This window comes from Crocodylus siamensis, chromosome 8, assembly GCF_052110815.1.
Source record: "Crocodylus siamensis isolate JL-2025a chromosome 8, ASM5211081v1, whole genome shotgun sequence".
NCBI classification, from domain to species: Eukaryota; Metazoa; Chordata; order Crocodylia; family Crocodylidae; genus Crocodylus; species Crocodylus siamensis.
In genome coordinates, this window is record NC_143402.1 from 48,446,159 (window position 1) to 49,599,591 (window position 1,153,433).

At 47.0% G+C, this 1,153,433-nt stretch overlaps 2 protein-coding genes and 1 pseudogene across 2 annotated transcripts; 1 reads left to right on the top strand and 2 right to left on the bottom strand.

Annotated features, from left to right (window-relative positions):
• Positions 1 to 100,632: 100,632 nt before the first annotated feature.
• Positions 100,633 to 581,431, bottom strand: DNAH9 (dynein axonemal heavy chain 9). Its single transcript, XM_090059292.1, has 69 exons — positions 581,039 to 581,431; positions 577,624 to 577,820; positions 576,308 to 576,466; positions 575,153 to 575,283; positions 567,682 to 567,893; positions 562,448 to 562,681; positions 556,532 to 556,699; positions 552,734 to 552,850; positions 543,963 to 544,113; positions 537,571 to 537,685; positions 532,565 to 532,633; positions 525,421 to 525,547; positions 515,304 to 515,559; positions 513,532 to 513,773; positions 510,513 to 510,648; positions 499,251 to 499,447; positions 498,729 to 499,153; positions 497,516 to 497,738; positions 495,012 to 495,178; positions 491,045 to 491,915; positions 488,523 to 488,653; positions 486,664 to 486,790; positions 460,927 to 461,079; positions 459,825 to 459,950; positions 457,379 to 457,618; positions 455,998 to 456,158; positions 454,877 to 455,033; positions 443,688 to 443,792; positions 433,189 to 433,346; positions 430,673 to 430,811; positions 429,551 to 429,838; positions 424,601 to 424,811; positions 421,295 to 421,422; positions 416,535 to 416,643; positions 414,897 to 415,044; positions 408,195 to 408,369; positions 397,228 to 397,401; positions 396,231 to 396,438; positions 369,109 to 369,274; positions 361,384 to 361,486; positions 359,878 to 360,117; positions 344,883 to 345,044; positions 343,722 to 343,918; positions 317,161 to 317,323; positions 312,876 to 312,999; positions 305,669 to 305,811; positions 300,779 to 300,940; positions 300,238 to 300,471; positions 286,432 to 286,692; positions 275,215 to 275,640; positions 271,875 to 271,994; positions 268,559 to 268,747; positions 258,681 to 258,916; positions 257,042 to 257,164; positions 251,874 to 252,078; positions 241,942 to 242,106; positions 238,897 to 239,037; positions 237,586 to 237,756; positions 235,348 to 235,470; positions 208,226 to 208,419; positions 192,409 to 192,557; positions 189,505 to 189,632; positions 178,432 to 178,659; positions 150,922 to 151,113; positions 150,160 to 150,351; positions 141,121 to 141,291; positions 131,832 to 132,014; positions 119,240 to 119,629; positions 100,633 to 103,136 (listed from the first exon to the last, which is right to left on the bottom strand). The coding sequence occupies exons 1-69, from the start codon at positions 581,423 to 581,425 to the stop codon at positions 102,909 to 102,911; spliced, it is 13,431 nt and encodes a 4,476-aa protein (XP_089915418.1). The 5' UTR covers positions 581,426 to 581,431; the 3' UTR covers positions 100,633 to 102,908.
• Positions 581,432 to 583,516: 2,085 nt separating this feature from the next.
• ELAC2 (elaC ribonuclease Z 2) lies at positions 583,517 to 622,519 on the bottom strand. Its single transcript, XM_090059437.1, has 24 exons — positions 622,213 to 622,519; positions 621,800 to 621,850; positions 621,420 to 621,490; positions 618,609 to 618,673; positions 617,201 to 617,258; positions 616,142 to 616,210; positions 611,841 to 611,990; positions 611,198 to 611,259; positions 610,433 to 610,491; positions 610,275 to 610,347; positions 609,048 to 609,160; positions 607,109 to 607,207; positions 606,719 to 606,857; positions 606,532 to 606,617; positions 601,678 to 601,796; positions 599,712 to 599,808; positions 598,855 to 598,993; positions 597,862 to 597,900; positions 597,610 to 597,719; positions 595,745 to 595,844; positions 595,543 to 595,663; positions 593,697 to 593,775; positions 593,178 to 593,322; positions 583,517 to 588,926 (listed from the first exon to the last, which is right to left on the bottom strand). The coding sequence occupies exons 1-24, from the start codon at positions 622,470 to 622,472 to the stop codon at positions 588,684 to 588,686; spliced, it is 2,547 nt and encodes an 848-aa protein (XP_089915563.1). The 5' UTR covers positions 622,473 to 622,519; the 3' UTR covers positions 583,517 to 588,683.
• A 101,464-nt stretch (positions 622,520 to 723,983) lies between these two features.
• LOC149858434 (uncharacterized) lies at positions 723,984 to 724,990 on the top strand (annotated as a pseudogene).
• Positions 724,991 to 1,153,433: the final 428,443 nt, after the last annotated feature.

Consider the following 1,153,433-nt stretch of genomic DNA (forward strand, 5'->3'; position numbering starts at 1 on the left):
TATACAACATTCCTGTTAATACATTCTACTATTAGGGTTTTTTGCAATCTTGGAATTCAGGTTTCTTAATTTTTGTTGAAAACAAAGATGTCCATGAAATCATAAAAGCATTTTCTATCAGGAAAAGTCTCACTGGAAAATTTTCAAGCCACACTGTTGAAAGCTGAAAAGAGACCAAGAAGCACCTGCTGGATTCTAGGAAACAGTGAGGAAAGCTTGCCTAAAGGTTTGCCTGTACTGCAGCCAGAGGCAGGGGTTTCAGGATAAGTACAGATACCAAAACTAGTTTTAATTTTGCTAGCCAGAGTAAGAATGCAGTGAAGCCATAGCAACATGGAAATCAGTGTGGGCCAGAAGCCCCAGTACATACCAAGAGGCCACTACGATGTTGTACAGCCTGTACCAAATTGTGGGCTGCCATTAGCTTTCAAGATGGTTGACAGAACTTGTCCCATCCAACTCATCAGGGGACAAAGTATTGCTGAGCCTTTGTGAGAAGCTGTTCTTGCCAGTGTATGTGACATCTTCACCTATCTCTTTCCCTTTGACCTCTTAATATTCCAAAGACATGAACTCAGGGCCTTGTTACACATTAATTTTAAGCAACTCCTGGAGCTCTTAGCCCCTGGATTATCCACAGAGTAACAACTGAAAATAAGTTTAAGCACACTTTAGATGGATTAAAGTTACACCTCTCTAGGGCAGGTTTATCTCTGATTCAGGTTATCCAGCTCATATTCCATTAATGTGTGGCCACTCCCACAGATGAACCACCCAGTGTGCAGTCCTCCAGCATTTCAGGAGTCAGTGAGCCCTCCCCCACCCTGCTGTGTGCACAAACTTTCCACTGTCTGAATTCTACTGCCCAGGGGGCAGTTCTGACACCAAGCCAAGTCCCCCTCCTGCCCCCCATGATGTGACCTTCCCACCCCCAGTGGTGCAAACAGACCGCAGAGCCATCCAGGTTGCAGGCCAGGGACAGGTGGAGCTCTGCCAGGTACTCTGGCTGGAGTCCAGGAGACCAGGAGTATGGTCTGGGTGGGTTAGGGGGGAACAAGGTAGAGGGCCAGACTAGGTCCCCATGAGCTGGGGCTTCCTTCCCAGGGCAGGGGCAGCAGCTCTCCCAAAAATTCCTTCCTTCACTGCTCCCACCTCCCAGACACTCTCAATCAGCCCCCCACCCCACACACACATACCCTAATCCAAATTCATTAAAACGTGAGGGCTTCTTCTTTATTTCTTTTATTAGTATTTGCTTTCTTTTGCTTTCTTTTTTAAAAATTACTTCTTTTTATTTTATCCTTCAGTGGCTGACTTTTCAAATTTCCCCACCCTTTCCCTACCCACATTTCCTTTCCAGTTCCCATTTCATTACCCACCCTATCCCATTAACTTTTTGCTTCCCAGCTTCATACCCCCCCCCATCTCTCATACACCCCAATCTAGAGAAGGTATAGAAGCCTTTCTTGGCTTAACAGCCTTGTAGTGGCAACTCACAGCTGTAGCTGCTAGTGATGCCCTGGCTCACCAGACTTCTAGTGGCAAGTCACAGCTGTGCAGGTGGGGGAAAGTCAGAGATGGTTTTTAGCCCTAAGGTGTGACTGCGTTGAACTGGAGCTAGAACTGTCAGTCATCAAAGTTTGAGCAGCTCAAAGTGCAACACGTAACAAGGCCCTCCACTAGATCTCAGATATATAAATGCTAAGAACTTTGGGATCATTAACTCTTCAAGCATTTCAGTTCTCACAAGGACAGTGGAAATTAGCAGTAAGACTAGCAAGTCTAGCAAGGCACAGTTTAGCAAGACAAAAGCTGCAGGTCATAATAGATGCATAATCCTGGCAGGTTCATTAAAATGCATTTTAAGACAGAGACTTTCATTTTTCACAGGCAGTTTTATTCATGATTACACAATACTTAATAGCACTAATATGTGAGCTGGGAACAATTAGGAATCAGATATTTTCTTCATATCACTTAAAAGGGCACAAAGCTATCATTAACTTCTGATGATGAGAATGTTGAGATTTTTTGAGCGGAGGGCCTAATAATGACTGAGGTAAAGTTGAGACTAATGCTTATCTCAAAATATAATAAATTGTGATAGTCACCAAAATATGAAGTCAATACCCACTGATTGTTGCAGGTATGGGTGGTAGAGGCTCTACTTCCTGCTAGACAAGGGTAATTCCAGAGCGTGTTCACTGACTTCAGTGAAGTTACTACAAATTTATGCTATCAGAAAATTAACATTTCACCCCAAGTGATGTAATCTGAAATTTTGCCATTTATCTCAGCAGTATGACAGCTCTCATTAGCTGGAGTTCAGTTCTGCCTGTTGGAGGAAGGCATTTCAAAGGAGAAGGTACGTGAATGAACAATTCCTGATCTCTGAGGAGTTCATAAGCTACAGAACAGAGATGTGAACGTGGAATTAATTGGCTTTTCTGGAATGAATTATCAATATTGTCTTGGCACTGGCAGCTTCAGCTAGTCAGGATCTAAACATTTACATGTATATTTTCCCAGGGAACATTACTGCCTACTGCACTCCTATGGCCTCTGTGGCTTTCTGACCTGTCTGCAGTCACATTCAGTTGGAATTTCCCTTTCAGGGGAACTGTAGGGAAAGAGCCAAATGGCTTTTTAGTTTGAGTGGCCTAAAGTGAGAAGTGCAGCAGCAGGTGGTCCACCAGCTCCTCTTGCACCCAGTGCCCTGGCCCCACTGCCAGGTGTGTGGCATGCCTGGGGCCTTAGTAGTGGAGAGCCCATCATTGTTGCTGCTGCTGCAGCTGGTGCTCCCAGGGCCAGGCATCCCCCACCTGCTGTACCTCCTCCACCCACCCCTCATTGAACATCTTCCCCTAGACCTCGCAGATGTCTGCAATGATGACCTGGGGGATATTCGCCTCCGGAACCTCAAGGCAGGTGGTGAGGGTGCACTGGTATCCCTTCAGGTGCCCAAAGGCACACTCCACCAGTGTGCTGGTCTTTGGACCAGGCACCTGTTGAAATGTGTCTGGCAGGGGTTCAGCTGGCCAGTGTAGAGACGGGAGAAACAGGTAGTTGGAGTCCCTGATAAGGAGGGGTGGAACCATCACCTTCCCAGCTGGAGGTCCAGCACCCCTGGTACATAGCTCCTGCTCCCCACCGGGGCTGGCAGGGTGGAATTGCAGAACATGCAGGCATCGTGGGTGCTTCCAGTTGCGCTGCTGCTCACATTGGTGAAGGTGCTACAATGGTTGATGATAGCCTGGAGCATGAGAGAGCCCCACCAGCTGTAGTAGGGGCAGTCACAACTGGGAGGACAGGTGACAGGGATGTGGGTCCTGCCACCATGGAGGGAAAGACTGGGGGCCCCCACAGCTCAGGGCCCACTCAGCCCACCGGAAGCTCACTCTCTGGCTGTGGTGGGGAGGCTCCTCAACAGCAAGGATCAGGCCTCTCATTACTTCTGCTTGAAAACAGAGTCCTGCAGCTGGCAGGATACCTGGGGCCACCCAGGAATAAGCTGGCTTGCCCCTGGGGCAGCACAGTGAGGTGGCAGGAGGGTGGCTGTGTTTGCTGGCAGCCAGAGAAGGTGACAGAAATCTTGCATGGGGTATTGGAAGCCAAGGTGGGCTGGGGAAGTGTTGACTCGGGTGCCTCTGAGCTGGGCAGCACCCAGCCAGCTAGTAGCCTGCCCGGGCTTCCAGTGCTCCTTGCACCATCCCCATTACCTTCTCTGACTACCAGAAAACACAGCCACCCTCCTGCTGCTTCTTGTGCTGCTCCAGGGGCAAGCCAGTCTGTTCCTGGGTGGCCCCAGGCATCCTGCTAGCTGCAGAAGCCTGCTGAAGGTAGAAGCAATGAGGGGCCCAATCCTTTTTTTCTGAGGAGCCTACCTACCCATGGCCATGGGACGAGCTGACAGAGCATCCTGATGTAGTTTAGTTTGCAATGATGCATAGTCATTTGAAACTCCCAGAAGTCTTGCACATGTAGGCTGTGATGCCATTAAGCCACAGAAAGTGGTTTTCATCATGTGTACATGTTCATGACATCACATGTACAAGCGTTTCTCTGTCCAGAAAGTACATTCACTGATCTTCTTATAACTACTACTGATGCTGTTGTTCCAGCCATCTAAACTGGGTTTCCAGGTCCATGTTTCTACTGGCTATGGTGCCTAGGGGATTTGGGGATGTAGAATTGGGATCTCCACAAATCCCCTGATGTCTGCCACCTTAACTAACCTCTCCAGCATTCTCCAGTATCTTCTTCCCTCTACTTCTCCCTATGAGGGGAGAGGGGAGTGGTGAGCACAGACACAGGCTCCTGCAACATCTTCTAATGCCCTCTGGTTGGTGCTAGACGAGGCTGCAGCATTTTGAAATGTTCCATTTGAAGAAACACCACATAGGCCATCTGAATGCTTACTGAAATACTTCCAAGTGTATTTAACTTAGAAACATTCCAGTTGTTATATGCTTCTGCACCATAAAGTTCAATGTTTTGGTATGACTGTAGATCAGGATCATCACCTCTTCACACCAACCTCCCTTTCCCTGCTAAGATATTTCCCAAAATAAATTGTATAAGAGCTGCCCTTTCTGGGGCTGCCTGAGTAGCATTGTGTGGTGAGTTGCCAAAATTTTCCAAAAGGCTTTTAGATTTTGTAATTAACCGGCATAATACAATATCATGAGTTTGTATTAGATCAAGGGTGGGCAAAATATGGTCCATGGGCTGGATCAGGCCTGCAAGGCCATTCTGTCTGGCCCATGGGGCCCTAAGAAATTTAGAAAATTAATATTTGTTGCCCAAAAGCTTGTAAACAACAAGTTTTCCAACTCTTCAGTTGGTGCAATAAAATACATATCACATATACCCAAAGAACCTTGTCTGCCATTGAGCCTTTTTGCACCTCCTGTTAAAAGCTCACACTAGCTATTTAACAGTGGACCAACAACTTGCTTGATTTTTCTTTTCTGGCCCACCCCAGTTGTACAATTTCTTCTTGTTGTTGCCCCCCCTCACCAGGTGCAGCTTACTTTTTATTGTTGCATCCATGATTTTTGCTATTTTCTGGCATTGTTCCTTCATTGTCTGCACATCCTTCTATTGCCTATATACTTTCCTTTTGCTTTTGAGGCATCCTAGAAGCTTCTTGTACAGCCACAATGTCTCTTGCCATTCTTCTCATGATTCCAGCATGTCATAAAAGCTTCTTGTTGGGCTTTAGAAGCTTCCAGCCCTCCTGGGTTCCTTTATCTTTCAATTTCTCCTTCCATGGGACCTTGCCTACTATCTCCTTGAGTTGGTTGGAGTCTGCCCTTTTGAAATCGAACCTCTTAGTTCTGCCTTAGCATCATGAACTCTATAATATTGTGATAACTTTCTCCAAAGGTATCCATAACCTTCACATTCAACCATACCATCAAACAGTTCTTCCCTATTGGTCAGAACAAGAGCCAAGATAAATGATCCATTTGTCACATCTTCAGTTTCACGGGGAAGGCACATGCAGAGTCTTGTCCCATGTAAGAGCTCTGAAGAGATGGAACATGGTAGATGATGATGGATCCCTCAGATATTTTATCTGTGGATCTAAGTCTGTCTTGACAATGTTCAAATAATGATTTTTCAAAGGCTTTATCCCATCCAAATTTGAATGCATTTTCACAGCAATAACAAAAAGAATATTTCTCTGCTATATTTCAAGTATTTTCTCCAAAGCCTCCAAGCTCTAAAGGATTGCAAACCACTTTTGCTGTGGGGAAAAAAAATCACGAGCCCCGATTAAAGTTCACTAAAGTATAAGCTTCTGGGAAGTGCCAGAGAAACTTAATTACAGAGATTCTAAAATATAATTACCCATCATAATAGCATCTACACACATTTATTTGGATAATGAACAGGTAGGACTGGTCCCCAAAAAATTGTATTCATTTAAAATTCATGGTTCTGGAATTTCTTTGATATAAATATATAATTTAATTAGGAATGAAAACAGACCATTACTTTCCAGAAAGCCCTCTTTCAATCACATCAGCAGTCTCTATGGACCAATTACTGTGCTGTCAATTATTATATCTCCTTAAAGAAACTTTCTTCTATATTTGCTTCCTTTGATATGTGACTGTTTTTCTCAGTCTGCTTTGAAGCCCTTTATACATATTCAGTTTAACCTAGAAAGTCTTTGGATCCCTTGTTGTAATTCTATAATATAGAAGCTCCCTAGCTGGCGTTAACCTGATGTGTTATTCTCAGGTCTGACTTGATACCAGTGTATAAAACAAATTCATTTGACTTACATAAATCCATATTTGGAGAACACCATGTCTATATGATTAAGCACTTCAAAATCATAAAATGCAGAAGTTGAACACACAGGGAAGAATTCTATCTCGCTTATATGGCTGGAAAACTCCCATTTAGGCACACAAAAGGTGTATCTACACATGCAGGCATGTGTGCTTGCAGCAGCTCAAATAGGAGTGGTAAAAATTTGAGCCAGGAATTTTTGCCTCAGAACATGTGCCCAGACATACACTTTGGTGTGGGGCAAGTTGTGCCACTTGGGGCAAAATAACTCTGGCCAGAACCAACCAGCTCTGCAGCCAGGAGGAGATAGAGCCTGGGTCCAGCACCTGTGCTGGCCCCAGCAGCCCTGGCAAGCATCTCAGGGTTACTTGCGCTCAGGAGCTTCTGGGACGTGTGACCTGCTGGCTGGTCCAGGAGGTGAAATCTGCCCTACCTCCCAACACCCTTGCCTTTGTTGATCAGGTCATGTGTGACAGTGGTGGTCCCCACTCCCCCGTGTCCTCCAGTCCATCACAATTTGTCATGGGGCTGGCACCTCACCCGGCTTCATGGTGCTCCCTGCTCCATCACCTGAACCAGCTGGAGGACACCAGATCAATCTGCTTTCTCAACGTCCATCACCGCCACCTCTACATGCTCATGCACCACACTGTTCATCATGCCACCCTCATGTCCTGCCCAAACACCAAGTGGTGGGACCTGCATGGCGAGGGCATGGTTGGGGCACCCCAATGGCAGAGTCTGTACTCCACCCTCATCCCACAAGCCACTGAGGACCTCAATTGGCAGCTCTTCCATGGAGCCATCACCTGGGTGTGTATCTGGTGAGCTTCATGGACAGAGGGAGAGGGAGACCCTGGTGCACATGACCCTTGAGTGCACCAGGCTGCAGCCCTCCACCTCCACCTCCAGAGCCTCCTCTTGAGGTTTTGGTTGAATTTCACACCCCCACCTTCTAATTTTTTGGTCACCCCCTCCAAGTCTCGGGACCTTCTGGTCAACCTCCTCCTGGCCCTGTCCCTGTCCCTATCCCTGGCCAAGTGGGCCCTTTATTTGACCAGGAAGGAGGCTCTGGCTGGGCAGGTGCCCAGAGACTGTGGGGCCACTTTCCTCTCACTTGTCCATGCAAGTCTCTGAGAGAAGCACCAGTGGGTCGCATCCACTGGCTCCTTGGGTGCCTTTGAGGACCGGTGGGTGTGGCCAGGGGCCTCTGCTCGGCGTCCCTCTCAGGCACGCTTATTTTCATGTTTTGACCCTTTGACCCACATGACACTCCTATCCTGGTTTTTTCATTAGTTGTCCCAAGTATCTTGTTGTGTCATCCATCCATTAGCCCCATACATTAGGAGCTATTAGCCATGTGGGCCTCAGAACCCACCATAATTGGGTGATACAAATAGTCAGGAGTTTTGGGGACTTGTGCCCTGCTGTCTGGTCCAGGAGGTGAAATCTGCCCTACCTCCTGATGCCCTTGCCCTTGTTAGCCAGGTCCTGCGTGGTGATGGTCCCCTCTCCACTGTGTCGTCCAGCCCTCCAGAGTTTGTTATGGGATCAGCACCCAACCTGGCCTCACAGTGCTCCCCATTCCACCAACTGAAGGACATCAGACCAGTCCGCTTTTCTACCATCCATCGCTGCCACCTCTACACACTCTCATGCCGCATAATCCATCATGCTGTCCTCTGTTCCACCCAGACACCAAATGGCAGGACCTGCTCAGCGAAGGTGCAGCTGGGGCACCCCAGTGGCTGAGTCTATACTCTACCCTCATCTCATGAGCCCCTGGGGACCTCAGCTGGTGGCTCCTCCATGGAGTCATCACCATGGGTGTGTATGTGGTGAGCTTCATGGGCACCCCGGTCACCTGCCCCTTCTGTGGGCAGAGGGAGACCCTAGCACATAGGACCTTCAAGTGTGCCAGGGCTCAACCCCTCTACCTCCACCTCCAGAACATCCTTCTGAGGTTTTGGTTGCATTTCTGGGGAGAAGATGGCCAGGCCCCTTCCTGCCTCTGGTTACTGCTGGCTACTGACTTGTTCTCAGAGCTTTTGGGGATAAGTTGGCCACACCCTTTCCTGCCTTGGGTTGCTGATGCTGCTGTTGCTGCCCCCCCATGGTAGGGGCCTCTGCTGCATGCTGTTGCCCCCCCTCAAGCAGGGGCCCACTGCACTGCACCACACCCCAGCACTGCACACCCACACTGCACCCCAGGTTCTGCACCCCTGTTCTGGTTTGCTGCCCAGCCCACCGCCAAACCATATGTGTGTGTGTGTGTGTGTGTGTGTGTGTGTGTGTCCCCAACTTCCCCAGGCATATCTCACCTGGTTTCCTGTGGAGCTGTAGCTCAGTGAGCTTCAGCCCCATTTCCCCTTCCCCCCACCTCCCCCACAGCCCCAGCCTGTCCCTATTAGAATCACTAGCCCTGCTCTATTTTTCTTTATTGGTTTAGCCTTGCTTTTTTCTTTATTGGTTTTTCTCTCCCTTATGCAGAGCAATGTCAGGGCAGGAGCCTTGGGGTGGGGGGTATCAGATGCCCTCACAGAACTTCCTGCTGCCCCCACTATAGGAGCAGATTCCAGCCAGGCTCCTGGGGGGCTGCATGTCCCTACAACCCCCACCCTGAAAGCAGAGTCCAACCAATCCCCATCAGAGGTAGACAAGGCTGCAACCCCCACTGTGGGGGCAAGTGGAACTCTAACAGGGATACAGAAGATCCAGGGGGTCTCCCCTAGCCAGGCACCTCTCAGAGGGGTTCCCAAGACCTCCTCCCTCATCATCAGGGACCCATGGCAGGGACAGTGAGAAGGGCTCCTCCTCAACTGGCAGTGGGAAGGGCAAGGGCCCTGCCCCCAAGAATAGACCACTGGTACTGGAGGGGACCAGGTGCACTACAGCAGTCATCACACCCACTCATCTTGTCCCTGGCCCTAGCCCCGGCCACACCAAGGCAGCCTCCCAACAGGGGAACCACAGCTATGCACAGGCAGCTGTGGGGAAACTTGCAGTTGCAGGGCCTGGACCCTCCACTGCTGGTCCTTCCAGCTTGCGCAGCAGAGCCCCCTTTCCAGCATTCACCTGTAAGCATGGAGTGAAGTGCCAACTGCCCAACTGGGAGAACCTGCATTTTGAGACCTGGGTGCAGGTGTTACACAAATTGCCAACTGCTCAAATCATGAGCGAGACTTTATAAAGGGGGATACGGCAAGGTGCCACGTTTATTGATCACATAAATTAGACACATAGGTTGTTACCTGTTAGCTCCATGTTCTTGGGGAACCCTGACACAGGACACAGACTGTCTGACTCAAAAGAATTCCACCCCCCCCACCTAAACAGAAACTGATTAAAATGCAGTGAGAGACACACCTAAAACCCTCCAGATAAGGGTGACAAAAGTGAAACAACTGCCCTAGGTCTCATTTGCATCTGAGATGGGACCAGATGACCACTCATTTACATGAGAGATGGAGAACAGAAAGCCTGACGCAGAGACTGCAGTGAATTCTGGGATCAGCAAAGCAGGGGAGCACTGCATGTTGGGGAATCTGTGCTCCAAATGCTAATCAACCCACACACCCAGCTCAGCATTTATCAGACCAGTTCTAATCTGGATTTACAAAGGACTTTTTCTCCCCACCCGCAACACACACACCTCTAAGCAGAAGTAAGTTTACTAGGCATCTCAGGCCATACATTCCCCTGTCCCACTATGGGAGGCCTATATAAACTTTGACTAAAACTCGGTTGCTGGGTTAGGGAATGCGGAGGCAATAGACCGAGTCAGAAGGGAGTATGGGCAACATTTGAACAATGGTACAGGGTTCATCACAGCATCCAGCCTATTGGAGCTCTGTCCACAAGTGTTGTCATACTTTTCCCAGGACGACTGGTGGAAGTCCTCTCCACAACAGGTTATAAACACTCCAATAATTGCCTTAAGTCTGTTAAAAGACTATAGTAAGATCTGGAAAAGTCATGCTAAGCTGAGGCTTGTTCACAGCAAGTAAAAATCCAAGACCCTGATGCTGTAAGGTATCTATTGTTTCTGAAGACACCAGGAAATATCCCATCAAGTATATCTGCTATCCATAGGAATGTCAAGATGGCTCCTAAGTATGTGTTTCCTGAGTATCAATCAGTTTCCTGAGACGTTCCAATCATATAACCCCTTGTCAATAGAAAAGACAATTTGATTTACACTACTGAGAATGCTTGAAAGAAGCTGAACTGAGGGTATAAAAATCTGTAAAAGAAGCAGCAGTGTGTGTGCTGACACCACCCGCTTTCTTCCCATTTTCTTCCCGAGAGGCAGAAGGAGGCAGATCATCTCCCTTCAAGGATCGTGCTGAGAACTTTGACCTGTCAGCTTTGCAACCTGAGTGCCTTGGACTGGTGAGATCCCAGCTCTCTCTCTCTTTTCTCTTCTCTCTCTCTAAGCACAGAGTTCTGAACTTGAACTGTATTAGTTACACTTGAGCTAAGTTTCCCCAAATACTTAGTGAAACCAGGGAATACTGTGACTGTTTGTGTTTGTTTTTCTTTTGCATGTCTATTACTGCTAGTGCCGTTGTATATTTCATATACTTAGCAATAAATAACTTATAGTCAAACTGGTGGTAACTGGGTATATTTTTCTTCTTTACTTCTCCTTTCCCACTTGCTCTGCAGCAACGCTTCTTTTACCTAAGCTAAAGATCGCTGTGTAGCCCAAAAATACTTTGGGGTCTGCTCACCAAGAGGCTAAAAGATTGGGATGTACTGAGTTTGAAACACATAAGGGGATCAGCTTGTACAGGCTGATTGACCCAGTTTGGCTCAGACGTGCCCTAATGAACTGAATGCTCACCCATGAGGGTGTCATCTGGACACCCAGCCAGATTCAGAGGTATTTTGTTTAACTGTGTGCTTGTGTCTGACTGCAGTTTATTGTTGCTCTGATGAACTGATTCTTGGCATATGAGGGTGTCAGCCTGTCCATGCTGATCAACCCAGCCAGGTCAGGCATGTCACGTTAATCTGCATGTGTTTATGTGTATGACTGATTTGGGGACTGGAGGAACCCAGCCCCACTGAACTGAGTCCTGCAAGATAGCTCCATTGGGGGTGAGGGCTTGCAAAGGGAGAGATACAGCTCCATATAGAAACACAAGTAACACAAGAAGCACATTAATAGAATTACCAAGACCCTAGCCCTAATAAATGAGCACACCCCAAAGTAGTGGGCAAATCTGGTAACAAGGTTTGGGTACACCATTCATACAAACACACGCAAATCATCATACACATCATTACACACAGGCGTACACATACACCAAACAACCATTTTATCCACACATACACCAGATATAGTTACCAGCAATAGTTGCTCAATATCATCCCAGGGTGGCCAACCCGGGCTTATTGAGTAGATGATGATGATTTGAAGATAGCAGATTTGAAAATAACAGCTGAAGCATGGTGAACAGATGCATCTGTGCTCCAATAAAACATCAGCAGAGAAAGAGACTTACCCAACTTGGCATTTTCAAAGTGTTCTTTTACAAGGATTGGCATCCTTTGTTTCAGTGCTTTGGGGTTTTACATATCCAGCTTTTGTTTTTGTGGTTGTTCTTCTTTTGTCTTCAACTTATCTTAGCCTTGGAGTGTTCTTGTTGCCCTTCTGGCAGAATTTCTTTATCTGTTACCTCCTTTGTGCCCTCAAGCTTCAAAGGGATTCTTCAGCTGTTTGTTAGTTAGTTACTGGCTGGTAACTTACATTTGGTACCTTGTTGCTTACATAAACAGTTAAATGTTCTTCTCCCATCTCTATGCCATTTTCTCACCATTCACCCTTTTACACACACTCATACATAAAGACTATGCAGAGTTCATTCACTTATGTCAAGCAGAAGGATACAAAATGGAGTTTTCAAGTTGCTTACAGGACAAGACTAATATGGTTATATTTTATTAGTATTACATTCTATGTTAACATTATCTACATTAGTGTCATGTCTGAGTTTTACCTGTCGGTTAGAGTGCCGATGCCAGCAAAGCAAAAGACCATAATAACTTAGTAAGGACACAGGCCATAAAGACCCCTCAGCACTAGTAGCCTTTATTTCTTTGCTAAAAGAAGCATTGCAGTTGGAGTTTGTTAAAAGTTTGTTCTCCACACTTAGAAGCTTGTTGTCTGCAATGATAAGTATTGCAGGTGCCAATCACAAGGTTGACCTTTTGAACCTGCTGAGGGCAGCCAGATGAATAATGTATCTAGGTCAAATGAATAGGTATCTAGGTCACATGAATATGTATCTAGGTCACTGTGTAAGAACGTAATTGGTGGTCAGTAAATATTCACAATTGGCATGAAGTGATTGGTCACTGCTGACTATAACTAAGAGCAGATTCCCGCCATTAAACGGAGAACTCTGAGCACACCAAGGAGACACAGTCAGCAGATTGGCCACCTGTAGACATCTCCCTGCCACCGACCTTCATTTTGGCGTATTCGTTTCTCACCGGTTCATTTGTCCTTCTCGACAAAGAGCTCTCGGAAGTTTACTGATCGAAAGTGCACTATAGTTTTTCCCTGTGCATGAGCTGTTGACCAGTTCTGGGACTATTGAGTCGGGCAGCCGCACCTAGCCTCCGGGTTAGAAAGCAAGGGCTCGGCTCAGAAACCCCGTGAACCAGCAGACCCCTTTAGACCGTTCTGTTTTATGCACCGTAACTGAACAAGTCAGCTATCCTGCCTATGCTGCGACCATCGGTAGCGTAAGTATAATAAACCTTTCATACAACCAATATGCTTCAAGCTGCCTGACTCCTACTCGCCGCTACTCCCCACCTGTCCGGTCATCTATCCCTTCTGCGCCAAGCCCATCGTGCCGACCCAGGCTCGCAGGTCAAGGGTACACCAGTTACGAGGTGCAACAATTAGTTAAGTTCATGCTACACAGGCCCTGGGTCAGGTAGTGGGGGCCCCCAAGATGGTGGCAGCCTCCTGCTTTCATAGCAATGGAGTTCTTCCTTCCCCAGAGGCTGCTGCACAAAAGGCTGTGGAGAGGGGGCTTGTGATGGAGGGCAGATATGTTCCCCTCAAGCCCCTAGAAGAGCTGGGCACCTGACCAGAAAAGATCAAACAGGCAATCCTGGTGGAGGAGGCTTTGGGACTGCTGTTCAGTCCTGAGCAGGAACCCATGGAAGAGAACCTCCACTCTGCTAGCAAGGGCTTTCCCCTTAAGACTGTGGATGCTGAGGGTGAGGCTGAGGCCAACCCAACAGTAGGTCTGGTAGTGAAGTCCTCCCCCTCTGACAATCTGGGGTAGACAGGGGCCCTGTGGCTCCCCCTGGTGAGTCCCAAAGGATGAGGTTCTCTCTTCCAGGACCCCAAGGCAGACACCAATGCCACTGCAGGACCTGGTGGGTCTCCTCCCCCTCCCTCCCAGGAAAGCCTTCCCAGCAGCCTGCCTTGTAGTCCCACCCCAGAGGGGGTCGCAGTGGGGTCCCTTGACTGACAGGCTGATCTGGTTGAGGACCCTGGGCAGAACCCCCCAGGCCCTGCCATCTTATGAGGAAGCAACACCCTCACCCTTACCCCCACCCCTGTCCTGAGGGCTGCAGAGCTCTCCCAAACTGAACCAGAGCCCAGGATCTTAGTGGACCAGGGACTTCAGGTGGTGCCTAAGGAGCCCACTGAGCCCCAGGGCCAGGAGGAGGATGTTTGAGAACTGGCAGGCTCTATCGAGTCTGTGGACCTCTCAGTCCTGGCAGTCCCCAGGGGTTAGCTACTCGCATTTCTTGACTGCAAATATACCCAGTGGTCTGCCATTAAAGTGAAGCTCACCTTGGACCATTGGGGAGATTTTGACAGCATCCTCACCACTGGGAGGGTGCTGGCAGGGGAAGGCAAAGGACCCAAGAGTTGCAATGCCCAGATTTATAGGTGTGCCCACAGTTTTGTAGATGCCCTCTATGTTTATGGGAGGGTGCTGCATGAGCTGGTAGGCCCCATACTGGGCACTGAGGCATGTGAGGCCCCTGCCATACCCTCTGCTTCACCACCCCAGCCATGAGGTCATTTAAGATCATGACCCTCAACATCCATGGCTGCAGAAAGGGTCTCTAGAGATGCTGGGTGCTCTCCTTCCTTCAGAAGGTGGGTTACCCCATGGTATTCTTTCAGGAGACCCTGATGACTCTGGCCAATGAGCCTAACTTGCAGCTGGAGTATGGAGGCAGGGTCCTTTGTATTCACTTTGTTCTCCTCAGGACTTCAGCCAGAGGTTTTCCAGGATGTTGAGGTGGTGTCAGGCCACCTGCTGAACCTCCAGGTCCAAGTGCAGAGGCTGGTCCTGAACCTTCTGAACATGTATGCCCCTGTGAAGGACCCAGAGTTGGTGGATTTCTTCCACCAGGCAGCCAGGGCCAGCCTGTCACAACCAGGGCACTTCTGCCACCGGCACCTCTAGCTGGGGGTTCCAGAGGAGAGGCTTGACAAGCAGGCCATAACCCTGGGTGAGTGTTGCAGGGAACCTATAGGTAAAGACCAGCCTCCAGGCTTGGAGGAAGTCCTGGTAGAACTCTGGCAGCCTTCACAGGTGCTGCAGTGAGAAGCTCTGCAGCCCAAGGAGCTGCCAGTTGTACCAGAGTCCCCAGAAGTGATGGAGGAAAGTGTGCCCCCTGGTGGCCCCATGCTGTGTGGCTACCAACACCATATAGCAGTCACTGCAGGGCCTGAATGCAGAATGTCAGGACCTAGCTGTGCAGGCAAACCAGGCCCTGGCTGCCTTCCTGCAACGGGACACTCAGAACCTCCGCAGTGACCCAAAGCCATCCTGAACAGGCTTGTTTTCCACTTACATCAGCACACTCAACCCTCATGAGTGCCTGGTTCTTTGTGGGGACTTTAACACCACCCCGGATGCATGGAAATTGGTCCTGGTGGAGTACTCCCTGGTGGACATCCGGCATGCCTGTCACCCTGACGTGCCCCCCCTGCCTTCACCTACATAAGGGTGGGGGAGGACCAGACATTCCACTCCCAGTTTGTCTGAATTTAAATCTCACTGCCACACTTTGCCCAGGCCCATTCCCCTAGCATCCAGCCGAACCCCTTCAGCGATCACCACCTTGTCTGGGCCCAGGCCATGCTGGGGCCTGGGTGGCTCGGGCTGGCCTACTGTCATTTTCATGCCAGTCTGCTGGAGGATGTGGTCTCCAGGAAGGCCTTCCAGGAGTTCTTGATGCCCTGGTGGGAGCAACAGGCAGCTTTCCCCTTGACTCAGAGATGGTGGGACAAGGGGAAGGTGCGCATGTAACTCTTTTGGTGCAGCTACACTCGGGGCACACCCAGCAGAGGGAGGCGGTCCAGGAGCAGCTCAAATGGAAAGTGCTGGATCTGGAGAGGTTCCTGGCCACTGACCCAACCAATCCATCTCTCTGTGGAGAGTTTCAGAAAAAGTGGGAAAAGTTTCATGCTCTGGACTACCACCACACCTGCAGAGCATTTGTCCACACACATGTTCAGTTCCTCCGGGAGATGGACCATGGCTCCCACTTCTTCTGCACCCTGGAGAGGAGGCAAGGGGCCAAGAAGTACAATAAATGCCTTCTGGTTGGTGACAGCACCCCCCTCATGGAACCTAGTGAGATGCGCGATGCATGCGTGGGTCTTCTACGAAGAGCTCTTCTCCCTGGATCCAACCAACACTGAAACCTGTCGGACTCTGTGGGAGGGACTCCCATAGGTCAGTGTGGGTGATAGAGACTAGTTGGGGGTTCCTCTCACCCCAGCTGAATTCTCAGCCACCCTCCACCTGTGCCTGGCAACAAAGCACTGGGCATTGACAGGATATCGCAGAGTTCTACCAGGCATTCTGGGACGTCCCTAGCTAGGACTTTGCTGCAACCTGGGCTGAATCTGAAGAAAGTGGGGAGCTCCCCTTGTCATGCCAGAGGGCTGTGTTGACCTTCTTGCCGAAGAAAGGGGACCCTGATGACCTGAGGAACTGGTGTCCAGTGTTCCTCCTCTGCATCGACTTCAAGGTGGCAGTGAGGCTGTCTTGCTGCACCTGTGGTCCGTGCTGATGGACATGATCCATTCTGAACAAACTTACACAGTACCCAGATGTTCCATCTTTGAGAACCTGTACCTGGTTTGGGACCTCCTGGAGCTGGTGCACCAGAAGGGCCTGTCTCTCCATGTGCTGTACACCTCAGCAGAGTGTTTGGTCAAGCTCAACTAGAACCTGATGGAGCCCCTCCCATTCAGGTGAGGGGTGTATCAAGGCTGCCTGATGTCAGGACAGCTGTACGCCTTGACCCTGGAGCCTTTCCTTATCCTCCTGTGAAGGCAGGTGGCAGGGTTGATGCTCCGGGAGCCAGTGGTGTGGCTGGTCCTATCACTCTATGCTGATGACATATTCCTCCCAGTCCAGGACGTGGGTGACTTGGAATGAGTGGAGGCCTCCCAGGCATTGTACTCAGCAGCCTTCTTGGGGCAAGTCAACTGGGTCAAGAGCTTTGGCTTGACATTAGGTGATGGGTGGCAGAAGGGCTCATTCCCCCCTATACTCTTTGGGATCCAGTGGAGCACAGGCTCACTGCTCTATCTGGCAGTCTACCTGTCCTCCACAGACTCCCTCCCCAGCAGAGAACTGGCACAAGATGAAGGTACGGGTGGTGGAGTGGCTCCGGGCATGGGTGGGACTGCTGTGGTGTCTCTTCCTGTGCAGAAGGGTGCTGATGTTGAACAGCTGATCCTGCCCATGCTCTGGCACTGCCTCCACACCTGCCAGAACCCCCTGAGGTCCTGGCTGGGCTCCAGAGATGGGCATTGGAGTCTTCCTGGCCAGGATGGCACTGGGTCACTGTGGAGGTCCTGAACATCCTCTTGTAGGAAGCCAGCCAGGGCCTGGTTTGCCTGCACAGCCACGTCCTGACATTCTGCTTTCATGCCCTGCAGTGACAGCTATACAGTGTTGGTAGCCATACAGCATGGGGCCACCTGGGACACACCTTCCTCCGCCAATTCTGGGGACTCCGGTACAACTGGCAGCTCCTTGGGCTGCAGGGCTTCTCACTCCAGGACCTGTGAAGGCTGCCAGAGTTCTACCAGGACTTCCTCCAAGCCTGGAGGCTGGTCTTTACCTATAGGTCCCTGACCTGCTCTCCTCTGGAACCCCCAGCTGGAGGTGCCGATGGCAGAAGTGCCCTGGTTGTGACAGGCTGGCCATGGGTGATGTTACCCATATCAGAGACCTCCTTGACTAGGGTAGGTGGCCTTGGGTGGACCCCACTGCACTGGCCCAGCACGTGGGTTTACTCATGACATGTGCAACCACCCACCTAGTCCAGGAGTGAAATTTGCCTTACTTTCTGATTCCTTTGCCTTTGTCAACCAGGTCCTGTGCAATGGTGGTTTCCCCCACTTCACTCCCTGTGTCCTCCAGCCCACCAGAATTTGTTGTGGGGCCAGTGCCAAGCCAGTCTGCTTCTCCATCATCCATCGCTGTCACCCCTACATGTTTGTGTATGACATAATCCACCATGCCACCCTTACATCCTGCCCAGACACCAAGTGGTGGGATCTGCTCAGCGAGGGCATAGCTGGGGCACCCCAGTGGCTAAGCCTGTACTCCACCATCATCCTACAAACCTCTGGGGACCTCATTTGGGTGCTTCCCCATGGAGTCATTGCCACAGCTGTGTATGTGGTGAATTTTACCGACACCCGAGTCTCCTGCCCCTTTTGTGGGCAGAGGGAGACCCTGTCACACATGGCACTTGAATGTGCCAGGCTGCAGCCCCTCCACCTTCACCTCCAGAACTTCCTCTTAGTTTCTGGATGAACTTTACCCCCCACCTTTTTATTTTAGAACACCCCATCTGTGGCCTCACTAACTCCAGGGACCTCCTGGTCGACCTCCTTCTGGCCCAGACCAAGTGGACCCTGTACAGACCAGGAAAGAGGCTCTGGCTGGGAAGGTGCCCGGGGACTGTAGGGCCACTTTTCTCTAACTGCTCTGCACATGCGTCCAAGCAGAGAACCACTGAGTAGCATTCACCAGCTCCTTGGGTGCCTTTGAGGACCGGTGGGTGCAGCCTGGTAGGCTCTGCTTGGTGCCCCCCTCAGGAGCACTCATTTTCATGTTTTGACCCCTTGGCCTACATGACACTCCCGTCTTGTTTTTTTTGCCTCTGTTGTCCCCAGCATTTTGTTGTTTCATTCACCATATAGCCCCCATACAGTAGGAACTAATAGTTACCCAGGTGGGCCTTAGGTCCCACAGTAATTGAGTGAAACAAATAGGAGCTTCTGAGGTCCAGCTACTTGGTATTTAAGGACACTATCCCTTGTGCTGAAGCAGCCCTAACCTGGAGTGGCTCCTTCACTCTATACCCACTGCAGCACTTGGGCAGTGGTGGGACTGCTGCTTGGCTGTGATCTGCTGCCTCTTGCAACAGCATCTGCCCCCTTGGACCTGTGGCCGCAAGGCTGCACCCCTGCCAGACTTGGATGGGGTGTCTTCACTCTGCCATATGGGCAGCTATCACCCAGAAGATGTGCTCCTTGCAGTGGCCCACTTTGAACTGTTAAAGCATGTCCTCTTGACCTCAAATGGCCAAGAGGTCAGCCACCTCATTTGTCCTCTAGTTGGGCCCCAGTGCTGGCCCTGGAGAGTCATCTCTGCACTGATCTTACCACTTGTCTCACCAGCAGAGATCCTGGTGTTCCCTGTTTTAGAACTGCATATACTCTGATAAGAAACCAAAATTCTCCATCATTAAAATTAAATGCCACTATATAAAGGGAGATCAGTCAGGCAAAGTTTTATTGATATATCTACAAATGTTTAGCAATTTGGAGGTGGGGAGGTTTGGGGGAGTTTGTGGGTGGATGTAGGGTTTGTGGGGGTGAGGTTTGGGTGGTATGGGGCTTGTCTGGGGGTCTGGGGTTTGTGGCTGGGTATGTGGATGAGAGGTTTGTGAGAGTGGCTTGAGGATCTGGGTGTTGTGGGTCGATTGTGGGGGGGGGTTGCTTGGGTCCCCTGCCCCCCCTTCACAGGGCCCATAGCTCCCCCCACAGGGCCTGTGGCAGGAAGACACCTTTGTTTCTCCCCAAAATCTCTGTGCTGTGACAATTTGATTTGGATGGGCCCAGCAGAGGAGACACACCCTTACCCTATCTCTTTAGGTAACATGAGCTGGCTACATTCCTGAGGGAGGGGGGAAACCTGCTCTCTCTGCCTGCGTGACTGGTATCAGCTACCTGGGTGAGGGGTTTCTACCTGGGGGGCTAGAGTCTGCCGGGCAACTAGTGATGTATTTCAAATTGGTTGGCTGACAGCCAACAAGTGTTGGCCTCCATTGGACCAGGTGAATGAGGTCACAGGGGCTATATAAGTTAAGACTGCCCAGGAGGAGGGGGCAGCAGCCATGCGGGGGACTCAGAGAGGCTCTCTCCCCCATAACTCATGAACTAGGAACGGCCCGCCTCCAGAGGGAATCTCCAGCAGCCAATGGATGATGCTTGTGAGTAAGCTACTCAAGATCTGATTAGATATCTAGCTGGCAGTAACTCAGATGCGTGATCAAAAGCCTACCTCAGCCAAACTGTTTTGCTCTATGGGATTTCTATGATATTGCTCAATCTTGTACCCTATTTTCACCCTACCCTTGTAATCAATAAAGTTCTCCTTTGTGATTGGTGTAGGAGACTTATTGAGGGGTGGGTCTAAATTATGCCTAAGAGGCCCCTTAGGTCTGCGGACTAAGGGAGACTTTCCTTTTTGACCCCTGACTTGGGGAAGTGCCCCAAGTGCCTGTACTGGTTTGAGTACCCATAGGACTATTGGCCTGTGTTTCCCTGAGGACACAAGGCCCAGAGAGTCCCTTCTCGCGGTGGTGGCAGCTTACATTACCCCCAGGCTAACGAGTGTGCTCCAGGAAGGGGGTCAGCCAGACGCAAGGCACCCCTAGGAAGGCTCTCGGAGCCTGGAAGGTGGTTGGGTGCAGGGAGATTGGCGGCTCAACAGGGCCAACCCCCACTACAGGGCCACAGCCCTTTCTACAAGGCCACAGCTTCTCCCCAAAGAGCAGATGCCCTCCTGCATGGCACACATGTTTCTGCACAGGCCCCACATGTGTTCCCCATATGGCCCACATACCCCCCCACAGGGCCCATGTGTCCCAATTCAGGGCCCACATGCTCTTCCCACACAACAGCCACAGCCATCAGGGTGCTTGGGGCCTTCTTGCCACAGCCCCCCTGTCATGGAGCAAAATGGCTTGGCCCCAGCTGCCTGACACCTGGCGCTGCCTGTACCAAATCGTGTGGGCCTGGCCCAGCTCAGCAAAGGCCATACACTTTTTGACAGCTCCTGATCACTCAGGCTGTCACCTTGGGCCCTGCACCACTCACAAGGACTGCCTGTCATGCTGGGCCGAATCCTGCCTCCATGGAACAGGCCCTGCTTGACAACACACAGGCCCCATGCATGCAGGACCCAACCTGGCATGTTAGGCAGTCCCCGCAAGTGGTGCAGGGCCCCAGGTGACAGCCTGAGTGGCCCAAAGTTTCCCGAAGGCACACAGCCCTATGTCGAGCCATGCTGGGCCCACATAATTTGGCACAGGCAGCTCCAGTTGCCAGGTGGATGAGGCTGAGCCATGCTGCCCCACATCATTGGGGGGCTGTGCCAAGAGGGCCCTGAGCACTCCGATAGCCGCTACTGCTGCAGGGAGGCTCTTGGCCATGCAGGAGGCAGATGAGGGACCCACCTCTCTTAAGAAGCTCACGCACACACACTGTCTCCCATTCCATACACACACAGTCCCCTGTACCCATGAAGCCCCTACTCCAGTCACCCCTATCTCCCTACTCACCTGGAACTGAAGATGTGGCATGTGAAACAGAGATAGTACCAGAAATGGCTAACAGACAATAAAATTTCAGAAGACAAGATAGTTTGAACAGTGGAACATAAAGATCATTAAAAAGGAGAAAGGGTCATTAATATCATTGGAAACAAGTGAAAGTAGCCAGAATCAGGTAGATTATAATGAACCATGAAGTCAATTGACTTCCTCAACCCTGACTGAATAGAAACTAAAGTGTCAATGGAGCAGGAAGCAAAACGGGGTGCAACTGCACCACTGCACCCCCTCCCCCACTGGATCTGCCTCTGGTTTAAGTCACTATAATCTCCATTATACTGGGCACATTCTACAGATGTTTACTGCAGAGCTGCCTAATTAGCTCCACAGTAAAATCTTAGCGGCTATACATGCGTCCTTATTAGGCTGCAGGAAATTAACTCTGCCATAAATTAGCATTTGTAAACATAGGACTTAAGTGTGGGGTATGCATGTCCTCCGCAGCATGTTGAGTTGGATCAGAACAGCCTGGGCCTGGCAGGCTGGCCCTCTGGGCCCCCTGCCAGCTAGGTCTTTTGAGACCTAGCTCAACATGCTGCAGCTCAGGGTGCACATGTAAACATAGTACCTAGAAGCAATAAACTCTGGCTGGCCATTTGCCTACGTTTATTGTGTAGCATTAATTCCAAGAAAAGGAGGGATAGTCAAAGACAAGAGACATGTGCAATGAACAACAATCTGTCTACCAAAATATTCTACTAATACTTCCAAAATGCAGTAAACTTTCTGAAGGTCTTAAGCCTGATAAAAATGACTTTCTCCATAGATGTCAGCTCTGACATCTCATTGTGCCAGATTTCAGCCTTTAGAGATGTTCTATTTTTCCAGTGCAGCTATATAATTCTATGTATTACTAATATGACCTGCTGCAAGACTGCAATTTGGGAAGGATTCAGTTTGAATTCCTTAGGAATATTCCCAAGAACACACATATTTACCAAAGGTATCAATACTGTGTTTAAAACCATGTTAACTGTAGCTATAATTTATTTCTAAAAAGAATGGATAACGGGACATTACCAAAACATGACCTACATGGGCCTACAAAGCATGACATCCCCAACCTTGTATCTACTTGTGATGCATGTAATTTTTTAAGTTTAAAGGAAGCCCAGTGCAGATGAAAAATGGTCTTTTGTTGTGTTAGACAAAATCTAAGATCAATTGCTGATGTTTCCATATTGTGAATTGTCAATTTCCACTGAGATTCTGTTAACTGGATACCTAGGTTTCCATTCCACCTCTCTCTTAGATAGTCTGTATCAGGTCTGTTATGTGACATTATATATTCATTAGGTGATGGCACAGAATAGGAAAGAGAAGCAGATTTCAAGGCAAAATGTCTGGAGTATTTGCTATATCTAAGGTCTGAAGTCCAAACTGATCTTTTTAAAAACTTGATGCAATTGCATATATTGCTGTTCTTGTTTTTGGAAGGTCATGACATAACTCAGGAAATGATTGAATATGATTCTGCATGCATATATCAATTTTTCTACATTAGTTCATGGGACCTATACCTCAAAAAAGGGATTGCCCCAGATAGAAGACTTCTGATGTAACAACAGATGGAACCTCAGTAAATTTGTCAAATTTTTTTAAGATTGCTGGACTGCAAAAATTTGTAGGGATTAGAGAGTTAGAAAGATTGTGATAAGTTGAGTTCATGATGGTTGGTAATGGAAGGGAAAGCATAAGTTCCTATTCAATAATCACACATACAGGGGAGTTATCAGTTATACTAGTCATCTAGTACATAGCCTGACTTACTAAGAAGGCATTGTGAGATTGTTGAAGGTTTGAAAAATGAAAGCCATCAATTTTAATTGGTAGTTGAATATTTGTTGATAAAAGTCAACCCCCTTTATCATCTCCCAACAGAAACCTGTCTAACATTTGCTTGATTTTAACAAAATAGGACTGGGGGGGTTACAATGGGTAACTTACAAAATAGGTAAATTAGGTGAGGTAAAACATTGATTTTAAAAATATTAACACCTTCCCCACTTCGTCTCCGCCCCTCCCCCACACACAGGGCATATCTACACATGTGATTTAATGTGCAGTAGGCTATTTTACTGTGCATTAAAGTAGCACCTAAAAACCTGTGCTATTATGCTAATAAGTAAAAAAATAGGCTACTGAGCACTAAACACCACCTGAAAACCATACACTTCCACTACTGCACATTAGGGCAGCCTAATGCACATTAATTTAGTATTTTACATTGGAGGTACTAAATTTAATGTGTATTAGGAAAAGCTCATTAATGCACACATAGACATGCCCACAAGGATGTTGCCAAATGGCTCCATTTGTTCACATCTTGTAATATAGCATCAAGAATCTTCTTACAGTTTTGGCAGACAATAATATTACTCTTCTTGGATATGTTAATACACCAATAAATCATCTGTTCTGATTGCCATTGAAACTGGTATTTGCTAAATATGTTCTTTGTGGTGTAATCATTTAGTTGATGTAACTCAGGTTTAGTCTACTTACTTGTATAACCAGAAAGATTGCTAAAGTTGTTGATTAATAATAAAATGGCTGGATCTGATCTCTCAAACTGTATCAGAAGTACTAGTGCCTCATCTGCATACAGTAGGGTCTTGTGTCCACTCTCTCCTACTTTAACATGGTTTATATCACCCTTATTCCTTAGAGCTGTAGCCAATGGTTCCAATGATAAATCAGATAGAAAGAAAGGGGGTGGGACCGGAGTGGTGGCAATGGACAACCTTTTTGAGTCTCCCTTTGCAAGGGAAATGGATTAGATAACAAATTATTTGTCACTACACTTGGAGTGGGATTTGTATATAACAATTGTATCCACCTTATGAATTCTTTACCAAATCTCATCTTTTGACATCTACAAAAAGGTATAAGAAAGACAGTCAAAGTTCTCTACATCTAATAGAACTATAGAGACTTTGGAATTTTGTCCTGCTGCTACTATTTAAATAATCTAACACATATTATCTGAACCCTGCCTTGTTTGATAAATCCTACTTGATAGTTGTGAATTAATTTAAGGAGGACCTGCTCCAATCTCTATGTTAAAAGTTTGGCATCTACAGTCATTAAATAAATTCATCTATATTTAGACCAATTATTCGCCTGATTTAGACTATAAATAAGAGCTTCAAGTGGTTGGTAGCATACCTTCATTTTTAGTATCATTATAAATATCCAATAATGGAGGTAATCATATATCTTTACTTTTTTTTTTATAAAACTCCACAGGAAATCTATCACTGCCCAGAGATTTATTATTGTTCTTGACCCTTCTGGCCAAAATTATTTAACCTAATGACATGGGGGCTTCTAAAATGTATTTCTCCATCTCTGAAATTTGTGGTACAGGCATAAAGTCCAGGAACCTATCTGTTTTTTCACAAGTAACATTCTGATTCTCAGTGTATAAATTAAAACAGAACTGATTGAACTGTTGGTTGACTGTTGGTCATATTCCCTAGTGAGTCTTTTTTAGCTCATATTTTATTATGGTTGGATTTATTCTTCATTTTATATGATAGTACCCTTCCTGCACATTCCCCAGGTTCTCAGTAAACTTGGTGTAATCTATATAAAGCATGCTCTGACTTCTGGGACAGTAATTTATTCAGGTCATACCTCATATTGGTAAGAATGTATAGTTTATCAGACAAAGGTTTTATGGCATAATCCTTATCTAAAGACTTATTTTTTCTTATTCAAGTATCCATGTCTAGATCTTTTTTTTCTTTTCTGCAGAAGCATACATCCTCATAAGACTGCTTTAGTAGTTTCCTATAATATCAAAGCATAGAAAGCAGTTGGTTGATTAAGCTTGTAACTTTTTTGAACTCCTCTAAAATGAATGCTTGAAAGTTATAGTAATTCAACAGGGAGGTGCTGAATTATGAGTCATTATATACATCTGGTCTGTGTGTGAGGAAAACGTGAAGACCCACCCCAGCATGGCTGGAAACAGCTATAGAACAAAGTGAGGAACTGACAACAGTGTCAATTGCATTTTGAGGTTGGAGAAAATAAGAAGTACTAAATTCCAAAATATACTGAATGAGGCATTGAAGAAAAACTATAATCTTTCATTGTTGGTTTCACTATTTATCAAATATCCACTAAACCCCAGTCTGTCATATGAGTTTAATAACTTCCCTTTGATCCTTTGTCAAAGATTTCCTTCTTTGGACAGAGTAACTACTTAAGTGAATGAAGGGAATGGTGAGGTCCTTCATGACCTTTTATTAACAAATTGGAGAAATGTGTTCTGGATACAACTACTATAAGGTGGATAGACAAATAGCTTGATAGCCACAAGCAAAGGGTAATTATAAATGGATCCATGCCAGCATGGCAGGAGATTTTGAGTGGAATCCCAGAAGAGTCTGTCCTTGGCCTAGTGCTGTTCAACATGTTTATTAATGATTTGGATGCTGTCATAGAAAGCTTCTTAAAGAAGTCTGTGGATAACATGCAACTGGGAAGCACTGTGAACACACTGAGGGATGGAAGCATAATTCAGAAGGATCTTGAGAGATTGGAAAGCTGGAAACAAACTAACAGAATGAAGTTCAGTGCTGATAAATGCAAGGAGCTACACCTCAGGAACAATAAATGTAAATGCAAATACAAAATAAATTACCCTTGGCTGAATGGCAGCACTGCAGAGAAGGATCTGGGAATCTGGGTATATCAGAAACTCAATATGAGTCTGGAGTGTGATGCAGCTGCACAAAATGCAAGTTCATTTTTTGAATACATCAATAAAAGCATGAGGTTCAAGACCTAGGATGCGGTATTGACCCTGTACTTGACACTCCTTAGGCCTCACATAAGAGGGAAACTTTGACCTGTTACTGGAAGTGATGTGGCCCCTTATAGAGCAGGGTTTTTGCAGCACAGGCATGGGCAACCAGGAGAGAAGGGGTTAAGGATCATCCCTGTGGTCTGTTACCTCTCATCTCTGTGTCCTTGGGGAACCCTGGCACAGTACTGCAGCCTGCCTGACTCACAAAGGATTCACCCCCTCCCCACCTCTGCCTGAACTAGAAATGATTAGAGGAAGGACTTACAAAAGACAATGAAGATGCAGTGGGAGATACATCTAAAGCCTTCCAGAAAAGGGTGATAAGAGTGGAGCAACTCCCCTGGTCTCATCTGCATCTGAGATGGAACCAGGTGACAACTCATTTACATGGGAGATGGGAGATGGGACAGGCATGCACCTTCATGAGCATTCAGGATGGAGAACAGAGATTCCAAGGCAGAGACCGCACTGAATTTTGGGACCAGAGAAGCAGGGAAGCACTGCATGATGGGGGATCCCTGCTCCATATGCTAATCAACCCATGTCTACAAACACCCAGCTCAGCATTTATCAAACCAATTCTAGTAATGACTCCTTTATTGATACCCTGAATCTGCCTGTCTGTATTGTGAGCTCCCTCAGAGTAATGCCACCCATAGCCAGAAGCGCTCAGTTCCTGTTTTCCAGCACATGAGCCCTTGTTTACCCCTAAACAAACCTAGTGTTCTCCCTTGAGCCATTGTTAGTTCTCTACAAAAACCCCTACCCAAGCTCAAGTTTCTGTCCTGGGGCTTGGATCCAAAAGGTGCACCCGTTCCACTCCTTTTCTGCCTGGAATTCCTTCACTGATCGTGCTGAGGGCTCTGCCTGTCTGCAACCTTCAGCAAACACCTGGGAACCTCGACTGGTTCAAGCCTTGTGGAGTGGCAAGATTCCAACTCTCTCTCTCTCTCGGACTCCAGGAACCTGACTTGTTGCTCTCTTGCTCCAGGCACTGCTTTGTAAACTGGACTTTTGCTAATCAAACTTGAGCTAGACTTCCCCAAATACCTAACTGAAACTATGTAATACTGTAGCTGTTTTATTTGTCTCTCTTGTATGGCAATTACTACTGGTATCATTGTAAGTTCATATATCTGGCAATAAATAAGTTTTATGGTCAAGCTGGTTGCTATACTCTTTCTCTGAACCTCACTTACTCTTCCTTCCCCTTTACCTCTTCATTTGATCTGCAGCAATGCTTCTTTTACCTAAGCCAAAGATCCCTGTAATGCCCAAAACTATGCTCATCAAGGGAATTAGTACTAGGACCATTGCAACAAGAGTTTGGGACGTGCTGAGTTTTTAGGCACAGGAACTGGCTACCCAGAGAGCAGGGCCAAGTTCTAAAGACAGCTGCCAAGTGCTGGCAGCTGGGGCTGGCTTCAAAATGTGGCTGCCAGGTGCTGGCAGCTGGGCCAGAGGCTGGAGCTCCCTCTGGTGGCCACAGGGGTACCTAGCAGGGCTGGAGGGACCTGGCAGGTTGCTGCATGTGTAGACACCTAGCTAAAATCACTTACTGCTCAGTAGCTTACTGCACAGTAAATTTAGTTGTGACTAAATTCACATGTAGCCTGCCCATATATCTACCAGGAAAGTTTAGACATTTGCAACCCAACCCTGTCTACCACTCTGTGACAATGAAGATAAACATTATAAAAAATATATGAATACCACATTTTCCATTTGTTTTATGGGTTGGGAGGGGAGGTTGAGGGGGGAGGAGGGGGGAATTGTACAATTCAAAATTTCCATAGATTTGCCCTCTCCTGATGGTATTGCTTCAATAAAGGTTTCTGCTTCCTTAGGTTCAGAGAAAGTAAGGGTTTTCCCTCGCTGAATCATATTCAGGATGGCAGAATACCTAATAAAATATCTCAGCTGCTTGCATCTGGACTATAATTTTGCTGGTTTAAACAGAGCCTGCTTTTCAGTGACTTAATGGGGAAGATCAGGAAACAGCATTATATAAATGCCAGGCTCACCTCCATGTCAACTTTCTGAGTTCTTTGGCAGCATTGAGCACTCTCTTTTTTCATGGGAAATGACAGGAACTTGGGTGTAAAGGCTCTAGGTTTTCCTCCCAGATCAGGCATCCTCCAGTAAGACTGGTGAGTCCTCTATCTCCAAGAAACGTCTGAGGGGAATTTTGAAATGCTGATAAGTATTTTTGTTACAAACACATTGGGATTACCTTTTTTAGACCCCTGAATCACACTAGTAATGTGAATTTTGTCTCTCCTAAATGCTTTAGGTCCAGCACTTTGTCTCAGGATGTTTGTACACATACATTTTCATTCTGTGACATGCCAGAGATCTGCCACTTGATACAAACTGCACTTCACCGTGTGCAGTTGTATAAATGGTGAAATGCGCATCAGTGTGCAGAAAATGGCAGCAGTGCATTTTTTAACTAAAGCACCTCTGATGTGTTTTAGTTCAAAAGCACGCCACCACCATTTTCTCAGTGCAGATTTCACTGCTTATACAACTGTATGTGCCACAGTGCTGGGCGCTTTAAAAAAAGTGCCTGCCACTGTGGCATGTGCATGTATACAAATTCCCTCAGGGTATGCAGCTCCCTACTGCAAAAGCCCATCTGCTCAGCCATTTTAACAGCCCAGTCCTCAAACAGGCAAAAAAACTGCCCTCCGCTCCCAAATCCACTTCATCAGGGCATCCAGCAAAACCTGGAGGTTCAGAACAAATTTCTGAGTCTTATTCAATGTAATTTTAATGCCCAATATCTCTGTAGCCATTCCATGCATCAGAGAAGCCAAGTATTTCCCTCAAATCTTACAAGCCAGGCTTCCATCTGTAAGCCAAGAGGCTCACTGATATTTGAGGATTTTTGATGGCTCCTCACAATGAAGGGTAGTGAGAGCTTTCCTATGTATAAAGAAGGAAATATAGTAGGCCCAAGTATAATTTTTGTAAGGGTCTGATGAATTTTAACAACTAAAATGTTTTAAAAAATCTCCCAAAATAGCAGAATCATGTTAGACTTAGATTTGCTTTAGTCCACAGTGCCCCCTGGCTCCCTGCTGACACAGAATTCATTAATTCATCCAATAAGTCCTATGTAATAGCAGGAAAGCATGTTGCTACTTATAAGAGGGAGATTGAGCAGCCTCCTGTGAGTAAACTAAAACTATTTACCAAATAATTCTTCTTGGCTCACTTTATGCAGAAGCAGATCTCTGACTGTGGGATTTGTAGAACTGCCTTTACAACAGTCTTTAATCACCATGGGCGTGTCCAGATGAGCACACATGTGCCTACTGTGGTGTCTCAAAGCAGTTTGAGATGCCACAAGAGGCATGCTGGGAACAGGAAAATGTTCCCTGCACTGCATATTTGCAGTGCAGGCTCTAAATTTGATACCTGGAAATCCAGGTATCGAAAAACCCCTGCAGAAACAAAGTGATGTAGGGCATGGTCTAGGAACATGCCCTGACGCAACTAGAGGCCGAGTCCTCCAGAGAGATGTTCTGACAACCAGCCAGAGTGCCTCTATGGTGCTCTTGTTGCCCCAGCATGCTGCGTTAGCATGCTGGGGCAAATAGGAATGGGGCAAGGCTGCAGTGATGGATTGGATCTGGGTGCTGTTCCTAGTAAGCAGGGACATGGGGGTGGGGGAGTTGTGGGTGTCGGGTATACGGGTGAGTGTGGGGGGATGTGAGAAGTGGCAGGGGTGTGGCAGGGATATAGGGGTGGTGTGGGGAGGGTTGTGGGGAGGCTTAAGGCAGGGCTGCCACATGCCTCCCCCTGCTCCACCCCCTGCGGTGCTGGCAGCAGCATCCAGCCAAGTCACTGGGGCCATGTCCAGCTGCAGGAACAACCCCACAGCAGTGCAGCACTGCCTCACCCAGAGGGTGTGTACATGCTGAATGGACCCAGCCGAGCCTGGCCTGCCCCACTAGCTTCTTGCTTTGGATAGGTGGTGGCAGGAGCCACCCCAGTCCTGTCCAAAGTCATGAGATAGTGGGCAGGACTGGGCCAGGCTGGGTTAGGTCCATTCAGCATGTACACACTATCCTGGTGAGGCACCACTCTGCCACCATGGGGCTGTGCCTGCAGTTGGGCAATTGTCCCAATGATCCCTCAGGCCTTCCCACAAGCCCCACATCCACAAACCCATCCACACAACCCACATCCCCCCCACACAACCACCCATACACCCCACATTGCCCCTTTACCCACACAACCACCCATGAACCCCCCACCCCCCCATGCACACACACAAGAACTGCACATCCACCCCCTCCCCACCCCTGTCCTGTAAACCTCACATTATTGGACCAACTGTATGGTTGAGAAAGATTTTAGTCACTGTTAAGCACAATGTATGCTTCTTCCAGTCTGCTCCAGAAGCTCTAGGCAAGTAATGAATAGGACAATAATCTATGAAAACTCCATATGTAAATAAAAATAGTTTTTTTGAAGGAATAGAGAAAGTCTCTAAAGAGAGAAAAGAGACATTAGCTGAAAGTCAGGAGAAATTTGGTAAGAAGAATAAACTGGTAAGACCATTCAGGATGGAAGAGGGTCATGGAATTCACATAGATTAGCAGGTAGACTACAAGGAGCCATGAATTATAACATGCTATATTACCATACAGTGTTCCAACCCTATTGTTGATCTAAAGTTTTATACTGAGTATGTTGATACTAATATTCAGACAGAAAATGGGATAGGATAGCACCTTAAAGACCAAGAACAGGTAAGGGAACAGGACTTACAGGCTCTAGGAATGAAGCTGAAATAACACAGGAGCTGAAACTACAAGTGGAGCTGGATCACACTGGGAACAGGTCAGGAGCTAGAGCTGAATTAGGGTTATGGCCCTACCTTAGCCTTTGCATGGCTGTCTCTGATGGCCTGGCCCAGCAAGGTAGAACATTCCTGTTATGGCCTAGATAAACACTTCCATAATGTCCAGGAGGGGACATCAGTAGATGACCCCGTCTGTGGATACTGGCAAAAATATGGCTTATCATCCAACATACCTTCACATTATCAGAGGGGTCGATCTGGAGACAAAAAGAAAATAAGTGGTCTCATTGCTTGTAAACCCCCAAAGTTTTCAGGTAATTATCAAAGCACTCAGGCTTTGGACTCGCAGGGAGCATGAATGGCTGCTGCTGCTGAGTTACTTTGGATAGCATCTTGGGCCTTCAGGACTTCTCTCTCCTGCTGAAGGGTCTTCAATTTTGTTTGAAACACACCTAGTTATGTCTGCAAAGCTCTGAGAACAGCCATCAAATCCTTTAGGGAAAATTCAGTTGGTAAGCGGCCAAGCATAGGGAGTAAAGATTGCTTTTCTGCAGAACACCAACATCTGCTGAAAAGCAATCTCTACTCCCCATGCTTGGCCTCTTACCAACTGGATTTGGTAAGGGGACAAGGAAGAGCCTAGAACAGGGGTTCCCAATGTTTTTATGCCATAGCCTGGCAAACCACAGCCCGGAAGTGGCTACGACCCAGTAGTCACAGCTGACCATGGCCAGAATTTCTGGCCAAAACACAGGTAAAGATACCCCCGTCCCCTGGGAGGGGGGCAGAGCCAAACCCTGCACTGCTGCAGGCCCTGCAGAAGGAGCTGCTGCCTCTCCATCCAACTCGGGGGGGGGCTGCGGTTTGCCAGTCCGTGGTCGCTTCCAGTCCAGCAACTGACTGTGTTGTGGATCAGTAGCTGACCCTGGCTTAGAACAACAAACCTGAGTTTCCCGAAGATCCAGTGTTTCCTCTAGATGTTAAATTAATCAGCAAAAGATAGACTATAGGTGAGATGGATGTGACTGTGGTCTTCAGTTCTAAAAATATGCCAGGAGGCAGCCTGTGCTTTTTCATGGGCATATAGAGCTTATGCAGAATCATGTTACTGTCTTTTATGGACCATTACTAGTAATATTACCATTTTTATCTAGTAATGGGCTCTAAATCATTGCTAAGATTTGCTTGATTTAGTTTAAATAAACTCTTTCTTATCAGCCCTGCCAGTTTTTCTTTCTGATGTTTTTACCTTCCCTTACATTTTTCCAAGTCATAACTTCCAATATATTCTGATGATTATTTATTCCACTTCTACATTTCTTATATATACATTTTTTTATTTTTAGCTTCTGTCTTTACTTGGCTATTGAGCAACAATGTGTATATTTCCAACATTGGGCACTTCCTTAAGAATCTGTGCATGAGATAAGGATTTTTGAAGGTGATAGCTTTTATTGAACCAACTGCATAGTTGGGAGGGACACACACACATTTTTGGGTACTGTTATACCTTCTCTCAGATCTCAATATCTATGACTTTTTGATTATCAAATAAAATATTTAGAAAAAACAGTTTTCATTCAATTTTTTTCACTCAGTTAATTTTGCTCATACTTTTCTTCAGCTTTGGGAAACTAGCCCTTTTGAAGGACCAAATACATATTACTGGTTACAAATTACCTTTGCACATACGGTCAGTCCTCGGACTTACAACACAATAGGTTCCTGAAATTTGCATTTTAAGTCAAAAAGTTATAACTTAGAACTGATTTTCCCATAGGAGTAATGTTATAAATGGGGGATTGGTTCCTGAACCAAGGCCCGATGCCCTATTTTCACTAAAAATAACCCAGAATTTTGTACTCAGGGAATTATAGATGAGTAATATAGCTATATTAATGTATTTATTGTAAATAGCAATCATGTTGATTTGGAATGACCTCTTTGAGGTGCCTTTGCTGGACTTTTTGAAGGGCTCTTGGCTGGAGTCTTCTCAGGAGTCTTGTCTGCAGGTTCTTCTGGAGTCTTGTCTGCTTTCTTAAAGAAAGTGTTTGAGGAAGTTTGGACAGATGTTCTCCAGGGAGATGGGCAACCTGTTCGCTGGTACGGTTTGGCATCAGATCAACCACTGTAAAGTTGAAACTGACATCAGAAGGTCAAAATAGGGTGCCAATTTATAAATATTGTAAGTGCCATTCATTGCAACTCAAAACGTCTGAAGTTGAGGACTGCCTGCACTGAACCTAGTCAGGTCACGATCAGTGGAATCTAGGCAACCTCCAATTTTTCATTCAGTGATTCTTTTTATCCATCATTATGATGTCCAAATTTGAGTTACCTAGTGTTGGTTAAGTACATTTTATATGATCTATTGTTTTTGGAAATGTTTTATTTTTATTTGCAGAGAACTCTAGCATATACCTCTGAAATCAAACCCCTAAAATGGCTGACTTTCTTTCCCTAAATGTTGTTGTGAGAAGGGAGGCAAAAGCCACCCCCAACATGTCCCAGGACCCCTACCGATGAGTCCCAATACTCACTGCAAGGACAAAGACAAGCAGCATCTGCAGGGAAATGCCGACGCAGTCTCTGCAGTTCCAGAGCTGCCTAAGCCTGTAAATCAGCAAGCCCTGGGGGCAGGACTTCAGAGAAGTATGGGGTGCTCAAAGAGCAGCTGGAGAAGCAGTTAGCTGGCCGGGGAGACAAGAGCAGCACGCTGGCTGGGAGACGCTGGAGCCAGGTGGCATTGGCCCCGAGCACGGGGAAGGGAACCCAAGTGTCTGCTGGGGAAGCCTGGCTGAAGGAACAAGGAGCCTAGGCTCTGGGAGATGAGTATTGCCAGGGAGCCCCAGCAACGAGAAGCCGTTCCCCAGCACAAGTCCAGGCGAAGCCACAACTGCATCAGAGAGCTCAGGTACCATGGCTGGGAGGGGCAACGGGGGATGGCTATACCCCTTGGGCAGCCCAGTGAAAAGGGAGGAGCAGGTGGTGGCTGCATCGAGCCCTACAGGGAAGCGGCATGTACCAGCAGGTGGTGGGACCAGGAGTAATTAACTCTGAGTCAGCTGGGTCCCAGGAAAAAACAAACTGGGAGGCGGCCTGCCCCCTGAGCCTGTTAGGAGGGGAGAGACGGATGGATTCCCTCCCCAGGGTGGTCCTGGGAGCCAGAATCCCAGGTACCCATCGGCAGATGCCAAACAGCTTTTCAGCTGAAATTATCGTAAGTTACAGTCACCCCTGGCTGGGTCAGGTTTAGTTGCCTAAAAGCCGATCCAAAGGCAAGGGATCGACTCGGGATAGATTGACGGCCGGAAAGACCCGACCCAGGTCGAGGCAGGTAACACGGATGAAAAGAGATCGTCCCAGGGAAGACTACAGGGAGCAGTGTCTTCCCAGGCCATGGATGTGGTAAGAGTGGGGTAAAGGGGAGGTTTGGAGCCCCACGAAGAAAAGACCAGAGTCAAGACCCTTTGGGCCCACCAACAGGGAACTGCCTCCCCATGAATTAACATCAAAGACATGGAAGGAGAGTAGGAGCAGCGCCCAAACCATCTAGGTGGCCCAAGAGTGCGATCTCACCCTGATGTCGCTAGGGAACAAGGTACTGACCAGAAAGGTGCTGAAGCCTTACAACACCTACCAGCAACAGTTATCTATATAGGAATGGGCTACAAGATTTAGATATGGCCTGGCTGACCTAGAAAGACAGTGTAGTTAAGAATGACATCCATGCTACAAGCCTGAGTGACAGGGAAGAGGGTAGTGCCCATCCATTTTCACAACCACTGAAATAAATCCACCAACAATGAAAAATGAAAACAGCTTTTATGATAAGAGCTGACAGATGTTTTGTTTCAAGCTGACCTGAGCTTCAATCAAATCCTTGACATATCAAAGCAGGTATGCTGTCCTCTTTCCAGAGCACCTGTAAAACCCTGAACTGCTATGAAAGTAGTATTTTCTGGGGAAGATGCATATGGAATACCTGCAACATCCTGCAGACATGCCATATCCCAGCAGGACACTGGGTATATTTGGGTTCCTATCTGCAGCCATCTGATCAACCCATGCAAACAGCTGGGTCAGTGTCTTCCTCAGAAACATACTTTTATTCACTTCTGGTCGCTACTTTAGAAAGCGCAGAAAGGAGGGACATTGTTTCATATCATATTTCCACAGTGACAGGAAATAGGAAAGGAAGAACCAGAGATACCATGACACATCTCTCAATTTGAGATTTCAAGTCTCATTTTAAGGACCTAGGAGGTCCAAATCATGGGGCTAAGCCTTTCAGAACCCTGAGGAATACCCATTACTTGCTGTCTCGTACATCTGTATCTTTCTCTTGAAGTATTTCCCTCACTTTAAAAAAAACCTGTGCTCTTTCTTGGCAGAGTGGAGATCTTAAGGTGTAGTTACGTTACCTTTCAAACATGTCAAATGCACTTAAGATGAGAGCATCCTCAAGTTATCACAGGAAAAGACAAGATAAGCACCCTATGAGCTCTCAGAGTTAATCCTCTTCAGATGAAGATTAACTCCAGGTGGTGTTAAGTAACTCGTTTTGCAGTAACTTCAGTCTGCTCTAGGAGGCTAATACCAGTGATCTGCAGTCCTCCAGTATCCCAGAGGGCACCACTCCCAAATGGACTAGCTATCTTCCTGGACTCTTATGCCCTGGACTGGTAGCTGGGACAGCCAAGCAGCAGCAGGCAAGTTGGGAGGGGAAAACCCAACAGAAGGGGGAGAAGCATAAGAGGAGAAGCTGGCAGATGGGCAGGGAACTGCCAGGCAAGGGCAGATTTGACAGTTACTAGCCACACCCCTGTTCACCAGCCCGCCAGCGAGAAGTGTGAGTAGTGCAAGTTGGAGAGTGCATTAAACCTTAATGTGCGACTGTTTAGACAACGATGTAACTTTTAATGCTGCCTAATTTTTGCATGTCCTAATTGTAATGTGGAACTATACCCTCAGGGAGCAGCAATCTGGGTTTAGTCCCAGGCCTGCCTCTAACCTGCCGTGTGTCCTTGGATAAGTCCCTTGCTTTCCCTTATTTAGATTGTCAGTGAGCGCTGGAACAGAATCACCGTGAACTATGTTTTGATTTTCCAACGGGACTGAAATATGCCAAATTTTGATTTTGCACCCCATAATCCTTTTCTTTAATATTAAAACAGTTTTGAGGCTAGCTAGTCTGGGGTACCAACTTTGGGATATACATTTATTCCACTTTCTGATTCAATGACCAGTAGCATTGCCAGCTTTTTCTATAAATCAGCTTGTGATGCCAAGGATTTCATACCGTATGAATGTTCCAAAGCCCATGCTGAGCAGATTTCAGGCAGTTTTCTTTTCAAGGTCTAGTTCAGGGTATGTCTGGATTGTACCCAACCTGGTCTCCAGGGTCTGAAACCTGAAGGATATCACATCCATTGTTTGTCTAGCTTTTGGTGAGATTCTCATTAAGTTGTGTTCAGTCTTTTTTGCTAACTCTCACTCTCTCTTTCAAGCCTGGGTGGTGGTTTTCACAACATAATAAAATACGGATCTGGTATTTTCTGTAGCGTTTATGCCTTGCTACCTGAAGAGGAAGAGAACAACTCTTTAACTTTCTATTTCTTCAGTTCAAACTGGCTGGACTTAGACTCAGGGAGAAGACACCTCATGCTGCGGCTGTGCTCAGCTTTGTAGAGAGCAAAGATTATCTCTATCCAGTTCCCTTTGATGATTTGCCTGCACATTTGCACTCTCCACAGTTCACCTTGTACCCTGGCTATTTCAGTGTGCATCATAAGCTTTCCTTCACTTCAAGAAGGCACCAATGGGCAGAAGGGAACTGCATCATATGACCCCCAGCTAAACTATAAACTAGGCCAGGCTTGTTTAATCTGGATTCCTCTCACCTTTGCTGTTCCCAAAGCTAATTTCCCAGCAGAGTGGAGGTAATAATGCTGTGCAAGCTCACTGCTGGCAGCAGAGAAGAGGGCCTGTCTCTGGGAGCTAAGCAGAAAATTAATCAGTGCCAGGTCAACTGGGTCTAATCATTAACTTAATACACAAATCTGCTCATGTTCCCCTCCCTCTGCACTGTTGACTTCAAAAGTGGAGAACAGCATCTCTAAAGCAAACTGCTTGCCAGGGCAGTCAGCAGCATCCAAGACAAAGGGGTGCTCAGCCGCAGACCAATTCTCTGGGGACTTGTAACAAGGACTGCAGCACTTGGTGCTGCCAAACTGGGTTATAACAGGGACAATAATCTAGGGATTGACAATTTCAAAGTGTTCTGTGCCTTGTTTTTGTCTCACATATCTTGCTTTCCCCTCTAGGGAAATCCAACCATATCTGAGTAAGAAATGTTGGGCAGGTCATGTTCTTGGCTTCTCTTGTATATATAGAGAGTGCACTTTTATCCCCATCGCTTGGGAGGGTTTAAGCCCCTCCCTTTCTCTGCATGGGTCCTATAGTCAAGCTAGACTTTTAGGACTGGCAATTTTAAAAGAGTAGCAAGTCCTTGGTGAAAGTACAATCACCCTGGAACCAGTGGGGGACCACAATTGAAGAAGTCCATGCAATCATTGTCATGGCTCTTTAATGCTAGTCTGTGAAGAGTATCTGCACAGCTGTAATTTGCCTCTTATCTATTTGCTCTGATTAAGTCACATGCATATAAATCACTCTGCACCAACTGCAGGGCAGAGACTGGAGCAAGCACGTGGCTCCCACTATGCTGGGCATATGTAGTTTTCACCTTCCTCTCCATGACAGAGTCAGGAAGACATAGTGTTTGCACCTTCCGGCTCAATGTAACACTGAATCCAGATGACTTGCAAGTCAATTGTTTGCACTCATCAGTGAGATGTAATTGGCTTCTCATGAACTTGCTTTATTTGTGTTTGAGGAAGCTGCTCTTTTTATTTATCGTTATAGAAATCTTTACCAACAATTCCTTTGGATCAACTTATATAAGCACAGTGTAACAGGGGCCTTCTCTGGGCCAACCTGTCTTCGGCCCGCCAACCTGTTTCTGGGCTAACTTCCTGCCACGCTTTGATATCTAATTAATAGTTAATTAAGTGGGAGGCTGCCCATTTACTGCCCCGATGCCAGGGGGCGCTGTCTGCAGCTCCATACCTCCCCTACACTGCAGTCCATGCCTTGCAGATGGCATCCACAGTTGTCAATATCATTGGCTCCACCCTGGGCCCCCGAATCCTCCTGTTTGAACCCCACCTGGATCCCTCCACTCAGGCAGCCTACTCCACCTTCATTCTAGGCTGCATAGCTCCCTGAGCTGCTTCCCCTTATGGGTGTGGTCCCCCTGGGACCTTTGGCTACACTGGCCCTGGCCTCACCTCTAGGCCAGTCAGAACCCCAGGCCCTCAGCTCTGGGCATCCCTCGTAGTGGGCCCCTAGCCCTTTGACCCTTCTGGTCCTGGCACCAGCATTGACCAGGTTGGGGATTTCAAGACAGGTTTCTGAGTCTATGACCCCAATCTCTTACTGGGATCCACCTTCCGGAACCTACAAGGGGGTAACCCACCCAGTTGTGGGAGCTGGGGTTAAGGCACCCTGATCTGCTTTTCACCAGGGTGGTAACTGGCCTGGCATTTCCTGGGGGCTCCCACACCACTGAGAGCCCCACCAGGCAACCCACTCCTGGCAGGTGCAGTTTTAGGTCATGCCCAGGACCAGGAGCCTCCAAACCATCCCCTATAGCTCCTCCCTTATCTCCAGGGTATTCCATGAAGCCTGGCAGCCAGGTGATGTTGCTGCCTCTCCAGCTAGCAGCCAAATGCCCTGTTTATATGGGCGGCCAGAGCATTACAATGGCTGCCACAATTAAGCACCTGCTGGCTGCTTGGCCCCAGGTCTTAAAGTGGCAGGCACAAACACACAGTCCTGCCACACTCAGCCATACATATTCTTTTGGATAAGAGAAATAGGAGAACGTGGTTTTCTCTCTGTAACATACAGGAATGGAATCAAAACTTTAGCAAAATAAACACACAGGCTGGCAATCTCTCACATAATCCACTCACATAGTATGCCTCCCAAGCCCACCAGTCTCAGGGGAAGTGTCTACACATGCAATTGCTCCTGGATGGGTTTACCTGGAGCAGGTAATTTACCTGGAACAGGTAATTTACTCTGGAGTAAACCCACCCTTGGCACACATCTACATATGTGTCCATTTGGGAACAGATTTGCTACTCATGGCATCAGTCTGCTTCTACCATCTCCAGCTCTGCACCAGCCCCCTCAGCAGCTGGAGGAACTGGAAACTCTGGCCGTACCTGCCTGCAGCTGGCAGCCATCTTTAAGAACCAGTCCCACTGCCTACTTCATGTCCACATGCCTTCCCAGCCCAGAGCAGCCCACAGAACACAGTGCCAGAACACTGGCTCTGTCACCACAGCCTCTGCCCACCGCACCATGGCTGCTCCACCGCCAGGTCCCAGAAGCAACATCCACTTCCCCAGGCTGCTGCTTGCCACCTTGATTGCCATGCTGCCCTACCATGGTGACTGACACCTGGCCCAAGTCAGTCTCAGCACTAGCGCCGCCCTCCTCCCTGCCATCCCCCCCATGGTGCAACTACCTGAACAGGCTCAGTGTTCTATCCCAGGCTCCCTGCCACCACAATGCTGCTGCACAGACCCTGTGTTACCTCCCAGACCCTGGCAGGGATGCCAATGATGCACACATGGATGCCACTACTAGTGCCATCCATGCCACACCACCTTGAACAATGAGCAGTGGCTGGAGACATTCCAGATGACCTAGGCCACATTCCAGGAGCTCCTTGACCAGTTCCACCCACACCTGAAGTGGCTAACCACTGCCATGTGGCGGCCCCTCCCTGCAGACACCTGGCTGGCCATGGACATGCTCAAACTGGCCACATCCACCAGCCTCCACTACATTGGCCACCTCTTCTGCATAGGCAAGGCAGCTGCCAGTGCACCCTTCAGGATGTGCTGGGGTACACTGTGTTACAGGTGCACCACCTCCTGGACAGTCAGGGGGGTCCCATGCCCTGTGCTTCCCCCAGTGCATCAGGGCCCTGGACAGGACCCGAATCCCTATCACATGCCTGCCCCTCAGTGACCACCCCTACTACAGACAGTGGGGCTTCCACTCCATCATGCTTCGAGCCGTCATCATCAACTACTGTGGAGCCTTCACCAATGTGAGCACTGGCTGGGCAGGAAGCACTCATAATGCGCACATATTACACAACTCCACCCTTCCAGTTCTTTGCACCAAGGGTACTGGATCTCCAGCTGGTTACAGGGGCAGTCCCACCCCTCTTCCTCGGGGAATCCCACCTATCCTCTTTCTCCCCTGGCTCATGCAGTCCTACACTGGCCAGTTGGACCCCCACCAGGAACACTTCAACCAGTGCCTCAGCCAGATCTGCATGCTAGGGGTGTGGTTCTTCAGGTGCCTGAAGGGAAGCTGGCATACTTTCACTGCCTGCTTTGAGGTCATGGAGGCCAACATCCTCTAGGTCTTCATTACAGCCTGTGTGCTGCATGACATCAGTGAGGCTTGGGGAGAGCTCTTCCATGAGGCCTGCAAGGAGGATGAAGGAGGTGTGGTAGGCAGAGGACCTCTGGCACTAGGAGCACCAGCTGCAGTGACAGCCACAGCAGAGGGCCCCACCTGCCAAGGCTCCAGGCAAGCCATTCACCTACAAGCAGAGACCACAACAACACATGCAAAAGGTGCTGGCCGACCACCTCTTCCTGCACTCCCCACTACAGGCCACCTGAACAACTGCCCACAGACCCCAGCCCCACCCTGAACCTCCAGCACCATGCTCACTGTGAGCAGTTCTCAGAAAAGCACTTTAATCCCCTCCACAAACACAGACCCTCCTGTCTCCTTTCTCCCCAGCAACAGAATCCTGCTCCCCTCACTCCCTCACATCAAAACTTGTCTGCCCTCCTTCCTGAACCGCAGAGCCCCTTCACTACCCAGCACTGATAAAGCACCCTTTTACCTGTGCAAAGTATGTCCAGTGGTGTTTGTGCCTTCCCAGGATGGGGAGAAGTGGGGTGGGGCACCTAGGGAGTGGTGCCCAGGGACAGGTGCCCAGCAGCCTGGCCTCTGGCTGCATCCTCATATGTGTGCATCTGGCAGTGAGGCTGACACGTGTGGGCCTCACTTGGCAAATGCTGCTCCCCATCATACAGCCATCAGGCCAGACCAGGAGGGCCCACTCATCGTCCTGGTCCTGCTGCAGGCAGGTCCTGCTCTAGGGCCACATGGAGCTGGGGTGAACAATGGGGCTGGGCCCAGGTGGGGGAGCTGGGTGACTGGGGCAGGGGCACCTGGCTGATGGAGGCACCCCTGCACTTCAGCCAAGACCCATGGGGAGCCTGCTTCTGGGCAGTGGGTGGCTACAAGGGGGCAGGTGGGGCTGTGGCTGGGGACAGGGTAGCGAGGGGCATGAAGGTGAGTACCAGAGCCAGGATGGTGTCAAGAACCTGGCAGTCCTTCTTCTTGACCTCCACTGCCCTGGCCGCTAGGGCAGCCTGCCTCTCCTGGGCATCCAGGTGCCTCACCTCCAGGGCCAGGAGCCTGCCCCTGAACTCCTGGTCCCTTGCCACCTTGCATGAATCCCTCTCCACATTACAAGCATCCCCCTCCCACTCACAGGCAAAGTCTCCCATGCATCAAGCCCATGACCCCACTACCTGCTCCTCAGCCACCATGAGCAGCTAGACAAACAACACCACCTCTGGAGAGAGTTTATTCCACAGTCTGGATACCTTGACTGTAAAGTAGTTTTTTCAGGTATTTAGCCTGAAGCGGCCTTCCAGGAGTTTGTATCCATTGGTCCTGGTGCCCTAGGGGTGCCCTAGTGAACAGTTGTTCACCGAGCTCCTGATGCACTCCTCTAATATAGTGGTAAACTGCTATCAAGTCCCCTCTCACTCTTCTCTTCTTTAGGATAAAGAGGCCCAGGTCCCTTGGCTTTTCTCATATGGCTTGCCTTGTAAGTCCCTGATCATATGGATGGCTCTTTTCTGGACCCCCTCAAATTTTTCCACATCCTTATTGAAGTGCAGCTTCCAGAACTAGACACAGCACTCCAACTGTGGTCTCACCAGTGCTAAGTACAGCAGGAGTATCACTTCCTTAGTTTTACACAAGATGATGCATGTCAGTGTGTTATTTGCCCTGCTGGCCACCACCTCACATTGACAGCTCATATTTATGCAATGGTCAATCATTATCCCTAGCTGCCTTTTGGCCACAGTGCAAATCAAGCTGTCACCACCAAGCCTGTATTTACATTGAGGGTTGTTTGCCCCCAGATGGAACTCCTTACACATGGAAGTGTTAAACCTCATCTGGTTTCAGTCTGCCCAACTCTCGAGCCCTACAGGGGAAGTGATGTTGAGGGATAACCAACATGGGTTCGTGCAAGGCCAATCCTGCCTGACTAACCTGGTCTCTTTCTATGACCAGGTAACAAAGAGCTTAGATGTGAAGGAGGAAGTCAATGTCATCTTCTTGGACTTCCAGAAGGCCTCTGACACAGTGTCCCACCCAATTCTGGAGGGCAAGCTGAGACACTGTGGCATTGACAAATGCACAGTCACATGGGTGGCAAACTGGCTCCAGGGGTGCACCCAGAGAGTGGTGATGGACGGGTCAATGTCGCCCTGGGTGGGTGTGGGCAGTGGAGTTCCCCAGGGCTCAGTCCTTGGGCTGGTGCTGTTCAATATCTTCATTTGTGACCTGGACGAGGGTGTGGAGAGCACCCTGTTCAAGTTCGCTGATGACACCAAGCTGTGGGGTAAAGTGAATACACTGGCAGGCAGGGACTGCATCCAGGCAGACCTGGATAGGTTGGAGAAGTGGGCTAATCTGAACAGGATGCGGTTCAACAAGGACAAGTGCAGGGTGCTGCACCTGGGGAGAGGGAACCAGCATTATGGTTATAGGTTAGGGGCTGACCCTCTCAGCAGCACAGAGACAGAGAGGGATCTTGGAGTCAGGATTGACTCTAGGATGAATGTGAGTCACCAATGCAATGAAGCAATAGGCAGAGCCAACCGCACCCTGTCATGCATCAACAGGGGCATCACTAACAGGTTCAGAGAGGTCTTGCTCCCCCTCTTTGCAGCGATGGTCAGGCCGCAGCTGGAGTCCTGCATCCAGTTCTGGGCGACAAACTTCAAGAAGGATGTGGAGAACCTGGAGAGGGTCCAGAGGAGGCCACTCATACGGTTGAGGGCCTCCATGGCCAACCCTATGAGGAAAGGCTGAGGGACCTGAATCTCTTCAGTCTCCGCAGGAGGAGACTGAGGGGGATCTTGTGGCTGCCTACAACCTTATCAGGGGCCACCAGCAGGGACTCAGGGAAAGTCTGTTCACTGGGGCCCCCCTGGGAGTCACCAGGAACAATGGCCACAAGCTGAGGGAGGATAGGTTTAGGTTAGATATTAGGAAGAAGTACCTCATTGTAAGGGTGGCCAGAGCCTGGAATAGGCTCCCCAGAGAGGCGGTGCTCTCACCTTCCCTAGAAATCTTCAAGAGGAGACTGGATAGGCACCTGGCTAGGGTCTTATGACCCCTGCCACCGCCAGTGCTCCTTCCTGCCCATGGCAGGGGGTTGGACTAGATGATCTGTCTCAGTCCCTCTGACTCATTGATTCTATGATTCTACGATCCTATGAACCTGTCCAGGTCTGCCTGTATCTGCAACCTATCTTCTGACTTGACCACACTGCCTCATAACTTAGTGTTTTCCATGAACTTGGCCAGTGAGCTTTTCACTCCCCCATCCAAATAATTGATAAAAATGTTGAAAAGCACCAGTCCAAGCACGTACCCCTGAGGAACACCACAGGCCACTTTGCACCAGGATGAGACAGATCTGTTCATAAGAACCCTGTAGCCAGTTTCCCACCCAACCACTGAACCGTTGAGCAGCTGAGCCTGCAATATTCCAGTTTTCCCACAAGGATATCATGGGAGACACTAAATGAAAAGCCTTTTGGAAGTCTAGGTATATAATGTCTACCTCATCTCCCATGTCCAGGTGATGAAAGACCTGGTCATAGAAGATGAGATTGGTAAGACAAGCCCTACCTGCAACAAAGCCATGTTGGCTGTCATTCAAAATCTTACCTTCCTCGAGTGTATCGCACATAGATTCTTTAATAAGCTTTTCCAGGATTTTCCCTGGGGTAGAGATTAGGCTGATTGGCCTATAGGTGCCTGGGTCCTCCCTCTTCCCCTTCTTGAAGATGGGCATAATGTTTGCCCTCTTCCAGTCCTCAGGGATTTCCCGTGTGCCACGAATTCTGAAAGAGCTTTGCCAGGGGTTCTGCGATGACCTCAGCCAGCTCCTTCAGCACTCTCAGATGAAGTCCATCCTGCTGACTTATAAATGTCTAGCTTTTCTAGTTCATATTGCATCCGCTCAGCATCCACAGTGGGGAGGCTGTCATTCCTGGCATGCCCCCTATGAGCCCTATGTTGTTTGTGAGAGTTTGCAACATTTCTGAGATAACACGTTCAATACCAGTGAGCTGTGCACTGCTTGCCCTCAGATTGGGGGGTCATGCATTCATGGGTGCCATAGGTGGAGGGAGAAAAAAAATTTTGGAGTAGGGGGGTTGAGCATGCATGTAAACATGCATCTCACCCCCCCCCCCCATGGCAAAGTCTGCAGGGGAAGGTGCGGGGAAGGGAAAGGGCCATGGGGGGGAGGAGTGGGGCTGGGAATGGGCAGGGATTGGAGCAGAGCCAGGACTGGGATAAGGGCCAGGGCCCACAGTACCCATGGGGCCATCCCTTCCCCTGTGCCCCTTCCCCTGTGCCTGGAGTCACTGCTCAGCACCAGCAGCCCCCAAGAATTAGCTACACTCTGCCCCGCAGCATCCGCAGCTGCTTCCCTGCACTGCCCAGGGTGGCCCAAAGCCAGGTGCTGCAACGGGGCCATCCTTGGCTGCACTGCTGGGCCAGAGGAGATGGACCCAGCAGAACTCCTGTGCCTGCCCCACATCATCCCTGGGGAAAAGCCTGACACAGCATGGCAGCTCCTCCTGAGGCACAGCACCAGGCAGCCAAGGGGGGGTGGGGCATGCGGCCCCCAGTCTTTGCACAGGGCAAGGGCAGGCTGCAGCTTTGGGCTTGGATCTGCTTGCTCCCTGCCTCACTGTCACCTTTGAAAGTGGTGCAGTACCATGTGCCTTGCTGCTCAGCCCACCCAGAGGTGGGACTCACATGGCGCTGCACTGTGCCACTTTCAAAGGCAGCAGTGAGGTAAGGAGCAGGCAGAACCCAGCGCACATCTGCAGCCCACCCTTGCTCCATGCACAGACCAGGAGTCCACATGCCCCACCCTTGGCTGCCTGGCACTGCACCTCTGGAGGAGCTGCCAGGCTCCACTTATGCCACAACTCAGCCTGGCTGGAGCCCTATTCTCTGTGAATGGGCCCCAGCTGGACCAGGCCAGGTTGTGGGGCAATCAGAGCCCAGTGGCTCATCCAGGGGCATGGCACAGGGGAGTGAAGGGGGAGGGGGAATGTGCCCCTGTCTCCCAACCTCCCCACAGTGTGTGCAGGGGTGGGAGCCACCTGCCCATGCCCATGAATGAGCTGCTGGGCTCTGGTTGCCCCATGACCCCTGGCCAGGCCCCGTGAATGGGACTTCAGCTGAGCCGGGTCATGGGGCAGTCCCCACAGTGCAGCAGGGAGTGGGGCAGCGATGAATGCTTTGCCACTGGCCCTACCAGAATGCCTTCTGCACTATGAGGGTCTCAATCTGCTCCCCCTTTTCTCCAAAGTCCAGGTAAATAAAACAGAAAAAAACTTACCTGCCTGCTGAGTTGGCTGTGACCCTGGATGTGCAGGGTATCTGAGTGTGCATGCCCCTCCCCCCCGCTGCAGCAGCATGAAGCCAGGATTCCCTTGGTCCTTACTTGCTGCCTGTGTCTGGGGCGGGGGGGTGAGCCCCATTTGCCACCCCTTCCACTGCCTATGATGGGTGCCCAGAGATAATGGTAAGTTGGCCAGCAGGCTCTGTCACAGGCAGCTGCCAGATGAGTCCCCTGTCCCTATTTGCCCCGGTGGGCCTCTGGGTGCTGGCTGCAGGCAGCCTGCCTACCCCACCCCCTTCCCAGGCTGGGAGAGGCCTGACTCCTGGAAGCACCTACTGCTATGGCTCCAGAGCCATCCCCCCTCCTCCTCCTCCTGCAGGCCAGCCTGTCTCCTGTGCTGCCTCCAGGCCAATGACACCCAGGGTTGGGGGTCAAGCGGCTCCCAGCCTACTGTGTTGCAGAGCTGGTGGCACCCTCTTCTTCCCCAAGGGGGCCTCTTCAGGGAGATGCCCTGGGCCAGGCTTCCCCTGTGCCAGCTCTGCATCATAAGCATGTCCCTGCTTAGAACGTCCCAGGTACACTGTGAGGAGCTATCTGCATGGACCAGGGGTGCCTGTCTCACTATGCCCTGCAGCTGCTGGTCACCATGGTACCCCAGGCATACCTGAGAATGAGGCACAGGACCCTGAGCTTCAATAGTGTGGAAGGCAAGCCTGCACTGCCCCACAATCTCCGCCACCACCTAGAGGACTACCTTTGCTCTTCTACACGTCCCTGCTCCCCACAGCATTGGAAGACATCACCTCAGGCATAGACACATTCCTCCATGTGTGAGAGGCCCATGCCTGCCTAGCTGTAGGGGCACAGCTGCTCAATATAGTTTTGCACTCCATCCCTCCTCCCTGTATGATACGGAGGTGCGGGGACCTGGGGCAAGGAAAATGTTGCTGGCCCAGGAAAGGGCAGGGGCAGTCATGGAGAGGTTTCTCCCCTCACAGTGCAGGCCTTACCATGTGGGCATGGCAGGCATGTCCAGCAGCCCAAATTGGTCCCTGCTGGCACTAAGGACGTGCAGTTCCTGGTGGTGTCCTGGGTTGCAGAGGCATGACATCCAGCTGCCCGGGCAGAGGTCCCCTCCAGGGAGGAGCTGGAGCTGCTGAGGGCTGGCTGTGCCATAGCCAGCCTGGCCTCTTGAGTGGGACTGAACACCCATAGTTGTCAAGGCGGGTACTGGCCTGGGCTCCCAGAGCTGCTGGACAAGGGGCAGAGAGCACAGTGGGATGGGCTCCTGGCAGCCCAAGGGGCCTTCCCCTGGTGATGCATCACTGTGGATGCCAGGGTGAAGTGGAGGCTTGGGCAGGCTACCCATGCTGGAGTAGATAGTAGGGCTGTGCAAAGCTTCAGATGCTCATTCTATTTGGAGGAGATTCGGCCCGATTGAGTGGCCAAATCTCTGAATCTGAATCGAATCAGGGGACCAATTAAAAGGTCCAAATCAATTCAAAGCTCTCCAAATTGATTTGGAAAAGATTAGGAGAGCTTTGATGATTCGGGCAGCCCCAACCTGCTACAGCAGGGAGCTGGACCCAGACTCCAAGCTGGTAAGTAGTGGGTGGGGGAGGGGAGGCTGGAGGAGCAGGAAGGGTACCATGGGGGGACCCCCACCAGGCCCCATCCCCTGCCTGCTACCCCAGCCCCCTGAGTGCCCCTGACCCCCGTCCGCTCTTGTAGCCCCCCCCCAAGGCTGCCCTGCCTGCCTCAGCTCCCAGCTCTTTTAAAAAAACAACCTAAAACCCCCAAACTTACTGGCTGCTGCAGTGGCATCAGGGATTCTGCAGCCTCATGTAGAGCCCCCCATGCAGCGCTGGGCAGTGGGGGGCAGTGGGGATTGCTCCCCCCCCCGGGAAGCAGCCGGTGAGTCAGGGCTTTTGGAGGGGGGGTTGTTTTAAAGGGCTGGGAGCTGGGGTGGGCGAGGCAGCCATGGAGAGTCTGGGAGAGTGAGCAGGGGTCAGGGGGCTCATGGCAGAACCCCTCCCATGTGCTGTGGGACAGTGGGGGCAGCAGGGATCACCCCCACCAGGCAGGAGCCTGTGAGTGGGGGCTTTTCTTTTTCAAAGAGCTGGGAGCTGGGGCTGGGTAGGGCAGTCATTGAGAATGGGTGGAGGGTGAAGTCTGCATGATTCAGAGATTCAGCTGATTCAGCAGCAGTGAAATCTCTGAATCAGATTCAGCTAAATCAATTCAGGACAGTGATTCGAATCACCAAATCAAATCAGTGTCCCCCAAATAGGCTGAATCCAAATCCAAAGCAAATACTAGCCAATTTGCACAGGCCTAGTCGACAGAACAGCTCCAGCCAAGGTCTCAGGGAATGAGAATGTCATCAAGCTGCCACATAAAGGGCATGGACTTGGAGCCAGCCCCCGACCAGTGGTTCTGGTCAGTGATGGTGACCCACAAGGCCTTGACCTTTATGCAGCACTGGCATGCTTGCCAGCCATTTCTGCGCTCCCACATATGGCCTGACAGGCCCTTGTAGATGTGCACATTGGAGCACCCGCTCCATACCAACTGGCTGAGGACCTCAGCCTCAGTCCACAGCATGATAAGGTACACAGTCTCCTCCTGGAACCAGTGGCAGCCCTGGGAGGTGTTGTGTGCCATCAGGGAAGATGCCAGTGTGGCTCCCTGAATGGCTTGCTGGGCCTCCATATGGAAGTCCTGGTGCTGGTGGGCCTGGTGAAATCCATGCAACGCCCAGCATGGGGTCATGCCATAGTACAGGCAAGCCTGTGGTGATATGGTGCCAGCCACCAGCAGTGGGATCCAGGCAGGTTGCTGCAGCTGGCTTAGGGCCTCTGCTGGGAGATGCAGTGGCCAGAGGCTGGCTGCAGGTGGCCCAGTACCCCAAAGTCCCAAGAGCTTTTAAGGGCAAGGACCTGGGACAGGCAAAGAGCCACCCCAGCCCTTGGGCTGGAGAAGCTTCCAGTCTCATGGCCCTGGGGTTAGTCTGAGGGCAGCCCCTGGTAGTGGGGCTGACCAGTAGCAAATTTGTGTTACTGATCAGTAACTACTCACAAATTAATTTGCTACTTGCATTTACAGGTAAAAAATTAACTCATGAGTAGAGCAAATTATCACACAGTGAGCATCTACATATGTGGTAAGCATCTGTGCAGTAACATGTTTCATGTAGATGGCCTAGGAAGTAGTATGGGCAGGAGTCAGAGCATTTCAGAACCATTTTGCACAGGGGTTGGCAGCCTATGGCCTGTGGGCTGGATCTGGGCTGAGAAGAGATTCGATCCGGCCCACAAACAGTCCATCCAGCCTGTGGCAGCATTTGGTAACAAGGAGAATCTGTTTTATGTGGTGGCAGGGGAATTTCTGGCAAGAAAAATAGCAACTGCAGCAGCTGTGTTACAAGCAGCAGCCCACCTCAGGGCTCAGCTACATTAATTCAGCTGGTTGTTTGTAAAAGGTTGCTACCCCCTGCAGCAGCTGGAGGAGCTGGAGACTCCGGCCATACCTGCCTGCAAGTAGCAGTCATCTTTGATTTAAACCAGGCACCTTTCATTTAAACCAGGCATTGAAGCCAGTCTTGCATTTAAACCTGGCACCTTTCTCCCAGTTTTAATTGAGAAATAAAATGATGCCAGGTCTTCTTGATCCATACCTACCTCCTTGCAGCATAGGCTTTACCACATGCTGAGCACTGGCATTACTGCTGTTGGCTATAAAGGACCAACTCACAGAATCATAGTAAATTATAATTTATTGTACGGGATGTGAAGTTACCAATAAAATCATAAATGCAAACTTTGAGTTATGAGGGAACTGGCCACCTTAACACACTGACACAACCATACACTCACACATGCAATTGCTGCAATGGTAGTGTAGGACTGATGTTGATTTATACCTATGCAGGGTGCTGGAGTCTGCTGTCAATGGTTAGCTTCCTCCAAAGCAATGTCTTCTCCAGAAGGGGGTTGCCTGCTTGTTCTTCTGCCTTCATAGGTGAGGTGCTGGGTGAAAGGGCGCCTCTGAGGGTCACACACCACTGCCTTTTACCCCTTTCTCCCAAATTTCTGTGATCCCCCAGCATCATCTTGGCTGCCCAATCTGAAGGTCGCTGTCCCACATGGGTCTTGTGTAGTGCATGGCAGCTGTCAGTCACAGTCACTGGGGGTTCCTCCCAGTGGTGCAGTTTTGGGAGTCCACCCTTGACTTGATTGACTCAATGGCTGTGTCCTTGCAGGCTCAAGGTGGCTTGATTAACTTAAAATGGCTTGTAGAGTAGGGTTTTGTAAGTTCCTCTGGCTAGGCTATTGTCAATTAAGAGCTAGGGCGCGTCCAGATGAGTGCTTACCTACTGGCTCATACATACTCACATGCACTCAGGGGACCAGTCCAATACAGCAATACAATTCCAATGCATTCTTATAATAATAATTTTAGTAATACAAGCTTTGACTTACTCTAAAGAATACATTCATTGAAAGTTAAAAGTTAAAGGTAAAAGTAAAGTAAAAACATAAAATACAGAATGCCAGGGCAAAGATGAGACAGATGAAATATAAAAATGCTCTGTGAGAAATATATAAAAATGCAATGTGAGGTAGTGAGGATCAAAGCCTATTGGGGACAGTAAGTGAGTTAGGTTAGATGCAGTCATGTAGACTGTTTTAGCATAAAACCTTAGACAGATATGGGAAGTTTGCTTTGGGAAATAGGTCTTAATTAAAGGGGGAATGTGTTCACCAGAATATATTTACAGTTATGTTTTCAATGCACCTTGGCTTTTCTTGTCTCTTAAAGGCTTTGCTTTGAAGTGGATATTTTAGTTCTTTTGTTTTCTTTAGCAGCACTTAGCTCAACTGAGCTGTAGATGTAGTTTGTAGGTTTCTCCTACAGAAAGCAACTTCAACTTTCTGGCTTGCTCCAAGCCTTGCCACACCCGTGCAATGAGTGTGCGAGGTCTCTGCCAATACTTAGAAGGAAAAAGAAATGCGTGAAAAGAGGGGAGTGCTGGCAAGAAGGAGCTTCTGTTATATCAATGCCCAGAAGGGGAGTGTACAAAGGGGGCTCCCTGTTACACTGCCTCTCATCTCTCCATCCAGACAAAGTGTGGTCAGGGCCCTGTCATTCATGATAGAACAACCTCATTAAAAAGTGGCTCAATTATTTTTTAAAAATTAGACAGTTCACTGTAAATATTCAGTAAGAAACCACAAATAGCATTTTATCTCATTATCTAATCATCTTCATCTAAATCTGCTCCTTATTCCCAATAATCTTTTTACTGTAATTTATGGCAGAGCTCATTAGGTCCACAGAGTATAGTAAAATAGCACACAATCTAGCAACATCCAAATTCTATCAAAACTACATAAATAATTAAGACAACTTCATAAAAAATGCAGATGGATAAAACTGGATCCATATTTCAGAAAATGAGTTTGTTCTGGTAAACCTATTCTGATCTCAAATATATATATGCTATAAAGAATAAAAAGGAACAAATCACCCAGGCTTCTAATTGAATTCAATAGCTAATTGAAGTTCACTTTTAACTGAAAAATATATCTCCTCCTATCATTTCACCAGTTGCCCAATCCTGCACATACCAAAATGTTTTTTGATATCTCTGGAACAACATTGTCCCAATATTAAAAATGACTGCTAATCCATCTCTGTTCAAGACAAAATCCAGAGTTCTCAAGTGTTCTCAAAGTTTGCAACCTCCCTTATGATAATAATGTCTTTATTCAGCATATGTTTGTCTGTGTACTTTGTGTTTCATTCAGTCGTTCCTTTACTCCTGGTATCACAATATCCTCAATAAACAATGAGTTATGCTATTATTGAGGCAGCACAGGAACTGTGCAGAACAGAAATGAATATGAATAGGTAGCTGGGTTTAAAACCTCAGGACATGTCCAGATGAGTGCTCACGTGTGGTATGCAGTGCCGCAGATCCATCTGTAGCACTGCACACCACACATGCAGGCACTCCCTGTGCTGCAAATTAGCAGTGAAGGGTTGACCCTGGGAGATCCTTGTGTAAAAAAACCCCACGCCTAAAAAAAGTGGGGCAGCATACATGGTAGCAGCATGCACTGCCTGAAACTGGATCCTGGCCAGCCAGAGCCACACTCCGGGTGCTGGCCAGGCTCCCTGCTGTCAGATAGCCTTGGCTGCAGCTCCCAGAGGCCCCCAGAACCTCAGATAAGTCTGCTGTGGCTAGTCCAGATGTTGGCCCAGCCTCCTGTACCCCACCTGGGGCAATGTGCCACTGCCTGAGCATGTGTTCCTCAGGGACAAGTAGCAGTGGCATATATTATGCTGCTGCTTTCTTCCCTAGGAAAACACATGTTCCTGCTCATGGGGACATGCCCTCAGAGATCAAGTTTCTGTTCTTTCCTCTGCCACTCTTCGTTTGTAACCTCTGATAAATTATGAAGGATAGCATTCTGTTCTTTCTTGGATGACTATGTGTTCAGATTTGGTCATCTAGAAGGCATTTTGGGGGATTTAAATTTTTCACTTTGTCCTGGTCATTGTAGCAGGTTCCATGTTTTAATGTGCATTCAACATCCCCAGCATTCAATCTGACCCTGCTCTTCACTTTGGTATCCCGGTTGCCTCCTTGGTCTTGCCTATTCAGTTGTCCTATGTTTGGGGGCAATGCTCCTGAGACTAAGAATATATCTTGTCCAAATTAAGAAGAAAAAAAAGCCCCCATAAGCAGCTCTAAATGAGCTACCATACTTTCTTACATGTAACCCCTACCTTTTTTCCAAAAACAAACCGCTAGAACTCGATGTGCACATTAAGTGCAAGACAATATGGCAATGCTGTTTAGCTGCCAGTCAAGGAAAGGAGTAGTGATCACGGCACTAGCCCTGGGTGTCCTCTGGGGAGTGCACACTGCAGGGCTGCTGGAGTCTATCCCAAACTGGAGCTGCAGATGGCTCACAGCAGCCCGGGTCAGAGAACAAGCAATATGTCCTGCAGGGCCCCTGAAGGATGACAAATAGACCTGTCCTGGCAGGGCTGCTGTTGGATGATAGCAGCGCAGATCAGAAAGCAGAGAGCCTTAGCTGAAGCAGGTGAGATTGTACCCAACATCCCCTCCAGTTGTCAGAAAATATTCTGTCATTCCTCCTCTTCTCTCCTGCTTTGTCCAGGGCACTAGGGGAGGTTGCTTCACCTCTGATTCTTCCCCAACTCTACACTCTTTCGCTTAAAGAGCTAATTCTTCTGTTGTCAGGCAGAGCCTGCTGCTGAGTCAGTAGCATCAGCTAGAAATTTAATGGAAGAGTGATAGGCTCCCCCCAATCCCCTTGCAGCTGCTGGTGTTTAAAGCTGGGCTACAGTAGGGGCACATGAGAAGGTAGGTGTGCTATTAAAAGTGCGAGTACATGCAAGCATAAGCAGGAAGAAAACTCACCCCAGCATTGCAATAAGGTACAGGAGAAGCCCATATTTTTGGGGGGTTGGTTTTTCTTTTTGGGGGGTGGGGAGGAGGGGTGTTGCATTTTATGAGTTCATCTTTGTAAGGTTTTTTTGCATTTTATAATTTATTATATTAAATTACTTGGATTTTGAAGGAAAAAATCTCTTTTTTTCTTCATTCTTCAAGTTTTTGCTTCTAGCTTGATGGCTAGCCCCAGCTTCAGCCTTTTTGGGCCTACTCACAATTCGTTATGTGTTGGCAATCCTTATCTGGGAGCTACTTTCTCCTCTGCTGCCTGGGCCAAATATATCATTTCCACTCCTACTACAGCTTATGTAGTCACTGGCTCTACCCTTGCCAACCCAAAAGTCATAGTCTTAAAGGTGACTTGCCTTTTTTCCTCTCACAAAGCTTCCACACAATAATGTGATAGATGTACACCATTGCAGTCATCCACAGGGCATAATTGACTCGTGCACACCCAGGGGAATTTTATTCCTTGATGTGTAGCCCTGCGTATACAAATGTCTATGTGCAACTATATAGTTGTGCAGAGTGAGCATATGCAATATTGCCTGGGGCCCACAGGCCCACCTCTTTTGAATGCATAGAAATGTTAAACTCCTGAAAAAAGAGGCAGTCAAAGCCCATGACTACCAGACCATGTACATAAGTCCCTCTTTTGCTCTCAAAGTTCAGTGATTAGGGCACTCTGGAAACTGGAGACCCTGGGTAATAGGCTCCCTTCACCCATAGAGAGTTTGAACCAGGGTGCCTTTTATTTCCCAGCCACCTAGTCACCACACCGCAAATCAGCATTCTCCAGTGCTCCCTTTAAGGCTGATTCAGGAACATACTGAACATGGATGGATGACAGGGGTAATATTTTGCCCCACTGGGTCAAGCACCAAGATTGGAACCTAAGGCTATTTGTAGCATGCTCACATTTTCTAAACCATGTTAACTACAGTTTGAATCAAATTTCAATTTTAGTTAAGTGTTAATAGATAATTAAGGGGGGTTGTCCCCTTTTTCACAGACCAGTAACCCTTGTGCTTGGGCAGGGCTGAGGGCTCAGTCAGGATACTGATACTTAGTCAGGGTGAGGTGTTGTTGACACATTTGACTTTGTAAAATGTTACTTTGTGCCTGACAGCTTCTGTTGTGTTGTAAAAAACCAACTGAGTTTCCCCTGCGGGGGATGATATTTGCAATGCTTATCTGCATTCATAGGGAATGCTTATCTGAGTTCCTAAGCACCATTATTCCTAAAATCAGCATTATATATACATGTTGCTAATTGGCAAAGATCTTGTGAGGAAACAGCTTGAGAGGCTGGACATCCATAAGTCAGCTGGCCCGGATGGAATGCACCCAAGAGTGCTAAAAGAGTTGGCTGACATCATATTACAACCAGTGGTGAGTTAAAATGAGAACTTGTGGTGCTCAGGAGAGGATCTGGAAGATTGGAAGAGGCCCAATTGGTGCCTATCTTTAAGAAAGGAAGGAAGGAAGATCCAGGGAACTACAGGACAATCAGTTTGACCTCAATCCTTGGAAAGATCTTGGAAAAACTCATCAAAGAAACCATCAACAACAGGCTAATGGAAGGCAACATTCTGAGAGGTAGCCAACATGGCTTTGCTGTGGGCAGGTCTTGCCTGACCAACCTCATTTCCTTCTATGAGCAGGTGACACACCACCTGGAAACAGTAGAAGAGGTTGATGTCATATATTTGGATTTCAAAAAAGCCTTTGACTTGCTCTCCCATGATGTCCTTGTGGTAAAATTGGGGAACTGTGGCCTTGGCAACCTTACAGTATAATGACTTGGGAACTGGCTACATGGTCAGGCCCAGAGAGTGATAGATGATAGAACTGAGTCAGCATGGTGCATGGTGACCAGTGGCATTCCTCAGGGTTCAGTACTCAGACTGGTACTCTTTAATATATTCATAAATTATCTGGATTCTGATGTCAAAAGCAGCCTGGCTAAGTTCATAGATGACACCAAATTATGGGGAAGTGTGGTTACACTAGAGGACAGGCTGGTGATTCAGGCTTGGCTGGACAGGTTCGCAAGGTGGGAAAATCAAAACCTGATGACATTCAACCCAGCTAAATGCAAGGTACTCCACCTGGAGAGAAAGAACCTATATCATACTTATAGACTCGACAGTGCTACACTCATTAGCACCAAGACCAAAAGAGACTTGGGGGTCATGATTGATCACAAAATGGACATGAGCCACCAGTGCAATGCTGCAGCTGGAAAAGCAAATCAAATTCTGGCTTGCATCTACTGATGCACCTCAAGAAAGACCCAAGAAGTCATCCTCCCACTTTACTCAGCCTTGGTGAGGCTGTAGCTGGAGTACTGCATCCAATTCTGGGCTCCACACTTTAGAAAGGATATGAAGAAGCTTAAGAGAGTCCAGAGGAGAGCCACATGCATGATTAAAGGTGAAGAGAGCAGGCCTTATGAGGAAAGGCTGAGAGGCATGGGACACTTCAGCCTGGAGAAGTGAAGGCTCAGGGGTGACTTGATAGCAGCCTATAAGTATATAAGGGAGGTGCATCAGGAACTGGGAGAACATCTGTTCACCAGGGCACCCCAAAGGATGACAAGATCTAATGGTCACAAGTTACTGGAAGAGCATTTTAGACTGGACATAAGGAAAAACTTCTTTACCGTCCATGTCTCCAAGGTCTGGAAAAGACTTCCTCCAGAAGTGGTGCAAACACCTATTCTGGATACGTTTAAGAAGCACCTAGGTGCTTGTCTTGCTGGGGTCATCTGACCCCAGCTGACTTCCTGCCCCTTAGGCAGGGGGCTGAAGCCAATGATCTCACAAGGTCCCTTCCATCCCTAATGTCTATGAAAACTATTACATCTGTGTTAATTCTTATTCAAATTGCCTAATTCAGAATGCCCTAGTCTGCATTAACTTTAATCCTCATTCAATGAGGATTAGTTCATTTGGACTGGAACCAGTTTTAATTCAGACTAGAAATGTCCATGTGTATATAGTGATGGCTGTAGTCCAGATTGAATTTAGAAAACTATAATGTCTATAAATTGCTTATGACTTGTTTCCTTTCAGGCCAGCAGGAGCTTCACTGAACCATGCACACTTTGGCTTACTTGCTTTCTCCTGGCTCCACACATCTCCCACAGATTTCCTTCTTGTAGCTGCCTGGGGGGCAGTTTCAAAAGGAAGACTGGAGAAAAGACTAGGAAGTGGTTGACCTGAGGTGTTATGGTTAGCATACCCTTATGGGAAGGCAGAGCAAGCCAGTTTCAAACCTGTATGAGGGTAAATGCCTAGAACTCTAGCCCAGACACTCAGTTATTTGCAGAAAAAAATAGGAGGGTGTGCTCTCTCATACACAAACACTTTGTTGCCAGTCTCTGCAACTAGATAATCAAATTCCCTGGACATATAAATACCCGTAGATGATTAAAAGTGTCCACTTGGATGATGAGAAAGGAATAAAATGGGACCCCAAACCTTTATATTTCTTAGCCCGTTTGGAAAACTGTGTTTTGTTCAATCCTTCTAGGACATGGGGAGTGATATTAGAAGATCCAGTTAAGAGCTGCTCAGAATTTGTCAACAAAAAATCATGAAAATTAATATTTCATCCCATAGAAGGGCATTAAATACTTTACAAAATAGTAAAAAAAAAAAAAAATAAATAAGATTCACTTTAAATGTTTTCATCTCAGTATCCTAGTAACTAAGGAACTTGACCAGGAAGTCAGAGACTTTAGTTATAGAATCCCTTCTGGGGAACAGAGAGTTGATCCCGCATTTCCTGCTTCCAATCAAAGTACCCTAACCAGCCTGGGGTAAGAAAGCTCTGTTGCTGAAGCCTGGCTCGTTGGGTAGTGAAAAAGGGAAAACAGTTAATACTAGAAAGAAAACAAGCTTCAGAGAACCTTGCTTAGTGATTAGCGCACACCTCTAAGATCTGTCCTCTGCTCCTAATATCCAATAATGGTTTAATGCAATATGCAGAAACCACTGTGTGCAGAAGCCTCTGATAAATGAAATGTATAAGAATGTATAGGATTTCTGTGAGCTAAAGCAGAAGTGTGATGCACAATACAAAATCCTGATCCTGCTTTCTGGGAGCTTTCCTGGGATCTGCAGAGAGGGCAGAAGAGGAGAAGCTCAGTAGGGGGGATTACTTAACCTAGAGGAATCATTGCTGGGCAGTTGTGATTGGAAGATCAGAAAATCTGGGTATATGATTTGTGGTGTCTGTATGTTTTACTAGTACTTATTTTAGAGTGACAGCTTGAAAGGGTTTGTGCTTGCAGCGCTTTGTGGCATGTTTTCCTGCAGGTGTGGGTGGTCTAGTTACTTGAGTAGCAGGGCTGGGCATGCCCAAGCCACGAACCTTATAAAATATGGCCCTTTGTGAACAGAGAAGTCAGCATAGGGAGTCTGCCTGAGGAGGAAGCCAGGAAGGAGTATCTCAGTCTCTCTTTCCCTCTCTCTATTTCATCTGACTGAAAGAGATAAAAGGCAAGGTGCCTTGGGGGGAGAAACTGAAGGATGAAGGTACCCAGGAAGGCTGGGAACTTCTAAAGGGCACAGTACTGGAAGCCCAACAAAAAACTCTTCTAACATGATGAAAGCAGAAGAAGAATGACAAGAGACCAATGTGGCCATACAAAGAGCTTCTAGGATGTTTCAAATGCAAAAGGAAACATGCAGACAATAGATAAATGGGCATGTCACTAAAGAAGTGTACCAGGAAATAGCAAGACCCTGCAGGAACAAAATCAGGAGGCAAAGAATGGTGATGGAGGTTAAAGACAACAGAAAGAGGTTCTATAAGTGTGCTGACCAGAGAAGAAAGACTAAGAAAGCTGTGGGTTCACTGTTAAATACCCAGGGAGAACTCTTAAAAGTAGATGCAAAGAAGGCAAAGCTACTTACTAGCTACTTTGCCTCAGTCTTCATAAAAAAAAAATAGACTGCAGTCAGACACCTAATAAGGATATCTGGCTAAGGGAGGGGACAAACTGAGGGAGGAGGTAACAGAAGCAATAGTCAGATAGCTTTTGTTGCATCTTAATGAATTCGGGTCACCAGGGCATGAGGAACTTCATTCCAGGGTACTGAAGGAACTAGCAGATGAGATCTTGGAGCCCTTGGCGATATTTTTCATAGAGCTGTGGGAGATGGTCCAGGTACCAAAAGGACTGGAAAAGGGTGGATATAGTGAGCCACTTTTTACAAAGACAACAAGCGGGACCCAGAAAACTACAGACTAGTTAACTTCACCTCTGTACCCAGGAAGTTATTGGAACATATCCTAAGGAAGGCCATTTTCAAGCATCTGGAGGAAGAAAGGCTGATCACAAACGCCTGCATGGATTCACTAAGAACAAATCATGTCAAACAGTCTTGACCACCTATTTTGACAAAATAACTACTTAGATGGATAAAAGAAATGCTGTGTGTGTAGCATATCTGGACTTAGGCAAAGCTTTTGACAAGGTCCCATATGACCTTCACATAAAGAAATAGGAGAAATGCAGGCTGAACAAAACTGCTGTAAGGTGGATAGACAACCAGCTCAATAGCCACAAGCAAAGGGTAATTATAAATGGATCCATGTCAGACTAGGAGGAAGTTTTGAGTGGAGCCCCACGGGGCCTTTTCTGGGCCCAGTGCTGTTCAACTTGTTTATTAATGATTTGGGTGTTGGAATTGAGAGCTTCTTGAACATCTTTGCAGACAATACAAAACTGGGAAGGATTGTGAACACATTGGAGGATGTGACTGCAATTCAGAAGGCTCTTGACAGATTGGAGAGCTGAGCTGAAGCTAAGAGGATGAAGTTTGATGCTGACAAATGCAAGGTGCTACAACTTGGGAAGAATAATCAAATAGACAAATACAAAATGGGTGACATCTAGCAGGATGGCAAGATGAAGAAAGATCCAGGAGTGTTGGTAGATCACAGACTTAATATGAGTCTGCACTGTAAATGCAGCTGTACAAAAGGCAAATGTAGTGTTAGGATACATCAATAGAAGCATTAGATGCCATTAGATGAAAGACATGGGAGGTGATAGTCTCATTACTTGGCACTGGTTAGGCCTCATCTAAAGTATTGCCTGCAGTTTTGGGCTCTACATTTTAAAAAGGACATGAAGAAGTTAGAGAAGTTCTAGAGGCAGGTAATAAAAATGATAAAGGGCTCATAAAACAAGCCATACAATGAGAGGATGAAAGAGCTCGATATGCTCTCTTTATGGAAAAGGTGCTTAACAGGGGGCATAGTAGCAGTCTTCAAATACGTGAAGGGCTTCCACAAAGCAGAGAGGAAATGCCTTTTGTCTCTTGCTGCAAAGAGGAGGACGCAGATCAATGTCTGGAAGTTGCAGCAAAGCATGTTCAGACTAGATATCTGGAAAAAAACTTCACATTTAGAATAGTGAGACAGTGGAGTAAACTGCCTAGGAAGCTGTCGACTCTCCTTCACTGAAGATGATCAAGAAGAGATTGGACAGCTACTGGTCGGGGATGATTTAGGCATAGCTTTGCCTATGTTCTACCATGGGTATTTCCCATGATTTGGGGTTTTGGCCTGTTTTGGGGGTGGGAGGGAATTCTTCCTTGCATCTCCACCCCGCCCCCCCCATCATTTTCTGCTACATGTATCAGCATTTGCCTGGTTAAAAAAAACACACCCCCCCAAAAAAACACCTCTCTCTCAGTTATTGGGTGTTGGCTCCAGCCAAGGCTGGGGATTTTGACTAGGGTGAGCCAGTGCTCCTGCTGGAACTTAAAGCTGGCGATTCCTAGTTATAGGGTCTTGCAACTCCACTCAGAGTCAGGCCGATTGACATATTTGGGGTCAGAAAGGAATTTTTCCCAAAGTCAGATTGTTATGCGGGGGGGAGGTGTTGGAGGGAGGGGGAGAGGTTGCCTTCCTCTATAGCGGGGAGTGTGGCCCTCTACCTGTGATGTCTTAAGCATATATTAACAACTTTTTACAGAAGTAGGACTTCTGCTGCCATGGTCCCTTTGCTTTACCTGTTAGTATTTTATGTATTGCGGTGTGTCAGGGTTGATGATGGTTTTACTAAGATAGTTTTACTTTCTAAGATAGCTTTACTTTACCAAGATACTTTTACTTTTTATGGATTTGTATAGGATGGTTTAGATAGGGATAATCCTGCCTCAGGCAGGGGGTTAAACTAGATGACTTTTGGAAGTCTCTTTCAGCCCTACTTCTCTATAATTTTATGATCTTAAATGTGTATTTAATGATGGATGGAAATCATGAACCCTCAGATTCTTAAGCTGAATCAGGTTCATCATTGATGGCAGAAGAATCAGGGTGTTGCTTCCTCATTTGTCTTCTGCCTTTTACCATAGATCCCAGAAATATCTTCATTTGGAGCCAGGAGTCCTGTTAGCAGCTGCTGTTTCTCTTTTCCTGCTACCCACCCACTGCATTGCAGAGAAGGAAAGACTAGCTTTATTCAGTAGCTAGGGTTGGGCAAGCAGGGCACGAGCTTTGGGGAGCAATTTAGAGATATCACCAACAGCATCCAGCAGCACTATGTACTCCTGGTGTCCATCATTCAGATCACACCAACCCCTCCCCAGTCACTCTAGAGCAGTCAACAACATCTATACCAAAAACACCAAAACTGCTAAATATTTAGCCTTTGGCTGCTCCACACTTGCTGTCCAGGACCCAGCAATCTAGGCAATCCCTGGTTCTCTGTCCTAGCCCACCCTGTGGGTTGCTCTAATTTGAGCTAGCGGGCAAATTTCCCTGAGACCACACAGCAGTGTGGGAATGCCCATAAAATTTTGTGCATCAAGCACATCTCAACCTAACACCTCTGTACTTGCAGATGAGCAGGGGGAGGTGCAGGAGACCTCCATGGTAGTTCTAAGGGATGTGGGAGTAAATACAATTTCATAAATAAAAATATGGCAGGAGAAGTTTTGCCTACTTTCCAACTGATGAGGCCACTGACAGCGAATGGATTAATTGGCAATAACCATTCATCATTTCCTTGCTCAGCCTGTTCCTGGGAGTTTAGTGCAGAACTGTTCTAACAATTCCTCCCCTCACTCTAATGAAAAACACAGTCACTTCTCCTTGTTTAACTAGCCTATCAAACTGTAGAGAAAAGATAACTACTTCATACCCATGATACATTTACAGTTAATTTCATGGTTGGATGGGACATATTTTTCTAAGCTCACCATTCCTTTGTAGAGCTTGGGAACTTCTTCTGTCACTTTTCTTTTTTAGGATCTTCTTCTATTTCCATTAGTGCATCCTCCTTCATCAAGGTCTGCCATCAGATCTCTGCCTTCTCCATTTCGCCCTTTCCATCACAGAGGGAATGGCAGACTTCCATGGGAGACTCGCAACTACTCATTTTCTTGCTTCCATCAGCCTCTAAACTGCCCCTTTTACCAAACTTTCTTATCTAAAACATTTACCACAAGTTGAACCACTTAAGTTGCAGAAGCAGCAGCAATTGCAATTCCTTCCTTCCTAGCTAAAGGGACATCCAGCACATTGTTGCCCATCCATGAAACAGGAAGCCAGCAGGAGCTTCCTTATCACATGTCCCCAATCTAGCAGGCGTTCTCAGAGTGTGGCTAACATTCATCCAACAGGGTGCATCACAAAATGCATCAAGAGCTACTTCCACAGCCAAGACAGTCCTGAATATCAGAGGCTGTCTCAGTGCCCTGGCCATTGGAGGAACTTGAAACAGAAGTCCCTGATTGCCATGAACCCGCCCACATGTGCCTAGCTGCTGACTCAGGAACTAGGCACATGTGGGTGGGTTCACACTGTAACCTGTGAGGACCCAGTATATGTTTCCCTCTCCAAATAGAAGGGATGGGTGGCTAGGCAGGAGTGATGTGAGAGGGATCTACAAATGCAAATCAGTTCTCTCTATTCCCTATAGAGTCAGGCCAGGACAAGGAATGCTTAACTATGTACAGATTTATTAATATATACAACATCTAAAGAAACTGATATTGAGGAACATAGATACACAAATATACAATTATCATATAGCATTATATCCCGCAAATGAAGGCTGGAAGATTACACCACCTCAAGAAGCATCAAACATTGCATGGCTAAGCAGTTGATTTGAAGCAGGTAAGCAACAGGTAAGTACAGGTAAGCATCTAGGAAGGAATCCCAGCAGAGCCCTGGCAAAGAGTCCTATATGCTATACTCTATTAAGCTACCAATATACAGCTATAAAAATACACAAAATATAAGATGCAGTGTTACAAAATATGAGGCACTCTTATCACAAAATATAAGGTGCATAAACATAAAAAATAAACTTGAATCTTCAAAAGTCCCCAAAGCCCAGGCTGTTCCTGAGGCCTTGGCTGTACTCCAGTGACTAGTGGGAGGGCAAAACCCTAAATCCCTTGGAACTTCCACAAACCTCAATGGAGCCTATGAACTTGGAGCGGCCTCACGCCCCGAGGGACCTCCCTCCCAGGAGCCCCTTACTAGCCAGGAGGAATTTCAAGGAATCTTTTTCCCCAACAACTCATGACTTGGGGGGTCCAGAGTAAGTGGTCCTTGGCCCTTCAGGCATGTTGCTCCTTGCTTCCAGGAGCCTCCTGGATCTATGACTCCTTCTGCGCTGCTTGGCCGCTTGGAGCCCTGAGCACTGTCACATGCTCCTAGGGGCTTTGCCTTCTGCTAAGGGTTGGAGGCCTGGGTCACCTCATGCAACACCGGGGCTCGGTCTGCTCCCAGATTGCTCTGTGCCACGCTGTTGGCACTGACTGCCTGGCCCTGAGCCAGGGGCTGCAGACCCAAACTGCCTTCGCTGGCTCCCACAATCCTGCTCCATGCACCAGCCTGTGCACTGTGTTCCGGGCCACATGCCAGGGAGTGCAAACCTGAGCAACCTCGAGCAGCTCCCAGGGTCTGGCTCCGTGCATTGATGTGTGCACTGTTCACCACGCTCTCTTCTGCGACAGGGCTGGGGATGTGGCCGTTCACTGTTTCCTTTCAGCAAGGGGGGATTCGGGGCTTTTCAGGGCAACAGCTCCACACTGCTGGCCAGCTCACACCAGCTTCTTCTTTGTCCATCCTCTTCTCTGTCCCCGATGCAGCTGCTGAGTGCTGGGCATGCTGCTCCTTTTATTGTCTCTGGAAGCTCTGCCCCTGGAGTACTGTCAGAGCTGCAAGGTGCAGGCTTCAATCAGGTCTGGGGCTCTTCACCCGCCTACCAAGGCAGGTGTGGGGCAGTCCTTCCGAACAATTACCTGATTGGCAGCCATGCTCCACCAATCACAATGGAGCTCCTCCAGGTCCGGGCATGCTGGTCTGTATTGGTACGTCTGCCACAACACCAGTCCAGGGCTTTTGCTTCAATTTTATCCAGGCAGCCCAGTCAATGGGCTTCTCCCTGGTTTGGACTCCACTGGGCTGTGACTAAAATCACATCCTCAGTAGAGTTGGGGTGGAGGCAGAGGGAGGAGAAGACATAGTGTCGTGTGTGTGTGTATTCGTGCATGGCTCCTGGAAGTCATAGAGTTATGTTGAGGGTGGAGGTATGTATATGTGTATGTGCTGGTGGGCTCTGATACTCCACTGCCCCATATTTCTCTTACATTATTAGAGTCACTCTACCTATTAGTTATAGCCCTTGTCCAGGAACTGGGAAGCTTGGTTTAAATTTCCTGCTCATCTTGAACAGATTTAAATCCACATCTCCCATATCCTTCAAAGGCATCCCAATCACTAGAAGCTATTCTGGGTAAAAATCAGGCATCCTGCATCCTTCTTATTAAAGCTGTGACACTGTGCAGAAAAGAAAAAAAGATGTATTAAGTGAAAGAGGTCAAACAAAGCAGAGCATAAATATAGCCTTGGGACAAAAAAGTCCTAGGTTCTGGTCCTTGCTTCCAGATCTGCTTCTTTATTTTATCCAATGACTATTTAATGTAATGTAAAAAAACAAAAATAACCTGGAAAAAGGGACTACTAGGATGCAATGGCATGTGCCTGCTTACACACACTCTCTCTCATTCTGGTTCCATATATCAAAATTACTCCTCTGCCCAGGGGCATAGCTTTAGCAGGAAACCCTTCCAACTTCCCTAGAGCAACCAATAACCTGGTGATCAGGGTGCTTTCCTGGGAAGCCAGAGTTGTAGGTTGGACTTCAGACACATTTTGGTGAGTTTAAAGTGGTTCTCTCCTCAGTGTGTTGACTTTTGTATATACCATTTTGAACTCCCTAATTCTCCTTATGTCAGGTATATGGAGCCTGGGCAGTAAACAGGGTTCCGACCTCCACTGTAGAGGCTAGGTGCCTAAAAGTGAAATGTTGCATTGTGTAAATCCTTTATTGGATCTAGCCCCAAAATCCCAGCGGAGGAAGGCTGTAGTAAAAGAAGAAATGGAAGATGCAATATGGAGGTGCCAGCCAAATATTGCAAAATAATGTCCAAGCTTTGTAAAGCAGTATCATTGCACCAGGCTCCACATGAGTGACTAGAGGAAGAGTATACAGACAGTGATGGTCAAAATAAATAGGAGCAGGGTTTGGTGGGTGAAATTAAGCAGGTACAAACTGAAAGAATAAAGCATAGCTCTCTTCTGTGGCAGCCTGTCTTCTGGTGGGAAGATAAGATAGAGGAACTAAAATCAGTGGAGAACAGTCTTGGATTTTGGAAGGTCAGAAGAAGGAACATAATATGTGATGGAAGGAAGGCTTGAGAAAGATGCTGAGAAGAAGGCCAAGATAATGGAGTAGGGTTTGTAGGAGAAGAGGTTCCTGCTCTTTTTCCTTCTCTCATAGAGTACTAAAGATATTTGACAGAACATGACCATGATCCAAAGGCAAAGAGATGAAAACAACTAGGAATCTCATTCCTCTGAAGCATTAATCTGCCTTTGCAGCCATTGAGATTCTAACATCTTCCAGACGCTCCACCACTGAGGGCTTGTAGACCCATGGCTATGGGATGGGCAGGTTTATTATAGTAGTGACCCATACTCACTATGTCATGGCACTGTGAAAGGATATATATGGCTTTTCAGGATGGAAAGTATTACCATCTGTTATCTTCACCACATCCTGGTGTTGCTTCCACTGCACAGGTGGTATTCTCTTCTGTCCTACCAGTGAGTGGACGTGGAAGAAGGCATGAGACGTGCATCACAGAGACCAACTGGCGACTTCAGGAATGGTGTCTTGAGGCGGGCTTTGGTTTCCTTGACAATGACCCACATATCACAAGGAGAGACATGCTCGGATGGGATGGGCTCCACCTTTCCCCTAAAGGTAAGAATGTGTTCTCTTCTAGGTTGGTGGATCTTCTCCAGCGGGCTTTAAACTAGGCTCATTGGGGGAAGGGGAAGATGAGGGCGGAGGAAGCTTTGGACCGCTAAACTAAGCAGCACCCATAAGTATAGCCCAGCCTAGACCAATGAGCGGAACATATACCCAGGTAAGCACCAGGGGCCATGGCAATGCTGAGATTAGGGGGCCAGTGCACACATCTTCAGGAAGCCTCAAATGCCTCTACACAAACACTCATAGCATGAGAAACAAGCAGGAGGAACTTACCCTCCTGCTAGCTGACACCAACCCAGACATAGTGGGGCTCACTGAAACATGGTGGGACCCAACACATGACTGGGCAGTGAATATCAAGGGCTATAGGCTGTACAGGAGGGACATGACAGGGAGGAAAGTTGGGGGTGTGGTACTCTACATTAAGGAGGAATACACATCCTCACCAGGTAGCACAGAGTCAGAGGAGAGGCACACGGAAGTGCTCTGGGTTAGAATACAAGACAGTCAAGGGGAAAGAGTCTTAATGGTGGGGATCTACTACCAACCACCCGACCAAGGGGAAAAGTTAAACCAGGAATTCTTAAGTCAGCTGACAGAGGTACTTAGGTCAAAGGACGTGGTCATCATGGGTGACCTGAACTTTCCAGACATCTGCTGGGAAGAGCAGTCAGCCAGGTCTGACAGCTCACATAGGTTCCTAGCCAGAATGCAGGACCTCCATCTAACCCAGGAGGTACACAGCTCCACCAGGGGAGACACCTTGTTGGACCTGGTGCTGGCCACGGGTGATGACCTGGTGAGGGGGCTGCAGGTGCTTGACCACCTGGGCAACAGCAATCATTGCCTGCTGGAATTCACCATCCAGTGCAAAGTGGCAAAGGCCTACAGCAAGGCAGCAGCCCTAGATTTCAGGAGGGTGGACTTCAATGAGATAAGGAGAATAGTCGGGGTAGCACTGAGGTCCCGGAGGGGAGGGGAGTCAGGTGTCCAAGAAGAGTGGTCGTTCCTGAAGGAGACGATCCCCCAAGCCCAAAGGGAGGTAATCCCAACATGGATCAAAGGGGGCAGGAGGGCACAAAAGCCCCCATGGCTCACCAAAAGCATCCAGGAATGCCTCCTAGCTAAAAGGGAGGTGCACACCCAATGGAAAGGAGGGGACATCACCAGGGAGGACTATAGTGCGGTTCCTCAGAGTTGCAGGGGGCAGTCAGGAAGGCCAAGGCAGAGATGGAACTGGGACTAGCTACCCAGATCAAGGACAATAAGAAGTCCTTTTTTAAACACATAGGGAGAAAAAAGAAGTGTCACGGATGGCCCCGCGAGCGGCCGTGAGCTCGCGAGCGCCCCCTTGCCGTGCCAATTAGGGTAGTCTGGCACCCTCTACTCGCCTGCCATGTCTTTGCTGTTGAGGTTCAAAATGGGAGGCTGCCTACTTATACCTAACGGCACCTTGATGGTATCACCTCCGCTCCAAAGTGGGGGTACTCTCGCCCCAGCCTTATGGGCAAATGCGTGCCTCCAAAACTTCCCCTTTAGCACGCCCCAAGCCTCGCAGCTGTCCCGGGGGACGTTGTCTGGTCCCCTGCCCCTCGGGTGCTCTCCCTCTGGCACCCTGGGCTCGTCACCCACCTGGCGCCCCTGGGCCGGGCTCTCACCCACCGGCCTATTTCTGACGCCCTTGGGTCTCCCTAGCTCCTCTCACCCCTCCCGGGGTCTCCGCCGCGCCCTCTGCGCTCGCGGCCCCACTCGGGGTCTCTGCCGCGTCCTCCGTACTTGCGGGTTTCCCGCGTTTGGGGCTCGGGTGGCCGTAGCCGTGCCTGGCCCCCTTGACCCTTTCCTGGGTCGTTTCTGCGCTGCGCCCTCTCCGGGCCTTGCCCTCTCTGGGCCTGTACCGCGCTCTCCGCGCTGCGCCCTCGCTTGGGGCCTCGCCCTATCCGGGGCCTGTACCGCGCTCTCCGCGCTGCGCCCTCTCTTGGGGCCTCGCCCTCTCTGGGGCCTGTACCGTGCTCTCGGCGCTGCGCGCCTCCCGCGCTGCGCCCTCTCCGGGCCTCGCCCTCTCTGGGGCCTGTACCGCGCTCTCCGCGCTTGGGGCTCAGGTGGCCGTAGCCGTGCCTGGCCCCCTTGACCCTTTCCTGGGTCGTTTCTGTTCTGCGCCCTCTCCGGGCCTTGCCCTCTCTGGGCCTGTATCGCGCTCTCGGCACAGCGCCCTCTCCAGGCCTCGCCCTCTCTGGGCCTGTACCGCGCTCTCCGCGCTGCGCCCTCTCCGGGCCTCGCCCTCTCTGGGCCTGTACCGCGCTCTCCGCGCTGCGCCCTCTCCGGGCCTCGCCCTCTCTGGGGCCTGTACCGCGCTCTCCGTGCTTGGGGCTCAGGTGGCCATAGCCGTGCCTGGCCCCCTTGACCCTATCCTGGGTCTTTTGCCCCACTGGGCAAAGTGCCGCCCTTCCAGGCCGGGGTCCAACCCCGTGTTCCGTGCCACTCCGGCACAAACCGTTGTGCCCCCCTGGCACTGTGCCCCTACTGGGCACCCGGAGCCCCCAAACTGCTGGGGAGCCCTGCTGAGGCCTCCTCGCTCCCCTACAGCCTCACCCGGTCCTCCGGTTAACTGTAACTCAAGCCAAGCCCGAACGGCTGTAACAAAACCAACAAAGAGCCTACCCGCTCGTAAAGCCAACTCTCAGCCCCTCTCGGGCTCCCAGCCCTACCTTTTATCAGGGTGCTCTCGTCCCTAGCATCATTGCAGCCGGTCAGTAAGGTAAGGCTGCAACCCCCGACTCTGGCCACTCAGCTCAGCCACAGAGCTCCTGCTCCTGTGGCATCCAGAAGGGTACTGCTAGCTAGGCTTTGGCCTAGCTGTTTATAAGGGCCTGGCCCTGCCCCCTCCTGGCCACATGACCTGCCTGGTTGCCCTAGCAACCCCCATCTGTGTTGCTCCAGGGTGCTTCAGCAGCCCTATTCCTCCTGCTAGTAGCAGACACCCTGGTGCCCTGTTACACCTCTCCTCTTCCTGGGGCATCTCCTCTAGGAGCGGGGCGCGGGAGTGCCCCGCGACACAACCCCCCCCCTTAAGTTCAACACTCACCGGGCCGGTCTTCCATTTTCCAGGCAGTGTTCTCCCTCTAAAGTTCTTTTCTGGGTCTTTCGGCAGGTATTCAGCAGCGTATCTTAGAGGCGGAGGTTTTGAGGCACCTCCTACCCGCCTTTTACCCAAAGGCGCATCATGTGGGACTTACTGGGGTTTACCCGCCACAGGTAGCCCCCCCACATTAGCTACCCTTGGTAGATCGCCTACCTTCCCAGCTGCTCTTCTGCCTGTTCCCTGCTGTCTCCACTCTCTTCTCACCCGCCTGGGAGCCTCACTCCTGAGGGTCTGTCGTGTTCTTGCTCTTTCGTGATCCGCCCGGATACCCTGGAGTCTTTCCCATATTTCCCATTGGAAGCTCCGTGCCTTTTGGGCGTCTTCTTTTCTCCAGAACTCTACCCGGCCTTGGCCCGTGTACTTTCCTCTGGGCCCTTTATAAATGCGCACAAAGGCCACCTTTCCAACTTTCTCCTCAATGCGCTTGCGGGTTTCCCGCGTTTGGGGCTCGGGTGGCCGTAGCCGTGCCTGGCCCCCTTGACCCTTTCCTGGGTCGTTTCTGCGCTGCGCCCTTTCCGGGCCTTGCCCTCTCTGGGCCTGTACCGCGCTCTCCGCGCTGCGCCCTCTCCGGGCCTCGCCCTCTCCAGGGCCTGTACCGCGCTCTCCGCGCTGCGCCCTCGCTTGGGGCCTCGCCCTCTCCGGGGCCTGTACCGCGCTCTCCGCGCTGCACCCTCTCTTGGGACCTCGCCCTCTCTGGGGCCTGTACCGCGCTCTCCGCGCTGCGCCCTCTCTTGGGGCCTCGCCCTCTCTGGGGCCTGTACCGCGCTCTCCGCGCTGCGCCCTCGCTTGGGGCCTCGCCCTCTCCGGGGCCTGTACCGCGCTCTCCGCGCTGCGCCCTCTCTTGGGACCTCGCCCTCTCTGGGGCCTGTACCGCGCTCTCTGCGCTGCGCCCTCTCTTGGGGCCTCGCCCTCTCTGGGGCCTGTACCGCGCTCTCCGCGCTGTGCCCTCTCCGGGCCTCGCCCTCTCTGGGGCCTGTACCGCGCTCTCCGCGCTTGGGGCTCAGGTGGCCGTAGCCGTGCCTGGCCCCCTTGACCCTTTCCTGGGTCGTTTCTGTTCTGCGCCCTCTCCGGGCCTCGCCCTCTCTGGGCCTGTACCGCGCTCTCCGCGCTGCGCCCTCTCCGGGCCTCGCCCTCTCTGGGCCTGTACCGCGCTCTCCGCGCTGCGCCCTCTCCGGGCCTCGCCCTCTCTGGGGCCTGTACCGCGCTCTCCGCGCTTGGGGCTCAGGTGGCCGTAGCCGTGCCTGGCCCCCTTGACCCTATCCTGGGTCTTTTGCCCCACTGGGCAAAGTGCCGCCCTTCCAGGCCGGGGTCCAACCCCGTGTTCCGTGCCACTCCGGCACAAACTGTTGTGCCCCCCTGGCACTGTGCCCCTACTGGGCACCCGGAGCCCCCAAACTGCTGGGGAGCCCTGCTGAGGCCTCCTCGCTCCCCTACAGCCTCACCCGGTCCTCCGGTTAACTGTAACTCAAGCCAAGCCCGAACGGCTGTAACAAAACCAACAAAGAGCCTACCCGCTCGTAAAGCCAACTCTCAGCCCCTCTCGGGCTCCCAGCCCTACCTCTTATCAGGGTGTTCTCGTCCCTAGCATCATTGCAGCCGGTCAGTAAGGTAAGGCTGCAACCCCCAACTCTGGCCACTCAGCTCAGCCACAGAGCTCCTGCTCCTGTGGCATCCAGAAGGGTACTGCTAGCTAGGCTTTGGCCTAGCTGTTTATAAGGGCCTGGCCCTGCCCCCTCCTGGCCACATGACCTGCCTGGTTGCCCTAGCAACCCCCATCTGTGTTGCTCCAGGGTGCTTCAGCAGCCCTATTCCTCCTGCTAGTAGCAGACACCCTGGTGCCCTGTTACACCTCTCCTCTTCCTGGGGCATCTCCTTAGGAGCGGGGCGCGGTAGTGCCCCGCGACAAGAAGGTACTGGGTAACGTGGGGCCCCTGCAGGACATGCTAGGTAATTTGATCCTTACACCAGACGACAAAGCTTACCTATTTAACAATTTCTTTGCCTCCGTTTTCCTGAGCAGGGACCAGAACAGCCACCCCCCACCGGGCCCCCCTTAGATCCAGGGGAGGTGCACCTAGGCAAAGGGTTAGTGAGGAACTAGTTAGGAAACTTCTGGAAGGACTGGATGTATTCAAGTCAGCTGGTCTGGACAATCTCCACCCCAGAGTGCTGAGGGAATTAGCTGAGGTCATTGTGGGACCCCTGGCATGGCTTTACGAGCACTCGTGGTGCTCTGGTGTGGTGCCAGAGGATTGGAAGAGGGCCAATGTGGTCCCCATCTTCAAAAAGGGGAGGAAGGAGGACCCGGGAAACTATAGGCCAGTCTCTTACCTCAATCCTGGGTAAGCTTTTTGAGAGAATTATTCTGGCTCATGTCCATGAGGGGCCAGCAGGGGAGATCATGCTTAGGGGCAACCAACACGGGTTCATTAGAGGCAGGTTCTGTCAGACCAACCTGGTGGCCTTCTACAACTAGATCACCAAATCCTCAGATGCAAGGGTAGCAGCGAACATAGTCTTTCTGGACTTTAGGAATGCCTTCGACACTGTCTCTCACCCCGTTCTCATTAAGAAACTGGGGGACTGTGGTGTCGACACCTACATAGTCAAATGGGTCGCCAAACGGCTGGAGGGCTGCACCCAGAGAGTGGTGGTGGATGGGTCATTTTCAGTTTGGAGGGATGTGGGCAGTGGCATTTCAAAGGGCTAAGTCCTCAGGCCCGCACTGTTCAACATCCTCATCAGTGACTCAGATGAGGGGGTAACAAGCACCCTGTTCAAATCTGCAGATGACACTAAGATGTGAAGGTATGTGGGCATGCTAGATGGGAGGAATAAGATACAATCAGACCTAGACAGGTTACAGGGGTGGGAGGATGAGAGTAGGATGGGATTCAACACTGACAAGTGCATGGTGATGCACCTGGGGAGGAAGAACCAGCAGCAAAGCTACAGGCTGGGGAACTCTCTTCTTGTCAGTGCAGAGGCAGAAAAGGATCTTGGAGTCATCTTTGATGCCAAGATGAACATAGGCCAGCAGTGTGGGGATGCAGTCAGGTAGGCCAAACACCTTTTCATGCATCCACAGATGCATCTCAAGCAGATCCAAAGAGGTGATCCTCCACCTCTATGCAGCACTGGTCAGGTCGAAGCTGGAGTACTACATTCAAGAGGGATGTGGACAACATGGAGAGGGTCCAGAGGAGGGCCACTCGCATGATCAGGGGACAGCAGGGCAGGCCCTATGAGGAGAGGCTATGGGACCTGAACCTGTTCAGCCTCCACAAGAGAAAGCTGAGGGGGATCTAGCGGCCTGTTACAAACTACTCAGGGGGGGTCAGCAGGCATTGGGGGAGTCACTGTTCCCCCGAGCACCACCAGGAGTGACCAGGAATAATGGTCACAAGCTGGCAGAGGGTGAATTCAGACTACATATCAGGAGGTGCTACTTCACTGTCAGGGTGGCTAGGAAATGGAAGCAACTTCCAAGAGAAGTGGTGCTGGCTTCTACCCTGGGGGTCTTTAAGACAAGGCTAGACAATCACCTTGCTGGGGTAGTACTCTTTCCTGCCATGGCAGGGGGTCGGACTTGATGATCTGCTCAGGTCCCTTTCAGTCCTACTAACTGTGAAACTATGAAGCTTGGTCTGCAACTACTTTTGAGTCTGTTATTCCTCCTTATTTCACAGGTAACTTTCCCTGAAGGCCATTTCACAATCTGCCACCGGTGGACACACTAGATAGCAGTACAGCTCAGCCCCACAGCTGATGTGCAGCAGCTTCTTTATGAAAAAAGAAGTCACACACAGCTGTCTTCCATAAAAACAACTTTTCCAGCACATTCCTCGAGTCCTTTTGTGACCAACTAATGGTGATTGGAGCAGGATTGTAAGGTCTGGAAGCCATAGTCATGCATGGGCATGAAGGCGGCAGTTACAAGAAGATCATCTAGCACTTGGACAAGACAGGAACATGATTTGGCAGCTTTGACTGAGTAACCCTCTTCAGGATCCATTCTGCTCACCCCACATGTGGAGGGGGCTAGAAAGGGTACCTGAATGGATAACTGTCCAGTGGGATCACCTTTACTGCTGCTGAAAATATAAGGTGGGATAAGATTATACCAATATTTTGTGGGGTCAAGGTGGACATAATATGTTTAGAGGCATTTGGAGTCCCATGAGAGAAGGATTACAAGGAATTTGTAAAACAATGAGAAGAGGGTACATCCTTGTGGGTGGGGCCAGATGTAAACAAAGTGGATGGAGTCATGATTTTGTTCAAGAGTGACAGTGTGACAAGTGCAAGTGATTGTGGAAGAGAGTGTAATGGATGGTGGTGGAGTTTGAAAAGAAAGTGGTAGAGATTTTTTTTATATATGCACCAGCTGAAAGAGAAGGAAAGATTTCTCTGTTTAAGAAATTAGAGGTGTATGTAGGTGGAGGTAAGCAACAAGGTCAGATGGGGGATTTGAATTGCATTATTGAGGAGGGGGATAGGAGCAGGGGTGGAGGGGAGGGAGATCTAGACAACTAATCAAAAGTATTGATTAATATAATAATAAAAGGAGACTCAAAAGTCGTATAGGTTGGTGAGAAAGTGATTATGAGAATGGAACCAAGTGGGAGATAGGGGTAAAGGGTTGATTCTGTATTAACATCAAATGGGATAGGAATTGGTAAGTAGATTGTAGATGTGGCCTTCAGTGATCACTAGATGTTGAGAATGGAAGTGAGTTTAGACAAAAGCAAAAGCAGGGGGAAATGGATGTGGAAGTTAAATGTTCAATTATTAGGTCAAGAATATGTGAAACTGCTTAAAGGATGGAGGATGCTAAAGGGTCTGAGAGTGGTGGACAATGATCAAGAAATGAACAAGAGAATTAACAAAAGTACTGGTTGAAGAGAATTGAAGAAGAGGATGGAAGAGCTAGAAGAACTGCAGGCAAGGAAATAGTAATTAAAGGAGGAAGTAAAAGGAGTACAAGGAAAATAAATGGAAGATGTGAAGTGATGGACTGAAGAATGGTTCTAAAGGAAAATGGATGAAAACATTTTTTTCTGAATAGAGCACCTTGGATGGAGAAGGGAGAAGGATGGTATAAGTATTTTAGAGTAAAATTGAGGAAAAGAAGGAAGGGACTGAAAGCAGTGAGAACTGAGGAGGATATCCAAGTAGAAGAGAGGGAGAAGGTGTTGGATTCAGCAGTGGAATTTTGTGATGAGCTGTACAAAAGAAGAGGAGTAGATGGAAGAAAACTAAGAGTGTTCCTTGAGTGGATAAAGAAAAGAACCAAGGATGAAAGAAATGAAAATTGTAGAAGTTAAGTATGAGAGAGGTGGAGGACTCTTTAAAAGCTTGCAAGACAGGGAAAACACTGGGAAGAGAAGCTTTTGCACTGCTGTATTTCCCTCCCATCAGGTTTTTTAATAATTAAAGTCCCCCATGAGAACCAGGTCTTGTCATTTGGAAGTTTCAATAAGTTGTGTAAAGGAGGCATTGCCCACTTCTTCCTCTTGGTTTGGTGACCTATAGCAGATGCCACCATGACATCCCCTTTGCTGCTCTTCTCCTTGAACTTAACACAGAGTCTTTTAATTGGCCTACCTCCTGTTTCATAATTCACCTGAAAGAAAGTGTAGAATCATAGAAAAGTAGGGTTTAGAAGGGACTTCAAGAGGTCATCTAATCCAACGCCCCACTCAAAGCAGGGCCATCCTCAACAACATCACTCCAGCCAGAGATTTGTCAAGCCAGGCCTTAAAAACCTCCAAACATGGATATTCCACCACCTCTCTAGGTAACCTGTTTCTCACCCCCCCTATCGAGAAACTTTTTTGTAATATCTAAACTAAACTGTAGTGTAGACCTGCAAAAGCCCGCTGCATCATTTCTGAGCCTCATGAGGGAGTGGGGAGGAGTGGCGTTCACCCACCTCCCACAGGGCTATCTCCATGCATGGTGATGCAGCTCTGTGTGACATCACATTGATACATGTGGAAGTAAGCCACTGCCTGTAGGAGCTCAGGTGTGTGATGCTTCTGGGGGTTGAGCCCTTTGAGGGTCTGGGTAGTGTCTGGCAGAAAGAGTGGGGAAGGAGAGATGACTGTAGTTGGAGCTTTGTGGCATGATGGGGAGACCCTGATTTCAGTTGGGAGAGGAGGCTGTATAGTGTCTACAGGGCCATGTAACATTCAGCATTATGTGGGTGCTGACCTAAGAGCTCAGGGAACAAGCTGGAGGTTTCTGCTTCTGAAAAGCTTGGCCAGATGGTACTCAGGTCTGTGCAACCTCCTCAGAAAAATCCAGGGTCTTCTCTGAAAGTTGCAGGGACCCTGGGCAGGTTACAAAATACCCACAGACTCTCTTGATCTGCTGTTTCCACCATCCCCTGGCCTTAAAGCTTGGGCCCCTGTGTCTCTGAGGGGGTAGATAAGCCCAGTAAGAGCATGGGTTAGACTGTATACCAAGGCCCCCTCAATTTGGAGTAGCTCACTTTTTTCATGACACACCCCTGCAGCCAGTTTTGGAAGACCCTTCTTGCTCTGCTGTGCCATCTGGTCCATGCAGAGCTGAATGCAGGGCTGAGGCCATCAGGAGAATTCCCTCTGGGAATGGCACTGTGCCATTGTGTGGGTGCATGGGAGGGTGACAGAGCAGATCCAGGTAAAGCAGGGGTGGAAAAAACAGTGCCATTTTTCAGCAGCCACTGCCCACATGGCTAAGGCCATTTTCCATGGATTTGCCAGCTTCCATTGCAACCCATATTTCCATGAACACAATATGCTGAAGCCTCATGCCCTGCACTGGAGTGAGGGGGAGGGAGGGTAGGTCAAGCTCAGAGCAAATGCCTTTGAACATGCCATGGGTCATTCTGAAATTCTGTCTGCATTGGTCATCATCCCAGGTCCCAAACACAAGCTGCTTCCCCCAGTACGAGCTCACAGGTAGAACCCAAAGCATCAGTGAGATCCAAAAGTGGACATGCAGAACTGCAGCTTCAAGGCAGTCATCCTGTGCCTCATGCAGCATGGCCATCAGGACACCCACGGCAGTGTCACTGGCCTCAGTTAGTTAGCCAGTAGGGCCAGCAGCAGACAATGCCTGTGCTTCTTCTGTTGGGACACTTTAAACAGTGCAATTATGGCTGTGACTCTGCCAGCCACCATCTCAAAGAGCCAAAGCTACCTGGAGCAGTCAGCTTGGTCAGGGAGATTATGATCAGACCAGACCTGTGCCTTGCCAGGAGGTTTGAATTTCCAGCCATTGACAGTTGATCAATCAGTGCATTTTGACTCTCCCCTCAAGTCCCTGCCCCCTAGCCAGCCCAGCCAAAAAGTAACCCACATGAAGATCCTGGTGTCTGTTTAATTCCTTAAGGAAGGGTTCAAACCTGGCTTCAAATCAGGCTTGAGAGGGAATACACAGAGCAGAAAAGCAAGGCTTTGAAGGCATCTCTTGACCTTTATCCCAGAGGACCCCATAACAGTCCTGTATATTAAACTCCATTAAAACCCATAACATCATTTTCTAACTGTGGTAATTTCCTTATAGTACATATAATACATTTACATTTCCACCCCCTGGCCCATCCCAGGAAGTCATGTTTGTGAGTGATAAAAGAACCATGGTTACAAGCAGTTAATTTAAACTTTCCCAGAGCTGCTGAGACAGCTGCTGGTCAGGTCTCAGGGCACCAAACAGCCAGGGAATGCTGGCTAAGCGGGTGGGGGCATCTGGGGGAATACTGCAGGAGGCAGGATCAGGCTTCCCCCTGCCCCACACCTTGCATTTCCTATACAGCTGCAGAGCCTCATCAGCTGGGCTCTACCCACTCCAACAATTTCTTGGCACCAGATAATGAAATCATTTACCCTTCAGGGGCGCTTGTACACATGACAGAGGTTTAGCCCTTCAGGGGTGCATTCCATGCCCCCTAAATTGAAATGGTGGGTTTAACTTTTGCATCACTCATAGGTTTTAAATCTCATGAAATGCTCAATGCGCTATTCACAGTACATTACTCCAGGGGACACAACACAAGAATCCACCCTGCTGATCTCTTCATACTAAATTACAGCAGGGGGAGCAGCACACTGCTAATCCCTGCTACAGACTAATAATGTATATAGCTCACAGGTTGGTGATATATGCAGATGACTGGGAGTGGTGCAATTTCATTAGTTGAAATAATTTAAGTATAATTAATATATTTAATTAATTTTTTTAACTTTAACACATTTTACCTCTATTTTTAAAAACTTTTTTGAATTTGTTTCCACCAATATTTTTTACATTTTGTATTCTTATTTTATTCTTATTCTTTTTCATTCCTATCTTTATTTTCCTTCCAGTCTTATCTTTTATTTTACTATTTCTATGTCATCAACTTTGTGTATAAATCTGCTTGGTTTTTTTATTTCACTCAAACAACCACCCCTACTAACAGGGCACTAACCTTCTCAAAGCACATCCCATGTCTATTGAAGTGTTGTGGTATACTAATTGGCACTCTGATGATGTGCTCCCTGCATTATCTCACAGGAGTCCCAATCCCAGAAGATGCCTGGTACCCCCTCTTCTGCACTCACATTCCTGCGTTCACATCCCTTGTTTCATTCAATGTTTCCCTTCCAACCCAACACCGCTTGCCATGTCTCAGTTCAGGCCTCTGTTCCCATCCACATCCCTCCACCCCCAGCTAACAGAATACCCTGACCTTCTGACTGGACATACTCCACCCCCAGAAGCAGAGCGCCACTTCATTATCAGCTCCCTCCACTCTAAACAGGGCACTGAAATTCTCTGAGCACTTATAATATACCCACAAATCAGCACTCCGTGAAATTCTCATTTCTTCATGTGCATATTGGGCATCGAGTTAAAGTGACCAGAAGTAGGTAATGCATTTTAATGCCCTTGCTGCATTTCCCCCCATACAGACAAAGCAAAGGAAAACCTGTAGATTTCAGCCCACTCCAGCTCCTCCCCTTGCCCACCATCACCACAGCCTGCTCTCCCCGCTAGGGAAAAGGTACTTATTAGACATACAGAAATGTTGCAATAAAAGCTTTTATTTTATTTATAGTTATATATATTATTCATAGAAGGAGATGAGATCAGTAAGATATGACCTGCCCGCGATGAAGCCATGCTAGCTGTCGTTCAGAATCCTACTTTCTGCAAGCACGTTGCACATAGACTCCTTGATGAATTTTTCCAGGATTTTCCCTGGGGTAGAAGTTAGGCTAATTGGCCTATAGTTGCCTAGGTCCTCTCTCCTCCCCTTCTTGAAGATCGGCAGAACATCAGTCCTCTTCCAGTTATCAGAGACCTCCCCCAGGCACCATGAGTTTTGGAAGAGTTTCACCAGAGGTCCTGCAATGACTTTGGCCAGCTCCTTCAGCAGTCTCAGATGAAATTTGTCCAGGCTCGCTGACCTAAAAATGTTGAAGTTTTTTAACTGATCTTGCACCAGCTCAGTCTCAACAGTAGGAAGGTGGTCATTCCCACCATGCCCATTCTGAACCTTACCTAGTATGATTTTTCCCTTAGTTCAGTGAAATACTGAAGTAAAGCAGTCATTCAGGAGTTCAGTTTTCTCCTGTGTGTTGGTAACCAGCTCTCCTGAGTTGTTAAGCAATGGCCCCACACTTCCATTTGTTTTCCTCCTGTTCCCTACACACTTAAAGAAGGACTTCTTAATGTTCTTGATTTCTGTTGCTAGTTTAAATTCAGTTGCCACCTTAGCCTTTCTAATCTGCTCCCTACAAGTGTGGACCATTTCTGTATAGTCCTCCTTGGGGACTGTCCTAAGCTTTCATTGTTTGTATGCCTCATATTTCTTCTTCAAGAGAACCATGATATCCCTATTAAGCCAAGAGGGCTTCCCAGCCCTTCTGTTACCTTTCCTCCACATGGGAATGGATTTCTTTTGTGTTTTGAGGATCATGTTCTAGAGGAATAACCCTTCTTCGTGCACTCCTTTCACCTTCAGTCCCTGGTCCCACAACGCTTCCCCTACTATTGCCCTGAGCCTGTTGAAATTCACTTTTCTGAAGTCCAGAACTTCAACCGTGTTAGCTAATTTTCCCACCTTGTGACAGATAGTGAACGTGATGGTTTCATGATCACTGTTGCCAAGGCTACCCTCTATATTCAAGTCACTCACCAAATTGTCTCCTTTGGCCAAGACCAAGTCTAGGAGAGTGTTACCTTTGGTTGGCCTGTGCATTTACTGAGTCAGACAGAGATCTTTGATACAGGTCAGGAAGCAACACGACTGATCCAACTTAGCCCAGCGTTCCTCCCAAGAGATGTCTGGGTAATTGAAGTCACCTGTGACAACCATGTCTTGTGCATGCGTGGCCTCTGCCAGTTTTCAAGAGAACTTCAGTTCAAGCTCCTCCCCCAGTTTGGTGGTCTGTAATATACACCTACAGTTAGGTCTCTCTCACAGCACCCTCCCTCCCTCCCTCCCCCCAACTCCATAGTTTGACCCAGAGAGTTTTGCGCTGCTCTTCTTTGGAGCTGATGTCAGTCTCCAAGGAGGTGTACTTCTCTCTCACATAGAGAGCTACATATCTACCTTTCTTCCCCAGTCTGTCCCCCCTGTGCACAGTGTAGCCCTCTATGCCTATGTTCCCATCATGTGAGGAGTCCCACCAGGTCTCCATAATCCCTACTAGATTGCAATGCCCACTGGAGAGTAGGAGGGCTAGCTCCTCCTGCTTGCTCCCCATGCTCCTGGCATTAGTGTACCTGAGTCCTCCTGTTGAGACCCTTGATTTGCTGTCACACTGAGGAAGAACCATTCCCTCAGCTCTTATTAAAGTGGCTCTCCTATTGTCCCTAACTTTGGAGCTTTCTTGTGTGCCAGTCCCTGGGAATGCTCTAGTCAGTGTTTCCCCATCCCCTGGCAATCTTAGTTTAAAGCCCTATCAAGAAGATCGGCCATTGTGGCTGAGAACAGGGACTTACCTCTTCACGAGGTGAATGCGGTTCCTTCCCAGGATTCCTCTCTCCCTGGAGTGTGTGCTGTGGTTGAAGAAGCCAAAGCCCTCTCGGTAGCACCACCAAGTCATCAGTTTACTTCTTCAGTGCATCCTTCCCTCCTAGGTCCATGTCCCACAATGGGGAGCACAGAGGAAAAGACTACTTGCACCCCCAGCCCACTGAGCCCAGTCCCCAGAGCCCTGTAGTCACTCATGACCCAGTCCAGATTACTCCTGGCTGTGTCATTCATTCCCATGTGGATGAGGAGCATGGGGTAGTGGTCAAAGGGCTGGACAAGATGAGGGATCCTCTCTGCAACATCCCAGATGCGGACCCCAGGGAGGCAGCAGACCTCATGGCTAGGGCATCTGGATGGCAGGTGGGTCCCTTGGTGCCCCATAGGAGGAAGTCCCCCCCCAACCCTGCTGCTCCTCTTGGGGGTGGAAGTTCACTGAGTACCCACCTCCTCCTCTGGTGTCTCCATCAGAGACTCTTTGTGCAGGGTGAGGGGAGCATACCTAGCCCTAGCCCTGCATGTCATGGAGCCTGAAATGACTGTCTTCCAGGTAGCTCTGGGTGGGTCTTTTCGGCCAGCCCTCTTGTTGGTAACTTTCTCCTCTATCTTCTTCTCTTCTTCTTCATTCTTCAGAAGAAGAGCCTGACTGTAGTAGTCATCAGTCTCCTGCTCATGGGCCCTGATGGCATGAAATCTGCCTACCTGGGCCTGGAGCTCAGTCCCTTGGACTCCAGGGACCTCACTAAGGATCATACACCACAGGTGAGGGCAACCTAGCTCCCATTCCAAGTGGCTGGCACGTCTGCCAAGCAGCCCACACACCCCAGTGTTGGAGGCTCCATCTGGGTGGAGGCTTCAATGGTGCAAGGAAAGGGAGCACCGGTTGGGGCCAAGGTGGGAAGCCATGGGTACAACATGTCCTCACCATTGTATGATAATAGGCTATGCTACTACCCATGAACTGGCCTAGAAATTGGCCTGAGAACTTCCTGCAAACTGCTTGCCCTGTTTGCAGTCCCTGCTCATTGGCTCCCTGGCCACTTGGGGAGTCTCCTTTTATACCTTCTGGGCCTGGGCTGACTCACTCCTTTGCTAGGGCTCCTGCCAGGCCCAGGCAGCATTTCCACAACAATCAGCAATAACTCAGTAGTCAACAATCACTCCCAGCTTCTCAGAGAACATGCCCCAAACACACACAGCCCACCAAACAAACACTCAGCAAAACCAAAGATATGGGGAGCTGGATCACTTACATTTCCTGGGTGGATCTTGTACCTGGCTTCTCTCCTCCTTCTCTCCTCTGGCCTCCAGGAACTGCCTGCAAACTGCCTTCCCTGTTTGCAGTCCCTGTTTGCTGGCTCCTTGGTCACAGGCCTCCACTGTGCTTTCAGATGGCCAAGGGTGCATTTAACAATCATCCAGCATTCGCTAAGGTAGTACTTGAATACCATCTTTTGCTGGTCAGTAACTTGTCCTCCATATGGCTTCATGAGCCAGGACAGGAGTGGGTAATTCACACCCTCTAAGATACACAGGTGCATGACAATACCCTGGATCACTGCATCGGGGACCCCAGGTGAATACTGTCCTTTTGCCATCATTCCACACAGTGGCAAGTTTCAAAAGACATGTGCATCATGATCTCTGCCTACCCAGCATGTATAAAGTTACTGACACATCTTCAGTGATCAGTCACAGCCTGGAGGATCACCAAGACAAATCCCTTCTTGTTGGTAAATGACCAGCTCCCCTGGGATTGGAGTAGGACTAGGATGTGTGTGCTGTCCATGGCCTTGAAGCCCTCAACCACTTCCCTGAGGTTATGGAGTCAGCAGAAGCTGTTTGCAGTGACATCCTGCAGCAGCTTGGATACCTTATGTATCGCCACCCCAGCCATGCAGGGAGCCATGCCAAACTGGTTCTTGATTAAGTGGAAGCCAGTGGGAGTGGCCAGTTTTATGATGGCTATGGCCACTCTCTTTTCTGGTGTGATGGGGTGATGCATAACAGCGTCATGGTGCTCAATGTGTAGCAACAGCAGCAAGACTATGTGCACAAATGTGTCCCTGCTCATGTGGAAGCTCTCAAGTCACTGTTAATTATCCCAAGTCAAGAGTACAATGCACTCCAACCAGTCAGAGCTGCTTGCATGGGCCCAGACCTCATGATCATAGCTCCATAGACCGATCTACAAAACCATATCAGCCTCAAGATCCAAGGCTTCCTCTCAGTTCTCTAACTCCAGCTCAAGGGCCATCAACTAGCAAGACCTAAGAAGCTGCTACCCTGTGTTGGCATCTTTGTAGTAAGTTTATCATAGCCTGAACTGCATTCAGTATCAGTATCTCTGCATTATTGAGTGCCTCCATTCTCCAGTTGGAAACCTCCAGGGTGTCCAACAGCATGTGGTTGTCCTTGGAGATTCCAGCAGGATTCATTGAAGCTATGTTGTTATGCAGGACATAACAGGTACTACCGTTTTGCTCAGAGTTCCTCCTGTTTGCACTAGGGCAGCGGTGGGCAAAATGGCTGATCTGGCTGGCAGCCAGACTCCATTTCCCAGCAGCCCCTGCCCACATAGTTGTGGCCAGTCTCCATGGAGACTTCAGCTGCACCTGCACTGTGAAAGTTCAAGGCTGGGGTTGCCATGGAGACCAGCCTCTACTACACTGGCAAGGTGCATAGCAGAGCAAAGCAAAGCAAAGCAGAGCAGAGGGCAGCTCCAAAGCTACTGGAATCTTGGATTGGGGGCATCTTGCTCCATAGCCAGGGCAGAGTTTCAATCTGTAGCCTGCATGCTCCAGGCAGGGGTGTGTAGTCAGGGATTACCTCTCTGCCCTAGCTCCAGAGCCCAGTGCCCCAGCTGGCCCAACCCAGGACCACTGGTGTCATAAGGTTACCTGGTGGCAGGAACCACAGATGAGGGCCTGGGAGATATTGGGTCTGGAGTAAGTGTAGATTTTCAGCAAAGCATACAGGTAACTTCGGTTCAAAGACTTCGTGAGCTCTTGGTGAGAATGGACGGGTCGACAAAATCGGATACAACACCTGAAAATTTTTCGCTGCAGGTGGGGAGGGGTCAGCGACTGGCCAGATCGCTGACTATGTCTCCTGGGTGTGCATGGAGGTCTCCACAGAAGGCGGAAATCTTTCCAAAATTAAAGGTTTTCAGGTAGCCAATCACAACACACCAGGCTTGAATAATTACAGGACTGCCAATTATGACTGTGAGCAGACTTTGCATGTTTCTTACTTCTGCTCAGGTTTCATGCAAGACTTAGATTTTAAGAAGGCCTTCAACATGATATTTCATTCTATTCTCATAAACAAACTGAGCAGCTGTGACATAGATGATTACATGGTCAGGTAGATGGCAAACTGGCTTAAGGGTCGCACCCACAGAGTGGTTGTGGATGGGCCAGTATCAACCTGGAAAGATGTGGGCAGTAGGGTCCCCCAAGGCTCACCCCCTGGACATGTGCTATTCAATGTTTTCATCAGCAACTTGGATAAGGGCATGGAGAGCCCTCTGTCCAAGTTCATGGATGACATGAAATTATGGGTTAAACACACTAGTAGGAAGGGATTGAATCTAGGCAGACCTGGATATGTTGGAAAAGTGGGCAGAAAAAAAAAGGATGCCGTTCAACAAACACAAGTGCAAAGTGCTGCATCTAGGGGGAAGGAATCCCCAATAGGCTATAGGATGATCTTCTTAGCAGCACAGTCCAGAAAGGGATCTCGGAGTCATAGTTGACTCCAGGATGAATATAACCCATCAATGTGATGAAGTAATCAATAAAGCTAACCGCACTCTATCATGCATTAGCAGGTGCATTACAAACAGGTCCAGGGAGGTGATACTTCCCCTCTGTGGCATTGGTCAGGCTGCAGTTGGAGTACTGCATCCAGTTCTGGATGCCACACTTCAAGAGGGATGTGGATAACCTTGAGAAGGTCCAGAGGAGGCCACTCGTATGGTTAGGGGCCTGCAGGTAAGGCCCTATGAGGACAGACTGAGGGACCTGGATCTCTTCAGCCTCCACAAGAGAAGGCTGACAGGTGATCTTGTGGCCATTGACAAATTCACCAGGGGCGGGGGGGGAGGCAGAGACAACAAGAAACAGGAGATGCTCTGTTTACCAGGACAGTCCTTGGAATAACCAGGAACAATAGCCACAAACTGACAGACAGCAGATTTAGGTTGGACATCAGGAATAACTTCTTAATGGTAAGGGTTGCCAGAATCTGGAATGGGCTTCCAAGGCAGGTGGTGCTCTCCCCTACCTTGGGGGCCTTTAAGAGGAGACTAGACAAGCACCTGGCTGGGGTCATATGACCCCAGCAGTCTTTCCTGACCAAGGTAAGGAGTTGGACACCATGATCTATTGAGGTCCCTTTCGACCTGAACAACTATGAAGCTAAGCCCAGGAAGAACTGGAAGACTATACTGATATTTGCGGGGAGCAAACATTTCTGAAGCAGCTGGAAAATCAATGAAGTAAGCCAGTTTCTGTGGCCATTGCCCAGGAAATGAAGGTGTGCGGCCACAACTGGGACTGGCCACAGTGCTGCAGCAAGATGAAAGTCCTGCAATATGCTTTCCATTAGGCCAAGGACCAGAATTCTCATTTGGGGGCAGGATGCACAATAGTCCCCTTCTATGAAAAGCTGCCATACACTCTCATGAAGAATGCAAGCAATGCTTGCCTCTGATCCTTCAGGATGACAGGGGTGCAGGAGCCTATAGCGTCACCTAACCCACAAGAATCCACAGACTGTCCTGCCACTGCAGCTTTCAGGCAGCCAGTCAGAGGTGGGGGATGAATGCTAACAGCAGCTGTAGGATGGTGACAGCTGAGATGAAGTTGTCTTGACTGTGACCCCACTCTCTCCGATTCCTTGCCTACATAACCCAGAGGAGGAGGATGTATCAGATTACAAAATAGTACTGTCTCCAGAATTGTGACATGCCAGAAATTCCAGAGGACTAAAGATTGGTGCTGGAGATGCCTGAGGATTCATACCTGGGGACTTGTAAGTTATGGGGAAAGAGCATTGAATTAGCTTGGGTGACTAGACCTTACACAGATCTAGCCCCGATTTTGCACCAAGGCCAAGTGCAGCAAGGCAGGAAGGAGGGTGTTTTGTAAGCTTGCAGTCACACAATGTTTTGCTTACATGGGGTGGACATGCTGTGTTCTCTCTTAAAGTTGCTTGTGGGGGACTATTAATACATTTAGTGGCAGGAATCTGTGCTGCTGAGAGATATACAATGAGCTCCTCAGTGGACTGGGGAGACATCTGGGTTCCTGCATAATCATCCTTTGTGGATGGCTGTATTAATTTGCCAAGTGGCAGGGATGCTGCTTGGCAATTGCCAATAGTCCATCCACTACAGGGAATGTGGATGAGATCTTTGACCATGAGCACCTCCCCACTGCCCTTCTCTCTCCATTCCTGTTACCACCTACTGCATGAACACCAGCACAGACTAGAGCTGAGGGAATGTGTGAACACCACCACAGAGAAAGTTTGATGGAGAATTTGGTGATGGCCTCATAATCATGAGTATGGTCCACAGATGAATGGTGAGATGAACTCTGGGAGTTGTATAGAAAGGTTGAAGAGTGAGAGGCAGCAGCTCACTGAAACATCATGGCCCGCACAAGGGAATTCCTTGACTTGGCCAGATAGTGCCATGGATATTGTGGAGACCCAGTGAATGGAGGGCATGTGATCCTTGATGCACAAGCTAACGCTATTCTGTCTCAGAGGAAAAGCAGCAAAAGGGCACAGCAGCTGCCTTGGCTCTCCAGGGAACTAGCGGACCTCCTACAGGTAAAAAGAAAGACCTACAAAGGATGAAGGATGGGATCCACCTCCAAGGAAGAATATTCCATAATGGTCCAGGACCTGCAGGGAGCAAATAAAGGAAATCAAGGCTGTGACTGAACTCCAACTAGCTACAAGTATCAAGGATAATAAAAAGTCCTTTTTAGATATGTGGGGAGCTGGAGGAAAAGCAAGGGCAACACTGGACCCCTGCTAAACCAGAAGATACAACTGACAACTGAAGTCCAGGAAAAATCCAACATACTAAATGGGTACTTTGCACTGGTCTTTCATCTATCCCATGGGATGCCCCTGCCCCTTACGGGATGGAAAGGCCTGGGTGAGGGAGATTCCTTGCCATCCATCAATGCTGACCTCGTGAAGGAACACCTTAAGAGGCTGGACACCTTCAAGTCAGCTGGCCCACACAGCTTATACCCCAGGGTACTCAAGGAGCTGGCGAGCATCATAGCGCAGCCCCTGGCATGGATCTTCGAGAACTCCTGGCGCTCTGGTGAAGTGCCCAAAGATTGGAAGAAGGCCAACGTGGTCCCTATCTTCAAGAAAGGAGAGGAAAGTGGATTTGGAAAACTACAGGTCCGTCAGACTGACCTCTATTCTGGGGAAGGTCTAGAAAAAATCATCAAAGATGCCATTCTCAATGGACTGGCCAATGGCAACATCTTGAGGGATAGCCAGCACAGGTTTGTTGCAGGTAGGTCTTGCTTCACCAATCTCATTTCCTTCTACGACCAGGTGACCTATCACCTGGACAAGGGAGAGGAGATTGTTGTTGTATATTTTGACTTCAAAAAAGCCTTTGATCTGGTATCTCATGATCACCTTTTGGCAAAACTAGCCAACTGCAGCCTCGGGTCCACCCTGATCCGCTGGCTGGGGAATTGGTTTCGTGGTCGGACCCAGAGGGTGGTGGTTGATGGAAGTCAATCATTATGGTGCCCTGTGACCAGTGGGGTCCCTCAAGGCTCTGTTCTTGGGCCTATATTGTTCAATATCTTCATTAATGATGTGGACACTGGAGTCAGAAGTGGACTGGCCAAGTTCGCCAATGACACCAAACTTTGGGGTAAAGCGTCTACACCTGAGGCCAGGAGGGTGATCCGGGCTGACCTTGACAGGCTCAGCAAATGGGCAGATGAGAACCTCATGGTGTTTAACACCAAAAAATGCAAGGTTCTCCACCTTGGGAGGAAAAACCTGCAGCATCCTTATAAGCTCAACAGTGCTATGCTGGTTAGCAGTAGGATGAAAGGGACTTGGGGGTCAGGATTGACCACAAGATGAAGATGAGCCTGCAATGTGTTGCTGCTGCTAGTAAAGCAAGCAAAATTCTGGCTTGCATCCATAGATGCTTCTCAAGCAAATCCCAGGATGTCATTCTCCTGCTGTACTCAGCCTTGTTGAGGCTACAGCTGGAGTACTGCATCCAGTTTTGGGCTCCACAATTCAAAAAGGATGTGGAGAAGCTTGAGAGAGTCCAGAGAAGAGCCATGCACATGATCAGAGGTCAGGAAAACAGATCTTATGATGACAGACTGAGAGCTATGGGACTCTTCAGCCTGGAAAAGCGCAGGCTCAAGGGCGATCTAATGGCCACCTATAAGTTTATCAGGGGTGTTCACTGGGATCTGGGGGAATGATTGTTCACCAGAGCCCCCCAAGGGATGACAAGGTTGAACTGTTACAAACTCCGGCAAGACCGTTTCAGGCTGGACATAAGGAAGAATTTCTTTACTGTCCAAGCCCCGAAGGTCTGGACTAGCCTGTCATCTGAGGTGTTTCAAGCACCTGCTCTGGATGCCTTCAAGAGAAAATTGGATGTTTATCTTGCTGGGATTCTGAGACCCCAGCTGACTTCCTACCACTGGGGCAGGGGGCTGGACTCGACGATCTTCTGAGGTCCCTTCCAGCCCTAATGTCTATGAAATCTATGACATCTATGTGCATTGGTTGAGGGCCCTGCTTTCTAGCTGGGCCTTAAAAACCTCCAAAGATGGAGATTCCACATTGTAACTCCCAGGTTAGCAATCAGTTCCATAATATATTTATGCTCAGCACATGGAGCCCAGACAGAGCAGTCCTGGCTGGTGAGGGGCTGTGGGGGTCAGCTTGCGGCTGCTCCTGTTGGGCTCAATGTGCTGCAGAGGGGATGATGGGGGCATGAGGGTGATTTAGTGCAAGGCTAGCTTGTATCCAGTCCACCTACTGAAGCACCCTTATGCCTCGGCCAGCCCTGCCAGCATCTACACATATGCTACTGCACATGAAAAAACTCTGCAGCAGGGTAGGACTTGTAAATACAATCATATGATCAGTTAACTCATGTAGATGCACCTGGTGAGGCCAAGTGAGTTAAAGGTTTTTGTATTATTAAAAAAAACAGCAACAAAATCACACCTATTCCCCTCCAAAGTATCTAAAAAACTACCCGTATCCTTTCTTAACCTTAAAACTAGTGGGAAGATAATCAAATAATAAGTACAATCAGTCAATACAATGAAGATACATTTAATAGCTGCATTCATCTTGATGTCCTTGTAATCATAACCATGCCTCAGTTTCCCCATCTGTGTATGTGCCCCATGTAAGAGCCTGCTTACATGGGGGCTTCCCAGAGGCCTCCTTCCTCAGCTACTAGGGTCCTGAGTGACCAATATCCCCATGTGTATTACATGCCCTGTGTAAAACATCCTCCCCCCTCCCCCCTAATCCCCCCACTCTGATCTCCTTACAAAAAGCTGTTAGAGAACAATTAGTAAGGGCAGAGCCATGGGGGGGGAGGGGAGAGGTTTAACCAGGACCACTGCCCCAGGCCCTGCACTTTGGGAGGCCCTGCAGAGCTGGGTGGAGAGGCCACGGCAACTCTGTGCTGCTTCCAGCTTCATCTCCAGCCATTCGGCACCCCCCTTCCTCCCCCACCACCAAATCCACAACTGGCTTCCTCATGTCCAGGGGCAGGGCCCCACACAGGGTGATTTGCCCCAGGCCCTGCACCCTGCTCAGGTCACGTCTGAGTAAGGGAAATTTTTTACTAATTTTTTTCAACTCTTTCTTTCATTTTTTATTTTATGCATTAAACAGTACAAGATCTTTGGAGTACAAACTGTATTTTCTATCTGTAAAATCATTAACTTTATCTCCCAGCACCAGCTCCATGGTCATGGGGCTGGCACTGGGAGATTCTTATCTCCCAGCACCAGCTATACAGTCACAGAGTTGGTGGCAGGAGATAACAGTTTCCCAGCACCAGCCCTGGTGGAGTGGGGGAGATAATGGTGGAGTAGGGGCTGAGAGATAAGGATCTCCCTGTCCTGGCTCCCAGATAGTAATCTGGTAGTGAGGGACTTGAAGCTCCCTGCTGCCACAGCCGGGGGACATAGTCCCTGCCCAGGCTCCAATGCCAGAGCCCTCCCTAGCAGCAGGCAGCTCCCAGGGGCAGGGAGCAATCTCTTGTCCCCTGGTAGACAGATGACTGGGAGCAGATTTGCTCCCAATCAGGTGTCTACACAAGTGCTACAGTGCCATTCCTAAGTGAAAGTAAATTTGCTAACTGCATTTACAGATAGCAAGTTTACTTGTGATTAGCAAGCTTTACTGCCTAGTAAACATGTGCACATGTAGACACACGTTTACTTTGCAGTAAACTATGCTACTGTGCAAGCAACACATGTAGACAATCATCTTATGCAGCTCTGACCTTTCATGATCTCCTGTGGGAAGATGCTTTGTCCTCATTCTGCAAGGCTTCCTTCTAGAGTCTTTAATCTGCACTGTCGCAGAGCCAGCTGAAAGAGATTCAAAATTCAAAATTTTGATCTTTGAATTTTGATTAAGACAATGGTCTTTATCCAGTGAATAAGGGAGTATAATCTTCTGCCACTTGGTTATTTTCACCTGCATAAGAACCCACATATTGGGAGGAAAGGTATGCAATGTATCTCTACACAGGCTGATGCCCTAAAGAACACATGATCAGAGAAGTCTAATCTTTGATTAATGCATTGTTTCTTATGAATAATTTGGACAGTTTTATTTAATTTTCTACTTGAAATAGATACAGTTTGGAAATCTTATACTTGTCAGACTTTTTTTCTTCCAAAGAAACAAATTATTCAATCTTGATTTTCTTGTAACATTTTCCATCCAAACCATACAGACGATGATTTTCAGAAGGATGAACAATGAGAAACCTGGTGACATTTATAGCATCTATAAATAACTCCAAACACTCTGCTAGCCCAATTGGTGAATTATGCAGGAAGGGCTTTATCCATAATAAAACACTTGGAGCCATTTTGGTGTCAGCATCCCATTCTTCTCCACATGGCAGGAGAGCAGACCAAGTTGTTACTATGGAAAGAGCAAGCAATGCTTGGGGTATTACTGAACTTTTCTTTTCCTGCAGTTAAGTAGGCATTTCAGAGGACAGCACTGAGCAGGAAAAAAATCTACTCTGTTGAAAAAAGAAGAAAGAGTTTTAAATATACAGCATTTATAATAAAGGCAGCCTTTGTGCTATATAAGAGAGCCATGAAAATTTAAAAAGAAATGTCAGGAAATGAGAAAGTTAAGGTTATAGCACCAGCATTAATTTGAGCATGATGAATTTATAGAAGTATTTTATTATTATTCTTACTTCCTTCATTATATTATAATTTAATACATTAGCAAGTGTACCACATTGTGAAATATACAGAATATTTAGTATGGCCAAGCTGACAACGCTGTGGGAACCTTACCTTTGACAGTTAATTGTTATCTATCTATCTTGTTTGTAGCAAGATTTACCGGATCAATTATACTGCTATTAGATATGTTAGAAAAGCTAGAACAGCTTTTGGGCACAAGATGCCCTTTTCTAGTTTTGAGATATAAGCAGCAATAGCCTAACCTAAATAACAGGCAGAACAACTACTTTTGTTTAATCCCATTCTATAAATGAAAGTGGTCTTTCCAAAAGAGAAGTAGGCAGTAAACCTGTGGAGCAAAAAGGAATTATCAGAAGTAGTTAGAGCCCCAGTAAAGAGAAAGTTGAAATAGGAAAACCTAATTATGTAAAAGATTAAACCCATTCAAAAGTTGAGAGGGTCGTTTTTACTTATGGAGTACAACAACAATTAACAGAAGGAGCAAGTAAGGGCCTGCTGGGACAATTAGAAGTGGCTGGAGGTGTTCTTTGTGACCCAGGCCACTTTTCCTGGACCAGCTCCACCTGCACATGGAGGGGAAGGAAACAATCATGTGGCAGCCCCTCTCCACAGACACCTGGCTGGCCAGCTCCCTGCTGAAGCTGGCCACATCTGCCAGCCATCACTATGTGGGCCACCTCTTTGGCCTGGGCAAGGCCACCCGCAGGGAGGCCATTCTGGATATGTGTGACACCCTTTCAGATGTGCTGGGACACACCATGCTTCATGTGCATGACCCCCTGGCAGTGGTGATGGGGTTCCATGACCTGGGATTCTCCCAGTGCATCAGAGCCCTGGACAGGACCCACATCCCCATCACATGCCCACTCCACAATATATCCCTATTACAGCCAGTGGTGCTTTCACTCCATTGTGCTCCAGGTCACCATTGACCACCGCAGTGCCTTCACCAACTTGAGTGCCAGCTGGGTGGACAGTGCCCACAATGCCTGCATTTTCCAGAACTCTGCCTTGCCAGCCCTGGTGGAGAGTGGGTGCTTTGCACCAGGGGTGACAGACCTCCAGCTGGTTCTATGGTGGTCCCATCCCTCCTTATCAGAGACCCCACCTACACACTCCTGGCCTGGCTCATGTGGCTCGTCACTGGCCAGCTGGACCTCCACCAGACCCATTTCATTTCAGGAGGACAGTCTGATCCTGGGTCCTCCTCCTGAAGAGATGGTGCATCCACAGGGTCCCAGTTGTGGGTGGTGGTGACCCTGAGGCCACATCCCAGCCAGCAGAAGTGGCGGTGGAGCCGTGTGCCACTTGGGACTGAAAGGTGCAGGCTCTTCCTGTCCCAAGTGCCACATGGTCCGCCGCTGCTTTTGCTGGCCAGTGCAGACCTGGCTGGGCTCCTCCTGTCCCCAGCAGCACATGAGAAGTGGCCCCCTCAGGGCCTCATGTGTGGGTGGCCAGGCCCAGAGAGCTGCAGCACCTGGGGGGAGATTGGCTGGGGGAGCAGGTGCCACCTTGCTGTGGGGCAGGGCAGGGCAGGGCAGAGGGGCTGGCTTGAAGCGGACGGGTGAGGAGGAAGGCGCAGGCCGGCAGTGCCAGTGACCACTGCTTGGCCTCCCGTGCAGGGCCACTCTGGCAGCACAGGACATGGGCACGGGCACGGGCTCATGTCGGGGTGGGGAGGCGGAGGCAGGAGCACGGGTGCTCCCAGATGCACATCCTCCCCGCCAGCGACCAGTGTGTCCTGGGCCCGTGAGTGGAGCCGCTCCTCCATCACCTGGTGGCAAAGTTCTCCCATGAAGGCTCCATCCTGCGCCTGCCCCAAGCCTGCGGCACTGGCTGCAACCACCCGGAAGGTCACTGGCTCCTTTGGGCGGGCGGGCAGGTGGGTAGGCGGGTGAGGCCTCTCAGCAGCCGCAGCCAGTGCTGCCCCCAGCTGGAGAGGGGTCTGGCCCCATGAGGGACCTGGCTGGGTCGCACCACGCTAATGCAGTGCATGTGGGAACCTTTTCCCTTCCCCAACCCTTCAGCAGCCATTAGGAAGCTGCTGAGGGGCTGGGGGAGGAACAAGGGGTGGGAATGAAAGGAAACCGTGTTTACTGTTGTTCCCCGTCGTAGCACCGCGGGCCACAGAAAATGCCTCGGCGGGCTGCATGGCGGCCTGTGGGCCATATGTTGGACAAGCCTGGTTTAGATTATAGTTGTATGGGTGGTTTGGATAGGGGTGATCCTGCCTCTGGCAGAGGTTTGGACTAGATGACCTTTGGAGGTCCCTTCCAGCCCTTCTTCTCTATGACTTCATGACTCTATAGTCACCATTTTTTTACTAATAATGAAGTTGAAATTGCTGTTGCAGAGCAATTTAACAAAACTTTAAAATAAGATGCAGAGACATTTTACAACCCACACTTTTCACTGATGTGTTACCAGAGTTTATAAAAAGAGCTATAATCATAGCTTTCACAGAACTAACATGCCAGGCCTGTTGATATGAACTCAAACTCTTCATAGGTATGGAAAACAATTTATGTAAACCATTTTAAAATAAAAGATACAGCACCCTGTTTTGGGAAAGCAGACCATGTGGGGGTATCTAGATACAAATGTTTACCAATGACATTTTCACAGTGGATGACGTTGTTAACAAAGTACAGCTCACCCTCCCTCCTCCCCCCATATAGATTTAAAGATTACAAAGATGAAAGTAGCACTGACTTTTTTTACCCTAAAGAATTAAAACAAGTTAACCCCAGACAAATTGGAGTTTACAGAACTGGAAAGACTGCAGCTACGAAAGGAAAGAGAAGGAAGAACAGTTACTAGTGAAAGGGTTGGGATGGCTGGCTAAATTCAACAGCAAGGTGGAAGCCTCTCAAATCTATAATGCTTAAATGTAAAAGCAAATCATTACCTCTGTTAGAAAAAAAATGAATGATGATGGTTTTTATATCACTCTCCTCTGTACCATGATTTTCCTGCAGAACACCAGCTTAAACCTCTGGAACTATTGGAGACTTGGGAGGTAGGGTTACCAGAAATAACATATCCCCACACCTTGAAAAGCATCAATGAGGACACCCCTTTTGAAATCACTTTTGGAGCTAAGAAATTGAGTTACTTCATGTATTGGGCATATACATCTGTATATAAATTGCTGGAGCATATGAATATTATTTCCCTGAGCTGCCAGAATGAGATATGGACCTTGATCATATGACTAAAAAAGTCAGACCTAAAGCCACCAATAACTCTTATGCTTTTATTACTGGTGGAGCACTATTCAATATTTTGGGGGTGCTCCTGGTGCCAATGTCAAAAAAATTCCCCTTTGCAGCACATATTACACGGGGATGGTACAACTCACTGCATCTATACACTGTCAATATAGAACATCAGATTGTGGGGGAATTTTCTGTACCTTTATTGCACTGAGTTCCCATCTGTGCAGGAAACAATGAGTGTTTTAATCATCATGAATATCCCCATGACTCAGCATCACATTGAACCAATCACCACTGAAATGAAGGCAGACCAAAATAGATAATTCTCATTTTGTTTTGGCCCAATTACACCTCATTGGCATCACTGGAAAGAATTAGGGTTTTAAAAATGCGCAAAAGCACAATGGTAACCATAAAAAAATATAGGAACCCTACTTTATATGGGAATTATTACAAAGTCCAGGTAGGATGATTTCCTTGAATGCCCATGATGTATGGGGCTGGCATAGGGGAAATACTCCATGGCCTGTTTAGAAAAGCTGCACCACTTCTGAAAAGAGGTCTGGAGATTATAAATCCCATTGTCGCAGTGCACTCAGGTGCCCTGCTCCTGAGAGTGGAGACTGCTCTGGGGAGACCCCTAGTGGCAGAAAGGGGGAGGCTCAGCTGCCAGTCACCAGGGCTGCACAGGTGCTGCCTGCTGGGGCAACTGGTAAAACCAGCTGACCAGGAAGGGGCAGGGCTTATCCCTTCTTAAGCCCAGGTAGGAGGCCAGGAGGGCAGTCCCTCTCCAGCAGCCGTGGGAGTAGGGACTCAGCTCAGACAGACAGAGGGGAGGACTCTGGTGTTGAGAGCATCCCCCTCCCCCTGGTCACTGCTGAGGTTGGGGAGCTCTCCTTCCCCCCCTCCACTCCCTCACTCTCTAGGAGGGAGTAGATTTTTGTTTGACCGGATGGTCTAGTTTTTTTATGTTGTAGCCCAGGGGCCTTATGTTTTACATTTACTGTTTGAACCAGAAGACCAGGCAAGGCTATTAGGGGTGGAGGAGGCCTTATAGGAGCTCCCCGGTAGCGTGGGGTCTCCTGGTGCTGGAGAGGGCGCAGCTTTGTTTGGGGGCGTATTGGCCCCAGCCCCGGAGCTAGGGGGCGGTGAGAAGCCCCGGAGCTAGGGGGCGGCGAGGAGCCCCAGAGAGAGAGAGAGGGGGGAAGTGAGGAGCCCCAGAGAGAGAGAGGGAGACGGCGAGGAGCCCCAGCGTGAGAGAGAGAAGGGGGCAGTGAGGAGCCCCAGAGCGAGTGAGAGAGGGGGCAGTGAGGAGCCCCGGGAGTAAAGAGGAGGGCCAGAACATAACAAGGCCCAGGTCAAACCACATCAACTCCATCTGTGAGGCTTGGGCTGCAGTGTAGGGGAGGCAAAGGAGCCACAGGTAGCGCCCCCTGTCACTGGAGCGCGGAAAAATGGGCAGCCTCCCGCTGATTACAATCATCTTCTAATCAAGTAAGATCAAGGCATGGCAGGCGAGTAAGCAGGTGGTTGGTCCATTACAGGAGGGCGGGGCCACTCCCAGAAAGGCTCTGATATTGATACTCCTGTCACACTCATGTAAAAGCCTCTGTTCATAGACAAAAAGAAAGCCAAGACTTGGCTTTATTTTTTGTCTATGAACAGAGGCTTTTACATGGGATTTATAATCTCGAGACCTCTTTTCAGAAATGGTGCAGCTGTTTTGGATAAGGTGGGTAACTGAAATGTACAGGAAGGATCCAACCTGCTTTCTATTTAAAGAAGGAGCCTTAAAAGAGAGAGACAGAAAGAAAAACCCCACAGTTTGGGTCTGGGAGCAGCGAGAGACACGGGGGAAATCTCGCTGTACCCCCACACTCCAAAGACCCTCATTGACCCCCCAGCAGCTGTGTTGGACCCCAACTGACCCCCCAGCAGAGCTGAATGTGAGTGGGACTTGTGGTGGGTGACTAGCCAGCTGCAGGGCGGCAGCTGAGAGGAGCCAAGGAGGGGCTTGCCCCATCCCAGCTCCTATTTGGCCCAGTTTCCCAGGGAGAAAGAGGAGAGGGAGAGGGTACTTACTGGTCTCTCTATGGTGGGGCAGGGTCTGCCTAGTCCTGGGTAAGGTCTGCCTAGCTCAGGAGCAGTGCAGTGCTGGTGGTAGGCCCAATGCGCATGCACACATTTTAAAAGGGTCTGCCAATAGAAAAAAACACAGTTTGGGTCTGGGAGCAGCAAGAGACACATGGGTGTAAACCTGTCACACCCCCGCACCCCAAAGACCCTGAACAACCCCCAGCAGCCACAGTGAGCCCCATCTGACCCCCCGCAGAGCCAGAGGTGAGCAGGAGGTGGTGGAAAGAAACTAGCCAGCTGTGGGGAGGCAGCTGACAGGAGCCAAGGATGGGCTCCCCGACCCTGGCTCCTACTTCACTCAGCCTACAAAAGTGGCTGAGCGAAGTGGGAGCCCAAGTTAGGTCTATGGGCTAACTAGGGGACAGGCATTGCTTGATCTGGTCCCGGCCAAAGGGGAGGACCTGGTGAGTGATTGATCTGCAGATTGAGGGGAAGCTTGGTGACAGTGACAATGAATTGGTCACCTTCTTAGTTCACCAAAGAGCAGGCAAACACCTTAGTAAAACAGAAATCCTTAACTTTGGGAAGGCTGTCTTTTGCAAACTGAGTGAATTGGTCAATTAGAGGCCATACCCCTCCCCCACCCCCAAAAAGCGAGTACACAAGGAATGGTCATGTCTCAGAAACATAATCCCTGAAGCACAGGGCAAAGCCATGCCATCTCACAAGAAATGCAGTCAATGGGCAAGGAAGCCCCTTGGCTGAACAAGGTACTGTTGGACCTCATTAAATTAAAAAGAGAAGCCTACAGCAGATGGAAAATGGGAAGCATCACCAAAGAGGACTACTCAGTATTCATCTGCACCTGTATGGAGCAGTCCAGAAAAGCCAAGGCACAAACTGAGCTCAGGGTAGCTATGGGGATCAAGGACAACAAAAAGTCTTTCTTTAGATCTGTGGGAAGTCAAAAAAAGAACAAAGATAGCATTGGGCCTCTACAAGATCAAATGGGGTAGCTGACATCTGCCACCCAAGAAAAGGCCAAATTCCTAAATGACTTTTTTGCATTGGTTTTTCACCCTCCCAAGGGGATCACGCTGTCAGAAAGGACATGAACCATCCTGGGAGTGGGTGGCAGGTCCAAAATTGGTGTGGATCAGGTGAGGGAACACCTTAAGAAACCGGACATTCACAAGCCTGAAGGCCCAGACAGAATGCACCCGAGAGTCTTGAAGGAGCTGGTAGACATGAAACATCATTGCACCCCCCCTAACTATGAAACACCGTTGCACACCCCCCTTGGCAAAGATATTTGAAAATTTGTGGTGCATGGGCAAGGTCCCAGAAGACTGGAAAAGAGTCAGCGTGGCTCCTATCTCCAAGAAAGGGAGGAGGGATGACCCAGGGAATTATAGACCAATCAGTCTGATGTCCATCCCTGGAAAAATCCCATCCCTGAGAAAATTTTCAAGGGATCCATCAATGCCAGACTAACGGAAGGCAAGCACCTGAATGCCAACCAATATGGCTTTGTGACAGGCAGGTCTTGCCTGATGAACCTCATCTTCTTTTATGACCAGGTTACACAAGCCCTGGACAAGGGAGATGATGTGGATATCATTTATCTGGATTTCATGAAAGCCTTTGACTTAGTTCCCCATGATGTCCTCATGGCTAAGCTGAGGAACTGTGGCCTTGATCATCTTATGGTTCGATGGCTAGGTAACTGGCTATGGAGTTGGACCCAAAGAATACTAGTTGACAGGAACAAATCAATGGAGTGCAGGGTGACCAGTGGAGTCCCTCAGGGCTCAGTACTTGAGCCAGTAATCTTTAACATCTTCATTAATGATCTGGGGTCAGGAGTCAGATGTGAACTGGCAAAGTTTGTGGATGACACCAAATTATGGGGGAGGGTGGTCACACTTGCAGGACAGGCTGGGGATACAGGCCAACTTGGACATACTTTCAAGGTGGGCTGACCAAACTGGATGGCCTTCAGTGTAGAGAAGTGTAAGGTGCTGCACCTCGGTAGGAAAAACCCTCAATATACTTACAAGCTCGGCAGTGCTATGCTCGCTACTACCATAACAGAAAAAGACTTAGGGGTCCTGGCTGACCACAAGATGAATATGAGTCACCAATGCAATGCTGTAGCTGGCAAAGCAAACCAATCTCTGGAGTGCATCTACCAATGCATCTCAAGCAAAACCAGGGATGTCATCATCCTGCTTTACTCGGCCTTGGTGAGGCCGCAGCTGGAGTACTGCATTCAGTTTTTACTGCATTCAGTGGGGCTCCCACTTCAAGAGGGATGTAGAAAAGCTTGAGAGAGTCCAGAGGAGAGTCACTCAGATGATTCAAGGCCTGGAGGGCAGGCTATATGAGTAGAGGCTGAGGGATCTGGGACTCTTCAGTCTGGAAAAGAGAAGGCTCAAGGGGTACTTGATAGCAGCCTACAATTACATAAGAGAGGTACACTGGGAGAATAGCTGCTCACCAGAGCTCCCCAAGGGATAACAAGGTCTAACAGCCATAAACTCCAGGAAGGCCAATTTAGACTAGACATAAGAAAGAAGTTCTTTATGGTGTGTGTGTCCAGGATCTGGAACAGCATCTGCAAGCACCTGCTCTGGACTCTTTCAAAAAACATCTGGATATTTTTCTTGCTGGGATCACGTGATCCCAGGTTATTTCCTGTCTGTGGTGGGGGGGCCGGACACAATCTTATGAGGTCCCTTCCAGCCCCTAATGTCTATGAAATCTATGAACTCTATATGTCCTACCCATGGTGTACAGGTCCATGCAAACATTTTAAAGAAAGGTGGCAAGACACCAAGTCAGCCATGCATGGAAGAGCAAAAAGAAATCTGGAAGAAAGATGAAACACTCTTCCGGAGAAAAAAAATAGACAGATAGATAGATAGATATTTTAAGTTCACTGAAGGTCTGAAGAATGCACCAGATCTAAATTAGATCTGTTTTAAATAACTCCCAGCACTGAGAAAATCTGTACAATGAGGGCCCTCCTTCTTGGCTATTAAAGAGGCCAACCCTAAACCTTGACATCATTACTGGAAATGGCAGAGATTATAGGATTTAAACAAAACATAGGGGTTTTGGGGTTGTTTTTTTTTTCTGCAGGACTATAAAATGAGGTAGAAACAACCTTGCTGTAGGGGCATCTCTGGGCCTGGTGAATTATTTGTTGGTTTCTAGTTTTATTCAGTTGAATGCCACTCATAGCATAGGTCAGGTGACTCTTGCCCTTACTGGGCCTTCATCAAAATTGGTGCTCAACTAGTGATTACACCCTTGCCACTCAGTTTTCCACTGGCCTGTATTACAAAGACACCCCTGGGGAACATGAAACTCTCCTGTTGGATGGTAGCAATCATGGCTACTTACATACCTAAAAAAATAATAACAGCACTTTAAACTTAGTGTGCCCTCAGGCTGAGCCCAGTGAATGTCAAAGAGGCATTGCATTGGTCAGATATCGCTCTCTTAACATCTGTATAGACTGGATGCTTCAGCAGGACTTTTCTGGAGCTTTTTTCTACTAGCTTTTATCTACTGCCATTCAATGATAGAGTCCTTGTCTGCCACACAGGAAACCTGGGTTCAGACATTTCTACAAATACAGCTATGGAGGCACCAAATGGGTTCAGTCTGGCTTTTTGATTCTGTCTCAGTGCCCTAAAGCAGGGGGATGAAAAGAATGGGCAGCCTCCACTCCTCCGAAACTCCTGCCTAGGCACATGCATTGAAAGTCTGGGTGCCCTCTCATGCATGCACCATGATCCAGAAGGATCAATGGTTGCCAAACAATCTAACAGATGATTGAATCAGCTTTAGATAAAAGCCCTGCTGAAGCACCCAATCTGTACAGATGCTACAGAGCCAGGTCAAACTAACATGCTGCCACTTCCCCTAAAGCTCATTTAATTTTTTTTCCCCACATCTGCCAGGAGCCCATGAGTTTAGAAGGGTTTTGGAGGATGGAAAACCTGATAGCCCAGAGCAGGGCCATTTCTACAGATAACTGTTTTTTCAAGGAAAACTTGTTGAATGCTTTGGATGTGAAAATTAAACTGACATGCAATAAAGAAATCTTCTATTTAATGGGCACCCCTCTACCTGGCCAATATTAACTAAAACTTACTGTATTTACTGAATCTAAGATGATTTTGAATTTAAGATGAATTTAAGATACCTTTTGGATCCATTCAAGGAGATCTGAATTAATTTTGGTAGATTTTCAGTTTGCCTGAAGTTTCCTATTTCCATCTTGTGTTTACACACGTTAATGGCTTTTCCCTTTTCAAGACACCGTGGGCATTTGTACACATGCATGCACTGCAGCACTAGGTGCTTTTAAAGGCACCTAGTGCTGCGGCACATGCATTTGTATAAACGGTGAAATGCAAGACAGCGCTGAAAAAAATGGTGGCGGCACACTTTTTAACTAAAACACATTAAAGCAAATTCAGGTAGGAAATTTAAGTGCAATTAGTTGCTGTGCAGTAACTCATGTGTAAACACAATCTGGCAGCAAATTTGCTGTTGGATCATGTTTAAATGCGTGTTACTGCACAGTAACTAACTGCGCTTAAATTTGTTACCTGCATTTGCAGGTAACAAATTTAATCATGAGTAACTATTTTTACTGTGCAGTAAGGGTGTGTACATGTAGATGCTTACCCATAGCGTGCAGTAAGTTAGGCAAACACATAGTAATACATCTCATGTAGAGTGCCCACTGTGAAATGGAATACAGTGGATATTTTATATCAGGGTACCCAAACTTTTGGGCCCATGGGATGGATAAGTATTGTCGGGCAGTCTTCAGAGCAAAGGCCACAGATTCAGTACGGCACCCCAACCCTGGGCCCAATCCCTAGCCCCATGTTTTCCATGCCCTAGGCCCCAGGACTGACCCTGAACACACTGGCCAGATCCTGCATGTGGGGCCACATTACTGGGTTCATGGAGCTTGGAAATTTGGCAGTGGGGGAGCAGTGAAACCATTATTTGCCACTGTTCTCCCAATGTACAGGCCCTTGGGGAGCACTGTGGGCCAGATCATGTGACTCCATAGCCCTTGGCTGGTGGTTGAGCACCTCTGTTTCACACAAAACCACAATCTGCTTCTGGATGCAAGTGCAAGAATTGAGATTTTTATTAGGAAAATTACACAAGTATGAAATGTTTTCCTTTACTGAAATAATTTCTGTACCATATATTTAATTTCAATTATATTAAAAACCTTGGGAATAACCACTTCTTTCAATATTTCTAAAGATTAATGGGATTTCAGTGAGAAATTTTACAGTACAGTAAAACAACTGATTTTCACAATAAGTGTCAGGTTTCTCAGCATTAGCACTTTTCTTCATATCTCACTGGAACATTTATTTGAAGAAAACAACAATGTGGAAAGAATCAAAAAAATTATTCCAATAGCTACAGACTTAATTCAAGGCTTGTAAAGGCCAATAGAGAGGTATCCGCTGACTTCAGTTGACTTAGGACATAAACAGAAAAATGTAGGTTTCATCAAAGGTAAACCTACTCAGAACATCAAGAGAAGTAAATCTGTTTAGGGCGATTGAAATACCATATTTACCTGAATACAAGATGGGTTTTTCCCCCCCTAATTAGCACAAGAAAAAAGCCTGTTGTATTACAATAATATACAAGAAAGTCACACTAAATACATTGGGGATTGTTAAACTACTGCCAAAAGCAGTATGTGCTCAGCAATGGAAAACAACTGTGATATTGACTAAATGCAACCAACACTAAGTGTGACTATGAAATACATAAGCTATAGTGGATAAGCAGGCTGATGGCAACCACGGGTATGTCCAGACATGAATGGACATTTGGTTCCCTGGGGACAAGTAGTGGCGGTACACCTTGCACCGCTGCTACTTGTCCCTGAGGAAAGCTCATGCCAAGTGTGCTTTGGCATGTGATAAGTTACCTGGCAGGGGGCGTGGGGCAGTAGGGGAGGCTGAAGCTAGCACTATGCTGGCCCCAGCAGCCTTACCTAGGGTCCTGTGGGCCTCACGGGGCTGCAGGTGCAGCAATGCTGCCAGGCAAAGCCTGGCCAGTAGCTGAAGCATGGCTCCGGGTGGCCTGGCTCCACTTTTCAGCAGTGTATGCTACCTGAGTATGTGTTCATGTACTACTCCATTTCCTCTCCCTTCCACCCCCCGCATTTTTTGATACCTGGATCCAGGGGTCAAGAAAACCATAGAAAACAAAACAGAGCAGCACCCACAAAAGGCTAAGCTAAACCTACCACAAGGATAGGTTAGGGCAGCCCACCTGAACAAGACATATACCCTTTAAACATAGTCCTCTGGCAAACATGATGAAACAGATCTCAAACAGTTCAGCCAGAATCCCTCTGTCACCCCTCTCTCAACCTGGAACATATGATTAGTGTGCCCCATTCTCCATGAGGTGGAGTCAGACCAGGCTGCCCTTTGCCTCATTTGCATATACAGTTTTGGAGGATCCCAAGACTTGTGACAAGGATACTCAGTTCTGTTCATGAGTGGGAGCTAATTAGCACATGAATCCTTTGTTGGGGGGTATCTGTAGTACACAAACATACTGAGCAGTGCTGAGCTGTGGGGTCACCGTGGCTTGTCATGCTGTTAACTCTGGAGGGGCCCAGCCCAATGAAATACATGATAAGTTATGAGTTTTTGGCTTTGGGCAGATATCATGCATAGTTTGCATACCATAGTAGTAAGTGCTAAAATGCTGTTCCAAAATGTGTTTATGAGATGCTTGTGTTAAAATTTACAGCAGTTTCAAAAAACAAAAAAGTAATATGCATTGATTCTGGATGAATTAAGTATATAGGCATTGTATGCAGCCATGTTTGCTTTCAAAGTTATTGTTTTCCAATTTGCTTTGTGCTTTTATATGTTCAGGGAGAGCAAAGTCTGACAGTAATAAGAAAAAGGAGGGGCTATCAGGGGAAAAGCTGGGGAGAAACAAAGAGCAAAGGGGCTGTCTGATCACTGAGATTTATTTTTCCTGCTGTAACAGTGGAAAGAGGACAAATTCAAGGCAAACCTCCAATAATAAGTTTATATATCTAGAAAATTATAACAAAATTATACATTTCCCATATACAGAAACTAATTATGGGGTAGGGGGTCATTTTATAATCAGAGTCATCTTCTATTCAAGTAAATATGGTAAAAAGCAATTCTCTAATTTACAGGAGTAGAGAATCCATCCTACATTATTTCTTCAGTATTTCTTGCTATACATGACATATTTTTAAGAATGAGTTTGAGAAATTACAGTACTTACTAGTCTAAACATAGTTATTTCATCTTTCATATATTCCTTTAAAAATTTAAATAAGAAATGGTTAAAAGTTTCTCATGAATGCATCCTGCCTTGATGCAACTAAACTTGCAGTAGCAATGCTACGCCAGCAAGGACCCACTTGGAAGGGTTTTCTTTAGTTTTAAGGTTAAAAGTCCACACGTAAGTTGGCCCCCTTTGACGGGTTTTGTACACAGGACATGGATACACATTGCGAGTGTCCTGTTTATCAGCAGGTATGGCTCTGATGAAAATAACAGGCGCAGCTGGGGTGAGTTCTTTCAGCCTGGCATCTGTGATTATCCCAGTCTGTAGAGAAAAGAACATTTTTTTTAGTTGCTACCAACCAAGCTCTTCAACACCAGCTGTCAACTGTGACCCTAATATGCATTATCATCAATAGCCTCCAGCAACTTCCACAACCTGTTTCCAGCCATGTGTTTCTTCTTGTCTCTGTTCTTTAACAACTGCCGCTGCTTGTGCCCCTGGCTGAATATAACCGTGTTATATAAAAGGAAAATATAACATTTTTCTTCCTGTGGATAACTGTAATCTCCCCTTCCCCCATTCCTACACAAGTCACTTTTCCCAGAATAAAATATAAAAAATTTGGCTTTGTTAGGTTAAGCAACAGAACACAAACAAACAATGCCTCCCTCCCCACAATTTGTCTAGGATCTAATAAATAAATGCCCTGTTTCTTTTGGACTCCTGTTTGGTTCTCAGTCTGGATCCATGTAACATACTGCAGTGAAGACACCATCTATTGCCCCCCCACTCCCCCAGAGAAAAGAAGAAAGTATCCCATTTTTCTTGCTGTAAACTGAGCATATCAAATTCCTGATATACTTTGACTACAAAATCTTCTAGTAATAATGTGAAAGGACAGTCCTACTGTTGGGCATGTACATTTCAGAGGAAAAAAAGTACGTATGCTTTTGGATAGGTGCAATTATCTTCCTTCACGTATTAAAATGCATGTGGTAGAGGTGAGTATTTTGAGATACGAGTAGTCAGTGTCAAATATATCAGAAGCTTTGCTGTTATGTAAATATTGAAGGAGAAAGAGTGCAGTTATATACTAACATTGTCTTTTATTTATGCCGCAGTCTTCAAACCTACTCTTGCCCAAGACTTCATAGGAAAATAACTGAGGATTAATGGCTAATCCTGAAATTCCCACTCAGTTTTTATACAATCTTTATACAAAAAGAACACCCCCTAATTGATGTCTGACAGAGAAAGAACTGAGTAGGGTTCAAGACTAGGATGTAGGTTGTAACCATGTGCTTTTATTATTTGTGTTGAAATGCACTAAAAATTAACCATGTCAACACTTCAACTACATCTTGGATAACCACTGTATCACTCTTGAAGGTTTGTGTCAATATGCTCTCCAGGCCTAGTAGGATGAGGAAATTAGGCGTAATGAAGCAGAGAGTCTGGGGGGATGCCAAAGCCTTTCCTTTTCCCCTGTATCAACAACTTCTGCTGCTAGTTCAATCAATAAGTGAACTCACATACAGCATTTATGCCCCAAACATGTGGCAGCATGCCATTACAACGTAAGCAACTGGGCATCTCAATCAGCAGCTGACCTCAAACTGACTAGGGCGGGCAAAATACGTCTCACGAGCCAATTCCAGCTCAACTAATTGGATCTGGCCTGAGGGTGACCACCCAGGCAGGGTGTGTAGGAGCACAGCCCGAGCTGCCCCGGGTAGGAGTGGGTGGGACACAGCTCCATGTGGAACATCGTGGGAGGAGCTATGGGCCGGGGTGGGGGGGGGAGGACTACACCTGCACTGCACTGCACTGCCCAGGCAAGCTCCTTGCTTCCCCTTCCTCCCTCCCTCCACCCCAAGCCAGCTCCAAGGACCTAATATGTGCAGGCAGCCCTCTCCACAAACATACCCTCCCCACCTCCCCCCTCCCCTCCCCCCCCACACAATATACAAGACTTTATCTGAGCTATTATGAAACCACCTCTATATAAACACTCCTTTAAAAAGCCCATAAATCAGGACAAAAATATTTTTTGAAATTAAAATACTATAGATTGTTACTATGGATGCTTGATTTTTAGTGCATATTTTTTAAATCTATCATTTATTAAAATTATACCTTTTGAAAGATTTTATGACACACCTCAAGACATAACACCCTAACCTGCCACAGGTATAGCAGGGGGACTATGGTGGCCAACATCCTGCTTCTGTAAAGGTTGTTTAATATAGGCTCAAGAGATCCCAGGAGGAAGGCCATGCCCTCTGCTCCAGAGGAAGGCAAAAATCCGCACAGCCCATAGCAATCTGACCATGGGGTAAACTTCCTTTCTTGTCCCAGATACGTTGATTGGTCTGACTCTGAGCGGAAGGGTAAGACCCTCTAGCTGGGAAACTCTGGGTTTAAGTCTCCATAGAAGCACTGGCACACCCCAGACAAAATCCCCACACTTTCATGCAACTAACACCTAATCACCCTGAGGAAGGATTTTAAAAGCCTTGATACATGTAGCAAACAGGGGCAGAGGGAGGAAGTTAGGGCTGTGTGAAACAGCACCGTTTCATTTCAACTTCTGTTTCCCTATTTTGAAGGGACAGTGTTTCATTACATTGTTTCATTTCATTTTGAAGCACAGTTCTGTTTCATTTAGTCGAAACTGTTTAGCTGTTTTGACATTTCACCCATAGGCTATAATGGGGAATCATGAAAATGCATATAACCATGCCATGTCTTGCCTGATTCAGATGAAAATTGCAGGGATGGTAGTCCCTTCTGAGGGCATAAGGTCTGCCAATTTTCAAGGAGATAGGTGCAGAGGGTTTTGTGAAACTGCACCTCAGACAGTTGAAAGCAAAACTCATTTGCCGGCGGCCTGCTGTCATCCTGTGTGCAGATCTGGGGGCCTGCACCCCTGGGAGGGTTGTGGGGCTGCTCCAGACTCCTCTTGGTGGTGCGGGCCCCCAGATCTGTATGCAAAATGACAGAAGGCTGCTGCTGCTACCTGGGAACAGCGCTGGGCACAGCATGCACCCAGCCCTGGGAAGACTGCTGCTGGCTCCAGGCAGCAGCGGCAACCTCTTGTCATCCAGCACACAGATTTGGGGCCTGAGCCCCCTCTAGGAGGCCCATGCTCAGTGGCAGTACTGGCAGGGCAGGTGGGGGGGACTACAGAGAATTTTGGGGTGGCAGCAGCCCCACTTCCATCACTGTGGCCCGCCCTGAGCACCGGGGAGAGTCCGGTGCTGCCCCTGCTGCAGCCCTGGGAGAGGTGGATGCCACCTGCCTGCAGCCGCTGGGCTGTGCCATGCCAAGGGGCTTGGGGCATGATGCAGCCTAGTGGCTGCAAACAAGAAGCTTCTGCCACTCCTGGGGATGCAGCAGGGGTGGTACCAGGCTCTTCCAGGCATTTGGTGCCAGTGCTGGGAGGGCAGGTTGAGCTCCATGAGGCTGGTGGAGCCACTCAGAGTACAGCTCTGGCTCTCCCCACCTCCCACTGTTGGGCTGAACTCCAAGGAACTCCACCAGTTGCATAGAGCTGAGCCCGGTGATGGGAGGCAGGGGAGAGCCACTGGCCAGGGCTGCACTTGGAGCCAGGGCTGCACTCTGAGCAGCTCCACCACTGGCTCTCCACTGCCTCCCACCACCAGGCTCAGCTCTGTTAGGCTGCGGAGCTTCCAGTCACTGGGCTGTGCTTGCCAGGGCTGCGCTTGGAGCTAGGGCTGCACTCCAAGTGGCCCCACCAGCCCCATGGAGTTCAGCCTGGTGATGGAAGATGGCAGAAGAGCCAGTGGTGGAGCTGCTCAGAGCACAGCCCTGGCAAGCACAGCCTGGAGGTGAGAGGCTCCACAGTGCTGGAGAGCTGAGCTTGGTGGTGGGAGGAGCTATGGGCCGGCGGGGGGGGGCGGCTGTGCTCAGAACCAGGGCTGTGCTTGGAGCGGCACTGCTACTGGCTCTCTGCTGCTGCCTGTCACCAGGCTCAGCTCTGTGGGGCTGTGGAGCCTCCTGCCTCTAGGCTGTGCTCACCAGGGCTGCACTTGGAGCCAGGGCTGCACTGGAAGTGGCTCCACCACTAGCTCTCCTGCCACCAGGCTGAGCTCTGTGGGCTGGCGGATTTCTTGCCTTGCAAGGCTTCTTTGTTAACCTGTCATATAAAGGGAAATAATCCTGCTGCACCCACTAGGGATATTCAGCATATGAAGTATTTATCCAGGACAGAACAAGAGTAACACCTGCTCACAGCATCCTTAGTATTGACAGTGTTCTTAGTGACCATTAAATAAACTCACAGTGCATATCTGCAGAACATAAGATCATAATTTAGGAAAAGCAGTAAGTCCAAGGATGATGATCTCATTTTGAATATCCCCTAATTACCCATTCTGTGATAATTTTTTTTAAGAGAAAAGGCTTATTATCTTAAAACCAATAAGAATAGAAGCAGGCAAAGAAGGAAGGGCTGCTCAACTTCTTAGTTGCCAGGGGCCACACAAGCCATGGGCTATACCAGCAGGGGCCACATGACATGAAGGCCACATCAACATGAATCATGGGCTCCCTGGGTGCTGTCCAGTTACACTGAGCACAAGGAGACTCCCCACCCCTGCAGCACCAGGCATGTGGCAAGTGGGTGTTTCCCTTACACTGCATTGGCCATGGGTGCACTCCCTAGTCCCCACTGCACTGTGCAGATACCTCTGCTCCACCTTCAGCTCCCTATTCTTGGGCTCCTCTCCTGCACTGCATTGTACTGCACTGTACTGCATGGCACGGCACCAGTGCCGAACAGCACGGGCTTCTCTGAAATTGTGGATGTGCTATGCTGCTCCATCCCATCTCCTGGGGCAGAGTGGAAAGCAGAAGCCAGAGGGAGCCTGAAGCCTCCGGCTGCTTCTGCTGCAGGCAAAGTGATGGGTGGTGGGGTGTGGGGGCTGAGTTGGAGCCCTGGGGCTGCAAACTAACCCACTGTGGATCACATGAAGCTTGTGGGCTGCTAGTTGGACAGCTTTGCTCTAGGAAGCAGGAAAAGAAAAACAAGAAAGAGGTAGCTGGAGAATCAATGAGATGACTGGAATACATCACCAGGGGAGAACCTGAGGAAATCAAGTGACTATATGAGCATGTACCTGAGGTTTGTGGCACCCCAAAACACATGGTACAAATATATGCTGCTGCTATTTGTCCCATGGGAAATGTGGACCCCTGCACATGCAAGCTCCTGAGGATGCACCCCATGGCTCTGAAAGCAGGAGTGAATGGGACAGGGGTCCAGCCAGCATTTTCTTCTACCCTTTCAATCAAGGGTAAAGGATCAGGAATGAGCAGGTGCATCCTGGAGTTCAACACTTGGCTACATAGATGGTGTTACTAGCAGGGCTATGACTTCGCTGAACATGGGGCGGTGTTCCAAGATGAAGAAGTAGTGGGAAGATAAGTGGTCCACCTGATGAAAAGAGTGAAGAATGTCTTCTTTTAACCTAGTGAGGAGGGCTTTAAGTCAGGTTCACCAGGAAATTAAGATAAGAGCCAAGAAGTAAGTAAAGAGCCTGGGGGACCTGAAGAAAAACCTAGTGTGAGGAAGCAATAGCTAAAGCCTTAACAGTGTTTTCAGAGAGAAATTAAGAGAGTCATTTAGTTACCTGAAATGTTTAAATATTAATGTAGGAAAAATGAGGAACAAGAAGGATGAATTGTAAATCTTACTGTGATCATGGAATTATGATGTAATTGAGATAATGGAGATGTGGTGGGATAGTTCCTATGACAAGCGTACTGTCACAGAAGGGTATAATGTGTTCAGGAAGGAGAGGCAGGGTAAAAAAGGAGGAGCTGTTGTCCTATATATAAGGAATGTGTACATATGGTCTGAGGTGTAGTATGAAGTAGAAGCCAGATCTGCTGGAGGGGAGAACAGTACGGGGGATGCCATAGCTGGCATCTGGTATTGGCCACCAAGCCAGGAGGAAGGGGTGTACAAGACTTTCTTTAAAAAACAAACCGGTGTTTCCAAATTGCAGGGACTGTTTTTCATGGGGGACATTTAATTACTGTGTCATCTGCTGGGAAGAAAACAAAGCAGTGCACAGGCAACCCAGCAAGCTCTTAGACTGGGTTACAAATACCTTTTGGTACAGGTGGTGGAAAGGCCAACCATGGGTAGAGAAAGCTCTTCTACACTTGTTACTCACAAACAAGGGTGGGGAATGATATATGAATGTGCAGGCAGAGGGTTACTTGGGTGACAGTGGGCACAACTACACATGCCTATTAACATGCATCTGCACGTGTGCCCTGACTGCACCACATTGAGCTGGGTCCCAGCAGCCCTGCATAGCAGGGAGTCTGGGGTGGGGGTTTAGTCCGCCAGCCCAGGGATGCTCTGATCAGGCTCAGTGTGCTGTGGACAGGGTGGCGGGGGCACAAGAATGCTTCAGTGTGGGGCTAGCTGGTAGGCAGCCCCTGCACTGAAGAACCCTCGAGCCCCAGCTAGCTGGGTTGCTGTCTACATGTGCACTGGTATGCATGAAAAATCTCTGGAGTAGGGTAATACTTATATTTACAAGTACTATCCTGCTGCAGAGTTTATTAGTTTTGTGTGCCCACGCATGTGTAGACACTGGGTGCATCACCATAGTGACCAGCTATGGCAATGTAGCATCAGCGGGCACAAAGCATGATGCCAACACTACTGCACAGTAGCAATGAGCTATGTTGCCATAGTTTGTCGCTATGGTGATGTAGTGTCTAAAAATAATCGTGTGCCGCCAGGACTGCACAATCATTTAGTATTTGCTAAAGCAACTACTAAATGACTGTGCAGTACCAAATGTACAATTGGGGCACATGTAGATGCACCCACTGTAAAATTTACTGCACAGTTAGTTAGGCAACGGCCAGTAAATGTCTCATGTAGACACACCCAGTGACCATGAAATGACTAAGTTCAAGATCCTAAGGGATGAAAGGAAAGAGAGCAGAAGAATAAAGACAATGTAGTTCAAAAGAGCATATTACAACAAACTCAGGGAGCAGGTGGGCAGGATCCCCCAGGAGGAAGGTCTAAGAGGAAAAGGAGTCCAACAATTCTCACTGTACTTTAAGGAGGCCTTGCTAAAGGCACAGAAGTAAGCTAACCCAGTGTGAAGAAAAAATGGGAAGTGCAGCAGGAGACCAGCCTGGCTATACAGCAGTCTCTTAAATAATCTGAAACTCAAGAGGGAATTGTACAAAAAGTGGAAGCTTGGTCATATTCTTACAGAAGAGTGTAACCTTCATACACCTAGGTAACCCACTCTAAAAAATAACACCATAGTTTCTAGGATCGGAAGGGATCTGAGCAGATCATCTAGTCTGACCCCCTGCCATGGCAGGAAAGAGTACTGGGGTCAAAAGACCCCAGCAAGGTGTTCATCTAACCTCTTCTTAAAGACCCCCAGGGTAGGAGCCTGCACCACTTCTCTTGGAAGTTGGTTCCAGATCCTAGCCGCCCTGACTGTGAAGTAGCGCCTCCTGATATCTAACCTAAACCCACCCTCTGCCAGCTTGTGACCATTATTCTTGGTCACTCCTGGTGGTGCTCGGGGGAACAGGGACTCCCCCAATGCCTGCTGATCCCCCCTGATTAGTTTATAACAGGCCACAAGATCCCCCCTCAGCCTTCTCTTTTGGAGGCTGAACAGGTTCAGGTCCCATAGCCTCTCCTCGTAAGGCCTGCCCTGTTGTCCTATTGCTTCCAGAACATCAGTAACTCACTAGCTGCATTACCCAAATTGCTTCCACAATTTCTACTAACCCCTTTTTGGCAGAATCTTAACAAAAAAACTCCATAACACCAGATAGCCTTATGCTTCCATAAACCTCCTGCCTCCATAATCCCAGCTCATCATTCCCCCATTACCTAGTTAACCTCACTTCTCTTTAATTCAGCTCACCCACTGCTATAATACCCCAGGTAATACTCTGCCTACATAATCACAGCTAACTTTTTTCTCCACATCTCCAGATCACTCCCACTGGACTCTGCCTTCCTGACCCCAGCTAACTCCCAACTGCAGAATCCCAGTTAACCTTTCCCTTCATAAATTCAGCTAGGCTCCTCCCCAAAAGCCTAACTAACCCCTTCAACTCCAAAATCCCAGGGAACCCCCTGCTTTGACAATCTCAACCCACTAGTTACCAACATGTGAGTTGATGCATCCCCACCATACTCCCAGTTAACCCTTCTACTTATGTGACTCAGATGACCACCTTTGTCTATAAACCCAGCTAAATCCACTTCTTGCATATACTCACTCAAACCATCAAATAGGAACAGTATGTGTGACAAACACAGGTGTGATCATATGTACTCCAGAAACAGCACATCTACAGCAGATGTCTACTGTGGAGCTGCTTAATTATTTCAGCAGGAAACATCTCATCATCTACATGGGCACCTCTATTAGGGCACACAAAACTAATAAACTCAGGAGCAAGCTAGTACTTGTATTTACAAGTACTGACCTGCTCCGGAGGTTCTTTGTGTGCAGCAGCACATATATAGATGCTGCCTGGTTGGCTGGGGCACAAGGGTACTTCAGTGCGGGGGCCCCCTGCCCCTGCCAGCTACCCCTGCACTGAAGCACCCTTGTTTTTTCATAGGGTTTTTTTCATAGACATTAAGGCTGGAAGGGACCTCAGAAGATCATCGAGTCCAGCCCCCCGCCCAAAGGGCAGGAAGTCAGTTGGGGTCATAGGATCCCAGCAAGATAAGCATCCAATTTGCTCTGGAAGGTGTTCAATGTAGGTGCTTGAACCACCTCTGATGGCAGGCTGTTCCAGACCCTGGGGGCTTGTGCCCCAGCCAGCCCCTCTGCAGCACATTGAGCTCAGTCAGAACAGCCCTGGTCTGCTGCTAGCCAAGGCTGCTTTGACCAGGTTCAATGTGCTGTGCATGAATAAACTCTGGAGAAATATACTCCAGAGTTTTTTTCTCCCGCATACACATTTAAACAGTGCACCCAGGTGTAACAGCTAAGGATTGTCTGTGTGATAAAGGTGCTTGCTGAACTTTCTGTGAGGATTAAACCAAGTGTTTTTTGTTGTTCATTTATGTATTAGAGGTGCATGTTGCCACTAAAAGTTTAATTAAAGTAAAAGATTAGTGAGGCCTTGTATGTAGTGAGGCCTTGTATGTAGTGAGGCCTAGTAAATTTAGCAAGGCCTTGTAGAGGTAGTAGTAGGCCTTGTGGCATAGTCAAAATTAACCTTATCAAAAGAATGCAAAGGCTTGTATTGCTATTGGTGAGTCCTAAGGAAAGTATGTAGTAGGAAAATCTAAATGGCTGTAAGTTATTAGCATAGCTCAGAAGTTATAAATTGGCTAGCACATCTGGAAATCATTAGAAGGGAGATGCAGCATTGTGAGAGAAGCTACTGATTTAAAATTAGCTGCTGACCTGGATTTGGTGGGCCAGTAGATCTTGAGAAGCCCGAGGACTGAATACCAGGGTCCTTCCCGGTACCCCTCAGACAGTGCTGATCAGGGATTCCTGACTCCATTGAGCTTTAAACAAGAGGAACTTGTCATACTTCAGTCATCAGAGGGGACTGCCAATAAGTTGCTGATGCAAATCGTTATTGTCTGTTATTGTTGTCTTGTCACTGTGCATAGTTGTATTTTTGTTAAGTCAATAAACCTTTCTTACCTTTTTACCCCCAACCACTCTATCAACCCCAAACCCTCTGCTAGCAGCTAAAACACCAGGAGCAAAAATCTCCAGAACAATAACCTTTAGAGTTTATTTGTGTGCATTAATTACACATGTAGACTCACCCACAATGCAAGACTACAGTGTCACTGTAGTCTCTGATGCCCACTGGAGACTAGCACAGGTTGGGTAGCTGCAGGACCAATTCCTTCTTGCTTCCCTCTCTCTACCTGGCCTCACAGAATTTTATGTAGATTTTAGTTTCTCAATGACACAATGGAAAATCAGAGACTCAACTAAGCACATTTAATCTTTCTTTTGCTAACACAACTTCCCTAGGTGGCTTGTTCCTTCTGTCCTTGCAGTTAGGAAGATTTTCCTGAGATAGAATTTAATTTTGCTTTGCAGCAGTTTAAACCTATTGCTTTATGTCCTGCATGGTCTGGCAAGGGAAAAAAGTTGTTTTCTCTCTTCTTTATGATAACTTGAAAAATATTTGACAACTCTTATCCTGTTCTCTTTTAATGAAATGGAAACTTGGTCATATTCCAAGGGAAGAGTAGAAGAGTATTACACAGGCATGGAGGGAGAAAATCAGGGAAGCCACGGCATGATTTGAGTTGCAACGGGCAAGTGACAAAAAAAAGCAATAAAAAGGGATTCTACAAGTTTGTCAAGAGTAAAAGGAGGATCAAAGAAACCGTAAGTCCCTTACAGAATGTAGAAAGTAATTTAGTCACAGCTGATGCAGACAAGGCTGCAGTATATAAATGCCTGTTTTCCTTTGGGCTTCACAAATAAAGTCAGCTACCAGACGATGGGTGTAATTGGCAGCTAAGATAGTGAAAGAGACAAACAGCCTACAGTCGTGGAAGTACAGGCTACGAATTACTTAGAGAAGCTAGATGCTTTCAAATCAGCAGGGCCAAATGGGATGCAAGCAAAGGTATTGAAGGAATTGGCTGAGGTAATTGAAGAACAACTGGCTATCCTCTCTGAGAACTCGAGGAGGTTGGGTGAGGTCTTAGATGACAGAAAAAGGGCAAGCATAATGCCCATGTTTAGGAAACAAAAGAAGGAGAATGCGTGGAATTAAAGACCAGTAAGTCTGACCTCAATACCTGGAAATAAACATAGAATCAGAAACTTAGGTTTGGAAGCGATCTCAGGAGGCCGCCTTGTCCAACTCCCTGCTCAAAGCAGGACCAATGCCCAACTAGATGGTTCCAGCTAGGGCTTTGTAAATCTGGGTCTTAATAACCTCCAAGAATGGAGATTTTCCCACCTCTCTAGGTAACCCATTCCAGTGCTTCACCACCCTCTTAGTGAGAAAGTTTTTCCTTATATCCAACTTAAACCTCTCTTGCTGCAACTTGAGACCACTGCTCCTTGTTCTGACATCTGCCACCACTGAGAGCAGTCTAGCTCCATTCTCTTTGGAACCACAGTTAAAAGCTGCTATGAAATCTCTCCTCAGTCTTCTCTTCTGCAAACTAAATGAGCTCAGTTACCTTACCTCTCCTCAGAAGCCATGTGTCTCAGCCTCCTAAACATTTTCACTGCCCTTGGTTGGACTCTCCCCAACCTGCGCACATCCTTTTCATAGTGGGTGGCCCAAAACTGGACACACTACTCCAGATGTGGCCTCACCAATGCAGAATAGAAGGGAAGAATTACTTCTCTTGATCTGCTGGCAAAGCTCCTAATAATGCAGCCCAGTATGCTGTTATCCACCTTATATTTGTATCCACCTTACACTACTTTGTTCTAGTCTGTACAACCTTATCCTATTTATGAGAATGTTTTGGGAGACAGGGTTCAAATCTTGGCTAAAATCAAGATATAGTCCATCCATTGTTTTCCCCCATCCACAGAGCCTATCACCTTATCAGAGAAGAAAATCAAGTTGGTCAGTCATGACATGCTCTTAGTGGGCGCATCCTCTTGAGTGGGAACATGCATTTCCCCATAGGCAAACAGCAGCAGCACAATATGTGCCCTCAGTTAGCTTGCGAGGCTCCATTCTGTCCCTGAACCTTAAAACTAGTTACCATCTGCTTAAGTAACCTCTCTTTTTCATGTTCTACCTAAATTTTCTCTGCTGCAGAAGCACATTATCTGCTGCTACTTGTCCCCAGGGAGCACCTGTGCACATGAGCTCTAGTGCATGGCATATTGCCCTGGGTGGGTAACGGAGACTGGGGCCAGCACTTGGATTGGCCCCAGCAGGCTTACTTGGGATCCTTGAGGCCTCTGGGAGCTGCAGCCACAGTGATCTGGTAGCAGGGAGCCTGGCTGGCAGCTAGAGGTGGCTCCGACCAGCCAGGCTCCCGTTTTGGGCAGCGCACACTGCTGCCATGTGCACCACTCTGCTTTTTTTACACATTTTTTTTTAGCATCAGGATCTCCTGGTGTAAACCCCCAACCCTGCGCTGAAAATTAGCAGCACAGGGCATGCCTGCATGTGTGGCTCATGTGGTGTGCTGTGCCACAGATGGGTCTGCGGCACCACATACTACTCATTCCTGCTCATCAGGATGTGCCCACTGAATCCATGCTGACTGTTCCTGATCACCTTGTTTTACAAACTAGATTACCTGGAGTCTGTTGGCACCTAAATTGTAAAGAAGTTTTTCCTTATGTCCAATTTGAAGCAATCTTCAATCAGTTTGTGCCCATTGTTTCTTGTCTTCCCCTGGGGTGCCTTGGTAAACAGATGCTCCCCGAGGCCCTGATGTATGCCCCTTATATACTTATAGGCTGCCACCAAGTCCCCTCTAAGTCTTTTTTTTTTTTCTCCAGGCTGAACAGTCCCATGTTTTTCAACCTCTCCTCATATGACCTACTCTCTAGACCGCTAATCATGTTCATGGCCTTCCTTTGGACTCTCTCAAGCTTCTCCACATCCTTCCTGAACTGCAGGGCCCAGAACTGGATGCAATACACCAGCAGTGATCTCACCAAGGCCAAGTAGAGTGCGAGGATGACATCCTTAGTCTTGCTTGAGATGCATCAGTAAATGCATGCCAGTGTTTGATTCATTCTGCCAGCTACGGCATTATATTGGTGGCTCATGTTCATTCTGTATTCTATCACGAGCCCCAGGTCTCTTTCAGTTGTGGTGGTGGCAAGCATAGCACTGCCAAGCCTGTAAGTGTGTCGCGGATTATTTCTCCCCAGATGGAGCACATTACATTTCTCCATGTTTAACATCATCAGGTTATGATTCGCCCACCTTGCAAGCCTGTCCAGGTCAGCCTGTATCACTAGCCTGTCCCTGAGCGTGACCATACTCCCACATAATTTGGTGTCATTCATGAACTTTGCCAGTATGCTTTTAATACCTGAATCCAAATCATAGATGAACATGTTGAAAGGTAGTGGTCTGAGTACTGACCCCTGAGGGACACTACTGGTCATCTCCCGCAATGTTGACTCAGTTATGTCTATTAATATTCCCTGGGTCCTACCTCAGAGCCAGTTACCTAGCCACCAGACCATAAAGTAGTCAAGGCTGTATTTTCCTAATTTTACTATGAGGACATTGTGGGAAACTAAATCAAAGGCCTTTTTGAAGTCCAAGTATATGACATGAACCTCATTTCCCTTATCCAGGTGGTGAGTTACCTGATCTTAGAAGGAAATGAAGTTGGTCAGGCATGACCTACCTGCAGTGAAGCCATGTTGGCTGTCCTTTAGAATACTGCCTTCTGTTAGCCTATCAATAATGAATTCTTTGATATTTTTTTCCATTATTTTACCAGGGATTGAGGTCATACTGATTGGCTTATAATTCCCTGGGTCCTCCTTTCTCCCTTTCTTGAAGATAGGCAACACATTGGCCCTCTTCCAGTCTTCTGGGACCTCTCCCAAGTGCCATGAGTCCTCAAATAGCTTTGCCATGGGTCATGTGATGATGTCGGTTGGTTCTTTTAGCACTCTTGGGTGTAGTTCATTTGGTCCTGCTGACTTGTAGATATTCAGCCTCTCTAGGTGTTCCTCCACAAGTTCTTGACTAACTATGGGAGGGTGATCACCCGCACCTTGATCATCTTGTATCCTGTCAAGCAGGCTAATACCTGGGGACTGGTGGAATACCAATGCAAAGTATTTGTTTAGGAGTTTGGTTTTCTCCTAAGTGTTGGTTATCAGCTGTCCCATTTTGTTCATCAGGGTCTCTATGTTTCTCTTATTTTTTCTGACTTCCTACATACCTAAAGAAGGACTTTTTGTTGTCCTTGATTCCAGTTGCCAATTTGAATTTGGTTTCTGCTTTTGCTTTTCTAATCCATTTCCTACAGGTATGGGCTATTGCTGTGTACTCCTCTTTGGTGGTAATTTCTGGTTTTCATGCCTTATAAGCTTCTCTTTTCAATATCAGGAGGTCCATGACTTCCCTGTTGAGCCAAGAGGTCTCCCAACCCTTTTGCTGCCTTTCTTATGAAAAGGAATGGACTTCTGTTGTGCTCCTAGGATTGCTTCCTTGAGGAACGACCACCCTTCTTGTGCTCTTCCCAAGTGGACCATGGTCCTGCAGAGCCTCACCAATCAATCTCCTAAGCCTGTGGAATTCATCTTTCCTAAAATCAAGGGTTTCTACCCTACTGACTAGTTTCCCTGTCTTATGGTGGATGGAGTAAATGATCATCTCATGGTCACTGTCGCCTAGTTTCCCTTCAGTCCTCAGGATGCTCGCTAGATCATCCCCTTTAGCCAGAACCAAGTCAAGGATTGCCTTACTCCTGGTCAGCCCTTAGACTTCTTGAGTCAGATAGAGCTCTTCAGTGCAAGTGTGGAAGCTCTTGCTCAGTGCTCATCTCATGGGTAGTTGAAGTCATCCATGGTGACCATGCTCCAAGAGCATGCAGTCTCTGCCAGTTCTCTAGAGAATTCCTGGTTGAGTTCTTCCTCTTGGTTTGGAAGTCTGTGGTAAACTCCTACAGTCAAATCCCCTTCTCCATGCTCTCCTCATATCTTGACCCAGAGAGTTTCAAGTTGCCCTTTATTGCCAATCTCTGCTTTTAGGTAGGTGTACTCTTCCTTCATGTAGAGAGCAACTTCCCCACCCTTCTTCCCAACATGATCTCTTCTATGCAAAGTGTAGCCCTCTATACCTGTGGTCCAATCATAGGTGGAGTCCCACCAGGTCTCTATAATCCCTATGAGATTGTATTGCTTGTTGGTTAGCAGGAGGGCCAGTTCCTCCTGCTTATTCCCCATGCTCTGGCATTTGTGTACAGGCAACTAAGCCTGCTATTAGAGGTCCTGGGCTTCCTGGTGTGCTGTAGAAAATCCTGTCCTTAGACTGGTGTCAGAATATGCTTCCTGTTGTTCCCTGGTTGTCATTTCTTGGGATTGTACTACTAGTTGTCTGCCTGTCTGCATGACCTGGCCCAGTTTAAAGTCCTATATAGGAGGTCTGTCATTCTAGCTGAGAAAAGCTCCTTCCCCTTCAGCGTGAGGTGGATACTGTTCCTTCCCAACAGGCTGTGGTCTCTGAAGTGTGTACTATGGTCGAAGAAGCTGAAGCCCTTGTGGTAACACCAGCACCAGAGTCTTCTGTTCACTTCTTCTATACATCTGCCCCTTCTGTACCATGACCCACAACCAAGACAAACTAGGAGAAAACTACCCGTGCCCCCAACCCCCTAAGCCTAGCCCACAGAGCCCATCCCCCACCAAGAGCTCACCAAAACTCTTTAAGGGGCCCTCTAGCCAATATTATTGTCCACCCCTGTGTCAGAGGCTTAAGTGGACTTAGACACTTAACTGTGACTTTGTTTCACCATGCTTAAGTCCCTGAAAATCCATTAATGCATCTGTTTTTATAACATATTGTTATTTGATCCTTAAGGCTAGGTGCATCTACATGTGCAATTAACCTGGGAGCAGTTTACTCTACAGTTAAGTACTCAAGAGTAAACTCTCCCAGGCATGTGTCTACGTGTGCAGGGACGTGGAAGCAGATCCTTATCTCCCATCCCCAGCTCTTCAGTCACAGGCCTGGGCTGGGAGATAAGGACCTCCCAGCCCTGGCCCTGCGATCGCTCCAGTGGCAGAGCCTGCCCCAGCAGCAGGCAGCTCCCAGGGTCAGGGAGCAATGTCCCGCCCCCTTGTGCCCAGCTTAACAGAAGTAAACGTGCTCCTGGTCAGGTGTCCACATGCTTACTTCTGTGCAGTAAGTAATTGAGAGTTAGTTTGCTACTTACATTTGCAGGTAGCAAATTTACTCCCACTTAGAGCCAATTACTGCGTACAAAACATTTGCATGTGTAGATGGTGATACTTACTGCGTAGTCATTAGCTCTAGCCTCGAGTAAAGCATCTCATGTAGATGCACCCAATGAGTCAAAAAATTGCAGAGACAACGAGAACTCACCTACCTTTTGAATTCAGTATTTTTTCATAGAGTTGAACAAGGCTAAAAAGAATCACTCTTAGGCATGTATGCATCTAATAGTTGGAATAAAATCTGGTCCCAAGCATATAGTGACATTATGTTCCTGCAGACTCTGTAATATCAATACATGCAAGGATATCATGATTTCAAGGAAACTTTATGGTATCTATCCATTCACTGATATCACAAGGCCTAGGGGAAATATTGACACCTGCTACCTGATAAAGAACGTTGGTCACCCTTGTGTCCATCTTTTCCCAAGCAAGCAGACAGTAAGCCTCAATGCCTTGTTTTTTTAAATAAGATACTAGTGGGTTTACCTGTATATCCCAGCGTGCACCCTCCATGAATAAGCCATGTATATAGGCCCCTTCACGAGGAGGGTTGCTGAAATCCTCCTTGTTCTTCTTTGTCATGTCACATTGCAGGGCCATTTTATCCAAAGGCCACTCATTCTTTCGGGCCATGGACTGCATGATGGCTGTCAAGAAAGACTGAGGGTTGAAGAATCCTGCTAGCCACACTACAGAGGGCAAGAAGAAGTCTCCTGTCCATGTCTCAAGCTCCTTGATGCGGTTGAGAAGGTCAGCAAACCAGCTAGCCAAGCCAGCCATAGAAGGATAAGCCCTCTTAGTCCAAGACTCAGGCACCGTGTCCAGGAAGATGGCATTCTGCAAGTTCTCCATATCACCAGTCATGGTCAGCTCCCCCTGGAGAAGTACCAGAAAGAAGATGGTAATAATAAACAAAGGCAGAGCAACAAAATGTTCTCATTTTTGTGGTGGAATATGGTAGCTGCTTAATACTGGGCAATGGCCACTTTGCACAACAAGTTAAATCAGAAACTGCAGAAGAATGTCCAAACTGCTCACCTTCTCTGCTCTTGAACCTGTCCCCAGACATCTAGAGGGGAAAATATGTAGAGCCAAGAGAAAGGGAGAAATGTGGCTCAGTGAGATGGACACTACCCTGGAAAAGTAATTGCCTTAGGTTCTGGCCCTGGTTTCTAGACCTATGGGGGTCAAAGTTATCCCACTATTATCAATTTTATCCAATGAATATTAAATGCAAAGTGCAGAAAAGCCATTTGGGTTATGTAAGTGAAACAGGATTCGGCCCCAAGATTCCAATTGTTCATTTTTAGTCACTCTATTCCTGTAACACCCTTTTCTGAATAATTAGAGGTGTTTTACAAAATTAAGGTAAGGGTGCCAGCATTGGCTCTAGTTAATTAGTATTTTCCATATAAGGAGATATTTTTAATTGTTTATCACTTTGTCAAACTTTAACTTACATTTTCTTTCTGCCTCAGGCTGAATTGTTTTGGAGAGTTTAATTGGGAACAGCTGACCAATTGATGAGAATGAGTTTTGGGGAAAATGTGTTATTCTATTAATGTTAAAAAAATTCCAACTGTTTCTTCAAAGGGCTTCAGTGCCTTCAGAAACAGCTTTGAAGTCAAAAAGGTTCTCTGTGTTTGCTCTATGTAAATCCATCCAAAATCTAGCCAACTTATACACTTAATAGAGTTGGTTAGAATTTTGACAGCTAAAATCTCAATTTCAGTTCAATTTCTTTATTAGCGACTTGGATGATGGGGTGAAGAGCAGCCTGTTTAAATTCACAGATGATACCAAGATTTGGGATGAGGTGGGCATGCTAGAAGGGAAGGCCAGATTACAGCAGGACCTGGACAGGTTACAGGGGTGGGCAAATGAAAATAGGATGGGAGTCAATACTGACAAGCGCAGGGTGCTGCACTTGGGCAGTAGGAACCAGCAGCATACCCATAGGTTGGGGAACTCCCTTCTTGAAAGCACGGTGGCAGAAAGAGATCTTGGAGTCATTATTGACTCCAAGATGAACACTGGCTGACAATGCGAGAACACGTTCAGTAGGGCTAACTGTACTTTGTTGTGCATCCACAGATGCATCACTAGCAGGGCCAAGGAGGTGATCCTTCTCCTCTGTGTGACACTGGTCAGGCCGCAGCTGAAATACTGTGTCCAGTTCTGGGCGCTGCACTTCAGGAAGGATGTGGACAGCATTGAGAGGGTCCAAAGGAGGGCCACTTTCATGATCCGCGGACAGCAGGGCAGACCCTATGAGGAGAGGCTACGGGACCTTAACCTGTTCACCCTTCACAAGAGAAGGCTGAGGGGGAACCTTGTGGCCATCTATAAACTTACTAGGGAGGACCAGAAGGGTTTGGGAGAGACCTTGTTCCCCTGAGCGCCTCCCAGAGTAACAAGGAATAACGGCCATAAGTTGCTAGAGAGTAGGTTTAGACTAGACATTAGAAGGCACTTCACAGCCAGGGCGGCTAGGATCTGGAACCAACTTCCAAGGGACGTGGTGATGGCTCCTACTCTGGGGGTCTGTAAGAGGAGGCTTGACATTTACCTGGTGGGGGTCATTTGAGCCCAGGTTTTTCTCCTGCCCAGGGCAGGGGTTCAGACTAGAAGATCTACAAGGTTCCTTCCGAGCCTACATCTGTAATTCTATGAAGATCCTATCTGTACTGAGCATACTCCATTCCCCTTGGAGCTCCTACAAGCAATTGTATTAATCATGTTCTCAGGCTCCACCAGTCTTCAATATGACCGGTAAAAAGCCAGAGCTCCACCGAGAACATAGATACAATATTTCCTGACACTCTGTGGTAACATTATATTTCAAAGGCTTTGAAAAGCCTTCAGCCAATTGAAAGAAGTTGTTTTTTCTGTCCAGAGTTTCTTCATTCCATGTCTAAGGTCTGTCTCCTCAGTATTGTGAGCTCCTGCACATTAAGATCACAAAAAAAGTGTCCATTGGGCTAATGCACAATAGCACCTATTACGGTGCATTTGGTACTTGTTATTATGGGTAGTAAACTTACTGTGCCATAAGGGCTGTGTGAAACGGCTGTGTTTCCATTTGGTTTTGGATTCAGCTATTTCAGAGGACAGTGATTCATTTTGGTGTTTTGGATCACTGTCCTGTTTCACTTCAGCAAAATCTGTTTTGGAGAAAGCCTCCTTCCTGGTCCTGTACAGGGCCCACTTGGCCAGGGCCAGGAGGAGATTGACCAAGAGGTCCTGGTACTTGGTAGGACTGTGGATGGGGTGCCCAAAAATAAAAAGGTGGGGGGGTAAGATCCATCCAGAACCTCAGAAGGAGGTTCCAGAGGTGGAGGGGCTGCAGCCTGGTGGACTCGAGCTTCATGTGTGCCCAAATTTCCCTCTGCCCGAAAAAGAGGCAGGAGACTGGGGTATTGGTAAAGCTTGCCACATACATGCCCATGGTGATGGCTCCATGGAGGAGCCACCAGCTGAGGTCCCCAGCAAGGTTCCCCCTGAGCTGCGCACATGTGTAGTGATGAACAAGGAATTTTTTTGCCACGCAGTAACTTTTTAATGCCACGCACCCACTCCAACCCAGCCAAAAGCTGCTGCAGGAGAGGGGAGGGGCAGGCACACTGAGATACCCACACACTCCCAGCTAGGATCCTAGCCGAAGGCAGGTAAGTTTCACTGGGTGGGGGGGCAGGGCGGGCAGATTGAGACCTCCCACAGAGAGAGTGTGGTAGGGGCAGGGCACTGCCCCACTCTCTCCTGCACTGTGGGGATTGTCCCACGACTTGGCCCAGCCGGGGGCTCATTCACTGTGAATGGGGCCCCAGCCAGGCTGGGGCAATTGGAGCCTGGCAGTTCATCCAGGGGTGTGGGTGGGCGGCTGTGGCTCCCACCACTGTGCGCACCGCAGGGGAGGGGAAGCGTATTCCCCTCCCCAGCTCTCCCTGCACCATGCCCCTGGATGAGCTACTGGGCTCTGATTGCCCCATGACCTGGCCCAGAGCCCAGCAGCTCCTCCAGATGCATGGCACAGGCAGCCAAATGAGGGCACGTGGCCCAGCCTGGACCCTGATCTTTGCATGGGACAAGGATAGGCAGGCGGGATCAAGGTGCAGTCAACCTGGTGCTGCTATCAGGCCCTTCTGCACAGACAGCCTGGTGCTGGCTGCCCCCCAGTAGCTCCCTTGTGTAACAACTCTGCAGGTTGGAACACCAGTTGCAGGGGTACTGCAATTGCAAAAGATACTACTTTATTTTTTCAATCTAGAATCAGGACCCAAAAGGAGGAATAACTAATTATGTGACAGCTAAAAGCATTGGCAATCGCATGTAATTTTGGAAACATAAAGATTCCCTTATTAGAGACATAATTATCTGTGGACCATCTGGGCCTAAAATGGGGGAGAGATTGCTGAGAGTATTATGAAAGTATCTCCATGCCCCTTTGTTAATCCACGGTGTGTCCACACATTAAGTACCATGCCCAATTCTGGTCCCCATGCCTCCAAAAGGATACAGAAGAGCTAGAGAAGGGCAGAGGTGTGGAGGGGCTTCCTGATGAAGAGATACTAACAAGGCCAGGTGTGTTCAGTTTAGAAAACAGATGCTTGAGAGGGGACATGAGAGGGATTTACAAAAAACAAAATGGTGAAGGTAAAGTCAATAGGGATTTATTATTGGCTAGCTTTCATCAGCGAAGAAGTGGAGGTCACAAAATGAAATTACCAGATAGTAAATTTTAAACGAGCATAAGACAGTTCTTTTTCACCCACTGTGTTATTAAAGTGGGGAATTCGTTGCCACCAGATACAGTGGAAACTAGAGTTCAGCCAGATTCATGAAGGGATTGAACACATTCTTGGAGGAAAGGGGCATCAGTAGCTATCAGTGTTCCCTCTAAGAGGCTCACGGACCGATGCAGCACACTCATGGACCACTACACCTTAGAGGGAACGCTGGTCTCCAGTGGCTCATGAGATGAGGGTGAAGTACAGGCTCAGCCACTGGGGCACTCCCCAATTATGCCCTCACTGAACAGGTTTCACAACTTAGTTTCTGGATGGGACACAAGGATGTGATGGTGGATCGTGCAGTGCATGAGAATATAGAGGTGGCAGTGATGGACGGTGGAGAAGCGGATTGTTTTGGTGTCCTTCAGCCAGTTCAGGTAGTGGACTGGGGAGTGCCACAAGGCTGGAGAAGGCACCAGCCCCACAACTAACTCTGATGGGCTGGAGGACATGGGGGGTGGGCACCATCAACAAAGGCAAGGCTGTTGGGAGGTAAGGCAGATTTTACCTCCTGGACTAGGTGACAGGTCACACGCATCATGGGTAAACCCATGCACTAGGCTAGTGCAAGCAGGGTCCACCCACCCCCATCTATTATAGTCTGGGAGGTCTCCAATATGGGTGACACCACCAGAACCAGGCTCTGACACACTTGGGGTGCTTCCACCATTGGTACCTCCAGCTGGGGGTTGCAGAGGAAGGGCTTGATGACCAGGTCAGCACCTTGGCTGAGTGTCGCAGGGGACCTGGAGGCAGAGACCAGCTTCCAAGCCCAGAGAAGGTCCTAGTAGATCTCTGGCAGCCCTTACAAGTCCTGCAGGGAGAAGCCCTGCAGGTTGAGGAGCTGCCAGTCATACCGGAGCCACCGGAAGTGGCGGAGGAAGGTGCCCCCCAGGTGGCTCCATGCCATGTGGCTACTGATACCATATAGCAGTTACTGCAGGGCCTGCAGGTGGAATGTCATGATCTGGCTGCACAGGCAAACCAGGTCCTGGCCACCCTCTCACAAGGGGAGGCTCAGGACCTGTGCAATGACCCAGTACAATCGCGGCCAGAAAAACTGCAACGCCCATCTCTGAAGCCTGGCCAGGACCTTGAGGGGGCTGACAGGCTGTGGAAGTGGTAACACAACATAAATCCTAAATATCTATACATACTGATGTTTGCATTTGGTTTCCTTATCACGTGGGGTTTGCAGCAGGTGGGTGGAAAGGGGGGTGGGGAGATGTACGTGGGTGTGGAGAGATGTGGGGGGAGGGTCAGTGTGTGGGTAGGTGTGGGGGGACTGTGGTGGGGCTGCATAGGAAGGGTGGGTCCTCTGCCCCCCCACAGAGTGAAGCCCCCCGCAACACATCACATGGACTTTCCTGCCTGCACGGTCCCAGGCCCCCCCTACAGTACCCCTCCCAGGGCCCAGGGCTCCTCTGCTGCCCCCCCAGCCTCCTGCTCGCTTCACCACTGGTCTCTATTTCCCTTCTTGTTCCCTGCTCATCTCCAGCCCCATGCTCATTCCCTTGCTCGTCTCCAGCCTCCTGCTCGTTCTTGGCAGGCTTCCCTAGGCCGAGTAGGGAAATGAGCAGTGGGATAGAGACAAGTGGGGCAGTGATCGGAAAGCTGGAGATGATTCAGGGATTCCCCTGCTTGGCTCCAGCCTCCTGATCACTCCTAAGCTCAGCTCCTGCCCCCCACCTCCCAATCGCTTCCCTGTCAGGCTAAAGCCTCCTGCACTGCCCTCAGCTTACCAAGAGCAGCAGCAGTGATTGGTGCACTCAGGGGCTTGTGGCACAGCCCACCCCCCCAACCCCTTTAGTGCAGTGCGGGGCAGCAGGGGGAAGAGGGGCTTGGCCATGGCTGCCTGGCACCTGCACTGCCACTGCTGCATTGCACAGGTGCAGCCTGGCTTGTCAGGATGCTGTGAGCTGTTGGGCATCTCAGCTGTGCTGTGGCTGTCACCCTAGGCTTGGTGCCACTCAGCCCAAGTGGCCCCAAGCTGCCAGACAGCATGTGGCTCTGTGCATGACCCTGCCAAGCTGGGCTGCAGCCACATGATGTGGCAGTGGCAGCAGGGGTGCCAGGTGGCCAGGGCCAAGCCCCGTTACCCCCTGCTGCACAGAAGGGCTGTGCCATGTGGCCCCAAGCAGCCCTGATAGCCGCTGCTGTGGCCAGTGAGTGCAGGTTGTGTGTGTGGGGGGGGCAGGGGAGTGGTTGGGGGGCCTGGAAGAGTGATTGGGGGGCTGGCATTAGAAGTGGGAGCTGGGGGAAGGAGAAGGGGTTGTGGGGATGAGCAGGGAGCTGGGAAAGTGACCAGGGAGTGAAAAGGGAGTTGGGAGAGCAAGAGGACACGGCTAGGGCCAGATGGGGCCCCCCCATGGTCTCCTTCCCCTTCCTCCAGCTTCCCCCACCCCCTACTCTCCTGGCATGGAGCCTGGATCCAGGTCCCTGTAGCCTACACCACTGCTTGCCCAACACGGCAGTGTGCTTCAGCACTGGGGCAAGGGTCAGCCATAGAGACACTCGGGGAGTTTCTGTGGAGGACCTGAGCTCCGGTTGATCCAGTTGCCTCACTTTTTTCCCCCAGGGTACTTTTTGATACCTGGATCTCCAGGTATCAAAGTTTGTGCCCACGCTGTGAACCTGCAGCACTGGGAACTTTTTTTTTCCCAGTGTGTGTCTTGCAGCGTCTCAAAGGAGTTTCAGATGCTGCAAGAAGCATGTTTACACTCTTCTGGACCCACCCACAGAGATCAAATTATGGAGCATGTCAAGGAATCTATTTAGAGAACAAGCTGATCAGAAACAACCAATACTGATTAATCAAGAACAAGTCATTCCTAATCATCTTGATGGGGGAGGGAGGGGGTAAGGGGAGGGGAAGGCATGAAGTTAGGATTTTGAAAAGGGGGGTACAGATGGTGTAGAGCGCCGTATAAGGCACAAGAATATTTATTAATATGCTAGGGGGTCCAATGCCGTATTATTCAATTTGTTTAGAACAGGACATTACAGAATAAGAAATCATAAACAGACTGGACTGTGTCAAATATGGTTTAAACAGGGATTACAGATTCTTATGTGATTACCTAGATTAGTTTTTGTGGCCCCTTTACTCCTATACATTTATTGCTTCCTTGTTTACCTATCCCAGCACTGACCCTGTCTCCACTTTTCTCTCACTTCTTTCCTTTCCCTCCTTTTGTATTCAAATCACTCACTTCATTCACTCACTTCATTTTATACACTGCTCTGTGCATTTTTCACATCTTCTGATGAAGTGACCTTGGGATCACATAAATGTATGCTATATATCTCTCTGATTTAGTTAGTCTATAAGGTAAAAATCTACCCTGCCTTCTGCCAAGTGGCATAAATTTAATTGACTTCCTCAGCACTGCCTGAATAGAAATGCCAGTGCCCCTCCCAGGCAGTTGGGTGTAAATTTTGGATGGAGCAAGAATCAAAGGAAGGTGCAACCACATCATTGCTTATGCCCTGCCTCCCCAGCCCCGAATCCACCCCTGGTGGGAAGAGCAGTGAATTTGATATATCTTGGATTTTCAATGCTTTTGATACTGTTTCCCAATATATTGTCATTAGTAAGCTAAGGAAATGGAGACTAGATGAGAATACTGCAAGACAGATATATTATGTGGGGGGATCATCATGCACAGTAAGAAGATATCAGCCACTGAATGCCTCTCTAGGAGGAGGTATCATATGGGATTCTCCACAGGGGTCTGTCCTAAATCTGGTGTTTCTTAATGTCTTAATTTGTGATTTCAAGGATAAGGATTGAGTGCACATTGGGATTTATAGATGACATCAAGCACGTACAGATGTTTTGAATACGAGGTTTAGGATCCAGATAAGCTACAGATATGTCCAGAATCAACTGAATGAAATTCAGCAAGACAAGTGTAATGTCCTGCACTTATGACAGAACAATTACATGCACAAATACAGGCTGGGGAATGACTGGCTAGGCTATATTACTGCAGAAAAGGACTTGGGGGTTACAGTGGACAATAAACTAAGTAACAATTGACAGTATGCCCTTGTTGGAAAAAAGATCAATAACATACTGGCCTGTATTAATACAAGCAATACTTGCAAAACAAAGGCATAATTCTCCCACTCTGTTCAACACTGGTGAGACCTCACCTAGAGGGTTAACTGGGCCTAATACTTCAAGAAAGATGTACACAAATTAGAAAGAGGCCAGCAGAGTGAAAAAGTTGTCAGAGGTCTGGGAAATGTAATTTATGGCACAAGAACTGGAATTATTTAGTCTAAAGAAGAGAAGAGTGATGGGGGATTCAATCACAGTCTTTAAATACATGGCTAGTTATAAAGAGGATAGGTGATAGATCAAGGGTTAGCAGTTTTAGAAAGTAGACCACATTATGGCAGATTAAGACATTTTCTCATGGCTGATTGAGATTCCTATTTGATTATTTTCCCATTCCAACAGCAAATTTGGACACTGTGGGCGCACCTACACATGATGCTACATTGCCTTAGCAACGTGCTATAGCAATATAGCATCTGTGGGCAAAAACAATGATGCCACCACTACATCACTGTAAGAACTCACTCCCTCAATATAGGTGCTATGACAATGTAGCGGCTAAAAATAACTGTGCATCGCCAGCATGGCACAGTACAAGCTGTTACTGCACTGTCATTTAGGAGGTCCAAAAAGAAGTATTAAATATTAGCACAGTAACAATGGTGCTGTAGGGTTATGGTGTAGACACGCCCAGTGGGCACATGTGCACGAGATGCTACCGCACAGTGGTTAGTATGCATTTATTTAGTACTTGTATAAGCAAGTACTAAATAAATGCACAGTAACTGGAGTTACTGTATAGTAGCTCCAGCAAATGCCTTTTCATAGATTTCATAGACATCAGGGCTGGAAGGGACCTCGGGAGATCATCGAGTCCAGCCCCCTGCCCAAAGGGCAGGAAGTCAGCTGGGGTCATAGGATTTTAAGTGATGCTACTGCACAGTAACCTAATACTACTGTGCAGTAGTGTCTTAGCATGATTTTTGCCATGTGATAGTACTGCACAGTAGTATCAGGCTACTGCACAGTCAGCATCTCATGTAGACACACCAAGTGAGATACAGTGCTCTGAAAGGCCTAGACCTAGTACCTTGGTTGCTGCTCACAGAAGCAGAAAAGTGAGAAGTCCAAGAACCTAGGTGACATCAGATAAAAATCTAATATTTTTTCTCTTGACTAAAAAAAAAATTATATGCCGTTAGTAGTTGCACAGAATACATAATCCATTTGAAAATGAGCTGATAATTAATTATCTTGCCAATTATTTTAAACAGCTCTGCTTTATTTACCGACATCTGGTAGTTGAATAGGAAATTATGTTTCTTGAGATAGGTCAACAGAAGTGATTTAATGTGTCAATCTCTGAGAACCAAGCATGATATTATTGTAGCTGGGTCAATATTCATCAATTAGATTTAATATTGAGAAATATATATAGTTGCTTACTAGTATACAGAAATTGTGACAAGGATGGTCCTGAACTAAACTACAAAGGCTTTGAGCAGAAATTAGGCAATAATAAAATGTGTATCTATCTATCTAGATATAGATATATTGGAAGATTTATATGTGAAGATATAGACGTATCGACAGATATATAGATATCTATATATATATCTATATCGATCTGTCTAGCGCTATAGATATAGATATATCTATCTATCTATCTGTCTAGATAGATAGATATAGATATATAGTTATATAGATATAAATATATATGTATCTATCAATATATCTATATATCTGTATCTTCCAATAAAAAGAAAGAAAAAAAAATCCTGACACAATCTATAAGAAGGAAATAATCAATCCATTGGGTAAGATATGGAGACAGATGTCTTAGGAAAGCCTCTGGCCAGTATCCTTGCAAGACTGTACATACTGCCTAAACCGCTGAGTGCAGTTTGGCCTAGCAGTCTTGACAGCATCCCTGTCTTGGCAGCGTCCCTGTCTGGAAGCTGAGTCATATTAGCCTGGCTCTGAGTAATGATCAGAGATACAAGTGAGTGTTTTAAATTAACAGACAATTAGAAAACAAAATCCTTTTATTCACTTAACTCACTTAATGAAGAATCAAAACTCCGGGTCCTCTTTTCTGCACATCAGAACATGTTTGCAGGTGTTTAAATACATCTGTGTGTGCCTATCATCAAATGCATTAATTTGGACATATTGATAAGTGTCCACCAAAAATTCAATCCTGTTGCCTCTTCCAGTTTCTGAGACTGGATTCAATAAAATACCTTGCCCTATGTGGTAAACTTACCATTCCTGGTAGTAGTACCATCAGACAAGCTATGCTGCTTCCTGTGGGCTGCCTCCTAAACTGGAAGCAGCATAATCGTGTTGGTAGGGCTTTTCTGATTAGTTAATTAGCACTGTTGAGTGACAGGGCCAGTGAGGACAGCCAGTGTCCTATGATTCTTTTTGAGAGCTTTTGGGTTTTGTAGTGGGATGGGGAGAGGCAGTGGCAGTGGCAGCACAGGCACAGCTTAAATCTGCTCATCACCAGCACAGTTGTTTGCTGCTTAGCCACAGTGCAGGTGCTGGCATGGGAAACTGGCAAAACCCTGTGGCTCCATGAGCCAGATCCAGAAGCAATCAGACTAAGGGTGCTTACATTTTTCATGTGATCAGCCCCCTGAAAGCACTTTACAACCATGACACAACACATGTACATGGCTGAAGAGCGCTTTTAAAATGGCTGATCATGCGAAAAATTAACCCTGGTCAAATGAGGTGTTAATGAAGGCACTTTAAAGCAGACCACCTTAGGGAACTTCTGTTCCCCCTAAGGTTAACTTTTCCTGCTTTGCAGAATTATGCTCATGCTTGCAGGGCTGTCAGTGGGGAGAAAGAGGGGGAGGGAGAAGGAGCAGGCAGCAGCTGGGTCGGAGGTGGCGGGGCTCTAACCCACGGCATTTTGTGTAAAGCACCATGAGTTAGAGTAGGGCCCCTAAACATCTGTAGGCACCCTAAGTAAGGAGTATCTAGTAGTCCCTCTGCGGGGCACAGACTCCTTGTTGTTGCACTTAAGTGTCTTGATAACCTTCTGTTCGATCAAAGAGCAGAACTGCTTTCCCGTGAGACTTGGGCCCCCCTACTCATCTGAAGTAGGGTTCTGTTTTTGACCTTGTTCTTTCTTGGAAAATTCTGTATCTGAACAGGAGTGGGAACTGACCAGGGCTTTTATGGACGGGGTAAGATCCATCAGTTCTTTCACTTGCTTGTTTCCCAGCACATGGTACTACTATACTAACTGCTCCGAATGTCTGTTGGGAGATGGGAACAGATATAAAATGGAAGAACATTAACTCAATAGCTTTGTGTATGACTTGATTACCTGTAGAAGGCCATGGCTGTTTCCATAAACTATGGAGTCCTTCCACCCTTCTGTCTGCTTAAAATGGAATTTACCTGCTATGGACCACATACAGAGTGCAGTACTTGCCAGTACGTGCAGTCCCAAAACACATTACTCTCATAAATGTTATTCAAAGAACAACTTGCATTCTAGCTGGTTTTGTTCTGTCATCTGTGCAGCTACCTCAAGGTTTTGCACAAACACCTGCCATAGCAGTAGCTCGCAGGAAAAAAGGCTTTGCTATGATGGTCAGACCAGTGCCTCACAAGAAGCTGTAAGAATATAATTTAACAAGATCATCATAGGACAAGTTCACTCCTAATCCCTACCTCCTAAAGATTTACTTTTACCCTCAAAAAGGAGGGGCTTATAACCTTTCCTTAACCCTTGTTTTTAAAATCTTTGTTATTATGCTGTGGATATTTTTTGTGGATTTTTTTTTAATAAATTATTAATATTTTCCCCGTTTGGTGAAAAAGTATTTTCTTTCATTGCTTTCAAATATACTATCTTTCAGTTTTCTGGCATATACCACTGCTGTATTATTAAAAGGTATTCACCACAAGTGCTTGATGTTTCTTCCCTATACTAGACATTATTATGTGCAACTTTAGCTCCACAAAGAGCTGATAGCAGAGGGTAGAAAGCCAGATGGAACTTGAAAAACATTAGTGAATATTTTTTTCATGGAATTATGATACTTTTGCAGTAGGAGATGCTATTTGTTGAGCAACGCTTCAAAATGTAACTGTTTAAGACACAATAAGGCAATTTTTAATTCCCTCATGTCTTCTTTTCAATCATTAGTGCACATGAGGGATTCACAATGCTGTAGTCTTTATCAGAAAAAGCTCCTACCTTCAGTCCCAGATCTAGTTCTTTAAGTGATCGCTTTATCTCGTTTGTGAGGCTGTTCATGAGTTCACATTCCTGGAAGGCAACCACAATATATGGTGTCCTCTCCTCAACCTTTGCCATCAGTTCTGGGATGTTAAATTCATCAGTCAGTTTTTCTAGAATCTCATCCAGAGCAGCTTTTACCTGTTTATCAAAGAGAAAAGAGAGAAGTCAGTGAGTGATTTTCACTGTTTCCTCTACCATAGTTACCTGATTGTTGGAAGAGAACTCTGGATACTTACTGCATTTGAAAGAAATCAGTGCCTTACTAGCTCATGTATGAAACTTCCCACAGTAGCTTAATCCATCCAACTAAAATTGAAATGTTTATAAACCTTAATGTCAAACAAGAACTTTTTAAAAAGATGATTTAGAAATATCCATGTAGCACGCCACATCATACACTCCTTCCATCCAAGTTGGCATTGATGGTTCTTCTAAGATCAGAGCAATGCGAGAAGATCAATGTAAGATGATAAAAGGTGCTATAAAGGTAAAATCAAATACCTGTGACCCAAGACTTCGGAGTTTGCAAGCAATTCTTTCATGTTTTAGTGATTAAAATAGGTGATTTTTTTCAAATGGAATTTCAGGCTGAATTTTGTATTCTATACAAGAAGAGAAGTGGGGGTGGGGAGAACATAATGAATCAAGATACTTCCCATACCTCTTCCACACAGTTTGATTCAGGAACAGGACACTAAATCTCTCACAATTAAGCAGAAAATATACCAGCAAAACTCCAAAGCAATAAGAGATTTCTGTGTTCTAAAAATCAAGAACTTTTGTGGGTCAGAATGAGATCGAGGATCTCACATGTATTGACTGAGATTTTTGGTCCTTTGTACATGCCACAGAATTGGCCTTTAAAGTGGATTAAATGCCCTTTTGCACCTCTTTAATGTCATTGCTGTTTGCATGCTTGGCGGTGTATTCTGCTTTAAATGACTTTGGTACGTAGCAAGATAAAACACCTCCAAGGTATTTTATTTTGCTACCTACCAAAGTGCAACAGTGCACAAGGCTTGGTGGGCTCCACGCAGCTCAGGAGCTGTGGGACCCAGTGACAGCCCATGCAGGTATGCTGCACTGAAGAAAGAAAATAGCACCAAGCTTGATTTTTTTTTCTTCCCAGAGCCTGCCTGCCTGCCTGAGCTGTGCAGGGCTCCGGTGCTTGCCTCTGCAGTTGCAGGGGGGCTGGTGCTTTCCTCCATGGCTGTGGCACCCCCTGGGACTGCCTGGGCTGGGTGCCAGCGGGTAGGTGCTGCCTGAGCGCCTCCCCATGCAGTTCAGGGACCATTCAGCCAGCCAGTGGCTTGGCCCCCTGCCCAACTGCTGCCGAAGAGGCAAATAAGGATTGGGCCCCTTATTAGTTTGGTTTAATTCTCCCTAAATTGAAGTGGTGTTTTTAAAAGCCTGCTGTTTAAATTTAGGGAGAACTAAACCAAATTAAACCCCTGTGGCATGTACAAGGAGCCTTTGTGTCATGGGGAAAGGGGGAACTGAGGACATTTTATGCACAGATCTATTTCACCAACTTCTTCCCTGCTCAACTTGCCTGTGTGTTGAAACACAAACCCAAATTCTATTTTTTGGGGATTTTAATAGGAAAGCATTACCTCAAATAGAACTTCAGAGCTGTGACATGATAAATATGGAATTTAAGCATTAATGACAACTGCTGGTCAGTCCCAGTACCATAAAAAGAATCAGCTAAAAAACATTTGCAAATGGTATTTGGAATACTCCTAAATAACTTTTTAAGCAAAATTATTATCAGTAAATCTACTGGAATTCCTTATTCAGATTTTCCCACTTGGTTATTATTACATACACTGCAGTGCATAGACTATCAGTTCTCAGCCTTTTTGGACTTGAGGCACCTCTCACTGGACTTGAGGCTGTCCTTTATAACTTTTGTGAATTGAGTGGCAGCAAATTTCAAAAACTAATTTATATATTACTATGCTTACCTCCTTGCAGAAAGGCTGGGAAGTGCGGATGGGGAATCATTCAGGCAGAGGCAAGCCTGAGCCTGTGCTTATCCACTTAATTTATATGTCCCAGCACGCTGCCTGAGAATCACTTCATACTCTCAGGGGATGGAAACACAGAAGTTTAAAGAGTAGCTTTGGCTTATGTGTAAATTAACTAGCTCATGTACAGATAAGAGAGTAACAAATGCATCATAGAGCTTCACACAGGCTTATTTCCCAAGTATTTACTTGCTTTCTCAGGAAGATTTTGCTGCTTGTATTGAGCTGTTTGCTGACTTGGCTACACCGCTAGCAATATCTGAGCTAACCAGTATAAATCTAACTTACATAAGTCCATCTGAATTGCAGTTATAATTCTGAATGTGACACAGAGGGCATATCTACACGTGCACTTACGCCGACTTAAATTTCCTGTGCAATAAGCAGGAATAGGCTGGTGTCTACATGTGCAGGTGTTAAAGCGCATTAATGGTGTGTTACTGCGCAGTAAGGCATCTACACGTGCGTTATTGCGCAGTAACTATGCAGACGTAAATTTCATATCTTCATGGTGCAGGTATCAAATTTACTCACAGATTGGCTTAAGTCACCATATTTACTGTGCAGTATGGGTATGCACGTGTAACCACACACCTATACTGTGCAGTAATTTTGGTTATTGCGCAGTAAATATGCAAGTGTCAACATGCCCAGACATTTCTAAAATGTGGTGCACCATTACACAGACACATTCTATTTTGATCTTCTCATAGCCATTGAGTTCTCAGTTACTATAGTATGGTATTGACATTTCTCTAGGTGCTACGTGGGCTTTCCAGAGCCTGTGGAAAGTGGCAGCCTCTCAATTTCCTCGGAGATCTCAAAACAACAGCAGTCTCCTTATGCCTGAAGAAGGATAGGGAGAAAGATTTTTGTGCCCAAGAGCTTACAAAGAACTTTGTTCCAACTACTCAGTTGGTCTAATGAAAGATGTCACATCTGCTTAAAAAACCTTGCCTGTCTATGTCCTTAGACCAATATGGCCAAAACCAAAAAGCCTCTCAATTTACTATTCAACATACTAAAAACTCAACAAAAAACAGTTCAAGTTTCCCCAAAAATAAATAATCCCCAAGCTAATTAACTCTTTCTGTGGCTCCCAGAAAGACAAGGAATCTTCAGCCTTAAAGTGTACAAAACTGTTCACAGCTTCCATGTTTATAGTCTCTCTCAATTGAGTTCTGATTAGCTATCAAGAGGATGAATGTATGGATACTGCATACTGCCCCTAATGTAAACAGAAACAGTCACTAGTTGTGTCTACACATTCATTAATGCCCCCTAGTTACTGTGCATTAGGTTTAGTGCTTGGTTAACCAAGTACTATTTCAATGTGCAGTAACTTGTGCTACTGCGCAGTAGCGCCTCAGCACATTTTGGGTTTTTTTTTTACCCTTACTTCGAAGTGGCCTAATAACACTGTATTAGTGTATTAGCATGGTTTTTAACAGCACGCTACTGTGCAATTGTGCAGTGTTATTAGGCTACTCTGCAGTAAGCATCTCATGTAGAAGCACCCACTGAGTATCATGTAAATACCCACTGAGTATTATGTAAATACTACACATTTCCCTTGTACCCTTCTAGCTAAATTGCTCTGTCCTGTTCTCTACATGTGTAAAAAAGGAGAGGTTTCAACTAAAACTCTCGTCTCCCATGAACTGCACCTTTCCCACTCTTTCGACCATGGGCAACTGGTGCCTCCTGATTCTGCGGGGGCATCAGCAGCCAATCGCTGACCAGGGGAGAGGGGGTCTCCCCCAGTGGCTGATTGCCAGCAGCGGCACTTCTCTTGCTGGTCCCACATTCTGGGGGGGGGCGGGGCACCGATTGTTACCCCCCACTCCCTGGCTGGTGAAGACTAATCTCAGGGTGGGGGGGACATGCCCCCTGGTACCCCTACTATGTGTCACCTGTGTTTTGGACATTACAGAAAAATCAAATGGAGCAGTTTATGCAGGGGATTACATAGGAATTGTATTCTTCTGTAATAGTAGTGTATAGATTTTAATTCTAGAAATGTTAAATGGCAACCTACAAATGAAAAGATACTCAAAGGAGCTAAAAGACTTATTTTGCTGTTAACTTGATATGCATGATGACTGGAAAAATCCAACCGTCTCCCCTTTGTGCACAGAAATGATAAACGAGCTCCATTACCATATTTTCTCACATACTACATTCCCTGAAATAAAATACACACCTTGCTTTTGAAAGGCAGAATGAATTCCAGACTTGGCTATTCTCAGAAAGGTTAAAAAGCCATATGATAGCAAAAAGGGATTAAAGAAAGAAATGAGTAGGTCAAAATGGGAAATACTTTAGAGGCATACATATAAATGCAAGTTATAAATAAGGAACAAGCAGGATTAGCTGGCAAAGATAGCCTATGATTTAACTGGTATTACAGAGACTTGTTGAAACAACTCATAACTGAAACATTAACATTAAGAGATATACTTCATTTTGGGCAGATAAGTTTGGGAACAAAGTATTACATTATATGTCAAAAATATATACACTTGTTCTCTGGCAGAGAATGAAGAACATAGCAGATTGGCATGTATTTGGGTGAAGGGAAAGGTGGAAAAGAATAGTTTTGATGTTATTTGAAATGTGTTATGGTATGCCTGGAAGTGGGTGTCAGGAGCACTGCCAGGCAGCCCAACAGGGCTAATGTGTTAGTTAGCCAAACCTGCCTAGGGCTCTGAACTAATGAACTAGATGGCCACTGTTAGGGCCTCCAGAGTGACTGATGGAGAGAACAGCCTCCCCATTTACCCTTTTGGCAGTAGATTGCAGACAAACCAACAGTTCTATGGAAGGTCTGCTGTGGAAATACTCCCTGAATTACTTCTTGCCTTTTGTCAGCTGAGATTGGGTGCACACCTGAACTTACAGATGCTGGGGAGGGTTCCCAATTGGCTGCAGCAAGGGGTGACAGAGGAGGAGACAGCAGGAACATCCTGATCATCTGGATCTGCATACACCTATGTGGTGCGAGCAGATCCAGTGGTTTTGTACACGATAATAGGTGTGAACTGGGCAATCGGAGGACAAGATATGGCAGCAAATGACCCTGGCCATAATAATGAATGGCAAATCAAGAATCAACATTGGAAGAAGGCTAGGTAGATGGAGGACAAAGAACAGTGGTGGACCAACAGACAATGGCAATCAGAGGATGGACCACTGCACCTGGTGAGCAACAGATGGCAAACAGAGGACGGAAAATGACTGGAACACAGTGATTTTTCAGCTTGCAGAGGACAGACCAAAGCAGTGAGGAGTCGGGGATGACAGGTTCTGGTACAAGCAATCTTGGGTGCAGCAGAAGCAACTGAGAGAGCACAGATGACCCTGTACGAGTTTTGCTATGACATTGTACTTGGGGTGCTGAAAGTACAGCCTGGTGCTTTGAATAGTTTGATAACACTTCAAAATAACAAGCTGTGGGAGTTGAACTTCAGCAATACCAGGGCATACGAACAATTTTGAGAAAGATACTGAGAGGAAAAAAACAGACTGGAATTAAAATGGATACACTTGCGGGTTCAGAGATGGTGAGAGAATGGGTGGTGACAATCAGAATGCTCTATGATCTTGTTCACCTGGAAGATGTGGAAACCTGGTTAAGCACATCTTGTGAGATGGTGGATTTTGTGGACAAACCACAGGATGTTTTTTGCATATGAAGAGGAGCATGGAGGGTGAATGTATTACTGAAAGCAGACCCCATGAACACAGGAGGAATCCAGAATTTCCCTCAGTGATCACATTAGGCATGCATCCTGGATATGTGATTTACTTTGTGCAACATATAGTGTTCAACAAGTGTGAGGAGACAAGCCACCTGGCACTCCACTGCCTTCAAACCATCTGTTTTAACCATGAGGAGAAGAGGCACATGACAGGGAAGTGCCAGGGAAAAGGAACTTGAATTTGTGTGGGAAGGAGGGGCATGTATTTTGGACATGGCCCAAGTCCTTTTCAAGTAAAAAAAAAGACTCCCAAAACCAGCACAAGAAGAGGAATTAAAGGAAAGAAAGAAAGAAGAGCCAGAAGAGGTGGAATGGACACCTGAGAGGGAGGAAGAGGGAGATGACGTTGAGATTAACATAGAAGAGGTGGCCCAAGGCAGAGAACAACTGGGGAAGGAGATGGACACAAGGTATAGGGGGAGTAGAAAAACAGAAGTGAAACCAGGAAGGAAGGTGAATAAGATCAGGAGGGGGAAGGAAAGGAAGTGGGAGAGTCAGAGGAGAAGGAAGAAGAAAGGGAAATTGGCAGGAAAGATTAATAAAAAGAGTGAAAAAGGGAAGAAGCATAAGAGAAGTTGAGATAGGGGAGCAGAAGGGGGATCTGGGGAGGATCCAGATTTCCCCCGCTATCAGATGGGTGATAAAGATATTGAAGAAAGAGATCAGTAAAGCAGTGGAGAAGTTTTTAGATAAACAAAGAATCAAACATTTTGAGGAGGCAATGGGAATCTGATTAAGGGAGGAGGAGGATGGCCCAAACATTACTGCATTTTTAGCAGTGGCACTGTTTAATGTGAGAAATGTTTTCACTTGGAAGTTGTGGGATTGGGTAGAGATCTTCCTGGACTATGTGAATGCGGATCTTTTTTGCTGGCAAGAGTGTGGGCTGCCAAGTAACCTGGATCACGGCACTTTTGAGAGTGATCACAGCACTTTTGAAGTGAAGGTGGAGGGCACCCGTGGGGGTCGGGTATGCATGGGAATAGGGTGGGAGATGAAAATTGTGAGAGTGGAGGGAGTGATTGGTAGCAAACTGTTGCACATGATGGAGGAGGATGGAGGAACAGAAATACAATTTTTTTTAATGTCTACACACCTCTGGAGAGACCCCAGGTGCCAGCTCTTTAGGAAAGTGGCAATTCGTGTGGTGAGTGGAAAGGCCTGGGTGGTGGCTAGGGACTTTAACTGTATAACCAGTTGAGTGATAGACAAAAAAGGAGGACAGGCTAGGGGTTTGGATAGCTTGGGAAGGGTGCTGTGTAACATTTTAAAAGAGGCAGTTTTAAAAGATGCTTGGGTGCAAGGGAAGAAAAATTGGTTACAAGAGTGGACTCCAGAGCATAGGTGCACTCTCACTGATTTTATTTGTATCTCAAAGGATTTTAAAGCAATCAAGAAGGCCACTTACATCCTGGTCGTTACAGCAGGTTGCTTAACCTGCTAAATTCTGTAAGTGGGTTCAGGCACTGAGGAGCTCCTCAGCCAGCATGCCCAAGCAAAGCACAATCTTTTAAATAAACCAACAAACAAACAAAGCCAAATCATTCTGCCGTGTCCCAGACACAAGGAGGGAAGCCTGTTTTGCTCCGGTCCAAGCCCCACAGCTTATCCTGTCCTTGCAGCACCCTGTTCTACTCACTTCTTGCTCCCTCCTCTCCCTTGCTTACTCTTTTGGAAACTTACAGCTTCCAGTGGGACAGTCCCTGCTTCTCCAAATGTCCCACTATTGGGCTCTCTCAACAAGGCTGGCTGTTCCTTCTAAAAGAGACTGTTACACCATCAGGAAGAAGATATGGATGAGGCACACTTCAAGGAGCTAAAAAAATTATGCAAACATTAGGTTCCATGAGAGGACAAAAGATAAAGGAGCCCAGGAGGGATCAGAGTTTCTAAAATACATGGTACTGGAAGCTCAAAAAGAAGCTACTCTGACACGATGGAAGCACAAGAACAGCAGGAGACCATTATGGCTGCAAAAGAAGCTTCTTGGATGCTTCAAAATCAAAATGGAAACATACAAACAATGGAAGGTCAGCAGGTCACTAAGGAAGCATACCAGCAAAGAGCAAAAACTGTCATGAACGCAAAGATAAAAATGAGTTATATCTGGCAATGGAAGTTAAGGACAGCAAGAAGTGGGGTCTATACATACATTGGTAGGAAAAGAAGAACTAAGAAACTTCTGAGTCAACTTAAATAGTCAGGGTGAGTTATTAACAAAACACGCAGAGGAGGAGTTGCTCAGTCTTCACAAAAAAAAAAAGCTGCAACCAGGCAGCTAATAAAAATTATATAGACAAGGAAGGGAAAAGGCTGAGGATCCTGATAATAAAAGAAAACATCAGAGAGCTTTTGAATTAATTCAAGTTAGCATGGCTTGAAGAAATTCATCCCAGAGTATTCTTTGCTGAATAGCAAATCCATCCGCATACCAGCCTACAGATTTCTTGCCAACAATTTCTGTCTGTCCACAACAACTGCCAACATGTCAATAAAACCCAGTGGATGTCTCCTTTTATTTCCAGTTTCTTTTGAAGTCTTTGGTGTGCTAATCCTGCAAAGGACAGAAGCTCATTGCAGGCACTTCAGAGAAAGAAATAAAGCCAAACCAAGTCATAGTACTGCTAAACAAAAAAAGATATTCTCCAGGAGGAAAAGGATGGCTGCTGGGGTAATAAAGTGCATTGTTCCTATTAAGGATGTGAAGTTATCAGTTACCAGTAGGGTGGCCATCATAGAGGACAGTCTGGTTGTCCTCTGTCCTCCATTGATATGAAAACATGCACCTTTATGTCCTCTATTTTTTTCATCAACAAGGTGCTGTGCAAAGTCTGGAACTTAATTTTACAAAATCAGAAGCCCAGTGAAAACTGCCTAGTTGTAAATCTCATGAATGTTTTCCCCAAAATCAGAAGAAATTTAAGTGTAAATTGTAGTTTGGGGAGGAATGGGGTCATCTTATCATTTAGCGACACTGACTGAGCATAACTGGAAGTAAGAAAGTGCTATGCCCTTAGGGAAGCTATTGAGAATGGTGGGGCCAGGCAGTGGTAGGAAGCTGTACTCTGGTGTGGGTGAATCCTGGTTACCAAAGATTTTGTCTGGCTTTTTATGTATGGTACATTCTGTGATCCTGAAAGTACAGAGAGATTGATGGCTGAGAGTCAGTAGTGGCCACAGTCAGGTGTATTTGCATCAACCTCATAAGATGATAATTAAGACATTGGACTGCAGAGACATGTTAAAAACACTGTCCGAAAATTCACAATAATCTGATTACAATGCATCATGCTGATTTTCTGAACCATGTAAATCCAAACATTTCAGTTCTGTGTATACACTAGAAAAAGGCTATGTCATCAGAGTGGTCATGAGAGAAAATAGAGTTAAACTAATATGCGGGCAAATGAGACAAAGTTACCAAAGAGACAATATTTCTTTCCATTATCTTACCTTCTCTTCCTTGGTAGCTCCTCCTCCTTCACCAACATTTGTGTCATGAGGTTGCATCTCTAACACAGTGCGGAAGAGTTTCTCCGAGGTTTGAGTTAAGAACCCAATTTCAGCATTTGGATGGAGACCATAAAGATATGGAGACTCAGCAGGTAGGGCATCATCTATATACTACACAGGAAGACCAGACCTCACATGAGTGATATACAATATATGGGTTTTGCCCTAGGGGCAGGATTCTATTTCCCTCTATGAACCTGAATGGCAGTTTTCTGGCCACATAAGTGACATTTTTTGGCACCAAAATACTGAACCTTTTCCTGGGAATTTATTTTCTAGTAATGGCAGGTCTTAACCAGTTTTATTATTAATAAAAACAACCTAATACACTTGTCCCTGATACTACCTTTACATATAAAGAACAGATGAAATCAGTAACTGTATCTTCAAGAATCCTACTTTCTCATCACAGCAGAACAAAAAAAAAAAAAGAAGCTGAAAGACCCATTTTAGCAAACAGCACGCAGATATAATTTTTCATGAGATCGTCTCAAGTCCCAGGAGCCAATAAAATTGTTTTATTACTGCAGGACTGTCCAGCTGGTGGTCTGTGGGCTGCATGCAGGCCTCCAAGTCTCCATGATCCTGGTCTGTGCACTGTTCCCCACAACGCTAGCTGTTGTTGCCTCTCTGTCTCGCTTTCCCCTCTCTCCTCCAGCTTCTGCATCCCATCCTTATTCCTGGTGGCAGGGTGGGGCTGAGGGAGCCCATGGCTGAATGCTTGAGGGAATCTGGGGACTTCATGAAGCACAGGATCACCAGCATGATATGGCTTGGGAGGCACACAGTGCTGTGTGTGGGGCATAAGGCATTGGCATGGTGTAGTGTGGGAGCCACATGGCATGATGCAACAGAAAACTAAGAAAAACTGACAGCCCTGTATTAACAGAATGTATGAACAGAATAAGCTCATGATGAAGTATCAAATTACCATTAAACTTAGATTCTAGACATGGAGAATTATAAATTTCCATTTCCAGCAGTGGAAGGGGAAAGTGGCTAGGTGGGGGCCAAGTAGTGGTGGTGAGGGGCAGCCTTCTTGGTCTCCTTACACTTCCCCCCCAGACTGTACACTGTGGGTCTCTCCTCTATGCCCTTCCCCCCTGCACAGAGCAGTCCCTCCCACACTTTTCTCACCACACACCCCGTCCTTCCTCCACAAACCATTGCATCCCAAGTCAGGCAGCAGATCAGCTCTGCCTTCAGCCCCAATCCGGAAGCTAAAGACAGAGCTGAGCTGTGACTGCCCCAGGCTGGTACTTGAATCTAAAATGAGACTTTTTTTCCCTCTCATGGTGATTATGGGAAAAAAAATCATCTTGGGGTGATATTATATGTTACGATTAGACCATGTTAAGAGCACTTAAAACTTGAATGATCTCACATTGAGGCTTGTTAACAAGTATTAAGTGCTCTCTAGGAATCTTAAAGTTATGCCACTTTGGGGAAGGACTATCTCTGAGCTGTGTTACACATTCTGAGTTAAGTTAGGATTTATTACACAGTAGTTTTTTGCAGCTCCTCAAGCTCTTAACACCTGGATTGTCCATGCATTAACACCTGAAATTAGTTTTAAATACTTGTTAGGCAGCTCAAAGTTATGTTACTCCAGGACAGGATTATCTCTGATTCCTGTTACCCAGCTCATGTTACACTAAGGTGTAACCACTCTACCTTAGTGTAAACACCCCTACACATCCCACCCCACCACTGCCCCACTGTTTCCTCCTGCCCTCCCCAGTACCCCAGATCCATGCTTATGGCTCCCCATTTACTTGTTTCTGTCTGTGCTGTCTGTCCCAATGGAGCAGGCAGGGCAGGGTAAACCTTCCTACTCAGCCACCACTCTGAGGGGCAGGGGAAGAGCCCCTGCAGGAGGGGAGAACTGGGGAAGCCCCAGGGGGGAGAGGGCAAGGGGGAAGCTCAGAATGGGAGTGGCAGGGATTCTTACCTTTCAGTCCTCCAGACCCCTGTGGGCCTGAATGTGTGACTGCTCCAAACTTGAGCTAGCGCTAACACTCACCAGTATTTGTGCAGCTCACAGTGTAGTGTGTAACAAGGCCCTTAATTTCTGGATGTTCACCGGAGATAAGACCACCAATCTACAGTCCTCCAGTATCCCAGGAGGCACTGTTCCCAAGTGGACTAGCTATCATCCAGGACTCTATGGGCACCTATACACTTGCTCCATGCATACTCCAATATATGCTATTTAGCAAACTCCAGCAGCCTCAGCATCACATGTATTCAGTGTCCTTGCACTTCAAAATGGAGGTGGGGGTGCTTTAACTAAAGGTTGTCCAATAAGCTTTAGTTAAATTGCCCTTGCTTCCATTTTGAAGCACAGGATGAGATGCAGCAGGTGCTTTAATTAAAGCAGGTCCAGAGAGCCACTGTAATTAAAGTGTCCCTTACGCCTACTCCAGAGCACATGTAAAGATGCCTTATGACCTGGGACTGATAGCTAGGGATAGCTGGGCAGTGGGTGAGTGGGGAGAAGATGAGTGGGGAGAGAGGAAAAAGGGGTAGAAGGTGTAATGATAGGGGTAGAAGGTGTGTCTTTAAGAGAGGCAGAGTCAGAGACAGAACTGGAGAAAGAGGGTCGGATGGTTATATGTGTCTGTGCTGTTAGCATGAATAAAGAAGCCTTTTAGTAAAAGGAGGTCCTGCCACTATAAACAGAACCTACAACACAGCATGGAGGAGTGATTGAAAACAGATGACTATTGCATGGAGTGAGCTTTAAGAGAAAAAAAAGAAAAAAATGGAAAAGCTATGGGCTTCAGCAGGGCTGAAATTCTCTAGGCATGTGGCAGAGAACTGGAAGAGGTTTGCATAACAATTCAATCTATATATGAGGGCACGTGGAGCCACTGAGAAGTTACCAAAAGGTAGATATTTTTCTGACTATAACAGGTGCTGAAGTGCTGGATGATTTTAACAGTCCAACAAAGCATACTGATTGTGACACAGTGTTCAAAAAGCTTAAGGAGTACTGCATGCCAAAGAAGAACAAGACTTTAGAAAGAGATCAGTTCCACATGAAGTTACAAAGAGGGAGAAACCTTTGAGGAATTTGAAAAGGATCTCAGAATGCTAAGTCAGTCTTGCAATTTTGGAAAAGTTACAGACTTAATGATTAAAAATAAGATAAAAATAGGGATCATAAACATGCAGCTCAGGAAAAGACTGCTGAAGGATCCTGATCGCCAGCTAGATGAAGCAATCAGCATGCACATAATAGCAGATATCACCTGGGCTAAAAGGAAATCTTTGAAAGGAAGGCCAGATGCTGAAATTGTTGATGGAATAATGAACTCTCCCAGAAAAGAACAGAGAGAAAACAGAAATTGTAAGGCAAGACCTGAAAAATGCTATCAGGTAAAACTGAAGAAAAGCAGTATAAAGAGCTATATAAGCTGTGGTAACAAACAGAGACCACAGCAATATCTTCCTTTTGGACAACGCTGCAACAAATCCATAAGACTGAACCATTTTGCTACAGTGTGCAAAAGAGAGGACTACAGGCACAGAAAGGAAAGCAAGTAAGCATTGTACGCAGAGATGATCCCAGCAGGGCCCAGGGCAAAGCAGCCTGCGTGGGGCTCCCCTCCCCGTCCCACAGCACACTTATGCTGAGGAGTAAAAGCCCTGGCACACCGAATGCGGCAGGACAGGTGGCGTCTGGAACTTCTGGCCACAATAAGCACAGAGCTGTCCAACCCATCAAGCAGGTGGGCTAAACTGTAGCCATGGTCTCTCCGCCTGGCTCTGCGGGGCCCCCCCAAAGTGTGGGACCCACAGCGGTTGCCCCGATTTGCCCCCCACCAAGGACGGCCCTGACTGTACAGCAAGATGAACTGCAATATTGCAATCAGCAATGACGAGGAGTTGTATGTAGGAATAATACAAGTTAGAACATCATCAGGAAACTGGAATATCATGCTGGAAACAACTGGAATTCCTGGGAATTTGAAACTTGACACTGCTGCACAAGCCAATGTTTTATTCGGACTTTATTGTAAAATCACCTCAGAGGTATTTTAGTTCAAAAGCGTACTACCACCATTTTCTGTGCATTGACCTGTGTTTCACGGCTTATACAACTACACGTGGCACAGCGCAGTTCGCCTCAGCTTGCATGCAGAACAGACTCGAATTAAGTCTGCTCCAAGCAGCAGATCTACAGTGGGTCACAGGAAATAAAGTATGTGTATAAATGCCCTTCAGCTCTAAGACAAAGCCAGAAAGCAAAACTATAGAAAACAGTTGCTCAGGATATTATTAAGAAAATAAAGGAACCTACAAGAGTGGTTTCATTTTTTAGTAATAGTGTAATAAAAAGATGAAACACTTTGTCTTTGTCTAGACCCAAAAGAACTACATAAAGATGTAAAAAAGGAACATTTTCTCATTCCCACTAGGGAAGAAATCTTTGGAGAGAGAGCACAAACAGCAAATAGATGCCTCAGTTGGGTATTGCCAGGTTCTATTAGAAAAAAATTGCAGACACTTATGCACGTTCAACACTCCATATGGAAGATTTTGCTTTCACCAATTGTCTTTTGGATTATGTTCAGAATCAGACAATTTTCATAAATCTTTGATAGCATAGAAGGTGCCAAAGTGTATGATATTTTAATATGGGGACACAGTCAGAGAGAGGCCTGAGAGAGCTCTGGAAAAGGCTCCGTCAGCAGAGTTAAAACTCAGTAGACATAAATGCAAATTGAGAGTCAGAGAAATAACATATTTGGAAAAAAAAAGAATGAATCAAGGCATACAGATAGCTCTCAGCAAGTTATGCAATCAATTACTAATATGTTACTCCCACAGATAAAGAAGCATAAAAGTTATGAGCATGGTAAATTTTGAGGTGGAGTGGGGAAAATGCAGCAATCTAAACTTTACTACACAATAATAAACAATCTATATGGGATCATGATGAGGGATCTAAAACAGTTATTACAGTACTTAGATTCAAGAACAGCAAACACCAGACATGCCTCTAGGGGCATGTCCAGATGAGCGCACACATGGCTCTTGCCCCATCTCAAACCCCTTTGAGACGGGGCAAGAGGCATGTGTGGGAATGAAAAAATGTTCCCTGCGCTGCAAACCCCATATCCAGGGGTCTAAAAAAAACTAAGTTGAAAAAGGCGGGGCAGGGGACTGTGCCCTGAGGCAACTGGAGGTTGGGTCCTCCACAGAGATGCTCTGGCTGCCAGAGTGTTTCTATGGTTGGCCGCTTGCCCTGGGGCTGAAGCAGCTGTTTCAGCACCAGGGCTCCAGTGCCATAAGTAAGAGGTTGAGGGGGCTGGAGGAGGGGAGAGGGGACTATGGGAGGGACCTCCACTGACCTCACCCGCTGCCCCAGCCCCGCCAGCCCTGCTCTGCCCGGCCCCTCCCCCCAGCCTCTGAGGCCCCCAGTCCCTGTGGTGCCTGGCTCCACCCCCCACCTGCCCCCAAGTCCCCCCGACCCCTGGTCTGGCGGGCTCCCTCCTCCCCATTCCCCCAAGGCCCCCACTCCCTGTCCCCCCAGCATGCTCAGATTAAAAAAAAAGACCCCCCCCAGCACTTACTGGTAGTTGGAGCTTCCATCAGGGTCACTGGGGCTCTGCCTGCACAGTGTGGGGCAGAGGGACAGCCCCAGAGGCTCCAGCCTGGGCCCTCCTTCCCCCCGCTGCCCTGTGCTTCCCGCGGAGGCTCTGCCAGAAGGCCTCAGAGTCTCCCCAGTCCCTGCTTCTAAGGTTAGTAAAGGCTGTTATTTCCAGGTTTTTTTTCTTTTTTTTAAGTGATGGTGCCTGGGGTTGGGGGGGCAGCCATTGGGGGGTCTGGGGGACTTGAGGGTTGGGGCTGGGTGGGACAGCCATCGGGGGGGGCTACAGCAGCTGGCAGGGGATGGGGCCAGGTGGGGCAGCAATTTGGTGCCTGGGGTGGGGCATGTGGGCCTTGCAGGGGGGGTGGTAGTTCCTGTGGGGGCCATTTGGCTCTTGTTGGGAGGCCATAACCCCTGTGTGGCCATAGCCTCCCAACAGCCAGTGCTTTAACACTGTAGATATATCAATAAAACATTGCCCAAGTGATTGCTGTCTCTCTGTCTCATTCTCTCTCTTTTTATAGTGGTCTTTTGTTTTAATTGTGGAGCTACCTGGATTTTAGGGTATTTTACAGAGTGATTTTGGGATTTTTTTTATCAGGGATTTTTCAGTTTTCCAGTAGGGAACACCAGAAATCCTGCTAGGGAGGAGGCCAGTGGCAGGACCCTGCCTGCTCAGAGCTGGCACTTTGGACCCAGCTGGCTGTGGCGGACCTCCTGGCCAAATGGGGCCAGGAGGACATGCTTTGACAGTTCAAAGCAGGCCACCACACCCAGAACATCTTCCGGGTGATAGCTGCCCAGGTGGCCAGGCAACGGGCACACATGGCAGTAGTGCTGCACAGGGGCCAACCCTGTACTCACAGCCCACTGGCAGCTGGCCCAGAGGGGCAGATGCCTCATCCTAGTCTGGCAGGTGCACAGCAGGTCACAGCCAGGCAGCAGCCCCCACTGCCAGACTGCTGCAGTGGGTAAAGGGTGCAGGGAACTCTCAGGGCTGTTTCAGCAATCTGGCTGTCACAAGGAGTAGTGTCCCCAGGTACCAACTGGCTGAGCCCTAGAAGCTCCTAAGACTGAACAGCCTTGAGCTACTTGCCAGGGCAGCTTTTTGTACTGCTGGGGCCAGGACAGGGTAGCTTTTTATACTGCTGGGGAGAGCACAGGTGTTAGCCCAGGCTCTAGCTCCCCCTGGCTGCAGATCTGGGAGGATCCAGGCACAGTTATTTTGCCCCAAGTGGCACAATTTGCTCCACAACAAAGTGCATGTCTAAGGATGTGCGCTGAGGCAAAAAGCCTTGGTTCAACTTTGCACCATTTCTATTTGAGCTGCTACAAGCACATGTGCTTGCATATGTGGACGCACCCTAAAGAGGGTCTTGAGGAAGCACTCATGCAGAATTCTGAGGAACACTGGAGACCCATAGCTTATGTTTCTAGGGCTTTAACTAAAACTGAATTATAGTATGCACAAATTGAAAAAGAAGCTTTAGCACTGGTGCATGGATGTAAAAAGTTCTGCATCTTCTTGTATTAGCTGAAATGGGTCAGAAGACAATGGTGACAATAGTAAAGAGGGGGCACTCTGATGCAACTCAGGGATTTCAGAGATTATTCTTTCAGTTGCAGTTATTGGATTTAAGATTAAAAGGGATAAACAAGAGCAAGAGTTAGTAGTAGTGGATACTCTGTCTGGAGCTTTTGATAGAAGACAAGTAAAACCAAATGAGAGTTAGACATTGTGCATGTCAATTTGTTAAAGAAAATGTGCCCAGTTTCTGATAAAATGTAGAGTGTACTCAGAGATGCCATGGCACAAGACGGGACTCCACAAATAGTAATACAAGCCATTAATGCAGGATGGCCTGCAGAATACATACTCAGTCCATATCACCAGTTTGAAACAGAGCTATCAGTAATTGATAGGCTCTTGTTTAGAAATGACAGACTTGCAGTTCATAAAGCATTTCATTAGGATATGTCATAGAGGATACATGATGGACACTTAGGTATAGAGTAATGGAAAAGAAGGGCTAAAAAAGCTCTGTGCTGGCCACAAATGAATATGGACGTACAAAAGTATATTAAAGCATGTTCAACCTGTCAAAAATACAGTCTGGTAAAACAGCTGATAACAGCAACTGAGACAGAATTGGCCCCATAGTCCAAACTAGCTATAGATCTATTCACCCATGCTGGAAAAAAATATGTATTGATTTTAGATCATTATTCTCACTATATGAAAACAGCAAAAGTTAGACAACACTACTGCAAAGCATGTACTAGCGCACACAAAATCTATCTTTGCCAAACCAGTCGTGCCAGGCTTTACAATATACCTATAATTTGATGGGTATGAGTTCAAGTGCTTTGCAAGAGAATATGGTTTTACACACATTACCTCTACCTCAGATATCTACAGTCTAATGGACTTGTAGAAAATGGTGTCAAAAAGGCTGAGGTATAGAACATCTCCTTTGAAACACGGCTTTCACCAGCTGACTTCTTATTTAACAGGAAATTTAGAACAAGACTACCTAATTTTAATCACTGATAATAAACAACAAAATTGATATGAATGCTTACAAGATCCATAATACATATAAACAAAAGCTGTTTTAGACAAGGGGTCACCAGAATTAGAACCTTTGGTACCCCAAAATAGGACATACATATGTGATGGTAAAACATGGCTGCAGGAGACAGTTGTCACTCATGGGCTTATGCAGTGGAGACAAGTTAAGGACATGTAAACAAATGGATAGGAAACACTCACAGAACACCATGGAAGGACAGGAGAAGGAACAGAGTCCATACCAGAGAAAGATACAGATTAGAGCACAGACTTGAGTGAGACAGCACAGAGACTAATGTGATACTTCACAGATCTGCAACACTGCGAAGAGCACTGCAAAGACGAAAAGTTGTTAGTTTATTAAAATTTAAATTACTGTGTGCATTTATATATATTGGTTAAAATAAAGCCGTGTTTTCTGTTAGAAAGGGGAGATGATTATAAAACTTTGAGAGAGGTAGAGTTAGAGATAGAGCTGGAGAGAGAGTCTGATGGCTACGTTTGTGTGTGCTGTTAGCATGAACAAAGAAACCTCTTTGTATAAGTAGCTCTTGCCTCAGTAAACTTAATCCACAGCACAACAGGTGGTAGGGAATCAGGGGAAGAGGAGCCTGGGAAGGGCGGGCAGGAATAAAGGGGGGAAGAGGAAGGGGTTGTGGGACAAAGGGAGCAGGTGGGTGGGTACCTTAGCAGTAGGGTTTTGCATAAAATGCAGTAACCCTATTCACTGTCTCATATAACAAAGTAGGGGGTTATCATGGAAGTTATTGATTTGTGTTATAAGTAACAACAGAAAACAAAAGTTTACCTGGTGATAACTGTTATAATCCATGTTCCCTGGGAGAGGAAACCCTGGAGCTAGAAGCAGTTCTCCCTCCAGCATCTCTGGCTTAATAAATTCTTCCAAGTAGGTTTTGCAAAGTCGTCTGTCCCAATCATCTGTAATGTGCCCGCCATACATAATCTCACCAAAAAGATAGCGCAAATCATCATAGGGAACCTAAACAGTGAACCAAGAAGGGCATGAAAGAACTTAAAAGATGCTGACCCATTAACAACATCATTGTGCTGCACACTATGAACCAAAAGCACCAGTCTTCAGAATGAATGTTTTCATTTCCCTTGTTCATTTTTCTAACTAACTGAACATTATCTAGCAGATAAATCACTACATGCAGGAAGGCAGCCAATCCAGAGAAAGCCAGAGCAGACTGGCTCAGAGCAGACTTTGTAGGGATTTACACTGCAGAGCAAATCTTACTGAAGTTCCCTACATTAAACATATCTGCCTAGGCAGTCAACCATCTCTGAGTATTTTCATTAAAATGGTAGCAAGGACACTCACATATATCAGAGATGATATTTTATATAAATGCAGTCTGCAAACTGCAGTAGATGCAAATGGAGCGGAGGTCTCTTTGTATTATTCCAATGATACACAAAGTTACAAAGTAAAAATATCTGAAAATGGCTAGGTATTATTATTTTAGGATAGAGATTTCAGAAGTTTCAGTACATGGGCACAGGGGCTAAACTCCCCATACTCAGGTGTTTTATTTGTTTCACGCACCTTTGAATTGGCCTCCAGGTAATTATAGAGGACATTGACTGAAATAATCAGATCTCCAGTGTTAAAGGGATAGGAGCGGTTCCAGCCTTGGGGTCCAAACTTGCGTCTTTCTGCTACAACAGCATGGAAATAACAGAGGGCAAATAGGATGCTTTTGAATTCATTCTCTCGGGCACACATCTCCAGGGTATCCTAAAAGGGAACCAAAACATCAATGTTGTGCATTTCTACAGTGTTCTTCACCCCATAGGTTCCCATGGCATTATTCTTTTAATTTTGCTTAAGTTTCTATCCCATCTAATGATGAATTATCTTCCTGTCATGGTAAATGGTGTGCTGGACTTTTTCAGTCTCTCCTGAGTTCATCCTGTAGATGACAGGTCTTTATGCTGGACAGAACCATGTGGGACTGGGTCTCGGAGTGTCAGCCTTCATTTTTCAAATGTGCTAATGCAACACACCCAAGTCAATTTGGCACTTGTAAGGTTTTTCATTCATGGACCTGTGATTAGCAAGGCAGCTGAAGTGACTCAAAGCAAAGCACTGTTTATTTATTTACCAAAGGTACAAAGCATGCAGGTCAAAGAATGGCAAATCTAAAAGGTATTTGTGAATATTTCTCTTTATCTAAATCTTAAATCTGTTTTTGTCAATTGGTCTGGCCAGCCGCTGGTTACTCACTCCACTGCACCCCTTCTTTTCTAAATCCAAAGTCCTTTAAAATTTAGTAAATTTCTTTTGATCTTGGCTGTCTTGCTTGAGCCAAGTAGAGACTGATTCTCCTATAAATAACTTCCCCATTTTTTAAATCATGGACTCTTATCAGTTTCATTATGTTTTTTCTTTCCTGCTTAGTTCTTTTAATAATCCAGTTTGATCTAAGTAACCCCACAGAAGTCTGTATCTTATTCATAAAAATAATGAAAATGTTTCTCATTTCATCATATCTTCCAACTGTACAACTAGTTCAGAGATATATGCTGAAATCTGCAGACCTGTGAAATGCTGTAGACATGCCCTTGGCTGTAGGGAAGACCATACCTTCCAGGGTGTAGGGGAGGTACACAAACTAGATGGCAGGGAACAAATCCAGGCTAATTTGGACAGGCTGGGGAAATGGGCCAAACAGAATAGGATGCAGTTTAACAAGGATAAGTGTCATGTGTTGCATCTGGGGATGAAGAATCATCAACACTCCTACAGTCTGGGAGGTACCACTCTAAGTAGCACAACTGCGGAAAGGGATTTCAGAGTCATAGTCAACTCCAAAATGAACAAGAGTCACTAGTATGATGAGGTAATATGTAAAGCTAAATGCACCCTTCCTTGCATAAGTGCATCACAAACAGGTCTAGGGAGGTGATACTTCCCTTCTATACGGTATTAGTTAGGCCACAGCTGGAGTACTGCATCAAGTTTTGGGCGCCGCACTTCGGGAGGGATGTGGATGGCCTGAAGGGTTCAGAGGAAGGCCACTCGTCTGGTTGAAGGCCTAGAGAAAAAAACCCTGTGTGGACCAATTGGGAGATCTGAACCTCTTCAGGAGGCTGAGAGGTGATCTTGTGGCCACCTGCAAACTCATGGGGTGGGGGGCGGGCAGCAAGAAATAGGGCATACAATGTTTACTGGGGTGCCTGTCGGGGTAACTAGAAATAATGGCCACAAATTAGAAGAGACCAAATTCAGAATGGACATCAGGAAAAAATTCTTTACAGTGAAGGTTGCCAAAATGTGGAATAAGCTTCCAAGTGAGGTGGTGCTGTCCCCTTCCTCGGAGGTGTTTAAAAGGAGACTGGACAGACTCTTGGCTGGGGTCACCTGACCCCAGCACTCATTCCTGCCCAGGAAAGGGGGTCAGACTCGATGATCTAATGCATTCCTTCCGACCGTAACATCTATGAAACTATACAGTATTGTTCCTATGCAAACACATGCTGCCCAGCTGTGAAGTTGGCTGGGATAATCTAGTTGCAGATGGTCCTGCTTTGAGCAGGGGATTGGATTAGATGACCTCCTGAGGTCCTTTCCAACCCTAATTTTCAGTGATTCTATGAAGTTATTCAAAGGCTGCCACTGTAGCCCAAGGGTGGGCAAATACAGCCCACAGGCTGAATCTAGCTCACCAACAGATTTGATCTAGCCCATGAGTAGACAGCAGCTAGTTAACTGGATCTGGTCCATTGGTGGCTGGTGACTCTGGCCACTGCATGGTGCAAGGTCAGCAGGCAGGTGGGTGGCACTGCTTCTGCCCAGCAGCACCAGGTATTAACCATGGGCCCATTAGGGACTTTCACTATAGCAGGTGGGCATCAGCATCATCTGTCGATATTGCAAGCAAAATTAGGATCCCAGATACAGATTACCCACTACCTTCTGGTGCGGAGGAAGTTCCTGTCCAGAGCCCTAACCCAGAACCTGCCAGTGGCATCAGCCATAGACCTCCAGGCAGGAGCTGCTGCCACACTGGGCAGGCGGCAGCAACTCTCTCTATATCTTCTCTTCTCTCTGTCTCTTCCCCTTCTTTCCCTCTCTCCCTCCAGAACCTGGTCATAGTTTTTGTCCACTAGGAAAACTGACACTCAGCTCCTGATCCAGACAGGAGCATCTACCATATCAGGCAGGCATCAGCTATGACACTGCCAGAAGGTTCTGCATTAGGCTTCAAAACCTGCTGGCTGCACTCAGAGCTGATGTCACTGCATGCCCTGCACCCTCAGCCTGTTGATATGATTAGAGTGGCACTGCCCTCCATGAAATGGAGCGAGACCAGGTTGCTCTGCACCTTATCTGTATATAAATTTTTGGAGGATTCCAAGACTCATGACAAGAACACCCACTTGACGTCATGAGTTGGGGCTATCTGGACTACACATACATACTAAGCAGTGCAGAACTGTGGGTCACAGAATCATAGAAAGTGAGGGTTGGAAGGGATCTCAGGAGGTCATCTAGTCCAATACTCTGCTCAAAGCGTGACCATCCCCAACTAGATCACTGCAGCCAAGGCTTGTCTAGCCAGGTCTTAAAAACCTCCAAGGATGGAGAGTCCACAACCCCTCTGGGTAACTTGTTCCAGTATTTTACTACCCTCCTAGTAAGAAAATTCTTCCTAATACCTAACCTAACTTCACTTGCTACAACTTGAGACTGTTGTTCTGGCATCTGTTACCACTGAGAACAGTCTAGCTCCATCCTCTTTTGAACCATCCTTCAGATACTTGAAGACTATTATTAAATTACCGCTCAGTCTTCGCTACTCAGCCTCTCCTCAGAAGTCATGTGCCCAAGACCTCAAACCATGTTTGTTGCCCTCAGCTAAATTCTCTCCAATTTGTCCAAATCCTTTCTGTAGTGGCAGGCCCAAAACTGGACACAGTACTCCAGATGTGGCCTCACCAGTGCTGAACAGAGGGGAATAATTACTTCCCCATACCTGCCAGCAACACTTCTATCAATACAGCCCAATATGTTGTTAGCCTTTTTGGCAACAAGGGCACACTGCTGGCTCATAACAGGTCACCATGGCTTGAAGTACTATTGACTCTGCTGGGGCCTGGCCCAATGAACTATATGGTAAATCATGAGAGAGAGAAGAGTGGCAGAAATATTCTGGGCAAATGGTTTGGCACCACATTTGGTGATGTCTGTTAGATATTTAAGGACGCTGAAGAAACAGAAATAATTGGAAATGGGAAAGAAAGGTGTAACTTAGCTCTGGGAGTGAAGGGGACGTTGAAGTGTATTCAATGTAGTGGCTCACTGTGACTTGAAAAGAAGTCATCACTAAGGGGGACTGCATGCAATGGGGGCTAGCAAATATTTTACTTAGATGGGCTGTACTAAACTATCTTTGTGGTAGATTCCTATGAGTGGCACAGCAACTCAGATGCTTCTTGGCTAAGACCAAGTGTAGTGGCCAAGTGGAGGCCCAGCTTACTGCCTTCATCAATGCCAGGAGCATCTGGGGAATAGGGATGCAGCGCCAGGAAGGAGGTGGAGGTGGAGTTTTCAGAAACCAGAAGAGCATCAGTTGCAGCTTTAGAGAGCAGAGTGGCAGTTAAGGAAAGGAAAGTGGATCAAGAGATGAGAAGCAAATTAGACAGTAGAAACGAACACTGAGAGTCAGATGGATAAAGGTGAGGAAGAGGAGAAAAAAGGTAGGAAAGAAAGGTGTGTTTGGATCAGTGGTTTTGGAGGAGGCTTTATGCAATGAGGAAAGAATCCAGTCAGCAGTAAGAACAGGGGAAGAGAAGACGAGGAGGACAGGAGAGAGAAATTAGGAAGGAAATGGTGATCGAAGGGAAGAAGACTCATGGGAAGAATAAATTAGACCTGAAAAGAGAAAGGAAATGGGAGAAAGTGAGAGATGGAGTAGCAGGTAATCTATGCCTGAGCAGAAGTGCAGTATTAACAGGGGGAGGAGAATGGAGCAGTCAGAAGATGAACAGATATGAATTTATAGATAAAACTAGTGAATTGCCTGTCAAGAATGACAGGGAGAAGCTTGCTAACCCTAACCCTACTCCCACAATGCTACTGTCACCTCCTGGGGGGTGGGGAAGGTGGCCCCGCCATCCCCTCCATCCCTCTCTGTCAGCACCCTGCACTGCCACCGCCTCCTGGGAGCAGGGCCTCTCTTCCCTCCATTCCACCATCCACACCACACTGTTGCTGCCTTCTGTCTGTAATGCTCTTGGAACACTGTGATTGGTTGTTTCAGTAACCAATCAGAGTGCTCCAAGAGTGTTACTGATGGATGAACAGACAGACGGGCTAAGCACTTTATTACATTAGAGTATTGTTTGAAGTTTTAGATGTTAAAGTGGAATATTTGAATAGCTTGGTCACCTTTCCTAACCAGAAGTCTTGGGAGATTTTGTATTGGAGCTGAGAAAGTTATGAGGATTCTTGGGGAATGTATGCAGCAGTAGGTGAAAGAGAAGAAGTTAAGGGGATAATATGTACTGCAAGAGAAAATATAAGAACCAAGGCAATACTTATTCAAATATACACAGATCTGCTTGAGATGGGGGAGATATAGAAATAGTTGGAGAATTATGTACAAAAAGTTATTTATGTTGAAAAGATGCACAATAAATATTACATATGGACAGGATTGGTGTAGGGTAGCATAGGTCCCCTACAAGACCAACTAGGGCAATAAGTGACAGATTAGGGGGATGGGAAATCTCCCAGCTGGATCACAGACAGGCATATAGGGGTAACCAGCCCACCAACTGCTAGCCCAGCAACTGCTAGCACAGACTTAGTGAAGAGACACTTGGAGGGGCTAAATGTCTTTAAGTCAGCAGGCCTGGATGATATTCAACCAAGGGTGCTGCAGGAATTGTCTAGCGTCATAGCAGAGCCACTGGCATGGCTGTTTGAGCACTCTTGGTGCTCAGGTCAGGTCCCAGAGGACTGGAAAAGGGCCAATGTGGTCCCTATTTTCAAGAAGGGGAGGAAGGAGGATCTGGGTTACTATAGACGAGTTAGTCTCACCTCTATCCTTGGAAAAACCTTGGAAAAAAATATTATGGATCACATTTGTGGGAGTTCAGCAGGGAAAACAATGCTAAAGGGCAATCAGCACAGATTCATAGCAGGTAGATCCTGCCTGACTAACCTTGTTTCATTTTATGACCAGGTCACAAAATGCTTAGAGGTAGGAATCAAGGTGGATGTCATCTACTTGGATTTAAAGAAGGCCTTCAATACAGTATCTCATTATATTCTCATAGATAAACTGAGCGACTGTGACATAGATGATTACATGGTAAGGTGGGTGGCAAATTGGCTTAGGGGTTGCACCCAGAGAGTGGTGGTGGATGCGTCAGTATTTACTTGGAAAAATGTGGGCAGTGGAGACGGGTTTATGAAAAATAAATCAATGATTATGTCATCTGTGACTAACACAGAGGGGAAAGGGGAGAGGGAGCAGAAAGATGGGGGTGAGGGAAAAGGGGAGCCTTTTTGAATACAAAAGCAATAAAAGAACTGGCAAAAATGACGGGGATGTAAAGAGGAGGAGGATTAGAGCTGACTGCATCAAGCAGCAGCATAGAACACTCATAAAAGTGGTCGAGATGTGGAATTTAAATGGACAGGCATGACTCTGTGTATTGCATCTATAAATGTCAGACGAGTATTATGGAGGAAGAGATGGAATAAGATTATGCCAATATTAATTGTGGTCAAAGTGGACATAATATGTTTACAGGAGTGTTGAATCCCACGGGAGAGGGTTTATAAGAGTTTTATAAAGAGATGGGGATAAGGTCTATTGTGGTGGGCAAAGTCGGATGTAAAAAAAGTAGCTGGAGTCATGATTTTTCTCAAGAGTGAGGAAGTGAAAGTGTGGCAAGTGCAAGTGATTGTGGAAGGGAGATTGCAACAAATGGTCATGGAGTTCGACAAGAAAGCATTAGAGATTTTTAATATATATGCACTGACTGAAAGAGAAGGAAAGATCACCCTATTTAAGAAGTTAAAGGTGTATGTAGGTGGAGGTAGAGAGCAAATTATGGTGGGGGATTTCAATTGCATTATTAAGGAGGGGGATAGGAGTGGGAATGGACTGGAGGGAGAGCTAGACAGCTCTTCAAAAGTACTGATTAATATAATAAAAATAGGAGTTTAAAATATTTATGGGGTAAGAACGTGATTACAGGGATGGAACCAAGTGTGACACAGGTGTTGAGGACTGATTTTGTATTAATGTGAAATTGGCTAGGGATTGGAAAGGAGATCATAGATCTGACCTTCAGCGATCACTGGTTGTTGAGAATGGAAGTGAGTTTAGATAAAAGCAAATACAGGGGAAAAGTTATGTGGAAGTTAAATGTTCACTTATTACAAAATGAGAAGACCTGTCAAGAATATGTGGAACTGTATAAAGGATGGAGGCTGTGATGAAAACAGTACCCTTGCTTATCACCCTTTACAGAGGAGTGGTGTATCTATCATCATGGCAGCAAATAAGAAGGGTAAAGAGGCAGAAATGCATTTCTTGTGGGGAGGTAAAAGATAAAGGGTAGCGAGAATGGAGCGGTTTAAAGCCAGGGAATTAGAAAACTGGAGAATGCCAGATTTAGAAAGGTTTTTGTAAACTTACTTTATAGTCTAATATTATAAAAGTCTAAATCTGTCTGTTTCTCTGTCCACCCATAATGCTTTATTCAGACTCTGACTGGCTGATGGAAACACCCAATCAGAGTGCTCCAAGTGTGGGGAAGTGCCACCATGATTGTGAAGCCATGCCAAGGACCAAATAGAGGGTGGGGAAGCTGAGGTCAGCAGCACTGGCCTTGGCTCCCCCACCCCGCTCCCTGCAAGAGGCAGAACACTGGCAGCATGGGGCATTAGGTGGTGGCACTCAATTAGCGCTCCCTCCCCTCCACTTCCCGTCATTCTTGACAGACAATTGGCTAGTGTTCTATAAGGAGGCAACTCAGGGGGTGGGGAAGAATGCATGCTTTTGCCATCACCCTGCAGGAAGAACATTAAGAAGATGGGGCAAGTGCAGGGGAGATTGGGAAAAACTGTGTGTATGGCAGGCACTGGCCCATTATGCAAAGATGGAGAGTTCCTTAAGGGTAAATAAACTAGAGGGAGAGTGCTTGAAAGATTGTAAGAAGGTGATTAATATGATATGAAAGATATAACAACTAGTGAATTGCCCATCAAGAATGATGGAGGGGGGCAAGGACAGAGCACCACCACCCACCACCCTGCATCACCGCTGTCTCCCAGAAGCAGGTGTAGGGGGGGGAAGCTTGCATGCTGCCACCACCACCTACCATCCCATGCTGTCGCTGCTCTATGCCAACCGTGAGCCACCCTCTCCCACTCTGCATCCAGCTGCGCGCCACGCCACTCGCCCTGCTCTGCATCCAGCCCCACACCCCCCTGCGCTCTGTGTCCAGCCCTGTGCCACCCCCCACCCTGTCCCCCACATCTGCCTGGCCCACTCCACCTGGCCTGCTCTTCTCAAGCCACACTACGCCCATCATTTCTGACGGATATTCTTGACGGAGCAGTGGCTGGAGCCATGCCCTGCTGGAAGCCATGCCCCCCCCAAGAGCATTATGGACAGACAGACAGACATACAGAGAGATGGAATAAGCCCTTTATATATAGATAGATAGTCAGGGATGTGACAGGACAGATGGCAAACATGTAGAAAGAAGTGACAGATAATAGAGAACATATGGATATCATGTGGATATGATACAGAATATTCTTCCTAGGAGGGGAATTAAGCATAAATGGGGTTTAGTAAGATCAACAGCATGCCTGAGAAAGGGATGTGGGGCTGAAAAATCTGTACTGCATGTATTTTTGTACTGCCCGTTTGTGCACCAGGTATGGGAAGAGGTACGCCAGTTTTTGAGGGTCGTCAATATGAAAAGTGACAATAAATGAAATGGTGTTGTATGGGTTAATGCCCAAAGGACTGGAGATACAGGATGTATCTACATGTGCAAATAATCTGGGAGCAAATTTACTCTCAAGTAAACTACTCAAGGGTAAATTCTCCTGGGCATTTGTCTACATGTGCAGGGATGCAGGAGCAGATTTGCTACTCCTAGAACCAGACTGATCCCATTCTCTGTGGCTCTGCAACTGGCCCTGGAAGCAGCCAGGAGAAGATTTAGGCTCCCCTGGGTACTAGCCCAGGAGACAGTTGTCTCCTAGTAGGGGCTGAAACATTGCTGCCTGCCCTTGGGAGTTGCCTGCTGCCCAAAGCCCAGCAGGGGGACAATGTCTCCTTGCCCCCACAGCAAGGAGCCCCCATATCCCTCTACACGATCATGGGAAGCCCTCTGGGAGATCGTTATTAGGGCTGTGTGAAATGGCACTCTTCCATTTCAACTTGTGTTTTGATGTTTTGATGGAACAGCATTTTGTTTCTAATTGTTTCAATTTGAAATTGCTGTTCTGTTTTGTTTCTTTGAAACAGTTTAGCTGTTTCGATGCTGTTTCAACGTTTCGCCCATAGGCTATAATGGGGAAGGTCAAAACAGACTATAACGTTGTCACTTCTAGCCCGATTTAGATAAAAGTTGAAGGAATAGTAGCCCCTTCTGAGGGCATGAAGCTTGCCAAGTTTCAAGGAGATAGGTGCAGGGGTTTCAGGGAAACTGCACCTCAAAGTCTTGAAAGCAAAACATTCATGTCACGTGTATGTGTTAAGCCACAGTGGGGTCAAAACTGCAGGCTTGCTAGCCCCTGCTGAGGCCATGAAGCCTGCCAAGTTTCAAGGAGATAGGTGCAGGGGTTTGGGGGACACTGCATCTCAAGCTGCTGACAAGTAAAACTCGTGACATGGGTACTTGTGGTACTGTGTCTGTCTTGGGACATGGGGGTGAAAACTGCAAGCCTGCTAGGCCCTGCTGCAGCCATGAAGCCTACCAGCTGTCAAGGAGATAGGTGCAGGGGGAGTCTGGGTTCTAGGGCCCCGTACCTCTAGCTGCTGACAGCAAAAACTCATGACATGGGTGGGTGACACTGTGTGTGTTAAGGTGTGCCCTCATTCAACTGACACCAAGGCAGAAAGCAGGGCAGTTCAAACAATGCTGCCTTTTATGCAGTTTTTCCATTCCTCCTCCAGATCACCGGGATTGGAAAAGACCTCAGGAAAGGATGACAGTCACTGGCCAGCTACATGGTCAATAATGAGAGCACTCCTTCCCCCCCTTCTCCCTCGCCCTCCTTACTTTAGTCTCTGTTTCCCTGCAGACAAGCCCAGCTTGAGCTTCAAAACTCGAAACCTTTTGAAAATTTCAAAACATTTCGACTTGCCTCGTTTTGTTCAAGGCTGTTTTGAAGCTCTGTTTCATTTTGATTTTGCTGTTTCAAGCTCGAAACAGTGTTGAAACAAAACTGCCGGCAAAATTTTGCACAGCCCTAGTTATCTCCCTGCACCAGCTCCACAGTTGCAGGGCTGGCATTGGGAGATCTTTATCTCCCGGTGCTGGTGGGGGATAAGAATATCCTAGCCTGGGCCACGTGACCATGGAGCTTGGGCTGGGAAACAAGAATCTCCCAGCCCCATGATAACAAACCAGAGGCTGGGAGTTCGCTGCTGCCAGAGCAGGGGGAGACTGTCTCTATCCAAGCTCCAGTGGCACAGACTACCCCAGCAAGAGGTAGCTCCCATAGGCAGGGAGCAGTCTCCCACCCCTTCCTGCCTTGCTGATCAGGAGTACATTTGCTCCTGGTTATGTGTCTACACATGCGCTCCTGTGTAGTAAGTAATCTTGAGTACATTTGCTACTTGCATTTGCAGGTAGCAAATTTAGTCAGGATTACAGCCAACTACTGTGCAGTAAGTATATGCACATGTAGATGCAGATGCTTACTGCACAGTAATTATCTCTACTGCACAGTAAAGTGTCTTGCGTAGACGCACCCACAGAGACTGAGAACCTTAATACTTTTGTGAGGCAATAGCAATATGGAAGGTGATAAACCTACTGTTGGTCAAGGGACTGGCTTTCACCAGAAGAGAGTGTTTGGAGTTGGCAATATATGACTTGAAATATTTGTGGTTCAAGGTGTGGCAGACATGGGGAAGAAGAAGGCAGAGAAGAGATGGAGGAATAAACAATATACTGAATGAGGATTCCTTGTATTTGACTGTAAGAAAAGGGGCTTTTTTTCCCCAAGTGGACTAGGGGGAAAAAACCACATCTTGTATTCGAGTAAATACAGTAAATATCGCCTTACCCCTAAAGCACATTGTGCTGCTATTTTTTATCCAGGAGACACTTCTAACCCTGACAGAATCACAGAATCATAGGGGTCTATGGGATTTCTGATGGTCATTTAGTCCCTGCTTAAGCAGGATCATTTCTGAACAAGCTATCCAAACCAGAATTTGAATGGCCCTGTGTGAACAAAATGAGGTCACGATGAAATATTAAAGTACCATTACATATTCCTAAAAGTACATAATCCATCCTGTCATACAATTGGAAAGCACATAAGCAAAAAACACAAATAACACCCTAACCTACCACAGGTAAAGCAGGGGAAGAAGAACTAATAGTGCCATTGCAAGTGGTGTTAACATGCACTGAAGAGATCTAAGAGGGACATGCCCCCTTCTACAGAGGAAGTAACCCCCCAAAAACAAACAAACAAACAAAAACCCTTACTCATGCCAATCTGACCATGGGGAAAAATTCTTCCTCATCCCAAATGTGGCAATCAGTCTAACCCTGAGTGGAGAACCAAGACCTTCCAACCAGGAACATCTAGATTTTATTTCCAGCAGGAGCATAAGCACACCACTATCAAAATTCCTAGGCTTAACAGCAGCCAACAACCATTGCTTCTGAGGAAGGTGGGGGAAAAAAATGAAAGGGAAAAGAGGGCTTCCTCTTCTTTATGGAAGAGCTTCAGATAGTAGAAGACTGCTATCACGTACCCTCTTAACCACCTTTTTTGCAAGCTGAACAGGCCTATTTCAATGGCTTGCCTTCCAAACTCTTTATCATTTTTGTCACCTGCCTCTACCCTCTCTAACTTCTCAACATCTTTTTAAAAATGTGGGATCCCAAACTGTAACCAATACTCTAGATCAAGCTTAAAAAGTAGCAAGTAAAGAGACACCATCACTGCTTGTGTCTTGCACTTAATTGTTCTTTTGAAGAAGCCTAAAACTTTGTTAGCCTTTTTTGCAGCTGAATCACAATGCACTCTTACTGAGTCTGGGAAACACCGAGATCCCAAGACCTTTTCCAAAGTGCTGCTATTCAGTCAGTTGCCATCCAATTTGTTTAGTGTTTTCAATTATTGTTCCCAAGGTATAGCACTTTGCATTTCTCATTATTGGACTTCATCCTGTTGGCTTCAGCCCTGCTATCCAACCTATCAAGTTCCTTCTGAATTGCATTCCTGGCCTCTATTATGTTCACAGTACTTCCCAATTTCAAGCCATCTGGACGAGATCTAGTCCAGGCCTCTGTTCGAGGCAGGATCATCCCTAACTAAACCATCCCACTCAAATATCTATCCAAGTTGCTCTTGAAAATTTCCAAGGATGGAAATTCCACAATTTCTCCAGGCAGCCTGTTCAATGCTTGACCACCTTCATAAACAGAAAGTTCCTTCTAATCGCCAACTTAAATTTCCCCTGCTGAAGCTTGAGGCTATTGCTCCTAGTCCTGTCCCCTACAGCCCCAGAGAAAAGTAGAAAAATCCATCTCCATTATTTCTGTAATCATCCTTCAGGAATTTGAGGACTATTATCAAATCCCACTTTATTCCTCGCTTCTCCTGAATAAGCAATCATAGCTCTTTCATAGATTTCAAAGACATTAGGGCTGGAAGGGACCTCTAAGATCATCAAGTCCAGCCCCCTGCCCCAGGGGCAGGAAGTCAGCTGGGGTCAAAGGATCCCAGCAAGATAAGCATCCAAACATTTCTTGAATGAGTCCAGAGTAGGTGCCTGCACTACTTCTAGAGGGAGTCTATTCCGGGTCTTGGGGGCTTGGACAGTAAATAAATTTCTCCTTATGTCCAGCCTAAAACAATCTTGGAGGAGTTTATGACCATTGGTCCTTGTTTTTCCTTGGGGCACTATGGTGAACAGATGTTCTCCCAGATACTGAGATAAAACCCTTATATACTTATAAGCAGTCACCAGGTCCCCCTTGAGCCTGCGCTTCTCCAGGCTGAAGAGCCCCCTAGTTTGCAGCCTCTCGTCATAAAGCCTGATCTCTTGCCCTCTGATCATGTGCATGGCTCTCCTCTGGACTCTTTCAAGCTTCCACCCATCATTTCTGAATTGTGGAGCCCAGAGTTGAATGCAGTACTCCAGCTGTGGCCTCACCAAGGCTGAGTACAGCAGGAAAATGACATCCTGGGTCTTGCTCGAGATGCATCAGTAAATGCAAGCCAGAGTTTTGTTTGCTTTGCCAGCTGCAACATCCCATTGGTGGCTTATGTTCATCTTGTGGTCAATCTTGACTACCAAGTCTCTTTCAGCCATGGTGCTAGCAAGCATAGCACTGCTGAGCCTATAAGCATGCTGCAGGTTCCCTCCCCCACCAGGTGGAGTACCTTACATTTATCAATACTGAACATTATCAGGTTTGTATCCACCCATTTACTAAGTTTATCCAAGTCAGCTGGGATCACTAGACTGTCCTCAGGTGTGGACGCTATGCCCCAAAGTTTAGTGTCATCAGTGAACTTAGCCAGTGTGCTTCTGACACCAAAGTCCACATCATTGATAAAGACATTAAAAAGAACCAGTCTAAGGACAGAGCCTTGGGGGACACCACTGGACACAGAGCACCATGATGATTCACTACCACTGAAAACTACTCACTGGGTCCGACCTCAGAGTCAATTACCCAGCCATCAGACTGTGGCGAAACCAAGGCCACAGTTGGCCAATTTTCCCATGAGGAGGTCATGGGACACCAGATAAGAAGCTTTTTTAAAGTCCAGGTATAGGATGTCAATCTCTTCTCCCTTGTCCAGATGATATGTCACCTGGTTATAGAAGATAACATTAGTCTGGCAAGACCTACCTGCAACAAACCCGTGCTGGCTACCCCTCAGGATGTTGCCCTCAGCCAGCTTATCCAGAAGGGTCTCCTTGATAATTTTCTTTAGAATCTTACTGGGGATTGAGATCAATTTGATTGGCCTGTAATTCCCGGGATCTACTTTCCGCCCTTTCTTGAAGATGGGTACCACATTGGCCTTCTTCCAGTCTTCAGGTACTTCACCTGAGCACCATGAGTTTTCAAATATTTTTGCCAATAGTTGGGCTATGACACCCGCCAGCTCCTTGAGTACTCTAGGATGTAATCTGTCAGCACCAGCTGACTTGAAGGTGTCCAGCCTCTCAAGGTGATCCTTTACTAGATCAACACTGATGCTGAGTATAAATATGCCCTCACCCTGGCCGTCCAGCATCTTGCTAGGTAGGGCAGTCCCACTGGACTGGTGAAAGTCCGAAGTGAAGTACCTATTAAGCAGATTGGCCTTTTCCTGGGTGTCGGTTATCAGCTGTCCCGTTTGGTTCAGCAGGGGTCCAATGTTATCCTTGCTTTTTTTCTGACTCCCTACATATCTGAAAAAGGACTTTTTGTTATCCTTGATATGTGAAACCAGATGGAGCTCAGATGCAGCCTTGGCTTTCCTGATCTGCTCCCTGAAGGTATGGACCAGTGCTGAGTACTACTCCTTGGTGGTACTTCCAGCCTTCCACCCTACATCTTTTGAGGTGTAGGAGGTCCTCAAGTTCCCTGCTGAGCCAAGGGGATTGCTGTGCCCTTTTGCAACCCCTCCTTCGAGATGGGATGGCCATCCCTTGTGCTGTCAGGATCGCTCCCTTGAGAAGCAGCCACTCCTCTTGGACTCCTCTTCCTGTTGAGTCGTGATTCCTTTGGGGCCTCAATCAGGAGTCTCCTGAGCTTGTCAAAGTCAGCTTTCCTGAAGTTGAGGACTTCAGTATTGCTGGCTGACTTGCCAGCTTTTGATGCATAGTAAAGGTGATCAGCTCGTGGTCACTATCACCCAGCTTTCCATTGATTCTTAGGTCACTGACTAGGTTATCCCCTTTGGCCAGTACCAGGTCTAGCAACATTTTACCTCTCATCATCCCACAGACTTCTTGGGTCAGGTAGAGCTTATCCACGCATGTGAGTAAGCTTTGTGAAAAATTGGATTTGGCCGAGTGCTCTTCCCATGAGATGTCTGGGTAGTTAAAGTCTCCCATGACAAACATGCACTGAGAGCATGCAGACTCAGCTAGTTCCCTAGAGAATTCCTGGTCCAACTGTTGTTTCTGGTTAGGAGGTATGTAGTAGATTCCTACCATGTTGTCCCCTGTGTTATGTTCCCCACATATTTTAACTCAGAGAGACTCCAGTCATCCTTCCTGGGTGCCAATGTCAATTTGCAGGGACGTGTAGCTGTCCTTGCCACAGAGATCTACACCCCCACCCCTTTTATCTGCACGATCACGCCTGTACAGGACATAGCCATCTATATCTGTGGCCCAGTCATAGGTGGAGTCCCACCAGGTCTCCATTATCCCTATGATGTTGTAGTCATTCTTGTTTATCAGGAGGACCAGTGTCTCCTGTTTATTCCCCAGGCTCCTGGCATTGGTATACAGGTAGGCAAGTATTCCATTAAGGGCCCTTGTCTTCCCCACAGATCGTTCCGGGGCTAGGGTAGGGGTGGGTTCCCTTGAGTGCCTTAGACCGCTGGATTTACAAAAGTTGACCAGTGGGCTTGCAGTGGCGGTAATCCCCCCATCCTCTATCAGGCTTAATTTAAAGCCCAGTCGAGCAGGTCAGCCAGTCTAGCTGAGAAGAGCCTCCTCCTCAGCGCAGTGAGGTGGAGGCTGTCCCTCCCCAGCAGACCACTGCCTCTGTCACCAAAGAGTGGACTGTGATTGTGGAAGCCAAAGCCTTCATGATTACACAAGCACCGCAGTCTTTGGTTGACTACCTCAACCCATTTCTCCCTCCTCAGCCTATGACCCACAACCAGAAGGAGCAAGGAAAAGACCACCTGTGCCCCCAACCCCCTAAGCCCTGCTCCCAGAGCCCTGCGGTCTCTCATGACCTGGCTGGAATTGCTACAAGCCATGTCATTTGTGCCCGCATGGATGAGAAGCATAGGGTAGCAGTCGGAGGGCTGGAGAATCCTTGGGATCATCTCAGCTACGTCCCAGATGCGGGCCCCCGGGAAGTAGCAGACCTCCCGGGCTAGGCGGTTGGGGCGACAGATTGCCCCCTCAGTCCCCCTCAGGAGGGAGTCTCCCATGATAAGCACTCTGCATTTCATCTTAGGAAGAGTGTGGGGGGGGTGATCCTCCCTTGCCTGTAGGAGACGGCATCTCTGCAGGTTCTACTAGGGATGCAAGAGGTTCATACCTGTTGCAAAGCCCCAGAGGGGAGTGGACCTTGGTGCGGCAGGCCTTTGGGCCCTTGACCACCTTGGTCCAACCCCCTGGCTGGACGGTACCTTGACCTGGAAGGTGACCTTGATCCACCCTCCACCTCCAGGGGGTGAAGGGCCTGGCAGTAGGAGTCAACCTCCTGCTTGCCATCCCTGATGGCACTTACTCTCTGGACTGCAGCCTGGAGCTCCTCAATCTAATTCTCCAGAGACTCCAAAGTGGAGCAAACCCCACAAGGGGAGGTGGCCATACTCCCGGTCCCATGAGCCTGGAAATGTGCCAGGCAGCCCCCACAGCTGAGAGCCAGGGGCTCCAACTGCATGGAGTCCAGAACCATGGGTTCTGTCTGGGTGGAGGCTTCTGTGGTGCCAGAGGAGGAGGCTGCAGACTTCCAGGGGACCCTCAGGGTGCAGTGTGTGTCCATTCGCATCAAGCTGCTGGGAGTCTTGCTACTGATGGGACAAGCCTCAGGCCCTCCAACTTCACCTGTGCATCTTGCGCTGCTCCCAGAGCCCAAGTGAGTATTTTTTTTCCTTTCAATCTTTCCTCATGTCATACTCCCCAGGCTTCTAATCATTTTTGTTGCTCTGCGCTGGATTCTTTCCAATCTGCCCAGTGGTAGTGGCAAACCCTCACAGTCAAGAATGATCACTCCAACAGGTCAAGTAAAGAGTTGTAAATAAGCCTGTTGATGGCTAAGAAGGCCATTCCTAGAGCTGCAGGCTCTCTGGCAAACACCAGAGATGGTGGTTAAAGGGAGAGTCGGATCATGGACTCCTCAGTCTTGTTTCATATCCTTCCATTTTTGTCATTTTATGCCTCTAGAGTGAAACCATTTTCTTCAAAGTAAGATGTACCTTCTATCAAAAAGCATCGTGTAGTCCTGTTCCAAGCTAGTTTTTCCATTTTGTGGTATCAGTGCCACTCTCTTTGATAGAACGAGGAACAATGGTCTCAAATTGAAGCAAGGAAAGTTTAGGTTGGATATTAGGAAAAACTTTGTCACTAGGTGGGTGGTGAAGTACTGGTGGGTGGTGGAGTACCTAGAGAGGTTGTAGAATCTCCATCCTTGTAGGTTTTTAAGGCCCAGCTCAACAAACTCTGGCTGGAATGATATAGTTGGGGATGGTCTTACTTTGAGGAGGGGGCGTGGACTAGATGACCTCCTGAAGTCCCTTCCAACCCTGATTTTCTATGATCTTTTAATTCTGTGCAAACCTCATGTATGGTATCCTTTAGAGCTTGCCAATCTTCCTCAACACAAGTGTTATTATTTTCAGTCTTAAGATTGGTGAGTTTCTTGTTGAGATATGTTTAGAGAGCTTCACAATGTCTAGGGGTCTGAAGGCATTTGATGTTGTACTGTCTTCAGGCCAATTTGGGTTGCTTTTGATGTTTCAGTACAACCCTAATGGACATGATGGATCTCAATAAGCAATGACTGGTCCAGCAGTCACTGGATTTTCTCACAATACGTGTGATATGAACGTCTTTTAGATTAGGTGCTCTTACAATGATGTGATCAAGGAAATGCCATTGTTTTGAGTGGGGGTTTTACCACGTTGTTTTGTACATGTTACATTGTCTGAAGATAGTGTCAGTAATGGCAAATTCATGCTCTGCACATTTACTGAATAAGAGGAAGCTGTTGGAATTGGCCTTCCTAATGGTTCCCCTCCACATGTTAAAGTCCCAGCCAATTATCTCATTGAAATTTCCAGAGGATGATCTTATTCTATCTTGGGATGATAGTCAGGATTTCAAAAAGGTGAGAATAAATCTGTTCTTTCTGTTCTTCCTCAGCATCATGTGCTGGAGCAGTAACAAATGAATTGCTGGTCAGTTGGAGTGGAGAGTCATGAGGCGCTCGTTAATGGCAACAGGGAATTTAGTCATTTGGCTGACAATCTGGTTTTTCATGGCAAACCCAATGCTGTGTTTTTGCCTGTCATTTTCAGGTTTCCCTTTCAAGAAGAATGTATAGCCACCCCCCTCCTTCCTCAGACGGTCTTCATATGCACATCTGGTCTTGCAGAGACCAGTGATATCAATGTTGTATCGTGAGAGGTCTCAGGTAACAACAGCTGTTCTACATTCAGATATGTCACTGATCAGGTTGTCTAGTAGGGTTTGTACATTTGAGGATGCAAAAGACATTTTTGTGCTTCAACCACAATTTGAGTGATCCTCCTGGAAGCAGCTATCCAGTCAGCTAAGATAAGGTGGGGAGTCTATGTTAGTGGTACCTTTTCTACCCCCTCCCCATGCAGGATGAGCAGAGGGGATCCTAAAAAGGGCTGTTCAGTTGCAATCACAGCTGCAAAATCATCCTCCTATCCCATTCCAAGGGTCAAGTGACTTCATCCACCTTCTTCATCTGCCTGCCCCACCATCGAAGTATTTATGTTATTTGGACTGCTCTTTGTCTCATACCTCACCTTTGACCTTTCTACCATGCGAGACCCTACCAGGAGTACAAGACTCCTAACAGTGTTGCTCTTAGGGCCATCGGTACATGCAAGCCTCTCTACCCTGTCAAGGTGGAAGTCCATGGAGAGGACGACCAATCTGTCCATATCCTTCCAGAAGTGTGAGGCCCAAAACTTGACATAGTACTACAGAGGCAGGCTCACCACTGCTGAATGTAGTGAATGAATCACTCCCTTGCAAGTGATGCTCCCATTAAAACAATTCAATAAGCTGTTGGCTTTCTTAGTAATAAGAGCGCATTGGCTCATATTCATCTTATGGTCCACTGTAACCCCCAGGTTCTTCTCGGCAGTACCACAGCCAATAACTTGTGCATACAGTTATTCTGTCTCAAGTACAGGACTGTGTATTTGTACTTACTGAATTTCATCTGGTTGATTACAGACCATTTATCCAGCCTATTCTGGTCATTCTGGATCCTAGCCCTACCCACCAAAGTACCTGCAACTCCATCCAACTTGGTGACGTCTGCAAATTTATTAAGTGTAAACTCAGTCCCAGTGTCCAAATTATTAATGGAAATATTAAACAATACTGAACACAGAACAGACCCCTGGAAAACCTCACTTGACACCTCCTCCCAATCAGGCATCGATGACTACTCATTGAGCCCAATGATCCAACCAATTATGTAACTGTCAAACAGTACTTTCATGTAGTCTGTATTGCCTTAGCTTGTTAATAAGAATGTCATGGGAGACAGTATCAAAACTCTTGCTAAAGTCAAAGTATATCACACCCACTGTTTTCCTCCACATCCAGAGCTGGTCACGTTAACAAACAAGAAAATCAGGTTGGTCAGGCATGACTTTCTCTTGGTGAATCCATGCCTGTTCATGATCAGCTTGCTTTCATTTAAATGATTTACAATAGATTCCTTGAGGACCTGTTCCATTATCTTTCCAAGTATCGAGGTCAGGTTGACTGGACTGTAATTCCCTGGATCCTTTTCCTTCCATTTCTTAAAAATGGACACTATGAGCATTGTTACACATGCAGGCACTGCAGCACCAGGTGCTTTGAAAAGTGCCCAGTGCTGCCTTGCTTGCAGTTGTGTAAGTGGTGAAATGCGCATTAGCATGCAGAAAATGGCAGTGGTCTGCTTTTGAACTAAAACACATAAAAGGCATTTTAGTTTAAAAGTGCATCACAACCATTTTCTCCGCGTTGATGTGCCTTGTGCTGCTTATGCAACTGCAAGCGATGCAGTGCCACGAGTGTCAGCTTACGTGTGGAGCAGACTCAATTAATCGAGTCTGCTCTGACGTGCAGGATTTCCAGCACTTCCGGGCACAAAAATGTATGTGTATAAATGCCCTATAGGTGTTTTAATATGTGCCCCATGTGGGGGTGGGAGGGCTTTTAATTAGAGCAGATCTGAGAGATGCTCTAATTAAAGCGCCCACAGCATCTTATGTATCAGCATCCCTGTGCTTCAAAATAGCACTGCTCTAATTAAATGGAGCCGCTTTAATTAAAATGCCCACAGCACTTTGTGTATCAGTGTCCCCATGCTTCAAAATGGCAGTAGAGGCACTTTAACTAGTGCTTGACAAACATGTCCCCACCACCATTTTGAACCACAGGGACACTGATACACGAAACACAGAGGCTGGAGCATGCTAATTATCACATTCCAGCAGATTCAATTAATTGAGTACAGGCACCCTATATTTGCCTTTTTCCAGTAATCCAGGACCTCACACAGCCCCCATGAGTTCTCAGAGGATAGCTAATACCTCTGAAATTACTTCAGCAAATTCCTTCATTACCCTAAGAAGGAATCCCATCTGACCCTGATGACCTGAAAGCATCTAGCTTCTCTAATTAATTCCTAACCTGTTCTGTCATTACTCTGAGGTATTAGACTCCTTCCCTATCTTTGCTGCCAACTGTGCCAGCTGTGTTCATCAGTTGGTAGTTGCTCCTAACTGTGAAGACCAAAGTAAAAAGGGCACTAATTATCTCACTCTTCCTGCATCATCCCTATGTCATTGCCTTCTACATTCTGTAAGGGACCTATGGTTTCTCTGGTCTTCCTCTTACTTTTGACATTCTTCTAGAATCCCTTTTTACTGCTTTTTAGATCTTTTGCCAGTTGCATCTAAAATTGTGCCTTGGCCTTCTACGTGTTTTTTCTGCACACCTGTGCAACAGTCTTATACTCGTCCCTAGTAAAATCAAGTTTCCACTTTTTTAAAGATTCCTTCTAAACTCATTGAACAGATTGCTGCCTACCCTGGCTAATCTCCTGTTGCACTTTCCATTCTACTTTCACAAGGAGATAGCTTGCTCCAGTGCTTTTAAAAGGGCCTCTTAAAAGTGCAGCCAGCTGTCCTCGTGTTAGGGGCCCTATCTAGGCCAGCCATCATAAAGGACATCCCAGTTTTCTGCTACTCTGTCCTCTGTCCTCTATTGACACAAAACCTGATGCCTTTATGTCCTCTGTTTTTCTCTTCAAGACATAAAGGTGTCTGGTTTTGTATCAATAGAGGACAGAGGACAACAAGATTGTCCTTTATGATCACCACCCTAGTCCTAACTGGTAGCCCAGCCTAGGTAAACTTCTCAGCTGGCCAAAACTTCCTGCACCTCTGAGTGGCAGCCTTACCTAAGCTAATGAACCAGCAGAGCACTGTTAGGGCCTCCTGATTGCAGCAGCCCCCACATTTAGTTACACCTGCTGTGTGGCGGGCCAGTAGGGGGCGCTCCTGCGTTGAGCCGCCCACCTTCTTGTGCCCGACCACCTTCCAGGCTCCGAATGCCTCCCTAGGGGCACCTTATGTCTGGCCAACCCCCTTCCCGGAGCACACTCGCTAGCCTGGGGGTAACGTAGCTGCCACCACCCCGAGAATAGACTCACTCTCGGCCCTGTGTCCTCGGGGAAACACAGGCCTAAAGTCCTACAGGTACTCGACCTAGTACAGGCACTTGGGGCACTTCCCCAGGTGCGGGGGCAAAAAGTAAAGTCTCCCTTAGTCCGCAGACCTAAGGGGGTCTCTTAGGCATAATTTAGACCCACCCCTCAATAAGTCTCCCACACCGGTTACAAAGGAGGACTTTACTGATTACAGGGGTAGGGTGAAAATAGGGTACAAGATTGAGCAATATCCTAGAAATCCTAAAGAGCAAACAGTCTGGCTGAGGTAGCCTTTTGATCACGCACCTGAGGTACTGCCAGCTAGATATCTAACCAGATCTCGAGTAGCTTACTCACAAGCATCTTCCAGAGGCTGGTGAAGTTTCCCCTCTGGGGGCAGGCGGTTTCCAGCTTGTGAGTTTTGGGATGAGAGCGAGCCAGTTTCAGATAGTAAGGCTTCTCTGTGTCCCCCACATGGCTGCTGTCCCCTCCTCCCGGGCAGTCCCAACTTATATAGCCCCTGTGACCTCATTCACCTGGTCCAGTGGAGGTCAGCTCTGGTTGGCTATCCGCCAACCAATTTGAAATACATCACCAGTTGCCAGGCAGATTCCAGCTCCCCAGGTAGATGCCCCTCACCCAGGTGGCTGATGCCAGTCAGGTAGGCAGAGGGAGCAGGTTTCCCCCCTCCCTCAGGAATGCAGCCAGCTCAAGTTACCTAAAGAGAGACTGAGGTGTGAATCCTCTGTGATGGGCCCATCCCAATCTCATTGTCACACGGCAGAGAATTTGGGGAGAAACCAAGGTGGCTTTCTCCCACATGCTGCAACAGGTTGCAGGCCAGCCAAGAGGTCTTCTGAATGTCTGTTGTACTAAATCTTTCTCTAGTTTTCTCCTTCTTGACCCTGCTCAGCTAAGTTTCTGGACTCTGGCTACTTAGAAAATACCCTTGGCTTTGGTAATTTGATCTTTAACTCCTGATCTTTGATTCAGCCTGTGATTTGAATACTACTTATGGATTAATATAGATACTCTGGAGAATAATGCTAGGATTCTGAGAAACCTCAACATATTAGAGGATTGGACCAAAAGAAATCTCATGAGGACAAAGTGTAAAGTCCTGCACTTAGGATACAACAATCTTATGCACCAGTACAGGCTACAGTACAGCTTGATTTCAGAGCAGTCACACATTCAGGTGAGCAGGGGATTGACTAGCTAAGCAGCAGCTCTACAGAAAAGGACCTGGGGATTACAGTGGACAATAAGCTGAATAGCAGCCAACGGTGTGCCCTTGTTGCAAATAAGACTAATGGCATACTGGACTACATTAGTAGGAGAGTTGCCAGCATATTGAGGGAACTGATTATTCCCCTCTATTTGGCACTGGTGAGGTCACATCTGAAGAACTGTGTTCAGTATTGGGCCCCTGCTACAGAAAGGATGTAGACAAATTGGAGAGCCTGGCAGAGAGTAATGAAAACGGTTATGGGGCTGGGGAACATGACTTCTGAGGAGAAACTGAGGGAACTGGGTTTATTTAGTCTGCAGAAGAGAAGACTGAGAGGGGATTTAATAGCAGCCTTCAACTACCTGAAGGGTGGTTCCAAAGAAGATGGAGCTAGGGTGTTCTCTGTGGTGGCAGATGACAGAACAAGGAGCAATGGTCTCAAGTTGCAGCAAGAGAAGTTTAGGTTAGATATTAGGAACAAATCTCCCATTAGGGGGATAGTAAATCACTGGAACAGTTTACTCAGAGATGTTGTGGAATCTCTATCCATACACAGTTTTAAGACCTGGCTAGACAAAGCCCTGGCTGGGATGATCTAGTTGGGGTGGTTGTGCTTTGAGTAGGGGGTTGGAACAGATGAAATCTTGAGGTAACTTCCAACCCTGATTTTCTATTATTCTAGAATTCCTTGATTGCACTTGGACCACAAATTCTTCCTGCTTATTCCCCATGTTTCTTACATTAGTATATAAATAAATTATGCATCTAAGGGTCTTGTTATACATTATAAATATGCTTGTCAAAGTGGTAATTAGTGTTAGTGTTAGCTTGATTTCAGAGCAGTCAAACATTCAGGTGAGCAGGGGCTTTGAGGTAAGAATCCTCTCCTACTCCCTTCCTCTCCCATTCCAGGCTCCCCTTCTTCTCATTGCCTCCCAGGGCTCCCCCTGCCCCCCTCCCCCCATCCCTCAGGTTCCCCCCCCCAGCTCACCCCAACCATGGGACTCCTTCTTGCACCCCTGGCCCTCATGGCTCAGCTGTGACCATCTCCCCCAACTTACTTGTGGCTGCTGGCACTATCCCAGAGGATCAGGGAGAGAAGGGGAACCCACCTGCCCAATCACTTCTGCTGCCACAGCTGTTCTCTGGACTGAACCAAGCCCAGAGAGTGGCAGTGGTGTTGGGTTTCCCTTCCCTAGCTGCTCCCTCAGGTCAACATTGACAGGCATGGGAGCGCAGGTGGGAGTGAGCGGGGATCTGGGGTGCTAGGTGTGTGGGGGACGATAGGCCCAATCTGAGGGATGGGTTGAGGGAAGTCGTTCTATTCAGGTTGATGGGGATTGTGGTGGGGACCAGCAGTCTTTATCCAAGCCAACTGGGGAGAGGTGATAGTGGGGGAAGGCTGCCCAACCTGGGGGAGGCAGGACATGGGCAGCAGGGCCGATCCAGACTGGTGCAGGAGGCAGGTGGGGTGTTACACTAACATGTAACCTAGACTGGCCACATACTAGTATAACACAAGCTGGATAACACAGATCACAGGTAAACCTAGACTGGAGTGCTGTAACTTTAAGATGCCTAAAGGGTGCTTAAAACCAGTTTAATGTGTTAATGTATGGACAGGCCTGGGGTTAAGAGGTTGTTGAGCTGCCTAAAATTTACGTGTAACGAAGCCCTAACTGATAGTCCTATCTTCCCCCTGAGAATATTGCTAAAACTTCCTCTATTGCTTCCCCTTAATAAGGCCCTCTGGTTATTTACTTAGAGATTTTCAGTTCTCTGGAATTAACTTCATCAGGTCACTCTGACTTGAATGCATTCAAGCTTATCCAAAGATCTCAGACAATTTCTTCTGTTATCTCTACCTTCAGCTTGTCCCCTTCCTTATCCAGACAATCCTTATTAGCTGTCTGGTTGCATTTTACTTTTGGTGAAGAGTCAAAACTCCTGTTGACCATTTTTGCATCTTCTGTTAAGAAATCACCCCAGTTATTTATCAGTGGACCCATAGGTTGCTTGATCTTTTTCTTTGGGCTAACATATTTAATAAACCATTTCTTGTCCTTGATTTCCTTCTCCACATGCAGCTTATTTTTACTTTTGCCTTCCTAATTTTGTTCTTATTTCCTAGTCTGCTTCCATGGTGTCCTTCCCATGTTTCCATTGCTTGTGTGATTTCTTTTTTGCCTTTGAGGCATGCTAGAAGCTCCTTGCACAGGCTTTTGCCGTTCTTCTTATGCTTTCACTATGTTGGAGTAGCTTCTTGTTGGGCTTCCAGTACTGTGACCTTTAGAAGTTGCTAGCCCGCTTGGGGGCTTTTAACCTTCAGTCTGTTCTCCCATGGCACCCTACCTATCTCCTTGGTTGATGGAAATCTGACCTTTTGAAATCTAGTGTCTTAGTTCTTCTTACCTCATGTTTTCCCTTCCTCAGAATCATGAGTTCTGTCTTACCATGGTTACTTCCTCCCAAGCCTCCCCTCACTTTAGGGTATTTCTCCCCTCAAGTTAGGAACTCGATAAACATTTTACTGTAATTTGTCGCATACCATGCTCCCTCCTCTCTCCCCTCCTCCTTATCCCACAACCCCAAATAAGACAAGCACCTTGTTTTTGGAAGGCAGAATAAAGAAATAAAACATTTTTTCCTTGAAAACAGAAAGTAATCTTTGCTTTGAACTGGTACTGTAATTAAGTTACATTAAGTAAGCTTCTCTGTCAATCCCCTAGCTAGAGGATGTACTACCTCCCTTCCCCCCGCCCCCCAAATTAAGAAGCAGGGCCAGCCAGTTCAGCTCCTGCAAGATTGATCCCTCAGCTGATGCCACCAGCTGAGTAAAACTGTCCCACCAAGAATGTGGATGAAATAGGCGTTAAGCTTATTCCTCCCTTTGATGTCATGAGGACTTTTAAACAATAAAAACTGAAAAAAAATGCAGATCATAGTCTCATTTAGCTTCTCTGTTTAATTTTATATTTTTCTTTAGCTACAGATTTAGAACCATATTCTTCAGATGCCAAAATAAGGTTCTTTTGTGACTTTCAGTCACAAGCTAAATTTAAATGTCCATTCCATACACTGAGCAAGAATCCAGTACAAAGGAAGTAAAATACAATGTAAAGGTGCTACTCCCCAAAACTGCAAAGATTCTATAATAAGAGATATTTTAGAATACTCTAGCAATTTATAAAATGTTAATTACTAGCTGATTGAAATGAGCAGAGCAGGATGGAATACATTACTTTAGGTGAAGGCTTTATGGCAGTTTTTGTTAAATTCAAGATGATGAATAACACTAGATAAAAATGGAATGATCTTCTGTGATTATTAGCATTAATCATTATCTGTTGCCTCACCACTGTGTCTGCTCAGAGATTTTGGTACTTACAATGGAGTTTCTTTTAAAAAAGAGCATCGATCAGGATGCAAATGCATTCGACCAGGAGGGAGGGACATCTTCCTCTTCCCTCCTGAAAAAGAATGGTTTCCATGGTACATAGGCTGTACTCCAGCTGGGCCTCACTGGCTGTATAAAGAGATATGTTGGAAGACAGAACCCATCATGCTATGCAGATGCTTTATTCTTGGTGAACAGAACCATATAGATAAAGGAGAACATTGACATCAAGCACATTGCAACTGGCACTCTGGCATGCACAGAAACAAGCAAATAAACCAATGTGGTTTCAGGAGTTTTTGTCACACCTACTTCGACCATCTGAACTCTAGCTATGAAAGCTCTGCATCTGTAAAGATAACTTCCTGCCAATTTCTGAGTTGGAATCAAGGCAGCCATTATGTACCAGCTACACTATCCAATTATAATTGAGAAAGATAATACGGATATTAGGGAAATGAAATGTAGCTAGCCAAACAGGAACCTTGCTAAGGTAGGATAAAGCTCCTTGTCCCTAGGACAGGTGCCATGGGATTTTTCATATACTTAAGCATCAAGACCTTGACTTAACCTCTCATCCAGAAGCTCTGGCAATTACACTGCTGTCCCTATTACTCTGAAATAGCTTAATTACAGTACCAGTTCAAAGCAAAGATTACTTTCTATAGAATCATTAACAACCAGCTAATGTAGCTCACAGAGTGGCATCTTCCCTAGCTCCCTCTGTGCACCTAAATGACAGTTTTCTAGCCACATTCCTGTGCCCTCACTACTGTATTGTAGATGTGTGTACATGCATGTAAAGATTTAGTATGTGCCACTGACACCCCCAATAGTAGGCTCCACCCTACGCTTGCCCCTCCCGTGAATTCCCAACTCCTTTAAGAACCCATAGGCCAAGTGACATAGCTGCATGGGCTGAATCCAGCCTGCAAGCCATATGTTTGATATACCTGAGTTGGAGTATGGCCCTTGACAGGGAACAATGGGCTTGGGCATCTTACTCCAGGTAATGGTAGGGGATAACGATGCAAATAATGCCTATTTTCCACATCTGGGGTTGGGTAGGCCAAGATGCTTCTAATCCTAAGGCAGAGTTGGTGCCTGAATCTGACTGTACAATGACACAAAAATGGATTTAGAACATTTTAAAAATGTTTCAATACTATCTGAACAAAAGTAAGATTCCTAAAAATTGTCACTTAAACCAAAAAGTCTGATGTAAAAAACCTACAAAAAGTATGGGTACAGAACAACGGTCATGGGATCCAGAAGTTTACTGTAGAAATAGAAGAACCAAAGCAGCTTTAGGTCACCTGACCTTTGATAGCTTCATTTGTGAATACCTGGTGCTATGAAATGGGTTTTGTGCAGTCTCAGTGGACACAGTTCTTGTACCGGATCCATAAAGCTTTGGCACTGAGAGGCTTGTATTCCACAAGTGGTGTTTTCTGTGGGTTCCTGATAATAGAATGTGCAACTATTCCATACACACATACAACTGCTTATACTGTAGTTCCTGATTTGGTAGCCTGTCTGGTTACTATAGCAGCCACATGAGGGTGGCTAGAACTTCATATGAGATGTTGACATACCTGGTTGAAGTTATCAAGGGCCTTGTGAAGGTTGGCATGCATCCCTGTCGGGGGTTCATTAGTGATTTTGATGGAATTCTCCAGGATTCCTTGGGGAATAATGTGGCTGTCAGCTGAAGGTGCAGGCTCGGCACTAATGAAAACACGAAATTCCTGGTGGCTGCCTTCACTGTGCTGCTCAAGTTTTTTCTCGAGAGAACTCAGCCACTTGGCCACCAGATGGATATTCTAGCAGGAAAAAAATGGACAACGCTTTTACATCATTTACATCCACAGTGAACAGCCATCAACTATATTGCACAGATGATTTAAAGCCCATGCTTCAGGATGTATAAGTTTATACCTTTTCTAATAGTTCTCAAGAGTGTAATTCACATGCACAGACATGTACTGCATATAAGGGATGAAGATCTAAAATTCAAGATAATCATGACCAATAACTAGCAATTAGGAAAACAGTTCTGAGTCTGTGTTTTCTTAGGGATAATAACTTGATGTTTCGTACAATGCTGTATGGCTGTTGGAGTAACAAGTTTCCTCAGTGATCTGAAATGAACATGCTTAATTGTTTTCAGTATCACCGTTAATATCAGTGGGCATGTCTACATGTGCACATAATGTGAAATAATAAACTCTGGAGTAGTTTGAGGCCAGAGTAAACTACTCCTGGGTACAGAATCTACATGGGTACCTGGGGCACAATTTGAGACAGTGCAGAGCAGGCCCAGGATGGCAGGGGACACAGAAGGCCAGGAGGAGAGTCCAGCCACTGTTTGCTGGTGCCACAGTTTAAAGAGATAGAAGTCATTGGCTTGTGGAACCTCATATACCATGTGAGGCAGAGAGAAAAATAAGACACGACAGGTTAGGTCATGAGTCTGTCTTTTCAAACTTAAAGCAAGGATCCTTTCACTTTCTCCAGCTAAGGGTGATGTTACACATTACACATATCTAAACTTATATACGGGTATGCTCTTGGTTATAGTGGTATAAATCTGGTGCACCTCTACCAGAAGCAGATCCAGGATTTTACAAAGGGGTGTGCAGAAGCACCAATGAGCACCACAGGGGTAGTGGCACCCCTACACTCCCAGCCTCCTCCCACACTTCCCCCAATCCAGGTGGACAGACCACATCATGGGAGCAGTCCAGGACTTAAGTCTCAAAGAAAATAAGAATGCCCCTCTCCTTCCCCCCTCCTGGGCAGGACACATCCCCTGCCCCTTCCATGCCTACTGCTGCTGCTATCCCAGGGGCATGGGAGCTCCTGTTCTTCTCCAACTGGGCTGTGTGGGGGCTGAGCTCAGTCCAAAACAACAGCTGCCACTGCCACTGCCACTGTCCCAGCCAGAGTCTAGACCCTGCACAGCCCAGCTGCAGTGGCATAGGAGCTCCCATTACCCCTAGGGACTGGGGGACAGCAGCAGTAACAGGTGAGGAAGGGGGAATTGGGAGTGGATGTTCTTCTGATCCCTGGGAAAGGGTGTTGGGAGGGGATTCTTACCTTCTTTTCAGAGGGCCAAGAGACACTCCAGCCCCACCATGGGCTGTGTAAAACTCCTACACTACAGCCTGTGTTACTAGATCATCTGCATTTAACACAGTAAGCAGGGCCAGCTCATCCTCAGCCCCTTCCTTTTGATTGGTTCTGGGGCTGCTTTTAAGGAACTCCTCCATCATCTGAGCTTTGCTGCACAACTTCCTGATCTCAGTCCTTGCAAAGCTCCTGTCCTAGTAACTCCTCTAGCTCTCTGACTCCCTGATACCTGGTTAAATCTCTGATTCAGTGTTTGGACTTCAGAGGACCTCAGCTTGCTTTCTGACCTCTGATCCTTAGTTAGTTCTCTGGTTTGGTTTCAGACTCTGAGCTCCAGCCCTCACTTCTTGTTTGGAACTTGGGCTGCCCTCAGTTGCTTCCAACCTGCAGTTCATCCCTGCAACCCTGGCAGTCCTCACTCCTGGATATACCCACTAGGCCTGATGCTCTTGGGAACCCTGATAGGTGGTAAGAAGCATCTCTGCTGAGTTCCACATTTGGCCAGGGACAACAGTGGCAGTGAGTAGGTTCCTCCTTACACGGCACATCTACACATGCATTTACTCCAGTCTAGATTTACTGTACAGTAAACTACTCCACAGTGGGTGCATCTACATGTGCCCCAAGGCACTGTTGTTACTGCACTGTCATTTAGTAATTCCTTCTGGAAGTACTAATTAATGGCACAGCCATAGCCTATACTACACTATGCTACATTGCCATAGCAACACACCATATCAAAGGAACACATTGTTACACCAATGTACCTGCAGCATCACGGTTTGTGCCTGCCGATGCTATGTCACCGTAGTGCATTGCTAAAGCAACGTAGCATCTTGTGTAGATGCTCCCAGCAAGGGTTTTTGGGTAGGTGTCTACACATGCAGGACTAGGAAGATTTACTACCAGGTCCCTGCAGCCCTGAAATGGGTCCCTACCACCACTGGGGGAGATCCAGGATCCCCCTGGGTGCTAGCTTGGGGGCTCACAGGGAGCACTGGCCCAGGATACAGCTGTCTCCTGGCCCCAGGGGGTTGTCTGCTGCTGGGGAAGGGGCAGTGTACCCCTGCCCTGGTAGTAGGGAGCTCCTGGCCCTGGCTCCCTGATCACAGACATCAAGCTTGGAAAGAGCTATAGGAAAGTGGCAGGTCCCAGACCCCTGCCCTGATCCATCAGTGGGGCAGCCAGGAGCTAGCTCGCTGCCAGCTGCCCCACCAGCAGATCGGGGCAGGGGACTGGGACCTACCCAACCCCTGCAGCTGTTTCCAAGCCCTGTGCCTTGATCACCCAAATGGGGCAAGGGACTGGCACTTGTCCCTGACTGGGACAGTTCCCGGCCAGCCCCTGGCTGCACAGGGAAGTCTTCACGTGCAGCCCAGAGCTGGATGGGAGCTATCTGAAACAGGACAGTCCCCAGCCACCTCCAGGCTTCACACGCTTCCCCATATAGCCTGGGGATGGGTGGAAACTGTCCTAGCCAGGGGCAGGTCCCAGCCAGCTCCAGGTTTGATGGGGAACTGTCCCCATGTAGGAGCTCCCAGCCTCTGCTCCGTGATCACAGATGCAATCATGGAGTCAGGGCTAGGGAGTTTGTTCCCAGCCCCTGTTCTGCAATGGCAGGGGGTCCCCACCTGGGCATGCAGGGTTGGGGCTGGGGAGCTTGTTCCTTGCTCAGCAACATGAGTGCAAAGCTGGGTGGGAGAAACAGGCTGGGGAGCTTATTCCCGTCCTCCCCCAGCTCCATGCTCCCAGAGCTGGGTGGGGAACAAGCTTCCCAGCTCTCACCAGCAAGGAGTTCTGAGCACTGGCTCCATGACCACAGGGATGCTGGCTCTGTGACCACAGGGATGCAACATTTTAACACAGTCTTTTTGTGTATCTTTTTGTACTGAGCCCACTTTACCAGTCTGTAGGAACAAAAGCTGCACTGAGAATGTACAGAATGTCAAAACTCAGTATACTTTGGAAACAGAACTGGAGTACAAAATACTTGCTGCCTTCCAAGTAAGAATTCAGTCTCAGTTCTAAAGCCATTCAACCCAAACCCCCAAGCAGCCTGGGTTTAAAAAGTTCAATGCCTTTGTCTGCAACACAATGGACTTTGTAGTGGCACTTTCCTGGCTAATATATGTATTTTGAAAGTTTATGCAGCAGCTGTTTTTCACTGAGTCAAGGTCCAAAATAACAAAGGATTTTCACTGAATTCAGGCTATCAACAGATTCTAATAATATTAGTCCAGTAATAACACAGGAATTAAGAAACCAATGCACAATCGTAAAGATCTAATATTTTATGGAAATGTTCCACTAGAAGAAGAAAAACAATATATTTTGCCTTAAATTTCAAAATAAAATGGTTTGAACCCTTATAAATGTAAGGGTTTTGATATATAAACCATGAAGTTTAAAATCATTAAAAAATAAAGTTGAACAATTTTTTTATTTAGTTTGTGTTAATGTCACTAATTAAAATCAATACTTCCTATCCTTTTCAGTATTGATATATGGAACTTTCTGATCTGATGGATAATTGAGTTTTAGTGTAGGGGAAAGAGACCCCAGAAATTCTATTGCTAATTTTTCTTTCTTGTTATAATTATTAAACATTACATTAAAGGAGGCAAACAAAGATTGCAAGCAGTAGAACATTTGTTAACATTAAGGAGTCATAGCCTTGGGCAGAAGAACACTCCCACAAAAGAAATAAGTAAATAAGTATTTTTCATAAAGTATGGCACCTATGGCACCTTTTCATAGAAAAAGAGGTTTGCAAAGGCGATTTATAACTCTCAAGGGAAATTTGGAAACTGTTCCAAAGCATGAGCCTTTCCCAGCAGCCAGGAGAAAACATATTCAGTTATACTTCTCATAGTGTATGTTGCACCAGTTTTCAATCTTTTTCACTTCTATAAGTCATAGAACCATCTGAGGGTATTTCGTAGCTTTACAATATGTATTTTTCTCCACCATATTTTGAACTCATGAAAGATTCTTTGAATAAGTCAGGACTGAGGTGGAAGTTTATTTCTCTATGCACATCTAAGTGACAGTTTTTAGCTGTGTAAATGCCAAATTCACATTTATACACAGGTAGCAACTCTGTTAGCCCTGCTGTATGTGCATATTGACAGAACAAGTACATTAGGATATGCACTGTTCAGGCATATATCCTGCTATGTATGTGCACCTTTTGTGGCGGTGTACTAACATCTAAAACAGGGGTGAGCAAAATATGGCCCCAAATCCCAATGCATGGGGATGAGCCCCACGTGCTCCTGCCCCCATCCTTGGCCAGCACACACAGCTTTCCAGTGGTGCTGCTTCCAGTGCAGCTGCAGCTGCCCAGGTACTGCTTGGCTCCTCATACCTCCAGCAGCTCCTCCCCCTCCTGCTACACTCCAGGTATAGTGGGGAAGTGGGGGGAGGAGGGGCAGAAACTGCAGCCAGGTGGCTCCTACCCCAGTGTGTGGGGCTCCAGCTCCAGCCACAAACTGCTTTCCACTCACTGTGCCCACCAGGCACAATAAGCAGTACCTGTGGACTGCCAGCCAAGTGGGTAGAAGGCAACCCCACCAGAAAGCGGAGTTAGGGCCAGGGCTGAGGCTGGGCCTGGCTAGTGCAGGTAGCCAGGTTATCCTGGGTGGAAGCAGGTGAGGCTCAGCCCCATGCAGAGTGCCACAGGGGTAGCCATGCGCCAGATTGTAGGGGGAACTGCACCAGCACCTGCAACTGCATCACCTGGTAGAGCTCTACTGCATGCACCCACTGGCTCTCCTACTCCCTCTCCCCCATCCCTGGTCAGCTTCCAGGACCTAGTCCATGCACACCACCCTGCATCCCCCATGCACCCAGCCCACACCCATCCCCTACACACACACCTACCCCCCACCAGGCCTCTCATATACAGCTCTCCCTATACTCACACACAACATACAAGACATTATTTTGAGATATTATGCAATCACCTCTTTATACGTTACTAAAAAACCCACATAAATCAGGACAAAAATATTTAGGAGATATCTCAAATATATTGAGATAAAATTAAATTATGTTATAGTCATGTTTGATTTTTAATATATGACTTGTTTTTTATCTTTAACTTGTTAAAATGATATCTTCTGAAAAATTTTATGGGTGCGGCCCTTAACAGCTCACCAAAACTCATTAAGTGGCCCTCCAGCTGAAATAATTGCCCATCTCTAATCTAAGGCCTGGAATGCCTGGACCTTTGCTCCCAATGAGACAAAAATGTCTGTACTGCATTGTTTTCCATCCATTTCATCCAATGAGTAGTTAATGTAAGAAACAGTTGCAAAAAGAGAACCAGAGAGGTGCCTGTCCTGTGATATAGTAGTTTGAGCACTATGCTAGGAAGTCAAGAGAAATGTAGCTTCAAGCTTCCTCAGGATAAAAAGGGTGGGGGGGAGGCAAAACAAAAAAAAAGGATTATTTGTGGCATTGCAGGCACTATGTTACAAAAAAGTCTGTTGTAAGAAGGAGACTTGTTCCTAGAAAAGACTATCCAGATTTCAAGGCAGCAGAAACCATTAAGGCACAGGCTGATCTGGGCAAATGTGTATCTAATTTGGCAGCAAATACAATGTCATTGAGGATACTCTGAGAATGAAAATAAATATTGCTGGAATGATGGACAGGAGGAATGATGGGCTGCCTTGAAACAAGAGTTGATGCAAGAGCCTATCTCAAATTTTGTACTCCTGGAAAACCTATAAAAATTTTAGTGTATGTCTCATAGTTGAGGGTTGGTATAGTGATTTTGCAAAAGTATGATCATGATTATTGGCAATCAGTGGCCTATGCATCCAGATGGATGACAGAGTCGGAAACCGGATAAGTACCGGTTGAGAAGGAGTTACTAGGATTATTGTTTGCCTGTGGGAGATTAACCAATATATCTATGGTCAGACTCTGTATGTGGAAACTGTTTAGCAAGCCATTAAATAATTGTACTTTGAGGATTCAAAGAATGATGCTCAAGCCGCGAATGTATGATTTAGCTATAAATTAGGTAAATTAAGCTTTAGTGTAAATGCACTCCCTAGAGCTATATATGCGCCTGTGGAACCAGTAAATACCTTTAAGACAGAGGTGCAAGTTTATGTAGATTTAATTATCAAGTCAAAGATAGGAAACTGCAGCAAATAAAACCAGAAAGAGTGAAAGATAATTCCTTGGGACTCCTGAAAGAAATGGTAGTTAGAGGGGCCAGAAGACAACAGTGACTGCAGTAGAGCTTTTAACAGTTTATTACTATAGGCATGAATTTTCAATAACAGAAGGGATAATTTTTAAAGGCTAGGGATAATTTTTAAGGGGTAATCGTTGGGATCAATGAGCACTCCCAGAGAGCTCTCAAGACCTAAAAGAAAAGGTAGACGTGGGCTATTCTCAACCAACTGTTTCTACATTAAATTGAAAAAAGAACCAGATCATCAGTAAGCGACCTCCTCAGTAGGCCTACGTGAAGCTTCAGTCCCTGATTCGATTTGGCAGCGATTCAGCCCAATTTGGTGGCCAAATCTCCGAATCTGAATCAAATCAGAGAACCCTTTAATCTCTCTGAACCGAATCAGAACCCTCCAAATCAATTCGGAGATATTCGGAGTGATTCAGAAAGATTCAGTGATTCGGACATAGAGACAGCTTTAAATGTTTTTTCTACATACCTCTAGGTAGCAGACGGCTCATGAATACTGCGGTGCTAGGGTGGATGGAGTGTCAGTTGATGCATGCCAGCGTGTTGTTTGCCCTGCTGACCGCTGCCTTGCACTGATGGCTCATATTCATATGATGGTTGATCATTATCCCTATGTCCCTTTCAGCCATGGTGCAAGTCAAGCTGTCACCACCAAGCCTATATGTATGTTGAGGATTGTTTGCCAAAGATGGAGCACCTTACACCTAGAAGTGTTAAACTTTGTCTGGTTCTGGTCTGCCCAACTCTTGTGTCTGTCCAGGTCTGACTGTATCTGCAACCTATCATCTGGCATGATCACACTGCCCCATAACTTGGTGTCATCCGCAAATCTACCCAGCGAGCTTTTCACTCACCCCTCCAATCATCGATAAATATGTTCAAAAGCACTGGTCCAAGCACAGACCCCTGAGGGACACCACTGGCCACTTTGCGCCAGGATGACACAGATCCGTTCATGAGAACTCTCTGGGTCCTACCATGTAGCCAGTTCAGAATGACATGCTAGTAACCTCTCCTCTGCAGATAGATGCTAATTGATTTTTTTGTAGTTATTGTTAAGTGGGAAGATATGTAGTGATCAAAGTTATAATTTAGGGATGCATCCTAATTTAGAAGACTTGGGAATTGGGACATGGTTCCTCAGGGAATTAAAGACAAATGGTTTGCAGAGGTTAGCCTACTGCTCTACAATTAACATTTGTAGTTTAGTTCTTCTCATTCATGTATGCCTGTGTTTATTGAACCCAATTATCACTACACTTATAGTCCTCGGTGGCCCTCTATACCTCAAGCTGAAGCCCGTGATTCTTCAGATTCACTGTGGATGGTACCAGAGCTAGCCAAATTAGAGTTAGCTCAAACATGTGTACATATGCTGTGATCTTACCTGCAACATAGACAGCCCATCCTTTTCTTAGCTAGTTTCTGACCCATAACAGTATTTTAACCCTTATTTCAAGAACTTTGAACTTTTTCTTAATAGCCCCTCCAAGTAGAATTCTTCAAAGGTGTATTTAAAGTCTAAATGAATTATGAAAACTATTTTCTCTTTTATCAACTATATCAACTAGTAGACTGATACGGTCAAAGGACTGAGAAAGCTGATTTAAGATATGGTAGTTCTGGGGGCATCTAACAAACTTCACCACCTACTAATACCTTTGCAAAGCCTGATTTCATATATACATGCTAGAAGGATTTCTATGGGAAGACAACTGGAGAGGATAATAAAGGATCCATTTTAAAGCCAGATGAGCTCCACAGGATCCACACCCAATCTACATAGCACAAGGCACTGCAATTCAGCTATCAATTCCTGCAACACAAGAAATGTTCAGACTTCATTTCCATAGATAATGTTATATCATCTATTCTTCTCCTTCTGATTCCTCCTCCTCTTCCTACTACTGCTACTAACAAGTGGGACTGAAGCCTTCCTGTGCTATGTCTTATAGATATATATGAGAGGTGGTTCTAACTCTGAAGACAGGACAGGCAAGACAAGTGGAAGAAACTGACAGAACACACATGCTCCCTGTTGGGAGCAAATCTGCTCTCAACAGGAGCAGCTGGGTACAGGGCTGCTCTTACCTTGCTATGACCCCCTGCAGCAGCCAGGGGGAGCACCAGTCTTTTCCAGGGTGCTAGCCCAGGGGCTGTCAGGGAGCACAGGGCCAGTCCTTATGTGTATGGGGCCAAGTGAGCTCTGCCAGCTGCAGCAGCAGTCTCCTTGCCCCATACACATTGGGAAGGTTCCTGATGTGCATGGGGCAGGGAGACAGCTGCCATTGCAGAACTCTCCCAGCCCTGGGCACATGGAGACAAGACCCTTGCCAGCAGGGCTTCCCCAAGCAGCTGGGGGCAGGATGGGAGCCGTTCCCCTTCTGACTGGTAACATATTTGCTCTCAATTGGCACCTATACATGCAAGTTTACTACCTGTATTTCCAGGTAATAGCTAACTGTGCAGTGGACTAATTTACTACACACTAAATGATGTGCATGTGTAGATTAGTCTGCTGTGCAGTAAAGCCTCTTGTGTAGAAACCCCCCACAATATCTTTCTTCTTAGGAAGTAAGCTTGGGGAAACCTGCCTTTCTGAACCGTATCAAATATTTAGTTGTGAGATACTCTAAAAATGTTTCTTTAATTTTGAGCTCATTTTTGTGAGAGCTTTATATAGCCTGCAGCATGCCTTCAAAAACTGCAAATTCTTCAACCTCTAAGAGAGAAATGAAAGAAAAATTGGTGTCTGACACAGAAACTTAATCAGAAGAGCAACAATACAGGTATCCACTTCAAGGTAATTGTAATTGTGTAATCTCACTCTTAGTGCACCTTTAGTGTCCATTTAGACACTTTGTGGATGGCTGTAACAGCCAAAGGAGATGCTGATGGAGGAATATCAATTCTTAAAACCCTTAGAAGGAGCTTGATACCTCTGATTCACTTGGTTTGGGGTAGAAGAGATGAATAATGGCATTGCTCATTAACCCTTTGCAGTTCCCAAAATTATTTTGGCAGACCTGGAAATGGACCGGAAGTACTTCCAGTCCGCTTCCATGTTCACTGCTGAGCACATGGAGGACCCCCACACTCCTGTGGGATGCTCCATGAGCCCCAGCATCGCAGGGATCACGAGCCATACCTGCTGTGTCAAGGTACATAGAAAAAAATTTAAAGCTGTGTCTGTGACCAAATTGCTGATTCGCCGAATCAGCATCAAATCTTCAGACTCAGATTTGACTGAATCAAATCAAGGACAGTGATCTGAATCAACAAACTGAATCACTGTCTTTGATCCAGGCTCTGATTCCAGAATCCAACAGTGGGGGCAGGAGCAGGCTCAGTGTGGTGGGGAAAGGAGCTATCTTCATTCGCCAACCCTGTACCTTGGAGCCGACAGTGCTGCAGGGTGGAGTGGGCCTGGACCCCAAGTGGCAGAGGGGGAGTGGCCGCAGCCCTGGCGTGGGTGGGTAGCAGGCCTGGGAAGGGTGGAGTGGGCCTGAACATGCTCTTGCCCTCCCACTTTTGCCATGGCAGGGAATGGGGGAGTGGTCCTTGATCCCAAGCAGAAGGTGGAGAGTGGGCCCGGGCCCAGCATTGGGGGGGCGGGGGAGGAGTGAGCCCACTGCTGTGGGGGGAGCGGGGGGAAGAAGGAGCCCGGGGCAATGCAGCAGCATAGGGGGGAGGGGAAGAGTGGGCCTCCTCCTCCCCTCAGGCCCAGGCCCACTCCTGCCCCATCCTCCTCCCTTGTGTTGGCCCTGAGCCCACTGCTCCTGTCTCCTGTCTGCCGCCGGGTTGGACTGGGCCCACTGCTCACCCCGCCACAGCAGTCTGACTTCTCCCTCCCCTTGGGGGCAGTGAGGGAAGTGGGCCTGGACCCCAGCAGCAAGAGGGAAGTGGGGAGCGAGACCAGAATAGTGGGGGGAGGCACGGGGCTCCATCCCTGCCTGCTCCGCTCAGTAAAGTGAACTGAGAGCTGGTGAAAGGCACTGAAATGACAGTTCTGAAGCACAAAGCCTTTCATTTATTCACAAAAGAAAGAGAGCCCAGACATGCTGTATAGGTTTCCCTCAAAGGGTCTCCATTAATGTGCCTGTGGTTTGAAGAAGCTACTGCAGAAGGATGTGCATCTCCATACTCATTTAACTGTTGCCACTGCATCTGGAACAGCCAATAGCAATGAAAGCTGCAGAGGTAGCTGATAGCCAAGCCAGAATTAGTAGAATCAGCTCAATATGCCCATGCCATATCTGCCCTTGGCATGATTTGGCCTACTTCTAAAAGTAAGAATTATTTTGAAGGTACATACCTGAAGAATAACCCAGTGACCCTCCTTTGCAGCTAGGTCTAGGGCTTGCTCTGCTACTACTTCTTGACCTTGTCCAAGGGAAACATTGTGGAAATTCCTGTTGTTAAACGTGTAACCCAGTTTTTTCCCTAAAAGAAAAATGCAAAAAATAAAGCATTTTTTTTCTTTTTCTTTTTATAACCAGAAAGGGGTGTATAGTCGATTTCTCACAGTAAGAACAAGGCACAGTTCATGCTTATCAAGACTTCTGAATAATTATCTTATTTCTAAAGCACTCTTTATCAAGCATGGAAAACAGCACTAGCTTCTTCTAAACTACCTTTAATTGAAGTATGACACTGGGCACATCTACATGTGCATTAATATGCCTTTCTAAAGCACATTAAATTTAGTACCTCCAATGTGAGGTACTAAATTAATGCATGTTAGGCTGCACTAATGTGCAGTGGCACCTTTGCACGCCTTTTAGTGATGTTTAATGCATAGTAGACTGTTTTACTGAGCATTCATTAGTGTAATGTCACTTTTTTATGTAATGCTTTAATGCACAGCAAAATCATCTACTGAGCGTCAAAACGCACATGTAAACGTGCCTACTAGCACAAAGGGTGATTATTGAAAAATAGCTTTATTTAAAAATATTACTCCCCTGTAACCTTGTATTAAAATGCATTTTAAATTATATTAAATTAAAGTAATTTCCTGCTGATTAAATAAGCTTTGAACCATACATTTAGTGGAGAAATTCAGTCTGCTAATCCACAATATAATTAGCAAAGTTTTTAGGTTACTTTCATTTCTTAAAGGTAGTTGGAATGAAGTCAGTGCTGGTGCCTTGTGCTGTACATCATATAGTATTTCTGTGCCCAATGTGGCAATAGCAGGTCTTCATAGGAAGGGCTGTTCTGGAGGAAGGACTGCACACTGGGAGTGTCTACATGAAATGTTACATCTCCGTAGTAATGAGCTACAGTGATATAGCTCATCACTATGGCTACAAAACATCAGTGGGTACAAACCATGACACCGAAGCTACTGTGCAGAAGCAACAAGCTACTGCCCAGTAGCTTGTTGCTACTATACAGTAGGGTTAGAAATGACCCATGCACTGCTGGAACTGCGCAGTAACAACTGCGCAGTTGAGTACCCATGTAGATGCACCCACTGGATATGTCTTTGTACTCAGTTCCTGTAACTCAGGAAGACAGATATATTCTCTCAGACAACACAAGCCAGTAAGCCCTCAGCCTTCAACACAAATGTGACCTCAGTTACACCAAAAAAATATCCATTGGCAATTTACAGAAAACAGTCACCATAGTGAACATCAGACATAAAGATGTGATGTTCATTTTAGTTACCACTGCTCTCACACCAGCGAATTACTGTGGTGTTTAGATCCCTTACCTGTTATAAAACCTCTTTGGCCTGCCTGTAGCCCAAAGCATATATCTTTTTCTATGCAGCTTGCCAGAACTGAATCTAAGAGGGAGTCTCCCTGACTCTGATCCTAAGGGATAGCGATTTACAACATACATTAGTATTTGAGTATAACATTCACTCTTTTTTTTCACTGGCCACATCTACATGGGATGCAGACTGTGCAGTAGTTCAAGAATACTGTGCAGTAGTGTTGCATGGCAGGAAGCATGATGCAATGCTACTACACAGTACTAACAAAGTACTACACAGTCAGTGTCATGAAAAAGCTATTCAGCAATGCTACTATGCAGTAACTCCAGTTCCTGAGCAGTCATTTAGCACTTATTTATACAAATACTAAATGACTGCACCGTAATGACTGTGCAGTCAGCATCTCATGTAGATGCGGCCACTCAGTATAGAAAATTATAATTTCCTCTTTCCTAGTGTCAAAGCACATAATAACATCAATTAGAAATGCATAATTCTCCAAGACTTTGAAGGGTTATAGCTATTTCAGGTAGGCCATTTATCTGTAGGCTTTAAAGCTACAGAGAAGGATGTGATAGATGCTAGCTTAGGACTTATGAGAACCAAGTTCCAAGCTCTACTCTGCCAATAACCACTTAGGCCTAAATGCTATTTTGTTTTATATACCTAAATGGCACATACACAGGAAGGTGGGTCCAAAAAAGAGAAAGGATCAAAGCTGATTAACATGATTGCAATCCAGAGCTGAGCTGGCACTATGTCTGGGGGTGGAGGGGGGTGTGTGCAGAGAATGCCTTTTCCTACCACAATCTAGAAGGAACTAACTTCAACGATTTGAGGACAGCTTTTATCACAGGCAGGGGTGTCAACAGAACCTGACTCATACTTTACGTTGCTACTGTGCCTTCAAGGATAAAAATACTTTAAGGGTTAAGACAGTTTCTGAATCCAACTGATCTAAGACAACAAAATGAGAATCCTTCATGGTCAGAAACTTTAGAGAACGTATACAGACTGTAGCAGTCCAGGATGTTACTGAAAGCAATGTTTTATCAAATGGAGCATCTTTATAGAAGCTCATTTTGTTCTGTAATGAGCAGATTGCACTAGCCTTCACTGCTTAAAGAGCAGAGATCAAATATTGGAAATTCTTTCTGGGAAAACGTTATAGGAAAAGTTACTATTTTTAGCTATTGGTGGTAATATTAAAACTCTATGTAAATTATAGGCTGTATGAGAAAAACTCAAGCCACAGCAGTGTGGACATTACTGATGTTCTAGATAATGTATGGAAGATACAAATTCAAACTAAATTTTAGGTGAACATTCACAAAATTATAAAACACATTCTCCCATCATTATCTGTTTTTAAGTTTTTCCATATGGAAACAAGAGCAAGGTAAGTAGTTTCATGCCAAGATAAAGACATAGAAGATGCATAATAAAAAATAAAATAATGCTGTTGTCCATTGGGAGGCATCATTTGTTTACCTTGTTTCTCCACATCCTTCAGGGGATCAACACCAGGGGACAGGATAAAGAACACTGGGGTTGCAGGTCCTGACTCCTCATAGGATATTGCAAAATCCAGATATCTTCCTATTGTATATTTACTCCCAAGCTTTTCTTCAACAAAATCCCTGCCAAAAACAACAACATACATACATACATATATATACATGCATGTTCTGGGTGGGAAGGTGCACAGCACTGTATAGTATGCTTGTACCTGGACAAGGGTAAGTACCCTAAACTGTTGCTGCACAAAACTCATAACAGAAGGTGTTAAATGCAGAGTGAAGAGAGCAGTCCTACAATGTTTTACACTAAGAGACAAAACATTTGGCTTAGGTACTATCCAGGAAGCAGCAATATAGGGATCCTTATGATTTGAACCTGGAACTCTGGTACCCATAGGTAGAAGTCCAGACCACAGGCCTACCAGATGGCTGGCCAGTTACCAACTCCAGCTCAGCATATACCCAATGGGAGCTGAAAGCACATGATTGGAAGGCTATAAAACTTTCCCAACTTCCTGCAGGGCCTTGCCCATCAGCAGCATTACTTGATTTAGCTACTTAGTACTCTTCCGCTCTGATTCCAGTTAAAACTTGTTACTGCCTTGGATTGACTGTTTGCTTTGACCACAACCCTGATGTTGTAGAACTTGAAGTGATACCCAGCTTTGACATTGGCTTTCACTTTGATAAGCACCTGTCTTAGCATGAATCACTAAGACTGACTACTTATACCTCAGTCAACCCTGCTATGCAGCCAAAGACTTTAGCTTTGCCTCCTGTACCCAGAGGCCATGTCTACATGAGACACTGGCTATGCAGTCATTACTGTGTAGTCATGTAGCACTTGTATAAACAAGTACTAAATGACTTCCCAGTAACTGGAGCTAGTGTGCAGCAGTGTTGCTAAATGGCTTTTTCATGATGTTGACTGCACAATAGCTCATGACTACTATACAGTCAGCAACTCATGTAGACCCAGCCAGAGATAGCTTGAACCTACAGCCCTGTAACTTCCAGCACAGGGCACTTATGTGAAAGACTGTCAGAATGTCCACTTTTGTAAAATGCCCTCATCTTAGTCTTTAAAACTAAGTCACAAAAAGAAGTAAAGAGAGGGACTCATGACCTTTTGTGTTAACTTTTTTTTCAGAGGTTAGAGCAAGACGGAATACAATTGCATTTAGGTGTTAAAGTCCACAGGCATCCCATAGGTAGAACAGTATCTGGCTATTTTTGCCATCTTGTCATTGGCTTCCAAAGGTCTCTAGTCCTTAGTTTATTTAGATGCTTTTGTTTTTTCCTTTTCACACACACACACATACATAATTTCCTCCCTCACCCCTTTTTCTCTCTTGATTTCTACCTCCTCTCCCATTTGATACTTTCCTGTCCCCCCACAAGTCTTTCTGATTGCCCCACATGACATCATTAGTTTGTGCACTTCATGTCTTTTCATTTTTATTTTACACCTTTTCCATCTGAAGTGAAGCCTCGTTTTCTTCCTGGTAAGGAATGCATACACATAGAGTGGAAACCATGAATATCATTGTTCAGAAATGAAAAGACAGTTAACTACATAGAAAGTAACTCAACTAAGCAACACAGAAGGGCTCTCTTTTGGTAAATGAAGGGTTAATTACATTCAGTAGGTAAATAGGTATTGTTTTCAGTGTCATAATGGATAAAATTGCCCATTTGTTCTGGAATACCTAAGGGTGGAATTCAAGTATCCTGTATGCACCTAAGTGGCATTTTTACAGCTTCATGGGTGTGTCTATACATGTAATTAATGTTATTTAGATTTACTGAGCAGTAATTTACTGCATGGTAAACCAGCCTTGGGAAGGTGTCTGCATATGTACCCTGTTGAGTGGATTTGCTCCTTACAGCTAGTGACAGACATTACACATAAACCAGTTTAAGTGATCAGAACCTGGTTTAAACCTGTAACAGAACAGATGTTCAGTGCACATAAACCAGTTTGAAAATGGCTAAAACTGGTTTGAGAAACCTGGCTGAACGTAGTATCAGACTTAACTGATTTGGCTCAAACTGGCTTATGCAATGTCTGCGCCAGACCCCTTGCTGGTTTAAGATAAATTGGACTCCCCCAGCACCCTGGCATGTCCTCTGGGCTGGGTGGGGCTCTCTGTTCCACAGCAGGGCTGGCCTCTGCTCCCTGGCTGCAGCTCCAGAGACTTGCAGGATGCTCCTCCCTTCCCCTCAATACTCCATGCTAAGCAGCAAACACTCCTCTCCCTCACCTCTGCCTTGTTGAGGAGCTGTCTATGTATTAGCCAGCAGACTACATACTGGCAGAATAATCAAAAGGTAGGCGGTAATGTGCCTCTGTTGTTTTCTTAATGGGGTGATAAATACTGAGTTAAGGGTCATAAACACTGTTATCAGTTCCCTGCTGGGCTAATCACAGGTCCTACCAGGGCCTGATCACCCCCTCTCCCCTCTCAGCTCAGTACTGTGGAAGAAAAGGAGAGCTGCTTTAACGCTTCCCCACCCCCCTCCACCCGGCTTCTAGCCTGAGCCACTGTAGGCATGTGCCTGCATTTCTGGGATGTCTGTGTGGTTACCAAACTGATTTAGCCTAGCCAGGTTAGAGTAACCTGATAAGATTGAATCAATTCAGGCTCAGGCTTTTTGAATGTCTGTCCCTAGCCTATAGGTTTAACCAGATCTATGCCTGCTCCTGCCCTGCTCTGAACTCCTGCAGCAGACAGGGGGAGCTGCCAGTTCTGGATGCTGCTCCCCAGGTGCCAGGGGGCAGGTTTAGTCTAGCAGTGGCAGACTCAGGCTGACAGGGACTCTGGGTGCCATTAGGTCTGGGCATGTACCCATAGCAAAGTGGGGTGCTGCCCAGGGGCCAGGCAGCTGCAGGCACAGGTCTTGAGTGTCAGGCCAGTGGTCTGCAGGGTTGCTGGAGCTGGCACATGCCCACAGCACAGGGACATGGTGCTCAGGGGCCAGGGAATAGCTAACACAAACCCTGGGGTTAGGCTGGGGTTCTGCAGTACTGCTGCAGCCAGCATGTGCCCACCACACCAGTACATAGTGGCCGGGGCAGGCATCAGCTGGCCCAGGCCCCAGGCCCCAGGGGTCAAGCCAGGGGTCTAAAGGCCAGCCAGGAACTGCTAAAGAGCCGTCTCTGCCCCATGGCTGGAGAGACTCCCAGCTCTGCCCCTTGCAGGAGGCTGGCCCCCTGGAGCAAATTTGCTCTCAGTCAGCATCTATGCAGGCACTACTGCACCTTAGACTATGCATAGTAAATCTACTACCTGTAAATACAGGTAGCAGATATACTGCACATTAGCCTATTTTACTGCTCAGTAGTTCAGCACACAGTTACCTTGTGATGCCTTACTGTGCAGATTAGTCCACTGTGCAGTAAAGCATCTCATATAGACACACCCTCAGAGTGACATTTCTGGCACTTATGCATAGTTTGTGACTATTTCTTATGCAGTGTGGATACATCAGCATGCACATGTGCTCGGTAGGCCCACAGGCAGGTTTCATAGATTTCATAGCTTTCATAGACATTAGAGATGGAAAGGACCTTGGAAGATCATCGAGTCCAGCCCCCCACCCAAAGGGCAGGAAGTCAGCTGGTATCATAGGATCCCAGCAAGATAAGCATCCAATTTGCTCTTGAAGGTGTTCAATGTAGGTGCTTGAATGGTCTTGCAGTAGTTTTATAACCATTCGACCTTGTCATCCCTTGGGGCGCTCTGATGAAAAAATGTTCCCCCCTGGGGATGGTCACCCCTGATAAACTTATAGGTGGCCATCAGATCACCCCTGAACCTGCGCTTTTCCACGCTAAAGAGCCTCATAGGTCTCAGCCTGTCATTGTTTTTCTGACCCCTGATTATGTGTGTGGCTCTTCTCTGGACTCTCTCAAGCTTCTCCACATCCTTTTTGAATTGTAGGGCCCAAAACTGGATGCAGTACTCCAGCTGCGGCCTCACCAAGGCCAAGTACAAGGGGAGAATGATGTTCTGGGATTTGCTTGAGAAGAATCTATGGATGCAAGCCAGCGTTTTGCTCGCTTTACTAGCCACAGTATCGCATTGCAGGCTCATGTTCATCTTGTGGTCAATGATGACCCCCAAGTCCCTTTCTTCCATAGTGCTAGCCAGCGTAGCACTGCTGAGCCTATAAGGATGCTTCAGGTTTTTCCTCCCAAGGTGGAGAACCTTGCATTTTTCGGTGTTAAACATCATCAGGTTCTCGTCCACCCATTTGCTGAGCTTGTCCAGGTCAGCCTGGATCACCCGCCTGTCTTCTGGTGTGGATGCTTTGCCCCAAAGTTTGGTGTCAACGGCGAACCTGGCCAGTCCACTTCTAACTCCAACGTCCACATCATTAATGAAGATGTTGAACAATATGGGTCCAAGGACAGAGTCTTGGGGGACCCCACAGGGCACCATGATGATTGACTTCCATCAGTTACCACTCTCTGTGTCCGACCACAGAGCCAATTTCCCAGCCAGCGGATCATGGTGGAGCCAAGGCCACAATTGGGCAGTTTTGCCAAAAGGTGATCATGGGATACCAGATCAAAGGCTTTTTTGAAGTCAAGATATAAGACATCAATCTCTTCTCCCTTGTCCAGGTGATAGGTCACCTGGTCATAGAAGGAAATGAGATTGGTCAAGCAAGACCTACCCGCAACAAACCCGTGCTGGCTGTCCCTCAGGATGTTGGCATCAGCCAGTCCATTAAGGATGGCCTCTTTAATAAACTTTTCTAAGATCTTCCCCAAGATAGAAGTCAGGCTGATGGGCCTATGGTTTGCTGGATCTACTTTCCTCCCTTTCTTGAAGATAGGCACCACATTGGCCTTCTTCCAGTCCTGGGCACTACACCAGAGTGCCAGGAGTTCTCAAAGATCTGTGTCAGGTGCTGGGCTATGATGCTTGCCAACTCCTTGAGTACCCTGGGGTGTAGATTGTCAGGACCAGCTGACTCGAAGGTATCCAGCCTCTCAAAGTGTTCCTTTATGAGGTCAGCATTGATGGAGGGCAGGGGATCTCCCTCACCCGGACCTCCCTGTCCTGTAGCGGGCATGGGCGTCCCATGGGACTGATGAAAGACTAATGCAAAGTACGCATTTAATAGGTTGGCTTTTTCCTGGGTGTCAGTTATCAGTTTTCCCATCTGGTTCAGCAGGGGTCCAATGTTGCCCTTGATTTTCCTCTTGCTCCCCATATACCTGAAAAATGACTTTTTATTGTCCTTGATATTTGAAGCTAGTTGGAGTTCAGTTGCAGCCTTGGCTTTCCTGGTTTGCTCCCTGCAGGACCGGACCAGTGCAGAATATTCCTCCTTGGAGGTGAATCCCATCCTCTATCCTTTGTAGGCCTTTCTTTTTAGCCTCAGGAGGTCTGCTAGATATCTGGAGAGCCAGTTGGGCTGCTGTGCCCTCTTGCTGCCTTTCCTCCAGTATGTGGATATGTATGCTCCCTTATTGGACATGCCTAAGTCACATAATTCTGCCTGGTAAAAATGCATGGTTAGTAAGTATTAGATAAAGGGGAAAAACCTCCCCACATTTCATACCCAGTGGCCAGTACACTACACTACACTACATGAGTGGCTGACTGTGCAGTCATTTAGTAATTGTTAAGCAAATAATAAACGACTGCGCAATAACTGGTGTTAATGTGCAGTCCCATTGCTGCATGGTTATTTTTAGCTATTATTGCACAGTAGAAATGAGCTATTAAGCAGTATCTCATTGCTACTGTGCAGCAGCGTCAGTGTCATGGTTCATGCCCAGCAACGCTATGTCGCCATACCAACAAGCTATGGCACAGTAGCTCATTGCTATGGTGATGTAGCATCTTGTGTATACACACCCAGTAGGACACAGCTTCTAGGTCCTCTTCTTCCATAGAGCTTTGAACCTGAATCTCTATGACTTCTCAGTATACCACTCTGCCATACCACAATGAGGTATTATCCAAGCTTTTCTATAGCATTCCCTTTAAAGCTGTCCTCCTGGTCAGCCAAGAGAGAGATATGTGTGTATGGATGGGAGGGAGAAGGCAGGAGGAAACAAAGCTGGAGGGAAACAATGGTTCAATGAGCTGGGTGAATCTACACAAGGCGTTTACTAAAGAACTGCCTAATTAGCTCTGCAGTAAATATCTCAGCATCCACATGTGAAACCCTATTACATTTCAGTAAACTAATTAACTCTGCCACAGGTTAGTAATTGTAAACACAAGTATGATCCTATGGCAGAGTTATTCAGCATGTTGCAACACATGTGTAGATCCTAACAGGGCTGGCTATGGTATGAAGGTTTCATAGTTGGTAAGGTCGGAAGGGACCTGAGCAGATCATCAAGTCCGACCCCCTGCCATCGCAGGAAAGAGTACTGGGGTCAAAAGACCCCAGCAAGGTGTTCGTCTACCCTCTTCTTACAGACCCCCAGGGTAGGAGCCAGCACCACTTCTCTTGGAAGTTGGTTCCAGATCCTAGCCGCCCTAACTGTGAAGTAGTGCCTCCTGATGTCTAGTCTGAATTTACCCTCTGCCAGCTTGTGACCATTATTTCTAGTCACTCCTGGTAGTGCTCGGGGGAACAGGGACTCCCCCAGTGCCTGCTGGTCCCCTCTGGTTAGTTTGTAACAGGCCACTAGATCCCCCCTCAGCGTTCTCTTGTGGAGGCTGAACAGGTTCAGGTCCCTTAGCCTCTCCTCGTAGGGCCTGCTCTGCTGCCCCTGATCAGGCGAGTGGCCCTCCTCTGGACCCTCTCAATGCTGGCCACATCCCTCCTGAAGTGTGGCACCCAGAACTGGATGCACTATGTAGCAGGGCACTAGGGTGCCTGCTACTGACGTTAGGAATAAGGGCTGCTGAAGCTCCCTAAAGCAGCACAGGTGTTGGTTGCCAGAGCAACCAGGCTGGTCACATGACCGGAAAGGGGCAGGGCTAGACCTTTATAAACAGCCCAGGCCAAAACCTAGCAGCAGTTCCATTCTGGTAGCTTGAGGTGCAGGAGCTCTGTAGAAGAGCCCAGCAGAGCGGAGACAAGTGGTGCCGCCTGAGCATCTAAGGGACCGCACCATGGTGAGGGTGAAGAGAACCCTGACTGAGATGCCTTTGCAAGAGGGCCAGTTTGGGCCTGGACCCTTATGTTATAGCCGGTAGGCTTATTCTGAGTTAGAGCCAGTAGGCTGGTAGCTTTGTTGTGCGGTAGGGCTGTTTGTGTGAATACTGGAGGACCGGGTGAGGCTGTAGGGGTGCGAGGAGGCCTCACAGGAGCTCCCCAATAATCTGGGGGTTCCTGGTGCCCGGAGGGCACAGCGATTAGTGCCGGAGTCGGCACTGTGAGTGAGCGCCAGAGAGGTGCGGTGTGGGGGGGTGTTGAGACCCCAGCCCGTGAGGGCGGTGTTTGCCCAGTAGGGCGTCCGACCCAGAAAAGGGTTAGGGGGCCAGGCACGGCCACGGGCCACCTGAGCCCTGAGCACGGGAGGTGCACGAGCTAGGCCCGAGAAGGCGGGTCTGGGGGCCAGGCAGGGCTAGGGCCGCCTGAGCCCAAACTTGGGAAGCCCCAGAGAGGGCAGGGAAGCGTGGCCCAGGCCCCAGAGAGGGCAGGGAAGCGCGCAGCCCAGGCCCCAGAGAGGGCAGATCAGGACAAGAGGCTCCAGAGTGAGCGATTGGTCTCCTACTGGCACAAAGTCCTGGAGAGAGGCAGGCGCGCGAGAGTAAGCCTGGAGAGGGGCAGATGTGCAGATAGGGACCCGATGGAGACGAACGTGCGACTAGGAGCCCGGATAGGGTTGAACGTGCGGTTAGAAGCCATACAGGGCTGAGCGTGCGGGCAGGAGCCCGGGCAGGGCTGTGTGTATGGTTGACTGGCCCAGAGAGGGGAGCATATATTGGAGAGGCCCTGGGAGACGGGTGCTTGTACTGGGAAAAACTCCGAGAGGGAGTTTATAGGAGAGAGGCCCAGGAAGAGCGAGAGGGGAACAGAAGCCCGGGTGGGGTGAGTACACGACACAAGAATGTCCGGTACAGCTGCGAGGCTTGGGGCATGCTAAAGGGGAGGTTGGAGGCACATGTGGCCCATAAGTCTGGGGCGCACCAGGGTGGTACACTCAGGACAGGGGACGGGAGACACTCGGGCACTGTGTCCAAGAGGACAATTAGGCAGCCTCCCATAGAGAACCATTTAAGATCAAAGACGTGGCGAGCGAGACAGAGGGTGCTGAGTTGCCCTACTTGGCCGCCCTTTCGCCCCGCCCCGTGACACAGTACTCCAGCTGTGGCCTGACCAGTGCCGCATAGAGGGGGAGGATCACCTCCTTGGACCTGCTTGAGATGCATGACAAGGTGTGCTTGGCCTTACTGACTGTGTTCTCACAGTCAGCCCATGTTCATCTTGGCATCAATAATGATTCCAAGAACATTTTCTGTCTCTGCACTGACGAGACGGAAATTCCCCAGCCTGTAGGTATGGTGCTGGTTCTTCCACCGCAGGTGCAGCACCTTGCACTTGTCAGTGTTGAAACCCATCCTGTTCTCATCTGTCCACCCCTGTAACCTGTCTAGGTCTGATTGTAGCCTGTTGCTTCCTTCTAGCGTGCCCACATCCCCCCACATCTTAGTATCATCAGCAAATCTGAACAGGGTGCTTTTTACCCCCTCGTCCAAGTCACTGATGAAGATGTTGAACAGTGTGGGTCCAAGGACTGAGCCTTGGGGGACCCCACTGCCCACATCCCTCCAGGTCGAAAATGACCCATCCACCACCACTCCCTGGTTGTGGCCCTCTAGCCAGTTAGTAACCCATTTGACTGTGTGGCTGTCGACGCCACAGTCCCCCAGTTTTTTAAAGAGAATGGGGTGAGAGACAGTGTCAAAGTCCTTCCTAAAGTGTCCAGAAAGACTATGTCCACTGCTACCCCTGCATCTAAGGATTTTGTGACCTGGTCATAGAAAGCCACCAGGTTGGTCTGACAGGACCTACCTCTAATGAACCCATGTTGGTTGCCCCTAAGCATAATTGCCCCTGCTGGCCCTTTGTGGACATGTGTCAGAATAATTCTCTCAAAAAGCTTACCCAGGATTGAGGTAAGACTAACTGGCTTATAGTTTCCTAGGTCCTTCTTCCTCCTTTTTTTGAAAATGGAAAACACATTGGCCTTCTTCCAGTCCTCTGGCACCACACCAGAGCACCATGAGTGCTCGTAAAGTCATGCCAGGGGTCCCACAATGACCTCTGCTAATGTCCTAAGTACTTTGGGGTGGAGATATTTAAATCAGCTGTTCCTGACTATGTCCAGTCCCTCCAGAAATTCCCTGACTAGATCCTCACTGACCCTAGGCCTGGGTGCACCTCTCCTGGGGCGTGAGAGGGTCCTGGTGGGGGGGGCTGATCCGGCCCCTGCTCAGGAAAATGAAGGCAAAGAAATTGTTAAATAGGTTAGCTTTGTCGTCTGGTGTGACAACCAGATTTCCTAGCGTGTCTTGCAAGGGCCCCACGTTACCCAGTGCCTTCTTTTTGCCCCCTATGTATTTGAAAAAGGACTTCTTGTTGTCCTTGATCTGGGTTTTTCAGTGTGGGGGGTGTCTGCCAGCTAGTCCCACATGGGAGCACCTTTGTGCCCCAGGCATCCTCTCTGCAGCACAGTGAGCTGGGTCAATAGCAGATCTGGGCTGGGAGGCTGACTCTCCAGGGCCATCTGCCAGCCAGGGCTACTCTGAGCTGGCTCAGCATGCTGTGGTTCTGGGTGCATGTGCAAACATCATGCCTAGGAGCAATAAACTCTGGCATGGTATGCACTGGAGTTTATTGCATCACATTAATTTCATGTGTAGACACACCCAGAGATACACCCTGGAGACCACAAAGGAGACAGGTGGACAGTCTGTGAGACTGCGTTGGATCAAGTTGGACACTCTGGTGTAGTCCCTGGGCTGGGGCCACCATCAGCTGATTAGCCCCGGGACCACCCCAGAGTTTTGATGCATGTGTGGGGAATCTTAAAAAGGGAATCCTGGCAGATGCTTCCAGGGCTCGATGGGCCTGATCCTGCATGCCCCAGAAATGGGAATTCCCAGAGCACTCAGAATTCCTGGGAATGACTGAATTCCTGGAACACTTAAGACCTGGGAGTGCCCGCATGGAGCTAGAGAGTGCAGATAGCTGTGGGCTGACTATGCTCTCCCACCATAAACTTATTTGTATATGTCCAATGCTGCAAAGAGCTCCAAGGCGAAGAAAAAATGAATTTGCACTAGCAGGCCACTTTTACATGTCTTGAACTCTACTATTATTTAGATGATTGCTTTAGACTTCATTTCTTTTCCCTTTTCTTGAAGAACAACCAGACAACATGGAACTTGAAGTTTTGAGTTATATGAATGCAAATATTTCTATTGCAATATATGGAGTAAATTATTTTATTGTAGTCATATAAATTTGGAAATAGCTAAGCTGATTTTATTCTATCTTTCCAAATGTATATACATCTTTTGGCCTGAGATAAATTTCAGGAAATCCATCCCAATATATGTTTGAGATGGTTACAAATTACTAGAAAAGAGGGAGCAGAGGAAATGGTTAGGATAGCAACAGTATCACCATGTGATAGTTCCCATGGGTGTAGTGTTGGGGGAGTTTTGGCTTCCATTGTTTCTCCTGTTTATTTTGTCTTTTAGGTATGTTGCTTGCATTATGGAGAATTCTACTCAGTATGTTATTTAGTGTATGGACTTGTCCAAGCACATACAATGGTGTCTTGACCAAGAGTCTTATAGAAATCTTGAACTTTTAACTTACATGACATCAACGACCTGATTACATATAATTATCATGTGCATTAAGGCCAAAGTTTAGGCAGGCAAAACTGTTGGAGCATGCCTGAAGTGACTGAAGATGTGACTGTTTAGCCTGTGAAAGGGTATGAGTTTGGATGAATGATGTATGACTGTCAAGCGAGTGAGTGATTTGATTGGTTTAGACGTATGGGGTGACCAAGTTGCCAGAGATCTGCACTCTTTGCCACTGGGAATTGCTGTGGAGTGTTGCAGGGAGCTGTGCTTGTCAGCTCTGAAGAGTCATTGTGATTGACTATAGACTGATAGACTACAGATGTACTGAAGTCTCCTCAGAGAATCTACCCTCAAGTGGAGGTTACATCTTACTGTGGGTAGCAACTTGAGTTGAGCATATGGCCAGAGAACCTGAGGGGTCAAAAGATTTATGGGGTTCTGCATACTTACCTGGATAGGTAAAGTATATCCTCTCTTTTATAAGGTATGAGAACCTAGTTTCTGTCCTGGCTGGAGAAACTGGGCTGAGAAAGGTCTCAAGAGTGTGTGTGGTAAGGATTGTGTGAGAACACATACTTACCAGAGTGCTCATCTCAGGAATTACTAGAAATAGGTAATATTCCTGTGTGGGGTTGGTAATTAGTGCTTTGAGATTCCCCTATGTATGTGTGTGTGTAATGATAGGTTTGGGAATTTGGGCACTAGTGATATTTGTGTTGGTATTTCTGTTCCTATTTAAATTGCTGTTTATGGTGGTGAAAAGGTTTCAAGAAAGCAAGTCCTCTGAGAGTGAGTTTGAGTGAGCTGAGTGCCATGCGAGAGTGAATACATCTAAGTGCTAGGGTTATTAGGCAATCGCTGCTAGTGCCCACTCCTACTGAAGAGGAGTCAGAAGGCTCAGCCTGCTCAAGAGTTCCTCTGCTGGGGTATTTCATATCAAATCTGTTTAGTAATTGTTAATATCTGTCAATAATTGTGCTCTTTTTATATAACTATTTTATTTAATTTCTTTATTTCTTCACCGCTAGCGAATTTTCTACAGAAGCCTGCTGCACACCCAGTCTTGGCTACTTGTTTCATTTTGTACCAAGCTTAGCTGGCCAAATTTCAAGCTTAAATGTGGATCACCTCCTAATAGCAGGACTGTCTTGGTTATATTGGCTTCATAAATTTACTGTTTATATATTTGAGTTCAGCTCTAACAGTTGCTATCCCTAATTAGCATAATTAATTTGTGTTTATTAACAGTTGGTTAACAGTTGGTCATCATTTGCATGAGGACCAATATTACATTGATCCTCAGTTTTGTGACTTGACCTCTATTGGAGTCAACATTGGAAGCCCCCTTCAGTGTGCTGGCTTCCTTGTTCTAGGCTATATATCAATACAATAGTAACTCCTAAATAGATTGTTTTAGTGTTGTTGTAGCCATGGTGGTTTTGGCAAGCTGGGAGATCAAGGCCTCTCAAAAGAGAAGAGTGGAATTATCAGATTTTCATGAAACAATTCATGAATTAGGTAGCTTATCATATGCTATAAAACCAGTACAGGTGACCCCCGCCATATGTGGTGAATACACTCTTGTATCCCTTGCAAATGATGAAATCTGCAAGTAAGGCACTGCATTCATGAACACAATCTTTGTTCACGAACGCAGTGCCCCCAGCGGCTGGGGGAGGGCACGACTTCAGCAGCAACAGCGGGAGTGTGGCAGTGGTGGGAGCCTGGCAGCAGCAAACAGGAACTCCTTGGGAGCTTGTGCAAGTGTATAAAGTGTATTTAAAATGTGGATTCGGCAGTCGCAAATATTTGAAACCATGAATGCCGAACCCACGAATAGCAAGGGTTTTCTGTATCAGTGTTTTTTAGTGTCCGGATAGTTTATGAATTTTTGTTCCCACGTTCATGTAAAGTATGTAGATTCCCTTTGAGCATGAGGATAGTGAAGTCAAATGGGGAGTGATTCTTCTGTGAGAAATGTGCTTCAAATGGTGTATATGGGTCTTTGTCCTTTATATTTTTTCTGTGAGAATTCATTCTGGTGTGTAGTTGCTATTTAGTTTCACTCATGTTGTTACCAAGAGCATATTTGGTACATTGAATCAGAGATATCACATTTTGAGAGGCATGTGAAAGAACCATGGATTCTGATGTTGGTTTTTATACCAGAGTGTTGATTGTAGTAGCAGTGGAGATATGTTGACAGATTAAGCATTTATTGCTGAGGCAAGGTGGTGTCTCACTTGATGTCTTGCTGGGCACTGAAGAGCTTGATTTGGATGATGAATTGAGCAAGGCTGTTTGAAAGCTGGGAGTGGGGGGGCTGGTAATATTTCTCTTAGGGTCTGATCTTTTTGGAGTATAGGCTGTGGTTGATTCTTCTGATCGGTTCCAGTGTAGGGTGGGTGTGTGGTCACAAGGGGGTTCTTGTATTGTAGCAGGTTACTGAGGGGTCTTTGGATAGCTGTTTCAAATGTATAGTCTGTTTCTCTGCTGGAGTGTCTCTGTTGTATAAAGAAACATTTGAGGCTAGCCAGGTGGGAATCATGACTGTTCTCCTCATAGTAGATAAGGTGGGAGCAATAGATTATGGCTTTTTTGTGGTGTGCTTCGGATGTTTTCTGTGGACATAAATACAGTAATCTTCATTTTTTTGTTTGTTTGGGGTTTTTTTGTTTTTTGTTTTTGTATATGGTGATTTGTGCAGTGCTATCCCAGATGTGGACTGTGGTATTAGAAAGTTGATCTTACTGTAGGAGTATTCTAGGGAAAGTTGATTTTGTGGTGATTAGTTGTTAAAACTGTGGTGGAAGTCAATAAATGAGTCCAAGTGTTCAGTCCAGACAATAAAAATATCACCTACATAATACAGGTATGATGCAGTTTTCATGGTGCAGCTTTCTACCAATTTTTCCTCCAGCTGAGTCGTGAGGTTGTTAGCATAATGAAGGGCTATCTTTGTGTCCACAGGTGTGCCCATGATTTGGAAAAAGTGACAACTGTTGAAAGTTAAGTTTTGGATGAAGATAAGGTGGATGATTTGTGCAATATGTTTTCTGCAAACTTGGGTGTATTCTACATTCTTCTAGATATTTCAGGCAGGCAGCTTTGCCTTCATGGTGTGGGACGTTAGTGTACAGGTTAATGACCCTCCTTCTTATTGACAGATTATGATCTTCAAATAATCATCTTCTTTTCTTCTGCTAAGTGTTTTTTCTCCTAACACAAATGCCAAAAAACTCTCTCCCTCCTTTGCCTTAGGAAGAGTGCTTGTGCCCGACAGCTGCCACAAAAACAATTTTTCCAACAATTTAGTTGGTCTAATAAAAGAGATCGCATTTACCCAAAGAACCTTGTCTGCCTATCTCCTACCCTTGGGAATTTCTCTCCCTCCTCTTTCAACTGTTTTTTACTATGCTGTGCTAGCTTTTAACTCCTCAGAGCTGAAGAAGGACATCTTGAATTCAAAATCTTGTCAAACTATCTCTTGGCAATGCAATTGGTCCAATAAAAGATATAACCCTAAGAAATCCTTGCCTCTCACATAATTCCTAAATTGAGCAATATATAATTTGCTATTTTTACTTTATATGGGATTGGTTACTTGTAGACAGCTAGTTGAGAGTCTTTTGGGTGAGAGACATTTTAAAATATCAGATCTTGGAAGACAACAACACATAAAGTACAAGTCCTCAGAGTGAAAGAATGTCTGTTTTCCCAGAACTTATATACATCTGGATTGCTTTCTCAAGCCTACATTCATTTTAGATTTGCCTAATTATTTTCACTATATAATTGAACTACAACTGTCAGAAGCAGCATCACATAAATGTTATATTTTCCAACAAGAATCAATACTACAAGGCATCTGTAACTCCAGGATCTAATGGAAGAGTGGACATAAACCATTTTAATATGCAATAGAAATTAAAATGAATTATGCAGTTTGTTACTGCCAGACCTACTTATTCTTAAATTTTTGAGACACATGTGGATATGAAATACCTGTATGATGTTACCTAATTTTTGACCACACATGCTTAAATCTATTGAAGCTAAAATTATTGCCATTAAGTGTCATTAGGGTTGAATTGGTTGCTTGACAGTTATCTTAATGACATAGGTTTCCTGAGAAGAAGTTTTTGACTAAACAGAATGTGTGCCCTCCACTGGACAGTTAAAGATTATTTATTTAGGTTGTTACCAAAATTTTTTCAGAAGGTAGGTTAGAGGTGCACCTCACAGACTAACTGAATCAGAGATGTATAAGTTTTCATGAATAATAGCTCACTTCATTAGATGCTGTGAGATGCTAAATAATCTTTTAGAACAAGACATTTTGTGGAATTCTTAGTATAAATAAATGTAGACACATTTTGTGAGTCACCCCCAGTAATACCAACTCTCATGGAAAAAAATCACAAGACTCCTAATTTTCAAGTCAAATTAACTCTGACTCATGATCTCCTGATAGAGATCAATTCTCAGGATTCTTTCTTCTGGAGCATGTAGAGCGTGCCAAGCTGATAAGTCTATGGAGGAGAAGGGGCAGGGGGAGAAGGAAGGGGTGGGGGAGCAGATCAAGGACCTGCCGGTAAGGGAGGGAGTGGGACAGGGGCTGGAGTGAATGGGGCCCTGGAGCCGGGGTGAGTCATGCAACAGATGTAGGTGTGTGTGTGTGACCCTCACTCCCAAGCCACAGCACCCCAGCCCCGCTGCTGCTCCTCACTCCTGACCCACAGCACCCCGCATCCTGCAAGGGTGTATGGTGATCACCCCTACACACACCTTCACAACTAACACCCCTCTGCACATAAACACACATACTTCAAAAATAGCATCTCATAATTGACATTTCAAATCTCTTGATTTTTAAGAATTTGTCTTATGATTTTTGACACAGTAGGGTTGGCAATACTGTGATTTCCCTCATTTCCTGATTACACTGTCAGATTTTAGTCTTCTAGATTATAAATCTCTCACCGGACAGCGTATGTCATGCGGTCAGGCCGAATGGCTCTCATTATGCACAGTCGCTGCAGAGCTGACTTGTTCTTCCACTCCTGAGGGAACTTCTCCTTTTCAGGACATTCAGATTCTACAAATTTTTTCCAGCGTTTGGCAGACCCTTCAATATCCCGATCTAAATTCCGGAACTCCTCCATGGATGCCAGAGCCTGGAAAAGTTTAGTAAACTACTTAACTGAGATTCTGAAACATTTATTACAGCTACCAGCTATTAAAGTTTTGCCATTTTGCAATGGTTAAAGCAGTGATTCTCAAACTTTTTAGATTCAAGGTACCATTCGTCAGACTTAAGGCACCCCTTGGACAATGTCAATTCTTAATTTTCAAGAATTTTTTTAATTATGGAAAAATAATATAGCAATTCTGCTGCTGCAACGAATTCAGAAAGACCATAATAGATCAAAATATTTTTGACAGTATGGTTTCCTATTTGATATCTTTGAGTTTATCTTGTGAATCATGTAGATATTTGCACACCTAACAGTGCTAATATTTTGTTGCACCCCATAGTGCCCTAAAAAGGCTTTCACTTGAACCACAAGATGCCACAATGCCCTGACTGAGAATTACTCAAAGAGGTTGGATGAACGCCTGTCTGGGGTTATGTGATCCCAGCGTGTGCTCTGGCCAGTGGCGGGGGGTTAGACTAGATCTATTCAGGTCCCTTCTGATCCGTAACTACTATGAAACACCCAGGCACGTAAGTGCAAATTTTGGTATTTGTAAGTGTTCACACAGTTCCTGAGGATGTGGTTCTCCTCCCCTGAAAACTTGAACTTCTCTGACTTCCATGCAGTGTTCTCATCATTTGGCCACAGGTTAGGCATTACCTATATTGTTCTCCTGAAGCTGAGTCATTGCACCCTTACATTTAAGATTAATTGGATGAAACTGATGACAGGAAAGGGGAGTTTCTGCTTTGCTAGGAGCAGTCATAAGACAAAGCATCATAGGATCAAACAACTGGATGGGAACTCATAAGGTCATCTGGCTGAGCCCCTGCTCAAGGCAGGATTATCCCTGAGCAAGCCATCTCAGTCCGTATCTGTCTAGCCTGCTCTTGAAAATGTCCAGGGATGGAGATTCCAAAACTTTTCTACGTAGTCAGTTCCAATGCTTGACCACCTTCACAGTAAGAAAGATTTTTTCTAATCTCCAACTTAAATCTCCTCTGCTGCAATTTGAGGCCATTGATCTTATACCTGCCCCCTACAGCAGCAGAAGATAGTCTCAATCTTTTTAATAACCATCCTTTAGGTATTTGAACACTGTGATCAAATCCCTCTCAGGCTTCTCTTCTCCAGACTAAATAATCTTAGTTTTTTCAGCCTTTCCTAATAAATCACACTTACCAGGGCTCTAATAATTTTTGTCACTCTACACTGGACTCTGTCCACAATCTGGCCACATCTTTCTTGAAGTATGGGACCCCTTTCTTGAAGTATGGGACCCAAAACTAGACACAGCACATGAGGTGAGACCTCACCAATGCCAAATAGAGCAGAATTAATCTTTTCTTTGATTTGCAAGGGATTCTTCTGTTAATACAAGACAGTACGCTGGTATTTTTTTTATAGCAAGAGCACATTGTTGCCTCATGTTCAGCTAATGGTTCAATGTAACCCCCAGGTCCTTTTCTGAAATACTTGGCTTAGCCAATCATTCCCCAGTCCATATTTGTACATGCATTTATTTTATGCAACGTGCAGAACGTTGCACATGTTCTTGCTGAATTACATCTGATTGATTACAGACCATTTGTTCTAATCTATCTAGGTCATTCTGGGTCCTAGCCCTACCTTCCAGAGTGTCTGCAACTTCACCCAAATTGGTACCATCCATAAATTGGCTAAGCATGCACTCAATACCAGCATCCAAATTATTAATGAACATGCTAATTGATTCCAAACTCCTGAAGAAATCTCCCAGTTAGACACTGAGACATTGTTAACTATTTGTTGAGCACAATTATCCAGCTTGTATTCACTTGGAAGCATATTTCTCTAGTCTGAATTCCCTTAGCTTATTAATGAGAGTGTTTTTGGAGACAATGTTCAAAGTTTTGCTAAAAATCAAGGTATATCACATACTCTTCTCTCTCCTCCATCCACCAAACCTAATGCCATATCACAGAAATCAAGTTGATCAGGCATGGCTTGTTCTTGATGAATGCATGTTGGCTGTTCCTGATCACCTTGTTCAGCACTTAGGTGCCTTGAAATAGATTCTTTGATGACCTGATCTGTAAATCTTTCCAGGTATCGAGGTCAGATTGACTGGTCTGTAACTCCCCTGGATCCTCCTCCTTCCCTTTTTAAAAGATGGGCATTTGTCCTACATCTTCTGATCTGAGTCTCAAAAAAAAAAAAAAAAAAGGCCTCAAACATGATAGCCAGTGGTTCTGAAATTTCCTTAGCCAACTCCATTATTTTAAAATATATTCCATCCAGCCTTGCTGACCTGAAAGCATCTGGCTCCTCCAAGTAATCCCTAACCTGTTCTTCCACTATTCTTAAAGTTGCTTGCCTCCTTCCTTAACTTTCCAGCCAGCTACACTTATCTGACAGCTATCTTTATTTGTGAAGGCTGAAACAAAAAAGGCACTAAATAGATTCAGAATCCTCTGCATCATTGGTAACTAAACTGCCTCCTGCTTTCTGCAAGGAACCTTCTTTGATCTACCTCTTACTATTGAATACTTGTATAATCCCACTTTATTGCCTTTTATGTTCCTTGCTATTTGCATCTCTAAGTGTCTTGGCTTTACTGATTTTCTTCCCGCATGCCCTTGCATGGATGAGCAGCATGGGGCAGTAGTCAGAGAAGTAGATGAGTCTCGGCAACTTTACTGTCACATCTTGGGTGTAGGCTCCTGGTGTGAGGCAGTCTTCCCAAGGCAACAGGTCAGGCTGGCAGATGGATGCCTCCACTCCCCACAGAATGGAGCTACCAACCACTATCACCCAACATGACATACTGCTTTCTGTAGCTGCATTTTCAATGGGCACTTAGAAAATTTGATTTTTTTCACATGATCAGCCTCTGAAAGTGCTCTACAGCCACAAGGTAGCACATATACAAGGCTACAGAATGCTTTTAAAATAGCTGATTGTATGAGAAATTGACCCTCATCAAATCAGGTATTAGATGAAGGTATTCCAAAGCAGAGTGCCTTGGGGAACTTGCATTCCATCAAGGGTTTTTTTTTGTGCTTTATGGGGATGTCAGAGGGTGAGGGAGAAAAGGAGGGGGAGTGAAGGTGAGGGGAGAGGGAGCAGCAGGTAGCTGCCAGCTCAGCTTTGCCTGGTCAGAGCTGGAGGGGGGGAGGGGATTGGAAAAGAACCCCCTCACCTTGCACCCCTCAAAACCACCCTGGCTGCAGTACTGGGGGGAGCTGGGCTGGGCCCACAACGTGAGGGTGCTCTGTTCCATCCAGCCTTCCCCAGCTAGCTCTGGCCAGGCAAAGCCGAGACGGCAGCAGCTGCTGCCGCCGCTGGTAACACTGCCAAGAGGCCGAAGTGCGGGCGGGAGGGGATGGGGAAGGGAGCCCTCCTTGCTTCATGGGCCTTTCCCAGCTACTCCAGGATATTGAGGGGAGCTGAGCTGGACCCATGAGGTGGGGGGGGGGGGCGATTCCCTTCCCCCACCTTTCACCTGGGCCTCTTGACAGTGGTGGCAAAAGCTACACGCTCTGCTTTACCTGGCCAGAGCTGGGGAGGGCAGGGTGGAATGGAGCCACTTTGCCTCACAGATCCAGTCTGGCTCCCCACAATACCTCATCCAGTGTAGCTGGGGGGGTTTCCTGCAAGGCAGGAGGGTTTAGCATGAACTGAACTAATGTAGCTGATGTTAATGTAAAATGTGATAGTAGTAACATGTAACCATGTTAGTCTTGTCCTGTAAGCAACTTGAAAACTCCATTTTGTATCCTTCTGCTTGACATAAGTAAATGAACTTTGCATAGCCTTTGTGTATGAGTGTGTGTATAAGGATGAATGGTAAAAAAAATGACATAGACATGGGAGAAATTTTTTTTTATTGTTTATGTAAGCAACAAGGCGCCACATGCAAGTTACCAGTCAGTAAACTAATTAATAAATGGCTGCTGAATCCCTTTTAGACCTAGGGCAGAAAGAAAATAATGAGGAAAAGGAAATGCACCCATCCTGCCAGATGGGCAGCAAGAACACTCCTAGGCTGAGATAAGCTGAAGACAAAAAAAAAAAAACCCAACAACTCCAAAAACAGAAGCTGGGTATGAAAAACCCCTAAAGCACCCCAAAGGATCCTAATCACTATAAAAAACACTTTAAAAATGCCAAGTTGGGTGAGTCTCTTTCTCTACTGCTGTTTCAATGGAGCACAAATCCATCTGTTCACCCCACTCCAGCTGTTATCTTCAAATCTGCCATCTTCAAATCATCATCATCTACTCAATAAGCCTAGGTTTGCCACCCTGGGCTGATATTGAACAACTATTGCTATTAACTATATCTTGTGTATGTGTAAATAAAAGTTGTTTTGTGTATGTGTATGCTTGTGTGTAATAATGTGTATAACAACTTATGTGTGTTTGTATAAATGGTGTGTCCAAACCTCTATGTCTAACTCATGTAATCAATAAACATAGCACCTTGCCTTATCTCCCTTTATAAAGTCTCGCTCATAATTTAAGCAATTGGCCATTTGTGTAACAAGGGCTCCATTCCACCCTGCTCCACACCTCAAGCTCCAGGCAGAGAAAGCCCAGTTGGCTGTGTGTGGAGCATTCGGTTATTTATACTCACCCAGGGCAGGCACAGCCTGGTATGCATGCTCAGCAGCAGGATGGTTATGAATTCACACTTTAGGTAGAACAGGATTCTAAATTGTGCATATGTGCCAAAAATAACATTTATGCAGTTGAATAAAGTGAAAGGATTCTGCCCCAAGTATTCTGGATTTGAAAGCAACCTGCTGCTCCCTTCTCCTCCCTCCCCTTCTGACAGCCCCAGAGCTGGAGGAGTGGGGGGGGGAGGGGCTGGGGAGAGAGGTGGTTTGGCAGCCTCCTTAGAGGTTGCTGGTATTCCCCTGCCTGCTGGTTAGGGCTGGTGCAGGCAGGCTCGAGCCCACCCCCGACCCAATAAGAGAACATTTGTTGTGTCAGATGCTCTAACTTACGGTGCTTTGTGTAAAATGACATGAGTTAGAGTGAGGCTCCAAAACATTTGTAGGCACTCTTAGTCGCAGATAGCAGTGGATATACTCTTAGTGGCAGAGAACAGATGCTAAATGGAAAGAATATTTATTTAGGGCACATCCAGACTAATCTCTTCCCTGTCACTCTTCCTCTACAGTTTCCAGCATTTAGTGGCATAGAAGTCTTAATTTGGAGGTTGCCACCGTACTATCATATTTAATTCTCACTGATGGGTTTATCTTGAATCAATTTGTTTAATCTTCTTTTGGACCAGGTTAAATCTTTGACCTGTACATTATTTTGTGTCAATGAGTTAAAACAGTTAATTACACATTATGTAATTAAAATCCAAGCCTTCACCCTACCAAAGCAGCATCCAATTCACTGAGCTACACACGTTCTGGCTTGCTTGCATCCTCCTGGGCCCATATATTTCCTTCTCTTGGTTTCCCTGGGGCCAGCTTCAAAAGGTGGGGTTGAAAGGACAAATTCATAGTATCTAACCCATGGCTTGATAGCTAGCATACAGTTCTAAGGGACTGGGGGATTCAAACCCTCTCTGGTTAGGTAGGGCTTAGACCCTGCATCTCTTATGTTCTGGATGAGTGCCTTATCCATTCAGCTACCAAGCTAAACCTTTAAAGGACCTTCTGTCCATCTCAATTGGCATCACTAACACCATTTAGAAAGCAAGGTAGATTTGCACTTTATAGGCTAACCAAAGTATATTTGTCACAAGCTTTCATGGACTAAAGTTAATTTCATCAAATGCTGTTAGTCTTAGTGTGAAGTCACCAGCTAGCCTTGAGTCTTTTTTTCCAAGTACAATTCGGTTATTTATACTCACCCAGGGCAGGCACAGCCTGGTATGCATGCTCAGCAGCAGGATGGTTATGAATTCACACTTTAGGTAGAACAGGATTCTAAATTGTGCATATGTGCCAAAAATAACATTTATGCAGTTGTATAAAGTGAAAGGATTCTGCCCCAAGTATTCTGGATTTGAAAAACTCTCAAAAACTCCTGAGTGAGAAGTACAGATTTCAGAACTACAACCTTTAGCATTATCATTTTCTTCTGGACACTTCCAATGGCTTAGAAAGGTCAGCAATCACAACCATCCTTGAAATAGTGTCATCTGATTTGGGACCACAATTATATCTTCATCACAGTCATATAGTTACTGAATGGTGTTACACATGGGAAAAATTAAGGTGGTTTGGGTGCCTGACCTGTACACTGCAATTCCACATGGTGTCTGGATTTCTTTGAAATTTATCTTTATCTCCATGACAAGATTAAGGTGTAAGCACTACAGGCCTATGGCGAAAGTACTAGAGGTCCATGGAGTCATGTGATTATATTAGAATCTAAGCTTCTATACTTGCTTTCTCAAAAAAGTGAATCTATAGCTCTTACAAATGCACAGAAAAATTTGGAAGTATGACATGAGTGTAACCACTTCAAAGAGCTCTGAGTCAGAAGGGAGATGCCACAAAAGATCCAATCATCTAGGAGGTCCTGCAGACATATCCCCAACTAAAGCTTCTACATGGGGCAGAAGAAAGCAGCAGCTTCTCCCCATGCATTATCCCAAGCAGGTATATTCCACCTGCTGAAGTACCATATTTACTTAATTATAAAATGAGATATTTTTGCCCATTTAACATGGGGGGAAATGTTCTTCAACACAGAATCAAGTATGAGGGTGGTTGGGGGTGGAGATGGAAGCTGCTGTAACTTGGGCTCCAGCCCCTACCTGGGGTAGGAGTCATTGCTGCAGCTGCTGCCTCCCATCTTGTCAGCCACCCCTGCACCCTGCTATCTCCCCTGCTGCTTCTTCCCTCCCACACAGACACTGCACTCCCACCTGACCTTCTTCCTTCCCATGTACCTTTACTCTGTGTTAGCAGGCTCCCTCACACTAGAGCCTGGGGCCCTGAGCAAAGCCCCAGACCATCCCATAAGAGCAGATGCAGTGGGAAGAGGGGAAAGGGAGAAGCAGAGGCTGGGAGGAGGGGGATAAAAGAGGCTGGGGCAACACAGAGGAAAAGGTGGGTCTGAGGCTACAGGGGCACCAGATCCTCTTCTTCACTAGAGGAGAGGAAGGAACAGTGTTTCCTAGTACCATATTTACTTAACTATAAGATGACCCTGACTTTAAGACAACCCCCAAATAATTAGATTTTATACATGGGAAATTTATAATTTCTTATAATTTTCTATGGATAGAATCTAATTATTGGGGAGGGTCATCTTTAATTCATCCCCCACTGTTACAGGAGGACAGGTAGTGAGGGGACAGGTGGTGTGGGAATTTAGATAGAGGGAATTTTTGTAATGTGCTTTTTTACAGTTTTGTCCTTTTGGATACATTTTTGCTTCCCTCTGGTTGTGTCTAACCCCCACCCCCCCACCTCTGTCCCCTGCCTGCCCTCCTGCTTTTATGAGAGGGAACAAGTAGATCAAGTGCTGTCTTCTTTATACACAACAAAACTGAATTCTGGTTTCAAGTGCAAAACTCTATTCAGTTTTAACACCATGAAGCTCCAACCAGTGTTTCCATACCATACCATACCATACCATACCATACCATACCATACCATACCATACCACCCTGTTTTCAAGCATTACCAAAAGTATGTGACAGGATCTGCCTCTTGAGGATGGCCATGACATCCTTTAATGGCTACTGCAATCCTGTCCTACCCCTCTGATCTCTCAGATCACTGTTCTATGCTTTCCTGTCGTGCCTTGATGTCTAAATAAAATATACGTGAGGTTGCCCTCAGAGACCAGAGTAATCCTGGGGTGTTTATTCTGCCTTGCTTATCCCTGGGCAGCCATATTCTGGCCCCAGTCCCTGCCTGCACAAAGTGTTACACTTCCATCCTTTCTCTCTCCTCCCGGTCTTACCTTTCTTTCCTTCTTGATTCTGGGTCTGCCAGTCCTGTCTCAGTGTTGCAGGTCCCAAACCCTCTAGCTAATTCCTCATACCTAGTGGGCATCACTTGTGCTCTGCTAGCACCAAATGTGGCACTCCTGGTGTTATTTTTGCACCACAGGTTCTAGTTGCCTTAGGAGTGGTAATTGTGGCCTCCACATACCCCTCCCCCTCAAAGACACACCCATACTTTGTGGATCTTCCTCAACAAACTTCCCCAGGGCTCCCAGCCTCATCTAAGTGCCAGTTTGCTGGGCACCCATTTGCCCTCTCAGCTTTAGCCTACTTCACGCACCAGGCCCCTGGTCCTGGCAGGTCTCTCCCTACTCACTAGGTTCCTGGTCCTGTCTCAGTATCAACCCACTGCGTTTCCAACCCCTGCAAGGCTCTTTCTGGGCTCCAACCCTTTGTGCTCATTCACTGTGCCCCTGGCCCTGTCTCGGCTTCTGCCCACACAGTCCACCAGATCCCAAACCCTTTCTCTTTTGGCTTCAGCCCCTAAACCATTTGGCTTTAGCCCACTAGGGTGGAAGACCTCCCAGGCACCCTGTCTGTGGCTTCCCAACCACTTGAAACCTCATCAGAATATGAACAACTCGAACCCCCAAACACTTCTCTCTCAGAGGTATTCAGCAGCTCCTTCCTACTTCAGGGTCAGGGCCAGTCTGAGCCTTGGCTAGGCTTACATACCCTTATTTCTCCCTCTTCAGGTCAACTAGCCTCCTGCTAGAGTGGAGTCTACAGTATAGCGTTAGGTTAGAAATTCCCCTCAGTAAGAAGTCTTCCTACTTGTCTGGAAATCTATCAAAGGGCACAGGTTTCAGGATCCATAACAGATGCATTGAAGTATGCAAAAAAATTGCAGTCTCACAGTGCTAGCAGGCCAAGTAGATTTCTGATCTTCCCAGCAGTTAACAATGAGAATAATTTATTTTAAAGTTGGACCACTGTCATCCCAGGCTGCCAATAAAGGCAGTTCCATTAGATACCCTCCCCCCCAAATCCTTCATTTAGGAAGGTATGTCACAGAGCATTTAGGTGCCCTGCTCCTATAAAGAGTGGAAACTGCTAAGAAATGAACCCTAGCAGTGGGTGAGGAGCCCCCAGCTGCTGGTTACCAGGGCAACCAAAATGAGCTAGTGGTCCACATCTGCCAGTGGTCAGCTGACCGGAAGGGGCAGGGCCTGGTTCACATATAAACCCCAGGGCTGAGGCTAGGGTGGTAGTTCCCTGCCAGCTGCTAAGGGGGAAGGAGCTCTTCCAAAGCAAGCAAGAGGCCTGACTGCAGAAGCAGCTTCTGACACTGTTGAGGGACAGAGTACTCCCTGGTATGGTTTGAATGATGTTATAGCCGGGCGGCTTAAATTTATGTTATAGCCCAGGGGCTTGTGTTTTGTTTGCTGTTCATGACCGATGGTTTGGGTGAGGCTATTAGGGGATGGAGGAAGCCTCATAGGGGACCCATGGCGGTGTAGGGACCCTGGCACCAGAGAGGGTGCAGTATTGGGGCTGCGAAGAGCCCGAGCACCAGCGAAGGTGCAGAGCGAGGCAGGGCTGCGAAGAGCCCGAGCGCCAGCGAAGGTGCAGAGCGAGGCAGGGCTGCGAAGAGCCCGAGCGCCAGCGAAGGCGCAGAGCGAGGCAGGGCTGCGAAGAGCCCGAGGAGGTCCAGGGAACCAAATTGTAACAAGGTCCAGAGGGAACAACGTCAGTTCCATCTGCGAGGCTTGGGGCATGGTAAAGGGGTGGTTGGAGCCACGCATAGCCCATAAGGCTAGGGTGCCCTGAAACATACATTGCAGAACAGAACCCACCAGGGGTCTGGGAGTCCATGAGGGGTCAGAGTGTACAGCAACCTGTGTCCAAGAGGGTGTAAAGGCAGCCTCCCATATGTATATTTTCCATGAAAGATGTGGCAGGCGAGAATCAAGGGTGCCCTTTGGGCCAACTTGGCGTGGTAAGGGGGCTTTGGGGAGATTATAGCCCTCCTGAGGACCCCATCCCATGACAAGGTAAAATGCCTATCTAAATGTTTTTATGTATATCAGATCCTAGACCATTTCTCTGAGCCTATAATCCCAGTGAGAACAGTTAAAAGTCCTTCATTAAATTCCTGATGAACAAAGATCAATGCATGTGAGTCATAGTCAACTCTATCAAAGATGCTTTAAAAATTCTTCTGCATCTAAAGAAGTGGGTGAATCAATGGAATTTAATTAAGAATGTGATAGTCTGTCATATTAATATTTTGAATATACAAGGAAGCCTGTGAACTGGGAGTTTTTCATATCTATCCAGCCTGATCAAAAGAATTTCCTGATGTACAAAGAACACAATGTGAATTTTACATAGGCAGAAGATTGTATCACAATGAATCTTTGACAAGAATAGAACATTTAAGAAACTAAAGAAGTACATATAATAAAATAAAGAGGTTGCTTTCTGTTCCTTTGTCAAGAAAATAACTTTTTTCTAAATATAAAATATGATTCAGTATTTTATCTCATAAATCACATATAGTATTTTATAATCTGTATTTTACAAAATTATAAATACAGAGTTAATATACTATGTTTGTCTACTACTGTTCTCCTCAAAAGCTGAATTTAGTGTTCAGAACTCATTATTCAACAGTACATTCAAGAAGGGAGACTGAGGTGTCTTTAACCAATGTCCTCTCAGTTGCTTTTTCATAGCTGCATAATAAAAATCCTTCCTCTTCCAAAAGGGATTTCATAGACATTTGGGCTGGAAGGGACCTCGGAGGATCATCAAGTACAGCCCCCTGCCCCAGGGGCAGGAAGTCAGCAGGGATCATAGGATCCCAGCAAGATAAGCATCCAAATGTGTCTTGAAGGCATTCAAAATGGGTGCTTGAACCGCCTCTGGTGGCAGTCTATTCGAAAACTTGGGGGCTTGGACATTGAAGAAGTTCTTTCTTATGTCCAGCCTGAATTGGTCGCGGTGGAGTTTGTGACCATTCAAACTTGTCATCCCTTGGGGTGCTCTGGTGAACAGATGTTCCCCCAGATCCTGATGAGCACCCCTGATAAACTTATAGGTGGCCACCAGATCACCCCTGAGCCAGCACTTTTCCAGGCTGAAGAGCCACATGGCTCTCAGCCTCTCATCATAAGGTCTGTTTTCTTGAGCTCTGATCATGCGCATGGCTCTCCTCTGATGATGGAAGTGATTGGGATAAAGGGGTAATCCAAGTTAGTCAGATGTATTCTTGACTTATGCAACCAAGGTGAATGTGAGCAGCAGTGGAAACAGGACAAAAAGAATTTTTCTACCTTGGCTACAGTAAGATCTATTTGTACAACCCTGTACCAGAGTGGTTGTGACCAGAGATCTATAACAACCTGGTTTGGATCCAGTAAGACATAACAGTAGGACAAATTATTCAAATTTCCTTTAATCACAAGATAGGCACTTGAAAGTGTAGTAGGCCACATTAACAGTGAATCATGGATTTCCTATGGTTTGACTACTGTGGAAAAAAACTAATTCTTCTATTATTCAGTCTAAAGTTAACCTCCTTATAAGCCTGATTTTACCTCATGCCCCTTTAGTGCCTCACAACAAATTGATTCACTAAAATTTCTCATGAATGTTTAGTATTTGTTTTGTGCATGACATACTGAGCAGAATTCTGTTTCATTCCTAAGACAGGCACTTATGCATGTTTTAGGCTCGAAGTCACACATTGGCAGCCTTGGAAACAATTAGCTCCTGAACCAGAAGTACCGAGGACCATATATGCTATATTGACATTCAACTCCTTCAGAGACAAACAGAAATACAGCAACTCCCGCCCCCAACATTGTAATCTATCAAAAATCGGAGCTAGGAACTATATGATTTTGGTGGGTATATCCAATAGGGCTGTGCAAAGCTTCAGGTACTGATTCAATTTGGAGGAGATTTGGCCCAATTCAGTGGCTGAATCTCCGAATCCGAATTGAATCAGGCAATGGATTAAAAGGTTCAGAAAAGATTTGGAGAGCTTTGGCAATTTTGGCAGTCCCCACTTGCTACAACAGGGAGCTGGACCTGGGCTCTGTACTGGTAAGTAGGGGGTGGGGCAGGCTGAAGGAGGGGGAAGAGGACAGAGCTCCCCATGCAGAGTGGGGCTGTGGAGATCATCTCTTTCCCCCCCCACCACCCCTTCAGGAGCTAGTAAGGGTTTTTGGGTTTTTTTGGTTGTTTATTTAAAAGGCTGGGAGAGTGGGCGAGGGGCAGGGGGCTCCTGACCGAGCCCCCCCTGCACCGTGGAACAATGTGGAGCAGTGGGGATCACCCCCCCACACCTGGCAGCAGTCAGTGAGTGCAAGTATTTTTTTTTTTCAGATCCAGGAGCTGGGGCTGGGCAATGGGGCCTGTGCAATTTCAGAGATTCAGTTGATTTGGCAGAAGCCGAATCACCAAATCAATTTGGGACTGTAATTCAAATCTCACAATCGAATAACTGTCCCCTGAATTGGCCGAATCCAAATCTGAAGTGAATACAAGCCACTACACACAGGCCTAATGTCCAGCTCATCTTTTGCCCAGCAGCCATGTGATCAGACCACTTACAAGCACAGAGGAGACCACAGTCTTAGGCTCACCTTTCCCTAAAAATATCCAAATCAAAGGGCAGGAACCTAATCACCAGGCAACATACCAGGCAGAACTGAAGGAACCTTTCTATGAAGACTAGGTCACTGGGCAGCCATGAGTGAACATGTTGTGAGAACAGAAAAAAAACAACGTAAAGCAACCCTGACTATGTAGCTCAAGGTGTGCGTGGTCCAGGATGAAGTAAGCTCTTGGTTGTGCATCTGCAACAACAGATTCCATCTGCTTGAAACTTCTGCACTATTTGGAAGTCTTGTCATAACAGTACTCATTACATGCAGAAAAGGCAATTCAAAGACATAACCCAGAATCCCAAGCAGAAAAGAGTATATGTGCCTATGCCTACAGAGAGGAAAAGAAAGCCTGTTGGATTTACAGTAAACTTTAAGGGCTCTGACCTAGTTAAGGAGGGAAAAAAATCTTTTTCTTTTATATACAGTGCATCCACCTGGTCTCATATAGGCGCTCTCCAGCAGCCTTTGATTGCACACCCGGCTCCAGCCGAGGGGTATGTCCCCAGAACCTGAGTGTTGGGTTGCGTTCCACCCCAAAAGAGACCCCAACACTCGCCTGCCATGATTTGGTGGTCTTTTCTTCAGTGGTGGGGCTCTTCCTCGCAGATTCTTGTGGACTGGGTGCTGCTCTCTGTGGGTGTTCTTGGGGCTCCACCTCCCCTACATACCAACCATGCACCAGCCTTCAGGACTGCCAGATGATGGGTCGCTGGCCTGTCTCCTTTTGGTGTCCTTTTTTGTCCCCTTCTCACCTTGCCTGTCCCTGGATGATTTGTCCACCCTGGATGACCATGAGGTGTGGGAACATCCTTGTCCCTGTGTCCGTGCTCCCTCTGAGGCTCCTGCAATGCCACCTCAGACTCCCTTCTTGACCCAGGGTCCCTTGGAGGGTCCTTCTCTGGGTCGGACTCTGTGTGCCCTCCAAAAATAAAGTAAAACAAAAAAAAGAAAAAGGATAATCAGGGTATGGGTCTCTGCCCACCCCACTCACAGGTCTGGCATCTATGGTCCTCAACATCCCCTGATGCTGTCCTTCCTTGGCCTGGCTGCCTTGCTGAGCCAGGTGTGGGAACTTCTTAATGTGGTCAGGACCCCTCTGGCAGGTCTCTGTCCGGCCCCCTCCAGAGCTGCTGGCCTTGCTGAGTTGCAGCCCGGGGAGTAGCTTCACCTTCTGGCTTCATTGCTGTTCTCCCTGTCATTTCTCTGCCGCCAGCTTTTAAATCACTGGGTGGCGGTTTTTTCTGATGTCATCTGCTGGTTCACGCAGGAGGGTGAGCGGGAGGGCTCAAGGCCCTGCCTGCGCACCTCCTTGGGTAGGCATTCCCATCTGTAGCCAGCCCACAAGTGCCATGATACAGATGGGCATGCACTGCACCCAAGGGTCCCCAAGGAGACTGTGCCCCCCCCGGCACCTCAGAGACCTCCACCCAGACAGAACCCCTCAGTACATGAAGACACAGCCCCTGGCTCTCGGCTGTGGGAGCTGCCTGTCACTTTTTCAGGCTCTGGGGCCTGGGACCAGGGCCACCTCCCCTTGCGAGGTCTGCTGTCTTTTGGGGTCTCTGGTGCACCAGCTGGAGGATCTCCAGGTTGCAGTCCAGAGACTGCATGCCATCAGGGACTGTGAGCAGGAGATCGACTCGTACTGCCAGGCCCTTCTCCCCCGAGAGGCAGAGGACAAACCACAGTCTCTCTCCAGAACAAGGGAGGACTTGGGGACCTCCCATTCTGTCCAGCCAAAGGGCTGGACCAAGGTGGTCAAGGGCCCCCAAGGCCCACCGCACCAAGGCCCCTGCCCCACTGGAGCTATGCAACAGGTATGAATCTCTTGCAGCCCCAGCAGAGCCTGCTAAGTTGCCAGCTCCCACAGGCAACACAGGCTCAACTGTAGCTACCGCCCCCACTCTCCCCAAGACAAAATGCAAAGTGTTTGTTGTGGGAGACTCCATCCTGAGGGAGACGGAGGGGGCAATCTGCTGCTGCTTCCTGGGAGCCCAAATCCAAGACACTGCAGAGAAGATTCCCTAAGCTCCTCCAGCCCACTGACCACTACGCTATGTTTCTTATCCATGTGGGCACCAATGACATGGCTCAGAACCCTCCCAGCTGGGTCATGAAGCGCTACAGGGATTTGGGAGTGGGGCTTAAGGGGTTGGGGGCACAGGTGGTGTTTTCCTCGATCCTTCCAGTTTTGAGCTACAGGCTGAGGAGGGAGAGGAGGATCTAGGTAGTGAACCAAAGACTGCGGTGCTGGTGTCATCGGGAAGGCTTTGGCTTCCATAAACACAGTCCGCTCTTTGGTGAGAGAGGCAGTGAGCTGATGGGAAGGGATGGCCTCCACCTCTCTCCGCTGGGGAAGAGGCTCTTCTCAGCCAAACTAGCTGACTTGCTCCACTGGGCTTTAAACTAAGCCCACCAGTGGGCTGCGGGAGACTATCACGACTGCTGGCCCACTGAGCAATCCTGGTAAATCCAGCAGGTGAAGGCAGTTGATGGAAGTCAATCGTTATGGTGCCCTGTGACCAGTGGGGTCCCTTAAGGCTTTGTCCTTGGGCCTATATTGTTCAACATCTTCATTAATGATGTGGACATTGGAGTCAGAAGCGGACTGGCCAAGTTCGCCAATGATACCAAACTTTGGGGTAAAGCGTCCACACCTGAGGACAGGAGGGCAATCCAGGCTCACCGTGACAGGCTCAGGAAATGGCCAGATGAGAACCTGATGATGCTTAACACTGAAAAATGCAAGGTTCTCCACCTTGGGAGGAAAAACCTGCAGCATTCTTATAAACTTGGCAGTGCTACGCTGGTTAGCACTATGGATGAAAGGGACTTGGGGGTCAGGATTGACCAGATGAACATAAGCCTTCAATGTGATGCTGCAGCTAGTAAAGTGAGCAAAAAGCTGGCTTGCATCCATAGATGCTTCTCAAGCAAATCCCAGGATGTCATTTTCTTGTACTTGGCCTTGGTGAGGCCACAGCTGGAGTACTGCATCCAGTTTTGGACTCCACAATTCAAAAAGGATGTGGAGAAGCTTGAGAAAGTCCAGAGAAGAGCCATGCGCATGATCAGAGTTCAGGAAAACAGACCTTATGACGAGAGGCTGAGAGCTACAGGACTCTTCAGCCTAGAAAATCGCAGTCTCGGGGGATCGGATGGCCACCTATAAGTTTATCGGGGTGCTCATCAGTATCTGGGGGAATGTCTGTTCACCAGAGCACCCCAGGGGATGATGAGGTCAAATGGTTACAAACTCCTGCAAGACTGTTTCAGGCTGGACATAAGGAAGAACTTCTTTACTGTCCAAGCCATCAAGGTCTGTAGTGGCATGCCACCGGAGGTGGTACAAGCACCTACTTTGAAGGCCTTCAAAAGAAACCTGGATTTCTTTCTTGCTGGGATCCTATGACCCCAGATGACTTCCTGCCCCTGGGGCAGGGGGCTGGACTCAAATCTTCTGAGTTCCCTTCCATCCCTAATGTCTATGAAATCTATTCCTGACTCCTGGCCTTTGACAAACGGGATGATAGGTTTGGAAGGAAATCTCATTGAAACTTCCTCCATTGAAATACACCCTGGGCAATATGGGTATGAAGTGGCTTCCTGAAGAGGCTGAAAAAACATTGGGAGAGGATCCTGTAAAGAATCCTCCAAACAAGGTAGGTATGAATATATTAAATATACTTTTTCAATGAGAAATTTAAGTATTCCATTACTTAAGGCTATGGCCCCCTCCTTCCATAAATGTTGCCTTTTCATGGTCTTCAACACAAGTGGACAAATGAAGTGGTTTGTTCCATGGTTTAAGTAGGTGACTGAAGCTGCATCTACACAAGACAGTTAACTGCACAGTACCTTGGCACAAAGTGTGATATAATGATGTAATAAGCTACTGTGCAGTCAGTATCACCAAAAAGCTGTTTGGGGATGCTACTGTGCAATAACTGTACAGCCAGTGTCCTATGTAGACACAACCTGAGTGTTCCAAGTGAAGCAGGTGACCCAGTTCTGCTCATAGGTCACAGTCCTTGGTTGAATTTATAAGAAACTGTGAAGATATGGAATGTTTGTAAAATGCTTCAAGATTGTTGAATGAAAAGTGCTATGGAACTGCAAGGCATTATCAGAATGTATAAATTATTATTAGGGTAACAATAATAAATAGTTGATTCTAATAGGGCTGTTTGTATGCCCAGAGTCTCCAGCATTTAATGACATTTTCTTTGAAGTTAATATGCCTCAAATGGGAAGAATACCATAGCCTGAAATATTAATGCTGAATTTCTTTGGCACAGCTATGCTATCTTGAAATGTCTGGAAGGTGCAGTACTTTGCACAGCAACATTTTCAATATCCCCATGAAAAATAAACAGAATATTAAATTCTATTTAGAAGCTGAAATATATATCTGAAATATACTTTACTCAAGATTTGTTGAAAAAACTATTTATTACAGCATTGAATCATCCTGATGAAAGGAAAAAAAAAGAGTTTAGCCTGTTTATAAACCATATAGAAGCCATGACTACTTAACCTAATTATAGAAAGTCTGTACTTTCTATATTTATTCCTTCCACCCACCAGTGAACACTATTACATAGTCAAGATAAGGTGCTGCATACTCCCAGCGCAGCTGCAGTATCTTGTGGATTAGGTGCTAAAATGTGGCAGGGGCACCATGGAAGCCAAAAGGGAGGACTCAAAGTGCTGTGAATGCTTTTAATTCTCAGGACTTCAGAACACAAGGAATCTGCCAGTCAAATCCCATAATTATATATATTTGGCTTTCTCCAGCTGCTGTAATAACTCATCGACCAGGGGCAGCAGGTAGGCAGCAAACTGACATTAAGTTCAGCTGAAAGAATTCAATATAAAAATTGATCCTCTTTTTTGGTTTGGGGACCAACACAATGGGGCTACACCATTCATTTAATGACTGCTAAATCAGTTCCATATCTAGCATGTTCTGCACTTCCTCCTTTAATGTTTCCCATAGTTGCTCAAGTCTTTGGAAGAATCCCTTTTGGATAGGACATCCTGGTTCTGGATGATCTTATGCTTAAATCAGGGTGGTCCTTCATTGTCAGGTTGTGAACACATCTGGAAATTCCTTCAACATGGCCTTTACCTCCTATAGAGCTGTGGCCAAGTTTTCCCCCAGAGCACCCTCACTGGTTGGGAGTTGAATTATTTTTTCTACATTTCTGGTATTTGCTGAAAAAAGAGTTGAAATGTTCAGTGTTCCTTTGACTTGCCAGAGTATCAGAAGATTCGTGATAAATTTAGGACCCATACCATCTCTCCCCATGGCCCCCTCCCCCTTGCCCAAGATACATATCCTCCACTTGCCTTATGATCATATTGCGACCCTGCCATTTAGAGAGGAATTTACTCGCTGATGAAGGGATCAACAACAGGATCCAAATCCCAGACTGACAGCCCCAGAGTCATGAGTTCTTATTATAGTATTATTCTGGCGCCGTTCTCTCAGGTGAAGACCCCCACTAGGTCCAGCCATTTTCATAGTCTGAGAACTGACTGGATGACATTTTGAGACTTCATGTCCTGTGTCTACCAGGTCTCTGAAAGAGGTTCAATATATGTTGGGGTTGCCTTCTATATGAAAATTCAGAAGGAGAGAGCTGCATGGAGGACTGAGGAACCTCCTGGATAGCAAACACTAAGTACAGCAGGCAAACACCCTATTTTCAGCATTTTCTGATCACAAATTTCCAGACTGTTTCCTCTTAAAGGAACAGAATGCCCTGATACAAAGCCCAACTCAGAAAGATCACAACAGGTCAGAAGGTGGTAGGCATTGTGGATTGTTATTTGAAATCTCTGGATTTATTTTGTAAGCCATGTCTACACACCTAACAGTGCTAACAGTATGTGGGCCACAGCACTCTGGTTAAGAATCACTGCCTTAAATTCCTAAACCATAGCAATGGTCAGAGGAGAGCCATCGCCAGCAATAAATTTAAAGCTCTAAATTCTGCAAATTCCTTTGCACTGGGGATGAATAAGCATGCATGCATAGATAAGCACAATTAGTATGCCATGCGCTTGCTGTATATGTGTATCTGAGTATAAATCCAGGAAAAGCAAGGTGGTTTAACTCCAAAAGCTGAATGGTTAGGGCTCTTTTAGGACCTGGGGCTAGCTCCCTCCCATAGCTGCAGTTATCTCATAAGCTATACACCATCTGGCTTACTCTCTTAAATTGCAAATGGTTCTCTCATTTATGCCAGGATAAACCATTTTATCCTGAAACAAAGCAAAACTATACAGATGTCCATATCCACTGTCCTAGGATAAATCTTAAAGAAGTTTCCTAGATAAGAGGTGGTAATGGCTTATCCCAGGATATTGTAAAGTACATCTCTACAGTAATCCTATCTGCCATTGAAACAATGGCAACAAAGTGGCACTGCATTCAGCTGCTTACTAAACCCTGATTACACACACCAAACCCATGATATTTGTATGCTGGGATAAACACAGGCACAATTTATCCAGGACCAAATTTAACATCTATTCTTAGCCTTATTCCTGGCCCCACATAGCACCTGCTCATGGCTTCCCAAATGGGCCAGCTTCAAAAGGAGGGCTGAAGAGGGAGCGTAGAAAATGCCTTTGATGTGGTGCTTAGCCTGCTGTTTTAAGACGTCAGAAAGATACAGGTTCAAATTTCCTGAAGGCAAAGCAGGTTTCTAGAAACTGGACCCCATGTATCTGTTTCTCTGTGTCTATTACTGCAGGTATAATAGAACTGTTACCTGAGTTAAGTACCAAAAATGCCACTTACGGCCAGATCCAGATGTGCAGGTACATGCGGTTTGTGGCACCACAAACCTCTTTGTGGCACCTCAACCTGCACATGTTGCATGTTAAACTGTGCCTGGCGCAGGTAATTAGTAGCACTGGGCAATTTTTTCTACTGGGATTTTCTGGTAGCAAAAAAGACCCTGGAAAAAGGTGTGGCACAAAGCATGTTAAAGTGCTATGTGCTGGGACAAATGTGGACATGGGGAATCAAGCAGCTCAGGGCTGCACGTTCCCCCATCTCTGCATTCTGCAGAGCCACCATGCTCTGCAGAGCCTCACGCTGAGGCACCTTGCACCCCAGCCAGCCACTCCCCAGTTAGCTGGGCCACAGTGTGCCTCAAGATGTGGGAGCAGGCAGCCCTGGGCTGGCTGCTTCCTTGTCTTCACGTGCCTCAGTGCAAGGCCTCCACTGTGGAGACCCTGGGCTGAGGCACACCAAGCTGCCATCTCAAGGCCCACTATGCCCCAGCCAGCTACAGTGTGGCTGTGAGATGAGGGAACAGCCAGCACCCTGGGCAGCCTGGTCCCCCATCTCCATGTGCTGCTCCATGTATTGGCTAGCACCACACCGAGGCACCCTGTACCCCAGCCAGCCACCGATGCAGCATATGAAGCAGCAGGACAATGTATCCAACTGTAAACCACACAAGTAGAGGAACTACTATTTGTGCTGCTGCAAACGCACACCACAGCTCCTGTGGATGCAGCTTATGTGATTTAAAAGCTAACATTTGGACACACACAGCAAACCAGAATTCTCCCCAAAGGGTGTGTCTACACATGCCATTAGGGGGCAGCAATAAATGGTGGAGCCTTTGGTTAGAAGGTTCCAAGTTGCCACTAGACATATTTATTGCACCACTGTTTATTGTGCCCAGGAAGTTCCCAAGTGCATGTCTGCACATGTGCCTGGACTGCTGCAGCCCTGGCTGGCATGGGAAGGTCAGCCTGGCAGTCTGGAGCTGCTCTGACTGGACTCAGTGTGCTGCAAAGGGGCTGGCTGGGGCATGAGGTTGCTTTGGTACAGGGCAGCCGGCAGGCAGTCCTGGCACTGAAGCATCTTTGTGCCCCAGCCAGCCAGCCAGTGTCTACATCTGCACTGCTGTACCTGAAAAAGCTCTGCAGCAGGGTAGTACTTATATTTACATGTACTACTCTGCTGCACAGTTTATTAGTTTACTGAGCCCTAATAGGGGCACACATGTAGATGCTGAGACATTTACTGTGCAGTTAGTTAATCGCCTGAACAATAAACGTTTTGTGTAGAGGCACTCAAAGTGTGTAAATTTAAGCTTATGAGCCATTCACTTCTGTGGATTAGTCGCAAGATTTTGATACTATGAATGTTTCGATGACCTTTAGTTAAAGTGCCGCTGCCACCATTTTAAAGACGAGACACTGCAGCACACTGGAGCATCCTAATTAGAATGTTCCAGGAGACTTGAGTAATCAACTCTCTAATCAGAACATGTTGGAGCATGTGTAGGCACCCTACATGTGTGGCAGAAAGCCACCTTGGTTTCTCCCCAAAATCTCTGTGCTGTGACCATTTGATTAGGATGGGCCCAGCAGAGGAGGCACACTCTTACCCTATCTCTTTAGGTAACATGAACTGGCTACATTCCTGAGGGAGGGGGGAAACCTGCTCCCTCTGCCTACATGACTGGTATCGGCTACCTGGGTAAGGGGCATCTACCTGGTGGGCTGGAGTGTGCCCGGCAACTAGTGATGTATTTCAAATTGGTTGGCGGACAGCCAACCGAAGCTGGCCTCCACTGGACCAGCGGAATGAGGTCACAGGGGCTGTATAAGTTAAGACTGCGCAGGAGGAGGGGACTCAGAGGAGCTTTACCATCTGAAACTGGCTCTCTCCCCCAAAACTCATGAACTAGGAATGGCCTGCCTCCAAAGGGAAACTTCACCTGCCTTTGGAAGATGCTTGTGAGTAAGCTACTCAAGATCTGATTAGATATCTAGTTTGCAGTAACTCAGATGCGTGATCAAAAGGCTACCTCAGCCAGACTTTGCTCTTTAGGATTTCTATGATATTGTGCAATCTTGTACCCTACTTTCACCTTACCTCTGTAATCAATAAAGTTCTCCTTTGTTACCAGTGTGGGAGACTTATTGAGGGGTGGGTCTAAATTATGCCTAAGAGACCCCTTAGGTCTGCAGACTAAGGAAGACTTTACTTTTTGCCCCCTGTCACGGAGTCACAGAGGTGCCCTGTGAGTGTGAGGGGATTGGCAGTGCTGTCAATCACCCAGGCAGCTCAGGTGCCTGGTTGCCAGGGCAACCAGGTGGTCACATGGCCGGAAGAGGGCAGGGCCAGGCCTTTATAACCAGCTTAGGCTGGAGCTGGAAACACAGTTCCCCTCTGGCTGCCGCAGGAGCAGGAGCAGGAGCAGGAGCTCTGCGGCTCGAGCTGAGTGGCCTGGGTTAGTGGTTGCTACCTTACCACGCTAACCGGCTGCAATGATGCAGGGAACAAGATCGCCCTGATGGAAGGTAGGATTGAGAGCCCTGGCGGGGCTTGGAGTTATTGTTAGGCGTGTGGAGCCTCTGTTTATGTTGTAGCCAGAGGGCTGGAGTTTAAGTTACAGTTTACACCGGAGGACCGGGTGAGGCTGTAGGGGAGCGAGGAGGCCTCAAGGGGAGCTCCCCAACAGCTTGGGGGTTCCCAGTGCCCAGTTGGGGCACAGTGCCGGGGCACTATTGTCGGTGCTGCAGGGCACCATATTGCGCCAGGGAGGTGCGGTGTGCGGGGTTACAGACCCCGGCCCATAAGGGCGGTGTTTAGCCCCGGAGCGGGGCCGAGACAGGGCGCGAAGCGCACGGGGTCAGCCCTAGAGAGGGCAAGGCCCAAGGCGGGGCCGAGACAGGGCGCGAGGCGCGGGGTCAGCCCTAGAGAGGGCAAGGCCCAGGGCAGGGCAGAGACAGTGCGCGAGGCGCGTGGCGACAACCCAGAGTGGGCAACGCCCCAGAGGGGGCAAGGCCCAGAGGGGCGAAGTAGCCTGGGATAGTGAGCCACCCAAGGGCGCCGAGGCTAGGGCGGCGAGAGAGTGCCGGCCCAAGGGCGCTGAGACTAGGGCGGCGGGAGCGTGCCGGCCCTAGGGCGCTGAGACTAGGGTGGCGAAAGCGCTCCGGACCCAAGGCGGAGCCGGCGATTAGCCAGGCGCCGGCTAGAACCCGGCCCAGGGGCGCCGGTATCAAGCGGCGCTAGCGAGTCGGACCCAGGAGGCGCCAGCGAGTAGCTGGGCGCCAGCGTGACAGGCCCAGGGCGCGGGGAACGGGCTAGAGATTGGGGCCCGACCCAAGGAGGCGCCAGGTGGGCGAGGAGCCCCGGGGCCCGAGAGAGAGAACAAGGGCACCCGAGGGGCGAGGGACCGTCTAAACGTCCCCAGAACAGCTGCGAGGCTTGGGGCGTGCTGAAGGGGAGGTTTGGAGGCACGCATAGCCCTTAAGGCAGGACACACATAGGTACCCCCGTCTGGTACGAATATCTACACGAATGCTCGAAGTATGGGGAAGAAGCAGGAGGAACTCGCCCTCCTCCTAGCTGTCACCAGCCCTGACATAGTAGGGATCACAGAAACGTGGTGGGACTCATCGCATGACTGGGCGGTGAGTGTCAAGGGCTATAGGCTATACAGGAGGGACAGGATAGGAAGGAAAGGTGGAGGAGTAGCACTCTACATCAAGGAGGAATATACTTCCTCGTTAATTAGCATGGGGGTAGAAGGGGGGCACTCTGAGGTGCTCTGGGTTAGAGTAAAAGGCAGTCCAGGGGAGAGAGACTTAACGGTGGGAGTCTACTACAGACCTCCCAACCAGGGAGAAGAGCTCGACCTGGAATTCTTAGGTCAGCTTACAGAGGCAGTGAGGGCTAAGGATGTGGTCATCATGGGGGACCTAAACTTCCCAGACATCTGCTGGGAGGAGCAGTCAGCCAAGTCTGATCGCTCACGTCGGTTCTTAGCCAGACTGCAGGACCTCCATCTAACCCAGGAGGTGCACAGTCCCACCAGGGGAGACGCCTTGTTGGACCTAGTGCTGGCCACGGGTGAGGACCTGGTGAGGGGGCTGCGGGTGATGGGCCACCTGGGAGACAGTGATCATCGCTTGCTGGAATTCACCATCCAGCGTAAGGTGGCAAAGGGCTGCAGCAAGGCAACAGCCCTAGACTTTAGGAGGGCTGACTTCAACAAGCTAAGGAGGATAGTTGGGGAAGCGCTGAGGACCCAGAGGGGAAGGGAATCAGATGTCGAAGGTGAGTGGTTGCTCCTTAAGGAGACGATCCTCCATGCCCAAAGGGAGGTAATCCCAACAAGGGTCAAAGGGAGCAGGAGGGCACATAAACCCCCATGGCTCACTAAGAGCATCCGGGAATGTCTCCTTGCTAAAAGGGAGGCATATACCCAATGGAGAGATGGGGTCATCGCCAAGAAGGACTATGTTATAGTCGCCCGAGGATGTAGGGGGGCAGTCAGGAGGGCCAAGGCAGAGTTGGAGATAGGACTAGCTTCCCGGATTAAGGACAATAAGAAGTCCTTCTTCAAATACATAGGGGGTAAAAAGAGGGTCCCGGGTAATGTGGGGCCCCTGCAGGACACGATGGGCAACTTAGTCATCACGCCAGATGACAAAGCTAACATATTTAACGATTTCTTTGCCTCTGTCTTCCTAAGTAGGGACCAGTTCAGCCACCTCCCTGCTGGGCCCCCCTCGGGCCCCGAGAGAGACACGCCTGGGCCAAGGGTTAGCGAGGAGTTAGTTAGGGTACTTCTGGAGAAGCTGGACGTGTTCAAGTCCGCTGGTCCGGACGATCTTCACCCTAGGGTTCTACAGGAACTGGCTGAGGTCATTGCGGGACCCCTGGCACGGCTCTATGAGCACTCGTGGTGCTCTGGCGAGGTGCCGGAGGACTGGAAGAGGGCCAATGTGGTCCCTATCTTCAAAAAGGGAAAAAAAGAGGACCCGGGAAATTACAGGCCAGTTAGTCTGACCTCAATCCCGGGGAAGCTCTTTGAAAAAATTATCCTGGCACACGTCCAGGAGGGCCTTGCGGGGGAATGCATGCTCAGGGGCAACCAACATGGGTTTATCAGTGGCAGGTCTTGTCAGACCAACCTGGTGGCCTTTTACGATCAGGTCACCAAATCATTAGACGCAGGGGTTGCTGTGGATGTAGTCTTTTTGGACTTCCGGAAGGCTTTCGACACTGTCTCTCACCCTGTCCTCATCAAAAAGCTGAGAGACTGTGGTGTCGATGCCCACACGGTCAAATGGGTCGCCAGCTGGTTGGAGGGCCGCACCCAGAGGGTGGTAGTGGATGGGTTCTTCTCGACCTGGAAGGATGTGGGCAGTGGGGTTCCGCAGGGCTCGGTCCTCGGGCCTGCACTGTTCAACATCTTCATCAGTGACTTGGATGAGGGGGTAGAAAGCACCCTGTTCAAGTTTGCTGATGACACTAAGATGTGGGGGGATGTGGGTGCACTAGAAGGGTGCAATAGGCTACAAGCTGACCTTGACAGGTTGCAACGGTGGGCGGATGAGAATAGGATGGGGTTTAACACTGACAAGTGCAAGGTGTTGCACATGGGGAGGAAGAACCGGCACCACACTTACAGGTTGGGGAACTCTCCTCTTGCCAGCACGGAGACGGAAAAGGATCTTGGAGTCGTCATTGACTCCACGATGAACATGGGCCGGCAGTGTGGGGAGGCAGTCAAGAAGGCCAATCGTACCCTATCATGCATCCACAGATGCATCTCGAGCAGGTCCAGGGAGGTGATCCTCCCCCTCTATGCGGCACTGGTCAGGCCGCAGCTGGAGTACTGTGTCCAGTTCTGGGCGCCACACTTCAAGAGGGACGTGGACAATATGGAAAGAGTTCAGAGGAGGGCCACTCGTATGATCAGGGGTCAGCAGGGCAGGCCTTATGAGGATAGGCTACGGGACCTGAACCTGTTTAGCCTCCACAAGAGAAGGTTAAGGGGGGACCTTGTGGCCTGCTACAAACTGGTCAGGGGGGATCAGCAGGTATTGGGGGAGTCCCTGTTCCCCCGTGCGCTGCCAGGAGTGACCAGGAATAACGGTCACAAACTGGCGGAGGGTAAGTTTAGATTAGATATTAGGAGGCGCTACTTCACAGTCAGGGTGGCTAGGGCCTGGAACCAGCTTCCAGGGGAAGTGGTGCAGGCTCCTAGCCTGGGGATTTTTAAAAGGAAGTTAGATGAGCACCTTGCCGGGGTCATCTGACCCCGGTGCTCTTTCCTGCTAAGGCAGGGGGTCGGACTAGATGATCTACCTAGGTCCCTTCCGACTCTAGCTACTATGAAACTATGAAACTATGGAATAGGGACAGGAACACCATACCGTCCACTAGGGAAACTGGCAGCCTCCATAATATATATATGTCATCAAAGTCGTGGCGGGCGAGGTTCTGAGGGTGCTACGTCACCCTAACGTGACGGTAGGGTGCGCTAGGGAGCTCACGGCCGTCCCTAGCCGCCGTGCCCTCACACCCCCCCAACTTGGGGATGTGCCCCAAGTGCCTGTACTGGGTCGAGTACCCATAGGACTATTAGGTCTGTGTTTCCCCGAGGACACTGGGCCAAGACAGTCCCTTCTCGGGGTGGTGGCAGCTATGTTACCCCCAGGCTAGCAAGTGTGCTCCAGGAAGGGGGTCAGCTGGACTGAGGCACCCCTAGGGAGGCACTCGGAGCCTGGAAGGTGGTTAGGCACAGGAAAGTGGGTGGCTCAACGCAGGAGCGCCCCCTACTGGCCCACCACAACATGTTCTATATCACGGGTCTAAGTGGTTCTCCAGGCATCCTACAGAACAGCACTCCTAGTCCTCCCCATGGTTTCAAGTGGCCATTAGACATGTAAGCAGCAGCTCAGAAAACCTCTCTGTTTATTTTGTTGATCCTTTCTTCATCTATCACTTCCTTAGGTGCAACAGATTGGACTTACTATGTCACTGAACCCAGTCACTACTGAGGGCAGGTCATTTAGTACCATTAAGGTAGCAGACCCCCACAAGGAACTGTTCCATTTTCCACAAGTTTCTGCCTCTCACACTTAGACGTTCATCTCAACTCTGAATTTTCCTACTTGTTCTTAAGTATCCTGTGAGGATCCCAAAGTCTTTTACAAATATTACTCAATTATTCCTCACAACACCCTGATAAAGGTGTGGGGACATAACTCACCTAGACAGTCCATTATACAGCCAAAAATAGATTACACAAATCTTGATTCCCAACCCACAGTCTTACCATTTAAAGTTATTCCATTCTTTAGGAATGGAACACTTTGTGTCATCTCTGAACTGTGGGCAGCCTCCAATTTATCAGATCCTATAGGGACTGATTTAAGGCCTATGATATTGAATAGAAGATTCCCATTTACTTCACCAATTTTGGATGAAGCCCTAGTGAATATAAGAGATATCAAGTACATTTACTTAAAGTTAAATAGTTACCTTGATGCCACCCCATGAATGATTAGATAGGAACTCTACCGGACTCGTGACTCCTAGCTGTAAGGGATAGCGAAGCAGGAAATCCAGTTCCACAATGTTAATTTCTTTATTCATCAGAAGTATCTGGAATGTCAAAAAACAGTGTACTTTAGAAAGGCTGGAATACAGCAGACTAGTTTAAGACATTACATGTCAGAATCTGTGGCTAAACTGTATGAAGCCCCACCAGCGAAATGGGATTGGTAAAATACATTCTAGATACTGTAAGAAACCATGGGAGCTGGAACAGAGCATCCAGTCCAGTACTTCAGTGGTACTGGTTATTAAAAAGGACTTGGATAATGACAAAGCCTGAAGATGTCACTGGCAGCAAATGGGAATGCCTGCTGTCAGAGAAGGCATGGATATTTCAGGGATTTTCTATTTCTTGCAGTATACAAAGTCAGGACTGGATGTCTTTCTAAAACAGCAGCTTCAATTTAAACAGAAGATATGGGCTTGATTTAGAAATCAGTGGGCGAGGATATCGGTCCTTGTGTGTGTAAGGTCAGAGTACGTAGTCACAAGGGTCCTTTCTGACTTTAAAAATCTATAGAATGACTGGTTGCTGTATAACCAACTAACTACTGGCTTTTGGGGGGCAGTACATTATTAATGAAAATATGTTTTTGGTTCACTGAAATATCAAAAACATTTAAAACTGGTAAGAGGAATTATTTCACAATCATGAGAAAGGAAACAATTAAAAAACCTGTATGCACTTTTGAATAGAATATACCAGGTAATACATCAGGTTTACTGGGCTCTGGTAGTTTATCTAGTCTAATATTCTTTGGCACTCTTTGTGAAACAATATTCAGAAGACACGGAAAACCAGTGGTACACATGGGAAGAAGAAGAGCAAGTTATTTATATCTCCTGAAATTTGGCATTTGAACAGCTGTGAGCTAAAGATGGTCTTGGACATTCATCTGATGAAAACTCTTGTTATGCATCTTTGATTTAGTTAGTCCATAATGTCCAAATGTACCTGCCTGCTGATTAACTTCAGACTAACATGAATAACTACCTCTCTCTGGGATATTCAGCCATCATTTATTTTTCAGGTTGTCAGGGAATGACTGCTGACTTTTACAATTGCCAAATATGAGATATAGAAAGGAGTATCTCAATATTAGCTCAAAGTCATTGTTTTGTTGTAAAAAAATCCTGGTTAACATAAGAACTTTTATGGATTCTGTTTTGTTATTTAGTTCAAATGGGAATTATGTTTTCATATGGATAAAAATAATCTCAACACCAAATTTACTTCACTTATTGTTAAGTGCAGAAACGTAATGTTCTTGAAAACTCAGAATAAATTCATTAAAAGTTTAGCATGGATTACCAATTTATGTGCTACCAAAAACTTTTCCTAGAAAAAGACATGTACACATTGGTGATGGGCATGTTGAAAATGTATACATATTTTGTGGGCAGAATTAAGGAAGTCTGTAAAAAGTATAAAGTTATTTTTTACATGTCAATTATTTAATGTACCAATAGTAACTATAAAGGGATATTTTTTATAAATTCCCTTTCCTGGTAACCTCTACACTTTGTAGCAATTAAGAATTTTGAAGTGTTATGTTTTTGTTATACAGTTTTTAATAAGGATTATATTAAAAATTAGAGGAAACTTAATTATACGTTAATATATATTTTGCAAAGGAATAAATGAAACTCATGCAAGATCTCTCCAAAGCCATGGCATTTTATGCATTAACTCTCAGACTGCTACTCATCATGCATAATTCATAGTAACTTTAACACATAACAACAGTCACTGTATAAGCATTTATATTAATTCAACCTCTAGATATAATATAGAAATTGAAATACATAATATGCATATAAAAAGGACTTCTACCTAGGACTCAAAAGGACTCAATCTAAGACAAAACAGTGGCAGCTAGCCATCTTTCTCTGGCCAAAAAACTTATCCATGAGGGCCAACCTTCAATCAACCAATACTGGTTGTCAACTTAATAGAAATCAAACACGCCACCTGTGATTACTAGCAGGGATAAGGGCAGAAAGAAGAAAAAGACAACATATTCCCAAACCAACTTCATTAGCTATTCTGAAGCTGAAGGCTGTGCAATTTCGCATTCTGTCCTGGAAGATAATGTACAATGTCAATAACTTGATTTTTAAAATAAGTGATTGAATGTATATGAAGCTGATCTTGCCTTTTACCTGGAAGGTAACTTGGGTGGTGTAGGTGAGTTTGTCACATTCAAAAAGCCCCCTTGTAGTATATTGGAACACAGAGAAGGTAATGCTATCAATGAGGTTTATTACACGCTCTTTGAGGTTCTCTTCTGGAAGGGACCTTTCAATGGCCTTCTGGAAAACAACACTGAAAGCCTGGGTTGTGAGACATAAGAAAGACTGTTTTATAATTCCTCTTTTAATGCACCTGGATGTTGTGTAACATTTCAACAGAGTAAATTAATTCAAGTGGGTTTTTAATTTCTAGTCTCAGAAATCATAAATAAAGTAAACCACCCAGTCAAGTGGTATCAGATGCCAGCTCTAGATAAAAGGGTAATGCGTCGGAAGCTAGGCCTTGCATTAGCTTGTTGGTGTGTTTAGTTGTTTTCTCTTTTTACAGGATAAGCTCTATCTTACAACTATTTGATGGGTATACAGTCATAAAACAATGACCTTGTATACATTCATTTGGGAGTGCGTAGACAAGCAAACTGAATTATTTACAGGAGATATTTCATGGACAAGGCATAGTCTCTCATAGGGATTATACAGCTCTATCTTTTCTGCACAAATTGAGCTGAAGGACAATGGAGTATTTAGAGGAAAAATACACCTAGTTGCAGTTGTACAAATTCTCTAAAAACATTTTTACTATTTTTACTGCCTGAATTCAGCAGAAGAGACAAAACAACAAAGGTACATAGTATCTAATGACCTGTGGGGGGGAGATTACCGGATAAGGCTCCCTCAAGGCATCTCCTGATGAGGAGGTAATATGACACATGAAGGTTTTAAAGAAACACCAACACTTCTGAGCTAAATGAGAAAAGACCCAATAGCCTTCAGAGCATACTGAACAGAACACATTACCAAGTTATCCAGCACAACTGAAAACATGACCATAACTTGATTAAAAATGAGAAGACTCCAACAGTTGGATCCTAGCTAATCTAAAATAACTGGCCACAAGTTAATGCCACTGAATAAATTAGATATAGTCACACTGATAGGACTATTTTTAGAATTTTACAAGCTACAGCAAAGAGAAAATGATGCCGCTGTAAATGGCACTCTAATTAAAGCACCTGCAGTGTCACATGCATTCAGCATCCTGTGCTTCAAAATGGCAGTGGGGGTGCTTTAACTAAAGCTCATTCTCACTGTAAATGGCATATTTCCCTCAATCTGGCCCAAGAAAACAAAATATTCTTTTCCAACATAGCTAGTAAATGAAACAATTAAATTATTCAGAAGAACATTTGGGAGATTTCTTTGGGCTTAAAGGGGTTATACCTTCAAAGAGAACTGGTACATTGGGTGGATGGTGTTGAGATCATTCATTATGAAGTAGAGCAGAGAAGCCCGGGCTGAAGCAGGCCGATAGTGTTCCCTTGCCTCATTTATCTTTGTTTCTGTCACTTTGGATTCCTGGACCTGTGAGAAAAGAAAAGACCAAAACAATTGTGAAACCAGAAAAATATCTATTTTAAGGTTGAATCCTTCTAATTTAAAAAAGTAGGAGGATGGAGAGACTGATGTTTCTCTACAGTCCCTGGTAAGGTTAGTACATAACAGGAAAATGGAGGACTAAAGAGCAAGTGAAATCCCCCTATGATCAGCATAAAATAATTCTTTGTACTATGGAGCAAAGAGATTTAGCCACTATGGATGGCTTTATACGTCATAAAGTGAGAACTTGCTCTATTAAACAACTAAGACATCCTTCCTTCCTTTTCATGCAGGTTTGTTTTCAGTCTAGTGATAGCTGGACAGACCAGAATATTGTTTATCCTAAGGATATCCTTATCCTTCCCTCTTTAGTCTTAGCTAGTTGCTTTGGGTTCTGTTTGGTGTGACAGTGTCAGAGGGTGTTCTGTCCCCTTAAGAGGGAACAGCCAGCCCTGTTGAGTTGGCTACTGATAAAGGAGTGTCTCATTGGGAACTTAAAAACCCCAGGAAGAAAAGCAGCAAGGCAGTGAACTGTGAGGGAACAGCTGTGAGCCAAGGACAGGCAGTGGGCTGAACTGCTTGCTGCATGGAGAAGCCAGACTACTCTGTAGGGCCAGAGCCACAGGGGTCCACTCCTAGTGTCCACAGGGGTCCTCTCCCAGTGTCCAGGACAGGACAACAGGATTTTTACTTGTGTGGACTGGCTGAGGAACTCCTCAGGGAGTAACCTGGAGAAGCCTGCAAGAGAAGCAACCCACCTACAGGTTTTATTACATGCTTATTAGGATTGTTCCCTGGCTTCCCTGTTTCTGGAATTAGAAAGTGTTTCACAAAGCATTTGACAATCTTAAAAATTTCCAAATGTAGTTTAGCACTCTCTGAGACCAAATATCATTGTTCCCCAGTTGTTTACTTTTAATAGGTCCCTGGAGGTTGCCAATAATAATCCCTACTCTTGGTTAACCAAAATTATTATTTTTTGTCACCAATTACTTTTTCCTTATGAATCACTTTTCCTCCTCCATTTATATGGTTAATAAATATAGGACACAGAATACATCTAGGCCTAGCACTGATCCTTAGCTGCCTTCACTATTAACCCTCTCCTGGTTGAGAATTGATCATTTACTACTCCTACTTCTGATTTCTTTCTTAAATAGAGAACAATCCAAAACAGATGCATACTGCCTGCACCTGTCAATAACAAGGATCCTGTTGTGAGTTTATCCCATTCTCTCCTCTGACCTAGTTTGTTTTAATTATTTTTTTACTACATTCTGCCATGTTAAAGAGGTATAATTTATCATTACAAAACTTACATTAAGCTATGTCTCCCCCACAGTCAACAGGGCTGCTCTCGTTCTGGGCAGTCATATCTGAGATAGCTATAACCTAGCTAAATCTGGTACCACTGAGGTGAAGATGTGGCTGCATGGGCTGTAAAAGCTGACACTGAGTTTGGCAGACTGCACCTGGTCAGTCCAGGCACAGGGGGACATACTACTGCCTGGCTAAGCCCTGAGCTCCAGGGAGTGGGTTGCGGAGGCTGCCTCTGGCTCCAGGGGCAGCTCCCAGCCACATGAACTCAGGGTTGGCTGTGGCTGGCACTCTCAGAAGGAGCACATGTGGGTCCAAGCCACTGGCTGGGGAGGCAGGAGCACACAGCCCAAGGCAGAGAGCAAGGAGCAGGCAGGTGTGGGGATGCAGGGACTGAGCACACCGGCACTTTCCTGTCCTTTGCTGAGAGCTCTGCAGGTGCACTGAGCACATCCCTGCACCACTGTAGTAACTGCACAGGGAGCAGCAGGCCAGGAGGCATGCCAGCGTGGACCCCTGCTCCACAGAAGCCCCAGAGCCAGGCATGGCTGGTGTCAAGCTGGGCCAGGCTTTGCCATTATACCAGGTACTGAAGGGGAACAGGGGCCCAGACAGCCCAATGTGGGATGGGATTGGCCGCTCAGTGGTGTGAAGGCAGTTCCCAGCCTTGGAGCTGCTGGCCAGTTCCTGCTGCCCTACACCCCAGCACCTTCACCTCAGCTGCAGGACATTCACTGTGGGGAAGCTGCAGGCCCCACTGCCGTTGTGATTACAGCTCCTGAGGTAAGGAAGAATAAGTATGGTATGACCACCAAGGGCCCCACCTCCCCAGCTGGTGGCTCGGATCCACACACGCTCCTCTCGGGAACATCAGCTACAGCCGACCCCAAGTTCCACGCAGCTGGGAGCTGCCTGCAGAGCCAGGGACAGCTCTCCCATGTCTTCCAGAGCTCACACCTAACCCTGTACCTTCTGCCAGCCTGCAGCTGGCACCCAGGGAAGTGTGGCGCTCCCCCTGGCTGCTGCAGGGAAGGCAGAGCAGGACAGGAGCAGCCCTGGACTAAGCTGCTCCTGTAGGGCTCAAATTGCTCTGTACCCGGACGAACATGTAGACATGTACCAGGAAGCAGTTTAATGAGCCTTTATTCACTGTGCAGTAAATTCAGGCATGTGTACATGCACCCACCAACAACATGGACTGGTTTAGAAAGCAAATGTATAAAGCAGGGACCTGCATGGTACTAAGCACCTGAGTTCCATGAGGATTACCGTATATCACTAACTAATGGATTCCAACCTGCCATCTGGCCTAAAATTCTGGGTTTAACTGAGGAACTGTAAAGTATTCAGAATTAACTGTAGTAAAAAACAAAATCAAATATTAATCTGGAACAATCTGAACTATCTAGATATAGTGTTTAAGTTTTATTGTCTTTATATCAGGCACTGTTAATTTCATTTGGTCTTAAAAAGGCCATTTAGCATACATAAGCTTTGAAAAATTAAACAGCTTGAAGCTAGCCAAAATAGGGACTGAAATGATTTACATTGGCTCTGACTTTGCCTTTTTACCTTTTCTTCAATTTCTGCAGCTGTCTGTTTGGTGATTTCCAAATTTTCCACCAAGGCTGTGTCTCCCAAGAAGTTCCCAGATGCTGATGAGAGCCGGGACAGCAAATTGTCCTCCAAGGTTTTTAAGGTGATTTTGAATCCATTCTGTTGCTTTGTGAGGTCTGACTATAATCAAAAGTGGAAATTTCAGCCATAGATACATATTAAGGGCAAGGATTATCCATTACCATGTTCGAAAGACACTTCCATTAAGCACTTTCACAGGCTAATATTTATAATAGCCTGTTTATTCTCAGTCTTTAAGTCTTCTGCCTGCAAGCAGGGCTCTGGAAATTACTTCCAATCCTAGGATACAGTTTTCTTTGAGAATCGAAGGACATGGGAATGAGATGTGACAGAAGAAGTAATCCCCTTAACAAGGATTGTATTAAAATTAGGGAAGGCAAACTAGCTGGGGAAAAAAGGCCAGGCACAGATCACAGTCACACATGCATGAGCATACACCAGAATTTCAAATGAGCACTTTACCCCACTAACAAACCTAACTAACTCAGTTTAGAGAAGTGTTTCTCTCAGTGTAGTACCAAGCTACTAACATGCTACTATTCCCCCCCCATCTGGGATTCCCCAGGAACCCCCAGTATCTGTGCAATCAACAGAAATCTAAGCAGTGTTGTAAAACTGGTTGAAGGTTAATAACTAAAAGTAAAGATGGCCAAACAACAGAAAACATACTTGTCTTCAAGGAGATGAGTTCAGAACATTCTTTAAACCATTTCATTCTTACAAGCAAAGTCTCTCACAATCAAAGTCACAATAACAAACTTGTTTAATTTCTACTATTATTTGTATTCAAGTAATGCTCCACTGTGCTAGAAGCCGCACATACAGAAAAGAGAAGACAGTTCCTCTGCTAAACAGACTGATATTAGAAAGACAAGACAGTCAATCAGAAATAAGTAAACAACTAAGTAGCTTGCCAAGATCCAGACCTTGTCAATAATTGTGAAATTTCTTTTGAGTATTCTTTCACAAAACAACTCCTCCCTTCAACAGCCTACCCTGTTTTTAGATACCGCTTACTATTAACCAGTAAAAACACAGGAAAACTAATAAATACTAGATGGCATTCATGATGAAACAAAGGGCATCTTTCCTTTCTCCTCTATTGCTGTTTCTTTCTCTGAATCAAGGTAGAAACAGATGTCACTTTTATGCCATGACTAACATTTTTATGGCAGAACAAAGGCCAAGCAAATACATGTTTATACCTCTCGTCACACCACAAATGCCCAAAATTTGTGGCCACAACACATGTGGTAACAATTTCTGCTACTTTGTTGTAGGAGACGTCTATTAGCTTTATGGTGTAAGACCATGGGCAGCCCAGAACTGCCTGCGGTCTCCAGCTAACTAAGACAGGCATTTCTGGGGCTTCAATCCTGGGAATACTCGCACAGGATCAAGCCTATCAGACTCTGGACTTCTTAACCAGCTTTCCCCTTACAGACACAGCCTGGCCAATCCCTGTGGTGCATCTCTGTATGTGGGGACCCCCAGCCTTTTCCTCTTGCAGAGATGGGCCCCGGGAAATCTTACAGATGTGTTGCTGTAATCAGGCAACACACTTCCCGCTATCCTGCAGGATCAGGCAGGACCCTGCTTAATGTAGGATAATGGGTCACGTGTTCCCCCAATGAAATGGATCAGCTGTAGTGGCACTGTAACAGGACCAGACCCCCAGGGGCAGCTGTGACACCCCCAGTGGCCATATGGCTCCTACCTGGCTCAATCTCTAAGACACCTTCCCTTGATTCCTCACCTGTCAATGCCGCCTTCTTATTAAAAGATTAAAAAAGGAAGGCTGCCCACGGGTCTCAGAATGAGCCCAAGTCAATTCCCACCAGCAGATCCCCCTCTCTCTCTGACGCCACTGATCACACCACTCTCTCCCATTAAGTGGGCCCTCCTGCGTGAGGGACTGGTGCCTCCTGAATCTGGGGGAGCACCCACAGAAGCCGCCGCCGGCTGCGGCCCTGTCAGGGGGGCACCAGCCCTACCGACAGCATCGGTGTCTGCCGTCAGGGGTGGCACATGCACCCCCTAACAGTTGCCTATGCTCTCCTGGCCCATATATGCCCCTCAAGGCAGCCATTACGTTATGGGTTAATCAAAGTCTCTGTACCTTCTCTACAGCTGTGCCCATGCCTCACAGATATCACTGTTCCAGCATTCCCTTGTTGTGACCTCAGCCGTCCCAGCCTCTGCCCCTTTTCTCTAGTTAAGCCTTCTAACCTGGGCCTAACCTGGCTTCTAGGCACCAGCTTTTACCTTGATTACCTTGGTTTTGGCCCTGTCCTCACCCTGCTCTGGGCACTGAGATTGCTTCGACTCTATCTGAGACCTCTAGTCCTACCTCAGACCTGCTCTGGCTCCATGCTCTGCCCCTCCCTGGGCTCTGGGGCCTCTGGCCCCAGTCTGCACCTTGAGTCTGCCCCTGGCAGGGCTCAAGGTGGTCACACGCCCCTTGGATGCTAATGAGACCTCCAAACTACCTCTTAGTCCCTCCACAAACCAGCAGTTAAAAACTCAGGAAGATGCCCTCTGCCTATAACACCATTTTTCAATTAGGTCTGAGGCCCAGCCCTAGCTCCTTGGCTGCATCACTCAGCTTCCTGAGCCCTATTTCTCTACAAGACATCCCCGTTCTACTTGCAGTAATCCCAGGGTAGTCCAGGCATCAGCCAGGAGCTTCTCTGTAGCTCTCTTGCCCTGTAGCTCTTCCCTCAGCAGCTCCCAGAGCCAGATTGAATGTTCTGGCTCAGACCCTGGGTTTATATGGCTGGCAGCCATGTTAAAGTTTAGTCCAACATTTTTGTCAGGCATGTCCAATTAGCCATACACTATCCTTGAATACCACTCCAATGCCCTTCCCTGTCTGATCCGCTGCACTGCTTTCTACTCCATGTCTTGTTCTCCTTGCTCAATTTACTGCTCCACCTTATGCTTCCTGCCCTGTTTTTTTTGTCCAGTCCGTTGCTGTGATTTCTGCTCCCTGTCCTATTCACTACTGTGCTATCTGTCCCCTCCTTGATCTGCTGCATGCCATAAGTGGTATGTGTGCCACAGTTTGGCCACCTCTGTACTAATATAATTAATGATAGGGTTACAAGATATTAGCCCTGGATGCTTGTGATAAGACACAGGCACAACTTCTATATATAACATCCCCAGGGCCTAGTGCAACATTCCTAAAGCTTCCAGTCTTTCTTATATAAAGATCAGAACAATTCAATTCCTATGTACCTAGAAAACATCAACATCTATACCAAATTACCTTAATTCTTGGTACTCCTATCATGATTATGTACGTTCTGGATTCTCTGGCACCATCCTTAACAATCCGGTGTAAGAACCAACTTTATCTGCTACCTCTGTCAAGGGCCCTTAAAGCATAACCTGCCCAGCCCCATCCAGTCTAAGAACTTCATGGGCGCATCTAGATGAATGTCCACATGTGTTTTGCAGACAAATAGCAGCATTACATAGTTGTGCTACAAACAGATGCCTACAGCTGTTTTGGCTGGATGTAGACTTCCTATTCCAGGTGCTAAAAGATGTTGCCCAGCTTGTCTAGGAGTTGTGGAAGACACCGTTCATTATGTTTTAGAATGTTCTTTATATAATGATGTAAGGAGAAAGTACTTATCACTGTTTTTGCAGAAACTGATATATTTTTCAAACAGAGAGAAATTAATTTGGCTCTTTCAGCAAACAGATGCATATTTAGTTAACTGTCTTGCAATTTTTGCTTATAAGGCTGAAGTGATCAGACTTAAAATCCTTTATTGTTGATCTGACTGATAAATGTTATCACTATATTTGATTTTACTGTGTCAACTGTGGACCTATGTACAATATTTTTATAGATTCATGATATGATTTATCACTATATTTATACTTTAACCATTAATATTATATTTACACTTAAGTTTGTTCATTCTAGGAGTAGGACTAATGTTTATATAATGGTTGGCTTTATTTTATTATTTTATTTGTATTTTTGTTATTTTTGTTTAAATTTATTTATATTATGGTTGTATGTTTGTCATGTTGATTTCAGGATCAAGGCTTTTAGCCAAAATCCTTAATAATAAATTGAAGCTCAAAATTTTATTTCAAAATTTCTTTCTTTCATAGTGCTGCTGCTACTTTTCTCTAGGGAATGTCCATGCAAGCATGCTCCGGTGTGTGGCAAGTTAACCCAGCTGGGGTAGAGAAGGCTGTGGCCAGCACCTGGGGTGGCTCCAGCAGCCTTCCTAGGTGTCCTGGGGTCCTCCCAGGGCTCCAGCAGTGATGATCCAGTTTCAGGTGGCACATGCTGCTGCCACAAGCACCACCCCACTTTTTTCTAGCTCGGGTTTTTTTGACACTGGAATCTCCCAGTGTCAAACCCCAGCACCACGCTGCAGATTAGCTGCACGAGGAATGCCTGCATGTGTGGCATGTGTGGTGTCCAGCACCACAGCAGATGGGTCTGTGGCACTGCCTATCACACATGTGCACTCATCTGGACATGCCCCCATGAGTTCAAGGTCAGTTTTCAGTCAGACCTGCTTTGGTCAATGCTATAACAAAGCCTTACAGGAGTTTTATATGCACTGATCAATGCTTGTAATAATCAATACTCCAGTAAGGCCTATACTCCCATTTGGCTTTATGAACCTCCCAAAAGCAGGTCTTTCCTGACAACAATTGCATGGATTATTCAGTCTATGCTGAGAGGCACAGTGTCTTTTCAAGAATGAAAGTATATTATGGATAGTTTTATTACAAATTCCTTTCTTAACACTATAAAATAAATCAAAGCTGTGCATCTGACATGCACTTCCGAGCATAATACAGCTTAGAATTTTTGCTACTCTGTATTTTAAGAGGAAAAAAAAATATTAGTGATCTTGGTATGTAGAACAACACTTTGAGAGAGAGAGACATTTGAATCTTCAGACAATGCTGAAGTCGTGCCACAGAGCACCTCAAAGAACTAGTAAAAGATATAGAGCTTTTCTACACTAGGGATCCAAACCAACTCCCAGTATGGAGAGAGAATTCATTGGAGCTGGATGCATCCTGAGTTCAGATCTGCTATCAGATACGAGTACACTGTCATGTATCTTAGTCCCACTTCTGGCATGCAGGTATTTAAACCATCTCCTGGTTATTACTTTGGTTCATAGTTTCTGTTGCAAGATAGGGACCAAATGGTACCTTGAAACAATACTGCACTTTCAGTTCAGGTAGGAAGACCTGTCCCAAGCATCCTGTCAGTTTGGTCAAATGAACACTTTTGTCCTGTTTTCAGCAAAGGTCCAGAACACATACTTAAAATGGGACTGTTACACACATGTGCACACACACGCACACACAAAGAAATATGGTCAGCCTAAGTTCAGGGCTACTCTACCCTGCTATCATGCTCCATTTGGTCTGTAAAGAAAGGATTTCAACCAGTTTGTTCATTAATAATAAATCTACCCTAAATCTCCTGAAATACTGGAGTAAAATATTACATATGCTATTTGCAAGTGTATCTTGTGTCGCCCCCACTGGCTGCACAATGTCAGCACTGCACACCCTTCACTCCAAGGTTTCAACATTCAAATGTATATACACATGGCTCTGAGTAAGTTTTTCTACCAGAACAAGCCTTCATATCATTAGGCCTTAATAACAGACAAAATAATTGTATTTCTTTATATGTACAACCATGGAGAGAAATTAGGTCTGCTTTACCTTCCTACCTCTGACCATGTCCAAATGTGCAGGGGTATTACACTTGCAGATGCACAAATTTGTGCCACAACACATGCCCTTGCACATGCACTTTGGTGAGCAACAAATTGTCACACTTGAAGCAAACTGCCCTTGCCCCATTCCTCCCAGTTCCCTGAGTGCTGAGGAGGCATGAATGAAATAGGAGATGCTCTGGCCAAGAGCCAGAGCATCTCTCTGGAGGACCAAGCCTTCATTTGTTCCCACGCACACTACTGTAGCATGCACTACAATAGTGAACACCGCAATGCTTTTTTTCTTAGGCTTTTTTTGTTTGTTTATTTTTGCTATTGGGAAATCCCGGTAGCAAATTTTGCCAATGTGCTTCAAATTTGCAGCATGAGGTACATGTTAATGTTCTGGGTGTGTAGTTTGTGATACCGCAAAGAGGCTTGCAGTACCACAAACTGCATGTGCCTGTATGTCTGGATGCAGCCTCTAAGGGCAAACAAGTTTTCAGCCTTTCCAAGACAGCATCCCTGTGCTCAACCCCATCCCACCCATTGTACCATTTGAGTGCAATTCTCCCCCTCCTGTTGCAATGTGTGCCTTTGTAGATATTCCCCTACCACTTTGGAATTTAGGAACTGTGAAGCAGTACTATCTTATTCTTTACTTATTATTGTTGGCACTGTATTTATGACCCAGATACCTTATTCTGGGTGGAACCAAACCCTTAGACCAACTATGACCTCTCCATTCAATAATAGGCAAATTCTGTTGATACACAGTGATAGCAGATAAGAATAATGCAGACAATTCCATATCTACCAGTCCTAGAGCTGACATCAGAGAGAAGGTACATCTGGCCAGTACACAAGCTTTACCCTGAGGTTCTCTCTTGGATGTCAGCAACCTGGAGGTCAGAGGACGAGGCCCACCCCCCTGCCAATGGGGTGGGTGAGATGGGCTGGTGGTGTGCCCTCTGTCAATGGTGGCCTCGGGTTCCCTTCTCAGGGACCCTTTGCTGTTCTGAAATCCCTTCTTTTGTATCTTTTTCGCTCTGTGATGACTCTTTATCCTTGGGCATCATTGATTGGTCTTCCTGTGGTTGTTATACTGCCCATGTTCTGTCCTATTAGCATATTCCTTTTTTCCACAAACTCATCACATTCACACACCCTAATTTGGGTTTTCTCCAGTTCTCCTCCTAATTTGCTCCATTTTCCATAACAGAAATCCCAAGGACTCTGCTCTTGGGAACTGTGACCTAGCGCCAATGCTGCAAAGTCCCTTATCTCATGTTATGGAACAGTGTGGTATATGTCTTCAATTTCCTACCCTGTGTGTCTGCTTGTTGCTTGCCTATGTCAGACACAGTGGGTCTTAATGCAACTGTCACAAACAGGCTTTTGGATGTAAGTTAACACTTGCTGTTGCCTTGGACTATTGTTCTAATGCAGGGGTTGGTAACCTTTGACACACGTGCTGAATGTGGCATGTGAGGCCATTTTGTTTGGCACACCACAGCCAGCCCCGGGTCTGGGTAGCTGCTGCCAGCGACAGAGCCCGGGGCTGCTCCCAGCAGGGCTTGCAGCATGGCAGCTGCCTGCTGGGATCAGCCTGAGATCCTGGCTGGCAGCAGCTCCCCAGAGCCGGGGCGGGCTGCAGCTGGGAGGCTCCAAACAGCTGTGCCAGGCTCTGGCATTAGCTCCACACTGGTGCATGCTGGCGCTCCTCAGAGCAGGCGGTGGAGGAGGGGCTTGAGGCAGCATAGCCCAGGTCTCTTCCTTGCTCCCAGCACGGAGGTGATGAGCCCAGAGCAGCTGTTTGTAGCCAGCCCAGGCTCTGGGCAGCTGCAGCAAGCAGCAGGCAGGCTGCAAACAGCTGTAAGCAGGCTGCCAACAGCTGCACCAGACTCCACAGCTCCAGCATCAGCTCTGTGCTGGTGGCAACTGTGTGTGCACCTTGGGGCGGACAGCGGGGCAGCACAGCCCACCCCAAGGTGCCCGTGCAGTCGCTGCCAGCACAGAGCTGATGCCAGAGCTGTGGAGCCCAGCGCAACTGTTTGCCTTCTTAAAGGGGCAGAATGTGGCCTCCATTGTTATTGCTATGTTATAGGCCAGGGTCTTGTGTTTCTGTTGTCATCTGTACGAGTGGACTGGGATGAGGCTACTAGGGGAGGAGGAGGCCTCACTGAGGCACAATATTTTGTACAGTCCCAGTGCCAGAGGGCGCAGTGACAGGGGCTGCAGAGCCCCAGTGCTGGAGGGTGCAGCAACAGAGGCCAACAGATCATCACAGGGACAATATTTATATACCACCTGCCAGGCATGGGGTGTGGTAAAGGGGAGGTTTTGGAGCCATGTCTCTAGCCATAAGGCTTAGGGTGTGCCATGAGGCACCAACCTGGAGTGGAATCCAAGAAGAGATCCAAGAATACACAGGTTCTAGTGGGGCTCAGCAGGACTGTGGCCACACAGAAACACGTGGGCAGCCTCCCTACTTGTTATCTTAACCAGCAAAACATGGCAGGAAGGATTAGAAGGCATCCGCAGGGCGAAGCTGGCATAGTCATGGAGCCCTAGAGGCATCATGGCCATCCCTGGGGACCCTGTGCCATGATAAACAACGTGACTATGCATCTGCACAGGTAATGGAGGAAGTCTCCCTAATTCTGGTTGTCTACTTCAGGATGTTGCTAGCAGCCACATATTAGATATCTAATTGGTGAAACAGGACTTAGATAATAAATTTATGCAAACTTATTTAACTGTTTGTTAGCATTACATTAATGTAGACGTTTTATCTTCTGAATTTCGTAACCCTGATTTTCCAAATGACTAACAATGTTGAATGGCTAAATGCAATTTAAAGCCCCTGATTTTTGGAAAGTCCAGATGAAAAAAATTAGATCTCTTCATGCTTCTCAGAAGGCCCCAAAATTGGGGCATCCAACAATGCTAGTCACTTTCAAATGCATTGGTCAAAATTAAACAAATTTAATATGTTTGCATTTGTTTTCCTCAAAGCAGAGACATACAGAGTCAAAATTCACAAGTGTGCTGCTGCTTTTGTTTTACTTGGAGCATTTAAAAAAATCTTTGGCTAGAAGCCAGCTTCCTATCTGAGCAACATGATGGATCTAGCTTGGCAATTTAAATAATGGGATTTTTAAATGAAAGGTTAATATTGTGAGATATTACAAAATGCAAAACAAAACAAAAAATACAGAGAACATTGTGTGTGGTAAACTCATGCACATGATTTCCTTCAATTGTTTTCCTGAAGGATGTGTTATAATAAACTGTCTCACAGCATCTTTACGCTATGACCTTAGAAGTAAGAGATGTACTACTAAAATCTCCAGTTCTCATAGGGAGAAATCAAAGTACAAAGAAGTAAAGAGACTCATTCAAGCATACCAGTAACAAATATGAGACTATAACCCAATAGTACTTCTGACTCCCAGCCCAGAGCACTCAAGCCATCAATCTCCCAGTAGCCCCTTCATGTACATTAGATAACCAGGACTTCCTGATGCCTGTCAGACAGAGTAGAAAATAATCAGAGAGCTGGGTTGAATTTTCAAAACAAAATAAAAGCAAACAAAAATAACACGAGCCAGAAAAAATATGGCAAACATGCCCCACAACATATTTTTTTCAGTGTTATGTAAATGAAAAACAACTGCATAGCTATTCGGCTAAGATTCACTAAAAGCTTACATCGAAAGTGAAGCCACACTTACAAAGCCTTATAACCCAAAAGAGAATATTTTGGCAAGTTATGAAAATTAAAATGGAAAATTTTTCACACTTTAACAGTATTAAAAGCTCTTGTGATTTTATTGCAAGTCAACTGATATTTCATGCTGCAATTTAAAGCTTGAGATCCTGCAGACATATGCTTTTTGATTAGAGTTTCAATAATTCAAAAAAGGAATTTTTTAGCCTTCATTGTTTTGGAGGAAATCTTGAAAAAATGACCCTATTGCTCTCTAAAAGGCTCAAATACAAATGACAAAGGAAATGAATCCTACATTTATTATTTTAACAAAACTTCATGATTGTAAGCTTATGTCAAAATTTTCAACTCTGAGTTATGATTCTTGAGCATTTGTCAATACTGCCTTATAGTTTGTGCAACCAGTAACTAACCTTTAGTTCTTCCAGGTCAGGCCTCTCCATGCTCACTACAGCTGCTAACAGCTGGTCTTCCAAACCATCTCGAGTTACAGTAAAATTGATGAGGGTACACTGTGCTTGCATCTCAGGTTGGTAATGGGGATTTGCTAGCTTTGTGTGGAGGATGAGACGGAAATTGGGGTTATACTCACATTCCTTATCTCCAATTTTAATATACCTGAAATAGAAACAACAGGAGTAACTGTTCATGTGATTTCCAAAAGTGGTTTAGCCCAATTACTAATGCCATTTCTAGTATTAGATTATATACGTTGAATACATGCCCTATTTGATTCTAAGATAAGGGCTTTTCCCCCCACATTTACCGCAGTGAAAAGAACCCTCATTTGGAATCTAGTATGAGGCCGGGGTGGGGGGGACGGGGGAAGCGGAGGAGGTGCTGACAGGTGCTGAAACTCCAATTCTGGCCCCAGCCCTGGGTCAGGGTTGGAGTCACAGCTGCTGTCTGCCACCTTGCTGCCTCTGTGTTGCCTACCTCTCCCCTGCAGCAGCCTCAGGGTCCCTTTGCCCCCCTGACCCCACACACCCCTTCCTGCCACCCTTTTCTTCCCCCAACTCACCCTTGCTCTGCCTGGAACACAGAGCATCACCCCAACCTGGCCCCATAGCAGCAGTACCAGCATCTGCCACCATGTTCTCAGGGGTTGTTTGCTACATTCCCTTCTACTAAATTCTAGATCTTCCCCTGTTTTCAGTTAATTGATCAGACTGCCCAGCAGAGGGGCAGGGGTTAGATGTCCAAAGTGTGATAGAAAAGTTACATATTTCATATCAATGCTATACATTGAATAACTACAAACACCAATTCAACTGCAGTCATTCCATTAAAAAAATCACTAGCCAGTTATCACACATATCCATGCTGGTGTACTCTATTTCACAACTTTGGTATGTATACAGGTTAGTGGTCTCCTCATTGTTAAACCTCCCTACAAATCTTCCTACAAGATGTATCATTTAACTTATCATTTACCAGGTATGATCTGTAAGGATTCTGAAACCTCCCTACTCATTTCTTTTTACAGCCCAAATTACCATCCTATAGATTAGGATCTATTACCATCCTACAGAACTTGTTAAACTAAGGAATAAGTACATTAAGGTGATAAACTAAGGAGAGACAAAAGGGGTAGGAGATGGGTTAGAAGCTGAACCCTTGTCAAGTCAAGGTTTATTAAAGTTTTAGCATAATAGTGTCAGAGGCATAGGGCCTCTAGTCTATCCAACAGGTCTTATCAGTACTGTGAAATGCATATTTCCCAATCTCTACTGAAAATAGCCTTCCTGATGCATTCCAGGATCACATTTGTCTAAAGACCACATCACATTTATAACTCATAGTCGTCTTGTGACTGACAAGTATACCCGGGTCCTTTTCATAGAATGCTGGGCTGTTTTAAAACAAAGAACTTTTATATGAGATTGTCTAAAATTCAGAACCTTCCCAAAAGCAGTTTTTTCCTAGAACATTGGGGTTTCTCAAATACCTAATTTTTTAAATTATTGTCTTTAAAACTAATTTGCCACATTTATCCAAATCCAAGACTACTTTGAATTTAAGATACCCCTCGCCCCCCCAAAATTACTTCTATACATGGAAAAATTATAAATGTATTATAATTTTCCATGTTTAAAATTTAATTAGTGGGGGGATCATCTTAAGTTTTTCCCCAACACTTCAGTAGGAAAAGCAATGGTAGCAGGACAAGTAGTGAGGGTGCAGGAAGTAGGGCAGGCAGTAAGCAGGCATGTAACTTGCTCGTTGCTTTATGGGGGAGCCTCAGAGGTGCTCCCCTCATCTCCTGGGACTTGATGGGCATAGGCATAGCTGCAGGGAGTGGTTGTACATGGTTCTGGCAATGACGAGCAAGTTCCTCCTTCTTTTGTGCACCTTCTCCCCACCTGACCTTTTCTCCTACCTATCCTTGTCCTGCCCTTCCCAGAAGTAGCCACTGGGAAGTTAAACCCCTCCCCCTCCTGCTGTTCCCAGCTGAACCAGGCATATTGGGCAGCTGCTTCCTGTAGTCCAGCTGGAGCAATGCAGGAGCAGCTCCGGGGCTTCTCTGGGCTTATTAGCTGGCAACAATGGCAGAGATATGGGAAAGGGGATGGTTTCCTCTTCCTGTACCTGCTCCCTGGGGATAGCAGCAGAGAGCAGACACAGGAAGGGGGGACATGCCTACTGCTTCCACTGTTCCCAGTTGAGACTGGCACCCTGAGCAGTCACAGTGCATGGCTCAAGCAGGGCAAGAGCAGCTTTGGAGCTCCCTCCCGGATGCCTGGGTCAGCCATGGACAGCAGTGGCAGTGGGTGCTCCTCCCTTCCTATTCCTGTTCCTTGCCCAGAGCTTCAGCTGCACAGAGAGGTACCATAGGGCATATCTGCATGAGAAGGAACATGCATTTCCCAGGGATAATTAGCAGCAGCATATATTTGAGTTCCTGCTAGTTGTCCCTGGGCAGTGCCCCTGCATACATGCTCTGGTGCATGGCAAGCTGCCTTGGGTGGGATAGAGGAGGCTGGGGCAGCAACTGGGTTGGCCCCGGCAGCTTTACCTGGGATCTTGGGTGCCTCCTGGGGCTCCAGCAGTGGCAATCCAGGTGCACAGAGCCTGGCTGGCAGCTGGAGTATGGCTCTGGCTGACCAGGCTGCTATTTTGGATGGTGCACTCTGTTGCCATGTGTACCACCCTGCTTTTTTCTAGCATGGATTTTTTTTTGACACTGGGATCTGCCAGGGTCAACCCCCCCCCACCATGTTGCAAATTATCAGCGTGGCATACACCTGCGTGAGTGGCATGTACATGCGCACTCATGTGGACGTGCTTATGGAGTGCTGAGCTCAGGCAGAAACAGTAACGGAAAAAGGGGGGTGCAACCACACAGCTACATTCTGTACCCTCACTGTTTTCCTCACTGAGAACAATTACAGGCCCTTTGTAATTGTTTCTTTAAACTGGGCACGTCTGTCTACACAATACGCCATAATTCACAGTAGCCTATTCTACTGCACAGTAATGCGTCAAGGCAAAACCCATGCTAATGCACTAATGTGCAGTAGAATTAGTCTACTGCACATTAATCATCACAAAGAACTGTTCACCTTTGCCATTAAGCATTAGCATGGGCTAATGTTCCTTTATGTAGTACCTCATATTAGAGGGTGCCTATACATGAACAGTGAGACTGCTCTAATGCACTGGAATTCCAGCGCATTGGAGCAGACTCAATTATTTGAATCTGCTGAAACGTGGCAATTAGGAGTCAATTAGGAATCAAGATTACTAGAAAGGGGTATAAACCAGAGTCAGAGAGAGCAAGCAGAGTCCAGAGATAAGCCAGATCAGGAAACCAAGAGGTCAGGAAGCAGGTCAAGTTACCAGAGGTGCAATTTAAAGTCGCAAAAGCCCTGCTACCCAGATGCTTCCTGTTCCTCTCCCTGGGCTTGTATAAGGGAAGTGTTGGATCAGATAACAAAAGTAAGCCATTCAGGTATCAGGGAATAGGTAGACACTTGGACACTAAGAAAGACTTTAGGCATACTTCATTTAGTCTTTGGGTGTGTACACAACTTCAGGCAGCTTATCAAGGAGGCGCTCTAATTCACAGCACTTTTAAAAAAGTGCCAGAAGTTAGAGCTTTATTGAACCCAACAGGTGATTGCCTCTTGGGCAGGGGATGCTTGGAGCCTGCCTGCACTGGCCCTCGCCAGTGGTGCACGTGCACCAGCAGCCTCCCAGGAGGCTGCTGGATTGTCCTTGTCTCCAGCTCCACCCTCTTGCCAGCTGGCAATTAGCAGCAGCTGGGGAAAGAGGGATGGAATCCCTGTACTGTGCATCCCCCCCCCAGTACTGCTGCTGGGGTCTTGGGGGGTACCAGGCCATACCTCCACAGTAAGAAAGGTTCCCCCACACTCAACCACTGCCCCAGTTCTAGACAGATGCCCCAGTTCTAGGCAAGATGCTTGCATGGGGAGGAGGAATAGAGCCCCCAACTTGTGGGCCAGGTCCAGCTGCCCCAAGACCACAGCAGGGGGTAGCTGGGCAGGGGGTGGGGTACATACCACAGAGGAAGCTCCCTTCTCTCACCTTGCCTCCCTTCTACGCTGCTCATGGAGGAGAGAGAAGTTTTCTGTCTTCTCTCAGTGACAGCTCTAGGGGTGGGGCTGAGCTGGGCTGGTGCTTACCTGGGTTGGTACTCACCAGTTCAGCCTGCAAAGCTGCACAGATGTGGGCAAAATTGCCCCAAATTAACCCTTGCAACAAGGTGCTCTGCCTTAGAACATCCCTGTCTGATACTTCACCAGATGAGGGTTACATTTTTGCATGCTTAACCATGTTAAAAGCAGCCATGAAAACTTTTTACATTACAGCTGTACAGAAATTCTGAAGCTCATCACACACAAAACATAACTTTTGCAAATGCTTGGGAAGAGCAGCAGGCTGGTGGATTGAGATCAATGGCTGTGTTGATGAGGCTAAACTCTGGGGTTCAAGGCTGTAAGACTGTCACAAAGCTGAAAAACAGTTTAAACTGAAGGACAATGTTGGCACAAGAAGACATAGAAATAAACTGGCCATAAATAAATTTGAACTACAAATTTCTGAAGTCAGAGACGCAAAGTTCTGGAGTAGCCTTCCAATACGAATGGTATTATGCGTGTGAGGCAAACCCAAACTACATAGGACTAGAAGCAAAACACAAGATCCAGTTTTGTTTTGTTTTTGGCTAGCTGTATTAACATTGTTTTATGGAAGGAAAATAAAGAACAATAGAACAAGATATTTTCACAGTCACACAAAAAGACCATGACAAAATCCAGAAATTTTGGGTCCCTATTCAGCACTTTGACCACATGATCAACATGCCTTTCACCTTCAAATCACCTTAGGTACATTAGGTTCAAGATTAGGATCAATCCACTGTGCTAGAGTAAGTTTATAAAAAAAGGTCCCTTTCTCCAAAAATCCAAGAACTACCCAAGAACCAAGTTCAGTCTAGACCAACAGAGATTTTTAGTAATTTATTTTCACTTTTTTGCCCAAGAAGCTTTAGGAAAACTAAGAGAAAGGCCACATATGGATATAGAAAGGCATCTCATTCAATGTTCTGGATTCTTACCTTCCTTTCTTGATTGTTTCTTGACCAAGCAAGGGGCCCAAAACTGGATCTACAGATTCCTCCAAATTTTCAATCAAAACAACTTCACCTGCAGCAAGCGCTCGTTCCATAATATCCAAATACCTAGTGGAGATAGCTTTGGTATAGTAATGGCATACAGCAGACAACGGCATCAAGAAACATGAGCCCACATGGAACACTAAGAAAAGGTAGAGCACATACTTCTTTCTATATATACTTTGCCCTTATTCTACATCTTGTCTGTAACACTGAATTTGCTTTCAAAACTTTATTAAATGACTGTGGGAAGGGGTAGGCACTTTTAATATCCTATTACATCTGGCTCTATTCTAAATCTCTGTTTAGGCTTTCAGCCTTTCTCTGAAGTAGAAATAGATTTGCCACATGACACTGGGCAACACTATATATTACCCGTTGTCCACAGCATCACCAGGTGGGACAATGGATAATGTGCTTTTCTAAGGCTTGCAGGGCCCAGTCTTGCACACGCTGGGACCACCTGCCTGGCTCTCTCCACTTACTGGGATTATGCCCTCAAGATTTCTGGGAGGTGCCTAGGTAAGTGGGAAAAGTTGGGGCAAGTCTCACAGATTAAAATAAACAGGTGATTGCCACTAAATAGTGGCACAAATTGATACCACAGTTGTCACCATCACTATTTGTGGAATGAGAAGGAGCCCATGTGTTTGTTTGCTTGGCCTCTGTGCCTCCATAACATGTGTTGTGAAGGCACAATGGCAATGAAAGGCAATGTTGTTTCCACTCTGACTTTATAGGCAAGTTCTGTTTTCTCTCCAGCGCACTATGGAACTGAACCATGTGGGGCATAAAGCCAAGCATATACTAGTACAACCTGAGCCTAAGGCATAACCCACGTACAGAAAATATGTATCCAGACAGCCAACATTTCTCTTTTACTCTCTTTGGAATTGTAACTAGGTAAATTCCCCAAAGCTAGCAAGTCTTAGACAGTTTTGGTTGTTTTACCCCAATAGCCTAGTGGTCAAAGCACTTGCCCACAAAGCAGGAGATTGAGGTTCTATCCTACCCTCCTCACTCCTATAGGGTCTGACCATGTAGTCCTCTGATTCCTTGAGCATAGGCCATAAATCAGGACTTAGTCAGCCTCCTCACCAGCTTTTTTTTTGAAGCTGCTCCCCTGCCCTACCAAGAAAGTGAGATGTGTGTGTCCAGGAGAGGAACACCCCCCCGATCTAAGCATATATGGTTTAGTGAGATATCTTCTGCCCTACAAGAGACTAGGCCCAAGGTTTACACCCAATCTTTTGCTCCCCAGGGGGCAGAAGCTTTTCTACTTCTCTGCATCAATTAATACTAAATCTAAGGTACAGTGGTTAAAACAGCCTCCTCCTACTGCTTGTTTCAGGACTTATACTTAAGTACTTACATACAGAGCAGTGCACCTTTCTGGTCAGGCTGCATACAGCTCAGGAATAGGATTGAACACTGGGTATAAGTGCCAAAAATAGCAGTTATATTAAGGGGTAACCAGTATATGGGCAGACAAAGTGAAGCAGGGTTCTGCCCATGCTGTTCATCATATTTGACAGGGAGCTAACAATGGTGTGTGTTATTTGGTATCATGGCTCATATTTACCCCTTCTGCCCAATTCTGATCACTCTTAGATCTTCACCATATTTTGTTTTAATCCATTTGATACCCTGGAGCTGGGGGTCAACCATGAGGGGCCATCGTTCACAGTTTGTAAGGATTGTGGCATTTTCTGTGGACATGCGATCAGCTGGCAGGCCCTCATTCTGCCAAGTTGCTATATCAGCATCATCTGTCAGCATTGTCAAAGGGTCTAATGATGGAGTAACAGGGATTGGGACCTGAAAGCAAAAAGAGAAAATGTTCCCATGAGTGTCATGCAAGGTTGCAAGCAGCAGTTGTCATATGTGCTAAGGATGAAACAGAAGAACTGATTCTAATAATGAAGCTTACTTAACAATGCAGTCTGTGAAGGGGAGGTCACTCGCCGCTTCTCCACAGAAGAAAAACAGAGAAAGGGAAAAAAAGGGCCTCTCAGGACACTCCACCCCCACCAGGGCCCTCCTTGGTTAGTGCTGGGAGGACTTCTGCTGGGTAGCCTGACTCCACTCCAACTGTCCCGCCGGCAACCTTGCTGCACATGGCTGCAATCAGGGATGACTTGGTGGCATTGGAGGCAGCAGTGGGTCCACCGACCCCTCACTCGCCTCCCAGCTCCTGGAGTCAGGTGGCAGTGAAGGTGATATTGAATACCTCCTTAGTGGGGGCCTGACCTAGGGGGTGGCAGAAGAGTCTACTGACCCCTCAGTCATGCCTCAGCCCACTGGACCAGATGGGGATGATGATGAGTTGGAGGTCCGACTTTCCAAGCATTATAAGCGACCTCAGGAGCAGGATGACATCTCTCCCCACAAGAAGGCTGGGATTGCTCTTCTAGAACCGGTCCTTGACCCGGATGATGAGAAGAGGATGCTGTGCCTGAACATTGAGGGCATGGATGCTGCACTCTCAAGCAAGCTCTCACCTGAGGTACAGCCCAGCCACTCTTTGTTGGGGATGTCCAGCCTATTCTGGCGGACCCCACCCTGGCTTGCCCCCAACTATGGAGGTCTCCTGGCCTTCCTGAAACAGACTAAAGGACAGAAGAATGTAGCGGGGCATATCACCCAGTGGTGCACAGACCCTAAGCTTTTTGTCCAAGCTGCCAGAGCTGCAATGAAACTCATGCAGAGAGACTCGGGCACCCAGAAGATGGCCTACTGCCTAGAGTAGCTGGCACAGTGGATGAGGGACATGTGGGGCTTGAGAGGGTCCCTGGAGTAGAGTAGGGCATGATAGGTCCCCCCCCCAACCTGCCTCTGCTGCCTTGATCCGTCCTTGGGTACTTGCTCTTCTTCTCACACCTTGCCTCGCTCTTCCTCTTCCATATCCACACTCATGACAGTTGTGACCATTGGCACCTTTCAGCACCAATGTGTACAGCTATCTGGTGAAGCAAATGGCTGTCCTGGAGCTCCTGCAGCAGAAGCTGACGGCCATCACTCTCCTCCAGATGCACTCCAGTGAGTTCAACCAGGTCTGTCAGATCATGGCCTGGTCTGCTGTGAACTGAGCCTGCCTGGCAAGACCCGCATGCAAGCGCCTTATTGGTGCTTCAGTGTCAGTCTGCTCCAAGACTCTTACTTCAGGGACTGCTTCACCAATTTCTGGTGGGGCTGGGAGGCTGCAAGAAATGTGTTACTCCTCCTGGAAACTATGGTGGGATGTGGGCAATGTACAGATCTGGGTCTTTTGCCAGCAGTACGCCCAGCTAACCATGAGTGAGCTGTGCCACCACATCCAAGAGATGGAGGAGGATGTGGCAGAGCTTGAGATTGCCCTGCTGGCCACTGGCAATGATGTGGCACTGCGCAAGAGCCTCTGGTTCTGCAGGAAATGCTCACAAGACATAGCGAAGAATGCAGCCCACTGGATGAGAATCCGTGGCTGCTTGCAGGAGCTAGCAGAAACTGATGCCCTGACGCACTTCTTCTTTGACCTGGAGTGGCAGCAGGCAAAGTCTTGGATCACTTCAAGACCCCTGAGGGTTGGGTGATCACAGACTCGGGTGCAGTACGTGAGCAGGCCATCATCTAGCACAACCTGTTTGAGCCAAGCTGCCCCAAGTCCATGTGGGAGCTCCACGAGGGTTTACTGTGCCTCTGTGCCCTACAGGCCAGTGAGCTCAACTGGGAGCTGTCTCTGGAAGAGCTAGTGGCCGCCATGGCTGGCCTCACCTCCAGCAAAGTCCCAGGCCTCAATGGGCTGTCTGCCAAATTCTACAAGGCCTTCTGGCCTCTCCTTGGCCCCTGCCTCCTACGTGTTTTCCAGACAACCTTGCCAACAAAGTCCTGCCAATCAGCTACCACTGAACAGCGCTCACACTGCTGCCCAAGAAGGGAGACCTTAGCTTCATTAAGAACAGGTGGCCAGTCTCCCTGCTGTGTGTAGACTACAAGATTCTGGCCAAAGCTTTGGTGACCTGCCTCCGCACCGTCATGGCCTCCATCACTGGGCCTGAGCAGGGCTACTGTGTGCTGGGCAGGACCATCCAAGACAACCTGTTCCTGCTGTGTGACCTACTCACAGCCAGCAAACTCTTCAACCTGGACATCAGCCTCATCTTGCTAGACCAGGAGAAGGCCTTCAATTGGTTGGGCCAGGCCTACCTCTTCTAGATCCTGGAGGCCTTTGGCTTTGGGCCTCTCTTCACTGGGGCCCTCTGGTTCTTGTACCAAGACACCTCTCACTTGCTCAAGGTGAAAGGCATGCTCTGCACCCCATTCCCTGCATGCAGGGGCATCCATCAGGACTGCCCCATGTCAGGCCCCATGTCAGGCATACTCTACGCTCTGGCCATTGAGCCACTGCTGCACACACTGTGGCACCACCTGAGCTGTGTGGCCCTGCCATTGGCCATGGGCCCATCCATTGGCCCTCCACTCCAGCTGTTGGCATTGCTCCAGCTCTAGCTGATGACGTGACCATCTTCCTCAACACCCAGGAAGATGTGTGGGCCCTGACTGACTGCCAGCAAATCTATGAGTGCATCTCCTCAGCCTGTGTCAACTGGGCCAAAAGTAACACCCTGCTGCTTGGTGCGTGAATCAGCATGACCCTCTCCTGGATTTGCCATGGGGCCTCACCTGGTGCCGTGAGGACCTCAGGGTCCTGGGCATGTTCCTGGGGCCACTGGCCTTCATGGCACAGAACTGGGACAGCCTTGAGGAAGGGGTGGAGGTCTGCCTGCAATGGTGGCACTGGCACCTGCTCTGCCTCTCTTACTGTGGATGTGTCCTCATCACTAACAACCCAGTGGCAGCAACCCTGTAGCACCAGTGCACCATACTTGACCAGCCACAGGACCTACTCAAGAGTATCCAGTGCCTCCTGTTAGAATTTTTCTGGGATAGATGCCATTGGCTCCCACAAGCCATCCTTTAGCTCCCTGTCACTGAGCGGGGGGCAAAAGCCAGGTCGACTTGGTGAGCAAGGTGGCCGCCTTCCACCTGCAAGTCCTTCAGTGACTCCTCTATGGCGAGGAGTGCCTACCCTGGCAACAACTGGCATGCTGGTTGCTGCAGAGGATGGGGGCCCTCGGCTTCAACTGGGAGCTCTTCCTTCTGGACCTTATGCTCTTGAACTGGGCGGTGCTTGTGGCCTTCTACTGCGGCATGGTATGAGCCTGGCAGGCCACCTTCTGCCTCCAGCCCCAGGCCTGGCACTTGCAGTTCCTGCAGCTGCTGAGGGAGCGCTTGGTGCACAACCCAGCCTTGCGGTACCCCGTGCTGAGCCTGGTCTCTGCCAGCCTCATGGCCACCTTCATCCAGGGGCATGTCCTCCACCTGAGCTATCTCCTTGACTCCACTCAGTCAGCCTGGCTCTCACGCAAGGCCCTAACCACTTGGCTAGGCATGCACTCTGTCTGCAGCATGAACCGTCTCCTGCATGACATCCAGGGTGCCCTCCCACCAGAGGCAGCAGCCACCCTAGATGACCATCTCCAGAGACACCAGGTCCCCCATGCTGTGGATGCCCCAAGAGATGCTTTTACTGCACTGCTTCCAGGCAGTGACATGGGTTGCCCCTTTGCTTTTCTGTTGTGCCTTTATGCCTGGGTGGTTGATGTCTGCCATGCCAAAGTGCTAGTGGGCTGTCCCAATACACAATGGTGGTGGTGCCTGGGGCTGCCAGATTCTCCACTGGCCCACCCAGCTTTTTGAATGTCTGTCACTAGCCTTACTGTCTTATCAGACTTAGTCTAAAAGTCTCTCACCAGTTTCACTGATGTTTGTAAAATTTACTTAGGTGCTGCTGCACAAGGGCTCAACCCTATAATGTGCTAATTGCTCTGATCCTGATCCAGAAAAGTATGTGAGCAACCCCATTGAAAGTACACATCTACCAGTTATGTAAGAGGTTCTTCTGCTTCATTCAGGTCATGGACAGAGTGACTTGAGAAAACTGGCCAGTTCAACAGAAGGATGAAGTGGAGGCAGAAATTCTAGCAGGCCATGGAGGTTCCAAATCCTGTCAAACTGAAGGATTCACCCAAATTTCCCATGAGATTCATATAGCAGAATGCAGTAAAATACTCATGAAATCAACTTCATAAAACAAGCAAGTTCACCTCTTCTCTCCCCAGGAACATGGAGCTCTCGATCCGTCATCATAGCATTATAATCTCTGTCTCTGGACTTGCCCCACTGCCAAAATATCTATCTACTGCCTACACCAGAGTTCATCTTCATCTTCAGGCAGGGCATCTATAAGTGCATTTGCTGTGAGGTGGGTAAATAACCCTAGAGTAAAACCACCCCAGCAGGCATCTACACGTGGAGGTGCGGATAAACACGTTTTCTGCTCATGACAGCATTCTACTCCCACCCTGGTCAGCCCTGCACCATCTCTCCTGTCACTGTCAGAGGGAGGGGGAGGCTCCAGCTGCAGCTCCTTTGGCTAGCTGCCATGTGTAAAAGGCACTCTTGCATGCTGCTTCCAGGCCACCTGATTTGCTGGCCTGGAGCAGTGTGCAGTGTGGTGGCAGCACACAGTGGCTCTTGCCGCAGCCTCTGCCTGCCACACCATGACTGCTCGTACCCTTGGCCTCAGGAGCAATGTCCAGCACCCCAAGCTCCTGGTTACCATGCTGCTTGCTCTGCTGGCCCACGGGGACTGCTGCTTGGCACAAGTCAGTCTCAGCGCCAGCAGCTCTGCTGCATGATGCAGCTGCCTGTCCTGGCACATCGTGCCATCCCAGGCCCCCTGCCGCTGTGCTGCTGCCACCCAGAGCCTGTGCTGCCACCTAGACTCCAGCAGGGATGCTGACAATGTACACCTGGATGCCACTACCAGGGCTGCCCAAGTGTTTCTTGGCCTTCAGCTCTACCACCTCTGGGCTTGCCCAACCAGCCAGGACTGGTGGCTACACATCATCCAGACCACCTGGGATGATGAACAGTGGCTCACGTCATTCCAAATGACTCAAGCCACCTTCCAGGACCTTGTCAAGCAGCTCCACCCATACCTGGAGCAGCAGGATACCACCATGTTGTGGCTTCTCCCCACAGATACCCAATTGGCCATTGCTTTGCTCAAGCTTGCCACACCCACCAGCCTCCACTAAGTCAGCTACCTCTTCAGCATGGGCAAAGCGACTGCAGGAAGCCTGCCATGGAGGTGTGCAGCTCACTCTAGGATGGACTTGTGTACAATCCCCTGGTGGTGGTGGGGAGGCTCTGCACCCTGGGTTTCGCCCAGTGCATTGAGGCCCTAGACAAGACCCATATCCCTGTCAACTGCTTGCCCTGCAGTGATCACCCCTACTACAGTCGGCAGGGCTTCCACTCCATCATCCTCCAAGCTGTTGTTGACCACCATGGTGCCTTCATGAACTTGAGCACTGACTGGGTGGGCAGTCCCCAGGATGCCCGCGTGTTCCACAACTCTGCCCTGCCAACTCTGGTGAAGAGCGGGTGCTTCACTCCAGAGTGCTGGACCTCCAGGTGGGTGCAGTGGTGGTCCTGCCCCTCTTCATAGGGGACCCCACCTATCTGCTTCTCCTCTAGCTCATGTGGTCCTACATTGGCCAGCTGGACCACCGCCAGGCACACTTCAACTGGTGGTTGGGATGGACCTATTCCTGGGTGGAGTATGATTTGGTCAGCTGAAGAGATGCTGGTGCACTCTCACCACCTGTCACCATGGCCAGCATCTCCCAGATCATCATCACAGCCTATGTGCTGCATAATGTCTCTGAGGTCTGGGGGGAACTCTTTCACAAAGCCTGGGTGGAGGAGGCACAGCAAGTGGAGGGCTTGGCACTAGGAGTGACAGCTGCTGTTGTTACTGGCAGCAGCAGGGGTGGGCCACCCTGCTGAGACCCTGGGCAAGCTGCTCTTCCACCAACAGGGGCCAGGGTTAGCATTGTGGTTAGGGCTGCCATGGCTCCAGAGCCATTTCTCCCCTTTTCCTCCTGCAGGCTAGCTTGTATCCTGTGTTGCCACCCAGCCCATGGCACCCACCCAGCCCATGGCACCCAGGCAGAGGGCTCAAGGGGCTCTCAGCCAACTGGGATGCAGAGCTGCTGGTGCCCCCACCCTCCCCCCATTGGGTGTCTCTGGGGAGGTGCCCTGGGGCCAACCCCGCCACATGCCGACTCTATGTCCCAAGCATGCCCCAGCTACAAGTGTGCCAGGCATGGTGTGAGGAGCTGTTTGCACAGGCTTAGGGGTGCCTGACCCACAACATGCCGCTGCTGCTGATTGCCATGGTGCCCCTGTAAACCTGGCATGGGACCCTGGGTTTTGATGATACAGACAGCAAGCCTGCCCTGCCCCACAACCTCCACTGCCACCTGGAGGGCTACCTGGGGCTGCACTACAAGTCCTTGCCCCCTGCAGCCAAGGAAAACATCATCGCCAGCATCAACGCATTCCTCGGCATGTAAGAAGCCCATGCCCACCGAGGTGTGGGGGCACAGGCTGCTCAATAAAGTTTTGCACCGTCTCCCACCTCCCTGCGTGCTATGAGGAGGGCTCCAGGAGCCAGGGGGAGTATGGGCAGGCTAGGTGGAGAGGGAGGGCAGGGCCAGGGGCAGGGAGGGCCCTCCCTTCAGTGCAGGGCTTACTAGGTGGGTGTGGCATGCATGCCTGGCAGCCTGAGGTGGTCCCTGCTCACAGCAAATACATGCCTCTTGGCAGTGTCCTAGGGTGAAGAGGTGCAGCATGCAGGTGCCTGGGCAGGAGCTCCCTCTAGGGAGAAGCTGGAGCTGCTGGTGGCCGGCAGTGCCATGGCCAACCTGGCCTGCTGGGTAGGGCTGAACACACTGAGCTGGTAGGGCAGGCACCGACCCAGGTTCCTAGAGCTGTTGGAGGAAGCCAAAGGCAGGAAGTGCACTGGAACAAGCTCCTGGAGGGCTGAGGGGCCCTTCGCTAGTGACACATCACCATGGGTCCCAGGCTTCAGAGAAGGCTCAGGCAGGCCACTTGTGTTCAAATAGATGGCACAATTCAGGCCAGGGTCCCAGGGCATAAGGATGTCATCCAACTGCTGCATAAACAGCATGGATTTGCAGGCAGTCTCTGACCAGTCGTTGTGGTCATTGATGGTGTCCCACAGTACCCGCAAGGCCTTGACTTTTATGCGGCATTGGTGTGCTGACTGGTCATGCCCACAGTCCCACATGTGGCTTGACAGGCTCTTGTACATGTGTATGTTGCAGTTATCACTCCATGTAAACTAGCTGAGGACCTCAGCCTTTTCCCCACAGTGCAAAGAGGTCTGAAGTCTCCTGGAACCAGATGGGGCTGTGGGAGGCAGCATGTGGCATTGGAAAGGATGCCAGTGTGGATCCCTCAACAGCTTGCTAGGCCTCTGCATGACAGTCCTGATTCTGGTGGGACTCAGCATGTTCCTGCACCACCCAGACCAGGGGCATGGTGTGGGACAGGCAGGTGCATGGCAAGGGTGTGCCAGGCACCAGTGGCAAGGTACAGGCACGCTGCTATGGGTAGCCCGGGGCCAGATGGATTGGAACCTGGTGGCCAGAGACTGGCTGCAGGTGTCCTAGGGTCCTGGCGTGCCTGGCAGGTGTCTGCAGCACCCAGTATGGGGGTATGGTATAGGGCTGGAAGCTGCATGGTAAGGCAGTGCCGGTAAGACTTGCCGTGGGGCTTCCACTATGTAACGCAGTGACCAGAAGCTGGCTGAAGGTGACCCAGAGCCCCAAAATCCGCACAGGCTTTTAAGTGCCAGGGGCTGGGGTAGGCAAAGAGCCATCTGCCCTGGGGTTCTGGGACTCGGCTGGTGGTGGGGCTGCTCCTTCCAGTCAGCATCTACAGGCGCACTTCTGCACAGTAACTAATTGCAAGTAAATTTGTTACTCTTATTTACAAGTAGCAAATTTACTCATGAGTAGAGCAATTTACTGTGTGTAAATTGCATCTATGGCAATGCTTACTGCACAGTAATTTTCACTAGTCTTGGGTAAAACGTCTCACATAGACATGTCCAGGGTCTCTTAGCCAAAATTCTACAGGACCAGGCCTAGTCATTAAGTCCAGAATAGTCCTAGTTGCTGGTAAAATTTAAGGGTGCCACAGAATCTCAGAATCTTAGCAAATCAGGTAACTTTTATAAATACGAGATTAGGCTAAAGAGGGAGAATCAGCCTCAGTGAGAAAGAGCATGGTTTATATTGCAGCAGAGCAATGTGGGAATGAAGGAAGGTTGCTTGGATGCTCCTGAGGCAGTACAACTATGTACTGCTTCCTCACTCCGGTTTCTGGCAAAAAACATAGTAGACTCCCACCAGATGCATTGACTGTCAGACGCAGATGATTACACGGTCAGGTGGGTGACAAATTGGCTAAGAGGTCATACCCAGAGAGTGGTGGTGGATGGGTCGGTATCGACCTGGAAAGATGTGGGCCATGAAGTCCCATAGGGATTGGTCCTTGGACCTGTGCTGTTCAATGTCTTCATCAGTAACTTGGAGGAGGGCATGGAAAGCACTCTGTCCGAATTTGCAGATGATACCAAATTATAGGGTAAAGTTAACACACCAGAGGGTAGGGAACAAATCCAGGCAGATCTGGACAGGTTGGAAAAATGGGCAGAACAGAATAGGATGCAGTTCAACAAGGATAAGTGCAAGGTGCTGCACCTAGGGAGAAGGAATTACCAGCATGTTTACAGGCTAGGGGAGGAGCTTCTCAGCAGCACATCACCAAAAAAGCATCTTGTAGTCAGTGCTGACACCAAGATGAACGTGAGTCGTCAATGTGATGAAGCAATCAGTAAAGCTAACCACACTTTATCATGTATTAGCGGGTGCGTCACAAACAGATCCAGGGAGGTGACACTTCCCCTCTATGTGGCATTGGTTAGGCTTCAGTTGAAGTACTGTGTCCAATTTTGGGCTCCACACTTCAAGAGGGATGTGGACAACCTTGAGAGGGTTCAGAGAAGGGCCACTCATATGGTTAGGGGCCTGCAGGTAAACCCCTACAAGGAGAGATTGAAGGCCCTGGATCTCTTTAGTCTCTGCAAGAGAAGTCTGAGAGGTGATCTTGTTGCCACAAGGAATATGAGATGCTCTGTTTACCAGGGCACCCCCTGGAGTAACTAGGAACAACGGCCACAAACTGACGGAGAACAGATTTAGGTTAGACATCTGGAAGAACTTCTTTACAGTAAGGTTTGCCAGAATCTTGAATGGGCTTCCAAGGGAGGTGGTGCTCTCCCCTACCTTGTGGGGCTTTAAGAGGAAGCTAGACATCCATTTGGCTGGGGTCATTTGACCCCAGCGCTCTTTCTGCCCAGGGCCGGGGGTCAGACTCAATGATCTGCTGAGGTCCCTTCTGACCCAAACATCTATGAAGCTAAGAATGTATGCTTAGTAACAACTAATGAATAGACACAACTAAGTAACAGACACTTACTTTTAGCTGGCGCAAATACGGTCTCCAGATTCTATCCATCAGTTCTTGTCTGTATTTCTTTGTAAAGTAGCCCAAGTAAGAGACAAATGCTGTGGTTAGCAAGATGTCTCCACACAGTGTACTGTGTTGCTGTTTGAAGTCTTTCACGGCTTCTGCCCATCTCACATTTTCAGAGGCAAGTCCTCCAACCTAGAATTTCAAATATAAAATTAAACAGGAAAATATATTTTAGATCATTTTGCCAGCTGTTTCTCCCATTTACTGAAAGACTGCCCTGACAATATGTTTTCCTGGACTTTATCTAATCTATCTTTATCCAACAAGAGGCCTTCACTCCCCTAGACGCGGGGGCGGGGACTGAGCCACAGACCCAGTCTGGCCTGTGGGGCCAGCCACACACCATTCTTCTGATCGAGCACCCTTATCTGGCCCACAAGGCCAGATGAGTTTTACACTCCTGGCTTAAAAGACAATCTTAATTTTTAAGTAGGCCTGTTGATTAATTGTGGTTAACACAGGCAATTAACATGTTAATTTTTTTCACTTTAGTTTTTTTTAGTGCGGCAGGGGCAGGGAGTGAATGGGACCCTGGGGCTGGGGCTGGGGCTGGGGCTGGTCATGGGATGGAACTGCGGCAACTCATCCAGGGAGGTTCTCATTACTGCACACTCCCTGAAGGAGGCATGGGGGAGTATGTGCCCCCCAGATTTGTGCTCAGGGCAGGGGCAGGCTGCTGCTGCTGAAGTCTGGGACTCTGTGCTCCACTGCCTTTGGCTCAGTAGCCGCATGCTGGCTACACTGTGTGCCCTGCCTGTCCACCAGCGGGAGGTGCAGTATGGTGTCATGCAACTCCCAGGGCAACAGCAGCAGGGCACAGAAACCGGCACACAGTGGCAGCTTGCCTCTGCCACGCACACAAATCCAGGGGGCATGTACCCCCCATGCCTCCTCCAGGGTGTGCACAGTGGTGGAAGCCTCTCCACACCCCTGGACAAACCACTTGCAGCTCCATCCTATGACTTGCCTCAGCCCCAGGGCCCCATTCAGCCAAGCCCCTGCACCTGCCTCTGCCCCAATCCCTCCCTCACAGGAGGGGACTCGATCTGCCCCCACCATCCCTTCCGTCGCCCGCCACAGACTTACCTGCTGGGTGGTGTCTGTGGGGGGGTGGTATGTGTGTGTCTGTCTGTCCCAGGCTCCTAAGCCACAGCCCCCCCCAGCCCTGCTGCTGCCCCTCACTCCTGACCCACAATACAAGTATCCTGCCAGGGTATCCCCCTCCCTCAGCTCCAAACCCTACACATACACACAGCCCCCACACCTTCACAAATACCTCCTTACACACACATACCCCACCCCCATCCCACAACCATACAAAGTACCTGCATAATTTTGCAGAATTGAGAGTTTTTCTATGCATAATTTTGAGTTTTTTGCAGTGTGATTAAAATTGTGATTAACTGCAACTAATTTTTTTAATTGCGCAACTAATCACGATCAAAATTTTAAATTGTTTGACAGTCCTATTTTTAAGACAATCTTAAGTTTTTTGCATGCTAGTGTATGGGGATGTTTGGTCTGTAGCCTACATTTATATTCACTTTTTCTATGATCCTGCTTTGAAAATATACATCTCATGCTGACTCCTAATACTGATTTCTTGCAAGCACTCTACTAAATAGAGTGTCTGTATTTGGCATGATTTTCTCCTACTTATACTTTTCATTTTTATAGACTGGATCCATTTCCTGTCCATTTTCCTAATTCTTTTAGGGCTCTTTATATGATTTTTCTCTGTTAAGTGGAGAATTCCTGAAAACACCATTAATACGTTGCTTTCCTTGTCTTCCAGATCATTAACATGAAATTAACTAAAACCAGACCCAATGTAGATCCCTCTGTACCCCTAGCACATATTTCCATAACTCAGAATGTGGTAGTTTATTTTTACCCTTCATTTTTGATTCTTCAGCCAATTTGAGATTCATGTAGCAGATACTTCTTATCCAAGGCAGTTTGATTAATTTTAGGCGACTTGTTACTAAAATGAAGACATGTTAAAATCTATTGCATTCTCTTCATCCCTTGTTTTGCATTTCAATCCAAAATGTCAATTAAAGTAGTTTAGTGGGATGTATTTTTATATGACCTCAAAGCTTTTGCTCACGGTCCTGTTCTCTATTCAGTTTCTGTTCCCAGTCACATGGGTGGAACTCCTTTGAAGTCAATATGAGTTGCATTTAAGTAACAAAGTAGGATTGAGATCTGGATGTTTATATTCCCAGAATATTGTGTCAGAATCAGAGACTGTATGGAAAGAGGCACCAATTATAGACCGAGAGGCTAAAAATGACAGTCCCTATATGTCCATCCTCTGGATGCAAAAAAAATCTCTTAGGAAGGCCTCCAACCAAAGCTACTCCTTCAGTTAATTAGATGCACTCAGATTGTCCTGACCTTCTAGGCAGGCTGCAAGGCCTCTTAGTCTATACTGTCTTTTCCAAAGGAGATGGGTAGAGTAGGAGGCACCCAGGAACAAGTGAGTTGTAGTTACTGATCTCATTTGTAATATTATATACATTTGGGAATTTTTGAAATATATTGTTAAAAATCTTTACTGTTCTGCACCAGAAATATTACAGATATTTAGGAACCTCAGTCCCCTTGGCAATTTATGGAAGGAGATGCCTAATTATATTTAAAAATCTGAATCTCTATCTATCTACCTGTAAAACAGGGATGACTGTATTTTTACATAGGGGACATGTAAAAATAAATCTCACAGATAATATTAATCGTGAAGGATTCATACTAGAATAATGGGTCCATCTAATACTCTCAGCACTTTAGTGATGTTCTTTATATATATATAAAATTATCTTTTAGTAATTTCAAATATTGAAAGAAGTGCAAAAATGCTTTAATACATTATTTATTATAACATGTAGCCACAAATCTATCCATTGTCTAATAATCTCTGGTGTTAGTAAGGTCTTGTCTTTAGGACATAGTTTTGACTGATCTCTGCTTGATCAGAAAAATAAATAATGAAAGGTATCAGAGTTGGGCATTTATAGTTGTGTATATAAAGTATATTATGTATGAATATACACAGAACATGACCAGGTGTACATGAAGGATTAAGGTAAGAGATGCAGCTTTCATATGGAAGTACTGTAAAATTGTTGCAATGCAGAAAATATAATGTAGTCTAAACATTTAGAAAATAAAATGCCCTATGTTCACATAGTTTGCATCCTCATGGTACCTGACAAATTTCATTTATATAATTAAAATTCTACCTGTTGATACTTACTAGTCGATTTGCAAGAGAGATGGTACATGCAGTAGCTTCAGCTTCTTCTTGGCATTTAAGTTTGTCTGATGTAGCCTTCTCAAATTTGGCTGTGAGTTTTGCCAGGTTTTCATTAAGATGCTGTTTATGAAAAATTGCAACAACAGTAAGCAAAACCTTTTTAAAATATAAGACTTAACAACACCTTTTTTTCTTTGCATGTCAAATCCTAATCTGGTTTACTGCTATTCTGATTGTCTTGTGGAATGGCAGGGAAGATCTTCAGCCCTGCAGAAAGACTACTTACATTAAGGTCTCAGCTTGCGAAATCTCAGCACCTTGCATGTCAATTAGGATGCAATCCAATGCTTGTTTAGATCACTGCCCTCTGACTGACTTGCATGGACACTGGATGATACCCTTGAAAAACTATCTGGTATAAAATGAGACAGAATGGAAGGGACAGCATGCTACGGACCACAGATGTGCATGGTATGCCATATAATTTGCAAGGGGCTGATGTCAGAATAGTGCAAAGACTATTTATCCCAGGCACTGCCGTGGCTTGATTTTGAACAGAAAAAAGGGGGTGACAGGTGGATTAACAATGATGGCTTAGGTCTTGGATTATGGTTGAGGATTAATTAACAAAAAATTTCCTAGTACTATTGCCATCCTAATGGACAAGTCCTCAAGGTATTTCTTATACATTTCTCCAGCTCATAGCCCCAAGAAATCATTCTGGCTGTAGGAGATGAGTTTGACATAAGGGAATACCAGGGTAAGTCCCAAGAAAAGGAAGAACAGGACCATCTCATGTTTTAGCCCTAGAAGCTAAATGGCTGAAACACTTCCTGTAGAAGCTAGGTACTAGAGTTCCAGTCCCCTCCTCACTTGAAGGGTGCTTGAACTTGCATCTCTCTGACTCCCCAGCAACAGGCTCTAACCATCATGGCACAGGTTAGGCATAATCCAGAACTTTGTCCATCCCTCCTTTAAAAGCTGGCCCCTTGGGCAGCCGAAAACAGGAGTTATTTCTGGCCAGGAGGAAAAGGCCAAAGCTGGAGAGTGACAGAGAGAGATGAGTGTGCCTTCTTGCTGCCAGTGGCCTGAAACTTCTGCACTGAACTACTGTCCATCCACTTTGTCCAACAACTGTTAAATGCAAAGTAAAGTGGAACAGCTTTGAAAGGAGTGTTGAATAAGGACTGGCTAAAACCTAACCTGTGGTCTGTTGATACAAGTGTTGTGCTAGATCATTAGAGGGGTGCAGATCAAATCTTCTCTAGGTGAGGGGGTGCCTGGAACCTAGGTGAGGGGGTTCCTGGGCAAATGCCCTAACCAAGCAGTTCTCTGGACTAAAACATGTAAGGAAGCAGCTTTGCTTTTCTGTGCTGTACACTCTAGTAATTACTAAAAGAGCTGCATACATGCCCAACCAGTGTGTGTGTGCCTACATACCAACTCAGTCCATGTGCATGCTTACACATCCACACTGCAGGGGGATAGAATTGCAATCTATATAAAAAGTAGCAAAAAATTCCCACCTATGTGGCTAGAAAACAGTCATTTAGGTGTACAATGACAAATAGGATGCTGCCCCTTGCATAAACATGTACATGTATCTGTGTAATTTCCAGAAATTCTTTACAGCCCAATTGGTCATTGAAGCAAATAGGATAAACAAGTATTTAGTATGTAGCATTGGGCACCTACAGTTAAAAATAATGGCTGCATATTACAATTTTAGGATCAGAGTCTCAGCAAGTATAAAGCAGTATAGTTCCACAGAAGTCAATAGAGTATACCAGCTTATGCTGGTTAAAAATCTGATGAAAAATATTAGTTAATGCAGACATACAATATTTGTACATGTATTAGTACAGTACAAATCGAATAGTATAGCATTATATGTACACAAATAATAATTTAAAAAAGTTATTGTTGAAATTGTGTTTCAGTGAAATACAGGCAATGTTTTGAAAGATTTCCACTATCTTAAAAGTATCTTACCTCTTTAAAAACTAATGCCAATATTAGAAGTTCTGGAAATAAGAATGCTTAAGAGATCGCAACATTTCTCCACTCTATATATTACTTTTAAGATAAGAGTATTGAAAGATAAATGCCTCTAAAGCAATCTCTATCACTATCCAGCCTTATGGGTGCTTCTATGAAAATAGAAATGGGTGACTGAATATATTTGTAGATTTTATACATTTGTAAATAAATGTGTATAGCAATTTTTTAAGATGCATGGTTATGTTAAGAGTATTATGTATTTTCCAACAGTGTAATGATTTGGTAGAATAAAGTATTTTTATTAATTCAGTGCAATAACTGCACTCCCCTGTCTGGTTTTATGAAGCATGTCCATTGTGGTAAAGCATGGCTTGATGCACCTTGAAAGTTTGCAGCCAGCACATGCACAATTTGTTTGGTTTTGTTTCCTTATTAATTGCAATATTAGAAAAGATTGGAGAAAGGTCCTTTGAGTAAGAATTGCATGTTATGATTGCCCAAGAATATTCTGATATTCATTTTGCCCTCTAAAATCTGCCAATATGTAGGTTTGCTGAGATTGAGCGAGATGAGAACAACTGAGATTATGTGGCAATAGGGAATTAGCTGGATGTAATTTAACTTCTCTGTTTAGTTCCAGACTTTTCAGTTAGTGGGATGTTAGGTATGGCCTTTTTAATGAAAATATATTTGGAAGTGGGTGGCTATTCTCCACTGAAACCTACTTTTAATCAAAACATTTTTCCCCTATTAATGTTCCTGTTCTTGCACAAATTTAAATAGGGAATGGTGTATCAGATATGTCAGTAGGGCCACCTGATTAGACAGATTGCTTGTGTCCAGTTAAAATGGAATTGGCTTTCTGTAAAATATCACAAGTACATGGGATGTGTGTTTGGTGAACAGGAAAAAAATCAATTCTAGTATGTTTTAAAACTTTCTAGAACCCGTTTTCTGTTGATTATACACATGTAGTATATGCAGAATATATTTTGGCTTGTGTTAAATTTTAACAGCGCATGGCTAATGTGGAAATCCCAAACTCATTCTAGAGAACAATTTTGATAGGGAATAATGAGAATCAGATCCTGAACCTTTGCATCAAAGAATAGCCAAGAATAGAACAAAAGAGATAGAATATTATAGAGTGCAGAAAAAAAATGAAAGTAGGAAAAAAGGCTTAAATCTGCCAAGTCCTTAAATGCACTCTTTCAAAAATATACAGAATTGTAAAGAAGTGCTGTTAAGTACTGAGCATTTCTTCCTTGGGAGGGAACTACATGACAGCTATAGCCGATGAATATGCATGTCACACTTTTAAAATATGTTTTAAACTTACAGCAATTTTGGCTTTGATGTTAGCCAGCTTCTCCTGTGCAGCAGCTAGTTCTGCATTGGCTTTGTTCAGAGCTTGTCGCTTCGGCTCCACATCGCAGTACACCTCATAGAACCTCACAATATTTATAACCCAAGAACAGAGACCAGCAGCAGCATAAGACTTGGTTGTCACAAGCTCAGGGTTAAATTCGGGATCCTGTAGGTATGGTTGAAGTGCTCTGAGACAGTTCTCATGTATATTCTCCTTATTAAAGTTGACTAAGGCATCCAAGAAACTATCTACTTTGGCCATGGTAATCTTAGCTGCTTTCCAGCTTCTGTCTTTGGGAACCCTTCCACCTGGGGCCATGAGCACCATTACAGCAGCAGTGACATTGCTGACAGCTGAAGGTGGTGACCCAAATGATTTCAGTTCTGTCAGATTGTTCTGAAAAGGAAAAACAAGACTGTTAGAGTAAAATGAACAGGTTTTCCTTAGCTACTAATGGAGTCAGGCTCCTGATTTATCAACTTAGAGAGCAGCTTTGAAGCAACACTGAATAGAGTGGGCACCACACCACCCTGCACACAAATCCAGAGCACCACTCCTCTCATCCAGTGTGCAGATCTGGGGGTCCACCCCCGCAGGAGGGCTGCAGGACTGTGCCAGACTCCTCTTGGGGGTGCGGGCCCTTGAATCTGCACGCCAGATGACAGCAGGCAGGCTGCCACTGCTGGCAAGTGTTACCAGTTTTGCTTTGAACAGTTTGAAGTGAAGTTTCCCGGAAACCTCTGCACCTAAGAAACATGGCAGGCTTCATTCCCTCGGAAGGAGCTACCATCCCTGCAATTTTCATCCAAATCAGGCAAGAAATGACAAATTATTAGGCATTTCCATGATTCCCCATTATAGCCTATATGCAAAACGTCGAAGCAGTTTCAATGAAACAAAACAGAATACTGCTTCAAAACTAAATGAAATGAAACACTGTCCCTTCGAAATGGTGAAACAGAAGTCGAAATGAGATGGTGCTGTTTCACATAGCCTTACTGTCCACTGTCAAACACTCACTAGCTGTGCTTTTTTTGCAACCAAAATTTCAGTACTTGTACAATATTACACACATACCTAGATGATTCTATTCTGCCCCAGAGTCTACTTGGCCTTGTGAACATACTCAGAAGGGAAGTACAAATCAAATGTAGCTGCACAAATGCAAAAAGAATCTAACCTCTGCACATGTACCATAAGTTACACTTACACAACTACATAAATGACACATTGTCATGTGAAAGTGGAAAAGGATTTCTACGTCTTCTGACTTCAAAGAACACTTGGAAATATGAAGCAGGTATGGCCTAAATTCTTTAAAATGACAAGACAAAGAAATGGTCCAACATTATTTTTGAAAAATCTTAAAATAGTAAGTCAATCATATGATTTTGGGAATATTGTTTTTGAATGTCTGTGGCTGATGCTAGTAAAATTGAATTTTTTTTAAAAGTTCATACAAATGCTTTCAAATTACAAAAAGGTGCTGGCTTAATATGAATATTGGAGAAAAGTGATGTGTTGATACTTGTAGCTGAACAAGTCTTAGCTATTCACATTATGGAGAGAAACAAATGCTGAGATTTCTAAAACTTTCTATTTCTACTGGAAAGTAGCTCCCCAAGACTCTGTAGCATCAAATGCTAGAGCATAGCATGGTCACCACACTGGGGACCCTTTTTCTTGTGTTACTAAGCCCCAATGGTTTATGCCCAACCAAATCAGCTACATAGTGGATAGAAAAACTTGTGTTTACTGCAGCATACAGTATCCAGTGCACATAACCATCAGAAAGGAAAATGCACAGTGGAGAGTGGAGTTACAATCTGTCATGTGTTTGGCAACCATTGATCCTTCCAGGTCATGGTACATGCTTAAGTGGTCACCCAGACCTTCAATGCATATGCCCAGGCAGGAGTTTTGGAGGAGCAGAGGCTGTCCAGATCTTCCATCCCCACTTTAGGACACTGAGACAGAATCCAAAGGCCAGACTGAGTTCAAATGTTTGGTGCCTCTATGGCTATGTTTGTACAAGTTTCCCTCACTTTGTGTGTGTTTTGTGTGTGAATTTGCTCTTTTGCAATGACCCTTTTTATACCAAAATTTCATTATATGTGAAGTAACTTCATAAGATTTCTTTTGTTCTAATCCTCCAATAGGCCTAGGTCTCTCCGAATCCTAGCTCTGCCCTCCAGCATATGTGCTACTCTGCCCAGATTGGCATCATCTGCAAACTTTCTGAGGGTGCACTCCACCCATCTTCCAGATGTTTAATAATGATAGTAAACAAAACCAGCCCCAGGACCAACCCCTGGGGAACTCCACTTGATACTGGCTGCCAACTAGACATCGGGTCATTGATTACCACCACCCTTTGAACCTGGTGATCCAGCCAATTTTCTATCCACCTTACAGACCATTCATCCAACACACACTTATTTAGCTTGCCTGCAAGAATGTTGGTCAGGCATGACTTGCCCTTGGTGAATACATGCTAACTGTTCCTAACCACCTTCTTCTCCCCCATGGGCTTAGAAATGGATTTCTTGAGGATCTGCAACATGTTTTTTCAACAGACGGCATGAGACTGACTGGTCCAGATCCTCCAACTTCCTTTTCTTATGCCCTTTTCCAATCATCCAGGGCTTCTTCCAATCACGGTGAGTTTTCAAAGATAATGGGCCACTGGCTCTGCAATCACACTGGCCAACTCCTTCAGCATCGTTGGGTACACTGCATCCAACCCCATGGGTTTGTATATGTCCAGCTTTTCTAAATAGTCCCTAACCTGTTCTTTTGCCACTGTTGGCTGCTCACGTTCTCCCCAAACTGTGCCGCCAGGTGGAGTAGTCTGGGAACTGACCTTGCTCGTGAAGACTGAAGTGAAAAAAGCATTAAGTACTTCAGCTTCTTCCACATCATCTGTCACTAGGTTGCCTCACCCATTTAGTAAGGGACCCACACTTTCACTGATCTTCCTCTTGCTACTGACATACTTGTAGAAACCTTTCATATTACAATTCATATCTCTCGCTAGCTGCAACTCAAATTGCACTTTGGCCTTCCTGATTTCATCCCAGTCTGCCTCTTACACTCCTCCCTTGCCTTTTGTCCAAGTTTTCACTTCTTGTAAACTTCCTTTTTGTGTTTTAGCTCACTGACCCTTGTAAGCCAAGCACATCTTCTGCCATACTTGCTAGTCTTCCCGAGCATCAGAATGATTCATTCCTGCACCCTCTGTAAGGCTTTTTTTTTTTTTTTAAAGTACAGCCAGGTCTCTGGGACTCCTTTCCCTCTCAGACTGACTTCCCAGAGGATCCTGCCCATCAGTTCCCAGAGTGAGACCAAGTCTGTTTTTCTGAAATCCAGGTTCATTATTTTGCTGCTGCCCAAGTTTCCATCCATTTCTACATTCCTTACCTATTTTTTTTCCCCGTTTGTGAGCAGCAGGTCAAGAAGAACATAGCTCCTAACTGGCCTGTCCAGCCCCTGCACCAGGAAGTTTTCTCCAACACTGTCCAAAAACTTATTGGATTACTTGTGAATTGCTCTATTGATCTCTCAGCAGATGTCAGGGTGATTGAAGTCCCACTGTAAACTAGGGCCTGTGTTCTGAAAACCTCCTCTAGCTATTTGAGGAAAGCCTCATCCACCTCATTCTCCTGGTCTGGTGGTCTGTGCAGACACCCTTGTTGCTCTCCCCTCTGACCTTAACCCAGAGATTTTTCAAAAGGCCTTTTTCCAGTTTCATATTGGAGCTCTGAGCAATCACACAGCTCTTTTATGTAAAGAGCAATTCCTTCTCCTCTCCTCCCCTGCCTACCCTTCCTAAACAGCTTATACCCAACCACGAGAGTACTCCAGTCATGTGAGCTATCCCACCAAGTTTCTATCATTCCAATCACACCATAGTTTCATGACTGTGTGAAGACTTCTAATTCTTCCTTGCTTCCCAGGCTCCATGCATGCTTGTACAGACATCTGAGGTAACTAGCCAATTGTTCTACTTTCTCAGGAAGAACAAGAGTACCTCCCCTGTTGTTCCTCTTGCTTGTGCTTCTTCCAGGTCACCCACTTCTCAGCGGGTGACCTGACAAAGCTCTGACAAAAGCTCAGGGCTTTTGTCTCCATCCCCTGGCAAACCTAGTTTAAAGCCTTCCTCACTAGGTTAGCAAACCTGTCTGCAAAGATACTCTTTCCTCTTTGTCAGATGGATCCCATAATCAGAGGGCCAGGTAAGTCTTGGTAATTCTTTCATGACATCTCAGATCTAGGTTCTGGGCAAGCTGTAGACACCAGGTCAGGCCTGCAGATGAATGCCTCCATTCCCTGCAGAAAGGAGTCACCAACCATCACCCTGCATCACTTCCTCCTAGTGGCAGTAGTTGCAGTCCTCCCAATCTTGGGGAGGCCTGGCCTGACCTCTTTCACTGATGGAATGTGCTCCTGTTTCCTTGTCACTAGGGTTCCATCTCTGCTCTCCAGGTGAACTACTGCAGGTGGGAATGAAGGCTTGTTTGCTGCCAGAGGTCACAAGCTTCCAGCTTCAACCTTCTTGACAGTGCATGCCTCTTCCTTCTCTAGCACCACCTCTGACTGCTTCCTCCACAGTCCTAGAGGTCTCCTCCAGCATTGAATCGATGAACTCATGGCTGAGGATGCTTCACAGCCTCACCATCCCCTCCTGTAATTATCTTGCCTGTTCCCTGAGGGATGCCACCAGAAGACACCACTCACATCACAGGCACTCCTCTACCTGGTTGTCACTAGAAGGAACCTGCAAGCCACCGTCCCCACAGCCCCAAACCAGGACCTGGATGGAAGCCTCAAAGGTGAGCAGTCCTGCCTGGACAAAAACCTCACCAGGTACAAGGGGAGGAAGCGTGGGGGTGGCAGTGGTTCTGGCATTGCAATATCCTCCAGCCCTCTCTCTTGGTCTTTTAAATCTGCTGCCTATCTCTTCCTGCCTGTCTCTCGAAACAGACCTTCCCTAGCAGACTCGCCTGTAAGCTAGCCTGTTCGCAGCTTCTTGGTCCAGAAAGGTTCCCTTTTCACTGCTTCTTCTCACCAAGCTTACAGTGAAAGAAGTTGAGAGAGAGAATTTCCAGGCAAATTCCCTGACGAACTCCCCATTCACTCTGGTCTCTAGTTAAACAAGAGACTTAAGTACTGATATAACTGCTGAGTTTTAGCTACTTATACTGAATGTCTAGGTTAGTTACACTTAATTCATTAAAGAAAAAACTAACTTTAAAGGCTCCCCTTCAAAGGGGGGGGGTGCAAATTAACCTGTAAACTGCCTGAAAACTCTCCTGTTTGCTGTCCCTGGTTGCTCATTCTTTGGCCACTCCTCCCGGGCCTGGATTGGCTCTGTCCCCTTGTTAGGGCTTTTGTCAGATACAGGCAGCAATAACTGTGCAATCGCTTGGCTAACAGCACTCCAAGATGCTCAGAAAATATACCCAAATATACAGCCAACCAAAAAAACTTTCATCAAGCCAAACACACAGACATCCCTGGCTCACTTACCTTCCAGAAGCTAGATTTGGTGCCTGGCTCCTCTTCCCCTTTCTCCTCTTGCTCTCAGTGAACTGCTTGCAGACTGTCCTATTTGCTGTCCCTGTCTGCTCACTCCATATTGTTTCCTGCCCAGCAAGTCATGTTCATCCATGTGCTGAACATTTTTTTATTATTATTTTTTTTTCTACCAGTTTTCTACCAAAACTGTGCTGGAGTTTATTCAATCACATTAACAGCATATGTAGATGTGCCCTATGCTGAATACATCACATTCACCAAGGGCTCTCAGAATTCCTCTCTCCCCATTCTGTCACCTTCCTACTCCTCTGGTTCAGGAAACTCTTTGCAAACTTTACTAATTTAGGTGTGTGGCTGAATGCTCCCAGTCCACTCCTGTTCTGTACCATTGCCCTCCCCCCTCACCCGCCCGCTATAATTGCCCTCCTATGGCAGGGACTCAGAGTAATTCCTATTTGTCCCTCTGTCAAATGCCTGGCCCCTGCCTGTACCTATGTCTTGAGCTCTATGTTAATCCCACTACCCCATCCTCATTACAGCTTACCCTTTCCAGGGTGAAATCAGAGAAGATGCACTCTCTGTGCCCTGGTTTCTCTTACTAGCTCCCTTCTCATCTCTCTGTGGGCCCCTGCTTCCTCCCTCCCCAACTGCCCCTCCACTCCTGCTTATTAGGGCCCTAATTTCTTCTTCCTGTTTCCCTTGCCCCCGCCAGAGACCCTGCTTCCAAGTCCCCGGTTCTTCCATTTTTATGTCCCTGCTTCCCCTATCACCACCAATCCCCAACAACCACTTCCGAGTCCCTGCTTTGACCCCCACATAAATGCTAAGTCCCTGATCTCCTGCCAAATCCCCTTTCCCCTCATACTCTCTGGCTCCTTTATTTTTCCCTATCTTCCAGTCAGTGTCCTCACTTCTCCAACCAGCACTGCTCCTTTCCTCTACTGTATGTAGCTCCCTCATAACTTTATTTTTGCTCCTTATTCCCCAGGTTCCCATTTTCATCCACACCCTATTCTCCACTCCCCCAGGCCCATACTTCCTCCTACAAACCCCACCTTAGTTCAGGTTGAAGACAATCTCCCAAGAATGGCAGTCATGCTACCATTTCTAATAAGTATGTGGGTGGGCAGAGAGATACCTTTGCTTTTATTAAAGGGGGTCCATATTTTCTAGTGGATGAGACTTTTCCGCAATATCCACTGTTTTACTCAGTGCTGCCATTGCATTATAAGAGGACAAAAGAAATGTCATCAAGTCAAGCATTAGACCTCATTTCACTCAGCCAATTATGGGGGGAAATCTAATTACCAAGAGCAGCTTTGGAAGAAGGTGAAGCAGCCCCATAGGTCTGGACAACATTAGGAATGGTGTGGGTGCTACAAGGATGTATTTTGCAAGTTTTGTTTCAATTATATATACTGCAATAAGCTAACTCAGTCTCTGCAGACACAGGTAGGATGAAGCAAGGACAGAATTAACAGCACAATGTGCTGGGCACTATTTGCATCCACAGTAGCAGACAGGGAATACCTGCCCTGAGAAGCTTGCATTCTAAGGGCTTCTGGCCAGTATAACACTACCTGAAGAACTACTTCAATATCCACTTAGTAGACACACATAAGAGTCTAAGAGTGGTTTTCCCCCTACAACTCAAATCAGTTCTCTAGTCACAATATGCTATACTGGAGAATGGCCTCTTTTGGTGATGTAAACACATCTAGACTAGGGTTTTGACCAGCCTAGCTAAGTCAGTTGCAAGGTGATTTATTCACATTCTTCAATGACACAGCTGTGTCAGCAAACTTTTCAGTGTACTACATACATTATGGACAAGGAAGTAACAGGGAAGGTTAAAAGATGTAATAAGAGTAAACAATGGGATGGTGACAAACATCAAACATATAGCCATTATTCCAGTACCTTTAACAATCAAAGTCATATGCCTAACATTGCAAGCTGAACTAGGACAGGAGAAGGCTGTGCATAGCTTTACTTACACAAACCTATCTGTGTGATGTTGGGCTGTACCTTATTATATAGGCATTGCAAATAGTTTGATGCAGAAAGCAGTGGGTGATAATATGCATGTTAACCATTTCAGCCATAGACCAGTTCATAGTTTTCATAGACATTAGGGCTGGAAGGGACCTTGAGAGATCATCGAGTCCAGCCCCCTGCCCAAAGGGCAGGAAGTCAGCTGGGGTCATAGGATCCCAGCAAGATAAGCATCCAATTTACTCTTGAAGGTGTTCAATGTAGGTGCTTGAAGCACCTCCGCTGGCAGACTGTTCCAGACCTTGGGGGCTCGGACAGTAAAGAAATTCTTCCTTATGTCCAGCCTGAAATGGTCTTGCAGGAGTTTGTGACCGTTCGACCTCATCATCCCTTGGGGCGCTCTGGTGAACAGACGTTCCCCCAGATCCTGGTGGTCACCCCTGATAAACTTATAGGTGGCCATCAGATCACCCCTGAGCCTGCGCTTTTCCAGGCTAAAGAGTCCCATGGCTCTCAGCCTGTCATCATAAGATCTGTTTTCCTGACCTCTGATCATGCGCGTGGCTCTCCTCTGGACTCTCTCAAGCTTCTCCACATCCTTTTTGAATTGTGGAGCCCAAAACTGGACGCAGTACTCCAGCTGCGGCCTCACCAAGGCCGAGTACAAGGGGAGAATGACGTCCCGGGATTTGCTCGAGAAGCATCTATGGATGCACGCCAGCATTTTGGTCGCTTTACTAGCCGCAGCATCGCATTGCAGGCTCATGTTCGTCTTGTGGTCAGTGATGACCCCCAAGTCTTTTTCTTCTGTATTGCTAACCAACGTAGCACTGCCGAGCCTATACGGGTGCTGCAGGTTTTTCCTCCCAAGGTGGAGAACCTTGCATTTTTCGGTGTTAAACACCATGAGGTTCTCGTCTGCCCATTTGCTGAGCTTGTCCAGTTATCTGGAAAGGTTCTTCACCATGCTGACTAGGAATGGCAGACCTCGACTGGATTCATGTATTAGCCCTTCCATCCCAGTTAATACACTATGTAGTCTATGAGCTAAAGCATGAGTTAATTCAGAAGCTCTAAACTCAATGTTAAATATCATACTTGTGTCATTCCTAAGAGCCATGTATTACTACATCTGCTAAGACTATTTTTGGAGATTAGTGTGAAATTTTCCTGTGATAAATATTTGAAACTCTGGCTATAATGTTGTGTTTTAAGTCAGAGGCATCAAACTCATTTGGCCCAATGGGATGGATGAGTGGCACGGAGCTGATACATGGGCCAGATTGGGCCTATGGACCCCTCTGGTCTCCATCCCCATCCCATGCCAGATCCGGTGCCTGCAGCACCTGCTCTGGAACACCTGCTCTTGCTGGTTGGGATCCATTCTACACAGTGCCCACCCCAGGCAGTCTAGGATCTCTGCTGTACATAGCACTCTCTCCCACCCCCATCAGTCTGGGATTTGCACTGCACATAGCACAGTCCTACACTGGGTGGAGCAGGGAGAACTACATGCTACAGTCCTAGACTAGCCAGGGAAGCCACCAAGTGTAGCACAGACCCAAGACCAGCCAGAGAGGGCACTGCCTGCAGTGCACATCCCAGGTGCTATGCCCAGGGCTGGTTCAGTAGCACGTGGGTTAAAACAGACACAGGGGCAGCACTGGATGCTGAATGAAGGTGCTCCATGAGCTAGATCATTGACAATCCTATTTTAAGTGAACTGAAGAAAACCTAAATTATAAATTGGATCAAACTGGCATTTTTGGTGTTTATACTCCTGCATAGAAATAATCTGGAAGCAAAATAGGAAGAGCTAATAATATCTTACAGTTACATGAAATGTCACAGGCATTACAACTAGTTCAGATCTGATCTTGTCAGCAGCTTGCCTCAAGATGCATAAAACACAAAAGAATAATAGAGAAAGACAACATAAAGAAAAGCAAAAATGATTATAAAAATAGCTTGCCTGGAGGGGGCAGGGGGAAGGAAGACTAGAATACTTTGGGATACTGTGCCCCAGTGACCCACTGGTAAGACTATATTACACTTTCTACTCAATATCCTGAGTTCAATTACTGATGTGATAGCTAAGCAGCTGTCACATCCACTTACCATTATGGCTATTGATTTGCATTATAACTCCTATAAAGAAGACCTACAGGCTCAATCCTACAAAGTTCCTAGGCAGTGCACTAATAACAAGTTGTACAGTGCTTAATGTTAGAGGTTTATTTCTGCTGTTATTGTATAGGCAAGTGCCATATGGTACTTCCAACAAAGATAGCAAGTATGTATTTTGCTCGAGGACACACTAAACTTCTGATAGGCAATGAATTTGGCAGCGATACCTGCACTCTGTTTTTACTCTGCTTTTGACAACCACACTTCTGCCCACTTCTCTGTGACTTCACTCCTGATAGATCTTGCAAGCTCTGAAGCAAGAAGACGAAGGCCATGGCCTGGCCTATCTCCTTCTTCTACAAATCCCCGTCCATTCAAATGTAGTCCTGACTCCCTCTACCAGATCTAAACTCACCACTCCATTTATGCAAAAACAAGGGCAGTTTTTTCTTATGCTGGCTCACATTGTACTGCTCCTCTGGCATAAATTGTTGTGGGGGAGAAATGGTGATCCCTGGACAATAAACTTCCCATGTAGAAAAGTCCTGGTGGAGTGTTTATATTGCAGTCAGCTCCCACTCCTCATGGCGGAGGGAGAAGCACAGTTGAGTAGGCCCATTGCAGAGAAAAGGTGCTAACAGAGAACATATGGCTCCAGCTAGTTTCTGCTTCCCACAGTCCATAAGCAGAACAGAATTTAGATAAGCTTTTGAGACTCCTCTAGGTCACACTAGGTGACAGAGGATGCAATCGGATGGTCAATAGTCACAGAACAGCGAGGAACGGATCTAGGGGTGTGCAGTGCCATCATCACACCCCTCTTTGTTTGTGTGCTGGAGGTGCAGTGAGCTCCCTGAGCTCACCAGCACATCAGTGCAGCTCCTTTTGGGAGCTCCATATGTGCCATGATCTTTGACCTCACAACTCTGTCAGCACAGGGTCTAGCTGGAGACCACACTTTCACAGGGCTCTGGAAGTCAGTGGATGAGTGCCGCTGCTAGTGTTTGCCCTTCCCTTTCTTCCTCTTGCTCCCCTGATGAATTCAGTGGCAGAGGAAAAGAGGGGAGGAGAAGATGTCAAGTGTCATCACTCACCCCCTTGGCTCCAGCCAGACCCTGCATTGATCAGCTTGTGATCACAGAGCACTGAGCTCACTGGCATCTTGGATCACAGCAAGAAGGTGCAGTCACCCCCCCTTTGGTGATCTGGTGCATATGCAGTGAGCTCTCAAACATGCAGGCACCCTGCAGTTGAAAAGAGTGTGGCTACACATCCCTTGCTGTGATCCTGGATTTACCCAGACAAGCAGCACGTAGTTCAGAAGAAGAGGGATGAGGTACTTGGGAACTTGGGTCCCAATGTGTTATCACCCCTCATGTGATTACCCCAGATGTCTCACTTGAGGTGACCTGTCATAGTCTACCAAAAGGAAGGACATTACATTACTACATCTTCTCTAATCTACACTGAACTGAGTGTGCCTGTGCAATGTAAGACACTGGAATTCCTCTGGAGTCTCTCCCATACCTTATTAAGGGTGTTGAGAGCTGCCTGGGCAGCAGCAAGGGCTGGTTCTGCCTTGGCCAGGTCTTCCTCGCAATCTTTTTGTTTCTGTTTGACCTCTTGGTTTATCAGTGCCACCTTCTGCTCCTCCTCATCAGCAATGGCTTTCTCCTTGCTCACTTTCTCTGTTTCCACTCCCACCACTTGTATCAATTTGTCAGCATCTTCATTCTTCTGTTTCAACTCCACTTCTTGGGCTGCAAGTTTCGCCTTCAGGTCATCTACCTAAAGTGAGAAAGAATATCAACTAAAACAGGAAAAGAGGTGGATGCAAGTGTAGTAAAATTACATATGCAAGAGTGTCCAATGCATTGGTAGTGGATGGTCCACCACAGGGGAAATGGAATTTAGCAAATAGGAACTGCCATATGGGATCAGACCTGGCATTCATCTAGCCCTGTATCCTGTCTCCAGTAATGTCCAATACCAGTTGCTTTAGAGGCAGGTACAAAAAGCCCTGTTGTTGTTTACAAGAATCCGATTTTAGTTAGAAAACAAGTGGTAACAGATCTTACTGAAGCTGAGAGTAGAAGGGTAGGGAAAACCTTAAACGTTGGTTTAGCATTGTAGGTATCAGATAGTTTGATGAAAATTACTTGACTCTTGCCTATAAAATCACCATTAACCCAAAACAGTCCTAAATACCTCTGCCTTTCAGGGCCCCTTTAGACATGCAGGTAAAGGCATGATGGGATCTGATGAAGCTCCCAGCAACACAAGTACATGGTTTGCCCATGGCTGGGAGACCCATCAGCTGGCAGGGCCCCCAAACACAGGGCTTACATGGCTACATGTTCAATTAATAGTGTGATAGGAGCCAGGCACAATGTTAGGGCCTTGTTACACATTGTGCTGATCAAATGTTGATCAGTGTTAGCGCTAGCTCCAGTTTGGAGCAGTTACACCTTAAAGCTGTGACTTGCCACTAGAGGGTTGGTGAGCGGGGGCCTGACTAGGAGCTACAGCTGTGTGTTGCCACTACAAGCCTCATAACCAAGGGCAAGCCTCTATACCTCTATACCTGCTCTGGGTGAGAGATGGGTTGCAGGGAAAAAACCCATGAAGCTGGAAGGCAGAATGTTAATGGGATGGGGGTGTGAAATGAAGCAAGTCAGCCACTGAAGGATAAAATAAAAAGTAAAAAAAAAAAAAAGAAAAGAAAAGACAACAAATTAAAAAAGAAATAAAGTAGTAGTAAATTAAGTAAGGTCTCAAATGTTAATAAAATGGGATTTGGGATTAGGATGTGGGGGGTGCTGGTCATGCTGCCTGCGGTGTTTGGGAGGTAGAAGTGGTGAGAAAAGGCATTTTTAGGGGAACTACCTCCCCTACCCCAAAAGGAAGCCCTGCTCATGGGGACCCAATCCAGCCTCCTACTTTGTTGCCCCCACCCCCACTAGACCTCACTCCCAGATCCAACCGTGCCCTGCAACCTGTGCTCTGAAGGCTGTTTGCGTGGGGTTGCAAGGTCATATCCCCAGGGGGCGGAAGGGGAAGTTGGCTTGGTGCCAAAACCACCCCCTGGACAGTAGAGTTCAGAGGGTGAAATGTTTTCCACACAGAACAAGAGAGGGGAGAGGACACAACATTTGGGAGGCTGGGTAGCTAATCTGTGGGGAGTGGCCACACCTTAACAGAATATAAAATGAGTAACACAGATCAGAGATAAACCTGTCCACCTAAAGTGTGCTTAAAACTAGTTTCAGTTGTTAATGCACAGACACTCCAGGTCTAGGGATAGACATTCAAAAAGCCTGAGCCTGAATTGATTCCATCTTTGCAGGTTAGTCTAACCTGGCTAAGCTGAATCAGTTTGCAACTGCACAGACATTCAGGCTGGAAGCTGGGGGGCACTAGAGTGCTGAGCTACCCTTGCACAGTGCTGAGCTAAGTGGTGGCCAAGCCCCAGCAGGACTTTGATTAGGGAGGTCTGCCTGCACCATCATAGGCCTTTCCCTGCTTGCAGCTCAAGGGGCAGGAGTGTTGCCAGACCCCAGACTCCTGCTAACACCCTGAGGTAAGGAGGGGTGTGCAGTGCATGCACCTGTTGATGATATGGAGCTTTTCAATCTCCCTCCCTGCTTCTTTATGCTGTTTGCAGCAAACTGACAGGGGAGCAAGACAACAGGGGGCTAATTATAGTATTTATCACCTCATCGGCAAAACAATGGTGTCTCTCCATTACTTCAAACTGTTCTTAAACAGTTTACCAGCAGACCTGTTGATTAGCTCCAAACAGCCCTAAGTGGTCACTGTTCTGTCTGCCGATTCCAGTGAAAATGGAGACACAGACATGCAGAGACACCTCTCAACATTAGATAACATAGCACATGCCTAGGATCTGTGAGGCATGGGTCCCTGCTGTGGGAGATGAGAGGGAGGGTGGGAGGGGGCATTCCTGCTTGAGCAGCAAACAATAAGGAGGATGGAGGTAGGGCAGAGGGAAGCCAGGCAGATCCTAATGTGCCTGCACATCTCTGCCGGAGCTCTGGCCACAGAGCAGAGGGAAGGGGCCAGCCCTTTTGTGAAACAGATAGCCCTGCCCAGCCCAGAGAGCATGGGGATTCTGGGGGTCTCTGGTTTATATTAAATCACCAAGAGGTCTGGGACAGACATTGCATAAACTGGTTTGGGCCAAATCAGTTAAGTCTGATACTACATTCAACCAGGTTCATCTCAAACTGGTTTCAGCCATTTTCAAACTAGTTTATGTGCACTAAACATCTATTCTGTTCCAGGTTTAAACTAGTGTCTGATCACTTAAATTATTTTGTGTGTAATATCTGTCCCTACCCCAGCAGTTAAGTGCTGCCTAAAATGAATAAGTAACAAGACCCTTATTACATATTTTTCATGGAATAACTTTGTGGCTTATTCCTCATCTTATCACACCATTAATTCTGGCTGGGCTACACCTGAAAATGGGGGACCCTCCCTTTACCCCACTGGCTCAGTGACTGGTGCCTCCTGGGTAGAGCGGCACTTGGGGTCCCCCTGCAGCCAATCGCCGAACTGGGGAGGCATTGGTGGGGGGGGGCAGCACGCTCCCTGGCAGAGCCAGAAGTGGACCGGAAGTACTTCTGGTCCACTTCCGGGTTCGTCGCTGAGCACATGGACGCCCCCCACACTCTTGTGGGATGCTCCATCCAGCCCAGCATCGCAGCAATCACCTAATACCTCAAGGTACGTAGAAAAAACTTTTAAAGCTGGTTTCATGTCCAAATTGCTGATTCTCCAAATGGGTATCAAATCTTCAGATTTGGATTTGGCTGAATCTAATCAGGGACAGTGATCCAAATCAACAAATCGAATCACTGTCCCTGATTCAGGCTGAATCTAAATCAAATAGGGCCCACTTTGTGCACCCCTACTATATAATACTATATAGTATATAACACTTTACTATAATAATTTCTTTTCTGCCCCCAAGGTGCACTTTGTTCCCATGGCCCTCTTTTAACATCTTCCTGAAGTTACTCTGACATAGTTGTGCTGGGCAGCCAGGCGCCTCTTCACTCAGCTCTCCCCAGTTTCTTCCCAGCCACACCTTGGTCTTCCCTGCTGCCATGATTCAGACAGAAGGGAGACTGATGGATGTGAAGAATAGCAGTAAGGGAATTAAAAAAAAAAAAAGAAAAACCAATGAAGCCCTAGCAACCCAATACAGAAGCAGACGGTAACAACTGTTCCCATTATCCTCCTTTACTCTCAGTTGCCTTGGTCAGGCTCAGGGACCCAATACATAGGGAATATACATGGAACAGATCTCACCATGCTCAGCTGCTGGCAAGGAAGCACTGGATAACTCAATATGGATAAAGCTTGTGTTCTCCTTATCCATGAGACAATTCTACCACCCTCAGGGTATATATTAGCAAACTAGAAAGTGAAATGATGCTCAGAACAGTCAGTCCAATACTTGCTCTGAGCAGTATTATCAGAAGATTTTATCTCATTTATTCATTATTACTATAGAGCCTAGAAGTCTAGTCCTGGATCAGGATATCACTGTTAGCCACTAAACAAACAGAGGATTGTAAGGTGGTCCCTGGCTCAAGTAGATAAGAGAAGACAGCTAGATACAGGGCATGTCTACACTAGATGCAAATGCATGTAGCAAATTAACTGCCGAGTAATTACTATGCAGTAAGGCATGTGTAGATGGCTGACCAGGAACAAATTTGCTCCTGGTCAGCAGGCAGCAGAGAGCAGGAGATTGCTCCCTGCCCTCAGGAGCTGCCTGCTGCTGGAGCAGGTCCTCCACCAGAGCCCACGTGGGGAGAATATCCTTCTGCCCTGGCAGCATGGAGCTCCCAGACCCTGCTCCATGATCATGATCATGGAACAGGGGCAAGAAGATTGCTCGCTGCCCCAGCCCTGCAACTGCAGAGTGGGAGTAGGAGAGTACTCCCAGCCCCAGCTCCATTATCATGGAACAGGGGAGGGAGCAATCTCCCTGCTCCCACTCTGCTCCCAGCCCCACCTCCATGAATGCAATCTCACAGCCCATGTTCCGTGATCATGGAGCTGGGGCTGGGAGCTCCCTGCATGGGGAGAGTTCCCCACCCAGCCAGGAGCTTGCTGGGACCTGCCCCTAACCAAGACAGTTCCTAGCCAGCTCCAGGCTGCTCAGGGAAGTCTGCACATGCAGCCTGGAGTGGTTGGGACGCTCCCATTTCAGGCAGTCTCCAGCCAGCTCAGGGCTTCATGTGCAGACTTCCCTGAGCAGCCTGGAACTGGCTGGGGACTGTCCTGGTCAGAGGCAGGTTCCAGCCCTGCAGCTAACAGCAAGCTCCCAGCTGGGCAGGGAATCCCTGCCCAACCAGGGTCTCACTGCTAGCTACCCCACCAGTGGATCAGGGCAGGGGGCTGGGACTTGCCCCTTCCCTACAGCTCTTTCCAAGTTCTCTGCCCCTGATCGGGGAGCTGGGACCAGGATCTCCCTGCTGCTGGGGCAGGGAGACATTGTCCCTATGCAGGCTCCACCACCAGAGTCTGCCCCAGCATCAGGTAGATCCTGGGGATAGGGAGAAATCTCTCAGCTCCCAAACAGGAGACAGCTCCCTGCCAGCCCCTAGGCTAGCACCAAGGGGAGAATAGAGCTCTCCCTGGCTGCTGCAGGATGCCAATGCAGGGCCAGAGGGTACAGAAGTAGATTGCTGCCAGGAGCAGCAAATCTGCTCCCAAACTGGTGCATGTGTAGACGCCTGCCTAGGGTGGGTTTACTCCAGAAAGAAAATAATGAAGTGACTTTACATAGATTTACAAGTGAACTCTTTTCATTACAGAGGGTCTGTCTACATGAAACACTATTGCAGTACTGTCAGAAAAAAAACCATGTGGTGCAAGGACTGTGCAGTAATGGTGGTTACTGCACAGTCACTTAGTACTTACTTAAGTAACAACCATGCAGTCTGGCACACATGTAGACACACCCAGAATGAACTATATATTCCTTTCAATGCGCTGATCTATTAGTGAGCAGCAGTTCTCAGCTTTCTTCTTCAGTTATTTACCCATCTGACAATGAGGCAAATATGGCATATATGTACAATGTATACAGTATTTCCTGACATAGACTATATGGACTCCAACACAGAACAGAGTACAATATACTTATCAATTTTATTGTATTTAACTAATGTTCATTTTCTTTTTGAACCCATCAGGCTCAGTGAATTGTCACAATCACTTAATGGATCTCAGTGACTATTTTATCTTCCACCGCCATGCAGTCTTTGTCATAAAAGATTGTTTTAAACTCCAGGGGTACATCTTAAGTAAAAGTACATAATACATACAATACAAATCAGATTGCTGCTTTGTTCATAAGTCTACTTTCACACCAGAAAAATGGCACCTGTTAAAGCAATATAATCATATAAACTAAAGCCACTGGCATTTTGTATCAGCTTCAAGTGGAGGAGACCTAGTCCCTACAACTCTCTTTGTTTTCCTATGCTGCACAGTTAATCTATTTTCATCTCCTGTTGTTTCACTGTAGAATGCTATTTCTACCAGGATAAAGATGCAATTGTAAAATAAAATTCCTGGGAACTCACAGGAGGTATATAATCACTTCAATTTGCAAACTCAACAGCAAGTTTTTGTTCATTTTTAATCTTGTAAGATTTTGGAAAATTGAAGTGGGAAGTTTTGCTGATTGCAGATATGGTTTATGACCTTCTCCTCAAGATAGGTCATAATGTCTTGGATGCACATATCAATAGAAGCTTTGAGGATTTTAAACAGCAATGACATGGCAAAAACTGATTAGCCTGACAGCTCCACACATTTCTTACAATAGATTTATAAAAGCAGCTTTATAAAAACCTCAGCCATACTGCACCTCTTTGTGAGACTAGAATTTCCATTAAAAAAACCAATCCTACTATCAGCTGGAGTTAAGGCTGAAAGCGCACACAAATAATTGAAAGGTAAAACTTTTTACGGAAGTTGTAATAATAACAGAAAGCAGCAGGAACTCAGGGCCATACAGAGTTAGGATGGCATTCAGAAATACAAAGCAAAACAAAAATATACGAAAAGGCCTAAAAAGTCATAACTATGTTGTATGAAAAGGTCTCTTCAAACTTATATTAGCTGAAATGTGTTAAATTCCCAATATAAATAGGGCAAGCTGGAGTGTAAAAATACTGTACATATTTGTGGTGAACCCTATGCTAACATTTACCTTCACTAGCTAATGTGTTAAAATTGTGCTTGTACTTGGATTTGAGCATGCATTAAAGACAAGGCAAAATGCCTAATATACAGGGAAACGCATAGCTTGTACAGTGAAAACATGAAGTCAGTGAAATGCATCAAAATAACTCTAGCTTTGTGGTGATACTGTCAGTCAAAAAGTAACTGCGGCAGACATATTTTCATGAAATACTAAAGTTCCAGTGCTGTTGTAGCTAGGATTGTCTGGGCATATATATGAAGCAGAATTTGTTAGGAAGTATCTTTATCGGGACAACAATATAGTTGGGAGAGAAAATTGACAAACTTTTGGGCATGAAATGCCCTTCCCCAGATCTGAGAAAGAAGCAGAAAGTTTAACTACGAGGTAGAAAATTTTTTTTTGTTTAACCCTATTACAAAGATGAAGAAAATGATCACTTAAAGAAGGGAGTCAATTTGTGGAGCAAGGCATAAACAACAAAAGTAATTACAGACTAAGTAAGGAGCAGCTGAAATACATAAGCCTCATTATGTGAAAGAGTGAGATCATTCAAAAGGTAAGAGGACCGTTACTGCTAGTGGAAATTAAAAAGAGGAGCCAGGAAAATTGTAATAAGCCATAAAACGAATGTTTGTGATCCCACAAGGTACCATTAATGTCAATTTGCGTCTGTAACAAGCTCCGCCTCCAGGAACAGCCACAGCACTCCTTAGGGGCTGCACTCTGTTCTTCTACTCAGCTTTCCTAATATGGCCTCACTCTCTTTCCTGCCAGATTTTAATGTCAAAGTTAATATATTTGGAGGGTGCCTTCAAAGAACCTGAGTTCAGCTTTCAGTGCCTTGCCTGGCATGCTCATCATTAGGCTGCCAATCAGCCCATCCTCACAGCGTAACTTGAGAAGGGCTCTTTCTTTCTCTCCTAGTTTGACTTTTGGGGCACCTACTCCTCGTTCTCACCTATCCCTGACAGAATGTGCTTTGGGGCATGTACCCCTTTAGGCTCTTCTCCAGGCACTAGTCTCAATGCTCTGTGGCACAACCCAGGCAACACATGCCAGGCTCTAAACCGACCACTCAAAATGCCAGCATATGTCACTTGCACTCTGTGTCGGCACTTTGTCTCTCTCTACATCCTCTATAACAACATCCTTGCTTGAGAAGCCCTTTGTGACCTCTTTCCGTTTAAGCCATGCCAGACTGCCTCTGTTATGAGGACTAGTCTGAGCCTTGGGCTCCAGGCTCAGGCCTTATATGGCCGTTTCTCTTCCCACTTCTAGTCACTTGACCTGGCTAACTGTTTCTAAAGCCCAGGCATTGCTAATTCCCTAATCAGCAGCCCAGTGTCCTACTGCCTGAAATCTGTAGGTTGTGTCCTGCAGCACACTGAGCTGCACTACTTGCATCTGCTGCCCTTCGCAGCTAGTCTCCTGGCAAACATCACTTTCTCTGCTAACATAAGAAAGGTTCTTTAGCCCTTTGCTGATAGTTTGTATATTGGGGCAATTGGCCTCCCTGCAGCATCTGAAACAACTTATATGCATCTTATTCTACTCTTCTGTTTTCTTCAACTGCTACTCTAACACGTTTAGTAAATTCTTGTGTAGGTTCTTCTTTGGTTACTCTGCACTTTACTTTCCACAATATTATCTGTTACTCTACAATCTTTTATTCCTCCACGACATTGAAGTGTTTGGGGTTCTACCTTTGTGTTCTCATCCTCAGACATTTTTAGCACCTGAGTTGTCTTGATTAAAAATCTGAATGTCCTTCATTTTCAAAACGATCTGAAATTTCTCCATTGGTGACTACTCTGAATCTGTGATTATTCCATCTTTTGCAAGCATTTCTTTTCTTTGCCTCAAGGACTTTTTCTTTTTAGTGAAATGATACTGCAATATGGTGTCAGAATGCTTTTTCCACTCCAATTCTTTTCCTGGCCTTTCTTCCATCTCTTTCCGATACCTCACTTTTCTGTTGGCCATAAGCCCTCTCTCTCAACACATGTAGGTTACTCTTGGCCTGTTCTGTATCTAGGTTCCTCTACTCAACTCAATCAGCCTGTTCCATACCTCCAGCCTTAGGGATCTTGTACTTTGACAGTGAAAAAAGTTTTGCTGTTGGACATTTCCTAGCCAATGTAACAATTTCTGCCGTGACCCTTGGATTCAGTCCTATCCCCTAGGGATCACCACCACTTGTCTGCCTCTGTCTGCTCAGATGCCTCGTGTCTTTCCTGCCATACCTTTGATGGATAACTGGTATAGGCCTTCAGTCCAGTCAGAAGGCATCTATTTTGCTTTCTTAATTCATAGGGCCCACTCTCCAAAAAGAATCTTTTCTCTGGACCAATCATTCCCAAACTTTTTTTGTAGTGGACTGGCATAAGAGTGGCAGAGCTGGCTGCCTCCCTCCTGGGGCTGCCCTGCCTCCCAGCTTTAGCCCCACATGTCACCACCAGAAGCAGAAGCCGCTCACCCAGGCAGACAGGGGGCCAAGCCATGGCCTGGCAACCAACCCTCTGTGGCCAAGTACCGGGCTGCAGCCCGGTGGTTGGGAACTTCTGCCCTGGACCACTGGTCAACTATAACAATAATGTGATCTCCAGGCACCCAGCCAGCAGCCTAACAGCTTGCTATCAGCTCAGCTGACCCTCCATTTCCCCCATATCAGTTCCTGAGCATGACCAGGAAGTAGCTGGGTAACAGGGCTTAACCTGATCCCAGACTGTTTTGCTACGCCCTCTGACTTGTGTTCCACCTCTGCACTCTGCTCAATGTCCTGGCTTTCTCTTTGACACCATTCTCTGCTAGATCTTCCAGCTTCTTAATCCATCTTGCTCTCAGACTCCACTCTGTAGCTGGTCTCCCAGCTTCCTGACTCAGTTTATTCCTAGACCCCACTCTTGGGCTAACTTCCTGGTTTTCTGACCTAGCTTGTCCCCGGATTCTGTTCACTCCTCCCAACCCTAGTTGGTACCTTGATTCCCGAGAGGCCCTAGACCCAGCATAACAACCCCAGCCTTCCCACCACATTGGATTCTTGAAATGGCTCCAGTGTGATGGTGTGTGTGTGTGTGAGTGTCTGTGTGTGAGAGTGTGTGCACTTGCACATGGGGTGGGGGCGGGGCTGGGACCGAGTCTTCAGAAGATTCAGTGTTTAGAATATGTTATACTTAGATTGTAGTAAGCATCTGTGCAACAGCTCAGAAAATGTTTTAATTCATACTCATTCCAAATCTAAATCTGATCGGTCACAAAGCTTCCTTACCTGCATTAATGAGCTCTATCTGACTCAAGAAGTCCATGGGCTGACAAGGGGTGAGGCGCTGCTAGATCTAGTCGTGGCCAAAGGGGATGATCTAGTGATCAACCTGAGGATTGAAGGGAAGCTTGGTGACGGTGATCGTGAGCTGATCACTTTCTCTATCCATTGCAAAGCTGGCAAATCAGTCAGCGATGCTGAAATCCTCGACTTTAGGAAAGCTGACTTTTACAAGTTCAGGAGGTTGATTGTTGAGGCACTGAGAGATCATGATCTGGCAAGGAAGGGAGGCCAAGAAGAGTGGTCACGCCTGAAAGATGCAATCCTAAAAGCACAAGGGAAGTCCATTCTAGCCCACAGGAAACATAGTAAAAGGGCTGGGAAATGCCCTTAGCTCAACAGGGAACTCATGGACCTCCTGAATCTTAAAAGAGAAGCCTATAAGGGCTGGAAGGTGCAAAATACCTCTAAGGAGGACTATGTATCACTGGCCCACACCTGTAGGGAGTGGACCAGAAAAGCCAAGGCTGAAACTGAGTTCAAACTGGCTATGGGAATCAAAGACAATAACAAGTCCTTCTTTAGATACATGTGAAGTAGAAAGAAGAATAAGGGCAACATTGGACTCCTGATGAACCAAATGGAGCAGCTGACATCTGACACCCAGGAAAAAGCTAATCTCCTTAATGATTACTTTGTGTCGGTTTTTCACCATCCCAAGGGAAACACCCTGCCTGACAAGACATGGGATTACAAGGGCATAGATGACCATAAACCTACATTTGGTGAAGACTTTGTGAGGGGACACCTTGAGAGGCTGAACATTTATAAGTCAGGGGTGCATTTTATCAGGGCCCTAAGAGTGCTAAAAGAGTAGACTGACATCATAGTGTGACCAATGGCGAGGATATTTGAGAACTTGTGGCACTTGGAAGACATTCCTGAAGACTGGAAGAGGGCCAATGTGGTGCCTATCTTCCAGGAAGGAAGGAAGGAAGGAAGATCCAAGGAATGACAGGCCAGTCAGTTTGACCTCAATCCCTGGAAAGATCATGGAAAGAAATATTAAAGAATCCATCAACCATAGGCTAACAGAAGGTGTCATCCTGAGAGATAGCCAACATGGCTTTGTTACGGGTAGGTCATGCTTGACCAACCTTATCTCCTCCTATGACCAGGTGATACATCACCTGGACAGGGGAGGAGAGACGGATGTCATTTACTTGGATTTCAAAAAAGCCTTTGATTTTGTCTCCTATGATCTCCTCATGACAAAATTGGGGAACTGCAGCCTTGATAACTTTCCAGTCTGATGGCTGGGGAACTGTCTCCGTGGTCAGACCCAGAGGGTGACAGTCGATGGATCCGAGTCAACACGGCACATGGTGACCAGTGGCATCCCTCAGCGTTTCAGTACTTGGACCATTACTCTTTAATATAACATATTCATAAACGACCTGGATTTGGGTGTCAAGAGTGGACTGGCTAAGTTTGCAGATGACACCAAATTATGAGGAAGCGCAGTCACACTAGAGGATAGGCTGAGGATTCAGGCCAATTTGGACTGGCTCGTAAAGTGAAAAGAACAAAACCTGATGACTTCCAACACAGAGACATGCAAGGTGCTCCACCTCAGAAGAAAGAACCCACATCATACCTATAGGCTCGACAGTGCTACACGAGGTGTGAAAGAGACCTGGGGGTCATGACTGACCACAAGATGAATATGAGTCACTCATGCAATGTCACAGCCAGTTAAGCAAATAAAACCCTGGCTTGCATCTACTGATGCATCTCAAGCAAGACCCAAAATGTCATCCTCCTGCTTTATTCAGCTTTGGTGAGGCCACAGCTGGAGTACTGCGTCCATTTCTGGGCTCCACACTTTAGGAAAGACATGGCGAAGCTTGAGAGAGTCAAGAGGAGAGCCACATGCATGATCAGAGGTCAAGAGAGCAGGCCTTATGAGGAGAGGCTGAAAGGCATAGGACTCTGGCTTGGAAAAGCATAGGCTCAGGGGGAACTTGGTGGCTGCCTATAAGTATATCAAGGGTGTGCATCAGGACTGGGAAGAATGTCTAATTCACCAAGGCACCCCAAGGGAAGACAAGGTCCAATGGTCACAAACTCCTGCATGACCATTTTAGACTGGACATAAGGAAACCCTTCTTTACTGTCCAAGTCTACAGAGCCTGGAACAGATTCCCCCCAGAAGTGGGGCAAGCTCCTACTCTGGACACACTCAAGAAGCGTTTGGATGATTATCTTGCTGGGGTCATCTGTCCCCAACTGACTTCCTGCCCTTGGGCAGGCAGCTGGACCCGATGATCTCACAAGGTCCCTTCCAGACCTAATGTCTATGAAATCTAAGCTTACTACGAGCTAAATAAAATAAATCCTAGGTATAGTGTACGACAAGGGCCTTAGTCACTGAATCTTGCATTGGAAAGTTATTAGATAAAATGGATACAGAGGGGTGGGGTAGTTTCTTCCATATTGGAAACAAGGGTCAGAAGTAAAACTCAAGGCTTCTTCCCTTCCAGATCAGAATTCATCTGAATCACATACCTTCCAACTTCATCTTTTTCTCCTAGTCAGACATAGCTCCTGCCCAGGGGCCAGCTTCAAAATGATGCTGGAGATGCTGCTGAATGATACCCAGCCTGTGCTCTAGTTATTAGAGCAGTGTGTTGGGGAGTGTTGGTTCAGAACCCTTCTGAGTGACAAGCCTGGGAGGGGGGAGCTGTGGGAAAAGCCCCCATGGCTGCCCAGCCTGGCCCCATCCCCAGCACTTAAAAAAAAGCCCTGCACTCATCAGCTGCAGGAGCAGGGATTGGGTCCTCTGGGTGCTCACGGCAGAGCCGGCCCATGCAGCGTGGGGCAGCGACGATTGTCCCCCCCCGCCCCCGCCTGGCACCTGCACAGCCCCATAGCACGAATGCAGCATGGCTCAGCAGGTCACCACATGCTGCCTAGGAGCTGGGGCTGCTGGGGGTGAGTGCTGCCAAGCTCCAGCTGACACATGGAGCCACCCCAGCTCACAGGTGAATCAAACCAGGAGCTGGGGAGTCAAACTAAGGAGCTGGGGAATTAAACCAGGGGCTCTGCCCTATTGCTGCTTGCCAAGCCAGCATGGGGGGAGGGAGGGCACAATGCAGGTGCGGCTCACTCTGGGCGGCAGCAGGGCATAGCCCCCACTCCCAGTGCTGCCGCACCTGCATCCTGCTCCCCCCAGGTAACACGCCCCCCCCAGTAACATATGACCCCCATTCCAGCTGGGGAGCTTGTCCCAGCCCCAGCTTCAATCCCTCCCCCATGCCTCTTCTCTCCCCCCACCCCAACAAACTTAGCAGCTGGAGGCAGCTGTGAGCTGCCTGTTTAGTCTATGGCTGAATCTCTGAATCGGCTAAAGCTTTTCTGAACTGATTCAGATGCTTCAAATCAATTCAGAGCTTTTACTTGGTCTCCCGATTTGATTCAGATTCAGAGATTCGGTCCCCGAATCAGGCTGAATCTCCTCTGAATTGAATCAGCTACTGAAGCTTTGCACAGCCCCAATGGCTCCTGTACCTGTTCAGAAGCCATGTGGACACTTGTGTAACAAATAATATACATGGAATAGGATCTTTAACTGTGCTTAAGTGCCAAAAATGAGTGTTGTGCATCTGGGTAAATGCCATTTAGGTGCACATAGTGAAATAAGATTCTGGATCTAGCATAAACATTCACTCCTAACATCTCAGATTCAACCTGTGATTCTTTTTACTAAACCAGAGCACAGAAAAATAACAATTCTTCCCAGTTTAAATTGATTTCTCACCTGTGCTGATGTGCTGTTGAGTTTCTGTAAGCCATTCTCCAATCGTTCCATTTTAGCAGTCAATTCCTTGCCTTTTTTACATAGCAAATTTTGATACAATTTGATTTGCTCAAGGAATGATTTGGGTGTGGTATAGTTATAGCGACGTTCATTGCTCAGATAAGATCTGGACATCTCATTCACACTTGTATGGACATACGCCATAAATTTGCTTATGGAATCTTTGACTGAAAGCTAAACACAAAAGAGATGGTATTTTAAATGGAGTATACACACACCACCCAGACTCAGTTTTACAGGATACATACTGATATCTATTTTCCATAAAGAGATTAAAAGAAAGCTGGGCTTGGAGCAATGACTTCATGTCTCATTTCTGCTTATGAAGCCAAGACTGAAGGAGGTCATATATGAATGATGAATAGATGAGATCAGGCTGAGTGCACAATTACACTAAGTTCCATCTCTCCCTCTTGCTGAAAGAAGGGTTGCTTGGTGAAAGACTGTAAGCTGAAAAGTTGGGCTATGTGAAAACCCTCACCTCAATATTCTGGGTTTCTTGCAGGAAGCGCATGCTGACAGATTCTAATGCCTCTTGAGGCCACTCATGGAACCAGTCTATTGCTGTGCAGTTCACAATGGCCGGGAACTTCCTGCTGCGAATTCTCAGCTTGTTACCAACAGGTGAGAAACAAAGTGCAACCTAAGGAACAAGAGGGACAACAGTGCTAAGAAAGAGAGGACAATAGGTATGAAGACTAAGGGCACAGTTGGAGATTTGAGGATTTCTTGCTGGAAGGATGATTTTCTAGGAGAATTTCAGAATAAAATCAGAAACTGAATCCATCATAATATCTGCAGCTTTGGGCCACTAATTCTGAGTCTGCACACACAAATCCCATATAAACAGATAAGCTAAAAATGAGTGGAGACAGAAATGACATTTGTTCCATAGTCGCTATGAATTGCCATGAGTCAGACCCAGGAGCTGCACTTCTGTCTGTGTTCAGTAAGCATTATTTTCCCTCTAAAATAAAAACATACAGCTTTGCCTTGGCCAAAAATTGGCCAGAAACAGAACCATAATGGAGAATACTGCATTATTATTGAATTTGCAGTGTTATTCTACAGGTGCATCTACACATACTTTAGGGCTGTGCGAAATTTCGCTGGGTGTTTCATTTCAATGCTGCTTCGACTCATTTCAAGCTCAAAACAGAAAAATCAAAATGAAACAAAAGGCTTTGAAACAGCCTTGAAATGAAACGAGGGCACTCAAAACATTTCAAAACGTTTTGAGTTTCGAAGCTGGCTTACTTTTAGGGAAACAGAAACTAAGGAGAGGGAGGGGGAAGAGGGGGGGAAGGACTGCTTTGATGTTGACATGCATAGCTGGTCAGTGACTGTGATCCTTCCCTGAGGTCCCTTCCAATCCCACTGCTCTGGGGGAGGGAAGGAAAAACAGCATAAAAAGCAGCTTTTAAACTGAGCTCTCTCTGCCTTGGGGTCAGTTACTGAGCTGTCTTCCAGCAGTTCAGCAGTGTCAGAGAAAACCTATCACTTCCTATTTGCTATCCTGTTACTAACAAGTGGGATCCAATAACTTTCGCTTTTGTAATACCCTTTTATTATTATATTAATTCCTTTCAATTTATTCCTCCCATAGAATCCTCTTTTTGTTTTTGTTAGTCTATTTTGATTCTTTTCTTCAAGAAAAGAAATCTGTACATTCTCACAGGGTGCATTCCATTCACTGTGCAGCAAAGCACAGCATATATTGTATGTTATAATATAGAATTTATTGAGGAACACAGAGATACATTTATATATTTTATTTATTACATAAATACATACATAAAATTATCTACATATATTACATAAATACAGATTACATTAGAGGAGAACATACATATTTTCTAGCACACCAAGGCAAACATACTATGAAGTATGCTGGAAAGGCAGCTGGCAAGCCTTCAGGGAGATGGGAAGAGCAGGTAGAGGGAGAGCTGTAAGTTCCCCCCCCTCCCCCCCAACTGAGACCGAGCCTCTTTTTTACAACTAGCGTGCATGAGGCTTCCAGTTCTACTAGGAGCAAGGGGAGGGGAGCAGTGTCACTGCATGGGTCTGCATCCCCTCTAAGAGCACCAGCCATAACCATCACCACCATGACAACAAGCAACACCAGCATGACAGTCTCCTCCATGCCCATTTCACTTCCAAGCCTGAGCCTTCTGGTGCCATAAGAGGAGCTGGAGCTGAGTGCCATAGCAAGGGAAATTCTGCATAGTTGTTGCTTGGCATCTCCTGCATATTTTCCATCAGGGCAATTGCTGCTCTGATGCAGATATGTATTGTATTGTGAAGATATATCCATACTGGCCAGATATCTCTCCACTTTTACCTGCTACATCTCTTCCCCCCCCCTCCCTCCACCCCCCCCCCCCCCGCCTGTCTCTCATCCCCTGACACCTACTTTTCCATTTTCACTGACTGGCTTTCTTGACTGCATTGCATGCCAGCCTCTCACTTCTTTACTATTCCTTCCATACAGTAAAAGCACACACACCAACTGCAGGTGCTTCCTCAGCCTAAAGAAGGTTTTTTAAACCTGAAAGCCTGCTAAGTTATATTTCTCCAACTATTCAGTTGGTCTACTAAAAGATATCAGATTAACCCAAAGAACCTTGTCTGCCAGTGGCATGTCCTTAGACCAACACCCCTAGCACCTGTCCCCAGTCAGCTGACTGGAAGGACGCAGGGCCCTGGGCACATCTAAGCCCCAGGGCTGGAGCCGGCAGGGAGAGTTCCCTGGCAGCTGTTGGAGAAGAAGCTCCTGCAAGAAAAGAAAGAAAGGCTCTGTGACAGTTTGGCTGCCTGAGATGCTAATGGTACTGTGCTGCTTACTTACCTGTTGCTATTTAAAATGGTGGACTGAGATGAGGTTGTAGGGGAGGAGGAGACTTCATTGGGGTACACTACTGTGTCATGTAAAGGCCCCAGTGCCAGTGAGTATGGGCCTTAAATGTGCACAAAGTCACCCATGTCATCAGTTTTGCTTGTCAGCAACCTGAGGTGCAGTTTCCCAGAAACCCCTGCATCTATCTCCTTGAAACTTGGCAGGCTTCATGGCCTCAGCAGTGGCTACCATGGCTGCTGTTTTCACCACCCTGCACCTTCACACTTACAAGTGACACAAGTTCTGCTTTGAATAGTTTGAAGTAAAGTTTCCCAGAAACCCCTAAACCTATTTTCTTGAAACTTGACTGGCTTTATGGCCTCAGCAGGGGCTACCCTCCCTGCTTTTTTCATTCAAATCAGACAAGAAATGACACAGTTGTAGGCATTTTCATGATTCCCCATTATAGCCTGTGGGTGAAACATCAAAACATGTTGAAACAGCGAGACAAAATTTGACTAAACAAAATGGAACAGTGCTTTGAAACGTAATGAAACAATGAAACAAAACACTGTCCCTTTGAAAAGGTGAAACAGAAGTGGAAACAGAACGGTGCTGTTTTGCACAGCCCTAATGTATTTACATGCACCTAAACTTAAAGCACCTTTGCTTAAGGCATATTAAGGTAATTTAGGCATGTGTGTATATGTGAACATGCTAATTTGCATTAAATGCAGTAAATTTAGGCACAAATAGCTAAGTCACTTTAGTGCATGTGCAGATACGCTAATGTGCACTAACATGGTGCCTATCCATTGATGCACACTCCTCAATGCTCATTAGTGTGTCTACTTGTGTGCTTTATGCAGGTATCAAATTTAGACTCACATAGCCTTAAATTGCCATTTTTAAGGTGTATTGAGAGCACACGTGTAGACACATGCTTTTAATGCACCTTAAAAATGGTGATTCTAGGATAAGCCTGCTTAAAAGAGGTATGTGTAGACATGCCACGTACATTTAGGACCTAACTATCACTTGCTTTAAGGTCCATTTTCATCATTCTGGCAAAATTAAAGGGCCTTGAAATTACTGTAAATAGATACAGATTTTCAAGAAGCGTAAAAGTGACAGTAGTAATGGTCAAATAAGCATGCAGCCACACATGTTTACCACACATGAAATAGCTGCTATGTGCATTCAGAGGAAGTCAGACAATTCAGTCTTTAATAAAATAATCAACTCCTTCTCAAATACTCATTTTATAAATTTACATTTAGGCATTATTCATACTGCAGTCCTTATGCCAGAGAAAGTTTGGGAATGCCATGTGCCTATTAAGGTTCTCACCCTTTGGTGCAAACAAACTATGTTCCAAACTGGAGCTGAGAAGATGGAGGTTGCATCACCTAGTCTGCTATTAAGCTGCTCATGCACTCCTACATTTCTATCCCCTAGAGCAGTGGTCTCCAAACTTTTTTGGTCGCGCACCCCTATCAGTAAAAATTTTTTGAGCATGTACCCCCATAATATGTATATTTATTTATTTATAAATATATACATGCACTACTCGCGTACCATATGTCACACGTGACTATCTGACATACGGACCCAGTGAGGGCACCAGTGTCAATCCATGTATTAAATATTAGTAAATCTTAATTTCTTTCTTATTTTTTTAGATAAAAAATAAATATAAATAGAAGTTCTAATATTTTCTTCCTGCACCCCAATGGATCATCTTGTGCACCCCGCTTTGGAGACCACTGCCCTAGAGATCAGACCTAATGCATTCTGTTGTAAGAGGAATATTTATTGGCTGCCTCTTACTTTATTGCATAGAGCACAGGTTTTATGCAGTTTAAGAATTTCTCAAATAGCATGCATTACTAGTCTGTAGAAAGAATAAAGTGCAATAAGAGTTAAGCTTCTGCAAGAAGTTTAGAGTATCACACATCCTACAGATTGCAGCTCCTGAATATATCTGCCTTACAATCCAAAGATTCAACTACAATTCTGTAGACATTTCCAAATAGTTGTGACCTTGCTAGCTCAGATAAGAGTCTTGATGCTGGAGCATGAGGGATGAAACCCCGCCCCACCTGAACAAGTGCTTGGATGACTAGTGCAAGTTTAGCTCCATAACACTGTGGGTATTAATATCCACACTAGACACTTTGAAGCAAGCTCCATAGCTGAATCCTAATGCCCCAATATAACAATGAGAATATCAGTGGTGTTTTAGCACAGGTTCATGGGGAAATAACCACTTTGGGAGGATCAGAAGTTGTTTTTAAATAAATGAGAAAGAGTAGAAAATAATCTTTACTGAAATGTTATTAAAATAAATTTTTGTCTATTTTCTAGTTCAAGAACTTAAGCACTGTTTGCTAAATAAGTGAAAATACACTGATTCATATATTTTGCAGTATGGCATTAGATAGTCAGACCTGTATAAAACAAGCCAAAGAATTTTACCCAGTTACTGTTGTAACAGCTCAGTGACAAGGATGTGAATGCTGAGTATCACATTACCTTTAGTTGTCGTCGAACCCGATTTATGAAGAATTTCCAACATGTTTCTTTGGTGTCCATTAGTCCCTGGTTCTTGACTTCATTTCTCACACTGCTGATGATGTTTTCAACTTCATCATCAGGGAAGAGATCAGGAATTTCACCTAGTAATAAGGGGAATGGATTGTTTTAGCAAACTTACAAGCATAATGAAATATTTTCTTCATTTATGTGTGTATGGAGCAGACCCTTTTTATAGAAAAAGTCTCTGGATTGCACTACACAGATGTGAGTGAATATGCTTGATCAGGTAGGTGAAGCTATTTCTGCAGCTCTCTAAAAATGGTATCTCCAGCTGTATTCAAATAAGTGGCAGATCACAATGTTTAAAAAGCTAACGGCACATGCAGTTAATGCCTAAAAGCATATCTATTCAAATAGAATTTTAGTGACCATTTACAGCTTCCTAATTTGCTTTGTTCTGACCTCTGCCTGAACTAAAATGAATGCTGAAATCTGATCTTTATTTGATATTAACAGTTTAGGAAAATAACAGTAGCTGATCAGAAACCAGCTTATTAAGAAGAAATTCAGAAAACAAGTAATTTTATTCCTATGCATTCAATACTGAAAATATATGGAAAAAAATGGAAAAAGAAAATATATATAAAACAAGCAGCAGGAGCCAGTACTTCTACTTATCTAATGAACCATCTCCTTGCAACATAGAGGAGAAAGTATGTAGAAAATCTGCCTCTGTGGTTAGACCACCTCCAGCCAGCTTGTCCCTACCTTCCACTTATCTATAGAAAAAAGTAAGAAAGTGCACATCTAACTAGCAGAGAGACTGACCAGGAAAGCCCTAGCCTTTCTTCCTCCTTTTATGGATGCTCCAAGTGCTAGCTGCAGTTTCCACCTCTTCCTTCATTGGCTCCCCAACATGAAGCAATAAAGGGTTGAAAGGGGAAATGGTAAAGGAAAAAAGAAGCCTCTTTCCATTTCCCACTACAACCATCATACAAGGCAGATAGGGAGAGAAACCAGATTGCCTGAGCTGGGGCAGATCCAGGAAGGGGGGAGGAGAGGAGAGGAAGGGAGAGTGCATTGATGCACTGTACCCTTCTTTGCTTCCTGTTCCACAAAAACTTGAAAACCAACTGCTCAGGAGGCACAGAGGCATTTCTACTCAGGCCATGCAGAGAGAATCAAAATATTTCATGGCTCATTGTCATTTCCCTGATTCCTGTTAATATTTCTCTACTTTACAGGTGGTAATGGCCCCCTACCACAGGGGTAGGCAACCCCCGGCATGTGTGCCAGAGCTTGGCATGCAAAGGTATTAATAATAATTCCATATAAAGAGTCATAGGACTCAAAGGCCCCGTCTACAGCTCCACCCACATCCACAGTGATCAACTGCTATTGATTTGCTATCAGAAATAGCACAATGAACCTAAGACCAGATCCACAAAACCAAATAAGCAGTACTCTAGTGACTGAAAACAGGAAATTTATGAGAAGCTACTTAGACCTTCTCCCTACTAGCAGATGCTTACAATGCATTAAATGGTACATACGATGTCCATGCTGTCCCTCCAGGAGGGAGTGCACCGGAGAGAACTACAAGGAGATCACAAGTTACTTAGTAATTTAAATCCTTTTTTTCTGCCCATGAATCACATCTCAACAAGCTCTGGCCTCAGGATTCATCTTCTATTCTGAATTGTCTGAATACTTTGCATCAACCCAGTGCAGCCTGTGGATTGGTCATAAACTCTTTGTTTCTGCTGTTTCATCAATCATTCATCACCACTGCACATGATTTCATAGACGTTAGGGCTGGAAGGGACCTCGGAAGATCATCGAGTCCAGCCCCTCGCCCAGAGGGCAGGAAGTCAGCTGCGGTCACAGGATCCCAGCAAGATAAGCATCCAATTTGCTCTTGAAGGTGTTCAATGTAGGTGCTTGAACCACCTCTGATGGCAGGCTGTTCCAGACCTTGGGGGCTCGGACAGTAAAGAAATTCTTCCTTATGTCCAGCCTGAAACGGTCTTGCAGTAGTTTATGACCATTTGACCTCGTCATCCCTTGGGGCGCTCTGGTGAACAAACGTTCCCCCAGATCCTGGTGGTCACCCCTGGTAAACTTATAGGTGGCCATCAGATCACCCCTGAGCCTGCGCTTTTCCAGGCTAAAGAGCCCCATGGCTCTCAGCCTGTCATCATAAGGTCTGTCCTCATAAGTCTTTCCTGACCTCTGATCATGTACGTGGCTCTCCTGTGCAACCTCTCAAGCTTCTCCACATCCTTTTTGAATTGTGGAGCCCAAAACTGGACGTAGTACTCCAGCTGTGGTCTCACCAAGGCCGAGTACAAGGGGAGAATGATGTCCCAGGATTTGCTTGAGAAGCATCTATGGATGCAAGCCAGTGTTCTGGTCGCTTTACTAGCTGCAGCATGATGATGAGGTACTGTGTCACATATGCCACATGGTATTGTTTCTGTTCTCTACTAAGCTAACTTTACAACATTGTACAGAGGTGGTCAGCCTTTTAGGGGCTGAAACAGCTGCAATTAGTCAGCAGTTAAAAGTCTGCCTAGCTGGAAAGCTAGGAGTCATCTCCAATTCATGACTAGTAAATGAGGGTACAGCCACAGACAGGGTTAAGAGCTCCAGGAGAAGAATGCAAAGGGACAGGATAGGTGACAGGCTGTGGTGCTGGGTAGAAGTTCAGAGCCAGAGACCTGAAGCAAGGCAACAAGTCTGATTTGTTTGCTTATACACACAGTGTCAGATGTTATGCAAATAAAAATATCTAAATTCACATGCAAATAGTGTAATCGGCATGAAAAGAGGGATCTTCACAAATAGAACAACTATTTTCCAATCATTTGAAACCCCTTCCCCCTCCCCTCCCCCAAAAGACAAAAAGCCCTCAGCCATACAAATAGGATTGAAAAAAAATATAGGAAAGAAACAAGATTGGGATGAGTCTGATATTCGGACAGATGATCTATTCGTTATAATACACTGTTTACCCAGCTCTGGGAGACAGTGAAACTGAATTCACAAACCAAGTGATGCTTTGTTACATCATGGAATTTATTTTTACTGCAAGGACATAATTCCTTCATGGAAACATCTCCTTTTGGTGTGGGCAGATATAACATTTGAAGTGCTTCAAATGCTTCTGAAGCTCTTCACAAGGCAAGCCGTACAGATATTTATTTACACCCTTTGAAACACTCCAAAAAGGAACCCACAAGGGCAACTGGTAGTATTTAGAATACGGGTGGGAAATTATTTCAGGTAGAGGGGCATGTTACAAGTTTTGGTGAGCTATTGAGGGCTACACGCAAAATATTTTAGGAAATATAATTTCAAATTATAGATAAAACAAATATAAACTAAAAACCAAACATCCATTATAGCATATTTTAGTTTTATTTAAAAAAAATAATAGTTGTCCTGATCTACGTTCTTTTGTGTATTTAGAGGCAATTGCATAATAGTTCAAAATAAAGTCTTACTCTTGCATATCATGTGGGGGGAGTGTGAGGGAGTGTGTGGGGGAAGGGTGGGGTGAGAGGTGTATGAGGGGATGGGTGCACGGAGGTGGGTGTGTGGGGCATGTGTGTGGGGGTGTGTGTAGGGGGATGCAACACAGCTCACCTGGGTGGTGCATGTGCAGGTGAAGTCCCCTCCTGAAAAAAACAGCCCACTGCTGTACCCACAGTGCTCCACATTTGGCTGACTCCTGTCTGCTCCCACCCAGAGCAGTCCTTGCTGCCTTTCTGCCCATACCCAGTTCCAGCCAGGATGCACAGCTTCCTGGCAGCGCTGCTTCAGGTGCAGCTGAAGCCACTCAGGTACTGCTTGGCTCCTCCCACCTCCAGCAGCCCCTCCTCCTCTTCCTGCACCACCCTGGGCAGCAGGTAGTGCTGGGAAGTGACGGTGGCTTTGGGGCACCACATGCCCAGCCAGGCGAAGTGGGGAAGATGCAGCCAGGAGACTCCTGCACCAGCATATAGAGCTTCAGCTCCTGGCCACCTTCCTTCCGCTTGGCCACTCCCAGGTGGCTGCTCATCATGCTGGGCAGACAGAGTGGGTGGAAGACAGCCAGAAGCTGTGGCCCCACACGCTGGGGCAGGAGTTGCCTGGCTGAAGCTTCTCCACCACCTGTCCGGGCATGTAGTGCTCAAGACGTGCCCCCACAGCTGCCGCCCTTCCCCATGCTACCTGCTGTCTGGACCAGCACAGCAGGGGCAGGAGGACAAGGAGGAGGAGCTGCTGGAGGTTGGGGGAGCTGAACAGTACCCAGGTAGCTGCAGCCACACCAGAAGCAGCTCCGCTGGGAAGCTGTGCATGCTAGCCAGAACCAGGCATGGGAGGGAACCCAGTGGTGTGGGCTGCCCAGGTGGGAATGGGCAGGGCTCAGCTTCCTGGGGAACCTGTGGGCCAAATGTAATCAATTGGTGGGCATATACCTGTGGGGTGGATCCAATTAATTGGTGGGCCAAATCTGGCCAGTGGGCCGTATTTAGAAAATAAAGCACTTCCTCTTATGTCTGCACGCTCCGTGACGTGTGACAGGGCACCCTGGACCCTCCAGAATCCCAGAGTAGTTCACTTTCCTCTTACCCGTCCCCCTACGATGAGTTGGGTACTGTATCAGTGAGCACTCTTCTGTCTAGTCTTCCTCCATTGCCCCACTGCTCTCCTGTCTAGTCAACCTCCACTGTCTCCACCAGAGCCAAAAGACTGGAGGCCCTGTGACCCTCCCCCGCCCCAACCTGAATCTCTAGCTACTTGTCCAAGTCTTATCTGTGGGTTCCAGCAGGAGATGCTTTGGGAAAGTGGAGGCAGAGCAGATAGGAAAGCATTCACTGAAATTTGAAACACTTCAATGTCTATCTCCATCCTTTGGCTCAATCTGCTGACATATTGCCACAGTGCTGTAATTTAACAGTTAGAAGCAAAATTTAAAAATGCCATGCATATATAGAGAAAATTAATTGACTGGGTATGATACTTTTGAGACAACAAAAATCTGTTAGATCAGTAGGGACCAATCTTTTGGGCAGTCATGCCACAAATTAGCTGCGTATCTTCCTCAAGTGCCACTGATCCCCTTTATCTGCCCAATCTACTGCTGTGCTTTTTGCTTCCTGCCCCATGTTCCCTTTCAAATCTGCTGCTCTGCTTTATATGCTCCCCACTCTACCTGCTATTGTGCTGTCTGTCCCTTCCCTGCTCAGCTGAATGCCACGTGTAGAGACTGCTTGTGACACACATGCCACAGGCTGGTCACCTCTGTATTAGATGATGGAGCATATGCCTGGTAAAAAGATATCAGCATTACTTCTATTCTCATGGTTTAGCTGACATAACTATTTATTTCTTTGATTTATATGCTACTGTTCCCAAATAAGGCTCAAAGCAGCATCCAATAAAAATAAAATAAATAATAAAAATAGATCGCTCTCAAAATAGCAGATGCTCTCCACTCCAGGGTGTTGAGGGAGCTAGCTGGGGTTATTGCAGGGTCCTTGGGACGGCTTTACAAGCGCTTGTGGTGCTCAGGCCAGGTGCCAGATGATTGGAAGATAGCTAACGTGGTCCCCATCTTCAAAAAAGGGAAGAGAGAGGACCTGGGCAACTATAGGCCCGTCAGTCTTACCTCAATCCTAGGGAAACTCTTTGAGAAGATCCTCAAGGAGCACATCTGTGATGGGCCAGCTTTAGGAATGATGCTCAAGGGCAACCAGCACGGCTTCATCAGGGGCAGGTCATGTCAGACCAACCCGATTGCCTTTTACGATCAGGTCACAAAGGCAATGGATGCAGGTGTTGCCGTGGACGTAGTCTTTCTAGACTTCAGCAAGGCTTTTGAGACCGTCTCCCACCCCATCCTCATTAAAAAACTAGGCGACTGTGGCATTGATGCCTACACAGTCAGATGGATTGCAGATTGGCTCAAGAGACGTACTCAGAGGGTGGTGGTGGACGGGTCATATTCAACCTGGGGAGAAGTGGGTAGCGGAGTCCCCCAGGGCTCGGTCCTTGGGCCTGTGCTGTTCAATTTCTTCATCAGCGATTTGGATGATGGGGTGAAAAGCAACCTGTTTAAATTTGCTGATGATACCAAAATTTGGGGTGAGGTGAGCACACTAGTAGGGAGGGAAAGACTGCAGCAAGACCTGGATAGGTTGCAGGGGTGGGCTAACATAAACAGGATGCGTTTCAATACTGACAAGTGCAGGATGCTGCACTTGGGCAGTAGTAACCAGCAGCACACTTATAAGATGGGAAGAGCATGGAGGCAGAAGGGGATCTTGGAGTCATTACTGACTCCAAGATGAACATGGGCTGACAATGTGAGGTCACGGTTGGCAGGGCTAACCGGACCTTGTCGTGCATCCACAGGTGCATCTCAAGCAGGGCCAAGGAGGTGATCCTTCCCCTCTACGCGACACTGGTCAGGGCACAGCTGGAGTACTGCATCCAGTTCTGGGCGCTGCACTTCAGGAGGGATGTGGACAACATGGAGAGGGTCCAGAGGAGGGCCACCTGCATGATCCAGGGACAACAGGGCAGACCCTACAATGAAAGACTGTGGGACCTAAACCTGTTCAGCCTTCACAAGAAAAGGTTGAGGGGGGACCTGGTGATTGTCTATAAACTCACTAGGGGGGACCAGAAGGGTTTGAGGGAGACACTGTTTCCCCGAGCGCCCCCTGGCATAACAAGGAATAATGGCCACAAGTTGTTGGAGAGTAGGTTTAGATTAGACATCCGCAAGAACTACTTCACAGTCAGGGCGGCTAGGAGCTGGAACCAACTTCCAAGGGAGGTGGTGCTGGCTCCTACCCTGGGGGTCTTTAAGAAGAGGCTTGATGCCTGCCTGGTCGGACTCGTTTGATTCCAGTTTTTCTCCTGCCCAGGCGGGGGATCGGACTTGAAGATCTACAAGGTCCCTTCCGACCCTACTTCTATGATTCTATGATTAATATTAAAATGAAATAGCAAATGACAAACAATTCCCCAAAAGACACCCCAAGCAAAACCTCAATACCTAACCCCACCTGCTCAAAGGATGTCCAAATATTTTTTGCACCTTATTTTATTCCTTTTAACAAATGTTAGAATTCCTTGTAAAGGCTACAGACATTACAGTGTACACATTTACATGGGAAAGGAAATCAGAAATAGTCAATGAGGCATGTACCTGAAGCTAACAAGTCATTCACCAGCACTAAGAACCTTTCATCGGCCACTTGTGCATCAGTCATAAGAAATACAGTGCCAATATTCTTAACTCCGGCTTTAAGGTACTGGCTTGCCAAGTCTGCCTGTAGGTTGAAATTAAAAAAAGATTAACCAGTTTGTTGTTATTTGCTTCAATGTCTCATTTACATATTGTTTTCTCAATTGGAACATTTCAAGAGGGAAGTTAGTCCCTGAAAAATCTTTCCATTAAATAAATAATAATAATTTAAAAAATCAATAACAATAAATCATCATGAAGTTTGTTCCTTGAATCATTTCCACCTTCATAGCTGGACCTCTCTAAGGACACTGTTAAAAAAAGCATTGCTGTTGTAGTAAACCTTGACAATGTGCTCAGTGCTGTGAAAAAGACAGACCCTTCCCCAAGGAGCTGAGACACAAAGTATGTCATCATGTTCTGAATTATTTTATTCATAAAATGGTCTATTTAAAGTTTTTTTTTGAATATTGTTGAAGATGAAGCACTGATGCTTTCTCAGCTGAAATAGATGCTAAAATTCCAGAGTAGCCTGAAGCGTAGATAGTTCTAGACTGTGGAGACTCTTTTCACAGTGAAATTCAAGCAGTGGCTACAGCTAGAGTAAGTAAAGTCTGGGTTTGGGGCAAATTATGGAACATGGTGGGCCATATATGTGGTGGGAATAAAGTGAGTTGTACTAGAAAGATGATTTAAGTACATGGATAGCCAATTCCTTTCCATCCTTATTCCATAGTTCTTCCTTGTTTCCCCAATAAATGCATACCAATAAAACAAATAATTTCTTAGGTAAGAGCACTGAGGTTGGCATGGTTCCAGCAGACCACACCTTGGTAGTTTCAGTTAAAGAATAGCCTGCAGAGGAGTGAAACTATATAAATATTATAAAAGATGTTCTTCACTATCTAATTTATTTTTCTATGCTGTGAACAATTAATAATATTTCTTCCCAGTCAGGCTTGTTAACTTGTACTGTCTTCCTTCCTTCATCCCTTTCTAGTAGTAACAGTGCATATCCAAACAGATTCTATAGCATATATTAGATGCCCCCTCTCTCTCCAAGATAGCTCGATTTCTATCATAGTCATGTGATCTCCTCTATTGAAATATATTTGGCACTGCAGAGGGACAGGTTTGCAAAGAAATTACAGCAAAATGGGAACTGCAACAAAAAACAGTTGCTTCCAAAAGATAAAACAGGACTGGAACTTCTGAACAGACTCTGCTTAGATGGCCCTAGAAAGATATGCAGCTCATATTTGCAAAACTTAAGCTTCCTGAACCAAATGCTCTCTCTGTTATTTGGGACATATTTTTATTGTTTTACTCATTTTTTATTGCATGTTTCACTGATAATGGAAAGCAAATTATGCAGTTCAACTGACAAAGGCTTGAGTTTAAGGATACAAATCAATGCAATAGCTCTGAATATCAGAAAGGGTTTTGTGAGCAGCACAGTGATGTATCCTGAGGGGACACAGTTCTGTTATACTAGGCTCTGCAGAAACAGAGATGCTGTGACTATTTCTCCTACGAAGTCTTGAAACCTTCAGGTTATTTTTAATGCTCATCTAGTAGCAGGTTTGTTGAGACTTTTTCTTCAACACCTGTAGTTTTGTACCTCATACCATGTCATTTATGACTATGCAGCACTAGGAAAAATATCAAACAAAGTAGAACATGTCATGAGGTCACACAGATTTACAAGAATAAACAAAGAACATGGCCCTCTACTTAATAACTAAGCAACTGCTTACATATAATTTTTACCTGTTTTTCAGCTAACTCAGAGATTCCAGTGCAAACCTCTGGGCTCTGAGTGGTACTAGGGATGCTGCAACTGCAAGGGCTAGAGTTGTTTCCCTTTGATCATCTATGTGGCAGTTTTTAGTAATCTAAGTGACATTATTGGCACTTATGCCAAGGTAACGATTCTGTTTCCTGGCAATGAGGGCACTTAACTGTGTCACTAGGAGAGTAGTAAGCCACTGGAACAGGTTACCCAGAGAAGTGGTGGAAGTGCCACCCTTGGAGGCTTTCAAAAGCTAGCTAGACAAAGCTTTGGCTGGAATGATCTAACTGAGGACGGTCCTGCTTTGAGAAGGGGGTTAGACTAGATGACCTCCTGAGGTTCCTTCCAACTGTAACTTTATATGATTCTAAGAGCACTCTCATACTTTAGCCCAATAGCTGAATAGTTAGCATATTCATATAAAAATTGGGAGAGCCGAGTTCTGAGTAACCCTGACCTAGAAAAAAATGTTTGTACCTGTGGCTTTCTGACTTCTAAACAATGCAGTAAGTACCATGACACAGATCAGACAGCATCTAAACTTGTTGCCAGACCTCCTTTTTAAGCAGACCCCTTTCACAGGGGTCTATCTAGCCCCTATTTCTTCTGTTTTGTTTTTAATGGAATCTCATGTCTGATAGCACCAAAAGACCCACTCAAATCCAAGTATATTATTTCTACTACATTCCCCTCCTCTACCAAACTAGTCACTCCACTAAAGAGGGAAATCCAACTTCTGCATTGTTTTCATTGGGATTCCACTTAAAGGCAGTCAAGCCACTCAGTCTTTTGCATAGCGTGGGATAAAAATCTAAATATTAAATAAATAAAGATTTATTTTAGCTGTAAAATGACAATCCATTGAATCCATTTTTGCAGAAATGTACATAGCAATTTTGACAAGAAATGTTTCTTTGGTCTAGGAATAGCAAGGTAGAGATGTACTCATCCCAAAATAATCAACAGCCAAAGAAATAAAACATTTCTACCAAAAATGACCAATATAACTTAAAGTTTTTGCTCAGTCTGGGTTTGAACAAGAATTTGAATGTCAGTGTCCTATACAGGAAATGGATGCACTGGCCTTCCTTTCATTCAAAGATCTTTGTTTCATCCTAATGTAAATAAGGGATTTTTTTTCAAACTTTTATGGGATGATAAAATAGTTTGCAACAATAGGGCCTTAATGATTACAACATATATCTTCCCTCATTGATAGAAAGGTCACCTTCTAAGCTACGAAGAGAAAACTGTTTCCACTTCAGCTATAGAAACACATCTATTTTGTAGAATTGGAATTGGCTTTTCTATTAATTTGTGTCAAAATGATGCTATGGAAACTGAAGGTAATACTCCAACTTGCTTCTAAATAATTGTAGTGCTTCAGGAAGTAAATGCTTTTTCTGCTATTATGCTATTCACCATAAATATTTGTGCATTAATGGGCAGTGGAGACTGAATGATCTGTTGCCATTTTGCTCTTTTATACCTGAAAAACCAATAAATTCATATGTCATAAATTCTCCTACAATGGGTGCAGAGTGAAAAAACCATCACATTATATTATGCCTTTGCAGAAACTGAAACAATTTATAAATACTAAAATCCAAATATACCTTTTATAGACAGAACAGACTACTTAACCAAAGAGAAAGGCAACAACCAGTTTAGGGATAACAGTACTAACCTCTACTGAAAACTGCTTTGAAATATACCAATGAAAAGCACCATATAAGAGCTAGGTATTACTGCAAAAACAGGTTTTATCAGCATCATTTACAAGCAGATAAAACATTCATAAATGATTGAGTTTAAATGCAGCAAAGCCATTCCATTTTATCGTTTTCTGGTCCCCGGTTGCCTGTACATAAAATAGTCCCAGGATGGATGTTACAGAGAACTATGTACTTCTCTCACCTTCTCCTACAGCAGGGGTGTCAAACTCCACTGAGCTGGATCTGGACAAAGGAACACCTCACAGCTATTGGTTGCCTTTTCTACCCCTTCCCCTCTCCCACTGCCCCCAACACACTTCCCCTATAGAGTCCCACATCTAGGAATCCAGTGGAGGTCCCTCCCACCACCTCCCCTGCCCCCAAATCCTCAGTTCTTCTAGGAGCCCCATGGGGCAACAGATAGGTCTGTGGGCCAGATCCAGCCTGTTGACAACCCTGTCCTATAACATCTAAGAACAGGAAGGCAGACCAGATATAGGTAAGTAAATTCTTCCTTTTTACTTATAATGTTCTGTGATAGATTCCTCCCAGCTGATTATAGTTTCTTGATTCCATTAATTATAAATAATTAATTATTCTGCTGGAAATTCTGTAGCCCTGTACAATTCCAAAGCACTGAACAAACATCAAGTTGTGAGCATTCAAAACATAGTATAGACAAAGTTTTCAGAGGAAGAAATGTTGTTTTCTGCTTCTTCCCACTTTCAAAAGCTCCTACCTTCAGGTCAGGGATCCCATAACCTTTCTTCAGAGTGATCTGGAACACGTCCAATGAACTAATGAAAGCTGCAAGTCTTGTCAGGCTCTGCTTGCCACTTCCACCTACACCAACAAGGAGAGCATTTCCTCTGGGTGATTCTAGAATACGGTTGATGCGGCAGCTAAATTGAAGCATACATAATTACTAGTTAAAAAGTTATATTTTTATTGTTTGGAAGGTTTCAATGAATATCTATTGACTAAAAAATTGCTTTCTGAATAGGAGGCAAAAATAAAACCTCAAATGTTACTTTAAGAGAACACACAGATTAACAAAACATACTGAGTTAATGAGATCAGGAGTGGGAGATTCATGATCCATAGGAACTGTTTCCTATGGCTACTATGTCCAGCAATAGTTGGAAGTTTGACCAGGGAAATATAGTCCTGAATGTAACGACTACTGAAGTAGCAGAGTTTAGCTTCCATAACACAGGATAGGGAAGGCACAGGAAAAAGTTGCTGCCCTTTTAAATCACCATAGTCTTTTTCTGTCCATATCTTAAGGGGCATATTTGCAATAAATACAAATTTGATGAGTAAAGAATGCAATCAAACATAAATGCTAAAGTAGTAATTCCAGCCTTGTCAGTCTCTAATTTCTGTTTTAGCTGATGACTTTAATTGAACAGAAACATTTTAAAGTAAATCTCGTCTCCATTTGCAGAACACAGGCCAAATCAGAATATGTTTGTTATAGTACAGTAAAAAGGTAAATGTGTTACTCCATAAGCAATTCATTGCCACAAGCAGAAACACTGTTTCAGGTATAGATGGTCTACCTGTGCCAGAAAAGCTATGTTGTCAACGTGGCAAGTAGCCACTATATTGGAATCAATGATGACTACTTGTGAATTCACATTTGGGTCAATTTCAGCCCCCAGTAGTGACAGAAAATTAATTCCAATGATGGAACCAACATTGTATGGACTGAGATCAATCATAATATTTCCATTGTGGAAACCATATTGGATTCTAATATGGCTGCCATCAATTTACAGTTTTGTTCATTATTAGATACCTAAAAGGTTTGCAAAGTTGCTATATCAACTCTGTTCTGTTTCATATTACCTTGACATGAACACCTCTAATTCAGATTATCAACAAGAGCTGCACCCTTACCACCCTTAAGAAAATGTCATAATGGAGCCAACAGCATTACTGAGTCCAGCAAAGCACAGTAGCTATGACTTGGAATCTATAAGATGCATCATATGTCTTGAAGTAGGTTTGCCATCAATGATTAGCTCAAGTACACCTACTGGAATTGCATGAATAAATGAGGCACTGGTTTAGTGTAGGACCATTTCTGAATTTGTTACTTGTTATGGCGGTATTCTTGAGATAAAATCATGGTGTGTTGAACCTGTGTGGCAACATTCCAAAGCCTCTATTGGCACCATTCTTGCTACAGTTCTTTTCCACACAAAGGACACACTGAGAGACAGTTAAGAACGTCACACAAAATAGAATATGAAAGGGAAATCCTGCCAACAACATCAAGTGAAGAACACATTAGGACATCAAATAGATCATGTACTCCAGCAGTTCACTGGAGGATGTGCATATTCTGCCAGAAACATTCTAAGAAGAAGAAACTGAGTCAAGTGGTGTTGTTTGAATCAGCCTATGAAGTATGCAAGCTGATAGAAAACAATGAAGTGTTGCATTGCCAAGCTGGTGTAAAAGATCTAATAGTTGCTGAGGCATGTGACCATCCTGAATCCAGGTTGGGGGAACAATGGAAGCAACAAGTCTCTCATTCCTATTTGCATATGTATATTGTGCAAGAAAGTATTCTTCTTTCTCATGAAGCAAGACATGGCATCAAGTGATTGATGAACTAGATGCCAGTTTTGCGTGGAAAAAAGTGTACAGTTTGAAAAAATATACTTGAAAGATATTGCAATTTAGAAGAAGATGGTGGTGAATGTCTTCTGACCCCATTGAAGCAAATGAAGCACAAACTTCAGCCTTACTAAAATTCAGTTTCAGCATCAAAGAAATGCAAATCTTCCACTCCTTTTCTTTTGAACTATGACAACTGGTAAAGCTGTACAAGCAGTTGTAACTTTGCATATAAATGATGAGAAAGCCTTTGGTCAGCAGTTCAAAGAGGCGGTTTTGGACACATGAAACTTGTACTATGCTGCACTCAAGGGATGCAGCAACTTGAATGAAGAGCAATCCCCAAAATATGTTCCTGATAGTCTTTACACATTGATCTATTTGAGTTTGGAAGATGATGATGATGACATAGATATTGAAAGTCATTGACCAGATAAGAAATATATTCAGTGCATCTGTGTCTAGATGTCAGGAGTTGGTTTACCTACAATCAAGGGCCAAAAAGCTAGGGCATTTTTACACAAGTATGCATCACAGCACTGGGCACTTTGAAAAGCACCTTGGAGGTGCTTTAGTTTAAAAGCACACTGCTGCCATTTTCTGCATGCCAACATGTATTTCGCTGCTTATACAACTGCATGTGGTGCAGTGCAGCTCACCTCAGCTCACCTCACCTGAGCAGACTCAATCAGTCTGCTCCAAAGCAGAGGATCTCCGGTGCATCACTGGGAAAAAAAAGTATGAGTATAAATGCTCCTAATGCCAAAACACAATGGATTAGGCTTATTGATGCATCATGCAACTACATCTAAGAAGCTGGTAAAAAGTCTCCACACTGCTGGATTCAGCATACATATGACATAGTTCTTCACACTGAGACCACCATTGCTTAGAAAAACTTAAAGGAATTTAGGGAAAATGGAGTTGTTATCCCAAGGAATCTCATTCCTGGTTATTTTATTGGTTTTTTGTCAGACACTGGCATCTTGGAGGAGACATTGGATGCAAAACAAACATTTCATGCAATGCAAATTCTAGCATTTCAAAGAGAACCATCAAAACCAGTTGAAATTCAAGAAAATACCAACGTAATAGGAAGGAAAAGAACCTGGAAAGGTGTAGCAACTGAATTTAACAAAGTCATTCCAGTGATGATGACCAGTAACATGTCACTGAAATCAACCGTCCATAGTACAGGTAGTAGTAACACAAATAAAAAGCTTGAAAACACAGTTGTTCAAGACATGTCAGCAAAACTACCATGGATACTGGGGAGAACATCAGCTGACAACCAAAAAAACGTTATTATGCTAGGGTGGACAGAATTTAACCAGTTTCTTACTGTTGATATTTCACCACTATTGATTGTTGGATTTTGTCCCATACTGTCTGCACCAACATCTGAGTATGACATCTGTCATCATGTAATGTAAAACAATTCCTGGGATTATTACAGGGTTCCTGGGATAACAGCACTCAGTCATAATGTTTGATTGGGAATTGTATTGCAAAATGAATGAATGTGTGTGCACTCAGCCAGAAGAGTGAAGACATAATCATTCATCTAGGAGGTAGCCATATGTGACAGGAGTATCACTACTGGAGCCTTTCTATTGGTGACTCCACCCTCCTGCTATGGAGCAACCACCTGCTTACTCACCTGCCATGCCTTGATCTTAATTGATTAATTGATTGATGTAATTAGCGGGAGGCTGCCCACTTTATGCACCGGTGCTATCTGCGTCTCCTTTTGCTCCCCTACACCGCAGCCCAAGCCTCGCAGATGGTACTGATGTGGTTTTGACCTGGGCCCTGTAGTGACTTGGCCCTCTCTTTTACCTCCTTGGGGCTCCTCGCAGCCCCTCTCTTGCACCGGGGCTTGCCCTGCCCTCCTTCTCTGGGGCTTCTCTCTCCTCGTGGCCCTCTCTCTGGGCTCCTCACTGCCCCCTTTCTCTAGGGCTGGGGTCAATGCACCCCAAATGTTGTGCCCTCTCTGGCGCCAGGGACTCCACGCTACTGTGGAGCCCCTATGAGGCCTCCTCCAACCCCTAATAGCTTTACCCGGTCCTCCTGTGAAAACAGCAAACACAAAAAACACAAAGCCCCCCAAGCTATAACATAAAAGCTAAACCGTCCAGCCAAACAACATTCAATCCCTACCGGGAAATACTCCAACCCATAGCAGCGATCAGGGGATGATCATGCAGTCAGGCTTCTCCCTTCTGTCTACACTGGCCGAGCTCTCCCTCCCTTGGCAGCCAGAGGGGAACTGCCCTCCCGGCCTCACACCTGGGGCTTAGGAAAGGCCAAGCCCTACCCCTTCCCATCAGCTGGCTCCACCGGTTGCCCTAGCAACCAGCACCTGTGAGTTTGGCTGTCCTGGTGACTGGCAGCTGAGCCTCCCCCTTCTTGCCACTAGGGGCCTCTCCCAAGCCATTTCTACTCAGGCGCAGGGCACCTGAGTGCTCTGCGACACCATAACATCATAGTTTACCCAACATCAATTAGTTAGCATTTCACCACTTCAAGACTTGAAGACTGTTGGACAAAAAGCAGATTATTTTCAGAAAACACCGCCACCAACATAATGAAAGGAAAGTTGTGCAACCATGCTATCAGAGAACACAGGATAACATGTAAAGTAATATGGCATGTTTTGATAAATTCATTCTGTGGTTGTCCAGTTGAAGCAAAGGATTAGATCAGGAGTAGACAAATTCCAGCCTGCAGGCCAGATGGGGCCAGTGACAAACTCCATTTCCCAGGAGTCACTGCCTGCATCACTGCAGCCACTTTCCATGGATACCCTAGGAGTGGTGGGGCCATAAAACCACGGGTCCAGGCTTTCCATGAAGACTAGCTCTAGCAGCACTGGCAGGGTACGCAGCTGGACAAGGAGCTGCTTCAGGGCTGGGGCCGGGATACAGACCACATTGTCACCAGTACAAGATTTTGGCCCCAGCCCCGGAGCAGCTCCCTGTCCAGCTGTGGCCCTGCCAGTGTTGCTGGGGCTAGTCTCCATGGAAACTCTGTCCCTGTACTGTCACAGCCCCACCACTCCTGAGGTCTCCATGGAAACCAGCTGCAGCAAAGTGGGCAAGGGCTGCTGGGAAATGGAATCCAGCTACCAGTCAGATCCACCATTTTGCCCACCCCTGAATTAGATTATGATGTTGCTGACCACCTTTCCAAACATAGCTGTTGCATTCAGAAACAATGACTATGAGGCAGGAAGGAATGCAGTGAGAGACTTATTCGTGGATCTGCAAAAGACTGTAATTCTACTTCAAGAATCTGTGGAAGAACACTCCCATCAAGGTATATTCAAGTACTAGATGAACTATTTGAAATTAGTCAATGCTCTCTTGTGCTTCATTAGGGCCGAACGTGAAGAAAACTGGCATGAGCATTTATGTGCCTTTTAAGAAATGCTTCCACTAATAGCTGTGCATAATCATACCAGTTACATGAGATGGGAGTCAGTATATCTTGAATATATGAAGGGTTTAGCTATTTTTTTCTCCAGTGGTATATTGAAAGATTGTAGAAGGATGATTTGGGATCAAGACAACTAATCTCTCATCTGTAAACATTTCAACCAACCAGGCAATACAGCATGCTAGCAAGGTGTGAAAAATTGCTGGTGCCATAGCAAACATAACATGCAAGGAATCAGCTAGATGGCTATGGGAACTGAACTACAATGAAAGAGATCACCTAACCGAGATGGCAAATCAAAATGTTTGGGATGAATACAACAACATAGTTCAATCATAACAAAAGACAGAGGACACTACTGAAACAAGATTACCAAAATGTCAAATTGCTATAATAGGAAGTTGCAAGGTTATACTTGTTTAAGGTTTCCACAAGAAGCTGTCGTTTATTTCTACCGGAGATGTTGTGCCAGAAGATATTGCATTAGATGTTCTGAATGCAAGTGGCAAAGGAAGAGAAACTGTGAACACCGTTATCCAGAAATGTCTTACTGCAGATGCTACCAAGAGTTTTTACGCAAACACATCCAAATCATAACTGAAAGCCTTCAAGATTGTAAACTCAACTACGGGACAGCACAGCAGAAGGAAACACATCAAATGCAACAGAGATCAGGAGCAATGACAGAAGCCTGGAATAAGAAGCAATGACACCTCCCCTTGTGAGGTTTGCTCTACACTGGAGTCTTTGGAGTGCTGGACAGGGGAGCTCCAGACTGTGGTGCTTAGGCTGCATACCCATCAGGGATAGTGAAGTGGAGATCAATGCCTACTGCCAGGCTCTTTGCCTGAAGAAAGAAGAGAGAAGAACAGAGTTGCTTGGCATGACAAGGGTGGACAAGAGGAGCTCCCACAAAGTCCAACCAGGGGTCACTTGGATGAAGGTTGTCTCTGGCCCCAAGGCACGCTGCAACAGGGTCATCCCCACCTTAGATCTTCACAATAGGTACAAACTTCTCACAGCACCAGTACAGCTGCCAAAGCCAGTACCTGAGGAAGAAAAGAAACCAGCAACCACCCCGAAAAAGAAATGCAGAGTGGTCTTCAAGGGAGGCTCCCTCTTGAGGGGGACAGAAGGAGAGATCTACTAGCCTGACCCCTTAGCCCATGAGATCTGCTGCCTCCCAGGGACCCGTATCCAGGATGTAGCTGAGAGAATCCTGAAACTTGTCTGGCCCTCCAACCACTACCACATGCTCCTCACCCATGTGGACACAAATGACATGGCTCACAGCAACCCCAGCTGGGTTATGCGTGACTACAGGGCTCTGGGAGTGGGGCTCAGAGGGTTGGGGGTGCAAGTGATTTTCTCCTTAATCCTTCTTGTTACAGGTCACCAGCATAGGAAGGAGAGACAAATGGAAGAAATAAACAGAAGACTGCAACATTGGTACCATTGTGAAGGTTTTAGCTTCTTTGACCACCGTCCACACTTCAGAGAGAGAGGCAGCAGTTTGTTGGGAAGGGACAGCCTCCACTTCACTCCAATGGGGAAGAAGCTCTTGTCTGCCAGAATGACTGACCTGCTGAACTGGGCTTTAAACTAAGTTTGCCGGGGAGTGGATGAACAACCACCAATGCAAGCCCACCAAGCATCAACCACAAAATCAGCTGGTCAGGTTACACAAGGGAACTCACTCCTACCCCAGTTCAGGGATGGGACTCTTCTAGGAGTGCAGGAAAGCCTAGGGCTTCTAATGGCAGGCTTACTTGCCTATACACAAATGCCAGGAGCCTGAGGAACAAACAGGAGGAACTGGCCCTTCTGCTAAACAGAAATTAATACCATTTCATAGGGATAACAGAGACCTGGTGGGACTCCACATATGACTGGATCACAGGTGTGGCTATACCTTGTACAGGAAGGATCATGTTACAAGAAAGGGTGGGGATGTAGCTCTCTATCTGAAGGAGCAGTTCAGTTCCCTACAAGCAGAGATTGGCTCCCAAGGAGGGTGACCTGAGACCCTCTGGGTTAGAATACAGGGGGAATGTGTTGAAGGGGATATAACAGTAGGAGTCTACTACAGACCACCTCATCAGGAACAGGAGTTTGACCATGAATTCACTAGGGAACTGGCAGAGGCTGCATGCTCTCAGTGCATGGTTGTCATGGGTGACTTCAACTACCTTGACATCTCATGGGAAGTGCACTCAGCCAAATCCAATAGTTTGCAAAGCTTCCTCACATGCATTGATGAGCTCTTGTTGGCCCATAGACTTTTTTAGACAAGTAGAGGTAAGGTGCTGCTGGACCTGGTACTGGCCAAAGGGGATGATCTAATGAGTGACCTGAGAATTGAAGGAAAGCTGGGAGACAGTGACCATGAGTTTACCATGGCAAATTAGTCAGCAATGCAGAAACCTTTGACTTTAGGAAAGCCAGCTTTCACAAGCTTAGGAGGCTAGTTGTTGAGGCCCTGATCTGACAGGAAGGGGAGTCCACGATGACACGCTCCTTACGGAAGCAATACTTGAAAAGCAAGGGAAGTCCATTCCAGCCCATAAGAAAGGTAGCAAAAGGGCTGAGTGACCCCCTTGGCTCAGTAGGACTCATGGACCTCCTGTACCTAAAAAGAGAAGCTTATAAAGGATGGAAGTTAGGAAACACCACTAAGGAGGAGTATCCAGCACTGGGGAGTGAACTAAGAAAGCCAAGACTGAAACCTAACTCAAACTGGCTATAAGAATCAAAGACAATAAGACATCCTTCTTCAGATACATGGGAAGTTGAAAAAAATCCACCAAGGGCAACAGTGGACCCCTGCTAAACCAAATGAGGCAGCTGATAATCAGCACCCAGGAAAAATCCAGTCTCTTTAATGATCACTTTGTGTCAATCTTCCACCAGCCAAAGGGGATTACCCTCTCTAGCAAGACGCAGAATTACCAGGGTAAAGGTGAACACATACTCTTCATTGGTGTAGTTCTTGTGAGGGAACACCTTGAGAGGCTAGACATCCACAAACCAGTTGGCCCAGATGGAATGCACCCAAGAGTGCTAAAGGAACTAACTGATATGTTAGCACAACCAATGGTGAGGATATTCAAGAACTTGTGGCGCTCGGGTGAGGTACCTGAAGATTGGAAGAAGACCAATGTTATGCTTATCTTCAAGAAAGGGAGGAAGGAAGATCCTGGGAACTACAGGCTAATCACTTTGACCTCATTCCCTAGAAAGACCTTGAAAAAAAAAAAAATCAAAGAAACCATTAACAAGAGGCTAACAGAAGGAAATGTTCTGAGAGATAGCCAACATGGATTTGTTGTGGGTTCGTCTTGCCTAACCAATTTCATTTCCTTCTATGACCAGATGACACATCCTCTGGACAAAGGAGAAGAGGTTGATAAAATCTATTTGGACTTCACAAAAGCCTTTGTCCTGGTATCCCATGATGTCCTCATGGTACAGTTGGGGACCTGCAGCCTTGAGAAACTTATGTGAATGGTGATATATATCTATTGAAGGGAATGTTGACTAAATTGCACTTGTTGGAATAGTTGGCAAACACTTGTTGCACAAAGCAATCAGCCAAAGCTTCAAATATCCACGCTGTTTTTGGCTTTCCAGTTCTCTGTACAAGAGCCATGCCATCAATAATAACAGCTGATTTCTCATAGGTCAGACCCGTGGTTGGACCCAGAGAGTGATAGTTGATGGTACCAAATCAACATGGCACATGGTGACAAGTGGCATCCCCCAAGGCTCCATTCTGAGATCTGTACTCTTTAATGTATGCATAAACAATCTGGATTCTTGTGTCAAAAGCAGACTGGCTAAGTTCACTGACAACACCAAACTATGGGCAAGTGTGATCACACTAGAGAACAGGCTGGTGATTAACGCTGACCTTGACAGGCTTGCAAGGTGGATGGATCAAAACCTGATGGCATTTAATGTGGAGAAATGCAAGGTACTCCACCTCAGGAGAAAAAAAAATACATCATATTTATAGGCTCAGCAGTGCTACACTCGCTAGCATCATGACTGAAAGAGACTGAGGGGTCATGATTGACTACAAGATCAATATGAGCCACCAATGGAATGCCACAGCTGAAAAAGCAAACAAAACTCTGGCTTGCATCTACTAATGCATCTCAAGAAAAACTTAGCCTTAGTGAGGCCACAGCTGGAATACTGTATCCAGTTCTGGGCTCCTCAATTCAGAAAGGATGTGGAGAAGCTTGAAAGAGTCTAGAGGAGAGCTACACACATGATTAGAGGACAAGAGAGTAGGCCTTATGACAAGAGGCTGAGAGCCATGGGACTCTTCAGCCTGGAAAAGCATAGGTTCAGGGATGACTTGGTGGCAGCTTGGGGAAAAATCACCTGGCTAGAGCTGCTGCTCACATAATATCCTTAGAGGTACAGGGCCGGAACTACAGGGATGGAGAAGGTTCCTGGTCCTGGGGCATGACCTAAAACTATAACCTGCTAGGGTAGGATGGTGTGGTGGGACTGCCTGTGGCGGGGTGATCCCCAGGAAATGCCACACTAGTTGCCTCCCTATTGAAAGGCAAGTATGGGGTGCCTTATAGACTCACTCCCCAGAAACTGTTGAGTGACTCCGTAGCAGAGACAGGTTAAGGGTCCAGGTACATCTACAGACACCTGAATCCCATGGGGTGTAAGACTCTGCGGCCCCAGTGAAGGGGGACCAAGGAGTGGCCCCATTGAGGGGGCAACAGGCCACACAGAATAGGGTTTGCAGTGATGGCCTGAAGGGCTATGCATGAGAGAACAGAGTAGGCCCTGTGTGACCTAAAGGGCTGAGTAGGGGCACAGAGTAGGGTCTGTGTCACCAGAAGGACTGCACAGAGACTGGCCCCAACAGTTCAGTGATGGAGACCTTAGTACAGGGGCAACACATAGGGGGTACATGTGTACCCAGAGTGTGGCAGTGCACAAAAAGGCACTGGCGCCTGCGGGCGGTTGCAGCTTGTCACACCCCTCCCTTCTGCTGCCGACACTGCTGGCAGCATCTGTTGGTGGTCAGTGATCCCCACTGGCTGATGCTGCTGGTGGCATATGTGGGTAGTTGCTGACCCCTGGTTGGCACTTGCCATGACCCTCCCCCACAACAGCACCGGCGGCGTCTGCAGGAGCTCCCACTTACTGCTGCCGCATCCCCCCAGCCACTGGGGGAACATGTTGTTCATGCCGTAGTGAAAGGGCATGATTGGAGGCCCTAGTGAGACGGCAGGAAGCCCAGGCACATATGAGGATGCCTGAGGCAGGGGTTTTACTTTGGATGCCAACTGTGAGGCATGGGACACGGTATAAGGGAAGGTTAAGAGCTCTGCATAACACTGTTGGCATCAGGGCATAAAATGAGCAGCCTCCCACATTATTACATCCTTTTTTATACATCACGTTGTAGCATGAATGACAGGGCAGTCTGCTCTAGACAGGTGGGCAGGCCAACCTCATGTCTCCCCCCTGTCACACAGGTGCTATTTCTGAGAAATCAGCTGTTATTATTGATGGTATGGATCTTGTACAGAGAATAGGAAAGCCAAAAACAGCATGAACATTTGGAGATTTGGCTGATTGCTTTGTGCAACAAGTGTTTGCCAACTATTCCAATTTGTACAATTTAGTCTACATTGCCGTCAATAGATACATATCTCCATTCATAAAGGCAGGCTCAAGAATATTAAGGACTCACACTACTAGGTGGATCCACAGAATCATTTGCAGTAGATTTCTTCTGTTACCAACATGATGAGTAGTTTCATACCCTTACCAGCAAACAAAGAAAAACTAGTTAATTTACTAAGTGAGGAGCTTCTTAAAGAATCGTGCCAATGTTTCTGAAGTGAACAAGTGCTCATTGTTGGTTGTTTCACTAATAGAAAAGCTAATGTGATGTTTTGCAACGGCATTCACAGCAAGAAGAGGCAGACACAAGAATGCTCTGACACAGCAAACATGCAGTCAGTCAGGGACACTCCTCTATAGTATTCTCCTGCAATGACACAGGCATACTTGTCCTTTTTCTATGGTTTAACCTTCTGCCTAAGGTTTGGATAAAGAGAAGCAACCCATTAAGATTACTGTTATATTACCAGTGGATTAAACTATTACATTTTTGTGTTGCCTCAAGGTGAACATATGTCTGTGTGTTTCATTACCAGTGAGTTATGTATTATTAATATCAGACATTTACATTCTGAAACTTAAAAAAAAAAGTCTTATTCAGTGCGACTCAAACAAGTAGGCTAGCCTGAGTTATAACTTTTTTTAAGGTTTTAGTATTAAAGTAAAGGACTGTTTACTAGGTTTTTTAATTACATTGAGTCAATACATACATGTTAATAAGTCAGCCACATTGGAATCCAATATGGTTATTGCAATGGAAATGTTACAATTGATCTTCTTGGTTCATACAACGTTGGTTTTGTCATTGGAATTAATTTTCTAACGCTACTGGGGGCTGAAATATTGACCGAAGTGTGAATTCATGGTAAGCATCTTGGATTCCAATATGGCAGCTACATACACTACTTGCCAGATTGGCAACATAACTTCTCTGACACAGACAGACTACCTCTGCCCGGGACACACAGTTGCTGCTTATGGCAAGGAGTTGCCTATGTGGCGGGCCAGTAGGGGGTGCTCTTGCGTTGAGCCGCCCACCTCCCTGCACCTCCTAACTATTCTACAACTAGGTAGTGAGGACAATATCTGGAGATGTAGAAAATATAGGTAGAAATCTCTTCGAGTTGGCCTAGAACCCTAGTATTCCACTTTTTGGGTAAATCCTTCACCCACTAGATGTTTGAACAAAACATGTTTTTAAATTTAACACGTTCAAGAGAAAACACAACATTCATTTCTTTATTTTGAAATCGGTACTGCTGTAAGTTAGGTGTTTTGGTTCAGGTACGTGTCTCCCCTTCAAGTGAGTTGGGTCCCAATATGACAGAAGTGCCTCCCTTAACAGATCTGAGTCAGACACACATGACAGAATCCTATTTCACTTCATGTAGCCACTTTATGTAGCCAAACAGCAGTTTACCTAGCTGCATGAATGCTATTTTTGGCCACTGGGTTCATCAAGTGAAATAGGATTCTACCTGTAAGCTTCAAGAAGAAGCCAGAGTTCAGATACATCCTTGTTTAGCATTTCCTATTGGCAAGACACTCTGTTCTAAGTGACTATGTGATGATCTAGATCATTCTTTGGAGGCACTCTAATTACAGCGCATCAGAGCAGACTGGATTAATCGAGCCTGCTGGAGCATGCAAATCAGCACTCTCCAGCTCAGGAGGCTCGTTGTCAAGGCCCAAAGGGACAATGACTCGACTGGAAGAGGAGTTCAAGACGAGTGGTTGCTCCTCATGGGAGCGAACCTGACAGCACAAGGGATGGCCATCCCATCTTGGAGGAAGGGTAGCAAAAGGGCACAGCAACCCCCTTGGCTCAGCAGGGAACTTCAGGACTTCCTACGCCTCAAAAGAGAGACTTATAAAGGATGGAAGGTTGGAATTACCTCCAAGGAGTATTACTCAGCACTGGTCTATATCTGCAGGGAGCAGATCAGGAAAGTCAAAGCTGCAACCGAGCTCCATCTGGCTTCACATATCAAGGATAAGAAAAAGTCCTTTTTCAGATATGCAGGAAGTCAGAAAACAAGCAAGGGTAACACTGGACCCCTGCTGAACCAAATGGGACAGTTCATAACCGACACCCAGGAAAAGGCCAACCTGCTTAACAGGTATTTTGCATCAGTCTTTCATCAGTCCAATGGGACCACCCTGCCTAGCAAGACGCGGGCCAGCCAGAGTGAGGGTGTATTTATACCCAACATTGGTGTTGATCTAGTAAAGGATCACCTTGAGAGGCTGGACACCTCCAAGTCAGCTGGTCCTGACAGACTAAACCCTAGGGTACTCAAGGAACTGGCAGGTGTCATAGATCACCCATTGGCAAAAATATTAAAAAACTCATGGCGCTTAGGTGAAGTACCTGAAGACTGAAAGAAGACCAATGTGGTACCCATCTTCAAGAAAGGGCAGAAAGTAGATGCCAGGAATTACAGGCCAATCAGCTTGTCCTCAATCCCTGGTAAGATTCTCAAGAAAGTTATCAAGGATAGCCTTCTGGACAAGCTGGCTGAGGGCAACATCCTGAGGGATAGCCAGCATGGGTTTGTCATGGATAAGTCTTGCCTGACAAATCTCATCTCCTTCTATGACCAGGTGACATATCACCTGGACAAGGGAGAAGAGATTGATATCATATATTTGGATGTTAAAAAAGCCTTTGAGCTGGTGTCCCATTACCTTCTCATGGAAAAACTGACCAAATGTGGCCTTGGCTACACCACAGTTTGATGGCTGGGAAATTGGCTCTGAGGTTGGACACAGAGAGTAGTGGTTGATGGCAGTGAGTCATTGTGGTGCTCCGTGACCAGTAGTGTCCCCCAACGCTCTGTCCGTGGATCAGTTCTCTTCAATATCTTTATCAATGATGTGGACATTGGTGTCAGAAGTGCACTGGCTAAGTTCATCAGTGACACTAAACTGAGGGCAGGCTAGCGATCCAGGCTGACTTGGATAAGCTTAGTAAGTGGGCGGACAGAAACCTGATGATGTTCAATACTAATAAATGCAAAGTACTCCATCTCAAAAAACACCCCTTCCCCCCCTGCCCCCCGCAGCATACTTATAGGCTTGGCAGTGCCATGCTTGTTAGCACCACTGCTGAAAGAGACTTGGGGGTCATGACTGACCATAAGATGGACATGAGCCACCAATGCTATGTCGCAGCTAGTAAAGCAAACAAAACCCTGGCTTGCATCTATAGATGCTTCTCGAGTAAATCTCAGGATGTCATCCTCCCACTGTACTCAGCCTTGGTGAGGCCGCAGCTGGATTACCACATCCAGTTCTGGGCTCTGCAATTCAAGAAGGATGTCAAGAAGCTTGAGAGAGTCCAGAGGAGAGCCACGCACATGTTCAGAGGGCAAGAGAATAGACCCTATGAAGAGAGGCTGAGAGCCATGGGATTTTTCAGTCTGCAAAAGCGCAGGCTCAGGGGGGACCTGGTGGCTACCTATAAGTACACAAGGGGTGTTCATTAGGATCTGGGAGAATGTCTGTTCACTAGAGCACCCCAAGGAAAAACAAGAAGGAACAGTCATAAACTCCTACACGACCATTTTAGCCTGGACATAAGAAAAATTTTCTTTACTGTCTGAGCCCCCAAGACCTGGAATAGACTCCCTCCAGAGGTGGTGCAGGCACCTACTCTGGACTCATTCAAGAAATGCTTGGATGCTTATCTGGCTGGGGACTTGATCTGTGAGGTCCCTTCCAGCCCTATTGTCTATGAATTTATTAATCTAATCATCTTCTCTTCCAAGGGCTTAGAAATGGATTCCATGAAGATCTGTTCCATGTTTTTTTCAAGGAATTAAGGTAAGGCTGACTGGTCTGTAGTTCCCTGGATCCTCCTTCTTCCGTTTCTTAAAGATAGGCACTATATTTGCTTTTTTCCAATCATCTGGGATCTGTCCCAATCACCTTGAGTTTTCAAAGACAATGGCCAGTGGCTCTCTAATCACATAGTCCAACCCCCTCAGCAGCCTGGGGATCTGTCCCATCTTGTATCATGGACTTTAACACATCCATTTTTCTAAATAGTCCCTAATCTGTTCCTTTACCACTGAGAGCTGCTTACTTCCTCCCCAGACTGTGCTGGCAAATGGAGTAATCCAGGAACTGACCTTGCCTGTGAAGACTGAAGTGAAAAAAGCATTGAGTACTTCAGCTTTTTCCACATCATCTGTTACTAGGTTGCCTCACCCATTCAGTAAGGGACCCACAGTTTTGCTGACATTCCTCTTGCTGCTGACATACTTGCAGAAATCCTTCTTGTTACCCTTCACATCTGTTGCTAGGTACAACTCCAATTGCACTTTGGCCTTCCTGATTTCATCCCTGGATGCCCAAGCAATACTCTTTTACTCCTTCCTAGTTGCTTGTAGAAGTTTCCACTTCTCATAAGCTTCCATTTTGGGATTTAGTTCACTGAAAATTTCCCTGCCAAGACAAGCTCATCTTCTATCATACTTGCTAGTCTTCCTGAACATCTGAATGGTTCATTCCTGTACCCTCAATAAGGTTTCTTTAAAATACAGCCAACTCTCCTGCACTCCTTTCCCCTTCAGATGAAGCTTCCCAGGAGATTCTGCCCATGAGTTCCCTGAGTAAGTCCAAGTCTACTTTTCTGAAGTGCAGGGTCCACACTCTGCTGCTCTCCTTCCTTCCATTCCTCAGGATTCTGAACTCAATCACCCATGGTCACTGCTGCCCAAGTTGTCATCCACTACTACATTCTCCCCCATTCCTCCCTGTTTGTGAGCAGCAGGTCAAGAAGAGCATGACCCTTAGTTAGCTTCGCCAACACTTACACCAGGAAGCTGTCCTTTACACTCACTTGCCAAAATCCTCCTAGACCTTCCTGTGCACTGTTTTTTAAGCCAACCCTGAAAATCTTTTTTCCATAGAAACTACTCAGCAAATTCAATCTAAATGCACAAGCTTTTTTGGGTTAATTGGAATTGCATCATGTTGCTATAAAAAGCTACACAAACATGAAGAAAGGGAACATCATATATCAGAGTTTGTTTTCTTTATTCTTCACAATAATTATTGGCAGGCTGCCATTGGATTTCATAAAGAAATCCTAACTGTTCTCTGGTGCATGCAGAATGCAAAACTGGCAGAGGCAACCTTTACACTATTACTCTGAAAAAATTCTAATGAAAAAAGTCCTTGTGCATAATCATATTATGCATGGAACCCAGAATCCAGTAGAGTAATAAGGGTGGAATTCTACCACATTTGCCTCAATACAAGACAACCCTGGATATAAGATGATACCCCAATAATTAGATTCTACACATGGAAAATTTATAAATTTATTATAATTTTCCACATATGAAGTCTAATGATTGGAGGACTGTAGGATGGGAGGAAATGTGATGAGGGGGGCAGTAATAGAGCAAGCAGGGGGGGACAGATAGTGGAGGGAGGCAGCAGCAGGGCAAGGGGGGGAATGTGGTAGACCAGGTAAGGGGCACTAATGGTACAGGCACTGGGGGGGGCGCAGGGCAGGTAGAAGGGGGCAGGCAGTGTGAAGGAGGTAGGGCAGGCAGTGAGAGAGACAGGCAGCTTGCCTCCTGCAGCCTGCCCCCCTCAACTTACTCCCCCTCATACCTGCCCCTCCCTCCCACAGCCTCAGGCTGCCCCAATTCCTCCTTCCCAATTTCCTGTCTTCACCTCTCCACATCATTTCTGCCACCCGTAGCCTCAGTTCCCTGCCCCCCTTCCTCCCATCCCAAAGTCTTTCTGCAATGCTTGCCCCCACACCCCACCTTACCTTTGTTCCATGCTGTCAGGTTGTGTCCCTGCTGTAGCCTGGCCCCATAGCAGCAGCATAAAACCAAGACTGCTGTTCCAGCCTAGCCTCATAGAAGCAGTGCCAGGTCCCCACCCCTACTGCTATGGGGCCAGGCTGCAGCCATGCTGTGTCCCAGGCTGCAGCGGGGATGGTGCCTGCTGGCAAGGAGCAGAAGTAAGGACTGCAGTAGAGTGGGAGAGAAAGGGAGAAGCATTGCCAGGGGCATGCAGAAGCAGCAGGGGAGAGATAGGTGGCAGGTGAGGCTCTAGCTCCAGCTCTCCCCTCAACCCTGGGTTGGGACCCAAGCCACAGCAGCTGCCACCCCTACTCCCACTGCCTTGTGCTCAGTTATAAGGCAAAGGTCTTTTTCCCCCATGTTAAATGGTGGGGGGGCTTCATCTTCTCGTTGAGTAAATACAGTATTTCCCTTAGTACAGCCAAATGGCAGCTTTTGCATCTAAATGTTAAAAATGCTCCTTGCATCCAGGTAGAAATTCTATTACCCCAGCAGGGGGGATACAGAAATGGATATGCCTAAACTAAGGAGGTACAGTAGGCTATGCATTTGTTATCTGCATAAGTGGCTACATGTATGTGCCTGTATACTTGCATCTAAATCCCAAAATTATAGGCAGAGAAAAATCCATAACCAATAGGCAGACAGCTGAGTAGCTAGAACACTGAGTATTACTACTATTAAGTACCTGTAGGGTACTTGTCCAGAAAGCCAGAGACCTCATTCTAGAACCCCTCTTCATCTAAGGACATGAACCTGCACTGTTCTGCCTTTCCTAACAAAGTGCACTAACCACCACATCACAGCTCTGGCATTAGTCAAAGACCTTTCCAACCCTCCTTTTGAAGATGGCCCTAGGAATCAAGAGGGAATTGTGTGGGGTCAGCAGCAAGAAAGCAAGGCAGAGGGGGATGGCTTAGTGAGATATCTACTGGTATGGATTTGCAGGAAAGTAGGGTTGGAAGGAATTTCAGGAGACCATCTAATTCATTCCTCTGCTCAAGGCAGTGTCATCCATGTCTAAACCATCCCAAACAACTGTTTGTTTAACCTAGTCTTAAAATCCTCCAGCTATGGAGATTCCACCCTCCAAGGTGAAGTTTCTACAACCAATGTTTAACCACCCTCACAATTAGAAAATTCTTCCTTGTAACAAGGCTGGAGGCAGTTTAAGACTTTAAGGGTATGTTTAAGAGCATTGCTTTTTGCAGCATTTCCTGTGATACAGAGAAAATACTATCATCATCTTCTTTATAACCACCCTTCAGGTATTTGAAAACTGAACAAGTCCCCTCCTCTATTTTCTCTTTTCCAGACTAATAAAGCCGGTTCTTTAGGGCTTTCCTCGTAAATCATGTTTCTGAGACTTCTAATCATTTTGTTGCTCTCCAAAAGTCTCTAAATTGTCTGCATCTTTCCTGAAGTCTGGCAGCCAGAGCAGGACACAGTGCTTCATATCTGAGCCCTAACGAGTGACAAATAGTGCAAAACAATTCCTTCCTTTGACTTGTAAATGATGTTTCTATTAACTTCAGGACAGAACTTCTGGGAATCCCACTTGATATCTCCTTCCAATTAGACATTAAGTCATTTCTAACTATTCTTTTGAGTAGAAATAGATGGCATTTTTGTTGTGGGATCAGCTGGGGCCAGGAAATATCCCAGCACAGCTGATCTGATTGATTAGCAGGTACAGATGTCACCCAGGGCTGCTGTCTCCCAGGATCGGACCCCTGCTACTCCCAGGACTTTAGGGGCCCAACCTGCAGGGCAACAGTCTTGGATGCCTGAACTTGACCTGAGGTGATGTTTGCAAGCACAGAGCAGGGACTACCATGTGGTTCCCTTGCTCTGCACTGGGAAACATGCACCCATAATCCTCTGCTGGGAAATTGCCAGGGTACCATGTTTGCAAGGATGGAGCATGAATCCCTGTGCTCTGCAGTGTGAAATGTATGCCCTGGAATACCCTGCCCTGGGCAGCCAGAGAGTACAGGCAGTCCCATGGTGCAGGGACTGTGTCATAAGCCAATAGACATTTAATAGGAATCATCACACAAATGTTCTTTGGGCATTACAAGGAGCAAGGATATCTGTTCAGTTATGTTTCACACCGCCATAAAACCTTCTCTGGCATGACAAGGTTGACATCTGTTTACAGCCTTTGAACATGGTGTATTTATTTTATTAGATGTATATACCACCATATCCAAATGATTCAGAGCGGCTTACAATAAACAAACGAACAGCCCACATAAAGAATTCCACAAATGGCACCCCAAAACCCAAGAACTCCAACTTTCCCCCAGAACCACTGTCTCCCAGCTCAAATCTTGATACAAGCAAATCCTCCCATCAGTTTCAACCATGTCTCCCAGCTGCCACTCAGCCAGCTACAAGAAGCCTTTTTCCACCTCTGCCCACCTCCTCATCCACCCACTCTCAGCACTGTCCAATCCCAGGGAAGATTCCCCCACCTTCCAAGCCTGCACCCTTCTCCTACAGAGGGGCTAAAATTGTAATTCCTGCCCCCAAAATGCACTCAACTCCTTCCCCTCTCTCCATAAAACAAATGCAACACTAAAATCCAAAACAACCCAAGAATAGTTTTAAAAGACCCTTCATCCCTTCCCTACCTTGGTCACTGCTGCATGGCAACACCAATGGGTGCCCTTAAGCATCATCCGTCAGCATCACCCACCCAGAGAGGCATGGCAGCTTTTTAGGGTCTGCAGGTTGTCCAGGTCCATCTCCTTTATGTGGCTGAGATGTTGCCTGATTCACAGAGGTACTGATGTACCTAAAGATTAATTTAGGTCCCTAGTGGGACTTCCAAAAACCCCAGTAGCCTAGTTGCTTAGGGATTTTCAGAGGAAAAGGGAGATGAAAGTTTTAGGAACTTCCACTGGGGATTTGAACCCCATATGTCCTACTTCATTAAGAGCTCAGCTAAGGCTCATAGAATTCCCCAGCTCTCTTTTTAAAGCCTTTTCTCCACCTAAGAATTTGGGGACTTATACTGAATTTAAGCAGTTCCTAAGGGCATTAAGATTGCAACAGAGTAAAGTATAGTTAGAGGTTTAGCAATGGGCTTCTAGAGATGTGCAATAGGACAAAATGGAGATACACAAGGAATCTAGAATTTTAATAGCTTGGTGGCTGTTGTTCAGGGTTGATTAAGATTGCATTTATATTTTAGATACCTGAAAGCCATATAAATAACATTAGGATTTTAGCCCAGATATGTATCTGTATCTGTTCAATTGTCCTTTATAAGACTGGATCCTAAGAAGCAAATTTTCAGAGATACTTAGGTGCCTAAAGAGACAACAGTGCTTAGCAGGATTTTCAAATGTGACTAAGCAGTTTATGGCGATCTATTCTTTCCTGGTCATTTTTGTTTGATGACAGGGCATTTTTAATACTTATTCATCCAGGAGTATTCCATTCCTGAACACATGGCCCTGTGTGTGTGGATGATTATATATTTGTACAGATTGGTTCCAACAAAATGAGAGAGACCTCTTATCTTTTTCCTCCAAACGTCTCAGTGACTAGTATGGTTCACCTAGAGATCCTTGGTTCTCGGCCGCCCTCATCAAGAATGAGTTTGAACACAGGTCTCTCACTTCCTAACACAATAGTCTACCTGCCCCACCAATGGTCAGCCATGGTCTAGTACAGGGGTGGGCAAAATACAGCCTGTGGGCCAGATCCATGAGTGCCAGGAGCCACACGAGGGTTGTGCAGATCCCCTGCAATAGGGGTGGCCTGGCCAGGCTGCACTCCTCGGCTCCAAGTGCAGTGCTGGCCAGAGACATGCACCACTGGGCAGTAGTACCTGCGCCAGGCATGAGCACCCCGAGCACCCCCGCATGCTGGTGCTTCTGCTGCTGCCAGCGGGGACTGTGTGCCAGGTGGGAGGGGCAGGGTGTGGTGGTCCTCACGTCCCACCATAATCCCTCACTTCCACAAAAGTCACACACCCACCCCTGCCCCCACAAGCCGCATATACACCCTCCAACATACCCTATTGCTCCCCACACCTCACCACACAACCCCTACCCCAACTCCCCCACACCCAATACATAAGAGTAAGACTTTATTTTTTAGTTATTATGCAATCATCTCCACATACAGTATGCAAATACAAATCATGACAAAAATATTTTTGTAATAAAATTAAAATATGTTACAGTAGGTGTTTGACTTTTAGTGCATGATTTGTTTTTGTTTTTTTTCTGGTTCCAAGATGGCAAGCCTCCTCTCCCCAAAGGAGGATGTCCAGGGGGCAAGTGAAGGGACTTCTGGTCGCAAAGGCCAGGGGTTAGGGGGTAGAACTTCCTGTCCCAAGACGGTGACCGGGGGCAGGGCTACTCACATGGCCCTCAACAGCTCACCAAAACTTGTTAAGCATCCCTCCAGCCAAAATAATTGCCTGTCCCTAGTCTAGTCTCTTGGCCAGCAATCCTTTAAGTTGGCTCTCTGGAGAGTCATGAGAGGGCAGTGTCTGGGATATGCAGCCAGGAGACAGGTGTTGGGAGCTATAATAGGCTTCAGTTTCCCCCTTGCTTCTCTCTATGCCTTCTAGAAGGAGCATAAGATGTGTTTAGGTCCTTCAGCCACTCTGATCATGTCTCTCACGGTTGCCTGTCACCCCTTTGTTGATTTTAAATATCTTCTGGGAGGCTATCTTGCAAAAATGGGGGTGTGGCTTCAGATGCCCTGCCCTCCTCTCCACAGATCACAGGTTTTCTTGCTGGCCCCAAAATAGCAACCCTTGGTTTCACATGTCTCATTGCCTCCCCCAAAGTAACTCCACAGTCCCTCTGTGCAGTCTACTGGGTGTCTGGCAGCCCATAAATTCAGTAATGTAATCTAATTCCCTCAAGAAAATGTTTTCAATGGCCTCCCACCCCCCTTTAGCCACTCATGAGTAAGACAAAAACAAAACAAAAATATAAATGCATAACTTGAAATCCAGGGGGTTAATCACTTACCTGCACATTTTTGAAAATTCCACTAGATGCCTATTTGAAACTTAAGATACTTAATACAACTAAATTTGGTTGTAATTTAATTTTAAAATTAAGACTTGTACTCCAACATCATTTAGATACCTTTGAAAATATTCCCCATACAGAAGTTTTTAGAAATGGTATCTCAGTTAGGTAGCTTTATTACATATTAGGCAATAAGCTTGGAACATTATCGTGTAAACTAAATGCATGTGCACTAAGAACCAAGCTAAGGGCTTTCGTAGTTCCATAGTCCGTAGGGTCGGAAGGGACCTAAGGAGATCATCACGTCCGGCCCCCTACCATGGCAGGAAAGAGTACTGGGGTTAAATGACCCCGGCTAGGTGATTATCTAGACTCCTTTTGAAGACCTCTGAGGTAAGAGAGAGCACCACTTCCCTTGGAAGTTGGTTTCAGATCCTAGCCGCTCAGACTGTGAAGTAGCTCCTCCTGATATCTAACCTGAATCTACTCTCAGTCAACTTATGGCCATTATTCCTAATTACTGCTGGTAGTGCTCAGGATAACAGGGACTCTCCCATAGCCTGCTGGTCCCCCTTGGCCAGTTTGTAGACGGCCGCCAGATCGCCTCTCAGCTTTCTCTTGTGGAGGCTGAACAGGTTCAGGTCCCGTAGCCGGCACTTGTAGGGCCTGCCCTGCTGCCCCCAATCATGCGAGTGGCCCTCCTCTGGACCCTCTCCATGCTGGCCACATCCCTCCTGATACGCAGTACCCAGAACTGGACACAGTACTCTAACTGCGGCCTGACCAGTGTCGCATAGACGGGGAGGATCACCTCCCTGGACCTGCTCATGATGCATCTGTGGATGCATGACAAGGTGTGGTTGGCCTTCCTGACTGCATCCCCACATTGGCAGCCCATGTTCATTTTGGAATCAATGACTCCAAGATCCTTTTCTGCCTCTGCACTGATGAGAAGGGAGTTCCCCAGCCTGTAGGTCTGGTGCTGGTTCTTCCTCCCAGGTGCAGTACCTTGCACTTGTCAGTCCTGAAACCCATCCTGTTCTCATCCACCCACCCATGTAACCTGTCCCTCTCCTCCAGCATGCCCACTTCTCCCCACATCTTAGTGTCATCCGCAAATCTGAACAAGGTGCTTTTCACCTCCTCGTCTAAGTCACTCATGAAGATGTTGAACAGTGCGGGCCTGGGGACCAAGCCCTAGGGGACCCCACTGCCCACATCCCTCCAGGTTGAAAAAGACCCATCCACCACCACTCTCTGGGAGTGGCCCTCCAGCCAATCTGTGACCCATTTGACTGTGTAGGCACCAACGCCGCGGTCCCCTAATTTTTTAATGAGAACAGGGTGAGAGACAGTGTCAAAGGCCTTCCTAAAGTATGGGGAAGAAGCAGGAGGAACTTGCCCTCCTCCTAGCTGTCACCAGCCCTGACATAGTAGGGATCACAGAAACGTGGTGGGACTCATCGCATGACTGGGCGGTGAGTGTCAAGGGCTATAGGCTATACAGGAGGGACAGGATAGGAAGGAAAGGTGGAGGAGTAGCACTCTACATCAAGGAGGAATATACTTCCTCGTTAATCAGCAAGGGGGTAGAGGGGGGGCACTCTGAGGTGCTCTGGGTTAGAGTAAAAGGCAGTCCAGGGGAGAGAGACTTAACGGTGGGAGTCTCCTATAGACCTCCCAACCAGGGAGAAGAGCTCGACCAGGAATTCTTAGGTCAGCTCACAGAGGCAGTGAGGGCTAAGGATGTGGTCATCATGGGGGACCTGAACTTCCCAGACATCTGCTGGGAGGAGCAGTCAGCCAAGTCTGATCGCTCACGTCGGTTCTTAGCCAGAGTGCAGGACCTCCATCTAACCCAGGAGGTGCACAGTCCCACCAGGGGAGACGCCTTGTTGGACCTGGTGCTGGCCACGGGTGACGACCTGGTGAGGGGGCTGCGGGTGATGGGCCACCTGGGAGACAGTGATCATCGCTTGCTGGAATTCACCATCCAGCGTAAGGTGGCAAAGGGCTGCAGCAAGGCAACAGCCCTAGACTTTAGGAGGGCTGACTTCAACAAGCTAAGGAGGATCGTTGGGGAAGCGCTGAGGACCCAGAGGGGAAGGGAGCCAGATGTCCAAGGTGAGTGGTTGCTCCTTAAGGAGACGATCCTCCATGCCCAAAGGGAGGTAATCCCAACAAGGGTCAAAGGGAGCAGGAGGGCACATAAACCCCCATGGCTCACTAGGAGCATCCGGGAATGTCTCCTTGCTAAAAGGGAGGCATACACCCAATGGAGAGATGGGGTCATCACCAAGAAGGACTATGTTACAGTCGCCCGAGGATGTAGGGGGGCAGTCAGGAAGGCCAAGGCAGAGATGGAGATAGGACTAGCTTCCCGGATTAAGGACAATAAGAAGTCCTTCTTCAAATACATAGGGGGTAAAAAGAGGGTCCCGGGTAATGTGGGGCCCCTGCAGGACACAATGGGCAACTTAGTCATCACGCCAGATGACAAAGCTAACATATTTAACGATTTCTTTGCCTCTGTCTTCCTAAGTAGGGACCAGTTCAGCCACCTCCCTGCTGGGCCCTCCTCGGGCCCTGGGAGAGACACGCCTGGGCCAAGGGTTAGCGAGGAGTTAGTTAGGGTACTTCTGGAGAGGCTGGATGTGTTCAAGTCCGCTGATCCGGACGATATTCACCCTAGGGTTCTACAGGAACTGGCCGAGGTCATTGCGGGACCCCTGGCGCGGCTCTATGAGCACTCGTGGTGCTCTGGTGAGGTGCCGGAGGACTGGAAGAGGGCCAATGTGGTCCCTATCTTCAAAAAGGGAAAAAAAGAGGACCCGGGAAATTACAGGCCAGTTAGTCTTACCTCAATCCCGGGTAAGCTCTTTGAAAAAATTATCCTGGCACACATCCAGGAGGGCCTTGCGGGGGAATGCATGCTCAGGGGCAACCAACATGGGTTCATCAGTGGCAGGTCTTGTCAGACCAAGCTGGTGGCCTTTTATGATCAGGTCACCAAATCATTAGACGCAGGGGTTGCTGTGGATGTAGTCTTTCTGGACTTCCGGAAGGCTTTCGACACTGTCTCTCACCCTGTCCTCATCAAAAAGCTGGGAGACTGTGGGGTCGATGCCCACACAGTCAAATGGGTCGCCAATTGGTTAGAGGGCCGCACCCAGAGGGTGGTAGTGGATGGGTTCTTCTCGACCTGGAAGGACGTGGGCAGTGGGGTTCCGCAGGGCTCGGTCCTCGGGCCCGCACTGTTCAACATCTTCATCAGTGACTTGGATGACGGGGTAGAAAGCACCCTGTTCAAGTTTGCTGATGACACTAAGATGTGGGGGGATGTGGTTGCACTAGAAGGGTGCAATAGGCTACAAGCTGACCTTGACAGATTGCAACAGTGGGCGGATGAGAATAGGATGGGGTTTAACACTGATAAGTGCAAGGTGTTGCACATGGGGAGGAAGAACCGGCACCACACTTACAGGTTGGGGAACTCCCCTCTTGCCAGCACGGAGACGGAAAAGGATCTTGGAGTCGTCATTGACTCCACGATGAACATGGGCCGGCAGTGTGGGGAGGCAGTCAAGAAGGCCAACCGTACCCTGTCATGCATCCACAGATGCATCTCGAGCAGGTCCAGGGAGGTGATCCTCCCCCTCTATGCGGCACTGGTCAGGCCGCAGCTGGAGTACTGCGTCCAGTTCTGGGCGCCACACTTCAAGAGGGACATGGACGATATGGAAAGAGTCCAGAGGAGGGCCACTCGTATGATCAGGGGTCAGCAGGGCAGGCCTTATGAGGAGAGGCTACGGGACCTGAACCTGTTTAGCCTCCACAAGAGAAGGTTAAGGGGGGACCTTGTGGCCTGCTACAAACTGGTCAGGGGGGATCAGCGGGTATTGGGGGAGTCCCTGTTCCCCCGTGCGCTGCCAGGAGTGACCAGGAATAACGGTCACAAGCTGGCGGAGGGTAAGTTTAGATTAGATATTAGGAGGCGCTACTTCACAGTCAGGGCGGCTAGGGCCTGGAACCGGCTTCCAGGGGAAGTGGTACAGGCTCCTAGCCTGGGGATTTTTAAAAGGAAGTTAGATAAGCACCTTGCCGGGGTCATCTGACCCCGGTGCTCTTTTCTGCCAAGGAAGGGGGTCGGACTAGATGATCTACCTAGGTCCCTTCCGACTCTAGCTACTATGATACTACTATGATACTATAAAGTCCAGAAAGACTACGTCCACCATGACACCTGCGTCCAAGGATTTTGTGACTTGGTCATAGAAGGCCACCAGGCTGGTCTGACAGGACCTGCCTCAAATGAACCCATGTTAGTTGACCCTAAGCATGATTTCCCCTGCTGGTCCCTCGCAGATGTGCTTCTGGATAATTTTCTCATACAAGACTGGATACCACTTAGGCAAGCATATTTGACAACTGTCACCTGTGTGTATTTCATCATTGTATCATTGCAGTGTCATCTCTTAGTTTTCCAGATATCCTTGAGAAAAGGTTCACAAGACCTTTATGGGACAAAGACTTTCTGTTTCAGTTAGGAAGTTGAGACAGAGAGGTATCAATGCCTTCTGAGATGCTGGATACTTACAGATCCACTTAACATCAACTAAAATAAAATAATGGATAATCCTTGCACAGGAAAACATTAAAAGAAAATGAATTGCATGGAACAATCTCTGCAAATATTCTGGCAAATGATTATACCAGAGTATGAAGACAGAAAATCTCCTTACATGTGGCACATGGCATCTTCAAAAAGGACCAGGTTCATGGCAGGATTGACTTCATTGTAGTTATCCAAAGCTTCTACAAGGATCTGGTTCAATGACTCCCAGGTCTGAACAGGCATGTATTTGGATTCCCCAATACCTTTTGCAAAATGGCAATACATGTTCATCTTCTTGGTCTGTTCTAGCATCTCCTCAGTCTCCTGCCAAGGAAATGCAAAAGAGAAGTTTGATTGCCTTCTCACTAACTCCCCACAGGGAAAGCTTCTGAGGTGACAGATCAGTGCAGTTCTAGCATAAGCTCTGTTGCAATTTAGAAATTAAGTAGTGTGGTTCCCAAAGTTCACCTAGGTCCAGAGAGAAGGAGGGTGGGAAAGCCAGGAGACCCCAGTGGCTGGGAGCAATGGAGAAAGTCAATGATGGCCAGGAGGAGTGGCATCCAGATCTGTGAAGGGAAGTGAAGTGTGGGGAGTTGAGGAGGTAAAGGTGACAGGAGCCCATAGGAAGAGTTGCAGTCTGGCCTGTGGCCACCAGCAAGACTGCCCTGCCAGAATGCATCACTGAGAATAAAAGCTCTACAGTATTTTCCACAGGATTAGGTAGTTAAACAGATGATGGGAACATCTGCACTTACAATAAATATGCAACACAGGAGTAGCAGGGAGTGATGGGCAAGAGGAGGGGGCAGCAAGGGCTGCCCACACTTACCCACCACAGAGCAAATAGAAAACCATGGTCACTGATGTAGTATGAAAGGGTAGAGACATCTATTTTCTCACATTTTTATGGCAGCACAAATGCGATATCAGGAAATATATATTTATACCCTAGTGGAACTGAGGACAATTTGTTGCACTCTGGGCTCAGCTTCAACTGAAACGAAGGAACACTTAGCCTGAGTTTAAACATTTTTTTGAGATGTTTAAAGCTCTTTACATACACTAGCTAAATAAAATTTAAAAGACCTTTGTGAGTTAAGGTAGTATTATTTTACCCATTTTATAGACAAGAAAAATAAGGTACACCAAACAAATAATATGACTTGAACAGATCTCAGGACCTCTTTGTTACATTTTCCTAAAGGCGTTTCTGCATTCCATACATCTTTGGCTTTGAAAAATGATTCTGGAGCTTGTTAATGTGACAAATCCAAACCATGACACTTACATCATAGAATTTCTTCACCATCTCCATCTGCACTTTGTCAAAGATGTCAAAATCTTTTTCATCAACCATCTTATCCCGGTACACACGGTTTGCCTCATGCAGGTAGAACTTTACTAGGTCTTGGGGATGCTTCAGACATTCCAGGGTAGAAAACAGAATGCCCTGTGTAGAAGACACAGATATAAAGACCAACTGTATTCATTATCAAAGCTCCCTTGTGAACATAGGAGACAAGCTGAATTCCCAGCTTCTACATCTGGACTAATGCAAGGAACTATAGGTGAATATTTATTAAATTCAGGATTATTATAAGAACCATGGGATCAGACTGATAATTCCATGGCCAAAAAGCCCACAGGAAATGCAGTCCTTGTTATCTTTGGTTTCTCAGTCTGCCTGCAGCAATGTATTTTACATTACTTTTGCTTTGTTCTGTGTGCATAACAGACTTCAAGCACTGAAGAGCAACCGTGAAGAAGTAGAGCTGAAAGTAAGTCATAGACCACATATGATCTAAATATCAGAACAACAGCACCAGAATCAAAATAATACTTAGGTCTTATGCAGCAGTTTTGGTTAATGGCCCACAAAGTACATTAAAAAAGCAATCCTCATGGCAATACTCTGTTTTAAAGACAAAACTGAGGCACAGTAAGAGGCAATCATTTACTTAAGGCTGTCCAGAAGAGCAATAGCAAAACCACAGCTAGGATTCAATTCTGCTAGGGGCCCAATTCAATGTGTTATCTACTAAACTACCCTAGCTCCCTATGAGAACAACCCAAACACACAAAACCCTTTGGAGAAGAGAAGTCAGCCAATCAGCTTCCAAACTCAGGCCTCCCTACTTTTAGGGTATGAGCTGCAATTGGCATTTCCTTCCCTGGTAAGGTTTTCAAGCCCCACTGAGCTCAATTAATTCACCCAGGCAGATACATTACAACTGGAAGGTGCTCATCTTCAAAAGGAAAAACAATCTGGAAATCTCGGTTTTAACAATTTAAAAAAATAATTATTTTAATTAGACATATGCTGTCTAAAAAAGAAGCATTCATTGGTGTCAGCTTATTGTAGTATATTTACAATGTACCCTATTAAAATTCACAAAAGAATTATGTTTCAAAGAGATGCTGCCTCTAACTAAGCCTATTAACAATACATAAGGTTTTTAATTACGTGAATTAAATATAAAACTAATTATTTATACATAAAATATAAAATGCATTTAGAAGTGACATAAAGCATTCTCTCTCTACTATCTGATGATGGTTTGTTTTGTTTTTTAACATTTAATGAATGGAAAATTATCTTTTTTTCTGAACAAATACAAGTTCAGATAATGGCTGGCAACTTCATGTTTTAAAGGTTTCTATGCAGTGTATCAGCCTTCTTGTGCCCTCTGGCAGACACCTTATACTTTCATCCAAATTAATGCATAGTAACCTAATAAAAACATTACTTTCATAAAGACCTACTTAATTGGTTGATTCATTAATTTAATAACAGAAACTGTCTTCTTGCTATAAGACAATCTGCGATAGTGCTGTCAGGTACAACTGTCAAAAAAGAAGTCATATCCCAAAATAATCATGAGATAAGCTTAAAGGTTGTTAAGATTTTTTTGTAATTTTTATTAGCAATACTTGTATTGTGATAGATTCTAAGGGGACTTATACACATGTCCAACGCCTGCTCCAACACATTCTAATTAGAATATGTCGGAGCAGATTCTATTAATCTAATTAGCCTATTAGATTAAAAAACTTGACCCATCTAATTAACCATTCTAATTAGAATGCTCCAGCATTTTCAGCATCACATGTATTCAGCATCCCCAAATTTCAAAATCATGGCAGGAGCACTTTAACTAAAGCTTGTTGAACATTTAAAGCTCCCCCACTGCCATTTTAAAGCACTGGATGCCGAATACATGAGATGCTGCAGATGTTTTAATTAGATTGGTTCCTGAGTGGCTCCACTGTCTTAGCTACTTACAGACAAAGAGACAAAAACAAGGTCTCTTGGCCAAAGATATCACAATATCTAAGAATATCTAAATGTCTGGCCGCAGGGGATGCACTTGGGTGACATTGAAAGGCTTCCCTTCAGTCATGAGAGCTAATCACTTGCTTCCAGAAAATGGGGTTTTAGATAAAACATCATATATCAAGAAAAAACTGATAAAACAGTGACTGTCTGCAACACTGCAGCATGAATATTTGTTCAGGAAAACAACCATGCTCATTAGACTTGTCACATGTAGTGCTATAATTCCATTCCATTGCCTCCGAGTTTCTAAATACATGCATAAACTCTGTTATGAGCCAAATGCCTTCCAGCTGGAACCAATTAGATAAGGATTTATTAAAGGGTAATTTTGAATGACAGATTACTGAGTATAATAATCTTCCCAGGACACAATATAGATCTGGCACAGAAGCTGGGTAATATGTTAATTATCACAATGAGAAACACCTTCCAATTTTTGTCACACTTCAAAGCAGCATGCAGAAATTGATATGACAGACTGTCAAGGCTTTGAAATCATTCAGGGATCTGGACTAAACTTGATACTCTCTAGTAATTTAAAAGGAAATAGAAAAACAAATTGAGGATAACACATGCATTTAACTATGGCCTGTCTTGGCCTGGGGCTTAAATACTTCCTTTTTCAACAAGATTTGGGGTATTCAGCACTGACCAGCAGCAAAGTAAAGATTGCCAGGATAAGTAACTACCTTTAGGGCATATCTACACGTCACCCTACAGTGATGTTGTTACTGCACTGTGCTTTAGTACTTCCTTTTAGTACTTCCAAAAGGAAGTACTAAAGCACGGCACAGTAACTGCCCATACTGCACCATGCGTACACTGCATGGTTACTTTCTGTCACTACTTTGCTGTAGCATCACACTAAACTAGGGGAGTATACCACTACGGCAAAGTAACCACCAATCATGTGCAGACTCACATGATCGCTACGTTGCTATAGCACATTGCATGGCAACTTAGGGCACTGACATATGCTACAGTGACAGAGCAGCATGTAGACGCACCCATTCAGAAATGCTTTGCTCCGAGCTATGGGGGCTTGGAGAAACCAGAAAAGATGCCGGATAACAAAACTTTTACTGTAGCATGTTTTTAGTTACACGTTAATGCACATTAAAACAGGTTAATGTGCATTAAAGCACATGTGTAGATGTGCCCAATGGGTGCAGACAGAAGTGACAATTTTCACCTAATCTGGCCACAGAAAGCAATTTATAGCCATAACCAAACACAATTGCATAAGACACTGTCAGATGGAGACATTTCAAAACAGAGCTTCTTCTGTAACTTCTGTCTGCACTGCCTGCCAACTTTGATCTGTTTTCAAAATGGAAGGGGGAGAAAGGGAGTAGAGGGAGTTTGGTCTGGGAGTTTTTCAGCCCCCAGTGGAAGCTGTAGTGGGTATATTGAAGGTCCCCTAAGGTGGTGTTAGCTCCAATTCACCCACCCCACCCTCCAGAGCTGGCTGAGGAACCCTTAGAATGAACTCCTTCTGCTCCCTTTCCCTCCTCCCATTCTGAAATGGGGACAGGCTGGGAGAGAGGAGGGGCCATTGTTTGGGGAAACCAGCTGCAGGTTCGCAGCCAGCAACTAGTTTCCCCTCCAACCTGAAACCAACAGTGGACTTCTGTTTGTTCCAAGAGGTTCTTGTAACTCAGAAGGCTTCCTGCAAAATGTTCTCAGTTACAGCAGGAAGCTGTGCTTCTGTTTACACCCAAAGTCTATTACGGCAGATAGAGCATGGTACTACGGATTCAAATTATTCTGTTACTGAAATCAGTGGCAAAGCTCTCACCAGGTTCATCTACATATGCAAATAATACACATCAATAAACTGTAGAGCAAACTGCCCTGTCCTTGTTGGACCTGGTGCTGTCCACGGGTGATGACCTGGTGAGGGGGCTGCGGGTGATGGGCCACCTGGGAGACAGTAATCATCGCTTGCTGGAATTCACCATCCAGCGTAAGGTGGCAAAGGGCTGCAGCAAGGCAACAGCCCTAGACTTTAGGAGGGCTGACTTCAACAAGCTAAGGAGGATCGTTGGGGAAGCGCTGAGGACCCAGAGGGGAAGGGAGCCAGATGTCCAAGGTGAGTGGTTGCTCCTTAAGGAGACGATCCTCCATGCCCAAAGGGAGGTAATCCCAACAAGGGTCAAAGGGAGCAGGAGGGCACATAAACCCCCATGGCTCACTAGGAGCATCCGGGAATGTCTCCTTGCTAAAAGGGAGGCATACACCCAATGGAGGGATGGGGTCATCACCAAGAAGGACTATGTTACAGTCGCCCGAGGATGTAGGGGGGCAGTCAGGAAGGCCAAGGCAGAGATGGAGATAGGACTAGCTTCCCGGATTAAGGACAATAAGAAGTCCTTCTTCAAATACATAGGGGGTAAAAAGAGGGTCCCGGGTAATGTGGGGCCCCTGCAGGACACAATGGGCAACTTAGTCGTCATGCCAGATGACAAAGCTAACATATTTAACGATTTCTTTGCCTCTGTCTTCCTAAGTAGGGACCAGTTCAGCCACCTCCCTGCTGGGCCCCCCTCGGGCCCCGGGAGAGACACGCCTGGGCCAGGGGTTAGCGAGGAGTTAGTTAGGGTACTTCTGGGGAGGCTGGACGTGTTCAAGTCCGCTGGTCCGGACGATCTTCACCCTAGGGTTCTACAGGAACTGGCCGAGGTCATTGCGGGACCCCTGGCGCGGCTCTATGAGCACTCGTGGTGCTCTGGTGAGGTGCCGGAGGACTGGAAGAGGGCCAATGTAGTCCCTATCTTCAAAAAGGGAAAAAAAGAGGACCCGGGAAATTACAGGCCAGTTAGTTTTACCTCAATCCCGGGTAAGCTCTTTGAAAAAATCATCCTGGCACACATCCAGGAGGGCCTTGCGGGGGAATGCATGCTCAGGGGCAACCAACATGGGTTCATCAGTGGCAGGTCTTGTCAGACCAACCTGGTGGCCTTTTACGATCAGGTCACCAAATCATTAGACGCAGGGGTTGCTGTGGATGTAGTCTTTCTGGACTTCCGGAAGGCTTTCGACACTGTCTCTCACCCTGTCCTCATCAAAAAGCTGGGAGACTGTGGGGTCGATGCCCACACAGTCAAATGGGTCGCCAACTGGTTAGAGGGCCGCACCCAGAGGGTGGTAGTGGATGGGTTCTTCTCGACCTGGAAGGACGTGGGCAGTGGGGTTCCGCAGGGCTCGGTCCTCGGGCCCGCACTGTTCAACATCTTCATCAGTGACTTGGATGACGGGGTAGAAAGCACCCTGTTCAAGTTTGCTGATGACACTAAGATGTGGGGGGATGTGGTTGCACTAGAAGGGTGCAATAGGCTACAAGCTGACCTTGACAGGTTGCAACGGTGGGCGGATGAGAATAGGATGGGGTTTAACACTGATAAGTGCAAGGTGTTGCACATGGGGAGGAAGAACCGGCACCACACTTACAGGTTGGGGAACTCCCTCCTTGCCAGCACGGAGACGGAAAAGGATCTTGGAGTCGTCATTGACTCCACGATGAACATGGGCCGGCAGTGTGGGGAGGCAGTCAAGAAGGCCAACCGTACCCTGTCATGCATCCACAGATGCATCTCGAGCAGGTCCAGGGAGGTGATCCTCCCCCTCTATGCGGCACTGGTCAGGCCGCAGCTGGAGTACTGTGTCCAGTTCTGGGCGCCACACTTCAAGAGGGACGTGGACGATATGGAAAGAGTCCAGAGGAGGGCCACTCGTATGATCAGGGGTCAGCAGGGCAAGCCTTATGAGGAGAGGCTACGGGACCTGAACCTGTTTAGCCTCCACAAGAGAAGGTTAAGGGGGGACCTTGTGGCCTGCTACAAACTGGTCAGGGGGGATCAGCAGGTATTGGGGGAGTCCCTGTTCCCCCGTGCGCTGCCAGGAGTGACCAGGAATAACGGTCACAAGCTGGCTGGAGGGTAGGTTTAGATTAGATATTAGGAGGTGCTACTTCACAGTCAGGGCGGCTAGGGCCTGGAACCGGCTTCCAGGGGAAGTGGTACAGGCTCCTAGCCTAGGGATTTTTAAAAGGAAGTTAGATGAGCACCTTGCCGGGGTCATCTGACCCCGGTGCTCTTTCCTGCCAAGGCAGGGGGTCGGACTAGATGATCTTCCTAGGTCCCTTCCGACTCTAGCTACTATGAAACTATGAAACTATGAAATGACTCCCAGGCACAGCATCCACACATGTACCTAGGTCAGGAACAAATTGTGCTGGGGAGGAGCAGTTTAGGCTAGAGCCACTCCTGTCTTGCTCTGCCGCCCTGCACTAGCCAAAGGGAACTCCAGGCTTGAGTTGCAGCTTGGGTGCCAGCCCCAGGCTGGTAGGGGGCTCTGGGGTCAGCCGTGAGCTTGCAAGGGGCACCGAGAGGGGAGTAGTCCCAGATTCCAGGTAGCTCTGTTGGGTGGCAGAGAAGCTGCCCATGCTGTGAGGCTCCTGAAGATACCTTCCAAGCTATGTGACTCAGCAACAGGAAGGAGTGTGGCCCCCTGGTGGCTGTGCTAACTGGGAACGATTTACTCCTGGATCAGCATCTGCACATGCATTGCTTTGCAGTAAATAACCTCCACAGCAGGATAGTACTTATATCTCTAGTAGTGCTACAGAGTTCATTAATGTACTCCAGCTTAAATCAGGGCACACATGTAGACGCATGTTGTTTACTGTGAAGCTAATTAGTCTACTGTGCAGTAAATGTATCATGTAGATGAGCCCACTAATCCAATAACACCAAGATTTCTCCTTTAGTTTGCAAAGTAAGGGATGGAGCTCAGCTGCCTTTACAGAAAGGAAATCTCAGGAAGTTGTGTTTCTCACAGCAGCACCAGAGAAACATTGGTACCAGCAGTGCACTGGTACTGCGTACTCTTGCACTACCCCAGGCACTGGAGAGTCCAGCCACGTCCTTAGGCATTGCACCATGATAAAGATGCAGGTGGAGGGGAAGGGGGGGGAACATGCAGGGAGGCTGCTCCGTGCACTGTAATTACAACACATTGGAACAGACTCAATTAACTGAGTCTGCTGGAGCATGGTAATTACCACACTCCAGCGTCATGTCTATCAGCATCCCTGTGCTTAAAATGGTGGCAGAGATGCTTTAACTAAAGCTCATTTGATTCAGGGATGCTGATACATGACGCCCTGGGCACTTTAATTAGAGCAATTCTCACTAAGCATACTTTGATAGAGTGGGAACTCTTACTCTTTTTGCTTGTTTTGAACATGCTAACTTGTTTTAACTGCATTTTGACAGTTTGAATATAAAGTGCCTGGTGAGTTGGGTTCTCCATACACTGGCCCTGCCTTATAATTTCTACAATTTTAGAAGGGTATTAATCCTGTAAGAGTAAGTTGGGTAAAGGTCGCTTAGGGTTCAGTGATTGCCATGACTTTTGTGGAGGTCTAAGGTGGAGGAACCCCCAGCTCAGAAATCACAGAGACGGTTTAAGAGAAACTCCAAGTAGGAACTATCCCAGAGAAATGGTATTGCACTTTACTATCCAGCCTTGATTAGAGAAGTACTTATAATATACAAAGCCTTCTAGCAGGTACAGGTTGAGACCTATTATCTACTTGTTCCTAAGGAACTGAAATCCTTGGAGCACTAGTGGGTCAGGTAACAAACTTGTGCCTGCTAGATTTTAGAGAGCTAAAAGCCTAGAATTCACTAAAGGTCTAACAGATTGGGTTGCTTCCACAATTGGATGTGGACAGGTAAAACTACAATCCCCCTGCACCAATAGTGGTGAGCAGTGTCCCCTACTGGTGGTGTGCAGCATTGCCCCCCTCCCAATGTACTGATGCTAAGCAATAACAGCAGCAGTGGAGTACCTGCCTGCCCAGCCCCAGCAATGCTGAGAAGCAGCACCCTGCTGAAAAAAAGATTAGAGTAGCATCTACACTTGCTCTACTGGGTTCCACGTTCATCTTGAGAGGCACGAAGGGTATCATTACACAATACATTTAGACCATCCTAAGAGCACTTAAAACATAAGTGTTCACAAGTTAAAACTCATCAACTTTTGCTAAATGCCCTCTGAGTATCTCAAAATGATGCCACTTCAGTGAGGATTAACTTTGGACTGTGATACCCAGCTCATATTAGGGTAACTTCCACCTGCTCCATGAAGATAAAACAAGCAATTTGCAATTCTCCAGAATTCCAGGATGCACTGCCCTCTCCCCCCTATCCCCTCCCCCCCCCCATTCTGTAGATAAACATTTCACCCTCACAAACTCTATGGCCAAGGGGTGGTACTGCCTGGGAGCAGGCAGGGCCCTGCCAGTACCAGGAGGAAGGTTGCAGCAGCAAGAGCATGGAGCATGGCAACAGAGAGACATGGAGCAATAGAGGTTGTGGCTTCCATCTGCAGGCCTCCTATATTCCCATCCTGGGGAGGTGAGTGGTGGGAGAGGGCTACACTGTGCAGAACACTTCACCGGCCCCAGCCTCTCCTAGCCCCCTTGATATGATCTCTGCTCTCCAGCCTTCTCTGAAGAGGCAAAAGCCGCAGAAAAGTTCCACTAACTTTGATTACTGAAGATTAGTACTGACGATTTGGTTACTGCAGGCAGAGCATCTCACCAGCATGATTGCTTTCACAGGAAAGGTGCTGTGGAAGTTAAATGTGCACCTGTTACAAGGTGGAGAGATATATCTGTCCCAGGAAGAGACAGGTGGAGGCCTCTGTATACCCTCCCATGGTGGGATCTGAGGCAGGGCTGACCCACTCTGCCTTTTCCTTAGGGAAGAAGGAGAAAAGCGCTGAAGGCAAGGCACACTTACCTTCCATAGGAAAAACAGAGCCGGACAAGCCATGCCAAGACAAACCACTCACACAGATTATCAGCCGCTTTTACTGCCGGCTGAGAGTGGCACCAACTGATGACATCATTAAGAATTGCCACGCGGCTGATTTAAAAGCTGGTGGTGGGGAACTGGAGGGTGAGACAGCATCACCACTGCAGACAGAAGGCGAAGCTGCTCCCCGGGCTGCACACGAGCAGTGTCAGCAGCTTGGGAAGCATACTGGCAAGGACCCAATTGAGGGGTCTGGGAATTATTGAGAGAGGCACCATGCTGACCTGGCAGGGTGGTTGGGCTAAAGAGGACGGTGTCAAGGTACTTTGGGGCCAAAGACGCTAAACCCATGAGTGGGGCAGGCTGAAACCCCATACCCAAATGTTCTTTTTTTTTTCAAATTGTTTTGAGTGTGATAGGGCCCCAAAGCAGGGAGAAGGGGCCAAGAGCAACCTCCACAGACCAGGAGACACCAGGATGGTATGGCAGGCAGCAGCATAGTAAAGGAAACCCCGACATTTTGACCAGGACAGTCCAACATCTTATAGGCAACTCGAACTGAAAGAGACTGGGTGATGAGAGAGGAGAGAGAGGAGGCAGGTGAAGATGTCATAAGGGTGAGCTGGAGGTCCAGCAGCTGGCCGTCCTGAGGGTTGGTGCATGGCTGGGGTGTAGGAGAGGTGGAGCCCCAAGACCACACACTTAGGGCAGTGCCCAGTCCACAAAAAGTGGGGAGAAGGAGCCCCAACACTGAAGGAAAAGACCAAGTCGTGGCAGGAGAGTATTGGGGGCCCCTTCAGGGTGAACGTGACTCACTGTCAAGTCCGCCAGAACACCCATTGCAGCCAGCACTGGGTACACACTCCAAAGCGGCAAGAGAGCACCTCTATGAGGCCAGACAAGTACAATGTCAACCATATACAAGACAGTATGAGGGACAGTATGAGGGACATACACTGAATAAATCTTTTGGGACTACCAGAGAATGACACATGATCGTGAAGAAGAGGATGAGACAATTCTTCAGGAAGGAAGGCTGAAGATGTGCAGGGAAAAAAATGGACATGATAAGACAAATGCAAAAAAAGATGCAGGAGCTGCCAAAGCAAGACTCAGAAGGAAAACAAGTAGAAGAAGAGCTAAAAGAAACAAGGCAAGAGTTAAAAACCTGGTTTAAAAGCAAGACAAGAGAGAAAATGTTGTTAGCATAACCATCCTGGGTGGGGGCAAACAAAGTGTGATCCCTGTATTTTCTGGCCAGAGTAAAGTTGGCAAAAGGAGAACTTAAAGCAGTGTGGGAAGAAAGTGGTGCCCAGGTAGATAAGGAGGAGGTGCTGGAGGTGACAAGAAGATTTTATGAAGAGCTATACCAGAGAAGGAAACAGACAGGAAGAAGATGAATTTCTTGGCAAAGATTGAAGAGAAAGTAGAGGAGGAAACAAAGAAAATGGAAGAAAATGTAAATTTAAAGGAAGTGGAGAAGTGTTTAATAACCTTTAAAAGGCAAATCACTGAGAACTGATGGAATACCTATGGAATTTTATGAGTTTTCAGCATGGGTAGGAAGGGATATAGTGGACGTGGCTGAGGAAATGGCAGAAACAGGAGAGGCAGGGAAAGATTTTACAAGAGGTGATGTGATCTTGAAAAAAACAGTGCAGCAAAGGTGTTGTGATCTTGAAAAAGATTTTACAAGAAATATTGTGATCTTACTCTTGAAGAAAGAGAAGAAGGACATCCTTAAAAACTGGACACTGATTACACTCCATAATATAAACTGTCAATTAATGGCCAAGACAGTGACTTTGAGGATGAGCAAAAACCTCAAGAAGATAATACATCAAGACCAAGTATGTACAGTACCAGGTAGAAGGATCTCTAAAACGATCAGCTCCAAGAGAAGAACACAAACACAGTTATAGCAAGCCTGGATTTAGAAAAAGCATATGACAGAGTGGATCATTATTACATTACCAGATACTAGGGAAAATGGGGTTCCCAGACAAATTTATATGTTGGATAAAGTTGTTGTATAGAGAAGCAAAGAGTCAAGTCCAAATTAATGGAAATCTAAGTAGAGCCTTTGAAATCTATATAGGGGTGAAACAACGGTGTTCCCTGTCACTACTACTGTTTGTGTGTGGCACAAAACCTTAGCACAAAGAATAAGAAAAGACAAGATCATGAGCAGAGTAAAAATACTGGGAGGAGGTGAGGTAAAATGCATACTATACTTGGATGATATAAATGTAGTAGTTAGAAATAGCCTTTCAATAGAAAGGGTGCTACAGCATACAAGAGAGTATGGAGAAATGACAGAGGCTAAACTCAATAGATTGAAAAAGCACCATAATGGGAGCAGGAAACTGGAAGAACTTGGAGATGTTGGGCCTTAAAATAAGAGAGGGAGAAATCAGAGTCCTAGGGATCCTGATGGGTGCCAAGGGGAAAGGTAATAGAGTATGAGAAAAGGTGACAGTAAAGCCATGGCAAATACTTTGATTATGGTCCAGGAGGACATTGTCCTTTGCCAAAGAAGTGGTGGCATTTAAAGCTGTGCTACTTCTCATTTTATGAACATGCTGACCTAGCATAGATGGTTGTAAGAAATATCTTGCCAAAGAGAGAAGTGGAACAGAAATGGGGCTTGACGAGCTCATCAAGGTGCCTGAGGAAGAGATGCAGGGATGAAGAAACAGTGGAACATGTTTTGGGAGTGTACATATGCAAAGGGGGCGTGGGAAAGGGTCTGCCACTTTTGAGTGTCAACAAAATAAATGTGTCATATGCACAGGAGATGGTATAACGCATGGGAGATGGTACTATATGGACTTGTACCAAGAGGACCGAAAGAAACATTATTAAGGACTTTAGCATGTTTTAAAACTAGTTTATGGAAAGTAAGAAACCTCTGGGTGTTTAAGGAGTTGGCTTTCACTGAAATAGAGTGCCTGAAGCTGGAGCTGCATTAACTGAACTACTACATTGATCTGGACAAAGAAGAGGCTGGAGTGGAAGAGGCAGAGAAGAAGTAGAAGAAAAAGGACTGGACGCTTGTTTTGTTAAACCAACAAAGAATGATGGGAGGAGTGGAGAGTTTCAGGTGGTTACTGAGGTAATTGTTTTTTCATGGGTTTCTGTATGAAGAAAAAGGTTTCTATAAGGGTTTGTTCTTTTGTGAGAATGTGATGCATGTTGTTTAAGGGTTTAATATATGTAGCTTTATGCTTCTGATATGTAGTTGTTTCTGTGCTATGAATTCCTGGTAAAACAAGGATGTGCAATATGTGTAGCTTTGTAAGTGTAGGGTGATGTGTGTTTTTAATAACATTTGTTTTAAAAAAAAAGTTACCATCTGGATATTTACTCCATGTGGGTCATATGTTTTATAGTCATCTTCAGTGTTGGCTGCATATAATCAACATCACAGTTGGTTTCCATTACTGAACATATGCTGCTTTTCGCAGCAATTTAATGATGGAAAATATATTTAGTGAGTTTTCCTTGTGTGTGATTTTCCCTATGCTGATTGCCATTGTAGAGACTAGCTTAGTTCTGGAGCAAAATAGACCCCACACCAGAGCCATGTTAAACAGACTGTGCCATGGATCCAGACCAGAGATATGGGGTGGAAAATTTTCCAGTGTTTTATTTTTCTGTGGGAAATTTTACATTTCTAAAAATTCATTGTTTCATAAAATTCATTAGTAATAATGAATGGATGCCAATACAATATTAGGCAAGTTCAATATTGGCAGTTTCAAAGTTGTAATTAATGTTTTTCAGGTGATTATCTCTAGGAAGTGTGAGAGAGAGTACATACATATTTTACTGATTTGTAAACAGGAGGGTAAATACACTCACATAATAATCCAAACATCAAGTTGTGAATTCTCCTAATTGGCTGTGCAAGTCAAATCAAAACCAAATCAACACGCTGCTAAGCTAGTTTCTTTTTCTCAAAATATCTTGCTTCTGGAGAATCAGTCAGAATTACAGTTCATGGAGAAAATGCAGTGTGATAAGCTGCCCTTGCCCATAGACTCATTGGTAAAACCATCCTTTAGCGAAAGAAATGTGGTTCAAGTAGTTCTGAATCAGATTTGCCTCAATCTCATTCTGAAATGAAACTAATAAGTAGTGCAATTGATTCTACAGATAGTGACAGTGAAACTGGAGGTGCCACAAAGCCTTAGAGGAAGAGAGTTAAACTCTTGTTGAAGTAGATGAGTGGACAACCACAGCATATCATTCACAGTTCTTTGGGTACGTTAAAATTAGTGTGTTAACAGTTTTCAGTGCCTTCCTTTTTTTCTTAAATTTAAACAAACAATATAAGGGAAGTACATGCTATTGTGTATTGTATTTACATTTTTACAAGTATTCAAATAAAAATAATTTCTTTCCACATAAAGCTTTGAATTCATTTGAATATAACATTTAAGCAACATTAAGTGTGCTGTATTTATTTTTTTTCCTATTCAAATATTTCAGTTCAAATATTTGTGGCTACTAGGACATAAAATTAACATGGGGGTATTTTTTTAGTTTTGTTTACTACATATAAGTCAAATAAACATGATAAATCACATCATGCTCTATTTAGGGCACTGGAAATTTTTCCAATTCAAAATTTTCCAGAAAACCCACATCTCTGATCCAGACCATGCCATGACAAAAAATACAAAACCCGGCAACATATCTCCATCACACCCACAATTACTACACCCTATAACAGAACCATTAGCATTCCTGGATCTTATAGCTGCACCTCCAGAAATGTCATACACTAAGAGATCTGTTATCTAGCATCCCCCGGGAACGGAGGATGTCAGATAACAAAATATGTCAGTTAACTGAGTGGCCCCGGCTGCCACTTCTCATGCCGCGTCTGAAGCGTTCCTCTGCCCCTCCCACAGCATTACTGACACTCCTGCGGGGCCCACAGGGCCCCACTGGACAGAAAAACAGGTCCCACACAGCCCCACACAGCTTGTTATGCCCCTGGGCCATGGGTGCTTGGCAGTGCAGGCTGCTTTGCCCTGAACCATGGGGGCTCAGAGAAACTGGAAGTGTCACAGTGGGCACTTCCGGTTTCCCTTTATCTTACAAGCCAGCATGCCAGCTAGTGGAGCACGCCAGCTTCTAAGATGCCAGATAACAGTACTTTTACTGTATATCTCATCCAATGCACCAGATTCCTTGATGGAAAATACATAGGAGACACCAAACAACAACTGTGCACCTGAATGAACACACACTGGGAATCTATCAAAGACAAGAATACCCAATTACTTGCAGGGGCACATTTCTCACAAGAAAACCACTCTCTCTCCAATCTCTCAGTTCTAATCCTCAAAGGGAATTTACAAAACACCTTTCACAGACAAGCCTATGAACTTCGCTTCATAAATCTACTAAATACAAAAAATAATGGACTAAGTATAGACGTTGGATTTATGACATATAACCTTCCTAACATCTGACACCCAGGTATCTCTCCACTATTTATCAGCTACATTTCCACTCCCCCCACCCACCTCCAACCTCTCACTCACTGACTCCTCAATTTACATCTTCACTGACTGGCTTTCTTGCATGCGTACCAGCCTCTGGCTTCTTCACTATTCATTCCATCCAGGAAGACCACACCAACTGCAGATGCTTCCTCAGTCTGATGACAGGTATTTATACCCAAAAGCTTGCAGAGAAGAATTTTCCCAACTATTTGAGCTGGTCTAATAAAAGATATCAGACTTACCCAAACAACGTTGTCTGTCTATGTCATTAGACCAACACGAATACAACATATGTCCCTTTAATATAATATAGAATCGTACCCATGTCACAAAAATCCCAGATTAGCATTCTGATAGCTGGACCAGTTTTCTCAGCTCTCAGTTCCTGTCACAAGTTTCAAATTGACAAAAAGTAAAGGCAATTTTATGAAAAAAAGTTTACTTAGAAAATTATGCTAAGTCTTTTCTTGGTAAACTGAGCTGAATGTCCTGAGAAGCTTAGGTGGCCTTGCTGAGCCTAGCAAGACTCAGGGAGGGGAATACATACTCTAAAATACCCACAAGCTGCCTTCAATGCTCAAGAAGAAAAGCTGCCATTCTTACTTGGAAAATATTGGAGAAATCTCGTAGATTGAAAATGTAATGAAATTTGATAGCTGTTGGCAAAAACACAGCAGCTACTTTCTGGTGCAGACCAAGTGCCAGGGTTATTAGTTGCTGAGCAGATTTCTGCAGAGGCCCAGGGAAATTCTCACTTTTCAGATGCTGAGTTAAGATGGTGCTGTAGATGGTGGACAAAGCATCTGATCCAGGAAATGAGAGTGCAAACACACTGAAGTGACGCTGAGGAAGAGAATGAAAACACAGACAAATTTATAATTTTATTGGCCTCATTTCTAAGTGAAATGGCCTTGAGCATTGCTCAGAAACCATTTTTAACAAAATAATGCACCTCGGTAAAGAAGATTAAGGAGTTAGAAGATTAAGGAGGCCAACTCCTTTCATGAAGTGCTTGTCAAGAAATAGGGGCAAATTCTGCTCTCTGTTCTGTATGTTCCCATAAACATTCAATTGATGTCAATTCAATATATGTACATAGCTGCTGAGGGCAGAATTTAATCCTCATGCAAAATATATTGCTACTGTATAACTATCATGGTCATTCTTGCATATCCCTTCTGAGTTTCTCTGTTTTTCTCATAAAACTAAGTTTGATTCCATACTTCTTGCTGGCAAGGTAACTGCAAATTGCTGTATACCTGATCATGAACTAGCAATGCCCTAGCCTCTTTGAGACTCATTTGGTAAGCACTACCCTTCAATGCCAAGAGAAGAAAATCTTCTAATAATAGAACGCTTTTCTCAAATTACATAAGAAACATTGCAATTTCCAGATTGACTCAGACTCAAGGTCCACAAAACAAAGAATCTTGTTTTTCACAGTAGCTAACCCCAAATGTATTACAGGAAGAGACAAGCAAATTCATATACATCAAATGTGGGGTACCTTGTCCCCTGTGCTAGGGCTCTGCCTCATCTGTAATAGAGGATCGCTTAATCCCTAGTACAGATTTAATACCTGTTGCAAAATTTAGACTACCATATACTTTCATAATTTTTAAATTATATTTTATGTTGTTGATGCCAAAAATGTAGCTAACTTTTATAAAGCAAGGCAAAAAGGCTTGAGTGAATACAATCAAAGGGTTAAATATTTAATACTTAAAAGAACATTCTAATTAAAATAGTTTAATTTAAAATAAATGTGTAAGGCCTTGGCAGCTGCTCTGAAACCAGGTTTGGCTGGCTGGAAGAAGTCTTAGTCCAGCTCTAGCTCTAAACAGTAGTATGTTAAGAAATATAGAGGTGAAAGACCAAAAATGAGGGCATAAGGAACTATTCTACACTCAAGTCTGCCAACACATTGACTTAAAAATGAATTTATATTGATGTTATTGACACCAGAATATGGCCATGAATCTTTATTAAGGCTAAAGTATTAATTTCAGGGTCATAGCTACTATTTTCTCCTACAGATGATTTTTAAGAATACTTTGAAGATATTCTAACTATGCTAAAACCATAATGTAATTAGAAATATGTCTGTACCTGAAGACGTGAGTTGATTGTGAAACTCCCTGCAGTAGGGTTCATACATGACACATATTGCACATTCAAGATCTCTTTCAGGGACAATTTGTTTCGGTCATACCTTTTACAAAAAAGAAAAAAAAACACAAAAGACAAGAAAAAAACCAAAAAAACCAAAAACATTACAATAATTATAGTAGTACCGTGCCACCTATGAGCATCTGTCTGCTAAATGTGCCTGGGTGCATCTGTGACAGGTTTTCATTTACGCATCTGTCAGTCCTGCTACAAAGTAGCACAGAACAGTGCCAGAGCTGGCATATCAGACTAACCTAGACCAAGGGTAGGTAAAATACATCCCACTGGCCAGATCCAGCCTGCTAGGCACTTTTATCTGGCCTGCAGCATACACCAAAGAACTGTACCCTGCCCAGCCTTTCCATGCACAAGGGTGGGAGCAAGGCATCCACGTATACCTATGCCCCCAACATACCCTACTGTGCCTCACTCCCACCCTTGGGAACAGATGGGCCAGGCCCAGCCAGCAGGCAGCTTTCAGGCAGGGCTGCTATTGCAGCCACCAGGGACCTGCTCAGATCCCTTCACATCCCATTCACTCTGGGCAGCAGGTAAGGAAGTAGCAGGGGTGGAGCTGCAGCTAGGTGAGAGAACAGAGAATGGGGCTGACAGCAGCGCACAGCCCACACCCAGGGGTTGGCAGCAGTGCAGAGCTCGGGTGGGCATCTTGTGGGTGTGAGGGAGGGTGCGGGGTGTGGGGACCCGCTCCCACATCCCCCTATGGTGCACAACCCTGGCAGGTGGTGGCAGCAGCACCAAAAGGCAGGGGGGGAGGGCACTTGTGCATCTCTGGGCAAATCCCTTCTAGGAGAAAGGGCCTAGAACAGGATTCCCCACATCTTGGGTGAAAGTTTTAACCACTCGGGTATTGGAGCTAAAATGTGGAGAATCATTCTTCTCCATCTAACATCCTCTAGTCACAGGTTTCTGGCTTGTTATGATCTTGGGACTTAGATGCACTTACATGTCCAGAGTGGGCATATGTACATTGCCACATACACGCCTGGCCAATATATAGCTTACTGCACATGCTTGGTCTATGCATGCACAGTTTTGCATCCATACAAGGGAAACATAATTGTTATCTGCATGTGTTTACCAAAAATACCACTTTACATGATTAGAAAGCTGCAATTAGTTGCACAAAGGAAAATAGAATTCTACCGTAGGAAAAGGCTGGGATTATTTAGCTTGTAAAAGAGAAGACTGAGAGGGGATATTTTTTAAAGTCTTCAAATATAGAAAGAATTGTTATAAAGGGCCGTTCTCTATGCCCACAGGGACAGGACAAAAAGTAATGAGCTTAAAATGCTACGCAGGACATTTTGGTTGAATGCAGAAGCATAGCATGGAAAAAATGTGTGCTACACAATCTTCCCACACCCTTCTCCCTCTTCTCCCATGCCTTCTGGCTTACAGGTACAAGAACAACAGCAAGCAGCAGCCAGTGCAAGGTGTCCTGGGAACTGTAATTCTTTAGAGCAGCAGTGGAGTTTGCTGCTGCCAGGATAAAACTTTCATCCCTTTTTGCCACCAAAGCCCATGTCCAGAGGGGAAAAAATGCTGATTTTGGAAGCAAAAAAGAAAAAGGGGTCAATTCTGCCCTACTGCAATTCTCAAAAAAATTTGTGCTCTATGAGACACATTGCCTGCACCAGCTGCTTTTTGTAACTGGAAGTACAGGTAGAGTGAAGCAGCCAGGAGTCCTGGAGTGAGGCACTCTCCCTCCACCCTTCTGGTGCCTCTCCCCTTAGACAGCACCCACAATGCAGGTCCCTCACCCCCTCTTTACACTACTGGTTGGATATTAGGAAGAACTTTCTAACTAGGAATGTGGTTAAATAGTGGAATTAGATTACCTAGGCAGGGAATGAAATTCCCATTACAGGAAGCTTTTAAGGGCAGGTTAGTCAAACATTTCTCTGGGAAAGCTTAGATAGCAATGTTCCTGCTTTCACCAGAGGGATGGAGTAGATGACTCTACATGTGCCTCGCAAAAGCATGCATTCAAGAACAGCAAACAGGTAAGCCCTCCATTTATAAATAAGGACAATAACAATTCAGTTTCCATATATAGTTATATTGATTCAATATGGGATTTGCCCTCAACAAGAAATTTTGCCCTTGTAAGAAACTATTTACAATGTTAAGTTTAGGCATCTGTATTTGGGACTTTTCTGAAACTACTTCAAAATGAGGTAGTTTAATATGGGAGATAACTGGATAGGCAGCAGCACTGCCAAGAAGAACCTGGGAGTTTGGCTGCAGTCCAAACTCAAGCAGAATCAGCAATGTGAAGTTGTCACAAAAGAAGCAAATCCAATTTGGGGCTGTTAACAGGAGCATTATATGCAAGACATGGGACATGATAGCATCACTTTATTCAATAATGGCGCGGCATCAGCTAAAGTACTGTGTGCAGTTCTAGGTTCTGCATTTTAAAAAGGATATTGAGAAAATGGCGATTATCAAGAGGTGAGTAATAAAGATGGTAAAAGTGTTAGAATAAAACCTGCAAGAAAAAAGGCTTAGAGAAAAGGTCAGTAGAAAGATTAGGGGAGATATAATAGCAGCTTTCAAATATTTGAAAGACTACCATAAGGTAGAGAGAGAACAACTTTTCTCTCTTGTTGCAGAGACCAGGACATGAAGTAAGGGGGTAAACTGCAACACAGCAGATTTAGATCAAATTTCAGAAAAAAGAAAAAAAAAGAAAAAAAAAAACAAACCCTTCCCTAACCATAAAAATAGTAGGAGAATGGAACAAGCTGTCCAGGGAACTTACAGAATCTCCTTCATTGGTGCCTTTCAAAAGACTCTGGATAGGCACTTGTCTGACATGGTCTCAAAACAGGGTACCTATTTGCGGGGGGGGACACTGAGTGACCCTTTGCAATCTCTTCCAACTCTACATATTAATTATTCTAACTAGATGCCAACAAAATTAAACAAGTATTGCCAGCTTTTGAGTACATGTGTTTTGGAACAAGAGTGATTAACAGTTAGTGGGCTCATCTACATGTGCGATTAATATGTGCAAATAAAAACTCCGGAGTTTACTGCTCCTGGGCATGCCATTTGAAAGTAAACCTGGAAGCAAAAAACTCCAGAGCACATTGCTATGGAGTTTATTGATGTGCAGCATGTGGAACCCCAGAGCAGTCTAGGCTGGTAGGCGACTTGGCAAGTAGGTCTGCCAACCCAAGACTGCTCTGATGGGGCTCCACATGCTGCAGAAGCAGTGGCTGAGATAGGCAGGTGCTCTAGTGTGGGGCTAGCCAGCAGGTAGCACCCTCATGCCCCAGCCAGCCCTGTCATCATCTACACATGTGCTGTGTTGCACAGAATAATGTTGTGTGTTAGTGCTTGACAGTGTTTGTTAGTCGACTGACCTAACAGGGTCACATGTGTAGACAGTGACATTTTACTGTGGAGCTAATTAGTCAGTTTCAGAGTAAACAAACTGTGTAAACACACCCTATGTATGTTAATGAGTCCTCCTCTGACAAAAATAAATACATCATGAGCATTTCCAGCACTGTAATAGTATACAAAAGGGGCAAAACTAGAGTCTTTTGACTCTAGGACTCTTCCTGTACTTTAGACTTGTTTTCAAAAAGGGAAGGCAGGAGGTTTTAACAAGGGCAGAGCACCCGTAGAGCCTGAAGGCTTAGAGGTAAATTGCAAATCTAAGGTCCACTTTATAAATTATATTTATGCAGCGATTGTGTTTGTCATGTCATAATAGACAAGAGTGCTTCACTTGCACCCTATTTAAGGTACCATAAAATGGCAAATGAACCAGAAAATTTTCTGCATATAATATAGAACATGTTTATGGCTGGTTTGTATGCCACCTCAAAAGTAACATGCAGTTGGAGTGGACAATTAACTGGCTGTCAGCCCCTCATGAGGTTATGAGTCAGAAGGGGAGCCAAAGGGCTTCCTCACTGGTAGCATAAACCTCACGTGCAGCAAGTCTAGTTGGGCTGACAGGTGCATGGTTTAAAGTCCCCCATAGAGAAGCCCTTTGGCTGCCCTGCCAGGAGTCTCTTATCCCTGGTACCCAGTAGTCCTGCCAAAGCTGCCAGGCATGAAATGTTGATAAACCATGGACAGACAAGGAATAGGGGCTGAAAAAACCCAGAGCTATCCATACCAGGGCCTAAAACCAAGTAATTTTCAATCCCCAAACCAGAAAGCTCTAGGTCTGAAAACTAAACGCAGAACTGTTCAGACCACTCCAACAATCAGTTGATTTTCATTCCCACATGTGAGTTTTTGTGCCTGGCTTTCAACTTGCCATTGCAGGAGGAGCTTTGGCTCACAATCATGTGCTCCACCTGCACTGGCATGCAGTAATAGTGAGATTGGGATCTAATTCCTGATCCCAAAATCATGTCTTGTCATGCACACATGATATGAAAGGAAGCATGATTGCTGGGATTAGATTTCAAATCACATAGCACTATAAAATGAATGTAGGGCAGGAGCCTAACACCGTGCTGCCAAGTCTGACTGTGATGATGGAGGTGCTAAGCTGTGAAGAAAATGTATGTTAGTTATACAAAAGGCTGTGTGGTGAGCCAGTTAAATGACACCCAGGGGGGTTCTTTGGAGCATGGCCCGTAGTGGCAGTTGTGTGTGGGCAGCAGGAATCTGCATATCAAGTAGATGCTTGATGCAGCATACATTTTCTTATGCATGCAAAGTCATAGCTAGAAAATGATATTTAGAGATTTGCTTTAAGAATTGCATGGCAGTTAAAATAGATATTGTATTAAAACAATGCTTCAAAGCAACAGCAAGGGTTAATTGGTTTCTAAAAGCCTGTTTCTGACAAAGTTTCCTTCAAGGCCACTGTGTCTGAAGCCAGCAGACAAATAAGCTGGGAAACTGAAGACATGTATCACACTGTTTCCTGAAAACCCATAACAAAGATAAGGGAGTCTGCAGCACTGGCTAAGTCACAGTGACCAGCTGCAGAGCCCCTAGGATTTCTGGTTTTGGTGTATGGACCAAAATAGGAGGCTGGGCATGCCCAAAGTAAGACACTGGTAAATGACCAGATTAAGATGTATTCATATGATGGGTCAGCCCTCAACCTCCAAGACTGCTAACATTCAAGAAAAAAACCCACAGGGTCAAGCTCACCTACTGGCCAGGCATACCTTTCCTCTGTGAACCCTAGGACTGGTAGATATAGAATGGAGGGGAGAGGGGTTATTTTGTTCGCCTTGCCTACACTACTCGCACCTGCTATCACTGAGTATCCATAAAATTTGCCTGTTATCAAATGAAAGAAGTTATGGTCAGTCGGAGGGCTTGGGTCTGTGGCGGGCCAGTAGGGGGCGCTCCTGCGTTGAGCCGCCCACCTCCCTGAGCCCGACCACCTTCCAAACTCCGAATGCCTCCCTAGGGGTGCCTTATGCTTGGCCAACCCCTCTCCCAGAGCACACTCGCTAGTCTGGGGGTAACGTGCCGCCACCACCCTGAGAAGGGACTGTCTCGGCCCTGTGTCCTCGGGGAAACACAGGCCTAATAGTCCAACGGGTACTCGACCCAGTACAGGCACTTGGGGCACTTCCCCAAGTCAAGGGGCAAGAAGTAAAGTCTCCCTTAGTCCACAGACCTAAGGGGTCTCTTAGGCATAATTTAGACCCACCCCCCAATAAGTCTCCCACACCAGTCAAAAAAGAGAACTTTATTGATTACAAGGGGTAGGGTAAGCTAGGGTACAGGATTGAGCAATATCCTAGAAATCCTAAAGAGCAAACAGTGTGGCTGAGGTAGCCTTTTGATTACGCATCTGTGTTACTGCCAGCTAGATATCTAACCAGATCTCGAGTAGCTTACTCACAAGCATCTTCCAGAGTTCTCCAGTTTCCCCTCTGGAGTCTTGGGGTGAGAGAGAGAGCTAGGTCCAGATGGTAAGGCTTCTCTGTCTCTCCTGCTTTGCTGCTGCTTCACGTCATGGCTGAAGAGAGAGAGCCTCCTTCCCCCCACAACCTATATAGCCCCTGTGACCTCATTCACCTGGTCCAGTGGAAGTCAGCCAACCAATTTGTAATACATCACCTGTTACCGGGCAGATTCCAGCTCCCCAGGTAGATGCCCCTCACCCAGGTGGCTGATGCCAGTCACGTAGGCAGAGGGAGCAGGTTTCCCCCCTCCCTCAGGAATGCAGCCAGCTCAGGTTACCTAAAGAGACAGGCTGAGGTGTGAATCCTCTGTGCTGGCCCCCCTAATCACATAGTCACAGGGCAGAGATTTTGGGGAGAAACCAAGGTGGCTTTCTGCCACAGGGTCTACCTGGAACAAGGTATCTGGGTCATAAATCCAGTGCCAACATGGAATGAGGTGTTAGGAAATCAGGGAAGAGAGCAAATCTCACTTAAATAACTTCTTTTAGATGTATTTAATATATGCTTCATCCCTTTCCATCCCCTTTCACAGCCCACAAAGCAAGAATCCTATTCCTTGTCACTTTGCTTCTTTTCATGTATCCCTCTGGGGGTTTTTATCTTCACAATAAGCCCCTTGCTGAAACCAAGGGTTTGCAGGAATAGTCCTGATCTGTAAAGTACACTAGGGAACAAACTGCAATGACTCCCTCAACATTACCCTATAGAGGTGTTGTATACTTGCTGCTACTGGCTTCAACAATATAAGCTGTATCTTTTAGAATACTGCAACAGTTTTTTTCTTCAAGTTACTCATGTCAGGAACCTTTCTTTCTTGCTGATTCATAATAAAAAAAATCATACAGATCTTTTAAATTAGGGATGCAGGATCCAGTAGTAAAAATCCTACCAAACAGATACTAATCAAATACCTGGTGCTACTCTTTGACCTCTACCAGGGAGCATTTATAAGATGCAAAGGCTTGTCCATAAAAAGTCTACAATTAAACAAGCTTGCAAACTGCTATTGAATAGGAGTAACAAGAAACTACAGAATGTATGGGCATGTCCGGATGAGAATGCACATGCATTTCCCTGGGGACAAATAGCAACAGCATATAGTTGTGCCACTGCTACTTGTCCTTGGGGAATGCTCCTGCATGTGCACTCTGGTACATGGCAAATTACCCTGGTGCAGTAGGGGACGCTGGGGCAAGCACCTGAGCTGGCCCCAGCAGCCTTACCTACAGTCCTGGGTGCCTCCCAGGTCTGAGTGATGACAATCTGGGTGCATAGAGCCTGTCCAGCAGCCAGAGTGTGGCTGTGGCTGGCCAGGCCCCAGTTTTGAGAGGCACATGCTGCAGCCATGTGTGCTGCTCCCTTTGTTTTTTTAAACCCCCTTTTTTTAAGATTCTGGGATTTCCCAATATCTAATTTTGATTCTGTGCTGCAAATATGCAGTGCAGAAAACCTTTTAATGTATGTGGGGTGTGTTCTGTGGCACCTCAAAAGCCTTTGAGGAACCACAAAGCGCATGTGGCTGCTCATTTAGATGTGCTCTATATGACTAAGATTTATCCCAGCGGCTCTAACTGAAGGTGAACTCTAGTCCAAGACAGCAAGAGCATGTCTGTTGCTAAACAGTCAATTAAGCCAGGCAAAGGGTTATGGAAATAATTTGATTTCAAAAAGAAAATGCCAAACCCAATACTAGATTAACAGCAAAGAAATCATGAATAAAGGTACCCAGGAAGTTACCTACCAGTGGCCATAGTCCAGGTGTTGCCTGATGAGTGTATGGGGCTGTACTGTCCCATATGTGTCTACTTCAGGCATATTCATATCATCAATGAAGTAGATGAGCTTTTTGGTGCCAGGTGGACCATAATTCTTACCAGCCTTTTTATCCAGAGGCCTCTCAAGCACAGCTGTAAAGGAGCAAATGTAGAAAGTTAAAAATGCTGAGCTATACTCATCATTGATGTGAATAGTGAGGTATATAACATGCTTGTTGTAAGCCAGTCACCAAGTGGTCAAGTCCACTCATGAAAACACAAAGAGTTTAACAGTACATCTTAGAGACACTGGTTTAGACTGACCTGGCTTACAATATCAAGCAGTGCCTGGAGGACACAGGTGGGATGAAACATGATTGAAAGCTTTGTTGCCCTGACCAAACTATCTTTGGTCTGTTACACAGGAATTAAGGGTTGGACTAAACAGTCCAGAGGTAGCAAGCTGAGGAAGTCCAAACATGTGGAATGGCTTGAACTGGCCATCGTATTACCATTTTGTTACCTTCCTTCCTTTTTATATTAATAACAACAAACCTCAGGAAAGAGATGGGAATGTTTCTCCCATACAAGGTGTACAGTACTTTGTCCCAGGACTCTTATTATTGGGGAAGCTTGTAACAGTAACTGAATAGCAATTGAAGAGCTAAGTAGCACAATCCAGAGCTAACCCTCACCTAAAGTGGCATAACTTTGAGATATTCAGGGGGCATTTAGCATAAATAAATGAGCTTCAAAGTACGGTTGTGTGTATTTTAAGTCCCCTTAGTTTGGTCTATATTTAACAAGTAACTTCACCCTGAGTGGTACTAACATGAGATATGGTAAATTTTTTCAGGTTTTCTTTTTGGTGGGGGGGAAGGGGAAGAATAGAAAAACTGGGTTTGTTTTATAGCATGAGGACATGAAAAAGCTAGATAAATATTTAACAAAAATCACAGCCATGTACTTGAACCAAGAATTTTTTTATTTCATAAGTTATCAGCTTCTCAGAAACAACTGAAGCAAACTTTATTGCATTCACTTGCTGCAAAAACAACTAAATAATTATATTCTACAGATTTTTTTTCCTAATGGTTGTTTATTTTGGGAATGCATTTCCTCTTGAGAGCACACAAAAAGAGGTAATTCTTTAAAATTACAGCAAATTGGAAAGAAAAAAATTGGCCCTGGGAATTTTAGAATGTCTGTTAGAATGTATATTTAATTCACATACTATGTAGAAAAGTTAGTAAGGGAAATTTATATTTTCTTTTTTCCAGAACACCAATTACAGGCGTATATGTTTTAAAATATTTTCTCTTCATTGCATTTCACAAGTCTTTCCTTCTAGACTATTCAGAATTCAGATAATTTCTTGCCTTTTGGCAGTTTGCTGCACAAAATAACTTAAAGCACTAGGAAAATATGAATGTTATGAATTATGAATATTTCTTTCTTCAACAAAACTATAATAGCTGAAATTTCTGTTAGCATGGAGTGTTTCAAATATGCCTTTAATTTAAATGTAATTAGTGTTGAGTTAGCATATAAAATCAGCCATTCTTGAGGTTAAACTAGCACGCAAGAGATTCATCAAAATGATATGCGATTACTGAGGATCAAATGACATACTTGTGAAAGAAGGATTTTAATTTGAACCAATAACTCACAATAAAAATATGTTTATGCATGTGGGGCCACATGATGGACAGCCCTCATTGCCAACCAGCAGTGAGGGACAGGGCTTTATGACAGGCAGCCCTTGCAGCCAATCAGCAGCAAGGGGCAGGGATACTAGGGCCCTCTGGCCTATCAGAGGTATGGCAGGGTGGCACACCATGCCCATGAAATGGCTGTTGGACCCTGCATTCTGCCTCCGAAATCAGTGGGCAGCTGCCACAAATTCAGCAGGTCTCTAATCATAACCACCCTCAGCCTACTCCTTCCCAAACTGAAGGGCCCTAGGCTTTCTAGTCTCCCCTGGTGTGCCAACTGTTCTTACCCCTAATCATTCTGGTTGCCCTTCTCTGCACCTTTTCTAATTCTACTATATATTTTTTTTTTGAGATGCAGAGACCAGAACTGCACAGTATTCAAGATGCAAGGACATCATAGATTTATTAAATAGAATAATGATATTTTCAATTCCCTTCTTAATGATGTTCAACACTGATACTGACTTTTGACATGGACTAATGATACAGAATGGTATATACTACTGCCAACAGTTCTCTATTTTAACATTTGAGTTCCTTCAGAACTCTCAGGTGAATGATGCCTAATCCCAGTGGCTGGTCCATGGGCCAGATCAGGCCCTGCAACATGTCCCTTAGCCCCACTCAGGGCCTTGCACAACTTCCCTCAGCCCTGTGCAGTCAGACTAGGGGCCTGCAGTACCTTTTTGGAGCCCACACTGCCTCTAGCCAGCACCTATGTACCTGGATCAGGCTTGGGCCACCTCCACCCACTGAGCTAGCACATTATCCAGTCCATAAGGATCCCTACACGTCTGGAAATGTGGCAGTAGGGGAGCATCTATTTTCTGATTCCTACAGGCCAGATGGCTCATGAGGTACAAGGTCATAAGCTGAAGGGCTACAAACAGCATAGCAACAAGTGTAATTAGCAGGGATCTTGGTTTTCTGTTTCCCATGGAAAAATGGAGTAAACAGCAGATTTTGCCTTTTACCAGAGGCAAACCTGGATTTCTCATTTTACCGGAGAAACCCGCTGATTTGGCAGCTTTACAGTGAGCTCCCTGCAGGCGGGCAGGAGCTGGGATTGAACAGGAAGAGGGCAGTGAGACAGAGGGAGCCACGTGCATGTACATGCACATGGACCCAGGCAGCCTGGGGAGCAGCTCCCACAGGTAAGAGCGGGGTGGGGAAGAGGGGGATTGAGGCCCCTGTAGGGAGGGAGAGAGCTGTGCAGGGCTGGGACTGCTGCTCAGCCAGGCGTTGCATGGGGCTTGGGGCCTGGCGCTGCAACATGTGGCTGCAGGGCCCCAGCAGGGAGTGGGATGGGGCCCCAGGAGGCTCATTTGGGGGGTAGGGGTGGGGCCATCTCCCCACTGTGGCATGCACTCCCGAGGGGGGCAGTGGGGACCCATACTCCCCTCCCCGATCTGTGCACAGGGTACATACGAGCTGCAGGCGTGGGCTCCCACTCTGCTGCCTTACCCCGGGGCCTCCACAGCCCAGTGGGTGTGACCTGGCATGGCAGGGAACAGTGGAGCTGCATGAAGAAGCTGCTCATTGCTGCAAGCTCTGCACTGCCCTGGTGATGCACCTCCTGCATGCGGCTGTAGTGAGGGCAGTGGTGTGGGGTGGCACTCCTCAAAACAGTCCCGTCCGCAGGGGCTGCATCACCAGGGAAGCACTGAGCTCACAGTGGTGAGCAGCTTCTCCATGCAGCCCCGCTATTCCCTGTTTTTATTAGAGAATTTGTGATTTTTTATTAGAGAATTTTCAATTTTGTATAAGGGGAAACCAGGATCCATGGTAATTAGGTAATGGGGAGCCCCTGCCACAAAGGCAAAGAAAGTTGTTTGGGGAAGGGACAGAACTAAGAGTCAAGCTGTGCTCTAGGGCAGAGGAAAGCATTGTGGCCCAGGCTGTGCTCAGGGAAGGAGTTTGCAGTGGCACTGTGAGAGTTGTGACTGAGGAGCACGTGGGGAGTGCACATACAGGAGAGAGTTTATGCTCGTTGCTAATTTGGGGCCAAAACCCCACCAGGCATAGATGGCTATAAGGAGAGAAAGAAGACTGTGGCAGATACTCTTAAGAAGTGCATAGTCTATTTTGAGTTTGAGTATAGGTTTGAGTACACCAAGGAGCTGTCTGCCCTAGCGAAGCTAATTGGGCTACCAGGCCTGGGGAAGCTGAAAATGGGTTATCAGGCCCTGAGGCAAACCAAACTAAGGGGCGAGTAGCCCGGTTGACTAAACAGAGAGGCAAGGAACCATGAAGAAACTGAATTTAGCCCAAGCAGAGGAGCCCTGTGATGAGCATGGCAGAAAAAAGCACCTGAGGTGCCACTCCAATGATGTGAGGGTTGCCTCCCAAACTAAAGACCAAAAACAAAGGCAGGGCAGAAGAGGTAGGGAGATTGTTAGTAATCTGGAGGGCCCAAGCAAGCCCCAGCTGGCTCCCCTGGGGCATCAATGACGTAACAGAGGCAGGAGGCCTGTCACATTTCTGTTGTCACTTCAACGTGATCCAACTCTTTGGAACTATTTGCTAAGAATGTATCTGATGTGGGAATTCTACCAATATCTCCTATAGTAAAAAAACAATTAAAGAATTAATTTAGCTTCTCTACTCCCTCATCATCATCCCTGAGTACACCTTTTTACATCTAATGATCCCACCAATTCTCTAGCTGACTTCCTACCTACTGATTCATTTAAAGAAGCTGTTATTATTAACTTTAACACCATTTTTTAAATGGTTCTCAAACTTTGTTTTCCCTCATCTTATTACACTTTTACACCTGGCCTAATGGAGCTTGTGAGCTCTCCTGTTTCCCTCATTTGGAGACACTCTCCATTTTTTGGTGCCTTTTTGCCTTTCAAAACCCTAACATTGCTATTAAACCATGCAAGGGTTTTGCTGAATGTTTTGGTGCCTTTTTTGATTTGTGGTATTCACTTTTATTAAGCCTCTATAATAACATTTTTTCAAACAGCTTTGAGGCTGTTTGCAAGTCTTTTACACTTCTGAGAGCTCGTTTGGCCCAATGGTATTAACCAACTTATCATGGCTTGTGAATGCCAGCAGAAGAACAACATGACCAGGCACCTTAGACAGCTGCCATACACAGGGACAACAGAAACTTTTGATTGCTGCTGCTGTCATAATTGCATGGCTGTGGAAAAAGCCAGTTTCTTTCACCCTCCCCAACCCCACTGGTAACCAGGGAGCTGTCACCCTGCCACTTGTGGATGCAATACTATGTTTACTATATTGTTCTTTCAGATGTGGACTCACCAACTCCACTCAGTACAGATATCAGAATTGTATTTGGAATTAGTATGTGAAATTCCAGAGCAGAATTTGTAGTTGGAGAGGCCAACGAGGGGCCATGCTCTTCTTGATCTGCTGCTCACAAACAGGGAAGAATTGGTGGGGAATGTAGTAGCGGATGGCAACTTGGGCACCAGTGACTATGAAATGACTGCATTCAGGATCCTGAAGACAGGAAGGAGAGCAGCAAAATAAAGACCCTGGACTTCAGAAAAGCAGACTGACTCTTGATGGACAGGATTCCCTGGGAAGCCAGTCTGAGGGGAAAGGCGTCCAGGAGAGCTGGCTTTACTTTAAATAAACCTTACTGAGGGGACAGGAACAAACAAACTCAATGCGCAAGAAGAAGAGCAAGAATGGCACAAGACAAACTTAGCTTGGCAGGGGACTTCTCAGTGAGCTGAAACACAAAAAGGAAGCTTACAAGAAGTGGAAACTTAGACAAACAACTCAGGAGAAGTATGTAAGTACTGCTTAGGCGTGCAGAGATGAAATCAGGAAGGACAAAGCACAATTGGCCTTGCAGCTAGCAAGGGACATAAAGGGTAACAAGAAGCATCTATAGAAGTATGTCAGCAACAAGAAAAAGATCAGGGAAAGTGTGGATCCCTTACTGAATGGGGGAGGCAACTTAGTGACAGATGAAGTACTTGATGCCTTTTTCACCTAATTCTTCACGGGCAAGGCCACCTTCCAGGCTACTGTACCTGGCAGCACAGTCTAGAGAGGAGGTAAACAGCTAACAATGGCAAAAGGACAGGGTAGGGACTATTCAGAAAAGCTGGACATGTATAACAAGCCCATGGGGCTGGACACGATGCACCCAAAGTGCTTAGGGAGCTGGATGATGTGACTGCAGAGTTGGTGGCCATTATCTTTGAAAACTCAGGGCAGTTGGGAGAAGTCCTAGATGACTGGAAAAGGGCAAATATAGTGCCCATCTTTAAGAAAGAGAAGGAGGAAGATCCAGGGAACTACAGACTGGTCAGCCTCACTTCAGTCCCTGGAAAAATCATGGGGCAGGTCCTCAAGGAATCCATTTCTAAGCACTTGGAGGAGAAGAAGGTGATTAGGAACAGTTAGCATGTATTTACCAAGGACAAATCATGCCAGACCAACTCGATGGCCTTCTATGATGAAAGGGCTGTTTCTCTGGATGGAGGAAGAGACATGAATGTGATATACCTTGACTTTAGCAAGGTCCTTGATATGGTCTCCCTCAACATTCTCACAAATAAGCTAAGGAAGTACTGGTTGAATGGATGGACTCTAAGGTGGATAGAAAACTGGCTGTATCATTGGGCTCAAAAGGTAGTAGTCAATGGCTCGATGCCTAGTTGGCAGCCGATTTCAAGAGGAGTGCCCAAGGGATTGGTCCTGGGGCCAGTTTTTTTTGATATTTTTAACAATGACTTGGAAGATGGGATGAAGTGCACCCTCAATAAGTTTGCGCAAGGCACCAAACTGGGGAGAGTAGTAGATATGCTGGAAGGTAGGCCTGGGTTCAGAGTGACCTCAAATTGGAAGACTGGACCGAAAGAAATGTCATGAAGTTCCAACATGGACAAGTGCAAATCATGCACTTAGGACAGAACAATCCCATGCATTGATACAGTCTGAGGGCCAACTGGCTATGTACCAGCTCTGCAGAAAAGGACCTAGGGGTTACAGTGGACAATAATAGGAGCCAGTGTGCCCTTGTTGCAAAGAAAGGCATACTGAGCTGCATATGTAGGACTATTGCCAGCAGACTGAGGGAAGTGATTCTTCCCCTCTATTCAGCACTAGTGAAACTACATCTGGAACACTGTGTCCAATTTTGGACCACCCAGTACAGAAAGGATGTGGACAAATTGGAAAGAACAGTTGATGGCGATGAAAATGATTCTGGGGCTGGGACGTATGACTTCTGAGGAGAGTCTGAGGGAACTGGGCTTATTTAGTATGGAGAAGAGAAGACCGAGAGGGGATTTAATAGCAGTCTTTAACTACCTGAAGGATGTGGAGCTAGATTGTTCTCAGTGGTGGCAGATGACAGGACAAGGAGCAATGGTCTCAAGTTGCAGGAAGAGAAGTTTAGGTTAAATATTAGGAAAAAAAACCTCTCACAAGGAGGGTAGTAGAGCACTGCAACAGGCTACCCAGTGAGGCTGTGGACTCCCTATCCTTGGAGGCCTGGGTAGACAAAGCCTTGGGTGGGATGATATAGTTGGGTATGGTCCTGTGAGCGCGTGTGTGCACCAGTGCACGTGTGCCCTCGGCTCCCCCAACCCCACCAAGTGGAGCAGCGAGGAGTGAGAAGCCAGCAGCAGCAAAAAGGTAAGCCGGGCAGGGAGAGGGAAGGGAGAGCTGAGCCAGGCCAGCTGTAGGGCACTGGGAAAGGGTTTTCCTCCCCTCCCACTTCTACTTAGATGCGCCAGGCAGGAGCCGTGCTCCCGAGCTGGGCGAACAGGCCAGGTAAACAGGCACACTCTTCAAGGGCACGCTGGAGTTTGCACAAGAGTTCACGCAGGAAGGGCCTGAGACTCCTCGCATCAGAGTCAGCGGCTTTGGACAGAGTCATCAGAGTTGTCAGGTGAGTGCACGTGAGGGTCTTTAATGGGAGTGGTGACTCAGAGTGCAGCCAGGGACCCTGCCTTGATGCTGCCTCCCACCCAGGGCTCCACTGAGGTCTCCACCCAGATGAAGCCATTGGGTGGGCCGGTGGCACCCAGACCTCCTGCCTGCATGGGGTGGGGGTAGAGGGAGGGCTGGGACTCCTTTCACCTGCCCCACATGTGCCCAGACTGAGGCCCTGGAGGGGCAGGTGATGGAACTCCAGACAGAGGTGAGCAGGCTGCAGGGTATCAGGACGATCGAGGAGGAGATTGATGGATTCACACACCTGGAGGGAAGGAGACATAGGAGGGAGTCAATGTGGCCTGATGGCAGACAGTCATCTCAGGGAATAGATGTCGTAAGGCCAGGGTGACTCCCTCAGTGCAGCTGAAGAACAGATACAAGGCCCTGGAATCACTGGCAGAGAGCTCAGCAGTGGAGGCTGCTGCCACAGCCACTACCAAGCACCAGCCACTACTAAGAGAGAGCTGTGCAGCTGGAGGAGAAGACATCAGGTCATCGTGGTGGGTGACTCCCTCCTGAGAGGAACAGAGGGAGCCATCTGCCATCCGGATCCCACAGTACAGGAAACATGCTGCCTGCCCAGAGCCCGGATTCGAGATGTCACAACGAGGATTCCAGACCTGATTAGACTCTCCAACTACTATCCCATGGTTCTCATCCATATGGGAATGAATGACGCAGCATGGAGTAGTCCAGGTGGGGTCATGAGTGACTACATGGTGCTGGGAGCCTGGCTTAGGGTCTTCTCATCCATCCTACCGGTCAGCGGTCGAGGACAGCACAACAGTGACTGCGTTAGACAGGTCAACTCAGAGCTTTGCAGCTGGTGCCATTGGGTAGAGTTTGGATTCCTTGACCACAACCTGCACTTCCAGGATAAGGCCTTGTTTGGACGAGATGGGCTACATCTCTCTCCAAGAGGTAAGAGTCTGTTCTCTAACAGGTTGGCTGATCTCCTACACCGGGCTTTAAACTAGGTTTATTGGGGGACGGGGATGTTGACGACAGGGAGAGGCCAGGAACGACAAACCTCAGTCCAGGTGCCGGAACACTCCAGGTGAGTACCAAGGGCGCTGCTAAGCATCAGAATGGGGGAGTAGCAATGGCACAAATTGGGAGGCTTAGATGCCTCTATACTAATGCTAGGAACACAGGGAACAAGCAGGAGGAACTTGCACTCCTGCTTACAAATAAAGAATTCAACCTGGTTGGGCTAACAGAAGAATTCTGTTCTTGAGACAGCTCTCAGAGGCAGCGCGCTCAAAGGACCTGGTCATCATGGGTGACTTTAACTTCCCAGACATCTGCTGGGAGAAACAGGCAGCCAGGTCTGCCCATTCACATGAAAGTTTCTAACCTCCTTACAGGACCTTCACCTATCACAGGAGGTGACACATTCCCACTAGGGGAAATGCCTTACTAGACTTGGTACTGGCCACAGGGGATGACTTGGTGGGGGATCTGCAGGTGCAAGGTAACCTAGGGGATAGTGACCACCTATTGATAGGGTTCACTATCTGGAGAAAGGTGGGGAAGATAACTAGTAGGGCAGAAGTGCTAGACTTCAGGAAGGCCAACTTCAACAAGCTCAGGAGATTAGTTAGGGAGGGACTGACTGTAAAAGCCTTGGAGAGATGGGAGTCCAGGAAGGGTGGGCATTTCTCAAGGGACTAATCCTGCAGGCACAGAAAAGGACCATCCCAGTACACATAAAAGGGGGCAAAAAAGCAAAGAAACCCTCTTGGTGGAGCAGGGAAATCCAGGAGAGCCTGGAGGGGAAAAAAGAGGCCTACAGGCTGTGGAAGCAGGGGGCTGCCACCAAGGAGGAGTATACCTGCTTGGCTCGAGCTTGCAGGGAAACAGTGAGGAGAGCCAAAGCAGAAATGGAGCTTAGGCTGGCAGCAAAAGTTAAGGATAACAAAAAGTCATTCTTTAAGTACAAAGGAAGCAAAAAGAAGGTGCAGGGTAACTTAGGCCCCTTCAGGATGAACTACGGCAACTGGTAACAGATAGGATGGCCAAAGCGGAGCTTCTAAATGATTTCTTTGCATCCATGTTCCTGGACACAAATACAAATATGCATCCCATTGGGACCTTAGGTAAGCCCAGTATAGATACCAACCCACCAACTGTTCAAGCTGACCTAGTAAAGGGGCACTGGAGGGGTTGAATGTATTTAAGTCAACAGGTCCTGATGATCTTCATCCTAGGGTACTTAGGGAATTAGCTGGAGTCATAGCAGAGCCACTGGCACAACTGTTTGAGCATTCGTGGTGCTCAGGACAGGTCCCAGAGGATTGGAAAAGGGCCAATGTGGTCCCTATTTTCAAGAAGGGGAGGAAGGAGGAACCAGGTAACTATAGGGCAGTTAGTCTCACCTCTATCCTTGGCAAGACCTTTGAGAAAATTGTTAAGGATCACATTTGTGGGGGACCAGCAGGTAAAATGATGCTAAGGGGCAATCAGCATGGGTTCATAGCAGGCAGATCCTGCCTGACTAACCTGGTTTCATTTTACGACCAGGTCACAAAATGCTTGGATGAAGGAATAGAGGTAGATGTTATTTACTTAGATTTTAAAAAGGCCTTTGACACAGTGTCACACCCAATTCTTATAAATAAACTAAACAGTTGCAATGTAGATTATTACACAGTCCAGTGGGTAGAAAATTGGCTTATGGGATGCACCCAGAGAGTGGTGGTGGACAGGTCAGTTTCTACCTGGAGAAATGTGGGCAGCGGAGTCCCCCAAGGCTCTGTCCTGGGACCGGTACTATTCAATATCTTCATTAGTGACTTGGACGAGGGAGTAGAAAGCACCCTGTCCAAGTTTGCTGATGACACCAAACTATGTGGGGAGGTACACAAACTAGAGGGCAGGGAGTGAATCCAGGCTGATTTGGACAGGCTGGGGAAATGGGCCGAACAGAATAGGATGCAGTTTAACAAGGATAAGTGTCATGTGTTGCACCTGGGGAGGAAGAATCATCAACACTCCTATAGCCTGGGAGGTACCACTCTAAGTAGCACAACTACAGAAAGGGATCTCGGAGTCATAGTCAACTCCAAAATGAACATGAGTCACCAGTGTGATGAGGTAATAAGTAAAGCTAACTGCACCCTTTCTTGCATAAGTAGGTGCATCACAAACAGGTCTAGGGAGGTGATACTTCCCCTCTATGTGGCATTGGTCAGGCCGCAGCTGGAGTACTGCATCCAGTTTTGGGCACCACACTTCAGGAGGGATGTGGATGGCCTGGAGAGGGTTCAGAGGAGGGCCACTCATCTGGTTAAAGGCCTACAGAAAAAACCCTATGTGGACCGATTGGGAGACCTGAACCTCTTCAGCCTCCACAAAAGGAGGCTGAGAGGTGATCTCATGGCCGCCTACAAACTCATCAGGGGGGGGGGGCAGCAAGAAATAGGGGATACAATGTTTACCAGGGCACCTGTTGGGGTAACTAGAAATAATGGCCACAAACTGGAAGAGAGCAAATTCAGATTGGACATCAGGAAAAAATTCTTTACAGTGAGGGTTGCCAAAATATGGAATAAGCTTCCAAGGGAGGTGGTGCTGTCCCCTTCCTTGGAGGTGTTTAAAAGGAGATTGGACAGACACCTGGCTGGGGTCATCTGACCCCAGCACTCATTCCTGCCCAGGGCAGGGGGTCGGACTCAATGATCTAATAGGTCCCTTCTTACCTAACATCTATGAAACTATGATACCTGCTTGGTTCACAATCATTATTTTGATTGGTTAAAAAATACATAATCAGAAAATGGAACTGTGCAATGGCACATTTATTAGCTTGTGACTGGAGTATTCAAGGGAGACTGTATGTCTAAAAGAAGTGGGATTTTGAAAACTTTTGGATTTGCATAACCTTATATCTATCCCTTTTGTTAGTTTGACCATCTTACTGATGGTTTAAATCCTATTTCACTTTATGCACTTAAGTGGCACATACATAGCTGCATAAGTCAGGAAGACATTTAGCAAGGATTTGCTTTCACTATTTGACATTTTCACATTCTACATTCTGATACATTTTTAATTTATTACATTCCTGGCTTTTGTTTGGTAACAATTTTGTCCAGGCGTAGAATGATCCATTCTTGTTCACTTAATTCTTTAGGCAACTAGGGCACCTCTACACATGCAGGGAGGCTGCTCTGATGTACTGTAATTAAGGATCCCCTGAGAAGCCAATCTGAAGGGGAGAGGAGTCCAGGACAGCTGGCTGTACTGTAAAGAGTGCAGGAAGAAACCATTCTGATGTGTCAGAAGACAAGGAAGTTATGGCAGGAGACCAGCTTGGCTTAGCAGGGAACTCTTCACTAAAATAAATCACGAAAAGGAAACTTATAAGAAGTGGAAACTTGGACAAATAACTAGGAACGAATATAAGGGCATTGCTTGGGCATGCGGGACGGAAGTCAGGAAGTTCAAAGAGCAATTGGAGCTGCAGCTAGCCAGGGATATAAATGGTAACAAGAAAGGTCTCTACAAGTATGTTGGTAGCAAGGGGAGGATTAGAAGTGTGGGTCGCTTACTGAATGGGGAAGGTAACCATGTGACAGAAGACACAGAAGAGGCTGAAGTGCTCCATGCCTTTTTTGCCTCAGTCTTCACAAGCAAGGTCAGCTCCCAGACTACTGCCGCAGCCACCACAGTTTGGGGAGGAGGTGAGCAGCTAATGGTGGCAAAAAAACAGATTAGGGACTATTTAGAAAAGTTGGACATATACAAGTCCATTGGCCAGATGGGATGCACCCAAGGGCTCACCTCTATTGATAGCCATGGCTTTTCAGAGATGATGGCCAGTAGCTCTGCAATCACATCCTTGGCAGAGCTACTGGCTACCATCTCTGAAAATCCGTGGCTATCAGAAGAGGTCCTGGATGACTGGAAAAAGGCAAACATAGTGCCCATATTTAAAAGGGAAAAAGGAAAATCCAGGGAACTACAGACCTGTCAGCCTCACCTCCATCCCTGGAAAAATCATGGAGCAGATCCTTGTGGAATCCATTTCTAAGCACATGGAGGAGAAAAAGGTGATTAGGAACCGTCAGCATGGATTCACCAAGGACAAGTCATGCCTGACCAACCTGATTGTCTTCTATGACAGGGTGACTGGCTCTCTGGATTAGGGATATGCAAAGCTTCGGTCACAGATTCAATTCGGAGAAGATTCAGCTCAATTTGGAGGCCAAATCATTGAATCCGAATCAAATCAGGAGGGGGGAAAAACCCTCCAAATTGATTTGGAGCCTCTGAATGGATTCAAAAAAGAGTTGGAAAAAGATTCAGAGATTCAGAAGCCAGTCTTTCAGGGGAACAGAAACTGAGAAGAGGGAGTGTGGGGGGGGAAGACTGACATGTGTAGCTCGCCAGTGACTATAATGTTTCCCTAAGTCCCCTTCCAATCACAGTGCTCTGAGAGAAGGATATAGAAACAGCATATAAGCCTCTGTCTGCAGCCTTTATGTCCCTTTTGTGAGCTGTTTCTGCCTGAGCAACAGCATCTGAAAGGTACTGGACTGGCTTGGCTTCCTACCTAGTCAGTCTCCTGCTAGTTTATGTTCCTGGAAGGGATTGGATTCAGCTGACTAACTAGAATCCCTCTACTTATCCCTACCCAATTCATTTCTTTCAACTTATTCTTCCCCGGAAAACCTCTTATTTGTTCTTATTCCCCTTCCCCCCCAACACACTTTAAAAAAAAAAAAAAGCTGTGTTTTCCCTGGCAGTGTGATCCATCATTGTGCAGGAAAGTACATACATTACACACACACACACACACACACACACATATATACAGAGAAGAAGAAGAGGTATTATAGTTACACACACAGACTAAACACAACACAAAAGAAGTCAGACACATACATCATAGACAAAGAGATATTATTAAACACAACACAAAAGAAGTCAGACAGTCATACATCAGAGAAGAAGAGATATTATATAGTTACACACACATACAGACTAAACAAAACACAGAAGCGGCAGTGAGACACACATCATAGAAGAGATATTATTAAACACAACACAGAAGAAGTCAGACAGTCACACACCAGAGAAGAAGAAGAGATATTACAGCTGCGCACACACACAGAGACAATTTTTTGCAGCACAGGAAAGATTAATATTAAGTGTGCTGGAAAAGCAGGTGCTGCGTTTTCGGGCAGGGGCAGGAGAAGGGCTACAGCGGGTAGGAGGAGAGCTAGAGTTGCAAGTTCCACCTCTCCCCCCACCGAAACATATGCATCTTCTTTCCTGGCAGCCATGAGTCTTTTGCTGACAGTGGGAGCAAGGAGGTGGAAGCAGTACTTGTCTCTGCACCTGTACCACCTCCCCTAGCACCAGAAATAGCCACCACCAGCAGAATGACAGTCTCCACCTGAATCCATCTCCCAGCGTGAGCCTCCCAGTCCCAGAGGAGGAGCTGGATCTGGGACCAGGGGACCTAAGTGCCCTAGCAAAATAAATTCTGGGGACTGAAGGGGAATCTGAGTTTGTGCTCCACACCCCTCAAAGTTCCCCTAGAGCCAGGTCTCCTTCTCCAGAAGACACCTCAGAGGAGGTTGTGGGGGCAGGTGGTTTAGCTTCCCCTGTTGTTGTGCCTCTGCCTGCTGAGGAGCGGGATAAGGCAGAATCCCCACCCTCAACCCAGAATTGGTGGGGAAGTGCAGCATGGGATCATTTTGAGGTGGCAGATGATTCCAAATATGCTATCTGCCAACACTGCTGAAGGCAGATCAGCTGGGGCAAGGAGGTGAAACACTTCACCACTACAGCGATGCTGCCACATCTCAGGAGGCAGCACCCCCTTGCCCTTGCTACTCTTCAGACTGGCACCAGTGGAAGTGTGCCCAAAGGGAAGTCCCCCTCTCACTCCAAAGCCTGTGTCCCCACGAAGCAGGCACAGGCCACCCTGGAGTGAAGGGTGAAAGCCGCAGACAAAGGGGGGCACATTCCAAAGGCAAGTGAGGTCGCCCAGAGCATTGGAGACATGCTTGCTCTGGATGGCCAGCCCTTCTCCTTAGTTGAGCAGCCAGGGTTCAGGCTTCTCATGGTGCTCATGGCCCCATCCTTTAAAGTGCCCACATGCACTACCTTTAGCAGGACGGTGATGCCCTCCTTGTATAAGGCATGCAGGAAGTAGTTGAGGGAGGAGCCTCTCTCTTCACCTTGGACATTTGAAGCAGCTGGGGTGGAGATCACGCCTACCTCTCCCTCACAGGGCACCGGTAGAATCAGTCAGGCCATCCATGGGCTTTCCTTTAAGCCCAGTTGATGGAAGAGTCCCACATGGCAAGGAAGATCATGGTGGCCATGAACTGCATGGTGCAGGGTCTCATTGGACAGGGCAAGCTCACCTGTGGGTTCACGGTCACCGACAATGGGGCTGATATGGTCCAGGCTGTCCATGATGCCAACTTTCTTTCCACCTGCCGTGTGGCAGACTGGCTGCACCTCATAGTCAGGGCTGCCTTGGAGTGGGACAGGGCTGCCAGTGATGGTGCCATCACTACCACCCATCTGATTTCAAAATGCAGGAAGGTGGTGAGCTACTTCCACCACAGCATCAAGGGGGGTAAGGTGCTGGAGGAGAAACAGACAGAGCTGAGCATCCCACAGCACAAAATCATGCAGGATGTGGAGACTCAATGGAACTCCACATACCTGATGCTGGAAAGGCTGGTGAAGCAACAGAAGGCCATCCATGAGACGGCATTGCTCAGGGAGATTGGGATCAGCAGCCCCCTTAACAAAGTAGGGTGGGATACCCTCTCCCAGATCTTGGTGGTCCTCAAGATGTTCCTTGAGACCCTCAGCACTGATGATGCCCTCCTTAGCCAGGTGATCCCCATAGTGAGGGAACCTGAGAATAAAATGGAGAAGTTCCAGGGGATCAGTGTTTCTGGTTGGGGCAAGCCACTGTCATCAGACATGCAGGCACTGATGAAGCAGCTGAAGGAGGGCATCAGGAAATGGCTGGATCCGTTGAAGTCCAGTGTGGTCCACATGCTGGCGGGCACATGCGACCTGAGGGTGAAGGGAAGCATGTGCACTGGCAGCACCAAAACCCTCAATCACTGGACGGAGGTGCTGGTGAACAGAGTTAGAGAGGCAGAAGGGCAGAGGCAAGGGGATGTGGAAGAGGGGGATCCACTTTCCCATGCCAGAACTCCCACCACCAGCACCAGCCAGTCTCCTCCATGCCAGCCACTGCCAATGTGGGCTGAGGTCATGGTTTCAATATTGGGGTCCAGACACACCAGACTCCAGCCTTGGGGAGGTAGTGTGGGGGCACTGGGGCATGGTGTAGCCCAGCTGCTACAAGTAGCTGGTGTCAGCTGTTCCCAGGGCTGGGGTGAGTGCCATGCCCCATGTTGCCCGAGGCTCCACTTGTTCATGCTCACTCCAGCCCATGCCGGAGCAGCTGTGGGAGCATCTGACACCAGCAGCCTGCACCAGGGCACAGTGCAGCCCAGTGCCTACAGGCAGCTGATGTCAGCCACTCCTGGGGCTGCTCCAGCATGGGAAGGGTTGAGTGGGGCAGACCCCTTAGGCATGGTGCAGCCCAGTTGCTATGGGCAGCTGGTGTTGGTTGCTCCCGGGGCCAGGATGAGTGCCTCACTCCTTCCCTTCCTCCCTCCATCACCACCATGGGAACCTATCCCTATTTGTTACATAATAAAGTGGGTTTGCTTTATGTGAATTCAATTTGTACACCATTCTCTGGGAACACATGTATCACATAAATCAAGAGAAATCTGTATGGGCTGGATGAATGGACTGTAAGGTGGATAAAAACTGGCTGGAGCATCGGGCTCAGAGGGTAATAACCAATGGTTTGATGTCTAAGGGCAGCCGGTATCAAGTGGAGTGCCCCAGGGGTCAGTCCTGGGGCAGGTTTTGTTCAGTATCTTCACCAAAGACCAGGAAGATGGCATAGAGTGTACTCTCAGCAAATTTGCAATGACACCAAGCTGGCGGAGAGGGAGGGGCGGAAGTAGTAGATACGCTGAAGGGTAAGGCTAAGATTCAGAGTGACCTAGACAAACTGGAAGATTGGGCTAAAAGAAATCTCATGAGGTTCAATAAGGACAAGTGCAAAGTCCTGCACTTAGGACAGAAAAATCCCATGCACTGGTACAGGCTTGGGCCTGGCTGGCTGGACAGAAGCTCTGCAGTGAAGGACCTGGGGATTACAGAGGACAATAAGCTGAATAAAAGGCAGCAGTGTGCCCTTGTTGCCAAAAAGGCTAATGGCATAGTGGACTGCAATAGCAAGTGTGTTGCAAATAGGTCAAGGGATGTGATTCTTCCCCTCTGTCCAGCACTGGTGAGGCTACATCTGGAGTACTGTGTTCAGCTCTCTGTCTTCCATTACAGAAATAATATGGACGAATTGGAGAGAGTCCAGCAAAGGGCAACAAAAATGGTGAGGGGGCTGGGGCACTTGACTTATGAGGAGAGGCTGAGGGAACCGGGCTTATTAAGTCTAGAGAAGAGAAGACTGAGGCGGGATTTAATAGCAACATTCAGCTACTTGAAGGGGGGTTCAAAAGACGACAGAGCTAGGCTGTTCTCAGTGGTGGCTGATGACAGAACAAGGAGCAACACTTTCAAGTTGCAGCAAGGGAAGTTTAGGTTTGATATTAGAAATAATTTTCTCACTAAGAGGGTACCCGAAGAGGTGGTGGAATCCCCATTGTTGGAGGTTTTCAAGACCTGGCTAGATAAAGCTTTGGCTGGAATAATCTAGTTGGGGATGGTCCTGCTTTGAGCAGGGGTTGGACTAGATATTAAGGTCCCTTCCAACTCTAATTTTTTATGACTCTAGAACAACAGTTTTTTGGCATGCACAGAATGTAGTTCAGCTTTGCCAGTGTATGCCCATGCAGTTTACTCTGGCTGGGCTACATGGGAAAGTAGAATAGCCTACATAATGCCACATAAACCCCCAAGTTTTAGTAACAGAAAACTACAACTAGCAGCTTCTAGACACTGGAAAAACAGGGTCCCACCCATCTTAGCCCATTAAGCTAGTGCAGTGATTTTCAAGTAGGGTGCCATGGTACCCTAGGGTACCTTGAGATCCTGTCACGGGTGCTGTGGGAAGCCACTCAGTGTTAACACTGCTATGTGTGCACACGATTCACAAGATAAATCCAGCCATTTCAAATAGATGTAAACCATTCTGACCTGCTGTGGTCTTTCTGAGTTCTCTGAAACAGAAGAAATACTCTATTATTTTTCTCTGGTAAAACATGAGTGAAAATGAAGAGCCTACATTTCCTAAAGAGTGCCTTGGAACTACCAAGGGGTGCCTTGAGTTTTAAAAGGTTGAGAATCAATGGCCCAATGGTTAGAAATCTTAACCAAGAAGCATAAAACCTGCTTCCAGGGCCCTTCCCCTAGAGGTTTAAACTATGTTTTCTGCTTCCCAACAATGTGCTCCAACCAGCAGGCCACAGGCTTGTCTGTGCATCTTCTTGAAGCAGGCCCACTGGGCAGCCAAGAGAGGGAGATAAATGGGGCTAAAGGAAAGATACACAGTCAGATCATCTGTAGTTCAGTCAGGTGGATGTTTCCCTGGAAGAGGGGGAGCCTGGGTTCTGTGCCCTGTTTCAAATGTGGCAGAAACTTTCCTAGTGGTATTTATTTATTTTATGCAATTAATATTACATGCAAGATGCAATAGGCCAGTTTAACAGGCTGGCATCCAGAGGTCACCATGAGACCCCCTAGTGGCTATCTTTTTTCCTGCCCAGCCTCCCGGAGTCTCACCCTGCTTCCTTTCTGCCATGCCTTCATGCTAAAAGCTGATGAGTGAAGACTGCCCTCAGAGGCTGGTAAACCCTAGGGTGTTCACTCTCTCTCTCTCTCTCTCTCTCTCTCAGTACTCATTTCCTTGGGCCCTACTTGCCTTAAGGGCTAAATTAGTGGCCTCCTTCCACATCTACAGCCATGCCCATGCCTTGCAGATGTTATTCTATCCACAGTTCAATCCTTGTGTAGAGACCTCCAATCCACCCTCATCAGCCAAACCCAGTCCTCTGGTATAAAGCTTAAATCATAACATTAAGTCACTGCTTTACAACTATAAACCCACTCAGCTCTGAATTGTTGCCTCACTAGAGACCATTGTCTCTCCTTATGTCTCTCCGGGCAGCTCCAGGGAGCACTCAGGAACTCCTTTCCCTGCAGCTGACAGGGCTAAACTGTCTGCTCTGACTCAGGCCCTGGGTTTACAGGCCTCAAAGCAACACCCCTTTTCTGTTATGTGCCTTCCCCCAGCTCTGCACAGGGGTGCCTTCCCTGTTCATTAAAGGCACACTCAGGCAGCTGTGCCCCGACAAGGCCAGCTTAGTCTGCTGTATCCTCTTAAGGTGGCAGGAGCCTTTCTTCCCTGAGCTCCCTGGCCCCTGTTGCAGGCCCCTTTCTTCCCCATCCATTATGCCTGAGTAATAGGGTTTGGGTCCCCTGTTACAGCCATATTCAAAAGCGGGGCTGTAGAGGGGCCTGGGCAGTGCCTGTCCTGTAGTCTACTTGAGAACTGTGCTAGGAAGCAAGTGATGAAAGCTAGGAAGCAAGTGATGAAACTTTTAAAGCAAGGATGGCCTAGCTCCTCTAATTCCTGACCAAATCTGTTAGCTACTGGGCTAAAAAGTAAAAATGCCTTCTTCCTCCTTCACTTTGCTTCCAGCAGGTATACACACAAGGCAACTTTATTTTGCCAAAGGGGAAATAGAATCTCAAACTGTGTGCAAATATGGAAAAACTTCAGTTATAGGCCTGTGTAACTGCAAATTATGATTTAGCCCAGAGTGAATAACGGGTTTTCTGGTTTATTCTCAAAAGTGTGCTAATTCAAACTTATAGCAGCAGGACCAGAAGATTATTGGAAGCTGCAACTCACATGCATGATGCACACCCTATAGTGGGAGACCTCTGGCCCCATTATGGATAACGGCAGAGAGGGGGAACTGTGCCATTAAGGCAGCAATCATAAACTAGGCCCTGCCCCTTTCCTATCTATATAAGCACAACAGCCAAAATAGCTTGACAGCTGGCCTCAGGGCAGCCAGGTGGTATGAGGCTGAGCCTAGGTAAGGACCTGGAGTGGGGAGCCTAGTAGCAAGCAGTCTGAGCTGCAGCAAGGAGCTAGTTAGCACCCGAGCCTGGAGAGAGTCTGGAAGAGACAGTGTCAGATACAGGGAATAAAAGGATCTGTGCTATGCAGGATGAATCCTGGGAAAGACTGCTAAGGGCAACAGCCCTGCAAGTATAGATGATCTTCTTCTGAGACTGTGGTTTAGTTTATGTGTTGAGTGCTTTGGACAGACTTCTTGACTCAAAAAAAGTTATGAAAGACTTTAGAGTGTTAAATGCCAAGAGCTACAGGAAGCTGTAAAGGGAGTAGGGAGGCTGTAGCAGGGACTCTATTATACTCAAAGGTTTTGCCAGGGGAGGACAATAGTGGACTATTTGTATAGCAGGTCAGAGGCCTAGAGAAAGCCTCTCTTTGAAGACTAGGCCAGGGTACTTGTGATGTGACAGGGAGATCCCACGTTCTTGCACTTGCTCCCGAGTCAGTGGGCTGCACCCAAGGTGCTGGCAGGGAGCAGGTAAAGGAAAGGGAGACCCATCATCCATTGCTACTGCTGCCAAAGCTAAGTCTGGCACTTCCCCACACTATGCCCACATAACTTATGGCTGGAGAGGGGCAGGAGTATCCCTGGGGTTTTCCCCAACTAGGCAAAGCAGCAGTGGCAGGTGAGTTCTCTCCACAATCCTGTGCCTCCTTCCTTCCCAGTTCCCTTCCTCCCACTCCACCAATTGTCCCCTGATGACCCTGGGGCTCCAGCTGCACCTTGACCCATCCCCTCACCCATGGTCTGAGCTCAATTATTTCACAGACTTCACAGAGAACCCAGGCATCTGGGGATGTGGACACATGAGCTATTCAGTGGAAGGAGGAAGCAATCGCCACACCCCTGGATCCTTTCCCTTCTCACAACTATCTGCAGGCACAACTATTTGAGTGAGCAGATGACTCACTGTGTGTTTGTATTCATATGAGAGTTTATAAATCATATTAAGTTCAAAATGAAAACACAAAGCTACATGGATAGGCCCTGTCTACAAAGGGTATGTTAAGCACACAAAGGCAGATGCTCTGCCAATGTAAATTGTTATAAATCCATTGTACACAGTTTAGATCAACTGAAGATCTGCCGCATGGAGCTCCTAAGAATTGCTCACTCTAGTTCTTACAAACCCCTATACTGAAAGAAACTTTGTAAATGATATCACTGCTTTAAAATTTTCCTTCTTTCCTTTTTCTTTAAAAACAGAAATCACTGTGTCTGAGTTTTCCCAAGCAGCCAATTGACAATCTACACAGAAAAGAGGAAACTAATTGTAAAAAATGAGCAGTAAAGAACAATTTAACAATGAATCTTTCCTAACAAATGCAGACACCAATGCTATGTCTGATTTACTCATACTCATTCACACAGTAGATGACTTAGTCATATATGCTTAGAAAAACAGAGCTCCAAAATCAAGCCATAGCTCACAGTCTGAGTAAATAAAAAAGGATGCCAGATCTGCCTATATAAATCTCACCAACTGCATATGTTTGCACAGTTCATATGAAGACAAATGAGAGAGAGAAAGTTCTTTTACTCAGTTAGGAAGGTTTGAAGATAAAAGGCTTGTATTTTCATTCTTTCAGAAGAGCTCCACTGAAAGACTACTGGTACTTTCTGGGAAAAAAAAATAAAAGGTCATCTGGAGAAGGAAGAATGGAATATAAAAAAGTGTTGTTCCCCAGTCATTCTCAGAGGGTGAAATTCACCCCCTCATATTGGACCAAAGTGACATAAGGGGACAGAAACAATGTGCCTAGATCTCTGCATGGGAGTGTTACATCCATAGTGTAAAAGAGGGCACTCATGGGAGGGAATATGCAGGACAGAGAGATGGAGCAATGATAAGAGTACGGCCAACTTCCTGAATATTGGTAGTTAAGAATCCTTCTTCTGTTTGGTGCTCTACAGCAGGTTCTGGAGAAGCACAGTAACATAGGACTGGAACAGGCCTCTTAGGCCAGTAAGTCTAGTCCCTATAGTCTCATACGACTGTTTAACTAAGGGTTCTCCAAAAGTCACCATTTCAAACCTTCCTATGCACCTACAAGGCACAAACGAGAAGGTACATATAGACATTCAGGGAGGTTAAGCAGAGGTCATATCAGGAGGGGGGCTAGCAGGGTCCTCAGAGGGACTTGGGGAATGGACTCCCCACCCCACCCCCAGGACCAGGGGATACTTTTAGACCTCTCCTCCCCCTCACCCCAAAAAGCAACCCACCACAGCAAATCAACCCTCCCCCAATCCCACCCACCCCTCCCTGCACCCCAACTTATTTCCTCAGCTCCTAGCGCTGGCCAATGCTAGTAAAACCAACACTGAGAGCAGCTTGTGGAACAGTGTATTTGGGGGGCAGGCTGGTCCATCTGGGAAAGGGGTAAAGGACTGAGAGGCTAAAAATAGCTTAGTACCAGGGAGGGGCTAAGAAAAATGCAGCTTCGAGCTGGGGCCAGTGGGTGGCCCTTCCCAGGCCCAGTTATGTCCTGGGTGCTATACAGAAGTTCACATAGTTCAGTCTTCTGAGGCCCAATCTAAGTTATGTTACGTCGGAGGTACAGTTAACTTAGATTGGGTTGGCCATGTTAGACCAATCAAAATTTCCTGAACTTCTGTACAGTTCACACTTAGAACCACTTAACTAGGGATATAGGTGTAAGGTCCTTTCTGTATGAACTAAGTTAGATTGGGTGGCCATTTTTAACGCTGTCCAAATGTCTGTATGTACCCAGAAACACCACTGATACTCTATGACATGCTATAAGAAGCAGCAGGGGAGATGAGAGCATTGCCAATGTTGTCCTACTAAAATGGCAGAAAAGTATTTGATCAGTACCTAACTCATAGGATCCTAGGATAAGAACCATGTCCCGTGCTAAAAAGACCTCCCCCACTACATACTGACTGCAATTCTGACTTAAGTAATAAATATTTTTCCAGACCTCAAATTTGACTGTAAGTAGGGGTGTCTACATGAGACATTTTACTGTGTAGTCGAGCAAATTACTACACGGTAAGTATCATCATCTGCACATGCAGACACTTACTATGCAGTAATTTGTTCTACTCTGCAGTTAATTTGGTACCTGCAAATGCTGGTAGCAAATTAACTGAGGAGTAGTTGCTATGCAGTGAGGCACATGTAGATCGCTCTCTGCCTCTGGGAGCTGCCCATTGCCAGAGAGGGTTCTGGTGGTGGAGCCTCAGCCAGGACAATGTCCCCCTGCCCTAGCAGAAGAGAGCTTCCAGCCCCCACTCCAATTGTGGAGCAGAGACCGGGAGCTCCCTGTATGAAGAGAGATTACCACCCAGCCTGGAGCTGGCTGGGACCTTTCCTAGACTGGAACAGTTCCTGGCCACCCCCAGGCTATTCAGGGAAGTCTGGATGTGCAGCCTGGAGCTGGATGGGAAATGCCCAAAATGGGAAAGTTCCCAGCCAGCTCCAGGCTGCATGTGCAGAATTCGCCACACAGCCCAGGGCTGGCCAAAAACTGTCTCAGTCAGGGGCAGGTCCCAGTCCTGCAGCTCTTTCCCAGCTCTGTACCCTGACTAGGTGATCAAGGCAGGGGCTTCGAAAGAGCTGCAGAGGAGGGGTAGGTCCCAGCCCTCTGCCCCAATCCACCAGTGGGGCAGCTAGCAGTGAGCTCTCTGTTGGGTGGGAAATCCCTGCCCAGCTAGGGGCTCACTGCTAGCTGCCCCACTGATGAATGGGGGCAGGGGCCTGAGATCTGCCCCTCCCCCACAACTCTTTCCAAGCCGCCTGCCCCCAACTGGGGAGCCAGGGCCAGGGTCTCCATGATGCCAACCCAGATTCCACGACTGGAGCCCACCCCGGCAGTAGGCAGCTCCTGGGAGTAAGGAGCAATCTCCCTGCCCCACCCCACCAGGAGATAGCAGTCTTCTTGCCTCCTGCTCTCTGTCAGGCCCTGCATCCAGGGGTGGAAAGTAGGGTGGGAGCAAACCTCCCAAATGCCTACATATGTAGAGACCTGCCCGAGGTGGAGTAAATTACTCTGCAGTGATTTACTCCAGAGTAAGCCCCTCTAGCAGCATTTAAACATGTAGACACACCCAGTATGACTTTCAGTGAAAGACCCAGGAACCTCTAAATTTTCTAAGTACCACCCTGGTCTAACCCTTCCTCCCTATTCCCTACCCCTCCCCCACCCCCCAAATCCTTAGCTGCAGCCAATCTCCAGTGCTTCAGAGCAGGGGTTTTCAATCTTTTTTAACAAGTGAGCCCCTGGCGGCCCCCTTTTAGTAAGTGTCCTCCCCGGGGGGAGGGGTGGCAAGTGACTGGACTAAGCGGGTCAGACCGAGCGGGAGTATGGCAAGTGGTGGAGTGGTGGCAGTGCAACATCTGTGCAGCCCTGCTTTCAGCCTGCACCAGCCCTGCTCCTGTGAGGCAGCAGCATGGGGTGGTGGTGCTCTATCCTCACTCACTCCTGCATACCCCCGGGACCTTTCAAAGTAACCGAACCCCAGTTGACAAGCACTGCTTCAGAGGAAGGCAAAAGAATTCCCAGAAGCCAATATTATTTATGAAAGGGAAAAAAAATGTTTGCTAACCCCTGCAAGTGACCAGCCAAAATGCTGAAGCTTGGGGTTGCTAGACCTCTACCACAGTGCACAACTACCTCTATACCCAAACATGCACATTGCAAGTACTTGATTTTGCAGATAACACAAGGTGATATCTGAACCAAGACCCTTTATCCTATCATACTATTTATTCCATAACATTGAGTTTTATCATATAACAAATAAGATTCCTTGTCACCACTATGCTGCTCAGACACTGGGCCAATACTTCCATAAGTTCAGCTATGTGTAACACTGGCACAGATTTATTTGTGACATTATGCCAGCTTACATTTGCTTGTGATCTAAATGGCATTCTCTTTAAAAGCAACTCTTGCTGCCCATCTCATTCCATACGAATTCCTCTCTTCATTCAAGTTCAAGGTTGCTCTAAAAATCACTGTTAAATTCATAAGGATGTTAATAATCTAGGCATTTCTAGCATACATTATCCATGCAAACATTTCAAATAAAAGCTAAATGCTTATTTGAAGAGTTTTAATTAAACCATGCCCAAATTCTTACTTGATTTCACCTACTATTACAGAAGAGAGCATTTATTCTATCACAGCAGCTATGAATGGTGTTTTTTAAAACATTAACATAAGCTCTTTTTCCCCCCATCACAAATGATTAGCAGAAATATAAAGGGAGAATGTAACAGGGCTCACAGGATCCTGCTACCTTAAGAGGAAAAGTGCAGCAGGCAACACCTGCAATCAGATGCAGGCAGATGGCTAAGGGATAGCTGCAAGAGAGTAAGCAGCCAGGGGAAGCTGGAGATCAGGATTACAGGGCTACAAGTAACTTCTTGGGAGCTAGCTGCCTGGCAATAGGCAAACAGGGCAAAGCTTCAGTTGAACAAACTGCAGCAGTTGAAAGCAGGCTGCCCCCCCAGATGAGAAGATACACTGGTGGCTGGTTTGAGGAACATGTGACCAGAACAGGTGGAGCGGGGAATGTGAGGTGTATAAACACTGGTCCCTGAACCAGAGCCGCCAGTCTAGTCTTGATCTCCTGAAGAACTTCAATCAGCCTTCGCTCCTCCAGCAGGGAAGCTGCAGATTCAGGAAAGTATCCTAAAGATTGGGAGGGAGTCAGCAAATAGTGGAAGGGGCTTTGTTGTAATGTAGAGACCTGAGGAAGGATTTTTAGTCTAAGTCAGAGACTGGTTAGTGTGGGTTTTGTTTTGGTTAAACTGGAGGTTTGGGAGTGGCTAAAGGGGCAGACTGAGATGACAGGGCCTTCTGAGAAGCACTCTATGCTTTGAACCCTACAAGAGTCTGGGACCCAGTGGGCTCAAGGCAGCAGCCCTGCAAGGGTTAGGGGCCAGCAGGAATTGGGGGTAGAGGTAGGTGAGCTGATTTTAATACAGGGCCAGAGGGCCCAGCAAATGGAGCTAAGAGTAAAACCCATGAGGCATGGGGGTGGTTACAGAGGAGGGTGGAGTCAACACTTCATGTCCCTAAGGCATGGTTAGGGCCAGAGGCCATGATTAGGACTAGTAGGGCACAATCAGTGCCAGTGAGGCACAGAATTGGAGTTAGTGGACTTATATCTATTGGTGAGAAGGGTGAGGGTATCTGGTTAAACAGTTTGAGCTAGGCCAAGTGCAGATTCATCAAGCTCAGTCAAGGACTCTGCAGGGGGAGCATCCCAAAGCAACATACACATTGCATCAGGGTGACAAGTGAAGCCGTAAAGGAGGTTAGCCTGAGGAGCTGGAGTGGGGCAGGATTAATTCCCCCCATAAAGGGGTGTCATGGATACCCTTGGGGCTAGTCCTGCAACAAGGAACCAAAAAGAACTGAAATGGATTATATCCATGATTGCAACGGCAACAATACACACAAGACTGCATGCCACTAAGAATGGAAAATAACAAGGCAAGCCTGGAGTGGAGTGACAGCAACTGCAGGGGAAAGGGCTGCTTGCTTTTTCTTTCACCCCCAGTTGGAATGAATCTCTGCAGCACTTCACCAATTACCCCATTCTCATATTGCCACCCACCCGATAAAAAACTGAATGGCTCCTCTCCCTGTCAACTAATCCAAATTCATCCCCTACCTTGCACTGACTGAACTAAATAATGGAACTTGGCTGCTCTGAACTGTGACAAAGACACATGTGTCCCTGGGGAGCTGTGATCTTTTTGGCCTAGTTTTATAAAAAATATGATTTTTTCTTGACTGGGAGCCCCAAAAGACTTGGCTCCCTGAATGAGTCACAGGCCAGATAAGCTGGTAATGCTGACACATGTGCACCTCTGACCACTCTCAGCTCTAGCAGATGGCTTTGCCTCCTGTTTCCTAGGAAAACACTCCATTAGTGTCTCCATAAGCCTACTCCACTACCATGTGCAATGTCAGAGCTACATGGATTGTGGGGAGACCTTGAATGGCCTGTGACTTTCTTTCATAGCAATCAGTGATAAACTGTCATGTCTACACTGAGAGAAGGAAGGGATAATGTCAAAAAAAAATTATGTTTTACAGTGGAACTCAGAGTCCAGAGGTTTCTGTGAAACACTAATGTCAATAAAACTAAGCTTCAGCCTTTGAAGGTGCCTTCCCCAACTATTCAGAATGCTCACTACAGTGTCTCCAGTTGCCCTTCACACTCAACTGTGAATGCAGTTATGCTTGTCAAATGGGAAAATTATTGTTTAACCTGTGCCTCCAAGGAATTCTAATAGCCCATCTGTTATCCTACCTTGAAGCATGGCTGAGGTGGTGTAATAGTTGAATGGAACATTCTTCACCATGTACTCATCAGTATCCAGTGAAGAGAGTTTGCTTCCTACCAGCACAGATTTCCCAGTGCCTGCATTACCCACAAGCATGACTGGCCTCCGTCGTTCCAGGAGCTTGTCCATGAAGTATCTTACTCGTATGGTTTCACTAGTAGGCACCAGACAAGCCTATAGAAAGCAAGATGGAAACACACAGTGAGTCTCAAGCCAACTTTCCTCTTGCAGCCATAGTCAGATGACAGGTGTGGGGGAATCCTGATCAAGCCAAGCAAGATACAAACATGTAAGGAAACATGCATACCCAAAGCAAGCAGGGCCAATGTTCAATAAACCCCTGCCTGACACTTAAATTGAACATTTAATAACTGCCTTGGTGAAACTGTGTCATTAGTAAAATAGGTTTTCCCTGGGGCTGATCAAAATGTTTCCATTATAAATGTTTCCTGATGAAACTTTTGTAACTAAACAAATTTTCATTAAAATCTCTTTCTGTAGAAAAGTTCCATTTTGTCAAAAAAATCTACCTCAAACATGAAATGTTTCATTTTTTCAGGTAAAAAAATGAATTATTTTGTGATGTTGCTACAGTGAATTTTCATGAAAAGATCCAAGCACCATGAGAACAGATATGTGACTAATAATTGGGACAGCACTATATTTTTGCAGGTAATCTTGATCCAGTTTGCCCCACCTAGCAAACACAGTCCCATTCACTGTAACAAGAGTATCATTTCCATAATGAACCTTTTTTTTGTAATCACAAAAGACTAAACCAGTTGGGCAGCTTAATGACTTTAGAATTAATATACTTACCTTAGAATGTAACTTTTATTAGCAAACATTCATTTTATCACTCCAGTGCTAATGAAACATAGTTGACAGAGATACAATGTGCACACCTACACACATATATAGCCCCTATATTCTTTGAGCAGAAAAGCAAACAGATTGACTTACTTGTAATGGCAGTTCTGGATCAAATTCAAATTTGGGGATAAGTTTAGACCAAGGCTCAAACTTCTTTGTTTCTGGATCAATGTAAAAATCAAAGACAGTTCCCTGAGAAGGAAACTTGATGGTCTTAAACTCAGTCACCCACCACTTACTGAACTCTACTCTGTAGTCTACAAGCTGCAAGACAAAATGGGGAAACATAGGTTAAACTGCAGAAAATCATTTTTGATGGGAAAGGTTATCTAAACTATCTCCCTAGCCCTTATCTATGATCCCTAGTGATCTGCACAGACTGTTTCCATATCAGAATATTTCATAGCCTAACAGAACTGTGCCAGGGCCTTTTTCCTAATATTTAGCTTAATTTTTCATTGTTGCACTTTATTCATACTCCTATTTATAGCCATAAATGCATCTTTCCTGTGTTGTTCATTCTACATATGCCTTAAACTACTTAGATTGGTTGCAAAGAGTTTCCATGATCCTGATTCCCATCATGTTTAGCCAAAGTATACAAGTATGTATCAGTTTGTTCTGTCTTATCATTCTTATGCATCTTGTTTCACCATATCCTGCTATTCCTAACAGTATAGATCAAATTTCAATGAAGGAAGGATGAGAGTTGTGAGTTAGACACTGAATTGGGACTCCAAAGGTATAGATTTAGTCCCCTGGTCCACCAGAGAAAACCTGTGTGACATTAGGCAAGTCACTTAGAGTGCCTACATAATTTACAATTTTTACATGATCAGGCCCCTAAAAGCACTCTACAGCCATGATGTCACATGCATGCACAGCCACAGAGCACTTCTAAAATGGCCAATTACAAGAAAGAGGTGTGGTTCAGAAGCCACCTTGGAGTTTGCTGGAGCACCCCCACTTGGTGGTCAGGGCCAGTACTGGCTGGATCCAGCCCCGCCTCTGACCCAACAGGTGAACATTTGTTGGGTTGGGGTTGGATGGGCTCTAACTCATGGTACTTTATGTAAATTGCTATGAATTAGAGCAGGGCCCTAAACATTTGTAGGCCCTCTTATTTACTCTGGCTTTGTTTCCCACATGTACACTGGAAATAATGGCATTTTATCCTGTGAGTGTTAAGAAAAAAAAAAATTCCTTAATGTCTCTGAGGTGTTCAGAGGCTATAGAGGGAATGCCTCAATGGTATATTTAATGTATGCAGATTTTCCAAAATCTCGCTGAATCTCTCTTATGATTTATTTGCTGTGCATGTTTTTCCAAAAAAGAAACCCTGATATTCCTACCAGCTCAACAAACCTGCATCAGAAAGCACTGATTTTCACTAAATTTTAACTGGTGCCCTGTGTGAAAGATTGCCGGCCATTTGCCATCTTGAACTACTCAAGAACCCCCCAACAATCACAGTTTTCTAAAAAATGTTGTTATCTAGGATTTTGCTGCTCAGAGAGACTGAATAACTGTACTTCATAGTTTTCTTGTTGTTGTAATTCCTCGGTATTGGATGCAGATAAACCTGCCCTCAACAAGGATACAGATGCATCATGGCTAAAAGCTCTCTCACCAATGAGTATCTCACCAATGTGCAGAAGTGCCTCCAGCTCCACTATAATTTGCCATTCACTTTCTATTATGTGTGATTTAACCAGACCAATTTAGTTCCAACTCATGATGCCAAAGATGTGTTAACCTTGAGCTGTTTCCTCCATAAGAACCCCTTGTGGATTTTTCCTAATTTCAGAACCTTGAAATAGCAAATCTATCATCTATTTTTATATAGGGATTTCACACCCAGTGGACAAGCATACAGTCATTCAAAGATTTTCTGATTGTTTATCCTGACATTTCATCAGCAAAAGTTCAGAGCAAAGGGCACATTCAGTGGTAAGCAATAAGCAGATTTTATATTTGATTATTTTTCATGAGGCTTCTGCTTAGTCTTGCACAGTCTGCTATATGTTCAGATTCCCAGCTCTGATATCAAAAGAAGAAATACATACATCATAAGCAAAGATTCTGGGCTAAATCCAATTTCACCTTTACATGTCCTGCCCCCTTCCCCCCATCTCTCCCGCAGGGTTTGCCCTGGATGGCAACTCTGTCTGGTACTCCATTCCTTAGAAGGCTGCACTATGTTTATGTGAGCTCCATGGTGGAACAGAATCACCCAGGTATGTGTATCACTCCATTTTACTCCCAAAACCTTAGGTACAGAAAAACATGCTTAATGAGTTTGGGCTCCTATAGATGTGCAGTGTGGCTGATCCAATGTGCTGTAAATCCAGCACATCAGAGCAGATTTGATTAACTGAGTCTGCTTGGGCGCAGAAATTGTTCCAGCAGCCTCCAGTGTCATGTGTATCAGCAGCCAGGCACCAAAAAATAATGGTGAGGCGCTTTGAACTAAATGAGCTTTAGTTCAATACACTCTGCTGACATTTCTTGGTGCGGAGATGCTGATGCACGATGCTCAGGTGCTTTTAATTACCGTGGCTTGCTAAATAAAGCACCACCTCCCAGAGCATATCTCTCAGTACCCTTCATGACTAAAAACAGAGGCCCTCCTCTTTAGTGGTCAGGGTACTTCCCCTGGAAGAACTGACCCAGGTTCACACTCTTTCTCTTCACTAGAGTTGACTGAACATTCTTCTCCCATTTCCCAGGAAAGTGATCTGGCTAGGTACCAGGCCATGGGTTAGGCATTGCCTGAGCGCTTACTAGTCCTCCTCCTAAAATTGACCCAGAGGGCAGCCAGGAGAGAAAGATGTGTGGGACCAGGAGGAAAATAAGAGGTAGGAGAGGGCTCAGAGAGATCAATGCTATTCTGAACAGGTGGGTGTGCCCTGAGATTCAAACCATGATCCATAGCACCTATAGGCACCTGTGGCACCATCAGGCAGCTAGCTATGCATCTGTTCTAGCTCAGGCTGAACCCTCCCATGAGGGCTACATGAAAAATGTGATTAGAAACCATCAGCAGGGCTTCACCAGGGGCAAGTCATACCTGACCAACCTGACTGCCTTCTATGACATGGTGACTGGCTCTGTGGATGTGGGGAGGCCGGTGAATGTGGTATACCTTGACTTTAGCAAGGCTTTTGATACCACATTCTCACAGGCAAGCCAAGGAAGTATAGTTTGGATGAATAGACTGTAAGGCGGACAGAAAACTAGCTGAAGCATCAGGCTCTTAGATTAGTAATCCATGGCTCAATGTCTAGTTGGCAGTTGGTATCAAATGAAGTGTCCCAGGGGGTGGTCCTGGGACTGGTTTTATTCAATATCTTCATCGAGTTGGAAGATGGTATAGAGTGCATCCTCAGAAAGTTTGCAGATTATACCAAGCTGGCAGAGGATGAGGGGTGGAGGGGGCAGGGAGTAGTGGATATGCTGGAGGGTAGGGCTAGGATTCAGAGTGACCTAGACAATTTGGAGAATTGGGCCAAAAGGAATCGCATGAGGTTCAACAAGGACAAGTGCAAAGTCCTGCTTTTAGGATGGAATAACCCCATGCATCAGTACAGGCTAGTGGCTGTGACTGGCTGGGCAGCAGCACTGCAGAAAAGGACCTAGGGATTACAGTAAACAAGAAGCTGCCAGTGTGCCCTTGTTGCTGAGAAGGCTGATAGCATACTGGGCTGCCTTGGTAGGTATGTCGCCAGTAGGTCAAGGGAAGTGATTATTCCCTTCTATTCAGCACTGGTGAGGTCACATCTGGAGTACTATGTTAATTTTGGGCACCCCACTACAGAAAGGATGTGGACAAATTGGGGAAAGTCAAGTGGAGGGGAACAAAAATGGTGAAGAGGCTGGGGGACATAACTTATGAGGAAAGACTGAGGGAATTGGGCTTATTTAGTCTAGAGAAGAGGAGACTTAAGGGGGAGGGGTGGATTTAATAGCAGCCTTTAGCTACCTAAAGGGAAGTTGTCTGGAGGATGGAGCTAGACTGTTTTCAGTAGTGGCAGATGACAGAACAAGGAACAAACATCTCAAGTTGCAGCAAGGGAAGTTTAGGTTAGATATTAGAAAGAATTTTCTCACTAGATGGGTAGTAAAACACTGGAACAGGTTACCCAGAGAGGTGGTGGAAGCTCCATCCTTGGGGGTTTTCAAAACCTGGATGGACAAAGCTTTGGCTGGGATGATCTAGTTGGGGACTGCCCTGCTTTGAGCAGGGGGTTGGACTAGATGACCTCCTGAGATCCCTTCCAAACCTAATTTTCTATGATTCTATGAATAGTAGCTTTTAAAACTACTGGGAAACCAAGAAACAGCCTTGGTGTACAAAGATGAGCCATATAACAGAAAGGTAGAGGTAGGAGCATCAGCTGACAAAACAGATGTGATGTGGGTTAATGGTAGCAACATGAGCAGCAGCCTTCATAGGGTCCACTAGAAACATGAGTTTTGAACTAGAGATTCCACTTCCACTGTCTCTCACCCCGTTCTCATTAAGAAACTGGGGGACTGTGGTGTCGACACCCACACAGTCAAATGGGTCACCAAATGGCTGGAGGGCTGCACCCAGAGAGTGGTAGTAGATGGGTCATTTTCAACCTGGAGGGACGTGGGCAGTGGGGTTCCGCAGGGCTCGGTCCTCGGGCCCGCACTGTTCAACATTTTCATCAGTGACTTGGACAAGGGGGTAAAAAGCACCCAGTTCAAATTTGCTGATGACACTAAGATGTGGGGGGATGTGGGCACATTAGAAGGAAGGAATAGGCTACAATCAGATCTAGACAGGTTACAGGGGTGGGCGGATGAGAATAGGATGGGATTCAACACTGACAAGTGCAAGGTGATGCACCTGGGGAGGAAGAACCAGCGGCATACCTACAGGTTGGGGAACTCCCTTCTCGTCAGTACAGAGGCAGAAAGGGATCTTGGAGTCATCACTGATGCCAAGATGAACATGGGCCAGCAGTGTGGGGATGCATTCGGGAAGGCCAACCGCACCTTGTCATGCATCCACAGATGCATCTCAAGCAAGTCCAAGGAGGTGATCCTCCCCCTCTATGCGGCACTGGTCAGGCCGCAGCTAAAGTACTGCGTCCAGTTCTGGGTGTGGACAACATCAAGAGGGATGTGGACAACATGGAGAGGGTGCAGAGGAGGATCACTCGCATAATCAGGGGGTAGCAGGGCAGGCCCTATGAGGAGAGGCTACGGGACCTGAACCTGTTCAGCCTCCACAAAAGAAGGCTGAGGGGGATCTAGTGGCCTGTTATAAATGAGTCAGAGGGGACCAGCAGGCACTGGGGGAGTCCCTGTTTCCCCGAGCGCTACTACGAGTGACTAGAAATAATGCTTACAAGCTGGCAGAGGGTAGATTCAGGCTAGATACGAGGAGGCACTACTTCACGGTCAGGGCGGCTAGGATCTGGAACCAACTTCCAAGCGAAGTGGTGCTGGCTCCTACCCTGGGGGTCTTTAAGACAAGGCTAGACAATCACCGTGCTGGGGTCATTTGACCCCAGTACTCTTCCTGCCATGGCAGGGGGTCAGACTTGATGATCTGCTCAGGTCCCTTCTGACCCTACTTACTATGAAACTATGAGATTTATGTAGTCATAGATGTTAGAGTCAGAAGGGACCTCAGTAGATCATCAAGTCCAACGCCCTGCCCTTGGCAGGAAAGAGAGCTGGGGTCAGACGACCCCAGCTAGGTGCTTGTCCAGTCTCTTCTTGAAGACCCCAAGGTAGGCAAGAGCACCATCTCTGCTGGCAGCCCATTCCAGATTCTGGCAGCCATTACTATGCATAAGTTCTTTCTAATGTCGAACCTAAATCTGCTCCCTATCAATTTGTGGCATTGTTCCTAGTTACTCCAGGGAGTGCCCTAGTAAACACAGCATCTCCTATTGCCTGCTATACTCCCCTGATGAATTTATAGGCAGCCAGAAGCCACCTCTCAGCCTTCTGTTGCAAAGGCTGAAGAGATCCCGGTCCCTCAGTCTCTCATAGGGCCTTGCCTGCAGGCTTCAGACAATATGAGTGGCCCTCCTCTGAACCCTCTCAAGATTTTCCGCATCCCTCTTGAAGTGCAGTGCCCAAAACTAGACAGTACTCCAACTGTAGCCTGACCAGTGCCGCATAGAGGGGAAGCATTACCTCCCTGGACCTGTTCGTCATGCATCTGCTAATGCATGATAAAGTGCAGTTAGTCACATTGATGACTCATGTTCATCTTGGAGTCAACTATGATTCCAAGATCCCTTTCTGCTCCTGTGCTGCTGAGAAGGTCATCCCCCAGCCTGTAAGTGTGTTGGTGATTCTTTTTGCTCAGGTACAGCACTTTGTGTGCATCTTTGTTGAACTGCATCCTATTTCATTCTGTCCATTTTTTCAACTTGTCCAGATCCACCAGAATTGTTCCCTACCCTCTGGTGTGTTAACTTTGCCCCATAATTTGGTATCATCTGAGAAACTGGACAGGATGCTCTCCACACACTCATCCAAGTCATTGATGAAGACATTGAATAGCACTGGTCCAAGGACCGAGCCTTGCGGGACTCCACTGCCCACATCTTTCCAGGTCAATACTGACCTGTCCACCACCACTCTCTGGGTGTGACCCCTAAGCCAATTTGCCACCCAGCTGACCATGTAATCATCTACATCATCACCTGTCAGTTTATTTACAAGAACAGAATGATATACTGTATCGAAGGCTTTCTTAAAGACTAGGTAGATGACAGCTACCTCAACTCCTGCATCTAAGCATTTTGTGACCTGGTCAGAAAAAGAAACAAGGTTAGTCAGGCTGGGTCTACCCGCAATGAATCCATGCTTATTTCCTTTCAGCATTATTTACCCTATTGGGCTGCCACAAATGTGACCCTTAATGATTTTTTCCAGAGTTTTCCCAAGGAGAGAGGTGAGACTAACTGGCTTGTAGTTTCCCAGTTCCTCCCTCCTCTCCTTCTTGAATATAGGGGCTACACTGGCCCTTTTCCAGTCTTCTGGGACCTGATCTTGAGTGCTCGAACAGCTGTGCCAGTGGCTCTGCTATGACACTGGCCAATTCCTTCAGCACCCTTGGATGAAGTTCATCCGGGCCTGCTGATTTGGACACATCCAGCCCCTCCAAGTGCCCCTTCACTAACTCTGTGCTAACAGTTGGGCTGGTGTCCCTCCTGTGTCTATCTATGATCCAACTGGGAGATTTATCATGGTCTGTGTCTAGGAATACAGCTGTAAAGAACTCATTGAAGAGCTCAGCTTTGTCCCTGCTCTCTGTCACCAATTGCCCTAGTTTGTCCTGTAGGTGTCCTATGCTACCCTGTGCCTTCCTTTTGCTCCCTATATCCCTGAAGAAGTACTTTTTGTCGTCCTTAATTTTTTGTTGCCAGCCTAAATTCTAATCCTGCTTTGGCCTTCCTAACTTATTCCCTGCAAGTGCGAGACAGGGAGATATACTCCTCCTTGGTAGCTACCCACTTTTTCTGTAGCCTCTATACCTCTTTCTTTGCCCTTAGGCTTTCCTGGACTATCTTGTTCAGCCAAGAGGGCATCTTGACCCCTTAGCCCCCTTATGTGCAATGGGATTGCCTCCTTCTGCACCCACAGGATCGCTCCCTTGAGGAATGACCACCCTTCCTGGACCCCTGTTTCACCAATGCTCTTGAATTTTAATGCCTCACTAACTAATCTCCTGAGCATACTGAAGTTAGCTTTTCTGAAGGCTAGCACTTCAGCCCTGCTGGTTAGTTTACCCACCCATCACCAGATAGTGAATTCAATCAGTCGATGGTCACTATTCCCTAGGTTACCTTGTACCTGCAGATTCCCCACCAGGTCATCCCCTGTAACTAACATCAAGTTCAGAAAGGTGTTTCCCCTAGTGGAATGATATACCTCCTGTGTTAGGTGGAGGTCCTGTGTGCAGGTTAAGAACCTACATGAGCACCTAGATTTGGCTGACTGCTCCTCCCAGAAGATGTTAGGGTAGTTTAGGTCACTCATGACAACCATATCTCTCAACTGGGAAAAGAGATGTAATTAATTTATGTGTCCCATTCTGATTCTGGTTGCAATGCTGCTCACTGGTACTTTCATCTTTGTTGATATCAGTCCATCAAAAACGTGACTGAATTTCACCAACACACTTTCATACAGCACCTAACAAATGTCTTACAGCAGTGTGCCAGGCATAGCGCCAAAAGATACCCACTTTCAACTTTCTACATTTACAGATCAAGTGACCCTGCAACTGCATTTATGGCACAACAACAGTGACACCTAGAACTAGTTTTTCAGAAAAACTCTGGGACAGATTTTCAAGGCTAGGGACAGACATTACATATAAACCAGTTTAAGTGATCATAAACTGGTTTAAACCTGTAACAGTACAGACATTCAGTGCACATAAACCAGTTTAAAAAATGGCTGAAACCGGTTTGAGATAAACCTGGTGGAGTGTACTATATCAGACTTAACTGACTGAGTTTAAACTGGTTTATGCAATGTCTGTCCCAGACCCCTTCCTGGTTTAACTGAAACCAGAGTCCACCAGTATCCCAGCATGCTCTCTGGGCTGGGCTCTGTGCTCCAGCTGAGCAGGGCTAGCCATGTTCCTCTGGTCCCCAGCCAAGCAGGGACAGGCAGGGGTGGGTGTCTGGCCAGAGAGGCATTTAATTCCCCCCTGCCTGTCCCACTGGCAGGGACATGAGCTGGGTCTGCCTGATGGAGGCTCCCACTCACTGCTGCAGCAGTGGGCCACCATGGCCCCAGGAGGCAGAGGGGGCAGGGAGAAGAGTCATTCCCCCCTCAACCCCCACTGTCCCTCGGGTACCACAGCCAGGTCTGCCCATCCCAACTGCTGTCACCACCATGCTCACTTCCTGCTTGGGGCAAGCGGCAGAATAAGCCCCCTCCACCAGAAGCTGGAGGGAAGGGAAATAACCCCTGTACCTGCCCCCCACCTAAAAGGGCCTGCCAGCTGGTGTCTGGCCATGCCCCAGCCCAGCTGCTGCAGTGGTGAGGGGGCAGGGCCCTTGATGGGGGCAGCAGCCCCTGTGACAGTGTCAGGGAGCGTGAGCCCCTTCCTTGTGGGGAAGCCCAATGCAGGACTGGCAGAGCTGTGACAAACTGTGTGCAGCAGCACCAGGGCTTGGAGAGAGCCAGAGGCCTCCAAGCCATCACCACCACTGCCACCACTGTGGTACACAGCAGCTTTTTTCACTGGGAAGAGGCTTGTGCTTGGGGAAACCATAAAAGGGACTGCTGCCCCCAACATGGTTGCTTCCCCCTCGCCTCTCCAGCAGCCACACAGGGGCAGGGGCAGGTCCACATGCTGGCTTACAGGGCCCCTTCAGCGTGGGGCAGGAAATGAGGTTGTTCCTCCTTCTGCTGCTCGGGACATGCAGCCGGGTCTGGCTGCCCCAGCCACCACCTCCACTCACTCTATGCCCAGGGCAAGTGACAGAATAAGCCCCCTCCACTGGACATCAGGGTGCAAGACAGGGCTTATTTCACTGCTTGCCCCGGGCACAGAGCAAGCAGCAATGGATGGGGAGGGCAGACCCTGCTGTGATGCCCCTGGGGCAGAGGGGGGAATAACCCTGCTCCCAGCCTCTGCCTAAGGGACCTTGCCAGCTGGCATCTGGCCCTGCCCTCACCCAGCTGCCAGGGCCCTGCCCCCTTGCCATTGCAGTGGCTGGGTGAGGGCACAGCCAGATGCCAGCTGGCAGGTCCCCTGAAGCGGGAGGCAGGGACAGGGGTTATTCCCCCTCCATCCGACATCTGGTGGAGGGGGCTTATTCCTCCGTCTGCTCCATGCAGGGAGAAAGCGGTAGTAGTCAAGGCTGCAGTCCCCTGGAGGCAGTGGAGGTGGAGCAGGGAATAACTCCCTTCCCTTCCCCTTCTGCCTCAGGGGCCATCCTGGCCCCCCGCTGCAGCAACCGGTGGGAACACCCAGCAGCCCTGGCTTGGGTCCCTGCTGGTGGGACATGGAGCGGGGAATTAAACCCCTCTCTGGCCAGTTCAGCCAAAGCTACTACATGGGCTGGCCACACCCTGCCAGCACAGCTTCCCTGCAGCCAAAGGCGTGCTCCAGCCCCCTCCGGCTCCTGACCTGAGCAACTGCAGGCAACTGTGCCCGCATTTCCTCAGGCTGCAAGGAATGTCTGTGCTGTTACAAATTGGTTCAACCTAGGCAGGTTAAACTAACCTGAAACGACTGAATAAATTCAGGCTGAGGCTTTTGGAATGTCTGTCCCTAACCCAAGAGTTCAGTCATCCTTTTTACACCTAAAGAAAGATAATATTTCCAAAAGTGTTCAGCACCCAGTTGTGATACTTATGAGATTTTCAGAATACTGCCACACTTGGAATGCACCCAGCATGTGAGCTCTTCTGAAGCCTCTGTAAACTTGTTGTACAAATCCTAACTAATGAATCACCAATGGGTATATAAAATGGACTCAATAAACCCAGTGCTACATTCTGCTCCGTTCATTTTTGGAAATCTTATTGCCTATACTTGTTCATCTTTAACAGAGTTCATTGATAACAAAGTATGATTTGATCTATGCTATTACAATCAAGCTTCTACTTATTGATCTACAATAGGATAACAAGCTTTAGCAACTGGTTGATATGCTGTTCCAGTGATGTATTCAGCTGGAAGGTTGCTCTTTAACCACTGTCATGTTATGTAATGTGTTACTACTTCAACTTAATATTTACAACACAATATTTATTTTTAAATAAAATCCCTCTTATCTTTGATCACTGTCCATTTCTTTCTTATACTACCTCTTATGTAACAGCACTTTTTGCAAAAATGTTTTATCTATAAGATCAGCAAAGGAACAGAACCCTTCACTGTTCCGGAGATTTCTCCCCCATTGACAGTTACACTTTTAGCGCCACTAAAACACAGTGCCACTTGGGAGTCACTACTTTGAATAAGTGTAAGAAAAGAAAGTCCTGTCTAAATGAGAGGTAAACTTAATTCATCCTGTACTTAGGAGCTTCCACCTTACCTGGTCTTGGAACATTGTTCCACCAAAGGCCCAGACAACAGCAAAAACAAAGTAAAGTTCATAGAGCTCCTTGGGACAATCAGGAGGAGTGTTTTCCTTAGTCAGGAGACATTCAAGGAGGAAACATAATGTCTGAATCATACTCTGCTCTGGAACAGGAATAATCTTCTTAAATCTAAGGGATGGAAATTGGTCATATGTACAGTATAGCTGGACTGATAACAATAGTCATTCATCATCATGATAGATGCATAGAAATCCACTTCCAGAATATTAACATTTTACTGTTTTGCAGTCTCTCTCTTGTTCACCAGTACAACAAATAAATAAAACACCAGTTTCTCTTCCTTGGACCTGCTGACACAAACACACACAAGTAATAACAGTAATCAAAAGTTTTAAAATGCCTCAAGCTTTGATCCTCTTGGAGGAAGTAAAATAGGATATTTGCTAGAGGCAAATATTTCTTGAGAACAGGATGAGTTCAGGAACAGTCAGATAGAAAAATAATAAAATAAACAACTTCATCTTACCATTTTACATTGACCTAGTTTATATTTACTGAATTATTAACTTACATTGAGGCAGCCAGACTAACACTAAAGCCTTTCATCAAATAATTCCTGTTATTTGAATGGTTGGTGCTTCAATTTCTGAATTAAACAAGTTATAAAAACATTTGGCTTATAACTGCCTACAGCTATTCCTGTGGTTTTCATACTCCATCACAATGCACAGAAAACAGATTGTGCTGCTGACTGGTTACACAACCCCCACAGTTAGGGTAGCAAAAACCCTGCTGCTATAAACCCTTGCTTTTGTTAGGGTGTTTCCCACTGAAGCAGCTGCCTAGTTTATGATCAAGTGATCTCTGCCCCAGTGTACACATATTTAAGATCAGTTTTTTGCTCACTAACTGAGCTTGACTGGTAAAGGCAGTTGAATGGAAGATGGTAGTCTAATCTGCAGAACTCCATACCTACCAGTCTCAGTCATTTCCCAGTTGAGATGATACATTTCCAAGGCTGCTATGCAAGCACAGCCTCATAGAAGCTCTATACAAGAAAAATATTTAACAGAGCGGGGACCTTGATGCCTCATCATTGGTCACCCTTCCTAAAACATGCACATTAGTTGAAAGTCAAATGGGTAACAGTCCAACCTGTACAGAACAGGGGGTGCCTGTAGACAGGCTGAGAGGCTGCTCCGATGCACTGTAATTGCGTTGAAGTGTAGTAATTAGTGTGCTCCAGCAGCATCCCATGTTTCATGTATCAGCATCCCTGCACTTCAAAATGGCAGCAGGGATGCTTGAACTAAAGCTCATCAAGTGAGCTTTAGTTCAAGTGCCCCCACTGCTCTTTTGAAACACAGGGATACTGATACTAATTAAAGTGCTGCAGCATCTCATGCGTCTCTCAAAGCTACTGTAATTAAAGCACTCCCCACCCCTGGAGCAGATGTTGAAATTCCCAGGGAGCTTAAATACTTACTGCAAACCTTAATTATATTGAAAAGAAAACAATTGCTTTTCACTGAACTGGTGCCAAGAGTGAACTGTGTCCAGGCTGGAAATGGACAAGTACTAACTTCAATTATTACAAAGCTGTCACAAAATGTATTTAGAGCAGAAGCTTCATCGGGAAAGAGCTCAACTCTTTACTTCAGAGAAACCTTCCTGTGATAGATTTGGAATGACCATAGAATCTGGGTACTTGTAGAGTCCTTAATACCCACTATAGAAGATTAGAGCAATACTACAAAGTACAATAATAAAGGTCAGAGAGCCCCACAGGGGTACTAGATTACATACCTATAGACATTTTGATAATAATTAGTATGCAACCTCCTATAGTTTATGTATTGCTATATGGTCCCTATAAGCTTATGTAACTCACCCTTGTCCTGTAGAAGGGAACTTTTAAAAATTAGTTCATCTTGAGAAGGGCAGCAAGACCCTCTTGAGCATACAGTGGGGACATGGTGGTGGCTGGTGGACATTTTGGATGTACTATGAAGGTCAAGGGGAGATAAGAAATTCTATCCTAGCAATGAAGGTGGAGGGGGTGTGGTAGCTGGGTCCAAAAGGAAGTGGTAGCTGGGCCCAGAGGCACTTGTGTATGTGATGAAAATTGCTCTTTTGTGCAGCTTAATGCCATCATACTTTACAGGTATGCAAGTTTTTGGTGATTTAAATGAGTTTGCATCATCATAAATTAATCCCCATCCTGATGTAGTTTAGTGTGCAATGACACAACTTGGAATGGTGCAGCTACTAATCTATCACATGTACACTGAATGACATGTGGTGAACCCCTCTGTCCATTGGGTGTCACTACAATTTTCATGTAGTGAGCCCCCTTGTCCACCAAGTGCTGCTACAGTTTGCAGGTATTTGTGTGTAACAGATGTTTTAGGACACCCTTGGCAGGCCAGGGGGGAGCCCTGGTGAACACTGCTGACTAGTGCCAAAACTTGCAACAGTCACACAGCATAGCTCACACATGCCCAGCAAAAATCCCCAGACTTTGCCTGGCAACAGCTGTGAGGAACAGTGCTCCCCTCTACCTTGCCCCTCTAAAACATCCCTCCTCGGCTGGCTGCAGCATAATTGTCCCCATAGCACCATTAATTGCTCACTGATTTTATGTAAACCTGACAAGGAAAGTGCTGTGAGCCCACATAAGCATTAACCACGCCCGCTTAATGGATAGTAGGTGAGTTCTGTCAGCATTCATTCCTTCACCAGCTATGTCTGAACTGCTCAGCAGTTCAGACCATGTCCCACTGGGAATAGCGTCTTGACACATGGGTCACTGGGTAGCCTGCTGTGCCATGCCCCAACAGAGCACCTGTGGGCACCCATCAGGGGCATCTCAGTACATGGCTCATTGGGTAACCTTGCTACTGTGCCATGGCATACATGGGGCTAAAAGACCTAGCGAGACTAAAAGACATCCAGAACAAGCATTCCCATAACATACAAAGTTGCCACTGGTGCAGAGCCCTGTTTCCTGCCTTGACCCTGCCTGTCAGCAGCATATCCAATGTCCAAACTTTGCCCAGCAACAACAGGGTGGGAGGGAGGTGAACTTCCTTTGGCTCTGTTACCTCAAGACTTATAAATTGAGTGCACAGCTCCCTGGGGTACCCCTTATTGATAGAAGATGTTTGATATTCGAGGGAGAATGAAGTGGACTGAGTCTAGGTCCAACTGGACTGTAGCCAAAACAAAGAGCCTTGTGCAGGTGCTGGGGGATCCTGAGGTTGTGCACCAGTTTGTCTGCAAGTCCAGAGGCTAACTGGCACATCTACCTTGATGTTGCTAGGAGAATGGGTAAGCAGAGGAATAACAGGATGGCGGTTCAGTGCCATATCAGGGTGAAGATGCTACGGGCTGCTTTCCACGTGGATTTTTCCAGAACACAGTGGCAGGGCACCCCACTGTGCGACGTGGCCCATAACAGATACCTCCAGCTGCTAATGGAGGTACTGGATTGCCATGAACACACGGGATCAGAAGCCTCTGGGGCATCCTCAACTGCTGAGATATCACCAATCACCACTGTGGGAAAGTGCAGCCATGCATCAGGGTAGGCTGACAATCTAGGATGATCTAAACAGATTAGTCAGATGGGCAGACCAGAACCAGATGCTGTTCAACACTGAGAAATATAAAGTGCTCCATCTGGGGAGGAAAAATCCACAACAAACTTACAGGCTTGGTTATGCTACGCTAGCTACCACCACATCCTGGGGGTCATAATTGACCATAAAATGAATACGAGCCACCAGTGTGATGATACAGTTAGCAGAGCAAACAACACATTGGCATGCATCAACCAATCCACCTAGAGCAAAACTAAGGAAGTTATTCTTCCACTCTACTCAGCATTGGTGAAGCCACAACTGAAGTATCACATCCAGTTCTGTGCATCACACTTCAAGAAGGATGTGAAGTGCGAGAGAGTCTAGAGAAGAGCCACTCATATGATTAGAAGCCTGAAGAACAAACCATATAAGTAAGGAAAGGCTGACGGACCTGGGACTGTTCAGCCTAAAAAGAGATGACTTTGGGGGGATTTGGTGGCAGCCTACAAATATATTAAGGGTGAGCATCAGGGGCTAGATGAACAACTATTCACCAAAGCACCCCAGGGGAAAACCAGAAGCAATGATCATAAACTCCAGAGCAGGGGGCTAGACCCTATGATCTCACAAGGTCCCTTCCAGCCCTAAACTTCTGTGAATCTGTGAGATGCAGGGAGTGCATTATCAGAGTTCGAATTTGTGCACCACCACACTCCAGTATGTCCATAAAAATATATATAAGAAATTCATGGGGTGCAGACTTGTGTAAAATAAAGAAATTAATCAAATTACACTTAATTAAATTATTAAATTAATGAAATCACACCACTTTTCATCACCTGTACATATCAGCAAGCTGTGAGCTACAGATATTGCCAGTCTGTGGCAGGGAATAGTGGTGTGTGGCACCCCCTACTCTAATTTAGTATGAAGAGACCAGCAGGATGGACTGTTATGCAGCACTCCCTGCAGTAATTTACCGTGACTAGCACACTGAGCATTTCATGAGATTTAAGACCAATGGCGTGTAAACAATGATGGAAAAATAAAACCCACCATTTCAATTTATGGGACAAAGAATGCAACCCTGAAGAACTAAACCCTCATCACATGTACAAGAGCCCTCTGTGAACAGGGGCAGGGTCTGGTACATGGTAAGGAACTGTCCTATTGAAAACACTGATCAGGGCTTGGGTGAGTTGGCAGAGAGGCAAAAAAGTCTGTCCTGTGTCTCAAGAACTGAAGGAGGTTGAGGGAAATTTGGATGACTTTTCTTTCAGCCACAGTAGCATGTGTCCTGCTCTGAAGGGAAGAGAAAATAATAGAAGTGTGTTGGATCCATCCAGAGGGTCCAGAGAAGGTGATGGATTCAATGTGCTGCTAACCAGATTCAGAATACAAGAAGTAGCAGCAACACTGAAGCTGGTTAGCAAATTATTCACTACCAAGGAGAAATATAATGAACATATATAAGTATTGTGATTTTTAATGCTTTTCTGTGTAAGGTTTTCGTTTGTGCTGAGTCAATTGTTATTGTGCTATTGTTATTGTGTTGTCTTCTATTGTTATAATTAAAAGATATATTTGGATTTTTTTTTGTTTGTTATTTTTCAGTGAGGAGGGTTTGATGCCAGATGTCCCACAGTGGGTGATGCAGGTTGTACATGTGGCATTGCATAGCCCTTTCTGGTTTTCATAACGAAGCTGTTAAAAACTTTAGACAGATACAAAGAAGACAGCTTTGTTAGTGAGACTATTAAGGAAGTAAAGAAAAGAAGAAAAGTGACAGAGACATTCCACACCACTAATGAAATTGATAAGAACTTCTCCCACAAAAACTATAACTTAACAAGGACATAGATGTGGGATAACTGAAACCTTACAAGAAAGTGAGTTTTGGAGTTATTTCTCCTTTCCCATACAAACTTATGTTATACTGAATTAAAACCAAAAATGCCCTGGCCTTTCAGGGGCAGGGAAGGAAAATGTTCAATGGCGTCATATGCCTGTTACAACAAAACCTGTTGGGCTTGGAGGCATGGTGGGTGCTGTGGCGGGATAGTAGGGGGTGCTCCTGCACTAAACCACCCAAATCACTGCGCACCTTGCAGGCTTCAAGTGCCTCCCTGGGGCACCTCACATTTGGCTGACCCCCTTCCTGGACCATACCCACTAGCCTGGGGGTAACGCAGCCACCACCCAGGGTCTAGACTGATCCTGGCTCTGTGTCCCCTGGGAAACACAGGTCTAGTAGTCCTGGAGGGTACTCGACCCACTCCAAGAACTTGGGGTGCTTTACTCAGTCTGAAGCACAAATAGTGATCTCCCTTAGTCAGCCAAAACAAGGGGAACCCAAGGCATAATCTAGACCTACTCCCAATATGTCTCCCACACCAGGTACAAAAGAGACCTTTATTGGTTACAAGGAGTAGGTTTGGAATAGGGTACATGGTATAGCAATATCAAAGAAATCCCATAGAGCAAACAGGGTGGCTGGGCAGCCTTTGATTATGCATCTGAGTTACTGAAACCTATATATCTAGTTAGATCTCAGGTAGCTTACTCATGAGTATCATCCAGAGGCAGGTGGATTTTCCCTCTGGAGGTAGGCAGTTAATTGATCATGAGTTTCAAGAGAGAGAGCAAGTTTCAGATGGTCCAGTTTCTCTCTCTCTTTGAGTTTTCATTATGGCTAGTGCCCCTCCTCCTGGGCAGTCCTTAACTTATATAGACCTTATGACCCCATTTACCTGGTCCAATGGAAGCCAGCACCTGCTGACTGCCAGCTAACCAATTTGAAATGCATCACTGGTTGCTGGGTAGACTGGCATTGCTTAAAACAATAGGGAGCCTAAGCCCCCCCACCCAGGTATGTGATGCCAGTCACGTAGGCAGAGGGACCAGGTTTCCCCCTTCCCTCAGGAATGTATCCAACTCAGGTTACAACTCACGGTTACCTAAAAAAGATGGGATGCCTGCCCTCTGCAGGGACCATGTTAACCAAATTGTCACATAGCCGAGTTTTTGGGGAGAGACAGAGGTGGCATTCTGCCACAGGTGCTACTCTTTAGTTGTTTGAAGCACAGGTAATGTATATCTTTTATACTATACCTCACTCTAAGTGTATCCAGGCAAGATGGCAGGTACTTGTCAAACAAAATGGTCAGGTTAGCACGTTCTGACTGGTATTCTCGTCTGTCAATCCAACTGCTCACTGGAGGATTCCAGCCCAAGTCTGCTGGGTTGATGTACAGAATCCCTACAGGCACAGTGCAAGAAAGACAGATACAGCAAGGATGTAACATCATCTTTGTTCTGATGTGCAAAAATATCTCATATGTGAAAGATTGTCTAACTCTATTGCAACTATGCAGTTGGTTCAATAAAATATATCATCCTAAGAAATCCTTTTCTTGAATTATTCCTTGGACCATCACAGCTATAACATCACTTTAACACTACCATTCATTCAAATAACCATTTAATAAGTACAGTAGTTATCCTGCTACATGCCTGGTGATTTCTATTTTGATCACTGCACTACCTTTGAAGGACTAGCAGAACTTTCAACTGTGCTTCATGGCATCCAGGTAGCATTACTTCCTTATATCTATTGCATGTGGGCTGATGACCTTCACAAAGTGCTGGATGCTGTCTGTCCACACATGAAGGCACAATCTCTACACCTACAGCCAAGTACTCTCCACAAAAAGGGAAAAATAAGGGTTGGTAAGTACAAGAACTAGCAACTAAAGAACTAAGAGGCTAGACAGGATGGCATATCTATGTCCTGCGACCATGGCATTGCTAGTTGTGAAGGATGTATGCAAGTGCCCTGAGAGCTGTCAGACTTCTCAGAATGGTTCTGATAGGACCAGGTCTATGGAAGCAACATCATGCAAAATTAGTATATGGTTTACATTCACTTCTCTGAGCTTCCTCACTTATAACAAAGGGACAACAATCCTTCCATTCTCTTACACTGCGTGCCTTACCTATTTAGATTGCAAGCTCTTCTGTGCAGGGACTGTCTCATTGCATTCATCCATTGCCCTACAATGGAGTTCATTAAACACTACTGGAATTCTCCTGCTCTTCATTACCTGTCACTCATTTCATAGATTTCATAGACATTTAGGCTGGAAGGGACCCCAGAGGATCAAGTCCAGCCCCCTGCCCTGGGGCAGGAAGTCAGCAGGGATCATAGGATCCCAGCAAGATAAGCATTCAAATGCGTCTTGAAGGCATTCAAAGTGGGTGTTTGAACCGTCTCTGGCGGCAGTCTATTCCAAAACTTGGGGGCTCGGCCAGTGAAGAAGTTCTTTCTTATGTCCAGCCTGAATCAGTCATGGCAGAGTTTGTGACCGTTCGATCTCATCATCCCTTGGGGTGCTCTGGTGAATTCTGCTTAAATCTCAAGCTACTACCTACACAATTCAGAAGAAAAGTGTAACAAGAAATAGCTTGTGTTTCCAGGCAACCCTCCACTGATGTGATTAGTGTTTTGGCTTAAGACTCTGGACTATTCTAGTTTTTCTGAAGGGGTTTATCCATTCCTCTATCACATATCTGGCTACTAATGGCTCTATGGAATAAGTCTGGGAGTTTCAAAGGGAAGCCAAATATGAAATGTCAGTGGGCAATTTATATTCAACTCCTTCACATCCATTAAAAAATCCCAGGCTAAATCTAAATCCATTTGCATATTGCAAGTGCACATGAATTCTATCTTCTTGTTTCATGACTCACCTGCTCTGGACACTGTTGCTGGAGTGGCTGTGCGAAGGTGACTGATCTCAAAGAGCAGCCTCATAGTTGGGTTCAAGGGTATTCTTTCATTGCTTGCTAATGTCAGCACCTGCAAAGAGTAGACAAATACAAGCTGGCAATGTAAAATCTCATGTTCACTGCATCCTCCACTCCAATGGCAACAGGAATTGATTATTTCCTTGGTACCACAGTGTCAAAAGTAGTGGTCTTGATATGAATGAACCAGTTGTACTGCTTTGTTAACATCTGGTCCAATTTCATAAATCAATGCTCAAGCAGAGGGAGATATCTTCTTTCATCTTCCTTGTTTGCTGTACAATTAATTCTTCTGAGACTGTTTTTTATTCCTATCCTCAGATCCTTCTTGATTAAAGTGTTTCTGAAAGTCCCCAGAGCAGCACACACATATCATCAGATACATTCTTGAATTTGTAGAGGCATCCCTCAAGCCTTCTAGGTTCCAATAGCAGGAATCCAGTCTATGTTCTGACTGGAATTACAACTGATAGGTTCTTTTTAAAGAAACTACTATGATCTCTCTCTAACTCAACTTCTCTGAACAGGTGGGTCCCTCTTTGCCCTCCATTCTTTCTCTCATGTCAGAGAGAAATATTTTTTCCAATGACTTGCTCTTTGGCCAGCTTATAAATAGGGGCCTAATTAATTCACGGCCAGACAAAGGAATTTTTATGGCTTGATCATGGCCCAAACAGCTGATTTTGCAGCCAATTTCCCAGAGGTCCCAGCCCATGTCACTGATTAGCAGAGAGGCCCCAGGGGACGAAGACATGGCAGGGAGGCTGCCATCTACCATCCCAAGGGGGACAAGGGGGCGACTGCCATCATGGCTGCTTGCTGCCTTTTGTGCCACCCCACCAGCTGGTGCCTTCCCTTCCTGGGTAGGTTGTGAGGCAGCAAGGACCACTGGCTCCTACTGGGGAGCCATTTTATTTTTATTATTATTATATTTTTTTAGAGTTGATTTTGCAGACAATTGCAGATTCTTCAGCTAATCATGACTAAATTTGATACCCACAAACGCAGGTATCAAATTTAGACGTAATTCATTAAAGTGCATTAATGCACTTAAAACAGACTCAGGGAGCAGCGCGAGATGCATGGGTGCAGGGCCGTTGCACCCCTGCACCCCCAAAGCCCCCCAGCAACCCCTAACCACTGCAGAGTACCCCCAACGACCCCTGGTGGGACTCTACCTTTCACTGGGCCACAGGTATAAATGGCTGTACCATGTACAGGCATGATCGTGCAGAAAAAAGAGGTGGGGATGTAGCTCTCTATGTCAAGGATTGCTACATGTCCCTACAAATTGACATTGTCACCCAGGAAGGATGACTGGAGTCTCTCTCGGTTAAAATACATGGAGAACATGGCTCAGGGGACATCACAGTAGGAGTCTAGTACAGACCTACTAATCAGAAACAACAGCTGCACCAGGAATTTGGCAGGGAACTGGTTGAGGTGGCACGCTCTTGGTGCAAGGTTATCATGGGAGACTAACTACCCGAGCATCTCATGGGAAGAGCACTTGGCCAAATCCGATCGGTCACAAAGCTTCCTCACGTGCGTGGATGAGCTCTACCTGACCCAAGAAGTCTGAGGGGCAAACGTTGCTGGACCTGGTACTGGCCAGAGGGGATGATCTAGTCAGTGACCTAAGAATCGATGGAAAGCTGGGTGACAGTGAACACAAGCTAATCACCTTTACTATCCATTGCAAAGCTGGCAAGTCAGTCAGCAATACAGAAGTCCTTGACTGCAGGAAAGCTGACTTTAACAAGCTCAGGAGACTCATTGTTGAGGCCCTAAGGGACCACAACTTGACAGGCAGAAGAATCCAAGAGGAGTGGTTGCTCCTCAAGGGAGTAATCCTGACAGCATGTGGGATGGCCATCCCATCTCAGAGAAAGGGCTCAGCAACCCCTTGGCTCAGCAGGAAACTTGAGGAGACCTCCTATGCCTCAAAAGACAGACTTATAAAGGATGGAAGGTTGGAAGTACCATCAAGGAGAAGTACTCAGCATTGGTCTGTACCTGCAGGGAACGGATCAGGAAAGCCAAGGCTGTAACCGAGCTCCATCTAGCCACACATATCAAGGATAACAAAAATATCAGGGATAACAAAAACATTAGAAAATTCATGGCACTCAGGTGAAGTACCTGAGGACTGGAAGAAGGCTGATATGGTACCCATCTTCAAGAAAGAACAGAAAGTTGATCCTGGGAATTACAGGCCAATCAGCTTGACCTCAATTCCCAGTAAAATTTTGGAGAAAATTATCAAGGAGATCCTTCTGGATAAGCTGGCCGAAGGCAACATCATGAGGGATAGCCAGCACGGGTATGTTGTGGGTAGATCTTGCTTGACCAATCTTATCTCTTTCTAGAACCAGGTGACATATTACCTGGACAAGGGAGAAGAGATTGACATCATACATCTGGACTTTAAAAAAGCTTTTGATCTGGTGTCCCATGACCTCCTCATGGAAAAAATGGCCAACTGTGGCCTCAGCTTCAACACAGTCCAATGGCTGGGTAATTGGCTCTGAGGTCAGACCCAGAGAGTAGTGGTCGATGGGAGCAAATCATCATGGCACTCTGTGACCATTGGTGTCCCCCAAGGCTTTGTCTTTGGACCAGTTCTTTTTCACATTTTTATCAAAGATTTGGACATTGGTGTCACAAGTGCACTGGCTAAGTTCACCGATGACACTAAACTTTGGAGCATAGCGTCCACACCAGAGGACAGACTAGTGATCCAGGTGGACCTGGATAAACTTAGTAAGTGGGTGGATATGTTCAATGATATTCAATGTACATGGCGTTGAATATAGATAAATGTAAGGTACTCCACCTTGCGAGAAAAAACCTACAGCATGCTTGTAGGCTCAGCAGTGCTATGCTTGCTAGCACCATGGCTGAAAGAGACTTGGGGGTCATGATTCACCATAAGATGAACATGAGCCACCAATGAGATGTCGCATCTGGCAAAGCAAACAAAACTCTGGCTTCCATCCATAGATGCTTCTCAACTAAATCTCAGGATGTCATCCTCCCTCTGTACTCGGCTTTGGTGAGGTCACAGCTGGAGTACTGCATCCAATTCTGGGCTCCACAATTCAAGAAGGACGCTTGAGAGAAGTCCAGAGGAGAGCCATGTGCATGATCAGAGGGCAAGAGAATAGGCCTTATGAAGAGAGGCTGAGAGTCATGGGACTCTTCAGCCTGGAAAAGTGCAGGCTCAGGGGGGACCTGGTGGCTGTTTATAAGTATATAAGGGGTGCACATCAGGATCTGGGAGAGCATCCGTTCACCAAAGCACCCAAAGGAAAAACAAGAGCCAACAGTCATAAACTCCTCCACAACCACTTTAGGCTGGACATAAGGAAAAATTTCTTTAATGTCTGAGCCCCCAAGACCTGGACTAGACTCCCTCCAGAGGTGGTGAAGGTACCTACTCTAGACTCATTCAAGAAGTGTTTGCATGCTTATCTTGCTGGGATCCTTTGACCCCAGCTGCCTTGCTGCCCCTGGGGCAGGGGGCTGGACTTGATGATCTTCGAGGTCTCTTCCAGCCTCAACATCTACGAAATCTATGAAACACACATGTAGACGTGACCCAGCACTAACTTTAGTGCCAGGTTTGCATAGCTACTAGGGGGCCACCCTAAGCTTAACCTCAGGGCTCCTGCTTAGGCCTTTTTCCTGCCCCAGCCTGAGCTGTTCTATGGCAGCCCTACCTGCAGGCTATAAAAGCCAGCGCCATTCTGGAGCCCCTGACCTGGCTCCTACCTTGGGACCCCCACCACCTGCCCAGGCCCAGCCCCACCACTCACCCCGAGGCCATGCAGCTGAAGACCCAGATGTGCCAGGTACAGCACCAAAGGGGAACGGGCAGGCAGAGGGGGAGCTGTTTGCCACTGAGGACGGGCCCACTGCCTGCCACACTTGCTGTTGCCCCTGGATCCACGAAGGATCAGTCCAAGGCTGGAGTGCTGAGCACCTGGCTCCAGGCTCTGCCTGCTAGGCCCCCATCCCCTCCTCCCCCCACCCCTGCCAAAAGACTGAGACTTTTGTAAATAGTTATTTTGGGAAGAGGGTTTTTTATCGGTGGGTGGGGAGGGTGTTGGAGGGGCTCTGTTTGTTGGGGAGATAGCAGGAACAGGGTTCTATGTGTTGAGAGGAGTGGGGAGGGATAGAGGTAGGGGTTATGAGGGTAATAAAGCTTTTTTTCCTTTCAACCACATGCACATCCTGAGCATGGAGCTGGAGGTGACCAGGGGGTAGGAGGTGTGCGGGAGGCAGGGCAGGTGGGCTAGAGGGGAGAGTGCAACACGAGGTACTCTACCAGAGACTCCCACACCCAGTGCCCTGGCCTCTGCTGGTAGGTGTGCGCCTAGCCTGAAGCCACTGCCAAAAATCACTTAACACACATTAATTTTAATTGTGCTTATTTGCACATATAGACATGCCCATAGATTTATAAAAGTTAAGGCCCGAAGGGATTCTTATGATCTCTTGTATAGCACAGGCATGGGAACTTCACCCAATAATTTCTTCATAAAGCTGACAACTTCTGCTTCAGCTAATGCATCCACTGGAGAAAAATAATCAATGCAGACTTAAAGATTTTAAGCACTGAAGAATCCCTTACATCTTCAACTGAGGTGTTTCAATAGCTGCAATATATATATGCCATTTCCCTAGCTTACACATATTACCTTATTATCGTCCATGACAGTATTAAGAGACTCAATCCACATTGGGTCGATATCCCCATCCAGTACTATCCACTTAGGACCATCATGTGTGATGTTGGCCAGCTCTCGCATGATCGATGAAAAAAGTCCTGAGAGGATGACACAGATTGTTCAGTGAATACTCATCCTGCCCTACCAATTTTATCCAATACTTGATAAGGAATCAACCTTCTTTATTTCTGCTTCATATTTAGAGGTCTGTTACTCCACTGTAAGTTTGTGCAAGTTAAGTAAAACAAACCACCATAGCACAATCCCAAATCAACCTGCTTTAGAGAAAAAGGTACATTCAGTTAGCGCTGGTCAAAACTATTGCGACCTGCATGCAGCTCAATACTCCTGGGAATGGCAGAAGGCAAGAATAGGGAATTCTGAATCCTCTACACTTGTAAAAAGAGATGTGAATTCACACACACACACACAAAAACTGAAAACCATGTGATTGTGTCTTGGAGTTTCTTATAAATGCTTCCTCAAGTGAAATTATATTCAGGGAAATCATGATGCATTAAGCCCTGGGTGAAAGTTTTGGAAAGACTAAGGGGAGAAACACTAAGGATGATACTGATAGAAAAAAATGTCAGTAAAATCAAGGAGACTAATACAATCAGTACAAATCAGTAGGTCCAGATGCTCTGCACCCGAGGGTGCTGAGGGAACTGGTGGGGGTCATAGCAGGGCCCCTAGCAAGGCTCTGTGAGTGCTCGTGGGACTCTGACCAGGTACCAGAGAACTGAAAAAGGACCAATGTGGTCCCCATTTACAAGAAGGGGAGAAAGGAGGACCCTGGCAATTATAGGCCAGTCAGTCTTACCTCAGTTCTTGGGAAGACCTTTGAGAAAATTATCAAAAGAGTCCAGAGAAAAGCCACATGCATGATCAGAGGTCAGGAAAACAGACCTTACAACGACAGGCTGAGAGCTATGGGACTCTTCAGCCTGGAAAAGCGCAGGCTCAGGGGTGATCTGATGGCCACCTATAAGTTTATCAGGGGTGACCACCAGTTTCTGGGGGAACGTATGTTCACTAGAGTGCCCCAAGGAATGATAAGATCGAACAGTTGTAAACTCCTGCAAGACTGTTTTAGGCTGGACGTAAGGAAGAATTTCTTTACTTTCTGAGCCCCCAAGGTCTGGAATAGCCTGCCACTAGAGGTGGTTTAAGCACCTACATTGAACACCTTCAAGAAAAAATTGGATGTTTATCTTGCTGGGATCCTGTGACCCCAGCTGACTTCCTGCCCCTGGGGCAGGGGGCTGGACTCGATGATCTTCTAAGGTCCCTTCCACCCCTAATGTCTGTGAAATTTGTGAAAGACCACATCTGCAAGGGCCCAGCAGGGGAGGCAATGCTCAGGGGCAACCAACATGGGTTCATTGAGGGCAGGTCCTGCCTGACTAACCTGGTTTCTTTTTAGGAACAGGTCACAAAGTCCCTGAATGATGGAGCAGGGTGGATGTCATCTTCCTGGACTTTAAGAAGGCCTTTGACACTGTTTCCCACCACATTCTCTTAAAAAAACTAGGTGACTGTGGCATTGATGCCTACACAGTCAGATGGGTGGCAAATTGGCTAGATGGTCGTACCCAGAGAGTGGTGGTGGATGGATTGTTTTCGACCTGGAGGGATGTGGCCAGTGGAGTCCCCCAGGGCTTGGTCCTGGGGCCTGTACTGTTCAACATCTTTATCAGTGATCTGGATGTGGGTGTGGAATGTGCACTGTCCAAATTCTCTGATGATACCAAGTTGTGGAGCAAGGTGGGCATGCTGGAGGGGAGGGAGAGAATTCAGCTAGATCTAGACAAATTACAGGGGTGGCAGATGAGAATAGGATGGAATTCAATGCAGACAAGTGCAGGGTACTGCATCTAGGGAAAAGGAACCAGCAACACACCCTTCTTGTCAACACGGTGGCAGAAAGGGGACTTGGAGTCATTGCTGACTCCAGGATGGACATGAGCTGCCAATGCGAGGAAGCAGTCAGTAAGGTTAGCCGCACCTTGTCGTGCATCTACAGATATATCACAAGCAGGTCTAGGGAGGTGATCCTTCCTCTTTATGTGGCATTGGTCAAGCTACAGTTGGAGTACTGTGTTCAGTCCTGGATGCCGCACTTCAAGAGGAATGTGGCTAGCATTGAGAGGGTCCAGGAGAGGGCTACTTGCATGGTCAACGGGTAGTGGGACAGGCAGTACGAAAAGAGGCTGAAGGGCCTGAATCTATTCAGCCTCCACAAGAGAAGGCTGAGAGGGAATCTGGTGGCCATTTACAAACTCACCAAGGAGGACCAGTGAGAATTGGGGGAGGCTCTGTTCCCCTGGGAACCACCCAGGGTTACTAGGAATAATGGCCTCAAATTGTTAGAGAGAAGGTTCAGGCTAGACATCAGGCGACATTACTTTACAGTTAGGGCTGTGAGGCTCTGGAATGGGCTACCAAGTGAGGTGGTACTCTCTCCTACCTTGGTCTTCAAGAGGAGACTGGACAGATATTTGGCTGGGATGATATGACCCTACCACCCTTTCCTGCCCAGGGCAGGGGGTCAGACCTGATAATCTGTTTAGGTCCCTTCTGACCCTAAGCACTATAGTACTGGGATACAACACAGTGACTAAGGGGAAGTAAATAATGAATATTAAGAGTAATAATCCTGAAAATATAGCAGAAGCTCTGCAGAACAGACCAAAAGTCCACAAAATGATCACTTTTCCCTACATAAATACTTACACATTAAAATATTTGGTATTTTACAAAGGGACCAGGAGCCAGCACATGCCACTTGTGAGGCATGGGAAATCTTTATGGAAATGCTGTTGGCATTTGTATTACTAATGGTGGAGAGAGGGTGAAATGTGCCTAATGAAGACAACATACAGTGGAGTAACAGTGCCCCTTTCCACTCTCATGTAATTAGATCATTCCTGATTTGAAAATATCCCAAGCATTCTGGTTTAGCCCATCATGAGCAGCAGCTTATTCCATTTAGTCTTTCATACACGGCATGATTATCAAACAAGGCAGTTGATATTTATGGTATAGTTATATTAAAGCAAGATTTATATCAAGACAACTCATTAAAAATTAGAATGGGTAGGGTATCCCACATGTCCTATCAGCAACAAAACCACAGTATACTGCAGATGTCAGATGAATGAATGTTTGAGCTTTGGAACCATGCATGAGTGCGAAGAACTATTGTTACTGCTGTGGCTGTATTTGATTAAGTTTACTCTCACTGCTGGGGGTGTTGGAGCTGAATACATTTACCATCTTTCCATTCTCTTGTTGCTGGGTTGATAATGCCAAAAAGTTCATCATTGGTGACTGCTTTGGGGTTGAGGTCTGTCCAGACAGGGCGACACTTCATTATTTGGTAAGTCTTGTAAAGAGATTTCAAAACCTGAGATTTGCCAGTTCCAGCATTACCCACCAAAAAAACAGAGTGTCTCACAGCCAGAAGCTCCTCTAGCTGCACCACCTGGAAGAGAAGTCAAAGAAAAAAATCTCCAAATTTCAGATAATAATACAAAAGTCACACTTCACTAAAAGGCTACCTGGCACTATTAGGATAGTTCTTCTGACATCAGTGTTTTCTTGCAAACTAGAAGAGGAACATTATATTACTGTAATGCTTAGGCCAAGGAGCCGTTAGTGAAGTTCTACAAGGTAGGCTATCCCCAGCCTCTTTCAGAGTTCTCATTAGAGAAATCTGGTTCCAACATGAACTCTGGACCAGTCGCATGGATTAAGACAGACCATGGCATGATAGAACTTGAAGAGCCAGATAAACCGGTGGTTTAAACCTCCACAGAACCACTAAAATCAAAACCTGATTTGACACAGACTAGCAGAGGACATGACATATGTGCAGAATTCTCTTTCCACACACAAATGGCAGTTTTCCAGCTGTGAAAGTGGCATTTTTTGGCAACTTTACATAGTTGTGATTCTATTACTTGTACAAAAAGCATTTTATTACCTGTTCACATAAGTATACACCCAGCTACTAAGCATGAGAAGTAAACACACATCAGGAATAACAGATCTAGGGACAGGTCTACATAAGACTCTTTACTTCACAGTCCAGCTAATTATTGTGTGTAGTAAGTGGCACCATCTATACGTGCTGACCCTTACTGCGCAGTAATTTGCTCTAATTGTGAGTAAATATCCTACAAGTAAATACAAATAGCAAATTAACTCATGACTAATTACTGCACAGTACAGCACATATAGACAACCAACCAGGAGCAAATTTGCTCCAGATCAGCCAAGCAGCAGGGAGAAGAAAATTGCTCCCTGCCCCAAGGAGCTGCCTGCTGCCAGGGCAGGCTCCCCCACTGGAGCCCAGGAGGGGACAATGTGCCCCTACCCCGGCAGCAGGGAGCACCAGTCCCTGCTCTGCCATCGTGGAGTGGGGGCTGGGGAAATTGCTCCCAGCTCTAGCTCACCATTACAGAGCTGGGGCTAGGAACAAGCTCCCCATCCTGTGCTCTACCATCCCAGAGCTCACGCTGGGAACTCTGCATGGAAAGGGCTCCCCACACAGCCTAGAGCTGGATGGGACCTGCCCCTAACTGGGTCAGTTTCCAGCCAGCTCTGGGCTCTGTGGGGAAAGTCTGCACATGCAGCCTGGACATGGCTGGCAACTGTCCCATTTTGACCAGTCCCATAGGCAGAGAAGTAATTTTTTTGGGGGGGGGGGGGGGGGGGGGGGACTAAGTGTGTGCATGTGCCAACCCCCCTCCCCCCCCCCCCCCCCCACCAGGCAGAAAAGTCTGCAGCGGAAGGGGTGGGAGGAGGGGAAAGGGCTGTAATGGGGAGTGGCATTGCCCAGACTGCCCCAGCCCCAGCCCTGGCCCAGCACTGCCCAGGGGGGCCTGGAGCCAGGGGCTGGAGTACAGCCAGCCTCAGCTGCACCACCTGGCTGAGGGGATGGAGCCCCTGTGACCCCAGAGCCCGCCCTGCCAGGCCCTGAACAGAGGGGGCGGGTGGGGCAGGGCGCAGGACAGAACCGTGGCTTGTCCACGGAGCACAGGTAGGGTTGGCGGCTCCCACTGCTGCACATGTCCCTGGAGACATGGGAAGGGGGGTGCCCCCAGATCTGCGCAGGCCAGGGTGGGTTGCCACTGCAGGCTGGGGCCAAGGCAGTGCTGGGCATTCCCGGCTGGGGGCAGGGCGGGTGCAGTGCGCTCTCAGCAGGCAGCGGTGGCACTACAAGGATGGTTGAGTGGGCTATGGCATATCTTGGGGTGGCTGCAGCCCCCCCAACCCCCTCCTAGTGCTGCCACCACCCATCCCAAGTGTAGTCTGCACCGTTTCCTTCCCCCACTGGAAAAAGCCCAGCCCCAGCCTGCACCTGGAGCCCACCCTGCTCCACATAGATCCAGGGGCATGTGTAGCAGCAAGAGCTGCACCCCCCAACAAGCTGCTCAGGGTTCAGTCCCACGCCCCACCCCTAGTGCCTGCCCCTCCCCCAGCCCTAGCCCCACTCCTTCACTACTGCCTGCATTCCCCTCCCCACCCCTGCTGCAGCCACTGGAAGCCCGCAGCTAGGCTGCCGTGTGGCCCTATTACTGCCCCATGTTACTGCCACGCCCCATTAGGCCACCCCTCTTCTGCCACCTATGACCACTCCCCAGCCAGCTCCAGGCTACATGTGCAGACTTCCAGGCACACCCCGGGGCTGACTGGGAATTGTCCCAGCCCTATGCCATGATCAGGCAATCAAAGTACAAGACTTGGAAAGAGCTGTAGGGGTGGGGCAGATCCATGCTACCTACCCCATCTGCTGGTAGGGCAGCTAGAAATAAGTCCCTGGCTAGATGGAGAATCCCTGCCCAGCCGGGGGCTTGCTACTGGCTGCCCCACCAGCATATTGGGGTAGGAGACTGGGACCTGCCCCTCCCCTGCAGCTGTTTCCAAGCTCCTCACTCCTGATTTGGGAGTCAGGGCCGAGAGCTCCCTGCTGCTGGGGCAGGGGGACATAGTCCCCACCCTGGGTCCACCACCAGAGCCCACCCTGGCAGCAGGCAGCTCCTGGAGGCAAGGCACAATCTCGCAGCCCCTGCCAGGAGACAGCTATCTCCTGGCCCTGTGCTCCCAAGCCAGCCCCTGAGCTAGCACCCAGTGGGAGCCAAAAGCTACTCCTGGGTGCTGCAGGGTGTTGGTGCAGGGCCAGAGCGGGTGGGAGAAGACTGCTGCCAGGAGCAGAAAATTTTCTACCACATCCCTGCTTGTGTAGACACCTGCCCAGGGTGGGCTTACTCTAGAGCAGGGGTTCCCAAAGTTTTCATGCCACGACCCAGCAAACCATGGCCCAGCAGTCGCAGTCAACTACAGTTGGAATTTACGGCTAGAAGACAGGTAAAGATACCCTCTCACACCATGGGTGGGTGGGCGGGCCAAACCCTACGCTGCTGCAGGCCCTGAAGATCAAGCAATGGCCTTTCTGCCTGCCTCTTGGGGGCCACGGTTCAGCAGCCAACTGTGCTGCAGACTGGCAGCCGACCCACTGTGGCCCAGCATAGGGCTGCAGCCTGGGGATTGAGAACCCCTGCTCTAGAGTCATTTATTATAGAGTAAACCCCTCCACCCCACCCACAACATTCACATGTGTAGACACGCCTTAGGATTTTGGAAAGGGGGCTTCAGATGGTGGGCGCATGGGGTACATGACCATGCTTGAATCACTCCAAGGAATTCAAGGAGGGTGCAACTTCAACACCCCTCTCCCAGTGATCCACCCCTGCACAGTGGCAAGGCGGGTACAGTTAGACACATGCATAAGTCCCCCAGGAAAGAATAATTGTATTCTTATGTACAAAAAGAAAGGGAACATTTTTGCCCCAATGGGAGCAAGTGTCCAGGCTAAAATACAGGGCTTGTTCCTTTCTAGGGCAGCAGACATTTTATTAAGGCACAAACCTACTAGCTTTTGCTCCTTGTCCTAGCCCCACATAGCTCTTGCTGTTGAGGGCTGTAGGATCCAGCTTTAAAGAAGTGTGAGAGAAGGAAGCTATATAATGCTTAACTTGCCACACAATGATTCAAGCAGTGTGCTTGGAAGTCAGAAATGCAGGTACAAGTCCTCTCTGTTCGAGCAGGTCTAAAATCTGGGTCTCCCACTTCCTTCGCAAATGCACCAACTATTCAGTTGTTAAAACTATTAATACGATAACCTTTGCTCCCAGCTAGTTTTTTTTTTCTCCAGTAGAATTCTGGGACTTATACCCATGATCCTACTGCCTGTGCTCAGCAGCTGTGTAGATGCTAACATATTCACAGAACATGCCCAGAAGACGCATTGTGTTAGTTTGACCCAGCTTGCCAAAGGTTGTATAGATTGCACACTTTAGCAGGGCTTTTTAGTGCTTTTATCTAAAAGCTGATTTAATCAGCTTTTAGATAAAAGTGCCAAGAAGTCCCACTGAAGCACCCAATCTATACAGACACTGGGGAGCCACTTCAAACTAATGCACTTACTCTTTCAGTAAAGTGCTGGTTTTAGGTACTTGGGGTTTTTTGTTTGTTTTGTTGGGGGGGAGGGGTATGTTTGTCAGCGTCCTGTGTGTAAGTCAAAAATACCACAGTCTAATATTCCTCAGACAAGGTAAAATGGGAATATTGCATGGAACACTAAAACCAAAGAATGGTCTACAACAGGGCTACATGAATTCTGGACAACTGGGAGTCACAAACCAAGGCTCTCTCCTGCTGCACAGGCAGCCTAATTTGCCCCCAACCACCACGCACACAGCACAAACAACCTGGCTCTCCTCTCCCAACTGTGCGGGGCATAAGGACAGCCCAGCTTCCCCTTCCCTCCCAGACTTGCACTCATCACCTGCAGTGTGGGCTGCCTGGCTCCTGCCTTTTTTTTTCACAGTGTGAACAGCCCTGGACCCTCCCTCAACACGCACACAACATGGGCACCCCAGCCCTCTCCCATTATGTTACCTCACCTCGGGCTGCCAGAACAAAGTAGAAGCAAGGGGAGGGCAGGGGAACCCCAATAACCTAGCTGCTGTAGCAGGAGTTACAGCCAGGGGGTGAGGGAGTGGCAGCCATGCCTGGAACCCATGTTTGTGGGCCTCATTCCAACCTTTCAGGGGCTGCATGCAGCCCATGGGCAACCAGTTAGAATACCCTGCCCTAGAGAATGATAAAGTTTCAATGAAAGTTTGAGTGGATATGGAAGATTTTTTCCCTACTTACTTTGAGCACAAAGTTGTCTTCAGCCTGCAGTTTTAGGTCCAACACAGCCTGCTTCACAATTGATTCAAAATTCAAGTCTCGTTTTCTGGGTACGTCAAGAGCAGGAAAAAGATCTCCAATTAGTCCCATGAACACTGGCATGTCATCTGTCACAATCTTAGGGATGTTGAAGTCACGAAGAGAGCGCATAAGAACTTGGTCTTCAGGCCGATCTGGGTCACCTCTCTTAAGAGATCCAGCAACAACTAGAACTGACTTAATTGCACGCAAGCCCCAGTCATAGTGATCCTAAGGCCAAAATGAAATGAGTCACTGATAGTTAGTATGCCAGAACCTGAGCATAGTACTTTCAAACACCCACACTGCCATGCAAGCCAACAGCAGCAATTCATCTCAATCTTCTACTATCAACATAGTTTTCACTGCCGAACACATTGTATCTGGCTCCTGGGAGGATTTCCAAGCCCAGACTCCTTCAACGGGAATCAGTCAGTTTAATAGTCAGATTGTACAATACACTAGGGGAAGTTGAGATGAGACCCATGGCATCTTCTCTACTCCATCCCCATTCTCCCTAGTCCACTATCCTCTCTACTTCATCCAGTGCTCCTCTAGATTTGAAATTGTGCAGGAAGATCCACAGGTCTAGGAGCATTAGGCTGCAGGCAACTCCAATTTTCCCCTAGTCCTATCAGCTCAGAAGTCAGAAATGCTGTGGTTGAAGTAAACTATGACAGACTCAGCCAAAAGGAGCAGCAAGAATTTTCAGATCCTGATAATGTCATTAGCCTACTGGCTACAGTTTTAATATGGGACATTCCTTCCTTTGTTCTGATTGGTTTTTGGATCCAAACCCTTTCCTCCTGCCACCTTACAATGTTGTTTGAGGCATTACCCCAGCACTCCTACTGGAATCTGTTCCAGAACCTCGTTGCTTTGATAAATAGAAACCTTTACCTAATTTTCAGCCTAAACATATTAATTAAATTAAATCTTGTGTATCTGTTGATACAAACATCAGTCAAGTCTTAGAACTTAAAGGAAAATATCACCCCTAGTGTTTCTGGTTATTAAGAAATCAAGAAATTTAATTAGACTTGAAACCCACTGCAGTGGACTCACTTGTTTTGAGAGAAGCTCTTTGCATAACTGGTAAAGAGTAATGAACTTTCTGGCTAACAGCCGGGCTTCAATGAATCCCTCAGCCACCAACATGATTTCACAAATCAGCTCAAAGTCTGGCACAACCATTGCACATGGTCTACGTACAAAGATAGAGAAAATATAATAGAATGGCATTATCTCTTTAAGTACAATCAGTGTATGTATAAGCCACAAAATAGACATTTTTTTGCACAAATGAGTGACATGCGTTGCAGCATTCTAATGATGAAGGGTAGTTGAGGCTAGTGTTGATTTTGATTTGGAGGACCTATATAAAATACAAAGCCCATTAAGGTGCAATACTGGATCATAGGTTAAATTCAGGATAAACAATTTTCCCAGCCAGTTGGATTTCCCTGAGCCTTGTTCTAGCCATTAAAGAATGTGCTTTTTAGTCTGAAACTGTCAGCGTCAAGACCAGGGGTCGATCTAAGGTGGCGGCACTAATATACTTTCAACACCCTTTGAGTCCTGCTTCACGCAAAGTTTAAAACCAGCTGCCTGGCAGTGGTAGCAGCATTCCTAGTCAGGTACTGCTGAGGGAGTCAATTGACTCCATGGCTCATTGTAATCTACCTGATCCCTTCTAACCCTGTGAAATACAGGTTTTAATAACCCTCTGTTCTTTTTAATGGTCTTGATGTTCTACCAATCAAGCTATCCTTTGTTCTGTAATTCTGCTGCTTGTTAGCCACTCCTGCTAATGATGCTCCTATTTCACATCCCTGCAGATCGTTTCTAACTCATTCCAACAAAGTTATATTCATTCTTGCTTCAGTCCTAAACCAAATAATACAGCCCTAGGCCTCCAACATATTAATCTTCTACTTTATTTTCAACTGGAGAAAAATGCGTTTTATATGTAATGATGCAATTCCCCATCTGCACTCCCCTTTTCAAAATTCTAGATCCATTTATGGGAGGGAAGTTCATAATAATATGAAGATACAGTTACAGAAATTGGCCTCCTAAAATGGCTACAGGATGAATCTTCATGAAAACCAATAGTTCAAAATGCTTACTATGTCCAAGATCAGAGAAGGATGGAGTCTTACTGATCACTGTGAAGAAACTTGCTGACTCGATTACTCAGGACACTAAGGACTAGGGTTTTTTAAGATATTTACCCACCAGAGATGCAGAGAAGCACTAACTATACCCTTAGGTGTGGTAACAGGAGGCTGCCCATTTTCTTGCCCCAATGCCAGGGGGCGCTATCTGCGGCTCCATACCTCCCCTACACCGCAGCCCATGCCTCACAGGTGGCATCCAGCTGTTACTGTCGCCAGGCCCTGCACTGGGCCTCTGAATCCTCCCATCAGGATCCTCCAAGATCCCTCCATTCAGGCGACCTACCCTGCCTTCACTCGGGCTGCCTGGCTCCCTGGAACCATTTCCCCTCTTGGGCCAGTCAGAACCCCAGGCCTCCAGCTCTGGGCGTCCCTTGTGGTGGGCCCCTGGCCCTTCCAACTGTTCTGGTCCTGGCCCCTGCCCTGACCAGTCAAGGGTACTCTGTCAGGCCTCTGCCACTCTAGCCCCACTCTCACTCCTGGGGTCTGCCTTCTGGCCCCTACTCAGTGTTAACCCACCCGGTTGTGGGAGCTGGGGTTAAGGTGCTCCAACCCACCTTTCACAGGGGTGGTAACTGGCCTGGCATTTCCTGGGGGCTCCCACACCACTGAGATCCCCACAAGGCCACCCGCTCCTGGCAGGGTGCAGTTTTAGGTCATGCCCAGGACCAGGAGCCTCCAATCCATCCCCTACAGCTCCTGCCCTTGCCTCCACGACATTCCATGAAGCTTTTCAGCCAGGCAATGTTTCTGCCTGGCCTACGAGCAGCAAAATGCTCTGGTTATATAGGCAGCCCTGAATCTAAAATGGCTACTGCAGTCAGGCACCTGCTGGCTGCTTGGCTTAGGTCTTAAAGTGGCAGGCACAAACAGTGCCCTGCCACAGGTGCCTATGCACCTCTTAAAAACTTGTCCTAAATCTCTTACCAATCTAGAAAGAATATAGTAGAGTATGGAGTATGCTAGAGGTCATGCCAAGCCTAGGTTACATAATGCTCATCAAGCTGGTCTCCAACCCTGGTGGGAAAGGGTCACCATTAGATTGAGATGAGACCTAAGGCAATTAGGCCCCTTTGTTGAGAATGAAAGGGGGACTGTTAGTATTAATTAAGATGGTGGCATCTGTATTGTGTCACTAAACCTACAATGCTAACTCAGTTTACAGAGTCACCAAACAGCCAAGAGGTAAGAACCTTTTTTCACCACCAGCCCAAGGCACATTTATCTTCCTTATATATTTAGAAAACAAGATAATTTGTCCAAGATGTGAGATGTCAATTAACTCTCATTAAAAGTGAATTGGAACAATAGTGAAATATGGTTTGTTTGGAGTCGCTTGAAGACAATAACAAGCTACTTTTTCAAATGTTGTCATGCAGAGTCCAAAAGCTTGTCTGCCTTTACCTGAAAAGGGCTTTCAAGTTTTCAGGTAGCTCAGTTCGTCCAGCATAACCAGGATTCATAGTAATGAAAATACCCACAGAGGGTACTAAATTAATTTCTTCTCCAAGGAAATTGAAGTGTTGTTTTTTGTCTCTTATAGCATCCTGTATGCTCTTTACCTGAGAATAAGACCCAATATATTAGTTTTAGCATTCAGTTACAAAATCCCACACCAAAGTATCCTTCAATGACTGATTCATACTGAACCTCCATGATAAGGACATGGTACTTCATAAAATTGGGGTTAATCAAAGGAACAGAATCAACCCCCAATCATGGTGCAAGCACTACAACCTTTCACTGTACCCTAAAATCCCCTGTCTCTGTCACTGCTCATTAGAGAAATACAAGATTCTGTACAGAAGTATTATTATTTTCATGAAAACTCATAGACCACATCCACACATGCAAGCATGTGCGCTTGCAGCAACTCAAATAGAAGTGGTACAAATTTGAGCCAGGGCTTTTTGCTTCAATGCATGTACTTGGACATGCACTTTGTTGTGGAGCAAATTGTGCCACTTGGGGCAAAATAACCCTGCCTGGCTCCTCCCAGATCTTCAGCCAGGGGGAGCTAGAGCCCAGTGCCAGCACCTGTGCTGTCCCCAGCAGTATAAAAAGCTGCCCTGTCCTGGCCCCAGCAGTATAAAAATCCTCCTTGGCAAGTAGCTCAGGGCTACTAGCTCTCAGCAGCTTGTGGGGCCCACCCAATTGATACCTGGGGACACTACCCCTTGTGTCAACTGGACTGCTGAAGCAGCCCTGAGAGTTCCCTGGACCCTCTACCCACTGCAGCAGTCTGGCAGTGGGAGATGCTGCCTGGCTGTGACCTGCTGTGCACCTGCCAGACTTGGATGGGGACTGCAGAGCCAGTAGAGGCATCTGCCCCTCTGCGCCAGCTGCCAGTGGACTGTGGCTGCAGAGTTGGCCTTTGTGCGGCACTAATACCATGTGTGCCCCTGCCCAGCCATCTGGGCAGCTATCGCCCGGAAGATATTCTGGGCGTCAGGGCCTGTTTTCAACTGTCACAACATGTCCTCCTGGCCACAGCCAGATGGGTCCAAGGTGCCAGCTCTGAGCAAGCAGTGTCCTACCCCTAGCCTTCCTAGCAGGAATTCAGGTGTTACCTATTGGAAAACTGAAAAATCCCTGATAAAAAAAAAAATCTCAGGTCACTCTGTAAAATACATTGATTTTTTTAGCCCCCTGGATATCCAGGGATCTAATGTTCTCCGCACGCTGCAAGTTTTCAGCACAGGGAACATTTTTTTGTTCCCACATGTGCCTGTTGCCCTGCCTCAAAGGGGTTTGAGGCGGGGCAAGAGGCATGTGTGCACTTGTGTGGACACAGCCATAGGGTACATCCCCATGAGCATGCATGTGTGTTTCCCCAGAGACAAAGAGCAGCAGCACATAGCTGCATGGATGCTACTTGTCTCTGGGGACTGCCCCTGACGACATGCTCTGATGCATGGCAAATTACCCCAGGTTAGGTAGGAAGGCTGAGGCCAGCATCTGGGCTGGTCCCAGAAGCCATACCTGGGATATTCTCAGGGCTGCAGCAGTGGTGATCTGGGCATATAGAGCCTGGCCAGCATCCACAGTGTCAATCTGGCTGGCCAGGCTCTGGTTTCCGGTGATGCATGCTGCAGCCACATCTACCACCCTGCTTTCTTTTTTATAAACTTTTTTTTTTAGGTACCAGGATTTCCTGGTATCTAATTTTGGTTCCATGCTGCAAATATGCAGTGCAGAGAACTTTTTCACAGGCAGTTATAAACTCCTGCAAGTCTGTTTCAGGCTGGACATAAGGAAGAACGTCTTTGCTGTCCAAGACCCCAGGTCTGGAATAGCCTGCCATCAGAGGTGGTTCAAGCACCTACTTTGAACGCCTTCAGGAGAAATTTGGATGTTTATCTTGCTGGGATCCTATGACCCCAGCTGACTTCCTGCGCCTGGGGCAGGGGGCTGGACTCGATGATCCTCCGGGGTTCCTTCCAGCCCTAATGTCGGTGAAATATAAACCACATACATTTTGCAACACCTCAAAAGCCTCTAAGGTGCTGCAAAGCACACGTTCCTACTTATCTGGATGTACCCATAAAGAATAATGCCAAAAGATCACCAAATTAGTTAAGAAAGACTTTGTGAAATGCTGTATCAAAGCTCAGTAACAAACACACTTGTGGTATACCTTCTCTTTAACCTTTCCTCACTAGTATCATGTTTGTCTTTTTGTCTGCATAGATTTTTGTTTGGTACTTCTCATTCATAAAGTTCCTAAGGAATTTTAAATGCTAAGGCTAATCAGTGTTTTAATAACAGTATTTTCAGTGAGAGAACAGATTTTCATATTTTTTCCACCCATGCAATCTGAACACCCCATGTTGCCTTAGAAAGTAATCAATTAAACTCATTTCTCCTATAAGAAACTCTGTTGACTTTAGCTGTATAAGCAAGACATGTAATTAAATATGACCATGGTAACACTCCCACGTGGCAGTTTACAAATATGATGATTAAATGACAGCAATGATACTTATACAGCTGCAGCATTTTAACTAACTTAAGAAAGAATTATTAAAGATGAAACCATTTCTATGTTTTTTTTCCTCTTTTATTTGAATATCCTCAAAGATCTTCATTGTCAACTTTCAACTATAGTCTGAAAGAACAAAAGTCAAAACAGAGTAATATATAAAAACTTCTAACCAATCGTGCATTTTTTGAAGATGTCAGATGAACTAATCCTTATGATTAGAGGAGAGATTACCATAGGCCAAAAATCAGGTTTGATAATCTAATAGCAATTTATAATCTTGAACTTCACAGAACTGGCTGTCAGAACTGCTGGGCTCTATATCCAAGTCTTTGGATTGCTAGACAAGTCATTTAAGACCTAGATCCACAAAATGACTTGGATTTTGAGGGATTTGGATACGCAAAATACAAACCAGGATGCTCAAAGCCTATGCTCAGCTGTTGCCTAACCCCAGGGCACAAAAAGTCCATCAACATTTCAGTTTCTTACATTAAAGTTCCCCAAGGCCTGATGTTCCACTTCTGCACATGCCCAGAAATACTGTTTTGTTGCATACATGTCCTCAAATTAAAAACAAACAAACAAACACATTGTTTCTAGAAGGCAGAATGAAGAAAAAAAGATTTTTCCAGATTAATGGCTAATTGTCTGACAGAATGAGTCCTCTTGGGAACCCAGAACTTTTTGTGCCCAGGCGCACCAGAGATCTGGCGCATTGGAGCAGACTTAATTAACCAAGTCTGCTCCGCACATGAGCTGATGCACACAGTGCTGCTTCACTTGCAGTTGTGTAATTGGTGAAATGCATGTCTGCATGGAGAAAACGGGGGCAGCACGCTTTTGAACTAAAATACGTTCTCTGCATTTTAAGTCAAAAGCATGCCACTACCATTTTCCGGGCACTGATTTTCATTTCACCGCTTATACAACTGCAAGTGATGCAGTGCGCTGCACTTTTCAACGTGCCTAACGTTCCAGTGTTTGCCTGTGTAAAAATGCCCCTAGGGTATCCAGGGAGTGTGACACTAGGAGATTCCTGGTGTCAGCTGGTGGATAACTAGAGAATATTTAGAAATTTGCTTGTAGAAACTGGCTTGTAGGTAGAGCAAATATTGCATTAGAACAATGATCCAGGGGAACAGCAAGGGTTAGCTGGTTTCTAAGTCTATTTGTGATGAAGATTCATATTCTCATCACTGTGTTAGACAAACAGGCACATACATCCTGGGAAATTGAAAGCATGTAGCAACAAAACAGGCATTGTGTTTTCTTAGAACCTATAACAAGATCAGGACATGCAGAATTAGCATCAAGTCATAGTGATGAACCGTAACTTGGGAAGAAATTTCTGGTTTTGGTAGAATGACTGAATTAGGAAACGAAGGAGTATCTACATGTTCATTTGAGTCAGCTCAAATTTAATGCAAGTTAGCTTAATGCACATTAAATAGGTTTAGGCAGGCATCAACACGTGCAAGCATTATAGCACATTATAGCACATTAACACTGTTAGTCCCAAACCAGTCCACACACACAACGTTAACGCGCTTTAACACATCTACACATGTGCTTTAAATATTCATGCCTAAATTTGGCACCTGCATTTTCAGGTATCAAATTTAGGTACAAATAACCTAAATTTGCCATTTAAATGCACATTAAGGGTATACATGCATAGACACACACCATTAATGTTCATTAACTTAGGCTAATGCACATTAAAGCGCCATGTGTAGACACGCCCAGGGATGCCCAAATTAAAACACTGGCAAAGGACCAAATTAAGATGTATGCATGGGATGGGTTTGGGCCAACAGAGTAGAACGTGGACAACAATCAAAAGGAAAACAATCAATGATACCTAGAAATGAAGACTTGTCAGAAGAAAAAAAAAATACAAAAGGAGGGTTTTCCAGAACAGCAGGGTGGCATCAGCCCTCAACCTCCAAGATTGCTGATGTCTGACATTCAAGCAAGAACCACAGGATGGATTTTCTAAACATTGTGTTTGCTTTGGCTGCATTACTGTTATTTTCTATCACTGTGTATCAATAAAATTAGCCTATTATTGAATGGAAGGAGTTGTGATCGATTTAAAGAAAGGTTATGCTTGCCCAGAACGAGGTATCAGGACTCAGTCATAAATCCAGTGCCAACACTGGGATGCTGCACTTCCTAGACACTCTATGTTTCCAGAGGACTTACTCTGTGTTATACAAGCTAAGGCCCTAGATCCTTGCAAAGGACAGTAGCAAGAATGTTGTTTCTCTACTGTAAGTAGTTCTTTATATAAGGTCCTGTCAATAAAGTGTTGTTTCCACATCACAAGCTTCATCAGGATACTACCAGCAGCTTACTTGCTTCTTCAGGCATAAGGTGCAATACTCAACCAATAGCTATGGCTGTGAGAGGGTTAACAAAGGATTCTGCCCATCTAGGAAGCCATCTTTGCAGCTGCATGTCATGCAGTGTCTCCGGGCTTGTCCAGTGAAGAAAAGAGCCTCCCTAATTAAAATGTGCACTGCAATTTTGGGAGGCTGACTTTGGAGGGAAAGGTATGTTCCATGTGAAAAATGTTGTTTCCTTCAGTACCACTGAATGTACTATCAAACAATTAAATGCATTGCTTTTAATAGTTTGAGGTTAAGATTTTAAAATCATTTGCATGCTTTGATTTCCCGGACTTTCACATACTTTGCGATATCTGTGAAAGAATGGGTTAACATTGCATTGAATCAGACTTGGGGGTGAAGGTGGATTTCTGAATTATATGTATCAGGTGCTAGAAAAGGGGTCATCAAGAATACATGTACCAACCTGCAAAAGGTTAAGTAGGGGTATTGTTTGGGGAATTATACAATTATATAATATTTCATAGATCCCATAGACATTAGGACTGGAAAGGACCTCGTAAGATTGTTGGGTCCAGTCCCCAACCCAAGGGGCAGGAAGTCAGCTAGGGTCAAAGGATCCCAGCAAGATACATATCTAAATGTTTCTTGAGAGTGCCCAGAGTAGGTGCTTGCACCACCCCTGGGGGGAGTTTATTCCAGGCCTTGGGAGCTTGGACAGTAAAGAATTGTTTCCTTATGCCAGATCTAAAATGGTCTTGCAGGAGTTTGTGATCGTTGGACCTCATTATCCCCTGGGGTGCTCTGGTGAACAGGTGTTCCCCCAGATCCTGATGCACACCCCTTATGTGCTTATAGGCTGCCACCAAGTCACCCCTGAGCCTGTGCTTCTCCAGACTGAAGAGTCCCATAGCTCACAGCCTTTCTTCATAAGGCCTGTTCTCTTGCCCTCTGATGCAGCATTCCAGCTGCAGCCTCACCAAGGCCAAGTACAGTGGGAGGATGACAACCTGGGTCTTGCTGAAGATGCACCGGTAGATGCAAGCCAGAGTTTTGTTCACTTTGGCAGCTGTGGTATTGAATTGGTGGCTCATATTCATTTTGTGGGCAGTCATGACCCCAAGTCTCTTTTGGTCATGGTGCTAGCAAGTGTAGCCCATAAGTGTGATGTGGGTTTTTATGCCCGAGGTGGAACACCTTGGATTTCTTCATGTTGAATGCTATCAGGTTTTCATCCGCCCACCTTCCAAGCCCATTGAGGTCAGCCTGGATCATCAGCCTATCCTCAAGTGTAGACACTCTTCCCCACAGTTCAGTGTCATCAGCGAACTTAGCCAGTCCACTTTTGACTCCAGTGTCTAGATCATTTATGAAGACATTAAAGAGTACAGGTCCAAGAACACAGCCTTGGGGGATGCCACTAGTCACCAAGTGCCATGTTGATTCTGTTCCATCAACTACCACTGTCTGGTTCTGACCTCAGAGTCAGTTCTTCAGCTACTGGACTGTGGAGTAGTCAAGGCCGCAGTTGCCCAATTTTCCGATAAGGAACTTATGGGACACCAGGGTCAAAGGATTTTTTGAAGTCCAAATATATAACATCAGCCTCTTCCCTTTCATTCAGGTGATGCATCACCTGGTTATGGAAAGAAATGAGATTGGTCAAGCAAGACCTACCTGCAACAAACCGTGCTGACTATCCCTCAGAATGCTGCTTTCTGTTAACCCATCAAGAATGGTTTCTTTGATTTTTTTTTCCAAAACCTTCCCAGGGATTGAGGTCAAACTGACTGGCCTGTAGTTTCCTGGGTCTTCTTTCCTTCCTTTCTTGAAGATGGGCACATTGGTCCTCTTCCGATCTTCAGCCACTTTGCCCGAGCACCATGAGTTCTTGAATATCCTCACCAGTGGCTGCATTATGATGCCTGCCAGTTCCTTTGGCACTCTTGGGTCCTACCTATCCAGACCATCTGATTCACAGGGGTCCAAACGCTCAAGATGCTCCCTTACAAGATCCATGCCAATGGTGGGCATATATTCATCTTCACCCCAGCCATGGCGCATCATGTTAGGCAGTGTGATCCCTTTGGGCTTCTTCCTGGTCATCAGTAGTCAGCTGCCTCAGCTGGTTTAGCAAGGGTCCAGTGTTGCCCTTGTTTTATTTTTGATTGAAAGAAAGGACTTTCTGAAGAAGGACTTTATTGTCCTGATTTGTGTAGACAGTTGGAGTTCAGTTGCAGCCTTGGCTTTTCTAGTTCGCTCCCTGCAGGTGCAGACTAGTGCAGCATATTCCTCCTTAGTGGTGCTTCCTGTCCTCCATCTATTATACACTTCTCTTTTTAGATGTAGAAGGTCCATGAGTTCCCTGTTGAGCCAAGTGAGTTGTTGGTCACCTTTCCTATGGGTGGGGATGGACTCCCCTTGTGCTTCTGGATTGCTTCCTTTAGGAACACAACCACTCATCATGAACTCCCCTCCCTGTGAAATCATGGCCTCTCAGGGCCTCAAAAACAAGCCTTCTGAGCTTATGAAAGTCAGCTTTCCTAAAGTCAAGGACTACTGCATTGCTGACTGACTTACCAGCTTTGAGATGGATAGTGAAAGTGATCAAGTCATGGTCACTGTCACCCAGCTTCCCTTCGATTTTTAGGTCACTGATTAGATCATTCCCTTTGGCCAGTACCAGGTCCAGTAGCACCTTGCCTCTTGTCAGCCCATAAACTTCTTAGGACAGGTAGAGCTCATTCACGCGTGTAAGGAGGCTTTGTGACCAATCAGATTTGGCCAAGTGCACATTCCATGAGTTTTCCAGGTACCTGAAGTCTCCCATGATGACCGTGCACCAAGAGCGTGCAGCCTTGGCCAGTTACCTGCTGAATTCTTGGTAAAGCACTTGTTCCTGGTTTGGAGGTCTCCTCCCACAGGCTTCTACCATTGTATCCCCTTCAATACTTTCACCTCATATTCTAACCCAAAGGGTCTCCTGTCATCCTTCTTGGGTGCCAATCTCAACTTGTAGGGAAGTGTAGCTCTCCTTCACATAGAGAGCTACCCCCCTACCCCTTATTTGGCATGATCTCTCCTGTACAGGGTATAGCCATTTATACCAGTAGTCCAGTCATAGGAGGAGTCCCACCAGGTCTCCGTGATCCCTATGAAATTGTAGTCTTGTTTGTTTAGAAGAAGGACCAGTTCCTCCCATTTATTCTGCAAACTCCTAGCATTAGTGTACAGGCAAGTAAGTGTGCCATTGGACGTGTTAGGCTTCCTTGTACTCATGGAGAAGCTCTGTAATTTAAAAATATTTTACTTTACTATATTTTTCTTCCGTACATACTTCACACAATTTATTACAAATGTTGAAATAAGATCCACCTCACTATTGGTACAACTAGATGCACACTGAATACTGCTAAGCATTACTATTGGTAAAGTTCAACACTTCCATACTGCTTGATCCAAAGCTCAAAATCAGCAGGAAAAAATCCTTCTGATTCCAGTGCATCTTGGATCAGTCCATAGATCATCTTTCACCCACATAAAAAATTGTTACTATCTTCTCTATGTGGCAAGAGACAGTTACTGGATATAACAAATGTTTATATTACTTTAAGTAAGTCACCAGTTCTAAAATTACCTCCGCAATTGTTGCAGAAGATAGTAATACTACAAATTGTCATGATCAGGGTCTCTGTGTGGGGCAACAAGACTCCCGGGTGCCCTGGGATCAGGGTAGATTTCCCACCAACAGCCCCTGGTTAATGGGGGATCTTGCCCTGGAAAGGGCTAAGGGTTGGCTTTACCTGCCTGCAGCCAGCCACCCAGAAATGGAGGCATGTGCATTTCCATTGCACCCTTTTAAAAGCACACTCTCCCTGTATGTGGGAGGGTGCGCTGAAACTGACATCATAAAAAGGCATCTGGAGCTTTGGCGTGCAGCAGCAGCTGCCGCCAAGGAGGGAGCACTAGCAGCACGGAGCTCCCCTACTGATTTGGTGGGGCCCGACAGGGACACTGAAGATCTGCCATCGAGCCAAACCAGAAGGAACCCATAGGGGTTTCTGCTCCTGAAGGCAGGGATCATGACGTGTTCACCTGAGTGGTAGGACCTGCCTCAGGACTGAGCCCAGATGCTGGATGCCCGAGTCCTTTCCCCATGCAGCACCACACCTGAACCACTCTGGGGCTTCCTTTATTTTTTGTTTTGAGAAAAGGAAGAGCTGACATGGGAGAGTCCTGGTATGGCTCATGGAGGCCCAGAGATAAGCGCTAAGTAGCCTTGATTTAATTTGAATGTGAGAACCAGTGTGGGAAGGCCTCACTTGGCTGCTCCCAGCACTACCAAGGAGAATAGTTGAGTGACAAGACACCTAGGGTAGCACCTAGACAGTATGGACTATTGAACTGTTCAGATGTAAGCACTGTCTTTCAGGCAATTGTGAAAATGAGTAAGGACATTTTTTGTGGCAGCCTTCTACATCACAGCAGCTGCAACTAGACCTGGTTGGTGAGTGGATGGGGTGTAGGGGAGGCAGAGCCCCAAGTTACCTGCCTCAGTAGTAAGCCAACCTGAGTCTAGAGAATTATCCTATTTCTGGAGAAACCTCCCTTTCTATCATAACTTCTGACAATCAAGACATGTCAGGAAAGTAGTGGAGGAGTCCACCCCAGGGCAGGAGGCTCCAGTTACCTAGCAGTATGTTAGACTGAAGTGCAGGGGAGGGACAATAATATTCTAAATTAATATCAGAGCCATGAAAAATAAATCAGTGTTGACCTAAAGTTCTCTCAATGCATAGATACTGTAACCCCGAAACCAGACACATACACTTTCCCTATTTATAGGGATATTGGTTGTAACCATGTTGGTCTACAGGCATAGGCAGACAAGACTCTTGGGATAGAGGCATTATCGCTTATTAGACCAATGAGATAGTTGCAAAAAAAATCTTAATTTGCAAGCTTTCAGGCCCAAATGCCCTTCATCAGGGAAAGGAGACTTTAAAGATAATAACATTTCTCCCAAGTCGAAATGAAACTTCATATTGCATAGGAGAACTAAAAGATGGTATGGTTCTCCTGGGTAGGAAAGTTCATTTTTTTTTAAATCTGCTCTGTAAGTATGCAAATTAGGTTCAAACAAAGGCTCCCCAACCTAAGAAGGAAGAAGCAAAATTCAGCAACCTGCATATCATCAGACATTTGAGGTAAAGGGCCCACTCCAGCCCTTGTTTGAGCCTAATTTGCAGATGCACAAGCAGCTTTTTTACAAATGTACTTTCCTAAGCAGGAGAACTATGCCATCTTTGAGTTCTCCTGCGCAATATGAAGTTTTGTTTCCACCTGGGAGAAATTTTACAATCTTTGAATTTTCCTTTGCCTTTGAATTCACCTTTTGGGCACTTGGGCCTGAAAGCTTTGAAATAAAGAATTTTTTTGCAACTATCTAGCTGGTCTAATAAAAGATATTGCTTCTACCTACCCCAAGAGTTTTGTTTCCCTATCTGTAGTCATTTCAAAGAGCAGAATATGACAGACATTTTATTTACACGTATTTTTCCACTTACCTGTACAGCTACTACTGAAAGTACCTCGACTGAGATTCTGTTAAACTCATCAAAACAGCCCCAAGCACCGGTCTGGGAAAGGCCTTTGTAAATGTTCCCACAAGACTGCAATAACAAAATATAAAAGAAATTACAAATGGAATTACCTTCAGCAAAAAATGTATAATCCTTTTTTCAGCCTATTTCTTTACAGTTTATTTGGAGAACCTCTACAACAGCAGCCAGAACCTTATAAGTTACAGTATTTATAGCTCTGTAACACTTGCTACATGATTTGTTAACTAGACATACAGTATATATACTTTGAGGAAAGGTCCTTTTTAAAGGTTAGCGCTATAGAATTACTGATGGCCCTGCTTAATGGAGGGTGAACAGACTGAATAAAAGAGGATTTAAGGCTGAGCCCTTCTACTGCACCAGACACGAGGAAGATATATTCTGACATTTCAGCTTGATACAGTGACTGAGAGTTCAGCAGGCTTCTATTTGTTCAAAAATCCAGAATACTTGCAATGACAGTGACCACTTCTTCCCACTAGCAGGAACAGTCAGTGTATGAGCACAGCTGAGAGACATGACAGCGCCTATCTTAAATGTATGAATAAATGGCAAAGTAGCTACACTGCACATGTTATTTATGAGAATGTTATGTAAGGATGGTATGGAAGTAGCTTGTGCTCTGGTTAAATCTGCCATTATCACTGATTGTAAGTCCTAGCAACCTCATAGCATAGTTTTATACAGCCCAAGATCCAGATCAATAACTTCTGGACAGATAGTGTTTCATCTTTAAATCTCTTAGGTAATGATACAAAGAAGTAAGAAGATTTTCTGAAGTTTTATTCTACAAAAGGAACAGAACCGTGCCCTTTTCCAATCCAGTGAATGCAAGAAAGCTCCTAGTCGTGAGGAATGAGGCTTTGCCAAGTTAAACTGGTAAGTTTAACTACTACAAGTACTGTAAGTTTAACTAACGTAAGTTTAACTACTTTTAACTTTGGCAACTTTAACTTAAGTTAATTAATTAGTAAAGTCAGTTAACTTTACTAACTGGCAAGTTCAAGTACCAAGCTTAATGATACTCCACAATTACTTTGGGCAGAAACTTGAGAATTTTCAGAGTTACTCTATCTGGATAAAAATGGCATAGAGTGGATCTATCGTAAGGACTGGGATCTAATATACCTTTTTTGAAAATGTAAGAACCCCTTCAAATACAAGCTTATTGGGATGGTGGAGGCAAGCATCTTGTAGGTTGAAAGATAAAAACCAGTCTCCATAATATAGATAGGGCATTACTGCCACTAGAATGTCCATCTTAAATTTGAGCTTGCATATGAACAGGTTAAGTTTTCCAAGGTCCAAGGTTGCTTCCCAACCCCACATTTCTGTTGTGTCCAAAAAGTAACTGCTGTAAAAAAACTTTCCACTGAGACGCAATGGAACTCTATGGCCCTTACTGCCAGAAACTCTTTGCTGAAAAGGGATAGGAAAGGAGACTAAGACTAGTAAGTATGGCAGAAGACCAGCTTGGCTTAGCAGGGAACTCATCACTAAACTAAACCACAACAAGGAAGCTACTAAGAAATGGAAACTTGGACAAATAAATAGGGATGAGTACAATGGCATTGCTCAGGCATGCAGGGATGAAGTCAGGAAGGCCAAAGTGCAATTGGAGTTGCAGCTAGCAAGGGGTGTGAAGGGTAATAAGAAGGGTTTCTGCAAATATGTCAGTAGCAAAAGGAGGATCAGGGAAAGTGTGGCTCCCTTACTGAACGGGGGAGGCAACCCTGTGACAGAGGATGCAGAAAAGGCAGATCAGGCAGAAGCAGCAGTTTGCTGTAAGCAGCTGAGGAGACAACATCCAGCTGAGGTGCTGCTCAGGAACAACTTGAAGGTAAGGACAGAAACTGTGGGGATGGTTGGAGGCTCCTGGTCCTGGACATGACCTGAAACTGTAAGCTGCTGGGGTAGGGAGGCCTGGTGGGACTACCTGTAGCAAGGCAGTACCATCCAAATACCAGGACTGCTCACCCTCCCAGTGAAAGGTGGGTAGGGGAGCCTTAATAACCCCAGCCCCCACAACACCATGGGTAAGAGGGCCAGACACAGCTGAGGCTACCTGAGCCCCAGGGGTGGGGGGGTAAGACCCTGGTGGAAGAGTGGGGGCCAAGCACAGCTGCAGCCACCTGATGCCCCCAAAGGTGTAAGACCCCAGAAGTCCCAGCATGAGGGGGCAGTTGAGTGGTCCCAGAGAGGGGGCAGTACTGTAGCCCTACGGAGAGGGCATGAGAGCCAAGGTGGCCCGCCCAGAGTAGGGGGTGTCTTTCCAACCCGAAGTGCTGTTTGTAATCTAGGTGCTGAATAGGGCTGAGGAGATGGCCTGAAGAGCAGCACACGGACCAACCCACACATGAGCAAGAAAGTCAGTGAAATAGTGAAAGGGCCTAGTGAGAGGGCATAGTTGAAAGCCCCTGGCCAAAGGGCACAAGTTGAAGCCTCAGTGGGGTGGACAGGCCAAGGTTAGAGTATGGATGCCTAAGGCCACAACTGGCAAAAGGCCAAGTGTGTGGCTCAGCCAAGGAGTCAGAGCAAGTCATGACCCCAGTAAGTCCTCAGGCATGTCGAGGCTGTGTGATTGGGTCAGATGGAGACCCCAGTAAGTCCTCAGATGCTAAGGCCAAATTTAGGTCAAAGTGTAAGAACTTGTTTGGATGCCATCTGCAAGGCATGGGCCACAGTGTAAGTTGGGATCAGGGTATAAAAATGGGCAGTTTATTATTGCAGCAAAGTCATGGCAGGTGAGACTGGGCGGATTGCCCCACATAGACAGGTGGGCAGACCAAAATTGAGACCCGGCCCTGAACATGCCCCTGTCACAATTAGGAACAGTCAGCATGGATTCACTAGAGGCAAGTCATGCCTGACCAACCTGATTGCCATCTATGATGAGATGACTAGTTTTGTGCATGTGGGAAGACTAGTGGATGTGGTAGTTGATTTTAGCAAGGCTTTTGATATGGTTTCTCACAACATTCACACCTGCAAGCCAAGGAAGTACAAGCTGAATGAATGGAGTGTAAGGCGGACAGAAAACTGGCTGAAGCATCAGGCTCAGGGGTAGTAATCAATGGCTCGATGTCTAGTTGGCAGCCACTATAAAGTGCAGTGCCCCAGGGGTTGGTCCTGGGGCCGGTTCCATAGTTTCTAGGGTTGGAAGGGACCTGAGCAGATCAAGTCTGACCCCCTGCCACGGCAGGAAAAAGTACTAGGGTCAAACGACCCCAGCAAGGTGTATATCTAGCCTCCTCTTAAAGACCCCCAGGGTAGGAGCCAGAACCACTTTGCTTGGAAGTTGGTTCCAGATCCTAGCCGCCCTGACCGTGAAGTAGTGCCTCCTCATATCTAGCCTGAATCTACCCTCTGCCAGCTTGTGACCATTCTTCCTGGTCACTCCTGACAGTGCTCGGGGGAAGAGAAACTCCCCCAGTGCCTGCTGGTCCCCTCTGACTAGTTTGTAACAGGCCATTAGATCCCCCCTCAGCCTTCTCTTGTGGAGGCTGAACAGGTTCACGTCCCGTAGCCTCTCCTCATAGGGCCTGCCCTGCTGTCCCCTGATCATGCGAGTGGCCCTCCTCTGGACCCTCTCCATGTTGTCCACATCCCTCTTGAAGTGCAGTGCCCAGAACTAGATGCAGTACTCCAACTGCAGCCTGACCAGCACCACATAGAGGGGGAGGATCACTTTTTGGACCTGCTCAAGATGCATCTGTGGATGCATGACAAGGTGCGGTTGGCCTTCCTGACTGCATCCCCACACTGTCGGCCCATGTTCATTTTGGCATCAATGATGAATCCAAGATCCTTTTCTGCCTCTGCTGATGAGAAGGGAGTTCCCCAGCCTGTAGGTATGCTGCTGGTTGTTCCTCCTCAGGTGCATCACTTCGCACTTGTCAGTGTTGAATCCCATCCTATTCTCATCCACCCACCCCTGTAACCTGTCTAGGTCTGATTGCAGCCTATTCCTCCCTTCTAGCATGCCCACGTCCCCCATCTTAGTGTCATCAGCAAATTTGAACAGGGTGCTTTTTACCCCCTTGTCCAAGTCACTGATGAAGATGTTGAACAGTGCGGGCCTGAGGACCGAGCCCTGCAGAAACCCAGTGCCCACATCCCTCCAAGTTGAAAATCAGCCATCCACCACCACTCACTGGGTGCAGAGCTCCAGCCAGTTGGCGACCCAATTGATTGTGTGGGTGTCGACACCACAGTCCCCCAGTTTCTTAATGAGAATGGGGTGAGAGACAGTGTCAAAGGCCTTCCGAAAGTCCAGGAAGACTACGTCCACTGCCACCCCTACGTCTAAGGACTTGGTGATCTGGTCATAGAAGGCCACCAGGTTGGTCTGACAAGACCTGCTATTAATGAACCCGTGTTGGTTGCCCCTAAGCATAATCTGCTCTGCTGGCCCCTCGTGGATATGCCCCAGAATAATTTTCTCAAAAAGCTTGCCCAGGATTGAGGTAAGACTAACTGGCCTATAGTTTCCTGGGTCCTCTTTCCTCCCCTTTTTTAATATGGGAACCACATTGGCCCTCTTCCAGTCCTCTGGCACCACATCAGAGCACCATGAGTGCTCATAAAGCTGTGCCAGGGGTCCCACAGTGACCTCAGCCAATTCCCTCAGTACTCTAGGGTAGAGATCGACCAGACCAGCTGATTTGAATACATCCAGTCCTTCCAGAAGTTCCCTAACTAGTTCCTTACTAATCTTGGCCTAGGTGTGCTCCCCCTGGGATCTAAGGGGGACCCAGAGCAGGGGTGACTGTTCCGGTCCCTGCTTAGGAAAATGGAGGCAAAGAAATAGTTAAATATGTTGGCTTTGTCATCTGGTGTGACGACCAAATTTCCTAACGTGTCCTGCAGGGGCCCCACATTACCCGGAACCTTCTTTTTGCCCCCCTATGTATTTAAAAAAGGACTTCTTGTTGTCCTTGATCTGGGAAGCTAGTCCCAGTTCCATATCCGCCTTGGCCTTCCTCACTGCCCCCCTGCAACCCCAAGCAACTGCAGTATAGTCCTTCCTGGTGATGGCCCCTCCTTTCCATTGGGTGTACGCCTCCCTTTTTCCTAGGAGACACTCCCGGATGCTTTTGGTGAGCCATGAGGGCTTTTGTGCCCTCCTGCCCCCTTTGATCCTTGTTGGAATTACCTCCCTTTGGGCTTGGAGGATCGTCTCCTTAAGAAGCAACCACTCTCCTTGGACACCTGGCTCCCCTCCCTTCTGGGACCTCAGGGCTTCCCTGACTATTCTCCTTACCTCATTGAAGTCTGCCCTCCTGAAATCTAGAGCTGCTGCCTTACTGTATGCCTTTGCCACCTTGCCCTAGATGGTGAATTCCAGCAGGCGATGATCACTGTCGTCCAGGTGGTCGAGCACCCGTAGCCCCCTCACCAGGTCGTCACCCATGCCCAGCACCAGGTCCAACAAGACGTCTCCCCTAGTGGGGCTGTGCACCTCCTGGGTTAGATGGAGGTCCTGTATTCTGGCTAGGAACTTACGTGAATGGTCAGACCTGGCTGACTGCTCTTCCCAGAAGTCTGGAAAGTTCAGGTCCCCCATGACGACCACATGCTTTGACCTCACTACCTCTGTGAGCTGACTTAAGAATTCCTGGTCTATCTCATCCCCTCGGTTGGGAGGTCTGTAGCAGACCCCCACTGTTAAGTCTCTTTCCCCTTGACTGCCTTGTATTCTAACCGAAAGCACTTCAGAGTGCCCCTCCTCTGATTCTTTGCTAATTGATGAGGATGTGGATTCTTCCTTAATATAGACTGGCATACCCCCACCTTTCCTTTCCTATCCACCTTTCCTTGGTAGAATGTCTCCAATGACCTAAATGATGGCATAGAGGCAGGGCCATCCTGGCGGTGGGGGACACGAATCGGGGTGACTGCCCTAGGCCCTGTGCTTTGGGGGGGCCCCATGGAGCTGGGCAGAGCAGCGGCACTGTGGAGCTCACTTCCTCTCCAACATCGGTCCTGCTGCCAACAATGTCATACAGAAGGGATGTGGGCAATTTGGAGACAGTCCAGCAGAGGGTAATAAAAATGGTTTGGGGGCTGGGGCACATGATTTATGAGGAGAGGCTGAGGAAACTGGGCTTATTTATAGTTTGGAGAAAAAAAGAGAATGGGGATTTAATAGCATCCTTTAACTACCTGATGGGAGGTTCAAAAGAGGATGGAGCTAGACTGTTCTCAGTGGTGGCAGATGACAGAACAAGTAACAATGGTCTCAAGTTGCAGCAAATATTAGGAAGAATTTTCTTAATAGGAGGGTAATAAAACACTGGAACAGGTTACCCACAGAGGTTGTGGAATTTCCATCCTTGAAAGTTTTCAAGACCTGGCCAGACAAAATTTTGGCTGGGATGTTCTAAGTGGGGATGGTTCTGCTTTAAGCAAGGGCTTGGACTGGATGACCTCCTGAGGCCCCTTCAAACCCTCATTTTCTATGATTCTATCATTCTAAGGATAGGCAGAAAGTTGAATCAAATAGACCAGCCACTGTCGGATCAAAGATCCATCGGTAATATGAGCCCCGTGGCAGGGACAAGGTCCCAGCCCCTGTCACACTCCCACAGAAACAGCTCAGCACTCAGGGGAATTCACCTGTTTGGATCCAGACACACAGCATGGCTCTGGCAGCCAGGAGAGCACAGCTGCCAGCAATCCCAGAAGCACAGTAAGCTGTGCTCTGGGGAACCAGCCCTGACTGGCCGGCAGCAGGTGACGGGCAGTTTAAAGAGAGGATGCTGAGGGAAGTTCAGCATTCCCAGGAAGAAACCTGACTGGAGGCAGCAGGAAGATGGAGGAAACTGAAGGAACAGCCCAGCATGCCAGACTCTCAGAAGCTGCAGAGAATGAAACAAGCCCTGAAGAAAGAAATCAAGCCTTTTGCCTGAGAGAGATAAGTAACTGGGAAAAAGGGGGAAGGACACAGACCCAGTCCTTGCAGAAGCCCAGACTGGTCATCAAAGGGAAGAATCCCCGTGGGAAGCAGTTGGGCCAGCCCACCAAGGAGGGAAAGAGAATGAATGAAAGAGGACTGGTTGCTGCAGCAAGCCAATACAGAGGCTACCTTAAGGCTGCCAGCATAAAAAATAGAGCCTAGGTATCTTGCCAATGAGTGAAGAGCCAAGCAAAGGTACACTGCTAATGGCAGAACAGACCCAGAAAGGGGGAGAGAAGACCTGAGAGAGGTACTAGGGACTGTGACAGAGGCCTCAGGCCCTACAAGGGAAGAACTCGAAGAGATCTCAGAGACATAACACTTCTTTGATTTGAGGAGAATCTTCATAGAGTGACAAGGTGAGGAGGAACCAGGATGAGATACCTTGAGCTGAGGTTTAGAGGGAGAGAGAAAGCAAGAGTGAGCAAGCTGCACTGTCTCCACTCACCATCTACAGAGAACAATGAACATCCACCTGAGAAGAAAGGACCAGGGTACAGGGGAGACTGGAGCCCTGCATTAGATCTGTGATGAGATCAGACACGTGGAAGCCAGAACAGCCATCCTCCCACACATAAATAACATCAAGGCATGGCGAGTGAGTGTTGAGGGACACCTTACAGTCTAAATCACTCAGAGTGGTTCTAAGGAAAGAGAATAAGACTTGCTCACAAGCCCACATATGGGAGAATCAGGTCAAATTGTTTTGGTAGAATGGGTGCTTGGCCAGAACTTTATTTCTCTTCAGCAAACTGCCAAATCCTGGTTAAAAATTTCTGTACTATACACTAAGGAACATGATGCAGATGGATGCTTCTATGAAATATTTGCTACCCTTTCAGGAGTTCTCTGTTTTGTAAATGTATGCAGACAGAATATCTTGAAAAACTTCAGTTTCTAATAAGCAGGGATCTGGGTTTTCCATTTGCTGTAGAAAAACAAAGATTTTCACATTTGAAGAAAAACATGGATTTTCTCCTTTAAAGGAGAAAAAATGTGCATTTTCCTCTTTAAAGGAGAAAACAGTGGGAAGCTGCAGGTTTCCCTTTGCAGCCTGACAGACTTCTAGCCTACAAGGAGCTGCTTGGGGCTGAGGGTAGTGAAGGGAGGGTGAAATGGAGGCAGGGGGCACCAGCATACAGCCAGCCACGTGGTGGGAGAAGTCCCAGCAACTGGATGCAGGTAAGTCTATGGGGGACAGTGTTTGGAGGGCCAGGCTTGGGGACTGTAGGGGAGAAGTGTGTGTGTGTGTGTGCATGCAGCAGGGCTGTGTAGAGGTGATGGGCATGTTGGAGGGCATGGTGCCTGCCAGCACTGGGGGAAGGTGTCCAGGTTCTGGGGCTGCAGCAGGGCAGAGGAGTCAGGGGGAGGCACTTTCTCCTTCAGTGGGAGAAGGGAGCAGAGGGGTGGCTTTGGGATAGGTGGGGAGCTGCACAGCTGGGTGGCAGCATTGGGGCTGGTGCTCATGTTTTCAGGGGCAGGGCGACAGGGAGATGCTGCTGGGGGAGGGGGAAGGAAATGTGGCCACAAGGCCTGGCATGGCAGAGATCCACCAACCAGTCCAGAGCGAAGGGGACCACAGATCTCTGCTCTTCCTCTCTCCAGCCCATGTCTGGCCTGGACTCACTCCACCACTGCTCACACAAGTTAGAGCCACCACACTCCAGTCCAGGTGAGACAGGGCCAACTGAGGGCCCTCTGTTCCAGGGCTGGTGGGAGCTATAGGTCAGGAGTGAGAGGCACTGGCAGGGCTAAGGGGGTTGTGGCTTGTGGAGTGAGGGACACTAGGGTGGACAGGGCACTGTGAGTTGGGGTGTGAGGGGCACCTGGAGGGTGGGAGACTGTGGGTCAGCATGGCCCAGGGAGATGGGGTTGGGACTGCAGGGCACTGGCAGGGCCAAGGACCTATGGGTTGGGAGTGAAGGGCAACAGCATGAGCAGGGGAAGGGCATTGACATATCAAGGTTACTCAGTGCCACAAAGCAGCAGGGGGGTCAGCCACAGCTGGACCTGCACCCTGGTGAGCAAAGGTGGCAGGGGGAGCTCTGATACTCCATGATTAAAAAATCCAAAAATCAAATGCCAAAATATATAGGTATTCAGAATTTATTTTGTTATAAAGATTGGGGCAATGGTAGACTTCCAAACTGCTATCAAATTGTAAATATGTCAATAAAACATTGTCTTAAACTGATACGCACACACACACACATATATATATTGAATTACCACCCGAAACTTCGCACAGCCCTAATATATATATAACTATAATATAATGCATATAGTTAGGGCTGTGCAAAGTTTCGGGTGCTAATTCAATTCAGAGGAGATTTGTCCCGGTTCAGTGGTCAACTCCGCGAATCCGAATTGAATCTGGGGAACAAATAAAAGGTCCAAATTGATTCGTAGCTCTCCAAATGTACTTAGAAAAGATTCAGAGAGCTTCAGAGATTCAGGCAGTCCCCACTGGCTGCAGGAGGGAGCTGGACCTGGACTCCAAGCTGGTAAATAGGGGATGGGAGAGGGGAGGCTGGAGGAGGGGACCATGGGGGGACCCCTGCCAGGGCCCCATCCCCTGCCTGCTCTCCCAGCCCTCCCTGAGTGCCCCCCGACCCCCGCCTACTGTGCTCCCACCATGGCTGCCCCACCCACCCCAGCTCATTATTTTTTTTAAAAGCCCCTACTCATCTGGTACTGCCAGGCGGGAGGGGCGATCCCCACTGCCTCCCACTGACCCATACTGCATGGGGGGCTCTTCCATGAACCCCCTGACTGCTCCTCCCACTCTCCCACATGGCTGCCCCACCTGCCCTAGGTCTTGGCCCTTTTAAAAAAAAATAAACAAAAACTGTGGACTCACCAGCTGCTGCAGTGATTTTGGGGGGCTCATGGAAGAGCCCCCCATGCAGTCTGGTGCAGTGGAGGACAGTGGGGATTACCCCACTGTTGGGCAGGAACCAGTGAGTCGGGGCTTGTTTGTTTTTGTTTTTAAGGGCTGGGAACTGCGGTAGTTGGGGCAGCCATGGGAGGAAGGAGGCTAGGAGAGAGGGCGGGGGCTCACAGCAGAGCCCCCCACGTAGCATGGCGCAGTCGGGGGCAGTAGGAATCACCCTCCCCACTTCCCCACCGGGCAGGAGACATTGAATGGGAGCTTTTTTTTTTCTTTTTTTCCAAAGAGTCGGAAACTAGGGAAGGCGGGGCAGGCATTGAGAGTGGTTGGGGGATGGGGCCTGTGTAATTCAGAGATTTGGCAGCAGCCAAATCGAATCGATTTGGAACAGTGATTTGAATCACCGAATTGAATCAGTTTCCCTAGAATCGGCTGAATCTGAATTCAAAGTGAATACTAGCCGCTTCACACAGGCCTAATACACACACACACACACACACACACAATACACACACACACACATATATATATGGTGTTTCATTTTAATCATGGAAAAACATAAATTTGAGGATTTTAAAATCAGATGATCTGGTTCAAAAAGTCTTTAACTGCAGATTGGATGACTTTGAGAGAGTCCGGTCACTGCAGCCATGAGAAGCTGAAAAGGCCATGCACCTGAAGGTGGTGTCAGTTGCCTTTTGCACTCAGTTGACCTTCTGAAATTAGGGAGAGCAGGCTCTCCCTCCTATCTGAGGTAGCCAAATCCATGAAGCCTGCTAATTTCTCCACTCAAAAACTGTGCCAGGATAAAAGAGCCCAGTAGCAAACTATCAGGAGGCTGATGATTATGCCTTGAAACAGGATTTTGGTTTAAGAGGCTATTAAAAACAGACCTTCGGACATTTTCCACAATAATCTCTGTTTCTTTTCCAAACCTGTCCAATATATATTTTTTTATTTTATCTGGTGAGCCAACCTAAAGGACCTTGTAGCCAATACCATCAGAAGATGCCAGCCTCATAGGACTAATGGTCCCCAGAGACAACAAGAAGTTTGACTTTGCCTCTCAGATTTTAGTGTGCATGCTTACAGCTCCCAGAAGAGGAGTAAGAATTTGGCATAAAGAAATGTAGCATGAATTTAAAGAGTGGAAGATAAACAAGGTACCTCACTTTGAAGTTAATTTATTCTTAGTCCTCAGATTTTAGAGTGGTTTCAGATCTATCTCACCCACCGTCTATTCCCATAACATGACATGAACCTGGATTATACCAGAACCAATACCTTGTAATCCATCTGTTCAGAGCAGTTAAACACATATACCATGATGCCAAGGGCTCGCCCCAAATCCTTGGTGGTCTCTGTCTTACCAGTCCCTGCAGGCCCAGCAGGGGCGCCACTCATGGTCAGGTGCAGAGACTGGGTAAGGGTGATGTAGCATCTTCCAGCAACGAGAAAGAAAAAAAAGAGAGAAACAAAAAGAGCTGAAGGAGTCAGACTGCCCAAATGCACTCAAATTACATGAAAGAACCTGGCAATACCATCAGGAGGGCTAATGTATCAGGGTCAATGCATACTGGATCCTTATTCAAAGGTCTACTGACAGATTATGGGGTAATTGGACTGAATCAATGCCTGCTGAGCAAGACACGAGCATTCAGACTGTTTGTAAACCAAAAAATCTGCTGATTCACAGTTATTAGTCTGCTGAGTCTTTCATATGGGGTCCTAGAATCCCAATTTTTTCAGTGTCAAGGGCAGGGTTTTCCTTTTAAATATTAAGCTGTCTGATGTCATGCGTGTGGTTCACCACCCCATCATAAAGTGGTAGCAGTGGAGCCACACAAGTTTAACTAAGGAAGAGTCCCAGAAATTTTCTTCTTTAGTGCTTTGTATTATTGATTAGCTAGCTCAGGTTTGGAGCAGTCCATTGTGCAGTGATCCCTTCTGTTTGGCCTAGTGATAACCATGACAGATTCCAAAAATAGTCCCACTCTGGTGCACAGTAGAATGAGGGAAGAGAGGGAAAGATACTCCAGATATCTTCTACAATGAATCCTACCACAAGGTACTTAGAGTTTTTTTGGTGGGTAGCTGGGATACGAAGGGAAAGAAAGAACTCCATGAACAGGGATGATGTGTAGGGAGTCCAAGCGGGTGCATTTGCACACCCTGAGCATGTCAGTACACCCCCGGCGGTGTCTGCGGGAGCTCCCTACTCACCGCTGCCAGGCTTCTGCCACCGCCAGTCCAGCCGTGCCCCACCCCCACGCTGCTGGGGGCATGGGTTATTCATGTCCATGAACACTTGTATGCAGCTGACAGTTGTTTCTTTTCCCTACTTGGGAGAGTGCTGAAGCTGAAGCAACCCTGTGATAGGGCATATAGGCCATCTAGGTACCTACCTGTCTGTCAGGGGAGTGATTACAAGGCGAGGAGTATTACCAAGGTATTCATATGAATAAAGAAACTGGGCATCACATATGTTTGCATAACAGTGCTTTTCTTCATCAGCCCACCGGTGCCGAAGCTGTGACAGCCAAATAAATGCCTGGGCACTGTCCACCTGTAAATACACGTAGATATCCATGGGCATTTATCAAGCAGGGGTGGTCAGAGATGCAACTTCAAATGCAACTTGGATGGTAAACCCACTGGCTTCAACCAAAATTTTGTTTACCAAAAAATAACTGGGCCCAGTGTTTTATAATGAAAGAAGGTTTCTCCTTCAAGAAAAAGGATATAAATCAAAGCCAGCAATATCTCTTGCACAGAGATGAAGGGCTTCTCAAGTGTAAAGAGCAGAATGGAAAGCCACATGAAGAGGTGACAGAGAAGGTATAGATGGGATGTTCAAGAAAGAGGTTCTCATGAAGCAAAACGTATGAGAGAGGGCAGCAGGACAAACTGATAGGATGTTACCTGGTCAGCATTTCTGAAGAAAATTAAACATTAAAGTTCCCATGAAAGCACAATGCAAGAGGAAGGAGAGAGGGCAGCCATTTCCAACACCCCACCTAGCCAGCCCACAACATTATGCCAGTTGATACTGGGAAAGAAAGGCAAGTTTTAGGATTTGGGGAAGTGCAGACATTTGAAGAGGAAAACCATTTGACTGTTTGAGAAGAATGGGTGTAGGGAAGATGATCAATCCCAAACCGAGTGGAGTCAATGGGGATCATCACGCTGATTTCAATAGATTCTGGATCAGGCCCAAAACATTATAGAAGACTTAGCTTGGCTGTACTTTAAGATCTACTTGTGTACCTCTCCAGTGGGAAGAAACCTCCAAAGATAAAAACTCCATTTCTCTGTAAATATGTGATAGTACCCATTAGCCACTAGAAATGCATTTTATTGGCCTATTAACACATGCCTAAGCTGAGCACTGGGGGGTAGAGTGGCAAAACCATTCACTGAACCTCTAACTTGCATTAGCAGATGACTGAACACAAGCCCTGTGGTGCTTTAAGGTCCATCACACTGCACAGTTGCTGATTTATTGTGAGGGTTTTAGCAGCTCACGCAAAAACGATGTATTTATACCCCCAAAGGAAAAGCCATCTCTGCTGTTTCAAGAGAAACAAGTCATAACTGAAATGTCTGTTATATAGAGCAGGATTGGGATATGAATGGCTATGGGTGCAATACCATTTTGCATTACGATTAAAGATGGCAGTGTTGGACCATATTTTGTTAACTCAACAGGTTGTTTGTTATTGAAGCACTAGACATTGCTAGGACAGCAACTTAAAAGGGGTCATTCCATGCGGGATGGAGCCAAACCTTTTGAGCTATCATCTTAGATACTACATCCCGAGCATGCACATCAATGGTACATATGGTCATGATTTTCTGTCTGTCACCCTTGGAGAGATGACCAATGAGCATGGTGATGAGAGTATTCAACTGGGTCACTTGCTTCTTGTAGTATTCCTTCATTGCATTTTCATAACCTTCTTCTAGTCTGGCAAAGGCAATTCCAACCTCTGTGGTCCACCAGATCTGGGTACAGGTTAAGGCCACCTTGGAAAAGAGATTTAGTTCATTATCCATTTCAGAAACCAGAAATGACAGTCTGTTCTGTGTTTGACATTATATGCTCTTGTTAATGTGGCAGGATCATTAAAGGAAAAAAAATGCTGCTTGAACACAAAATTAAAGGTATTTTTCAAAATGGTAACAACAAATAGTCACTGTGATAGAGAACTGCAAAGAATTCATGCTTAATGATATGTTAATTGATGCTGGTATCTGGCACAAAGCCAGCAATAGCAGCTCACCATCAGAAAATAGCTGTCTTTCATGTGTCATGGGATGCCAAAGAGAAGAGCAACAGGAAAAGCAATTAACAGGACAGCATAAGTACAAGAAAGATGAGGAAAACTGTTTTATTTCACTCCCTCTGGCCATTTTTCCTGCTACAATTACCATTCTTCCATTAGGTATGCTAATTATTCTCATTGCCAACATATTATTAACCTTACCAAAGTTAATGAGCTCTAAATCCGATCATCCAGTTCTTGAACCAATAAGTTCCCTATAACCTATATGTAGAACTGCTGCCTCTGCATTCTAACCTCATTTTACAGCCTCCTGTCATAAAACACATTCATATCATATACTGTAATAGGCCTCAATTTCCAAGGCCCTCTGACAGTTGACTCAGGCCTGTTTGGCACTCTACTTTAACAGGGCATTACCTCATATTCATCTGCCATACCTTCGAACTTACTTATTATAAGATTGGGAGGAGGCCCTCATTTTACTCAAGGGACACCTTAAGCGCCTTTTCCCCACCCTGCTAATCATTGAGCCACCTATATCTGGCTGTAGCAGGGTGCACCTCCAGGGGTGGTTGTGTCACCCACTGGTGGCTGTATAGCATCTGTCCACCTGCTTGGCCTCGTTAGCTGGCTCCCTTCTCTCTTTCGCCTACCACACCTTGATGTTACAGTTAGAACGATATTTAGGAGGCTGCCTCTAGGTGACCAGAGTTTAGGCGAGGGTGCCTTGCCTCCCAACTTCTTCTGGATAGCAACCTGAGTAGTGCAAGGATGATCTTTACGCCCCCACATTCCCTCTGTAGCCTTAGCTGTGGCTCCAACCCTGTTGCATCGTAGTCCACCCAGCATAAGTCAGGGCCTCACCCCCCATCTGTGCCTCTGCCTAGACAAAGCATCTAGCTGCCTATCTTCCTCTCTAAGACTCACAAGAGAAAGGGAGAGGAATTGGTAAACCAAAAAAACCCCAAAAACAAAACAAAACAAAAAAAACAACAAAAAACCCCCAAACAAAACAAAACAAAAAAAACACAGGGGGGAAGGAAAAAATTAATCACAGGATGCTGCACACTCTGCTGTATGGTCTCCTTCATACCTCCCCTCACAGCCACTCTGGTCTGCTGGGTGTTACCAACAAATGAGCACAAAAGGAAAGAAAGCAAACCCCTCGTGTCAACATAAACAGCCCTTGGATGGCTCCTGCTCTCCTGGGCCTATAACAACATTTCCAAATCCCCCCAATTCTATGGGCACTTCCACTCCCCAGGACTCCCCCGGATTAACATAAGCAATTCTCACTGCTTTGGGTGCAGTCTCTCCTCTGGACTCCCCCTAGGTTAATATAAACAGGGCTCAGCCTTCTGGGTGTACTTCCTCCTTTCCTATCATCAGAGTCTCTCCTCTCCAAGCCACAGTGTCTCTGCCTCTCTCTCTCCCCCGTCCCCCTCCCCCCACCTGCTTGGCCTAGGTTTTGCCAGTTTCCCTCTTTTACAAGAAGCTTGCCTCTGTTCCCCTGCCTGGGCAAGACTGCCTACTCTGTACTGAAGCCCTGCTCACAGTCCCCTTTGGCTCTGCCCACCGCAGCCACTACCTTTATCTTTTGTGGCAGGGGTTCTTCATTACATACTTGGCAAGTTTGCAGCTTGCAGCCTTGTAGCTTGCAGCTCACTGCTCTGCACCCACTCTGCCTCATAACAGAATTAGGCACCTCGTTATAACACTCATTGGGTTTGCAGAATCAGAAGACTGTGTTTTATCTTAAGTTTCAATTCAGGAGTTTACTAAGATCAAGAGAAATCAATCCATTAGGACAGCATAGCTAGAGTCCAGGAGCAGAGACCACATAAAGCTTTTCTACTTGTTCACTGACAAAACAGATTTACTAGTAGAGGGCAAAGGAAGAGCTCACAACAAGGTGCTTTCCCTACTGGGCTGGTCAAAGAGGATACCTGGGCTGGGTAATCAAGGAGCCACTGTTCTCTTGGTTTTTCTTCATAAGCAGTCACAGCTTCTGTCATCTCATGTCTCACAGTAGCCCTCATATTATCCAACACATGATTTAACCAGTCTTCAACCTAGAGAAGTTATTAAACACCAGAGTTATTTGCTCTACTTAGACACCTCCAATAAATAGAGATATAAGAATACATGAATTTTCTTTAATTGCAGTGTTAAAAACATGCCCCAAAGTCTCCTTTTAGAGAATGTAACTTACCTGAGTTTAGTGCCTTAGCTTTAGCACAGGCTCACAGGATTCCATCCAGAATTAAACAAAGCACTCATAAGGCAATTGAGACTCTGCTAAATTTCAAAATGAAGTAGTATGAACTCTGTTAAGAAGCAACGTGAGCCAATATTTTCCCATTTTCAGGTCTATGTGGAGACTTACAAATGAGACTTGGGTATCCAAGGAATACATCCATGTATGTATTCTTTTATTCCTAAATAAAAGTGTGTTTTTCCAAGCTAGGTTTATCCACTTCAATTAAATTAAACAGAAAAGGGCATGTTTATTCAGAACTAAGTATGTCCACACAGAAAGGAACTTTGGATTAACTGTTCTACTTTAAAATGTATATCCTACTTTATTTCAACACACATTTTATGTTAAGATACGCCCTGAGGCCAATATAAGCATTGTCAATTCATTTTAGACTAAAATTGCTTTTGGGGGGATTTTTTCTCCTCAGATTTTCCAGTTTTTTCTACAAAATTGAAAAATAAAAACTGGTTTTCAGTTCAGGTATATTCCATTTTTACCTGCCTCTGCAGCAGTGAATGAACAAAAAGAGAAGCAAGAAATGTATAGAGGTCATTAATGTGAAGAGACATAGACATAAAGTACACAAACAGAGCAAGGAGGAGCACTGGGCAGCAAGGAAGTGTCATTTTTATAGACACACGTTTTCTGCCCATTATCATAATTTAAGTGACATGTATGCAGGCTGTGTTGGACTTCTGCCCTTGTCAAGCAGGAATAAAAGAATGGCATAAAAAGTATAAGTTGGACTTCTGATTTTCATAATTGAAAACAGAGTGCCTTCACCTCACCTGTCCACTACAGTCACATGGATCACTGAAGCCAACATACTCCTCCTCTTTACTATACATTCCCAATCCAGTTTTGGTTGGATTTTGCTCAGAGTCCACTTGAAATTTCATCTTAGCCAAGTTGTCAAATAGTTTTGAAAGATGGCGCTGAATCTGCAAGAAGAATTATGTTGGGTAGTTCATCATAACAGGAGAAGCAGCGTGTATATTAGTACTGTATAAAGTCCCCTTCCCAAGATATATTCTCATTTTTCGTACTATGATCATACACATCTTCCAATCGGAGAGGCCTAGTGATACAAGACTTCTGTAATACACCCTCCATTAATTGACCTTGACCTACATGCATTACCCCTAAGAGTGAAAAAATGATTCAGGAATCAAGCTCTGTTTAAGCTTTATTAAATTAAACAGTTGAAAAATAGTAGTTTGCTGGAATTGCTATAAGTTTCTGCCATGAACTTCCACCTCCTAGGAGACAGGTCTACAGTTCTTTTTCTAAATCTTTACATTGCTTTCTGGTAATAAACATCTTAAATCACTACTGTTACATGCGATATAAATTAATATTAAAATTAAAGTTGTCCCAGGTGCACAGCCACATGGGAGCTGAAGACCCTGAGATGGGGGCTACATACGCCAAGGGAAAAAACCCTGAGAAAAGAAACCACTTACTGGTCACAAGACACCAGACATCAAAGGAACAAAGAGCAAAGCCCGCCCAGTTCTCACGCCATGCCTATATACAGCTGGAGCCGACGCTTGACATCAGGAGCAATCACCATCCAGCAAAGATAAAAGGGAACACTGAAAGAGAAACGGGGAAGAGCGGGAGAGGCTGTGGAGGCTCTCCATGCTGGTGGCAGGCAGTGCCAGCTTGAAAGAAAGTATTTGGACCAGAGAGCAGCACCAGAGGCTCTCTGCATAGGCAGCAAGCAGCCCCAGTGCGAAGGGGCAGATTACGCTTGGGAAGAGGCACCCCGAGCAACAGAGAATAAACCCCACACTGGTTATGAGCAGCACCTGAATCCAGAGGATGACCTCACGCCGGAAGGAGCCATAACAGACCCGGAGATGACGGAGGCTTCCTACTCCGGGTTGTCACAGGTACCAAGCCATGGAAGGAGGCTGACCCAGGGAAGGGCAGAAGATACACCAACAAACGCACAGAGCGGAGCAGCATTGGGGGATGCCATCTGGCTCAAGCCATACGGCAGAAAGAGAGAAGCAGCAGTTGATCCTAATCACTGTCTGCCCTCTTCTCCTTTTCGTTGAATCCTTTTCTCTCCGTAGTCACTATTAGCCTGTATACGGTCTTGTGTTGCTGTTGTGGTCTGTGCTTTTTTCTTTTTTGTTCTTTGAGTGCCTCTGGGGTTAGGTCTGCCTTGAGGGGGATCTGACCGACACCACACCACCAGGGTGATCACAAGGCTCAGCAAGTGGCCATAGACAACAGGGAAGAGAGACAAGAGGGGCATATCCAGTAGGCCTGTAGCCTATCAAAGAAAGCAATTTAATAACCAATCCTGAAGAGGGCATCAAAACTGAAGGTTATCTACACCAGAGGGACAGGCGCCTTAAAATCAAGCGGCCTGCTGGAGGTTGGCGTCAGGATGGGGTGCCGGGGAGGTGGAGCCCCACGACTATCCACCAGGAGGAGTGACCAACCTCAAGGGACCTACAGAGGAAGACCCCTCCACTAGAAATATATTCAAAGTCATGGCAGATGAGTTTAGAGGCTTTCTCCAGAGTGATCGAGGTCCCTATCAGTGGCCACACAAGCCTTCACTGTGCCCACCACCAGGCACACATGCTAGGGCAACGCGTGAATGGGTATTCAAAGCAAGGCAGGTACAAAGTGGTGCATTGGCTGGGAATCAAACAGAAAGCCCGGTGCACAAGGAGCATCCCAACATGCAACCCGCAGCCATGGCCCCTCCGGATGTGCTAGGTCAGAATTTACAGGCTCTGACACAGATCCTTGATACCCAGCAGCAAATGATGGATCGACAACAGGATTGGTTGCATCACAGCATTTAAAATGACAAAGATGATGCGAGAACATGATCTGAAGGCCTATATTGACACGCCATAATGACAGGACTTGGTAAAGGATACTGGGCCGGTCAACTTGGCACCCTCATTGAGGGTAAAGCCCAGGCAGGTTACCAGGCCCTCCCAAGGGACAAGGCTCACGACTATGATTTGGTGAAAGCAGCAATCCTGTACTGGCTAGAAATCAACCGGAGCACTATAGATGGCTGTTCAGGGTGAAGAAGGGACCACAGGAGAAACGACCCAGGCTCCTCCTGAAGTTCCTGTGGGATCTTTTTAATAAATGGGTAAACCCCACGTCATGTAATTAAGATGCTCTGGTTGACCAAATACTGCTAGAACAGTTTCTTAATGACCTGCAGGAACGTATGCAAAGATGGGTCTGCCAACATCCTCCACGCAACTGCAAAGAAGCTCTAAAACCAGCAGAAGCCTTTGCAGTGTCACTGTTCGGCTATAGGCAGGAGAGTCGGAGCCCTGGCCCATCAACACCAACCCTCAGGGAGCTGGAGAGAAGACCGCCCCCCTACAGGGGTGTAACAAGGGATACAATTTGCTTCCACTGTGGGAAGACAGGGCACATCTCAAGCAATTGCCTGAGTAGTCACTCAGAGCAATGGCACCCAGACAGTTCACCAAGAATACCAGCTAAGAGGCAAAAAGAGCAAGACCTCGGCGAGCCCATGGATTGCAGCTACGTTGCTGAAGGGGAGGGTGCAATATGGGGATGTCTCGTAGTTAAGGCTTGGATTGGAAATTGCCCTGTTCAGGCTACCCTGAACTCAGGGTGTGCCTAGTTCCTGTTGAGGGTGGATCTCATCACCCATCAGCGAGATCGTAGAGGTAACTTGGTGAAGATGGCATGTCTTTATGGGGAGACCAAACAAGTCGACTGCCAGTGGGTATGACTCAGGGTGATGGAACACCAGGGAGACTTACTGGTGGGCATAGTACCCCGTTTAACTTGCAACATGCTACTAGGATGAGATTGGACACCAATATAGGATACGCTGGAAAGAGTCCGGGATTTCATAGATTTCATAGACATTAGGGCTGGAAGGGACCTCGGAAGATCATCAAATCCAGCCTCCTGCCCAAAGGGCAGGAAGTCAGCTGGGGTCATAGGATCCCAGCAAGATAAGCATCCAATTTACTCTTAAAGGTGTTCAATGTAGGTGCTTGAACCACCTCTGATGGCAGGCTGTTCCAGATGCTGGAGGCTCAGACAATAAAGAAATTCTTCCTTATGTCCAGCCTGAAATGGTCTTGTAGTATTTTATAACCATTCAATCTTGTCAGCCCTTGAGGTGCTCTGGTGAACAAACATTCCCCCAGAAACTGGCGGTCACCCCTGATAAACTTACAGGTGGCCATCAGATCACCCCTGAGCCTGTGCTTTTCCAGGCTAAAGAGCCCCATGGCTCTCAGCCTGTCATCGTAAGGTCTGTTTTCCTGACCTCTGATCATGTGTGTGGCTCTTCTCGGGACTCTCTCAAGCTTCTCCACATCCTTTTTGAATTATGGAGCCCAAAACTGGACGCAGTACTCCAGCTACGGCCTCACCAAGACCAAGTACAAGGGGAGAATGATGTCCCGGGATTCACTTGAGAAGCATCTATGGATGCAAGCCAGCATTTTGGTTCCTTTACTAGCCGCAGCATCACATTGGAGGCTCATGTTCATCTTGTGGTCAATGATGACCCCCAAGTCTCTTTCTTCCATAGTGCTAGCCAGTATAGCACTGCCAAGCCTATAAAGTTGCTACAGGTTTTTCCTCCCAAGGTGGAGAACCTTGCATTTTTCAGTGTTAAACACCATCAGCTTCTCGTCCGCCCACTTGCTGAACCTGTCCAGGTCAGCCTGGATCACCCGCCTGACTTCTGGTGTGGATGCTTTTCCCCAAATTTTGGTATCATCAGTAAACTTGGCCAGTCTGCTTCTGACTCCAATGTCCACATCATTAATGAAGATGTTGAACAATATGGGTCCAAGGACAGAGCCTTGGGGGACCTCACTGGTCACAGGGCACCATGATGATTGACTTCTGTCAATTACTACCCTCTGGGTCCGACCCTGGAGCCAATTTCCCAGCCAGCGGATCATGGTGGACCCAAGGCCACAACTGACCAGTTTCACCAAAAGGTGATCATGGGATACCAGAATGAAGGCTTTTTTGAAGTCAAGATATATAACCTCAATCTCTTCTCCCTTGTCCAGGTGATAGGTCACCTGGTCATACAAGGAAATTAGATTGGTCAAGCAAGACCTACCCACAACAAACCCGTGCTGGCTATCCCTCAGGATGTTGATGTCGGCCAGTCCATTAAGGATGGCCTCTTTAATAAACTTTTCTAAGATCTTCCCCGGGATAGAAGTCAGGCTGATGGGCCTATAGTTTGCCAGATACACTTTCCTCCCTTTCTTGAAGATAGGCACCACATTGGCCTTCTTCCAGTCTTCAGGCACTACACAACAGTGCAAGGAGTTCTCAAAGATCCATGCCAGGGATGCCGAGGCTGAGAGAAGAAACATCCGGAACCATGAAGCCTGGCTTAGTGAACTTGAGGAAAGTGAGGCATCAACAGACTAGATGGGCGAAATTGACCTCCACAATGTAGCCAGCAGCTGGCAGTTTTGGGATGCCCAAGAAGAAGATCCCGAACTTCAGGGGCTTAGGTCACTGTCTCTGAACACCACTGCCAGTCAGACACCAGCACTGGAAGGGACTCTGCGATTCAAGCTAAGGAACCAACTCTTATATCACATACAACTTGGAAGGGTACAGGAGCCTGAAAAGACACAAATGGTAGTACCCACCTGTTTCTGCCAAGTCATTTGGCAATTGGCCGATTCCAACCCCATGGGAGGACACTTAGGTCAGGATAAGACCACTGGTAGAGTGTGCCAGTGGTTCTTCTGGCCAAGGCTGGAGGAAAGATACAGCACACCATTGCACAGCTTGTCCCAAATGTCAGAAGGCCAGGGAGGATCACCCAGTATGGGCCCCACTTCAACCCATGCCTATCATTGATATCCCATTTTCAAGGATAGCCATGGATGTGGTTGGATTAGTTCCCCGTAGCAGCACAGGACATCAATATATACTGCCACCCAGTATCTGGATGCCATGCCCCTGCAGCCAGTAACGGCTCCATGAATCATTGAAGAAGTAAGTCCACCCTTGTGGATAGTGAGGGTGGAGACCCCTCAAGAAATCCTCACTGACCAGGGGCGTAATTTCATGTCCAGGGTGTTACAAGTGGTATACCACACCCTACACTGTGCACCATCCCCAGACTAACGTCCTGGTAGAACATCTCAATGGAGACAATAAAAAGAATGTTGCAGCACTGTATACAAGGAGACCCATGAAAGTGGGATCTGCTTCTTCCATTAGTTTTGTTTGTCCTTCAGGACACTCCACAGGAGTCAATAAAATATTATCCCTTTGACCTAGTATTAGGTCACTGCCCCACAGACCTACTCCAGGCTCTGAGAGAAGACTGGGAACAAGATGCAGGGAATGTGAGAGATCCAGTCACATATTGGCAAGAATTCTAACAAAGGATACAGCTGGCCTGAGACTTGCCCAAGGATGATATGCAGGAGGCACAACATTGTCAGAAAGAGGTATGATGTGCACACCAAAGAGTGGGAATTCGAACCTGGACAGAGGGTGTTGGTTCTGCTGCCCACATCCTCAAGTAAGCTGCTCACCCAGTGGCAGGGCCCATTTGAGATAACCTGCAGGGTGAGCCCGGTGGACTATGAGGTTCAGGAACCAGGCCATCTATGTGAGAAACAAATATATCACATCAATCTCTTGCATGAATGGCATGAACTGGAGGGATGGGCAACTTTTGTGGATATGGATACAGAAGACCTGGGACCCCAGGGAGCAACCCAAGAGACAGGAATGACTAGAACAGAGGAACGAGTCCAAATAAGGGAAGAACTGTCGACATCACAAAGGTATGAGGTGCAGGCTCTCGTTAAGGAATTTAAAGATGTATTCTGAGAATAACCTGGGTGGGTCCAGAACACACACCACACAATACAGACACCACCAAGAGCCATAGTGCGGGAGAGATAGCAACCGGTCCCCCATCACTTCTCAGAGAAGACACACAAAGAAATTGAAAAGATGCTAGAGCAAGGGATCATATGCCCATCCAGAAGTCCATGGCATAGCCCACTGGTCCCCTTCCCAAAACCAGATGGCTTTTTGACGTTATGTGTCGATTACCAATGATTGAACGCAATGGTGGTCTTTGACATGTTCCCTAGGCCCCATGCCACAGAACTAGTGGAATGCATCGGGAATGCCCAATATATCACAACGCTCGACCTGGCAAAGGGGTATTGGCAGATCCCTGTGGCGAGCAGAGACCGACCCAAGTCAGCTTTCAGGACACCATGGGGCCTATACAAGTTTGTCTGCATGCTTTTCAGGCTTCATGGGGCAGCCGCGACGTTCCAGCGTCTAATGGACAAGATCCTGGCACCACACTGCAGCTACCTTGACAACATTGTCGTGTTCACACAAACTTGGGCTCAGCACAAGAGCGCTCTCCATGCCGTACTGTCAGAACTAAGAAAAACAGGAATGATGGCGAAGCCAAGAAAATGTGTGCTGGCTCAGAGACAAACCAAATATCTAGGATTTTTGGTTGGACAAGGTGCAACCAGGCCATGAGCTGACAAGGTGGAAACCATCCACAACTTTAAGGCATCCTAGACCAGCAAACAACTTAGATCCTTTTTAGAGCTGACCAATTATTACTGCTGGTTTGTTCCCTGATTTTCTAAACTAGCAATGCCTCTTACGGAAGCCTTAAAAGGGCAACAAGCAGGAAGTATAAAATGGATGAACAAAATGACACAGAACTTTGAATTGCTCAAAAAGGCCCTATGCAAAGATGTCATGATACACACACCTGATTTCTGTAAACCTTTTATATTACAGACAGATGCACTGGAGACCACCATCAGGGCAGTGCTAACCCAAGAAGATGGAGGGATAGAGAGGCCAGTCGCCTACATCAGCCAGAAATTACTGCCTGCAGAAACACGGTATGCAACCATAGAGCGGGAATGTTTGGCAATCTGCTGGGCGTTAGAACACTTCATGTACTACCTGACGGGGAGGGAATTTAAGCTGGTAATGGACCATGTCCCCTTAAAATGGCTAAGCATGGCCAAGACCAATAATGCCCGGATTACAACATGGGCCCTCACACTTCAGCCATTCAAATTCCATAAACTACACCAACCAGGGACAAGTAACAAAGTGGCGGATTTCTTATCCACATGTGGAAACGAGACCAAATGTGGTGATGCCAAGCAACAATCAAGCGGAACACCTGGGATGACAGGTAGGATACCAGAACAAAAAACCAAAGTGCCCCAAGGCATCTTAAAGGGAGGCGTTATGTCCCAGGGGCACAACTGTGGGGGAGCTAGATACCCCCATGGCTCACTAAGAGCATCCGGGAATGTCTCCTTGCTAAAAGGGAGGCATATACCCAATGGAGAGATGGGGTCATCGCCAAGAAGGACTATGTTATAGTCGCCCGAGGATGTAGGGGGGCAGTCAGGAGGGCCAAGGCAGAGTTGGAGATAGGACTAGCTTCCCGGATTAAGGACAATAAGAAGTCCTTCTTCAAATACATAGGGGGTAAAAAGAGGGTCCCGGGTAATGTGGGGCCCCTGCAGGACACGATGGGCAACTTAGTCATCACGCCAGATGACAAAGCTAACATATTTAACGATTTCTTTGCCTCTGTCTTCCTAAGTAGGGACCAGTTCAGCCACCTCCCTGCTGGGCCCCCCTCGGGCCCCGAGAGAGACACGCCTGGGCCAAGGGTTAGCGAGGAGTTAGTTAGGGTACTTCTGGAGAAGCTGGACGTGTTCAAGTCCGCTGGTCCGGACGATCTTCACCCTAGGGTTCTACAGGAACTGGCTGAGGTCATTGCGGGACCCCTGGCACGGCTCTATGAGCACTCGTGGTGCTCTGGCGAGGTGCCGGAGGACTGGAAGAGGGCCAATGTGGTCCCTATCTTCAAAAAGGGAAAAAAAGAGGACCCGGGAAATTACAGGCCAGTTAGTCTGACCTCAATCCCGGGTAAGCTCTTTGAAAAAATTATCCTGGCACACATCCAGGAGGGCCTTGCGGGGGAATGCATGCTCAGGGGCAACCAACATGGGTTTATCAGTGGCAGGTCTTGTCAGACCAACCTGGTGGCCTTTTACGATCAGGTCACCAAATCATTAGACGCAGGGGTTGCTGTGGATGTAGTCTTTTTGGACTTCCGGAAGGCTTTCGACACTGTCTCTCACCCTGTCCTCATCAAAAAGCTGAGAGACTGTGGTGTCGATGCCCACACGGTCAAATGGGTCGCCAACTGGTTGGAGGGCCGCACCCAGAGGGTGGTAGTGGATGGGTTCTTCTCGACCTGGAAGGATGTGGGCAGTGGGGTTCCGCAGGGCTCGGTCCTCGGGCCTGCACTGTTCAACATCTTCATCAGTGACTTGGATGAGGGGGTAGAAAGCACCCTGTTCAAGTTTGCTGATGACACTAAGATGTGGGGGGATGTGGGTGCACTAGAAGGGTGCAATAGGCTACAAGCTGACCTTGACAGGTTGCAACGGTGGGCGGATGAGAATAGGATGGGGTTTAACACTGATAAGTGCAAGGTGTTGCACATGGGGAGGAAGAACCGGCACCACACTTACAGGTTGGGGAACTCTCCTCTTGCCAGCACGGAGACGGAAAAGGATCTTGGAGTCGTCATTGACTCCACGATGAACATGGGCCGGCAGTGTGGGGAGGCAGTCAAGAAGGCCAATCGTACCCTATCATGCATCCACAGATGCATCTCGAGCAGGTCCAGGGAGGTGATCCTCCCCCTCTATGCGGCACTGGTCAGGCCGCAGCTGGAGTACTGCGTCCAGTTCTGGGCGCCACACTTCAAGAGGGACGTGGACAATATGGAAAGAGTTCAGAGGAGGGCCACTCGTATGATCAGGGGTCAGCAGGGCAGGCCTTATGAGGATAGGCTACGGGACCTGAACCTGTTTAGCCTCCACAAGAGAAGGCTAAGGGGGGACCTTGTGGCCTGCTACAAACTGGTCAGGGGGGATCAGCAGGTATTGGGGGAGTCCCTGTTCCCCCGTGCGCTGCCAGGAGTGACCAGGAATAACGGTCACAAACTGGCGGAGGGTAAGTTTAGATTAGATATTAGGAGGCGCTACTTCACAGTCAGGGTGGCTAGGGCCTGGAACCAGCTTCCAGGGGAAGTGGTGCAGGCTCCGAGCCTGGGGATTTTTAAAAGGAAGTTAGATGAGCACCTTGCCGGGGTCATCTGACCCCGGTGCTCTTTCCTGCTAAGGCAGGGGGTCGGACTAGATGATCTACCTAGGTCCCTTCCGACTCTAGCTACTATGAAACTATGAAACTATGAAACCTTCCCCTCAGGGGACCCTGGGACAGGGGCTATACACCCCAGGGGAAAAACCCCCGAAAAAAGAAACCACTTACTAGCCACAGGACACCAGACATAGAAGGAACAAGGAACGAAGACCGCACGGTTCACGAGTCATGCCTATATACAGCTGGAGCCAGCGGGTGCAATCACTAGCCGGTAAAGATAAAAGGGAGTGTTGGAAGAGAAACAGGGAGAGCTGGAGAGGCTATGCAGGCTCTCCATGCCAATGACAGGCAGCGCCGGCTCAAAAGAAAGTAACTGGACCAGAGAGCAGTAACGGAGGCTGCAGAGGCTCTCTGCACAGGCGGTGACCAGCCCTGGTGCTAAGGGGTGGATTACGCTTGGGGAGACGCACCTCGAGCAACAGAGAATAAACCCCGTGCTGGTTATGAGTAGCACCAGTGTCCAAATAGCCCACCAGAGGTTGGCGTTAGGAAGGGTTGTAGGGGAGGTGGAGCCCCACAAATATCTGCCAGGAGGAGTGACCAACCTGAGGGACCTACAGAGGAAGTCCCCTCCACTGGAAATATATTCAAAGATGTCACAGGCGAGTTTAGGGGCTTTCTCCGGGGTGATCAAGGGCCACACAAACCCTCACCATGCACATGTGCTAGGGCAGCACGTGAACAGGTATTCAAAGTGAAGTGGGCACAAAAATATAAAAATAAACTAAAAATAAGCTAAAATAAAAATTAAATGCCCCTCTCCAGGCTTGAACTTTCAACTTGAGGGTCACAACACTCTTAGTTTTGTGAACATATGACACATAGCTTGTTTTTCTGTAATAGAAGAGTATCCCAGCTAGCAACAGGATCTATCTAGTCATTCACAAAGCACTGATTCAAAAGAAAAAGGATTAAAACATTTCTAAGTAGCATTCAGGATCCTGACGTTTATTGCTAACTTTCTTTTTATTGTTTTGTTCCACATATTTTCATAATAGTGCCATGCTGTTACATTACAATATTTGATTGCAAACAATTGTTCAAAATTATAAGAGAAAATGGGTTTACCTGGGATTTCCAAAATTACTAGTTGCCCTCAGTTCTTTCTCCAGTATCCTACATCACCTGTCAGGCACTCCAACTTAGTGATCAGACAAACATTCATAAATCACAACAATGAGAAACTCATTGATCAACCTAAACTAGGGGTGCAACAATAGAGATTTTGGGGGCTGATACTGATAGCTGATATTTAAGGAGGCATATTGGCCAATACTGATCCGATTTCCAATACAGCTGCCTCCAGCTGGTAAGTCTGTTGTGGAGGGGGGGGGGGGGGGGAAGGGAGAGGGGGGCATATCAATGCCCCCCACAGTGAGGGAGGGGGCAGGGGCAGGTGCTACCCAGGTGGAACAAGTGCTGCCCAGGTGGTGGTGTGGGAAACAGAGCCGTGGCTCCCACCATAGCTTGCGCCTCAGGAGGGCAGGAGGAGAGGGGCGTGTGCACCCTAGATCCGTATAGGGTGGGGCGGGGCAGGGGCTGGGGTCAGAGTGGCTGGCAGCATTAGGAGGACGCCGCTTCCACCCCAGATTTCACTGCCGCTCTGCTCCCAGCACTGCTGCCACCAGCCACAGCCCTGGTTCAACACCCTATCTCTACCCACACACAGGGAAAAACTGGGGCTGTGCCTTAACTACAACAGTGTTACTTACTAATGAAAAGGCTCCATGGTTCTTTAGAATTTCTTGTTATACCTTTCCAGAATTTGGAAACTCAAAAGCACAAGCAGTAACAGTTGAGATATGACTCCCACAGTACAGTGAGATACTCTGAACTCTACCCTTTGGGGGAGGAGAACAGTAAACACCAAACCTAGGAATTCCAGGAATGTACCCATAACAGCGTAGCAAACTGCCAGCTTAAGGATCCTGAGGGTAGACTACAGGCATGCAAGCCAGGGCAACTGGTGGGCACAGGTGGGAGTGTGACATGGGGACAGCTATGGGCCAGATAATTATTTGGTAGATGCCTGCCCATGAGCTGGATCCAATCAGGTGGTGGACTGGCTTTGGCCCACAAGTCATATTTTGCTCACCCCTGAACTAGAGGTAGGCAGACAGCTGAGAGCCTGGAAGCCGAGAGCCTGTGAGCAGAGAGGAAGACAGCTAACAGGTTAGTTCATGGTGGAGCCTGGAGACCACTCCATGAGTTCTGTTATCCTGAAAGTTGACCTGTGATTTGGAAGATGACCATGGGTTGTGGAGAGACCATGAGTGTATTAGAGACTGTGTATATGGTGCATGTTGATTGGCTCCTGTCAGGAGGAAGCTTGCCCTGGAGGAGTAAAGACAATAAAAAAAAATTTTTATCCTGTAAAAAGACAGTGAAAGACTGTGTATAGAGCTAATTATCCTGAGAACACAGGCATGTAAAAGCGCCCTGGGTGATTTTAAGGGCCTGAAGGTAATAAAGCATATAAAAGTTAAAATGGACTGAGGTATTTAAAGCACACTGGGGTTCTGAAATGAATTCCAGCACTTTGAAAGTGAAGGATAGCAACTGGGAATGAACAGTGGCATCTTAATAGGCCTGTAGGCAATAAGACAAGCCCTGCAGGAGTTGGAAGAACCTGACTGGAGGGATGGGCACTCCCACCATTTAAAGGGGAAGGTGGTGATAGCTAATGATGAGTTAGGGGGAGGGAAAAAAAAGAAATGGAAAAAAGGAAGCATCTCAAGCAGGAGCTGGAGGAATATGTGGACAAGCAAAAGACTGTGCAGAGGCTAAAGCTAGAGAGGAGATGGAGGCATATTCTCTGGCTCAAACCTTTGACAAAGACTTGGGGTAGAAGGATGAGCTGGAACAATGCAATATGCAATGTTACACCAAAATGGAGGAGATGAGGATCCAGCAGGGGGAACGTGAGGGAGTGCTTGACACACCCAGGCAACTGATGGGAGCTTTAGTTGAGCGTATACACAGACAGAACATCAGAAGGAATGCTGTGTGCTGCTGCTAACATGAGAGAGATACTGAGGCCACTACTGCTAGAATGCCTTGAACTCAAATGGAGAGAGCTAGCAGTGAAACATCTACCAACAAACAGCAACTGCCAACAGGGGGGCAGTTTGCAGGCAGTTGCTGGAGGCAAGAGAAGGGAGGAAAAAGGAGAGAAGCCAGGTGAGACACCAGATTAAGCCCATCCAGCTGCCTATAACTTTGTTTTAGCTGGCTGTTTGTTTGTTCGGTGGCGGGGTGTGCTCTGAGAAGCTGGGAGTGAGTGCTGACTGCTAAGTAAGTGTTGATTGTTGATCCCTGTGGGATTGCTGACTGGGCCTGAGCCAGCCCAGGCCTGGAAGGGTATAAAAAGGAGACTCCCCAGGCGACCAGGAATCCAGTGAACAGGGACTGCCAACAGGGGATGAATTTGTGGGCCAGTCCATGGGTAGGAGTACACACCATGTAGGAGTACATGGGAGCTTCTGACAGACTTCAGGTAAGTGAATGAGGAGGGGGGCTACTATGGAGGTGGTGACACAGCATACAGCCAGGGACCCTGCCCTGCTTCTGCCTCTGGCCTGGAGCTCCTGTGAAGCCTCCACCCAGACAGGCTCCTTGGATGTGTCAGCACTGGCCTGGCCCCTGTCTGCAGGGGTTGCCTGGTGGGACCCCTGAGGCGTGGGGGTAGTGCGGGGTGTGGGGGTTCCCTTGCCTGTCCCACATGTGCCCGGATTGAGGCACTGGATGGGCAGGTAAGGCAACTCCAGGCAGAGGTGAGCAGGCTGTGGGGAATTGAGGCTGCAAAGGATAAGTTTGATGGATATTTTCATTCTCTGCAGAACCAGGGACCTAGTGCAGAAACATCATGAGAGAGTCCCAGGAAAGCTGGATGGAGGACAGTCACTTCCATAGCTAGACAGTGTACAGCTGTGAATGCTTCCCCAGCACAACTGGGTAATAGATACAAAGCCCTGGCAGCACTGGAGGATGATGCAGCAGAGGAAGCTGCAGGGAAAGACACATCCGCAACAAACACCAGGCAGGCTGAGCAACAACCAAATAACTGGAGAAAGAGATGCCAGATCATCATGGTGGGTGACTCCCTCTTAAGAGGCACAGAGAGGCCCATCTGTGGACCAGATCCCATGGCACAGGAGGTTTGCTGCCTACCCAGAGCCAGGATCCGGGATATCACTGCAAGGATTCCCAACCTCATCCAGCCCTTTGATTACTACCCCATGTTCCTTGTCCATGTGGGTACAAATGATGCGGCTGGGAGTAATGACTGTGTCATGAGTGACTACAGGGCTCTGGGGGTCAGCCTTAGGAAGGTGGGGGCACAGGTGGTCTTCTTGTCCATCCTTCCAGTCAGCAGTCACCATCAGCATCAGGATGCCTGCATCAGGGAAGTCAACCTGCAGTTCTGAAGTTGGTGCCATCATGTGGGTTTTGGCTTCTACAATGACAATCTGTACTTCCATGAGAGAGGCATCCTGGGACAAGATGGTCTTCATTTCTCTTCTAAAGGTAAAGTCTGTTCTCTTACAGGTTGGCTGATCTCCTCCAAAGGGCTTTAAAACAGGTTTCTCAAGGGACGGGGAAGCAGAGGACAAAGGAGAACCTAAGATCAGCGAGCCATGAGCAGTGCACTGGATAAGCCCAGGTAAACACTAAGGTAAGCACTAAGGGGCCTGAGAGACATCAGGACAGGGGGGTACCAAGGGCACCCAATCGGGAGGCTTAAATATCTCAACATTAATGCCAGGAGCATGGGGAACAAACAGGAGGAACTTGCACTCCTGCTTGCAGGCAACAACTGCAATCTGCTCTAACTCACTCAAACCTGGTGGGATCCTACTCCATGATTGGGCAGTAGGCATTGAGGGTTACAGGTTGTAAAGATGGGATAGAGTGGTGAAAAGGCGGGGGTTGTTGCTCTCTGTGTTAAGGAACAATATACATCCTCTATAATCAGGATAGGATCAGAGGAGAGCCAAAACAAGGTACTGTGGATCAGGATACAAGGGGGTCAGGAAGGGGAGAAAGGCACTTAGTAGTGGGGGTCTACTATAGAGTACCACACCAGGAGGATGAGCTAGACCTGGAATTCTCCAGACAGAAATCAGAGGCTGTACAGTCAAGATATATGGCTGTCATGGGTGACCTAAACTACCCTGGCATCTGCTGGGGGGAGCAGTCAGCCAAATCTAACTGCTCACATAGGTTTTTAATCTGCATATAGGACCTCCACTTAATGCAGGAGTTATACAAGCCCACTAGGGGGAACACGTTGCTGGACTTGGTGTGGTCTACAGGGGATGACCTAGTGGAGAACCTGCAGGAACAAGGTAACCTAAGGGACAGTGACCATCAACTGACTGAATTCACTACTTGGAGAAGGGTGAGTAAACTAACCAGCAGGGCTGAAGTGCAAGACTTCAGAAAGGCTAACTTTAGTGTGCTCAGGAGATCAGTGAGGCATTAAAGCTCAAGAGCATTGGCAAAATGGGGGTCCAGAAAGGATGGTCGTTCCTCAAGGGAGTGATCCTATAGGCACAGAAGGAGACAATTGCACATAAAAGGGGGCAAAGGGGCCAAGAAGCCCTCTTGGCTGAACAGGGAAATCCAGGAAAGCCTAAGGGCAAAGAAAGAGGTATACAGGCTACAGAAAAAGGGGGTAGCTACCAAGGAGGAATATACCTTCCTGGTAGCTCACACCTGCAGGGAATCAGTTAGAAATGCCAAAGAAGGATTAGAACTTAGGCTGGCGACAAAAATTAAGGACAACAAAAATTCCCTCTTCAGGGATATAGGGAACAAAAAGAAGATGCAGGGTAGCATAGGACCTCTACAAGACAAACTAGGGCAACTGGTGACAGAGAGTGGGGGCAAAGCTGAGCTCTTCAATGAGTTCTTTGCATCTGTATTCCTGTTAGCACAGACTTAGTGAAGGGGCACTTGGAGGGGCTGGATGTGTTCAAATCAGTGGGCGCAGATGAACTTCATCCAAGGGTGCTGAAGGGATTGGTCGGTGTCATAGCAAAGCTCCTAGCACAGCTGTTTGAGCACTCAGGGTGCTCTGGTCAGGTCCCAGAGGACTGGGAAAGGGCCAGTGTAGTCTCTATTTTCAAGAGGGGGAGGAAGGAGGAACTGGGAAACTAGGCCAGTTAGTCTCACTTCTCTCCTTGGGAAAACTGCAGAAAAAAAAAAAAAAAGAAATCAATAACGATTACATTTTTGGAATCCCAGCAAGGGAAATAATGCTGAAAGGAAATCAGCACGCGTTCATTGCAGGTAGATCCTACCTGACTAACCTTGTTTCTTTTTATGACCAGGTCAACAAAATGCTTAGACACAGGAGTGGAGGTAGATGTCATCTACTTAGACTTTAAGAAGGCCTTTGATATGGTATCTCATTCTGTTCTTGTAAATAAACTGACAGGCTGTGATGTAGGTGATTACACAGCCAGGTGGGTGGCAAATTGGATTGGGGTCACACCCAGAGAGTGGTGATGGACGAGTCAATAACTGACCTGGAAAGATGTGAGCAGCGGAGTCCTGCAAGGCTCAGTCCTTGGACCAGTGCTATTCAATGTCTTCATCAATGACTTGGACAAGGGCATAGAGAGCACCCTGTCCAAGTTTGTAGATGATACCAAATTATGAGGCACAGTTAACAAACCAGAGGGTAGGGAACAATTCCAGGTAGATCTGGACAAGTTGGAAAAATGGGCAGAATAAAACAGGATGCAGTTCAACAAAGACAAGTGCAAAGTGCTTCAGCTGAGTAAAAAGAGCCACCAACACACTTACAGGCTGGGGGATGACCCTCTCAGCAGCACAGCAGCAGAAAGGGATCTTGGAGTCATAGTCAACTCAAAGATGAACATGAGTCATCAATGCGATGAAGTGATCAGTAAAGCTAACCGCACTGTGTCATACATTAGCAGATTCATGATGAACAGGTCCAGGGAGGTGATGCTTCCCCTCTATGCAGTTGGAGTACTGCGTCCAGTTTTGAGTGCCGCACTTTAAGAGGGATGTGGAGAATCTTAAGAGGGTTCAGTGGAGGGCCACTCATATGGTCAAAGGCCTGCAGGCAAGGCCCAGCTGCCTATACATTTATCAGGGGAGGCCAGTGGGGAATAGGAGATGCTCTATTTACTAGGGCACCCCCCTGGAGTAACTACGAACAATGGCCACAAATTGATGGAGACCAGATATAGTTTGGACATTAGAAAGAACTTCACAGTAAGGGTTGCCAGAATCTGGAATGGGCTTCCAAGGGAGGTGGTGCTCTCCCCTACCCTGGGGGTCTTCAAAAGGGGACTGGACAAGCACCTAGCTGGGGTCATCTGACCCCAGCGCTCTTTCCTGCCCAGGCCAGGAGGTCCAACTCAGTGACATACTGAGGTCCCTTCTGACCCTAACATCTATGAGTCTATAAATCTAATTGATGGCGAAGGTCTGTCTAACAACCTGAACTCAGTGCCCAGTAGGAGGCTTTTCAGGAGAAGCTAGAAGAGCTGACTAAGACTGAGTGGCACCTCTGCGAGCACAAAGAGACAGAGGTGGAGGCCTAAGGAGCCCCCAACCTGAGATGTGGCCCCACGAAGAGACAGAGCAGCCTGCAGGCCAAGAAGGGGATCAGTAGGCCCTAGCTGGAACAAACACTAGGGAAGGCACAAGAGACCCACTAGCAGTCCTGAGCCAGGGACAGGGGTGGACAAAATCCCAGGAATAATTGAAAAAGGACTGAGGCCAAGCACGAAAGAGATGAAACTGGAAACTGGTGAGAGATCTGGAAGCCCAAGAGGAAGCCAGTGCAGAAGGCTGGCAACATTGGAGCCACCATGTTTCTAAAGAACCTGTGCTCCAGCATCAGCTGCAGGACGTTTAAGCAAATCTTCCAACAAGCAACTACAGTGACTTATGTGGACCTTTGGAGGGACAGGCTTAGGAAAACCTGGGACAGTTACATTTGAAGGTCCCAGCCATTCAGGCAGTTGCCAGGTTGAACGGACAGATATTGTAAGGCAGGGTCATTTGGGTAAAAATGGACAGAGAGACTGCCTGGTATAATGATGACTGTACAGAGACCCATGTGGGACCCTGATTGCTTTACAACCAAAGGGACTTTGGGATGGGTACAGAATAAGGGGAAGGCCCATCTTAATTCACTGAAAGAGAAGTAACTTTAAAATGGAGGCCTATACCTGGGAAGAGGTGCAGGATGGGGTGCATTATACCAGGTCCCAATGGGAGGTGGTTCCAGGGAAAAGGGAGATCCCTAGGTGGGAAAAAGTGTGGCCTTTCTGAACAGAGCAACACCTAGGGCCAAGGGGTCCAGAGTGAGAATTAGAAGAGAACAGCTTTGTCTTGGGCAGGAGGCATAGGCAAAGCTGTGACCCAGTAGCTGTTTAAACTTGGGCCAAAGTCAAGAGAGCAAGACGTAGGGGCCAGGGTGTCCTGAGTGAGAACTAGAAGAGGACAGCTTTGCCCTGACCAAGAAGGAAAGCGGTGGCCCAGTAGATGTTCAAGCTCAGAGCAAAGAAAAGGGAGAAACCATGGCCAGGGGCCCTAGAACTTGGAGTTGAGGCCTATACTTCTGCAGAGAGAAGGTGCGGGAAGCAGGCAGGGCAGCAAGAGAGTCCTCCTCAGGAGGGAGGATGCTCCACAAACAAGGAGAGAGGTAACAACTACCTGCAAGCCATGGTGACGACTCAGTGCTGCCAGGGGCCCTGCCCCTGTGGTGCCGCCCTTCCAGGGCTCCTCTGAGGCTTCCACCCAGACGGAGCCCTTGGGGGGCCTGGTGACCACCTGCCTCCTGAGCTGTGGGGATGGCTGGGTGGGATCCCTGGGGGTGGGGCTGAGGTCTGGTACCTCCCACGCCTGCCCCTCTTGTGAGTGCCTTCAGGCTCTGGAGGGGCAGGTGGCAGAGCTCCAAGCCAAGGTGAGCATGCTGCAAGGGATCCCGGCGGCAGAAGATGAAATTGATATGCATTTCCCCTGTCTGCAGGGATAGAAATCCAGCAGAGAGACCCCACGTGCACAACGCCCAACTAATCAGTGGCAGCAGGTTCCTGTCAAGGCCAGGACAGCTCGTACAACTGCTGTGCCTGCTCCCCAGACACCCCTTGGGAACAGGTATGCGGCCCTGGCCTCACTGGAGGAGGAGGCAGAAGAACAGGTCCCCAGAGAAACTGAAGCTGCTCGACCTACATCACCGACTCAGAAGAGGCACACCCCAAGAAGAAGGAGTCATAAAGTTCTGGTCATCGGGGACTCCATCTTGAGGGGAACCAGTGGTTCAATCTGTCATTCGGAGCCCTGGTCATGGCAGGTCTGCTGCATCTCCGAAGCAAGGTTTCGCAACATCACAGAGACCATCCCTAAAATCATCAAGACCTCTGACTACTACCCACTGGTTGTGGTCCATGTGGGTACAAATGATGCATCCACGGGCAAGCCGCATAACATCATGCAGGACTACAAGGCCTTGGGACACCAATTGAAGAAGACGGGAGCCCAGGTGGTATTTATCTCTATTCTCCTGGTAAGTGGACAGGGTAGGCGTCATGAGGCCTGCACTGATGTGGTTAACCAGCAGCTTTGGAGCTGGTGCCACAAGGCAGGCTTTGGGTTTTTTTGACAACGACCCATGTTTTTGTATGGAGGGTATGCTAGGGTGGGATGGGCTTCACCTCTCCCTTAAGGGCAGATGTATCTTTTCCTCTAGGTTGGCTGATCCTGTAAGGCAGGCTTTAAACTAGCTTTGCCAGGGCAAGGGGCTGCTTCAAGTGGAGAGGATGCTTCACCAGTACACAGGGTGACAAGAGGAAGGGAAGCCCAGGTAAGCATCAACGTCCTGGGAGTAGGGGGCCACAACTGTCCTGGGAGTGGGAGGAAGGAATGTGCACCCTCAGGAGTCTTCAAGTGCCTCTACATCAATGCTCGTAGTACAGGGAGTAAGCAGGAGGAACTGTGCCTCCTGATTGCGAGTAAGAACCCAGATTTAGTAGGGCTCACAGAAACCTGGGTGTCGGCTATTTGGGGATACAACCTATATAGAAGAGACAGGACAGAGAGGAAAGGTGGGGGAGTTGTGCTCTATGTTAAGGAGCACCTCACATCATCAATGATTAGCTCTGGGTTAGAGGAGGGTCGGGCAGAGACACTATGGGTCAAAGTACAAGGGGGGCATGGCGAAAGAGACCTTATGATGGCTGTCTACTACAGACCACCCAACCAGGGGGAAGAGCTGAACCAGGACTTCTCCAGTCAGCTTATGGAGGTGGTTAGGTCAAGGGATGTTATTGTCATGGGTGACCTAAACTACCTAGACATTTGCTGAGAGGAGCAGATAGCTAGGTCTGACTGCTCATGTAGGTTCCTGGTTGTATTACAGGACCTTCACCTTATCCAGGAAGTGCACAGCCCCACTAGGAGTAACACCTTGCTGGACCTGGTCCTGGCCATGGGGGATGACCTGGTGAGAGGACTGCAGGTTCTTGACCACCTGGGCAATAGCGATCATCACCTGCTGGATTTCACTATCCAACAGAGGGTGTCAAGGGCTTACACAAGGCCAATGCCATTGACTTCAGAAGAGCCAACTTCAATGAGCTTAGGAGACTAGTGGGGAAGGCACTGAAAGCCCAGAAGGTAGAGGAGATGGGACTCCATTAGGGATGGTCATACCTTAAGGGGGCGATCCTCCAGGCCCAAAGGGTAACAGTCCCTGAGAGAAGCAAGGGGGGTAAGAGTGCTCAGAAACCCCCTTGGCTCAGCAAAGGCATTCAGCAATGCCTGAGGACTGAAAGAGGGGCATACAACCACTGGAAGGGAGGAGCTATCACCAAGTACTCCTCCTCGGCACATGAGCATAGGAGGGCTATTGGGAAGGCCAAGGCAGAGACAGAACTCAGGCTAGCGTCCAGGATTAAGGACAACAAAAAGTCCTTTTTCAAGTAAGCTGGGAGCAAGAAGATGGCACCAGGCAATGTAGGGCCCCTGAAAGATGCAAACAGTAATCTTGTGGCTACACCAGACAAGAAAGCTGGTATTTTTAAATTTCTTTGCTTGTTTTCTTGAACAGGGACTGGGACATCCCACCTACCAGAGGTAGAGACAATCTCGGGGATAGGTCTGTCAGTGCAGATGTAGTTAAGGATCTTCTGGAAGGGCTAGACATTTTTAAATCTGCAGGTCCAGATGGCCCTCCACCCGATGATGTTGAGGGAGCTGGCAGGGGTCATCGCGGAGCCCTTAGCCTGGCAGTATGAGCACTCGTGGTTATCTGGCCAGGTGCCGGGGGATTGGAAACTGGCTAATGTGGTCCCGATTTTCAAAAAAGGGAGGAAGAAGAACCAAAGTAACTATAGGCCTGTAAGCCTCACCTCGGTGCTTGGAAAGATCTTGGAGAGAATCATCAAGGAGCAGGGGAGATCATGCTCAGAGGCAATCAGCATGGGTTCATCAAAGGCAGGTCCTGCCTGACCAACCTGGTTGCCTTCTATGTCCAGGTGACTAAATCCTTGGATGATGGTGTCATCGTGGATATAGTCCTTCTAGACTTTAAGAAGGCCTTTGACACTGTCTCTCACCCCATCCTCATCAATTAATTAAGTGACTGTGGTATTGATGCCTACATGGTTGGATAGGTAGAAAAATGGCTGACGGGGCACACTCAGAAAGTAGTGGTGGACAGGTTGTACTCAACCTGGCAAGAGGTGAGCCGTGGGGTACCCCAGGGCTCGGTCCTTGGGCCCGCACTGTTTAACATCTGCATCAGCGACTTGGATGGGGGGTGGAAAGCACGCTGTCCAAGTCTGCTGATAACACTAAGATGTGGGGCGAGATGGACACACTTGAAATGAGAGGGAGACTGCAAATAGATTTACACAGACTACAAAAGTGGGCAGACGAGAATAGGATGGGGTTCAACGCAGACAAATGCAGGGTGCTGCACCTTGGGAGAAGGAATCCACAGCATACATACAGGCTGGGGAGTTCCCCTCTTGAAAGCACAGAGGCGGAATGGGATCTTGGAGTCATTATTGACTCCAAGATGAACATGAGCCACCAATGCCAGACCGCAGCCAGCAAGGCCAGCCATACCTTGTCATGCATCCAAAGATGCATTTCAAGCTGGTGCAGAGAGGTGATACTCCCCCTCTATGCAACTTTTGTCAGGCCGCAGTTGGAGTACTGCGTCCAGTACTGGGCGCCGCACTTCAAAAGGGATGTGGCCAACCTGGAGAGGGTTCAGAGGAGGGCCACTCACTTGGTGAGAGGGCACCAGGACAGGTCCTATGAGAAGAGACTGAGGGACTTGAACCTGCTCAACCTCAGCAAGAGGAGGCTGAGAGGGGACGTGGTGGCTGCCTACAAACTCATCAGGGGAGATCAACATGAAATAGGTAGAGCCCTTTTCTCCCCAGCACCACCTGGGGTGAGTAGGAACAATGGTAATAAGCTGATGGAAAATAGGTTTAGGTTAGAGACCAGGAGGCAATTTTTTACAGTTAGGGTGGCCAGAATCTGGAACCAATTTTCCAGGGAAATGGTCCTCACCCCTACCTTGGGCAAATTCAAGAGGAGGTTGGATGATCACCCATCTGGGGTCTTGTGAACTCAGCATTCATTCCTGCTTGTGGCAGGGGGTCAGGCTGGATGATCTGTTCAGGTCTCTCCTGACACTAGCTACTATGAAACTATGATTAGCTCCAGTAGTAAGAGGGAGCTTGCTCCAGAATAGTAAGGGCAAGGAGCCTGTAAAAGGAGTGAAAGACTGTGTAGAGTGAATTACCCTGAACCCTCAACAGTACTGTTAAAATAATTTCTTAAAACAGAAAAAAAAAAGCTGGTGCAACATCCTCTATAATTATGATTCTCAACCAGGGTGCCGTGGAACTCTACGATGCCTTGAGATCCTTTCAAAGGTGCCAGGCCTCAAGGCAGTCAAGTGCACCTTGAATCCTACTGGGATCTTCAAACCATCCCTCATATTTCTACCCAAACCTCCAGTTTAAACAGTACAACAGCCCTCTGACTGTTACTCAAACTATCCTCACACTGGGTCCAAACATAAATCCTACCTCACTAGCTGTATGCACCAGGCTTCCCTGAGCTCCAGGCTACATTCTCACCCTCTCTCCAGCAAGACCTCAGAACCTTACTGGTACCTTCAAGGCAGCTCAGCAGTCCTCCAGGCATTCCCTTGTAGCATTCCTTCCACAAGCTTCTTCCCCTGCAGCCTGAAGGGCCAGACTACCTGTTTGCTTTCAGGCACTGGCTTTATGTGCCTCCTAAGCCCAGCTCATCAGGTCATTTGACGCTGCAGCCTCCCCCACAGGTGTCTGCTGACCTGCCTGCTTTCCCAGCTGGGGCTTAGCTCAGCAGTCCGTAGCCCTTTGCTTTTAGGCTGCCTCACTGTCTGCTCTGGTGCAGTTTCCTGCTCCGTTTCCACTCCCTGGGTGAGTTGACCACCCAGGTCTGGTCTCTGCCTGCAGCTTGCTGCCATTTTCTTTGCTGACAGATACTTCCTCTTAGCTAACTGGCCTCCTGGCTACAAGTTCTGCCACAGTCAGCCTGTGTTAACCAGTAGTCTTTTGACTTTTTTTTTTTTTTTTAAATGCAGCTCCCTCAGTGGCAGGGATGCCCGGCTGCCTGCTTTCTTGAAACTAGCCTCTATTCAGCTGCCCTGGGTCCTAACTGCAGCATTCTCGCTCCTTAAAATAGCAGGTATCTTGAGTCTCAAAAAGTTGAGAACCACTGCTCTATAATGTGGTTCTTCATTGCTCTATCCCAGTATTCATATTATTGTCTGATGCAATATTTTGTGCAGTTAAATGTCTTCACGGTGTGGCCCTTTCTGTTGCTGTTTCTAGAAACACTGCTTTGTGAAGAAGGACTTCCATGAATTGATGGGACTCCTCAGACTCATTTTTAACCAGTCAGGGCAATAATAATGGTGTGGCTGCAGGACAACCTCTTCGAAGTATCACCACCTGACTCCAGTCATTTTTTTTTTTTTTGAGTCCCTTTGACTTTGTAGGAGAGGTTCCCAGAAAGAAAATTAATCCACTTGCTTCCCAAACAGTTTCCTCCCACTACAAGACAGGTCCTGGAGCCACTCTATTACTCTTCTGCTGAATGTGCTCAAGTATATTCCCCACCTGCAAGAAAAGTGGACTCGACCCTAGTTACTTTTATACCTTTGGATGCCTTAAATCTAAAAATCATCACTAGCTTTTATATCCTTGCTAGTACTGGTTGTCCAGATATACACTAGGAAGTGCAAGGAGAACTGAACATATCAGACAATGTAGGGACATACAATGCCCTGGGTATAGTATCACCCCAGCCCTGAGCCAACTGAAGTCACAAAGAAGTTTTCTTGCCAATATGAAACAACTTGAATTGTCATTTGAAAAAAAAAAGGGTACATAGGAGTTTATAACAGCAACCACGATTGCCACCATAACCTATGATACATATACATACAGATGCAGAAAGGAAAATCTGATAATTTCAGTGCAGCACTGCTTGAAGCCAGTTCCTTCGGCAGCACTGTAGGAACTGCATAGCATCCTGGTGCTGCCCGCCTTGGCCCTTTCTCTTATGAGGTAACTAGGTAAAATAAAAAGCCATAGTTCACTGCCATCAACTTCAGCTATCAATGTACCAAAAGTGGCACAATGTGACCAATATCTTGTCCCTTTCCCACTATCACTGCTTTCAAGAGTCAAACTCAAGAGCCTAAGGACTTCCACCAAGGACTTTCACCAGTCTGTTAGTCAGAAGCAAAAACCCAGAAGTATGAATTCTGCCATGGGCGACTGGTGCCTCCTAATACTGCAGGGGCAACAGTGGCTGATCATCCACCAGGGGAAGGGGTCCCCCAGCAGCTGATCACCGACTGGGGGGCTGGGGCTGGAGGGGTCTGTGTGTGGCCACATGCGCACCCTCTCCCCATGCAAAAGTCTGTGAGGGAAGGGGCGGGGGAGGGGAAGGGGTCATGGTGGGGAGGGAATGAGACTGGGGCTGGCACCAGGCAGGGATCGGGTTTGGGGCTGGAGCTGGGGTCTGCTGCACCTGTGCAGCTGCTGCTTTCAAAGGCTGCAGCGAAGCACGGAGCAGGCAGAGCCCAGCTCACCTGGCAGCTGCAGCCCACCCTGAAAAGAACACCGGGCTCCACGTGTTCTATTAGCTGGTCTGGCCAGGGCCCCATTCACCGTGAATGGGGCCCTGACCGGGCCAAGTCGTGGGGTAATCAGAGCCCAGCGGCTCGTCCAGGTCCACGGTGCATTGGAGCCAAGGGGCTGGGGGAATGTGCCACCCCTCCCCCGGCTCCCCTGCAGTGTGACCAGTGGTGGGAGCCACCGGGCTCCAATTGCCCCATGACCCAGCCCAGTGGACAATCCCCACAGTGCATCAGGGAGTGGGGCAGGGGTGGGGGTAAATGATTCACTCCTGCCCCTACCCGACTACGCCCTGCACTGTGGGTGGCATGATCTCCACTCCTGTCCCCCATCTCCCCTGAAGAAATCTTACCTACCTGCCTACTGTGCTGAGCCAGCTGCGAGCCCAGTGCTCCCCTCGCCCCTGCTGCAGCTGCCTACGGCCAGGTTGCCTGGCGGCAAACCCGGAAGTGCTGCTGGCACTTCTCTCAGGGAGGGCATGGCCAATCTCAGGTGATGCATGTGCACCTGCATGCACCCCCTACACGTCACCAATGAATTCTGCTAAGTGATATTCCAACAAACTTTCAAAAGTGATTTGACAGTTCAGGTGTCTCCATTTCAGACTGCCCAACCTGTGTCTCTTAAAGGGGGAGTGCTCAGCATTTTCTGAAAATATCAAGATTCTCTGGTTAGGTATCCAGGGGTTAGGTATTCCTGGGGGGTATTTGAACTAAGATATTTAAAGAAAATGCTTTTCTTCAAAACTCAATGAATGCCTCTTATGCTGTCAAAAATATACACTGGCCATGGTTAGTGAAATTTTGCCAGACCAATCTGGAATACCAATATTTAGACAAGACAAAATAATGCATATGCTGCCATCTAATGGACAGTTATAAATTAAGAACAAATATATACAAATTGTCATTAATATCTACACTAATGGAGAATAAACACATTATTTCATTCTACAATAAGCTACAAGAACATTCTGAAGTCTAGTCCGCTATGACATTATTAATATAAATTTGGAAATAAAAAGATAAACCATATAAGACTTACTAGTTGTGGGTTGGTGCCATTGGAAAGAATGTCTAATAAGTCTGCAGAAGAAATGAAGTAAAATCTGGGGAAGGCCAATCTCTTGGTGTCTAAATATTCAGCCAAGGCTTTCTCACACAGAGACAATCTAGGGAAACAAAGCAGAGAAATACAGTCCAGAATAAATAGACATGTTTCCATTAGTATTTAGCACTGCAGGTCAGATGAACAAATACAGTTCTGACACCAGAAACAAATTTCATGTCTGCAAGGGTCTTAACGATCATTATTGATATCATGTGTAAGGTACTCAGAGGATTATACCAGGTCTGGGCAAAATACAGCCCACAAGCTGTACACAGCCTGCCAAGGGATTTTGTCTGACATGCAGCACATCCCTCAGCCCCACCCAGCCCAGGCATAGCGGGGAATCTGGGCCATGATGCATGCAGCCAGTTCTGCCACCCTCAGGCACGTAGCAGGATTAGGGTGGCATGGCAGCCAGACTCACTTCTCAGCAGCCCTCACAGCAGTAGTTCCTTCTAGCTGCTGCTGCCAGTCTCTGGACACATTGCCTGGACACCCTTTCCCTTCTGCCCTGCACCAACTTCTGGGGGCACGGGACAGAGCAGGTGGGAGGGATCTCCACAGAAACCAGCCATTGACCCACACAGAAAGGCTGCATGGCCAGGTGAATGGGACAGGGCCATGGATGGGCAGGAGTGGCATCCAGAAGCAGGAAGGGTGGGCAGGGCCAGGGCTGGGATCCGGGCTCACAGGGCAGTGACAGTGCAGGACCACAGTACAGGGCAGAATCACAATCTGCTGCCCACATACCCCTGTCACAAGCGCCGGTTCCACAGGCAGGTGTGCATGGGGAGTGGATCACGGCTCTGCCTCAGGTCCCAGCCCCGCACTATCATAGCCCTGCAATCCCAATCCCAGCCCCAGCCCTGCCTGCCCATCCTGCTTCCAGACACTGCTCCCCACCCATTTAACAATTTGCATTCAGTGACCTTGAATATGAAAAACTCAACCAGTCAAACAAAAAAAACCCTTTAAATAACACTCATTACATTTTTGGATTCACAACTAAAATAGCTATATGTATAAAGCTCGTGCATAGCATGTAGCTAGTCCTCATGAGGAACATACAGCTTTTGTAACTCAACATGTTTATTTTAATTTCTATACCAGACTGGGTAAAGTTACCCTAGTTTAGGGATTTACATCACACGTCTCCTACTATTTTTATACTAGTCACACTGATAAAAATGCATCTCTCTATGCTCTAAGTTTTTAAATGTGCATTTTCCAACCAAACTACCACTATGTTAAATGTGAAGTGTATATTTATCCGTTCCAGTGCATTTCATGATTCCTCAGAGTATCTAGTTTTGTGCATCAAAGACAGCTTTGCAATATTAAGGCTGTGAATTTAAATACCTAGTAATTATGGATGTCAAATGAACACTGACTCAGTCATGCTTGGGGGTCAGGCTAGATGATCTGTTCAGGTCCTTCCTGACCCTAGCTACTATGAAACTATGAAATGTGTGTATTTTTTATTATTTGTTAGATCGCTAAATATATACCTAATATAAAATATATATGAGATAAGTGAGCTCACATTGCACTTAAAACCTTATCAATTTCTTGCCTCTTATAAACAGGAATGCTCAGCCTTAACACTGAGATAACAAGTTTTGGGGTTATAAATTATTGTCACAAATAAAAAATAATGAATAAGTTAATTATTGAGATGGGCAGTCTGTTTTCAGCCAACCTCAGTCCAGGAAAGAGATCTAAGAGTACAGGGTATGTCAACTTAATTTTGCTAAACCCAGCACTGTATGCCAGCAGAGAAAAGGGTAGCCCACCTGCTCTGAATATCCTCCAGTTCTTCATATAGACCTGGCTTGTTGGTAGCCTCAACTACATTTGGAGTTAACTTAGCATCATAGGCCAGTTCTTTAAAATCAGCATCAATTCCTTCAAAACGTTTGGAGTCCTATAAATGGTAAAACAGAAACCATATTGACTATTAACTCGCTAGTTTCTTTACCAAAAAAAGACTTATTCTTTAGGATCCCTTGGCTACTGCCTTATCCATACATCTGGAATGGGTGCTCTTCTAGGCCAAAAAGCATCATTGGCACCATTCCATTTAAGTCATTCAGTCTGTGTGAGTAGAGAAGGCATCATGGCCCATTGTTTGGTCCCCACCTATCTAAGAAAGAGACGTATTAAAGGATCTGTTCAGTAACTGGTCCCCGGTACAGCCCATTTCCCTATGCAGGTTTTTTTTTTTGTTAGGAAACTGAGCATTCTTTGGCTGTCCCCCTGGTATCTTTCTTCTGGATAAGGGAGAAGTGTCTTAGAGCAGAAGTTCCTCTTCAACACAGTTAAAGTCCTTCCATGGGAAGAACAACAAATCTTTTTCTCATCTCCAGGATGATCATTTCTCTCCCTGCTGCAAAATGAGGAGTAGTCAGTCTGTCACTCATATGGACACACCTACTACCAGTGAGAAAGGTCCTTCCACACTTTGGTTACAAAGGGAAGGCTGAGGAAATCCTACGTGTCCAGCAGAGAAGCAAGTGGACACCTCTACACATATATTAATACATTTTAGTTAATGCACATTAAATCTAATGCCTCCACTGTGAGGTACTAGGAACATGTGCATCAGTCTGTCTTAATGTACATTCACTACAGAGCATGGTTTTTAAATGACACAATGCACATTCTCCTATTTGAATGTGCATTAACTAAGCACAGATTTTTAGTGACACTTTAGTGCACATTAAAATAGGCGAATGCACATTAAAGTGCATGTGGACACCCACCACTAACAAATTAAATTCTCCACCTATGTGAGGCTCATCAGTTGCTCAGGCAATTCAGTGAAAAATAAAAGCTGCATTAAAAAATGATCTGCTTAGGTCCCTTCCAACCCTACCAACTATGAAACTATGAAAAGCCTTGTTGGCTCTGTTTAAAGTTAATGACAAACCACACAATAGTGCCAAGCTATCCCCCTCCCCTGCAAGTATTTTTGTAACAACTCAATAAAGTGGTCTCCAATTTCTTTGTAAATAACAAATTCTGTGTTTCACTTCGAGTGAATTTAACACACATGCATCCCACTTCTTGGGAAAATATTATCATCCTGCCCTAGAGACACTCCCATGGGAGTCCAATCTCCAGAGGTATTTGAATTTTGGCCTCTCTTCTGAAAAAAAAGAAGAAACTGCAAATTAGTGCCAGATGACATGTTCTTATTGTGATGGGGACCCTTATTCAGTAAGAAAGCAGATTTAGATCATAGACAGATTTCATGGACACCAAAGTGCTATCAGATAGTAATAGCTTTCTGTCACTAATATTCCAGGCTGTTTTATCACTGTGCATTTTATTTTTTATTGCATTAGCACCAAAAATGTAGTAGGTACTTGTTCAACTAGAGGAAGAAAGTCCTAGAAGAGAACCTGGTCAGACAGACAAGGACAAAAGTAAGAAAGGAATGCAAGATGATATAAGGGGAATGGTTGGACAACTGTGGGTGTAGCCAGGATTACTGTGCTCACCCTCAACAATGGTTTCAGCACTTCTTGCTATTAACAGCTACTGCAAGTTAAAGCAGCCCACAGACTACTCCAGTTTATACCAGGGATCATGTACTCCACACAGACATGGTGGTAGCTAAGTGAAAAAGCAAGCTTTATACTCTGACATGTCAGTACATAAGAATATGAGCTTTATCCAACTCAGACTAGGTGTGTGCAGTCCAGATAAAGACCAGGAGCCAACCAAAAATACTTTCTTAATTGGAAACAATTTCTTTTTGGAAACTCCTTTAAAAGTCACTGGAGAACAGTAAAATTCTTATATAACGGGTTTGTGTTCTCCCTGTCAAAGAATAAATAGAAGAACAACTGGCCCAGCTGCATGTAATTGCATTTTGAAAGTTCCTGTCAGGACTGTCTAGTCCAAACTTTTTTGTTTTCTATTTGCCTATGTAATTATCCATATTTCCTCCTCTGAAGTAAATGGAAGAATGTGTTTTGTATAACAAATAATGCTGGCAGCCTGGCATTCACATAAAGAATTTTGTATTTGCATAGTACAGAGAAGAAAAGGGGAGCCCATTAAGGGTTTTCATCCTTGTGGAATCACCCAATAAGGAAACACAGCACAACTTCCATTATGGGAAAGCTATGTGGCTTGCTAGATAAGCTTAGGCAAATAAAAGAGTTACCAGTTTAAGTAGTAAACGTTAAGTGGCAAGCCCCTCTGTGGTTAACAGGGTAATTCCAGCAACTTGGGTTCAAATAAAGAAGATTGTCCTATATGCCTTCCAAACTGAAAGAAACATGATTTCTGTTTTTCTGATTTTTACCTCAGGGAGTTGTGCCCGGATATCTTCTGAGCCTATGAATATGCTTTCCAAGTGAGACCATGTACGCTGCACTTCAAACCAGATAGAAATGACAGAGTCTGCTGCAGACAGCTTCTTTTGCCATCCAGATACTTCCTCCAGGAAGAAGGCAATATACTTGGAAGTCATTAGATTCTGCAGCTGTACCTGGTTGTCTTCTAAAGTTTCAATTAGATCTTCATCAGATTTCAACAAGGGAACTTTTGTCTGGGGGTGAGGTTCATACTGGAATTCCATGCTGCTCCAGGTTGTTTTAAGTTCTTTTAAGACCTTTTCCATGCTCATTTCCTTAACTGCTTTATCCACAATGCTGCGAACCTGATCCTCAAAGTTATGGAGGTTGAGTTGCAGCAGATCAGCCAGAGTAGTATCTGCATCCATGGTGAATTTCACACCTGTTGCCTGCATCAGCTGGTTCCAATGCCTTTCCCTAATGGCGAGATTCTGAAGTTCTGCCACAGCCCTCAGAGATGTCAGGGTGTTCTTTACCCTATTGTCCAGCCCAACGAAAGCGTCCCACGCCCTCATTTCTTTATCTAAGTTTCGAATATCTTTAGCAAACTTTTTGCACTCAATGTCCATGTTTTCAACATTAATATCCTTCCATTTTGTGGTCTGCCAATCGTTGATGCTCGAGTCTACAACAGAGATCATATCCCAGAGTTCCTTGAGAAGACAAACTTCCTTCCTGCATTGCTTTAGCTGTCTATAATCTGGAACACCGACTTCAAACAAACCAGCTGATTCATAAATTGAAGCCATGGTTGACTCCATTTGTTTAATCTCAATGTGGTTTGCATCCAGTATTTGGTAAGGATTTTCAGTATCAAACCTAGAAAGAATTATTCTCCATAAGTAAGACTATAATCACTTGTAAACAAAATATAAGCCAACTGGTTTATGTGAGACAAAACAGAGATGAAACAGCTATAACTTGTTCCACTGGATACTCCACATAGTGGTACTGACGTTCGGCTTCAAATCATGAGGTGCCCTCATCACTTACCCTGAAAGTCAGTGATTTTTCTACCTTTAATTTCTACAAAGAGTAAATTGTGTGATAAAAAGTAGTGAAAAGGAAAGCAACATTGTAAGCAACATTTTTAGCTTCTTATGGAAAAATAACCCAAAAGCAAATTTCCCTCTTTGTGTCTAGTTATTTTTCAGATACCTGTACCTGCTGTCACTTTGAGGTACAAGTTACTGGCAAAAGAAACTAAAATGTTAAGGTTCTTGGAACATGTCCATTTAATGGCATGATGGGATCTGATCCCCAGTCCCAACAATTGACCCCGTCCCATGCCACACCCATATCGGGGGGACAAATTCTGGGATCAGGGATGAGAAGCTGCACCCTTTGTACTTACTAGTGCAAAGGGAACCCCAGGATAATGATCCTAGGCTGTTTCTGCACTGGCAAGTTGAAAGCCAGGTGCCCAGAGCTCCACATAACCTGGGGCTGCCCCTTGGGCCAGGGCAACAATCAGCTGACTGCTGTCTCCCCACTCTCCCTCCCCCATCCCTGACAGTCCTAGGTCCAGTTGGAGAGCTGGGGATGCCTGCATTGAGACTCAGCTGATTGTCAACCTGGGCAGCAGACAGGACTGGGGCTGATTCAAGCCCCTGAGCTGTCCTGGCTGAGGCTGACAATCAGCTGTTTGTCAAGCTGAGCCTGACAGCCCCCAGTCCAACTGGTCCTCAGCCCCAAACATTTCAAGGGCTTCCCCAACCAGGGAGTTTCAACCATGCACCTGGCAACTCCAATGGGGCATTCTGGGGCAGCTCCAGTAGGGCTCCAGATACAGGGGAATCAGAGGCTCCTGGCACAGGGAGCTGAAATTTATGGAGTTTCTCATCCCTGAGCCCTGAATGATTTATACATTACTCAATCATTGATTTAAAAACAGAAATAACCTAGGATCAAGGACTGGAATCCTGGTTTTCTCTGCTACTTGGGAGAGGGAGACTTATCACAGTGCTATCAAGTCAGGCTCCCCCTTGTTTGTTCTGCTTCTGACCTCAGTATTCATGCATTCTTAGCCATCTAGTGGCCTGTCTTCAGCAGCAGGGATGGGGAATCCCATAACTCAGACTTTTCTATAGCATGGCAATTAAAGTGAGATGTGAAATACAGACTTATACCCTCATGATCAAAAGTGCATAAAGCTCAGGTCTCGGAGTTCCTGGAAGATTATTCTAAATATCGAGCCATTATGTATATAACTGGCATGCACTATGGATGGCATATTTTTCTTTTCCCATTGTTCATAGAAAATTTTTAGCACTTGCATGTCAGGGCTACATGCCAATGAATAAAATGGCTCTGGGCAACTCTGCAACTACATTGATCAAGTGCAGTAACAGCCATAGCCTGTACACATTTTCTGTGGATATGTACATCAAACTTAGATGCCTGCAAATGGAGCTGGCTAGAACTTGCATCTATTGGTCTTAGCCTCTGGAAGGAAAAGTGACTGTGTATGTGTTCCCACAGCTAACAGCCTAGGGCACATGTTGGGGGGAGACAAAGGTCCTGAATCCTATGTCATCCTCACATAGATGGGATTTGAACCAGGGATCTCTCTGACTTCCCAGTACAGCACTCTAATCACCACAGGTCAGTCATTTTGCAGGGCCTTCTCCAGTGCTCCTTTTGAAGTTGAACTAGTATCATAATCCTTGAGGAAAAAAAAGATAGAGGGCAGTCCAGAAGCTTCTGACCCACTGGGTGCATTTACACATCTGCTTAACTGCACAGTAAACTAATTTGCTGCAATAAGCATCACAGTCTATAGAGGACAACAGATGTATCAGTGGCATATCAGGTCAGCACCAATACAGTAAGAACTGCTACAGTCCCTTCTACAAACAGCCTAGTGGTTAGAGCACTTGCTGAGGCCATGGGAAATCTGGGTTCTAATTCCCTGCCCTCAGCCTCATGGGAGTTTCAAACCTCCTTCTAGAACAACATCCATGTCCCAAAGCTACAACTGTTAGATTCCCTCTTGCGTGTTTTCCTTCTATCTCCTGGACACTTTTCCTTTTGGCTGCCAAGTGGCTTATCGTCAGCAGGACAGGACATGCCATCCTGCCTGGTCTGTGGTCAACTGATTCAGATAAGGGACATCAAGATTCTCTCAAAGGGAAGTGAAGCTATTATCTGAGTCCACAAGACGTCTCCTGACTTGAGTAGGTGCTCTAACACCTTGACTGCCAGGTAAAACAGAATGTCATTGGATGACTTGGATGCCTAAAAACTGTATAATTTCAGTTATGCATTTTAGCAATGAATTCTACCCTTAATGGGTCTTAATGCCCATGAGTCAGGTGCCTAAACTCCAAGGAGGAGCAGAAGCTCAGACCCTCCTCTATGCCTAACATCTCCCACTGGCTTGCTCATTGCCAATAGGTGCTATGAATCACTTCTTGGTGACGCCTAGCTCTCCTCAGTTGCTGCATAAGGATTCTAGGTCCCTAACTGTCAATTCAGATCACCTTCCTGGGGCAAGATACACATTTTTAGGCATGCTGAAGCATAAACAGAGATATCTATACTGCTGATCAGGATATTACCGTAAATCATATAAAAGCCACGATTCTACTCCTCAAAGTGACACCAGTCCTTTCCTATGCATCAGTCCTTTCCGGACACTGCTCCTATGTACACCAGTCACTTTTGAAAATAGGACTTAGACCCCAAAATCTTTTGAAATTTCTGAATATTTTAAAAATAGCTTCACTGAATCCAACCTCTGAATAACACAGGACAGGGTCCCCAGAGAGAGGACATAACACATATCAACTCTGGCCTTGTAACCAAATAAAAAGAGAGAAGTAAATGTTAAAATATCTGCCCTTAAGGGCATCTTAGAAATGTCCTAATAAGGCTTTCTCTCTGTGATTCTTGTCATGCCATTTTTTATCATACCTGAATGGTGCCTCTTTGCGAAATTTTTCTCTAAATTTATGCTGCTCAACATCAAATGCTGCACAGCCCTTGCGAAGAACTGTCACTTCATTTGCCTGCAAAGGAGCCACATGCTGTTTCACAGTTATTGCCAGCTTCTTTATGTTGTTCCATTTTTCTGGCAGCTCCTACAAACAAAATTTAAAAGCTGGCAGACACTATTTTCCACTTGATATAATATGTATCTGATCTCTTTATAGTTACAATGCTGGAAAAGCACAAGACTTACTTTCTTACCCAATAAGGATAGTTTTATCATTATATAAAGGCAAACACATGACTTTTACTAAAACAGAACTGAACTATTCCACCTTGAAAGTTAAGAGCTTCCCCGCTCCCTTTATACACATACAAACCTTCTTTGTTCCAAAATGCCCTGTTTAGTTTTCTATATCTTGCTTCCATTCTTTTTTTTATTTTTATGAGGCCACTTCCCTTATTCCATTTCTTTTCCCAGTACAAATCACAATAGGAAAATAATGAGGAAAAAAAGGAACAGTTAAAACAGAACTTTGGACTACTTTTTTTTTTAGAACCCATTCTCTGTCTGACACTACTCAAAACACTTGGGCCTGCTTACCAGTTATAATATCTCCAACCACATGAACTACAAAAGCACCAGCCTGTCTGGTAGACAGGTGCTCATTCAAGAGCAGACACAGGGGTATGAGGGTGCAGTGATGTAGTGAAGTTGCACCCCGCCTTCACCACTGAGAACACCAGTCACAAGTGGTGAATGTATGTGTAGTAAGCTTACCACACATGCATAGTGCACCCGCTGCCATCACCACACCCTTCTTTGCAGCATCTTGGAAGCATTACGTTAAGAAACATTACATACTGGATACATTACATTAAGAAACATATCCACTTCTCTTTCTGTACTGAAAAGATAGCAATCAGTGCAGGTTAACCTTGCCAACCATGGTTTTGCCAACCACAGATTTGACTATCCACGCTTAATATTCCATATACCATTTTGGCTACCACAGTATACAGTTTTGAGTAACCACAGTTTTCCATGGCCATGAATCAGCCTGCCACCTTCCCATAAGCCTTTTGTCTTGCCAACCACGGTTTTGCCAACCATGGGAACTTTCAGGAACCTAACCTCAGGGGTTGGCAAGGGAAATCTGTACTTTATTTAGCTGTATGAAGCCAGCAGGTTGCTGGTAAGAAAAAATACTTTTGTGGCTCCAATATCCTAAGGAGAGCTTTGGTGTTTCAGCTTCCTTACAAAGAAATTATGTGCTCTATTTACTATAATCACAAAAATTCAAACACTAAAAAAGGGAAAAGTTTAGTCAAAGCCAAGTCTCATACACAGCACAGCTCTCCCTGGAGAACAAAAACAGAATTATCATTCCATAAATTTATAATAGAGGGGCACTTTTTAGAAAGCTCTTGCTTTAGCTCTAATGACCAACACAAGGGCTGTAATGGGAGCCGTTTAAATAAGCCTTTGGTTAGGTATTTTTTTATTTTAATAACTTAGATAACATGACTCAGAGCACCTCACAATCTTTAGCATACCCCCACAGCTACTCTGAGTGATAAAGATCTATTACCTATGTTTTAAAAATGGAGAACTGCAGCTCAGAGTGATAAAGCCAGGTTCTTAAAGGCAGCTTGGTAGTATGATTTTGAACAATGTCTAGGTTCCTATCCACATGTTTAGGTACCTAGCTACCCATAAAAGCCTGCCCTTGGTAACTTAACCAAGGTCAGTCAGAAAGCACTTGGAAGATGTAGGAACCAAATACACATCTTCAGAATCCAGAGATTTGTCCACACTATGGAGCTATTGCTGCTACAGCTGTAACAAGATAGCTATGTTGGCAGATACTCCTAGGAGAAATGTGGAAAAGAGTTTTCTGCATGTATATATCACACTTGCTAAGCTGTAGAAAACCTTTTCCAGTAGCATACCTGTATCTTGATAAGCTTTGTCTGCATAAATCTACATCAGTAAAAGGATGTGATCTCTTCACACCCATAAATAACATATCTATGTCCAAAAAAATTGTAGTATAGATAAGACCTTAAACTAATGCTCTGAACATAGGCATTACCACCAAGCACTACCACCCTAGTACCACACTCATAAAAATGGCTCATTGGACCTATAAAAATAATTATAAATCATATCTAATAAAGGGTTGTACTTTAAAAATGTATTATGTTCTTCAAGAGGAATTGTTACAAGTTTTGACAGCCAAAAGCTATGCCTTTCATAAGAAACAAAAGACTTTATCTCTATTTTAAATGAAAATCTCAATGCAACATTAAATAGCGCTGCTATGACCCATCCACAATAGATTTTCTGCAACCCAGTTGTCAAAAGAGTCTAATCAATGGCTAATATTAGCAGGTGGTTAAAAATTAAGTAACATAAATGTATGCGTCTTTTAAGTAAGTGTCTATTATTTAGTACTTTTGTATACTGGTCATTATTCTGTACCAACCTCAAGTTGTTTATATACTTCCTCTGGCAGTTCTTGCTCATATATCTTCAGTAGTTCAATGGTTTGCTTTAAGGGCTCAAACATCTCATCAGTACTACTCTGTCTTTCTTTAACAGCCATCAGGTGACCCATAATCTCTACCAACCCATCATAATCTCCTTTTTCAACTTTTTTGCCCAAACCTCTATCAGCAATTTTTATAAACTCTTCAAGGTCAGCCAAACTAAAAAAAAAAGGAGAAAAACAGTTAGAGCAATTTATATTTACACAGGTTATCAGCTTTAGCCCAGACATTTGGATTGGTACAAAAATCAATAGGAATGGTCATTTGAAACACTGGCTATCTTCCTTCCTGTCCAATTCCTTCAACTGGGGCTTTAAAACTGCAGCTCAATAAGCCCTTACTTACATGCTTAAGTCCCATGGAAGTCCAAGGGACTTAAGCTCACCTTCAGATGCTTTGCCAAAGAATAAAGTGGGCTGCTGAATCAGGCCAAAGGAAATACTTCAGGGAAAGACAGACAGTTTTTAGTCATGACTGTCCAGTAAGTCACATAGTCTTTCTTTCTTCCTGACTGGACAAATTAGTACATCTTTCCAGCATTTATCATATGTGAATTTCTAATTCCTTTTCAAAGCTCCTCAATTTTGCACTTATGTCAACAAAACTAGATAAAACATCCATAAAAGGAGTGAAGACAAAACAGCATATGCAAAGAAAGTTCATTCAAAAATGTCAGAAATGTACGTTAAATGTTCCCATGAAACAGCTTGTAATATTAGTCTGCCTTTATTGTTGGGTAAGCTGAAGTGTGTACAGGATAATTACAAATCCCTACGATTAGACAGAAGTAATAAAAGAGAAAGAGAGAGATTGTGGAAGGTAACAGAGTAATTACAGCAGAGGAGTGAAGAAGTAGAAGTAGAACCTAGGAATCCTGATTCACAACTATTCAGCCACTCAGGTGCACTGGACATCTAGGCTTAGTTTCAGTCAAAGATCAAATCAGAAGTGACAGTCTCAGAGAATGGAATACGTAGTGGATCTAATGGAACTGCCAGTCCATGACACTATGGATGGACACTACAATTGTTTGTACTTCAGTTTATTAGTTCAATGGACAGAAAATAAATGCCCCACGGTTCACTATAGAACTTTGGACAACACCCAACAGATAGAGGTCTGGAAATGGAGCAAAAAAGCATTTGTTACCTATGTGTGACATGTTCAATGAGGTGGTGCTTAAACATCAGGCTCCACCTTTTGATTATATTAAGCAGAGAAGCTTTAAAGGGCCGGGCATCAATTTTCATCCAACCATCAAAAACATTCATCATCTCCAGGCGGTTGACTTCATCATATATCTTTTCATATGAGTCTATCTGTTCTTTGAACTGTTGCAATGTGGGAGGGGTCTCTGGAACACCATCTTCAGCATGGGCTTCAATTTCTGCTGCGGTAAGGACATGCCCATACAGCAGGAACTGGCGTATGAATTCTTTCCTGTCATCCCCATAGAGGTATGAGTAATGGTCAAAGGAACTGCGGTAGTCACAGCAAATTGACATAATGTTCTGAACACGCTCCATCAGGTTGTGGCGCAAGTCAGCTAAATCGCTCATGTCCTCCATATCAGCCTGGAAAACAAAAGAAAGGTGCTGTGACTTTATGATGATCTGGAGCAAGTTTTGCACAATGCTGCACAATGAAAGAATGTCTGACAGAACACGGGACCTGATAATGAGGGAAAATGCTGTGCTCAGTTAGTCTCGGTACCAACGATGAGATTCGATAGATGTCGTTGATGAGTCCTTCTATGATGTCATAAAAGCCATCATTAGCACCAGGGTCCAGAGAAGGCTGGAATACCAAATCTGGCTTCACCAAATCCAGTTGTACCTCAAATAGGGGGGCGAGTCCTGCCTTGGGATCTAATGGAGCAAAACAGATAATGGAATCCAGGTTCAGGTATGAAGAGAAGTGAGTTTATTTCATCACCACATATTCCCAATCTCTGTGTCTAGAAAGGAACCATTTCAATCACAGTGAACACTTTTCATGACCAAAATGTTAAAAATCACTGGTTACAATCTATTAAGGAGGAACTGGGTGGGATAAGAGGCATATGGAGAGTGGCTGTCTACATTACAGACACCATTACTTGTTTTAGAGTTCCTGGTAACTTAGAACTGCAACAGTAGTAAGTAGACTTAATTTATTTCTTTGCATGACATTAGTGAAACTCATACTGAAATACGGTACACAATTCTCATTTGCATATTTCTTAAAAGACGTTGAAACTGGTGGAGGGTACAAAAGGGAGTCATAAAATTACCTGACAGAGGGGAAATGTCCTGTAGGGAGTGATTAACACATCTCACTCTGTTTAGCTTACAACAAAGAATACTGGATAGATTCAACAGAGGCAAGCAGTGAGGAAAGCCAAAGCAAAAATGGAGCTTAGGCTAGCAGCAAAAGTTGAGGATAACAAGTCATTCTTTAAGTTCATAGGAAGCAAAAAGAAGGTACAGGGTAACTTAGGGACCCTTCAGGATGAACTACGGCAACTGGTAACAGATAGGATGGCCAAAGCAGAGCTTCTAAATTATTTCTTTGCATCCATGTTCCAGGACACAAATACAAATATGCATCCCACTGGGACCTTAGGTACGCCCAGTATAGATACGAACCCACCAACTGTCCGAGCTGACTTAGTAAAAGGGCACCTGGAGGGGATGAATGTATTTAAGTCAACAGGTCCCAATGATCTTCATCCTAGGGTACTTAGGGAATTAGCTGGAGTCACAGCAGAGCCACTGGCACAACTGTTTGAGCACTCGTGGTGCTCAGGACAGGCCCCAGAGGATTGGAGAAGGGCCAATGTGGTCCCTATTTTCAAGAAGGGGAAGAAGGAGGAACCGGGTAACTATAGGCTGGTTAGTCTCACCTCTATCCTCTTCAAGACCTTTGAGAAAATTGTTAAGGATCACATTTGTGGGGGGCCAGCAGGTAAAATGATGCTAAGGGGCAATCGGCATGGGTTCATAGCAAGCAGATCCTGCATGAATAACCTGGTTTCATTTTACGACCGGGTCACAAAATGCTTGGATGAAGGAATAGAGGTAGATGTTATTTACTTAGATTTTAAAAAGGCCTTTGACACTGTCACAGCCAATTCTGATAAATAAACTAAACAGTTGCAATGTAGATTATTACACAGTCCGGTGGGTAAAAAATTGGCTTATGGGATGCACCCAGAGAGTGGTGGTGGACGGGTCAGTTTCTACCTGGAGAAATGTGGGCAGCAGAGTCCCCCAAGGCCCTGTCCTAGGACCAGTACTATTCAATATCTTCATTAATGATTTGGACGAGGGAGTAGAAAGCACTCTGTCCAAGTTTGCTGATGATACCAAGCTATGGGGGAAGGCACACAAACTAGATGGCAGGGAGTGAATCCAGGCTGATTCGGACAGGCTGGGGAAATGGGCCAAACAGAATAGGATGCAGTTTAACAAGGATAAGTGTCATGTGTTGCACCTGGGGAGGAAGAATCATTAACACTCCTACAGCCTGGGAGGTACCACTCTAAGTAGCACAACTGTGGAAAGGGATCTCAGAGTCATAGTCGACTCCAAACTGCACCCTTTCTTGCATAAGTAGGTGCATCACAAACATGAGGTGATACTTCCCCTCTATGTGGCATTAGTCAGGCTGCAGCTGGAGTACTGCGTCCAGTTTTGGGCACCACACTTCGGAAGAGATGTGGATGGCCTGGAGAGGGTTCAGAAGAGGGCCACTTGTCTGGTTAAAGGCCTACAGAAAAAACCCTATGTGAGAAACCTAAACCTCTTCAGCCTCCACAAGAGAAAGCTGAGAGGTGATCTCGTGGGGGGGCCAGTAAGAAATAGGGGATACAATGTTTATCAGGGTGCCTGTTAAGGTAACTAGAAATAATGGCCACAAACTGGAAGACAGCAAATTTAAATTGGACATCAGGAAAAAACTCTTTACAGTGAGGGTTGCCAAAATATGGAATAAGCTTCCAAGGGAGGTGGTGCTGTCCCCTTCCTCGGAGGTGTTGAAAAGGAGATTAGACAGACACTTGGCTGGGGCCATCTGACACCAGTACTCATTCCTGCCCAGGGCAGGGGGTCAGATTCAATGATCTAATAGGTCCCTTCTGACCCTAACATCTATGAAACTATAAGTCATGCCTGACCAACTTGATTGCCTTCTATAATGAGGTGACTGGCTCTATGGATGCGGGGAGACTGGTGGATGTGGTCTGCCTTGATTTTAGCAAGGCTTTTGATATGAACTCCCACAACATGCTCCCAGGCAAGTTAAGGAAGTTTGGGCTGGATGAATGCACTGTAAGGTAGATAGAAAACTGGCTGGAGCATCAGGCTCAGAGAGTATTAATCAATGTCTCAATGTCTAGATGGCAGTTGCTATCAAGTAGAGTGCCCCAAGGTTCAGTCCTGAGCTGATTTTATCCATGTCTTCCTTAACCTGGAAGATGGCATAGAGTGCACCCTCAGCGAGTTTGCAGAATACACCAAGCTGCAGGGGAAAGTGGATATGCTGGAGGGCAGGGCTAGGATTCAGAGTGACCTAGACAAATTGGAGGATTGGGTCAAAAAGGAATCTGATGAGGTTCAAAAAGGACAAGTGCAAAGTCCTGCACTTAAGACAGAAAAATCCCATGCACCAATACAGGCTGGGAGCTGACTGGCTGGGCAGCAGTTCTATAGGAAAGGACCTGGGGTTACAGTGGACAATAAGCTGAATATGAGCCAGCACTGTGCCCTTGTTGCCAAGAAGACTAATGGCATACTGGGCTGCATTGGTAAGTGGGTTGCCAGTAGGTCAAGGGAAGTGATTATTCCCCTCTATTCAGCACTGCTGAGGCCATATCTGGAGTGCTGTGTTCAATTTTGCCTCCCCTCCCCCTCCTACCCACCCATACACATGCCCACACTACAGAAAGGATGTGGACAAACTGCAGAGTCCAGAGGAGGGCAACAAAAATGGGGGGGGGGGCAGGGGAGGGAGGCTAGGGGACATGACTTATGAGGAAAGACTGAAGGAATTGGGCTTATTTAGTCCAGAGCAGAGGAGACTGAGAGGGGACTTAATAGCAGCCTTCAACTACCTGAAGGAAGGTTCAAAAGAGGATGGAGCTAGACTATTCTCAGTGGTGGCACATGACAGAACAAGGAGCAATGGTCTCATATTGCAGCAAGGAAAGTTTAGGTTATATATTAGGAAGACTTTTCCCACAAGGACGGTAGTAAAATACTGCAAATACTGCAATAAGTTACCTAGAGAGGTGGTAGAAGTTCCATCCTTGGAGGTTTTTAAAACCTGGCTAGACAAAGCTTTGGTTGGTATGATCTAGCTGGGGATGGTTCTGCTTTGAGCAGGAGGTTGGACTAGATGACCTCCTGAGGTCCCTTCTAACCCTAACTTTCTATAAGTCTATTAGTCGGTGATTGAGAGATGACGTGATTGCAATGTACAAGTATCTTCTCAGGGAGGAAAAATCATATACCAGAAAGCTCTTTAGTCCAGTAGAGAAGGTACAAGAAAAATAGCTGGAGCCAGAAAATTCAAATGAGGTACACATTTTTAATGATGTTTTAATGGTTTCATTGGAAAAATTATCAAGGGGGGAGAAGAGAATCTGTTTCTTGATGTCTTCATACGAAGACTGGATGCTTTTTTGGATGATGTACTTTAGCACAATCGGGTTATTAATCACAGTATAGGGTTAACATGATTAAATGTAATGACCTGTATTATACAGGAAGTTAGACTAGGTAATCCAATGATCCATTTGAACCTTAAATTCTTGAGGAAGAAGCCACCTGGTATGGCAAACATGGTGAATCTTTTAACACAATGAACCATAGGTTCACAACAAACAAAAGAAACACAATTCATTTCTACAATCTCTGTACTGCACAAAACCGTAGTGTGGATGAAGTGAACCAACTTCCCTGGGTCAGGCCATTGACCAGTTAGTAAACTGGGCTGTTGAGTCCCCTCTACATATGAATAAAAATGAATACCACTCAGTGCCTATGGATAGGAGAGATGCATTTTGTCAGGGCCTGTTCCACAGAAAAAGCCTCAGACTGTGCCTCTCCATGTTCTCATTAGTACTGTGTATGGTGCTGCCTAGCCCTCATTGTTAGCGGTTCTTCTACACAGATTTACCTCCCTCTCTCCAACTTATCCGGTTCCTAAATACATCCTGACAAACAGCAAGTCCACGGTTATGACAACCAAGCAATATCAGTGTGAGCCTGGTGGCAGAACCATGCTGCTAGCCAGCATGTCCACAGATGGCATGTGAGTAGGCAGGCACACTCACTCCTTTTCATCATGCTAGGATTACTGGGACCTCTGCCTCATCCAGGGAAAAGCTCACTGCACCTTATTTTACTGCTATGTAAGCTTACAGTGTATTAATAGCATGTGGAGATGCACCCACTGGGAAGACTTCCATTGACTTTAATAAGGAACTTCACTATAGAAAGTTAGGGCCTTGTTAGATGTTGCACTTTGAGCTGCTCGAATGTTGAACAGTGTGTGTGCTACCTCAGGTTTGGAGCAGTCACACCTTAAGGCCAAAAACTGTCTCTGACTGTCCCCGACCTGCACCGCTGTGACTTGCCATGAGACGACTACTGGGCAGGGGTCTGACTAGGAGCCACAGCTGTGACTTGTCCCCCACAGGGCAGCTGAGCCAGGACAGGCATCTATCCCTGCTCCATGTGAGGGTATGCAAGACAGTTGGCTTGGTGCCAAAACTTCCTCATGGGCAGTAAGGTTCTAAGGGTGGAAAGCTTGTCCACACAGAATAGGAGGGTGGAGGAGGGGATACTGCATCCTGGCATGCTGCAACTTGGGTGGCTCATTTCTGGGGAGTGGCCAAACATTAAGGACACAAGAACTGGGTAACACAGATCAGAAATAAACCTGCCCTGAAGTGTCATAACTTTAAGCTGCCTAAAGTGTGGCTAACTAATTTCAGGTGTTAAAGCGTGGGAAATCCTGGAGTTAAGAGCTCCAGGAGTCAACTACAATTAATTGTAACAAAGCACTTAATGAGAGCAGGTTTGAAAGCAGGGGTATTTCACTCAAAAAGTTAACCTTAAAATGGAACCCCAACGTTTTTGGTTTCAACTGAAAAAGTTTTCACTGAAAAGTCAACATTTTCTATTCAGCAGAAATTTTCCTTTCAGGAAAAAATTCATTTCAGTAGAAGCCCAATTTTCTATTGTGAAAGAGATGTAATGGAAAGCTTTCAGCTAGGTCTTCTCTCCCTCTCATCCTCATCTTCTCTCCCTTTCACCTGCCACATCTTGGTGTTAAGTTATTCTTTGGGCGTATGGATAGTATCTAAAGTGATGGTCCTAACTGACAAGGGTTAGTCTTCTAAAGGGCTCCACCACCTCTACACTCTGCTCCTTTCCTCTTGGATGATGAGTCATCCTTCTCTCCTGACTATGAGTATGGGTACCCGGCTTGAGGCTTCTCCTTGACCCTGTTAGGATGCGGACTGCATGACGGGTCGATGACCGTACCATCAAGTCAAGTCTCTTCCCCTGGCGTGCTCTGGTCTCACTAGGATTAATCTTCCCTTTCTCTGGGATTGGTGGATTCAGGATGAAGAGGTCTCCACCTGTCCATCTTGGTGGTTTCCAATCAGGTGACGCACTAGAACTCAGGTGTACATCTTATGACTTAATTAACTGTAACTCACATGTTACCCACCCCGCCATCCGGCATTACTTATCTCATGCCATGAGTCAAGTCAGTCACTTACTCATGGCTGCAGTATCCCTGGTATCCCACGAGGGTTTGGCTGGGTGGGTCTTGGTTACAGCAGTCTTCCTTCTTCAGGTTTGCTGCAACATCCCCTTTCCCTCTTGATGCCAAATGCTGAACCTTCCTTGGGGCTTCCTCTTGAGCCAATCAGCACCAGCCCCCAGAGTCACATGTTCTCTGGACCCAGTATGTAATCTGAGATTTCTCTCCAGGCTCCTTTTAGCATGCTGGAGAAGCACAGTCCATTCAGACCCAGCTGCGTGGGTTCCCATCCCCCAGTGTTCTTCCCTACCATGCCGGGAGGTGCAGCCTGCCTGGCCCCTGCCAGGTGTGCGTCCCCTCTCTCCCTGCCTGGAGCTTCCCTTGTACTTTGGGGAAGGGTAGCTCACCCAGGCTCTGCTGTATCCATTCCCTACCCCAACAGCATCCTTCTCCAGCACACCAGATGGCACAGCGTACCCAGACGCTGCCGGGTAAGTTTTCCCCAGGAGCTTGTTGCCGGTGAACCAGGAAGGCATGGCTTGTCCAGACCCTGCCGAGGAAGTTCCCCCTGCAGCATGGCCCTTCTTTCAGGGGTCTAGCAGGGGCTGCATCCCAGCCACTGCTACATGGTGGATAGAGGAATGACCTTCAGGGAAGGTGAGCTACAAAATAAGCAGGGTTAAATCTGATAAAGAAGCAGTGGCTGACCAAATGGCTGCAGCTCCACCATGATGTGGTGGAGGCAGCAGATGGCAACACTCTCTCTCCTGAAAAGCTACATATATTCTCTGACAGTGCTGTGACATGGTGAGTACAGGTTGCCACTATAATAAGTTTGTCCAGCCCTGAGCCATAGGTTTATAAGTCCTTAATGGTGGAGCAGGCAGAAGATGTTAGAATTTCAACAGCTGGGAAGGCTGACAAGGACTGCAGTGGAATGAGATTGTTTTGGTCTCCTTGCCATTGGATTAAGGTCCCATTCTGTTGATAACCACGTGAAAGCTGATGTTCAGCAGCTTCTCCACAATAAAAGAAATGATGCCCAAGTGTCTTCCATGAAAATGGCTTTAACACACTTTTCAAGTCCTTGACTGACCAGCTGGTAATGACAGAAGCAGGATTGTGAGGCCTAGAAGCTCCTAGCCATGAACTGGTATGAAGGTGGCAGTTACAAGAAGGTCATCTAAGACTTGGATTTGCAGGCGTGTGATTTGGCAACTGAACTGTGACTGAGCAGCCCATTTTAGGATCTGCTCTGCTCAACCAATCTAGGGAGGGGGCTAGAAAAAGTGCCCTAAAAAGAGTCTACCTAAACACCCTTTTCCTGACTGGATAACTATGTCCAGTGGCATCACCTTTACTGTGGTCAAAATCAACAAAGACAAACAATATTTTTGGGGATCTGGAACATCAGGACCCTCATGGACAATTTTAATAGTAAATGTCCAGAGTGCCACACTTTAATTGTGGCTTGAGAACTCAGGCAACACAGTATTGACATCACTGCAATGATTGAGACCCAGCAAGCAGGAGATGGCCACTCAAAAAAAAAAAAAAAGAGAGATATCTATACCATTTTCTGGAAGGGTAAACAGGAAGGAGATCATTGACTTCAGGAAGTTGGCTTTGCCATTAACAATGAATTCATAAACCAACTCAATGAGTTCCCTATCAAACTTAAACTGGAAGGGAGTCAACATGCCAATGTAATCAGTGCATATGCCCTGATGCTGCTGCTGATGAAATCAAGCAGGAATTCTATGCCAGCCTTGACCGAGTCCTCTCTGATGTTCCAGAGGGAGACAGACTTATTCTGCTCATGATTTCAACACCAGAGTTGGAAGGGACTTGAACCTTTGAAACAGAACTATCAACAAGGTGGAATGGGGAAAATCAACTCCAGTGGCATTCTCCTCTTGACCAAATGCAAAGCACATAGACACACCATCACCAACACCCTGTTCTGCCAGAAAAACAGGTACAAGACATCACGGGAACACCTGTGATACAAGCACTGGCATTTGATTCACTGCATCATCATTCACACCCAGGATTACAAAGATGTCCACAACACCCAAGATATGCTAGGAGCTGACATTTGCTGGACCGATCACCGACTGATCCACTAAACTGTCACTCAAACTGGCTCCCAAACAATGGATGCAGCAGAAGCAATGCCAATGTCAAAGGACTCAAGAACCCAATCACAAGACATCTTCTACCAGTGCCCCAACAAAAAATTGGTGAATTACAATTAATGGGAGAACGACAGCAGTGCCTGGGGTATCTTCAAGTCCATTGACATCTGCAGCTGCAAACAGATGCTTGGATTCATTAACAGGAAACATTAAGACTGGTTTGATGATAATGACCAGGAGAACCAAGAGTTGATTAACCATAAGCACAAGTCCTTTTGTGTTTTACTAAATGCCATCAACTCCAAGCAAAAGAAATTGAATCATCAACAAGCCAAGGCAGAGGTCCAAAAAAGGATCCATAATATGAGGAACAGGTGGTGGGAAGAAAAGGTAAAGGAGATTCAACATCTTGCTAACATCCATGATATGCATGTATTGTTAGTGCCACCAAAGCCTTCTATGGTCTAAGCACTCAAGGACCAACCCCCTTGAGACATAAGGATGGAGGAGACCTGATCAAGACAGGGCAGCCAGCAAAGCCTGTTGGAAGGAGTATTTTGAAGACCTTCTCAGTTGAGACTCTGTTGTTGACAAGGGTGTTTTCAACTCCTGTCACAGCTCCCAGTCAGAGATGATCTTGGAATCCTTCCAACCTTTGACAAGGTGAGGAAAACCATCAAGCAAATGAAGAATGATAAGGCATCTGGAGCAGATGGAATCCCTGCCAAAATCTTCAAGCAAGGGGGAGAAGAGCTTACATCACAGCTCCTTCATCTTAAGGATCTGGAATGATGAGGAAACCCAGTAATCTCAGGGATGCCATAATCATGACAATCTTCAAAATAGGAGATAAGTCTGACTGTGGAAATTACAGAGGGATTGCCTTGTTGTCCACCACAGAAAAAAAAATGCAAAATCCTGAACCATCTTCTTCCACTTGCTGAAGACCTCCTCCCAGAATCTCAAGTGTTGGTAGGGCTTCAAGAAGCACAACATGATCTTCACTTCTCACCAGCTGCAGGAAAAATGGTCAGAACAGCTTAAACCCTTCTACATGGCCTTATCTGACCTCATGAAAGTGCTTGACTCTGTCACCTGAGAAGCACTGGGCAGCATCCTTATGAGGTATGGATGCTCACTGAAATTCATCACCATTCTTCACCTGCTCCATGATGGTATGTGAGTCGTGGTTCTCACTAACTAATCTATCACAGATCTCTCTAAAGTTAAGTTGGGAGTTAAGCAAGGCTGTGTCAAAGCTCCAATATGCTTTTCAATACTACTTACCACGATGCTACAGCTGACCACCAATAAGCTTCCAGTTGGAGTGGAGCTAAACTACCAAATGGATGATAAGCCATTTAATCTCAGCCAACTCTGAGCCAAAACCAAGACTATCTTAACCTCAGTCACTGAGCTCCAATATGCTGCTGATGCTCTAGTACGGGGTGACCAACCTGTGGCTCCAGAGCCACATGTAGCTCTTCAGAAGTTAATATGCATCTCCTTGAATCTTTACACAAGCACATGGTGACCAGCTTAATGGACCTCCAGGCAATCATTGATCTTTATCAAGGCATACAAGAAAATGGAGTGGGTATGAGGGAGTACGAAGCCCACAAAACTAGCCCTTGAGGCAATGACCAATGAGCACCTGTGGTCCTTTGAGTAAGACCAGGCTTGTGAAAGCCAAGGGCAGTCTCCCTTTTAACATCAAGGTGTGGTGGGTGAGTAAAGGGGAGAGGGCCCCAAAGGGAACCAGATGGGCAAGGTCTGGGTGCCAATCAGGGGGCATCATGGGATGGGCACTTGCTACAAGGAGACACCTCAAGTTGCTGGACAAGTACCATCAATGCTGCCTTTGGAAGATGCTTCAAATCCAGCAGGAACACCAACACACCAACATTAACATCTTCTCACAAGAAAACACATGGAACACTGAGACAGTGATCATTTACATCAACTCTGCTGGCTCCCACACTGCCACCCACCCTTCAGCTCTGGCAGGGGTCTAGTGGTTGCTCCAGTCCCAGCCTGGCCTGGTAGCAGTGGCAGTAGCTCCAACCCAGGCTCTGGCTCCAGGGCTCAGCCAGAGCTGTCACCACTGCAACAGCTGCTGTGTGGCTAGGCCGGGGCTAGAGTAATCACATGCTTCATGTCCCAGGCTGACGCAGTTCTGAAGCCCTGCTAAAGCCAAAGAGAAGCAGTAGGTAAGCAAAGGCTGGGGGGCAGGAAGTGGGGGTACAGAGGTTTCAGGCAAACAAAGTAGCAGGGTGGTAGTGGGGGCAGGTGCTGGGGTACACAGGCACTGGCAGGGAGGGAGAAGTGGGGGCAGGCAGGCAGCAGGGGGATAAGTGGTGGAGGGGACAAAAAGCAGGGGATAAGATATGGGGAGGCAAAGGAAAGAGGTCAGGCTGCTTGACTCCCCCACTGCCTGTCTCCCCACTTGTCCACCCATTGCTACCCCCACCCTGTGCCCTGTTACCACCTCCCCCCTGCCATGGCTTTCGTCACTACTGTGGTTCAGGGGATGAATTTAAGATAATTCTCCAATAACTAGATTCTATACATACAATAATTTTCTGCGTATAGAATTTAAATATTGGAAGGTCATCTTATATTCAAACTTATCTTGGATCCAGGTAACTACAGTGCTAGCCTCAAGGTACAGCATGAAACAAAATCATACAGATAAATATTAATACCTTCGCTTCCCACATTACTCTTCCAACTGGTCATTCCTTAGCCCCTCATGTCTGTGGGCTCACATAGTGAGATTCTCAATGTAGACAGGGGCCATGGCCAGGCACTGTACACATATTTAACAAGCATGCAAGGCATCCTTCTCTCATTTTATACAAAGGATGCTAAAAGTCCACACTGCAGACAGTAACAAATCACCTCACTTCTTCCTAGATATAAACACCACTGACCCCTAGACAGCAGGCTGTATCATTCTGATTGCACACGCATTTTTCAAACCCACTAAAAGGAGAAAAAGAATGCATTCTGGCCAAAGAAAATGAAACTCAATTACCCGTGTTTTCCAGAAGATACTTCAGTGAACAGTCAATAGCACTGAAGAACCCATCCAGGACCATTTCATCCACATAATCAATGTATGCTTTCCAGGTGTCTGAAGTGGGGTTTGCAATGAATAGGCTCAGGTTTTCCTGAAAAGAAAGGATATGATCATCAAATATAGCTTGACTGAATTTCGGTCATGTTATAGTGGCCTGAAGGAGCGCTGTTCAAATTGAAAAAGCTTGCAGAATTCTGAAAAGATAGTATACCCAGATTCCCTCTAAAATTCACAGGGAGAGATAGACCCCTACTACACGTAACATATATTACACAACTGACTTGTTAACTGTGCAATAAATTTAGACTGGCCACATGTGCAAACTAATTATCACACAATTAAAATGACAGCCCAGCTACAAAAAGAGCCAGCCAGCTATAAAGTTAATGCTGATATTCCCTGGGCCTGGAGGTGGGGAGAGGCGGCAAGTGGCCAGAGCCGGGGGAGCAGCGGGGGAAGGGGGTGGCAAGCAGCCAGAGCCGGCAGCGCTCAGCAGTGGCAGAGTCAGCAGCGCCCGGCAATGCTAGCAGGTGCCAGCCACAGCGGGGCTTATAGAGCACTGACCATGGGGCCTCCCAAAGTACAGGGCCCAGGGCAGTCTCCCTGATTCACCCCCCTAGGATGGCCTTGAGCCAATTTGATCTTCTTTGACATAGTAACTACTTGGGGGGATGAAGGGAATGCTGTGTATACAGTGTATCTGAAGTTCAGCAAAGCTTTTGACAAGGTCCCGCATAACTTTCTCATAAACAAATTGAAAAAACTACAAGATAGATTACTGGCTCAACAGCCACAAGCAAAAGATAATTATTAAAAGGTCCATGTCAGAATGGCAGGAAATGTGATACGAGCATGTGACAGAATGGGAGCAACCTTGTTGAGCCTGCTGACTGACCATGAACATGAGCTGGGAGACAAGAGTCAATGGGATGGGAATAAATAATGGAGTGGGAGGTGGGAAGGAAATTGGGGTGGGGGAGAGTGGTGAAATGAAGGAAGTCAGCCAATGAAGAATAAAGTAAAATGAAAGAATTTAAAAGAATTTAAAGAAAAAGAGAGAGGAAGTAAATTAAAGGAGGTCTCCTCCTTAGTAAACTGTTTAGTTATTCTGATAAAGTCCAGGATCTTCTGTCATTGTCACTTGGCAGAGTATGTATCTGGTAAATGAAAAAGAAATAAATGCCTAGTATCTTTTACAGAGACTGGAGTCCAGACTTTCAACAATGTTGCCCCAGTATAAGACAATTAAATGAATTCTTAGGCACTAAAAATAATCAGCCAGATAGTCACTCATGCTTAGTAGCTAATGGGCATATCTACATGTGATGCTATGTCGACATAGCTAGTTGCTATGGCGATGTAGCATCAGTGGGTACAAACCGTGATGTCAACACCATGTCACCATAGTGATGAGCTACCTCGCTATAGTGCATTGCTATGGCAATGTAGGTGCTAAAAATAACCATGCGCCGCCAGGATGGCACTCTTAAAGCAAGTCTTAACAATGGCGCAGTTACAACTGTGCCATGGGAGGGGCATGTGTAGACTCCTCCTCCTAAATGCCTACTAGTTTTGAAAATCAGCTCACTTGTTTAGGTGGACTTAAGAGCTCTCAGTTTTTAATATTGAATTTGGAAAAAGAAGTTCTTCCTTTTTTCAAACATCTGTGTACATAACATTTTCAGGTTTATTGCTCTGAGTAGCACTGGACAAGGTTGATACATCTGGTAACTAATATTATATTTTTGATTTTTTTAAACAAATCTCAGTATCATATTTATATAGTATTACCATTAGGATTAAAAAAAACCCTTTCCATAATACCCTGAGTTATCCTCCCATACTTTGTTAATGAAGAATTTTAACTTCATTTATTTTTCGCCATTTATAACATTTGCTTTCAGGGTTTCACTTAACTTTTCCTTCTGATTGCAAGTGTTACATTTTATCTCTCACACAGTAGCAATTTCTGGGATTTACCAATTCTGTAGCAAAACACTACAACTCCAAAAACATTTGTCTGTATGTTTTTAATGAAACCTAAAGAAAATATTTCATGAAAGTATTTCATTTTGGTAATCTAGACTAAGAGGGTGGGTCTCTATCTCCCTCTTGTGGATATATACCATAAACAGATTCTTGAGTCTGATACAGCTCTTGCACTAAAGTGCCTGGTTTCCATAGCTCAGAAAGTACTAGTGCATGCTTTTTGGGTCCAGGGTTCAGACCCTAGTAATAATGAACCAACTGATGATGTCACATTGCATATTCATAAATGTTTCATAGATTTAATAGACATTAGGGCTGGAAGGGACCTTGGGAGATCATTGAGTCCAGCCCCCTGCCCAAAGGGCAGGAAATCAGCTGGGGTCATAGGATCCCAGCAAGATAAGCATCCAATTTACTCCTGAAGGTGTTCAATGTAGGTGCTTGAACCACCTCTGATGGCAGCCTGTTCCAGACCTTGGGGACTCAGACAGTAAAGAAATTCTTCCTTATGTCCAGCCTGAAACGGTCTCACAGTAGTTTATGACTGTTTGACCTTGTCATCCCTTGGGACGCTCTGGTGAACAAACCCCAGAAACTGGTGGTCACCCCTGATAAACTTATAGGTGACCATCAGATCACCCTTGAGCCTGCACTTTTCCAGACTAAAGAGCCCCATGGCTCTCAGCCTGTCATCGTAAGGTCCGTTTTCCGGACCTCTGATCATGCGCGTGGCTCTCCTCTGGACTCTCTCAAGCTTCTCCACATCCTTTTTGAATTGTGGAGCCCAAAACTGGACGCAGTACTCCAGCTGTTAATTTGGGACCTAGTTGATTCTGGCTAAGTTATTTGAAAGTGTTAAGGCAGTTACCTCAGTGCCCTTAAGGTTAAACAATTCTAGACACTTGAATTAGAATGGGAAGAGAAACAGACCCTTTGGAAAGAATTCCATTATGGTATTTTCAAACAGCTCTGTAGGACTACTCACCTTCACCAGAGAATGAATCTTAAGCCCAGATTCTTTGATGAGCTGGTAACGCTTTTCCAGTGATTCATGCCTGTCATCCAAACTAAACAGTGATTCTCTTTTCCCATCTTTCCTTTCAAAAATGGGTGACACCCAAGATCTCATGATATTCTGAATCTCCTCAGTATTGTCCTTGGCTTTCTGGACCCTTTTCTCAAGGTCATGAACACTGTCAATCACTTCAGAGATGTGATCCCAGAGGCCTTTCAATAAAGAAAGTTTATTCAATATAGTCATAACAATTCAGTAGGGCTCACACTATTCATACAGTCAGTTCTGTTATGGAATGTTTGTGAATTATTCCTTCACAAGAAGTTGCCACAACCATTGCCTGGGTCCCAACTCATTGTGAATATGACAGACCCATCATATCTACTGTCTAGAGTGTAGGGGGCATTTTCCTGCCCTGGCTTTTTTCTAATTCCTTTGTATGCCAGCACTTCATAATAAAGGCATTGCCCACCCTCTGTTTTTTGTCAGCAGCACTGGCAAGCCTGCCATTCCTACTTACTGTGGTGTCCTTTCTGACCAGAAGTTGTCCTTTTGCAAAAAACAGGGTGAGGAGAAATCACAAATCAAGTAAATCAAGCAACTAAAACAATGGGGTTGGCTAACTAGGTCAGATGTACAGAAGAAACAGGGTCCATCAGACTATTATTTTTCTATGGCTCTCCAGCCTCCCTTATGCTGCGTACCCCTGTGCCCAGAATGCCCAAAGCCTGCAGCACTTCACAGCTCTTCATTCATCACACGTGCAGAGTGGAACCTAGCCAGTTACACCGTGGGGGGAGGGGGGGAAGCCTGCATGCCCCTGGCAGTGGGACTGGAGAAACCTGACCCTCAGTTTCAGGAATGGAAGTTCAAGGTCCCCAGCCAGTGTGGGAGTTTCTCCTTTACCCTAAACATCAGCAAAAGCTGGCTAACTTGGAAGATAAGAGGCAGGAGACCTTGAATTTTTATTTTCAAAATGCTCTGTATGAAGAGACCTGGGATTTGTCAGCACTAACTGCTCTAAAACAACTCATGCTTGTTGGATAAAGAAAAAAGCTGCATTCTAATAGACTGTACATTATTAATCACATTCTTTTATTTCATCCTTCTGAGAAAAAAATCTAAGGGTCTGCATTGACTGTCCCTGAGAATAATCAAGCATCAATGCATGTGCTGTCCTCCTTTAGAGCCTGACTGGTTTTAGAGCTTGGTTCCTGTTCACATTCCATTCTGCTGTGAGAGCAACACTGGAAATAGTACCCAAATCACCCTAGAACTGATGAGTCAGGAACTGTCCCAGCACAAGTGCCTTTCCTTCAGAGACCTCACAACTAAGCTGGACTGCTATGTGGCAGTTAATTCCAATCATCAACTCATGATAAACGGTCACTTCTGGATATCTGCATTATTTACATTGCCCTTGGACAAACAGTCTTCTGAACCTGCAAACCCAAACCACAGGGAAGCAGATATGGGCCTAGAAAAGGAAAATTGTTGGGGGGAAGGGGGACAAGGGGCAGGCAGAGAGTATTGTCCTGCACATGCCCTATTGCTGGGTTGGGTAGCAACTCTGCCACTTTGCCAGGATCTGGGAATTTAACCATTTTGTAGGCCTGAGGATGGCGATCAATAGAATATTGCATATCTGGGGCTGTAGTAAACATAGTAACTGGTTTAAGTTCATTTGGCCACTCAATACCTTCTATATTTAACAGAGTGCTAACTAAAGCAGTCAGCCTCACCTTCCATTTTCCAGTTTAGCGTCTCTTCTGCATCTTTCAGGTGTAAGTCAATATCATGAAGTTGTCTCTCTATCAGAGGGTATTCTACCTCAAGAACTGTCCTTAGGATCTTGTTGTACCTGTTCACCATCAGTTCCAAGTTAGCCACCAGCTTCCGGTACGATTCCTTGGAGGCGTAGAATTCTGCTGCTGTCTGCGGGATGCTCTCCATCTGGCTTCCTGTCAAGTAACTCACTTCCCTAAGCACTGAAACCAGCTAGAAAAACAACCCAGGATGATGGACTTATTTTTTTTCCTTATTTTTGTTTCTCATTTCATTTGCAGGACAACTCTAATTTGAGAAGCTAGCAAATTCCCCGTTAAGAATGACAGGGGCGGGGACAGAGCCCAGCCTCCAGCCCCACTCTCCCCCTCCTCATCCACCCCTCCTCCCCCATCCCAGCTTCAGGCCCAACCCTGCCCCTGCCTCCCCCATCGCTTCGGGCCTGACTCCGTTCCCTGTCCCTCCCCCCCACCACTGCAGGCGCAACCCTGTTCCCCTTTCTGGCGCAGCAGTCCTGATCCTATTCCCCCCCCCCACACTGTGGCAGGTCCAACTCCGTTTCCACCCCCCACTCCACTGCCACCACCTCCAAGGAGCAGGGGGGTAGGGGGAAAGCTTGCCCAGCCATCCCCTTCATTCCCCTTGGCCAGCACCCCATGCTGACACCACTAGCCTCACCCCCTCCCCCACCCTACTCTGTCCCTCTGTCCCTGCCATCACAGTAGCACTCTGCCACACCACTGGCACCTCCTCCTGTCCAGAACACTCTTGGAGCACTCTGATTGGCTACTGAGACAACCAGAATGCGAATAACGCATTAAGGAGAGAAAAAAAGACAGACTGACTAAGGCTTTTCATAGATTTCATAGATTTAATGGACATTAGGGCTGGAAGGGACCTCGGAAGATCATCGACTCCAGCCCCCCACCCAAAGGGCAGGAAGTCAGATGGGGTCATAGGATCCCAGCAAGATAACCATCCTATTTACTCTTGAAGGTGTTCAATGTAGGTGCTTGAACCACCTCCGATGGCAGGCTATTCCAGACCTTTGGGGCTCAGACAGTAAAGAAATTCTTCCTTATGTCCAGCTTCGAATGGTCTCACAGGAGTTTATGACCATTCGACCTCGTCATCCCTTGGGGCGCTCTGGTGAACAGGCGTTCCCCCAGATCCTGGTGGTCACCCCGATAAACTTATAGGTAGCCACCAGATCACCTGCGCTTTTCCAGGCTAAAGAGTCCCGTGGCTCTCAGCCTGTCGTCGTAAGGTCTGTTTTCCTGACCTCTGATCATGCGCGTGACTTTTCTCTGGACACTCTCAAGCTTCTCCACATCCTTTTTGAATTGTGGAGCCCAAAACTGGACGCAGTACTCCAGCTGCAGCCTCACCAAGGCCAAGTACAAGGGGAGAATGACGTCCCGGGATTTGCTTGAGAAGCATCTATGGATGCAAGCCTGCGTTTTGGTCGCTTTAGTAGCCACAGCATCACATTGAAGGCTCATGTTCATCTTGTGGTCAATGATGACCCCCAAGTCTCTTTCTTCCATAGTGCTAGCCAGTGTAGCACTGCCAAGCCTATAAGGATGCTGCAGGTTTTTCTTCCCAAGGTGGAAAACCTTGCATTTTTCAGTCTTAAACACCATCAGGTTCTCGTCCGCCCATTTGCTGAGCCTGTCCAGGTCATCCTGGATCACCCGGCTAGTTTATATATATACTAAGAATTATGATGTCATAGGGATAACAGAGACCTGGTGGGACTCCACCCATGACTGGACCATGGGTATTGAGGGCTATACCCTGTACAGGAGAGATCGTGTTGACAAAAGGGTCAGGGGTGTAGCTCTCTATGTGAAGGAAAGCTACATGTCCCTGCAAACTCATGTTGGCGACCGGCATGGACAGCTAGAGACTCTCTGGGTAAAAATTCGTGGGAAAAACGGCACAGGGGACACAACGGTGGGAGTCTACTACAGACCTCCCACCCAAAGTCCTGAGCTTGACCAGGAGTTCACCCAGGAACTGACTGAGGCCGCTTGCTCCAGGACCTTGGTTGTCATGGGTGACTTCAATTACCCGGACATCTCGTGGGAAGATCACTCAGCAAAATCCGAGCAGTCGCAAAGCTTTCTCTCGTGCGTGGATGACCTCTACCTGACTCAAGAAGTCTATGGGCCAACGAGAGGCAAAGCGCTGCTTGACCTGGTACTGGCTACAGGGGACGACCTAATTGGCGACCTAGTGATTGATGGGAAGCTGCGTGACAGCGACCACGAGCTGATCACCTTCACCATCCGCCGTAAAGCTGGCAAGTCAGTCAGCAACACAGAAGTCCTTGACTTCAGAAAAGCCGACTTTGATAAGCTCAAGAGGCTTGTCAGTCAGGCCCTCAGGGACCATGACCCCAGGGAGATGGGAGTTCAAGAAGAGTGGTTGCTTCTCAAGGAAGCGATCCTCAATGCACAAGCTAAATCTATTCTAACACGGAGGAAAGGCAGCAAGAAGGCACAGCAGCCCTCCTGGCTCTCCAGGGACCTAGCAGACCTCCTGCGGCTAAAAAGGAAAGCCTACAAAGGATGGAGGACGGGATTCACCTCCAAGGAGAATTATTCTGCACTGGTCCAGTCCTGCAGGTAGCAAACCAGGAAAGCCAAGGCTGCAACTGAACTCCAACTAGCTTCAAGCATCAAGGACAACAAAAAGTCCTTTTTCAGATATGTGGGGAGCTGGAGGAAAAGCAAGGGCAATGTTGGACCACTGCTAAACCAGATGGGGCAACTGACAACTGACGCCCAGGAAAAAGCCAACCTATTAAATAGGTACTTTGCGTCAGTCTTTCATCGGTCCCATGGGACGCCCATGCCTGCTATGGGACAGGGAGATCCGGGTGATGGGGATCCCCTACCCTCCATAAATGCTGACCACGTGAAGGAACACCTTGAGAAGCTGGATACCTTCAAGTCAGCCGGCCCTGACAATCTGCACCCCAGGGTACTCAAGGAGCTGGCGAGCGTCATAGCCCAGCCCCTGACACGGATCTTTGAAAACTCCTGGCGCTCTGGTGTAGTGCCCGAAGACTGGAAGAAGGCCAATGTGGTGCCGATCTTCAAGAAAGGGAGGAGAGAGGATCCGGCTAACTACAGGCTCATTAGCCTGCTTCTATCCTGGGGAAGATCTTAGAAAAGTTTATTAAGGAGGCCATCCTTGAGGGACTGGCCCAGGCTAACATTCTAAGGGACAGCCAGCACGGGTTTGTTGCGGGTAGGTCTTGTTTGACCAATCTCATTTCCTCCTATGACCAGGTGACCTATCACCTGGACAAGGGAGAAGAGATTGATGTCATATATCTTGACTTCAAAAAAGCTTTTGATCTGGTATCCCATGATCACCTCTTGGCCAAACTGCCCAGTTGTGGCCTTGGCTCCACCACGACCCGCTGGCTGGGAAACCGGCTCCATGGTCAGATCCAGAGGGTTGTAATTGATGGCAGTCACTCATCGTGGTGCCCTGGGACCAGTGGGGTCCCTCAAGGCTCTGTCCTGGGACCCATCCTGTTCAACATCTTCATTAATGATGTGGACATTGGAGTCAGGAGTGGACTGGCCAAGTTCGCTGATGACACCAAACTTTGGGGCAAAGCATCCACGCCAGAAGATAGGCAGGTGATCCAGGCTGACCTGGACAAACTCAGCAAATGGGTGGACGAGAACCTCATGGTGTTTAACAGCGAAAAATGCAAGGTTCTCCACCTCGGGAGGAAAAACCTGCAGAATCCTTATAGGCTCGGCAGTGCTACGTTGGATAGCACTACAGAAGAAAGAGACTTGGGGGTCATCATTGACCACAAGATGAACATGAGCCTCCAATGCGATGCTGCGGCTAGTAAAATGACCAAAACGCAGGCTTTCATCCATAGATGATTCTCGAGCAAATCCCGGGACGTCATTCTCCCCTTGTACTCGGCCTTGGTGAGGCCGCAGCTGGAGTACTGCGTCCAGTTTTGGGCTCCACAATTCAAAAAGGATGTGGAGAAGCGTGAGAGGTTGCACAGGACAGCCACGCGCATGATCAGAGGTCAGGAAAACAGATCTTACGATGACAGGCTGAGAGCCACGGGACTCTTTAGCCTGGAAAAGCGCAGGCTCAGGGGTGATCTGATGGCCACCTATAAGTTTATCAGGGGTGACCACCAGGATCTGGGGGAACGCCTGTTCACCAGAGCACCCCAAGGGATGACAAGGTCGAACGGTCACAAACTCCTGCAAGACCGTTTCAGGCTGGACATAAGGAAGAATTTCTTTACTGTCCGAGCCCCCAAGGTCTGGAACAGTCTGCCAGCGGAGGTGGTTCAAGCACCTACATTGAACACCTTCAAGAGTAAATTGGATGCTTATCTTGCTGGGATCCTATGACCCCAGCTGACTTCCTGCCCTTTGGGCAGGGGGCTGGACTCAATGATCTCCCAAGGTCCCTTCCAGCCCTAATGTCTATGAAACTACGAAACTAGCTAATTGCCCATCAGAAATGACCGTGTCCGGCCTTGTTCCCCCATCCCACCTTCAGCTGCACCCTTCTCCCCCTCTGCCTCTGTCTGCTGGCAGTGCATGGGACTTGGACCCAGGGGCCAGAATGCATAGCTGCAGGGCCCAGGTGGGGAGCAGGAAGAAGCCACAGGCAGTTTGTCCAAGGGCAGGGGGGGATTGGCTCTCCACCACTACATGCACTCCTGAGGGCATGGGGGTCACATGCCTCTAAGATCTGCGTGCAGGGTGGGGGCAGGCCACCCAGCGCAGGCCACCCAGTGCAGGCTCAGGCTCCCCACCCTGCTGCTCTCCCTTCGGGTCCTCTGAGGCCCAGTGGGTGGGACCTGGTGCAGCAGGGCAGAGGAGGGCTGGATGGGAAAGCTTGGTGTCACTGCTGCAAACCTTGTGCTGCCCTGGCAAGTCATCCTCTGCCCATCTGGCAGGCACAGGAGGTGGAGGCACAGAGTTGTGCCCCCTGCTGCTGTGGGGTGGGCAGGGGGTGTCCCACCATGGTAACGCAGGCCTTGTTGCAGGTGCACTGAGCTTCCCTGCCCAGCCCCACTCTGTTCTGCCACGCCAGATCCTGGCCTCTGGCCTAGGCCAGGGCAGCAGGACAGGGAGGCGGAGCCTGCAGCGGGCAGCCCAAACCGATTCCCCACCCCACAGGCTCCACTCTGCCTGTGGAGGAGGGACAGCCAGGCTCTTTGCTCCACTCTGCCGCAGCTGCCGCCTCCTGTGGGGAGCAGTCAGGGCTCAGGCACTGCTGTGATGGGCAGGGGGCTGTGGACCCAAGTCCCCAGTCCTGTAGCCCTGGCAGCTTGGGGCCCTCTCCAGTAGGGCGGGGGGCGGGGGAGGGAGGTCCTGTGGGTGGGGAGTGATGGGCACTGGCAGGGCCCAGGGGCTGTGGCTTGGGAGTGAGGGGTCTGGACCAGCATCCTGATGAGCTAAGGGGGCAGAAGGAGCTCTGATTTTCCATGGTAAAAGACTCAAAATCAAGTACCAAAATGTATAGGTACTCAGAATTTATTTTATTATTGTGATTGAGGGACTGGTAGGCTTCCAAACTGCTTTAAAATTGTAAATATATCAATAAAACATTGTGCTCAATTGATATCTAGATAGATTTCATTTTAAAATCACAGATTTTAGGTTTTAATCAGATAATTTGAGATTTTTATCACAGATTTTGCAATTTTTAAACAAAGCAAATGAGGATCCCTGTGCATAACTCAGGAATGATACAAATGTATCAAAAACTGTACTAACTTTAAACTTGCTTCACCCAGTGTTAAAAGTTGGAGCAGTTTTGCTACACTGGTATCACTTCTAGGAAGGGGACATGGAACTGTTAGAATGTAACATCTACCGCCCCTCCCGGGTACCAATCTCCCCCTCCCCTTTTCACATTGCTCCACGTGTACATTTGCCCATGCCTTTGGGAGTGGTAGCATTAAAACCAGTATTCAGAAAATAAAGGTATGCTTCCAATATAGGCATGAGCCTAATGAGATTAAATAGCATGTGTAGGCTAAGTAGTCAAGAAGCTTTATTTGCAGACAGTTTTCATGCCAGCTGGATGGCTCAAAGGGACATGTGGTACTTCTTGAACTTGATAGATACACATTTGGTGTCTGTTTAAATACAAACTCTAGGGAAAATAATGGCATCTAGCTACAATTGACTACTGGTAAAGGGTTTTTCTCCTAGTAGACAAGGGATGGGATATAATCTAAGTTCAGCAGAAAATTCTCACGCTACTCAAACTATATTAAGTCCTCATATAAATCAGGATTCAAAGGGGGAAGTGAGGAAGAAAGGGGATGAGGAGGTTAATACAACCTGAAAACAAAAAAACAAAAAAAAACGGAAGTACACAACACCCTTCCATGTAGGAAGGGAACTGGTGGAAAGTGGAGAAATCAAAGGGGATCCATAGGTGAGCCCTTCAAAATGTGCCAAAGTTACGCTAGGAATACCAGCTGAAGCAGAGGCAGATAGGTGGCATTAGAGGCAGATAGGTGGTATTAGAGGTGCTGGGCTTGCTCAATGTACATGTAAAGTTACTTAACTAAGGAAGCATGCAATTTCTCTCACTGGCTCTGTTAGTAAGTATATGCTCCACAAATTTCCACACACCACGATAATCCCCATTATAACAAAGAAACCAGGAGAGGAAGCACACTTAGGAGTCACTGGTTTGCTTACAAGAATATTGCGGGAGACAGTATCAAAACCCTTGCTAAAGTCCACTGCTCTTCCTGCATCCACAGAGTCAGTCATCTCATCATAGAAGGCAATCAGGTTGGTCAGGCATGACTTGTCTTTGGTGAATCCATGCGAACTGTTCCTAATCACCTTCTTCTCCTACTAGTGCTTAGAAATGGATTACCTGAGGACCTGCTTCATGATTTTTCTAGGGATTGAGATGAGGCTGCCCAGTATGTAATTCCCTGAATCCTGCTTCTTCCCTTTTTTAAAGATGAAAACTATACTTGCCCTTTTCCAGTCATCCGGGACTAGTGGTGATAGAGATGTTTTGGGCCAATACCGATGACCAATTTTTTACGAGCCATACCAGCTGATCTGATTCCAATATGCAGGCCCGCAGTGTGGTGAGTGGCATCCAGCTGATAACTCTGTTGTGGGGAAGGGGTGTGGGGAGGGAAAGGGCATTAGGGGAGCAGATAGAGGCCCCTGCAGTGAAGGTGGGAATGGGGCCAGCACTGGGGCAGAGACAGGGGCAGGTGCTGCCCAGCTGGGGCTGGACAGGGCACAAGACGGAGCCACAGCTCATCCACAGGGCATGGGGAGGGGCAGTTCCTGCCACTGCATGCACCCTGGGAGGGCATGGGGTGTGTGTGTCCCTGGACCTTGGCGCAGGGAGGGCTGCTGCTGCAGATTGGGACCAGGGCAGCGCCAAGCTCTTCCTGGTGTATGTGTGTGTGGGGGTGGGGGGGGGGGAGCTGGGCTGTGCTCAGGGCACATGATGGTGGTGCTGGGAGCAGGTGCTATGGCAAATTTTGTGGTGGCTGCAGCCCCAAGCAACCTCCCTTCCTAGTTCTGTCCTGTGCCCCACTCTGCCCCAGCTGGGCAGCACCTGCCCCAAACCCAGCCTCACTCTCAGTCTCTCAGTGTGGGGCCTCCATCTGCCCCCCTACCCCACACTGCTTCCTTCCCCCTTAACAGACTTACCCACCAAACCTGGCTGTTCTCCATGCTGCTGGGCTGCGCTGTTGGCTACCCGCATGCTGCACTGCAGTTGTGCGCATGCAAGTGGCATTTATCGGCCAAATCAGACAAAAAAGCTGATTGGCAATGCTCTCAATTTTCCTCATATTGGTGACGATCCAATATGGGACAGATGTATCGGTGTACCTCTATCTGGGACCTCTCCTGACCGCCATGAGTTTTCAAAGATGTTTCAAAGATGCAGGTCAAGAGAAGTGATTATTCCCTTCTTTTCAGCACCATTGAGGCCACATCTGAAGTACTGTATTCACTTTTAGGCCCCCCACTACAAAAAAGATGTGGACAAACTGGAGACAGTCCAGCAGAGCAATAAAAATGGTGAGGGGGCTGAGGGCCATAACTTATGAGGAAGGCTAGGAAAACTGAACTTTAGAGAAGAGGAGACTTAATAGAAATTTTCAACTACCTGAACGGGGGCTCAAAGGAAAACAGAGCTAGACTGTTCTCAGTGGTGGCAGATGACAGAACAAGGAGCAAGCAAGGGAAGTTTAGGTTAGATATTACGAAAAACCTCTCACTAGGAGGGTAGTAAAACACTGGAACAGGTTACTCAGAGAGGTGGTGGAGTCTCCATCCTGGGGGTGTGGTTTCAAAACCCGACTAGACAAATTTGGCTGGGATGATCCAGTTGGTACTGGTCTTGCTTTGAGCAGGGGTTTGGACTAGATGACCTCCTGAGGTCCCTTCCAACCCTAACTTTCTATGACTACGATTCCTTTGCCCTCAGTAAGCATTCTTTAAAATACAAGCAGCTCTCCAGGACTCCTTTCCTCATCAGACAGGCTGGAGTTAAACCGTTCTCAGTGGTGGCAGATGACAGAAAAAGGAACTTCCCTCAAGTTGCAGCAAGGGAATTTTAAGTTAGATATAAGGAAAACCTCTCTTAAGAGAAGGGTAGTAAAGCACTGGAACACGTTACCCAGAGAGGTTGTAGAATCTCCATCCTTGGAGGTTTTTAAAACCCAACTAGACAAAGCCTTGGCTGGGATGATATAGCTGGGGATGGTCCTGCTTTGGGCAGGGGGGTTGGACTAAATGATCTCCTGAGGTCCCTTCCAACTCTAATTTTCTATGATTCTATAAGTCGCATAGAATTCTGCATCTTAACCTGGTCAGAGCAACACCTCAACTGCAAACTTACATGGTAATTGCATCTATGGCTGTGAACACTAGCTAAAAAGAAATGTTTCTGTTCCACTAAAACAAGCAAGCGAACAAATAAGCAGGAAATTAAATTACTAAAGCACTTTATATTGACCAGAAATTAACATTGCCAGGGGGATATCATATGCCCTTCAAGAACACCAAGTCCAGCAAAATTCAAACTTCTGAAAACCAGGGAAGACATGAGTAACATTTTAAGCAAAGCCCTTATACAGATATAAACACATACAGTCACCCTGACATTGAACTGTAAGAAAACAGGAGTTGCATACACTTACTGAACAAACACTGAACCATCTCTTCACTTCTGCTACATTTAAAATCTCCTTCAACCCTTCCTGACAACCCCATCACCTTATGCCATCTCATACTGTACTTTCACTTATCTGGATCAAATTCACAGCCCACATTCATTTCCCATCTTTCTGCTCACAATTTCCACAGCAAGGAGATCCCTGTGCAGTGCTACTGACACAATCTGCCTACTACAGTGACATGAGTTACATGGCATTGTTCCAAGTACATGTGCACCAGTATCCTAACAAAGGAAGGCAAAGCAGAGTCATTGGCCTCATGGAGCACCTCATATTACATACAGTCTTGGTTCTGCTAAACTGTTCCAACTACTCAATAAATGTCATTCAGTAAAACCATATTTAACGCAGTCAGTGATCAGCAATGCTCTCAGATAATTTCCAGTGGCTACCTGCACTAACTGATAGATTTAAGGCTGCCTGAGCCAGTACCTTAACTCTGCACTTTGTTTTTCAGAAATGAGAGTTTTGCTCAAGTAAACCTTCTGGAAGAGCACAAACTAACACTAGGCAATCTTAACCTGGGGATAATGAAGGCTTTTGTCTCGGGTTTTAATTAGAATTTCTTAGGCAACAGAAATTCTTACAGTAAAGATTCATTCTATCTGATGATGCATGACAGGAGGCATGACCCAAAAGGGAATAGTATATCCAAGTTGTCTCTCATGGAGAAAGCTGCATGGAACAAGACAGATCCAGTATAGATCTTTAACAGAATTGCCTTGAGTCAAATAACACCTCCAATAAAATGTGGCATAAAGTGATAAAGCACTGTGCATACATAAAAGAAGATTCTTGCAATAGGATTAATCAAGATCAAGTTTTACCTGATGATCAAAATTGACTGCAATCAACTTGGTCTCTTGATCTCGTCTGATAAGAGGCTGAGTGAGGTTGTACTCTGATTTTTCAGATACTGTCTGGGACCATTCCTTATAGAGCTTTTCCTGATACCTGCCAGGGACAAAATTCATCAGATATCTACCAGATAAAGAAATAAGCATGTTGAATGAAAGACAAAATCAATTCATGGTTCCTAAAGATGAAACTTAAAGAAAAATAAACCATAAGACTTCCAAGCAGACCAAGCCTGAAAATACAAATAACTAAGGAAAATACAAATCAGAATGACAAAGAGCATGGGTAAGATTTTCAAAAGTGCCTGAGTGATTACAGAGCCAAGGCCCATCATGAAAAGGGACTTAGGGCATTTGGATCACCTAGAGCTGTAGATAGGAACCTATTCTGCTTAGGCATTTTTTAAAATCTAACTAGGTGCCTAACTCCTATGAAAAGTCCACTGTGTGGTTTTCTGCACCTTTAGGTGCCTAATACCTGTGAAAATTTGGATCCAAATCTTATTTCATCACCAGGGATCATAGTTCTCTCTCTTTAAAAATCCAATCTTTTGTCATAAATATCCAAAATTCTCTGATTAAGACCCCTAATATATGCATTTTTACACAACAGAAATGAAACACCAATATATAGAGAGGCATTGGTTGAACACAAAGTTTTCTCAATATATTTACAATGTCAAAGCAATCTGAAAACTTACTAGTGCCTCAATAATTATAATAAAATTAATTCTAAATATGTATATCTTTTGGCATTTGATTTTGATTTTTTTTTTTTTATCATGGAAAATCAGAGCTCTCCCTGCCCCCTTTGCTCACTAGGGTACGTGTTCAACTACAGATGTCCCTGCCACTGCTTTGTGGCACTGAGCAGCCCTAATATGCCTTGCCTCTGCCCCTCATTCTCAACCCACAGTTCACTGGCCCTGCTAGTGCCCCTCCTTCCTGACCCACTACCCCCCACCCCCCAGCGTGTGAGGAAGAGGGTGGGTGGGTGGGAAATGGGATGACTGTGTGGGGAAGCAGGGGTGGGTACAAGCGAAGTATCAGTGGGTGCAGGAGGGGCATGTGCCCCCCCTCCAGATTTCTGCACCCACAGCAGGGCATGGGGCTGCAGCTGGGCTGAACCACCTCTGGGAAGGAGCCACCTCAACAGCCTAGCAGGCAGAACCCAGCATGGGAGGGAGCACCAAGCTACCATGGCTGCCTGCTGGACCACAGACATGGCTCCTCCTCTATATCAGGGGCAGGCAGTTATTTTGCCTGGAGGGGCACTTAATGAGTTTTGGCAAGTTGCCGAGGGTCACATGGGTAGCCCTGCCGCTAGAAAAGTGCCCCGCTCCCTGGCCACCATCTTAGGACTGGAAGTCCCACCCCTAACCCCTGACCTTTGCCAACAGAAGTCCCACCCCTTGCTGCCACGAGTACTCCTTTCAGCATGGGGGTTTGCCATCCCAGGAAAAAAAAAAACAAATTATATTCTAAAAATCAAACATCTACCACAACATTCATTAATATGATTTCAAAAAATATTTTTGTCCTGATTTACATGTTTGTGCAGAATACATAGAAGTGATTGTATATTAGCTTAAAATGAAATCTTACTCTTATATGTTGTGGGGGAGAGCAAGTAGAGGTTTGTGGGGGGCTGTGGGTGTGTGGGGGGGGTAGAGGTATGTATGTATGTGGGGTGTGGGGGGCCGTACATGTGTGTGGATGTGGGTGTGAGGTTTGTGGAGGGTTTGCGTGTAGGAGGTTTGTGGGGGGAGGTGTATGGTGGTGCAAGGGAGGGTGTGGGTATATGTGTATGGTGGGGTGTGCATGTGAGACACCCCTACAAACATACACCCCCTCCCTCACTGCCCACAAACCCTGCCATGAGCAGCAGCAGCAGCTGACAGTGAGGACTCAGAGAACTCACAGGCCACAGCAGGCAGAGCCCCTATCAGCCCAGACTCCTCACTACTGCTGCCCCTGGCCCCAGGACACTGACACAGGCCCCACACTCCTGCCCATCCACTTGCTGCCACTACCCTCCCACCACTGCCCTTCTCCTGATTCTTTCCTACTTTTCCACCCACCGCCGGGACTACAAAACACAAAAGCAGCCAGCCCAGCCTGGCAAGCACTGCATGGACACAGCTGGGAACTGTGGGGACCAAGCCAAGCTGGCTCCTGCTGCATTCTGTGGTCTCAGCTGTGCAGCCGGGAACCACATAGTGTTGGAGCAGCAAGAGTGTTTGGGGGTATGGGGAGAAGAGGCAGCAGCAGCCATAGCAGGCAGGGAGGGAGAAGTGGCAAGTGGGCAGGAGCACAGCAACAGCTGGGCAGGATCAAGGGGCCTGCGCCAGTGCCCCAGGGCCAGAGCCAGAAGAGACCCAGGGTGGGGTCATGGGGCTCAGGATGGCAGGGGTTCCATGGAGCTGGGCCAGCTTCCCCTCTCCCTGCTGGCGCAGCCTGGCCCAACTTCATACAGCTCTTGCCAGACCAGGTTCCACACTCCTGCCGCCCTGCCCTACAACCCCACTGGCTCTGGCCCCAAGATACTGGCACAGGTCCCATGCTCCCGCCCAGCTGTTGCTGAACTCCCACCCACCCGCTTGCTGCCACTGCCACTTCCTGCCAGCAGCTGCCAGTGTACCCCACTCCCCTGCCTGCTGCTGTGGTACCCCATGGTTTCTGGCTGCGTGGCCAGAATCCAACCTGGCCCCTCCCCCTGTTCCTAGCTGAGTTTGACCTTCTGGACAGAGGGATGGTAGGAGAAGAGCCCCAGGGTTCCTAGGCCAGAAGCCTCTGCTGGGCAGAGGATTCCAGTTGGGGGCTGGGGGTGAGGCAAGGCCAGGTGGGCCTTGCTGCTGAGTCCTGCTGTCCCTAGGTCTTGTGGCCGGCTCTTCTTGGGTCCTGCAACCACTGAAGCCTTAGACAGGTAGCTACAGGCAGATAACAATTTTCTAAATTTTTTAGGGGCCTTGCAGGCCGGATAAAATGACTAGAGGGTCGGATACAGCCCACGGGCTGTATTTTGGTCTCCCCTGATCCATACAATACCCTGGAACAATCTCGGCAAAATGAACCAAAGATAAACCTCAGCTGTAGTGGCGTATCTCTGAAACATTTGGGGCACCTATACATGAGCAAAGAGGCTGCTCTGATGCACTCTAATCACAGCACGTTGTAGCAGATTCAATTTATCAAGTCTGCTGAAGCATAATTACCATGCTCCAAAAGAATCTAGTGTCACATGTAGCAGTGTCCTCCAGCTGAAAAGTGGTTAGTGTAGGTGTTTTAACTAAAACTAGTTTGATGAGCTTTTGTTAAAACGGCCCCGTCACCAATTTTCAGCACAGGGACACTGACGCAGGTGACACTGTAGATGCTTTAATGAGAACGGCTCTCAGAGCCACTCTAGATTTCATAGACATTAGGGCTGGAAGAGACCTTGGGAGATCATCGAGTCCAGCCCCCTGCCCAAAGGGCAGGAAGTCAGCTGGGGTCATAGGATCCCAGCAAGATAAGCATCCAATTTACTCTTGAAGGTGTTCAATGTAGGTGCTTGAACCACCTCCGCTGGCAGACTGTTCCAGACCTTGGGGGCTCGGACAGTAAAGAAATTCTTCCTTATGTCCAGCCTGAAACGGTCTTGCAGGAGTTTGTGACCGTTCGACCTCGTCATCCCTTGGGGCGCTCTGGTGAACGGACGTTCCCCCAGATCCTGGTGGTCACCCCTGATAAACTTATAGGTGGCCATCAGATCACCCCTGAGCCTATGCTTTTCCAGGCTAAAGAGTCCCATGGCTCTCAGCCTGTCACTGTAAGATCTGTTTTCCTGACCTCTGATCAGGCACGTGGCTCTCCTCTGGACTCTCTCAAGCTTCTCCACATCCTTTTTGAATTGTGGAGCCCAAAACTGGATGCAGTACTCCAGCTGCAGCCTCACCAAGGCCGAGTACAAGGGGAGAATGACGTCCCGGGATTTGCTCGAGAAGCATCTATGGATGCAAGCCTGCGTTTTGGTCGTTTTACTAGCCGCAGCATCGCATTGGAGGCTCATGTTCATCTTGTGGTCAATGATGACCTCCAAGTCTCTTTCTTCTGTAGTGCTATCCAACGTAGCACTGCCGAGCCTATAAGGATGCTGCAGGTTTTTCCTCCCGAGGTGGAGAACCTTGCATTTTTCGTTGTTAAACACCATGAGGTTCTCGTCCACCCATTTGCTGAGCTTGTCCAGGTCAGCCTGGATCACCTGCCTATCTTCTGGCGTGGATGCTTTGCCCCAAAGTTTGGTGTCATCAGCAAACTTGGCCAGTCCACTCCTGACTCCAATGTCCACATCATTAATGAAGATGTTGAACAGGATGGGTCCCAGGACAGAGCCTTGAGGGACCCCACTGGTCACAGGGCACCACGATGAGTGACTGCCATCAATTACAACCCTCTGGGTCCGACCACGGAGCCAATTTCCCAGCCAGCAGATCGTGGTGGAGCCAAGGCCACAACTGGGCAGTTTGGCCAAGAGGTGATCGTGGGATACCAGATCAAAGGCTTTTTTGAAGTCAAGATATATGACATCAATCTCTTCTCCCTTGTCCAGGTGATAGGTCACCTGGTCATAGGAGGAAATGAGATTGGTCAAACAAGACCTACCCGCAACAAACCCGTACTGGCTATCCCTTAGAATGTTAGCCTGGGCCAGTCCCTCAAGGATGGCCTCCTTAATAAACTTTTCTAAGATCTTCCCCAGGATAGAAGTCAGGCTAATGGGCCTGTAGTTAGCCGGATCCACTCTCCTCCCTTTCTTGAAGATCGGCACCACACTGGCCTTCTTCCAGTCTTTGGGCACTACACCAGAGCGCCAGGAGTTTTCAAAGATCCGTGTCAGGGGCTGGGCTATGACGCTCGCCAGCTCCTTGAGTACCCTGGGGTGCAGATTGTCAGGGCCGGCTGACTTGAAGGTATCCAGCTTCTCAAGGTGTTCCTTCACGAGGTCAGCATTTATGGAGGGTAGGGGATCCCCATCACCCGGATCTCCCTGTCCCATAGCAGGCATGGGCGTCCCATGGGACCGATGAAAGACTGACGCAAAGTACCTATTTAATAGGTTGGCTTTTTCCTGGGCGTCAGTTGTCAGTTGCCCCATCTGGTTTAGCAGGGGTCCAACATTGCCCTTGCTTTCCCTCCGGCTCCCCACATATCTGAAAAAGGACTTTTTGTTGTCCTTGATGCTTGAAGCTAGTTGGAGTTCAGTTGCAGCCTTGGCTTTCCTGGCTTGGTCCCTACAGGACCGAACCAGTGTGGAGTAATCCTCCTTGGAGGTGAATCCCGTCCTCCATCCTTTGTAGGCTTTCCTTTTTAGCCACAGTAGGTCCGCTAGGTCTTAAAGCACCCCCCCACACGCACTCCCAGATCATGCGTATAAATGCCCTTAGAGGGTACTTATGGTGTCTTCACACTCCTTAACTAATGACTGCTATCATTTTAAATACCTTTATGACATGCTAAAAGTGACCTGTGCCAAAGCCCTAAAAGAACCAGCCATTTCCCCTTCTTCTCACCTGTATGGGAGGGAAGTAGAGGGGGGAGGGGAGGGGAAAGAAAAAGTTGCTGGAGGACCAGAAGACCCAACTCCAGCACTACATGTAACTGTCATATGGTGCAACATAACACAAGTCTAGAGATAAATTCCTCTTTGAAAGAGGACATTTTTCTGGTGGATCTACTATTTTTGTGTCTCTACATATAGGGGTAGGCAATTATTTGGGCTAGAAGGCCACTGAAGAAGATTAGGTGAGCTGTTATGGGTTAGGTAATCATCCCCACTCCATGACAACTTACCAAAACTCCGTAAGTGGCTGAGCCCTGGGACCCAGCCCCATGCTGTCACTGCCTGGCAATTCTGGCCCCAGTCCTAGGGTCTCCATGGAGACCCGCCCAGGACTCATGCAGGAAAGACACACTCAGCCAGATGAATGGCATGAGGCTACCCAGGGCTGGAACCAGGATCTTGGGGCAGTGACAGCATGGGGCTAGGGCCTGGGGCAGAGCTGTAATCCACTCCCAGCATCACCCTGCCTGTGGAACCATCACCCATCGCAGGGACATGTGGGGAGTGGATTGTGGCTCTACCCCAGGCTCCACACTGTCACTGCCCCAGCCCCACGTGTCCTGCTCCCAGACACCACTCCCCACCCACCCACAGTTCCATTCCATCCATTCAGCTGAGTGCACCATGCCTGCACAAGTTCTGGGTTGGTGTCCACGAAGAATCCACCTGCCCACTCTATCCAGAACCCCTGGTGGTGGGTGCAAGATGAACAGGCCAAGATGCCTGGGCAGCGGGGCTGCGTCCGGAGGCACCAGTGACACTAGCAGTGGCAGCTGCAAGGAGCCACCACCACCAGGACTGCTGGAAAGCTGAGACCAGCTGCCATGACATCCCAGACCCACTGCACACCCGAGGACAACAGGATCGCTGCATGCGCCACAGTCCAGGCTGTCCCCTGAGCCTCGGCTGCGTGGGGCTGAGAGACCTGTCATGGGCCAGATAAAATCCCTTGGTGGGCCAGATTCAACCCATGAATCCGTATTTTGCCCACCCCTGCTATAGTTGTTGTGAATACACAGACACTCCATTTTTGTAACATTAGGTATTTAATGTATGTTCACAACTTCAAGGGTCATCCTAAAATGTCTTTTTTGGGAATCTTTACTACCTTAAGTTACATGGTAATTAAAATTTCTACTTTTTTTTATCATCCATTAGAAGACTGCTTTCATTAATATAAAAAGAGTCTTTAATGTGGAGAGCATCAAATTTCCTGGAAACTGATTAAAATAAGATTCTCCAGTGTTCACCTACCAAATACAAACTTCCAAAGGAACAAGTAAATGAAAACCAAAATAGCGTAGTGTTTTTAATCACTAAAAGGCTAATACTGTGATTACAGGGATTAGAGGTTAAAGTAAGATTAATAACACAAAAACAAATTGACTGAAAGAGTTCTGTTCCAAAGTCCACTGCCGCTAATTGGAATGTCTAGGTACAGTACTCAGATGCTGTTGGGATGTGTGGCCTTTGAAAACCCATAAGAAAGGCATTTATTGAAGTAACACCTACCTTTCTAGCAACTGTATTATATCTTGATACTTCTGTTTCATTCTTTTTCCTTCAACAGATTCCATGCATCTGTTAACACAATTGAATACAAGAAGTGTTATACACTGAAAAAAATTTAGAAAATTATTATTAATTTGTCCAGGGCTGTCATGCAGCCCTCAATGGCTTGACAAAACTCAGTAAGCAGCCCTCCACCCAAAATAGTTACCCGCCCCTAATCTAGACAGCGAAAAAAAAGTGAGGTGGGGTAAAAAGTCACAAGTTTTATACTTAAGAATTACTGAGTTGTACACTGATTCACAGATTGCCTTCAAACTTTAAAACAAAAGTATTATATCCTAAAAGTGAATCCCAAACTACTTTCCAGAAAGGAAACCTACATCAGAGATGTACAGTAAAATGTAATCTAAGCATCTGTGCTCCAGCCAGGGGTCACTTGAGTGCAGTTGTCCTGATATTGGGAATCAATTGCTGAGGTCTAGTAGGTAGAGAAGATTAAGAGCTGCATAGCTGTACTGAGTGGAATTGCAATAATGCTGCACCCTTCCCCTCTTTACTTGGAGTTACTGCTCTGTTGTTTGTCCTGGAGTAGGCTTATTCCCCCTAGAGGAGCAAACATTACATGGTGGAAGCATGAGGATCATAGCAGAAAACCTCAGAACAAAACTGAGAACAAGTTCTGCATAATTCACAAAGAAACCAGGTATGAGCCCTGGCTCCAGGCACTTGGGATCCTGCCTATCAGATATTAGTTCCAGAACAATTCACCTTTGAGGCAGGTAAGAACTGAACAGAACGGAAGACAAGGATTTAAATGATTTAGGTGAGCTTCCATCCTGAAAAACGAGCCAGAGCAGGAGTTTATCAACTTCTGTATCTCTTATTGGGTCACAAGCTGAAGACATTATGCTGCCATTTAGCCTAACTTCTGAAAAAGCTAAGGGCTTTGTTACACAGTAGTTCTGGGCAGATCCTGGAGCTTTTAACCCCTGGTAACGCCTGAAATTGGTCTTAAGCACTCCATATGTTCTTATGACAGACAACATGGGGGGCAAGAACTTCCTGAACTCTAGGCTGGTCTGTCAGTTAGGATCATTAATATGAGCACAAATGGACAAATCAAAGAGAGGCATCTCTCTCATCTACAAAGCAGAGATTGGAGAAAACTTTTTGGAATGTGCATAAGCAGGAAGAGTAGGAATGTGACAGAGTGGTCTATCCCTTGAAGAAGGAACAGTCTGCCCTGTTGAGAAAGCCCAACTGCAGAGCATTTGGATAAAGAGGGAGTAACTTCTGGGAGCATTAAAAGCTCCCAGAAGCAAAGGAGGAGGAGGAAGTAAGCTATGAGTGGAACAGCATGCTGCAAGGAGGGGCCAAAGCAAAACAGGTTCCCCTCCTTGTATTTGGGAAAGAAGAGAAGGATTTGGTTTTCTTTGTTTGTTTAAAAGACTGTGCTTTGCTTGGCAGGCGTGGCTGAGGAAATTCGCAAGAAGCAAACCTGCCTGCAGAAGGGAGCAAGCTAAGCAATTCACTTACAAGGTCTTACATGAGAGAGCCAATGTTGCCCCACATCAGGACAGGAGGATAGAGCATTGTAAGATTACATTAGGAAAACTACCTGCATTAGTACATGCATACTCAATAACAAATGCTACAGTCTCAAACTGAACAGACAGCAGAAACGTTCACAAGTTTTAGAACCAACATGCTGAAAACGTGTATGAGATACCAGACACTTTTGTATATGGACATATGTAAGTAGATGCATGCATCCACCCTACAGTAATGATACTGTCATATGAAACATCACTAGGACAGATCTCAGCAATGTGTGTAGCTCTTACCCTATTTCCAGTAGCCTAAACCAGCCTGTCTTCCTCCCTTTTTAAATCTTGTTTTTTAATTCTTTCAAGCTTCAAATATATTACAACATCCTCTCACCCACAACTGGAGGGCAGTTATTAGCCAAGTTAAATGAAGCGAGGAGAATCTGCCTAAAATACAAATCTGGCCATCCTTCAAAGCATGTTCTACTAAAATTCCAATACAATGTGATGGACACAGGAGCCCTCATCTGCTGCCCTACATATATAACCTAATTTCACCGTTCCAATATCTTTATTATTAGATAATAATATATTTAAGATGCTTATATAGTGACAGTACATAGCAATAGAAATAACATATCTTCAAGAAAAGCATAAAAAGCATCCCTTTCCAGTAAGCAGTCAGATTTGCTCTGAGTTCCAAAGTCATGCTGATGGATTTCTTTCAACTTTCATAAACCAAAACCATACTATTGCTCAATTCTTACGTGTTTTATTGGTCTTTTGATTTTTTTTTTTTTTTTTGGTTAATCAGGTGCGTCTAGAAGAGGGGCAGACAATTATTTTGGACAGAGGGCCACTTACCGAGTTTTAGCAAGCCATCAAGGGCCGCAAGGGTGGCCCTGCCCCTTGACAGGTGTCCTGCCACTTGCTCACCATCTTGGGACTGGAAGGCCCACCCTTGCGCCCCCCAAGATACTCCTTTCAGCAAGGGTTTGCCATCTCAGAATGAGAAAAATACCAAATTATATTCAAAAAATAAAATATTTACTACAAAATGCATTTTTTGATTTCAAAAAATGGTTTTGTCATGATTTACATGTGTTTGTATAGTGTACATAGAGGTGATTGCACATTAGCTTAAAATGAAGTCTTACTCCTGTATTTTGTAGGGGGGTGTGGATGTGGATGTGGGTGTGGGTGGGTATGGGGTTGCAGGGGGCTGCGAGTGTGTGGGGAGAAGATGGCTGGGGAGGGTTGTAGCAAGTGTAGAAGAGGAGGATTTGCCCACACCCTCCCCATGGCAAGCAGAACCACCCCCCCAGCACTCCTCTAAGCTGGGGCTCCACCCTCCCTCTGCTCCTGGCTCCAAGGAACCAGCGCAGACCCATGATCTGGCTCGCAGCCACTTCCTCCCCATCTGCCACCATTGCCCCCACTCCCAGCTCACTGCTCCGGCACCAAGTCCCAGCTGCATGGTCAAGAATGCAGGATGCAGCCAGAGCCAGAACAGTCCAGCTGGCTGCACAGGGCCAGCCGAGAATCGCAGGGGCTGGGCCAGCTCCTGCTGCCTGTCGCTGTGGCCAGGAATGATGTGGTGTTGGAACAACTGGCGAGGGGGTGGAGGGGAGCAATGCCAGTGGCAGGCAAATGGTGGCAGCAGGTGGGGGGAAGTGGCAGTGAGCAGGTGCGCAGAGCTCAGCAACAGCTGGGCAGGAGCGTGGGGCCCAGAGCAGGGTGGCGGGAGCACGGGGCATGGGCTGGCAAGGCTCTATGGAGACAGGCCAGGCTGTGCCAACAGGGAGAGGGAGAGCTGACCCAGATCCAGAGCCCTGCCAACCTGGCCCCACACTCCTGCCATCCCACTCTAGTCCCTGCTGGCCCTGGCCCTGGCCCCAGCACAGACCCCACACTCCCACCCAGCTGTCGCTGAGCTCCGTGTGCCTGTTTGCTGCCCCTTGCCCCTGCCTGCTGCCACTTTCACAGCTTCCCTGCCTGTGGCTGCCGCCACTCTTCTCCACTCCCCGCCAGCCACTCTACCAGTACGTGGCTCCTGGCTGCAGCACCAGGACCACAGGAGCCGGCTCAGCCTAACTCTGAGGACTGGGGTGATCACTTGCAGTCATCCCCTCCCTCCCCCCACCCATCCTTATCTGAATTTCCCTCCAGTGCAAGGAGGCAGGAACAGCCCCAGGGGCTCAGGCCAGAAGCCTCTGGCTGGGGGCGGGGTGGGGGGGGGCGTAGAACGGATGGCAGGGACACCAGGCCTTGCTTCTGCAGCCATCTGATCCTGTCAGCAGCTTCCCCTGGGTCCCACTGCCCCAGGCTCCTGTCATCTTTGACAGGCAGCCAGGTACAAATAAATATTAATTTTCTAAATTTTTTAGGGGCCCCAAGGGCTGGAGAGAATGGCCTGGCATGCCGCATTTGGCCCACGTGCCGTATTTTGCCTGCCCCTGGTCTAGAAACAGTCATGGTGCTCTAGGGTATGGAAACAGCACATGTATAGTGAATTTTTTTCCTCAGGTGGCTTATAATAAACAAGAAATATGCTTACATAAATAGATCATGGGATTTTTCAAATTTGCCTTTAATCACGAAAATGACTGCTTTTAATTCTTCTAATTTGCTTGTGATCTGAACAAATTACTTGGTGAAAAGTTCTGCCTGGGCACTTCGGGCTCCTACAGAGGTGTGGAGAGCCTGCCTAATATGCTGGAAATCCAGTGCATCAGAGCAGACTAGATTAACTGAGTCTGCAAAAATTGATGTGCTCCAGCGGCCTTCCAAGTCCCGTGTATCAGCGTCCCTATGCATCCCTGTGTTGAAAAAATGGCAACAGGGCACTTTGAAATAAAATGTGCTCAATGAACTTCAGTTCAAAGTACCCCACCGCCATTTTTTCAGCACGTGGACATGCAGGAATGTGACAAACATCATGTGCAGGTGCTTTTAATTAATGCGGCTCATCTGGCATTGCATCCCAATGCAAAAGTAAAAATACCCTGGAGCACATGTAAAAATACCCTTCAGTTCCAGACTCCTGCTATACCAGTTCTTGAAACTCCACAAATCTCTGCCAATCTATCTCAATCTAATACAATCCAGCAGGTCTTTGCTCTTCACAAATTTGTGGCATCCCTTATAATTCTAGTCCTAAGCCACTTGTGAGCAGAGAATACAGGCCAAACCAACGTATATTATAGTGGGAAGATGTCCAATAATTTTCACTGACAACCTAAAGCCAATGTGAAAGCTGAACAGCCTATCCTACTGTACCTTATCACCACTTCAAAACAAATCCAATGAATAAGTTTTAAAAAATATGACTTCATGAAAGCTGAAAACACAACTATAACTGCTTCTCCACAACAGAAGTACATTTTACTTTTCCAGATGATAACCATTTTAGATCTAAATACTAGATAAAAATAACTTATCTGTGATAAAGATACATACGTATGTGTGATGTGCCTAAAATTACTGAATGGAAATTGGATCCGGTCTCTCAGTTCCTGAGCCCAACGCAAAGCCCCAGCAACAAACGGCATGTTCCTGTGTACAGGGGCGTAGCCTGGGGAAGAAAATTAGAGAGGATTTGAAGGTACTTATTACTAAACTCTACATTTACATGGTCTCTGACTGCACAGATTCTGTTGACAGTACCTTACCTGTGTAATATTTCAGCGATTGCCTAGCATTTCTCTTTAAACAAAGCATTCTGATATACTGATGTAGTCTCTGAGGCAGAGATAGGCTTTAACACTTGCTAGGAAAACCCTAAAGATTTCTGTTGAAATCTTTTGTTCTGTTTTGCCAATAATGAATGCTGTTGGTGATGATGACATAGCAATATCACAGGAAGTCTGTATTTGCAAGACATAGAGTCCCAGGAGAGATTTGTATTGATAATGGACCACAGTTCAATGTATCCAAAGATTCTGTTTAACAATGGGCACTGATGGACGTGTTGTGCTGGGGGATACACTCATTATTGGAAGCAGCAGCACATTACTTTGACCCAGTTCCACAGCAACTGTATAGATCAGTTGCTTTAGAAGGGGTTTTTGGGTGCTTTTATCAATTAGCTGATTCAATCAGTTACTAGATAGAAGTGCCAAAAAGTCCCACTAAAGTGCCTGATCTATACAGACATTCAGCAAGCTGGGTCCAACTAACGCGATGCCTCTTCTGGGAACGTGCTAGGCTCAATGCAGGAGCACACCAAGTTTAAAGTGCCATTTTGGGGGTGATTTCCACATCTGGAAGCAGCCATAGTGAAGTCAACAAATGCTGAAAGAATTGCCATTAGCTAGCATTGCCAGATGCCACTGCATATTGTAATTGTCTGTGCCTCCAATTTTATATGAAACAGATTTTCTTTGACTAAGCAGGTTGCTTGATCCTCTGGCTTGCAGCTGACTTGCATCCAGGGCTAGGAAATTTCCAAGCCTTTCTGATGCACAGAAACCTTACACTGCGCTGGCAATTAAGACAAAGTGGCAGCAGCAGCATTGCTGAAAGCTAAGTGTACAAATCTGGAGCAGCACAGGGCTGAGCATATGTACATCTTTTACAAAATGCCACCAAATCTTTGCATTGTTTTAGAACCATTTGCAAAATATATATCACAGATGAAATCTGGCCCTCCTAGCTGTTCTGACATTGACTTCAGGGGAGCCCAGATTTCATTCCCCATATTTTATCCAATGCTGGACACACTGTTTTTTCACTTGCCTCTTTCAGTTCGCATAAAAAAAGATGTATTATGTCTTTACAATCATCAAACAAGGAATCACAGGCAAATAACAGTATACAGGTACTCTAAAAATGTGCCATACCTGTCATTTAAGAGCCTTTAAAATTTTTCATTTACAAGTCTAAGTCTATTCTAACCATGCAGTTTGTCCAATAAAAGACATCACATAAAAAAATCCTTGCCTCTAGCATATTCCTGCCCCATCATAGCTACAATATCACTCCCATCACTTCCTTAATGTATAATTGTTTCCTGTCCCAGAACATTAAAAAATGAAGAAAAAATACAGTAATTACAGTATTTGACAGGGGGCTGTCCTGAGGCGAACCTCTGCATCAGCCTACCCACCTGTCTTGGGCAGTCTGCCTGCCTATCTTGTCTGCCACGCCTTGCTAGTTAACAATTACGTCGTTCATTAGGCGGGAAGCTGCCCTTCGTGCACCCAGCTATACTGGGCAGTGTATACACACTCTGACCTCCCCTGCATGTGCCCCATGCCTTGCAGGTGTTACTACCATCATCAACTCCATACACCCCTGACATTGAGCCCCCCGGCTCCTGTCTCTCTGTAACACACAGGCACCAAGTTCTCTAGCAACTGGCTTTCTGTGCCTTTCTCTCAGATGCCTGACTCTATGCCTCTCTCCCGGGCACCTGGTTCTGTGCCATGTTAGCTGCGTTCCTCTGGTACTATGGCTGCTGCTCCCCTCTGGATGCACCCCTCTGGTGCTATGGACTCACCCAACCCTGTACCTGTGTCCCTCTGGCACTGTGCGCTCACTGAGTCCTTCTAACTGCACCCTCCTGGTGCTCTAGACTCACTGAGTCCTTCTAACTGCACCCTCCTGGAGCTCTGGGCTCACTGCACCCTTCTGGTTGCACCCTTCTGGCACTCTGGGCTTGCTGCGTCCTTCCGGCTGTGCCCCTCTAGCGCTATGCTCACTGTGCCTAACACTGGGCTCTACCAAATCATACGCCCTCTCTCTAGGCAGCAATGAAGTCTCCAAACCTCCCCTTCCAGCCTCATCCCGACTCTCTGGGATAAACCTGAACACAAACACAAGCCCCTAGGCTATAACTTGAAGACTAACAATAACATAGTTTCATAGTTTCTAGGGTTGGAAGGGACCTGAGCAGATCATTGAGTCCGACCCCCTGCCACGGCAGGAAAGAGTACCGGGGTCAAACGACCCCAGCAAGGTGTACATCTAGCCTCCTCTTAAAGACCCCCAGGGTAGGAGCCAGCACCACTTCTCTTGGAAGCTGGTTCCAGATCCTAGCCGCCCTGACAGTGAAGTAGCACCTCCTGATATCTAGCCTAAATCTACTCTCTGCCAGATTGTGACCATTATTCCTGGTCACTCCTAGTAGTGCTCAGGGGAACAGGGACTTCCCACTGCCTGCTGGTCCCCTCTAACTAGTTTATAACAGGCAACTAGATCCCCCTCAGCCTTCTCTTGTGGAGGCTGAACAGGTTCAGGTCCCATAGCCTCCCCTCATAGGGTCTGCCCTGCTGCCCCTTGATCATGGGAGTGGCCCTCCTCTGGACCCTCTCGATGCTGTCAACATCCCTCTTGAAGTGCGGTGCCCAGAACTGGAAGCAGTACTCCAGCTGCGGCTTGACCAGTGCCGCATAGAGGGGGAGGATCACCTTTCTGGACCTGCTTCAGATGCATCTGTGGATGCATGACAAGGCGCAGTTGGCCTTCCTGACTGCATTCCCACACTGCCAGCCCATGTTCATCTTGGCATCAATGATGAATCCAAGATTCTTTTCTGCCTCTGTACTGATGAGAAAGGAGTTCCCCAACCTGTAGGTATGGTGCCGGTTTTTCCTCTCCAGGTGCATCGCTTTGCACTTGTCTGTGTTGAATCCCATCCTATTCTCATCCGCCCACCCCTGTAACCTGTCTAGGTCTGATTGGAGCCTATTCCTCCCTTCTAGCATGCCCACATCCCCCCACATCTTAGTGTCATCAGCAAATTTGAACAGGGTGCTTTTTACTCCCTCGTCCAAATCACCGATGAAGATGTTGAACAGTGCAGGCCCGAGGACCGAGCCCTGCAGAACCCCTTCCGAAAGTCCACGAAGACTATGTCCACTGCTACCTCTGCATCTCAGGATTTGGTGACCTGGTTAGAGAAGGCCACCGGGTTGGTCTGACAGGACCTGCCGCTAATGAACCCATGTTGGTTGCCCCTAAGCATAATCTCCCCTGCTGGCCCCTCGTGGATATGCCCCAAAATAATTTTCTCAAGAAGCTTGCCCAGGATTGAGGTAAGACTAACTAGCCTATAGTTACCCAGGTCCTCCTTCCTCTCCTTTTTGAAGATGGGAACCACATTGGCCCTTTTCTGGCACCACACCAGAGCACCACGAGTGCTCGTAAAGCCGTGCCAGGGGTCCCACAATGACCTCAGCCAATTCCCTCAGTATTCAAGGCTGGAGATCATCTGGACCAGCTGATCTGAATACATCCAGTCCTTCCAGAAGTTTCCTAACTAGTTCCTCACTAACCCTTGGCCTAGGTGCACCTCCCCTGGGATCTAAGGGGGGGCCAGAGGAGGGGTGGCTGTTCCGGTCCCTGTTCAGGAAAATGGAGGCAAAGAAATCATTAAATATGTTGGCTCTGTCGTCTGGTGTGACGACCAAATTTCCTAACGTGTGCTGCAGGAGCCCCACATTACTCGGAACCTTCTTTTTGCCCCCTATGTATTTAAAAAAGGACTTCTTGTTGTCCTTGATCCGGGAAGCTAGTCCCAGTTCCATCTCTGCCTTGGCCTTCCTGACTGCCCCCCTGCATCCCTGAGCAATCACAGTATAATCCTCCCTGGTGATGGCCCCTCCTTTCCATTGGGTGTATGCCTCCTTTTTAGCTAGGAGGCATTCCTGGATGCTTTTGGTGAGCCATGAGGGCTTATGTGCCCTCCTGCTCCCTTTGATCCGGGTTGGGATGATCTCCCTTTGGGCTTGGAGGATCATCTTCTTAAGGAGCGACCTCCCTTCTTGGACACCTGGCTCCCCTCCCCTCCGGGACCTCAGTGCTTCCCTGACTATTCGTCTTAGCTCATTGAAGTCCACCCTCCCGAAATCTAGGGCTGCTGCCTTGGTGAAGGCCTTTGCCACCTTGTGCTGGATGGTGAATTCCAGCAGGTGATGATTGCTGTCGCCCAGGTGGTCGAGCACCCACAGCTCCCTCACCAAGTCCAACAAGGCGTCTCCCCTGGTGGGGCTGTGCACCTCCTGGGTTAGATGGAGGTCCTGCATTCTGGCTAGGAACTTACATGAGCGGTCAGACCTGGCTGACTGCTCTTCCCAGCAGATGTCCAGAAACAACAGTGCTATGCCCCTTTAAGGGAATGAACTTCCACTCATGCCCCTATTCTAGGTACCTGGGAGACTCCCTCTAGTCATGTAGCACCAAGATAGCAAAGCAGGCAGTACTGAGAGAGCTAGGCAGGCAGCATCAGTTCTCAAGTAGCTTCAGCAGGCAGGATCTCCTTCCCCATCAGTTGCCAGAGAGAGAGAGCGTATGTCTGCTAGCTACAGCCTGGGCTTATATATCCCAGAACTCTGCCTCCTGCCAGTCAAGTGACATCAGCAGGTGTGGCCAATTACTTCCTTAGGCTGTTACCCCGGCAACCTGCAGCTGAGGAGATCTGCTTGGCCTGCCGAGCTCCCTGGCCAGGCTTCTTTGGCCTTAAGAAGTAGGTACATCTTAGTGCCCTGCTACACAGCACCATCATAAACTTACATTGTAAATCGCCATCCTCTCTTAGTGGCAGCCTATACATGCAACCCCACTTAGTGCTCTTAATTGGTTCCTGAAAAAACGAGCATTAAGCGAAATGAGCATTAAGCAAAACCGAAAGTATTTGACGACCCAAGATGGCAACTGCAATTGTATTTAATGACCCAAGATGGTGACTGTGAGTGAGTGCTATAACGAAACTCACTGAGCACTAAATGAAATCAGGTATCAATCTAAAATAAGCATTATAGTGAAACAGTGCCAAGCGAAACAGCATTAAGCGGGGGTTGCCTGTACTGATTCTCAACCAGGGTGAAACAGAATTCCCAAGATAAACCCAAAGATTTAAAATAAAAATCCATAAGTGTAGTCTTTCTGAGTTCGTTGCAACAGAAAAATAGCTCTATTATTATTTTGTGGTTGAAATAAATAATTAAATACATAAATAAAAGTCTGAAAACTAAGGGCTGGCATTTTCTAAGGAGTCCCTCAAGTCTATCCAGGGATGCCTCAAGTCTGGCCTACAGAACCACTGGCCTACATGGATTTAAGTCTTTCATAGCCACCAAAGGTTAGAATCTTCTTTCATTCAAACACCGGAAACTCATGCTGTTAAACCAAGAAGCCCAGGGTTCATCCCCTCCAGGTGATATGATCTGGGGTGTTATCAAAACGCTACTCTGTGATCCTGACAATATGATAGAACCCTGTGTCCTTTTTGTATCATTACATATGGAAAACCAAACATGTCAGGCATAGACTGATTAAAATGTACAGTACAGCCTGCCTGCTTATAGTATGCATTTGCAAATTACAGGGAAAATTCTGGAAATTAACATCTAGGCCTTTGTGAGCCTCTCTGCAAGTCCCACTAAATATTGAAGGTACTATCCAATGATGGCAGAAACACCCAGCTTTTTGGATGTCCCAGTTAATTTGGATATAAACCTAATTATACATCACTTCCAGAGTGGATTTAAGAAGAATTTTTTTTTAATATACACATTTTACTTGATTTTTATATGCATGCATGCATGCATGCATGCATTTCCTTCTTTTCTTCACATTTTTTAATAGTTCTTGACTATTAAAGTGGATGTTCTACAGCCCTGATCACAAATTTTCCCCTGAAGCAATTTCCAACAGACAATGTCCTTTTGACAAAATAGATTTTTCTGAACATTTACATCATCATAGAGAGTTATAAGCAATGGACAGCTTTCAAAAGTGACAATTTAATTTTCTAATTAAAAGCCAAAATGTTAAAAAAGAAAAGAAAAAGCAAAAGTAATCCACTCTGGTTTCTCAACAAATCATTTTGTACCATTAATAATGCATACCTAACTCCATCTCCTTTTGAATATGCCTAGAGTAGATCATTTTAGCATCTTCTAGGTCTCTGTCAAACATAGTAATGAGCAAAGGATATTTATTGGCAGCATCAGCAGCTATCAGTGGACGTTCCAGAAGGCTTCCAAACATATCCAGCAACTAGGGACAGAAACAAACAGAAAAGCAACAAAAAAAATTATTATTATACTGTACCATCTTCTTCATCAGGCCCTGGTCTCTATGAACTTCTTCCTTAGAAAGTCTTAATGCCATGATCAATAAGGGATGGCTTGGAAAAAAATTAAATCTGTATGTAATAAAGTGCTTCTCCAGAAACAACTGGGCACACCCCCTCGGGGGGAGTGGCGGGGAAAAGGACAGTACATGGCTACCTACTCTGGTCCCCTAGTTTGGCCCCCTTTTCCTTTCGCTCTCTCCCACCTGCGCAGCCTAGTATTAATTAAGATATTCTTTGAGAAGCTGTCTTTAAGGAATCTAAGTCTAGGCTGTAGGCACCTTGTCTCCCTATCTTGTGCCAAGCCCCAAATCAGGCAGTGCTGTGTGAGGCTTTGCCCCCACTTTCTTTCTCCTGCCCCCACTCTTTGCCAGTAGGTGGATCACCAGGCCTGCATGGCTTCAGTCCGTCTCAGTCTTCCTCTTTTTTGTCCAGGCTCTGGCCAGTCTAAGTTCTGCCCCCTTCCCTAGTCTCTCACCCATCAAGGTAAGCCCAGAAAAGAAAAATAGGATAAACTCCTCGGTGTGCTGGGCCCTCTGCTCTACAGGCTCCTTGCCTCCCCTCACAGCCAAGTCCACTGGGTGTTCCTATTGTCATGAGCAGAAAAACACAACAAAAAAGAACAGCAAGCAGGCCCGCACTGTGTTTTTAAGACTGCCTGCGGTCCTCGGGGTATCCTGCTTCCCTGGGTCCCTCTGGTCTCACCACAACCAATTCTAAAGTCTGTCTGGGCACACCGAGTGCCTCACCCCCCTGGGGGGCTCTTCTAGGGTGAACATAAAACTGCCTTCCAATTTTTGTATACCATTCTGGGGACCTTCCAAGGCATTACAACAGGTGGAAAAGGAAAGGGGGAAAATGGAAGTTCTCAGTACTTCCCAGGCACTTGCCTCTTCGTTCTGCAAGTGCCTCCTTTTAGGCATCAGATATCCCAGGCAGTGGAGTTTCCACCCCTGTCTCCCTACAGGGCTGTCTCCCTCCACAGCCATGGCCAGCTCCCTTCCTCTGGCCTGGGGAGAGCAAATTGGATGCTTATCTTGCTGGGATCCTATGAACCCAGCTGACTTCCTGCCCTTTGGGCGGGGGGCTGGACTCGATGATCTTCCAAAGTCCCTTCCAGCCCTAATGGCTATGAAATCTGTATCGCACTCAGCGCCACCCACCTGGTCACCTGACTGGGCTTCCTGTTCCCTGAGTGCAGGTGTGCTCACTGTCTTGCTCTCCTCTCCCTGCTGGGTCCTGCAGCTGGCTGACTGTGGGCTGAGCTTTGCAAGTGTGAGCCCCTGGCCCAGGGCCTGGCCTCATCCCTTTTCTGGATATCTGCTCGTGTCTCTACTGCCAGCTACTTGTCCCCTTGCTGTCCAGCTGGGACCTCCCTTGACAACCAGGGGCCTCTCCACACCCTCTGTGCTGGCTGGTCCCCTCCTTATAGCAGGCAACCATCCCCTTTTTCTGGGTTACAAAGGCTCTGGCCTAAATGGGGCCCTGCTGCCTTTCCTTCCCTGGCCCCTTCTTCTCAGTCACAGGGCTAGGATCCCCTATTACACTATATACATCACACATTTTTCCAGGAAATCCCTTCTTTCTCAAAATACTTCTCAAACTTTCTCCATAATGTGGTTCACTTTTCAATACTCATAATATCGAATACAAATAATTAAACACTAATAATTCTCTGAATGAAAAATACTGAAATCAAAATTGTTATTAAAAAGTATTTTTTTAAGTTTGATTTTTCATGACTTTTGTTACTAACATTTTTATTAATAAATGTTATTGACAATGATGTTGAAAAATTTTCACTCTTCAAGTTAGGCTTTTTAGGTAAATAAAAACGTTTTCATTTACTGAAAAGACAGTTTTTAGCAAACAAAATATGTCAGTGTCATAATAAGGGGAAAAAAACCAATAACCCAATGTTCTTATACAGTGGCTTTCATCAACGGATGTCAAAACACTTTACACAAAGTTGGTATCATTGACCCATTTTATAAACAAGGAAATTAAAGGAATTGCCTAAGTCACCAGCATTGTCAACAATTAAACCAAAGCTCCAGAGTACCAATCCAGGACACCAGTCATTAGATCATGTACTTATAATAAAAACATCAAGAAAATAATTTTATGAAATACTCTTTAAAAAATACGCATTGATCAGTTGGTGCACATCAAATCCTGTTAAATGGGAGCAATAACAGTACAGAGCCATGTGTGAGAGAAGGTAGTGAGGACCAAGCTGTACAAAGCAAAACGGTCAAGAGGCAGATCAATGTCAGACATCCTACTTTTCCTCTGGGCCAGGTACATGAGCCAGATTTGCAAACTGGCAATGGGGGCAGAATGCAAAATAGCTTACTTTGTCAAGTATTTTGCAGGGAAGCTGCTGCGACAGTGGCAGGTGTACACAACCAACAGAAGTGTGAGGACCATGGTGTACCCATGGTTCTATGAGATCCTGAAAACTTCCAGGAAAAATACAAGCTGCATGACAAGACTCTAGCAAACCCTGGTGAACCATGACAAGATACAGGAGGTGGTAAGGGCAGAAGACATCTTATCACCCAGGGACTTACTACCTAGTGACAACTGCCAGGCTGCGTGGGAGCAAATCTTCCACAAGGACTTGCAGAAGGAGCACAGAGACCTGAACTGGCAGACAGCCCATCGGGCATTCCCTTTATGGTCATGGAGAAACAGCACAGAGCAGAAAGGTCCATCTAACTGTCCAAGACCAACCTGCCAGTGACAGGCAAAAACAATTGACCACCTTTTCGGGGATTGTCCATGTGCCAGGAAGGTGTGGAAGAAAGTACATGTACTCCTGGTGGTGACAGGTTTCAGAATCCTGACCAGAGAACCGGTCCTCTATGGGCACTTGACCAAACAACAAGGGGCCCCATCAGCCCACTTCAACCAGTTTGTCTCTTGCTTCAGGTATGCCTGGGGAAGGTCCAGAAACCTGCTCACAAAAAAGCACTCAGACCAACAATTGAGGACCGTGTTAAAATGAGGCCGAGTGAAATGTACTGGTACTGCAGAAAGACAGAAGGGGACAATGGGAAAGAGATGGTGGACCCCATATAGAAGAGAGGGGACTGGCATAGACTTTTCAGAGGCAAGTCCCCCAAAAAGAATGAGGACAATGGTGAGGACAGTGATGACGATGATGATAAGTAAAAGCACTGAATTGATGGGTACACAGGAGCACAGTATTGGTTGTAGCCATGTTGGTCTAAGGACACAGGCAGATGAGGTTCTTTGGGATATCTTTGATTAGACCAACTAAAATAGTTTTAAAAATTCTTCTTTGCAAGGTTTGAGTTACAAACACCCTCTTTCAGGCAGGGGGAGTGTCTGCAGTTGTTTTGTGCTCTTCCTGGGTGGAATAGAAGCCAGTATGCAAGAATGCAGGTCTGTGAAAATGCAAAGGTGTAGCAGTGACGGTCAGAGGGGGTAAGAGACAATGGGTGAGAAACAGGTTGGGTGCGGGGGAGGAAATGGTGCCCTGGTGATAAAATGTAGAGGGTAAATTGTAGAGAAGTTACATGGGGTTATCAGTTGGCATGCAGGTTATAGTGTGCCATAAATCCAATGTCTATATTTAGCCCATGATTTTTTTTGTATCCACTAGGTTGATGAAGTGAAGTTTGTAGGCTCATCTGTGAAAGGCGTTTTGTAAATTCCCTTTGAGGATTAGAACTGAGAGATTGGAGAGAGAGTGGTTATCTTGTGTGAAATGTGCATGCACAGGTAATTGGGTATTTTTGTCTTTGATAGATTTTTGGTGTGCGTTCATTCTGGTATGCAGTTGTTGTTTGGTTTCTCCTACATATTTTCCATATGTAATTTAGTGCACTGGGTGAGATGCATTACATTTCTGGAGATGCACATATAAGATCCAGTAATGGTGATGGTTCTGTTGTGGGGTATAATTATTGTGGAAATAGTGAAGATATGTTGGCAGGTTTTACATTTCTTGTCATGGCATGGTCTGGATCCATTCAGTGTGTTTTGGGTCATAGGAATTTTGCTTTTGGTAACGAGGTTTGTAACGGGACTAAAATAGTTTAACTGTTCAAGTGTATTTTATGTTTTGGTCTGTCAAGTGTACAGTAATGGTGTGTGTGTGTGTGTGTGTGTGTGTGTGTATAGGTGGACAAAGAGAGAGAGGGGGAGGTAGATGGGTTGGTGAAAATCTCATCAGAGCTAATGTGGTCTGGAACTAATAAAGAGGGGAAAGAAGAGGGGGGAAATGGGAGAAGGGAACAGGGAACCTATGTTAAAACAATAAAACAACTGACAAAGATTATGGGGATGCAAAATGGGGGAGGATTACAGCTGACGGCATCAAGCAGCAGCATAGAAGACTTGTAAAGTGGTAGAGATGTGAAATTTAAAATGTACAAGTATGGCTTCTATTGCATCTGTAACTATCAGAAGTGTGTGACTGAGGAAGGGGTAGAATAAAATTATGCCAATACTGAGTAAGGTAAAAGCGGTCATATGTTTACAGGACTGTGGAATCCCATGGGAGCGGGATTACAAGCATTTTGTAAAGAGACAAAGATGAGGACCACTGTGGTGGGCAGAATCAGATGCAGACAAAGCAGCTGGAGTTGCAGTACTGCTCAAGAATGAGAAAGTAGAAATGCGGCAAGTTCAAGTGATTGCGGAAGGGAGACTGCAATGAATAGTGGTGGAGTTTGAAAAGAAAGTGCTAGAGATTGTTAATATATATGCAGTGGCTGAAAGAGAAGGAAGGATCACCCAGAATTTGAAGGTGTATGTAGGAGGAGGTAGGCAGCAAATGCTGGTGAAGGATTTCAATTGCATTATGTAGGAGGAGGATGGGACAGGAGATGGAGGGGAGGGAGAGATAGACAATTCATCCAAAGTACTGATTTTTGTAATAAAAGAAACAGGTTTAAATGATGGGCTAGTGAGAAGGTAATTACGAGGATGGAACCAAGTGGGAGACAGGAGTCAAGGGCTGATTTTGTATTAACATCAAATGGATTGCAAAGAAGGAGATCTTAGATGTGACCTTCAGCAATCACTGAATACTGAGAATGGAACTGAGTTTAGAAAAAAGTTAAGGTAGTGGGAAAGAGATGTGGAAGTTAAATGTTCAATTATTACAAAATGAAAAGAGGTGTCAATAATATGTGGAACTGTATTTAGATGGAGGACTCTGAAGAGATATTACAAAAGTGTCTGGGAGTGGTTGACTATGATAGAACAAGACAATTCTTCAGAAATATGGATCTAAGAAGTGAGGAAGAGGGTGGCACAGCTAAAAGAACTGTAGGCAAGGAAGCAGGAATTATTAACGGAGGTAGTAAGAGGAGTTCAAGTGAAAGAACTGGAAGACAAAGGGATAAACTGAAGAATGGTTCAAAAGGAAAATGGATGGGGAATTCTTTCTAATCAGAGCACCTTGGGTGGAGAAGTGTGAGGAATGCGATAAGTATTTTTCATCAGAATTGAAGAAAAGAAGGAAGGAATTGAAAGCAGTGAGAACTGAAGAAGGAATCTGAATAAAAGAGAGGATGAAGGTGTTGTATGCGAGGGTGAAGAGTTGTACAAAAGAATGGATGAAGGAAAAATGAAGGTGTTCCTTGAAGGGACAAAGGAAGCAATAGAAGATAGAAAGAAGCAAAAATTGGAAGAGAAGTTGGGTATGAGAGAGGTGGAGGACTGCTTAAAAGCTTGTGAGACTGGGAAAGCACCAGGAAGATGGACTTCCAGTGGAATTCTATGAAAAATTTTCGCAATGGCTGGGAACAGCTATAATACAGCGGTGGTCCCCAACCTTTTTTTTTTTTACCATGGCCCGGCGGGAATGGGACGGGGCACACAAAGCCAGCTGCCTCCCTCTCAGGGCTCCCCCACCACCCAGCTTTAACCCCAGAAGCTCAGCTCTGACCCCAGAAGCCGCCTGCTCGGGCAGACAGACAGGGGTCTGAGTGGGGGGCTTGTGCCACAAACCAGCAGCCAACCCACCACAGCCCAGTACTGGACAGCAGCCCAGTGGTTGGGAAACTCTGTAATAGAGATATACAGGGAAATAATGGAGGGTGGGGAGATAGGGGATGATTGTGCAGAAGATGTGGTAATTTTGATATGCAAGAAGGGAAAGGAAGACGTGTTATGAAACTGGAGGCCAATAACCTTTTTAAATGTAAATTACAAATCAATGGCAAAAGTATTGGCCAAAAGACTGCATGACTATTTAGGAGATGTGATACAAGAAGAACAAACATATGCCATTACTGAGAGGAGGATATACCAAGCCCTATGGTTAAGGGGGCGTGCCACATCACTTGTATAAGTGAGGAAAAGAAACACAATAATAATGAATTTAGACCTGGAAAAAGCTTATGATAGGGGCAAATGTGATGTCATGTTTGAAGTATTGTGGAGGATGGGGTTTCTGGCTAAAATGATCAGATGGGTCAAAGTACTAAACAGTAAAGCAGGAAATTGAGTACTGGTAGATGGTTACTTGAGCAAAACATTCCCCATACAAACAGGGGTAAGACAGTGATGCCTTCTGTCCCCCTATCTTTTTGTGGATATGGCAGAGCCATTGGCACAGGTAATTCATTAAATGTACATTACACATGGATTATGTGAACATATTGGCTCAGGACAACATATCAATTGAGAGGGTATTAAAGCATGCTGAGGACTATGGTGAAGTGTCAGGGTGAAATTAAATTAGGTGAAAAGTATGTTGATGGGTGTGGGGAACTGGGAGAATTTACAGAAGTTTGGGCTCCAGGTGGTAGAGGGTGTAATCAAGATCTTGGGAATCCTAATGGATGCCAAAGGGAAAGGAACAAAGGTGTGAGAGAAGTTAGAGATAAAAGTGAGACAGATACTGAGATCATGGAGTGATAGAATGTTATCTTTCAAGGATAAAGCAGTTGCGGTGAAAACAGTACTCTTGCCGATCATCCTTTCCATGGGAGTGGTATATCCACCATCATGGCAACAGATAAGGAGGGTATAGAGGCAAATATGTGTCTTGAGGGGGGAAGTAAAAGAGGAATGGTAGACAGAATGGAGCTATACAAAGCCAGGGAATAGGGGGTTGGGGAATACCAGATTTGGAAAGCTTTGTGTATACTTAGTTTATAAGTATGCTCTGTAAAGAGATAACAGAGGAGGTGGGGAAGACTTCATGTTTCTGCTGTCTTGGCAGGAAGAACGTTAAGAAGATGGGACACATACAGGAGAGAATGGAAAAAATTGTGGGCATGGCAGCTGCAAGCCCACTATGCAATGATCAAGAGCTTCATACAGGTAAATAAACTTGAGAGAGTGGGATTAGAGTACTTGAAAGACCATAAGAAAGTGATTAATATTATTAGAAAGAAAGCTAAGATAACATTAGTTGGAGATCTGACAGAAGGACAGATAATATGTGGAAGGAAGTAACAGATAAGTGAATAAAAAGAGAACATACAGATATCACATAGATGACAATACCGGATATTCTTCCTGTGAGGGGCATTCAGCATAATGGGGCTTGGAAAAATCAATGGAATGCCCGAAAGAGGGATGTGGAGCTGAAAGATCTGTATCACATATATTTTGGGACTTCCCTTTTGTGCAAGGGGTATGTGAGGGAATGCATTGTTTTGTGAGGGCAATCAGTACGAACTGTAACTTAACATGTGAAATGGTGTTGTATGGGCCATGTGTTTTACTGTCACGCTCAGTATAAGCTATATTTAATCAACTTCATAGTTGGCTTCCATTACTGAGCATATATATGCTCCTTTTAGCAGCAGTTTAAATTTAGTGGATTTAATGAGGTTTCCTTGCATTAAAATGTAAGACTAGGGACTTTTTCCTTGAGTTGATTCGGGGGCGGGGGGGAAGCTTTGTCTTATATTTCAGTGATTGCAGTACTTATCACACAATAAAAAGCTCTAACCAACTATAAAGATAGACCTCAAAAATATGTTCTCTATCAAGCTTTAATCTGCATATGTAGCATGGTCTTCCCTGCAGCTGGGAGTCCCATCAGTTCACAGGATTCCCAGCAGCAGAGGTGCACTTTGCCCAGCCAGGACTGCAAGTCCCACAACTGCTAAGGACTCTCAGCTCCAGCATCTGCAGACTCTGGGTCTTGGCATTAGCCCACAGCTGATGGGTTCCTGCAGCATGCCTCCTGGCAAACCCCTAGAATCAATGCTGTGGCAATCTCCCCACCCTGGGGGTGCATGAAACCCCTGGGGTGGGAGGATCACTACAGGTGAGACCTCCCAACCCCAGGGATGTGTGAAACCTTCAGCAGCCCCAGGGGGTTTCACCACACTCCCTATTCTATGAATCACACATTAGATCCCATTGTACCTCTACCTGCATGTGTTGAGGGGGCCTTAGAAAGTACCTGTTGTGCAAGCAGCTAAAACAGTGGTTTGCATTTTAGACAAATCATCCTCATAACCTTCACTCACAGAGAAAAGCCACATGAGAAGTTTATTTTGAGCTTTTCCTGCAAGAAAGTGCCTCTCTCATTACAACACAAACCTTGAAAGCATGCTCCAAGTCAGATGCATCATCAAAAGCCTGGCAGAAAATAGTCCCCAGCCGTCTGTCCATATCTTCTACTTGTTGCTTGAAGTTAGAAGCATCTTGTTCAAATTCCTAAGGAATGGCAACACACTAAGCTATTAAACAATGTTTGAGCTCAGAAGCAAATGTGCTTGACAAAAATGGCTGCAATGGCTATCTGGCACACACTTCCTATCCATTTCCCTCATTCTAGGAGCTGAAAACACTTTAGTTAATAGAAGTGGATCCTCAGTTGGTGTAAACCCATAAAGCACCATCAATTATAATTCAGCCTCACTATTTTAGAGTAGCTAGGGAACTGGCTCTAACTATCTCCAAGTCTCTTTCTGTCATGTGCATTTCTATAGCTTCTCTGATGGTGTTTTATAATCATTCAGGCTGCTAAAAATGTTCCTTTTCAGTTAGATTCTGTAAATTAAATCTGTAGGTCAGAAATTCCACAAATGTACTTTCTGCATACAAAGCAGACATGCTGTATTTGCTGGCATAAGACATGCACCTTTTGCCAAAACCTGGCTGCTAAGAATTGGGTGCATGTCTTAAATGAAGAAATGTGAAGAACAGAGGGACCAATTCTACCAAAGCTAAACTGCTTGGCCCCACTTCTTAAGCCAAGTGGGCAGCCATTAACACCTGCCAAGTCAGCTGAGGGCTCACACAGCTTGAGACAGACAGTTTGGTTCAGTCAGCAACAACACCTGGGGGCATAATCCGACTGGAGCCAAACTGGCCAGCTCTGCTTCTCAAATGGGGTGGGCCTTCAGCTGACTTGGCAGGCAACACTGGCTGACCACCCAGCTTGAAAAGTGGGGCTGAACAGTTCAGCTCTTGTAGGACTGGATCCTCAGCTAACTTGTGACTGACCACCTGGCCTGGGCAGTTTGGCTCAGCCAGTGACATCTGCTGAGGCTGTGATTCCGCAGTTGAAACATCTATCCCCACTTCTCAACCTGGGTGGGCACCTCATCCTGAACCTAGAGGGTTAACAGAGCAGTGATTGGCTTTGGCTTACACCCTACTGAGGTTGCTTGTGTTTTCCCTGCAGAAATACCATATTTACCAGTATTTTCAAGGAAAGATATTTTTTCTTCATTCCAGCTTCCAAAAACAAGAGGTATGTGGTATGCAAGAAAATACAGTACTTTAAACCAAATTCATGTTGTGGTTTTCATCAAAAACTTACTAAAAATGTGACAGTGTTGAGTCACTTTACATTCTTTTCTTATTGAAGGTTAAAAAAATCTTAAAATTTAAGAATGAAAACTAAGTTTGAGGTTTGTATTTTTTAAAGGTAAAATAGTTTTGAACTAAAATTTGACTTGGCATACTGTCAAATTTCAGGCTGCAGAATGGAGATAAAGCTACTAAAATTAAGTTACATAACAGTCATCTAAAAAGATGCCCAGTGGTATGTAATTGTTATATTATTATTATTGCATTTCAGTGGAGCCTAAGATAACGGTTTTCTCACATACATGGGAAACTCTTACACTAAGAGTAGCACTCAAATTTTAAACTATTAAATGAATAAATCAGATTAAAACATCAGGCAAGAGGCCTGAAATCAGAAGAGACTGCTCAGCATACGTGTCGGACCAATTTCTGCCTATTATATTAGTAACCATTTTTTGCCAAATTCCTTCATGTAGAGAAGTTGTTTGGAAAAGTAACAATTTGTATACTTTATAAAGAACACTTAACAAACACCGGAGATCTCACACACGGCACAGGCACACTAATAGTGTGGATTACAGAAGGCAAAACATTACCAATGACTTACAGGATTGCAACTATTACCACATTTGCCCAGCCACCAAGTTGGATAGTTCCTTTTATAAATACAGATACCTGTTATTTTTACTTGAGTAAAGCATTACTATGCAGTGAAGCACAATATAATTTCATACAATAACCATGCAAAAATTAGTAAATTTGCTAACTACAATAGCTGAAGCACAGGAAAGACAACAAACACCAGTTTCAAAGTTTCCAGACAACCTTAACTATTTCCTGTGTAATCTCTAATTACCTCCGAAGAGAGTAATTACCACAGACAGTGGTCATTGTGCCTCTTGCTATAGCCATCCTACCCTTCTTTATTCACTATGTCACTTGAACTTACTAAGTGTAAGATTTAGTGATCAAGCCTGTGTCCTCTCTGTAACAGGGAACACTTGCCCTGTTACTGTAGGAAGACTACAGGGCCAGCAAGACTGGCAAAGGTTTATGGCCTGGGGAAAAGGCTGCTGCAACAGCCAGGAGTTCTGTCCTGAGAAGTAGCTGCGTGCAGGTGCCTTAAATTGCTTTGTGAGGTTAACTCTCTGTTGGTAAAGGGGGTCTCTCTCTCTCTCTCATTCACCCCTTCAAGGCTGGAGTATCAGGAGGGCCCAGAGCCCCAACTGTAGAGCCTAATCCCCTGCTGTGCCTCTGTTACTGAGAAGCTAAGGCTGAAATTAAGTGGGCCTAGTGCTGAAAGTAGTAGCTAGAGCAAGCAGGCCTGGGCCAAGAGGTCCAGGGCCTAGACAAATATAAAAAGGGTGGAACCAAGTGACCCAAGGGAAACCACACTCTAAGGACTGGGATGCTTCCTGCAAAATAGGGTGTTTCATCAAGGCATGGCACATCAGATACAGGGAAGCACTTTGGAAATACTAGGAGGGGAGGGGAAGAAAGGAGAGGGGGCAGGCTAGTGAGATGCTTGGTGTTATCTCCTGTCACACCCTCCAGTTTAGACAGCCATATATTCTCTCTATGCAGCTATACCTTAAATAATCAGTCCAAGTAAAACTGGTACAGATATAGCAACTTGCTTATTAACCAGTATGTCTCCTGCCATTCATGCTTATTCATTGGTATTAACTTGTCTTCTTGTGTCCAGGTGGAGGGTAAGATGTTGATTTATTTTCTGACTGAGAAAGATGATCTCGGAGAATACTTCTGCCCTTGTACAATACCACTGATCACCACCATGGTAGCTGTGTAAGCTTTGTATATTTGACCAGAATTAGGAGTGCCGCTAAGAAGCTGCCACAGACTAGCAAACTACAAATCAGTCAGTGAAGGCAATCTCCAGGTTACGTAAATGGTGAAAAATAGGATAAATCAGAAGTTCCCTTTATATTACATATAACCATGGACAATATGTCTTTAAAATATAATTTAGACCTTTGCTTTGTTAATGAAATGTTGACAGGTGGACTACATTACATAGCAATGAAGGTCTAAGGAATAAAATCTCTAAATAAAACCTAACACGGATGCCTACAATGGCTCTTGAATGCTGATTTACCAGATAATGAATGATCATGCAAGTACTAGCTTGAGCTTTAGATATTAGTGTGAGCTATGAGTGCATCAATCAGTGTATAAAGTCTGTGATACAAGGAGTATATGGGATACTTTCCTTGATTTTACTGTCAGTGTATTAAAATGTTCCCAAGAAGGCTTATATATCCCTCATCAAATCTGTGATGCTACAGCTGCCCTGTTGCTGACCTCCAAGCTAGTTAAGTTAAAGCCAATTTAGGTATGAAATGCAGAGCAGATGTACACTCAGAAACCAGATTTATGTAATCTGACAAAACCAAACATTCTTCTAATTGGGGATGAAAACAAATAAACAAACCAGAAAATGACATATTGATTGAAGAAGAGGTTGAAAACAGAGCTATAAATTTTCTAGTAGACCTGGGATTTTTCAAAAGTTGAAAGCTTTTACTCATACTTGGTTGTCTTGGAGTCCAGTACACCTACCAAGTTTGTTGTGTCAAGACAATCGTAGCTATGGTCTGACAATACTTTATACACTTCCTGGAACTCTTCATACATGCTTGAGACTTGCTGGCTTAGAGCCTTCCCTTTTATCCCGCTGAACTCTATCTTTTCCAGCTTCATTATGTCCAAGGCAGTTGCTAGGAGGTCCTTTAGAGTGAATTAACAAAGGAACCAGTTAATATGTTAATAAAAGATGTTGACAAGTTTTCCTAACAAAGTAGTTTCATACTGTGAAACCATGTTGACAACAGCATCCTTGACTCTTGACAAACTATCAGCACATTCAGTGCCTGATAAGCACTGAAGTTGGGCTATCCTTGGCACAAGCAGTCTGCAATTCATGTTGGCTCTGCAGCCTATTAGCTCATACTCATATCTCATCATTCTTCAGATGTTTTTTGCTCCAGCAGTTTACTTACTCTAGTTCTTGAAGGATGAGCAACAGACGGATAGTTTTTATTCTTCTAATTTTTGAGACCTCACTCCTAAAAGGGTTGTGCTAATTGTAAAGCCATATTTAATCTATTTACTTGTTGAAAGATACAAATAGAAACCCAATGACATTTTCAAGAATCAAGGTCCTGACTTTTTAGGACACTAAACACCTTTAAAATCGGACCCTTAGAAAGTTAAATCTCATTGGAAGTCAGTCAAATTTATGCTCCTAGACACCTACAGCTTAGATCCAAAAAAAGACAGAAGGTTTGCAAAGCTGAGTAGTACAGTAGCATTTCTACCTGAAATGCCTGGTGGGAAATCCAGAACATCACTTAGTCATGTGATCTTTCTAAAAAATTTAAGAAAAGTTTTTTCAGCATGAGATTTTACCCATTCAACATACTTAAAAGTTTAAGAATGCTACCATATTTGTTTGATTCTAAGATGAGGGCTCCCCCCACCACTTAACATGGGAGGAAACACCTTATCTTAGAATCAAGTATGAGGGCAGTGGGGGAGGCAGTCGATTGCTCTGGCTTGGATTCAGCCCCCTACCCAGGGTCAGGGCCATAGCAGTAGCTGCCTCTCCCAGCACCCACCAACTGCCTCTGCACCCTGCCATTTCCCCCTGCCATGCAGCTTCTGCTCCCCACCTTGCCTCTCTCCACCTTTCCACATATGCTTGCTCTACCTGCAGGCCCTATCCACACTGTAGCCTGAGGCTACAATAGCAGAGCCTCAGCCTGGCCCCAAAGCAGCACTGCACAACCCACAAGGCTGCTACAGGGGGCCTGGGATGAGGCTGTACTCCATGCCCCGAACTAGAATGAGGATGAAGCCTGCTGACACAAAGCAAGAGTAAGGGAAGGGGAGGAGGAAAGCAAGAAGCAGAGGCTGGAGGGGAAGTGGCAGACAGCAGAGGTGGGAAGGGGGGCGGCACGAACAGGGGGCAAGCTGCTTGACTTCCCCACAGCAACTGCTCCTTACTGCCTTCCCCTTTGCAGCAGGGGTGGGAGGATGAAAATAACATGCCCCACCCCCAATAATTAGATTCTCTACATAGAAAACTATAGCAAATGTATGTTTGTTTTCCATGTAGAGAATCTAACTGGGGGAAAAGGGTTGCCTTTAAATTCAAGGTCATCTTGGATTCGGATAAATATAGTATTTAATTATTCTTCATATAAAATACTACTAAATTAGCCCTTGGAGCAAGGACTGGAATCAAGGGCTCCTCCCCACCTTGATGCACATTTTAACCATTAGGTTAGAGTTAGGCTCACTCTTTCTCCTGATTTTAGATCCAAGGAACCTTACTTATTTTTTACACAGTGCAGCAACTTCTACAGGATGGTGTAAAGCACACTGCCTCAAAATAACCAATAAACTGGTGGTTCGGGTACTTGAGAAGAGGGAGGGGATTTGGGTTTGAAGCCTCTCACGTAGAAGAAAAAATGAACCGGTTCTTGCATGGGGCATGGGGCTAAGCATGAGGTTCTTGCGTAATAAGTGAAAAGTGGCATCAGTACCACCTTTTCTTCCAGAGACTTTTTTTGAAGAAAATGATGGCCATCCTCGTACTTTGAATGGAGACCAATCCATTAGATGATCTCTAAGTACACATACCAGATGAAAACCCTCACAAACAACAGTCAGAAGAATTCTTTAGTTAGGGATCCCAGTCAGTCTATAGCATGAAGTAGGTACCAAGCTGCTCAGTCCTGCCAAGACTAAGGTGTTTCTGGACATACAAGGAAGCAGTATTCTAAGCTTAAAAATGATGCTCCTACAAAATGTAGATTCCTTCAGATTAGGCAGCAGAAAATCTGGCATTTTCAAGAGCAGAAATTTGGACCTAAGGTTCTGACATTCACTGCTTTGTTCTTGGATTTGACACAAGTGGAACAGGAGTCATTGGGTTAGTTGTGATTTTTGGGGCTGTCCCAAGAGCAACATGGAAGTAGTATAGATAGCACCTTAGTGCTAAATCCAATAATGGACTTACAAACCAATAAGTTAGGTGCTACAATGTCTAACTTTGGAATCCAGAACCCTGTGTGAGGCACCTATCTCCCTATACAATGCATGGATAAAGTCTTTTGCCTCAGAATGATAATATGAAAACTTGCACATCAAGTAGGAAGCTTCCCAGAATTAGCTAAAGGAGATATTCCAGGTGGGGATATGTCCACACTCCCATCCCTCTCCAGAATTTGGGTACCCAAATAAAGGATACAGGAACCTCTATCCCTCTGGATCCTCCAGAGCCTAGAATCTCATCCTGAGGATAAGTGCCTACAACTGTTCTTTCCAAAAACTGAATGATGCTGTAAGGACCAAGTCAAAGGCAGTCTTGCCTAGTGGTTAGGCCACTGGGTAAGGACAGGAACAAGGGTGGAGTCCAAATTATGGGCTGAGTCAGGGGTCCTGAATTAGGGACCAAACTACCAGATCCAAAGGAGAAAACCAGAGGCAGAGGCCAATACACAGGCTGAGTTGGGGACCAAATTACCAAAGTTGAGCGGAGTTCCCAAAAGCCAGAATCCAGACGCAGAGCTGAGCAGGGTCAAAATCCAGAGGACCAGAATGCAGAGGATCCAGAGAGGTTTATCACATCACACCTTCAGGCAGAACCATAAGTTGGCCATCAGTCTGCTGCCACAGGTGGACTTAAATGGAGGGGAGCTGCTGTCCCCAGCAGCCAATCAGGAACCCCTACCAGTGGCCATTCAGTTCATCAGCCAGGGTGGGGCTGCCAGCTAGAGCTTCAGGCAGGTTTGCCCTACTGGAGAAGAGCAATTAGTTGTGGCTGAGCTGCCTGACAAATACACACTGCTTTGTTGTAAGACAAGGAGGTAGGGTTTCTATCCCCTTTCTGTAAATAACCTCATAAAGCACTAAGTGGAAGACCCAGGTTCATTGTCCTCTTCATCATAACAGGGGCTCAAACCCTCTTCATCATAACAGGGGCTCAAACTAACATCTCCCATCTCCCACGAAAGTGTTATTAGCACACAGAACTCTGTACCAAGTGACTGAAGTAGCTAGAGTTTTAAGAATATTGATAATTAATTATGCAATTCTGAGTGTTGTAATTATGTCCCTGTTCCCAGATCTTTTTCTGTACTTACATACAGTATTCACTGGATAAGCTACTAACACAGTCCTGAGAGCAGGAAACAGAACTGAGAACTCCTTCCTCCTTCTGACTTTACAATCATATCTTCCCTTTCTCATTCTCTCCCCCTAGCTTCATGAATCTCGCATTCATTAAGGATAAGAGCTCTACTAGGTTGTGATACACAATATCGGCAGCAGTATGTCTTCTCCAAATCCTGGCCAAGTTTTACAAAAAGTGACTCCAAATGCAGTTTGTTTGTGGGTATTAGGCATCCTCTTAGGACAGTTAATGGAACAAGCCTCACAGTGAACCCAGTGAGGATAAATGCATAGTGCCTCATCTGGGGAGAAGTAACCAGAGACATGAATATAGGTTAGGAGGAGATGGCTTAGCCAGCACGCTGGCTGAAAGGGATCTCAGGGTTATGGTTGATCACAGGATGAACATAAGCTGCCAGTGCAATGCTGTAATCAACAGGGCTAATAGCATACTGATATGCATTAGCTGATACGCAGTGAGCAGGGCTAAGGAAGTGATACTTCCCCCTTACTCGGTGTTGGTGAGACCACAGCTGCAGCACTGGGCATCACACTTCAGAAAAGGCCTGGAGAATATTAAAACGGTCCAGAGAAGGGCCTCAAAATGATTAAGGGCCTAGAGAACAAACCTTATGAGGAAAGGATCTGAGACTGTCCAGCTTGGGGAAGAGAAGACTGAGGGGGGAGTTGGTAGCCATCTGTAAATATGCAAGGGTGAATATCGGGAGCTCGGAGAAAAACTGTTCACCGGAGCACCCATGGGAGGACAAGAAGCAATGGCCATTTATTGTTACAGGATGGTTTCAGGTTGGATATAAGGAAGAACTTCTTTATGGTAAGGGTGACCAGAATCTGGAACAGACTTTCCAAGAAGATGGTGCAGTCCCCAGTCTTGGAAGTCTTCAAAAGGAGACTGGACAGACACCTTGCTGGGATCATTTGATCTCAGTAGTATTCCTGCCCAGAGCAGGGGGGTTGTACTCGATGATCTTTTGAAGTCCCTTCCAGCCCTTAATTTCTATGATTTCTATGATCAGAGGTTTCCAGTTCACAGCTTCTGGATTTGCCACATTCCTGCTTTAGGCACCTAAGTCTTTTACGGGATTTTAACTTTAAGCCTAGATGTTGTATAGTAGTCTCTAAATAGGTCCCCTGACACACATTCACTTAAAGGTGCCATGGAATCTGATCAATAATCATGCCTGTCATGCCAATCATGTACGGCAGGTGGCACAATTTTGGGACTGGGGCCCAGTTCCCAATTGCACCCTTTCTACTTGCTAGTCCAGGAGGAGCCCAGGATTATGATGCAGGGCTCCCTTGCACCAGAAAATTGAAAGATTATTTCAACTTGGTCCGGGGCTTGGTCTGGGACCAGCAATCAACCAGTTGCTAGCTCTGATCCCCAGGACCACACCAGGGCCAGCTCAAGACACCATTACAGTCCTGTGGCTGAAACTGACTATCAGCCCCAAGCCCAAAGCTATCATACATTCTATTTAAGATATCATAAGAACCAGCCATTAAAATGTTCTGTGTTACATGTAGAACATTTTTATTGCTGGTTTGCCATTTTATAGCATTCACAATATGTGTTAACTTTAACATAGCCTAACATTCTTTAGAGTTAGTATGTGCTAATTAGAAGTTGGCCCCACAGGCACACAGGAGAGGAAAATATGTGGGGCCAGCAGGATAAGAGAAAGCTAAAGGATATGTAGCTCTGATATACTCATTGTACTGAAAAGAAGCAACCCTGGATTCTATTTTGCTCCTAATATTGCAATAACAACCCCACTCTCCATTTCAGTCAGTGACTAAAATATGGATTGTGTGGTAGCCTTATCTTCTGGGGAAAGGCCTTACCACTGGAGAAAGGCCATTATAATGCCTAAGCTGTGGCACAGTGGAAAGAGTACACTATTGGGAAGTAAGTTTTAAGTTCAACCCCCTCCTAGATGAGAGGGCTTAAAACCCAGGCCTCCCACTTCAAGGTACAATTCCATAACTATTCAGAGAGGAACTAAAACACTGCGGGGGAGTGTCTTGTTCCTTTTCCCAGACTTATACTCCTGTTCATACTCCTTTACCAGACTTATGTTCAGTGCATGACCAGTGCATAAGCTACTGTACACGCTCAGCCTACAGTGAAGAAGTAGTGCCAAGTATCCAGGTATGCAGATAGAAAACTACCATTAAGGCGCACAAACAGATGTAGAACTAATTCCACCCTCTGTAGACTTACATTTGCAGTATTTTCTCTCAGTTTTACTCCATATTTCTAGATCAAATTCTTACCTCTACAATCTCAAGTCTTCTTAGAAAACTATCCAATCTTGCAAAAACTAAGAGAGACTGAAAGTCCCATTCTTTCATCTCTTGGTCAGGTTTAAAGTATATGTAGAGATTTTGTCTTCGTTCCTCAAATGTCTGCTTGAAGTGGTTCAATATGCCAAGCACCTCCTGCACTTTACCCACACTTTCTTCTGTTTCTCCTTTCAGAATATCTTCTGGGTTCAGGTAGTTCCGAGCCTATAGTGAAAGAGTCAGAATTGAAGTTCACCTGCCCCAAGGGTCTATTTTGGGTTTGTTTGGGAGTTTTATGCTGGATATATTTTAATAGATTTCTTGATCTAAATATTATTCAGAAAATACTTATACAGGGAAATGCTGAGGAGTAAAGATAATGTTCACCTCTTATAAAGCTTTCCCAGAACTATTTGCATTCAAGTTCACAAAAGCTTGTGATGATCTCTTTGCATCTTATTTAGTTAGCCTATAAGGTACATATCTACCTGGCCTTCTATTTGCAGAGCTCAGGACCTAAATCTGGTACAGGACACGGGAAAGGCTTTTCTAAGTAAGATTCTGACATGAAACATCTTCATAGTTTCATAGTTTGTAGGGTCGAAAGGGACCTGAGCAGATCATTGAGTCCGACCCCCTGCCATGGCAGGAAAGAGTACTGGGGTCAATGACCCCAGCAAGATGTTCATCTAACCTCCTCTTAAACACCCCCAGGGTAGGAGCCTGCACCACTTCTCTTGGAAGCTGGTTCCAGACCCTAGCCGCCCTGACTGTGAAGTAGCGCTTCCTGATATCTAGCCTAAATCTGCCCTCTGCCAGCTTGTGACCGTTATTCCTGGTCACTCCTGGTGGTGCTCGGGGAAACAGTGACTTCCCCAATGCCTGCTGATCCCCCCTGACTAGTTTATAACAGGCCACAAGATCCACCCTCAGCCTTCTCTTTTGGAGGCTGAACAGGTTCAGGTCCCGTAGCCTCTCCTCATAGGGCCTGCCCTGCTGTCCCCTGATCATACGAGTGGCCCTCCTCTGGACCCTCTCCATGCTGTCGACATCCCTCTTGAAGTGTGGCGCCCAGAATTGGACACAGTATTCCAGCTGCGGCCTGACCAGTGCCGCATAGAGGGGGAGGATCACCTCCTTGGACCTGCTCGAGATGCATCTGTGGATGCATGCCAAGGTGCGGTTGGCCTTCCTGACTGCCTCTCCATACTGCCGGCCCACGTTCATCTTGGAGTCAATGATGACCCCCAGATCCCTTTCCGCCTCCATGCTGATAAGAGGGGAGTTCCCCAACCTGTAGGTATGGTGCCGGTTGTTCCTCCCGAGGTGCATCACCTTGCACTTGTCTGTGTTGAAACCCATCCTATTCTCATCCACCCACCCTTGTAACCTGTCAAGGTCTGATTGTAGCCTGTTGCATCCTTCCAATGTACCCACGTCCCCCCACATCTTAGTGTCATCAGCAAATTTGAACAGGGTGCTTTTTAGCCCCTCATCCAAATCACTGATGAAGATGTGGAACAGTGCAGGCCCGAGGACCGAGCCCTGCGGAACCCCACTGCCCACGTCCTTCCAGGTTGAAAAGGACCCATCTACTACCACCCTCTGGGTGCGGCCCTCCAGCCAGTTGGCGACCCATTTGACTGTGTGGGTGTCTACACCACAGCCCCCCAGTTTCTTAATGCTTTGCTTTGGGACTAAATACACCACAGAAGATGGAAAGAAACTTTACACAGCAACAGACCACAGAAGGGAGGTCCTTCCCCTAAGGATAAGGAACAGCCTCTCTCCTAAGCTGCTAAATCCAGGAAGATTGTGGAGATCCACAAGGCCAACTGAATTCTCCTTTTATCCCCTGTTTTGACTGCAGTCCTTCTCAGTTTCATATCATGAGCAAATTTGCTAAGGAAGGTCTTTTTTCCAGCATATTATTATTTTCCAAATAATTAAAAAACATTTAAATAGCATTGTATGCAAGACAGACCCCTATGGAATGTCACACAAAACCTCCTTCCAATCTGATACTGATCCATTGTAAGTACCCTTTGCTTATGGTCATTGAACCAATTATGTATCCATCTTGTAGTGACTCTATCTAGCCCACATTTTTCCAATTTACTAATGAGAAGTTCATATGGAACTTTTTCAAAAGCCTTAAGAAAGTCCCAGTACACTATGTCCTCAGCATTCCCCCCATTTACCCAAGTAGTTATCCACCTGACTAATTACTCTGTGAAAGAAGGAAATCAATTGGTTTGGCATAATTTATTCTTAACAAATATATACTGGCTGCTAGGGCTGTGCAAGACTTTGGACAGAGCTTCAGATCTGGAGAAGTTTCGGATGCTTGGGGGTCCAAAGCAGCATGTCTGGGTCAAAGCACTGGCTTTGTTTGGCTTCCTGAAATAGTTCGGATCTTTCCGAAGCCACCTCGGAGATCCGGCCGTAGGGTATAACGGGGAAACAATACAATATCTATAACTTTGTTGTTTTTTGTCCAATTTGGATGACATTTTCTGGAGTGGTAGACTCTGCAGAGAGCATGAAGCCTGCCACGTTTCAAGAAGATCAGTGCAGGGGTTTGGGGGGAACTGCACCCCAAATTCTTGAAAGCAAAACTCCTGTCACGTCTACGTGTTACAACATGGGGGGGCGTTAAAACTGCAGGGCTGGTAGCTCTTGCTGCGGCCACAAAGCCTGCCAAGTTTCAAGAAGATTGATGCAGGGGTTTGGGGGAGAACTGCCTCTCAAGCTGTGGACAAGCAAAACTCGTGCCATGGGTGACACAGCGGGGTGACAGCCACAGGGATGATGGCACCTGCTGTGGCCAAAAAGCCTGCCAGCTGTCAAGGAGATCAGTGCAGGGGGTGTTCTGGGGCCCTGCACTCCTAGCTGCTAACAGACAAAACTCATGACATGGGTGCTTGTCTCTGTCTTGGGGTGTAGGAGACACTACTGCAGGCCTGGCTGCTAAGCTACTGTGTTACCAGTTACCAATCAATCACAATTCACTCAGGGACAAGCTCAATACACAAGACCTAGCTAATGTAGCCAGTTAATTGCGATCAATTAGCACCTACAAAACCAGGCTAAGGAGAGGAAATAATACAGACAATCAACTACCCCAAGACAGCCACAGTCAGTTGCACAAGCACCCATGGCATGAATTTTGCCTGTCAGTAGCTAGGGGTGCAGGACCCCAGAACCCCCCTGCACCGATCTCCTCAACAGCTAGCAGATGTCGTGGCCTCAGCAAGGGCCACCATCCCTGCAGGGTCACCGTGCTGCACCTTAACACACACAGAGTCACCCATGTCACAAGTTTTGCTTGTCCACAGCTTGAGGTGCAGTTTCCCCCAAAACCCTACACCTATCTCCTTGAAACTTGGCAGGATTTGTGTCCTCAGTAAGAGCTACCATCCCTGCAGTTTTGACCCCCCTGTGATGTAACACATAGACGTGACAGGAGTTTTGCTTTCAAGAATTTGGGGTACAGTTCCCTCAAAACCTATATACCAATTTTCTTGAAACTTCACAGGCTTTGTGGCCTCACCAGGGGCTGCCACCACTACAGTTTTCTCTCACACACACACACACACACACACACACCCATGCAGTGTAACACACAGCCATGACATGAGTTTGGCTTTCAAGGATTTGCGGTACAGTTCCTCCCAAACCCCTGCACCAATCTTCTTGAAACTTGTCAGGTTTCATGCTCTCAGCAGAGGCTACCATCCCTGTGAGTTTCATCCAAATCAGACAAAAAACCCCAAAGTTTTAGATATTTCATTGATTCCCCCATTATACCCTATGGCCAGATCTCTTGGCACCTCCAAAACTTCGGAGCTGCTTCGGCCGGATCAAGGCAGAAACCCAGTCCAGAGCTCCAGATTGAATCACTGCTATCTGAAGCGGCCGGATCCAAAGCTGGATCAGATCACTACTGACTCACACAGGCCTGCTGGCTGCTTATGATCAGCTTTTCCTACTCCATATAGTTACAATTTTTTAAATAATTTTCTCCAATAATTTCCCAAGTGGTGAAGCCAGGCTCATCAGTCTATAATTCCTCAGATTCTCCTATCTCTCTCTCTTTTTTCTTAAAGAATATGCACCACTATTTAGTCACACATACAAAGTATGCATAATAGCAGCCGTGGTGCGCATGTAGACCTCTTATGGATTTGTAGCAAACACAGGCACCTAAAAATGGAGTCAACTAAAACCTGTGGCTACCAGCCTCAGGAACAGAAAAGGGATGCATATGTCCCTCTTTTAGCCACAGCTCAGTGATTAGCACATTCATCCCAGGAAGCAGAAAGTCTTTGTTTTTACTCCTGCCAAACCCAGAGGAAACTTGAACCCAGGTGTTTTTCAGCTTCCTACTAGAGCACTCTAACCATCTCACCAGACCAGCCAATGCTCAGACCTGTCTCTGCTGCTCCTTTTGAAGGTGAGCCACTAATGTAGTCATTGGAAAAATGGATATAGGACAATGCAGGATGAACTTTCTGCTTCACTGGGGACAAGAACTCCAGCTAGAATGCAGGCCCCCCTCCTTTCTAAGCCATGAGCTACTGCACTGAGCCACTGGCTTACTCTTTTCCTCCTGGCCCCACATATCTCCCACACGTCTTCTTAGTGTAGTTGTCCAGATGGTCAGCTTCAAAAAGAGGGCCAAAGAAGACAAGGAATAATAGCTAATATTTGATGCAGTAGTTAAGAGTGCTATGTAGGAAAGTGAGGGTAGATTTGGTTTCAAATGCCCTCTGAGGGAATCCAGGTCCTCTCTCCTCCCAGGTGAGTATCCCAGCCACTCAACAATTCAAGGAAAAAAATGAGTGGTCTTTCACTTTCATTTTGTTGCCCAGTGTGGGTGCAATAACATAGTCATCCATATACGCAGGTCTATAAGTGCAAGAACAACATTCTTCTGAGCGCATAAGTGCTAAAAATGCCCTAAAGATGATCAAAAAATGGTTACTTAGACAAGAACATGGATACAGGAACAACATACAAGCACTACAGGAAAAATGACATGAAGTGGCTTTGGTTAGGGTGGCCAAAGTAATGGGTTCAAAAACCCAAATAATCCCAATGGAAATTGTGAAAGCTATAATACTTTGTTCAAGATGGACTGTTGGGAGCTGACTCCTAGTATAAAAAATTCTAAGTGCCCCCAGAGGGTTATGGTCATGGTTTAAAACATGTACTCAACTTACCTGTTGAATCAGCAGGTTGCATATTTCTTGAAGCAGCACTATTATCCGTGCAGGTGTGTTATAGTACTTAGACGTGGCCCAGATTAAACACACCACATGGAGCAAGGAGCTTACCAATGACTTCACCTCACTAAATTCCACTGTTTCTATTTCCTCCAAGTGATGTTGAAGAGGTGCCAGATGCAGGTTAATATCCTGGGCCTCACTCAAAGCTGCATTAAAAAGTAGCACACAAGAAGTGATCAGATCTTTATATTCCTGGCATGCAGAGATAGAATTATTACACTGACCCCAACTTCATTTCAAATTAAAAGGCAGCAGCTGAATTTACAAAATAGGTGTGACTGATTTCTTTAGAAAAGTCAACAGTAAAAGGAAACAAAATTAACACAATGACAACAAAAGATAATGATGACCATTCTTTGGGATCATGAAAAGAAACCAACTTCCAGGTGTTTCTAGTACAAATCTACAAGACACAGCAAACCATCTTGTGAAGCAATTAGGTCTGCTACATACATAACATACCCTAAAACAGTGGTCACAAACCGGTCAATAGCAATCAACCAGTGGATCCCAGAGCCTCTTCAAGTCAGTCCTGGGCTGGGGGGGCTGAGTCCTGCCACAGGGCAGGGGCTTGACTGCAGTAAGAGACAGAGAAAAGCATGGGAGAGGCAAAACAAGGGTCAAGGTCCCATAGTCTACAAGGGGTGGAAACAAGACTAGTGAGCTCACAGCTCAGAGAGGGACAGAGATTGGACCTGGGGGCCCACAGCCTGAGCATGGCAATGATAAGAGCCCAAGACAGCGAGACAAGGGATAGACCCTGAGGAGCCAGACCTGGTGTAATGGGTCTAGGCCAAAGGGACTAGCCAGAGCAGTGGGGACAGAAGCTGAAAAGCCTGTGGCCCAACAAGGGAGTAGAAGCCTAAGATATGGGAAAAGGTGCCCACCTAAGTGATGACTAGAAACACTTGCGAGGTGCAGATGTTGCTGTAGGGAAGGTTTGGAGGCCATGATTAGTCCATAAGGCAGTGAGTGCCCTTGGGGCACACGCGGGCCAGGAGGGCCTATCTAGCGGGAAAGAGGGATTGGGAGCAGCAGGGTCCAAGAGGGATCCGCAAATGAAGAGGACATGTGATAGCATGCTCTAAGACTCTTCAGCAGACTCCCTTTCAAAATTTCATTAATAATCATAGAAGGCACAACAATAAGATCAAGGCACAGCAGGCAAGAGCAAAGGGAGGGTGCCTTAGCATGGTGCAGAGGTCATTTCACCCCTGGGGGCAACGGCTGCCCCGGGCACTGGTCCTGTTACACTGGGCAAGAAAGGATCCACAAAAACCAGTTGTGCAGGCCACAGACTTGACTGCCAACTGAATCAAAAGAATTAGTTGTGTGGAGACAAGGCATAGTTCTTCACAAATCAGCTTGCCGCAGATAATGGTAAAACACTGGGATTTTCTCCAGAATCTCAGACGCCAGGGCTTTACTCAAGTGTTTTAATCCAAAATGAATAACATTAGACATAGGGGACCTCTTTTATGTTAAGTGATTCCAGATTCGTATTGAAAGAAAGGTGAATGTTAGGGGTGTACTGATAAAGATTTTTTGGGCCGATACCGATGGCCGATTATTTACCAGCCATATTGGCTGATGCTGATCTGATTGCCAGTATGCAAGCCAGCAGCTTGGAGAGTAGCATCTGGCTGGTAAGTCTGTTGGGGAAAAGCGACGTCGGGGGGGAAGGAAGAGGCATGGCGGAGAGAGATCAAGCCCCCCTCGGGGAGGTGGGGAGTGGGGCTGGATGTGGGACAGAGCCACAGCTTGTCCGGTGGGTATGGGGGCCTCGGAAGTGGGGCATGGCTCCCACTGCTGTGTGCACCCCCAGGGGAGAAATGGGGGGGCATGTGCCCCCCAGATCTGTGCGTAGGATGAGGGTGGGCTGCCGCTGAAGGGTGGAGCTGGAGGCTGCACGAGGCTCTTCCTGGCAGCTGCGCTCGTGCTGGGCAGGGCAGGAGGCGGTGGCACTGAGAGGGAGGTACATGGGGACTACAGCAAATTTTGGGGTGGCTCTAGCCCCACCACAACCTCTCCCCAGCACCGCCGCTACCCACCTCTACCTTGCCCAACCCCAACAAAGCTGCCAGGAAGAGCCAAGTGCAGTCTCTGGCTTTAGCCTGCAGCAGCAGCCTACTATCACCCTACACACAGATCTGGGGGAGCACATGCCCACCATGCCTTCCCCAGTGGTGCATGCAGTGGCAGGAGCCACCCCCCTCCCTCAAGCCCTCCCTCTCTGAGCCTCTGCACACCCTGGATGAGCCATCAGTTCCATCCCCTGCCCTGCCCCACTCCCTCCCTCACCGCGAGGCCTCAATCTGTCTCCCCCCACATCCCTTTCCTCCCCCAAACTCCTTTCCCCAAATAGACTTATTGGCCAGACAGTGCTCTCCAAGCTACTGGGCTACACTCCAAGCTGCATGTGTGCTGTGGCTGCATGCATGCACACAGCATTTATCAGCGATATTATCAGGCACATCAGCTAAAAAAAGCCGATTACTGACTTTTCATGTCAATTTTCCTTTTATCAGTGCTGATACGATATAGCCGGATGTACTGGTGCACCTCTAGTGAATGCTGTCTCTGATTTAGGAAGATTCTTCCTGACAAAGTAGGGCAATTGGCTAGTTAACTCAGGTGTCTGTTAATAAATGCACAGAGCCTGAGAAACAAGCAGGAAGAATTAGAAGTCCTTGTACAATCATGAAATTACAATGTGACTGGAATAACAGAGACTTAGTGGATAGTTTGCTTGATTGGGAGCACTGTCATGGATGGGTATAAATTGTTCAGGAAGAATAGGCAGGGGAAAAGAAGAGGAGTTGCTCTTTATGTAAAAGAGCTGTATGATTCCTCAGAGCTCTAGTATGAAATTGGAGATAGGCCCATTGAAAATTTCTGGCTTAGGGCCAGAGGAGAAAACACCAATGGTGAAGTCGTGGTTGGTGTCTGCTACAGACCACCACACCAGGAGGATGAGGTAGATGAGGCTTTCTTCAAAAATCTAGCAAATGTTTCCTGATCACAGGACCTGGTTTTCCTGTGGGATTTCAATCACCCTGACATCTGGTGAGAGAGCAATACAGCAGTGCACAGGCAATCCAGGAAGCTTTTGGTGAGTGTTGGGAACAACTTCCTGATGCAAGCATTGGAAAGACCAACTAGGGGCCATGTTCTTCTTAATCTGCTGCTCATAAACAGGGAAGAATTGGTGGGGAATATAGTAGTGGATGGAAACTTGAGCAGTAGCAACCATGAGATAATTGAGTTCTTATTCCTAAGGAAAGAAAGGAAAGAAAGCAGCAGTGTATGGACCCTGGACTTCAGAAAAGCAGACTTCGTCTCCCTCAGGGAGCTGATGGGCAGGATACCCTGGAAAGCCAGACCTGGGGGAAAGAAGTCCAGGAAAGCTGACTTTACTTTAAAGAAACCTTACTGAGGGTGCAGGGACAAACAATGTCAATGCACAGAAAACTAGCAAGTATGACCCAAAACTAGCTTGGCTTAGCAGGGAACTCTTCAGTGAGCTAAAACACAAAAAGGAAGCTTATATGAAGTAGAAATTTGAACAAACAACTCTTGAGAAGTATATGAGTACTGCTCGGGCATGCAGAGACGAAATCAGGAAGGTCAAAGCACAATTGGAGTTGCAGCTAGCGAGGTACATGAATGGTAACAAGAAGGGTTTCTACAAGTATGTCAGCAACAAGAGGAAAATCAGTGAAAGCGAAGGTCCCTTACTGACTTGGGGAGGCAACCTAGTAACAGATGATGCAGAAAAGACTGAAGTATCAATGCCTTTTTTACCTCAGTCTTGACAGGCAAGGTCAGCTTCCAAACTAGTGCATTTGACAGAACAGTTTGGGGAGGAGGTGAGCAGTCACCAGTGGCAAAAGAACAGATTTACTGACTATTTAGAAAAGCCAGATGTGTACAAGTCCATGGGGACAAACAGGATGCACCTGAGGTTGCTGAGGACATTGGCCAATGGGTTCACAAAGGTGCTAGCCATTGTCTTTAAAAACTCATGGCAATTGGGAGAGGTCGCAGACAATTCGAAAAAGGCAAACATAGTGCCCGTCTTTAAGAAACAAAAGAAGGAGGATCCAGGGAACTACAGATTGGTCAGTCTCACCCCAGTCCTTGGAAAAGACATGGAGCAGGTCCTCAAGGAATTCATTTCTAAGCACTTGGAGAAGAAGATGATTAGCAAGAGTTGTCATGGATTCACCAAGAGCAAGTTGTGCCAGACCAACCTGATTGCCTTCTATGATGAGATGACTGGCTCTGTAGATGCAGGAAGAGCAGTGAACATGATATACACCTTGATTTTAACAAGGCTTTTGGTACAGTCTCCCACAACATTCTCACAAACAAGCTAAGGAAGTATGAGTTGGATGAATGTTCTGTCAGGTGGATAGAAAATTGGCTGGATCATCAGAGTCAGAGGGTAAATGGCTTGATGCAAATGGATCAATGTCTGATTGGCAGCTGGTATCAAATGGAGGTCAGTCCTGGGGCTGGTTTTGTTCAATATCTTCGTTAATGGTTTGAAAGATGGGATGGAGTGCATCCTCAGCAAGTCTGCAGATGACACCAAGCTGAGGGAAGTAGTAGCTACGCTGGAGGGTAGAGTTAGGATTCAGAGAGACCTAAAAAAATTGGAGGTTTGGATCAAAATAAATCTCATGAGGTTCAACAAGAACAAGTGCAAAGTCCTGCACTTAGGACAGAACAACCCCATGCATACAGGTTTCAGGACTTAATGACTAGGCAGCAGCTCTGAAGAAAAGCACCTGGGGGTACTGTGGACAATAAACTGAATAGAAGCCAAGAGTGTACCCTTGTTGCAAAGAAGGCTTATGGCATACTCAGCTGCATTAGTAGGAGCATTGCCAGCAGACTGAGGGAAGTGATTCTTCCCTTCTATTAGGCACTGGTGAGTACTCTGACCCCCCTCTACAGAAAGGAAACTGACAAATTGGAGAGAATCCAGTGGAGGGCAATGAAAATGGTTAGAGGGCTGGGGCACAAGATTTATGAGAAGAGGTTGCAGAAACTAGGTTTATTTAGTCTGGAGTAGATAACACTGAGGCAGGATTTAATAGCAGCCTTCAGCTACCAGAAGGGTGATTACTAAGGGGATGGAGCTAGACTATTCTCAGTGTTGATAGAACAAGGAGCAGTGGTCTCAAGTTGCAGCAAGGAAAGTTTAGGTTAGATATGAGGAAGAACTTCTCACTAGGATGGTAGTAAAACTCTGGAACGGGTTACCCAGAGAGGTGGTAGAATCTCCATCCTTGGAGGTTTTTAAGACCTGGCTAGACAAAGCCGTGGTTGAGATGGTCTAGTTAGGCATGGTCCTGCTTGAGCAGGGATTTGGGCTAGATGATCTCCTGAGGTCCTTCCAACCCTAATTTTCTTTGATTTGAAAATTTTAAAACCTTTACCATTAAAGTGGTTATGGTACAGCAACACCTATCAGCACAGAAAGAAGCTACCCCTCAATTCCATGGAAGCTACTCCATAAATACCCAAGTTTTGTTCTACAGCAGAAGTCTTTGTGGGAGCAGGTAGAGGGTTGCAGCATTGTTATCATGGGGAAAAAAAAAAAGAGAGAAATAAAAAATAGGGTGGAGCCCCCGGGGAGCAGGAGGAGACTCCGAGAGCCACTCTAACTGAAGCACCCCCAGTGCCACATGTATTCAGCATCCTGAGTTTCAAAACGGCAGTGGGGAAGCTTTAACTAAAGCTCGTTCAGAGCTTTATTTAAAGAGCCCCTGCCACCATTCTGAAGCATGGGGACACTGAGTACACAACACAGTAATTAGAACATTCCATTAGACTCAATGAATCAAGTTTGACCAATGCGTGTTAATTAGCACGTCAGAGCAGACACCCAGAATGCGCAGAGGTGCCTTACGTTACCATGTGCGTAAACGAGGAAATCTATGACTGATTTTCTTTTAGTTTTTGCCTTCACCAACAGTGAAGGAAAAAGCAGTGAGTTCTCAGGATTTTGATGTGGCTGGACTGAACTCCACTGGCTAGGCCTATCTGGGGATTTCTGAAGAGAGGAATATTTCTTTAATTAATTTTTTTATTCAAACACATACAGTTGAAAAATTCTTGGCAACTACTTTTTTGTAAGAATTACAAAATCTTTGAATAAAATATCTTAACATTCTTTACATTTTATTCTTTACAGGGGGAGTCAGATTCCTTTATTTTTCTACCCAAAGTCCACTCCACTGTCCCAGAAACAGGCTGCTATGTTAATCTACTACAACACCTAGAGGACACTAGACCAGGCTTGACTCTCTTACAATTTTATTTTCTTCTGAAGTTAAACCACTTTTGGCCACAATCTTCAGCTCTTGTTAATCAGTTCAGTAGGGAAAATCTCAATGACTATTGCAGGAGCTACACGAAATGACATGGAGGCTGTTTTTGTGATACAGTCAACCTAATGCTGGAAGAAACCATAATGGCACTTTTCAGATGAAACAAAATCAAGTACTTATATTAACTTGCGCTTGCCACTTTTCTCACAGATGGTATGAACTTGTTAAAACAGGGGACTGAGAGTCAAGATCTAAGGTCTACAGTCAAGTCAACTATGCCCTGTTGTGTGACTGAACATGTTACTTCAGCACTCCACACAACTGAGAGCAACAAAACTTATTCACCTCCAACAAGTGCTTTGATAGCTTCAGATCAAAAGGTGCTACATGCCGAAATGCAAATTATCATTAGCTCAACAAGTTTGAAGGAACAAATCTCAGAGTTCTGACCAAACTCCAATTTGGTCAATGCTAATCTAATTACAACACCTCTTGTAACTTTAACTTCATCATTTTATTATTTTTACACTAAACTGTTGTGCAGCACTGCCACACTTTAATAAAGAATTAAATTAATCCAATAAATAATGGAGTGCTTTCACATTCATCACAGTGAGACATTCTGGATTATACAAGATTATAATTAAAAATGGAATAAATCCTCCAAAAACTCTCCCAGCCCTTTAGGAGGTCTCTGGATCTAGAGACCAGAAATCAAACTGGTCCCAGTATAGAACTAAAACTATAGTAGTCTAATTTCATATTCCAGATCATAAGGAGATAACTTCATTGTAATCATTACCCTATTTTATTACTCCTTCTAGCCCTTTCTTCCCTGATGTCTTCCTCAGCAGACCCCATCCTGCAGTCTCCTCTGCTCCAGGGTCTGAGGCCTCTCAAACGCTTTTAGAATGTCAAGCAGCCAATGCAATAAAATGTAGCTAATGTAGCCAGTGCAGATCAAATGTAATGGGACTGTGCTATAAACATAAGGGGATGGACAAAAGACCAATTGTGAAATAAGCAGCTCATGCATCTGTGGTAAAGCAGCGCTTTCTCCTTACCTGCTGCAACATCTCTAAACATTGCTTTGAAGGATGGGAAGTAGCTGCTCTGCACTCTGTCCAGAAGTTCTGCCATATTCCTAACCTTCCTGGCATTTAGCTGATTGTAAATGCATTCCAAATTGTCATACCTAAAACAAAGCAAGAGAAAATGTACCTTTCCATGGAGATCACAGAAGCTCAACACATCCATTTTTATTCTCTGTGTTCAGCACATTGTAAGCCAGTCTGTATGGGTATGCTGGCTCAGGGGAATTCATGAGGCCTGACTGGCTCCAGGGAGCTAAAACCGATTCCAAATTCTGAGAGGAATTACCCTTTCCACAGTCAAAAGTCAGTGTCATCTACCAATCAAACCAAGAGTACCACCAAAGCAATTGTATTAAATGAATTCCTCCCTGGCAGAGGTATGTTAGGGGCTGTGGACCCACAGCTGCATGGACATCTCCAACAGAGGAATAGTTTAAAAGAGCAAGATCCTCCAGAAGAACAATAATCTCTATCCAATAGATAGGGCACATCGTACATCTGACAAATGGAGCATAAGTTCCACAGTGACAGCAACACCAGTAACCCTCTTGAGAAGAAAAACACCACTAACTATTCCTGCAGATGATAGTAGCTCTTCAGGAAATAAGCATCAGTGGCCATGATAACTCGAGACACTGACTGAGCAGTCGTTACTGCACAGTCACACTGAGGAATGGCTTTTTCTTAATGCTGACTGCACAACAGCTCATGACTAGTGTGCAGTAGCATTACATCATGCTTCCTGCCACACAACACTACTGCGCAGTAGTCATGAGCTACTGCACAGTCAGCATCTCGTGTAGACACAGCCAATGGTTATCATGTTGCTTGTTCTTGGTAAACTGATGAAAAGGGTATTAAAAAAGACTGAAACCCCTAGCCTGGTGCTCTGTTGAAATGCTGCCACCTGCACAAGTAGTAATCTCAAATCTATTTCATGGCTCATGATCATGTCTGTACTTGTTAATGATTGTTTAGGTACTATGTTCTCCATATGGAGTCTTTATTGAACTTCAGACTGCTCAGTCTTTATATCTTGCACAAATAATTTTAGCCACTGCAAGCATTTTCCTAACAGGCAAGCTTTAACAGAAAAACATAAACTGCAAGCTGCCCACAAGGTACCTGCTTTTCCAGAACTCTAATTCCACCTTCGGGTTGGGGTTGCTGCCTTGTAGAAGAGGCTCTGATGATTCTCTCTTCAGTGCTCCTTGTATCTGGTAACTCCAATCTATAACTGCTGATTCAATGGCATGTATAACAGATTTATCTACTAGTTCCCCACTGCAAAAAGTAAAAACATCTTATGATTGATTTTGTTGTAATTTGAACTGTGTCAAATAACCATACACCCACATTTATTTTATAAACTGCAGTTTAACTTCAACTTTTTAGTGTAGTAGCTGTAGTCTGGAGAAAGTTTCTAAGGTAGAAGAGCCTGGTAGCCCAGACACTTCCTGCTCATCTGCCTTGTCATATATATGGGTCTAACCCAACTCAGGGAGGCAGCTAGCCCATTTTGCAGGCAGATCATGGGGCTGGCTGTCATTTTCAACGGCTTACTGTGGCCAGGGTATCCCCATGCCTCTGAGTGGCCAAAGGGCCCTGATGGCCCTGCTTTCCATTGCTGACTGATAGAAAGGGCTATATGTCATACGGCCCTACCCCCTCACCAATGGTTGCTGGAGAGGGGTGGGCCACGGCAGCAGCAAGGGGCAGGGGCAACAGTCATCTTGCCTGCTCATCTTTTAGCTGGCAGCCTCCCTCCACCCTTCCCCCAGGCAGGCTCTCCAGCCAGGAAGGCTGCTGGCTCCTACTGGGGAGCCTGCATTTTATTTTTTAGTAAGTTTCCCCCCCCCCCACCCCCCCCATGGATTTTGCAGACATCACCTGATTTCCACAAAATCCACACAATCGTGATTTGGTAGGTCCCTATTTAAATGGAAGTGTACAGTCAGGTGACAGGAGCTAGCCACTCAGATATCAAGGAGTGGGCAGAGACTCTGACACTGATGCCGGCTGTAGGCAGGCCTCATCCAACCTTTGAAAACAGTAGCAGCTTGGCAGGTTGATATAGATAGCTTTGTTGGTCAGGATTCAAGGCTGCAGACCTGATATCTAGATCTACAAAGGTCACAAAACTGATACAGGATCTTGCATACAAGTGTTTGGGATTTCTCTGTACAGCTGTCATTATTTCTCTATGAATAATGTGTGTGTGTGTCTTTGAAGAGTCTACATATTCCTTGCTTATGCTATCACACAGTCCCTGAAGAGTGAAAATGTAAACCAAAGGATAGATTAAACCATATTAGCAAAGAGAATGGACAGTGAGCAAGAAAGTCCTGTTTGCTTTTGCATTATCTTATGCATTTCTTAACTGCAATATAAACAAACGTATGGGGTGGATAATGGAAATAAAAACTTGAAGTAGCACTTACATTTTTTCTTTTTCATAGTCTATACATTCAACTTTCTCAGAGCCTGCTGGAAGAGGAAGTAAGGTCTTGCCCTTTACTTGACCAACAATCATGAAAATATTACTTTTTAGGCTGTGGACATGACGCATAATATCTTGTGACACCACATGTGGCCAGCTGTGGTGGTTCTTCTCATTGCCTAGGATTGGTGCTACTACCTGTAATATAAATCATTAGAGTAGGTAAAGAAAAAAGAAAAAACAACTAAATGGGACTGTGTAGCTCACAGGTTTTGGAGGCTTTCATTAGTCAAACGTAACTCTGGATCCAGTCCAGGCCAAAATAACCAAAGTACACCAAGGGCTATTCCATTGCTAGTGTAAAAGGAGTGGAGGGAAGGGCTTCAGTCTATATAACAGTGGGTTTCACAGGTCAATGACCTATTTTTCTTGACCACATGGTGTCTGTTAAGAATTTCCCCCAAAGTGTCTAGGGCATTTGCAAAAAGCTATGGCCTGTTTGGTTTAGGTCAGAGGTGAGCCAATGGGATCACACTTGTTATGCAGCTAAGGGAATATGAAGGGCTGGCACAGAGCTAAAGGGTCAGCTCTGCAACTGCCTTGGTAGCCTACTGAGCAGGGATGGGTCTAGGTGGGTCCTACAGCCCCTTTGCATTCACTGGCCCTGACAGAACTTCACTCCACTTTGCACAGGCAACATCAACATGACTCGAGCTGCCCTGTGCAGAAGAGGGAACCTCCCTGAAGGAATCCTGATCAATTCCTCCTGAGACTGTTGGTCCTTCTATTTTCAACATTTTTTGCAATATAGGAAAATTCAGTCATAAAGAACACTTTGTGAAAAACAATTCAGGTGATTAAAGGACAAGTATAAAACTCAGACCCTCAAACTCACAAAATACAGCACACCACCATTAACCTACACTTTTTCCCTACTCACACACACACATTCAGATACTTAACAACACCTGCTGTTTATTCCCTTGGCGAATCAATTCACCTTAGCTACAACCACCAGGGTCATACTAAGACACCATTAACTCTTCCTTTTACAGAATGCCATGAAACAATGTACATCTTCTGACCAAAAAAAAAATGTCCAAATTTCATGTAAGCAGTAGAGATAATAACTAGTTTGGCAATGTACATTTGGGATTTGAAATCCAGTGGCTTGGTGTCTTAATATAAAAATAACATCTCCAAAACACTAACAGCCATACCTTCCTCTTTATAAATTTCCATCACACCACTTTCTCATTTTAAACTCTAACACAGTAGTGCTCCACACACTGTGATCAGGGCCCCAGGACCCTATGCCACCTCTGTCCAGTGCTGCATGCCAGGATCAAAGCCCCAGGACCCCATACTGCCTCTACCTGGGCCCGCATGCTGAAATCAGTGATCTGGGACCATGTGCTGCCGCAGACGCCACATGGCAAAATCAGGGCCCAGGATTCTGCATCACTTCTACCCAGCCCTGCATGTAGGGATTGAGATTTGAAGGCCCACATCACTTCCCCTCACCTCTGCATGCCGTGACTGAGCTACGTGCCACCCTGGACACCAGATCTAGCATACAGAGCCATGGCCTGTGGAGCTCCATGGGGACACAGATATGTGGGAAGCCCATGGGGTAGATGAGAAGCCATCAGGGGCCAGACCTGACCCACAGGCCAGGATTGAACACCAGTGCTCCAACAGAATATATACAAAATGAATGTTTTATGCAACACATTCACTAAATCAAATATCTGCCAAGAAAAAATAGTAGTGACATTTTTTACTTTACAATAGTAACAAAAAAACACTGGTTCTTTCCTGCTAGAACAGTCAGGAATCAGGGCAGCAGGCAGGAATCAGCCCCTACCTGGCCCTGGTTAAATTAGACCTGATTGCCAATGGCCTAACCATCTCCAGTAGACTCCAGTTAGAAGTATGGGTGTGGCTGCTGGTATACAAGCTGCTGAACTCTCAATATTCCTCAGGCTATTTAATAGGACAGATGGATCTGTCTAGCCCTTGGATGCTAGACACTGCTTGAATCTTTGTTCTTTGCTCTTAGCTTCTCGGTTTGGCTCCTCGCTGCTAGCTCCAGACTCAACCCAGGCCTATAGTTCCTACACCCTTGCTTTCTGATGGCCATTTCCTTGCTCCTGTTAACTTGTGGTTTTAGTTTGGTGACTGCCCATGTCCTCATCCTTTACAGCTACAGTTCCCTCTCCAGACCTCCTGGTTAGTGACTAGTCCGGATCCCTGCTTCCTGTTCCTGAAACCCCTGGCTTGTGACTTTGTTTTGGTGACTGCCAACGTCTTAGCCCTGTGCAGACCTCAGCCTTCTCACCCCGACTTCTGACTCTAGTTTGGAACCTTGCTTTCATGACCTTGCCTGCTTCTAACACCCTGGCTCATAGCCAGGGATCCAGGTTTTCCTCCCATGGAAAAATGCAGATTTTCTCCTTTTAAAGGAGAAAAAGTCAGGGAACAATGGGTCTCACCCTGCAGGCTGGCAGAGAACAAGGAGGATGAACACTGGCCACAGCAGAGGAGGGGTGTGCACATGGCCAGCAATACGGCCAGACAGCATGGTAGAGAGCAGCTTCCACAGTCCCCTGTAGGTAAGTCTATGAAGGAAGGGAGGGCATAAGTGATGTGGGACAGGGAGCAGGAGGGCAAAACCGTTATTACTTGGATGTGACAGCCATGGACGTAATGAAGAAAGGCTTTCTAGTTCCTCTGACTGCTTTCAGCTCAAGTACATTAATTTAAAAGATTTTCTCCTGATGCAACCCTATGACCCAAACCTGACCATGGTCTGTGTGCTCCACAGCTGAGCCAAAACATGCCCATCACTAAATGAACTGTAGTTGTGGGGGTTGAAAGGGCATTCATTGGGGAGCACTGCTTGCAAGCCAGGAAGGCTATGGTGTAACGAAGGTCCATCACTTTCCAAGTCATAGACCAATTATGCCCGGATTTGCATGCCTCTGGGGTGTAACCTGCCTTGCTGTTTGCACAATCAAAATGCCATTCTTGGGTGCTTCTCCAACTTGAGGATCAGACTCTTCACAGTGAGAAATCAATCACTCTTGGGGGAAGAATGCTCCAATGGACTGGTGTTCAGTCCAGAAACTTAACTGAGGTCAGCGCTGATTTCTGGTAATTCACTTGGAGGCCAAGAGTCTGGAAGAGGTCTAGGACAGGGGGAGGCAACCCCCTCCCCCCGCACCTGTGGCAAAGGCACCTTGCTCGGCGGAGCCTGCGAGGACGACCAAAGCTGCCTGGCGGAGGCAAGGCGGCCCATGAGGGGGTGACAGGTGCTCCAGCCCAGCCGCCCCCGCCCTGGAGGGACAAAAGGGACCTGGCCCGCAGGGGAGGGGCCTGGGGGCGGCGCAGCCCGCGCAGTCCCCGGCCCTCACCTCCTCCAGCAGCGCGGCGCAGTGCTCCAGCGGGGCGGCGGGCAGGTCGCCGCACAGCAGCTGGCCGGGAGCGGGCGGCGCGCTCAGCGGGCCCGGGCCCGTCCGCAGGAAGAAGAGCGCCTTGGCGTGGCCGGCGCCGGAGGGCAAGCGGGAGCTGAGCGCCAGCTGCCCCGCGGGGCCCGGCCACACCAGCAGCAGCGGCGGCTCCGCGCGGTCCAGGAAGCCCCGCAGCAGCGGCTCCGCCTCGGGGCTGCTGGCGCAGCGCTCCCAGCGCTCGGGCTTCAGCCGCAGGCTCCGGGCTACGCGCTCCCCGAGCAGCCGGGCCCGGGGGTCCGAGCCGAGGGCGCCGGCCCGGGGGGAGCCCGCCTCGTCCTCCGAGCTGCCCATGGCGCCGCCGCCGGCTCGCGCGCGCGTCGCTGGGCCGCGGCCGCCGTTGCTCTGGAGACGCGACGCGACGCTACACGACGCGCCGCGGGGGGCGGGGCGGGGCGGGGCGGACGGCAGCGGCGGGCCAGGCCCCGGGGCGGGGTCCCAGCGCGGGGCCCGAGGCTGGTCTCGGCCCGGGCGGGTGCCCGGCCGCGCTGGATCCGGGCCTGGAAGTGCAGCCAGGTTTTTTTTCCTTTCAAAGCTCCAAGGCCAGCTGGACCCCTGCTGCCTTTCTGGCCGGCAGGGAACCGGCCCCGTGGACGTCGTCCATCCCCACCCACGACCCTGCCGTCCTCCTAGAGCTGCCCGTAAACGGCACTATGACCCCCGCTCCTCCCACGCTACACGTGTCTGTAAGGTCAGATTAGGAAACTTGACCTCAGTCCTTCAGGACACGAAGTGTAGTCTGACCACTTGGGCCCTAGAGCCAAGTGTAACTGCCCTAGCCCAGGCCCGAGGCAAGGAACCTGGAAGGGAAGGCATTCTTCGGGTCTTGCATTTGAATGCTTGCCTAACTTTCTTTCAACTGTGAAGTTGGCCCAATAAAAGACATTGCCTAAAAAAATGTTCACCTCTGGCATAATTCCTGAACCAGCACAGTGTCATTCTAGCACAACCTTCTTCCATGAAACATGGCTGCCAAGTCCGGGACCCAAAGGTGACATGGGGCTAGTTGCAAGGAAACAAACACCAGGCCTACACCCTGTCAGTGACAGGGCAAGTATAACACTGCAGTTCTGCCTAAGCAAATAGGCAGATAACCCAACTCTAAACCAGGCTAATCTAGCTGCAGACTTGCAAAAAAAAAAAAAGCAGGATTCAAGGTTGCAGTGAAATCCCAACCCTACAAAAGTTGGTAGGGACTTTTCCATTGGCTTCAGCAAGGTGCATTTTTCTCCTCCAGACTTTCCCTCTACCTGATTCTGTGCAGGAACCAGGTGAGCTCTAAGGGGGCGCACACCAAAAGGTTCATTAGAGGGTATAGGGCAACTCTAACAGAGCTGGGGATAGGCCCAGGGTGCACCAGTGCTCAGGTAGCCAGCATCTGCAAAGTCCCTATCGTTTCTGGTCAATAGCTCCTTCAGGGATACAATGCAGCAGGCCCCAGCCTATTTCCTATAAAGCAGGGGTTGTCAACCAGGAGTACACAGATCCCCAGGGGAATTCAGGCTGTAAGGGGTATGCACAGCCAGGCAGGAACAGAGCACACCCCAGGGTGTAGCCTCCCCCCATGCACTACTTTACTTCTTATTAGGGGAAGGGGAGCACCATGACACCTTCCTACCCCCCGGGATCTGAGTTTGCTCTCTGTGCCACCTACAGGAGCAGGGACAGGCGGAGCAAGGGCAGCGGTACCCCTCTGTAGACTGCACACACACCACCCAGATGGCGTGCTGGGGCTCATATGTGGCAGCCACCACCATCCCACACTGCCGCTGCCATGCTGCTTCCCTGTGTCAGCACCCTGTGAAGCCATATGTACAACCAGCCATGGGAAAGCAGAATGGAGTGGTGGCAGCCACCATGTACAACCCCCCCAACCCCCAGGGCAGCATGTGTGCAGCCCACAGAGAGGCACTGCTGCCCTCACCCCCTGTGAATGTAGCTCTTGGGGCAATGGGATGCAGAGGCCAGACTGCAACAGCAGCTGCCTCCTTCCTGTGCACAAGTCTGGGGGGCACGTGCCCCCTAGCCCTCCACCGGGATGTGCATAGCAGCAGGAACTGCCACTCTTGCAGCTCCACCCAGCACTCCACCATGGCTGCGCAGCACCTGCCCTAGCCTCACTCCCTCCTTCACCACAGGAGCTTTGGTCTGCCCCCCCCATCCCCTGCCCCTTAAAACCGAGAAAAAAAATATGAAGCGGTACATGAGCTGAAGTTTTGAGGCAGAAGGGGTACACTTGTTTAAAAAGGTTGAAACCCCTGCCATAAAAGTAACAAGTGGCAAAAAGTAGGCTCTGGCCCAAGATCAGAGCTGCCCAGGGCATGACTGCTCTACACAGCGAGAAAAGAGTAGATTATATAATCCAGGCCCTCGGTGGACAGGTGAAACAGGAAAGTCAAGTTTATTGGGACAGGTACAGTTAAAGCAGAAAGGAAGTGATGACAAATTGTCACACTGCTTATTTCTTAAGTTGGATGCTCATGTTTAAAACCAACACAAGGGCAATCCTTCCACCAGGGAAAAGCAGTCCCACTTCTGTGATCAAATGCCAGGTTGGATAACATGTACAAAAAGGCTTTCCTACATTTGCAGGGAAACACAATACAGTTACAGGTGAGCCCTAGTGTGAGGCCTGGGGCAGCCAGGCTGCAGCACGCATGCCCTATGTAGCATAGACAGCCTTTCTGTGCTAGAGGACAGGCAGCACAATGGCAAGGAGCAGAAAACAAAGCAGAAAACCAAGCAGGGTAAGGTAAAAAGTGTCTGTTGAGGAGAGTGGCTACCAAATTGTTGGCCTACCACTGTTGTTCAACTGTGGCTATTCTTTCCGTGCTCCTGCAGACTCTGCTCCTACAGCAGTCTAAGAATTATTCTGCTATAATCCATTAAACACCTATAACTGAAGCCAAGCTGGGCCTACTCACAAATACTAACATTCAAAATATTGATGACAAGTGCATAAAGCAAGAGGATGCAAGTTTACAGCTAGACCTTATGAAACTAAATAAGCAGGTAAGTCTGTGCGGGGAAGGGAAAGGGCCATGGCCCCACTCACCCCAGCACCAGCTGCAGCAGCCCCAGGAGCGGCCAACACAAGCTGGCTGCAGCTGCTGGGCTGCACTGTGCTCACCCCAGCTCCTGGGCTGTGCCTTGCCATGATGCAGGCAGCTGATGTTGGCTGCTCCTGCACGGGCTGGGGTGAGTGCAGATAAGCAAAGGCTCAGGTGGCACAGGGCATAGCACTTGCCCCAGCCCCAGCTGCAGCAGCCCCAGGAGCATCTGACACCAGCTGCCTGCACCAGGGCACAGGACAGACCAGGAGCAGAGGTTAAGTGAAGATGTGCAGAGTGTAGTGCAGCCCAGTCCGCAGGCAGCTAGCGCCAGCTGCTGAGGCTGGGGTGAGTGCTGCTTTGTGCCCTCTGCTTTGCTGCCTTGTGCCCCCCTGGGAGCAGCACCCCCCTTCCACCCCTTCCCTAGTCCCAACCCATTCCTACTTGTTACGTTGTAAAGTAGGGTTGCTTTATGCAAATTCAATTTATGTGCTGTTCTCTGGGAACATATGCAGCATAAAATCAAGGGAAACCTGTAGAAGGTGAAACAGGAGTTTCCAGCTGGCAGCTGTGAAACATCAGCTGGCAAAGCCAAGGATCAGCTAGGAGGCAAAGACAAGAGCTCATAGGGATGACTAGGATGGTCCTGAGCATGACCTAAAAACTACACCCTGCCAGGGATGGGTGGCCTGGTGAGGCTCCTAGTGGTGTGGAGCCCCCAGGAAATGCCAGGCCAGTTACCATGCTGGTGAAAGGTGGGTCAGGGTGCCTTAATAACCCCAGTTCCCACAACCGTGTGAATAACCCCATAGTAGGGCCAGGAAAGTAGACCCATGTGAGAGTGGGCTAGATGCTCAGAAGCCCGACTTGAGGCACCCTCAACTGGTCAATGCTAGGGCCAGGGCCAGAAGGGTCAAAAGACCTAGGGACTGACTGCAAGGGACACCCAGAGCAAAGGGCTTGGGGGTTCTGGCTGGCCTTTGAGGTGAGGCCAGGGCCTGTGTGGCCAAAGGTCCCAGGGGGGATCACACCTGAGAGGGGGAAGAGTGCAGGGAGCTAGACAGCCCAGAATGAGGGCAGAGTATGCCACCTGATAGGAGGGATCCAGTTGGGGTCCAGACTGGAGGGTTATGGGGTCCAGTGTGGGGCCAGAGACATCAAGAACTTAGATACCATCTGCAAGGAATGGGCTGCAGTGTAGGGGAGGCTCCAGAGCTGCAGATAACACCCTCTGGCATCGGGGCAGGAAGTGGACAGCCTCCCCCCTGTGTAATATCTTAATCGTTTTCCATCAAGGCATGACAGGCTAGAGAGGCAAGCAGTTAAGCCAGAAACAGGTGGGCAGGCCAACTTCTAGCTGGCCCTGGGAAGGGCCCCTGTTACAAGCAGGAATAGACATTCTTCCTAAGGGTTTTGATAGGCATCACCTCCTGATTCACTTGTTTTGCCTCAGTGGTTCCTTTGATCTTCTAGGGACAACTCCACAAAAGCTGTTTTTCCTAATTGTTAATCAATTTCTTGATATGTTCCAACTCAGTAGGAATTGATAACCTCCTTTTACTGAGGAAGGTAATTCAATCAAAATTGGGACTTTCTGAAAACCAATAATGAACAGTTTGATTAACAGGATTTTCCTGTTAATTACCATTTGGTTTTTTCTCTTGATTTACACAACTGTAAGAATGCTTAGAAGATACCAAACTAAAGGGCATAAAAGAAGGAAGCAGCTAACAACGCATGCTTCAAGACTTGAGAAATCATTCAAATAACTGCTGCTGCACCCAGCTGATCTGGTGAATGGATCCACACCCTGAGAAGCTGATGAGACTGAGACAGCCTCTTTGCCTGCATTGATGAGACACTATCACTTTTACAGTTAAGTATACTGGACTGCTTTGCTTTTGGCTCATTTAACAGTGAATTGTTGTAGTAAATAAAGCCTTTCTGGTCACTCATCTAAACAGTTGTTGTGTCAGCCCTTTTTACATTAGTTCCAAATCCCATTTCATAATTTAACACCACCCATTTTTAAAAATAGCTTATTAGAGACTGACACTTGTAACATATGCTAAAAGCTAGGATTGATTCCTTTTCTGCTTTGAATTCTAGCATCTATTCTCACCCACACGTAACTACTGTTTTGGTTGGGTTCAGATACTCCAAACACTCCTGTCTGCATTTTAATTAAGCAGGTTACTTCCTAATTTTCTCAGACATGCAAAAGCAGCCGCCTGGTCTATCTTTTTACTAAATTCAGCAACTGTTTAACTGCACACCATGACAGTATTCTTCCTTTCCCCCAGAAGCAGCTGCATTCTCATGAAGAATCATCTGACTTTTATGTTTACATTTTATAAAGCAGTAAGATAGTTCACAAACACAGAATCTAAGAAAAAAGGTGCTATTTGTAGTACTGCATGCATTGTACCTGTAAATGTTTTTTTTTTCCTTCTTTAAACAAAAGCCCTGGTATATTACAAAAGATGATTTACTGTTCAATTTGTCTTTTCAGATATGAATATAGACAAAACACATTAAGTTCCTTCCCTGAACTTGACACTGATTAAAAATAACCATTTTGTGTCTGCTCTTTTCTCCACCATCTAGTGGAAACTAAGCTATGTAATTTAAAAAATAATTTCATAAAGGAGTAAACTGTCTTGGCTAAGCTTCTCCTTGAACATAGAAAAAACAGCAGTTACTCCAGATCAGACTACATGCAAGTTTCCCACATTTTGAGTTCTCAAACAAACCCTTTAGACAACTTGTCATAACTAAAAATAAACTTTGAATTAAACCAGAAAGCTAAACACCCTGGGTTTGCCCAAATGTACATGTAGTTACAACTTGCCTGATTATTAGGACTTCGCAGACATCAGAAAAGTCTCAGACATCAGAACTGCAGCTACACCCTCAGCTGTCTTCATTTGTTATCCCACTTTCCCCATCACCTTCATTCAGGACTTGAACACAACTAATTTGAATTCCTTTGAGCACATTCCAACCAGGAGGCACCAGCACTGCAAGTTTAGCAGTGAAGTTCAGCACTTTGACTCTACATTCTGGTGCAGTAGAGAATCAGGTTCTAGCTTTGTTGCCTACTTTATTTGCACTAATAAAGTAACCTTGATTTTATGGCAGGAAAGATTTTTTCCTTGCATTGATAGGGTGACACACATCATAAGGCACTAAATACAGCTCCAGCAAAAGTGAGATTTCTGGTCTTCACAAAGGGGCTGTAATACAACAGGCAGCTGTGGGAAGCTGTGTGGGCCTTTGCCATGGTAGAGGCATTGCAAGTGATAGTGGAGTAAGCAAGAGCTACATGGCCACAAACTATGCTCGCCACCCTGTTGCCAATGGTCTCATCTACTAGGGCCCCAGATTCTGCAGTAAGCTGCGCCCACTGCTGACCAACCCCATCACCACTCTCATCCACTGGTAGGCCAGATGGAGTGCCAATGTGGGCCAGGTCTGGCCTGCACACCATGTTTTTCATCCAAGGGGGTAAACCTCACCTAACATCAGGGTGTCAATCATTCACAGTGCATTTGGTCCAGATTACGTCTAGAGAAAGACCATGCCTGCAAGAGCATTAGTCACCCATTTGTTCAGATTCTGAGGGTATACTTTTGGAATTCAGTAAGACAACACAAGTTGTAAAGGTGAACACTACAAAAATTAATTCAAAGCAGGGGTGTCAAACTTATCTCACGTGCCACGACAGATCCATCCAGGTGCAGGCAGTGGCTCTAGCTCAGGCCCAGAATGACAGCAGGGCACATGGCAGAGAAGGTAGGACAAGCACACAGGTCCAGCAGTGGTGAAGGATCAAGCCCCCTGTCCTCTTGCCACTACGGGCTATGCCAATCAGGACTCAGGGACAACAATTTTTGCAGGAAGCCTCACTCCCCAGCTTCTGGTAGTTTGCCAGGGGCTCGTGGGCTGGACAGAGCACTTCTGTGGGCTAGATATTTGACACCCCTGCTTTAACAATTCCTGCATTAAACCCCAGTGAGCCCATACAATTGCTGCAAATTAAATTGGGCCCCATTTTCTTGTGAAATTCTCTCTTCTCATTCTGATCTAGACAAAATATAGCTTTTCCAACTCTGGAGAATCCACAGCCCCCTGGGGGTTTCACAGACTTTATTTTCTACATCACAATTGCTATTATATCATCAATAGCTTTCAATTTAACAACAAAAATAAATAAAACCACTTTAAAGTGAAAAAGGCCACTAAAAAAAACCCCCAAAAAAGAAACCCTGGCAGGCGGAACAAGGATTCCATGTTTTATTCACTGTCCGTCTTATGCTTGCTTGGTAATTCCAGCCTATAGGGAACCCCAAACTACACATCAAATGGTGTCTCCACTAGTCCAGTGTCCTGTCAGCTATACCCATTTCTGAAGTCTCCAGTGCTGCACATTACAAATTCAGGAGAAAAACAAGAACACATGATGTGCAAAGCCTCTCTTGACAAGTCATATGATGCTTTGCTTAGTTTGTCGTTTTAATCTTCTTGCTTGACACTGCCTGATAGTTCTCTGTATTTTCTCGTTTCTTTTTAGGTGGGACAGAGTTGTTGGCTTGGTTCTTGCCATCAAGCAGTTCCAGCCCCTCTTTTAACAGACGATATTCCCGTTTCTCTTTCCGGTCCTCCATCTCTACGATGTCACCAGCAAACAGAGCTTTCAGAGGCCACATCAGTTTAGGAATAGTTGGAAAGTCACTAAAACGTATCTGAAATGTATCGAGCCACATGTTAACGTATCTATCTCATGCATTTCACAGCAACAACATCTATGCTCTAGAGTCATTTTCCTGCCTTGTCCTATCTGACCGCAGGCTTTTTGGGGTGTGCAAAACGAGACATGATGCCTAACAGACAGACACAATGAGAGCATCTACACATGCAGACACGTGCACTTACAACAGCTCAAACAGGAGCAGCACAAATTTAAGCTGGGGATTTTTGCCTTAGTGCACGTGCCTGGGCATGCGCTTTGGTATGAGGCAAGTTGTGCCACTTGGAGCAAAATAACCCTGCCCAGCTCCTTCCGGATTTGCAGCCAGGGGGAGCTAGAGCCTGGGGCCAGCCCCTGTGCTGGCCCCAGCAGTGTAAAACCTACCCTGACAAGCAGCTCAGGAGCTTCTGGGGGCCCCTTCTGCAGGCAGAGGGAAACCCTGGCACACATGAACTTCGAGGTTATGGATGAATTTCACCCCCCCACCTTTTTGTTTTTGGTCACCCCATCTTCAGCCCCACCAAGTTCTGGGATCTCATGGGCAACCTCCTCCTGACTCTGGCCAAATGGGCTCTGTACTTGACCAGTAAGGAGGCTCTGGCTGGAAAGGTGCGGGGAGACTGTGAGGCTGCCGTCTTCTCCCTTGTCTGTGCATGTTTCCAGGCCAGAAACCAGCGTGCCGGTGGAGGACCAGCTTCCCAGTTAGCTCCCACCCTACTTTTCCCCCACTGGGGTATTTTTTGATACCTTAATCTCCAGGTATCAAGTTTTGAGCTTGCACTTCGAATATACAGCACTGGAAATACTTCTTCGTTCATAGCATGCCTCTTCCAGCGTCTCAAACTGGTCTGGGATGCTGCAAGAGGCACGTGCACACTCATCTGGACATGTCCAATGGGGCTAGGACCTCAGCTGGCAGCTTTTATTGTAATATAGTTGCTACTGTAATATAAACAACTTCAATCTCTGGTACTCTGGCTGGATGCGGAGGCAGCTGCCAATGCGCCTTGAACCCTGCTGCACCTCACCACGTGGGCATGGCTCAGCCCAGTGGCGGGATACACATGGCATCCAGCTGCTCCCAGGCAGCTGCAGTGAGGCTCAGGGGCGAAGCCCAGTCCACAATGGCAGCCACCTCTGCCACACAGATTGAGGGGGGCACATACCCCACCAAACACAAAGCAACGGGGGCAGCTACAGCAGCAGTGAGGAAGACAATGGGGCTGGAATAGGGGCAGGCCCTGTAGCTGGGGCAGGGTGGGATGGAGCCACAAGCTGCTCATTAGGAGGGCATGAGGAGAGGGAGGCACATGCCCCCAGATCTGCATGCAGGGCAGGCTGCAGTTGCGGGCTGGACTGTTCCCAGCAGGTAGGCTGGCCTGCACTGTGCTTGGGCAGGCAGCAGCGGCGCTGGCAGCGGGGCTACAGGGGTGCTGCAGCCACCCAAAAATTCACTGTAGGTCCTCCAACCCCCGCTGCCACCATCTGCCCCGGGAGCATAGCACAAGCCAGCCTCTGTTGGGAACAGCCTGACGCAGCCTTCCCCTCCGTCTGCCCATTCCCCCTCTCCCCAAAAGCACAGAGGCCATATGCCCGGGATCTGCACAGGGCAGGGTGGGGCAGCTGTGCCAGGCTGGTCCACTTTGTGCTTGGGAAAGGTGGCAGCAGCGTTGGGAGCAGGGATTGGGAGCTACAGCAAATTTTCAGGTGGCTGCAGCCCCCCACATAGCTCCACTCTCAGCACCACCACTGCCCAGCCCAAGCATAGCATGGACAAGCCTCCCTACTGGGAACAGCCCAGCCCGAGCCTGCAGCTGCAGCCTGGCCCACCCCATCCCATGTGTACGTGCCCCCACACTCCCATGCCCTGCTGGGGTGCATGACCCCCATCCCCGCACCCCCTGGACGAGATGCTCGCAGCTCCGTCCCACCCTGCCCCGGCACTGCAGGATCTGCCCCTGCTCCAGCCCCACTCCCTCCCTCACTGCCGTTGCAGGGAGGGCTGGGGGAAGGGAGCTGGGGCCTCAATCTGCCCTGCCTCCCCACCATGGCCCTTTCTCCTCCCCCCACAGACTTTCCATGCCCCCAAATAATTTTTTCTTCCTCTGCCTCAAAATCAGCCCCCTCCCTTCCCTCCCCACAGACTTACCTGATGTGTGTCCAGGGGCGGGGGGGGAGGAGGGGGAGCTAGATCTTGGGTTGCTTTTAAAATTCCAAAAGTGATCTCCTACTTAAAAAGGTTGCAGACTACTGCTTTAGGAGGTACCAACTGCTAATGAGCAACTATACTAAAAAAAAATTAAACAGATGGGGGAGGAAAAAACACCCCCAAGAACAGAAACAAAAGAAAAACAAAACAAAAAAAAAAGGGGACATTTCTGTAAAAAGTCACTGTTAGAAATAAGATAGCCCTGATACACTTCTACTAGGTGTACCAATAAAGATTTTCTTAACCTATACCAATAGCAGATTATTAACCAGCCATAATAAAAAAAACAAAAACAAAACAAAAAAAACGGACAGTATGGATCTGATAACTGATTTACAGGAATGCAGCTGGGCAACATGGAGAGCAGTATCCTGCCAGTAAGTCAGGGAAGGTGGGGCAAACCAAAGCCCCCATGGCGTGGGAGGGCCTGGGGCAGGACAGACTCAGCTGCGCAGGGCAGGCAGCAGTGGCAACATAGGGAGGGGTGGCTATGAGGAATTTTGGGGGGGCATTGGCCCCAAACAAACCTCTCCCAGCAACAGCCCTAACAGCGCACTCCACACATCCCCTGCCCACCCTGCAATGCAGGGCTCCCAAGAAAAGACAGCAGACCAGAGTGCCCTGAGCAGGGTTGGCATTAAGGGGGAGCCACCTGCAGCTCCATCCCACATCACATCTCAGGGACCCATTCACCACCCTGGCTGGGCAGCGCCTGCCCCTGCCTCACTCCTTCTCACCGTGCCCAGCTGCATTCCTGGCCGCATGCATGTTGCGGCTATGCACCGGCATACAACATTTATCAGTGACATTATCAGCCAAAAAAAACCAGTTGACGATAATGTTAATATTCCCATTATCAGTGCTGATCCGATATCAGTGCACCTCTAACTTCTACTCAGTTGGATCTCAAACAGTATATCCCAATCAGTTTTCATTATTCCTGAACATATTATTAGCAGCATGTGCAATAATGAAAACAAACAAATGCTTGGGCTAAGACTTTTGCTGTCTGCATTTCACCCAGTTTCAGCATCACCTTCTTATGGGTCTATTCTAGTTTCCATTAGCAGCCACCAGAATGTGACTTTTTAGTCCTTACTGTTCAAGTGACAGAGAAAAGTGTTATCTTTCCACATTCCTCCACTTGGCTTTTATGCCAATGTAACTGGACAAAACATTACTTGCTGTAAAGTTGTTGCCAGCCTGGTATACAGAGGGCAGCTGTACAGAAATGGGGGCAGAACCAGAACAAAAGGAGGTACTCAGTCTAATACTGCTGTCACCAAAAAGGTGGTGTGTTCCACTAAGCACAAGATAGCCCTTGCAAAATTTCAGGTCCTTTACTATCAAACCTATACTTACCACATCAGCTCACCTAGGTTTGCTACTCCATGACTGGCAACAGCACAAAAATTCAAACAGGGTTGTTACAAAATGGCTGGTAATCAACTTTTGTGGACACAGGGGACAGGATAAGAAATAAATGGCCTTAAATTGCAAAAGAAAAAATTTGGTTTGGATGTCAGATAGAACTTTCTGGTTAAACAAAGAGCCTGTAGAATCTCCAACAGAGGAAATTTAAAAGCAGGTTAAACAAGAACTTGGCTGGGATTATCCTGCATTGTGTAGGTGGTTGGAATACACTAGTCACCTCCCAACATCCCTTCCAGACCATCCTCCATCACACCTACGATTCTGTAAGAGCAGACGCAGAAAAACTTCCTCCAGGCACCTTCTAAACTGTCAAATTTGCCTGAACATATTTACTGCAGTTTAGTGAAAACCTTACTCTCATCATCCAACAAACAGCACATGCCTATCTGAGGAAGATTCTTGTCTCCACATAAAAGCTACCAGGAAAATGCACTTACTTTATTCAGAAAGCTTTTTTTTTTTTTTTTTAGGTCTATTATTTAAGACAAAAACACATATCATTAATATAGCAAAGTACTCAAGACAATCTAGTACTCAGAGGTCCCACTACATAGAATAGACGCAAGATCTCTTGAAAACCTGCCTCAAAAGCTCCTAACTTACCTGCATGTGGTCAAATGCAATTCCAACCTTCTCAGTGAAGTCTTCACTGAATAGTGGAATTTTGGCATACCGTTGGCTGAAATGATTTAATGCAATGAATTTGGCATTCATCTTCATTCCACTCTCTATTGCCTGGGAAGTTGTGCTGCAAAGGAACCACAACAACTCAACATAATTAACAGAGCGCTGAAAGCAGAGGGGTAACAGCCTATTCCACAGACAAGACTCAGCATCTTATAACACTGTTTCTCAAACCTCAAGTCAGCCTTGAACTAGCCTTGGACAGTGCTGAGCCTGAGCACACACAAGGACAGAAAGGTAAATGATCCAATTCCTTAGCTCAATCCCAAGTCTAGGAGTTGTATCTAGGAGCCTCACTTCCACTCAGAGCGATTCTCTCTTTAGAGTAATAACTCTATACATCTCAAGGTGAACATTTCTGAATAGCTTCCCTGTGCCAGAATCTCCTTTCTGGAAGCAAGTAGCCTTATATGCAATAATCCCCCAGAGGTACTCTACCTGTGCATCTTCTCTATCGCTTCCACTTCCAAGCCATCTTCCAATGTTGCTTCATGGATTAACAGTGTAGCATCTTTCCCTGTGTAAGACCATACATTTAGTATTTTTGCTGCAGAACTCCACGTGAGTTGCAAAGAACAGGATTCTTCACTAAGTGTACACCCATCGTGCTCATTAGGGGACATTCATACCTCACCTCTCTATATTTCCAGCAGTAAATCCACAAAAAGAGAGACCATATCACAAAGTGATCTGTTAAAGAATTCATGTTAAGTCACTTAGCAAATGTATTTCGCATTTGCTACAAAAGTAGTAGAACTCACTAGTTCACAAACAACAATTATCCTGGCACACGTCCAGGAGGGCCTTGCGGGGGAATGCATGCTCAGGGGCAACCAACATGGGTTTATCAGTGGCAGGTCTTGTCAGACCAACCTGGTGGCCTTTTACGATCAGGTCACCAAATCATTAGACGCAGGGGTTGCTGTGGATGTAGTCTTTTTGGACTTCCGGAAGGCTTTCGACACTGTCTCTCACCCTGTCCTCATCAAAAAGCTGAGAGACTGTGGTGTCGATGCCCACACGGTCAAATGGGTCGCCAACTGGTTGGAGGGCCGCACCCAGAGGGTGGTAGTGGATGGGTTCTTCTCGACCTGGAAGGATGTGGGCAGTGGGGTTCCGCAGGGCTCGGTCCTCGGGCCTGCACTGTTCAACATCTTCATCAGTGACTTGGATGAGGGGGTAGAAAGCACCCTGTTCAAGTTTGCTGATGACACTAAGATGTGGGGGGATGTGGGTGCACTAGAAGGGTGCAATAGGCTACAAGCTGACCTTGACAGGTTGCAACGGTGGGCGGATGAGAATAGGATGGGGTTTAACACTGATAAGTGCAAGGTGTTGCACATGGGGAGGAAGAACCGGCACCACACTTACAGGTTGGGGAACTCTCCTCTTGCCAGCACGGAGACGGAAAAGGATCTTGGAGTCGTCATTGACTCCACGATGAACATGGGCCGGCAGTGTGGGGAGGCAGTCAAGAAGGCCAATCGTACCCTATCATGCATCCACAGATGCATCTCGAGCAGGTCCAGGGAGGTGATCCTCCCCCTCTATGCGGCACTGGTCAGGCCGCAGCTGGAGTACTGCGTCCAGTTCTGGGCGCCACACTTCAAGAGGGACGTGGACAATATGGAAAGAGTTCAGAGGAGGGCCACTCGTATGATCAGGGGTCAGCAGGGCAGGCCTTATGAGGATAGGCTACGGGACCTGAACCTGTTTAGCCTCCACAAGAGAAGGCTAAGGGGGGACCTTGTGGCCTGCTACAAACTGGTCAGGGGGGATCAGCAGGTATTGGGGGAGTCCCTGTTCCCCCGTGCGCTGCCAGGAGTGACCAGGAATAACGGTCACAAACTGGCGGAGGGTAAGTTTAGATTAGATATTAGGAGGCGCTACTTCACAGTCAGGGTGGCTAGGGCCTGGAACCAGCTTCCAGGGGAAGTGGTGCAGGCTCCGAGCCTGGGGATTTTTAAAAGGAAGTTAGATGAGCACCTTGCCGGGGTCATCTGACCCCGGTGCTCTTTCCTGCTAAGGCAGGGGGTCGGACTAGATGATCTACCTAGGTCCCTTCCGACTCTAGCTACTATGAAACTATGAAACAAGTGTATGTATTCAGTTTGATAGCCTCTTTTTGGAGCACACAACTCCTCCCAAGGCCACTCAGGCATAAGTAATACTGAACTTAGCTGGAGTAGATTGGAGAAGGTTTATCAGCGTCTTTTAGTAATAGCCTAAATACCTTTTGCAAAGAAACTCTAGCTCACTTTTACTCCCAATGCATTTTACTCACCCATTTTGACTAAAGCCTCACAGGGCATCGTGTCACCAGAATAGACTATTTTCCAGCCAGAATTGTGGATCATTGAACAAGCAAAGGCATTTCTACAGTGACGAACCTTACAAGTCTGAAACTGAATGAGACCACAAGTGTTATCAACCATAAATCTCCCCAGCTCCGTTTGCCCCTGTACCCTGGAGGTTGGTCAGCTTACCTCTGCAAAGCTGTATTTCTCTAGCAGGGAACTAATAAGTGTTTTAAGTTTAGGTTTTTCAACTTTACAACCTTCAACCAGTAAACCGGCAGGAATCATACTGTAAAAATAAAAAAAAGGAGAAGATGCTTATGAAGTACAAACTGAAATAAAAACTGTTCAATGTCAGCAAAACAATGCATTCCAATGAGGGAGAAGCATATCTATAGTGAAGCAAGGTTTCCTGAGGAGCAACTCATTTACCAGGTACTTGCTGGGGCAATTCACATTTTGCCTTTCTAACCTCAGACTGAAAATCCTCATGTGTCATTCTTCAAATCCCAAGGTAAGTGCCTTAAAAACAGCTTCTGCCATCTCTGCCTTTATTTACAACTTTCCTGTTCTACTTCATGCCCTAAGAGTACTTTTTGGAAAGAACTTGACTTTTTCTCCAACCTCAAACTGATCTTTCAGGAATTCTTTTCTGTCTTGTCCTACCCCTCCCCACCTTGCCTAAATGGTGGTACCAAGCCCACCATTATCTTATTTCATACCAAACTCTCCAGGAGACTATTTGCTAGATTGAGGTGCCATGCTAGACACCTCAGCATTCAGTAATAATAAACAACATCTTCCCCTTTCCAGATTACAATACACACACACACACACACGCAAGAGAGAGACAGAGAAGAGTCCGTGCACCCTCTACTACGTTAGGAGAATGCAGTAGCCTACCAAATCAGTAGTCCAGTATCTGCCTTGCCCCATGCAACACCTTCTGCTTTAGAGTGCCTCTACTAAAAGTGAGATGGGACCCCCAAACCCTTTTAAATAAGAGAGACTCTTGGCAAGAAGTTCTCTTGACCACCCATGTCACTGATCCCTCAAAAAAAAAAAAAAAAAAAAAAAAAAAAAAAAAAAAAAAAAAAAAAGAAGCCAGGATTCTAGGATTTTTTTCTTCTCCTGCTTTCCTTGTAGTTTAGTGTCTAAGGCTACATACAACTGGCCTAACACCACACACCTGAGAACAGGTACTGTTAACTGAGGACCACTAGAGCAACTGTAGTAGCAGTAGGTTAGTCTAAGGCTCAGATAATTGTATGAATGGGAGACAGAGGGAACAGAGGATCTGCAAGAGGCAGGGGCTAACCAGAAGGTACTGCCAAGAACATGGCTCAAACTCTTTAATGACACCACTGGTGTGTTGGTTTACTCTAGTTTTCTGGTTTTCCAAGCCCTCCTCCCTAAGGCTGAGGCAGAAACTCTAATCTAGGTGAAGAGATTAGAGCACTTCAGGTAGAAATCTACCAGCCTGTTCAGGACCTCAAACAATGCCAAGCTGTGCAGCAAGCATCACTTCCTTCTGCCTTTGTAGTATTGAACAGAAGGGCCAAGACACACATTCGCATCTGTGAAGTCATTAGTGGTCTTTGCTTATACACGGCTACCTTGGGTGCGCACATATGTTCTGGTAACCCAGGCATGTACCATAAAACTGTGAAAAGCAAGATTACAGATCAAGAAGCACCCAAGCAACTACTCCAAGTACTTTACTAGCATGTCGCAGTTCCTTAACTAGCAATCCTTTACCCAGCCTCAGTGCAAAACAGATCTCCAAAGCCTGAGCATGTTCAGGATAAGTGAGAAGCTCATTTACATTCAAAGCAGGATATTTGGTTAGCCTGTCTTTCAGTTTTTGCTTTGGGAGATATTGTTCTATTACATTTTTCTCTGACCATCTATGTTAATCAGAAAAATAAAAGCAGCACATGGCCCATATTCAGATCATGCTGCCGTGTGGGGAGGCAACAATTTTTTCTGACAAAGATGAATGAGTGTATTTAGAGTACTTCCCACTACCTGTAATTAGCCAGGAATACACTCACTTGAAATGACCAAGAATGTGTTGGCAGTGGTCATGGTACTGGCTCAGCCACGTCATGAGCTGTATGGGAGCAATCAGCAACAGCGGCCTGGATGATTGGCCCAGGGATGCCTGAAAAAGCCAATCAGTAAAGAAGAGTTTCATAAGTTAGATAGAGAGCAAAACTCAGCATGGGGAGAATAAGGTACAAGCTCTATCCCACAAAGCACTATTCTGAGTTTGGCCTGACACTTTAAATATCAGCAGTACTTACAAAAGCTTGATGTCTCTCTAGTAGAATTTTCAACAAGCCCTAGAAGAGAGAGTAAATATCTGACAAAACCATCAATATGTAATAAACTCACATGAAAAGGCTGCCGTAACACAGAGCTGATTTCACAGGCACTAATCAACGTTGCGGTGAAACCTGAACTGTCCCCGATTGAGTAAGCAGGAGAGAGAGCAGAGCAACAAAGGAAACCTGTGACAGGAGTTCCCTGCCCAGTTACTGAAGTAAGGCTAAATGAGGCCCATGGAATTGTGAAAGCAGGCTAACTGAGGCCCTGTGGGTAAGAGTGGGCTACAGTCATAAACCAGTACATTGGTCAGGGAGGTTATTTATTAAAAGTAAGCCCACTAGTGATACAAAATGTATGATTTCAAGACCAGGTGTTTGGTCTGGTATTTGAAACAGGCTGTTTGGCAGTTGAGGTGGGGAGGTCAGTGCGCCAGAGAGATGACCCTCTCCTATAATTCGATTTTATAAGTTGTTATAAATTTTCCATGAATTATGGAATTAATTATATGGGGGGGGGGGGTTGAAGTCATTTTGGATTTGGATAAATCTGGGCACAGTATTACACCCACAGTAAAGCAAGTTAGCCTGTCAGTAGGTTGAAGCTTTTTGTACAAGCAAATTCCAAGCTATAAAGAGTGTGGATACTACCTCTAGTCACAACTGAAGTCTCTAAACAGCACCAGAAACAGTGGCAGCAAGTACTGCAATAGGACAGTCCAATACCACTAGATGGTAAAAATTAACATCTGAAAAAACGACGATCACAATTCTCAGTGGCACAGCAAGGCAACATACTGGCTGCAAGCACTGGAACAGTTACAAAAAACAATAACAAAGGAAAAGACACCTTAGACAGAAGGAAACAAGGAGCAAACTTCAGAGAACCTGACATAAGCTGCTGCTGCAATAGTAACATGCACACACACACCACACAATAACTTGGGCAAAATTTTCTTGCAAAAAACTCACCGTATGATGGTCAGCATGTAAATGAGACACAAATACAGCTTCTATGTTACAAAGGACACTGTCAATCTCCTCTCCATAATGGCGGCAGAGCTGGCCAAATGTTCCTTCTCCACAGTCCAAGAGCAGGGATTGGGTAGAGCTGCCAAGAGAAAGAACAGGTGTGTTTTTGGCAGGAGCCAATGAGAAACGGATGAACTCTGTCTGACATTTCAGTTCAGAAAGGGCAAGTGTTCCAGACCATGCGGTAAGAGTCAGCAGACTCACAGCACTTCTGCCCCATATGCCATCTCTCTTCAGGAAAAAAACAGAGGAGCTAAAATCAAAAACAGTTCAGTTTTATAGTTCATTTAGTTCTTGTTCTCTGCAGTGAGGCTGTCAATGTGAGGAAACAAATGATGCCATGCAGAAAGAAACTCTTAATAAAACTTCCAAAGGGAGGCTGGAAATGGTTTAAGTACTCTGAAATAGTACTTCTATTCCAATATTATAAAAGCCTAAGCCTGCCTGTCCATCCGTCTTGCTTTATTTGCACTCTGACTGGCTGATGGAAACAGCCAATCAATCAAATTGCTCCAAGCATGGGGGAGAGCCGCCATGATACCAAAGCTGCGCTGAGGACTGGATGGAGGGTGGGGGAGCTGACCTCAGTTCCCCCACGCTGCTCCCTGCAAGAGGTAGAACAGCAGCACCAGCATGGGACGTTGGGTGGTGGTAATCCATCCCAGCCCCTCCCCCCTGTCATTCTTGACGGGCAATTGGCTAGTACTTTACACACTGGCCTCTCTCTAGTGTAACTTCCAGAAAACCCAAGTGACCTCCTCCTCCAATTTCTGCATGTTTCTTGAGAAGAAATTCACCTGGTATTTATCAAGGTGGAGCTAACATTCCGAGTTTTCATTGGGACTGCAGAGCCTGTTCCTAAGAACACGATTTCTGGATAAGCTTCTGTTCTTCCTAGAGAAGATATAAAACATACTTGCATTAGTGACAGTAAGAGCAACCCACACAAGAGTAAATTTGGCTCTAATCCAATTTAAAAGTCCACTTAAGCATTAGAATTTAGCCAGCATACAGGTCCTGGTAAGTATCAGCCTACAGATTCTCCACAGGATCATTACTAGAAGGGGATGGGGAAGAATGGACAGAATTCTCTGGGAAGTGGAAGCAGAACACCCGGATTCACATATAGGTGTGCATGATAAAGATTTCTGTGACTGATACTGACAGCTGATTAATGACCAGCCACATCAGCTGATACTAATCTGATTGCTGATATGCAGCCTGGCAGCTTAGAGAGCAGCATCTGGCCAGTAAGGCTATGAAGAAGGGGAGGAGACAGATTGAGGCCTCTGTGGTGAGAAGGAGTGGGGCTGAGTGAGGATGTAGCAGGTGGCTCATCCATGGGGTGCGGGGGTGGGGCAGCTCCAGTTGCTGCATACACCCCTGGGGGAGGTATAGGGGGCATGCCCCACAGATCTGTGCAAAGGGCGAGGGCGGCACCAGGCTCTTCCCAGAGCAGGTGTTAGGCTGGGGCCATGCTCGGGGTGGGTGAAGGCACTGAGAGGGGAGCTATAGGGGAGGAGCTACAGTCAGCCTGGCCATAGCCCCCCTCCTCCCCAAGTGCAGTCCCAGGCCAATTCCCCTACTGGAAAAAGTCCAGCACCACCCCCAGCCCACAGCTGCAGTCCACCCTTACCCTGTGCACAGATCTGTGGGGGGGGAGGGGGGGGGCACGCGCAGTACACTGTCCCCAGGCCTCCCCCAAGGGTGCACACAGCAGCGGGAGCCACCCATCCACTCCCAGGCCTCCTGAATAAGCAGCTCACAGCTCTGTCCCATGCCCCGCCCCACCTCAGCTGGCAGCACCTACCCTTGCCTCAGCCCCACTCACTCCCCCTCACCACAGGGGACTCGATCTGCCCCTCAACCCCTGACAACCCTTCCCACCAGACTTATCAGCTAGATGCTGCTCTCCAAGCTGCTGGGCTGCAACCTGGCCATGTGCATGCCACAGCCGTACCCATGCACATGGCATTTACTGGCAACATCAATCAGCCAGATCAGCCATAAAAGCTGACTGCTGATAATGTCAATTTTCATTTTATCAAAGCTGATATGATATGGACTAATGTATTGGTGCACCTTTATTCCTATATACGTATGAGCAAATGTAGCTAGTCAAAACCTGTGACAGACAGTAGCTATGCCACAGAAAGGGACCCAGCCCTTTTAACAGCCCATCCTCCAATCCAGTTTTTACTACAGATGGCTCTGGTACACACACAGAAAAAACAAATGCACACAGACTGATGTGGTTCTATTCTGATATGGGAGCGTTACTTCTAATGAAGGTGGAGCCAGATGACCAGAGCTGGGCATTCAAGAAGAGACCTGTTGTAAGTCAGTCGTTAACCTTTCCTGCATCTGATTTGGACTCTTATTTATTTTCACTGCTCTGAACACAGAGTTAAAAGCAAAACCAAGCTTCAGTTGGCTTGTGTTTAAACTCTCCCTCCCCTACAGTGGTAGAAGCACAACACTAGCCATCTCAAAGCAACAACTGCCTTATGCCACACTCACTAGAGTAAGCAGAAAGACAATGAACAATTCCACCCCATGTTCTGGGTTAAGCAAGCCATTCAAAGCAGCCCTAATACTACATAGGGTTCATTAACCTGAAGGCTAACTAGACTATTTCATGGTGACACTATTCCTTCAGAACCCTCCCGTAAGCCTGCCCCTCCTTACATGTAAAACCAGGCCCATTTGCCAATTAAATCAAAGCACGTGGTCATTTCAGATGGCCTTGAGCACTTTCCTCACCCAATGTGACTGGTTCAGCCTGCAGGTTCTCTTTGCACTCCTTCACGCAGTCCTGGAAGTTAGGAAGCTCCAGCGCTTCAGCCACATATTCACTGGAATTGCAAACAGTAACCATATCCCTGAAATGGCAAACAGGCTACGGATCAGAAGGGAGGGAGCTAACTGGAAGATAGTTAATTTTTGGAGCAAAGCAACAAACTACAGCTTAAAGATAGCCTTATGACAAGAGGTTCAAGTGACCCCTCTATGTTCCGTTGCTCGTGCGTGTACGTTTCATGTGTACACGACTGGATTTTGTTGGTTAAGAATGTTGGTTTGGCTGTGGCTATACCACAGACACAGTTATAGGCCTCAGAAGCCAAAATGGGCAGGTAATACAGCTGAGATTAAAATCAACCCAGATTTCAAATGGGAGTTCAGTGTTAAATGCAAAGCAAAAACCTATGCTGAGTTGCTGTGCTTCCCCCCCCGCCGAGTTTTTTGCAATGGAAGATCTGCTCTATTACTTTTCTATAGTCAAAAAAACAAAAAAAACCAAACATTGGCCAAACTAAGAGCTGGCATTTTCTGAGGGGTACCTTGAGTCTACTGAGGGTGCCCTGGATCTAAAAATGTTGAGAACCACTGCTTTAGGAGGAGCATTAAACAAGGTATACTTAGAGCAGGAGCGGGCAAGATATGGCCAACGGGCCACACCCAGACCAGAGGGATTTTCCCTGGCCCACAGTAGATCCCACCTAGCCCAGACATGAGGGACAGCCAAGGCCATGGTGCATGTGTCCCAGGCCTGGGGCACTGTGGCAGCTGGACTTCATTTCCCAGCAGCCCTGGCAATGGTGGCTCCTTCCAGCTGCCACTGGACCCAGCCCTGCAAGACCCATGCAGACAGGGTGCTCAGCTAGGCAGCTAGGATGAGGCTGCAGGCTGGTGGGGAGTGGCATTTGGGAGCAAGACAGGCGGGCAGGGCTGGGGAGACCCCAAAATCTTGGGGCAGTGATAGGGGGGAGCTGGGGGTGGGGGAAGGAGGTGTTGGAGACCCAGGGTTTGGTGACCATCCAAGCACACCCACTGGCAAAGTGTTAGAGGGGGGAGTAGCGGGACACCCCCCACAGACTTCTGAATGGACAGCAGGCCATGGGGCTGCGGCATGGCCGGACCAGCAGCAGGCACCAGCCACCTTCACAGCCCAATGGATGGGACCTGGAGCAGGAGGGTGGGGCAGGGTGGGGAGGCTTGATGCTGGCCCCCACTGTTGCTAGGAGCCTTGCGCCAGCCATGCTGCTAAGGGGAGGCACCTCCTGCCTGCCCAGCTGCAGCATGGGGACAACTCCTCACCGCTGCCCCCACTACTGCTGGGTGGCCAGGAGGCATCTCACCATGGCAGCACAGCTGACACAGGGCTCCCGGTAGCATCGAGTTTCCCCGTCCTGCTCCACCCTACCGCATCAGGTCCCACCCACTGGGCTGCAGTGGCCTCTGGGGGGGAAGGGCAGCAGGGCAGGGAGGCTCAAGCCCTGCAAGAGCCAGCCTGCCTCCTCCTCCCCCCACCCCCACAGGCTCCGGTCTGGCTGTGCTCTGCACTCCTGCCTCTAACCACAGCAGTCACCATCTCCCATGCACAGCAGGCAAGGCTCAGGCACTGCTGGTGGACTGCAGCTGGTGCCCAGGGGGCACAGAGCAGGGAGCAGACAAGATGCAGCCAGCAGGTCCTGTAGCCCTGGAAGCTGGGGGCCCTCTCTGGCAGGGTTGAAGTGGCAGGGAGCTATAGGTCAGGAGTGAGGGGCACTGCAGCATTGGAGCAAGGAGCAACAGCATGGGCAGGACACTGGTATATCAGGGCTGCTCAGCATCACAAAGCAGTGGCGGCAACAGTTGCAACTGGACCCACGTCCTGGCGAACAAATGGACAGGGAGAGCTCTGATTTTCCAAGATAAAATAAATTCTAAACGCCTATATATTTTGGCTTTTGATTTTGGTATTTTTATTCTAATGATGGAGGCACTGGAAAGCTCCCAAAATTCCTTTAAAATTGTAAATATCAATCTGCTCCACTGATACCTATAAATGTATATAGCGGTGTTTCATTTTAAATGCGGAAAAGATGCTAATTTGGGGTTTTCCCCCCCCCCAATCAGAGAAAACCGAGGTCCCCGATCAACATATGCCTTGAAGCAAGGGGGGGGGGCGGCATCACAGTTTGAGAGATAGGGAGGGCCAGAGCTTTACTGTGGAATCCAATCCCCAGCTGTGCTGTGCTGCTACCAGAGAGCTGAGGCTGCACCAACAGGGCCCAGGGCTGAAGGGAGCAGCTAGAACAAATCAGGCCCTGGCCAAGAGAATCAGGGCCTGGATAAGTGCAAAAGGGGTAAAGCCAAGTAGCCCAAAGGAAACCACCTCCTTCGAAGCTCAAAAAGCTTCCTGCTTAATTGATTCCATCAAAACATAGCAAGCAAAACAGATGATGATGGAGAGAAGCTAGGAAGGGAGTGGGGGTAAACTAGCTGGCTGCTGGGGGCACTGGACACTCCCTGCAGGACTAGCCCTGCCACACCCATTCATTTAACTTGGAGAGGAGTTTCAGGAAGATCTCACCATCAGCTTGGAATCTAGCTACCCGGAATAACTTATCAGCAGTAAAATGTGGGAGATTTCACTATGCACCCTATTTCTAGGTCATCGATGAAAATATTGGAGAATTAGACCCAGCACAGATCCTTGTGGGACTACTCTATGGTCGTTTTTTACCTCCCTCCATCCTGAAGAGTAACCATTTATTCCTACCCTTTGCTTTTTATCTTGTAACCAGCTCTTAAGCCACGGGAAAACTCTCCCAATCCTATGGCAACTCAGATTTTTAAAAGACTTTGCTGAGGGACCTTGTCGAAAGCTTTTCTAAAAATCCAAAATATATTTTATGTCAACTGGATCCCCCCTGTCTATTTCCTAGGAAGAATTAATCTGGGCATGGGAATCCTATCAGTATCTTCTGCAGTAAAAACCAATACAAAGAATTTGTTTAGTTTTTCTGCTATGTTTGTATCATCCCTGAGCACCTTTTACACCCAGGTCATTCAATGGTCCCACCAATTTCTTGCTGGCTTTCTGCTTCTGATGTTGTTAAAAAGGTTTTATTACACTCTTAACACTGGTGCATCTGCTGGCACTATAGCCAAGAGAGCAAAAAATATATGGTACATACAATTCTGTGAGACTGAGTTCCAGAACCCCAACTGAGAGTGGCAGCATATCCATAAAATTACATGCTCACACCCTGCGTATCTACTGCCTGAAAAATCTTTGCTCACTTGTGCACAAATAACAAGGATCACTAAAATGAGCATATGCGAGGTACGGATAGGCTTTGAAGTCTTTTAACAAGATGAAGCAAGAGCAGCAGTTCCCAAACTTTTTCTGATTGCAATCCCACATACAGTCCAACCTTCCTTGCAATCCTGTATACAAGTCATTGCTGTTCTCATGCCCTCAAAAAAGAAGAGGGTGGCGATTCACTGCAAGTCACTTGCTCCATAATAGCCATCCATATGACTACTCTTATCCAGCAAAAATGGTGAAACTAGCAGTTTACCCTGCAATTAACCCAGACCAAGTTGCCCCTCTTTACCCTTCATTATCTCCAGGGTAACTGCAGGCAGTTGTACAAATAGTGTGGTGAAGCCATGGCACGGTAAAGCTCTGCCTGTAGTTAAAAGCACATACAGTACCTGAGAGACACCGTAGTTTGCAACCTACAGTTTAGGAACCACTAAGATAAAAGGGAAGCCTGAATACATTTACAATCCCTTTTTTGAGTTCCCTTTAGGATTTTTAGCTATGCTCTAACCAGGTAGTTCCTTTAGAAATACAGAGCCTTCTTGGAAACACTTAAAATCTATGTATTTTTCACACTCTTATCCTCTAAACGTCCCGATGTTGCAACTCAACCATGACACCAGACCTTTAGACAGGGAAACTGAAGCATAAAGCAACATAGTAACTTGCTCTGAGGAATGGGCCCTTAGGGATAACCTAGTCCATCCTTGAATCCCTGAAAAAGTTAAACACAAAAGGTGGATGGCTCCTCCCCCCTGTTTGACAGCTTTTTATGATGCACACTTAAAGTTAAGATGATGGTGTATTACAAAAGCAGGTACATTAAACTTTTTCAGCGCCTTCAGAAGGACAAAATAGGATCACATCTAAGCACCTAGTAGAATCAACAGGATCTGGCCCCTCATCAGACCAGACCTCTTAAAAAGGAGTTGTTCTGGCCAGAGCTTCCTCTCCACACCCTAGGAAAGCATGAAGCAACCTGATCCCTCAGGTCACTGTTCTCAGAAGAACTTTTAAGAAAGCATGGAAATACAAAGAGATAATCTGATCAAGTAAACTTGGGGTCACTAAATCTTGTGACAAAAACTTATTTAGCTAGTCTATGAAAGTGCACATTTCCCTTGCCTTTTGACTGACTTCAGGCTAACCACCTCTCTCTCTCTCTATAGATTTGTCCTCTACAGTCTGGCTCCCACTTGGACTGCATATGTTCAGATGCAATACAGGTTTGTACAGCACTTTGCACAACGTGACCCACCCATCATTTGGGACCCATAAAAAAGAGCTTCCACCTCACACTTAACCAACTGCTTGAAGCTGCCCCTGATGGATCAAACCCAGAATAGACTGGTCTAGAAGAACACAACGCTGGTTTTAAATCACTGTTTCCCTAGCTGAAGGGCAAAACTTGGCCTAAACCCTGGTGTCAGCTTATGAAATTAGTTCTGCTCCCACAGAAATCCTCTCCAAACCACCTACTTTAGTTTAAGTGTAACCAAGAAAAGGATTCAATTCCTACCAACCTCTGCCATTCTTTTTTGGGTCTCAGCTGGTATTTCAGGAGACATTCTCCCCGGACAACAGGTATGCCAAAATTAGCTGCTTCTTCCTGAAGAGTTTGTAGAAACGGAACAATTAAGCATTTTACTTTGCCTCTGGAAAACCAGAGGCTATCACCTGTAGAAAGACTAGCCAGTGCCTCCTTCCTACCTTACTCTGGTAGCTGGTCAACAACGGAAAGATTTCCGAGTGAATGAGGTTCAGCTGGGTTTGTACTTTGTAGCTGCGCAGACTGTGCACAGCATTGGAATTTTCATTAAGTATCAAGTGCTGAGTTTTGGATCCAAACCTGGAAAGTGGAAGGAGTAAAAAGTACATTTAAGCATAAGCCACGTTTGCCCTAGGCTCAGGGCTAGCCAGATAACCCTCACAAAGCATCCCAAGCCAGTGGCCAAATGCTCCTCTGAAACAAAAACATTCGAACCCACCATGGTACCTATTACAATTTAGAGACAGAGCCTGGAATCAGAATATCTGTGGGTTATGCTTCAGGTAAGGCTATCATTTTTAAATCAAATCAATCAAGTGAAAGCCACATACTTTTCTAGCCACTGCTTGTACCGGCTGTCCCGAAGCACAGACTCGGGGGTTATGTGAACAACCAAGGCCACGTGATCCTCAGATTTTCCCTCTTGATACCTAGAACACATTTAGCAGGAAAGGAAAAAAGTACACGTTTGATGCACACATTACACAAGAATATCCTCACCAAAAATAGCCACATCCTCTAAAACCTATTACCAGGTACTTCAAACTGCGTAATATTGTACTTCAGGAAGGAAACAGAACACAGAAGTTAAAAGCAAGGACTGAATGAAGGAGCCCTGAACTCCGCATTTCAATTCTAGGAAAGACTCTAGGAGAGCCTTAGTAAGTTGCTTAATACAGTTTCCACTATCTTGCTGTGAAAGGGGAAAACAATTCTCCTCTCAATGAAATGAGTAAATTCAGTATCTATGGAATATCAGGAACCTCACCCCTAGAAAAAAGTAGCCTACTACCCAACACAGGTACCTTAAACTTTCTGAGATGAAAACACCAGCAATCCCAGAAGATGGATGGAAATCTCAATATCTTTGATCACCACTCATTAAGCAATATGTCCTTCACTGAAGGCCCTCTAAAAGTCAGATCAGCCAAATCTCCAAAATTAACAAAACCTAGACTTCCCAAACCAAAGGGAGCAAGCCATCTCTCAGAGACCTTTCCACTAGCAGCATCTCTGATGACCATTTTGGAAATCTTTCTTTCAACAGGTCATTTGTAGATTTTCAAAGGCATCAGGAAAGACGACAATTATAATATGACTCAATTATCACTCAAAGTGTCACCAACTCTACATATACCAAAACTGCAAAAATTTCACCCTGCATGCCAGGGAGTACATCCATACCACCCTCCATACTAGGAGTGCATGGATAAAGACTTTCATGGACAACAGCAATAGCCGATTATTAGCTAACCATATTGGCTGATACCAATTCCAAACCGATTGCCTGGCTGCATTCCTGTTAAGTGTAGAGAGCAGCACCCTGCAGGTAAGTCTGTGGAGGGGAAGGGGAAGATTGAGGACCCAATGATGAGGGAGTAGGGCAGGGAGCAAGACAGAGCTGTGGGCAGCGCATCCAAGGGATCAGCGTCACAAGCACCTAAAAATGGTACTGGGGTGCTTGAACTAAAGCTCGCTAAATTAGCCTTATTTCAAGCACCACCACCACCATTTTTAAGTGCAGGGGCATTTAACTGGAGCAAAGCTCCAGTAGGCAAGGGCAGACAAGGGCTGCTTGCTGTGGGCTTGGGGGTCTCTGCTCTGCGGCCTTTCCCTTGGGAGTCTCACACTGGCCACGCATCCCCTGTCCACCCAGCCACTGGGGGGGCGGGGAAAGGCACTTGTCATTCCCACTGCTGCCAGGCAGGCAGGGGACGTGTGGCCAGCACAGGGCTTCAAAGGGAAAGGCAGATGAGTGGAGAGCCCTGAGCCCATAGGAAGCAACTCGCAACTGCCCCGCACATAAGTCGGGGGGGGGGGGGGGGGCCACCTGCTCCCCTGTGGGGTGCACACAGCAGTGGGAAGCCATCACCCACCCCAGCCCCCTGGTGCACCCTGGGAGAGCCATCCATAGCTCCATCCTGCTCCCCACCCCAGATTCATTCACCACCTTGGCTGGACACCCCCAACCACAGCCCCACTTCCTCCCTCACCATGGAGGTCTTGATCTACAGCCCCCCCTCCACGTCCATTCCACAAACTTACCTGCAGGGCGCTGCTCTCCACACTGCCCGGCCACATTCCTGGCCACGTGCATGCATACATACAGCGTCCAGAGGACCCGGGCAGAAGGCACTTTATATTTAATCGGTGAACATTAAGTCAGCTACACTGACCAAAAAAAAAGCTGATATCCAATAATGTTAATTTTCCTTTTATTGGTGCCGATCCCATCTGCAGCCAATATATTGCTGCACTTCTACTCCATACCTTTGGAATGTGTCATTTTCACAGATGGCATCCACAAAGCCTTCATGAGGACACTCAATTACAATGAAAATGGAGCTTGGATCAGGGGGAGAACAGATCTCTTCAGGCAAAATCTGCAATACGGTACATAACAGTTACATGGAGTCCTAACACACGTGCTAGATTGATTTCTGAATCAGAATGCTTTTCAGCAACATAACCAGTAGCCTCTGCTCTTCCATCAGTAAGTTCAGTTCATCTCTCAGCCAGACAGAGATCTCAAAAGAACTAACAGAGCATTATGCATTTACTCTTCAGCAAATGTGAATACAGTTCCCATTCTGGTATTTCCTAGCTTCTGCTCCCCTTGTTTATTATATGAATTAAAAGGTTTTGCTGTGCCATTGATGCAACAGATCCCCTATTAGAGAATAAAGTAAAGAATGTGGTTAAGTGGCAGAGGGGTGCCAATTACTACTGACTGACTAGTGATATCCAGAGCTGCCTTTCCCTCATGTCAATTACTAACCTAAAAGATTAAAGGTTTGCTTGTCCTTAACATGGGAGCCATTTAGGTTACTCTGAAAGTAACAGAAAGGTTAAGAATTGTTAAGTGCAGTGACAGCCCATAACTGTTCTGGGTCATGCGTGGGAGAAGCACACCTGCATCTTGTAATTTAAAATCTGCATCAGCCTTTACCTAAAGAAGGACTAAAGTTCATAAGCTCACAGACTACTGCCAGTTCAAATCTTTAGAACAGATCAACCACTACGGGTTTGAAGGGACACACACGACTAGCACACATTACAGCTATTTCAGAGTATGTTTTTTTCTAACCATCTCCTCTCTCCGTACTATCGAAAAGAACACAGGACAGTTTCTGCCTGCCATAACAAGCATGAGGAAAACACATTACTTACTGTAATGATTTGGTGGTGAAACACAGAAAGCTTAAAAAGTAGAACTACCACCAAAGGAGATTACAGCACCCCAGAAGATATGCAGGGCTGAGATACTCAAGGATAAAGCATGGATGGGGAAAGGTTCAAATTAGCATTTCCAGCAGGTGGCAAGGGAAGGTTCTGAATATAACTGCAGTCTCCCAACCCCAAGAAGCAGATTTCTATAAAAAAAAAAAAGTGTACAAAAATGCCATTTGCTTACTATAATGTCCACCCTGACATGGATTCCACCCAGCCTACACCATGGCTGAACAGCTAATAGCACAAGGCACAGTCTCACCATACCTCTCTGCCTTCAAAAGTGATGCTCTTTCCATCTTTGACAGCTGCAATTATAGGCTGAATGGCTGCAGTTTCACTAAAAATGAGAACACAAGAGACAGTTATACCAAGAGTGGGCAATTGGAACTCTCCTGAGCAAAAGGCAGGGCTCTTGTACTTACACTGGCAGGCCCAACTCCTTTGCTTTAAGCACCAAGAAGTTCCCCTTCCTTGGGTGAAGCTGAGAATTAAAAGAAAGTAGAGTTCTCTCATAAAGAGCTATTACCAGCAGCATGCACTGGGTTTAAATACAGCCAAAAAAAAAAAAAAAAAAAAAGACAACAGACAAGAAATGTGGTTAAGATAGTTATTGATTTCTTTATGAAGCATGAAGAGGCAATTTCCTCCCAAAAGTTTTCAGTGGCTGATCTACTTTACAACACCCAGATACATGAATATGAACTCTAACCTATAGAGGCAGAGCCTCAAACTTCAACAAGAAAATTTCTTCTAAGTTATGCAGCTGAATTAAGTATTTAAAAAAACAAACAAACCATTAAAAGAGTTCCACACTCAGTGACTAAAGCTCCTGTTACTCAGCTTTCAGTTCTTTGATATATCCCTTCTTATAATCTCACTAGCTTTGCTCTTCTAGGAAAAACAGAGCAGACAAAGAAAATAAACACAATATGTATGCATCCATCTACTCTTCTTGCACCAAGTAACTAATAGATTTTTTTTTTTCCATCTTCTGAACATCACTCCTATGATTGAAACACTAGAATGCTATTCCAATTCAAATGTTATTAAGGAGAACACAGAGATGTAGAATAAAAATATTAGTATAAAACAGTTGTGTAAAAAGTCCCATCTGTGCTAAGAAGTGGTGTGTGTAATTAAATTGGTCAGTTAGAGGAAAACTATTTAAAGCCTGCTTAAAATCTTACTTTACAGATGAAAGCCACGACCAGAGTTGGATCTCTGCTACTAAATCTTCGGTTGCCATATCCTTTAAAAAATAAAAATAAAAAGCAGTGACATGGAATTATCTAGCATGAATATTATTTTCTTTAAAACCAAAGATGCCAATTTCTTCTAAAGTTAACTGAACCTGCAGTCTCATGCCTTCCTGTTCGTGAATTCATATACGAAGGCAAAAAACCTAAAGAGCAGAAGAGTGCTTGATGTGAAAACAAATCATTAATATCACTCACACCAACCAGCTGCATAACCTAGGTCAGAAAATTCTATCTACATCAAGCCCATAATACATAAAAGACACCAAATGTTGACCGAACAACGTCAAGTGACAGAGAATCCACCTTCTCTTGAGGTATACAATTAACTACTGGAACTACCACCAACTTTAAGACTTTGCTTCTTTCTAGTCTGTATTCATCTCACTTCACATCCAGCCACTGTGTTATTCTTCAGCACAGGTTATCCCTCTGCCCCTTTGTAGTATATACAGACACTGTATAGCCTTTCATATAGCTGTCCTGAAGATATGTTGAAAGGGGAAGCAAATACAGTCACTTTTGATACCGTTATTGGTTTCAATGACATCACTTAAAAATCAAGTTCCTCCACCTTTTTTATTCAGGGACTCTTCATTTTTGTCTTCCTCCAGACACTGAATTATATCTGTAGGAGATGCGCGAGTATGCTCTGGACTGCCACTACTTTGGGATGATATTTCAGGAATCCAATGCCCTTCAGACTTGCTGGTTGGCTGCTTTCCTGTCCCAGACCCAAAGAGAAATAAAAACTTGTTCAGGAGGGAAGAATATGAGAAACAAGAATGATGAAATCTTATTCTGGAGTGCCTGCACAATAACTTGCAGCGTTTTATCATATTTACCCAAATACAAGATGTGCTCCCTCCTCTCCAACTGGCATGGAAAAAAAAGCCCCTTATCTTATGATCTGATACACGGAAACCTCACTGAATTCACTATCTATAATTAAACTGCTGCCAAAAGCAGCATGTTCTTAGTAACAGAAACTATGAAATTGATTAAATGTATCCCACACCACGCACATCTATAAAATACATGGCCCACAACGGGTAAACATGCTGATGGTAACTTGCCACAAAAATAGCTTAGCCCATCTGAATAGACATATGGTAATACCCATTAAGTGCAGTCCCTCTCACCACCAACTCTTTAAAATCGTAGTAAGCCACAACACTGCATATAGTTCACCCAGAATCTCTCTGCCACTCCATCTCAGCCCAGCGCATATGATTCATTTGGCCCTGCCCTCCATGAGATGAAGCTGGTCCTAGTTTCCCTGCATCTCACCTGCACATATTTTTGGAGCATCCCAAAACTTGTCACAAGAACACCCAGTTCCAGTAATGAGCGAGAGCTAACTAGTACGGGGGGGGGAGGAGGGGGGAGACGACAGGACACGACAGTATCTGGAGTACATGCTTATACTGAGCAATGCTGAGATGCAAGGTCACCGTGGCTTGAAATACCGTTGATTCTGATGGGGCCCTGCTGAACAGACTATGTGGTAAGTTACGAGCCTTTGGCTCAAACTAATATCATGCATGGTTTGTTCTACACCAACACAGGCACCACAGTGCTGCTCAAAAGTGTGTTTATGGAGTACTTGTGATAAAAATGTGTGGTTGTTTCAAAAAAAAAAAAAAAAAGTTTATCCACAAATGATGCATGGTTACCCAAGTGCACTGGTACTATTCAAATTGCTAGAGTCATGTCTAATTTCACAGCTGTTTTCAAATTTGCTCCTCACTTTCATGTGCTCAGGGAGAACAGGGTCTGACAGTAAAGAGAAGGGGAGGGAGCTGCCAGGGGTAGCAGAGACAACAAGGCTACCTGCCCCCCATCCCCAGAAATCTTTCCCCTTCTGTAGCAGTGGGAGGGGAATAAATTCAAGCCAAACCTCCAATAACTAAGTTCTACACCTGGAAAATTATAATAAATTTATAAATCTTCCATGCATAAAATCTAATTATTGGGGGCATCATCTTATAATCAGGGTCATCTTCTAGTCAAGTAAATACAGTAAACGGGGATCAAGGAGCTCCCCTTCCTTGCTTCTGTATTTTGTACACTGTTCATTACAAGAAGCCTTATCTGCTTGGATTCATTAGGCTCTTTGGATATTTCAAAAGCATCAAAATCCTGTCAAACCTAAGCATATGTTGTGTACACAGTTGCCTATGGGCATATCTACACATGCAATGAACGTGGCTGTGCAGAAAATTAAGGCTCATTAATGCACTCCCTAGCACTCATCTAACATGCATCCTGTTGGGAGCAAACTGAGCCTGACAGGACCATCCCAATCCAGGGTAGCTCCTGCCCTGCTCTGCCCACCTGCAACAGCCAAGGGGCACTCCAGCATAGATGCATATGTAGACACTGCACATGTGTAGACAGTGACACTTTTACAGTGCATTAGTATAATGTGTAGTAAAGCATGTCATGTAGATGCCTGCTATGACTAAAACAAATAAATTATGTAGTCTAAGTCTGAATTATAAAAACCTTTTCTGGACATCAATACTTGCAGGATGTTACCAGTTATCAGTGGACACAATGTGTTTTTACCAGACAGACCCCTCAGAGCTGCCCTAGCCTATATTTCTTTGAAAGAAACACTCTCAGTAGAAAGGTAGTAAACTAAGGAACAACCTTTATTTAATTATGACTTGGGTCAGCAGAGTAGCTTGTTACAATAACTAGTTAAACCCTGAACAGGCAGCACCACTTCTCCCCATCTGTAGCTTGAGATAATCAAGGCATCCTGCTATTATGGTCAATAAATATCAACTTTTTAAAAAACAAAAATGCACACACCCCCAAAATTTAAAACACTGATTTTTTTTTTTTTAAAACCAGATGTTTTTATTTAGTTGTATTTTATTGGGTTTTTTTGTTAAGATACTTAAATTAAAAATGTTTTTTGTTTTGTTTTTTTAAACATACACTAAAGCTCTAAAGATATCATCACGGAATAGGGGTTATAACTAGAGGTGCACAGATATGCTGATGACATATTGGATCAGCACAGATAAAAGCAAAATTGACATTATTGGAATCAGCTCTTTTTGGCCAGTGTGCATCCCAACAGGATGCAATGTAGCTAATAACATCACCGATAAATGCTGTGTGCATACACACAGCCATAGCATGCACACACCCAAGAATGCAACCCGACAGCTTGGACAGCAGCATCCAGTACATCAGTGCACCGCTAAAGAAAAACACTCTACCCAACGGGACTCATAGATTTCATAGACATTAGGGCTGGAAGGGACCTCGGGAGATCATCAAGTCCAGCCCCCTGCCCAAAGGGCAGGAAGTCAGCTGGGGTCATAGGATCCCAGCAAGATAAACATCCAATTTACTCTTGAAGGTGTTCAATGTAGGTGCTTGAACCACCTCCGCTGGCAGACTGTTCCAGACCTTGGGGGCTCGGACAGTAAAGAAATTCTTCCTTATGTCCAGCCTGAAACGGTCTTGCAGGAGTTTGTGACCGTTCGACCTCGTCATCCCTTGGGGCGCTCTGGTGAACAGATGTTCCCCCAGATCCTGGTGGTCACCCCTGAGAAACTTATAGGTGGCTATCAGATCACCCCTGAGCCTGCGCTTTTCCAAGCTAAAGAGTCCCATGGCTCTCAGCCTGTCATCGTAAGATCTGTTTTCCTGACCTCTGATCATGCGCGTGGCTCTCCTCTGGACTCTCTCAAGCTTCTCCACATCCTTTTTGAATTGTGGAGCCCAAAACTGGACGCAGTACTCCAGCTGCGGCCTCACCAAGGCCGAGTACAAGGGGAGAATGACGTCCCGGGATTTGCTCGAGAAGCATCTATGGATGCACGCCAGCATTTTGGTCGCTTTACTAGCCGCAGCATCGCATTGCAGGCTCATGTTCATCTTGTGGTCAATGATGACCCCCAAGTCTTTTTCTTCTGTAGTGCTAACCAATGTAGCACTGCCAAGCCTATAAGGGTGCTGCAGGTTTTTCCTCCCAAGGTGGAAAACCTTGCATTTTTTGCTGTTAAACACCATGAGGTTCTCGTCTGCCCATTTGCTGAGCTTGTCCACTCCTAACTCCAATGTCCACATCGTTAATGAAGATGTTGAACAGTATGGGTCCCAGGACAGAGCCTTGAGGGATCCCACTGGTTACAGGGCACCATGATGATTGACTGCCATCAATCACAACCCTCTGGGTCCGACCATGAAGCCAATTTCCCAGCCAGCGGATCGTGGTGGAGCCAAGGCCACAACTGGGCAGTTTGGCCAAGAGGTGATCATGGGATACCAGATCAAAAGCTTTTTTGAAGTCAAGATATATGACATCAATCTCTTCTCCCTTGTCCATGTGATAGGACTCAGTGCTCAGTCTAGAAGATCCCATTAAGCATCTCTGTGATGCTTAGTTTCAGTTCTCAAACTGTGGATTTGTCTCTCCAGAGACCAGAAGCAGACAAGGTTTTTTGGGTAGCTGTGATATATTTTATTAGACCAACTAAATTGGGGAAACTGTTCTTTGCAAGCTTTTGAGCACAAACACCCTTCTTCAGGCACAGGGTGAGTAGTTAGTTGTCTCCAGACAACTTTGTCATCCTTGTTAATAGCAACATATGGAAGTGGGAGACAACAGACCTGATTACCCACCCATACGCCCTATTGTCTCTCTAAGTTTGTGAACACATGGTCAAGCCCTTACCTTTCTCTAAAAGTACAAAGTTTCAAAAAGTTAAATGAATAAAGGATATCACATAACAGGAATACACTTTTTGTAGAAAACAATGATTAAATTAAGGCTTCCTGACCAGTGATTTAAACTGGATCTGATTTAAATCAAACCGACCCTGGCTATTAGTATTCACTGTTTATACTCACCAACAAGAGGTACTTGATAAACTGTCATAGTCTCATCCTTATACTCTGGCTCTGTATAGGGTCGCACTGCTACCAACAGAACAGTTAAAACAGTAGGTGTTAGAGAGACTATTAACTTTTCCAAGGCAGATATTAACAAGTCAACAGAAACAGTAGACCCCTGGCCAGTTGGTAAAATAGCCTGGAAAGAAGTATTTTCTGTTTAAAAATGTATCTCATTTCTGAAGACTCAATGCAGATATTTGTTAGGCAGTTACTGCTGGCAATGTCGAACTTCTCCCCTGGCAAAATGCATCTTCAAGAAATCTTCTCTGAATGCAAATTACCCCACAGCTGCCCACAAAGCAGTTTTGTAACTCCCTCTGAAGCATCTAGTAAAAATCGTGTCAAAGGCATGATACTGAACTAGACAGACCAATAACATGATCCACTACAGTAATTCTTATATTCTATCATGCTCTTCTCACTTGGAGGGATTTTTTTTTTTTAAAACAGCGAGGGAGTTAGTTTTCCATACTTGTTCAATCTTTGGCCTTCATATTTCAAACAATAAATGACTGTTATAACATTTGAGCAACACAGCTGTGAACCAGAAACCATACTGGAAACAAATCATTTCTAAAAATGGGTCAACAGGCTGCACTGTGCTTGGTTTAAACCCATGATTAAGGTGAAAGAATCCATTGTACATTCTCATCACCAAGGCAAGTAACTTTATTTTAAAAGCAAATTCTAATCAGGACAATGGGTACAGACTCCTGATACTGGAAAACTTAGTCCCAAGACAACCAACTGCCCACACACTGGAAAATATCGTACTTTCATTCTGTTACTCAAGGGCACGTGAAAAGCCAGACACCAATAGCTCCAAAATAAATGCAGCTGGAAAAACACACTCTCCTCCCATTCATCAGAGGCTGCAATTCCTATTACTTAATGCTTTGTGTCATGAGAAGTCTTTTTGAAATTTAGCTCAAGGCTAAGGGACAATTTTATAAAAAATATCAGTTACCTCCAAACAGTGAAGACTAAGTGCACACAGATGTACTCTATACATACCTACATCTATTCCTTTCAGGGGACCAGAAAACACTTTAATAGCTTCCAGGTAGCTTTGCTAGAAGAAACAACAGAGAAAGATTGTCTCCTAAATAGAAGTCTGTTACCTCACATGGCACAAGACACTGTAATGCTCAGTAGCCTAGTCTACTGAGCATTAGCACATCACGGCAAACACCAGGCTAATGCGTAGCAGAATTAGTCTATGGTGCATTAAGCAACACACACACCACAAAAAAAAATAATGTTCACATTTGCTACTGAGTATCAGCATGGGCTAATGTGCCGTTATGCAGTACCTCATATTAGAGGTACTAAACTTAACATGCAGTAAAGGCACATTAATGAATGTGCATGTAGGGAATCATGTACAAAGCTTAACATTAGTTCAACTTCTTAAAGCATATGCCTACTGAAGTAGGATGATCCCCAACATGCAAAGATATGCACAGGCTCAATTTCAAATTAGTAGAACACTGCAAACAAGCTAACCAGAATTCTCTACAGTTCCATGTCCTGCATACACTTCCTTTCAAGTAAGAAAAAAAAAAATCAAAAAATGGAAATGAATGTAGCCCCAAAGAACAAACAGGCAAATCATATCAACCTAAATAAACTCCAATAGGTGCTGAGGGAGAGAAGGGAAGGAAATAAGGCTGTAAAAGTAGAAACTGATAACCTAGAACACAGAAACCAAAACCAGCATTAAGTCCATGCAATCATCTCCACCTTCTACAAACACATTTAAGTAGTCACAGGAGGCTCAGAAGTTTGATTCAGAAATGTGTTCAGACTTCTGAAGGGACCCCAAATTTCTGCTTTAAAGAGCAGAAGTAAAAACACAAAAAAACTGTCCATCAATTTCTTTGGGGTTCAGTAGGGGTGGAGCAGCAGAAAAAGGTATTTAATAGCTCAATGAGGCACTAGGAAACATGAAGGTTCCAAATCTGCTACTATCTAGGGATCTGAATTTTAATGGAGCAAAAAACAAAAACCCCAAAACCCACAAAACAAGCTGTTCATCTTACAAAGTCACTCCAGAAAGCAGAACTGAACAGCTGAGTCCTGTTTCTTCAGTCACAGCCAGTGCCTTGCAGACACAGTAACTTTTTACAAGGTAAGGTCACTTAATACCTGAAGAACTAGGTACGAGTCCAGGGGTGGGCAATTAGTTCGGGCAGAGGGCCACTCAGTTTTGGCAAGCCATCAAGGGCTACATGACAGGCAGCCAGGGGCAGATTAATATTCATTTTTTAAGTTTTTTAGGGGTCCTGCAGGCTGGATAGAATGACCTGGTGGGCCACATCTGGCCCACAGGCCACATTTTGCCCATCCCTGTACTAGCCTTTCACTCACAGCTCTCAGACACTTTAACAACTCCTTGTTTAAAAATAATATGACTACTCACCAGCTCTGGTGGTCCTGACAGAACACATTTTGGAACTTTTATATCCCTTAAGGTAAGAAGCATTCCTAAAAAACAGAACAAAGAACACAGTGCTTTGTAAACAGCCTTCATTATAGAGCCCTGAAAGTTATGATTCACACTCCATTACAAACCTGAATTCCCCACTATAAAAGGAGTGCATTGTCATGCAATTAGGAACCTAAAAAAAAGTCTGGGAGAGACTTAGATTCAATTTTTACCACTACTGTAAAATGTGGAACAAATCACCACTATCTTTGTACTTGGTTCCCCATGTGCAGAATGGGAAAAGTAACCCTTCTACATAACCAGGAGGCAAACAGGAACACAAGGCTAGAATGAGCAGCTGGGCCACTGAATCCAGTTCTTTCCAATGCATAAATTCTGGGATCACATTCAACCACCTGAAAGTTATGTACATCTATACACAGTCAGAAAACTGTGGGGAAAGCAGCAGTTGAAAGGACTTGACAGTTCCAACTCTGGAAGGTTTGTAATCATTCCCCTTAAACAGTTTTCTTCTCTCCCTGCTAGATCCACCTATAAACAGAGAATACAAACAGGACAAGAAAATAAAATAAAGAAAAAAAAATCAAACCACATAAGCAGCATACAAAAAATTAGTAGTGGTCCAAAAATCCAGAAAATGGGAAGAGATTTAAGACCATACAGAAAACAGAGTGGAAAACTGCTCAGATAAGATTCATAGATTGTAGAGTTGGAAGAGACCACGAAGGATCATTGTGCCCGACCCCCTACCCCTGGCAGGAAAGAGGACTGAGGTCAGATGACCCCAGTCAGGTAACTACCAAGCCTCCTCTTAAAGACCTTCAAGTTAGGTGATAGTACCACCTCTCTTGGAAGCCCATTCCAGATTCTGGTCACCCTTATTGTAAAAAAAAAGTCTTCCTAGTGTCTAACCTGAATCTACTCTCCACTAGTTTGCACCCATTATTCCTAGTTACTCCTAGGGGTGCTCTGATAAATAGCGCCTCTCCAATTCCCTGTTGCCCTCCCTTGATAAACTTATAGGTGGCTACAAGGTCTCCCCTCAGACATCTTTTGTGAAGGCTGAAGAGATCCAGATCTCCCAACCTCCCCTTGTAGGGTCTTTCACAAAGGCCGCTAATCATGCGAGTGGCCCTCCTCTGGACCCTCTCCAGATTCTCCATGTCCCTCTTGAAGTGTGGTAACCAAAACTGGACACAGTACTCCAACTGCAAGCTGATCAATGTCACAGAGAGGGAGCATTACCTCCCTCGATCTGTTGGTCATGCATCTGCTGATATACAAGGTGCGACTGGCCTTGTTGATGGCTGTTACACTGCTGGCTCATGTTCATCTTGGAGTCAACTATGACTCCAAGATCCCTCTCAGCCACTGAGCTGCTGAGGTCATCCCCCAACCTATAGGTGTGCTGGGGATTCCTCCTTCCTAGGGGGAGCACCTTGCATTTATCTTTGTTGAACTGCATCCTATTTCGTTCTGCCCACTGATCCAACCTGTCCAGATTGGCCTGTATCTGCTCCCTGCCCTCTGGTGTGTTAACTTTGCCCCATAACTTGGTGTCACCTGCGAACTTGGAGAGCGTGCTCTCCACACCCTCATCCAAATCGCCGATGAAGATATTAAATAATACCAGTCCAAGGACTGAACCATGCAGGACCCCACTGCCCACCTCCTTCCGGGCCGAGAACGACCCGTCCACCACCACTCTGGGTGTGGTCCCTAAGCCAGTTGGCCACCCACCTGACTGTGCAAGTGTCCACTCCACAGCCTGCTAGCTTCCCTACGAGAACAGGATGTGAAACAGTGTCAAAGGCCTTCTTAAAGTCCAGGTAGATGACATCAGCCTCAGCTCCTGTGTCAAGGCACTGCGTTACCTGGTCATAAAAGGCTATAAGGTTTGTCTGGCAGGATCTACCTGTGACAAACCTGTGCTGGTTTCCTTTCAGCATCATTTCCCCTGCTGGGCCTTCACAAATGCGCTCTTTGATGATTTTTTCCAGTATTTTCCCACGGATAGAGGTAAGACTGACTGGCCTAAAGTTACCCAGCTCATACCTTCTCCCCTTCTTAAAAATGGGCACCAAACTGGCCTTTTTCCAGTTCTCAGGGACCTGGCTGAAGCACCACAAGTGCTCGAACAGCCATGGCAGCAGCTCAGCTATGACACTGGCCACTTCCTTCAGTACCCATGGATGGAGGTCATCTGGGCTGACTGACTTGTACCCATCCAGCCCCTCCAAGTGCTCCTTAACTAAGTCAGCACTAACCATTGGCGGTCTGGTGCCTTCTGGACATCTGTCTATGCTCAAGGCGGGGGAACTATCGTGGTCAGTATTAAGGAATATTGAAGTAAATAACTCATTGAAGAGCTCCGCCTTTTTCCTTGCATCAGCCACCAACAGTCCTGATTTGTCCTGCAGGGCCTTATGTTACTCTGTGCCTTCCTTTTGCTCGCTATGTATCTGTAGAAGGACTTTTTTATCATCCTTGACTGTTGTAGCCAGCCTAAGCTCCAGTCCTGCCTTGGCCTGCCTAACTGATTCCCTGCATTAGTGTGCCAGAGAGGTGTATTCCTCCTTAGTAGCTGCCCCCTGCTTCCACTGCCTATAAATCTCTGAGACAGCATCTGAGACCTTAAGAGTTTATTTAACATTTGTAGGAAAGCAACATGGACAAGCTTGGGACTAGACTGCAATAATGTGTAATGAGGAACACAATCCCAAATATGTGCAACAGAAAACAGCAAAACAGGCAAGCTAAACAATACTTCCTTGCCGCACTCACCAGACAAACCACCAACATTTGCCCAGGCCATCCTGGTCAGGAAGATATTGTCTAGGCGTGCCACTTTTAGCCTGGAGAGAAAAACGTTCTGATTTAAAACTTCTGAAAGCCTCCCAATGAAGAGAAGAACAGCTGTTCTTCCTTGTTAATAGGGTACGATATGAAGCAGTCGTTTTAAACAGCCAAAAAAAAAAAAGTTTCCCTAGACAGATGTTGGCCTCACACAGAATAGGAAGAGCAGAGCCTGCAGCCACGCAGAGGGCTACAAGAGACAAAGACTCCTGAGATCCATCCCAATCCTGTGGCCTCCATGATGATGGCACAAGTACAGAACAGCAATCAAAACTGTTGTGATTCAGCAACCAAAGAAACAAACTTACTTGTGCTCTTGCATAAGGCGCTGAACCCCCTCACCACAATTAAAGAGGTACCTGAGAAAAAAAAGTGGGCATCAGAGAAGAGCAGAAGGCACCACTGTCCTTGGCCACGCCAAGTCAGCATTTGCTTTATACTCCCTGTCACGTGACAAAGCCGAGCAAAACGCAGGTCAAACAAGGCCGCAAGCCAGGACCCGCTCCTGTCTGCAGCACCAACCCACCCTGCCTGTGACGAGACAACACTTCTCCTGCAGTCGGGGGCAGGGACCCACCCCGCTTGCTGAGGGCGCCACGTCCCCCGCGGAACCAGCCCGGGGAGCGGGCGAGGCGGGAGGCAGCAACGCTGCGGCCCGGTGACAAGGGCTCATTCCGCCGCATCAGCGCCCCTCCCCCCCACGGCCGCACGCTGCGCTGACCGGTTGAACTCGGAGAAGACGTAGACTGCGGCGCCCGCGTCCCGGCTCCCGGCCGCCACCACCTGCACGTAGACGACGGCGGGGCCGAGCGTGCCCTGCCGCTTCTCGCGGCTCCGCAGGTGGCGCAGCGTGCCCTTGGCCGCGCGCGGCGGGTGCGCGGCGCCCGTCAGCATCGCTGTGCCCACCGGCAGCCGCCGCCGCCCCCAGACCAGGCTCCAGCCCCAGACCAGGCGCCGAGCCTGCACCCTGGCACACCACATATGGGGCTCGTGCTCACGTAAGGCGCACAACGCAACACTGCAGCCTCCCCTCACAGCCAATAGGCGACGCTCCTCGCTCACGTGACCAACATCGGCCAATGCAAAGTAGGCGTCACTTCCTCTTTCAGGCGCGTCCGGCTGCGCTGCAGGCAACGCACTCCACTGTCATGTGACAAGTCCCAGCCAGTAGGGGCTAGGCCTGAAGAGGTAGGGTAGCCTGTGCTTCTCGGGCGGGCCTGAGCTTGGGGAAGGGCAGAGGCCGGATTGCTGCCGCCACCTCGTACAGAGCGGCCTCGCCCGCGCCGCTGGCCCCTGCCTCCCACCGGCCTCGAAGGCAGCGCAGGCTTGGCGAGCTGGCGCCGATGGCTGAGCTCCGTGTGTCCCAGTCCCAGTCCCAGATATTTGGGAGTCTTTGTATGCTCGGGCTTTAAGCCAGAGTCCTGCTCAGCCATAACAAACAGTTAATAACCTTAGAGCAGTTCCACGAGGTACCTGGGCCCAGGGAACATAGTGTCAGGCATGGAGTGAATCCTGCTCCCAGTCCCCCCAACAGCAAAGGCAGGCTCAACGGTACAGGGCAGATGGTTTGGGAATAGAAGAGGATGTGCTTTGTGATGTGTTGCCCATGTGAGGAAAAATGGGAATTCTTGGTCTGTTTCAGGTATGGAAAACCAGGCCGCTAGTGCAGGGGTTACCCACAGGTGACCTCCCGCTATGTACTGACTTGTATCTCTTGGGTCTGGAGGCCCTGGAGCAGAAGGGCTGCATGGGTTCAGTTAAAGGGTACCAAGCTCCTCAGCCTAGTGGCTCCAGGCTTTGGACAAGCCATCCATAAATGGCTTGTTGACCCCAACCAGCTGGCAGCAATAGGGTATATGTATGTGATCTACCTTCATGGAGGTGTGAGGCCCTGTCCCACCACAAAAATAGAACTAACAGCTAGGAGCCAGACAGTGAAAACAACAGCAGCCATTGCCCAGCATACTACCTACCCAGTGGCTGTGGGCTGAGACGGGCCCAATGACCAAATAGTGTTGCATCTTGCAAGAGTAGGCAAGAACCCCTAAAAGGCTGCTTAGATGGATTATTCCCCTTTGACCCCAAGTTGTTTGGATCTTGGCCTACATCATTCAGTAAGTGCCACTCAGTTACAAGAGAAGCAGTTTTGGGCAGGGGCTAGACCTAGTTCAAGGTCTGGTAAAGGTCGCTGGGTATAATGGGCATTTGTACGTGGTATTGGTTTTCTCTAGCTGAAGACATTCCCTAGGTTTTCCCACTCGCAATGTACCACAAAGAATGACATTACATTTACATTACGTAACATGTTTAAGACTCATAATGGATTAATATGCTATTACTGGTAAAAGATACTAGGAGGCACCTCAACAATTTTACCCTCTTGATCTCATAATACTAAATTACAGCAGGCGGCAGTTTAGGAATGTATTTGGCGATTGGTTTATTTTTTTGGTGGCTTTTGGTTACAATCCTCCCCCCTACCTCCCCCCCGGTTTCTTCCATCACTGGGGGGGGCCTCTTGGGGTTTCCAGTGCAGCCCCTAATTCAGAGACCAGAAGAAATTGTTGCCTGCTGGGCAAAGCCTGTTTGGATGCTTGCAGCCATTACCTTGGCCAGAGAAAGCTGGGGTGCGTTGTAGTGGAACATCAGAGCACAAAGGTGGAAGTGCTCTTTTTGGGAAACACTCCCTTCACTGGCTGAACCTCACATAAGCACAGTTTTTTTTGCCAGTCAGTGAATCATTTTCAGCTCAGAGGCACTGTCTTATCAAATACTCTATTTGCATGTCATTCTGGTTTCCTGCATCTCTGGTTACTATGATCCAGATGTGCCCAGGGTTTGTAGGCGCACCTCATATTAAAGCATTAACCCCCCCCCCATTTTTTCTTCATATTTTACACTTTTTACTTAAGAACCTTTGCTTTCACAGTTTGGCTGCCTAGAGAAACTATCCAGACCTTTTTCTTTTTTCCTTCCTAGTGCCTACAGTCATCTCCCCCTCCCCATGGCTTTCTGTTAAAAGTCCTTTCTTCTCAGGCACCTTCCTGACTCACCACCCCAAACCAACCAATCAAACACCCATCCCCCTTGTCCCGCACCCACAGCACCCCCTCCCTCCTGCAGGAAGGATGTCCTCTTCCCTTCCCTTACCTCCCCCTGCCCCCTGTGAAACCACTCTTGCATCAACCCCCAGAGCCTGTTATCAAAGGTGTCCAAAAGGTTGTTTCACAAAGACTTTATTCAGATTCAAAGTACAGTAAAAGTTCTGTTAACCGGCATTTTACAAGCCGGCATGCCGGCTTGTAAGATAAAGTGAAACCGGAAGTGCCACGGTGGGCAGTGATATGGGTTTCTCTGAGCCCCCACGGCCCATGGCCGTAACAGGCTGTGCGGCGCCTGCCTCCCTGTCCTGCAGGGCCTACGGGAGGTGCAGCAGTGCCGCAGGAGGGGTGGCAGGACACCCCAGACGGGGCAGGAGAAATAGTGGCCTGGGCCGCTCAATTAACCAGCATATTTTGTTATCTGGCATCCCTCATTCCCAAGGGATGCCAGATAACAGAGCTTTTACTGTAATATGAAATACAAAATGAAATTTTAAAAAATCCCAGTAAACAGTTACAGGGGCTATTCCCCCACTGAGCAGCCATTGTGTGTGCCACCAGGTAATTGCTGATCACGGCTCCACTTCTACTGTTTTCCTGAATGCCTAATCCCCCACCCTCCTTGTCTCTGTGTACATCTTGCAGCTTCTCTCACTTCCCTCAAGTTTTGGGCCCAAGACTCACTGACAACTTCCCCCCCTTACAGGTCTAAATGCCAATGCCTAGCCTCACAACTGGCTAGGTAACCCACTTACAAGGAGACCTGGTAGACAGAGCTTGAGATCTCAAAATGTAGTACAATATTCTCCAGCTACAGAAACTGTTGGAACTTGTTGGAGCATTCATCCAGGAGAATCTCCAAACTGTGCAAGAGACTTAAGAACGTCACTATAGTAAGAATGCATGACTAAGTATATCAGCTGGGGAACTGAGTCCTGCTCTTAACTCCCTTTGCTAGAAGCAAGCTATTAGCCAAATGGCAGGGGCCCTAAGAGATTGAGAGATGAGCTGGGGAGGTCAACTATAAATCGGGAGATAATGTGGGTCCCACATATATCACATAAATCTCCCAAAACCATGGAGGGCCCAAGAAATGCTTAATGCCTCAAATCTAGTTGGTAGAAAATATGGGAGCTGACAGTTCAGCTCCTAATTGGTACGGTCATCCTTGGAGAGGACCTGTCCATAGCTCAGTAAAGTGGCGGCAAGGGCCCTACTGGAGGATTTTTCAGATGTGTTCAGGTAAACCCAAGAGAACCACCCTGACTGTCATAGCATTGTCTTGAAACCAAGGTGCCCTGTCAAAAAAAAGTTTTCCAGAATGCTACAGTGATATGGGAAACTAAGAAAAGAAGTATGGAGTATTCTGGATATGGAAGTGATTGAAGAGTCTCCAAATGAGTGGAGCAGTCCAATCATATAGGTTTCCAAACTGGACAAGACCATCCAGTTTTGCATCAATTCCAGAAACTGAATGTGGTATTGAAGTTTGATGTATACCATGTCCTGGGTTGATGAATTACTACAGTGGTGGGGGAAGGCTAAATATATAACACTGGATTTGATGAACAGTTACTGACAGATTCCCTAACTCCAGAGTCCCAGGAGTTAACAGCATCCCCAGAACCTTGGAGCCTGTGTCAGTTCAGAACCCTTCCCTTCAAGCTCTGTGGTGCCCCAACTACCTTCCTTCCACAGCAGTGGACAAGGTGCTGCAGCCACATCAAGAGTATAATGCAGCCTACCTTAATGATGTAGTCATGTTCACAAGTACCTGGAAGGAACATCTCCAGCTGGTCAGGTCAGTGATGCAGTTGCTTCCAGCTTCAGGCCTTGTGGCAAATCCAGCAGAATACTGACTTGGCTATGCAGAAATCAAGAACTTGAGGTATGCTTTAGACAAAGGGGAGATGAGACCACTCACTGATAAGGTAAAGGTCTTAATGGAGTTGCCAGTATCCCAAACAAACAACTGAAGTTCTTACTCAGATTGGCAAGTTACTATTGGTGCTTTATTCTACATTTTTTGTCAGTAACTATATTTCAGACTTTCTGGGCAATACCCTGATCTAAGTGGTCTCTAGTATGTGCAAGGGCATTCAGAGAAATAAAATGGATGTTATGTACTGCTGCAATGTTGCACAATCCAGACTTTGACCATAGGTTTTCTTTATAGATGGATGCCTCCAAGTGAGGCCTTGGGGCTATTCTCTCAGGACTTTGAGTATGGAGAGCACCCTATCCTACACTTAAGGCAGAAACTTCTTCCCTGAAAGCAAAACTACTCTGAGAAGGAGTGCCTTGCCATAAGGTAGTCAGTGGAGGTTGTCAGTATTATCTCCTTGGGGCCCCGTTTACTTTGGCTAGCAGTCATGGCCCTCTAATATGGTTGAACTCAATGTGACAAACCAACCCCAGACCAACGTGTTGGTTCCCAGCATTACAACTGCACTTTGGGAGCTGCCATCAATCAGGAATTGCATGTGAAGATAGATTTCATGAGAAGGAGAGAAACTAAATTTGGAAGAGCAAGTCTTAGACTCTACTCTTGTAGGCGGTGTGGAGGTATGTAATAGGGTAGTCTTCTCCTTAAGAAGAGGCAGCCAGCCCTACTATGACATTCAGCTGTGGAGCATTCTGTTAATGAGGGATTATCCTACTGGGAGCTTAAAACCTAGAAAAGACAGCAGAGGGGAAGGATCTGCTTAGAAAGACTTTGCATACAATTTTTAAAAAACACACCCTTTCCTCTTTCCAGAAGAAAGTCATATCTTACGTAAAATATACAATGCCTTTCCCAAACTTGGTCTCTTTTCCATCTCATACCCAAATAACATTCTTTCTTTTTGTTCCTAATGTCCCAGTATGACAAGGGGATCCATACACACCTCCCTGCGCCCCCCCCCCCCGAGTACCCCAGGATTCCCAATCAACCCAGAATGGGCCAAGCAGAGCATCCTGGGGAAAACAAAACTAAGCTTCAGGGCAGGGATAGCCAGAACTGGTGCAGCGTGTGGCACTGCCATGGCAATTTAAAAACTCCCTGTCAATCAACTTAGGTGGTGGCCAGCTGATGACATCAGCCGCTGGTGCGACCCTAGGGAATTTAAAAGGTACTTAGACTGCCAGCAAGGGAGAGGAAGGAACTGCTTCCTGGCCAGCTGAGGCCAGGGCAGGAGAGGCCTCGGGGCACTGGGCCAGGGCAGGAAAGCCCTACTAGGAGCGAGGAGAGATGACATCTCTATCCCTGTTCAGGGACTATTCCTTGGAAAAAGTGTGCCTGCCTGGTCTCATATAGGTGGTCCCTTGCTGCCTTGGATTGTGCACCCAGGGTTGGCCACAGCATTTGTTCCTGTAGTCTTGGCAAGGGCTTGTGTTCTCCCCAGGAGAAACCCTGAAATTTTCCTGCCACAACTTGGGGCTTTCTTTCAGTGGTGGGGCTCCCTCCAATAGCCCCTCGTGGGTCGGTTGCACTTCTTAGCAGGTATTCTTGGGGCTCTAACCTCCCCTACACCCCAGCCAAGCACCAGCATTTAAGACGGCCACCTGACGGTTGGTTGGCTCACCCCCTGATGTTGCCTCCTGGACTCTCCTTGTCTGCGGGGCTCCTGGTGATCATGCCCTGCCCTAGGTATCTTCAGGACATTAGACTGTCCCTGCTGCTATGCCAGGTCTTCTTTGCTGCACTGCTGCTTGCAGTGCTGCCCTGGCCGCTCCTATACCTGAGTATCACCCATGGCCCTAATCCTTGTTTTAGGGCCCCTCAGGGTAATCTAGAAAAGAACAAATTAACAAAGAAAGAAAAAGGGAGCGGGGTCTGGACCCATCCCATTCACAACTCTGGTGTCTGCAGCTCCACAGTCCCTCAACTCCATCCTCATCTCCTTAATTGTTCATGGGCCCCTCCAACGGGTCTGCCCTCAGGTCCCTTTGTGGCAGCTGGTGCAGTCTTTGCCTGGCCAAGGAAGCAGTCCTGCAGTTTGCTCCCCACAGTGCTTCCCCAGCTCTTTCCTCGCTGCTGGCTTTTATTTCTGCCAGGCAGCGTTCTTTTATAACGTCTTCTACCTGCGCCACTTCCAGCCGGAAAGAAAAGCAGCTGACAAACCATACAGGTGCTCCATCCCAGTGTGGCTCGTCTGTCTCTTCTCCTTCTGAAAAAGGTAAGTTTGCCCTGTCTTCAGGGCTTTCCTTTTCCTTGTGGGAACAGGCTGTGTCCACCTCGGGTCTTGCTGCGGAAGTGGTCTTCTGTTCCCTTCTTTCTGTCCCCCTGGGACACAGAGTAAGGAACATCATCTTATTGAGCCTGGGATGGATAGTCCCTCCAGAGTGGAGGCTCTTTTTCTTCCCTTTAGTATTTGTGGCAGGACACTGGTAGTTCTTGCCACTTTAAGGGCTGAGCCAAACAGCCAGCAGGTGCTTGATTACGGTGGCCATTTTAGAACACCTATATAAACAGAGCAGTTCACTACTGGCAGGCCAGACAGAAACATTACCTAGCTGTAAGGTTCTGTGTGATATCCTGGAGGTAAAGGCAGAAGCTTAAAGGGATGGTTTGGAGGCTCCTAATCCTGGGCATGACCTAAAACTGCACCCGGCCAGGGATGGGTGGCCTGTGGGGGTTCATGGTAGCATGGGAGTCCCCCAAAAATGCCAGGCCAGTTACCATGCTGGTAAAAGATGAGTCAGGGCACCTTAATAACCCCAGCTCCCACAACCAGATTACCTCATAGTAGGGCCAAGAAGGCTGACCCATGTTTGAGAGTGGGCTAGAGGCTCAGAAGCCTGACTTGAAACACCCTGGACTGGTCAATGCTGGGGCCAGGACCAGAAGTGTCAAAAGGGCCAGAGGTCCACTGTGAGAGATGCCTGGAGCTAAGAGCCTGGGGTTCTGACTGGCCTTGGAAGCAGGGCCAGGGCCTGTGTGGTCAAAGGTTCGGGGGGGAGGGCATGCCCAATAGGGGGAAGAGTTCAGGCAGCAAGGCAGCCCAGAATGAGGGCAGAGTAGGACGCCTGATTGGAAGGATCCAGCTGGAGTCCAGACTGGAGGATTCTGGGGCCCAGTGTGTGGCCGGTGATGTTAAGAACTGGGATGCCATCTGCGACGCTTGGGCTGTGGTGTAGGAGAAGAACAGAGCTGCAGATAGTCCCCCTGGCATCAGGGCAAAATGGGCAGCCTCCCGCCTAATTAACACCATAATTATATATCATCAAAGCATGGCAAGAAAGAAGGCAGGCAGTTGCCCATAGAAACAGGTGGGCAGACTGGCATGAGATCCAGCTCTGAGCATGTCCCCTGTTACAGTATTATTTCATTTGGTTGAATTCAGTAAGGCCATGAGGCCAGGGAACCAGGGCGCCTGAATCAGGGCTAGTCCTGAGCCTGGCTCTCAAAGTGCCGAGAGCAGGTAACCAACTGAGGAGGGCCCAAGAGTCTGCGTAGGTGGGTGCAGCAACCCACTGTGAGAGGGAGACAGCAAGACAACAGCCAGCAACCATGGGAGGACCAAACAAAGCCGGAGAAGCTGCAAGTGTCTTCAGTGCCTCAACACTGTTGGTGTGTGGCCAGGTGTGGCGAAGTGGGGGTCCATGACTAGCCACAGGGCTAGTTTCCCCACCTGCCTCTAGGCACGCTGCCCACCTGTCTCATCTGCCACGCCTTGGTGGAACATATTTGAGTGTCAATTAGGCGGGAGGCTGCCCATTGTACACCCTGATATTGGGGGGGCTATCCACGGCTCGGCTCCATCCCTACACTGCGCCCCAAGCCTCACGGATGGCATCTCAGGCAGTTGGATCAACTGTCCCCTTCGCCCATTAGCTGTGGCCCTATCTCAGGAGACCTTCAGCTTCTGCATAAGCCCTGGCCCTGTCTCAGGCCAGTCAGGACCCCAAGCTTCTTTGCTCATCATAGGCATCCCTCGCAGTGGGCCCCAGGCCCTTTTGACCCTTCTGGTCCTGGCCCCAGCACTGACCAGTCAAGTCCCTTGGTTTAGTTTACACCTCCTGCCTGCACTTAGGGATTGGGGTCCCCCATTCCCAGCTCAGGTGCTTCTGGAAGCGTGCCTGGCCCTGCGGGGTTACTCTCCTGGCAGGCTCAGGTGCTTCCTGAAGCTTACCTCGCCTACCCTGCTCTGATGGCATATGGCCCACCTGAAGGTGAGGGCTGGGGTTAAGGCACCCCTACCACCTTTCACCAGGGTGATAACTGGCCTGGCATTTTCTGGGGGCTCCCGCATCACTAAGAGCCCCACCAGGCCACCCACTCCCAGCAGGGTGCAGTTTTATGTCATGCCCAGGACCAGGAGCCTCCAAACTGTCCCCTACAGCTCCTGCTCTTACCTCCAGCATGTTGTATTCAGCCTAGCAGCCAGGCAATGTTACTGCCTGGCCTGCCAGCAGCAAACTTCCCTGTTTATATAGGCAGCCAGGGATTCATAGATTCATAGACTGTAGAGTCGGAAGGGACCACAAAGGATCATTGTGCCCGACCCCCTGCCCCTGGCAGGAAAGAGGACTGAGGTCAGATGACCCCAGTCAGGTAACTACTAAGCCTCCTCTTAAAGACCTTCAAGTTAGGTGATAGGATTCCATTCCAGATTCTGACCACCCTAACTGTAAAAAATGCCTTCCTAATGTCTAACTTGAATCTACTCTCCACTAACTTTCACCCATTATTCCTAGTTACTCCTAGGGGTGGTCTGATAAATAGCGCATCTCCAATTCCCTGTTTTCCTCCCTTGATAAACTTATAGGCAGCTACAAGGTCTCCTCTCAGATGTCTCTTGTGAAGGCTGAAGAGATCCAGATCTCTCAACCTCCCCTTGTAGGGTCTTTCACGGAGGCCACTAATCATATGAGTGGCCCTCCTCTGAACCCTCTTCAGATTCTCCATGTCCGTCCTGAATTGCGGTGCCTAAAATTGGACACAGTACTCCAGTTGTGGCCTGACCAATGCCACATAGAGGGGAAGCATCACCTCCCTCGATCTGTTGGTCATGCATCTGCTAATGCACAACAAGGTGAGATTGGCCTTGTTGATAGCTTCATTACGCTGCCAGCTTATGTTCATCTTGGAGTCAATTGTTACTCCAAGATCCCTCTCAGACGCTGGATCTAAAATCAATCACCTGCTGGCCACTTGGCTTGGCCCTTAAAGTGGCAGGCACCAACAGTGCCCTGCCACACCAGGGTGTAGGGGAGGCGCAGCCCCAATGATAACCGCATCCAAACCGTGAGTACCCCTAGCGGGGACCTCTGTACTGACACCTCTGAACCGCTCCTCAGAATAGGATTGACACCAAGTCATGGCAGGCGAGTTGAGGGGAGGAGGGCTCACTTTGGGTACTCTCAAGGTCAGGTGCCGATTAGGTGGTGGCATGACACCCACCCTTCAAAATAAGCCATTTGGTGAGTTTCTGCCTAGGACTCTGAATTTCTCTGCACCCAGTCATAGATTCACTCTTGGTCTTCATCGAATAGCATATCCCATCAGAAATTTCACTTAAAAAGTCTTACCATTTCAACTTGTTATAGTCTTATATTCACATTATTCTCCTCCTACAGAATGAAATGGGGATTTTGACTTGGGTCATAAACCTCCAATTCATGGACAGTTTCCATATCATATTCCTGGAATATAACACAGCATCACAGGAATTTACCATTCAAGCCTTTTATATGCTGTAATGAGATAAGATAATAGTCTGAACAGACTTTACATGCCTTTCCAAATAAATAGTGTTGAAGATTCCTGAGAACTTTGCACAACAGTCTCCCTACATCATCACATAATTACTTCCATGGAACAATCATTTTTAGCTCAAGTAAACAATTAGATGTTCCCCACCCCTAATCTTGTTTCATCAGAACTGCTCTTAGTCCAGTTTCCAATACATCCATGACCACCATGAAAGATTTCTTAAATTTAGACTAGCTATTAGAAACTTAAAGAAATACTAGCTGCACATTTTCCTCATTCTTTTTTTTTCTTTTCAAACAAATCCTGATACCTCCTTTATTCAAACAGCCTTGGTAACTTGGTTTTAATTGTGCAGCTTAGTGTTCATTCTTGTGAGTGTACTAGCATCTGGACTAACTCACCTGCCAGCTTTAATTGCTTTAAAGGATTCATTCCAAGCAGCCTGCAGGTTGCAGGCTCCTTACAAGGAGCAATACCACCTTCTCTCCCATGATATAAATTCTAGCTCCAGTTTTGTTATTATAGTACAATTTAGATCTGTTTTGGGTACATGTTACTTTTTGCTATTTCTGTGTATTTTTAATCTTGCCATGGGAATACAAAATACCTTCTACTACTGTTTCCTTCTCTGAGATCCCAGTCTCTTCCCAGTATTTCCTGAGCAAGTCCTGGGTGCCTGTGACAAGATGGTGCCCAAGGGTTGCTGTGATGCCAGTTTGTGGCCCCCTCAGTCTTGTCTGGCCCCACTCAAGTCTCTCTTGATCTCAACCCATTCATTCACCTTCCATGCCTTGTTGGTAAAGAAAAGTTGGTAAGGGGAGGCTGCCCACCTGGAGTTGATGCGTCTTCTGGGGCTCTCTCTCCTCTTTGTCCTATAGTGCTTGTTTTCTCAGGCCCCACTGGCCTTAAGGGATAGACTTGTGGCCTTCTCACCCCAACAGCATGCTTATACCTCACAGGTGGCACAATTGCTCTTGCTCCTCCAAACTGCTTGGCCGTCTGACCACAAAAACTTTATTGGGGTTTTGGCCTTCCCAGCTTTGGTACTGTTCCTCTAGCTCAGTCCCCTATCCAAAGGTCCATTCTTCTGGACCCCAAACCTTGGGACCCAGGCCTGGTCTCACCCCTCCAGGCTTCAGTTGGCCTTCAGACCACCTGTTTCTCTCCCTAGTACAGGCTTTGACCCTCCTGTCTGTAGCTCACCTAGGTTTATCCTTCTCAAGCTATGAGCTCTGGTCCTCCTGGCCTCAGTCCTTTCCCCTTCTCTAACCTCTCCCTGGTTTAAGCTATTAGCTCTCTGTCTCATACCCTTGCCCTGGCAAGGATCACTACTATGCCTCCATAGCACCCTGTAGCCTCCTCATTGCCCCTTTTAGCCACAACTGGTCCACCAGTTCAAACTAGAACATAAAAGGAAGCTACTGCTTAAAAACACACTCACTCTCTCTCTCTCTCTCTGCCCCCACTCAGGGCAAAAATCATAAAAGAAAGAAAAAGCATGGTGTCACTTTATCAAGCCCTCCTCTTCTGGGGGTGAACAAACACACATCAGCTCATCGCTCATCCCTGGGGGCTCTCACCACTATTTCAGGGGTCCGGTGCTAGTCAGGGTCTCCCAGGTACGTTCATTTCCTCCTAGGAGTTCATTTCCCTTTGAAGTCCCCCCAACCCTAGGAGATCTGGGGTTTTTAAGTATCTCAGAGTGTGGAAGCCCCATCTAATCATGTGATCCTTCCTCTTCAGCACAGCTGCATCTCATTAATTCTAATGTTTGGCTTGCCTTGCTCCTTGGTTGCTGCTGTGCTTTGCCACCAATTATCTCCACTTTAGTAACAGGAACCTTTGGGTTTTTGTTACAATACCCCTAACCTTTTTGCTGGTTATCCATCATTTCAGCAGAAATGGCAGAAAACCCAGTAATTCCCAGATTACTGCTTGATAGGTAAACAATATATAGGACAAATCAACTTCCCAATCACTCAGATTTTATTTACCTCTATTGATTTTTTCGTGACATTTTTCCATTGAATGTTTCCACCAACCTGTTTGCCTCAGGGTGATAAGCAGTCTTGTTTACTTGTCTGAACTCACATTTCTTCTGCATATTTCCTTCAATCCAAGACAAGGTTTTTCCCCCCAGTCAACATGGGGGGCAGAGCCTCATAGATTTGAGTACTGGCCAAAGGCAGGCAGCAACTTGGTTTTGGCTTTGGGCTGAAGCCAGAGCTAAGCCCCCATCTGCCTCAGGCAAGGGTGGTTTGTTTGCAGGGAAGAGGGCTTTCAGTGAAGGGGCAAATGGGGGAGACCATGTGATGGGAGGGTGCATGGGGGAGATGGCACAGCTTCCCCACTGCTGAACTTTAGCTCTGATGGAAAGAAGCTGCAGGGGGGCAGGCATAGGCATGGTGGGGAAGGGGTGAGGATAGTATATGATGGGAGACAGGCAGCAGGGAGCTCATGAAGCACATAGACAAGTGCCAAAGGGTGCAAGTGGTAGGGTGGAAGGCACAGATGCAGAGGCAAGGGATGGCAGTCTGGCCTCTAACCCCCCCCGCCCCGGTTGCTTTCACCACCACAGCAGTGGGGGGGATAAATTTAAGACAACTCTCTAATTAGATTCTGTACATGGAAAATAATAACATGCCAGTTTCAGGAAAAATTCCTTCCATTTATCCCCCCACTTTCCCACCCCCGGAACTTTCTATATGTTCCCAAAGATCCACTAACAAGGTAATCTTGGCAGACCCATCCTATCCAACTGTGGGATCCTCATCAAAGCTATAAGGAATCATAGAAACTATCCAAAAACCATTTGTAACAGGCTTCCTCAACAGGAGAAAGCTATATTATACATCATGAACATCACTAGCCTGTACATTAACATCTCACACCATAAAGTCATAGCTGCCTGCCTGAAATACCTTCCAGAACATGCATTACACTCATATTTGCAACAATGTGTGTTGCACATAGCATCCACTTTACCCTTAACAATTGTCCAAACCATGGGCATAAGTATGGACACAAAAATGTTGCCTCATGTAGCAGGTCACTGGGGTGCACCTGCTCCTTTAATGGAGCAAGCAGCCGTGAGGCCACTTGCAGGTGGCACAGGGAGCCAAGAAGAGACTCACCTGACCAGAAGAGCTATGTACGCCCAGAGCCTGAGCCAGCTGGGCAGTCTCCCCCTGGCAGCAGGGCTCCTGAAGATACTGGAGTTTATATAAAAACCCCTACAGGCCGGGGAACAAAGGAAGACAGGGTTTTACAGGTAAGTGGCCTTTGATTTATTTTGAACACAGAGAGACTCAGGGATCTGTCAGGGGGTGGAGATGCTACCTTTTTATTCAAGTGGTGCTGGTGGTTTAACCTTGAGCCCTGCAGCGGTAGGCTCAAGGCCTGCTGGGTAACCCAGGAGCCCACAGGCTGAGGATGGGGACCAACAAAGGGTTGAGAAGCCGAGGGAAGGGCTAAGACCTGAACCCCAGGGTCTGTGTGCCCAAGGAAGGGTTGAGCTGGGCCAGAGAGTCCACAATCCCAGAGAAGAAACTAAGCCAAACCTGAGATCCCAGAGAAGGGGCTGTGCGCAGGACCAGGGGTGTGAGAGTGTAAATGGACAACATCAATAGGAGAGAATACTTATGAGGCTTGGGGTGTGGTGTAGGGAAGGAACAGAGCCACACAATTAGCTCTTAAGGCTATAGGTGCCCAGCAAAGATACAGACAAGCTGAGAGGGTCTACTAGCCTGGGGGTGCAGGACTGTGAGGGGACCCAGGGGGGCACACAGTGGTGAGCGATTCAGGCTCACTCAGAGCCCATGGGCAGCCTCCCTCTCACAACCTTCAGTAACAACACGGTATGGTAGATGAGCGAACAAGGAAGGGCTACATTAGAGCCTGAGCCAGGCAGGGCTGCATGGCTGCCAGGGGGCATCGTGGCCACCCCCTTGGCCACAGGCCTGCTACACCTCAATATGCCAGCCATTGCATGAGTCATTTGGAGGAAAAATTTCTAGAAAACTGCACCATCAGAACTGTACCATACTTTGTTACCTCTCAGCTCCCTGTTCTTGGCATAGTATGCAGCCTATCTGACTCACAAAGGATTCACCCCTCTCCTCAGCCTGAACAACAACTGATTAGAGGAAGGACTTACAAAAAACAATGAAGATGCAGCGGGAGATGCACCTAAATCCCTCCAGACAAGGGTGATTTGAGTGAAGCAAGTCCCCTGGTCTCATTTACATCAGAGATAGAACTGGATGACAACTCATTTACATGGGAGATGGGACAGGCATGCACCTTCATTAGCAGTCAGAATTGAGAACAAAGATTCCAAGCCAAGGACTGCACTGAATTCTGGGACCAGAGAAGCAGGGGAGCACTGCATGATGGGGGATCTCTGCTCCAAATGCTAATCAACCCATGTCTACACACACCCAGCTCAGCAGGTATCAGTTCAATTCTAGTAATGGCTCCTTTATTGGTACCCAAAACACTGAATCTGCCTGTCTGTATTGAGAGATCCCTCGGAGTAATGCCACCCATAGCCAGGAGTGCTCAGTTCCTATTTTTCAACATATGAGCCGTTGTTTAGCCATAAATAAACCTAGTGTTCTCCCTTGAGCCATTGTTAGTTCTCTACAAAAACCCCTACCCAAGCTCAAGTTTCTGTCCTGGGGCTTGGATCCAAAACCTGCCCCAGTTCCACTCCTTTCCTGCCTAGAATCCCTGCACTGATCGTGCTGAGGGCTCCGCCTGTCTGCAACCTTCAGCAAACACCTGGGAACCTCAACTGGTTCAAGCTTCGCTGAATGGTGAGACTCCATCTCTCTCTCTCTCTCTCTCTCTGACTCCAAGAACTTGACTTTTACTTCAGGCACAGCTTTCTAAACCTGACTTTTGCTGATCAAACTTGATCTAGACTTCCCCAAATACCTAATTGAAACTATGTAACATTGTAACTATTTTATTTCTCTCTCTTGTATGGTTATTACTGCTGGTAGCATCATAAGTTCATATACCTGGCAATAAATAAATTTTATGGTCAAGCTGGTTGCTATACTCTCTCTCTCTGAACCTCATTTACTCTTTCTTCCCCTTGACCTCCCCATTTGCTCTGCAGCAACACTTCTTTTACGTAAGCCAGAGATCCCTGTAATGCCCTAAATTATGGTGGGGTCTGCTCATCAAGGGAGTTATCAGTAGGACCATTGTGACAAGAGATTGGGATGTGCTGAGTTTTGAGGCACATGAGGGTATCAGCAGAAAGTGCTGATTGGACCCAGCCTGCTCATATGTACTCTGTTAGCACGTGTGTGTCTAACTTCATTTATTATTGCCCTGTTGAAATACGGGATGAACTGAGTTCAAGGCACATGAGGGTGTCAGCCTGTCAATGCTGAATAACCCGGCCTGACTCAGATGTGCTCTGTTAACCTGTTTGCTTGTGTCTGGCTGCATTTTATTATTGCCCTGATGAACCTAGTTCAAGGCATATGAGGGTGTTAGCCTGTCAATTCTGAATAACCTGGCCTGACTCAGGTGTGCTCTGCTAATCTGTGTGTACGTGCATATATGTGCTTGACTGATTTAGTGTTTGGAGGAACCCAGCGACATTGAAACTGAGTCCTTTAAGATGGCTCCATTGGGAGCGAGGACTTGCAGAAGGGAGAGATACAGCTCCATATATAAAAACAAGTAACAGCAGCACATGGATAGAATTACAGAGACCCCAGAAATGTACCCCTAATAAATGAGCGCACCACCAAGTGGCAGGCAAATATGGTTACAACTTGCATTACATAGATATTTTCATCATTTAGACTGAACACCTAGACTAGCTTATTGCCTTCTACCACAGGTTTAACAACTAGCATCCGTCAATCAGCTTTCTCTGGTATACTCCTAAACCAACATCAACTTTCTACAGAAAACCCACAGACCGCTACACCTGTTTACACAAGACCAGCAGTCATCTCAGGCACTCTGAGGAGTTTGGTCCTCAAACGCCACCTGCTCTGAGGAGAACGCTCATGATGCTCACATGGTCAGCCTAATGGATTTGAAAGCACCTTTATACAACAGGGGAACTCAAGTAGAAAACTTCACCGTACATTTGAAAGAGCTGTCCAAATACCCTGCAATAATCTGCTACAATACAAAAAGAAAACCCCTGCCACCATGCACCCCAAGTGATCACCTGCTACCCCTCATTGGAACCACTGAGAAGAATCATCAAACAACTACAGCCTATACTCAACAAAGATCAGATCTTGAAAGAAATATTCCCAGCCCCTCTGCTCCTGGCTTTCAAATGACCTCCTAACTTTGCTCAACTCATTATCAAAAGCAAACTCTCCACTGCCCAGGAGACATCAAATGAGACAAAGCCCTGCCTTGACTAGAAATGCTTAGCCTCTGACACATCTCCACCGCCATTACTATCAACACATCCATCCCCTTGGTGTAATGCCCATGAGTACAGGAAGTACATCTGTATGTATGTAAGTTGTGCAGCTTGTTAGGACTCTCAGCATGCTGTTAAATACAGCATCAAGCTTTTTAATGTGACAACTTCTGGACCATACAGAAGAACAATATTCTTCTGGGGCATATGTAATTGCAAGTGTGGTGGTTCTGAGCACTTTAAAATTGGCACTATGTGTGCTGACTAAATAGCTTGGCTGCTTGCAGACTTGGGGGGAAAACTGGTGTGTTGCAGAACAGTTTCAGTGATCCATCATTTTAAGGGCTGGAGCAGGTAGCCAGCAGGTATTTGATTAAGATGACCATTTTAGAGCCCAGCTCTCAGGGCGGGGGAGGCGATTTTGTTAGCTGCCATCCTGGGAGTAACTGCTCGGTTGGCCTACCGCTCCTGAAATATCTTGGAGGTAAGGGGGGGTATATGGGGAAGGAGGAGGACCCATGTCCTGGGCCTAATTGTAAACTGCACCCTGGCAGGGAAGGGTGGCCTGGTGGGACTCCTTGTGGCAAGGGAGTCCCCAAGAAATGCCAGGCCAGTTACTTCCCCGGTGGAAGACGGGTAGGAGCACCTTAACCCCAGACCCCACCATCTGGTGGGTTATTAATGAGAGTGGTGGGCCAGGCACACTGAGTGGACCAGGCACCTGAGCCTATGGGGGTGTTCAACGCTATGCCCTAATGACGGGGCAGAGTTGAGAGGCCCTGGGAGAAGGTGTGAAGAAGTTAGACTGAGAGAAGGGCAGAGTGGCCCAGTGAGGGGTTAGGGACAAAGTTGGCCCAGAGTTTGGCTAATTGCCCAGCCACCACTCAGATGAGTGTCACAGGAGTGACCCAAAAAGGCCATGCCAGGGCTGGCCGAGGAGTGCAGAATCAAGCCTGATGGCCCTCCAGGGTTGCTCAAGAGAGCAGGGCAGGGTGAATGAGGCCCAGGACAGGGTGAATGAGGCCCAGGACAGGTAGTGTGAAAGAGGGCTGGTGAAAGCAGGCCCCAGTGAGAGGGGGGTGGGGGGGTGGGCAGGGCAGTATGACAAAGACCTAACTTTGTACTGAATTTGGCCCAACCCCAAGCCAGAGCTTTACCAAACTGAGTATGTTATCTACGAGGCATGGAACACATAAAAGGAAGGTCGGAGCACATACTTATTGCCCATGGACATCAAGGCGCTTGAAGGGCAGCCTTCCACTTAATTAACATCTTGATTGATTTACACCAAGGCATGGCAGACAAATGAGGCGGGCAGTTTGCCCGCAGATAAAAGGAGTGGGCCAATACTGAGACAGGGCTCTGGGATTTTATTCCTTTTTGTCACATGGTGCCTTAATTTAAACTTGGTGCTCTCCCATGGTGAGCCCAACACATGCCCAGAAGAGGCAGCATACTAGTTGGACCTGGCTTTCCCAAAATCTGTATACATCAGGCACTGTAATGGAGCTTTTTTGGCACTTTTATCTAATAGCTAATTGAATCAGCTTTAGGTAAAAGCACCAAAAAGCCCTGCTGAAGCATCAAATCTATACAGATACTGCAGAACCAGGGCAAAGTAATGTGCTGCTGCTTCCAGTAAAGTATATCTTTTTTTTTTCTTTCCCCCCACTTGCCCCCCGTGTCTGTCAGTGCTCATTAAGGCAGGTACCCATGCAGAGACTTGACTGGTGACCTTCTAAATGTAATGTTTACAGGTAAGGGAATGGTCTAACATGACTCCTAGGTAGGTTGGGGTATGCTCATGGAGGAGGTTACAGTTGCCTACTGTGATATTCAGCATGCTCTTGGCTCAATGATTGTCCAGGTGGAAGAGCAATGAGTAGCATCAGCAGCTTGATGCTCAACTTTAAGCACCACTTCCGGAGGTAGTCAACAATAAGTTCCATGTCAGTACTCAGTGTCTTTTCCAGTTATGTCATATCTATTCCTTGGACTACTATGGCAAAGTTGTCAGTGTACGTGTATTGCTTAGATGTTGTGTGTGGGAAGACTGAGATATATACGTTGAAAAGTATTGGTGCTAGCACTGACTCTTGGGGGGACTCCATTCTTCACAGTTTGTACTCTGGTTTTTTTTCCTTGGCTGGTAGTGAGTTTGACTGATCCAGTGGAGATCATGTTCATGATGAAAGTGTATAGCTTGCAGTCAGGTATCATAAAGCACGGTTTACATTTTAAGCCTTGCTGCCATAGAGTATCATAGGCGGCTGTGAGGCTGATATAGAACGCACCTGTTTTCTGCCTAATTTCAAATCCATTTTGTGTTTCAGATATTAGTAATGTAACTTGGTCAGTGGTACACTGCTTTTTCCAAAAGGATCAATGATATTTTCTATTCTATTTAGAATTATGCACTCCATGAGTATGTATGTAATGCAGAGTAATGAGATATATTGGTAGCTCTTTGGATCCTCTGGTGATTTACTGGGTTTTAGGGTAGCAATGACATCAGCTTTTTTCAACTTATTTGGAAGTCTTCCACTTTTTAGACAGTGGCACACCTACACAAGATACTGATATGCAGTAGTTATTGCACATTTATTTAGTACTTTTATAAGAAAGTACTAAATAAATGCGCAGTAACCAAAGTTACTGAGGAATAGCACCGGTGAACATCTTCTAAGTGACACTACTGTGCAGTAGGCTAATAATACTGTGCAGTAGCATATTAGCACAGTCCATGCTGTGACGCACTACTGCACAGTATTATGCAGCTACTGTACAGTCAGTGTCTCATGTAGATGCATCCATTTATACACAGATTTCTTAAGCCACATTTTCCTGTGGTTCTAAGCTTGGCTAACAAATTCTGCAAATATCTTCTCTGGTCCAGAGGCTTTGCTAGTCTTGATTGCTTTAATAGGTGTGTTGAATAAGACAGACCCTAATATCACTACTGGAAATAGAGGTAAAAATGATGAAAATCACCTGCTCCATCATTGTTAAATGAAGACTGGTACAGAGGGAGACTTAAAAGTTGTAAACTGTACATGAAGCCCACAAGTTCCTGTAAGATACTGGGAATGCTGAACCAAACCCATAGGCAGCAATGGAGTGGGCCGACCACTGGGAAAGGTCAAGGCTATTCCTACAGCATTTTACACCAATACCAAATGAGTCCTCTGTTTAGCATGACCTTGACAGAGAAGCACGGATCAAGTTGAACAGACTGAGATCTGGATATGGATGCTTCAAAACAACACTTCACACTATGAACATCTTGGACAGCTTCCTGTGTGAATGCAGCGTCCAAAAACAGCACCGCACTTAATCGAAAGCTGCAATCTTTACAACTGTCCAGATGAGGTAGATGGAATCCACACATTGGACAATAATATCAGACAGTGGGCACATCTACATGAGACATTTACTGCAAAACTGCTTAATTAGGTCTTCAGTAAAGTCTCAATGTCTACACATGCAGCCCTACTATGCCACAGGAAACTAATTCACAGCTGCTTAATACTTGTATTTACAAGTACTATCCTGTGGCTGCATTCTTTAGTGTACAGCAATGCATGTGTAGACACTGACAGAGCTGGCTGGGGCACAAAGGTGCTTCAGTCCAGGGGTGCCTGCCAGCTAGTCCCACACTGGAGCACCCTTGTACTCCAGCCAGCCCCTCTGCAGCATGTTGAGCCCGGCTGGAGCAACCCCAGGCTGGCAGGCTGATTGGGACTACTTTGGGGCTGCTCTGACCCAGTTCAATGTGCTGCAGTCCTGGGTATATGTCTAGATGTGGTGCCCAGGAGCAATAAAATCAGGCATGATAAGCACTGCAGTTTATTGTTTTGTATTACTTTCAAGTGTAGACATGGCCAGTGGCTCATGGACTTGGAAGTTGATATCTGTGGTGCCATACTAAAGAGAGATCCCCACCCTCCCTGCCATAATAAAACCATCAGAATCCATGATTCCTCCACATACCTTTCCCAAAATGTGACACACCTGATCCAAAGCACCAAGTGCCCTCTTGGCAACAACATGAGCGACTAAACAGCAACTATGCACCAGAATGCATGCTCATAGAAGAACTAAAAAATGAAATAAAATATGACAATTTTTCAGGATTTAAAATTAACTGAGAAGTCAGAACTCCTAGATACTGGTGTAGGAGCAAAGATAAAAAAGAGAGAAAAGATGGGTATAAATATAAATGGATAACTATTTCATTAAAAATATTTAGGAGTGAATATTACTAAAAAACAGCAGAATTTATAGCTCCAATTTAAAGAATCATAGAAAAATAGGGTTGGAAAGGACCTCCAGAGATCATCCAGTCCAATCCTCTGCCTGAGGCAGAGTCACCTCTATCCAAAACATCCTATATAAATATTTGTATAACCTAGTACTAAAACTATACAGTCAACCCTGTCACACAACCACAAGGCATAGATAGCATCCTAACCTACTACAATTAAAGCAGAGGGACAGTGGTGACCAGTGTGCTGCTGCTGCAAAGATTGTTAAAATATTCTTGGAAGATCCAAAACCCTGCCACCTGTAACAACAGGAGGAGGAAAGTATTCCTTCCTGACCCCATGTGGCAATCAGAAAAGCCCAGAAGCATGGGAAATGCCCATAGGAGAGCATGAGCATAGCTACTCCTATATCAGGGCTGTCCAGATTCAAAGTAGCCAGAGACCATGTGACTGAAAGGCCACACACCATGGGGGCAGCACTAGTGGGAGTCATGTGCTGGGCCCCTAGGCTACGAGCCCCAATTGCATATGGGTAGGTACTCCCTCACTCCACTGCACCATGTGTGCTGGCAGGTGCTTCCCCACATGGCACAACACTCTGCCTCACCTTTAGATCCTTGCATGTTCCCTTGTGGCACTGCACATCATGGATCCTTTGGGCTGCCATGATCCCTGGCACCACAGGCTGTACTGCACTGCACTGCCCCACCTCCATGGGCTTAGCCCCCCCTCAAATGCAGGGCAGTGGTGGCAGTGCAGAAGGTCGCAGGGCAGCCTGGGCGCAGGCTGCAGAAGAGGATGCACACAGACACAGACACATAGCCACAGCCTGCACACAGCCAAGATTGCAGCCTGGCCACATGTGGAACACTGCCCACCACAGCAGGTGAGTCTGTGAAGGGGAAGTGGGGGACCATATCGAGGACCCCACACTGAGGGAGGTGGATTATTTCCTTTTACATTTGAGGTTAGGTCTCATCTGAGTACTGGTTAAGCATCATCTAGAGTACTAAGTGAAGCTTTGGGTTCCACACTTCTAAAAGCACTCAGTACTCTAGATCAGTGGTCTCCAAACTTTTTTGATCGTGCACCCCTATCAGTAAAAAATTTTTGAGCATGCACCCCCGATATGTGTATATTTATTTATTTATAAATCGCCATTGTTTTTACTTCGTAATGTGGCTGATGAAGAGCTCTTACTAGGAGCAGGAGAAGTGTCAGCTCTGCCGTTGTCTTGCTGTTCGCTTGTGCTCGCATTATTAGTATTATCTTCAATCTGCGGTTTCTTTGCAGGAATCTTTTTAAGCCACTTGTTCATTTTGTGAGGGTTAGTTTAGTTAAAACTAGATAATATAATCTGTAAATCCACTTAACCGAGCACATGTAAACTGCAATACATCGCAATATGCTGAAAGCGAACGAACGCTTCTTCCCTCAGGATCCTCACGTACCATACGTGACACGTGACCGTCCGACAAACGGGCTGAGTGTGGGCGCCACTGTCAATCTGTATATTAAATATTAGTAAAGCTTAATTTCTTTCTTATTTTTTTAGATAAAAAATAAATAAAAATACAAGTTCTAATATTATCTTTGCGCACCCCCTGGGATTGTGCACACACCCCACTTTGGAGACCCTACTCTAGATGCCGAACACAGTGCTGAGTAGAGGCACTATAACTTCCCATATCTTGTACCTAATACTGCTATTGACACATCCCAAAACTGTTTGCCTTTTGTGCAGCTACAGCACACTGCAGACACAGTGAGCCTATGATTGGTTGGTTTATTTTTGGGGGGTTGCCTCAGGTTGCTTTTGTTGGGGGGATTGTCAGCAGCTTGACTTGAGAGAGACGTGGTTTTGTGGCGGGGGTTGGAGTTCAATAAACAGTCTCCTTTTCAGCTACCTCTTTGCTGTCAGTGCTCTTTCCTGGTCCTTTCCCTGACAAATGTACTTGGTATCCCCTTTTCCCTCCCATCACGGGGGTGACTCTCTGGGGTTCCTGTGGAGCCCCTAATTTGCAGCCTGGAAGAGATTGTTCCCCACTAGGCGAAGCTGCTCTGGGTCAGGCACTGACATTGGGAGAGGGGTGCTGTTTTTGCCAAGCACTCTTCCTGCACTGCTGGGCAGCGTGGGCACTACATCTCCTGATTCCAACCCCATATATATGGGAACCCTCCTTGTATGATTTAAAAACCCAACTTCAAGCATGCTTGCATTTCTGCCTCATGCAACATATTTGTAAACCATGGAAACACAGCTTATCTCTTCTTGATCTGCCATTCATCACCACTCTACCCTGCTTCCTCCCCCTTGTAAACACTGGTGTCACTCTTGTGTTTTCCAGTACAGCCCTGAATTCCCACACTGAAAGGAATGGCGGCCTGCTGTGCAAAACCTCTTTGGATACTTGCAGCCATCACTCTGGCCACAGAAAAGCCCGATGTGCATGCTCAGGTGTCCTCAGGGCAGCAAAGTGGGGTCCATGGATGACTGGTGCCTCCTAATACTGCGGGGGGGGGGGCACCAGCAGCCTATCGCAGACCGCAAGGGGAAGGGGGTCTCCCAGCAGCCGATCATCGCCGCTGGCAGAAGAGCTGGGGGCAAAACCAGACGCGCCACCAGCAATTCTCTGAGGGGGGGCATGGGCAATCTCGGGGGGGCATGTGCACCTGCATGCACCCGCTATGTGTCACCAATGGTGGGGTCCTATTTTGGTAAACACCTCACATAAGCACAATTTTTTGGCAGGTCTTTTGAAGCATTTTCGGCTCAGAGGCATTGTCTTATCAGTTACCCTATTTGCATGTCAATGCAGCCTTCCTGTATTGCCAATCATCATCCACAGTCATGTACCCCACCCCCACCCTGGCTTTCTGTAAAGACTCCTTTCTGCTCAAGTCACCTGCCTCACTCAATACCCAGGACCACCCCAGACCCACCCCCCATGCCCTGCACCCACAGCACCTCCTCCCTCCTGCATGAAGGATGCCCACCTCCCAGATCCTGCTATGAACCAGGTATCCCCCAGAGCCCGTTATGAACCAGGTATCCAAAACTTTCTCTCAGAAATATTTTACTTAATTACAAACTAATAGGGAATACAAAATGAAATATAATAACCATCCAGTTACACAATTACAGAGCACATTCCCTGGCCTCAGTAGCCATGATGTGTGCCTCCAGGCAATTTCTGATCACAGCTCCCCTTCCACTGTTTGCCTGAATCTCTAACCACCCCCCTTGCCCTGCTGCTTTCTGTTTAGGTCTTGCAGCTTCTCTTGCTTCCCTTCAGTGTTCATTCCAAGTCTGACTGAAAACCTCCCCCCTTGTCTCTCAGATATGCAGTACGCTGCTGCCACTATGAAAGAGGTGATGTTCTCCACATCAACCTCTAGTCTGTAGTTCAGTGAACTCTAAGGGGCTCTCAAGTGCCCAAAGGCACACTCTGCACTCATGCAGCACTTGCTTAAGTGCTGGTTGAACAATAATTCTTGTGGGTCAGTCACTTGCCCCCCCACCCCGTCATAGGGCTTCATGAGCCAGGGCAAGAGAGGGTAAGCCGCATCAGCAATTATCATGGAGGGTACTGAAACACCCCAGATGACAACCTCCTCCAGTCCTGGGGCATGTTGCCTCTTCTCTATCATCCCAGGCAGCAGCAGCGAGTTTCAAAACACGTGTGCACTGTGGGTGCTTCGTGCACATCCTCTGTAAACGTCTGTAAATCTTCTGTGGTGATCCACTACAGCTTGGAGAATGACTGCAGGAAATCCCATTCTGTTGATGAATGACTGGTTGTCCTGGAACAGTTTTAGGGCGGGAATATGTGTGCTATCAAGTACTCCCATGCAGTTCAAGAAGCCCATCACCTGGAATCCTTCCACCACCTCCCTGGGGTTACTCAGGCAGCTGAATTTGTTTGCTGCCAGCTCCTGCAGCAGCTGGCATACCTCTCTGATTGCCCTCCCACCTGTGCTGGGAGCCACACCATACTGATTCGCAACGTAGCTCAGAAAAATATATATATTTTGGGGTTTTTATATACATATACACACACACACACACACACACACACACACACACACACTCCAAGTATCACTCCACAAAGAAAAAACATAACCCATAACAAAAAAAACCCACACCCGTGTAGCCCATGCACCCATACAAAGGCCCACTGGTCACTGGGACCCATTACAATATCCTCACCATGTGCTACACACACATAAACAAACTCTGGTCTCTCAGACAAGGCAACCCCTTTCATCCCCACCCTGCTTGCAGGGTCATATATTCAGTTCACCTGTCGTCCATGTCACTGTCACTCCAGCTCCCACTAGAGGACCCACAGTGTTGTCACTGTCCTCACTTCCATTTGGCTTTTCCTCTTCCTCGCTGTCGCTGCCCCCTTCTCCGCTAGGGGGGAGTTGGAAGATCCTGTGCAACATGTCCCTGTGCCAGGTGGCTTTGGCAATGTGCTCTCCATCCTCCACTAGCAATTTCTGGTAGTAGGGCTGCAGTTCACTCAGAGCCATTTGCACAGAGCCTACCACCTCTGCGTCTGTGTGCCTGTACAACAGGAGGTTCCTGGCTTTCCACAGGGTGCTTGTGACACAGGATGCAAACTGGTTGAAGCAGGCTGACAGGTTCCCTTGGTGTTTGGCAAGGTGCCTGTACAGCACTGCTTCTCTGATTAGCTGGTTGATGCCGGTCACTGCTTTGCAGAGCTGCTTCACCCTTTTCCATACCTCCTTGGTGCAGGTGCAGAGCCAGAGAACAGGCGGTACACCATCATTCCAGGTTGACATGACAACCCTTTCCCACCAATCTGAGCTGCTTTTGTGTGCCCATATCTGGTGACCCTTGCCCTTAATGTATAGCCAGCAAGCCCCTATAGTCTTATGAACCCATGATCTATCTTTTTCAGAACATGAGAGCACTTTGTACAGTTCAATCCAGAACATCTTCTTGAAAAAAAAAAATATGAAGGTGTCTTTGCAAGAGTTTTACCAGACACCAGCACAGTTCTGATGCGAAAATCGCGGTTCGTTTCTTTTGGAGGCTCGCGAATAATAATTCCTCAGGCACACATTATTAGCAACACAAAGGGTATATTTGCAAATAGGGTTAAAGTGGAGACAAAAGACCACTCTGCCCCCGAGGAAACCTCTCAGCTGGCTTTTATCTTCTTCTCCTGGGCACTTATGCAGAAACAGGAACTCTTACAACTCATTTCCGGTTCATACAAACATACATGAAATGACGTCACGTCATCCATCGCATGTGCATTATAATTAACTACTTAAGTATGTGGGGCGGATAGGCATATATGCATTAGCTAATTACGCATGCTTAGAAAGCTCTCCAGGTTACCAAAAGTTCAAATCCTCTCTCTCTCAAGGACACAGTCATTTGAATTACAGCTTCTGTAATCTGCATGAGAAAGCAGAGGAAGGCTTGGGGGGAGTATAGGAAAAAGATAGTAAATTTGCCAGAGGGAAAAGGGAGTGATACTTTAGCACAAAGAATCCTTGGTAGTGTTTTTTTGCTTATCAGGTACGAGATACAAACTGTGCAGTTCTAACAACACTCTATTCATTATGCATTCCCAATAATATTTCTAACAGTTCCATAAACTTAATGATTTCCTCTTCAATAACCATATATAACCTTATGTGAATCTTATATGGCCATCAAAATTAACCTTTGCTTTCTGCATTAGGATTCGATGAAGCCATGGTCTTTAGCAAGCAGCCCACACACCCAGTTCTGCCTCTGTGCTCTGTTCCCCAAAGCCTGCAACAGTCATATATTAGCGTGAAACCATTTGCATCATTTACATGTCAACAGATATCCAAACCAGGTCCTCTTGCAGTTCCTCCCTTCCTTTTTTCTGGCTTGGGTGAAAAGAGCAAAATCCCCAATTCTTCTTTTCCTTCAGGTATTTCACAGTTGATGCGTTCAACACCCCCCACCCCTCAAAAAAGTAGGCTACATTTGTCTGTCTTTTCTGAAATGTGCCTGTCTGCTAGAAGACTCTCAGCCAAACCAAACCTCCTTCCCCCTGACCTCAGACACTACATGGGTTTCAGGCTCACAATTAACAATACCTCACTGGACAATGCACTGCGGTCACCGCATTGGTCCCCCATTTCCAGGACCTTAGCCCCTGACACTGATCACACTAGCAGACCACGGCACTGTCTCCTTATCTCTCAATTCATAAACGGGTTGACCCAACACTGACCCTGCTCACCCACACAGACACACCAGACACAAACCAAGTTGCATTGTACCCTCTCCCCACTCCTGGGGTGCTAGAGCAAGTGTGCACAGTGTTTGGGCAAGAAGCTGCCTTCCCAGCACTTTTTCCCTACCACCTCCCCTCCTTCCTGCACCCTGGACACCAGACATTGGACTGAACCCAGCGCTGCACACTCTGAAACCGTCTGCAAATTCTGGTTTCCCTGGTGTCCCCTGCAAGCTGAAGCTCAGGGCTGGCCAAGCCAGCCTTTCAGCCTTCCCCAACACAGCATCACACCTCTTTCCTACCAATCACTGTCATCCCACTGTTACCCACCCCATCGGTCTCTGTACAAGTTTGTTCCTGCAAGCATGAAAGGTTGATCTGCCTAGCAGCCAACAGCTTTTAATGGTGTTTGAATTATGGCCTCCTGTCAGTTCCCCAAGTCATCGATGGCTCTCTTAGGCAACGGGGGGGTGGGGTGCAGCCTGCCATGGCTTGCTAGGAAAACATTGCCAGCAAACCAGTTCAAAGCTGCGATTCACTGCCTGCCTGTACCCTGGCAGCTACCTGCCTCCTACCCCCGGGCACAGGCAGGTGTTCACTTCCACAACTTACAGTGAAGGACATGGGATATTCAACTTATTCTATTCTGTGCACCCAAAATTGGCATTAACCAGCCCCTCCCACATTGAAACCCCTCTCACATTGTAAAAACCCTGAGCATCCTATGGAAACTGCTTGTACAGGACTTGTATTGCTTACATATCTAATGGAAATGTGTTTTGATCAAGGTATTTTCTTGCCAGCAGTGATTAACCACCATTTTCACCAATCACCAGCACAATACTTTTGTGAGTATGTTTCTAAATGCCAGATGGAAGCAGTGTGCTTGTGCAAAAATTTAAGGAGATGCATATTAACTTCTGAAGAGCCGCATATGCAGGTTGGCCTCGGCTAGAATCTCAAAAGCAAAAAACTGCCACAAATGACTGGAGATTGCCCAACTCACACTGGTATTATGCATGTCTTCATAAAAGGTTCATAGGTTTTAAGTGTTTGGACATACATGAGAACAGATCCTAGCAGGCTGTACTGCAAACATCACTCTCTGATCAGCAAAAAAAAAAAAGCCCCAGTTAGGCTCTGGAGTGGCGAGAGAAGCACGAGTGAAAGCCCACAGCACCCCTGCTCCCCCGAAGCCCCCCAGAGATCCCCCAGCAGCCACGGAGCCCCCTGCTGACCCCCAGCACAGCCGGAGGAAAGCGGGGCCCGTGGTGGGAGGAGGTTAACCCCTCTCTGAGTGGGAGGAGGCGGCTGCGTGGAGCCGGGCCGGGTCAAGCCCCACGCAGGCCCCTACTTTGCCCAGCCCCCCAGGGAGCCACGCGAACAGGCTGCGCAAATAGGTGCGCTTGCCTGCCGGTGTGTGAGTTAGCACAGAGTTCACACAGGAGGGTGCACGGGAGGGCCCGAGACCCTGCCTGTGAATCCCCCAGGGTAGACAGTCCCAGCTATAGCCAGCCTACCAACAGCATGACAAAAATGTGCATGCATCGCATCCCAAGGGTCCCCTTGGGCTCTGCACCCCCCTCCCCCCCTGCACCTCAGAGACAGCCACCCAGACAGAGCCCATGGTTCCAGCCTCCATGCTGACAGATGGAGCCCCTGGCTCTCGGCTGCGGGGGCTCTCCTGTCCCTTTTTCAGGCTCTGTGGCCTGGGAGCATGGCTACCTCCCCTTGTGGGGTCTGCTCCCCTTTGGGGTCTCTGGCGCACCAGCTGGAGGAGTTCCAGGCCACAGTCCAGAGACTGTGTGCCATCAAGGGCTGTGAGCAGGAGATAGACCCCTACTGCCAGGCCCTTCTCCCCCAAGAGCTGCAGGGTAGAGCACCGTCTGCCTCCAGGACAAAGGAGGACTCCGGGACCCCCCACTCTGTTCAGTCAGGGGCATGGACCAAGGTGGTCAAGGGCCCTAAGTTCCGCCACACCAAGGACCCTGCCCCGCCGGAGCTTAGCACCAGGTACACACCTCTTGCAGCCCCAGCAGAACCTGCTGAGTTGCCAGTGCCCACAGGCAATCCAGGCTCAACTACCGCTACCGTCCCCGCTCTCCCCAAGACAAAACATAAGGTGTTTGTTGTGGGAGACTCCATCCTGCGGGGGACTGAGGGGGCAATCTGCCACTCCAAACCCTTAGCCCAGGAAGTCTGCTGCTTCCCAGAGGCCCGCATCTGAGACATTGCAGAGAAGATCCCAAAGCTCCTCCAGCCCACAGACCACTATCATATGCTCCTTATTCATGTGGGCACCAATGACATGGCTCAGAGCGCTCCCAGCTGGGTCATGAGGCACTACAGGGATTTGGGAGCAGAGCTAAAGGGTCTGGGGGCACAGGTGTTCTCGTCGATCCTCCCAGTCTCGGGCTATGGGCTGAGAAGGGAGAGGAGGATCCATGTAGTCAACCAAAGACTGTGGCACTGGTGTCATCGGGAAGGCTTTCGCTGCCATGACCACAGCCCGCTCTTTGGCGAGACAGGCAGCGAGCTGCTGGGAGGAGATGGCCTCCACCTCTCCCCACTGGGGAGGAGGCTCTTCTCAGCCAGACTGGCTGACTTGCTCCACCGGCCTTTAAACTAAGCCCGTTGGGGGATGGGGGGGACTACTGCCACTGCTGGCCCGCTAAGCAAGCCTTGCAAAGCCAGCAGACCAAGGCACTAAAGGGAGCCCACCCCTGCCCCAGGCCTGGTACAATCTGTGGGCAAGGCAAGAGCCCCGCAAGGGGACACTTGCCTGCCTGTACACAAATGCCAGGAGCTTGGGGAAAAAGCAGGAGGAGCTCGTTCTCCTGCTCAATGCAAATAATTATGACGTCATAGGGATAACAGAGACCTGGTGGGACTCCACCCATGACTGGTCCTCGGGTATAGATGGCTATACCCTGTACAGGAAGGATCATGTAGATAAAAGGGGCGGGGGTGTAGCTCTCTATGTGAAGGAAAGCTACATGTCCCTGCAAGCTGATATTGGTGACAAGGGTGGATGACTGGAGACCCTTTGGGTTACAATCGGTGGGAAATATGGCACAGGGGAAACAACAGTGGGAGTCCACTACAGACCTCCCACCCAAAGTCCTGAGCTTGACCAGGAGTTCACCCGGGAACTGGCTGAGGCCGCATACTCCAGGGCCATGGTTGTTATGGGTGACTTCAATTACCTGGACATCTCGTGGGAGGATCACTCAGCAAAATCTGAGTGGTCACAAAGCTTCCTCTCATGCATGGATGACCTCTACCTGACTCAAGATGTCTATGGGCTAATGAGAGGCAAAGCACTGCTCGACCTGGTACTGGCTACTGGGGATGACCTAATCAGTGACCTAGTGATTGATGGGAAGCTGGGTGACAGTGACCACGAACTGATCACCTTCAATATCTGCCATAAAGCTGGCAAGTCAGTCAGCAACACAGAAGTCCCTGACTTCAGGAAAGCCAACTTTAACAAGCTCAGGAGGCTGGTCAGTGAGGCCCTAGGGGACCATGACCCCAGGGAGAGGGGAGTTCAAGAAGAGTGGTTGCTCCACAAAGGAGTGATCCTCAACACACAAGCTAAGTCTATTCCATCTTGGAGGAATGGCAGCAAGAGGGCATAGCCATCCCCCTGGCTCTCCAGCGACCTAGCAGACCTTCGGAGGCTAAACAGAAAGACCTGTAAAGGATGCAGGATGGGATTCACCTCCAAGGAGGATTATTCTGCACTGGTCCGGTCCTGCAGGGAGCTAACCAGGAAAGCCAAGGCTGCAACTGAACTCCAACTAGCTTCAAGCATCAAGGGCAATAAAAAATCCTTTTTCAGATATGTGGGGAGCCGGAGGAAAACAAGGGCAACATTGGACCCCCGCTGAACCAAATGGGGCAACTGACAACTGACACCCAGGAAAAAGCCGACCTATTAAATGCGTACTTTGCGTCAGTCTTTCATCAGTTCCATGGGACACCCATGACCACTACGGGACACGGAGGTCCGGGTGAGGGAGATCCCCTGCCCTCGATACATGCTGACCTCGTGAAGGAACATCTTGAGAAGCTGGATACCTTCAAGTCAGCCAGCCCTGACAGTCTATACCCCAGGGTACTCAAAAAGCTGGCAAGCATCAGAGCCCAGCCCCTGGCACAGATCTTTGAAAACTGCTGGCACTCTGGTGAAGTGCCTGAAGACTGGAAGAAGGCCAATGTGGTGCCGATCTTCAACAAAGGGAGGAAAGTGGATCTGGCTAACTATAGCCCATCAGCCTGACTTCTATCCCAGGGAAGATCTTAGAAAAGTTTATAAGAGAGGCCATCCTTAATAGACTGGCCGATGCCAGCATTCTAAGGGATAGCCAGCACGGGGTTGTTGCGGGTAGGTCTTGCTTGACCCATCTCATTTCTTTCTACAACCAGGTGACCCATCTCCTGGACAAGGGAGAAGAGATTGATGTCATATCTTGACTTCAAAAAAGCCTTCGATCTGGTATCTCATGATCACCTCTTGGTGAAACTGGCCAATTGTGGCCTTGGCTCCACCACGATCTGCTGGCTGGGAAATTGGCTCCGTGGTCAGACCCAGAGGGTAGTAATTGATGGAAGTCACTCATCATGGTGCCCTGTGATCAGTGGGGTCCCCCAAGGCTCTGTCCGTGGACCCATATTGTTCAACATCTTCATTAATGATATGGACATTGGAGTCAGGAGTGGACTGGCCGAGTTCGCCGATGACACCAAACTCTGGGGCAAAGCATCCACGCCAGAAGACAGGCGGGTGATCCAGGCTGACCTGGACAGGCTCAGCAAATGGGCGAATGAGAACCTGATGCTGTTTAACACCAAAAAATGCAAGGTTCTCCACCTTGGGAAGAAAAACCGGCAGCATCCTTATAGGCTCGGCAGTGCTACACTGGCTAGCACTATGGAAGAAAGAGACTTGGGGGTCATCATTGACCACAAGATGAACATGAGCCTGCATGTGATGCTGCGGCTAGTAAAAGCAACCAAAATGCTGGCTTGCATCCATAGATCTTCTCAAGAAAAGCCTACAAAGGATGGAGGATGGGATTCACCTACAAGGAGGATTACTCCGCGCTGGTCCGGTCCTGCAGGGACCAAACCAGGAAAGCCAAGGCTGCAACTGAACTCCAACTAGCTTCAGGCATCAAGGACAACAAAAAGTCCTTTTTCAGATATGTGGGGAGCCGGAGGAAAAGCAAGGGCGATGTTGGACCCCTGCTAAACCAGATGGGGCAACTGACAACTGACGCCCAGGAAAAAGCCAACCTATTAAATAGGTACTTTGCGTCAGTCTTTCATCAGTCACACGGGATGCCCATGCCTGCTATGGGACAGGGAAATCTGGGTGAGGGGGATCCCCTACCCTCCATAAATGCTGACCTCGTGAAGGAACACCTTGAGAAGCTGGATACCTTCAAGTCAGCCGGCCCTGACAATCTGCACCCCAGGGTACTCAAGGAGCTGGCGAGCGTCATAGCCCAGCCCATGGCACGGATCTTTGAAAACTCCTGGCGCTCTGGTGTAGTGCCCGAAGACTGGAAGAAGGCCAATGTTGTGCCGATCTTCAAGAAAGGGAGGAGAGTGGATCCGGCTAACTACAGGCCCATTAGCCTGACTTCTATCCTGGGGAAGATCTTAGAAAAGTTTATTAAGGAGGCCATCCTTGAGGGACTGGCCCAGGCTAACATTCTAAGGGACAGCCAGCACGGGTTTGTTGCGGGTAGGTCTTGTTTGACCAATCTCATTTCCTTCTATGACCAGGTGACCTATCACCTGGACAAGGGAGAAGAGATTGATGTCATATATCTTGACTTCAAAAGAGCTTTTGATCTGGTATCCCATGATCACCTCTTGGCCAAACTGCCCAGTTGTGGCCTTGGCTCCACCACGATCTGCTGGCTGGGAAATTGGCTTCGTGGTCGGACCCAGAGGGTTGTGATTGATGGCAGTCACTCATCATGGTGCCCTGTGACCAGTGGGGTTCCTCAAGGCTCTGTCCTGGGACCCATACTGTTCAACATCTTCATTAATGATGGGGACATTGGAGTCAGGAGTGGACTGGCCAAGTTCGCCGATGACACCAAACTTTGGGGCAAAGCTTCCACGCCAGAATATAGGCGGGTGATCCAGGCTGACCTGGACAAGCTCAGCAAATGGGCAGATGAGAACCTCATGGTGTTTAACACTGAAAAATGCAAGGTTCTCCACCTCGGGAGGAAAAACCTGCAGCACCCGTATAGGCTCGGCAGTGCTACGTTGGTTAGCACTATAGAAGAAAAAGACTTGGGGGTCATCATTGACCACAAGATGAACATGAGCCTGCAGTGCGATGCTGCGGCTAGTAAAGCGACCAAAATGCTGGCGTGCATCCATAGATGCTTCTCGAGCAAATCCCGGGACGTCATTCTCCCCTTGTACTCGGCCTTGGTGAGGCTGCAGCTGGAGTGCTGCGTCCAGTTTTGGGCTCCACAATTCAAAAAGGATGTGGAGAAGCTTGAGAGAGTCCAGAGGAGAGCCACACGCATGATCAGAGGTCCGGAAAACAGATCTTACGATGACAGGCTGAGAGCCATGGGACTCTTTAGCTTGGAAAAGCGCAGGCTCAGGGGTGATCTGATGGCCACCTATAAGTTTATCAGGGGTGACCACCAGGATCTGGGGGAGCGTCTGTTCACCGGAGCGCCCCAAGGGATGACGAGGTCGAACGGTCACAAACTCCTGCAAGACCGTTTCAGGCTGGACATAAGGAAGAATTTCTTTACTGTCCGAGCCCCCAAGGTCTGGAACAGTCTGCCAGTGGAGGTGGTTCAAGCGCCTACATTGAACACCTTCAAGAGTAAATTGGATGCTTATCTTGCTGGGATCCTATGACCCAGCTGACTTCCTGCCCTTTGGGCAGGGGGCTGGACTCGATGATCTCCTGAGGTCCCTTCCAGCCCTAATGTCTATGAAATCTATGAAAAGCAAATCCAAGGATGTCCTTCTCCCCCTGTACTCAGCCTTGGTGAGGCCACAGCTGGAGTACTGCATCCAGTTTTGGGCTCCACAATTCAAACAGGATGTGGAGAAGCTTGAGAGAGTCCAGAGTAGAGCCATGTGCATGATCAGAGGTCAGGAAAACAGATCTTACGATGATAGGCTGAGAGACATGGGACTCTTTAGCCTGGAAAAGTGCAGGCTCAGGGGTGATCTGATGGCCACTTATAAGTTTATCAGGAGTGACCACCACTATCTGGGGGCACATTTGTTCACCAGAGTGCCCCAAGGGATGATGAGGTCAAATGGTCAGAAACTACTACAAAACTGTTTCAGGCTGGACATAAGAAAGAATTTCTTTACTGTCCGAGCCCCAATGGTCTGGAACAGCCTGCCATTGGAGGTGGATCAAGCACCTACACTGAACACCTTCAAGAGCAAATTGGATGCTTATCTTGCTGGGATCCTACAACCCCAGCTGACTTCCTGCCCCTTGGGTGGGGGGCTGGACTCAAGGATCTTCCGAGGTCCCTTCCAGCCCTAATGTCTATGAAATCTGCTCTCACCTAGCACACTGTGTTGGCTATGGAGGGGACCAAAAAAAGCAAACTTTGCAAGACAGCCAGATACTTTGCAAGGCTGGGGACCAAACTGGGCTCATGAAGAAGCTGAAGCACTGATTGTTATTTGGGATGAAAGGAAGGTGCTCATGTAACTAAAAAACCGAAGAAATAAGCTGGTGTACATGACTATTGCAGAACTATTGAAGGAACGTGGCAACAATCAAGACTGGGAACAGTGCTGGAGTAAGATCATAGAATCACAGAAGTCAGGTCAGAAGGGACCTTGTAGATCATCAAGTCCGACCCCCCGCCTGGGCAGGAGAAAAACTGGGCTCAAATGACTCCAACCAGGTAGGCATCAAGCCTCTTCTTAAAGACCCCCAGGGTAGGAGCCCCTTGGTGATCTTCTCAAAGAGTTTCCCTAGGATTGAGGTAAGACTGACAGGCCTATAGTTGCCCAGATCCTCCCTCCTCTCTTTTTTCAAGATGGGGACCACACTGACTATCTTCCAATCATCTGGCACCTGGCCCAAGCACAAGAAAACGGAGTTGAAGAATTGGTTAGAGGTCTGCTTTCTCCTCTGGCGCAACCACCAGATTGCCCAGAGTATCTTGCAGGGGCCCCACGTTTCCCAGTGCCTTCTTCATCCTCCCTATATATTTGAAAAAGGACTTTTTGTTATCTTTGATCTTGAATGCTAATCCTAGCTCTATGTCCACCTTAGCTTTCCTGACAGCCTCCCTCCAGGCCCGAGCAGAGGAGGTATACTCCTCTTCCACCAGGTGTACACTGCCTTTTTGGCAATCAGGCATTCCCGGACGCCCTTGGTGAGCCAGCGGGGCTTTCAGGCACTCCTGCCCCCCTTGCTTCTTGTTGGGATGGTCACCCCTTGGGCTCTGAGTACCGTCTCCTTAAGGAACGACCACTCATCTTGGGCACTGTGTTCCCATGCCCTCGATAACCCCAGTGCCTCTCCCACTAAAGATCAAGTTGTTAAAGTGTGCCTTCCATCATGTTAGGGAAAATAACTTTCATCTGGGCCCCTCACAGAGATCGATTCCAGAGATGCTTCACAGGGTTGCCTGTCTGAGTTTGAGACAACAGGTTTGATGGCTGAGGAGCCTGAAAACATATCCATACCTTCCTGGCGCCACAGTACATTTGCAGGCACTTCGAAAACTGTATGCAGTCATCCTCCTCAGTCACAGATGAACCACCTCAGCTGGGACTGCTCAAGGAACATCTTTGCCATGCAGACAGAAATGAGCTTGCCCTCTACTCTGGTTGACCCACATATTTTGCTACCACACACAGAATGATCAGCAGCAGGGGACCAGAAACAACTTCTGTTCATGATGACAAAGATGACTCTGACTCCACCAGTATTCTGTCGCAGGAGTCCTTAGGTTCCCAAGAGAGATCATTTGATTCAACGCTGGAGACCCCACAAGTGTTATGAACAGTGACTTACAAGTTATAGCAGTGGTATGAGACATTGGTGTAAAGTATTTCTACCACTCACGTCCTTAGTCTGCCAGGGTTGAGGAGACTGGTGCCCTTAACCAAGTCTGAAAAGCTACTCCCTGCTTGTTGGTTCATGGTATGTGCTCTTCCTGGTGGAGGGGTACCAGGTACAGCTGAGTGGGGGAGGATGCATTAAGACTAGTCAGAATATTTTAGGGGCAGCCTTCATAACATGGGTAGGTGTTAATGGGGCTCTGCTTGCTAATTCTTGCAGAGCATGTCCTCTCCAAGTATTTGAAAATGGATTCTTCTTAAAATGTTTAAAAAGTAGCCAGACACCTCATGAGACCTTTCTTTTTCTCTTTGCCACAGCTACCACTACTACTGCAGCTGTGGTTCCTAGATAATCAAGAGCAGTTCATAATGCTCAGCATCAATGAAATTACAGAGCAAATCAACAAACAACTAAGGAAAATATTCTTCAGGTACTGGCAGAAGCATCCCAAAACATACCTACATCCCATGAACAAATGGCAGGAAACATTAATGATATCTTTAATAGGCTATTGAGGAGGGAGGGAAGGCATTTTCAATTTGATGGAGAAGAGCACTAATCAGATCTTAGAAGCTGTTCAGCATTTCAGTAAGAATGCTGATCATAGAGGGCAATCTGGAGGAAAGGTTTAGACAGCAACTTTTAACATACTTTCATGATGGCAACACTGACAGCAGCATTAACAATAGGCCATCCCAACCCACTCTTCATTCTCTTCCAAAAGAGAGCCATGCCTCCTCAATCCACAACAGGGGAGTGCCACTACAGTTCAGGGATGAAGAAGAGGAGAATACTGAGCAGCCCCAGGGGTCCAAGAGGGGGACATCTTGTGTGGCACCAGGTTCTCATGCCTAAAGCATGTGTACACCCAAAGCTGAGTGATATCCTAACAGAATTTCCAGTGAACAGGCAGTCATCAAGCTGTAACTGAATGCATGTACCTTTTTAAAAAATTTAATTAGCTAGGCATACATGTCAAAAGAGAGGTGATGGAATTCTGTATTACTCCCTCTGGTGGTGTGCTTATGAGGCAGTGCTTCCTCATCTGCTGTCATCTCAGTTTATGAAATCAGATTATCACCTGAAATCAGCTGTACGCCTCTGATGTAACGGTAAGCTGCTACTAAGTTCCCTCTCTGCCTTCTTTGTTTCAGGCTGAAGGGTCCCAGATCTCACAGCCTTTCCTCATATGGCTTGCCGTGCAAGTCTCTGATCATATGGGTGGCTCTTCTCTGGACTCTCTCAAGCTTTACCATGTCCTTGTTAAAGTGCGGTGCCCAGAACTGGACTCAATACTCCAGCTATGGTCTCACTAGTGTGGAGTACAGTGAGAGAACCACTTATTTGGTTTTGCTGGAGATGCATTGATTGATGCATGCCAGGGGATTGTTAGCCCTGCTGACTACAGTGTCACACTGCCATCTCATGTTCATACTGTGGTCTATTATTACTCCCAGGTCCCTTTCATTCATAGTGCTGGTCAGCTTGGCATTGCTAAGCCTGTAGGTGTGCAGAGGATCATTTGTCTTGAGGTGGAGCACTTTACATTTCTTGACGTTGAAGTTCATCTGGTTCTGGTCTGCCTAACTTGCCAGCCTGTCTAGTGTCAACTTGCCAGCCTCTAAAAGTGTTTCGTACTATTTTTTTTCCATACAAGGAAAGGTGTAAATTCCCTTTTCAGTCCACCTATGTTCACTCTCCAAAGAATAACCAAATTGTATCTCCTATTAGCAGTCCAATCCCCATCCTCTACTAGCAGAAATCTCTGTGCTCTCCACCCTGGCCACCCCAACAATTCTCCAAGTCTTTGATGTCATAGGTAGGCATCCCAAGGGCTGTACTATTCAGTGGCAAGCAGCTGGGGGGAAGCTCCCCGAGGGAAGAGGGTTCCCAGGTTGAAGCCTGGCCAACTGGGTCATTTGGGCAGGTAAGTTTGACCCTTAGGGTATCCATTCTCCCTTTTCCTTCCCCTTCTCCCCCTCCAGGGTAGTTTCTTCTGAGGCACAGCAGTTGCACTTGGACAGTATACTAATCTTTGCTTTTCTCTGAAATCCTGAGCCTTTTTTATTTGTGAACCCTGCACCCCATGCTTTGTGCACTGTGCCTCATGCTTTGTAACTTGGCACCCTATTAGAGTAAGACTGCATAATGTTTGGCGAGACCCTTGTTTTGACTCAATGATTTATAGAGTATTTGCATAGATCTATACCCTATTACATCTATATTTAGTTAAGTCTCAACATGTGTTTTGGCTCTTCTCTATAGGGAAAGGAGGAAAGCTGCACGCAGCCATGCAGCTATGCCTCCCACAGAGCACCTGCTAACATCCTTTCACTCGGAGATGGGGTACATAACTGAGTACCTCCTGAGTTAGCAGTCTTCAAATACCTGAAGAAGTGTATCACATCCCCTCTTAAGCTCCTTTTCCTCAAGGTGAACATGCCCCAAATTGTACACAATACTCTAGATAAGGCCTAACCAGGGCCAAGTAGAGGCACTATCACCTCCATGTCATGTATCAATAGAAGCATTATGTACATCTCAAAATCACATTCATCATCTTGTATGTGGTTGCATCACACTGCATCCAAATCATTAATGAACATGTTAAACAGCGCTGGTTCAAAGTCAGACCTCTGTGAGACTCCACTTGAAACCTCCTGCCTTTTTGACACGCTGTAGATCCATTTATAATTATCCTTTGCATGTGGCTGTTGAGCCAGTTGTCTATCCCTATTTTTCCAAATTGTTTATGAAAAGGTCAGGTGGGACTTTGTCAAATGCCTTGCTGAAGTCCAGATACACTATGTCTTCAGAGTTCCCTTCATCCAACCAAGCAATTACTTTGACAAAGAAAGAGATCAAGTTTGTTTGACATAATTTGCTCATAGTAAATCCATACTGGGTGCTTGAGACCAGCCTTTCCTTCTCCAGAGGCTTGCAAATGAACTTCTGTATGATATGCTTCAGTAACTTCCTGGGCATTGAGGTGAGGCTAAAATTTCTATCATTCTCATGTCTTCCTTTTTGCCTTTTTTAAAGAGGGGAGTCTATGTTGGCTCTGTTCCAGTTCTCTGGAAACTCACCCATCTTGCACAACTCAGTAAATATTACTGCTGAGGGTTCTGAGATTCCCTCTGCCAGGTCCTTCAGTAGCCTGGGATGAAGTTCATCAGGCCCTGCTGATTTGAATTCATTGAGATGAAAAGCTTGTTGACTGTTTCTTTTCTTCTCGTGCCTCAGCTTGTCTCCTTCCTTCCCCAAATAATCTTTGTTAGCCGTCTTGTTGCAATTTAACTTTTTCGTGAAGACGGAGACAAAAAGTAGCTGTTGAATAGCTCTATTTGCATCTTCTGTTAGGAATTCGCCCTGGCTATTTTGCAATACACCCACAGCTTCCTTGGTCTTTCTTTTCTGGCCAACATATTTTTGGAGGGCAGGGGGGTTAACCTCCCTCACCAAGTACAGCTCTTTTAACTTTTGCCTTCCTGATTTTGTCCTGTAGGCACTTGCTGTTTCCTGGTATAATTTCTTGGTGACTTGCCCATTTTCCTAATGCCTGTATGCTTTCTGCCAGGGACCCTAGTAGGCAGCCCAGCCTGGGCTAATTGCCTAGGCAGCCACACCTGCCTTTGCTCACCAGCTGACAAGTTCTTCCCCAGCTAGTTAACCAGCTGCCTTCCTGATTGGCTACCGAGAGCTCAGTCTCCCCATTTATTCCAGGCTGTGGCAACAGCTTCCAGGCCAGCCAAGTTTTGATCTGGACTGCTGTGGCAAGTCTCCTGGTTCCTGTAATCTGGTTTTCCTAGGTCTCAGTCTTGGCCTGTTTCTGTTTCTTAAATATCCTTTGGAAGTTTCCTGGATCCTTACTCTGGTTTGGTTCTGTTCTTGGACTTTGTACTATGGGCTGTTCCTTGGATTTGGTAAATCAGCATCTGATCCCCAGATTCTGACCCTGGCCCATGTTGTGGCCTCTGTCCCTGGATTTCTACCCAGACCTGGTATCTTGGCTCCTGAATTCTGATCCAGTCCCTGGCCCCTGCCATCTCTCAGTACCATTAGACCAGACCACCTCAGTCACAGTGCCTTTTGCATTTGAGGCATCCTAGAAACTCCGTGTGTGGCCACATTGGTCTCTGGCAATTGTTCTTGTGTTTCCATCATGTCAAAACAGTTTCTTGTTGGGTTTTTAGTACTATGCCTTTTAGAAGCTTCCAGCCCTCTTAGGTGCCTTTATTCTTCAGTTTGTCTCCCATGGCACCATGCCTATTAACTCCTTGAGTCAGCTGAAATTTGTCTCTCTGCAATACAGCACCATATTTTCTCATGCTTTCATCTATTCCGGAATCTAGAATTGTAGATCATGATTGCTCCCTCCCTCAGTTGTATCCTCAACTTTCTGGAACAGAAAGTTGCCTTCCACACATTAGGAATTGGCTTAATATTTTATATTTAGATCTGTTGTTCTTCTAACAGATGTTTGGTAACTTGAAGTCTCCCATCTGTACAACCTCCTAATTTTGGGATAACTTTGTCACCTCCTTGAGTGCCTCATTCCCCCTCTTCTTTCTGACTTGGTAACCTATAATGGCAGGGGATTTATTATATCAGTGCTGTATCTTTCACATTTTATCTTCACCCAAATGCATTCAGATCTGCTATCTTCCACTCCTGAACCAGGGAACAAGCGTATATGTTCCTGATGTATAAGGGACATTATCAACCTTGTCCTTCTGAAAAAGAGTAGCTCTCAATCTTGGTGTTCCAGTCCTAACAGCTGTCCCACAAGTTCCCTGTGATATCAGTCAAATCATAGTTTTTTTCCCCCACAGGCTACAACTTCCAGCTTACTTTATTTCTTCCCCATTTTTTTCACATTTGTATATATACATATACACACACACCAGATATATATTGCATTTTTATCTACTTGTTCTCTTTTGCATCACTTGTTACTGTTCTGTGGTTCTCTAGCCCTTTCCCAGAGTTGAGTTGCTTCTCCCAGTTCTTTCCCCTTTGAATTGTTTGATATGTTACTGAAGGGTTTTGTTCACCATTCCCCATGAAAACAGATGATGGCCAAAGATGTTCTTTCCTGTTCTAATTAAACGTATCCTCTCTCTTGATAGCAGCCTTCCCCCACCCCCCAAACATCCATCCATTATTAAAGAATCCAAAGCCTTCATGTTAACACCACTGTCTCAGACATTTGTTTATTTCCATGATACAACAGTCACTGCCTGGACCCTTGCTTTGCACAGGGAGGACTGATGAGAGTACCACTTGTACTCCAAATCCCTTAATCCTCCTGCCAAGCTCACTGTAGTCTCCTCTGATCTGTAGTGTCATTTCTGACAGTATCATTGGTGCCTACATGGACAAGCAGGACAGTATAGTAATCTGAGGAATGGATGAGTTCTGCCAGTCTTTCTGTCCTGAATTCAGGTTCAAGGTCCCAGGACCCCAAACCTGGATGACAAATTGTTGCTTCTGTCCTTGCACAAGGACCCTAGGAAGTTAAGGTTGGAAGGGTCCTCTAGTCCTGGCCTTAAAGGCTGATCTGGCCAGGATATTGGGCATGGTTGCCCCACGGGGAATGTGTGGGTCTTTGTTAGAGTGTTTTGTACTGTGACTCTAGGGGCAGTAGTGTGATCAGAAACCACTGGCCTGAGAGAGAAGCAGGGGGCAAGGGAAGAGGGCCAGTGTTCTCGCTGAGATAGCAACAGTCAGAGCTTAATATTTCTGCCTCCCACAAAGACCTCTGTCTAGTTGGAAGCAAAGGGTGCCCTAGGTAATATGGGAGGGGAGGGAAACTGAGGGACATCAATGTGAAAAAGAAAGCAAGATGAGGGAGTAGAGCAGACCAGGACAGCTGGTGCAGGAGAAAGGACAAGGGATGGACCCAAAGAATGGGAGAAATGGAGGGAACAAAAGGTAGATGAATAAGTCAGGGGCAGGGCCCATGACACCGGTCTTTTAGTGGAATGCACGTCCTATCAGTCTTGGAGGTTTTGAGCCTGAATGTTAATGCCTGGGTTGCATCTGGCACTAGGTCTAAAGGTGTAGTGCCCAAGTACTTCACCTCATCTCTCTTCAATCATTATCTGCAGCTCCCTGACTAGCCCTTTGCTACTTCCCAGGACAACTTTCCAGAGCCATTAAGAGAGATAATAAGTAGAGGTGCAGTGATTCATCAGTCCAATATCAGACTGGTACTGATATAAAGAAGACTGGCTGTACAAGATATCAGCCCAATGGGGCCAATAAATGCCTGTGCTGCATGCAACCGCAGCGGAGCACTCAGGCAGTAAGGAGCACAGCCAGCAGCATGGAGAGCTGCCTCCAGCTGGTAAGTTCAGTGTGGTAGAAGGAAAGAGGGAAAGGGTGTTGGGCGCAGATCAATTCTTCCCATGGTGAGAGAGGAGGAAAAGGTGGGGGGGAGCCTGAGCCGTGGCTAGTGGCGGGGGGAGGGAAGGTAGCTCCCACCACTGCTTGCAGCCTGGGGGGAGGGGGGCAGTATGCGAGCCCCTGGATCTGCATGAGGTGGGCTGCAGCCAGTACTGCATGGAGCTCTTCTCAGTGGGGGCTGGGCTCAGCACGGGCACTGGTGGTGCTGGAAAGATACTGTATCCACCCTAAATTTCACCATGGTGCTGCTGCCAGCTGCTCAGTGCAGCCTGGCTCTTCCTGGCATGTGGGTGAAGGCTGGGCATTGAGCCAGGGTGGTGGCTGGCAGTGGTGGCACTGGGAGATGAGCAGCTGTGAAATTTGGGTGGATGCAGCATCCTCCCAGCACCATCAGCCCAGCCCCCACCAAGAGTCCCACACACCCCAGCTGCAGCCTTCCCCACCCCACCCCACCCCACCCCATGCAGATCTGGGTGGTACACACCATGCCCCCCCCGTCCCATGCCCTCCCAGGGTGCAAGTAGTACTGGGAGCCACCTTCCCTCTCCCCACAAGCTGCAGCTCTGCCCCCTCTCTGCCTTGCCTGGGCAGCACCTGCTCTTGTCCATGCCCCCTCCTTCACTGTAGGGTACATTGATCTGCCCCCACACCCCTTCCCTCCCCCCTACACTAGAGACTTACTAATTGGAGGCAGCTGTATTTGAAATCAAATTGTTATCGGCCGATATGCCTCTTTAAATATTGGCTGTTGGTATCAGCCCTAAGGGACCTCTGGAAGTCATCTAGTCCAACTGCCTCTCAAAGTAGGACCAGCCCCAACTAGATCACCCCAGCCAAAGCTTTGTCTAGATGGGTCTTGAAAACCCCCAAGGATTCTGAGCATCACTGGCCACGTACTGCTTCAGGCACAGTCCTGCCAGTTAACCCCAAACTGCTGGAAGCCTCTGTGCCCTGCCTGAGCTTGGATGGCCAAATGGGCTTAAACACAGATACAGATCAGTTGGTTTGGCAGAGATATGCGGCACCAAACTAATCCTACCTCCATAGCTTCCTGTTCCTAAGAAGCTACCTCAGCCTCTCTGGCCACGGTTTACAGCAGGGGTTCTTAACCTGGGGTCCACAGACCCCCATGGGGGGGTGTGGATAGATTTCAGGGGGTCTGTGAGCTTGGATGGGAAAAAAAAATTACATCTTTATTTTCACTAACCTCTAACTGAAATTTAGCATTTCCTTCAATTATGAATGTGGATGACAAACCACAGTAGTATTAGTAGTACCTGTGACTTTGTCACGAATAAAAAAAAAAAAAAAAAAAAAAAATCACAGATATTTTCATATCGCATTACAGTTGTTGCAGATATCTCAAAATATCATTTACGTTCATCACTACTTCAAAATTACAGTAGTTATTAGACCCGCCACTAAATCGCACGTGATCACAGTCTTCCTGTCTACAGATGCTCATTATTCTGAGAAGGGGTCCATAGGCTTCACTAGACTGCCAAAGGGGTCCATGGCACAAAAAAAGATTAAGAACCCCTGGTTTACAGTATCATTGCATCAGGGCCTTGAATTACCATGTTCTGAAACCATTCTAGCCTCTGGAAATCCCCTCTTGTCTCTAGGACCTTGGATATGAGGGGACTGGGAACGGAGATGATTTCACAATAGAGGGAGAACCGACAACAGGCAGCATTAGGTACATGGTATAGCACAAAGAGCAAGGAAGACCACAGAGTCCAGTCCATAGCACCTTTTCATGGCCATCCAATGCAGGGCCCTCAGTTGTTTCTACAGCTCTGAAAATAAGGCTAAGTATTGCCAGAAGTTGAAGTCCCCAGCAGCAATATCTTTTTTGGTGCTGCCATCGCTCAGCATTGCCCAGGTTTGGCCCTGCCTTCAGCATCCAATTGCTAGGACACAGCTCTGTAGCCACTGACAGGGACATGTTGTTCTCAGTCTGGTCCCAGCCAGTCTTAGTTACCACTACCAACAAGGTTGGAGCCTAACAGTTTTGGATGCTCAGCACAGCATCAACCTGTTCTGCTGTGACGGTACTTAAAGCCCTGTCCCCAGCCACATAGTAATGATTGTACTGCTCAACATAGAGGTACTTACTTCTGGAGAGGGCTGCAGGGAAGGATTGCAAGAAAAGGGCACAGCACAGAGTCATACAGGCTAGTTGACTACGAATTCATAAAAATATCAGGGTGCAGGTAATAGAACAGAGGGAAGCTGAAAAGGAGGTCAGTGTAATAGTCTGCTGCTGTTTTGGTTCTGCCTTTCCCACATAAAGCTCTGCTGGGGTTTCTCAGTCTTGACTCATTTCCCCCTTCTCCTATCCTAGCCCCGAGTTCACGTCCCTGTCCTCCCCCCAGCACACACAAATTTCCTCTGATGAACCTTACTCCTGACCCCAAGCCTTGGGCTCTAGCCCTTCATTCTCCTGCTTATGCCCCTCACTTGTCTCCTTAGACCATGGGGCTGTACTTAACCCTCTGTTCCTGTTGGCATCAGGATGGGGATGTATGAATCAGTGTAGAGCCCTCCCCTTACCAAGTGAATTCTTCACCCCAGTGATATATACTGTGTTGCACGCAGCGTAGCATTCCCTGCAGCTAGTGCCGACACTCTGGGCCAGGCCCAAGAGCTAAGCCCATGTGTGGCAGTATATACACCACATGAGTTTTTTCTTACCCTGCAGAAGAGGATACCCACCTGGGTTCTGGGTGCCCAGGGGTTCTGGTTCCTTGCAGCAGCCCAGGCTCTCCTCTAGGTGGCAGCATTAGCCACTTGTTCCGACCCTCTGCACTTTTGCTGTCCAAAAGAATCCTGCAATGGTACCAGCCTGTCACAGCTAGCCCAGCAGCTTGTTCGTTAATTGGGATTTAAGTTCACATAGCTAGGGCAGACACTGAGCATCAGTGCTACATTTACCACCTACGGACATGAGGCAAACCCCGTAGGGTTCCTGGGCACTAAAGCTGCCTACGCAGGTGCTTGTCCATGTTCTAACTGGAACACACCAAAGCAGGCGAGTCTGCTCCACATTTGGATTAGAACACCCCAACATAGTCGCATGTGTAAGCCCTCAAATGAGATTTAGATAAAGCATCCCACAGCCATTTTTAAATCCACAGGGGCTTAACACATGATGGCAAGGCATTTTAATTAAAGAGGCTCTCCAGGAACCACTCTAATTAAAACAGCACCCCTGAGCATGTGTATGGGCACCCTGAGCTTCCTTGGGTCATTTCTGTAAAGCCTCACCCCTCCTTTTTAGTGCTGGCTGCAGTGCCAGAATTTGAGAGCGTGTGTTCTGAGTATGAAAACTCAGCCCACTGTGCCAATTGCTCTGCTCAAAACCATGCTCTTCGTTGGCTCAGAGACACAAACACTGAAAAGAAAAAGGGACCATTCGGGCTGTAGTTTGAGCCTTGTATCATTTAGTCAGAGGGCCTCTCCTAAGCATGCCTTCATCCAACCTGGTGACTGCTGGCTGGACCTGAAGCACCCTGCCCTACTGTTAAAGACGCCAAGTGACAGAAAGCTCATTGCACCCCTGGATGCTAGAGCTCTAGAAGTCAACAACTGACACCTATGAAGGTCCGATCCAGCCTGTGGCAGCATCTCCTGCAGTCAGTGGGGTAGCTGGGGCCTCACGGGGGGTTGTAGCATCCTTGCCCCCAACCTGGAAGATTGCTGCTGCAGGGGTAGGTGTCAGTGTGGCCAACTGCCATCCCCCACTGCACCTGCTGCCTCTCAATGCTGACTTTACCATTCCTGATTGCCATTAGCAACTGGAATAAGTAGCACTTGGTGATGGAGGTGAGTGGCAGCCTCTATAATTGAGGGCTGCTGCATTAACCTGCAGGCCATTGGCTGGGCAGATACCTCCCTCTTGCAGTGGTTTCCCTTCTGAGGAAAGGGGGGAGAAGGAGTTGATGCAGGGGGCAGGGGAGTGGAGGGGTTGTCAAGTAAGGGAGGATCAGCACCCGGCAGGTCACAAGCAACAGCCTGCCATTATTAAGAAGGTTGCCATCTCCTACCGTGGTGCTGTTCCCATGTTTAATTACCTCTCCTCCAAGAAATTTCTCCAGTCCTTGGGTTTTGCCTGGCTTTTGCCTGATAGAGGGCTGACCCTTTCTACCTACTCAGGGTATAGTAGTACCAAATAAGCAATTGAGTTTGTCTGTAATAATTTGTTCTTTACAGAAGTGATCTGCAAATAAATGCTTAGAGGCACAAATTCGGTATGCCCCTACTGAGTGACTCAGGATGTAGATGCAAAATCTGGGTCTAAGCTCATCCCTGGTCCATATTAACCTCTTCTCATGGGTCCTTTATACTTCAGCCAAGTTTGATATTTGCTCCTTTAATTTAGTAGAAATTGAAGTTACACATACAGGACAGTAATTGCCCATTTTGTTTTTTTCGCCTATTTTGAAGGACAAACCCAATTCCTTATGTCTAGTTCTGTGATCTCCTCACAGCTCCCAGAAGGTGTCAGTGATTTGGTAATCATTTGAGTCGGTTCCCCTAGCTCACTGCCACTGTTTAATTGGCTTATGTTTGCCCAGTATCCCCAAACCCACAGAATACAATTGTTCCTTTACTAAGTCCCAACTGTCTTGATTGCATTATTGTAATTCTCTATGTAAAGGCCCATTGCAGAGAGCAACCCCTTCCCAGGGCACTCGTTCCATCCCCCTTCTCATTTATTTATGGGCCTTTGTCTCCTCCACGTCTTTGCCCTAATGAACGACTTTTGTACACATGCCTCTTATCCAGAATGCAGGGTTTTGCAGCCTCTTCTTTATTTACTGTAATTTTCAGCTCAGACACAACCAGAACTCCCACCCTGTCTGTGTGTCTCAGTGCAGAACACAAGACTAAACTATTTTGGGATTTTTCCTCTTTTCCTCATACTTGGGTGCTTTCCCATGTGGCTATGTCTCTGAAGCCCTGGGGAGGGTGAACCTGCTTTACACACTATTTTAGAGTTTTCTTTAAACCCTCCCCCACACATTAACCCTTCTCTGGCCAAATGTTCCTCCTGCACAGGTCTCCTTAGATCTTCAGTTGTTTTTTCAAGGTGGAAAATATATCTAGTGTTAGAAAAAAGCCAGGGACATGGTTAGAAAGAAAAAAAAATATTTCTGGATCCATTAGCACCATCTTTCTGTCAGACTGTCAGCATCAACCCTCTCACCTGCCAAGTCTGTGAGCTGTGGCTGGGCTAACTGATGGCTGCCTGAGAGCCAATTCTGCCTTCCCATAATTCCAGTGGGAGTTGTACATTCATGTTCTGTCCAGAGCCAGCTGTGGATCAGTTAGCTCAAGTCAGTTTTTTCTACTGGAGGTGCCTGGAAAGAGAAGAGGAACCAAGAAAAATGCAAAAATATTATCCTGCACTGCAGCCTGGCTGCCAGAATGAAATGAGCAGATAGCAAAAGCTGTAAACAGTGTACAGCATCATCCTTGACCCAGTGCCCCCTGCAACACTGATCCTACTGCTCTCAAGGCTGGGTCTGGCATGGCCAGAGCTACTTTACAGCATCATCTCAGTGGCAGAAGAAAAAGATGCTCTCTCCCATCCTTTCAGAGTCCTTTTTCTGTTCAAAGACAGATGTGCATGAATGCTAACAAGATGCTTAACCCCCGGCATATTCAGTGGGTAATGACTAGCACGCCCTGAGAGGTGCATGCCTTTGGCTGAACTGTCCTCATTCCTGGACACTCAGTGCTGGATGGTTTTATTTCAGTCAAGGATCTCTCGATTTAAGTTTATTTAAAAGTCTAATAAAAATTTTTAAAAAACTGGAAAAATCTTTATGTGGAGGTTTCATTTTGTTTAAAGGAAAAGAACCATAAAGATAAAGCTGTACTTAAGAGTTACTCTCCTCTTGCTACCAGAAGTGATTGGGCTGTGGAGTGGCACTTTCCACCTAGGGCAGGCTCATGAGCAGAGGAAGAGCTTGTTTTCCTAACAAGAAGTTTAAAGATTAAAAGGAGAAAATTCAGCCATTTGGAATCCTCCACTGACGCTGCAAATACCCTCGTTCATAGATACGTCTCATTTTGTTACCTCATTTTAATTAATCATTAAACAAAGACAGCTGCCAAATTTTGGCCCTGGCTCTAAGCCTACAACTGACTTGGAGCCCTTGAAAAATAGACTATTTATGGTGCCTGATTTAAAGCTTAAGTTGCTTGTATAAACTTTCCTTTTCCTAAGAATAGCATGGGGACTGTATTGCTGGCTGTATCTGTAGCACCCAGGCCCCACAGCCCTGAAGCAATGCTGCCATGTGCCTATATTGTAAAAAGGCAGGTAAAGAACAAAGCAAGCCATTTCCTATGAATGGCCTCACAGAGTCATATTAGCAGACAGCATTTTTGCTCATGTGGTGCAATGGAGGCCAAGAGGGTCCAGGTTGAGTTCCCGCTGATATTGAAACCGTGTGGCCTGTTGCTGTCAGGTCTGGACAATGTTACGTGAACAGAGCTCTGTGCAATAATAAAGGGACTTGATTTGAACTGTAGCAACTTGGATCTACATGGTATTCAGTACTGCTGCTTGCAGGAGTGTCATGCATTTTATGCTCAGAGCTGTTGTTCAATTCCTCAGGCAGATGGAGCTTCCTGGAAGCTTCTTGGCGTCACCCTCCAAGTCATGCCCTCTACAACTCCTGTACCAATTTGCAGGAAACCTGAAGGGGACAGAGTCTGGTCTCTGGCTAGGTAGATGGCAAGAATTGCTCCCTGCTCAGCCAGAATAAAGGGTCCGATGGCATTGCTGGCTAGGAGGAACAAGCCAACATGGTCTATACTATTTATGAGCCAATACAGCAGCAGCCTCTGTATTCTACCCTCCTGGGTATGCTGCCCTGCTGCCTGCTGGAAGGACCACTACATCTAGCCTGGTACACCACAATTAACACATGGAGGATGACAGAGAAGCCGGGGCACTGGAAATGGGAAGGAGGAGTTAAACTAGTGAGGCTAGGTTACTTATTTCCCTGCCCTCAACCCCCTATCCCAGTACACACTCCAACCCTGTGGCTTCTGGGAAACAGAACGGGCTCTCTAGCTGTGACAGGAGAGGGAAGGGATTACCTGTAGCCTCTTTGATGTCTCATGCTGCTGCTGCATTGCTATGAGTCAAAGCCTCCCTTGCTAGGGAGTGCAGTAGGCAAAGCCCTGGTTCCTTGCTTTGGTACACTGCTTGAAGCATCAAAGCACAAGCCATCTACAAAAGGAGGAGAAAACTCCTTCCCAGTAGTGCCAAGTACCCATGGGGCAGCTAAGCAGGGAAGAAATTGCCAGGAGTCATACCAATACACTGGCTCCAGCTCACATAGGGAAGCTGGGCAATCCAATTAAAGGTCAGGATACAAAGGACGCCGACAGGGCCCTTGTACCCTTACAGTGTCACAAAGGACTTTGAGGAATCCACAAGGGAGCCACAGCATAGATTCAAGCCCCCTGAATAAGTTGGCTATTAGAAAGAAGTCTTAGACTAGATAGACAGATCAGTAGATAGTCCAGTCTCCATGGCCCTTTCAGTTCTGGGTCTCATGTCTGTTAGTAAGAAAGCTAGTTAGCACCAGGTGAAGTGAAGCCAGCTTTACAACAGGAACTGGACTGAATAAGTTTTTATCATGAGATGTGGAATATATGCTATTTTTAAAGGTTCCGACTCCTGGAATCACATGAAGACTTAAGGATTTTCATTTTCATGGTCCAAAAAGGTAAATTTCTAGTCCTTGTGGTAGTAAGAATAAGGTGAAAACATGCTCTGCAAATACCTGTGGTACCAGATGCCAAAGAAAGGCCCAATAATTGGCTCTTCATAAGCCAATACTTATGGTACTGGGGGTGGGGGGGAAGAGAGCACAGCAGACTGGGAAAAAAGAGAGTTGACGGAACATTTTTCTACTGGAAAATACTGTAAATTTAAAGTTATTCTACAGGATCATGTCAGGTTTTGATGAAATAATGACTGAAGCCAGTCTCCCTGATAAAATCCTTGCAGCCTACTGAGGACCTTAGGCTTCCAGCTCCTTGGCAGCTGAACTAGGCTCCAGGAAGGCCAGCAGATACTTAAAGCTCAGAGGACTTCTAAATGAAATTTTTGAATTTCCTTTTGATGAGACATACCAAAGTATCTTCATATTCTATTTGGAAATTAATGTTTCATTTTATTAGAAATTCAAAACTCCCTGTAGATAAGGGCATCTTCTCTACCCAGTTTAGGGCCCTGACTCCTGATATCCAAATCCTTCCAGTTACTGAAGCTGCTGTGGAGATTTAGATCCCTGTAGTGCCTAGCTGCCCTTGGAAGGCATTAGGCTAGAATCTAAGGACCAGATTCTGTTTCACCAATAGCTGCATAAGTGACCCTAGGCACCTAAGTGCGATTCTATTCCACTCTGTTCCAGCCTCTTTCCTTTCACAAGGGCATAAAAAGAGGGTATTTAGCAAAATTCAGATTCATTGGAATTTGACAGGCCACACCCACCACGAGCACTCCTGCTATGGCCTCAAGTCTGCAACCAGGCTGTCAGCTGTGTGCCTTAGCACCCAAAGCTCTAAGATTCTTCAAGCTCATGAAGAAGAACCAATACAAAAATGAATGGATTTTCAGGACTTGAATGAGGAGGACACCCAAGACCTCTTAGAACAGGGGTTGGCAACCTGTGGCATGGATGCCAAGCATGGCATGTGAGGCCATTTGACTCAGCACTCCATGGCCACCCCAGCTTCGGGTAGCTGCTTCCAGCAACAGAGCCCAGGCTGCTCCCAGCAGGGCTTGCAGCATCCTAGCTGCCTGCTGGAGTAGCCCAGGCTCTCAGCTGGCAGCAGCTCCCCAGAGCCGGGAGTGACTGTAGCCGGGAGGCTCCAAACAGCTGTTTCAGGTTCTGGTCTCCGGCATCAGCTCTGCACCGGCATGTGCACCTGCACAGAGTGGGTGGTGGGGGAAGAGGCCTGAGGCAGCGCAGCCCCAGTCTCTCCCCGAGTCCTGGCACAGAGGTGGTGGCAGGGTTCTGGAGTCCAGCGCAGCTGTCTGCAGCCAGCCCAGGCTCCAGGCAGCTGCAACAAGCAGTGGGCAGGCTGCAAGCAGCTGCGCTGGACTCCACAGCTCTGGCATCAGCTCTGTGCTGAGTGTGACTGTGTGCGCACCTCGAGGCAGACAGTTTCATAGTTTCTAGGGTCAGAAGGGACTTGAGTAGATCACCGAGTCTGACCCCCGCCATGGCAGGAAATAATACTGGGGTCAAATGACCCCAGCAAAATGTTCATCCAACCTCCTCTTAAAACCCCCTAGGGTAGGAGCCACCACCACTTCTCTAGGAAGTTGGTTCCAGATCCTAGCCGCCCTGACCATGAAGTAGCGCCTCCTGATATCTAGCCTAAACCTGCCCTCTGCCAGCTTGTGACCTTTATTCCTGGTCACTTCTGGCAGTGCACGAGGGAATAGTGATTCCCCCAATGCCTGCTGATCCACCCTGACAGGCCACCAGATCCCGCCTCAGCCTTCTCTTTTGGAGGCTGAACAGGTTCAGGTCCAGTAGCCTCTCCTCATAAGGCCTGCCCTCCTGTCCCCTGATCATGGGAGTGGCCCTCCTCTGGACCCTCTCCATGCTGTCGACATCCCTCTTGAAGTGCAGCACCCAGAACTTGATGCAGTACTCCAGCTGTGGTCTGACCAGTGCCGCATAGAGGGGGAGGGTCACCTCTTTGGACCTGCTCGAGATGCATCTGTGGATGCATGACAAGGTGCGGTTGGCCTTCCTGACTGCATCCCCGCACTGCCGGCCCATGTTCATCTTGGAGTCAATGATGACTCCGAGATCCTTTTCCCCCTCCGTGCTGACAAGAGGGGAGTTCCCCAACCTGTAGGTATGGTGCTGGTTCTTCCTCCCCAGGTGTATCACCTTGCACTTGTCTGTGTTGAATCCCATCCTATTCACATCTGCCCACCCTTGTAGCCTGTCTAGGTCTGATTGAAGCCCGATGCTTCCTTCTAGCGTGCCCACATCCCCCCCACATCTTAGTGTCATCAGCAAATTTGAACAGGGTGCTTTTTACCCCCTCGTCCAAATCACTGATGAAGATGTTGAACAGTGCGGGCCCGAGGACCGAGCTCTGGGGGACCCCACTGCCCACATCCCTCCAGGTTGAGAAGGACCCATCCACCACCACCCTCTGGGTGCGGCCCTCCAGCCAGTTGGCGACCCAATTGACTGTGTGGGTGTCTACACCACAGCCCCCCAGTTTCTTAATGAGAACGGGGTGAGAGACAGTGTCAAAAGCCTTCCAGAAGTCCAGGAAGACTACATCCACTGCTACCCCTGCATCTAATGATCTGGTGATCTGATCGTAAAAGGCCACCAGGTTGGTCTGACAGGACCTGCCACTGATGAACCCGTGTTGGTTGCCCCTAAGCATGCAGTCCCCTGCTGGCCCCTCATGGATGTGTGCCAGCATAATTTTCTCAAACAGCTTGCCTACGATTGAGGTAAGACTAACTGGCCTATAGTTTCCCAGGTCCTCCTTCCTCCCCTTTTTGAAGATGGGAACCATGTTGGCACCACACCAGAGCACCACGAGTGCTTATAAAGCCGTGCCAGGGGTCCTGCAATGACCTTGGCCAATTCCCTTAGGACTCTAGGGTGGAGATCATCCGGGCCAGCTGACTTGAACACGTCCAGCCCCTCCAGAAGCTCCCTAACTAGTTCCACACTAAACTTTGGCCCAGGTGTGCCTCCCCTAGGGCCCGAGGGGGGCCCAGCAGGGAGGTGGCTGTTCTGGTCCCTACTTAGGAAGACAGAGGCAAAGAAATCATTAAACATGTTAGCTCTGTCGTCTGGTGTGACGACCAAATTTCCCAACGCGTCCTGCAAGGGCCCCACATTACCCGGGACCTTCTTTTTGCCCCCTATGCATTTAAAAAAGGACTTCTTATTGTCCTGAATCTGAGAAGCTAGTCCTAATTCCATCTCTGCCTTGGCCTTCCTGACTGCCCCCCTACAACCCCGAGTGACTGCAGAATAGTCATCCCTGGTGATGACCCCTTCTTTCCATTGGGTATACACCTCCTTTTTTAGCAAGGAGACATTCCCGGATGCTTTTAGTGAGCCATGGAGGCTTGTGCGCTCTCCTGCTCCCTTTGATCCTCGTTGGGATTACCTTCCTTTGGGCTTGGAGGATCACCTCCTTAAGGAGCGACCACTCTCCTTGGACATCTGGCTCCCCTCCCCTCTGGGACCCCAGCACATCCCCAACTATCTTCCTTAGCTCATTGAAGTTTGCCCTCCTAAAGTCTAGGGCTGCTGCCTTACTGCATGCCTTTGCCACCTTCCACTGGATGGTAAATTCCAGCAGGCAATGATCACTGTCACCCAGGTGGTCGCCTGAGGTGCCTGTGCAGTTGCCATCACAGAACTGACTATGGTCAGCCCCCAGCTCTGGGGAGCTGCTGACAGCCAGGAGCCCAGGCTGCTCCCAGTAGGCAGCTGGGATGCTGCAAGCCCTGCTGAGAGCAGCCCAGGCTCCAACAGCTACCCAGAGCTGAGGTAGCTGCTGACAGCCACAGAGCCTGGACTGGGGGGCAGTAGGGCTGGGGGGCAGGGACTTTGGGTGGGAGGCAAGGGGCACAAGCAGGGCATCCTGCCATGTACCCCTTTTCCTCATTTTGTATTTTTGCCGTGCTGGCACTCCAGCACCTTCCAAGGTAGGCATTGTGGGTTTTTTGGCACTCTGGCTAAAAAATGTTGCCTACCCCCATCTTAGAATCTAATTGGTATAATAGATTCTGGCCCTTAGTGTAACAAGTGGGCTGTCCCAAACATTGACTTGCCCACCTGTCTAAGGCAGCCTGCCCACATGCCTTGCTTTTGTTGTACTTAAGTTGTTCCTAGGCAGGAAGCTGCCCATTTAATTGACCTGATGCCAAGGGTGAATACATGGCTCCAAACCTTCCCTTAAACCATGTCTCATGCCTTGCAGGTGGCATCCATATCCACAAACTCCCCCAGCCCCTTAGCTGGGCCACACCTGGTCTCACCTGGCCCCAACTTGGCCTCAGGTGTTCTCAGACCTACCTGGGCCTCATGCCCCCAACCCTGGGGCCTCAGTAGCTGGCTCCCTCAGTGGGCTTCTACCACGCCCTTCACTGGGCTGCTGGGCCTAATGCCTCTTGGGCCTCAGCCCCATCTCCGGGCCCCTTCTCACAGCTTGGACACTGCCTCAGGCCCCCCTCAGTGAGCCTTGGCCCTGTGTTTTTCTGTCAGGCTGTGCTCCCCTTGTCTTTCCCCTTTACAGGGTCACCTGCAAGGCAGTGGGGGGCTGAGGTTTTCCATCACCCCATACTCACCTTTCACAGGGGAGGCACAGTTATAGCATTTCCTGGACACTGCCCTGCCACAAGCAACCACACCACACCATCCAGCCCTAGCAGGGTATAGTTTTAAGTCATTCCCCAGGACCAGAAACCTCCTCTATCCCCATAGTTCCTACCCTGAACCTCCAAGCTGTTCTGGGAGCAAGAGATCTCCACCCGGGTGATGTTATTCCTTCAGCCCCCTGCATCAACTGCCAGCTTTCTTCTTGGGGCCTAGCTTTATACCCAGGCTCCCAGCCTCTCCATCAATCAGGCAACCTCCTGCCTAACATGCAACTACCTGATTGGGTCTGCTTCCACCTGCAGGCTGCTTGCTCAGACCCTTTAAAGTAACAGGCACAACTTGTGCTCTGCCACACTTAGTCACATGCACAGAATTCAGGCACCTTTTGAAAACTGAAAGTATATATGTTCAAGCACAAGGGTGGGAGTGTACAGTGTATGTGCAAGCATATTTAGCTGTAGAAGTATATCAGGGTAGGGAGCAAATAGGCAAGAATATGCATTACTATGTGCACAATTAGGTTGTGAGTGAAACATTTCTAGGAGCTTGTTTATTCCAGTAACTAGCCCATATGCCACACTGAAGTGCCAGGAGCTTTCCATTTTTTCTGGTTGCCACCATGCTACTCTGTATCATCTTGTGACCTCTCACAGGAAAATCGTGTTTCAGCATCAAGAAATATCCCATATTTCTTATAAACTGGGTCACCATGAGAAAGAGGAAGATTTAAAATAATCTATCACCTTAGTTAACTCTTTATTCTGCATCTAATCTGCATAGTTTGTAGCATTTGAGCTGTTCCTACATCTAGCATTTTATTGGCCAATTCTTCTGGAAACAAAGCAGGCCATGGAGTTTGTCAGTCAAGGACAACAAGGCTTTTTCAGGAATTTCATGCGGACATTAGATCCTCAGCCTCTGTGCTACATTGCAGACAGAAAGCTACACTTTCCAAAGTCTAACCTATCAATACAGTTCTGTGCCACATCCTATTTAACAAATGTGCACATCAATGAGAAATGCTGTCATGGCTGAAAATGGGATTACTGCAATTAATCCATAGTTAGATGTCCAGAAATTGTCTGAATCCACTGGGAAAGTGTTCATAAACAGATTTGATTATAATGGGATTAGCTTCTTCAGAGCCATGAAGAACACACCGAGCTCTGGGAGCCAGGAAAACAAATTGCTCTGCATCAATGGTTGTTCACTGGCTTTACACTGAAGTCACATAAAATGAGGTAGGCCCAGTAATGGAGAGTACTCAGCTCAGGAAGAAGTCTCAGATTACAGGATTGCACCATTTTATGCATGTCTTCTGCACTTGTATGCAACAGAACAGGCTTTAGAGATGGATTGACACAGGGATAAACAGTGCTCTGAGACTCCATAAGGCTACTGGTGCCCCTTTCCTCTGCATCCCAGGCCAGGAATAGCTGTCTGGATACTAGCAACTACTCCAGGGATTCAATCCTCAAGTCAGTGCTAGATCAAATAGTGAGACAGAGACAGCAGGCTGCCTAATGCTCTTTGATCTGGGGTTAGGTGGTGAGGATACTTCAGCACAGGCTAGCTGCAATGGCCCCTGGGCACCATCCTGCTCACTCAGGATCACTGCAGTGCAATGCATTCCAGACACTGTGCCACAGCTTGCCCCCTTTTCTCCAGCAATATGGGGAGCAGGTAAAAGAAACAATGCAGTCTGCTGCATCAGCTAGTGATCCATCCCTGCTTCCCTGAAGGGTGTATAGGACAGAACAAGTCTAGATATCAGACCCTAAATGATTTTTAAGAGACCACAGGTAGTTCCATTCCAGGCAGGAGCTGTTCTACCCCCACTGCAGCCAATGTAACTCCAGGATCTGCAACCTGAGGCCAACTGCTCTGCCTCCACATGGACCTGCCCCTACTGCCATGGAAACTAAGGCTGGGGTCAGACTTGTAGATGGAATGAATTCACACAGCTCATAACTCACTCTGATGGTCGACTGTAATAACCCTGCAGCACATATTTCATTCCCCCTAGAAGCTCCTGCCTTGATGACACCAAACACGTCTCAAAAAACACAGTAGGCAAAAAAATAGCTGCCTCTCCACTAGCCTGAATAGTCCCTGCCTCATTCCTCTTCATTACACAATGCATTTCACTAACAGTTCTCCATTAAGAGTGGGCATTTCAGGTACCGCCTGTGTTGTTACCAGCTGGCCTGTGCGCCCCATGTCCTGCTGACAATATCTGCGAGAACCCTGCATGCATGCAGAGACTAGTCACACTCCCTTCTTTTGATTTCTAGGAGATCTCCAACACAATCTCTGCCTCTTTATAAAACCTCTGAATTGCAGATTTAGTGACCGAATTTCACTGCCTGCAAGTTATATCCCATGTGGCACTCGATAGAAGACAAACTTGACCTACATGGAAGCCATGGGATTCTCTCAGTCAACCCCTGGACCTCCACATGCATCCACACACATGCTGGATCCCATCTTCAGCCTAGGACTGGTAATACTAGGGACATCACCAATTACTCTCTCATGATCTGCTCTTTATATTATCCAGGCTTTCCCTCCCAACAGAGATTAGGTTTTCAGCTCACCCTGGGAGATCAAGGCATACAATACAAGATCAAGGCACCAGTAAGTTAGTACAATAGTAATCAGGAAAATCAGTGTGGTTCACAGATGAGCTGTTGCAGATACAGAAAGGCAGGATGTCCATGGCAAAAAAGCCACCCAACCAACCAAACAGAAAACCAAACTGGAATTCCCCAGCCTACAGCACAAGCAACAAGAACAATAACTCATTAGTTACTTTTATTCTGCCACTGACATAAAGGCAAAACAGGCTGTCTACTCCTCTCAAATCAACATAGTCAGATCGTGGCCAATAGATCTATTTCTCCTTGTGACCCAGCTAAGGAAACCAAACTACATAACACAAAGACCTGACATGCACTGGTATGAGGAGCATACCATACCAACATGTTTGATTCAAACATTAGTGGAGCTAGCTGGAAAAGACAATTCCTCCCTGGCCAGCTTGCACTCCATGCCATACTGTCCCCAACTTGGCATCATCACGTGACAAAGTTCAAAGAGCCATGATATGACAGCCGTAATCTCTGATACAGATGCATGCCCTTTTATCTTGCAAAAGGCAGTAAGGAACAACTACAACTATGTGCACGCCAATAACTTCATTGGGCTGTGCAACTGTTGCCTGTTTAATGAAACTTATTTTGGAAGCCTGAGTTAGGTTTTTGTCTTACTGACCTCCCAACCCTGCTCCAATATCTGCCCCTCTGACCTTCATTGTGTCAGTCTCTCTCTCTCTGCCACCTTCAAAACCCCAGCTTTCCCCAGACTCCCCTCGCTTCTACCCCAGCACCAAGAGACCCCAAGTAACCCCAAGCCCAAGTTACCCTAAACACTCCCTACTGTTAAAAAAAAAACCCCACACAGCCACAGAAGTGCATGTTTGTATATGAGCATTTGTGTATGAATCCATCGAGTGTTTGTGCAGTTTGTGTATATAGTTTTATATCATGCGCTCCTGTCAAACAGTGCAATATTGAGATCCTGAGTGTTCATCTGGTGCATGTCAGGTCAACAACAGTACAGAGAAGTCCTAAAATGCCCTTTTCACTTTTAACTCACTAGGAAGTTCTTCCTTTCTGTCACGGGATGGGGTCCCGCAGGATGGCCGCAATCTCCCCAAGGGCCCCTTACCATGCCAAATTGGCCCAATAGGCATCCTCTATTCTCACCTGCCAGGTCTTTGATTGAATGATTGATAGAGAGGCTGCCTTTAAGTCCTCTTGGACATGATCTTGATAGAATCTCTGGACCCTGTAAGTTTCCAGACCCATGGTGGGTCCCGCTCCAAAACAGATGTCACAACAGGTGTTTTGGGGCATCCCAGGCTTATGCGCTATGCGTGGCTTCAGTCACCCCTTTACCAAGCCCCAAGCCTCACAGATGGTATCGACATTGTTTGGTCTGGGCCTTGTTTTAATTTGGTCCCCCTTGTCCTCCCTGGGGTCTCTGCAGCCCTGTCTTGCTCTGTACCTCCCTGACACGGGCTCTCCGCAGCCCTGTCTCGCTCTGTGCCCTCTCTGGCACCTGGGCTTTCCACAACCTTGCAAAGTGCTGTGCCCTCTCTGGCGCCGGGGGTCTGGGCACCCCAAATGCCATGCCCTCTCTGGCACCAGGGTCCCTATGATGCTGTGGGCCCACCCCCATGAGGCCTCCTCTTTCCCTTAATAGCCTCACTCAAACCATCGGTCTTGTAAACAAAAATCAAACTGCAAGCCCCAAGGCTATAACATAAATTCAAGCTGCCTGGCTATAACATCATTCAAACCACACTGGGGTTACTCTGTCCCTCAACAGCATCAGAAGCTGTACCTGCAGTTAGGCCTCTCCCCTCCACTTGCTCCAGAAGCGCTCCTCCCCCCTCAGCAGCTGGCAAGGAACTGCCTTCCTAGCCTCAGACCTGGGGTTTATATAAGAGTCAGGCCCGGCCCCTTCCGGTCAGCTGACTGCTGGCAGGTGTGGGTCACTAGCTCATTCTGGCTGCCCTGGTAACCAGCAGCTGGGGCTCCCCACTCGCCAGGGTTCTTCCCCTAGCAGTTTCAGCTCTTTAAACCTTCCATGTGAGAATCTGGCTGCAATAGCTCATGCATTTGGCTCCTCTAGGCTGGACCACTGTAATGAAGGGTGTAGCAGGGATTCAAATCCTGCTATGCGCACCCCTTTAGGTGAGCCTGACATGGAGACCCAGCCCTGGGACATCAATGAAGCAGTTAAACTCCCCATGCTGCAACCCAGCGTGGTGGAGACAAGTTCCCAAGAGACCTCAGGAGTTCCAGTCTTCCTTAAAACAGAGACTGCAGAAGTAGCTGGATGGTTCTTGTCCCTTAGAAAGGGGGAAAGCCAGGAGACTTACCTGGAATCAGCATGAAAGTGTGGATGAGCTGCTGGGGAGGGCTATGTTGGATCAACAGCTGCCAGGAACGAAGGCAGATGTCTCACACAATTGCCACTGGTGTGGACTACATCAAACTAGCAGGGACATTGCTTTGTTGGTAAAGAGGGCAAAAAGGGTATCAGTTTTCCCTGGCGGAGGGCCGGCAAGTCCTGAAACAGGAAAAATGGAAAACCAAGAGAGAGGGAGTGAGAGAGTGAATTGATTTAGGACAAATACCTGGCCTGAATAAAGTGAAGCCAGAAGCTGGAGCCAGTTAAGACCTGTAGGATGGGAGTGCAGAGTCAGGGTCCTAACTGGGTTGATAAAAGTCTAGTTTGATAAACCGTGGAACAAGTTTGGAACATGAAATAACTAAACTAACATGGTCAGGGGGCAGCAGGGAAGGCCCTACGAGGAGAGGCTATGGGACCTGAACCTGTTCAGCCTCCACAAGAGAAGACTGAGAGGGGATCTGGTGGCCGTCTATAAACTTACCAGAGGGGACTATCAGGGAAAGGGAGAATCCCTGTTCCCCCAAGCACTACCAGGAGTAACTAGGAATAACGGCCACAAGTTGACTGAGAGTAGGTTCAGGCTAGACGTCAGGAAGCACTACTTCACAGTCAGGGCAGCTAGGATCTGGAACCAACCCTGGGGGTCTTCAAAAGGAGAGTAGATAATCACTTAGCTGCGGTCATTTGATCCCATCATTCTTTCCCGCCTGTGGCAGAGGGTTGGACTTTATGATCTGCTCAGGTCCCTTCCAACCCTACTAACCATGAAAGTATAAACAGAGCCAAGGCTTTGCTGGGAAGGGCTCTGAGCTATAGTGAGCATGAAACATAAAAGTAGGAGGGAATTGATTGAATCCCAGGTAGACTGTGTGGTGTGGAGTTACCAGTAATTAACTGAGATCCTAGATAAAAAGGGATCAGCTGATCTCTCAAGAGGTGATTTGCATTAAATTAAACTGGAGAAGCTGGACTGACCAGGAGCCGGGAGTCCAAGATGAATGGTCCCAAGATGAAAGTCCATGGATGATTGATAGTCCAAGATATAAGAGAACCTGATATGGACTGATATTGGGTCAGGAGGAGAGGCTTGTCAAGCTGAGGATCATTTAGCTTATTCATTAACTTAAGTTGGTTTATGTTTATGATTTAATCGACTAGATCTGAGTGGAAACAGACCCAGAGAGTGGGTGATGGGAGAGTCCCCTTTGAACTTAGTCCCCAGTTCTTTGTAACTGAACTATAATTCCTAAGTACATCATCTGGGTGAGTGATGGACCAGAGTATAAGGAAGGAGGAGCCCTGAGAAGAACCCACCCCAAGGGCTAGCAGTGACAGAATTCATTAATGGGGCACACATTCTTCCTGTTGACAATAATAGCAACAAAGCATGGTGGGTGACAATGAACAGTGCAAGTACATTTCCTTCAGGGAGGCCATTAATTTGTCACCTCCATCTGCTTTGCTTGCCATCCAGTTTGACAGAAAAAGTCTGTTTTCAAGCAGGGCTCACATTAGCATTGTAAGGTATAGATCTTTTGTCATTTCCAGGATCTTGTGGAGGAGTGATCAGTGGTTAACTGTATCATAGGTGGCTATTAGGTCGATGAACATAGCTCCGGTGATTTGGTCTCTTTCAAAACCTCTTCGGTATGTTGAGTTAGATTGAGAAGCTGGCTCCTTGTTAATTTTCTAGGGTGAAAGCCACCTTTTTCAGGGATTAGGTGTTTATCCACGTATGGAGAAAACTGGTTTATTATCATTTGTTCATGCAATGTGTGGCATAGCAGAGAGATAGGTTTGAAGCTCTTTGGGTTAGACAGATCTTTCCCTGGCTTTACAAGTGCCACTACCTGAGCATGTCACCATATTTTTGGAATTTTTTGACTGGCTGTGCAAGAGTTATATAGGTAAAGGAATCATTCTCAAGTCTGGGATCCAAATTGCTTGATTTGTTCAGTAAGTATGTTGTCAAGGCCAGCTGCTTTTCTGGTCTTCAGTATATTAATACCAGTATTCAACTCCATCATTAAGAAGGGGCTTATAAAACTCAGGTCTTTGGGATGCTTGTACCTTTCCAGTCTGAGTTTTTTTGTTTTTTGTTTTTGAGGTTTTTTCATTGAGAAGCATCTGGTGAGCAATTTGGTTAATGATGATATTATGGCATTGATCTACCTTTCATGTGCTGTCACTTAGTTTACCTATTGTGACCAATGTCTTTTTACTATTATATGTCATATCAGTTGACTCAATCAGGGTCTGCCAGGATTTTCTTCATTCTTCCATGATGACTAACATGAGATCCTTGCCTGTAGTAATAGTGTTGGCAGAAAAATGGTCCAGTTCAGGGGTGGACAATTATTTCAGCTGGAGGCAGAGGGGTCAGCAGGTTGATAGGCCCACCAGATGCCCACCAGGAAGTAGTCCATCAGGATCTCCCCAAGGAGGCCCACAGAGGCATGGTTCCACTCCCTGCCCAACTGGTCTCGCGCATCTAGGACCAGGCACTCGTGAGGGTTGAGGGTGCCAATATAAAATCTGCCAACTCCGGGTCCCTCGCAGGGACATACACATTCAGAAGATTCAGGACCAGTACCTGGACCCAGACATGCAGCAGGCAGCCTGGAATCACTTCAACATCCTGGACAACCTCTGTCTGTAGGCCTGGGGAAAATAGGGTGGCCACCCCGCAAGAGGTGTCTGAGAGGCAATTAAAAGAGACCCTGCCTCCCCACTCCAGCATCCAATTTGGTTCATCAGCCAAAGTCATCAGGATCTCCTGCAGGAATACCAGGGGGTATCCCACCTCCTGAAGGAAGAAGAGCAACCAGCATCTCTGGAGACCCTTCCTGCAACTGTGCACGTTGAGGGTCACGATCTTTAATGACCTCATACCTGGGTAGGGTGGGGGTAGAGTAGACAGTTCAGCACAGGCCTTGTGCATCTCAACGCCCAGTGTGGGGCCCACTGGCTCATGCAGCACCCTCCCATAAGTATAGAGGGTGTCTATGAAACTGCAGGCCTGCCTATAGATCCAGGCATTGCAGCTTTTGGGCCCCTTGGCTTCCCCCGCCAGTGGCCTTGCAATGTCAAGGACACTGTCAAAATCTCCCCGGCAGTCCCAGGTGAGCTGTACCTTGATGGCAGAACATTGGGTGTAGTCACGGTCAAGAAATACAAGTAAATCACCGCTTGGGACCGCTGGGACGGAGAGGTCTGCAGGTTCCATGGAGCCTACTGGGTCCTGGGTTTCAGCTGGCTCCTTAGGCATCATCTGAACACCCCCAGTCTGCTAAGACTCAGGACTCTGGTTTGGATTGGGAGAGGTCTGCAGTCCCTTGAGACAGGAGTAGGGATTAGGATGGAGGTGGAGCTCCTTGGCAAGATGTTGGGGTAGAGCTGAAGTCCTGGGAGTTTTGTGTGGGGTCCCCAACAAGATCAGCATGTTAATCAGGGGCCCCAACCCTGACCCCCTCTGGTGGGGGCCCATAGGGCAGGCTGGAAGTGCAGTTTTTCTGGGAGTGGGAGGGAGAAGACCCATTAGGCTTCGTGGCTTTGGTGCCTGCCTCAAGGTCCTGGGAAAGGGGACCTCCCTCAGGGCTCACTGGGGTGAGCTCTGGGCCCCCCCCCATCTCCCCCAAATCATTAGAAGGGGAGGGCTCTGCTGCCAGACCTTCTTCTGGGTCGGGCTCAGACTCAGCACCCATGGTCTCAGGGGATAGGCCCTGGCCAGTGGAGTGAGGGACTTCCTGCTTGAGTTCTTGTCTGTGAGTCTTCAGCAGCCCCGAAGGCTCCTCTACTGGGATAACCCATTTTATTTTCCCTGGGATGGGGTGTCGGGTGCAGCTGGGGAGGCCCCCAGAAGCTGAACTGCTCCTTCTCCCCAGGTGATGGTCTTGGGAGGGTGGGGAGGTCCTCTATGTCTTTCATAGACATTAGGGCTGGAAGGGACCTCGGAAGATTGAGTCCAGCCCCCTGCCCCAGGGGCAGGAAGTCAGCTGAGGTCATAGGATCCCAGCAAGAAAAACATCCAGGTTTCTTTTGAAGGTGTTCAAAGTAGGTGTTTGAACCACCTCCAACGGCAGGCCATGCCAGGCCTTGGGGGTTTGGACAGTAAAGAAGTTCTTCATTATGTCCAGCCTGAAATGGTCTTGCAGGAGTTTATAACCATTTGACCTTGTCATCCCTTGGGGTGCTCTGGTGAAAAAACGTTCCCCCAGGTCCTGATGTACATCCCTTGTAAACTTATAGGTAGCCATCAGGATACCCCTGAGCCTGCGCTTTTCCAGACTGAAAAGTACCATGGCTCTCAGCCTCTCGTCATAAGGTCTGTTTTTCTGACCTCTGATCATGCATGTGGCTCTCCTCTGGACTCTCTCAAGCTTCTCCACATCATTTTTGAACTGTGGAGCCCAAAACTGGACACTGTACTCCAGCTGCGGCCTCACCAAGGCTGAGTACAATGGGAGAATGACATCCTGGGATTTGCTTGAGAAGCATCTATGGATGCAAGCCAGCTTTTTACTCGCTTTACTGGCTGCAGCATCACACTGCAAGCTCATGTTCAACTTGTGGTCAATCCTGACCCCCAATCCCTCTCGTCTGCACTGCTGAGCCTATAGACATGCTGCAGGTTTTTCCTCCCAAGGTGAAGAACCTTGCATTTTTCAGTGTTAAAAACCATCAGGTTCTCATCTGCCCATTTACTGAGCCTGTCAAGGTTAGCCTGGATTACCCCTGTCCTCAAGTGTGGATGTTTTACCCCAAAGTTCGCTATCACCAGCAAACTTGGCCAGTCCGCTTCTCACTCCAACGTCCACATCATTAATGAAGAGGTTGAACAAAATAGGTCCAAGGACAGAGCCTTGAGGGACCCCACTGGTCACAGGGCACTGTGATGATTGACTTCTGTCAACCACCACCCTCTTGGTCTGGCCACAGAGCCAATTCCCCAGCCAGCGGATCATGGTGGACCCAGGGTCACATTTGGCCAGTTTTGCCAAAAGGTGATCATGAGATACCAGATTGAAGGCTTTTTTAAAGTCGAGATCATCAATCTCTTCTCCCTTGTCCAGGTGATAGGTCACCAGGTCATAAAAGGAAATAAGATTGGTGAAGCATGAGCTACCCGCAACAAACCCATGCTGGCTGTCCCTCAGTGTGTTGCCATCGGCCAGTCCATTAAGAATGGCCTCCTTGATGATTTTTTCTAAGACCTTCCTCAGGATAGAGGTTAGGCTGATGGGCCTGTAGTTTTCCAAATCCACTTTCCTCCCTTTGTTGAAGATAGGCACCACATTGGCCTTCTTCCAATCATTGGGCACCTCACCAGAGCTCCAGGGACTCTCGAAGATCTGTGCCAGGGGCTGAGCTATCGTGCTAGCCCGCTCCTTGAGTACTCTGGGGTGTAAATTGTCAGGGCTGACTGACGTGAAGATGTCCAGCTTCTCAAGCTGTCCCTTCATAAGGTCAGCATTGATGGAGGGCAAGAAACCACCTTCACTTAGGCATCCCTGTCCCATAATGGGTAGGGGTGTCCCATGGGACTTGTGAAAGACTGATGCAAAGTACCCTTTTAGCAAGTTGGCTTTTTCCTGGGCGTCAGTCATCAGTTCTCCCTTTTGGTTTAGCAGGGGTCCAGTGTTGCCCTTGCTTTTCCTCTGGCTCCCCACATATCTAAAAAAGGACTTTTTATTGTCTTTGATACTTATAGCCAGTTGGAGTTTCATGTCAGCCTTGGCTTTCCTGGTTTGTTCCCTGCAGGTCTGGACCAGTGCAGAGTATTTCTCTTTGTCAGAGGGCTCCAGCTGTGCCCAGGCCTTTCTCTTGGCTTGGTGCCTGGAGGGGGCCTGCACCCAGTCAGCCATGAGGCAGATCTGAGGTGGACAGGCTTGGTGGTGGGCTGGGCAGCAGGATGGAAGAGGAGTGCAGAAGCTGGGACGTGGTGCAGTGTGGTAGGCCCCTGCCTGAGAGAGGGTAGTGGACCCTCCCCAATGGAGGCAGCAGCAGCAGTCCAAGGCAGGAAGGGGTATGGCCAGCTTACCCACAAAAGCTCTGAGGACAAGCCAACAGTAGTCAGAGGTCCTGGCCATCCTTTCCCCAGATGTTCCTGAGATCAAGCTTGCAGCAGCAACAACAGCCTGGGATAGTAAGGGGTGTGACCAACTTCCTCCTAAAGGCTACTCCCTCAGAAGCTCCTGAGGGCAAGTAGCCCTGAGCTGCTCACCAGGGCAGCTCTTCAAAGTGCTGGGGCAGTGCAGGTTTTGGCTCTAACCTTCACCTCCCTCTGGCTGCAGGTCTGGCAGAAGCTGGGCAGGGTCATTTTGCCCCAAGTAGTACAATTTGCCCCATACCAAAGTGCATGTTCAGGCCTGTGTGCTGAGGCACAAATCTCCAGCACAAATTTGTGCCATTGCCATTTGAGCTGCCGCAAGTGCATGTGCCTGCATGTGTGGAGGTGAGCAGAGGTGTCATCTACAATTTAGCAATCAATGTACATGCTGGTACAAATGTTGCAAGTCAGAGGTAAAAACCAGTTAAGTGCCTTTCGAAATAGCACAGGTGGTTGACAGCAGCCCCTGTTCCCAAGCACTGGTACCTGTATTTCCCAAAACCAAGGTAGACTCAAGACATGTGGGCAAATAGGTTTCCCTGGCTAGAATCTTGTGACTGTTTATGTGTCAATGAAAGAGAAACAAGAGGAAACATTATAGAAGCTGAAGCAGAAAAGCCAAGGAACAGTCAGAAACAGTTTTGTAACTGTAGACCTGAAAAGAAATGTTAGGAGACAGAGGATTTAGATTAAGTGCTGATAAGAAAAAGAGCTTTGAACTGTAAGCAAAGGCAGTCTGTTTTTGGATTCCTGTTGTGTTCAGGGAAACAGGACTTTGCACATTTTCTTGTAAATAAATAAGACTGCAATAGAGAAAGAAATTGATCATGGAGTCAAGGTTTTCTGGCCAAACAACCTGCAAGACCCACATTTTGACTACACATCTTTGTTAAACAGATAGTATTTCACCAGTGACATCACCTTGTGTGAAAAGAGTCAGAGCAGCATACAAGTGCTTGTACCAATAAAATATAGCCTGCCTTATGTGAATGGCAGAAGCTCTATCAGAAGCTCTGCAAGTGGACTCCAGTGTAGGGCTTTGGTCAGTTTAAATACATAGGGGAAAATACCCCCATAATAGTCACAGCTGGGCTGCAAAATCTTTGGAATGTAGACAGGCTATACGTCATGGAAAAGTCTTCTGTAACTTTTCATTAATTTCTTCAATGTATGACAAAACTTCTGGCTAGGTAGAAAAACCGACTGTACTTTTGGTTGGTGTTGAAACAGATACCTTTTAAAGAATGCCGCCACTTTATTGTCAATGCAGAGGTGACACGGATGGTGTGTGAACAACTTCCTAAGCAGACAATCATGTGTCTAGTGCATAAATCATGGTAATACAGAGAAAGAACTAGAACTAAAACTAGAACAAGAAAAAGAAAAGGTGGAAGTTAGCTCACATGCAAGAGTTAAGATAATTATAAATAAAGAAAAAAGACCAGGGTTAAATACCAAACTCTAGGAATGGCAAAGGGTTAAAAGGAAGAATTACTAGTAAATAGTATTGACCCTCCCCCTGGATCTCTCAAGATATGTCAGCTGCAGGGTATTTGACTTTACCAGAAAAGGTAAAAGAAACAATGAAGATTGGACCCATTAATTTATAAGCCCTCTGGGCATAGGCAGAGGGAGAAAATATTATTTGGTGGGGCTCAGCACACATGGACTTTAGCGCATGCACACCCTGCCTCCCCAGCAGGTATGTCTGTTGTGGGGAAGTGTCATGGTGGGGCAGATGGAGGCCCCAATGGTGAGGGAGGGACTGGGGCAGAGGCAGAGGCAGGGGTTGGGATGAATGGGGCCCCAGGGCTGGAGTGGGTTGTGGGACACTTGGAGTCCAGGTGGCTGGTCCAAGGGCACTGGCGCCACTGTGTGTACCCTGGCAGAGGCCAAAGGGGGCACATGACCTCCAGAACTGTGCATGAGGTGAGGGTGGGCTGCTGCTGCAGGCTGGGTTCTGTGCCCTGCATGCAGCAGGCAGGTGGCATCATGCTGCTCCAGGGCACTGGCAGTGGGGTGCAGAGCCCCAGCCTGCAAGGGCAGCCCACCCTCACCCTGAACACAGATCCAGGGGTCACGTGGCCCCCAGGTCTCCACCAGGGTGCATGCACTGGCAGGAGTCTCCTCTGGGCCCCTGGATGAGCTGACTGGGCTCCAAGCATCCAACAACCCACCCTGGCCCTAGGGCCCCATTCACCCTGGCCTCTGCCCCACCACCTTCCTCACCGTGGGGGCTTCAATCTGCCTCCCTACAACAGATTTACCTACTGTCCTGGGCAGTGCTCCATTCTTTGCTTCTGTTTTTCTGAGTATCAGGATTCAGGAGAGGCACTGCCAGCCTAGGGTCAGGGAGGACCTAGTTAGGGAACTTCTGGAGGGGCTGGACATGATTAAATCAGCAGGTCCAGATGATCTCCACCCCAGGATGCTGAGGGAACTGGAAGAAGTCATTGCAGGACCCCTGGCATGGCTTTATGAGTACTCGTGGTGCTTTGGCGAGGTGCCAGAGGACTGGAAAAGGGCCAATGTGATCCCCATTTTCAAAAAAGGGAGGAAGGAGGACCCAGGTAACTATAGGCCCATTAGTATTACCTCAGTCCTGGGGAAGCTCTTTGAGAAAATGATCCAGGAGCACATCTCCTGGATTGTTCTGCAGCCCTACCCACTGCCACCAGTGCCCCACATTTGGGAGGGCTAAGCCCTGTTAGTCCCAGCCTTCTGCCACCTATGCCTTTGGGGCAGCATTCATCTCACATTTCCTGCTGTGCATGTACTTTACTTAGCAAAGCATGGGCTGATCTTGATGAAGACTCAAAGATGCTGAGCAGTGCAGTTAATAAATAAGAATTTTCCTTCAGGGGCCTGCAAAGACCTAGGTCTATATTGCTTTGTATTAAGCCAGTGATGATAATTACAGTGTTCTGTTATCTTTCTGGATGTCACCATTGGGTCACATGTCTTTCCAAGGCACAACCCAGTACAAAGGTGTACTGTAATCCAATAACAAGCCCCTCAGCGGTCCCTTACAATAATGTTTTTCATCTGTTATGAAACAGAGCACACTCAGAGCACATCCCTGAATGAAAGTATCTCACCTCTGTGAACCAAAGAGTCTCTGCCTAGAATTCCAAACTAGTAAAAGTTTCCTGCATCGCTACATTGTCCAGCCACTAGAGGGGGACAGGGAGTCATATCGTATTGTTCTAGTGGCTAGTCAAGGAAAGGAGGCTCGGTTCATCAAAGCTTCAATTCCTCGTAAAAGTCAAAAGATGAGAGACCCACTGCACAGAATGTCCTAGTGGTTAGGATATACTGCCTGATTCAGTCCAGTAATTTGAACTGCAGTATCCACCAATCCAGGTGAGCTCCCTAATCTAATTCTACTGGCTATTCTTTGGATAGTATCTCTTGGTCTCGCCTATAGGATCTGTTTCACTTTACAAATGATTAATTATTAATTGGGCCAGCAAGAAAGAAATATGGAGTCTCCCGTAGCAGGTTGCAAAGGTCATCCTGATGACCCTTACCTCAGTGATGGCAGTTCATCAGCATTTAGGCACGTGCTCTTTATTGCAACACGTTTAAAGAAGATGGAAGCATAGAGATGTCACTGTAGGCATAACACACAATGAAGCCATAATTAAGGAGTCTCATGAGTGAAAGCTAGCAGATGTGGATTAGAGGATTGCCTGTAAAACTGTCAGAGCACCTTGCTTACAAGACCTGAGTGCAAATGGAGAGTTATTTAGGAAAGAACATGAGGAAAAGGGTGAGACAGTGATTTCTGGAACTGTTCAGAGAGACCAACTTGAAATTTCACCAATAATTAGTAACATCATAAAGCACGTAAAGAAAATGGCATCTTAACATAGGACAGGGAGCCGACTCCAGAGGGGCCCCATGTACAGCTGAAGGGAATACTGCAGCCACTGCTGTTATCTGAGCTGCCGGAGAGGAGGCTCCTCCTTTTCCTTAACTCTTGGAGGGACAGAAGACCCGTTCCAGCTGGAAAGTTACTGTAGTGTGCCTGTGTTGACACATGCTGCGTAGCAGGAGCCTTTCATGCCCAGGAATTGATTCCATTATGTTGAACTGCCTGGAGAGGGGGCAATCATGAGCTGGAGGCTGACACCCGTGTGTATGTGTGTCTGTATTGTACGTAACACACAGAATCTTCTGTTCACCTAGCAAGTCAGGATGCTTTCCCCACACTCACCTGTGACATAGTTCATCCAGGTAAAAGCCTCTCAGCCAACCCAACTTCCATTACCTGCTACAGCTGAGGACCTGTGCCTGGAGAGCCTTTGGTATGCTCTTGCCTATGCTGTGGGCAGCAAGAAGTTAATGTTTTTTTTGAAAAGTCGATCCCAGAGTGTATCTAATTCTATGCACACCAGCTCCTTTCATTCTATTTTAAACTAGTTCTTATTGTGCTTCAAGTTAAAAAAAAAATCCCACATTCACTGCTCCTTGATAAAACCAGCCATAACTGGAGAAAGCAAGGAGTCACAAATCCATTATCTCACCCAGGAAACTAGCTCGACTGAACAGTCTTCAGGTAATTTACATTTCATACTTAATTGTCTTTGTGTACTTCCAGCTGCTTTGTCACATGCATTCAGTTATATATACACAAAGAGCCTAAATATTATGGTTACTACTTCAAGTGAAATACAATAGACAGACAGACAGCCAACCAGCCAGCCATGATTTCTACCTGCTACTTACTATTTGGTTATCTCAACTCTGACTGTACTGGCCAGGGCATCTGATGAATCTTGATTTAAATACCTCCATACGTGGAGTGTGTGTATGGATGCTTGTAGCTTGAAATGGACTAAACCGTGCATTTTGCAAAGTTTTAATTAAGGGTCTCAGGCATACCTCTTTGGCCTTTGAAGTGTTATATTTAGAGAAACACTGAAGGGATTCAGTTCCTGGGTTTGAAAGGAATGAAATGAGCGAAAATGTATGCAGGGACTTTCAGGACTCCAGACTTCTGGTTTGTTATAGAGGTTTTAAAGCTTCCCTAAAAGTTAATTTAATCCACCCACCCCTCCACATTGCAGGCTGTTCATAAAATATCCCTCCCATAAGACTGGTCTATGTAGAATGAAGGGGACTGGCACCACCTTTTGTTCTTCTTATTCCTGCCTTGACAGCAGTATCGTGTCATGTCTCTGTTAAATTCTGGAAGATCATTCCTCCAGTTACACAGAACTCCCAGTCACTTAATTAAGAAGCTCCATGACTCAGAAATGCATCTTGCTAAAACTGTTTAGGAAAAGCGCCCAGCAATGCTAACACTCAGAAATCCATGGCATTTATGAGCCACTTTGTTTCTTTTCTTTTAAATAAATGTGTTGCAAAAGGCTCCATGACATAAACTATTGATTTCATTTGTTCAGAACTAAAACATACAGAGAATGTGCCCATCCAAATACAGAATCAGACATATAAGACTGGTGGTGGTGGTAGAGGGTTAATATTTTTTAAAGCCCCACCTTAGTAGCAGCTAAACAGTTATATTTGGAAACTTAACTTGTGCACCAAAAAACTGTCTGGATAGATCTGGGAATGGATTGTTGGCACAACAATTTGTTGATCTGCTTTGATTTTCATTGGTTCTGTGACCAAATTCAGGATATTCCCATGCAGTTGAAGCCTACCTTTAGCAGCAACTGTCCCTGTGATTTTTCTGCAATTTTTTAAGAACACTGATACACTATTAAGGCAAGAGGCAAGTCTTTCTCCTGAAGCCTACGTGGTCTCTGTTTGGCTTTCCCCACAGTCTGTTAATGAAGATGGAAAAAAAACCCTGCAGGAAAGTAACATTTCTTCTAGATGATGCAAGTTGCCTATTTGTGTGACAGTCTGAGAAGCAGCATGAATGTCTGGTACCCAGTAGCAACATATCATTGTATTTGCTGCTGCCCTTTCCCATGTGTTAAAGATGATGGGGGTTCATGCAGATAGGAAGATTGCTGTGTCTGTTATGTGGTGTAGATGCAGTCAGCATAGATATCCATCAGTTGTTGATGTTAATGAATGGCCATGTATTACTGTCTTTGGATTTGTTTGATATTCATATTTAAAATGTAAGAGACAAAATATCTTAGTTATGGCTTTGTTCTTCATCTAACAATGGGTAGCTAAAAATATCTGACTTTGTTCTACTTAATAGAGTTTTCTCAAAGGGAGATACTAATGCTATATTTTTGCTGGATTCATTCAAAAGGCAGCCAAAGAAATTCACATTTTTGCCAACAACATTTCATAAATCATGTCATGAGTAAAAAAAACCATACTGTTCCATCACTGGGGTCTTGCTGTCTGTTGCACAAAAGCATTGTTCCAACACATGGCTATCTGATAGCATCAGAGCATGGTATAGGCCATTTTACCATGTATTCTCCATGTTTGAATGGACAAAGTATTTTTCTTCTTCTGTTCACTCACCTGAAGCCAGGGGTATTAAACATAAATTCTATGGGGTGGATATGACCTGCAGATCTGTGCCATCTGACCACTGGGGCTCCTAAAGCGGCTGGGAATTCAGGGGTGAGGCAAGTAGGGCCCACTTCTGAATTCTCGGGTATGGAGTCCCATTTGGGGATGCATTTAAGCAGTGTTTTAATCCCTTCAGGTCAGGTGCTAGGGGTGTTGGTCTAAGGACATGGCACTGGCAGACAAGGTCCCTTCCTTTGGGTCAATCTAATCTGGTATGTTTTAGCAGACCAACTGAATAGTTACAGAAATATATCTTAGCAAGTTTTTGGGTTGAAAAACCCTTTGTCAGGCTGAGGAAGCACCTGCAGTTGGTATGTGTGTGTGCTGTTCCTGGATGGATGCAATAATAAAGAAACCAGAGGCTGGCATGCAATGCAGGCAAGAAAGCTGGTTAGTGAAAATGGAAATGGAGGCATCAGGGGGTGAGGGACAGGCTGGGGGAGGAGGGGAGTAGGGGGATGTAGTACCACAGTAAAATTGCAGATGTCAGGTTGTAATGTGTCATACATCCAGTGCCTATATTGAGTCCATGAGTTTCTGTACATAGGAGGCTGATGAAGCGAAGTTCATAGGCCCGGCTCTGAAAAGTGGTTTCTAAATTCAAATGGGCACTAAACCTTGCTAACATAACCTCATCACCAGAAACCAACTTCCTACAACTCAAACCACAAAACCTGCCCACAATCTCCAGTAATCCCCCACAAACTGCACACCAGAATCTGTCAAAGACAAGAATACCCAACTACCTGTGGGGGCACATTCCGAACAAAAATCTACTGTCTCCAGTCTCTCAGGCCTGATCCTGAAAGGGAATTTACAAACCACTTTTCACAGCTGGACTTATGAACTTCACTTCTTCAGCCTCCTAGGTCCAGAAACTCATGGACTCTACACAGACACTGGAATTCTAACACACTACAACCTGCTGGACATCCAACTCCCCAGGTACCTCTGCACTTTTACCTGCACTGCTACATCCACCCTGCCCCCTCCACCCCAGCCTGTCCTTCACCCCCTGAAATCTCCATTTCCATTTTAACTGACTGGTTTTCTTGCCTGCATTGCATGCCAGCCTCTTGCTTCTTTACTATTCCTTCCATCTAGGAACAGCACACACACACACCAACTGCAGGTGCTTCCTCAGCCTGACAAAGGGTTTTCCAATGCAAACGCTGGCATCCTGGGCAGCTAAGCTGAGCTCACCTGGAGCCTCACAGCTCTACTGCAACCAGCAAGCCTCAGGCCTGCCAAAGACATGACAAGCCTGGGCTTTCCCCAGCCAGGACTTTGTGCATGCAAGTGGTAGCTAGAGGTTATGGCACCTCCTACCCACCTTTCACCAGGAAGATCCTCTGTCCCAGCATTTCCTGGGGCTGCTGTATCACCAGCAGTCCCACCAGGCCTCCCTGACCCTGACAGAGTGCAGTCTTAGTGGTCATGACCAAGACCTGCAGTCTTCTCCTTCCCCATAGCCCCAACCCATACCTTCAAGTTCATCCTGGCACAGAAGCTCAGCAGGGACATGTTCTTCTCCTGCTGACTGGTGATGCAGTGAGTGTCCCCTCCAGCTCTGAGAGTAGGGCATTAAATGGCTTTTAAAAAATGAAAAAAGGAAATAGGTGCGGATGGAGTAAGGAAGGTGACATTCATTCTGTCTGCACCTGGAGCTTGGGGAACCTCAGCAGTGGGAGGTTCACCTAAAGGAACACCAGCTGCTCCACCAATGTAGGATCCAAGGAGGTGCAATGGGGTGGCACTACATTCACAGCAATGCTGAAAACCTCTTGCTTGGAACACTGGTTGGTGGACAGAACAGGTGTTTGTGGACAACTGTGGCCAGATCCAGCCACATCTGGCTGCAGCTTGCCCAGTACACCAAGGGATTGCACAGCAGTGACTTCACATCCTCAGCAAGACAGGCAGCCACCAATGCCTGAGTGCTACCTGCCCGATGGTGGGGTCTGGTGCCTCTGGACCCCCCCATGGAAACCATGCCCATGGCCCACATTGGAGGAGACTAGCTGGTAAATGGCTTGCTAGCATGGGACAGCAGATACCCCTCTTCCACATCCCCACACCTCCACTCTTCTGCCTCCCTGGCTGTCTTCACCAGCACAGCCATACACTGATTCAGGCTTTGGCTGCTGCATACACTGCCCTTCACCCTCAGGTAGCACATGGAGGCCAGCATGTGGACTGCACTAGATCGCGAGGGATCAAGCCATTTCCTGATGCCCTCTGTCAGCTGCCTCACCAGTGCTTGGACATCTGGTGACAACAGCTCACCCTAGCCAGGAACACTGATCCCCTGGAAGCTCTCCATTTGGCTCTGAAGTTCCCTCATTATGGGGATCACCTGGCTAAGGAAGGCATCACCAGCACTGAGGGTCTCGGTGCCCTTGAGAAAGAACTGGAGGACCACCAAGATCTGGGAGATCGTATCCCACTCAGCTTTGGACAGGGAGCCGCTGATCCCAATCTCCCTGAGTAAGGCCATCTCATGGATGGCCTTCTGTTGCTTCACCAGCCTCTTGAGCATCAAGTGTGTAGAGTTCCACCACGTCTCCATATTCTGCATGATTTTGTGCTGCAGGATGTTCTTTTTGTTTGTCCCACAGCATCTTGCTCCCCTCGGTGCTCCAGTTGAAGTAGCCTGCCACCTTCCTGCATTTGGAAATGAGCTTGCTGGTGGTGCTGGTGCTGTCACCAGTAGCCCTGTCTCCCTCCAAGGCATCCCTGACAATGAGATAGAACTTTTGTGCCACACAGCAGATGCCAACAAAGTTGGCATCACGGACTGCCTTGACCATATTGGCCCTATTGTCGGTGACTATGAACCCATGGGTGAGCTTGCTGTGCACAATGAGCCACCCCTGCACCAAGCGGTTCATGGCCCCCATGATTTCTGTTCCTGTGTGGGACTCATCCATTACCTCAGCTTGAAGGACAGCCCACCAACAACCTGACTGGTCACACTAGTGCCCTGTCAGGGACAGATAGGCATGATCTCCACCCTAGCTGTTCCAGATTTCCAAGGTGAAGTGTAAGGCCACCTGCGGACCTGACTCGTGCAGCTCCTCCCTCAAGTACTCCCTGTATGCCTCATACAGGGAGGGTACACCATCCTGCTGAAGGACTTGGTAGAATGGCACCATGCAAATGCCATGAGCTGCCTGAACCTGGGCTGCTCAGCTAAGGAGAAGGACTGGCCATCCACAGCAAGCATCTCCCCAGTGCTCTGGGTGATCTTCCTCTCCCTTGCAATCCCCCCCTTTTTGTCTACCTTTCCCCCACTGTTCCAGGGTGGCCTGCCTCTTCTTTGTGGGGAGGGGGATTTGGAGCAAGAGGGGGACTTCCCTTTGGGCACACTCCCACTGGTGCCTGGCTGAGAAGGAGCAAGGGCAAGGGGGTGGTGCCTGCGGAGATGCAGCAGCATTGCCGTGGTGCTCATGTGGTTTGTTCCATTGCCATGGCTGGTTTTGGCTCAGCAGTGCAGGCAGCTAGCATACATGGGATCATCTGTCAGCTCAAAATGATCCTAGACCACACTATCTGCTTGCTTCTGGGGTGCAGGTGCATGTGTGGATGTTGCACTTTCCCCCTCCGCAGCAGGCAGAGGCAGAGCAACAGGAGGAGTGCACTCAGCTGAGCCGCTTGCCTTCACAACCTGTACCTCAGCCTTCTCTGAAGTGCCTTCTGGGGAAGGAGACCTGGCTCTAGGGGAAATTTGAGGGGTGTGGAGCACAAGCTCAGATGATTCCCCTTCCTTCCCCATAATTTCCTTTGCTAGGGCACTCAGATCCAGATCCAACTCCAGCTCTTCCTCTAGCACTGGAAAATGAAATGGGGGTGGAGGAGACTGTCATGCTGGTGCTCATGTTGCTACTTGTTGCCATAGTGGTGCAGGGGTGGGGGGGTTATGTTTGCTCTCTTGGAGGAGATACAGTCTTAGAAACAGGGAGTGGCACTGGCACTGCTCCCCTCTCCTTGCTGCTTGTGGAAGCCTCATCGCTCCTAGTTGTAGGAAAGAGGCTGCATTTCAGTTTGTGTGTGTGTGTTGTGGGGGGGACTTACACCCTCTTCCACCCCTCTCTGGAGGCTTTCCAGCTGCTTTTCCATCATGCTTCATGGTGTGTTTCATAGTGTCTTGCTTTTATACAAATATATTAATGTATCCGCGTTCCTATATAAATTCTGTAAGGTGTGTAGTGTATGCTGCAAGGTATAAATGTATAGAAATGAAATAAAAATGTATCTCTCTTCCTATATAAATTAAATTCTATATTATCCAATATAATTATAAAATTGAAAAGAATAAATCAATGAATATAATAATAAAATAAAAGCGTCTAGAAGAAAGAAAAAGATATTCTAGAATCCCTCTTGCTAGGCTAGGATTGGAAGGGACCTCAAGGAAGGATCACAGTCACTGGCCAGCTACAGAATCAATATGAAAGCAGTCCTCCCCCCCCGCTTTCCCCTCCCACTCCTTAATTTCTGTTTCCCTGCAGGCAAGCACAGCTTGAGCTTTGAAACTCAAGACATTTCAAAACTTTTGAAATGTTTCGATTACCCTCATTTCATTTCAAGGCTGTTTCAAAGCCTTCTGTTTCATTATGATTTAGGTGTTTTGAGCTCAAAATGAGTTGAAACAGTGTCAAAACAAAACAGCCAGTGAAATTTCACACAGCCCTAGTGATTATAGACCTTTGGTAAGAAGAAAAAGATACAGATTCAATGTCCTCTCCCATTTCCCCTCCTGCACCCGACCCAGGGACATGATAAGGAGTTAAAACCTGGGTCTTCTCTTTTATGGATGAGTGCCCTATTAGGCTAAAACATGGAAGGGCCTTCCACTTTCTCTGGTGCTTTAATACCTGTTAGTCATGGGTTTTTGCCTGGTTACAATTTTGTGACATACCTAGCCTTTCATCTGGCCAGAACACAGCCATACTGAGCATACTTGGTCATACAAAAGTAGGGCTGGAAAGGATCTCAGTAGATCTAGTTCAGCCCCCTGCTCAAGGCAGGATCATCCTTATCTAAACCACCCGACTCAAATGTTTCTTTAACTTATTCTTAAATGTACACAAACAGCCCTCTAACACAGCACCAGGCACATTGCTCCAAAACACTCTAACCTCCCACAGGTAAAGCAGGGAAACAAAGGCACTGTAATGGTTTTGGGGTTATTGCTTAGCTCAAACAGTCTTTAAACAAGATGCAGTCCTTTATTTCTGGGCCCACTGGTCTCTCAGAAAATGCCACCAATGTAAATCAGAACTCAATAACACGAACTTAAGATAGTCCATACAGGGTGGACTTGCAGTCCCAAGTCCTCTCTAGCCCTGAGAATGCACATCTAGCTTACTACTGCTGCCTCTGTGCTGCCCTCTTCCTTTTCCACTTGGCTCTGACTCTGGTCCTGTGGTGGTGCACCTACTTCCAGCCGTGGGTCTTTCTAGACCCCAAGAAGTAGCCTACCTCAGCTTTTCCTTTTCCTTTTCCTAACAATCAAGGAAGATTTTGGAGAGTATTAGGGACAACTTCCTGGTGCAAGTGCTGGAGCAGCCAACTAGGGACCCTGCTCTTCTTGACTTGCTGCTCACAAATGGAAAAATTGGTGGGGAATGTGGTAGTGGGTGGCAACTTGGACAACAGTGACCACAAGATGATAGAGTTCAGGGTCCTGAGGAAAGGAAGGATGGAGAGCACCAGAGTAAGGACCCAGGACTTCAGAAAATCTGACTTAGACTCACTCAGAGAACTCATTGGCAGGATCCCTGGGAAGCCAGTCTGAGGGGGAGAAGATTCCAGGACAGCTGGCTGTACTTCAAAGAAGCCTTACTGACAGTACAGGAACAAACTATCCTGATGCACAGGAACACTAGCAAGTATGGCAGAAAACCAGCTTGGCTTAGCAGGGAACTCTTCTGTAAACTAAATCACAAAAAGGAAGCTTATAAGAAGTGGAAACTTGAAGAAATAACTAGGGAAGAATATAAAAGCATTGCTCAAGCATGCTGGGATGAAGTCAGGAAGGCTAAAGCACAATTGGAGTTGCAGCTAGCAAGGGATGTGAAGGGTAAGAAGAAAGGTTTCTACAAGTATGTTGGTAGCAAAAGGAGGATCAGGGAAACTGAGTCCCTTATTGAGTGCTGGAGGCAACCTTGTGACAGAGGATGCAGGAAATGCTCAATGCCTTTTTTGCCTTTGTCTTCATAGGCAAGGGCAGCTTCCAGATTACTGCACTGGGCAGCACAGTTTCGGGAGGAGGTGAGAAGCCCTCAGGGGTTAAAGAACAGGTTAAAGACTACCTAGAAAAGCTGGATGTGTATGAGTCCATGGGGCTGGATGGGATGCACCTGAGGGTGCTGAGAGCATTGGCTGATGTGATTGCAGAGCCATTGGCCATTATCTTTGAAAACTCATGTGATCAAGAGAGGTCCTGGATGACTGGAAAAGGGAAAACATAGTGCCTATATTTAAGAAAGGGAAAAAAGGAGTATTCAGGGAACTACAGACCAGTCAGCCTCACCTCAGTCCCTGGAAAAATCATGGAGCAGATCCTCAAGGAATCCATTTTTAAGCACTTGGAGGAGAAAAGGGTGATAAGGAACAGTCGGCATGGATTTATGTGTAGCAAGCCATGCCTGACCAACCTGATTGCCTTCTATCATGAGGTGACTGGCTCTGTGGATGCGGGGAGACCGATGGATGTGGTGTGCCTTGATTTTACCAAGGCTTTTGCTACGGTCACCCACAACATTCTCTCAGGCAAGCTAAAGAAGAATGGACTGTAAGGTGAATAGAAACCTGGATGGAGCATTGGGTTTAGAGAGTAGTAATTAATGGCTCAATGTCTACTTGGCAGCTGGTATCAAGTGGAGTGCCGCAGGGCTTGGTCCTGGGGCTGGTTTTGTTCAATGTCTTCATCAATGACTTAGAAGTGAGCATAGTGTGTGCCTTCAGTATGTTTGTAGATGACACCAAGCTGAGGGGAGTAGTAGATATGCTGTAGGGTGGGGCAAAGACTCAGAGTGACCTAGTCAAATTGGAGGATTAGGCCAAAAGGAATCTCATGAGGTTCAACAAGGACAAGTGTAAAGTCCTGGACTTACGAAGGAGCAATCCCATGTACCAGTATAGGCTGTCAGCTGGCTGGGCAGCAGCTCTGTAGAAAAGGACTGGGGGGTTACAATGGACAATAAGCTGAATATGAGTCAGCAGTGTGCCTTAGTTGCCAAGAAGGGTAATGACATACTGGGTCGCACTGGTAGGTGTATTTCCAGTAGGACAAGGGAAGTGTTTATTCCCCTCTATTCAGCACTGGTGAGGCCACATCTGGAGTACTGTGTTCAGTTTTGGCGCCCCCACTAGAAAAAGAATGTGGATAAATTGGAGAGAGTCCAGTGGAGGGCAACAAAAATGGTGAGGGGGCTAGGGGACATGGCTTAAAATGAAAGACTTGGGGAACTGAGCTTATTTAGTCTATAGAAGAGGAGACTGAGAGGAGATGTAGTAGCAGTCTTCAACTACCTGAAGCAGGTTTCAAAAGGGGCTGGAGCTAGACTGTTCTCAGTGGTGGCAGATAACAGAACAAGGAGCAACCATTTCAAATTGCAGCAAGGGAATTTAGGTTAGACATTAGGAAGAATTATCTCACTGGGAGGGTAGTAAAACACTAGGTTATCCTGAGAGGTGGTGGAAACTCCATCCTTGGGGATTTTGAAAACCTGGTTAGACAAATCTTTGGCTGGAATGATCCAATTGGGGCTGGTCCTTTTCCTCCCCCTCCCTGTCTCTCTCCTAGCTTCCCACCCTAGGATCCTTTAACTTTCTGTGGACAGCCAGATATCTACTACAGCTGGCTGAGTCCTCTGAGTGGACCTGTAATTAGGTTTGATTGCCTGTAGCTAGCTGTAGTCCCTGCAAGTCTGCAGACTCCTCCAGCCTGGAGCATGGAATGTGCAGTCTGCTGCAAGCCTTTGCCAGCCAGCCTGCTACACACTGTTAATGTTCTGCCACAGCAAAGACAAAAAGTATTTTGTTAACAGATCCAAGGAAGGGGACCATGTTCCCAATGCAGAGAAAGAAAACCCACTAGACATGTGTGAGAAGGCAACTATTCAACCTGGCTTTAGATCGAGCCACTTCAGATGTCAGTGATCTGATCTGGAGCCCCGGACCAGGTTTCTACTTCAATCTGGCCAAAGCAGCTCTGAAGCTTTGGATATGCCTCAGAGATCTGGCCATAGGGTATAATGGGGAATCAATGAAATATTTATAATGTTGTTGTTTTTTGTCTAATTTGGATAAAGCTTGCAGGAGAAGTGGCCCCTGCTCAGGCCACAAAGCCTGCCAAGTTTCAAGAAGATCAGTGCAGGGATTTGGGGAAAACTGCACCCCAAATTATTGAAAGCAAAACTCACGTCATGTATATGTTACAACATGGGGTGGGGAGTGAAAACTGTAGGGGTAGTGGCCTCTGCTGAGGCCACAAAGTCTGCCAAGTTTCAAGGAGATAGGTGCAGGGGTTTGAGGGAAACTGTACCTCAAGCTGCAGACAAGCAAAACTCGTGACATTGGTGACACTGTGTGTGTTAAGGCGCAGCAAGATGAAAGCTGCAGGGATAGTAGCCCCTGCTGCAGCCACAAAGCCTGCCAGCTGTCAAGAAGATAGGTGCAGGGCTTCTGGGTTTTGGGGCCCTGCACCTCTAGCTGCTGACAGGCATAACTAGTGGCATGGGTGCTTGTGCAACTGGGTTTATCTTGGGGTGGGGAAGGCGGGGGGGAGGGGAGACACTACTGCCGGCCTGGCTGCTAAGCTACTGTGTTACCACTTACCAATCAATCATGATTCACTCAGGGACCAGCTCAATACACAGTAGGTAGATAATGTAGCCAGTTAATTAGCAACAATTATCGCCTACAAAACCACAGACTACGGAGAGGAAATAATCAATACAGACAATCAACTGCCCCAAGGCAGAGACAGTCAGTTGCACAAGCACCCAAGTCACGTGTTTAGCCTGTCAGCAGCTAGAGGTGCAGGGCCCCAGAACCCAGAAGCCCTGCACCTATCTCCTTGACAGCTGGCAGGCTTCATGGCCACAGCAGGGGCCAGCATCCCTGCAGCTTTCATCCTGCTGTGCCTTAACACACAGTGTCACCTATGTCATGAGCTTTGCTTGTCCGCAGCTTGAGGTGCAGTTTCCCCCAAGCCCCTGCACCTATCTCCTTGAAACTTGGCAGGCTTTGTGGCCTGAGCAGAGACCATAACCTCTGTTTTCAGGCCCCTGTGGTGTAACACATACACGTGACAGGAGTTTTGCTTTCAAGAATTTGGGGTGCAGTTCCCTCCAAACTCCTACACTGATCTTCTTGAAACTTGGCAGGCTTTGTGGCCTCACCAGGGGCCACTTCCCTTGCAAGTTTCATCCAAATCAGACAAAAAACAACAAAGTTTTGTTGAAATGATATTTCATTGATTCCCCATTACTCCCTGTGGCTGGATCTCTGAGGTGGCTCTGAAGCTTTTCTGAAGTGTTTTGAAAGCTCCAAGCCCCTTCAGAAAGCCTAACAAAGCCAGCACTTTGATCCAGATATGCTGCTTTGGATGCCCAAGTGTCTGAAGCTTCTCCAGATCCGAAGCATGGTCTGAAGCCTCTCACAGCTCTAAAAACCACCCACTATCCTTGCTCATTTAACCATGGGCTAAAATCCCTTCCTGATAGTAAATGTGACAGTTAGTCTGACCCTAGGAAGAGAAGCTGAATATACCTATTTCCTTCAACCTCTTCTCATATGGCCTGCTTTCTAAGCCCTTTATCATTTTGATACTATGACCCATCAGCAGGAGCAAGCAACCTTATTGGTAATGCTTGTTAGATACTGACTCTACTTCCTGAAGGCTCCTGGTACAGCTTGTGGATGATTCATGAAACCTCAGATAGCCTTGCACTGATGGTGATGGTACACAATACATAATGATTTCCAGTCAGTTCACTTGTTTCCATGCTGTAGGACCCACATAGGGATTCATTCAGGTTTTTACCTGTGCCCAGGTGATAGCACACATGTTAAGGGTAACAGCAGGTCTGCCCAGCTCCATGTAGTGGTGAGCACATAAAGCTTCTTTATCAGGTTCATCTTCATCTGATGGTGCCTTGTCTGTGGCTGCAGTGGAATGGCATCCTTATATTCCCATTCTACAAAATTACAAAAAATAAGCTAGTCACCTTTTCTGTTCTTCTGCCCCCCCAACCCCCAGGCCACGTGGTCACAGACAGAATGAAACTAACAAATATACTCTGTCGACAAGCCACCAGGGAATGGCAGTTGTGCTATCCCAACTGCATTTTCTGCCTCTTGTTAATTTATGTTACAAACCAAGCCAAAAATACATTCTGCTTGTTTGGGTGTTATTGAAATGCAGACAAACATGGCTTATCTACTGTCAGCAAACAGCTTCCTGCTTCTGGTCAGGGATTAGACTTGTCCTGAGAATGTGATAACGTGTCAGAGAATTGGAGAATAATGGAGCTCAGTAATAGAACTGATTTTTTGCTCCACACGGCAGGGTGTCAGTGTTTCATGTGACTCTTACAGAAGGGCCCCATAGGGGCACTCAAGGGACTTAAGGTTCTCAAAAGCAATTGATTCCTGTTTGGAAAATGTCTATCTGATAGCAAGCCTCTCAAAGCAAGGCCAATCTGGTTTACCACCAATGCATTAGTGCTAGTTTTTATAGCTTTAATCATTGACAGGCTTTGAGCTGGTCAGGAACAGTATTTAACAGATAATGGGCAGAATTTCTCATCCAGGGATATGAACAACTTGCAAACATGCCAGGCTGCCTGTATCCAGAAGTGAGGAAGAGCAGGAAGTCTCTTTCAAGAGCCAGTCAAATTCTCAACCTTGGTGTTATACCAGGAGTGCTGAATACTCATGTGAAACTTTATATCAGCCCTCACAAAGAAGCAGAGTGTGGATGGCATCATCTGTCCTCCCTCCTCCACACCAATAAATTAGGTCAAGCTGGTACAAAGCTAGTGTATGCTGCACCCTCTGTCAGTGAGCATCAAGGGTCACATACATCTGTGGATCCAATAAGAAACTGGTCCTCCCTCCAGCATAATATTTCTGGAAACTGCTACTGCACTGGAACAGATGCATCCCTCTACTGAAAGACTAGAGTCTAGGGTTGTTCTCTCTACAGCTGTTAGATCCTTCCCAGAGATATAGTGTGCCAACCTCAGGGTTGATCTCCTAAATCACTAACTCATAAAAAAATAGGACTGGAAGGGACCTCTGGAGGTTATATAATCCAACCCCCTGCTTGAAGCAGGATCATCCCTGTTTGAACAACCCCATACAAATCACTGTCTAACCTATTACTTAAATTACACAATCAATCTCATTGCACAACTACAAGTCATAGCACCCTGAGTGCCACAGGTAAAGCAGGGAGACAGCAGCAGCTAGCATTTTGCTACTGCAATGGTTGTTAAAATGCATTCAAGAGATCCAAAGGAGAAGGCTGTGACTCTGCTAGAGAGGAAGCAGTTCACACCAGTTTAACCACAGGGTAAAATTCCTTCCTGATCCCAGATGTGGTGATCAGTTTGACCCCGAAGTGGAGGGGCAAAACCTTTTTGCCAGGAAACTCCAGGTTTTAGTTCTGGCAGGAGCACTAGTGCACCCCAGTCAAATTCTTAAAATGTGTATGCTAAACTTATTTCTTTTCAAGGGCAGGGGGAGGAAATGCCAGAATGGATAGGACCTGTACTACAGAGAGCACTGTACACTTGGACAGTCAAGAGGAAAGAGCCCCTTTACATAGCTTTTGACTAGATGCTGTTGCTAGCAGCAAGGGCCTAGGGTTCCCATTAAAATTAGCAAACACATCAGCTCATGCCTCAGCCAGAGCTGTGACAAGCTAAAATTCTTCCGTAGGCATTCAGACAGGTGACATGCAAGCAGTGTGGGACTAGTGCCCCAGGTTGAAGGCTCCTGGATTCAGAGAGCTCCCTCTCTTTGAACTGAAGCCACAGTCTTCATATGAAACTCTGGGCCATCCCCATCTAACAAGCCTGGGTGCAGTTTATAGAAGTGCACCAGCATTAGCAGTTGTCTTAGGTCCAATTTCTACGTGAAACTCTCCTCATTACACTGGGGGTTCCTGCATCAGCTGGAACATAGGAAGAGGTAGGGAAAACAGAGTTCCTTGATAGGGGGTCAGCACTGGTAATGTTACCCTACTTTGTACTCTTCAAAAGAGTGAGTCTCATCTAAGCCATGCCCAGTCTCTGGCTTTGAGGAGAACCTGAACCAAGACTCAAATTCTATCACATTTTGTGCACTTAAATGGAAGTTTTCCAGCTGTGTAAGTGGCATTTTTGGCACTTAGGCACAGTTGTGATGTAATCTTCTGCCTTGCCAGAGTCAGGAGGGCTATTTCTGTAGATTGGGATGGCAGAGGGTCCTGTACATGTAAAACATAGTCTTCAAGAATCTTTCCAAGTCTTTCAGAAGGGGCCTAAGACCTCTAGGAGTGGGAACACCCAGGTCAGAGCACTCCCCAAAAAGAGGGTAATGACCAGTTGTACCTTAGCCTGGTTTGTGAGGTAGCTGTAGGGGCAAAGTGTGAACAGCAGATAATACTGCTTTGGAAACCCCCAGAACTTCTTTGGTTCCCCACCGAAGTGCTCCAGAAGCAGAACTTTGGGATAAGGGGAAGGTAGAGAGGTAGACACAGGTGCCCCCCCCCGTGAGTCTTGCTATGACCTGAGGGTATCATTTTCCTTCTGGAAAAGAGGAGGTTAACATGAAAACCGGAAGTGCTTTTGAAAGGATTATGCAATATTAAGGGTACAACCTCTCTGGATTTACTTCGTATTAAATCTGTCCCAGTGAATAATAATGAATAAAAAGTGTCCAAATGTATCTTAATAAAAAAAAAACAAATACAATAACAAATGGATAACAAACAATAACTCTAAAGCACTTACAAAGAAAACACTAAAAATCACAATATATATACATTATATCTGAGAGCTGCTATCAGTGGAGATTGAATCCATCTCCTCAGGAGCCCCTGGATGGATCCAATGTGCTACTGTAAAATTTCTTCTTCCAAGTAGGTGCTCACAGCATGAGCACACTACTCTGGCTGAGACAAAAGTCATCCAAATTTCTCTCAATATTGTTCAATTCCTTGGACACTGGACAGATTTGCCAGACCTTTGCCATCAGGAGATAAAGCTCACCCAACCTTCATCAGTCAGTATTTCCAATAGGACAGTCCCTTCCATCAACCAGATCCTGTCCCTGTTCACAGAGTTTCACAGAGCACTCCCCTCTGGGCTCCAAATGCCATGCACCTACAACCTCATTGCTAGGATAGTGTTTTACTCCCCTCAACCTCTGTGGCATCCAGCCACCACCATTTCCCTACTGAGCATACTCAAGAGCAAGGGCAGGCAAAATACAGCCCACAGGCTGGATCTGGCCCACCAGGCCATTTTATCTGGCCCACAGGGCCCCTAAAAAAATTAGAAAATTAATATTTATCTATCCACCCCCATCTGCCTGTCAAAGATGACAGAAGCCAGGGACACTAGGACCCAGGGGGAGCCAGTGGCAGGATTCAGCAGCTGCAGCATCAAGGCCTGCCTGCCACCCCCTCCACCCCAGCTGGAAGCCTCTACCCAGTAAAGGCTTCTGGCATGGGACAGTGGGGCTGTTCCTGCCCCCTTGCGCTGGAGAGGGAAATTCAGATAAGAATGCAGGGGAAAGGCAGGGGAGGACCACAGATGATCACCCCAGTCCTCAGAGCCAGGCTGGGCTAGCTCCTGCAGTCTCCATGCTGCAGTCAGAAACCATGGGGTGCCAGAGCAGTGGGTGGGTGGGGAGGGGGTGGAGGGGATCAATGGCAGTGGCAGGCAGGTGGGTGAGGGAAGGGGCAGTGAGCAGGTGTACAGAGTGCAGCAACAGCTGGGCAGAATCCAGAGCCTGCATCAGTGCCCCAGGGCCAGGGTCAGCAGGGGCCCAGAGAGGGGCAGTAGGAGTGTGGGGTGGCAGGAGCATAGGACACAGGCCGGCAGGGCTCTATGGAGCCAGGCCAAGCTGTGCCAGCAGGGAGAGATGGGAGCTGGCCCAGCTCCTTAGAGCCCTGCTGGCCCAGTCCCACCCTCCTGCCACTGTGCCCTGGGTCCCCGCTGGCCCTGGCCCTGGCGCACTGGCATGGGCCCTGCACTCCCACCCAGCTGTTGCTGATCTCTGTGCACCTGCTTGCTGCTCCCTTCCACTCCCACCCCCACCCCCACCCACCGCTCTGGCATTACATAGTTTCTGGCTGCAGCGCTGGCCCACAGGACATAGCAGGAGCTGATCTGGCCCCCACAATTCTCAGCTGGCTCAATGCAGTGCCCGCCAGACCAGTCCAGCCCCTGCCGCATCCCGTGGTCTCAGCCATGCAGCTGGGACATGGTGCTGGAGTGACGAGTGAGGGGTGTAGGGGGGAGTGGCATGAAAAAAAGGTGGTGGCAGATGGGGGCAAGTGGTGGTGAGCAGAAGCACGGGCCCCTCCTGGGGTCAGGGGTAGCAGGAATGCAGAGACCAGGCTTAGAGGAGTACTGGCAGGGGCTCTGCCTGCTGCAGGGCGGGGAGGAGGTATGGGCAAACCCTCCCTCTCTACACATGCCACAACCCTCTCCAGTCACGCTCTCTCCACACACTCACAGCCCCCCACAAACACCATACCAAACCACACCACACATATCCACATAGCCCCCCACATGCTCCTCCACCTCATATATATGCCCCCACACCCTCTATACCTATCACCCCCCACAACCCCTCCATACACCCACATCCTCCCACATACCCACAGCCCCCCACAGACCTATACCCACCTACCCATGCCTCCCATCCCCCCACAATATACAAGATTAAGACTTCATTTTAAGCTATTATACAATCACCTCTATGTACACTACAAAAACACATGTAAATCAGAACAAAATATTTTTTGAAATCAAATTAATGTTGTAGTAGATGTTTTCTTTTTAGAATATAATTTCTTCTTCTGGTTCCGAGATGACAAACCCCCTTGCTGAAAGGAGCACTTTCAGAAGGCAAGGGGAGGGTCTTCTCATGGCAAATGTCAGGGGTTAGGGGGTGGGACTTCTGGTCCCAAGATGGTGACCAGGGAGTAGGGCACCTGTCAAGGGGGCGGTGCTACCCTTGAGGCCCTTGATGGTTTGCCAAAACTCAGTAAGCAGCCCTCCATCCAAAATAATTACCTGCCCCTGCTCAAGCGGGTCCCACCAACCTTCCCAACATGGATGGATTCTGAAAAATTATCTCTTGCAGTATAAGGATTATACCCACATGGCAGATAATACTAATATAAAAAGTATATTATGGGCTAGTTGTCACCATACTCAAACCATAGAGTAAAACAAGAACCTTGGAAATTAACTAAAGGATGCTTAAGACAAAAATGAGAGGCATCAGAAAAGGCTGGGAAGGATGTGTCAAAGGCACTGGCTTTGTGGCATGCACTTGCATTTTTGTTCTCAGTAATACACCTATACAGATTCTTTAACTGGGGCTTTAGTCCTGAGCTCTGAAATTTCTGGTATTTGTTCTTTTGTGCTACATTCTCCATAGCTATCTGATTGCAGCTCTTGCACTCCTGCAGCCCCACTCCACAGCCATTTGTCACCAAGAAATTTAACTTTCTGATGTCTGCAAGCTTGCTAAGAATAAACGTAATAAATTAGTGAACATATTTAAAGTGCACCATGGCTGGCTGATCTGGCATTTTAATCTACTTGTGAAGTTATCCAGAGTGTTTACTTAGCGTGTGGCCAAGTCCTGAAATATTTGCATACTGCTATTGTCAGGACATCTTTCTGACCCTTTGCGAAATGATGGCAGCCAGAGTGAATTTATAAGAATCTTCCACTGGCGAAGGTAGCAGTGTTGTTCCTGCTAACACACTCAGTAGAGTTATCTTCCTTAGATCATCTCTGCCTGTTATTCTGATCCAGTAGACAAGATACTATTAAACAATGCAGCTGTGTTTTATGCTCTCCAGGGCTGCATATCCTCCTCAATGACACACATTCTTTGCAGGTCAGTTGTAAAACATATCCAAAGTTGGCGCACACCAGCCTATGCAAATCCAAGCAATTTTTTCTGTTTGGATTTTGTAGATGCCCTCTGCTCTGTAATGCCAGTCTATATCCTATTGGTGTCCTCACAGATGCACACTGTGTCTACTGGCAAGAGGACAGAGGGGAGAAGGTTAGAATGCAAAAAGGAAGGGAAAACAAACAGCTGTGCTCAGTGCAGCTGGCGTGGGCTCTTTCCTCTAGACTCACCTCTTACATTAAAAGCCCTAGTCATGTGTCTGTCTCAGACCCAAATGCCCGTCAAACTGGCATTGCTACTATCACCAGCTGCAGAATTCCCAGCCTTTCTGCAAGAACTGTGCAATGTATGGTATTACTTCATTTTCTGCTGGAAGGTTTTTTTTTTCAGGATAAATAGAACTTGATGAAGAGAGCCCTCATCCATCTGCATGACTCATTACCACGATTGCTTTTTTCCCTCCTAACATCAGCTTGGTCAGCTCCCTTACAGCATTTCACATCCATAACAGCTTTCCCCCTCATGATGCTCTGCAGAACCTGCATCTTTACACACTGCAAGACTTTACATAAAGTGTCACTATGTTCCAATGATTTCACAGCACTTTGCAGACTCTAACCATCCAAGCAGCCCACCTATGGTAGACAGCTGTTATTATACCTTTCATACATCAGAAAGAAGTTACAGGAGTTTTTCAGGATTACAGACATGAGTGACAAGGGTTGTAAATGGTCCTTGTTCATAGCTTCTTGCTGTAACCACTGATTTGCCTTTTAATTCTGCTTTGTGTAGTTGACTTGCCCATCAAAGCAAACCTGCATTCCAACTACATATGTTCTATTCTCAGTGCTTTCTTTTCAAAGTGTCTTGCTTTAGATCAAGCATAGCATTCATCAGTGCCATGTGGATTGGAGCTCCCTCTAGGAGTCCTATAGTGATGTTTTAGGGTGCTTGTACATGTGATGATGTCACAATGTACATGTGACAAAAATTTCCCTTTGTGTGACTTAATGGCATCACATTACACAAATGTGGGTTTCTTGGGGTTTAAAATGAGTTTGCATTGTTTCAAACTAAACTAAATCCTGATGTAGTTAGTTTAATTTACAACGCTGCAACTTAGAATGTTGCAGCCATTAGTCAGCTCTTCCTCTGGCCAAGGGAGAAGTGGGCAGACTGCAGAAAAAAGGATTGGGACCCTTGCCGCTTTTGCTTTCAGCAGGTTCCTGTGGCCAGCAGGACACTTGAGGACACCTGGAAAGGGGCTGGCTTGTCCCTGGAGCAATGTAGGCAGGTAGCAGGAGGGTGGCTGGGTGTGCTGGTGGCCAGAGAAGGCAGTGGGGATGGTGCATGGGGTATGGGGCTGCCTGGGCAGGCTGCTAGTTTCTCCAAGACCACCCTGGCTTCCAGCACCTATGCACTACCCCTATCACCTTCTCTGATGACCAGCACACCCAGCCAGCCTCCTGTTACCTCACTGCACTGCCCCAGGGGCAAGCCAGGTCTTTTCTGGGGGCCCCAGGCCTCCCACAGGAGCCTGCTGAAGACAGAGACAGCAAGGGTCCTGATCCTTTTTTTTTTTTGCAGAGCCTGCCTGCCTCTCCCACAGGTGGGGGGCAAGCTGACAGATTAATAGCCCCCTAGCCATGGGAGAGGTGGGCAGGCTCCAACGAAAAAAAAAAAGGTTCGGGCCTCTTGCCACTTATGCCTTCAGCGGGTACCTGCAGCCACCAGGACAATAATGTATATACAGTGACAAAAAAAACAAAAACACACCATTTTAATTAAAAACTCACCATTTCAATTTAGGGGGCATAAAATGCAACCTGAAACTTAAATCCCATCACATGTACAAGCACCCATAAGGTACATTCAGGAGCACTAGTGCTGTTTTTAAGTAGATCCTGATTCCACTTGTGCACACAAGGAGCCTGACTCTTATTTATTATTATACTTCACTTGTATTGGGTAGAGACCCCAGTGAGTCACCAGTATCATAGTGTGCAAGATACAAATAGGTACCAAATAAAATCATCCTTCATAGTTTCATAGTTTCAGTTAGTAAGGTTGGAAGGGACCTGAGCAGATCATCAAGACCAACCCCCTGCCATGGTAGAAAAGAGTACTGGGGTCAAATGACCCCAGCAAGGTGATTGTCTAGCCTTGTCTTAAAGCCCCCCAGGGTAGGAGCCAGCACCACTTTGCTTGGAAGTTGGTTCCAGATCCTAGCCGCCCTGACAATGAAGTAGCGCCTCCTGATGTCTAGCCTAAACCCACCCTCTGCCAGCTTGTGACCGTTATTTCTGGTCACTCCTGGTAGTGCTTGGGAGAACAGGGACTCCCCCAATCCCTGCTGGTCCCCTCTCACTAGTTTGTAACAGGCCGCTAGATCCCCCCTCAGCCTTCTCTTGTGGAGGCTGAACAGGTTCAGGTCCCTTAGCTTCTCCTCGTAGGGCCTGCCCTGCTGCCCCTTGACCATGTGGGTGGCCCTCCTCTGGACCCTCTCCATGTTTTCCACATCCCTCTTGAAGTGTGGCACCCAGAACTGGATGCAGTACTCCCGCTGCGGCCTGACCAGTGCCACATAGAGGGGGAGGATCACCTCTTTGGACCTACTTCAGATGCATCTGTGGATGCATGACAAGGTGCAGTTGGCCTTCCTGACTGCATCCCCACACTGCCAGTCCATGTTCATCTTGGCATCAATGATGACTCCAAGATCCTTTTCTGCCTCTGCAGTGACGAGAAGGGAGTTCCTCAGCCTGTAGGTATGGTGCTGGTTCTTCCTCCCCAGGTGCATCACTTTGTACTTGTCAGTGTTGAAACCCATCCTATTTTCGTCCGCCCACCCCTGTAACCTGTCTAGGTCCGATTGTAGTCTATTCTTTCCTTCTAGCGTGCCCACATCCCCCCACATCTTAGTGTCATCAGTGTCACGGATGGCCCCGCGAGCGGCCGTGAGCTCGCGAGTGCCACTTTGCCGTGCCAATTAGGGTGGTCTGGCACCCTCTACTCGCCCGCCACGTCTTTGTTGTTGAGGTTCAGAATGCGAGGCTGCCTACTCACACCTAACGACACCTTGATGGTATCCCCTTCGTTCCAAAGTGGGGTCCTCTCACCCCAGCCTTATGGGCAAATGCGTGCCTCCAAACCTCCCCTTTAGCACGCCCCAAGCATCGCAGCTGTCCCGGGGGACGTTGTCTGGTCCCCTGCCCCTCTGGTGCTCTCCCTCTGGCACCCTGGGCTCATCACCCGCCTGGCGCCTCTGGGCCGGGCTCTCACCCACCGGCCTATTACTGACGCCCTTGGGTCTCTCTTGCTCCTCTCACCCCTCCCGGGGTCTCCGCCGCGCCCTCTGTGCTTGCGGCCCCACTCGGGGTCTCTGCCACGCTCTCCGCGCTTGCGGGTTTCCCGCGCTTGGGGCTCAGGTAGCCGTAGCCGTGCCTGGCCCCCTTGACCCTTTCCTGGGTCGTTTCTGTTCTGCGCCCTCTCCGGGCCTCGCCCTCTCTGGGCCTGTACTGCGCTCTCGGTGCTGCGCCCTCTCTTGGGGCCTCGCCCTCTCTGGGGCCTGTGTACCGCGCTCTCTCAGCGCTGCGCCCTCTCTGGGGCCTCGCCCTGTACCGCGCTCCTTGGCGCTGCGCCCTCTCTGGGCTTGGGGCTCAGGTGGCCGTAGCCGTGCCTGGTTGCCCTAGCAACCCCCATCTGTGTTGCTCCAGGGTGCTTCAGCAGCCCTATTCCTCCTGCTAGTAGCAGGCACCCTGGTGCCCTGTTACACCTCTCCCCTTCCTGGGGCATCTCCTTAGGAGCGGGGCACGGGAGTGCCCCGCGACAATCAGCAAATTTGAACAGGGTGCTTTTTACCCCCTCGCCCAAGTCACTGATGCAGATGTTGAACAGTGCGGGCCCGAGGACCAAGCCCTGGGGGACCCCACTGCCCACATCCCTCCAGGTCAAAAATGACCCATCCACCACCACTCTCTGGGAGCGGCCCTCCAGCCATTTGGTGACCCATTTGACTGTGTGGGTGTCAACACCACAGTCCCCCAGTTTCTTAATGAGAACAGGGTGAGCGACAGTGTCGAAGGCCTTCCGAAAGTCCAGGAAGACTATGTCCACTGCTACCCCTGCACCTAATGATTTGGTGACCTGGTCATAGAAGGCCACCAGGTTGGTCTGACAGGATCTGCCTCTAATGAACCCGTGTTGGTTGCCCCTAAGCATAATCTCCCCGGCTGGCCCCTCATGGACATGTGCCAGAATAATTCTCTCAAAAAGCTTACCCAGGATCGAGGTAAGACTAACTGGCCTATAGTTCCCTGGGTCCTCCTTCCTCCCTTTCTTGAAAATTGGCCCTCTTCCAGTCCTCTGGCACTGCACCAGAGCACCACGAGTGCTCGTAAAGCCGTGGCAGGGGTCCCGCAATGACCTCAGCTAATTCCCTCAGCACTCTGGGGTGGAGATCATTTGGACCAGCTGATTTAAATACATCCTGTCCCTCCAGAAGTTCCCTGACTAGATCCTCACTGACCCTTGGCCTAGGTGTGCCTCCCCTGGGGGAGGGCCTAGTGCAGGGGCTGATCTGGTCCCTGCTTAGGGAAACGGAAGCAAAGAAGTCATTAAATAGGTTAGCTTTGTTGTCCTTGTCCCAGGGAACTAATAATATGTATGTTAGAGACTGGAAAAAAGGAGGCTACCATTTCCCAACTAATGCCATCTGCAGTCATCATAGTGGAGAATAGTTTTGCAGTGGATTTGAAGGAGGAGCTGTGTGGGAAATCTCTCTCTTACCTGTAAGAACTTGACAGATTTCAAAAAATCATGAATTGAGACAAAAAAATCTGAAGTCAAAGATTTTTCCAGGTAAAAAGTTTGGAGAAGAAAGGCATGAGGACAATCAAAATGGATTTTCCTGATAATTTGGAATAATGTTGTTTCAGTTTTGACCTTTTGTTGGTTTTTTTTACATTTTTAAATTATGCATTATGGACAAGCTGCTGCATTGCTTGGTGCACATCAAAACTGCTAACACAATTCTGTTCTGCCTCCCAGCAATGTAAGCAATGCTTAGTGCCACTTACACATGTTTTATGTCATAGCCCATCCTGTGTGACTAGGCCTGGCCAACTGTATAAGCTCAGTAGCAATAATTCTGAATCCACCTGGGAATGGAAAAACTTAGTGAAAGTCCATCAAGCTTAGAGCATATGTGGTTAACAATATTTCAGGGGTTGATTGATTTTTAAAAGGCAGTTTTACTGTGACAAGCAACTGTGTAAATTTAATTCCTTCTGAATGGCACCATGGTGTATTCAGTCAGATTGGTGGAGTTTATTGACTATACTAAGCTTCTGTCACATTTTACCTCTGTTTGCCCTGTAAAGACCATCCAGCTGTAAGGTAGGGAGCTGGTTCTCACTCTGATAGCATTAGTTTTATTAACCATTTTACAGTGTTTTTTATGATGATGTGAAGGCAAGAAGGAACCAGAGGGACTCAAAGCCTGGTTAAGTTTGCAGAACTGGCTGGTATAACCATCTTTTAGCTTAAAAGAGCAGAGATGCTCTGGTGTCAGGAATATGCTAATGATAGAGCTATTTTCACACAGTTCTTTTTCAGAGATGTGTAGATTAATAAGAAGAAACCATTGCAGTCATTTGGAAGGAACCCCCATTAAAACTAATGTCATAGGTATACTCTAAATTAATTCTTGCCTGAAGTTGATTTATACAAACATCCCATTTTGATTTAAAATTGACAGTGATGAAGAATCTTCCTTAAACTTTGGTGAGTTGTTCTAATAGTTAATTACTCTCACCATAAAGAATTTACACATTATTTCTTTTCTGAAATTGTCTAGTTTCAATGTCCAGCCATTAAAACTTCTTGTGTTTTTGTCTACCAGACCGAAGAGTCCTATATTATCAAATTTCTGTATTTCTCCTTCCACAAATGGTTTTGTAAATGAAAGTTTGTTCCTCTGAACATTTGCGGGAAGTACTTAGAACAGCATCACACCAACTCTCATAGCTTTCACTTGGCCTTTTTCCTTCCGTGTTTATGGGTACACAATGTGCTGCTTCTTTGGACACAGCTTACTTAACAGCCTCCTCAGTTCACAAGGTAGTGTCTTTCTGCTAAGTCGTTTAGCTGCCTCTAAGAATCCCAGCCCTAAATGGCTGTGTATAACAGGTTAATAGAGCTTAAGGGCAGCAGGAAGCCTTAGCTCCCCTAGCCTGACTTCTGGATTATCAGGACAGAACAATTAATTTGGGGATTATTAAAACTATAGCTCCTAGCTGAACTAGAAAGAGCCCAGCAATCATGATTTAAAGACTTTCAGAGACCAGGAATCCATGGTGTCTTTAGAAAAGTTTCACAAAAGATAAATAAATCCAATTTTTAAAATGTCTTATATCAAGGGCTGTCAATTACATGCCATTAATATGCACAAATAATGTGTTAATAGGTTCATGCATTAATTTTTTAACACATTAATTGTACATGTGGTTTTGGAGCCTGCACCCAGACTCCACCCCAGTGCCATCACTGCTGCTGCCTCCAGACCTCCCAGCAGGGCAGTGACAATGCAGAGTAGCCACAGGGCAGCCCAGGTTTGGGCTCTGTGCTGCTGCAGCATGAAGGTAGGGGTGGGGCGCACAGACACAGACACACAGACACAGACTGCAAAGGGGCACTGTAAGCAAGTGATAGCATAAATGGTTATAAACTACTGCGAGACTGTTTCAGGCTGGACATAAGGAAGAATTTCTTTACTGTCCAAGTCCCCAAGGTCTGGAATAGCCTGCCATCGGAGGTGGTTCAAGCGCCTACATTGAACACCTTCGAGAGAAATTTGGATGCTTATCTTGCTTATCCTGCCCCTTGGGCAGGGGGCTGGACTCGTTGATTTTCTGAGGTCCCTTCCAGCCCTAATGTCTATGAAATCTATGAAATCTATAGTGTTGATAGAGATGCATTTAAATGAATTTAGGATGTTATATTCCATGTTATTTGTTTCAGTGATAATTCAGTCTATGTGGCTGAGTGGGCACAGCTAGCATCTGGGTCTGGAGCAAGGGTGAAAATGCCTGGGTGAAAAGAGCAGTTAGGTAGTTTGTATCTGGAAAGACATCATCTGAGGTTGAGGGGTTGCCTATAAGATAGGACAGATGTATCCCCCATAGCTACCTTGAGATGGTTCGTATTTTCCAGGATGGGTTGGAGATAATTTATAATGTGTCTAAGGTTTTCAAACAGAGGACTGTAGGTGACAACTACAGGGATCCTGTTGTCCTTGTCTCAGGGTTGGCAATGTAGTAGATCAGAGTGGGTTCTGAGTCTGGCTCTGTTGAAGTAATCTCAGGGTGTTTATACATGTGCTCTGGGAGTTGGGGGGCAGGGTGGGGAAACACTTAAATTAGAGAGGGTCCAGGAGCTGTTCGAATTAAAGATCCCAGAGTGGCACATATATCATCATCCCAACACTGAAAAATGGCAGCAAGGGCATTCAAAGAGCTTTAGTTAAAGTGCCCTCGCTGCCCTTTTTCAGCAAGGGATCACTGATACACACGTTGCTGGAGTCTGCTGGAGCACAGTAATTACCACGCTCCAGCAGACTCAATTAATTGAATCTGCTCTGATGTGCTATAATTCCAGTGTGTCGGAGCAGCTTCATTGCACATGTATAGGTGCCACAGTGATTACTTAGCTATTTAGGCTTTGAACCTCTTCTAGGAGAGAAACTCACTGGTTAGAGAGAAGATCATTGTCATACTAAGCAATCCTGGGTCTATTATAACATACAAGATATACATTCATTTCAAATACCACAATTCATATTAACCCCAATACCACAATTCATATTAATATAAGGATGATAAGGCTAAAAACAACCTGGGTGCATCTGCACATGCTCCCAATGGTGCAGTTATTACTGTGCTGTCCCCATGGTGCATGGTTATTTTTAGCAGCTACAATCCTGTAGTGATGTGCTCGAGCAAGGCAGCTCATTGCTACAGAGATGTAGCGTTGGTGTCACTGTTTGTGCCTGCTGATGCTACATCGCTGATGCTGTCACTATTGTATGTTGCTACGGCAACGTAGCCTCATGTGTAGGCATGCCCCCGTGCATAGAAACTACATATACCATATCTGTAAAATAAATTCAAGAAAACATGCATGACATCCCATAAAGACGATAAAATATTGTGAATTCATGTCCTTGTCTCCCTAATGAAATGATGACTTAAAGGTAACCTCCACAGATATTTCAAAGTCATCATAACTAAGATAAAACTATGCAGGAATAGTGCATGATATTACACTCCAACATTCTTGGATAAGCAAAATTTCCATATCAAATTTCTGTAGCATCATGCCCCAGTTCCGCAATCCAAAGCCTGTCTGTCCCCTCTCTGTCTTGAAGCCAGACTAAATGGTAATCAATCCACATGATATCAAAGTAGCTACTTTTTAACATTGAGCAATTTTGTTCACAATGACCTCATCCTTTGCTCATGAAGTCAATGGGAGATATCTTAGTGGCCTTCCCTGCATGGGCAGATCTGGGATTTTGAAAAGTGGGTACAGATGGTGGGGCACGTCATCACATATAATGCAACATATCATTTGCTCCTGTTAAAGAGAAACCAGAAGCTCTACTAATATGCTAGGGGATTAGCACTATACTATTCTTTTTAAAATCAAAGAAAAAACAAATATAAATATTGAAATGTGTGCTCATTTGCTAGATTATATATACAGTTTTAAAAAGCACAACAATCTAGACAAAAAATAGTCAAAAGATATTGTGTCATTAGTCCTGTAGTCATTATAGTTAAATGTATATCTCTTATTCAGATTCATAAACCAAAATCTAGGATTCTTGACAGTTCCTCCACCTTCATTTACAATCATTTCTACATCTGAGTTAAGTTTGTAACTAGAGCTAGAAACAGATGGCAGGACTGTGAAATAGAAGAGAGACATTGCCGGGAATAGCTAAGAATTGCACAACTGCAGACTAAAGGACAGTTTGAATAGTGGGATATGGAGACAACTAAAAAAGATAAAGGGTCATTAAAACCTGTGGTGTGGAGGGGGATTAGCAGGAATCAGAGAGATGATTATAAGCCATGAAGTCAATTGACTCTGAAGTCAACCTGGAAACTCTCTCATCACTGCCTGAACAGAAATACCAACCTTCCCAGGCTGTTGGTTTTAAATTTTGGGTAGAGCAGGAATGAAGGAGGGGTGGGATACAACTGCACCATTTCACACCCTCTGAATCTGCCTCTGCTCCCCTGTCAGCAAAGCTACTGTCTTCAGGGCTGTGTCTGCTGCATCACAGTGTGTAGACAGCCCTTCAGGATACACCTTCCTGATTCCCAGTCTGTCTGGTCAGAGCTCTTTTGACCGGATCCTGTAAAAATCAATTTGTCCAGTTTGTGTTCCTTATATAGGCCAACAATAACATTTCCAATCCCACTGGAACCTTTAGCAAACCAATCAGCAACTCCTCTAAAGGAATAAACTTATTTTTCAATTCTAACAGGCCACTCCTACAGGCATTCACCCACTTAGCAATGGCACGGTACTATCAATGTATTTATTTCATCACCCACCACTGCACTCTGCCCTCTAGATCACTAGTGAGACCATTCAGAAGCAGAGGTCCATATTGCTGCCCTGTCACACCCATTAATTGCTACCAGCATTAGCCAAATTTAGCTTCATGTTATGTTATAGAGCCAGTTCCTAAACACCTAGACCCTGAGTTTGGGACAATTTGGTCACACTTTGGGAAAGGAACAGTGTGAAAGTGATGAGACACATCTGCAATGATATGACCGTTCCTGACTTCCCACTTCATCAGAACCCAGGAGCCTCTTGGCAGACTCTGGGAAATAGCCATGAGACAGCAGCAGGCTGGCCTCTCAAGGGAAAACACCTCATTGCTGTATTTGAGGTACTTATTACTCACTCTACCCTTCTCCCAGCAGCCTTCAGTCACGTAACTGTTCACACTCAGTGAAGGCCAGACAGACTCTCTGGCAGACTCTTTGGCATCATTTTTTCAAGCCTGATTAATAGGCCCAACTCTCCTCCAGTTTGAGCTCAAGCAAATACCATTATCTCCTGTGTAATGACTCAGATATTGTATTGCTACATCTTGTTGGTAATGTCAGATCACAGGCACCAATAATAAAAATGAGCATGTTACCCGGGCATGGTATTAACTATGAAATTAAATCTGTATTTATTGCCTTTAGCCATTACCCTCAAGACTCTTCCAGAATAAATGTTTTTAGTTCCTTGCAGGAAGATTCTGGCATTTATAGGCCAGACATTTCTAAGCAGAATATATACCCTGTCTATATAGAGAGAGTGATATTATGTGTGTGTATTGCCATACCATGTGATGTCATGGGAGATAAGGTAAGCTCCATGTCTTACACCTCATTATGTTGTGCTGAGATGAAATACCCATGATGCCCTGCCTCTACAAAGAAAACATTTGTTCCTGAGCAAGTACATGCTATAAATATGGCTCAAATATATTTGTCTTAATATTTTTGGCAAACACCTGGGAAAGCCAAGTCCATGCAGCTTGTGAATGAAAAAGGCTGTTAGTGGGAAAGGCTCAGCATCCCCCTAACATTGAATGTGCACCTGGGTACTCCATGGAAATAGGTAACTTCAGGACTTTCTGTGTGGTATTTCTCTGCATAGACAATGGGAGCTAGTGCTTATTGTAATTAATAAAGTTACTGTTTGTATTGCATTACACTTGTTGTCAACTCCCTGCTATAAAGTAGGGGTCAGAAAAAGTTCTGGTCTTAAAATAGGAGCAAGGGGATCCAGGCAGAGACATCACTGAGGTAGGGCAGGTCAGGTACATTAAAGGCAGGGCATTAAAGGTAGGGCATTAAAGGTAGGACATATAGTGCAGCAAGAAACCTTTTTGCCTGCCCCCCTCAAATGTGAAGCTCCTTCAATTGGCAAAAGCCCCTTTTGCAGTATTTGCCCCCTTTTGGGATGCTTTCTCTTTTGTACCTTTTCTTCCTTCCTCTCTCTCTTTGTCTTTTCTTATATTATTATTTTTATATAAGGTGTACTTGTAGTGAAAATAGAGCTTGTAGATGCTTTTACAAATGTACTTCAAGTTTAAAAGTAAGTTGTACCATGTAACAATGTTAACAAGGGCAGGAAACTGTATGGAGCAGGTCCCTGAATGAATCATGGTCGATTGTGTAACACAGTAGCTAGTCTGGATAAACAAGTTAACAAGTGGCAATTAACACCGGCAAAACTATAGACCAGGAGGATGAAAGAATCAATACAGAGTCAGGAACTCCCTGAAACTTCACTGTTAAAGGTACTGGAGCCCCGGTTTGAACTAATTAATGCTGGAAACAGACTCTTGGGGCTGAAATAACTCCTGATCAACCACTTACACAGCTCTGTTCATTACGGCAGTGAATCAATCAAAATTCATCAACGGACTCCTGAGACTGCATGTACCTGGAGACACGAGTCCTGGGGCTTACAGCTGCCATCCAGCAGCTACCAAGAGGGACATCCCTAGAGATCAATGACCCCTGGATTGGGTAAACCTGAGAATTGGGGAGTCACCAAAGTCTGCCAGAGAGGGATAAAAGGCAGCGAAGAATGACCCCCAATGGTGTCCTTTTTGATCTGACCAGCACCCTGCCTGTCCAGCCAGAAGGACCAGCTGGTGACCCCCTTCTGAAGCAACATCGCACTGAAAGAAGCCTCGACTGGCCATCGACAGCAGACTTCAGCACTTGGGGATAGATATATCTTGACACTGGTGCCTAGTGTTCATAGCTAGCTACTGTGAGTGTGTGCGTGAATGTGTGTGTGTTTGAGGGGTTCAGCACTAAGGTTTATGGTCTGACTTTTGCATCCGTTCAATAAACTAGAATTTGATGATGATCCTGTGAGTTGGTGCTTTGTAGCCAACATTATCTGGTGGAGAATGCTGGCAAAATTGATTGGTAATTGTGGAGACAGTGTCTCCTGACAGAACCCGCATCTGCAGAGGAGTGGGCATTTGGTTATAGTCACCCCAGGGGGTGGGCTTTGGTTATATGCCCGATCTTCAGGACAGAGGAAGGCAGAACTCAGGATTTAGAAACAGACAGAACCCATGTCTGACCTGCAGGACAGGGGAGGGCCACAGCTGTGAGGGAGTGGGAATTGGTGAGGGGATTCCTGCAAAGAGTTGGGAGTGGGAGGGCTCAAGGAAACTGACTCTCGGGACTTGTTTGTTTTGTTTAATTTTGTTTTCATTGTTTGGAAATAGTCCATGGGGAGTGGGAGGGCTCAGACTTGTTGTTTTGTTTTGTTTTGTTGTTGGGGGGGGGTAAGGCTTCAAGTATGTTGAGGAAAATGTCCCTGTTTAGGAAAAGGGCCCCTAAAGTGGGAGACCAAGAGGCTAGGTGGGTATGGAGTGAGGCAATTTCCCCCCGGCATAAGAAAATTCTGAAGGGAGGACCCAGCCCATGGAGGGAGGATGTCTGCACCCCAGGCTTCTCCACAGGGGACATGGAGAACCAATTTGAAAAATTCTGCCTTTGTGAGAGACCCCCAGCTCAAAGACAACACAATGCCTTAGTCTGGCTACTGTGGCATGCTGTAAAAACAGCAGTTGAGGAAAAAGCTCAGTTGGCCTCTGAAATTGAGGAAAAGGAGGAGCAAATCCAAATTCTAAAAGATAAATGTGTACAGTTGGAAACCAGTAATCAGACTCTAAAGGGTTGTCCCAGAATTTGGAAAATGAGAATGAGCAATTGAGAAAGATAAATCAATACAATGCCTGACAATCGGAATTACTGGGCCAAGAAAAGGCTAGCTGAGAAGCCTTGCAAAGATTGGTAAAGACAATGGCTAAGACCAAGCTGAGAAGGGAGACAAAGTAAACCATGGCCCCTGTCCACCATTAGCCACTTGAAAAAGGAGCTCCAGGACTGCAGCTTGCAAGTAGCAGCTGTCATCTGAGTAGACCAAGCCTGAGATCCAGACATCCCCTTCAATCCAGGAGAGATTTGGGGTGGGGAGATGTGCAAAGACCCAGAGGACACAGGGGACCACTCCTCTAAAGACCCCAAGTCTGAAAAGGAGAGCACCCTTGTACCTGAGGTGAGTGCAATCATGCAGACCTCTGTTACTCAGGATGCACAGGGCAACCCTAGGGAGACCCCTTAGTGGAGCTGGTCTAGCCACCCTGGGTAAGACCCTGGGACCTGCTAACATTAAGAATTTGGAACACTGGTTGCAGAAATCTCTGAATGTAGTGGAGTGCGAAACCCTGAGTACCCGTGAATGGCACCGCCTATTAAGGGCTTATGCCACCCTGGAGGTTCAGGCAGCAATGATCCTTGAGAGTGGCTTTGGGGTAGACACTATTCCCTGGGGTGTAATGGATTTGAGAATTAATCTAGAAAGGAAAACATTTAAGGGACAATTTGGGGCAAGTCACCAGACCCCTAGGGAGCCTGTGAAGGACTATGTAATCCAGTGTGTCATGTTGGGGTTGCTATCAGGGTGGGTGCTGCCCCTCAACAGGGCAGGCAAGTGGACACATGATATAAGAGATTACCCCCCGGGTTTTGGAAGGAGGTGCAGGAGGGCATGCACCGGTCTGTAATTGGGCTAATGGGGCCACTCTGAGAAGCCCGGAATTATGCTCTGGGGGAAGTCCTAACCTGGGCTCAGGATTCAGAGTGATTAGCTGGACAACAAGGGGGGGGAGGGGCAGTTGCAGCCACCCAGTTCAAAGAAAAGTCCAATGACACACCAAGTTACATGGTTACTTACTCCAATGACAGTGCATACCCCAAATCTGTCAGGAGAGCTGGGGGTCTAAATCAATGCCCCAGCCTGCACTGGGTTAACTCAGAAGTAACAAGGGAAAGAGAGGGGGACAATGGGATTTGGGCAGCAGTGTGGAAATTTTTAATGCAGCACAGGGAACCCAAAGAAAAGTGGAATGGGAAGCCTCTGGCCAAGCTGCTTATCAGGATGGCAGAGCTGAGTGCAGCAGGAGCAGCACCTTCCCAGTCTAATAGAATTGCAGCCTTAGCACCAGTCTCTGAAGAGCACTGACAGGTGGGACCCATGACCGAAGCCCAGTCTCATGGGAAAAGTTGGGGACCTTCAACTGGGATCCAGGAGGGAGACCCAGAGTACCCATTACGGTGGGAACCCAAGGGCATACCAGTGTACTTCTGGATACCAGAGCTGCACTAAATGTATTTGGAAGAAAATGGGACCTGAAGCAGTTTGAAACCAATCAAATCATATTGCGGTCCTTCATGGGGCAGGCTGTGTGTAAGGGGGTAACTGCATGTATCCAATTCCCAGAGGGACCCCAAGAGGTCAATATAGATGGAGTTCAACAAGAGGACCCCACTGAACAGTTGATTCTGGGAGCCCCCTTCTTCAACTGGGAAAGCTGGATCCTGGATCTGGCCAATGGGGTTATGTGGCAGATAGGGGGGCCCTTGCCACCGGGGTATTCAGCACAAGATGCTGCAGTGAGAGCCATAAGGGAACTCCTTGAACAGCATAATCCATGTGAAAGGAAACTAAGGATCTACACTGATTCAAACTTCTGTGCTAATGCTCTGCTACACAGGGTATACAACTGGAACAAAGCTAATTGGCATACTGCTGATGGCAAGGAAATTGCTCAAAAGACAGATTGGCAGGGAATTTGGAAATAGATTCAAAGATATCCCTCCTCACTATGTATTCAACATGTTAAGGGTCATCAAAAGGCTGATACCTTAGAAGCCGAAATGAACCAGTTAGCAGATGCTGCAGCAAAGAAAGGGGCACAGAAGGATATCTCAGCAATACAAACCCAGTCCTCAAGCCACCAAAATTGGAAAATTCAGGAGGAGTATGCTGTTCATTAGGGAACTGGGGAGGTTAGATGGGTAACACCCCTGGATTGTAGAGAGGAAATTATTAGTGCCTGTCATTGTCTCAGACATGAAGCACCCACCCTTCTTGGCTACCAGGAAGGAACAGGTCTGTGCCATGGGAAAATATGCATCAGATGAGCTGATCAGTGCTCACTCCAATGTTGAGGCAGGGAAAGGCCAGAGAAGTCCTTGACTTACAATGGCCACCCTCTTATAGGTAGTCACCCCACTGGTCTACAAAGACCTGCATTAAAGCAGGCACACACCTCTGACTAATTTACCTGATCCCTTTCCCCTACCCTCCTGAGCCAATTCTGTTTTGTTTTGTTTTGTTCTAAGTGCTAAAGCTTTCAACATGGAGATCCTAGGTCTGTGAGGAATCCTTTCCATGTGGATCCTTCCACTTACTGCCAGCATTCACTGTGATTCAAACAGTGAACTGACATTACAAAGCAAAGGTGTCAAATGCTGTCTGGAGGTGGCTAGCTGTGATGCCAGCCTGGAAGGCATCCAGGACCTACAGTGGCTGACCTCTCAGCAGAAAGGTTGCAAACTTTAGGCAGCTCACTCCTGGCAGATTTGGAATGGCATAAATTAATTTAACCTGCATGATTCCTCCCACAAGGACATTTGGCTGTCAACTTCACCCATCCAAAATATGAACCCATAGACTTTACCCTCAATGCCACCAGCTGCCCTGAGGAATGTCCCCTATCCAGCGGTGGCACCCTAGTGTATGACTTCTTGTTATCCAGCTCTGGACTATGGGAAGCTTCTACTTCCAAGGACTCCCCAACCCTAGCCACAGAAATCATAATCCATAACAAAGCAGAAATTCATGAGATTGGACCTTTCATAGTAAAGCAGGATATCAGTAAACCTTTATTGACTAATATGATACAGTCCCTGTGGAATGTCACTACCAATCTGCAGTCCCACAGCATCACCCAGTTGTATCAACATTGTGCCAATTATGTCATCCTCCTAAGTGCAGAACGGCAGGCAACTCAGCAGGTCACGTATGAGCCCTCCAACAGCTCTGAATCCAGTGGCCCACAATGCCAACGATCACTAGACACAGGGCTGAGAGCAATTGGGACTGGCACCAATGTCCTTAATAACATGAACACAGAGATGCTCTGGAACAGATTGGCAACTGTGGGAAATCTGCTTCACCACTTGGACGGACCTACAAGGGACAATTTTGAAACCTCTATTCAGCTAAGTGTCTCTATTGCCTCCCTTATGCAGTGGATGATTCAAGTAGCTTCCCAGGATTCCTACACCCTAAATGAAGCAATCATAGCTCTAGGGCAAAATACCTCTCTTGCCCTCATGTGTACCCAGGCCCAGGTATGGTACCTAGATGTAATTAAGGGTATCATACTTCAAGGCCTGAAAGGACACATCCCCCTAGAACTACAAAATCTGTTAAAAAAGGAAACCAGGCAGTCTCCACAGTTAACCCCTTATAACTGGCTAATACAATTTGGGTTTGATCCAAATTTGTGGTCCATCAATCTTATAAACATGGGGGTGGCTAGTGGTAAAATAAATCAAGTATTCCCAATGATAACATTGGGAAGCCGAGTCAATGACACTTTCATGATCCCACAAACAGGCAAACATTGGGCTCTAAAACAACCTAATGGCCAATTTAAAGCCATCACAGTCAATAACTGTGATGATGTTGACTCTGGTTTCCTTTGTGAAGAACTTATGTTACAGTCCCAAACCCTTTGTTTTGACCCTGATTTTTCAATTTGTCCCTATGTAATGTTCTAAGACCCCAGTGCTCAATCCCTACTTGTCATTGGTTTTGGATGTGTTTGTCTCCGTACCCTTTGTCAACCCATTACAGTGAATGAATTTTATATTACTGTCCTGCAACACAACATCTGTCTATGTAATGTCAGACCCATCACTGGGTGTGACATTCAGTACAGAAAGAGGACCATGGTACATCGGTCAATCACCCCACAGTACAGCCTTTTTAAAATCGAAACTTACCCCAGTCCACCTAGGTATATCCCCCAAGACCTCAGACATGCTGCCATACACCCAGAACTCCAGCAAGCCCTGCAAACATTACAGTCCCAAGCCAACAAAACCTATACTATCATCCAAACTAATAACCACCAAGTCACCCAGGTACTCACCAAAATCAAAGAAGTCACTCAGTACAGCCCCCGGGAAACCCTCCTGGGCTGATCCCCAACTACCACTAGTATCCTGAACCTCATGATGCACCCCGTTGTAATACTCTTCACCCTAATGATCATTTTAACACTCCCAATTATATTCCTGTACTGTAAACTCATTGCCACCCTACATACTGTACATACTGAAATAGATGAGGCTAAAGCATTAGGCCGACTATTATAGTGACATCACCCAGACGGGTGATGTCAAGTGTGGGGAATAATGTAGCAAGAAACCTTTTTGTCTGCCCCCCCAACCCAAATGTGAAGCTCCTCCACTGCTTTTGGGACACGAATCCTGGTGCCCATTTGTCTGCACTGGGATCTAAGTTATAGCCATCAGTTACGCGTATCCAAGTGGGATGAATAAGGTCTGGAATGCTGAAGGTCCAGCTGCTCAGCAGGAGTCACCACTGTCACAGGAACACTTTGTTAATCCTGCAGGGCAGGTGGAATCTGCAGACTGTATTGTACCTTGTGCCAAAGACCTTGAGTGATGTGAAATTCTCCCTATGCAGATCAGCACAGCCTAGGTACCACTTCATTGAGGCCTTGATTATGAAAATGATGTATGAGCCTCAGGATGGTCTTTGTACATTATGTATGTCACTCCTAGGATAGCCAGGCATAAACCCTTGTACAAGGAGGGTCAAGAAGCTTCTTCACATGATTGTCAGGACTTGGTTAGTCTTCATTTATGGTTTACAACAAACAAGAGCAACTAGAATAGAATTTCCACAAACTGCATAAAATCATCAGGGATTTGGCACCCAGACTCTGGCTTCCTTTGCCATGTGGGCACCGAGCATACATCTGAAACAGGGACCAGTAACTCCTGCTACTTTAAGGCAAAAGTGCAGCAGGATAGCTGTACAGACAGGTAACCCAAGCAGCCAGAGTGGGGCAGGAGGAGCTTGGCCTCTGAGGCTTCAGTCCTGCTGCAACATCAAAAGGTAGTTTGAATCTTCATGACTTCGACTCAGCTTTGCTTCCTGAAACATGGTACTCTGTAGCCTTGAATCTGTTATTGCTATAGTTTTTCATGCTGTAAGTGTTCCTGCTGAAAACAGTTTCACTAAAGCAATTTTTTTCACATTGTGAGTTGTGACGTTAAATTTTTATTTTCGTGTAGGAAATGCCATAACAAAATGTTCATTTTCTTTTGACTTAAAGTGTCATTTCATTTTGGCTTCTTAGTTTAAAAAAATAAAACAAAATGACATTTTAAATTAAAATGCCACTTTCAAATGGATTCAAAATTAAAATAATTGTTTCAAACTTCCATGGGGAACACCAGTGTATTTTGACTGAAATATTTGAAAGAAAATGTTGTTTGAAATTTCACTCAGGATATTTTTTGGGTTTTGACCAACTTTAATTATTGTATTCTTTGAAAGACATTTTCTTCCTATCCCTCAAATTCTCTGTATGTTTCCTTTAGCACAGCATATGCCTAAATGCATCTGAAATCTTTAGGCCTGGGAACTGGGATTGAAATCCTACAAAAATTGCATTCTGAGGAGGTTTTCTGTGATAGAATCTAGCAAAAATGGCCATTCTTACCCATACACCAGTAACTGCAGGGTCCCCTGTGGTTCAGTGGTAGAATCCTTGTCTACCACACAGAAGACTTGGGTTCAATTACCAGACACTTATACAACTACAGCCATGGAGGGCCAAAACATCTGGATTCATTCTGGTCTTTGGATTCTGTCGCAGTGGCCTACTAAATGGAGAATGGAAGGTCTGAGCAGCCTCCACTCCTCCAAAAACATTCCTGCCCAGGCATATGCATTGATGGTCTGGATGGCTCACATGCATGTACTATGATCCAAGAGGATCAATGGTTGTCACCACCACCACCTGTAACTGTCCCATAGTGATACAACACAGGGATAGAAAATGGGAAGCTCTAAAGTATATTTAGGAACTTGCTTAATGCACTTTTGGTCCCCAAATGCTAAAATGCCTACATTTATAATCATGTTGGTTTTACCTGGTGTCACTACAATGCTGAGATAAGTTTTCCTTCTGCCAAGGTGACCTGAGTTGTAAAGAAAAAGTGGTGGGCACTTACTTCTAATCCTTCAAATGTTGCCTTTCCACAAGATTTTAGTAGTTTTAACTAATTGAGAAGTTTGAAGAGTCTTTTTAAGGTTGTTTGGCTGGCTTAATTTTGTCTTTTCAGAACTTAACATATTTAGATGCCAGTTAAATTTAACCTTAACTGAGAATGTCCTGGGTTTGAGTGTTTGGTTTTGTGAGAAATGCAGCAAACTTGTAACTTAATTACCACAAATTATTGAAATACACTCAATATTAATTTAATCTTTTTTCCTCCTGTTGGTCTGGGGATTTTCCTTGTTATTTTTTAATTAAAAATCATATATGAATATTTAAATAAACACAGATCTCCAAGAGGATTTCACTATGGATATTATTGATGCCTCATAGCTTTAAGCCATTATCCCAAGGGCTTATATATATACTAGCCAATTGCCCATCAACAATGATGGGGAGGGGGCTGGGATGGAGTGCCACAACCTAATGCCCCATGCTGCCGCTGTTCTGCCTTTTGCAGGGAGTGGGGTGGGGGAGCCGAGAGCAGCATTGGTCAGCTGGTGCATGTGCAGCCTGCAGAGGGGCACCCCTGCCCTCACTCCCTGACCCTGCTCCTGGGAGCAGGCTGAGGTGGGGGGCAGGGAGGCACTGTGGTGTGGTGTGGTGTGGTGTGGTGTGGTGTGCTGCTTGGGACCAGTAGCACCCAGGGTGTGCCCCGCTCCCTTATCCCCCAGCCATCTTTCCCCCGAGCTCTCCCCACAACCCCCAAGCCCCACTTACCTCCAAGCTTGAATGATGAAGGGCGAGCCTGAGCCTGAGCCTGAGCCCAGCGGATGACTGAGAAGCTCAGGCTCCACCCATCCCTCTCTCCCTCTTCCCCCCCACTCTGGACAGGGCTGGGGGTTTCCCACACTTTCTGCAATGAACTCTAGCAGGCTGGAACTGTACCAGCCTGGAAGAGCTCTTTGCAAAAGCAGTGAATCCACAGATTTCTCTGCTGAAAAGGGAAATCTGCATTTTCTCTGATAAAAACAGGGAATCCATGTTTTATCCATTTTTCCATGGGAAATGGTAAACCCAGATCCCTGCTAATAAGTGACGTTCAAGCGCTAATAAGTGTACAAAACAGAATTCCTGAATGAATACATCACGTATTCCACCAGTCCAAGGGACTGGTCTCCCATGATGGCCTCATGGGAGAATTGGGAGAATGCCACCTTGACCACTTTACAATCAAGGGGCTAGGCAACTGGCTGTATGGTAGGACCCAAAGGGTATTGATTGATGAAATTGAGTCATTACGGAGAAAAGTGACCAGTGGCATCCAGCAGGGCTCAGTACTTTGACCAGTGCTCTTCAACATGTTCACTGACGATTTGGATTTGGGTATTAAAAGCAAACTTGCAAAGTTCGCTGACAACACCAAACTATGGGGAAGCATTGTCATGCTTGAAGACAGGCTGGCAATACAGGCTGACCTGGACAGGCTTGCAAGGTGGGTGGACCTCAATGGAATGTCATTTAACGTGGAGAAATGTAGAGTGCTCCACCTGGGGAGAAATAATCCACAACACACAGGCTTGGCAGTGCTACACTTGCTTGCACCAGAATTGAATGAGACCCAGGTGTCATGATAGACAACAAAATGAACATGAGCCACCAATACTACACTGTAGATGGCAGAGCTAATCAAACACTGGCATGCATCCCACTGTGTCATCTTGTGCAGGACAAAGGATGTCATCCTTTCACTCTGCTAGAATACTGATGCATGATAACGTGCAGTTAGCTTTGCTGTTGATTTTGTTCACCTTAGAGTCCATTATGATTCCAAGATCCCTTTCCACTCTTGTACTACTGAGAGGGTCATTTCCTAGCCAGTATATGTGCTGGATATTCTTATATCCTAGGTATAGCACTCTGCATTTGTCCTTGTTGTATTGCCTCCTATTCTGTTCTACTCACTTGTCTAACCTGTCTAGGTTTGCTATTTGAGCTGGGACTTGAACTCAGATCCCCCACATGATAGCCAGAAACTCTACCACACAACTACCAGGGCTGGTACTATGTTAAACTGCAAGGGGTCTTGAGCTTCCTGGAGCCCTGGCCTCATGCTGAGCTGCCTGGCCTCTGATTGGAGGAGCTGGAAGCAGGGCTGGGAACCTCTCAGGTTGTTGCTCAGATCCTTGCTGGAGCTGGGGAGCCTCTCCTGCTGGCTGCAGCCTCTTCTTGGGGATCCTGGAGCCCAGCAGGGAGCCTCTCCTGCCGGCCACATGTTGTGCTGCTGAGGGTCCAACTGCTGCCTGCAGGTCCCACTCCTTCAGGCTCTTCTGGGGCAATTGCTCCTGCCCCGCTGGGCCAGCTCTTACCAGCTCTTTGAAACTCCTTCCCTGTGGTCCCTCACTGGCCTCCTCTGAGTCAGCTGTGCTTCCCCTTTTATCCCCCTCCAGGTGACCCAAGGGGCCAATCAGGAGACATGGAGGGTGAGTCTCTGGGACCCGATTAGCGAGGAAAGGGAATCCCAAATCCTCCAATCATCTTTTGCCCTTTCAAAACCCCTGGGTTAAGTCACTGCCAGCTAGCCTGTCACACAAATATTTGATTGGTGGAGCCCACCTACCAATCACATTAAAACACATAAACTATATAAACCCCCTTAAAGAATACCCCTAGCTATATAGCCTTTAACATGACACTCAAAATAGGGAGTGCACTCAGCACCTTCCTGAGGAGCTTCCCTGAAGCCTCTCCTCTTTAGGGCCCTGGCATGTGGACATGCCCCTCCTGCAATGGAGGGTGGAGGTGGCAGACCCTCCTCACCCATGTCAGCCTTCCCTGTGGGGTCCATTTCCCCAGCAACTCACGCTTCCTCTCTGGAGAAGTCAAGCCTTGTCCCCTGGTGGCCAATCCTGCAAGAGCCTCTCCCCTGCAATGCTTTCTGCTCTCCTTGACAGCCTGGTGCTCTGCACTGGGCACCCAGGGCTCTCTCTCTCTCTCTCTCAGGAGCCAAGCCCTTGCACCGGGGGTCTCATACCAGGGGTTAGCCCCTTTCCCAGGCCCTGCTCCTCTTTTAGTTAAAAGTGGATCTGCACTGCAGGACTCCAGTCACTTGGCCTAGGGCTGGGGCTAATATGTGCAGCCACAATTTGCTTCCAAGGTGGTTGTGTGTGCTGATCTGTGCACCGGGTGAGGCCCAAGTAGCCTTGAACTGCTCCCAGGGCCAGTTCTCCACGTGATGATCTTCATACCAGCTGCGCAACTGCTTGCTGAGTTCATAGCCTCAAGCTGCCTCGAGTGGCTCCTAGAGCCTGATCCCTGTGTGCCAATTCCTGCACCATTGAAGCTCAAGCAGGGTCCTGAGGATGGCCATCTCTGGAGCTCCTCTCTCCTTGCTGTCCCTCGGTATCTCTCCCCATTCTGCTGAGTATGCTCCCCTTTTATACTCTTCAGAGGCTCCACCCCCGAAGTTCTCCGGACCTGGCTGGCACAGTTCTGATTCAGGTCCAGCTGTTCCTTGCTCCCTCCCTTTGGAAAAGAGCGGGGCATTGCTTTCCTTGTACTGCCTCTGGATTGGTGGGTGGGCTCCACCAATCAAACAGCAGACCCTCGATCCTGGGATTCAACCCAAGCTCTGAAAAGGTAAGCCTGCTACATGAACAATTAAATATAAGCTCCAAGACCTGGGTTAATCTGCACCACACAGTGCAACAGAAAATATAAAAAGTCCACAATCAACACCCTCAAGCACGATTTAGTTCTCACACTGTACTCCCTTCTTCCTTGGAGAGACCTCCTCTCCACACAAACTATTCCCCCTCCGGGCCCTCTCTCTCACTTCCTTTTCCTGTTCTTTTTTATTTCTAGGTCAGCAGGTTAACTTTCTCTCCTGTTCTGATTGATTGAGCCAGTTGTGGCCTTAGGTGCTCCAGGTTGCAGTCTGTTACAGCCACTTCTCTGTAAAACCCCATCTTTCTCTGACCAAGTGACCTCCCAGGCCTGCAGAGAGTTGTTTACATAAATCCATGTCCCTTCAGGAGCCCTGGTCGTTTGATGCTTTGTGACTGCTAGGAAGAGACCACCTGACCAGTTCAGGGTCCGGGCTATATATCTATATCTATATCTACAGCAAAAGCTTTGTTATCTGGCACCCATGGGGAAAGTTGGGTGCTGGATAACCAAATATGCTGGTTACCTGAGAGGCCTGAACAGTCATCTCTGCCTGTTTGGGACTCTGCCCCTCCCACTGCGTCTGGAGCACCACCGCCCCTCCCTGGAGTCAGTGTGCCAGGGGACAAGGAGGGGAGCCCCGTGCAGGCTGCTATGCCCTGGGCTGTGTGGGCTTGGCCACACAGGCTGCTTTGCTGCTGTAGGGGCTCAGTGAAACTGGAAGGGCCATGGTGGGCCCTTCAGTTTCACTTTTGCCACATTGAACAGCGTGCCAGTTAATGGAACATGCTGGTTTGTAAGATGCTGGATAACTCAGCTTTTGCTGTATTTCTGTATCTATGTATCTTAAGCCTGAGTCCTCATCCAGTCAGGTGAGTCTCTCATTAGGCCCCTGCGCCACCTGCAAGAGGTCTCTCAGGATGCTTCCTCCCTCAAAGGAGCAGGGGCACCCCAGTGCCCTGCTACAAGGTGGGAATGCTCAAGCTGGAATTCACATGACATCAGAAACTCTGCCCCTGCCCCCAGCCACATGATGCATGGCATCAGAAACTCTGCACTGGCCACATGACATGTGACATCAGAAATTCCACTCCAGCCCCTGGTCATATGATGCATGACACCAAAAAACTCACCCCTGACCCCATCACATGGTGCTTGACACTGCTATCACATGGTCTGTAACATCAGAAGGACAGCCCATTCAGGTCCCAAAGCCCACTCCTCATGCTGCAAGACCTGCCCTAAACCACATGATACAGTCACAACCTATCAGACCCCAGACTGCAATGTCAGCTCCAGAATTCCCCACACCATCACATGATGCATGACATCAGAAGGGTTGCCCAACAGCCCCAAACCACACTCCTCACTCCAGATGTTGCATGGCATCACCCTAGCCCACCAGGCACAGGCATGGTTTATCAGGTGGCAGGGGGTTGTGACCCCTCACCAACTGGTGGGGGTTTAGAGGCCTCAGACTTCCTGAAGAACAGTACTAAACTAACCAGAGTGAGTAGGGAGGTGGGACCTAGGTTGCAAACCCTCCCAGTCTATCTGCTTTCCCAAGTGGGCCCTCTGTCTGAGACTGCACTAAGGCAGGCAGGGACAGATATGGATTCTCATACTATGCTAGTAAGACCTCTTGTCCTCACCTCACCACCAAGGCTTTTTAGACACTTGCATAGAAAGCGTTACCATAGTAATAGTTTTGAGGAGGGCAGCCCCCTAGCCCAAAGACTCCCTGAGATGCCTGAACCTGGTCCAGAAGCTCATATGAGCATGCAAGAGATCTGTGAGCCAGAGACCCATGTTTCTGAAGCAGATCTTGAGAATTTGGAAGAAGAGGGTGGCCTTATGCTGGAGCCTGCATGGGAGGAAGAAGTCAATGGGGGAAGCAGCGATGCCAGTAAGAGACTTGAAGCATGGTTGGGGGGGACACTTAGGTTTTCATGGTGGTGGTGGGGGTCATCCCATACAGGGAGGTAGGAATTAGCTAAGGATTGATTAAACTGTGGCTAACTAAGGTTTTTATTTGAACCCCTCTGCAGTAACATGAAGCCTTTTTAATGACTCAAGAAAGCCTACTGACCAGCACCCCCATAAACCTGACACGAGAAAGAAGCAGCTGTTTTTGCCTAGAACAGAGACCAGATGATGATGAAGGTTTTCAAAGACTATTAGGCACTGAATCAACAGTTCCTGTTTCACATCAAGAACGTAAAATCTTCATGAAGTCTCTTATGTGTGTTTCTTTTTATGGTATAATAAAATACTGTTTGAGGATGAGGCTTTTTGGAAAGTGCATAGGTTGTGTTATTGATGTGGTGGGGGAGACGTCAAGATTGTCATGGTTGTTTTACCTGGTTAAATGAAGATGTAAATCAAACAGTTCAGGAACTTTGCCATGAGCAGTGTGTGGCAAGTGTTCTAAATGCTATTATGGTGATCAGATTTGCCAAGAGAATTCTGAGAATTACTGAGAAACATTTAGCTCAGGGGATAGAGCTTAATTGACACTATAAATTATAAAACCCTGATAAAGAGAAGGGTTTAGCAAAAACTGTTTAAAATGTGTCTTACAACTTTTGCTTTTTTGGGGGGTAAAAATAAAATCATTGAAGTAAGACTAAAGCACAACAATTCTTTTCAGCTGGACAGATTATCATTTGCTTCACAGCCTCATATCTCTAAGCATATTCATATGGGGGCATGCTGTAAATATAAAACCAATGAGACTTAGTTGTCACAAGAAATTATAAAACCCCTTCTTAGGATAAGGAGGTTTAGCAAAATAAACCAGTAAATATTGTAAAGGTTTTTTGATGGAAATAAAGACTGATTTAAAAAATATATTGTCAGAGGGTTTGTGTGCTATTCTGCAGAGTGGGCTGTCATTTTTGGGTGGGACAGAGTGGGTGGTGAATTTTCCAGAACCAGGGGATGTGTTGTAAAGATAAACCTACCAGCAAAACGTTAGATGTCTGACCAGAGCTTCTACCAGCAGACCTCTACATATTTTAAGACTAAAGGGATTATCTTTTACCAAAACATTTTTAGAGGTGACTCAGTTTTAAAACAGCTATATTTTACTTTATACATACACGATTTTACTTACTGTATTATTTGATTATTTATTACAGAGAGCTCAGTGACTCTGTTTTAAAACAGTTTGGTATATGCTTTTACTTATGTACAGTACACATAATACAGTAAGTAAAATTGTGTATGTGTACTGTATATAAAGTAAAAGTATATATCAAACTGTTTTAAAACAGAGTCACTGATCTTTCTGTAATAAATATCAAATAATACAGTAAGTAAAACTGTGTATTTGATTTTTATTACAGAGAGCTCATCTAGTGGGAAAGCCACATGAAATTTTACCACAGCAAGGTAAAAATTTATTTAAAAATGGAGGGGTTATTTGTGGCTGTGTTAACATAAGCACACTAAGTTATAGCATCTGTATGTAACTGTTTATTTTCAAACAGAACCCCTTCTTCTAAAATAGAAAAGCAGAACAACCATACACATTCATGTTTTTATCTAGTAGTAAAAGGTATACTTTCTGAAACCAGGTTTTGAAACTTTATCTGTTTCTTGGGAAGGAGAGATTGGGTGTGTGTGAATTAGTCCCCTTTGAATGCAGATGTAGAGTGTGGGGTTAAGCAAATTTTAAATTTGTAGTGTGTGACACTTAGCTATACATTTGTGGAAAGTGAATTCTCAGTGCTGAGATGTCAGGTATCCTGTAGGGCTGTGTAAAACAGCACCCTTCCATTTTAACTTCTGTTTCAATGGGACAGTGTTTTGTTTTGAGTTTTGTTTAGTTTCAATACCACCGTTTCATTTCATTTTGTTGAAATTGTTTCGTTGTTTCGACTCTGTTTCAATGTTTTGCTCATAGGCTATAATGGGGAAGCAATAAACTGCCTATAACTTTGTAATTTCTTGCCTGATTTGGATGAAACTTGCAAGGTTGGTAGCCCCTTCTTAGGCTATGAAGTCTGCCAAGCTTCAAGGAGACAGGTACAGGGAAACTGCACCTCAAATTCTTGAAAGCAAAACTTGTATTGTGTGTATAAGGCACAGTAGGGTGAAAACTGTAGGTGTGCTAGCCGCTGCAGAGGCCACAAAGCCTGCCAAGTTTCAAGGAGATAGGTGCAGGGGTTTCTGGGAACAACAGGTAAGTAAGCAGCATAGTATCATTAGCATCTCAGGCGGCCAAACTGTCACAGAGCCTTTCTTTCCTTTCCTGCAGGAGCTTCTTCTCCAGCAGCTGCCAGAGAACTCTCCTTGCCAGCCCCAGCCCTGGGGCTTAGATGTGCTGGTGCTGCTGCTTGTTGTCATGGTGGTGATGGTGGTGGTGGTGGTTATGGCTGGTGCTGTTGGACGGGATTCAGACTCAGGTACAAGCAGTGGCACTGGCACTGCTCCCCTCTCCTTGCTGCCTGTAGAAGTAGAAGCCTCATGCCCGCTTGTTGTCGGAAAGAGGCTGCGTCTCAGCTTGAGGGGCGGAACTTACAGCTCTCCCTCTGCCCCCTCTTCCGCCCCTCCCTGAAGGCTTGCCAGCTGCCTTTCCAGTACATTTCATGGTGTATTTCATAGTGTCTTGTCTTTGCCTTGGTGTGCTGGAAAATGTATGTGTTCTTCTGTAATGTAATCTGATTTATGTAATATATGTAGATAAGATAACTGTATGTAGGTGTATGTATGTATGTATGTAATAAATAAAATATATACATGTATGTAGTATGTGTTCCTGAATACATTTTATATTATAACATGAAATATATGCTGTGCTTCCCTGCACAGTGAATGGAATGCACACTGTGAGAGAAAGCACAGATTTTTTTTCTGGGGGAAAAGAATCAAAATAGACTAACAAAAACAAAAAAAAAAAAGGATTTTGGGGGAGGAATCAATTGAAAGGAATGAATGAATATAGTAATAATATAAGAGGATATAGAAAGCAAAAGGTATTGATGAATCTCACTTGCTAGTAACAGGCTAGCAAGTAGGAAATGATAGCCTTTGTTGTCTGACACTGCTGAGCTGCTGGAAGACACAGCTCCTTAACTGACCCCAAGGCAGAAAGCAGCTCATTTCAAACAATGCTGCTTTTTATGCTGTTTTTCCACCCTTCCCCCAGAGCACTGGGATTGGAAGGGACCTCAGAGAAGAATCACAGTCACTGGCCAGCTACACAGTCAATGTCAGAGCAGTCCTTCCCCCCTCTTTCCCCTCCCTCTCCTTACTTTCTGTTTCCTTGGAGGCAAGCCCAGCTTCAGCTTCAAAACTTGAAACATTTCAAAACTTTCGAAATGTTTCAATTGCCCTGGTTTTGTTTTGAGACTGCTTCAAAACCCTTCATTTCATTTCAATTTCACTGTTTTGAGCTCAAAATGAGTCAAAACAGCATCACGATTAAACTGACAGCGAAATTTTGCACAGCCCTATTGTTTACTCACATGCTAATAGTTTATGAGAATTTTCTTCTGGGTTACATTAAGTCTCATAGAAACTGTGGCACATAACAGCTCCTCTCATTTAGGGTAAGAATGAAAAGTTGTTGAACTCTTTTATGGAATAAAGTAGCTGAAGCAACAGGAACTACTACTACAAACACAGGCACATGGCAGGGCATGAGTAGAAGCTGAACTCTGTATGCAGATGGTTTCTCTGGGTTCTGATATAGCAAACAACTGAGCTAAGGCAGTAGTGCTCAACCTTTTGGTGCTGGGGGCCAGATGAGTGGCATGGGGCCAGTCTGGGGGCTGATCAGGCTCCACGTGCCAGGACTGACCCTGCACCACTTCCCTCAGCCTCCAGTTGTCAACTGGATCAGAGTCCTGCCACCTCCCTCAGCTCTGCACTGCCAGATCAGGGCCTTGTGCTGCCTCTTTTGGTCATGCCGAATGAGGCTCCAGGCAGACTCCTTCATCCCTGCACTGCCTCTGCTCAGCCCAACATTGCAGGATCAGCCCACCTCCCCACCCCTCAAATTTAGCATACCGTACTTTCCACCATGGGCCTCCCCACAGGTCTGGAATTTGGCAGCAGAGTACTGTCTCCCCTGCTGCCATATTTTGGAATCCACAGGGACCCCTACAGGCCAGATAGCATGTCTACACAGGCTGGATCTGGCCTGCGAGCTGGGGATTGAGCACCCCCTGAGCTACAGTATTGGTTACTGGAGTATTGATAAGGAAGACAGGAGACAGCAGACAAGCATTGGGATATAGCCTGCAAACAGAGTCAAGCAGGTGAGTTTTCATAGAGTGCTGACTGGACAGATGCATGAGATGATGAAACTTCCTCTTGCTTACTGCAGTTTGAATCCTACTGGGTTCAGAAAAACAGGAATTAAAAGTGCATTCTTTGTCAGTAAGCAGGACTGCATCAAGGGAATGCCTGACACTTATTGGAGACAACCTGCAGGACCCCAAATTTTGACCTACTGCCGATACCTGAAAGGTGCAATGCTGCTGTAAGCAGTGGGATCCAGTTTCCAGGAAGAGAGATTGTGTGCTGATATTTCTCATGCAACAGGACAGAACACATTATTTAAAGAAAACAAAAGTATACAAAAGGAAGTAAACAGGATCTAAAACAAGGACTATATGAAAGGCATTTAGCAGCATCTACAGGTTTCATGTGAAGGCTGAAGAGATGATTTGCAGGCAGAGTTGTATTTGTGCTTTTTGCTATTCCAGAAAACAAACAGAAGTTACATTTGTTGTGGAAATGGCCTCCCCAAACAGCTCTATAGCCATGCTGTAACACACATGCACAGCTGCAGAATGCTTTGAAAGTAGCTGATCATGTGAGAAATTAACCCTCATCTAATGAAGGATCACATATAGATGCTCCACTTTGAAGCACCTTAGGAATTTCTATTCCCTAGGGGCAACCCATCATTTTATCAGGGCTGGGGTGATACAGCCTAGCCCTTCCCCCGATGATGTCTGCAGGAAGCAGGGGGGCAGGCTGCCAGCTGTGATATGCCTGGCTGAGCTGGGGGTGGGGGCAGGTGGATTGGAGTCCCCCACCTTGCAGCCCCCTCCCAAGCCCCTCCCCTTCCAGCTCAGGCTGGGTAGACCCCAGTCCAGTCCGCAGCTCACTCCCCCTCCTCCTTCCCCCTCCATTCTTGCAGACAGCATCAGAGCTGGGAGCAGGGGGGGCATGGCTAGGGGATAGAGGCTGCAGGAAGGCTCCTCTGTTTGATCAGCTCCAAAGTGAAGCTTTATTCCCCCCCCCAACAGGTGAATGTCTGTCAGGTTGGGGGGGCACTGTAACTCATGGCGCCTGCATGTCTGTCAGCACCCAAAGTGCCCAGGGAGACTGGAAGTCTAGCTACAACACTCCCACACAAGAACAGCAAGACAGATCAGTCATGTGGCATTGGACTTGCCATAGTATTTGAGAAATCCATACTTTTACAACAGTGTCTTTCCATTTCTAATCCAATAAGGCCCATGGGGGGAGAAGCTGGGATAGACTAGCTCAAACGGTACCAAAATTGCACTGTCGTTAAGGAAAAATCTTTTATTATTCATTTCAGTTCAACATCATACTCCAAAGAAATGCCTTGGAATATCACCTGAAAGGGGAGTGTCTAACAATCAGTTTAAGTGACCCAAGTCTAATGGTGCTACCAAATTTACTCCCAAGAAAAAAGACTTAGAACTGAATCATATTCCACTTATTGGATGCCTATGTGGACTTAGGTGCCCACGTGTGATCAGATATCACACTGTTCAGGTTCCTGAAAAACATACTAACTTTCATAGTACTCCTTCATCTTCACTTTAGTCTAAGTCATAGAACACAGCAAGAAGGAGGAGGACCTACCCTTTTTTTGTATGAGCCACTTTTCATTGACTTGAGCAGGGTGGAAGACAATCACACTTATGTATCTAAGTTCACTTATACGCTGTATAGGTGGAATAGGATCTGGCCTCTAGGTTCCAGATCTGATAAAAGCTCTTGACATATGATTTGGAGCCAGCAAAAAATCTGAGCTGGCCAGGGCACAACTAAAACCTAGAGGGAAAGAGAAAAAAGAAACACCGTCTGAATTGGCAGAGGAACTATTGTTCAGTTAAATGCTAGCACTATAGAAATACTACAGATAAAAGAACTATTTTTATAAATTTAGAGGCCAGACCAGGACATCTCAGGTGTCTAGTGTAGTGGTTCTTAACCTTTTTAGAGTTAAGATATCTCTTGCTAGACTCAAGGCACCCTACAGAAAATGCTAGTTTTTGCATTTCAATCTTTTCCTTTACTATAGAAAAATAATAGTGCAATTCTGCTGTTGCAAGGAACTCAGAAAGACCAGAACAGGTCACAATGTTTTTGACACTATGGTTTCCTATTTGATATCTTTGGGTTTATCTTGTGGATCACATGTAGGTGTTTGCACATCTAACAGTGCTATATTGTGTGGAACCCTGTGACACCCTTGAAAGGTTCTCATGGAAGCTCAGGGGGCCATAGCGCTCTGGATAAAAATCACTGGTCTAGAGAAACATGGTTACACTCATGGGGAATACCAAATTAAAGGCAAAACCTTTTGTTGAGATCTGAGTAGTTAATAATAATAGGGAAACTCTTTGAGAAGACTATCAAGGAGCACATCTGCGATGGGCCGGCTTCAGGAAAGATGCTCAAAGGCAACCAGCATGGTTTCATTAGGGGCAGGTCATGTCAGACCAACCTGATTGCCTTTTATGATCAGGTCACAAAGGCAATGGATGCAGGTATCACCGTGGACGTAGTCTTTCTGGACTTCAGCAAGGCCTTTGATACCATGTCCCATCCCATCCTCATTAAAAAACTAGGCGACTGTGGCATTGATGCCAACACAATCAGATGGATTGCAGATTGGCTGAAGGGTCATACTCAGAGGGTGGTGGTGGACAGGTTATATTCGACTTGGGGGGAAGTGGGCAGCAGAGTCCCCAGGGCTCGGTCATGGGGCCTGCGCTGTTCAATTTCTTTATCAGCGATTTGGATGATGGGGTGAAAAGCAACCTGTTTAAATTTGCTGATGATACCAAAATTTGGGGTGAGGTGAGCATGCTAGTAGGGAGGGAAAGACTGCAGCAAGACCTGGATAGGTTGCAGGGGTGGGTTAACAAAAACAGGATGCGTTTCAATACTGACAAATGCAGGGTGCTGTACTTGGGCAGTAGTAACCAGCAGCACATGGAAAACTCCCTTCTTGAGAGCACGGAGGCAGAAAGGGATCTTGGAGTCATTATTGACTCCAAGATGAACATGGGCCGACAATGTGAGGTCACGGTTGGCAGGGCTAACCGGATCTTGTCATGCATCCATAGGTGCATCTCAAGTAGGGCCAAGGAGGTTATCCTTCCCCTCTATGCGACACTGGTCAGGGCACAGCTGGAGTACTGCATCCAGTTCTGCATGCCCTGCTTCAGGAGGGATGTGGACAACATGGAGAGGGTCCAGAGGAGGGCCACCCGCATGATCCGGGGACAACAGGGCAGACCCTACAATGAGAGACTGCGGGACCTGAACCTGTTCAGCCTTTACAAGAGAAGGCTGAGGGGAGACCTGGTGACCATCTATAAACTCACTAGGGGGGACCAGAAGGGTTTGGGAGAGACTTTGTTTCCCCTTGCGCCCCCTGGCATAACAAGGAATAACGGCCACAAGTTGTTAGATAGTAGGTTTAGACTAGACATCCAAAGGCACTACTACTTCACAGTCAGGGCGGCTAGGAGCTGGAACCAACTTCCAAGGGAAGTGGTGCTGGCTTCTACCCTAGAGGTCTTTAAGAAGAGGCTTGATGCCTACCTGGCTGGAGTCATCTGAGCCCATTTTTTCTCCTGCCCAGGCGGGGGGTCAGGCTTGAAGATCTACAAGGTCCCTTCCGACCTGACTTCTATGATTCTATGATCCTATGACAATGAGCCTGTAGCAGAATATGTGAACTGCAGAGGAATAGTAGGTACTAGCCAAAATATAAGGTATTAGACCAGAAATATTGAAAAAGTTCAGGAATAGGGTACCCCAAAGCAAATCAGCTAAGTGATCTCAAATGCAGAAAATGACTGAGAAACACCAGCTGTCCAAAAATTGGGAAAATAATCAGTCTGGCCTTCATTATGATTAATAATGCCAAGATAAGTGTCTGAAATGATGTCACTACTTATTTTGTATATAATCTATTACCAAGAATAAATGTTATCCATGATACTGTAGCAGATTAAATCTGGTTTCTACCCTGATTTTTAACAGTCTGTACTGGTGAGCAAAAGTGAATCCAAGGGACAAGGAAAAGCTGCTTTCATAGCAAAATGAGGCCTGTGGCAATTTGGAGTGATGGCTGTAGGTTTGTACAATATACCTGCTTGGTCTAAAAAAGACAACATGAAGAGTACGCAAATGGACCTTTCTTGGGCTGTTTGTTATACCTAGATGGTATCCTGGTACATGCAAAAACCTTTGAACAAGAATTCTTACGTCTGTCAATTGTCTGTTGTAAGCATGGAGATGCCTGTCTGAAACCGAACCCCAAACAATATTAGTTGTTTCAGGAAAAGGTAAGCTACCATGGATACATAGTTAACAAGGAAGGAATTTACACTCACTAAAAGAAAACTTTGCCTGTGTACAACTGACCAAATTGTCCAACATTTACAGAAGTAAGGAATTTTATAGGAACAGACTCCTATTACAGAATGGTTATTTATGGATTTGCAGATACTGAAAAATCACTATGTTGTGGGGGGGAAGGGAGGGGCAAGAAAAGGAAATTTTCTCTGTCATCAACAGAGTTTGATCTAGACTGTCTTGACCTTTTTATATTTGAAGCTCTAAGTACTGAAGATAGGTATCAGTGCTTATGAGCTGGGGTCAGTATTATACAAGAACAGAAAGGACTTCTTAGTTTACACCAGCAAAATCTCTAAATGTGTATTTACACTGATATTTAGAGTTGAACCAATCCTTCCTGTGTATATTTTATCTTGAGACCTTTACCACATTGTACTTCTTGATCCTCAAATGTAGCCCTTCTAGAAATCAGTCAGCAAGTGTCCTCTCTTTTCTTCTGTGCTTGGCTCTTACTATAGTTGTCAGAGTGAGGAAATAGGATGCAGAAAGTCTGGAAGTCAGAAACAGAAAGCTGTGGGGGTGCTGCTGGCAGGCATCCTGTTCTTCCAGCCTGCAGTGCCCAAGTGAGTTCTTGCATGGGAACGCAGGTTAAAGGAAGGCTCGTCATCAAACCCTAATGGTCAGCAGAGCTTTCAGGGTCAGGATGGATTGTTGTCTGTGGTTGATGGTGGAGGTAGATGGTTGATGGGTATGTAGCTATTAATACTTGAGGGAGGCTATAAGGCTGACACCAACAACTGGTGTAATAAAGGTTTTCCATAGGGAGAGTAGGAATTTCTGTCAATGATCACCTAGTAGGAACTCCTGTCAAAGGTTAAATCTATAGAATAATTTCAACACTATAGAAGAGTGTTCCCAGTATGTATATGGGAGGAAGTTAGTCATCAAGACAGCTTTTGTTTCCCTGTGATGTTTCTTTAGATTAAGGAAATATAAGAGGCAACTTGTAGGATAGGTTAACAAACTGCAATGCCATGATTTCAGAGTCACACACAGGGCTGGACACATTACCATGTTTTTGCCTCACTCAGATCGTCTTGGGGCAACTATGGGTAACATTCTATTCTTTCCCCGTTGAAACAAATCCTTGTACTTATGCACCCAACGGAACTTTTTCCTGGTTCTACATGGATAACTAAGTAGTTACACAGATTGACAGGAAAAAATGAGGGGGTACACTTGCATTTTGCCCCTAAATAGGTGCCACTCAACTGGAAACCAAAGGTGCTGGATTCTCTTCACACAAAGGGAATTTGAACCTTGGCCTTTCTGACTTCCTAGCACAGCACCCTAACTACCATGACCTAGGCCATCCATTAACCAGGTACTTCTCTGGCATTCCTTTGAAGTTTCTGCCTAGGGCACCCACAGGACAGAGATCTGTGAGAGTGATGTAGGACTAGGAGGAGGTAAGCGAGGAGTAAGTTGCTCAGTGAGGTGGCTGTCAGCTTAGAAGGGTGAGAAGCCTGGGTTCTAGCCAGGTTTGACCTCTTTGTGCCTGGCTGAGGCTAGGGTTTGCCTGGAATGTGCTGCACCACAGAATCCACAAAGGAAGAAACCACAGCCCCATCACCTGTGTCTATTAAGTCAGCTCCATCTGATCTAGGACTCAAACCTGGAACAGGCAGTTCATGAGCAATATTGGGACAGAATTAGAGGGTGGACTAAGCTGGGCCTTTCTGGACCCTAAGTTGGGGTGTGGTAATACACAATCTTGGGAAAATTGGTGTAATGATCAATCATGTCATATTTTTGGTCTGTGTCTTGTGTTTTGGACTCTGAAGCAAGATGGGAAGTGGGGAAGTGGAAATGAGAAGGCATTCAGCATTGCTGGGGATGTTGTGACACTCCACCGCACCTGCTTGGATCCTAGTTTGGTGGAGCGGCTGGTGTTCTTGAAAGTGAACCTCTCACTGCTAGAGTTCCCTAAGCTCTACCTGCAGATGGACTGAGTGCCACCCTCCTCACTCCATCTTCACCTATTTCCCTTTTTCATTTTTTTAAAAACCAGTTAATGCCCCAGGAGGCACTCACTGCATCAGCAGCCAGCAGGGGAAGAACATCTCCCTGCTGAGTTTGCTCCCATGCTTGGACAAACTTAGAGCTATGAGCTGGGGCTATGGGAAGGAGGAGGCCCCAGGTCCTGGGCATGGGCCACTAAAACTGTACCCTGCCAGGGTAGGGAGGCCTGGTGGGACTGCTGGTGGTGTGGCAGCCTTGTAAATGCCAGGACCAATGATCCCTTGGTGAAAGGTGGGTAGGAGGTACCATAACCTCCAGCTAACACACATACGCACACAGTCCTGGCTGGGGAAAGCCCAGACATGTCACATCTTTGACATGCCTGAGGCTTGCTGGTTGCAGTGGAGTTGTGAGGCTCCATGTGAGCTCAGCTTAACTGCCTGGGATACCAGCTTTTGCATTGGAAAACAATTTGTCAGGCTGAGGAAGCACCTGCAGTTTGTGTGTCTCCTGGTCCTGGAAGGAAGGAATAGCAAAACAGCCAGAGGCTGGCCTGGCATGCAATGCAAGCAAGAAAGCCAGTCAGTGGAAGCAGAAATGGAGGCATCAGGGGGTGAGGGACAGGCTCGGGGGGAGAGCGGGGAGGGTGGGGAAGTAGCAGTGCTGGTAAAGTACAGGTAAAAGTGCAGAAGTATCTGAGGAGTCAGATGTCCAGCAGGTTGCAGTGTGTCAGTATTCCACTGTGTAATCTATTATTGAGTTCATGAGTTTCTGCACCTAGGAGGCTGATGAAGTGAAGTTCATAGGGCCAGCCATGAAAAGTGGTTTGTAAATTGTTCCTTCTCAGGATCAGGTCTGAGAGACTAGAGGTATAGTGTTTTTTTGGTGAGGAATGTGCCCCCACAGGTAGTTGGGTATTGTTGTCTTTGATAGATTCTGGTGTGCAGTTTGGGGGGGTACTGGAGATAGTTGTCAGGTTTTGTGTTTTGAGCTGTAGGAAGTTGGCTTCAGTTCTGGTGACGAGGTTAGGTGCCTGTTTGAATGTACAAACCACTTTTCAGAGCAGGGTCTATGAACTGCACTTCATCAGCTTCCTAGGTAGTGGGTACAGAAACTCTTGGACTCAATATAGACAGTGGAGTTTTGACACATTGCAACCTGTCAGACATCTGACTCCCCTGGTACTTGTGCAATTTTACCTGCGCTACCACATCCCCTCCCCTCCCCACCTGCCACCCAGCTTGTCCCTCACCCCATGACACCTCCATTTCCATTTTCCCTGACTGGATTTCTTGCCTGCATTGTATGCCAGGCCAGCCTTTGGATTCTTTACTATTCCTTTCATCCAGGACCAACAGACAAATACCAACTACAGGTGCTTCCTCAGCTTTTTCAACCCAAAAACTTGCTAAAATACATTTCTCTACCTATACAGTAGCCCTACTAAAAAGACACCAGATTGTCTTGCCTGTTGTCATGTGAAGTGGTGGACCAGACTGAGGCTACAGGGGAAGAGGAGACCTCACTGGGGTATACTGCCATGTTGTGCAGAGACCCTAGCACCAGGAAGGGTGCACCTGAATACACACGTCACTCACCCATGTCACAAGTTTTGCCTGCCTGTAGTCAGAGGTGCAGGCCCCAGACCCCAGACTCCCCTTCCACCTATCTCCTTGACAGCTGTCAGGCTTCATGGCCGCAGCAGGGCCTAGCAGGCCTGCAGTAGGGTGCGGCAGGGGTGAAAAGAACTACTGCAGGCCTGCTAGGCCCTGCTGTGGCCAGAAAGCCTGCCAGCTGTGTCTGTCTTAGGGTGCAGCAGGGGTGAAAAGAACTAAGACAGACACAGCTGGCAGGCTTCATGGCCTCAGCAGGGCCTAGCGGCCAGGCCTGCAGTAGTTTTCACCCCACCGTGCCCCAAGATGAACACAGTTGCACAAGCACCCATGTCATGAGTTTTGCCTGCCTGCAGCCAGAGGTGCAGGGCCCCAGAACCCAGTCTCCCCCTGCACCTATGATTTTGACTGCTGGCAGGCTTCATGGCCACAGCTGGGCCTAGTAGTCAGGCCTGCAGTAGCTTTCATCCCCCTGTGCCTTAACACACATACAGTTTCACCTATGTTACGAGTTTTGCTTGTCAGCAGTTTGAAGTGCAGTATCCTAGAAACCCCTGCACCTATCTCCTTGAAACATGACAGGCCTTGTGGCCTCAGCAAGCGATACCACCTCTGCGGTTTTCACCCTGCTGTGGCTTAACACACACACGTGACATGAGTGTTGCTTTCATGATTTTGAGGTGCAGTTTCCCAGAAACCCATGCACCTATTACTTTGAAACTTATAAGACTTCATGCCCTTAGGAGAGGCTACCATCTCTGCAAGTTTCATATTAATCAGCCAAAAAATGACAAAGTTATACATATTTCATTGATTCCTCCTTATACTCAATGGCTTAATCTCTGAATCGGCACCGAATCTTCCAAAGCCAATTCAGCCGAATCAAATCAGAAAAGTGATCCAAATCTCTGAATCGAATTGCTGGCATCCAAATCAGCTGAATCCAAATTGAACAGTTCTCTATTCACACAGGCCTACAAATAACTAGGAAAGAATATAAGAGCATTTTTAGGGCATGCATTGATTCATAGATTCATAGATGTTAGGATTGGAAGGGACCCCAATAGATCATCGAGTCCAACCCCCTGCATAGGCAGGAAAGAGTGCTGGGTTCAGATGACCCCAGCCAGATGCCTATCTAACCTTCTCTTGAAGACCCCCAGGGTAGGGGGGAGCACCACCTCCCTGGGGAGCCCATTCCAGATTCTGGCTACTCTAACTATGAAGAAGTTCTTCCTAATGTCCAGTCTAAATCTGCTCTCTGCTAGCTTATGGCCATTATTTCTTGTAACCCCTATGAAGTCAGGAAGGCCAAGGTACAATTGGAATTGCAGCTAGCAAGGTATGTGAAGGGTAAAAAGAAGGATTTCTACAAGTATGTCAGTAGCAAGAGGATGATCAGTAAAAATTGTGGGTCCCTTACTGAATGGGGGAGGTAACCTTGTGACAGGAGATGCAGAAAAGGCTGAAGTGCTCAATGCCTTTTTTGCCTCTGTCTTCACAGGCAAGGGCAGCTCTCAGATTATTGCACCAGGCAGCACAGTTTGAGAAGGAGGTGAGCAGCCCTCAGTGGTGAAAGAACAGGTTTGGATCTACTTAGAAAAGCTGGAGGTGTACAAATCCACGAGGGCAGCTGGGATGCAGCCAACAGTGCTGAGGGAGTTGGCTGATGTGATTGCAGAGCCATTGGCTATCTTCTCTGAAAAATCATGGGAATCAGGAACGGTCCTGATGCTTGGAAAAGAGCAACATATATTGATATTTAAGAAAGGGAAAAAGGAGGATCCAGGAAACTATAGACTGGTCAACCTCACTTCAGGCCCATGAAAAATTATGGAGCAGATCCTCAAGAAATCCAGTTCTAAGCACTTGGAAGAGAAAAAGGTGATTAAGAACAGTCAGCATGGATTCATGAAGGACAAGTCATGCCCGACCAACGTGATTGCCTCTTATGACAAGGTGACTGGCTCTGTGGATGTGGGGAGATTGGCGGATTTTGTGTACCATGATTTTAGCAAGGTTTTTGATACGGCCTCCCACAACATTCTCCCAGGCAAGCTAAGGACGTATGGGCTGGATAAATGGACTGTAAGGTGGATAGAAAACTGACTGAAGCATCAGGTCCAGAAGTAATAATTAATGGCTCAATATCTAGTTGGCAGCTGATATCAAGTGGAGTGCCCCAGGGGTTGGTCCTGGGCCAATTTTGTTAAATGTCATCAATGACCTGGAAGATAGCATAGAATGCACCATCAGGAAGTCTGCAGATGACACCAAGCTGAGGGGCACAGTAGATACGCTGGAGAGTAGGGCTAGGATTCAGCATGACCTAGGCAAATTGGAGGACTGGGACAAAAGGAATTTCATGAAGTTCAATAGGGACAAGTGCAAAGTCCTGCACTTAGGATGGAACAATCCCATGCACAAGTACAGGCTGGGGGCTGACTGGCTGGGCAGCAGCTCTGCAAAAAAGGACCTGGGGGTTACAGTGGACAATAAGCTGAATATAAGACAGCAGTGTGCCCTCGTTGCCAAGAAAGCTAAAGACATACTGAGCTGCATTGGTAGGTGTGTTGCCAGTAAGGCAAGGGAAGTGATTATTCCCCTCTATTCAGCACTGGTGAGGCCACATCTGGAGTACTGCGTTCAGTTTGGGGCACCCCACTACAGAAAGGATATGGACAAATTGGGAGAGTCCATCAGAGGGAAACAAAAATGGTGAGTGGGCTGGGGAACATGACTTATGAGAAAGACTGAGGGAACTGGGCTTATTAAGTCTAGAGAAGAGAAGACTGAGGGGGGATTTAATAACAGTCTTCAACTATCTGAAGGGATGTTCGAAAGAGGATGGAGCTAGACTGTTCTCAGGGATGGAACATGACAGAACAACGAGCAATAGTCTCAAGTTGATGCAAGGGAATTTAGGTTATATACTAGTAAGAAATTTCTTACTAGGAGGGTAGTAAGACACTGGAACGGGTTATCCAGAGCCAGAGTGGTGGTAGAAGCTCCATCCTTGCAGGTTTTCAAGACCCAGCTAGACAAAGTTCTGGCTGGGATGATCTAATTCTGGCTTGTCCAACATACGGCCCATGGGCCACCACGTGGCCTGCCAAGCCATTTTCTGAGGCCCGAGGTGCTGTGATGGGAAATGAAAGTAAACACTGTTTACTTTTGTTCCCATCCTTTCTCCCTCCCCCAGCCCCTCAGCAGTTTCCTAATGGCTGCTGAAGGGCTGGGGAAGGGACAAGGTTCCCACACGCAGCCTGCAGCGAGCAGTGCCCCACGGCAGCGTCTGGGTATGCACGCAATCTCTGGTGCCTGGACAACTTACTGGGCTTCCTTGAAATCAGGTGGAGGTGGCAGTGCGGGGCCAGGGCTCAGCAGTGGAGCCATGCAGGGCTGAAGCAGGAGCAGGGGGTGGTATGGGCACATGCAGCCACTGGGGCAGCAAGGGGGGCAGCAGCAGATCAGAGGGTGTCTTTCCCACACATCCCGGGGAGGCTGCAGCCGGGAGGATGAGAAAGAGCCCAGATTGGGGTTCCCACACGTGGCAGCAGTTCTCCCTGCCCCACTTTGTGCCTGGGTGCAGCTGCGGCCATGCTCAGCTGAGCCACGAGTCTCTCTTGCAGCCTCTTGGATGCACTGAGGAGCCCCCATTCCCTCCTCCTTCACCGCCCGCCCGCCCTGTGCAAGGCAGTGAATGGCAGAGGCTGCAAAGTGCCCCACAGGTGTCTCCCGCTGAGACATATCCCTCCACCTTTGATTAGTTTCTACTCTGGCTGATATCTTTTTCACATTTGATCAGTCGATTTGCATTACGCTTTTTTCATTATGCGAAAATGTTTATTTTAGTCAAGTGTTTGGTATTATTTCATTGTTGCTTTTATATTGTTTTTATTTTGGATTTTAAACCACATTTCCAGATCCATTTCATTGTCACTTCCTGCAACTTCACTGGTGTCGAATGTCATGTGACATCACTTCCTGATGTGATACTGCTTCCTGTGAGGTCTTTGAATATGGCTCGCTGGCCTACTAGGTGATAAAAAGTTCATGATCCAGCCCCACATTCAAAAAGGTTGGAGACCTTTGATCTAGTTGGAGATGGGCTTGCTTTGAGCAGGGGTTGGACTAGATAACATCCTGAGGTCCCTGTGGTGGGCCAGTAGGGGGCCCTCCTGCATTAAGCCACTTACCTCACTGCATTTGACAACTGCCAGGCTCTGAATGCCTCCCTGGGGGTGAATCACATCCAGCCGACCCCCTTCCTGGAGCACCCTGCAAGCCTGGGCATAATGCCACCACCACCCAGGATCTGGGAAACACAGGCCTAGTAGTCCTTAAGGGTACTTGACCCACTTCAAGAACTTTCCTCACTCTCAAGCACAAATAGTGGTCTCTGTTAGTCAGCTGAATCAAGAGGACCATAAGGTATAAACTAGGCCCTCTCCCAATAAGTCTCCCATGCTAGGTACAAAGGAGAACTTTGTTACAAGGAGCAGGTTTGGAATAGGGTACAGGGTAGAATAATATTAGAAAATTGCTTAGAGCAAACAATGGCATGGTAGCCTTTGATTATGCATCTGTGTTACTGCACGTTATATATCTAGTTAGATCTCAAGTAGCTTACTCACAAGTATCATCCAGATGCAAGTGGAGATTTCCTTTGGAGGCAAGCAGTTCATTGACCATGAGTTTCAAGAGAGACAGTGAGTTTCAGATGCTCCAGCTTCTCTGAGATTTCTCATTGTGGCTGCTGCCCCACCTCCTGGGCAGTCCTTAACTTATATAGATCTTATGACATCATGTACCTGATCCAATGAAGGCCAGCAACTGTTGGCTGCCAGCCAACCAATTTTAAATACATCATTGGTTGCCAGGTAGACTGGCAAGGTCTCTATCCCCCTCCCAGTCATGATGACATTTCTTAGAACAATAGGGAGATTAACCCCTGCCCAGGTATGTAAAGCCAGTCATGTAGGCAGTGGGAGCAGGTTTCCCCCTCCCTTAGAATATATCCAGCTCAGGTTACAACTCAGGATTACCTGAAGCCAACCGGGCCAGGGGTATCTGACCTCTGCAGTGACCGTGGTGACCAAATTGTCAGATTGGTCACCCACCTGATAGCAGTTTGGGGAGAGACAGAGATGGCAGTCTGCCACAGTCCCTTCCAACCCAAATTTTCTATGATTCTATTACTCCCCCCTGCATGACCCCACTGTGTGCGTGTGTGTAACAATTGACATTTCCAAGTAGCCATTTGCTCAGTAAGGTGGTTGCACTTGTAATTCTGTGCATGATGCTACCCATGCCCTCCCCTGAATAGTGGGATCCTGGGGTACCCAGTGGCCCTACTCAGGTCCCTGGGTAGCTGTTCCAGGGTTCTTAAGCGGAGAGCCTCCTCTAACAATCAAACAATTTAGCAGACCATTATAAAACTATTCACACAATTTAATTATTTACAAGATAATATATAATGAGTACAATAAAATAATGTTACACAAACACCCGGTGATGGTGGCTTAAGGGTTAATGCTTCTTTGATGCACCTCACACCAGGGGAGTGCATACAAATCACCCACAATAAATAAAGGAACCAATGAATTAATATACTGATACATCAACTAATAAACTATCTAGAACTTATTTATACACATCCTATAACTTGCATACTCCAGGGTAACTGTGTGCACTGCCTCTGGTTTGGCCTCTCAGACAGCAGGGCTGCATTTTTGCCCCTGCACAGGAGCTGTGGGTAGTCCCTGTTGCTGGTGTCCCTCTCCAAGCTCCCAGAGTCTCAGTGCAGCAGGCAGTGGCTTCTTCCCTGCAGTCCCTGAAAGTGACCTTATTCCTGGCCAGACCCCTGTCTCCTGGCTCAGTAGACAGCAATGTCTGGGCTGCAGGCTGGAGCAGTTTCCCTGCCCAGCACAGCCTTACAGCACCCTGCAAACACAGCCCTGCCCTGGACCCTGCCTGTCCAGGGGCTTCTGGTGGCTGGAGCAGTCCCTGCCCCTCTAGCCCAGGGCTCCCTCCAGCACCTGAGCCTGCCCCTCCCCGGTGCCTTCTCACTCCCAGGGAAACACCAGGGCAGTCTCCCTCTGGCTCAGTGTCCCCCTCCCCTAGTGTGCTCACCTAGCCACACAAGCCTTGTAGCAGGGTCTCCTCCCAGGCAGCTCCTTTGTTGTGCCTGCCCTGCCAGGGCTCCAAGGGGGCTGTCTGAGGCACAGCAGGTGAGATCCTCTCCCTGACCTCCAGCCAGTCTCTCTTCCCTTCTGTTCTCCCCCTGTGGGAAAATTGCTCCCCGCTTTTAAACAAGCCTCTTCTGCCAATCCCCAGCCAGGAGTCTTCCTGGGCTCTTGCTAATTCAAACCCCTGCTAGGGTTACATCATTCCTCCCACTTGAAAGAGGGCTACCTCCAGAGCAGCTCCACTCACCCTCAGGGCTGATGGTGTCCCTACTGGGACAAACTCTGTCTCTTCACACTGTCCCTCTGCAGGGCATCAGGTAAGTACAATTTTAATGCTGCTACATGCTCATGGCTGCCTGATGGCATAGAGCTTTCAGCTTCTCCTCAACCCCACAGTTCTGATGAATTAATTATATCCCCCAAAACTACATCTGCCCCCATGGCAATTCCACTCTCATATCTCAAGCACCTGACTCTGGTAGTTTCAAGGGCTTTCCATGGTTTGCCTGCTTCCAACATTTGGTGTTGCAGGATAGAGGAGAAAGGGAGAAGGACCATGCTGGCCCATTGCCCACAGGAGAGAAGGGAGGAAGAAAAACTGCTCTGACAAGATGTTTTTCTCCCTTCACTACCCAAAAACCTACTGGCTCTCTCAGCTTCTTGTAGCTCTGAATAGCTCCTCTATCAGAAGGGCTCAATAAGGAAGAATCTTAGCTACTCTATCAGAAGGGGCCAGACTGCTTTTTGATAATATGCAGCAGCCTGCCATTCATGGCTAAATGGGCTGTAGCTCTGTTTAGATGTCATGTCCTGTAGAACAGACCATTGGGAAGGTCCTGAGTCCTATAAATACCCTTATTTTCAGTGCAGCATTCTCTTACAGTTGGCAATTGTTCTGTCACTGAAGAGTTCCACCTGCTCTAGGGCCAGCTGATTTTGGCTGAAGAAGCTTCTTATGTTTCAGCACTGATTTTTTAAATTTTGCTCTGCCCATCAGTCTAGCAACCAGTAGAGAATCATGAAGTGTCCTGTGATATGTAAGCAATTATAAGTATGGATCTAGTGTATCTACTATTAATCATGTTCTCTGCTTTTTATGTTAATTCTTCCAACTGCATAATGAGGTCTTGAACTGACATCTCATGATTATTTGCCAAAATGAACCACACTTATTTTATGGTCTATTAGCTTCTATTAATTTATTTGAAATCCCCTGTCAAGCAAACAGTGATTTTCAGCGTGTTATTCCACTGCTATCTAAAGCATTATGCAAGAACCATATTTAAAAACAAACAGTCCACCCCACAGACCCACCAACTGCTCTGTGTAGACCTGCCAGACACCCTCAATCCTGATACCCACTCCCAAGGACATGCTAACCCCTGAATCCTACCAACCCCTCCCTGCAGACCTGTCAACTTTCTCAGTCCCACTAACCCTAACTCCCCCTCTGCCCCTTCCAAGGAACTGCTGGCCCCCTGTTCCCAACAACTCTCTTCCAGATGCCACCCAACCCCTTATCTCACTAACTGCCCTCCATGGACCTAGTAGCCTCCACAGACCCACTGGAATCCTCTGATCCCCTTTCCCCTCCCCGCATCCTGACTTATTTAGATCAGGATTCTGGGAACAACACATGTCTATATAGCTGGTATCTGATTTACAGTTATGCTACTTAAAAGTAAGCCACATGATTGTAGATCAGAGCCCAGGATTGGGTGTATGTAGCCTCTATTTCTTGCAGATTTCACCTTTGGCTTCCTCAACTCCATGCTTTTTTCAGATGAGAACTTTTTGAGCTGGAGACAGCAAAAAGAAATTCAACAAAGGCAAGTATAAGGTGTTACACCTAGGAAACAAAGAACAAAAACACAAGGAAGGGGAGATAACTGGCAGAACCAAGGGTGTTCAAGTTACCCAGCCCCTGGGGCAGACCTGGTGCAGCACTAGTGGCAAATGGTTTAACATAGTTATCTTTTGCCCCTCCACTGCTGACACGTACTCAACAGGGCTCCATAGCTCAGATTTTGGTGATGGTCTCTGCCTCTGAATTTCCAGCCCTTCAAGGATCCCTGTGGGCTAGATGAAATGGTGATAACTTTGACACTGACCTAGGGCTAAGCAGTAGCATTACTGAGAAGGATCTGGGGATTTTGGTGGAGAACAGACTCAATATGAGCTAAAAACATGATTGAGTTGCTAAGAAAGCAAATGAGATTTGGAGATGCATTAACCAGACTACTGTATGCAAGGCACAGAAGATGATGGAACCATTCTACTTGGCATCAGGTGGGCCTCAGCTGGATCACTGTAGATAGGTCTGGGCTCTGTAATTTGGAAAGAATGTAGGGAAACTGCAAAGAATCCAGAAGTGAGTGACAAAAATGATAAAGGGTTTGGAAGTGAATCCATAAGAGGAAAGGTTTTGCAGTTTTTCAGTTCAATTCTCATTATATAGATTTTCATAGATTTCGTAGACATTAGGGCTGGAAGGGACCTCGGGAGATCATCGAGTCCAGCCCCCTGCCCAAAGGGCAGGAAGTCAGCTGGGGTCATAGGATCCCAGCAAGATAAGCATCCAATTTACTCTTGAAGGTGTTCAATGTAGGTGCTTGAAGCACTTCCGCTGGCAGACTGTTCCAGACCTTGGGGGCTCGGACAGTAAAGAAATTCTTCCTTATGTCCAGCCTGAAATGGTCTCACAGTAGTTTATGACCATTTGACCTTGTCATCCCTTGGGGATCTCTGATGAACAAACGTTCCCCCAGATCCTGGTGGTCACCCCTGATAAACTTATAGGTGGCCATCAGATCACCCCTGAGCCTGCGCTTTTGCAGGCTAAAGAGCCCCATGGCTCTCAGCCTGTCCTCGTAAGGTCTGTTTTCCTGACCTCTGATCATACGTGTGACTTTTCTCTGGACTCTTTCAAGCTTCTCCACATCCTTTTTGAATTGTGGAGCCCAAAACTGGATGCAATACTCCAGTTGCAGCCTCACCAAGGCCGAGTACAAGGGGAGAATGACATCCCGGGATTTGCTTGAGAAGCATGTATGGATGCAAGCCAGCGTTTTGGTCATTTTAGTAGCCACAGCATCGCACTGAAGGCTCATGTTCATCTTGTGGTCAATGATGACCCCCAAGTCTCTTTCTTCCATAGTGCTAGCCAGCATAGCACTGCCAAGCCTATAAGGATGCTGCAGGTTTTTCTTCCCAAGGTGGAGAACCTTGCATTTTTCAGTGTTAAACACCATCAGGTTCTCGTCCACCCATTTTCTGAGCCTATCCAGGTCAGCCTGGATCACCTGCCTGTCTTCTGGTGTGGATGCTTTGCCCCAAAGTTTGGTGTGATCGGCAAACTTGGCCAGTCTGCTCCTGACTCCAATGTCCACATCATTAATGAAGATGTTGAACAATATGGGTCCAAGAACAGAGCCTTGGGGGACCCCACTGGTCACAGGACATCATGATGAGTGACTTCCATCAATTACTACCCTCTGGGTCTGACCACGGAGCCAATTTCCCAGCCACCGGATCGTGGTGGACCCAAGGCCACAATTGGCCAGTTTTGCCAAGAGGTGATCATGGAACACCAGATCAAAGGCTGTTTTGAAGTCAAGATATGACATCAATCTCTTCTCCCTTGTCCAGGAGATGGGTCACCTGGTTGTAGAAGGAAATGAGATTGGTCAAGCAAGACCTACCTGCAACAAATCCGTGCTGGCTATCCCTTAGGATGTTGGTGTCGGCCAGTCTATTAAAGATGGCCTCTTTAATAAATTTTTCTAAGATCTTCCCCGGGATAGACATCAGGCTGATGGGCCTATAGTTAGCTGGATCCACTTTCCTCCCTTTGAAGATCGGCACTACATTGGCCTTCTTCCAGTCTTCAGGCACTATACCAGAGTGCCCGGAGTTTTCAAAGATCTGTGCCAGAGGCTGGGCTATGATACTCACCAGCTGCTTGAGTACCCTGGGGTGTAGATTGTCAGGGCTGGCTGACTTGAAGGTATCTAGCTTCTCAGGGTGTTCCTGCACAAGGTCAGCATTAATGGAGGACAGGGGATCTCCCTCACCCGGACCTCCCTGTCCTGTAGTGGGCATGAGTGTCTCATGGGACTGATGAAAGACTGACGCAAAGTACGCATTTAATAGGTTGGCTTTTTCCTGGGTGTCAGTTGTCAGTTGTCCCATGTGGTTCAGCGGGGGTCCAATTTTGCCCTTGCTTTTCCTCTGGCTCCCCACATATCTGAAAAAGGGCTTTTTATTGCCCTTGATGCTCAAAGCTAGTTGGAGTTCAGTTGCAGCCTTGGCTTTCCTGGTTTGCTCCCTGCAGGACTGGACCAGTGCAGAATAATCCTCCTTGGAGGTGAATCCCATCCTCCATTCTTTATAGGTCTTTCTATTTAACCTCAGGAAGTCTGCTAGGTCCCTGGAGAGCCAGGGGGGCTGCTGTGCCCTCTTGCTGCCTTTCCTCCGAGATGGAATAGACTTAGCTTGTATGTTGAGGATTGCTCCGTTGTGGAGCAACTACTCATCTTGAACTCCCCTGTCCCTGGGGTCATGGTCCCTTAGGGCCTCACTGACCAGCCTCCTGAGCTTGTTAAAGTTGACTTTCCTGAAGTCAGGGACTTCTGTGTTGCTGACTGACTTGCCAGCTTTGTGGCAGATGCTGAAGGTGATCAGCTCATGGTAACTGTCACCCAGCTTCCCATCAATCACTAGGTCACCGATTAGGTCATCCCCAGGTCGAGCAGCGCTTTGCCTCTCGTTGGCCCATAGACTTCTTGAGTCAGGTAGAGGTCATCCACGCATGAGAGGAAGCTTTGTGGCCACTCAGATTTTTCTGAGTGATCGTCCCATGATCATAAGGGGAGACGCATTGTTGGACCTGGTGCTGGCCACAGGAGACGACCTGGTGAGGGGGCTGCGGGTGCTTGACCACCTGGGCGACAGTGATCATCGCCTGCTGGAATTCACCATCCAGCACAAGGTGGCAAAGGCCTACAGCAAGGCAGCAGTCCTAGATTTAAGTAGGGAGGACTTCAATGAGCCAAGGAGAATAGTCGGGGAAGCATTGAGGTCCCAGAGGGGAGGGGAGCCAGGTGTCCAAGGTGAGTGGTCGCTCCTTAAGGAGATGATCCTCCAAGCCCAAAGGTAATCCCAACATGGATCAAAGGGAGCAGGAGGGCGCAAAAGCCCCCATGGCTCACCAAAAGCATCCGGGAATGTTTCCTAGCAAAAAGGGAGGCGTACACCAAATGGAAAGGAGGGGCCATCACCAGGGATGACTATACTGCAGTTGCTCAGGGATGTAGGGGGGCAGTTAGGAAGGCCAAAGCAGAGATGGAACTGGGACTAGCTTTCTGAATTAAGGACAACAAGGAATCCTTTTTTAAATACATAGGGGGTAAAAAGAAGGTTCTGGGTAATGTGGGGCCCCTGCAGGACACGTTAGGAAATTTGGTTGTCACACCAGATGACAAAGCCAACATATTTAATGATTTCTTTGCCTCCATTTTCCTGAACAGGGACCGGAACAGCCACCCCTCCTCTGGGCCCCCCTTAGATCCCAGGGGAGGTGCATCTAGACCAAGGGTTAGTGAGGAACTAGTTATTGAACTTCTGGAGGGACTGGGTGTATTCAAGTCAGCTGGTCCGGACGATCTCCACCCTAGAGTACTGAGGGAATTGGCTGAGGTCATTGCAGGACCCCTGGCACAGCTTTGCAAGCACTCGTGGTGCTCTGGTGTGGTGCCAGAGGACTGGAAGAGGGCCAACGTGGTTCCCATCTTCAAAAAGGGGAAGAAAGAGGACCCAGGAAACTATAGGCCAGTTAGTCTAACCTCAATCCTGGGTAAGCTTTTTTTTGAGAAAATTATTCTGGGGCATATCCACGAGGGGCCAGCAGGGGAGATCATGCTTAGGGGCAACCAACACGGGTTCATTAGTGGAAGGTCCTGTCAGACCAACCTGGTAGCCTTCTATGATCAGATCACCAAATCCTTAGACGCAGGGGTAGCAGTGGACATAGTCTTCCTGGACTTTTGGAAGGCCTTTGACACTGTCTGTCACCCTGTTCTCATTAAGAAACTGAGGGACTGTGGTGTCGACACCCACACAATCAATTGGGTCACCAACTGGCTGGAGGGCCGCACCCAGAGGGTGGTAGTGGATGGGTCCTTCTCAACCTGGAAGGACGTGGGCAGTGGGGTTCCACAGGGCTCGGTCCTCAGGCCCGTACTGTTCAACATTTTCATCAGTGATTTGGACGAGGGGATAAAAAGCACCCTGTTCTAATTTGTTGATGACACTAAGATGTGGGGGGATGTGGGCATGCTAGAAGGGAGGAATAGGCTGCAATCAGATCTAGACAGGTTACAAGGGTGGGCAGATGAGAATAGGATGGGATTCAACACAGACAAGTGCAAAGTGATGCACCTGGGGAGGAAAAACTGGCACCATACCTACAGGTTGGGGAACTCCCCTCTTGTCAGTACAGAGGCAGAAAAGGAACTTGGAGTCGTCATTGATGCCAAGATGAACACGGGCAGCAGTCTGGGGATGCAGTCAGGAAGGCCAACTGTACCTTGTCATGCATCCACAGATGCATCTGAAGCAGGTCCAAGGAGGTGATCCTCCCCCTCTATGCAGCACTGGTCAGGCTGCAGCAGGATTACTGCATCCAGTTCTGGGCATCGCACTTCAAGAGGGATGTGGACAACATGGAGAGGGTCCAGAGGAGGGCCACTCGCATGATCAGGGGGCAGCAGGGCAGGCCCTATGAGGACAGGCTACGGGACCTGAACCTGTTTAGCCTCCACAAGAGAAGGCTGAGGGGGGAACTAGTTTCTCTTATCAGATTCAGGAGGTCAATGAGTTCTCCACTGAATCAAGGGGGTCTCCCTGTCCTTTGCTACCTTTCCCATGGGCTGGAATGTACTTCCCTTGTGCTTTTAGGATCATGTCCTTAAGGAGCAACCATTCATTGTGGACTCCCCTCCCTGTCAGATCATCGTATCTCAGGGCCTCAACTACCAAACTCTTGAACTTATAAAAAAGTCAACTTTCCTAAAGTCAAGGATTTCTGCCTTGCTGACTGATTTTCCAGCTTTGCAATGGATAGAGACAGTGATCAACTCATGATCACTGTCACCAAGCTTCCCTTTGATCCTCAGGTCACTGACTAGATCATCCCTGTTGGCCAGTAGCAGATCCAGCAGTGCCTTACCTCTTGTTGGCCTGAAGACTTCTTGAGAGAAATAAAGCTCATCTGTGCAAATGAGGAAGCTTTGTAACCAATCGGATTTGGCTGAATGCTCTACCCATGAGATGTCAGGGTGGTTGAAGTTGCCCATGATGACCATGCACTAAGAGTGTCGACCTCTTCCTCCTGGTTAGGAGGTCTGGAACAACTCCTACTGTTATATACCCTTCACCACATTCTCCCCATATTCTAACCCAGAGGGTTTCTAGTAACCCTCCTTGGGAGCCAATCTCTGCTTGTAGGGAAGTGTACTCCTCCTTCACATAGAGAACTACACCCCCACCATTACTTATAACACAATCCCTCCTGTACAGGGTATAGTCATCAATACCTGTGGTCCAGTCATAGGTGGAGTCCCACCAGGTCTCCATAAGCCCTATGAGATCATATTCATTTTTGCTTAGCAGAAGGACCAGTTCCTCCTGTTTGTTCCCCATGCTCCTGGCATTTGTGTACAGGCAGCTAAGCCTGGCATTGAAAGTCCTCAGCTTCCCTGTCCTCTTCTAAGAGTCCTGTCCTTGGGCTGGGGTAGGAGTGAGTTACTTTGTGTTAGCTGACCTGCTGAGTCTGTGGTTGTCACTTCCAGGGCTTGCCTTCACAATGGCACCAATGCTGCAGTCTTCTGTTGACTTCTTCAGTACATCTCTCCCTCCTGTGCCCATGATCCATAAACAGAAGGATCAAGGGAAAAACTATGTGTGCCCCGAACCCTCTAAGCCCAGCCCCTGGAGCCCTGTAGTGTAGCCAGGATTGCTTTGAGCCGTGTCATTCATGCCCACATGGATAAGGAGCATGTGGTAGTGGTCGAAGAGCTGAATGAGTTTAGAAATCCTCTCTGCCACATCCTGGATATGGGCCCCTGGAAGGCAGCAGACCTCATTGGCCAGGGGGTCATAGTGGCAGATCACTCTCTCTGTCCCTCTCAGGAGGGAGTCACCCAACATGACCACCCTGCAACTCTTAGGGGTGGCAGCTGCCTCCCCTCATCCAGAGCCGGTGCTTCTGCTGATGTCACTGCTATTGATGTGAGAGGTGCATACCTGTTGCTTAGTTCCAAGGGAGGAGTGACTCCAGTACTTAATGTCTGGGGACCTGAGATGACTGTCTTCCAAACATCCCTTGGGTGCGGCTCCTTGTTAATCTTCCTGGTATCCATCTTCATGAAGTCAGTCATCTCTCTCTTTGTTCTTCAGGAGAAAAACCTGACTATAGTAGTCATAAGTCTCCTGCTCATGGGCCCTGCTGGCATGAAGTCTTCCTGTCTGGGCCTGGAGCTCAGCCACCTGGGACTCCAGGGACCTCACATGAGAGCATACACCACAGGTGGGGGTGACCTTGTTCCCATTCCCATTTGCTGGCAGCCATGTCAGGCAGGCCCCACAGCCTGGAGCCAGGAGCTCCATCTGGGTCGAGTCCTTGGTGGTGCTAGGGAGCACCAGTTGGGGCCAAGGCAGGAAGCTGAGGGATACAATGTGTGCCCATCATTGTATGGTAATAGGCTATGCTACTACCCAGGAACTGGCCTAGGAACTGCCTGCAAACTACTTCCCGTTTGCAGTCCCTGTTCACTGGCTCCCTGGTGGCCTGGGGAGTCTCCTTTTATACCTTCTGGGCCTGGGCTGACTCAGCCCCTTTGTTAGGACTTCTGTTGGCCCAGTCACCAGTCACTCCGCAATCACTCATTCAGCACTCCCACAGCAATCAGCAATCACTCTGCAATCAGTCCCAGATTCTCAGAGCACGCACCCCAAACACACACAGCCCACCAAACACTCAGCAAAAACAAAGGCACAGGTGGCTGGATCACTTACTTTTCTGGGCAGGATTTGGTTCCTGGCCTCTCTTCTTCCTCCTCTTGCCTCCAGCAACTGCCTGCAAACTGCTTCCCCTGTTTGCAGTTCCTGTTTTCTAGCTGCCTTTTTTTTCAACTCAGTTGTCATTATTATATTGATGCTTGCCTTTTTTTCACTCCATGTTAAATATGAAATATGTTGTATTATATTCTTTAAATATAAACAATATGTTTTACCTAAATTTGTTGTACTAAGTTCTTGGAAAATAAGTAAACACTGCAATTACAAAAGTAACAACCGGGGTGAAGAATGGGTACTTCAGCTAGTTAGGAATATATTTGAAAGGCTGCCATAAAGAAGAGCGAAGCGCATGAAACAATTGGTATAAACTACAACAAAGCAGATTTGGACCAAATCTAAGAAAAAACTTCTTTTCTTTAAGAACCGTTGGACAATGGAACAAGCTGCCCAGGGAATTTGTGGAACCTTCTTTCTTTGAGGCAAGAATTCTTGTGGGCAATAATTTTAATTCGTCCAGCTATATGGTCGGTATACACATAGGCAAGCTTTTGGGTATCACAGTACACTTTCTGGTTTGGTCCAATAAAAGATATTATTCATAAGAATTCTTGACTCTTGCATATCTCCTGGACCATCACGGCAACAATATCACCTCCTGTACTGGAGCTCTGAGCTCTCAGGAAGAAGTTGTGCATATTTCAGGAAGCTTAAGCAAGTGCCTACCCTCTGCTCTAGTTTCCATCTCAGCTTAAGTCTGCATGTCAGGCCTCTGACTGGCATTTGTCATGGTGGAAGGTGCCCTTTTTGCTGCTGGCTACAACCTGTTACAAGGCACCTGCTGGTGGTCCACTGGAATCATTAGGATGTTACTGGAAAGGTGAATGTGGAATAGATAAGCCAGAAAATGGCTAAGGGAATGGCAGACCCAGGATAAATGAATCTGAAATGTACGCTGAAGTGCCATCCTTCCCCAGGAGCAGTCTCCAAGCCTCTCCCAAATGTCAGGCTGACTTAGTAACCCCTGCGATTCCTGCAGGAGCTTCCTCACCCACAGTAATAAATCACCACTTGTGTAGCATCCAGTGTTATTTGGTTGTCATGGACATTTAGATTTTCCCTTGCTCTTGGAAAGATGCTGTAATGTGCAAACCAGTTCAAACACTTGTAATCTGTGCACTTAGTTGGGCAGCATGTGCCAGTGGAGATTTCGCAGCTTAGTTTAGGGAATGGGGATATTTCAAAATAACTCCAGCTTTACCTATTCCTGGAACAACTTAAAGACATTGATACAATGTTGCATAACTCAGTGTGGCTTGTGTGCATGCTTGAGAAGAAACAGCCGTGGAAAAACTCTGTAACATTCCTCTGCTGCTTCATTTAGTTGATATCAAAGCATTTCCTGCAGTGCTTTTACCTTTGAATTTTAATCCAATGGCTTTGTAGGAGTTCTGAAAAGGGGATGGGGTAAAGGCTCTGGTTAGTAAAAGACTGTTTTGTGAAGTCTGTAGGTAAAGGCTAAGCTGAGTTATGTTATCTCTAACAGGGGAGGGAAGGGATCATTTAGCTGAGTCTTCCTGACTCTGCAGGAGATCTATCACCTGTGATGTGCATGCCAAATTGTAGTGCAGAGTGCTGGTTATCAGAGTCAGAACAGACATTTCTATTAAGTGTGGCTGTGTTCCTTTAGGGAAGGTCCATAGCTTATCTCTGACTCACCACAGCACCAGCCTAAGGGGGAATTTCACTGGCATTTTTAAAAATGTGTTTCCACTCCTCTCATTAGGTATCCCAGTTGCCCTTGCTAGGAAAGCTGCTGTGCTTGAGGTAAGATGCTCATTGAAGACTTACACAGAAGATGTTAACACACTTCACTCTTTGTGAATATAAGAAAACCCTGTACATGTGGCTTAGTCAAACTGTCATTGAGAAGCCAGAGGGTTTATTTTCTCATGTCCTACTCTCTTAGATTAGAAACAGAAATGGTTTAACAGGGCAATGACAAAATTCACAGAAATAAATAGTACATGTTTTTGTTTTATGTATCTGCACTGTCACCACTGGCTTAACTGAGATTCGAAGATACAGTATGTGGACCAGAAATACCCCTATAGCTGCAATGCACTGACGTGTTCCCAGAAGGTGCAGTCTCAGGAAACCTCAGAATGTGTTTCCCTTAAATTAAGGGATATTGGTGTCTTTCCACTGGTAGAGGCCTCCTGTTCCTGGGAAGAACTAATTTGCTTTTAAAAAATAGGCCAGTGTAGCATGATCAAGTGAGCATGAGGAAGAGTTCTCTCACCCTATGGAGGGTGACCCAGTCTTGTAGGGGGTGGCATTAAATCATGGTCCAAAGGAATTAAAAGAGAATAGTTTAAAAATAAATAATTTACTCTAAGTGGCAGAGCGAGATGGTGAGTGACAGAGGTGCACTGTGCCCTATACCTTTGTCTGCTACCATCAGCAAACTGTTATTGTGCCATGTCATCCAGTGTCTGTTTCCATATATATACTTGTGGTGGGGTTTGGCTACATGGATAAGGGATTTTTGCATTAGCTCAGATACATGCTGACATGCTGGATTATAGGGCTCAGAAGTCTGCAGCCTTCAAAAGTATACCACGGTATGCAGCAGGGAGTACTATATTGCTCTGAGAAGATGAACTGGAGCTCCTTTGTTCTGTTGAAGGAAGTGGGCTGTTATGGGCTAAATTAAAGGCTAATATGTCATTGATTTGAAATGTCCTCTTGCTAATGAGATGCATGATCTGGCTGGGTAGTACTGTGTTCCCCCCCCATTCCTGTTTTGGGGAATTTTGACCTTAATATAAAGAAAGGTTTAGGGTCAGTATACATGCTGTGTGTTTAAATGATACACACAGCTGTTCCTCAGAGCATCACCTGTAGTTTTCTTCTGGGCCTTGCCACAAGTTACAAGTCATTTCCTCCTCCAGGTCTACAGTGGACAAGATCCCTAGTGATCCTTAGGTGAACTACTGTGAGCTCTACTGCACCATGAGGTTCATGATTCCCTCTCTCCCTTCTAGCCTTAGCCCCCCATATTATCTCCTGCAAGAACATTTCTACAGAACAATTCTCTTCTTCTTTAGGGAAGCTTTCCCAGATTCCCAACTGAGGTCTGTCTGTACAGGGAAAGAAGCAGGGTTGTTTCTTTTTTTATCAAGAAGGATTAGATCTCCTGTTGTTACAGCAGATCAGTTCATCAGAGTCAGTGAGCCACACCAAAGCCCCTAAACAAAAGTCACTGGGAAAAGCAGGGTTTGAATTATGGGGGAGCTGGAGGCGGTGGGGGAGGCTGAGCCCTCCCCCTCTCCCCCATAAGACATGTATGTCCCCCTGCAAGATTTGAAAATCATAACTTGGGGAGGTCTCTGATTTTATTAGAGCATTGTGACGGGCAGCCCAATTTTTTTTTTGCAGACCCCCCACCCCAAGAGTCAGTGTAATTCAAACCCTGGGGAAAGGCCAGAGCCTCAGGTCTACTATAGCAGCATCCACCACGTTGAATCAGATACCCTTGAGCTTCTGCTTTTCCTCTTGGCCTTATGAAACTCCTGTCTTGGCTGCCCAGAGGGGCCAGCTTCAAAAGCAGAGCTGGAGAAGACACTGAATAATGCTTAGGCTGTGGCCTGGTGGCTATAGTACTTTACTAGGAATTCAGAGAAATGCAGGTTCAGCTCTGCTCTTCAGGGGGCCTGGAACCTGTCTGCCATTCCCCAGGGGGAAATTCCTAATCACTCAGCTATTGGTCTAAAACATACAAAAGTCCTCCACTCCTCACCTGCATCCCACTCTGCTCCCACGTAAGTTTTTGCTAACTGCAATTTCATGAATTACACTTGCCCATTGTTAACTTACATAGAGCTGCATACCTGCCTGGCCAGTGCATAGCTTTCTGTGCATGCTCAGTAGTCATGTGGATGCTTATTTGCACGTGAAACAGGGCTATAGACTGTGTATATATGCTAACAATGGCAGCTATATAGGTGAGTATCTACTGTTTGTGTGAAAAAGAAAGATCTGCCCTAAGTGTAAAAATTAGATTGGGGTGGGCAAAATATGGCCTGCAGGCCAGATCCAGCTCACCAGTTGATTGGATCTAGCCTGCAGGGAGGCCCCACCAATTGACTGCATCTGACTCACAGGCCCTCTGCATGGAGTCGAGTCCCACCTGCTCCTACCAGGGCCAACCCACACCACACTTCCATCCACGTCCCTGATGGACCTGGCCCTGGCCAGCATGCACAGCTTCCTGGTAAGACTGCTCCGACTGCAGCTGCAGCTGCCTGGGTAGTGCTTGGCTCAGCCCCATGCGGAGTGCCACAGAGGCAGCTGCAGGCTAGGTTGGGAGGTGGGTGGATCATGACCACACCTGCGCCTGTACCGCTTGGGTGAGCTCTGCTGCATGTACCCTCTCCCTCTGCCCCCCATCCCCTAACCGGTTCCCAGGACCTAGCATGCAGGCAACCCCCCTCTCCCCACGTGCATACCCACCCTACAACACACACACAGTAGCACACCCACCCTCCCTACCCCCCTACACACACACAGAGCACACCTCTCTCACCCCTTACCACACCCCTTCACACAATATACAAAACTAAGACTTTATGTTGAGCTATTATGTATTATCCATATACACTACTGAAAAAGACATAAATCAAGATGAAAATTATTCTTTGAAATAACATTTAAATATGTTACAGTAGATGTTTGATTTTTAGTATGCCGTTCGTTTTTTATCTATAATTTGTTAAAATGCTATCTTCTAAAAGATTTTGTGTGTGCAGCCCTTGACAGCTCACCAAAACATTAACAGCATTTTTACATGTATTCCTGACCTAGTGGTAGGTGCTTTTAATTAGCAACCCAGGATAATTAAAAGTACCCAGTGCTGTATCAGGTGCAGGTATCTAAGCAACGCTATGCATGTCAGCGCTGAGAAAATGGCAGCAGTGAACTTTGAACTGAAGCACATTGAATGTGATATAGTTTAAAACACAGCGCCTGCCATTTTCTCAGCAAATAACATATGCTGCACCGCTTACATACCTGCACCCAACACAGCACCAGGTGTATCAATTATCTGCTCCAGCAGACTTGATTAACTGAGTCTGTTGCGATGCGCAGGATTTCCAGTGCTTCAAAGCAACTCGTTGCATGCATATGTAAGTGCCCTAAGTGGCCCTCTAGCCAAAATAATTTCCCACCCCTGAATTAGATATTAATACATGTTGAACCTAAGCAGCAGTACTCAGCTGGAGTAGTAAAGGAAGGAAATTCTGTTCTAATTTCAGATTACATCCCTGACAACTTTCTGATTTTAGGTGCAATCCTCAATTTCAATATGCTGTCATTCAGCAACAACGTGCCCAATAAACTTCCAGTTCTAGAGGATAATTCTACCCAACCCTTGGAACCAATTGTACTGTGACATTTGAACTGCATTTTTGTGGCGAGAATGGTGTACCTGGTCAAATTTATGACTGAAACTGAGCTTGACCCATCACCATTGGCCATCAGTTATCACTGCATCCTTGTGCATTCCTGAGTGTTTAACAAAATTCAGTAGAGATCAATCAATCCTGTCATTCCTCTGAATCAACTACCTGAGAAAAAGAGTTAAGTCAGTCAGCCTCCCATGACACAAATTATGGCCAGCTCACTTAGATCAATGGCACTGAGGGGTTTGATGCCGCTACCTCAGCTGACACAGATCCAGCTTGTGAGAAAGCACAGACTGCTATTTATTGCTATGTACCTTGTGTGTGACATTTAGACCCTGCCAGGCCTTGAAGAGACACTGCATTCTGGCTCAAGTATCTGTATAGATTCACTTTATGAGTCATTGCAACTTGATGCATTATGTCCAGATAAAAGATACTTTATCCCTATGATAAAAATGGACACAGATGATGTCAAAATAAAAGAATGTTTTCTCATCCGAATAAAAGTTGAAGCTGCTGTTCTTTGGGTTATTTAGATTCAAAACCTCCAGAGAAAGCAAGACATTGAGTTTTTACCATGTATAGTTACTTTTAGAAAATTCAACTTGATAAGTTTGATATCTCCTCTTTCCCCTCAGCTTGACAAAGGTGTTTTTAGGCTGGGTGTCAGGGGGATGATGTCAGGGTGGGCAGACACTGGGTGCACTGTACCACAAGGAATGCAGCCATTCTTGCTGGAGAACATTCAGAGCTCAAACTCTTTCTCAGATATCATTGCTTAGACAAGCTGTATGTCTATGCCTCACACAGTGCCTCTTCTCTACTGAGCTGTGTGATGCCATTACCTAGAGGAGCATTCCTGGAACAGACAAATCTGGTACTCAGAAATCCACACTGCTTGTAGAAATCTGTACCTAACCATGCCACAAAAAATAGCATAGGGTCTGTAGAAATTCCCTGAGGCAGAAATGAAGCATAAGAAAGGGTGTGTCATTTTGTGCTAGTGATCTGGTCTGATGAAGAGCTCAGACAATGGCGTGTATTAGATCTTTATGAACTCATTTCACTGGGCAACAGGAAGAAACAAGACTTTATGTTTGCTGTCAACAAATAGTGTTAGTTACAATAAGAGTGTCCAATGGCTACATCTCAGTGTATAGCAATAAATGACGGCAAAAGAACCCACTTGCGAGTTGTATCCTTTTGTGGGAAGGTGGCTCATATCTGTTTTGATCCAGGTTCTTCTCCTGTTGAATCCCCACAATTCCTGGATCATGATTCTTGTTCCTTAAGTAGATGGAGACAAGGCTCACTATAAACAGAGAAGTCAAGCATCTCTGGTCAGAATGCTGAAACATGACTAGAAGGAACCTCCTGGTCATTGTTTCTAGTTCCTTGTTACTGCAGGTAGCAATGTCATAGAATCCCTTTCATGCATTGATCAAGCTCTCTCTTAAAGATAGCTATTTTTTTGACAATAGGTGGTGGAAGATTTTAATCTAATGGCACCATGGGGTCTGAACCCAGATGCCAATAGTCACACATCTGGCTGTGAAATGGTTGCATGGGAGAATGCACAATTTTGGGGGTCATATCCCAGTTATGTGCTGTGATTCAGGGAGTACAGCATGGGAAACCCTTTCCCATGCTGCACTTCCACAATGCCCTTTCAACTTTCCAGTGTGTGTGGAGCCTGGGATTACAATCCAGGGCTCCAGGGACTCCAGCCAAAAGCTGAGCAGTGCAGTCCTACTTGGGGCTGCCCTGATCATGGGTTTGCAAATGTCAGACAGGGTAAGTAGATTGTCTCCCTGTGCTCAGCAAGTTCAAACCTATGCATCTGGCAGCCTGCATGTAGGGTTGCATGCTAGAATCCCAGGACTGAGGAGAGGCTTCCTGTCTTTGGTTCCTAGTGCCCTTAGACATTTTAAAAACTGAGCATACAGTTCTTAAAAGTATAGGGCCACCAAGAGCCTGAGACCATGGAGCCTCTCCCTGATCCTGGTACACATGCGGTCTTTAAATGTTCAGCTGCACATGTGGTCTTTAGATGTTCCAGGATGCTGGGACCCCAAGACTGGGGAGCCTCTAGTTTTCAAAGTCCTAGTGCTCCATGACTTTTAAAAACTTCATGTACAGCCCAACTACACACACAGCTTTTTGGACATTCATGCCACACATGCAAATTACAGTGTGATACAACCTAGCCACAAAGATGTGCTACATAAAATGTGGAACCTCTTTTATGGTTGGCTTTGACATGCCATAAATCTCTTGCATGTGTGCCATGTTATATATTTATCATGTAAAGGACTCCAGTGTCTTATTCAACTGTTAGTCACAACTGAATAGGTTAGGTTAGAGAGAAGCTGAAGGAAAACTCAGAAGAGTAAACAGTAAAAGATTTATAAACAAGAGATCTACAATGACACAGTAAAGTTTTGTCTATAAGGGAGAACCTGGGAATTTTAAAATCAATTAAATATGTGAAGTTTAAATGCATTAGACACTGGTGTGGATACTCTTATTTAGAAGTAAAATGACCTTAATTGTATTTTAATCCTCCTTATTTGTGTAAATAAATATTAATTGCAGCAACAACTTGAGTCTTCCACAAGCTACAGTGTCAGGCTCTCTACCCCTGTCCCAGTTAATTCTAATTACGTTTGCAAGGTAATCAAGAGGAGAAACTTGCTTCACATTACCCAAATTTAGGAGTCATCTGGCAGGTGGAACACCTAGAGTTAATACTGGGATCAGAATGAGGAAGCTTAGGGACTTGAATCAGAGTTTTCTAAATCATAGATGAGTGCCTTGATCACTAATATATTGAAAGCAAGATGGGTACACTTTAGTTTTACCTGAAATTCCATTCTGAAGCTAAGAAACCTTTTACAGCAAAAGTTTTGATAAATCTATACCTTTCCACAAAACCTTTTTGTTTTGACAAATCAACATTTTCTGTCACATTTTCTGATCATCCCTAATTATGGTGCCTTCCTCTGCTGTACTGGCTACCTGTCATTTTTTAAGAGAGTATACCAAATGCAGTACCATTAGTGGACCATTCAAATTCTATTTCCCTTTCTGCAGTGAGATGGCAAATTTCTAGCCATGTAAATGATTTTTGACACTTGCACACAAGTGATGATTCTATTTCCTTGCACTGTAGGCATCGGTGCATAGAATAACCACACACAGTAGGCTGCACATTGGCTAGGTATGTACATAGCTATATATGCATACCCGTCTGGTAATGCAACTGGATCCAAGTCCCAAATATGTAGTCAGTGAGAAATATCTAAGTAATGGGCATTAGATGTAGGATGGGTCCTCCCATATTTTAGTGCCAGTAACTTAGTGTGGCTAAGGCGCTCACCCAGGAAGCCAGAGACCTGGGCTCTAGGCATTCCACATCTTACTTCCTATAGTGCACTGATCACTATGCCACAGGTTGGGCATTATCCTAACTCATCCCTTTCATCCCATAACCTGGATCTCCAGCTTCCTGGGTGAGTACTCAGCTATTCCTCAGTGATTTGGAACTAAAACATGAGTAAGTCATCTTCCTCCTTCTCTTTCCCTAGCTGTTTACCAGACTTACGCTTAGGTACACACGTATGTGCCCAGTCAGCACATAGCATATCTATAGCAAGCTCAGTCTGTGTGTATACATTTATATGTGCACAATGCAGAGGCAGAACTAAAAAAAAAAACAGGTACATGCCTAGAAAACTGCTAGGGAAATGGAATCCAGTCCTTAGTGTAATAAAGTTTTGCAACTTCTAACTTCCTGAGACCTAGCAGGTAACAAAGGGGCATTGGGACTACCTCTATTAATGGCTGAGCAAATAGTGAGAATGTATCAAACTGAGTGAATGGAAACTAACTTATGGATACCCTCACTCAGGAAACAGGAAGCTCTTTATCCATGGATATGGGGGTAAAGAGCTAAGACTCTGAGTTCTGGGCTGTTTACACCATGAACAAGGGCCCTAGTCCCTCAGGTTAATTTGCCAGTTAAACAACTTGTAAAAAGGTGAAGGAAGACCACAAGAGAGAAAGAAACAGGATCCCAGAGTTTTAGATACATCCTGGAAATGAAAATGTTGGCAATTGCACATGTTGAACTGGAATCATAAACTCAAGGAAAAAAGGGACGAATTAAACAGAACACGAGCTGAGGGACAGTAAAGTCTGTCTTAGACATTTCAGTAGAATCCCATAAATGTAGACAGTTAGAAGATGCAATTAAAGAATCCCAATACAATTATGATAGAACATGAAGATAGGCCAGTGGAAACACAACCCTTTATAGCTCTTGTACAAGGCCACATTAGCATAGTGTGACTGATTTGATTCTATATTATCTGGATGGGTGTAAGATTTAATAGTAAAGAATGGATGAGTTATGAGTGGGTTGGAAATAACAGATCTGTTAACTAGAAAAAAAACAGGACAATGTAAAAGCTCCATGGGTACAGCATCTTCTACTTTTTTTGGATACTGGTTTGAATCAAGAACAGATCAGCTCTTATGTAGTCCTGATACAACGTGACAACTTTTGTTTGTTTATGAAATCTGGGGCTCAGTCCAGTTTCAGATGAACAGCTGACTTCAGCTCAACTTTTTTTCTGAGTGACTTGCTCACTATTAACTACCCTTAAGAAAATGGACTACACAGACAGAAATGTCCAAGACCTTGGAAAACCCACTGAGAGGAATGTGCCTCTGAGAGCATCATTAGGCTCCTTGTTGTTTAGTTGATGGGAACAAATCAGCATGGTGCAAGGTGTCCAGTGGTGTGCTGGAGAGGGCTCAGGACTCAGAATGGTACTCTTCAACATCTTCATTAATGATTTGGATTTGGGTATCAGATGCAGACGGGCAAAGTTTGTGGACAATACTGAACTATGGGAGAAGGCAGTCACGCTGGAGGACAGACTGGGGATACAGGCCAACCTAGACAGGCTTGCAAGGTGGGTGGACCAAAACCTGATGGCATTCAATGTAGAGAAGTGCAGGGTACTCCACCTTGGGAGGAAAAAATAGCATTGTGCTTATAGGCTCAGCAGTGCTATGCTCGCTAGCACCATGACTGAAAAAGACTTGGGGGTCTTGATTGACCACAAGATGAATATGAGCCACCAATGCAATGCTGTAGCCAGAAAAGCAAACCAAACTCTGGCATGCATCTACCAATGCATCTCAAGCAAAACTATGGACATCCTCCTCCTGCTTTACTCAGCCTTAGTGGGGCTGCAGCTGGAGTACTGTGTCCAGTTTTGGGCCCCCCATTTCAGGAGGGACACGGACAAGCTTGAGAGAGTCCAAAGGAGAGCCACCCACACGATCAAACGCCAAGAGAGCAAGCCTTATGAGGAGAGGCTGAGGGACATGGGACTCTTCAGCTTGGAGAAGAGAAGGATCAGGGGGGACTTGGTGGCAGCCTATAAGTATATAAGGGGAGTGCACTAGGATCTGGGAGAACAGTTGTTCTCAAGGGCTCCCCAAGGGATAACAAGGTCTAACAGCCACAAACATCTGGAAGGCTGATTCAGACTAGACATAAGGAAAAACTTCTTTACAGTCCTAGTGTCCAGGGTCTGGAACAGACTCCCCCCCAGAGGTGGTGCAAGCAGCTACTTCGGACTCATTCAGAAAACTTTTGGATGCTTATCTTACTGGGATCATTTGACCCCAGCTGACTTCCTGCCTATGACACAGGGGTTGGACTTGATAATCTTGTCAGGTCCTTCCAGTCCCTAATGTCTATGAAATCTCTGAAAACTGTTTAGTCTTAATATTTAGCAGGGAAAGGTGGGTCAGGGTTCATGGGATGTGTGCTTCCCATTAAGGCAGGCTGTGGATCTTCTATAGTTGGTGCCAGTAACCTGATACTTTCAGCCCCACTTCTGACCTTGGCTGGGAGACACTCTTCTAAGCAAGAGTGCAAGCAGTAGGGTGAATTGAACTGTATCTCCCTCAACCCCAAGAAATCTAGATTATGGAGGGACAACCAAGGGGTCCCCAGGATAACCAAACAGTGATGGGAAAAAATCAAATGAAAACAGACTCCTGGTGGTCACCTATCATCACTCTTAATGGAATAGTCTTGCTGGTGGAGGGCCCTGAGAAAAGGACATCCATCCAATCTCTACAATTTGGGGTTCTGTTTTGGCTTGACCAGTTTCTGGTGTCATTCCACTATAGTCAAGTCCATTAAGTTTTCATAGATTTCATAGGCATTAGGGCTGGAAGTGACCTCGGAAGATCATCAAGTCCAGCCCCTTGTTGCAGGGGCAGGAAGTCAGCTAGGGTCAAAGGATACCAGCAAGATAGGCATCCGAATGTTACTGAAAACACTCCAGAGTAGGTGCTTGCACCACCTCTGGAGGGAGTCTATTCTGGCCTTGGGGGCTCGGACAGTAAAGAAGTTTTTCCTTTTGTCCAGCCTAAAATGGTCTTGGAGGAGTTTGTGACCATTTGACCTTGTCATCCCTTGGGGCGCTCTGGTAAACAGGTGCTCCCCCAGACCCTGATGCACACACCTTATATAATTATAGACAGCCACCAGGTAACCCCGGAGCCTGTGCTTTTCCAGGCTGAAGAGTCCCATGGCTCTCAGATTCTCATCATAACTCCTGTTATCTTGCCCTCTGATCATGTACGTGGCTCTCCTCTGGACTCTCTCAAGCTTTTCCACATCCTTTTTAAATTGTGGAGCCCAAAACTGGATGCAGTACTCCAGCTGTTGCCTCACCAAGGCTGAATACAGTGGGAGAATGACATCCTGAGATTTGCCTGAGAAGTGTCTATGGATGCAAGCCAGAGTTATGTTTGCTTTACCAGCTGTGACATCACATTGGTGGCTCATGTTCATCTTGTGGTTAATCATAACCCCCAAGTCCCTTTTAGCTATGGTGTTAGTGAGTGTAGCACTGCCGAGCCTGTAAGTGAGATTATCAGAGGTCCTTGTGTCTAAGAGTGCTGGGACAGAGACATCTATCACACACTTGTGCTGTAGGCCAAGAGAGACTAGCATGGTGAGTCTTGGAGTTTGATCGTGCTTAAGAACTTAATGCAAGTTAGAAGGGGTGGTTGAATGGTCAGTGGTGGGCCTGAACAATGTTCCTCTAATAAGGCTGGTCCAGGGAGTTTCCCAAGGAGGAAGTGGGTATTCCCTTCTTCAGACAGGTCTGGGCAAAATGCTCTGCCTCCCCATGATATAGGCAGAGGTCCTGGGTGTGATGACAAGTCTTCTCCTCCAGGATGATTCTTTTCCTAGTTATGTCTAATTGCACTGGCTCCACTGGGGACAGCATCAGTTCTTCCAGGACCCTAGCCAGCCACAGGGGAGGGATTCAGCCCAATACTCCTGTTCTCATTCGGACAGATGGTTGTCAATGATGACATTCAGATCAATGAGTCCATCTGAAGTAGCTGAGCTACTTGGGCTAACTCATTTTTAATGCAGACCTAAAGGCCCTATAAGTGTTGATATGCCTTATTCCATTCAGGCTCTGTGAGCAGCCATCTAAACTCATCAGCATAACTTGATACTGGGTGATGCCTCTGTCTGAGGGTTTGGAGAACTCACTCCACAATAAGGACCTGATGTGTGTCTCCATATACCTTGGTTGTGGCCTGGATAAAGTGTTCAAGTTTGACATGGATGGGATCTGCTGACTTCAGAAGTGGGGAAGGCCAGATCAGGGCATTACCACTCAATAGGCTGATGATCAGTTCCACTTTGGCCTCATCTGATGGGTAGGTTCTGGGGTAGAGACAAAAAACAAGGTGACACTGATAAACTAACCCCTGGAAGCCGCAGGAATCCCCATCAAATTTGTTGGGTAGTGGGATAAAGGGTTTGGGGTGAGGCTAGTGGCTGGCTGCCATGATGGACCTGGAAGTGGAGTGTACTGGGTTTGCAGAACTATAACCTGGGCTTGTAATGCCAGGAATCTGCCCCAGTGTGAATCCATCCTGCCTCCCCCCCATACCACTGTGGGTGAGTGACACAAGCTTTGCTGTGAGGGTTCAGCTAGGACATTGGTGGCCAAACCTGTGACTGGCCACTAGGGAGTGACCTAGCAAGGTGGGAGCACTGATTACCCAGGGTAATCAACCATGATGTTGAGTCAGGGTCTGGGCTGGAAGGGTGGAGTGCATGGGGACCAAGTACCAGGAGAGCTGAAAGGGGAGATCCAAGAGGCATGGTCTGATAAGTAATCCAAAATCTGAACCCATGGGTCAGAGTGCCAGTACTGGGTTCCGGGGGAGATCAGGATCAGGGAGAGCCAAAGACAAGCCAGGAGAACCAGAGAGCAGTGAACAAAAGGCTTGTTAGAAAAGACTGAAGCCAATTAAGGCATGCCTGCACCACTACCAGCCTCAGACCTCAGTTCTTCAAGTCTCATCATGAGAATTGAAACTCAGTTTTTGTTTTCAAATATTCAAATTTTAGTGCCTGGGGATGCATAGCTAATGTCTGTGGGCATATCTACACAAGAAGCTTAATGCCCATTGGACTAATTTCTACTGCACATTAGCACAGTTGGCAAAAATCATGCTAATGCACAGTAGATTAGTCTAATGGACAGCTGACACACAGCAAGGTACACCAAGATGATGGGTTTGTGGTGATCTGTATTGCCAAAATAGTGGAGTGGTGTCTTTGCCATCAGATGGTGCTTAATTCTTAGATAAAACAAGTGGCATTCCTGTATCCTGGAGGTCAGCAAATCATGGCTCACAATATCACTGATAGAATGGGGAGCAACTTTCTCACCAGTCGCAAAGGGAGGCAGGTGTATTTTACTGTCACATCTGTTTGGGCATTCAGTAGCTGTGTGGCATAACAACCAATCTGTATTAAGCTTGAGGTACAAGAACAAAGGATTGTGTGTCTCCACATTCAGAGCAGGGCTAGAGGACTGGTGTTGTTCATCAGTACCACATTTATTTACAAGAACACACACAATGTAAATATTAAGTATGTTAATCTATGCCAGTTCTGTTAATGTTTTCACTGTGACCTCTTCACATCCACAGAACTGCAAGTACAGTGCATCTTGGCAACAGTTTTGGCTGATTACCTATTCAGTAACTAGGAGCCAGGCACATCTGAATGCAGAGGCTGCACTGAAGAAGCTTGTGTTTCAGCATTTCTTTGATGTTTAGAGCTACCTCGAACTTGCCTTGGGCTCATTCAAAGTCTTGCCATCTAGATGGGGGACAATAAAATTAAGATACCACAAGACCATTGATAAGAAAATAATGTACTTTGAACAAATATCAAGGGTCCTTGTTTCCCATGTGTCAGAAGGTGAATGAGCCAAAGGCACCAGAGGTCATTCATAAAGTGGATGGTGGCATCCTGCAGAGATTAATGGAAGGCCTTGTGACCTATTCATTTTCACTCCTTCATATACACACAGTCCTGAGCTAGGAGTATAATATATCCTCTTGGCAAGGAGTCCCTGAAGAATGACTATGAACTCTTTTCCTTGCATTAAGACAATTACAAACACAACCTTGCTCACAGCAAATCCAGAGGTATTTTATGTCCTGTACATTTGTTTAAGGAAGTTTAAAAGCAAATTTGGCCCCTGGCTTTGAATCATTGCTCCTATAAATTCAAACACCTTGGACAGAGAATGTCTGTGCAGTCTTACATGTGACATTTAGCTAAAAGCACTTACAAACAACTTGCATTTCAAGTTTATTCATTCTCTGCAGAATGTTGGCTCAACTGTGCGTCTCACAAGCCATCTGCTGCAGGCAAGCTGCTTATCTTTGCTATCAGAGCCCTCTTCTAAATATTATGACCAAACAGAATTCCAAGAACAACATCCATCCCACTGCACAGAAAATGCGCAAAGCTGATAAACTGTTTATATATTATCAGCTAAATAAGTTGGGTTTATCTGGAAGGGTTTGTGAAAAAAAAAATCTTTTCTGCTCCTTCCAAGGAATTCCAGTTAGTGTTAGCGCTTGGCAGGGTGAGAAGGGCTAATTAGACTTTGCTCAGGATTCCATTTCCAGGAAGCCAGGCCCTTTATGCCCATTGATCCTGATACGAGAAGGATGAAAATGGTTGCTGGGAAACCTTGGAACGCAGCCAGGAGGTTAGCCAGATGCTGCCACTCAGCAGATTGGGAGCTGGGCTATTGGGTCACAACAAGCTCTGCCCTCTGCATCACATATGGCTGGTACTCCAGTGGTTTGTGACTTGCAAATTTGGGGTCAAAAGATGGGGTGAATGATCCAAGGGACCATATCATTCCTTTTGGAGATCCTTCTACTGACCTGTGCTCCCTGTATATCACATCATGGCTCTTGTCCTCATTTCCAAGCCCTAATCCAACATCCAAGACCTCTCTCTCCCACCATGTCTCCTTTAGAATGTTTTTTTCCTGCTTCACCGTAATAACATTCCAGTATCCCAAATACTCCCCTTCACCTCTTGAAGAGCCCACTAACTCCTCTGCCTTGAATCAGGAGGAAGAGTCAGTTAACTGCAAGAAGTTGTGGGGATATTTCTGACTGAAAAGAGACTCCTCTCCCTTCAAAAATAGTCCTTGACATTTCACTTGGGCGTCAAACACTGTTTGGCTTATTTTCATGAGTAAACTGCTTCATGAAAATTCATGGGTGGGTCCAAGCCACCAAGACAAAAATATATGAATTCTTGTGAAATCAGTCACAGTTCTCTGTGCCTCTGCTCAAAATCATGCTGCCCAAATTGGGGCATTGACTATTTATTTTTGCTTGTCTTGGATTAATCAGATCACCAACAACTTGCCCGCCTGTCAGTGGTACTGGGAATGAAGCCATCACAACCCCCATCACAGATCAATGCAATTATCCCTAGTTCAAGTGAATTGAAGAAGACTTATTCTCCTAAAGTGACTTCAGATCAGAAGTTGCTTAGTTATACAGTCAAAAATGTTTGCAGGCTTTACAGCTAGATTTAAAACAAATCATACAAATCAAGCTGGATTTCATCTGCTTCTGAGACTGTTAATTTTGGCAGATTTCTACATTTTGCCTGCAATAATCAAGTTACATTGATGGTAGCCAAACTCCTTGTGCCATAGCTGAACCGTCACTTCATTGTCAATATCAGCAAGTAAGTGTTATAGTGATCAATGCCAAGTTATAAAAGGCCATTTTACCACTCTGACTCAAATGGTTGGGTCCAGTAATATTCAATATTTATACCAATGATTTGGAAATAAAGATTAAATTGCTTCTGATAAAATGTGTAGAGGACATAAAGATTGATAGAGATTTAAATAGCAATGAGCATAAAGCAGTCCTACAGAGCAATATGGATCATTTGGCAAGCTGGGCCCATTCAAAACAAAATGCATTCTAATAAAAATAAATGGAAGGTAATACATTGAGAAACAAGAAGTAAAGATCACACACAAGGGACTATACTGGGAAGAAGTGATTTTGAATAGAGGTCACAATTAAATATGAGCTGCCAATGTGATACAGCAGTGAAAAGAGTTAATGGGATCCTTGATTGTAAAAAAAAAATCAAAGGAGAAATAGAAGTAGGGACATGATTTTATGTCTCTATGCAGCACTGATGATACTGGGCATGTCTACATGTGTATTTACTGTGCAGTAACTGAAATTATTGTATGGCACATGCACACATCTACATGTACATGCCCATACTGCACAGTAAATATGGTGACTCATGCCGAATTGAGCATACATTTTGATACCTGCATCATGCAGATACCAAATTTATGACCGATTAGGTTACTGCACAGTAATGAGTCTACACATGCATTACTGCTCTGTAACTAAGGGAGCTCCCTTCTGGGTCTGCCCAGCCACTAGAGGGCTGGCCCAAGCTTAACCCCGGGGCTCCTGACTAGCCACCCCTCCTGGCTTCAGTTTGGGAATAAAGTTGGTCCTAAGGGCTGGCAGCTGTGTGGCTGGAGGCTGGAACTACCCCCAGTGGCCAGAGGCACATGGCAAGCTGCTCTGACCTGCAACTAAATTTAATCCCAGGTCACCTGCATGCATAGATGCTGGCCTATTCCTGCTTACTGTGTGGTAACTTACTCTGCAGTAAATTTAAGCGATTATAAATGCACATATAGACATGTCCTTTGATAATAGACTACAGGGTCCAATTCTAGATTCCACATTTTTTTTTAAATGTGGAAAATTGGCGTTATGCAGGAAAGAGCAGGATTTGAGACTAGAAAAAATGCTCAAAAAGAGCTCATCTGCTTTGGTTATCAAAATAATTTGGGAGTTGACTTTATTATAATGCTTAAGTATCATTGAGGGAAATAATACTGGTTACTAAGGTGCTCTTTAATCTCACGGAAAAAGCATAACAAGCAGTAATGGGTGGAAGCTGAAGCTGGAAAAAAAAAAAGACTGCACATTAGGCACAAATTTTTAACATTGAATGTGCAGATTATTAGAACAAGTTGCCAAGGGATTCTCCATTTCTTCTCTAAAGATCTTGTACTGCTAAAGCCTGTTACTTTCCCTGCCCCTTGCTGCTCAGGTTCCCATGCTCCCCCAGGAGCGGAAGGAGCCCCACCTCCTGCATTCCTGCAGTCCAGCGCAAGGCTTTCCTGCTGTGAGGGTAGGAGCTGCAGGTGCGTGACATGGTGCCTCTGTGATAGAGGAGGGGCTACCTATGCAGCTCCTGACAGCTCACCAGAACTTGTTAAGCGGCCCTCTGCCTGGAATAATTGCCTGCCCTGACCTGAATGCAAGATGCTTTGTCCAGTTGCAAATTACCATTTATATCAATTGTCCTCATCCTGAGAATCAATTGCAACAGACTTATTTGTGATGGTGATAAGAGTGAAAAAAAAAATACTGTTACTCATGTCCACTAGGGTTTGTAATGCTTCTGCTTTCTGGAATAATACTTGTGAAATGTTCACTCCTTTATGTGTGTGAAAATAAGGGAATGAAAAAAGATACAAACAACTGCTGAATCTGATTAGTCCAATTCTGTGTTCCTTTTCAACTCTGCTCTTGATTATAACTGTACCCTAAAATATCCCCAGTATTGACAGTTCTTTTGCTAGTGTTGGCTGCTCACCTCCTCCCTAGACTGTGCTGCCAACTGCAGTAGCCTGGGAGCTGACCTTGCCTGTGAAGACTGAGGTGAAAGAGGCATTGAGTAGTTTAGCCTTTTCTGCATCATCAGCTGCTAGGTTGCCTCCCCCATTCAGTAAGGGACTGACACTTTCCCTGATCTTCCTCTTGTTACCCTTCTACAACTATGTCAACAAGAAGAAGCATTTCAAGTCCGTTGCTAGCTGCAAGTCTAATTGCTCTTTGGCCTTCCTGATTTTATCTCTGCATCACTCAGCAATGCTCTTATAACTGCTTCCTAGTTGTTTATCCAAGTTTCTACTTGTAAGCTTCCTTTTTGTGCTTTAGCTCACTGAAGAGTTCCCTGCTAAGCCAAGTTGGTCTTTTGCCATACTTCCTAGTCTTCCTGTGCATTGGGATGGTTTGTTTCTCTGCCCTCAGTAAGGTTTCTTTAAAACATTACAACCAGCTCTCCTGGACTCCTTTCCCCACTCAGACAGGTCTCCCAGGCAATTCTTCCCATCAGTTCCCTCAGGGAGTCTGCTTTTCTGAAGTCCAGAGTCCTTACTCTGCTGCTCTCCTTTTCTCCCTTTTGTCCAGATCCTGAACTCAGTCATCTTGTGTTCACTGCTGCCCAACTTGCCATCCACTTCTACATCCCCCGCACCCCTACTGCTTCCCTGTTTGTGAGCAGTAGGTCAAGAAGAGCACAGCCCCTAGTAGGCCTCTCCAACACTTGTGCATTGGAGACAACTTCATGGTACTCCAAAAACATTACTGATTGCCTGTATATTGCTATACTGCCCTCCCAGCAGATATCAGGGTGATTGAAGTCCCCCATGAGAACCAGTTCCTGTGATCTGGAAACTTCCACTAGTTGTCTGAAGAAAGCCTCATCTACCACATCCTCCTGGTCTGGTGATCTCTTGCGGACACCCACCACAACATTACCTTTGTTGCTCTCCCCTCTAACCTTAGTCTTATTGAAAGTCTTTGAGCTATCTCCAGTTTCATAATGGAGCTCTGAGCAATCATACAGCTCTTTTACATACAAACACAACTCTTCCTCCTCTTCCCTGCCTGCCCTTCCTGAACACTTTGTACCCACCCATGACCGTCCTCCCATCATGTGAGCTCTCATCAAGTCTCCATTATTTTCATTATGCCATAGTTCCTTACTTTGCAAGGGCTTTTAATCCTTCCCACTTGTTTCTCAGGCTCTGTGTATTTATGTATAGACACCCAAGGTGACTAGCTGATTGCCCTACTTTGTCAGGAAGAATGAGCTCTCCCATGCTGTCCCCTTCTGCTGCCTCCAGGTCCCCCAGTTCCCAACTTACCTCAGGGCTTTGTTCCTCATCCTTCGGTGCACCTAGTGTCAGGCTCACTAACCTAGTGAGCTGGGCTTATCTGCAAAGATGCTTTTCCCTCTTTGTCAGGTGGATCTAATCTCTTCCTAGAAATCCCTCTGCTTGGAACTACATGCCATGGTCAAAGAAACCAAACCCCTGCTGGCAACCCCACCTATGCAGCCATGCATTGATCTTCAAGGATGCATCTACTCCTGCCAGGGCCCTTCCCTTTGACCAGAAGGGAGGAGGAGAACCCCACCTATGCCTCCATGCCTGTCACCCTCGTACCCAGAACCCTGTGGTCACTCTTGATCTGCTTGGGGTCAGCTCTGGCAGTAGCACTGGTGCCCACATGGGTGAACAGCATGGGGTAGTAGTCAGAGGGTCAGAAGAGTCTTGGTAATCCCTCCTTGACATCTCAGAGCCAGGCTCCAGGCAAGCAGAAATTTTCCTTGGACAACAGGTCAGGCCAGCAGGTAGATCCCTCTGTCCCTCCACAGAAGGGAGTCTCCAGCCACCACCATCCATCGCTACCTCTTTGTGGCAGCAGTCTATCCCCACCAACTTGGGGATTCCTGGTCTGCCCTCTTCCGCCAAGAGAATGAGCTCCTCCCACTTGTTTGCTTGAAGAACAGCTATGGAGTGCTAGCAACACACTGCACATGGGAAGATGACTTCTTCTTGCTGCCAGAGAATTCAAGGTTCCAGCTTCCACCTTCCTGGGAGTCCATGCCCTCTTTCTTTTCTAGCACCATCTCTGGCAGTCCTTCCTCCTGCAGTCCTAGATCTTTCCTCTAGCATGGAATTGATGATGTCCTCATGGTGGAGGATGCTTCAGAGCATTGGCGAAGCTCAGGGGGTGCACATGCACCTCCTGAGATTGGCCACGCCCCACCTTCGACAGAAACCCCAGTGGCACTTCTGCTGGCAGTGGCAATCAGCCACTGGTGGAAGCGGGGGGGGGGGGGCTAACAGGGCTCAGAACCCCCAAATACCTGAGCAACCCAGCCACAGGCTGCTGCTGCAGGGGGAGGGGTATGCTGGGTTTGCAGCCAGCCCAGCACAGCAAGCAAGCAGGTAGGTAAGGTTTCTTCTTCCTTTATTTTCTGGGCTTGGTTGGGAGGGGGGAGAATCAAGACTGCCACAGCACAGGAGGGAGTGGGTTAGGGAAAGGGCCAAATCATTCACCCCCACCCCTGCCCCGTTCCCTGCTGCACTGTGGGGATTGTCCTATGACCCTGCCTGGCCAGGGCCTCATTCACAGAGAATGGGACCCTGACTGGCCTGGTCATAGGGCAATTGGAGCCCAGCAGCTCCCACCTCTGTATGTACTGCGGTGGAGCTGGGGGAGGGGCAGCATGTTCCCCAAACCCCTTGGCTCTAGTGTGCTGTGACCCTGGACAACCCACTGTGCTCCAATTGACCCATGACCCAGCCTGGTCAGGGCCCCATTCATAGTGAATACAGCCCCAGCTGGGCTGGGTCATGGGACAAGCAGAACCTGGTGGCTCCCGCAGTCACAGCACTAGGGAGTCAAGGGGGGCACATGCCCCCGACAATCTTTGCATGGGGCAAGGGCAGGCTGCAGCTGTGAGGCAAGCTGGGCTCTGCCTGCACTGCAACTCACTACAGCCTTTGAAAATGGTGCAGCACAGCACCATGTGCCTCACTGCCTGGCCCACCCAACAGTACAACACACATGGTAGCACACCACTTTCAATGGCTGCAGCAAGCCACGGAGCAGGCAGAGCCCAGCTCACCTTGCAGCTGCAGCCAGCTCTTCTTGCCCTGTGCAAAGGCCCAGTTGGGGAACTTCTGGAGGGGCTGGACATGATTTAAAAAAAAAAAATCACTGGGTCCGGATGAGCTCCACCCCAGAGTGCTGAGGGAATTGGCAGGGGTCATTGTGGGACCCCTGGCACAGCTTTATGAGCACTTGTGGTGCTCTGGCCAAGTGCCAGAGAACCGGAAAAAGGCCAATGTGGTCCCCATTTTCAAAAAGAGGGAGGAAGGAGGATCCAGGTAACTATAGGCCCATTAGGCTTGCCTTAGTCCTGGGGAAACTCTTTGAGAAAGTTATCCAGGAGCACGTCCATGAGGGACCAGCAGGGGAGATTATACTCAGGGGAAACCAACATGGATTCATTAGGGGCAGGTCCCATCAGACCAATCTGGTTGCTTTTTACAATCAGGTCACAAAAACCCTAGATGCAGATGTCACGGTGGACGTAGTCTTTTGGGAATTTAGGAAGGCCTTTGATACCATCTCTCATTCCATTCTCATTAAAAAAATTTAGGCAACTGTAGTATTGATGCCTACACAGTCAAATGGGTCACAAATTGGCTAAAGGGTCACACCCAGAGTGGTGGTTGATGGGTCTTTTTTGACCTGGAGGAATATGGGCAGTATAGTCCCCGAGGGCTCAGTTCTTGGGCACATACTGATCAACATCTTTATCAGCGACTTGGACAAGGGGGTGAAAAAGCATCTTGTTCAAATTCATGGACAACACTAAGATGTGGGGAGTGGTGGGCATGCTAGAAGGGAGGGACAGGCTACAACTAGATCTGGACAGGTTTACAAGGGTGGGTAGATGAGAATAGGATGGGATTCAATACTGACAAGTGTAGGGTACTGCACCTATGGAGAAAGAACCAGCAGTATACCTATAGGCTGGGGAACTCCCTTCTCAACAGCACAGTCAGAAAGGGATCTTGGAGTCATTATCGATCCCAAGATGAACATGGGTCGCCAGTGTGAGGACACAGTCAGTAAGGCCAAAACTGCACCTTGTCACGCATCCACAGATGCATCATGAGCAGGTCTAAGGAGGTGATCCTCCCCCTCTATGCGACACTGGTCAGGCTGCAGTTGGAGTACTGCATCTAGTTCTGGGTGCTGCATTTCAGGAGAGATGTGGACAGCATTGAGAGGGTCCAGAAGAGGACCACTCTCATGGTCAGAGGGCAGCAGGGCAGGCCCTGTAAGGAGAGGCTACGGGACCTGAAACTGTTCAGCCTCCACAAGAGAAGGCTGACGGGGGATCTAGTGGCTATCTATAGAAGCTAATCGGGGGGCCCAGTGGGGAATGGGAGAGTCCCTGTTCCCCCAAGCACTACCCAGAGTAACTAGGAAAAACAGCCGTGAATCGATTGACAGTAGGTTCAGGCTAGACATCAGGAGGCACTATTTCTATCAGAGTAGCTAGGATCTGGAACTAACTTCCAAGGGAAGTGGTACATGCTCCTACCCTGGGGGTCTTCAAAAGGAGGCTAGATAATCATCTTGCCCGGGTCATTTGACCCCGGTACTCTTTCCTGCCTATGGCAGGGGGTTGGACTTGATGATCTGCTCAGGTCCCTTCCAACCCTACCAACTAACTATGAAACTAAGTTGTGGGGGAGGGTGCCATGTGCCCCCATTGGCTCCCTGATGCAGTGACTCTGGAGGAGCCACTGGACTCTTCCCAGGGATGACTTAGACATAGCAGGGTGGGGCAGGGGTTGCAGAGGCTCCATCTCCTCTTGACAGTGGCACAAATGAGGCTGGCCCTGCTCCAGCTCCAGGCCCAACTGGGTGGTGTGGGGTTGGGGCTGGACTGGGGCCAGGATGTGGAGGCAGCCAGGGCCAGTGCAGGGCTGGGGGGCAGTGGATGCCACTGTTGGGCAATAATGTCTGGCACAAGGGAAAGGGCAGCAGACCCTGACCCCGATCCCAATCCCTGCCCAGTGCCAGCCCCAGCCTCACTTCCTCCACCACCTCCCCCCATGGCCCTTTCCCCTCACAGACATGTGCATGTGCTCATTCCCCCCCCCAGTTGTTTTCCTTCTGCCTCTAGCTGGCAATCAGCCACTGGAGAACCCCCCCTACCTGCCCAGTCAGTGACTGGCCACTGGGGAACCCTCAGAATTAAGAGGCACTCGTCTCCCATGCTTCAGACCCTTGCTACCTCCTCCTGTAACTCTCTTGCCTTCTACCCGAGCGGACAGCATCAAAAGGCATCACTCATATCACCTGCACTCCCCCACCTGGCTGACACTGGAAGGAACCTGGCAAGCCTCAGTCTGCACAGCACCAAACCAGGACCTGGGTGAAAGATTCAATAGTGTGTGGTCCTGCCAGGACAGATACCTCACAGGTGGAAGCAGAGAAACAGCTGGAAGTAGGAGTGGCTCTGGGATTCCAAGATCCTCCAACCAAATCTCTAATCTTCTAGTCTGCTGCTTCTCAATTCTTGCCTCTTTCCAAATGGATCTTCCCTAGCAAACTCCTCTGTAACTGGCCTGTTTGCTGTTCCTTTACATGAGGCCGCCCCTCTTTTCCCCACTACCTCTTTCCTCTCAGCAAACTTACAGTGAAGGAATGTGAGAGAGTTTCCAATCAAACTCCGTAGCAAACTCCACTTCACTCTGGACTCTACTTAAACAAGGGGCTTAAGTCTTGGTCTAGCATTTCAGGAGCATTTAAGTCTCTGGACTCTGCTTAAACAAGAGGCTTAAGTCTGGAGTTTGAGCTACTAAAATAAAACCATGTAGGTTACTCAGTCTTAATTACACATAAAAAAAATTTACTCTGTCAGGCTACCTTCAAAGAGAGGGGAGACGAACTGACCAGCAAACTGCTTGCAAACTCTCCTGTTTACAGCTCCCCTGGTCACTTGGACTGTCTCCTTATATAAAACTCTCATGAACTTGGACTGACTAGGCCTCTTTGTCACACCCAGGCAGCAATTAATCAGCAATTGGTCCACTCTGCTGCTCAGAGCACATACCCAGCTAGCAAAGGACAGCTAGCAAGGGACATAAAGGGTAACAAGAAGCATTTGCAGTTCCTCTCCTGTTCATTGAACATAATTCAGTACAATTTGCATTGTACCTTGCCGTCCCAAACATCACTGTTCTTTGTGCTTGATGGATCCATTATCTCCTGTAATTAATTGATTTCCCTCTCTAGTAACAAGACACCATCTGTTTTTCTTGCATGAGTGATGGCATCAGCATTTTGCAGCTGGGTCTCCACTGGATCACAATCCTCTGCTTTGTGTTTTACCTCTGCTTCCAGGGAGGGTAACTTGGCCTGAAGCTCAAACTTCTGCTGCTGCTCTTTTGCCTTTTCTATTTTGAGTACTAGGGCTGTGTGGAATGGGACCATTTCATCTCAAAGGAACAGCATTTCATTTAAAATTTTGTTTTGATTTAAAACCGCTGTTCCGTTTCATTTTTTTTAAACTGATGTTGGTTTCAAGTTTCACCCATAGGTTATAACGGGGAAGCTTGAAACAGCCTCTCATCTGGCAGGCAGGTTGGGGGCCAGCAACCCTGGGGGAGGGGGAAAAAAATAAATAAATAAAAAAATCAGTCCTCCTGGGGTTGCAGGCCCCTGATCTGCCTGCCAGATGAGGGAGGGAGGCTGGGTGCTGCTTCCTGGGACTGGTGCCAGCACACTGCCAGTCCCAGGCAGCAATATCCAGCTTCTCTCATGCAGCCACTGACCTGCTTGCTGGAATCCTGGGAGGGTTGCAGGGGCTGTGCAATCAGGCTCAGTTCCCTTCACCAGCCTGATCAAGCTGGAGAAGGGAACTGAGCCTCATCACTCAGTTCCCCTTCCCAGCACTGTAATCTATCAGGCTGAAGAAAGGAACTGAGCCCAGCTAAGCTGAGTTCCCATCCCCAGTGCCATGATTGAGCTGGGGAAGCCAACTCAGCCAAGTTGAGTTCCTGGATCCTAGTGCTGGGGAGGGGAACTCAGCTCAGCTGGGCTGAGTTGCCTTTCCCAGCCCAATGGATCACAGCACTGGGGAGGGGAACTCAGTGATCAGGCTCAGTTCCCTTCACCAGCCAAATCCAAGCACTGGGGAAGGGAACTCAGCTGGGCTGCTTCGAAACTCAAAGCATTTCAACTGTGCTCATTTTGTTTCAAGGCTGTTTCAAAGCCTGTTGTTTTGTTCAGTCTTCTGTCTTAGGGAAAATGGGTTCCCCCTTGTACATGGCCTTTCCCAGCCAACACACCACTGTAACAAGAACAAGTGCCCCCAGCAGCTATCATACTTCCTGGTGAGGACTTGATTCCTGTACCACAGTAATTAAGGTACACCTCCCCCCCTTTCCTCTTGCCTTCCACTCCTTGATATTATTAGCAACATTTAGAAAGAGAGGCTGCCCAAGGGTCTCACAGGTGTTTCCAGTTCTCACTGACATGGGCACCCTGCTCCACACCAAGCAACATTAGGCCTCCTCTCCCTTGTTGGAGCCTCAGACTTCTCAGTTTCTACTCAAGTGGTCTGGCTGCTTCCTTTGACCTAGATCCACTACACTGGGTGTGGCTCCTCAGACTCCAGCCCCCATATCACCCCTTGGGCTCTTATCTCTGCACTTCCTGGGATATGGGCCCCCTGGCACCAGTCTCCACCCCTCCCTGGGCTATGGACTCCCTAGCCATGGCTCCCTGATCCTGGTTCTTGCCCCTCCAGGGCTTGCAGGCTCCTGTCCCCAATCTCTACTTCCCTAGGGCTGCAGGCTTACTGGCCTTTTCTGTGCCCACCTAGGCTGTGGACTAGCTAGCTTTCTATAGGTCCTTTTTTCTCTTTCTTGCTGCAAAGAAGCACCTATCCTCTGGCAGGGCTCAAGATAGCCCATGCCCCTTGGGCACCACTGGGACATCCACTCACCCTTTTCTAGTCCCACCCAAACCACCTTTGTTCTGGCTGTAACTTATTTCTCCAATCCTGCTGGCTTTCCAATGCAATGAACAGCCATATTTATTCTAACACCCAGCCAGACTTCAACTCCTTACTTGCAGCACAATAGTTATAGCAGGATCTCACTCAGACCACCATCACTAGGCATCTCCCTGCAGAGCTCCTTTCCTTTCAGATCTAGCCTTGGCTTATATGCCACCAGAGCCCTGCCCCTTTCTGGTCATGTGAATTCCCAGACACCCTGCAGGTGCTCGCTAACATGCTTTGCTTACCAGCCTTCAGGATGGCCTAGAGCTGTAGAGGTAGCACTGCACTACTTCTGTTGCTGTTCCCTCAGGTTATTTTATTGTTGTGCCTGTTGCTGTACTAGCAGCACAGCACAGTACATCTCATTTTAAGGGCCCTGGCTTCCTATCACCTTATAGATGACCACACTCCTGACTACCTGAGCACAGTTTACCTCCATTTTCTTTCTTTCAGTAAAAGGAGCTATAGGATCCCTGTTACAGTAATAAAGAAAACAAAATATTCTATCCTTTCAGATTAAAGTCTCCCTTTCCCCCAGTACTTTGGCATCATCAGTCAGCTGCTTTTATTTTTTGATAGTCCCTTTCTACCTCACTGCAGCAGGATCATCTTACTATGGCTTCTGAGCTTCCTGCTGCTGCTTCACCTACTGTCCGTGGATACTGGCACCAGTCCTATTCTGATACATTTCTCCTCCCCTTCCTGGTGCCCAGGGAGGGGTTTAAGTAGCCAGGTGCCACACACAACTCCTAACACTTGTGAATGAGCTGCTAATTATTTGATTTATAAGCCATTTTACTGCCCACCGTTTTATTTTCTAAAGGAACTAGATTTCCATTCTTTTGCCTGTTTCCCTTTCCCTATTCTCTTATTTTTAACTCCTTGGTCCTCTATCCCTCCAGTCCTCTTTCTCTCCATTCGTTAACAGGGTAAGGGTTCCTTGCTGTTACATATCCCCCTGGCTTTTCCTTGTTGGTGGGTCAGGTAGGGTTTTGAGGTAATGCTTCATCTTCCTCAGACCTCCTTGAAAAAAATCTGTATTCACAAATTTCCTTCCTGGTCTGTGTTTCACATTAAAACAGTACAGCTGCAAGCTTAAATATAACCACATAAGCCCATTATTACTCATATTGATCTGCCATAGCCAATGAAGTGGGCCATAGTCTATAACAAACGTAAAATGTTGTCCTAACAGGTAAGACTGTAAAGTTTCTATGGCCCACTTGATTGTGAGACTTTTTTTCAATCATTGCATAGGCCTTCTCATGCGGATGTTGCTTCCAACTAATGTGCACCACCAGTCTCTCTTCTTCACCCTCCTTTTAGGTCAGCACTGTGCACACTGCCCCATCTGATGCATTGGTCTGGATGATGAAAGGTCTGGAGAAATGGGGCACAAACAAGGGGTGGGGTGTGAACGGCAAAGGACTCTTTTATTTCTTGGAAGGCTTTCTCAGTGTTGGGTGTCCACCTTACTTTTATGAGGGTTCTTGCTTGTACCAGCTCAGTGAGTGGCACCACCAGTTCTGAAAAGTGAGTTACGGTTTTATGGTAATAATTAGCTAGGTCCAAAAATGCTTCTTACCTTCTTCTTTGTTCTGCACTGTTGGTAGGTGTACGATGCCTTCACCCAGTCAATGAGTGGTCATAGCTGACATTTCCCCCCCGGAATCCCAGGTAATACATTTTTTCCTTCCCTATCACACATTTTCTTGGATCGGCTGCCAGTCCTACCTTCCACAGTTCTTGCAATACTGACTGGAGGGCTTGGAGATGTTCTTCCCTCGTGGTTATAAAGATGATCACATCATCAATATGTGTGTCCATGTAATCCTGATGGGGTAATAATATCCTATCCATGAATCATTGAAAGGTTGTGGCAGCCCTGTTCCATCCAAACAGCATATGCTGGAATTCATAAAATCTCCACAGTGCAGTGAACGCTGTTTTTGCCTGGTCCTCTGGAGGTACAGGAATTTGCCAATAGCCCTTTGTGAGGTTGATGATCAATATGTCCTGAGCTCGTCCAATATACTTCAGTGTTTCATCTATCCTTAGCATCGGGTATGCATTGAATCTCATCAGAGCATTAATCTTCCAAAGACTCCTGTCAGGTTTGAGAATGGCCACTATGGCACTTTCCCACTCACTTTGGGATTATTTAATGAAAGCTCATTTTAACATCGTCTCCACCTCTTCTTTTATTGGCTCTTGGAGTCATTGTGGGATCCTCCTCCAGGCTTCTCTTATTACCTGTCGTATAGGTGTTGTAATGTGGTGAACCTCCTCCCTAGCTTTTCCAAGGATTTCACTGAACACATCCTTAAAATTCCCCACTATTCTTGCTGCTTGAATATGCTGTTGCTTGGTTAGCTGAGTACCCAATTCCACCATTTTCCATTCTATGTCATCTTTTGGTCGGGGTTCTAATTAAGGTTCATTTGGGTATGGTGTAACCCATAAAGCTTATCTCGCCTTCCAAAATTTCAGGAAGGTTAGGGAATATTTTTTTTTGTTTTTAATCTATCCAGTTGATATATCACATAGTCTACCAGACCAAACTACTGTAGGACTTCACAGGGTCCCTACCATTGTGACAACAATTTAGACCCTTGGTCAGACAGCAGGACTAGTACTCCATTTCCAGTTTTCATTCTTGAGCCTTTCTATTGTACTGTTCTTCTTGCTGTATTTGTGTTTCATGAAGTTGTTCTTGAGCTTATTTTCCCATTTTTCTTAGCCTTTCCTAAAATACAAAACAAGTTGTATTGGATTCCCATCCCTGTGGGGCTGAGCTTCTGTAACAGAGAGCCCAGCCAGGGAGCATGGAAGGCCAGGTGGGGTGCAGCAGCTGCAGGGCACCATAGCAACTAGGCAATGAGGCCAATTAACAGGCACCTGCAGGCAGCACAAGGTAGCCTCCTGACCAGAAGGGGATAAGGTCCTAGAAGGCATATAAAGCAAGGGCCTAATATTGCAATTTAGTCTAGCCCTGTAAATCATAGGAGTAGGAGCTCCTGGATAGCAGAGACTGGTGGAGGGACTACTGTGATGCCTTGGATCACTAGTGAGGCATATACCCCAGACCTGGGCAGTTATGCTGGCACAAGAGGTGGGGGAAGGTTTTCCCTCTTAAGGGAGCAGAGGGCTGCTTCTCCTTTTGTGCTGATGTTGGTAGGCCCCAGAGGGGATTGTTTATGCTATAGCCTATACGTGGGAGGTTTTGGTTAGAGTTGCAGTTGGCACCAGTGGTTTGGGTTGGGAGTGTAAGGGGCAGTATACGGAGGTCCCATTAGTGCCCTAGGGCTATGCAATCACCTTGAGCCCTGCCACGGGCAGGCTTAGGGCCTGAACAAGTTTTGAGCCTGGAGCAGGACAGAGCGTGAAGCCACAGAGCCAAACAGGGGCTAGAGGCCTGGTGCCTATGAGGTGCATAGCCAGTCAGGGGCCAAGGGTCTGGTGTCCACAAGGGGTGTAGCCAGATGGGGGCTAGGGACCCACTGCCCACAAGAGGCATAGGCAGATAGGGGTCAGAGGCCTGGTGCCTGTGAGGGGCATAGGTAGACAGGGGGCCTTGTGCCAAAAAAGGCTACACCACAGCTGGTGCCTCAAAACCAGATCCAATTCCATGGGCCCAGGCTAGGTGAAACGGGTAGTGGTTAAGGAGGCCAAAGCCCCAACAGGAGACAGTGATGATATAGCAACACTTGCAAGGCTTGAGGTGTGGTTTGGGGGAGGAATGGAGCCACACAATTAGCCCTTAAGGCTATAGGTGCCCTACAATGGCATAGCCAAGAGAGGCCCAGGAAGAGGCCTGGGAATAGTAAGGCTCAGTGAGGGGCCTGGGAGTAGTATAACTGAGAACAGTAGAGTGCCAAAGAACCCCAAGGGGGGGGGCATTCATCGAGATTGGGGTCCATGCTAAGGGCAGCCTCCCTTTTAATTCTATTATCACATCAAGGTGTGGTGGGTGAGACAGAAGGGCAGAGCAGGGCATGGTTGCCAAGCTACCAGGGAGCATCACAACTGCTCCTGGAATCCTGACATGCTACAGCTACCCAGCCTTCTTTAATCAGATTCAATATCACACTGGTTGGTGTCCATAGAAGAGTTCAAACAAAGAGAAGCACATTGAGGCCTGTGGAGCCTCCCTTGCTGCAAACAGTAAAGAAGTCAGCACCTCTTCCCAGTGTCATGCTCCTTCATTCACAAATGTTCTCATTGTGCTTTTCAGAGTCCAGAAATCATTTGACCAACCCATCCATCTGAGGGTGGTAAACCAAGGTCTTCAGGTGTTTCAGTGTTGCATAATTCTCTAGGACCAAAATATACTGGTATCCTGTGCTCCCTTTTTGGTAAAGTTCCGATGACATCCACAGCTAGCATTTCAAAAGGGGTTTCAATAATGGGAAGGGGGGGACCAGTGGAGCTCTAGGTGGTTTACTGGGCATTACTCTCTGGAACACAGGGCAAGGCTCACAAAATTCTCCCACCTTCCTTCATAGACCCAGCTCATAAGACCTCCCCATCATCCTGGCCTCTGTATTATCTTTCCCCAAATGACCCCCTGTAGGCAACGTATGAGCTATATTCAGTAGACCTTTCAGGTACTTCTGTGGCATCAGGAGTTGCTCTCTCTCAGAGGTGTCCAAACTTTTTGAATGTGGGGCCAGATCACAAACTTTTTATTACCCAGTGAGCCATATTCAAAGGCATGCCCTGGGTCACCTGGGTGTACAGCACCAGGTAGGAGGAAGCCATGGAGAAGCAGCCTGCTGTTGGCCCCCAGCAGCAGCAGCAAGGAGGAGGAAGAGGAGGAGAAGCAGTGCTTCAGGATGCTGCCCAGCTCCACTGAGGATGAGAAGCCCAGTCTTCACACACAGCCACATACACGCAGCCTGCCTCCCTCACTCCTGCTCCCATGAAGTAGGAGGAAGGCACCTTGTGCTTCCTCCTCATGAGTGCACACACGTGTGGCACCTCCATGTGGGCTCTTCAGCATCCCACCTAGGGACACAGCCCAGCTGACAACCAGGCAGCCATGTTTCACACTCACGTGCGCATCCCCACACCGAACCGTGCTGCCCCGCCCTGCCCCCTCCCCACCGATGCAGTGTGGACTGCCCCCAGTGCAGGGCTTAGAAGGACCCAGCCCAGAGCCAGCAAAAAAAAAAAAGGGACTTCCTCTGCCAAGGAGGGAAGAGGAGGCGGCAGAGGAAGCAGAGGCGGCGCAGTGAGCCTGGGCCGGCGCTGTGCACTCACACGGGGACCTGTGAGCTGAGCATGGGGCAGCACCCAGGCAGCCCCTGGCTGTAACTTATCCACCCACCTCTGGGAAGATGAAATCACACAGGTGAGTGTGGAGTGGGGCAGGGATGGGGGCCCTGGGATGATGCCTCCTTTTCCCCAGCCATCGCCCTGAGGAGCAGAGCCAGGTGCAAGCAGCAATTTAGCATGGGGGGAAGTTGACCAGGGAGGGTCTGGGGGATTTCGTCCCTGCTCCCCTCGCCCCATATGTGCCTGGCCAGGCTCCGCTTGCCACCCGCAGTGCTAGCCAGTGCAAGCTCTGCCTGGGACAGCCCCGTGCCACACTGATGACCTGCGCTTTCACTGCCAGCTACTCCTCTTCCCACACACGCTGCGTCGGCAACGTCAAGCTGACGCAGTGCGTGTAGGAACCTTGTCCCTTCAGCAGCCATTAGGAAGCTTCTGAGGGGCTGGGGGAGGGACAAGGGGTGGGAATGAAAGTAAACACTGTTTACTTTTGTTTCCCGTTGCAGCACTGCGGGCCACAGAAAATGGCTTGGTGGGCCACATGGCGGCCCGCAGGCCACGTGTTGGACAAGCCTGCTTTATCTTACACCAATATATTCAATAAGGCAGTTCCTTTCTTACCTCAAATTGGGGTGTCATGGTTGTCAGCTCTGGTTATAGTATTTCCTTGTTGCAGGGCACCAGGCCCTCTTAAAATGCATGTTTGAAATCATCCTCCTGGCTTTGCTCCAACTGGAATTGGGTATCTAATATCATTTCCTGTGCCCACCCACTGCTGGTCTCTGTGCCTCCACAGCTAGTGCTTCTATGGGAGGAGTCTGGATCCCATCTTCCTTTGTTCTCTTTTCCCTGTTTTCTGTGATCCTGCTAATACTTCATTGAAGTATGGCCAGTTACAGCCCAGGACCACTGGATAGCAATAGGCATACTAATATTTCCATGTGTATAGCTGTCCACCTTCATGCTTGCTCATATCCACTCTTAAAGGCTCCAATTAAAGCATCCTTCCCCCACCCCAGAATATATAAGTGCCCAAAAGGTCCCGATAGTCCACCATCACCCTCTGCCTTGTCTTCGACAGCAGGCTCTGCTGTATCAACCTTTGGGTGCATCCTGAACCAACCACTGTAGGTTGTGGGGTCCCTTCAGTTTGGATCACAACTTGGTTTAATTTCCCCAAAGCTGCAAGCCATCTTCTCAATCTCTGGACTTGCATTTTCCTCTCTTCTGGGCTGGCTATAGTCCTCTCCTATTCTCCTTGCTCAGGGCAGGTTCTCACAAAATGTCCCAACCTTCCACATCAGTAACATCAATCCACTAGTGGCCCATCATGGGTGTGGCAGTGAAGAGCATGCTGCCAGTTCTGAGGATGGTCTGGGGCCCAGGGGAAAGGGCCTTGAGGACCCCCAAAGATTGCCAGAGAGTTTGTTTCAGGTGTAAGTGCTTACCTTGTCAGGAATGAGAGGCAGAAGCGTGGGACTCACTGAAACCACAGATGACATGATTTATTAGTTCCTTCCGGCTCCAGTTGGCTGGGTGCTTGATGAATGACATCAGGAAACCACACCCAGTGATGGCTGCAGGGGAGGAAGAGAGAGAGAGAGAGACAGAGAATGGAGAGGTTATTGAATGAGCGAATGCTTGGACTATGCCCTGGCAGGGGCAAAGGAGGAGAGTGGTAAATTCTATCCTTTTTTAGGCTTGGAGGAGTCTCTTTACTCACCAGAGTTCAGTGTTGAAGAGATGGGGCAGCGTTTGGAGAGCTGCAGACTGCCAGGGTTGAGAGTACCAACAGGAACAGAGAAGAATGCTAACTGTGAGTGGTTGAGTTTCAGGACTGATGATCAGGGGTAATCCTGAGGCCAGATGTCCTCAGCTTGGTAACAGGGTATTTGTTTGATCTAAATGGACATACCCTAGTCAGGGACCCCGTGGCTGTGGGCAGTTAAATTGCACAAGCTGAAGGACCTGGACTATGTTGCTATAGAGAGCTAGTGATAAGTCCCTGTAGACAGAGTTAAGGTAGAGTCTTCAGACCCATTGTCCATACTTATTTTTTGACCCAAAAGCAGGACATATAGTGTGTGGGGACTGCACCATCAGTTCAGTGCTAGGCCAGGGTGGAAAGGAAGGCAGAGCCCCAAGGAACATCGGTTAGCCAGGGGTCAACAGCAGTTCAAGCCAGCAAGCCTTCCTCTTTACTTCCCTTCAACATCAAGTCCTGGCAGTTGAGATAGGGTGGTCATGCTGTTGAAGATCTGATATAAGATACCTGCTGGGACCTAAGGGCTAGCATGCATCTAGTTCCACCAGGAAAGTAAATGAACTGCTCCGACAACCCTCTGTCAGTTACGGTGTGGTGCCTTCCTTTCTTTTTGTCCCGGGGTGAGGGGTGAACCAAACCCCAGGTGTCACAGTGGGCCGGGGTGGCAGTTAGGCACGGAAACAGGCCGGGTTCTTTTGGCTATGGAGAACTGAGGCACGGGAAGCGTAGCAGTTTCTTAAACAAGGTGGAATTTATTTGACTTACACTTAGGTGCGTAGGAAAACGATGTCTTCAGTTACAATAAATCACAAATACAACAAAGGGGTCTGTTGGCCCACGAGGTTCAGTCCGAAGACCTAGTCCCAGGGCTGGTCAACAGCTCATGAACTGGGAAACTGAACAAACAGAACTGTAATGCATAGAAAACTGTGGTGTGACGCCAGCCCCAATTGGTGGACGATCGGGTAGCCGGAGAGTAATGCCGAGGTCAGGATGCCAGAATGCTGAGGTGAAGTCGCAGTGGGATGGTCCAAATCGTAGTCAGTAAAAATCGGTGAATCTTAAATTGGGAACCAGGAAATCAAAACCGCAAATCGCTCTAATAGCACGAAGTGCCAAATCGGGGAAGGAGATCAGTAAGCCCAAGAGCCTGACAGTCCCTGGAAACACCAGCTTCTGTCTCCAGTGACCCAATCTTCTCCCCCCCAGAGGAGGGGCTCACTAGCCTTAAATATGAGTTTCTTTAACCAATCAAAATCAATACTCCAACAGAATGTTCTAGCCAGATTATGTCATGTTTCAGGGAAACTGAGCATGCGTCAGATTGGGGCTTGATTGTTTCTGCGCATGAGTAAACACAGAAACTGGGTCATGCTTGATTGACAAGCCCAAGAGGTCAGGAAAAGGGCAGCTTTGACCCTGTATGGAGTTTTCCACTCTCAGCCAGCAGGTTCTTGCATTGGCAGCACCCATACTTAAACTATTGCTTCAACACTTTTCATCATTTTCCTCAACATTCTTTGGGTTGTTGGCCTTATTGACCTTGCTTCAGTTATCTTGCCTCTCTTTGCCACCTCTCCTACTTCTTCAGCTGCTTCCACTAGCCTTATAGCCTCCTCAAATGTGATGCACCAGTGTCATTGAATCCATTCTCTTGTCTCTCCTTCTAGGTCCCAGATAGAACAGGTGGTACTTGAATAATTTATTATTTCCTCCCTCATCTTCTTGCTTAGGCCTAACCACTGCACTCAAGGTCCTGTAAGATCTGTCTCCGGTGCCTGACATAAAATGTCATTCTATCTTAGCAGTTTCAGAATCTCTGTTGGTGATATTTTGTCAATATTCCAAGTCTCCTCAGTCTGGTGTCTTTCACCTTTTCATATCGACTTATCTTTATCTTAGGCAGGGCCCAACGGGTGGCTTGTACTTCCCTGGTCAGTAAAGGATCTAGATTCAGAGACCATCTATGCTGCATTCAACCAGCTGCTTCTGCCATCCTTTCAAACATGTCCAAGAAGGCCTCCAGATCATCCTGATGCATCACCTTCGTGGAAGTGAACTTGCTATTGTTGGTGTCAACTGTCTCTCCTTATTTTTGCCATGCAGAAAGGGCAAGGCCCTCAAAGATTACTTGCCAGTGGGTCAACAGTACTCCCTGTGTTCCTCCATCTGCTTCTGTTGTCTTTGAATGAATTGGGCCATAACATTTTGCATCCATTGGTTGGTTTCTTGCTGTTGTACCAACAATTGTAGCAACTTGTTCAGATCCATTCTTCTTGTTTATTAGCCCACAGATCTTCCTTTCTGGTGGAAAGTTCCAAGACTTCTCTCTTTTACAAACGGCTCGTCATCATTGCATTAGAGAGTCTTGTTGGGGAATCACCTTCACCAGCCCAAGCCCCTACTTTTGGCCCTTTTTGGGTACTGGGCCCACTGGCCCTATCTCCACCCCTTTTCAGGTGTTCCTGGGACCTCCTCCACTTCTTTGAAAGTCCCAACCCAAATCTCCTATTTTTAGTTTTTAAGAACATAAAAATAAAAATACCATGCATCCGCTTAATAAAAATAAAGACCCTCCGTCTCTGATGTGGTAAAAAGATATCAGATTTACCCAAAGAACCTTGTCTGTCTTTAATCTGAAAGGATAGAACCTGGAGGTCTTCAAGAGGAGGCTTGATAGTCACCTGACCTCAGTCCTCTTTCCTGCTGGGGCAGGGGGTTGGACACAATGATCCATTATGGTCCCTTCCAACTCTACAGTCTATAAATTTTTTTTCCTTTAGAGTCTCCCTCTCCCTTGGTACTCCAGTCTCACCAGTCAGCTGCTTTCCCTTCTTGGTGGTCTACCTCTCTGCAGCTGAATAAAGGAAATCTCACTACAGCTTTAGGGCTTCCCGCAGCTAGTTTCTCCACCTTTCATGGATGCTGACTCTAGTCCTATTCAGATGTGCTTCTCCTCCCCCTTCCAAGGTGGGGGGTGGGGTTTAAGGAGCCAGGTGTCATGCTCAGACTCAACTCCCAGCACCTGTGAATAAAGCTGCTAATTACTTACAAAAAAAACTAGAAGTCTGGGTTCCAAAATGATACCTTGCATTAGACCAACTGGAAAATTGCAATAAAATGGTCCTTTTCTGCAAGCTTTCAGGATCAAAACCCCTTCATCAGGCTCTGGAGAAGTATAGATGGTACAAGATAGTAAGAAGTCCTCATAGGTAGGATATAAATTTCTTTTTTGCACAGAGGGGCTGGAGAGTGAAGGGTTTTCTCCTGTCCTCCTAGTTGATATGGAGGATTTTCCAAAAACATCACTGATGGTAAAATTCTAAGGTGTTCCAGTGTTTCTAATATGTTGTCCAGGTTTTACATCAGTGTAGGAATGAAAGCAGCCTAGTAAACAAGAATTTTGGTTTGGGTCCTGATTGTCAAACACATAATTTTAGAGACAGCCAAAGGCAGCACTGGCATGTTTTATTCAGTGTTGAATATCGTTATGCATGTTAATTTTTCAGAAAAAGATGGCTATCCAGGTAGGAGAAGTGCCCAACATTTTTCAAGAAATGTCCTCTAATTGTAATATGTGGGGTAGCAGCTGGTTGGTTCTGGGCAGGTTGATAGGATATATCTTGGTTTTCATTAAATTGACAGCGAGTCCAAACATTTTATATGCTTCACAGTAGAAGTCAAGAGTGACCCAGCTCTTAACTGAGTGGGCATTCACAACACAATCGTCAGGTATATGTAAGTGGAGATAGTGGGGATTCTGGTAGGGGATTCCAATTGCATTATTAAGGTGAGGATAGGAGATGGGACAGAGGGGAGGGAGAGCTAGATAGCTTGTCAAAAGTACTGATTAATATAATAAAAGAGAAGGAGGCTTAAAAGATGTATGGGCCTGTGAGAATGTGATTATGAGGATGGTACTGAGTGGGAGACAAGTGTTGAGGATAGATTTTGTATTAGCATTAAATGGGCTAGGGATTGGAAAGAAAAAAGATCTTAGATGTAACCTTCAGTGATCACCAGATGCTGAGAATGGAAATGAGTTTAAAAAAAAAAAAAAAAGTGAAGATTGGGGGAAAGAGATGTGGAAGTTAAATATTCAATTATTACAAGATGAGAACACCTGTCAAGAATATGTGGAACTATGTAAAGGATGGAGTATTCAGAAGAGATGCTACAAAAGTGTCTGGGAGTGGTGAACTATGATAAAGAGAAGAACAAGTGATTTTTTCATAAATATTGGTTGGAGAGAGAAGAAGAGAGGGTCAAAGAGCAGGCAAGGAAGCAGGAATTATTAAAGGAGGTGGTAAGAGATGTACAAGGGCAAGAAAAATGGGAAGACAAAAGGATGGACTGGAGAATCATTCAAAAGGAAAACAGATAAGAAAATCTTCCTGACCAGAGCACCTTAGGTAGAAAAGGTAGAAGGATGATGCAAGTATTTGTCACTAAAACTGAGGAAAATAAAGAAGGACATGAAAGCAACAAGAACTGAAGAAGGAATCTGAGTAGAAGAAAAAAAGTGAAGAAGGTGTTGGATGTAGTAGCAGAGTTTTAGAGTTGTACAAAAGAGGATGAATGGATGGAAGAAAGATGAGGGTGTTCCTTGAGGGGATAAAGGAAGGAATAGGAATGGAAAGAAACAAAAACTGGAGAAGTTAAGTATCAGAGGAGGTGGAGGAAAAGTTATCAAGAGATGGAAGGCTCCGTGGAGAGATGGACTTCTAATGGAATTCTACAAACAAAAAAAAGAGAGGCAATGGCTCGGGACAGATATAGCAGACAAATATAGGGAAATACTGGGTACATAGGGGAGGATTTTGCAGAAGGTATGGTAAATTTTGATATTCAAGAAGAGAAAGGAAGATGTGTTAGGCAACTGGAGGCCAATAATTTGAGAACTTCCAAGCAGCCTTACTGAAAGTGCAGGGACACACCACCCTGATGTTCAGGAAGACTAGCAAGTATGGCATGTTCCTTCTAAGGTTTAGTGATCTGTGAGCAATCCTCGCTGGGAGTGCACGGGTATCTCATTGTGCCTGCCCCTTCCCACTCCTGCAGCAGCGTGTGGCTGGGTTGGGGCAGGTGGCGAGTGGCTGGATGTGAAGCTGGTGGTGGCAGGTGGAGCATTGGCACCCTCTTGCTACAGCACAGGGCATTCCCCCCAGGCCAGTGTCTGGGGGCCATGGCCCCTACTGCCCCCTTCTCACCCCCCCACCATGTGTGTGGCATTAAAAAGTTATTGTGTGGTATGATTTTTTATCGTGCATGGCCACACACACATGCAGCTTAGAGGGAACGTTGTTGCTTGGGCATGCAAGGATGAAGTCAGGAAGGCCAAAGCACAATTGGAGTTGCAGCTAGCAAGGGATGTGGAAAGTAACAAAAAGGATTTCTACAAGTCTGTTGGTAGCAAGAGGAGGATCAGGGAAAGTGTGGGTCCCTTACTGAATGGGAGAAGCAACCTTGTACAGAGGATGCAGAAAAGGCTGAAGTGCTCAATGCTTTTTTTGCTTCAGTCTTAACAGGCAAGATCAACTCAGACTACTTCACTGGCCAGCACAGTTTGGGGAGGAGGCAAGCAGCCCTCAGTGCTGAAAGAACAGGTTAGTGACTATTTAGAAAAGCTGGATGTGTACAATTCCATGGGGGAAGATGAGATGCACCCAAGGGTGTTGAAAGAGTTTGCTGATGTGATATCAGAACCATTGGCCATCAACTTTGAAAACTCATGGCAATCAGGAGAGGTCCCAGAGGACTGGAAAAGGGCAAGCAGTGCCTATATTTAAGAAAGGGAAAAAAAGAGGATCCAGAGAACTCCAGACCAGTCAGCCTCACCTCAGTCCCTGGAAAAATCATGAAGCAGATCCACAAGGAATCCAGTTCCAAGCGCTTGGAGGAGAAGAGGGCGAAAAGGAATAGTCAGCATGGATTCACAAGTAGGAAGTCATGCCTGAGCAACCCGATTGCCTTCTATGATGAGATGACTGGCTCTGTGGATGCGGGGAGACGGATGGATGTAGTGTACCTTGATTTTACCAAGGCTTTTCCTATGGTCTCCCACAACATTGTCTTAGGCAAACTAGGGAAGTATGGACTGGATGAATGGACTTTAAGGTGGATAGAAAACTGGCTGGAACTTTGGGCTCAGAGAATAGTAATTAATGGTTTGATGTCTAGTTGGCAGTCAGTATTGCCAGGTTGGTCCTGGGGCCAGTTTTGTTCAATATCTTCTTCAATGACCTGGAAGATGACAGAGTGCACCCTCAGCAAGTTTGCAGATGACACCAAGCTGGGGGTAGTAGTAGATACATTGGAGGGTATGGCTAGGATTCAGACACATTGGGGGATTGAGCCAAAATGAATCTCATGAAGTCCAACAAGGATAAGTGCAAAGTCTTGCACTTAGGATGGAACAGTCCCACGCACCAGTACAGGCTGGGGGCTGACTGGCTGGGCAGCAGCTCTGCAGAAACAGACCTGGGGGGTTACAGTAGACAATAAGCTGAATATAAGTCAGCAGTGTGTCCTTGTTGCCAGGAAGGACAATGGCATACTAGGCTGCATTGGTAGGTGTGTTTCCAGTAGTTCAAGGGACATGGTACTCCAGATGTGACTTCACCAGTGCTGAAGAGAGGGGAATAATCGTCTTCAGTTTTGGGCCCCCCACTACAGAAAGGATATGGACAACTTGGAGAGAGTCCAGCAAAAAGCAACAAAAATGGTTTGGGGGCTGGGGTACATGACTCATGAGGAAAGACTCGGGGAATTGGGATTATTTAGTTTAGAGAAGAGGAGACTGAAGAGGGGACATAATAGCAGCCTTCAACTGCTAGAAGAGGGGTTCAAATGAGGATGGAGCTAGACAGCAGTGGCAGATGACACAACAAGGAGCAAGGGTCTCACATTGCTTCGTAATATCTAACCTAAACTTCCCTTGTTGCATTTTCTCACTAGGAAGCTAGTAAAACACTGAAAAAGGTTACCAGAGGTGGTGGAAACTCCATCCTTGGAGGTTTTCAAAGTCCGGCTAGACAAAGCTTTGGCTGGGTTGATTTCATTGGGGATGGTCCTACTTTGAGCAGGGGGTTGGGCTAGATGACCTCCTGAGGTCCCTTCAAACCCTAACTTTCTATGATTTTAACCCTTTTAAATGCAGACAACTAGACAGCAGAAGTACTGGTCTAAAACAATGTGTGACTGTTTAGCAGAACAAGAAGAACAAACATGTGCTGTTCCTCGGAGAAGAGTATCCCAGACTCTATGGTTAATGAGAGCTGTCATATCAGATGTGGGTGAAGAGGTGAGAAAAGCCATATTTAAACCCAGAGCCACTGAGGGAACCAACTCACTTGTTCCCACTGGAGCCAGAGGCCGCAAGAAACTGGAAGCCAATGCAGTAGCCCCATTTTATCAGCAGCTGTTCAGTGTGGATTGGACCACCTCATAGCTGTGCCAGTACCTGTGGCTTGCTGCCAAGACCAGATCATGGGCAGGCTGAATGACGAAAGAATTCTCCAACACCGGAGCATCAGAACAGCAGAGGCTCCAGAAGCTGCAGAGAGAGTGTCGTCCCTCAGCCAGAGGCTCCCGTATCCCCAAACCAGCACCACGTCAACAGCACCGAGAATGGCTAGGGAAGCTGCACTGGGAGGCAGAGCCACTGCAGGCAAGCTGGCAGTGCTGGAATCAGGGTTTTCTTTTTTCTTATTTTTATTTTCAATTTTAATCAGGCAGCATAATCAGGCTGAGTCTCCATCACCTGGGGATGGGGAAGGAAGAAGCCACCTGCAGGCTGGGGCCAGGGAGACAGTGAGCAAGTGCTGGGTCCTCTCCCTCCAGAAACAGTCTGTTAAGGAAGGGCTGTGAAAAGGTCCGTTCCCTAGTGGGAACAGGCCTCTGTGGTGGATGTTCTGGGGAACCATCACTGAAGCGTTGGGCATCAAGACAATCTCCCACATTCAGATGTGCGATGAATCAGGATTTTGCCTCTGTTTTATAGTTTTCCTTTATCTGATAGGGTTGGGCTTTAAGGAACAGCACACAGCCCCTGGGCCCCCTCCGGGGCTTCGCTCACACGCCCTCTTGGGCTGGGGCTACAACCCCCACACACCAAGCGCCTCACCGGCACTCTCCCGCCGCATCCAACTGCAGCATGAAATGCCGTGCCAACCTGGCACCGCTCAACTGTGCCCCTGCTGGGTCCCGGGAACCCCAAGCTACTGGGGAGCTCCTGTGAGGCCTCCTCACGCCCCTACAGACTCACCTGGTCCTCCGGTATAACAATAACTAAACCAGGAGCCAAACAGCCGTAACCCAAACACAAGAAGCCTCCTGGCTTGTAACCCAAAGTCCGCACTCACCTGGCTCTTAGTCATGGCCCCTTCTAGGGTTCTCTCTCTCTCTCCATATCATCATGGAGCCAGTCAGGGTAATCAGGCTGCAACCATCCCCTCAGCCTACACCTACTGCTGGCTGGGCTCCGGCCTGGGCTATTTATACAGGCCAGGCTCTGCCCTCTTCTGGTCACCTGACCTGCCTGGTTGCTGCAGCAACCGGCACCTGAGCTGCCCCTAGTGACTGGCAGCTCCTTAACCCTATTCTAGGAACAGGGCACCTAAGTGCCCCTGTGAGAACTACCACAAGATCCCGCCCCCCTCCCCCCCAGCTTTCTCTTGCAGAGGCTGAAAAGGTCCAAGCCCCTCAGTCTTTCCCCACAGGGCCTTCCCTGCAGGCCTCTAATCATACGACTGGCCCTCCTCTGGCCTTCTCAAGGTTGTCCATGTCCCTCTTGAATTGCAGCACCCAGAACTGGACGCAGTACTCCAGCAGTGCCCTGAACAGTGCCGCATAGAGGGGAAGCATCACCTCCCTTGATCCTTTCATGATGCACCTACTAATATATGACAAAGTGTGGTTAGCTCTGCTAATTACTTTGTCACATGGATGACTCATATTCATCTTGGAGTCAACAACAACTCAGAGTTCTCCTTCCGCTGCTGTACTGCTGAGAAGGTCATCACACATCTTATAGGTGTGCTCGTTATTCCCTCTCCCTAGGTGCATCACCTTGCATTGTCCTTGTTGAACTGCATCCTATTGTTCTCTGCCCACTCCTCTAACTTGTCCAGGTCCACCTGGACTTGGTTTCTTCCCATCAGTGTGTTTACTTCACCCCATAGTTTTGTGTCATCTGCAAATTTGGACTGAGTGCTTTCCATGCTCTCATCCAGGTCTCTGATGAAAATATTGAACAGCACTGGCCTAAGGACTAAGTCTTGGGGGACTCCACTGCCCACATCTTTCCAGGTCGATACAGATCCACCCACCACCACTCTCTAGGTATGACCCTTAAGCCAATTTGCCACCCACATGACTATGTAATTATCTATGGCACAGCTGTTCAATTTATGAGACTAGGATGGAATACTGTGTAGAAGGCTTTCTTAAAGTCCAAGTAGATGACATATACCTTGACTCCAGCATCTAAGCTTTTAGTGACCTGGTCATAGAAAGAAAAAAGGTTAGTCAGGCAGGATCTACCTGCTATGAACCCATGCTGGTTAGCCTTCAGCATTATATTACCCTCTGGACTCCTAGACATATGATCCTTGATAATTTTTTTAAGGGTTTTCCCAAGGATAAAGGTGAGACTAACCGGTCTATAGTTATTCAGATCCTCCTTCCTCCCCTTCTTGAAAATAGGGACTACATTGGCCCTTTTCCAGTCCTCTGGGACCTCCCCTGAGCACCACAAGTGCTCAAACAGCTATGCCAATGGCTCTGCTATGACACTGGCTAATTTTTTCAGCACACTTGGGTGGAGCTTATCCGGTCCTGCTGACTTCAACACATTCAGACCCTCCGTGTGTCTCTTTACTAGGTCAGCGGTGACAGTTGGTGGGCTGGTTTTCCTCCTGCTTCTATCTGTAATGCATTTGGGAGATTTGTCCAGATCCGTGTTCAGAATACAGAGGCAAAAAAACTCATTGAAGAGCTCTGCTTTGTCCCTGCTATATGTCACCAACTGCCCTAATCTATCCTGTAGTGGTCCTATGCTGCCCTGTGCCTTCATTTTGCTCCCTATATACCTGAAGAACTTTTGGCTGTCATTAATTTTTGTCGCCAGCTTACGTTCTAATCTTGCTTTGGCATTCCTAACTGATTCCCTGCAAGTGTTATATGCCATTATATAATGGATATATTTCTGTTATATAACGCATACATGGTGTTATATAATTGATTCCCTGCAAGTGTTATATGGTGTTATATGAGTTAATGCCCAAAGGACTGGAGATACAGAGACAGAGAACCATACTTACTTCGTGTGACAGTAGCAATATGGAAGGTGAGAAACCTACTGTTGATCAAGTAAGTTTAGATAATGGCAGTAGTTTAACTGTAGCAACATAGAACTCAATTCAGGCTACAAAGCTTGATTAAAAAATAGGATAAATATACTGCCAGTTAATCCTGACTGGATTCCATGCTCCTGTGGCTAGTTTGTTACCTACACCCAAGATAGGTAACTTAAACCTACCTTGTACATGCTATTCTGCAGTCCCATTGTAGATCTACCCAGTGTCTCAAACAACAGTTCCCATGATGGGCCATATAACACATTAATACTGGTGCAATTTACATTGGTTTTGTAAGCAGATATAACCTAGTTAACAGAGCAGATAGACAATCAGCACTCCCAGGATGGCTTGTGCAGTAGATGTTATTTCTGTGCCTCATCATCACCAGATGGAAGGGAAGTGATAATATCTAGGGCTGTGCAAAATTTCTTTAGCCACTTCATTTTGGAGGCATTTTGAGCCATTTTGGTGCCTGAAAAACCAAATCCAAATTGAAACGGAAGGCTCAGCAACATCTCTGGAGCAAAACAAGGCATCCAAAACATTTTGGAAATGTTTTGGAGATGTTTCAGAAAACTTAGGAGTTTTAGAGCCAGGCTTGCAGGGAAACACCTGTATGCTGCTGCCCAGCCACGTGACTCTGGTCTGCAGGGAGCAGAGATATGCACTGGGGATGCGGGGTGCATGGGGTGGGCAGCAGCAGCAAGGAGACCCTGGCATGCTCCCTGCGGAGCCAGGTCACATGGCAGGACAGTGCTGGTCCATGCCAAGTGACCTGGCTCTGCAGGGAGCAGAGATCTGGAGCATCACAGGGCAGGAAGGGGTGGTGAGGAGACCCCCAGCATGGATCTCTGCTCCCTGCAGAGCCTGGTCACACAGGAGGGCAGTGCTGTTCCCTGCCACTCAGCATGGCTTCACAGGGAGCAGAGATCCTGGGTGGGCAGTGGTGGGGAGGAGATCCCCAGTGCAGATCTCTGCTCTCTGTAGTCCCAGGGTGCACGGCAGGGCAGTGCTGGTCCCTGCTGTGTGACTTGGCTCTGCAGGGAGCAGAGATCTGGGTCTGCATGGGGTGGGAGCAGTGGGGAGGAGATGCCGGCATGGATCTCTGCTCTCTGTGGAGCCAGATCATGTGGGAGGGCAGTGCTGCCTCCTTGCCGGGTGACCTGGCTCCACAGGGATCAGAGATCTGTTTGGGGGTCTCCTCACCTGCATGGCGGGTAGTGGCCCTCCCCCAGATAAGCCACCCACAGCCCCATCCCGCTCCCCACTGCAGCCCTGCCTGGCTGGGCTTCGAAATAGATTCAGGGGTGATTTGGCACAGCCAAATCTCTGAAACAGACTCGGCCAAAATGAAACAGGACAGTCATCCAAAACACCAAAACAAATCACTGTCCTCTGAAATGGCCAGATCTGAAACCGAATTGAAACACAGCCATTTTGCACAGTCCTAGTAATATCCACTTGGCATTAAGGAAACAACTAACCTAGGTTAAAAGTGGATACATGATGGTGCAGACAGAACTGCAGCTCCCAGCTGTAACTCACAACATTTTCTGCAAAGTGCTCCGAGTCGGCTCGTGGTTCCAGGAGGGAAGGGGCTGGGAGCCTACGTCCAGGTTCCTGTAGTAACAACCGTGGCTCTCTGGCAGCGCTCCTGTTTTCAGAATGGGAGCAGGGAAGGCAGCAGCAGAAGCTCATTCTTAGGGCTCCCCAGCTAGTGCTGAAGGGTGGGGTGGGTGAATTGGAGCCCCCTCCACCTTGGGTGAGGGCCTCCAATAGACCCACACCATCCTCCAGACAGGGGCTGAAAAAAACCCAGCTTGAATTCCCTTTGCTTCCTTTCCCTCCTACCATTCTGACAATAGTTACAGGCTGCAAGATCTCCAGACACTAGTTACAGAAGATGCTACATTTTGAAACCTCTTCATGTGCTACCTCATGCAATGTGGGGTCATTTTCACTGGATCATCCATTTCTGAAGCTCTCTGCAGCCAACCACTTGGGATGGTCACAGCTATTAAATGATTTTCTGTGGCCAGATAAGGTAAAAATTGTCACTTCTGTCTGCACTCAGTATTAACATCCGTGTAACATGCATTATAGTAGTTTCACCGGTGGTTTTTTGAGTAGTAACCACACTGGATTTTAGTGAGTTACATTTGTCTAAAGCCATATGTTTTGTATCTGCTTCTTGCTTACACAGATATAAGTTTGAGGCCTTGTTTCATCTTTCATTGCGAGCTGCACAAATACTGATGGGTTTTAGTGCTAGCTCAAATTTAGATCAGGCACATATTCAGACTAGCACAGGCATGGCCTAGAAGATTGAAAAGTAAGTATCCCATCCACTCCCGTTCTGGGCTTCCCTTTTCCCCCCTGCCCCCTAGAGCTTTCCCAGTTCTGGCCTGCTCCCAGGGTTCCACCCCTGCCTATTCCCTGTCCCCCCACCCATGGTTGCCCATGCTGTGAGAAGGAGCAGTCAGGGAAGAGTTAACCTTCCTACCTGGCTACTGCTGCTGCTGGGCTGCTTCTCTTCCCCAGGCTAAGACTGCCCAGCAGCAGAAGTAGAGGCTGCTAGGCAAGCAGGTTAACCCTTCCCTGCCTGCTCCCTGGGGACAGAAAAGGTAGGCAGCCACAAGTAAGTGAGGGGGAGTTAGCGAGCAGGAATCAGGGGTGCGGGGGGTGGCCCAATCTGGGCTATCTTGGAAGGAAGGAGGGTGGGGTGTTTAACTTAAATTGTAAAACTAGAGTGGTTACACCTTGGTGTAACACAAGCTGGGTAACAGGGTTCAGAAATAATCCTGCCCTACAGTGTCATAACTTTGAGCTGCCTAATGAGTAAGGATCTGGGTTTTCTGTTTGCTGCAGAAAAATGTGGGTTTCCTCCTTTAACAGAGAAAATGCACAATTTCTCTTTTTAAAGGAGAAAATCATGGATTTTCACCCTTACAGGAGAAAAACAGGAGAAATAGCAAGTTTCCCTTGCAGGCTGGGACAGTTGCAGTTTGCAAGGGGATGCTTGGGGCTGCAGGGAGCAGAAGGAGGGCTATCATGCAGGGGGATCCCTATGTATGTGCATGCACAAATAAATGCATGTGACAGTCAGGCAGTGGTATAGAGCAGGTCCTGCAACTCCCTCCAGATAAGTCTATGGAGGGGGAAAGGAGCACAGGCCACATGTTGGGTGAGGTAGGAAAAGGGCACAGGACATGTGGGGGGAAGGAGGCACAGGGGATGTGATGTGGGGGTTGGGGGGGGCATGTGCCCCCTGAGATTTCTGTGTTCACAGCAGGGCACAATCCAGCTCTGGAGGAGCCACCTCTGCAGCCCATAGGGGGGACCTAGCACAGAAGGAAGTGCTGCACCACCCTGAGCAACAAGCTGAAGTGCCCCTGCCCACCCACCCATCCAGCAGCAGCAGGGGCACAAGTCCACACCACCACCAATGCCGCACCTCACCAGGCAGCACAGCGCTCCCTCCAGCACTAGCTCCTGCTTGCTGCTTCATGGAGGTGACTCCTGTGCAGAGCTGGTCTAGCCCAGCCCAGCTGCAGCATCACACCCTGCTTTGAGTGCAGAAATCTCAGGGGGCACATGTCTACTCCCTGTCATGCTACCTGTTTCCCACCCCCCCATCTTTTCCACACTGCACTACATTCCTTATACACTGAGGAGGGTGGGGGCAGGAGGTCAGGAGTGAGGGGCACTGGCAAGCCCGGGAGGCTCTGGAGTAAGAACCACAGTCAGGGCCAGAGGGCTGTGGGTAGGCAGAGAGGAAAACTGACAGGCTTGGGGGGCTGTGGGCTAGGAGTGAGGGGCTCTGACAGGGCTAGTGGGCTGTGGTCAGCATTGAGGGGCACCAGCAGAGCTGGGGGGCTGTGGCTTGGAAGTGAGGGGTAACAACATGGTTGGGGCAGAGCACTGATATATTAGGGCTGCTCATCACCACAAAGCAGTGTGGGGGACAGCTGCAGCTGGACCTGCATCCTGGTGAGTGAAGGGGCAAAGACAGCTCTGATTTTCCGTGATAAAAAAAAAAACCCAAATGCCAAAATATATAGGTATTTAGAATTTCTTTTATTATAATGATTGAGACACTGATAGGCTTCCAAATTGCTTTAAAATTGTAAATATATCAAGAAAACATTGTGTTCAACTGATACTTATCTATATTATTTTAATTGCAGAAAAATGCTAATTTGGGGGTTTTGATCAGATAATCTTCAATTTTTAAACAGAGAAAACCAGGATCCCTGCTGATGAGTGTTAAAAAACTAGTTTCAAGTGTTAATTTGAGGATAATCCAGGGGTTATGAGCTCCAGGAGCTGCCCATAATTACCATGTAAAAAGGCCCTTATACTGGCCCCTAATCTTTTTTGTTGTGTGAGCTAGATTCTTTCTGATCTTTCCAAATCCTTCTTAAGGTGTGGGGTCCAAAACTAAATGCAGTATTTCATCTGAGGCTTCACCAGTGCTGAATGGAATAGAAGAATAACTTCCCTTGAGCTGGAAGCGTCACCGGCTTTTCTACGCCACTGCTGTGTACCCCCTGGGTCCTTCCAAAGTACCCCCAGGGGTATGCCTACCCCGGTTGAAAACCCATTGGTCTACTGTAACCCCCAGTCCTTCTCTGCAGTACTGCAGCCTATCCATTCATTCCCCAGTCTGTATTTGTACCTGCAGTCATTTTATCCCAAGTGCAGGACTTTGAACTTGTCTGTGTTGAATTACATCTCCTTGATGGCGGACCATTCCCCACTCTACCCATGTCATTCCAAACCCCAGTCCTATACTCCAAAGGGTATGTAACTCCTCCTAATGTGGTGTCATTCACAAATGATACCTCCTTCCATGTAGACATTGAGTTATTGATGACTACTTGTTGAGCACGAGGATCCGACCAGTTATGTACCTTAAAGTACTTTCAGCTAATCTCTGTTTGCTTATCTTATTGATGAGAATGTTATGGGAAACAGCATCAAAAGCCTTGCTGAAGTCAAGGTATATCCATCACATCCATTGCTCTCCCCTTTCCACATATCCTGTCACCTTATCATACAAGGAGATCAGGTTGTTCAGGGGTGATTTGCTCTTAGTAAAAGCATACAGCCTGTTTCTGACCACCTTGTTCTCTCAGTGCTTCACAATAGATTCCTTGAGGATTGCTCCAGGTTCTTTCCAGGTTTCAAGATCAGGTTGACTGATCTGTAATTTCCTGGATCCTCCTAAGATGGGCACTATATTTGCCCTTTTACAGCCATCCATGACCTCATTCAACATCCATGGGTATTCAAAAAGGTTAGTTAATGACTGAAATCACCTGAGCCAATTTCTTTAGTACCCTATGTATAGGGACCTACCAAAATCAGTGTGGCTGCAGTCCAATGTTGTGGTCCAAGCATGGTGTCTAGTGCCATTTTTGCAGGGGACTGTGGTCTCCTCCCACCCCATACCTGTAATTGCCTGAGGGGACCAGGACGTTCTGTTCCTCCCCAGAGATCGACAGATGGCCCCAAACTGGGGCTTGCTAATGCATCAAGTAATAGTTTCCATCGGCATAATCCCCTATTTAAGCCCACAGAAGCTATTAATTATCATGTTATTAAGCAGTATAGGATAGGGTTAATGGCTTTTGTAGGCTTGATCAAACCTGTGGAAGTCATTAACCATGTCCTAGACTGCTTAATAACGCATCACTTAATAGCCTCCATGGGCTTGATCAGGGCATTAAGGCCGTTGAAGCCATAAATTGATGCATTAGCAAGCAGTCTAAGATGCAGTTTATGGCTTCCACAGACTTGGCCACATGCCAGGAGGGGAGGCAGCTTCCCGCACAATACTGCTGAAACACTAGAGCCCTGGCAGTGCGCAGGCAGGCAGCATCAGGCTAGGCATTTGCAATGAAATGGAGAAAAAAAAATCCCCCCAAAAAGGGGGTGGTGTTGCTTCTTTGCAAGCTCCCAGGCTGGCCCCTGACTGCCTCTTGGACTGAGCATACATCAGGGGTTCAGCCTCCAATTTGCTCCCTTTCCCCGTTCCTTCCCCCACTGCATTTCAGGATGCCAGAGTTTCCCCCATTTTTCTCTTTTCTTTTCTTTTCTTCCACTCAGTTGCTGATTTTGCTCCTTTTCAGGGTCCCCATGCTTTTTCACTGGAACTGGGCTTTTTTGTAGACACTTACTAAATTTGTGGTATCCATCCATGACAATTGTGAAATTGTGAGTGTCCCTACCTATGGTGCATTCTATCTGGCTCTGCCAACTTGAAAGCATCTAACTGTTCTAATGAATCTGTAACTTGTTCTCCTACTGTTTGAGGCTTTTTTCCTGTTTCTCTATCTTTGCTGCCAAGTACCTTCATCATCTGGTAGATGCTGTTATTTGTGAAGGCTGAAGTAAAAAAGTCATTGAATAAATCAGCCTCTCCTGCATCATCCATAACTATATTTCCTTCTGTATGACATAAGGGAGTTATGACTTCTGTATTCCTCTTTCTTGACGTGGTTGTAGAATCCTTTTCTATGGCCTTTTAAGATCCCTTGCCATTGCATGTCAAATCATGCTTTATAGTTTCGTAGTTTCCAGGGTCAGGAGGGACCCAAACAGATCATCAAATCTGACCCCCTGCCCTGGGCAGGAATGAGTGCTGGGATCATAATACCCCAGCCAGATATCTATCCAACCTCCTCTTGAAGACCCCCAAGGTAGGAGAGAGCACCACCTCCCTTGGGAGTCCATTCCAGCATGTGGCAGCCCTAAATGTAAAGTAACGCCTCCTGATATCAAGCCTGAACCTGCTCTCAATCAATTTGTGGCTGTTACTCTTTGTTATCCCAGGTGGTGTCCAGGGGGAAAACAGCCTCGCCTATTTTTCGCTGGTCCCCCCTGCTGAGTTTATACATGGCCACCAGATCCCCCTCAGTCTTCTCTTGTGGAGGCTGAATAGATTCAAGCTCTTTAGTCTATCTTCGTAGGACCTGGCCTGCTGCCCTCTGACCATGCGAGTGGCCCTTCTCTGGACCCTCTCAAGGTTAGCCACATCCCTCTTGAAGTGTGGTGCCCAGAACTGGATGTAGTACTCCAACTGCGCCAGACCAGCGCTGCATAGAGGGAAAGGATCACCTCCCTGGACCTGCTTGTGATGCCTCTGTAGATGCATGACAAGGTGCAGGTAACTTCACTGACCACTTACTCACATTGGCAGCACATGTCCATCCTGGAGTCAACAATGATTCCAAGATCCCTTTCTGCCACCGTGTTGCTGAGAAGGGTGTTCCCCAGCCTATAGGCATGTTGTAGGTTCCTTCTCCCTAGATGCAGCACCTTGCACTTGTCTGCGTTGAATTCCATTCTATTCTCATCTGCCACCCCTGTAACCTGTCTAGATCTAGTTGGATTCTATCCCTCCCCTCCACTGTGCCTGCTTTCCCCACATCTTAGTCTCATCAGCAAATTTGGACAGCATGTTTTCCACGCCCACCTCCAGGGCACTGATAAAGATGTTGAATAGCACATGCCCAAGGACTGAGCCCTGGGGAACTCCACTGCCTACATCCCTCCAGGTCAAAAATGGCCCATCCACCACCACTCTCTGTGTGTGACCATCTAGCTAATTTGCCACCCATCTGACTGTGTAGGCATCAATGCCACAGTTGCCTAGATTTTTTTTTATGAGAGTGGGTGAGAAACAGTGTAGAAGGCCTTCTTGAAATCCAGGTAGATGACATCCACTTCAATGTCTGCATCCAAGGACTTTGTGACCTGGTCGTAAAAGGAAACAAGGTTAGTCAGGCAGGATCTACCCGCAGTGAACCTGTGTTGGATGCCCCTGAGCATTACCTCCCATGCTGGGCCCTCACAGATGTGCTCCTTGATAATTTTCTGAAAGGTCTTCCCTGAGGTGAGACAAATTGGCCTATAGGCCCCATGGGAGGCACACCCAGGCTGAGACTCAGTGTGGACCCAGTCAGGGAACTTCTGGAGGAACTGGACATATTTAAATTAGCAGGTTCTATTTCCCCTCCAGAGTGCTGAGGGAACTAGCGGAGGTTATTGCAGGACATCTGGCATGGCTTTACGAGCACTCGTGGTGCTCTGGTGATGTGCCAGAGGACTGGAAAAGGGCCAACATGGTTCCCATCTTTAAAAAAGGGAGGAAGGAGGACCCAAGAAACTATAGGCCCATTAGTCTTACCTCGGTCCTGGGGAAGCTTTTTGAGACAATTATGCTAGCGCATGTCCACGAGGGGCCAGCAGGGAGACTATGCTTAGGGGCAAGCAACATGGGTTCATTAGAGACAGGTCCTGTCAGACCAAGCTGGTGGCCTTCTATGACCAAGTCACCAAATCCCTGGATGCAGGTGTCACGGTAGATATAGTCTTTCTGGACTTTAAGAAGGCCTTCGACAGGGTCTCTCACCCCATTCTCATTAAAAAAGTAGGAGACTGTGGTGTCGATGCCTACACAATCAGATGGGTCACTAACTGGCTGGAGGGCCACACCCAGAGAGTGATGATGGATGGGTCTTATTTGACCAGAAGAGATGTGGGCAGTGGGGTTCCCCAGGGCTTGGTCCTCAGGCCTGCACTATTTGACATCTTCATCAGCGACTTGGACAAAGGGGTAAAAAGCACCCTGTTCAAATTTGCTGATGACACTAAGATGTGGGGAGAAGTGGGCACGCCAGAAGGGAGGAATAGGCTGAAATTGAATCTGGACAGACTACAGGGTTGGGCAGAAGAGAACAGGATAGGTTTCAACACTGACAAGTGCAAGGTACTGCACCTGGGGAGGAAGAACCAGCAGCATACCTACAGGCTGGGGAACTCCCTTCTCGTCACTGCAGAGGCAGAGAAGGATCTAGGAGTCGTTATTGATGCCAAAATGAACATGGGCTGGCAGTGTGGGAACACGGTCAGGAAGGCCAACCACACCTTGTCATGCATCCACAGATGCATCTCAAGCAGGTCCAAGGAGGTGATCCTCCCCGTCTACGAGGCACTGGTCAGGCCGCAGCTGGAGTACTGCATCCAGTTCTGGGCACCGCACTTCAAGAGGGATATGGACAACATGGAGAGGGTCCAGAGGAGGGCCACTTGCATGATCAGGGGGCAGCAGGGCAGGCCCTATGGGGAGAGGCTATGGGACCTGAACCTATTCAGCCTCCACAAGAGAAGACTAAGAGGAGATCTAATGGCCATTTACAAACTAGTCAGAGGGGACCAGCAGGCACTGGGGGAGTCCCTGTTCCCCCGAGCACTACCAGGAGTGACTAGAAATAACGCTCACAAGCTGGCAGAGGGTAGATTCAGGCTAGATATCAGGAGGCACTATCCAGTCAGGGTGGCTAGGATCTGAAACCAACTTCCAAGAGAAGTGGTGCTGGCTCGTACCCTGGGGGTCTTTAAGAGGAGGCTAGATGAACACCTTGCCGAGGTCATTTGACCCCAGTACTCTTTCCTGCCATGGCAGGGGGTTGGACTTGATCTGCTCAGGTCCCTTCCAACCCTACCAACTATGAAACTAGAGTTACTTAGGTCCTCCTTTCTCCCCTTCTTGTAAATGGGGACCATACTGGCCCTTTTCTAGACCTCTGGGACCTGGCAAGAGCACCATGAGTGCTCATATAGCCATGCCAGGGGCCCTGCCATGACCTCCGCCAATTTCCTCGGTACACTCAGGTGAAGAGCATCTGGACCTGCTGATTTAAACACATCCAGCCCCTCCAAATGGTCCCTAACTAGATCATCCCTGACCCTAGCCATAGCGTCTTGTCCTCTAAGCCTGTCCATAATCCTAGTGGCGGAGTTGTCCCACTCCCTGCTCAGAAATATGGAGGCAAAGAACTCGTTGAAAAGGCCAGCTTTTCCCTGTGCTGCAATCACCAGATTGCCAAGCCTGTCCTGTAGGGGCCCCACGTTACCTGGTGTCTTCTTCTTACTCCCTATGTATTTGAAAAAGGCCTTTTTGTTATCCTTAATTCTGGTCACCAGCCCTAGTTCTCTCTCTGCCTTGGCCTACCTAACCACCTCCCTGCAATCACGAGCAATGGAGATGTAATCCCCCTTGGTAATTGCCCCTTGCTTCCACTGACTGTATGCCACCTTTTTTGCCCTCAGGCCCTCCTGGATGCCTTTACTGAGCCAAGGGGGCTTTTTAGCACTCTTTCCCCTTTTGTTTCACATTGGGACTGACTTCCTCTGAGCTCAGAGGATCATCTCTTTAAGGAACACCCACCCATCCTGGACTCCAATTTCATTGAGGCTCTGAGTCCCCAGTGTCTCTCTTACTAATCTCCTTAGCTCATTGAAGTCATCCCTCCTGAAGTCAAGGACTTTTGCCTTACCGCTTGCTTTCACCACCCTGTGCCAGATAGTACATTCCAGCAGATGATGGTCACTAATGCCTAGGTAGTCGAGTACCCACAGATCCCTCACCAGGTCATCACCTGTGGTGAGGACCAAGTCCCATAAGACATTTTCTCTGGTGGGATTCTGTACCTTCTGGGTTAGATGGAGGTCCTGTATGCAGGCTAAAAACCTGCATGAGCATTCAGACCTGGCTGACTGATCCTCCCAGCAAATGTCTGGGTAGTTTAGGTCACCCATGACAACCACAACCCTTGCCCTTACAGCCTCTGTGAGCTGACCTGAAAATTCCAGGTCCGGCTCATCCCCCTGGTGAGGTGGTCTGTAGTAGATGCTTACTATCAAGTCCCTTTCCCCATGACCCCCTTGCATTCTAATCTAGAGCGCCTCAGTTTGCCCATCTTCTGACCCCATCCTGATCATCGAGGTTGTGTACTGCTCTTTAACATAGAGCGCTCCATCCCCCCACCTTTTTTACCTACTTTATCTTGTCTATACAACGTATAGCCCTTGACGTCTACTGCCCAGTCATGGGTAGAATCCCACCAGGTTTCTGTAAGCCCAACCAGGTCTGGGTTTTTGCTAGCTAGTAGGAGGGCAAATTCCTCCTGTTTATTCCCCATCCTTCTAGCATTCGTGTAAAAGCAATTGAGACCTCCTATGGGGGTTCATGCTGCCCTCTTGTTCCCAAGCTTGCCTGGGCCCTTGTCACCTACTTGGGTTGTTCCTGATCACATCACCTGGCTTGACCAGCCTGGGCTTCTCATGAAGATATGGCACCCAGGAGCAATGAACTCCAGAGTGATATATGCTGGAGTTTATTCATTTGCATTAATTTCATGTGTAGACATGCCCAGTATCACCCGTCTTCTGCCTTCATATTCTTAATCAGTTCCTACCTTTTTTCCTACTTGTTTTCAGCACGTGGATCCTGTCTCTTGCTAGCAGTCTTTCTATTGGAACACCACCCATGGTCAATGAAGCCTGATGGAGACACCATTTACACAGCCAGGGGTTCATATCCAGGATTCATCTGCTCCTGCCTGGGCCTTTACCCTTACTGGAAGTACAGTGCTTGGACCACTGTCCCCTTTATTCTTGCACCCAGAGCCATATAATCACTTTTGAGCTATTCAAGATCACCTCTGGAAGTATCTTTGCTGCCCACATAGATGAGCATGAGATAGTAGTCAGAAGCCTGGATGAGTCTTGGCAACTTAGTATCTTTCTGTGATAACTCAAACATAGGCTCCTGGCAGGAAGCAGAACTGAGTCAACAATCAGGTAAACAGATGGATGCCTCCATGCGCCATAGGAGTGAGTCATCAACCATCATCACCTGCTACTTTTTCTTCAGAGCAGTGATCGCAATCCTCCCACCCCTATGGGTTCATGGTTTGGCCTCTCAAGACAGTGCACTAGACTCCTTCTCATCAGATGTCAGAACTTCAAACCAGTTCTTCAGCTGGAAAGCTACAGGTTGAGGAGTTGTGCTGCCCACTATGAAAGGTGACATTCTGCCAGCTTCCACCTTCTTGAGTGTCTTCATCTTCTGTATCTTCCAATGCCTTCTCTGACAGTCCATTTTCCATGATGCTGGAGGTCTTCATGCATTAAGTGGCTGAAAGTGTCATGCTTGAGGATGGTCCTGAGTCTATCCATCTACTTCTGATGCTTCTTTACCTGACTTCTGAGAGAATCCATCAGGAGGCACTTCTCACACTGCAAGCACTCCCACACCTGGCTGTCCCTGGCAGGGATATGTAGATTACAATCCCTGCACAGTCAGAACCTGGGTGGAAGCTTCAGTGGTTAATGGTTGCACCTGGGCAAAGCCCAAATTGATACAGGCAGAGGAAGAGCTGAGAGTGGCAAGGGGTCTGGGAATGTGCCTTTTGCTGGCCATTCCGTTGATACTGCTTTTAACTCTTTCTTTCTTTTCTGCTGTATGTGGCTTAATTTTTCATTTCCTTTGCTTGTGGTTCTAGCTATGGTATATGTGTCCTACACCCTTAATAGTGGCATCAAGAAGCTTTCCTAGTACGCGTGTGTGTGTGTGAGTGTGTGTGTATGAAGACTCATGTGGACATTTGTTTATAAACACACATGTATAAATAGGAAGGGAAATGTAAATATATAAAATAATTTTCCATAATTGAAAGATGTTTTAGGTCAGAAAATTTCCATTTTTAGGCATAGGGACATCAATTTTATAAATAAAAGATTAAAATAAACATTAGCATGGGTACATCAACAGACACACACCATGGACACACAAACACCCCTCTCCCCCTTAAAATAGGCTCCTACACTATGATTTTAAATAGTACTAAACAAATGAATTCTGCAAATATTGTTTAAACTGGCACTGGGGTTTATGATGTCATCTATGTAGTAATCATAAACTTGTTTTCCTGTAATAAATATGATCATTTTTCCCATTAACAGTTTATTAAGACTTTTAGTCTATGCAAGACCAATAACCAAGCTCATGCCTTGTCTGTTTTTGATTGCTAAGGGTTCTGCATTTGGTTTTCATTCCCTCCATTGGCTTTGTGGTGTTGCTCTCAATAGTTTCCTTGTGTTTTTTTAATCACTTTTCTCTTGGGAAATGAAAAGTGGGATATTGGTCTAAATGTATGTAGTGCATGTCTACATTCCTGAGAGTTAGTCAGATTGAGAGCTTTTCCATTGATCTGAATGAGAACAGGATCAGGTGTTGTGTTCTGTGATAAGGAGACTTCATTCAGTCTGTTTTGGGACTGCAGAAACTACAAATATAGGATCAATATAGGTCATAGAAAAGTAGGGCTAAAAGTAACCTCACAAAGTCATTGAGTCTAGCCCCTTGCTCAAGCAGGATAATCCATGACATAATTATCCCAACCAAGTGTCTGTCCAGCCCACTCCTGAAAATTTCTAGGAATGGAGATTCTGCAGCTTCTCTAGGTAGCTTGTTCCAGTGCTTGGTCACCCTTATAGTTGAAAAGTTCCTCCTAATCTCCAACCTATATTTCCCCTGCTGCAGCTTGAGGCCATTGGGACTAGTTCTGCCCTTTATGGTTGCAGAGAAGAGCCCATCTCCACCTTTCTATAAGTGCCCTTCAGGTATTTGAAGACTGTTTTCTCCACACTAAATGCCCTTAGGACTTTTAGCTTTTCCTCATAAGTCATGCTTTGTAGGCTCCTATTTTTTTTTTGCTCTGAACTGGATTCTTTCAAATCTGTCCAAATCATTCTTGAGGTGTGGGGCCCAAAACTGGATGCAGTCCTGCAGCTGAGGCCCCACCAGTGCTGAATAGAGCAGGAGAATTACTTCTCTTGATTTGTAAGTGACACTGCTGGGTTTTTTTGGCAACAAGAAAACACTGTTGGCTCATATTCAGTTTATGCTCTACTGTAACCCCCAGTCCTTCTCTGCAATACTGCAGCATAGCCAGTCATTCCCCAGTCTGTATTTGTACCCATAGGCGATGGGGAGGGGGAGCATGGGAGGCATGTGCCCCCCTGAGATTGGCCCTGCTGGCTAGGAGGTGGGGAGCACCAGAGATGCCCCCCTGAAACATGCTGGCAGCACTTACGGTTTTGCTGTTGGTGCTTCTGGGGTCAGTAATTGCCCCCCGTCCCTCCCCCCTCCCCCCAGTCGGCAGTTGGCCACTGGGGGATCCCTGCTTCCCTGGTCAGTGATTGGCTGCCGGTGCCCCCCAAGAGTCACCCATGTTTGTATCTGCAGTCCATTCTGTCCCCAGTGCAGGTCTTTGAACTTGTCTGTATTGAATTACATCTTTTTGATGGTGAACCATTTCTCTACTCTAACCAGGTCATTCCAAACCCAAGTCCTATATTACAGAGAGTCTGCAACTCCCCCTAACTTTGTGTCATTCACAAATTTGCTAAGCCTACATTCAATCCCATCATACAAATCATTAATGGAGATATTAACCAATACCCGGCCCAGGGCAGACTCTTCAAGGACACCACTTGATACCTCCTTCCAAGTAGACATTAAGTTACTGATGACTACTTGTTGAGCATGAGGATCCAACCAGTTATGTACCTTTGAAGTACTTTCAGCTAGTCTCTGTTTGCTTACCTTATTAATGACAATGCCATGGGAAACAGCATCAAAAACCTTGCTGAAGTCAACATATATCATATCCATTGCTCTCCCCTATGATCACTCTCATAGAAGGGGACCAGATTGTTAAGGGGTGATTTACTTTTAGTATATCCATGTACACTGTTTCTGACCTCCTTGTTTCCTTGATACTTCACAACAGATTCCTTGAGGGACCTGATCCAAGCTGTTTCCAGATATCAAGATCAGGTCAAGTGTTCTGTAATTCCCTGGATCCTCCTTCTCTTTCTTAAGATAGGCACTATATTTCCCCTTTCATAGTCATCCAGGACCTCACTCAGTCTCCATGATTCTTCAAAGAGGATAGCTAATGACTCTGAAATTACCTTAGCCAATTCCTTCAGTACCCTATGGTTCATCCTATCTGGCTTTGCTGACTTGAAAGCATCTAGCTTCTCTAAGTAATCCCTAACTTGTTCTTCTAGTACCCTAGGGTACTGAGTAGAGTACCCTTCCTTATCTTTACTGCCAACTAAACTCATCATTTGGTAGGTGCCCCTATTTGTGAAGACTGAAGTAAAAACAGCATGAAATATATCAGCCTTCTATGTGGCCCTGTCTAAAGAAGGCACAGGAGCAAAAGCTTGCTGTCAGGATGGTGTATGGGAAAACCCACCTCCTGGCTGCTCTGCCTTTAGTTTGGAAAACAGCTAGTTCCAAGTTTTCCACAAACAATTACTACATTTGATTAGAAGTATCATGCAAATCACTGCTGCTAGCAGGTGCTGCTCTTTCTAGAAACCACTATCTCCTGACAAGTTATCTTCTCGATTATGGTATGATTCAAGCAAGTCTCCTCAGGAAGCACTGCAGCACAACTCAGTTAGGGCCTGAACCTCATTCATCCTGAACATAGTCCAAATAACTTCATTAAGAATTGAGGGTTCCAATCCTGCTTTCTTTGCTCTTAAAGGGAACTTTGCCATTGATTTAATTGGGTGTACACCACTCTTGATAAGTACCCTGACCCCAGGTCACCATCTTGGGACCAGAAATTCCACCCCTAACTGCTAACCTTTGCCATTGGAAGTCCCTCCCTTTGCCCCTGGATGTACTCCCTTTGGGAGATGGGGGTGCCATCTTGGAAACAGAAAAAAACAAATCATATTCTAAAAATAAAACATCTACTATAACATATCTTAATTTTATTTAAAAAAATATTTTGTACTGATGTGTATGTGTTTTTGTGTAGTGTATGTAGAGGTGATCGCGTAATATCTCAAAATAAATCCTACTGTTGTATGTTATGTGTGGGGGTTTCATAGGGTGTTCTGGGGTGAGTATGTGGGGTGTGATTGGTGGTGGTATCTGTGGGGGGTGAGGGGATGGTGTGTGAGTGGATGTGTGGGGTTTGTGGGGCCTGTGGAGGGTGTGGGGCATGTGTAGGTCATGAGTGTGTGAAGGGTGTGGTGGGGTGCATGTGGGGGTTGCCTTGCTTCCCCATGGTGTACAGACCTCATTGCTGGCAGAAGCAGCAACAGGCAGCAGGTCCTTGGGGTGTGCATGGCCCACAGCAGGCTGAGGCCCTCAGTGGTGCATATCTCCAACTGAGTCCCGAGAGCTGCACATGATGGCAGGGATTAGTGCCAGACCAGCTGGCTCCATCCTGTGGGGCTCCCTGCAGCTACATGCAGCTCCCAGGACTTGGCTGGAGCTGTGCACCACTGGGAGGAGCCCCACACAAAAAAGCTGGCAGTCTGACCCCTCTTCTTGCTGTCACATGAAGCTCCTGGGACTCAGTGAGGGTGGCAGGGAGTGGGGCCGAGCCTGGCCAGCTACATTGCATGGGGCTCCCCGCAACTCCTGGCCAAGTCTCAGGAGCTGCATGTGGTGGCAGGGAGTGGGACCAGGTTGCCAGCTCTATTGTGCATGGCTCCCAGCCATGTCCTGGGAGCTGCGCATGAGCCTCAGGGAGCCCTGCATGATGGAGATGGGCTGGCCCCGTACTACCTTTGCCCTGTGCCCCATGCTCCTGCCAGCCCTGGTGCAGGCTCCCATAAAATGTTCCACAGCTCCATCATAGAGTCATAGATGTTAGGGTCAGAAGGGACCTTGATAGATCATCGAGTCCAACCTCCTGCATAGGCAGGAAAGTGTGCTGGGTTCAGATGACCCCAGCCAGATGCCTATCTAACTTCCTCTTGAAGACCCCCAGGTTAGGGGAGAGCACCACCTCCCAAGGGAGCCCATTCCAGATTCTGGCTACTCTAACTATGAAGAAGTTCTTCCTAATATCTAGTCTAAATCTGCTCTACTCACCAAGGTAGAGCCTCACCAATTCTCTTCTGCGTCCCCATGAAGAATTTATAGGCAGCCACAAGGTCCCCTCTCAACCTTCTCTTGTGGAGCCAGAAGAGGTCCAGGTGCCCTAGTCTCTTCTCATAGGGCTTGGCCTGCAAGCCCTTAACCATATGAGTGGCCCTTCTCTGGACCCTCAACAGGTTAACCACATCCCTCTTAAAGTGTGGCACCCAAAACTGGATGCAGTATTCCAACTGCAGTCTGACCAGTGCCTGATAGAGGGGAAGTATCACCTCCTTGGTTCTGTTTGTCATGCATCTGCTGATGCATGATAAAGTGCAATTAGCTTTGCTGATGACTTCGTCACACTGACGACTCATGTTCATCTTGGAGTCCACTAGGACTCTGAAATCCCTTTTTGCTTCCGTGCTGCCAAGCAGGTAATTTCCTAGGCAGTAGGTGTGCTGGACATTTTTCCTCCCTAGGTGCAGCACTTTGCATTTCTCATTGTTTAATCTCATTCTATTGTTTTCTGCCCATTTGTCCAACATGTTCAGTTCTGCCTGTAGTTGTTCCCTGCCCTCTGGTGTGTCCACTTATCCCCACAGTTTTGTATCATCCGCAAACTTGGACAGAGTACACTTCAATCCCTCATCCAGGTCACTGATGAAGACATTGAAGAGTATCGGTCCAAAGACCAAGCCCAAGCCCTTCCAGGTCGATACCGACCCGTCCACCACCACTCTCTGGACATGACCCACTAGCCAATTTGCCACCCACCGGACTGTTGTGTAATCATCCAAGTCACAATCTCTTAATTTGTTTACCAGCATGGGGTGGGATACCATATCGAAGCCCTTCCTGAAATCTAAGTCAACGATATCTACCCCTACTTCTGCATCCAGGTGTTTTGTAACCTGGTCATAAAAAGAGACTAGATTAATCAGGCATGATCTACTTGCTATGAACCCATGCTGGTTTCCCCTCAGCATAATTTTTCCTGCTGGGCTCTCACATATATGAGCCTTAATAATCTTTTCAAAGACTTTACCAAGGATGGAGGTGAGACTGGCTGGCCTGTAGTTGCTTGGATCCTCCTTCCTCCCCTTCTTGAAAATAGGGACCACACTGGCCCTTTTCCAGTCCTCCGGGACCTGGCCCATGTGCCACAAGTGCTCAAATATTCTTGCCAGCGGCTGTGCAATGACATCAGCCAGTGCCTTCAGTACCCTCGGATGGAGCTCATCTGGGCCTGCTGACTTAAACGCATCCAGTCCTTTCAAGTGACTCTGCACCATCTCAGGGTCAATGCTTGGTAGTTTGGCACCCAGCTTTTGTCTCTCTACAATCCTATTGTGAGACTTGTCTTGCCCCTTGTTTAGGAACAGTGAGGCAAAGAACTCATTGAGGAGTTCAGCCTTGTCCCCCCTGTCTGTCACCAATTGCTTTTGCCCACTAGTAGTGGTGCTACACTGCCCTGGGCCTTCCTTTTACTCCCTATATATCTGAAAAAACAATTTTTTGTTATCCTTAACTTGGGATGCCATCCTCAGCTTAGTCTCCACTTGGAAAAAATAACAGTTGGTGCCTAAGTTACCACCAGCCCTGGCCTTGCACTCCATGCTCTGTACTCCTGCTCAGCTGCAGCTTCCCTCTTGCCTACCACCACTTCCTTACCTGCTGCCCACAGCACTGTAACAGGGATAGGAAGAGGAGCTGTTGGAGGCTGGGGGAGCCAAGAAGGCTGGTGGAGCCAAGAAGTAGGTGGCTGCCGCAATGGCAATAGTAGCCCCCCTGGGAAGCTGTTCATGCTGGCCAGGGCTGGATATAATTAATTGGTGGGTGCCTGCCCGCAAGCCAGATGAAATCACCTGGTGGGCCAGATTAGGGAGTGAAGACACTAGATGGATCATTCTTGAGGATAGAAAAAAAATAGTTAGCTCTTGGAAAGAGTTTGAAAATATATCATTAGGGACCTACTTAAATTGCAGTTTCATGTTTTTCGCAAAAGCCACAAAACAGTAGTTTCTGTGATCACTGTGAAAAATGGCATTTCCCGCAATACTGCATGGAATCACCTGAAAAAAAAAAGCTTACCTGAACACAAAGAAAACATGACATAGAGCAAGTGGTTTGAGAGAGAGCTACTGAGACAGAACTAGTGATATATACTCAGTGCAGGCACCAGTCAGGAAAGAGAATGGATCATCTTTAGCCCACTCCATCCATCCAAGAGAATTAGTGGATTGATTTTTGTGTGTGCAGGCACTCTCTCAAACTGATCCCTACTGGTCTATAACATTTCACAAACCTTTATAAATAAATTTCTCAAGTGAAATTGAGGAGCAAAGGGGGAAAAGTATATGCTCACACAGTGAATTTGTGACACCCAGGGCACATCTACATGTAATACTCTGTCGCCATAGCAATGCACTACAGCAATGCCTTGTTGGTGGTTACAAACAGTGATGCTGCAGCTATGTCGCTGTAGCAACACAATCTCTCATTAAAGCGCATTGCTATGGGAACATAGCAGCCAAAAATAACTGTTTGCAACTGGCACAGCACAGTATGGACTGTTACTGCACCAAAAGGAAGTACTAAATGATGGCACAGTAACAAGGGTGCCATAAAAGCACATATAAGCGCACCCCCAGATACTCAGAAACAGAAGGTAAATCACCATCCTATGGAGATGCACTAACAGAGTTATTTTTTCTCTCTACATCCAACCACTTTACTAATGAGATGTAATCAAGCTTTCTGTCAGCTGCTAATTGTTTGTCTGTTACCCCTGGGAATGCCTCCACTCCCCAGTTTCACAGCTCTACCCACTTTTCTTAACAATCACTGCATCTCTTTCCCTTCTCAGATCATTCCAAAGCATTCCACCAACTTTATCCCAACCAGGCAGCTGAGCCAATAAAAGGTATCACCCAAAAAGTACTGGCCTCTCACATAGCTCCTGGATCATAGTAGCTACAAAAATACTCTAAGACTATCAAGAGTAGGTTGGACAAATGCTTAATTGGAGTGGTTTAGTCAGGAATGATCCTGCCTTGAGCAGGGGGTGGACTAGATGCTCTGGTGAGGTCCTTTTCAGCCTTACTTTCTTATGATTCTGAATTATAGAAAAAACAAGAAGGAAAATAGCTGTGATACTGCTATGATGTCTGTGTATGAATATTTTCACACTGAAAGAATGTAGATGCATTTTTCCTCTGTTACAGCACAGTTTTAAACAGACCAACAATGATACACTGTAAACAGACCATGTTAAAACACATATTTTCTCTAGATTTTTATCCAATATTTTCTCTAAATAGTTATTTTGTAAAAGGCATTTATTTGTTTTGCAGAATCCCTAAACAGTACATGTCTCAGTTTAGGAACAACAGTATGCTGTTCTTTTGTGATAGAATTTATTTTAAAGAGCTCTTTTTTAGTCAAAGAGCTGTAGCCAGAGAATTCCCTCCATCACTCCTGCCTACCACAACTTCTGCCTGCGATTTGGTTCCCACTGCAAGAGAAAAGGGGGCAGACTTATCCACATGGTTGCCCAGCTACTGTGTTTCAGAGGTAGCGGCCCAGTTTTCCCTAGTGTTGATTGTGAAGGATTGTTGTGGAGTTCGTAGAGTTGCCCCATGGTAAAGAATGGCATAACTGAGGACAGAACTGTGGTAGACTCTGGTGCTGTTTGTCATATGTTGGGGTTAAGGGTGTTTATGTTACAAAAATGTTGCATGGCTCAGTTTTCCTGGCTAGCTCATACCTGGGGAAAGAATGCATTCATTGTGTTTTGAAGACCTGGGAGGATCTGCTGTATTTCTCTATTAAAGGAAAATAGGCCATTAAGGAAACAGTGAACTGATGGATATTGCACCATTGGATTCAGCCCTCAGCACCTGGATAGTCCCTGCTGTTTCTGGTGTCAAGGAGGGACATCAAAGCTGCAATACAAAAAGGTTGTGTTGAAAGGGAGATTATCAGGGGAAGCAAGGGGAGGTAGGGAGAAAAGCAGAAAAGGAGAACATGACTGGCCTGAGAGAAAAGAGCTTGGGCTGTTACCTGACAGAGATTGCCAGGAACTTAGTTTGGACTTCAGGGGCCCAAAGACTCTGGCTTGGCTATTGCTGTGGCTATGTTATTTTTTTGTCCAAGCTTTGTGCTTCACTGCATGTGATTTTGGATGCACCCCATCCACTGAAGAGTGAAGTCCCCTTCTAGAAGCTTAAGCCAAATGGTAGCTTTCTTTACAGGTCCTGGATAACTAGAGGGTTGAGGACCAAAAGGCTGGATCCCTGGGTCCAAGGAGTCAGGGGTTGACCTGCTCTAAAAAGCTATACCTGAGCTGGATACAGGGTGTACTCAAAAAGCCTATTCAAGGCTAGGGATCCCAAATGAGTGCTCCTATGGGGAATCCATGACAAGAATCTATCTCAGTTTTTCAGTGTTGTGCCTTTCAAGTTATTCCCTTCCCATGTACTCAACTGCACTTCCAGGTCGGTGCAATTGGCTGTGGGGGACCCCCCCAACCCGGTCAGCATGATCAGCCACCAGGGGGAACCACAGGGATCGCTTCTCCTGGTGCCCCCACTCCCCAGCTGGTACTCTCGGAGGGGCACCAGCACTCTTGCCTGCCCCCCTTGCCCATCACCTAAGCAGTGAATGCTGCCTGTCAGGAAGTGCACCAGTGCTCTCAGGGGATGCACGTGCACCCCTCTGCGCTCCCTCCATTTTGCCTCTGCTGATACGTGTAGTGATAAACAGTTCCAGCTAACTGGTTATTGTTTAGCATGGGGCAGGGCACAGTCTGACAGGGAAGGGTGGGGGGAAGCCACACAGTGCTCCAGCAGGAACCAGAAGGTGGCAGGGCAGGTGGGAGGGTAAGAGGGAGGGAGGAGCAAGGAGAAGGGGAGGGGAAAGCGGGGACTAGTACCTATAGCTGGGCTCTGCAGACCCTGGTGCAGCCACTTTCAGCCTCCCCACTACCTGCCACAAGCTGCCTGGGCTCTGGGCAGGCCCCTGCCACTTGCCACAGAGTACAGACTGCTTGTGGCAGTCAACAAGAGGATATGAGTGTAATTATTGAGAAAGAAGTAGGGTGTGGGAAAGTTGTATATTGTGTCAAAATTTTACTATTAGCACAAATTGTTTTTAATTAAAGCACTGTGGGCTAGATTTGTGATGACAATTAGGGAGGAATCCTTTTTACTTTATGTACCTAAATGGCAGTTATCCAGACACTGAAGTGCTCTTTTTGGCACATATACACAGTGATGCCAACTCTCATGAAAAAATCATGAGAGTCCTGATTTCCAAGTCAAATGAACTCTGACTCATGTTCTTCTGATAGATCAAATCTCAGGATTTTTTTTCTTCTGGCACGTTTAGAGAGCACCAAACTGGTAAATCTGTGGAGGCGAAGGGGCAGGGGGCAGATCGAGGCCCCCACAGTGAGGGAGGGAGTGGGGCAGGGGCTGGGGTGAATGGGACACTAGGGCAAGTCATGCAACAGAGCTGTGGGTGGCTCTCTGTCTGTGTGCATATGTCTGTGTGTTTCTGTGTGTCTGCTCCTCACTCCTAAGCCACAGCCCCCTTGGCCCTGCTGCTGTCCCTCATTTCCTGTTCCTTGCTGTCTCACCCCTGCCCATAAATTTGTAGGCGGCCACAAGATCACCTCTCAGCCTTCTCCTGTGGAGGCTGATGAGGTCCAGGTCCCTCAATTTCTTCTCGTAGGGCTTTGCCTACAGGCCCCTAACCGTATGAGTGGCCCTTCTCTGAACCCTCTTGAGGCAGTCCACATCTCTCTTGAAGTGCGGAGCCCAAAACTGGATGCAGTACTCCAACTGCAGCCTAACCAATGTCACATAGAGGGGAAATATCACCTCCCTGGACCTGTTTGTCATGTGCCTGCTAACACATGATAAAGTGTGGTTAGCTTTACTGTTTGCTTCATCTCATTGATGACTCATGTTCATCTTGGTGTCAGCAATGACTCTGAGATCCCTTTCCGCTACTGTGCTGCTGCGAGGGTCTTCCCCCAGCCTGTAAGTGTGCTGGTGATTCCTTCTCCTTAGGTGCAGCACTTTGCACTTGTCCTTGTGGAATTGCATCCTATTCTGTATTGCTCACTTTTCCAACTTGTCCAGATCGGCCTGGATTTGTTCCCTACCCTCTGGTGTGTTAACTTTACCCCATAAATTGATATCACCTGTGAATTTGGACAGAGTGCTTCCCACGCCCTCATCCAAGTCACTGATGAAGACATTGAACAGCACAGATCCAAGGACCGAGCCTTGTGGTACTCCACTGCCCACATCTTTCCAGGTCAATACCAACCCATCCACCACCACTCTCTGGATGTGACCCATAAGCCAATTTGCCACCCACCTGACCATGTAATCATCTATGCCACAGCCGCTCAGTTTATTTATGAGAATAAGATAAATTGAAGACCATGAGTGCTCAAACATCTATGCCAGTGACTCTGCTATGACACTGGCCAATTCCTTCAGCACCCTTGGATGAAGATCATCTGAGCCCGCTGACTTAAACATATCCAGTTTTTCCAGGTGCCTCTTCACCAAGTCAGCATTAACTGTTGGTGGGTTGGTGTCTCTTTTGTGCCTGTCTGTGATCCAGATTTGAAGATCTGTCCTGATCCATGTTCAGGAATACAGAAGCAAAAAAGTAATTGAAGAGCTCTGCCTTTTCCCCCACTATCTGTCACTAATTGCCCTAGTTTGTCCTGTAGGGGTCCTATGCTACCCTGCACCTTCTTTTTACTCCTTATATACCTGAGGAAAGACTTTCTGTTATTTTTAATTTTTGTTGCCAGCCTAAGTTCCATTTCTGATTTGGCCTTTCTGACTGCCTCCCTGCAAGTGTGGGCCAAGTAGGTATACTCTGCCTTGGTAGCTACCCCCTGCTTCCACAGCCTATATGCCTCTTTTTTTGCCTCTAGGCTTTTCTGTTCATCCAGGATGGTTTCCTGGCCCCCTTTCCCCTTTTTTCTGCTCAGTGGGATTCTCCTATGCCTGTAGGATCTCTCCCTTTAGGAACAATCACCCTTCCTGGACTCCCAACTCACCAATGCTTCTGTTCTTCAGTGCCTCTCTAACTAATCTCCTGAGCACACCGAAGTTAGCCTTTCTGAAGTCTAGTACTTCTACCCTACTGGTTATCTTTCCCACCCTATGCCAGATAGTAAATTCAATCAAGTGATGGTCACTGTCCCCTAGCTTACCTTGTGTCAGTAGATTCCGCATCAGGTCATCCTCTGTAGCCAGCACGAAGTCTAATAAGGCGTTTCCCCTAGTGGGACTGTATACCTCCGGTGTTAAATGAAGGTCCTGTATGCAAGTTCAGAACCAACGTGATCATTGGATCTAGCTGACTTCTCCTCCCAGCAGATGTCAGGGTAGTTTAGGTCAACCTAAAGGCCTAGACAAATGTCCCAAGGTCCAGACAAATGTGGACTGTCCTCACTAACTTGCACTGGAATGTGAAAGATGATTTGGGGAATGTTGTCTATTGCTCTCTGGGTCCAGTTTGTCCAGCTAATTTTTTTTTCCTCCCAGCCCCAACAAATGAAGCACAGAGAATGGAAAAGCAGCATAGTTAAGAATGGACAGTATAGGATAAGAATCCTGAGGGCTCAGAGCAAACCTGTTATTACAACAGGCAGCCAGCTTTACAATACCCAAAGAGCACAGTTCTTTGAGACAAATTTTACACTCAGGATAAACTAGAGCAGTAGGGCTGTGCAAAATGGCACCATTCCATTTCCACTTGCATTTCGATGTTTTGCTGGAACAGTGTTTCGTTTCAATTTTGTTTTGATTCAAAACCACTATTCCATTTTGTTTCATTGAAACAGTGATGCTGTTTCAATTCTGTTTCAACTTTCACCCAGAGGCTATAATGGGGAAGCTTGAAATAGCCTCTCATCTGGCAGGCAGATTGGGGGCCCGCAACCCCAGGAGGGCTGAGCCAGTCCTCCTGGGGGTCCCAACCTGCCTGCCAGATGAGAGAGGGAAAATAGGTGCTGCCGCCTGGGACCAGTGCCTGCATGCCATTGGTCCCAGGCAGCAGCACCCAGCTTCTCTCATCCAGGTACTGCTGGGCATGGATGAGCTCTATCTGACTCAAGAAGTCTATATGGATCAATGAGAGGTAAAGCGCTACTTGACCTGGTACTGGCAACAGGGGATGAACTAATCAGCGACCTAATGATTGAAGGGAAGCTGGGTGACACTGACCATGAGCTGATCACCTTCACCATCCACCATAAAGCTGGCAAGTCAGTCAGCAAAACAGAAGTCCTCGACTTCAGGAAAGCTGACTTTGACAAGCTCAGGAGGCTTGTCAGTGAGGCCCTAGGGGACCATGACCGAAAGGGGAGGGGAGCTCAGAATGAGCGGTTGCTCCTCAAGGGAGGGATCCTGGATGCACAAGCAAAGTCTATCTTATCTTGAAGGAAAGGCAGCAAAAGGGCACAGCAGCCCCCTTGGCTCTGCAGGGACCTAGTGGACCTCCTGCATCTAAAAAGAAAGACCTACAAAGGATGGAGGATGGGATCCACCTCCAAGGAGGAATATTCTGCACTGGTCCAGACCTGCAGGGAGCAAACCAGGAAAACCAAGGCTACAACTGAACTACAACTAGCTACAAGTATCAAGGACAATAAAAAGTCCATTTTTAGATATGTGGGGAGCCAGAGGAAAAGCAAAGGTAACATTGGACCCTTGCTAAACCAGATGGAACAACTGACAACCAATGCCCAGGAAAAAGCCAACTTGCTAAGTAGGTACTTTGCAGTGGTTTGTCATTAGTCCCAAGGGATGCCCCTGCCCATTACGGGATGGGATGGCCTGTGTGAGGGAGATTCCTTACCCTCCATCAATGCTGACCTTTTGAAGGAACACTTTGAGAGGCTGGATAGTTTCAAGTCACCCAGCCCTGACAGTTTATACACCAGGGTACACAAGGAGCTGGCAAGCATCATAGCTCAGCCCCTGGAATGGATCTTCAAGAATTCCTGGCACTCTGGTGAAGTGCACGAAGACTGGAAGAAGGCCAGTGTGGTGCTCATCTTCAAGAAAGGGAGGAAAGTGGATCTGGCAAACTACAGGCCCATCAGCCTGACCTCTATCCCAGGGAAGGTCTTAGAAAAGCTTATCAAAGAGACCATTCTTAACAGACTGGCTGATGGCAACATCCTGAGGGATAGCTAGCATGGGTTTGTTGTGGGTAGGTCTTGCTTGACCAATCTTATTTCCTTTTATGACCAGGTGACCTATCACTTGGAGAAGGGAGAAGAGATTGATGTCATATATGCTGACTTTAAAAAAGCCTTCAATCTGGACCTGGAGATTACAGTGGACAATAAGCTGAATAGGAGCCAGCAGTGTACCCTTGCTGCAAAGAAGGCTTAAGCATACTGGGCTGCATTATTAGGAGTGTTGCCAGCAGATCAAGGGAGTGATTATTCCCCTCTATTTGGCACTGGTGAGGCCACATTTGGAGTACTGTGTCCAGTTTTGGGCTCACCCGCTACAGAAAGGATGTGGAAAAATTGAAGAGAGTCTATCAGATGGCAACAACATTGGTTAGGGGGCTGGGGCACATGACTTCTGAGAAGAGGCTATGGAAACTGGGTTTGTGTAGTCTGGAGAAGAGAAGACTGGGAGGGGATTTAATAACAGCCTTCAGTTACCTGAAGGGTGGTTCCAAAGAAGATGGAGCTAGCTTGTTCTCAGTGGTGGCATATGTCAGAACAAGAAGCAATTATCTTAAGTTACAGGAAGTGAAGTTTAGGTTAGATCTTAGGAAAAGCTTTCTCACTAGGAGTAAAGCACTGGAACCAAGTTACCCAGAGAGGTTCTTCATCCTTGGGTTTTTTACGCCCGTCTAGACAAAGCCTTGACTGGGATGATCTAATTGGGGATGGTGCTGCTTTGAGCAGGTGGTTGGATTAAATGGTCTCCTCAGGTCCCTTCCAACCCAAATTTCTATGATTCTATGATCTCTTCCTACACATTATCCAGAACAACCTCCCATGCTCAGTCTTAACTTTGAACTCAGCTGGGTGAAGAAGTACTCACAATAGATGTTACCATCATGGAGAAGTGCCTGGTGTGTTGTTTGTCTATGACCAAGTGTGAGATCAGAGCTAAGGAAGGGGAACATTTTGTTAGTGATTCTCATTGAGAATGTAAGGGAGTCTGTTATGAAATGAAGTGCCCTGTGAGTGGGCTGGGGCATTGTATTATATAGGTGAAATAGCAGTATGGGATATGGCTGTGGCAGCAGTGACAGGAAATGCCCTTGAGAAACCTGAACTATAACTTTAACAAGAATTCCTCAGACACAACTAAGCCAATGCCAGAACTGTCACTACCTGGAATCAGCTTCTCTTGTAAGTGTGACCTGGCTGAGGAGGTAAGACAGAGAAGAGGATATGAAGGACTGTCTCAGACCGATGCCAACAGGTAGTACCACACTGGAAAGGAAGTACCTAGTGGAGTTCCTTAAGGAACAGTCTTGGCTCTGATTTTATCTAAGAATACCATACAATCTTAGAACTCTGTATAGCACTAACATTTTAACATGCACTAATATAGGCTGTGTGACCCAGTATATGATTAAAATGCAAGTATGTACCTGTGTAGGCCATGTAACAGTTCTAATTTTAACAAGTCTCTCAATAAAACTTCAGATCTGTTCCTTAATGACCTGGGCACAAAAAAACAGAAGTAAAATTGCTCATCAACTTTTTGATAACTCCTTGTTAGGAGGCATTGTTAATATAGAGAATGATTAGGATGTTCTACTGTAGGAACTAGATAACTTTGAGGTTTAGAGAAATTGAAAACTAGATTGGAATTTAATAGTAAAAAAGGCAAAGCCATGTAGTTATGAACTAATAACTAGTTCATATCTAGAGGGACACAGAGAATCTGGAGAGGGTTCAGAGGAGGGCCACTCACATGATTAGTGGCCTCCGTGAAAGACTGTACGAGGGGAGATTGAGAAATCTGGATCTCTTCAGCCTTCACAAGAGGCGTCTGAGGGAAGACCTTGTAACCACCTATAAGTTAATCAAGGGAGGACAACAGGGAATTGGTGATGTGCTATTTACCAGAGTGCCTCAGGGAGTAACTAGGAATAAGGGGTGCAAACTAGACATTAGGAAGAAATTTTTTACAGTAAGGGTGGCCAGAATCTGTAATGGGCTTCCAAGAGAGGTGGTACTATCACCTAACTTAGAGGTCTTCAAGAGGAGGCTTGATAGTCACCTGGCTGGGGTCATCTGACCTTAGTCCTCTTTCCTGCCAGGGGCAGGGGGTCAGACATGATGATCCATTGTGGTCCCTTCCGACTCTACAATCTATGAATCTATGAATAATAACGATAACTTTGCTATAAGCTGGAAATTCGTAAGTTGGAAATGACCAGGTAGGAGAAGGACTTCCATTAACTTAGTTGGCAACAGATGGCAAAGAGTTTCCTGTTCATGCAAGCATGAAAAATGTAAATGTGATGTTCAGAAGTCTCTACTGAGATGTCATACTATGACTCTATCATGAAAGAGGACACTCAAAGAGCTTGCCTAGTTCAGACTGACAGAGAATAGGATCACTGTCTACAAAGACATCAGGAAAAAAACCCAGGCATGAAGAAGAGCTATTTAAATAGTAGAATCTTAGAATCATAGAAAAGAAGGGCTGGAAGGGACTTCTGGAGGTCATCTAGTCCAACTCCCTGCCTGAGGCAGGGTCATCCCTATTCAAACTATCCCATACAAATCCTTGTCTAACCTATTACCAAAACTACACAATCAACCCTGCCACACAATGACAGGACATAGCACCCTAACCTGAACCAGGTAAAGCAGAGACAATGATGATCAGTATCTTGCTGTTTGCAAGCGATGTTAACATGCATTCAGGAGATCCAAGAAAGAGGGCTATGCCCCCCACTACAAAGAATGGCAAAAATGACAATAGTTCATACCAAAAAGAGAGCTATACACCCCCTACAACCATTACAGAGGAACTCCTTAGGGTCCATACCAATCTGACCATGGGGTAAAATTCCTTCCTGACCCCAAATGTCATGATCAATCTAACCCTAAGCGGAAGGGCAAAACCCTCTAGCCAGAAATCTATGGGTTTTTGTCCTAGCAGGAGCATTGGCATGCCCCAGTCATAATCCTCAGCCTTGGCTGCAGTGAACACCCAATGTTTCTGAGAGAGGTTAAAAAAAAAGAGGAAAAACAACAACAATAAAACCTTGATACATGTAGCAACAACAGGGGAAAATAATCCATCCCAGTCCTATGTGGCAACCAGCAATGCCTATAAGTAGCTACTCTTATATCACTCACGACAAATGCTACCCAACTTCTTTTTAAATACTTCCAATGATAGAGATCCCACAATTTCCCTAGGCATTCTATTCTATTGCCCCACTGTTCTAACAGTAAAGGGCTAAGTACAGACAGTCAAAACACCCAGGGTGAATCAATTTAATCTCCACAGTTTAGTCTAAACTGTGTAGATTGAATCAAAAAGCAAGCAAATAGACGTTTACTTTTGATTCCAGAAATACAGCCATATGCCTGTAGTAGACCAGGCTAGAAGCCAGGGGGCACTAGAACATGCCTCCCTGCTTGACTGGAACAGACAGCTTGGACCAAGGCCAGCCCACCCACCCTGCAAGGGAGGGTTTGTGGGGGAGGTGCAAAGAATCTTGGGATGATGGGGAACTGTAAGTTAACTTGAATCTGGAGGAGATCTGGGACAGAAGTTCAGTAAACTGATTTAACCTAAATCAGTTAAGTCTGATATTACATCCATCCAGGTTTATCTTAAATTAGTTTCAGCCATTTTGAAAGTGGTTTATGTGCACTGAACTTCTGTTGTGTTACAGATTTGAACTGGTTTCCAGTCACTTATACCAGTTTATGTGTACTTTCTGTCCTTAGTCCAGATGTTTTCCTTATAGCTGATCTAAACCTACATTGCTGCAACTTCAAGCCATTGCTCTGTGTTTGTGTCCTGCTCTCTACAGCAAGAAAGGAAACGTATTTTTCCTCTTCTTTATGGCAACCCTTCCAATATTTTAAGGTTGCTATCGTGTCTCCTCTTAACTGCCTTTACTGCAAGCTGAACATTCCTGTTTCCATCAATCTCTTCTTGTATGAGTTGTCTTCCATGCTCTGTATAATTTTTGTTCCCTGTTTCTGGACCTTCTCTAACTTCTCCAAGTCCTTTTCAGACCAAGGAGCCCAATAATTCACACAGTAGACTTTAGAGGAGGTCTAACCAATGCTATATAAAGAGGGACTATCACCTCCCATGTCTTGCACTTACTGGCTGCATCTACATGAGATGCTACTGTGCAGCTGTTACTGCATGTTTATTTAGTAACTGAGTTACTGCACAGCAGCATCACTGAACACCTTTTTGGTGATGCTACTTCATAGTAGTGTTGTGTCATGGTTTTTGCCATGGGATGCTATTGCTCAGTAGTATTGGGCTCCTTCACAGTCAGCATCTCTAATAGATGTGCCCAGTGTTCCTATGGATGCAGCCCAAAATTACATTCTCTTGTGTGCAGCTGCATCACACTGCAGACTCAAACTGAGTGTGATCCATTTCCATAGTGCTGACATCCAGCTGGGTGTCACTCATTTTGTATTTGTGTTTGCGATTATTTTTCCTAAGGTGAATACCTTGCATTTGTTTATGTTGAACTCCATCCTGTTAGCTCCAGTCCAGCTTTCTAATTTGTCAGAATCCATTTGAGTGCACTTCTGTCCTCCAGTGTGTTTTCAGCCTTTCCTAGTTTTGTGCTGTTTGCAAGTTTTCTTAAAAAGCTCACTATTCCAGCATGTACATCATTCTTAAACACACTGAACAGTCTTTTTCAAAGCAGAATTTGTTTGATAATATCCTTGATTGAATCTTTCTTATCTTACATTAAAGATCCATAGCTGGGAGAAATGTTTAGACAAATTTTGGGGCACAAATTCCTTTACCAAAATAAATTGTTCTTCTCATATATTCCTTGGACCATCATAGCTACAACACTACAACACTCACAACTGTTTCAAAGTGCAGTGGAGAAGGAGCAGGGGCTTTGCTGATGCATGGCATGAAGACAGTAGGTAGTAGTGGGTAGTAATAAGTTTGGAGATGTGAAAGAGGAGCTTTTAAATCCTCATTGCATTCAAATCATATTGTGGCCAGCATGTGGAACTGCTGCTCACATAACATGTTACCAAGCTCACCGCATAGCTTTCTCAAAAGAAAGCTACATTTTTTTTAAAAAAGGGCCAGATTCTCCCTTGAGGTATAGCTCCCATCAAGATACTCCGATGCTGGGTTATTTTAGCCCAGGATTATGCTGCCCAGTGCCATAGGCTCTTTCATGACTTGGGAGGCCAGAGTCATCCCTATACAAACTTACAGGGCTGCAGGCTATGGCCTTCCCAGTCAGTGGCTGCCCAGGCCCATGCATGTGATAGTGGCCCCTAAGAAGTATCACTGAGGCACAAGTCTGGCTGCTTCCAGTCTCCTAGTTCCAGTACCACCCCATGTCAGTAGTCTCTTTCAGAGATAGTATGAAAGCCCGCCTGTCCCAAGGGCTCCTCCCTGTATATGGAGGAGGTCATTTCTGGCTTAGCCTCCTAGCCTGGTGAGCAGTGAGTAGCAATGTTATTTGTCATCTTTGCTGTTGCACTAGTAAGTTGCCTAAAGAGCTCGGGGAGGGAGGGACTGGGCAATTTTATGTTCTCTGTTGAGTAAGGGTAAATCAGCCTGCTGGAAAATCCCAGTTTTGTGTGTATTTCCAGTTTTATGTCCATTTTCTTCACCATCAGGTCCTGGAAATACTCCCCCTGCCTGCACACCTTCAGGGGTTATCGATGTTTCCATTTAATATGGGTTTTTGCTTTTGTATAGGAATTTTACAGCTAGTTTGTTTATTGCCAGTCTCTGCCTTTGTGAAAAGAAAAAAGAGCATCTGGAGAATATAACAGACTCTTGGCATAGCTACTCCTGGGAGGCTGTACATCTCCCCAGTACAATATATACAGTTTCTTCTGGGTAGCTAGAACATTTCCTATCACAACATCACGGCTCCAAAACTGCTCAGGGGGTTGGGGTAGATAATGCTGCAGAGGGCAGCATGGTCCCATGCATAGTGTATCAAAGTACAATTCAGGGGACATGTGTTCTATAGCTGGGTCTGCTAGTGACTCAGTCTGTGCCGTGGACAGGTCACTTAATCCTCTCTAGCTCCAAGAGTGATGATAATACATACCCTTTGTTTAGTGCTTTGAATTCACCTGATCAGGAATTTTCCATCTACATTTTTTTTTTGTCAGAAAATACTGATTTACTAAAATCTAAACTTTTCACAGGGATGTACCAGTTTCAGCATTTTTTTCCGAAAATGTTCTTAGATACCACATCCCAGAATACTTACTATCCAGTGGGCCTGGGAACCACCTCAGATGTTCAAATGTAATACACAAGGCCTAAACCTGGGTCCAAGTTATTGCCCTGACTGTAGGGCATCAGAGTCAGTGGGTGTGTCTACATGTGCACCTGACTCTGCAGTTGTTACTAAAGCTATTTGCTTTAGCAAGTACTAAATGACTGCACAGTAACTGCCATTTCTGCATAGTCCTGGTGGCACACGGGTCATTTCCGACCCTACTGCACAGTAACAACGACATTATGGCTCATGCCCACCAACACTATGATGCCATAGCTCATCACTACAGTGACACAGATATTCGTGTAGACATGCTCAGTATCTGTCTTGTAATCTTTCCTGTAGGGGCTTTTTCACTTTGTATAATGCATTCAATATTCACTGGGACAGAGAGAAAACTAGGATATGGCAGCACTGATTCATATATCTTCTCCAAATTTGGCAGAGGAGGGACACAGCTGTGGGTCTCCCACCACCATGCTGAATGTCCTAGCAGTGGAAACAGTGGCTCTCTTGCTATGTGTCATCATCTCTCTTAAAATAAATTGCAGCCCCTGGGCTTAGTTGCTCATATGGAGGAGCAAGCAATGGCAGTGCTCCAGGACATCAAGAAAGCTTTACCTTCTGTAGTCTCAGAAAGAGACTAGGGGAAGGCTGGAGGGCTATGTTTCCTGCCCACTAATGGGAAATGGAGCTGTTTTGGCACAGAAGCAGCTCTCAGCACATCAGCACAAACTGCTAATTAGTCAGTGAGCTGCTCCACACATATCTGAAATGAATCATAAGGTTAGAAGGGACCTCAAGGATCATCTGGTTCCCCCTCCTAGAAAATGGTCCCAGAGCTCCTCAGGATTCCTGCAGCTGGGGAAGGTTTCTGCACCACCTGGAAGACCTTCTAGGTCGGCAAATCAGATGAGAACAGCCTGGTGCAGGGCATTGACACATTCCCCTCTTTCCTGTCAGGGTATTCTACAGTGGGACCGGGTTTGCCCTCTTGCACGTGTGAAAGGAAGTGCAGCATGGGAAGCTGATGGCAAAATATGACCCCAGAGAAAGAAATGTTGTTGTGGTATTTCAGCAATCTGGAATGGCAGAAATAATTTAAAAACATATGACCTCATCCCTTTATTGACTTCCAGTGTCCATTTTGGGGCAAAGGTGTTATATTCTGGCTTTGGGTCATATTTGCTTTGCTTTGCTTTTCAAAAGGATTTTAAAAAGCCCTAACCAGATAGGTGGGCATTGCCCAGGAACCAAAGGTCTAACCTCCAGGAGAGGCAGACAGACATTTGTGGATGATTTCACACTTTACTTAAAGAAAACATTTCTAAAGCATGAGTATACATGCGTTTGCGTAGTTACAGGTGTTTGCACTGTGTGCGTGTGTGTATGCGCATACACATACGCGTGCACACATGTGCACTTACATGCATGCACACACAAAGCATGTTCATGCCTAGATCAGCGGTGCTCAACATTCCCTGACCAGCAGGTCAGATGAGTAGCGTGGGCACAGGGAAGATCCAGTGCAGGGTCAGCATGCAGGGCCAGCCTATGAGTGCAGTCAGTGCTCTGGCCTGATCCTATATGCCCAGATCTAGTCACATGCTGGCCCAGTCCCATGTTCTCATATCTGGCCTTGTAGCAGCCTGGCATTGTGCACCCAGTCTGCCTAGTCTGCAGTGATTCCTCATGCTGGCTTGGTCATGCACCAGCATAGACTAGCACAGAGGACCACATCATCTGCAGGGCTCCCCACAGGTCCAGAAATTTAACAGCAGGGGAATGACAATGCTGATGCTGTTCCCTTGCCACCAAATTTCTGGACCCAGGGGAAGACCTACAGACTGAATGATATGGCTCTGCTGGCTGGATATGGCCGATGGGCTGGAGGTTAAGTGCTAGTCATGTAGATATATACATGTCTGTGTGAGCGCAGGTAAATGCGTGTCTGTGTCAGTGCATATTTGTGGGCAGGCATGTGCATTTAGGGAGGTCATTGTACATTATTAGTAGATCTAGTCCAATATTTTTGAATGGGGCTGCCTTTTTATCTAAGCTGAAACTTTGTGTGAGGATGTGTTAATTCTGACTCCTTCATTTAAAGAAAAAACATAGATATGAAACTTTTTTGTTGATGTTCAAACGAAAGAATTCCCTTTGATGTTTTTAGACTGGAGCATTTTCCTTTTTTATTTTGCTTTTTCATTTCACAGTATTTTTATTTTATGTTAAAAATTATAAATTAAAAAATTAAAAATCAAAATGAAATGCTTTGAGTAAGGTTGAAATGATTTTTTAAAATTTCATTTCACAGGAAATTTAAAAATTCTTTGTATTTATTCCATTTTGCAATGAAATCAAATTTCAGAATCATGTGATTTCCTGAAAATAGGAAGTCCTACACCAGACAGCTCTAGTTATTAGCAAGCTTTTCCCTTCTTATGCCACATTAGAAGCACACAACTAACAGGCCATAGTGGGAAGATCAGAATAGGAAGAGTTTTAGCAAAAGGTTAGTTTTGCAACAACTCTCTTTATCTTCACCTGAAATAACAGTAACAACAACAGTAATACCGGGAATTTTCACACACGCAAGCGCCACAGTACTGGGTGCTTTGAGAAGTGCCTCGTGCTGCAGTGCTTACAGTTGTGTAAGTGCTGAAATGCACATCAGCGCTGAGAAAATAGCAGTGGCATGCTTTTGAACTAAAACACATAGAAGGTGCTTTAGTTCAAAAGTGCACTGCCACAATTTTCTGTGTGCTGACATGCATTTCACCACTTATACAACTGCACATGATGCAGCTCAGTGCGCATCATCTCTCATGCAGAGCAGACTCAATTCGAAGCGGCTCCCAAATGGCCGATCTCTGGTACGTTATGGGACCAAAAAGTATGTGTATAAATGCCCACTAATACTACTCAGTACTAATAAAAATAAGAAGAGGTAATTCTTTACCTTTTTAAAGAAATGCACAAGTTAATCAGTGAATAATTTCTCCCTGAACCAACCCACATGAGCCACAAAATGCTCAAGCTATGAGGCTAATTGGTGCCATGACCCATCTTTGTTCATCATCCTGCAAGTTCTGGGTTAGTATTACACAAAAATTTTACTTTGAGTCCATGACTACACCATCCCCAAGTGAACCTGTATCTCACAGGACTGGCTTCCTCCCAGGGAATCACCGTTGCCAGTAGAACCATATTTGCTTGCATACAATGTGCACCCTTTCCCCCCCAAAAATAGCTACTGGAAGTGGTGACAGTGTCTTAAATGAGGAAATGTGGGGAGGAGAAAGCTCACACATTCAGGAAAGTAGCTTCCCAGTCTCTCTTCTTTACATTAGGTGGGTAGCCAGCAGCACTTGTCAAGTCAACTGAGGACCCACCCAGCTCAAGAAGAGGGGCCAGGTGGTTCAGCTCCAGCAGGATCAGGCCTTCAGACTAGACAGGTGATGCTAGCTAAGCTGAACTGCCCAACCCCTTTTTTTGGGTTGGGTGGGACCTCAGCTGAGCCGAGCTGACCTGGCAGCCCACCCAACTTATGAAGAGGGGCCCAAAATTTCAGCTTAGCCAGCAACACATCCTATTGATTTCAACAGAGCAGCCACAGGTTTTGCTTCCTCCACACTGCTACAGGTGCCTATATGCCTGCAGATGTCCTCTGCTTTGCCTCTTCTTCAGCAGTTCCACCACAGAGTGTTTGAAGGTGGTTGCTGACTTCAGTCTGCTGCTCGTCAATTCTGGGGTCCCTCCTTCTTTGAGTAGTCACATGCTGCCACTTCTCATTGCCCTTTGGCACCTCTAGTACAAGCCTCTCATAACTCTTGTCCATGTAATTTTTCTGGTCCTTGATGCAATGCATCATGGGTATCCATGCTTCCAATCTTTGAAAATTCTCCTCCAGGGCAGATACCAGCCTAGACATGGTGCAGATTAAGTGCTCCTTACCCTCTGGGAGGAACACAAACATGGCACATCCAATGCAGGTCACAATGGCTGCCCCAGACTCTGTTTTTGCCTCCTTTGTTCCTTGGAGAACACCTATGCTGTAAGGAGAGAAAACAAAAAGAAAAAAAAAGGGGGGGGAGGGAAAGAACCTGCACACCAAATACCTGCATTAGGGTTCTTGCATGTATACCCACACCAAGTCTCTTGCTCCCTCCTCAGACAAACTTCCTAAGCAAACTCCTTCCTCTGCTTGCTGCTCAAAAAGTTTACTAGAGGCTGCTTTTTTTTATGAGGCTGCCTATCCTAGCTCCACCCTTCAAATACCTAAACTGGCCCCACCCACAGCAAACCCTTTTACTCAATCACTTGCGGGAGAAGAAAAGAAAAAAAGAAAAAGAGAGAGTGAGAACTGGGGGCAGGGGAGGGGCAGATTAGGGGAGCAAACACATACCACAGGGGGGAAAAAACCCATACACTCCAGCACCAATCAGCCATCCTGAGAAAAGCCTCTTCAAGGCAGTCCCACATGTGAGCTGCTTATCCAAGAGCAATTGCTTTCTGCTTACTTACTGTTCCACTTACTTTAACTTGTGTCCTAACCCATGAGGCTACACTTGTGACCTTCCAGGAGTTCAGCCTTTGTCAGCCAGTGTGTGTTGAAATTTTAATTCAGTCCCAGTCCAGCACATACTGCAGCAACAGCTCTAGAAAATGAGTGGAACTTTCTACTATGTATGGTTTTCATAGGTATGTCTTCAGAGGGGCAGTAGCCATGCTGAAAAACTCGGAGAAGCTGAACCATTTGAAATTTGCTCTCTCTCTTGAAACTCATGATCAGTGAACTGCCAGCCTCCAGAGGGAATCTTCACCTGCATCTGGATAATACTTGTGAGTAAGCTACCTGAGATCTAACTAGATATATCACTTGCAGTAACTCAGATGCATGATCAAAGGCTACCCAGCCACCCTGTTTGCTCTGTGGGATTTCTCTGACATTGCTCTACCCTGTACCCTAGTCCAAACCTACTCCTTGTAACCAATAAAGTTCTCCTTTGTACCGAGTGTGGGAGACATATTGGGAGAGGGCCTAGATTATGCCTTGGGGTCCCCGTGGTTTGGTTGACTAAGGGAGACCACTACTTGTGCTTCAGACTGAGGGAAGAACCCCAAGTTCTTGAAGTGGGTCAAGTACCCTTGAGGGCTAATGGGTCTGTGTTTCCCATGGGGCACAGGGCCAGGATCAGTCAAGACCCTGGGTGGTGGTGGCATTACCCCCAGGCTAGAGGGTGTTCTCCAGGAAGGGGGTTGGCCAGATGTGAGGCAGCCCCAGGGAGGCACTCAGAGCTTGGAAGGTGGTCGGGCACAGTGAGGTGGGTGATTCAGCACAGGAGCACCCCCTTCTGGCCAGCCACATCCATACAAGAAGCCAGTATGTGTCTGCTGTATTTTCAATTCACACTGCAGTTTATTTGGCAATAGACTCTCAATGTAGGTAAGTCCTAATTAAAAAACAGTGACTCAGTGGGCACAGACAGAATTGACATTTTTTGTGTGATTTGGCCCCTGAAAGTGCTCTACCTAATTAAGCTATGACCTAATACTTGCGTGTAGCTGCAGAGGGCTTCTGAAATGGCAGCTTCCACAGACCCTTTTTCTCACTCTCTAGCTAACTAGCTAGATGCTCTCTAACTCAGGACTATCTCCCAATTCCTAGCTTACTCAGTGTCCTGTTTGGAAGTATATCTAAATTATAACTTCTGTCACTACAAGTGAGACTTTCCATTTTTTTCCCCCAAAGTAGCCAAGTAGCTAGGATACTCAGGAAGCCACATGTCCTGTGCCCACTCACCCAGAGGGGTGTGAACTTGGATCCACACAAACCACACCACCACAGGTCAGCCATTAAACAGGGCCTTTTCTGGCATTTCTTTTGAAGCTGGTCTCCTAGGGCATTTATACACATACCTTTTTGTGCTCCAATCTGCCAGAGATCCAAAGCATTGGAGTAGACTTGATTAATTAAGTCTGCTTTGCATGTAAGCTGCTGCGCATTGTGCTGATTCACATGCAGTTGTATAAGTGGTGAAAAATGTGCCAGTGTGCAGAAAATGGTGGTGGTGAGCTTTTGAACTAAAGCACCTTTGATGTGTTTTAGTTCAAAAGCGCACCGCTACCATTTTCTTGGCGCTGATGTCCATGTTACCATTTATACAAATGCACTTCGGTAGTTGCAAGAAGGAAGTCTGTGGGGAATATGTGGGGCCACAAGGAAGTGAACAAGCTAAAGGATGTTTGCCATAGTAATGTGGCTGCTAGCGTGAAAGGGAGGGAGTGTGGGGTGGGTGGCTCTTACTGTTAGTAAGGCAAAAGCTTCTTTCTGTACTTTTCCCAATGACTGTGTTAACAGTTTAGCCTTAAAAACACTATGAAAGAGGAAGGGGGATAATAGAATTTTTTCGTTCCTTAGGCTGAGTCTGGTAGTCACAGATTCTAGCTGACTCAAGCATCTTTCAAGCATCTAAGGTTGCTATACATCCACAAAGGGGACACCAAGTATGTTGAGGGGGCTGGTGGCACATGGCCAGATGCTGAGCAGAGGGGGAGGTGTGGCGCACAGCCAGATGCCAAGCAGAGTGGGGTGGGGGTGGTCATGTGGCTGGATGCAGAGCAGCAGCCACCGTGTGTGAGCTTCCCTACCCCTCTTGCATCTGGGTGCTTGCCCCCATGGGGTGGGTGAAGCTTGCACATGGTGGCTGCCCATGCGTGCCCCTTAGGGCCTGCTTAATTACCCCCAGGCATCCACATACCCCCATTAACAACCCCTGCTCTAGTTTATCTCACACACAATGATCCATGGCCTCATGTACAGCACAGCAGCCCCTCTCCTGATTATCAAAGCAAAATATTTTAGTTTTTGTTTGAAATACTATGGCACTGATCACAACTGTTTTGATATTTTAATATTTCTTGTAAATCAAACCTAACCTTGGAAAATTGAAACTTAAAAAAAAAAAATTAGTAACATTTTCCATGGGAAACATAGTATTTTTTTACCAGGTCTAGATCTGAGGCCCTGGGAGATGAAGTGGCATTTCAAGATCATATGAGAGCTGTGAAGAATTAGGAAATTGACGGAAGTCAATTGTCATGGTGCCTGTAACCAGTGGGGTCCCCCAAGGCTCTGTCCTTGGACCCATATTGTTCAACATCTTCATTAATGATGTGGATGCTGGAGTCAGAAGCAGTCTGGCCAAGTTCGCCAATGACACCAAACTTTGGGGCAAAGCATCCACATGTGAAGACAGGAGGACGATCCAGGCTGACCCAGACAGGCTTAGCAAATGGGCAGATGAGAACCTGATGGTGTTTAACACTGAAAAATGCAAGGTTCTCCACCTTGGGAGGAAAAACCTGCAGCATCCTTATAGGCTCAGCAGTGCTACACTGGCTAGCACTACGGAAGAAAGAAACTTGGGGGTCATCACTGACAACAAGATGAACATGAGCCTGCAATGCGATGCTGCAGCTAGTAAAGTGAGCAAAACGCTGGCTTGCATCCATAGATGCTTCTCAAGCAAATCCTGGGACATCATTCTCCCCTTGTACTCAGCCTTGGTGAGGCTGCAGCTGGAGTACTGCGTCCAGTTTTGGGCCCCACAATTCAAAAAGGATGTGGAGAAGCTTGAGAGAGTCCAGAGGAGAGCCACGCGCATGATCAGAGGTCAGGAAAACAGACCTTACGAGGACAGGCTGAGAGCCATGGGGCTCTTTAGCCTGGAAAAGCATAGGCTCAGGGGTGATCTGATGGCCACCTATAAGTTTATCAGGGGTGACCACCAGGATCTGGGGGAACGTTTGTTCACCAGAGCGCCCCAAGGGATGACAAGTTCGAATGGTTGTAAACTGCTGCAAGGCCGTTTCAGGCTGGACATAAGGAAGAATTTCTTTACTGTCCAAGCCCCCAAGATCTGGAACAGTCTGCCAGCGGAGGTGGTTCAAGCACCTACATTGAACACCTTCAAGAGTAAATTGGATGCTATCTTGCTGGGATTGTATGACCCCAGCTGACTTCCTGCCCTTCAAGCGGAGAGCTGGACTCGATGATCTTCTGAGGTCCTTCCAGCCCTAATGTCTATGAAATCTATTAGGAGTTGACAGAAGAAGGATTCAGATCAGTGAGGTTCTGGAACACCCTTCCAGTAGGAGCTGTGAGGGCAAGAACCTAACCTTGAAAAGAAGCTTGATAAGTTTATGAAAGATATTATATGATGTTGTGCCTGTAACAGCAGAAGACTAACCCCAATGTTCCTTCTAATCCTATGTTTATGCATGCCAGTTCAGAGCCCAAAGTGTAAGGTCTTTCCCCACCCTCCCTCCCCTCGCATCTCACATGCTTTGGGCTTGTGTAGGTCAATCAGCACCATTAAATATAAAAGGTTTATAGCTAATCAGGTAAACCTCCTTCATTTGGTTTAATCCTATGTATAAAATCTAAGAATGGCTCTGATCTTTTATTTGAAAACAAAAAAACATTGAAATGTCCAGCTAAATGCTTTAAGAGAAGTGCCATGGTACCATGTATGATCTGTATCAGACTGTCTGGGAGGTCTGGGGTGGTGAATAACCACATCTCCCTACAGACTGTCCTTCTGTGGGAAGGAATGATTACCATGTGTGTGGGGAAATCAGATTGCTTGTGTTGTTTTTTTCTCTTGATAACTTGTGACAGCTGAAGAATAGGGATGTCTTTGCAGTGCCATCATAGAAGTAGTTTATTATCTGTGGCTTGATTCTCAGCTCTGGTGGAGGGATAACAGCTTATGAGAGTGTTGTTACAAATGTAATATGCAAAAGGAAAATATTCTGGTTCTAGGCATATTCTATAATAAGTGATCAATAGTGACAAAAAATCATAGCTCACTTGGAGTGAAAGTTCATCCTGTGCTAAGGGCCAGCACCTTCCCCAATTTCCAAAGGATTCCTAAGGACCTGAAGGGCTGAACTCAGTAATGCACAGTACAACTGTTTTGTTATGGAGACCAGAGGGGAATCCTGCCTTGGTGATTTGCTATTCCAGGATATTATTGGAGCTGGGATTTTATTCTATGTCTATTTGAAGAGTTGGTCTAGACTAGAGAACACTGTCCTCCAGTTTCTAATCATGCAATCCACTCTGTTAGTATACTCTGTGTCAATGACAGCAATTGCATTCACAGAAAAGACACATTATAGAAAATCTGATTACAGACGTGTGGAAAATTATATATTTTCTTCTTGCCTTGTGATATAAAAGGGAATGACAATGAAGCACAATTTTATTTCTCCTTGTCCCTAACCTGCAAAAGTTTTGAAGTTACAGAGCTGAGAAGGGGTGGATTACACTTCACTGCATTCAGGACAATAAATGGGAAAGAAATGGTAAAGATAAAGGTTTAATATTTTCTATATCTGAACATTTTGAAATGAAAAAAATCTTTTAATTTTGATATTTCACATAAAAAAACTTTTTATTTAAAATATTCAGTTTAGGGAAATAAAAAATATTTCAACTGTATTGTTCTGTCTCATTTTGTTTTGATCAAACACTATAATATTAACTTAGGTATACTATTGTTTATCCTATTCAATATTTTATATTATAAAACTCAACATTATCAAAATGAAACATCTGCGTTAAAAATGTTGAGTTCCCATTCTGTGGTAAATTTCAAAATGTTTATTTCTCATTCACATGGAAAACAAAACACATTTCAAATGTTGGAATTTCCCAAAGGATGGGAATTCTGGGTGCCTGTACATGAGCAGTGAGGCTGCTCCAAAGCCCTGTGGTTCGATTAGTTGAATCTGCTGGAGCATGGCAATTGCCACGCTCCAGCAGCCTCCTGCATCTCGTGTGTCAGAGTCCCTGTGCTTCAAAATGGTGGCAGTGGTGCTTTATCTAAAGCTCATCAAATGAGCTTTAGATAAAGCACCCCCACCAACATTTTGAAGTGCAGGGATGCTGATACATTAGCTGCTCCTGGTGCTTTAATTAGAGCAGCTCTTGGAGCTGCTTTACTTAAAGCACCCGCACCCCATTCCCAGAGCATGTGTATAAACTTCCTCTGTTTCCTTGTCAGCCCTACTCTAGTAAACCTAGATGCTTCCAAAGTCAATCTGGAATATTCAAATCAATCACAGTTTCTGATTACTGATACATTGATTTGTAAAGGTCTAATTCATTAATAATCTATACACTGAGTATAAGCAATGGGTTTTTAATTGGTGTATGCAGTATAACATATTTATAACAAGTAAATCTTTTAATATGACTGTTGTGATAAATCTGCTGATACACATGAGATTCACCTTCTGATGTAAATTACAAATGATATACTGAAATTGTGGATGAGAAAATATTAGCGTGCATGAATTGGAGGCATACATCATCTACCTCAATGGTTTACACACATGTAAAAATGTCATATATTGGAGCAACTTCATCAAACAAAACAAAATATGATGAATAATTGGAGTGGTTAAAAGGCTGATGTATGAGGAAGAGTTAAATGCATTTAGTTTAGCTAGATGACAAGAAAGGCAGCTGTGGACCTTGCAAATAGGTAAAAGGTGTAAGTACCATGGTACTAGAAGAAATACGTAGAGCAATAAGAAGCTGTACACTAAATCTAAGCAAGGGAAAATGTAAACTAGATATTAAGAAAATCCTGAGTATAAGCTCTATGGATAAAGTTGAGTGGAGTAATCTCCCAGGGGACAGAGCAGAGGGTAATTTAAAATTGGATGGGACAAAGTGCTTGGGAACATGCTGTAAAGGCTAATCATGGGGCTGTCTGTATGAAAAGTGAGTGAACTTGGAAAATAAATGTTTGCTGCTCAACGATTTCATAGATTTCATAGATTTCATAGACATTAGGGCTGGAAGGGACCCCAGGAGATCGAGTCCAGCCCCCTGCCCAAAGGGCAGGAAGTCAGCTGGGGTCATAGGATCCCAGCAAGATAAGCATCCAATTTACTCCTGAAATATATCTGTAGATCACAGTGTTTCTCCAGAGCATGGCCTGAGTGAGGCCTTTTGATTTAGATGGTTTACTGAAAAGAGTCCAGTTCACCTTTGTTCGGTTGGTAGGTAACTTCAGTACAGGGGTGTCAATCACTTAGCTCATGAGGGTGGATCATTCAGCCTGTGGAACTTCTCCTGGGTTAGACCAGTGGTGGGCAAATGCTGTCCATAGGCCAGATCCAGCCCACCAGCCCATTCTGTCTGGTCTGTGGAGACCCTAAAAGATTTAGAAAATTAATATTTATCTGCTCCTAGCTGCATGTCAGAGATGACAGGATCCAAGGACCCAGGGGAAGCTGGCCCAGGCCCCCCTCCCCACTCCAACTGGAAGCCCCTGACTAGCAGAGACTTCTGGCCTGGGATTTTGGGGCTGTTCCTGCCTCCCTGCAGTGGAGAGGGAAACTCAGATAAGAATGGAGTGGGGGGGAGGAGGGGAGGACCACGGACAATTGCCCCAGTTCTTGGTGCTGGGTGAGCTCCTGGTGAGTCCTGTGGTCATGGCTATGCAGCTAGGAACTATGTGGTATCGGAGTGCCATGGCAGCAGGCAGGAAAGTGGGGAAAGCGGTGGTGGTGAGGAGCAGGAGCAAGCAGGCACACGGGGTGTAGCAACAACTGGGTGGGAGTGTGTGGGGACAAACTGGTGTTCTGGGACCAGCACCAGCAGGGCCCAGAGTGGGTTGGCAGGAGAGCAGGGCATGGGCTGGCAGGGGTCTATGGAGATGGGTTGGCTGTGCAAGCAGGGAGAGTGGGGAGCTCGCCCAGCTCCATAGATCCCCTGCTGGCCCAACCCCATGCTCCTGCCACCCGGGCTCTGGGCCCCACTGGCACTCGCCCCAGGACACCGGCATGGGCCCCACACTCCCGCACAGCTGTCACTACACTCCCACTTGTCCACTTGCTCCCATTCCTCCTTGCCTGCTGCCACTTTCAGCACTTCCTTGCCCACCTGCAGGCTGCTCCTGCACCATGTGGCTTCTGGCTGTATGGCCAGACCACAGGAGCATGGGGCCTCTGCCAATAATCCGGGGCCAAGAGCAGGAGGGGTTTGTGCATGTGTGTGTATGTTGTAACAGGGACTCAGGCAGGAACCATGTTACTTAGGCAAGGTCAGGCCAGACTGACCCACTGATGAACGCTGCCAGGTGGAGAGAATTACACACCCAAGACAAGATCAGGTGATTAGCTCACCAAAACCAGCATAAAACCAGCAGCGGGACATGGACTGATTGCCTTCAGGCATCAGAAGACAAAGGAGGAGGGACGGAAAAACTTGAGAAGAAAGAAGAAGCCACATTTGCATATAGAAGGACACCAGGGAAACAAAAACTTCAAGATACATGGCAGGGCAGTTGTGAAGGGGATTACCTCTCTGCAAATCCCCACGGCACTGGTGAGTGTGGGGAGATAGGGAGACACCAGGAGGTGGGTCCTCCAGTGTTTCAAAGGAAAAGGGATTGTAACCCGCAGATAAGGGAGAGAGTTGGAACTCACTCCAAGCTCGGACTCTGTTGGGACTGTTTATTTAGAGGGTGGGAAGGCAGACTGAGAGAGAACGCAGCAGGAGGCTGCTCTCAGTAGCATGCACTCAGAGAGAATGGGACAGCACACACTGCTAATGAGGCAATTAGTGACCATAACCTTTGTACCAAAATATCTACAAAGTATCAAGCATGGGGATTTCCTCACTATAACACAGACTACCCTCACTAATGAAGTAATTGGTGAGGATACTGTATCTATACCACAGTTAAGTAGAAACTAAACTAACAATGTGAGCAATTGACATCAGGGTGGCATTTATCTGTCTCATAACCACAGAGAGCACTGATCTCCTTTCCTTTCTTGACTATCCAAGTCATGGCAGGCGAGTATAAAGAAGGGATGAAGATTAGATCATCCATCCCGCTCACAAAGTGGTGCACTGGCCGGGAAATGCTCTCAACTATCCCAGGAATAACTTTCAGCAGCTCCTGGCAGTAATGAACCCAAGTGCCAACTGACTGGAAGCAGGAGCATAGTATTACTCTGTGACTTTTACAGAGCCAACAAGCTCAGCTGGAGGAGATGGTGCAAGTACATACGCTAGAGGCAGAGGCACAGATTCAACTATTCTCCTGTCAGCAAGATCTATGTGAAAAAAACTGATGTCTCTGGGGAGAGAAGGGGGTGGAGTCACATTGCCTCACATAGAATCATAGAAATAGGGTCAGAAGGGTCTTTGTAGATCTCCAAGTCTGACCCCCTGCCTGAGCAGGAGAAAAACTGGGCTCAAATGACTCCAGCCAGGCAGGCATCAAGCCTCTTCTTAAAGACCCCCAGGGTAGGAGCCAGCACCACTTCCCTTGGAAGTTGGTTCCAGATCCTAGCCGCCCCGACTGTGAAGTAGTTCTTATGGATGTCTACTCTCCAACAACTTATGGCCGTTATTCCTTGTTATGCCAGGGGCTGCTAGGGGAAACAAGGTCTCTCCCAAACCCTTCTGATCCCCCCTAGTGAGCTTATAGACAGTCACCAGGTCTCCCCTCAGCCTTCTCTTGTGAAGGCTGAACAGGTTCAGGTCCCACAGTCTCTCATTGTAGGGTCTGCCCTGCTGTCCCTGGATCATGCGGGTGGCCCTCCTCTGGACCCTCTCCATGTTGTCCACATCCCTCCTGAAGTGGGGTGCACAGAACTGGATGCAGTACTCCAGCTGTGGCCTGTCCAGTGTTGTGTAGAGGCGGAGGATCACCTCCTTGGCCCTACTTGAGATGCACCTGTGGATACACGACAAGGTCCGGTTAGCCCTGCCAACCATGACCTCACCTTGTCGGCCCATGTTCATCTCAGAGTCAATAATGGCTCCAAGATCCCTTTCTGCCTCTGTGCTCTCAAGAAGGGAGTTTCCCATCTTATAAGCGTGCTGCTGGTTACTACTGCCCGAGTGCAGCACCCTGCACTTGTCAGTATTGAAACGCATCCTGGTTTTGTTAGCCCACCCCTGCAACCTGTCCAGGTCTTGTTGCAGTCTTTCCCTACCTACTAGCGTGCTCAACTCACCCTGTATCATCAGAAAATTTAAACAGGTTGCTTTTTACCCTGTTATGCAAATTGCTGATAAAGACATTGAACAGCCCGGGCCCAAGCACTGAGCCCTGGATGACTCCGTTGCCCACTTCCGCCCCAGGTCAAATATGACCTGTCCACCATCACCCTCTGAGTATGACCCATCAGCCAATCTGCAATCTATCTGACTGTGTAGATATCAATGCCACAGTTGCCTAGTTTTTTAATGAGGATGGGGTGGGAGACAGTGTCAAAGGCCTTGCTGAAGTCCAGAAAGACTACATCCATGGCAACACCTGCATCCCATGGTTTTCTGACCTGATCATAAAAGGCAATTAGGTTGGTCTGACATGACCTGCCCCTAATGAAACTGCGCTGGTTGCCCTTGAGCACCATCCCTGAAGCTGGCCCATCGCAGATGTGCTCTTTGATGATCTTCTTGAAGAGTTTCCCTAGGATTGAGGTAAGACTGACGGGTCTATAGTTGCCCAGGTCCTCTCTCCTCCCTTTTTTAAAGGTGGGGACCACATTGGCTATCTTCCAATCATCTGTCACCTGACCCGAGCACCACAAACACTCATAAAGCCGTGCCAAGGGCCCTGCAATAACCCCTGCTAGCTCCCTCAACACCCTGGGGTGGAGAGCCTCTGGACCTGCTGATTTGAACACGTCTAGCTCCTCTAGAAGCTCTCTAACCCAGTCCTCCCCAACCTGAGGTCTAGAGGTGTTCCCCTTGAGTCCATCTTGTATCACAGTGGGGAAATCCTGGTCCCTGCACAAGAAAATGGATTGGTTCTTCTCTGGTGCAAGCACCAGATTGCCCAGAGTATCTTTCAGGGGCCCCATGTTTCCCGGTGCTTTCTTCATCCTCCCTATATATTTGAAAAAGGACTTTTTATTATCTTTGATCTTGGACGCTAGTCCTAGCTCTATGTCCACCTTAGCTTTCCTGACAGCCCCCCTATAGGCCCAAGCAGAGGAGGTATACTCCTCTTTGGTGATAGCACCCTCCTTCCACCAGACGTATGCCATCTTTTTGGCAATCAGGCATTCCCGGACACCCTTGGTGAGCCAGGGGGCTTTCGGGCACTCTTGCCCCCTTGCTTCTTGTTGGGATGGTCACCCCTTGGCCCCGAGTATCGTCTCCTTAAGGAACGACCACTCATCTTGGGCACTGAGTTCCCCTGCTCTCAAGAACCCCAGCGCCTCTCCCACTAATCTCAACTCATTGAAGTTGGCCCTCTTGAAGTCTAGGGCTCCTGCCTTGCTGCAGGCCCTTGACACCCTGCACTGGATGGTGAATTCCAGCAAGCGATGATCGCTATCCCCCAGGTGGTCAAGAACCTGGAGGCCCCTTACCAGGTAGTCACCTGTGGCCAGGACCAGGTCAATAGGGCATTTCCTCTGGTGGGACTTTGTACCTCCTGAATTAAGTGGAGGTCCTGTATCTTGGCCAGAAACCTCCTGGAATGGTTCGACGTGGCTGCCTGTTCCTCCCAGCAGATGTCCGGGTAATTTAAATCACCCATGACAACTACATCCCTTGCCTTAAGTGCCTCTGCAGGCTGGCCCAAAAATTCCTGGTCCACCTCCTCCCCTTGGTTGGGGGGTCTGTAGTAGATCCCCACCATTAAATCCCTCTCCCCATGGCCCCCTTGTATCTTGACCCAGAGCACTTCGGCTTGTCCCTCCTCCAACCCCATTCTGCTGGCAGAGGATGTGTATTGCTCCTTGACATAGAGTGCCACACCCCTACCTTTCCTTCCTTCTCTATCCTGCCTGTAAAGCCTGTAGCCCCTAATGCTAACTGCCCAGTTGTAGGATGAATTCCATAACGTTTCTGTAATCCCTATTATGTCTGGGTTTGAACTGGCTATTCTGAGGGCAAGTTCCTTCTGTTTGTTCCCCATAATATGAGCATTGTTATATAGGCATTTAAGGCCTTACATAGCTGCGTGTGCCACCCCCCAATTTGGGAGACTGTCTGGACCCCTGTTTCTTACCTGGGCACTCCTTGCATTTGTCACCTGTCTTGCTCACATGCTGTCTCCTTGTCTTCCTGTGGCCCCCTCCCCCCACAAGGCTAGTTTAAAGCTTGCTGTATGAGATCAGCCAACCTGGAAGAGAAGACATGCTTGCCTTTAGGAGAGAGGTGAAGCCCATCCCACCCTAGCAAGTCTGCTGCCCAAAAGTATGGGTCATTATCTAGGAACCCAAGGCCTGCACCCCCATCTCCTTAAGCTTGTCCCCCAGAGCCTCGAATTCCTTCATAATGCGGTTAGGATTGGTGTGGTCCAGAGGACCTTATAGTTGACTCCTGACGATGATGTGGAAGCCTATCTAGAGGCTTTTGAAAGGATGGCAATGGCTGTGAAATGGGACCCAGGAAGCTGGGCAGCATGGATAGGACCTCTTCTTATTGATCCAGGTCAAGCAGCTTACTGAGCCCTTAACAGGGTGGAGGCCAGAGATTACCAAAAGGTAAAGGCAGCAATACTATATTAATTAAAAATTTCATCCAAGACTTATCACCAAAAGTTCTGGGCTCAAAAGGGTCCTGAAGGGGCTCAGCCACATCTACTAGCCCAGATGCTAAGAGACCTTGCAGAATGATGGCTACAGTCTGAGACTCAGACTCTCCAGGAAGTAATAGATATTATAGTTCTAGAGCAATTTCTGATTTATCTTAACAGTAGCTCTCAGAGATGGGTGTGACGTCACCAACCTAAGACCATGGAAGAAGCCCTATGACTTGCTGAAGACTATGCTGCGGCCAAAGGGGAGGGTGAAGTTCCTAGGAGAGACCAAGCAGGGGGTCCGGCACCTGGAACTCAGCAAGAAACATCTAGCCAATAGCAGCGGAGTGAGAATGCCTGAAATCCCAGAAGGGAACTTTGAACCTGGGACTCCAGAGAAGTGACATGCTATAGATGTGGGGAAAAAGGACACACCTCCTGGTTCTTCCCATGGAAAACCCAGACTGAAACTTCTGATGATACTGCACATGATGAGAAAATGGATTGTAGTTTTCGCCTACATAAGGGCCCTAGCCATCAAAACAAACCTGTGGTAAAAGTAAGAGTTGGAGACACAGTGATTGATACTGGTTGCTCCCAGTTGATGATTTTCCCCTCTCATCTGGGGAGTCCAAAGAGTCTGGTGAGCATGATCTGTATCCATGGGGCTTCATATACCTATCAGTGCAAGAGGGTCCAGCTTACCATACTCAGTCGCATGGAGGAGATTGCTGTGAGTCTAGCAGAAACCCTACCCTGCCCCATGCTTCTGGGAGTAGATTGGCCTTATCTCAAGGAAGTCATTGATTGAGTCATCATCAAGAAAGGTGGTGAGTGGGATTGAGACTCTGGAACGGTCTGCTTTGGGGATCCTAAAGAAGCTGAGCAAGGTAATCTGGATATGAAACAACTTATAGATGAGGGGTATTTTCAGAATGAGCAAAGACAGGAAACCCTGTTCCAGAATATCTGGCGGTCCCAACTGGCAAAAGACTACCAGAAGGCTGGGCAAAATCCATGGTACGAGGTAAGGAGGGGCATCCTTTATTGGGTGGAGAACCAAGAAGATGGGGAGGAGAGGAGTCAAATCCTTATTCTCCACAATTTTGGGAGACCCTGCTATGGGTTGCCAACACACTTCCTGTGGGAGGGCATCTAGGATGTGATAAGATGGAGGCACGTTTGAAACAGCCAGATCTTCTGGCCCAGCCTTTACAAAATGGTAGAGAAATTCTGTGCAGAATGCCTCAAGTGTCAAAAGACAGGAGGGGTGAAACCTGGAAGGATACCCCTGATATCAATGCCCCTGGCAGGATTGACCATTTGATCATATCACCCTGGATGTGGCAGGGCCATTTCCTCAAAGCAGATCAGGGTATCAATTTATTTTAGTAATTATCGATTATGCAACCCGCTTCCCTGAAGCAGTACCCCTTATATCAGTAACAGCCACGGCCATAGCTGGAGCTCTCCTGAAATGGATTGCATGGGTGGGCATTCCCCGTGAAATCCTTATGGATCAAGGGAAGAATTTTATGTTCAAAATCCTGAAAAGGGTCTGACAAGTTCTGAGAATTAAACAACTGCATACCTCCATCTACCACCCTCAGACCATTGGCTTAGTGGAGCGTTTTAATCACACCTTGAAAGGGATGATTCGAGCCTACATTCAGGGGGATCCCCGGGAGTGGGATGCCATGATACCTCCACTGCTCTTCTCCATAAGGGAAGCCCCACAAGCCTCCACTGGGTACACCCCATTCAGAATTAGTTTACAATAATAGCCCACAAGGGCTTCTTGACCTTGTATGTGAAGAATGGAGAAGAGAAGAGGGTGATTAGACTCTACCACAAGTGGTGATTGATTTCAGGGAACAATTGAGAAGGGCCCAAGAGATAGCTCAGCAGAATTTGAGCCAATGCCAGGAAAAGCAGAAACAACATTATGACACCCAGACCACTGAGAGAGAACTCCAAGTTGGAGACTGGGTGTTAGTATTGCTGCCTGATAACTCCCACAAGATCTTGGCCCGATGGCAAGGGCCCTAGTGGGTAACTAGATGAAACAGGACCAGACAACTATGAGGTCCTCTGGACCACACCTACCCAAAGAAGGCAGATTTACCATATCAACCTATTACAGAAGTGGCACCAGGGAGATGGGTGGTTGATGAGAGAAGTGAATGAATTACATGAAGGCAGAATAGTGATACCCCAGGGCCTTACAGAGTATCATGGAAAGCCAGAGATTGATAACCAATTAAACACCAAACAACAAGAAGATTTGAAAGCCCTGATTCTAGAATCCTGGATGTGTTCTGAGAGGTACCAGGCATAGCAAGGGATGTCAATCACCAAATCCTGACACCACCAGGACAGGTGATATGTGATCATTGGAGAAGGTTACCCCTTCACCTTTGGCCAGCAGTAAAACAGGAGATTGACCAGATGAAGAAACTAGGAATTATTGAAGAATCCCGAAGCCCATGGAGGAGCCTGATGGTGGTGGTGCCAAAAACAGAGGGTTTTATACGTTTATGTATTGACTATGACAAGACAAATGAAATTGCAACCTTTGATGCCTTTCCAATGCCACAAGTAGATGATATGCTAGAGAAAGTTGTCCATGCTCAACATATATCCACCCTGGATCTGACCAAAGGCTATTGGCAGATTCCTATGGCAGCTGTGGATAAAACAAAAACAGCCTTTGGTACCCCATGGGGCCTGTTCCAGTTTAAACAGATGCCATTTGGACTTTATGGGGCAGCTGCTTTGTTCCAGAGGTTAATGGACTGAGTATTAGCATCACACTGGGGTATGCAGCAGCATACATTGATGACATTATCATTTTCTCACAAGACTGGGAGACACATTGTCAACACCTATGTCAAATACTAATGGAGCTGAAGCAGCCAGGACTCACAGGTAATCCCAGTAAGTGTGCACTTGGACAGAGGGAGACCCAGTACATCGGCTTTCTAGTTGGCTGGGGTGTCATAAAACTGGTGGCAGACAAAGTGGCAGCCATACGACAACATCCTTTGCCAAAGACACTTAAACAAATGTGATTGTTCCTGGGGTTCGCTAATTATTATCGAAAGTTTATACCTGGATTCTCAGAAAAGGCAGCTCCCTTAACAGAACTAATCAAGGGTCATCAAAACCCAGTGCAGTGGAACACAAAAGCACTTTGTGCCTTTGAACAAATTAAAGAAGCTTTGTGCCAGCTTCCAATCTTATATATCCTGGATTTTCAGAAGAAATTCCACCTACAGACAGATGCGTCAGGAGTAGCCTTAGGGGCAGTCCTCTTCCAAGAAGACGGGTGAGGAAAGGCCCATAGCTTTTGCCAGTAAGAAACTCAACCCTGCGGAAACTCGCTACTTCACAATTGAGCGAGAGTGTTTAGCTACCTGATGGGGAATAGAATTGTTCTGTTATTCTCTCCTAGGGAGGGAATTTGTATTGATCACTGATCATGCTCCCCAGTGCTGGTTGAGGATGGCTAAGCTGAATAATGCTAGGCTAATGAGGTGATCCCTGGCCATACAACCCTTTTATTTTACAGTAAGGCATCATGCTGGAGACGAAGCAGGAACATTGATCTCCTCTCTTGCCCAGACAACAAAGAAGACAACACCAAGACTTACCTGTTGGAAGTTGAATGAAGACAGCGACTTCCAAAGACCTCTTTCTTTTCTGTTTGTTTAATTTCTTCCTCCTTGTTTTTTTGTTTCTCTTGTTACACTGATGGGTGCCCCTTATGGGTTACAGAGTGCCCTTCCTAGAGGGGAACTATTGAACTTGGGGGGGAAGGTGTACCAGGGACTCAGGCAGGAGCCCTGTTACTTAGGCAAGATCAGGCCAGACTGACCCGATGACAAACCCTGCCAGGTGGAGAGAATTACACACCCAAGACAAGATCGGGTGATTAGCCCGCTAAAACTGGCATAAAACTGGCGGCGGGACACAGACTAATTGCCTTCAGGCACCAGAAGACGAGGAGGCACAGAGGTACCTGAGGGAAAAAAAGCAGCCATACCTGCATATAGAAGGACAACGGGGAGCAAAGCATCAAGATACATGGCAGATCAGCTGTGAAGGGGATTACCTCCCTGCAAATCCCTGTGGCACTGGTGAATGCGGGGAGATACGGAGGTGGATCTGCCAGTGGCTCAAAGGAAGAGTGATTGCAACCCGCAGATAAGGGAGAGAGTTGGAACTCACTCCAAGCCTGGACTCTGTTGGGACTGTTTATTTAGAGGGTTGGAAGACAGACTGAGAGGAAGAGGGATTGCAGCCCATGTAGCATGCACCCACAGAGATTGAGTGATGCGGAGAGCACCACCACTAACAAGGCAATTGGCAGCAATAACGTTTGTACCAAAATATCTACAAAGTATCAAACATGGGGATTTACTCACTGTAACACAGACTACCCTCACCAATGAAATAATTGGTGAGGATACTGTATCTATACCACTGTTAAGTAGAAACTAAACTAACAATGTGAGCAATTGATATCAGGGTGGCATTTATCTGTCTCACAACTACAGAGAGCACTGATCTCCTTTCTTTTCTTACAAATCCAAGTTGTGGCGGGGAAGTATAAAGGAGGGATGAAAATTAGATCATCCATCCTGCTCACATGTGTGCAGGCATCCATGCAATGAGGGAGGGAGGGGGAGAGCAATGAGGGAGGGACACAGTGTGTATTTGTGTGTGTATGTGTATGGCAAGTCCCATATGCACACCCCACCATACACATGCACCCACACCCCCTCACACACTCCAGCCACCCACCCCTCCCACACACACAATCCCCCACAAACCCCATACCCATCCACACTCCACATATCCAACACACACCCAGATGCTCCCTCACCCCACACCCAAACCCCACACCTACCTGCCCCTCACACCCCCCCACACACCTACATCCCCCACAAACCTATATAGACATTCCATGCCTCCCACTCCCACACAATATACAAGAACAAGACTTTATTTTAAGCTATTATACAATCACCTCTATGTACACTACACAAATGCATGTAAATCAGGACAAAAATATTTTTTTTTTAATCAAATTAATAAATGTTGTAGATGTTTGATTTTTAGAATATTATCTGGTATTTTTCTGGTTCCAAGATGGCAAAAACTCTTGCTGAAAGGAGTACTTCCAGAGGCAAGGAAAGGGACTTCTGAGCAAAGGCTGGGGATTAGAGGATAGGATTCCTGGTCACAAGATGACAACCAGGGATGGGGCACCTGTCAAAGGGTGGGGCTTCCCATGTGGCCCTTGACAGCTTGTGAAAACTCCATAAGTAGCCCTCTGCCTAAAATAATTGCCCACCCCTGGCTTAGACTAACCACCTATACAGGCTGGTTTTGGGTGGGGGGATTCACTGCAGCTGCCAGAGACCCTGCAGTTATGGTATTAGCACTGTTCACACACACACACACACACACCCTTGCTTATCTGCTACTAAACTCAAAGTTTTCAGTGGACCATGGTGACTAAAATCGGCAGCAGGGGAAAAGGTGTGTGCATGTGGGGTGGGAAGGCAGCAGTGGCATGAATTCCCTAGGTTCCAGAGCCATGCTGAAACAGAGGCTCTAGCAGTTTTTGGACTTAATGCTGCCACCCCTGCTGATGAGTCACCTGGCCTGAAGGAAATCCTCAGGCTTGGATTCAGCTCACGGAAAGTACTGCAATCCAGATTCAGCCCATGGAGCCAAACAAGTTAGCATTAGTACATTTATCACAGAGCAGGAATTTGATAGAGCTTAATTTCAGAATGCCTCGCTATAAACTGGAATATATTTATCTTCATATTACACACACTCTTTTCCCTAAAAAATAGCCACTAGAAATGGGTGTGTATGACTTAAGGAAATGTGGGGAACAGAAAGCCCAAGCCTGCAGGAGCCAAGCTGGCTGGCCTGTCTTTTTGAGCTGGGTGGGCAGCCAACCGTACCTGCTGTGTCAGCTGAGAGCCTATCTGGCTCAAGAAAATGGGCTGGTCAGTTCAGCCATATCAGGATCAGGCCCTCAGCTGACTATGCAGATGCTTCTTGCTAAGCTGAACTGCCTGGCCTCTTTCCTTGAGCTTGGTGGGCAGTCAGTGAGGTGTGCTGAGTCAGCTGAGGGGTAGGTTTTGCCAGAGTCAAACTGCCCAGGCACTCTTCTTGAACTGGTCCTTTGCTGACCTGGAAGGCACTGCTGGTTGCCCAACCAGCTCAGGAAGGACCAAGCAGTTCAGATCTGCAGGCAGTGCTGTGATTAGACCAGCTAAGGGGTTAACAAAGCACCTACAAGTTTTTGCTACCCTGCCCTACTGCAGGTTCCTTTTTTTTTCTCTTTGGTAATTTCAAGGAAAGATTTTTTTATTCTTCATTCCACCTTCCAAAGTGTATATTTAATTTGGGGGAAGTGGGGTGGTATGCAGGAAAAATGTTGTGTTGTAGTTGGTGGTTCTGCTCATTGGACCCTGATGCACTAAAATATAGGAGACATCTGTGGTATCTGAGAGCTGAAACCCAGATTTGGATTTGTAAACTAACATATACTGGCTGTAACATGGCATAAACAGTAAATCTTAGAGGCAGAATTCAGTTTCACTTAGTGGATAACCAAAGTACATCTTGTAACCAACTCTGACTTACCCAACTAAGTGTAGGAGTAGTTCTATTACTCCCTCTGGGCACATAAGTACCCCCATTATAAGAGTAGGATTGCCCTCCAGAGATTCCCAGACAGCTCAAAATTCCTATAATTGGGGCAACATACATGCCCAGAGGGAGTAAAAGAATCATTTTTACCCTTTAATTGGGTAACTTAGAGTTGCCCACTAGATGCACTTTGGATTCTGCCCTTTGTACAGCTGTGAGCTGTGGACAAATGCCCTGCCATTCCCTACAACAGTAGCCATATACTCTGGAATGAAAGTGCGCTTCAGGCTACCTATTCCTTATAAGCAGATGTACAGTGCAGGGCACTGAGCAATAGCCCACACCACACTGACCTCCAACGGGGGAATGTGGTGCTGTTTTTATCAAGCAAGAACTGAGCCATGCCTCTGCCTACCTGTGGGGTGCTGGCGCCAGACTTACAGGATGAGCTGTATATTTAATGCCTCTCTGGTCAATCTGACTGTACCCCTGCCAGTGTCATGCCTGTATCACCTTATCCAGGGAGGAATCTTATTATTTACCCATTTTAAAGTGACTCTGGGCTATAGCCCCTGCATACCTGTTGCATTCATCCTTCCTGAGTTGTGATTGGGTATTAACTCAATGACCAAGCAAATTTCTTCAGACAAAGCATTGTTTAATCATAGCAGCAGGAACAAGGAGAAATGGGATTTTAATATAATAAAAGGGCTGCATGCTTATCCACCTTGCATTCAACCTATAGTGGAGGGCAAGAGCAGATCCATTTTGATTCTTCATGTCTTCCAGTGGAGTCTGTATTTCTGTATCGGTCTGTTCTCTGTCAACAGCTGCTGCTCCAAAAAGACAGAGAGAGAGACAGAAACTTTATAGCTGGTTAGCATCCTTTGAGTTGGCTCCCAGCCTTGGAAAAACAATCTTGTAACTTTGGCTGGAGCATGGAAGTAGCATCAATTACAAAAGGGGAGATACTTGTTTTATCTTTGCAAATATTACATGTCCATGTTTATCTGCATATTTATTGTATAATGTGCTATGTGATTACCAAGCAGTTAATCCCTGCAAAAACTGGAAGCACTGAAGACTGGAAAGCAGCCAGTGGTTTCAGATACATCCTATTGTCTGTGATCATTTGAACTATCCAGGTGGAATTACCTTTCAAATTTCAACTCTCTTTCCCTATGACTAGTTATACCAAAGGGACAGGAGGGTGACTCGAGAGGACCAACCCCCCTCAACCTCCCTGCCTGCCCTTGGTTTGGCAATCTAACAAACAACACAGGGAAACTCTGGGAGACTCAGAGAGTTAGCCCAGAGAGATGCACTTGGTTTGAGCAGACTCAGAAGCAAAGCTGGGCTAAGGTAAGAATGACCTAAATGACAACTTTGAGGGTCAAGTCAGAGAAGATACATAAAGACATTCATTCTTTCATCCCATTTCCCACTGCTAGTTAAGTTTTTGATGATGCTGTTCTGACTCACTGTTTTTCACTGTCGTAAGTGTTGGTGAAACAGGGGATGCTGGATCACCAGGTTGTGGCCTGATGATCCAGTTCTTTGTGGGCAAATATTGACTGTCCACTCTGTGCAAAGTGCAAGGAGAGGCCTGTCATGAAAGAAAGAAGCGCCCATACAGAGACAGAGAGACAAAGCACAGGTGCAGTTTGCTTCTGCACTGCAATAATATTTTCCCGTAAACAATTCAAACACTGACCTCAGTACTACCAGTACATTGCTTATCTAGAGCCATTGTGTTGCCTTCTTCCCACTTTTCCATTAGCCCTGCCACTGAACTAATTCAATGTGTGTACAGTAAACACCAGCAAACATATGAAGCCATGTGGTAACTATCCTAGTCACCAGGACCCAGCAAATCTGATTCCCATCTTTCGTAGCTTGGGGCTGTGAATAGACCCATTGACTCCTTAACATGTCTGGAAGCCAACCTTGTCTTAGACTTTGCAGAGTTAAAAATAGAACCTTGCTTATGGAAAGTCCAGGCCGGAGAAGAGACTCAGCGGGAAGCCTCCTACATTCTAATCGGAATGTAAATCAATCGCTGCATTCCAGGAAGAATCGAGGCGAGCAGTGTGCTGAACAAGTCTTCAGCATACAAGGAGTCCTCCAGTAATCAGAAGTTGGCTCAGCAAAGTTGCTTCCTTTATGTTCATCAATAGTAGAGCAGGGCAGTAATCTGATTTAAAATTGCACACTCCAGATCCACCATGCCAAAACTCCTGTGGCCCTTGTTCTAAGGCCAGGTTGATGCTTCCTTTTAGAGTCCTGGCTCTAGGCTGAATAAAGCTATGAGTTCCTTCTAGAAAGTTTACACTCAGTTTCTGCAGTGGTTAAATTACACAGAAGGAACTGCAAGTGCTATAGTGTCCTTCAGGATGGATGCATGAATGGACCAAATGCTGGAGGTGGGAGGGACACATGCAGGGATACCCTTCCCCTCAACTCTGAAGTGCAGGGTAAAATGACAGAACTTCTTCCTTACTCCAAGAGTCTTTTGTAAACACTTGGTAAGATCACTGGTTCTACTTTGCCTTTTGTCTGACTTCAGACTAACATGGCTAACCACCTAACTTCATTTATTGCCACTGACCGGTTTGCAAATATGGTTCTTGATCCTAGAGCTCTAGTTCATCACCCCGGTGCCCAATAAGCTAATGGTTAGACAAGGGTGGAAGGTTGGGCCCTTAGAATGGAATACCTGTCACTGCTGGCAGCACTGGCCTGGCTGAAGGGAAAAGTGGCTTCAGCATTTTTCAGTCAGTGGAATAATCTGTCTGAGTGCCTGTGACCATGTCTCTGGTGCTGGTCCTAAGGTTGAAAGAAGTTAGGAGACTCTGTCAGTAAAAGGAGCTCATTTAATTCAGAATTTGGTGTGGAAGGTCCCAAGAATGACCCAACTTGTCTATGTGCATCCTCCTCCTCTACATGAAGGGTAAGGTCTATGATGCAGCAGACAAAGGGTTAATGCAGTCTCTGGTGTGCTGTGGGCGGGTGCTTGAGCCACTAACAAAGAATAGTAATGAATGGAAAAAGTGAAATGTTTTTTCCCTAAAACAAATAGCTCGGTCAGATGAGAAGCTTGGAGTGCGCTTTCCCCAACTATTAATACATTCCTCGCTCATCTCAAACTAAACAGTTGCACTGAGCTCCAAGTTCATAAAAACAATATCAAATCCATGAAAGCATAGAACATTTTAAAGTGTCAGCCAGTAAAACTGGCTGATGGAGATGGCTGTGCTAGGCCTAGGGAGTTCAGGGAAGCATGTGCTGTGTTGTGGGAAAGAGAGGGCTGGGTAGCCCTACAAGAAGAAGACCTGCTACAGAGATAGAAGTACAATATGGGTTGGACATGGTAGCAGCAGTGTGAACAGCCACACTGAGAGCCTAAGGTAAAATCCAGTCACTGGATCTGAGATTCTGCAACCTGGCAGCAAGGTGCTGTATAGCCTCCCAGCCCTTGTGCTCTGGGATTGCTGAATGAAGCACTAGTCTGCTCTAAAACACAGGAAGAAGCAAGTCTCAGACCCAACCTCATTTGTTACTGGCAAAGCTGCTGAGAGCCTTGACACCCACCTGCATCTATTCAGATTCAGGGCTGCCCTACAGGAACAGGTGATTTCTTCATTTCCCTCCCCTGCTAACAAGTGCAGGCAGCTGCTTAGTGGACCTGCACAGCTGTACAGAGCACATCTGCAGAACGTGATGCATGCCAGCTGCAGTTCTGAGTGCATCTGAGTGGAGGGGAAGCCATTAGGAAGGCTTCCTAATAAACACAAGAGGAAATGAGTATCCCTTTGTGCCGGGCCATCTGACAGGGCCAAGTGAATGATAAAGGTGCCCTGTAGTTGACTGAGGATGAGAGGAGAAGGGGCAGCACTGGATCTAGCTCACTGGTATTTCAGGGGTTTTCAAACATTCTGGTGGGTACCCCTCTTGGACTGTACCCCCCCCCAGTGGCCGGTTGACAAAAGGGGGGTGCTGATGTGGTGCACTACTGCACCGGCAGGTGCGTGGTGCATGGAAGCAGGTGGTGGCTGGTGGCAGCAGCAGGCACGTGGCAGTGCAATTCCCAAGTACCTCTGCTTCTCTGTGCTGCTGCTGTATACCTCCTGCAGCCTTCCCAAGTACCCCCAGGGATACACATACCCTTGGTTGCTTACACACATACACACCAGGTGGTTGTCTACATAGCAAATTATTTGGGTACTTGTACAAGAAACATGCCCCTGGCCTAAATGCTGCCTTCCCCTATATGGCACCAATCACTGATGCCAGGGTCTAGCATTTTTCAAAACCTGCAAAAGAGTCGGACTCAGTTCCTGCCCTTCTTGCTACATAAAGGAGACCCGAAGGATGGTGAGTTTGTGTTGGTTTTTATTACAGATTTTTTTTCTGTTTATTTTGCTTGTCCTGGTCTATGCAAAACATTTGTGCTCATACAGCTATTTTAGTGAGGCTGTGATTTAGGTAGAGCTATTGGTGTAGATGCAGTTATCTAAGGGACTTAGATTGGTATGCCTTATTCACATATCTTTATAGTAGTGCAGTGATTGTGGTATAAAAACTGTGTGTGATGAACAATTGTTAGGGATGCTAGCTCTTCTTGGACTTTGCTGGAGGTTCCCTTAGTATTTACAGAGGATGTATTGGTGAGCTCTCTCTTATGGAAGGGACAGAATGTTGATCTTTAACAGAGATATCTTTTCTTCAAAATGTTAATTAAACATTGAAGGTAAGTGGGAGTTCATTGAAATAAACAGAAAGCTTTCTATGCTATAAATCCCTTCTCCCCATTACGTGGTTTCCAGTTTTATGATTTTTCAGGATGCTTGCATTTTATTAGCTGCTTAGCCACTGACAAAACTTCCAAGCAGACCAGACCTGGGTTTCTAACAAACAAACCAAAACAAAGAAACGAAAAAACAAAACTAAGCACAGACAAAAGTCGGCTATTTTCTTTTCAAAAAAGGGTAAACAATGGGGGGGGAAAATCACTCCAAGGATTTTCATTGTTGGATGTCCTCCAACACAAAACAGTAGAGGATAGCATACACCCATGTTTCTTTCCTTTACAAGATAGAGGTGTGTCTGGGTCTGAAATTGGCATTAGTTTCCAAGCTGAGTTCATAAGTATCTCCTTACATTTATATGGCGTGGGTTTTTTTGTTTGTTTGTTTTTGTCCTTTGGGACTGCCATAATATTACATATCTTTGGAGCCTAGCTCAGCAGTCATAGAAAGCCTACTAGGTCTGTGTAATAGAGTAACTAGGGCAGGGTGAGCAGGGCATTAACCATAGGCTCTGATGTGGGCTGTGTGAAGACAGTCAAAAAGCCCAAGGCAAAAATCGGTTCAATCTAAGCAGTTTCCTCTAAGCTGCATAGGTTCAACTGATAACCAACTGCACTGACATTTGGTTTTCAATTGGGAAAGCCAGGGGGAGGCCTGCCCCAGGCCAGTAGTCAGTGGTTGCTAGAGCACACTGTCCAACCTAGTGGTTGTTGCCAGCCCAGATAAGTGTCCCCAGCCCCCTGCTGCCCCCCACAGGGGGTTAAGGAGTCCAGATGCTGGCCCTCCCCTTCAGGAGGTTTCCCTCAGCCTGGGTTCCCCAACTCCGACAGCCCTGGGGAGCTGAGGGGGATTCCCCCCTCCCCCTTCCCAGCTGCTGATTGCTTCAGCCACTGCCACAGGAGGGAGGGAGAAGAAGTCCTCCTGGCTGGATGTCTGCCCATGCAGCCCAGCATGGAGGCATCTGGGAGCCTTTACCTCAGGGAGCTTCCACGCACCCCAGCCCGGGTCAGCCCCATGGAGCTGCTTGCCTTAGACCCTGCAAGTCTCAGGGATAGCCCAGGGCAGCCTCGGGGAACAACGGGAAATTCTTCTGCACTAGTTTTGCCTTAGACTTCTAGCAGCTGAGGCAAAACCAGCTGTGGCAAAGCAAGAGAATTTCACTCCACTCCCTGTGGCTGCCTGAATTGGGCAGCACATGTGGTCTGCCCTTGACCAAGCCACTTCACCACAGTGCCTGCAAAGGGACAGAGCTGGGGTTGAGCAGGAGCAGGTGCTGGCTCTGCGTCATAGGGAGGAATCTCAGGGATGGGCAAGGGACGCAGCAGGCTGCAGCCCTTTGCAACACTCACCTGTGGCCAAGGAGCAGCTCTGGCTGGCCCCCTAGTGGCTGGGCATGCCCAGCACTAAATTCCCTGCATTAATGCATCTACACATGCATTAATACTCTTTAACTAATCACACCTAAATTTGATACTTGCTTTATGTAGGCAGCAAATTTAGGCAGGATTAGCCTAAATTCACTATTTTTAGGCACATTAAACATGAACACATGTAGATGCATGCCTTTAATGCACCTTAAATTGGGCGACTGTGCATTAAATGCCCACATGTAAATCTGCACAGTTAGGCTTAAAGCACTAACAAGAGAAGTGGTATACAACAGTGTCCTGTTTATTAGAGAGAGATTCTGCTCTGGGCAGTAGCTCTAGCTCAGGGCTCTTATTCTCAAGCACTTTTTCTGATTCCATTAACAAAAATAAGAATTTGCTTCTTATTACAGATCAGTTCCACATGGTCAATCCAGCTCTGGAGAAGCTAGAGTCTGTTCCCATCAGACCTGAATCATCAATCCTCTGACAAGAATTAGTGTCTATTCTGGCTCCTTCATCATACACTCTTTGCTAACAAAGATCCAATTGCAGGGCTTGCTTCTCTGATCACACTTTGAAACTTCACTGGAGGCAATAGTGTTGCAGAAGTGTAAGGGTAGAATTGGAGACTGTGGTTTTGATTTGTGTAGCAGAAGACTGTTTTACACTGCATATACTGAATAAGCCCAGCTGAGTTTACAGTTGCTGTGGGTTTTTTTGCAAGCTGGCCCCATTTAAGACATAATAAATCTTATCTTATAGCATGAGGTTGAATAGTCACTCTTCAGAGTTATTATAGTAATGTTACTCTGTGATTCCAGAGCCTAGAATCACACTCAGAAAACTTAAAATCCTATATTCAGGTCACTTGAAGAGATCCTGTAAAATGTACCAGGACATAGGACATGTTCCAGAAACTGCTGCTTATTTAACCATCTGGGTGGGAGAGAGAAGCTGATTGTGTAGATGAATTGATAGAAAGTGGTTCTGGGAGCAGAGTGACCTCAGTGACATTTACACTTTTTTTGTCTTTCCCACACAGTGCAAAATGACTGAGTCTCTCTCTCTCTCACACACACATTATGGCTTGATGTACCATTCATCTGGGCAGCACAAAGATCATGCTTACATTGGTTTGTCTGGAATTGCAGGATTGAAGGTTATGTTATCGGTACGTTTTTGCACATCCAAACATGAGTCGTCATTTCCAAGAAACAGAATATGTAAAGGACAACAAGGCATGTTGTATATCACAACTATTTTATTCCTACTAAGCCAATCCAAATTGAAGGCAGCCATTCTCTGCCTTCAAAAGATGCTAATTAAATGTTGGCATCAAACGGATGTGAATAGCTAAGTAAACAGTATTTTTACAGTGAAGGTGTTTTAGTAAAAGGACAAATATCCTGCCTCATAGTTTGATCCCATTTGTCAGTAAAGATTATTTATTACAGAAATGAGACACACAAACATTCAGCTGTCCCTAGGGAAGGCTAAAAGATTGCATGTCATTTTTTTTTTTTGTCTATATGCAGTAATTGCAACCGTATAGCACAGTGGGAAAGACTGAGATCCAGTTTGCTAGTATTCACACTTAATCTACAGTTTTGATTAGTTAAACTCCTTGAACGCTGTTTAAATCGCACACCTTTTTTAACTTTGAAGACTTCATTATATTTTTAAGAAAGTCTACATCTTTTTGTTCTGAAAATGATGCATGAAAACTGATGAATAAATTCCAAAGCAATTAACAAAAAGAGAAATTGGGAAATTTCCAGAAAATTACTACATGTTCAAGAAAATCTGTTTTCAAACCATGTCAAAAGTCCATCAAAAAACAACCATCTCTCTTACTTATTCAGTTCTTGCAGTAGCTGTAAGTATGAGTCAGAGTTGCGCTGTGGTAGGCTATGTATGGACTTCCAAAAATGCACAACCAGAATTCTGCACTGGATATTTGCAAATACTTGCAGACAGAGAGCAGGGAAAGAAGGACAGAGAGAAACATTTTAGCTTCCAGTCCATATCAGGAATGCACAAAAAAGTTTACTATGTTCAATACAAGGTAGTTATGGCATTTTAGGCTAGAAGAGTATTATCCCCTTAGAAATATTTCTATTTCATCTGTAAAAGAATCAGCTAGCAGGTGTAAACTGTAACAGGAACAGAGAAGCTTCTGTAGCCAGTGATACAATTTTGCTGCATCAAGGGAAGGGCTGCAACCACAGCCCCTGCCAAAATCCTAGGTTTAAAATACAGAATTTGCAAGGGCTGAGCTTTGAGTTGCATCCATTTGGGGTGCAATATGGCTGCCTGGCTGGTGGTTGTTAAAGCCCAGTAATGCTAAGATAGCAGTACCATAGTTTATGTAAGTCAGATCACTACATGTTTGTGCAATACATCTCATTTTGTCAAGTATTTGGAAGATATGGGGAAGTGAGGGGGGACCTGTGACAAACCCTGGGGTGACTCCTGAGTTCCTGGTCATCCCCTCACTATCGAGAGAGAGGGAAAGGAGTCTTCCGTGAGCAAGATCCACTTGAGGATATGTGGGTGCTTGTTGCAGGACCTCAGAAAATAAACTTAAAAGTGAGTTTCCCAGACCGCAGCAGTCTCCTTGTTCTGCAATGGACCCATGTCTATGTGCCTGGTAGTGATACCCTGAGATACACCAAGCCACTCTGCAGTGGGTGCCTTCTGAACACGTAGCATTGTACCACTGTTGGGTGATTCTTCAGGTTGGCTAATTAACTGCTAATTAACAGTGCCATTTGAACACTCCTCGACTATCAGAAGCTAGCTGGTGTGGAGCAGTGTGGCATGCTAAAGTCACCATTTGCTGGCACAGTAAATTTGCCATGTAGACGACTTAAAGCTGCCTGTGCCTGGCTGGTTCACAGCCCAAAGTTAAAAAGAAGAGGTCTCATCCAGCTTTGGCCTCCCTAGTGTCTTCAGCTTAGCTGGTACAAAGATTGGGGGCTCTATGAACAGGTGGGGTTTGCCCTATTCAGTCACTATGGGTGCTGTGGATGTAGCTTTCAACTGGTTTTGAAAGAGGAGGATTTTCTGTTTAGGCGATCACATCTGTTGTTACAATATATGTTATATCAGACTACTGCAGGGATGCAAGTGAGCTAAATTGTTGTAACTTTAACCCAGAATGAAACCAGCAAAGTTGCAAAGGCTTTGCTTATATAATATAATTTTTTTATTGCTAGATGGATGCAGTCCTTGGTGTGGAAAATACTTTACGAACAGAGTCGGGGTCCCTTTGCAGATTATTCACTAAGCTGCTGTTTGGGTCCCTAAGCTGAAGTACTGTGTATTTTAAACTTTACTATGTTAACATAGTCCAGTCACTGCCTCTGGCCATGGATCTTTAGACCCATACTTAGGATGAAAATTCTGGGCCTCACTTTCCCATCTGAAAGCTGAGACGTCAGGGTCCAAATATTAAAAATCTGAATTTAGTAAAAACTACCCCAGAGTCCATAGAAGGTTAAATTCAGGCAAAATGCCAATCTTGTGGGCAACATGTTTACAGTTTACCTCCCCAGGCACACATGAAATTTAAAGCAAATAAACATCAAGCTCTTCCATGGTAAAGAATACAGATATTTCTTGAGTACATGCAGTTCTCTGCCCTAACATTTCATCTCCTCAGCACTGCCCAAGATGCAAACACAGATTATTTTTGTCCAAGAGGAGAATTCTTAAGGGAATGTCACATCTCTGATGAGAACCATCTTCAATGTAGAAACTTAGCATACTGATATGAAGACACATAGACTCTTTTCCAAGCAACTACACATCTGAACATGGATGGATCTAGGATTTTGAAAAGACCAGTGCAGGCGATGTGATGCAACATTCCATATAACAAAAACCATATTTTCTCCAGGTAAAGAGATGCTGGAAACTTTACTGATATGTTAGGGGCCTAGGGTTTAAGATTTGAAGCAAAAACAAATATTGGATTATTAGAATGAGTTAAAAACAATCTTTAAGGCTGTGACATAGAAGCTACCTTTATCAGGAGCAACTAACAGACAGCAGAATTGCAGAAGAAAGGTTAATGGAACATCAAGACTGCAGTAGTAAAAAAAAAAAAAAAAAAAGGCGGGGGGGGGGGGGGAAGGATCATTAACAACTGTAGAATGAAGAGTTTAGAAGGAATTGGGTAAATTTTAATGAGCCATAAAGTCAATTGATTGCCTCAGTGTTGCCTGAATAGAAATGCTGCTGCCACTGCTAGGCAGACAGTGTTGTTTTTAAACTTTGAGTGGAGAAGGAATCAAAGTGGGGTGCAACTGCACCAGTGCCCCCCACATGATATCCACCCCTGAGTTTGAACAGCTTCTGCTGTTCCCTATTTAGAATCCTGTGGGTTTCTCAGGGCCTATATATATTGCAGTGACAGCATGTCCTAGGAAGTACTAGGCTGACATCATGAACAGAAGTAGCTTGGAATATTTCCAAGTATAATAGGCTCTGAAATATTTTTAAAGATAGCATTTTAGCTGGGGGACATACGTACAGCCCTGTCCTACCCTTGCCCCCCCCCCCGTTGGTACACTTCAGAATTGCCATGACTGCATGCAGCTACAGCTCTGCAACCCCAGGAAGGAGTACAGGAAGCTGAGTGTGTCTCGCCCTATATTGGAAAGCTGGAGTGGAGAGGTCAGCAGGAAGCTTAGGGCAGCAGGACAGATATGGAGGGGAGGTATGTGGTGGTAGTGGGGGCTTCCTACTTCTGAGATTCTGGTTTTTGAGCCTCCATCCCCCAAACCTCTCCTCTACTCCCTGTGTGAGAGGAGAAAGAAAGAGTGTGGTTCAGGGGCTGGAGAGTCTAGTTCTGGTGGCAGTGCCAGGCATAGGGCAAGCAAGGGTCTAGCAAGTGGGAAGGGTTCAGGGATCTTGGTGAGGATCCTGGCAGGGACCCAGCACTGCTCTGAGGATTGGAGTGGGACCAGTGACTGGAGAGCCTGCAGGGCTGTGGGATTTGGGAGGATCTATGGGTTCTCTGTCCCTGTGCACACATAAGATAATGAAACTCCAGAAGAGTACCTCATGAGAAAGTAGGGCAATCGACTAGTTTCCTCGGATTTACGTACAAAAATGCACAGTACCTGAGACACAAGCAGGAAGACGTGGAAGTCCTAGCACAGTCACAGAACAATGATGTGACTGGAATAACAGAGACTTGGTGAGAACTCACATGATGGGAGTACTGAAGTAGATGAGTATAAACTGTTCAGGGAGGACAGGCAGGGAAGAACAGAAGAAGTTGTTCTTTATGTAAAAGAGCCATACAATTGTTCAGAGCTCCAGTATGAAACTGGAGATGGGTCTGTTGAAAGTCTCTGCATTCAGGTCACAGGGGAAAGAAACCAGGATGATTGTCATGGTGAGTGTCTGCTAGAGGCCACCAGACCAGGAGGATGAAGTGGATGAGGTTTTTCCTTCAATAGCTAGTGGAAGTTTCCAGATCACAGGTCCTGGTTCTCATGGGGATTTCATTCATTCTGACATCTGCTGGGTGGGCAACAGACCAGTGCACAAGCAATTCAGAAAGTTTCTGGAGAGTGCTGGGGATAACTTCATGATGCAAGCATTGGAGAGTCCAACTAGGGGCCATGTTCTTCTTGATCTTCTGCTCACAAACAGGGAAGAATTGGTGGGGAATGTAGAAGTGGATGGCAACTTGGGCAGCAGCAACCATCAAATGACTGAGTGAAGGATCCTGAGGAAAGGAAGGAAGGAGAACAGAAGCATCAGGACCCTGGACTTGAGTAAAGCAGACTTTGACTCACTCCAGGAACTGATGAGCAGGAACCCTTGGGAGGCCAACCTGAGGGGGAAAGATGTTCAGGAGAGCCAGTTGTATGTTAAAGAAACCTTACTAAGGACACAGGAATGAACCATTCCAATGCATAGGAAAACTAAGAGGTATGGCAGAAGACCAGCTCTGCTTGGCAGGGAACTTGTCAATGACCTAAAACACAAAGGAAACTTATAAGAAGTGGAAATTTGAACAGGCAATTAGGAAGGAGCACAAGAGTATTGGTTGGGAATGCAGGGATGAAATCAGGAATGCCAAAGCACAGTTGGAGTTGCAGCTAGCAAGGGACATGAAGAGGTACAAGAGGGGTTTCTACAAGTATGTCAGCAACAAAAGGAAGATCAGGGAGAGTGTGGGTCTCTTATTTACTGGGGGAGGCAATCTAGTGACAGATGATGTGGAAAAGGCTGAAGTACTCAATCTCTTTTTCACCTCATTCTTCACAGGCAAGGTCAGTTCCCATATTTCTGTACTTGACAGCACAGTTGGGGGAGGAGGTGAGCAGCCAAAAAATGGTAAAAGAACAGGTTAGGAACCATTTAGAAAAGCTGGATGTATACATGTGTATGGGTCCAGAAGTTTGCAGATGACATTTGAGGGTGCTGAGGGAGCTGGCTGATGTGATTGTAAACTCATGGTGATCAGGAGAGGTCCCAGATGACTGGAAATAGCCAAGCATAGTGCCTATATTTAAGAAAGGGGGAAAAGGAGAATCCAGGGAACTACAGGATGGTCAGCCTTACCTCAGTCCCTGGAAAAATCATGGAGCAAGCCTTTAAGGAATCCATTTCTAAGCACTTGGAGGGGAGGAAGATGATAGGAACTAGTGCTGTGTGAAACAGCAGCACTCCATTTCGACCATCATTTTGATGGAACAGCATTCCATTTCAAATTTGTTTGAATTTGAAACAGCTGGTCTATTCTGTTCTGTCAAAAGTTTCGCTGTTTCAACCAGGTTTCAATGTTTTGCTCATAGGATACAATAGGAAAGGGTGGAAAAAGGGTAACTATAACTTAGTCATTTCTGGCCTGATTTGAATGAAGGTTGCAGGAATGGTAGCTCCTTCTGAGGGCATGAAGCCTGCCAAGTTTCAAGGAAATAGGTGCAGGGAGTTTGGGGAAACTGCACCCCAAATTCTTGAAAGAAAAACTTGAGCTATGTATATGTGTTAAGCCACAATGAGGTCAAAGCTGCAGGCATGCTAACCACTGCTGAGGCTACAAAGCCTGCTAAGTTTCAAGGAGATAAGTACAGGGATTTGGGGGGAGCTGCACCTCAAGCTGTGGACAAGCAAAACTCGTGACATGGGTGACACGGGTGTTAAGGAGCAGCAGGGCGAAAGCTGCAGGGATGGAAGCCCCTGCTGCAACTGCAAAGCCTGCCAGCTGTCAAGGAAATAGGTGCAGGGGTTCTGGGTTCTGGGGCCTGCACCTCTAGCTGCTGACAGGCAAAACTCATGACATGAGTGCTTGTGTGACTGCTGCACCTCAAGCAGCAGAGCTGAAGATTCCTCATCATTTGCCACCATAGACCTGGGGATGATAATTAACCACAATATGAACAATGAGCTGGCAGTGTGATGCTGTAGCCAGCAGGCCATCAATACTAGGGCTGTGTGAGGTTTCGGACAGAGCTTTGGAGCCAGAGAAGCTCTGGATGCTTTGGGGTCCAAAGCAGCACATCTGGGTCAAACCCCTGGCATCGTTAGGCTTCCCAAAGTGCCTTGGAGCTGCCTTGGGATTCTAGCCATAAAAAAATCAATAACTTCATTGTTTTTTGTCTGATCTGGATGAAATTTTCAGGAATGGTAGACTCTGCAGAGAGCATGACTCTACCAAGTTACAAGAAGATCGGTGCAGGGATGTGTGGGGAACTACACCCCAAATTCTCGAAAACAAAACATCTATGTGTTACAGTATGGCAGGGTGAAAACTGCAGGGATAGTAGCTCTTCCTGAGGCCACAAAGCCTGCCATGTTTCAAGAAGATCGGTGCGGGGGTTTGGGAGAAACTGCTCCTCAAGCTCGGGTCCAAAGAGGTGATCCTCCCCCTCTATGCGGCACTGGTCAGGCCGCAGCTGGAGTATTGCGTCCAGTTCTGGGCGCCACACTTCAGGAGGGATGTGGACAGCATAGAGAGGGTCCAGAGGAGGGCCACTCGTATGATCAGGGGACAGCAGGGCAGGCCCTATGAGGAGAGGCTACAAGACCTGAACCTGTTCAGCCTCCAAAAGAGAAGGCTGAGGGGGGATCTAGTGGCCTGTTACAAACCAGTCAGGGGGGATCAGCAGGCATCGGGGGAGTCCCTGTTCCCCCGAGCACTGCCAGGAGTGAGCAGGAATAATGGTCACAAGCTGGCAGAGGGTAGATTGAGGCTAGGTATCAGGAGGCGCTACTTCACAGTCAGGGTGGCTAGGATCTGGAACCAACTTCCAAGGGAAGTGGTGCAGGCTCCTACCCTGGGGGTGTTTAAGAGGAGGTTAGATGAACATCTTGCTGGGGTCGTTTGACTCAGCACTCTTTTCTGCCATGGCAGGGGGTCGGACTAGATGATCTCCTCGAGTCCCTTCCAACCCTAGAAACTATGACAAGCAACACTCAAGCCATGGGTGCTTGTGGGACTGACTCTATCTGTTTTGGGAAGGGGAGACACTGCTGCTGGCCTGGATGCTAAGCTGCTGTGTTACCAGTTATCAATCAATCAATCATGATTCACTGGGGGACCAGCTCAATACACAGGACCTAGCTACTACATAACGACTTAATAAGTATCAATTACCACCTACAAAACCAGGCTAAGGAGAGGAAAGAATACAGATGATCAACTGCCCCAAGACAGACAGTCTTGGCATGAGTTTTGTCTGTCAGCAGCTAGGGGTGCAGGGCCCCAGGACCCCCTGCACTGATCTCCTTGACAGCTGGCAGGCATCATGGCTGAAGCAGGGGCCACCATCCCTGCACCTGTCACGCCGCTGCAACTTTTGCCATGAGTGACACTGCATGTGTTAAGTTTTGCTTGTCTGCAGTTTGGGGCGCAGTTCCCCCAAACCCCTGCACCGATCTCCTTAAAACCTGGCAGGCTTTGTGGCCTCAGTAAGAGCTGCCAGGCCTGCAGTTTTCACCTCTCTGTGTTGTAACATACAGCTGTGACATGTTTGGCTTTTAAGAATTTGGGGTACAGTTTCCCCCCCAAACCCCTGCACTGATCTTCTTGAAATTTAGCAGGTTTCATGCTCTCAATAGAGGCTACAATTCCTGAAAGTTTCATCCAAATAGGACAAAAACCACCAAAGTTATAGACATTTTATTGATTTCCCCATTATACCCTATGGCTAGATATCCCAGGCGGCTTTGAAGCTTTGGAGCTGCTTTGGCGGGATCGAGGTGGAAACCTGGTTCAGAGCTCCAGATCAGACAGCAGTCATCCAAAGTGGCTGGATGGAAAGCCAGATCGGATCGCTGCTGACTTGCACAGGCCTAATCGATACCCTGAAATGCATCAATTGATGCATCTCCAGCAAAACCATTGCAAAAAGTGATTCTCCTGCTCTACTCGGCATTGGTGAGACCACAGCTGAAGTACTGTGTCCGGTTCTGGGCTCCGCACTTTACAAAGGATGTGGTAAAGCTTGAGAGAGTCGAGAGAAGGGACACCCATATGATCACAGACTTGCACAGCAAGCCATAAGAGGAAAGGCTGAGGGACTTGGGACTATTCAGCCTGAAAAAGAGAAGGCTGAGAGGGGACTTGGTAACAGCTTACCACTACATCAGAAGCGTACATCTAGGGCTCGGTGAACAACTGTTCACCAGGGCACCATTTGAGAAAACTAGGCATAATGGTCACAAACTCCTGGAAAATCGTTTCAGGCTCATTTTGGGTTCAACATTAGGAAAAAAACTACTTCACAACTAGGGTGTCCAGACTGTGCAATAAGCTCCCTCCAGAGGTGGTGTGATTGCTTACCCTGGAAATCTTCAAGAGGAGATTAGACTGTTACCTTGCAGGAGTCACCTGACCCCCAGTTATCTTTCCTGCTTGGTGCAGGGGGCTGGACCCAATGATCTTCCAAGGTCCCTTCAGGCCTTACAATCTATGAGTGGCTGGAGCCCAAGTCTTAGGAGATATGGCTTTGAAACAGTTCTTCCAGAGCAAGCTTGGTTGGGTTCCTTAGCCTCCCTGAGACCTCAGCTAATCACCTGTAAAATGGAGTAATTACAGTTCCCAATTCACAGGAGTGTTGTGAGAATAAGTTCATTAAACAACTGTGAGGTACTATGGCAAGCTTTGTGGGCTTCAGCAGGGGCTAGCATGCCTGCAGTTTTGACCCCACTGTGGCTTAACATGTACATGTGACATAAGTTTTGCTTTTAAGACTTTGTGGTGCAGTCTCCCCAACCCCCTTGTACCTATCTCCTTGAACCTTGGCAGGCTTCATGCCCTCAGAAGGGGCTACCATTCCTGCAGGTATTCCAAATCAGGCCAGAAATGACAAAGTTATAAGCTGTTTCAACCTTCCCCATGATAGCCTATGGGCAAAACATCGAAACAGTGTTGAAATGGCAAAACATTTCGACTTGCCTCGTTTTTGTTTTGAGGCTGTTTCAATGATATCTGTTTCAATTTGATTTTGTGGTTTCAACCTCGAAACGAGTTGAGACAGCGTTGAAACAAAACTGGCAGCAAAATTTAGCACAGCCCTATCAGGAACAGTCAGCATGGATTTATAAAAGGCAAGTCATGCCTGACCAACCTGATTACCTTCTATGATTAAACAGCTGGCTCCAAGGATGTCAGAAGAGCAGTGGGCATGATATACCTTGACTTTTGCAAGGCTTTGATATGGTTTCACAGAACATCCTCACAAGCAAGCCAGGAAAGTACAGGTTGGATGAATGGTTTGTAAAGGATAGAAAACTGACTGGCTCATTGGGCTCAGAGAGTAACTGTCAATGGCTCCATGTCTAGTTGGCAGTGGTATCAAATGGAGTCCCCCAGGGGTGGGTCCTGGGCCAGGTTTTGTATATTTGTCAGTGACCCAGAAGATGGGATGGAATGCACCCTCAGCAACATTGGCAATACATAGGGGATGCATGTGCACACCTTGTGTTTGGTGGTGCACCCCTGTGAAAAGCGCAGCCAACGTTGCCAGTGGTGCCTGCAGGTGATCAGTGCTCGCCCCTCCCCTGGCTGACACTGCTAAGGCTGCTTGTGGGAGCTCCCCACTCACCACTGCCAGACCCCTGCTGTTGACACCGCTGCCTGTGGGCAGTCGCCATGCGCCCCCCACCCCCGGAGGCACATTTTGTTCATGCTCAGCAAGTTTGCAGATGACACCAAGCCCTGGGGAGCAATAGATACCTAGAAAGGTAGGGCTGGGATTCAGAGAGATGCTGACAAATTGGAGCATTTGGCCAGAAGGAATCTCATAAGGATCAGTGAAGACAAGCGCAAAGTCCTGCACCTAGGACAGAACAGTGCCATGTATTAGTATGAAGCGGTGACTGACTAGCTAAGCATCAGCTCTGCAGAAAAGGACCTGGGGGTTTTACTGGACAATAAACTGAATATAAGCCAACAGTATGCTGTTACAAAGAAAGCTAACAGCATACTGCGCTGCATTTGTCACGCTGTTGCCAGCAGATTGAAGGTAGTGATTACTTCCCTCTATTCAGCACTGGTGAGCCCACATCTGGAATACAGTGTCCAGTTTTGGGCCCCCTACTATAGAAAGGATGTATACAAATTGGAGAGAGTCCACCAGAGTGCAACATAAATTATTAGAGGGCTGGGCTCCTGACTTCTGAGGAGAGACTGAGGGAACTAGGCTTATTTAGTTTGGAGAAAAGAAGACTGGGGTGGGGGATTTAATAAGAACCTTTAACCGCCTGGAGTGTGATTCCAAAGAGGATGGAGCTAGGCTGTTGTCAGTGGTGGCAGATAACAGAATAAGGAGCAATGGTTCTGAGTTGCAGCAAGGGAAATTTGGGTTAGATAATAGGGAAAAACATTCTCACTAGGAGGGTAGTAAAGTATTGGAACAGGTTACTCAGGGAGGTTGTGGAATATCCATCCTTAGAGGCTTTTAAGACCCAGGAAAGCAAAGCCTTGGTTGAGAAGATATAATTGTGGTTGGTCCTGTTTTGAGCAAAGGATTGGATTAGATGACCTTCTGAGGTCTCTTTGAACACTACTTTTCTATCATTCAGTTAAAGATGTACTATTATGAAGTGCTTCAGCTACTTTTGGAATATATGCGCATGTACTTTTGTACATTTGGTCCTCTGAAGTATTTGAAATGCTTTAAATATCTTTGAGTTGTTACTCCTATCCATGCTGGAGGTGCCCCCTGCCTGCCCAAGTCTACCGATATACTCCATCACCAGTGGGGCTTGTCTACATTCATCCCCAGCCCATGCTTTAGTATACTTGGTCTCTTGTGGGCCTGAGAACAGGAGCTGGGGGTTAACATACATATCTACTGACAAATCTCCAGAAACAGAAGGTCATCAGTAAGGCTGCTCTTGATTATCAGGCCCACTATCCTCAAGATCCATCATGCCTTCTGTGGTATGGACAGGCCTTCAGAAATTCTATATCACTGATCTTGTTCACCTTGGTGTAAATCCAGAATGATTCCCCTGAAATCTATGTAAAAAATGGTTTATTTGAAAAATATAGCTAATGACCTGACTTTCTTTTGAACATATTGATCACTGCACAGTTGCCAGAACACAACTATGGATTTTTTCCTATATACCTAATTATACTTGCCTAGTTGTAATCCCTTTGAACACCTATACATGGGTATGGAGGCAGCTCTGATGCACTGGAATTTGATGGCATGCTGGAGCATGGGAAGTGCTGCATTCTAGCAGCTCCTACATCTCGTGTATCAGTCCCCACATTTCAAAATGGCAGTAGAGGCACTTAAACTAAAGCTCATTGAATGAACTTTACTTCAAGTGCCCCCACCACCATTTTTAAGCACAGGGATGCTGATACAAGAGACATGGGAGCACTTTCACTAGAGTGGCTCTTGGAGCTTCTCTAATTTAAAGAACCCTCCCCCCACCCACTACCAACCCCCAGAGCACATGTAAAAGTGCTGTTTGGGCCTGGCTACTTCACCACTCCCAGAATGGAGCCTCTGTTTCATAGTTGGTAGTGTCAGAAGGGATGTAAGCGGGTCATCAAGAATGCTGGGGTCAAACGACCCCAGCTAGGTGACTGTCTAGCCTCCTTTTGGAGACCCCCAGAGTAGGAGCAAGCACCACTTCCATAGAAAGTTGGTTCCAGCTCCTAGCTGCCCTGACTGTGAAGTAGTGCCTCCTGATGTCTAGTCTGAACTTACTCTTAGTCAGCTTATGGCTGTTATTCCTTGTAACTCCTGGCAGTGCTCGGGGAACAGGAACACTCTCATTACCTGCTGGTCCCTCTTGGCAAGTCTGTAGGTGGCCACCAGATCCCCTCTCGGCCTTCTTTTGTGTAGGCCGAACAGGTTCAGGTCCTGTAGTCTCTCCTTGTAGGGCCTACCTTGCTACTCCCTGATCGTGAGAATGGCCCTCCTCTGGACCCTCTATTATATCCACATCCCTCCTGAAGTGTGGCACCCAGAACTGGTTGCATTCCTCCAACTGCAGCCTGACCAATGTTGTACAGAGGGGGAGGATCACCTCCTTGGACCTGTTCGTGATGTAGTTAGCCTTCCTGACTGCATCCCCACATTGGCAGCCCATGTTCATCTTGGAATCAGTAGTGACTCCAAGATCCTTTTCTGCCTCTGTGCTGACAAGGAGGGAGTTCCCCAGCCTGTAGGTATGCTGATGGTTTTTCCTCTCCAGGTGCAATACCTTGTGTGGCGGGCCAGTAGGGGGCACTCCTGCATTGAGCCACCCACCTCACTGTGCCCGATCACCTTCCAGGCTCCAAGTGCCTCCCTAGGGGTGCCTCGCATCTGGCTGACCCCCTTCCTGGAGCACAATCACTAGCCTGGGGGTAACATAAGCTGCCACCCCTCCAAGAAGTGACTCTCTCGGCCCTGTGTCCATGGGGAAACGCAGGCCTAATAGTCCTATGGGTACTCGACCTAGTACAGGCAGTTGGAGCACTTCCCCAAGTCGGGGGCCAAAAAGGAAACTCTCCCTTGGTCCACAGACCTAAGGGGCCTCTTAGGCATAATTTAGACCCACCCCTCAATAAGTCTCCTACACCGGTCACAAAGGAGAACTTTATTGATTACAGGGGGTAGGGTGAAAATAGGGAACAAGATAGAGCAATATCATAGAAATCCCAAAGAGCAAAACAGTCTGGCTGAGGTAGCCTTTTGATCATGCATCTGAGTTACTGCCAGCTAGATATCTAATCAGATCTCGAGTAGCTTACTCACAAGCATAATCCAGAGGCTGTTGGAGATTCCCTCTGGAGGCAGGCCGTTCCTAGCTCATGAGCTATGGAGGAGAGAGCCAGTTTCAGATGGTCAAGCTCCTCTCTAAGTCTGAGTCCCCCACATGGCTGCTGCCCCCTCCTCCTGGGCAGTCTTAACTTGTATTGCCCCTGTGACCTCATTCACCTAGTCCAATCAAGGCCAGCACCTGTTGGCTGTCAGCCAGCCAACTTGAAATACATCACTAGTTGCCAGGCAGACTCTAGCCCACCAGGTAGATGCCCCTCACCCAGGTAGCTGATACCAGTCAAGTAGGCAGAGGGAGGAGGTTTCCCCCTTCCCTCAGGAATGTAGCCAGATCAGGTTACCTAAAGAGATAGGGTAAGGGTGTCTCCTCTGCTGGGCCCATCCTAATCAAATTGTAACAGCACAGAGATTTTGGGGAGAAACAAAGATGGCTTCCTGCCACACCTTGCACTTGTCCATATTGAAACCCTTCTTATTCTCATCTGCCCACCTGTAACCTGTCCAGATCTAGTTGTAGCCTGTCCCTGTCTTCTAGCATGCTCACTTCTCCCCACAAGGTCCTTTTTACCCCCTTGTCAAAGTTGCCGAAGAAGATATTGAACAGTGGGGGCCTGAGGACCGAGCCCTGGGGAACCCCACTGCCCACGTCCCTCCAGGTCAAAAATGACCCATCCACCACAACTCTCTGGGTGTGGCCCACCAACCAATTTGTGACCCATCTGACTGTGTAGGTGTTGACACCACAGTCCCCTAATTTTTTTAATGAGGATGGGATGAGAAACAGTGTCAAAGGCCTTCCTAAAGTCCAGAAAGACTATGTCCAGGGCTTTTGTGACCTGGTCATAGAAGGCAACCAGGCGGGTCTGACAGGACCTGCCCCTAATGAACCCATGTTGATTGCCCCTAAGCATAACTTCCCCTGCTGGTCCCTCACAGATGTGCTCCTGGATAATTTTCTCAAAGATCTTCCCCATGACTGAAGTAAGACTTATGGGCCTATAGTTTCCTAGGTCCTCTTTCCTCCCTTTTTTGAAAATGGGGACCACATTGGCCCTTTTCCAGGCCTCTGGCACCTTGCTAGAGCACCACGAGTGCCCGTAAAGCTGTACCATGGGTCCCGCAATGACCTTTGCCAATTCCCTCAGCACTCATCGGACCTGCTGATTATGAACACATCTAGTCCCTCCAGAGGTTCCCTGACTAGGTCCTCACTGACACTGGGCCTGGCTGCATCTCCTCTGGGTCCATACAGATTCCCAGTGGCAGGTATGTCTCTGTCCCTGCTCAGAAAAATGGAAGAAAAGAAACTGTTAAAGAGATTAGCTTTGTCACATGGTGCTACCACCATATTACCAAGCATGTCCTGCAGAGGCCACACACTACTTGGTACCTTCTTTTTATGCCCTATGTATTTAAAAAAGGATTTCTTGTTATCCTTGATCAAGGTTGCTAGTCCCAGTTCCATCTCTGCCTTATCCTTCCTAACAGCCCACCCCACAATCTTGAGCAATGGAGGTAAAATCCTCCTTGGTGAGGGGCCTCTCCCTTCCATTGGGTGTACGCCTCCTTTTTGGCTTTGAGACATTCCTGGATACTTTTGGTGAGTCATGGGGGGCTTTTGAACTCTCTTGCCTCCTTTGATCCATGTGGGGATTGTCACCCTTTGGGCTTGGAGGATCATCTCCTTAAGGAACGACCACTCCTCTTGGACTCCCAACTCCCCTCCCCTCCAAGACCTCAGTGCCTCCCTGACTAGTCTCCTCCCTCATTGAAATCTGCCCTCCTGAAGTCTAGGGCTCTTGCCTTGCTGCAGGCCTTTGCCTATTGGAATTCACTATCCAGTGCAGGGTGTCAATGTTCTCTATTGCCCAGGTGGTCGAGCACCCACAGTCCCCTCACCAGGTCACCTGTGGCCAGGACCAGGTCCAACACAGCATTTCCCCTGGTGGGACTGCACTTCCTGGGTTAGATGGCTAGGAACCTATATGAGCAGTCCGATCTGGCTGACTGCTTTTCCCAAAAGATGTCCGTAAAATTTAGGTCACCCATGATGACCACATCCCTTCACTTGACTGCATCCAAGAGCTGACCAGAGAATTTGCAGTCCAGCTTTTCCCCCTGTTTAGGTGGCCTATAATAGACCTCCACTGTTGGGTCCCTTCCCACCCCACCTTGTATTCTAACCCAGAGCACCTCAGTCTGCCCTACCTCAGACCCAGTGCTGTTTTTGGTTCTATGAGAGCAATGTCCAGACACAAGGAAGCAAAGTGATGCAAGGCAGAGCTGCTGAAGCTTGCTGCTTGTGACCAGGTAGCAGCACATACCTCCATCATCCTGGTATGATCATACTGCAAATGGGGTGGTATACTCTTCTGTACTTCATGAGCGATGCATCTGCACAAGATGCTTTACTGTACTTTAGACCATGAGCGAGTGGTGCCTTCTGAATCTGGGAGGCACTGGCAGAAGCTGCCAACAGCAGAAGTGCTGGCGGGGGGGGCACCAGCTCTGCTGACAGCATCAGTATTTGCCATCATGGGTGGGGGGCACCAGCCCAGTAGGGCGGAGCATGCATTGCGACTGGTAGGAGGTGCACATCAGGCTAATCTAATGCATGGTAACACATCACTGTCTACAAGTGCACAGGATTTATTGCCTACCCTGCATTAGACTAATTTAGTGTGCAATGTTTTTGGCCGGAGGTCCAAAAAACCCACAATGTTTACCTTGGAAGGTGCCAGAGTGCCAACATGCCAGAGCTGTTTGCAGCCTCCCCTCTGCAGCTGGCCCACAGAGCCTGGTCTGCTTGTAGCAGGGCTTGCAGCCTCCCAGCCACCTGCTGGGAACAGCCTGGGCTCTGTGGCTGGCAGCAGCTGCTTACAGCCTGGGCTGGTGGTGGTGTGCCAAGCAAAATGGCCTTGCATGACATGCTCAGCATGCATGCCTGGGGTTGCTGACCCCTGGTCTAAAGTGTGATCTGCTAGTACCAACATGTATAGGTACTAGATAAACATCACGTTTGCTGTAGTGCACATGTAGACACTGACTGGGAACAATTTGCTCCTGGTCAGCCCAGGCAGCAGGGGGGCCACTGCTGCCTGGCTAAGCCCTGATGCATGGGGAGCAATGCCATTTGCAGGGGAACCTGTCACCCTGCCATGTGGAGATCAGGACACAGCAGTCCCGGCTGCCAAGCCAGCTCTCCTGGCCACGTGGGGATCAGGACCCATCCTGATCCCCAGGTGGTGGAGAGACAGCGGCCCCTGCAGCCAGTACAGCTCTCTCTGTCCAGCAGAGATCAGGACTGTCCTCCATTCCCTCTGCCAACCACTGGGGCTGGTACTAGAGGGAGACTAGAGCTCCCTCAGGATGCTACAGGGGAGCAGAGCAGGGCAAGAGCATCCCTGAATTGAACTGCTCCTGTCAGGAGGAAATTTGCTCCTGTTGGGCCCACATTCACATGTGTGCAGGGGTGCAGTTTAATGCACCTGAATTTTCTGCAAAGAAAACTCAGGCACATTAACTGCATGTGTAGATGCATTCGCAGAGTGGGGAATGGACTTGGCTATGCCACGTGCAGAGCAGTTAAACAAACATAACTTTTCTCTTTCTTGTCTTTCTGTCTCTTTATGATTGCAGAAACAAGGTCTTTCAGCATTGAGAAAACATGAATTCTTCCTTAGGAGCTTTCATGTTACTGACAAATATGATTTGTGCCTTTCGGGACTGATTAAGATATTCATAAAAACACTGGATTTCATCTCTTCTGACTTTCACATTATTGACAGCTTGGAAGTCTGGCAGGGCAGGCAAAGGACTGGCTCAGGCATTTCCTACATGACTCTTCTTCTTTTAATGCACTTGGCTGATCAAAGTACCTGTGAGGATTGATGTACGGCACATTAGCAGTTTTGTGGGGTTCCAAACCTCAGCTCTTTGAGTTATATCAGTGAGGTCATGGAAATGTGGTAGCAGGTTTGTAGAGAATGCCAAGTGAATTCTCTGGGGTTAGATTTAAGGTGGAATGCCAAAGCTTTAAGGGTGTTGCTGTCAGCCTGATCATTCTATTAACTATGGGGCAGAGAGGACATGCTGCATAACTGTGGCACTAGGAAGAGTGTACAGATGGAATTATCTCTGAGATAATGGGCTCAGTCCCAGACTTGTACTAACTATACTTTGGCACAGCAACATTGTTTATTAGGAGAGTGCAAAATCAAGACATAAGATCTAAGTAGGTATCCCATAGCATAGGACTGAGATAATGGTATCAGAGCGGGTGTCTAAGGCTACAGGACAGTGCTAACAGTATTCTATGCCTTCTTGAATTCTATGGGGCAGAGCTTAGTAGCATAATTGCAGGAGGATGAAAAGAGTAGGCATTAGGGCTGTGCAAAATTTCGCTGGCCATTTAGTTTCAACAGTTTTGACCAACTTTTTGCAGTCAAAACAGCAAAATTAGAGTGAAACAAAGGCCACCAAAATATCCTCAAAACACAATGAGACTTGTCAAAATTGTTTCAAAAGTCAAAATGTTTTGACCATAGGCAGGGGTTGGGAAGTCAGTCCAGGTGGGCTGATTTCCCACCCCAGCACAAGATCCAGCAGGGGACAGGGAGTCAGCTCAGCTGGGTTGACTCTCTATCCCCAGCGCTAGATTGTGTGAGAGGTGGTGAGGCAGCCCAGCCAGGCTGCTTTCCCATCCCCGGCACTAGATCGCACAGGGAGTGGGAGGCAGCTGCATGATCTAGCACAGGGGATAGGGAAACACCTCAGCTGAGCTGCCTACCACTGCCCAGCACCTGTGCAATATAGCGCCAGGGATGGGGAAGCAGCCAGGGATAAATCATGTGTAGGATGGGAGGAAGCTCCTGCATGATCTATCCCTGTCGGGCTAGACTCTGCCGGGGGAGGGAAGCACAATCTAGTGCCGGGGATGGGAAAGCAGCCCAGCTGGGCTTTTGCGCTGCCCCGGCGCCATCTAGCCCCGGGGATAGGGAAGCAGCCCAGTTGGGCTGCCTCCCACACCCCGCACAATCTAGTGCTGGGGCTGGAAGTCAGCCCAGCTGGGCTGATTTTTTCCTATCCCCAGCAAAATGTCAAAACAGCATTGAAACAGCCTTTTTATTTCAACAGAACAGAATAGAACAGCTGTTTCAACTTGAAATGAAATTCTTAATGAAACACTGTTCCATTGAACTGTTGAAACTCAAGGTGAAATGGAATGGTGCCATTTCACCCAGCCCTAGTAAGCAACCCAGGCACTGCCCCTGTGGTGGGGAGGGGATGAGGGGCACAAAGCTGCCACTGGCATAGCAGCAGCTTGGACCTACTGCTATAATTGACCTAGCAGGAACTAGTGCTGTCCCTTGTGTTGGTGGTTTCCCTGGGCATAGGGCTGTGGTGTTATGCATCTGGAAAAGCTAACATGATCCAATGCTATGGAGCCATGCTAACAGGACTTGAGCAGGCATCCCATGCCATAGGCAGAACAAATAGGTTCTAAAAAGGCATGTGATTATCATGGGGAAGAGGCAGCAACATCTGAACAGGTACCCCATGCTATAGGGCAGAGCCAAACGATTCAGTACTATTGGGCAGTACTAACAGGACTTGGACAAATATAATATTTTAAAGTAGTGTTGACAGTAGCATCTACTTGTTCATTCTGGAAATGAAAAAGAGTAATTGGATGATTACAGAGACTACTTTCAATCTCTGCCTTCCTGGGGTGGTCCATCTCTTTCTGCCAACCAAAACGTGCACAGACACATGCACAAGAACTCGCACAACACTGCCCAGATAAATTCACTGATGATCACATATGTAAGAACTTGTATGCACTGCTTATGGAAAAAAAGAAATACCTGCACACATGCTACTCAGTCACGTACACACAGATATACACACACAAACACATGCTCTGGATGAAGAAGAACATGTAGAAACATGCTTTCACACAAGCAATTACATATTATTCATGGATTTATCTATGTGCATCCCTGCGTTTTCCAGTGGAAAATGTATATAATAATCTGAAAAGGAGGGAATGAAAGAAGGGTATTTTAAAGTGTGAATCAAGATGAAAATTTGGAGCTTGTTTGTGCATAGCTCCTTCAGTTGCTGCATAACTTGCTCAAGTTGTACTAAAATCTACAATGGGCATGGCTTGGAGACTGTTTCTGGCAGCATTTAGGAACATTTACTCTGATTCTATCCTAGGTACACTGGCATTGTCCTCAGTGCTGTGTAAAGAGCCAGCTGAAACAAGAAAAGTTTCAGAATTGTTTGTGATATCTTATTTTATTCAGCTCCATCCATGCTGCTATTCAATAGTCTACCTAGCATTTAGTCAAATTTAAAAACAAAAACCTGTCCTTCACAGCTTTGTTCTAGAAATGGCATGGATTTTACTAAAACAATGGATGTGAATAGTTCATGGTCTACTTGCATTACCCACAGATTTATCACATCTCTTGCATAATTTAATCTCTACATCTGTGGGACACATTTCTTACATTTATGGGCAGACATCGAAAACATCTGCGCAGACCCAAAACACAAAAACATCTGGAAGATTTCTCTGCTGTTTTATGACATGTGTATCCAGATCTCTTCTCTGGAACAAGTGTGCTGCTATCATCAGTAGCTTTGTGTACCTATTACTAGCCTTCCTGTTGGGCTTAGACCAGCACAGGGGGAAAAGTGATCAACTCTGTATTTCAGCCCATCACCGAAACAAGAGAGGCAGTTAAGGAAGCTTCTCAACCCATCTGTGTGGAGAAAATTTAGATTGGGGGAGATGTGTAACAAGGCAGCTGGGTTCCTGTGGCAGCAGTGACTTTTGGCTGCTGACGTGCTGCTGGCACAATTGCTTGGCTGCTGCAGCAGCTGAATTTTCCACCACACTTTTCCCCCCCTCCCCCCCATCATGTCGGTGCCCAGGGCAGTGGCTACCCTGTTCTCCACGCCCAGTGCCATAGCAATGAAGTTTAGCACCTGGGGCAGGCTGCTGTTGCAGGCTTTGCCTTTGCCCCACGCACAGATCTGGGGGACACCCCCACCCCCATGCTTGCCTGGGAGCATAGACAGAAGGAGAAAATCTTATTTGGGGGTGCTGAGTAAAACTTTAAATTTAAAAGATATATTTCTACATGCACCAGACATGCACACACTGCCCAAAAGGTAAGTATGTAGGAGGGAAGAGATGGGGACACAAGGGTCAGGGTGGGGCAGATTGAGGTCCACACAGTGAGGAAGGCAGTGGGGCAGGGGCTGGAGTAAATGGGGCTCCAGGGTGCGTTGTGGGAAGGTCAGAGCCCAGGTGGCTTATCCAGGGGCACAGGGGGCTCCTGCCACTTTGTGCACTCTCAGGGCATGCATAGGGGGCACATGCCCCCTGAATGTGCATGGGGGCAGAGGCAGGTTGCTTGCTGTGGGCTGGGACTTTGAGCCCTACTGCCTCTGCCCCAGCAGGAGCACAATACCATGCGTCTCCTGCATGCTGGCTGTGCTGAAGCCCCTGCCCACCCAGCGTCAGGAGGCATGTGTTGTTGCAAGGCTGCCAGGGTAGAGGCAGTGGGGTGCAGAGCCCCAGTCCACAGTGGCAGCCTGCCTCCACCCCACACAGAGGCAGAGGGCACATGCCTCCCAAGTTTGTCCCAGGGGTGCACACAATGGCTGGAGCACTGTGTACCCTTGGATGAACTGTCCATGCTCTGACCCTGCCACAACCCACCCCAGGGCCCCATTCACCCATGCCCCTGCCTGCTCGCTCCCTCCCTTGCTGTGGGGCCTCAATCTTCCCCCGCCCCCCCATGACCCTTTCCTTCCTCCCTTTCCCCCTATGCACTTACCTGCTGGACACAGTGCCATGTGCAGCAAGGCCAGGCTAGTTCCTGGCTGCCTGCAGGCTCTGGCTGCTTGTCTGTGTGTGCACATGACTCTTTCCTTCCCCTCCCCCCCGCTGCAGCTGTCCAGAGCCCACACCCAGGCTGCTCCATGGTCCTCTGTGCTGCCACTGCTGCCCCACATTTGAGGTGGCGTTAGCCCTGGCATTCTGCCACCTATACCCAGGAGTGCACATAGTGGCAGGAACCACCCTTCCTCCATCTCCAACCCCCCCCCCCCCCAGATAAGCCACTTGCAGCTCTGTCCCATGCCCTGCCCCAATTGGGCAGCTCCTTTTGGCACCTGGGGCAGTCACCCCACTTGCTCTACCCCCTTGCTACAGCACTGTCCCTGCCCTAGTTCTGTTACTGGACAAAAGCAAAACAGCCAGTGTTTGCCACTCAGATTGTGGAGAGAGTTTTTTCTCAGCTTTCAGAATTTAAGGTGAACTGATATTTAGTCATTTCTGCTGGTAGCCCAAACCCTTGCAGCAAAATGGCTGTGGCATGAATTCCTTTGCAGCAGAGAGTGGTGGTTCATGTAGCAGAATTAAGATCCATTGTGTGAGGCATGGAGGAGACTTCTGCTATCAAGATTTGCTATAGCATTTTGGTAGTACTATTGAGCTACTCATAGACCAGCTCAGACTCGCTGCCCCTTTGGCTTGAATCTAAGCATTGAGGCAAATGCCAACCATGTTCTCCCTCATAGCAGCATCAGTAGTAGTTGGCCAGTGCCTAAGATACCTGGCTGAGGACCAAGAATGCTGTGTGCTAAATGTTATCGAAACATTGGAAATTAAGATGTTCCCTACCCCACACAGCAACACAGGACTCTGAGGAGCTTGAAGGAGAAAAATAAGGTAGCTCTGTTGGCTACCTTACCTTACTTCCAAATGTGAAGGTCAATGTGGGAGAAAGCATCAAAGTGCTTGCTTGACAATCTAGTGAGTCAGCAATGTATGTTGATACCATGGGCATTTTGAAAGAAGATAGGGAGGGAGGAGGCAACCCATGAAGGGCCTCAAAAGTGATCACAAATAGCTTATATTTGCTGCCACAGACAGGGAGCCAGAGAGGGAGTGCAAAGACAGGAATGACGGGGCCAACGGCATGGGCTAGGAAAATAAATTTCTTAACTTACTTTGGATTTTAAACTGCTTTATATAAACCAATGCCAACCCTTGGAAAAATACTCTGATTTTGATTTAAAAGTGCCTTACTTGGGTTCAGCTTAATTTGATTCAGAATCAAATCAGTGTGGCATAAGTAGACATGCAAACCTCCACTGTCTGTTTTGATTTCAGTCAATTTCTCTAAAACAACACCCAAAATTTAACCTGTTCAGCTTTCTTAGTAGGCATCCTAGATAGTAGGGCTGTGCAAAACAGCACTGTGTCATTTCAGCTTCCATTTCACTGTTTTGATAGGACAGTGTTTCATTTTGTTTCAAAGCACTGTTCTGTTTTGTTTCGTCAAAACTATTTCAACACTATTTCAAAGTTTTACCCATAGGCTATAATGAGGAAGCACAAAACTTCCTATAACTTTGTCATTGTTCAGCTGATCTGGATGGAAAGATCAGAGATGGTATCACCTTCTGAGGGCAGGAAGCCTGCCAAGTTTTGAGGAAATAGATGTAGGGGTTTCTGGGAAACAGCACCTCAAACCTTGAAAACAAAACTCATGTCACTTGTAAGGTGTGAAGGAACAGGGAGGTGAAAAAAAGCAAGACTGGTATCCCCTTCTGAGACAATGAATCCTGCCAGGTTTCAAGGAAATTGGTTCAGGGGTTTCTGGGAAACTGCACCTCAAGCTGCTGATGAGCAAAACTTGTGATGTGTGACAATGTGTGTATTTTAAGGTGCGCCCTCACTGGCACTGGGCCGCTACATGACACAGTAGTGTGCCCCAGTGAGGTCTCCACCTCCCCTACAGCCTGAGTCTGGTCTACCACTTTAAATGACAACAGGTGATTACTTGGTAAGCAGCACAGTAGCACCAGCAGTATCTCAGGCAGCCAAACTGTTACAGACTAGAGCCTTTGTTTCCTTTCCTGAAGGAGCTTATTCTCCATCAGCTGTCAGAGAACTCTCCCTGCCAGCCCAGCCCTAGGCCCTGTGTCCTTCTGGTCAGCTGACCAGGGACAGGTGCTAGGGGTGTTGGTCTAAGGACAAGGCACTGACTGACCCAAATAACCTTGTCTATCTAATCTGGTATCTTTTAGTAGACCAACTGAATAGTTACAGAAACAAATCTTAGCAAGCTTTTAGGTTGAAAAACCCTTCATCAGGCTGATGAAGCACCTGCAGTTCATGTGTGTGCTGTTCCTGGATGGAAGAAATAGTAAAAAATCCAGAGACTAGCATGCAATGCAGGCAAGAAAGCCAGCCAGTGAAAATGGAAAAGGAAGAATCAGGGGGTGAGGGACATGTTGGGGTGAGTGGGAAGGGGGTTGTAGTAGTGCAGGGAAAGTGGTGAGGTAACTGGGGAGTCAGATGTCTTGCAGGTTGTAGTGTGTCAGAATTCCAATGTCAATATTGAGTCCATGAGTTTCTGTACCTAGGAGGGTGATGAAGTGAAGTTCATAGGCTCATTTGTGAAAGCGGTTTGTAAATTCAAACAAGGACTGAACCTTGCTAACTTCATCACCAGAAGCCAACTTTCTACAGCCCAAAATGCACTGAATGGATCCAGTCCATGCCATGACAAGACATGCAAAACTTGCCAACAATATCTCCAGTACGAAAATATTTCCACAATACAATACATATCCCCATCAGGGCACTTGGTGCCCTGATGGAATATATGTGAAGATGCCAAGCAACAACTGTGCACCAGAATGAATGCACATCAAAAATCTATCAGAGACAAGAATAGAACACCACCTGTCTCCAATCTCTCAGGCCTGATCTCAAGGGGAAATTACAAACCACTTTTCACAGATGAGCCTATGAACTGCACTTCATCAACCTCTTAGGTTGGCAAAGTTGGTATCACAGACAGCCTTGCCCATACTGGCCCCATTGTTGGTGACCATTAACCCACAGGGAGCTTGCTCTGCCCAACAAGCCACCCCTGTACCAAACAGTTCATGGTTCCCATGATCTCTTTTGCTGTGTGGGACTCGATCATCACCTCAGCTTGAAGGAGAGCCCACTGACAGCCTGACTGGTTGCATCAGTGCCCTGTGAGGCATCTTAGGTGTGATCTCCACCCCGGCTGCCCCAGATGTTTGAGGTGAAGCATAAGGCCACTTGTGGACCTACCTTATGCAGCTCCTCCCTCAAGTACTCCCTGTATGCCTCATACAGGGAGGGTACCACCATCCAGCTGAAGGTGGTGCATGCAGGCACATGGAGGCATGGGGCCACGAGTGCCGTGCCCAGTCAACTAAGGAGAAGGGCTGGCCATCAACAGCAAGCATCTCCCTAGTGCTCTAGGTGGTCTTGCTCACACTTGCAGTGCACCTCACTTTGTGTCCACCTTCCCCCACTGTTCCAGGGTGGCCTGTGGCCCGGGCTTTGGAGTGAGAGGGGGACTTCCCTTTGAGTACACTCACACTGGTGCCAGTCTGAGGAGGAGCAAGGATGATGGGGTGGTGCCTGTAGAGATGCAGCAGCATTGCTGTGGTGCTCATGTGCTTTGTTTCTTTGCCCCAGCTGATTTGGGCTTGGCAATGCAGGCAGATAGCATATGTGGGATCATGTGCCAGCTCAAAATGATCCCAGACCACACTACCCACTTACTTCTGGGTGCAGGTGCATGTGTGGATGCTAGAAGTTCCTCCTCTTCAGCAGGCAGAGGCAGAGTAACAGGAGGAACGGGCTCAGCTGAGCCACTTGCTTCTGCAACCTTGACCTCAGCCTCCTTTGAAATGCCTTCTGGGGAAGGAGACCTGGCTCTAGGGGAAACTTGAGAGGTGTGGAGTGCAAACTCAGCTGATTTTCTCCCTCCTTCCCCAGAATTTCCTTTGCTATAGCACTGGGATCCAGCTCCCAGAGGATTGTGGTCACTTTTCCAAGGAAGGCTTTTGCAATAAAATTTCTGTCCTGCAGAGGTGATGGAGTTCATGGTTGGTGGAATCAGCCTCTTTTAATTCTCATGACAATCAAGAGCATAATAAACACTTTACCTTTTTGAAAACGTGGCTTGTTTTGCTTTGGGTTTTATGAAGGCATGTATGGCACAGTTCAGGCTGCTTCTAAGGCACTGTCAGGGGTTAACTTAAATGTGAACAGGAAATGCACCCAGCTTCCTATGGAAAAGTAGATCTGGAAGGGCCAAATCAGCAAGAAAGGAAAGTGCCAAGTTCTTCATAACACTGGCCATTGTGGCTGCCGTGGGAGTGAAGAGTAGGTACTTCCAGCTATCCAAATTATCTTGCATGCACCTCCTTAGATTATCCTCTTTTTTCCTGTTCTTTCTTTGCCGCCTTCTAAGAGAGGCCACTTAGATGTGAGGCCTGAAAGAAAAGCTTTTTTGATGTCCAAGAGATATGGATGTGTTGCACTGGTAATCCAGCAGACTGGCACCCTGGCTCTCATGATCTATCCTAAGCCACACAGCTCCTGCCCTGAAGAGCAAGGGGAAGGGACAGTACAATGTGTTGACATTTGCAGTAAAAGACTTGCCACGTTCTTTTGATCTCTTTGGATCTTGTGCGAATCTCAAGAGCCCAAGAATGATGCTGCCTCAGCAGACCGAGGGGATGCTAACAGCCTCTGGGTTTGCAGGGGAGATTGGGTTTGTTTGGAAATTCCGAAGGTAGCATTACTGTTGGCACACAGCGGAGGAAGTCAGCCAATTCTTCTGGCCTGAAAACTTTCTCCATGCCTCCCCCTGACAACAACATACAGAGATCTGAGTGATAGTGGGTGTAACCCAAGAATGTTCTCTACAACGCTTCTAGCCATGAGGTCAGTAGTACCCACAATGGGAAAGGAGCTTACTGCCACCACTTGGGTTTCTCTTTAGGCAGCTGCAGCATTAGTCCCTTTACATATGGAATACCTGGCCCTAGCATGAACTGGAGAAGATAATATGTGGGTATAGTTTAGAGCAGAATGAGAAGCCAAGCTGATGTGCCACACAGGGTGTCTACAGAATCAGGAGACCACCAACTAGAGTCCAAGAATCCATTACTGACCTACAAAATTTGGGTGCATGTTGGAGAGATGGACTTTAGTAATGGAAGGAAAGTTAAATGTTAGCATCAAGATTTAACAAAATTGGGCCCCTATGCCAGGTTCCTAAATCCATATTCAGCCACTTACAGTAACTTAAGAAATGGAAAAAAGTATATAAAGAATGCAATGCTTTAATATCCCAACAAACTCACAGCTACTGCTGAAGCTCAGCTCCAACTGGAAAAATATCCAGCAGCATGGTGCAAACTGGAAATCCCAGCTCTGCTCTCAGAGCAGTGCTGGGAGATGCCTTTCCACATTAATGAGAATATTGGCATTATTGTGTCAGCGCAGCAGTCCACCCTTGCTATCTTTGGGTACAATGTACACTGATAGGTAGGCAGTGGCTGGGACCATGTTCTGCTCAGACCATGTGACCATCCACACGGAAAAGTTTCCACCCTTGCTCCCTAGGGATAATCTAGCTTGAGCTCACAAGTTCTTTCCAGGTATGTCTCCACCTTTTCTACTACCTACCCCTGTGCACAGCTGATTTGCAGCATTAGTAACAAGGGAACTGGGAAGGGTTGAGAATGGTATCCTGAATACATCTTGAGAAGTAGGAAAGCTGCTAACTAGACAGAACTGCTACAGTCTTTGAATTCTGCATGTTCTGTTTTCCTTTTTTTCCTTATCCCCCAAACCCTTTCAACAAGTTCAAGTTTCTTCAGTCTTCTCTCACAGTTTCCAAGATGGCCTTTCCTGGTATGTGTGTTGCCTGGTTTCAATAGCTTTGGTCATATCTGCTAGCTGCCATTCAGAATTTACATGCTCTTGGTCTTCTCTGAGTTTAAGTTTTCCAGGAGTGCAGTGTAAAGTACACTTTCACCAGCAAAAGGTCATCCTTAGTGGTTAGGGCCTCACCCCTGGAGCACAATCAGGAACTGGGAGACAAGTCAAAGGCAGAAACCATAATCAGGAGTCAAAGACCAAGTAAGGGTCACAAGCTAGTTACAAACTAAGACACAGGTCAGGGTCAGGAGCTAAGGGTCAGGAATAGTCTAGGGCTGTAAGTCACAATTGGGAGCAATCCAAAGGTCAAAAGCAAGACACAAATACCTAGAGCACAGGAATGAGGAGCAAGAGCAGGGATGAACATCACGGCAATGGAGTGGGATGAGGTCAGTCTACAAACTCAGTAAGACTTGTGCAGATAACTCACCATTCTCTGCACTGCCAAATATTAAGGCTTGTTTGGAGTGAGGTCATGTTCTAGCTAGCACAGCAACCAAGGAGTGGCCACCACTTATCCTTAGCTGGAATGGAGATTCATCCCATATTGGGACAGCAGAGGCTGGATGGCAGGGCCCCATGGGCTGGGTTGGGCTTGTGGGCCAGGGGTTGGGCACCCTTGTATTAAAGAAAGGCTGTAGTCTGATGAAGTTAGAGAAGCAGCTATGCAACTTATTTGAATACATACCCACATATTTAGGGGCCTATCTTCCCCTGCCACATATTTAGGGGCCTACCTATGGCTGCTGGCTGTAGGAGGGGGAGCTTCTCACACTGACAGATCAGCGGCTACCCTCTCCCTCAGAGAAGCCCCTTGCTCACTGGCCTCACTGCAACATGCACACCCACAGTGCTGCAGCCAGAGGCCAGGGTGCTGGGCACCTGTTCCTGGGATCCATCCCTTAGACATCCCCATCTCACTGCCCACCACCTCAAGAGGCAACACAGAGCACTGTACATAGTCTGCACAGGAAAGAGGGTGCTTTATTGATGATGGGTGGGGTGGTTGGTGGAGGGGCTCTGTGGGTCAGGGGTGGCATCTGTTGTGGGGGTGGGAGAGGGGACAGGGTCTGTTGCTGGGGAGGGAGGGAAGGGGGGTGTCTGTGTTAGTGGAGGGAAATAAAGTGCTTTTCTGAAAAATGTCCATAGTAAGCATGATGCTGGGGCTGTGTGGTGGGGCTGGGGTCCAGACCCAGCCATCCAGATGGACTACAGTGGGGAGTGCCAGAAGGGGTGGTCCACCAGTGCTTCTTGCACCTGGTGTCCTGGCCCCCACTGCCAGGTGTGTGTCCCTCCCAGGGCCTTGGTGGAAGGGGGGTCTGTTGCTGTCACTGTCACCACAGTGAGTGCTCCTGGTGCCAGGTGTCCTCCACCTGCTGTGCCTCCTCTTGTCAGACCTCATGGAAGAGAAGATGTTATGCAGAATACAGGCTGCGATGATGACCCAGGGGAAGTTAGCTTCTGTGACCGTGAGGTGGGCAGAAAGGGTTAATTAGTGTCCCTTCAAGCAGCCAAAGGTGCACTCCATCAGTATGTGGGTCCAGCCCAGGCACCTGCTGAAATGTTCCTGGCAGGGGCCAGCTGGCCAGCGTAGGACTGCATGAACCAGGGGAGAAGTGGGTAGGCATGATCCCCAGTGAGGAGGGGTGGGACTACCACCTTGCCCAGCTGGAGGTCAGGCACCCCTGGTGCAAGGTGCCCACTCACCACCAGGGCTGGCAGGCAGAGTTTCAGAAGACACAGGCATCATGGGCACTGCCTGCCTTACCAGTGCTCATATTACTGAAGGTGCTGTGTTGGTCAATGATGGCCTGCAGCCCAATGGAGTGAAAGCCCCACTGGTTGTAGTAGGTGTGGTTGCTACAGGGCAGGCAAGTGATGGGGATGTGGGTCTTCCCCAGGGCCCTGATGCAGTGGGGGAGGCTAGGGTGCAGAACTCCACCACCACCTTCAAGGGGTCATGCACCTGGAGCACTGTGTGGCCCAGCACATCCTGGAGAGCACCGTAGACCTCCAGGATGGCCTCCCCAGTGGTCACCTTGCCCACAACCAAGAGGTGGCTGATGTAGCACAGGCTGGCAGGTGTGACCAGCTTGAGCAGGGTGATGGCCAGCTGGGTCTCTGTGGGGAGGGGCAGCTGCATGGTGGTGGCCTACCGCTCCAGGTATGGAGCTGATCAAGGAACTCTTGAAAGGTGCCCTGGGTTATCCAAAAGTACTCCAGCCACTGCTTATTGTCCCAGGTGTGCTGGACCATGTGCAGCCATAGGTCCTGGTTGGCCAACTGGCTGTTGGGCTGGAGCACTAGGAGCTTGTGGATGCCACTACTAGTGCCATCTACATGTGCATCATTGGCATCCTTGCTAGGGTCTGGGTGGCAGCACAGGAGCTGGGCAGCAGCAGCATGGTGGTGGGGGTGGTGCAAGGCTGGAGAAGGCCAGGAGCAGGTTACTGCCACCATGGGGAGCAAATCTGCTCCCAAATGGCTGCATGTGCAGATGCCTGCCCAGGGTGGGTTTACTCTTCAGCAAATTACTGCACAGTAAACCCATATAGCATTCATTGCACATGTAGACACAGCCAGATGCTATGTCAAGCACTCAGAAGTTAGGAAATGTCAGATTTTGATTATGTCTATAGAGCTATTCAGAAAATAGCTTTCTTATGTCTATATCCAGATACTGAAATGCTTTCTCTTCTAACATTGGGCTGCTAAGCCAAAATCTCAAATTTTCAAAGATAAAAAATAAATTAAAAAAGAGAATCCGGTCATTTTAAACATTATTTCAGTGAATTCAAGTGTTTTTTCATTTCAACTTTGACTTTAATAATTAAAAAAGATATAGTAATAGATTTCTAAATTAAAAGGTATTTTAAACTGAAAAATTGAAATGTTTCATTCCAAAATGTCAAATCAAATTGTTTCAACTTCTTCAGAAAGCTTTTTCCCCCCATTTTTTTATAATAAAAAAGCAAAACTGACATGTTACTGTGGCAGTTTCAATTTTGATAAATCTTCATTTTCCAAAGAAAAAGATCTTTTGGTGGAAATTTCTGAACATATTGTTTCTTATGCAACTTTAATTCAGCTTCTTATATGTATTAATTAGGACACAAGTTTTAATTACATAATCACACACTACTATTCTACAATGCAAGACTTGCAAATAGAGATTTTCTGAGACTTATCATTTGATCAGAATATTATTCATTGTAGTAGAAGGTAAGGATGTGGGGTATTCCAATGGCCTGTGAATGCAAGGGTCTGGACCTCATCACCCTGGAGGCTCCTTCTAGTCTCACATTCATATGACAAAATTTGGGTGAATTTCCCCGCAGAATGACAAAAGGCACATACATTCCTGATCCAAGGACAATACATTGCCAGATTGTGAGTTCTTGTTCCAAACTGCAAAAGATTTCAGAATGGAAAGCACAGGGCAGTATTAGCTGCAGGATGCAATACTCAAGTGTCCTATAATAAGCAGGCACTTCCACATCTTTTAAAGGTTTTTTTTTCCCTCACTTAATTCTAAGCCAGGAGTCCTACTTTCACCATCTAAATTATTCTTTCTGGGGTGACAGTTCTGCATACTTTGAAACAGAGCGGGATCTCCAGGATGGACTGGTAGTGGGAGAGGGAATTGGCTTCATTTATTCCTTTCTGGAGGGTATTCCAAATCTAAAGGGCAGTAGGGGTGTGCAAAACAGGCCATATTCAATTCAGATTTGGATTTGGCTCAAATTGGGAACAGTGATTTGATTTGCTGATTTGGATCACTGTCCCTGATTTGACTCGGCTGAGTCCAAATCTGAAGAGTCAATGCTGATTCAGAGAATCAGTGATTTGGCCATAGATGCAACTTTTAAATGTTTTTTCTACATACCTCAAGTCTCAGGCTGGTACCAGGCGCAGCTTGAGACTGTTGTGATGCTGGGATGGATGAAGTGTCCCACAGGAGCATTGGAGGGGGAGGAGCACATGCTCAGTGGTGAATCCGGAAGTGGACCACAAGTACTTCCAGTCTATTTCTGGGTCCACTGCCAAGCATGCTGTGCCTCGCCCCACAGCACCCCATCAGCTTGGCAATTGGCTGCGGAAGGACCCTTAATGCACCTCCAGACCCAGGAGGCACCAGTCACTGAACCTGGGGGCATGGGGTGGGGAGGACCAGTGTGCTCCTCAGTGGACCTAGAAGTGGACTGGAAGTGCATCTGGTCCACTTCTGGGTCTGCTGCTGAGTGTGCTGGGACACCTCCCCGTCCCCCGCACTCTCATGGGATGCTCCATATGTCCCACCGTCGCAGTATTCATGAACTGCCAGCTACCTTGAGGTACATAGAAAAAACATTTAAAGCTGTGTCTATATCCAAATCTCCGAATCTTTCTGAATCTCTCTGAATCAATTTGGAGGGTTCCGATTTGATCTGGAGAGATTAGAATGTCTTCTGATTCAGTTTGGATTCAGAGACTCAGCCACTGAATCGGGCCGAATCTCCACCGAATCAAATCAGCGACTGAAGCTTTGCACAGCCCTAAAGGACAGCACAGAATAAAGAACAAAGGCATTGTGACATGCAGATGATGGAAACTAGTGATAAAATGCAGAAGCATGTGGTTAGGTATACGAGCAGACAGTGAGCACAGCAGAGTGTCCATGGTCTTTATGGCTGGGGACAGACATTCAAAAAGCCAGAGCCTGAGCTGATTCAACCTTTGCAGGTTAGTCTAACCTGCCTAGGCTGGACTGGTTTGTAACAGGACAAACATGCTGTCTGGACTGAGGCAATGTCAGGCTAGGTGTAGGGGGTGCTAGAGCCAACCTTCGCCTGCAGGGAAGCTGTGCTGAGCGGCATGCTCATCCCAGGCTGAACTGGCTATAGAGAGGTTTAATTCCCCCTTATTCAGACAGTGGCTGAATAAGCCCCCTCCTGCCAGGAGGGAGCTTTCACTGAGCACAGGGCAGTAGTAGCCAGGCCGGGTGGTCCTGGCTGGGCAGATCTGGCTGCCATGGGAGTGGCCAGCAGCTGAATAAGCCCCTTCCTGCTAAGAAGGGGCTTGCTGTAAGCACAGAAGCGCTGCTCTGCCACAGCAGGGTCTGCCCAGCCTGGCCAATGCTGCCTGTGCTCAGAGACAGCTCCCCGCCAGGAGGAGGGGGCTTATTTAGCTTCTATGTCCAAGCACAGGGCATCAGCGGCCAGGCTGGGCAGACCCCGCTGGGCAGACCCTGCTGCAATGGAGTGGCCTTTCTCTGTGTTTCGGGCAAGTCCCTCCCAGCAGGAAGGGGTTTATTCAGCTGCTGGTTGTGAGATCTGCCCAGCCAGGCTTCAGCTGAAGTGTGGGGGGAATAATGGGATTAAATAAGCCCCCTCAGTGGCTTTCCCCAGCACTGAATGAGTGGTGGGGGACAACCCCACCCCTACCCAGCAGCTGGAGTGGTGAGGGGTGAGTGACCCTTGAGCAGGAGCCCATCATGGCTTTCTGGAGGGGCCGTGCTTTGGGGCTGGCAGAGCAGCTGTGGAGCAGGGCAGTGCTGTGGGGGCTTGCAGGGCTGTGGCCAACTCCACATCCCATCACTGGTGCACACAGCTTGACCCTGGGAAGGGGCTTGTATTCCCCCACAGTGAGACAGGGACTGCCACCCCAAGTAAGGGCCGTGTCCCCTCCTGCCACAGTGGTGGGGAGAGGGCATGGCTAGGCAGGGCTTCTGGGGGTGGGGGCAGGAATGGGGTTATTCTTTTGGAGGAGGGAACAGCTGGAGGCCTATTCCAGGCAGGGAGCCACCTGGCTGCCAGTGGGGTAGTCAGGAAATGAACTCTGCTCCCTGACCCCCTCTGCCTCCAGGGCCATGGTGCCCCGCTGCTGCAGCAGTGAGTGGAGAGTGCAGGCAGACCCAGCTCAGGTCCCTGCCGGTGGCACAAGGAGGGGGAATTAAACACTTCTCTGGTCAGAACCCTGCCTGTCTCTCCTCAGGCTGCGGAGGAGAGGAGCAGAGCCAGTCTGGCTGGGTTGGAGCAGACAGCCCCACCCAGAGAGTATGCCGGGGTGCTGGGGGTCTTTGATTTAACTCAAACCAGCAAAGGGTCTGGGACAGACCATGAATAACCTGATTTAAGCCAAATCAATTAAGTCTGATACTACATTCAACTGGGTTTATCCCAAACCAGACATTTTCAAACTGGTTTATGTACACTAAATGTCTGTCCTGTTACAGGTTTAAACCAATTTCTGATCACATAAACTGGTTTATGTGTCATCTCTGTCCCTGGCCTAAGGGTTCAGGCTCAGCATGAATATAATGACTGAAGCCTGGGCTGGATCTTAGATTTTTAAACTAATTCTGTTGTCCCTTGTATAAGCCTGTTGACACTGAGCTGTGTTGTGTTGTCAGTTGTGTTTGCAGGATTGAGCCCTTTGTTGTACTAGGGAGAGCCAACTACATTGTTCCTGCTCTGAGTTGGTGCCTTTCTCTGGACCACAGCTCAGAGTTTGGAGATCCTTGATGGACACCAGGCTGCTGAGTCACAGCTTTAAGATAACATTAACTTTTAATGCAAACACAGTCAAGTTCCAAATGAAATGCTGGTCACTTTAGTCCTATAAGTTCACACATTTGCATTTCAAGGCAAATGAGTCAGCTTAGCCCAGACCCCAACCAGCTGCAGAGCACTAACTACAAAGCACAGCACCTGCAACAGCTGACTTTCCTGCTCCTTGACCTTAATACAAGGCTTTCAGGCCATGTGCTTACCTTCTGCAGTAGCACATGCTCCATTTATTTCCTATGTGTGGAGGCCTCCTTGGGCATGTCCATACATGCAGGCACATAGCAGTGGCACAAATAGCAGTGGCACGAATTTTTGCTGGGGATTTATGTCCCAGCACACATGGCTGAACATGCACTTTGGTCCCATTCTATCTGGCAGCTGGGCATGCAGGGTGTGAGATTTGTGGGGGAAGGTGGAGTTGGGGTAAGGAGTTTGGGGGCTGGGAAAATTGGGAAGTTTCCCCAAAGGAAATTTGGGGGGTTGTGGGTGGCTGTAGGGGTGGGTGTAGGGTTTGTAGAGGTGAAGTTTGTGGAGGTAGTGTGAGCCTTGTGCAGGGTTTAGGGGATGTGGGATTTGTGGGTGGGTATGTGGGTGAGGTGTGGGTTTGTGGGGTAGTTTGTGGGTGTGGGGCTTGTGCATGGGGGTGTGGGGTTTGTGGGTGAATTGTGTGTGGATTGTGGGTGTGGAAGGACTGTGTGGGAGTGGGGGAAACTATGTGGGAGGCATGGGTCCCCCCACCCACGCGCCTTCACAGTGCACAGCTGTGAAGTCCCTGTCACATGCCTTCACTCTGATGGCCCTGCTGCTGCTGCTGCTGCTGGGGGGGGGGGGGGTGCTGCTGCTGCAGCAGCAGCAGCAGGGCCATAGGAGTGCTTATGGCCAGCTCCTGGCAGAGACCCCTGGCACCAGCCCAGTTCGCTGGCAGATGCCCTTGGGTAGAACTGGGCTGGCTCTTGCTGTCACCCAGGGTTCCCAGCACCACATGCAAGAGCTATGCACCTTTGGGCCAGGCCGGGTCCTGCCTCCATGTGCCATCAGGTCAGGCCAACTCCATGGAGGCAGGACCCAGCCTGGCTTGAGGGTGTGCAGCTCTTTCATGCAGTGCTGGGAGTCTGGGTTGACAGCAAGAGATGACCCTATTCATAGATTCATAGATTCATAGATGCTAGGGTCGGAAGGGACCTCAATAGATCATCGAGTCCGACCCCCTGCATAAGCAGGAAAGAGTGCTGGGCCTACATTACCCCAGCTAGATACACATCCAACCTTCTCTTGAATACCCCCAGGGTAGGGGAGAGCACCACCTCCCTTGGGAGCCTGTTCCAGACCTTGGCCACTCGAACTGTGAAGAAGTTCCTCCTAATATCCAATCTAAATCTGCTCTCCTCTAGCTTGTGGCCATTATTTCTTGTAACCCCCGGGGGCGCCTTGGTGAATAAATACTCACCAATTCCCTTCTGTGCCCCCCTGACGAACTTATAGGCAGCCACCAGGTCGCCTCTCAACCTTCTCTTGCGGAGGCTGAAAAGGTCCAGTTTCTCTAATCTCTCCTCGTAGGGCTTGGCCTGCAGGCCCTTAACCATACGAGTGGCCCTTCTCTGGACCCTCTCCAGGTTATCCGCATCCTTCTTGAAGTGCGGCGCCCAGAATTGCACGCAGTACTCCAGCTGCGGTCTGACCAGCGCCCGATAGAGGGGAAGTATCACCTCCTTGGACCTATTTGTCATGCATCTGCTGATGCACGATAAAGTGCCATTGGCTTTTCTGATGGTTTCGTCACACTGCCGACTCATGTTCATCTTGGAGTCCACTAGGACTCCAAGATCCCTTTCCACTTCCGTGCCACCCAGCAGGTCATTTCCTAGGCTGTAGGTGTGCTGGACATTTTTCCTCCCTAGATGCAGCACTTTGCATTTCTCCTTGTTGAACTGCATTCTGTTGTTTTCTGCCCACTTGTCTAACCTGTCCAGGTCTGCTTGCAGCTGTTCCCTGCCCTCCGGCGTGTCCACTTCGCCCCATAGCTTAGTGTCATCTGCAAACTTGGACAGAGTACATTTCACCCCCTCGTCCAAGTCGCTGATGAAGACATTAAAGAGTATCGGTCCAAGGACCGAGCCCTGCGGGACCCCACTGCCCACACTCTTCCAGGTCGAAACCGACCCATCTACCACAACTCTCTGGGTGCGACCCTCCAGCCAATTCTCCACCCACCGGACTGTGCAGTCATCCAAGTCACAGCCCCTTAACTTGTTCACCAGTATGGGGTGGGATACCGTGTCAAAGGCCTTCCTGAAGTCCAAGTATACGACATCCACCCCTCCTCCTGCGTCGAGGCGTTTTGTGACCTGGTCATAAAAAGAGACTAGATTGGTCAGGCACGATCTACCTGCCACGAACCCGTGCTGGTTTCCCCTCAGCATAATTTGTCCTGCCGGGCTCTCACAAATGTGAGCCTTGATGATTTTCTCAAAGATTTTGCCAAGGATGGAGGTGAGACTGACTGGCCTATAGTTACCCGGGTCCTCCTTCCTCCCCTTCTTGAAAATGGGAACCACATTGGCCCTTTTCCAGTCCTCCGGGACTTGACCCGTGCGCCACGAGCATTCAAATATTCCCGCCAGTGGCTCTGCAATGATGTCGGCCAGTGCCTTCAGTACCCTCGGATGGAGCTCATCCGGGCCTGCCGACTTAAAGGCATCCAGTTCCTCCAAGTGACCCTGCACCACCTCAGGGTCCACGCATGGAAGTCTAGTGCCTTGCTGCTGCCTCCCTACACTCCCAGTGAGAGACTTGTCATGCCTGTTCTGGTCAAGGGCATGGGCCAACAGACTGGGCTGGCACTATGCACCATGTGCAGCCACTGGGGGTCTCTGCCAGGAGCTGGCCACAATTGCCCCAATGGTTGCTGCTACGGGGGGGGGGGGGCGCTGCGTGCTGTGTGAGGTGGGGCCCAGGGGGCCCACCTCTCCCACACAGTCCCCCTACCAACATAGTCCCCCACACCCCCATGTCCCTAGTTACTTGGGACAGAGCCTTGGTCTGGGTCATTGCTGCAGCCTTGCCCTGCTCCTATTTGCTCTAGCACGCTGGAGCAGCAGGGACCTGCAGCAGTCTAGAGACACTGTGGCTGGGTACTAGAGTGTCTCTATGGAGGACACAGCCCCCATTTGCCTCACCACTTTTTCCAGTGTAGTTTGTTGGGGGTTTTTAAAATAATGTTGGGGGTTTTTTTTTATAATTTTATCAAATTTGGAGTCTGTACTGCAAATATGCAGTGCAGGGAACATTTTTTCATTCCCAGCATGCCTCTTGTGGCATCTCAAACTGGTTTGAAATGTAGCAAAAGGCACATGCTTGCTTGTCTGGAAGCGGCCCTTGAGGTTTTGGAAACTGCAAAAAAAGCATGGTAGATTTGCATCTTATAGACTAACTAAAGTAGATACATAGCACAAGCTTTCATGAGCTGCAGCTGCTGTAAAAGGACTTGCAGAAAGCTGAGTATAAGAAGGAGAGAGAAATTAGAAAACAAAAGACAAGGGAGGAGGGTGGGGGACAGTGCTGCAACAGACAAGCACAAAAGCAGTAAATACAATAGGAACAAAGGGCATTTGTACACGCCACGCGATTTCCTGTTTATGCTGCTGCAACTGCTTTTCTGTTTGCATGAGCGGGATTTCCCACTGCTTTAAAAGTCCTTTCTGCGTATTAAACTAACACTGCTTGGACATGGTTTATTTTCTGGTGCCCCTGCTTACATCGCCCTATTTATGGATTTGTGTCATGCAAACAGTGAGCTAGTCTAAGACTTGTAATTACTTTCCTTTACCACCAGGTACCACTGTGCTATTTCTGTAGTTCAGGCCTTTAGTCAGTAGGTGCCACTGTGATTTTATTTTATGTGGTATTTTCTTTTCTTCCCCTTCCTCCAGACCCTCTCTCCCTCCCTCCTCCCAACTCTCCCTCCTCCTGCTCCACAGCTGTCTGCAGGCACACAGTGCAGGCAGGGGCACAGAGTGATAATTAATACAGGGAGATCAAGAGAAATGGAGGAGCAACCCAGCAATGTGCCTGTGCTATACTGCCCTATGGTAATTTTGCCCTTACTTCTACCACCACCTGTAGTTTATGTGCTTCCCCTCTATGCCTATATATCCCCCACCTGTACCCCCTGCCCGCTGTGCCCATCTTGGTGTTCATAACTGCAGTATACAGCAACATCACCAGAATGATAAGTTTACAACTATTTATGTGTGCTACCCCTAAGACATCACTGAATTTTTCAAATCTTCCTATTTCTTATAATTGATGTTCCCATTACAGAAACATGAAGAATAGTCCAGGTGGAAGCTGCCTGCCAGACAATCCCCCCAGGATATGCAGCCTCCCAGGTGACATATAGGTAATATCAGAAATGTCCCACCAACTTTGTGCGGGGTGGGGTTGGGGTGCAAGAGGGTGGTTTTTGGATTGTTGTCCAAAACCCCATCCTCTTCTTCTTTCTTCCCCCTCCCTGCAGAAAACTTTCATAGTTGCAAAAGGACCAAGAGCAATAAGCAGAAAAAGCTAACGCTTGGGCTTGGTGGGGCAGCTGCATCTATGCATGGTCACTGGAAGGGAGAGAGGGTTGGTGGGGAATAATGTCCTCATGGTGCTCAGGAGCAGCTCAGAAACAGCTTTGCTCCAAGTTTTGCAAATACATTCACAAAAGACAGGAGTCAGTCAGTCACAGGAAACACTCTTTTAACAATCCATTAATGTATTTATTTGCCCTTTTCCTTACACCAGAGCAACCAGGGAGAGAAACAAACATTACAAACATTGCAAGCACATTACACACATTGCAACCCAACTGCACCCCCTTCCCAACCACCACTGGGAAAGCATTAGGTATCTATTCCCACCTCCCTGGCAGCAGACATCTTTTCATCCTGGATATTGAAACTGACTGTTTTCAGCTGTGTGTGTGTTTGTGTGAGGGTTGGAAGGTCCCCCTTGCAGTGGTGATAAATTCTAATGCTATTCATGCACGTATGTATATGAGAAAAGGTGGGACCTCCCTCACCTCAACTCTAATAAGCAGGCAGGCCCTGGACCTGACCCTGACTCCCCCTTGATACCAAGGAGGAGAAAGTAAGCATTCACCGATTTTTTCATTGATAAATCACAATAAAATGCAATGCTATTCATGCATGTGTAAGTAGTATATACTGTCTAGTCCTAGAGAAAATAGTGTATATAGTACAGACTGACAACAGTCTGATGGTTGCAACAGCATCAGGATATGCAATAAAGTGAGTGAATCTTCCTCATTTGCAGAGGCATGGCCAGAGGGCAATTAAGTAAGAGCCACCAGCCATGGCCCAAGGGTAGCTAAGCAGGGAGTTTAATTTTATTGATTTTTATTAATAAAATTAATTATTTTCATAAATAATTATCTTGCCCAGGGCTTCTTTGCCCCCCGCTGCAGCCCTGGGAGCGGTGGATGCGAACTGTTTGCAGCCACTGGGCTGCACCATGCCCCAACTCCCCCAGGGCTTTGCTTCCCCCAGGGCACTGTGTCACAACCCCCCCAACACGGTGGAGCCCAGCAGCTGCAAGAAGGCGATGTCCACTGCTCCCAGGGCTGCAGCAGGGGCAGGCAGCCGCCTGCAGCCAGACAAGAGCTGGCTGGGGCCAGTGGCTGCTGCAGGCTCAGGGACTCCAGGCTCTTTGTGGTGCTCTGCCTGTCTCCACCCCAGCCCCAGCTGCAGTGGCCCCAAGAGATGCTGGCACCAGCTGCCTGCACCAGGGCATGGTACAGCAAAGCAGCTACAGGGAGCTGGCATTGGCTGTTCCCAGGACAGCTGCAGCAGGAGCTGGGGTAAGTGGGGACAGGCAGAGCCCCAGGGGGTTCAGGGCACGGTGCAGCCCAGTGCCGGCAGCTCTCATGGCTGCTGCAGCCAGGGATGGGGCGAGTGCCATGCCATGCACTTCCTGGGGTTCTTCTTGTCCGTGCTCACCCCAACCGGCCCTGGGAGCAGGGGAACCTATCTCTATTTCTTACATGATAAAGTAGGTTTGCTTTATGCAAATTCAATTTATGTAGCATTCTCCAGGAATGCATGTACCGCATAAATCAAGGGAAACCTGTATTATATCACAATGTTTACTTTACTTTCCACACTGGGACATGGCCAGTAACCAGGTCCTTAAAACACCACTCCGCATGCTAAGAGCCCACAGCCATATGGCAAGAGGGAGTTAGAAGGGATGATAACGAGAAATGGAGGAACAAACCAGTACCTGTGATAAACTACTCCTTGGTAATTTTGCCCCAACCAGCATTCATTTGGGACATGGCCAGTAACCAGGAAGCAGGTCCTTAAAACACTACCCCTGGTGCTAAGAGCCCACAGACACGGGGGACAACATGGAGATGGGCGGGGAAGGTATTTTTTCTCTGCCAAAAAGCAGGGTGCTAAGAGGCCTCTGCCAACATTCATTTGGGAGGTGGCCAGTAACCAGAAAGCAGGTCCCAGCCATGGGGGGAAGAGGGACCTAGGCAGGGAGGGATTTTTCCCCACCATGAAGCTCGGGGGGTGTGTGTATGTGAAGAGGGAGCTAGGCAGGGAGGGATTTTTTTCCCCGCCATGAAAGCTGGGTGCTGTGTGTGTGTGTTGTTGTTGGAAAAACAAGATGACCCTTGAGACGCATATGATCTTTCCCTAAACTTAAAGATAGCCTTTTGCTGACAGTAAGCAAACTTGTTCTATGTATTTTGTAACTCTGTAACAGCAAGCAAAAAAACAAAACCCCAAAGCTAGTGGAAATTCCCCAAAGATGCACACGTATATATGCCTTATGCCTATGTATACCTATATTTGCATATGTATGACCTGTTAGTGTAAAAGGTGCTACCAAACTCAGATCAGGGGAATTGTTGGTCTACTAGGCCCTGAGTAACCCCTCTGCAGAGAAATAAATCATCTTGCCGACACTCCCTCATTCTCTGCCTAATTGATTGTGGATAGGAGTGAGCCCAGAGATGGGACGTGGCCAGTGCTCCTCGGTGTATGAGCACACCCTTCGGTGTATGGGTGCTACACAGTAGCTGGCCAATTTCCTTGACAGTGTGAAGAGGGAGCTAGGCAGGGAGGGATTTTTTCCCCTACCATGAAGCTAAGTGCTGTGTGTGTGTGTGTGGGTTGGAAGGCCCACGAATTTTTTTTGGAAGGCCCACCATGCAGGGTTGAAAGGCCCACAAATTTCCAGCCCTCACAGGCCTACCATGTGAGGGTGGGAAGGCCCACAAATTTTTCTGTGTCCTTTGGTTTTTCACAATACATTGAAATGCAATCTATTTCAATTGGGAATTCACAATAAATTGAAATGTTATCTAAATGATAAAACAGTGTAGACAGCTGTGTTTAAATAAACAATGTCATTGGTAGTCAAGTGGTGGTGAACAGTAATAACAATAATGATAATAATAATTAGTTAATAGTAGATATTTAACATGCCCATGTACGTTTGCGTCTAAAAAAACACATGGCAAACATTGCAAGTGAACTAGGAGGGCAGAGTTTTGATTCACAGATATTGCTTGATTGGTGCGTATGTGCACATATGTAATATGTGTGCATGTATTTTAACATAGCAACAAACAGCCATGGGGCAACAGGGAGTCCAGGCTGCAATGGCAGCATCAGGGTGTGCATTCAAAGTGAGCAAATCTTTCATGTGAGGGCTTGTTACTAAGAGTCCTATGGAGGGAAATTTTTACCCAGCCAGAATCGGGGAGACAAGACAGCCCAGCCATTGGGCAACAGGGAGCTAGGGCTTGCTTGTTCATTAGCTAAAGTCATGGCTACTAACCAGGAAGGAGATGTTTGGAAGGCTGGGACATGGCCAGTAACCAGAAAGAGGGTAAAACACCAACCAGAAGCTGGGTGATAAGGCCCCCAAGCATGGGCCAACAGGGAGACAGGAAGGCAATTTTCCCCCAGCCAGAAGCACTGGGTAACAGGGAGCTAGTGGGGGAGGGATGGAACCACTTCCTCGTTACTGGCCATGTCCCAGCTAGGGACGGAGGGAGGGAAATTTTAAGAGCTCCCCCCAGCAATGGGGCAAGAGGGGGCCCAGTTCAGGCTGATGGTGATATCAAGAAGTGTGTGTGTGTGCACGCACTCATGCACACGCACACAAAAAGCTCAAAGTTTACTTTCAAAACTGTCAAAACCTTATGTAATCTTGGTCTTTTTTCTTATGGAAAAGACTTGTTTTAGATTTAACACAAAAAACAAGCTGCTAGGAACCCACACCCATGGGACAAGAGGTAGCTAGGATGGAATTTCTTCCCACCCAGCACAAAGCAGGGTGCTGTGTGTGAGTTGGAAGGCCCACCATGCAGTGAGGAAGCTAGGATGCCATTGGTAATCAAGCCAGAAGTAGGGTGATAAGAGGCCCCTATGACCACAGCCCACTGAGATTTATGTGCTTATATATTTACGCATTTACATATTTATGTATTGATTATATTCATTATGTATGTATTACATATTTATTCAGTTATGATTTATGTCTGTATATAGTATATGGATGTGTCAAATGTTCCCCTCAATGCCCCTTGAGGGGATATCCCCCCAGTATTACTACCAACAAGTGACTGTTGTAAACAGTAGCATGTGTGCATGGATGATGTGTGTGTGTCTGTGTGTGCTCATGCATATATGTTGACCTAATGTCAGTTAATTACCTTTACACTACTAGCACTGGCATTGGTAGTCAAGTGGCTAAGCATTACTTTCTGTGGCTGTAACAAGGAAGGAATGAGAAGTTCTCTGTGCACTGAGACTCAAGGAAGCACTTTGCAAGGCAGAGCTTGAGCCACTTTTTGCACCTGTCTAGAAAAATATTTCACATTCTTTGATCGGTAGGCCCCAGCAGTGCTAGAAGACAAGAGTTTAAATATAGGCTGTATTTTCAGATGACTGACCTCCAGCTTGGGTGGAAGCCAGAACAGTAGATTGTTGTGTTTTTATGTTATGGACCTTACAGCAACAGTCACTTGATAGTAGGCTACTAATTGAGGGGACTGTCACTCAGTTAGTGTGAGTCCCTTCAAGCTATGCTATGCTATTCATGCATGTATGTATAAGTAGTGTATACTGTGTAGTGTCCTATAGAAAACAGCGTATAGTATAGTATAGTATAGTGATGGGTCACCAAGTGCAAAATTTAAACCAGACCAGAGATGGTTACATTCCACAAGCTACAAAGGAGTGCAATTGTTAGTAAAACACAATAGTTATAGTTATTGTAAGTTACAATTATCAATAGTATAATAGCACTAAAAATATAATAGTATAATATATAAGTCTACTGTACTGATTATTTTATAAGTCTATATAAAGTATAGATAATGTTAGTGGATATATAAGTCTGTATAATAAAAGTCTACTATAAGTATAATACATACATTAATGTATAATAGTATAGATCTTTCTTGTTGAAAGAATGCTGAAGGAAGTGGCATCTGGCTTCTCCTCTTGTACCTCTCCTATTCCTCTTGTTTCCTCTTCTTCTTCGTCTGCCTGTTGTCACCACCACTAGGAGTAGTGTCCAGCTTAGGATGGAATGGTAGCTAAAAATTGGAGGGAGGGAGCATAGAAAGAGCATAGAAATTTTTATTGAAAACCAGCATTATTGAAGCCCCCTATACCCAACCTGTACATTTCCGAGTGGTTCCTGCCTATGGCAAGAGGCACAGATACTTAGGATTCACTGGCTGCAGATCTTCTTAAGTCTCAGCAACATAAAATGATGATAGAGTGTTGTTGGGAACACAACAGACCGCATCGGCTGCATCGGTTTCTTCTTGTTCCTCCTCCTCCACCTCATCATCTGTATTAGTCTATGGAATCAGGGGTGGGCACTGGAATCAAGCCAGTGGTGCACCCCTGTTCGTCTTGGCAGTCCCTGTCATCTGAGAGCAGGGAGCAGTCTCTGTACAGCTGCGACATGCTCCTGTTTTCATCTGCAGGAGGAGCTGCCTGTGTTGGTATGCTCTCCTCCCCAGTAACCCTGGTTCTGAAGCACTGCATACACAGAGTGTCACCGTCATCCTTGGAGAGAATAATGGACAGCTGGTTGTAGAAAGGAACAACTGGGTGCCCTGCCCCAGAGTTCGTATCTTTGTTACAGTAAAACACAGATCTCAGGGCCTTGATCTTGCACCAGACCTGGGTTCAGTCATAGATTTCATAGACATTAGGGCTGGAAGGGACCTCGGGCTCGCAGGGCCATCCGTGACAAAGTGGTGCATTGGCCGGGAAGCCGGCCGTGCGCGGGCAAGAAGCCCGTGTCCTGTTAGAGGAACAGGGAACCCAGGGCTAAACTAGTAGACTGACGCTTATAGTGAGAGGAGAGTGCTGCAGTTTAGTGGCGGTGCAACGGGAAGATACCCACTGCTAGGAATTGGGATAGGAAAGACTGAGGCCTGGACCCAAGGCAGATAAGGGTAGGGCAAATAATGTCTCAGAAGAAAAAGCCGAACGGCCAGAGGCCAGAGAATTTTGTTGACCTGCTAAAAATGGAGGGAATGAAAGAAAGGATAGCCCTACTAGAGTGCGACCTGGCTCTGGCGGAGGCCCAGAGAAAGAGGGCTGAGGCGAAAGTGGCGACGCTCGATCAGCAACTGTTGCCGAGTAAGAAAGAAGGGGCGACAAAAGAAATTAGACGCCTAATGGCGGCAGAGGCAGATAAGACTCAAGAAGTAGAAAGGTTGCTGGCCCAAGAGAACCAGAAAGGTCAGGAGAGGGAAAAAAGGCTGCAGGAGATGCAAGAGAATATGGAGGCCTGGTTGGCATGGTCTCCTGAGGGTGGGACAATCCCTATAAAGGAACAGCGGGAGGTCCAACAAAAACTAAATGTAGCCAAAACCCTAATAGAGGCCCTTCAAAAGGAAATCCGTGACCAGGTGAACGAGATAGAGGAGATACGGACCGACAGAGAGAAGTGGCAGGAGGGCTGTCTGGAGGCTGAACAGGAGGTTAGGCAGCTACGGGAAGAGCAGAACATATCCCAGGCCCAAATAGAGGAGGAGAGTATAATAGTGGAGCAGGAGATGGAGAAAGTAAAAGCCTTCCTGAAGAATTATGAGGGGCTACAGGAACAATGTCAGTCCCTGCAGGAAGAACTAGGGGAACAAGAAAAGGAAAATGAGGAGTTAAGGGTTCAGGTGCAGAACCTGCGAGTAGAAAATGATCATATGAAGGAACAGGCCCAGTCATTGGAGATTCTCTTAAGAAATAGCCAGGGTAAAGAGACAGAATTGGCTACCAACAAGAAACAGCTTCAAGAAGAGAAACAGATGTTGGAGGGAAAGATACAGGGGCTCCTGGAGGCCAAGGACCAACTAACCTTAGAGATTCATGAGGCTAGGGAAACTGAAGGGCTAAAGGCCAGGACCCTAGTAGAACAGGAGGTGCAGACCTTGGAGAACATGAGCCCACTAAGGCAACAGATAGGACAGCTTGAAGAGCTACTAGGCCGAGAAAGAAAGGCTGTCGAGGAGGAGATGCGAGAAGAAGAGCGGCTCATGAAAGCCCTCAAATCCATGGAGATAAGCATGGGGGAGGCTGGGTCTAGGCTAAGGCGAGACCTAAAGAAAGAGGGGTGCCCCACAATGAAGAACCCGGGAGATCCCGGAAAGGGAGTCGGACCAGAGCACCCAGGGAGGAGTGCTGAGGTTGAGGATTTTCTCGCTGGGAAACTAGAGGCCTTAAAGAAAGAGGTTCTACTGACAGCTCAAGAATATTGGGACCTCAGATGGGGCCAGTGGCAAGAACATCACGCCCAAGAAATGAGCCAATTGAGGGAACAACTTGGGGGCATGACTTGGCGGCAGAGTAAGGGAAGAGGAGCCATACGGGACACCGAAAAACGAGAAACAGCCGATTTAGCAGGGGGTGTAGGAACGGTGTCAGCTAAATGCACTTCCCCTCAAAGGGAGTCCTTGCACCCGAGAGACAAAGGGAAGGCAGCAGGAGTCTCCCATCCAAGACGGCAGAATACAGGAAGCGGTTTAGTAAACGGAGGCATGGTCCAGCCCCAGAGAACAGATGGAGGCGAGGGGCAAGGTAGAAGGAAGAAGGAGCCGCCGGGTAAAGGTAGAGAGAAAAAGAGGAAAAGACCTCAACTTTATGTGAACGGTCTGCCCAGGAAAATTTCTTGGAGGATACTAAAGAGGACCCTTGAGGCCAAAATAGGCAGGGTGGCCTTCGTTGAAATTTATAAAGGACCCCGAGGGTGGTCCACGGGTTGGGGGAGAATCGAGTTCTGCACAGAGGAAGATGCAAGAAAGGCGTTGAGCTGTCAATGGGAGATCTGGGGCAAGCTCCAGGATTTCCAAGATGGGGAAACAAGAGCTAGAACTTCACCAGCTACAGTGGAGGAAGAACCCATGAGGTTGGACAAGAGAAGGAGTCTTCCAGGGACTAGGCAGAAACTCAGCTAGCGTGGTAGGTAAAGTACCGAGGCCAGCGAAGGTGGGGGGGACTACCTGTGGCGGGTATATCCCAGGAAATCCCACTTGTTGCCCCTCGGGTAAAAGGCGGGTAGGAGGCGCCTTAAAACTTCCGCCTCTAGGATACGCTGCTGAATACCTGCCGAAAGACCAAGAAAAGAACTTTAGAGGGAGAACACCGCCTAGGAAATGGAAGACCGGCCCAGTGAGTGTTGTACTTAAGAGGGGGGGTTGTGTCGCGGGGCACTCCCGTGTCCCGCTCCTAAGGAGATGCCCCCCGGGAAGGGGAGAGGTGTAGCAGGGCACCAGGGTGCCTGCTACTAGCAGGAGGAATAGGGCTGCTGAAGCACCCTGGAGCAACACAGATGGGGGTTGCTAGGGCAACCAGGCAGGTCATGTGGCCAGGAGGGGGCAGGGCTAGGCCCTTATAAACAGCTAGGCCAAAGCCTAGCTAGCAGTACCCTTCTGGATGCCACAGGAGCAGGAGCTCTGTGGCTGAGCTGAGCGGCCAGAGTTGGAGGTTGCAGCCTTACCTTACTGACCGGCTGCGATGATGCTAGGGATGAGAACACCCTGATGAGAGGGGCTTGGAGTTTACATTATGAGCGGGTAGGCTCTTTGTTGGTTTTGTTACAGCCTTTTGGGCTTGGCTTGAGTTTTATGGTTAACCGGAGGTCCGGGTGAGGCTGTAGGGGAGTGAGGAGGCCTCAGCGGGGCTCCCCAGCAGCTTGGGGGCTCTGGGTGCCCAGTAGGGGCACAGTGCCAGTGGGGCACAACGGTTTGTACTGGAGTGGCGCGGAGCACGGGGTTGGACCCCGGCCCGTAAGGGCAGCACTTTGCCCAGTGGGGCAAAAGACCCAGGAAAGGGTCAAGGGGGCCAGGCACGGCTACAGCCACCTGAGCCCAAGTGCGGGAAGCGTGCAGCGCCGAGGGCGCGGTACAGGCCCCGGAGAGGGCAAGGCCCCGGAGAGGGCGCAGCGCCGAGGGCGCGGTACAGGCCCCGGAGAGGGCGCAGTGCAGAAACGACCCAGGAAAAGGTCAAGGGGGCCAGGCACGGCTACGGCCACCTGAGCCCCAGGCGCGGGAAACCTGCAAGCGCGGAGAGCGCGGTAGAGACCCCGAGGAGGGCCGCAAGCGCAGAGGGCGCGGCAGAGACCCCGGGAGGGGCGAGAGGGGCTAGGGAGACCCAAAGGCGTCAGTAATAGGCCGGTGGGTAAGGGCCCGGCCCAGGGGCGCCAGGTGGGTGACGAGCTCAGGGTGCCAGAAGGAGAGCACCCGAGGGGCAGGGGACGAGCCAACGTCCCCCGGGACAGTTGCGAGGCTCGGGGCGTGCTAAAGGGGAGGTTTGGAGGCACTCATTTGCCCATAAGGCTGGGGTGAGAGCACCCCCACTTTGGAACGGAGGTGATACCAGCAAGGTGTCGTTAGGTGTAGGTAGGCAGCCTCGCATTCTGAACCTCAACAGCAAAGACGTGGCAGACGAGTAGAGGGTGCCAGATCACCCTAATTGGCACGGCACGGAGGCGCTAGCGAGCTCACGGCCGCTCGCAGGGTCATCCGTGACAAACACCTTCAAGAGTAAATTGGATGCTTATCTTGCTGGGATCCTATGACCCCAGCTGACTTCCTGCCCTTTGGGCAGGGGGCTGGACTCAATGATCTCCTGAGGTCCCTTCCAGCCCTAATGTCTATGAAATCTATGGTCCCCCCTAGTGAGTTAATAGATGGTCACCAGATCCCCCCCTCAGCCTTTTCTTGTGAAGGCTGAACAGGTTCAGGTCCCGCAATCTCTCATTGTAGGGTCTGCCCTGTTGTCTCCGGATCATGTGAGTGGCCCTCCTCTGGACCGTTTCCATGTTGTCCACATCCCTCCTGAAGTGGGGCACACAGAACTGGACCCAGTACTCCAGCTGTGGCCTGACCAGTGTTGTGTAGAGGGGGAGGATCACCTCCTTGGCCCTACTTGAGATGCACCTGTGAATGCACGACAAGGTCCGGTTAGCCCTGCCAACCGTGACCTCGCATTGTTGGCCCATGTTCATCTTGGAGTCAATAATGATTCCAAGATCCCTTTCTGCCTCCATGCTCTCAAGAAGGGAGTTTCCCATCTTATAAGTATAAGTGTGCTGCTGGTTACTACTGCCCACGTGCAGCACCCTGCACTTGTCAGTATTGAAACGCATCCTGTTTTTGTTAGCCCACCCCTGCAACCTGTCCAGGTCTTGCTGCAGTCTTTCCCTCCCTACTAGCGTGCTCACCTGACCCCAAATTTTGGTATCATCAGCCAATTTAAACAGGCTGCTTTTCACCCTGTCGTCCAAATCGCTGATAAAGAAATTGAACAATGTGGGCCCAAGGACCGAGCCCTGGGGGACTCCGCTGCCCACTTCCCCCCAGGTCAAATATGACCTGTCCACCACCACGCTCTACATACAACACTTCAGCCAATCTGCAATCCATCTGACTGTGTAGGCGTCAATGCCACAGTTGCCTAGTTTTTTAATGAGGATGGGGTGGGAGACGGTGTTAAAGGCCTCGCTGAAGTCTAGAAAGACTATGTCCATGGTGACACCTGCATCCAGTGCTTTTGTGACCTGATCATAAAAGGCAATGAGGTTGGTCTGACATGATCTTCCCCTAATGAAACTATTCTGGTTGCCCTTGAGCATCATCTCTGAAGCTGGCCAATCACAGATGTGCTCCTTGATGATCTTCTCAAAGAGTTTCCCTATGACTGAGGTAAGACTGACAGGCCTATAGTTGCCCGGGTCCTCCCTCCTCCCTTTTTTAAAGATGGGGACCATGTTGGCTATCTTCCAATCATCTGGCACCTGGCCCAAGCACCACGAGCACTCGTAAAGCCATGCCATGGGCCCTGCAATAACCTTTGCTAGCTCCCTCAACACCCTGGGGTGGAGAGCATTGGACCCACTGATTTGAACACGTCCAGCCCCTCCAGAAGCTCTCTAACCCAGTCCTCCCCAACCTGAGGTCTGGAGGCGTTCCCCTCGAGTCCGTCTTGCATCATGGTGGGGAAGTGCCGGTCTCTGCACAAGAAAACAGAGGCAAAGAATTGGTTAAAGAGGTCTGCTTTCTCTTGGCGCAACCACCAGATTGCCCAGAGAATCTTGCAGGGGCCCCATGTTTCCCAGTGCTTTCTTCATCCTCCCTATACATTTGAAAAAGGACATTTTATTATCTTTGATCTTAGAGCTAGGACTAGCGTCCATGTCAGCCTTAGCTTTCCTGACAGCCCCCTACAGGCCTGAGCAGAGGAGGTAGCACCCCCCTTCCACCAGTTCTACGCCTCCTGTTTGGGAATCAGGCATTCCTGGATGCCCCTGGTGAGCAAGGAGCCTTTCAGACATTGTTACCCCACTTGCTTCTTGTTGGGATGGTCACCCCTTGGGCCCTGAGTATCATTTCCTTAAGGAACGATGACTCATCTTGGGCATTGAGTTCCCCTGCTCTCGAGAACCCCAGCCCCTCTCCCACTAATTGCAACTAGTTGAAGTTGGCCTGCTTGAAATCTAGGGCTACCGCCTTGCTGCAGGCCCTTGACACCCTGCGCTGGATGGTAAATTCCAGCAAGCAATGATCGCTATCACTCAGGTGGTCAAGAACCTGGAGGCCGCTTACCAAGTTGTCACCTGTGGCCAGGACCAGGTCCAACATGCACCTCCTGAATTAAGTGGAGGTCCTGTATGTGGTGGTCATGGGGGACCTGAACTTCCCGGACATCTGCTGGGAAGAGCAGTCAGCCAGGTCTGACCACTCACGTAGGTTCTTAGACAGAGTTCAGGACCTCCATCTAACCCAGAAGGTGCACAGCCCCACCAGGGGAGATGCCTTGTTGGACCTAGTGCTGGCTATGGGTGATGACCTGGTGAGGGGGCTGCAGGTGTTCGACCACCTGGGCGACAGTGATCATCGCCTGCTGGAATTCACCATCCAGCACAAGGTGGCAAAAGCCTGCAGTAAGGCAGCAGCCCTAGATTTCAGGAGGGCAAACTTCAATGAGTTAAGGAGGAGAGTTGGGGAAGCGCTGAGCTCCCAGAGGGGAGGGGAGCCAGGTGTTCAAGGTGAGTGGTCGCTCCTTAAGAAGACGATCCTCCAAGCCCAACGGAAGGTAATCCCAATGAGGATCAAAGGGAGCAGGAGGGCACACATGCCTCCATGGCTCACCAAAAGCAAACGGGAATGTCTCCTTGCTAAAAGGGAGGCATACAACCAATGGAAAGAAGGGGTCATCACCAGGGATGACTATTCTGCAGTCACTCAGGGATGTAGGGGGGTAGTTAGGAAGGCCAAGGCAGAGATGGAACTGGGACTAGCTTCCCAGATTCAGGACAATAAGAAGTCCTTCTTTAAATACATAGGGGGTAAAAAGAAGGTCCCGGGTAATGTGGGGACCCTGCAAGACACATTGGGAAATTTGGTCATCACACCAGGCGACAAAGCTAACATGTTTAACAATTTCTTTGCCTCCGTTTTCCTAAGTAGGAACCAGAGCAGCCACCTCCCTGCTGGGCCCCCCTCAGGCCCCAGGGGAGGCACACCTGGGCCACGGGTTAGTGAAGAACTAGTTAGGGAGCTTCTGGAGGGACTGGACATATTCAAGTCAGCCGGTCCAGATGATCTCCACCCTAGAGTTCTAAAGGAATTGGCTGAGGTCATTGCAGGACCCCTGGCATGGCTTTATGAGCACTTGTGGTGCTCCGGTGTGGTGCCGGAGGACTGGAAGAGGGCCAACGTGGTTCCCATCTTCAAAAAAGGGAAGAAGGAGGACCTGGGAAACTATAGGCCAGTAGTCTTAGCTCGATCCTAGGCAAGCTGTTTGAGAAAATTATTCTGGCACACATCCAGGAGGGGCCAGCAGGGGACTGAATGCTTAGGGACAACCAACACGGGTTCATCAGTGGCAGGTTCTGTCAGACCAACCTGGTGGCCTTTTATGATCAGATCACCAGATAATTAGATGCAGGGGTAGTAGTGGACGTAGTCTTCCTGGACTTCCAGAAGGCTTTTGACACTGTCTCTCACCCCATTCTCATTAAGAAACTGGGGGACTGTGGTGTCGACACCCACACAGTCAATTGGGTCGCCAAATGGCTGGAGGGCCACACCCAGAGGGTGGTAGTGGATGGGTCCTTCTCAACCTGGAAGGACGTGGGCAGTGGGGTTCCACAGGGCTCGGTCCTCGGGCCCACACTATTCAACATCTTCATCAGTGACTTGGACGAGGGGGTAAAAAGCACCCTGTTCAAATTTGCTGATGACACTAAGATGTGGGGGGATGTTGGCACACTAGAAGGAAGCAACAGGTTACAATCAGACCTAGACAGGTTACAAGGGTGGGTGGATGAAAATAGGATGGGTTTCAACACAGAAAAGTGCAAAGTGATGCACCTGGGGAGGAACAACCAGCAGCATACCTACAGGTTGGGGAACTCCCCTCTTATCAGCATGGAGGCAGAAAAGGATCTTGGAGTCATCATTGACTCCAAGATGAACATGGGCCAGCAGTGTGGGGATGTAGTCAGGAAGGCCAACCGCACCTTGTCATGCATCCACAGATGCATCTCGAGCAGGTCCAAGGAGGTGACCCTCCCCCTCTATGAGGCACTGGTCAGGCCGCAGCTGGAGTACTGTGTCCAGTTCTGGGCGCCGCACTTCAGGAGGGATGTGGACAGCATGGAGAGGGTCCAGAGGAGGGCCACTCGTATGATCAGGGGACAGTAGGGCAGGCCCGGTGAGGAGAGGCTACAGGACCTGAACCTGTTCAGCCTCCACAAGAGAAGGCTGAGGGGGATCTAGTGGCCTTTTACAAACTAGTCAGGGGGGATCACCAGGCATTGGGGAAGTCCCTGTTCTCCCGAGCACTGCCAGGAGTGACCAGGAATAATGGTCACAAGCTGGCAGAGGGTAGGTTTAGGCTAGCTATCAGGAGGCGCTACTTCACGGTCAGGGCGGCTAGGGTCTGGAACCAACTTGCAAGAGAAGTGGTGCAGGCTCCTACCCTGGGGGTTTTTAAGAGGAGGTTAGATGAACACCTTGCTGGGGTCATTTGACCCCAGTACTCTTTCCTGCCATGGCAGGGGGTCGGACTAGATGATCTGCTCAGGTCCCTTCCAACCCTAGAAACTACAAAACTGTCAGCCAGGAACCTCCTAGAATGGTCCAACCTGGCTAATGTCCAGGTAATTTAAATCACCGATGACAACTACATCCCTTGCCTTAAGTGCCCCTGCAAGCTGGCCCGAAAATTCCTGGTCCAGCTCCTCCCCTTGGCTGGGGGGTCTGTTATAGACCCCCACTGCTAAATCCCTCTCCCCATGGCCCCCTTGTATCTTGACCCAGAGCACTTCAGCTTGCCCCTCCTCTGACCCCATTCTGCTGGCAGAGGATGTGTATTGCTCTTCGACATAGAGCGCCCCACGAAAGGATTTGCCTCCATAATCCTGCAAGCCCAAGCCATGGTGGAACACTGGGGCTGGTCCACAAACATTTTTATAGGTTGGGCCGGCAGCACATATGATGCATGCGTGTTCAGAAACTCCCAACTCTCTGGCCTCATGAAGAAAGGACATTATGCACCCAGAGTCGATGAGACAGTGATCCGTGGTGTTGTCATTCTCCCAGTAATATTAGTGGATGTTGCCTACCCACTAAAGCCCTGGCTCATGAAGCTTTATGGAGGGAATGTTATGGACCCACAGAAGCTGGTTTTCAACAACTATCTGAGCAGTTGCAGGATGAATGTTTCTTAGTTTCATAGTTTCTAGGATCGGAAGGGACCTGAGCAGATCATCTAGTCCGACCCCCTGCCATGGCAGGAAAGAGTACTGGGGTCAAATGACCCCAGCAAGATGTTCATCTAACCTCCTCTTAAACGCCCCCGGGGTAGAAGCCTGCACCACTTCTCTTGGAAGCTGGTTCCAGACCCTAGTCGCCCTGACTGTAAAGTAGCGCCTCCTGATATCTAACCTAAACCTACCCTCTGCCAGCTTGTGACCGTTATTCCTGGTCACTCCTGGCAGTGCTCGGGGGAACAGTGACTCCCCCAATGCCTGCTGATCCCCCCCTGACTAGTTTATAACAGGCCACAAGATCCCCCTCAGCCTTCTCTTGTGGAGGCTGAACAGGTTCAGGTCCCGTAGCCTCTCCTCATAGGGCCTGCCTTGTTGTCCCCTGATCATATGAGTGGCCCTCCTCTGGACCCTCTCCATGCTGTCAACATCCCTCTTGAAGTGTGGCGCCCAGAACTGGATGCAGTACTCCAACTGCGGCCTGACCAGTGCTGGATAGAGGGGGAGGATCACCTCCTTGGACCTGCTCGAGATGCATCTGTGGATGCATGACAAGGTGCGGTTGGCCTTCCTGACTGCCTCTCCACACTGCCGGCCCACGTTCATCTTGGAGTCGATGATGACCCCCAGATCCCTTTCCGCCTCCATGTTGACAAGAGGGGAGTTCCCTAACCTGTAGGTATGGTGCCGGTTGTTCCTCCCAAGGTGCATCACCTTGCACTTGTCTGTGTTGAAACCTATTCTATTCTCGTCTGCCCACTCTTGTAACCTGTCTAGGTCTGATTGTAGCCTGTTGCATCCTTCCAATGTGCCCACATCCCCCCACATCTTAGTGTCATCAGCAAATTTGAACAGGATGCTTTTTACCCCCTCGTCCAAATCGCTGATGAAGATGTTGAACAGTGTGGGCCCAAGGACCGAGCCCTGTGGAACCCCACTGCCCACGTTCTTCCAGGTTGAGAAGAACCCATCCACTACCACCCGCTGGGTGCGGCCCTCCAGCTGGTTGGCAACCCATTTGACTGGTGGGTGTCTACACCACAGCCCCCCAGTTTCTTAATGAGAACGGGGTGAGAGACAGTGTCAAAAGCCTTCTGGAAGTCCAGGAAGACTATGTCCAGTACTACCCCTGCATCTAATTATCTGGTGATCTGATCATAAAAGGCCACCAGGTTGGTCTGACATGTTGAATGTGCATTTGGCTGACTGAAAAGATGATGGAAGGTGCTTATGTGCCGACTTGAGCTGGAGCCAGAAAATATCATGGCCTTTGTAGTGGTAGCCTGCATGCTGCACAACATCTGTGAGACCCAGAGAGGTTTTCAGCCAGGCATGGGGTGACAAAGTGTGACAGGCAGTGGCCAGACAGACATGTAGCTGGGCAGCAGCTAAGAGACCAAGGAGATATGCACAAGGAGAAGCTGGTTGGGTAGCCCTTGTGCGGGATTCCCTAGCAGCACATATTGCTGACAACTACTAGCCCTGCTTATTCTTTCTTTTGATTACAATAAATTCTTTTATAATTTACAACATAAACATCTGCGTCTGTCTGCAGGGGTATGTAGTGTTGTGGACAGCAGGTGCAGCGGAGAACAAGCAGGGCAGGGGGCGAGGTGTACCAGAAAGGTTAAGTATACCTCTCATGGGCCAACTGAGGCGGGGTGGTGGCTGGCAGGGAGATGGGGGGGGAGGGGAGCGAGTGAACAGCCTGAAGTCCACCTTAGGACTGTGACTAAGGGAGGGGCATATTCTACCCCAAGCCCAACAACAACCCACCATCAACAAGATTTCACAACAACCCTCCAAAAGCCGTATGTTGCACTATACAAATAGATTCACGGTGGAATGTGGGCAGGGAAGAGGAGCAGGGGAAGTAGCATGCATCCCCATGGAAACTGTTCCAAGCCTGGCAGCTTGGGAATGCTGGGAAATGTAGTCCTAAAATGCCAGAAAAGTAAGAACTTGCCACTACCATCAGCTGTAGTCACCAACCAACTGTGGTGGCAACACCCATCCACCCACTCGCTAGTCTCAAATGCGTACACTTCTGATATCATATCAGTTATTGATATAGTAAAAAACCCCATATATATACATTCTCAGTAATTTGTAACATGGAGGGGTGGGAAACAGACAGGAAGGGAATGATTTACACAGCTAGTCATCAGGATCACCATGGGCATCGTCTGCTGGGAGGCTGGCCCAAGCCTAGGCAGGTGCAAGTGACAGGGTTTTCAGGTGACCATGCCCAGGGGGAGAGTGGGAGGGGAGGAATTAGCAGGATACTACCAGCAGGGACAGGGGGTGGGCACGGTGGAGGCTGGTTCACATGTGCCTCCTGCTGTAATTCATTATGCAAGACATTACTGGGGGTGGATTGGTATTTTGCCTCCCCCTGCTGGAATCTGTGGGGAATGACACATGAGACCTAACTTGCTTAAAAGAGCGTGGCGTGCAAACACAAATGCACCACACCACAATAACCTGGGTTAAAATTTTTCAGGTGCAGTAAATTAACAAGGATCAAATGCCATGCCATATTCAAACACCCAAAGAAGTCACAAAAGATAGTCCAGGTAATGGGATAAAAATCCATAGTCCCTGTTTAAATCATACTTAACACAATCCAGTCTGTGGTGCTTTTTTATTCTGCAGTTCCCTGTTCAGATCACTCACCCAAGAGAGTGATTCAAAGAGATGAGATTAGAAGGCCAGGATCTCCATATAGTGACCAAGACAATTTCTGTGCTTCATTCATGACAATTCCCACATTTGGGAAACCACCAAAAGGTATTCAGTTGGAAATGTGCTGCTTCCCAACCGTGTGGAACTCTGGCTGGTCAGCAGCATGGAGCTGAGGGTGTGAGGTGGCAGAAACCTGCATTCAGGCACACAGAGCTAGGGACGTATGTCTACAAATAGCCAAGAGTATGTGGCAGCTTGGAGCTCTGGTCAAACACAGCTCCATGCTGCTTCATGACCGTGGTTTCATGATGCTGACAGCCGGAGCTCCACGTCACTACACACCCCTGGCTCATAGCAGGCATGTGTCCCCTGCTCTGCTCTGCCCAAATGTGACTCTATGCAGCTGCCAGGCCCAGACCCATGCTGCCATCCAAATGTAACTCCACAAATCCAGCCTGGGAAGAGCCCCTGTGTTCTGAGTCTGGCCCAGGGCCTGAGATGAGTTTGACACCCCTGCTTTAGGGCTTGTCTTCATGAGGAGGCTACAGCAAAGTAGAGGGGTGAATGTAAAATGAAATAGCTCTTCCACAGCCCCGAAGTGCATCGAGGTAAACCATACTGGATACTCTTCAGATAGAATAAGAATGTCCACATAGGAGTTATTCTTCCATAGTTATTGTGGGATATTTATGCTGGAGAAGAGTCCCTAGTTTCACCCCTAAAGTTACCCCCTGAAGGATTAGGGTGGTGTTACAGAATAAGCAGTGCTGCTAGAGACGTTTTTTCTTTTCTGCTAAAAACGATGAAAACAAACAATTTTGTCTTTTTCATGAAAAAGTCAAGTTTTATTTATTTATTTTAAATATTTTGTTTTATGGTAACCAAAAGACACATATGTTTCAAGTTTTCTTTTTTCTCAATATCCCTACCCACCAAAAAAATATTCAATAGAAGTCTGTATCCTTCATTAGAATTTCTGTTCTGGCAAAAAAAAAAGCTAAAAACCCCCCATCATAATTCCAGCTAGAAAATATTAGGGGTCAGTGCAGTTCAACAAACAGTTCTATGCCCATCAGTGTTTCAGGCACTCACAAACAACCTATAACTCACACATTTGGGGCTTGTTCAGAGACTTGGGACCAGAGTGTCTAGGTTGTTCTTGCTCTGAGCCATTCCAGGAAACCTCCCTTGGATTCTTGGCGCAGGCCTGGGCTTAGTGATCTGGCATTGACCCTTTGAAAGGCACATGGAGACTCATTATCATTTGCTGACCCAACTCCTGTTTTCATTCCTCATGACAGGAATCTGCACAGTGTTTAATGCAAACAGAGGAAACACATTTATTGCCCTTTCTAAAAAAATTTGATATTACAAAGCCATGTTCAGGAAGCCAGAGCAACTGAATTCTTCTGTCTCCACAGTCCAGGCTCAGAATAGTTTATGCTTCTTGGTTGAGAAAGCATTTTTTAAAATTTTTCCTGAAGAGATATTTCTTTTATATAAACTGTACCTTCACTGAAAGGATATTGGATGTAATATGAGGTCAGTCAAATTATTAGATCATAAGAACAAGAAGTTCCATAAGGAAAATATATTTTTTTGCAATTATTTTCTTACCCAGAGAAAAGCTATGGACATACCCCTATCTTCTCACCATAAGCTCTCAGACTGACATGTCTGCAGCAAGTAATCTTGAGTGGCCCTAGGTCTCACCACCCGAAGGAGCCACATTACCAAATAAAGTTTTATACTAATTTTGTCCATATGGAATGTTAATTATTATATGTTAATTAGCCTATATGTTGTCTAATCACATCTCAGATTTCTAGGGTAGACAGGTTCAGCAGTTTTGCAAATGCATAGCTATTTAAACACTGCCTGAAAACATATAAGAGAGCAAGACAATTTGTGACAGCATTTTAGCAACCATTGCAGTGGAACTTACCAGGGTGCCCACAGACAAGGTAGCTGCGGTTCTGGCAGTAAAACACCAGTAATTTCTTTTAAAATGAGAAAAGAAAACAAGAGTATAAAACCAACTTTGATTTTAAAATGCATAACCCACCCAACCAGTAAAGCTGAGTACTGTGAAGCCTACTGAGCTATGCATAGGGTGAGTAATGAGCACAGAGAAGTATGCCACAGAAATAGAGGAGTTTTCTTGGGTGAGTAACATGGAAACATTCCCTTTGTTAAGAACTCTTTTGTGCTTTGGGGCCCATCTTTAATGTATGCTTTGATCTTCTCTTCTTCTAAGTGTTTGGGACACACACTAATTGATTAACAGAATGGTTCACCAGAGGTTCACACCACAGCAAACGGCTGAGTACACAGCTCCGTCTGCTATACAAATCCTAGCTTAAAAGTTGTCCAGAGTTACATCAGGCTCCATTAGGCTCCTTTCTCACTCAGAGAAAAGCTAGAACAATTCTTTTAGATGCTGTTCAAGGTCCCAGGTTCTCCCAGCTAATCCCATGCAAACCCTGTCATTGGGCATGCCTACACATGCATTTTAATGTGCAATAGCCTCTTTTACTGCATGTTAAAACAGCACATAAAAAAACCATATGATCACCCTAATGCACAGTAAAATAGGCTACTGCACATTAAAAACACTTAAAAATCATGCACATTCATTACTGTGCATTAAGACAGCCTAATGTGTTTTTGGTTAGTACTTCACATTGGAGGTACTAAATTTAATGTGTGTGAGGAAAAGTGCCTTAATGCATATGCAGACGTGCCCAATATTACTATGAGGAGGACTAGAGCTTTGCTTATTTTATCGATTTCCTAAGACATTCACCTAGTTGCATGTATTTTACTTTGTAATGTTGCCCTTTGATGATTTCTTTAGAATGAGCTATGCCTCTGCTTATACAATACTCCTAGGAGCACTGGATATAACATTAGATGAAAATGGCTTGTTTGGATTTTACAGAGGTGGAAAGAGAAGTTTCAAAATAAAATATGTGTGGCTTGCAAGAACTGGCTTAGATATACTAGCTCTGATTCTAATCTCATAGCAGTTTCAACCTGGTCTAACTCCATTAACTGTAGGGGAGTTACTCCAAATCAGAGTAAATGAGATCAGAATCAGCTTGGGAAGAGTCAAAACAGGCTGCTAAAGATATTTTCAGCCAGTAGGGAGAGTTGGAGTTGCTTTAGTGGTATGTCCCCCACTCTGCAACTTTCTGGCATTTGCCCTGAGTCCTGCCCCAGTGATCTGCACTCAAAAGTAGATCTAAAAGGAAAACAGTATTATTTTAATCAAATTAGTGTTTTGGGCCCTGCTGCTTGGAGCAGCTTGAAGGCTAATGCATTGTGATGGAAGTGCTTTACTGCCGTAAGTGCTGTGAACTATTAAATCGTGTCAGGAAACCTGTTCTGAACAGCTTCAAACATATCTGCTAGCCTTAAGAGTTTCTTAATTTCAAAAAAAAAATCATAGCAGAGCAATTTGTATTTGCATCCTTGAAAAATATCAAGGAATATAGTTTAAAATATGTAGCATTAAATATCTAACAGGTATGGTCATATGAAAATTACTGGTCTTGCCAAAAAGAGTCAGTCATGTAGTCTAATACTTTAACAATCTAGTTCTGTAATGGTAATATGACAAGGCTGGGCCTGACAGACTTTTGCTTTAAGCCATATAACTGAATTTCTAGACCAATCATTTTAAAGCAGGTGACAAGCAGTATGTCATATGTTGGAGATGCTTGCTCATGTTAGATGAACAGAAAAGGAAGCATCTTCAAGATAAAATATATATCCTATAAGATTCTGATCCATGAAAAAGCAATTCCTTCCTTCCCTCATGGTTTATCTAAAGAAATATAGCTTTTGTGCTACTTGTTTTTCTTATTGCCCTATATATTCTGTATATTTGCATCATTATTATATGTCTCATTGTATACTGGAAAATTGCCTATTTCTTTTTCTTGGCTATTTTGGAATGATTCTAGCCACTACTATCAATCTATTTTATGTGGAAGACACTCAGACGCTGTGGCACTTACTATATACAGTACAACTCCCTGTAGCAAAGAACTAGTACACTTTCATTAAGAAAAGAGTTAGGAACACAGAGCTCAAAATCCTGGCTTGTCAGTTAAGTGAATTGTGTATCTTTCCAGGGACTGCAGATGGAATAAAGTGCTGTAATAACTAGAGTGGCTTCAGATTCTCACTCTGTCCTCAAAATAAAGATTAAGGCAAGCAGTTCTGGTTCAAGTGTTTAAGTGGGTGCCTGTATAATTGAATTTCATGCTCATTCTTTCCCTCTGAAGTGGTGTATACAGGCAGTCATTTGAAAGGGGGGAAAATCCTGATCAGGCTCTTTGTGAACTTTCCTGAATTCAGCAGTTGTTAATAATGGGAAAATCCTGTTTGCGATTGCTAACAGTATGACTGTGGCGGATGGCTTTGGGGCAGAGGATCTTTCTTAGAGTAAATGTTCCATAAGATTCTTATGTCCACATCGCCCCACAATCTCATGCACATCAGAAGAGCGAGGCTGCATTAGTCTGAAGTCAGTCAGAATGCCTTCTGCCTGGCTTCACACTAACAAGGTAGGACAGGGTGACACCTTAGCATCTGCCTTTCTGAATGAGTTATTCTCTGCCATCTGTATGGTGCCATCCTGTCCTTCCTTCTGCCTGCAATTAGAAGAGGTATATGTGAAAACTGATTACAGACTGCTATCTCTGGTTCAGCAGATAAATGAAAGCCGTGAACAAGTCTCCTTTGTCCCAGGCGCCTTTGCAAAGTGCTGTGATGTGCACTTACTAGTACCTTGCATCGGAGGAGATCATTTCTGTTATTTACCATCACAGTGTGACACAGTCATTGTAACTATTCAGCTGAACAAGACCTTGGATATACTACCTGTGCCCGAAGAAGGGTGACATGCATCAGAAAGCTTGCAAAGAACTTTTTCCTAACTACTCAGTCTAATAAAAGATATCACATCTCCCCAAAGAACTTGGCTTGTCTGTGTCCTTAGACAACAACCCCAAACCCAGGAAACCTGGCTATACTACCTTTTTTTGCCAGCTGAAGTCAGGTTCTGCCAGCACAATGTGAGTGCATTCACGGTTGTGGCTCCCTGTTACAGCAGTCCTTGTTCTTCTGTGGCAAAGTAACACCAGTTCTGCACAAGACAAAAGCCTCTTCTATCACCTGGCAGATGACAGAAGCCATATGTAGCTACACAACACTTCCTTGCATCTGCCACATCCATTTCACAGGAAAATTGCTTCCAAGACATTTTTAGGGAACCTGTGTTGGTTTGTTGCGATGACTGCTCTTTGCCAGCAGAACTCCTGCTGGCATAAGCCTTTTAGTGTAGGTAACCCCTAAGACGGGATCTTCTCTGGACAAGTTTCTTGCAAGAATCCCACTGCACATGTGGAATCAATCCCACAGGCAGCTAGACCAGCTGATACACCACAGGAGATCTGCTGGTTTGTACATTCTCTTCTGTTTGGTGCTCACTGCATCGCAATGACATCCCCAAGCTGTTGCTTTAATGACAGCCACAGCAGCCATTTGGGGCTCAGTGCCACAAGGTTGTTCTAATTACATAATTAGATTTAGAGAAGTGGAATGTACTAACCAAGTGGTATCTCACAGAGTGCAGCTCTAAAGTCAGTTTTCCACATTTGCTTCCAATTATTTGTGTTAGGTATTTAGGTATTTTTATACGTCAAACCTTCATTATATTTTACAATTGATGGGTGACAGCCAAAGATGTGGTTGGCACACACATTAATCATTGTACTTGCAAGCTATTAGGAGCTGTGGGCATATTTGGCAGTGATGGCAAACTGCACAAAAAGCCATCTCAGTAATTTCCTGAGGATCACTATAAGCAGATATGTACAGAAATGGAGTACACTGTAGATGCTACCAGCAGTGGTCAGCAGGGTAGAACACCATGATACTCCAGTGAACAGCAAACTGAGCTGAGCTACTTACCTTGTGACAAATTTGGTGAAGATAAATGAGACTTTTAAGTAACGAGGGGTGGGATATGTAGAGACTCTCAGCTGCCCCAGGATCTAAACCTGATTGATACCCTTTCTGTGACTGCAATATTTGATGAGAAGCAAGCCAGAGGTATAGCTGGCTCTTGGTGTAACAAATTTACTGTCTTTTCTCTGTGGGTTAATCTACACTGCAGTCACTGCAGGTCATGTAGAGATACCTGATCTAGATTTAAACCACCTAGTTCAGGTACTGTTAGCAGTGTAGCCATGTCACTGTAGAGCTCAGAGTGGACAAGCTGCCTGAGTATTACTCAGCATTTTGGTGTGTTTTGCAACTTATACTGAGTTCCTGTGCTGCTGTGGTTATGCTGATGACAGTACCTGAGCTAACCATCTTAAATCTAGTGCAGGTGTCTCTATATGAGGTGCAGATCTGTGTTGTATGTCTAATATTTATTAGATTTATATTCCACTCTACCCAGAAAGGCTCAGGGCAACTTACAATAGAAGACAAACAATCCACAGATAGGAAAAAACAGTAGACTCCCAAATGACCACACACAATGCCCTGCTATCACCCATGACAGAAAACCCTTCCAGCCATCCCAGCTGTGCTTCCCATCCTTCCCAACCCTCATTCATATCTAGCTGTAAAAAAGCAACTCATCCCATTTTGTTTCTCCATGTCCACCCAAACACTGAACTGTCAGGTACCTCCTGGGACACTGAAGCCTTTACCCTACTATCACAAGCAAATGTATCACATAATCCCTTCCACAAAATGATCCAAGTCCATCTTAAAGATGGTTAAGTGTTTTGGCCATAGTATCCCAACTGGATTCCTGTTACAGAACCTTATTGCTCCTTAGCATTGTTCTTCTCATGTAGAGATACCTGACCTTCCCAGAGAGGTGGTGCTCTCACCTTCCTCGGAAATCTTCAAGAGGAGACAGGATAGGCACCTGGCTGGGGTCTTATGACCCCTCCCACCCCCAGTGTCATTCCTGCCCATGGCAGGGGATCGGACTAGATGATCTGTCTAGGTCCCTTCCCACTCATTGATTCGATGATTCTTTGATTCTAATTTCCAATGTAAATTTATTCACAGCCAGTGTATCCCCATTTGCTCTCATTCCAGCACTGTTGTGGTTTTTTAAAATTTAAATAACTCTTTTCATTCCCTGGTTTTTTTTTTACCTCATGTATTTATAGAGAACAACTGTATTCCTGCTTAGCTTTGATTATGTTAGGCTATATAAACCAACTTCTTTGAGTCCCTTCCTGGAAGACAGGTTCTCCATTCTCCTGATCATTGTTGAGTAAAGAGAGGTAGTTAGCCATGTTAGTCTGAAGTCAGACAGAAAGTAAGGCAAGGTTAGACACTACATGGTACAGTCATACGCTTTCATAGACAACATCTTATATCTGACAAAGTAGCCTATTGCCTATGCCTCTCTGTACCACTTAGTCTCTACGGTGCTACCTTCCTCGGCCTTTTGCCTAATTATCCTGGTAGAGGGGTGTCAAAGACGTGACCTGTGGGCTGGATCTGCTACAAAGATCCATATCCTCTGGCCACTAGCGCTGCCTGATTCTCAGGGTGACCCAAAGGCAAAATGTGAGGATTGTATGTACCACCAAGGCTGTGCAGCTACACTCTGGGGTAGTGAAGCACAGACCTGCAGCAATGGCTCCGGGGCCATATGACAAAGCCTGGATGCAGCTGGAGCAGGACTAGAATGTGAAATCAGGCTTTGGGTCTGGTTTGGCCACGGACTGGCCATGCACCACTCATTCAGTCTGCAGGGCTGATGAGTTTGACACCCCTGTCCTAGTAGCTTTCTATTCTTTTGTGCTAAGGTATACAGGGCTGGTGTTAGCTAGGCATGACAGAATGAGTTTATAGGTCTTGCAAAACATGGGCAAGTGATAAAGCTCAAGTAGAGGGCAAGAACTTTCGTATTATGTACAGAGACAAGTGCCAGAAAAGATATATGAGGTCTGCCTCCCTAGAATAAATTCAGCATTTATTAAGCAAGAAGCAGAAGTGTTTTAGTGTTTTGATTCCTCACTTTAAAGGCCCCAGTGTTTCAGCTTCATATCTATCCATAGGGAGGGCCAGGACATTTCACTGCCAGGAATTTTTCCTTAAATTTTTCCTCCCCTAATTCCATGCCATCCATCCCAGCTCTTCCCCCATGCACCACACTAAATAACTCATCTCCCTCAATAGTGCTTACATCCTTCAAATATTTTTAAGCTTTTATCATGTCCCGCCTTACTCATCACTTAGCCAAACTGTAAATATTTATTTCTTTAAATCTCTTTCTAAAGTCAGTCTCTCTTGTTTCTGGATCTTCTCCAGTTTGTCAATCTCTTTCTAGCGACATGGAATCCACAACTGAATTTAGTAATTCAGGTGAAATGACACCTGAGTTTGAGAAGATCATCTTCCCTACGCCCCAGTTCAGGGACATGCCACCTTTGCATACGCAGCTCAAAACTACATGGGATTTTTTTACAGCTGTGCCTGTTACTCTGTGCAGTTAAAAATGAATTGTTCTTGGAACTGATACAATATATTACATCCAGAATAATGTGGTGACATGTCAAGTGGTGATTGGCGAGTTCTAGGGTCTTATGGCTGGATGTAACTTGTTTTGGACACTGTGTTCTTGATTTTAGATGCCTTCAGATAATTGCATTTCTGTGGCAGCCCAGGAACTCAAACTGATTAGCTTTTCCAGCTCAGAGTGTAGAATTTCAAATCCATGTGTGCCTTCAGGTTTGTTCCATTGAACATTAGAATATTTCAGACTTTTGGCATTTCAGTTTAATGGAATGACAGCAATGATTGTGATAATGATTTACTTTTGTTGCCCTATACACTGTACAAACACACAGGTAGGTGGGGACTCTGCACCCCAAAAGTTTACCTCTTAGACCTTTTGGATCCAACCCAGCATCCAGTGGGCATGCCTACACAAGACTTTTTCTATCGAGCTGACTAACTAGCTGCACAGCTAAGCATCAGCATCTACACATGCAATGCTGCTTGGCTAAAGTAAACTGATTAACTCCACCATAAGATAGTACTGCCCAACACAAGTACTATCCTACAGCTGAGTTATTTACTCTGCGACACCGCAAATGTAGACACTGACCAGGGCTGTCTGGGGCACAAGGGCCAGTTGTACACACCATGGGGGTTTACTTCAGTTTAATTCTCCCTAAATTGAAGTGCTGGATTTAGGGAGAATTAAACCTGCCTCTCTGGTGGCGGGGGGGAGGGAGAGGGGGGCGAGCTGCCAGCAGGCCGAGTGGTCCCTGAGTTGCAGAGGGGCCGGTGCTTCCCTCCACGGTGGCAACACCCCGCAGGCAGCACCCATACACAGGTGCCCAGCCCAGGCAATCCCAGGGGGCACTGCAGACATAGAGGGAAGGACCAGCCACCCCACAGCTGCAGAGGGAAGCGCTGGGCCCCCACATAGCTCAGGCAGGCAGGCTCCAGGGAGAGAGAGAAAAAAACAGATCAGGTTTGCCACTTTTTTTTTCTTCTTTAGGGGAGCCTGCCTGCATGGGCTGTCACTGGGCTGCCTGAATGAACTGTCTGCAAAACCCCAGGGCTGCACAGGGCCCGGTGCTTCCTTCCATAGCTGTTGCACTTCTTTAGATAGCAAATTAAAACACTTGGAGGTGTTTTATTTTGCAATGCCCCAAAGTCATTTAAAGTGCAATATGCTGCCAACAGTGTAAACAGCAGTGCCATTAAAGAGGTGCAAAAGGGTATTTAAGCTGCTTTAAAGGCCAATTTTGTGGCATGTACAAAGGCCCGAGGATGCTACAGTGCAGGGCTGCTTGCTGGCTAGCCCTGCGCTGTAGCATCATCATGACCTAACCGGCCCCTCTGCAGCATGTTCTCCTGGGTTGGAGCAGCTCTGGTCTGGCAGGCTGACCCCTGGGGGCCCCCGCTAGCTGGGGCTGCTCCACCCCAGCTCATTGTACTGTGAACCTAGGTGCATGTGTAAACACAGTGCCTGGGAGCAATAAACACTGGTGCAAACTGTGCTGGAGTTTATTGTGTCAAGCTAATTCCACATTTAGATGCACCCAGTGAAGTCCATGGCAGAATACAGGATCAGACTCTTAATGTTCCCTTTACCTCAGGACTGAGAAAGCCGGGGCTGAATGTATTTGGTGGTGACTTTAGCTGAGCTCTGAAGGTGCCTGTAGATGTTCTGCAAGACTGCTCCAATTCTCTGTAATTACTCAGTTAATCAAATTTGCTGGAGCATGGTAATTACCCAGCTCCAGCCAGCCTCCGTGTTTCATGCATTGGTGTCCCCATGCTTCAGAATGGTGGCAGGGGAGCTTTAACTAAAGCTTGTTGAGTGTGGGAAGGAGCTTTAGTTAAAATGGCCCTGCACTTCAAAAGGGTGTCTGCTGCTATTTGGAAATGTGGGAACACTGATATACGAGATGCTGCAGCACTTTAATTACAGTGGCTCTCAGAGCCATGTAAAAGTGCTCTAAGGGATTTTCTGTTGGCTACCAGCATTGCTACAAGAACAAAGCATATCCAAACAGTTGACAGGCAGCTGCACCACAGTGGCAATCTGCATAATGGAGCTCAATACAGTCAAGTGAAAGGGAGTATTAGAAATAGCACCTAGAAAGAAATGCAGTGTTCCTCTCCACCCCAGGAACTATTAGGCCAATGAGGGCTGACAATTTGTAAAATGCTACTTAGGAGTGAATTTGTCCTTAGAGCAGCCAGCACTGCCAACACCCAGCTGAGCTGAATGGGGGGCAGGGATGTTTCCTATTATTATTATTATTATTTCCTTGCAAGTGGGTATGGGATTTCTAACTCCAAACTGCATATATAGCCATGGAAACAAGATAGTCATGATGAGATGGAGACAAAAAACATGGCATGAGGGTTTACATGCTTGGAAGTCACTATGCCCCAGCTTCACAGGCTTCCCATCACCAGAGGGCATGCATCCCAAATGTCTGCACCAGACATGAGCCTCTTGCCAATAGTAGCGCTTGGTCAGGTGTCTTGCTTCATCTAGGTGAGCTGTAATACAGGGAGAGGGTGTGAAGAGATGGCCAGCCCTCCTCTCTGAATATTCAGAGCCATGGCAAACACAATTCCCAAGGAAGAGATTAGATAATACCTCAGGAGGAATCCATTCTGAGGCCAGGGCGGCTGCTGGCTAGAAAAGGGTGTGCAGTAAGCCATAGTCTGAAATGCTAATGCTGGCACCTTCTTATGCTCTTCTACTGTAAAAAAAATGCGTCTTCCCTACAGCCACGAGCAAAGACTGTGTGCAGCAAGAAATGGCCATGTTAGCCAGTACCAAAACTGACATTCTTTTTCCTTAAGAAAGGCAGAGCATCTCTGTGCTGAAAGCAGGGTGATGTTGAACACAAGATTTATGAGTGCATTGTATTGCTGCCAGTAGACGTTTGACCAGCACCCTCACACATGACATTTGTTTGTTCAAATGTAACACAATTCATAGTCTCTGCAGGAGAGTGTTGATGCTGTGACATTAAGCAGCTGATTACTCCTGTGCTTGGCAGGCTCTCAGTCCTGCTGCGATATGGCTCACAACCAAACCCTTCAATAGCAAAGTACATTGGCATAAATACGCTAATAATGCAGGTGACAGGCACTGTGGCTCTGCTTGATCCTCCATTGCTTTTATGTAATTTATGCTCCAAAAGTAACTGTGCTCAGTCTTGTCTGTGAACTTGATTTCTTTCATGTGGTTTCTGTGCTAACAAGATTAAATCAGTTCCAATAGGCACCATTTTAATGGAGATGATAAACTTTTATTGAACTCAAGCACATTAAAATGAAATGTAAGCAATAGGTGACTTTAGCATTACAGTCTTTTCCAGTCTGGATCAAGCCACATACCTTCTCTGTTAAACAACAGCCAGCACCCCAGCACATTTTATAAGCTTCTAAAAGGCCTGAAAAAAATCCTTCTCTGCTTCTCCTTCCATGTAGCAATTCCAAAGCAACACATCAATAGGACTAGCTCTGTGACCCACTGGCGCAGCTATGAAATGAGGCATAAACACAGCTAAGTACAGGACTTTACATCTCACAAAACAGGAAAGCAGGGGATGGGTAATTTGGTGTTTTACAGCAGCTTTGTCAGCTAATCTGTGATCTGTTTGGTCTGCCAGTAGGATTATTATGGTGGGTTTACTGAAGAAGTGCCAAAAATGATGTTAAATAAACTGTTTACACAGTGTAACTACAGGCTGAAAAGCCAAACACAGAGTCCCAAATTCAACCCTGTTACAGGTTTGAACAAAAATAAACCTCTTGACACTTTTGACTGGACATTGCTGCTTTTCAGAGTCTGCTCTGTTTGTTGAACATAAAAACAGAAAATTAATGTGCTTCCCTCTCTTCCTGTGGCTCCTTCCAAAGGTCTTATGGCTGGAAATATGATCGGATCACTTTGAGTTTCTTGGATGTCCTTGGAATTTGCTGTGATCATTTTATTCTTTGTAAGATAGTCATTGTTCAGAATCCCTATAGGAAAAGATATTGTTCTTTAGATGTGGGTTGACCGCAGTATTTTTAAAGGAAGACAGAGTTTATTGCTTTACCAAGAATTCTAAGAAGGAAGTTATAGGTAAAGAATAGCAAGGAAATGTATAGTAAAGGCTCTGCAATGTGGCCTACAAGGAGTTTGAACTTACATAGAGATATCCAGGGATGCAAAACTCAAATTTCAAATTAAATGTCAGGGATGTATGGGACAAGAGGCGTCACATAGAATTACTATAATAAACAAACAATGTTTTACCACTGCTCTCTGGTTTTCTCTGGATTTGACTTGAGAGTGTACAGAGTTCGGCAAAGCACATTCTTTCACCTACAAGTATCTCTGGATTCATACTTTTCAAATCATATGTCATTCATAAGCCCCTCCTGATTTATGCCAATTTCTGTTATGTGAATATCATGCACCTATCAGGCAAGACAGTTTCTAGATGACATGTGGGCCACAGCAACTTATGGTGTTAAGTCAAATGACCCAAATTAGAAAATATTTTGCTTTCTCCCAATATTTGTGAATAAATAATAAGTCACAAAGAGTGATATATAAAATTCAGGCTATCTATTGGATTGTGGTTTGACAGGGTACAATCAAGTGTGCAGTAAGGCATGGTATCCATGTCAAGGCTGAGCTCACATTATTTTTCCTCAAGAAAGGCAGATCTGAATGCACAGTGATGTTGAAGTCAAGATTTGACTGCTTTATATTACCTTGCAAAAGAAAAGTATATCTCACTGATTTATTACAGCTTGGTGCATCAAAAAGGTGGAGAATAAGGGAGAACCATTCGACAAAGACTTTCAAAAGGGCTTCATATAAGGGCAAAAGGCCCTTCATAAGCCACTACTAAAGAAACTAAATAATCAGAGGGGAAGATAAAAAATTTGCCATGGATCAAATGTTGGCAGGGAAGCAGGAAGCAAAGTGTAGGAATAAGTCTTCATCTTTCTGAAAGTCTAATAGGAGGGGCTTCAAGGTCCTATGCTAGACCTAATATCATTCAATATTAATATCAATATTAATATTACATAGAATAACATATAGAAAACACATTAAAATAAGGCAATATTTGCAAAATGAAACCTAGAAAAGTTTGGAAATGCCAGCATCAGGCTTGCTTGTGCAAGTAAAACTTGTTCCTGGTTGTGAGTATGCATTATGACAAAACATAGAATCATAGTAGTAGGGTCAGAAGGGACCTTGTAGATCTTCAAGTCTGACCCCCCAGCCTGGGTGGGAGAAAAAACTGGGCTCAAATGATCCCAGCTAGGTAGGCATCAAGCCTCCTCTTAAAGACCTCCAGGGTAGGAGCCAGCTCCACTTCTCTTGGAAGTTGGTTCCAGATCCTAGCCGCCCCGACTGTGAAGTAGTTCTTGCGGATGTCTAATCTAAACCTACTCTCCAACAACTTGTGGCAGTTATTCCTTGTTATGCCAGGGGGCGCTCGGGGAAACAAGGTCTCTCCCAAACCCTTCTGGTCCCCCCCCCAGTGAGTTTATAGATGGTCACCAGGTCCCCCCTCAGCCTTCTCTTGTGAAGACTGAACAGGTTCAGGTCCCGCAGTCTCTCATTGTAGGGTCTGCCCTGTTGTCCCCGGATCATGTGGGTGGCCCTGCTCTGGGCCCTTTCCATGTTGTCCACATCCCTCCTGAAGTAGGGCACGCAGAACTGGATGCAGTACTCCAGCTGTGCCCTGACCAGTGTCGCATAGAGGGGGAGGATCACCTCCTTGGCCCTACTTGAGATGCACCTGTGGATGCACGACAAGGTCCGGTTAGCCCTGCCAACTGTGACCTCGCATTGTTGGCCCAAGTTCACCTTGGAGTCAATAATGACTCCAAGATCCCTTTCTGCCTCCGTGCTCTCAAGAAGGAAGTTTCCCATCTTATAAGTGTACTGCTGGTTACTACTGCCCAAGCGCAGCACCCTGCACTTGTCAGTATTGAAACGCATCCTGTTTTTGTTAGCCCACCCCTGTAACCTAAGTCTTGCTGCAGTCTTTCCCTCCCTACTAGCGTGCTCACCTCACCCCAAATTTTGGTATCATCAGCAAATTTAAACAGGGAGGAGGGAGGACCCGGGCATCATCTCTGAGGCTGGCCCATCGCAGATGTGCTCCATGATGATCTTCTTAAAGAGTTTCCCTAGGGTTGAGGTAAGAGTGATGGGCCTATATTTGCCCGTGTCCCCATCTTTAAAAATATAAAATAATGTGTTATTTGGTAATTAAATCATTTGTAATTTGGTAATTTAGTAATTAAATCATTAAATGAGCAGGTCCAGATGCTCTCCACCCCAGGGTGTTGAGGGAGCTAGCAGGGGTTATTGCAGGGCCCTTGGCACAGCTTTACGAGCGCTCATGGTGCTTGGGCCAGGTGCTGGATGATTGGAAGATAGCCAACGTGGTCCCCTGGGGTGGAGAGCATCTGGACCTGCTGATTTACTGATTTAATTACCAAATTACCAAATTATAAATGATTTAATTACCAAATAACACATTATTTTATAATGCCCTGAATACAGAAAACCGTTTCAGTACACAACCCTGATTCATTCACTGGACATCCACCCTGTGCACTAAATGAAGCAGTGGTCCTGTAGTCATGTATAGAGTCAGATGCTATTTCACATATTGGGCATCTAAATGGTATTCTATTCTGCCCTATTCAGCTCTTGAAAATCCACTCAGCATCTACTGTTGTAATACACTCTCATCTGACCCTTAAAACTGAGTTGTAAAAAAAACACTGAGGAAGTGGGAGACCCACATAACTTTTGCATTAAGTTTTCCAGGGACTTGAGCAGGGTGGAATAGGATTACAGTTGGGTGCCCAAATGTACTTATGAAATATAATCTGACCCATAGTGAAATTAATTACAGCTTCATCGTGCATATGTGTGAGAGACAAATAAAGTTTGGTGAAACTGGCCAGTTGTGGCCTTGGGTCCACCACGATCTGCTGGCTGGGAAATTGGCTCTGTGGTCAGACCCAGAGGGTAGTAATTGATGGAAGTCACTCATCATGGTGTCCTGTGACCAGTGGGGTCCCCCAAGGCTCTGTCCTTGGACCCATATTTTTCAACATCTTCATTAATGATGTAGACATTGGAGTCAGAAGTGGACTGGCCAAGTTCGCCGATGACACCAAACTTTGGGGCAAAGCATCCACACCAGAAGCTAGGCGGGTGAACCAGGCTGACCTGGACAGGCTCAGCAAATGGGTGGATGGGGGATTCTCCACTTTGGGAAGAAAAACCTGCAAAAATCCTTATAGGCTCAGCAGTGCTACACTGGCTAGCACTACAGAAGAAAGAGACTTGGGGGTCATCATTGACCACAAGATGAACATGAGCCTGCAATGCGATGCTGCGGCTAGTAAAGTGACCAAAATGCCACGCACATGATCAGAGGTCAGGAAAACAGACCTTACAAGGACAGGCTGAGAGCCATGGGGCTCTTCAGCCTGGAAAAGCGCAGACTCAGGGGTGATCTGATGGCTACCTATAAGTTTTTCAGGGGTGACCACCAGTTTCTGGAGGAACGTTTGTTCACCAGAGCGCCCCAAAGGATGACGAGGTCAAACGGTCAGTCATAAACTACTACAAAACCATTTCAGGCTGGACATAAGGAAGAATTTCTTTACTGTCCGAGCCCCCAAGGTCTGGAACAGTCTGCCAGCGGAGGTGGTTCAAGCACCTACATTGAACACCTTCAAGAGTAAATTGGATGGTTATCTTGCTGGGATCCTATGACCCCAGCTGACTTCCTGCCCTTTGGGTGGGGGACTGGACTCAATGATCTTCCAAGGTCCCTTCTAGCTCTAATGTCTATGAAATCTACGAAATCTATGAAAGTTACAGAGACCATTTTCAAGCACTTTCTTATTTCTGAGTATATTCATTTCACACAGTTTTTCACAATGAAGTCTCCTAGGTTATTAAAAAGCAAGTGGGAAAAAACAGAAATTCCATCACATGGCATTATACTAACTCATAGGGCTGTGCGAAATTTTGCCAGCTGTTTTGTTTCAACACTGTTTTGCCTGTCAGCAGCTAAAGGTGCAGGACCCTGCACCTATCTCCTTGACAGGTGGCAGGCTTTGTGGCCTCAGCAGGGGCTAGCAGGCCTGCAGCTTTCACCCTGCTGCACCTTAACACACAGTGTCACCCGTTTTGCAAGTTTTGCTTGTCAACAGCTTGAGGTGCAGTTTCCCCCAAACCCCTGCACCTATCTCCTTGAAATTTGGTAGGCTTTGTGGGCTCATCAGGGGCTAGCATCCCTGCAGTTTTGACCCTGCTGTGACTTAACACACACATGATATGAGTTTTGCTTTCAGGACTTTGAGGGACAGTTTCCCAGGAACTCCTGCACCTATCACCTTGAAACTTAGCATGTATCATGTTCTCAGCAGAGGATATCATGCCTGCAAGTTTCATCTGAATCACGAGCTCAGGGAACTCAAGAGTGTCATGTTTTCTACCAGCCAGATTTAAATCCCAAATGAGGGTTAAACTGTAACGAGCCCCTATTTGGACCTATCGGAGTCTCACGTGATTAGCCTCCAGCTCAATAAGAGCCCCTTGCACTACTACACACTGAAGCACCTGCTCTAATGGAGCAGGTATGAAGAAGCAGTTTCATCCTTTTGTTTAAAGGTGCTTAATAACTCATAAAAAGCACTCCTTCTCTGCAAGGGTGACCAGATGCATCCTGAAGAATCTGGAGACACTATTGAGTCGAGATTCCAGGATTTTGGAGCTTGGCCATGCTAATTACTCTGAAAGTGGGCTGTCGTAGCACATCTAGAAGACAGCGGCATATTTCACCATTGGGGATTGGCCATGTCATTAGGGTTTCATGCACATAAGCGACCCATGCTTCAAATCCTTCTTCTCCCAAAGGGACTAGGAGTTTTCTCCAAAATTTTCTCAAACTTTTATATGTGGCCCTATCATTGGAGGAGCTGGCCACCTCCCTAATCACCTGCTGTAGGGCCATGACCCAATCCACTGAGGCTGGTGTCCCTCTAGACCCCGAGGCTTTCTGGGCATCCTCCCCTCCAGATGTCTGAAGACTGGCAAGGTCCAACATTTTTCCTTTTCAGAATCTCTGTAGAGAAACACAGCACTTGCAATGTTGAATTTCCTGCTACCAAATCCCGTGACAGCCCCCAAAATGTAACCCAGGTGCACCCAAGTATGTGCTCCCCCTTCAGTTGGAGGGGATGGGTGACCAGGCAGGAGTGCTGAGACAGGGGTCTGCTGTGCAGGCCAGCCCCCTCTATTCTCTATAGAGTCAGGCCAGGACTTGGCAGCCTAACTATTTACAGGTTTATTAGTATATAGGTGACAATATGTACAGACTTACAGGAGAGTAATGGTAAATATATACAATATCCAAATCACCAAATACCATTATGCTGTACAAACAAAGGTCCTAAGACTCACACCGCCTCAAAGAGCGTGGGTCCCTATGCAGGTAAGCAGCTGTCTGTAACAGGTAAGTACACCAGAGGCAGATGAATGTGATGGGCTAGCTGGCGGTGACTTAGCCCATGGGTTTTGTAGGGATAAAAGATGATTGGAGGATTTGGGATTCCCTTTACTCACCAATCAGGCCCCAGAGACTCACCCTCTATGTCCCCTGATTGGCCCCTTGGGTCACCTGAAGGAGGATAAAAGGGGCTGCACAACTGACTCAGAGGAGACCAGCGAGGGACGACAAGGAAGGAGATTTAAAGAGCTGGCAAGAGCTGGGCCAGCGGGGTGGGAGCAGTTGCCCCAGAAGCACCTGAAGGAGTGGGACCTGCAGGCAGCAGTTGGACCCTCAGTAGCGCAGTGTGTGGCTGGCAGGAGAGGCTCCCTGCTGGGCTCCAGGATCCCCTATGAGAGGCTGTGGCCAGCAGGAGAGGCTCCCCAGCTCCAGCAAGGATCTGAGCAGTGACATGAGAGGTTCCCAGCTCTGCTTCCAGCTCCTCCAGCAAAAAGCCAGGAAGCTCAATGTGAGGCAGGGGCTCCTTGAAGGTCAAGACCCCTAGCAGCTTAGAGCAGCATCAGCCCTGGAGGCTGTGTGGTAGAGTTTCTGTCTACCATTTGGGAGAGCTGAGTTCAAGTCCTAGCTGGGGTGAGTGATATAACAGGGAAAAATTCTTCTTGTAGTGGAAAGGGCCCATTGTGTTTTCCCCCTCCAGGTACCTAGGCCCTATATTCCTTGTTATTTGATATTTTGTATTTTGTGCCTTTTATATTTCACCAACTGGTATTGTTTGTTCTTCTGTTTGTGTTTTATATTTTGGTTAACCCTGTCTTTTGTCAACTGGATGAATATGTCTATGATTGTAAGTGTCTAACCGTTGCTGAATCCTACCCCCTCAGGGCATTGTAGTGTCCCCTATACCCCCTGGTTTATGCCTGTTATGTTCCCAGTACTGTTCTCTCATTAAAAGGTATATGGTTAAGGTCCCATTGGTGGTCTGGCTCTGCTCTATAGGGGGAAGAGAGTCCCTACACCTCCCACAGTGCTTGTGCACCTATTTTGATCACTTCAATTGAAGAGGGGGTACCTCCTTGGAGTACCGCCCGGGTTACATGAACAACAAGTAAGTTCAGGCAAGCACAATAACAACAGGTAGATACTCAAATAGATGACACAACCCAGGTCACATTAAAGGATAACAATATATAAGGAACTATTTACAAAATATGGGGTGCCAGTCCACCCTTCCAGGTACCCATGTGGCCGAGACCACTAGGTGTTCCCCTAGGGTGCCAAATCCTGGGACTGCTCCTAGATGGAGAAAGGGGAGATTCCCAGTACCTCCTCAGCCCCTGAGAAGCCCCCCAGTCCCTAATCCCTCAGTGTCCCCTCTCAGGGCATCCTCCCCTGTGGGGCCCATTCCCCGGTTACTCATGAATCTGGGAAAACGGACTGGGAGGGACTCCCAGAGCCATAGGTGCTTCATCAGGACCACCCAGGGCCCTGCCTTCTGCTCTCTGTTGGGGCTTGGGCTACCTCATGCAGGTCTCAAAACCCAGGCCTCACTGGACCTACATCGTACTATTCTGGTGCCTCCTGGGTGCCTGGCCTCACTCTGTGGAGGGGTTGGAAACCTGAATGACCTGGCGCTGCTCCCAGGGCTTGGGACACCATGCACCACCACATGCACTCAGTCTTTGGCCATATGCCAAGGGTAGCAGACCCAAGCTGCCATGTGTGGATCTCAGTGTCTAGTGGCTCCATGCACCACCATGTGCACCGAGGTCCTTGGCTGCCTGCTGAGGGTAGCAGACCCAAGATGCCACATGCAGCTCCCAGGGTCTGCTGGTCCCATGCACCATTATGTGCACTGAGAGTCCAAGAACCCAAGCTACCCCTTGTAGGTCTCAGGAACTGCTCTGTGCACTGCGCTGCACACCAGCTGGGGCTATAGCCAAAGCCACTCTCTGGTCTGGTCCTGCTGAGGGAGTCTTTTGGGGCTTTTCTGGGCTACAGCTTCCACCCATTGGGCAGATCTCCCCATCTCTTCTTAGCCCTGCCTGCTTCTTTGTCCATTGACGCAGCTGCTGCATGCAGGGCACACTGCTCCTTTTATTCTCTCCATTGGCAACACATAGGGGGTGTATGTGCACCCTCTGAGATTGGCAGTGCACCCCCTGCAAAAAGCACTGCCAATGCTGCCGGTGGTTCCTGTGGGTGGTCACTGCTTGCCACCCCTCACGCCTTGCTGCCAACACCATTGGTGGCATCTGCAGGCAGTCCCTGATCACTGTTGGCCACCACCGACGCTGCCGGCAGCATTTGTGGGTGGTCACTGATTGCTGATTGATGCTCGCCTTCCCCCACTGCTGATACCACTGTGGTTGCCTGCAGGAGCTCCTTGCTTGCCGCCACCACGCCCCCACTGCTGATACTGCCTTTGCCTCCTGCAGGTGGCTGCCATGCTCCCCAGCCTCTGGAGGCACACGGCGCTCATGACTCTCTCCGTGGACTCTGCCCCCTGAAGTCCGATGGACCTGCAAGTGCAGGCTTCAATCAGGTCTGAGGGTTGTTTGTTCCCCCCTTTTCAGGCAAGAACGGGGGAAGTCCCTTCCTAGCAGTTACCTGATTGGTGAAAACATTCCACTAATCAGCTGAGCTCTTCGAGCCCCGTGTGCCAGCAGGGGTTGGTATGCCCGCCACACTGAGTATACGCTAATAGCATGCTCATGTTGCCAAAAAAGCTAGCAGCGTACCGGTTTGATTAACAAAAGAGTCACTTGCAAATCAAAGGAAGTGAGTCTTACGCTGTGTTCAGCAGTTATGAAGCTTACCTGGAATACTGTACCCAATTTTGGGCCTCCCACTTTAAGAAAGATGTGGATCTTTCCAGATTGGAAACAATTCAGCAGAGTGACAGAACTGATTAGAGGCATGGGAAGCATGACTTATGAGGAAAAGATGAAAGAACTAGGATTATTTATTCAGGAGAAGAGAAGACTGAGGGAGGGATTTGATAAGAGTCTTCAAATACCTGAAAGGCAATTATGGAGGAGATGCAGATGGGCTTTTCTCTGTGGCCACAGGGGACAGAACTAGGAGAAATGGTCTCAAGCTGTAACAGAGGAAATTTAGGTTGGAGAAGAGGTGACACTTTCTAACTATGAGCATGATCAAGCACAAGAACAGGCTACCTAGAGAAGTTGTGGAATCTCCATCCTCTGAAATTTTCAAGAGCAGGTTGGACAGACACTGACTGGGCAGATTTCATTAGCGGTGAGATTTATCCCCATATTACACCCCCCCCCCCAGGTGATTCTGTTACACCTTGGAGCCCACATATTGATAGTATAACTTTCTGAACATGCTTAACACTCATCCATTCTCATGAAACCAGAACCGTTGTTGTTCTCATGGGTAACTTGTTACCCTGCAGTTCTACATTGTTGGTCTCATGAGGTAACTTGTTATCCCAACAAACATGAACAAAATGGAACCAGTGACAACAGTATAAATGTACCAAAAACTATTTGTTAAACATACAGATTATTTGAAAGAGTATTTATGATAATTTGAACCCAAAATATTATTTAACTAGAACTATGAGCAAAATTTAAACTTTTTTTAGAGTTTCAAAATGTGAATGACCAATTTGCTACGTCTGCAATTCACACTGTTTTCAAACTAACAGTTACTTCCAAAAACATTTCCTAACTGCTTTAAGTAAATATTGCATTCCACACAAAGCAGCAGTGATGTACTGTGATGCACAAAAGCTTACAATTTTCACATTGTTTCTGGGTTTTGCGGTCATCTGTCCTTGGACAAAAAGTATAACGTCCACTCATGCTTATAGAAGGTTCTAATGGGGTGCGTTGTGGCAATTTGTAATTTAGGGCAGTCATACCAGACTTGATGAACTTAGATTATGTGTATCCATCATTCTGTGCTTTATTTGTCCATTGATCAACTGTTCTCCAAGCTCCTGCAAAAAAAAAAAAAGGGCTGTCTTCTTAAATGTGATCTTTGCTTCCAGTTTGCATTGTCACCTAGCCAAATGATGTAGCTGGCAATGGCAGCCACATCCAGCATATTGAAAAATAGTGTGATTTTCCATCTGCAGGTGGTCATACGGACTGAGTGGTCAGGGTTATCCACCCCACCCTAGTTTTTATTGTAGTTATGGATGATGTCCCTCTTTCTTTGCTCTGCACCCAGTGACAGGTCATGGTGCATGCTTGACAGCAACAGCAGAATTTTGGACTTCTTTGGTACATAGGAAACTAGGGTGAGTTCCTCATCAAAAGCAAAAATAGATGAAAAAGTTACAGTCTTTCTGCCAGGTCAGTACTTGTGAAGAACTTGTCACCCACAATATTCCTTCCCATCTTGTACCAGGGATGAACCAGGTTTTCAAAGACTTGGGTACCAAGATTACCTTGGCATGGAGCTTCTGGTTTCTTGCCCAGGTAGATGTCTCCAGACAAGGGGAATGATTTTGCTTCATCACAGCACCACCAAATTTTCAAGCCATATTTGGCAGGCTTGCTGGGCATATACTACCTGAAGAGACAGTGACCCCTGAATACAATGAGCTGCTCATCTACCATCAGCTGTATTCCTGGAATATACCATTTCCTGAGCTGCCCCACAAATTCTGTCCAAATATATCTGAAGGCAGAAAGCTTGTCCACAGCTCTCCTTTCCTTACATGTCAGTTTGTTGTCAAATCTCAGGTAGTTGGTGATTTGAGGAAATCGTTTTAAACCCATTGTGGCATGGAAGCAAGGATGCCCGTTATATTGCTCCTACAACTCCTCCAGTGCCTCTTGACCACTGTGGTATAGACCACTCAGCACAAGGAGGCCAATGTAGGCTTTCAGTTCTGTTTTGTTCAGCTTTTTCTACTCTTTTCTATTTTCAGGATGTCTGTCATTCCACTCCCTGAATCTTCTTTCTACCTCTCTGTTTGTTTCTCTTATGATAACAGTCAGGATATCTTGTGAGAGAACCATGTGGAATGTTTCCACCACTGTGTCTTTATTACTTTCTCTTGTTGGCCCACCACTTTCATGGACTATGTCCTTGGTTGTTCTCCGATGATGTATTAAGTATGGACTTTTCCCCCACACTCTGCCATTTCTTCCTCTAAAGGTGCAATCATCTGCAATGTATTTTGGGGTGGTGGCAGTGGTTCTGCTCCATGTCCTGCTGTGGCTCTCCATGGTCTTCCATGGCAGCCCCAGGCTGGTCCTCTTCCCTTTCCCACTGGAAGTGTTGGCATCGCTTCTGCTTGTGGCACCAACTCGTCCTCATCTGAGCTGGAGGAATCTTCCATAGACACACAGACTTCTTGCTCTGAACAGTCTGCCATGTCTGGAATAAAGTCAGCCTTGGGATAAGATTTCATCAGTGGATGTATCACTGTCATCCCCGGTTCCCTGTGCAAGACAGGCTTCAGCACTGAATATGCTCTTCCTTCTCATCCTGGACTTCAGAAAAAAAAAGAAAAAATTGATTACTGCTGAATGCATATAAAAACAGCCAAAGATAAGCCTGTCCACCTAGTGACCTGGATCAAAGACAACAAGAAATCCTTTTTTAAATACATAGGGGGCAAAAAGAAGGTACTGAGAAATGTGGAGCCTCTGCAGGACACACTTTGAAATCTGGTGGTCACACCAGATAACAAAGCTAACCTCTTTAACAGAATCTTTGCTTCCATTTTTCTGAGCAGGGATAGGGACATCCCCCCCACTGGGATCCCGGACGGACCCAGGGGTGGCACAGCTAGGCCCAGGGTCAGTGAGGACCTAGTCAGGGAACATCTGGTAGGACTAGATGTGTTCAAATCAGCTGGTCTGGACGATCTCCACCTCAGAGTGTTGAGGGAATTAGCTGAGGTCATTGCGGGATCCCTGGCATGGCTTTACGAGCACTTGTGGTGCTCTGGCAAGGTGCCAGAGGCCTGGAAAAGGGCCAGTGTGGTCCCCATTTTCAAAAAAGGGAGGAAGGAGGACCCAGGAAACTATAGGTCTATTAGACTTACCTCGGTCCTGGGGAAGCTCTTTGAGAAAATTATTCAGGAGCACATCTGTAAGGGACCAGCAGAGGGGATTATGCTTAAGGGAAATCAACATGGGTTCATTAGAGGTAGGTCCTGTCAGACCAACCTGGTTACCTTCTATAATCAGGTCACAAAATCCTTGGATGCAGGTGTTGCAGTGGACGTAGTCTTTCTGGACTTTAGGAAGGCTTTCAACACTGTCTCTCACCCCATCCTCATTAAAAAATTAGGCAACTGTGGTGTCGATGCCTACACAGTCAGATGGGTCACAAATTGGCTGGAGGGCCGCACCCAGAAAGTGGTTGTGGACAGGTCATTTTCGACCTGGAGGGATGTGGGTAGTGGGGTTCCCCAGGGATCACTCCTCAGGCTCGCACCATTCAACATCTTCATCAGCAACTTGGATGAGAGAGTGAAAAGCAGCTTGTTCAAATTCACGATGACACTAAGCTGTGGGGAGAAGTGGGCATGCTAGAAGAGAGGAACAGGCTACAGCTAGCTCTGGACAGGCTACAGAGGTGGGCAGATGAGAATAGGATGGGTTTCTGACAAGTGCAAGGTACTGCACCTGGGGAGGAAGAACCAGAATCATACCTACAGGCTGAGGAACTCCCTTCTAGTCAGCACAGAGAATCTTGGAGTCACTAGTGACTTCAAGATGAACATGGGCTGCCAATGTGGGGAGGGGGTCAGGAAGGCTAACAGCACCTTGTCCTGCATCCATAGGTGTATCATGAGCAGGTCCAAGTAGGTGATCCTCCCCCTCTATGCGACATTGGTCAGGCTGCAGCTGGAGTACTGCGTCCAGTTCTGTGCACCCCACTTCAGGAGGGATGTGGCCAGCATCGAGAGGGTCCAGAGGAGGGCCATTCACATTATCAGGGGTCAGCAGGGTAAGCCCTACAAGGAAAGGGTATGGGACCTGAACCTGTTCAGCCTCCATAAGAGAAGGCTGAGAGGAGATCTGGTGGCCATGTACAAACTTACCAAGGGGGACCAGCAGGGAATGGGAGAGTCCGTTCCCCTGAGCACTACTGAAAGTAACAAGGAATAACGGCCATAAGTTGACTGAGAGTAGATTCAGACTAGACATCAGGAGGCACTACTTCACAGTCAGGGCGGCTAGGATCTGGAACCAACTTCCAAGGGAAGAGAGGTAGCACCCTCTCCTCCTGGGCACAGAAGCCAGAGAGCAGCATCCACCATTTGCAGGCAAGCCAAATGTGGGTGGATGCTGTTTGGAAACCACACATGCAGCGGCTTATTGAGAGTAGGTAAAAGGGACATGGGGGGTGTCAAGCCCTTACCATTAAAGGGGACTCCATAGTGTACTCTGTACAGCAGTATGATGTTGTTCTTTCTCTGCTGTCCCTTTGCTCCTTGTCCTCACTTCCAGCAAAGGCAGGGCAAACTAGCTTGTATGTTATGAAAGCAGCAGGTGAGGTGGAGTTTTGTCATGAGAAAAGAGAGCAGAGGTGGAATTGGGAGTGACAAAGGGTTTTTTGGGGGGAGAGGGGGTTGGCAAAGGCCAGGGTGTTTTGATTACCTTGCAGCCTGCAAACAAAGTGGTTAGCAAAAGTGATTACCACATCTTCTGCAAAACCAGAGTGGATGATGGCCTTCTATTAGTTACTATGGGTACCTGAAGTGGGCATGAATGAGGTGTGAAAGGATGCTGACCTTTCAGATGCATCCACCCAAAGAGGCCAAACAGGTCTAGGCCTGTCATTTATACAGAAATTGGGGTAACAAGTTACTCCAATGGGTTAACATGGGCTTGGGGTAAGATGTTACCCCAAGTGGAAAAACACATTCATGCCTGGGCGGTTTTTCATCCACAGAGAGCAAACCATTCATGTAAGCTGGCTGTTCTTTGGGGATATTGTGCACTGTATTGCCAGTGACTATGTCCCAAAAAGAATAAGTGCATAAGTGCCAAAAATTGCTGTCAAATGGCATTAGTGTATCCTTAGGTGAAACAGAATTTTAAGTCCAGATAGGTTGACTAACTCTGTAGAACTTATCTGAATTTACCCTATGGAGCTGTCACTCGTTTTGATGTTTGTCACCCTGTTTCTGCAAAAAAAGTCCAGACAACACAAGATAGATTTAACAAGCAGAACAAACCAAGAGCTGGTGGTCAGAAGCCTGTGCTAATTGGGCATCCACTCATGCTCCCGTAGCGTCTCGTGTATTCAACGTCCTATATTTCAAAATGGCTTGTTTGACAAGCTGTAGGAAAGATGCCTCAGAATACATGCGATTCTGTCTACTCCAGCGTGTTCTAATCAGAATTCATCGGAGCAGGCATCAGGCACATGCATAGGTGATGGATCCAGAGCCTCTCAAATAAGCTGAAATCTGTCTGTTGACATTTGCAAGAGTTTACAGAATATAAATATTTTGCTTCCATTTCAGATCACGTCCCAAATATGAGGGCAGCCAGCAAATATGACCCTGCAGCTGAAGGCTTCAAGGCATGTTTGAAACTATTTTATCAAAGGAAGATCAATGCAAGCTACAGTGCTAGATGAGACTGAGGACTGGGGCTGGGTAGTGTTCTTACAGGGAATAGCTGTTAATATGCAACTTATCTGTGAGCCTGGAACAAGGCAGGGATCACTGGAGAGTTTCTGTTCCCTGTGCTATGCAAGAGATCGAACTGAAAAGTCAGAACAGTCCCATTTGACCCTCAGCTCAGATGTGAGACCCCCAGTAGATCCTGATGATTGAAATCAGTGGAGGAGCAGGCCCATGAGTTCCTCTTTCTCCAGTTTCTCCTTTCTGTCCTCAGCTGCTATTCTTTATTGCATCAAGGCAGCACTGAGAGCAAAGGGGGGGGCCACCCATTCCCTCTGCCCCCTAAGTTCACTCATCCATCCCCAATTTCCCTTTAGCTAGGGCAAAGGCAGGGGAGTAAATAGCTTTAAGCTGAGAGGAGAAGTGAAACAACCGTACCACCACTCCCAAAACCTCCCGCCAGCCTCAGGTGTCTTCTGCTTTCTTGGGTTTAGGTATTCTCTGCTTAAAAGCAGCAGGAGAGAAGACCCAGAGAATTCCTGTCCTACAAAGGCTCCTACCAATGGGGCCAGGTCTGAAGGCTCCACATGGTTTCCCATCTCTCTATAGCTGCTTTTTCTTGGAATGAACAAGCAGCTGCTAAAGGCACAGTCTTCACGACCTATCCAGGAGACCAGCCACGAAGCAACCCTCAGTAAGAAGTGGGAAAGAGAAGCACTCTTGAGGTGAGAGAGTGAAATCAAGTTCAATAATGTTCTGGAGATTTCTCCCTCCATTTCCATCATATGACTTCTGCTCCGATTTCCCCAGCCCAGAGATGGGTCTAGGCTTGCTCTTACTCCTATTGAGTGTATGGGGAGAGGGGAGCTGTTAGCTTCCCAACTCTCCCAGACCTCGGGGCTCTTATCCAAGCTGCAGAGGCAGGGTATGAAGCTAGGTACGCAGAGACTGTTTTCCAAGGCTACCTCATCTCAGGTAGCATGTGTGACTTGCACAGGTGGCCAACCCCATACATCCAACAAACACACATCAGACCTCTCCTAGCACAGGATTGGCTTCAGATTCCTAAAGCTTTATTACACTGTCTTGTTAGAGTTAGATTATAGCGGTTTTCTTGCCTCCAACCCAGACATATTCTGCATCCACTGGGGATGGTCTTGGGTTTGCCTGTTTCTGCTTTACAAAGTTTTTTGATGCTGGCATCCACCACCATACCCACATCTAGCTGCCTGACCTACAAACTAACATGATTAACAATCTAGTTTATGAAGGGTCACCTCAAGGCAGAGCCAGCCTTAGGGAAAATGGAGCCATGGCAAACTTGTATTTTGGTGCCCCACCTCCCCTTGGTGCCACCCCTGGTACCCCCTCCTCAGTCAGTGACACTGCTGCAGGCAGAAGCAGGTGGGCAGGGGCACAGGGCACAGTCCAGCAGGGAGGTGAAGCCACGCATGCCGCCTGGCCTGACTCTTCCTGAGCAGCAGCTGAAGGTGGAGGGGTGGGCTGAGCAGTGTGGGCAGCTCTACCTCCCTGCTGGACTGCACCCTGCACCCCTGCCTGCCTGCAGGAGCACCCCTGAGATGGTGGTGCTGGGTGCTGTTGTGTGTGTATGCGGATGGGTCTGCATGTCTGTATGGTGCCCTCCCAGCCCCATGGATGTTCGCCCATGTTGCCCACTGCTCAGGCTAGCTCTGCATCAGGGTCACAATGAAACCTGCTTAAAGTAGATTCATTCACTTCTTCCCCACTGTACAGGCCAGGAAGCTGCGTTTCTATCATCTGCTAGCTCTTCTTAGCACTATCTTATCTTCCTCCCTGCTTGAATTGCATTCTTGCTCACATTTCTACCTGCTCAGCTCATAGTCTTTCTCACAGCCTCCTATGCCTCTAACCTTCTATTTTTCTTCTTTCATCCTACCATCTCTTTCCTCCGGTAAATTCCTTTTCTGTTGCCTCTTGACCCATGTGTCTCCTCAGTCTACCTCTGACTTGTACTCTCTGGCATCCTCTCAGCTTCTGGTTCAGTTCCTGGCCTGGCCTGAAAGCAAGGGGAGCGGCATCCTGCTTTCCTGAAGGCAGCTGGGCTTCTTTTCTTTTGTAGGCTCCTTTTCACATGCAGAGGCTGTAGTTAGTACCTTGATAGAGTTCAGTGCCATTGAATGTAATGGGAGATGACAACCATTTGGGATGAGGGCAGAATTCATGACCTTGATGCTAGCAATCACGGTATCGTAAGAAATGCAGAAAACACCAAATATGGTGAGATTAATAATGAAAACAAGTGAGTTGGCAGCTCTGTTACCCTGATGGCCTCTCACGGAGAGCTGTTGGCTCCCTCAGACCACTATCCCATCTGCAGCTTCCTCACTGTTCCTTCTCTGACCTCCAGCTGTGAGCATGACCCATCACGACAAAGGCCAGAAGAAATGGGGACTGATCTAGGATAAGCAGTGGGGACTGAGCTGGGCTGATCAGTAAAGGAAGCAACTGAACCAGTTTGTGATTCTTGGGTGGTGACAGTCCAGGCTTACCACAAGGAACCTGTCTAAATCCCTGACTGGTGTCACCCACAGTGCATGGTAGGTGTCACATAGATTCTTGTGCTATTGTCAGAGGTGCATTTAAAGTTTGGACTAGTGCACAGGGGACTGACTTTGTTCAACAGGATTATGCCATCCTGCCCCAGAAGGAACCTGAAAAAAACTCTTAGCCTGTTGACCAAAACTGTGCTCACCCCTGAGATTTGGAAAAGGCTGAATTTAGGGCAGATCTTTCTTAGCGTTGGGCCTTTGGTTTTGGAGGACTCTGCTGCCTGAAGGAAATGCCTGTAATGGTGTATGGCACAGTGCTGGCCTGGGTAGTTCCATGCCTTTTTCTTGACTATTTTTTTTGTTTCTTTTGCTTGTTTTTTAATGTGTTCCTCTCTTTCTTCTCATGTTCTTTGTAGTAATTGGAACCTGGCTTCTCTCTGGGTGGGAGGTTTCTGTGGACTGCCACATGAGAGATTTACTTCATTTCTTTGGCTGGTTTGGCAGTTTAGTACTTCCATAATGGTCTGGATTTTCATTTCATTGTATAATGCTGTGATGCTTCTCAATAAAAGTGACTCAATATGGACTGACTAAATTAAAATACAACAGGCTTGATGCAGCTGCCAGCTCTGAGAGATTTGCCATTTTTAAGGCAGTAGTCAGTGAAGCTTCAGGTGAGTTGTTTTTCTGCAGCTGTAGGCATGTCTGATGATCATAGTATCGTCATCATTGGGAACTCCTTGCTTCCAGGATTGTCTTATCTGTGGGTCCAGATATGGTTGAGAAGGCTAATCTGGGATCGACGGGTTCTGCGGCAACTTGGGCACATACTTCACTGCAGGGTGGATGACTCTGAATTCCTGATTCAGTCCACGACATGTGCTGACTATGAAAGCTACGAAAGCTTGGAACAGTGTCTCTTGCACAAAAATACCAGACAGTGGCTGGGGCAAGTCTGTGTTTTGGTAACAAGCCTGCCACAAAGAAAATCAAGCTTCACTAATGGCTTGCAACCCACTAAGTGTAAGAGAAAGTGGAGTGCTCTGGTACCAAATACCAGAACCAGGCCATAAGATAATAGCAGTCCTCAACCTTCTATCACACCTGAGCCTAAAAAAAAATAAGTGGTGGTTAAAAGTATTAGCAGAGATCTGACACACTCATTACATATATGTAGCAAGACTCAGAGAGCAAGCGAGAAAGCCAAGTGTCCTGGGGAGAACCTACAAACTACATCCACATTTCAATTGAGCTAAGTGTCACTAAACTAAACAAAAGAACTAAAATATCCACTTCAGAGCAAAGTCTGTAAGCAACAAGAAACGCCAAGAGTGCACTGAAAACATGACTGTAAATATATCCTCGTTAACACATTCCCTTTTTGATTAAAACCTATTTCCCAAAGCAAACATCCAATATCTGTCTAAAGTTTTATGCTAAATAAGTCTATGTGACTGCATCTAACCTCCCTCATACCTATTGTCTGATTCTTACTGCCTCACATTTACATGCATTAATTACGGCATAGTTCTAAAAAATAGGCAGTCCATTTTTAAATGTTTATTATGCTAATAATAAACATGTATTTGCCTGAAACTTGCACCTACTGTATCCAATGGTCTCTGATCTTCACAATCTCCATAAGCCATTTGATGCAGCTATTTATTAGGCTCCATTGTTAAAATAACTACTGAAAAAAAGTATTCTGTGATTAATTTCCTAAAGGTACCGCATTCAATTAATACCCATCCCATTTGATTCCAAGACCAGTTTGGAAACTTTACAAACACACAAACCGGATACAATTGTAACATGTTAATGAAATCTGCTGTCTGCTTTGTTTGGACTTTGATTAACCAACTATCAAGAAGGAATGCTTTGAAGCTATGCAATTAAAACAGTACAAAAAACAAGACAGAACTGCCAGCAAGGTGTGCAGAGTCCAGGGAAGATCAAGAAGCCATCCTGCTACCCAGCCGACAAGTGAAGGACCCATGCTCTGTAAAGCTGTACAAGAACTGCTTCCTGCCTGCATTGGGTAAAGTTCTCTTTGCAGCTAAGATAATACAAGGACTGTAATAGCTCATTTACTGAATATTAAGAAAAAGCCTTTTGTTTTTCTGTCATTTAGTTTTCTAGTTGGTAGTTATTAAAGCAAGCTTTAATGCTATTCATCAGCTGCGTGTTGTATCAGTTCTTAAAGAACTAGGTTTAGACATTCCATTTCTAAGTGCAAAAATGCTGTTTCTCCTGCTCCCACATTTCTACCTCCTGTTGTCATCCTGAGTTTTCAAAGTACTGAGACCCGTATGGCAAACTCTTCCTCCATTTGGGGCAGTTCTGGGTGATAGCCTCCCATGAGTCGATGTTGATGTTGCATTTTTTCAAGCTGGCCTTGAGGGCATCTTTGAAGAGTTTTCTCTGCCCTCTTCTTCAGACTATTCCTTGAGTGAGCTGGGAGAATAAAACTTGCTTTGGAAGCCTGGAGTCAGACATCTGGATGACACGGCTGGTCCAGCAAAGTTAATATTGAATGATCGTTGCCTCTGCTCATGGTATTTGTTGTGAAAGAATCCTAATTTTGGTGCATTTGCCTTCCCATTGGATTCAGAGAATCTTCCAAAGGTAGCATTGATAGTATTTCTCCAGCAACTTGAGATGTCTCAGCTCTATACAGTAAGGTAGCAATCACAACTGCTGATCTTGGTATAGGTAGGTGTAGCTAAGACTTCTCACATGTATTGGATTCTGTACTGAATTTGCCAATAAGTGGTAGTTCTGGAACTAAATACTGAATATACAAATCCAACTGGAGAGGGCCTGCTGAGAATTATGCAGCGTACAGCATACCTAATTCCAACAGCAAATTGACAGGCATGCAGTGGTATTTTATAAAGCTCCATGTTTTCAGGATTGGGGGGAGGATTTAATTTAGTAAGCCAAACTGCCTGAATTATAAGAAATCTGTGCTAGCCATTTCTATTGATCAGCAGTGGGTTAAGCACCCTGCAGTACGTGCACCACAGTATCCACTCTGTGACCTTTCATGTGGTCCATGACATCAGAACCCTGTAGAACCGGTACTAACTACTTGATCTTCTCCATACTTTAATACTGCTGTCTTTGAATCTCAGTTGTAGTATGCAGACTCTCCAGGGAGGGTTTTTCACTCCTCCTGTTGCTGCTGCCTTCCTCCTCTCTATTTCATTCTTGTGGAACACGAGACAACCAGTAAATCTGCTGCTCTTTTCTTTTTTCTATCTGCTTCACTTCTACCTACTGCCAAAAATCCCAGATTTACCTGCATCCAAATACCTTGCCCCAGAGGTGGATTAAGGTGCACTGGGGCCCTGGGCAAGCACAAAATTGGAGGCTCCCTAACCACACGGGAGCTGGGCTGCAGCAGCGGGGAGAAGGGCCCCTTTCGCTCCTGGTGGTGGCAGAGGAGGCAAGGTAAATCCTGCTGAGCTGGGGGTGGAGGGCACATACAGGAGACCCTTGCCATTCACGAGGGATACTTTCCAGAGATCCTTGCAAATGGTGAAATCTGCAAATACATCAGGAGTGTGGTGGCAGCGGTGGTGGGAGCGTGGCAGTGGTGGGAGCACAGCGGCAGCGGTGGGAGCCCAGCAGCAGCAAGTGCAGAGCTTCCGCTGATGCCACCGGCACTGTCAGCTGCAGGGGGTAGGGGTGGTGGGAGCATGGTGAGAGCATGTGGGGAGAGAGTGTGCATGGGGAGAGAGCATGGGTTCAAATATTCAAAACAGTGAATGATGAATCCACGAATGGTGAGGATTTCCTGTACCTTCCTTTTCTCCCTGCTCCCTTCCCTGCCATAACCAAACATATACACACACATGCACACAGACACAGGTGCACACACATACACAGGCATACACTCTACTCTCACTAACTCTCTGCACATGGACACAGACACAAACACAAACAGACACAGATGCTCTCATGCACACACACGCATGCATACACACACACAAACAGACAGAGAGACACACTTTCCCCTCACAGGACCTCCCCCCTCCCCCACCCTTGATCACTCTGAGGCACTCCCCCCGCACTACAAGCTGCCCTCCTCTCCATCTAGCTCTCCCCTGCCCTGCCCCCCGCCTCTATTTGACTTACCTGCAAGGAGCTGCTGCACGGCTCTGTCCCGCGCGGCCACACACATGCACAGGATCAGACTGGGCTGGGCTGGGAGCGCCACTCCATGTCTCTAGGGGATGGTGGTGGCACTGGGAATGGTGGCTACAGGGGAGCTAAGATGAATTTTAGGGGATATCACCCCCAAGGCCCACCCAGTGCCACTGCCTGCCTATTCAGAGAGGAACAGCATTCCCGGCCTGGCCCTGGCCACCCCCCGTGCCAGGCACATCACTGTGCTCCCGACTGGCCCAGCCCCAGCCCTGTCCCCCCCTCCCCATTGGTAGAGGTGTCCTGCTTCCAGTTCTCAGGAAAGCAAATGCAAACGCTACAGTTTTAAACTGGAGTAATTTTTGTCTCCCTCCTGGGAAACAAAAAACAGCACCATGTTTAAAACTGCGGCTTTCACTTCCCTGCTGATGAGGATCCCGGGGACCCTGAATTGGTAGTGACCCCTGGGTCTGGGCCTGGGCCCAGCTGGCCTGTCCATTAATCTGCCTATGCCTTGCCCCATTTAGTTACATTATACTGAGCTGAGCTACAGCTCACCATACCAACAAATATGACACCCCCTGTAGACACTGCTCCCTTTTCTCAAAAATGGCAAGGCTGCATGGGCCTGGTGACTGTTGAAGAGACAGGTGTAAAGCTGAAGAAAGACAAATTTAAACTAACTTCTGCCCTAGCAACAACATTTGGCCCATCTTTTAAGGCTTCAAAAGGAGATCAAATCCAGAATAGACATTCAAAAGAACTCTAAATTGAGAGCACTGGTTGAGCACGTTATGGACAAGGATTTCCAGACTGTAGCCAAGAACCTCAGGGTCTAGCTCTTATCCTTGCCCATTCAGAGTCTCCATGATAGGCATGACAACACAAACTGAACAGGAAATAGAGAAGCACAGAGGGAAAATAGTTTGATTTCCCCACAAGACTGCTGCAGATCATGTCAAGCTGTGTTAGAACATTGCAACCTGCTTATCTATTATGCTTGCCAGCACCTGGCAGTTGCAACTGGAAAAGCACTCTGGATTCTACAGACTAGGTATTGTTTAGTTTGGATTAAACATGCCAATCAGCAGCAAAACAGGAAAACTAACGTGGCATATACACGCGTCAGAGTTTGCTTACATTTCCTGAGACAACTCTAATCATCAGGCTGTGTGTAGGTTTTGGCTAGCATGTGCTTGTAATTAAGCCACCAGTCTTCACCAACTATACTTTCCAGTCAGCTGGAGGAGAATTAAGGCAAGTGGCCGATCGATGTGAGGCCAGTCCTTATACAAATAAGCTGAGCTGCATGTTGGAGTGGGGGGGGGGGGGCCGCTGGGAGGGTCTGTCTAGGCCCTAGAAATTTTCTAGTGATGACAAATTATTGTTCTGTGTGACATGATGGCTTGTTCCCCAGCAGAGGTGGCAGAAGAAAAAACTGGGACCACCAATAGAAAGCCAGTGTCTACAGAAGGGAAAAGCATCGTGGCAGGGGAAGCTGCTTTCTAAAGATAACGCTAACAGCCGGTGGGTGATAGATAGCCCACAGGGTTGAAGACAGCAAGAAGTCAGCTATAACATGAGGAATGGGGAAAGGAAACTTAGGAGCAAAAGCCATGGGGAGGAGATAGAAGGGAGAAGAACTAGCACTGTGCCTCAGGAGCAGGGTGAGTCTGCGTTATGAGCACCTTTGCTGGGATGCTTGTTTGTGTCATTAGATTTCAGTCATCAGCCCAGTGATTCAGGCTGACTCAAACAGCTGTCATGACATCAGTTATATTTAATTCCTATTTGTAGCATGCACATTGCCATCATAAAAGCCTGGAAATATTACTTGAAATAAAACTTGGCTTGTGGTGGTTTTCGGGCCAGGGCGAGTTCTGTGGCAAATTCTAAGGCCATAGAGTGAGGAAGCACGCAGCATCCTTGGTGCTCCCCTCGGTGCTGTTCTGAGGAGAAACAAGTGTTGTGTGACCAAGCTATCAGCCTCTGGAAATGAGAAGTAGTGGGCATATAAAACAGCTGTTACGTGTGAGGAAGGAAGATTCAGCCTACATGTTGGCACAACGTAGTTTAAAAGCTGACATGGCAGATCCAGAACTTCATCATCAAAGTAATTAACACTACATGTGAAAGGTTTTCTTATTTACCGCAAAGCTGAGCACTTTTGAATGGGAAATAGTGTTAGCAATTAGCATTCCCTGATACAAAAGCCAGTATATGATGAACTGTGCCTGTAAGGGTTGGTGGCGCTACAACCTGTCGGGAGTCAGGAGGCTGGTTACTCCTGTGGCAGGCTCGCTGCTTTTGCCTGGCCAGCTAGCCTTGGAGAAGGGCACTTCAGATTGGTGGAACATTTCCACCAATCAGGTAACAGCTGGGAGTGGCTTGCCCCGCCCCCTGCTTGTGGGGAATGGGGATGGAGGCGAGAAGCCCCTGAGCCTGACTGAAGAATGTACTTTACAGGCCTGGTGGACTTTGGGGCAGGGTCTCCAGTGTAAATAAAAGCTCCGTCTGCTCAGCCACTGGGCAGATGTGGCAAGGAATGGCGAGGAGAGAGGAGCTCTGGAGGGACCTTGCCTAAGCCTCGATGTGCGCGGATCAGGGCACAGTGCTCAGGCTCTCCGAACTGCTCGAGGTGGCTTGAGCCTGCAAACCCAGCAAGTGGCTGGGTGGGGCGATGCATGGATCAGCACACAGAGAGCGGGCGCTGAGAGCAGCTTGAAGCTGCTCGGGCCCCACACGGTGCGCAAGTCAGTGCACGGACAGTCCACCTTGAGAGCAGCTCAGAGCTGCTCAAGTTAGCCCTGGCTCTAGGCCAGGTAACCGGAGCCCCACAGCGTGGCTCAGCATTAAACTAAAAGAGCCCTGGTGCCCAGAGCAGGGCCCGGGAAGGGGAAAAGACCCCAAGCATGAGGCCAGGGAACCAGAGCCCCTGAGGGCTCGGCTCCCATAGGAGCTCCCTGGGTGCCCAGTGCAGGGCAGAGGGCCCAAGGGAAAGACCCCCAACTCAAAGCCAAAGGGTCCCAGAGGCCTGAGATGGTGCAAGCACCCAGATCCCTGATTGACAGCCCCCAGTGGAAGGACCGTGAGTTTCTGGGAACCTGGGTCCCACAGGGAAGGTGCCCCTGGGCAAGGGACCCTGGGAGGAGTTGGCAGGGGAAAGGCTCCATAGCTCCTCTGCTCTCCAGGGTAGGAGGGGAGGATACCTCAAATATACATTAGGGAGGATTCTGTGGAGCACCCAGGGGCGTAGGGGGAGAAGACCCTGTCCCATCTGAGGGACCAAGTTGTTGGAACCCATATAGTCTGCGTCTAATATCTGGTACAGTTATGCTTCCCATCTGGTATCTATCGCTATTGTTGGTGTTATACATAGGTGGGTATTCTGTATAATGGGCTCTGTAAGGATGTTTTTATTAGCTGACCCACCTGTGGTATAAACCTGCTGGATTGACAGTCTCGGGATCCACCCCTCTCCTGGGTTCTGGGGCATGGGTACTTACCCAAATGCCTTCCCTGGGGCAGACTTCCTCTTGTTAACAGATCTTTATATGTAGACTTATATCTATACCTGTACCTGTATTTATTTTACAGAGTTTTATGTATAAATGTTTGCAGCTCAATAAATTGTATATAGTTAAGAACTTTGCTCCTGGGCTAACTCTATAGAGAAAGAGGGATTTGCCCAAAATTCTGGCATCCCCCTCACAGCACCCCCTCTCCTGCCTACCCATCTCATCTAATTGAGAATAAGGCACACCTTTGTGTACCCGGGTTACACTCCTGATGCAGTTCCTCTGCATCTATGATTATTGCTAGAATAATCATATTCTAGTTTTCAGGTTTTATACAAGGTGGTAGTTCAGAGACAGGATTACGAATGCTAAAATATAAACCAGATTCTATAGAAGGCTGCTGAACAGTTCATAGTTTATAGAAACAAAGGAAGACTCAGTGCTTTTCTAGCCCCTGAACTTACTACACATACTCTGTGTGAGCTGTGCAGTGAGAAGTCTCGTTAGCTGTAGCGAAGCAAGTTGCAGGGGCAGTGGACTGAGGTCAGTAATTCTGCATATGCTGTATGGTTAGGGAGGTTGCTGCACACCAGGAAGGACAGTTTATTTGCATGCTTGGAGTCCCCCAGGTACTTGATTCCTGAAGTCCATGGGCTGGGGCCTTCTGTAGGTCCCAGGTGATTGTACTGACAAACACTATTGCTTATTGGTTTAAATGAAGAGCTGCTCTAATTCAAGCAGTCACATGGAGTGTCACATGTGTCAGTGTCCCCATGCTGAAAAATGGCGGTAGGGGCACTTTAACTAAAGCTCATTAAATAAACCTAGGTTAAAGCATCCCCACCGCCATTTTTCAGTGTGGGGGTGTTGATACATGTGATGCTTGAGTCTGTTGGAGTGTGATAATTACCATGTTCCAGCAGACTCAATTAATCTTACAGCATATTGGAGCAGACTGTCTCTTCATGTATAAACACCCATACAGGCCATGGGACTGCTTTGAGTTAGTTCTGCTTTGAATGAAAGCACATCTTTTATCCCTTTGTGATTTACAAATGACCACTAATGGAAAATCTACTGCAACAGTGGGTTCTATGATTCTATTTGTTAGCTATCTAGTTAAAATCTGCACCATCTCTGATAACATATCAAATGATTTGAATTAGCAGGTTGATTAAACTCAGTAATATAAATTAATAATTCCTAAACAGCTCTTTTTGGAGAGGTAACCTTTATGTAATTAAAAACCTTTCCATTCCAGTAATAAAAGTGCATTCTTAGAAAATCCATTGACTCAAAAATAAACACCTAACATGTCATTCAGCACACCTATAGGTATTCTGAGTCATTTGAAGCCAAAGGGTTGTCCATCCCGAAAGGTGATGACTGAAAAATAATTTAAACAATGAAAAGTTAACAAATTAGTGGGTCTGAAATAATAAGAAAGCACCACTCATCTAGTCACACAGCCATGCACAGAGAGGGACACAGGTACCTATAAATTCTTCTGTTTTGGTATTTGGCAGCTCAATTTTGAACAGCCTGTCCAACATGAAACATCTGTGTGAAAGTTTAAATGTTCACTCTGTTGAGAATAAAAGTCTTTTTGCCCTCAAATCACAATTCTGATTTTGACTAAACAAGGCTGAAATTCTAGAGTAACTAAAATTAATGAAAAACTCCCTGTGACTTCAATGGGGAAAGAATTTCCTCCTCCCACCCCCCACCTGCACCCCATGTAAATTCTAAATTTGGAGGAGGGGTGAATGGCATACTCCTATATTATATTATTTGAGAGATGTTATGTGATTAGCCAGCATCACAATGTGAACACACAGGTCAGAGTTAGGGTTATGTGTGAATCCTGATCTTTGAGTGCTTACTTATGTAGCCCTAATGTTTGTAATATGCTACAGAATATTCAGGGGCAGATCATATCAGTCTCACAACCTCTAAGCATTGAGCAAGAACAGAACTAATACACAACTAAGCGGTCTTGAAAACTATTTCAGTCAGTGCTTGAGCTGGCTCTTTCTACAGGCATGAATTGCAAACACCACGTATAACTAAGACTTCATTGAAGATTTTTCCGAACAAGGTGTGGCAGGTTCTTAAACCCTATGGTAAGGACACATGTGAATGCCTCACTAATCAGACATGTACAGACAGTGAAGGAGAAGTCATACCCTCCTCATGAGGCTAGATATTTCCTAGGATTCAAATGATACAGAGGAAATCCAAGTGCTTTAGTCCAATACAGAATCACATTCTCTTGTTCCAGTGACTACTGTCTGTCCCACATTCACCTTGGACACTCACAGCCAAGGGCTTTCCTCTATGTTCAATTTGGAAGTGGAATCAGTTTAGCTTCCAGGAGTTACTTGCACATTCTCTTTCAGTTGTCTAACTGTTTTACCCCTGAGATTTCTCGAGTCCAGAGAAATGGAGATGAGGGCATGGCCTGGTGCTTATAGAGAAACTCACAGTGGGAATTAAATCTGTTCCATAAAATAAACAGTAAGAGTCTCTGATTTCTAAACAAGCCCCATGGGCCCCTTTTGCACTGTGCTGATCTGCTGTGACTAATCATCCTGGTAGGTGTTGGGTCAGAATCAACAATGGTTCTCCACTAAGGTCATTTACTTTCTCTGTTTACACTGCTAATTTTATCACTGCTCAGAGTGGCTAATGTATTATTTATATGCTTAGCAGTGATAAATGTTGATGCTAAATAAAGGCTTCCTGGCACAGGGAAGTTTATGAGCTGATATAGCAGATCCAGAACTTTATCATCAAAGGAATTAACACTACATGTGAAAGGTTTTCTTATTTTCCACAAAGCTGAGCACTTATGAATAGGAAATAGTGTGAGCAATTAGCAGTCTCTGATATGAAAGCAAATACATGATGAACTGTGCCTTTAAGTGTTGGAGGTGCTGAAACCTGTGGAAACTTAGGAGGCTGTTATTTCTAATGGAGTTCCTCTGCATCTGTGATTATTCCTAGAAGAACAACATACTAAAGTGCTTTGCACCTTCACATTTTATACAAGGAGTCTGGTGGTAGTTCAGAGACAGGACTCAGGAATAATAAAATACTAGATGCCCTGTGCAGTGTTGCTTGCATGAAAATCCAGTGACCCAATTTTTGCTTGAGATCATATTTTATTGTACTTCAACAGCTTCACAACATGTCTGCATACACGAAACCCTGAAACATATCACACTTTCTTACTGTAAGAGTTTACAACACTTCCATATACACAATATTCCTAGTTTTGTTAGCCAAGTCAGCAGTCACTGCAAATCAGATGTTTTCTGGGTGGGAGATTCTGGAATCAGCCACATATAGTTGTCCATGGGTGAAGACAGGATCCCGAAGAAACGCTCCTACTCTTTTTAATGTTTGCCCCTGGGCTTTATTGATGGTCATGCTGAATGCCACCTGCACAGGGAACTCTCGATGTGTCCATGTGAATGGAAATGTGTCGTCAGACAGCTTCAGTATTATCCAAGGAATTAGTACTGTTCTTTCTGATCCAACAATTTTTGCCTCAAGTAGTCTGCTGTTGATGATAAACTGCACCAATAGCTGTGTTTCATTGCACAGACCATCCTTAGGGGCAAGGTTTTGCAGAAGCATGATGAGCATCCCAGTCTTAAGGTGGAGCTGATGTGGAGGCAAACCTGACACCTCCATGGAATTCGACTACTCAATTGGCACAGCCATAACACTTTCATCCTCTAAAAGAGCATCTGCACTTGTATCAATCCATTCTTGGCCTGGAAATTTTGCTACAGTAGCACTGTTGATCTCCTGTACAATGGAGTAATGTGGCACCAAAATAGCTCTTTCAGATGTCCATCCTGGATTTTTATAATTATCCAATAGATTTGGAAATGTCCATTCTATCCCTGCTGAGAGATCCAGAGTCATACAGAGCTCAGGAGGCAGGGTAATGATTTAATCAATATTTGGAACTTGACCATTTTCCAGATCCAAAAGCCAAGTATTTTGCACTTTGTGCATCAAAACCTCCCTTATGTATCCTCATGTTCTCATGAAGTTGGAAGTGGTTCCACACCTCCGATCACTTCAAGCATGCCTCTACTATTTGTTGCCATGAGGCATTTTTCACAACAGGCAGGATTTACTAAAAAGCACCCCCAAGCACTATCACCTTACCACCAAAATGTAAATTGCTGTGCAGTAAATCTCGCAGTATCCGTTCTACAGCCTCTAGCATGTACTGATGAGCCATTGGTGCTTCATCCCAGATGATAATAGCTGCTTCTCGAATCAGCTCAGCAAGGTCAGGCTGCGCTTATATACTGTAGGTGCTGGTTTTCAGCACATTCAGAGGTACCTGGAACCTTGAGTCCTGCCTCCCATAGCAGCAATTCCACTGGATGCCACAGTCAATGCAATGTCCCCTGCCCCGTGCACTGCTGAAAGAATCGTGTTGAAGCAGAATGGTTTTCCTGTACCTCCAGGTGCATCAACAAATGCACAAAGTGGTTCTTGATTCTCCACTGCTTTCAAGATTGCATCCCGCATTTGTTGCTGAGCTGGAAGCATACATGGCAGTGAATCTTGAGCAATTTGGCATTGCTCCTGCCAGTTATAGTACAGCTCCTCTGCTAATCCATTTGACAGCCGTTGAGTGGGGATGTCTTCCAAGAATGAGCAAGCTTGCTGTCTGAGATCACAGCCTATCGATGGGAGGTGATAGTCCTTCAACTTTTTGCCATGGTTGTTTAAACGTTTCTCAATATCAAGAACAACCATAGCATGAAGAACAGCCCTAGACAGTGAAGCTGGTTTTGTACAGAGCTCAAAAGTCATCAACCATCACGTCAATGTGATGTTCAAGGAGTTCTGCTGGGTCTGATGGGTTGCAAAAGAGGAACATTGTGACATACAGCTCCCTTATCTGACTGCACATGTGCGTAAGTGCAGCGCCCAATAAAACACCATCCCATTCATTGTCATCCTGTAGAATTCCCAGTGCTTGGCAAGCCTCTTGGTACGTGCTGTGCTGAATCTCATGTACATTTTTCAGCTCTGCAAAACTTGTTTTTCCTTTTGAATGAATATGATATAGCAACAAACACAGGTGAAAGAGCTTGCGTGCTGAGGGCTGAACAGTATGAACACAGCCAAAAACTTCCAGTTGGCAAACATGGGGCTTCCAGTGCTTCTGCTTCTGATCCCAAGTACATACGGGCCCTCTGAACAATTTCATCTATCACAGTGAGGCTTTATACTTACTTACATCATGAAAAATGTAGTCCAGTTAGATGGTATCTGGGGACACAAGCCCCTTGTGCCAGCTGGACTGCTGATGCAGCCCTAACCATTTAGCCAGCGTCGCGTTACCGTGGTCTGTGCCTGCAGCCGGGCCATGGATGCATTGGCTGCTGCTGTCAGCACCGTGGGGGAAGGGTGGGCAGTCATGTGGCAGCCCCAGCTCAAGCCTCATCCACAAACCCACCCACATCCCCCCACCCCTCCACCACTCCCAACACCCCCCCATATCCACCTGTCACTCCCCATACCCCCCATATCCCCCTGCCATTCCTCACACCCACCCACCCCAGGTCCCTTTCTTACCTGGGATAGCACCCAGGTCCTGCTCATGCTGTATCCTTGCCCCACCCTTCTGCTTGCCCCAGCAGGCTAGGGGTGCATGCCCCATGTGTTGGGGCAGCAGAAATACCATAGAGATGCTCTGGCCAGAAACCAGAATGTCTCTCTGGAGGACTGGCTCTTGGGTTACCTCAGGGCACTGTGCTGTGCCCCACTTTTCCCCCCGTGTTTTTTTCTTTTTATACCTGGATTTGAGATGCCGCAAGAGTCATGTGCGCACTTATCTGGACGCGCCCATGGGTGTGTAGCAGGGGGTGCTTCACAGGCTCCTGGGGTTTCTCCACTGGTCAGGAACTTGACCAGTGCACAGAAGTTATTTAAAAAGCTGTAGGTTGTTAAATATTGTAAAATACAGTGTTTAAAGTTTAATATCTCATTTAACAAGGGTTAATTTAAAGCACTGTGCCCATTTTTAAAGTGTTGTAAAGCCATGCATTTCTGTTAAGTCACAGTAATAAAACACTTTAAATGGCATAAAAAGCAACTTCTGTATACAGCCCTAAACTTGGGGGGGGGGGTCTTTGTAGGTAGTAGACTGTAACAGGATCTGCCTTGACACAGGACTGTGGTGGCCTTGAGCTTCTCACTCCAGCTCTTACTAGGTACCGCTCTACTTTTGCTTGCCATATCTTTGATGGAAAATAAGATAAATTTGGGCGGAGGACCTCACACTACCAGAGTAAGGTTTGTGTGCTTCACTCCACCCTGCTCATATGGTCCTATGCTCCACTCCATTACCGTAACCTGACCTGGAACTCTCCACTAGCTACAGGGGTTTCCCATTTTATTAACAGGTTAACTGTTTTGGAGCCTGCCTCTGCTATCAGGTTTACAGTTCTAGTCAGTTTATGTTTCTCCAGTAACTGGGATTAGAGGCCCTTGTTCCACTGACCGATCACCTATAGCACAAACAAACCAAGCTGAACAGCATGTCTGAAGTGCTCTGGCTGTGTAGGTAAGAGGAGGTACTTGGAGGGGCAGCTGCAAGGGATGGACAATGACCCTCCCATGGTCAGATTTCATTTAGTTTCTTATTTTCTAGGAGGAGTTCCTAATCTGCAGTGGTTATACTAGTGGCGTACCATGGGTCTCCAGTGGCAGGGGGCCACTGCTTGCATTTGCGCCCCCACTCCCATCCTTCTCATAGCAATTCTTAGTCTCCTGCCCTTGCCCTGTTTGGTAGGGCTGTGTGAAATGGAAGCGTTCTGTTTCAACCCGCGTTTCAATGTTTCAATGGAAACGTGTTCTGTTGCAAATTCTGTTTCGATTTGAAACAGCTGTTCCATTCCGTTCCATCCAAACAGTTTCGCCAGTTTGAGCCTGGCATACAATGAGAGGCTGGTCTGGCATGCAATGCAGGCAAGAAAGTCAGTCAGTGAAAATGGAAATGGAGGTGTCAGGGGGGTGAGGGTCAGGTTGGTGTGGGGAGGGGAAGGAAAAGGGTATGTAGCAGTGTAGGCAAAAGTGCAGAGGTACCTGGAGAGTCGGATGTCCAGCAGGTTGCAGTATGCCAGAATTCTACTATGGATATTGAGTTTATGAGTTTCTGCACCTACTACCTAGCAGTCTGATGAAGTGAAGTTCATAAGCCCAGCTCTGAAAAGTGGTTTGTACATTCAAACAAGCACCTAACCTCATCGCCAAAACTGAAGCCAACTTCCTACAGCAAAAAAACACAAATCTGCCAACAATCTCCAGTACCCCCACAAGCTGCGCAACAGAATCTATCACAGACAACAATACCCAACTACCTGTGGGGGCACATTCCTCACCAAAAAAACATTCTGCCTCCACTCTCTCAGGCCTGATCCTGACAGGTAAGAAACTATAAACCACTTTTCACAGCTGGGCCTATGAAATTGACTTCATCAGTCTCCTAGGTAGAGAAACTCATGGACTCAGTATAGATTAGACAGTGGAATTCTAACACGCTGAATTAGCCAGCAGGCTAAGGCACTTAAGGGAACCCACCCCTACCTACCCTAGCTCCAGAACGATCTGTAGTGAAGGCAGGGCCCCCAATGGGGCACTTAGCCTGTACACCAATGCCAGGAGCTTTGGGAATAAACAGGAGGAACTATTCCTCCTGCTAAACAGGAATGATTGTGATCTCATAGGAATAACAGAGACCTGGTGGGACTCCACCTATGACTGGGCCACAGTTATAGATGTTTATACCTTGTACAGGCGAGATCATGCAGATAAAAAGGGTGGAGGTGTAGCTCTCTATGTCAAGGATAGCTACACGTTGAGAGGGTCCAGAGGAGGGCCACGTGCATGATCGAGGGACAGCAGGGCAGGCCCTACAAGCGGAGGCTACGGGATCTGAACCTGTTCAGCCTTCACAAGAGAAGGCTGAGAGGGGTGGCCACCTTGTGGCCATCTATAAACTTACCGGGGGCACCAGCGGTGGCTAAGATCTGGAACCAACTTCCAATGGAAGTGGGGCTGTTTCCTACATTGGGGGTCTTTAGGAGGAAGCTTGATAATTACCTAGCTGGGGTCATATGAGCCCAGTATTCTCTCCTGCCCAAGGCAGGGGGTTGGACGTGATGATCTACTTAGGTCCCTTCTGACCCTACATCTATGAATCTATACATCCCTCCAAATTGACATTGGCACCCAAGAAGGATGACTGGAGTTTCTCTGAGTTAAAATACATGGGGAACATGGCACAGGGGACACCATGGTAGGAGTCTACTACAGACCTTCTAAACAGAAACAACAGCTGGACCAGGAATTCACCAGGGAACTGGCTGAGGATGCATGCTCTCAGTTCATGGTTGTCATGGGGGAGTTTAACTACGCAGACATCTCATGGGAAGAGCACTTGGACAAATCCGATCGGTTGCAAAGCTTCCTCATGTGTGGATGAGCTCTACCTGACTCAAGAAGTCTATGGGCTGACAAGAGGTAAAGCACTGCTGAACCTGGTACTGGCCAAAGGGGATGACAAAGTCAGCGACCTAAGAATCGATGGAAAGTTGGGTGATAGTGACCATGAACTATCCATTGCAAAGCTGGCAAGTCAGTCAGCAATACAGAAGTCCTCAACTTCAGGGAAGAAATAGATTTGGGGCTCCTGAGGCAACTCTCGGAGACCATAAAAGCTAAAGAGGCGGTGGTCATGGGGGACCTAAACTACCCGGACATCTGTTGGGAGACACAGACAGCAAAGTCCCACCGCTCACGCAGGTTTCTAACCTGTGTACAGGACCTCCACCTGACGCAGGAGGTACATGGTCCCACTAGGGGGAATGCCTTACTGGATCTGGTATTGGCAACGGGGGATGACATAGTAGGGGACCTACAGATCGGTAGCCATCTGGGGGACAGTGATCACCTAAAAATACAATTCAACATAAGGCGTCGAGTGGGTAAGGTAACTAGTAGGGTGAACGTGCTGGACTTTAGGAAAGCTGATTTCAGTGAACTCAGGCGATTAGTGAAGGACGCACTACAGAGTAGTAGTTTTGAAATGATGGGAGCCCAAGAAGGGTGGCTGTGCCTTAAGGAAACTATCCTTTGAGCACAAAGCGAGACAATCCCCATGAGAGGTAAAAGAGGGAAAGGGGCCAGGAGGCTTCCCTGGCTGACCAGAGAAATCCAGGGCAGACTAAGGGCCAAAAGGGGAGCACATAAAAAGTGGAAACAGGGAGAGATCACCAAAGAGGAATATACCTCTTCTGCTCGTGCTTGTAGGGAGGCAGTTAGACAGGCCAAAGCTACCATGGAGCTGAGGATGGCAACCCAAGTAAAAGACAATAAGAAATTGTTTTTTAGACATATAGGGAGTAAAAGGAAGGCCCAGGGAGGAATAGGACCTCTGCTAAATGGGCAGAAACAATTGGTGATGGACAGAGGGGACAAGGCTGAACTCCTCAACGAGTTCTTCGCCTCAGTGTTCCTAAGCGAGAGGCATGAAAAGTCTCTCACTGGGAGTGTAGGGAGGCAGCAGCAAGGCACCAGACTTCCATGCGTGGACCCTGAGGTGGTGCAGGGTCACTTGGAAGAACTGGATGCCTTTAAGTCAGCAGGCCCGGATGAGCTCCATCCGAGGGTACTGAAGGCACTGGCCGACATCATTGCAGAGCCACTGGCAGGAATATTTGAACGCTCGTGGCGCACGGGTCAAGTCCCGGAGGACTGGAAAAGGGCCAATGTGGTTCCCATTTTCAAGAAGGGGAGGAAGGAGGACCCGGGCAACTATAGGCCAGTTAGTCTCACCTCCATCCTTGGCAAAGTCTTTGAAAAAATTATCAAGGCTCACATTTGTGAGAGCCCGGCAGGGCAAGTTATGCTGAGGGGAAACCAGCATGGGTTCGTGGCAGGCAGATCGTACCTGATCAATCTAGTCTCTTTTTATGACCAGGTCACAAAACGCCTCGACGCAGGAGGAGGGGTGGATGTCGTATACTTGGACTTCAGGAAGGCCTTTGATACGGTATCTCACCCCATTCTGGTGAACAAGTTAAGGGGCTGTGACTTGGATGACTGCACAGTCCGGTGGGTGGAGAATTGGCTGGAGGGTCGCACCCAGAGAGTCGTGGTGGATGGGTCGGTTTCAACCTGGAGGGGTGTGGGCAGTGGGGTCCCGCAGGGCTCGGTCCTTGGACCAATACTCTTTAATGTCTTCATCAGTGACTTGGATGAGGGAGTGAAATGTACTCTGTCCAAGTTTGCAGATGACACTAAGCTATGGGGCGAAGTGGACACGCCGGAGGGCAGGGAGCAGCTGCAAGCAGACCTGGACAGGTTAGACAAGTGGGCAGAAAACAACAGAATGCAGTTCAACAAGGAGAAATGCAAAGTGCTGCATCTAGGGAGGAAAAATGTCCAGCACACCTACAGCCTAGGAAATGACCTGCTGGGTGGCACGGAAGTGGAAAGGGATCTTGGAGTCCTAGTGGACTCCAAGATGAACATGAGTCGGCAGTGTGACGAAACCATCAGAAAAGCCAATGGCACTTTATCGTGCATCAGCAGATGCATGACAAATAGGTCCAAGGAGGTGATACTTCCCCTCTATCGGGCGCTGGTCAGACCGCAGCTGGAGTACTGCGTGCAATTCTGGGCGCCGCACTTCACGAAGGATGCGGATAACCTGGAGAGGGTCCAGAGAAGAGCCACTCGTATGGTTAAGGGCCTGCAGGCCAAGCCCTACGAGGAGAGACTAGAGAAACTGGACCTTTTCAGCCTCCGCAAGAGAAGGTTGAGAGGTGACCTGGTGGCTGCCTATAAGTTCATCGGGGGGCACAGAAGGGAATTGGTGAGTATTTATTCACCAAGGCCCCCCCGGGGGTTACAAGAAATAATGGCCACAAGCTAGAAGAGAGCAGATTTAGATTGGATATTAGGAGGAACTTCTTCACAGTTCGAGTGGCCAAGGTCTGGAACGGGCTCCCAAGGGAGGTGGTGCTCTCCCCTACCCTGGGGGTCTTCAAGCGAAGGCTAGATGTGTATCTAGCTGGGGTAATGTAGGCCCAGCACTCTTTCCTGCTTATGCAGGGGGTCGGACTCGATGATCTATTGAGGTCCCTTCCGACCCTAGCATCTATGAATCTATGAATCTATGAAAGCTGACTTTGACAAGCTTAGGAGGCTCATTGTCAAGGCCCTAAGGGACCATGACTTGACAGGAAGAGGAGTCCAAAAGGAGTGGTTGCTCCTCAAGGGAGCAATCCTGACAGCACAGGGATGGCCATCCCATCTCAGAGGAAGGGTAGCAAAAAGGCTCAGCAAGGTTCAGCAGGGAACTTGAGGACTTCCTGCACCTCAAAAGAGAGACTTATAAAGGATGGAAGGCTTGAATTACCACCAAGGAGGAGTACTCAACACTGGTCCGTACCTGCAGGGAGCAAATCAGGAAAGCCAAGGCTGCAACCGAGCTCCATCTGGCTTCACATCAAGGACAACAAAAAGTTCTTTTTCAGATATGTAGGGAGTCAGAAAAAAAAGCAAGGGTAACATTGGACCCCTGCTGAACCAAACAGCAAAGCTGATAACTGTCAGCCAGGAAAACGCCAGCCTGCTTAATGGGTACTTCATGTCCATCTTTCATCAGTCCAATGGGACAGCCCTGCCTAGCAAGATGCAGGACGGCCAGGGTGAGAGCATATTTATACCCAGCATCAGTGTTGATCTAGTAAAGGATCACCTTGAGAGGCTTCACACCTTCAAGTCAGCTGGTCCTGACAGATTACACCCTAGGGTACTCAAGGAACTGGCAGGTGTCATAGCCCAACCATTGGCAAAAATATGCAAAAACTCATGGCACTCAGGTAAAGTACCTGAAGACTGGAAGAAGGACAATGTGGTACCCATCTTCAAGAAAGGGCGGAAAGTAGATCCTGGGAATTACAGACCAATCAGCTTGACCTCAATCCCTGGTAAGATTCTTGAGAAAATTATCAAGGAGACTCTTCTGGATAAGCTGGCTGAAGGCAACATCCTGAGGGATAGCCAGCACGGGTTTATCATTGGGTGAGTCTTGCCTGACCAATCTCATCTCCTTCTATGACCAGGTGACATATCACCTGGACAAGGGAGAAGAGATTGATGTCATATATCTGGACTTTAAAAAAGCCTTTGATCTGGTGTCCCATGACCGCATCATGGAAAAATTGGCCAACTGCGGCCTCGGCTACACCACCATCCAATGGCTGGGAAATTGGCTCTGAGGTTGGACCCAGAGAGTAGAGATCGATGGCAGTGAATCATTATGGTGCTCCATGACCTGTGGCATCCCCCAAGGCTCTGTCCTTGGACCAGTTCTCTTTAACATCTTTATCAATGATGTGGACATTGGTGTCAGAAGTGCACTGGCAAAGCTCACCAATGACACTAAACTTTGGGGCATAGCGTCCACACCTGAGGACAGGCTAGTGATCCAGGCTGACTTGGATTAACTTAGTAAGTGTGTGGACACAAACCTGATGATGTTCAATACCGAGAAATGTAAGGTACTCCACCTCAGGAAAAAAAACCTGCAGCATACTTATAGGCTCAGCAGTGCTATGCTTGCTAACACCACTGCTGAAAGAGACTTGGGGGTCATGACTAACCACAAGATGAACATGAGCCACCAATGCAATGCTGCAGCTGGTAAAGCAAACAAAACCTTTGTTTGCATTCATGCTTCTCAAGTAAATCTCAGGATGTCATCCTCCCACTGTATTTGGCCTTGGTGAGGCTGCAGCTGGAGTGTTGCATCCAATTCTGGGCTCCACAATTCAAGAAGGATGTCAAGAAGCTTGAGAGAGTCCAGAGGAGAGCCACACACATGATTAGAGGGCAAGAGAACAGCCTCATGAAGAGAGGCTGAGAGCCATGGGACTCTTCAGTCTGGAAAAGCGCAGGCTCAGCGGGGACCTGGTAGCTGCTTATAAGTACATAAGGGGTGTACCTCAGGACCTGGGAGAACATCTGTTCACCAGAGTGTCCCACGGAAAAATGAGGACTAATGGTCATAAACTCCTACAAGACTGTTTTAGGCTGACATAAGAATACATTTCTTTATGGTCTGAGCCCCCAAGATCTGGAATAGACTCCCTCCAGAAGTGGTGCAGGCACCTACTCTGGACTCATTCAAGAAATGCTTGGATGCTTATCTAGCTGGGATACTTTGACCCTAGCTGACCTTCTGCCCCTGGGGCAAGGGGCTGGACTTGATGATTTTCGAGGTCCCTTCCAGCTCTAACGTCTATGAAATCTATGAGATCTATGAAATAGTTGGGACAGAGTGAGGAGGGTGGCATTCAGTCTGTCTGCACCCAGAACTTCGAGAACCCCAGCAGTGGGAGGTTCACCTTCAGGAACACCAGCTGCTCCACCAAACCAGCATCCAAGCAGATGCAGTGGGGTGTCCCTACAACCCCAGCAATGCTGAACACCCTCTCACTTGGAACACTGATCAGTGGACAGGACAGGTGTTCTAGGACAACTGTGGCCAGATCCAGCCACACCTGGCTGCAGCTTGCCCAGTAGGCCAAAGGATCACACAGCAGTGGCTCCATGTCCTCGGCAAGATAGGCAACCACCAAGGCATGAGCACTACCTGCCTGATGCTGGGGTCTGGTGGCTCTGGAGCCCACCATAGAAGCCATGCCCTTAGCCCATATTGGCTCCACCTGTGGTGGAGGACAAGACTGGCTAGTGGATGGTGTGCTAGCATGAGACAGTGGATCCCCCTGTTCCACATCCTGCCGCCTCCACAATTCTGCCTCCCTGACTTTCTTTACCAGTGCCTCCATGCACTGATTCAGTGTTTGGCTGCTGCATACAGTGCCCTTCACCCTTGGGTTACACATGGCGGCCAGCACATGGACTGTACTGGACTGCAACGGATCAAGCTGTTTCCTGATGCCCTCCTTCAGCTGCCTCACCAGTGCCTGCATGTCTGTTAACAGTGGCTTGCCCCAGCCAGGACCATTGATCCCCTGGAAGCTCTCCATTTGACTCTGAAGTTCCCTCACTACAGGGACCATCTGGCTGAGGAACGACATCTCATGTATGGCCTTCCGTTGCTCCACCAGCCTCTTGAGCATCAGGTATGTGGAGTTCCATCGAGTCTCCACATCCTGCATGATTTGGGATGTGGGACGTTCAGCTCTTTTTGTTTATCCCGCAGCATCTTACCCACCTTGATGCTCTGGTGGAAGTAGCCCACACCTTCCTGCATTTTCAAATTAGCTTGCTGGTAGTGGAAGCACCATCACTGGGAGCCCTGTCCCCCTCCAAGGCATCCCTGATAATAAGGTGCAACTTGTGTGCCACACAGTATCACAAACTGCCTTGACCATACTGGTCCCATTGTCAGTGACCATGAACCAGAAGGTGAGCTTGCTCTGCCCAGCAAGCCACCTCTGCACAAGTGGCTCATGGCCCCCATGATCTCTGTTGCTATGTGGGACTCATCTATCACCTCAGCTTGAAGGAGGGCCCACTGATGGCCTGACTAGTCACATCAGTGCCCTGTGAGGGAGAGGTAGGCATGATCTCCACCCCGTCTGCTCCAGATATCTGAGGTGAAGTGTAAGGCCACCTGCAGACGTGTCTTGCACAGCTCCTCTCTCAAGTACTCCATCCATGCCTGATATAGGGAGAGCACCACCGTCCTGCTGAAGGTGATGCATGCAAGCACTTGGTATGATGGGACCGCAAGCGCCATGAGCTACCTGAACCCTGGCCACTCAACTAGTGAGAATGGCTGGCCGTCAACAGCAAGCATCTCCCCAATGCTCTGGGTGAGCTCGCTCACCTTTGGAACACGCCCCCCTTTCTGTCCACCTTTCCCCCACTGTTCCAGGGTGGCCTGCCTCTACTTTGGGGGATGGGGGCTTTGGAGTGAGTGGGGCATTTCCCTTTGGGCATACTCCTGCTTATGCCAGACTGAGGAGGAGCAAGGGCAAGGGGGTGGTGCCTGCGGAGATGCATCAGCATCCCTGTGGTGCTCATACGTTTTGTTTCCTTGCCCTGGCTGGTTTTGGCTTGGCAATGCAGGCAGACTGCATACATGGGATCAAAATGATCCCAGACCACTCTACCCACTCGCTTCTGAGGTGTGAGTGCATATGTGGATGCTGCTGCACTTTCCCCCTCCTCAGCAGGCAGAGGCACAGCAGGAGGAGGACTGGACTTAGTTGAGCTGCTTGCCTCCACTCTACATCAACCTCCTCCGAAGTGCCTTCTGGGGAAGGAGACCTGGCTCAAAGGGAAACTTGAGGGGTGTCAAGCACAAACTCAGCTGACTTCCACTCCTTCCCCGGAATTTCCCTTGCTAGGGCACTGAGATCCAGATCCAGCGGCAGCTCTTCTTCTGGCACTGGAAGGCTCAGCATGGAAAGTGAAATAAGGGTGGAGTAGGATGCTGTGCTGGTGCTGGTGCTGCTGATTGTGGTTGTTGTCATGGTGGGGGTGGAGGGGATGCAGCCTCAGACACAGGCAGTGACAGTGGCACTGCTCCCCTTTCGTTGCTGCTTATAGCAGTCTCATCCCTTTTACCTGGAGGAAAGAGGCTGCATCTGAGTTTGGTGGGCATGGAACTTACAGCTCTCCCTCTACCCCCTCTTCCAGCCCCCCCTGAAGGCTGGCCACTTTGGCCACCTGCCTTTCCACCACGCTTCATGGTGTGTTTCATGCCTTCCTTTTCTACTAATATATAAATGTATTTGCGTTCCTATATAAATTCAAATATAGGTGTGGTAAAGTCAAGAAATTTATGAAAGCAATAGAAACATATCTGTCTCCATATATATATATATATATATATATATTCAAAAATGTAGGTGTGGTGCAGTCAAGAAATTTATGAAAGTGATAAAAGTACATCTGCCTCCGTATATAAATTCAGTAGTGTAGTTGTGGTGCATAGAATGAACATATAAAAACAAATATATATAGTAAATTCCTACATAAAGTAAATTCTATAGTAATCCTATCCAATGTAAGTATAAAATTCAAAAGAATAAATCAATGAATATAATAATAAAATAAAAGCACCTACAAGAAAAAGGTATTGTAAAATCCCTCTTGCTAGGGTAGCAAGCAGGGAATCCTTTAGAAAATCAGTGCTGCTGGGAGTAGTGGTCTGACAGTGAGCTGCTAGAACAGACAGCCCAAAGCAGTAAGTGACCCCAAAGCAGAAAGCGGGGCAGTTAAAAAAAATGCTGGCTTTTATGCAGTTTTTCCATCCCTCCCCCAGAGCACTGGGGTTGGAAGGGACCTCAGGGAAGGGTGACAGTCACTGGCCAGCTACACAGTCAATAATAAGAGCACTTCTACCCCCGCCACCTTCTCCCCTCCTCCCCCTCCCTCCCTTTACTTTCTCTTTTCCTGCAGGCAAGCCATTGAAGGCAAGCCCCAGCTTCAAGGTGAAAACTTGAAACATTTTGAACTTTTTGAAATGTTTCGACCTGCCCTGTTTTGTTTCGACCCTGTTTTGAGGCTGCCTGCTTTGTTTCAACTTCGCTATTTTGAGGTCAATATGGGTCGAAACAGCGTCAAAACAAAACGGGCGGTGAAATTTCCCACAGACCTACTGCTTGGTTACCTCTTTTGGCCAGGAAGGAAATGAAGGTCCTGGCACACTGGGCATAGGGGGAGGGTGGCAGCCTGAACTTCCAGCTGGAACGGGTAACTAAACATCCAGCCCATGGGGCAGGCGGGCTACACAACAAACGTGGCTGCCACTGCAGGCTCTGTGGGGCCCCCTGCGGCCGCAGGTTTCACAGATAGAACGAGCTGGCCCCATGTTGGGCAATAAGAACTCTAGAGGGCCTGGCCAGTGCCCTCCCACCGGCCAGTGCCCCGGGGGCCATGGCCCCCTCCCTCCTTCCCCTCCTCCCCCCCATCCGTCTGCCACTAGGTTATACCATATTTTCTCTCATTCAACATGTCCTGAAATAAATTATGGACCTTGTTTCTGAAAGGCAGAACAAAGGGAGAAAGATCTTTCCTTGCAGTATGTTACTGAGTAGCAGTAGCTAGGGAGCTGAGCCCAGCCTCTTAGCCTACTATGTGTTCTGCTCCCTGTAGATCACCTGCAGATTTTACTTTCACTTTTGCCTGGCTGATGCGTATGCTGCAGGAACTGCTATAACTGTATTTCCTCACAAATAATGCACACTCCAATTTCCAACAGCTGGTTTTTGGGAAAAGGTATATGCTGGATGGAAGAAAATCCTCTCTCTCCACTCCCCTGAGATGGCTCAGGTCTGCCATTCACATCAACTTTGACACTTCCTTTTCCCAGTAATTATCAGACCAAATGCACTATACTTGTCCATGGCACCCCAGGCCCCAAAATTGGCTAGAACATCTTTCAGGACTTGTAGGATCAATAATTCCATGCATTCCCTTCATGAGCTACCATGCGCAAATTGCCAGTCCCAAATTATATGAAAGGGATACTGACCCAGTTTCAACCTCCTGCCCTATTCTCTTTGCACATCTGTTATCACTTCTGCCTCTATACAATGTATGTTTCCCATTTCCCAGTTCTTTCTAGCTAATTTAAACCAGCTTATGTATAAAATGAAAGGCGACTCAGCAGTACCCAGGGAAGAAAGGCAGGAGGCAAGGAGAAACAGCACAACTGACACATCAGGTTTATGGCACTATTCTCACTGAGAAGCATTAATTTGTTTGACTAAGCTACTTTTCTCTAAGAATAATTCGGATGCTTCTGGGCTTCTACACAGATGAGTCGGGGGCGGAGGGGGCTACAGGTGCAGGAGTATTGTAATATCCAGTATCATAATTAGGAGTGGGCAAGTGGGGCATCAGTGCTGGGCACTGATTTAGAGGTGTTGCCAGAATGACAGCCCTCAGGGAGCCTGCACTGCAGGACCAGCAAGCGGAGTATGGGGGCTCTTTGGTGCTCATATCTCCTTTCTTTCCCTCCAGTTGTTCAGTGTCCTTGCCTCACAGAGAACTGTGCAGCAAGTATCTCAGTCTCTTTAATGGTGAAGATATAAATAACTACAGCTCAGCTGCCTCCTACAGAGTAAAAGTCAAGTTTGTGCAGATTAGGAGTGATACCTACATTACAGGATGACATTTTTCATGGAAAAATTTTTCAACCACTGTATCAAAACCATGTGGAAATAACATTCTTTAACTCTGGCACTGAAGACTGTGGGATTGATTCTGCCCTCCTATGACCCAGTTTTATAACAAGGTATGTGAAAGCCAAGGTACAAATTGAGGTACAGCTAACAAAAAATGAAAAGGCAATGAAAACACATTCTACAAATATATTACCATTAAGAGGAAGACCAGAAGAGGTGCAGGTTCCTTACTGAATGCAGAAACCAACTGAATAATGCATGATGCAAAGGAACCTGAAATATGAAATGTCTTTTTTATTTCAGCCTTCATAAACATGACCAGTGCCTAGATGAGCATAGCTGGCAGCAAGAACAGAGAAGGAGATAATCAGCTTAGAGTAGGGAAAAGAATATGTTACAGTAATGATTTTTAGCCAGGGAGCTGAAGCACCATGGGGTTCCTTAAGATCTTTTCAAGGGTGCCATGGGGTGCCACACAATGTCAGCACTGTTAAGTGTAAAAACCTAATCAACAAGCTAAAGCCAGAAATTCTGACCTGTTGAGGTCTTTCTGAATTCTTTGAACTTCAGAGTTGTTCGATTATTTTTTCTGCACTTCAGAAAGGAATGAAAACAGAGAGTGGGCATTTTCCAAGGGGTACCTTGAGATTATTGGTAGGGTCTTAAAACTAATGAAGACTGCCTCAAGACTAGAATGATTGAAAACCACTGGGTTAGAGATTTCTTCGAGAAGCAGAATGTCTTCAAATAGGCAGGGATGGACAAGATACATCCTCGAATACTCAAGGAACTGGCAGACATAATTGCAGAGGCGCTGGCTCTTTGAGCACTTTGAGATCTCATGGAAGTCGGAAGAGGTCCTAGATGACTAGAATATCCATCTTTAAAATAGCAAAGAAAGAAGACACAGGACATTACAGACTGGTTATCCTGACCTTGCTATTTTATAAGGTTATAGAGCACAACATCAAGGAATCTACTTCTAAGCATGTAGAGAACAGCAAAGGTGTGGACACACAGACCTTGGAGCCTTTTCAAAAGGTGGACCTTTAAAAATGACAGCAGCTGATACCTTCTTTAGTGTTAGAGTCAAATGCAGCAAATGCTCTCCAACTTAAACCCTGGATGAAAGTGTTAAAGCTGGAGGGTTTGCTGCATCCATATGGTCCTCAGGTCATTCACACATAACAATTAAAACATACCAGCTGCTTCCTCTTTGAGAAGTTCCCCTATTGAAAGTGTTCCAAGCATTCCTGTGCCTGCACCCCAAGATGATTAGGAACAATCAACATGGATTTATTTAAGAATAAATCATGCTTGACTAAACTAATTTTCTTTCACAAGAGGGTGGAAGATGTAATTTAGAGGATGTGATTGTGAGCCACACTAAGAGGGTGCAGTTGTAGGCTTTCTGGAGGGTAGGGTGAGGTTTCAGAATGACCCTGATAAATTGGAGGACTGGTCCAAAATCAATCAGATTAAATTCGACAAGGGCAAATGCAAAATCCTGCACTTGGGATGGAAAATACCATGCATGTTATTCTTCTGCTCTGTTTGGTATTTATGAGGTCTCATGGAGTACAGTGTCCAGTTTTGGGCTTCACACTTCCAGAAGGATGTAAACAGTTTGGAAAGAATACAGAGCAGAGCAACAAAAATGGTTAAAGTCCTGGGAGGCAAGACTGATGAGGAAAGTCTGAAAAAAATAGGGTTATTTGGTCTGGAGAAATGTAGTGGGGGTGGAATTTGATGAGTCTTCAAATACCTGAAAGGCAATTATGGAGAAGATACAGATGGGCTTTACTCTGTGACCACAGGGAACAGGACTAAGAGAAATGGTCTCAAGTTTCAGTAGGGGAAATTTAGGTCAGCGATTAGGAGAAACTTTCTGAGTATTATGAAGGTGGTCATGCATTGGGACAGGATAACTAGAAAAAAATTGCAGAATCTCTATCCTTGGAAATTTTCAAGAGAAGGTTAGACAGACACATGGCTGGGGTGGTTTAGTCAGGGATTAACCTGTCTTGAGAAGAGGGCTTAGTTAAATGACATTGTGAGGTCCCTTCCAGCCCTATTTTCTTATGATCCTCCAACTCTGCCAGCACAAAATTGTCCCCTTACTGATATTAAAACTTACAGTATAACTATGTATTATATCATTTGAGAACTGTCCTGACCTCATTTTGCATACATTGCCTCTTTACAGTTTTATGACTAGCTGTCTGCAGGCACAGCTGACAGTTTGTGAAGCAAGGTAGATGCAGCATGTTAGAGAAATCATTTTCATCCATGCATGAGCACATCCACTGTGCTGTCCATCGTGAAGACATCAGTTTTGTTCTTTCTAGTTTTATTAATTCTCTGAAATAAATTGCATTCCTTTGGACTGAAAGTAAATAATTGAATTATGAGTATAGAAAAGCATGCTAACAAACTTCAGTGACCGAAGTGCCTATGTACAAGCATGTCTGACAACTTGAATCAGGAGAGCCACAGTAAATGGAACATGAAAAGGCAGTGTTTGGTTTTTTTTACCCTGCTGGTCTCTATTTGTCTCATCCTGACTGATTGGTAGCACTAAGGTGGGACTGAGCCTGGTTAATGTTGTTCAGATGGGAAATAACCTTTGACCATCTGGTATCTTAGATACATTGCCTATGTGATTGCACTAGCAGCATTGTGTAAAAATTTGTACTTTATCAGACTGGACAAACTTGTCAATATATCTAAAGTAGGGATTTTCACAGTAGCTGAAGGAAATTCAGTTCATTGGGATAATGATGCCCAACCCCATCATTTTTTTGGAAAATTCCAGCCATAGTGTACTTTGATAATGGGTCAGATGGAAAGTGCTATACTGCTCTGAATTCCTGCAGTGAGCATCAGGTAATAGTCTAGAGGCAATCAGGACCATTGGCAGGCATTATTTATCAAATAAACTGAAACAGAAAATATCTCAGAGAAAAATCGAAAACTCTGTAGCTACCTTATGAACAGAAAAGGGGTAAACACTTTGGTTCTGTTATATGTTATAATTCATTATTTTCTACCCCTGTGTGAATACGTATAACAATGAACAAGCCTGCAGCCTCCTCACCATGGGCTGAGAGCCTGCCAGCCTCTTCCTCACTAATTCAAAGCTAGGAGATCTCCAAGAAGGTCAGAGTCTCCAAAATGAAACCCCTTGTGTGCTAGACTACACCTCCTCTTCCCTTTGCTACACAATAAGAGAGCACACTTTCCTCTGAAATAGGCTACAACAAAAACTTAGCTCCAGGCTGCAACAAGTTCTGCTTCCTGCAAGACTGCTTGCTCTAGCCCCCTCCTTGTCAGTGGACTGCATGCAGAAATCTACGTTAAAAGAAGTTTAAGACTGCAAAGCCAAGCTCTTCAAGTTCAGGAAACTGCAGAGTTAATGTCCCATGTATCCCTTAACCTGATCCGTAATGCCCACGATCTGTTGTTCCAAAACAAACTTTTTTCCAACCGTGGCAGAGGAACCAGGCCTCACTCTTGATTTGATTTAGGCCATGACTATGATTTTTCAGACAAGGTTATTTTAAGATTATGGTATGTCAGGTAAATACAATCTCTGAAAACTCTTAAATATTTTTTCTCTCATTCTTCTTTAATCATAGTGAGATAACAGGGGAATGCTCCAATGATGAACTTGAAAATATATAAACAGGTCTATCTCAAGACAAGTAGGAAACGTTTAGGGGCAAAATCTATTTCACTTTTCCATCCCTAACTACTGCTTATGCAGCAAAATATAACTGCACAAGTGGAAATTTTGCATTTTAGGTTCTATTTCCACCAGTACAATACCCTCAGACATCTCCACTACAGCCCCATATGGTCTGTGATGATTCCATTCTGCGACATAGGTATGTAATCATTTGTAAGTCCATGAAAGAGTGGCCAGGTAAAAAACCATAACTTCAGTGGTGTGTGAGTAGCACATGGACATACACAACTGAAATAGGACCTGGTCCTTAGTCCAAAAGGTAATTTTTGGAAAAAGCAGGAGTGCCTACAATTAGGTATTCATAGAGTCATAGAGAAGTAGGGCTGGAAGACACTTCCAGAGATCATTTAGTCTAACCCCCTATCCAAATCATCCTATACAAACCATAAACTAAACTCTACATAAGACTACAATCAATCCTGACACAACACAGGCCTAATAACCTAACCTGCACAGGTAAAGCAGAGGAATCATGGCAGCCAATATCCTGTTCTCAGTATATGCATATACTCTAGAGGTTTTAGGTAGAGTTGCATGCTCCCCTTTGCAGAGGAATGTAAAAACTTCTACAGTTTGTATCAATCTGATTGTGGGATAAATTTCCTTCCTGACTCCAAATATGATGGTCAGTCTGAACTCAAGTGGAGCATTGGCACACCCAGGTCAAAGTCCTCAGCCTTGGCTGTAGACAACACCCTAACCCTCTGACAAAACTTTAAACATTCTGATACATGTAGCAGGAAGGGGGAGTGGGGAAGCCACTAGCAAAGCTCAGAAGCATGAGAAATACCCATAGTAGAACATGAGGATAGCTATGCCAAGATCATCCTCGTCTAGAAGCTGTCCAACCTCTTCTTGAACAATTCAAGTGATGGGGAGTCCACAACTTCCCTAGGCGGGTCTGTTCCACAGTCTCACTGTAGAACAATGAGGAAGTTTTTTCTGGATATCTAATTTAAAACTTACTTTGCTACAACTTCAAGCCATCCTCTTCTCTGCAGCAAGAGAGAACATGTGTAACTCTGCAGGTATTTGAAGATTGCTATCATGTCCCGTCTTAAGTGCCTTTTTTTGCAAGCAAAGATCTGTGCACAGAACTTGAGATGAGGTCTAACCAATGTCAAGTAGAGAGGCACTATTGCCTCCTGTGTCATGTACCTAATGCTTCTATTGATTCACCCCAAAACCACATTTGCCTTTTGTGTGGCTGCATCACATTGCAGACATAAATTGGCTAGGGACAGACATTTAAAAAAACCTGAGCCTGAATTGATTCAATCTTTGCAAGTTAGGTTAACCTGACCAGGCCGAACCACTTTGAAACTGGACAGACATTTTCTCTGGACTGAGGAAATTCAGACACAGCCCTGAAGTGGCTCAGGCTAGAAGCTGGGGAGAAGGGAGGAGGTGCTAGAGCAGCCCGATGACACCAAACTTTGGGGCAAAGCATCCACGCCAGAAGACAGACGGGTGATCCAGGCTGACCTGGACAAGCTCAGCAAATGGGCAGACAAGAACCTCATGGTGTTTAACACCGAAAAATGCAAGGTTCTCCACCTTGGGAGGAAAAACCTGCAGCATCCTTATAGGCTCGGCAGTGCTACATTGGTTAGCACTACAGAAGAAAGAGACTTGGGGGTCATCATTGACCACAAGATGAACATGAGCCTGCAATGCGATGCTGCGGCTAATAAAGCGACCAAAACGCTGGCTTGCATCCATAGATGCTTCTCAAGCAAATCCCGGGACATCATTCTCCCCCTGTACTCAGCCTTGGTGAGGCTGCAGCTGGAGTACTGCGTCCAGTTTTGGGCTCCACAATTCAAAAAGGATGTGGAGAAGCTTGAGAGAGTCCAGAGGTGAGCCACGTGCATGATCAGAGGTCAGGAAAACAGATCTTACGATGATAGGCTGAGAGCCATGGGACTCTTTAGCCTGGAAAAGCGTAGCCTCAGGGGTGATCTGATGGCCACCTATAAGTTTATCAGGGGTGACCACCAGGATCTGGGGGAACGTTTGTTCACCAGAGCGCCCCAAGGGATGACGAGGTCGAACGGTCACAAATTCCTGCAAGACCGCTTCAGGCTGGACATAAGGAAGAATTTCTTTGCTGTCCGAGCCCCCAAGGTCTGGAACAGTCTGCCAGCGGAGGTGGTTCAAGCACCTACATTGAACACCTTCAAGAGTAAATTGGATGCTTATCTTGCTGGGATCCTATGACCCCAGCTGACTTCCTGCCCTTTGGGCAGGGGGCTGGACTCAATGACCTCCCGAGGTCCCTTCCAGCCCTAATGTCTATGAAATCTATGAAATCTTTTTTCATAGTGCTGCCATCCAGCCAGGTATCATCCATTTTATATTTGTTTTTGATTATTCCTTCTGAGCTATAGCATCTCGCATCTGTCCTTGCTGAACTTCATCTCATTAGCTCTAATCTAATTTTCCAATCTGTTGAGATCCTTCTAAATTGCACTCACATCCTCCAGTGTGTTCACAATCCTTCCCAGTTTTGTGCCAATTGCAAATTTGCTCAAATACCTTTGTATGTCAGCATTCACATAAACATGTTGAACATCCCTGGGCCCAGGACAGACCCCTGTGGGGCTTCACTTGAAACCTCCTGCCATTCTGAAATGGACCTGTTAATAACTATCCTTTGCTTGAGGCTATTGATCTAGTTATCTATCCACCTTGTAGTCATTTTTAGGATTGTGAGAAGCTTCGGGTGCTGATTCAATTCAGAGATTTGTCCCTGTTCGGTGGCTGAATCTTGAAATTTGAATTGAATTGGGAGACCAATAGAAATATCTGAATCAATTTAAAGCCTCTGAATTGATTCAGAAAAGATTAGGAAGAAAATTCAGAAATTTGGCAATTTGGGCAGTCCCCACTTGCCACCGTAGGGAGCTGGACCCAGGCTCAATACCAGTAACTAGGGGGAAAGAAGCTCTGGAAGAGGAGGAAGGGGACCATGGGGGACCCCCACCAGGTCCCATCCCCTGCCTGCTCCCCCAGCCCTACCTGAATGCCCCTCAACCTCCACCTGCTCTCCCAGTCCCATCAGTGGCTGCCCTGCCTGCCCCCCCACCCCTACAGTACAGACTTTGGAGAAAAATAGAACTGGGCCCCTCAGATCCCATGTGGTGCCCAGCCAGCTGGCAGTCTGCCCAGCAGTGGTGTGGGGGACAAGCTCCAGAAAAAAAGGATCCAGCCCCTCCAAGCTCCGGCCCAATCCATTTTTCCTCTGCACCCTGCCCCCCGCCCCTCCCCATGCAGCTGGATGTGCATGGAATGGGCTGCCAGCTAGCCAGGTGGCACCTGAGCTCCAAGGGGCCCCATCCTTTTTTTCTTTGGATCCCGTCTCCCTTTGCTACCCCTACCTGGGCTGCCAGCCAGCTGGGTGCTCCCTGAGCTCTCAATCCTTTTTTTCTCTGGCACTCACCTCCCCACATCACCCCTGCCTGGGCTGCCAGCCAGCCACACACCACCTGAACTCTGAGAGGCCCAGTCCTTTTTTTCTCTAGAGTTGGCCTCCCCTATACCACTGCTGGTGGGAGCAGTGAGCTGGTCCAGGTGACAGCATGTGGCACCATGACCACTGGGCACTCTGGCACTGCAGCACTTGCTCGGTCTGATGTTCCCAGGGTGTGAGGCGCCATGCTTGGCCCCACTGTGCCCTGGCATCCCCCCTTGACTCAGGAAGGGCCACTGAATCCTGGAGGATTTCAACCAAGGTGAAATACCTGAAGAAAATGGCCAAACAGGAGCAAAATTAGACAGATTAGAGATAATCTTACCCCGGAATAGTGTAACTTTAAACTGGGTAATGAGTGCTTTAACCTACTTAAAGGTGTTAATGTGCAGCCAATCCAGGGATTAAGAGCTCCAAAAGCCACCTAAACTAATGGTATAACAGGCCCCAAGGCAGTCCCACACCTGAGCTGCTTATCCCAGAGTGACTGCTCTCTGCTTATTGCTCAGCAAGGATCATGTGGAAATATCCATTTCCCAGGTGTTTTAGGGCAGATTTACCATTGTTTGCCTAAATGGATGTTTTATAGCCACATACTTGGGCACTTTTTGCCATATGTAACAAGGAACCCTTATCCTGTTATTCAGAGAGGGCTACAAAGCTAGCAGAGCCAGCAAGGGAAGGATTGTTATGGCTGGGGTGAAGGCAGCTGGCCAGGCAATGTCTAATGAGCAGCCCCTGTGCTCAGGTCAGCTAATAGGCCAGACTGTCAGGTAGCAGGGGGTGAGGTGGGGGTGTTTTCTGAGCAAGCTGGCTGCCAGAGAGGGACTGATTGGCATGGGAGTTACCCTAGGAACTGCAAGTAAAGGGTTTATACCTTGCAGGGAGGTTTGATCCAGTGTGGGGATGGTTTCAGTTACAGGCATTGTGCTTGTGTTTTTTTTGTTTTAAGCTTTAAACTGGTAGTCCAGACATGGCTGTAAGGGGTGATATGGATTCCACAGTGAGGTGCCTGATGGGCACATTAAGCTTTAGACTGAGAGGGATGAAGCTGTGGCCAAGGTCCTGGAGGCCAACCATGGCCAAAGACTTAGAGCCTGGTAGGGATAAAACCAAGGCCATGAGCCCAAAGTCCAAAAAAAAAAAAAAAAAAGAGAAAAACTCTGGGGTCCTGGCCCTGGTTGAGTGGTGTGAGACAGGAGCTAGAGCCCAGAAGCTCAGTGGACCTAATCTGAGAGAGGCCCAGACAGAGGAAAGGGGCCAAAGCCAGTAAGGGCTGAAGCCCTAACAAGGGCTTGGAGTCCTGAGAAGGCCTAACAGTGTTTTGGGGTAAGGTGTCCCATTAAGAGTTAGAACTGATGACATCTGAGAGACATGAGTGTGGCCATAAGGCTGAAAGGAGGCAACAAATTTAGCCCTTACGGCAAGTAGGGCATGAGGGACTGAGCAGACAGAAAGAAAGATCCTGGGATCACATACCTCTGAAGGCAGCCTCCTTTCATTATCCTTTTACATCAAGGCATAGCGGGCAAGGAAGCTGGGTGAGACTCTGGGAAGACAAAGCAGGAGCTGGACAGGACTGAAGCAGCCACTAGGGGACATCATGGTAGCCCTCAGGCTCATTCTTTGTTACACCCTCCCTCTGTACTGTGAAAGTGTTAAGTGTGTGCATGTAGATTGAGCATGCGCAATAGGTGATTCCCCAGGCAAGCAGGGGTGTGCGTGTACTTGAGCACAAGTCATGTAGAAAGAGGGGCTAGTTATGTTTTAGCACCCCCTAACTGAATGGTTAGGATGCTTGCTCAGGAAGGAGGAGAACCAAACAGTGGGAAGCTAGGTTAGCTGAACTACCCGCATGGCAAGCAGTCCCAGCTGCCCAAAAATTGGAGAGCCCTGCTGTAGTAAATAATTCTTGCTTATGTACCAGAATGCCACTTATGCAGTTAGACAACTGGCATTCAGAAGCATAAATGGAAATGTTTCTACACCCTGTAGTATCTTTTCTGTGTGGTTAAAACCTTCAGACAGTAGCTTTGCCCCTAGGAATGACTACTCAGAGAGAGATAAAGGCAACAAAAAGACTACAGGTAATAGATATGTACAGCTCATAAAAAGAATTGCACTTCAAGTAATAACATGCATTTTTGTGCAGACAGCTTTTAGCAGGTTGTATGAAAAAAGAATATAAAAATAATATGGGACCAGACTTGCTGCTGTAAGTGTGACCATTTTGAACCACCATAGCTGACAAGGGACTGAAAAGCAGCTATATTTTTCTATAGACAGAGCAGTCTAGAGGCTTCTCTAAGTTATATTGAAGCAATCAGAAAGGAAATTTACTTTATGGCAGTGGTTCCCAAACTGACTGGCTGAGAACCACCAATTTAAAATAATACAGCTTTAAGTATCACCAGCAAATTTTTCTTACACATAGGTAACAGACTATGTATTAAAACAACATCAAAACATTTAGTAAGCATAAAACATTGTTTTATTAGTTATGGTAGCCATATAAAACAATTGTAAATTGGGGGGGAATAAAACAGTGTAAAGCAGAGTTAGGCAACATTTTTGGCCAGAGTACTGAAAATCTGCAGAGTATATCCTGTAAGGTGCCGGAGTGTGGGCACACCACAAAACCAAAATTGGGACAAAGGGTACACGGCAGGATGAACTGCATATTAAATATAATTAATAATCATAAATGTGGTTTTTAGTTTTTTTGTTTTGTTTTTGTTTTTTTACAGCAGTAAATACCAGGTTTTCTAAAAATTTAAAACCTGGTGACAATAAGTAAAACTTCATACACTACCTTGTTCTTGTGTATTCTTTTTTGTTAAGCATGTTGTGGTGGGGGGGGAGAGATGATAGAGACAGAGCGAAGAGGGAGAGCGAAGAAGAGAAAAGAGAGGAGGGAGGGAAGATAGAGAGGGAGAGAGGCATGGGGAGAAGCAGATGTGGGAGAGGTGCTGCAGGCAGGCTGGCCTGGCCAGGCCCTTGGGAAGGTGGCAGCTGGAGGAGTGGGGAAGGGTGGCAGAAGTGGTGCTCAGTGGCACCAGAGGTGGGCCCAGGCCCAGGCCACGCAGCTCTGCGAGGGTGCGGCACAGCCGCCCTGCCCAGAGGGGAACACCGCCTAGCTGGGCTGCATGCTCGACTTGGGGGGCTCCCTGCTTGACCTGTGCATGCTGCGTGCAGCGCGAGCAGGGACTCCCTAGGTTCTGGGAACAGCTGCTGTAGGCAGTGCTCAGAGCTGAGCCAGCAGGGAGCCCGCAGTGCACTGGCCCTGCACAGCACCTGCCCTGGCCCCTTGAGGGGAGCTGCAAGTGGGCAAGGCTGTGGCTCAGGCAGGCTGGGGCAGCTGAGGTGGCCTGGCCCCAGGAGTGGGGACAGCTCCCAGGAGCTCCCCAGGATGGTTCCTGAGGCCAGGCCCTTGCAGCAAGGGTGGCTCCAGCAGGCTTGCACTGTGCCTGGTGCACAGGGAGGCCAAGGCCAGAGCCAAAAGCCCCCCCCAAGCCTGGCATCCTGCCTTGGCCAGGCAGCATCCTCTTGTGGAGCTGCACAGGCCCAGCCTCAGGATCTTCTGGGCACCCCACCCAATAACCACAGCCTTTCCCAGAATGACCTGGGCCTTTCCACAGGCATGGAGGGCCTCACCACTGTGTGCACCCAGGAGTAGGCACAGTACCTGCCCCCCGCATTTATGTGGAGAGTAGAGGCACTGCCACTAGACTCTGTGTGTTGGGAGCTGTACACAACACCATGTGACTTCCACCTCTGGGCAGCCAGTGCATGGAAGGCACACAGCATCATGCATGGCTACAAGGCAACAGCAGCCCTCCCCCACCCCACACACAAATCCAGGGAGGCAGATGCCTCCTCCGTGAGGACCCTAGGGTGTGCACAGGGGTGGGAGCCCCCTGTACTCCTGGATGAGCCACTCAGGGCTCCCGCCACTGCCCTCCCAGCCCCATTCACCTCTGCCCCGGCCGTACTCCTTCCCTCACCAAGGGGGAAACTCTATCTTCCCCCCCCTCAACACATGCAGCCAGCCTGCATTCCTGGCCCCTACTGCATGCTGGACTGGGTGTCTGTGTGTGCATGTGCCCCTCCTCTCACCTTCTGCATACCACTCACAGGTTGTCTGAATACCACTGGTAGTATGTGTACCATGGTTTGGGAACCACTGGTTTATGGTATGAACTGTGGGGTTTTTGCCTTCCCTTGTAGCAAGGGAGCCTCTCTCTCTTTCGGGTCTCTCAAGTGTCTTCAGGCAATATGCCCTGTAGTAGTACAGCAGAAGAGTTAACTGTGTAGTTTTAGGAATAGGTTAGACAAGAATTTTATGGGGTGGTTTGGATAGGCTTGTTTCTGCCTTGAGCAAGACAGTGAACTAAGTGATCTCTGGAGGTTCCCTCCATCTCTACTTTTCTCTGATTCTGGTTTAAATGGCATGTTTACACGTACAAATACTTTGGGATGAGGTAAATTACTCTAGAGGAAATCCACCCTGAGCAGGCATCTATGCATGCAGAGATTCAGGAGCAAACTTGCTGCTGCCAGCAACAGTTTGCTCTTGCCACCTCTTGCCCTGCCTGCTGCTGGGATGGGATCCAGTGGTGGAGCCCAGGTGGGGACAGGGTCCCCCTGCCCCAGAAGCAAGGAGATCCGGGCCCTAGCTTCCTAACTGGGGGCAGGCATCTACATGTGCACCCTGTTGGGAGCAGATTTGTTCTGCATAACATTATGCAGATCCAGGCCTGCTCCTGCCCTTCTCTGACCTCCCGCAGTAGCCATGGGAGCTGCAGGCTCTGGATGCAGCTTCCTAGGTGTCAGGGGTCTGCAGGGAAGGCAGGCTCGGCCTGGCTGGAGTTACTGTCCCAGAGCCTGTGCAAAGTGTACCATGGGTGTTTCCCACCCTCTGCTGTGCAGTGGCAGACAGGGCATTATGTCTGCAAGGCACACTCAGACCACCTCCCACCTTATGCAATAGGGCACTTGGGCAGCTGCTTGTGTGTCCCAGGCACACAGCACATCCCCAGAACCACACACACTCTGGACAGTTTCTAATCAACAATCTGTATTTCCTTCTACCACAACACACTCCCTGCTGCCCTCTCTCTTCCCCCCCTACCCCCAAACAACAGCCCCTACCCTGAACCCCAACACCCACCACCAATAAGGCACCCTCTTCTTCGTGCAACTATTAACAGGAGTGTGCAGTATCAGCGGAGAATGGTGGGATGGAAGCATTGGTGGCATGGAACCTGGGGAGAGGCACATGGCACCACCACAGGTATGAACAATGGACATTGCAGCAAGACCAGGGGCCCAGGGCCTTAGTCAGGGGCAGGGGTGGGTATGGTCCAGTCTCCTCCCCATCCTCATCTATGGGGCTAGGCCCAGTGGGGGCCATCTCCTGCTCAGGGGGCACATGGTAGGCAGCAGCCCAGGCAGCTAGCTAGAAGTAGCCAGAGGTTGGAGTCCTCACGGCCCTCGGGGGGGGGGGGGGGGGGGAAATGCAGCAGTCCAGAGGCAGTTTGTGTGTGGTGGGTACTTGAATGCCCATATTTAAGAGTCCCTGTAAGGTAGAATGTATGACTGAAGCCACTCCCCAGATGATGCAGCAGTGATGCATAAAAGGCCTTGTGAGCAAAGTGGGTGGCTGTGACCAACCACAATTGTCAGCCCACTCATGCCCACAAGACCATGCCCTTTATGCAGGAACTGACCCAGATCTTGGTGCCCCAGGACCCAGGCCACAATGCTGTAGTGCCAACCAGTGGGAACAGCCTGACCAAGCCCCCAGCATTTTGAGTAGTTAAAAACCATGAGAAAGTAAGACTAACAGCAGATAAATGGTTTCATTCTCAATCCATGTTTGACTCATCTGAGATCTGATTCCCATCAAAATGAGGCTTAAATAGCAATTAACTGTCATTAGCAGGTATCCTGGTTTTCCCCCTTATTTAAAGAGTTACAAATACCCAAATCCAGGATTAAAAATTAAAAGGTTCCTCACAGCACCCCCCAGCCCTGCTCATCCCTCTCAAACCCCACCCTACCCAGTCCTTAATGGTGCCATTTGCCCCCCCCCCCCACAGTCCTTGCTCCCCCAGCCCTGCCAGAGGGCCCCCCCACCCATCTTCCAGAGCTAGACCCAGGTCTGCAGCCCCTGTCCTCACTCCCCCCTGCTGTCTGCTGTGGGCTCAGGCAGCGGGGGGGGGGGGGGGAGGGTACCCCACCACTGCATACACTCCCAGGAAGCAGGGGGACCCAGGGGCTTCTCTGGTAAAAAGGAGAAAATTTGTGTTTGCCTCCAGTAAGAAGTAAAATCCAGAATTTACTCCATCTGCTTCCTAGGATTCCCATTGCTGTGGATGGCTTCTTTGGGGACTACAATCACCTTAAATCTGAGAAAGAAAGAACAACAGGCTGTTTGTTACAGCACTGAGAGAATGTGCTGTGTGAGAGAAGAGAGTGGGGAGAAGGAAGGGAACAGGGGAATTCAAAGAGAGCAAGAGGGTTCCAATCCCTTGGGTTATGGCAGATCTCTTTTGAAGTTGTTTTGCTACACATCCCAAGGGGATCTCTAATGGAGTGCAGCCATGAAATAGCAAGTAAAGTTTTGAACCAGTGAAATAAATTGGAGTTTTGCCTGGATTTTGCCCATTGTCTTTCTTGTATCCTTTACAGTGCCAAGTTTAAGATTGTTATAGTGATCTTTGGATGCACAAGTAGGGCCGTGGTGGCAGGCGGCACTCAGATAATTCAGAACATCAGAGTCCATGTGCCTCTTATACAGTGGTGCTGGGTCAACCCCCATGGGAATGGCACATGTGAAATATGTCTATGAGGTTCCTCCTTCTCACTCCTCCTCCTTTCCTCAACTCAGTGCATCTCCCTTTATGACCTGGACCACAAAAGAATAGTTTCTTCATAGTATACTGTAACAGGGTGCCTCCTCATCAGGTCTTCACTGGCTGCCCTTCTCCTGAGGTAACCACCCACTTCACTTTCCTGCCATGCTTGATGGAAAAAATATGAGAGTTGTTACAAGGGCGGGAGGCTACCCATTACTCACCCTGTTGTCAAGGGCCTAATACCCACTCCAACCACCCCTACACAGGTCTCATGCTCATCTGGTGTTACTTGGCCAGCCTATGGAGGTAGCAGACTGAGCACACAATTGTAGCTCTCTTCTACATCCCCAAAGGGCCACTCACATACCACCCCTCTCTCACTGGGGTCCCACTCACTTGGTGGTATGAAAGAAGCTGGGTGAGAGCCAGCCATCTCCCAGGGGCCACACTCATGCTGCCCGGCCACACCCAGCTTTGGGCTTACTGCTCCTCAGTCAGCCCTGGTGCAGTCTGTTGGGTATCTCCCACTACCCTGACCTGAGCTTTGATTGAGCAATTGTACGAATGTAGGTCTATTTTACTCCTAGCCCCTTGCCGGGCCACTACACCATCATTGGGCCTCCTCACTCACAGACCACGCTGTCACCCTCTCACTCAGGGTCTCTCTACTCATTGCCCCTCTCACACAGGGCCTGACTGGTGCCCCCAGACTTTCCTCTGGCACCTGGGTGCAGCCCCAGGTCCCTCCTCTGCCCTGGGCTCTGCCTCAGGGCTCCTTAACAGAGCCCTGGGCTCCCCCTGCTCGCTAGAACACCACCAGGGATGTGGGGCTGGGGGTTAAGGCACCCTGACCCACCTCTCACTGGGGAGGTAAGTGGCTTGGCATTTCCTGGGGACTCCAGTGCCACTAGGAGCCCCAACAGGCCATCCTTCCCCAGCAGGGTACAGTTCTACATATTACCCAGGACAAGGGGTCACTTCCTCCCCATAGCCCCTGCCCTTACTTCTTGACTCTGGCTGGAGCAGCCTCTAAGCCTGTTTCCTCCTTCCTTCCTGCAGCAAATTGCAGCTCACCTTACATCCCTAGGCCAAAATGGCTGCCCTCATTAGGCACCTAGCTGCTGCCCATTTGCTGCTCTTGAAGTGGCAGGCACCAAAGGTGCCCTGCCACATATACCCAGTGGCCTCTCCCTATGCTGTTTGCTCTGAATAACCAGGCAGTGCTGTCTATCCCATTTTCTCTCTCATGCATTTAACCTTTTGATGCAAATTGGATAGTCATTAGCTGTGCTTCCTAGATTAACATCAAGATTTATTATGCCAAGTGGTTTCTAATATAAGAAACCTAGGGGGCTCTCTCATTGAATAAGTCCTTACTCATTAGTCTGATTTGCAATCCCTTGCAAGATGAATGAGCTGGTGGTGGAGTGCAACAGGCTGGCCTCACAGGCCCGGATCTCAGTGTTGGTCACCTGCCTGTTCAGAGCTAACCCCCACATTGCTCACTTGCCAGGTCTTGATGCTAAACAATAGTAGTGCCAGTACAAAGGTGGGTGGTTGCCCATTTCTCACCCTCCTGATACCAGGGGCCTTAATACACATTCCAACTTCCCCTTCCATATACCCCATGCCTCACAGATGTTTCCAGGACTAGCACCTGGCCTCTTCTGGGGCACACACTGGGCCTTCCATATCTGTCCCAGCACCCAGCCTCCAACCCGGGGCACAAGCTGGGCCTTTGCATATGCAGCCTAGCACCTGGCCTCCAGTCAGGTAGCACACAGCAGGCCTTTACCAATGCCTAAGTAAGTCTGCCTTGTGACATCCAGTAATCAAGCACTCTTATCTGGTAATTCTGCTCTCTCACTGGGGCTATTTATCTCACAGCCCCTCAGCTGGGCCAGTCTACATTCTGGCCCCCTCTCTGAGCCACTCCACACACTTGGGGTTTTGCACCCTGTGGGGCTCTGGTGGCTAATGTCATACATGGCCCCCTACACTGGGATCTCTCACCCAGAGAGCTCAGGTAGCTACCACCGTACCTGGCCCCTGCACTGGGGGGGAGGGTGGGAAAAAGAGAGTCTCACCTGTTGGGACTCACATAGTTAACACCATGCCTGGCTCCCCTACACTGGGCTCAGGCAGCCCTGACACTGTGCTTGCCTGGCCCCAGTACCCTCTGGTGTTGTAGCCTGTCCATAGGCAGGACTGTGGTTTTCAAGCACCTCTCCCCACCTTCCACTGGAGAGGTGACTGATCTGGCAATTCTTGGGAACTCTCCTGCCACAGGGAGTCCCACCAGGCCACCCTTTCCCAGCAAGGTGCAGTTTTAGGTCATACCCAGGACCGGGAGCCTCCAGCCAACCCCATAGTGCCTGCCCTTACCTCCAAGATGCTTCTGAGCAACCACTTGGCCCCCAACAGACTACTGTTTTCCCCTATGATGCCTGGGCTAAAATGGAGGCTGCTCCACCCCCTCAGCCAATCTCAGGGCCCTCCTGGGGTCATGTGCTAGCCTTGATAAGGCTAGCGCCCACCTGCTGGCTGCTTCACTGCCAAATTCAAACCTTAAAGTGGCAGGCACACAAGTGCTCTGCCACAGGAAGGGAACAAAGTGTATTTCTACATGTGTAAATAAGCACAACTAAATTTACTATGCATTAAGCTAATGAGCATTCAGTCACTTTGGCAAGTGTCTACACATGCAGTGACTTAGCACTAAAGTTAGTGCCAAGACCCTGCAGCCATGCCATGTGCCAGCACTTGGTAGTCATGCTGAAGCCAGATCCAGCTGCCAGCACTTGGCATCCATCTTACAAATTCTGACCCCTAGCCAGCTGCTTCCCTGCCAAGGAGTCACATGCCCAGCACAAGGGCAGCATGCAGCAGCTTCCTCCTTGCCCATCCTGCCTCTGCCCCTGCCAGCAACACCCAGTGCCCTGTTGCTCCAGCCCTGCCCTGGCCAGGCCAGTGATGACCAGTGCCCTGCACTCCTACTAGCCATGATGCCAGCTTTGGCTCCAGCAAAAGAAAAAGATTTATTACCCTCTCAGCCTCCACCCTCATTCTTCCTTCCTCTCCCCTCAACACATGGATCCCCCTCCATCAAAAACACACAGAGTACCTTCCCCGCTCCCACCCAAACACACAGTGTTCTTCCACAACCCTCCCTACCCATCATCAGTAAAAAACCCTCTTCCCAAAGTGACAGCTATTTATAAAAGTCTCAGTCCTTTGGTCCCAGAGTGGGGGGCCATCGGGGGAGGGGTGCTAAGGGGCAGAGCCCAGGGGCAGGTACCCAGAACCCCAGCTTCAAGCCATTCCCCTGTGGGTGTGGGGGCTGCAGTGACTGAGGTAGGCAGTGGGCTCATCCTCAGCAGTGGGTGGCTTTCCCCCTGCCTGCCTGAGTCCAGCAGATGGGACCCAGGCACCCTGCAGGGCCCCGGACAGCCTGGGCAGTGGGGGGCTATTATGCAGCCACCAAGCCCAGGAGGGTGTCCAGGGTCCAACAGTCAGAGTCTGTGGTCTGCACTGCCCGGGCCTGGAGGCACATCTGCTGCTGGAGCAGCTATATGCACTCCTACTCTAGCCATGCCCAGTGCTCCTGCTGGGCCTAGACCTGCACCTCCTTCTGGTCATTCTCCTGGGTGATGTCCTTCTGCCACCAGGCCTGTTCCTATACCTCCCATGCCTGGTACCATGCTTCTCACTCCTTGGCCACTGCCATGAGCTGCTGGAGCAGGAGGGTCTGCTCCTGTGTGTGCTGCTGGCATGGGCAGCGCATGTGAAGAGCTCCAGCACTGGGTGGCAATGTTCCCTCTGAGGAGTAGTGGCCCATAAGCACACCGCCTTGGTCTGGCGTGGGACACTTATGAGAGCTGGGGCCTGGGGGCCAGAGGCTGGAGCTGGGTGCCGAGAGGCTGGAGATGAGAGGCTGGGGGCCAGAGGCTGGGGCTGGTGGATGGAGCCGGAGGCTGTGGGCCGGAGGCTGGGAGCCAGAGGCTGGGGCTGGGGGCTGGACCTCGGGCCTGGTGCAGGCTCCGCTGGCTCTGGGGAACTGCTCTGCTTCCTCACTTCCCCTGTGGCATCAGGGCCAGGGAGTGGAGCAGTTCCACAGAGCCAGTGGAGCCCACACCAGCACCCCACCCCAGCCTCCATCCCTGCTTTGCCACACCTTGAGGAGGAGCCGCTGCCTGCCTCGTGGGGCTCCTCTGGCTCCAGGACACTGTTCCACTCCCCTGTATCGTCTTGGAGAGCGAGAAGGCACATTGTGTCAGGGCTGTGGAGCAGAATCATGGAGTCATAGAATCATAGAAGTAGGGTCGGAAGGGACCTTGTAGATCTTCAAGTCCGACCCCCTGCCTGGGCAGCACCCTGCACTTGTCAGTATTCAAACGTATCCTGGTTTTGTTAGCCCACCTCTGTAACCTATCCAGGTCTTGCTGCAGTCTTTCCCTCCCTACTAGCGTGCTCACCTCACCCCAAATTTTGGTATCATCAGCGAATTTAAACAGGTTGCTTTTCACGCTGTCATCCAAATTGCTGATAAAGAAATTGAACAGCGTGGGTCCAAGGACCGAGCCCTGGGGGACTCCACTGCCCACTTCCCTGCAGGTCAAATATGACCCATCCACCACCAGCCTCTGAGTACAAGCAATGCAGTGTCCCATAGCCGGTGGAGCCTCACGGGGCAGGCAGTGGCTCCTCCCTGAGGTGTGGCAAGGCAGGGATGGAGGCTCGCGTAGGGGGCTGGCATAGGCTCTGCCAGCTCCAAGGGAACTGCTCCACTTCCCATTCCTAATTTCACATGCCTCCTCACTCCCCGAGGTGAAGAGGGGTGTGGAGCAGTTCCCTGGAGCCGGCAGAGTCTGCACCAGGCTCCTGCCCCAACCTCCCCTCAGAGCTTACCTTCAGCTCCTCTCCTTTTAGTTGTGCACAACTGCGCATGCATGTACCTTAGAGGGAAACTTGCTGGGTGGAGGCAACTCAGAGACTGCATCTCTGTCAAGGCAGGTGGGCTCTCCCCTATGTCCAGGTGTTGACCCTGCAGAGGTGAAAGACAGAGGGCTTTTGTGAGGGTTTGCAACATTTCAGAGATAAGATGCTCTGCATTAGGGGCCATGCACTGCCCGGCCTCAAATTGAGGGTTGTCTGTGCATGAGTGCCTGGGGACCATGATACGCCCCAGGCCAAGGCAGCTTCTGCCTGAGCCCCCCTCACTACTTGCTCCCCTGGGGCCAACATACCACTGGTTGCTGGCCACAGGCAGCCTACCTCCCCCGCCCCCTTCCCAGGGTGGGACAGGTGAGGCTGCTGGCCTCCAGAACCTGTTCTACCCCCCTCCCCGCCACAGCTAGCCATCCACTCTGATGCACTGCTGCCAATCCCATGGTGCCCAGGGCTCTTAGACAACTGGGCCAAGCCCCCACCCTCCCTGCAGGGGGCCCCTCCAGGGAGATGCCCTGAGGCTTCCCCCACACACTGCTGCTGCACCCCAAGCATGCCTCTTCTGCGCAAGCCACAAGCTGTGTGTGAGCTGTTTGTGCAGATGGAGGAGTGCCTGAGCCACTACAGCCTGTTGCTGCTGATATTCCTGGTGCCCCAGGCACATCTGGACTCCTGGTTTGGGACCCTGAGCTATGAAAATGTGGGGAGGAAGGCCAAGCTGTCCTTCAACTTCTTCTGCCATCTAGAGGGATACCTTTGGCAGCGCTACACATCCCTGCCCTCCGCTGCTGAGGAGGACATCACCACTGGCATTAATTCCTTGGTGTGAGAGGCCCATAGCCATGTGAGAGGCCCATGTCCACTGAGCTGTGAGGACACAGACTGCTCAGTAAAGTTCTGAACTGTGTCCTGCCTCTCTTTGCTGTGGGTGGGGTGGGGTGGGGGGTAAACCTGGGGCCAGGGGAGTGCTTATAGGCTGGGTGGGTGGGTTGGGGTTGGGGCTGGTTCTAGGGGCAGGGGCCAGGGGCAGGGTCCTCCCCACAGTGTGGGACTTACCACATGTCTGGGACTGGCAAGGCTGGTGGCTTGGTGCAGGCTCACTTGTGGCAACAGCAACCAGCTGGGCCTAGTATCCTTGGCCCATGGTGTGGGGTGGGCTGGTGCCTGGCCAGCATCCCACCCATCACCAGGAGGGGCTCTCACTGGTGGCAGCCAGTGGTATCATAGATGGCCACTCCTTGTGGCAGGGTCTAGGGTGCAGAACTCCCTGGGCTGCTAGTGGGTGCAGCAGCTGGGGAGGTGGGCATAGTGAGGCAGTGAACACCTAAGGGGTCCTCCTCCAGGGAGGTGTCACCACTGGAAGGGCCAGGGTGTGGTAGGGGCTTGGCGAGGCTGCCCCCACTGGTGAGCACTGCAGCACTGTGGCCTGGGTTCCAGAGCACAAAGATCTGGGTCAGTTCCTGCATAAAGGGCATCGTCTTGCAGGCATTACGAGGATGGCAACTGTGGTTGGTCACAGCCACCCACTGTGCCCACAAGGTCTTTATGTATCATTGCTGTGCTGTCCAGGGGTGCCCTCGATCATGCATACTGCCTGACAGGGCCTCGAAAATATGGGTGTTCAAGCACCCAGAACACACAAACTGCCTCTGGACTTCCACATCCCCCCAGTGGGCCGTGATGTCTCCAACTTCCTCCTGGCTCCAGTTGTGGCCCCAGGAGCAAGGCTCAGGCATATGCACATAGGTAGGGCTAGTCCTCAATGGGGAGGATGGGGAGGACATGATGGTGCATCCTGGTCCAGCTCTCTGGGTCCTTGCACAGCTGTCCCTGTGTGGCCAGCCCTGCACAGCAGCCAGCAGTGCTCAGCAGAGGGGCATGACCAGGGACTGAGAGCCATGCAGCAGAGGCAAATGTGCCACAGTGCCTGCAAGGACAGGAGACAGCACTGAGGGTGAGCAGCAGAAGGGAGCAGGTGCTAGCCCTGCTGCCAGAGGCCCTGCAGGGCCTGAACCTCCCTTGGCTCCTTCTCTTCTGGTTGCCTCTAGGGTCTCGTAGAGATATAACTAGAAATGTTGGCACTTTGGGCAGGGTGCTGTCAAGCAGTAAAGTGTAGGGAAACAGTCACCAAGCAGGTTCCTTGCATATGCGCTGTTTCTGTTGCAACACACAGTCACTGGAATCTGCAATCCGGTACCACTTTCTGGGGCTGGGGCTCCCCTTACTCCATCCTAGTTAAGCTATTGCCTCTGGGCTCCATATGATGTCCTTGTGGGGTGACAAGATGAGCCCTCTGTAGGCCAAGGTGCCCTAATTTCACTTCTGTCTCATAGTAGAAAAGGCACATGGTCCAATGTGGCTTTAAAATGCAGACACTCAGTAGAATCAACTCAGCCTGCAGCAAGCCAGTCTTAGGGGGAGAGGAATCCGAGAGAACTAGCTGTACTTTAAAGAAGCCTTACTGAGAGTGAAAGAAGAAACCATCCTGATACGCAGGAAGACTAGCAAGTATGGCAGAAGAACAGCTTGGTTTAGCAGTAAACGAAGTCACAAAAAGGAAGCTTATAAGAAGTGGAGAAGTGGAAACTTTGACAAATATCTAGAGAGGAGTGTTATAACATTGCTTGGTATACAGGGATGAAGTCGGGAAGGCCAAAGCACAATTGGAGTTGCAGCTAGCAAGGAATGTGAAGGGTTTCTACAAGTAAGCTGGTAGCAAGAGGAGGATCAGGGAAAGTGTGGGTCCCTTACTGAATGCGGGAGGCAACTTAGTGACAGAGGATGAAAAAAAAGCTGAAGTGCTCAATGCCTTTTTTGCCTTAGTCTTTACAGGCAAGGTCAGCTCCCAGACTACTGCACTGGGCAGCACAGTTTGGGGAGGAGGTAAGCAGGTTAGGGACCACTTAGAAAAGCTGAATGTGCACAAGTCCATGGGACTGGATGGGATGTACCCTAGGGTGCTGATAGAGTTGGCTGATGAGATTGTAGAGCCATTGGACATCATCTTTGAAAACTCATGGTGATTAGTAGAGGTTCTGGGTGACTGGAGAAGGGCAAGCATAGTGCCCATATTTAGGAAAGGAAAAAAGGAGGATCCAGAGAACTACAGAACAATCAGCCTCATCTCAGTCCCTGGAAAAAGCATGGAGCAGATCCTCAAGGAATCAATTTTTAAACACTTGGAGGAAAAGAAGGTGATCAGGAACAGTCATCATGGAATCACCAAGAGCAAGTCATGCCTGACTAAATGGATTGTCTTCTATGATGAGGTGACTGGCTTTGTGGATAAAGAAAAACTGGTAGATGTGGACTGGATGAATGGACTGTAAGGTGGATAGAAAACTGACTGGAGAATCAGACTCAGAGGACAGTAATCAATGGCTCAATGTCTAATTGGCAGCCAATGTCAAGTAGAGTGCCCCAGGGGTTGGTCCTGGGCCCAGTTATGCTCAATGTGTTCATCAATGACCTGGAAGACAGCACAGTATGCACCTTCAGCAAGTTTGCAGATCACACCAAGTTAGGAGGAATACTAGATAGGCTGGAGGGTAGGGCTGAGATTCAGACTGACCTAGACAAATTGGAGGATTGAGCCAAAAGAAATCCCATGAGGTTCAACAAGGACAAGTTTAAAGTCCTGGACTTAGGACAGAGCAATTCCATGCACCACTACAGGCTGGGGGCTGATTGGCTGCGCAGCAGTTCTGCAGAAAAATACCTGGGGACTGCAGTGGACAATAAGCTGAAGATGAGTCAGCAGTGTGTCCTTTTGCCAAGAAGGCTAACGGCATACTGCATTGGTAGGAGTGTTGTCAGCAGGTCAAGGGAAGTGATTATTCCCCTCTATTCAGCACTGGTGAGGCCACAACTAGATTACTGTGTTCTGATTTGGACCTCCCACTACAGAAAGGATGTGAACAAATTAGAGTGAGTCCAATGAAAGGCAACAAAAATGGGGAGGGGGCTGGGGCACATGACTTATGCAGAGAGGCTGAGGAAACTAGGCTTATTTAGTTTGGAGAAGAGATGACTGAGAGGGGATTTAATAGCAGCCTTTAACTACCTGAACAGCAGTCTGAAACAGGATGGAGCTAGACTGTTCTCAGTGGTGGCAGATGATAGAACAAGGAGCAATGGTCTCAAGTTGCAGCAAGGGAAATTTAAGTTAGATGTTAGGAAAATTTTTCTCACTAGGAGGGTAGTGACACACTGGAACAGGTTACCCAGAGAGGTGGTGGAATCTCCATCCTTGGAGGTTTTCAAGACCTGGCTAGACAAAGCTTTGGCTGGGATGATCTAATTGGGGATGGTCCTGCTTTGAGCAGGGGGTTGGATTAGATTACCTCCTGAGGTCCCGTCCAACCCTAACTTTCAATGCTTTTATGATTCTAGGTCATTAAACCTGACTCTTCAGGACCCATGAATTCAGTACCAAGCTTGCCACTAGCCTCACCTGGGCACATAGGTAGACACACTCACAGCCCCTACTTGCTCTGACACCATTCCTTCCCCCCAGACCTTGAATGAGATTATTGGGAGAACTCTCAGGCAGAACAGGTCACAGAGGTGTCTCTTTTCTTTAGATTCACCTATTTCTTTTTCTTTTTTTTTCATTTTACAACAGAATTACCCCCAAATCTGACATTGTTCTATCAGAACCAGAATATTCCCAGTATCCATGAAATTACTGGAACAAATCTTCCACTCATTGAGGTATTTCCCTAAACTTGCCCTCTGCTTCATTCTTGAGCCCTATAGACCCACTTACACACACCTTTGTATTTTATAAAAATGTATCTGCCCCCAAAACCTCTGAGTTTTACAACAGAATTACCCCCAAATCTGACATTGTTCTATCAGAACCAGAATATTCCCAGTATCCATGAAATTACTGGGACAAATCTTCCACTCATTGAGGTATTTCCCTAAACTTGCCCTCTGCTTCATTCTTGAGCCCTATAGACCCACTTACACACACCTTTGTATTTTATAAAAATGTATCTGCCCCCAAAACCTCTGAGTTTTACAACAGAATTACCCCCAAATCTGACATTGTTCTATCAGAACCAGAATATTCCCAGTATCCATGAAATTACTGGGACAAATCTTCCACTCATTGAGGTATTTCCCTAAACTTGCCCTCTGCTTCATTCTTGAGCCCTATAGACCCACTTACACACACCTTTGTATTTTATAAAAATGTATCTGCCCCCAAAACCTCTGAGTTATTAGTCTTTTCTTACTATGTCATCTACTAAATCTCTTCCTTACAGTTTTCAACCATTCCTTCTTTGTTTCCACTGCCTTGCACATCTCTCGAGCTGTGAGGCTGGGCACCCTGCACTCAACCACTCTGTTCCTTTATGAAACTTTGCCCTTTCTGAAAAGACAAGCCAGGCTTCAATTCCTACCCAGCAGCCTGGCTGACCTCACTGTTGACTTCACAGTGAATGAATTTCCTAGGAAGCTGAATTTCCTAGGAATATATCACAGTGCAGAGCTGACATGCTCTCCCTGTTGCCCTTCTCCTTTTCTCCAAGATAGGACTACTTACACTATTTCCTTCATTGGAAAGACTTTTTTTGTGAGGCACGGAGAAGTAGAATTTGCTTCTAATTTCCAATTTCTCCTTACCCACATGACCTGCCACGTCTCCCATTTTTTTTCCAGACTGTGATCATGGATTCTCAATATTTTGCAGAACCTGTTTTCCACATATCACTGTGGATATCTTCTAGTGGAAAGATTCTTTTGATCTCTCACCTTTGTTTTTCTCCAATACTTATTGTGAAAAACCTATCAAAGCACAAATAGATCTCTGTCCCAAGAAGTAGGGGCGTGCGAAGCAGGCCCTATTCAATTCAGATTCACCCCGAATCAGGGACAGTGATTCAATCTGTTGATTTGGATTACTGTCCCTGATTTGATCTGGCCAAATCCTAATCTGAAGATTCAATCCTGATTCAGAGAATCACTGATTTGGACGTAGACATAGCTTTAAATGTTTTTTCTACATATCGCGAGGTACCAGTGTGGCTTGTGAACACTGCAATGCTGGAGTGCATGGAGTGTCCCACAGGAGCTTGGGGGTGGGGGGATCTCCATGTGCTTAGCAGTGAACCTGAAGTACTTCTGGGTCTTCTGGGAAGCATGCTGGGCCCCTGCCCATGCCCTTCTGGCTCAGCGATGGGCTGCAGGGGGACCCCAGGTGACCCCCTAGGCCAAGGAGGCACCAGTCACTGAGCCAGGGGTCCCCCCAGCACACTCCCTGGTGGATCCAGAAGTGCTTCTGGTCTACTTCCAGCTCTGCTGCCAAGAGCACTGGGGAGCCCCCCATGCTCCTGGGGGACCTCCATGCACCCCAGTATTCCAGTGTTCATGAGCTGCCTGCTACCTAGAGGTACATAGAAAAAGCATTTAAAGCTTTGTCTATGTCCGAATCTCTGAATCTTTCCAAATCTCTCTGAATCACTTTGGAGGGTTCCGATTCAATTCAGAGAGATTAAAGGGTCCTCTGACTTGATTCAGATTCAGAGATTCAGCCACCAAATCAGGCCAAATCTCCTTTGAATCGGATCAGCGACTGGAGCTTCGCACAGCTCTACTAAGAAGCATTACTGCAACCTTAAGCATCCCATTTCCATTCCCCTCTGTGATGTGTGTAACTGGATTTAACTTCTGAATACTTGTTCCCAGCACACTGCTTCTTTAAATTTATTGCAGTCAGCTGTCAACAGAAGCAGGTGCAACTGAGGTGATATAGCCTGTTTCTAAGGAAGCACACCCTGTGCCTTCCCTCAGTCTAAAGGAATCCAGTGAGGAAGTTCAGGTTTCTAGAAAGGTAAAACAGTCTGAGTGTACATGTCACCATATGGTGATGTTGCTATGGTGTTAGTTGTTGTTATTAGTTGTTCCTTTTAGAAATAGTAAAGTGCGGCACAGTATGGGTGGCTACTGCACACAGTGCATGGGTAGATTTCACCACTACATCACTGTAGTGGTACGCAGTAACTGGAGAGCATGCCACTATGGCAACATAGCTGGCAATCCTGTGTAGACACACAATTGCTATATTGCCATAGCACAACATAATGTGTTGCTGTGTCACCATGGGGTGATGTGTAGATGCACCCACATTGGACTAGATCCTCCCCCTGCTCATTGTGAATAGTACCATATCCTACTGCTTTAAATGATGGGAGCAAAGTGCTGCCTCTGTACATTTCTGCCACACTTGATTCAACTATTGAAAAGGAAACATGAGTATCAATCACAGCCAAAGGAAAAATTCTTAAATGAACTTAGAATTTCATACTGTAGTTTGAAAATCCACTTCCAATAAAAATCTATAGCAATAGTAAAGGTCTTTGTAGATTTTGTGGAGGCACTGGATATTGGACTGGAAGGGACCTCCTTGACCACTGAGCCCAGTCCCCTGTTACTGCAGGCAACTGCATCATATACTCCCATTCATAAACTGATCAAGAACTATGTTAAAACTGGTTTTGCCTCCGTGACTCCTAGTGGCCAGCTGTTCCAGAAGCTAACTCTTCTAATGGTCACAAGCCTTCTAATATTCATCCTAAAACTACATATGCAACACGTCTACATGTGCATATTAATAGGACACGATAAAATCCAGCACATATCATGCTAGAGTCTATTATGCCCAGCCACCATTTCTTCACATGGGCCTGGGACAGCAGCACATTGAGCTGGTGCAGAGCAGCCCCAACTGGCAGGGGATCCAGGGAGTCAGCCTGCCAGTCCAGGGCTGCTCCAGCCTGGCTCAATGTGCTGCAGAGGAGCTGGCTGGGACACAAGGGTGCTCCATTGTGGTGCTTCAGCCCCTGCATTGAAGCATCCTTGTGCCTCCACTGGCAGGGTCAGCATCTACATGTGTTGATGCACGTGAATGAACTCTGCATCAGGACAGTGCTTGTATTTACAAGTACTAACCTGCTGCAGAGTTTATTAATTTTATGTGGCCTTATTTTGGTCACATGTGTGCATGCTGAGACATTTATTGCAGAGCTAATTAGGCAACTCCACAGTAAGCATCTCATGTAAATACACCCATGGACAGTTTATGACAATATGCCTTTGTACCAATATTGTTCCTTATCTTTAATTCGCTCTTCTTTTTTCCCCTGAACCTCTAGTGGCTCTCTTCTTTCAAGGGTCAAAGCTTGTATTTTATTTGTTGCGGATTTGGGCGGGGATGGGAGTTGGTAGACATTGGGAATAAAAGGTGGCAAAGCTTTTGCAAATAAAAAGAGTCACACAACTCTTAACCATAGGTGTAGTTACCAGCATCAACTTCAGTACACCTATGCAAAGGTCACAAAATCATATTTTTTATTGTGGACACATTCACACAAATTAAAAATCCCTCCCTGCATCACTTAGAACTAGATTTGCCAGTCCACATAAATGAAGCCACTTTCACAGAATGGGTTTAACCACCCTTCCTCCAGTAGAATCTGGCTAATGGACAGGGAGTCATCTTTATGTAGACATTTGAAATCTTTTTGCCTGTTAGTAATTCAGGCACTCCTTTTTCTGCTGAGTTGGACTTTGCTGCTTGAGCAGCCCCACTGATAGCAGAGGAGTTCCTTAGAATAAGGTATAATGTAGGGTGAGTAAAAAATGAAGATTTGGGTCCCTCTTCATTTAACATCTACGCTACTCCAGTCTCTGTCCCCAGTTCAACATGTGCTTCTGGCCCTAGTACCAACCACGTTCCATCTCATAGTTCTTTTTCAATTAAATAAGCCACCCAGAAAGAAGCAAATCTCTTCTGCCTACAAAGGTCTGAGTTCTAGCCACACCAGGGGTGGACAACATACAGTCCAAGGGTTGGACCTGGCCTGGCAACTGATTAGATCTGGCCTGTGGCTGCTCCATCTGGGGCTGAGACTTGCCTGCTTCCACCCAGGGCAGCCTGCACTGAACTTCCTCCTGTGCCTACTGGCCCCAGCGCTGGTCAACATGCACAGCTTCCTGGTACGGCTACTCCCAGTGCAGCTTCCCAGGTACTACTGGCCTCCCCCACCTCCAGTGACTCCTCCTGCTGCTCCTGTTGCACTGCTCCAAGCAGGAGTGGGATGGGGGAGCTGCTGTGAGGCAGCTCCTGCCCCAGAATATGGGGCCCTAGGTCCAGCTCCTGGACACCTTCCACCCACTCCACCCACCCACTGCAATGAGCAGCCACTTGCAGGCCAAGGGGAAGAGCTAGACCAGGAATTCTCAAGTCAGCTCACGGAGGTAGTTAGGTCAAAGGATGTGGTCATCATGGGTGACCTGAACTTTCCAGACATCTGCTGGGAAGAGCAGTCAGTCAGGTCTGACCACCCACGTAGGTTCCTAGCCAAAATGCAGGACCTCCATCTAACCCAGGAGGTGCACAGCCCCACCAGGGGAGACGCCTTTTTAGACCTGGTGCTGGCCACAGGTGACGACCTGGTGAGGGGGCTGCAGGTGCTCGACCACCTGGGCAACAGTGGCCATCGCCTGCTGGGATTCACCATCCAGCGCAAGGTGGCAAAGGCCTGCAGCAAGGCAGCAGCCCTAGATTTCAGGAGGGTGGGCTTCAATGAGCTAAGGAGAATAGTCAGGAAGGCACTGGGGTCCCGGAAGGGAGGGGAGTCAGATGTCCAAGAAGAGTGGTTGCTCCTTAAGGAGATGATCCTTCAAGCCCAAAGGGAGGTAATCCCAACAGGGATCAAAGGGAGCAAGAGGGCACAAAAGCCCCCATGGCTCACCAAAAGCATCCGGGAATGTCTCCTAGCTAAAAGGGAGGTGCACACCCAATGGAAGGGAGGGACCATCACTAGGGAGGATTAGATTGCGGTTGCTCGGGGATGCAGGTGGGCAGTCAGGAAGGCCAAGGCAGAGATGGAACTGGGACTAGCTTCCTGGATCAAAGACAACAAGTAGTTCTTTTTTAAATACATAAAGAGCAAAAGAAGGTACCGGGTAACGTGGGGCCCCTGCAAGACACGCTAGGAAATTTGGTCATCGCACCAGACGACAAAGCTAACCTATTTAACGACTGTTTTGCCTCCATTTTACTAAGCAGGGACTGTATCATCCCCCCACGGGGGCCCCCTCAGGTCCCAGGGGAGGCACACCCAGGTCAAGGGTCAGTGAGGATCTAGTCAGGGAACTTCTGGAGGGATGGCATGTATTTAAATCAGCTGGTCTGGATGATCTCCACTCCAGAGTACTGAGGGAATTAGCTGAGGTCATTGCAGGACCCCTGGCACGGCTTTACGAGCACTCGTGGTGCTCTGGTGTGGTGCCAGAGGACTGGAAGAGGGCCAAAAAAGGGAGGAAGGAGGACTCAGGAAAATAAAGGCCAGTTAGTCTTACCTCAATCCTGGGTAAGCTTTTTGAGGAATTATTCTGGTGCATGTTCATGAGGGGCCAGCAGGGGAGATTATGCTTAGGGGCAACCAACACGGGTTCATTAGAGGCAGGTCCTGTCAGACCAACCTGGTGGCCTTTTACAACCAGTTCACCAAATCCTTAGATGCAGGGGTAGCAGTGGACATAGTCTTTCTGGACTTTAGGAAGGCCTTCGACACTGTCGCTCACTCTGTTCTCATTAAAAATTGGGGGACTGTGGTGTCGACACCTACACAGTCAAATGGGTCACCAAATGGCTGGAGGGCCGCACCCAGAGAGTGGTAGTGGATGCGTCATTTTTGACCTGGAGGGATGTGGGCAGTGGGGTTCTGCAGAGCTCGGTCCTCAGGCCTGCACTGTTCAACATCTTCATCAGTGACTTGGATGAGGGGGTAAAAAGCACCCTGTTCAAATTTGCTGATGACACTAAGATGTGGGGGGATGTGGGCACGCTAGAAGGAAGGAATAGGCTACAGTTGGACCTAGATAGGTTACAGGGGTGGGTGGATGAGAATAGGATGGGATTCAACACAGACAAGTGCAAAGTGATGCACCTGGGGGGAGAACCAGCAGCATATCTACAGGCTGGGGAACTTCCTTCTCATCAGTGCAGAGGCAGAAAAGGATCTTGGGGTCATCATTGATGCCAAGATGAACCTGGGCCAACAGTATGGAGATGCAGTCAGGAAGGCCAACCGCACCTTGTCATGCATCCTTTTGATCGCCAAAAAGGCAGTGTACACCGGGGGGAAGGGGGGTCCTATCTCCAAAGAGGAGTATACCTCCTCTGCTGGGGCCTGTAGAGGGCTGTCAGGAAAGCTAAGGTGGACATAGAGCTAGGACTAGCATCCAAGAGCAAAGATAATAAGAAGTCCTTTTTCAAATACATAGGGAGGATAAAGAAAGCACTGGGAAATGTGGGGTCCCTGCAATATACTCTGGGCAATCTGGTGGTTGTGCCAGAGGAGAAAGCAGACCTCTTTAAGCAATTCTTCACCTCTGTTTTCTTGTGCGGGGACCGGGACTTCCCCACCGTGATGCAAGACGGACTCGAGGGGAACGCCTCCAGACCTCAAGTTAGGGAGGACCGGGTTAGAGAGCTTCTGGAGGGGCTGGATGTGTTCAAATCAGCAGGTCCAGAGGCTCTCCACCCCAAGGTGTTGAGGGAGCTAACAGGGGTTATTGCAGGGCCCCTGTCACAGCTTTATGAGTGCTCGTGGTGCTTGGGCCAGGTGCCAGATGATTGGAAGATAGCCAACATGGTCCCCATCTTTAAAAAAGGGAGGAGGGAGGACCCAGGCATCTATAGGCCTATCAGTCTTACCACAATCCTAGGGAAACTCTTTGAGAAGATCATCAAGGAGCACATCTGCAATGGGCCGGCTTCAGGGATGATGCTCAAGGGCAACCAGCATGGTTTCATTAGGGGCAGGTCATGTCAGACCAACCTGAATGCCTTTTATGATCAGGTCACAAAAGCATTGGATGCAGGTGTCGCCGTGGATGTAGTCTTTCTGGACTTCAGCAGGGCCTTTGACACCGTCTCCCACCCCATCCTCATTAAAAAACTAGGCGACTGTGGCATTGATGCCCACACAGTCAGATGGATTGCAGATTGACTGAAGGGTCATACTCTGAGGGTGGTGGTGGACCCGTCATATTTGACCTGTGGGGAAGTGGGCAGTGGAGTCCCCCAGGGCTCGGTCCTTGGGCCCACGCTGTTCAATTTCTTTATCAGCAATTTGGATGACAGAGTGAAAAGCAACCTGTTTAAATTCGCTGATGATACCAAAATTTGGGGTGAGGTGAGCACACTAGTAGGGAGGGAAAGACTGCAGTAACACCTAGGTAGGTTGCAGGGGTGGGCTAACAAAACCAGGATGCATTTCAATACTGACAAGTGCAGGGTGCTGCACTCAGGCAATAGTAACCAGTAGCACACTTATAAGATGGGAAACTCTGTTCTTGAGAGCACGGAGGCAGAAAGGGATCTTGGAGTCATTATTGACTCCAAGATGAACATGGGCCGACAATGCAAGATCACGGCTGGCAGGGCTAACCGGATCTTGTTGTGCATCCACAGGTGCATCTCAAGTAGGGCCAAGGAGGTTATCCTCCCCCTCTACGCAACACTGGCCAGGCCACAGCTGGAGTACTGGGTCCAGTTCTGGGCACCGCACTTCAGGAGGGATGTGGACAACGTGGAGAGGGTCCAGAGAAGGGCCACCCGCATGATCGGGGCAGCAGGGCATGCCCTATGAGGAGAGGCTACAGGACCTGAACCTGTTCAGCCTCCACAAGAGAAGGCTGAGGGGGGATCTAGTGACCTGTTACAAACTAGTCAGAGGGGACCAGCAGGTATTGGGGGAGTCACTGTTCTCCCGAGCACGACCAAGAGTGACTAGAAATAACGCTCACAAGCTGACAGAGGGTAAATTCAGATTAGACATCAGGAGGCACTACTTCACTGTCAGGGTGGCTAGGATCTGGAACCAACTTCCAAGCAAAGTGATGCTGGCTTCTACCTTAGGGGTCTTTAAGACAAAGCTAAACAATCACCTTGCTGGGGTTGTTTGACCCCAGTACTCTTTCATGCCATGGCAGGGGGTCGGACTTGATGATCTGCTCAGGTCCCTTCTGACCCTACTAACTACAAAACTATGAAACTATGAGTGGGTAGAAGGCAGCCAAGAGCTGGAGCTGGAGCTTCCTGGTTACAGCTCTCTGCCCTCATCTGGAACAGTGCAGCAGGGGCAGGAGGAGGAGGAAGAGGAGCCACTGGAGGTAGGGAAGTTGAGCAGTACTCAGGCAGCTGCATGCTCACCAGGAATACCTGTGTTGGGAAGTGCTGCACACTGGATGGGCTGGGGCCAGCAGGCATAGGTGGGAGCTCAGAGTGGGCTTCCCTGGGCAGAGGTAGGCAGGGCTCAGTTCCATGTGGAGCACCAAGGAGGCAGCTGCGGTCCAGGAGGTGGGGGCCGTGGACTGCATCTTCACCTGCATGCCCCGCATAAGTTCTGCTGCATGTGCCCTATGCTCCCCTCCTTTCCCACAACTCCAGCTTACTCCCAGAACCTAACATGCAGGGAGCCCCCTGACTCACATGCACACACACCCCTCCCCACTCCCACCCCCCCACACCCAGCACACCCAACGCAAATATCTGCACACACACACTCCACCCCCATGCACCCCTTGACCCTTCCCCAGATGGACCCCACCTCCCACAATCCTTGCACAATATACAAGAGTAAGACTTTATCTTGAGCTGTTATTCAATTGCCTCCGTATACACTAATAAAAAAAAACAAAAATCAGGGAAAAATATGATATTGTAGATGTTTTATTTTTAGACTATGATTTTTTAATCTATAATTTGTTAAAATGACGTCTTCTCAAAGATTTTACATGTGTGGCCCTTGACAGCTCACCAAAACTTGTCAAGTGACCTAGCAGCTGAAATAATTGCTCACCCCTAACCTATACACTTCCCTCAAAGCCTCCTAACTGACTGCATTTACTCATTAACATGTGAGAGCATGTCCATCATCCTGCTGTAGCCAGTGGCTGGTAGCCAGCATTATGTGAACTTCTCTAAGAGATGATTTTGAGGTGGAAGCCAATAGCAGTGGTCTGTGGTAGGTAGCCAGTATAGATGTGTTTCTCTAACTAGCTAGCGCCACTCTTCAACATAACCAAGTAGTGGAATTAATTCAGATGTCCTTATTGACTTCTGTCCCTTGGCTTCCTGTGGCATGCAGACAACTGTATAGACAGATTTGTGGGAGGGAACTCTGTTTGAATAAAACCTGTTTTGATTTATTTTGCAATATCCATTCCTAAGACTAGGGTGATGTATTCTCACAGGAGTCAGGCCTAACCCCTTTCACTAAGTGTGGCTCCTCTCAATGTCCTTTTGGTATAGTGACAGATTAGAGAAGTAAAATGGGTAAATGCACAAGCTACACCCATTCTGTGTAGCTGATTTTCTATACACATGCTCCAGAGTGGAGGGGGGAGGGATTTTAATTAAAGTGCCCACAAGGTCACAGGTAGTCAGCATCCCCACTTCAAAATGGCACTGGGGGCACTTTAACTAAACCTTGTTTAACAAACTCTAGTTGAAGCACCTCCACCGCCATTTGGAAATTCAGGGGCGCTGAATACACGAGGCGAAGGCTGCTCCACTAGAGTCTCAGCAGACTTGATTAACTGAGTCTGCTCCAATGCATGTTAATTAGCATGTGTTGGAGCAGAGCTCTGTCACAGGTATTTGTACCCCCAGTGAAAGCACCAGTCTGCCCCTGGAGAACAGTTTCAGGTCCAGATGCACATACACAATGTTTCTGGCAGATGACCTGCATTGCCTTTTGAGCTGATTGCCACAATGGCTTCTTTCTAGAGCAGGGCTCTGCATTCTTGGCAGGGGCTGGCTTCCACCTCCTACATTATTATAGCCTGTGATGTAAAATCAGAGCTGAAGTTTCCACACATGGTACTTGTCGAACTGTTCTCTGACGGCTTGGAGGGAGCTGTTCTGCTGTTTGTCACGTAATGGTTTGCCTGGAGGAATGTGCTAGTGTTTCTTTTGGGGGATTACTTGGTCTTTCCTGTCATGTTATTCTTTGGAAAAGCCCTTTCTGTCTGGAGAGATCTCTGGGCTGTGTAAAGCTTTGTTCCTGTGCTACATGCACAGCATTTGTGCCCAGTGCCTATATATCCATGTCAATAAAGGCAAATGCTTGGTTTCTTAGAAGTGTTATACAGCTCTGAGCTGAGTATAAATAACAATTGTGCTGTCCTTTGGACAGCCAATGCTAATCCAGCTGATACTTTGCCTGATTCTTATAACTGACTCAGGAAGGCCAGTTCAGCCCAATCTATTACTCTTCTGTCAGTTCATGGAGCTGGCATTACATGGAGTACAACATTTATTGCAAGCACTTGATGAAAGCTTACATTTAAAGAACAATTCAGAGATGCATCATTGATGATCAGCTTCTAAGAGCAGGGCGTATTTACACACTGGTGTCCTACTACATATAGATTTATTTAATGAGAATGAGGGACAAGTTGGGAACTTCCAGTTCACGAGTGACACTGATCAGTCAGACCCTACACAATTGTACATTGGGGGAATCTGTCTGGAGTACTCCTGCTTTACCTCCGTAAGGGAAAGACTTTTTTTCAATTTGTTGCTCACAGGAGAATAAATACTTTCTTTTCTCTTAAGGGTCTGAGTAGGAAAAGCTGTTGAGTTCCATAGTTAAATTAGATTTGTTTTTATTCTGGAAGAGTTATAGACTAGTAGCAACCAGGTCTGATCACACTACATGTTGGGGTTTACCGAGACACATGGGCAGTTTGGGGCCTGCATCCAGGATGTAGAATATAGATTACATCCATATTCAGAGACTGACCTCTCTACTGCAGAAAACAGCAGAATCCTTTTCACTTTGTTCATCCAGATGACACCTACCCAGCTGCATAACTGCCATTTTGGCACTTACATAAATAGTGAAATCCTACTCCATGTGCTATGTAGACACATAGGGATCCATACAGCTAGTTCACATAATCAGTATGCTGCACTCCAGTAGATCACGTATGTGGCTCTGTATACATATACCTGAGCACGTCTCAAAAAGGTAGATTGGCAAAAGCAGGGAGGGAGTGAAAGGGTTCTTTCATGTCTAAGCCTAATGTTTAGGGCACTCATCCAGGAAGCAGGAGATCCAGGTTTTAAGGTCCTGTCACCCAACCAAAGGGGTAAAGAATCTATATTTTTCTGACTTCCCAGAACTGTACTCTAACCACCTGGCCACAACTTAGACATTCTCCTGTCTCTACTCCAGCCCTCCTTTTGAAATTAAACCAATGCACTTTATATTGAATAGTCATAGGTGGATACAAATGGTAAAGTTTCCGCTCTGTTGGGAACCCAGAACCTAGAGGCCCTCAGTAACAGGGATCCAGGGACTCTTGTTACTTTAAGGGAAAAGCTGCAGTAGGGATGGCTCCAGGTGGGAGAAGGCCACATATTATGGACTAGCTGCAGGGAAGTAAGCAGCCAGGGAGCAGCCTGCAAGTGCTTATTGCAGGGCTAGCTGCCTAGCAATAGGACTGTAGGGCAGAGCCCTGGTTAGGCAGCAAGGGCACTACTACACTTTGGCCAAAGAAAATGGCAGTAAGTTTCCCTGGAGGCTGTGGGGCATACCCGCAGATAGCCTCCTGAGGCAGAGGGGCAGGAAGGCCCTGAAGTTTGTAGTCCTATTTGTCATTCTTTAAAACACATGGGCCCAGCCCACCAAGTCTCTCATTGGCCTCCCTTAGGTGGGAGAGCTACAGGAATGGGACAACAGATTTCTTGGGGCAAATAATGAAAAAATAGGGAGTTGAAGTCTGTAGCAAGAGAAACTCTTGCCAGCTCAGGTGGGTGCAGAGTGGGAAGCTGCAAGCCGTAGCTGGTACTCCCAGGGCTGAGAGAGGGAGGTGGCTTGGCAGTAGTATGATGACCCAGATGGGGCACTGAGTGTTTGAGTTTAAGGCAGTTGCTTTCAGTTTGTTTAATTTTATACCAGAGGACCAGATGTGGCTGTAGGGATGCAAAAGAGGCCACAGGTATGCCTGAGGGGCACACCAGTCTTTGAGTCATGCTAGGGGCAGAGTTGTGGAGAAGAAGTAGGCTGAGGCTGAGAGGGACCAGGACCTGATCGTGAGACTGAGGCACAGGCAGACAGAGGCCAAGGAGGCCAGGGCCTGCCCTGAGAGTATGGTGATTAAAGTGGCCTGAGGCCAACAAGAGACTGATATTAAAAAGGTCAGGCCAGAGCCAGTGGCCTTAGGCTACCAGTCAACAGCCAGAGTAACCTGTAGGCTAAGGCTAAAAAGATTGAAGTCTATATAGGAAGACAAACAGTAACTGAGTGACATCTTCCTGGCATGGGTGTGGGTATGGGGGTGGAAGGAGGCTATGATTAAGAGCTCTAAGGCCTATATAATTTGAGCCACAGGTGGTGAGCATTGGCTCACAGTGTCAGCCAGGTACCAGAAGGACAGCTGGGATGTGGGAGGCACTGTGGAGAATTGTGTTGTTTCAGGCCAGTGGGCTGAGGGTCTAGCAATTATGAGAGCTCACTCAGGTTAGGCAAAGCACCAGCAAGGGGACTCTAGGACTCTGGGGCAGCCTCCCAATTCATATATCAAGAGAACATTAAGGTGTGGCAGCCAAGATCAACAGGGGAGGTTATGTAGAGGACTGGGGGTGTGGACAGCATTAGGGTGGCCCACAGCCACCCCAAGGCCCTTCCTGTCACACCCTCCCTTTCCAGGATAGCAGCTACCTAACTGACATACCTTCTAGCTCAGTGGTTCCCAAACTGTGGGTCGTGACCCCAGATGGGGTCGCAACATCAGCAGATGGAGGTCATGATAAACAGGACCTGGGTTTTCCATTCACTGTGGAAAAACATGGAAAAATGAGGCTTTTTCTCCCTATAAAGGAGGAAAAATGCAGGAAAACATGGATTTTCCTCCTTCTGGCTTCCTGGCTTTCTTACACCCTGACTTGGCAGACTCCCCTCAGGCCTCGGCTGCTTCTCCTGACCCTGAGGTTACTCTCAGGCCTGGCCAACGATAACCTGGCATGACACTGAAATAGGGTGCATAAAATTATATAAGAGGCATGGGAATGAGCAATTCTGTATACACATGTAATCCTAAGTGCATGTGTGTCTGTGTGTGCAAGCACGCACACACATTCACAGGACCTGTTAAAGAAACTACAGTATATTACTTTCATCCAATTTACTGCTGCAGAGCCAGATTGAGCAGCTTTAGGATTTAGAGTAATATTTTGTCTGCTGCTATATATATTCTATGTGATTCTTTTTAGGCTTACAGGTCAACTTTTCCCTTCACGTAGCCTGTAACTGCATGAAATATGTTCCAGGGACAGATGCATATCAATATGCTTGACAAGAGTGTTCACTGGCAACACTGCTTTAAATGAATATGAATCCTAATACTAGTTCTGAGGGTCTTTCCCTAAAGAGTGCCTGAACATGGCTGTAGTAAGCTATTGTTTTTTATGCAGGACTTTGGAGTCCTGGCAGGAGCAAAGTTGGTTTTCATGGTGGAGGTTAAAGAGTTAAAGCTGGGATCTGTATTTTGTTAAATTATTTGAAAGAATAATGTTTCTGCTGTTTCCTTCTATGAAGCATAAAAGAAAAATTACTGTATTATAGTTGTGTCTAGCATAGCCCTTGGCATAAAGCCAAAGGGATTTACAATAGCAGGGTGAAAAGTCTAAAGGGAAGGCAGTACATTTTACTTGTGGATAGTACTTATGGGGTCTTGGAGGACCAACCTAATGCAAAAAGGAGGTTCATTCAAACTCCAGGAGGAGCCCTGCCAGCAGCTTTCTGCTGGAGAAATCATTTGTTTTGTACATGAAACACAAGGTCAGCAGGACCCTCCACATCTCACTAGGGGTGATAAAGAAGGGAGTAGACGATGGTGTATTATATTCGTTTTGGAGAAAGGATCATTTTTTTAATGGTGGTTCTTCAGAATCAAGATGTTTCATGCTGCTTTTACTGAAAAAATATGAAACATCAGTTTGGAAATTCTATAACTCATAAGGATGGGGAATCAGCTGGATGTTTATTTATAGCAGATGGTGGTTAGCTTATGTACTCTACTATAAATGCATAAAAACAGAAATACAAAGACCTAGGTTGTTCCTCTTCTTCTGGTTCTTATACCACAATCAGCAGCTTAGTATCTGCACAGCTTTCAAGTGAATTAAACAATGTGACATTTCTCATGTATTTAGTGTTCTCATCGACTACTAAGGGAGAGAAGAGTGCGCAGTGCAGTGCCTTGTTTTGGGAAGGTTTTAGGTCCAATTCCAGCTCTGCTTTAGATGGCTCCTTAGCCATCTAAAATTAGATGCATTACAATTAGATCTATTTTAGATCTTGTCCTTCTCAGCATGCATCTCTAAACCTCCCTTTGGACAAAGAGCCTGGGCACCTAACTTCATTTTTTTGAATCACCTCATGGGACAGAGTACCTAATGTTTAGATATTACCATGCCTAAGTGATGGTGCCTAAAGGGCCACTCTAAATAAAACTTAAACTACATTTGAAATTCTAGGGAGCACAGACAGTAGATGACAAGTTTGGGCCCCTGTAGGTGGTGTTACTGAGGAAGTGCACCATTCTGTACTAGCTGTTAGTGCTGAAGGCTTTATGCTCAGTTATATGACATTGCTGTGAGCCAGCTGCAAGGTGAAAAGGTATGAATAATTGAGGCAAGGTCACCAGGCCAAGTGGAGGTTGTAGTAAGTATCATGTGTACATACAGTTATGTGACAGCTTAACATCAAGGAATTGGGGACCCTGGTAAATGGCGCATTTGGAGATGTGCTCCTGCCAGTAAGTGGGGCTTTACTTTGGCTGTATGCTCTTCACTAGCACTATCTCTTTCTTTCTTTTTTTCTCCTGTGAAATGGTGAAGACGTAATTGTTATATGTATTTTAGACCCCCATCTAGCAGAACAATGAGAGAAAGAAAGATACAGCAGAAAGAGTGTGACCTGTACATAATCCTGGTGTCCTCTACATATCCTCATCCCTTATGCATTTCAGCGTTTATAATCCTGCCTCTCCATGAAGGTAATAGTATTTTAGTTCCTCCATATTTGTATCCTCTGTAACTGGGAGCAGTATCCGGCCATGAGAACAGTACTTCAGTCTTGGGAAGAACATCAGCTTGGCCTTAGAAAGCTGAAGTAGGTTGCTAAGGCCTGGAAGCAGTCACTGCAGGTATGACCTCTCAAGAGTGGAGCCAAACATGAAAATGGCAATAGGCACTTGGTTTCTTGTCATCAGAACAGCTTAGCTAGCTTGAGTGAGTGTGAGCAGGCTCTGATCATTATGTATGTCCTGAGGCTGAACTGTAACAATAGATAGGCATCTTTTTTCACTTGTCTTACTGGCTAGCAATCTTATTTTAAAAAATGCAGAAGAAGATGTCTGCTCTTCATCTATTCTGGAATATCAATAAAAAGCCTCAAATTCCTTGGATCCAAGATGACTGAACACTGTGGGCATGTCGAGACATGCGTGGATGTTTGGTTCCCTAGGGACAAGTATCGGCGGTGCACTTTGCGCTGCCACTTCTTGTCCCCTGGGAATGCCCATGCTGTGTGCACTTTGGTGCATGGCAAGTTGTCCTGGGTGGTGTAGGGGAGGCTAGGGCCAGCACAGTGCTGGCCCCAGCAGCCTTACCTGGGGCCTTGGGGGCCTCCTGGAGCTGCAGCCGTGGTAATCTTGCTGGGCGGAGCCTGGTCAGCAGCCGCAGCACAGCTCTGCTTTTTAGCAGCACGTACCGCACAGTCCGGAATTCTCCATGCTGCAAGGGCACGCTGCCCAAGCACGTGCTGCTTCAGGTTCTTTTTTCACAGTTTTTTTTTTGAACCCTGGATATCCAGGGGTAAAAAAACCCTGTAGAAATAAAACCGGAGCAGTGCACGCTCAGGCATTGTGACCTTACAGCACAGAGAACTCCAGACTGTGCAGTATGTGGCACTGCAAACGTGTTTGCAATGTCATATACCACATGACCGCATTAGTCTGGATGCACCCTGTGAGTTAAATCTTATTCCACCTTATGGGCTTAAGTGGCATGCATTCAGACACATAACTGCAATTTCTGGCACTTATGAGTAATTTGGGATTCTGTTTTGCCCTGCGGTGCAGTAGCCTTGATCTATGCATATTCCTGCCAGGGGAAGATCCTCTGTCTTCTAGCCCAGTATCCTAGTGGTTACAACACTTTTCAAAGATCAGAAGACCTGGCTTCTAGACCCTCCCACACCCAGATGGTGTTTGAACCTGAATCTGTTACTTCTCACCAGCTAGGCATTGCCCAGACCGCTCCTTAGACTTCCTCCTGAAGCCAGCCCACTTTACCTTGCATTTAATGTTCACTGGATAAGCAGCCTAAACAGCACTAGGTAAATGTGTGCCCCCTTAGAAGTAAGGGTCCAAGTTAGACCTTAGGGCCCCTTCCCCTTCCTTGTCAGGCTTCATCTTACTGAGCCACAAGTCACTTGGCTTATTTTTTTCCTCCTTGCTCCATATGGCTCCCTTTCTTGGCTACCTCATGATCAAGCTTCAAGAAGAATTTGAGTAATGCCTATTCTGTGGCTTAGTAGTTAGAGAACATTGCTAGGAAGTGGACAATGCAAGCTACTAGCTTGCAGGTCTGACCACTTGCTTACTGTCACAAAGGCCTGCCCCAGGGGTGACTGTGATGCCCCTGGTTTGTTTCCCCTAATTCCTTAGGGCATACTCCCATTCTACTTTCCTGCCACATCTTGCTGTAAACATATATTTAGAAAAGGGAGGCTGCCCAAGGAGCCCTGAGATCTTGTCCACTCATGAGCTACAGTCTAATTGCTCATCATCTTAAGAGCTAATGTAATGACTCCTCACCTCCCTTTCTAGCTATACCTAAACCTCAGAGATGTTACTAATCAATCAATTCACACCTTACTCCTGGGTTGTGCTCTGCTCCCAGGCTCAGTAAATTTAATGAGCTGTCTTGTCCCGTCTCTGCTGCTCTATGAGCACTGGCTCTCTCTAGCCCTTCCTCTGCCTTGCTCCTGGGCTCTGGCCTTACCCCCAGGTCTATAATATTCTGTCTAGCCTGTTTCTGGACTTTGCCCTGCTCCTGGACCTGCTGGGACCTCTGATCTCCCCCAGTAGTCCCATTCCCAAACCACTGGTGTTGCCAGGCAAGTCCACAGTAGTCTACCTACCTGCTAGGGCTGTGCAAAGCTTTGTGTCCCAATCCAGTTTGGAGGAGATTCGGCCTGATTCAGTGGCCGAATCTCCAAATCCAAATCAAATCAGGGGACAAATTAAAAGGTCTGAATCAATTCAAAGCTCTCTGAATTGATTCAGAAAAGACTTGGAGAGCTTTGGTGATTTAGGCAGTCCCCACTGGCTGCAGCAGGGAACTGGACCCGAACTCCATGCTGGTAAGTAGGGGGTGGGGGAAGGGGGTACTGGATGAGGAGGGAATGGACCATGGGGGGATCCTTGCCAGGCCCCATCCCCTGCCTGCTCCCCCAGCCTCCCTCGAGTGCCCCCGCTCACTCTCCCAGCCCACCCCCATGGCTTCCCTGGTTGTTTAAAAAAAATCCCCCACTCACTGGGTACTGCCAGGTGGGGGGGCAATCCTCGCTGCTCCCCACTGCCCCACACTGCATGGGCAAATCCCATTCTGAAGTGAATACTAGCCGCTTCACACAGGCCTACTGCCTGCCCTGCTCCTGGACTCAAGTGTATCCCTGGTGTGCATCTCAGGTGGCTCCTCTGCAGCCCTCCTCCTCAGAGGCTTATCCTTCCATGGCCTCTAGGGCCAGACTGCCTGCCAGAGCTCAGGCCCCGGGCTTATATATTATCTAAGCCTGGCCACCTTCAAGTCAGGTGCCTTCGCTTGAGTGCCCTTGAGAGCAGGGTAACTATATGCCCTGGAATGGCCAGAACCATCCTGGATTGTGGAGACTGCCTCAGTGTCCTGGCGATTGGAGAAAATTGAAGAAAAGTCCTGGATTGGTGGGAACCCACCCCCTTAAGTGCAGCTCCTCAACCAGGAGCTGGGCATATGAGGGTGGGTTAGTGCCAATCTGGGACTTTTGCTTCAATTTTCTCCAGGGAGCGCAGCCAGTGGCCTGCTCCCTAGTCTGGACTCCACTGGGCTGTGGATGGAATTACACATGGAGTATAATCAGTCAGAGGAGGAGTACATGTGAGAAGCTGCGGGCTTGGGGCTATGTGTGTGTGAGGAGGTTGGGGGTCAGGGGTGTGTATGTGTGTGTGTGGGTGCATGCACACATGCTCGTGGAGATCAGGGCTGTGTGTGTGTATGTATTCCATGCTGTCCCACCCAGCCCCACTCCCGGGAGCTTCGGGGTCAGGGCTGTGTATGTGTGTGCATGTACCTGAATACTGATATCCCCCAGTACTCCATTCCAGATCGCTCTCAAATTATTATAGTGACCCTATACCTGAGCCCTGTCTGCAGCCTTTCTTCTCTTAAAGTGACAGGAGCACTAAGATCCCCATTACATATACCCTGAACTAGGAGAAATTCCTTGCTTCCATCCATTCCAGAAAATTCAAGCTCTGTGCCTTATCCTACAAGATCATTAGACTCTATTTCATTTTCTTGCTGCCACCATGTCCAGATCCCACCTGGTTTGGACATGTTTTCGGTCATTTTTTGCAATTGCCAAAGTAGAAGAGCAGTAGAGAATGGCTGTCTCTGACCTCAGTGGTTCAAGACAATTAGTTACACAGGCATGAAGCTTGACTCAGAGAAGGGTGCTCTCTTGTGTTTCCCATTCACAGTGATTTATGAAGTGGGGCCAGTGGATCACCCTAATTGTTGGAGCAGACTCCATTCTCTCCCTGCCTCAGACATGCACAGATTTGTGCTGGGGGAAACTGCAACCTCTTGAAGGGGTGTAGGAGTCAACTTTATTAGGGACTAAAGTAGAAAAAAGGGAAAGGGGTAATGGCTGGCATTCAGCTGTTACTGAATGCCAGTCCGCGCATGCAGCCACCTAAATCCCTGAGATTACACACAGTAATTTCAGCACAAAAGTTACTGTCCAAGGAAAAACTTCAATGGTCCAGAGGATGAGTAATCACCAAGATGGCATTTAATGGTTCAAATGGAAGATAAGAACTAAGGCTGGATTCTTAGAGGGCTCATTTTATCTCTTTTATAGATGTCACAACTGAAGAAATGAAGAATATAAAAGTTATTTATTAGTGTTTTGTTTCTGCAATAGTTTAACCTTGTAGAACTTACAGTGATCCCAAGATACCACTGCAATGGATCGTGGATTAACAGATTGAGAAAATCACTGGCTGCATCACTGGCTTGGGGGGTGTTGTTCAGCACACTGCCATGTACAGCATTGTCACTGCTACCCCTTAAGTTTCTTCACACTCCCTTAATTGTTGGAGGGAAAAGAACTCTCTTGGCTTCACTGTGAGGATGTCTCCATATTCCCATGATGGTTTATACACCTTGGAGGCCAAGGAAGAAGAGAAATCATTTGTCATAATAATTTATATGACAATATTGCCTGTACTTTTTATTGCAGCTAAATTGTGATTTTTTCCCCCCTTGAATCTCTCCATTTGAAATTATTCTTGCAGTCTGTTGGGGTCTTGGCCAGAAATTATTTGCACAATGTTTGTAAATATCTAAAGTTCAAAACCATACACTTAGATTACACTCCAAATTCAGAGATTGCATTCTCTGAGTTTAGTGCTTGCCTTGCAATGTTCTTCTTCTTGCTTAAAGTCAAGGGACACTGATTCTTGTTCCATGTCTGCATGACATAAAATGAACAAATGCAATTGGAATTGTGAATGTTAAATCTTATAATTAAATACACTTTTTTGCAATTTTCTTTTGGGGAATATTCAAGTACTTAAGCATAAAGATCACTGCTCCAAGTATTTGTCTTAATAAAACTCCTTTGCTAGAGTATTTTTGGAAAGAATAGGTAAAGATTATGAATGTAGTATAAGTGAATGAATATGTCCAAACAGCAGAATGGGGCTAAGCATCTCAAGAATAGCAGCAGTAACATGATGCCGTGAAGCAAAACCATACTAAGGACATATGTAAGGACATAGTTCTGTCCATGGTATCGTATCCTCATTTAATGGTTAGAAACACAATTGGATACGTGGTAGAGAATACAATGCAGAGAGCATGATCTCCTTTGCCAGGGTCTGTGGAGAGGTGCACTTGATGACATTACAAACAACCAGGAGTTCTCTCTCATCTATAGCTTCTGCGATTTTTGTTTCACACACAACCTGTTGGAGGTTGAAATCAGCTTTATTTACCCTTTGCAAAAAGATTCATGCCTATGAAATGAACTAGCTATGTGTTTGGGCCAGTTAAAGTTAAATCTTAACTTTAAAACTGAAGTTTTGTGTGTTGCTGTTCTAGCAAGGCCAGTAACAATGTTCATAATGTTGCTCAACGCTTCTCAAAAAATGTCTGAAAATGAAGCTAGAAGAAAATACATTGCCTTGTTCATGTTAGTACTGGTGACCTTTTCTCTGAGAAGCTCCAGCACCTCAATGCTTTCAAGCAGGGTCATTACAAGAGGCAGGGTAGAATCTGTCAGGGAAGCGTCTTTTGCTATCCCCAAGAAAAGGAACCCAAATTTGGTTAAGCCGTGGAAAATCTCAGTTCACATATAGAGATTTTCTAGAGTTTATTATCTTGACTGTCAGAAGATTCCACCTGCACTGATCATACTCCAAAGGGGGGCTGCAGGAGCTGAGCAGGTTCCTCCCATCAGTTACTTCTGAGGACTGGGCCAGGGCCAGAATCAGGAGCAGGGCATAGTACTGAAAGTGAACATACGGGGCTGGGGGGGGTGGGGCGGGCTAGATCTGAAGAGGTTATTTGAGACAGTGAACCAAGTGGGTAACTAATATGGGGATTGGAATGGGGAACAAAAGGACTGGGACATGTTATCCAAGGAGACTCTGACTGCAGTATGGACGGGGGAAGATTGAGTATTGCTGGGAAATGGTGTCAGGGAAGAAAACAGGGGGATGCATTAAGAGCCAGTGCATAGAAAAAACCAAGATCCAACAAGGATATGGAGGAAAGGAAAACTTGCTGGAGACTGGAACTGTGCTCAAGTGAGGCAAAGACAAAGAACTATAAGTACCAGAGGAGACAGATATGATGAGGAACCAGGCTGTGAAGGAAGATATTGGGACTGGGAGTTAGGGGAGCAGAAAATAAAGGAGAACCTGGAAAACAAGCGTTGGGAGACAAGGAAGAAGCCAGGAACAGAGGAAGAGGACTGGCTGAGCAAGGAGTCCGGGGACAAGGGAAGAACTAGCAGCTGGGTAAGATTGGGACCGAGGAAGGGAGACTAGGATTCAGGTGGCAAGGAGAATTTGACTGATAAAAAACCAGAGGTGATAAAACAACAATACTAGGACAGGGATATGTTGGAGTATGCAGGAGACAGGGTGGGAGTAGGGAGGAGGTCAAATTTGGACAAAATGGGCAAAGGTTTCTGTTCTCACTGTTCTCACTTGAGTGAACTCCCCTTCAAAGCTTCAAATGAAATTCTGGATTCTGGAGTTTTACTGTTCCCCTAAAGCCAACACATCTGTGAAACCATTGGCAAAGTAGGCATCTAATTTCTAGCTAATGGCTATAATCAGTTATTAGGGCTGTGCAAAACTTCGGCAGCCATTTTGTTTTGGAGGTGTTTCAGCCCCTTTCGGCACCCAAAACACTGATTCCAAAACAAAACAGAAGGCTCCAAAACACCTCTGAAATGAAATGGAACCATACAGAATGTTCTGGAATGTTTTTGATGTTTCGGAGGCAGGCTTGTGGGGAAACAGAAACTTAGAAGAGGGAGAGCGAAGGGGGCGGGGAAGGACTGCTCTGATATTGACATCTGTGCCTGTCCAGTGCCTGTGATCTGTTGCTGAGATCCCTTCCAATCCCAGTGCTCTGCGGGAGGGACAAAGAAAGAAATATAAGGCTGTCTGTGAACTGCTTTCTGCTTTTTGTGAGATCTGTCTCTTGCAGCACGAGCAGCAGAGCACACCATTTGAAGGGTCTAGGTTGGTAGTAGTAGGTAGTCTGCTGGTACCAAGTTGTAGCCAGTCATTAGCCAATCCTTTCCCACTCACCCTTACCTACCATCCCTATTGTTAATCCATTTCAACTATTTCTCCCCAAAAATCCTGTTATTTGTTCTTATCTTTTCACCTCAAAGAAAACTGCTTTGCCTGGCAGTGTCTCATCACTGTGAAGGAAAGCACTACACATATACAGCACACAGACACACATTTTCCAATGCACCAAACATGAAGTGCACTGGAAAGGCAGGTGCCAAGTCTTCTGGCAGGGGAATGAGAGGGGTCAGAGGGAGAGCTGTAAGTTCCTCCATCCCCCAAATTTAAATGCACCCTCTTTTCTACCAGGCATGAGGCTTCTACTGCTAGTGGCAGCAAGGAGGTGGGAGAAGTGTTTGCACCTGACACACCTCCACTAATACCAGCAATAACAATAACCGTCAGCACCACGGGCATGAGAAACACCAGTATGACAGTCTCCTCCATCCACTTTCAGTTCCCAGCCTAACCTTTCCAGTGCCAGAGCAGGAGTTAGATATGGAACCAGAGAAGCTCATTGCCACAGCCAGAGTGCTGGGGAAGGAGGAGGAATCTGAGTTTGTGCTCCACATACCTCAAAGTTCCTCTAAAGCCAGGTCTCCTTCTCTGGAAAGCACCTTGGAGGAGGTTGAGGTTGTGGAGGCAAGTGACTCAGCTGAGTCAGCTTCTCCTGTTGTTGTGCCTCTGCCTGCTTAGGAGGGGGATAAGGCAGGATCCCCACCACACCCCAAAAGCAAAGGGGTAGTGTATTGTGGGATCATGCTGAGGTGGCAGATGATCCCACATATGCTATCTGCCTGCACTGCCAATGCAAGACCAGCAAGGCAAGGATGAGAAACACTTCAGCACCATGGGCATGCTGATGCATCTCAGGAGGCACCACCCCCTTGCCCTTGCTCCTTCTCAGCCTGGCATGAGTGGGAGCATGCCCAAAGGGAAGTCCCTCTCTCACTCCAAAGCACCAGTCCCCCAGAAGCAGAGAAAGGGCAGCCTGGAATAGTGGGGGAAAGGTAGAGGGAGGTCACCAAGAGCACTGGAGAGATGCTTGCTGTTGATGGCCAGCCCTTCTCCTTTGCTGAGCAGCCAGGGTTCAGCTGGATCATGGCACTCATGGCCCCATCATACCGTGTGCCTGCATGCACCACCTTCAGCAGGACGGTGGTACCCTCCCTGTATGAGGTATGCAGGGAGTACTTGAGGGAGAAGCTGTGCAAGGCAGGTCTGCAGATGGCCTTACACTTCACCTCAGACATCTGGAGCAGCCAGGGTGGAGATTATGCCTACCTCTTCCTCATAGGGCACTGGTGCAATCAGTCAGGCCATTGGTAGGCTCTCCTTCAAGCAGAGGTGATGCATGAGTCCCACACCACAATGGAGATCATAGGGGCCATGAACCGCATGGTGCAGGGGTGGCTTGTTGGGCAGGGCGAGCTCCCCCATGGGTTCATGGTCACTGACAATAGGGCCAATATGGTCAAGGTGGTGCATGATGCCAACTTTGTTGGCATCTGCTGTGTGGCACACAAGTTCCACCTTATAGTCAGGGACACCTTGGAGGGGGCAGGGCTGCCAGTGAGGGTGCCATGACAACCAGCCATCTCATTTCAAAATGCAGGATGGTGATGGGCTACTTTTACCATAGCTTCAAGCGGGGAAAGATGCTGTGGGACAAGAAGGCAGAGCTGAGCATCCTGCAGCACAAAATCATGCAGGCTATGGAGACTCAGGGGAACTCCATATACCTGATGCTTGAAAAGCTGGTTAAGCAACAGAAGGCCATCCATGAGATGACCTTACTCAGGGAGACTGGGATCAGTGGCCCTCTTAACAAAACAGAGTGAGATAAGTGAGATACCATCTCCCAGATCTTGGTTGTCCTCAGGCCATTTCTTAAGGCCACCTAGATCCTCAGCACTGGCTATGCTCTCCTTAGCCAGGTGATCCCCATAGTGAAGGAGCTTCAGAACCAAATGGAGAAGCTCCAGGGGATCAGTGTTCCTGACTGGGGCAAGCCGTTGTCACCAGAGGTACAGGCACTGGTGAAGCGGCTGAAGGAGGGCATGAAGAAATGTCTGGATCCATTGCAGTCCATTATGGTCCATGTGCTGGTGGGTATGTGAAATCCAAGTCTGAAGGGGAGTGTGCACACCACCAAAACCCTGGATCACTGGACAGAGGTGCTGGTGAAGAGTCAGGGAGGAAGAAGGGCAGAAGTGGGGGTGTGGAAGAGGGGGAATCACTGTCCCACACCAGCACTCCATCCACCAGCCTTTACCTTCCACCACAAGCACTGCCAATGTGGGCCCAGAGCATGGCTTCTATATTGGGGTCCAGAGGCACCAGACCCCAGCATTGGGCAGGTAGCACTGAGGCCTCAGTGCCTACCTATCTGGCTGAGGATGTAGAGGTGCTGGTCTGTGACCCCTTGGCCTACTGGGCAAGCCGCAGTCAGATGTGGCTGGATCTGTCCACAGTTGCCCAGGAACACCTGTCTTCTCCACAAATCAGTGTTTCACGTGAGAGGGTGTTCAGCATTGCTGGGGATGTTGTGACACCTCACTGCACCTCCTTGGATCCTGGTTTGGTGGAGAAGCTGGTGTTCCTCAAAGTGAACTTCCTGCTGCTGGGGTTCCCCAAGCTCCATGTGCAGACAGAGTGATTGCTACCCTCCTCACTCCTATTTCCTTTTAAAAAAAAAATTAAAAAAACATTTTATGTTTATGGTCACTCACTGTATCACTATCGAGCAGGGGAAGAACATGTCCCTGCTGAGCTCCTGTGCCAGGACAAACTTGGAGGTATGGGCTAATGTCTATATTGAGTCCGTGTCTATATTGTCTAAATCCAATATCTATATTGAGTCCATGAGTTTCTGTATCTAGGTGTGAAGATCATAGGCTCGTTGTCGCAAGGCTCTTAGGTGTCCTGCGACTGAGAGGAGAAAAGGCTCAGGAGAGGCCCCTAGCGGCGGAAAAGGGGAAGCACAACTGCCAGTCTCTAAGACTGTGCCAGTGCAGGTTGCTAGGGCGACCGGGGAAGCCTGGAGCCAGGAAGGGGTGGAGCTCAGCCCTTCTTAAGCCCAGGCAGAAGGCCAGGAGGTCAGTTCCCCTCCGGCAGCCACAGGAGTGGGAGCTCTGTGGGCGAGCTGAGCAGCCCGGGGCAATGGCCGGAGCCTGACTACCCGGACGGGCTGCAATGATGCAGGGGCAAGGGAACTCTGACGGAGGTAAGGTAGAGCTCACATGGAGCGGAGCGGGGTTTATGAGCTTGGGTTATAAGCTGGTAGGCTTTTGGGTTATGTTGTAGCTGGCTGGCTGATTCCTTTGTTTGCTTATGGTTATACCGGACGACCAGGTGAGGCTATAGGGGTGTGAGGAGGCCTCACGGGAGCTCCCCAGTAATCTGGGGGGTTCCTGGTGCCCAGAGGGCACAGCCAATGGTGCCAAAGAGGGCACAGCTTTGTTTGGGGGGCACGTTGGCCCAGCCCCTGAGTTAGGGGGCAGCAGAGAGCCCCGACTAGGGGGCATGAGGAAACCCGGAGTTAAGGGGCTGCAAAGAGCCCCGAAGAGGGGGTGCGAGGAGCCCCTGAATTAAGAGGCAGCGAAGAGCCCCGGCGCTGAGCGGCAGTGAGGAGCCCCTGAGTTAGGGGGCAGCAAAGAGCCCTGGCGCTGAGGGGCAGTGAGGAGCAGAGTGAGGGGGCAGTGAGGGACCCCGGGAGTGAGAAGGGGTGCCGAAGAGCCCTGAGGGCAAGCAAAGGGCCGGGACCTAGTACCATGGCCCTAGTGAGAGCATTCCAGTACCATCTGCGAGGCTTGGGCTGCTGTGCAGGGGAGGAAAAGGAGCCGCAGACAGCGCCCCCTACCATCGGGGCGCGTACAAATGGACAGCTTCCTGCTAAGTTTCATCATTCTTCACTTATCAACAAGATCAAGACGTGGCAGGTGAGAATAGGCGGGCAGTGGGCCCATTGCAGGAGTCTGGAGTTGCACGCGCAGAGAGACTCCAGAAACAAGACTCCTGTCACACTCATCTGTGAAAAGTGGTTTGTAAATTCACTTTGAGGATCAGGCCTGAGAGACTACAGACAGAGTGGCTTTCTTGTGAGAAATGTGCCCCCAGAGGTAGTTAGGTATTCTTGTCTGTAATAGATTCCTGGTGTGCATTCGTTCTGGTGCACAGGTGTTGCTTGGTGTCTCCTACGTATTTTCCATCAGGGCATTTGGTGCACTGGATAAAATATATAACATTTCTGGAGGTGCAGCTGTAAGATCCAGGAGTGATGATGGTTCTGTTGTGGGGTGTAGTAATTGTATGGATACTGGAGATATGTTGGCAGTTTTTGCATTTCTTGTCATGGCATGGTCTGGATCCATTTGGTGTGTTTTGGGCTGTAGGAAGTCTGCTTCTAGTGATGAGGTTAGCTAGATTTGGTGCTTGTTTGAATTTACAAATCACTTTTCACAGACAAGCCTATGAACTTCCCTTCATCAATCTCCTGGGAAAAAAACAACTCATGAACTCAATGTAGGCATTGGATTTATGACACACTATAACCTACCTGACATCTGACTCCCCAGGTACCTCTCCACTTTTATCTGCTACATCCCCACCCCCTCCCCCAGCCAATCCCTCACCCTGACACCTCAATTTACATTTTCTCTGACTGGTTTTCTTGCCTGCATTGCATGAAAGCCTCTGGCTTTTTTACTATTCCTTCCATCCAGGAAGAGCACCCACCCACTGCAGGTGCTTCCTCAGCCTGATGAAGGGTTTTTCAGATATCAGAGGTACCCTCAACCACTCTGTGCTGGGGCCAGGACCCAAAGGGCCATCAAAGGGCCAGGGGACCACGATGAGGAATGTCCAGAGCAAGAGGCTCAGGATTCCGACTGGCCTGAAGGTGGTCCCAGAGGCCTAAGGGGGAGCCTAAGGTCCCAGAGACGGGACCACAGCTGGAAGGACTGAAGGATGAAATGTACAAAGCATGGGCCACAGTGTTAGGAGAGATATGGAGCTGCAGAATGGATGTCACCCCAAGACACCTACCGTATTTTTCAGACCATAAGATGCACTTTTTTCCCCCCAAAAGTGGGGGGAAAATGAGGGTGCGTCTTATGGTCTGAAGGTGTGGTACCCCAGAACATTTGTTTGCGGTCCCATGCGCCCGCTTACTGTCCGCTGCCGTTCCCATGCTGTGGATTGCTGTGTGTGTGGGGGAAGTCCCGCCTCCTGGAGTCTCAATGTCAGTCAGTCAGTCAGGTCACATGATCGGCACAGCGCACGCCTCCCCTGCGTGTGTGTGTGTGACACTGACAGACTGACAGGATTAGAACGTTGAGACAGGAGGCAGCTAGGTACGGTACCAGGTAACGTCCCGGCCGGGACTATGTGATGCAGCACAGTGCCCTGACAGGCAGGCAAGGAGCCCGTCATGGCAGGAGAGACACACATAGTCTCTCCTGCCATGCAAAGCCTTGCCTGTCAGGTTGGTTGGTGCCCTTTAATAGTAATACCAAGCGGTATGAGTCAAACTGGGTGCGTCTTATGGTCAGGTGCGTCTTATGGTCCGAAAAATACGGTAAATGGGCAGCCTCCCACCTTGGAAACATCTGAATTAGTTTTCCATCAAGGTATGGCAGGAAAAAGAGGGATGCGTGGTTGGCCCAGAAAAAGATAGGCAGGCAGAGATCTAACAGGGACTGGGAAGGCCCCCTGTTACAGGCTACCATCCTTGCTGGTTTCATCCCGCTCTGCCTATACACACACAGAAGTGAAAGGAGTTTTGCTTTCAGAAGCTTGCAGTGCAGTTTCAGAGAAACCCCTGCACCTATCTCCTTAAAACCTGGCAGGCTTCATGGCCTTAGAAGGGGCTACCATGCCTGCTGTTTTTATCCCACTGCTTCTTAACACACAGAAAGTCATACATCACAAGTTTTGCTTTGAACAGGTTGAGGTACGGTTCCACAGAAACCCCTTTACTTATCTCTTTGAAACTTGGCAGGCTTCGTGCCTTCAGAAGAGGCTACCATCCTAGCAATTTTCATCCAAATCAGGCAAAAAAATGACAAAGCTATAGTCATTTTAGTGATTTCCCCATTATAGCCTATGGCCGAATCACCTAAATAGCGCTGAAACTCTGAAACAGATTCAGTGAAACATAACAGTGATCTGAAACACTGAAATGTATCAAAACATAGCTATTTTGGACAGCCCTATCAGTTATTCCATTAGCTACATTGGTAAAGCTCTATACAGTAGATCTTAAGCTTAGCTGAGGATGACCCTTGGAGAAGTCAGTATGATGTCCTTTGTTAGAATTCCTGTTCTTTTCAGTTTGCTTTTCTCAATAGTGCTTGTTAGATAAAACCAACATCAAGAGACTGCTATTACGGTTCACAGGCAAAAAATACAAAAGTTAAGAAAGGCAAGAATTAAGCCTGCTCAGCATTAACTTGGTCTCCTGCGGGTGTAACACACTACAGCTTTTGCCTGGCTGACACACATTTTTGTGCAAGACCCTATCTAATTATTGGGTGTTTGACTTTACTAATTTAATTTTGTTGTTTGAATATACTGCTTTTAGTAAATAATTTGCAATATCAGAAGCCTGAAGGCCCAACCACAGTCAAGTTTCCATTGCAGCAGGCACAAAATAGACTGAAAAATCAGTTCCTTCCCTGAAGAGCTGATGATATAAATAGACAAGCCAAACAAAAGGCACAAAGAGAACCAGAGAGGTGCAGTAACTGGCCTAAGGCCAAAGGGCTGGTCAGTGTCAGAGCTGGGAATATACTGCAGGCCTCCTGTGTTCCAGGTCTGTACCCTCACTACTTGTCCCCATGAAGTTGTCTCTTTCAGTAAGAACGATAAATAGAAATTAACTGAGAGAGTGGCAAGCCAAAAATAGCTGATTCCTAGCCAAGTCTTCAGAGGGATAATAAATCAGCAAGCAAAAGCAGCTTTGGGGAGTGGATGGGGGGAGGAGGAGCAGTCTTGCTCACAGCATCATGGCGATGCACTGAAAGATACTAATCCAGTTCTTAATTAGAAATAGGGTAATTAGCCTTGCACTCTGCAGTGCATCCCCTGGGGCTGAATTATTGCCTTGCAAAACAGCTCACCAGAGCCACTATCACAGGGGTATCAGATTTGTTATGGTGTTTACTGAGGCCTGGAAAGGGATGGAAAAGCAGGCAGTGCTCATGACAAAATGTATGTGCCTGTTGCCAACTACAGATTCCCATTTTAGTGCCTTTTCCAGACTCCCCACCCTTTGTGTATGGAGATGTTTCTGCTAGCAAGTCAGTCTTCCTGGTGTAGTATCTGTAACAAATGTACTCTGCAAAATGCTGGAGACATTTAGTTAGCATTAAATGTTATTACACTTCTAAATTAGAACAAATACAGATATCTTTGCAGCTGTCCCAGGTGTGTCTCAGGTTTAAAGTGCCTCCTACACTTACCTTTTCTGTCTCCTCATATAATAGACTCCAGGTATCTGGTTCCTACTCACTTTATTTGGGCCATTGTAATCCTTTGACCAGTAAGCAAAATAAAAATAAAACTGTCAAGTCTTTCCCTTCGCAATAGAAGTAGATGAGTGACGTGTCTGAGCTGAAGTCAGAGATGAACAATATTTCCCTTTATCATGCACTAGTCTCATAATGCAAACCTGGTAGTCCTGTTGCTCTTCCTAGTGAATACACAGCTCTGAGCCAGACAGTAGATAAAGAAATAAAGCTGCAGAAGCATACAGCTTCCTGCTACCTAGAACATATAGAACTGGTCCCAGTGACAAAGATGAGTGTCTGCAGTATCAGGGTGTGAATTCAGGGTTATTCTGCTACTTCAGGGCCTGGAGACAAAGTTCAGATGGTTCCTAGCCCATGAGCAGATTAGGTCTCAATTATCTAGTAGCATGTTTCAATCTAGAATCTCCAAGTGCCTGGAAGAGGTGAGTCTGCAATTTATACAAAGAGAGCAAGGCCAACTGAGGTGTACTCCTATTAGCAATATGCGAGTCAGGGCTTCTGGGCTCTGGATCACCTTCTGACTTTTGACTAGTTCCAGCAGCCAAAGCTAGAAGCCTTAATTCCAGGATCTAAACTGATATTTAGACACTAATTTTGGTGACCCAACTTCAGAAGTGCTGAGTTGTTTTTTTTTTGCCCTGACCACAATGTCATACTGCTTCCCAAAATGTCCCTATAGGTCTCTGTGGGTCTCCCTGCATCATTAACTACAGATCAATATGGGGGCACGTTATGGTCTTATTTGCATGGTGCTACTCCACTTAGTTCCAGGGAAACAGATCAGAGGACAAGATTTGGTCTTTCCTTTGTGGGTAGAGGAAAGCTCTTCATCCTTTCAATATCAAAAAAGGTTTTGTCTTTATTTTAACTTACTCCAAGTATCTCTGACAATGATAGGAAATGGGCTGTAAACGATTACTGCAGAGGACAAACCATGGCCCACCTGGCCCAGATTCTGCTTTCTATCAGCCTCCAATTCTGCAGCTTTAGGAGAATGTGTAAAATTCCCACAATGCTCTTAGCTATTTAAGGGGAGGGGAATTCCTGTCCAACACTGTGCAGATAGCGTGCATCATGAAGGTAGACCTTTTATTACTTTTATCAGTGCTTCTAACTACAGATATTATTACTAGTTATCAGGAATCCTAGTTTTATCTGTCTAAAAATCACAACTTCTCTGATTAAACTCCCCCAAATCCCATGTTTTTCTGTGATTAAAATGAAACGCCACATATATATGGGGTGTTTCATTTTAACAGGCAGATTAAGGGGCACTTACCTTCCAAGTGTCCTATGTTGGGCTCTACCTGAACCCTTGAGGGAGATTGTCCCAGCAGGGATTCCATACTTGTAGTCCAGTATTGTCCCCAGCAAAGGGATGCAAAATTAAAAAATTGGTTAGGGAGCCTGGGAAAATTCCAGCCCAGGGATTGGCTGGGCAGCTTCCCTTAAAACCGGAGTGTCTCCCCACCCCTCGGGTTGGAAGAAGAGGTGCACGCTGAGTGAAAAGGCTGGGAAGCTTCTGCAGCATGGTCCTACTCCATGAGTGTCTGCCAAACCCTTTGTGAGTGGGCCGGAGGCCAGTCGAGTGCCTGAAGGGTGAAGCAGGAGAGAGCAGACCCCTAAAACAAACACGGTGTTTGTGAGCCAGCTTGACAAATTCCTTGGGGTGGGGACATAACCCTAGGGAGCTCTTAGAGCTTCAAAATAACCCTGAATTCTCACCTGATCCTGCGGGTACTCATATTTATGTACCCCTCTGGAGCTTTTGGCAATGTCACCAGGGCCTCAGGTAAAATCTATATGCTCTTCTGACCTGTTTCTTCTGAGCCAACATGAGGAGCCTGAAAAGGACCATCTTATGGCTGGAAGAGCAGGATCATCAGAGTGGATCAGACATGTGACTGTGCAGGGGAGAGAATAAAGGAAAGGGAATTGAATAGCATGAAGAACCCTGAAATGATCCCACAGATGTATCCCAAATTCATGAAGTCAACTGTTTGAGGCAGTTCAAGGAAACTATCTGTAGGCAGCAAACTTAGAATCCTTAGAATCTACAATTGCAGGAAATCAAAGAGAATTACTGCACTGAAATTGGAGTAGGGTGGGTTTTTATGGGTGCCTATACACAAGTAGGAAGGCTGCTGTGATGCACTGGAATTCCAGCATGTTTGAGCAGACTCAGTTAATCAAATCTGCTGGAGTGAGGCAATTTTCATGCTCCAGCAATCTCCTGCATCTTGTGTATCAGTATCCTCATACTTAAAAATGGCGGTGAGGTTGCTTGAACTAAAGCTCATTGAATGAACTTTTGGTCAAGTGCCCCCACTGCCTTTTTAAGTGCAGGGATGCTCTAATTAAAGCACCACCCCCCACCTTGAGAACATATGTAAAAGTGCCCTATAGGATTAGCAGGGACCTGGGTTTTCCATTCACCACAGAAAAATGCAGCAAACCCCAAAGGAGGAAAGCCAGATTTTCTCCTTTTAAGAAATGGTGGGTTCCCCCTTGCAGGCTGGCAGAGTTCCAGCCTGCAAGAGACTGGCAGGAGGATGGCGATCAGCAGGAGACACCATGCTCATATACACAAGCAAATGGCCACCAGACAGCATGAGAGCAACTCCTCGCAAGTAAGTCTGGGTGGTGCTTGGGGCCCAGGGCCAGAATGCATGGGCACAGGCTTCAGGCAAGGAGTAGGATGGGGCTGTGGGCAGCTCCTCCAGGGGCCAAGAGGGGGACCTGGCTGATGCCAGCTCAGGCTGCCTGCCCTGCTGCCTTCTCCCAGGGCCTCTGTAGCCCAGTGGGAGGACCTGGCACCACAACAGGGCAGAGCAGGGCAGGGAAGCTTGGTGCTGCCACCGCTTCACCATGTTGAGATGCCTGGCAGCAATGGGGGGGGGTGGCACAGATTTGTGCCCTTGATGCTGCTGGGCAGTCGTCTCTTCCCTGCTGTTGGTCCTGCCCACTGGGCTGCAGAAGCCAAGGGGGGAAAGCAGCCAGGTGGGGAGCTCAAGCCCGCAGTGGACAGTTCACATCTGCCCCCACCAGTGGGCTCCACTCTGGCCATGCCACCCGTGGGGGAGTGGGAGCCAGGTTTCATGCTCTGCTGTGCTGCAGCAGCTACTGCTGCCTCCCATGGGCAGCAGCTGGGGTACAGGTGCTACTGCAGGGGGCAGGGCTTGTGGACCCAGGTCCCTAGTCCCCTGCAGCAGCACCTGCACTGGACGGGAGGGGTGGGGGGGCTGTGGTTGAGGAGTAAGGGGCACCAGCAGGTCTGGGGGGGCTGTGGCTTAGGTGTGAGGTACAAAGGTATGGGCAGGGCATTAGCATATTAGGGCTGGTTGGTGCCACAAATGTATAGGTATTTAGAATTTATTTTGTTATAATGATTAAGGCACTAGTAGGCTTCCAAATTGCTTTAAATCTGTAAATATATTAATAAAATATTGTGTTCAACTGATACCTATGTAACCCTTGGCACACGGTGCTAACCACAGCTATGTCCAATTGTTCGGGACCTACAAACAAACAAGAGGGTGCCAGATAGCTTTACCTCCTGCTCAGCATACCTAGGAGTGATCAGAGGCTCCCTTTACAATGAAAAGACCTTACAGACTCAGAAATAACTATTTACAGAATTTAATTGTATACAGAAAATAATTGCTATATGGAAGCAAATATTAAATACTATCAAAAGTTTGCAATACTCTATTTACAACACACAAGGATGAGCTTATACAAAACTAACAGTTGATAACTATTTACACCCAAGGGGTGCTCAAGATAATGGATAAACCAGTAACTTATGCACTATGTTAAATACTCATTGTATTAATCCCCTAATTAATTTTTTACAACTAATAGCCATCACTGACTATTACCCAATGAATGGAGGGAGGGGCAGTCCCTCATTCCTCTCATCACTGCTTGCTGGCTCCAGCTGCTGCAGGCTATCCCACCCAGGCCAGGCATCTCACACTCTGCAGAGGCTATGTCCACTCAGACCCCTGCAAAATACAAATTATTCCCCATGCACCTCCATGCACTCTTTTATGTGTCTGAGTACAGCCTCTCCAAGCCCACTATTTATGCAGTTAAACACACTGAGGGAAAGCAAGCCTCCACCAGCAGACCAGGCAGCACCTCTGGGCTCATTTTCCCTTAAAGCAGTCAGGCACACTGAGGCTTCCCCTCAGGTCATTCTTCCCATTCCTCTCATTTGTCCATGCATGTGTCTTGGCAGAGCAGCAATGGGCAGCATCCACTGGCTCCTTCAATGCCTTTGAGAACTGGTGGATGTGGCCTGGGGGGCTCTGCTTGGTGTCCCTCTCTGGAGCCCTCTTTTTCACATTTTGACCCTTTAATCCCCATGTCACTCCTATCCTGCCTTTTCCTTAGTTGCCTTCTCCCCCCGTCCAAAAAAGGGCCTTTGGCCCCACATAGTGGGGACTATTAGTTAGATGGGTGGGCCTTAAGGACCATGTTAACTGGAAGATGCAAATACACAGGTCATTCTTCCCTGGGTCTTAGCACACACAACCACCCTGGGGACTTTCCCAAGCTGGTGTCTCTTTCCGCCAAGCTGACCCAGTCCCGCCACAGTCCTTTCCCCAACCACTCACACAATGGGCTGATTACGTACTTACTGACCCCCAAGTCTCCAAACCCAGTGAGAAACTGACATCCCAATGCCCACATAGGCCCTACTCTGTTATACTACTTCAGTCAGAAATGCCCTGGCTTGTATTTCCAAGCTCCTGGTAGTATACTGAGAGGTCCCTCTAAAGTCTGACCGTCCTTCTCCATTTCCAATCATATCAGCATAGTATTGAGCACCTGTGGCTGCTAGGCAAGCAGTCTGTAAGACTACATTTGTCCTGATTCCAGCCCATCTCTTGTCTGACACTCATAATGCTGATAACACCGATGAATCTTGTAACTTCAAATGGTATTAGATGATCTTATAAGTTGCAATCAGTAGTCACAAGAAGATGAGGAAAGTATCACCGTCTCTGAACCTGATTCCTCTTGAGACATGCCACTTCTTAGAACACCCAGGATGATGGTAGCTTTTTATTAGTGAGGTTGCATCAGGCCTGTGGACTTCCTTCTTTATCTCTGATAAATAACAGATATAGTTGCCTATGCACTGTTCTTCAGAAATCCACCAGCCCTCTAGCCTCAGCATAACAAGCTTGTCTATTTAACATCCCTACTCTTGCTATCATCATCAGACTTATGGCTTTGTAAAATGGTTTAAACTATAAAGGCCCCATTAGCTGTAGATATTCAAGTCAAAGGAATCTTGTCAATGAATAGAGTTGAGGTGATGTTGCTGTGATGGTTCAGGAGTAGGAACCTCAGAAGAAGAGCTGAGAATGTTGAAAAATGTTGGCCATGTAGCTCTGAAATCTCCTTACACATGAAATTCTGGCACCACAAAATTACAACTCAACTTACTGAGGTAATTCAATCCATGAAGGTACAGTGAGATCTACTTATGGTTGGGATAGGAGGCCTCTTTCTATAGTAAGGGCAGATTGGACAAGACGTGGCTTAGTCTCATGTGACCATTTTGCTGGCAGCAACAAGGGCTGGGTTCAGTTTTGGGGTACTAAATATATTCTACCTTGCCTTGAGTCCCAACCCAGACCACTTGGGAAACACTCAATTAATTATTAGGGTGTCCTGCATAAACAAAACCCTCTCCTTGCAAACGGTATAAACACAAACATCCAAATTTATTACAGAGAATAAAAAAGAACAAAAGAAAACATTAAATATAATTTTAAAACACTGTTACTAAAGCAAAGTCTATAGGTGGCACCCTCTTGGGGGAGGCTTCACCCATACCCAGGTAGTCTATGATGTGGAGCTCCCCAATGGATAGTTCTGGGGGCCTGCACCTCTATACCTGCTTTTCAGCAATGGGTTGGAGTGGTAAGCCCACACCAGAGAGTCCTGTGCTGCTCCTTGGGATCACTGCACTGCAGGGAGCTGCTTGAGGGTGTGGGTTCTTCTGTGTTGCAAGGGACTCTGTTGCTCCTGGAGACATGGTAGAGTGCTAACTTCCATTTCCACATGGTGGCTTTGAGGGGTTAACTCCAGCTTTTGTCATCATACAGTACTCCACAATTCCTAGTCCCAATCCTAGATCTGTTGGGCAGAAAATGCAGAAGAACTTAAAGGAAAGGTAAGGCTTATCTCAGCTTGGATCTGAACTACAACTAGCACCCAACCACACCACTTGGTTGGGGCATAAACTACCAAAGGGACAAAAGGAGGCACAGGGCTATCTTGCTGGGCCTGAACTGGGCAGCAAAAAGCCAGCCAGGCCTATACTGAGCTGGGGACTGGGTAGACAACAAGAAGTGCCAGGTCCTACCCTAGCTCAAACCATTCCAGGCTTCACCCTGGCCCAAATCTAACAGCCAAACATATGGCTGAGGTTCAGCTGCACAGCTAGGCTGAAATGCAATAGTTATGAAACAGGAAAAAGGACCTAGGCCTATAGCTGCAGCCTAGACATCCAGTCTCAGCTATACCACTGTGCCGAGACACTACAATTACATAACAGAGAGGCCAGTAACTGCGAGGATCCATTCTTGGTTGGTTTGCTCCAGGGATCAACAACTCCTTTTGCAGAAAAAAAAGGGGAAAGACGGAAGAAACAGGAGTCTCAAACTCTGAGAGTTTCTCTCTCCCTGTACGTGAGGCTTTCCCATCACACAGATTTTGCCTGCCTCTCCAGAGAAGAGGAGGGGAGACACCCCATGGGGAGCAAGTTTTCTGGCTCCCAGTATAGCTGTGCAGCTTTCAGCAGCCCCAGGAAAAAACACTCAAAACCTTAGTTGAGTTGCACTTATATATCTGGTGTGTTACCCAAGCCTTGTCCAATTAGGGAGTGCCACAGTCCAGCCTCTCTAACTCAGGGGTGGGCAAAACATGGCCCATGGGCCAAATCCAGCCTACCAGGCCATTCTTTCTGGCCCATGGGCACTCCCCTCCTATATTTAGAAAATTTATATTTATCTTCTCCTGGCTGCCTGTGAAAGTTGACAAGAGACAGGGGCAGTAGGACCCAGGGGGAGCCAACAGGACTCAGGAGCAAGGCCAGCTCTGCCTGGCCCTCCCCCCAGCCCCTTCCCACCCCTGCTCCCCCCAACCAGAAGCCTCTTCCTGCCACAGCTTTCACTACTTCTCCACATACCCACTGGCTGCTCCAGCACCACGTGGCCCCAGGCTGCATTACCAGACTGCAGGAGCATGGGGCCTGTGCTGGTACCCCAGGGCCAGGAGTGGTGTCTGTGTGTGTATATGCATGTACATCCCGACAATAAGGAAGGAGGAGAGAGAGACAGAGACAGCAATGAGGGAGGGAGAGACTGTGTGTGTGTGTGTGTGTGTGTGTGTGTGTGTGTGTGTGTGTGCGTGTGCGCGCGCACGCAATGAGGGAGAGAGGGAGAGACTCTGTGTATGTGTGGTGAAAAGGGAGGAAGAGACAGTGTGTGTGTATGTGTGGGTGTGTGTGCGCATGTGTGCAGTGAGGAGGGGGGAAAGAGAATGTGTGTATGCGTATGTGTTCATAGGGTGAGTCCCACATGCATACTTCACCATACACTTGCACCCCCCAGTGCACTGCCATACATGCAGGCCCCCAGACACAACCCCAACACACAGTTTGCCACAAACCCCATACCCCCCCACACCCCACATATCCATACACCAACAGCCAACACCAACAGCCCTCCACAAACCTTTTTACATATTTTGCCCAGATACCGGCCACAGCTTACCATGTGCTGAGCACATGGCCAGAACAACAGGAGCCATCTTGCCCACATGAAAACACACACACGCACAAAACACAATACATAACCGAGTGTGTGTGTTAGACTTATTAAAGATCTGGGCCATATATTGGAATGGAAGTTACTTATCTCTGCAGTAAGAGAGGGTTTTTTTAGTAAGGGCTGTTGAACTTTTAAAATTATTAATCCCCCCAGTGGAAGAAATGGAACTAGAACTCAGAGCCATGTGTAAATCTAAAGCAAAGGCTTAACATCCATCACAATAGGAAAGGGTCCAGTCAGTACAGCAACAAATGAGGAGGAAAGATTTGTGTGAACACTGTTCACTCCAGGCACAGAAAGCAGAAGAATCTCCCTTCTGCTGTATGGCACTGTGCTTATGGCTGAGGCTGTCTAGTATACTTGGCACATAGGGATGAAGTGCAGAGGGAATATTCAGCAATTGCTTAGCAGCAATCCTCAACCAAGGGTGAATGGCTATTTTAGAGTATACAATACATCCACATCTGAGTGCATTTTCACCTGACCAGCAAAAACCATTCCCTGAATACAGGACTTCTCCATAGCAAATTTAAAGTTCCTGCTGCAAACCTTAAGGTGCTAGAAACTGTTACAGGGAAATGTTACTCACTACCCACTCTACTTATTTTCCTTTCACCTCCACTGTAGAAATGATTGAGGTTTTGCTGCAACTTTAGCAGGGATAGAAAATGTGAGCCTGAATGGTTAACATTTGGCAAAGTTACAAGCAGAGCTCCTCATTTTCTTTGTCAAAATTCTGCATTTGAATCACTCTAACACAGCCCTTCCTATAACAGCTTCTAGAATGAGCTTTTGCTAGGGCTGTGTGAAGCTCTGGCCCCCAGTTTGGCTTGGCAGAGATTCAGCCCAATTTGGTGGCCAAATCTCCAAGTCTGAACTGAATCAGAGGATCCTTTAATCTCTCTGAATTGAATCAGAACCCTCCAAATTGATTCAAAAAGATTTGGAAAGATTGAGAGATTCAGACATAGAGACAACTTTTAAAATGTTTTCTACATACCTCTAGGTAGCAGGGGCTTGTGATCACTGCAATCTTGGGTTGCATGGAGTGTCCCACAGACGCACAGGGAGCTCCTCAGCATGCTCAGCAGCAGGCCCAGAAGTGGACTAGAAGCACTTCCGGTCCACTTCCCGGTCTGCTGGGGAGTGCATTTAGGGGGCCCCTCACGCCCTCTTGGCTCAGTGACTGGTGCCCCCTGGGTCTGGTGGGGGCACCTGGGGTCCCCTGTGGCCGACTGCTGAGCCAGGGAGGTTCAGGGGGGGCCGCCAGTACACTCCCCAACAGACCCGGAAGTGGACCGGAAGTGTTTCCGGTCCACTTCCAGATTTGCCACCGAGGGCCACCCTGCACTCCTGTGGGATGCTCCATGAGCCTCAGCATCACAGTGATCATGAGCCACACCTGCTACCTCAAGGTATGTAGAAACTTGGCTGTACATGCACCATTTATTTGTATAAAAGAAGATAAGATTTAGCCCTTGCTGTATAGATCACCTGTAATAAAACACTTAATGTTTTCTTACCCATATTCTTCGCTTTTATACCTAGTCACTTTGCTGTATCCATACTTCTCTTTTACTTTTACTATTTTTTTCAATGCAAAACATCTCTGCTTTTTCAGTCTTATATTGGAATATAAAAACAGAGTTTTTGCTGCAAACCGATAGTTGTTTTCTACTTTGTTTCAATCTAGTTCACAAGTCATCTAAGGACCCTGTTACACAGTGCACTTTGAGCTGCTCATGTGTTAGTGCTAGCTCAGGTTTGGAGAAGTCACACCTTAAGGCTAAAAACCTCTGACTGTCCCCCACCTGCACAGCCCTGACTTGCTACTAGAGGACTGGCAATGAGGGTCCTGACTAGGAGCAACATCTGTGAATTGCCACTATGGGCCTCATGAGCCAGGACAGGCTTCTATTCCTTCTCTAGGTCGGGGGGGTGTAAGAGATGAGAGGGAGCTCCCCTGCTCCACCCTTGGTGTTGCTCAGAGCTCACCGGCATTGTTTCTAGCCCAGGGTAAGTATCTCAAGCCAATCTGGTGAGCCCAGATTGGCAGTCTGTTACATCCTCCCTGGCCTAGGCCCATTACTATCCCCGGTTATGGCAGGGTAAGATGTGTATACAAAAACTTTACTGTTTCTGTGGGGTAGAAATGGTTGCCTCCCCAGGGAAACCTGGAAGATCGCACGTGAATTTTCACACAGTCCACCTCTCTCTCTGTGGGCGAGGGATGGAGTCTGTGTCATGGTGGCACCCTGACTCTGGTTCCACCTCAGTGGTGGGTGCACCTGCTGTCTCAGCTCCCGCAGAAGAGGGGGGAGCTTCCTGCTCCTCCTCGAAGTCCACAGTGGGCTCATCTTCCCCAGCTTCCTCAGGGGCACTGGTGGAAGCCTGCAGTAGTACCCCATCATGAGCTCCATCCCCCTCTTGTAACTGGGCACTGACAGCGAATTCCAGGGGATAATTGTATTTATCCTCAGTTTCTGGTTCATTTACATCCCAGGACACACCAGAGTCTGCCTGGAACCTCTTCCTCCATGGGGGTTGCCGACTCTCTGGAGGTTGGGGCTGCCTGTCAACTGGAGGGCTCTCCACCAGCTCTTCCACAGGCAATAGCATATTACTGTCTGTGCTCTTCCTGTCCCACTCTCAGGGGAAATTTCATAAACAGGTAGGTTCCCACATTGCCGGTTCACAATAAAGGGTTCTGCTGTCCATCGACCTGCGATCTCGGGTTTCCCCATCAAGCTCACATTTCGGAGGAGGACTCTGTCTCCCGCTCGTAACCCTTGTTCTCGGACGCAGACGTCATAGAGTCGCTTGTGCAGCTGCTGGTTATTTCGTGCCATCTCCGTAGCCAACCTGTACGCCCACCAAAATTGGTTGCACAGTTGCTGGGCGTATTGCCCATGGGAAACATGGCTCCGAAAAGCCTTTTCCACCCCAAAGCACAAGTCTATGGGCATCCGAGGCTCTCTCCCAAACATGAGGAGGTATGGACTGACTCCCATGGCATCACTCTTTGTAGAATTGTAAGCGTGAACCGAGTAAGCTATATGCTGGCTCCATGATGCTTTTTGCTCCTGAGACAATGTCCCCAGCATGTTTAACAGTGACCAATTAAAACATTTTGGCTGAGGTTCCCCTTGAGGATGGTACGGAGTGGTCCAGGACTTTTGTATTCCTGCGACGGTCAGTACTTCTTGCAGTAGCTTGCTTTCAAAGTCCCTCCTCTGGTTGGAGTGAATCCGAGCCGGTAACCCAAACATTGAAACATACTTTCCCCAAATTATATATCCAAAGTACTGTAGCAACTGTATGAGCAGTTTGGTCATGGGTGGGGAAGGCCTGAGCATATCTGGTAAAGTGATCCATCACTACCAGCACGCTGCCCTTCCGGTGATCATCACCCTCTATGGTAAGGAAGTCCATACATACAAGCTCCAGAGGCTTGGAGCTGTGGATGTTGTGTAGATAAGCTGTGTGGGTAGGCAGGGTCTTTCACCGCATGCATTGAGCACAGCTGAGACATTTGCTTTTGATCGTCTTAGCCATCTTAGGCCAGTAAAACTGATCCCGAGCAAGCACTAGCATCCACTCCACCCCAAGGTGCCCAAAGTCATCACATAGTGCTTGAAGGGCCAAACCCCTGTACTTAATAGGGAGCACCAATTGCCACACCTTCTCCCTGTTAACTACTAGCACCCCCCGATGCAACACCCCCTCTATGAGGTGGAGCTTCTACCACTTTTTACAGAGAAGCCTCGCCTCAGGGGAGAGAGTCTGACCCACGGGGGGCTGCTAAGAGCCCAACCTGTGTGCCTGCAGAATGGGACCAATGTCAGGGTTTTGGTCCTGTGCTTGCTGCCACTCACTGGCAGTGATGTGAGGCAACAGTGCTGGATTTAAGGTGGTTAGATGTATCCAAGCCTCCGGGACCCACTCTGGGGGCAACTCCAGCACTTTAGCCATGCACACCTGGGGTTCTGCACTTCTAGTAACTTCCTGGGTATGCATGTCACTTACTGCCTGTACCTCCTCAGGTGCCCAGACAGTAGGGGTGGCAGGTTGGGACCTTCAGAACAATGCATCAGCATCTGTGTTGTGATGCCTCACTTGATAGCGGAGACTGAACCAAAAATTGGCCTGGGCAGCCACCCACTGGTGCCCAGTGGCATCCAACAGCATTTGTAAGGATATATGTGAGGGGGTTGTTATCAGTCCATACCTGAAAAGGAACCCCGTATAAATCATCTCTAAACTTTTTGGTGACCGCCCACTTAAGGGCTAAAAACTCCAATTTGTGAACTGGGTACTGAGCTTCACTAATAGTTAGTACTCGGCTAGCAACAGCCACCGGTTACCATTGGCCCTCATGCTGCTGGTAAAGCACAGTCCCAAGCCCCGGTAGACTGGCATCTGTGTGAAGGACGAACGGCTAATTGGGGTCAGCATACACGGGCGCTAGAGCGCTGGTCAGCCACCTGATCTGCGCTGATCAGCTGTCTGATCTGACTCCCTGAAACCTTCCTCACAGTGGGGTATCCGGCAGTCTCCAAAGGGCTCCAAAGGGCTTCGAGGCAAACTCTCCTCCTGCCCGTTTTTTCTCTGAGGCCCAGCCGGTCTACCTTTTGCACCCTGTTTCACAGCGTATCCCCAGGTAAGGTCATTGAGGGGCTTAGCAATGATGGAAGAGTCTTTGCCAAACCTTTGGTAAAACCCCACAAAGCCCAAAAACTGCTTTCGGTCTCTGTAGTGAGCAGGCTGAGACCAAGTAGTGACCGCACTGATCTTCTCTGGATCTGTTCCAATCCCTTTACTGGATATAATATGTCCCACATACTTTACGGAGGTTTGACAGAATTTACATTTGTTAATAGCCAGCTTGAGTCCTGCCTCCTCCAATCGGTTTAAGACCTTGAACAGCTGCTCCTCATATTCTTCCAGAGTCCAGCCGAATACTATGATATCATCTAAGTATACCAATACTTGTGTGAGATTCATATCTCCTATTACCCATTACATGAGCTGCTGGAAGGTGGCCGGGCCCCTGATATCCCATGGGGCATGCTCTGAAACTGGAAGAAGCCCAGGGAACTTATAAAGGCCATCTTCTCTTTGTCCCTCTGGTTTAGAGGTGCCTGATAGTATCCACTGCATAGATCTGAGATACCTGCATAGATGGCAGGTACCTCAGCCCGAGGGCCCAACTAATCCTCTGGGCAATGGGGCACTGGGGCATTCTTCCCGAGGGCCTGGCTGAATCTGGAGTGTAACCACCCCCCTTGCTACACTCCTTTCCCATTTTCCGCTGAACCCCATCTTTCCTTTAGCTACTGGAACACAAACTGAGGGTTCTCAGGGTTAGAACAGTCTCGGACCAGATGCCCCTTTTTCCCACATCGGTAGCAAAACCCCGTTACTTGGGGCCTACACTTCCCCTTGTGACCCACCAGGGGCCCAGCCCCCATCCAGGGCCCTTGTCGGGCAGGGACTGTCCTCACAGCTGCTACTAAAGGAGGGGTTTCCTTGTCACCCTCAGTATCCTTAGGGTCTTCCTTCTCCCAAGTGAAGGCAACCAGTGCTTGAGCCACCCCACTTCTTTTGGGCACGCTCCCACTTGAGTTCCATACAGCCTCCTTGACTTGGTGCACCTCCTCCTCTTCCCTAATCTTTCGAATCAGAAATTGAAAGTCTGGTGGATTATCTTTATACCAACCAGACTTAGTTCCTGGATCAAAGTAGAACTATATCATGCCCCGATCTGTATTTGCCTCAAGTAGACACGATTTGCTTCTTCAGAGCTAAACCCCACTTCTTCTACCACCTGCTGTATTATCCCTTCCAACCGTACCACATAAGTTGACAACACTTCCCCCTTTCACTGAAAGGTGGTATACAACTCATAAACTAGATAGCTGCATGATAACATGTTCCTGTTGTGTGATCTGCTAGCAGATGCAGAGTGCTTCAGCCTGAAGATCCATCTTCTGTCTCTGTACTAAGAGAAAACCTTTGATTGGGTCCATTACAGCTTCCTATGCAGACTCTGGAGGACTTTGTCTTTAGACCTATACCATCTGGATCCTATACTGGGACATATCCAGGCTCCTGAAGATAAAAGGGCCACTATGTTCACCATTATCAATGTTCAGTAGTGTCTGGCAAGGCTGTCCCCTCTCCAGAGTGCTCTACACTCTAGCCATTAAGCCATCGTTCCATGTGTCACCACATTGCCTGACAGGCCTGGTCCTCGCACCACCCTCCTTGAAAGCCACCCCTAATCAAGATGACAGAATATGTTGATAATGTGACTGTTTTTATGAGTAGCAAGAGCAACGTCCTATCCCTGAGTGACTGTGAAAGTGCCTAAGTGCACACCTCTTTGGCCAGTATCAACCTGGCCAAAAACAAAATGCTTCAGTTGGGCACTGAGGCTGGTGCCATAAAAGCTTCAAAGCCTTGACTGAACAGCTTGCTGTCCTATCTAGCCTGGAACTTGGAAGAACTTGGTGAGGATGCTGAGGTACAAGTATGGCAGTGGTACTTCCCTGCCTTTTCTACTGCAAGCTACTTTGTGGCAGAAGTGTGCCATTTTGAACCTGACACAGCTTGAGAAGCTCCTCAGGGATTTCTTCTGGGATGGCTGCCACTTGCTCCAGCAGGCCATCCTTTACCTGCCTATTTTTGAGAGGGTCATGGCCTGATTCACCTACAAACCCTTCAGCAGCTGCTCTTTTATGGTGAACCCTTGCTCTGGTGTTAGCCTGCTTTTGCTTTTCTGCGCCAGGAGAAGGGTCTTGGCCTCAATCACCTTTTCTTTTTGGATCTTGATTGTCTTAGCTGGGACACCCTGTGACACAGAGTAAGTCCTTCAGGACACACAGAGCAAAGTTGTTAACTCTGTACTGTAAAGTTATATATACAGGTTTCTGTAAATAATATAGAATTATTTCCACACCGCAAGGCTTCAGATACTATACCCTCTTGCCCTTCTATTGCAGGCTTGCCTGAGCCTGGGGGGCTTCCTGCCACCTGAGACCCCCAGGTCAGGCACCTGAGATTTCCAAAACTGCTGTAGAAACCTGTGAACTGCTGTTCACAACCTGGCCTTGAAGCATGGGTACTGAGTCTTACCTCTGAAAGCCTCATCTCTTTTTTGATCAAGTCACATATCATCAAGCTAACCTACCTCCTTGACCCAGCTCAGCTGATCTGGCTTTTGGCTAAAGCTCTGGTCATCCATCTGAACCTACACTCCATCCACTTTGCTGCTTGCTTGTTGCCTGAAAGGAAAGCTATCCTTCCTTCAGGTGCTGCTGCTGCCCTGGAGGATCACACAGATTCATGGAAGTTTAGAGATGGAAAGGACTTCATGAGATCATTGAGTGCAGCCCCGCTTGCTCTGGGCAGGAAAGACTAATGGGGTCAAATAACCCCAGCAAGGTGTGCGTCCAGTCTCCTTTTGAAGATCTCCAGGGTAGGTGCCTGCACCACCCCTACTGAAAGTCTATCCAGAGTCTGGTCTTATAAACTGTGAAGAAGTTTTTCCTTATATCTAGTCTGAAACCTTCTTCTAGGAGTTTATGACCATTGCTCTTGCTTTTCTCCTGGGGCATTTTGGTGAATAGTTGTTTACCTAGCCCCTGATGCTCTCCCCTGAGATATCTGTAAGCTGCTACAACACCCCCCCGCCCCGCCAGAAGTCTTTTCTTTTCTAGGATAAAGCGTCCCATATCTGTCAGCCTTTCCTTGTATGGCTTGCTCTTCAGTCCTCTAATCATACCTCTGCACCTGCTGAGTCCTCCTCAATGGGAGGTCTCTTGTCAATCCATGTCTATTACTGCCAGTTGTCCCAACTCTGGATGGCAATCAAGGTGGTGGGCCTGGTACCCTGCTGTCCCTTACTATGCATGCCCAATGACCTCAGCAGTGGGTTCTGCTTTGAGAGCCTGTCTGGGGAGGTGCGATACACATGGACAGGTTAAAGTGGGTAATGTCTGGCTCTTTTTTGTCTGTCTCAACATGACCTGAAGGCAGTGCCTAATGGCAATGGTGTCAAAATAGTCCCACCTGGCTTTGTTCACCCTGTACAAGCTGCCAATTGCCAAGAGGACTGGCAACTTCCAGTGGTGGCTTCTACACAGGGCCCTGTCCACTGGCACCTTTGTCCCTCACTTAGATCCATCTACATCAGCAGCCTGCCCCTTCTGTGAAGAGATGATAGAGGAGATACTCTTTCATGCCTTGCTCTTGTGCCTCTGACTGTGGCCACTCTTTGCTATACTCAGCACTCTTTTTGGCATGCTGGAGTTGGACTTTTTCAAGTTTACATATTCTCTGCCTCATATTTAATGGCCAAGGTAGCATGATCTACCTGGCCAACTTCCTGTTGGGCCACACCAAAATGGTGACCCTGAAGAGTCACAAGAACTCTTAAGGGGCCAGCTCTGATTATGCCTTCAGTTCCTGTTCCAGGCTTGTGTCTTTTTTGAGTTTGGGCACTGCACCTTGCAACAAGACTGTAATGGGTGGGGGGGCCGGCTCGGGGTCCATCTACTGGTGGCCCTGCCCACCTGTTATGGGCCAACCACCTGCCTTCTCACCCACCACGCCTTGATGATAATTAATTAATTGTTATTAATTAAGCAGGACGCTTCCCATGTCTTGCCCCGATACCAGGGGGCGCTATCTGCGGCTCCATTCCTCCCCTACACCGCAGCCCAAGCCCCACAGATGGTATTTGTAAATTCTTCTTTCTGTCGGTGGTCTCAGCTGCTGTGGGCCTACCCCTTTTTTCTCTAGCTAGGCCTGTCAGTCAAAAAAACCCACTTATCAGGGTTTGACTCCCAGGCTCTAGCTCTCAAAAAAAACCTCACTCGGGATCCTGTTCCCTCTGTGGTGTTGTGGTCCGCTCACCCCTGAATACTGTGCCCTCTCTGGTGCTAGGGTCAGCTCACCCCCGAATACTGCACCCTCTCTGGTGCTGGGGTCTGCTCACCCCCATATAGTGCGCCCTCTCTGGCCCCCAATGAGGCCTCCTCCTTCCTCAAATAGCCTCACCCAAACCACCACTCTTAACATACAACACAAAACATAGGCTTCTAAGGCCATATAATGGAAAAATGATAATACAGAAACAAGAGAGGCAACATGCCTGCTTACTTTAGATGATCATGAGGATGGCTCAGGGCATAGTGTACTCTTCCAACAGAGACTGTGGCTGCAGCACTGTGGTCATTGGGAATCTGCCTTCCTGCTGCCCCTCTGGCCTTCTCCATTTGCCATTTGTAGGATCCTGGCCTTCCTCTTCCTGTCACCTGACTGGCTGGCAGGGCTTGAGCCTTAACCTCTACTTGACCAGCTGGCCATGACTGGAAGGCTTTGGATTTAAAGGGACCACCCTGTCTCTTAGTAACAGGGTTAGGGTTACCTGTTACAGAGGCATAGACTAATTTTTGTCATGCTGGGCCATTAAGGGGGCACTTTGTATGGCTGAAGATGCCCCACTAGTCCTAAAAGAGTGACCACATGAAATTGTGTGTGTATGAGGGAGGAGTTTGATTTATGAATACTTTCATGCCCATATCTTTGAGGGTTATGTACTTTTATCTTTTTGTTTTTTCATGTTTTTATAATAAAGGTCTAAAAAAGTCAGAAAGTCATTGTTTCTTCTGTGTTCCTTTCCGTTGCTCTTCACTACTTTAATTATGTAAGAGATGCATGTAATATAAATACTATCCAACTCTCCATATCCTTTCAGACAACACTTAGTTGACCAAATCTGACTGAAGAATGCTGGCACAGTGGCTGCAAGCTCTCAGTGTCTTGCACTATCTTTATGAGTACAATAGTTTAGTCTAGTCCTAGTTCTGTTGAATAATACTATCACAAATGGGGTCAGGAAACAAAGATGATAGCAGCTTTACCTTTTAGTGGGGCTATGAATTGATGGTGTATCCCCTGAAGTCTCTTGTAGAATGGTGGCTGAAAAATTATCTCTCTACATACTGCAACAGAGCAGCTATAAATCCAGTGGCATAGATGTTGTCATGCATAATAATCTTTTTCCTGTGTTCACCAATACTGTTAACTTATTACTGAGGTTCTTCTTATATGGCTGCCTGTGCTCCCCCATGGAGGCCTGGCTGTGAGATGCACAGCTTCACAAGTCAGCAAAAAGGTAATTAGGGCTATAGCTACCTTTCTGCCCATCTTAGGTGATTTTTCTACCCACCGAAGTACGCAGGAAGAAGAAGTCCCAAGCACTGGGATCTGCTATTGTGTCTTGGGGCACAGTCAGGTAGGGAAGCAGATTTTTCTTGTGCATAGGTACATGTGTAAGGGTTAGACACATTATGGGAGTTCACTGATATTTTGAATATTAAAGTGAAAAGGGAAAAACTAGGAAGCTAGGTCAAGCATACAGTGTACCCCCAGCCCACCAGAGGGGCAATGGGAGGCACTTTCCTAGAGCTTCTACTTTCTGTTTGAACTGGAGGCCTTTGGCTAAATGCATGGAGTCAGGGATTCTAGGCTATCTTGTTAAGGTGTAATTATACACTAATTTTAGACAGATCCTGGAGCTCTTTACCCCTGGATTGTCCACATGTTAACAGCTAAACTAGTTTCAAGCCCACTTTAGGTGACAAGGTCAGGCCAATCCAGGTCAGGTTTATCTCTAATCTGTCTTAGCCGGCGGTGGATGAAGATTTATTGGGGCCCTAGGCAAACAGAAAATTGGAGGGCCCTGTAATCTCCTGTGCTTGTCCTTTGAGGACCGGTGGGACTTCTTGCTCAGAGAGGGTGTATTAGTTCTCTGGTGTGTAGACAGTTTGCTGGTTCGGGTGTCTGTGTGGGTGCTATAAGTTCTCTCCTGCCACATCTTTGGTGTTATGGAAAATAGAGAGGCTGGTCTTCCATGCCCTCATAGAGCCCTCATGCAGATATCACAGGTCCCATGTCTCAGGGCTCTGCCTTCCCTACACCCTGCCTAGCCCCTCCAGGTAACAATACAGATAAAGAGTGTCCAGACCAAATTTTAGCTGTCACTCTCTGGCATTGTGGCAGAAAGTTACCAAAATCTCCTACGTTGTTATACCTCCTCCACTCAGGAGGTAAAAGTCCACATCCAAACTCTGTCAGTGCACTGAGGCTAGGGGACATTAGCTTTCCTTCCCCTCTGCTCAGCTCCTGTACTCACAGATATGCTGTTCTGTCTGCAGGACGTCCCAGTCTGCCTCTGGCCATCATCATTGCCAAGGCCCAGTCCCTGCTTCTGGATGAGTGCTCCAGCTCCTCCAAGCCAGCTCTGGTGGGGGTTGCTGGCTGCCGCGGTTCCCACCACTTGCCCCTGCCGGGGCAATCCCTCTGGTACGTGACTGTCCTGGTGCTGCCGCAATCACTTCCAGTCCCCCTGCACAATCACTTCCAGTCCCCCCCTAGGCCGCTTTTAGGCTCCACTGCTGCATCCTGTCCCTCCCAATGGGCCCACCAGACCCTTATCACCTGGGCTCAACCTGGGGCTGGCATCCCCAGATGTGCCTGCTTTGCTTCTGGGTAGCTGTTGGGGAGGCTCAGCCTGGCTGTAGCCATGGCTGACTGAGCTCTGCTACCACAGCCCCCCCATTGTAAACATGAATGTATCAAAAAACATTAATAAATAGACCCGTTAAATGTTTACACAGTGCATTAATAAATAAAGCACAACACATGATGTTAAAATTAACTACTCAGTTTTGCCACACACAAAACTGAATAAAACCACTGCCTGAGGAACAAGACTCAGATGCATGGGATCACCATAAATGTATAATAACACAAAAGCAAATATGTTTTAGTTTAGTGGTCATGTAGGCTCTTGTTTGACTGTTTTTTTAATACACATTTTACTTTGTACCTACACTGAACTACTACAAGAAAAATACAGGCCACATCGATAGCCTTGAGTATGAATCTAAGAATACCATTAGTGATTCTTGCAAATAAAATAAAGCAATAGGTCTACACATCTCAATGTTTTTTTAATCTTTCCTGAAGCATTAAACATATCTTAAACTTCATAGACTGTAAAGCTCAGTCTTGTATATACCATTACATCTGTGTTTTAATACTATTATTGCATAATTATGAAACTAAAATGTATAAATATCTTGATATCCATAGGGATTCAGGTTGTAGCCGTATTGGTCTCCAGGCAAAAAGAAACAGAAGTCATGGCAGAGGTGATCTCTTTTAAGAGATCAGCTCTGCCATGGGTTCTGATTCCTTGATATATACATACATATACACATACATTTCTCTCTCTATATATACCTGTATCTCTATATAAATATCTATATAGATGTATACATACACACACACATATACACAATCTTTCTGTCTATATATATATAACAGACTGCCAATGTGGGCTCACCAGATTGGCTTGAGATACTTACCCTGAGCTAGAAACAGTGCCGGTGAGCTCTGAGCAACCCCAAGGGTGGAGCAGGGGAGCCCTGCCCTGTGGAGAAGAAGCCAATCAAAAGAAGGGGTTTTCAGTCCCTTTATTCGCATGGAAGGAGGATGGCCGGGGTTGTGGACCAGCCACCTGAGCCCTGGTTGGCCGGCTTGCAAGCCAGGGAGGGAGTGCCTGAGGGGATAAAAGCAGCAGCCGAAGTGGTGTGTGGGGGCTGCTAACAGTGACTCCAGGGAATGATGCAGGAGGCCTAAGAAAAGCTGGGGTGAACTGACCCAGTAGAGGGAGCAGAGAGACCCCCTGAAGAGCCTCGAAGGCCCGGGGAGAAGGCGGCAGCAGCAGTCAGCCATGCCTCCAGCCCTGCAGCAGAAAGGGAGCCACGGCCAGGGTGTGGGGCAGAGAGCTGGTGCCCCAAGGCCTCATTGCAGGGTGTCGGGCATCCTGTAGGCTAGGGGTGGCAGTCAGCCCCCCACTCCACTGCAGAGAAAAAGGAGCGGCCAGGAGCATAGCAAGGAGCTGGGCAAGTGAGTTGAGGAAATCCTTACCTTCCCTGGGGCATTGGGATCCTGAGGAGTGGCACAGTGCCAAGAGGAGAGTCCCTGGGAGCTCAGGACACGGGCTTGGAGCGGGATTGGTGAGCCATGAGGTGTGTGGGGCACCCAGCCAGTCACCTGAAGTAGGGGTTTAGAGCAGCGACCCCTGGGAGTTGCCTGTGCTGCTGACCCTCTGCCACTGACTGCCCCAGAGGGGACTCAGTCCTGTCCCTTATTCTGCAGCTGATAGTCATCGGATGGAGTCCCTGAGCTTTGTGCTTGGCTCATGCCGATTGCTGCAGGAGCCTACTTTGTTGCTTGCCTTTTCGGTTGCCATGGGGGGTCACCCTTCGGCCTCTTTGTGGGGTTGCAGTTTGATACAATTTGATGTGTGCAGACCAGAAGAGCTTAACCTGTTGCAGTCTGTTGCTTGTTGGGAAGCCTGTTGGAGCTGCTGGAAATGAGCACCCTGCTTCCTTGCTGTAGCATCTCAGCAGTGGCTGAAAGCTGCCAGTTACCCTACCTGTGGTTCTTGAGTCAAGGGTTGACTAATGCATTCTGGTTTGTTTTGCCATTTAAGTTCACTTGTAAATAACCTTCCCTATTATTCTTCTTTGTAAATAAAGTGTAAATAGTTAAATCAGTTAAGTGTTAGGACTTGGGACCACGGGCTGCTCTGTGAGGAGCATGGGCTGTCTGGAAAGTAAATTGGTGCTTCCAGGAAGCCCTGCCCCACTCTCATCACACCATCCCTGATATTTGGGCAGAGGTGGCAACTATTGGGCCGCCACCTGGGTTACATTGGGGCCTCATCCAAGATAGACATGAGGGTGTACTGTGAGTTTTGGGGGGGTACATGGTCCCCAACAGCAGACTGTACCCAGGAAAATTGATTGGTCCACTCCAGAGGGAAGTGACCCCTGGGTGTTCTCACCATGTCTAGTGAGAAGCAACCTGGGTCTTCCCAAGGAGGGGGTGAGGTTGCCCCAGGGGAAAGTGGTCAGGCAGAGGGAGGACCTGGTACCTCTTAAACAACCCCTGAGTGGATCCACATTTTTAGAGAAGGTACTGCAAGAGATGTTTCAGGCCTCCTTTGAGAAAACAGTTTGCAAAGGCCTGAAGGTTTTTTCAGGGAGCCTTCCCAGGCCCCCCGGCAAGGATGACTTTGAATCTTGGCTGTCACATGTGCAGGAAACCCTGATGACCTGGAAGTCCTGAGATGAGGACAAGCGACGTCAGCTGATGGAGGTGTTGAAAGAGCCCCCATTTGAGATAGTAAGGACTGCCAAGCTGCAGAACCCAAGCATCACCATACAGAAATGTTTAGAGGCTTTGCAGGATGCCTTTGGGCAGCCTTCACAGCAGCTGGGACCTCATCCTCAAGGCTCTTCTAAAAGATGCACAGGAGGTCTGAGCTGTCAAAGGACCAGAAGATCTTAGAGAATTCAACAGGCAATATGTTGAGGCCCAGTACATTCTTCATAGTGAGGCTCTCAATGGTAGCAGTCAGCTCTGTCAAGGATGGATCCTTCTTGAGTTCATCAGCCACAGAGTTTTGGGAAGCCCTTTTGCAGGTTGTGAAAGGCCGTTGGACATGCAGGCTCAGATGCAGACAGTTGTGTGTGAAACCTAATGGTATGATCTCAGTCTTTTGTGGGGTCCATGAGTACCTGGCCCAACAGGATCATGATTTTCTGATCTGCACAAATTTTGTTCCAGGCTGAAGAAGAACTGGGTTGAGACATCAGGCTCTAAGTTCTTGTGATCTGCTGTGTACCCTTCACCAGGCCTCCTAAGCACTTTGTTTTCCTAGAACTTTCAAGTGCTCATGCAGCCCTGCACAAGCCATAGAGAGCTAGCCAGAGGTCATTTTCACCAAGGTATATTGCCTTCTGTTGGAATGGAGGTACTGCTGAACACTGGCTATGCCTGCTATCTGTAGGGTGGTGTGATGCTGTAGAAGATAGAGGTTCTGGTCCATTCCAAACCAATTTATCTTGGAGAGTGCAGTTAGAGTCACCCATCAACATGAGGTCATTGTCACTGCGTATCATTTGTAACAGGTCAGCCAGCATCCCAGCCCTACTCCCTAGCATTCTACTACTCCCCCCAGCTTGGTGTCATCTGCACACTTGCTGAGGATGCACTCTGTCCCATCTTTCAGGTTGCTTATGAAAATATTCAACAAAACCAGCCCCAGGATCAACCCCTAGGGCACTCCATCTGGTACTGGCTATTGACGGGCTATCAATTTGAGACTGTTGCTCCTTGTTCTGTTATTTGCCACCACTGAGAACAGTCTTGCTCAGGGGCAGGCAAAATATGGTCCACAGCCTGAATCCAGCCAGCAAGACTGTTCTCAGTGGTGGCAAATAACAGAACAAGGAGCAATGGTCTCAAATTTCAGCAAGGGAAGTTTAGGTTAGATGTTAGAGAAAACTTTCTCATGAGGAAGGTAGAAAAACACTGGAACAAGTTTCCCAGAGAAGTTGTGGAATCTCCATCCTTGGAGATTTTTAAGACCCAGCCTTGAGTGGGATGATCTAGTTGGGAACGGTTCTGTCTTAAGCAGGGGTTCAGCTAGATGACCTCCCGAGGTCCATTCCAGCCCTTATTTTCTATGATTCTCACTCAAAGAAAGATGTTCACTTTCCAGGGTCCCTGGGTCCATTTTCATTGAGTAAGCCAAAAACATAGCTCAGCATTGTGAACTGTTTGGGAAGGAGACAAAAAACTAAAAAAGAAAGAAGGAAGGAAGGGCCAAGGGTCATCTGGCACAGTCCAGAAAATTGCCCCAAGAAAATACTGGGCTTGTTTCCTACTGAAAAGTTATATTGCTGAGGAAAATTCCCAGCTTTGGATTCCTGGTCAAGGAGTTTCACAGTTTCCTTCGTTATTTCTAGCCTAAACAAGTAAGGCCTTGTTGCTTTGCTATACTTTGAGACAAGACTAGGAAAATCTCATGGTTAAGGAACCATTTGGTTGTTTGGATCTCAACCCTTTTTGTCCCTTTGTCTCAAACCAGAAATCAATTATATTCTCACAAGAGAAACCTGTCCTAATTACATTCCCAAAGGAAGTCTCTAAGAGGTGGCGGGGTCTCCGCAAGCAACCACTAATGCCCACCAACTAGTGGTGATCCCTGTCTCTGGGGGAGAGGAGGACATAGACAGGGGTGTAGAGTAGGACCGCTGAGAGAGGCTTAAAGGGCTGCACCAGGGGAGTACTGACAGGGTGGCAAAAGCTGCCTAAAGAACAGTTCATGGGCCAGCCCCCATGAATGGGAGTAGAGTCAAGTTGCCCAGTGACGGGCTTGGGGTAGAGTCTGCCTGATATTTGGAATAAAGTCAGGCCATGTAGAGTAGGTGAACTTGTGGTATCCAAAGGGCTGTGTGTCCTACCAGAGTGTGAGTAGCAAAGCCTGATGGCTCAAATGGGGTCACTCAGTGGAGCAAGGCAGTAGAAAGTGGCTCAGTGATGGATGGTATGTGACAGGCCCCTGTGAGAGGGGGACAGAGTGAATATGAGTTTGTAAGAGGTCCAATGGTGGACTGAATTTGCCCTGGCCTGAAGCAGGGGAACCATATTTGTCTGGATGCCATCTGCAAGGCATGAGCTATGGTGTAGGGGAGGATAGCACCCCCTGGCATCAGGGTAGTGAATGGGCAGCCTTCTGCTTAATATATTATGCTAACATTCAAGTTGTGGCAGGTGAGTCATGGCAGACTGCCCTAGGCGGGTGGGTGGGCTATCATGAAATCTAGCCCAAGGAAAGCCCCCTGTCACAGACTGTCACTGTCCTTCTGGAGGTGTGGAGGGGGGAATCTTTCTTAGTGTGATCTATGAGGTCTCTCTTAACCCCAGCTCTCTTAGAGGCCACACTTTCCTGATTCAGTCTCCTCCAGTTCTTGGGGGTCATTTCTTGTCCAAACCTTTTGTACCAGCTACAGAGTTCACATCTCATGATTCCAGGCTCAGCTATCTAGGGTAGGAAGACAAAGCTGGTGGTTTCCTCCACTACTTCACAGGCTGTAGGATGAGCCAGGATAGGCTTTGTCTGTGCTGGTATCTGGGTTGTGATAGTGGGATGGGGTTGAGGGGTCCAGGCCTCCTTCCTCTTCCTGGTGCCAGCCACCTCAGAAGAGGAAGGAGCATACCAGGGAAGGTTAATTTCTTCACTTGGCTCTTCATTTGGGCTTGGATTGGAATTATCATTTCCCTGCATGGATAGGGCTGTCACTACTACTGCCTGCTACCTCACTGATCAGACAGGTGAGAACTACTGAAGCAAAAGCAGGTGGTCTCTTCCATTGAGAGAGATACCGTGAAATGATGCTCACCCACCGTATAATTCAGGCATTCCCAAGGACTTGGTTCAAGCCTTCAAGATCATAAATACCTGTCTGCTGAAAGACAGGAGGTGCCTGAGCTCAGGGGTTGTACAGCCAAGTGAAAATCTACAAATAAGATTCACTGATTTACTGAAAGAAGACAGTTGGTCATGCCTGAGAAAAATGGGAATGTTGAACCGTATATTCCTCATGGCTGGGACTTCTAAAGCTATCACAGTAACAAAGATGTCCCTAACTGTAATGTCCTCCTCCAGCACCTTGTTCACAAGGCTTAGGGCACTCTGGAAACTGATGGGCAGTTTGTTGGCCTGGGAGGACTGCCTGATGTTTTTATAGCCCACCAGCTTCCCAACTGCCCGGGTGCATTCCTGTACCATGACAGAGTCAGAGGGAGGAGTTGCAGACAGGGGCTCTTGTGAGATTCAAAGATTCTTTCCCAAACCGAGGCCATTCTGGATGGGAAATGATTACTGAAGGAAGCCTCCAGCTGCGGCAGTGAGGGGAGGGGAGGGGAAGGGAACTGTCAGTGGGAGAAGTGGAAGTTTGAAAATAAACAGTTAAAAAAAGCAAGAGAAGGAACATAAGGTAAGAACCCCAACATAGAGGGAACAGAAATTATTTAGAGCAGGAAGTTGCCAAAGCCTTAGGGTATAGGGTGGGGAGGGGCATGATGAAGCATAAAGGGGCGGGGAGGCAAGGAAGGAAGAAAATACTCACTAAAATAAAGACAGACTGATTCAGGAGAGGTTCAGGCAGGTAGAAAGTTCAAAGGACTGCAGGAGGAGAGGAAATGAAGTGTGCTATCTGTCTTGGGAAAGCTGGGAGAGGAGCAAAGCAGCTACCACCTCCAAGCAGGCAGGCAGGCAGGCACAGAGAGAGAAACAGAGAAAGAAAGGTTTTTGACTTTAAAACCTTTATTATAAAAATGTTAAACACAAGGCAAAAGTGAAAAACTGTATGGCCCTCCTAGGGGCAGGGCATGAAATACTTGTCAGTACAAAAGCACTCATATTACCAGATATTGAAACCTCCTCCCCACAATGTCCTTCATGGGGTAACATATTTAGAATTAGAGCTAGGTCTACCACCTTGTAGAGTGCATCCTTGGTGGCCCAGCATGACACACATTGGTCACATTTTGTTGCAAGGGAAAGTATCCAAACTCAAATGAAATGAATGCCCAACACAGGAGATAGAAAGATTGTAGGGCATTGTTGGAATAAGCCCCTGTGAATTTCTTCAGCTTTTCAGGGTTGCCATCTTGGCCTGGCTTAGCACAAAATTACCAAGCAGATCATGCTCCATCTCAACTGCTTGGTATGGGATAGATAAAATGTACATAGTTTTGTAGAAGTCCAAGTTCATCACACCAAAAAGGGCTCTTAGAGCAGCAGAGAGCAGCTGCAGCAGGGGGCAATTCTGGATGGCATAGAGGAGAATCTCCATCGCCTTCTCACAGAAAGAGTAGGCTGCTGATGCTGTCAAATCTAAATGGAGGACAAAGGTGTTGGTGGCCGTGCAGCAACTGGAGTTTGCCAGTTTTCTTTGTAAACCTACCTGACAGAGGTCTCTAGAGGAAATAAGCCCACCAGGCCCGGGCAAGGTTGCTGGAGGGCATCCAAGTTGGGGAAATCAGGATCCAAGAGGAAAAGTTCCCAGTTAAGTTTGAGGTCCTCCACCTGATTCAGCAAAACAAGGTCAACTGTCACCAGGGGAAGGGGACACCAATGAAGACCAGACACTGAAGGGACTGCAGGCAGAAGGTAGCCACTCTGCTTGCTAGGCTGATCAGGCTATAACCCCCTCCCCCTCCATATTGGTGGCAAGTTGAGGGAGCCAGCCCACTATAGCCAGTGGTGCCTGCCTGAGAAGGAACTTCCAGATGTTTTCAAGCAGGGACAGTAATTGGTCCAGGATGGCACACCTGTGCCAGAGTAGCAGCTGCCAAGTTGCTGATTATCAGGACCAAGTGGTAATAGGAGAGGCAGCACAGGAACTAGCACCAGCACCCACAGCAGTCTTGCCTTACCCTTCTCTCTGAGGCCTTCTCAGCTCTTGGCTGGATAGATTGGTGGGCCCAGGAAAATGCCTGGAGCTTTGTAGCCGTCAGCACAAGGAAAGGTCTCCAGACTAGTCTTGAGGCTGAACACTGGCCCAGATACCCATCAGAAATGTATCTCTTCTGGCCCACTTGATACAGGCTAAGAAGCAGGGGTGACTGGTGCCTCCTGAGTCTGGGCAGGGGGGGCACAATTTGTGGGCAGGCCAAAATCCCCATATCTACTCCTATACTTCTGTGCTGTGGCTTAGTGCCCCACCCCCACCCCGCCAGCACGCTGCTGGCCCACGTGGCAAAAAAACTGCCCTGTCCTGAGTGGTGTTGGGTCAGGGGCCAATCTCAGGGGGGGCACATACTCCCATGTCCCCCCACCAGTCCCCTGTGCTGAGGAGGCATGCTAATAGGCATCTTGACATTTAATCAGGGACTAGTCACCACCTTCACTTCTCACAAAAACTCACTCCATTGATATATGCTGTCACCTTACCTAGGGGTCCAGCAATAGAGGCTGGAGCTTATGGGAAGGCCAGGCCTGTCAGGTGCCACTGCAGTGTATGGAGAACTGGCTCAATGCTTAGTGCATTCTGGAGAGGGAGCAGCCTTGTCAGACATCCTGCATCCTGGGAACATGGCATATAGTGACCTGTTCACCTTCAGGAAGCAAAAGGGGTCCCAGTACAGGAGCTGGAGGGTCAAGGTGAAAAGGGACCCAAAACTAAAGGCCTCCATAATCTGGAACAAGAAGTCGTGGTTGACCTGAACAAGGGCTTTCTCTTGACCCAGGGAGATGAGACTGATGTTGAGGACAAAGAGTTCTGGAGCTGCCAGCAGGTCACACAACAGAAACAAGTTGTCCTTGACACTTCTTCTGGGGATGCAGTAGCTCTATTTGGAATCTGTTTGAGGCCATGACCATTTTGAGCTGGTTAGCCAGGGCTTTGGTGAGGATTTTGTGATCAGTGCATGGAACAATGCCAATCACCAGTTCTTAATGCCACTGAGATCCTGCTTCTTGGGCAGAAGTGTGAGGACCACCTGCTGTCAGCTGACTGGTAGGATCTCATCTTCAAGGCTCTATTGGAAGACACACAGGAGGTCCTGGTTAAGGAGGGGAATCTGCCTGTGCCAATTGTGACACACGAGCCACAGATTGACTGCCTCTGATGTAAACAGTGTCCAGAGCAGGATACCAAGGACAAGTGTGGGCAAGGGTACATTTTTGCAACCCTTATCCACATCAGATGCTATTTACCCATGTTAGGATCACTTAGTTCAATTTGTTGCATAGCCTGAACACTACTTATGAATGTAAGGAAGGCTTGCAGGACTAGGCCTATTAACTGTCTCTGCCTGTGTATGCAATATAAAGTCTACAGGATTTCCTAAAGGGGCGTGGTGTGTTATATTGCCACTCAGACCATGGCAACATGGGGTGAGGCATGGATGGGAGCTATGCATGGATCAGTCACACAAGAGGGGGCATGGACCAGCCCCATACTGACACTGCCATTACTGTCCCCATCTCAGGGGTGGAGATGGGAGAGGAATAGAGATGCTTCTGTCCTACTCCTGTTGGGGGCTGTAGAGAGTAGCAGCAGGGAAGCCAAGCCATGCAGGGGACAATGGCAGTGGCGCAGTTTTCTTTTTCCAGACCCTGCCCCTTGCTCACCTCCTAGCTCCCTCCTCTTCCTAGTGTCCCCCACTACCTGGGAGCAAGCACTGAAAGGAGGAACCTGTGTGCCGCCACCACTGTCCCTGGACAAGCCTGGGTCCCCACAGAGCCACTTCCTGTAGCACAGGACAGGAACAGGGCATGAGTTACTGGGGCTCCCCCTACACCTGTGATAGTGGTTGCAGGTTCCTCTTTCCAGTGCCTCCTCCTAACCAACTGGGGGGGACCTGAGGAGGAGATGTGAGTCTGGCACCCTGAATAGCCACAGCCCACAGCTGGAGCAGGCCAGGAGCAGCACTGAGGCTCCCCCTGCACCCAGAATAGCCAGGGACAGCACCCCTGAATGCTTGCCCCCCTCCTGATCCATCCCTGAAATTCTACCCACACCCACATGCACAAACTAAATTATCATCTTATGTTATTAAAAACACCAGTTTTATCACTTTCAGTTCAAAATTCCATCCTATCTAGAGGAATACATTTTTTTCCTCTACTTTTGTGTCCTTTTGGTGTTCTTCATATCACTAAAGTACCTTCTTATTGCAAATTCCAGGGAAACTTTGTCAGCTTTATTGTTCCTGGTTCACCAGTAAGTAACAGAACCAAGTAGAAACAAAATAGAAGATGTGGCAGGCTTGCTGGTGGCAGGCTGGCTTGCTGGTGGCAGCCCAGCTTGCTGGTTTGCACTGGAGGACTTGGATTGATGCATAGTTTGTAAGGGTCTGGAAGGGACCTCACAAGATCATCCGGTCCAGCCTTCCTGCACTAGGCAGGAAAGACAACTGGAGTCACATGACCCCAGTGAGGTGACCCTCCAGTCTCCCCTTGAAGATTTCCACCACCTCTGAAGGGAGTTTATTCCACAGTCTGGACACTTGACTGTGAAGAAGTTTTTCTTAGTGCTAAGCCTGAAATGATCTTCCAGGAGTTTGCGGTCATTACTCCTGGTTTTCCCCAAGGATGCCCTGGTGAACAGTTGTTCACTGAGCCCTTGATGTATTCCCCTGATGTAGCAGTAAGCTGCTACCAGGTCCCCTCTCAGCTTTCTCTTCTTTTAGGCTGAAGAAGCCCAAGTCCCTCAGCCTTTCCTCATATGACTTGTTTTGCAAGTCTCTGATCATACAGGTGGCTGCATCCTCACTAATACTGAGTAAAGTGGAAGAATCACTTCCTTGGTTTTGCTCGAGTTGCATCTGTTGATGCATGCCAAAGTAGTGTTTACCCTTCTGGCTACAGCATCACACTAATGCTTATATTCATACTATGGTCTCTTATTACCCCTTGGTCCCTTTTAGTAGTGGTGCTAGTCAGTATGGCACCACCAAGCCTGTAAGTATGGTGGGGATTGTTTGCCCCCAGATGAAGCACTTTACACTTCTCAGTGTTGAACTTCATCTGGTTCCAATCCGCACAACTTGCCAGCTTGTCAAGGTCCACTTGTATCTGCATCTTATTTTCAAGCGTGACCATGCTCCCCCGCACTTGGTGTCATCTGCGAACTTGGCTAGTAAGCTTTTCACTCCCACATCCAAATCAGTGATAAAGATGTTGAATAGCACTGGACCAAGCACAGACCCCTGAGGGACACCACTGGCCACTTCTCATCAGGATGACACAGATCCGTTCATTAGGGCTCTGTCCTACCCCACAGCCATTTTCCTACCCACCTAACTGTGAAGCAGTTAAGCCCACAATCCTCCAGTTTTCCTGTGAGAACATCATGGGATACCAGATCAAAGGCCTTTTGGAAGTCTAGGTATACAGTGTTGACCTCCTCTCTCTCCTCTCTCTCTGTCTCACATTCTGTGTACCACCTGGGTTACACATTTATTCAGTATCAGTCAAACAGAAAGTGGGAATATACCAGGGTACACAAATCCAAAGTTCCCCAGAAAAACATGCATCTTTATACATACATTCTTCTTTGAATCATCCAGTCACAAACTAACAGGCACATAGAAGCACTGTGATAGGTAGTTTTTCTTTTTGTTGCCTATGGAGGTCTTAACATTTCAACCCACTTCCACATTCTTTGTCTGTCAATCTCAGCGTGAAGGAGCGAGACAAAACTCACAGCATGGAGGGGCAGCAGGGCTGCAGCTGGAGACCGGAAAGGAAGAGAACTACCCACCCAACTTCCGGAGCAGCCTCTCGCTCAGGATTGGCAGAGGGAGGCTGCCCAAAGGTATTTCCGGCCCCAGAGAGGAGCAGAGAGGAGTCAGTTCCCTGTAGGCTGCAGGGAGAGAGAAGCAGCTGAGCATCTCAGCAGGCAAAGACTGCAGAACTGCCTGAGGCAGGCTGGGGGGGGTGACCCTGTGGCAGGCAGAGGCCTGCACACAGGGGCGGTGGTAAGGAGCTACAGGGAGTCTACAAGGGCTGAGTGAATCTCCAGACTGGAGTTTTCAACAGAGGATCTGGAGGAGGGCCTGAGGGGAAGAAAACTACAGCCACAGGTGGAGACTTCCTGCACATGGGGGAGACCCCAAAGAGACTGTGAACATTCATAGGGGTGCAGGGTAGGCTAGCACGTAGCAAAGAATGGACTAAGGGATTTTTTGGCTGGATTATGGTGATTGGGATGTTGAGCACCTGATCACGAGTAAAAGAGACATTGCCGCAGCCTAACAAGAAGGCTGAGAAGCAGCCGGGGTTTTCTGTGGGGTTTTTTTTGCTGTTTCTTTTGATTTTCTTGAGCACAAGCCAGGACTGACCCCTGGAAGGATATACCCAAAGAGGCCCAAGCACACCCCGGGGTAGAGGGCCAAAATAAGGCCACAACAGGCAGCACTGCTACTTGGCTGTGGAAGAATATTATGAACACCATCTGGAGAGGCTAGGCTGGGGTAAAGGGGAGGTTTTGGATCCCCACAGAAGAAACAGGCATCAAGACCAGGCAGGATCACCATGGGCAGTACCTCCCAGGAATATATATGTCATCAAAGTCGTGGCAGGAGAGAAAATGTAAGATCCACTTCCTGGTGGACCAGGTGATCCAGAGCCAAGGTCCACCCTGTCGCCACCTTTAGGCAGATGAGCTCAGGGCAGTGCTAGCAAGCCCTATAATACCCACAGCCATCACACTCAGAAAACTATGCCTTGATTAAGGAGAACCACTTAACCCTTTAACACCCCCCAGTCCTTCCAGGATATTTATCCCCTCCCTACTACATTCCCAGAATGGGGCTGATTATTGAACCATCTTGAGACAGTCAATGCTTCCAAACTGTCTAATATGAGAATTATCATTTGATCACAAATAATTAATTCTTCTTACATGCAAAGTGCTGGGTACATGAACACATGGCACAGTCTCCACAGATTCAATAGCTTTGAGTCACATGGGATGGTAGAAGAGTTCATTCTGGAATCACAAGGACCACAGATTGGGCTATTTTGCTGCTTTCTCTATGCCAGCACTTATGTCTGCATGGTGCTTTTCTGTACCATACCATAGCATGCTTCTGGCCCCAGAGACACCCCTGCCAATGAGTCAGTACCAATTTGCAAAAACAAAAAATCCCATCTAAGGCAGCTGTTCTCTCCTTCAGAAGAAGCAGCCTGTGGAAGAAAAGCTCTGTCAAATCAACCTTCAAGATTATACACATCACTGATTGTAGTTGGAACATGACTTCAATGAAGCAGCATAGTTCTGAAGGGATCTGCAGGGTCCTGAGTAGAGCCAATCAGGAATTTTCCATTGGAATGGTTTTCTGATGGAAAATTCCTTTTTTTGCAAAAATCAAAATCTTTTGTGTGAAAATGGAATGACATGCCTCTGAACGCCTCTTGTCACTTTCAGTTGCTGCTTATAGGGATAAAACAAAATTGACAAGAGCCTTACAAGCAGTGATTGAGGAGCTGCAGCCATGCTGTGGGAAAGTCATGGAGACAGGGCCCAAGCTACTATTTCTAGCCCAGTTGCCTCTCTGGGAACAGGTGAATAGGTGGAGTGTTTGGGTAAGCAGCCTTTGGCTACTTGCTGGGAAGGCAGGGAGAAAGTAAAAATGACAAAAGTCTTCCATGCAAGCAGTTAGAGAGCCAAATGATTCAGATTCAGTTATCTCCCTCATCCTGCATAGGCTCTGGAAAAGAGTATCTTCCATGTAGTATTTGGAATTTTGGTCAGTTCTGTGAAGCAAGAATTTTTATGAGCTACTTAATCTAGAATGTGGCATTGGCACAAAAACAAACTATGAGTTGTCCATGAATACATTTAGGTTGGACATGATAAGAGCAAGGGTCTGGGACATCCTCACAGCAGAAGTTGTTAGGAAAAAAAATGTAATTGGTGTTAAGATGAAACTTGATCAGTTTATGAAGTGGATTGTATGATGTGGTTGTTTGTGATAGCAGGTAACCCTAGTAAACCAAAGCCTGAGATGGGATCTGATTAATCTCTACAAATGTATTAGGCCAGGGTCTGGGGGTAAAAAAACAGGGAGGAAGAAGAGGTATTTAAGAAGGAGTGCTAGCACTGAAACAAATGGGCAGAAATTGGCTATTAGATTTGAGAATTAGAAGAAAGTTTCTCCCTTCAGAAGAGTGAGGTTCTGGAATAGAATGTGCAGGAACAGAATGCCTACCTATTTTAAAATAAATTTTGATCACTTAATGACCAGGGGTATATGATATGGTGCTTGTGATATCAGGGAACCCAGCATAATTTCTAGTCCAGCGTTCTCATAGGTCTGTAAAATACTACTGTTACAACTACATGGTGTCACGAAAGTGCTTAAGAAATGTGCCTAGACATCAGGAGGTAGGCTCAAACCACAAAATCCAACCCCAAAGTACAGGGGTCACAAGGCCTTGCCTCCACTCTGCTCCTGTGTATTCAATGCCACCTTCTTGGGAGTCTCTGATAACCATTTATACTAGGCAGCTATGGCCTCAGAAGAAATGTGCATTGCTTTACTACAAAGAGGTTGGTGATACCACCTGAAACCTTGTAGAAACAGGTCTCTGTGTCTCTCTCATTGGTGGTAGAACTATCTAAATGTTGCTTGACACTTTCCGCTGAAAGTGAAAACTATTATGAGCTCATTTTTCAACCCCTTATGACTTTGCCAAACTGTAACCATTTGGGATGAAAATTTCCATCCCAGGTATTTACCTTAGACCATAACTCTGGTTATGGCCAAAAGCACTCTGACACTAAACTCAAACTCAAAAGTTCTCTGACACTTTCTCTGACCCTTTCCTTGTCTATATATTATTATTAGCTGCCTGGTTTCAGCTTATTTCTAGTGAAGACTGAGGCAAGTTATCTATTAAGCAGCTCTGCTTTATCTACATATTCTATGAACAGTTCACCCTGGCTGTTTAGCAATGGACCCATAGCTTCCTTGGTCATTCTTTTCTGACTAATATATTTATAAAAGCCCTTCTTGTTGTCCTTGACTTGCGTTACAAGTTGTAGCTCATTTTTACTTTGTCCTTCCTTAGTTTTTCCCTTCAAGTTCTCAAAAGTTCTTGACATGCTTCCTTAGTACCTTGTCTGACATTCCCTTCCCAGCAGGTTTTCCTTTTAATTTTGGGATATGCAAGTAGCCCCTTGGGTAGCCAGATTAGACTCCTGCTGGAATACCCAAAAGACATTGGTCTTCTTGTGTTTCCATCATCTCAGATAGCTTCTTGATGAACTTCAAGATGGATGATCCCCTAATAATATCTTTATGAACTTTATGAAACAGGAATTTGTTCTTTATATGAGCTAGACACTTGTTCAATGTTTTATGTTTTTTCTGTATTATTTTTCCATCAGCTAACACCCCCCCCCCAATCTCATAATTTTTCAATTAGTTATCTCCTAGAAGAGTGCCTTATCTACCACTGGAATCACACTTAGATATCCATGTCCATTTACATACCTAAGAGGTGAAATAGAAAGTTGTCCTTAAATACTATGGTGGCAAGTGCCACTAAATGATGGTGCATCAGGAAATCAATATTTTATTCAGATCATGTTTATTAAAGAAGGCCTGGGTCATAATGTATTGTCACAAGAGGTTGAATTAAAATTGCACAGGAAATACTAGTTCTGGCATTTCCTAAATTTCAGCATTTGTTTTTGAAAACTGTATATCTTCTTAATATTGTTTTGTATGTGTAATTATGGATTTATATGGTGTTATATAAGTATCTAAGAGGAGGAAACCACTGACAGAGAATCTGGTGACCTCAGCTGTCCTCTACCACTTAGTAGCCCCTCATACCTTTTGGTTTGGATATCTTCATTAATGAAGTAGACATTGGTATCAGAAGTGGACTGGCCAAGTTTTCTAATAACACTGAACTCTGGGGTAAAGCGTCTACATCTGAAGACAGGAGGGTGATCCAGGCTGACCTTGACAGGCTCAAGAAATGGGCGGCAAAAACCTGATGGTGTTTAACAATGAAAAATGCAAGTTTCTGCGCCTTGGGATGAAAAACCTGTAACATCCTTATAGGCTCGGCAGTGCTATGCTGGCTAGCACTATGAATAGTTTCATAGTAGCTAGAGTCGGAAGGGACCTAGGTAGATCATCTAGTCCGACCCCCTGCCTTGGCAGGAAAGAGCACCGGGGTCACATGACCCCGGCAAGGTGCTCATCTAACTTCCTTTTAAAAATCCCCAGGCTAGGAGCCTGCACCACTTCCCCTGGAAGCTGGTTCCAGGCCCTAGCCGCTCTGACTGTGAAGTAGCGCCTCCTAATATCTAGTCTAAACCTACCCTCCGCCAGCTTGTGACCGTTATTCCTGGTCACTCCTGGCAGCACACGGGGGAACAGGGACTCCCCCAATACCTGCTGATCCCCCCTGACCAGTTTGTAGCAGGCCACAAGGTCCCCCCTTAACCTTCTCTTGTGGAGGCTAAACAGGTTCAGGTCCCGTAGCCTCTCCTCATAAGGCCTGCCCTGCTGACCCCTGATCATACGAGTGGCCCTCCTCTGGACTCTTTCCATATCATCCACGTCCCTCTTGAAGTGCGGCGCCCAGAACTGGACGCAGTACTCCAGCTGCGGCCTGACCAGTGCCGCATAGAGGGGGAGGATCACCTCCCTGGACCTGCTCGAGATGCATCTGTGGATGCATGACAGGGTACGGTTGGCCTTCTTGACTGCCTCCCCACACTGCCGGCCCATGTTCATCGTGGAGTCAATGACGACTCCAAGATCCTTTTCCGTCTCCGTGCTGGCAAGAGGGGAGTTCCCCAACCTGTAAGTGTGGTGCCGGTTCTTCCTCCCCATGTGCAACACCTTGCACTTATCAGTGTTAAACCCCATCCTATTCTCATCCGCCCACCGTTGCAACCTGTCAAGGTCAGCTTGTAGCCTATTGCACCCTTCTAGTGCACCCACATCCCCCCACATCTTAGTGTCATCAGCAAACTTGAACAGGGTGCTTTCTACCCCCTCATCCAAGTCACTGATGAAGATGTTGAACAGTGCGGGCCCGAGGACCGAGCCCTGCGGTACCCCACTGCCCACGTCCTTCCAGGTCCTTCCAGGTCGAGAAGAGAATGAAAGGGACTTGGGGGTCATCACTGACCACAAGATGAATATGAGCTGGCAATGTGATGCTGCAGCTAGTAAAGCAAACAAAACGCTTGCTTGCATTCACAGATGCTTCTCAAGTAAATCCCAGAATGTCATCCTCCCATTGTACTCAGCCTTGGTGAGGCTACAGCTGGAGTACTGTATCCAGTTTTGAGCTCCACAATTCAAAAAGGATACAGAGAAGCTTGAGAGGGTGCAGAGGGAGCCACACACATGGGCAGAGGTCAGGAAAGTAGACCTTATGAAGAGAGGCTGAGAGCCATGGGACTCTTCAGCCTGGAAAAGTGCAGGCTCAGGGGTGATCTGGTGGCTACCTATAAGTTCATCAGGGGTACTTACCAGGATCTGGGGGAACGTCTGTTCACCAGAGCCCCCCAAGGGATGACAAGGTCGAATGGTCACAAACTCCTCCATAACCATTTCAGGCTGGACATAAGGAAGAACTTCTTCACTGTCCGAGCCCCCAAGGTTTGGAACAGACTGCCGCCGGAGGTAGTTCAAGCACCTGCTCTGAACACCTTCAAAAGACATCTGGATGTTTATCGTTCTAGGATCCTATGATCTCTGCTGACTTTCTGCCCCTGGGGCAGGGGGCTGGACTTGATGATCTTCCGAGGTCCCTTCCAGCCCTAATGTCTATGAAATCTATGAATGGAAGGGGAAAGACTCCAAAACCTTGAAGTTAGAGTCTGGTTTCATAAAAGGCTTCTAGTATGGGAGGCCCAAAAGCACCATACAGACTAATAGTCTGTACACTAGCAGTGCAGTAACAGGTTGAGCAAAAGCCACAGCAGGATTTCACACTTAGCCTGAATAGCGAAGTCTTGCCCAGGCTTCTAACTACCTTTTCTGAGAGACGCGATAGGGTCTTTGGTTTCCAGATTGAAAAGGACCTTAGATGTGCACGAGATACCTATGTATGATGGCAAATGGGAGGACAGGCATGGATGGGGCACAGTATGCTCCTCCCTAGTGTTTCCTATGAGCATTCGTGGTGCTCTGGCGAGGTGCCGGAGGACTGGAAGAGGGCCAATGTGGTCCCTATCTTCAAAAAGGGAAAAAAAGAGGACCCGGGAAATTACAGGCCAGTTAGTCTGACCTCAATCCCGGGTAAGCTCTTTGAAAAAATTATCCTGGCACACATCCAGGAGGGCCTTGCGGGGGAATGCATGCTCAGGGGCAACCAACATGGGTTCATCAGTGGCAGGTCTTGTCAGACCAACCTGGTGGCCTTTTACGATCAGGTCACCAAATCATTAGACGCAGGGGTTGCTGTGGATGTAGTCTTTTTGGACTTCCGGAAGGCTTTCGACACTGTCTCTCACCCTGTCCTCATCAAAAAGCTGAGAGACTGTGGTGTCGATGCCCACACGGTCAAATGGGTCGCCAACTGGTTGGAGGGCCGCACCCAGAGGGTGGTAGTGGATGGGTTCTTCTCGACCTGGAAGGATGTGGGCAGTGGGGTTCCGCAGGGCTCGGTCCTCGGGCCTGCACTGTTCAACATCTTCATCAGTGACTTGGATGAGGGGGTAGAAAGCACCCTGTTCAAGTTTGCTGATGACACTAAGATGTGGGGGGATGTGGGTGCACTAGAAGGATGCAATAGGCTACAAGCTGACCTTGACAGGTTGCAACGGTGGGCGGATGAGAATAGGATGGGGTTTAACACTGATAAGTGCAAGGTGTTGCACATGGGGAGGAAGAACCGGCACCACACTTACAGGTTGGGGAACTCTCCTCTTGCCAGCACGGAGGCGGAAAAGGATCTTGGAGTCGTCATTGACTCCACGATGAACATGGGCCGGCAGTGTGGGGAGGCAGTCAAGAAGGCCAATCGTACCCTATCATGCATCCACAGATGCATCTCGAGCAGGTCCAGGGAGGTGATCCTCCCCCTCTATGCGGCACTGGTCAGGCCGCAGCTGGAGTACTGCGTCCAGTTCTGGGCGCCACACTTCAAGAGGGACGTGGACGATATGGAAAGAGTTCAGAGGAGGGCCACTCGTATGATCAGGGGTCAGCAGGGCAGGCCTTATGAGGATAGGCTACGGGACCTGAACCTGTTTAGCCTCCACAAGAGAAGGCTAAGGGGGGACCTTGTGGCCTGCTACAAACTGGTCAGGGGGGATCAGCAGGTATTGGGGGAGTCCCTGTTCCCCCGTGCACTGCCAGGAGTGACCAGGAATAACGGTCACAAACTGGCGGAGGGTAAGTTTAGATTAGATATTAGGAGGCGCTACTTCACAGTCAGGGTGGCTAGGGCCTGGAACCAGCTTCCAGGGGAAGTGGTGCAGGCTCCTAGCCTGGGGATTTTTAAAAGGAAGTTAGATGAGCACCTTGCCGGGGTCATCTGACCCCGGTGCTCTTTCCTGCTAAGGCAGGGGGTCGGACTAGATGATCTACCTAGGTCCCTTCCGACTCTAGCTACTATGAAACTATGAAACTATGAAACTATGCAAGCGGTGTTGATCAGTACTGATACGGAAGTGTCAATCTGTTTTCAGCACTTTGGGGGGGTATCTTAATCTTTTTTCCTCAGGAATTTGCTACTAGGCATCTTGAAATCTTCCATCTGACAGGGGCCAAGGATAGGGGTGGCGGAGGGTGGGGCCCATTGCACATGTTCTATATGGGATGCTGTAAATCTTGGGGAGCTGTTATAGTGAAACCTTTCAGAGCACTGAGCCTGCTCTCTACTGAGAAAAGCCAATACCCTTCTGTCTGTCAGATGGCACTTAGCCGCTGCTGTTATTCGAGATGAGTGAACATTTGTGTTATATTTTCCAATAGCAAAAACTGGGGTCACCAGGGTGTCTGCTGTTTTAGCCAAATCCAGATGGGGTTTTCCTATAAACAAGTGCACACAGAATATTTATACAGGCAATGGCACCTGACGCCTTAACACTCAGGACATTCTATTGAGTAGCCACTCATACTATAAGTCACTTCAATGCATTAAGTAAATATTTTAATAGAGCCATGTCACTGTTTATTATATAATGGCGAGGGCCCAAATCTTGCCTAATGCTTGGTTAAAAAGTCAGTTTACACCATCCTTTACAGTGAATCAAAGAATGCATAAACGGGGCTCTTTTGTTACTCAGAGCTCTGTTTACTTTACTTTTCTGTAAACCTTTCGAAACACTTGCTTATAAGAGCTGATAGAACACAGATTTTCCCTGGAACTGAGGTGTTCATGATGTCAGGAAGGTACCACACAGAGTAATCAATGGAGTTTCCACTGAGCAAACCCTAGCCTGGTCCATTGGGTATCTCTTTCCAGCTTTGTTTTGAAAAGAAACTAAAGCAATATAAAGAAAGAGAACTGAAGCATGCAAATGAAGGCAACAGAGCAGGCAGGAAACAGCATTCATCAAGAATATTTCTGCAGGTAAGGACATTATTTTGCAGGCAGCAGGAACAGGACCAGCAGCATTTGTGGACAAATATTCTTTTAACTGCAAGAAATTTGGCCCCAAAAGAGGAATGATCTCCAAAGGAATCCTAATAGCATGTCACTCACAGCTGAGACATGCAGACACTTGACCAGTGCTCAGACTCTAGTGTGCATGCTGGGCATCACACCCTTACCCCCTGAATTTGCTTCAGCTATTGCCCTGAGTTCTCAGTCTTGAGCTTTATACTTCCCAGCATCATTCCATGGGATTCTTAGAGCTGCAAGTCAGCTATTTAGCACCCCTCAGATTAGCAGACTTGGAACAATCATTATCTAAAGGCAGGCTGGGTCTTTAGTTTCCACTATGGCTTTTGAAGGCATCTCTGACATGGGAAAGGCTGTAGTGGGTATAGATCATTGCCTGGATGAGGAGTCAGTAGTATTAAAAATTCTGATAGTAAGTGGCTCAGTTACCTTTTCTCATCTTCCCAACAATTCAGTTTACTGCATGGAAAATGTTTTGCTTTGGGTAGTTGAGGGTTAGCTCCAGCCAATTGCATGCCTGCTACCTACTGGTGTCTTTTCAGGTAAGCAAGACAATGAGGGCACATGAGAGAGTAGCACTGTGGCATGTTTGTTCATGCAGATTCTCTCAGGGCTGATATCAAACAATACAAGGAGAGAGCAACTATGCCTCAGTAACTGCAGGGAAATGATTGCACATTCAGCTTTTCTTGTACTCTGTATGAGCATCAACTCAATGACCACAGTTTCTTGCAAGGTTTTGCAAAACTGAGCAAGGTTTTGCTTGGGTGGTGCAGTTTTAGCTGGCACACCCAGCCTTGTGTGGGGCTGATGATAAAGGGTTGCATTGTGCTGTCTCAGGATAGCTTAGGGAAGAATTCTGCCTCGTGGTGTCCAGTCCATTGGCTTCACCTGCCTTTAGAGCCACACATTTGTTAATTCTATAGGCTAGAATGGTTGCAGTAGACAGATGATGTTCTGACTTATCACTAGTTCTCTCAACGAGGTGTAGAGACACCTCAGTTCCTGCCAAAGCCCCGTCAAATCCAAAAGCAGGACTCTACCAGGAAGCAGAATCAATGAGTCCAGTGCTATATAGTAAGGCAGCAGCAACCCCTCCCCACCATGCTCTCCTCCACCAGCCTTGTGTGGCTCTCCATACACAGCTCAGTGCGATGTCAGTCCTTCCACTTGTCCTTTGGACAAGAGATGGTCAGCAACAGTGTCCCCGAAAGGGATGTAAGTCTTCCATCCTCCACTGCAAGGCCATTGGAATTGGCTCTTTGGAAGTACAGAGAAGTAATCTTATGCAGTAGCATAATTTGAGGGGAAAAAGGGGGTGAGTGGATACGGGCTCCAATTGCCAAGTTAGTAGGAGTGCCAGAATGGTGCCCCAACCTCTGTGGGGTCAGTGCCTCATCAGCAGAAGCAGCCACATGGTGTTGCTGTTGCTGTAGCAGCTGGGTGCATGACGCTACATTGCTTCCTTAGGAAAGATACGCAAACTGTGCTATGGCAGTAGCAGGTGGGGGCTGTTTTTGAGTCCCCAGAGTAGGTTAGATCCCCGCAAGCTCTTGGCAGCCACTCCCTTTTTGCACTCAGCAGCACCTCCCTCCTGTCCCATAATCTTGCCAGCTCTTGCCCAGCATTTGCTCAGAATACAAACCCTGTTTATTATGCCTCTGACCATATGCCTACTGAATTAACTAGAAGGAGATTATACAACTCACCTGAGAACATGTCTTTTACTGCCTGGTATGTACCAAAGTCCAACTTCAAACTCAAATACTGAGACACTAATTGTGCCACTCTGGAAAGGCCCCCTCAGCATTATATAACGTCCCTTGTTAAAGACGTCTGTGCTGTTTTCCTCCTAACTCCAGATCCTCTGTTGACAAAATAAGCCCCACACATTTGCTTCTGATGAATGCACCCGAAATCAGCAATTCAGCAGAGTTTAGAGCAGCCCTGAATGAGTATGCCAGGCCCTTTTTCATCTTTCAAGCATCCAGAAGCATCCCAGGAGGAGGCAGAGGCACTCCTACTTCAAGCCACTTTCAACCACTCTCAAGCCATCTATGCTACCTGATTGCTGTTCTCTTGTGTGCCCCAGTGACAGTGAGTGGGTCAGGCTTATTTTTTTAGCAGTGGAAGAAATGTAGATATGGCCTATTTGGCAAGATGGATGTCACAAATATTCTCCTCAGAGCAGATGCAGTGGTATCTGAGTGCCTGACGGTAAGATCATTGCTTGTGTTTGGCATGATTGCTGGTTTTGTGGAAGTAAGTGTGGTGGTTGTAACTATTAAATCTGTGGGGAAAATCAATAAGTGAGTCCAGCTGTTCAGTCTAGATAACACAAGAGTCATCTATGTAATGCACGCATGTCAGCCAATAGTTATGTATATCTGTTTCAATTCTAGGTCTGTTAGCGAATTTAATGTGTTTCAGTAGTACAAGCTGTTCATTTCAATGTCCAGTGTCATAAAACAGGCAGGGCTCTGTTTCCAAAATATTCAGTTTTTGTACGTGTAACATGTAGTAATCAGGAATTGTAAGCCAAAGCTACTGAACATGGCAAAAACATTAAAGGGCAACTCCACACCATGAGCAATGGTAGCATGGCCAGTGTGTCTGCATAACCACAGGCTGTTCAGTGTGCACTGGTGATGGATGGGACTAGTACCAACTGGCTCCCCACTTGTTATTTCTGCCTCTGTTGTATGCAGGGGATGGGGGAGGAAAGTCAGAAAGGGTTGTGTTTACAAAATCAGATGGCAGCTCACTTTCACTGGATGTGCAGATGTTTTCTGTATCACCTCCAATAAAGGCCCATGGATTCTAGGAGTGCACCACTTAAGACTCTTCCTCAGAAGCCTTGCGATGTGGATTTCTACGTTTTCCCCTTGGCCCGGGACAGAGAGCAACAAATGACTCAAAAGTTCTGCGTGCTGAGCCTAGAACAGCGTGACATGGACTCTGTTACAATTGGCTCAAAAACTCAATCAGGGACATCAGTCATTGCAGTCATTCACCCATACCCAGTGTTGTCAATTTTTGCACTTTTATCACTAGTATCAAGGTCTCCCATTTTCTTTTTAAAACCCCATCTCCTGGAGTCAGCTAATCCCCTGATAAACTGAAGTTTTTTTAAGTAAACTTCTATCCCTGGTGGTTGTTGAGAAAAGCTTGAAAACATGATTCAATTTAGTCTTATGAGTCAGTCACAAGGAGCCCAGTTGAAAGAAACACACTTTTATTAGTACTGCTGCTATTGATTTGAATGCCAGTCTCATGATTGCTGGTGACCTGGCTCATGATTTTGAAGTCCTTGGAGTTGACAGTTCTGTATACCCACAGCCACATTCATCCATTGAGGGATGGGATTAAAATTGAAATGTCAGCCTATTAGCACTGATCCCTTACCTGGGCCCTTGTCTTTGCAAAATAAATCCCTGCATCGCTAGCATATGCATGTTATCTAGGACCTTGATGGCAGAAGACAATACTTAGCCACATGAAATACATAAATGGGGCCAAGAGGTCTCTAAGAAGAAGGTCTCCGTGGGCACACATACTTAGTGGAGAAATCACAGTTACTGTGGGATGCAAATTGTTTCTCATGGAACACAGAAAATTACTGCAGAAATACTTTGCTCAACCTAAGCCTGCATGACCAGGTGGGACATTAGGGTGGAGTACAACATTCACCTCCCAAATTCTCTTCATTTCCTTTTTGCAGACTTATACCAGCAATGGAATCCAACAGCAGCCAGCTGTCATTTGGGAGAGAAAACAGCAACAAGAACTCTGCTGAATTGGCTGGGACTGGAAGGCAGGACAGCACCAAGCTGATCAGACTTGCCACACAGAGCAGTGTCTTACAAGGAAAGCAACTTCCTCTCCGCGTTTGAGATATACCACACACCAAAGTACATCAGCCTGGGATGTTCCTACCCTCATGTTTTTTATGAGCAACAGATAAAAGAATGGGAGCCGGGGCCAAGTCAGAGCACTGGCCAAAGTGGAGTCCTAAATATTGCTCAGGTCGTGTGTGCAGCCAGTGTCTGTTTGACAGCTGTTATTTCCTTAACTTTACATTGCTGCTTATATGCTATGCCAGAGGGAGTTTTCAACTGGGGTACATGTACCCCTGGGGGTATTTAGGATAATCTCAGGGGGTACTCAGCAGCTGGTGTTGCCATGCCACCAGCACTTCCACTGCTTATCAGCCGCTGGGGGGACCCCCTCCCGCCCCCACTTGTCTGGCCGCTGGGGGACTCCTGACTTTTCAACTGGCCACCAGGGGTACGCTGACCCAAAAATGTTGAAAACACCTGGCCTAAGGCATTGCTAGGCAGGTCATCCGTGAAGAGCAAACACATAGAGTTTTCTTCTCTCCTGTGGTCTCTCACCAACTTTTATTTTGTATTGTTTCCCGGTGGTTAATTCATTCAGCAAAGACTACTGAGATATCCCTAGCTAGGTTAGAACCTTTTTTTGTAGCATGTCTGTCATTCCTTTCTCTCCAACACAAAGTCCTCATTTGAAATCTGACAGGAACTTCACTGTTCCTCACTACTTAGTCACACTGCACCCTTCCCCCTATTCCTACAGCCATAAAAATCCCAGATTCCTCTGGGTGAAGTGGGTAACGAAGTCAAGGCCTGGGGCTCAGTACATGAAGCCAGAGGAGCTGGGCCAGGTTGATTCTGCCCTATGAAAGTTTTAATGACACAGGAATATTCCCAGCATACTATATGAATAGAATACTCCTAGAGTAGACACAGCTTTTCTACCAAAACTCTGCTTTGTACCAACAGAATAAACTATACTAGGGCTGTCCAACTTCTTAGGAGCCAGAGTCACACACGGCAGGTGCCACACCAGCTAGTGCCATAAGCCCCTCTCACCTCCCTAGCTGCAAGCTCTCCCAGCATAGTGTTGACAGATGGCTTCTCCCACACCCACAACAGCTGCATCACATGTGCAGGCATTCCTCCCCCTTGCCATTGCCCTGCATGGGCAGGCAGCCCCCACTCAGCTCCTTGGCAGCAGGCTCCCCCAGTGCTGCAGGCTGCACTGAGCTGCACTGCTCCCTGAAGTGGTGCAGGAAGTGAAAGCCAGGGGAGGGGGAAACCAAGAAGGGAGAGGGAGTCTGAAACCCCAGCTGCAGCAGCAGCCAGAGCAATTAGATGAGCAGTAGCCAGGGGAGTCCAGGGCTTCAGGTTAACTCTGTATGGGCATCACTGGGCTGCCATTTGGATAGCACTGAGCTGTACCACAAAAAGTTCAGCTTTGCCAGTATAACTTGGGGCTCCTGCCAGGACAGCTGTGCTAGTGAGGCATCACACCTCCTCACATCCCTGCCTGACACATGCTGATGGAAGTCTGTTATGTAGCATACATGTGCATGCTGAGGTGGCTCTGTAGCCATTGTTCTTTCTGAACTACATTTGTGAAGGTGATAAGGGAACCTGAGTATGAGTGCAGGTGTGTAAAGAACAGTTTTAAAAGTGCATCCAGTTGCTGGTGTATCTAGTGACAGTGTTAGAAGTGTGTTCAATTGCAGGTGTTTGCAGGCATGGGGGTGTTTAAACAGATGGCTAAAAGTGCAGGTGGTGAGAATATGGGCAAGAAATGCTGTATCTGACTGCAGGTGTGTACGTGTATGAGTGTGTGAGAGAGAGTTCTCACAGCTCTGCAAGAGCATCTCAGTGACAGTTCAGGTAATTCTGCTATAGCTCATATTTCAGTTGATGATTCAGTGTACTGAGGAAACATATGTGCAGCATTAAAAAGAGGTGCAGCTGAGGGCACCGGCGGCACAATTCTGTGTTCCCAGTTTCCAGTTACTCATTTGCTGTCACTTCTAAACTACAGTTCCCTCTCCAGTTATTTTACCATGAGACAAGCTCAGACAACCCATAGACATTGCTACTACTGTTGGCATTTCTGCATTCTTAGTAATATGATATTGCTTGTGAGGGATAAATGTGTGTCACAGAAAGCTACCACCTCTGTCCCAGCACTATGTCCATCTCCTACACTATGCTGTGTAACCTACCACTGAATGAGGGACACAGGTTCTCAGCCTAGTCCAGCTGCAGAATTACATGCATGAGAGGGACACTGCTGGCTCATCAGGCATAGGCTGGGGTTAGCCAATGAGCTGTCATTAAACCTTCTCCCTGGCGTTCCCTTGAGAAGTTGTGAGTGTCCTTAACTCTCAGACTGACTTTAGCAGGACTGTAGAGCCTCAGAACCTCATCAGAGTAAGTCCAGAGTGGAAAGAAGGAAGGCTTTGTGCTCCTGGATCCTTCCATCTGAAGCCTATCCATCTTTCCCAAGTTTCCTTATCTGCTTTCTGAGAGAATCTACCAGGAGGCACCTCTCACCCTGCAAGCTCTCCCCCCACCTGGCTGTCTCTGGCAGGGCGTGCAGGCTGCATTCCCTGCAAAGCCAGACCAGAACTGTGGTGGAAGCTTCATGATCAGTGGTTGTGCCTGGCCAGAGCCTGCACAGGTACAGGCAGAGGAAGAGCTGGCAGTTGCAGGAGGCTTTCGTATAGCATCCTGTTGATTCTCCTGCTAACTCCTTCCTCTTTTCCTCTTTTGCTGTGACTTCCTGAAAATTTCCCTCTTCCTTCTTTACCTGCTTCCTCTCAGCAAGCTTCCAGTAAAGGAAGGGTGAAAAAGCAAGTGTCTGGGCAAACTCCCCAGTGAATTCCCCACTCAGACTTCCTTGTTTGATGGCTTGTTCACTGATCCTGCTGTTGCTGGCTGGGTTTGGCCAGCTTAGCCAGATGGGTAGCTGTTCTGTCTGCAAATCTGAAGTCAGTCTCTTTTGCAACAGCTCCACACACCCTTCCTCTGGACTTGAAGACTTAGTCACCGTTCCAGACATTGATAATCCCTTTCTTCCACCCATGTCCCCTCTACCTTGCCAGGATTTTGGAAACTAGTTTTGCTCCCATCAATCCATTCTAAGATCTTTTAAACCTCTTCCCACCCTGTTCCTGTGCTGATGCCCCCTGTTGGGTCATTTTTTTCAGATCTCCTTTCAATGTCATTATTTTAGGTCACCAATCCTCTCCCTTATCTCTGCATCCCACCTTCTCCATTTGTCACTCCACTGCTCCAATGACTCCATTTTTCATACCCTTTTAATCTCCTTCTCTCACAAAGCCATCTACCTCTTTCTCCACCTGCCCCTTCTACTTGAAACCTGTTCACCAAGTCTTCATTCAAACCCACAAATTCACTCTGGTGACATCACCTGCAGATAAGGAGCATGCTGGAACCAAAGCCACAATAATTCTCCAGCAAAGAAGGGATCATGTTTCCATACACCCCAGAGTGATGATGCACCCTTGTCTCTGAAGTCCAGGCTGTACCCTGTATACTCTGTGGTGTGTGATATAATTAGTTATTAATAAATCAGAATGTCCCTGGCATAGATATGCTGCTAGGAAGTGGCTGCAGGGATCCTTTGCACAGATGGTCTCAGATCTACATAACTACATAATAATTCCCATCAGCCTTCCACCTTTGCACTAGAAAGTGGGCACACTTTAGCCTTTCCCTGTAAGGGGGTGATCTGTCCAATGCTAGGAACTATCATTATTCCCTCCTTCCTGTCAGCTGGAGAAGAAAGGATTGGTTTCTACCTGTGATTGCCTAGGAATCCTGAGAAGGTTACTTATTGACTCAGATTCCTTCTTACTACAGTTATCTTGTATCATGCGCTATCCACCATGCGCAGCTGTTGGCAATGTCCTTACCTGTAGGTTTAGAGGCCTGGTAAGAATCTCATTTCATTGTGTGGTGTTCCTCATTTCATGTTTATTATGTAAAGATTACAGCAGAGTTCAGTGAAGTATAAACCATTAGTCTCCTGGGTTTTTGGCCCCCATCATATATTGTTCTCCATTTCCCCAGGGCAGCAGTGTTCTTTCTTGTAATTGTAAAGCATTTATCTGTATCATATTAGAAGCCAGTTGATATAATTTTAAAGTTGGCACTGTAGCTCTCCTTTGTTTAGACCAGTGCATAATTTGGTTAATTTTATGGGGAGGGGTTCACTTTGCCACAATAAGTAAGAAACTTTGATTCCAATATTTCTAAACTAGTTTTTTCCAAACATCCAGTGGCAGAATTTGGGGATAATAATGAGCAAAGTGTCCTACTAGCACCTTTACAGCATTAGCTGTGCTTGTGTTTTCTAGGAGAAAGTTCTCACCTCCATCAACCTCCTGAGACTATTTATTAGACCAACAGAATTTTTGCAAAAAAAAAAAGTCTTGTGATATGCACAAGGAAGCTACATGCTGTATATCTTTTAGGGATGGTCTTCAACAGGATCACAGTATGTGTCTCATGTGAGGAGGGTCAAGCAAATAACGAAGTGTTCAGGTTGGTATCTGAACTAAAAATAATAATAATAATGACAAAAACTTTGTATTAACATGAAACAAAAAATCCATTTTTTCTTACATAAAAACAAAACAAACACATTGAATCTTGTTTCCATTCAGGGCATTTTTAACAAAAGCAAAGCAATGAAACTTAAGGACTAGACTTTGGCACCAGACATTAAAATTGAGGTGATTCCCCTCACCTCCTTTTTTCATTCAAAACTGGGTACTTATCCAGATTGTAGGAAGACAATGGATCATGTCTCTTCTTTGTCCAAATGGGCTAAAAATATCTCCCATGCAAGTGCTCTAACCAAAATAGTGTCTACTTTGACCAAAATGTCCTGGGATTCATACAGAAGGTAGGAGACCTGTTTACTCTAATTACTCTCATCTCTGCTGGTGATGAGAGTAAGTCCTGGAGTAAGCCCTGGAGCCTACCAAGGTAAATGCCCTGCTCTCTATTATGCCTGAAATAATGGTCCTATGTAGCTCTTGGAGGTTTCTGAGAGTACAGAAAAACTTAGCCATATCTCTTACACTGACCACAGGGTTGGGGATGGCTTAGGATATATTTGGCTCTCTGCACATCCCCAAAGAATACCCACATACCTGAAAATCATTTTGCAGCCAGCAGGGATGTTTTTAAGACCACATTGTGCCAATAACTCAAAACAGAGTGACTTTAAAATGGGTCTGCATGTGGTGTATGAGGGCTAGAAAAGTGGCTCATTCATGCACATCAGGCTTTAATTTTTATCAATCTCTATGAAGTCGGTATTGGAACTGTTGCAAGGTTGCAGGCACTTTCCATTGACTCTGCACTGCAGTAAATTGTTTTCCAAAGTCACTGAGGCAAACAAGTAAACAGGCTGTACACCCAGATTCCCTGTGGGGCTGAATTATCATCAACTGTTATTACCAATCTATTCATTTGTGTAGTGCCAATGGCAGGTTCAGCCCTGCATGAGACACAGTGGTCTTTCTAATCAACAGGAATAACCCAGGCCAGTTCAGCTGCCTCAAGGCCTACACACAAATGGGCAGGCAGGATGGGATTTGAGGGTTTTCGTCAGTTGTTTTGCTAGGCTCCCTGCTACGTTACTGCTTACAGTGTCTCTAATCTTATAATAACCTTCTCCTTGCATTTAGTTATCTGAACCACAGAAGCAGGCTTTTTTTTTTTCTGGCAGCCATTTATATTAATACCTCATTCCCTTTCCAAGCTCATTGGATCTGCTTTCATTTACTCCATTTTCATTGCTGTGCCTTCAATAGTCCATGAGTGGCACTGGAATCATTTGAACTCAGAATCAGACCCTTTGTCTCCTAACTGCTCCTTTCTGTGTGGTTTAATTCAGGGCCAGAGAGCCCCATGTCACCAAGTTCATCTCCAGGATTAGACACAATTGTATTTCAGAGATATACCGGTTCTGTTTTCTGACTCAGGAGTACAGGCCCATAAAAAGAAGGCCTAATTACAAAATTTAACATCCTATCAGGTCCAATCTCCCTAAACTTCTGGTTCATCCCATCACTCTGGGCCACAATATTTCCTGCTACTATGGGCATAGCACACATTAGGTTTGCACCTCTGCTTCCCAGAACATTTAGTAAGACCTGCCTGATCACATCAGCCTTTCAAACCCACTTGGAATTTATTCTGCAAGGAATCAGGGTAGGCCTGGATCTTGCATGAATGATAGCTTCATGCTGCATGGAGAAGCAGTCAGGGGTTAGCAAGCTGGTGCTGTCTTCAGTGTCACTCCTGTTTTCAGAGTCTCTTTCATTGATTTATTAATGATGTTTGTCATTGCAGCTTTTGTTTCTTCCTTTTCCTCTGGCATCCCAAAGTATAGCAAGTCCACAGTTTGCATTAATTTTCCAATTCAAGTCCCTGCCATGTTTTCTTTCTTTTTTAAAGATTTTTTTTATTACATTTTTAAAATATAACAAAATAGAAGAGACAAAGATCAGAAGTAACCACAAATGCAACATAATTTAGACATGGCTAAACAATGCCGCAATCCCAAGACATTCAAATGACCTTCTGGAAGAGAAAGTCAATGCTCATTCTGTAGAATAAAACAGGGAAGGTACTGATTATGGGACATAGACACCCTGTGTGGAGATGAGACAAGGGTGATAGTTATCCCCATGCAAAGGTTCAGAACAAACTCCAGCACTGCACAAATTCCATTTGAGGATCAGCATCAGCTTTAAATGATGGTAAGTGCTGGGCAGAGCATGAATTTCATCCCTGTTGGCTTCTCCCCACAAGGCCTTTTGTAGTTTTTTTGATGTACTACTTGTTTAGTGAATTTCATTGCAATAGACTATTTAACACAAAGGTTTTTTTCAAGCACCAAAAACAGGATGTTTTGGTGCATCATCATTAACAACTGTCCTATCCTCAGGTATATAGTGCCCATCAGCTGACAATGGTGGGGTTTCTAAGTCTTCCTAGTGCACTCAGTTCTTGTTTTTAAATTTTGTTCTCCCAACCAGTCAGGCTAGAAAGTTAGAGATTGCCATGCCTACAGTGCTACGTAGAGCTAGCCTGTAGCTTGCCCTTCTGCCCAACCCCAACCATCTGCACCAAAACCCCTTAAATCCTTCTGTTGGCAGTAATCCGTCCCAGTTCTTGAATCTCTGCTGAGCATCAGGGTCCAGAGTTGAACCTCTCCTCCCTGATACATTTCTGAAACTCACCTGCTCACTGTAGGCTGTAAGCACAAGAAGCCCAGAAGCAACATCTCCACAGCTTAATTCCTGACTTTAAGCTTTTCCTTATCCCAGTTCCATTCTCTGTGCCCTATAAAGGCAACCATCCACAGCAGGGAAGAGAAATAGCAGTGAGAACAATTCTTAGAAGGGCTGTGCTTGAACACTTCCACTCTTCATGAATGAGTGTAAAAACAGAGATTGAATTAATACAACTATTGTAGTTTCACCTCATATTAATGTGTCAGTGAAGGCAAGCCTTCAACCTATGCTACCAAAAAATAAGAAATTATACCTATGATGTCTACATTCTACACCCCTGGAAAGACAGTTCTTTCTGATGACTACCCATCCTGATACTATTCCTTTTATAAAAGCTTTGAGTGTTTAGCCTGCTGCCAATCAACCACACAGCTGTCTAATTAATTCTGTCAGCATACAGCTAGCTACAGGAACTTCTTTCCCTTGACTGTACCAGTAGTAACATTTTATATGCATCAGTGGAGAACCCTTTGGAGGTACAGTAGTACCTTAAGAAAAGGTTTTTTTAAATCAATCGTGTAAGGTCATAAATGCAGATATTGGCACATCTGTCTGACCTGCTTACAATCAGGTAGTCAAGAGGAACAAAATACTGAGAGACGTACCCACAGCCACATTCTGGAATGTATACTATCTGTCCCGTGAAAAGGGGTTGGAAAAAAACAGCTTGAGCAGAGATAGAATTTAGTCCAAATTATCTTCCACTGAATGACTGCCTAAAGTCTCAGAGCCAGGCCAGTGAGAGCAGGGGCACTCTGGAGAAAACCATTGGAAGTGATACAATTACTGCGTTCTGAAAGAAGTAAGAAATCACTAAAACCAGTAAAGACCAACATGCACTCCAATTCATTAGAAGTACCCATCAAATACTAGTTCTCTGTTATGATAATTATCTTGTCTATCACATCACTGACTAGGCTACATCTCTTCACTGCCCCCAGCCCGTATGCCAACACATTCAAGCCCCATGGACTCATTTCTAAAGTCCTTCATAGTTCTGCCCCTCCCTGTTCATTTCCTGGAGTTTCAACACCTCAGCTAGTCTTCTCTCACAAGGCTCTCTGGGCTCCTTTCTTCAATATCTATTGTGCATTAGGGCTGTGTGAAGCTTTGGTTGCTGGTTCAATTCGAAGAAGATTCAGCTCGATTTGGCAGCTGAATCTCCAAATCTGAATCAAAGCAGGAGACCCATTAAAAGGTCTCAGTTGAATCCAAATCCTCCAAATCAATTAGGAAAAGATTTGGAGAGATTTGGACATTCAGATTGGTCATGGAGAAGCAGGCACAGCCGGGTGGCTGCAGGTTCTCTTACAGCTCCTCCCGCTGAGCCTGCCTCTCCCTGGGTGGGGGGGAGTTGCAGATGAAGCCCCTATGGCTGCCTTGCCCAGCACCATCCTCTGCCCAACCCCAGCCTCTTAGCACTTAAAAAAAAAAAAAGCCCCCGGTATAGCAGCAGTGATGAGGGTCTCTGGGGGCTCATGGCAAAGCCCACCCCCCCATGCAGCACAGGGCAGTGGGGGGCTCCTAGTGGCATGGGAGCCCCCAGGAAAAGCCAGGCCAGTTACTTCCATGGTGAAAGGTGAGGAGGGTTGCCTTAACCCCAGCCCTCACCTTTGGGTGGGCTTTGGAGGCAGCTGTGGGAGTAGTGGGGCCAGGCACAGCAAGCAGAGTTCCACCTGAGCCCAGCAGGGATGTGAGATCCCAGAAACCCCAGAGTGGGTAGTGTAAGGAGTGTAGTATGTGGCCCTGGACAGAGTAGGGATGAACAGGAGTAGACCTGAAGGGCAGTCCCAGGGGCGTGTTGAGTAGGGCTGAACTGGTAGTAAGCCTGAATGGCAGTGCAAGGGTCAGCCTTGTGAATAGTTGATCATGAAGATGAGAAGACTCCATGGTGGGGTGTGGTATCAGAGGCCCTAGAGGGGGCGTAATAGGAACCCCATGTGTGGGGAAGAGGCCAAGGCATGGTTGTGGATGCCTGAGGCCATAGTTTGGGCCAGAGGCTGAGTAGGGGGCTCAGACAGAGAGTTGGGGTGAGTCCTGACCCCGGTAAGTCCTTGGCTGCAAAGAGGCTGAGTGTGAGATGAAAGTAAGACTGGTAGGTTGAGCACAATGACCTGCTGCGCCAGGGAGAGAAGGAGAGGGAGTCCCTGTGAGACCTGGGAGCACCAGTCGTGATGCAGAGTATGATTACAAGATGTGGATGCAATCTGCGAGGCATGGGATGTGGTGCAGGGGAGGTTGGAGCCACAGACAGCACCCCTTGGCATCGGGGCATGTAATGGTCAGTCTTCCGTATGTACCATCCATTTATGGAAACAGCAGAGTTATGGCAGGAAAGACAGGGCAGATTGCCCCTTAGAGACAAGTGGGTAGGCCTAGCGTGCCCCCTGCCACACAGACAAATCTGAATCCGAATTGAATACTTCTCTAGTCACACAGGCCTGTTGTGCATGGATGTTCTCCTTGAACTTATGACTAGTGTGCCTCTCCTCTCTTCAGCCAGAGTGACTAACAGACAGAAATGACAATTTTTGCCCAATCTGACCTCAGAAAGCAGTTTATAGCTGCGACCAAACACAAGTACACAGTTGCAGACAAGTTAAACAATGGCTGATCCGGTGAAAATCTGACCCCCTGTTGCATGAGCTATCAGATAAAGATATTTCAAAATGTAGCATCTTTTCTAACTTGTGTCTGTGGAACTCTGAGCCTGTCACTGTTTTCAGAATGGGAAGGGGAAAAGGAAGCAGATTTAGTTTGGGGTTTTTTCAGCCCCCTCAAAGGATGGGACAGGTGTATCGGAAGCCCCCAAGGTGTGGGAGGCCCCAATTCACCCATCCCACCCTTCAGCACCAGCTGGGGGGCCCCAAGAACGAGCTCCCTCTGCTGCCTTCCCCCCCTTCCATTCTGATAACAGGGGAGAGCCCTGGCCATTGCTGTGGAAACTTGGCTGCAGGCTCCCAGCCCCCAGCTAGATTCCCCTTCTCCGTGGAACCAACAGTGAACTTCTGTTTGGTCTGGGGTAAGCTTGTAACTCAGAACACTTTGCAGAAAACCTTGTGAGGTGCAGCTGGGAACTGCACTTCTGTCTGCACCTATAGCCTTTGGGTCTAAATCTGGCCAATAAATGATGTAGGTTTCTTTGACAGCTAGGGAGAGATCAATTCATTTTATTTATATTCTTGTAAAACCTGTGACCTTTGAAGGTACTGCTGTAGCAGCTATGGCATTTCATCAATCCTCTTTCCTGTTGTTACTTAAGTCATTTGCTACACCTTGTTCTGTGTTTCTATAACACTTTAAATAGCAGTGTGCGGATCCAAAATTAGTATTTCTTGATTCTAACACAGTAAAATAATTAATATTAAGAAAGTAGATTATAAAGCAATTGAATATCCCTGACCATTTGTACAAAGCCCAACACAATGGAATCCTAACCCTGAGGAGTCCCTTGGGTGCCATCTTAATAATAATTATAATTACAGATCCACAGTTGGGACTGAATTGAGTTTTATACTTAAAGCAGTATAACAAACACACTATATTCTCTCCATAGTTATAGCATTCATTTGAAGGATATAGATTGTATTCTTTGAGAATTTTTCTCTTCATTTCCTAATTTAATTTTTTTTAAGTTTTTTAAGAAATTGAGACTAAAGGACAGAATTCTATTTCAGCTAGTATATGACTGACATGCAGCTTGTGAATACATCTGAGGGTGCTTACAAAAGTGACTTGCTTTTATGCAATCAGGCCCCTGAAAGCACTCTACAGCCATGACTTAACACACATTCATGGCTGTAGTGAACTTTTTAAATAGCCAGTCGTGTGAAAAAATTAACTCTGGTCAAATCCAGTATTAGATTAAGGCACTGTAAAGCGGAGTGCCTTAAGGATCTTGTGTTCCCTCCAGGGTTAATTTTTTGTGCTTGCACCAGCAGCACCCGCCCAGCCCTGTCCCTGGGGCTGTCAGTGGGAGAGGAAAAAGGAAGGGGAGGGAGCAGCCAGCAGCTCTGGCCACTGGGGAGTGGGGAGACCTATTCCTATGATGAAGCATTTATGCTCCCAAAGTGAGGATTAGAATTACTCCTGCGCTTTAATCAGGTTACTCAAAGTTGGTCGCAAGCTGCACTTCGGTCATTCAGTAGGAGAGAGAGAATTCTTCCTGCAGTATCTGACTTTTCTCAGTCTGTTTACATAAAGATTTCCAGAGAGCTAAATCAAGCAATGGCTAAGTGACTCAATCACCTTTCCCATATTAGTTTTAATTGCTGATAGTTTCTCCTTCAGCAGATGCTGAATGGCATTCTTAAAACTCATGAAGCTTTTCTGTATTTCAAAATGGTCACCATCTCCCATTATTTTCAATAGACTGAAGACAATGGCTACTGTCAGTTAAGATAACTATCTCAAAACAGATACCAAGGTGGAGGCCACAGAATGCTTCCTTAGGTATCTTGCTGTACCTCCTGGCAGCACTGAGTACTGCCACATGTCCTGGGGGCAGCTCTGGTCTGGGTTTTTATGACATCACTTTTCACAGCTATGATTGATGGTTCTTGGTACAGCAATAACAACAACAATAATAACATATAATGAACTCAGGCGTACAGGGAGAGGAAGTTAGTTTTTTTTTTAACAAATTTGTTTCTTGTTTGTTTTCCTTCTTTTGAGGAAGTTTTCTGGTTATCTTTTCCAAACAATTGCCTGGAGCTGTGGATCCTTGCACAGAGGCTGAAGCAGTGGGTCACCCCTCTGAGGTATGGAAGGAATGTGTAGCTCTGCGGGAAACAGTATGTAACCTCCAGATGCAATAGAGCCATTACACTCAGCTTTGCTGCAGAAGAGAGCTATTTGCTTTACTAAAGACAGTGCATTGAATTCAAGAAACTGAATCATCCAAACTGGACTTTATCTGAAAAGAAAACAAAAAGATAATAGTTATTCAGGCACATTCCAGAGCATGTCTATGAGGTTATTAGAACAGCAAAGTTCATGTATTATTGTAGGTAAGGAGACTAGCAAACACAAAGTTGCCTTCTCCCCTCCAAATGTTGTATGGGTTCATCAGTGACAGAAATGGACTGTTTAAACCTCTCATTTAGGAGATACTGATCAGCTTCCTCCAACAAGTTTCAGTGTGAATTATAACTGGATCACGCTGTATATCCTTTAGCTGAAATCCACAGCTCTTGTCACTGTCTAGCACACTATAATAATCTAAAACACAAAAATCCATGTTTAGCAAGACCATTTTATCAGCAACATTCTTGGGAGCAGAAGCCCAGGAATAAAAACACACCACAACAAACATGTGAAGAATTTGATAAAGCTGAACTACATTTGTACATCTCTTTCCTGGCTTTTCTCTGTGGGTATTTAAAGTTTTATGGTAGGTCAGAATTGCTTAATATCCACTCCCCATCCCATGGTACTAAACATGTTTTCTTCTACTTGAACATCTGATAAAGCAAACAGAAAAGCACAGGAGGATTTGGATGAATTCAACATCTGAGGAGGCATAAGCTGTATTTATTTCTATCTGTATGTATCCAGAAGGTGACATAGGAAAAGAGGGTGAGGAGCTAAAAGGAGAAAGGGTACGTAGTGAATTCAAAAGGTCTGGTTCTCTTCACAACAGCATGGGTATAACTGAAAACAGTGGAAGTACTGGTATTAAATGAGGGTAAAGTAAGAGACATCACTCTCATAATGCCTGTCATTTATCAAAGCACTTTTGAGGATTGTAGTAAGAAAAATACATGTTGAAAAACCAAGTCCGATACTAGGGTTGGTTTCTGTTGGTCTAATAAATATATCGCATCTACCCAAAGATGTCTGATATCACACATTCTGTTTGGTAAAATGTAGCAGTCACCTTTAAACATGCAAGCAAATAATGTTAACAGAACACCTGAATGAAGGGGACATATGGATATCATCATGCTGACTAATGGTAAAGGCAGTCTTCCTAAATATATTAATATAGACCAAAGGTTCTCAACCTCTGCCCTTGTGGGCTGACTCTGCACCACTAGTCTGGACGGTAGTGCTGAAAGGTTGGGCATCACTGATATAGGTAATGAATAGGTGAATGATTGATAATAGCCACAATCTGATTTTTTTTCATGCAAAACTGATGACTTAATCCCACCTATTTTTATCACTGGATGCTAAAAAATATTATATTCAACTGGCAATATTAAAAAGGAACTTTAGGTGCTTTTGGACCAGGACCAACATTTCAAAACTGGGTATCAGTTGTATATGCTAATTCATATGCAGCCATAAAAGTCAGAGGATACCTTTCAAGAAAAAAATCCCTTTTTAAGAGGTACATACCAAAAATGCCCATCATCATCACTTCTTTTTGTTACAGTAATAGAACTATTTGCCCATCAGTCAGAAATAATTCAAATATAAGGGGAATAAACATAGGACAACAGGAACATAAACTAGAACTATATGCTAATGATGTTATATTATTAATAACAAAACCAATTAACACACTTTCTGAACCACAAAAGGAAATACTAAAATACGGCAGACTTCCAGGTTTTACAATTAACTATAAAACTTCTAGATATAGGTGAAGGACTAGGTATACAAGGAGATAAAAGACAGGTATAAATAAAAACAGGTACATGCTTCATTAAAGTACTTGAGTGAATATTACAAAAAATGAAAGAATTTGTACAGCTCTAATTATACTCCTTTGATTGAAAGAATTGAAATAGATTTAAAAAAACTCATCAAACTATGAAGTGTTATGATTAGGTATACATAATAAACTATATATAATGCCAATGAATCTTGGATGAGTGGCAAAGTACAATAAATACATTTATTTGGGGAAATCAGAAACCTAGAGTGTTATACAAGATAACACTGAATTTAATCATAATAATGTATTAGGTAGGTTTAGTATCTGGGGTCATATAACTATCACAAAATGTGGACATTTATTCAATGAACATATATTCATATCTTTTGAAGAAATGCACCATACTTCAGGGGACCTGAAAATCTCAGGTTTCCAATGCCTGCAACAGACGCACTTTTCAACACCTGCCTAAAGGCAGGCAGACCTGGAGAAATTTGACAGAATTTTAGAAAATATTGGTATCATCTACAAAACACACAGGCCTATTGTCTGTGTTATATAAAGCATTTTTAAAGGCCATAGAGAAGAAAAAAGCATTACTTGTAGCAAAATGGGCTATTGACATTGAATAAAAAATTAGTGCTGAAGGATGAGAGACCATCTGAAACAATGATCCTCATACATCCACAGTAATAAAATAAATTTATTTTAAAATCCTATAGTGATGGTATTTTTCCCCACCTAAAATGTAATGTGTTTATGGTTTGGAACCCACTTAAATCACAGCAAGACAAAGGGTTTTACAGACCACTTGCTGGAACCAGGGCTGATTTCACAGGCATTTAACAGCAGCTCCACCTGTCACTGCTGATTGGTGGAGGGGCCCTGACAGCGCCATCTCTCACTGCTGACTGGCTGAGAGGAAAAAAACAACATAATTAAATAGCAAATCCACAGAAATATCATATAAATTATCATATTATTAAACATTTAAGTATTAAATTTAAATCTGAATTTTTGTATTCCATCAAGCTTTTGTTGGGTTGATTCTGCAAGAAATTGTGGCCAGCACCATTTTTTCACAACAATCACAGAGATCACTGTTTTTCACAGTTTCCACAAAAATTGCAAAACTGCTTTTTAAGTAGGCCCCTATTTATGGTATAGCATGGGCATGTGGGTCCCCTTACCTCCCCTTGTCCAAGTTATGATCCCCAGGATCTCTGCCTCATCTTCCCTCTCTCTTGCCTGCACATCTTGATGTTATGATGATCTCTGAGAGGATGAATGGTATCTTAAGCATTGGGCTGCCTGATGAGGGTCGTTCTCCCGTGGGCTTCCCTACACCCTGCCCCTTTCCTCTCATGTGATGAGTTGTAATTCTCTATTGGCAGAGAAGGTGAGTTACTGGACCTCAGGTCCTCCACCAGTCTGGATTGGTTACTTGGCTCCACAGCTGGCTGATATGTTAGGCCTTTGTGAGTTGGCAGTGATCTGATCCGGCTTTGGATCTGGCCGCTTCAGATGGCCGCGAGCCAATCTGGAGCTCTGGACCGGGTTTCTGCCTTGATCTGGCCAAAGCGACTCCAAAGCTTCCCCATAGGTTATAATGGAGAAACAATGAAATATCGATAACGTTGGTGTTTTTTGTCCGATTTAGCTTAAACTTGCAGGGATGGTAGTATCTGCTAAGAGCATGAAACCTGCCAAGTTTCAAGAGATTGATGCAGGGGTTTGGAGGGAACTGTACCACAAATTTGTGAAAGCCAAACTCATGTCACGGCTGTGTGTTACAACACCGGGGGGGCGAGGGCGGTAAAAACTGCAGGGGTGGCAGCTGTTACTGAGGCCACAGAGCCTGCCAAGTTTCAAGGAGATAGGTGCAGGGGTTTGGGGGGAACTCCACCTCAAGCTGCGGGCAAGCAAAACTCATGACATGGGTGACACTGTGTGTGTTAAGGTGCAGCGGGGTGACAGCTGCAGGGGTGGTGGCACCTGCTGTTGAGGCCTGCCAGCTGTTGAGGAGATCGGTGCAGTAGGGTTCTGGGGCCCTGCACCCTGAGCTGCTGACAGGCAAAACCCATGCCAAGACTGTCTCTGTCTTGGGGCAGTTGATTGTCTGTATTATTTCCTCTCCTTCACCTGGTTTTGTAGGTGCTAATTGCTGCTCCTTACATCGTTATGTAGTAGCCAGGTCCTGTGTCTTGAGCTGATCCCTGAGTCCCTGGTCCCTGAGTGAATCATGATTGATTGATCGGTATCTGGTAGCACAGCAGCTTAGCAGCCCGGCCAGCAGCAGTGTCTCCCCTCCCCGCCCCGAGCCAGAGACGCTCAGTCCCACAAGCACCCATGGCACCAGTTTTGCTTGTCTGCAGCTTGAGGGGCAGTTTCCCCAAACCCCTGCACAGATGTTATTGAAACTTGGCAGGCTTTATGGACTCAGTAAGGGCTACCACCCCTACAGTTTTCACCCCGCTATGTTGTAACACCTAGAAGTGATATAAGTTTTGCTTTCAGAAATTTGGGGTGCTGTCCCCCCAAATCCCTGCACCAATCTTCTTGAAACTTGGCAGACTTCATCCTCTCTTCAGAATCTACCACCTCTAAGAATTCCATCCAAATCGGACAGAAAGCAACAAAGTTATAGATATTTTATTGTTTCCCCATTATACCCTATGGCCGGATCGCCGAGGCGGCTCCGAAGCGCTTCGGGAAGCGGAAGGAGGCGGTGCTTCGACCTGGATGTGCTGCTTCAGACCCCAAAGCGTCCAAAGCTTGTCTGGATCTGAAGCTCTGTCCAAAGCCTCGCACAGCCCTAATATCTGTCCCTCCTAGATAGGTCTTTCTGTTCTGATTTAGATGTTCCTGTCTAGTCTGCTATCACCTTTCTTCCCCTTGGGTTTGCAGCTCTTGTGTGATGAACCCTCTTTCCACTGGTCTTCAAGACCCTTAACTAAGCAGCTCTCTATAGGGTCCAGGGGTATGTATTAGGACCCACTTAAATGTAGCTTATATGCACAAGGGATCTTACTTTCCCCTACTATCACACCCTTGCCTGGGAGCACTACATTAAAAAAAAACAAAGGAACAGGCTCCTACCTCTTTGCCTATAGTAGGTATTCTGGAAGGCAAATAAAACTCTGAATCCTGGGTTTGAAAGTCCCACTTAGCTCCCTGTAGCTAATGGAAACCTGGGGACAATTTACCCAGTCAGTCCAGACAAACTCCTCCTTTGTCTGGGCTATCTTAGAGTCCCTTGGGCGTAGTCCTGTCTCCACGGTCTGTCCTTGCCCTCTTCCCTGATGGGCTTGGCAACCTTTTCCTGGGGCACTCCCTCTACATGTCCCTGGACCACCTGCTTTTGGGGGCCACCCACCACTACCCTGCTGTCTTCTGTCACTTGTCTCACTTGATGGGTCAGGTCAGTTGTTTGCTTGTGATCATTATATCCTGGTGTCTCATGAGGGTTCAACTGGCTGTGTCTCTGAAGCTGCAGGTCTTACCCCAATCCTGCTCCACCACCTTTGTTCCTGGGACTGCTGAAGCTCTCTTCCCCTTTTAAACTGCCTGGGCTTCCTCCAGGCCAATCAGTGCTGGCTCCTGGGGACACGTGTTCCCCCAACCCTGGAGCTGACACACTGCTCCAATTTTCCCCCAGAACTCTTCTCCGGTACACCAGGGAAGCGCAGCCTGGCAGGTGAGTTTCCCCTCCCAGGAGCTCTCCTGTGGCATGCCAGGGCAGCACAGCTTGCCCAGAGACCATCAGGTGAGTTTTTCCCTGGAGCCCTCCTTTGGTGTGCTGGGGAAGTGCAGCTCACCCAGACACCACTAGGTGAGTTTTCTGCCAGCTTCGCCACTCCCATGGGGGTCTAGCAGAGGCTGTGTCCAAGTCTCTGCTACATATAGAAACAGGCAAATGTTCAAGTGAATGTGGTCATTTGGGTGGATTCTACTACATGTGGTAGATATGTCCCAGAACCAAACTGCTTTGGAAGAAGTTTGGAGATACAGTGAGGAAAATAACAGGATGCCAGCAATCAGATAACCCATCCCAACCAGGAATGCCCAATCTCTTGTTTCCTAAATAGTTGTGCAACCTAATGGCAAATATCTGTCCAGTTGGATCTTTTCCCTAGTAGCAGAGAGGTAGTTAGCCATGTTAGTCTGAAGTCAGGCAGAAGCTGAGATAGAAATGCACTGTATAGACTACCTGAAGTAGAGAGCATTCATGAGTGAGATCTCACTCACCAGATGGTAAACAACAGTGCCGGGGACCCTCTGGAAAGCCCTTTGCAGCCATTCATTTCCCCAAGTGCTTGGAACACCAGAAACAGATATGGTAGTGCAGTTTCTCCTAATCCCAATGCAAGTACCATTTCCTTTTCACACCCCTACCCTGGGATAACTGCCTACCAAGGTTTACCAATCCTGTATTCTAGAAGAAGACAATTAATGAAAAAAACCCTTCCTCTTCAACTGTTTAATTTTTTTTCAAGACGTCTCTCAGATAACAAGCGCTTAAAAACTCTACTGCCCTCTCACCCCAGGAAGGAGTGAAACCATAACCAGAATACATGTCAGTCTCTCGTCTCTGTCTTTTTCTTTTATATAAAATGAATCCAGCACATTGGTTGTCAGTTCCTCCTAACCAAGGACCTTGCAAAAATTCATCTACTCACTACAGGTTTCCATTCTGTAGTTTAGCTACCCAGGACTTTTATATTGTACTCCTAAACTGAAGCCATACCCGTCCTATTTATATTAGGAAATAAACCTACTTCCTCACAAAGAAGCACCCCATCTACATCACCTGTGGCTTTAATAGTCACCTTGGCCCTCACTGATTTGTCTCACTTGGGAGGTACTGGACCTGTCAGAACAGAAGATGTTCCCCAATCCACTTGAAGGAACAGATACTCTGTGACAACTGGAAATCAAAAGTTAAGGGGAACGTATTTTGCATTCATCACCTTTTCACATTGCTTACAAGGCTGTCAGCAGCACACTCCAGCACTCCATAAGAATTTTACTTCATCTCTAGCAGATACTGAAAGTAATTCACACTCCATCTTCATCTAGCTCACAGTCTGTTGTAAAATCTTAATGCAATCTCATATGTTTTGCACTGCCAGAGGGACAGATAGGCCTGTCACACACTCCATGCACTTGGTAACTTATTCTGCCCTAATGTTGTAAATGTCATCATTAAGGTTTCGAGTTACTGGTAGGGCACTGACATAGCTCCCCGCTGTAACTCATGGTGCTTCACAGAAGGCAGCATGAGTTACAGTGAACCCGTTTAGTGAGGTGGGGGGGGCGGGGGGAATTGAGCTCTACTTTGTAGCCAATCCAGTGGAAAGAGTGTCTGCAGCCTCTCTTCCCTATCCACCCCCACCCCCACTTCCAGCTCTGGTGCTCTCTGCAGGATGGTAGGGGGAAAAGGCAGGGGAGGGAGCTCCAGTCTGGGGTTTGCCCAGCCTGTGCTGGAGAAAGGACAGGTAGATTGGAGCCCCCCACCTTGAAAGGAGCTCCAATTCACCTGCCCCCCCCATCCAGCACAGACTGGGCAAATCTGAAACTGGAGCTCCTTCTTCTGCCTTCTCCCCTTCCCATCCTTCAGATACAGCCAGGAGTGGGACTGGGCTGTATCAGCCCAGCTCTGCTTGCATGCAGGGACAGATGAAGTTAATGAAGACACTCCACTTCGGAGCACCTTCATTTGGACCCTCATTAAATTTGTCATGTGATCGGGCACTTCTAAAGCATTCTGCAACCATGCACTTCTGTCATAGCACAGCTGTAGAGTGTTTTCAAGGGGCTGATTGTGCAACAAATATCACTTATGTCAGTGCTGGTAGTGTGACAAAATGGTCCATGTATTTATATTGCCACGGCATTCAGCAGCCCCAGCCACTGTTCTCGGTTCTATGCAAACAGAAGGAGATGGTCCTTACCCTAAAGAACTTAGAGTCTAAAATAAGAAATAACAGGTAAATACAGCCAGACAAACAGGTGTACAAGTAAATGAGGAGACAATACTCATCAGCATGCCAGGCAATAGTCTCTACTCAGTAGCAGCCCATTCTTGAGTTCTGTAGGCTTCATAGCAAAGGAAAAGTTGGTGCCACTCATCAGCATAGAAGAGACATGCTTTTAAAAAAAACAAACTGATCATTAGATGCAGATACAGGAAAACTGGACAGAAGTATAATTAGAAAGTTTTGTGCCCTGGGAAAAACGCTGCCAGAGAGTAGAAGTGAGAAGTATGATCTTACCCACCTTGTGGGCTGAAAGTCTGTCCCATTTACCCATTCCAGTTATGCTACTGGGGTTGGAGAGTTCTTGTGGCCATGATAGTTGAGGAAATGTATACAAGGCAAAGATTTATGTATAGTTGGGAGAGCTGTTTGACAAGCTGTTGGGCATTGAGTATCTTCTTCACATTTTGCAGGTGTCAAATGGGGAGCTGCCCCAACTCTGCCTGCTTTGAGCAGTGCTGCATATAAAGGTCATGGAAGAGGGTCAGGGCTTTGAGCAGAAACAATCTCAGAACTCAGCAGAGTGAAGGGGGTGTTATTATACCTGACCCCAGTGCTGGGCAGAGGAAGGAAAAGGTCTTAACACGGTCCCTTATTGGTCCGTCTCCATTTCTGTGACAGGCAGGCCGAGGTCTAGGAAAAAAATCAGTTGTTCCACAAATCAGAAAGCAAGTGAAAAACTGTAGATCTGGACTAGCCAACAGTATTTATTCATCAAATTGAAGGCTAAGTCAGTCTGAAATGGGTGAGGGGCCCCTGAGACTGGCAGCAAAGTGTATAGCTGGTAGGAGTGTGTGAAACGGGTTGTATTCAATTTGGATTCGGCCTGAATCAGGAATGGTGATTTGATTCGTTCATTTGGATCACTGTCTCTGATTCAGTTTGGCCAAATCTGAATCTGAAGATTCAATGCTTAGTTTATATATATTAAAATAGCTTTAAATGATTAAAACATTAATACTGTAATAAAATATTTCAAAAATTGTTATTGGCTTGATTCATTGTTTTATGATTGGTCTATATAACTTCTAAAGATTTCAACTTTTTCCTCAATTTAGGATGGAAAAAAAAATCAAATTCTCAAAGGCTCTCAGAAGATGGGAAAACTGTTTCTTCCTCAACACTGATAAAAATTCAGACCTGCCTGTAAAGATTGTGCTGTTGTGCAGTTAGGCTGTGTGTGCTCTGAAAAAGCTCAGTTTAAATAACTGGATGATTTCACAATAGGTCTTCTCCAAATCCCAAGAGACACATATCATCCAAACACCTATTTTCCCTTATTATTTCACTGTGAAAAATGCCTTTGAAATGGAGATAAAGTGGGTTTTCTAAAATACTTTCTGTTAAAAACCAGTTTAGCTGATTGATTTATACTCTTCTTTGTAGAAAATCTTGCATCTGGTCTTGAAAATCTATAAAGGAAAGAACACGAAGCTGTCAGAAATCATCTGAAAATGTCAGCTGCCTCATGCAGAGCAAAACTGCACAATGTAACACTGAGCCCTGTGTTCTGTTTGGACACAGATCTGCGATGGAATCAGGCACAGCTACTGAGCAAAGAGACAAATAGACCTTCATTCCCTCTTCCTTGCTGCCATTGTTGGGACAGGATGGCTCTTCTGGTAGCAGGAACTTTGTAATTACTCCCCACACAGGTCTCATCAATCCCTATGCCGCTCCCCCATAATGACCATTTGCAACTTAGCCATTACCTTATAGCAGGGGTGGGCATTTATTTCAGCTGGAGGGCCATTTAATGAGTTTTGGTGAGCTGTCAAGGGCCACAAGGGTATCCCCACCCCTTGGTCACCATTTTCAGACTAGAAAAAAAAACAAATTATGTACTAAAAATCAAACATCCACAGTAACATATTTGAATTTTATTTTTAAAAGATATTTTTTTCTTAAATTGTTTGTTTGCATTGTGTACATAGGGGTGATTGCATAATAGCTCAAAATGAAGTCTTACTTTTGTATACTGTGGGGGTGTGGAGGGCTGTGGATGTATGTGGGGTCTGGGGGAGGGTGTGGGGGTATGTGTGTGTGTGTGGATGTGGGTGGGCAGGTATGGGGTTTTGGGGGTGTTTGTGGGGATGTGTGGGTGGGTATGGGGTTTGTGAGGAGGGGGAAGGTGGCTGAAGGTATGGGGGGGAGGTGTTTGGTGGGGTGCGTGTGGGTAGCAGTGAGCAAGGCTCCCCCCCAGAGGTCCATAGGTGTGTGTGGGGGGGTGCATGTGGGGAGGGTTGAAGGGGTGTGGGTGGGTATGGTGTGTGATTGGGTGTGGGGAAGCCCAGTGTGGGATCTGGGCAGGTGCTGCAGGAAACACTGGGCAGCAGTAAAGAGGAGGCCACTTTTCACCCACGCCAAGCACACTCCTGCCCAGCCATCATTGCTGTTGCTGCAGCTGTTCAGCATGAGCAGGCAAGTCCACAGCAGGCATATCAGGTAGGTCTGGGCTGCACATAGGACCCTACCAGTATTGCAGGGCTGGGGCCAGGGGTGGTGACGGTGGGAAGGAGATGCCACTGCCTGGGCTGCCTAGAAAGGCAGTCCAACTGTGGAACCACCCTAGCCCTACTGCATGCCCAGGGGGCAGCAGGGTGCATCACAGTGGGACAGTGCCTGGGCCAGGCAGGACTGAGGGAACCACCATGGGCTGGACAAAGCTCCTCTGTGAGCCAGATCTGGCCTGCAGGCTGTATTTTGCCCACCCCTGCTTTATAGTCTTGTGGCTGCTGAAATCTGTTACAGCCTAAGCGGAGCTCAAACAAATGCCATTTCAGACACCAATCAAATACTGGGCTGTGGTGCTACATGCTTGATAAGACTTTGTCTGTACAGTACTCGTTGTTTCTATTTCAAAACTTATTCACCTCTTTGCTACCACTCGGACTCAGCAGCAAAAGGGTACAAAAGCCTGGTACACATTATACTTTTACTGGTATAAGTGATCAGAAACTGGCCTATACCCATAACAGAACAGAAGTTCAACGCACATAGACTGGTTTTAAAATGAAGGAACCCAGTCTAAGATTTGCCCTCTCCCCTTCCCCCACCCCCTCCTGTCCCGCCCACCACCAAAAGGCAAATGAGTTTTCTGTTTGTCACTGATCTAAACTAAGCTGCTTACAAAAAATGTTAGATCAATTCTGCCTCAGGCTTTTTGAATGTCTGTATGTAGGCATTAAAGTTTCATCATGTTTCATATTTGAGGACAGCATGTTGTTTTTCTACTTGCTTTTTCTGTTCTCCTGTGTTCTGATTTGGTTTTCAGCAGTCTCTGAGAACTTGGCACTTCCTGATGCTTCTGACTGACATAATAGCCAACCTTCATCTCCCTTAGGAGGCCAGACTGAATAAAGTCCACAGGTATTACAAGCATTTGCAATATCAGCAAATGAGGAAAGTACTATTTGTTTTGTAATGAAGTTGCTAATGCTATGTTTTGATCATCCCCTTTATGTTAAATTGTGAAGCAGATAACATTGCATTGGTGATGTTGGAAGCTAGCCCAGAGGTATATTTTCCTTGGACAATTACATTCCAGGGAAGGGCCAGTTTGACACACACAACTCACTTCTCCAAACTCAGAGTGAGCAAAGGTAAAAGGTTAAAAGGTTAGGGGAAAGAAATAAAAAAAAAAAATGCTAGAGCAAAATTAATAGCTTAAAAAAAAAAGTAAAAATGGAGAGGGTCATGGGTATGCTGTTCCTGTACATATAAAGGAGCCTAGCAGCTGAAGGCCCTTTGCCCAGAAATTGGGCATGGTCCTTACAGCCTGTGGGTGATATGAAATGGTATTGAGAGGATCAGAGACTTGTCCTACCTATGTTTCATGCTGGCCAGGAAAGTTGATCAAGCACAGAGGGTAGAGGGTACTGCATCTACTCTAGTGGTTTCTAGGAGAAGCAAAAGTGCATTGAACCTTATACAAGGCTTTTGTGGGGGACGGTTTCACAAAGTTTGGCTTAGGCATGTTAGAGGCCAACACTTGGAAGCTCTGCCATTTGTCTGAATTTCCAGTTGTGTAGAGAAGGATACTTGTTTGCCTAATGAAAGCATGAAATAAGAAATCCTCCAAACTAGGTGAGCACAGAATCCTATAATAGTCCTAATGGGCTGGACAACTTCACCAGCTCCAGCATCAGCCTTACATGTACAATTGACCCTGCTGATGTCAAGGAGCTTACTCCCATTGAACTCAAATAGATTCTTTTCCACTGAACCAGGGTTAAGGCACAATTCCTATTTCAGCTGCTGTTCCAGGCTGTAAGATGGTACTGGAGAGATAGCAGGGCTCTCTTTGTAGTTCTCTTGACTACACTAAGCCTTTCTGACACCAAAACACAATTTCCTCCAGCCTCCCAGACTGAACCATGACCCTTAGGGGCACTGCTTTGACCACTCCTATCCAAGTAGTGAGCTCATGGACTCAGCTTCTAGCTTCAAAGACCCTCTGACCTCCGTGCCTAACAGGCAGCACCTTCTCTCCAACTTTCCCTTTCCTCCTGACCGGACCATTACACTCAGGCAATTTTCTTCAGTGGCTTATTCCTGCATTTGAAGTGACCCCATTTTCCATTAAATCAATCACTTTGCTACTATTATTTAAAAGCAAGAGAAGAAAACTCTGGCTTTCACAAAATTACACTAATTTACACCAGGAGACAACCTGGCCAAGGGGATGCCTGAGTCTGATTTCTCATGTTATTGTAAATCAGGCATAATCACTAGAGTATGAAGTCATTGGAGTTATATTTGGCATCAAAGTTTTGTGAAATAAGGGAAAATCAGGTCCCATGCATCTGCATGGGATGTGAGGGCACTGCTTGGAGGCTGTAATCTGGGAGCATAAAACTGCACTGGTGCTTTTCTCTGGCTAACAGCATGTTTCAATGAAGGCCTTGTTACAGTTTTTCTGATTTAGCAAAACTCCCTGGTTTTAAGCAGGAGGATAAAAAAATGAATTTTTAATCAAGTTTTTTCTATCCAGATTCAGTGGTCTTACTGGGAAGCATCCCTGTAAAGCTACTATTGTAGTGAGACTTAATGGATTTAATATTTATAGACAGAGAGGCAGGATACGGCCTGTACTGTCTTGCAATTTATGTGTTGGCAGCAGTGGTAGTTGGGAGATGTGTTCTGAGGCTCAAAAGAGTGCTTACGCTTTGTAAATATAATCGGTTCAGGCTGAAGTGAGTGAACAGTGTGGAATGTTTCTAAGGCCAAATCAGACTTTTGAAAAAACACCATTGAGCCAGTGCTACTTGACTGTGTTGTGAAAGCATGCATCTCTGAGGTCAAGGCATAACCTCTTGGCTCAGAAATTAAGGACCCTAGTACACTAACTGAAAATTAAAATGTTGCATATGCTCTGAGTGCAAAAAAATTGTAGATCGTGAATGTAAGAAGCCTTCCTGAGAAGCACTAGCCTATGCTGGTGGTCTCCCTGTCTCAGAGCTGGATTTCTGGCTCTCACTCCCTATTTTTCAAAAACATTAATAATCATAATCCATATAAAACTGTCATATTGGTTCAACATGTACGTCACCAAAGCCCTGACTAATTTGTCAAAGATTTAGTGTTCAGTTGAACAAAGTCTCATTTTTGTAAGCAGATGCAGTTTGTTGGATTGTCTTGTCATCACCCACAAATTTCCATTGGAAAGATGCGTAATATCAGCAAGTTCTGAAAGTGAAAAAATTGTACAATTTAATATAGTATAGTAAACAATTATTGCTTGTTCTGTGTCACTTATTAATTAAATAAAGTGAGCTTGGAAAATAATGTTGTGTGCATGTGTATATGCTGGCATGGACATTCATCCAAGTACAGACAGCCTGGGTCTATAAAGCTGCTTCATAGCTGGATCTTTTAGATTTCCAAGGACTGGAGAGTGTTTGAAGGAACTGTATTATATTAACCATGTTCTCAGAGACTATGGATTCTTCTCCCATGACCTGAACTCTTTGTATACTGTGGTATCCCTTTGGGTGTTAATAGCCTTGTTCATCTCTCTTGATCTAATCAACCCAACCAACTTACTACCTCACTTAGCAGCATCCCCTCCCCCTGTCCCTTTTATCATCTATATAAAGTCTTTCCATCATACTTTCTTCCATTCTATTCACAGCATCTGAAAAAGCAAGTTGACAGTATCTGATGAGGTGAGCTTCAGCTCACAAAAGCTTGTGCTATAAATATACATATACTTGGTTAGTCTATAAAATGCAAATCTACCCTGCCTTCAAAGTTGTTGCCAGCAAATGCTTAGAACTGTCTGAACTAGTCAGTCTCTAACATACCACCCTTTCCTACCTTCTGCCTCCATTCAAGGGACATGTTTAGGGCAGATTAAGAGGGAGGGGCAACAGGAAATTGGGTTCCAGGAGTACCAAAACTGAGGCTGCATTGTCAGTTGATAAGCCAATGTGAGATGAGGTAAATCAATGAGGGACAGACACCAAACACAGAGCCTTGTTGGCTGTGGCAAGGCACAGACAGATAAGTAGCAGAGGGAAATTAATTCACAAAAGATGATTTGTTTGCACTGCAGTAGCAGCACATCCCAGCCTTGAGCAGCTCTGCCCATATCCTACTCACACCCCCAGACACTTTCCAAACCCAGAAATGTGCCAGTGCAGTTATTCCATGTTCATCCTACTGTGCCCACTCTCAAGCCTATGGTCTCCAGTGGACCTAGGAATGAATGGCTGCTGGGAACAAGCCCATCAGAAAACTTCTAAGTTTGGAAAATGTCATTGGATGTGGGTAGGCATAGTGCGATCCAGTCTTGCAGCTCCAGGACTCACTGATACCATAGTATGTACAAACTGCAAGGATCATAGCACAGTCAGGCATCAATTACAGCAGAAGGGTCAAGCTGGTTAAGTAAGGCAAGGGACTTGAGCCTGAGTATCAGTATACAAGGAAAGTGCTTTCCATGTTATGGATAGAGTAAAGCCTTATATGAAAGGACCCAGGATATTGTTGATGAACAGGTGCCTTGGAGGTCAAGAAGAGCAACAGTGGTTTTTGGTGAGGTGACAGAAAGGAGAGAGAAAAGGTAAAACCTGAACCAGAGAAAATCACTGACTGCAAAGTTGGTAATAGAGTGCTCACTCATGCCCATGCTCAGGCTCCAGAGGAAGCCACGTTTGTGGGTGAGGAGTGTAAGGGCTGAGGCAATATGGGTATCCAGGATGGAGACTGAAAATACTCCTCAGGCTCTCACTGAACTAAGTGGAAGGGGATAAGTATTAGGATGTGTTTCAAGCTCAAAACAGCAAAATCAAAATGAAACAAAAGCCTTCAAAACAGCTTCAAAATAAAACAAGGGAACCTGAAACATTTCAGAAGTTTCTAAACATTTCGAGTTTCAAAGCCAGGCTTACTGGATTTAGCATCAGTCCCAGCCGGCAGCAACTGCCTCCTGTCATCCAGCAAGCAGACTGGGGGCTCACCAGCAGCCCCAGCAGGGCTGTGGGAGCTATGCCAGACTCCTCCCAGGGGTGCACACCCCCAATCTGCCTGCCAGATGACAGAGCAGCACTGGGCACAGCCTGCACCCAGCACTGGGAAGATCAGTGCTGCTGCTGGCCCCAGGTGGCAGCACCTGCCTTCTCTCATCCAGCAGGCAGATCAGGGGCCCGCACCCCTGGGGGGACTCCAGCACAGCTCCTGAAGCCCTCCTGGGGTGCCAACAGGCCCCCGATCTGCCTGCTAGATGAAAGGAGGCTGTTTCTTCTGCCTGGGGCCAGTGAAAGCCAGGGCCATCCCTAGGGAGGGGTGAATTGGGGCAGCCACGCCAGCCTTTGCACTTTGGGGGGCCCCGCAGAGCCAGGCAGAGTGGCTGTGGTGACTCTGCGCTGCCACCAGCACTACCCCCCCATGCTGCCGCACCAATGGCTGCTGCCAGAGGTGACCCAAGGAGGGTTTGGGGCCTGGGGCAAATCAGTTGTCCTGCCCCAATCCCATGTGCCCTGGATGTGAAGAAGCCACCACCACTGCCACCATCAGCACCAGTGGTGGCAGGGGGAGAATAGCAAGTGGCTGGACACAAAGCCTGGGCCACTCTGCCCAGGTCCAAGGGGCCCCTGCAAAGCATGGGGCCCAGGGCAGTTGCCCCAATTTGTTCCCCCCCCACCCCCAGGGATGGCCCTGGATGCCACTGGCCGCAAGCAGCAGCACCCTCCTCCTCTCATCTGGCAAGCAGATTTAGGGCCCACTGGCACCCCTGGGAGGGATGTGGGGGTTGAGCTGAAGTCCTCCTGGGGAATCCTCTTGGGGGTGCAGGCCCCTGATCTGCCTGCCAGATGAGAGGAGGTGGGTCCTGCCACTGGTCCCAGGTGGCAGCACTCACCTCCTGTACCCTGCGCACAGACTGGGAGCCTGCCTACACCCCAAGGAGGGCTGCTAGGGCTGTGCCAGAGTCCTCCTGGGGGTCGGGCCCCCAATCTGACTGCTGGATGACAGGTGGCAGGTGCTGCCTCCTGGGGCCAGTGGGAGCACTGATCTTCCCAGCACTGGCTGCAGGCTGCATCCAACACTAGTCTGTCATTTTTTTGGCAAGGAGATTGGGGGCCTGTACCTCCAGGAGGAGTCTGGCACAGCCCCCGCAGCCCTCCTTGGGGTGCAGGTGAGTCCCTGATCTGCTTGCCTGCCACATTTTATGATTCCCCATTATAACCTATGGGTGAAATGGTGAAACAGCATCAAAACATCAAAACAGTTTTGACAAAATGAAATGGAACAGTGCTTTTGAAATGAAACGAGATGAAATACTGCCCCATCAAAACGGTAATGGAAGCGGAACGGTGCTGTTTCGTACAGCCCTGATAAGTATTACATTCTAATGCTGTAGGGGAGATGCTGGGTGAAAGTGTGAGATAAATGCAAACAGGTTAAAATTATGAGTCTGCTGCATCACTGGGAATTTCAGACTTATCGGGGGTGGGCAGTGTTTGAAGGAAGCAATTGAATGGGGATGCATAAGGTCGGGCTGAGAAATAATGTGGAGCAATGCCACTTCTTAACGGAAGAGTGGAGTGAATAGGGAAAATGTTTTTGTTTGTTTTTTTCCTGTTTTTTTGCACCGGTCCTGGAAGCACTGCAAAACCAGGTCAATGCATGGAGTGGATAGAGCAAGCTCCAGTTCTACCACCCAGCACCAAAAAGAATCTGCTCAATCTAGACCTCCGATGGAGGACATATCAGAGACAATCACCTGCCCTTGGGAACCCACCTACGTGGTCACGCTGCTTCCCCTGCCAGGTAAGTAAAACTTTTTTTTTTTTTTTATATTAAAAACATTTTATTAGAAAAAGCTGTCACTATGAAACACATTAAGAAAAACTACAAGTAAACAAAACGCACCTGAGGTTTCACAAAGTTAATACAAACTCTCTTTTACAAAATTTCCTAACATTCACAGAAGAAATAAAATCACTTGTGAATTCCTGAAAACCCATTTAGAAATCATTTAACTTGTTTCTTATATAATTGCAAGTTCCCTCACCCACTCTTGGAGCCCCTTATCCATTTTATCAGAGGGGAAAAAAAACAAAAACAGGCACTATTAAACACATTGTGGAACCAGAATCCCACCTTATTACATAATATTCACATATTCAATGTCGCAATCGACCTGCTGAAGGCCCCCCCCACCCTTGCTGGCAAATATGCTGTCCCTTAAACTATCCTATGCCTACGCGGGGCTGAAACAACCCTCTGAAGTCCAGCCCTTCCCAGGGCGTTGTATCCCCTCCTTGTGTTCTCTGCTTTCCTCTTCCTCTATAGAAATACAACTCGTGCATAGCTAATTGCAGACACTCTACCGTTGAAAAGCACGAGCCCTTCAGTGCTAGGAGGGAACGCACTTTCCAAATTGCTACTTTAATACATGTGACAAGCACCCTCACACCCCATGACCCATCCGTCCCCTCTGTCAAACCATAGAGCACGTTTTCACTCGTGATCCCCGTTGCCTTCCCTGTCTCCTTCAAAAAAAACCCTGCCCTCCCCCACACCTTCTGTGCATAAAAACAACCCCACAAAACATGCGCCACGGACTCAGGTTCGTCACAAAGTTCTCTTGGGCACTTGGGGGACCGTGTGAGTCCCCATCGATATAGTACTTGTCGCACTGGCATTGCGTTTCTCACGGCCCTCCATGCCAGCTCCTCGTGCTCCCCTTTCCATTCCTTCCCCACCAACCCTCTCCACACCCTGCTGACCTTGTCCGTGCTCAACTCTCCGACATCAGCCATTCTCTGCTTCCCCCTGAGGAAATTGAGGACTTTCCTGGCATCCGCCAGCCCTTCCATCCCTAACCCTGCCAAGCCTTCCCTGGCGACAAAGGATCCAAGGCGTGCGTAAGGGAGTGACATCCGCCAAGCCCACGCCCCCCACCACCCGCTCCCAAACAGTCCCAGCCTCTGTAGGAGCCTTCCCCCCCAGAAAACACAAAGGTTAGAAACCGGTCCCGCTGCGCCCCTCGCTTCCCTCACGACCATCTTCAGAAAGTGCACATAAACAAAAACCTCTATATTCGGGAGAGCCCATCCCCCCAAGCCCTCTTCCTTATATAACTCTGTCCTGGCCACCTTCTCTGTCTTCCCCCCCCAAAAGAAGAGGCACAATGCCCGCTGGACCCGCCGGGCCTGTAGCCAGGATGGGGGGTACGCCATCGCCGTGTACAAGATCTTTGGCAACAGGCACTGTTTGATCACTTGCACCTTTCCCCTTGAGGATAAATGCCGGGTGCTCCACAACCCCACTGTCTGGTTGACTCTCGTCTCTAACACTTCCCAAGCCCGCTTCCCTTTTCCATGGGTATCCATCCACACGCCCAGGATTTTCAGTTCCTCCCTTTCCACCCTCAATCCAAATTTCCCCAAATCCCCCCAGTTCCCAACCGCCAGGACTACGCTCTTGTCTGTGTTCACTCTCGCTCCAGATACCTCCCCAAACTCCGTAGCGTGCTTCACCACTCTTTCTAAGGACACCTCGTCCCTCACCACGCATGTCACGTCGTCCATGTACAGGAGGACTTTTAATTCCCCGCCCCTCGGCACTCGAACCCCGCTGATCTCCCTATCACTTCTAATTCGTTGTGCCAGCGGCTCAATGGCGCAAACAAAGAGCCCTGGCGACAGCGGGCACCCTTGCCTCACCCCCGAATCCACTGCAAAGGCTTTTCCCAGGAAGCCCCTCACCAGCACCCTGCTCATTGCCCTCCCGTAGAGCGCCCGCAGCCACCCCACAAATTCCCCCGGCATCCCCATGCCTGCCAGAACCCCAAACAGAAACTCGTGCCCGATGCTGTCGTACACCTTTTGCAGGTCCAGACTCGCCACTATCGTGTTCCACTTCCGGTCGGTAATGTACGACAGCGTATCCCAGAGCAGCCAGTGTGCGTGTGTCGTCCGCCGCCCCCCCACCACGCACATTTGTTCCCCGCCCAGCACCTGCGGTAACACCTCCCCCATCCTTGTCACTAGGATCTTGGAAAATAATTTATAATCCGAATTCAGCAGGGTGATCGGCCTCCAGTTCTTAATGTCTTCCCGTCCCCCTTTCTTATAGATCAAGACCACGACTCCCTGGGCAAGCCCTCCCCTACCTGACCCCGATCCATAATTTCCTTAAACAGGGCCAAGAGGTCCCCCTTCACTAAATCCCAAAACTTCCCATAAAATTCCACCGGGATCCCATCGCCTCCCGGGGTCTTCTTTAAAGGCATTGTCCTCAAGACCCCCAGCATCTCGGTTTCCGTCAATTCCTTTATCAGCCCCTGTCTGCCGTCTTCCCCCACTTTGGCTTCCAAACGCCCCACCAGCCCCTCCAGGTCTTCTCGCCTCCCCGCTTTCCTACGAAACAAATCCCCGTAGAACCTAGTCACCTCCCGCAATACCCCATCCACGGCCTCCACCCTCCCTCCGTCGGCCGTGCGGACCACCCCCATCACCCGCTTCTTCCTTCTCACCCGCAAGGCGAAAAACCTGCCCCATTCCTCTCCCTCCTCCACCCACTCCGCCTTGGCCAGGAACATCCGCTCCTGCATCCTGGTCCGGAACCAATTTTTCACTCCCTCCCTCGCCCTTTCCCATTCTCCCTGTACCGCTGCCCCCTTCTTCTGCTCTTCCCACAACCTTTGAACTTCCCCTTGTAAACGCACTAACTCCTTCTTCCTCTGCCATGCCCGCTTCCTCCCCACCGCAGTGAACCACTCTCGCACGCGTTGCTTGATTTCTGCCCACCAGTCCCACCGTGTTGGAAAAAGGGGCTGTAAGGATTGCCACTGGCGATACGCCCTTTGAAAGGCCATGCATTCCTCTGGGTCATCCAGTAAGGACACATTTAATTTCCAGACCCCTCTGCCCTGTTTCAGCCCCTGCCCGATGCCCACTTCCACCCACAGCACGCGGTGGTCCAAGAAGCTGACATCTATCAGTCGCTTGCCACGGATTGCCAGTCCCTCCGACACCAGCACAAAATCGATTCTCGATTGGCCCCGCCCACCGGGATCCACTCTTGTAAAGACTCCTGTCCCTGCCCAAATATCCTGGAGCCCCTCATCTTGAATCCACCCTCGCAACCACTTCCCTGTACTATCCATCCCGACTCTCTCCCCAACCCCTACCCGCCCACCCTCTTCAAGTATGCAATTGAAATCCCCCATCACGATCCGCGGCCCTCCACCCCCCATACACATCCCCATTTTGCGGAAGAAACGTACCCTCTCCGTTCTCTCGGCTGGGGCGTAGACGTTGTACAACGTCACCTCCACGCCCTCCACCTCAACCACTGCCTTTTGCAGTCGCCCTTCTTCCAGGACCTGCTGCCCTTTGATTTTCAAACCCCGCTCCCTCATCAAGAACCCTACTCCTGCCGCTCAATTTTCGTTTGAGCCTCCCCACCACGACGGTCCCACCTCCCAGCGCTTCTCCAGATAGCCATAATTTCTCCCCCAGGGGATCCCACACTCCTGTAGGCCTAACACCTGTGCGTCCAGACCTTGTAAGGTGCTATACATTGACTCCCATCTCTGCCTCCCATATACACTTCTTACATTTAAGGATGCTATAGTCAACGCCATCATGGCTATTTTTCAGGCAAAGCCTACCTCGTTAAACATCCGATCCGTTACTGGGATCTGAGCTGTCTTCCCCCACTTTCCGCATCCCTGTGACCCTAGCCAGATGTTCGATAGCAGTCGGGCTGAGGTAGCCACAAACATCCGCCCTCCCAGACTCCTCAACCTCTCATCCCTCCACCAGGAGTTTCCCGCTCTTCCCCTTGTCTCCTTTCTGTGCAGTCCCTTCTGTCCCCCGTACCGTTCCCCCTTCCTCCTCTAGTCTCTTTTTCATAGGTTTAACCCTCCGCTTCTTCTTTCTTTTTACAGGGGAGGGTTCTTTCCCCTTCTCCCCAGACAGGTCCAAGTCCATGGTTGCCGAAACCGATTCGTGTGCCCCTTCTCCTGCTGCCTCGCTCTGCTCCTCCTCCATGTGTTCCTCTCCTCCCGACTCCAAAAGCTGGTCAGCCGCCTCGATCACGTCGTGTCTCTGCTCCGCTTCCGGTGTTTCCTCCACTAGGAAGGTGTCTACATCTAGGTTGGTGGACTCCTCCTCCTCTGGCTTTTCTTTATCTCTCTCCTTTGCTGCGTGTGACTCTCGGGCTTTTTTCGCGTAGGACAGGGGGCACTGGCGCTGCAAGTGTACCTCACCTCCACAAACGGTACATTTCAGTTCCTCTTGACAGGCCTGTGCCCGGTGCCCCCTGCCGCCACACCTGTAGCAAACTGTCAGGCTACAGAAGGCAGCCAGGTGCCCCGCCAAGCCGCACCTGCTACACAGTTTCGGCTGGCCATGATAAGTCACGTATCCGCGGTAGGGCCCTATGGACACGACAGAGGGCAGGTGTCTCACCCCGCCGGGGTGTCTGGGGTCTTCGTCCAGGTAAGTAAAACGGTTGGACAGAAGTCACAGGCTTGCCTATGTGGACCATTTCAGCAGATGATAGCCTTTCTCAAGGGCTGCAGTTCTGGATGAACTTGTCTATTGGGGTAACTATAGGTGGATCGAGGAAAGGAGTAAGGGGTGCAGACACCCCATGTGCAGTGAGCAGTGGGTTTCCAGTGGGTCACTGCAGGCTTCTACCAGAGCTCTGCCAGTGCAGGGAGATTGCCGAGCCTGGTTGGTGTAGGCTTTTGCTGGAGCCATTGCTTTCACATGGCTCCAAAGCCTGGAGGGTGAGAGCTGCTGCCATTCATATACTCTTTTTCTCCTGCCTTCAAATTTGGCATGAGGCAAGAGATGGGGGTTTAGAACAGTGGAGGCTCTCACTCCCTGGGCCTTGAAGCCACATGAAAACAGCAAGAGCCTACACTGAGCAGCTGAGGAACTCAGATTGTTCCCTGCTGCGGCAGACATCTAGCAGGAGCCCATATTGACCAGCCAGTTCTGGGAGCTCAGCGCACATGTGGAGCTCAGGAAAAGGCAGGCTGCAATGACACCACCACATCCCCAGCCCTGGATTCACCCATGGAGACAGCTTTTGCTCAGAGTAGAAACACTTGTCCTAACGTCTCCACTACATTCTGAGTGGGAAAAGATTTTTGAAGCATTTTAATTGTTCATGTGTAAAAGTTGATTGAGGTGGGCAGGGTGGCTGGTAGAAGTGGGCAGTAAGAATGGGCAGGGATGGGTGAAGAGGAGAAACAGGCATTACCACATGGGGTAGTGGTACAGGTCTGAGGAGGACCTGGCATGCATGATATGGAAGAGACTGAGTCATTTTCAAGGAATAATTCTTACTTCCTTATACAGTAAATTGGGGGGGGGGGGTTGTATTAAATCAGCTTTTATCACTGAATCAATCTTACACTTTTCTATTCTTGTTCTCCACAAATGACCTTTTTTAGCTTTCCTCAGCTCTTTCCTGATGGGACTTATTAAGAACTGCTGCTGATTCTTGCAGGCATTCACTTTCACTTACCATCTTGGGATTTTTTGGACAATGTTTTGTTGAAATGTCCTTGCAGCTTTTTGCTGTACTTAATATCAGCTCTGCCTCCAGATTCATGTGCCTTCATCAAACAAAGACATCTTATGTGAACATAATTCTTCCCATCCCAGGCTCAGGAATGAGGGATGAATCTCAAAAGGTTTAGAGCTTCAGTTCAGACAAGCACCCACAAAATCAGAAGCATATTGAAGCCTTGTCTGAACGATCTGAATCTCTGGAAGAGTTGGTCTCGGTGCCTCCTAAAAGCAAACTTTCTCTAGTCCTATCTGAATACTGAACATGAGGATTACAACATAAACAAAACAAGCACAGTAAAACTACAGATTAACTAGACCAGGTCAAATCTTTTACATATTATCTGTCAATGTCAAGGAATAGTTCCTGCATGAGCATTTTTTATGGCTGACACACTGGTTGCAATTTCTGTTTTGTATTCATAGTTCCGTATTTATGCCATGCAATTGGAAGCCAACTGTATGTCACCAGGGGCTGTTTCTGTTATCTGGTTGGCTTGAATAACGTCAGCTTTACCAAAAGGAAAAGTTCACAGATTTCTTCCTTGTGCCTACCTCATGAATTAATCATTTGTGTGGATACTCTCAGAGATATGTGTTCACTTAAGCATTTAGAGAGCTCTTTTTTCATAAATATTTCTTGTTTATGGGTAAAAATCCACCCAGACAAATAGTCATGGATATAGGTACAGCAGACATTATGGTGTTCACCAATCCCTTGTGTCCATACACTTATTTCCCTTCAAGCTTATATAGCTGAATACCTGCAGCTTTTGGTGCTTAGTCACAGTTGAGATTCAGGAAAACTACATTTGCCCTGCATGTCACTTATGCTTAGTAAGCTGCACTCTGACTATGTAACTACCTGGGAGAATAAAATTGCCAAGGCATATATGAAATGTCAGAGAAGTCCAGAAACTTTAGCTGCAACAAACCAGTGACTAGCAGGTGGTTAGATGCTAGATGAGGAACCTCCTGTGTTTTAGCCCAATAGCCTCATGGTTAGGGCACTGTTCTGAGGAGCAGAAGATCTGCATTCTAGGTCCTTCTCACAAGTTTGAACCATGTCTCCTGTTTCACAGAAAAATGTTCTAGTCACCAGACCACAAGCCAGGTATTACCCAGAGTATTCTCTTGCTGAAGCTGGCCTACATCTTCCCTACAAGATACGAAGATATGTGGGGACAGGAAAAGATTAAGCTAGAGGGAGGGTGGCTTAGTTACCTGGATGCTGCCCTTGAAGGGAGAGGACCCTAAGTTCTAGCCTGCTTTCAACCAGGCAGAAACTATCCGAAAGCTATTTAGCCTTTTTATCCAATAAATATTAGATGCATGGCCTACTGGCTTGAGTACTTTAGTAGGAAGCAGATGACACATGTTCAGACTCCTTTCCCCAGAATCCAGGTCTTCCACTCCCTGGACATGTGCCCTAAGTATCGGGCTGAGGGGCAGAAGGTCTTCTTCTTCTTCCATTTTACTTATATCAAGTGGATGCACAAGCTGATCCTATTTCTTGACAGGGGAATACAATCTCAAGCTATGCATAAGTGCCAAAAATTGCAGTTACACTGCTACCACATGAGCTTCACAATGCCCTGCCCTCAAAGGTATTGTCATCAATACTACTGACATAAGAAAAGCCCATAAACATGTTTTATTTATAAGAATGTTCACAAACTTTTGATTAGCAGTACTATATTTGTCCAGTTCTGAGGCTGACCAGGTTTCTTTGCACCTCATGGAAGTAGTAGTATGGGTTTGCTTTGAAGTACTGTGAAAGCTTTAGCTCAGTTTGGTTTTTGTCTCACAGATTTCTAGGAATTAGTCTGACTTTGCTGTAGAGAGTTTTTTCGGGTGACCCCTTCACCCACCTGGATGAATTGGTTGATGTGGAAAAGATTTACCTCAGTCAGACAAGGAGAGAAGCCAGCAGGACGCCATGCCAGAAATGGAGTACAGTGAAAGTGAAACCATGGTGGACAGGACTGCCACAGCGAAGAAAGAAAAAGAAAAAAAAACTGCTGAGTCAGAAGGAGTCAGGACCGGCTTCCATGTCAGCATGGGCACGCTTTATAGCAGTGTGCCGGGGCCGATTCGTGGCCTGGAACCCTGAAGCCAGGATAAAAAGCCTGGCAGGGAATCACAGGGAGGACCAGAAGTGAGGTCCCCACCCAGCCCAGAGGGGCCAGATCCTGAACGCAGCCCCAGTGCACGGACATAGTGGCTGCCCCAGGAAGGGGTTTGTTTGAATAGTCAGAGCCAGAGATGGCTCCATAACTTACTGGAAGAGACTCCATGGACATTGGATATTCACAGCACAGACTGGATCCCAGCCAGACCAGATGGGGAAAGGACCAATGAACAACTGACCCACAGCAGGTATAAAACTTGAGTTGGGAGAGGGAAGCCAGGGGACAGGACAGTCTGGGATCAACAAGATGCATAAATAAGGCAAGGAGTGGTTGGGAATAATTGGGTCAAATAACATACCAGTCCCACCATCATAAATCCAAAGGGCCAAGTGCCAAAGTGCATGTAATACCAACTCTGGTGACTCAGGCAACAATATCTTTGGTTGGCATTAGATGGTGTATAGGGGAGGTGGAAGCCTGAGCAGGAAGGACAACCAGAATAACTGAAGGAAGATACCAGGGGGGACAGGATAGACCATCTTCCTTCCCGTTAAAATTAATTTGCCAGCAAAGACATGACAGGCAAGACCCCCCTGGGATACTGACCAAAGTCCAATTCATTAACAAGCCTGTTTCTTCCTTAAAGCAATGGCAAAGCCAGAAGAGATCACATGGACTCAATGCACAGGTGTAAGGCACAGGAAAGTACAGCTGACATAATGTTTATTGCTGAACCTAAGCGGGATAAATAGAATGGAAGGACCAAATATGATACTCAGTGTCCATAACTTCACCAATACAACAGTGAAACACCAGGCATGTATTTGGCCTGAAAGTCTCTAATGTGTGGGGAATGAATGGAACAAATGTCTGTTATCTCATTATATTACAAATATAATTTTTCATTTTCCCAGTGATATCTCAGGGAATTTAGGAATTGTTTGTTTCCATTTATTTCCAGAGCTTGCTTTGGAGCCTTATATTTCAAAGTCAAACAACAACCAACCATTCAAGCATGGTTATGAATGGTGTGATCAAACAAGAGCCTTCGGAGCAGAAAAGTGCAGCAAATGGGAACAAAGAAGGAGACACACAAGAAGGACACTGCTGCCAATGAAGCAAGAAGCAGAACCATATAGATTAGCCTCCAGTCACATCTGTCTGTAAAGAGGAAGAATGGTGAGTTTCTGTTCCAGTGCAACTTAAAAAAAGGAGAATTACTGGAGCACAGAGCAGTATGTGAGAGCTGAGGAATGAGCTAGAACAGAGGCAGGATTGAGGTAATGGGCACTGTAATATTTTCATATCATCTGTACATTGAAAGATGTTATTGAACATAAAACTAAATTCTATCCACTTCTTATGTGAGAGGCAAGTGTTTCTTGGGTGATATGAAACTGGTTGAATAGGTATCACCCTAGGAAATCCTTGATTCTTGCATAATTCTTGGACAATCACCTCTACAACTTCACTCTAATGCTACCATTCATATCTAAAGTATCTAAGTATACTTAGGCACTTAACTAAGATTTTATTCTACCCTGTTCAAGTCCTGAAAATCCAACAATGCATGTACTATTGTAGTGCACCATCATCACTGCAACTGATGAAGCTATCTATCTATCTATCTATCTACGCACACACACACACGCTGTGGTTAGTCTATAAGGTCTGAATTTAGCCTGCCTTTTATTTAGACTGAGCCACAAAAGAAGGAGGAGGACCCACCATCTTTTTTCATTAACTGTTTTTCAGGGATTTTAGCAGGGTGGAGTACACTTGTATTTAGGCACAAAAGTCTACTTACATACCTATGAAGTGCCATACAACAGAATTCTGCTTGACTTTGCATCCTAATGAAAGCTTTCTAGCTGAGTAAGTGGCATTTTGGCATTTATGCACAGGTTATGATTCTATTTCCCTGTACCATGGAGACATAAATGTGTATACACCGACTAAGCATGAACAGTTGGTTACACACTGGCTGGGAAAATATGCAGCTAAATAGATGTGCCCATTGTAGCTGTGTAAGTCATAAAATTATGGCCAACCAGAAGCCCATGATTTCTATGGGTGTCTATACATGTGCTCTGGGGTGGAGAGGGGGTGCTTTAATTAGAGTGGCTCTCAGTCACTCTAATTAAAGTGCCTGTAGGATCACATGTATTCAGTCTCGTGCTTCAAAATGGTGGCAGGAGGTGCTTTAACTAAAGCTCATTCTACAAGCTTTAGTTAAAGCACCCCTGCTGCCATTTTAAAATTGGGGAGGGGGGACACTGAATACATGTGACACAGATACTGCTGGAGCACACTAATTAGCATGCTCCAGCAAAATCTCAGCAGACTCAATTAATTAAGTATGCTCTGATGTGTGCTGATTAGCATGCATTGGAGCAGAGCTCTGTCATGTATAGTGCGCTATGATTTCTATGATTAACAGGTGTTAGACAACCAGAAGAGGCTTGAGCCTGTGTTTCTCTGCCTCCCTAGCATAGCAGCCCACCCACCATACCACAGATAAAACATTAGCTCAGGCTTCTCCAGTGCTTCTTTTGAAGCTGGCCTGCTGCGCAGCCAAGAGAGGACGATCTGTGGAGTGAAGAGAAAGCAAACCAGATAGAGTATGTTTTGCTCAGCGGGCATGTCTACACATTCATTAATGCACCCTAGTTACTGCACATTAAGTTTAATATTTGGTTAACCAAGCACTAATTCAATGCACATTAACTCATGCTATTGAGCAGTAGCACCAGCACATGTTTTTTTAGTAACACTGTGCAGTAGCCTAATAACACTGTGCAGCAGCATATTAGTTTGGTGTGCTGGTCAAAAACCAAGCTAATATGCTACTGCACACTGTTATTAGGCTACTGCATAGTAAGTGTCTTGTCTTGACATACCCAATGAGATCACTATTGTTTTGCAAAGGAACAAGGATTTCTACACTGTTCTCTATCCATTTTATCCAGTGACTATTAAATTCAAGGAGCAGTGGCTCAGGCTCAGGAGTGCTGGAGAGGAGTCTGCATAATGCTTAAACTAGGTGTGGAGGTTAAAAAAAAAGTCAGAATGCTGCTCCTTCAAGCCTTCCCTGGCTGTGAGGGCCTAGAACCTAGGTTTCTGGCTTCCTAAGTGAGTCAGGTATTAGAGCTAAAACCATGGAAGGCTCCTTCTTTCCCTGGACTTGTGCTCAGATATGTGCCTGGTCAGTTCATAGCTGACTGACCTTGTTCACAATTATGTGTCCACAACACAGAGACCAAAACAAAAACATTTTGGTATGTGATGAGAAAGCTGCCATTTAGAAGCATGACGGGAAACAGAATTCTGCCAGGAGGGTTTTAAAATAGTGCAAGTAAACAGTAGGATGGAAATTATTCCTAAATTCAGTGCTTCTTTCTTCATGTTAAATCTTACCATCAGGCTTGAGGCTGCTGACATATTTGTAGGAATCCAAACATTTGGTCCACTTAAATCCAAAATTTGACATTCATACTGAAGACATTCATACTGAATAGATTTTGGGGTCCTGATCATGATTATGGAATTTCCTGGGGAGTTAAAATAACAATACTATCCCTGGAAAGAGATGAGGGGGAATTTTATGACTGTAGATACATTATAGATCAATACTACTTTCATTTATACAAATGTAAAATGAGTATAATTCTGTTGACTTCAGCAGAGGTACTTCAGATTAATTCCAATATAACTGAGAGCTGAATTTCGTCTTGGTTACTGCAGGAGTTGTACAGTGTGCATGCCAATATACTTGTAAATCACAACACACACAAAATACTTGTAATCAAGGGTGTTTTTACACATGGAGGGTGCTTTAATTAGAGCGTCTCTGAGAGAACTCTAACATGCTGTCAGTGTCTCGTGTATCAGTGTCCCTGAACTTCAAAGTGATGGCATGTGTGCTTTAACTAAAGTTCATTGAACAAGCTTTAACTAATGTGCTCCCACTGCCATTTTAAAGTACAAGAATACTGATACACAAGACGTGAAGGCTGCTGGAGTGCACTAATTAGCATGCTTCAGCAGACTCCATGAATCAAGTCTGCTCCAAAGTGTTGTAATTACAGTGCGCTGAAGCAACCACCCCGCACAAATACAGGCACCCCAAAGAACATAGGTCAGACTTTCACTCACTTCACTGACCCTGGCATAAACCAAGGGGAACACCACAGAACTGAATGGAGTTACGTCAGTGGAAAACTACTGCAGTGAGAAAAGAATAAGACCCAATCCAAGCAATGACTGCTGGTTTGCACCAGTACAGGCTGGGGATTCACTGGCTGGGACTGCCTGATTGAAAGGTCTGCAGAAAAGGACTTGGGGGTTACAGTAGACAGTAAGTTGAATATGAGTCAACAGTGTGTCCTTGTTGAGAAGAAGGCTAACAGCATACTGGGCTGTGTGAGTAAGAATGTTGCCAGCGGATTGAGGGAAGTGATTCTTCCCCTCCATTCAGCACTGGTGAGGCCACATCTGGAGTACTGTGTCCAGTTTTGGGCCCCCCACTACAAAAAGGATGTGGGAAAATTGGAGAGAGTCCCTCAGAGGCCATTGAAAATGGTTAGGAGCCAGAGGCACATGACTTCTGAGGAGAGACTGAGGGAAATGGGCTTATTTATTCTGGAGAGGAGAATACTGATGGGGGATTTAATAGTAGCCTTCAAGTACCTGAAGGGTGGTTCTAAAGAGGATGGAGCTAAACTGTTCTCGGTGACAGATGACAGAACAAGGAGCAATGTTCTCTAGTTGTAGCAGGTGAAGCTTAGGTTAGATATGAGGAAAAACACTCTCAGTAGGAAGGTAGTCGAACACTGGACCCAGGTAGGTTATGAAATCCTTGGACATTTTTAAGACCCAGGTAGACAGAGCCTTGGCTGGGATGATCTAGTTGGGAATGGTCCCAATTTGAGCAGGTGGTTGGACAAGATGACCTCCTGAGGTGCCTTCCAACCTGTGAGAGGGGCAAGCTTTCACACCGGAGGCAAGCAGCAGCCTGCCTCCTGTCTATGGGCCAGCTGCCCACCTCACTTTTCTGCCACACCTTGATGTAATGGTATTGAGGTGTTAATTAGGTGGGAGGCTGCCCATTTTGAACCCTGATATTTAGGGGGCTATCTGCAGCTCTGTTCCACCCCTACACTGTGGCCCATGCTTTGCAGATGGTATCCCAGACTGCTAAACTCAGCCATTCCCTTCGCCCATTAGCTATGGTCCTCTCTCTGGGACGTTTGGCTCCCCCGTAAGCCCTGGCCCCATCTCAGGCCAGTCAGGACCCTGAGCTTCTTTTCTCTGTGGGTATCCCTTGCGGTGGGTCCCTGGCCCTTTTGACACCTCTCTGGGCCCTGGCACCAGCAGGGGCCAGTCAGTTACCTCAGGTCAGGTCTAAGCTGCATGCCTGTGTACAGGGTTCAGGGTTCCCCCATTCCCAGTGCAGGTGCTTTGCAAAGCATGCCTGGCCCCATGGGATCACTCACCCCAGCAGGCTAAAGTGCTTCAAGACACTTACCTGGCCTTCCCTGTATTATATAACCCACCTGAAGGTGGGGACTAAGGTTAAGGTGCCCTGACCTGCCTTACACCAGAGAGGTGCCCACTCCTGGTATTTACATGGGGACTTCCGTGCCACCAATAGCCCCACCAGGCCTTCCTGCCCTGGTAGGGTGCAGTTTTAGGTCATGCTCAGGACCAATGAGGCCTCCAAGCCATCCCCATAGCTAATCATTACCTTCCAGGTGTTCCTGGCAGAACTCAGCAGAGAGATGTTTCTCCAATGCTGGCTAATTATGAACTTCCCTCAGCTCAGAGAGCTGGGCCTTAAAATGGCCACCCTTGTCAGGCACTTGCCCCTCCCTGGACCAGTTCTTAAAATGGCAGTTACCACCAGTGCCCTGCCATACAATCCTACTTTTCTAAGATTCTATGGTTGTTTTCTATTTCTTCAGACAGCATAAAACAGTACAGTAATTACAAAGTTTGAGGAATATTGTATACCTAAACAAAATGAAACCTTTAAATGGTATAGTTTCTACATGGGATAGCAGAAACAATGTGAGACAATAGAAGAGTTTGTCAAAGACCTTAGACTGCTGAGCCAGACATGCAACTTTGGAGACCTAAAACAGTTCATGATCAGTGACCAAATAGTATTGGGTATAAGGGATGCAAGCCTCAGGAAATGACTTCTAGAGTAGTGATTCCCAAACTATGGTATACGTACCACCAGTGATATGCAGACAACTTATGACTAGTATGTGGAAGGCTGGGGGGAGGAGCATACATACACAGACATTCAGATGCAGCACAGTTCATCCCAGCCGCATATGGAGCAGCACTCATCAGGTAAGTGTGTTGGGGGGAAGGGATGTGTAGGAGGGAAGGGGGAAGATTGAGACCCCTACAGCGAGGAGGGGAGTGGGGCAGGGGCAGTTTCTGGGGTGAATGGGGCCCTGGGGTAAGTGGTGGGATGGTCAGAGCCCAGGTGGCTCATTCAGGGCCATGGGTGGGGGGGCTCCCACTGCTGCATACACCCCAGGGGAGGCACGTAACCCTCAGATTTTTGCTCAGGGCAGAGTTGGGCTGCCACTGCAGGCTGGGCTCTGCACCCCATTGCCATTGCTTTGGGAGTGGCACATGTGCCTCCTGCACATTGACTGCACCATGGCCCCTGCCTGCCCGGTGGCATCAGGCACATGGTGGTGCACACATCTCTAGAGGATGTGGGGTTCTCACAATAGCTGTGCCCTACCCCAGTGCCCATGGCTCCCATGGCCTGCCATGGCCCCATGGTCCCATTCACCCCAGCCCCTTCCCCACTCCCTCCCTGACCTTGGGGGCCTCGATCTGCCCCCAACCCCTTCCCTCTCCCCCTGCCCTTCCCCCTACAGACTTACCTTCTGGGCATAGTGAGTGTCTATGCATGTCTGTCTGTGTCTGTGTGCCTGTATGTCTGTATGTGCATCTGTGTGTGTGTGTGTGTGTGTGTGTGTGTGTGTGTGTGTGTGTCTGTCACTCCCAAGCTATAGCTCCCCCCCACACCAGCCTGGCTGCTGTTCTTCACTCCTGACTCACAGTACTCTGCATCTTGCCAGGGCATGCAGTGACCCTCCCACTCCCCAGGCTCCAAACACCACACACACACACACACACACACACACACACACACACACACACAAACAGCACCCTAACCACCTTCAGAAAATCCTGCCCCCACACACAAGCCCCACCCCAACCATACAAAGCACCTGCATAATTTTCACTTTTTCTGTGCATAATTTTGAGTTTTTAGCTGTGCAATGAAAATTGCAACTAATCGCAATTATTATTTTTTTAATTTTAATTGCTTTATATGGCTACCGCATATGAAAAAATTGCTGGTGGTACTTAAGGCTGTATCATTTTAAACTGATGGTATGCAATCTGTCAGAGTTTGGGAACTGCCGTGCTACAGGATCCTGATCTTAATTTGGAAAAAGCAGTTAAAATGTGCCAAGTGGCTGAGATAACAAGTGCCAGGGTGCAGCTGCTGGAGGAAAAAAACAGAACAAGCTGAACTAGACAGGATTACAAGACTGCAAAAACCTAAGGCAAAACACAAACAATACAGAAAGGAGGACCTCACTATGAAGCAGGCAAGCAGAGGCCAAAGAGAATTGCTTGAAGAAACAATGTTCAACTGCAGATGCTGTGGGGGTTACCACAAACCCATGCAAAGCCCTGCATTTGGTAAGCACTACAACAAATGCAAAATATTCAATAACTTTGCAAGAGTTTGCAGAAAGGAGCAGGATGCAACACAAGAAACAGCAGCTGCATGCTCTATGCATTGAGGAAAAGGAAGAATACTCCATTGGCCCAATGCAAGAAGTAGTTCATTCTTCTGAGGATTGGACAATCACCCTGGACAGCAATGAACTAATGATAACTTTTAAATTAGATACAGGGAAACAGGTCAATGCAATACCAGAATAGATTATTCAAAAAATTATAACTAAACCTGTGTACTATAAGAATAAGAAAGTAAGACTTAAATGGGAACATAATTGAAATCAAGGGTATATGTGCATGTTGGACACAAGGGTAATATAGTAAAAGTTCAGTCTGTAACAGTCCCAGGAAAGCTAGTGTCAATTATTGGGTTGTGAACATGTAAAACCTTAGGTTTGATTAAAAGAATGGATGCCACTGAGGGATTAGAAAGCAAGAACATAGAAGAAGAGTTTTATGATGTGTTTCAAGTCATAGGGAAACTGTCAACTGAGTACAAGACAGAATTAAGAGAGCCAAATACTCTCCCTATACATGCTCCAAGAAATGTTCCCTTTGTACTAAGGGAGAAACTGGAAAAAGGAATTAGATTAGTTAACAAGGACATAATAGAAAAAGTAGAGCAATCAACTACTTGCGTTCATTCTTTGTCATAACAGAAAAAAACAGATGGATCCTTGAGACTGTGTCTAGTTCCTAAGCAAATGAACAAGTACATCAAAAGGCAGCATTTTCCTATTCCCACCAGGGAAGAGGTTTTTGGCAATGTGGTAGAAGCTAAATCTTTCTCCACTTTGGATGCCTCTTCTGGGTTTTAGCCAGTTCCCCTTGAAAAGTGTAGCACTAAGATTATGTACCTTGAATACGCCCTTTGGAAGGAATTGCTTTCATGGGTTTCCTTTTGGACAGTATTCTGCATCTAACGTAGTTCACAGAAAGGTGCAACAAATTTTTGAAGGTCTTGATGGAACTATGGTTTATATTGATGATGTACTAGTTCAGGGAAATACTATAGAAGAACATGATGGGGCTAAGAAAGGCACTAGAAAGAGCTTACAAAGCAGGTTTGAAACTGAACAAACAAAAATGCAAATTCAGGATCAAAGAAATAACATCTGGGAGAGCAACTCTCTGATAAAGGGGTGCAAATTGATCCTACAAGAGTTAAAGCCATTACAAACATGCCACCCCTTACAGATTACGAAGGAGTGTAAAGGGAATGATCAGTTTTGTAGGGAAATATCTACCCAACTTAGCAAAGAAGACCAAACACCTTATATCGCTCCTACAAAAGAATGCTCAGAGGATATGGGAACATAAAGATGAATTTAAAAACTTGAAGGAAAAAATAGTGAAAACTCCAGTACTAAAATACTATGACCCTAAAAGACCCATTAAATTGTCAACAGATGCTTCTAAAGAAGGCATTGGAGCAGCTTTGCTTAAAAAATGTGGGGATAGCTGGAGACCAGTAGCATATGCATCTAGGGCACTCACTAATGTCTATATGCACAAATTGAGAAAGAAAGTTTAGCTCTGGTATGTGGTTGTAAGAAATGTCATATATTCATCTGCAGGAAGCCTGTGATAGCTGAAACTGATCATAAAACTTCAGTAACTATAGCAAAGAAAGGTTTATCAGACACGCCACACAGATTACAGAGACTTCCATTTCAACTATAAATGTATGATCTAGACATACAGTACATGCCAGGAAACCATCTATATGTTACAGATACACTGTCCAGAACATATGACACAACAGGAAATGACAGAATTCATGATCCGAACATAGTACATTTTAATCTAACTAAAGGAGTGATTCTTGTCACAGATAAAATGTGGGTACTAATTGCAGAAGCTATTGCTCAGAACACCACATTGCAAAAAGTGATAACAGCTATTTGTGCCAGTTGGCGTGAAAAACATACACCTAGCCCCTACTCCCAGTTCAAGAAGAGCTGTCAGTACTGGATGGCATTTTGTTTAAAAGCTCACAACTTGTTGCTCCAGCAGTGCTAAAGAAAGACGAGTCAAACAGAATACATGAGGAGAATCTAGGCACTGAAAAATGCAGGAGAGCAAGTATTACTCTATATTGGCCCAACATGAATAATGACAGTGTACAGCCTTTACAGCATCTTCTAGGTGCCTAAAGACATAACAGCACAAAGAAAAGATCCCATGATGGTCATAGAGGAGCCCATAGCTCTGTGGTATCAAATGGGTATTGACTTGTTCATACATGCAGGAAAAATATGTTGTAGTGCTGGATTATTAATCTCACTATCTTGAAATTGCATTGCTCAAAAAGCACAATAGCAAACCATGTCATAACTTGCATCAAATCAATTTTTGCTAGACATGGGATTCCACAAACTGTGAGCGCAAATAACAGACCTCAATTCAACTGTCTTGAGTTTAAAGTTTTCAAACAATTATGGATTGCATCACAACACTTTGGGTGTGTCTACACATGCGTATTTAATGCACATTAGCTTAATTTAAGGTGTATTAAGGGTGTGCATCTATGTGTGTGCCCTTGATGCACCTTAAAATGGCAATTTTCAGCTAGTTGGGCACATCCAGGCGAGCCTGCATGTGCCTCTTGTGGCATCTCAAAGGAGTTTGAGATGCCACAAGATGCATGCCAGGAATAAAAAATGTTTCCTGCATTGCATATTTGCAGTGCAGGCTCAAAATTTGGTACCTGGAAATCTAGGTACCAAAATAAAACCTAGATGAAAAAAGTGGGGCAGGGCACAGTTCCCGACCATTCTCTCAGGTAACCTGAGAGTCAGTCCTCCAGAGAGATGCTCTGGTTCCTGGCCAGGGTGTCTCTATGGCGCTCCTGCTGTCCCAGGCACTGTCATGGATAAATTAAGGAGATGGGGGTGGAGGGGTTTATGGGTGTGGGTGGGTTTGAGGGGTGGCATGGGGATGGAGGGGTGAGGAGTGTCGGGGGGTATGGGGAATGGCTGGGGGATGTCAGAGAGTATGGAGAGTTGTGGGAGGGGATGTGCAGTCTGTGGGTGCATTTGTGGAGGGGCTCAAGTGGAGGCTGCCACACACTGCTCCCCCACCCCCTGTGGCGCCATTGGCAGCAGCCAGCATGGCTGTGGCCTGGCTGCAGGCATAGCCAACAGCAATGTGGAGCTGTGTAACCCAGGCTGTGAAGGTGCTGAACATGCACTAGCAGGCCGGGCCGGGTCCATTCAAAGCGTGTGGTGGGACCAAACCTGGCCCAGCACAGAGCAGCGCACTAGCATGACTTTGCACAGGAACAGGAGGTGCAGCTCCCAGACACATGGCTCCTGTGTAAAGGTGAGCTAGCTGCACAGCCTGAGTCAGGTCAGGTTGGGCCAGCGGGGCATTTTCCATGAGGCTCAGGCAGTGATACATGGCTGCTGCTCTGTGTCTACAACAAGCCATGCTGCATCACCACCTAAGCATCATGGAAAACAGGCCCCACCAGCCTGGCCCGGGCTGTGCAGCTAACATGTCTTTGCACAGGACCTGCATGTCCTGGAGCTGTGCCTTCTGCTCCTGTGCAAAGTCATGCTACCATGCTGTGTCAGGCCGGGTCCCATCATGCGCTGTCTACTTGCACTCACCATGTGTCTGGCAGTGCTGTTGCCAGAGGCAGGACCCACCCCAGCAAGATACCCAGTCCTCACAAATGGTGCAGGGCCATGGGTGACAGCCTGAGCAGCCCTGGTGCTGCCTGAAGTGGCATGGCCCCACATGGTGCTGCACCAAGCCAGGCTGATCCTGTGACAGGCAGCACAAGCAGTGCTGGCTTTGAGCCCATCAGGGCCATGCCACGCCACTGGGGGCTCTGCCTGCAGTGGGCTCTGAGTGCCCCATGGCCATTGCTGTTGCAGGGGGGAGTTGTGGGCCCTGCAGGGGGAGGGGAATGGAACCCTGCAGGGAGGGGCTGGGGCCATGTGGGAGTGCATGTGGGCCCTGTAGGGTGCATGAAGGCCCTGTGGGGGTGTATGTAGGTCCTGTGGGGAAGCTGTCAACCCTGCTGGGGGGGTAGTCTGTGTGCTGTGAGTGAGGGCTGCTCCCTGTGGGGGAGTAGGGAACCACCCCTCCTGGGTAGCCCTCCCCACACAGCCCCCCAACTGCCCTGGTGCGGGACCATCGGACAGACTGTAGGTGAGGTTTTTTTGGGAGCAGGAGGGAAGAGACTCATCAGGCACCATGATGGCTTTGGCATCTGCCTCGGGGTCCTGGGAAAGGCGATCTCCCTGTTCAGAGCCCACCAAGGTGAGCCCCAGGGCCCCTGTCTCCCCCAGGTCATCAGAGGGGGAGGGCTCTGCTTCCAGACCTTCTTCTGGGTCAGCCTCAGTGCCCATAGTCTCAGAGGGTAGGCCCTGGCCAGTGGAGTGAGGGGCTTCCTTCATGGGCTCCTGTTTGGGAGTGTCCAGCAGCCCCAAAGCCTCCTCTACTGGGATAACCCATTTAATCTTCCCTGGGGGTGGGGTGATGTGATGGTCTGGCGGGGGGGGCAGTCCTCTACATCAGAGGGCTCCACCTGTGCCCAAGCCTTTCTCTTGGCTTTGCACCTGAAGGGAACCTGCACCCACTTAGCCGTGGGGCATCCTCAGGTGGACAGGCTCCAGTAGAAGGTCAAGGCTTGGAAGGTGGGGTAGTTACAGTGTGGGGGCAGCCGAGGGTGGGGGGCCCTCTCTCTGTCTTCCCCTGGATGCTGCCCCCCTCTCCGGGACTCTGCCATTCTTGGTTGGGGAGTAGGGTCCCCAGAACTCACGGGGGTGGGGCTGGTAGTTGTGGCTGGGGTGCCAGGGGAGCCTGAGTGGGGAGGGGTGCTGGTGGTAGGGGCACCCTTTTTTCCAGTAGAACCTGTGCACCCTCTTTCCAGATGACCCATGGGGCACTCATGATACAAATGCCCAAGGGCACAGCACTGGAAGCACCTCAGTTCCCCCAGTGTATAGAAAGTCCTCAATAGGGTCCCCTGAAAAGTAATTATGAGGCTGCCCTTGACCTCCAGCTGTGTTCCCACCACCAGCTGGATTATGACCTGATGATGGAATAAGCGCATGTGGCGGAGGCTGTGGTCTTGGCACCCCAGGAAGAGGGCCACCACTGGAGAGATAACTCTCCCCAGGGTTTGGAGATGGGGGATCAAGGCCTAATTGGGGATATAAGGTGGGACAGAGCTTAGGACCACTCTGGTCCCCAGCTCTTCTAGGGGTATGGGGGGGACATACTCACCCTCCACCACAATCCCCCTCTGCACTGCCTTTGTACAGTGGCCTCTGAGGCAAGGAAAAGGACTCTCTTGCCATGAAACCAGGAACCCACCACAATCTTGGGGGCCCCCAGTACCCGAGCCAGGGTCTGCACCCAGGTCTCAAAATGCAGCGATTCCCACCTGAGCAGTTGGCACTTCTCCCCATGCCTATGGGGTGCTGGAAAGGGGGCCCTGCTGCCCAGGCTGGAAGGGCCAGTGGTGGAGGGTTCAGGCCCCAAAGCTGTGGCTCACCCCACAGCCACCCGTGCATAGCTGTGGTTCCCCTGCTGTAGGGTTGCATTGGTGGTGCTGGGGCTAGGGTCAGGAACAGGCTGAGTGGGTGTGCCAGTTGGTGTAGCACACCTAGTTCCCTCAGGTGCTGGTGGTCTAGGCTTGGGGGCATGGCCCTTGCCCTTTCCATTCTCAGCTGTGGACCCCTTCCCAGTGCCCCTGCCCCTGGCCCCTGATGGTGGGGGAAGGGGGCTTGGGAACTTCTCCAGGAGGCACCTGGCCATGAAACATGGATTGTCCCCAACAGAAACCCTTTTTAACAGGAAATTCTAAACTAGACTGCTAAATCTTGTAAAGGATGCTCATCAGAATGAAAAGCAAGACATGAAAACTTCTTTAAAAAATCAACAAACTCAAACCGGAATGGTACTATGACAGGGGTCCAGGGAATTACCACGACTGCACAACAAAAATATGATGCTTATTTCAGATGGACAAACATGAAAACAAAAAGCACTAGTTTCCCATCAAGTAACTCCAGGATCCTATACGGTAGTCACACAGGAAGGACAGGTGTTAAGAAGGAACAGATGAAACTTTGGCTTGTTTGTTCTGCTGTTTGTGTTTTTATATTTTGGTTAACCCTGTCTTTTGTCAACTGGATGAATATTTCTATGATTGTAAGTGTCTAACCTTTGCTGAATCCTCCCCCCTCGGGGCATTGTAGTGTCCCCTATACCCCCTGGTTTATACTGGTTATGTTCCCAGTACTGTTCTCTCATTAAAGGTATATGGTTAAGGCCCCATTGGTGGTCTGGCTCTGCTCTGTAGAGGGAGGAGAGTCCCTACACCTCCCACAGTGCTTGTGCACCTGCTTTGATCCCTTCAACTGGAGAAGGGGTAGCTCTTGGAGTACCACCCAGTTTACATTTGGTTAACAGAGGTGTCACTAGGCCCAGTGGGCAAATTTTAAAGTAACATCTGAGGCATGGGCATAGCTATAGGGATGGACAAAGGCCACAAATAGGGCCGAGGGGCCACAACTGAGTATCCCAAAGGCAAGGTGGAACCGGCCTGGCTGTCACAGAGTCACGTAGGTGCCCTGTGACTGTGAGTGAGATTGGCAGAGCTGCCAATCACCAGGGCAGCTCAGGTGCCGGTTGCCAGGGCGACTAGGCAGGTCAGGTGGCCAGAAGGGGGCAGGGCCGGGCCTTTATAAACAGGTTAGGCCAGAGCCTGATCAGCTGTTCCCTTCTGGCTGCCGCAGGAGCAGGAGCAGGAGCAGGAGCAGGAGCAGGAGCAGGAGCAGGAGCAGGAGCAGGAGCAGGAGCAGGAGCAGGAGCAGGAGCAGGAGCAGGAGCAGGAGCAGGAGCAGGAGCAGGAGCAGGAGCAGGAGCAGGAGCAGGAGCAGGAGCAGGAGCTCTGCGGCTGAGCGGTCTGAGTTACTAGTTGCAGCCTTACCATGCTGACCGGCTGCGATGATGCTGGGGACAAGAACGCCCTAAAGGGAGGTAGGCTTGAGAGCCTTGGTGGGGGCTTGGAGTTTATGTTTGGAGCATGGAGACTCTGTGTGGTTTGTTACAGCCGGGTGGCTTGAGTTTTGGTTACAGTTATCTGGAGGACCGGGTGAGGCTATAGGGGAGTGAAGAGGCCTCACGGGGGCTCCCCAGCAGTTTGGGGGTTCCCAGTGCCCAGGAGGGGCAGGGTGCCAGTGGGGCACTATTGTTGGCGCCAGAGAGGCATGGTGTTTATGCCGGCGAGGCGTGGTGTTGTGCCGGAGAGGCGCGGGGTGCGGGGTCAGGGACCCCAGCCCATAAGGGCAGTGTTTGCCCAGTGGGGGCAACAGACCCAGCAAAGGGTCAAGGGGACAGGCAAGGCAGCGGGTGCCTGTGCCCCAGCGTGCGGAGTGCGGTAGTGGTCCCAGAGAGGGCAAAGCCCCAGAGCGGGGCAGAGAGAGCGCGCATGCAAGGAACGCAGGCATGGGCCCAGAAAGGGTGCCCAATGGCCGCGGAGACTGGGCGCGGTAGAGGCCCGGAGAAGGGCGGCAGTATCGAGCCAGGCCCAAAGGCGCCGGTAACAAGGGCGGCAGTATCGAGCCAGGCCCACGGGCACCAGTAGTAGCCGGACATTGGCGAGACAGGCCCAGGGGCACTGGGAGCGGGCTGGTGGATAGGAGCCTGGCCCAGGAGCCCAGGGGGCCCGAGAAGGAGAGAGAGCACCAGAGGGGCGAGGGACTGCACAACGTCCCACGGAACAGCTGCGAGGCTTGGGGTGTGCTAAAAAGGAGGTTTGGAGGCATGCATATCCCTTAAGGGAGGGGCGCACTGAGGTACCCCATTTGGAGTAGGGGCAAGAACATATGCCATTCACTAGGGGAATAAAGGCAGCCTCCCATTTAACCATTTAAGATCAAAGTCATGGCGGGCGAGAATTTGAGGGTGCTGAGTACAGCCTTGAGTGACAGTAGGGGGCGCTAGGGAGTTCACGGCTGCTCCTAGGCCCTGCTCCCTCACACTGGCCTCACTCAGGAAGGCAGCTTCCCTTTCACACAAAGAGCAATTACATCAAGGTGTGGCAGGAAAGCAAGAAGGGAGGGTACCCAAAGAGCTGGAGTGGGGGGCAGGAGCTGAGTAGTCACCAGTTCATGGCCTCCTTAGAGGCCAGAACCTGCTGCACTGGTTATTGAACATTGTTTACAATAAGTTCTCCCAAGTGCATATTCTCAGTATGTCCATAGTCAGGGGGGGGTTAATCTCAAAACAATGCACTTAAACTGAATACAGGTTACCCTTGCTTTATGTGGATTCTGTATATGAGAATTTGGTCTTATACAACGACCCTTTTTATACCAAAATTTTGTTATGTGAGGTAAATTCACTCTTATGTGATTGGTGTGGTGGAAGCCCACAGTCAGCTGCTTTGTGCGGTGCATTTTGGGAGTGACATGCATCAAAATAGTCTCCTGTGTGGATCTGGGCTCCTAGCTCATTGGCTGTGATGCGTGTTTTTGTATATGCCATCCCCATTATGATAGTGCCCTGTGCTTATGTGTACTATCTGCTGTTGGTGAGTACCAAAATTGTCTTATAGAAGTGGGTCTGAGGGTCAGTATAGTCAATTTGGAACATATCCCTATTTGTTACATTGTAAAATGGGTTCCCTTTATATGAATTTGAATTATGCACCGTTCTCAAGGAATGCATGTACAGCATAAAGCAAGGGAAACCTGTCAAATGTTTCTTCTTTTTCTTCAGTAATTGATGCCACGCTGGCTTAATTGACTGCATATGGCAGCCAATTAACATGAGAGTTGGTTTCCCCTGGGTATGAGTTTCTCTGAGCTCTCAAGGCCATGTGGGTCTCTTGCCCTGTTCCCAGGGACTTCAGTTTTGGGCAGCAGACAGGCACTCACACTATCTGCATGCTCCATCTCTCTCTCTTTGTCCCATCTCCTGGGACCAGAAATAACCCTGGGCTGCTTAATGAGCCCAATCTGCTTTATCACCTCACCAGGTGAAGCAGTGCCGAGGTAAGTCGGGAGCTCCCGTTGGAGCATAGCCACACTGCTGTGGTTAGGCAAACTCCCCTGGCCAGGGGTCTGCTCTAGGTATGTAACCTTGACCTGTTCACAAATTCATTTCAAACTCAAAACAATGATTTCAAAATGAAACAAAGGGTTTCGAAACACCCTTGAAATGAAAAAAGGGCAGTTGAAACATTTCATATATTTCTAAACACTTTGAGTTTTGAAGCTGAAGCTGGGCTTGCCTGCAGGGAAACAGAAAGTAGGGAGAGGGAGCAGGAAAGGTGGGGAAGGACTGCTCTGACATTGGCCAGCTACACAGTCAGTGACTGTGATCCTTGTCTGAGGTTCCTTCCAATCCCAGTCCTCTGGGAGAGGGATGGAAAAACAGCATAAAGGCAGCATTGTCTGAACTGGCCTGCTTTCTGCCTTGGGGTCAGTTACTGAGCTATCTTCCAGAAGCTCAGAAGAGTTGGACAACAAAAGCTACTATTACCATTGATTTGATTTCCTACTTGATAGCATAACAAGTGGGATTCCGCAATACCTTTTTCTAGACCCTTTTCTTTTATTATTATATTCATTGCTTTATTCTTTTCAATTTCATAATTATATTGGACATTATACTATAGAATTTATATAGGAAGGCACATACATTTAAATTGAACATATTGGGATCAGCGCCCCTGCTTAACAGAGCTGAGTGGGATACCATCTCTCAGATCTTGGTGGTCCTCAAGCCTTTCCTCGGCCACTGAGAACCTTTCACCCATCTGTGAAGAGTGGTTTGTTAATTCCCTTTGAGTATCAGACCTGAGAGACTGGAGACAGGTGGTGTTCTGTTGTTACCTTTTGATAGATTTTCTGTGTGGGCTCATTCTGGTGCACAGTTATTGCTTGGTGTCTCCATGTATTTTTTCATCAGGGCACTTAGTGCCCTGATGGAGATATGTAATGTATTATGAAGATATCTCCATGCTGGAGATATTGTTGGCAGGTTTTGTGTGTTGTGTCATGGCATGGCCTGGATCATTCAGTGTGTTTTGGGCTGTAAGAAGTTGGCTTCTCGTGATGAGGTTAGCAAGGTTCAGTCTTTATTTGAATTTACAAACCACTTTTGATAGACAAGCCTATGAACTGCACTTCATCAGCCTCATAGGTACAGAAACTCATGGTTTCAATACTGACATGGGAATTCTGACACACTACAACCTGCTGGACACCTCACTCCCCAGGTACCTCTCCACTATTATCTGCATTCCTACATCCCCCTTCCCCCACTCCAGCCTGTCTCTCACCCCCTGATGCCCCCATTTTCATTAACTGGCTTTTTTGCCTGAATTGCATACCAGCCTCTGGCTTCTTTATTATTCCTTCCATCCAGGAACAGCACATACACCAACTGCAGGTGCTTTCTCAGCCTGATGAAAGGCTTTTCAACCTGAAAGCTTGCTAATTTCTATAATAATTTAGTTGGTCTGCTAAAATATACCAGATTTAGATTGATCCAAGGGACCTTGTCTGCCAGTACCATGTCCTTGGACCAATACCCCTAGCACCTGACCGGAAGGATGCAAGGCCCTGGGCACATCTACCCCCTAGGGCTGGGGCTGGGAGGGAGAGTTCTCTGGCAGCTGTGGGAGAAGAAGCTCCTGCAGGAGTGGGGGGGGGGGAAAAAAGGCTCTGTGGCAGTCTAGCTTCCTGAGATGCTAGTGATACTGTGCTGCTTACTTACCTGTTGTTATTTAAAGTGGTGGACCATACTGAGGCTGTAGGGGAGGAGGAGGCCTCATTGGGGCACATTGCCATGTTGTGTAGAGGCCCCAGTGCCAGTGAGGGCGTACCTTAACACGCACCAAACCACACATGTCATGAGCCTTGCTTGTCAGCAGCTTGATGTGCAGTTTCCCAGAAACCCTGCTGTATCTATTTCCTTGAAACCTTGCAGGATTCATGGCCTCAGCAGGGGCTACCATCCTTGCAGTTTTTACCCCACTGTGCCTTAACACACACACACACACACACACACACACACACACACACACACACACACACACGCAACACAAGTGTTGCTTTCAAGAATTTGCACTGCAGTTTCCCAGAAACCCCTGCACCTATCTCCTTAAAATATGGCAAACTTTATGGCCTCAGAAGGGGATACCATCCCTGCAAGCTTCATCTGAATCAGGCAAGAAATAACAAAGTTATAGGCAGTTTCCTCATCATAGCCTATGGGTAGAATGTCGAACCAGCAAAACAGTCTCGACAAAACAAAATGGCACTCAAAAAGAAATACTGTCCCATTGAAACGGTGAAATGGAAGTCTAAACAAAATGGTGCTGTTTTGCACAGCCTTACTGTATAATGTATTTCAAAAGATTTCATCATGATCAATGTACTGGAATCAAAATGGGCTGATATGGTGCTGAATCATGCTGAAAACATGGACAGATTCTGATGTCATGTCGTGTAACACTTCTTTCTACTAGCATTGATAACTAAGCATAAAGTAACATCATCCACTTCAAAACAATGCATTCATGTAAAGTTGATATTTAATATTCAGAATTCATATTTTCTGGGCAACGTCCTCCTTAATTTTTATGCAGTTAATTGCTCAAGTTTTATTTTTAGAAGACATAAGTCCTCAGGCACATAACTACCAGGCACTTATATGCCAAAGCCACTGGATTCACACCAAAGTCATTGTTAAACTATACACTAATTAGCTGGTGGACCTGCATGCACTAGCTGATCATGTTCACAAAGTGAGCATCAGACTTTTCTCTCATCTGTTTTATCTAGGCACTTGTGCTGCCTGCTTCCTTGTATTCCTAGAATTTTAGGATAATGCAACTCCATACTCATGGCCACTCTTGACTGGGTCACTTAAGAAATCATGAAGGGAGAATAAGTGTCTCCCATACTCTGGGCAACCCTCCAGTATTTACCATCTTCCTAATGGTCCTTCTCTCTTTATTTTACCAGTGTAATATCTTAGATCAGCATAAGGGCCTGATTCTCCAGCTCTGGAGCAGCTAAGCCCCTTCATTTCACATTGTCTTCAGTTGAGTTGGCAGAGCTGCCAAGTGTTCTGCATCTTGTGTGGCATTCATGAATTTCATTATACATAAAATCAAAAGGACATTCCTGGGCAGCAGTTGTGATCTCATGCATAGCTGATGAAAGAGCTGGAGAGGAAGAGGGGGGCTGGCTGCTCCTCCCTGCATCAGTGTGCTCTCTCTGTGGGGTAGCTGCTTCTGACTCATCTTCCCAGTCTCACTAAGGCCAACAAGGCATGTTCTGTCTTCAGTGAGGAAAGACAGAACTCTAAATAGTTAGACAGGAAGTGTCCTCCTGGGCCTTTGAATCATTCTCCTGCATTTGCAGGCAGTTGTTAACCAATGTAGCCCCCTATATTGCCACTTCAAACCCTCGCCTATAACTAGAAGGTACAATACTGAAAACACCAACAACACCCTTTCATATACCATAAATAAAAATCGGGGAGATAAAGGCACTGCCAATGCCCTGCTACTGTAATAGCAGGTTAGTAGCTGGCTAATTTATGCTCAGAAGAACCTAGAAAAGTTACCACATGACCCCTCCCTGGATGATCTAGGGTTTTGAAAAGAGGGTTGCAGATAGTTTGGCACATAATAACATATAACACAAGACACTTTTCTCCAGTAAAAGAGAAATTAGATGCTTTACTAATACATTAGGGGCCTAACACTGTACAATTCAGTTTAAGATCAAAGTAAAAACAAATGTAACTTTTGGAATGAGCGCTAATTTGCTAGATTATATATAAAGTCTTAAAATCACAACAGGCTAGGCAACAAATATCTTTTGACTATTCTGGCTATTGTGTTGTTAGTCCTGCAGTCATTATAGTTAAATGCACATCTTTTATTCAGATTCATACAGCCAAATCTATCCCACTAAGTGTCTTGACACTTCATTGCTTCAGTGCTTCACTGTTGGTCATTTCTACACCTGAGATAATATTGCCACTCCTGGGTAAGGCTTTAGCTAGGTCTAAAAACAGTCTACAGGTTTGTGAAATAAAAGAAAGGGCATTACCAGGATTGGATAACAGACAGCAAAATTACAGAGGAAAGGATAGCTTGAATAGTGAAACATCAAGACTGATAAAAGGACAATGGGTCAGAAATGCCTGTGGAGTGGAGAGAGATTAGCATGAAGCAGGGAGATGGTAATGAGTCAAAGTCAAATGACTCTTCCAGTACTGCCTGAATAGAAATGCTGCTGCCCTTCCCAGATAGCTGGTTTTAAAATTTGGGTGGAGCAGGAATCAAAGGAATGTTCAACTGCACCACTCTGCATGCACATCTTCCTTCCACACTAAAAAGCAACATTTATGCTCCAATCTAGGGACCGCAAGCACATCTTCTCAATCATGCAAACTGCCTGATGAGCTAGAATGCCTTGTCCTGTCATAACATACCTTCCATAATTTTATCCAGTCCATTCTTAGAGAAAAGTGTGTTTCTTGCTACTACCAGTTTGCTTGGAGGAACTCTTCAAAATTTCAGCCTAGAAATATTGTTCTAATTTTCAGTCTAATTAATCTGCAGCCAGTTTTAGCCATTTTACATTGAAATAACCATTGGAGGAGGTAAGTGAATTTCTGAAGGTAGTATATTAAGCTCAAAATTGCACCAATCTTGGCAGTGATGAGATGAGACTGTTCATCCCAAAATGTAGGGGCTTTGTAACACCTTACACTCGGAGCTGTACAAATGTTGATGAGTGTTAGTGCTAGCTTGAGTTTGGAGCAGTCACACATTCAGGCCAACAGGAATCTGGTAAGAATCTCCCCTACCCCTTCTGGGCTTCCCCCTCACCTGATTCTCCCGCCCACCCCCTCTGAAGTTCCTCCCACCATCCTGGGGCATTACTTACTTGTGTATGTCTGTGCTGTCTGTCCCAGGGAGCAGGCAGGGAGAGAGGTTCATTCCTCCCCCCTGAATCTGGAGCATCACAGCAGGGGCAGGACAAGGAGCTGCCAAATGCAGGGGGAGGTGCACAGTACCCATGTAGCTGCAGCTGCATCAGAAGCAGCCCCGCTGGAAAGCTGTGCTTGCTGGCCAGGGCTGGGGCTGGGACCAGAGCTGGGGCCAGTGGGCAAAGGTGAGAGTGCAGAATGGGCTGCCCTGGGTGGGAGCAGGAAGGGCTTGGTCCCAGGTGTAGCACCATGGAGGTAGTCACAGGCCAGTTCCAATCAATTAGTGGGCACGTGCCCATGACCAGATCCAATCAGTTGGCAGAACAGATCTTGCCTGCAGGCTGTATTTTTCCCATCCTGAGTTAAGAGCTCCATCAGATGCCCAAAATTACCATGTAAGAGGTCTACTTCTGAAAGTGACTAAATTGCCCTATCTAAATACCTGACACCTGCTCCCCTATGTACACCTAAGTCACTTTTACTGACTTTTAAAGTAAAGTAAGTTTTTACTGCACTTTGGTTCATTTTTCTCTTCAGAACCTGCATTGCTCAGAGAGAGGAAGCTAGTTAGTAATCATGGGATGATGGAACTGATCTGGCGTCACAGAGCTATCCTGCCATGACTGAGATTAGAGTGAAGTATCTTTCTTTGTGACATTTTGAAAATGTTATAATGTATTCCAAAGCACAGGGCAGTGGCTGTTGGCTAAATGATGTGTCCTTAAAAATTAAAAGAAATAACTTAAATTTGGATTTTTTAAAATATTGGAATCTAGACACTTGTGAAAATCGCACAAGGTACTGCTCTGCATCTTTTGGCACGTCTAAAAATGTCATCCATAGGTACTTCTGAAAATGGGATATGGGCTCCTACATCATTCAGGTGCTTTTTAAAAGTTGAATTTCTGCCTATAGTAACACATGATGATGTGCCAGATTTGACATTCTAGTCTTAAATGGTCTTCATTGGCTTGGTCTTCTTGGGCTACAAACAGATGTCACGTTTGTCCCATGAAAAACCACGCAACAAATGTTTTTAAACCATCTCAGGACAAAGTACAATCTTTCAAACATCTATGTCCGTTGTCCCAGGATAAATCCTAAAAAGGTTCACAGGATAAGAACAGTTTAACAGTCCTGGGACATCCCCATATGCATCTGAATGGTTAGTATAGATTTCTTAGACATTAGGGCTGGAAGGGACCTTGGGAGATCATCGAGTCCAGCCCCCTGCCCAAAGGGCAGGAAGTCAGCTGGGGTCATAAGATCCCAGCAAGATAAGCATCCAATTTACTCTTGAAGGTGTTCAATGTAGGTGCTTGAACCACCTCCGCTGGCAGACTGTTCCAGACCTTGGGGGCTCGGACAGTAAAGAAATTCTTCCTTATGTCCAGCCTGAAACGGTCTTGCAGGAGGTTGTGACCGTTCAACCTTGTCATCCCTTGGGGCGCTCTGGTGAACAGACGTTCCCCCAGATCCTGGTGGTCACCCCGATAAACTTATAGGTGGCCATCAGATCACCCCTGAGCCTGCGCTTTTCCAGGCTAAAGAGTCCCATGGCTCTCAGCCTGTCATCGTAAGATCCGTTTTCCTGACCCCTGATTATGCACGTGGCTCTTCTCTGGACTCTCTCAAGCTTCTCCACATCCTTTTTGAATTATGGAGCCCAAAACTGGACGCGGTACTCCAGCTGCGGCCTCACCAAGGCCGAGTACAAGGGGAGAATGACGTCCCGGGATTTGCTTGAGAAGCATCTATGGATGCAAGCCCGCGTTTTGGTCACTTTACTAGCCGCAGCATCGCATTGGAGGCTCATGTTCATCTTGTGGTCAATGATGACCCCCAAGTCTTTCTTCTGTAGTGCTATCCAAAGTAGCACTGCCGAGCCTGTAAGGAAGCTGCAGGTTTTTCCTCCCAAGGTGGAGAACCTTGCATTTTTCGGTGTTAAACACCATGAGGTTCTTATCTGCCCATTTGCTGAGCTTGTCCAGGTCAGCCTGGATCACCCGCCTATCTTCTGGCATGGATGCTTTGCCCCAAAGTTTGGTGTCATTGGCAAACTTGGCAAGTCCACTCCTGACTCCAATGTCCACATCGTTAATGAAGATGTTGAACAGTATGGGTCCCAGGACAGAGCCTTGAGGGACCCCACTGGTTACAGGGCACCATGATGAGTGACTGCCATCAATCACAACCCTCTGGGTCTGACCACGAAGCCAATTTCCCAGCCAGTGGATCGTGGTGGAGCCAAGGCCACAACTGGCCAGTTTGGCCAAGAGGTGATCATGGGATACCAGATCAAAGGCTTTTTTGAAGTCAAGATATATGACATCAATCTCTTCTCCCTTGTCCAGGTTTCATAGTTTCATAGTAGCTAGAGTCGGAAGGGACCTAGGTAGATCATCTAGTCCGACCCCCTGCCTTGGCAGGAAAGAGCACCGGGGTCACATGACCCCGGCAAGGTGCTCATCTAACTTCCTTTTAAAAATCCCCAGGCTAGGAGCCTGCACCACTTCCCCTGGAAGCTGGTTCCAGGCCCTAGCCGCCCTGACTGTGAAGTAGCGCCTCCTAATATCTAATCTAAACCTACCCGCCGCCAGCTTGTGACCGTTATTCCTGGTCACTCCTGGCAGCACACGGGGGAACAGGGACTCCCCCAATACCTGCTGATCCCCCCCGACCAGTTTGTAGCAGGCCACAAGGTCCCCCCTTAACCTTCTCTTGTGGAGGCTAAACAGGTTCAGGTCCCGTAGCTTCTCCTCATAAGGCCTGCCCTGCTGACCCCTGATCATACGAGTGGCCCTCCTCTGGACTCTTTCCATATCATCCACGTCCCTCTTGAAGTGCGGCGCCCAGAACTGGACGCAGTACTCCAGCTGCGGCCTGACCAGTGCCGCATAGAGGGGGAGGATCACCTCCCTGGACCTGCTCGAGATGCATCTGTGGATGCATGACAGGGTACGGTTGGCCTTCTTGACTGCCTCCCCACACTGCCGGCCCATGTTCATCGTGGAGTCAATGACGACTCCAAGATCCTTTTCCGTCTCCGTGCTGGCAAGAGGGGAGTTCCCCAACCTGTAAGTGTGGTGCCGGTTCTTCCTCCCCATGTGCAACACCTTGCACTTATCAGTGTTAAACCCCATCCTATTCTCATCCGCCCACCGTTGCAACCTGTCAAGGTCAGCTTGTAGCCTATTGCACCCTTCTAGTGCACCCACATCCCCCCACATCTTAGTGTCATCAGCAAACTTGAACAGGGTGCTTTCTACCCCCTCATCCAAGTCACTGATGAAGATGTTGAACAGTGCGGGCCCGAGGACCGAGCCCTGCGGAACCCCACTGCCCACGTCCTTGCAGGTCGAGAAGAACCCATCCACCACCACCCTCTGGGTGCGGCCCTCCAACCAGTTGGCGACCCATTTGACCGTGTGGGCATCGACACCACAGTCTCCCAGCTTTTTGATGAGGACAGGGTGAGAGACAGTGTCGAAAGCCTTCCGGAAGTCCAGAAAGACTACATCCACAGCAACCCCTGCGTCTAATGATTTGGTGACCTGATCGTAAAAGGCCACCAGGTTGGTCTGACAAGACCTGCCACTGATGAACCCATGTTGGTTGCCCCTGAGCATGCATTCCCCCGCAAGGCCCTCCTGGATGTGTGCCAGGAGAATTTTTTCAAAGAGCTTACCCGGGATTGAGGTAAGACTAACTGGCCTGTAATTTCCCGGGTCCTCTTTTTTTCCCTTTTTGAAGATAGGGACCACATTGGCCCTCTTCCAGTCCTCCGGCACCTCGCCAGAGCACCACGAGTGCTCATAGAGCCGCGCCAGGGGTCCCGCAATGACCTCGGCCAGTTCCTGTAGAACCCTAGGGTGAATATCGTCCGGACCAGGTGATAGGTCACCTGGTCATAGAAGGAAATGAGATTGGTCAAACAAGACCTACCCGCAACAAACCCGTGCTGGCTGTCCCTTAGAATGTTAGCCTGGGCCAGTCCCTCAAGGATGGCCTCCTTAAACTTTTCTAGGATCTTCCCCAGGATAGAAGTCAGGCTAATGGGCCTGTAGTTAGCCGGATCCACTCTCCTCCCTTTCTTGAAGATCGGCACCACATTGGCCTTCTTCCAGTCTTCGGGTACTACACCAGAGCGCCAGGAGTTTTCAAAGATCCGTGCCAGGGGCTGGGGTGTGATGCTTGCCAGCTCCTTGAGTACTCTGGGGTGCAGATTGTCAGGGCTGGCTGACTTGAAGGTATCCAGCTTCTCAAGGTGTTCCTTCACGAGGTCAGCATTGATGGAGGGTAGGGGACCCCCATCACCCGGATCTCCCTCTCCCATAGCAGGCATGGGCATCCTGTGTGACTGATGAAAGACTGACGCAAAGTACCTATTTAATAGGTTGGCTTTTTCCTGGGCGTCAGTTGTCAGTTGCCCCATCTGGTTTAGCAGGGGTCCAACATTGCCCTTGCTTTTCCTCCGGCTCCCCACATGTCTGAAAAAGGACTTTTTGTTGTCCTTGATGCTTGAAGCTAGTTGGCGTTCAGTTGCAGCCTTGGCTTTCCTGGTTTGCTCCCTGCAGGATCGGACTAGTGCAGAATAATTCTCCTTGGAGGTGAATCCCATCCTCCATCCTTTGTAGGCTTTCCTTTTTAGCCACAGTAGGTCCGCTAGGTCCCTGGAGAGCCAGGAGGGCTGCTGTGCCTTCTTGCTGCCTTTCCTCCATGTTGGAATAGATTTAGCTTGTGCATTTGAGGATCGCTTCCTTGAGAAGCAACCACTCTTCTTGAACTCCCATCTCCCTGGGGTCATGGTCCCTGAGGGCCTGACCAACCAAGCCTCTTGAGCTTGTCAAAGTCGGCTTTTCTGAAGTCAAGGACTTCTGTGTTGCTGACTGACTTGCCAGCTTTACGGCGGATGGTGAAGGTGATCAGCTCATGGTCGCTGTCACCCAACTTCCCATCAATCACTAGGTCGCCGATTAGGTCGTCCCCATAGCCGGTACCAGGTCAAGCAGCGCTTTGCCTCTCGTTGGCCCATAGACTTCTTGAGTCAGGTAGAGGTCATCCACGCACAAGAGAAAGCTTTGCGACAGCTCGGATTTTGCTGAGTGATCTTCCCACGAGATGTCTGGGTAATTGAAGTCACCCATGACAACCAAGGTCCTGGAGCCAAGCGGCCTCAGTCAGTTCCCAGACGAACTCCTGGTCAAGCTCAGGACTTTGAGTGGGAGGTCTGTAGTAGACTCCCACTGTTGTGTCCCCTGTGCTGTTTTTCCCACGAATTTTTACCCAGAGGTTCTCTAGCTGTCCATGCTGGTTACCAACATCAGCTTGCAGGGACATGTAGCTTTCCTTCACATAGAGAGCTACACCCCCACCCCTTTTTGTCAACACGATCCCTCCTGTACAGGGTATAGCCCTCTATACCCGTGGTCCAGTCATGGGTGGAGTCCCACCAGGTCTCCGTTATCCCTATGATGTCATAATTCTTTGCACTGAGCAGGAGGACAAGCTTCTCCTGCTTGTTACCCAGGCTCCTGGCATTAGTGTACAGGCAGGCAAGTGTGCCCTTGGGGGCTCTTGCCTTGCCCACAGATTGTGCCAGGGGTGGGCTCCCTTGAGTGCCTTGGTCTGCTGGCTTTGCAAGGGTCGCTCAGTGGGCCAGCAGTGGCAGTAGTCCCCCCCATCCCCCAGCAGGCTTAGTTTAAAGCCCGGTGGAGCAGGTCAGCCAGCCTGGCTGAGAAGAGCCTCCTCCCTAGGGGAGAGAGGTGGAGGCCATCTCTTCCCAGCAGCTCGCTGCCTCTCTCGCCAAAGAGCGGGCTGTGGTCATGGAAGCCAAAGCCTTCCCGATGACACCAGCTCCGCAGTCTTTGGTTCACTGCATGGATCCTCCTCTCCCTCCTCAGCCCATAGTCCGAGACTGGGAGGATCGACGAAAACACCACCTGAGCTCCCAGACCCCTAAGCCCCGCTCCCAATGATTGCATCATTGAATCAATAACAGAGAAGTGGCAATGTATTCAGTCACTCACTAAATTCACAACACACTTACAGGCTTGGTGGTGCTACACTTGCTAGCACAACAACTGAAAGAGACCTGGGGGTTGTAATAGACCATATAATGAACATAAGCCTCCAATGTAATGCCATAGCTGGCAAAGCAAATAAGACACCGGCATGCATCTACTGATGCATCTCAAGCAAGACTAAGGATGTCATTCTCCTGCTCTCCTCAACTTTGGTGAGACCACAGCTGGAGTACTGCATCCAGTTCTGGGCACTGCACTTCAGGAAGGATGTGGAGAAGCTTGAGAGGGTCCAAAGGAGGGCTACATACATGGTTAGAGATCTGGAGAGCAGGCCATATGAAGAGAAGCTGAGACATGGGACTGTTCAGCCTGGAGAAGAGAAGATTTAGAGGGGACTTGGTGGCTGCTTATTCTATAGATAGATAGGGCTTAGTGCAGCTGTCTGTGTGTCTGTCCGTTATGCTTTTGGGAGGGTGGCTCCAGCCACTAATGCATCAAGAATGATGAGTGTGGTGGGGCTCCAATGGAGCAGGCAGACAGACACAGAGCATGGAAGGGATGGTGCAGAAGCAGAGGCAGATGCAGAGCAGGGGGGAGGTGGCACTGGGCCAGATATGGAACAGTGGGGGTGCAGGGGCCAGACACAGAGCAGGTGAGAGGGAATGGAGCTGGACGCAGAGCAATAGTGGCCAAACTCAGAGAGGTGGTAGCATGGGGCAGTGGGTGGGGCAGCAGCAGTGAGGCAGTGTAGTAGGTGGTGGGTGGCGGTGCTCCAACCTCCCCCCCCCATCATTTTTGATAGTATATTTGCTAGTAAGTATATAATGGGTTCAGGGGGAGCATCAGGGCCCGGGGGAGCATTTGTTCATCAAGGCTGCCCAGGGGAAGACGAGGAATAATGATCACAAATTGCTAGAGGATCACTTTAGATTGGACATAAGGAAAAACTTCCTTACATTTTGACTATCCAAGGTCTGGAACAGACTTCCACCAAGGTGGTACATGCACCTACTCTGGAAATCTTCAAAAAATGTCTGAACATTCGCTTTGCTGGGATTATCTGACACCAGCATCTTATCTGCCCAAGCACAGCGGGGCTGGACCTGATGATCTGGTGGGGTCCCATCCAGCCCCTAACATCTATGAAATTGCAAGTAGAAGGGTAACATAGGTACACATGAATCCCTAGATATTTCTGTTCCAGGACACACGCAAGGACAATATGTCCAGGGATAAATGCAATGTCTGAGTGTAGCCTTAGTACTGACAATAGAAATTTTGATGAAAAATATTTTTTATGTCCTCCAAAAATGTTTAAAATTTCAAATATTTTCCTATCCTGAAACAGATGGCAATATTTGAAAATCTTTGTGAGCTGAACATCTGAAAACATTCAATGTGCAAAAATTGTATTTGGATCCTTTTTGCTATAACTGAACTTGAAATTTCAAAACAAATCATTTTGAATACTTTAAAAAGGATTTTTCAAATTGATAAAATGTTAAGCAAATGCTCACATAATTTTAAAATTAACTTTTTTAAAAGCTGAAAAAAGTTTTAAAAATACACTTTCCTATGGAAAAATTCACTTTCAATAAATCTATATTTCTTAAAAAATGTGTCATTAGAGTGCTCCTACCCAGCTCTACCTTGTAGGTAATCTTCCATTTCCCCTAACATCTGTCTGGTTGAGATTTTGTAAATCATGAAAACTGGTTTCCCATAATATGCGGTTTCTACAGAGAAACTGTATGAGCATCTCCCAGCACCAAGAAAATCTCCTGTATTGGCTCATGACAAAAGGTCTTATGGTGCTGTTATCACTTATCTTTAAACTATTCTATATCTGTGGAGTTTTAGGCATTGTTACATATAAAACAGTTTCAGAGCAGTTGCAGGTTAAGGCTTAATACTGTCATAGGGCTGTGCAAAATTTTGCCAGCAGTTTAGTTTCGACACTGTTTTGACTCATTTTGAGCTCGAAACAGCGAAATCAGAATGAAAAGGAGAGCTTCAAAATTGCCTCGTTTTGTTTTGAGGCTATCTGAAACATTTTGAAATTTTCTAAACTTTTTGAAGCTCAAGCTGGGCTTGCCTGCAGGGAGTCAGAAACTAAAGTAAGGAGAGGGAGAGGGAAGAGGGGGGAGGAGTACTCTCATTATTGACCAGGTAGCTGGTCAATGACTGTGATCCTTTCCTGAGGTCCCTTCCAATCCCAGTGCTCCGCGGGAGGGATGGAAAACCTGCATAAAAGGCAGCATTGTTTGAACTGCCCTGCTTTCTGCCTCGGTGTCAGTTGAGTGAGGGCACACCGTAACACACACACAGTGTCACCCACCCATGTCATGAGTTTTTCCTGTCAGCAGCTAGAGATGCAGGCGCCAGAACCCAGATGCCCCCTGCATCCATCTCCTTGACAGCTGGCAGGATTTGTGGCTGCAGCAGGGCCTAGCAGGCCTGCAGCTTTCACCCCCATGTCCCAAGACAGACACAGTCCCATAAGCACCCATGTCACGAGTTTTGTCTGGCAGCAGCTAGTGGTGCAGGGCTCCAGAAGCCCTGCACCTATCTCCTTGTCAGCTGGCAGGCTTCATGGCTGCAGCAGGGGCCAGCATCCCTGCACCTGTCACCCCGCTGTGTCTTAACATGCACTGTGTCACCCACATCACAAGTATTGCTTGGCAGCAGCTTGAGGTGCAGTTTCCCCCAAACCCCTGCACCTATCTCCTTGAAATCTGGCAGGCTTTGTGGTCTCAGCAGGGGCTAGCAAGCCTGCAGTTTTGACCCCACTGTGGCTTAACACATACACGTGACATGAGTTTTGCTTTCAGGACTTTGAGGTGCAGTTTCCCTGAAACCCCTGCATCTATCTCCTTGAAACTTGGCAGGCTTTGTGCCTTCAGAAGGGGCTACTATTCCTGCAAGATTCATCCAAATCAGGACAGAAATGACCAAGTTATAGGCTTTGTCATTAACTATAGCTCAAAGCTATAGATTTTGAGCTTCCCCATTATGGCCTATGGGTGAAAGTGTCGAAACAGTGAAACTGTTTCAACTAAATGAAACGGAATTGTATCAAAATTTGAAATGAAACACTGTTCTGTTGAAACATCGAAACACAAGTCAAAATGGAACGGTGCCGTTTTGCATAGCCCTACTGTCTCGTACCTGCACAACTTTGCCACTACAGGGGTTGGTGAGATTGGTGTGGCCAGAGGCCAAGACTCTGTCCTTCCTCTTAGAATGGAACCAGCCGGGGGTTAACTGCGACAAGAGCATGGAGCCTAGGGAACCATGCCTCCCTGGGCTTCGCACCGTCACGGCTCCACTATCAGGGCTTAACTGCAGTGACAGCATGGACCCCAGGGAAGAAGCATGCCTCCCTGGGCTCCATGCTCTCTCCATGCTTGGCACTAGGAAGCCCTTTCCCCCTTCCCTGACCAGGAATCATTTGACTTAACTATGATTTAATAAAAAGAGCATCACTGGAATAATTTTAAATAGGAAAAATCACCTTTTACACTTTTCTCTGAGTCAGACATGGCTGAATATAGTTTATTCACAGGTGTAAAAATTAAAGACCTTTGATCAGGCACCAGAATGAAAAATATTCATCTCTAGGTGTGAACTGCATCTACTACATCACCAAGAAATATGTATATATCAAAAAAGAGAGCCTGTAGCTACAAAATATACTAAAACTAGCAAGCCTGTACCATAACTAGCTGTGTAGCAGCAGATAAAGTGCAGGCACAATTACAGACAGAATTTTGGAGACATAATTCGTGAGGCTGGTGTTACTTCCACAGAAATAAGACATGACATCACAACGTTTTTTTTTTAATACTTTGCTTTGAACAAGCAGTGAAAAATCCATGAGCCCAATCCACTCCTGAAGTACTCAGGTCCTACAACATCCCCTGGACACTTTCGCCAGGGATTTAAAAATGGCACAACTTTATAGGAGACTAGAAATGGACAGAAAGTGTAGCCTGCACCTATATGGCATTCAGTGGGGAGAAAAGTTTGGGGCTTAAGTACAAGAAAAAAATAAAAGTGATAAGGTATTATTAAATATCCATTTTCAAATATTTATGCACACATATTCATGTTGCAGATATTTTAAAGCCTGTACATTTGTTGACTATTAGATTAACTATGATAGTAACAGATTTAATCAATATTTAAATCACTTTCTCATTTATATTATGCAAACAATTCCTGAACTACAGATTATCTGTGAATTAACTGTTCACTTCAACTATTCTCTGCAACTTGGTAATCATGGCCTCTGAGTGGCCACTTTGCCTGCATGGTATTTATTTTTAATTATTATTATTTCTACTACTACACCAAATTATTTAGGATTCAGCCAAGATTGAAACCCCATGGTGCAGCATGAGGCTCAAATATAGCTCCCAGTGGGAACATCTACTTGTGGATATTAATGTGATGCAGTGACCTCTCTGGTGCTTATCACATTAGAGTTTATTGCTCCTAGGCACCATGTTACATATGTGCCTGGGACCACAACGCATTGAACAAAGTCAGAGCAGTCTCTGTTGGCAGAAAGCTCTGGAGCATCAGCCTGCCAGCCAGGGCTTGCCCTGACCCAGCTCAGTGTGCTGCAGAGGGGATGGCTGGGGCATGAGGGTGCTTCATTGTGAGGCTAGCCAGCAGGCAGTGCCCACACTGAAGCATTCTCATGCCCCAGCCAGCTGTGTCAGCATCTACACATGGACTTCTGTAAGAAAAAAACCCCTCTGCAGCAGGACACTACTTGTGGCTGCTTGCAGATGTTAAAAAAACTAAAATCATGCTGTACTGGAAGAAGCAGTGCGTTACTTCCACTGGCTCCATAGCATCTGTATAGATCGGGTGCTACAGTGGGGCTTTTTGGTGCCTTCAGCTAAAGCTGATTCAACCATCTATTAGATAAAAGCACCAAAAAATCTCCACTAAAGCACCCAATTTATACAGAAGTTGGGTGAGCTGGGTCCATCTAACATGCTGCCTTTTCTGGGCACATGCTGGGCTCAGTGCGGGAGCATGCAGAATTTAAAGTAAAGCTTGGTTTGGGCGGGAGGATGTTTAACATCTGCAAGCAGCCCTTGTTTACCAGTACTACACTGATGCACAGTTAATTAGTTTACTCCAGCCTAAAAGCCCTGCATGTATAGACACCAAAACAGTTACTGTGGAGCTAATTAGTCCATGGCTCATGTAGATGTGTCCAGTGATAGCAACCTAGGACTTAAGAGTGGAAGACACCTTTTGAGATAAGTCCAGTCCCCTTCTAATGAAGGCAACCATGCTGCAGAGTTATCTTTAATAAGCTTATCAGGCTCCAGATGAAAACCAGATATCTTTTCTCCCATTACTCCTACTGCAAAACTGTTCCAGATCCTCCCTTCTCTGACAGACAAAAACCACCAGATTTTAGCCTAAGTTTATTTGCAGCTTTTGGCCCCTGTTTGTTTTTGTGCCAGTGCTGTTATTTAGCTTAAAGAGCTTCTCTCTCTCTCTGTAAAGAAACACAAAAGTCTAGAATTCTTGGATCAGAGATGATACCTTTTATTAGACCAACTGAAAAATTGCAAAAAAATGTATCTTCTTCTGCAAGCTTTCGGGCACACTCTCTGTCTTTCTGTGGCACTTACCCTCTGATGTATTTTTTAACAGCAATCCTATCCCCTTTTAGCTTTGTACAATGGCATTAAAACATCCCTATCTTCCAACAGTGCAAGGGGCTCCATGTAGAGAGATCCCTGTAACAGCACAGAGCCCCAGTGAAGGATGTGGGAATCTGCATAATCACTGGGCCATAGTTAAAAGAAGGTGCCTTAAGAGCCAGAGGTTATTCTACCTATTAAGCACCTGATTCTACCTATTAAGCACCTTAGACATTTTTAGGTGTCTAAGTCTTTAATTGACATCCTAGTCCAGTTTACTGGATTTGTGAAAAACTGTTAAGTTGGAAAATTTTTATGAGCATTCACCTTACCTTTAAGTCACAAAAACCAGTAAGAAGAATTTACCCGCCTATTGCCCAATAATGAAGTGGTTAAGGCAGTTGCCCAGAAAGTGGGAGACTTGGATTTTAGGCCCAGCTTAACCTATGGGGGGTTGGATCCACAATTCTTACCCGTCAGAAAAGTGCTATCAAGTGATGGACTATGCAGGGCTCAATGTATCCTCTGTACCTCCTGTTAAAGTTAGGTCATTGGGCAGAAAGTAATGGAAGTGTCATGGGGCCAGGAGGAGGGCAGGCAGGGGGAATAATGATGTTACAGCCCAGGGGCTCTGAGAGTAAGAGATTCTAGTGCTGTTCCAATGGCTAGTTCATGTACTCTGGATCCTGAAATGGAACCAAAAGTGCACCACTGAGGCATACCCCCGTGCCTTAAGATTGCTAAATTATTCCAAGTTACTCCCTGCTTAGTGCCTGGGTGACCCAGACCAGCCTGGAGGCTCCTAATTCTCCCCATTCACTAAATGGCTCCTAGGTACCTAATTAGTTGCCTAATGTGCCTAACACAGAAGCAGACTGCTGAAGCGTTGTAATTACCGCACTCCAGCCAGCCTCCACATCTCATGTATCAGTGTCCCTGCCCTTCAAAATGGATGAGCTTTAGATAACGCACCTCTGCTGCCATTTTTAAGTGTGGGAACGTTGATGCATGAGATGCTCTGGGTGCTATCTCCAAAAGCCATTCTAACTAAAGCACCCCCCTGAGCACAAGTTAAAATGCCCATTAATTCTATGAACAACACTATATGGGCACCTCCCTCAGTGTGGACACAGCCAGTTCAGCATTATCACCTCACAATGATTTCATTCCACCATTCATATCGCAAGAACTCAAGAGCACTTTGGACCTGTAAGTGATGAATCACACCCAAAAGCTTTTATAAATGCTCTCAGCACCTACTGTGTATGCTCAGCACATGAGCTGTTATGCAAATGTTTAATCTTATATAATATGATAAAAGGAAGGCAAAGTCTCCAGTGCAGATTTGATTTTCCTTTTACCTTTCCTTTCCTTTTCAGGAAGACTGCGAGCTCTTTCACAAGCTCAGAAAGATGTTTACTAATTGAATATAATGTCTGTGCAGATTTCCTATTGCAAAATTTGGAAAGAAATGTAGTCATACTCTTCTGTTTATTTGTCTAGTAAAATAGATCCTCTGACTACCAGCTCTTTCAGCCCTCTGCAAAAAAGAGGAGGATTTAGAAATGCCCATCTGGTTTGTGTTTAATGTAATGTAATGTGCAGAAAGGTTGCACATTTTCAGAGACCTTGTTCATAAGTAGTAGATTGTACAACAGTTTATTATACAAATGGAGCTTTTTATTGCTTAGCTTTGTTGAGCTGCCAGTTAGGATAAAGAACACAACGTGCTTTGTGGTCCCTATCAAGGAAAATTAGAAAGCATTAAATTCCATTCAAGCTATCAAGCACTGGAGAGCTGGTAATCAAATCCAGAAAGTGCAGGCCAGTGTGAGGTCAGGGGTTTCTTGTTCGTGGTGTGCAGAATCAATAATTTCTAAGAAAGCCCTGTAAGTGAAACATAATAACAAAATAGTGAGTTGTTTGACCTCAAAACTCAGCACAGAACAACAATGTAGAGCAAAAAGGGACCTGGTTTGAATGGACTTTGAGGGGCAAGCTGAGATCCCCAAATGTCTTCACTGACCTGGGGAGCATGTGTTTCAGTTTAAATCTATATTGGAGTGGTTATTAAATTACTATCTTGTCTCAAGTCCATTCCAGTCTTTGCTCCAGATAGCCAGGTAAAAGGTGTATCAACAGGAAGATTTTCCAAGTCAGCTTTGAATCCAAATCAAATAAATATTATAAATATTGTATTGAATCCAGATGAAGGCTAATCCCCAATGAAAGATCAGCCTGCAGCACTGAACCTTAGAGCCTGGCCTTAATGCCACTGAAATCAGGATGTAAGAACTAAAAGAATTCCAAGAATCCAATGATATAAACTATATTTTTAGAGCTGTGAGTGACTTGTGAGAGTGAAACGTTGCAGTGACTAAAGATAGCCCAAGTAAGTTTTTCCATGATTTATCACAAGAACGCTCACAGTAAGTTAAAGTCATCGAATGTTGTGATAGCAGCACATGCATGTTGGCATATTATCAAGTCGAGTCATTCATAACATATTTATCACAGAACAAAATTTCCATAACAGAACTCTGAACTGAGCCTCATTTGTACAGGCACCGTGTACACCTCCTGCCTGCTAACCCATTAAGAGGTTCATTTATTTCCTAGTACATTTTCTCTTAATCACATCCAGACAGGAGTTCAAACCACCTGACTGAAAGTTTCAAATGCTTTTGAATAGATTATTGAAGCAACTGTGGCAGAGAAGAGAGAATCCAAGTCAACCTTGACCTAACCCTGATCTTGTTGTTCTGTTTTCAGATATGTCAATGAGGCTTTTAATGCTCAGGGGAGTCAGTTGGGTTCGTCTTCTCCTGCAGATGGGGTTACTCTGTGAACCCCCAAACTGTTCAGACCCCTCTCTCTACAGATGCCTAGTGAAGACAGGATTTATTCTGAGGATTAAGACACATTTCTTTGCATTTCATGCCCACTGTGGCCACATACAGCCTATGAGGAGAATAAACTGGATTTAAGTCTCTTCTTGCTTCCTTATGATGGAAAAAATGTCCTAAAATGTGTTTTGTTGTGTTTCTTTTTCTCAAAATGTCCTTCTAAGTTTCTCATATATTTGAATGGGCTGTTGTCTCCACCACCACAAATAGCTGTCTGATAATTAATACTGATTAAAGAGGCCTTCAGAAAGCATTTTGGAATGTGTGAGCAGCACATACAACTAGTGAGCAATCCCCAGTGTATAATAAACTCAGCTCACAAGCAAAACTGCTTTTTTTCCTCATAGACAAGACTCCTTCTGGGCTGAGAGTCAAGTTGAGTTGTTCTCTTCTCACATATCACCACTAGCCATACAGGTTCTGTACAACAAAGCCTTAGGAACACAAGGACTGACATGCAGAGCAAGCAGGGGGCATTTAGCCTATTTCTCTGTCGCCAACAGCAGACAAAAACAGGAGCTTTAGGTCAGGAGTTTTTTGTGCTTTCCAGAATTTTGTTTCCTTTCTTTTTTTAAGCCCTTTTAATACAACTGATATAAAGGTCCAATCCTTTTCTGAAACTTGCCATGGTCTTAGCATCAATGTTGTAAGTTCTACAAAACTACTGTATATTGTTCCAAGTGTTTAGTTTTGGTGTTTTAAGTGTGTCGTTATTCAGTTGTTTCAATGAGAGAGAAATATAGGAAGGGACCTCCTGAACCCTGAGTCCAGTTCTCTGCTACTGTAGAAAATCACTTCATATCTCACTTTCCTCTTGTACAAGAAGAGGGTAACCAACTAGAAATGTCTCAGCAATATCTGCTTCCTACTCTGTGCTCCCTGCCTGGTTTGCTGTTCTGCTTTCTACTCCCTGTCCAATCTGCCACTGTGCTGCCCGTGCCCTTCCCAGTCTGCTGTGCCATACATGGAGGCTGCCCATGCCACCTGGGGGCAGGTTGGCCACCCCGATTGAATCCATTTGTTATATTTTATGATGCACTCTCTGGCTCATTCCCTCTGTGAAGCAAACAGTTATGAACTTTTTGGTGCACCTTTATGTAGAAGAGTTCACAGGCCTTTAATTATTTTCATTATTCCTCTCTAAGCTGCTCTGTTTCTGTTATCCTTTCTGAGATGGAGTGAACTGAACCTTAACTCATTGTTCAAGACATGGATAAACTATTAGGTTTATATAATGACATTATAATATTTTCAGTAATTTTGTCCCATATGGCCTTATGTATCATAATATTTTTGCTTCACAATGACAAAAGGTGGCTTTTGAACTGTCCACAGTGAGCCTCAGAATTTTTCTTCTAGTTGATACAGTTAATTTAGAACCAGGAAGTTTAACATTAATTGAAATTGCTTTTTTCATTTGCTCAGAATAAATTTCACTTGGCCCTGGGCAGCTGATCCACTTCACTTGATTAGATCATATTCAGATGAAAGCCAGAAGCAAAATGGAATACAAAATAACTTAAGATGTAAGGGCTCTACAAACCCTGGGATATACAGGGCCTTCATAAAGTCCTTGTGCATTTTTAAAATTTAATAACTTTGTTTCTATCATACCTACAATCTATCTGTAAATGGCATTTAAAAGCAAATTTATTAAAGTTTTTAGGACAACTGGAGTACACAATGCTAAACTCCATAAGTAATAATGAATTTATTATTAAATAAGATGGAGCTCTGTGCCACTGCTCTGAACG

Bases quoted from the DNA above. Each gene is read 5' to 3' on its own strand.
- DNAH9 (XM_090059292.1), bottom strand. From the start codon at position 581,425: ATGGGCAGCTCGGAGGACGAGGCGGGCTCCCCCCGGGCCGGCGCCCTC. The intron at 491,916-495,011 runs GTATGATAAAAA...AATTCTTTCTAG, and splicing joins CGCAAAGAGGCACCATTCAG to GTTTGATACTGAAAATCCTT. The intron at 455,034-455,997 runs GTAGGTACCTAG...CGTTGCTGGAAG, and splicing joins ATCACTCCCCTGACAGACAG to ATGCTACATCACCCTTACCC.
- ELAC2 (XM_090059437.1), bottom strand. From the start codon at position 622,472: ATGTGGTGTGCCAGGGTGCAGGCTCGGCGCCTGGTCTGGGGCTGGAGC. The intron at 606,858-607,108 runs GTATGTGGCTTT...TCCACTTTCCAG, and splicing joins TACAAGCAGTGGCTAGAAAA to GTTTGGATCCAAAACTCAGC. The intron at 595,664-595,744 runs GTAAGCTGACCA...GGTCTCATTCAG, and splicing joins AGAAATACAGCTTTGCAGAG to TTTCAGACTTGTAAGGTTCG.